At 48.0% G+C, this 954,888-nt stretch overlaps 4 protein-coding genes across 7 annotated transcripts in view; 2 read left to right on the top strand and 2 right to left on the bottom strand.

The window, feature by feature from the left end:
* inpp5jb (inositol polyphosphate-5-phosphatase Jb) overlaps nucleotides 1-17,354 on the bottom strand; it is a 138,913-nt gene extending 121,559 nt beyond the window's left edge. The window contains exons 1-2 of one of the 2 annotated variants that reach the window (XM_038775342.1): nucleotides 17,157-17,354; nucleotides 16,969-17,070 (exon numbers count right to left, since the gene is read on the bottom strand). In XM_038775342.1, the coding sequence (XP_038631270.1) occupies nucleotides 16,969-17,063 (95 nt within the window). In that variant the 5' untranslated portion in view covers nucleotides 17,064-17,070; nucleotides 17,157-17,354. The remainder of the gene's footprint in view (nucleotides 1-16,968; nucleotides 17,071-17,156) is intronic. The other variant, XM_038775214.1, reaches the window with a different exon arrangement.
* Nucleotides 17,355-62,206: 44,852 nt separating this feature from the next.
* On the top strand, nucleotides 62,207-72,167 carry selenom (selenoprotein M). The gene is made up of 5 exons (XM_038775102.1): nucleotides 62,207-62,367; nucleotides 62,540-62,575; nucleotides 67,060-67,094; nucleotides 67,734-67,812; nucleotides 71,868-72,167. The coding sequence occupies exons 1-5, from the start codon at nucleotides 62,242-62,244 to the stop codon at nucleotides 72,081-72,083; spliced, it is 492 nt and encodes a 163-aa protein (XP_038631030.1). The 5' UTR covers nucleotides 62,207-62,241; the 3' UTR covers nucleotides 72,084-72,167.
* Nucleotides 72,168-154,613: 82,446 nt separating this feature from the next.
* smtnb (smoothelin b) lies at nucleotides 154,614-717,739 on the bottom strand. 3 transcript variants are annotated; one of them, XM_038774843.1, is made up of 20 exons: nucleotides 717,184-717,739; nucleotides 608,664-608,824; nucleotides 598,909-599,002; nucleotides 569,169-569,247; nucleotides 532,661-532,821; nucleotides 445,195-445,279; nucleotides 410,621-411,162; nucleotides 400,560-400,623; nucleotides 371,690-372,685; nucleotides 341,620-341,678; nucleotides 263,427-263,594; nucleotides 258,982-259,057; nucleotides 253,981-254,154; nucleotides 239,292-239,354; nucleotides 221,152-221,221; nucleotides 220,587-220,751; nucleotides 217,231-217,354; nucleotides 208,999-209,150; nucleotides 200,506-200,671; nucleotides 154,614-154,989 (listed from the first exon to the last, which is right to left on the bottom strand). In XM_038774843.1, exons 1-19 carry the CDS (start codon nucleotides 717,232-717,234, stop codon nucleotides 200,524-200,526), a joined length of 3,432 nt encoding a protein of 1,143 aa, XP_038630771.1. In that variant the 5' UTR covers nucleotides 717,235-717,739; the 3' UTR covers nucleotides 154,614-154,989; nucleotides 200,506-200,523. The 3 variants fall into 3 exon arrangements, 2 of the variants coding, with proteins under 2 accessions (XP_038630771.1, XP_038630859.1); XM_038774931.1 differs by lacking the exon at nucleotides 200,506-200,671; XR_005457667.1 differs by lacking the exons at nucleotides 154,614-154,989; nucleotides 200,506-200,671 and having other exon boundaries at nucleotides 217,231-217,353; nucleotides 717,184-717,738.
* Nucleotides 717,740-820,814: 103,075 nt separating this feature from the next.
* Nucleotides 820,815-954,888, top strand: part of LOC119951523 (probable E3 ubiquitin-protein ligase HECTD4) — a 415,771-nt gene continuing 281,697 nt past the window's right edge. Inside the window, 7 exon segments of the mRNA XM_038774748.1 lie at nucleotides 820,815-821,352; nucleotides 821,355-821,372; nucleotides 847,370-847,887; nucleotides 872,562-872,651; nucleotides 892,426-892,553; nucleotides 928,901-929,009; nucleotides 940,951-941,089. Coding sequence (XP_038630676.1) covers nucleotides 821,203-821,352; nucleotides 821,355-821,372; nucleotides 847,370-847,887; nucleotides 872,562-872,651; nucleotides 892,426-892,553; nucleotides 928,901-929,009; nucleotides 940,951-941,089 — 1,152 coding nt within the window. The 5' untranslated portion in view covers nucleotides 820,815-821,202.

Raw genomic sequence — 954,888 nt, 5'->3', positions numbered from 1 at the left:
CCATTCACACAGCCCCACCCATTCACACAGCCCCACACACAGCCCTACACATTCACACAGCCCTACCCATTCACACAGCCCCACCCATTCACACAGCCCCACCCACAGCCCTACCCATTCACACAGCCCCACCCATTCACACAGCCCCACACACAGCCCTACCCATTCACACAGCCCTACCCATTCACACAGCCCTACCCATTCACACAGCCCTACCCATTCACACAGCCCCACCCATTCACACAGCCCCACACACAGCCCTACCCATTCACACAGCCCCACACATTCACACAGCCCCACCCATTCACACAGCCCTACCCATTCACACAGCCCCACCCATTCACACAGCCCTACCCATTCACACAGCCCTACCCATTCACACAGCCCCACCCATTCACACAGCCCCACACACAGCCCTACCCATTCACACAGCCCCACACATTCACACAGCCCCACCCATTCACACAGCCCTACCCATTCACACAGCCCCACCCATTCACACAGCCCCACACATTCACACAGCCCTACCCATTCACACAGCCCTACCCATTCACACAGCCCTACCCATTCACACAGCCCCACACATTCACACAGCCCTACCCATTCACACAGCCCCACACATTCACACAGCCCCACCCATTCACACAGCCCCACACACAGCCCCACCCATTCACACAGCCCCACACACAGCCCCACCCATTCACACAGCCCTACCCATTCACACAGCCCTACCCATTCACACAGCCCCACACACAGCCCTACCCATTCACACAGCCCTACCCATTCACACAGCCCCACCCATTCACACAGCCCTACCCATTCACACAGCCCTACCCATTCACACAGCCCTACCCATTCACACAGCCCTACCCATTCACACAGCCCTACCCATTCACACAGCCCTACACATTCACACAGCCCTACCCATTCACACAGCCCCACACACAGCCCTACCCATTCACACAGCCCTACACACAGCCCCACACACAGCCCTACACATTCACACAGCCCCACACACAGCCCTACCCATTCACACAGCCCTACCCATTCACACAGCCCTACACAATCACACAGCCCTACCCATTCACACAGCCCTACCCATTCACACAGCCCCACACATTCACACAGCCCCACACACAGCCCTACACATTCACACAGCCCCACACATTCACACAGCCCCACCCATTCACACAGCCCTACACATTCACACAGCCCCACACACAGCCCTACACAATCACACAGCCCCACACACAGCCCTACACATTCACACAGCCCCACACATTCACACAGCCCCACCCATTCACACAGCCCTACACATTCACACAGCCCCACACACAGCCCTACACAATCACACAGCCCCACACACAGCCCTACACATTCACACAGCCCCACACACAGCCCCACACACAGCCCTACACATTCACACAGCCATATATATTTCAGAGTTATTTTTACCCCAAATTCCTATTTTTTTTAAATTAAAAGAACAAATTATTTGGATTCACTTGCAATGGTATACTTCTGTTAGGAATTGATTTTAAAACATTCCTCTTGGATCACCATCTTACCAGTTACACCGTTCATAGAATTTACAGTGCAGAAGGAGGCCATTCGACCTTCATTTGCTGAATGCAAAAACATAACTACTTGACCCAAATCTGTATAAAAAAGGATGAATTGTGAGGGCACTAGATTAGCAAGGTCCCTCAGTTGGGTTCTGTTTCGCTTCTTACTTCACAACATTCTCCACATTCAGTGGGGTTAATGTTAAATTTTGCTGCGGGCTTTAATGATTTAATATCAGATCACAGGCCCACACATCTCTCTCCTGAATTTCTGTTCTGAAAACAAGTACTGGGAGAGGTGTTCAATAGGCAGGCAATCCAATATCAATTTGTTTAATCCTCCACCATCAACACCTTGGGGGTCATTAAGAAACTGAACTGGACCATCCACATGAGAGGTAGAGGCTGGGTATTCTGCAGCGAATAATTCACTTTCTGTCTCTCCAAAGCCTGTCCACTATCTACAAGATACAAGTCATGAGTGTGGGGGAATATAATCCACTTGACTTGGTGGGTGCAGCTCTAACAACACTGAAGAAGCTCAAGACTATTCAGGACAAAGCCACTTGTTCGGCAATCTACCTGAGACAATCATTCCTTCCATTACTGGTGCACAGCGGCAGTGGTGTGCAACATCTATAAGATACCGTGACTGGGAAAAATATTGCTGTTCTTTCATCAAAATCCTGGACCAACCTCCCTTAACTGGTGTAGCTGCACAATAAAGACTGCAGCAGTTCAAGAGGGCAGCTCAACAAGGGCCTTCTCAAGGGCAATTTGGGATGGTCCATAAATGTTAACCTCGCCAGCAACGCCCACATCCCATGAATTAGTAAAAATGCACTCTCGAATTAAGTGAATCCTGCAATCAGACCAACTGTCAGGCTTAGGATCCACTAGGAAGAGAGAATTTTTTTTAAAGTGAGCAAGTCAGAAACCAAAAGCTGCACATAATGCAATTATATTTCAGAGGAATTCATATCATCATGGCAACAGAGATCGGGGGGTGCGACTTACAGCCTTGTCACGCCCAACTTGGTGTCAGGACAAGGCCATTGAATCTCGCGAGAGGGCGTGGCCCCGGTGAGCGTACCGCGAGAGGGTGGGGCCCCGGTGAGCGTACCGCGAGAGGGTGGGGCCCCGGTGAGCGTACCGCGAGAGGGCGTGTTCCAGGTGAGCGTACCGCGAGAGGGTGGGGCCCCGGTGAGCGTACCGCGAGAGGGCGTGGCCCCGGTGAGCGTACCGCGAGAGGGCGCGGCCCCGGTGAGCGTACCGCGAGAGGGCGCGGCCCCGGTGAGCGTACCGCGAGAGGGCATGTTCCAGGTGAGCGTACCACGAGAGGGCGTGGCCCCAGTGAGCGTACCGCGAGAGGGCGTGGCCCCAGTGAGCGTACCGCGAGAGGGCGTGGCCCCGGTGAGCGTACCGCGAGAGGGCGGGGCCCCGGTGAGTGTACCGCGAGAGGGCGCGGCCCCGGCGAGCGTACCGCGAGAGGGCGTGGCCCCGGTGAGCGTACCACGAGAGGGTGTGGCACCGGTGAGCGTACCGCGAGAGGGCGTGGCCCCGGTGAGCGTACCACGAGAGGGTGGGGCCCCGGTGAGTGTACCGCGAGAGGGCGCGGCCCCGGTGAGTGTACTGGGAGGGCGTGGCCCCAGTGAGCGTACCGCGAGGGCGTGGCCCCGGTGAGCGTACCGCAAGAGGGCGGGGCCCCGGTGAGTGTACCGCGAGAGGGAGTGTTCCAAGTGAGCCTACCGCGAGAGGGAGCAGCCCCGGTGAGTGTACCGCGAGAGGGCGGGGCCCCGGTGAGTGTACCGCGAGAGGGAGTGTTCCAAGTGAGCGTACCGCGAGAGGGCGTGGCCCCGGTGAGCGTACCGCGAGAGGGCGTGGCCCCGGTGAGCGTACCGTGAGAGGGCGTGGCCCCGGTGAGCGTACCGCGAGAGGGCGGGGCCCCGGTGAGCGTACCGCGAGAGGGCGTGGCCCCGGTGAGCCTACCGCGAGAGGGTGGGGCCCCGGTGAGCGTACCGCGAGAGGGTGGGGCCCCGGTGAGTGTACTGCGAGAGGGCGTGGCCCCGGTGAGCGTACCGCGAGAGGGCGTGGCCCCGGTGAGCGTACCGCGAGAGGGCGGGGCCCCGGTGAGCGTACCGCGAGAGGGCGTGGCCCCGGTGAGCGTACCGCAAGAGGGCGTGGCCCCGGTGAGCATACCACTAGAGGGCGTGGTCCAGGTGAGTGTACCGCGAGAGGGCGTGGCCCCGGTGAGTGTACCGCAAGAGGGCGTGGTCCAGGTGAGCATACCACTAGAGGGCGTGGTCCAGGTGAGTGTACCGCGAGAGGGCGTGGCCCCGGTGAGTGTACCGCGAGAGGGCGTGGTCCAGGTGAGTGTACCGCGAGAGGGCGTGGCCCCGGTGAGTGTACCGCGAGAGGGCGTGGTCCAGGTGAGCATACCAGTAGATGCCGTGGTCCAGGTGAGTGTACCGCGAGAGGGCGTGGTCCAGGTGAGTGTACCGCGAGAGGGCGTGGTCCAAGTCAGCATATTTAAAACGAGCCATTAGAGCTCTCATTTCACCTCGCCAGCAGGTAATGACTCCCTGTGCGGTCTTGGCAGAGAGAAACTCCCCGAGGCCAAAAGAAATGGCAAAGTGCGGTTAAGTAGCGGGGTGTTCGGACACCACAGCTGCTGAGATACACCCCGGTAAACACGCCCCGGTAAACACACCCCGGTAAACACACCCCGGTAAACACACCCCGGTAAACACACCCCGGTAAACACACCCCGGTAAACACACCCCGGTAAACACACCCCGGTAAACACACCCCGGTAAACACGCCCCGGTAAACACGCCCCGGTAAACACACCCCGGTAAACACACCCCGGTAAACACACCCCGGTAAACACACCCCAAATCGCAAATACATTTTTTCTGGTTAAATCAGGCCCTAAAAATGGGAGTGCAATTAGAAAGAAAAATGTTACATTATTAAATTATCTCCTTCCTGTAATGTAGTAGTGTGTAAGTGTACCCAGTATACTCTGCCTTACAGGGTTAGAAGGATCAGATTTCATTGCCAGGTCGGGAATTTACCAAGACGGATGTAGTGAGGGTGGCAGCCTGGCAGAGTGAATCCTGATCAGCTGATTCAGGATTGGTTACAGGAAATTTGAGATTTTGTACGGACCATTTGTAAAGTGTTACATGTGTGATATACAGGAATCTTAATATATTACATAGGAAGCTTTTACACAATCTACAAAATTATTTTTATATCTTAGGAATTAGGAACAGAGGGCGCGATTCTCCGCACTCCCGATGGTGCGGAGAATAAAATTTTACGGCCACGCTGTTCCGACGCCCTCCCGCTATTCTCCCCCCCCCCCCCCCCCCACGCCCAACTCCCGACACGAATCGCTGCCGCCGTTTTTTTACGGCCGGCAGCGATTCACAGCTGATAGATGGGCCGAGTTCCCAGCCCTTTACGGCTGTTTTTACGAACGGCAAACACACCTGGCCTGGCCGTTCGTAAAAACGGCCGTAAACACTCGCATTTTATAACCATGGCACCGATTGGCACGGCAGTACCACGGCCGGGTTTGACGCCAGCCTTACGATTTCTCCCGGTTTGGGAGAATCGCGCCCAGAGTGTTATTATATACATTGTGGTCTTATATGGAGAACTAAATTGTGATTTACAACCAGCACAAAGCACCATGGGTGGGACCCAGGAGGGCCTCCGCTGTGGCCTCCGACCCCAGGGTGGCATCCGCTGTGGCCTGGCCCACGATCGGGGCCTACCGATCGGCCAGCTCTTTTGCTCCGCGCCGGCCCCTATAGGCCTACGCCATGTTGCATCGGGGCCGGCGCGGAGAAGGGAGCCACTACGCATGCGCGCACTGGCGCCGGTCCCACTGCGCAAGCGCAGACCCGTGGCGCCCATCTGACGCCAGTATCGGCAGCTGGATCGGCGTGGGTCGCTCCAGTGCCATACTGGCCCCCTGTAGGGGTCATCCTGAGGGCATGTTGACGCCATCGAGAAACGCGACGGCGTTTAGAACGACATCAACGCTAGCCTCAGGATGATAGAATCCCGCCCCTTATCGCGTCTTCCTCAAATTGCTGTGCATAAATTGGTTGTTGCATTTCCTACAATCACAAAAATCCCGATAAATCGAGACAAAGTGAAAGCATTTTGGCTGCAAGGGTGCTTTCTTTATATAAATATGTTTCCTAGTGTAGAAATATACTTCAGAAATAATCTGTATTTATGTTGCATTTTTAATAGGAACATAGGAATTAGGAGCAGAAGTAGGCAATTCAGCCCTTCGAGCTTGCTCCATCATGGCTGATCTCTTCCTGGTCTCAAATCCACCTCCCCACCTGTTACCCATATTCCGTTAACCCACTTATATATTTTTTAAAATCAGAAATATATCTATCTCCTTCTTGAAACTATTTAATGACTCAGATTCCACCGCACTATGGGACAGCAAGCTCCTCAAATTCACCACCCTCTGTGAGAAGTAGTTCCTCCAGTTCTAAATCTACCGCCTCTCAACCTATATTCGTGACCTCTTTCTCTCGATTGCCCCACAAGGAGGAACATTTGGTCTGCGTTTATTTTATCAATCCCTCTTAGCATTTTATATACCTCGATCAGATCCCCTCTCATTCTTTTAAACTCCAGCGAGTATAGGCCTAAGCTGTTTAATCTCTCCTCATACATCAACCCTTTCATCCCCGGAATCAATCTGGTGAACCTCCTCTGAACTGCCTCAAATTCCACCACATCCCTCCTCAAATGAGGAGACCAAAACTGGACACAATACTCCAGATGTGGTCTCACCAACACCCTATACAATTGCAACAATACTTCTCTACTTTTATACTCCAGTTCTTTTGCAATAAATGCTAACATTCCATTTGCCTGCTTTAATTACCCCAAACAGATGCCGGAATGTGGCGACTAGGGGCTTTTCACAGTAAATTCATTATTTGAAGCCTACTTGTGACAATAAGCGACTTTCATTTAAGTTTCATTAATTACATGCTGTACCTGCATACTGACTTTCATAGAACTTACAGTATAGAAGGAGGCCATCGAGTCTGCACAGGCTCTTTGAAGGAGCACCCTACATAAGCCTACGCCTCCACGCTATCCCCGTAACCCAGTAACCCCAGCTAACCATTTTTTTTGGACATTAAGGGCAATTTAGCACGGCCAATCTACCTGACCTGCACATCTTTGGACTGTGGGAGGCAACCGGAGCACCCGGAGGAAACCCACGAACACACGGGGAGGATGTGCAGACTCCGCACAGACAGCGACCCAAGCCGGGAATCGAACCTGGGACCCTGGAGCTGTGAAGCAACAGTGCTAACCACTGTGCTACCCTGCTGCCAACTTTCTGCGAATCATGAACAAAGACACCCAGATCCCTCTGCCCAGGTGCATCTTGAATCTGCTTTCCATTTAGATAATAATTTGCCTTTCTATTTTTACGGCCAAAGTGGATAGCCTCACACATCAAACTCTGCCAAACTTTGGTCCAATCTCCTAACCTATCTATATCGGTCTATAAAATCTTTATCTCCTCTTCACTGCCCGCTTTCCCACCTCTTTTAGTATCATTGGTAAATTTTGTTATGTTACATTTTGTCCCTGCTTGCACAGAGGACGGACCCCTGCGGCATCTCACTGGTTACAGTTCACCAGCCAGAGAAGGACTCATTTATTCTGACCCTCTACTTTCTGTCAGTCAGCCAATCCTCAATCCAGTCTAGTATTCTACCCCTAACCCCCTGCAATCTCACCTTATGGATCAGTCTTTTATGCGGCGCTTCGTCAAACGCCTTCTAGAAGTCTAGATATACCACATCTAAGGCTCCCCATTATCCACCTTGCTGGTTACATCCTCAAAGAACTCAAGCAAGTTTGTCAAACATGACTTACCCGTCATAAAATCATGCTAATAAAGGTTGATTGAGCTTTGTCTTTCCAAATGTTCAGTCATCTCCTTAATGATTGATTCCAGCAACTTCCCCACCACAAGAGGTCAAGCTAACTGGTCTATAGTTTCCTACTTTTTGAATAGGGGTATCACATTAGCATGTTTCCAACCCACAGGAACCCTTCCACAGTCCAGGCAATTCTGAAATATCAGAACTAATGCAATCACTATTTCCGCTGCCACATCCCTTAATACCCCTGGATGCAGGCCATCAGGTCCCGGAGACTTAGCTGCCCTCAATACCATCAGGTTATTCAACACCGTATCCCTAGTGATGGTAATAAATATTCTAAACGACATTAGTCAGGAGGGAAACATGGGATTGAATGAAAGCTTTGTCAAAGAGATGAGTTTTGAGAAGCTTTTTAATAGGTCAAGAAAGAGGAACGGGGAGTGTGTTCCAAAGTGTTGGATTGAGACAGCTGATAGATCCCTTTCCCAGGATCATTTCCCAGTGAAGGAAATGCAGGTGGATGGAGTCTGAAGAATCAAGCAGTCAGGGGGAGAAAGAGAGCTGGAGGATTTTAGATAGGGAGCAGCTTTAATGGAGGATAACAATTGTACATATAAACGTGTTGGGGTCTGACAGTCAATGTATGTTTGAGAGACTGAGCAATGGGTGGAGACGATTCCGTGAAACATGAGGATATGTAAGGCAGATGTTTGGAGTTTATTGAAAGTATAGTCTCAAGAGGGTCAAAAAATGAGGGGCGAATAAGATAAAGTTTACAGTTCATCTTGCTTAATATTTGTGAATTATTTCGAGGATTAGATTACAGGATATGTCTGTGGTTTTAACTGGCCAGAATTCTCTGGTCACTTTTCCCGGCAGCAGCGTATCCCTGCTGGCAGGTTTCGCAGTGGTGTGGGATGTTACTATGGGAAATCCCACTGACAAGCAGTGAGAAGATAGAATCCCGCTGCCAGCGAACGTGCGCCGTCAAGAAACACATGGCTGGAGAACAGGAAGATCCAGCCCACTGAGACAGATGGTAATCAAATGACAAAACATGATAGGCCCAAAACTGGTGAAGGCCCAAAACTGGTGAAGGCCCAAAACAGGTGAAGGCCCAAAACTGGTGAAGTATTGTTTTCCACAATGTTAATATTGGTAAATATGGAGGAAGTTTCTGAGTGACAAGTGAAGAAATTTCAATTTCAACAGCACATGTTACACCTACACTAATAATTGGGTGGAGTGTCATTTTGGGCAGGAAATCCTGCCAGTTGTTCCGGTGCAATTCCCATCGCAAATCTTAAATCATGTCTTTGGAGCCTCTGTGAAACCCACCAAGAAAGCGATGTGTGGGACCTGGAAACGGTGGCAAGCACAACTTCATAAAGGGTCTCCCTTCAGGCCCGCCCCCTTCTAGCCAGCACCAGACCCCGCCACTCCAAATTGTCACGCCTATGGGGTTGCCAGGTGCCCCCCCCCCTTTTATGGCCCTCTTTTAATACCTGTCCATCCATGGCCCAGTCTTTCATGACCACGCCCTATTTTCATGCCCCACCTCTTGACAGTGCCCCTTGGCACCCTGGCAGTGCCAACCTGTCACTCTGATTGTGACCAGATTGCAGCCGATGCTGTGGGCATCACGCTCCATTCGGCACTAACTTGAACCCCACTTCGGGGCTCTCCCGCTATTCTCCTGGCTCCTCCGATAATTCTCCATTCACATTCAGTTACTCAAGCACCAAAGCTTACACGCGAATTGCAATAAAATTGCTTACTATGGTCAATTCACGATTAAGGAACTTTGGTAAGTTGAAGGGATAAAAAAAAGAGCTCTTGAAGATGGATACCATTGTGCTGGTGCTCGGGAGTCGACATTTACCAAAACCCAGGGCTTTTAGTGTTTTGACTGACGGGTTTAGATCAGTTAAAGGAAAAGTGATGGCGTCTTGATGAAGAAATGATCGGCAGATTGGAATGCCCTTGGATGCTGAAGTAAAAGAGTGGTAGCTTTATCCCAGTTATCCAGAGATGAGAGAGGAAGAAAGAGACATGTCAAAACTAGAAGAGGAGACAACACGAAGGAAGAGAAAGGTGTTTGTGCAGAAGAAAGCAGAGTCAGAATAAAGTCAGTTCAGAGAGAAGGATAGGAGATTGAAAGTAGAATTCTAGAAATCAAGTTACCACTGTTAGCAGCAGAGGACCTCACACATTCCTATAGGTCCCACTGTATTCAGTCTAATGGAAGCATTAGGCTATTTCAAAGAAATAATGGATCCATTTACAAAGCTGGCATGGGAATGTTGTACAAATTGGTTAATCAATGATTTCCTTGTATTGTTATCAACAGTAGTGTCTGGAGTATAGAGAGTGAACAAAGACAGCGGAGAAACTGTCATCTGATAACCAAGCATGCAAATTAGTCAGTGTGAACCTGCTGAAGCTCTAACCTGTCATAACAAATGTATTAAATAAGAGACGGAACCAGCTCACTGTAGAACATTCAAACTTGGGCCGACAAGAGCAAACGATTCTCAACCTTCTATTCACACCATAGGCTTAAACAGAAATGATGCGACTGCTGTCAATTATGCTACTTCACAAGACTACCTAGGAACACAGAGGCAGAAGTTGGCTATTTAGAAGCCTGTTTCTCCATTCAATGAGAGCACGGCTGGTCTGTGATCAAACTCCACCTATGCCCCATACCCTTAAAACCTTTGGTTAGCAAAAATCTATCAATCTCAGACTCAAAACTAACAATTGGCCGAGCATAGATTGTCATTTGCAAAAGAGATTTCCAGACTTCTACCATACTTAACTTCAATCTTGAAAGATCCTGCTCTCATTTTTAGACTGTGCCTCCAGTCCTAGACTCCACAGCAATGGAAATAGCTTCTTTCTATCTATCCTATCTTTTCCCCTTATGATCTTGAAAACATTGATTAAATCATCCCTTAACCTTCTAAATACCAAGGAATACAACCTTATTTTGTTATGTAACTGGCGGAGGTGATGGGCAGGATTCCCCCTTGTACTCTAGACCTCCAGATATAAAGACCGCATTCTGTTATCCTGTATGATTATTTTCTAAGCTTTTTCATTACATTAATTATTTGTCTACATGAATCCCCAAGTCTCTTTGGACTTCCATAGTTTCTAGATTTTCAACATTCAGAAAATACTATGTTCTATGTTCTTCCGTTTGTAACCCTGGGATGAAAACTATTTTGTCCTGGGGATTTGCCATTCTTCAGTGCCATTATTTTCTTCATCACTGTTAACTTGCTTATGTAAACTCTCATGAATTCCCATCCTTAATTCCTCAAGATGTCCAGCATGGTGTCCTCTTCATCTGCTGTAAATACTGCCACCATGTAACATCCATTTTCTTCTTTTCGTTTAATTTTTGTTATCATTTTTCAAACACCACATTGTTCCCTACCACCCTCTCCGTGCTCAATTTGATATTCCCGACAAGTTTATTTTCCTACTCCCATTTTACCCATTGCCAGATTTGCCCAGTTTACTTGAGACTGTCTGATCATATTGAAGAATCTTAACCGTTTCATGCTTCTCCCTGTCAAACACCATATTGAACTTGATCATATTATGATCACTATTAGATAAGTGTTTATGTCCTGTTAGGTTGCTAACTAAATCTGGTTCATTACTCATTATTAAATCTAATATGCTCCAGCCCCTTGTTAAGTCTTGGACACATTGTTGCAGAAAATGTCCATGAACAAACTCAGGAAAATGACTGCCTTTCTGAGCTGAGCTTGGTCTGCTTATCCCAATTTATATTGAAATTTAAAACCATTCTGACTTGCTACATCCCTGGCCAATCTCTGTACTTATACATCTACCAATTCACACTGCTAATAGAGATCTATACTCAACTCCCAACAAAGTCCTAATTCCATTTATTTTTCTTAATTCTACCCATGAAGTCTCCATTGTCCCCTTACCTTTCGTTATAACTGAAGTGATTTGATTTCATCCTTAAATCCACTAAAGCTACACTTCCCTTTCTACTGTCTTTCCTCTAGACCAGGGGTGGGCAAACTTTTCCGTGCAAGGGCCACATTCAGAAATTCACAATTCACAAAGGGCCGCATAGTATATTAAGTAAAATAATTACTTCACCCGGTTATGATTCTGGGCGCCTCATATAGAACATAGAACAGTACAGCACAGAACAGGCCCTTCGGCCCTCGACGTTGTGCCGAGCAATGATCACCCTACTCAAGTCAACGTATCCACCCTATACCAGTAAGTAACCCAACAGCCCCCCCCCCCCCCCCCCCCCCCCATTAACCTTAAAACAAAATTTTTTTAAAAAAATTTTTTTTAAAAATTTTTTTTTTAATGACTTGGTGGGCCGCAGAAATACCTTTGGCGGGCCGCATGCGGCCCGCGGGCCGTAGTTTGCCCACCCCTGCTCTAGACCTTATAACCTGGTATGTTAAGTCCCTGGACCACTCTGTTTCACAGCCTTGCATCAATAATAGCTACCATGCCATATCTTCGCAAGTTGAATTTGAACCTGAAATTCATTCAATTTGTTCCTTATACTCTATACTTATTTGGATCTCACATCCTCAGAGTAGTGTCTCAGGCCCGACCATCTTCATCAATGACTTTCCCTCGGGGGATGTTCGCTGATGGTTACATACAAAATAGGGGCAGAAGTTGGTCATTTGAAGTCTTGAATGTGCTCTGCCATTCATTGAGATCACGGTTGAATTTCACATTCCACATCTACCCTCGGCAACCTTTCATTCCTTTGCCTGATAAGAATCTGTCAACCTGCCTTAAAAATATTCAGTGATCCCATTTCCTCCGCCTTCTAAGGCCCATAGTTTCAAAGTCATACAATGCGCCAAGAAAGAAAATTCTCCTTTAAAGGGCCCCCACTAATTTTAAAACAGTGCCCCCTATTTCTGGATTCACACACAAGAGGAAACATCCTTTCAACGTCCACCTTGTCAATACCGTTTAAGATCTTGGCCGGAAATCTCCGGCTGTTAGGATTCTCTTTTCCCATCGGCTGAGCACACCCATCCACAGGTTTCCCAATGGGGTTGGGTGGCTTCAATGGGGAATCCCATTGACAAGCGGCAGCAGTAGAGAATCCCGGGTGGGTGATTAGAGAATCCAGCCCATTATATACTTCAATCAAGTCAACACTCCCTCGTCTAAACTCGAGTGAAAACAAGCCCAGCTTTTCCAACTTATGCTCACATGACAACCCGTTCATTACAAGTATCAATCTAGTCAACCTTCTCTGAACCGTCTTAAAAACATTTATATCCTTCCTTAAAAAGGAGACCATAGCTGCACACAGTACTTGAAATGTGGTCTCACCAATGCCCTCTATAACTGAAGCACAACATCCTTACTTTTATGTTCAATTCTTCTCGTAAAGTGTAGCATTCCATTAGCTATTTTGATTGCCTGCTAAACCTGCATACTAACCTTTCGTGACTCAAGCATGGAAACAGCTACATCCCTCTGCACCTTGGCATTCTCCATTTAAATAAAACTTTTTTTTTGTTCTTCCTGTCAAAGTGAACAACTTCACATTTCCCCACATTATTCTCCATGTGCACACTCATTCAACCTATCTATATCTATCTGCAAATTCCATACGTCTTCTTCACAACACACGTTCCTACCCATCTTTGTGTCGTCTGCACATTTATCTACCATGCTTTGCTCCCCTCATCGAAGACATTCATGTAAATTGTGGAATATTGGAGGTGCAGAATAGGCCCCTGCAGGACTCCACTCGTCACATCCTGCCATTCAGACAAAGACACGTTTAAGCATACTCTGTTTTCTGTCAGCCAGCCAATCTTCAATCCAAGCTAATGTGTTACACCACGAGTGTTTATTTTTTGTAACAACCTTTGATGTGGCACCTTCTCAAATCCTTTCCAAATACAATGTTCAACACCATTTGTGACTCCTCTGATACTGAATCAGTCCATGTCTGTATGCAGCAATATTAGGCTTTGGGCTGATAAGCAACATTCACGTCACACAAGTTCCAGGCACTGATCACCCCAGCAAGACAGAATTTAACCATTGCCACTTGACATTCAATGGCATTATCATCACTGAATCCCCCACTATTAACATCCTAGAGGTTACCAATGACCAGAAACTGAACTGGACCAACCATATAAATACTATGGCCACCAGAGCAACTCACCTCCTGAATCACCAAAGCCTGTTTCACCATCTACAAGGCACAAGTTAGGAGTGTGGTGGAATACTCTCCACTGATCTCCAACAACACTCAAGCTCGACGCCACCCAGAATAAAGCAGCCCCCTTGATTGGTACCCCATCCACCACCTTAACCTTTTACTCCCTCCACCACCGACATATTGCAGCAACAGTTTGAACCATCTATAAGATGCACTCCAATAACTCACCAAGTCTCCTTCGACAGCACCTGCCAAACCTGCGACCTCCACCATCTAGAAGGAGAGCTGTAGATACATGGACACACCACCACCACCTGCAAGATTCCCTCCAAGCTGAACAGAAACCTGATTTGGAACTGTATCGTGGTTCCTTCACTGTCGCTGGGTCAAAATCTTGGAATTCCCTTCCTAACAGCACTGTGGGTGTACCTACACCACATGGACTGCAGCGGTTCAAAAAGACAACATCACCTTCTCGGGGCAATCAGGAATGGACAATAAAATAGCCACATCCCATGAACAAATAACGCAAAACAAAACTATTTTACTATTCTCATGTTTTACTCACATGTGCCTGATTTCTCTCTTCTGGGTCACATATTTTATAGATTTTGCAATTCCCCTTGCCTGTAGTACCTAAAGCACAATTTCTGACTTATTGCTTTACTCTCTTTCCATTTGTTTATTTAAAAATTATATAAAATATTATTTAATCCACCTTTCCCTTATTTAGAGTTTAAGGATCTCGGGATAACCCTATCTTTCATCTTTGAGAAAGAATGCTAAACGGAGATGTTTCGGGAAGTTGAACCAAGTTAAAGTTTGAACTGCCATTGTGGTAAACTGAATTATGCCATATTGATGTGAACCCTGTTAATAATGTGCTGCTATAAATCGTTATTGCTGCTATAAATCGTTAGTATTTGTGCTGATTTGACAAATGTGCCAATTTTGTATACCTAAAAAGTAAGAAAATGAAGTAATGTTGAAGATACAGCTGAATATTGTCATTATTTCTTGGTCTCTGGTTAGTCAAGTGTTCCGTGGTTTTCAACAAATACTGCTATTTATTCAGATTGTTATTAGAACATATCCTTCTTATCATTCAGCTTGCAGGACTCTGCGGATAAGTTCTTTCCTCCTACAGTTCAAAGATGTACGTGTTAGGTGAATTAGCCATGCTAAATTGCCCTTACTGTCCTAAAAGGTTAAGTGAGGTTACTGGGTTACGGGGATAGGTGGAGGTGTGAGCTTAGGTAGGGTGCTATTTCCAAGGGCTGGTGCAGACTTGATGGGCCGAATGGCCTCCTTCTGCACGGTAAATTTTATGATTCTATGATATTCAACAAAGTATTGAGAATACAACTTGGGCCTTTGCCGTGTTACATATTTGTTGATCGTATAAAGATCTTTGACACAATCATTAGAAGTTACAGAAAAATGTTGGCTGGCCCAAAATGTTTTTCTTCTACCTTGCTTAGTATATTTTGTTTGCTTCTATGCTTACTTTTACCTTCAGGAATTTGTATAAAGAAGTGGATATTCACTTCAGACTGATTCACAACTGTACAAGATCCCAGATACTAGAATCCCTCATAACAGTATATATGCCAGGCATAAGGGCATTGATATTGAAGACAGAGGTGGGCTGGTCACCTTACACCACCCAAAACTGCCCAGAAAGATATGCTACGGTGATACAAAGTGGAAAATTCTCTTGTGATGGTCATTGCAAGCAGCTGCGCAATCCAAGGGAACATGACAGCTTAACAGACACATGGAGCCACAATCGTTGTGACAGGGGTAAAAATGGCATAAGACAACTAATTACAGTACAACAAAGCTTGAAGCAGCTTGTCAAAGAAGAGGACCCCAAAGGAAACAAAAGAAAATCAAAGACCGATCAGCCCTCAGATCAGTCTAACATCCGATTTCCTTTATATGGGAAAATATCATTGAGCTGCAGGCTCAAGTTCATTTAGTTTGGCAATTCTTCTTTAATTCTCTGCCTGAAGGCAGGTCCTTGACAATCAATCACCTAACCATGGCAAAGTGCCATGATAGGCCAAGGATGCAGGCCCCGACTCTACCTGTGCTGCTGTTGGCATTAATCTGACCCACATGCTAGCTATCTAACTGGCTCAGCTAACGGCCCCCCCCCTCCCCCACCTAGGTATTAGTTTTTTTAAGCAATTCCTTTGCTCTTTCACATTTCTTCACCCCTCACCATTTAGAAAATATTTAGATTTGTCTTTCTCAGATCCAAAGTGGATGGTCCCACGCTTCCTCACATCTGCCACATCTGTCCGGGCCCCTTTGTAACGGTCTTCTTCCAGCCACATGTGTTATTAAGGATTTAAGTTGCAATGAGGGTAAACAAATAGGTGAGTCTAGTTCTGCTGTTGAAGTGAAAGATAATGAGCAGATACTGCCTGGCCTACTGCGTATTTCCAGCATCTTCTGTCTGCATCTCAAATTTCCAGCATCTGTCCAAGGGCAGGTGCAGACTTGATGGGCCGAATGGCCTCCTTCTGCACTGTAAATTCTATGATTCTATGATAGGATATGGGGTCTGAAGCTCAGTTCAGTGACTAACGGGATATCCAAGAGTAAAACATTTCAATTAGTCTCCACAAGGTTTGGAATGGAGTTGTGGCAAAGCTGCAGATCTTTTTGCCAAAGCCAACAAAAAGGTGCTTTCAGTCCTCCCAGTCTCAGTTGGAGAAAGTTCTACCATATCCCTGACTTGATATGAAAGAGTCTGACAGCGCAATGATACTGCTGAAATTAAGGTGCTGGAGGATTTGAGTTTGCTGTGATCAACATCCATGTGGAAGGTGGTCAGACATCACTGTTAATGCCTCGAGGGAGCTACGTGACTGAGGGGGGGGGGGGGGATGAAGCTTTGGGCAGTCCTGAAGTGACCTTGCAGAATTGGTGTGCTGGCTGCATTAGGGCGAGTAGCAGTGAAGACAGACACATGGAAGGATCCATGGGAGAGAGGCAGTCCAAGAGGATGGAGTTGGTAACCATGTAAAATTCTGCAACACTGTCACATGTTGACATGACTCTAACCAAATGCATTGGTCTGGGCAAAAACGGACTAAGGGGATTAAAACAAAAAAGGGAGACATTTTAAAAGAAAACACAGTCCCAACCTTGCCAGGATATCAGATATCTAGGTGACTGGGTGAGTGTTTAAGTGAGATGGTTTGAGACAGTGATAGATTCTCACCTGAACCCTTCGCCTCCAGTATAGTCGGTCTCGGGCACAGACAGGGAGCCCAAACTCACCGCCGGCCGCTCCTGGACCACAGCTGTGTTCATCATGCAGGAGCTGCGGTGAAGCAAGAGAACAGATTGTGAGAGAGATTCGGGAGACACAGACATTAACTATCAATATATCCAAGAAAGGAAACGTACAGTGTGTAGGAGAGAGAGAGAGAGAGAGAGATTGTATCCGGGAAGGTCACACGGTGTCCTGTGGCTGGCTGTCTATCTCAGTCTCTGACTCCTGATCAATGAAGATGAGCAGCTCCGGATCCTCACACAGATCCTGCCGCCTGCCCCCGGCACCTTCCCCTGCGGCTCCCGATTGTTTCACCCTCTCCGTCGCTGCAGAATCGCGGCTGGATCACCTCCCGGAATCTGTTCCTGCTCCTGACGTCATTCCAATTCCATTTAAAGGGGTAACGCGGAGAGACCCGGGGGTCAGAAACAAAACCCGGGGGTCAGACCTGGACCGGGGGTCTGAACGTGGCCCTGGGGTCAGAAACAAAACCCGGGGGTCAGAAACAAAACCCGGGGGTCAGAACCTGGACCGGGGGTCAGAAACAAAACCCGGGGGTCAGAACCTGGACCGGGAGTCAGAAACAAAACCCGGGGGTCAGAACCTGGACCGGGGGTCAGAACGTGGACCGGGAGTCAGAAACAAAACCCGGGGGTCAGAACCTGGACCGGGGGTCAGAACGTGGACCAGGGGTCAGAAACAAAACCCGGGGGTCAGGACCTGGACCGGGGTCAGAAGCGATACCCAGGAGTCAGGACCGGGACCGGGGGTTAGAAACAAAACCCGGGGGTCAGGATCTGGACCTGGACAGGGGGTCAGAAACAAAACCCAGGGGTCAAAACCTGGACCAAGACCGGGGGTCAGAAACAAAACCCGGGGGTCAAAACCTGGATCAGGACCGGGGGTCAGAAACAAAACATGGGGTTCAGAACCTGGACCGGTACCAGGGGTCAGAACCAAAATCTGGGGGTCAGAACAAAACCCAGCGATCAGGATCGGGACTGGGGGTCAGAACCAAAACCCTGGGGTCAGGACCGGGACTGGGAATCAGAACAAAAACACGGTGTCAGGGCCGGGACCTGGGGCCAGAACCAAAACCCAGGGTCAGGGCCTAGACTGATACCTAGTGTCAGAACCAAAACCTGGGGGTCAGGACCGGGGGTCAGGACAAGGGGACCAGGACCGGGACTGGGGGTCAGAACCAAAACCCAGGGTCAGGGCCTAGACCGATACCTAGTGTCAGAACCAAAACCTGGGGGTCAGGACCGGGGGTCAGGACAAGGGGACCAGGACCGGGACTGGGGGTCAGAACCAAAACCCAGGGTCAGGGCCTAGACCGATACCTAGTGTCAGAACTAATACCTGGGGGTCAGAACCTGGACTGGTACTGGGGATCAGAACCAAAACAGGGGTGTCAGGATCAGAACCGGGACCTGGGGTCAGAACCAAAACCCTGGGGTCAGGACCGGGACTGGGAATCAGAACAAAAACACGGTGTCAGGGCCGGGACCTGGGGTCAGAACCAAAACCCGGGTCAGGGCCTGGACCGGGACCTAGTGTCAGAACCAAAACCTGGGGGTCAGGACCAAACCCGGGGGTCAGGACCAAACCCGGGGGTCAGAATCAGGACCTGGACTGGGGGTCAGAACCAAAACCCAGGGGTCAGAACCTGGACCGGGGGTCAGAACCAAAACCTGGGGGTCAGAACCAGAACCCAGGGGTCAGGACCTGCACCGGGACCGGGGGTCAGAACCAAAACCTGGGGGTCAGACCCTGGACCGGGACTGGGGGTCAGAACCAAAACCTGGGGGTCAGACACTGGACGGGGACCGGGGGTCAGAACCAAAACCCGGGGGTCAGAACCAAAACCTGGGGGTCAGAACCAAAACCCGGGGGTCAGGATCTGCACCGGGACCGGGAGTCGGAACCAAAACCTGGGGTTCAGAACCAAAACCCAAAGGTCAGGACCTGCACCGGGACCGGGGGTCAGAACCAAAACCCAGGGTCAGGGCCGAGACCGGGACCTAGTGTCAGAACCAAAACCCGGGGGTCAGAACCAAAACCCGGGGGTCACAACCTGGACTGGACATCAGAACCAAAACCTGGAGGTCAGGATCTGGTCAAGGACCGGGGGACAACCAAAACCCGGGAGTCAGGATCTGGACCAGGACCGACGGTCCGAACCAAAACCCAAGGGTCAGGACCTGGACCGGGACCGGGGGTCAGAACCAAAACCCGGGAATCAATGGGCCAGTTGGACCAGGAACATTCCTCGTCACACTGGACGTCTCGGCACTCTACACCAGCCCTCATGACGACGGCATTGCTGCAACAGCCTCAGTACTCAACGCCGATAACTGCCAATTCCCTGACGCAATTTTGCAACTCATCCGCTTCATTCTGGATCACAACGTCTTCACCTTCAACAACAAGTTCTTCATCCAGACACGCAGAACAGCCATGGGGACCAAATTCGCACCTCAATATGCCAACATCTTCATGCATAAATTTGAACAAGACCTCCTCAACCGACGTTATTGTGGTGCATTTACTGTAGTCGACCGCAGGGCTAACTTCTAGCTTATTAAAGCCTAACTTTTGTACAGCAACTCGTCTCGCGTTCGATTGATGGTTCATCAGTTATACACCAGATACATCGATGACATGTTTTTTCTTTGGGCCCACGGCGCAGAATCACTGAAATGACTACACGATAACATCAATAAATTCCATCCCACCATCAGACTCACCATGGACTACTCTCCAGAATCGGTTGCATTCTTGGACAGACTCATCTCCATCAAGGACGGTCACCTCAGCACTTTGCTTTGCCGCAAGCCCACAGATAACCTCACGATGCTTCACTTCTCCAGCTTCCACCGTGAACACGTTAAAGAAGCCATCTGCTATGGACAAGCCCTCCGTATGCACAGGATCTGCTCAAATGAGGAGGAGCGTAACAGACACCTACAGATGCTGAAAGATGCCCTCGTACGAACGGGATATGGCGCTCGACTCATCGATCGACAGTTCCAATGCGCCACAGCAAAAAACCGCACCGACCTCCTCAGAAGACCATCACGGGACACAACCGACAGAATACCCTTCGTCGCCCAGTACTTCGCCGGAGAAACTACGACATCTTCTTTGCAGCCTTCAACACGTCATCCATTAAGCCGAACATCTTGCCAAGGTAACCCCACATCCCCACTACTTGCCTTCAATCTACTGCAAAACCTCAAACAAACCATTGTTTGCAGAAAACTACCCAGCCTTCAGAACAGCGACCACAACACCACACAACCCTGCCATGGCAATCTCTGCAAGACCTGCCAGATCATCGACATAGATACCACCATTACACATGAGAACACCACCCACCAGGTACGCGGTACATACTCGTGCGACTCGGCCAATGTTGTCTACCTCATACGCTACAGGAAAGGATGTCCCGAAGTGAGGTACATTGGTGAGACCATGCAGACGCTGTGTCAACGGATGAACAGACATGCACAACAATCAGCAGGCAGGAATGTTCCCTTCCAGTCGGGGAACACTTCAGCAGTCAAGGGCATTCAGCCTCTGATCTTCGGGTAAGCGTTCTCCAAGGCTGCCTTCAGGACGCGTGACAACACAGAATCGCTGAGCAGAAACTTATAGCCAAGTTCCGCACGCATGAGTACGGCCTCAACCAGGACCTTGCATTCATGTCGCATTACATTCACCCCCCACCATCTGGCCTGGGCTTGCAAAATCCTACCAACTGTCCTAGCTTGAGAAAATTCACACCTCTTTAACCTGGGATTATCCCTCTCTCCAGTTGCTCCGTTTGGACCTGCAAAGACCTAATTACCTGCAAAGACTCGCATTCAAAGTATCGTCTTGCACCTTTGACTTTGTCTATATATATGTTTCTGGAACCTATCTCTTCATTCACCTGAGGAAGGAGCAGTGCTCTGAAAGCTCGTGTTTGAAACAAACCTGTTGGACTTTAACCTGGTGTTGTAGGACTTCTTACTGTGCTCACCCCAGTCCAATGCCGGCATCTCCACATCATCTCCAACAAGAGAGAATCAAACGATCTTCCATTGAGGTTCAACAGCATTACCATCGCTGAATCCAGCACCATCATCCTGGGGGTTAGCATTGACCAGAAACGTAACTAGCCTAGCCTTACAAGACTGTAACAACAGGAGCAATTCAGAGGATGGGAAGTCTACAGCGAATTATTCATCTCCTAATTGCCCAAAGCCTTTCCACTATCTGTAAGTTAGGAGTGTGTGTCCTGTTTCTGGATGAGGCAGCACCAACAACAATCAAGAAACTTGATACTGACTTCCGGTGGCGGCAATGAGCAGTTAAGCCGCACATTCGGCGGCTCCCGCGGAGAACGGACTTTGGGGCTCTTTTCAGGGCCCCCAACGGAGCTGCAGCGGCGAATCCCAACGGGGGAAGAGGACAGGAGTCGACCCCAACGGTCCCATGGTCCGGACCAGGAGCGGGACAGAGAAAAAAACCGAGGAAAGCGCCTATGAAAAAACGGGGGCAGGAAGTTAAAATGGCGGCCGGAGAAGGCCTCGAGGAGCTGAGGAAGTGGGCCCAGGAGCAGCAGGCGATTCTGCTGCGCTGCTTCCAGGAGCTTAAGTTGGAGCTGCTGGAGTCGCTGAAGGTAACCAACAGGGAGCTGATGGAGACCCAGACAGCCCAGGGGGCTGCGATCCGGGAGCTGCAGCAGCAGGCCTCCGAAAGAGAGGACGAGGTCGTGGCCGTGGCGGGGAAGGTGGAGATGCACGAGGCGCCCCATAAAAGATGGCAGGAGCGGTTCGAGGAGCTGGACAACCGGTCGAGGAGGAAGGATTTGCGGATCCTGGGCCTCACGGAGGGGCTGGAGGGGTCGGACTTAGCAGCCTATGTGGTGATTATGTTAAACTCGCTGATGGGGGCTGGGTCCTTCCAGGGGCCCCTGGAGTTAGAGGGGGCCCACAGAATTCTAGCTAGGAGGCCCAAGCCGAACGAGCCGCCGCGGGCGGTGTTGGTGCGGTTTCATCGGTTCGTAGATCGTGAGTGTGTGCTCCGGTGGGCCAAGAAGGAGCGGAGCAGCAAGTGGGAGAACACGGAGGTGCGGATCTTCCAGGACTGGAGGGCGGAGGTGGGAGGCGGAGGGCGGAAGGCGGTGCTCCACAGACGGAAGGTGAAGTTTGGAATGTTGCAGCCGGCGCGTCTGTGGGTCACCTATAAGGATCGGCACCACTATTTTGAGTCCCCGGAGGAGGCGTGGGCCTTTGTGCAAGCCGAGAAATTGGACTCAAACTGAGGGTCTAGGATGGGGGATGTTGTATAATATTGTATTTGCATTTGCTTGGTTTAGTGTACGAATGTCGTACTGTTTTTTCTAAAGGGGGTTTTTAAGCAGGGGTCGGGTGGACGGGTTCGGGCAGGGGGGTAAACGGGGAGTTCGGGGAGCTGGTGGGGGGGACTGACAATGGGAGTGGCCCTGGAGGAGGCGGGGCTCGGCAGGGCGAAAGCGCGGGCTTTCTGCGGGTTTCCCGCGCTGTGAGACGGGGGGGGGGGGGGGGGGGGGGGGGGCGGGGCTGAGAAGCGCGGGTCGTTGCTGGCTGTTTTCTTTTCCCGCGCAAGAGCGGGGGGAGGGTGGACCCGTTGACGGGCACAATGGAGGAGGGGCAGTCCCACGTGGGGAGGAGCCGAAGGTAGGGCGGGAGTCGCCGGGTTCAGCAGAAGTTAGCTGGCTCATGGGAGTGCTGTGGAGGGAGGGGTCCTAGCCGGGGGTGGGGGGGGGGGGGGGTACCGGGTTGCTGCTGAAATGGTCAGGAAGGAGCTGGAGGACGCAGGGGGTGCTGGAGGGGGGGAGTTGCCGCCGTGGGGAACTGGCAGAGCGGGGGACGCTGGCCGGGGGTGGGCAAGGGATGGGGTATGGCTAATCGGCAGGGGAAGGGGACAGGGAGCCCTCGGATCCGGCTGATAACCTGGAATGTGAGGGGGCTGAATGGGCCGGTCAAGCGGGCCCGGGTATTTGTGCACCTGAAGGGACTGAAGGCGGATGTGGCCATGCTCCAAGAGACACACCTGAAAGTGGCAGACCAGGTTCGGCTGAGGAAGGGATGGGTGGGCCAAGTATTCCACTCAGGGCTGGATGAGAAGAGTAGGGGGGTGGCGATCCTGGTGGGGAAGGAGGTGTCGTTTCAGGCGTTGAAGGTGGTGGCTGACAGTGGCGGGAGGTACGTGATGGTGAGTGGCAAGCTGCAGGGGGAGCGGGTAGTGTTGGTGAATGTTTATGCCCCAAATTGGGACGATGCGGGGTTCATGCGGCGTATGTTGGGCCGCATTCCGGACCTGGAGGTGGGGGGCCTGATCATGGGGGGGACTTCAACACAGTACTGGATCCCCCACTGGATCGATCCAAGTCCCAGACGGATAGGAGGCCGGCGGCGGCTAAGGTGCTGAGGGGATTCATGGACCAGATGGGGGGGTTGGACCCCTGGAGGTTTGCGAGGCCAAGGGCCAGGGAATACTCGTTTTTCTCCCACGTACATAAGGCCTACTCGAGGATTGATTTTTTTGTCCTGAGCAGGGGGTTGGTGTCGAGGATGGAGGATGTGGAATACTCCGCCATTGCCATTTCGGATCATGCCCCGCACTGGATGGACCTCGGGCTGGGGGAGGAGAGGGACCAGCGTCCGCTCTGGCGCATGGAGGTGGGGCTGTTGGCAGATGAGGAGGTGGCCGAGAGGGTTCGGGGGTGTATCGAGAGGTACCTTGAGGCCAATGATGACGGGGAAGTTCGAGTGGGGATGGTCTGGGAGGCATTGAAGGCGGTGATGAGGGGGGAATTGATCTCCATCCGAACCCATAGGGAGAGGGGGGAGCAGAGGGAGAGTGAGAGACTGATAGGGGAGATGGTGCAGGTGGATAGGAGCTATGCGGAGGCCCCAGAGGAGAGATTTCTGGGGGAGTGGCGTAGCCTTCAGGATGGATAGAGCTGGGAAGGTGGTGCGGAGGGGGGTAGATGTTAATGGGGTCTTCAGGGACTTCTATGGGGAACTGTACCGGTCTAAACCCCCGGTTGAGGGGGCTGGAATGGGGTGCTTCTTGGACAAGCTGCGATTCCCGAGGGTGGAGGAGGAGCAGGTGGAGGGACTAGGGGCGCCGATCGAGCTGGAGGAGGTGGTCAAGGGGATAGGGAGCATGCAGTCGGGGAAGGCGCCGGGGCCGGATGGGATTCCGGCGGAATTTTATAAAAGGAATTTGGACCTGTTGGGCCCCCTGTTGGTCCGGACCTTTAACGAGGCAAGGGGGGGGGGGTTTGCCCCCAACTATGTCACGGGCACTGATTTCCTTGATCCTGAAGCGGGACAAGGACCCTCTGCAGTGCGGATCATATAGGCCGATTTCGCTGCTGAACGCCGACGCTAAGCTGCTGGCAAAGATCCTGGCCACTAGAATAAAGGATTGCGTGCCCGGGGTCATTCATGAGGACCAGACGGGGTTTGTGAAGGGAAGGCAGCTGAATACAAACGTACGAAGGCTCCTCAACGTTATTATAATGCCGGCTGTGGAAGGGGAGGCGGAGATAGTGGTGGCATTAGATGCGGAGAAGGCCTTCGATAGGGTTGAGTGGGAGTATTTGTGGGAGGTGTTGGAGAGGTTTGGGTTTGGGGAGGGGTTTATCCGGTGGGTGAGGCTGCTCTACGAGGCCCCGATGGCGAGTGTAGCCACAAATAGGAGGAGATTGGAGTACTTTCGGCTGTACCGGGGGACGAGACAGGGGTGCCCCCTGTCCCCCTTGCTTTTGCGTTGGCAATTGAGCCCCTGGCCATGGCACTGAGGGAGTCAGGGAACTGGAGGGGCCTGGTGCGGGGTGGGGAGGAGCATCGAGTGTCGCTGTACGCGGACAACCTGTTGCTGTATGTGGCGGACCCGGTGGGGGGGATGCCGGAGGTGATGAGGATTCTTAGTAAATTCGGGGGTTTCTCGGCGTACAAGTTGAACCTGGGCAAGACTGAGGTGTTTGTGGTACATCCGGGGGATCTAGAGGAGGGGATTGGTAGGCTCCCATTGAAGCAGGCAGGGAAGAGTTTTAGGTACCTAGGGGTCCAGGTGGAGGGGAGCTGGGGGGCCCTGCACAAGCTCAACCTCACAAGGTTGGTGGAGCAGATGGAGGAGGAGTTTAAGAGGTGGGATATGTTACCGCTGTCACTGGCGGGGAGGGTGCAGTCCGTTAAGGTGACGGTGCTCCCGAGGTTTTTGTTCCTGTTCCAGTGCCTTCCCATCCTTATCCCGAAGGCCTTTTTTAGGAGGGTCAACAGGAGTATCACGGGATTTGTGTGGGCGCATGGGACTCCGAGGGTTAGAAGAGTGTTCCTGGAACGAGGCAGGGATAGGGGGGGGCTGGCGTTGCCCAACCTCTGTGGGTACTATTGGGCTGCCAACGCTGCGATGGTGCGTAAGTGGGTAATGGACGAGGAAGGGGCAGCATGGAAGAGGATGGAGGCGGCGTCTTGTGTGGGCACGAGCTTGGAGGCACTAGTAACGGCGCCGTTGCCGCTCCCTCCAACGAGGTATACCACGAGCCCGGTGGTGGCGGCTACCCTCAAAATTTGGGGGCAATGGAGACGGCACAGGGGAGAAATGGGGGGCTCGATGGAGGCCCCGATACGGGGGAACCATCGGTTTGTCCCAGGGAGCATTGATGGCGGATTTCTGGGCTGGCACAGGGCAGGGGTTAGGAGGTTGAGGGCCCTGTTTGTGGAGGGGAGGTTCGCGAGCTTGGGGGAGTTAGAGGGGAAGTTTGGGCTCCCCCCGGGGAACATGTTTCGGTACATGCAGGTTAGGGCGTTTGCCAGGCGGCAGATGGAGGGGTTCCCCTTGCTGCCCCCACGTGGGGTACGGGACAGGGTGCTCTCGGGGGTGTGGGTTGGAGGAGGGAGGATTTTGGACATATACTGGGTAATGCAGGAGGTAGACGAGGCCTCGGTGGAGGAACTGAAGGGTAAATGGGAAGAGGAGCTGGGTGAGGAGATTGAGGAGGGGACGTGGGCGGATGCCCTGGAGAGAGTGAATTCCTCCTCTTCCTGTGCGAGGCTTAGCCTCATACAGTTCAAGGTGCTGCATAGGGCCCACATGACTGGGTCGAGGATGAGCAGGTTTTTCGGGGGCGAGGACTGGTGTGCTAGGTGCTCGGGGAGCCCAGCGAACCACGCCCATATGTTTTGGGCGTGCCCAGCGCTGGGGGAGTTTTGGAAGTGGGTAGCAAGGACGGTGTCGAGGGTGGTGGGATCCAGGGTCGAGCCAGGCTGGGGACTCGCAGTTTTTGGGGTTGCAGTGGAGCCGGGAGTGCAGGAGGCGATAGAGGCCGGTGTTCTGGCCTTTGCGTCCCTAGTAGCCCGGCGGAGGATCTTGCTCCAGTGGAAGGATGCGAGGCCCCCAAGCGTGGAGTCCTGGATCAATGATATGGCGGGGTTCATTAAATTGGAGAGGGTGAAATTTGCCCTAAGGGGGTCAGTGCAGGGGTTTTTCAGGCGGTGGCAACCATTCCTGGACTTCCTGGCAGAACGGTAGGGAAATAGGCCGACAGCAGCAGCAACCCCGGGGGGGGGGGTCTGGATTGGGGGTAGGGAGAACTGTGTACATGGGTCTGTGGGATGTGGCGGGTGCTATCTCTTTCCCTTTTGTTGTTTGGGTGCTCTTTTGTTTTTTTTTCTTTTTCCTTTTGTTTGAAGTTGCTCTTGAAGTTGGGGGGGGTATTGTTCTTGGGGTGTTACTGCGGTTGTTTGTTAATAGAGTTAAGATGTTTATATTTTGTAAAATTTTCAATAAAAATTATTTTAAAAAAAAAGAAACTTGATACTATCCAGGTCAAAACAGTATGCTTGACTGGTCCCCCATTCACCACCTTGAACATTCACCCCTTCACCACCGGTTCAAAGTGCCAGAAGTGAGTCCCATCTACAAGATGCACTGAAGCAACTCACCAAGCCTCTTTTGACAGTACCTTCCAAACTCACAATCTCTTGAAGGACGAGGGCAGCAGATTCATGGGAACACCGCCACCTGCAATCTCCCCTCCAAGCCATGCACTTTCTGACTCAGAACTATATCGCTGCTCCTTCACTGTCACTGGGATAAAACCATGGAACCCCCTTCCTCACACACCCAAAGGTCTGCAGTGGTCCAAGAAGGCCACTGACTTCGCATTTCTCAAGGACAATGAGGGATACGCATAAATGTTAGCCTAGCCAGATGTGCTCACATTCCATAAAAGAATGAAACAATGAGGAGTAAACTGATAATAAAAGTGAAATTAATAGGACCATCTACAAGAGAGGATCTAACCACTGCGCCTTGACATTCAATGACATTGCCATCGCTGAATCCCCCACAATCAACATCCTGAGGGTTAAAATTGATTAGAAATTGATCTGGACTAGCCATATTAATACTGTGGCTACCAGGGCAGGTCAAAGGTTAGGAATTCTGCAGTGAGTAACTCACCTCCTGACCCTTCCCAAAGCCTGTCCACCATCTACAAGGCACAAGTCAGGAGTGTGATGGAATACCCCCCACTTGCCTGGATGAGTGCAGCTCCAACAGCATTCAAGAAGCTCAACACCACTCAAGACGAAGCAGCCCGCTTGATTGCTCCCCCTTCTACAAACACTCCCTCCACCACCGATGAACAGTGGCAGCCGTGTGTAGACGGACAAGAGCAGCAGATACCTGGGAACCCCACCACCTGGAGGTTGCCCTCCAAGTCACTCACCACCCTGACTTGGAAATATAGGGGCTTTTCACAGTAACTTCATTGAAGCCTACTTGTGACAATAAGTGATTATTATTATTATTATATCGCCGTTCCTTCACTGTGGCAAAATCCTGGAACTCCCTCCCTAACAGCATAGCGGGTGTACCTACACCTGAAGGACTGCAGAGGTTCAAAAAGGCAACTCACCACCACCTTCTGAAGGGCAATTAGGGATGGGCAATAAATGCAGGTCTAACCAGTGACACCCGCAACCCGTAAATGAATTAAAAATAAAAGAGGAAAACCGATTGCTAGATATTTTGTTCCTGTTTCAAGAGCTAAACAACCGCAATAAATTTGTATATCTACACGTGATGTGCAAGTTTAACACAGGAACTGTTTAATCTGAATGAATGATTTATGGTATATGAAAACAATGAATATATTACAAACTGTTAAGAGGCGGAATGTAGTAACGTCTGACCTCGACTTATTGGGTTCAGCCTATCCCTCCTGCAGTTTTCACAATAACTTGCAGACTGCAGTGCTCCTAAACCCTGATGGAACAACATTAATCACTCAAAACCAATGCTTCTGTTATCAGGCTGTGGTGGTTCATGAATCAGCCTATAGTGGAGCCAGCCACAGAACATGAATGGTTGATGACAACTCAAATCATATGGGTCCATTATTGTTAATCCAGAAAACTACATATCAGCAAAAGTGTTTATATTTAACAGGAATATACTTTAGCTTTAAAGATACTGGAGGAATAGTGCAGCAATAAAAATTGGTTCATATCCAATCGGATCCAGTGGGCCTACCTCTTAAAGGGGAAATGCCATACTTTCCTCTCCACCGTGGGACTAGTCAGGGATGTCCTATGTCCCCCCTGCTGTTTGCATTCACGATTGAGCCGTTGGCCATCACATTAAGGAGTCTGGGTGTATGGAAAGGGATAGTGCCGGGGGATAGAGCATAGGGTGTCCTTACATGCCGATGACTTCTTATTATACGTGTCGGAACCGAGTGTGTCAATAAGGCGAATACTGGAGCTGCTTCGGATGTTTGGGTCTTTCTCGGGGTACAAATTAAATCTAGACAAGAGTGAATATTTTCTGGTGCCTCAGCCAGGGGTAGGGGGGGGCTACCATTTCCTAGGACAGGGACTCACTTTGGGTACCTGGGGGTGCAGGTTGCTCGGGTTTGGGGCGGAGCCATAGGTACAACATTTCTACATAGAACATAGAAAAATACAGCACAGAACAGGCCCTTCGGCCCACGATGTTGTGCCGAACCTTTGTCCTGGATTAATCATAGATTATCATAGAATTTACAGTGCAGAAGGAGGCCATTCGGCCCATCGAGTCTGCATCGGCTCTTGGAAAGAGCATCCTACCCAAGGTCAACACCTCCACCCTATCCCCATAACACAGTAACCTCACCCAACACTAAGGGCAATTTTGGACACTATGGGCAATTTATCATGGCCAATCCACCTAACCTGCACATCTTTGGACTATGGGAGGAAACCGGAGCACCCGGAGGAAACCCACGCACACACGGGGAGGATGTGCAGACTCTGCACATACAGTGACCCAAGCCGGAATCGGACCTGGGACCCTGGACTAGTGAAGCAATTGTGCTGTCCACAATGCTACCGTGCTGCCCAGTTTGGTGGGGAGAGTGAAAGCTAATCAGGCAAGGTGGGATGGTCTCCCTCTGTCACTGGTGGGTCGGGTGCAGACAGTTAAAATGAATGTGCTGCCGTGATTCCTGTTTATTTTCCAATGCCTGTCGATATTCCTGCCAAAGGCATTTTTTAGAGATTGAAGGGATGATTACCTCGTTCATATGGGGAAGGAACGTGGCCAGAATTAGAAAGGTTCCACTACAGAGAGGAAGGCAGGCAGGGGGTTTGGGTCTTCCGAACCTGATGTATTATTTACTGGGCAGCGAATGTGGAGAAGGTACGGAGCTGGGTCAGAAGGGTTGACTCCCAATGGGTGAGAATGGAGGAGAGTTGTGCAGGGGTCGGGATTGAAGGCGCTATCGACAGCGCCGCTCCCGATGGCCCCGGGGAGATACTCAGGGAGTCCAGTAGTAATAGCTTCGTTGAGAATTTGGAGGCATTTCGGCAGCACTTCGGGTTGGGGGCAGGGTCAAGGGAAATGCCGATTCGGGGGAATCATAGATTTGACCCATGGAAGTGGGATGGAAATTTTCGGAGATGGGAGGGGAAAAGAATTGGGACACTAAAAGATTTGTTTCTTGGGAGCCGGTTTTCAGGATTGAAGGAGCTGGGAGCGAAGTATAGGCTGGAGCAGGGGGAAATATTTAGAAACATGCAGGTTCGAGACTGCCAGAAAGGAGAAATAGAGCTTCCCAGTAGAGTCAGTTTCCACATTGCTGGAGGAGGTGCTGACGACAGGGGGACTGGAGAAGGGGGTAGTATTGGCAGTTTACGGGGCTATTTTGGAGGAGGAGAATGCACCACTGGAAGGGATCAAGGCAAAGTGGGAGGAAGAGTTGGGAGAGGGTATGGAGGATGGGTTCTGGTGTGAAGTGCTCCGGAGGGTGAACGCTTCCACTTTGTGCGCAAGGTAGGGGCTGATACAGCTGAAGGTGGTATATAAGCAAACCTTACAAGGGCGAGGATGAGCCGGCTCTTTGAGGGGGTAGAAGATGTGTGTGAACGTTGCAGGGGGGGTTCGGCAACCGTTCATATGTTTTGGTCCTGTCCAAAGCTGGGGGATTGCTGGAAGGAAGGTTTTAGGGTAATCTCTAAAGTGGTGCACGTGAAACTGGATCCGGGCCCTCGGGAGGCCATATTCAGGGTGTCGGACTAGCTGGGGTTGGAAACGGGTGCGGAGGCAGATGTAGCCTTCGCCTCGTTGATCGCCCGAAGGCGGTTCCTTTTAGAGTGGAGATCAATCTTTCCACCCTGTGCCCTGGCGTGGCGGGAGGACCTGCTGGAATTCTTGACGCTGGAAAAGGTCAAATTTAAACTGGTACTTGACCTGGGGGATGAGGTTTCTGGTGCTGTTGGGGGGGAGGGGGGGGGGGGGGGGGGGGGGGTGGGGGGGGGGGGGGGGGAGTGGAAAGTGGGTGGAGGCTGTTTTGCTGACAGGTAGGAGGAACTATTGTCGGGGAAGAAATGGGTGGTCGGGAACGGCTGCTGCTCATGGGGGTAGTCGGGGAAGTGGGGGGCACGGGCCCGAGTCTGGCCTAAAAAGGGGAATGGCTAGTTGGCAGGGGGGTGGGGGGTGGAAGCCCCCCTACCTCACCGTCCAGGCAGATTACGTGGAACGTGAGAGGACTGACTGGGCCGGTCAAGCAGGCTCGCGTGTTCGCGCATCTAAGGGAACTGAAGGCAGACGTGGCAATGCTACAAGAGACACATCTTAAGGTCATAGAGCAGACGAGATTGAGGAGGGGATGGGTTAGCCAGGTGTTCCACTCAGGGCTGGACTCAAAGACCAGGGGGGTAGCAATTCTGATCAGCAAGCGAGTGGCATTTGAGGCTGGGAGAATCGTGTCAGATAAGGGGGGGTAGGTACATAATGGTGAGTGATAGGGTGGAGGGTGTACAAGTGGTGCTCATGAATATATATGCTCCAAACTGGGATGACGTGGAATTTATGAGGCGTGTGCTAGGTAAGATCCCAGAGGGTGCAATTCCCCGCACTCACGACGGTGCGGAGAATAGCGGGGTTCATAAATTTTTACGGCCACGCTAGTCTGACGCCCTCCCGCTATTCTCCCCCTCCCCCACGCCCGACTCCCGACACGAATCGCTGCCGCCGTTTTTTTTACGGCCAGCAGCGATTCTCAGCTGGCCGATGGGCCGAAGCCCAAGCCCTTTACGGCTGTTTTTACGAACGGCAAACACACCTGGTCTGGCCGTTCATAAAAACGGCCGTAAAGTCCCGATTTTGAAAACCATGGCACCGATTGGCACGGCAGTACCACGGCCGTGCCAAGGGTGCCATGGGCCCGCGATCGGTGGGCACCGATCGCGGGCAGCGGGTCCGATTCCCGCGCACTCTTTGTCCTTCCACCGCCCCGCTGTATCACTTAGCGGGGCGGCTGAGGGGCATCCCGGCCCGCGCATGCGCGGGTTTCGCGCAAATGCGCGATGACGTCATCCGCGCATGCGCGGGTTGGAGTCTTCCAATCTGCGCATGCGCGGCTGACGTCATGTGACGCGTCAGCCGGCGCAAACTCTGGCAAGCGGGCTTAACGAAATTCGTTAAGCCCGCGATGCCAGAGTTCACGGCCGCGGCATACTAGCCCCGACCGGGGACGAGAATCGGTTCCCGGTCGGGGAGGGGGAGGCTGGCGTCAAACCCGCCCGGATTTGACACCAGCCTTACGATTTCTCCCTGTCTGGGAGAATCGCGCCCTTAGAGTCACATAACCTGATCATGGGGGGGAATTTAACATGGTCATTGATCCGGAATTGGACCGGTCAATATCCAGGTCAGGGAGGAGGCCGGCTGCGACAAAGGAATTGAAGGGCTTTATGGTACAGATGGGGGGTATAGACCCATGGAGGTTTACACGGCCGAGGGCGAAGGAGTTTTATTTTTTTTCTCACGTCCATAAGGTTTACTCTCGCATTTACTTTTTTGTTCTGAGCAGGTCGCTAATACCGAAGGTAGCGGGGACAGAATACTCGGCAATCGCAGTGTCGGGTCATGCCCCGCATTGCGTGGATTTGCAGGTTAGTGAGGAGAGAGGGCAACGTCCGTTATGGAGACTGGATGTGGGGTTGCTTGCAGATGAAGCGGTCTGTGGGCGGGTGAATAAGTCCAGCCAGAACTACTTGGAAACAAATGACACGGGAGAGGTATCTGCAGCGATGGTGTGGGAAGCTCTGAAGGCGGTTGTTAGAGGGGAGCTAATTTCGATTTGGTGCCACAGGGAAAAGGAGGAATGGGTGGAGAGGGAGAGATTAGTGGAGGAGATACTCTGGGTGGACAGGAGATGCGCTGAGGCCCCAGACGTGGGGCTCCTGAGGGAGCAGTGGAAGTTGCAGGCGGAGTTTGAGTTGTTGACCATAGGGAAAGCAGTGAAACAGTTGAGGAAGGTAAAGGGGGCGGTTTATGAGTACGGGGAAAAGGCGAGTAGGTGGTGGCGCAACAGCTTAGGAAGAGAGAGGCAGCCAGGGAGATTAGTAGAGTGAAGAATAGGGATGGTAACATGGTTTTGGACCCAGGGGGGTGAACAAAGGTTTGAAAGAATTTTACAGTAAATTATATGAGTTGGAACCCCCGGCTGGGGTGGAGGGGATGAGGCAATTTCTGGATCAGTTGAGGTTTCCGAGGGTGGAGGAGGACCTGGTGGAGAGACTGGGAGCTCTAATTGAGATTGAGGAACTTATGAAGGGGCTGGAGGGATGCAGTCGGGCAAAGCTCTGGGGCCGGACAGCTACCTAGTGGAATTGTATAAGAAGTTCTCAGAGATATGGAGCCCACTGCTGGTGAGGACATTTAACAAGGCCAGAGAGAAGGGAATCCTCCCCCCAACAATATCGCAGGCCTCAATTTCACTTATTCTTAAACGGGAAAAGGACCCGGAGCAGTGTGGGTCACATAGGCCGATCTCGCTTTTGAATGTGGATGCCAAGTTGTTGGCTAAGATATTGGCCACAAGGATAGAAGACTGCGTTCCGGGGGTGATAGGGGAAGACCAGATGGGATTCATTAAGGGCAGGCAACTCAAGGCCAACATTCGGAGGCTTTTGAATGTTATTATGATGCCCTCAGAAAGAGGAGAGGCGGAGGTGGGGGTAGCGATGGATGCAGAGAAGGCTTTTGATTGGGTGGAGTGGGAGTACCTGTGGGAGGCGCTGGGAAGATTTGGGTTTGGTGAGGGCTTTATTAGCTGGGTGCGGTTGCTCTACCAGGCACCTGTAGCGAGCGTGTGTACAAACCGGCTGGGGTCAGGGTATTTCAAATTATATCGAGGGACGAAGCAAGGGTGCCCCCTCTCTCAGTTATTGTTTGCTCTGGCCATAGAGCCATTGGCCATGGCGCTAAGAGCTTCGAGGAACTGGCAGGGGCTGGTTCGGGGGGGTGAGGGGGGGGGGGAGGGGGGGGAGCACCGGGTCTTGCTCTATGCGGATGATTTGCTTTTGTACATTTCGGACCCGTTGGAGGGGATGGGTGAGGTTATGCGGTTCTTGGGGGAATTTGGCAGTTTTTCGGGCTATAAATTGAACATGGGGAAAAGCGGGATGTTTGCAATCCAGGCAAGGGGTCAGAAGAAGAGACTGGGAGAACTGCCGCTTAGAATGGTAGGGAAGAGCTTTCGATATCTGGGAATCCAGGTGGCCCGGGAATGGGAGACACTGCATAAGCTTAATCTATCCCAGTTGGTAGAGCCAATGGAAGGGGACTTTAAGAGATGGGACATGCTCCCTTTGTCACTGGCAGGGAGGGTACAGACCGTGAAAATGACGGACCTCCCCAGATTTCTGTTTGTCTTTCAGTGCCTCCCCATCGTCATCCCTAAGGCCTTTTTCAAGCAGGTGAACAAGATCATCTCGGGCTTTGTGTGGGCAGGTAAAACCCCGCGGGTGAAGAAAATGTGGTTGGAGTGTAGTCGGGGGGAGGGGGATTGGTGCTGCCGAACTTCTGCAACTACTACTGGGAAGCTAACATTGCCATGATTAGGAAGTGGGTAATGGGGGAGGGGTCGGCATGGGAGCGGTTGGAGGCGGCATCATGTAAAGGCACCAGTTTGGGAGCATTGGTAACGGCACCTCTGCCATTCTCGCCAGCCCAATACTCCACATGTCCGGTAGTAGTGGCAGCACTGAGGGTCTGGGGGCGATGGAGGAGGTATAAGAAGGTGAAGGGTCGGTCTGGACCCCGATTTGTAACAACCACAGATTTGCACCAGGCAGGCTGGATAGTGGGTTCCAGAGCTGGAATTAGAAGGATGGGGGATCTATTTATAGACGGGAGCTTTCCCAGCTTGAAGGCGCTGGAGGATAAATTTAAACTGCCACCAGGGAATGGTTTTAGATGTTTGCAAGTGCGAGACTTCCTGAGAAAGCAGATGCCGGCCTTTCCGCTGCTGCCGCCACGGGGGATACAGGATAGGGTAGTGTCCGGTACCTGGGTGGGGGAGGGGAAAATGTCGGATATCTACCAGGAGCTGTTGGAGGCGGAGGAAACCCCGGTGGAGGAGCTTAAGGGCAAGTGGGAGGACAAGCTAGTTGGAGAGATAGAGGCGGGTCTGTGGGAGGACGCCCTAAGCAGGGTTAATACCGCCTCATCATGCGCCAGGCTTAGCCTGATACAATTTAAGGTGGTCCACCGGCCACACATGACAGCAGCGAGGATGAGCAAGTTTTTTGAGGTAGATGTGTGAGATGTGCGGGAACCCCAGCAAACCATGTCCACATGTTCTGGGCATGCCCGAAGCTTAGAGGGGTTTGGCAGGGGTTTGCGAAGGCAATGTCCACGGTGCTGGGAACTTGGGTGGCGCCCAGTCCAGAGGTAGCGATCTTTGGAGTGTCAGAAGATCCAGGACTTCAGGGAGTGAAAGAGGCCGATGTCCTGGCCTTTGCCTCCCTGGTAGCCTGGAGACGGATCCTTTATATGTGGAGGGACTTGATACCCTCGAGTGTAGAGACTTGGGTCAATTACATGGCTGGGTTTCTCAGCCTCGAGAAAATAAAGTTTGCCTGAAGAGGGTCAATGTTGGGGTTCTCTCGGAGGTGGCAGCTGTTCGTCGATTTTCTCGGGGAAAATTAAAATGTCGGCAGAAGCAGCACTCTCTCGGGGGGGGGGGGGGGGGGGGGGGGGGGCGGATAGATGTTAGATGGTTGAGGTGTGTAAAGAGTGGGTCGGGTGGGGAAATGTTTATTTTACCATGTCAATGTTATTGTTTTTGTTACTGTTATAACATTTTGCTAATACCTTAATAAAAATATTTTTTTTTAAAAAAAGGTCAGATTTGAACTGAGGGGAAGGATGGAGGGGTTCTACAATTCATGGGCATTATTCATTATGCACTTTCGAGAATTGGATTACATCGAACATTATGGGGGGGGGTGTTGGGAGCGTTGGGGGGAGGGGGACTGTATGTGTTAATGGTGACATATTTGTGATTCCTGGTTCCTTTTTGTCATTTGTTTATGTTAACATGCGGCTAATGTTTGGGGGTTTGGTGGGAGAATGGGATCGTTGTTATTGATATGGGGATTGACATTACATTTGTTACTGGTTATTGTTTATTGTTGGGAGTAAATTTGGGAGAAAATGTGAAAAAGGAGAATAAAAATATTTAAGTAAAAAATAAAGGGGAAATGCCTTCACCATAGTCTTTCTTGTCCATATGTAATGTATACAGTGTGTGGCCTCTTCAAAACAAAGATGGAAGTTCAGCTGTCTGGGCATACTTAATTCATTGTTGTTTTTATTCATTCATGGGATATGGGAATCATTACAAAACCAATATTTGTTGCCCATCCTTAATTGCCCCTGAGAAGGTGGTGTTGAGCTGCTTTCTTGAACCGCTGCAGTCCATATGGTGTAGGTACACCCACAGTGCTGGTAGGAGGGTGTTTCTGGATGTTGGCCGAGCAACAGTCAACGAACAGCAATATAGTTCCAAGTCAGAATGGTTTGAGGCTTGAAGAGGTCATGTTTCCAGATGCCCACTGCCCTTATTCAAGTTGGCAAAGATTGCAAGTTTTAAGGAGCTGCCAAAGCAGCTTGGCCAGATGCTGCAGTGTACCTTCTGGATGCTGCCACATTGTCCCAGTGGTATTGCAAAGCCAAGGGAATTTGACTATGTGTTTAGATGGTGTCAGCCTGGCTCAGTGGTAACACCCTCCTCTCTAATCTAATCTAAAGATCATGATTCACGATCTACCCCAGGTACATGCACATATCTACCCCCCCCCCCCCCCCCATGTACATGCACGTATAATATAGACGACTACAACAGTGCGTACTGTGTGTCAAGAATGAAAGAGAGGCAGAATGATAATAATAATCTTTATTGTCACAAGTAGACCTTACATTAACACTGCAATGAAGTTACTGTGAAAATCCCCTGGTCGCCACATTCCAGCGCCTGTTCGGGTACACAGAGGGAGAATTCAGAATATCTAATTCACCTAACAGCACGATTTTCGGGACTGTGGGAGGAAACGGGAGCACCCGGAGGAAACCCATGAAGACACAGGGAGAACGTGCAGACTCCCCACAGACAGTGACCCAAGCCGGGAATCAAACCTGGGACCCTGGCACTGTGAAGGGCAGAACGGTAGCACAGTGGTTAGCACAGTCGCTTCACAGGTCTAGGGTCCCAGGTGCGATTCCCGGCTTGTGTCACTGTCTGTGCGGAGTCTGCACATTCTCCCCGTGTCTGCATGGGTTTTCTCCGGGTGCTCCAGTTTCCTCCCACAGTCCAAAGATGTGCAGGTTAGGTGAATTGACCATGATAAATTGCCCTTAGTGTCCAAAACAAAAAGGGTAGGTGGAGTTACGGAAATAGGATGGAGGTGTGGGGATAGGGTGGAGGTATGGGCTTGAGAAGGGTGCTCTTTCCAAGGGCTGGTGCAGACTCGATGGGCCGAATGGCCTCCTTCTGCACTGTAAATTCTCTGACTCTATGCTAACTAGTGTTCTATCGTGCCGCCCAATAGAAATTACATGAGTACAAACAATGGGAGAGAGGGACAGTGTAAAGGGGAGAAAAATAAAGTGTCTGAGATGCAACTGTAGTGATGTACAGAGAGAGGAGGAATGAAAGACACATAAAGATGACGGCACACATTTCAAACAAATGGTTGAAAAGAACAGCTTGCCAAAATTGGAAGATTTTTATTTTTACCTCCTGGGCATCAAGCATCACCTGGGCTAAATACAGAAAGAAAGATCTGCTGGGCAGGGCTCCACATCCTGCTTACAGAACCCAATGGATTATCTTTTTATTATTGAAAGGATCATTGGACAGATTCTGTTATCAACTTCTGACTCTCCTTGACTATCTTTCATTTTGCACTCTGGCAAAATGATGCTTAATGCCCACGCAGTGAAGATGAAATCTATCCCTACATAATAATGTGTACACATCATATATATTTGTTTGGATTTGTCTGTTTATTGTCACGTGTACCGACGTACAGTGAAAAGTATTGTTCTGTGAGCAACTGAAACAGATAATTTAGTACATGAAAATAAAATAAAAAGAAAATATATAATAGGGCAATGCAAGGTACACAATGTAAATACTTAGACACCAGCATCGGGTGAAGCATATTGGAATGTAGTATATAGTATGGGTACATGATGTATAATAGTTTGCATTGATAATACATAATAAATGTGTCATATATTAAGTAAGTAAAGTTGCCATAGTCCCAGATAGGCTGCTTTTCCCATTGAGGGGCAGAGCTAACTGGTCATGATTTAAGCTGAGGATCACCACATATCAGCAAGGGCCAAGGTTGAGAAGGTGAGGCCTCCATGAATAAAACTTAGCCGGTACTGAATTGAACCCACATTCTTCACCTTGCTCTGCACCACAAACCAGCTGCCCAGTCACTGAGCTAATATGGTATGCATCTATACGATCTCTAAGAAATATATTTATACTTAATATTATGCATATTTACAATAAAATAAGTCACTGCCACGACCCCCTGGGCTAGCCCATTGTCAATTCCAGCCCCATTTCCACCCAGAATCACAACACAGGTAAATTAGATCTTATTTAAATTACCCACGGTCTTTGGCTGAGCCTAATACATTACAGTCACCAGGTTTGTAACTCTAACACAAAGCAACCTTTATTGTGTACAGTATTAGAATTAAACTGACAAAAATGTAACTGACTATCTAATACCTCTTTCCAAACCCCCGCCCCTTCCTAACGAACTCACAGACAAACAACACAGAGGGGAAAGAGCGGTGTAGAAGTAAAGAAAATATTAATCAAAATAAAAGGATAAAGATCTTTGATGCTCTGGGATGATTCCCAATTAATGTCTCTCAGGTTCAGCTTCCATTTTGATATTTCTTCCTTCTAGGCTTGAGATGGTTTTCCCTGGTAAGGTTGTCTACCAGCTCTGCAGACTCAGCATCATTCCAAGTTCACGGCAAAGGATGTGCCAGGCACTCACTGCTTCAGAACAATAAAGCAGTTCTTTCACTTAAATAAGCAAGGGAGAGGGAGGAGAGAGCATTCCTTGCACTTCCAAGGTCTAAATGCTTCTGTCCAGTTCTCTCAGTAAGCATCATGCAGGAACCAATTATTGACCATTGTCAGGCAGAACACTGTCCCTGGCCAACTCACCAGTCGCCAGGCAACCAATCGATCCGACTCCCTCCAAACCTGGTTCCTAAGATCCGCTCTGTGCCGAGCAGTCTGACTTCTTCTTTCCAAAATCAAAACCTGGGAACATCAGCAGGCTGCTTCAACTTTAAGTCTTCTGCTTAAAAGCACATTCCAATTATGGGTCCACGGACCAAAATCATAAAATGTTACAAAAGAAAACATTATACATTAGAAACAAAGGAAATAAACAGGAACGACTGTTCACCTGTTGAAATTTCTTTAATCTTACTTTTCCACAGAAAGGAATTAGAGAAAGGGTTATTTATGATGTTTGGTTCTTCTCAAATTAGCATTGAGTATTGACGTAAGTTAAAAAACAAAGAGGCTGAAGAGATCAGTAATAGCCTCGCTTTGAATTTGTTTTCTCGCAGACATAAATAATAAGAAATTCATTCACTTGTCTCAGTAATTGATAAACGGTGTCAGGGAGTTGCCATTCGGAAGCTCAGTGCTCTGCTTCGCCTTCCATTTCTGATTGGGAATTGCAAGAGATAACACTAATAGACACTGACAGTCAAAAGGTGGCTTTACTGAAACCAAATAATGTGAGACAATAAGACAATCAAAGGCAGTGAGAAGGTTGAAGTGCAAGAGACGGTAGTCAGAACGTTTCTTAATAAAGTCAAGAAAGATGTGGAAAAGTGTGTTGCATTCTTCATTTTGTATCATGACGCAAATATGTGTTGTCCTGTTCGAATGAAGTGAGTTTCATCAAATTTGTCATTCTATTTGCCCAATTTACTGTGCAATAAACTGGCATATCGTTTCATAGCATGCTTCATTTCATTAAGTGTCTACTCAGTCCACCTTTGTTAACATGTGTGAAATACAATAACAGCTGGTTTTGGTCACAAGGTACTTTGCTACATGCCTGGGTTGACCATCATACAAGGGGATGTACTGCAGTTAAATCAGTTCCCACAGAAATAAGGTTGCACATCCTTTTCCTCATAGAAGTAACTGCAACCATGCAATTGGCAGATCTGAATTTGTAACAGTAATTTCGTCCATACCTTCTCTATAATACTGCTTTTTATGGTAGAAAATAAAATTTAATTCTCTGAGGAGTAATTTCTTCAGCCAGAGGGTGGTGAATCTGTGGAACTCTTTGCCGCAGAAGGCTGTGGAGGCCAAATCACTGAGTGTCTTTAAGACAGGGATAGATAGGTTCTTGATGAATAACGGGATCATGGGTTATGGGGAGAAGGCAGGAGAATGGGGATGAGAAAAATATCAGCCATGATTGAATAGTGGAGCAGACCCGATGGGCCGAGTGGCCTAACTCTGCTCCTATGTCTTATAGCCTAATGGTCTTATGGTGAGCGCAATCTACCAGCAACATCCCACCTGACCAGGGGTGTGAACCAGCAGGTGGATGCCGGGAGAGTCATCTTCCGAGATTTACCCGGCTTTGCCACGCCTCTTGAGATCTAATGGGATCTCATGAGAAGTTGCGATCTGATCCCGCCATTGTGCGCTGGATCAGTATTGGCAAGTTTACATATTAGAGTGACCAGTTAGCCTCACTCTAATATGCACTCGCCTGATCTACATGAGGCTTTGGCATCTAACCCCTTTGCCTTGGAGATCTCAGGCGAGTGCCGTTCAGTACTGGTACCATTTGTGGGGGCCAGGTGGAACGGCACTTGGAGGGGGGGGGGGGGTGTCCCACTTCCCAGGGGATCACAGGCCCCTGGGTGATTGACCTTTGGGCAGGGTGGCACCCTGGCAGTGTTACCTGGGGTGCCCAGTAACACTACCAAGACGGTAGGGTACTGGCACTGCCAAGGTGACAGACTGACGTTTTACCATGCTGGGGGTTGAGCCTGGGAACCCTGCCTATATGAGGTGGGATGTGCGGGGGTTTGACGACCCCTTATAGGTGAGTTGGGGGGGGGAAGGGGGGGGCAATAATCCCGCCACGTCGCTCCGATGGGTTGAAAGCAGCCCCTGCGGCGATGCCTCCGCGCTCGATGGGCCGAGTGCCCGCCGAGTTCCACCGGCATAATTTGCGACTGGTCCCACCCAGCGGGACCTCGGCTTTCTGGCTGCGGGGGCCGTCCTGGTGGGGGGTGGGGGGGGGGGATCCGTGATCGGGGGCTACCGATCAGCGGACACGCACCTTCCGGTGGGGGGCCTATGCTCCTCTGCGCCGGGCCCCTGTAGGCTCCGCCATGCTGCCCGGGGGCCTGCGCGGAGCCGGCCGTGGCGGGCTGGCCAGGACCGTCCCATAGTGCATTTGGTGGGAGGGAGTGGGGAGGTTGGGGATCGCTTCGTGGGCCTCGGAGATCGGGATGTGCGGCCTCAGTCGCATGTTCCCTGTTCAGGTCCCTTTTACAATGCCAGTCACGTTGAATCGCCATGTGTTTCTCAGCACTGCGAGCGCCTAGATACACGCACCTAAACGCACTCGCTAGGAGACTCTGTTCCCATTCAGCTGAATCGAGACCTGTAACTTCTCTCTCCATTATACATATATATTATACATATAAAGTAATAGACCCTTTACATGTAATAGTGCATTCTCCATCTATAAACACCTTTAGTACAATAAAAAGCCTAGAGGCTTCACGGGAACAATTATCAACTAGAATTTGGCAATAGGTTATATCAGAGATCAAAGGGCAATGGCTTGATCAATATAGGTTTTGTAGAATATCTCAAGGGAACAAAGAGAGGTAGAGAGGTGAGGAGGTTTAGCGAGGGTTTAGGCTGAGGCAGCAGTAGGCACACCACCAATGGTTTAACGATAAAAATTAAGGCTGCTAAAGAGGCAGATATCTTGGAGGGTTGTCGGAGTGGAGAAGATGACAGAGAATAGGGAGAGGAGAGGCCAAGGAGGGATCTGAAAACAAGGGTGAGAATTTTTAAATTGAGGTGTTGTTAAACCAGAAATGAATCTCAGTCAGCAGCACAGGCATGAGCAGGACTTGATGTGAGTTCAGATATGGCAGCAGAATGTTTACTGAGCTTTAATCCACATGCCGCCACTTCCCAGGTTCCCAGCATCCGACCTCCCATCAGAATCCTCAAGGCCAGCTCCCAGCATTCCTCATCAGGACCCGTCCCTGCTTAACTGTAGTGCTCAGACGTGCCAGTGTCCTCAACCTCTGACCTGTTCGGCATCCAGCTCACATTATTCACTTTTGTATCTCTGCAGGAGACGATAGCCCACAACCAGAGAGAGACAAAGAAGACAGGCAATGGAATGCCCTGATGTGTTATCTGTGCTGGTCTAACATCGACTGCAACTGGATGCAGTAAAATGAAAAACAGGCTTCCGACACAGGAGATGGTCCCAACACTGTTTTATTGAACCTGTTGATTGCTGTACATAATCTGCTGTGGGTTGACACTCTATTAACCTAACTGATAACCTCCTACTGGCTTGACCAGACTAGCTCTCTATCAAATGGTGATGATGGTCACTGCGACTGTCTCCCTAGCCGTGTCCTGTAGGAGAGGGAGAGCCTTAATGCTCTGTGGGCTTTATAGTGGTGGTGTCCTATCTGGTGATTGGTTGTTCTGTGTCGTGTGGTGTTCAATTGGTTATCCCGTGTGTCAATCACTGCCTGCCTGCATCTCATGATATACATGAGCGGATATTAGACATGCCCAAACTAAGGATCTTGACTCCTTTCAAGGAGATGGCCGAGGAGCTCGCATAGGGGGACAAGAAACAGGTCTGCACAGATACCAAGGTTGGCCTGTGACAGAAAAGTGAGGACCACGGCACCTTCATCCAGATGACCAATCTCAAGTGAGTTCTTTGTTGTCCAAACCTTTGACCAGGCCATGTACTGAAGCCATGTATCTTGCCCTGCAGGAATATTAACAAAGAGCCTGGCCCGCCCACCACCAGTGACCCCCCCCCCCCTCCCTCCCACCCTCCGGCCACCCTGGACACCACCTCGCATGAGGAGGACATGGATGATGCGTCAGCTATCACCCCCACCATCCACCATTGCAGAGACACAACTCGGTGGGTGAAGTTAGCAGACAAGCTTTCTGGGTCACTATCTGATGAGCACCACAATGCTTCTGAGCACATTAGATAGAAACAGGAGTGTTCCAGGATTCAAACAATCGGAGATCTGCTGGATCCCAGAGCTGGGAATACCAGGAGGAGTTGTCAGTGATGCATGGAGGAGTCCCAAAGCCTTCAATTGCTGGAGATGTTGTCAGCGATGCATGGCACTTAGGCCAACACTGCAAGGGTGGCGTCTGCAGTGGAAAACCTGGGCAAGACATTAGAGCCATAACTGGAGAACTCTGAAGCATGGCTCAGTCCCTGAGGGATCACGCTGAGGGTTCAGCACCATGGTTCAGACAATGGCGGGCCGCCAGGACTGGAAGTGCCCAATGGCGTTGAGGCTTTTGGAGCTCAATCCAGCTACCCCTCTATCCCATGGAGTAACCCAGGAGTAGAGCCTTCGAACAACATGATGGTGTTGTTTGTGTGAAGCAGGAAGCAATGCGGGCATCCTAGTCCACCTGGCAATGCCAACCCATGCCACCACCTGGCCTACATCCTATACCTCCTCTATGGCCTCTCCCTGCCCTGGACTTCCTCCTTCATCAGAAGACATTCTGCTCCTCCTGATCATCATCAAGACATCGCTCCGCTGCTGTGCCGTTATGTAGGGCACAACAGACCACGACGATGCGGGAGATCCTCTGTACTGCAGGGACCACAGGACTTGTCAAGGTAGCGGAAAGCGCAATCTTTAGCAGGCCGACGCACCCTCATTACCACACCGAATAGCACTGTGAGTCTCGTAACAGGCCTCTGCATGGTCACAGGCCTCCTCGGTTACAGCCTCTGTATCAGACACAGGCCTCTGCATCGGTCACAGGCCTCCTCGGTCACAGGCCTCTGCATCGATCACAGGCCTCCTCAGTCACAGGCCTCTGCATCAGACACAGCCTCGGCATCAGACACAGGCCTCCTCGGTCACAGCCTCTGCAATCAGACACAGGCCTCTGTAGCAGACACAGGCCTCTGCATCGATCACAGGCCTCCTCAGTCACAGGCCTCTGCATCAGACACAGGCCTCCTCGGTTACAGCCTCTGCATCAGTCACAGGCCTCTGCATCAGACACCGGCCTCTGCATCAGACACAGGCATCTGCATCGGTCACAGGCCTCTGCATCGGTCACAGGCCTCTGCATCGGTCACGGCCTCCTCGGTCACAGCCTCTGCATCAGACACAGGCCTCTGCATCAGACACAGGCCTCTGCATCAGTCACAGGCCTCTGCATCAGACACAGGCCTCTGTATCGGTCACAGGCCTCTGCATCAGACACAGGCCTCTGCATCGGTCACAGGCCTCCTCGGTCACAGGCCTCCTCGGTCACAGGCCTCTGCATCAGACACAGGCCTCTGTATCAGTCACAGGCCTCTGCATCAGTTACAGGCCTCCTCGGTCACAGGCCTCCTCAGTCACAGGCCTCTGCATCAGACAGAGGCCTCCTCGGTCACAGGCTTCTGCATCAGACACAGGCCTCTGCATCAGACACAGGCCTCCTCGATCACAGCCTCTGCATCAGACACAGGGCCTCCTCAGACACAGGCCTCTGTATCAGTCACAGGGCCTCTGCATCAGTCACAGGCCTCCTCGGTCACAGGCCTCTGCCATCAGACACAGGCCTCCTCAGACACAGGCTCTGCATCAGTCACAGGCCTCCTCGGTCACAGGCCTCTGCATCAGACACAGGCCTCCTCAGACACAGGCCTCTGCATCAGTCACAGGCCTCCTCGGTCACAGGCCTCCTCGTCACAGGCCTCTGCATCAGACAGAGGCCTCCTCGGTCACAGCCTCTGCATCAGACACAGGCCTCTGCATCAGACACGGCCTCCTCGATCACAGGCCTCTGCATCAGTCACAGGCCTCCTCAGTCACAGGCCTCTGCATCAGACAGAGGCCTCCTCGATCACAGGCCTCTGCATCAGACACAGGCTTCTGCATCGACACAGGGCTCTGCATCAGACACAGGCCTCTGCCTCGATCACAGGCCTCCTCAGTCACAGCCTCTGCATTCAGACACAGGCCTCCTCGGTCACAGGTCTCCTCGGTCACAGGCCCTCTGCATCAGACACAGGGCTCTGCATCAGACACAGGCCTCCTCGGTCCACAGGTCTCCTCGGTCACAGGCCTCTGCATCAACACAGGCCTCTGTATCGGTCACAGGACTCCTCAGTCACAGGCCTCTGCATCAGACACAGGCCTTTGCATCAGACACAAGCCTCTGCATCAGACACAGGCTCTGCATCGGTCACAGGCCTCCTCGGTCCAAGCTCTGCATCAGACACAGGCCTCTGTATCAGACACAGGCCTCTGCATCGGTCACAGGCCTCTGCATCAGACAACAGGCCTCTGTATCAGACACAGGCCTCTGCATTCAGTCACAGGCCTCTTCGGTCACAGGCCTCCTCAGTCACAGGCCTCTGCATCAGACCACAGGCCTCCTCGGTCACAGGCCTCCTCAGTCACAGGGCTCTGCATCAGACAGAGGCCTCCTCGGTCACAGCCTCTGCATCAGACACAGGCCTCTGCATCAGACACAGGCCTCTGTATCAGACACAGGCCTCTGCATCGATCACAGGCCTCTGCATCAGACACAGGCCTCTGCTCAGACACAGGCCTCTGTATCAGACACAGGCCTCTGCATCGATCACAGGCCTTTGCATCAGACACAGGCCTCTGCATCAGACACAGGCCTCTGTATCAGACACAGGCCTCTGCATCGATCACAGGCCTCTGCATCAGACACAGGCCTCTGCATCGGTCACAGGGCCTCTGCAATCAGACACAGGCCTCTGCATCGGTCACAGGCCTCCTCGGTCACAGGCCTCCTCGGTCACAGCCTCTGCATCAGACACAGGCCTCTGTAATCAGACACAGGCCTCTGCATCAGTCACAGCCTCTGCATCAGACACAGGCCTCTGCATCAGACACAGGCCTATGTAGCAGACACAGGCCTCTGCACGATCACAGGCCTCCTCGGTCACAGCCTCTGCATCAGACACAGGCCTCTGCATCAGACACAGGCCTTTGCATCAGACACAAGCCTCTGCATCAGACACAGGCCTCTGCATCGGTCAAAGGCTCCTCAGTCACAGGCCTCTGCATCATACACAGGCCTCTGCATCAGACACAGGCCTCTGCTCGGGTCAAAGGCCTCCTCAGTCACAGGCCTCTGCATCAGACACAGGCCTCTGCATCAGACACAGGCCTCTGCAATCAGACACAGGCCTCTGCAATCAGTCACAGGCCTCTGCATCAGACACAGGCCTCCTCGGTCACAGGCCTCCTCAGTCACAGCCTCTGCATCAGACACAGGCCTCCTCGGTCACAGGCCTCCTCAGTCACAGGCCTCTGCATCAGACACAGGCCTCTGCATCAGCCACAGGCTTCCTCAGACACAGGCCTCTGCATCAGACACAGGCCTCTGCATCGGTCACAGGCCTCCTCGGTCACAGGCCTCTGCATCAGACACAGGCCTCTGCATCAAACACAGGGCTCTGCATCAGACACAGGCTTCCTCAGACACAGGCCTCTGCATCAGACACAGGCCTCTGCATCAGACACAGGCCTCTGCATCGGTCACAGGCCTCCTCAGTCACAGGCCTCTGCATCAGACACAGGCCTTTGCATCAGACACAAGCCTCTGCATCAGACACAGACCTCTGCATCGGTCACAGGCCTCCTCGGTCACAGCCTCTGCATCAGACACAGACCTCTGCATCAGACACAGGCCTCTGCATCGGTCACAGGCCTCTGCATCGGTCACAGGCCTCTGCATCGGTCACAGGCCTCCTCGGTCACAGGCCTCTGCATCAGACACAGACCTCTGCATCAGACACAGGCCTCTGCATCAGTCACAGGCCTCTGTATCAGACACAGGCCTCCGCACTGGCATTATCAAACAAGACCTCAGCAGGTATCTCTTGTCCCTAACGAGTCGTTCCCTGCAGCCTGAGGTACTTCGAATATCCCAGGGACTTGAGACTGGTCAGGGATGAAAACTGTCTTGCAAGCTTCCTGGAAAACGTGTACGTATTCCTGATCGTCATCTGGTGGTCACAGAGTATCTGGACAATAAGGGAATGGAACCATTTTTTTATGAATAAACAGGACTCCTTATTTTTTAAATGTTTCCAATTAAGAGCCTGGCCAATCCACCGATCCTGCACATCTTTTTGGGTTTTGGGGTGAGGACCCACGCAGACACAGGGGAAAATATGCAAACGCCACACGGACAGTGACCCAGGGCCGGGATCGAACCCGGATTCTCAGCATCGTGAGGCAGCAGTGCTAGCCATTGCCCCACTGTGCTAGCCTTTAATAGTCGGGGCTCCCTGATGCCACGAGGTGCATAGCGCCACATGAGTACCATCAATGCCCCACTGCACCTGCGGTATTCCAGATATGGTCCCGAATCCCGTAGCCTCCTCGACCTGATTGGACTGGGCAAGTTTGAAACTATTGTAGTCTGATGCCTTGGCATAGAGTGCACCCATGATCCCAACGGATACATTTGTGGGTGAATGGACTGCAAGATGCCACACAGTTCACCCGTTGAGTCTGTCCGGAATTTCCACAACTGGTATTCATGTTATGTTACTTGTATTGTTCTCCAAGATAGCCAAAGTTTGTGGTGTTTACAAGAAGATAAATCTATTAGTTTAAATCAAAGCTCGTTTATTTTTACACTACAAATGGTTTGCACACTCTACTGAGTAACAGCTATCAAAATAATAGCATTGAATCTATGATACAGTAATTAATTATTTCTCTGATATATAACCTACTCTCTAACTCATCCTCACACTATCCTTCATCAACGTCTCCAACAGCTTCTCCCAGAATGCCGAGAGACACAGCCTTTTATAAGACTACTCAATGATGCTATCTAGTGTTGACAGACATATACATCATCTTGTTAACCCTTTACTCTCCTTAGACTATACATATCATTACAGAGTCCTGGAACAATCCTGTGGCATAGAGGTTTAGGGATGATGTCACTTTCACAACTACAGGGTACAGGCGCCCTCCTCCTCCACATGGCACCCAGTTGGGAAGAATGTCATACAGGTGCCGCACTGTCTCCCTGTTGAGGCGGAGTTTCCTGTGGCATACATTGTCTGACAGCTGTATGAAGGACACCCGGGTCCTGTAAACTCTCGGTCTCCTTCACCTGTGAACCCCCTACAGCTTGTGCTGTGTCCGGCCCTTATGCCTGTTTGCATCCCCTTGTCCTCCTGGTGCTGGATTCTCCCTGTGTTTTGCTGCTCTTATCGTCCACCTTATCCGATGGCTAGCGCTTGCTCACACATCTGATGCCCTTCCCATTCACTAGCTTGCTTGGTTCCTGGTCAATGCCCTCACTGTTTCGGAGTTGCCTGTGGAACCCTTCCTTAATGTACACATCAGTGGGGGTTCTGACAGGCTGTTACAATGGTCACTCATCCTGCACGTGCAGGGTCAACTGGACACTTATGTATATCTTGAGGGCTAATGGATCCTCTTTGGCGTGTTTTTAATGTGCTGTCACAAGTCAGGTACAGCAGCGAAGTCTTTTCATTTGGACTCAGCTGTAAGTTAATAACTGACTCTGGGGTCTCAACCTCAAAAGAAATTTTTCGACCACCACTTTTCTTTCAAAATTTGAAACTTCTCTCATTTGTCAGTACTTCCCTGCATATAACACACATAGGCTTTGAATCATTATTTGCATTGGCACAATTGACAAAACCATACCTCAAGAAATCATCTTTCTACTGCTTTGTTCCCCAGTTAAGTTTCTTCTTTGCAAGCTTTTAACCAGAGGCCCTGGAGCTCTGACAGAGCTAACACTAGCACTGCTCTGTCCTGGACTCTCCTGCGCAGCTCTCTCCAGCAGATTCAGTTGTGAAATCCTGTCCAGTAGTTACACTACCTACTTGAGACTCTGGCCGTTTCTTACTTGTAAGAAAACAATTAATCTTCACAGTCCTCTTGTCTTGCTTGCCAGCAGCTAGAAAATGGAGGAAGCTCTCCTCTGTGATTTGGCGCCTAAAACACATACATAGAGGGTACTTGACGTCAGTTCTACGTGCAGGGCACATGACTTTCTCACTGCTGCCACCTCTGGTTGGAAGGTTGCACACAGCCTCATTTCCTTATTATTAAGGTGGCAGCGACCACCATTCTCAATAAAAATGCTGGCAGCAGCTGTTGGCCGCTTCTCTCGCGATCAGTACCACCGTGGGAACGGCGCGACCGATTGCTCCACGAACCTCCTGACACCTGCCAGTGACCACCCACGGGGTTATGACCCACACTTTGAAAAGCTCTGCTCCATGGCAGGTGCTGGGGTCTGGTAATTATGATTCCCTCCCCATCCCGATCCCCTGAACCCAATGTTTTACCCTTGAAATCTGGGTTTTCACCCTCATTCTTGAGGCAGCTGGCATTGTTAAGAGTTATCTCATGATGGCCAATTAGTTTGACGAGCTTGAGTCTCAAGAATATCAGGGGGCACAATTACTCTCCGAATCAGGGATAGGCAAGACTAAGAGGCACCGTACCTACTCAGGCTGCATCATCCTGGCCATGACACTTAAGACCCCTGGACAGCCATGCTCGTCAACCCCCCTTCCCCCCCCTCCCCACCACCACCACCTGCTCCAACCCAACCCCAAACATCTTCTGCCCCCCCCCCCCCCCCCCCCCCCCCAGGCTGGGCTGGTCACCTTCCTGCCTTCTGTTTCAAGGTCTCATCCAGAATGGAAGCCAGAGGCCGGCCTCCTGGTCACCTCACACCTTTCCCCATACCTCATGAGCCCCGCACCCTGTAATTGATAACATGGAAAGATGTGTCATTTGAAACATGGAACTCTGGCAATATCTGGTCTGAGAGAAACATGAGAGGATACAGGGAAAGATCCCATGAAGGGTTAATAGCAGCTGCAAAGAGCAGGATTGTAAAATGCAGATAGCCTTAGCCAAGCAGGCTTAGCAAAAACAGGATTTTAGTATGAAGCTAAAAACAATGGTTCACACCTTCATTGAAAGTAACCATCTTAGTAAGCATCTGGAAAGCATGGATGAGGGTTTCAGTTGAGTTAAGTGATAAATGTAAACCTTTCAAGTTATAACCAAGTGGATTTTAGCATACAGCTAAAAGCAATGTTTCACACCTTCAGGTTCAGCTGAATTTGATGACAATTCTAGGTGTGAAATTCTGCTAACACCAAGTAAATTAAAGAAAACTGGAGACTATTAGTCTACGAGAAACATAATTTAAAGCTAAAATCAAAGTCAAAATTATGAGCTGGGGACACAATTGGAAAATAAAACTATAGAAATGACAGGAACCAAACCAAAATTCACACCTCTATTGAAACCAAAGCATTTTTGAATATCACAAAGGAACTTTGAACATCACAAAGGAAACAATGTAATCAGAGACCTGAGAGGTGAGGTCATGTCAAAATAAATACTTAGTTGTATTAGAATGTTTAGATCAAAGATACTTTTTACAATCAAAATCAAATAATAGTTACTTTACAATAAAGTCATAAAAACTTAATAACTGTTAGAAAGAGAATATAAACCCAGAGACCAGAGCAGGAACTACCAGAACTCATTGAGAAGGAGAGAAGGAACAAGAGAAGCAAGCAGAGTGAGCTTAAAGCCCGCTCGGTCATGGGAAAGATAAGACATAGCAGCCGAGCTAAAACAGCTAATACATCTTAGGAAGACTAGAATTTAAAGAGGAGGCAGAGTCAACTCAGAGATAGCCAGCAGAGCCAGCTCTCATAGCTCAGTACATGGGATCGACAACACAAGGTACACAATGTAACTACATAACACCGGCATCGGGCGAAGAATACAGGGGTGTAGTGTTAATGAGGTTTTCCTCCCACCAGTCCCGGAAGACATGCTCATTGGTAATTTGGACATTCTAAATTTTCCCTCAGTGTACCTGAACAGGTGCCGGAGTGTGGCGACGAGGAGATTTTCACAGTGGCTTCATTGCAGTGTTAATGTAAGCCTACTTGAGTCACCAATAAAGATTAGCATTATTATTGAGCAGTCACCGGCCGACTGTCCACCAGATCTGGGCTCCAGGGATGGGAAGGCCAGCAGCTCTGTTGCTCAGTAGCACCACTGGGAAGGCAGTGGCTGCTGCCGAAAAAACACCCATAAGATGCCTAGGAAGATGGGGCGACCCAGGCCAGAGGTAACTGATCGCAGGAGAGGTTTTACAGGATCACGGGGTTGGGGGCATAGGGAAGGCAAGGACAGGGGGTGCTGGCTCTCAATGCAGCCCCTTCCTGATGCCGGGTCCCCCAATCTAGCACTGAGTGTTTTTGAACAATGGACCCTCTTGGGAGACCCACACAGGTTTGCCTGATGTGCTCTCATGTGACAACAGGGCCACCCATGCTGGGCTAATACCGAAGATATATAACAAAATCTATACATTTTATTAACAATGTGCATCCGCTATCTATTAATACAGTATGTGTTCACTTTATAAAACTAAACTGGTATCTCAATGTAATACAAAGTGACCATCAAAAGAACAAATTTGTAATTTTGTTAAACATTTCATGTCCTCAGACAAGCCCAAAGTTGATGCCGAGGGATGATTTTGAAGAATATTCACTGTTGTTCTGAAAACAAATGCAGCAATCAACTTGCACACGGTGATCTTCCACAAACAGCACACCACTGAATGGCCAGGTGGTGTTTGGGAGTGTTTGCTGAAGGAGGGGAATGTTGGTTCAGTACGCGGTAAACTCTCTGCCCACTTTTGGACAGTGCTATCCAATTCACCCAGAATCTGTTAACATTCAGGAGAACATGGAAGATGGTCACGTGCAGAGAACTGCCCCAAATAATAGTAACCAAGAAATCTGTGGAAAAGAAGAAGGCATGTGAGTGTAGCCATTATAGAAAAGGTATTTTCAGCTCTGACAGAGTTCAGAAGACCATTAAGGACCATATAGGGTCAGGAAAGATATGAGAGGCAGATTCAATCTGATTATCATATGATAGCAGAGCTGCAAAGCGACTATACTTCTGTATGTTAATTACATATTAACTGGGTGTTTAATTGTGATTGGCATTAACTAAGGATTTGTAGACAGAAGCAGACTGAAGCCATGGTGTTTTGATTGGAAGTTAATGATATGCAATGTGTCTTTGTCCATGAAAGCTCGTCAGTGTACAAAAACCTGGTTCCAGTTCAACCCTCACTGCCTGCCTGTCTGAATTGTAGCACTGATGGTATTTTAAATGATATTTAACAGCTTTATTAATATTAAAATAAATAGTTCTGTCATCTTGGATAGATTAGGAAAGCTCAAAATTGGTAGGGCTCCAAGTCTGGATAATAGCTAACCCAATGTGATTCGAGATGGTACAGGTGCTCTGTAAGTCCCTTTGCCAGTTTTCCTTGAGCCTACCTTCACTCCCACACAGTTTTTGACCCTTTGGGGAATGGTGGGGAAATGGTGAAAGGATTCCTGAGCTGACGATCAGCCTTATGAACTGTGTTGTGAACACTCCTTCAATTGGATTTCAATTCAGAGTTTCTGGACCAGCGTTAGGGGCAGCACCACCTCTCCACTCTTCACCATTCTTCACATTCCATTCTATAATTATCATGCAATTGTGTCTCTCCTATGTCTGCTGTGCCTGTGAACCTGCCTCCACTTCACCCGATGAAGGAACAGGGCTCCGAAAGCTTGTGATTTCAAATAAACCCGTTGGACTTTTGATGAGACCATCAATTCACGCGACACGTGGTTAGAAGCGAACAGTGGTTTTAATCGTCTTACAACGGAGCCTGCCTGTGATGAGATGAACCTCTAGATGAACTGGCAGGCAGGCTCACAACAGCAACCTTTATACTTCTGGTTAGGGGGAGGAGCCAAGGGTGGAGCCCAGTACAAGCTCCTCATCTCCCCCTATGGGTAGAGCCGTGGAACTACACATGATCTAGTACAAGGTACAGCTCAACACATGTTGTACAATACAGTGTGAATTATTAGTGTTTATAATTCACCACATTCACGCCCTGTGAAAAAATCAAGTCTGGCGGGGGTGATGGGTCTACAAATTGAGTCTGTCCGGTGGTCGAGTTGTCCGTGTGATCGGCGGAGCACCGGGGTTGCAGCCTCTTCTGGTGGCTGACATCACGGTTGGTTGGGGTACGATGGCGGACTCCGGGGGTCATTCTGTCCGAGCTTCATACCCGTGTGGTTCGACTGGGGACTGAGGGCGCTGGAAGCTTGGGGACGCGAGTGCGCGGAACATGTGCAGCGACCCGGTAGGTGCGGGGGCTTGGGGCGCGGCAAGTTGGGTGGGGTGTAGTGTGAGGGGTACCTCGGCGGTGGTAGTGGTGGGATTCGATCCTGCCGGCGCTAAGTCCCGGAGGGATACAGAGGGCAGAGCCAGGGCCAAGGGTGGAGCCCAGTACAAGCTCCTCATCTCCCCTATGGGTAGAGCTGCGCAATTACACATGATCTAGTACAAGGTACAGGCTCAACACGTGTTGTACAATACAGTGTGGATTATTAGTGTTTATAATTCACCACAACTTTAACCTGGTGTTGTGAGACTTCTTACTGCACCACAAGGCCTCGAACCCCTTGCCAGCATCTTCAATAATTCAGTCAAGTCAGGGATAGAACAAAGAACAGGAACAGGCCCTCCAAGCCTGTGCCGATCACGTGTCCGATATAGACCAACTGCCTGTAACCTTCTATACCCCGTCTGTTCATGTGCCTATCCAGATAAGTCTTTTAGGTCTTAAAGGAGGAGCTGGTTTAGCACAGTGGGCTAAATAGCTCGCTTGTAATGCAGAACAAGGCAGCAGCGGGGGTTCAATTCCTGTACCGGCCTCCCCGAACCGGCGCTGGAATGTGGCGACTAGGGGCTTTTCACAGTAACTTCATTGAAGCCTACTTGTAACAATAAGCGATTATTATTATTATTGTTATTAAAGGTTGCTAACGTATCTGCCTCAACCACCTCACTTGACAGTGCATTCCAGGCCACCACCACCCTCTGTGTAAAATCTTGCCCCACACATCTCCACTGAACTTTTCCCCCCTCACCTTGAATTTGTGTCCCCTTGTAATTGTTCCTTAGACTGGATATAATTCGTATATAGTTATGTATATGGCCTATCGTTCTCACAATAAATCTATAATGTATGTGTCAGTCCTATCTCAGTTGGTAGTACTCTCACTCCTGAATCAGGACTGGACTGTAACAATCGAGGCTGATGCTCCAATGCAGTGTAATCCATGTCTCGGGATGACAGACTCCATGTCACTATTTCAAAGTAGAGCAGAGAGTTATCCCAGTGTCTTCATCGCATATGAGTTTATGACATATGCAAATTGCTTCCTGTGTTTCAAAGATTACCGCAGTGACTGCGCTTCAGAAGATCTTCATTGGCTTTAATGCGCTCTGGGATGTCTGAGAGTCATAAAAGGCACTGTGTAGAACAAGCTTTATTTATTCTAACTCAGGCAAGTGTCAGGAATACAGTATGACTGGATTGTACTGGAGTCCAGATTGTGACTGCACAAAATTAAACTGGTTCAATGCACCGCAGACCCAGACGTAAGCCTGCAGCAATTGACAACCCAAGCCGCAGAACTGGAATGGTTGATTCTAGTTCCAAAGCCAGACTGTAACACCACAGTGAGTGATTGTAACCCAAATAGCAAGTCAGCCAAGGCTATAACTGATTTCCCTCTAGTGTTAATTGTAAGCACTACATCAGTTTGAAACTTGCAGCTGTATATTTATTTTTTTACATGGACATAGCAGGTTCAATTATAGTTAAATCAAAAAGGTAAATGACTGGTGAAATAAATGTAATGTTTCCCTGCTGCACTGTATTCTGGTGAAGTCATGGATTATCGGTGTACGTCCTCACAAAGCCATTAATTGATCCCTCTATTTTAGCACATTACCTTCCCGTCTCCAACCTCCCACTTCTCTCCAAACTCTTCTCCAAAATCCATGCCATTTTTCATGGAACTCCATGTTTGTCTCTTTCCAATTAGGTTCCCATCCCTCCCACAGTACAGAACTGGCTCTTATCAAAGTCACAAATGACATTCTATGTGACAGCGACAAAGGTAAATCATAATTCCTTGTATTTCGTGACCTGTCTGTAACTTTTGAAACGTTAGTTCTTTTCTCTCCCGACAGATGCTGCCAGGCCTGCTGAGATTTTCCAGCATTTTCTCTTTTGGTTTCAGATTCCAGCATCCGCAGTAATTTGCTTTTTGCTTTTATCCATTCTTACCTATTTGTATCCAGACAGGGGTTTCTCTTTCTCATCCTGCACCGTACCTCTGGTGTCGTCCAAGGATCTTTCCTTGGCCACTTCCTGCTTCTCACCAACATGCTTTCCCTTGGGGTTAATGGCTCAGTAGATAGCTGTGTTTCGAGCCAGAATTCCATTGTCCCTCCTAGGAGAAACACAAAGCGGTTATTAACATCTCTTCCAGCAAATGAGGATTCAGTCTCTCTCTTTTGTGATAATTCAGTTTGGTGACCAGTTCATCTGCCACTTCCTCTGCTTTATTCTTACAAGAGTCTGTATAGGAGCATGAGATGCAACAGCTTGAAGAAGATTATTTTGCTCCTGTAACTCATGTTGTAGCTCCCACAACAAAGGGTCAATCTGTGGTCATGTTATTTGCAGCAGCCATCTTTTTGGTCCAGTAGAATTCCAATAAAAAAATCACAATACGATAAAGTTTTGAACATACAGTGTTTGGATTTCTTTTCATGTTGCAGGAACCCAACACTACACTCTATGCAAAATAAATGATTGTATCTCTTTCTTTATTCTTTTGGTAACAAATTTCTATTTATGCCTCTAGTTGCTAATCCATTCACTCATGAAAATAGTTTTCTCTCGTTAAATTCTTCAAAATGTGGAATCTCCCGAGTTGGTATTGGTCCATTGATTTTGCCTCACTTGTGGCTATACTCAGTCACTCGTCACTTGCCTTACCCCAGAGGCACGGCTAAGATACATGGAAGAGGCAAAGTGATCTCTCTACTATGAAAATGTCTTCTTCACTCTGTTGTCAGGTGTTGGTTACAGTTCGGTTGGTCTCAATAAGTTTTCGTAGTCATGTGCCAGGCCTTACACTACACTCCCACCCTATGGGCATTGGCCCTTGCTGAGGTTTGTTCTCCATCTTCTGCTGCTTCACCCAGTTTGTGGAGGTGTTTCAACAGGCTCCACATTGAGGATACCCTCCATCGTGTTGTGTGGCAATACCACCGTGCTAAATAGGATAGACTTCAAACAGATCTAGCAGCACAAGACTGGGCATCCATGAGGTGCTGTGGGCCATCAGCAGCAGCAGAATTGTACTCAACCACAATCTGCAACCTCATGGCCACGCATATCCCCCACTCTACCATTACCACCAAACCAGGGATCATCTGGTTCAATGAAGAGTGCAGGAGAGCGTGCCAGGAGCAACATCAGGCATACCGAAAAATGAGGTGTTAACCTGGTGAAGCTGCAATGCAGGAATACTTGTGTGCTAAACAGCATAAGCAGCAAGTAATCGACAGAAGAGAAAATGCTGGAAAATCTCAGCCGGTCTGGCAGCATCTGTAGGGAGAGAAAAGAGCTAACGTTTCGAGTCCAGATGACCCTTTGTCAAAAGTAATAGACAGAGCTAAGCGATTCCACAACCATCGGATCAGATCTAAGTTCTGCAGTCCTGCCACATCTAGCCGTGAATGGTGGTAGACAATTAAACTCACTGGAGGAGGAGACTCCACAAATATCCACATCCTCAATGATGGAGGAGCCTGGCACATCAGTGCAAACGACAAGGTTGAAGCATTCGCAACAATCTTCAGCCAGAAGTACCAAGTGGATGATCCATCTCGGTCTCCTCCAAAGGTCCTTAGCATCACACATGACAGTCTTCAGCCAATACGATTCACTCCACGTGATATCAAGAAACGGCTGAAGGCACTGGATACTGCAAAGGCTATGGGCCCTGACAATATTCCAGCAATTATACTGAAAACTTGTGCTCCAGAACTTGCCGCACCCCTAGCCAAGCTGTTCCAGTACAGCTGCAACACTGGCATCTACCCAGCAATGTGGAAAATTGCCCAGGTGTGTCCTGTACACAAGAAACAGGACAAATCCAACCCAGCCAATTACCGCCCTATCAGTCTACTCAGCAAAGTGATGGAAGGAGTCATCAACCGTGCTATCAAACGGCACTTATTCAACCTGCTCACGGACGCTCAGTTTGGGTTCCGCCAGGGTCACTTAGCTCCTGACCTCATTACAATCTTGCTTCAAACATAGACAAAAGAACTGAATGCCAGAGGTGAGATGAGAGGAACTACCATTTACATCAAGGTAGAATTTGACCAAGTATGGCATTAAGAAATCCTAGCAAAACTGGAATCAATGGGAACCAGGGGGGAACTTTAAGCTGGTTGGAGTCATATCTGGCATAAAGGAGATGGTTGTGGTGGTTGGAGGTCCAATCTCCTCAGTTCCAGGCATTAATGCACGGGTTGACAGTGTCCTCGGCCCAACCATCTTCAATCGCTTTATCAATGACCCCCCTTCAATCATAAAGTCAGAAGTGGGGATGTTTGCAGATGACTGCACAATGTTCAGTACCATTCATGACTCCTCAGATAACAAAAGCAGTCCATGTCCAAATGCAGCAAGAACCTGGATACATATCCAGGTTTGAGCTGACAAGTGGCAACTAATGTTTGTGCCACACAAATGCCAGGCAATGACCATCTCCTACAAGGATCTAACCGCTTGACATTCACTGGCATTACCATTGCTGACTCCCCCACAATCAACATCCTGGGGTTATCGTTGATCAGAAACCAAACTGGACTAGCCATATTAATACTGTGGCTACCAGGGCAGGTCAAAGATTAGGAATCCTGCGGGGAGTAACTCACTTTGTGACCCCCCCAAAGCTTATCCACCATCTACAAGGTATATGTCAGGAGTGTAATGGAATACTCTCCACTTGCCTGGATGAGTGCAGCTCCTACAACACTCAAGAAATTTGACACCATCCAGGACAAAGCAGCCTTCGTGATCACTGCACCTTCTACAAATATTCAATCCCTCCAGCACCAACAAACAGTGGCAGCCATGCATGACATCTACAAGATGTACAGAAGGAACTCATCAAGGTTCCTTAGGCAGCACCTTCCAAATCCATGACCGCTACCATCTAGAAGGACAAGAGCAGCAGACACGTGGGAACCCCACCACCTGGAGGTTCCCCTACAAGTCATTCACGACCTTGACTTGGAAATATATCCCCGTCCTTCACTGTCACTGGGGCAAAATCCTGGAGCTTCCCTCCCTAACCAGCACTGTGGTGTACCTACACATCAGGGACTGCAGCACTTCAAGAAGCATCTCATCACTACTTTCTGGAGAGCAACTAGGGATGGGTAATAAATGCTGGCCTAACTAGCGGCGTCCACATCCCGTAAATTATCTTTTCAAAAAGGCTATTCAAGCATGGAGCTTCACAGTTACGATTGATTCTGTTATTAGCTGATGCCCGCAGTCACACACTTCCATCAGGAGTTACTAAACACAGATCAGGAGCAGAAGGAACCCTGAACCTCTCATGTTCAAAACCATGGCACTGAGGCCAATGGTAGAATGCCCAGTAGTGTCCTAACTGAGATCTGTTGATTCAGTACAAGCCTGGTCCCTTTCTGTACTGTATGACTGCAGAACACATGGCAGTGTATTTGCTCACTGTCAACTTAATACTTATTCATAACCAGAGAAGCTTCAATATCTGTGATTTCCACTCCTCTTTCACCCTCCTTCCCCACTGCTGCATTGTTGTGCAATGTCTAAGTACTTGCACACCATGTAATATCATCACAAAACTGAACATGTTGTTCAAACTGAACTTTCTTTGTGTTTTTTTTTCAGCCTTCTTCACTTGTCAGCAGCTCTCTGGTGTCTTGCACAATGCACCACCAAACCATCAGGTAATGATCATCAGGCGTCGAAGTATAGGCGACTAGGGATTTTCACGGTAACTTCACTGCAATGTTAATGTAGCCTACTGTGTGACACTAAGAAAGATTATTATCAGTATGAACCCAGATTCTGCACCATTGGGCTTGTTTCTCAGGAGGTGGGCCTATACAAACGGGACGACTACACCTGAACCAGAGATAGACTAACGTGCTTACTGGCGGGTTTGCTGCGCAACTGGAGGAAGTTAAACTAATTTGGGCTGGGGGAGGGGACCCAGACTGGTAGCAGAATAGGGACACAGTACAATAAAAGAAAAGCAATCAGTCAGAGGGACACAGTGGTAATAAGTTTCAGGGAGTAAGACAAGGCTGAATGGCATCTACTTAATGCCAGGAATATTACAGTTACAATGGATGAGTTGAGGAGGATTGACAGGTGGAATTGTGATATAGCAGCATTGGTGGAGACGGGGTTTAGGGAGGGCAGGATTGGCAGCTCACAGTCCAGGAGAATCTTCAGGCAAGACAGAGGAGGGGGTAAAGGAGGAGGAGGCTTTGCATTATTAGTTAAGCAGTCAGTTATTGCGGTAAGGAGCGAAGATATCTTTGAGGGGGCATCAATGAAGCTCTGTGGGTTGGGCTTAGGAACAAAAAAGGGACAGCCACATTGCTAGGTGTTTATTATAGACCCCCAGATAGTAGCGGGAAATTGAGGAGCAAATATGTGTGCAATTCACAGGGATGTTGTAAAAATAACAATATGGTAATTATATTATTGGGATAGTCACTGAATTGAGGGCTTAGATGGAGTGGAGTTCTTAAAATGTATACAGGAGAACGTTTCAGCTCAATACGTAGAAGGTCCAACAAGGGATGGTGCAGTGCAGGATCTAATTCTGGGGTATGAAGCTGGACAGGTGGTTGATGTCTCCACAATGCCAGACAACCATTGATGACCAGAGACATTCAGAATACGATGAGAATGAAAAGAGCAGCTTTTAGCAAGTACAAGTAAGCAAATCAATGGAGTCATTAATGGAGTACATAAAGTGCAGGATGGAGCTTAAGAAAGTAATTAGGAGAGCAAAAAGGGGATATGAGAAAGTTCTGGCTGGTAAAAGTAGGGAAAATCCCAAGATATTCTATAAGTATCTAAGTGGGTGGAGCCAGAGGACATTGGGAGGGTATTAAATGAATATTTCACGTCCGTCTTCACCCAAGAGAATGAGGAGGCAGATATGGAACTGGGGGAAGAGAGACTGTGAGATTATTGAGCAAGTTGTCAAACGGAGGGACAAGGTATTGGAAGTGTTGACAGACTTCAAATGGAGAAATCTCCAAGTCTGAGCGAATTGTGTCCCAGGTTGCTGTGGGAGGTGAGGGAGGGCGTATTTCATGCGTTGGTGCAGACTCGATGGGCCAAAGAGCCTCACCTGTACAGTATTATTCTGTGATTCAGCTGCTTTATCCCCTGTTTGCCCAAGGTGCTGAGACAACATACAGCCCCATATTGAACTCCCAGCTGAATTCAACTATTTCAGTCCAGTCCAGAGAGCAACCCTGGTATCCTGGTATTCTCCGCCAGATAGTACACTGAGCCCCTTTGTTCGTGCCCTTGCTAATATCTATAGCTATATAACTGAAACATATTAGCTGGTCATTATCACACCGATGTGCATAAGTTGGTATATTATCATGATGATTGGCTGGAAAGCACTTTGGGAGTATGTGAAAGGCACTTTATCAATGCAAGTCTTTCTTTACTTTTTTTCCCTTTTTTTAAAATTTAGAATACCCAATTATTTTTTTTTTCCAATTAAGGGGCAATTTAGCACATCTTTGGGTTGTGGGGGTGAAACCCACGCAGACATGGAGAGAATGTGCAAACTCCACACGGATGGTGAGTCAGGACCGGAATTTGAACCTGGGTCCTCAGCGCCGCAGTCCCAACGCTAACCACTGCGCCACATGCCGCCCTTTCAAGTCTTTCTTTACCTCACTACTAATACCATTTTAAAATTTGAAATGCAAATTTAAAGCTTTTGATGCGGTCTCTCCGAGGAACTGCCAATTTTCCTTGCCTTCATTTTCCTTTGCTTCTGTTCCATGGGCAGTGGACCTCCTCTGGTACCTCATCCAAGTGCCCATTCTTCACATGTGGCATTGGCACGGGTGATTCCATTGTATCGCAGTTGAATCCAGTCACTTGCCTGCGCAGCACCCACCTACCTTCTCTGCTAACCTCTAGACTAGGGAGGAGGAACCCACGCCAATTTCCCATGGGCCCTGTGGCCTCATGTGATTGATGAGGCTGCAAATCTCCTGATATGAATAACTGGCGGCAACTTAATATTGGGGTCACTGAGAAATCATTTTTTTTATTTCTAATAAGTTGTTTATCTGAAGGTTGGGAAATGGTGGTGTAATATCTCAATGATACAAATTATTAACCCCTGAGCTAAAGTTTTGAGTTGAATTGGGCCGTTTGGTAGCTTCCTGTTTTCTCCAGTTTTGCAGATGTGAATTTAGTGCCTAAATAATCATTTGAGGGGAAGTTTGTCTCGAGTTGCTGCTACACATGGGGTACAGGTCAGAGAGGGGTGGGGAACGTGGAGGCTCACAATCACACTGTCTCTACTTCACGTGTTGCCTGCTGGCGATGGCTGTAGGGTGCAATTAGATGCACAGAGGCAGTGGTGTAGTGGTATTGTTGCTAAACTAGTAATCTGGAGACCCCCGGCTCTGGGTATGAATCCCTTTAGGGAATGAAATCTGTCATCCTTACCTGGTCTGGTCTACTTGTGACTCTAGACCCACAGCAATGAGGTTGCCTCTCAACAAGCCCTCAGGCATGGGGATAAAGCCAGCCACGCCCACATCTCATGGTCAAATAAAACAAAGCTGATCTCTCATTTCAATCTCAGTCCCCGCCTCCTGTCAAGGCCACGACCTCCCCCATGTGCTGTGGTGGAGTTACTGACGTGGCAAGCAGCATTTATAGAAGGGCAGGCAGCTGAGTTGTTCAGTGGAGGAGAACTCATGGAGAAGGTACTCACTCTGAGCAACATGCTGCTGCTCCTGGCGGTCCTGGGTTTATTCCAGGCAACATCCTGCTACAAAATCAGCTTAGAGAAGCCTCCAGGACTGGCCAGAGGCAGAGTGGAGGTAAACTCGATGGAGTAATAGGGGGGGGACATGGGACAAGGGTACAACCCAGAGGAACGGGAGGCTCATTCTCCCATAGCGCTTACCCCGTTACTTAGTTGCAATGATTTCAGCTTCGAAATCCCAACTTTTAAATGTTCCAGTGTTGTGATTAATATTCTCCCTTTTGCAGACCTGCGGAGGATGACAGTTATCTGTCTTGACAGAGGTAAGAGATTCTCCTTAAATGCTTATTTTTCTACTTTTCGAGATAAACATGTCGTGAAATCGATAAATGCTTTATAGATGAAACCTTTAACCATGACAGTTGACTTTGCTTTTCAGTATAAACACTCCAGCAAGGGGGTATTGGAAGTGTCAGGTTTCAGCATCTTCTCGCTACTTAACTGCGAAAAGAAAGTGGAAAAATAATTTAAAACGGTGAACATTAATACAAGTGTTTTTCTGAGGGAGACAACAGGATGTTAATGAGTGGGTTTTGATGCCTTTTCCCCTAAAGTCTGAAAATAGTAAGCAGGATCGATTCAAATATCTCCACTGAATTGGAGTGAGTTGTCCTGGGTGCTCATGAAAGAATTGTTATTTCTCTGGTTTTGTGAGGATAGCCAGAGAAAGATCAGAGAAAGAGACAACAGAACAGATTCTGCACAAACAGGTCAGATTATGAAATAGAAATCTGTGAAATCTCAAAGGTGGTAAATATTGCAGGTGGACATTGACAATTAACCAGATGATTTCAGTGGGGCAGTGAAGACAAAAGTACTTGTTACTTTTTACATTGTTCTGTGTTCACATATTGTGAAATAAAGCAACTTAATGATGTGCATCAAACTTTGTCTAATGTACTGTTTGCTGAACTTGCCTTCACTTGTGATTGAAGTGCACGTGTTCAATGCATGGGAAGTCCAGGGAACAAGAGGTTAATTACTGTTAAACCCCGGGGTTAATATTGTGCAAGTAGAAATTAGCAGCATAAGTCAAACTTTACAAAATGAGGCATTCAAAGGAATTCAAAATTCACACCACTGAATTGTTGAAGCTACTTCTGGCAGGTCCATATTAGTAACAAGTCTTCCAAATTCACAGTATGTAAGGAGGCCATTTGGCTCATTGTGTCTGCACTAGCTCTGTGGAAGACAAATTCACCTAGACGCACCCGCCTGCCTTTTCCCTGTAGCCCTGCAAATTCTTTCGCTTCAGAGAATCATCCAATTTCCTTCTCAATGCCTCGACTGAATCTGCCTCCACCAAATTTTCCACTTGTGCGGGAAAAGGTTTTTCTCTCTTGTCACCAATGCTTACTTTGCCAATCACCTTAAGTTCTCACTTCTTGATGTGCATCTAAGGCATGTTTCTCCCCATCTACTCTGTCCAGACCTCATGATTCTGAAAACCACCATCAAATTTCCTCTTAATCTCCTCTTCTCCCAGGAGAACAATCCCAGATTCTTCAGTCTATCCATGTAGCTGAAGATTCTAATCCCTGGAACCATTTTTGTGAATCTCATCCAAAGGAAAATAAATAAATAAAAATACAGATAGGTACAGTGTTACACATTTACTATTTATGCTCTAGCACTCTTCATTTAATGTAGAAATCAGTGTGTAAGACAACCTTTGAAGCCTCCAAAAATCATTCCAAAAACGGTGGTTGACCTGAGTATAAAATGTGAACCACCAGCGTGAATGTTTGCTATTTTGAAGAGTGAAAAATAACACTTGTAATTCATACTTAATTAATGTGGCATGGCTTAGTGAATAAATAAATTAATTGTACAAAGATACCTTGAACCATAATGAAAGTGTTTTAAAGCCTCTTAAATTCATTGGATTCAGCATCCGTTGCAAAGAGTTCATCAGATACATTCTGAGTCACTTTGGCTATGGCCAAGTAAGGATCCCACTCTGGATCAAAGTTGGCAATTTTGTGTTCAGAATCATCCCTCCACAACAGATCACCTTCCACTCCACCCATTCAATTGGATATTTCTTAAATGATCCAATGATAAGTTTGTGTATTAATAGCATCCTACGATTTGATGACGAAACCACAGAAAACATCAAGCAGGATTGGGTGCCCATTTCCAGTTTTTGTGAAGCTTTTTCTCCATCAACCATCTAGCTCCTCCATTTGGTGCAAACATAGCTTGTTGAGGAACCCATCCTAAGATTGAATGAGAGACGTCAGACCTCCTGATCTAACTGCAACATGGGTGTTATTTCTTCTCAGGCACCTCTTCATCTTATTGGTTACATGGGATCTGAACATGTCCCTCACAAATAAGGTGCAGCCCATTCCACATATTATCGATCCATCCCTTTACTCCATCTTCTTCCATCCATCCATCCATTCTCTACCATGGACATGAACAAGAACTCCTGCAGGGATTGATTTTGCAGCACGGTTTTGCATTTGAAAATTGCCTGAGATTTAATTTAGTTCCCATTGGCTGTGCAGGCTGGTGCCACCATGAATCGTGTCCTCTCATGTCCTGTGGTTTTCACTGGAACTGTTTTTGAACCTTTTCGCTTCTCCGTTTTGTTGCTGGGCACATCAAATCATGGGCATTTCAGCTATGTTGCCAATGTGGCATAATGGGTACTTGTGTTTTGCCACTGCCTGACGAGGAATCACTGGAATTGGGCATTTTGACAGTTTCTGAGCGATCTTGGCCTCTGCCTCAACACTAAACCGTTTTCTTCAGTAAAGTGGCTGCACCGACTGGCTATTGCTCTGAAACCTTTACTGGCCTCAAGATTTGAGTTGGGCTCACTGAAGTGTAAATATACATATTGCACGTCTGGTCACAATGAAACCATTCTAACTATTTTTGAGGAATCTTCTCTGATCTCAAGATCAGGCCAGTGTCTGATCCCAATTGGCCACACTGAATTTTCTGGCATCTTCTTCAGAGAGGATTCATTCTTTTTCTATTCTTGCACCAGTTTTGCACCAACACTGAATTCCCCGCTGCAGCGCCGTTATTTGAAGAGTTAGTAAATGTTGTAACTTGAAACCAGCTTCATTAATTTAGTAGGAATGCTCATTTACTTTCATCATTTGCCACATGGGATCTGCTCTGTGTGAGCCTGTCTGAAACTCCTGTATATCTTCATCATCCACACAACCCGTACCGTCTGTTTGATCCCTTGCACCCAGTAATAAGGTAAGTAAAATATGCATTTGTGGGTGAAAAATTGAGGCTGACTGCTAATGTGAGCAAAGTATGTTGTGGCTGACAAGGAAGGGATCAACTTGCATACACTTGCCATACAAAAGTGAAAGCAAAACATGATATTTGGGACAGGAAAATTGGGCTTGACTTATACTCTGGGTCAAGTTATAAATCTCAATCTATGGTAAATTAAAATTACAAAGAGGTTGGCAGGCATAATGCCTGATGAATCTGACCAGTCTCTCTCTCTCTCTTGTTTCTCTTTTTTCTTCAAGAGAGTGGCACGGTGGCACAGTGGTTAGCACTGCTGCCTCACAGGGACCTGGGATCAAATCCGGCTTTGGGTGACTCTCTGTGTGGAATTTGCACTTTCTCCTTGTGTCTCCATAGGTTTCCTCCGGGTGCTCCAGTTTCCTCCCACAGTCCAAAGATGTGCCGGTTAGATGGATTGGCCATGATATAAATTAGCCCTTAGTGTCCAAAGATGTGCAGGTTAGGTGGGGTTACAGGGATATGGCAAGGGGGGGGGTGGGGGGTGCCTAGGTACGGTGCTCTTTCAGAGGGTGGGTGCAGACTCGATGGGCCGAATGGTCCTGAATTCTATAGAGGAATATTCTCAATGGAAATCTACTTTGTAGAATCTGGGAAGTGAACATTCAAATATGAATCTGTGGTAGGGGATACGAGGAGGCGGGGGGTTGGGGAGGGAGCAGGAATGACTATGGAAATGTTATAAAACAAATGTACAAGTTTAAAGTTTCATAGGTAAATTTCCACTGTTGGCTGGTGCTTCTTTTAAATGTGACCAATTCTCAGCATCGGAGAATTCAAACATCAGGAAATTCAACATTTCCCATCATAACAATATTAATGAAACTTCAGTCTGTCAGTCTGTAAAGGCACTGTGGGCATCGGGGTGGTGCCAACCTGCCAGGGGAAATTAACACTCTGCCCAGAGTTAATGTTTCAGGACCTTTCAATAGAACTGGGAAAAGGCTCCCAGGAAGTGAAAGAGGGGGCTGGTGTGGGAAAGTCATAAAATGGAAGATCTGTGATAGGCTGGAAGACGGGGGAGATTAAACGAGAAATAGTTTCATGGTGCAAGGCCAAAAGGACATGGCAATGGGACAGCAAATAAACAAAAGATGTGTCTACGGTGACTTTTATAGAGGAGGTGTGAATGGCAGAATGCTGAATAGCTGCTATCTCAAACCAAAATAAAGAAAAATGAGGGAAAAGCCAAAACTAGCTTTAAGAGGAAACTGAACATTCCCATCTAAAGTAAAGGGCAAAATGAAGCTTTTCCGATGTAAGCTCTGGCGTTTCATCATTCCCTGACACATTTTTTTTGCAGAAACTAGTTAAATCCTGAGAAACTTTACACATGGGAGATTTATTACCTTCAGAAAGGAAAGGGAAAATGTGGAAAGCATTTGTATTTTTTGATGTTGTGCAAGATGATTTAATCTTGGCAGAAAATAATGATTTCTATTTCATTTTCATTTCTGATTCACAGGTGAAAACTTTTGTTGAGCAAGACCTGCCTTTTTAGTATCCTTTGAGAAGGTGGAAATACATGTCAGGTTCATAATGGAAAGGTTTCATTGCTCAGATCTATGCTGGGTTTGTAATGGGTTCCAGGAAGCGAATTTTGGCCTTCAGATCCCAGATTCCATTCCCCACCCTCTCCCCACCTCCCCAGGTCTGTATCTAATACCAGCTACATGTTGTAGCCAAGTCTGTTTGGTAAATTCTGAGCAATACCAGTGGGAGGCGCTGCCTGCTCATCCTCTGAGGGAGGAGAGAGGCACTGACTATGGATTTAACAGAAAGCTTCCCCTCAGTGGGTGAGGGATTGTGGAAATTGTAGCAGCCTCACCACAGGCATCGCTGAGATTGAATTAGGCCATGTACACTCGGGATGGAACCCAAGGCCCGCTGGTCTGTAACATCAGCCAATCTGGACATTTCTCTGGATAACTATGGCTGTTTGGGCAGAAATCCGAAATAACAATGATCGGGGGCAAGGAACCTGTCCTCGCCCCAATCAGAAAGAAATAGGGTGGGGATAGAGGGACCCAATGGAGGGGTGGGTTTGGGATATAAACCATGTGTCTGCTGCATCGCCGGAGCTGCATTCCTGTTGCGATGACTTTTCTTGGTTGAAGCTTTCCTGATCTGCTGCTAAAGCCACAACCTGGTGTTGAAGTACATTCCAGGAGCAACGCCTGAACTGCTCCTTTTGAACTACAATTTTGAAGAACTGAATGTAAGATCATTTTTAAATGTTATGTTATGCTTTTTTCAACAAATTACCAATATAGTCAAGAGATGTTAGCATCAAGAACACTCAGATCAGGTACAATGTGTTGGATGAAGGGGTAAAGCTCCATTTATTTTGCCCAATAGCATGCCACAGTCCCCCAAACACAGAAACTGACCCTCAATCACCTATCCGCTGGTGTCTCTGAGTAAGTTTGCTGATTTACAACAAAATCACAGCCATAGCTACGTCCCCCCCCCCCCCCCCCCCCCTCCCTCCCCCCGGTGCCTCTCTGGATAAATTCACTCTTACGGCTAATGCAAGTTGTAATACTGAGCACAAATATCAGTTGATGTATAAGTGCTGTGAAGGATCTTGGAGAAGGATTTGTGACCCTGATTCTGGATGAGGAGTGAGAGAGGGGGAGGGAAACCGACCATTCAGAGTTAATAATCAAACATCCCTGTGGTGAGGAGACGGAATGAATCATTCAATAGTCAGAGGGAGCAGCCTGATGGGAGCCAGCCCAGGACACAGGGGGGTGGATCTCCCTGTCAACTGTACCCATGGGTCTGAGTGATATCTCTTGACCAGCGACTAAATTCATAACCTGGCATTGACCTACTTTCCGGGAGTGGATCCTGAGCTCATCCTCATGGACTACGCTTACCAGGAACTAGCTGTAAGACATTGATTTTTTTTCAATATAATTCCTTTTGCACTCATTCAAATGAGTGACAGGATGTGCATGCTGGGGAATTAAATGTATTTTGACTTTTGCAACCCAATCCAGTATCTTGCACACACGGGTGGTACATCACTAGTTGTGGGAAGTAAAACCCCTTATTCATTACCTCATTATAGGGGTTTGTACTTGTTATAACCCTCACGAGATCAATGGGGAGAGACTGATTAACGTCCCTGTAAGCCTCGTGGCATAAGAGCTCCCTCGCTGAAGGGTAGGGGCCCATCAGCAGGGTAATTGATGGCAGACATAAAACGGGCCCAGATAGGACCCTGAGCAGAGTTGTACCGGCTGGGACCTGGATTGTAACCTGTAAATAGTTTGCTCTAAAAATAAATCATTTTTATTTTACTCTCGTACCTGACTCCTCTCTGACTACTAAATTGGCGACGAGGATTGGATCTAATCGGTTCCCTCTCCCATATGTCACGTGAGGGTTATAACAGTACTACACCGGCAAGATTGACAATTTGGTGCTAACTTGGGGCATGTTTATACTGTGGGCTCACTTAGAATTTCACCAACTCTCCACAAATACATTTTTTGTGGAATCGGACTGTAAAATCGCACCAGCGTGAACGGCCAGAAAATCCCACCCATTGTCATGTCTGTCCATGCAGTATGTTGTCCAGGGGTCACGGTGACCTGATTGGGCTCATCATAGCAAGAGAAGTCGGTTGGAGGAAGTGTCTCCAGAACAAATTAATCCTGTCGCAATAACGTTCTGGAAATTCTAATCTCCTGCTGTAACTTCAGATATTTCTCTGGGTGGAGAAAGAGATCCCCAGTTGCCTGTTCAAGTTATGCAGTTGATTGAGAGAACCCCTGTGTAGTTTCAAGGCCATTGCCTGTCTTTTTTTAGTAGGACACTCAGAATTGCCAGCACCCTCCTCATTGGGTGGATTGTTATCCAGTGGCATTTCATTGTCCATGTTAGATCCATTCCTCTTCAAATGTTTTCCTCAGGTTGTGACAAGGTTTCATTTATCGCCCATCCCTAACTGCCTCGGGAAGTTGGAGGTGGGCCTTCTCTTGGAACCGTCAATGTTCTCCTTCAACAACCTTAGGTAGGAGATTCCAGGATAATGACCCAGCGATGATAAAGGAATAGCGATATCCATTTGTCAGGATGGTTTGTGATTTGGAGGGATGGTGTTCCTTCATCTTGCTGTTCCTGGTGGTGAGGGTACCACGGGTAGGAGGTGCTGTAAGCTTAGTAAGTTGCTTCAGTGCATCATAGATATCAAGAGCCGTGGTGGGCACCAATCAAACAGATCTTTCTCGGATGGTGTTGAGTTTCGAGATGTTTGCTGCAGTTGTGCCTATCTACGTGAGTAGTGAGTTTCCATTGCAACCTTGAATTGAGCCTTGCGGAGTTAGGAAAGACTGTGTGGGCTCAGAGTGCTGAGGCTGGGCACTGATTTTATGACTGCTTTATTAGTTCTGGCTAGATCTGGACACAGTCTGGTTAGAGATGACCCCCCTAGGAGTTTGTTAGTGGGAAGGATTGACAATGCTGGTACTGTTGAAGGTTGGGGAAGGCGTTTGTGGATTCTTCCCATTGAACATGGTCATTGTCTGCATTTGCAGTATGAGTATTCCCAGCCTGGACATGGTCTACATTCAGTTTGGTACAGGCTGCTTTACTATTGGGGCACAAAACTAATCAACACACAGTCCCGCCTTGAACCTGTGAGGGAAGCCAGATCACTGATAAAGTTACCTGAAGATGGTTGTGTCCAGGGGGGTTTTCCTGAAGGACTCGGGCAATAACATCCTGAGGCTGTAAAGCATGACCTCCATAAATCCACATTCATCTCTCTGCACGTCAGCAATCACTGAGCCTATTCCTTGACCTCCATTGAACCCATTGTTGGTCGGGCACCGTAGTATCCTACAGAGTCAAATATTGGCATCCCAAACATCTAAATCAACAAAGGTCAGAGACTGTAACTGGGACCACCTGGGTTTGTATGGCTCATCCTGCCGATAGCAAGACGGTGACACATTGTGTTTGAAGCTTATTCCTTTATATCACAAATCTTGTCAATCCTTAATTTTACTTGCAAGTCACATTTTCATTTCTTGTCTCCACAGCGTGGGGGCCTCACGGTAGCATGGTGGTTAGCATCAATGCTTCACAGCTCCAGGGTCCCAGGTTCGATTCCCGGCTGGGTCACTGTCTGTGTGGAGTCTGCACGTCCTCCCCGTGTGTGCGTGGGTTTCCTCCGGGTGCTCCGGTTTCCTCCCACAGTCCAAAGATGTGCGGGTTAGGTGGATTGGCCATGCTAAATTGCCCGTAGTGTAAGGTTAATGGGGGGATTGTTGGGATACGGGTTACGTGGGTTTAAGTGGGGTGATCATTGTTCGGCACAACATCGAGGGCCGAAGGGCCTGTTCTGTGCTGTACTGTTCTATGTTCTATTGCATTATTTGAAAGATTTAAGCTCAGTGTCGTTTTTTTCCACTCCATTTTACTCCTCTTTTGAAGATACTACATTTATCTGGGGTATGGAGCTAGAACAATGTGTGTTTTCTGTTTTGCATGCAAATGTCCATTGTTTATATGTGAGCCCATCACTGAGTTTTGGAAGGCTATATGATAATGGGGACATTACATCCAAATGTTCTCCTTCTTCGTCAATTTGCACATGTGTAAACACACCGACATGCATACACGCATGTAAATACCATGCATACACACATGGAGACACACCAGCATGTATACATGTGTAAACACACCGACATGCATACACGCATGTAAATACCATGCATACACACATGGAAACACACCAGCATGTATACATGTGTAAACACACTGCCATGCATACACACATGTAAATACCATGCATACACACATGGAAACACACCAGCATGTATACATGTGTAAACACACTGCCATGCATACACATGTGTAAACACAGACAGGAATACACATATAAACACACTGACATGCATACAAATGTAAACGCCATACATACACATATGTAAACACACTGACATGCATACACAGATGTAAAGACCCGTGCATACACATGATAAACACACCGACATGCATACAAACATGTAAACACACTGACATGCATTCACACGTGTAAACACAAACACACATGCAATAGCAAACAGTTGTGGCATCCCAAACATCTAAATCAACAAAGGTCAGAGACTGTAACTGGGACCACCTGGGTTTGTATGGCTCATCCTGCCGATAGCAAGACGGTGACACATTGTGTTTGAAGCTTATTCCTTTATATCACAAATCTTGTCAATCCTTAATTTTACTTGCAAGTCACATTTTCATTTCTTGTCTCCACAGCGTGTTGACCTCATGCCAATGACCAGGAAGGAGATCAATGAATTACTGTTGAAACTCGGATTTTACAAGAAGGAAAGTCCAGATGCCGAAGTGCCCGCTGATTTATACTATGCACCAATGATAGGTAGACCCGTAAAGCAGTCCAAACCCCTGGCAGGAAAACATAAGCAAGATGAAGAATTGATAGAATCAGATGAATTGAAGGAAGAATTTTAGGGCGACACAGTGGTTAGCACTGCTGCTTCACAGCTCCAGGGCCGGGTTCAATTTCAGCCTCGGGTGACTATCTGTGTGGAGTTTTCACTTTCTCCCCGTGTGTGCGTGGGTTTCCTCTGGGTGCTCCGGTTTCCTCCCACAATCCAAAGATGTGTAGGTCAGGTGGATTGGCCATGATAAATCGCCCCTTAGTGTCCAAAAAAGGTTAGGTGGGGTTACGGGGAGAAGGTGGAGGCTCTTTCCAAGAGCTGGTGCAGATTCGATGGGCCGAATGGCCTCCTTCTGCACTGTAAATTCTATGATCGCTCATTCTATGAAGATCTATAGACAACTGGTTGAAGCATAATCTCTCTGGCCACTAATTGAAGAGAAGGATAATAACCCACAAGTGGATTGTAAACCTGACTGGTTCTATCTTGGTTTGAAGCCTGCACTTTCCTGTCATGACACGGCTGCTTGTTAACCATCCATTTGTTCATTATCAACACCATCAATTTTATTTTTATTTAATTCCCAGCTAACTGGGGATGAAACCGTATTGACCGACTAGTGAACAAGTAGGTGGAGTCTGTTGGCAGATGTGTGTGGGGAATAATAGAAATCATCTCCCTGACTAACAAACCTACAGTCTATTGAACATCTGAGGCCCATTGGATCTGTTCTAACCTAAATCCCACAAATTGCCTCCTGCCACCTCTTGGATGAGATATGTTTGAAAATGGAAGGTCTGTCAATGGTAAACAGAACTGTCCTAGCTAGAGCACGTCAGGGTAAAGAACTGAGGTCAGCTGACAGCAACAACAGCAACAACAAAAGGGGGAGCTGATTGGTCCAAGGAGGTCCACACACCACAAGATTGGGTCCTGGGCCTGCTTATTGGCAGTGGCAGAGAAAATGCCAGCCTGGCGCCTTGGTACTGCCAGCTGACACTACCAGGGTGCCAGGCTGGCTGGCATGCAGGTGGCACTGCCAGGGTGACTGGCACACAGGTGGCACTGCCAGGGTGCCAGGCTGGCTGGCACGCAGGTGGCACTGCCAGGGTGCCAGGCTGGCTGGCACGCAGCTGACACTGCCAGGGTGCCAAGCCGGCAGTGCCAGGGTACCCAGGTGGCACCAGCAGTTCCAGGATGCTACCCTGCCCAGAGGGAAAGCACCTGGAGGCCTCCAATCCCTTGGGAGACCCCAAGTGCCATTATGTCTGATCCCCGTTTGTGGGGACCAGCACTAAACGGTGCTCGTCCGAGGTCTCCAAGACGAAGGGATTCGACCCCATGCCTTGTGTAGATCATGGGAATACATGGGACTCGCTGTCTCGCTCTAACATGCAGATTTTCAAAATAGTGATCCCGGCCACAATGGGTGGGATTCACATTGCGACGCCTCGCGGGGTCGTGTTAGATCTCGGGAGGTCATGTTACATCTGTGGCGAGCCGGGTAGATCCCGGAGGAGGGATAACCCAGCATTGAACAGCTGCGCTGCACCACGCCAGTGACTCAGCCAGAGTGAGTGACTCAGCCAGAGTGAGTGACTCAGCCAGAGTGAGTGACTCAGCCAGAGTGAGTGACTCAGCCAGAGTGAGTGACTCAGCCAGAGTGCGTGACTCAGCCAGAGTGCGTGACTCAGCCAGAGTGAGTGACTCAACAAGAGTGAGTGACTCAGCCAGAGTGAGTGACTCAGCCAGAGTGAGTGACTCAGCCAGAGTGAGTGACTCAACAAGAGTGAGTGACTCAGCCAGAGTGAGTGACTCAGCCAGAGTGAGTGACTCAGCCAGAGTGAGTGACTCAACAAGAGTGAGTGACTCAGCCAGAGTGAGTGACTCAGCCAGAGTGAGTGACTCAGCCAGAGTGAGTGACTCAGCCAGAGTGAGTGACTCAGCCAGAGTGCGTGACTCAGCCAGAGTGCGTGACTCAGCCAGAGTGCGTGACTCAGCCAGAGTGAGTGACTCAGCCAGAGTGCGTGATTCAGCCAGAGTGCGTGACTCAGCCAGAGTGCGTGACTCAGCCAGAGTGCGTGATTCAGCCAGAGTGCGTGATTCAGCCAGAGTGCGTGATTCAGCCAGAGTGCGTGACTCAGCCAGAGTGAGTGACTCAGCCAGAGTGAGTGACTCAGCCAGAGTGAGTGACTCAACAAGAGTGCGTGACTCAGCCAGAGTGCGTGACTCAGCCAGAGTGCGTGACTCAGCCAGAGTGCGTGACTCAGCCAGAGTGCGTGACTCAGCCAGAGTGCGTGACTCAGCCAGAGTGAGTGACTCAGCCAGAGTGCGTGACTCAGCCAGAGTGCGTGACTCAGCCAGAGTGCGTGACTCAGCCAGAGTGCGTGACTCAGCCAGAGTGCGTGACTCAGCCAGAGTGCGTGACTCAGCCAGAGTGCGTGACTCAGCCAGAGTGCGTGACTCAGCCAGAGTGCGTGACTCAGCCAGAGTGCGTGACTCAGCCAGAGTGCGTGACTCAGCCAGAGTGCGTGACTCAGCCAGAGTGAGTGACTCAACAAGTCTGCACATCCTCCCCGTGTGTGAGTGGGTTTCCTCCGGGTGCTCCGGTTTCCTCCCACAGTCCGAAGATTAGGTGGATTGGCCATGATAAATTGCCCTTAGTGTTGGGTGGGGTTGCTTGGTTTTGGGGTTAGGGTGGAGGTGTTGACCTTGGGTAGGGTGCTCTTGCCAAGAGCTGGTGCAGACTCGATGGGCCAAATAGCCTCCTTCTGCACTGTAAATTCTATGATTCTATGATCTAATGCCTGCAGCTATATGCAGTCAGCAAGGGGAACATGGAAACTAATATTTTAAAAATCAAATATTTGTTTCTCATGGCCTCTTCCTATCGCATTTCCAATGTCCCACGATCCCCAGCATTTCTTCAGGTGTCCATGTAGAAGAATCAGGTTGTCAGTAGGCTCACTGGCTGATTGGTAGCTGCACTCCTCTCCACTGGGAGCGAAGTGCATTCTTCACCAATCTCCCTGCCACAGATCCATCTGTCCATGACTGTATCGGTAGAAGTGACCACCGCACAGTCCTTGTGGAGACAAAGTCCTGTCTTCACATTGAAGATACCCTCCATCGTGTTGTGTAGCACTACCAGCGTTCTAAATGGGATAGACTTTGAACAGATCTAGCAACTCACGACTGGGCATCCATGAGGCGCTGTGAGCCATCAGCAACAGCAGAATTGTATTCAACCACAATCTGCAACCTCATGACCAGCCATATCCCCCCCATTCTACCATTACCACCAAGCTAAGGGATCAACCCTGGTTCAATGAAGAGGGCAGGAGAGTATGCCAGGAGGAACACTAGGCGCATTGAAAAATGAGGTGTCAACGTGGTGAAGCTACAATACAGTCTACCTGTGCACCAAACAGCACAAGCAGCAAATACTAGACAGAGCGAAGCGATTCCACAACCATTGGATCAGATCTAAGCTCTGCAATCCTGCCACATCCAGCTGTGAATGGTGGTGGACAGTTAAACAACTCACTGGAGGTGGAGGCCCCACAAATATCCCCATCCTCACTGATGGAGGAGCCCAGCACATATGTGCAAAAGTTAAGGTGAGGCATTTGCAACAATCTTCAGCCAGAAGTGCCGTGTGGATGATCCACTTCAGCCTTCTCCAGAGATCCATAAAACTATAAGTCATAGCAGCAGAAGTGGGTCATTCGGCCCATCGAATCTGCTCCGCCATTCAATGAGATCATGGCTTATCTGATGTGATAATGCTCAACTCCATTTTCCCACCTTATCCCCATATCCTTCTTTCAGTACTGATTAGAAATCTGTCTATCTCAGCCTTGAACATAATTAATGACCCAGCCTCTACAGCTCTCTGTGGTAAAGAATTCCACAGAAGTGCCGAGTGGATGATCCAACTTGGTGCCCACCAGAGGTCCTCAGCATCATAGATGTCAGTCTTCTGTCAATTTAATTCGCTCCCGCGATATTAAGAAATGGCAGAAAGCACTGGATACTGCAAAGGCTACAGGTCCTGATAATATTCCGGCAATAGTTCTGAAGACTTGTGCTCCAGAACTTGATGCACCGCAGCCAAGCTACAATACTAGTATCTACTCGGCAAAGAGGAAGTTTGCCCAGGTGTGTCCTGTACACAACAAGCAGAACAAATCCAACCCAGCCAATTACCGCTCCATCATCTGCCCTTGATCATCAGTAAATGTGATGGAAGGGGTCATTAACAGTGCTATCAAGTGGTACTTACTCAGCAATAACCTGTTCACTGATGCTCAGTTTGGTTTGTGCCAGGGTCACTCTGCTCCTGACCTCACTATAGCCTTGAGGCATTGCTTCAAATACTCACACAGCGGCGGCCATGTTTTATCTTACTTCCACTCTCGGCACACCAGCGTTTATACCAGAGAGAGCGAAGGTTACATCTTGTGTGGTCCTCCTGACTCTGCCTCTGGGCTATGAACTTCCTTCATAAGGAGGGAAATGGAAAAGTAAAGTTTAAAAAAAAAATCAGTAGCCCTGTGTTATCAATCTTGGGTCGTTTCCTCTTGCTGAAATGCTAATAAGAGGGCACATACCCAGCATGCTCCACGTTGCTGTCAACTGACTTCCACTTCTGTTATTCCCTACAATCCAACTGCACATATCCTGCATTGTGGGATCAATTAATTTTTAATATCTGAACCTCGATAAATGGAAGCACTTTGGAAATTAAATGCTACATGTTTAGCCCTTCAGAGTTTACTCTGATTCTGTCCAAATCGGGATAATTAAAGCAGGCAAACATCTCAGGCTGGGCAGGTGCTTTTTGCATACGAGCTCCTCGAGCCTCAGCAGGAATTCAAATGAAGCACTCAGCTGAAAGGTGACCAGGCTGAGAGCAGAGGTGGAACATTCCTGGAGGCAGAGGGTACCCTGTGCTGGAAGAACCTACTCGTCTCATTGTTGTTTGATGTTATTTTTGTCTACTGGATTACAATAAAATTCAACAGTTAATAATGCATCAGCAGTCTGTGTGAGTTCATCGGGCGTGGGCGGAAGACCTGGGTCAGTGACGGCTCAGTTTTTTCATTGATAGGGAAATGGGGAAATACAGCTCCGTGAGATACCCCTGGTCTCCCACCTCTCAGAACTGACTCCAATTACAAGGAGGAGATTTCTTGCCAGTCCTCTCTCTGATAGGGACTTGTGGAAACCAGTAGACTGACTCTCCCTACTGGTTCAGTCTGCATGCTAGTTATTTCCCCGTATGCTGTTATATCTGATTAATTCAGAGAAATGCAGAACGTGACACTCGTTCTAAATCCACACCAGGTTTATTTAGAATATTTTAAAATATCTTGGCAATTACAGGATTTCTACCGGTGCAGACTCGATGGGCCGAATGGCCTCCTGCACTGTAAATTCTATGATTCTATGCTCCTAACCCAAATTTCATAACTACCTGATTGATGTCAGTCACTTAAGCTCTCTCGCTCCACCCACAGCCATAAGCAATTGATCTCAGTGAACAGACCAACGCAATCAAACACAGATAAATCAAACCATTGAACAATATCCCGTCTGAGCCCCATATATCCACAGGAGTGTTGGCGAAGGTTGACACCGTGCCCTAATCTGGGAAGGGAAGGAAAAGCCAGGGTTTGAATGTTGTCTGGTGAGCTGTCCTGGAAAGTCTAAATGTTGTGTTGCAGTGTGGGAATGTCATAATACAGTGTGGAACTAGGTGGGAACATCACATTACATGCACGCACAGATTTAACCCCATGGTCAAACAGCCTAACGACACTCAGTGTCTAAACTGAAATGTGAAGCACAGTGACTTTGTTGAGATAATGCATTGGGGAACATTCACTTGTACAAAACTTCAACTAACAAATCCACGAGGACAGGACAAGAGCAACTAGTCCATCCATTTAAAATTGATGCTGAGGTCTGACATTTCCACAGGATTAACTAATTGTGCTTATTTTATACAGAGAGAAACAACAATATCCTACAGTGTTAGGACTGCAACACTCAATAGTATTGCCCATAAAGTTAAATTGAGAGATTTATTTTTCTCAATCAATCTTCAAATATTAAAATCACTCAGATACACTTGCTGGTTATATATTGGATTCAGAGTGCTTTACTCTGCATGAAATCCAGTAATCCATGCAAAATATTTCTATTCTGATTCAAAATAAAGCACTGTATTTTGAAATCTGGATTTGTATGTATGGATCTCCCAGTCCACTTCAACCTTCTGAAATTGACATCTGCTGAGGAAAAGTTCTACATGCGCCAGCTACCATTCAGTGCCGGCTACAAAGGCTGGCCCACCACCCTATCTTATATGTTAAGACGGTAGAAAGAGGGAAAATCGACCGTGGATATCTAAGGAAATAAGGGAGAGTATCAAATTGTAGGAAAGAGCATACAAAGTGGCAAAGATTGGTGGGAGACTAGAGGACTGGGAAATATGTAAGGGGCAACAGAAAGCTACTAAAAAAGCTATAAAGAAGAGTAAGATAGAGTATGAGAGTAAACTTGCTCAGAATATAAAAGCAGACAGCAAAAGTTTTTACAAATATATAAATAATGCCCAATAAACATTTTAATAATGGGAGATGAGGAAATGGCTGAGGAACTGAACAGGTTTTTTGGGTTGGTCTTCACAGTGGAAGACACAAATAACATGCCAGTGACTGATAGAAATGAGGTTATGACAGGTGATGACCTTGAGAGGATTGTTATCACTGAGGAGGTAGTGATGGGCAAGCTAATGGGGCTAAAGGTAGACAAGTCTCCTGGCCCTGATGGAATGCATTCCAGAGCGCTAAAAGAGATGGCTATGGAAATTGCAGATGCACTAGTGATGATTTACCAAAATTCACTAGACTCTGGGGTGGTCCCGGTGGATTGGAAACTAGCAAACGTGACACCACTGTTTAAAAAAGGAGGTAGGCAAAGAGCAGGAAATTATAGGCCAGTGAGCTTAACTTCGGTAGTAGGGAAGATGCTGGAAACTATCATCAAGGAAGAAATAGCGAGGCATCGGGATAGAAATTGTCCCATTGGGCAGACGCAGCATGGGTTCATAAAGGGCAGGTCGTGCCTAACTAATTTAGTGGATTTTTTTGAGGACATTACCAGTGCAGTGGATAACGGGGAGCCAATGGATGTGGTATATCTGGATTTCCAGAAAGCTTTTGACAAGGTGCCACACAAAAGGCTGCTGCATAAGATAAAGATGCATGGCATTAAGGGTAAAGTAGTAGCATGGATAGAGGATTGGTTAATTAATAGAAAGCAAAGAGTGGGGATTAATGGGTGCTTCTCTGGTTGGCGATCAGTAGATAGTGGTGTCCCTCAGGGATCCGTGTTGGGCCCACAATTGTTCACAATCTACATAGATGATTTGGAGTTGGGGGACCAAGGGCAATGTGTCCAAGTTTGCAGATGACCCTAAGATGAGTGGTAAAGCGAAAAGTGCAGAGGATACTGGAAGTCTGCAGAGGGATTTGGATAGGTTAAGTGAATGGGTTAGGGTCTGGCAAATGGAATACAATGTTGACAAATGTGAGGTTATCCATTTTGGTAGGAATAACAGCAAACGGGATTATTATTTAAACAATAAAATATTAAAGCATGCTGCTGTGCAGAGAGACCTGGGTGTGCTAGTGCATGAGTCACAGAAAGTTGGTTTACAGGTGCAACAGGTGATTAAGAAGGCAAATGGAATTTTGTCCTTCATTGCTAGAGGGATGGAGTTTAAGACTAGGGAGGTTATGCTGCAATTGTATAAGGTGTTAGTGAGGCCACACCTGGAGTATTGTGTTCAGTTTTGGTCTCCTTACTTGAGAAAGGATGTACTGGCACTGGAGGGTGTGCAGAGGAGATTCACTAGGTTAATCCCAGAGCTGAAGGGGTTGGATTACGAGGAGAGATTGAGTAGACTGGGACTGTACTCAGAATTTAGAAGGATGAGGGGGGATCTTATCGAAACATTTAAAATTATGAAGGGACTAGATAGGATAGATGCGGGCAGGTTGTTTCCACTGGCGGATGAAAGCAGAACTAGATGTAGGACTGAGTTTAGGAGGAACTTCTTCACCCAAAGGGTTGTGAATCTATGGAACTCCTTGCCCAGTGAAGCAGTTGAGGCTCCTTCATTAAATGTTTTTAAGGTAAAGATAAATAGTTTTTTGAAGAAAAAAGGGATTAAGGGTTATGGTGTTCGGGCCGGAAAGTGGAGCTGAGTCCACAAAAGATCAGCCATGGTCTCATTGAATAGCGGAGCAGGCTCGAGGGGCCAGATGGCCTACTCTTGCTCCTAGTTCTTATGTTCTTATATGGGATTATCTTACGGTTTTCCCTGCAGGCTGTATGTTAACTTCCCGGATGCCATTTGTCCCATATTTCCCGAGCCACGACTGAGAGACTGCTGAGGAATCTCCTCCTGCCATTGCCCTTGTATCTTTGTGTTCCTGCTCACCTACTGCTGTCAGCCCACTTGGCCATAATTTATGAGGTGATTTGGAGGCAAAGGGGAGGGGTGAGGGGTAGTTAAGTGAGTAGGGGGAGGCGGTTGGGAAGAGCGGCTGCTGGCAGAGTGAGTGGGAAAGGGGAATTGGGAAATTAGTTTGCTGAGTGTGGGAGAGGAGCTGGGAAGATGTGTGTTTGTTTGTTTGTTTATGTGTATTTGTGTGTGTCTGTTTGATTGTGTATGTTGTGTGTGTGTGTGTGTATGTTTTGTGTGTGTTTGGTGTGGGGGTTTGTGTTTGGTTTGTGTGTGTGTTTGCGTCTGTTTGTGTATGTGTGGGTGCGTTTGTGTGTGATTGTGTATGTGTTTGTGAGTGTGTGTGTTTGATTGGGTGTGTGTTTGGTGTGTGTTTATGTGTTTGATTGTGTATGTGTGGACGTGTTTGTGTCTGTGTGTTTATGTGTTTGATTGTGTGGATGTGTTTGTGTCTATGTGTGTGTTTATGTGTTTGATTGTGTATGTGTGGATGTGTCTGTGTCTGTGTGTGTTTGTGTGTTTGATTGTGTATGTGTGGATGTGTCTGTGTGTGTGTTTATGTGTTTGATTGTGTATGTGTGGATGTGTTTGTGTCTGTGTGTGTTTGATTGTGTCTGTGTGTGTGTTTGTGTGTTTGATTGTGTCTGTGTGTGTTTGATTGTGTATGCGTGGGTGTGTTTATGTCTGTGTGTGTTTGTGTGTTTGATTGTGTCTGTGTTTGTGTGTTTGATTGTGTATGTTTGGGTGTGTTTGTGTCTTTGATTGTGTATGTGTGGGTGTGTTTGTGTCTATGTGTGTGTTTGATTGTGTATGTGTGGGTGTGTTTGTGTCTATGTGTGTGTTTGATTGTGTATGTGTGGGTGTGTTTGTGTCTATGTGTGTGTTTGATTGCGTATGTGTTTGTGTCTGTGTGTGTGTTTGTGTCTGTGTGTGTGTTTATGTATTTGATTGTGTATGTGTGGATGTGTTTGTGTCTGTGTGTGTGTTTATGTGTTTGATTGTGTATGTGTGGATGTGTTTGTGTCTTTGATTGTGTATGTGTGGGTGTGTTTGTGTCTATGTGTGTGTTTGATTGTGTATGTGTGGGTGTGTTTGTGTCTATGTGTGTGTTTGATTGTGTATGTGTGGGTGTGTTTGTGTCTGTTTGTGTGTTTGATTGTGTATGTGTGGGTGTGTTTGTGTCAAAGTGTGTGTTTGATTGTGTATGTGTGGGTGTGTTTGTGTCTATGTGTGTGTTTGATTGTGTATGTGTGGGTGTGTTTGTGTCTGTTTGTGTGTTTGATTGTGTATGTGTGGGTGTGTTTTTGTCTATGTGTTGCTTGGTTGTGTATGTGTGGGTGTGTTTGTGTCTATGTGTGTGTTTGATTGTGTATGTGTGGGTGTGTTTGTGTCTATGTGTGTGTTTGATTGTGTATGTGTGGGTGTGTTTGTGTCTGTTTGTGTGTTTGATTGTGTATGTGTGGGTGTGTTTTTTGTCTATGTGTGTGTTTGGTTGTGTATGTGTGGGTGCGTTTGCATCTATGTGTGTGTTTGATTGTGTATGAGTGGGTGTGTTTGTGTCTATGTGTGTGTTTGATTGTGTATGTGTGGGTGTGTTTGTGTCTGTTTGTGTGTGTTTGGTTGTGTATGTGTGGGTGTGTTTGTGTCTATGTGTGTGTTTGATTGTGTATGTGTGGGTGTGTTTGTGTCTGTTTGTGTGTTTGATTGTGTATGTGTGGGTGTGTTTGTGTCTATGTGTGTGTTTGATTGTGTATGTGTGGGTGTGTTTGTGTCTATGTGTGTGTTTGATTGTGTATGTGTGGGTGTGTTTGTGTCTGTTTGTGTGTTTGATTGTGTATGTGTGGGTGTGTTTTTTGTCTATGTGTTGTTTGGTTGTGTATGTGTGGGTGTGTTTGTGTCTATGTGTGTGTTTGATTGTGTATGTGTGGGTGTGTTTGTGTCTATGTGTGTGTTTGATTGTGTATGTGTGGGTGTGTTTGTGTCTGTTTGTGTGTTTGATTGTGTATGTGTGGGTGTGTTTTTTGTCTATGTGTGTGTTTGGTTGTGTATGTGTGGGTGTGTTTGCGTCTATGTGTGTGTTTGATTGTGTATGTGTGGGTGTGTTTGTGTCTATGTGTGTGTTTGATTGTGTATGTGTGGGTGTGTTTGTGTCTATGTGTGTGTTTGATTGTGTATGTGTGGGTGTGTTTGTGTCTGTTTGTGTGTTTGATTGTGTATGTGTGGGTGTGTTTTTTGTCTATGTGTTTGGTTGTGTATGTGTGGGTGTGTTTGTGTCTATGTGTGTGTTTGATTGTGTATGTGTGGGTGTGTTTGTGTCTATGTGTGTGTTTGATTGTGTATGTGTGGGTGTGTTTGTGTCTGTTTGTGTGTTTGATTGTGTATGTGTGGGTGTGTTTTTTGTCTATGTGTGTGTTTGATTGTGTATGTGTGGGTGTGTTTTTTGTCTATGTGTGTTTGGTTGTGTATGTGTGGGTGTGTTTGCGTCTATGTGTGTGTTTGATTGTGTATGTGTGGGTGTGTTTGTGTCTATGTGTGTGTTTGTGCGTGTGTGTGGTGGGAAGCAACGCGGAGTGTCCAAGGGATCAGTCTTGGAGGCAGACTTTAAGAAACGGAAATTATGGGCTTGATTCTCCATCCTGAGACTTTGGGCGCGATTTATCGACCCCGCTGTTGTCAACGGGATTTCCCGGTGACTGCACCACTGATCGACGGGAATTCTGTGCGCTAGCGCGGGACGGAATATCCCGCCAGCGTGAACAACCGGTGGACCATGTCCTAAGTGCTCCTGCCGGAGTAGAAACGGTCCTGGAGGGGTGCCCAGGACTGATTCCCTTTCCTTTTCCATGAAAATCTATGCATGGAAGAGAGCTTGCGGGCAATACTGAAGTCCGGTGGCTAGTACCCCGCCCCACAATGCAAATCCTCCCCCCCCCCTCCGCTGAAAGTAGGGGCATCCTCCCCTCCACAACCACAGGAATAATGCGTCACCCCCCCCCCCCCCCCCACAGCATACACGCTGTGACCCGACCCCCTCCCCACATCCCCAACAGAGACCTTCCATCAGACCTACAACAAGGCCCCTATCATTCCTCCAACAGAGACCCACCAATAGAAATCCCCTTCAGAAGGGCAGTCCAGCCAGTAGGGTGAAAGGTCACTGCATTTTCACTTCCCCTTTCCCAACTACTGGCTACAAACGCACCAGCGTCGACTCCAATGCCTTCAGGCATCCCACGATTCTTGGGTTCTGTCCCTGGAAGCAATTCTCCAGGTCCTCCACCTTCTCCTTTAACAGCTTCTGGGTCTCCTGCATCACACCTATTTCAGCAGCCAACGAAGCAAGCTGCTCCTCGTGCTCCCCCACTGACTCCACTTTCCGAATAGCCTGACCCTGGGACTCCAGCCTCTGCTCCACGCGGTCAATTCCTGCTTTTAAAGGTTCCGCTGCCTTGGTTAGGTCATTCTGGGGCTCCTTCTCTGCCGACTGAACTTTTCATTTAAAAAGTCCACCAGTTGCTCCATCGACCATTGGGAAGGCAAGGCAGAACCTTTTGCCATCCTCCATCTTGACCTGTGGCGCACAAAGATTCTCTTGCTTTAACTGCTTCCTTTTTCTCACCCACTCTTGGTCCGTGGATCCATCCACCAGCCCCACCAGTCACATTGTACCTTCTTTCCACAAAACATCCACCCTACACTGCAAAACGGGGAAAAGGTACAAAAAAACAGCCTCGAGCGGGAGCTGCCAAATGTGTCACCACTCTAATCATGGCCGCCAACAGTAGTCCCATTTTCATCTTCCCACCGACACGGGCATGTCACCCATTGCTGCCACCCATGGGGGACCAGAGCATCAGAACGGGCACCAATCCCATTTTCAGGCCGATGCTCAATTCTCTGCCGGATCTGGAAAACCTGTACCAGCGGTGGGTGACGGAGAATCCATCTCTATATGTGGAATGTTGCACGGGTCTAGTTTTTAGACTAACTGATCTCGCCTGCATCTCCTATTTAAATGCCGCAATTTCCAGTCAAAGTACTCTACCTGTGGGGAAGTCAGTCAGATCTGGAAAGCAGGCAGGAGCAGTGGAAACTGTAATGTTCCACATCATGGTAAATCTCCAGGTCACAGACATGCACCAGGTTGAGTTTGTGATCAATCCACAGCTAGTGCAGGAATCTAGAAATCCTCAAAGGCACAATGATGGAAACAAAAGTTGGTGACATTGAGCAGGAAATTCAAGAGTTGTACTCAGTCGGAGAACAAGAAAAACATCATAAGGAAGATGAGGGTAATGGAGCCCACACCTGCAGCCGTGTCCATTATCCCAGGAGAGAAGTCCCAGAGTTACTCCCCCCTTTTGCAAAACCATGTGAAACCGACTCGCAACTTCAATAACAATATTCCAGTGCTCGGTTAGTGTTTGGCTGGAATATGATGATACATAGATACATGGAATGTACAGAACAGAAGGAGGCCATTCGGCCCATCGAACCTGCACCAACGCACTTAATCCCTCGCTTCCACCCTATCCCCATAACCCAATAAACCCTCCTAACCTTTTTGGCCACTAAGGGCAATTTATCATGGCCAATCCACCTAACCTGCACGTCTTTGGACTGTGGGAGGAAACAGGAGCACCCGGAGGAAACCCACGCAGACACAGGGAGAACATGCAGACTCCGCACAGACAGTGACCCAGCAGGGAATTGAACCTGGGACCCTGGCGCTGTGAAGCCACAGTGCTAGCCACGTGTGCTACAGGGCTGCCCATGATGTATCCCATTACAGTGTAGTAGGCAAGTGATAGTAATGTTTTGGTGGTTTTAAGAATATAAGTTAAAACTGGATTGAGTTATTTACAGCAGGGATCAGTAAGAGCAAGCTGACATTGGGGAAGTGCTGGAAAAGCACAAAAAAGTATTTGAACAGGGTGGACCAAATGATAGAATAAACCTTCAGTACAATATTAAATCATGTAATTCAGCAGGTTCTGCAAATGCAGACTTTCTGTTGAGATACCCTGTGATGACTGACTAATCTGCAGCCACTGAACTACCTGTGAATTTCTTTGCTTAGAGAAATGACATGTCAGCGTCTGCCAGAGACGTTGGTGAAGAAACACACAAGGGTGTGGTGCTCAGTAAAGTGCTCAATCATGTCCTGAATACCTGGCCTAAACAGTTTCATAGAATTTACAGTGCAGAAGGAGGCCATTCAGCCCATCGAGTCTGCACCGGCTCTTGGAAAGAGCACCCTACTCAAGGTCAACACCTCCACCCTATCCCCATAACCCAGTAACCCCATCCAACACTAAGGGCAATTTTGGACGCTAAGGGCAATTTATCATGGCCAATCCACCTAACCTGCACATCTTTGGACTGTGGGAGGAAACCGGAGCACCCGGAGGAAACCCACGCAGACATGGGGAGGATGTGCAGACTCCGCACAGACAGTGACCCAAGCCGGAATCGAACCTGGGACCCTGGAGCTGTGAAGCATTTGTGTTATCCACAATGCTACCATGCTGCCCCGTTCATTGATGAGAAATTGCAGGAGCATTTTACACATAGATATTAACTGAATATAGATGAAGGCTGTCTCTGATCTGCTTTTTTTTTAACAAACAATTTTATTGAGATATTTTTGGCATTGTAAACAGTAACAATATGCATTAGTGTGCAATTACAAAAAACAAACATAGTGCAAATAACCGTACCACTCACACAGATAGACTCTGATATGCTTTTTAAGTCAGTATTCTATCCCAGGTCTAGAAAGGAATTGTTAGAAGAATTTCATCAAGGGCACACAAGGAGAGTGTGTAAGAAAGCAGATAGAGATATTGAAGAGTCCTGAAAAGTTTGAAGTGTGATTCAGAATGAGAAATTATTCAAATAATGTTTCTTTCATTCCATGAAAACTGTGGGAACAAATACATGTCAGTTTCTTTGGAGTGAAAAGGGAAACAGTACCTTGAGGAAGGATTAGTTGGCAATCTAATTGTGAGAGAATCCTTGGGGATGAGTGACCATAACATGGTAGAATTATTTATCAAGCTGAATTGTGGGGTAGTTGATTCTGAGACCAGGGTCCTGACCCTCAATCAAGGTGGATAAATGTGAGGTTATCCACTTCGGTAGCAAAAATAGGAAGGCAGATTATTATTTGAATGGATGTAAATTGAGAGAGGTGGATACTCAGCGAGACCTTGGTGTGCATCAGTCGCTGAAAGTAAGTGTGCAGGTACACCGCAAGAGGATTTGAGTATAGGAATAGAAATGCTTCACTGCAATTGTATAGGGCATTGGTGAGGCCACACCTGGAGTATTGTGTGCAGTTTTGGTGCCCATATCCGAGGAAGGATGTTCTTGCTATGGAGGGAGTACAGCGAAGGTTTACCGGGCTGATTCCTGGGATGGCGGGACTGTCATATGAGGAGAGTCTAAATCAGTTAGGATCATATTCATTGGAGTTTAGAAGAGTGAGAGAGGATCACATAGATGATGGTTGAGGTATGAGCTGGCTGTGACGGACTCAGAAACATTACTGAAAGGAAGGACAGCAGACAGGCAACGGCAGATATTCAAGGAGCGAATAGGTGAACTCCAAAATTTGTTTAGTCCTATTTGGTGCAAGAGTAGAAAGGGGACTGTGGCCAAACCATGGCTTACAAGGGAAATTAGAGATAGTATTAGATTCAGCCAATACAAATTAGCCAGAAAAAGCAATAGACCTGAGGATTGGAACAGTTTAAAATTCAGCAAAGTCAGACCAAGGGAGCGGAAGAAGGGGAAAATACAATTTGAAAGTAAACTAGCGGGGAACATAAAAACTGACTGTAAAAGGTTCGATAGATATGTAAGAGAAAAAGATTACTAAAAACTAATATAAACCCCTCACAGTCAGAAACAGGAGAATCTATAACAGGGAACAAAGAAATGGCTGAGGAACTAAATTCATACTTTGCTTCAATCTTCACCAAGGAAGACATGAATAATGTACCGGAAGTTCTGAGAAGCGCAAGTTTTAGTGAGGAACTGAAGGCAATTAGTATTAATAAAGAAATGGTTTTGGGGAAATTAATCGGATTGAAGGGAGACAAATCTCCAGGGCCTGATAATCTTCATCCCAGAGTACTTGAGGAAGTGGCCGTAGAAATAGTAGATCCATTGGTGGTCATTTTCCAAAATTCTTTGGACTCTAGAATGGTTCCTACAGATTGGAGGAAAGCGAATGGAACCCCGCTATTCAAAAAGGGAGCTGGAGAGAAAACAGGGAACTATAGACCAGTGAGCCTAACATCGGTAGTAGGGAAGTTGCTGCAGTCAATTATCAAGGATTTCACAGCAGAGCATGTGGAAAGCAGTGGTGTAATCAGACAAAGCCAGCATGGATTTATGAAAGGAAAATCATGCTTGACAAATCTACTCAAATTCTTTGAAGATGTTAATAGTAGAGTTGACCAGGCAGAACCGGTGAATGCGGTTTATTTAGACTTTCAGAAGGCTTTCGACAAGGTCTCACACAGCAGATTAATATGTAAAGTTAAAGCGTGTGGGATTACGGATAGTGACTTGAGATGGATAGAAAGCTGGTTAGCAGACAGGAAGCAATAAAGTTGGAATAAATGGGTCTTTTTCTGATTGACAGGCAGTGACTAGTGGGGTACCGCATGGATCTGTGCTCGGACCCCAACTGTTCACATTATATATTAATGATTTGGATGAGGGAACTAAATGTATTATCTCCACATTTGCAGATGGTACAAAGTTGGGTGGGAGGGTGAGTTGTGAGGAGGATGTAGAGTTGATCCAGCGTGATTTGGACAGGCTGAGTGAGTGTAGTATAATGTGCATAAATGTGAGGTTATCCACTTCGGTAGCAAAAATAGGAAGGCAGATTATTATTTGAATGGATGTAAATTGAGAGAGGTGGATACTCAGCGAGACCTTGGTGTGCATCAGTCGCTGAAAGTAAGTGTGCAGGTACACCGCAAGAGGATTTGAGTATAGGAATAGAAATGCTTCACTGCAATTGTATAGGGCATTGGTGAGGCCACACCTGGAGTATTGGGTGCAGTTTTGGTGCCCATATCTGAGGAAGGATGTTCTTGCTATGGAGGGAGTACAGCGAAGGTTTACCAGGCTGATTCCAGGGATGGCGGGACTGTCATATGAGGAGAGTCTAAATCAGTTAGGATCATATTCATTGGAGTTTAGAAGAGTGAGAGAGGATCACATAGAAACTTACAAAATTCTAGCAGGATTAGACAGGGTAGATTCAGAAAGAATGTTCCAGATGGTGAGGGAGTCCAGAACTAGGGGTCATAGTTTGAGGATATGGGGTAAACCTTTTAAGACTGAGGTGAGGAGAAATCTTTTCACCCAGAGAGTGGTGAATCTGTGGAATTCACTACCACGGAAAGTAGTTGAGGCCAAAACATTGTGTAATTTTAAGAAGGAATTAGATATAGCTCTTGGGGCTAAAGGGATTGAGGGATATGGAGGGAGGACGGGATCAGGGTATTGAACTTGATGATCAGCCATGATCATAATGAATGGTGTAGCAGGCTCAAAGGGCTGAATGGCCTCCTCCTGCTTCTATTTTCTATGTTTCTATGATAGCATGTGGATAAATGTTGCGTCTATGCCCAAAACCACAAGTGCCCAAATTATTGTGGTTTTGAGAACTGGAGTTGCCAGAGGTGGTGGTTCACAATTTGCAGAGTTCGAAACATTTCTGAGTAAAAATGGAATCAAACACAGCCTAATATCAGCAGCTCACCCAGTATCGCTGCTGCAGCAAGACGTGCAAAGAGCTTGTGAGGAGGTACTTGCTAGCTGATAAGCTAGGCAGTCACTTCCACCTTTCTCAACACAAGCTGGACAATGTTCTATTATCTTACAGAATAACTCCCCAGATTGCCCACTTTATGAGTTAATGTTTAATCACACTGCTAGGATGAGGTTTGGTTTGCGTAAATCAATAGCAAATTAAGATAAAAAGCAAGGCAAATTTAAAGTCAAAAAGAAACTGAAAGTTTGCTGGTATCCGACAATTCACCATTAGAAAGCAAAGTGAGTGAAATTGTCAATGTCACAAGTCCCAGCCATTAAGTAGAGTTAACAGTCAGAAGTTCAGGTCTGACACAACCAGAGATGTTGAGGGTCAAGCTACTGGAAACGGAAGGAGACACGAGACAGGAAGAGAAATAAGACAGGCAGGTTAATAGAAAGAAACATATGTGGAAAAAAAGAAGAAATAAGTTGATTCTTTCATTATTTCTTGTAAAATTATAATATTTGTGTCAAAGACATAATGGTGTTCAGAAAAATACAACTTTTTTCACATGTAAATTACCCTTGTAGTATTGGTCATGTATCTTTTAATTGTGAATACAGTTAAAATAAATACACAATCCAACCTGTTAAAGTTTCAGATATTGCTGATGTTGGTTTAATTGTATTGTATTCTGGGAATACCATTTTACATTTTAATGTATACTTTTTTTGAAGTGGGGAGGGAGTGCAGTGTGTAAGAGCTCGGCATTTTGTACCATAGTCTCTGTTGGGAAGAAGCACAATAAAATTAGTTCAATAATGGTTGCCTGAAGTCAGTCTAACTCAGTGCAATGCACAACCACAAATAAACCCGAGTCACACCTCACTCACACCCCCATGTGCCCACTTTCCATCAAATGCAGCATCCCAGTTGATAACCCAGGAATGCCAAAGGTCATCCAGTGTAATCCAGGAATTGAACCTTGTACTGCTCCGCAGGACACTGATTGGTGCCCCTCCGAGGTTCTGGTGAGAGTTCAAGTGGTGAAATTGCTCAGCATTTAATTTTTCTGCATGGCACACAAGGTTGGTCTTTACTTAGTGGATATTGCAATTCAGAACCCAATCTGCAACAATATAGTGCATTTTAAATGACTTCTAGATTGGTACAGTGGGTTCCAACCGCAAATACTCATTGAGTTTCCAGCTTTGCAATGTGTTTTTGTGGAGCGAGGGAGGGATGACGTGGCAAGAGATCTTAAGCTGTTCCTGTCCACCATCTAGTGGGTATTTTTGGAACAGCGCTGGCAGAGATGGGAGCAGACATAGAGCTGTGAAAAGGTGAGGGGAAACAAAAAAGGACATTTTTTTAAAGATTAATCCAGTTTAGGGCACATGTCAAGCAATAGCAGAGGATTCATGGACATGATTTAACAGAAACATGGGGTGGGATTCTACGTGATTCGGTGCGATGGCCCGAAGCCAGCGTCAAAAACGGCGCGAATCACTCCTGCGTCGGGCCCTCCGAAACGTCGCGAATTCTCCGGCTGGGAATGGCCTCGCGACGGCGTCACCCATCACAGACGCGCGCGCCGTCACTGATGGTGCGTGGCGTCACTGCACAAAACACGCCTCTCCCCGGAGACCTGCCAAAATGGCCGCCCGCCACCCAGCGCCAAGTGAGACCCCCCACTGCCTGCCCCCCTTCCCCCTTCACCCAATATCCCCCTTCTCCCATGGCCCCTCATCCCCCATGTCCCCCCTTCCCCATGTCCCCCCTTCTCCCATATCCCCCTTTCCCCTTAGCTCCCTTCCCCCATACCCCCTTCCTCAATATCCCCCTTCCCCCATATCCCCATTCCCCACATTCCCCCTTCCCCATATCCCACTTTCCCCCCTTCCCCATATTCCCAAATCCCACCTTCCCCCATATCCCCTTCCCCCAAATCCCACCTTCCCCCATATCCCCCTTCTCCCAAATCCCCCCTTCCCCATATCCCCTTCCCCATATCCCCCTTCCCCAAATCCCCCTTCCTTCCCCAATATTCCCCTTCCCCATATCCCCTTCCTTCCCCAATATCTCCCCTTCCCCCATATCCCCCTTCCCCCATATCCCCCTTCCTTCCCCAATATCCCCCCTTGTCCCCCTTTCACCTATATCCCCCCTTCCCCAATATCCCCGTTCCTCCATGTCCCCCTTCCCCATGTCCCTCCTTCCCCATATCCCCTTCCCTCATATCCCCTCTTCCCCCATGTCCCCCTTCCCCATGTCCCCTTCCCCATGTCCCCCTTCCCCCACATCCCCATCACCTATTCCTCCCCTTTCCCCATATCCCCTTCCCCTATCCCCCCTTCCCCCATAACCCCCTTCCCCATATCCCCTTATCCCCTTCCCCCACTAACCCCTTCCCCAATATCCCTTTCCCCATATCCCACTTTCCCCCCTTACCCATATCCCCCTCCCCCATATCCCCTTCCCCATTCCCCATATCCCCATACCCACTTCCCCATATCCTCCTTCCCCCAAATGCCCCCTTCTCCCAAATCCCCCCTTCCCCATATCCCCTTCCCCAAATCCCCCTTCCCCCATATCCCCATTCCCCATAATCCCTCTTCTCCATATCCCCCTTCCACAAAATCCCCCCTTCCCCATATACCCCTTCCCCCAAATCCCACCTTCCCCCATGTGGTGAATGTAACTTAGTAATTCACACTGTATTTACCAATACCATTGTAAACGCAGTAGCGTTATCCGACCACTAGGGGGAGTAGCTCTGGGAATGCTCAGGAGTTTGTACAGGGCTCCACCCTTCGCTCCGCCCATGACTCCTCCCCCTAGACTGCTGTATAAATAACCGTGCCCAGAGCCAGCCTGCAGTTCATCGAGAGTTCAACAGGTAACAGGCTGGCTCTGTAGTAAGTAGATTAAAACCACTGTTCATATCTTAAAGCACGTGTCTAGTGAATTGATGGTTCCATCACCCCATATCCCCCTTCCCACACATCCCCCATATCCCACCTTTCCCCATATCCCCCTTCCCCCATCCCCCTTCCTCATAACCCCCATCCCCCATATCCCCTTATCCCCCTTCCCTCATTAACCCATTCCCCAATATCCCTTTCCCCATATCCCCCTTCCCCCATATCCCCCATATTCCCTCATCCCCCTTCCCCCATAACCCCCTTCCCCATATCCACCCATATCCCCCGTTCCCCCATATACACCCATATCCACCCTTCCCCCATAGCCCCTTCCCCCATATCCCACCTTTCCCCAATATCCTTGTTCCTCCATGTCCCCTCCCCATGTCGCTCCTTCCCCATGCCCACCTTCCCCCATGTCCCCCTTCCCCATGTTCCCCCTCCCCATGTCCCCCTCCCCATTACACCACTTTCCCCCATGCCCCCTTCCCCATGTCCCCTTCCCCATATCCGCCCTCCCCATGACCCCCTTCCCCTTTTCCCCCACGTCCCCCTTCCCCATGTTCCCCCTCCCCATGTCCCCCTCCCCATTACACCCCCTTCCCCCATGCCCCCCTTCCCCCATGTCCCCCTTCCCCATGTCCGCCCTCCCCATGACCCCCCTTCCCCCATATCCCCCTTCTCTCATGTCCCCTCTTCACCCATGACCCCCCTTCCCCCATATCCCCCTTCCCTCATGTCCCCTCTTCCCCCATGACCCCCCTTCCCCATATCCCCCTTCCCTCATGTCCCCTCTTCCCCATGTCCCCTCTTCCCCCATATCCCCATCCCCCCTTTCACCACACCCCCCTTCCCGCCTATCCACCCTTCCCCAGTAACCCCCTTCCCCCATATCCCCCAATATCCCCTAATCCCCTTCCCCCATTAACCCCTTCCCCATATCCACCCATATCCCCCGTTCCCCCATATACACCCATATCCACCCTTCCCCCATAGCCCCTTCCCCCATATCCCACCTTTCCCCAATATCCTTGTTCCTCCATGTCCCCTCCCCATGTCGCTCCTTCCCATGCCCACCTTCCCCCATGTCCCCCTTCCACATGTTCCCCCTCCCCATGTCCCCCTCCCCATTACACCACTTTCCCCCATGCCCCCTTCCCCCATGTCCCCCTTCCCCATATCCGCCCTCCCCATGACCCCCCTCCCCCTTTTCCCCCACGTCCCCCCTTCCCCAAGTTCCCCTTCCCCATGTCCCCCTCCCCATTACACCCCCTTCCCCCATGCCCCCCTTCCCCCATGTCCCCCTTCCCCATGTCCGCCCTCCCCATGACCCCCCTTCCCCCATATCCCCCTTCTCTCATGTCCCCTCTTCCCCCATGACCCCCCTTCCCCCATATCCCCCTTCCCTCATGTCCCCTCTTCCCCATGACCCCCCTTCCCCCATATCCCCCTTCCCTCATGTCCCCTCTTCCCCATGTCCCCTCTTCCCCCATATCCCCATCCCCCCTTTCACCACATCCCCCTTCCCGCCTATCCACCCTTCCCCAGTAACCCCCTTCCCCCATATCCCCCAATATCCCCTTATCCCCTTCCCCCATTAACCCCTTCCCCATATCCTCTTCCCCCATATCTCCCTTCCCCAATATCCCTCATATCCCCTTCCCCCATAACCCCCTTCCCCCATATCCTCGTACCAGAATGTCCCCTCTTCCCCCATGTCCACCTTCCCCCATGGCCCCCTTTCCCCATATCCCCCCTCCTCCATATCCCAACTCCCCCATATCCTTTTCTCCCATATCCCACCTTCCCCCAATATCCTCGTACCTCCATGTCCCCTCTTCCCCCATGTCCACCTTCCCTCATGCCTCCCTTCCCCCATGTCCTCCTTCCCCAATTACCCCTTCCCCATATTCTCCTTCCCCCATATCCTCCCTCCCCCTATCCTCCCTTCCCCCAATATCCCCCTTCCCCGATATCCCCCCTTCTCCCATATCCCCCCATTCCCCATATCCCCCCTTTCCCCATATTCTCCTTTCCAGTATACCCCCTTCCCTCATATCCCCCATCCCCCATATCCCCTTCCCCCATATCCCCCCTTCCCCCACATACCCCTTCCCCATATCCCCTTCTTCCATATTCCCCCTTCCATCATATCCCCGTTCCTCCATGTCCCCTCATCCCCCATGACCGTCCTTCCCCCATATCCCCTTCCCTCATATCCCCTCTTCCCCATGTCCCCTCTTCCCCCATGCCCCCCTTCCCCCACATCCCCATCCCCATATCCCCCTCCCCTTCTGCCATAACCCCCATCCCCATATTCCCCCCCATATCCCCTTATCCCCATAACCGCCCTTCCCGACATATCCCCCCATCCCCCAGATCCCCTTCTCCCATTACCCACCTTTCCCCATATCCCCATCCCCCATTTCACCCTTCCCCCATATCCCCCCTTCCCCATATCCCCCCTTCCCATATCCGCCCTATCCACTTCCCCTATATCCCCTTCCCCTTCCCCATATCCCCCTTCCCCCGTAGCCCCTTCCCCATATCCCCCTTCCCCCAAATCCCCCTTTCCCCCATATCCCCCCTCCCCATATCCCCCCTTACCCCATATCTCCCCTTCCCCATATCCCCTTCCCCTTATCTCCCTTCCCCCATATCCCCCTTCCCCAAATCCCCCCTTCCCCCATATGCCCCCTTCCCCATATCCCCTATCCCCCAAATCCCCCTTTCCCCAGATCCCACTTTCCCCCTTCCCCCATATCCCCCTCCCCATATCTCCTTCCCCATATCCCCTTCCCCATATCCCCTTCCCCATATCCCCCCTTCCCCCATATCCCCCTTCCCCAAATCCCCCCTTCCCCCATATCCCCATTCTCCCATATTCCCCCTTCCCCATATCCCCCTTCTACCAAATTCCCCCTTCCACATATACCCATTCCCCCAAATCCCAACTTCCCCCATATCCCCTTTCCTCCAAATCCCCCTTCCCCCACTATTCCCCTTTCCCTCATATCCCCTTCCCCATATCCCCCAAATCCCCCCTTCCCCATATCCCCATTCTCCCATATTCCCCCTTCCCCATATTCCCCTTCTACCAAATTCCCCCTTCCACATATACCCCTTCCCCCAAATCCCAACTTCCTCCATATCCCCCTTTCCTCCAAATCCCCCTTCCCCCACTATTCCCCCATATCCCCTTCTCTCATAGCCCCCTTCCCCCATATCCCCACCCCCATATCCGCTTTCCCCTATATCTTCCCTCCCCCATATCCCCTTTCCCCGATGTCCCCCCTCCCCCATATCCTCCTTCCCCCCATATCCCCCCTTTCCCCAATAAAACCATTCCTCCATGTCCCCACTTCCCCATGTCCGTCCTTCCCCCATATCCCCTTCCCTCATATCCCCTCTTCCCCATGTCTCCCTTCCCCATGTCCCCCTTCCCCGTATACCCCTTCCCCCACATCCCCCATATCCCCCCTTTCCCCATATCCTCTTCCCTCTATCCCCATCCCCCATATCCCCTTTATCCCCCTTCCCCATTAACCCCTTCCCCAATATTCCTTTCCCCATATCCCCTTCCCCCATAACCACATTCCCCCATATCCACCCATGACCCTCCTTCCCCCAAATACCCCCTTCCCCCATATCCCCCCTTCCCCTATATCTCCCATATCCCCCCTTCTCCCCTTTGCCCCATATACCCTCTTCCCATATCACCCATATCCGCCTCCCCCTATATCCCCTTCCCCTTCCCCATATTTCCCCTTCCCCATATCCCCCTTCCCCCAAATCCCCCTTCCCCCATATCCCCTATCCCCCAAATCCCCCTTTGCCCAGATCCCACTTTTCCCCTTCCCCCATATTCCCCTCCCCCTATATCCCCTTCCCCATATTTCCCCTTCCCCATATCCCCCTTCCCCCATATGCCCCCTTCCCCTATATCCCCCTTCCCCCAAATCCCCCTTTCCCCATATCCCACTTTCCCCCCTTCCCCCATATCCCCCCTTCCCCCTTCCCGCAAATCCCCAGTCTGCCATATCCCCTTCCCTATATCCCCCTCCCCCCATATCCCCTTCTCCATATCCCCCCTTCCCCCAAATACCCCCTTCCCTCATATCCCTCCTTCCCCCAAATCCCCCCTTCCCCAAATCCCCCCAAATCCACCCTTCCCCATTTCCATTTCCCTTTCCCCATATCCCCTTCCCCATATCCCCCCTTCCCCCAAATACCCCCTTCCCCCATATACCCCCTTCCCCCAAATCCCCCTTCCCCCAAATCCCCCCTTCCCCCATTTCCCTTTCCCCCATTTCCCTTTCCCCCATATCCCCCTTCCCCCATATCCCCCCTTGTCCCAAATCTCACTTCCCGCATATCCCCCTTTCCCCCCTTCCCCGTATCCCCTTCCCCCAAATCCATGCCCTCCCCCAACTCTCCTCCAGTGGTGCCTTCTCTTCTCCCAAAGTCACCCCATAAATTGCCGACACCACCCCCTACTCCACTCCCCTTGCTGTCAGCACCTCCTCCAACAGTGTGGAGGCCAGCGCCACCGGAAAGTTCTGTATCTCCTTTTTAGCGAAATCTCGGACCTGCGTATACCTCAACATTTCCCCCTTCCCCAATCCATATTTCGCCCTCTTCTCCTTCAATCCCGCAAACCGGCCCCCGAGAAACAAATCCTTTAATGCCCTAACTGCCTCTCCTCCCATCACCAAAAATTCCCAACCCACTTCCCTGGCACAAATCTGTGATTCCCCCGAATCGGCACTTCCCTTGACCCCGCCCCCAGGCATCGCCAGAGTACTTACTGAGCTGAATTAAACCATTTATCAGCTGGAAAATGAGAGTAAACAAATATTTGGGTGTAATTGTGAAAGAGGTGGAAATGAAGATTCCGTTTTAGAAATTCCAAATCAGCAACGTCAACTTGGAGAGAAGGAATTGAGGGATATGGTGAAAAAGGGCAGGTTGTTCGGATGTTTTGAGCCTTTTCTGTTCTGTAAAATATTTCTGATAATAATTGTGGAGCACTCCAGATAACGGATGTGATCGAAGGGCGTCGCCACGCCCGGCACGGTGACGCGAGAGGTCTCTTGCAAAATTCACGACACTCGGGACACCTCATGAGATCTAACGGGATCTTGCGAAATATCGCGATCTGGATCTCGCCCTCGCTAGACAAGATCCAGAAATGCATATTTAAATGAGGCATTAGGTTCATTAAATATGTCGGTGCCCAATTATCCCGAGGCCTGGGGGCAAAGCCCGCCCCTGGGCGACCTCATCATGGCGCCCTTTAGCTCTGGTCCACACAGATGTGAAGGGTTTGGGGGGAGGGGGGGGGGGGGGGGGTTGATGGGCAGGTGGACCAGGTGTCATGGCACCTGGGGGGAGGGGGCTCTCCCAAACCACTGGAGACCCCTGGGTGATCAGGGACAGGTCAGAGTGGCACCCTGTCTCACCCTCTGGCATCTGGGTACCTTGGCAGTGCCCGTGTGGCACCTTGACACTGCCAATGTGCCTGGATGGCACTTCAGCGCTGGTGGGACACTGCCATAGTGGCAGTGTCAGGGTGCCTAGGTGTCAGGGTGGCACTGAGTGCCAGGGTCTGAGGGGGACATTCCATGAAAAAGGGGACGGGGGGATATGAAGGGTGGGGGCGTGGACTGATGGGAAGATATGAAGGGGCCTCCTGAAGGTGGGTGGGGGGGGGGGGGGGGGGGGGGGGGGAGAAGAATGTGGGTCCTGAAACGGGGGCCTGAAATGGGGGTGGGGAGGCCTGAAAAAGGGGGGCCCTCAGTAACCCCACAGTGGGATGTCCTCACTTGGGTGTGGGATAATTCCCATGTGTATGAGGGGCGACTTTGCCCCTGGGAGTGGTGTGTGGGAGACCTTCAAGCTACTTAGAAATCAAGGCATCCTTTCAAAATGGCTGCCTGACCTCTGACCAGCGAGTTCAGCTCCCCACTGCTGAAAACATTTCTAAGTGTGGGCTTGATCGGGAAGAAACTCCCCAAGGCCCAAACAAATGGAAGTGTGGTTAAATATCGGTGGATCTCACCCAGAAACTGGCAAGAAACTCCTTGCCAAACACCCCCAAAATGGCACTTCAAAATGTTTCCGTTCCATAGGGCTGTAGATACCTGGGGGTGCAGGTGGCACGGGTTTGGGGGAGGGTCCATAGGTATAACATTACTAATCTGGTAGGGCGGGTGAAAGTGGATCTGGCAAGGTGGGATGGTCTCCCTCTGTCCCTGGCGGGCCGGGTACAGGTCATTAAAATGAACGTGTTGCCGCGATTTCTGTTTATTTTTAGTGCCTGCCGATCTTCCTGCCAAAGGCATTTTTTAAGGAAGTTGAAAAGATGATTATCTCGTTTATATGGGGGGACGAGGTGGCTAGGATTAGGAAGGTGCTGTTGCAGAGAGGACGGCAGCCAGGGGGTTGAATCTTCCGAATTTACTATATTATTACTGGGCACCGAACACGGAGAAGGTGAGGAACTGGGTTGGGGGGGCGGGGGGCGGGGGGGGGGGGGGGGGGGGGGGGGGGGGTGGGCGCGGGGAGCGGGGGGGGGGCGGGGGGGCTCCCAGTGGGTTAGAATGGGGGAGAGTCTGTGTAGGGGGTCGGGGCTGAGGGCGTTGGCAACAGCACCACTCCCGATGGCCCCGGGAAATACTCAGGGAGTCCGGTGGTAGTAGCGACGTTGAAAATCTGGAGGCAGTTGCTCCAGCACTTTAGGCTGGGCAGAACGTACAAACTCCACACAGTCACCCAAGACCGGAATTGAATCCGGGACCCTGGTCCCTGGCTCTATGAGACAGCAGTGCTAACCATTGTGTCACTGCGCTGCCTTGATCGTATTGAATGGCGGAGCTGGCTCGAGTGACTGAATTGCCTAATGCTGCTCCGAGATCTTATGTTCTAAGTATGCTCAAAGCTAAGGTGGACAGATTTTAATTCAGAAAGGAATCGAGGGTTATGGGGACAAGGCGGGAGAGTGGAGTTGAGGATTATAATATCAGAATAGTCATGATCTCACTGAATGGCGAAGTGGATTCAATGGGGTGAGAGGTTACTTCTGCTCCTACATTTTATGGTCGTTTGTAACCACTGCTCTGTTGAGTTGTCGTGCTGCTTTGCAAACAGTCGCCACTGAGGGGCGCTAAATGACCACAGTAAATATTTTACGATCGGACACCCAATGCTTTAGACGAGTCAATGTTTCACTAAAGCTAAACTGGGGAGCTCACCAAGGTTGACATAGAGAGCTTCATTGTGTATGGGCAGTAATAAGCTCAGTGGGCTAGACAGCTGGTTTGTGATGCCAGCAACGCAGGTTCAATTCCCGTACCAGCTCAGCATTCTGAATTCTCCCTGTGTGTATCCGAACAGGCGCCGGAATGTGGCGACTGGGGGCTTTTCACAGTCACTTCATTGCAGTTAATATAAGCCTACTTGTGACAATATTTATTTATTTAATTCTGCTGTAGCATTACAGAACCCCAGATAATGGGGCTGTTTAGCTCACAGGGCTAATCGCTGGCTTTGAAAGCAGACCAAGGCAAGCCAGCAGCACGGTTCGATTCCTGTACCAGGTGCCGGAATGTGGCGACTAGGGGCTTTTCACAGTAACTTCATTGAAGCCTACTCGTGACAATAAGCGATTTTCATTTCATTTCATTTCATAATGCAGAACATCAGCACATTTGGACAAAAAAAAACTTTCAAGCTGGGAATGAAAAGTGAACTAAACAGTAGTGTTCAATTAGCTTAGAAGGTTAAAATTATGTAAAACGCATCTGCGACTGTTTATGTTTGTATATGGGCTGGGGCGGCAAGTGGCACAGTGGTTAGCACTGCTGCCTCACGGCACAGAGGTCCCAGGTTCAATCCCGGCTCTGGGTCACTATCCGTGTGGAGTTTGCACATTCTCCCCGTGTCTGCGTGGGTTTCGCCCCCATAACCCAAAGATGTGCAGAGTAGGTGGATTGGCCACACTAAATTGCCCCTTAATTGAAAAAAAGAATTGGGTACACTAAACTTATATTAAAAAAATGTTTGCATTGTCGGATTTCTGGTAACGCAAAGAGAGGACCCACACGAGCTGGCTCCCGCGACAAATCTGATTTTTTTTAACCCTCTTTTCTGGCGCCACAAACCGTTTAACTTTTAAAAACACATTAGTTTAGTAGAATAGAGAATTCTACCTTATAGAGATGCCCAGGGGAGACAAAAACAAGAAGGATTCAGGCCAAAATCTGTCGGCAGATTGTGAAACCTCACAGGAGTCTTCTGGAAGTAAGATGGCGGAGATGGTCTCTCCTTTTCCTTTTCCAACCACCCCACTAACAGCCGAGGATCCCGTTTGCATTTTGATCACTGAACCAGAGAAACGGGGTCAAGGTTTGGTGGTAGATCTTCAAAGATCGATGAAGGTAGCCTTGGCCTATATTCATTTGGCCTTCGAAATTATGAGAACGTTGAGGTTCATGGCGCCACAATTAAAGGCATCGAAACGGCACGAACAGCTCACCGTGATCAGCTCATTCAGTGGTCAGATGTAACAAATCATTGAAGGCCAAGCTGAGTGACCTGGAAAATGGATCCAGAAGGCAGAACATTTGCATTGTTGGGTTGCTGGAAGGGATGGAGGGCCGTATACTTACTGAATATTTTTCGGGCACGTTTTGCAAAATGGTGGATGAGGGTGATGAGCCATTAATTGAACGCGAGACGAGTTGCTGTACAAAAGTTAGGCTTTAATAAGCTAGAACTTAGCCCTGCGGTCGACTACAATAAATGGACGACCGCCGGGCGTTCTGACTATTTATACCTCGGTATGGAGGCGTGGTTAACTCAGCCTCTCGACCAATCGGAGGGCCGTCACATGACTGTGGGTTCTTCTTCACCGAGCCGTCTGACCTGGCTCAGTGGGTGTCTTGGGTGGATTTCTTGACTTTACTGCACCCAAACGATAAGGACTTTTTTTTTTGCATGTCCATCATGCATATTCCTGCATTGACTTTTTTTATTTTTGATAGGGCTCCCCTCCCTTTAGTGGCTACAGCTGAATACTCAGCGATTGTTATCTCCGATCATGCCCCACATTTTGGCGATCCATTGTTAGAGTCCAGTCCTGACCAATGCCCATCCTGGAGATGAGACACCACTCTGCTGTCAAACAACAATTGTTGTGTGTGTTTGTCTAACGCCATAGAGGATTACATTAAACTAAACAAGACAGACGCAGACACTTTGGGAGGGCCTTAAGGCCGTCATTACGGGAGGAAATTATTTCATAGAGGGCGTATATGCTGAAGGGAGTCAAGTTGCAGCAACAGAGGCTGGTGGATCCCTTCCTATAGGTGGATCCCCAAACTAGCTCGATGTTACTCCGGAGCTACAGGCAAGCAGGAACAGAATCACAGACCCAGTTCGGCCTGCTGTCCACTGGCAGCGAGGACAGTCCTATCAAAAATAAAAGTCGACTTCCGGTGGCAGCATGTAGGAGGAGGTGGCATGTTGGAGGGCTCCTGCTCAAGGCTTGATTTTTTAAGAATTTAATGCCCGGTCTCGGGGACAATTCTTGGTTAAATATTTGCAAGAAGACATAAGGAAGAAAGATGTCCAAAACTCAAAGGAAAGCTGCCATGTAGAAGGAGGCTAATGAAGGTTCACCGTCGAGTGGAAGGGTCAGCTCAGGAACTGGAAGGATGGCGGAGGCTGGGTCGTTGGGCCGAACCCGCACTATTCACGGCAGAAAAGATGACCGAGGTGATGGTTGTGGAGTTTGAAAAGCAGTTTGCAAAACACATGGAGGTGATGATGGGGAAGGAGATGATGGCGGCAATGAAGGAGGCGATTTCCCCAGTGAAGGCGGTGGTTTCCAGAGCATCGGCCGAGGTGCGGGAGCAGGGTGAGAAACTGAAGGAAGTGGAATTGGTGTTGTCGCAACACAGCAATCAACTCACCTCGATGGGGAAGGAGATGCAGAGGGTGGTGGAGGCCAACAAGGGTCTGCGAGCCAAAATGGAGGACTTGGAAAATAGGTCTAGGCGGCAAAATCTGAGGATCGTGGGCCTGCATGAAGGGGTGGAGGACCCGAGGCCGACAGAGTATTTTGCCAAGATGTTGGCGGAGCTGTTGGAGGAGGGGGAAGATCTTTCTCGGTACGAACTGGATCGGGTTCATAAGGCATGGAGGCCTAAAGCAAATGTGAATGAGCCACCAAGAGTAGTGATTATTTGCTTCCGTAGGTACCGCGTTAAGGAGAAGGTCCTGTGTTGGGCAAAGCAGACGCGGGAGTGCAGTGGGCTGGAGCTGGTATACGGATATACCAGGACTTTACTGTGGAGTTGGCGAGGAGGCGGGTGGCATTCGGCCGACTGACTATATATATTAATGGTGACTATGGGCGATTCCTGATTCCTTTTTGTTTTTTATTTAATGTTTATGTTGTCATGTGGGCTGTTGTTTGGGGGTTGGTGGTAGGAAGGGATTGTTGTTAATAAGGGGATTGACATTGTTCTGGGCACCGTTTACTGTTTGTTAGTGGGTGTAAATTTTGAAGAAAATATGAAAAGGGAGAATAAAAAATATTTTTTTTGAAATTAAAGAAACTGCCAAGGTTGTGCGTTGTGATGATCTGCATAAGGCAAATTTGTACATAATAATATGCACAACCTATGACCACTAGGTGGCAGTGTAAACTCATTACATGAAGTAATGAGTTCTCCGGTCCCCAGACGCGGTTCCGGTAGGCGGCCTTCAAAGAGGTCCCCGCGGCGATTCACCGAGTGCAGCTGGCCATGTTCCCGATGGCGTGGTTCTATCATGGTTCCACCTGTCAGGAACTCGGCATGGCGGCTGCGGACTCAGTCCGCAGACGCGCTGGTGGAGGGCGGGGGGATCATTCACCGTGGGGGGGCTCCAGGACGGCCAGGCCACCGATCCGCGGGTGCGCGCGCGCATGTTCTGGGGGGGGGGGGCTTATGTTTTCGGTACCGGTCCACGGTGTGGGCCATGTCACGTGGGGTGGTCGGCACAGGCCGCTGCCCTGTGCATGCACGGACCCCTGACCGGAAGTGCAGGGCCACGTATCAGCAGCCGGAGCTGCGAGGACCGGTACCCTGCTAGCCCCCTGCAAATCGGAGAATCACCCTGGACTTTCTCCAGGTAAGTCCAGAATTATTCGCGTGCGTCTTTTTCCGGGCGTGTGTCATAGCCCCATTATTGGAGAATGCCGCCCCACATTCTTTGTAGTCATGGGCCGGGAGTCTCCGAGCCTCCGCGTCGCAATCACGCTTGGCATGGGGGCGGAGAATGGGGCGTCAGACCCACGATCGGGACCGACGCCTTCCCGTGATTCTCCGGGGCCCGGAAAATCGCCGCCAGTCGCACGTGCATGGTCGACGCGATGCTGGTAGGGGGCCATTGAAAGAGGCCCCCACGGCGATTCTCCACTGACACCTGGCTGAGTTCCCGCCAGCCTGGTTCACTGATGGTTCCACCCGGTGGGAGCTCGGAGTGGCGGCTGCGGACTCAGTCGATGGCCGCCCTGGAGGGGAGCGGGAGGATCCGTCACCAGGGGTGACCTCCAGACTGGCTAGGCTTGCAATCAGGGGCCACCGATCGGCGGGTGCGCGCAATCTGGGTGGGGGCCTATATTGTCGGGGCCTGCCCACTGTATGGGTCTGCCATGTTGCCTGGACCTAGGAAGTGCAGGGCCCCGTATCAGAAGCCAGAGCTATGTGGACTATTCCGGGCCCTGCTAGCCCCCTACAAAACGGAGAATCACTTTAGACTTTCTCCAGGTAAATCCAGAGTGATTCGCGCCAGTTTTCTCGCAGGCGTGGGGACATAGCCACATTATCAGAGAATTCTGCCCATGATCTCCAGTGATGACAAGGAGACTCATGCCATATTAAATAGCAATGTATTTCTTTCAATCTGCAGCAACAGTGAATTAATGGCGGATAATCACAAAGATAAATGGACAGTGCCACTAAAGATAATTGGCACAGTGATAACAGTCAAGCTCGACACTGGTGCAAGAGCCAACCTCATTAACCTGTCTGATGTAAAAAATCTGCGAATTCAACAAAAAATAGTTACTAGAACAGTATTGTTAAGAGATTATAATGGTAACAAAATCTCGTCGTTAGGAGCATGTGAGATTGATGGCGATGTCAAAAACAAAATGCACAAGTTGAAATTTTCTGTGGTGGCGGCCGACTGCGAGTCCTTAATTGGAGTTGAGGTGTGTGAGGAGTTACAGCTCGTCCAATGAGTCGATAGTGCAGACAATGCTGCAACAGGCCCTCATCCCTCAGGAGACCCCATACTGAATGATTTCCCTGAAATTTTCCAGGTTTATGGTAAGTTATCATACACATACAAGATTCAATTAATGGAAGATGTAAAGCCTGTGATTCATGTGCCGAGATGTGGCAGCACGGTAGCATGGTGGTTAGCATAAATGCTTCACAGCTCCAGGGTCCCAGGTTCGATTCCCGGCTGGGTCACTGTCTGTGCGGAGTCTGCACGTCCTCCCCGTGTGTGCGTGGGTTTCCTCCGGGTGCTCCGGTTTCCTCCCACAGTCCAAAGATGTGCGGGTTAGGTGGATTGGCCAAGCTAAATTGCCCGTAGTGTCCTAAAAAGTAAGGTAATGGGGGGGGTTGTTGGGTTACGGGTATAGGGTGGATACGTGGGTTTGAGTAGGGTGATCATTGCTCGGCACAACATCGAAGGCCGAAGGGCCTGTTCTGTGCTGTACTGTTCTATGTTCTATGTGTGCCGGTGCCATTAAGGGTGAAACTAAAGGCAGAGTTAAAGAGAATGACTGCCTTGGATCAAGCATATTGAAGCCCCTACAGATTGGGTAATTCCATGGTCTGTGTAAAGAAGCATAATGGGGACATAAGAACCTGTATGGCTCTGAAGGATCTGAATCTTAATATTAAAATGGAACACTACCCTATACCACAAAGTGCAAAAAGAAAGCTGAAGACACGGTCTATTGGCCGGACATCCTCTGGGATATTGACACAATGGTACAAACCTACACGCGGTGCAGGAGACTGAATGTCTGCACACAGTGCGGGAAGCAAAAAGAGGCACAGGTACAAACTGCTTCAGCTCTAAGTGTTGGAGAAATCTGCTGATCCCGAAGCAGAGAAGTAACCTCTTTGTCAAAAAAAGGAGCAAGGGAGAGATTTCAAGCCAAACCCACAAAGAAGCTTGCCAATGAGTCTACAAAATGCCTCAAACCACTATGATGCAACCACCAGAAGAAGATGCAACAGTCCTAAAACATCTGAAGAACATCTGGAACAACTACAACAAGAGGATGATGCATCAATACACGAAGAACATCAAACTCAAGCAACAAACATTCAAGAACACGAAGAACCGTTGCAAGTTCAGCTGACACTGAGACGGTCTACAAGAAGAAGGCGCAAGCCAGAAATCCTGAACATGTAATAGATTGTAAAAAAATATAATTCTGAACATACATATAGTTATGCATATCATGATGAAATGTAAAAAGTAATTTAATGCATGTAAATAATTTCATTTTTTCAAAGAAAAGATGATGTGATGATATGCATAAGGCAAGTTTGTACTTAATGTTATGCACGGCCCCTGGCCACTAGGTGACAGTGTAAACTCATCATGTGACCCTATGGTCTGGGAGTTGGGAGTCGGTCGTGCTGGAGGATAGACGTATTTTGCAGTAGTTTTACAATAGTTAATTAGTGTTAGGAGTTTATTATTTTATTTATCCTAGTTATCTCATCACGCAATTGTTATACAATAAATTATTTAAACTAAATGATCTGTAGTTCATCATTCACTTCAGCCAGTCTACAGAACATGACATGCGTCAGTTACAACGCTCCAGAGTTTTGAGTATGGGGAGAAGGCCAGTCATTTTCACCTTCATGTGAGATGCCTAGGATACACAATAAGGGCAGCAGTCTCTACCCCTCTCCAGGTCAACGCAGCTTTTAGATCTTATTATGGTGACCTGTATAAGTCAGAATCCCCTGCAGATAAATTGATCATGGCTGACTTCTTAGACAGTCTGCATATCCCAGCTGTTGAAGTGGGCAAGAGCAGTGAAATAGGTTCCCCATTACGCTTAGACGAGATTTTAAAATGTATTGGGGTGTTTCAATCCGGCAAGGCCCCGGTACTGATGGCTTCCCTGTTGAGTGTTACATAAAATTCTTGGAGCAGCTCATACCCTTAATATTGGAGATGTTTAATGACTGTGCCGGGGTTCATTCCTTCTGACCCTCAATCAAGCCTCAATCTCTTTACTCCTTAAGGGGCACAAGGAACCAGTCGAGTGTGGTTCATATCGATGCATTTCACTTTTAAACATGGATGTTAAGCTGCTGGCTAAGGCCCTGCCACTCTGGCTGGAGCCTTGCTTCCCAGGTATAATTTTGGAAGATCAGACAGGCTTTGTGAAGGGCCGACAATTGTCAGTCAATATTCGTCGCCTTTCAAACGTTATTCCTTCCCCTCCCCAGCACTCGGGCCTGAGGTGATGGTATCGCTGGATGCTGAAAAAACATTTAATAGAGTGGAATGAGATTGTCGATTCGAGATCAACGACAGAGTTGGATTCAGCCATAAATTTGTCTCTTGGATTTGTCTGGTGTACCATGGCCCCTGCTGCCAGAATTGGCATGAAGACTCTACACTTAGGTGACTTCCCCTTGAGTAGGGGCACTAGACAGGGCTGCCTTCTTTCCCCACTTCTCTTTGCCTTGGCAGTAGAGCCTCTCTCTATAGCATTGAGGGCCTCTGATCAATGGAGGGCTATTGGACCCGATCCCCTCCATAGACAGCACAATGAAGACACATAGTACATTTGGCCTCTTCTCTGGTTATAAAATGAATTTCGGTCAGAGTGAGTGTTTTCTGGTGAGAATCTCCAGAGGTGGAACAATCTCCCTCTGTCTCTGGTGGGTAGGATCCAAACAATTAAAATGAATGTACTTTCCAGGTTTTTATTTTTCTTTCCCTATTTTTTTCCCAAATCCTTTTTTATCAAGGTTAACAAATTGTTTTCTATTTTCACTTGGGCGGGTATGAGTCCCAGTATCTGCAGTGTTCAGCTCCAGCAAGGCAGGTGGATAGAGGCTTGGCTCTCCTAAACCTTTTGTGTTATTATTGGGCTTTTAACATCCAAACCATTTTGCAGTGATTTGCGGCAAAATGAAGGCCTTACTCGTGCTCTTCATTCTATAGTTACTGCAGCGCTACCCTTCTCGCCTGCTAACCTTTCCTCAAATTTGGTTGTGGTGTCATGTACCTGTCCCTTTGAGAAAGGTTTTGTTTGACTACATGTTTTGTAGCACGGCTTCAGTGATGTAATTTGTGGGTGGAGCTGGGCTGTGGCTGTCAGGTGAGAGAGGATTTAGTGTTTGGATTTCAGTTTGTTGCTTTGAACTGCAGAAGAGAAGCAGTGTTTCCCTGTTTTCTCTGTTTTTATTTTAAAGCTGTTCCAGGGAACTGAAAGCACATTGGGTGTGGCAAACTGCACTGGTAACACTGCCGTGAGGGCAGCATGGTAGCATAGTGGTTAGCATCAATGCTTCACAGCTCCAGGGTCCCAGGTTCGGTTCCCAGCTGGGTCACTGTCTGTGTGGAGTCTGCACGTCCTCCCCGTGTGTGCGTGGGTTTCCTCCGGGTGCTCCGGTTTCCTCCCACAGTCCAAAGATGTGCGGGGTTAGGTGGATTGGCCATGCTACATTGCCCGTAGTGTCCTAAAAAGTAAGGTTAAGGGGGAGTTGTTGAGTTACGGGTATAGGGTAGATACGTGAGTTTGAGTAGGGTGATCATTGCTCGGCACAACATCGAGGGCTGAAGGGCCTGTTCTGTGCTGTACTGTTCTAAATTCTAAAAAACTTTAAAGATAGAGTTGCTTTCCGGAAGGAGTTTTGAATCTGCTAGTTGGAGGCGGGACCAGAATCTCAGGGAAAGGACCAGTCCCATTCAAGTGAGATTACAGTGTGCTGGGCCCTGCCCTTAAACAGGGTTTTGGTTTTATTGGATTTTGTATTGAATTGGAACAGCTACTAAGGGGGATTCATTAAGGGTTATATACATAGATTACTGTAGCTGTTGTGTGTTTTTTCATGTTTGTAATTGAGAACAACTTCTTGCTAAGTGTTTTATATATGTTAGCTACATTCTTAGAATAAACTTTGTTTTGATAAAAGTGCCTAGGAAGTCTGATGTATCACACCTGAAGTGAAGGCTCTCGTGCTCATCCTAGCCAAGTTCAACATAAAAGTTATAGTTCATGAGCTTCATAATATACTTTGGAGTTTCTAAGCCCTGACCTGTAACAGTGGTCTCGTACCTCAGGATTTGCAAACAATTTTGGGAACACTTTAAGCTTTTTACTCTATTTTCTTTAGCCCCATATTTGTAACACTTACTTCTTCTTACCTTCTGGTTTGGATCCTTCATTTAGACCTTGGAAGGCAAAGGGGCTTCATTATTTCAGGAACCTATTTGTAGAGGGGAGATTTTCAAGCTTCAGTTACCCAATTCTAGCCTTTTTTGTTATTTTCAGATTCCTGGCTTTCCCCGTAACGTTTTCCCTTCCTTTCCTTTGGCCCTGCTTGGCTCCTTGCTGAAGAAGGACTTATCCCTGGCTCAACCTGGCAAGGGATATATTTTGGACCTATATGGCTATATTCTCTTGTCAGATCCTGTCCCATTGGGTGGGGTGTGGGCAAGATGGTAGAGGGAACTGGATCTCGTACTTACTGATGAGGTTTGGAGGGAAGCTCTCTACAGGGTAGCACGGTGGCACAGTGGTTAACACTGCTGCCTCACAGCACCAGGGACCCGGGTTCAATTCCGGCCTTGGGTAAGGAGTTCTCTGTAAGGAGTTTACTCTTCCACCCCGTGTCTGCGTGGGTTTCCTCCGGGTGCTCCAGTTTCCTCCCACAGTCCAAAGATGTGCAGGTTAGGTGGATTGGCCATGACAAAACTGCCACTTAGTGTCCAAAGATGTGTAGGTTAGGTGGGTTATGGAGTTAGGGCGGGTAGTTGGGCTGAAGTAGGATGTTATTTCAGAGGATTGGTGCAGACTCAATGGGCAGAATGGCCTCCTTCTGCACTGTAGGGATTCTATGATTCGTAAGGGTGAACTCCATGTCCTCTTGTATCCGGTTGAGTTTAATACAGTTCAAGGAGTTACACAGGACGCACTTAACCAAGGCAAAGATGAGTGAGTTTTTTCCTGGACGTGGAAGACAAGTATGATCGTTGTTTGTTTGTCCCAGCTAACCATACACATCTGTTTTGGTCCTGACCCAAACCTGCCAGCTTCTGGGTTTCTTTTTTCAACACTATATCGGAGATTCTCCAGGTAGATCTCGAGTCATGTCCATTGGGTAGCCATATTGGCCATCTCAGAATCACCGGCTTTTCGCTCTGGGATAGGGGCGGATGTTGTCACCTTTGCCTCACTGGTAGTCCGGAGGCAGATATTGCTCAGCAGGAGGTTTCCCATCCTAACCAGTGCTTCTGCCTGGCTGGGCAATTTAATGACATTCCTGCACTTAGAAAAACTTAAATATTCCATTGGGGGTGGGTGGGGAAGTTCTACATTAGATGGCAATCATTTATTTCCTTTTTTAAGGATCACCATCATCTGTTAGAACAAAGACAATTACAGCACAGGAACTGGCCCTTCGGCCCTCCAAGCCTGTACCGACCATGCTGCCCATCTGACAGTGGCGTGCAGAGGTCTGGTGATGCCCGGGGCAAATCTTGATTGTATGCCCCAAAGACTCAAGTATAAGGCCTAATATACTGAGAAATATTATGAGAAAGGAAAACATTTTGAATATATAAACACAGATGAAACATGAAATAAACGCTTTATTCGATTTTAATATAAATCAATCAAATTTATTAAGTTCTTTTCCCCAAATGATACCTCCTGTCACAAAACACCTGAACTACTTCACTTTTTACATCAGCTGTGAGAAATTCTTTTTCAATGCTTATTAAAGCCAGGTTGGTCAGTCGCTCCTGTGACATAGAAGACCTCAGATATGTTTTTATTAATTTCAGTTTTGAAAATGACCTTTCACAGCTTGCGACTGAAAATGCAATTGTAAGCAGTAATCTGTATGAAACACACAGCGTCGGAAAAACATCCCTCCCATACTGCAGTAAAGACTCCAGAGCATCTTTAGGATCAGGGGGAACTCTGATCAGGGGGAACTCACAAAATCAATAATTTCGTCATATAACTGAATTGCAACCACATCATTGTCATAATAATTTGCAAAGTCTGAACATTCCTTTTTTAATTTCTCTTTTTCTTGTTCATCTTCAATCACTACTGAATTCAAGTTCAGAAGAAAAGAAAATCGGTCACTGAGTCTTTGAAGACGGACACTGCGGTCTTCAATTTCAGTTTTTAATCTGTTCACAATCTCTACCATTACTCTATTCATTTCTTCTTGTGCCGTCAGTCCACTATCTCTTGCTGACTCTCCAGGCATTATTCTTCTTCTCCTTGTTCGTGCAATTGGTATTTCCCAATTTTCACAATATTCATTGGCTAAATCTATTGCATTGTGGATAATTTCGTCATTCTTCAAATTCAAGATATGAATAAGTCCTCTCAGATCACAAGAAGCTTCATGGAACCCCATTTTCGGATCCTGCAAACGTTTTGAGACTTTCTCCACTGATGATAAAACTGAGTACCAAAAATTTTATAAAGCTATAAACGGGAACTGTTGAATAGAGTTCAGTAGCGATCCTGCATCAGATTTAGTTTCCCTTGAAAATTCTCCTTCCAGCAGGTATTGAAGGCTTATTCAACAATAACGTTGTCACACTCTTCGTGGATTACTTTCACAGCATCATGGCTGGAACTCCATCTTGTGTCACACTGTCTTTTCACAGTCCGAGTGACAAATGATTTTAACACTTCCCAACGAGAAGTAGATGAAGAAAAAAAAGTAAAGAGTTTTTCTAGAATGCCAAAAAATGTAACAACAACAGGTTGCACCTCACTTGCATGGAATTAACAGGAAAATTGCAATAATATGACCGATAAATTACACATAGCAGATACAAAGACATATCTCACACATTTCTCAGTCAGCCCATTCAGCACGTATCGCATTCATTTCAGCCACAATATCCTTCAAAACGTTGAACTTCTTCAAATCAAATTCCATCTTCATTTCTCTAAAGCTTTAGCACCAAGTCTCATCAAACACCGGCATTACTTCACCCAATTTCCACAAATATAATTTTCACAGTCGACACATTTCCAGATCCCTTCTTCTTCACAAAACCCTGGTCATGTGGGGCCTGTTTTTGCACTATGCCAGTGCATAAAGGGTCCCCAAATCCAGATATAAAAGCTCTATTCAAGATCCGAGCTCCAGCAGCTTGCAGTCAAGTCTCTGAGAATCTCCCATTTATAGGACCCTGGGCTTTAAGTATAAAGGGTAAGAGGACAAAAGTTAAGAGGCCATGATGAATCTTTATAAAATACTGGTTCTGTCCCAAATGGGTGCCCCTGGCCCAAATGTCAAATTCTGGGCACGACAGTTTAGTAAGTTGACAACTATAGAGAGGGTGCAGAGAAGAGTTTTAAAATGGATCAAAAGATAAAGATAAAGAATAAATAAAATGCACCCATGGTGGCATTGCCGTCGATTCGGGAGAATTTGCGCCCTTTCTGTTCCCGCTCCAGCCGCCGAGTGCAAAGCCGCCTCTTCACCAGCGGCGACCGCAGTGCGCAGGCGCGCTCTGGCCGACCGCGGTGCGCAGGCGCGATCCATTCTCTGCACGCCGCTGCCCCCATCCAATGGATGACCGGGGCCAGTGCACCGTCTGCACGCCACTGCCATCTGAACTAAAACCTCCTACACTTCTGGGGACCATATCCCTCTATTCCCATCCTATTCAGGCATTTCTTAAGATGCCCCTTAAACGTCACTATCGTATCTGCTTCCACCACCTCCTCCGGCAGCGAGTTCCAGACACCCACAACCCTCGGTGTAAAAAACTTGCCTCGTACATCTCCTCTAAACCCTGACCCTCGCACCTTTAACCTATGTCTCCTAGTAATTGACTCTTCCACCCTGTGAAAAAGCTTCTGACTATCCACTCAGTCTGTCCCTCATAATCTAGCAGACATCTATCAGGTCACCCTTCAACCTCTGTCGTTCCAGTGAGAACAAAGCAAGTTTCTCCAACTGCTCCTCATAGATAATGCCCTCCATACCAGGCAACATCTGGTAATTCTTTTCTGTACCCTCTCCAAAGCCTCCACATCCTTCAAGTAGTGTGGTGACCAGAATTGAACACTATACTCCAAGTGTGGCCTAACTAAGGTTCTATACAGCTGCAACATGACTTGCCAATTTTTAAACTCAATGCCCCGGCCGATGAAGGAAAGCATGCCGCATGTCTTCTTGACTACCTTGTCCACCTACATTGCCACTTTCAGTGACCTGTGTACCTGTACACCCAGATCATTAAAGGAAGGATGTGGAAGCATTGGAAAGGGTGCAAAGGAGATTTACCAGGATGCTGCCTGGTTTGCAGGATGGTTTTATGAGGAAAGGTTGAGGAAGCTAGGGCTTTTCTCTTTGGAGCGGAGGAGGATGAGAGGCAACTTAATAGAGGTTTATAAGATGATGAGGGGGATAGATAGAGTGGACTTTCAGAGACTATTTCCTCGGGTGGATGTAGCTGTTACAAGGGGGCATAACTATAGCATTGAGGGTGGGAGATATAGGAGGGATGTCCGAGGTAGGTTCTTTACTCAGAGAGTGGTTAGGGTGTGGAATGGACACTTTAGGAACTTTCAAGCGGTTATTGGATAGGCACACGGAGCACACCAGAATGACAGGGAGTGGGATAGCTTGATCTTGGTTTTGGATAATGCTCGGCACAACATCGAGGGCTGAAGGGCCTGTTCTGTGCTGTACTGTGCTATCCCTCTGCCTATCAATACTCTTAAGTGTTCTGCCATTTACTGTATATTTCCCATCCGTATTAGACCTTCCAAAATGCATTACCTCACATTTGTCCGGATTAAAGTCTATCTGCCATTTCTCCGCCCAAGTCTCCAACCGATCTAAGTCCTGCTGTATCCTCTGACGGTCCTCATCGCTATCCGCAATTCCACCAAGCTTTGTGTTGTCTGCAAGCTCACTAATCAAACCAGTTACATTTTCCTCCAAATCATTTATATATATATTACAAACAGCAAAGGTTCCAGCACTGATTCCTGAGGAATGGAACTAGTCACAACCCTCCATTCAGAATCGCACCCTTCAGTTCTGTATCCATCTTGCCAGCTCACCTCTGATCCCGTGTGACTTCACGTTCTGTACCAGTTTGCCATGAGGAACCTTGTCAAAGGCCTCACTGAAGTCCATATAGACAACATCCACTGCCCTACCCTCACCAATCATCTTCGTCACTTCCTCAAAAAACTCGATCAAATTAGTGCGACACGACCTCCCCTTCACAAAACCATGTTGTCTCTCGCTAATATGTCCATTTATTTCCAAGTGGGGGTAAATCCTGTCTTGAAGAATCCTCTCCAATAATTTCCCGACCACAGATGTAAGGCTCACTGGCCTGTAATTACCAGGATTATTCTTGCTACCCTTCTTAAACAAAGGAACAACATTGGTTATTCTCCAATCGTCCGGGACCTCCCCTGTAGCCAGTGAGGATACAAAGTTTTCTCTCAAGGTCCCAGCAATTTCCTCCCTTACCTCTCTCAGTATTCTGGGGTATATTCCATCAGGCCATGGGGACTTGTCTACCGTAATGTTTTTCAAGACCACCAATAGCTCCTCCTTTTTGATCCGACATGACCCAAACTATCTACATCCCTTCCCCAGACTCATCATCCACCAAATCCTTCACTTTGATGAATACTGACGCAAAGTACTCATTTAATACCTCACCCATTTCCTCTGGCTTCACGCATAGATTCCCTCCCCTGTCCTTGAGTGGCCAAACCCTCTCTCTGGCTACCCTCTTGATCACTATATATATGTACAAAAAGCCTTGGAACTTTCTTATTGGCCACGTTTCTTAACCTCTTGTAGCCCCCCTGCCTTCTTGCTTAAGTTTCTTTCTACTTTCCTTGTATTCCACACTTGCTCTGCGTGTTCTCAATCTCCTAGCCTTGACAAATGCTTCCTTTTTCTTTTTGACTAGGCTCACAATATCTCGTGTCATCCAAGGTTCCCGAAACTTGCCATTCTTGGGAGGTTTAGTTATAGTGTTTAAGTTTTAGTTTGTGGGGCGGCACGGTGACGCAGTGGTTAGCACTGCTACCTACGGCGCTGAAGATCTGGGTTTGATCCCGGCCCCCGGTCACTGTCTGTGTGGAGTTTGCACATTTTCCCTGTGTCTGTATGGGTTTCACCCCCACAACCCAAAGGTGTGCAGGGTAGATGGATTGCCCACACTAAATTGCCCCTTAATTGGAAAATGAATAATTGGTTATTCTAAATTTATGAATGTTGCACGTTTTACTGTGGTTGTAAAACGCGTTTATTGGAGTGTATTAACACGCCTCCGTATTCGACGTGTGCTTAACACTACTAGGCTCTGTTCTATGTATTTATTCAGCTCTGGAGTCGCCAGGTGCCGTATAGACACCGTCACAAGTATTCCAAGGTCAAGTTCAAAGTAATAAAGACGATACACCGATTAGTAAGGTTCAAACGATCAATATTTATTATACAGTTATAATAAATACTCATGCACACACTAAGAGACTAAGCTATAACTAAACTTAAGTGATCAGAATACTTATCTAACAGGAACAGGCAAGGTCAGAGAACGAGGCCTTCGTCCTGGTCTTGTACTGCAGCCTTCAGCAAGCGTTCTGGTACTGGGGGTCTAGTGGGCTTGGATCGCGTAGCGAGCGTTGAACTTACGGTTTCGGCGGCTGGTGCTCAACGGCTGGAGTCAGGATGCAAGATGTCTATCAGGGTCGGAGCACGGGTTTAACAGACCGGGCTATGTGGGGAATTTGCCTTTATACCCCTCTCTAATGTCCTTGCCCCCTTCTAGGCGGGCTCTACCTTTCGGTACCGATTGGAGCGTTTCCAAACGGTTACCTTCGAAATCCTCCAATGCGAGGGCCTTCCTCGATGTTGGGGGGTGGTTTCGATATTCTTTACTCTGGTGCCATCCTGTCTGCGCAACCAATTAAGTGTTACATTGAGATGGAAATGTTGCCATTGTTCGTGCCTGGATCTGGGCTGCCTCATCAGAATGCTAAGCGCTTTGCCATTAACACCTTTGGCTTGGAGATCTTGCACCTGGCCAGAAACTGGTTTGCTGCTTGCAAAATGCTAATTAGTTGAGAGCAGACTGTCTGCTCTCACTAAACAGGCTTTTCCTTCTGTCTTCCATTTTACTTTGGCTCAGTGTCCATTTTGCGTGGCCAGCATGGCTACAATGAAACAAAAGTTTTAGTTTGTGTTCTTGATTGAGGATTAGTTTGCAACTTTTTTACATTGTACCCGTACATTTTTGTTGGTTGATTGTTTGTAATAAATGGAAAGAAAGATGGAAGAAAGATGGCGCCGGAGTGAGGTGACTTCTTGCAAGCTGTGCCCAGCATACCCTCTAATTGTATCTTTTACTCTCATTCTATGCTTCTAAAATTTCATGCTAACTCTTTTAAACTCTCTAACAATGTTCTAATTCAATTACTTACAGATTTAGTGATCTTTAGGACCCTGGAGACACCTGAAACTGACGACCTGAAATCGACCCGGAGCAGCCGACCACGTGTGAGCAGCTGCTGGAGCTGCAATCCCCGCCCTGGGGATTCCCAACAGCGGCTGCCAGAGACCAGGAAAACGCCCTAGAAGCCAGGGCCTTCACTCTGAGGGCTCCCTGAGACCTGGAAAACACCACAGAAGCCGGGACCTTCACTCTGCTGCTCTCCAACGACCATACCAGCAGCGCAGCAGATGTAGCCCCCGGCCCCCCCCAGCTTCCAACCCCACTGACCCAGAGAGCTGCCACCCTCTGCAGGCCCCAAGCATTCCTTCCCCCCCCTCGACAGTCACCCCACACTCCTAAAAATCAACTCCCACCGCCTAACAATCACTAATACTGCTCTTTTAAATTTACTTGCAGGTCGAGAGATCCTCCATCCTCTGAAGGAAGACCGAGATTTGGAAAGGACCCTGCGGACCCCAACACGGATCCGGCCATCGCCTCATCCGCAACCACGATCCCAGAGACGTCATCCACTTACCGGTCTTCACCCCATCCACGCCGGAGCGTGGTCTGGACATCCACTGACCTGTGAAGACAAACCGCAGCCCGACAGGGACCCGGAACGCTCGACCGCGCAGACCCACCTATCGACGCAGGAACCGCAAGCAAGGCAACAAATCCTCCATCCACACACCGACCAGAGTGAATAACCTCATTGGACCCAACTATTCCCTTAACACTGCATACTCTCACCGTCTCCCAGGCTCGAAAAGAAGCCGTCACTCCAGGAAGTGTGGAAAACGTGCAGGCCTGCAGGTGAGAGTGAAACAACGCGGCCCCAAAGCCCCTCTGCCTAGCTTACTCCTAGCTAATGTCCAATCTCTAGAAAACAAGCTACACAAACTTAAAGCCAGACTCACTTTTCAAAGACTTTAAGGGACTGCTGTGTGCTCTGTTTCACAGAGACATGGCTCACTCCTGCTTCACCAGACAGTGCCCTACAACCAGAGGGCTTCTCAATCCACCGAATGGACCATACGGCGGCCTCAGGCAAGGCAAGGGGAGGTGGGGTCTGCCTCCTAATCAACACCTCCTAGTGCCTAGATGTAGCAACACTGGCGAGTTTCTGCTCCCCAGACCTAGAATACCTGACCCTAAAATGCTGCCCCTACTACCTTCCGTGGGAGTTCAGCTCCGTTATCCTGACGGCAGTTTACCTCCCACCCCATGCGAACGTGAAAATCACACTGGACGAAATATTCACCACCACAAATGGCCTTGAAACGAAACATCCCGAGGCCTTGTTCATTGTAGCTGGGGACTTCAATCAGGCCAAGCTCAAGAGCGTACTACCAAGTTACCACCGATACGTCAGCTGTTCCACCAGAGGCCCAAACATCCTGGACCACTGCTACACAAATATCAAACATGCTTCCCGCTCTATCGCCCGCCCACGCTTTGGTGAATCTGACCACAAGGCTGTGCTCCCGCTCCTGGCTTATAAGCAAAAACTGAAGCAGGAGAATCCGTCAAAGGAAGTCGTGCATTGTTGGTCTGAGGAATCAGATGATCTCCTACGGGACTGCTTAGAGTCAGTGGACTGGTCAGTATTTAAAAACTCTGCAACCAGCTTGAAGGAGTACGCCACTACAGTAACTGACTTCATTAGTACGGGTTCAATTCCCGTACCAGCCTCCCCGAACAGGCGCCGGAATGTGGCGACTAGGGGCTTTTCACAGCAACTTCATTTGAAGCCTACTTGTGACAATAAGCGATTTTCATTTAATTTTCATTTCAAAGAAATCCATCAAAGTGCCAAAAGACCGCACCGGACCAAGCTCGAGTCCCAGGCTAGCCACATGGACCCCGCTGTCTATGGCAAGGTCTGCAAGACATAACGGGCTACAAGACGAAGACATGTAAAATCATCGGCTCCAACGCACCCCTCCCTGATGAGCTCAGCGCATTCTATGCCCGCTTTGAGCAAGAGGTCAGCGAGAGCGAGCCCTCCACCCCAGAAGCTGCGGATGAACCTTTATCTGAGATCACCATTGCAGACATCAGAGCAGCCTTCACGAAGGTCAACCCATGGAAAGCCACTGGCCCGGATGGGGTATCCGGACGAGCACTCGGGCCTTGCGCGGATCAGCTGGCGGGGGTATTTGCAGACATCTTCAACCTCTCTTTACAGCAATCTGAGGTCCCTATCTGCTTCAAGAAGACGACCATCATCCCTGTACCAAAAAAAGTCAAGCAGCATGCCTTAATGACTATCGTCCAGTGGCTCTGACATCCATCATCATGAAGTGCTTCGAAAGGTTAGTCAGGGCACAAATCAACTCCAGCCTCCCGGATTGCCTTGATCCACTGCAGTTCGCCTACCGCTGCAACAGATCCACAGCAGGTGCCATCTCCATGGCCCTGCACTCTACCCTGGAACACCTAGATAACAAAGACACCTATGTCAGAGTCCTATTTATCGACTACAGCTCAGCCTTCAACACCATTATTCCTACGAAACTCATCTTCAAACTCCGTGGCCTTGGCCTCGGCTTCTCCCTCTGCAACTGGATCCTGAACTTTCTAACCCACAGGCCACAATCAGTAAAGATAGGCAACAACACCTCCTCCACGATCATCCTCAACACCGGTGCCCCAGAAGGCTGTGTCCTCAGCCCCCTACTATACTCCTTATACACCTATGACTGTGCGGCCAAATTCCCCTCCAACTCGATTTTCAGATTTGCTGATGACACCACCGTAGTGGGTCGGATTTCAAACAATAACGAGACGGAGTACAGGAATGAGATAGAGAATCTGGTGAACTGGTGCGATGACAATAATCTCTCCCTCAATGTCAACAAAATGAAGGAGATTGTCATCGATTTCAAGAAGCGTAGTGGAGAACTTGCCCCTGTCTACATCAATGGGAATGAAGTAGGAAGGGTCGAGAGCTTCAAGTTTTTAGGTGTACAGATCACCAACAGGCAGTCCTGGTCCCCCCATGCCGACACTATAGTTAAGAAAGCCCACCAAGGACTCTACTTTCTCAGAAGACTAAGGAAATTTGGCACGTCAGCTACGACCCTCACCAACTTCTACAGATGCGCCATAGAAAGCATTCTTTCTGGTTGTATCACAGCTTGGTATGGAGCCTGCTCTGCCCAAGACCGCAGGAAACTACAAAAGGTCGTGGGCACGATTCTCCCGACAGGAGACTGAATGCCGACGCCGGAGTGAAACCCGGAGTGTTTCACTCCGGCGTCGGAGGCCGCTCTTCGCCCCCTATTCCCCCCCCCCCCCCCCCCCCCCCGGGGCTAGGAGCGGCGGCGCGTGAATCCCGAGCGCCCGGCCTTGACGCTTGCGTCAAAGCGGCGCGCCGGGAATGACACGGCTGGTGCCGCCGAAGTGACGTCAGCCGCGCATGCGCGGTTGCCGTCTTCCCCTCCGCTGCCCCGCAAGACATGGCAGCTTGATCTTGCGGGGCGGCGGAGGGAAAAGAGTGCGTCGTTTACAGACGCCGGCCCGACGATCGGTGGGCACTGATCGCGGGCCAGACATCTGCTGGGCACGCCCGTGGTGCTCGACCCTCCCTCCGCCCCCCACAGGCCCCACATTCACCTGTCGCGCGCTGTTCAAGCCGGCAGCGACCAGGTGTGGTTGGCACCGGCGTGAACCGGTCGGGTTCGGCAGGCCGCTCAGCCCATCCAAGCCGGTGAATCGCCGGTTGCCGTGAGAAACGGCCTGTCGAAAAAAGCGACACGCCATTTTTGAGGGGGTGGAGAATCGCGGGGGGTGCCAGGGCGGCGTGGCGTGATTCGCCCGGCCCTCCCGCGATTCTCCCACCTGGCGTGGGGTGCGGAGAATCGCGCCCCGTGAATTTATCCAGTCCATCACGCAAACCAGCCTCCCATCCATTAACTCTATCTATAATTCCCACTGCCTCAGAAAGGCAGCCAGCATAATTAAGGACCACACGCACCCCGGACATACTCTCTTCCACCTTCTTCCATCAGGAAAAAGATACCAAAATTTGAGGTCACGCACCAACCAAGAACAGCTTCTTCCCTACTGCCAATGGACCTCCCTCGTATTAAGTTGATCTTTTCTCCACACCTTGCTATAACTGCAACATTATATTCTGCAGTCTCTCCTTCCTTCCCTATGTACGGTATGCATTGTTTGTACAGCATGCAAGAAACAATACTTTTCACTGTATACTAATACATGAGACAATAATAAATCAAATCAAATATTGTTAGTGTTATTATATAAATCTTCAATAAATATGCTTAAAAAAATTATGCGCATTGTTAAATGCAATATTAAGTTTGAAAAGGAAGAGCATAATAATACAATTTATGCCACTAATTATAATATGTAGCACAGAGTAGGTATCTGCTGTAATGCATCCTGGGATCAAGATGATGGGTGATTTCTCCACCTTGCGGCTCCCAGATCGCAATCCCCTGTGGGATAGAAAATCAGGAACGAAGCCAGGTGCCGACCTGATCGGGATGGTCCAACACCCGCCCCTCCCCGCTGGCAGTGGGAATGAGGTGCACGACCGCGTGTCAGCGGGGCATGTAAATTAATGCAACCCATTTGGATCCATTTGGGGGCCCGGCGCCCTATGCCCTGGCCTTCCATGATTTTCCGGTCCCCGAGGCCGGGTGCGGATAACCTGCGGTCTATACTGGTGTGCCCTGATGTGGTGGGCCTCGTGGTGGGCCAAGGCGATAACCCCCCCCCAAACGCTGGTAGAGAGCCTCTGAGCCCAACTGAGGGCCACCTCCCCACCACAATGCACGGCCTACTCAACCCCCTCTACCAGATCCCCCCCACAGGACCCTGGAATAGAGGATCCCCCACAGTGACCCCCTGTCTAAAGGGACCTCCCTACAGGCCCCACCAACACAGATACCTCAACCCACACAGAAAGCTGACCCGTCTGTAAGCTAGAGAGCAGTCCAGGCAGCGGCAGTGAGAAAAATCAGGGCTGTAACACTTATCTTGACGCTTTACATGTCCATTCCTCGAAGAACAGCTGTAACCTGCATCTGGTTCCCACAGGTCATTCATCTGCACGCCATTCATAGCTCTCTAGTAGTGGTCTGTGATCGACAGTCTCTACAAACCATCTGCAGCTTTGATTCATTCATGTCCTTTCATAGTTCAGTGGCCTAAGTGGTGAAACCCTAATGTTTACAAACATTGGGGTCGCTGGGGAGGGGAAAGGGGAGTGCGGGTTGGGTCACCACCATACTTGGGGGTGGGTCGGGGGGGGACACCCAGGAATTCCTGCCATGGGAGGCTGCTGTTCAATGTTTTGGTGGGGGAGGGGGCGGGGTCAGGGCTGCTTTGTGGTATGGTTGGGGGTGGCCGGCCGTGGGACCTCAATCAGGCCACTGCTCAAAATGGCGGCCCGATAGCGGGATTCTCTTGGGAATCCCACATATTCCACAACATGTATAAATTTGGATGGCAAGGAAACTGAATTGCTTGCTGGTTTGCGCTCCCAGGGGCATTATAAACTGGTTGCATTTCACCACCAGCAGGAGGGTGAAGTCTCCCAAGTGGAGAATCCCACCCAATATTTTTACAAAAAGCTGTAAGTTCTGAAAATATGAAATCAAAATAAAAATGTTAGAAATGTTTGTCAGGAACTGAAAAGTGAAAACACAGGGATCAATGCTGGGGCCTTTGCTGTTTGTTATATACATTAACGACTTGGATGTGAATGTAGAAGGTATAATTCTTAAGTTTACATATGACACAAATATTGCTGCTGTTAATGGTGAGGATAGTCTTAGGTTACAGACTGATATTGATCAGATGGTAAATTGGGCAGAGCAGTGGCAGATGGAATTTAATCCTGATAAGTATGAGATGATGCATTTCGTGAGGTCTAATAAGGCTAGGATATACACAATGAAAGGTAGGTCCCTAGGGAGTATTGAGGAACAAAGGGACCTTGGTGCACAAGTCCGTGGATCCATGAAGGTGACAGCACAGGTAAATAGGGTGGTGAAGAAGGCAAACGGAATGCCTGCCTTCATTAGTCGGGGAACAAAATATAGGAGCAGGGAGGTCTTGGTACAACTTTATAAAACATTAGTCAGGCCCACAGATGGAATATTGTGTGCAGTTCTGCTTGTCCCACCATAGGACGGACATGATTGCACTGGATGGGGTGCAGAGGAGGTTCACCAGGATGTTGCCTGTGATGGAAATTTCAGCTGAGGAGAGGTTGGGTTGTTCCCTCTGGAGCAGAGGAGGCTGAGGGAGATCTGATTGAGGTATACAAAATTATGAGAGGCATGAGATAGGGTCGATCGTAAGAATATTTTCCCCATGACTGCGGTGTCTAGGACCAAAGGGCATAGGTTTAAGGTGAGGAGTAAGTGGCTGAGAGGGGACCTGAGAAAACATTTCTTCACCCGAGGGTGGTGAAAATATGGAGCTATTGTGCTGCCTGAGAGGATGGTGGAGGCAGGTACTCTCACAGCATTTAAGAAACATCTGGACAAACACAAATTGCCAAGGCATAGTGGCTCTGGACTAAGTGCTTGTAAATGGGTTTAGTATAGATTGGTATTTGATGGTTCGCATAGACATGGTGGGCCGAAGGGCCTGTTTCTGTGCTGTATGACTATGACAATTAAAAGTTTTGGGTAGGTATACTTGGTCAGAAGTCATCAGATATATTACCATCAGAGGGGAAGTGGCGGGGTTTACGATTCTTAACAAGACCTGGAAGTTGTTACTTTTTCAGATTTGTGCACTTCTTTAATTTATTTGATAGAAAGTTTATTTTACTGCACTGGCATTTATGTATGTTTAAAAAAATGTTTTTATTTTTTCCCAATTTTCTCTCCTTCTGCACTAATGGTGCTAATTTGTGGTGAGTTTGCCCATAGGCTTGGTTGTGGTGAACCTGGACAGGGAGTACTAACAATTTATTTGACACTCAGCACATCTAATTTGAGCTCCATCCTTCCTGAACTCGACATCCACATGATACACCTTTCAACAAAAGTCACTGAATCAAGATTGATTCTGAATGCAATAACCCTCATGAGATCCACGGGGACGACCCAATTGATCTCCCCGAGGGGCTCATGGAATAAGAGCCCATCAGCTGGGGCTCCTAGAATCAACCCTTAAATTATCGGTACTCCCGGTTGGGACGTACCTGCTGTACACTGTGTTGCAGACTTTTCTTTTGGCTAAAAATAATCTGCCGGTTTGATTCACCTTCTTGGGTTTCCTGAGCTTTTATACTGATCTTGTCCCTCTTAACAGCACGGTAGCATTGTGGATAGCACAATCGCTTCACAGCTCCAGGCTCCCAGGTTCGATTCCGGCTTGGGTCACTGTCTGTGCGGAGTCTGCACATCCTCCCCGTGTGTGCGTGGGTTTCCTCCGGGTGCTCCGGTTTCCTCCCACAGTCCAAAGATGTGCAGGTTAGGTGGATTGGCCATCATAAATTGCCCTTAGTGATCAAAATTGCCCTTAGTGTTGGGTGGGGTTACTGGGTTATGGGGATAGGGTGGAGGTGTTAACTTTGGGTAGGGTGCTCTTTCCAAGAGCCGGTGCAGACTCGATGGGCCGAATGGCCTCCTTCTGCACTGTAAATTCTATTAATCAGATCTAATGTGTGGTGGCACATTAGGTGGTGCATTTAGCCACTATGCCACTGGACATAATTTGGTTCTATTGTACATTCATGGGAGTTTTTACTACCAAATTAGACTCTGAAACTTCCAACTTGTTAGATTGCCTAAGAGAAAATCAACTGTTTCAAAACTTCTACAAGTTATATCATTATAGTTATTAATTATTATGGATTTGGACTTCCGGTGGCGGCGATGACGTAGGAAGCCACACATTTGGGAGCTCCCGTTTTAAACGGACGTTTCGGCTCTTTTTAGAGCCCAAAACTGAAATTTTTCGACGTCTCCCGGTGGGAGAAGGTGTGCTGATTGACTTTCCCCGCAGTCCATGACTCGAACTCGGAGTGGAAAGGGGGAAAAAACGGCAGCAGCTCCCCAGAAAAAACGGGGGAAGGAATCCAAGATGGCGGCCGGCGGAGCTCCAGAGGAGTGGAAGCAGTGGGCCCAGGAGCAACAAGCTGCTCTCCTGTGCTGCTTTACAGACTTCAAGGCTGAGGTACTGAGCTCTCTGTAGGAAACAAACAGAAGGCTCTCGGAGATTCAGACGACCCAGGGCGCTGCCATCAAGGCGTTGCAGATGCAGGCCACTGAACGAGAGGAGGAGGCCGTGGTCCTCGTGAGTAAGGTGGAGGGGCACGAGGCACTCCACAAGAAGTGGTGGGAACACTTCGAGGAGCTTGATCACCGCATGAGGCGGAAAAACCTGCGGATCCTGGGCCTTGCGGAGGGGCTGGAGGGGTCGGACCTGACAACCTACGTGGCTACAATGCTGAACTCGCTAGTGGGGGCTGGGTCTTTCCATCTGCCCTTGGAGCTGGAGGGAGCCCACAGAGTACTGGCCAGGAGGCCTAAGGAGAACGAACCCCCGCGTGCGGTGCTGGTGAGGTTCCACCGGTTCAGTGATCGGGAGTGTGTGCTGCGCTGGGCCAAGAAGGTGAAGAGCAGCAATTGGGAGAATGGGGTAGTACGGATCTACCAGGATTGGAGTGCGGAGGTGGCTAAGCGGCGGTCCGGATTTAATCGGACGAAAGAGGTGCTTTACAGGAAAAAGATAAAGTTCGGAATGTTGCAGCCCGCGCGCCTGTGGGTAACTTATTCGGACCGGCATTATTATTTCGATTCCCCGGAGGAGGCGTGGGTCTTCGTGCGGACGGAGAAACTGGACTTGAACTAGGGGTTGGGGGTTGCGGGGTCGGTTGTAAGCCTTTATTGCTGGTTTCTGCTGTTGCTGTGTTCTTTTTTTGTACTTTTGCAATTCTGATATGGTTATTTATGGGGGTGTTGTTCTGCTATGTTTTTTTTTTTGCGGTGGGGCATTGTTTGAGTTTTGTATCTTGCGGGGAGGGTTGGGGGGGTTTGTTGTATTCTATGCCGGGTTGGGGGTATGGAGTGGGGCTGGTATTTGGGAGCTGCGTCAGAAGGGTGTGGTGGGGCAGTGCGAAAGCGCGGGCTTTCCTCTGATTTCCCGCGCTGCGGGGCTGGGAGGCGGAGACGATGACGGGGAGGCGGGGCCTTAACTGGTTCCCCCCCGCGCTGGAGCGGTGCCTGGAGGAGGGATAGATTGGGGGATGATCCCACTTTGGGAGGGGTCGGGCTATTGGCGGGAGTTCCCGGGGTCAGCAGAAGTTAGCTGACCCACGGAAGTACCATGGAGGACGGTTCGCGGCTGGGAGGGTTCCTAGCCTGGGGGGGAAGGGAGGGGGGGAAAGGGGAATACCGGGTTGCTGCTGGTAGGGTCAGGAAGTAGCTGGTGGGGGCTGGGGGGACAGAGGTGAGGTGTTGTCGCCGTGGGAACTGGGTCGGACAGGGGGTGCTGGCCTGGGGCGGGCAGTTGACGGGTGTTCTGGAAAATACAGAAAAGGTGTCATTTGAAACATTGAAGTCTGGCAATATCTGGTCTGAGAGGGTACAGGGAAAGAATAAACATTTTAAATAAGACACTTTCCCTGCCCTTGGCGCCTGTCTGTCTCCCGCCCAAGTGCTCAGGCCCTCCCCCCACCATGCCCCTTTAAGCCCCGTAGCCCATCCCCTATCGGAGGTCCCGATTTTTCCCGCCAAAAAGTAGCAAGTGCGGGCTCCTCCTTCCCCCCACCCACGAGGCAGCAGCATCAGGAGAGCAGAACGCGAGGGAGCAGCAGCTGGAGAGGCCAGAACGGAGCACAGAAGAAGGAGGACAGAAAACAGAGAACCAGCATCAGGAGAGAAGAGGAGGAGAGAGAGAGAACTCGGTCATGGGAAAGGCAAGGCAAGCAGCCGAGTGTAAACTGTAATAGATCTAAAGAAGGCTAGGATTTAAAGTTAAAATGTTAAGGTGGGTCTGAAGGTCCCCACAACCAACCAGACAGCATCCAAAAATCACTAATCTGTTTACCTTTCTGTAAAGAAAGTGTTTGCAACTTATAAAAAAAAGTATAATAATAAAATACCTTAACCTGAAAAAGTGGTTATTAGCTTACTTCACTTCCTTAATAACGCAGGACCCAGGACATCGATGCTATTAAGGGGTAAGTAGGTAAAATTCTTCGGTGAAGGTATGGGTTATACCGGGGGATAACTTGAAAAGATAGTTTGACTTGAATAGCACCCACTGAAGCCTGCATCGGAGTCAGGGAGTGAGAATCCCTGTTCACCATTTAGAATATTGACCCTTTTTGGTATAGGGGGAATTCTAAGAAGAGTGGTGAATTTGCAAAAACATGGCGCCCAGCGTGGAGGCCTAGAATATTAGAAGTTTCTAGGTAAAGTGAGCCTAGAATATTAGAAGTTTCTAGGTAAAATGACCCTAGAATATTAGAAGTTTCTAGGTAAAGCGGGGCTAGAATATTAAAAGTTTCTAGTTCCCAAGAAACGGTTGGAATATTGGAAGTTTCTAACCGGCACAAAGGCTAGAATATTAGAAGTTTCTAGTCTATGTGTGAGTCAAACTTTACCTGCCGAGTTTAGTTTGGAAAGTCATGCGTGATTGGCTTTTGTAAGGATATTCTGTGGATCGAGGGGACTGAAGCTCAGGTTGGGTGTGAAAATCAGTAGACTAGAAGATACTGACCCTGAGAAAAGTCTGCAAGACATTTTGGTGACAGCACTAAAATCTTGCATCCATTACTGGTAAAAGAGGCCAAAGAATAAATCATCCTCAGAGTAAGGCAGATTGTGCGGACATTTTCTGGAAAATAGGGACGCTTATCTTCAGAAACCAATAACCAATCGACCCTTAACTAAAACAGGAAGATTGTGCCTTGGTCAGCCTTGGATAGGGCCCAGAAAGAGTACTTATCCTTAATTTCAGAGTGCACCTGAAAGGGACAACCAGGAACAGAAGTAAAAAATCCGAAAAATGGCAATTAGGGTAATTCTCTTGCCCTGGAATACAGTCAAGAGAGATGTAGCAATGAAACAGGAATGGAAGAAATTAAAAGAGCAAAAGAAATCCTGGAAAAGAGATATGTATCCAGACGGAGATATCTCCTTCTTTGTTAGAGTGCCAAAAGCCCTGCAATATACAGATCCAGTAGGGATCCTTAAAGCACTTTGTAAGTTTGCATTTGAAAAGCAAGCTGAATCACTAATCTTGTTCGGACACAGACAGAAGCATGCAGCTGCTCAAGTGGGCAAAGTGTGCTCCAAACTGATTAAAATCATTGACGAAGAAAACATGAAAGAAATAATACAGATCCCTAGTGAACACAAAAGTAACTCTGAAGTGGCAAACAAATATATAAAACAACTGCAGAAAAATGAAACATTAGAAATGGAAAATGACGAGGAATCAGTCCTAGAATCAGATAGCACAGTAAAAACAGTAGGGTTTCAAACAAATGTGCCAAGTAAAAGTGCAGATGAATGGGAACAGACGAGACTTATAAAAAAATTATACATAGGAGGAAAGCAGATCCACTTAGTGGAAGGAGACTTTACAAATGCCCAAAAGGACGTACAAGTTAATCCTTCCAATAGAAAAGGGAAATTAGGGGCAAGAATTTCAGGGGTATTGGCTCATAGATACAATCCGGAGTTACAGCTAAAAATGGATGAGGAGGTAGTTCTAAGAGGAGAATTTAAAGAAGGGATAGTTAGAGCCACAACTCTGAGCCATGGGACAATGATTATACATGTGGTATCACTAAACAATTCCGGACAGCAGTATGATATCATGGAGGAGACAGAAGTAAATCAAGCGAACATGGAAGGAATCCTGAGACATAGTGTAGGGAGAGATATAGATATGACAGTATTAGGAGACGGAATATACAAAAATAACTCAAGGGAATCTCTGAGAGCAATAATAAAGACATGTGCATTAACCCCTCCAGTTAGGGCAGGTCAGATAATTAGAATTTGGCGAGAGCAATGGCCACAATTCCTTTTAGACACAGCAGGAACAAGACAGCAATCTGAATTTCAATTCAACCAAATGCCAGCACCCCTGTTAGAGATAGAAAAAACATGTCCCAGTGCTTCAGATAGCCAAGAGAATTCGGACCCCTTTGAAAATTTCCCAAAGGGATACAATTTTCAATACCCAGATCCAAGACCGTTTCAGGAAGAAAATTGGCCTCGGCAATCTGCCACACATAAAAAAGGAGCTTTTATCGATTATTTCTTTGAAACACAAGAAAGTGAAGAGGAACAAAGCCTAGTTGGGATTATGGCGCCTCCTGCGCTGGGACAGGAAGAATTATCATCCTCATCAGAGAATGAGGAAATATTAAAACCAAGGAGAAGAATAGGGAATAGAAAAAATTCTAAACCATTAGAAATAGGGGATTATAGTGATTACTGGAAACAACAACAACCTTCCACTTATTGACCAATAAATAAGGATTTACTGTATTATATGTATAATCCAGAAGCAAAAATGGTACACCATAGAGATCAGGAAGGATGGGAAAGAGAGGTTACATCTAGGGGACTTAAAATAGGAGAAATATTAGGAGGAAGTCAACAAATTGATTCTACGAAATTACTGGAATTACCAAACGTTACCCCCAAAGCTAAAATTTGGCAAATGAGCAAAGGGTATGACAGTTTCGGAAGAGCCATGAGTAGGGTAAGGAACAGCACAGAAACACAAGGCCAGATAATAGCAGCATTAAGACCACAAGAAAGGATACAGAATCGTCCAAGACCCCGAATAACTGCTCCTACTCCTATGGATAGGGCAAGTTATGCTCCACGAGATAGCCAAGTACCAATTGCAATGTTTGAAGAATATATAGAACCGGTGGAAGATTTTGTACAACATGGTACCCCCTATTTTGAGGAAGAACCGGTACAACGACAGATACATTTCTCAGAATATAGGAAACAAGATAGAGGTGCCCCTTTAAGAACACCATGCCCCAGAAGTGAGAAAGTAGTTCAGTCATTTACACCAGGTCCAGAGGAAGGACAGGGAGGCATGGTACCGTATAAAATAGTAGCAGCAGTAATGAAGACAGCAGGCCCAAAGAAACATGGGGAGAGTAGAATTGAGTATTCACAGAGGTTAAAACAGTTAGCGAAGAAAATGGGGGCATCAGGAGAATCCACCAAATTGATTGATTTGCATACAGTGGGAGAAATAGTTACAGGCGAAGTCTCAGATTTAATAAATGAGTTAGATTTGGGAAATGAGAGAGCTAACTTAATGAAAGAAATGACAGAGGCAGCATATGCAGGGGAACACCTCACAACATATGTCGACCAAATATATGAGGTTAATAAGGAAGAGGGGGCCGATGTAGTCAGATTCCTGAGGGAATTAGGACCCAAGATTCCAGGAGGAAATAGCCTCTCAACAATACTGTTAACGACCTCCAGAAGAGAAATAGGAAGAGAACTGGTGAAATTTGATTTGGCAGGCAAAGCATTTAAGGATAAACACACAAAAGGGGAACAAAAAAGAGTAGCAGCTGCCCAAAATAATGTTTCAACACAAAATGCTCAGATTAGACCACCAAACCGACAGATACCCGACAAATCGGAACAAAATCTAGCCCAACCAGCAATGCCACAACATGGGTATAATCTGCGGTCACAAGGGCCACCTCCACCACAAAATCTAGATTACTTACCAAGGGAACAATTCCTAGCCCTCAGTCGGGAGGAAAGAGACAGATTCATTGAGGATAGGAGAAGAAGAGCAGCTGGTCAGGGGAGGATTGAGCAAGGTAGATATCAACCACCAGAATGGTACTCGGGACCCTCGCGAGGGGGATTCCGAGGAAGAGGCAGAGGAGGCCCCGGTATAAATTGAAAGGATTCGGCTTCTCCCCTTAAACAGGCTATCCAAAATCAAACAACAGAAACAGACAAAGGAGAATTAGTAGTAGTATACAAGGGGGAAAGATTTATAGTGGACACAGGGGCTGAGATATCAATGATAAGGGAAGAAGCTGGAAATCTGACAGGAAAAGAATACATAGTAGAAGGAGCATTAGGGAATAAGGATATTAGACCAGAAATTAGATTGGGAAATTACTCGCAATATCAGGAACTGAGAATCTGATGGCAGGAAAAGATTTAATAAAAATAGATACTGGAAAAATAAGGATATTAAAACCAATTGATAACATGGAGGAAATAAGGAAACAGAAAGAGAAAAGTATTTTAAATGACGAAGCTTGGAAGAAGATGGAAGAAGTATTAATGGGAGCAAACCTAGCAATAGGTAAGAATGACACAGGTTTAATTAGCAAGCGGTTCCAACACACAATTCACGGTGGACAACACAGACCTCAAAAACAGTATCCTTTGACCAGAGGAGCTAAGAGCGAGCTGGAGATAATAATCAAGGAATTGGAGCAGCAGGGGATTATTCAAGGGGTCACATATGCCTCAACAAATAGTCCACTTCAGGTAGTAAGAAAACCAGATGGTACATTTAGGATGGTAACAAATTACAAAGCTTTAAATAAAGTCACAAAGAAGGACAAGAGATATTTAATAAATCCACAAGCTACCTTAGAGCAAGTCGCGGGAAAAACTTACTTAACTAGTATAGATTTGGCGAATGGATTCTGGAGTGTTCCATTAGACCCAGACAGCAGGGAGAAAACAGCATTCACCTTCGGAACTAAGCATTATGTATATTGTAGACTGCCACAGGGATATGTTAATTCTCTGAATCACTTTCAGGCAATAATCAGGGAACTGATTAAAGATGATTTGGCTTTAGTATATATTGATGATATATTAATTGGAGATGACGATCAGGACAAACATGTGGAAAGAGTGGCCAGGATAATTAAGACATTAGTGCAAGCAGGCTTTAAAATAGGGCTAAAGAAATGTCAAATTGGGAGAAGCGAAGTCAACTATTTAGGTTATTCAGTATCGAAGGAAGGTAGAGAGGCCAGTATTGAAATGAGGAAGAAGGTAGCTGAAATTACTGCGCCTGTTTCGAAAAAAGGGGTTCAAAAAATAATGGGAATATTGGGATATCTAAGGCCAGTAGTGAAGGACTTTAGTCTTTATGCTAAAGCCATTTATGAAACATTGAAAGGGGATTTTATTTGGACCAGCGAGGCCCAGAGAGGGTTAGATCAGTTAAAGACAGCAATTGCGATATCGGGACCATTAGTTGGGAGACAAGAAGAGGATGAATTAAGCATTAAATTAGACATATATAAAAATGGATATGGTATGGTGCTTGCTAATCATAGCAATCAGACACCTATCAAATATCTGACTGGAAACTGGTCGAGAGCTGAACAAAAGTTTTCAAACATCGAGAAATGTCTAGCAGCTATAACAAAGAGAATAGCAGAGATAGAAAACTTGTCGGGTGGTAAGAAAATTTATGTCACATCTGAGTTTTTGGAATTAAAGGAGCTAACCAAGAGACAGATTTTCCAGCAAGGCGCGAATACAGCTCGATGGGAAAGATGGGAAACCATTCTTCTAAACCCTGACTTAATGTTTATTCATAACATTAAAAGGGACAGAAACTTGATGAACCAGTTAGTAAAACGGAGTTGGTGAATGCTTGGGTATTATATACTGATGGTAGTAAAGTCAAGAAGGATGAAGAACAAGCAAGATGGGCATTCATTTTTAAAAATTCAGGAAAAATAGTAGTGGAGGAACAGGGAATAATCATTGGGTCAGCTCAGACAGCTGAGGTAGAGGGAGTATTGCAAGGGTTAAAGGAGTGTCAGCAGAGAAAGCTGCAGGAAGTAACCGTTGTAACCGACAGCTTTTTCGTGCAGCAAGGATTGGAGAAAGATTTGAAGTTTTGGAAACTAAACGGTTGGACGAACGGTAGAAATAAACTACTGGAACAGAAAGAACAGTGGGAAGAGATAGATAAAATTTTAGCCGATATGGGAATCCAGACAATTCATCAAAAAGCACACACAAAAGTTACTGGGGAACTGTGTAAGGGGAATCAGGAAGTGGATGAATTAGCCAGACTTAGGACAATAATCTTGGGGACTCTTGGGAACTCAGCAGCCAACCGTCAAATGGTAATTAAGCAAATACATGAAGCCACAGGACATGGGGGTCATGTTGTAGTCGCAAGGGAGTTGAAAAAGTTGGGAATTAAAATAGCCTATTGGAGACAACATTTAACTGCAGTAAGGAGAAAATGTGAGAGATGTATGGCCTGTGGAGGACAGAGAGGGAATAAAACATATGGGAGCATAAAAACTGAGAAACCAATGCAGGAATGGTCATTAGATTATGCAGGACCACTTTTTCCCAGAAGCAGCAAAGGTAATTTGTATTTTTTAGTCAAAGCTGATAGCTGCACGGGAGAAATTGACCTTAGAGCAACCAGCAAAGCAAATGGAGCCATGACCAAAAGGGTATTGGCAGAAATGATGACCTCCAGAGGTAGACCAGAATCGATCCGAATGGACAATGCGCCGCACTTTAGAAATAATACTGTTATTAACTTTTGTGCTGACAGAGGAATAACAATCAATTGGGCCGTGAAATATGCACCTGAGAGTAATGGAATGGCTGAGAGGTCTGTAAGAAAAGTAAAGAATTGTGCTGCGCTGGGCCAAGAAAGAGAGGAGCAGCAAGTGGGAGAATTCGGTAGTGAGAATCTACCAGGATTGGAGTGCGGAGGTGGCAAAGCGGAGGGCCGGGTTCAACCGGACGAAAGCGGTTCTGCATGCCAAGCAGGTCAGATTTGGAATGATGCAGCCTGCGCGTCTGTGGGTGACATATAAGGGCCGGCACCACTACTTCGAGTCCCCGGAGGAGGCGTGGGCCTTTGTACAGGCGGAGAAACTGGACTCGAACTATGGCCGTTGCTGTTTTCGCTGTTGCTGTTCTTCAATTTTGACACGTGTTTTTTTATGCTGCTTTTCTTTTTGCTCTGTTTCCGGGTGGGTTTGTCTGTTGGGTATGGGTGTGGGGTATGTGGGGAATGTTGGGGGTATGTGCTTTATATGTTCTCTTCTGTACGGGGCCGGGGGTTGGGATGAAACTGGATTTTGAGGAGCTGCGTCGGAAGGGTGGGGTGTGGCAGTGTGAAAGTGCGGGCTTTCCTCTGGTTGTCCGCGCTGCGGGGCAGGGGGGGCGGATCTGGAGGTGGGGGCATGACCTCTACTGGTTTTCTTTCCCGCGCTGAAGCGGTGCCAAGGAGGTGTGGCAAGAGGGGGATGACCCCATGCCGGGAGGAGATGGGTTTTGGCAGGAGCTGCCGGGTCAGCAGAAGTCAGCTGACGCACGGAAGTACCATGGAGGGTGCATCGCGGCTAGGTGGGGTCCTAGCCTGGGGGGGTGGGGGGGATACCGGGTTGCTGCTGGAATGGCCAGGAAGGAGCTGGCGTGGGCCAGGGGGGGGGGGGGGGGGGGGGGGGGGGGGGGGGTAGAGGAGAGGTGTTATCGCCATGGGGAACAGGTCAGGCGGGGCGAGCTGGCCTGGGGCGAGCAGTCGATAAGCTATGGCTAGCCGGCGGGGGGAGAGGGGCAGGTTGCTCTCTGATTCGGCTGATTACCTGGAATGTGAGGGGGCTGAATGGGCCGGTTAACAGAACCAGGGTATTTTCTCATCTGAAGGGGCTGAAGGCGGACGTGGCTATGCTCCAGGAGACCCACTTGAAGGTGGCGGACCAGGTTCGTCTGAGGAAGGGGTGGGTAGGGCAGGTTTTTCACTCAGGATTGGACGCAAAGAACCGGGAGGTGGCGATCCTGGTGGGGAAGAGGGTGGCGTTCGAGGCGGCTGAGGTGGTGTCGGACAAGGAGGGCAGATATATTATGGTGAAGTGTAGGCTGCAGGGAGAGAAGGTGGTGCTGGTTAATGTATATGCCCCGAATTGGGATGATGCCGGCTTCATGAGGCGCTTGTTGGGGCGCATACCGGACCTGGAGGCAGGGGGCCTGATCATGGGGGGAGACTTTAACACAGTGCTGGAGCCCCCACTGGACCGGTCCAGTTCAAGGATGGGTAGGAGACCGGCGGCGGCCAAAGTGCTGAGGGGGTTTATGGACCAGATGGGAAGGTGGATCCCTGGAGGTTTGGGAGGCCGAGAGCACGGGTGTATTCCTTTTTCTCCCACGTCCATAGGGTCTATTCCCGAATAGATTTTTTCATCCTGAGCAGGGGATTGATCCCGAGGGTGCAGGATGCAGAGTATTCGGCCATAGCGATTTCAGACCATGCTCCGCACTGGGTTGATCTGGAGATGGGGGAGGCGCGGGACCAGCGCCCGCTCTGGCGCCTGGATGTGGGGCTGCTGGCTGATGAGGAGGTGTGTAGGAGGGTCCGGGGAAGTATTGAGGGGTATCTTGATACCAATGACACGGGGGGAGGTCCGGGTGGGGATGGTCTGGGAGGCTCTGAAAGCAGTGATCCGGGGGGAGCTGATCTCCATCCGGGCCCAGAGGGAAAGGAGGGAGAGGAAGGAGAGGGAGAGACTGGTGGGGGAGCTCCTGGATGTGGACAGGAGATACGCGGAGGCACCGGAGGAGGGGTTGCTAGGGGAACAGCGCAGTTTGCAGGTCAAATTTGACTTCTTGACCACCAGAAAGGCGGCGACACAGTGGAGGAGGGCGCAGGGCGTGGTATATGAGTATGGGGAGAAGGCGAGCAGGATGTTGGCGCATCAGCTCCGCAGGCGAGATGCGGCTAGGGAAATTGGTGGAGTGACGGATAGGGGTGGGAATGTAGTGCAGAAGGGGACAGAAGTAAATGGGGTCTTTAGGGACTTCTACGAGGCACTGTACCGGTCAGAACCTCCGATGGGGAGAGGGGGGATGGAGAGCTTCATGAACAGGCTACGGTTCCCAAGGGTTCAAGAGGAGCTGGTAAAGGGGCTGGGGGCGCCGATAGAGTTGGAGGAGCTAGTCAGGGAGATTGGACAAATGCAGTCAGGTAAGGCCCCGGGGCCGGACGGGTTCCCGGTGGAATTTTATAAAAAGTATGCGGATCTGGTGGGCCCCCTGTTGGTGCGAGCTTTCAATGAGGCATGGGAGGGGGGGGCTTTGCCCCCGACGATGTCGCGGGCACTGATCTCTCTGATCCTAAAGCGGGATAAGGACCCCTTGCAGTGTGGATCATACAGGCCTATCTCGCTCCTCAATGTTGACGCTAAGTTGCTGGCGAAGATCCTGGCCACCAGGATAGAGGACTGTGTGCCAGGGGTGATACACGAGGATCAGACAGGATTTGTCAAGGGACGGCAGCTCAACACGAATGTGCGGAGACTGCTAAATGTTATTATGATGCCCCGGCAGTGGAGGGGGAGGCGGAGATAGTGGTGGCGCTGGATGCGGAGAAAGCGTTTAATAGAGTTGAGTGGGGGTACCTGTGGGAGGTGCTGGAGCGGTTTGGATTTGGGGAGGGATTCATCAAATGGGTGAGGCTGCTCTACGCGGCTCCGATGGCGAGTGTAGTTACAAATGGAAGGAGATCGGAGTACTTTAGGCTCTACCGTGGGACCAGGCAGGGGTGCCCCCCGTCCCCCTTGCTCTTTGCACTGGCGATTGAACCTTTGGCTATGGCGTTGAGGAAGTCAGGGAGATGGAGGGGTCTGGTGCGGGGTGGGGAGGAACATCGGGTATCGCTGTATGCGGACGACCTGCTGTTGTATGTGGCGGATCCAGAAGGGGGAATGCCGGGGGTGATGGAGCTGTTAGCGGAATTTGGGGGCTTCTCGGGCTATAAGTTAAATTTAGGCAAGAGTGAGGTATTTGTAGTACACCCGGGTGATCAGGAGGAGGGAATTGGGAGACTCCCATTTAAGAGGGCAGTGAAGAGTTTCAGATACCTGGGGGTGCAGGTGGCCAGGAGTTGGGGGACTGTCCATAAGCTTAATTTTACCAGGTTGGTGGAGCAGATGGAAGAGGAATTTAAAAGGTGGGACATGGTGCCGCTATCGTCGGCGGGTAGAGTGCAGTCCGTCAAAATGATGGTTCTCCCGAGGTTCTTGTTCCTTTTTCAGTGTTTGCCCATCTTTATCCCTAGGGCCTTTTTTAGAAGGGTTACGAGCAGCATCATGAGCTTTGTTTGGGCGCATGGGACCCCGAGGGTGAAGAGGGTCTTCTTGGAGCGGGGTAGAGATGGGGGGGGGCTGGCGTTACCCAATCTCTCGGGGTATTATTGGGCGGCCAATGTGTCGATGGTGCGCAAGTGGGTAATGGAGGGGGAGGGGGCAGCATGGAAACGGATGGAGAGGGCATCCTGTGGGGATACAAGCCTGGGGGCCCTGGTAACGGCGCTGTGGCCGCTCCCTCCTACGAGGTATACCACGAGTCCGGTGGTGGCGGCTATCCTCAAGATTTGGGGCAGTGGAGGCGACATAGGGGAGAAGTGGGGGGCTCGATGGAGGCTCCGTTAAGGGGGAACCATAGGTTCGTCCCCGGGAACATTGATGGGGGATTTCAGGGTTGGTACAGAGCGGGCATTAGACAGCTGAGGGACCTGTTTATTGATGGGAGGTTTGCGAGCCTGGGGGAGTTGGAGGAGAAATTTGGGCTCCCCCCGGGGAACATGTTCAGGTATCTGCAGGTAAAGGCATTTGCTAGGCGGCAGGTGGAGGGATTCCCTTTGCTTCCCGCGAGGGGGGTGAGCGACAGGGTGCTTTCGGGGGTCTGGGTCGGAGAGGGGAAGATATCTGATATCTACAAGGTTATGCAGGAGGCGGAGGAGGCGTCAGTAGAGGAGCTGAAAGCTAAGTGGGAGGGGGAACTGAGGGAACAGATCGAAGACGGGACATGGGCTGATGCCCTGGGGAGGGTTAATTCTTCCTCCTCGTGTGCGCGGCTTAGCCTCATCCAATTCAAGGTGCTGCACCGGGCCCACATGACTGGGACAAGGATGAGTAGGTTCTTTGGGGGTGAAGACAGGTGTGTCAGGTGCTCGGGGAGTCCAGCGAACCATGCCCATATGTTCTGGGCATGCCCGGCGCTGGAGGAGTTCTGGAAGGGTGGTGGCGAGGACAGTGTCGAGGGTGGTGGGATCCAGGGTTAAGCCAGGATGGGGACTCGCGATTTTTGGGGTTGGGGTGGAGCCGGGAGTGCAGGAGGCGAAAGAGGCCGGTGTGCTGGCCTTTGCGTCCCTAGTAGCCGGCGAAGGATCTTGCTACAATGGAAGGATGCGAGGCCCCAAGCGTGGAGACCTGGATCAATGACATGGCGGGTTTTATTAAGCTAGAGAAGGTCAAATTCACCCTGAGAGGGTCGGTACAAGGGTTCTTTAGGCGGTGGCAACCTTTTCTCGACTTTCTGGCTCAACGATAGGGTACGGGGACAGTAGCAGCAGCAACCGGGGGGGGGGGGGGGGGGGGGGGGGGGGGGGGGGAGAAGGGGGAGGGAAAAGGTGGGGGGGGGGGCGGACGATGACTATGTTTGTTTATTTAATTTAAATTTATTTTGAAGTCCTTTTGTTGTTCATTGGGGTTGGGGGGGTGGGGGATGGGATACATGCGTCGATACGGTCTGGGGGGTGGTACGGTTATTATGGGTTATTTTGTTGCATTTCATTGTTTGTCGTTATGTTTTATATTTTCTGTAAAAAATTCAATAAAAATGATATTTAAAAAAAAAAGAAAAGTAAAGAATTGGATCATAAAGAATCAGAATAATAAAGGCTGGGATAAAGACATTGAAAGAATAGTATTTGATCTTAATAGTAATTTGAACCTCTGTCTCCCAGGGACAAGTAAGAAGTCTTACAACACCAGGTTAAAGTCCAACAGGTTTGTTTCAAACACGAGCTTTCGGAGCACGGCTCCTTCTTCAGGGAGCCGTGCTCCTGAAGAAGGAGCCGTGCTCCGAAAGCTCGTGTTTGAAACAAACCTGTTGGACTTTAACCTGGTGTTGTAAGACTTCTTACTGTGCTCACCCCAGTCCAACGCCGGCATCTCCACATCATGGCTCCCAGGGACAAGGGGACCCAAGTGAATCTGGGAATTATCAAGTAGGAGACGAAGTTTGGGTGAAGCTACCAACTAAGACTGCAGGGAAAATCATTCGTGAGACTGTAAAATGTAAAGACAAGATTGTTCAGATTCTGGGTACACATACAGTTGAATTAGAGAAGCATGGTGTCTGGAGCAAAAGAAATTGTATCACAATTAAAACACATGACCCAGTGAGCATGGAACATAGAACATAGAACGATACAGCACAGTACAGGCCCTTCGGCCCTCGATGTTGCACCGACATGGAAAAAAAACTAAAGGCCATCTAACCTACACTATGCCCTTATCATCCATATGCTTATCCAATAAACTTTTAAATGCCCTCAATGTTGGCATAAGAGGAGTTTGAGATTCTTCGAATCTCACTCAGGGGTGCAATGACAGAAGGAGGCTTAACAGGCCTTAATTGTACGATGTACATCAAGGATATGGAAAATAAACCAGTTCAAAAAGAAATGGCGGCAAAAGAAATCCGGAAGTCCTGGAGAGGGCATTTCTGGGTTAACCAAATGAAAACAGAAGGTACAAATTAAATCCACCCTTGATCTGTTCATTTGATTTTCAGATGGAAAAAATAAATAACGAACCAGTTCACAAGAAGGAAGAGAACTACACTCCAGAGAGGAATCTTTTAGACAGGATTGGGGGGGGGGGGGGGGGGGGGGGGGGAGAAACTAATGATACAATTGGCTACATATTTGAGGGAATTAAATGACAGAACCCGGAGGAAAACTTTACGGGTTAGAAACAAATCAAAATATCAAATTATAACTGGACAGTGAAACCTCCGGTCAGACATCTCTAACTGGACATTAGCTGATGGGTGATCTGCGGTCTCCATGGAGTATGTACTACGCGGTGGAATTATTAAGGGTCTCGGCAGATAGCAGCGACTGACGAGGAACCCCAATATGATAAATGACAATAGTTTAAGAATTTTTGTAGCTTGATACCACGGCGGGAAAATTGTTACCAATACAGCAAAACAATATTGCATTGAAGAGCTGTAATCGTTATTAAAAAAAAAATGTTTTCATGTAAATTGATAGGGACTGTTATGATAAGGGGGTATGTGTGTCGTTAAAGAACTTGATCCGCATTTTTAAACTGTGTGAATGTTTTAATAGAGGGGTAGTTTAGTGTGTTTTCTTGATTTAACTATATAGTACATTACAAATAATATTGATGTTGATGTTGTTTATATGCCATATTTAGTATGTAATAACTATTGGTCCCAAAGCCAAGAAGGGATGTTTCGATATTGTACCTTATTTATGGTATTTAAATTGTGATAACAGTTGAAAATATGTAAAGTTGTAGCACACAGTCTATTTGTGTGGTTAGGTAATGAATAATGTGTTAAGATAATTTTTTTTTTACTATGTATATAACAATAGGGAGAATTTGTTTGAAAAAGAGACGGTTCAATGTGGTTTTGCAAATGCTGTAATGGAAAGTATACACTTTAATGTTGAAAGGGAAATGATGACAGATGAAAGGGATTTGAAGGAAATTTGTCAGAAAGATATTCTCTCATGTAAACCAGGGGTTGGCAGACTTACATGATTCACGACAATGTTAGACATTAATGGGGAAGTTAGGAATACAAGCAGGATCAATTGAACCTTTTAAATGAATGAAACAAGGGGATCAGTGGGTGGTACATGATATCACAATTACCCCATTCCAATCAGAAATGGAAAACAATTTGGACGACGGAAAAATGGGACACGTAACAGCCAGTGATGGACAAAAGATCTGTTTGGTTACTGATGAACTGAGTTGTGTGCTGTTTCTAAGGGACATGAGGAAGCTTATACGGTGCTGCTATCCCAAGGAAGTAAAATGCTTTGGAGGTAGTGGAACACACGGAAAGCTATTGTGTTACCTTCCTGAGCGGCTATGGCTATGGTTCACGGTAATTGGACTGGAACGGAAAACAAGACTCTTATCGACACTGATCTGAGATATGCATACAAATGACAATGATCGGGGATATAGGTTAGTTAGTACAATTGGATGGGGGGACAAATAAACCAAATTATAGATATGTTTCAAATGTCAAGACGGGGTGTTCTGGAAAATACAGAAAAGGTGTCATTTGAAACATTGAAGTCTGGCAATATCTGGTCTGAGAGGGTACAGGGAAAGAATAAACATTTTAAATAAGACACTTTCCCTGCCCTTGGCGCCTGTCTGTCTCCCGCCCCAGTGCTCAGGCCCTCCCCCCACCGTGCCCCTTTAAGCCCCATAGCCCACCATGCCCCTTTAAGCCCCGTAGCCCATCCCCTATCGGAGGTCCCGATTTTTCCCACCAAAAAGTAGCAAGTGCGGGCTCCTCCTTCCCCCCACCCACGAGGCAGCAGCATCAGGAGAGCAGAACGCGAGGGAGCAGCAGCTGGAGAGGTCAGAACGGAGCACAGAGGAAGGAGGACAGAAAACAGAGAACCAGCATCAGGAGAGGAGAGGAGGAGAGAGAGAGAGAGAGAACTCGGTCATGGGAAAGGCAAGGCAAGCAGCCGAGTGTAAACTGTAATAGATCTAAAGAAGGCTAGGATTTAAAGTTAAAATGTTAAGGTGGGTCTGAAGGTCCCCACAACCAACCAGACAGCATCCAAAATCACTAATCTGTTTACCTTTCTGTAAAGAAAGTGTTTGCAACTTATAAAAAAAAGTATAATAATAAAATAACAACCTGAAAAAGTGGTTATTAGCTTACTTCACTTCCTTAATAACGCAGGACCCAGGACATCGATGCTATTAAGGGGTAAGTAGGTAAAATTCTTCGGTGAAGGTATGGGTTATACCGTGGGATAACTTGAAAAGATAGTTTGACCTGAATAGCACCCACTGAAGCCTGCATCGGAGTCAGGGAGTGAGAATCCCTGTTCACCATTTAGAATATTGGCCCTTTTTGGTATAGGGGGAATTCTAAGAAGAGTGGTGAATTTTCAAAAACACGGGCTATGGCTAGCCGACGGGGGAGGGGGCGGGACGCCCTCTGATCCGGTTGGTCACCTGGAATGCGAGAGGATTGAATGGGCCGGTGAAGCGGTCAAGGGTACTTGCTCATCTGAAGGGGCTAAAGGCAGATGTGGCAATGCTTCAGGAGACCCACCTGAAGGTGGCGGACCAGGTCCGCCTGAGGAAGGGATGGGTGGGGCAGGTTTTCCACTCTGGGTTGGATGTGAAGAACCGGGGAGTGGCGATTCTGGTGGGGAAAAATGTGTTGTTTGAGGCATCGGAGGTGGTGGCGGATAAGGGGGGTAGGTATGTTATGGTTGGGGCAGGCTACAAGGAGAGAAGGTGGTACTTGCTAGTGTGTATGCCCCAAATTGGGACGATGCGGGCTTTATGAGGCGTATGTTGGGATGGGTCCCGGATCAGGAGGCGGGAAGTCTGATCATGGGGGGGGACTTCAATACGGTGTTGGATCCTTCACTGGATCGGTCCAGCTCTAGGACGGGTAGGAGGCCGGCGGCGGCCAAGGTACTGAGAGGGTTTATGGACCAGATGGGTGGGGTGGATCCATGGAGGTTTGTGAGGCCGAGGGCACGCGAGTACTCTTTCTTCTCCCACGTACATAGGGTCTACTCTCGGATAGACTTCTTCGTGGTGAGTAGGGGACTGATTCCGAGTGGAGGAGGCCGAGTATTCGGCCATTGCAATCTCCGACCACGCTCCGCATTGGATTGAGTTGGAGATGGGGGAGGTGCGGGACCAGCGCCCGTTGTGGCGGTTGGATGTAGGGTTGTTGGCGGAGAGGAGGAGGTGTGTAGGAGGGTCCGGGCAAGTATTGAGGGGTACCTCGAGGTGAATGATACGGGGGAGGTTCAGGTGGGGATGGTCTGGGAAGCCCTGAAGGCAGTGATTTGTGAGGAGCTGATATCCATCCGGGCACACAGGGAGAGGAGTGAGAGGGATAGACTGGTGGGAAAGATGCTGGAGGTAGACAGGAGGTATGCAGAGGCACCAGAGGAGGGACTGTTGGGGAGAGGCGCAGCCTGCAGGCTAAATTTGATTTGCTGACCACTAGAAAGGCGGAGGCACAGTGGAGGAAGGCACAAGGGGCAGTGTACGAACATGGTGAAAAGGCGAGTAGGATGCTGGCTCATCAGCTCCGCAAGCGGGATGCGGCTAAGGAAATTGCTGGAGTGAGAGACAAGAGTGGGAATGTGGTGAGGAAGGAGGTAGAGGTGAATGAGGTCTTCAAGGACTTTTACGGGGAACTGTACTGGTCGGAGCCAATGGGGGAGAGGAGGGAAATGGAGAGGTTCCTCGACGGGCTTCCTTTCCCGAAGGTGCAGGAGGAGCAGGTGGAGGGGTTGGGGGCGCCGATTGAGCTGGAGGAGCTAGTTAAGGGGATCGGGCAGATGCAGTCAGTGAAGGCACCGGGGCCGGATGGGTTCCCGGTGGAATTTTATAAAAAGTTTGTGGACCTAGTGGGCCCCTTGCTGGTGCGGACACTCAATGAAGCGTGGGAAGGGGGGACTTTGCCCCCGACGATGTCGCGGGCGCTGATCTCGTTAATTTTAAAGAGGGACAAGGACCCCCAGCAGTGTGGTTCATACAGGCCCATATCTCTCCTCAACGTGGATGCTAAGGTGCTGGCAAAAATCTTGGCCACCAGGCTGTCTGTGTGCCAGGGGTTGTGCACGAGGACCAGACAGGTTTTGTGAAGGGAAGGCAGCTGAACACGAATGTGCGGAGATTGTTGAATGTCATCATGATGCCGGCGAGTGAGGGGGAGGCAGAGATAGTGGTGGCGCTGGATGCGGAGAAGGCCTTCGAAAGAGTGGAGTGGGGGTACCTATGGGAGGTGTTGGGGAGGTTTGGATTTGGTGAAGGGTTCATTAGATGGGTACGGCTGCTATATGAGGCCCCGATGGCGTGCGTGGCCACGAATAGGAGGAGGTCGGAGTACTTCTGGCTTTACCGAGGGACCAGGCAGGGTTGCCCCCTGTCCCTCTTGTTGTTTGCACTGGCAATCGAGCCACTGGCGATGGCGTTGAGGGATTTAGAGAGGTGGTGAGGCTTGGTGCGAGGTGGGGAGGAACATAGGGTGTTGTTGTATGCCGATGACCTGTTACTGTATGTGGCGTACCCGGTGGGAGGGATGCCGGGGGTGATGGAGCTGCTAGCTGAGTTTGGGACCTTTTCAGGTTATAAATTAAATTTAGGCAAGAGTGAGGTGTTTGTGGTGCACCCTGGAGACCAGGAGGAAGGAATTGGTAGGCTCCCACTTAGGCGGGCAGGGGAGAGCTTTAGGTACCTGGGGGTGCAGGTGGCCAGGGACTGGGGGACTCTTCACAAACATAATTTCACCAGACTTGTAGATCAGATAGAGGAGGAGTTCAAGAGGTGGGACATGCTGCCATTGTCATTGGCGGGGAGGGTACAGTCCGTCAAAATGACGGTGCTTCCGAGGTTCTTGTTCCTCTTTCAGTGCCTGCCCATCTTTATCCCCAGGGCCTTCTTTAGGACAGTAACTAGCAGTATTTTGAGCTTTGTGTGGGCACATGGGACTCCGAGAGTGAAGAGGGTGTTCCTGGAGCGAGGGAGGGATAGAGGCGGGCTGGCGCTGCCCAACCTTCTGGGGTACTATTGGGCGGCCAATGTGTCAATGGTGCGTAAATGGGTGATGGAGGGGGGAGGGGTGGCGTGGAAAAGAATGGAGATGGCATCATGTAGAGGTACGAGCCTGGGTGCCATGGTAACGGTGCCGTTGCCGCTCTCCCCTAAGAGGTTTACCACGAGCCCGGTAGTGGCGGCGACCCTAAGAATCTGGGGACAGTGGAGACGGCATCGGGGGGAAACAGGGGGCTCGATGGAGGCTCCATTGGGTGGCAATCATCGGTTCATTCCGGGGAACAAAGATGGGGGATTTAGGGGGTGGCAAAGGGCGGGCAACAGTAAATTGAGGGACCTGTTTATTGGCGGGAGGTTTGCGGGCCTGGGGGAACTGGAAGATAAATTTGGGCTTCCCCAAGGGAACATGTTCAGATACTTGCAGGTAAAGGCGTTTGCCAGGCGACAGGTAGAGGGATTCCCTCTGCTGCCCTCGCGGGGGACGATGGACAGAGTGCTTTCGGGGGTGTGGGTCGGAGAGGGGAAGGTGTCGGACATCTATAAGGTAATGCAGGAGGTGGAGGAGTCGTCAGTGGAGGAGCTGAAGGCTAAATGGGAGGAGGAACTTGGGGAGCAGATAGAGGACGGGACTTGGGCGGATGCCCTGGAGAGAGTCAACTCTTCCTCCTCATGTGCGAGGCTTAGTCTCATCCAATTTAAGGTACTGCACCGGGCCCACATGTCCGGGACTAGGATGAGTAAGTTCTTTGGGGGTGAGGACAGGTGCACCAGATGTTCGGGGAGTCCAGCGAACCACGCCCATATGTTCTGGGCATGCCCAGCACTGGAAGAATTCTGGAGGGGGCTGGCGGGGACGGTGTCGAGGGTGGTTGGATCCAGGGTCAAACCAGGGTGGGGACTCGCGATTTTTGGAGTTGTGGTAGAGCCGGGAGTGCAGGAGGCGAAAGAGGCCGGTGTCCTGGCCTTTGCGTCCCTAGTAGCCCGACGAAGGATCCTGCTACAGTGGAAGGATGCGAGGCCCCCAAGTGTGGAGACCTGGATCAGTGACATGGCGGGATTTATAAAATTGGAAAGGGTCAGAACAAGGGTTCTATAAACGATGGCAGCCTTTTCTGGACTTCCTGGCTCAAAGATAGGTATCTTGGTCAATAGCAGCAACAACCGGGGGGGGGGGGTGTTTCTTATTGTAGTTTCTATTCTGTAACTTTATATTGTGTTAATTTGTGTTGTTAAAATGCTATGTTGTTCATGGAGGTGGGGCGAATGTATATGATTGCTAATATTATTGTTATTTTTGGTATTTTACTATGGTGCGTTATTGTTGTATAAATTCAAAATTTTTCAATAAAAATTATTTTAAAAAAAATTATTATGGTTTTGAAGGGTAGCGCGGTGACACAGTGGTTAGCACTGTTGCATCAAGGCGCCGAGGACCCGGGTTAGATCGTGGCCCTGGGTCACTGTCCATGTTGAGTTTGCACATTTTCCCCGTCTCTGCGTGGGTCTCACCCCCACAATCCAAAGATGTGCAGGGTAGGTGGATTTGCCATGCTAAATTGCCCCTTAATTGGAAAAAAAGAATTGGGTACACAATTTATTTATTTTTAAAATTATTACGGTTTTGAATGGTGTTTGAGGTAAAAATTCCAAAATGGCAGCCTTACCAAATTTTATTTCAGAGGCACAATTTGTTTAGGTCATCTGAATATCAAATCATTAGTTTTCAGTCAAACATTAAACTGGCCATGGACATTACACAGTGTGCCCACGGTGTCAACTTTTAATCTGCTCAGAACTGGCAAGAAATTGGAAGAGTGTTGCACCGCATGGCTGAAGCCAGTGTCAGAAAACCATATTAAGGTTTGGTCTGCATCGGCATTCGGGTTAACTGCTGAACACTTAAGTGATTGCCCACAACACAGTGCAAGAAATCAGCACCCCGAGAGAGCTAAACTGGAAACTAGGGTGTGTGCAGGCATTCAGATGACAAGCAGTGGGCTGCAGTATGTTGTGGACCAGGAGTGTAAGCTCCCAGTCTGTAAATGCTGGCAGCCTCCTGCTAGTTTTTGTTAGGCATGCTGTGTCCCCCATTTACAGGGCCCCGGAAAATTTGATTAAGCAGGCTTGACTATAGCAGTACTTCCACAATTTTTCACTATTGTCCACCCATTTTCAGGTGGGGAAAGCAGTTGAAAATTATCCATCCATTGTTTGATTCAAGTCTTCCCATGCATAAATTTTCAGCATCTCAACTTATTATTTATAGGTTTGGATGAAGGAATGGACAGAATGATTGGCGTCTTTCTAGCGTTGAGCTGAACATAATTTTGGTTCCTCCAGGACTGAACATCAGGCTTAACATTAAGATAGCAAAGTGATGGTCATGGAATCGAACATCATTGTGGAGTCAATGGTGATTGTTAAGGTGAAGTTCAGGGTCATTATTAAAGCGAAAATTTATCTAATTTTACAGATGATGTTGTTGAAGGGTGGGAAAAGGAAGGTGAAGGAGGGTGTAATTTGCACATGGCAGCCAATGTGGGCACAAAAGGAGAAACCATCACTATGTTGGGAAAGGCAGAAAAAGAATGGATGAGAAGAATTGTCTACATTTTTCCAGGCCATAGAAAAAGTAAGGAGAACTGGAGAGCTGTTGTAATCATGAACAATATCAAGACGGTTCTGATGTTGCAGTTGGGGATATAAAGCTGGTGAAACAGCCACACCACTGGCGTTGTGAGGCCCAAACTATTTTCAGATTCCGGTCTTATCAGCACTATTGACAGGGATGGATTTGCAGTTGCAGAGACGAGGGATTCAATAGGGTGTGGTGGGGGAGATAGGTAAAATGTGTAAATTGTTGTTGCACTCTTGAAATAAACTAAATAATCTGCGGGACGCTCCGTCGTGGGATCCTCCGCCCCGCCAGTAGAGCACCCGCGTTTCCCGATGACGCGGGGTGCCCACAATGGCAAACCCCATTGGCTAGCTGCAGGAAAGAGAATTCCGCTGCCGGCAGGGGCGCACCACCTGGAAAATGGGCTGGCAGGATGGAGAATCCCGCCCAATGATCTTTACACATAATGGCAAGTCACATATAAAGACCATGGGCAGGATTTACCGACCACCCCGTCACATGTTTTTCAGCAGCGGAGGCTGCCCACCATCAGGATCTACCGGTCCCACCGTTGTCAACAGAACTCCCGGTTTACTGTACCCCGCGTCGCTAGGAAACCCGTGCGCCAGCGTGGGACCGGAATTTCCTATCAGCATGAACAGCTGGTAAATTTTGCCCCATATTCCAACACAGGTGCCATCTGAGCAGTTAGTAGGACTCTTGCGTTAGAATGTTGTGGGTTCAATCTCCACTGCAGTTTTGAGAATTGAATCTAGTACTGTGGAGATGTTACAATCTCAAGAGAATGAAATATTAAACTGGATGCAAAAGAAACAATTTTGTGGTTTAATTAGCAAAAAATACCCCTGGTGACCTGACAACATTTTCGTTTTGACCACTGCCATTAAAATAGATGATCAACTCATTAAGTTGCTGATTGTGGAACTTTACGGTGTGAAAGATGGCTGCTGTGTTTGCCTACTTAAGTGGCATTTAAACAATTCATAAAATGTATTAGAATTGGCCCAAATGTTATGTAACTGCAAGGTCTTTCTTCCTCAGTGCTTATATCATTAAAGAAAGTCAGCAATGGAGGAACCTGGAATAAAAGCATGTAAAGATGGAGGAAAATGAAACAGCTTAAAATGATAAATCAAAACCAAGACAATTGTGTTTGTAAATATAATTTTATTTTGTGTTTTAGTGCATATCTGCATGTACTGTGTAAAATAGACAAGTTACAAAATGCATACCAAAATATATTTACTGTCTTACAATGGTGTAGAGGCCTGAAAAAGATAAAATACGCAACACTGAAGGTAAAGTCGGCCTATCAAACACATAGCTCAATGTAGTGCAAGCAGGAATAGTCATGTTGTGAGCATTTTAATATAAAAAAGATTATAAAACATTTAATTTGAGAAAAAAATTCAAAAAGGAGGGAAGAGTTATGTGCACCTGCTCCACGAATTGCAAAGGGAACTGACTTTGTGTCTAAAGCAGTGTGCTTGTCTCACTATGTCCGGGACACAGATGAGACCCGCAATTGAGCTTCTCACCATAATTTAGCAAATCAGCTTTTCTGAAGTAGTGCAAGCCTTTGTCTGCTGATGACCAACTATTCTAGGTAAGAGAACAGAAATAGTATGAAATCAAATCTTCATTTCAATTTGTTCATCCAGATCATAAGCACGGATTCAATATGGGACATTTTCTACTTCACATTATAAGGTTTGGACCAGTCGTAAAAATGAAAGATGTCTAATCTCCAACGCTAACATCCCCTGCCTTGATGAACAAGAAGTATTAAAAAATAAGAAAAAAATGAAAATGATTTTTTGTAGCTGGTTTGTCAGGGATGGCAAAACACACCACTAATGCAGTTTCAAAGAAAATTTCCAAAAACCCAGCATTCATTAAATGGAGTTTCATTGTTTTTGTATTACTTTTCCATTTGTTCAGTTGGGTTGGCCAGAAATAATGGGATATCATAATTACGTTAAAAGCTCCAGGAATGGAATGACTGACTAAATTGCTGACTGAAGTGAATGGGTGAGATTAGTGTAGTCAGTGTGCAGGCCCTCCTGTAAATGAGACATTTTAGCAGCTCAACTATTACTGAGAATATTAGATTAATGAACAGATTTCAAGCAACACTAGCCAGCAGGACTCACTTCATTATAAAATGGAATGGATCCATGATCCATGAAGAAAATTCTTGTCAGCCAATGAAGTCAAAGGTAATCAGGGTAGATGGGAATGTGGAATTTGAAACACAAACAGATCAGCCTAGTTTTTATTGCATAGGGGAGCAGGCTTGAGGGGCTGAATGGCCCATTTCTCTGCTCGCATTTCATATATTCGTAACATTGAATAACATGAATATCAAGTAATTGTGTAGTAATGGCCAGTGCATGTTTCTTGTACATTTCAATTTGAAACCTTAGTTTTTAAAAAAAACTAACTCAGGAAGAACTATTGGCCACAGTTCTAAAACTAATGATGCAGTGGAGCAGGTATTGTACCCTTCTTTCAGAACAGTGTAAATTTATAGCCAATTTGTGAATATGCAACTCTGTGCCATGAATTTACATGCTGTTTCCAGAAAGTCAGGGTCTAGAACTCTTTCTCCTTCATACACTTCAGATACATTAATGACAACCAGCAAAGTCACCTTCCTCCTTACATCAATGTCTATCCTCCATGTACTGATGAACTAAAATCCATGGTTTTAAAAAGGAGTATCTTTAAATTGCATCAGTGCCACTAACAGATATAATTGAACGATCAGCCAAACCTCATCTGACACCAATGACAGATTAGACTTAAAAAGTTAGATCCTAAATTATTATTTAATGCCAGGGTTGGTCCCAGCTTCCCTTCCTAAACTGTTCATCACTATCAATATAATGCAGGTGACATAATCTAGATATTAAATGCACATGGTTATCATGGACAGGGCATTAGCAAGGTTATGCATCTGGTGGAATTATGTAATCCAATATGACTACAAGAAAAAAAGGAGTTTTTTTACAATTAAATTATTGGGCTCAAGTTCTTGTTTAACTGCAAAAGTTCCCTAAAACCAATATGGTAGCTACACAGCTATTTGGAAGCAAACTGAAAATGCACAACATATCAGTTATCATCTGAAAAAACTTTAAAAATAGAAGCATCATATCTGACCTGCTAGAAAATATACTCAAAATGTTCTCATTTCTGTTCTTGAGGTGCCAATCAACTTGTGTTTTTCTAGCATTTACTACTTCTATTTCAACGCAGCCTGCTCAAAAACATCCTTAAAAGGGGCAGCTTTCAGTTAATACTTGGACACAACAGCAGTCAAGCCAAACATTAAAGACATTTTGATAGTCAAATTTGGGATCTTGTGACAGCAGCACCCTGCTGTGTTGGTCAGTGAGTGCAAGGGCACCTTGACATGGAGGTGCTCTCGGTGGGGTGTACAGCAGTGAAGAAATGAATCAAATCTAGCATGGCAGCATAGGGATGGAGGACAAACCCCTCTGCTGGTTCAGGTGTGGCCACAATTGTGGCCATTAATGCTCACTGCTACTTCAATGGTCACTGCTACTTCAATGGGGCTCCTGTTACAATGAACCCCCAACCTGCCACAGGACATTACCGCCATTGAACTGGCAGCCTTTGCACAGGCAAGGGGCCACTCCATCAGAAACAAAATTCTGGCAAGTATTCAATATCATCCTTAACTGGGACCTGAACAAGTGTAATTGGCTGCCTGCCCTGGTGGATTAGGAACCAATCTGATTTTTAGCCCGTCTCTGACAAAATTTCCTGGTGCTGGGAAGGTTTCTGGGAGCCATTCCCATAAATTCTCCATATTTTCCACAGCTCCCCTACCTCCAAACCCGCGGCACCCTAGGGCTGGAAAAATTCAGTCCATGTGTGTCACCCATTTTATATAAATTAGGTGATAGTAAAGTTCATGTCTTTAAAAGCCAACTTTCTTAATTTCCCCAAGGATTAAACCTTACCGGCAGGTCTCATACATCAATTTAAATATTATTTTGATGAGCAATATCCTGAAAGTGAGAAGCAGCTGGGCTGTCCTCTTGCATTGTTGAATCAAAATGTCCCCTTAGAATGCTAAAATAGATGCAATCTACTCTGATGGTGGGGTTACAATATCCACGGAACTCTAGGCAATTTGGATCTGCACTGCTGTTTAATTTCACAAGTTTCATCACTGGGAGAGCCATGTGACTGTAAACGTACATTGTGATAGGGTACTGGATTAAACTATTGGGCAGAATTTAATGCCCTGTCCTTTGGCAAGTTTGGTGGCCAGGCAGGGGGATGGTAATTGGGCATCCCTCTGCCTTCCTGCTTCTGCCCACTTCATGGTCTTATCCTGCATTTGCTAGTATTCACCGAGGGGAACTCACCATGTGGGAAACCTGAAAAGCAACCTTGTTTGGGCCCTGGGTCACAGATGAGTACATTATCAACAGCAGCTTCCATTTCACTGATGGCATTGCCGAGCAATGAAGATGTGCTGGCCTCTGATTAGCTGGTAACTCTCAGCGTGCAAAACCTCTATTGCGAGGTCCTTGATTCCAGGGAAGGTCTATTGCAGCTTAGACAAGTGTCCAAGAGTCACTTAATGTGGCGGGCCTTCCTGAAAAGTGGTGATGCAGGGGCAGGGCTCTTGCCAGTGGGTGAGATCCCTTTTACCTGAATTAAATTGTGGCCATTAATGCAGGATGGTTAGCAGATGCCACATGAGATAACGTTGATTGAATGTTAACAGCTCTTCCTCCCAATGCCAAAGTCTGTTAATACCAACTGGTTTCTGAGCCAAGAATTTCACCACCTCAAGTGCAAGGAGGATAGAGAACCCACATTTCCAAAAACAAATATTAAAACTAATTAAACAAAGCTAACTGTAATAAGTGAACCCTAAAATATGTACAGATACACACATACAAGTGGCAGTTTTCTTCATACAGGTTACATATAGAAACATTGCACTCTTTTAATGAAATGTAGCACAAAGAGCTATACTAATACAGTAATTATCTATGTGGTCAGTTTGCCCTGCATAGGTTATTCAAAAACACACACACAATATCCTTGGTGGGGAGTAACACAGTGAGCGGTTTTCAAGTAATTAAAAATGCAGAGCCTATTCAGTTTGTGCTTGCATTAACAGTGCTAGAGATGTGAACCCTCTGCAACAGTGCAGAAGGAATTTTAACTAGATATGTGTTGTGTACAAATATATTTATTTAGTTGTGGTGGTTGTTCTCTGGTTAGTTAAGCATCATGAATAATGAGCACACCACAAGGTATAATTTTCTCTTTTTGTTAATGCAGTGCAATTGAAAATGTTACTTTGAGTATAAAGCACTTTGTACTTACCCTCACTTTCATGGCAGCATTAGCAAACCAAAGGAAATATATTCATCTTTTAAAAAACATCATTGTATAACAAACTAAGTGACTGAGTAACAATATTTTGTATCTTCAAGGAGATATATTTCTAACATCAGTTAAAAGGGTACAGTGGACACCCAGGACGGGATACAACGCTTTCCAATGCTGATTTTGTATCAGCAATCGGAAGGAGAATTCCTTTTTACGACCGAATCGGGGGCCCTGTCTGTTTTTGGATACACCGCCCCCTTCAAAACGGCGTCATCGAGGAGTATGCCGCACGCCATTGGGACAGTCTCAAGACGTTACCTGAAGGCCCTCATCCAATGCTCTGCCCCCGATGTGCCGAGTTCACAAGGGCGCAGTTCACTTGTGCTCCCAATTTTCGTAAACCCGGACTGTGTCCAGTGCCACCACAGTCGGGGGGGGGGGGGGGGGGGGAAGGAGTCATGCTGCTGGCTGGGGGGGGGGGGGGGGGGCTTCGGCGAGGGCTGGGGGAGCTGGTGAGGGGGTGTCCAAGGGGACACTATTTGGCAGGTGGTGTCCGCACGGCCGGCACCATGTTCTATGTCGCAACCACTGCAGATCGTCGCAGTGCACGTGCGCGGCCACGAACCCAGCAATTCTCCGGCCGTTTATTTTGTAAAGGCCGTGTGTTTTATGTGGCACAGCTGCTAGCCCCTCACCAGTCAGGGGATCGGTGCTGGGGCCTCGCCGATTTTTCCATCGTAGAACTAGACACTTAATCCGGACGTAGCCTCAAAATCGGAGAATTCAGCCCCATAAATTTCTCAATCAGTCTCTTTAGGAAAGGACTAAATATGTTTCATACAGATTCAGAGATTAATGTTTTGGATTCTGATCTACAATCTCCCCGTGTTTGTGTGGGTCTCACCTGTATGAGACCCACACAAATGGAACGGCACTTATGGGGATCTCCAAGGAGATCGGAGGCCCCCAGCTAAATGCCCTTTGGGCAGGCTGGTGCCCTGGCACTACTGGTGCCACCTGGGTACCCTGGAAGTGCCAGCCTGCCACTCTGGCAGTGCCACCTGGGTGTCAGATTGGCACTGCATGGGTGGCACTGCCAATTGGCAGGGGCACTGCTGGTGCCAGGTTGGCACTGCCAAGCTGGCATTTTGTGCATGTGTGCGATTGGGCCGGGGTTGTGCACTGTGGGTGTTGGGGGCGGGGGCCCCTCCCATGTTCGGGCTGGGGGCAGTTGTGGATTTATCTTGTGCGCCTCGGAGATCAGGACGCCATTTCCCACTACAACGCGGAGTTCTGGCGTGCGGAGATCCCCGTTGTAAAAATTGGGCTGTGTGCTGCCTCGGCCACACATTCCCCATTTAGGCCCCTCATTCAAAGCGAGTCGAGTTGAATAGCCATGTGCTTCTCGGCACTGCGAGTGTTGGGAAACACGTGACTAAACGCCCTCACTCGGGAACTTTGTTCCCTTTTGGGAAGATCACGCCCCTGGTCAGAACACACTCAGACACTGACTGTGCATACCCAGTGCGTTGCATTTTTATTTCCATTTTGAAATATTTGCAGTTCTTCATCTTTTGAAAATAATGGGCGCAATTCAGCAGACTTCAAATAAGTCTGCTCTCGGGCCCGTTTAACCGGGTGTTTCTCGGTGGCTCAGCACCAATAAACACCCTGCTATTTAACAGCCAGTTTTGTTTTGGCCTCGGGATGTTTTTCCCCACGGAAGCCGCACTTGGAGTCATTTCCTGCTGGCAAGCTGATCTTGCCAGGAGTAAAGGCCGCTCTCAGGTTGAGCACCATCTTGGTTGGCTGCCCCAATCCTCCCCACCACCCACCCTTTCAGGGGCCCCCACACCCAACCTAGGGGAGGCTCTGGAAATCCCCCCTCATCCAATTGGTCATGCGCCCCCCCCCCCCCCCCCCCCCCCCCCCCCGCTCGGGCCAGAATCCTGGCAGTGCCAACCTGGATTCTGGGCACTGCCAGCCTTGCACCCTGGCAGTGCCACCTGGGCACTATCAAGGTGCACTGCTATGGTGCCCTGGGTGGCACTGCCATAGTGCCAGGCTGACAGTGTTAAGGCTCCCAGGTGGCAGAGGGAGTACCAGGGTACCACCCTGCTCCGTCGTTGACCACCCGGGGTCTCCAATGGCCTGCGAGACCCTCCGAGGTGTCGTCACACCTGCTCCATGTTTGTGTAGACCAGTACGAAGCAGCTTCCCCGATATCACCCCCACCCCGATATCACCCCCTCCCCAATATCACCCCCTCTCCGATATCAGCCCCACCCCGATGTGTCGGAGCCACAGCCGGTGAGTCCTGGGAGCCGGGTGATGGCTCATTTAAATATGCAGATCTGTCAATGTGAATTCCCATTGAAGCCACCCCACGCCACCAGAAAACCGAAGGATGGGGGTGAGCTGCCAGCGGGACCAGAGAATCCCACTACTTGCAAACGGTCGCAAAATTCTGGCCCATATTTTTTTTATAATTAAATGATGCACATATTTCCTTTGGTCTCACCAATGCACAATCTGTTTTCAGTGGATGTGAACCATGAAAAATATAACCTGAAAATAAATTCTAATTGTACAATATAGAAATATTCCCAACAACAGATGTACCAGATTATGTGGCATGCTATCCGAATCTGAGCCAGAAGAGGGAGAGTGAGAGAGAGAGGCAGCGAACGAGAGAGAGAGAAGGGGGAAGAGAGAGAAAAAATACTGGTGTGCTGCATAATTCCAAACCAAAATCTACAATCATTAGATTTGCTTGATTATGCCCAAGTTTTCTTTCCTTTATTTAAAAAATGTGTTGTGTGGCGTGGTGACCTTAATTCAGTGCTGTAATATGCCTACCTCTTTACAGATATGTATGTGAATAATTGTATCATATAAAAGGCTCTCAATATACTAATAGGGTGAGTTTTTTTTACTGATTTGGAAATAGGGATAGTCATATACAATGGTTCTATAATATACACAAAGTAGACAATTCATTACCCTGACATCTCCATCCTGCCTTGATGCACAAAAAGAAATAAACTTCCAGTGCACAATAGGAGCACACGGTGACCAAAGTATGTGTGTTTTCTGACAACTGTCTCAAAACATAAACATGCTGTGGATTGATTTTTGTTTAAAAGACATTGTGGCTTCCATCTCCCTGATCTGGTTACTCGTACCTTCGCAGATGATTATACAGGGACTGTACGTATGTGAAGACACACTTGGGATCAGGTCTTTTGCCCATTATCATCATATCTTCCACCTCAATCAGGGGGTCACAGGAAGCTATCTGTCTGCAATGAGAAAATATAGATAAAGCAGATTACTTCAAAATAATGCTTTAAACTTTAAAACGGCGTGAAAGTAATACTTAAAAAATAAATTGCTTTACTCTGTGCCTCACGCTATTTTTCATCCATTGGGCCTTTACCAATGTCAGAATGGCAGCTTATTAAATGGAGAGCAAAAATGCTCTCTAGGGGAATCCCCTCGTTCACTCTGCTATTCCTAAGTATAGAGGATGAAAGAAAGACATACGGCTGCATTTTCCACACAATCCGACACAATGGTGATCCGCCGTTGGCCGGCGGTAGGATCTTCTGTTCTCACCGTTGCCAACAGGCTACCCTGTTGAATGTAGCCCTCACCGCTGGGAAACTTGCAGCACGGTGTGCCTTTGGGGGACCAGAAGATCTAGCCGGCTTGAGTGGCCGGAAAGTTCTAGCCATTGGTTGGAATTTTCCAGCCTCGCTGTGGCCTGTTTCCTGCAGTAAAGGCAACTCACCACCGGCCGTCGGGACAATTTTATGGTCCTGCCAAAGCATTGGAAGTTTGCACGGCTCACCAGTCCCACTGGGGAACCCATGGCAGGGGTCAACCTTGACAGGACTGAAGTTCCCGCCGATGTGAAAGGCTGGTGGGAATCATTGGAGCAAGGCAAAATATATTTTAAAATCCCAGTTTACTAAGTTGATACCAGGGTAATGCTTTAGTTAGGCGCAGAATAGGTACTGACAACTGACTCAAATTAGGAGCTCAAAATGCTGAATAAATAATGGCTGAATTCTCTGCTTTCTGCCACCGGCAGCAGGAATTGCGGTAGGATGAAGAATAGTGCGCAATGGAAAAATCGAGATTTGCGCCTGCTGCCAATTCCGTCGCCATGATCTGGTCCCCATTGGTGGCGATATCAAAGTTTGCACCCGTGCTGGTGGACCATTATTACGATCCTGGACCAGACCCCCTAGTGGCGAGGATACTCTTCAGAAACCCCAGTATTTCGCTCCAAGGGTGATTTCACACAAAATAAAGATATGGTATGTCAAGACAAAGGTTATTGCGAGCGCAGTATTAAAATATCTGTAATATCACACCAGAAAATAATATAATTACCCCTTAAACAATGTTAATAAATACAGTGAATACAGTAACCCTTAACTGCTATCTTTATTCCCACTCAAACAAAACAAAATGGTTACCATTTAATGGCCACGCTGCGCCAAAAAACAGCTGGCTATGGCGCAGCATGGCTGATAGAAGCCAGGACACTCTGCTCCTGGGATCCACCCTGTTTGCAATGCCTCGCAAGATCTAACGCAATCTCGCGTGATATTGCGATGTAAATCGCACCCATTGTGGGCAGGATCACCTTTTAGCAAATCTGCATATTAAAGCGAGACAGCTTGTCCCACTTTATAATGTGCAGATTCCAAAGTTACCTGAGGCGTGGGGTCAATCTCCCTCACCTCGGAGACCTCGGGAAAGTAACGTTCAATACTGGTCTTCAGAAACGGAGACCAGGCGGAATAGAACTTGTTGGGGTCTCTCAGGGGATGTGAAGCCCCTAGGTGCGTGCCCTTTGGGCAGGATGCTTGGTACCCTGGTACTGCCAAGGTGTCCAGGTGGCACTGCCATCTGGCAGGGGCACTGCCAGGGTTCCAGGATTACACTGCCAAGGTGCCAAGCTGGCATTTTATGTGCAGGTATGATCGGGCGGGGTGCCCTGTGTGGGTATTGAGGGATGCAAGGGGGGACGGTTACCCTTCCTTAGTGCATTGGGCTTGAGGGGGGGAGGTATCGGGAGTCACTTTGGGGGCCTCAGAGATCGGGACGCCATTTTAAAATGGCGAACGGAGGTCCTCAGTGTACAAATGGCGAGCGGAGCTACTCAGTGTACAAAATGGGACAATGTGCGACCTCGGCAGCACGTTCCCCGTTAAGACAGCTTATCAAATGCAAGTCGCGTCTTATAGCCTTGCGGTTCTTGCCATTGCGACGCATGGAAGCAAACGGCTAAACACTCTTGCTATGGGACTTTGTTCCCATTTAGTTAAATCGCGGCCAAAATTTCGGCTCTCAATCCACTGTTAAATACAGTTATCCCTCAGGAACATCTGCTTTACAGAGGTGTTCTTTGTGAGGGAGAAATGCTGCTTTAAAGAAAAGATTTAGATCCAGTCAGAACTATGCAGAAACATTAGCTGTATAACTTCAGAAGCTGTTTCAGCTGGTTTCAGCTCACTTTCAAAATACTCTCTTCTGAACTGCTTGGAAAGCACCTGCTAATCTAGCCACAGATATATCTTCTAATTTAACTGAGATGCTTGACTTCTACTCACATTTTCAACTTACACACAACTAACGCTGCTTTTCTGCAAAATGCCTGGTAATTTGGCTCCACTCAGTAATACATAATCTTACCAAGCTAAAATTTAATTAACTCCACAGGAAAGTCCCTTAATCCAAACAACAGGCGCGATCCACCGGCTGTGTTGTGTCTTCGTTTGAGCGCGGTGCGGCCAGTGAATGTCAGGAGAGCCGTATTGCGGATTTCACAGAAGTCTTCATGTCTTGCGGGATTCACCCAAGTCCAGCGGGATGTAGGAGTCAGAATCCCGCCCAGAAGGGGTGGGACCAAACGGCGCGCATGAAAGCCGGTTTTAAAACGACTTCGGCAAGCTAACCTGGGATCCACCGGCCTCCCTAGTGAGGCTGCAGCCAGGTGATGTTCAGTACTGGTCCACACAAATATGGACCAGAATTAACGGCACCCAGGGGGTCTCCCGGACTATCAGAGAACCCTGGGTGATCAGGGTCAGTGAAGGGTGGCCCCCTGACCCTTCCACATGGACACCTTGGAACTGCTCAGCTGGCACTTTGGCACTCCCACACTGGCACTGTCAAGGTGCCTGGGTGCCAACTGTCTAGCTGACTTGAGCTCTGCCAAGATGGCAGTGCAAGGGTGCCCAAGTGCCAAGGTGGCACTGCCAGGGGTCAGGGCCCGAAGTGTGTTACGCCCATGAAAGGAGGGGTGGGGAAGTGTGGGGGACCCATAAGATCACTTGGAGATCAGAGCACCATTTCAAAATTCGACTCTATCTCTGCGTTCAGCTCACCAATGCTAAAAAAACTTCTAAAATCGCGATTGTTCAGCCAAGCTGCGCCGGAAAAGCAGTTCGCCACAGTGCAGCTTGGCCGGTGGAAGCTGGGAGACCCCGTTCCAGGGATGTACCCGGTTCCCAAGCCTCGCGAGATTCAACGCAAACTCGTGAGATGTTGCAAGGGAATCCCGCCCACAATGGGTGGGATCAGGTTTTGGCAAATATCTATAATGGAGGGAAGCAGTAAGCATTGCTCGAAATGTGTAGATTTCCAAGGTACTTGAGGCTTTGGGATTCAATCCCTTCGCCATGGGGGCCTCGGGTGAGCTCCGTTTAGCACTGACGGACCCACACAGGGCACCCCCGCCCGATCGGACCTGCACATAAAATGCCCGCTTGGCACCTTGGCAGTGTAATCCTGGAATCCTGGCAGTGCCCACAAACGGGGATCAGACAGCATTCGTGGGGGTCTCCAAGGGGATCGGAGACCCCTGGCTGCATGCCTTTTGGGCAGGGTAGTGCCTTGACACTGCTGGTGCCACCTGGGTGCTGGCTGGGCACTGACAAGGTGCCCAGGTGGCACTGCCAGGATGCCAGTCTGGCACTCTCAGGCTATCATTTTTTGCCAATTGGGCTATGGTTGCCTGGTGGCAGTGTTGGGTGGGGATTTATTTGTGGGCTTCAGAGATCGGGACGCCTTTTAAAAATGGCATTCCGATCTCTCGCTACAACGGGGAGTTCCAGCGAGCGGTGGTCCCCATTGTAAAACATGGGGCCATGTGCGGCCTCTGCCGCCCGTTCCCCATTTAGGCTCCTTATTCAAAGCGAGTCGCGTTGAATAGCCATGTGTTTCTTTGCACTGCGAGTGCTGGGGAACACGCGGCTAAACGCGCTCGCTCAGGGAATTTGTTCCCTTTTGGGAAGATCGCCCCCTAAGTGTGGGCTAAACCGGTGAGAAACTCCCCAGCGTCCAAAATAGTGACTAAGTGTCATTAAATAGTGTTGGGGAACTCGCTGAAAAACCCGTTACAAATAAACTTAGAAATTATTCCGGAGTATCGTGCCCAATATTCCATTAGCCCAAGCTTTCTATGATGCTTTATTAGCACTCCTTGCTCCCAAACCTAGTTGTTTTTTCAAACTAGGATTTCTTGTAAAAATATGCCTGCAGCAGTCACACACTAATTCAGGTTTAAAAAAATGGTGTTCTGATCTCCGAGGTTCCGAAAACAATCTCCGACCTCTCTATCCAGCCCAAACGCACTATGGGAGGGTCCCCACGCTTCCCCACCACCCCAACATCCATGGCGACATCCCCGGTCCTCTCACACATTGCCAAGGTGCCAAGCTGGCATTTTGTTGCGTGTGCACGATCAGGCCGGCATTGTCCGCTGTGGGTGTTGGGGGTGCGGGATGGGGACCCTCCCATAGTGCGTTTAGACTGGAGCGAGGGAGAGGTTGGATATTTTTTTGCGTGCCTCGGAGATCGGGATGCCATTTTAAAATCTATCGCTACAATAAGGATTTCTGGAGAGTGGAACGGGCTGCTCATTCCCCGTTCAAACCCCTTATTCAACGCGAGTTGCTTTGAATGTGCATCTTGGCACTGTAAGTGCTGAGAAACATGCGACTAAACGCGTTTGCTAGGGTACTTTGTTCCTTTTTGGGTGAATTGCGTCCAATATATCTGAAATTCCTATATTCATCAAACCATGCAACACAATCATTTTCATGGATTTGAATATTAGCGGGTTAGACACTTCATGCTCCACTCCTCTGCAATGCTCTGTTCCTTTTAGGTGGAAGTCAAGCAGGCGTGAATTGATTCGAGTATTTACAAGCGGGGCCTGGGCACCACGGTTACTGAGGAGGCACGGGGAGGAGGCTAAAAAAAACTCTCAAATTGTCAGGCTTGCTGGGGAGTGGCTGCCTGAGCCGGGAGGAGTAACGGGGAATGACTTGGCGCCAAGTATGTAGACTCCGGGTGTCCCACTCGCGATCGGGGTGGCCTGGCTCAGACCATCTTGTATGTGGAATTAAGAGCTTCTTACAGGCTCCTGGCTGCTCACACTGCTGACTGCTCATTGTGTCCTGCAAATGTTTGGATGGTGATGTGGGAGCCCACCCAGGCTGTCTCTCTGGATACCTTCATACCCCAGCGATATCAGCAAGGGGATTGGCGTGGCCATGCTAAATCAGTGGCCTACTAGGTGTTGGATCTCCTCAGAAGTGCTGTCCCACTGCAGAGGAAGCAAGGGCTGGCAGAGCTCAGCATCAACAAAGGACACCTGCACCGTGGCCATTTGAACCCTCCCTGGTATTCTGTCCCTCTCACTAGTGACCCCTACCCCTCAGGTTCATGAGTTTTCTCCTTCTGGTGGGGCTGGTAGCACTGACTGCCTCAGCCGCTACCTCCCTGATGCTGTTCGGGGGACGGAACTTGAGTCTGTGGCCCACCCTGCGGAAGAGGGTGTCCCTCCTCTCCTCGTGGGCACCGAGCAGTGGGTCCACCTCGGACACCCGAAATCGGCTGGAAATTACTTCCAACTTTTACCGGCAGAGTGTTGGGTCATTTGCATGTCCTGAATCGCAGAACGAAGAGCGCACCCAACGGAAATACGAATTGCACTTTATTCTGTCCCGGCGATGCCGGAATCGTGAATTGCAATCGAGCAGAGAATTAAGCGTCAGCTGAAAATAGAGGTCGGCGTTGGGCGCCAATGGAATGCTGTGCTCTCGTGCCTCGATAGCAGCGTGAATGCGTTCCATGCTGTGTGCCGGCATGGGAATGCATATTGTACAGTTACAGCCATTAGCACATCATTAACAGGCCCTAACCGGTTTTCTCCGGCCTCTCACGATGCACTCACGATCCAAGCGGAAGTGACGATGGCGTAGTTCATTTGTGATATTTGAAATTGGGAAACAGGCGCCATTTCCGATGAGGGAGAGCGAGGAGGTAAGCCAAGTTACCAAAGGCACAACGGCGGGCTGCCAGTTGTGCCGTGGGCCGGGGGTATCTGCCAGGGCCGGGGAGTGTGGCGGGAAACAACCAGGAGATGGGCCGTGGTGACCAGGCTGTTCGGGCATGGACCGCAATTGCCGCGGCCTGCAAGACAGCCATCTTGCTGCGCGCCCCAATGACAGCCCACTGTGTCCCGTAGATGCGCAGAGTGCTACAGGCCATATGGGCCGTGGAGCACGCCACGACCAGCAGATGCATGTACCATGGACATCGGCACCCTCCCTGACATGCTGCCCCTCGCAGGACAGACGTAATGCAATGCAAGCCAGGGCCACTGTGCACCCGTAGGACCTGGTTGGGCACAGGAGTACTCACCATGCTAAGATGTATGCTTTTACACCCTGCAGCAAATGGAGTTTGGTATTGAGCCAGGAGTGGTTGGCATCTGCCTGACCACCTCAGCTCTAGCAGATGCACTGAGGCTGTGTGAGTAGGAGCTGCTCGGGGAGGGCCTTGCAGAACAGGAGCCTGCCCCATGGAAGCAGGAGCCAGCCGATGATGATGGAGAGCTAACTATCCAGTAGGCCGAGGAAGAGGTGGGATGGAGGTGCCGCATCAGGCCTCGTGTATGACGACAGTGCCTGTCGTATGAGGACCTGCAGGACCGAACATCCCATCGCCGACTGAGGCGGAGTAGAGACCATGAGCCATCTGTGCCATATCTTGGTGCATCTGGAACCATGGCGATATGGGGGAGGACATCTGCTCCCAGTGGTCGTCAAGGTGACGGTCACCCTGAACTTCTTTGCGACTGCGGACCTCCCAGAACTCCATGCACAGGTGTATCCGCGCCATTATGGAGCCCTTGCATACCCAGGCAGCACAGTATATCTACCTGTATATGGATTGAGCCAACCAGGTTGTCCGGTTAACAGGGTTCACCGCCATTGCCGAGTTCCACCAGGCCAGGGGGTGATTGATGGGACGAGTGTCTCTGTACGAGCACTGCCGCATGAGGGGGTGCCCTTCATGAACCGTAACGGAATTCCTTCCCTCAATGTGAAGTTGGTGTGTGACCAACAGCTGCAGACCATGTATCTCTGCAGCAGATAACCGGGCAGTGTGCACAACGCCTTCATCCTAATACACTCGGCAGTGCCCGACACATTTGAGGCGCTCCCCCAGGGAGGGGTTGGCACCTGGGTTATCCGCTGTAGTCGTGGCCGATGACGGCTATCCAGAGGCCACTGACCAAAGCGGAGAACTGATCCAACGATGCCCATGTTGCGACCAGGAACATAATCAAGTGCTCAAGATGTGGTTTAGGGACTTCCGGTTGCGGCTATGCGGAGCTAAGCCGCGCGTTCGGCAGCTCCCGCTACTTAAGGACTTTTGGGCCGATTTGAGGGCCCCAAACGGCGCTGTTTCAACGAATCCCGGTGGGGGAAGGTGTCTAGAGGAGCATTCCCCATAATTTATGGTGCTCACCCGGAGTGGGGCAAAGGAAAAAGCTGCAGCAGCTCCCCAAGAAAAGCGGGGGAAGAAGGACAAAATGGCGGCCGGCAGAACACCCGAGGACTGGTGGAAGTGGGCGCAGGAGCAGCAGGCCTCTCTTCTGCGCTGTTTTGCGGAGCTGAAGGCTGAGCTGCTGGACTTCCTGAATGCGACTACCAACAAGCTGCTTGGGACCCAGGCGGCCCAGGAGGCGTCCATTCGGGAGTTGCAGCAGCAGGCCGCTGAGAGGGAGGAGGAGGCCGTGGTCCTCGAGGGGAAAGTGGAGTTGCACGAGGCACTTCATAAAAAGGGGCAGGACCGCTTGGAGGAGCTGGACGTTCGCACGAGGCGAAAGAATTTGAGGATCCTGGGCCTGGCGGAGGGGCTGGCGAAGTCGGATCTCCCGTCGTATGTGACCACGATGTTGAGCTCGTTGATGGGGGCGGGGCCCTTCCATTTGCCCCTGGAGCTTGAGGGAGCTCACAGAGTGCTGGCCAGGAGGCCTAAGGCAAATGAGCCCCCGAGGGCGGTGCTGGTGCGGTTCCACCGATTCAGCGACCGGGAGTGTGTGCTGCGCTGGGCCAAGAAAGAGAGGAGCAGCAAGTGGGAGAATTCGGTAGTGAGAATCTACCAGAACTGGAGTGCGGAGGTGGCTAAGCGGCGGGCCGGGTTCAACCGGACGAATACGGTGCTGCATGCCAAGCAGGTCAGATTTGGAATGCTGCAGCCTGCGCGCCTGTGGGTGACATACAAGGACCGGCACCACTACTTCGAGTCCCCGGAGGAGGCATGGGCCTTTGTACAGGCGGAGAAGCTGGACTCGAACTAGGGTCTGGGGACACACTATGGCCGTTGCTGTTTTCGCTGTTGCTGTTCTTCACCTTTGACATGTGTGTTTTTTATGCTGGTTTTCATTTTGCTCTGTTTCCGGGTGGGTCTGTCTGTTGGGTATGGGTGTGGGGTATGTGGGGAACGTTGGGGGTTTGTGTTTTATATGTTCTCTTCTGTACGGGGCTGGGGGTTGGGGTGAAACTTTATTTTGGGGAGCTGCGTCAGAAGGGTGGGGTGTGGCAGTGTGAAAGCGCGGGCTTTCCTCTGGTTTCACGTGCTGCGGGGCAGGGGGGGCGGACCTGGCGTGGCCTCTACTGGTTTTCTTTCCCGCGCTGAAGCGGTGCCAAGGAGGTGTGGCAAGAGGGGGATGATCCCATGCCGGGAGGGGATGGGTTTTGGCGGGAGCTGCCGGGGTCAGCAGAAGTCAGCTGGCTCACGGAAGTACCATGGAGGGTGCGTCGCGGCTAGGAGGGGTCCTAGCCTGGGTTAGAACATAGAACAGTACAGCACAGAACAGGCCCTTCGGCCCTCGATGTTGTGCCGAGCAATGATCACCCTACTCAAACCCACGTATCCATCCTATACCCGTAACCCAACAACCCCCCCAACCGTACTTTTTAGGACACTACGGGCAATTTAGCATGGCCAATCCACCTAACCCGCACATCTTTGGACTGTGGGAGGAAACCGGAGGACCCGGAGGAAACCCACGCACACACGGGGAGGACGTGCAGACTCCGCACAGACAGTGACCCAGCCGGGAATCGAACCTGGGACCCTGGAGCTGTGAAGCATTTATGCTAACCACAATGCTACCATGCTGCCCCGTTGCTGCTGGAATGGCCAGGAAGGAGCTGGTGTGAGCCGGGGGGGGGGGGGGGGGGGGGGGGGGTAGAGGCGTTATCGCCATGGGGAACGGGTTGGGTGGGGCGAGCTGGCCTGGGGCGAGCTGTCGATACGTTATGGCTAGCCGGCGGGGGAGGGGGGCAGGTTGCCCTCTGATCCGGCTGATTACCTGGAACGTGAGGGGGCTGAATGGGCCGGTTAAGAGAACTAGGGTATTTTCTCATCTGAAGGGGCTGAAGGCGGACGTGGCTATGCTCCAGGAGACCCACTTGAAGGTGGCGGACCAGGTTCGTCTGAGGAAGGGGTGGGTGGGGCAGGTCTTTCACTCAGGATTGGATGCGAAGAACCGGGGGGTGGCGATTCTGGTGGGGAAGAGGGTGGCGTTCGAGGCGGCTGAGGTGGTGTCGGACAAGGAGGGCAGATATATTATGGTGAAGGGTAGGCTGCAGGGAGAGAAGGTGGTGCTGGTTAATGTATATGCCCCGAATTGGGATGATGCTGGCTTCATGAGGCGCTTGTTGGGCCGCATTCCGGACCTGGAGGCAGGGGGCCTGATCATGGGGGGAGACTTTAACACAGTGCTGGATCCCCCACTGGACCGGTCCAGTTCAAGGACGGGTAGGAGACCGGCGGCGGCCAAAGTGCTGAAGGGATTCATGGACCAGATGGGAGGGGTGGATCCCTGGAGGTTTGGGAGACCGAGAGCGCGGGAGTATTCCTTTTTCTCTCATGTCCATAGGGTTTATTCCCGAATAGATTTTTTCGTCCTGAGCAGGGGATTGATCCCGAGGGTGCAGGATGCCGAGTATTCGGCCATAGCGATTTCAGACCATGCTCCGCACTGGGTTGATCTGGAGATGGGGGAGGTGCGGGACCAGCGCCCGCTCTGGCGCCTGGATGTGAGGATGCTGGCTGATGAGGTGTGTAGGAGGGTCCGGGGAAGTATTGAGGGGTATCTTGATACCAATGGCACGGGGGAGGTCCGGGTGGGGATGGTCTAGGAGGCTCTGAAAACAGTGATCCGGGGGGAGCTGATCTCCATCCAGGGCCAAAGGGAAAGGAGGGAGAGGAAGGAGAGGGAGAGACTGGTGGGGGAGCTCCTGGATGTGGACAGGAGATACGCGGAGGCACCGGAGGAGGAGTTGCTGGGGGAACGGCGTAGTTTGCAGGCCAAATTTGACTTGTTGACCACCAGAAAGGCGGAGACACAGTGAAGGAGGGCGCAGGGCGCGGTATATGAGTATGGTTAGAAGGCGAGCAGGATGTTGGCGCATCAGCTCCGTAGGCGAGATGCGGCTAGGGAAATTGGTGGAGTGACGGATAAGGGTGGGAATGTAGTGCAGAAGGGGACAGAAGTAAATGGGGTCTTTAGGGACTTCTACGAGGAACTGTACCGGTCGGAACCTCCGATGGGGAGAGGGGGGATGGAGAGCTTCATGAACAAGCTATGTTTCCCAAGGGTTCAAGAGGAGCTGGTAGAGGGGCTGGGGGCACCGATAGAGTTGGAGGAGCTAGTCAGGGAGATTGGACAAATGCAGTCAGGTAAGGCCCCGGGGCCGGACGGGTTCCCGGTGGAATTTTATAAAAAGTATGCGGATCTGGTTGGCCCCCTGGAGATGGAGGGGTCTGGTGCGGGGGAGGGAAAGGCGGGGGGAGAGGGGGGGGGGGGGGGGGGGAAGAGAGACAGACGATGACTATGTTTGGTTATTTAATTTTAATTTATTTTTAAGTTCTCTTGTTGCTCATTGGGGTTGGAGGGGTGGGGAGGATGTGATACATGCGTTGATACGGTTTGGGGGGGGGGTTACAGTTGTTATGGGTTATTTTGTTGCATTTCATTGTTTGTTGTTATATTTTATATTTTCTGTAAAAAATTCCAATAAAAATTATTTTTAAAAAAGATGTGGTTTAGGTGCCTGCACCACTCTGGAGGGGTCTTCCAGTAGAGCCCATGAAAGGTCTCCGACATCGTGGTGGCCTACTGCATACTCCACAACATCACGCAGCAGAGTAGTGACGTGCTGGATGAGGTTGAACGCCAGATCTTGTCCGGGAGGAGGATGCTGAAGAGGGACAGGATGGGCAGGACATGGGGCCTGGGCAGCCACAGGAGGCCATGCAATTTTTGGGCCAGGGCCGTTACGCACCAACTAAGGGGCCTGACCATCGGCAGCTCGAAATCCCGTCCTACCCCCCACACCACGCTGCCCTCCCGCCCCCTTGCACCCCCTCCTTGCTTCCCACTTGCTTCACTGCAGGGTGCTGGCCATACGTTGACTGTATCAGTGGGTCTGATCCATGGGATGGAGGATGATGATGACCTGCTCTAGTTTTCTGCAACGTTTGACGAAGTCTGACTCCTGCCCTCTGGGACTGTGCCATGCCACTGAGGGACAGACCCAGGTCACACTGTGACTGGCTCAGATCAGCCAGTGTCAGACCAATGCCCTCGATGTATGCGGCCATGTCCCGTTGTAACTGAGCCAAGCTCTGGAGCGCCGCTGCAATGTATATTATTATTAGGTTGCTCTGATACTTGGCTGCCTGTGACATGGACGCCCTGTCCTGTCCCTCGGTCACCGCCTTCACAGAGTGCCCCAGGCCTTGAACATCTTGACCCATGGCCGATACCTTCGCACCCAAGGCCTCCACCGTTGACGCCACTCATGCGGTGTAGTTTTCATGATTGGCACCGTCTCATGCCCCTGTAGGTGGTTAAGACTCCTTCAACTGCACCTGCAGGCGCTGGATGGTTGCTGACACCCCCTCCTGAAGTCCCCAGCTCTGCGCCTGCATCTCTAACATTGATGGGACCGCCCTTTCCAGAAGTCCGAGACCTGTCTGGACGGCAGTTAGTCCCAGGATATGCCAACACCCATATATCGCCATGGCTGGGTGCCCGGCACACACAGGCCACCCCAATTTTCCATATGGTGAGTTCCTGATCTCTGATCTCAAAAGAGAAATGGGAAGAAAATAATCTATGTATTGTAAAACAGTATGCCTAACATACTTTTCCAGTCTGTCATACATGTATCACACTCAACTTTCTGATACAAATAAAACCATAAAGAAGCAAATTATCCACCCAGAGGCACAAAATATTAGAACCAGAAAGTCAGTTGTCCTTTCATTGATATCTGTTTGAATTTTCTGGCATTTATTTAACAGCAACTTCATAATAAGCTCCTTGTGAATCTTGTGGTAATTTAACTGCAGTCTAAAAGGGAAACTTTTAAAGGACTTCTGGTGGCGGCAATGTGGTGCGCAGTCACACATGCGGTGGCTTCCACCAGGGTGCTTTGTTTTTGGCCTTTTTTGCCTGGTTTATGGCTGATTATTTGGAGGAAATTGGTGTAGTATGATGGAATAAGATCCTCTCGTCTAGCCTCAGCAGGATGGAACAATGCGGAGGCTTCTGCTGTGCCATTGGTCCTTCAGTGGGATGACTGAGATGTTAGTTAGCTTCTTGACCAATGAATTTAAGAGGCAGTGCAGGAGGTCACTGAGGATCTGGAGAAGGCAATGGAGAGAGCTTTGGCCCCAAATCAGATGGACTGGCAGATAGAGGTATAAGGAGCGACGTTACAGAAGATGGAGGTGGCACTCTCTGATCATAGTGATCAGATTGTCTCCCTGAAGGCAGAGATGACGTTGTTGGCTGAGGAGCGTAGAGCAGGCATTGTCAAAGTCGAGGACGCAACCCGCGGGTGGGTCGCAGGCGGATGTCAGAAAGATCGCGGAGCCGTCCGTCGTGGAGATCCCAATCGCGCAAATCCGCGCGCAGCAGCCGGCTTTTAACTATGCTGTCGGCGAGCAGCCTTCAAAATGGCCATGAACCCAGCCTTAGCTTCGTTCAGAAGAACTGAGCACTTTCGAACCGGACAGAAGCCGGCTTTTAACTATGTTGGCTGGGATCGGCCTTTTTACCAAATAAAAAAAAATGCGGCTGCACTGCACATGTGTGCCCGATCATTGTGCGCATGCGAAAACTATGCGTATGCGCAGTGCGGCCAGCCAGCATAGTTAAAAGCTGGCTGCTGCTCGTTCTGTCCGGTTCGGAAGTGCTCGGTTTCCGAGGGATAAGGAGTTCTCCTTTTTTCCCCCCATGTCCATCGGGACCAGCCTGTCCACCCCTTGAAAGACTGACTTTGACAAAAAGACTAGCAGATGCTGGAACAGAAACAGAATTCATGGCAAAATATTAATTTTTAATGCTTGCACTTGACCTGCCAACGACAAAGGGAGCCTCTCCCATCTCACCAAGTCCTCCTTCACCCTCCCCACCAAGCTCGTGAAATTTAACTCACAAAGTCATGCCCAGCCCTGTGCCACCTGCACCCCCAAATACCTAAAGTGAGTCGTTGCTACCCATAATGGCAGCCCTTCCACAAAATATGCACTGTTCCCCAAATGTAATTTATACCCCAAAACCACCCCAAATTTCCTGAGCAGCCCATTACGTCCCTCACCTATGAGCCCGGGTCTGAAATGTACAAATAGTGGATCGTCCACATACAGAGACACCCTATGCTTCACGCTCCCCCCCACCCCCCTCCTCACTATCCCCCTCCGTAAGTTTGAACCCCTCAGCGCAATAGCCAAGGACTCAATTATCAATGCGAACAGACGGGGAGACATGGGGCATCTCTGCCTCGTTCCCCAAAATAGAGGGAAGTACCTTGAATTCATATCATTCGTCCACATAAATGCTGTTGGGTCCTTGTAGAACAATCTCATCCATGCCACAAGCTTGGACCTAATCCCAAACTTCTTCAGTACCGCAAACAAATAACTCCACTCCACTCTGTCAAACGCCTTCTCCGCATCTAATGCCACCAGCACTTCGAACTCCCTCCCCTCTGCCGGAGAAAGCACCACACTCAGCAGCCGCCGCACATTTGATCACAACTGTCTGCCCCTGACGAATCCCATCTGATACTCCCTCATCATCTTAAGAGTGCACTCCTCCAGCCTCAGTGCCACCACCTTTGCTACTATCTTAGCATCACGTTCAGTAGAGAAATGGGCCTATACAACCCACACTCCACCGGATCCTTCTCCTTTTTAAGCAACAACAAAATGGACGCCTGCCTCATTGTCTCTGGCAAACTCCCTTTACCATCGCATCCTCAAACATTTCCACCATCAGCGGCACCAATGTATCCTTGAACTTCTTACAAAACTCCACTGGGAACCGATGTGCTCCCAGTGCCTTGCCCAACTGCATCTTCCCTATTGCTGCCTGCAGTTCCTCACCCCCAATGGTTCTTTCAACCTGGCCGTCTCCTCCTCTCCCACCTCCTGACACTTCAGTCGCTCCAGAAATTCCTTCATCTTCAATTCATCCTCCGGAGGCTCCGACTTATACAAGCACCTAAAAACGTTCTCAAACACCTTGTTCACTTGCTCCGGTGCCACCACCAACCCACCTGTTCCATCCCAAATCTACACAATCTCCCTCGCTGTTGCCTGCCAACGGAGCTGGCCTGCCAGCAATCGACTGGCCTTCTCACCATACTCATAAAAAACCCCTCATGCTTGCCTCAACTGCCGCACCACCCTCGCCGTGGATGGAGATCAAACTTCGCTGCAACTCCTTCCTCCTCACCAAAAGACCCTGCTCCGGATCCTCCGCATATCTTCCATCTACCTCCAAAATCTCCCTATTAGCTGCTACCGCTCCTCCCGTGCCTCCCTATCCACCTTCGCTTTGAATCAGATAACTCCTCACTACCACCTTCAATGCCTCCCTATTTCGGTTAAACTGCACATCACCTTCCCCGTATTAATGCAAACATTCGGTCAGCTAGGCTTCATGCCGGCCTCTGGACCGAACACTTCTCCAAGACCACCTCCACTCAGGGCGGAGCATAGTTCTATATCATGATCTGCCTTCTTCCCCCCAACTAGCAGCGCCATCCCTACCATGAAAGCATCGATCCTAGAGAACATCTTATGTACTGGTGAAAAGAACGAATACTCCCAATCCTGCGGAGGCAGAAACCCTCACAGATCCACTCCTCCCATCTCCTTCATGAACCTGGCCAATATCGCCTCGCACTGCCTCCCGCTGAAGGGACCAGCGAGCACAGCCGGGATCTGTCCATCTTCGGGTCCAACACCATATTACAATCCACCCCCAATATCAACTGGTGAGTATCAAGTGTCTAGTATGGCCGCTAATATCTTCCTCACAAACCCAGTGTCATCCCAATTTGAGGCATACATGCTAACCATCACCACTGGCCTCTCTTCCAATGCCCCAGTCACTATTGTGTACCTGCCACCCTCGTCAACCACCATCTTCTCCATTTGGAACCTCACCCCGTTCACCCACCAGTATCGCCAACCCCCGGGTCCTACTGTCGAAGCCCAAATGAAACACCTGGCTCACCCACCTCTTCCTCAGCCTTATCTGGTCCTTTACCCTCAGATGGGTCTCCTGTAACAGCGCCTCGTCCGCTTTCAGGCCCTTTAAATGTGCGAAAACTCGCACTCCCTTCACCGGTTCCCCCCCCCCCCCATCGTACATTCAATGTCACCACTCTGACTGGATTGGGGGAGGGGTCTCTACCCATCCTCGCCTTTCTTGCCCGTCATGACCATCCCCCCAGACCCCGCCTAGCAGATGAGACCTAGCCCTCGCTCTGGTCATCATCTTGCCCCCCCCCCACTTCCCAGCAACCTCTCCACCACTTCCTCTTGAAAACACCTCACCCCAGATCATCCCCCATCCCCCCCACCATTCACACCTCCTCACATGTGAAAACAGACAATCATAGCTCTCAGTGGTTCGTTTGTCCTCAGTTTTGGTTGGAGCAACTGGAGGGCCCTGTCCAATTCATACTGGGAACCCACCCACTCCTTAAGCGAGGTCATCATCTCCGTTCAATGCCTTTCAAAATGCTTAGAAAACTCTCAAATTCTCCAGCCATCACCTCCACCTTGATGGGCATGGACTTAACCAATGGGCTCTTTCCCCTCATCTTTCCTCCCACTGCACTCCTTCACCAAACTCGGCGGCGGAGTTTTGCTAGCTCCGTTTCCTCTGTATTCTTCTTTCTGGTTTTTGACATTCTATAAATGCCCCCAGATCTTCCCACGACTTCTCACAAAAGAATTTCCCCCAAAACCGGGTGTAAAGGGCCTAAAAAAGACTACTCTGGCAGGAGCCACCAAACATGTGACCTCCACCTACATGCCGCAGCCGGATGTCCTCCCAACATACATTCAGAGGCTGGCAAGAACAAAGTCCACCACTGGACCGTGGCTGATGCAATCAGGGAAATCATACAATCTTCCTTAAACAGCCAGGTGTAAACCTTAAATGCATGGCCATAGACATATTGGCGGAAGTTGTAAACTCCGAGAACGACAGCAAGGCCCTCCTTCTCGATCTGTATGTAGTTGCACTCTGAGTCGGCGAGTGTGCGGGATGCCAGGGCGATCGGCTGTCCGATCTGTCGTGCATTCGATGTGTGAGGACGGTCCCCACGCCATAAGGAGAAGCGACGCCTGTGAGGGGAAGTAGTGTGACAGGGTCGAAATGTGAGAGCAGCTTCTTGGAGGACAACCATGGTTTCACCTCCTGGAATGCCTTTTAGTGTGGGGGATCCCATTCTCACTAGAACCCCTTTTTCAACAGTTGGTGGAGTGGGCTGAGCAAAGGTTTGGGGATGAATTTCTCATAATAATTGATGAGCCCTAAAAAAAGTGTAGCTCTGTTTGACCGTGTGGGATGGGTGCCAGCCAGATGGCCTGTACCTTGTCTTCCACTGGGTGTAGGCCGTGCGGTCCACCCGATACCCCAAATAAGTGACTTTGCGGGTGGTGAAAACACATTTCTCCCTCCGGAGGCAAATGTTGGCCTGCTCAAACCATCAGAGGACTTCAACCAGGTTGTCCAGGTGTTCCCTGTCCAAGGCCCCAGTAATGAGAAAGTAATTCAGGTACACAGCAACCCTGGGCAGACCACTCAAGTTCTCCGTAATGCAGTGGGATATTGCACAGGCCGAGGAAACCCCGATTGGCAAACATGTGTACTCGTACAGCCCCCTGTGGGTATTGATGGTGGCGAACCGCTAGTCCAACTTCCAAATGCTGCAGCCAGTCGCAGCCCAATAAAGTGGGGCCTCCACCGTGGACCACTATCAAGGGCAAGCATGTCGACTGGTCTCGATACATCATGGGTACTTGGTTGGTGCCTTCAAGGGTCAGAGGCTCTCCCATACACGTAACAAACTGGCATCCGTGTCATGGAGGGCCAGGGCCTGAAGCCGCCTCTCCGGGTCGAGCTTCATTTCAGGCTGATGACTGAGGCCGCCTCTCCGGGTCGAGCTTCATTTCAGGCTGATGACTGAGACTGCCACACCGGTTTGAGCTCCATTTCAGGCTGATGACTGAGACCGCCACACCGGTTTGAGCTCCATTTCAGGCTGATGACTGAGACCGCCACACCGGTTCGAGCTCCATTTCAGGCTGATGACTGAGACCGCCACACCGGTTCGAGCTCCATTTCAGGCTGATGACTGAGACCGCCACACCGGTTTGAGCTCCATTTCAGGCTGATGATTGAGACCGCCACACCGGTTTGAGCTCCATTTCAGGCTGATGACTGAGACCGCCACACCGGTTCGAGCTCCATTTCAGGCTGATGACTGAGACCGCCACACCGGTTTGAGCTCCATTTCAGGCTGATGACTGAGACCGCCACACCGGTTCGAGCTCCATTTCAGGCTGATGACTGAGACCGCTCCATTTCTAGGGGGTGCCCGTTGACTTGCAACGCTATCCTGACGGGTGCGACTCTGGGAGGCATCATGCATTGAAGCTGCTGGTAGGCATCATTGTCGTCTTTGAAGTACTATGCCTGGCCTCACGTGGGGCGGTAATGTCTGGGAGGCTAATGGGGAACGGCGTGTGTAGAGGCTCACCTGGGGTCCCGGGGCCAGACCTGTTATCTGCAGCCGCCATCTTGTATTCCGTCATGGGGAGTCATACTGGTCGACTCCACGGGCTCCATGGTGATGTTCCTTCAGCGGGCCCCACTGTGGGGGGGTCACGTCCTTCGGGTCTGGTCCTGGCTAGTCGTAGGTCGCACCAAGGCCGAGGTTCAGGACTGCCATGCCCTGGATCTCTTGGACCCCGAGCTCCATGCAACCCCAGGAGATGGCGATGTCAATCACCCGCTGGAGGATCAAGTGGGTTTCTGTCAGTAACTTTCATTGGGTGTCAATATCGTGGAGCCCACAAATGAAACGTTCTTGCAGAGTCTGGTCAACATGGGCCCAACCTTGCAAGTGGCAGCAAGTGTCCTTAAGCATACCAAGAAGTTGCCACTGGACTTTTCATGGGCCTGCAAGGCAGTGTGGAAATGAAACCTGCAGACTATAATCGAGTGTTTCGGGTTCAAATGCGCCTCAATTAAAGTCACTAACTCATCAAAAGACTTGGGAGTCTGGCCTCTCCAGATGAGTGAGGCTCTTTATCAATGCGTAGGGCGGCCCACCGACTGCAGTCAGTAATATCACAGTTTGCCACTCATCCCCAACTGTGGCATTCAAGCAACGTGGCACTGTGGCTAGCACGCCTCAACACGGCATTGAGGACCCGAGTTTGATCCCGACCCCAGGTCACTGTCCGTGTGGAGTTTACACATTCTCCCCCTGTCTGCATGGGTCTCACCCCCACAACCTAAAGATGTGCAGGGTAGGTGGATTAGCAAAGTTAAAATTGCCCCTTAATTGGGAAATTGGGGAGAAAAAAAATTGGGTACTTTAAATTTAAAAAAAACTATGGCATTCAAACAACAAAAAAATTGTACTCTCTCAATGCACTGGGTCCAGTCATCGCTACTCACGCCGAATTGTTCACATTTCCCGATATGCAGCATCTCTATGGCTGGAGGAGAGGCCTCCTAGGGCCTAGTCGAAGTGGTTCGGTGGTGGGGAATGCGATGCCTGTGGCTGGAGGATAGGTGTGAGCGGTATTCTCGGGGAGCAACGAATCACACGCACATGTCTTGGTCTTGCATCAGGGATTTTGAGCGTTCAGTTGAAAGTGTGTCCATTGGTGGATATTTGAGAGTATCGGACTCGTTGGTGCTTCAGCCGGGGATGAGGGAGATGTCCTAGCCTTCGCCTCACTAATAACCTCCTGGTAAACCCTTGTAATGAACCTCTTAGGGCGAACTTAATCTTCTCTAGCCTAAGAAACCCTGCCATGTCACTGACCCACAGCCCCGACTTTGGAGGCTTTGAGTCCCTCCATCTCGGCAAAACCGTCTCCGAACAACCAGGGAGGCAAAGGCCAAAACGTTGGGTTCCTGGATCTTCTGACACTCCAAATATTACCACCTCGGGACTCGGAGTCACCCTCCCTTCCAGGACTGCTGACATGACTTCTAAGAATCCCAGCCAAAATTCCCTCAGCTTCGGACAAGCCCAAAACATATGTTCATGATTCGCCAGACTTCCCCCGCACCGCCCATATCTGTCCTCCACCTCCTCAAAAAACCTACTCATCTTGGCCAGTCATATAAGCCCTGTGGACCACCTTGAACTGGATCAGGCTAAGCCTGGCACACGACGAGGATGCGTTGACTCTCCTCAGGGCCTTCTCCCATAGCCCGACTTCCAACTCCCCTCCCAAATCTTCCTCCCACTTCCTCTTCACCTCCCCGATTGGGACCCCTGAGGTGCCTTGCTTAACTGGAATTCGTTACTCAAGTGGCACGGTAGCACTCAAGCGGCACAGAGCACAGTGGGTAGCACTGTTACTTCATAGCGCCAGGGTCCCAGGTTCGATTCCTGCTTGGGTCACTGTCTGTGTGGCATCCGCAAGTTCTCCCTGTGTCTGCGGGGGGTTCCTCCGGGTGTTCCGTTTCCCCCCACAAGTCCCAAAAGCCATGCTGTTAGGTGAATTGGACATTCTGAATTCTCCCTCTGTGTACCCAAACAGGTGGTGGAATGTGATGACCAGGGGATTTTCAGAGTAACTTAATTTCAGTGTTAATGTAAGCCTACTTGTGACACTAATTAAATTATTAGTTGGAGCAGTTGGAGGAGATTTGAGGGGCTCAGGAAATCTCAATCAACCCTTATACAAATCTTCAATGCTACACTCAGACCAAATCTGCCAATTTTTGCTAAGTACAGGTTGATACCTTTTATTCAAAACTTTGAAATCAGCACTTTGTGATGGGCTGTTCATAGCACTGTGTCCCGTTCCTGTGGGCGAACACACACACGTGGTGTGTATCCTTCCAATTGACAGCACGAGTTTGCTGAACCTAAAGAGTTGAACCCAGTATCTGATTCCCTGTTGGGAGGAAAGCTGTGTACCCCCCATCAGACACAGCACCGACCGGCGACTCTCAGCAGCATCTGAGGGTCATAGCAGCTTGGCATTCCAAAATTTGAAAAATTCCAGAATGCAAGACACTCTCGGCCCTGAGCATTTTGAATAAGGGATACTCAGGGGTAACTACAGCTGCTGCCTGTCTGTCTGTCCTAACAAACATTTCCAGAACAGATTCCTGTTCTTGGTTATATGCTGAATGTCACTTTAACTCCCTTTGACTGGGCAGCACGGTAGCATTGTGGATAGCACAATCGCTTCACAGCTCTAGGGTCCCAGGTTCAATTCCGGCTTGGGTCAATGTCTGTGCGGAGTCTGCACATCCTCCCCGTGTGTGCGTGGGTTTCCTCCGGGTGCTCCGGTTTCCTCCCACAGTCCAAAGATGTGCAGGTTAGGTGGATTGGCCATGGTAAATTGCCCTTAGTGTCCAAAATTGCCCTTAGTGTTGGGTGGGGTTACTGGGTTATGGGGGTAGGGTGGAGGTGTTGGCCTTGGGTAGGGTGCTCATTCCAAGAGCCGGTGCAGACTCGATGGGCTGAATGGCCTCCTTCTGCACTGTTAATCCTATGAAATCTATGAAATCAACCTGTATCTGACTTGAGTTTTGGGGTGAAGGTCACATGGGTATAGAATGAAATTTGAGTTAAGAAGTTCAGTTTGGAGAATAAGTAATTACATTCATTGTACTTTTAATATCTTGAACATAGTTGACTATTTAAGATAAAGTGTAGTTAGCAGTATTCACGTTCTTCAATTATTTTGTAAAATTTGTTTTCGTTTAGCCGCAAATAGTGTGGATTTTTGTATTTCCAAACCGCAAAATAAGTTACTGGTCTCTATGAGACCATAACAGTATTTCTATAAAGGAGTCTAATTTCCAGTGCACATGTAACAAATGGGTACAGATGTAAACGTAAAAAAAAAGTTAATTAGTTCCTCCTAGTGTCCTGCCTTTCCCTGAACGCAGAAGCTGTGGAGCTGCCAATACTTAGAAAATTCCTCCCGCCTCCAGCTGGTCTTAGCGCATGCATATTTAGAACAAATTACCATAGGGAGTATCCAAGCACTGGTTTGCATGGACATGCCAAGTTAAATGAAGCTTCATCTCAGCAGCTAAGCATTATAATCATGTTCTAAATGCTAGAATTCCCATAAACATCACAAGAGGATCAACTTCTTCTTCAGTTCTCTGCAGCGCCTACTGCAACAATCCTCCGACTCCAACAATTTTACAGGGATGTTGTAGTCCAGGGCTAATAATAGCAATGGTAGCAGCTCCAATTTTCTTTGCATCACATGACTGACCAAGAATTTCTCCTGCTCTTATTGCTTTCCATTGACCTATGTTGTAAGGATTTTTAAGTTGATACTCAACTTGATTGGTCGCTTAATGAATGCGTATTCTTTGGCCATCAGGTCCAAGAGTGGGCTTGAACCTGGAGCTTTTGGCTCAGAGGCAAAGACAGTATCCACTGTGTCACCAAGATCTCCAAGAGGACCAACTAATGTATACATTTTCTTCACTCATAATTATGTTAATTGTGTTGGCATACGGTTGCATGTTCAGGGCAAGAGGGATGGGATAGTCCCAGAAATTGACAACAGTTTCAATCACAATGTGATGTTGTCTTTTTTGGCTTTCCCTGGGCGGTACTGAAGGTGAGCAGGGAATCTCCTTGGAACTGTCAGTTAAGTATATCAATAATAATATTATTATCATATTATTTACAGTGTAGAAGGAGGCCATTCAGCCCACCAAGTCTGCACTGGTCCTTGGAAAGAGCACCCTACTTAATCCGAAGATCCACCCTATCTTCATAACCCAGTAGCCCCACCTGACCTTTTGCAGATGGTTACTATCGTGGGCAAGCTGGCCCGAGTAGGAACTGGCAGGCTGGGTGTCCCAATGGGGACTGTGATTGCAGATAGTTACTGCCATGGGCAAGCCGGCTGAGCAGGGACTGGCAGGCTGGGTGTCCCAATGCGAACTGTGATTGCAGATGGTTACTGCCATGGGCAAGCCGGCTGAGCAGGGACTGGCAGGTTGGTTGTCCCAATGGGGACTGTGATTGCAGATGGTTACTGCCATGGGCAAGCCGGCTGAGCAGGGACTGGCAGGTTGGTTGTCCCAATGCGAACTGTGATTGTTGATAGTTTTTTTTTTAGAAAACATTTTATTGAAGCATTTGTAATTTTCGCAGTTTGCAGTTTAACATCTTTAACATTCCTTAAACAACCGCGCGGGCCGACACACGCAAAAAACAACGTCCCCTACTACCCCATCCTATTTCCTAATTACCCGTGTACTAAGTTCCCTGTCCTTGTCTTACACTACCATGCCTTCCCCCCCCCCCCCCATTTACTCTCTCTCCCTTACTGCTGACGTTCAATTTTCAATGAAGAAGTCGATGAACGGCTGCCACCTCTGGGCGAACCCCTGAATTGATCGTCTCAAGGTGAACTTAATCTTTTCCAGCCTGAGAAACCCTGCCATGTCGCTGACCCACGCTGACTTTGGGGGTTCCAAATCCATCTCTGGGGCCACCAGGGAGGAGAAGGCCAGAACCCCCCCCCCCCCCGCTTGGCCCCCAGATCTTCCCATACCCCAAATATTACCAATCCTGGACTGGGAGTCACTCTCCCTTCAGGACCTCTGACATAACATCTGCAAATCCCTGCCAGAATCCCCTCAACTTGGGCAGAACATATGTACATGATTCGCCGGGCTTTCCCCACAGCGTCCGCACCTATCCTCCACTTCCTCAAAAAACCTGCTCATCCAGGCTACCGTCATGTGGGCCCTATGAACCACCTTGAACTGGATCAGCCTAAGTCTGGCACAAGACGAGGATGAATTAACTCTCTTCAAAGTCTTTTGCCATAATTCGATTTCCAACTCTCCTCCCAGCTCCTCTTCCCACTTCCTCTTCACCTCCCCGATAGGGACTCCTTCCCATTCCATCAACTCCTTATATATCTCAGAGACCCTCCCCTCCCCAACCCCCATTTTTGACATTACCTTATCCTGTAGTCACCTCAGGGGGAGGAGAGGAAAGCTTGGAACCTGCCTCCAGAACAAGTCCTACACCTGTAGGTACCGAAACCTGTTCCCACCCGGCAACTCAAACTCTTCCTCGAATGCCTCCAGGCTCACGAAAGCCTCCTGAATGAAGAGATCCCCAAATCTCTCAATCCCTGCCCGCTGCCAACTCCTAAAGCCCCCATTCAGCCCCCCGGAACAAAACGGTGATTGCCACAGATCCGTGATCACACTGACGCCCTCTCTAATCTCATGTGCTGTCTCCATTGTCCCGACACCCTTAGGTCTGCCACTACCACTGGGCTTGTGGAGTACCATGCCGGCGAGAACGGCAGGGGCGCCATCAATTAAGCCTCAAAACTCATACCCTGACAGGATGCCGCCTCTACTCACTCCCAAACCAACCCCTCCCCCACTACCTGACCATCGATATGTTTTTTTTAAATTATAAATTTAGAGTACCCAATTCTTTTTTTTTCAATTAAGGGGCAATTTAACATGGCCAATTCACCTATCTTGCACAACTTTGGGTTGTGGGGGTCAAACCCACGCAAACACAGGGAGAATGCGCAAACTCCACACCGACAATGTCCCAGAGAAGTGAAATGAAAATCGTTTGTCACAAGTAGGCTTCAAATTAAGTTACTGTGAAAAGCCCCTAGTCGCCACATTCTGGTGCCTGTTCGGAGAGGCTTGTACGGGAATTGAACCGTGCTGCTGGCCTGCCCTGGTCTGCTTTCAAAGCCAGCGATTTAGCCGTGTGCTAAACCAGCCCCTGGTAGCTGGGATTGAACCTGGGGCCTCGGCGCCGTGAGGCAGCAATGCTAACCACTGCGCCACCGTGCTGCCCTCTGACCATCGATATGTTGGCCGTCCAGTAATAATTAATAAAACTCGGAAGGGCCAAGCCCCCCTCCTCGCGGCCCCGTTCCAGGAGTGCCTCCTTCACCCTCGGGGTTTTACCAGCCCACACAAAACCCAAGATCGGCACATTCATTTTCCTAAAAAAGGCCTTCGGGAAAAAAATCAGGAGACATTGAAAAAAGAACAGCAGTCTCGGGAGGACTGTCATCTTCACCGTCTGCATCTTCCCCGCCAGTGTCAACGGGAGCATGTCCCACCTGCGGAAATCCCTTTTCATCTGATCGACCGCTTTACCCAGATTTAACTTGTGGAGCTGTCCCCTATCCTTAGCCACCTAGATCCCCAGATAACTAAAGCTCCTCCCCACCACCTTAAAAGGTAACTCCCTCAGTCTCCTTTCCTGCCCCCGTGCTTGAATCACAAACACCATGCTCTTTCCCATGTTTAACTCGTAGCCCAAGAACCACCCAAATTCTTCCAGTGTCTCCATAATTCCAGCCATCCCCTCCAACAGGTTTATGATATAAAGTAGTAAATCGTCCACGTAGAGCGAGACGCTGTGCTCCACCCCCCTCACACTATCCCCGTCTGGAGCCCATTCTGGCTCACCTGAATCAGCTTTGGTTTCTTGACGCTCCCTGTCTGGAGTCATTGCAGGTTCACTTGAGTCAGCTGAGGTTCCTTGATGCTCCCCGTCATGAGTCATTTCAGGTTTACTTGCATCTTCTGAGGTTTCTTGATGCTCTCCGTCCGGAGTCAAAAAGTTCAGGAATGCATTTGCTTGTGGAGAGGCTCGCGTGAATGAGGTTTGAAGTAACGTGTTGTCACCGGAGTCACCAGTAGTCTCACTTTGATTGTCGAGTGCCTCTGTACACACTAGCTGAGGTCTGTCACGTTGCACATCTTGTATGGGAAGTGGGATGCAGTCGTCACTTGTTGCACTTACAGCGCGTAGAGCCTCAGTGTCTTCTTGCTTTGCACTTGAGCGTGGTAGACTGTCATAGTCTGCTTGCTGTTCACTTGAGCATGGCAGACTTGCATCGTCTGCTGCTCGTTGCTCAGAGGAGGTTGCTAGACCCTCATGGTCTTGTTCATGCAAGGACAGCACTCTGGAGCCTTGCATTCCTTCCATCATGGAGTCCGCCCACAAGATCGCTGTGGAGGCTTGTGTCACTCCCTCTGTGGAATTTTGCAGCGTTCCTTGTGTGGAATCGTGCATTGATCTCACTGTGGAGGCTGTCATCACTTTCTGTGTGGAGGCTGGGACCCTTCGTGGTGCGTGGACCACTCTCTGTGTGGAGTCGGGGACACTTCGCGGTGCGTGGACCACTCTCTGTGTGGCAGCAGGCCACTCTCTGTGGGCTTGTACCGCTCTCTGCCTCTTGGCATCAGGCCGCAGCATAATCCTGCACTCATTAGTCGGGATGTCATATATGCTGGCCCGAAGATCCTCAAATTCAAAGAACACATCCATGTCTGTGTCGGATTCTTCACTGTTGAACACATCTCGTTGCGGTTCGGATTTAGTACTGGGGTCGCCATCTCCAATGATGAAATCATCATCTGAGTCGTAGTCTTCTAGGACCATATCATCACCTTTTGTGTCGGAGCTGACATTAGGCTCACGATGTCCAAAGAAGAATTCAAGGTCTGAGTCATAATCTTCAAGGACTGTACCATCTCTTTGGGCGGTGCCAACTGCATGTTGCAGGGTTCTGCGGAGGTTACTTTCAGCTACTGGCCGAAGTTCAGGCATTGTGCTGTCGTTCCAGGTGAAAGAATCTTGTTTTACGGCTTTAAAAGTTTTTTTCTTGTTTTGGGACATTTCCCCTTTAAGCGGGTGTGGTCCGGGGCCTCTGACGTCACAAAGCTTGTGATGTAGAGCATAGGAAGCGATTGCGCATGCTCAGATCGCCGTTCCTTTACTTGGGGCCTTTTTCGCAATTGCGCATGCGTGGCTTCTCGCGCATGTGCAAACGGACCTTCCCGTTCTCCTACTTCCTCTTCGCGTAACTGCGCATGTGCGGCTCCTTTCTCAAAATGACTGCAAATCAAAACTGCCGTTTTATGCACACCTACCTTCGCCTCGTGGTCAGTACTGGCGCCTCTTTTAATGTTTCTTCTTTTATTTTCCTCGCAGAATTCTTGGAATTTGTCCAGGATTGCCTGGAAGTCACTCTTGTTTTGCCCCTTTGAGTATTTGAAGGTCTGAAGGATTTCAGCTGCTCTTGGACCCGCGTTGGTAAGTAGAAGCTTTATTTTCTCTGCATCCGCCACGCTACCTAAGTCGGACGCTACCAGGTAGATCTCAAATCTCTGCCTGAATGCACACCAGTTTGCACTGAGATTGCCATGGTACCTGAGCTGCTGTGGAACCGGAATCTCGAACAGCATCTTGCCTGGGTGCCGTCGCTGGTTGTCACTGTTTGCTGAGTTGTAACTATATGGATTTAACAGTCACTCACTGGTACCATGTTTTGTTATGCTCTTGACGTAGCATAAGCTGCTTCCTTGATGTGCACTCTGACAAAGGAAGGTTCAGACTTGGAGATAGCTTTAACACGTTTATTAAACCATTAACAATTCTCCTACTTGGATTTGACTCTCCTGTTAATCCTGCTATAGCTACTCAGACGATCTAACCAGTCTGCTACAATCCACATGGTGAGTGTGATGTTCAATCAACCCTGTGTACTCACTAAGTGTCTCCACTGGAAAGAGACTGAGCATGTGTGCTGTGTCCTTTTATATGGGTTGGTGTAATGCCCCCCTGTGGTAGTGGCACCTCAGTGTGTGTCGTGGCTGCCCATTGGTCATGTCCTGTCTTACTGGCCTATTGGTTGAATGTCTGTATGTCATGCCTCTGGTGCTCCCTCTAGTGTCTATCTAGTCTAAGTGTATTTACATTAACCCCGTGTGTATTTACAGTGATGCATATCACCACAGGATCCAGAACCGTATTAAAATCCCACCCCCCCCCCCCCCCCCCCCCAATAATCAGCCTGTGTGTGTCAAGGTCTGGAATCTTCCCCAGCACCCTCCTGACAAACACAACATCATCCCAGTTTGGGGCTCCTTTACATTCGCCACCAGAGCCTGGTATAGCAACCGGACCCAATCCACAAATCTCTGCCCAAACCCGAACCTGCCTAAAATATCCCATAGGTGCTTCCACTCCACCCGGTCAAAGGCCTTTTCTGCATCCATAGCTACTATCACCTCGACATTGCGCTCCTCTGCTGGCATCATTATAACATTTAAGAGCTGTCTAATGTTGGACGTCAGGTGCCTGCCGTTCACAAATCCCGTCTGGTCCTCCCAGATTACCTCCAGGACACAATAATTTATACATGTGGCCAAGATCTTTGCCAGCAATTTAGCGTCTATATTCAAAAGGGAAATCGGCCTGTACGATCCACAGCTCTCTGCGTCTTTATACCGCTTCAGGATGAGAGAGATCGATGCCTGTGATAGCGTTGGGGAAGCACTCCCAGCTCCTTCGACTCGTTAAAGGCCTTAACCAGGAGCGGCCCCAGTAACCCAGAAAACTTTTAATAAAACTCCACTGGGTATCCATCAGGTACCGGGGCTTTACCCGATTGCATTGTCCCCAACCCGTCTATCACGTCCCCGGGCCCAATTGGGCCCCCCAGGCATTCCACCAGCTCCTCATCTACCTTTGGGAACTCTAGCCTCTGCAAAAATTGCTTCATACCCTGCTCCCCGGCTGGAGGTTCTGATTCATAGTGTTGGCTATAGACAATAACCACATCATTTATCACCCCCTGGTCCACCACCACCTTCCCCCTCATATACTTTACTTTCCCAATTTCTCTCGCCGCTTCCTGCTTCCTCAGTTGATGTGCGAACATCCTACTGGCTTTCTCCCCATACTCGTATATTGCCCCTTTCACCTCCTCAACTGCCCTTCTGCCTTACCTGTGGACAGGAGCCCAAATTCCATTTAGAGTTTCTGACGCTCCTTCAGGAGCTCCTCATTTGGAGACTCCACATATCTCCTGTTCACCTGCAAGACTTCACCTACCAGCCTGTCCACTCCGCCCGGTTCAGTCTTCTCCCTCTGGGCCCTAATCAAAATAAATTCCCCTCTGATAACCGCCTTCAACACTTGCCAAACCACTCCTGCCGCGGTCTCTCCTGTGTCATTGTTCTTTATGGAAACCCCGAATGGCCTCCCTCACCTGCTCACAAATCTCATCCTGCGCTAACAGCCCTACATCTAACCTCCACTGTGGACGCTGGATCTTTCCTGTGCTTACCTAGAGGTCTATCCAGTGTGGACTGAAAACTCAGTGTCCTCCACCACCGTTAACAACGTTTGTCAAGTACGAGAAAGTCTATTCTCGAGTATACCTTGGGCACATGGGAGTAGAATGAATACTCCTTGGCCTCCCAAATCTCCACGGATCTACCCCCCTCCCCCCCATGTACTCCATAAGCCCCCGCGGTTCTTTCACCATTGCTGATACTTTTCCCGACCTGGAACTCGACCGGTCTAGCCTTGGATATGTTTTTTTATGCTCTTGACGTAGCATAAGCTGCTTTCTTGATGTGCACTCTGACAAAGGAAGGTTCAGACTTGGAGATAGCTTTAACACATTTATTAAACTATTAACAATTCTCCTACTTGGATTCGACTCTCCTGTTAATCCTGCTATAGCTACTCAGACGATCTAACCAGTCTGCTACAATCCACATAGTGAGTGTGATGTTCAATCAACCCTGTGTACTCACTAAGTGTCTCCACTGGAAAGAGACTGAGCATGTGTGCTGTGTCCTTTTATATGGGTTGGTGTAATGCCCTCCTGTGGTAGTGTCACCTCAGTGTGTGTCGTGACTGCCCATTGGTCGTGTCCTGTCTTACTGGCCTATTGGTTGAATGTCTATGTGTCATGTCTCTGGTGCTCCCTCTAGTGTCTATCTAGTCTAAGTGTATTTACATTAACCCCCTGTGTATTTACAGCGATGCATATCACCACAGGATCCAGAACTGTATTAAAATCCCACCCACCCCCCAATAATCAGCCGGTGCGAGTGGAGGTCTGGAATCTTCCCCAGCACCCCCTGACAAACACAACATCATCCCAGTTTGGGGCGTTATATTGACCAACACCACTGCCATTCCCTCCAGCTTCCTGCTAACCATAATAAATCTACTCCCGGGTCTGCCTCTACCTTTCCCACTGTGGTGAATGTATAACCTATAAATCCACACTGTATATTATTGTGTCCCTGTGGGCTCCATCTGTGAGCCGTTGCGCGGCTCTGCCCACAGGGGGAGATGAGGAGCATGTACAGGGCTCCGCCCTTGGCTCCACCCCCAGCAGGAAGTATAAAGTGCTGCAGTCTTGCGAGCCTGCCTTCAGTTCAGTTAGTCGCAGGCAGGCTCAGTTGTAAGTCGATTAAAGCCACAGTTTACTTCAACTCATGTCTCTGAGTGAATTGATGGTCGCATCAATTTAATCGACTTAAAAAAAACTACTATGGAATCAGCCCTCAAACCTGATCGACTGGAACTCGATCCACAGGCCGCAGAAGCAAAGGAAATATTTTTGCATTGGCTTCGGTGCTTCAAGGCCTACCTGGCTGCGTCGACTACCTCCGCTGTTACAGAAGAACAGAAACTCAGTCTTCTCCACGCACGTGTGAGCCATCGTATTTCAACTCAACTTGATGTTACTGACTCTTACACCGAGGCCCTCGCAATATTCGACCGCCTGTACGTGCGGCCCGTGAATGAAGTTTACGCGCGGCACATCTTTACAACCCGCCGCCAACGCCCTGCAGAGTCACTAGAAGACTACCTGCGCGACCTTAAAGCTCTAGCATGAGAATGTAACTTACAGGCCTTGACAGCCTCCCAGCACATGGAACTCGCCATCCGAGATGTGTATGTTGCAGGGGTCCGATCCAATTATGTGTGCCAGCGTCTCCTCGAGAAAGGGGCCCAGAACCTGGAGGACACGGTAACACTAGCGACCTCGTCAGAGGTCGCTTTCCAAAGTTTAAATTAGTTCCCAGCCGATCACGCGACCCCATCGTGGACCCCCGACCAGAGAGTGCCTCAGGCCTGCGCCGCGTGGCCACCCACCCACCACGGAGGGCTATCGTGCCACTTTTGCTGCCAGCCCCAACACTCCCGGCCCGTAACGCGACCTGCAGCAGCTGTGGGCGGAAAGGGCACTTTGCAAAGGTCTGCCTGGCTGAAACTAAAAACTCCAACTCAAACGCTAACCAGAACACGCGGCTCTCCAACTCACAGTCCCGCAGACCTCGCAATGTAGCAGCGTGTCTGCCGATTCCGCACAACATGTGCGACTCATGGGGGCAGCCATCTTCGCAATCCTCCCCCATGCGGCCGGCCATGTGCGATTCATGGGGGCCGCCATCTTGGGCGCCATCTTCTTCACTGCCCACCACGTGCGATCTACAGGGGCGGCCATCTTGGACACCATCTTCCTCGCCGCCCGCCACGTGCGATCAACGGGGGCCGCCATCTTGGCCATCACCCGATATGCCACTCGACGACTACGACCTCTGCGGACAGTCATCACGGGGCCGCTCCAGCACCGCTGACCACGCCACCGACTACCCGCAGCTCAGTGCAGTCACTTTGGACCAGTCCGCGGCCAAAGCACCTCAAGAGCTCCATCATGTCCGTCCAAATCAACGGATATGAGACACCGTGCCTCTTCGACTCCGGGAGCACCGAGAGCTTCGTTCACCCAGACCTGGTAAGACGCTGCTCGCTTCCGATATTTCCGATACAGCAAACTATCTCCCTCGCCTCGGGGTCGCACTCCGTTCAAATACAAGGGCGCACTATCGCAACACTAACGATATTGGACGCCAACTACACCAACTTCCAACTGTACATACTCCCAGACCTCTGCGCCCCCCTCCTACTAGGACTGGATTTCCAGTGTAACCTAAGTAGCCTAACACTCAGCTTCAGCGGACCCCTCCCCCCTCTCACTATATGCAGTTTAGCAACACTAAAAATTGACCTCTCTCCACTCTTCGCTAATCTCACCGCTAACTGCAAACCCGTGGCCACTCTCAGCAGGCGGTATAGCCTGCAGGACAGGGTATTTATTAGAGCCGAAGTCCAGCAGCTCTTACGTGAGGGAGTTATAGAGGCCAGTAATAGCCCCTGGAGAGCTCAGGTGGTGGTCGTCAAGACCGGGGAAAAGTTCCAGATGGTGGTTGATTACAGCCAGACTATTAACCGGTTCACGCACCTCGATGCTTACCCCCTTCCCCGGATTGCAGACATGGTAAATCAGATCGGCAGTACCGCAACTTCTCCACGGTAGATCTGAAGTCTGCATACCACCAGCTCCCAATCCGCCCGGAGGACCGCCACTACGCGGCGTTCGAGGCAGACGGCCATCTTTTCCATTTCCTCCGGGTTCCCTTTGGCGTCACGAATGGGGTTTCGATGTTCCAACGAGCAATGGACCAAATGGTGGACCAGTACGGGCTCCAGGCCACGTTTCGTACTTGGACAACGTCACCATCTGCGGCCATGACCAGCAGGACCACGATGCCAACCTCCACCGATTTCTCCAAACCGCCCAAAAACTCAACCTCACATATAAGGAGAAATGCGTTTTCCGCACAACCAGACTAGCCATCCTCGGCTATGTCGTGGAAAACGGGGTCCTAGGGCCCAACCCTGACCCTCTTACAACTCCCTCTCCCTCACTGTTCCAGGACCTTCAAGAGGTGCCTCGGATTTTTCTCATACTACGCCCAGTGGGTCCCCCAGTATGCGGACAAAGCCCACCCACTATTTAAGACTATACTCTTCCCACTGTAAGCCGAGGCCCACCAGGACTTCAACTGCATTAAGGAGGACATCGCCAAAGCGGGTGGTGGATGAATCCGTCCCGTTTCAGGTGGAGAGCGACGCCTCAGAGGTCGCTTTCGCTGCCACTCTGAACCAGGCAGGGAGGCCAGTAGCGTTCTTTTCCCGAACCCTCTCCGCTTCGGAACTTTGACACTCCTCAGTCGAAAAGGAAGCCCAAGCCATTGTGGAAGCCGTACGGCACTGGAGGCACTACCTCGCTGGTAGCAGGTTTACCCTCATCATCGACCAGAGATCGGTTGCCTTTATGTTCGATAACTCGCAGCGGGGCAAAATCAAAAATGACAAAATCTTGAGGATCGAACTCTCCACCTATAATTATGATATTGTATACCGTCCGGGAAAGCTCAACGAGCCCCCAGATGCCCTGTCCCGCGGCACATGCACCAGCGCGCAAGACGACCGAGTACAGGCTATCCACAATGACCTCTGCCACCCGGGGGTCACCCGGCTCGCCCACTACATCAAGGCCCACAATCTGCCTTTCTCCACCAAGGAGGTTAAAGCTGTCACCAGGAATTGCCCGATCTGCGCGGAGTGTAAACCACACTTCTATAGACCAGACAAGGCCCACCTGGTAAAGGCATCCCGGCCTTTTGAACGACTGAGTATTGATTTCAAAGGGCCGCTCCCCTCGACCAACCGTAACATCTATTTTCTCAATATTATACATGAATTCTCTCGCTTCCCGTTTGCCATCCCATGCCCCGATATGACCTCCCGTACAGTCATCAGAGCCTTGCATAGTGTCTTCACCCTGTTCGGTTTCCCCAGCTACATCCACAGTGACAGGGGTTCGTCCTTCATGAGCGACGAGCTGCGTCAGTACCTGCTCGACAAGGGCATTGCCTTGAGCAGGACTACCAGCTATAACCCCAGGGGGAACGGGCAGGTGGAGAGGGGGAACGCGACGGTCTAGAAGGCCGTCCTACTGACCCTACGGTCCAGGAATCTCCCGACCTCCCACTGGCAGGAGGTCCTCCCCGATGCGCTCCATGCAATTAGGTCCATCCTGTGTACGGCCACAAATCACAAGTGATTATTTGTCTTCCCCAGGGACACTACCACGGGGGCCTCGCTTCCATCTTTGTTGAGGACACCGGGCTCTGTCCTCCTTCGGAAGCACGTCCGGACACATAAAACAGACCCGCTGGTAGAGAGGGTCCTACTCCTGCATTCAAACCCCCACTATGCATTTTTCGAACACCCCGATGGCCGACAGGACACCGTTTCCCTCTGGGACCTGGCACCTGCAGGATCTACCACTACTACTACCACTACCGCCGAAGTACCCCTCACACTACACCCTACCTGACCTCCCACGCTCTGCGCCCCTGCACCTACGGGCTTCCTGCGCCCCCTTTCACCCGTCACACCGGTCCGCAGGAACGAAGCTCTGGAAAAACCACCCCTGGAGTCTACCCTCAGATTCACACTGAACATCTGTCCACAGCCATCCGAAGCGGCTGCAACTCCGGTGCACCACCGGTCCCAACGCACGATTCGAGCGCCGGACCGACTGAACTTATAGACCCGTCACCCCGCCGGACTTGATTTTTTAACAAGGGGTGAATGTAGTGAATGTATAACCTATAAATCCACACTGTATATTACTGTGTCCCTATGGGCTCCATCTGTGAGCAGTTGCGCGGCACTGCCCACAGGGGGAGATGAGGAGCATGTACAGGGCTCCGCCCTTGGCTCCACCCCCAGCAGGAAGTATAAAGTGCTGCGGTCTTGCGAGCCTGCCTTCAGTTCAGTTAGTCGCAGGCAGGCTCAGTTGTAAGTCGATTAAAGCCACAGTTTACTTCAACTGGTGTCTCTGAGTGAATTGATGGTCACATCACCCACCTCGAATGCCACCTTTTTGTTAACTAGATTGGCACCCCCCCTTGTTTCAAAGTCCAATCCCGAATGGAACACCTGTACGACCCATCCCGTCTTCAGTCTAACTTGGTCTCCCAGCTTCAAGTTTGTCTCTTGCAACATGGCCACATCCACCTTCAGCTGCCTCAAGTGTGCGAACACACGGGTTCTTCTAAACAGCCCATTCAGTCCAGGGGGGGGAAGACCCGGGGGGGGGGGGGGGGGGGGGACGACCCTTCCCCTCTCCCCTGTCGATCAGCCATGACCTTTTCTACGCCAGCCCTTGGCCCATGCCCCGCACCTCACCTGGCCCGCCCTCAGCGGCAACCGTCATCTACTCTCCCCCTCCAACCTCCTAAAAGTTCCCTCCTCGTCAGCAGCCCCCCTTCTCCCGCACTACGCTAATCTTCAGCTCACCCCACACTTTGCTTCCGTGAACTAGCCCTCGCAGCTAGCCTGCAGCTCCCGCACCCGGCACCTAGCATCCTACCACCTGCTGGTTCCCCTCCCCCTCACTCTTAGTATAAGTTCCCAAAACAATGGCACAAAGTACAAAAAACAAATAAACAATTCCTCCCAAGGTCCAAGAACAGAGGCCCACCCCGCCTCCCTTAACAAAATCTTAGCTATTTTAACACCTTCAAGCAGGACCAAATAGAAAAGACCGGACAAAGGAAATGGAATTACACATGTAAAAACTCAAACAGCTTTTCAAACATTGCAAATTAAATTACACAGTTAAAAGACTAAGGTTTTTAAAAGGACACATAACTTCTAACCCAGTTCTCCACAGTCAAGTTTAAGATCCTTGTTTGTGTACCAGGTTATTGTCCTTCATGTAGTCCAAAATACAGCTCCCGAACCTCATATGTCACCCAAAGGCCGGGTAAAGCAGAGCAAACTTTATTTGTTTCTCGTAGAGGGCTGCCTTGACTTTATTAAAACTCCTCCTCCTCGTTGCGAGTTCTGCTCCGAAGTCCTGGTACACCTGGATCTCAGAATCTTCCCACACGCATCATTCTATCTTCGAAAACGGTTCTCCAGGTCCTCCACCTTCTCCAGCAGCCGTTTCTGTTGGTCCTGTAGAATCCCGATCTCCATTGCCATTGCAGTGGACTGCTCCTCTCATTCCATCGCCAGCTCCTCCAACTTCTGGATCGCCTGTCCCTGGGTCGCCAATCTCTCCTCCACACGGTCGACCACCACTGCCCTGATCGAGTCCACCACCCGGACCAGGTCCTCTGCATATTCCCTGCGGTGTTGAGTGAACTTCTTGGTCAAGAAGTCCACCAACTGGTCTGTCGACCATTGAGTTGGCGAAGCCAAACCCTGCTCATCTGCCATTGCCTCCTTCAAACTCAGGTCCTCGCTTCTAGCCAACTTTTGATTTCTCCTTTTCCAATTTTTCCTCGGGCGCAGCTCCATAAACTAGGGATCAACTCATTATCCTCTCGCTTTTACACCTTTATTTTGAAAAATTCCTGTGGAAATCTAGCTTAAAAGCCACAAAAAGACCACCAAGAGCAGGAGCTGCCAAATGTGCGACCTTTCACTCCACGGCCGCCACCAGAAGTCCTGATTGTAGATAGTTACTGCCGTGGGCAAGCCAGCCCGAGCAGGGACTGGCAGGTGGGTTGTCCCAACCGAGACTGTGATTGCAGATAGTTACTGACGTGAGCAAGCCGGCCTGAGTAGGGACTGGCAGGTTGGTTGTCCCAATGGGGACTGTGATTGCAGATAGTTACTGACATGAGCAAGGCGGCCTGAGTAGGGGCTGGCAGGTTGGTTGTCCCAATGGGGACTGTGATTGCAGATAGTTACTATCGTGGACAAGCCAGCCCGAGTAGGGACTGGCAGGTTGGTTGTCCCAATGTGGACTATGATTGCAGATATTTACTGCCATGAGCAAGCCGGCCCGAGCAGGAACTGGCAGGTTGGTTGTCCCAATGGGGACTGTAACTGTAGATAGTAACTATCGTGGACAAGTTGGCCCGAGTAAGGACTGGCAGGTTGGTTGTCTCAACGTGAATTGTGATTGTAGATGGTTATTGCCGTGGGCATGCCGGCCCGAGCAGGGGCTGGCAGGTTGGGTGTCTCAACGGGGACTGTGATTGTAGATAGTTACTGCCGTGGCCAAGCCGGCCCGAGCAGGGGCTGGCAGGTTGGGTGTCCCAACGGAGACTGTGATTGCAGATAGTTACTGCCATGGGCATGCCGCCCCAAGCAGGGGCTGGCAGATTGGTTGTCTCAACGGGGACTGTGATTGTAGATAGTTACTTCAGTGCGCAAGCCGGCCCGAGCAAGGAATAGCAGGTCGGTTGCATTTCTTCTCTCAAGAGGGTGCTTACAATTACTAATAAAAAGTAATTTCATCTGAGCAGGTAGAATGAACAGCAAAATCCAGCTAGTAGGCGGTGAGACTCCCAACACAGGGTCTACAGTCAGAGCATGAGCTCAATCAACATGACTCGACTCCCAGTGTCTCAGAGGCTCAGGATCTCATAATTGGTCACTGCTGATATATGCGGCCTCCTCAAACAAGACTTCCTTTTCAGTGAAGCAGGTAGGCACGCATTGGCAATGGTCAACCATAGAACCGTAGAAAGGTTACGGCACAGAAAAAGGCCATTCAGCCCACTGTGTCTGCATCAGCCATTAAAAAAAACCTAGCTTCGTATTTTTAATCCCACCTTCCAACAGTTGGTGCTTGCAGGTTACAGCATGTCAGGTGCAAGACAAGTGCCTGTTACTAGAGTGCCCTGGTCCCTTCGATTAGAAGTCCTTTCTTTGACAGGATGGAGGATCTACCTGCTGTTCAGGGAGCCTGGAGGTGGGATCCCAACTAGGTTTGTGTCCAAAACAAGCCGATACAGATTTCTACCCCATCAACTGAGCCACTAGGGCAGCTGTAACCATACCATATATCATATAATTCTTTCATGAAAACAGCCGTTGGAATTTGATAAAGGGTACTTTTACAAATAACAGCCTAAGAAAGTTACAAAGTACTTAAAAAATAAATACTTCTAATTTATTTTTGGCAGGAAAGAAATTAATTAGTACAACTGCAACCTTCCTTTTAAAGTCATATTATGCAGGACTCAAAGGCACATTATGATCTTGGCCTCACACAAGAAACACCATATAAAGTCAATGTTTACAGCCCACAGAGGCAGTGACCTTCAAAGATTGGAATAGTTCACAGATGCCCGTTAATTTTCTTGACAGAAAAGCTTAACTTAGAATTTTTTTGAAACACATAAAACATACACAATCATTGATTGCAGCAATAACAAGACGTCAGGAGCTGTGGAAAACATTTTCAATAAAGATACTTCAGTTTTGTACACTGTTTAGTAGCCAAGGAAACATATGCTTCATCTCAAACAGATGTAAACCTTAGCTCAACCCTTCCCCCAACGTTATTTTCACATTCAAGCCAAAATATGATGTAACCTAGCTTGAGGCTAATGCATCATTGACTGCTTGCATTGTTTGACACAAAACTCATATCACTGGGTGACATGACTTATCCAAATTATGATATTTAACAAAAACACATTGTAAAAAAAATCAGTAAAACATAATTTATACAATGCACACAGAATAGAATGAGTTGACTTTAAAAGGAGAACCATAGACCCTACAGCACAGAAAGAGGCACGCCAACCAGAATCTGTTATTCTTCGCTGGAGGAATCCAAGACTAATTCCCAATGCCCACAGTCCGAAGATGTGCTGGTTAGGTAGATTGGCCATGCTAAATTGCCCTTAGTGTCCAAAAAGGTTAAGTGGGAGTTATTGGGTTATGGGGATAGGGTAGATACATGGGCTTGAATAGGTTGCTCTTTGTAAGGGCCGGTGCAGACTCAACGGGCCGAATGGTCTCCTTCTGCACTGTAAATTCTATGACTCTATTCCCTTGGTGATAATTTTAAGCTGACCTGGTCACTCACCACTCAAACAAAGAGAAACATCTTGTATGACATGGAATAAATAGGGAAGAACTATTGAAAGCTTCTATTAAACCTTTTGTGATACCTCTCTCCTCATAATTGTATTTCTCATTTCATCATTTTACACTGGCCTTAATGTCCTTTTTATAAATAGGATGTCCTAAAATCCACACAGTGGGTGCGAATCCCATAAAAATGACTAAGGCTGGAATTCTCTAGCCCTTCGTTTGCGGCAGGATCCTCTGGTCCTCCTGGCAGCGCACCCCCACCTGCAGATTTCCCAGCAATGTGGGGTGCCTTCAATGGAAAATCCCATTGACAACAGTGGGAGTAGAGAATCCCACCATCATCAAATAGTGTGTCGCCTCCTCACATGGCTGGGAGGCTGGAAAATGAAATTTCATACAATTTACAGTGCAGAAAGAGATCATTCGGCCCACTGACTGCACTGACCTTTGGAAAGAGCACCCTACTTAAGCCCACACCTCCACCCTATCCCCGTAACCCAGTAACCCTACCTAATCGTTTTGACACTAAGGGGCAATTTTGCATGGCCAATCCACCTAACCTGCACATCTTAGGGCTGTGGGAGGAAACCGGAGCACTTGGACGAAACCCATGCAGACATGGGGATAAAATGCACACAGTCACCGAGGCCGGAATTGAACCAGGGTCCCTGGAATTGAGAAGCAGCACTGCTAATCATTGTGCCACTGTGCTGCCCTAAGTGTCATTTTGGGTGGGAAAACCGGTGCGAATCCCATCAAAATTCTCCCAGACTTAGTCAATTTTTTGGAGCCAGGGATGAAACCTACCGGAAAAGTGATGCGTGTGACCTGAAGATGCCGGCACACCTGGTCTCACAGAAATTGAGGTGCCACGATCTCAAAGCGAGAGTACAGCCCCTCCACATCGCTGGTAACGGAGCCAGCCCAACAGGGTCTCCCTCAGGCCCCGCCTTCTACTAGCCAGCATCAAATACCCCCCCCCCCCCCAATCGTTGGCACCAGCCCCCCCTCCCCCCCAGGTGAGTGACACCCTGCTATGAGGTCACCAAATGCTCCCCCTTCATGGCCATACCCCATTTCAGGCTCCACCCCTTGGTATCCTGGCAGTGCCAACCTGGCAACCAGCAGTGCCACCCAAGGATGCCATGAGGCAGTGCCATGTCCTCAACCACTCAGGAGCTCTGATGGCCTCTGAGACCCCTGACATGGTCATTAAGTCTGGTCTCCAGCGATGCAGAGCAGTTGTTGATGACCACCAATCTCAGCATAACATGGTGGGCGCTTATCCCATCGGGAGACTAAGTCCCGACGCCGGAGCGTAAACCGGAGTGTTTCACTCCGGCCTCGGAGGCTGCTGCCTGCCCCCTATTCTCCCACCCCCGGAGGGGCTAGGAGCGGGCACCGTGTTATTTCCGCCTGCCGGGCCTTGGCGCCGTGTAAATTACACGGTGCCACGTCACCCGCGCATGCACGGTTGCCATCCTCCCCGCGGCTGCCCCGCAAGAAATGGTGGATGGATCTTGCGGGGCAGCGGATGAAAGGAGGTCCTCCTTCAGAGAGGCCGGCCCACCGATTGGTGGGCACCGATCGCGGGCCAGACCTCTTTTGAGGCTCCCACCGGTGCAGGATTCCCCCCCCCCCAGAATCGTGTGCGGGTCCCAGGGCAGCGTGGCGGGACTCGCTCGGCGCCCCGGCGATTCTCCCACCCGGCATGGGGTGGGGGGGGGGGAGAGAATTCCGCCCGGTGTGTGCCAGGTGTAATGTGGGCAGGGAATCACCCCCCGTATTCCAAATAGAAGCAAATCATTACTTATTTACTCACGTCGCTATTTGTAAAATCAAAACGCTAATAGCTTATTCATAGTTTTATCAATCTGTACTCTTACTTCCATGGAATTACATACTGAATCCCGGATTAATCCATTATCTACCCCTTGTGCAACCTTCCTTTTAGCCTATTACTTTGATTCATTGATTTTCTTCCCAAAATACATTGGCTGGGATTCTCCGTTTTGAGTCCGCCCCGCTACCGCTGCTAGCAAGGATGGAGAATTCAGTGCTCAGCTAAATCTCCCATTCACTTCAGCAGGACCGAAGAATCCATTATCTCAAGCATTAAATCTTACTTGCACATTAATTCAATGTCTGGAAGTCTTTCTTAGACCTCTTCATTATTGTGTCAGCAAATTATAATATTCTACTTCTTATACCCAAGACAAATAATCTATCTGGTACAAAAGTGGGCCCAGCATTGATGCTTCCATCTTTTCTGCAGTGCTGACAAAACTCATTAATTCTATAATTTGTTTCCTGCTTGTCAATCAATCTTCTATTCATTCTATTACAGAATTCTGAATTAATGTAACAAGCCACCTGTGACACACCTTATTAAATGCTTTCTGAAACTGTTTGTATTGTGCCCTCTACCGATGATTTGCCTTTTCTTTTAGTGTACTAGACCCAAGTGATAGGTATACATTAGCATTTCAAACATTCTGCACACTGTATGCCAGAAATTGTGTTGAAGGGATTGGGCTTTTTAGAAACTAATTACGGAAATGAGTGGCTTTCCATGCAGACAGCAAAAGTACACATTTGAGGAGGGATAACAAATCAGGGAGAGGGAAATATTCTTATTTTTACTGGCATTAATTAGTTCATTAAGCTAAACTGTTATACATGTATGCCTATAATGAAGTTAAGAACTAAAAGGTATAGCAGAATGTATAAATGGCTTTTCACCATTATGCTAAACAGCATCCTTCAGTGTAGTTCCTGTGTTTTTAAAGCTCTTTGATTTTTTTGGGTGCTTTTATACCTATTCATAGAATTCATAGAATTTAAAGTGCAGAAGGAGGCCATTCGGCTCATCGTGTCTGTACCAGTTCTTGGAAAGAGCATCCCACTTAAGCCCACACCTCCACCCTATCCCCGTTAACCAGTAACTCCACCTAACCTAAGGGCAATTTAGCATGGCCAATCCACCTAACCTGCACATCTTTAGACGGTGGGAGGAAACCGGAGCACCCGGAGGAAACCCACGCAGACACAATGCGAATGTGCAGACTCCGCACAGACAGTGACCGAAGTCAGGAATTGAACCTGGGACACTGGAGCTGTGAAACAACTGTGCTAACCATTGTGCTACTGTGCTGCTCATATCACTGAATGAATTATTCAATGAGTCTGTGGCACAAAGTGTTTCCATGTATATGGACTGGAATGAAATCGTTACCAGAGCACAAACTTCATATAGTGAACGTAACAGTCATGTACTGTGCTATAATGTAGCCTTACTTGAAATTAAATTATGTAATTTAACCAAGTGTTTTTATAATGACATGGTGGAAAATCTCTGCCTCTGTTTATCCCCTTCATTATGTTCAGATCCTGATTAATGTTGGCAGGCTTTCGTAAGTGTTGGAAGCCATCTGATATTTGCTCAAGTGGTTGTTTTTTATGATTGCCTAAGTTCAGTTTATCTAGAAGGAGGTCAAGAGTTATGGAAGGTGGAGGTGGGGGGAGGGATTTGCTGGCAGGAAAGTGAAGTTTAAGCCACAATCTAAATCAGCCATGATGCTATTGAATGGCAGAGCAGGCTTGAAGGGCAAAATGACCTGTTTGTTCTCCTTTTGCTTTTGTTCTTATATATCGCAGAAGACGGTTTAATGGGCAGTATGAATATAATAAATTATTTTAATCAGAGATGTGTTCTTTGCTGACAGCAATTAGTCAGTACTCAGAAACAACTGAACCCTTATCTTCTGATAAAAATATTAACAGGAGATCTCAAGATAAATTATTTAATAATTAGGTCCTAGGTCATAAAGTCATTTAATAACAAAGTTTACCCCCATCTAAAACATTAACTTTTTTATTTGGAAGTACAGAACTTGAGCATTGCTGAAAAGAAAAAAGACTTGCTGAAGCTTTTTGTCTTGTACTCATCAGGACACTTCGCAAGAATATCAGGATAAGGGGAAAACAACAATTTATACTATTATGAGAAGATTGGTTGGTAATTTAACTCTGACTGACGGAGATGTTGCCAGGAAAAATGCACCAGTTGAAGGTGACTGACAGATAACTGCCAAGCATTGTTTGAAACATTAATGAGGCAGCTTAACCCTTTATGCTGGTATTCTTGCAAATGTCTTTCAAAAATACAAATCAAAATAATGACATTAAAGTGTTTCTCTGCTGCAATAGTATGGATTAAAATAATAGGAATTTCAACAGGTCAAGTAAGTTGCAGACTTTTAAAACTTCATCTTAAATTATTTCAGTATCAGAAATATATTTATTGCCCTTTTTTGTTATTTGAAACTCCAAGCACTCTGATATTAAATCATCTTCACATGCAGACAGTATTTGAGGACAAATGACATGTTAGCCACAAAAGCAGTGGGGGCAATTTTGAGCCTGCACTAGCCTTGCATGGAATCGGAGACATGGGTGGAAAATCCAGAGAGAATCGGGAAACGTGATTCTCTCCGGAGAGATTGCATTTCCTGATTTTCCCCACCCCTCGTTGGCGACAACACAAGGTTCGCGATCACAAAAGGTGTGAACCTCATTTGAATAGATTTTAGTGTGTTTGAATACTATTAACATGCCCCTGCCAACATGATCTCCCCTCACTATTTACAACTGGTTTGACCAAATGAGAATCAGTTGAGGGGATCCATCCGGGGGCATAGTGATAAGTATAGCTCTCGGGGAAGAGGGACATGGCTGGGCAGTGACCTAGCACTTCTCCCGGCACTGCCAAGTGCCAACATGTATCTGCAGGCAGTATTAGGGGTGGCCCTAATGGGAGCCCCATTGGGGGGTATTGTCAGTGATGCTTGTTTGGGGGGGGCTGATACCTCTATGGTGGGGACTCGGGGCCATTACGTCTCAGTGCTGATCTTTTTTTTCCCTTTAAAGAGGCTCAACATCTGGAGAGAAAACTGGTCTGTGCCCCCTTACTCTCCTGGTTCATCCACCTGCCCTTAACTGGTGGGTTTGAAGGTCCCAGCGCCATATTTAAATACCAGTTCAGCATACTCAGCCTACCTGTCTTCATCAGACCATGCAGGATATCAGTAACCCAGAGGAAAAAGGATAGCAACCTTAATAAGAAGTCTGTTCTTCAATTAAACCACCCTCCACCAGAACCCATCACCTGCAAGACACCCATGCTCCACTTATGCCTTAACTGACTGCATCTGGAACCTTTGTGCATCCTGTTCCAGTAAATTATCTCTTGGTACCTCTTAGGCCCCTTAGTGGTCTTTTCATCCAGCCTAGTCGGGGTCCAGCTTCCCTCTCTTTGGTTTCCCCTCTGCTTCCATTGTTCATCTTTTTCATCCACCTCCTTGGCCCTCTGCCTGTGAGCCCTCCTCCTTCCGCCCCTCCTTGCACAGACTTCCTTCCCCATTGGCCCTCTTGTCTTAGCCTTTTCACCCTCCCGGCCTCACCCTGCACTCCAGTCCTGGTTGAACTCTGGACCTTTGTGCAGTGACGGCATGAGTCCCACAGCATAGTCCTATCCAGCTAGACATTGTTGTGTGGCACCAGGAGGAGAAGGCGACCCCTGTACTCCCAAATTCTAGGTGTAGTATCGAACCAAGACAGTGACACAGGAAGGTCCATGGGTCCAGCAGCATGCTGCTGCCCATAAAGACCAGCTCAGCATGGAGATGGAGGCAGGAACTGGTCTGCCCAGCACAGTGGGTTACAGTGCATCAGGAACAGCCCAGCACTATGGCAGTGTTGCACTCACCTCAAAGTCACTGGTGAACTGAGTGTGCACGGCAGCTTTTGGCAATCAGGTTTGATGCCGACATGATTTCCCGCTGGCATGACACAAGACTGGAAAACCTTCTTGGAGAACTGTAATGTAATTTTACGCTGGCAGGTTTCCAACTTTTTGGCTCCGGCCAGATTCTCTACGTGTACCCACCACCGAACCCATCATGCGTGTGTTGGGCAAATTCCGCCCAACATGTCTTCCTATTTTTAAGACAAGCCTAAATGAAGCTTTTGATATATCTTTATGTCCCATTCTTTTACAAGACATGCCACTGATTGAGCTGCAAGCCTCCTCTTCCACCTTAATAAAGCAGCTCAGCTACTTCAGAAGGCATTAATGTTTCAGCTGAGATCAGGAACAACTGTTAATAAGTAGCATGTGGGAAAATTTTACATAACATTCATAATTCTGCACAGAATTAGGGAGAGGGTGAGGCATTGGGTTGAATTATATGAGGCGCCGGATTTCCCACCCACTCCTCCAGTTCAAAGGTTAGCAATAGCCCACTAAGTGGAACATCAACTGTCCTGCAGCCAAATAACAGCCAACTAGCCATTGATAGGTTGAACGCAGGACTGTTGTCCTCCTGGACCAGAAGGTCCCACCTCAGAGAGCTGTCAGTCAATTAGAAGCCAGTAACTCCCCAGTACTTTAGGACAGAGGTGTGCGACGTTGAATTAAGATTTGGAAAGCATTTGGGTGTCTTACTAGGAACCAAACTGGCAGGTCTAGGTATGGTGTGTGGGGCCTCTGATGGGCCCATGGGGCCCATTAGGAGGAACCCCCCCTCTAGCCCATGCAGAAATGTTGCCCTCTGTATTTAACATGCCACCCACTTTCAAACTCATCAGCGGTGGGCGCTAAATCCAGCTCAGCGAAACAAAACAGCAGAAGTGAATGAATTAAGCAATGATGTAATTAATCAAGCATATTTTATCATAGGGCAGCACGGTGGCGCAGTGGTTAGCACTGGGACTACGCCGCTGAGGACCCGGGTTCGAATCTCGGCGCTGGGTCACTGTCCATGTGGAGTTTGCACATTCTCCCCATGTCTGCATGGTTTTCACCCCCACAAACCCAAAGATGTGCAGGTTAGGTGGATTGGCCATGCTAAATTGCCCCTTAATTGGAAAAAAAATAATTGGGTACTCTAAATTTATTTTAAAAAAGGAAAAAAGGTATATTTTATCATAAAAACATCACATTCTGAGAAGCCGCATGCGCTAGGTTCAGAGAAATATAAGCAGATGTAAAGAAACAAATAATTAAAGAGAGCCAAGCATTTATTGCCTTTCTAAAGTCCCTTTCTACTGCTACCAAAATAATGGAAACCAGAAAACAATTGTATGCTTACAAACAAAAACTCAGGAGGAGTAGAGCAACAAACAGGAAGAAGTTCAAAGAATAAGTAAAGTTGACAAGAAAAATTTAGAAAGGGCAGAAAAATAAGAACTTCTCTTTACCAAAGTCTACTAAACCCTAAAATTTCTAAATCAGATAAGGTCTCTCACCCTTCACTCCGTTAATGCCTAGGAGGTGGTTTTGGTTTTAACCAGACCCTTCTGTACCAGACAGCGATAATATTCCTGAATGTAAGTGTAAACACATTTCCAGTCGGGCTCCTTCATCCGCACCATATCTTCCACATCCAGTAGCAATGGGCAGTCAGCATGCTTCCTATGGGACCAGAGAGAGGGTCAAACGAGAGAGGAGACGGGACACAACAGGGAACAGGAGAGAGGGAGAAAAAATAAGCAAGAAAAAAAAAACAAAAAACATAAATTACATTCAGTGACATACAATGAACAAAAAGAAAAATCATGCTTCATGATACACAACATCAATAACATTGTGCTAAATATGCATCCATTGAACATGGAATGCAGCACATGACATGAGTACAATAACTACATTAAAAGCAATGGTTCCAGTGGAAAATGGGGAAATATGTAACTGTTTGAAGAACATATATAATAATTGATGTATTAGCGATGATAGTGCACAAAAGACCAACACAGAAAGTTAAGTCAATAAATTTAAAGTTTCTGGAGCTAAAGCGCATCTATGAAAAAGCAAAATAAAACTCAGCAAAAAAGAGTTTGAAATTCAGTCCAACGATATCGGTTCCACCTTTCCCTCTCCACAAAAGAAATAGATTGTAGCAAAATGGTATTCAATCAAAAGTTCTCAGGGGATAAAAACAGCCCCAATAAACATGTTGCTATAACCTAATGCTTCACTCCATTATAGTATATCTGAATCAATTGCCAGGGTTAGCTTAATGAAGCCCAATTTTCTAGCAGATAAAAAAATGTTCCAGTGTGATTGACCAGAACTTGAGAAACATGTCTATTACTTTGCAATACAGATAGGCAAATGTAACTGTGCAAATTTGATCTTGTCAGTGAGAAATAAGAAAAACCTGTATTATTTTACATAATGGCTTTGCAGTAAAGAGCATTGAAAAAAAACATTTGACAAACAAGAGCATGACAGAGAGATAATGTAGCGACAGACGGCCTCTAATACATCCTTCTCCACAAGCGTTAACTGTAGGGTCAGAGTCTTTCTTTGAGGGAAGGTGGTCCTTCTAAAGAGTCTCCTCTGTAGGACATTGACATTTGATGTAAATGCAAGATTCTCAGTTGAGGAAAAGAACTTAAAGCAAGTTATCCTGAGTCAATCGTTTTGTGGGGTGGCAGATGGTTGGGTTAAAAATTCAAACAGTAACTTTCCATATCTACATTTCTCAAAAGATGCAGGGCGAGATTCTCCGCAAATGCGGAGAATCATAAAGGCTACCGTGGGACAGGCCGTGACCACGGCAACCTTCACGTCCTGTTCCGGGGCCGATTCTCCCCCCCGGGCGGGGCTAGGAGCGCGGCCCCGTGTGTCACGGCAGTGCGGCCTTGACGATGGTCGTCAAAGCCGCACGCCAAGCGTCACGCCGGCTGACGCGGCCGATGATGTCAGCCGCGCATGCGCAGATTGGACAACGCCAACCCGCGCATGCGCAGTTGCCGTCTTTTCCCTCAGCTGCCCCGCAAGACGTGGCGGCTTGATCTTGCAGGGCGGCAGAGGGAAAAGAGTGCGTCCGTTATGGACGCACGGCCCGCGATCGGTGGGCACCGAACGTGGGCCTATGCCCCCCTTGGCACAGCCGTGCCAACCGGGCCTCCAGATGCCGCAAACGGGCATCTGGCGCCCGTATCACGACGGCAGAAAGCAGGTGTGTTTGCTGCCGTGTTGAAATGGGTGCGAAGGCCTGGCCGCTCGGCCTCGGAGAATCGGCGCTCGCCGTAAAAAACGGCGAGCGGCGATTCGTGGCGTGGGTCGGGCGTGGGGGTGGGGGGAGAATAGCGGGAGGGCGTGAATAATGTCGGGAGGCCCTCCCGCTATTCTCCCACCCGGCGTGGGGGGCGGAGAATCGTGCCCGCAATTTTTGATGAGTAACTTTTGGGTGCGATCTACCGGCCTCGCCGGGTGGGAAAACGAGTGGGCCAGTTAGATAGTGGGAGAGGACAAAATCGGGAACCATGCCGGACGCCGATTCGTTTCTGATCTAACTGGCCCTCTCCCGTTGGCAAGATCTGGATTCCACCGTGGCATGGTAAGAGACCAACAATCACCAATGATCATATCATTAACAGGAAGTACACCCTATCGAACCCCTCTCCACCCCGCGTGATCTAGCTGCCTCCCAACGGACGATCATAGTACTGGGACTGCAGTGCTGAGGACCCGGGTTCGAATCCTGGCCCTGGGTCACTGTCTGTGTGGAGTTTGCACATTCTTCCCCGTGTCTACGTGGGTTTCACCCCCAGAACCCAAAAGATGTGCAGTGTAGGTGGATTGGCCACGCTAAATTGACCCTTAATTGGAAAAAAAATAATTGGGTACTCTAATTTAAAAATAAAAGAGCAGAATTGAGCCATTCAGCCCATCGAGTTTGCTCCGCCATTCAATCATGGCTGATATCTTTCTATCCCCATTCTCCTGTCTTCTCCCATTAACCCTTGATACCCTTATTGATCAAGAACCTACCTATCTCAGACTTAAAGACGCTCAGTGACTTGGCCTCCACAGCCTTCTGCGGCAATGAGTTCCACAGATTCACCACCCTCTGGCTGAAGAAATTCCTCCTCATCTCAGTTTTAAAGGATCGTTCCTTCAGTCTGAGGCTGTGCCTTCGGATTCTAGTTCTTCCTACTAGTGGAAAAATCCTCTCCACGTCCACTCTATTTAGGCCTCTCAGTATCCTGTAAAGTTCATTAAGATACCCCCTTATCCTTCTAAACTCCAAGTACAGACCCAGAGTCCTCAACTGCTCCTCATATGACAAGCCCTTCATTCCAGGGACCATTTTTGTGAACCTCTGGACCCTTTCCAAGGCCATCACATCCTTCCTTAGATACGGGGCCCAAAACTGCTCACAATGTCATCTTCCTGGTTTATACGGTTCAACAGTACATTGAGTTATGCATTAATCCATTTGTTTACATCCAGTATTGAAGCCATATATCCTCAGTCAAGAACTAAAACAACATGAACCCAACTGCAACAATATATTTAACATTACATTTTCTGACATTATAGATCATGTCACTTAAAATTTAGTATAAAAGTTTGAATGAAAAATTGATAGTTGAAATCACCACAATCCCACAGGTTGTCAGACACTCATGAAAGCATTGCTCAGAACATACGTAATAAAGAAAGAGCTTGGACTAGCCAGTCACATGTCCATGGTTATGAGCTATCAGAAATATTCTAAACATTATGTATGCAATAAGTAGGACTTGTGTTTTTCTGTCAGAAACCCAGGAAAATCTTAAAGCTTGATTTATCACTTCCAATAATAACTACACATAAACAAACTCATTCTTTAAAAATTTACATGGAGCAGCACCACTAAAAGTCCCAGAAAGGAAAAAAGAAAGTAGGCGATAAAACTTAATGGCAGACATGAGGGAGATCTTTGCTGAAGCCAGGACTTGTACCAAAGCCAGGTATATACCAAACTAAGCTTCCACAGATATCAAGCACACAGCAATATTAGACTGCACCCAACAGGCTAGTACAAAAAACAATCTTGAATGGGCACAGAGCCTGCATCAAAAGCAGGTAGTACCAAAATCAAACCTGTATTGACATGATAAGGGTTATCTCTTGTCAACCTACAACCACACAAGGAGTAGAGGCTTTGGAATGGCTTCAGTTGCAAACATACAGAGGTGCAGACTAACTTGCATACATAGTGCACAAGATCATTTTAAATGCAAAGATTGATTCGTAGACTTTTACTGTCTGATTTACATATACAAAGATAATTGGGCATTCACCCAGATTAAAAATTGTTGGGCATTCAACACCTGGCAGACAGATATCAGGCTTTTATTAGCATACACCAACACCAGGGCCCAGATTTTTGCCACAGTAGAGAGGTTCTCCATTGCAGTGAAAATCTTGGAAATGGCTGAAATTTTCAAGTCCTGTCCCCAAACCTATCATGTCCCACCTCCCGGGGCGGGGGGGTTACTGGAGCCAGGTCAGAGTTCATGCATTCAAAATTCATGGAGGCAGCTGGCCATTTATATCACCAGTTACCACCGCTGCTTTCTGGTTTTTGCACCTCACCTGCGTGAATCCCAAAGGGCGCAGAGCAGATCAGGTCAGAGGAGGTCTGCTTTTGTGTGTTTGCTCTGAAGAGCCAGGGTACTCCCTTGGAGAGGTGAAGTACCCTGTAAAGGTATACTGAAGTTTTCATTTAGTGCCCCAGAATTGCCAGGAACTTAACTTCCATTGTTCTCTTGTGAGCCAAGAAAGTGGGAGCTTCGGGCTGCTGGTCTGTCAGCTGCTCCAAGAGTCTTGCACCCAGGTGCAAGGAAGAAATAAGTGCTTCAGAAGTGCGGATAGCACTTTGCCGAAGAAAACGGAGAACGGAGAAAACTCTAAAACATAGGCAATAAAAGCCAGTCAAAGTGAGCAGCTGGAGGCGAGAGGAAGGGCCGATGGTCATGAGAAAGAAGCAGCAGCATGAACATCAGGAGGGGGAGAGGGAGGACAACCCTGTGGGGTGGGTGTACAATCCAAGGACATCATACCTCAACATGATGAAAATCAGTGCCAAAGAGGATTCAGGTTGAGCCTTGAAATTGTGATTGTTACATGGTGTAGCAACAACTGGGGCCACAATTCATTAACCTCCATTCCCTCCCAGAAGCTATGACCATGACACCGAATCTCTGTGTCTCAGGTTTGTTTTCAACTCAACATGTGGACACCTTTGTGAACCAAAAGTTATTTCACTCCATCAAAGTGAAAGTGGCTTGTGGCCACAATAACGTGCTTTAATGTATGTGCAAAATACCCGGGCAACTTCCATGACTCCTTCATACAAAGGAATTTGCAACTCCCAAATCTATTTCATCCACCCATGCAGATCCAAGGATGGTTCCTAAGAAAAGGGGTCAGTGACCCCTTTTAGGTACCCGCAATCGGAGACAGGGAAAAACTAAAAAAGCAACCATGTCGTCACCAGGAGTAACTTTGAGCATCCATTGGCATTTTAAAAAGAGATTTTGATGCCTTGATTGCTGATTCCATGTAAGAGAGGGTCTTTGCGCGACAGGTCCCTATCCAGAATGTATTTGCATAAATTTGGATAAATTTCTCCAAAATAACAAATACCAACTGAAAGAAATGAAAATCGCTTATTGTCACAAGTAGGCTTCAAATGAAGTTACTGTGAAAAGCCCCGGTGAAAGACCCTGTTAATATACCTCCACATAAAGATCTCTGTACTTTGACACAAGTCTCTCTGACTCACAAGAGAGCAAAGCGACATCAATAAGTTCATTGCTGTCACATTCAAACTGCAGCTTCCCTCTCCATCATAAACAAGTAAGTCCAACAGGTTTGTTTCAAATCACTAGCTTTCGGAGCACTGCTCCTTCCTCAGGTGAATGAAGAGGTAGGTTCCAGAAACATATATATAGACATAGTCAAAGATACAAGACGATACTTTGAATGCGAGCATTTGCAGGTAATTTAGTCTTTACAGATCCAGAGAGACGGGTAACCCCAGGTTAAAGAGGTGTGAATTGTCTCAAGCCAGGACAGTTGGTAGGATTTTGCAAGCCTAGGCCAGATGGTGGGGGGTGAACGCAATGCAACATGAATCCAAGGTCCCGGTTGAGGCCGTACTCATATTTGCGGAACTTGGCTATAAATTTCTGCTTGGTGATTCTGCGTTGTCGCGTGTCCTGAAGGCTGTCTTGGAGAACGCTTACCCGAAGATCAGAGGCTGAATGCCCTTGACTGCTGAAGTGTTCCTTGCCCCAGCAAAAAACCGCACCGACCTCCTCAGAAGACAAAGATGGGACACAACCGACAGAGTACCCTTCGTCGTCCAGTACATCCCCGGAGCGGAGAAACTACAACATCTTCTTCGCAGCCTTCAACATGTCATCGATGAAGACAAACATCTTGCCAAGGTCATCCCCACACCCCCACTACTTGCCTTCAAACAACCGCGCAATCTCAAACAAACCATTGTTTGCAGCCTTCAGAACAGCGATCAAGACATCACACAACCCTGCCACAAACCAGCTGTCTAGCCCACTGAGCTAAACCAGCCCTGGTGTTGGAGAGAGCCAGCAGAGCTGGGACCTGTGTGATAGAAAATGAAATATTTTATGATATATAAATATTATGATATATGATAAATTATGATAGATAATGAAATAGGGGTTGTTTAGCACAGGGGTAAATTGTTGGCTTTGAAAGCAGACCAAGGCAGGCCAGCAGCACGGTTCGATTCCCGTATCAGCCTCCCCGAACAGGCGCCGGAATGTGGCGACTAGAGGCTTTTCACAGTAACTTCATTTGAAGCCTACTTGTGACAATAAGCGATTTTCATTTCATTTCATTTCATTTTAAATATTTAGGTGCAGCCCTTCTCATAGTAAAAGCACACTCTAATGCAGGCCATTGCCTTAACCATTCTCGCACTGTCGTATGACCCAATCGCATCATTGCACTCTCTGTCTTGTCAACATTCCACTGTGTAAGCATAACCCCACCATTTGCCAAAGCAATCTCAAGACCTCCTCTATCACCGGCTACTGGAGATTCAACATCACCAACAACTAGCACCCCAGTGATCCCCAGGAGTGCATGGGCTTCAGGCTGGCTCCCCCTCCCTCAGCCCGGGCCATCTCCCTCATATTCTCTGTCCTGTTGTTTTGAAAACACAATGAGTTTATGTCATACTCATATATAGTGCATGTAAAAATAATGGCATCTGTGTCTATTCACATCTGTTTTGCACACAAATGAAGCTGCTTACACAATCCTCTGCTTCAGCATTGAGGGTTGTATGTGCCCTGTCTTGCACCTTATCTGCAGTGTGAAAATGTGGCCCTCCCTTGTGGGAGGTGTCTATGTCTATGAGTCAAGCTACACATCTTGCCGGAATGCAAAAGGTTACTGAACCTTTTACTGCACCTCCTCCACCAGGACCTGGTTGGGAAAACGTAGGGCAGTAGGCCCCATTTCTTGAGTGTGCGACATTCTATGACTTAGTAAATTAATTAATGAAAAAGTAAGGTGAGAAGGGTTATCAACAACTCAAAGTACATTGCTCTAATTCACTTGTGTGCTTACATGCACGCACCATGTACATCACCTCACCTATGAATGCTCTTAGTGGCATGGCTGTGCAGATATACTGGTGCCCTATGTGTTGTGGCTGCCACTCCAAGATGACATGCTGTGCTCAAGGACAACTCACAGCCCTACTGGCTTATTCCATTTTATTCAGACTGTTATACCACTACATTGCGTAAATATGAGGGTGCTGGTTAAGGTTACACAGTGTGGATTCATCCAGAGAGACAGGTGGTAACAGGGCAAGTGGATAGGATAATAAGCATTGTATTGCTGCTTATTTATCCACTGAATCCAGCCAGTTTACTAAATCACTGCATCTTATCTGCATCAAGTTGCGGTGGCAAGACAATGCCTTGCCCATGGTTGTGTCTAGGGAAGCCACTCAGTTCAGCATACTTTTCATTCACATGGCACCACTGGCAGTTCTTCCATAGCAAAAGTCCATGATGAGCCATCCATTCTAGGATTACCTAACAGTTGGACAACATGTACACTTTTGACACTTACCTGACTACTCCACAATGTCTCCTCCAAGGCTCCCTACGTGCTGCGTTCAGCAAACAAACAACCCAGCTGGGAAATCTCCTGTTCCCTGATCACCCGACCCAGGGATGAAAATCTGGGTGCAGGCTTGCATCCACATAGGTGCTAATCTACACCAATACCAGTTACTAATTTATTTTACAGCTGCTAGCTCAGTGAGTACAGAATGCACAATAGGTGTCAACTGGTCAGAAATCAACAAATTATACATTAATGCTTCTTTTCCTAGGTGTTAATAGGGTTGCAACTATATAGGCAGATGGGTTTCTTAGATTAATTGAAAATATATTACAGTTTTTAGGTGACTCTTGTTTAAGGCATTTAAAAATAACACCTAAGCAGAGGTTCATGGGAGGTCTGCACCTGCAGAGAACACTAAGATCTGTTCCACAATCTAAAATAAAAACACTATAGTATTACCATATGGGCCATGATATTTGAGAGATGTACAGCTCCTAAAATTAATAAGATTATTATATATATTGCACAGGAAGGGGGTAACCCAGTTCCTTGATTCCACAGTACATTTATCCGCAATGTCCTCATACATTAATGTTGTTAATGGACCTTCTTAATCCCTTTTTGGGGAAAACACGATAATCACTCTGCTTTTCAGTTGAGTTGCTTTAGAAACCAAAATGCAGCGTAGTTCATTATTTTATGAGTAGTTATGCTGCCACATTTTTCAAATGTAGCACTCTGTGGTGAAATGTTCAATTATTGCTGCTAGAGACACCATTCTATAAAAGCTAAGCAAATGTGCATAAAAAGCTAGAAATGGTACCTACTCAGCCATTCCGAATGCCACTTCGAAGTTATGTCGGCGATTGCTGGGATTCAGTTCTGAGTAATCAAAGGCCTCAGGGAAGAAGTTATGCACTAAAGCACAGAATGCCATCCCATCACTCCAGCTGGAGGAGAAGTTCTGGATGGCCACATGCTGATAGACAAAGCAAAATATTAGAGTAGAGGGTTAATTGTTTTCAGATGTGAAATATAATGTATTTCATGGTGCAACACTCTTTCAAAATTGACAAAGAAACACAACTACGCATCAAAAAGCTAGTTTTGCCATTTGGCTCTTTCTAAAATCAAATTGTCACAAATTGCAGTTAATATAAATATCAGCAAATTTCCCCTTTTATTTTCTTTAAGGAAAAAACTTATCCAGCTACTCCAATTCATACAATCACACAAAATGGCTGGGAAGGAATGAAAGAAAACTAAATAAAACAAAATTGAAATAATATAACTATTGAAATATTACAGATCAATAACTTTTAAACAATCCATAGCCTCTTCCTCCAAAGTTGTTTTCAATATTCATTGTTTAAACAAAACACCATACATAATAACAAATAAGTTTTAAAATCAGCTTTGCTTTCATCAAGAAGACCATGGCAGAAATCCCTGACATAGCGACACACCAACTAATCCCCCCGACTTCAACTGTGTACAGGATCAAACGACAGACAGATCAAAACCCAATACGGGGAAAACCTCAAGCATGGCAAGGGAACTCAGTCACTTTATGGAACAGATGTGAGCGGTGAACCCTGGAGGTTCGCCCACCCAGGGAAGAAGGAATTCTCCTTCTTCTCCCAAGTACACAACATATACACCAGAATTGACTTCTTTGTGGTGGGGAAAACAGTGTTTTCGGGGATAGACAAAGTGGAATACTCTGCAATTGTGATATCAGACCACACTCCACGTTACATGGACTTGAGGCTGGAGATGGGCAGGGCTCAATGCCCCACATGGAGGTTGGACATTGCCCTATTAGCTTACAAGGCCTTCAACAAAAATATATCGCGGGCCACAGCAGAGGACACGGAGAACAACCAGAACGGGGAGGTCTCACCCTCCACGTTCTGGGAAGCGCTAAAGGCCATATTAAGAGAGGAAATCATCGCTTTCAAAGCGCGAAGAGATAGGGAGGAAAGGGCGGCTAGGCAGCAGCTAGTCGACTCCATACTGGAGGTAGACCGTAAATAATCCAAGGCCCCGACCGTAGAGCTCTGGGCAGAGAGGAAAGAGCTACAAAGTAACTTTGATCTGCTCTCCACCAGCAAAGCAGTGCACCAACTCCGCCAGGCACGTGGGACCCTATATGAACAAGGAGGCAAAGCCAGCCGCCTGTTGGCACACCAGCTGAGAAAGCAGGCAGCCACCAGAGAAATTGCACAAATCAGGGATACCAGAGGCACATTACAAACAGAACCAGAAAAGATCAACAAAACCTTCAAGGCCTTCTACCAAGGGCTATATCGCCTCAGAGCCCCAAATGGGGGAGTTCGGGATGAAACGGTTCCTTGATGGCTGGACATTCCAGTCGTGGGAGAGGGCAGAAAATGGGGCCTGGAAGCACCACTAGCACTGGGATAGATCATGGACAGCATTAGCTCCATGCAGGCGGGGAAGGCGACGGGACCAGACGGGTTCTCAGCGGACCTCTACAAAAAATTTGCGACAGCACTGGCCCTGCACCTGCGGGAGATGTTCACAGACTCGCTAGCTAGGGGCACACTGCTATCCACGCTAGCACAGGCCTCAATCTCGCAGATACCCAAGAAAGACAAAGACCCAAAGGAATGTGGGTCATACAGACCCATCTCACTGCTGAACGCCGATGCCAAAATACTGGCCAAAAGGCTAGAAGACTGTGTACCAGAGGTGGGCGCAGAGGACCAGACGGGCTTTGCCAAAGGTAGACAGCTTACCTCGAACATCAGGCGGTTGCTGAACGTGATAATGACCCCATCCGGGGAGAGAACACCGGAGGTGATCGTCTCCCCAGACGCAGAAAAGGCCTTCAACAGAGTCGAATGGAAATGCCTCATAGAGGTACTGGAGCGGTTCGGGCTTGGAACAGGGTTCACCTACTGGGTAGAGCTCCTATACAACGCTCCCATGGCGAGCGTACGGACCAATAACACCAACTCCCGATACTTCCAGGTGCACAGGGGCACCAGACAAGGATGCCCACTGTCCCCCGCTGTCGTTCGCTCTAGCGATCGAACCACTAGCAATCGCACTCAGGGCAGCAAAAAGCTGGAGGGGGATCCGAAGGGGCGGCAGAGAGCACAGAGTCTCACTCTTATGCAGATTACCTGCTCCTCTACATTTCGGATCCACAAAGCAGCATGGACGGAATCATTGCGCTCCAGAAAGAGTTTGGCGCCTTCTCGGGCTACAAACTCAACATGAGCAAAAGCGAGATCTTCCCAGTACACCCACAAGTAGGGGGGCAGCACTCACGGGACTGCCGTTTAAACAAGCCCGAAACAAATTGCGCTACCTGGGGATCCAAATACCCCATGACTGGAAAGGGATCCACAAATGGAACCTCACCAGTCTGACGGAGGAAGTAAACAAGGACCTCCAAAGATGAAACACACTCCCACTCTCCCTCGCGGGGACAGTCCAGACGATCAGAATGAACGTACTGCCCAGGTACCTCTTCCTACTTAGATCCATTCCGATCTACATCCCCAAGGCCTTTTTCAAAGCACTGGACAAACTACTGGGCGACGATGGCTGAGCGAATAAGGGAATGGATCAAGGAGCCAGAAGCTGAGTGGGTGCGCGCGGAAGAGGCCTCCTGCATGGGGACCTCCGTCCGGGCCATCGCCACGGCAGCACTCCCATCCCCACCCAAAAAACACTCCAGCAGCCCGGTGGTGATAGCCACCCTCCAATCTCGGAACCAACTACGGCAGCAATTTGGCCTGACCAAAACGTCGGACAAAGCTCCTATCTGCAACAACCATAGGTTCACACCAGCACTGACTGACGCCACCTTCAAAAGGTGGGGGCAGGACGGAGGGACACTGACAGTCAGGGACCTATACACGGACAGCAGGATCGCAACACTGGATGACTGACAGAGAAATTCCAGCTAGCCAGGGGAAACGAGCTAAGGTATCTACAACTCAAAAACTTCCTACGAAAGGAGACAAGGACGTACCCACAACCGCCACGACAGACATTACTGGAAGAGTTACTGGACGCAAGCATACTGGATAAAGGAAACTCTACCGACTGGTAGAGAGGGCCGACACCGTACTGGATGCAACAAGAAAGAAATGGGAGGAGGACCTGGGGATAGAGATAGGGTGGGGACTCTGCAGCAAAGCACAGCATAGGGTTAACACCACCTGCACGCCGCAAGGCTCAGCCTGATGCAGCTAAAAATGGTACATAGAGCCCACTTAACAAGAACCCGTATCAGTAGGTTCTTCCCGGAGGTAGAGGATAGATGTGAACGGTGCCAAGGAGGCCCGATCAACCACGCCCACATGTTCTCGTCTTGCCCCAGATTTGTGGAGTACTGGACAGCCTTCTTCGAGGCAATGTCCAAAGTGGTGGGGATGAGGGTGGAGCCATGTCCGAAAGTGGCAGCCTTCGGGGTTTCAGACCAGCCAGATCTATTCCTGGGGAGGGCGGACGCCCTTGCCTTTCCCTTCCTGATTGCCCGCCGTAAAATCCTGTTCAGCTGGCAGTCAGCGGTACCACCCAAAGCTGCAGACTGGCTGTCCGACCTCTCGGAATCTCTCCAAATGGAGAGAATCAAATTCGCCATCCGAGGGTAAGACGACGGCTTCCACAGAACGAGGGAGCCATTCACCCAATTGTTCCGGGACCTGTTTGTGGCCAACGAACAAGCAGAAGAATAGCCAGGTAGCCAAGAATCAGGGGAAAGTAGCCAAAGCATGAGAGGGAGAAAGGCGAACCACAGGAGGGTTGGGGGGAAGGGACAGGGAACAAGAAAGGAGAACCGGGGAGGTGGGGGAGGCAGGGAAATGACAGTCGGAAGGAGGGCACGGGATACGATAACAAACTTGGCATCTCCAGGAACAAAGAACAAGGAGAATACAGGTGAAAGACGGGAGGAACGGCTGAAGCGGAGGTGAGCGACAACGGCAGCGAGATCCGTCCGGGAGAACCAAGTGACAACACCAACACCAAACCCATTCGAGTATTTCCCACTGTAATTGTTTCTCCGGCACCCAAATGTATATCTACCCCCCCAGTCTCAGCCCCCAGTTTAGGAATTAAATAGGATGACTGAAAGGTGGCATGTGGCGCAGTGGATAGCACTGGGACTGCGGTGCTGAGGACCCGGGCTCGATTCCCGGCCCTGGGTCACTGTCCGTGTGGAGTTTGTACATTCTCCCCATGTCTGCGTGGGTTTCACCCCCACAACCCAAAGATGTGCAGGTTAGGTGGATTGGCCATGCTAAATTGCCCCTTAATTGGAAAAAAATAAAATAAAATAATTGGATACTCTAAATTTATTTTTTTTAAATAGGACGACTGAGTTTGATAGTCAAGGTATTAATGATATGGGACAGAAATGGATAAGTGGAGTAGATCAGCCATAATCTCATTGATTCACTGAACAAGCTAGAGTAACTGAATGGCCAGCTCCTGTAATCCTATTTACTTTGCTTTAGTTGTTCTAGCTCTTCTTTCACAGTAGAAACAAAGGATGAAAAAGTTACCAAACTGTAGGTTATTTAACCAGATTGTCAGAATTTATTAGAGAGGTGGTGCTTGCTCACAGTCTAAGGGAAGGAAATCTCCCAAATGCCTCTGATGATGCCACCACATAATCATGAGACACACTGCACAAAATGCACTGGTTTACAATACATAACACCATTCCTTCCTGATAGATTCATGAGGCACTCTCAATTACGACGCGAAAGTTAGGTCAGTAATCAAAGGCTTTAATAAGCATTGAACAATGGCAGCATCCAAGAGAAGTGTGCTCGCAAAATGGAGTCTCATCTTAAATACTGTTTCCCAGGGGGCGTAGCCAGAGGCGGAGTCCCCCAGGATTCCAAGCCTCTTAAAGGGGCAATGCCAAGCCTCTTAAAGGGGCAAGGTATTCCGATCATCACATTCACCCCCTGTTTAAAAAAAACACATAGTCCGTCGGGGATGAAGTGTTTTTAAATTATAAGTTCAGTCTTTGTGGTGGTCTGATAGTCCGTGTTGACTTTCGCCGCTCCGGTGGTGGCGCCGTGGATGCGGTCGGTTCCGATGGTGTTCTATCCGGGAACACGGCTGACTGAAGCTTTGTCCGCCTTGGAGAGGGGGGGGGGGGGGGGGGTATCAGGAGTGATTAGGGTGGTCGGTGTCGGCTGGGGGGCAGGGGGCGCTATGGAGGGGGCGCTGTCGAAGTCGGAGTTTGGTGTAGGGCCGGGAGCGTCGGTAGAAGGGGGGCGGTCGGTGGGAGGATCGGTGGGGTCGGTGGGAGAGCCAGCGGGTGCCAGGTCTCGCAGGGAGACAGTATCCTGCCTCGCGTCGGGGTGCTCGACGTAGGCGTATTGATGGTTTGCGTGCAGCAGGTGGACCCTCTCGACTATTGGTTCCGTTTTATGGCTCCTCACATGCCTCCGGAGTAGGACTGGACCCGGAGTCGTCAGCCAGGGTGGAAGCGAGACCCCAGAGGTGGACTTCCTGGGGAAGACAAACAAACGATTGTGAGGGGTCTCGTTCGTGGCCGTACAGAGGAGCGACCGAATGGAGTGCAGGGCATCGGGTAGGACCTCCTGCCAGCGGGCGATAGGGAGACTCCTTGACCGTAGGGCTAGGAAGACAGCCTTCCAGACTGTCGCGTTCTCCCTCTCCACTTGCCCGCTTCCCCGCGGGTTATAGCTCATCGTCCTGCTCGAGGCGATGCCCTTGCTGAGCAGGTACCGACGCAGCTCATCGCTCATGAACGATGTACCCCGGTCACTGTGAATATAAGCGGGGAAACCAAACAGAGCGAAGATGCTGCGCAGTGCCTTGATCACGGAGGCCGAGGTAGTATTGGGGCAGGCGACAGCAAAAGGGAAGCGGGAGAATTCATCGATGACGGTGAGGAAATAGATGTTGCGATTGTTGGAAGGGAGAGGCCCTTTGATCTCCACGCTTAGTCGCTCAAAGGGCCCAGAGGCTTTTATCAGGCGGGCCTTGTCTGGTCGATAGAACTGCGGCTTGCATTCCGCACAGATCTGGCATGCCTTAGTCATGGTCTTGACCTCCCCTGTGGAGTAGGGCAGGTTGCGGGACTTGATGAAGTGGGCAAACCGGGTGACCCCCGGGTGGCAGAGGTCATCGTGGATGGCTCTCAGGCGGTCCAATTGCGCGTTGGCGCACGTCCCGCGAGACAGGGCATCTGGGGACTCGTTGAGCTTCCCCGGGCGATATTTAATATCGTACGTATAGGTGGAGAGCTCTATTCTCCACCTCAGAATCTTGTCGTTCTTTATTTTGCCCCGTTGTGCGTTATCGAACATAAAGGCAACCGGCCTCCAGTGTCGCACGGCCTCCACTATGGCTTGTGCCTCCTTCTCGACTGCAGAGTGTCGAATTTCCGAGGCGTTGAGGGTTCGGGAGAAGAATGCTACTGGTCTGCCCGCTTGGTTGAGGGTAGCAGCCAGGGCGACGTCTGATGCATCGCTTTCTATTTGAAAGGGGATGGCTTCGTCCACCGCGTGCATGGCGGCCTTGATGATGCCGGCCTTGATACGGTTGAAAGCCGACTGGGCCTCATCCGTCAGGGGAAAAACCGTGGTCTTAATGAGTGGCCGGGCTTTGTCCGCATATTTGGGGACCCACTGGGCGTAATAGGAGAAAAGCCCCAGGCACCGTTTGAGTGCCTTGAGGCTACGGGGGAGGGGAAGTTCCTTAAGGGGACGCATGCAGTCGGGGTCCGGGCCTAGGACCCCGTTCTCCACGACGTAGCCGAGGATGGTGAGCCGGGTTGTGTGGAACACGCATTTCTCTTTCTGGAGTCTGGAGGATGTACGATGACCTGATGCCAGACACAAGGGCGTCGCGGATGTGTAAGTCCTTGTGTTCTTCAGCCGTCACTGCTTTATGGTCGCAGTTCCTCGCGAGCGCAGTGAGTCTTTCCACGAACTCGTCCAGCGTTTCCCCGGAACGCTGGCTGCAGGTCGAGAGCAAATGCCTGGCATGTACCTCATTGGTAGTCTTTATGAAGCGTTTCTTCAATATTTCGATCGCCGCCTCATAGGTCGTAGCGGTTTCGATCATGGCGGAGATTCGGTGGCTCACCCGGCCATGTAGGAAGCACAGCTTGCGAGCGCTGTCGACATCAGACGGTGAGGAGTCCGGATAGTCCTCAAAACACCGGAGCCAATGTTTAAAAATTTCCAAGGCTTCAGGCATCCTGCCATCCAGGTTGAGTTTCTCTGGTTTCAGACCGCTGTCCATCTTGATGTGAAATGCTTATTAAATTGAGGCACTCTCAATTACGACGTGACAGTTAGGTCAGTAATCAAAGGCTTTAATAAGCCTTCATCCAATTGGAAAGAATCAAATTCGCCCTGAGAGGGTCGGTGCAGGGGTTTTTCAGGCGATGGCAACCCTTCCTGGACCTCTTAGATCAGAGATAGAAACTGAGGTCGTGACAGCAGCAACCTGGGAGGGGAGGGGAGGGCGGGAGGGAGGGGGGGGGAGGGTGTGGGGGAGGGGGGGGGGGGGAGGGGGGGTAACAACGAAGGAAACACGGTATCGGTGGTGTCACGGGCAAGGCCTGCCCGAGGACACTGCCAGAAACGACAAGATGGTCTGGCGGCCGGTTCGTCGGCGGGGGGGGCGCGCGCGGGTAGGGGGTGGGGGGGATTCTTGTTAAGTAGGGGGGTTTGACTTTGTTTTGATATAATTCAAATGTAGGGGGGGTTAAAATGTTTGTACTTTGAAAAATTTCTTCAATAAAAAGTATTTAAAAAAAAAAAAGGCTTTAATAAGCATTGAACAATGGCAGCATCCAAGAGAAGTGTGCTCGCAAAATGGAGTCTCATCTTAAATACTGTTTCCCAGGGGGCGTAGCCAGAGGCGGAGTCCCCCAGTGTTCCAAGCCTCTTCAAGGGGCAATGCCAAGCCTCTTAAAGGGGCAAGGTATTCCGATCATCACAATTCAATTATTTCTCTCCAACTGCCACAAAAAGATTTTCTACATTCTCTTTCCCTGATAAATGGAGGGTTTGTGTGCTTACCTCATAACCACGTGTCTTGGCTCTGCACCAGTCGAGCAGCATCTGTTTAATACTGTTAGCATTTGGCACACCACAACTTGAGGACCTCTGCACCTTCAGCCTGGCAATTGCTGGATTTCCAGGGCTAAAATATACAAATAGATGAATTTTGGTTAATGAATTTTGGAATGACTAAAATAATTGTATAATGGATATTCACACACACGCAGATAAAGATGAAAAGTTTTTTGCATGATTTACCCTAATTATGATGTAAGCAATTTGAGGATTTGGAAAATTGGATTCTGAATTTGGGAAGTGATGTTTCTCAAGGATTATTGCAGGGGCCTTAACCTTTCAGCATATTTACTGACACAGATGAAGAAATAGAGAACTGTATAGCCAGGTTTGCAGACGACACTTAAGAAGGAAGAAGTATTGCAGAAGGGAGCAAGAAGTTGCAAAGGGGCACAGAACAGCTGAGTGGGTAAAACTATGGCAAATAAAGTTCAATATAAGCAAGTGTGATGTCATTCACTTTGGACCCAGGAATGATAAATCTGTGTATTTTTTAAATGGGGAGAAACAAGGTATCATTAGCTGGTTTAGCTCAGTGTGCTAGACAGCTGGTTTGTGCTGCAGACAAGGCCAGCAGCGCGGGTGCAATTCCAGTACCAGCTTACCCGAATAGGTGCCGGAATGTGGCGACTAGGGGCTTTTCACAGCGACTTCATACTTGTGACAATAAAATATTATTATTACTATAGGAGCAGAAGGATTTTGGAGTTCAAGTACACAAATCATTAAAAGCCAATAAACAGATAGAAAACGACTAATGGGATATTGGCCTCTGTCTCAACAGGACTAAAAAAAACAAAGGGGTGGAATTTATGTTTCAGGAGTACAGCGTCTTAATCACAACCCAGCTGGAATACTGCATTCAGTTCAGAGCATCATATGGAGGATATGTTGGCAACGGGCAGGAGTCGAGTGCAAACTCACTAGAATTATGGTGGAGCATAGAGAGTTAAATTATGAGGTAAGGTTGCATATGTTTGTCTTTTATTTCCTTCAGTATCGGAGATTGAGGGGTGATGTAATCAAGTATTTTAAATGTTAAAATAATTTGGTAAAATCGATATGGAAGAACTATGTCCTTTGGTAGTAAATCAAAAATAAGGGGATGCGATCTAAAAACGAAAATTAGGCCATTCACAAACAAAATTAGAAAGTACTCTTTCTTACAAACGGTCGTAGAAATCTGGAACTTTCTCGCCCAAAAGATTGTGGGCGCGATTCTCCCATACAGGGAGAAATCGTAAGGATGGCGTCAAATCCGGGCAGGTTTGACGCCAGCCCCCCCCTCCCCGACCGGGAACCAATTCTGGTCCCCGGTCGGGGCTAGCATGCCGCGGCCGTGAACTCCGGCATCGCGGGCTTAACGAATTTCGTTAAGCCCGCTTGCCAGAGTTTGCGCCGGCTGACGCGTCACATGACGTCAGCCGCGCATGCGCAGATTGGAAGACTCCAACCCGCGCATGCGCGGATGACGTCATCGCGCATTTGCGCGAAACCCGCGCATGCGCGGGCCGGGATGCCCCTCAGCCGCCCCGCGAATGGATACAGCGGGGCGGCGGAAGGACAAAGCGTGCACGGGAATCGGGCCCACCGATCGCGGGCCCATGGCACCCTTGGCACGGCCGTGGTACTGCCGTGCCAATCGGTGCCATGGTTTTCAAAATCGGGACTTTACGGCCGTTTTTACGAACGGTCAGACCAGGTGTGTTTGCCGTTCGTAAAAACAGCCATAAAGGGCTTGGACTTCGGCCCATCGGCCAGCTGAGAATCGCTGCTGGCCGTAAAAAAACGGCGGCAGCGATTCGTGTCGGGAGTCGGGCGTGGGGGGGGGGGGGGGGGGAGAATAGCGGGAGGGCGTCAGACTAGCGTGGCCGTAAAAATTTACGAACCCCGCTATTCTCCGCACCGTCGTGAGTGCAGAGAATTGCGCCCTGTGTTTGTGTAGAGCAATCAAGCTGTGAAGTCTTTTGAATCCTCAGCCCTTAAAATAAAATTAACTGTGTCCTGTCTGAGTCAGTGAGACTTCAAAACTAATGGGCGGGATTCTTCGACCCCGCGCTGGGTCGGAGAATCGCCGGACGGCCGTGCGAATCATGCCACGCCGCCCTGACGCTGGCACGCTATTCTCCGCAGAGCGGAGAATTGGCGCCGGCGTGGTTGGCGCAGCGCCAGTCGTGGGCCGCTCTATGTGGCCGGCCCGCCGATTCTCCGGCCCGCATGGGCTGAAAGAAAAAAAACGAGTCCTGCCGGCAAGGTTGTAACATGCTCTGAGCCGGCGTGACCTCGGCGTTGAAGGATCGGTTGGGGCCTGTGGGGGAGTGAAGGGGGAGTCCGCCCCCGGGGGGGGGGGGGGGGGGGTCTCTCCGATGTGGCCTGGCCCGCGATTGGGGCCCACCGATCGGCGGGTCGGCCTCTCTGGCTGGGGGCCTCCTTCACTACGCGCCGGCCCCTGTAGCCCTGCGTCATGTTGCGTCGGGGCCGATGCACTGAAGGAGGCCACTGCGCATGCGCGCGTTGGCTCCACTGTGCATGTCGCAATGCGTTCCTGCTGACTTTTCAGGTATCGGATAGGAGACCTTGCCACCCAAAGAATCCAGCCCCAGAAGATGGAACGTACATGATTAATTGCCAAAAAGCAGGAAAAAAATTCAAGGAATTAAGAACAATGGTTGAGTGGCTTGGAAAACAGATGCCAAGTGAAAAAAGCACAACTTATTTTAGTTAATCCAGTTCGAGTCTATAGTCTCATAACCATTCAACTATTTCTTACATTAGTGTAGAATTTTTGCCTCTGCACTTGTCAGTAGTGTATACCATCTACATGATACACTACAACAAAGGACCTTCAACAGGTTCCTTTGACAGCACCTTCCAAGCCCATGACCTCTACTAACTAGAGAAACAAGGACAGCAGATGCCCAGGTACATCACCACCTACAAGTTTGCCCCCAAGTCATGCACCATCCTGACTTGGAAATATTTTGATGTTCTTGTGTCAAAATCATGGAACTCTCTCACCAACAGCTATGTGGTGTACCTATGGATGGCGGTGGTTCAAGAAGGCAACTCACCACCACCTTCTCAAATGTAATTAGGGATGAACCATAACTGTTGGCCTTGTCAGCAATGCCAACAATTTAAAAAAAGTTTACTCCATTAAATAAATTATCAGATAATGCTGCAATGATGTGTTTGGTAGAAAAGTGCCACATGTAAGATTTTTCACATCTTGCCTTTAATGTGGTTATACATTAAATACAGTAAAAAATATTTTAAAGTCTTCTTGCTGAGAGTCCTACCTTCCACCTTCCTTTTCTAGTTTCTCAATCAATGCCTTCCGTGCCTGTGTTCCTGAAGTGCGTGGCAGTGTTTGTGACCTCATCGCCTCTTTCCGCTTCTCAGCTTGCTTCCTCTCAAGTGCTGACAAACTGCTAGACCGTGCATCATCTTCTCTGTCAAAAATACTGAAAAAGCCATGAAATTAAAGAATTCCCAAATGCAGATCATTGAGCAAGTTATCCCAGTGAGTAGCTGAATTTTATAGATCATGTAGATCCTTGGTCTGATTCTTGGTTTAAATTATCTTGGTCAGATTGGACACAATTGGTCTCACTGCCCTCGGGTAGGAAAATAGAAAATTGGCCAGGTTCCTATGTCTGATCACAATTCACGTTTTCCTGCTGGAGCTATGGGTCTGTGGGTGCTAACTGAGGGTGACATCTGCCAGTGCCACATTTGAACTTATTATCAAAAGGAGCACATGAATTGGCAATTTACAGGCACAATACTGATCCTTTCCTTCACAGACCAAAAGTTATCAATTTATTTACCGTTACATTCTGAAGATAAAAAGTCACTTCTCACCTGCCAACTCTTTTGGATGAAGTGCTACTGGAACTGAAAGAAGACTTGGTCTGGACAACAGCTGTTCCACCTGTTAAGATATAAACAAGTAAAGATGCCACATTTTGTCTGCTAATGCTCTTGTGAAATGCCTTAGATTTGTTTTTAAAGTGTTACGACATCCTGGGCAAGTGCACGGTCAGTTCCAGTCCCACTCGTCCCAGAGTCACAACACAAGTGAATTAACCAATACTTCTCATCAAGAATACCCAAGTCTTTGGCCCTGGCAGCTAAAGGCTTCCAGGTTTGTAAGTTGAAACACAATTACTGTTTATTTATACCAAGAACTATTGTGAAATATGCAGTAAATACAACTGGAGAACAACAATCTAATACCTAGTACCCACTTTAACTGTCCCACACTCTGGCCACACACACAAGACAGACAAACACAGAAGGGTGTAAAAGGATGAAAAATAATAAGGATGAAACTCAAAAAATAAGATTCTTTGTTTTGGATGGTGGTTCTTTCGCACATTTTCTCCACAGCACGCTTACTGGTTAAAGTTTGCAATAGTAATGGTCTTCTCTGAAAAAGTCATTCATTCAGAGTCCTTGTAGTTTAGAAAGAATGTAGTACTCACAGCAGAAGACTTTCTGGAGAGACACATTATTTCTCTTCAAACCGGGCTTTCTGTGGAGGCACTCTATTTCACATCATACCTTACGTTCAGCTCATGGTTTGACTTCAGGGGCGAAATTCTCCGACCCCACGCAGGGTCGGAGAATTGCCCGGAGCCGCCAGAAATCCCGCCCCCGCCGTGGCAGAAATTCTCCGCCACCCGGGAATTGACGGGGGAGGGAATCTCCCCACACCGATCGGCGAGCACCCTGCGGCGATTCTCCGGCCCGCGATGGGCCGAAGTCCCGCCGCTGGGAGGCCTCTCCCGCCGCCGAGGTTTGAACCACCTCTGGTGGTGGCGGGGGGGGGGGCACAGGGCGATCAGACCCCGGGGGGTGCCCCCACGGTGGCCAGGCCCGCGATCGGGGCCCACCAATCGGCCGGCGGGCCAGTGAAGTGGGGGCACTCTTTTTCTTCCGCCGCCGCCACTGCCTCCACCATGGCGGAGGCGGAAGAGAACCCCCAGCGCGCATGCCGCTGACGTCACCACCGGCGCATGCGCGCACCGGCGAAGGCCTTTTGGCCAGCCCCGGCGCCGGGCATTAAAGGCCGCTGGTGCCGGTTTTGCCGCCAGTCGGCGTGGTGCCAACCGCTCCGGCGCGGGCCTAGCCCCCAAAGGTGCGGAGAATTCCGCACCTTTGGGGAGGCCCGACGCCTGAGTGGTTGGTGCCACTCCCCTAGGCCGGGACCCCCCCGCCCCGCCGGGTAGGGGAGAATCCCACCCCAGGTCTCTGCAGTCTCACGAGAATGGCACCCAGGCGTGTTGTGAGAGTAAGGCAGGGGGGGGATTGACGTCTGGCGATTCTCCGACCTGGTGGGGGGTCGGAGAATTCCGCCCCAGGTCTCTGCAGTCTCACGAGAATGGCACCCAGGCGTGTTGTTGAGAGAGTAAGCCCTCACAGTGACCTTCTGGAGAGAATTAGTCGGATCTTTGTTGGAGAGAGTTAGTTAGATCTCTTCATCAGGCTCCCCTCGGTCTGAGAGAGGCGAGTCTTCGCCACACTTATTCCTTCCCATGCCAGGTCTTTGGCCTGGAAGGAGGATTTACAGGGGAACTTTGCAGTCCACCATCAGGGAGCCACCTATCGCATCTTCTGGTCCGTGGGGGAAGTGCGGTGCCAAGCATGCAAGGGGGTGGGGCAGGTGTATAGGAAGTGCCCTACCTCAAAATTCACAGAAAACAGTCAAGCAGCCACAGCAGCACTGCTGTCCCTCCCCCCAGCAACACTCCATCTGCTTCCTGCAGGGGTCGGCTACTCCAGCGGCAATCACCACCCTGTCCGTTGGTAAACGGGAGAGAGCATCCGTGCAGCTGGAGGGTATGGAAGAAGAACCTCAAAACCTAAAAATTCACACACTCCAAACCACTGGCTTGGTGGACAAGTCAACATCCGGGCTCTGAACCGCTATATCTAGTGTATCGGGGCCCATCGATGCCTCAGCGTCATTTGCTGGGCCCGGTGTTGTGTATGCATAGGTCCCCGAGTCCATGATGATGGGACCCAGATCCGGTGGTCATCACACCAAGCAATGGATGTGTGCCAGACATGGGCCGGGCACTCCCCAGGAAGGGATGCCACTCTTTGGGGCAGGGGGAGGCTCCGCTGCTCATGATGTAATAAACATCTATCTCCCGATGAAGATAGAGTGGTGTCCCCATCCCTCAAAGTTGAGCTCCGCTCTGGGGGGGACTAAAGGTTAAAATTAGGATTGGGCTGTCGCAGCCCGAGCAGGGCGCCTTGGGGCCGGATGTGGATGGAATTCCCGAAGCCTCATCCTACCCAGAGCCTTTTTGCACCCTGGAGTGGCCATTTTTAGAGCGCCAGGGATCTGTGGCAGCGCCTTGACATCTAGGTCACTGGGCGCTTGTGGCGAGGGAAGCTTCCCCTCTCCATCCCAAACTTTTGCACTGGACCCCTCCATCTTGGGACTGGACCTTTTTCTAGACTCTCCGGTTGACCAGTGTCTGGTGTAGCCATCTAAGATGGACACTGGGCTACAAAATGGAGAACTGCTAAGGCTGCAGGGAAAAACAGTCTTAGTGAGGACAAGCAGCTTGCAGAAGACTAATTTGCATTCTGCACGTACAGAAACCAGTTTCTGGCCAGGTGCAGAGTTTCAGCCAAAGGTGCAAATGGGAAACAGATCTGCATAGTAATGAGGTGATCCAGATCCAGACCCCGCACAATAGAAACATTTAAGTATCAATGGATACTTTTCCGTAGACGCCCAGACAGAATGGCGCCACAGCATCCAACACAAAGAGCCGTAGGGACCGCCCCACCCATCGAGGAACGACCCTCAGATTGGGGGGGTTTGGAAGATATCGATTGGGAGAGGCCCAATCGATACCTGGCAGGTGAAAGAACCGCCCCAAGGGGGCACGGACTTCTAGGACCTATAAGAGTAGGTCCCGCACATGGTTCGATCTGCCTGCTTGCTCCGGCCCAGGTCTGTTGTTTTGCTCCGGCCCAGACCTGTTACATCGCATCCTGACTCCAGTTTCATCACCGGCCGTTGAGCCTCAGCCATCGAACTGTAAGTGCCAATACAACGATCACTACGTGATCCAGACCTTGCTAGATCTTGACAACTTTACGAATCAGAAAGTTGCAGACCAAGAACGGGACGAAGGCCTTATTCCCTGACCTTGCCTGTTCCTGTCTAGATAAGTATTTAGTTGTTTAGTATTAGAAGTAAGTTACTCTCTTTAGCGTATGCATGTGTATTTATTATATTTGTTATAATAAACACCAATCGTTTGGACTTACTAATCGGTGTACGGATTTATTACTTTGAACCTGACCTTGATATACTTGTGACGGTGTCTCAATACGGCACATGGCGACTCCGAGCATAATTACACATACAGAGCCATAATAGTGTTAAGCACACGGCCTTTAAACGGAGGCGTGTTAATCACACTCCAGTAAAACGAGCAACACTGGGGTGGGACGGGGTCTGAGCCACTGCCTCCCTCTGGCCCAAAGTCCCGAGAGGAGCCCAAGCGGGGGGGCCTCTGCCATCAATCCTGGCTGGGGGTGGGATCTGTGCGGAGTCAGGGTTGGTTGGCAAGCTTGCGTTGTCCACCACATTCACTGTGGCGGAGGCCCTGGGCCCAGGTGGGGACTGTCTAGAGGAGGATGGCGGCACAATGGCAGGCATGGGGTTGAGCTTGCGTCCATCTGCAGCAAGGCAGTGGACTCACTCATGCCTCCCACCGAGCCAACTCTCATTCCTTCTGAGGAACTCTGTACTTCCTGTCCCTTAGCCATGGTCGGCAGAACAGAGATGAGCTGGCCCTTGTCAGCCGGTCGAAGCAGACGCTGCTGGTCCCGCCCGCCTGCACCAATGGCAATATATGGACCGGAACAAGTGGCGCAGGCTGAATGGCTTTCTCGTCGGGCTCCAGAGGGAGTGGAGGGACACAGCTGCCTCTCCTCCCCCCGAACAATAAAGTGGTAATGGTGACGGGAGCACAACACCGTTGACATGAACGTGGCCATAGCCAGCTTCAACATCAACGGCAGCAGAGAAGAACAGCACACGTTCCAGAGCTTCTCAGTCCTCCAGGACGGAAAGTATGCTGTGTTCCTCCTGCAGGTAACTCATACCGTGCCGGGAGACAAAGCCACATGGCCACTGTGCCGCCCATATAGTGGGGGGTGGGGGTGGGAGGGGGGGCCGTCTACATGATTCACCTCGCCTCCATTTCTGGTGGGGTGGTTATCTTGTTAGCCCCACATTTCCAGCCGGGAGATCTTGGGGGTCAAGAATCCTGCGCCAAGCTGATTGCTACACCTAACAGCCTGTGAGAGGGGAATGGTGCTTCACTTGGTGAATGCCTACTTCCCCCAGCTGCAAACTACTTTCTTTAAACAAGTGTCCACCCCTTCTTGGCTCCATCGATGCGAGCGATTGCACTGTCCTAGGGATTTTAACTGAACCCTTCAGGGACTGCATCGGTACCCAGTGCTGCCCGCCAGTGGTAGAGATGTTGGGGGACCTGGTCAGGTCCTTTGACTTGGCGGACATCTGGCGGCACTCCATCCTGACCCCAGTGTGTTCACTTTAGTGAGATCTGGAGTCGGAGCGACCAGAATCGACCACTTTTACATTTCGAAGACTTACTTTCCCGTCCCACTATCAGCTTCCGTGCAGCAGGTGTCGTGCTTGGAACACCTTTTGGTGTAAGCGGAACTCACTCAGTCTTGCGTACTGGCACTTTAACTACTACTGAAAGATTAGCACGTTACACCGACTTGTGTGGTGTAACATCCCACTCCTCTGCCACACAGTTGTGCTCAGATCCAACGGCATCGTGGTCTCGAGGATTCAGTAGTCCACAAACTTGCCTGCTCTTTTTGTGGCATTGTGGAGTCTGTGGCTCATGCCTCTCTAGGTTTTTTAGACTGTTCCCCCTTTTCAATTATTCAGTTACTCAGCCAGAAGTACCGAGCAGACGATCCACATCATTTCACCTCACATGATATCAAGAAACAATTGAGGGCACTGGATACTGCAAAAGCTATGGGCTCTGCCAACATTCTGGTAAGAGTACTGAAGACTTGTGCTCCAGAACTAGTCACCACCCCAGCCAAGCTGTTCAAGTACAGCTTCAACAAAGGCACTATGATGCCCAGCCCACAAAATGCAAGGCAAGTCCTGGCTAATCACAATCCCATCAATCTTGGCTGGGATTCTCCAATACGAATTCCCGGGGGCCGTGATCGTGCCCCACAGCCCCGATGGCGACTTACCAATTCCCGGGCGCCTGCAGGATTGCCGCCGCGCCGGTCGGGGGCAATTGAAAGCGCCCCCCCCAGCGATTCTCCCAGCCCTGACTGGCCGAGTGGGCGCCAAGTTTGGCCGAGTCTCGCCGCCGTGGGTTACTCAGGTCCCACACGGCGGTACCTGGAAGGTGTGTCTGCGGGGGCCGTCCTGGAGGGGGAACGGGGGGATCCGACCCGGGGGGGGGGGCCTCCACGGTGCGGCCTACTGATCGGCGGGTGGACTGGTTCCGTGGGGGCCTATGTTCCTCCGCGCCGGGCCCCTATAGGGCTCCCCCATATTGCCCAGGGGCCGGCGTGGAGTCAGGAACGCACGCTGATGCGCGGAATCACGCCGGCCGTTCCGCGCATGCGCGGAATCACGCCTGCCGTAACGCATGCGCGAACGCGTGCCGGCTGTTCGCGCGGGGCTGGAGCTGCGGGGAACATTCCGGCACTGACTTAGGCCCCCAGGAAGGAGAGCATTCCTCATCATCGGGAACCGTTGGCGCCACTTTTCAGGCCGGCGTCAGAATTTGACCGCAGGATTGGAGAATCCCAGCCCTTGTCTCTGTCATCAGCTAAGTGATGAAAAGTGCTATTGACAGCGCTATCAACAGTTACTCAGCAATAACCTGATCATCGATGCTCAGTTTAGAATCTACCAGGCCACTCAGAACCTGACCATGTTACAGCCTTCATCAAAACATATCCAAAAGAACTGAACTCAAGAATTGAGGTGAGAGTGACTGCCCTTGACGTCAAGGCAGCATTTGACTGAGTGGAGTTTCAAGAAGCCCTAGCAAAACTGGAGTCACTGGGAGTCAGGGAAAACTCTCCACTGGTTTCAGTCATACCTAGCACAAAGTAAGATGGCTGCGGTTTTGGTGATCAATCATCTCATTCCCACGCTATCTCTACAGGAGAATTGCGCCCGGCGTGGGTCGGAGAATAGCCGTTCACGTCGGAAATCCGGCGCGACGGCGCTTCCGCGGCTCCGCCAGTCACGCACGCGCGGTCGAGCGGCGCCGGTCGGGGGCCATTGGAAGAGGCCCTCCCAGCGATTCTCCGCGGTCGACCGGCTGAGTTCCCGCCGGCGTGGATCACATCTGTTACCATTCAGCGGGAATTCGGACCCGAGACCACGGTGGCGGTCCTGGTGGGGGGAATCTGATTCCGGAGGGGCCCTCAATGGTGTCCAGGCCACTGATCAGTGGGCCATCGCGATCTGTGGGGGACTTACCTTCCTCTGCGAAGGCCCGTTGTGTGGGTCTGCCATGTCGGCGGCGCCTGTGCCGAAGTGGGCCCCCGCGCGCATGCGGCCGGCGTGAACATGCACGGCCGAGCGGTCTGGACATCAGGGGCGAAATTCCCCCCTGCCCGGCCCGGGGGGGGGGGGGGGGGGGGGGGGGGGTCCTGGCGTAGCGGAGTGGCGCCAATGACTCTGGCGTTGGGCCTCCCCAAAGGTGCGGGGCTGGCCGAAAGGCCTTCGCCGGTCGGCGTGAGTCCGCGCATGTGCTGGAGGGTCAGCGGCCACTGACGTCATCACCGGCGCATGCACAGTGGAGGGGGTCTCTTCTGCCTCTGCCATGGTGGAGGCCGTGGTGGCGGCGGAAGAAAAAGAGTGCCTCCACGGCACTGTTCCGCCCGCCGTTCGGTGGGCCCCAATCGCGGGCCAGGCCACCGTGGGGGGCACCCCCTGGGGTCTGATCACCCCGCGACCCCGGGGGCCTGCTCGCGCCGCCAATCCCGCCAGCACAGAGGTGGTTTAAACCACGCCGGCGGGAGAGGCCTGACAGCTGCGGGACTTGGGCCCATCGCGGGCCGGAGAATTGCTGCGGGGGAGTCCCCAACCGGCAGTGATTCCCGCCCCTGCCGATTCCCGAATGGCGGAGAATTCCGGCCACGGCGGGGGCGGGATTTATGCCAGCCCCAGGCGATTCCCCGATCCTGGGGGGGTCGGAGAATTCCACCCCAGGGCCTCACCAGCAGCCAGAGTGCGGGGGGGGGGGGGGGGGGGGGGGGGGGGGGGGAATAGAGCATAGGGTGTCCTTATATGCCAATGACTTGTTATACGTGTCGGAACCTAGTTTGTCAGTAGGGGGAATATTGGAGCTGCTTCGGGTGTTTGGGTCTTTCTTTTTTTTAATACTTTTTATTGGAATTTTTTACATAAAATATAAAAATATAACAACAAGTATAGCAACAACCAGTAATATGCAACTAACAGCCCCATAACACCCACAATTCCCCCCATACCGTAACATCACATGTATCACACTCCCCCCACCGCCCCCCCCCCCACCCCCCCAACAAGAGAACTTAACCATAAATTAAAATTAATAAATCAAATTTAAATAAAATAAGCAAACATAATCAACGTCCCCCCCCCCCCCCCCCCCCCCCCCCCCCCCCCGGATTGCTGCTGCTACTGTCCCAGTACCCTATCGTTGAGCCAGAAAGTCGAGGAAAGGTTGCCACCGTTTAAAGAACCCTTGCACCGATCCTCTCAGGGCGAATTTAACCTTCTCAAGCTTAATGAAGCCCGCCATGTCATTGATCCAGGTCTCCACGCTTGGGGGCCTCGCGTCCTTCCACTGTAGCAAAATCCTCCGCCGGGCTACTAGGGACGCAAAGGCCAGCACACTGGCCTCTTTCGCCTCCTGCACTCCCGGCTCTACCCCAACCCCAAAGATCGCGAGTCCCCATCCTGGCTTGACCCTGGATCCCACCACCCTTGACACCGTCCTCGCCACCCCCTTCCAGAACTCCTCCAATGCCGGGCATGCCCACAACATATGGGCATGGTTCGCTGGACTCCCCGAGCACCTGACACACCTATCTTCACCCCCAAAGAACCTACTCATCCTCGTCCCAGTCATGTGGGCCCTATGCAGCACCTTGAATTGGATGAGGCTAAGCCGCGCACACGAGGAGGAAGAATTTGCCCTCTCCAGGGCATCAGCCCATGTCCCGTCTTCGATCTGTTCCCCCAGTTCCCCCTCCCACTTCGTTTTCAGCTCCTCTACTGACGCCTCTTCCACCTCCTGCATAATTTTGTAGATATCGGATATCTTCCCCTCCCCGACCCAGACCCCCGAGAGCACCCTGTCACTCACCCCCCTCGCGGGGAGCGCAGGGAATCCCTCCACCTGCCGTCTAGCAAATGCCTTTACCTGCAGATATCTAAACATGTTTCCCGGCGGGAGCCCAAATTTCTCCTCCAACTCCCCCAGGCTCGCAAACCTTCCGTCAATAAACAGGTCCCTCAGCTGTCTAATGCCCGCTCTATACCATCCCCGAAATCCCCCATCCATGTTCCCGGGACGAACTTATGGTTCCCCCTTAACGGAGCCTCCATCGAGCCCCCCACTTCTCCCCTATGTCGCCTCCACTGCCCCCAAATCTTGAGGGTAGCCGCCACCACCGGACTCGTGGTATACCTCGTGGGAGGGAGCGGCCACGGCGCCGTTACCAGGGCCCCCAGGCTTGTATCCCCACAGGACGCTCTCTCCATCCGTTTCCATGCTGCCCCCTCCCCCTCCATCACCCACTTACGCACCATCGACACGTTGGCCGCCCAGTAGTACCTCGAGAGGTTGGGCAACGCCAGCCACCCCCATCTCTACTCCGCTCCAAGAAGACCCTCTTCACCCTCGGGGTGCCATGCACCCAAACAAATCCCATGATGCTGCTGGTCACCCTTTTAAAAAAGGCCCTAGGGATAAAGATGGGGAAGCACTGGAAGAGGAACAAGTACCTCGGGAGAACCGTCATTTTGACGGATTGTACTCTGCCCGCCAGCGATAGCGGCACCATGTCCCACCTTTTAAATTCCTCCTCCATCTGTTCCACTAGTCTGGTGAAGTTAAGCTTATGAAGAGCCCTCCAACTCCTGGCCACCTGCACCCCCAGGTACCTGAAACTCTTCACTGCCCTCCTGAAGGGGAGCCTCCCAATTCCCTCCTCCTGATCTCCCGGGTGCACTACAAATACCTCGCTCTTTCCTAAGTTCAGCTTGTAGCCCGAGAAGCCCCCAAATTCCGCTAACAGCTCCATCACCCCCGGCATTCCCCCCTCTGGGTCCGCCACATATAACAGCAGGTCGTCCGCATACAGCGATACCCGGTGCTCCTCCCCATCCCGCACCAGACCCCTCCACTTCCCTGACTCCCTCAACGCCATGGCCAGCGGTTCAATCGCCAGTGCAAAGAGCAGGGGGGACAGGGGACACCCCTGCCTGGTCCCACGATAAAGCCTAAAATACTCCGATCTCCTTCCATTTGTGACTACACTCGCCATCGGCGCCGCGTAAAGCAGCCTCACCCATTTGATGAATCCCTCCCCAAATCCAAACCGCTCCAGCACCTCCCACAGGTACCCCCACTCAACTCTATTAAACGCTTTCTCTGCATCCAGCGCCACCACTATCTCCGCCTCCCCCTCCACTGCCGGCATCATGATAACATTGAGCAGTCTCCGCACATTCGTGTTGAGCTGCCGCCCCTTGACAAATCCTGTCTGATCTTCATGAATTACCTCTGGCACACAATCCTCTATCCTGGTAGCCAGGATCTTGGCCAGCAACTTAGCGTCTACGTTAAGGGGCGAGATAGGCCTATATGATCCGCACTGCAAGGGGTCCTTATCCCGTTTTAGGATCAAAGAGATCAGTGCCCGCGACATCGTCGGGGGCAAAGCTCCCCCCTCCAACGCCTAATTGAAAGTTCGCACCAGCAGGGGACCCACCAGGGGACCCCCCCCCTCACCCCCCGCCTTTCCCTCCCCCGCACCAGACCCCTCCATCTCCAGGGGGCCAACCAGATCCGCATACTTTTTATAAAATTCCACCGGGAACCCGTCCGGCCCCGGGGCCTTACCTGACTGCATTTGTCCAATCTCCCTGACTAGCTCCTCCAACTCTATCGGTGCCCCCAGCCCCTCTACCAGCTCCTCTTGAACCCTTGGGAAACATAGCTTGTTCATGAAGCTCTCCATCCCCCCTCTCCCCATCGGAGGTTCCGACCGGTACAGTTCCTCGTAGAAGTCCCTAAAGACCCCATTTACTTCTGTCCCCTTCTGCACTACATTCCCACCCTTATCCGTCACTCCACCAATTTCCCTAGCCGCATCTCGCCTACGGAGCTGATGCGCCAACATCCTGCTCGCCTTCTCCCCATACTCATATACCGCGCCCTGCGCCCTCCTCCACTGTGTCTCCGCCTTTCTGGTGGTCAACAAGTCAAAATTGGCCTGCAACCTGCGCCGTTCTCCCAGCAACCCTTCCTCCGGTGCCTCCGCATATCTCCTGTCCACCTCCAGAAGCTCTCCCACCAGTCTCTCCCTCTCCTTCCTCTCCCTCCTTTCCCTGTGGGTCCGGATGGAGATCAGCTCCCCCCGGATCACTGCTTTCAGAGCCTCCCAGACCATCCCCACCTGGACCTCCCCCGTATCATTGGTATCCAGATACCCCTCAATGCTTCTCCGAACCCTCTTACACACCTCTTCCTCCGCCAGCATCCCCACATCCAGGCGCCAGAGCGGGCGCTGGTCCCGTGCCTCCCCCATCTCCAGATCAACCCAGTGCGAGGCATGGTCCGAAATCGCTATGGCGGAATACTCGGCATCCTGCACCCTCGGGATCAATCCCCTGCTCAGGACAAAAAAGTATATCCGGGAATAAACCCTATGGACGTGAGAGAAAAAGGAATACTCCCGCGCTCTCGGTCTCCCAAACCTCCAGGGATCCACCCCTCCCATCTGGTCCATGTATCCCCTCAGCACTTTGGCCGCCGCCGGTCTCCTACCCATCCTTGAACTGGACCGGTCCAGTGTGGGATCCAGCACTGTGTTAAAATCTCCCCCCATGCGTGTCGCGTCTTTTCGTCCGACGTCACTTCGTCCAACGACACTTCGTCCACGTCTTTTGGTCCAACGTCTTTTTGTCCGCCCGTCTTTTGGTCCAACATCACTTCGTCCAATTATCCAATTACAAATTAACTCCGTATAAAACCATTTAATTGATAAAATGCAAGTACAATACAGCAAAATGCAAGTACAATACAGCAAGTGAATTTAATTGCTAAAATGCAAGTAATTGATAAAATGCAAGTAAAATGCAAGTTGAAAAATGCAGTTAAAAAGTTAAAAAATCTAAAAATGCAGTTAAAAAATCTAAAAGTTTACTAATTACTTAAAATTCCCGAAATTACTTAAAATTGATGTAAATTGTAAATTCCCGAAATTCCCTAAAAGTTAGATTTCCAGAACTGTACCCGAGAGAGAATAATGGGGAGAGGACAAAATGATTTGATATTCTACAATTCCGACAGACATAGATATAAGTGGGAGTCTAATTGGCTTTAGACAATGAGTGCAGTTCTGAAAGAAGCAGATTTAAACTCGATTTTCGTCGAGTGATTAAACCCTCTGGTTGGCAGTGGGGTTCTGACATTACAGGTCTGAAATGATCAAATATTCCATCAGATACAATGGCTCTCATCACGCTGGAGCATACATGGGTGAATATCCTGCAGCTTATCATAATAATGTCTGGAGATCAAGCAGCACAAATGCAGAACTCAACCTCAAGAGGCGAAATAGGTGGAGAGGATCCTTGAGCAGTAACATTGAAAAACTAAATTAAACTATTTGTAATTGGATAATTGGACGAAGTGACGTTGGACCAAAAGACGGGCGGACAAAAAGACGTTGGACCAAAAGACGTGGACGAAGTGTCGTTGGACGAAATGACGTCGGACGAAAAGACATAGCACCCCCCCCATGATCAGGCCCCCTGCCTCCAGGTCCGGGATGCGGCCCAACAATCGCCTCATGAAGCCAGCATCATCCCAATTCGGGGCATATACGTTCACCAGCACCACCTTCTCTCCCTGCAGCCTACCCCTCACCATGATATATCTGCCCCCCTTGTCCGACACCATCTCAGCCGCCTCAAACGCCACCCTCTTCCCCACTAGAATCGCCACCCCCCCGGTTCTTCACGTCCAATCCTGAATGATAAACCTGCCCCACTCACCCCTTCCTCAGACGGACCTGGTCCGCCACCTTCAGGTGGGTCTCCTGGAGCATAGCCACGTCCGCCTTCAACCCCCTTAGATGGGAGAACACCCTGGTTCTCTTAACCGGCCCGTTCAGCCCCCTCACGTTCCAAGTAATCAGCCGGATCAGAGGGCAACCCGCCCCCCTCCCCCGCCGACTAGCCATAGCTTGGCAGATGTTCGCCCCAGGCCAGCACACCCCGCTCGACCCGTTCCCCATGGCGATAGCGCCTCTCCTCTTCCCCCCCGGCCTCCATCGGCTCCTTCCTAGTCGTTCCAGCAGCAACCCGGTATCCCCCCCCCCCCACCACCCTCCCCCCCCCCCCCCCCCCCCCCCCCCCCAGGCTAGGACCCCTCCTAGCCGCGACACACCCTCCATGGTACTTCCGTGAGTCAGCTGACTTCTGCTGACCCCGGCAGCTCCCGCCAAAACCTATCCCCTCCCGGCTTGGGGTCATCCCCCTCTTGCCACACCTCCTTGGCTTTGCTGCAGCGCGGGAAAAAAGACCCGTAGAGGCCCCGCCCCCACCGCCAGCTCCACCCCCCTGCCCCGCAGCGCGGGAAACCAGAGGAAAACCCGCGCTTTCACACTGCCACACCCCACCCTTCTGACGCAGTTCCCCAAAATCCAGTTTCCCCTCAATCCCCAGCCCCGTACAGAAGAGAACATATAGAACACAAACCCCCAACACTCCCCACCTAACCCACAACCATGCCCAACAAACAAACCCACCCGTAACCAGAGCAAACAGAAAACCAGCATACATAACACACATGTCGAAGTTGAAAAAGTTGAAACAGTTGGAACAAAACAGCCACAGCGGAAACAACGCCGGCGAAAGTATGTCCCCAGGCCCTAGTTCGAGTCCAGCTTCTCCGCCTGTACAAAGGCCCACGCCTCCTCCGGGGACTCGAAGTAATGGTGCCGGTCCTTGTATGTCACCCACAGGCGCGCAGGCTGCAGCATTCCAAACTGACCAGCTTAGCATGAAGCACCGCCTTCGTCCGGTTGAACCCGGCCCGCCGCTTAGCCACCTCCGCACTCCAGTCCTGGTAGATCCTCACTACTGAATTCTCCCATTTACTGCTCCTCTCTTTCTTGGCCCAGCGCAGCACACACTCCCGGTCACTGAATCGGTGGAACCGCACCAGCACCGCCCTCGGGGGCTCACCTGCCTTGGGCCTCCTGGCCATCACTCTGTGCGCTCCCTCGAGCTCCAGGGGCAAATGTTTCTAACCTCAGCCCATACTACCTCGGAAGAAGAGTCCCCATCTAGCATCCTTTCCTCCACCGTAATACTGTCCTTGACTAGCAGCGCCACACCTCCCCCTCTTTTGCCCCCTTCTCTGAGCTTACTAAAACACCTAAACCCCGGAACCTGCAACAACCATTCCTGTCCCTGCTCTATCCATGTCTCTGAAATGACCACAACATCAAAGTCCCAGGTACCAACCCATGCTGCCAGTTCCCCTACCTTATTTCGTATACTCCTGGCATTGAAGTAGACACACTTCAAACCACCTACCTGAACACTGGCACCCTCCTGCGAAGTCAAATCTGTGCTCCTGACCTCTATACTCCTCGCACATCTCCTATAAACTTTGCCCCTCGCACCTTCAACCTTTGTCTGCTCAGTAATTTACTCTTCGACCCTCGAAAAAGCTTCTGACTATCCATTCTGTCCATGCCCCTCATAATTTTGTAGACTTCTATTAGGTCGCCCCTCAATCTCCGTCGTTCCAGTGAGAATAAACCAAGTTTATCCAACCTCTCCTCGTAGCTAATGCCTTCCATAACAGGCAACATCCTGGTAAACCTCTTCTGAACCCTCTCCAAAGCCTGCACATCCTTCTGGTAGTGTGGCAACCAGAATTGAACACCATACTCCAATATGGCCTAACTAAAGTTCTGCAGCATGACTTGCCAATTTTTATACTCAATGCCCCGGCCGATGAAGGCAAGCCACTTTCAGTGACCTGTGCACCTGGACACCCAGATCCCTCTGCCTGTCAATACTTTTAAGGGTTCTGTCATTTACTTTATGTTTGCCATCTGTATTACATCTTTCAAAATGCATTACCTCACATTTGTCGGAATTAAACTCCATCCGCCATCTCTCGACCCAAGTCTCCAACCGATCTATATCATGCTCTATCCTCGGACAGTCCTCATCACTATCTGCAATTCCACCAACCTTTGTGTCGTTCGCAAACTTATTAATCAGACCAGTTACATTTTCCACAAAATCATTTATATATACTACAAACAGCAAAGGTCCCAGCACTGATACCTGTGGAACACCACTAGTCACAGCCCACCATTCAGAAAAGTATCCTTCCACTGCTACTCTCTGACTTCTATGACTGAGCCAGTTCTGTATCCATCTTGTCAGCTCACCTCTGATCTCATGTGACTTCACCCTCTGTACTAGTCTGCCCTGAGGAACCATGTCTAAGCTTTTACTTAAGTCCATGTAGACAACATCCACTGACCTACCTTCATCAATCATCTTCATCACTTCCTCTAAAAACTTGATTAAGTTAGTGAGGCACGCCCTCCCCTTCACAAACCCATGCTGCCTCGCACTAAAACGTCCATTTGCTGCCAAATGGGAGTAAATCCTGTCTCGAAGAATCCTCTCCAATAATTTCCCTATCACTGATGTCAGGTTCATTGGCCTGTAATTTCCTGTATTATCCTTGCTACCCTTCTTAAACAAAGGAACAACATTAGGGATTCTCCAGTCCTCTGGGACCTCACCTGCAGCCAGTGAGGATACAAAGATTTCTGTCAAGTGTCATGTAAGTGTCCCTTTAAGAAAGGTTTGATCTCACCACATGACTTCAGTAGCACGGCTTCAGTGATGTCATTTGTGGGTGGTGCTGGGCTGTGTCTGTCAGGTGAGAGGGGTTTTTAGTGTTTGGGTTTCAGTTTGTTGGTTTGAACTGCAGAAGAGAAGCAGTGCATCCTGTTTTCATTTTAAAGCTGTTCTAGGGAATTGAAAGCACATTGGGTGTGGCAAACTGCCGTGGTAACTTTAAAGATAGAGTTGCTTTCCGGAAGGAGTTTTGAATCTTCTAGTTAGAGGCTGGATATCAGGGAAAGGACCAGTCCCATTCAAGTGAGCCCACGCCCTTAAACAGGGTTTTGGTTTATTGGATTTTGTATTGAATTGGAACAGTTACTAAGAAGGATTCATTAAGTGTTATATACATAGATTATTGTAGCTGTTTTGTTTTCTTCATGTTTGTAATTGATACCAAATTCTTATTTTATATATATTAACTACATTCTTAAAATAAATTTTGTTTTGATAAAAGCGTCGAGGAAGTCTGATGAATCATACCTGAAGTGAACACTCTTGTGCTCATCCTAGCTAAATTCAACATAAAAGTTATAGGTCAAGTGAGCTTCATAATACACTTTGGAGTTTTGAAGCCTTGGCCCCTAACACAAAATCCCAGCAATTTCCTCCCTTGCCTCCCTCAGTATTCTGGGGTAGATCCCATCAGTCCCTGGGGACTTATCTACCTTACTGTTTTTCAAGATGCCCAACACCTCCTCCTTTTTGATCTCAATGTGACCCAGACTATCTACACATCCGTCTCCAGACTCATCATCCACCAAGTCCTTCTCTTTGGTGAATACTGATGCAAATCCTTGCCTATTTCCTCTGGTTCCACACAGAGATTTCCTTTCCTGTCCTTGAATGGGCCAACCCTTTCCCTGACTACCTTCTTGCTCATTATATACTTGTAAAAAGACTTATGATTTTCCTTAATCCTGTTTGCCAATGACTTTTCATGACCCCTTTTAGCCCTCCTGACTCCTTGCTTAAGTTCCTTCCTACTTTCTTTATATTTATCACAGGCTTCATCTGTTCCCAGCTCCTGCACAAAGTGAGGCCCAGTCAATATAACGGAAGCTAAAATTACCCACCACAACAATCTGTTGCTTTTACACCAATGGTGGGGAGTCTTGCATCAGCCTTTGCAGCAACAATTCACATCCTTGGTGATTTCTACCTCCATTTCAAATCATTGTGTTTTTTCCCTCCCGAGTTCACTGCACACCTAACGTCCCTAAATTTCTCTCTCTGTGTTAATGCCCAAATCCATATTCATGGCCACTCCATTTGCCTTGCCATCTCTTCGTATCAATCACAGATGAGGCCGATCACTTCTTGAATCACCCTCCACCCACAACCATCTTCCATACCCCAACTCTACTATCTCCTTCTGTATTCATCCCTGGATTAAAATATCTGCCAATTCACTTACAAACGTACATTTAAAATCCAAACTAGCTAGCATTTGGCCCTCTGTTCACCACAACATTTCTACAATTACTTATTTGTTCAACTCACATGTACCTCCACCTCTGACATCCTATTCCAGGATCATCCTGGAGTACAAATATTACCTCTGGATTATTTTCTCTACTGCAAATTGTCTTCTTAAACCCCTCTTACCTGTCCTCTCCACCCTCACCTCTACCAATAAGTGTGAGGAGCTCATGAATTTTTCTGTCACCGCATCCCTCCATCCACCTACTAGCCCACTGGGTCAAATTTTCCCTCAAATATTTCTCTGCCTTAGCACATTTCTGTAGTTCTATCGAAACCCCCCTCATTCCCTCACTGAACTCATCTTGTCCATGAGACCAACCTCCTCCACCCAATTCCCACAAAACTGCTGGCCACAAAGCTCACCTTCCTTGTGCCCATCTCAACAGATACTGTTAATGGTTTCCTCAAAAGGAAAGGTGTTGTCCCTCTCTCCTTTAAATCTGCCATCATCATTCTTCTCCTCAAACCAAGTCTTGACCCCACAATTCTCACAAACCATTGCCCCCATTTACAACATTTGCTTCCTCTCCAAGGTCCTTGAACGCATTGTTGCATTCCAAATCTATTTCCATTTATTTCTGGAATTCCTGTTTGAATCCTTCCAATGAGATTTCCTCCATTGTCACAGCACCAAAACAGCTTCTACATGATTGTGACAAAGGTAAACTTTCCCTCCTTGTCTTCTTAACCTGTCTGCACACGTTGACCATCCTCCTCTAATGTCTCTCTGATGTCATCCAGCTGGCAGTGCTCTTTACTGGTTCCATTCTTATCTATCTAATTGTATACAAGCAATCATGTGCTTCTCTTCATGCTCTCACACATTTATCTCTGGTGTCCCCCATGGATCAATCCTTGGCCACCTACTATTTTCTGAACTACATAGTGACCTTTTGCGACATCATTTGAAAGCAGAAATGGTTGTCAGACTATTCATTTGTGGAGTGCATCATAGCCAAACCCGACCTTTCACACACATACCTTTAAGCAGAGGTCACTGGACTGTGCAGAAACACTAGCTATTTTCCCCCCTCCCAACCAAGGGCTCGGAGGTCAACTCCAGCATCACAGTTGCCTTTACTGAAAGTGAAGATCAAACCTGGGATCATCTTTGTTTGAGAAACCGAGTACAATATTAAACAGTGCTCTTACCAATATGGGAAAACATTATTCTCGTTGAATGCCATGTCCTATTCCAAGATCCTGCTATTTCAGACATAGCAGAGTTAAACATGGTTCTTGAGTTTCTATGAGTCCTGCACTGTAAATTCTATGTCTATGTCGAATTGATGCCACTTACCGTCAGTTTTCTTTACAATGCTGGACTCCACAGTAGTAGTTCGTAAAGTTCTGTGGCCACCATCTGAAAGACAAAAACAATTTTCAATAAATCTGAATATTGCAAGGGTATTATTATCAATCCAACACCACCATAACTGAGAATATATTTTTTAAACTGAGTAATGTAGATGAATGGCTCTCGTCCATAGTGTATCAGATTTGGAAAAAAGAAGAGGTACTGAGATTACATCAAGTTCCAGTGTAAGAGATTTCTAAATAAGTTAAGAGCCCATGGTGTTAAGGCTAAGAAACTGGCATGGATAGAGGATTGGCTGACTGGTCTCACCAACCTACACAATTGCAACAACACTTCTCTATTTTTATACTCTAATCCTTTTGCAATAAACACTAACATTCCATTTGCCTTTTAAATTTCATGCTGTACCTGCATACCGACTTTCTGCATTTCATGAACAAAGACACCCAGATCCCTCTGCCCAGACGCATCTTGAATCTGCTTTCCGTTTAGATAATAATTTGCCTTTCTATTTTTTCAGCCAAAATAGATAACTTCACACTTATCTACATAAATTCCATCTGCCAAACTTTGGCCCAATCTCCTTTCTTATCTATATTTGTCTGTAAAATCTTTATTTCCTCTTCACTGCCTGCTTTCCCATCTATTTTAGTATCATCCGCAAATGCTGCGATGTTACACTCTGCCCTTGCTTGCATATGATTTATATAAATTGCAAACAGTTGAGGTGTGAGGACTGACCCCTGCGGCACCCCGCTGGTTACAGTTCGCCAACCAGAGAAGGACCCACTTATCCCGACCCTCTGCTTTCTGTCAGTCAGCCAATCCTCAATCCAGTCTAGTATTCTACCCCCAAGCCCCTGTGATCTCGCCTTCCGGATCAGTCTTTTATGCGACATCTTATGAAATGCCTTTTGGAAGTTTAAATATACCACATCCACAGGTTTCCCATTATCCACCTTGCTGGTTACGTCTTCAAAGAACTCAAGCAAGTTTGTCAAATATGACTTATCCTTTATAAAAACATGCTGACAATGGTGGATTGAGCTTTGTCTTTCCAAATGTCCAGTCATCTCCTCCTTAATGATTCATTCCAGCAACTTCCCCACCACAGATGTCAAGCTAACTGGTCTATAGTTTCCTATTTTTTGCCTCTCTCCCTTTTTTGAATAGGGGTCTCACAATATCGTGTTTCCAATCTAGTGGGAATCCAGGGAATTCTGAAATATCATAACCAATGCATATCTCTCATCTCCCTTAATACTTGAGGGTGCAGGCCATCAGGTTCCGGAGACTTATCTGCCCTCAATCCCATGAGTTTATTCAATACTGTCTCCTTAATGATGGTTATTGCACCAAGTTCCCCTGCATTAACTGTAGTGTTTGGAAAATTTTTATTATCTTCTACCGTGAAGACAGAAGCAAAATATTGGTTCATTGCCTCCGTCATCTCTCTGTTCCCCATTATTATCTCACCAGTATCATTCTCTAAAGGGCCAACATTTGCTTTAGCTATTCTCTTCCTCTTTATATACTTATAGAAGCTTTTGGAATCAGTGTTTATGTTTTCTGCTAGTTTCATTTCATAGTTCATTTTAGCTCATTTGATTTGACTTTTAGTATCCTTTTGCTGAACCTTAAAAGTTCTCCCAATCCTCCAGCTTACCACTACCTGGTACCACGGTGATGCCAGTGATTTATGGGCAACTATCTGTAAGACTGCCATTAATTGTGATAAAAAGACAAGGCCCTGGTCTGTTTGGACCTGATTGGCTACAATGCCTTCGCCTAGATTGACAGCAGATTTTCCAGATGAGCAATGGAGGCCTCTATGAAGTGTTGGAGAAATACCACAAAGTCTTCCAAATCGGGCTGGATGAAAATCAAGGCAAAAAATCATGGCAAAAATTCATGTTGACCCTGAAGCACAGCCTAAATATTATTGGGCTCGCCCGGCCCCCTATATACCCATGGCGAAGGTTGAGACAGAGCTCAGCCGATTAGAGAGCCTCGGAATCATTTGGCCAGTAAAATTCGGCAATTGGGCCGCACTGGTAGTCCCCATCCTTAAACCGGATAAAGCTGTTCAACTTTGCAGCAACTACAAATTGACAGTAAATAGGGACTCCTGATTGGATAGGTAACCAATGCCATGCATTGAGGACTTGTTGGAGGTCATTCCTTTACAAAGCTTGGCATGAGTCATGCCCATCTTCAGCTGGAAGTGGACCCTGAGTCCAGACAACACATGATCATAAATACCTGCAGGGGCCTTTATGAGTACACTTGATTGCCCTTCGGTGTAGAGTCGGTCTGCACCAATTTACAGCGCGTCATAGAAAACATTCAGCTAAGCCTGCCATGTGTGTCACTTTATTTGGATGATTTATTGGTTGCAGGTATGACAGAGCAAAAACACTTGAGCAACTTAGACGAGATATTCCACCGCTTTTCAGAATCAGGTGTCTGTCTCAAAAGAGAGGTGTGCTTTCCTCGCCAGGGAAGTCATTTACTTAGATTACCGCCTAGGCTGGGATGAATTACATCCAGTGGAAGAGAAGGTGCGAGCAATCCAACAGGTCCCCACACCAAAGAATATAGCTGAGCTGTGCTCATTTCGTGAATTATTATGGAAAATTCATCCCTGGACTTGAACCTTGCTCTCCACGTGCACGTCCTCCTGAAAAAAAACACTCATGGGTGTGGAGAGCTCTACAGAAAGAGGTTTTTGCTCAAGTAAAGACCAAATTAACTTCATCCAACCTGCTAACGCACTACGATCCTGCCAAACCACTTGTAATCATCTGCGATGTCTTGCCATATGGCATTGGCACCGTGCTGCCACACCGTATGGACGATGGTAGAGAGCGGCAGATCGCATGTGCGTCCAGAACACTGGCCGCAGTACAGAAAAGCTATGCACAAATTGAGAAAGAAGGGTTGGAAGTAACTTTTATAGTCACAAAGTCCATCAATATGTCCATTGTTGAGACTCTTGAAGGATAAAATTATCCTGCCTATTGCGTCAGCCTATATCCAGAGATGAGCCCTTTTGCCGATGACGCATGAATTCACGTTTGAGCATCAACCAGGCATACAGATTGCAAATGCAGATGCACTGAGAAGACTTCCGCTGTCGACATGACTTCCGGCTCCCCCCAGAGCCGGCAAAGTGGTATCCACGTTGAACTTAATGGATATGTTGCCAGTCACGGGGCACCAAATACATGAGTGAATGCAAACCGATCCTTTATTGTCCAAAGTCCGTCATATATCCAGTGACCAGCACCAACAACTGTCTAATGAGTTAAAGGCTTTTCCCACAAAAAGATCAGAATTCAGCATTGAAGACAGCGTCCTTTTATGGGGCACTTGCGTTGTGGTCCCACACAAGGGTCAGGATTTTATACTGTGAAATCTGCATAAAGGGAACCCTAGATACATCCAAAATAAAAATGCTCGCCGAAAGCTTTATCTGGTGGCCAGGCCTGGATGCAGAGATGGAGCGAGGCAGCAATGCAGCGTTTGCCAGGAGCAGAAGAAGCCCCCGACCCTCTTCACCTATGAGAATGGCTGGGCCCTCCTTGGGTGCAGCTTCATGTTGACTTTGCCAGTCCTTTCCTGGGCTCCATGTTTTTAGTAGTTGTGGATGCCCACTTGAAGTGGTTGGAGATTCACAAGATCTCGTCCAGTACTTTGAAGGTGACAATTAAAAAATTGTGACTCTTGTTCAGTACTCACGATATCCCGGAATTGTTGGTCATTGACAATGACACACCTATTACTAACGAAGAATTCGAGAGTTTCATGAAGGCAAATGAGGTGCGGCACATCCACCCGGCTTCAAATGGGCTGGCCTAAAGGGCGGTGCAAATGCTTAAAAGAGGCTTGAAGAAGCCGATCTCGGGGTCTCTTGACACACGACTGGCCAGATTTCTATTTGTTACCGAACCACCCGTAGTGCCAGCTGAACTTTTAATGGGCTGAGGACTCCAAACCCGCCTCAGCCTCGCGTTCCCAGATATTTGAGGGAAAGTATGCCACAGTCAGGTGCAGCAGGGGTGTTGACCAGACAGGCAGATGCGAACTAGACAGGTGACACAGTTTATATTCAAAACTTTGGGGACAGCGCCAAGTGGGCTCCAGGGATGGTAGTTCGACAGACAGGGCCAGTTTCATACCAGGTTTGGGCTCAGAGCCGAGTGATGAAGAAGCATGTATACCACCTTAGACAGAGGAGATCGGCTCAACACAAAGTTCCTACGGAGGTACCAGTTTCAAGTCAGGCAGCCACAGCGCCAATGAATCCAAGGGGGTTGCCCCCAGGGGGACTGTCGAAAACCTGACTCAGAGTAAGACTCCGACAATAAAAGTTTAACATCCACAATTTATTTTTGCTTGCACAAGGCGAGACTGCACCTAATCAATGGTTAGGGAAAGAGTCCGCAGTACAATGGTTATTCTGTAATATTTATACACTGGAGTAAACAGGTAACTCATGACTCGGAGTTTATTAGCTTATATGTGTAACTATGTACAGAAACAGATTGATTTAAGAAGCAAAACTACAATATAAGGAGCACAATAGGATTTGTATGTGACAGTTTGTGTTAACCAGATGTCTATTTTTTTGTCCCGTTGACATGATTAGAGACGGGGTTAACACAGTCTGCTTCATTTCTGGCTGCATACTCACTTGAACGAGGTCAAAGCACTTTGCACAAGGTCTGTGATTTCAGATGTTAATTTATGTTTAACTGATACTGCAAATATGTTTTTCAAATAGATCATTTTTCATTCTTGCCCTGTCAGTAGTTTTGTGGGTACATTATAACTATTGCCAAGCATCCCATCATGCATTGGTTATATTAGCCAGAAACCTCCATTTCCACAGGGACCTGACGCAGAGATGCAGGAAATCGAGGACTCGTATTCCGAATGGAGACCCAGGCATCAGATGTTTCTGACGATGAACCGGTTAGCGAATTGCCGCTAGTGGTAGCCTCCCCGTGGTGACCAGATGGTTGCCGTCCAGATATAGGCCTTCTGATCTAGCCCCGCAGGTACAAGAGGCACAACCACACTCGAAATATAACCCGCATGAGACCTACGGGGATCGACCGTTTAGCTCCTCCTGTAAGCCTTGTTGAATACAGGCTTCCCCACTGAGTGGCAGGGACCCATCAGTGGAGTAAATGGACTCTAGCATAAAAGCCGGCCCAGGTGAGAGCTGAGTATGGATATTCCCGGCTGAGTCCTGAAGTATACTATGTATATAGTTTACTTTGTCATAAAACAGTTTTCTTTATGATTCCTGCTTGGACTCCTCTGTGGCCACTAAAGCTACAACTAATTTTACTGACATCATCATGGGTATGCTGCTGAAGTCTATTGGCATCCTTGGGGAGGTACTCTATCCTTCTAACAGGAGGAATGGAAACAAAAAAATGTATGGTTGGAGGTTTCTCATGATGTCAGCAGCAGAAACGTGCTGCAATGCTCATGGATTGAATGACAAAAGTGATTTAGTGCCATAAGCAGGCAGGGAAGGGGAGTATGATGGCATTCAACTACATCCCGATATGCATCTATGTCAATCTCCTGACTCAACTTTCTCAAGCCTAAACCAGCACATCAATTCTTACACCAATATGCCTTATATTCTCTGTCTATGCACTTCCTCACACCCCCAACTCTTCATCCACCACTTATACTCACCCTGATCCTTATGCAATGTTATGTCTCATCCTCACAGTCACCCATCTTTTCAACACCTGCCATTAATCTTGCTCACGGGTCATTTTTCCACCTTGCAAGAGAGAGCACAGAATCCAAAGGAGAGGGAGAGAACAGAAGTGACTAGAGGGGGCAGTGCTGGACATCAGTGGATTTGTAGCATGCCTCACCATCTGAAATAACGTCGTCCAGCTACCTCGCGACACAATTCAATTTCAGACAGGCACATGGCATGGGGATGCGGTGGCTTAGTGGTATTGTCACTGGACTGGTAATCCCAAGGTCTCTGGAGACTCCGGTTCAAATTCCACCATGACAGATGGTGGAATTTGAATTGAATAAAAAACAAATCTGGAATTAAAAGTCGAATGATGACCATGAATCCATTTTCGATTGTTGTAAAAAGCCATCTGGTTCATTATTGTCCACATTCACTATGATTGAGCTCGGCTACTATCCCTGACAAGTGATGCCTCCTCCTGTGGCATGGGTGCGGTGCTGGCCCACGGATGGGACGGCGGCACGGAACGCCCCATTGCTTTTGCTTCGAGCACCCTGGCGGACGCTGAGTGACATTTCGCTAAAATCGAGAAGGAGGGCTTGTCGGTAATATTTGGAGTTATGAAATTCCACCAATATGTTTAATATCGGCATTTCCCCATTGTGACTGACCACAAACCACTGCTCGGCCTTTTAGGGAGGGTAAGGTAATCCCACCCAATGCATTGGCTAGAATTCAGCGTTGGGCGCTTTTACTCACCAGACGCATATTCGTTTCGACACCACCCAGGTATGCTGATCACCCATGCCAATGCTCTCAATCGTCTACTGTTACCTGTAAGTACCCCATCCCCACCAGTTGTGGATGAAGTAGTTGCGACTCTCAACTCAACTTTATGGATACCTTGCCGGTGACACACTGGGCGCATGGACACACCGCGATCTTGGACTGACGAAACGTTGCATCATGCTTTTGAGTATTGGAGCGCAGGGGTCCTTCCTGTAGATTTCCGGCCTTTTGCCCAGCAGTTCTTGGAACTCAGCGTGGAGGACGGTGTCATATTGTGTGGGGGGGGGGGGGGGGGGCTTATGGTAATCCTGTTGCAGTCGGGAGTCACTGCTGATGAACCTGCACAGTGGGCACCCAAGCGTCTCTAAGGTGAAGATGTTGGTGCGTAGTTATGTCTCATGTCACGGCATCAATAGGGACATTGAGAGTGTCGTACGCAGCTGCCCAGAGTGCTGTGAGCATCAGAAGCTCCCGACGACGGCCTCCCTTCATCCATAGGAATGAGTTTGGGAACCAAAAAAGCACAACCGCACCTATACTTCCTCAGGAAACTAAGGAAATTCGGCATGTCCATGCTGACTCTTACCAATTTTTACAGACGCACCATAGAGAGCATCCTATCTGGCTGCATCACAGCGTGGTATGGCAACTGCTCAGCCCAACACCGCAAGAAACAATAGAGAGTTGTGAACACAGCCCAGTTCATCACACGAACCTGCCTCCCATCCATTGACTCTATCTACACCTCACACTGGCTGGGGAAAGTGGGCAGCATAATCAAAGAACCCTCTCACCCAGCTTACTCACTGTTCCAACTTCTTCCATCGGGCAGGAGGTACAAAAGTCTGAGAACACGCACGAACAGACTCAAAACAGCTTCTTCCCAACTGTTTCCAGACTCCTAATCGACGTTCTTATGGACTGATCTGATTAATACTGATTAATGCTTCACCTGATGTCGGTGTCTATGTATTTACATTGTGGACCCTGTGTTGCCCTTTTATGTATTTTCTTACTCTTTTATTTTCTTTTCATGTACTAAATGATCTGTTTGAGCTGCTCGCAGAAAAATACATGTGACAATAAACAAATCCAATCCAAGCCATGTCACTGACCACCCGGGGGCCACAATGGCCTGAGAGCCACCCCAGCGTGGTCATCACTTCTGGTCTATGTTTGTGGAGTCCAGTACTGATTCCCGTTGCCGCCATGTCACCCGATGGGTGGGAGCATTCTGTGTCAAGTAAATTTTGCTTATTAAAACTTATTTAGATGCATGGTAATCCGGTTCACTCCCTCACTGGGCGTGAACCTGATTATGCCTGCTGGGGTTGCCCGGGAATATCATAACCTGCGTGGCGCCCAACACAAAACCCGTTTCAGGGTTCTCCTGGTATTTTTCTAACATAAGGGAATTTGCAACGGGCACAACACAGTCGGAAAAGTGAGTTTGTGAACACAAAAATTAATTGAGTTTATCAACACACCATATATCTTTGAAATCTCAATGAGATCTTCCTTGAGCTTTATTTTCTTCAACATAAATATTCTCCCTGGATGAGGTATGTATTGTCAATTTAGTTGTCCTCATTTTATAATTCTTTTTAAGTTTTGAATGCAAAGTCTTCAGTTAAATAAAGTTTCGGTTAACCTTCTGGATGGCACGGTAGCATAGTGGTTAGCACTGATGCTTCCCAGCGCCAAGGACCCGGGTTCGAATCCCGGCTTGGGTCATTGTCTGTGCGGGGTCTGCACGTTCTCCCCGTGTCTGCATGGGTTTCCTCCGGGTGACCTAGTTTCCTGCCACAAGTCCCGAAAGACATGTTTGTTAGGTAAATTGGACATTCTGAATTCCCTCTCAGTGTACCCGAACAGGCGCCAGAGTCTGGTGACTAGGGGCTTTTCACAGTAACTTCATTGCAGTGTTAAGGTAAGCCTACTTGTGACACGAGTAAAGATTATTGTTAAGCATGACTGTCAGTTTAGAAATTGCAACTTCACACCTTCGATAAAAAAGCATCAGCTGCAGTATCTTTTGGCCAAATTTCACAAGTGGCTCTAAGCAAGATGTTCCAAGATACATGCATATTCTTCGATGAAGCATTTATCACTGTTACCCTCCATAACTTCATAATATAAAGAAGGTGATTTTTCAATCAGTTTCAAACAAAGGTTCGACTTGTAGCTACTTGCAGCTGGAGCTTGTTAATTAATTAATTGGATTAGGCCAGCTTTCAGAGGCGGGAGTCACAGGATAAAGGTGATCCAGCTACAGTGCAGACTTTCTTTGCACTGAGTGCTGAATTTGGGTGCATTTTTGTGCTATAGCGAGAGTTTGGTGACTGATGGAGTGCTGCATTTGGGTGCATTTGAGTGATAGAGTGAGAGTTTGGTGACTGAGGGAGTGCTGGATTTGGGCATTTGAGTGCTATAGCGAGAGTTTGGTGACTGACGGAGTGCTGCATTTGGGTGCATTTGAATGATATAGCGAGAATTTGGTGACTGAGGGAGTGCTGAATTTGGGTGCATTTGAGTGCTATAGTGAGAGTTTGGTGACTGAGGGAGTTAGGTGAGGAGGGAGCAAGGCGCTCCTTTCATTTCATTTCCTCAAAGAGCGAGAACGGAGCCGGGAGTTTACAGAAAGTACAGCTGACTGGGAGCAGAGTCGGAGGGCGGAGTTCCAGTTGGTTCACAGGGCAGCTACATTCTGTAAAGTAAGAGGGGTTTGAGGCTAGGGCAGTTGCATGCTCCTCTTGTAGGATGTGGGTGGTTAGGGCTACCACCGGTATCCCTGCTGACTATACCTGCGGGTAGTGCACCCAAGTCCAGCTCCTCAGAGACCGTGTGAGAGAACTGGAACTGGAGCTGGATGAACTTCGGATCATCCAGATGGCAGAGGGAGTAATAGAGAAGAGTTACAGGGAGGTAGCCACACCCAAAGTACAGGACAAGATTGGCTGGGTTACAGGCAGGGGAAGGAAAACAAATGGGCAGACAGTGCAGGATTCCCTCATGGCCATTCCCCTTCAAAACAAGTATACCGTTTTGGATGCTGTTGGGAGGGATGAGCTACCGGGGGAAGGCCCTAGTGGCCAGGTCTCTGGCACTGAGTCTGGCTCTGGGGCTCAGAAGGGAAGGGGGGAGAATAGAAAAGCAATAGTGATAGGAGACTCAATTGTTAGGGAAATGGATAGGAGATTCTGTGGTCGTGACCGAGACTCCCGAAAGGTATGTTGCCTCCCGGGTGCTAGGGCCGGGATGTCTCGGATCGAGTACACAGGATTCTTAAGGGGGAGCAACCAGAAGTCGTGGTGCACATAGGCACCAACGACATAGCTAAGAAAAGGGATGAGGATCTAAAAAGTGATTTTAGGGAGTTAGGTTGGAAGCTGAAGAGCAGGACAAGCAGAGTAGTGATCTCAGGATTGCTACCGGTGCCACGTGCAAGTGAGGCAAGGAACAGAGAGCGAGTGCAGCTGAACACGTGACTACAGGGTTGGTGCAGGAAGGAAGGCTTCAGATATATGGATCATTGGGATATTTTCTGGGGAAGGTGGGACCTGCACATGAAGGACGGATTGCACCTACTCTGGAGGGGCACCAATATCCTGGATGGGAGGTTTGCTAGAGCTCTTCGGGAGGGTTTAAACTAGTTTGGCAGGGGGATGGGAACCAGAGCTATGGATCAGAGGATAGGGTAACTGTTGAACAGGCAGAAATAGTATGCAGCAATTATATGAGGAAGGATAGACAGTTGATAGGGCAAAGTTGCACTCAGTGGAATGGTATAAAGTGTGTCTGTTTCAATGCAAGGAGTGTCAGGAATAAGGGAGATGAATTTCGAGCACGGATCAGTACTTGGAACTACGATGTTGTGGCCATTACGGAGATATGGATTTCACAGAGGCAGGAATGGTTGTTAGATGTTCCAGGGTTCAGATGTTTTCAGAAGAATAGGGAGGGAAATAAAAGAGGAGGGGGAGTGGCACTGTTAATTAGGGAGTGCGCCACTGCTACAGAAAAGGAGGTAGTTGAGGAGGGTTTGTCTACTGAGTCAGTATGGGTGTAAGTCAGAAACAAGAAAGGAGCAGTCACTTTATTGGGAGTTTTCTATAGACGCCCCAATAGCAGCAGAGGGATAGAGGAACAGATTGGGCGGCAGATCTTGGAAAAGTGCAGAAGTAACAGAGTTGTTGTCATGGGTGACTTCAACTTCAATAATCTTGACTAAAACCTCCTTAGTGCAAATGGTTTGGATGGAGTAGATTTTGTCAGGTGTGTACCGGAAGGATTCCTGACTCAATATGCAGATAGGCCCACGAGGGGAGAGGCCATATTGGACTTGGTGCTCGGCAACAAACCAGACCAGGTGTCAGATGTCTCGGTGGGAGAGCATTTCGGTGACAGTGACCACAGCTCCTTGACCTTTACCATAGTCATGGAGAGAGATAGGAACACACAGTATGGGAAGGTATTTAATTGGGGGTGAGCAGTATAAAGTGGAAACAATTGTTCTTGGGGATTGCTAGAGCTCTTCGGGAGGGTTTAAACTAGTTTGGCAGGGGGATGGGAACCAGAGCTATGGATCAGTAATGTGGAGATTGGTTAAGGAGCACTTGCTGCGAGTGCTGAATAGTTTTGTCCCACTGATGTGGTATTGTGTGAAGCAAATAATGGCATGATGGGAAAACTAGTCAAGTCTTCTTGGTACAAGTGAATTTAAACTGATTTTCATATAACCTAAGGCCCAGAATACAGAGACAGCCGAGGTCAGCATGTCTTGGGAACTGGGTGACTCTGAGAGTCTAGATAAGGCTTGGAGCTAGAAGTAGTCTTAATACATAACAAGCTGAACAACTATTTCTTCCTGTTCCTAAACAACTTCTTCCCTTTCTTAAAACAAAGACAAGATAATGATATGAAACTCAAGTTCCCTAAAGGTCAGAAGGTGACGCCATTGTAACGATTATTACTTATGTTTTACTTTCAATCAAATTCCTGACCAAGCTGTATTCATGTTATCTTGATCCTATAATGTATAAGAATCGCCTTCTTTTCTGTACTATCGCAGACTTGGGACGGACTCCGCAGTTTGTAATTGACTGCCTTCCGACTTTCCAAGTATCAGCCAATTTCTGCTAGCAGTTCTAATTAGTGAATAAAGTTCAGTTTTGCTTATCTAATGAATGCTGTTTGAATTTCTCTATCACAGTCAAGACGCGGGGAAAATATAAAATACAACTCTGAGACAAGCCTCATTGAATTCTTTGAGAATGTGACGAGACACATTGATGAAGGTCGGGCAGTGGATGTAGTGTATATGGATTTCAGTAAGGCATTTGATAAGGTTCCCCATTGTAGGCTCATTCAGAAAGTTAGGAGGCATGGGATACAGGGAAATTTGGCTGTCAGGAAAAACAGTAGAAAGAGGGAAAATCGACCGTGGATATCTAAGGAAATAAGGGAGAGTATCAAATTGAAGGAAAAAGCATACAAAGTGGCAAAGGTTGGTGGGAGACTAGAGGACTGGGAAATCCTTAGGGGGCAACAGAAAGCTACTAAAAAAGCTATAAAGAAGAGTAAGATAGATTATGAAAGTAAACTTGCTCAGAATATAAAAACAGATAGTAAAAGTTTCTACAAATATAGAAACCAAAAAGAGTGGCTAAGGTAAATATTGGTCCTTTAGAGGATGAGAAGGGAATTTTAATAATGGGAGATGAGGAAATGGCTGAGGAACTGAACAGGTTTTTTGGGTCGGTCTTCACAGTGGAAGACACAAATAACATGCCAGTGACTGATAGAAATGAGGCTATGACAGGTGAGGACCTTGAGAGGATTGTTATCACTAAGGAGGTAGTGATGGGCAAGCTAATGGGGCAAGTCTCCTGGCTCTGATGGAATGCATCCCAGAGTGCTAAAAGAGATGGCTAGGGAAATTGCAAATGCACTAGACTCTGGGGTAGTCCCGGTGGATTGGAAATTAGCAAACGTGACACCACTGTTTAAAAATGGAGGTAGGCAGAGAGCGGGTAATTATAGGCCAGTGAGCTTAACTTCGGTAGTAGGGAAGATGCTGGAATCTATCATCAAGGAAGAAATAGCGAGGCATCTGGATAGAAATTGGCCCATTGGGCAGACGCAGCATGGGTTCATAAAGGGCAGGTCGTGCCTAACTAAGATGAGTGTTAAAGCGAAAAGTGCAGAGGATACTGGAAGTCTGCAGAGGGATTTGGATAGGTTAAGTGAATGGGCTAGGGTCTGGCAGATGGAATACAATGTTGACAAATGTGAGGTTATCCATTTTGGTAGGAATAACAGCAAACGGGATTATTATTTAAATGATAAAATATTAAAGCATGCTGCTGTGCAGACCTGGGTGTGCTAGTGCATGAGTCACAGAAAGTTGGTTTACAGGTGCAACAGGTGATTAAGAAGGCAAATGGAATTTTGTCCTTCATTGCTAGAGGGATGGAGTTTAAGACTAGGAAGGTTATGCTGCAATTATATAAGGTGTTAGTGAGGCCACACCTGGAGTATTCTGTTCAGTTTTGGTCTCCTTACTTGAGAAAGGGCGTACTGGCACTGGAGGGTGTGCAGAGGAGATTCACTAGGTTAATCCCAGAGCTGAAGGGGTTGGATTACGAGGAGAGGTTGAGTAGACTGGGGCTGTACTCGTTGGAATTTAGAAGGATGAGAGGGATCTTATAGAAACATATAAAATTATGAAGGGAATAGATAGGACAGATGCGGGCAGGTTGTTTCCACTGGCAGGTGAAAGCAGAACTAGGGGGCATAGCCTCAAAATAAGGGGAAGTAGATTTAGGTTTGAGTTTTAGGAGGAACTTCTTCACCCAAAGGGTTGTGAACCTATGGAATTCCTTGCCCAGTGAAGCAGGTGAGGCTCCTTCATTAAATGTTTTTAAGGTAAAGATAGATAGTTTTTTGAAGAATAAAGGGATTAAGGGTTCTGGTGTTCGGGCCGGAAAGTGGAGCTGAGTCCACAAAAGATCAGCCATGATCTCATTGAATGGTGGAGCCGGCTTAAGGGGCCAGATGGCCTACTCCTGCTCCTAGTTCTTATGGATAGAGAATTGGCTGGCCGAAAGAAGACAGCCAGTGGTAGTGGATGGAAAGTATTCAGCCTGGAGGTCGGTGACCAGTGGTGCCCCACTAGGATCTGATCTGGGACCTCTGCTCTTTGTAGTTTTTATAAATGTCTTGGATGAGGAAGTGGAACGGTGGGTTAGTAAGTTTGTCGATGACACAAAGGTTGGTGGAGTTGTAGATAGTGATGAGGGTTGTTGCAGGTTACAACAGGACATTGAGAGGATGCAGAGCTGGGCTGAGAAGTGGCAGATGGAGTTCAACCTTGATAACTGTGAAGTGATTCATTTTGGAAGGTCGAATTTGAATGCTAAATACAGGGTTAAAGGCAGGATAAAGAGGGATCTTGGGGTCCACGTACATAGATCCCTCAAAGTTGCCACCCAGGTTGAGAAGGCGTATGGTGTGTTGACTTTCCTTTACAGGGGGATTGAGTTTAAGAGCTGCGAAGTTTTGCTGCAGCTTTATAAAACTCTAGTTAGACCACACTTGGAATATTGTGTCCAGTTCTGGTCGCCTCATTATAGGAAGGATGTGGATGCTTTGGAGAGGGTACAGAGGCGATTTACCAGGATGCTGCCTGGACTGGAAGGCATGCCTTATGAAGAAAGGTTGAGGGAGCTTGGACTTTTCTCACTGGAGCGAAGAAGACAGAGAGGTGACTTGATAGAGGTGTACAAGGTGATGAGAGGCACGGATAGAGCAGATAGCCAGAGATTTTTTCCCAGGGTGGGAATGGCTGTCACGAGGGGACATAATTTTAAGGTGATTGGAGGAAGGTACAGGGGAGATGTCAGGGGTAGGTCCTTTACACAGAGTGGCGGGTGTGTGGAATGCACTTCCAGCAATGGTGGTGGAGACTGAGTCATTAGGGACATTTAAGCGACTCTTAGACAGGCACACGGACAGCAGTAAATTGAAGGGGCGTAGGTTAGTTTGATCTTAGATTAGGATAAATGGTCGGCACAACATCGTGGGCTGAAGGGCCTGTACTTTGCTGTACTGTTTTATGTTCTAATACAGTATTCATTCCATTACCTGATTGGGTGATTTTCTCAGTCTTTGAGATGGAAGTCAGTGTCTTTCCATCTGCAGATTTTTGTATTTTAGAAAGAGTCATTTCAGAAGCATTTAAAGATCTTGCTTTCTTCTCTTCTTCTGTTTTTTGCTTCAGTTCCTGTAGTCTCGTTTCACGCTCTCTTTCTCTCTCATCTGAACAGAATGTAAAAAAAATACTGTAAGGCGTCGAAGCACCATTGCCTGGAGAAACATTGCCCATTTTTTAATGGAAAGCTGGACATTTAGGCACAAGTCTAAAGATTAATTCATGGGCTCCTCTGTCCTACACAACTACTGCTGACAAGGCACTAATCCTTGGTGGCAAGACTGAACAGATTAGGCTGAACTCCTTACTTCTGCTCTCCATAATGCTCTACATTGCTGCACAAACCTAAAACAAAAGAAGATTGCCAAACATGAACAAAGGGCAGGATTCCCTCAGCCCACGGCGGCCAGAGAACGGAGAATTGGCGCCGGCACCGTTGGCACCGGCTCTTGCAAAGAGCACCCTACACAAGGTCAACACCTCCACCCTATCCCCATAACTCAGTAACCCCACCCAACACTAAGGGCAATTTTGGACACTTTATCATGGCCAATCCACCTAACCTGCACATATTTGGACTGTGGGAGGAAACCAGAGCACCCGGAGGAAACCCACGCACACATAGGGAGACGGTGCAGACTCCGCATAGACAGTGACCCAAGCCGGAATCGAACCTGGGACCCTGGAGCTGTGAAGCAATTGTGCTATCCACAATGCTACCGTGCTGCCTGAATGTCTCTCGTCATCCATGGTTCTCTGGGCTTGTTACTCCTTCCTATTACCCTAGAGGGAACATGTTGGGCCTGTATCCTCCCCATTTCCTTTTTAAATACCCCCCCACTCTTCTGCAGATTTCCCCACAAGTAACTCATTCCAGTCTACCTTGGCCAGATTCTGCCTTAATTCACTAAAACCGGCTCTCCCCAATCCAAAACTTATTTTTGCAACTTGTCTATTTCTTTGTCCATAACAAACTTAAATTGTACCATGTTGTGGTCACTATCATTAAAATGCTCCCCCACCAACACATCAACCACCTGTCCAGCTTCATACCCCAGAATTAGATCCTGCACTGCACCATCCCTTGCTGGACCTTCTACATATTGAGTTGAAATATTCTCCTGTATACATTTTAAGAACTCCACTCCATCTAAGCCCTCAACACAATGACTATACAAATTAATGTTGGGATAGTTGAAATCACCTAATATAATTACCCTACTATTATTTTTATACACTTCTGCGGTTGCGCACATATTTGCTCCTCAATTTCCCGCTGACTATCTGGGGGTCTATAATAAACACCTAGCAATGCGGCTGTCCCTTTTTTATTCCTAAACTCTATCCACACAGCTTCATTTAATGCCCCCTCCAAGATATCATCTCTCCTTACTTCAGTAGAGTCATAGTCATAGAGTCATATACCATGAAAACAGGCGCTTCGGCCCAATTTGTCCATACCACCCAGTTTCTACCACTAAGCTAGACCCAATTGCCCGCATTTGGCCCATATACTTCTAAATCTTTTCCACAGAACCGTCTAAATGCTTTTTAGAGGACAAAATTGTATCTACCTCTACTACTGCCTCTGGCAGTTCGTTCCTGACAATCACCACCCTCTGTGAAAAATTTGTCCCTCTGGACACTTTTGTATCTCTCCCCTCTAAACATAAACCTATGCCCTCTAGTTTTAGACTCCCTAATATTTTATAGACCTTCGTATGATCACCCATAAGCCTCTCACACTGCAGGGAAAAAAGTCCCAGTCGATCTAGCCTCTCCTTATAACTCAAACCATGAAGTCCCAGTAGCATCCTCGTAAATCTTTTCTGCACTCCTTCTAGTTTAATAATATCCTTGCTAGAATAGGATGACCAGAACTGTACACAATATTTGAAGTGTAGCCGTACTAATGTCTAGTACAACTTCAGCAAGACGTTCCAACTCCTGTATTCAACGTTCTGACTAATGAAACCAAGCATGCCGATGCCTTCTTTACCATTCTGTCCACCTGTGACTCCACTTTCAAGGAGCTATGAACCAGTGCTTCTAGATCTCTTTGTTCTATAACTCTCCCAAAACCCCTACCATTAACTGAGTACGTCCTGCCCCGATTCGATCTACCAAAATGCATCACCACACATTTATCTAAATTAAACTCCATCTGTCATTCATCAGCCCACTGGCCCAATTGATCAAGATCCCGTCGCAATCTTACATAACCTTCTTCACGGTCCACTGTGCACCAATCTTGATGTCACCTGCAAACGTACTAACCATGCCTCCAAATTTCTCATCTAAATCATTAATACAACTAACAGTGGACCCAGCACTGATCCCTGAGGCACTCTGCTGGTCACAGACCTCCAGTTTGAAAAACAACCCTCTACAACCACCCTTTGTCTTCTATTCTCATACCAATTTTGTATTCAATTGGCTCCCTCACCCTGGATCGCGTCAGATTTAACCTTATGCATGTGGTAGGTTGTCAAAGGCCTTGCTGAAGTCCATGTAGACAACGTCGACTGCACTGCCCTCATCTACCTTCTTGGTTACCCCTTCAAAAACTTTGATCAAATTCGTGAGACATGATTTTCCACTCACAAAGCCACGCTGGCTGTCCCTAATCAGTTCTTGCCTCTCTAAATACCTGTAGATGCTGTCTCTCAGAATACCTTTTTCCAACTTACCCACCACAGATGTTAGGCTCACCAGTTTGTAGTTCCCAGGCTTTACCCTGTGGCCCTTCTTAAACAAAGGTACAACATTTGCTACCCTCCAATCTTCAGGCACCTCACCTGAAGCTGTCGACGATTGAAATATCTCTGCTAGAGGACCCGCAATTTCCTCCCTAGTCTCTCTCAACATCCTGGGATACATATCATCAGGTCTGGGGATTTATCTAGCTTGATGCGCTTTCAGGCTTCCAGCACCTTCTTCTCTGTAATATGTACTCTCCTCAAGACATCACTATTTATTTCCCCAAGTTCCCTAACTTCCATGCCTTTCTCAACAGTAAATACCAATGAGAAATATTAATTTAGGGTGTCACCCATCTCTTGTGGATCTGCACATGGATGACCTGGTCGATCCTTAAGAGGTTCTACTCTCTCCCTCATTACTCTTTTGCCCTTTATGCATTTGCAGAAGCTCTTTGAATTCTCCTTTGCCTTATCTGCCAAAGCAATCTTGTGTCCCCTTTTTGCCCTCCTAATTTCTCTCTTAACTCTACTCCGACAACCGCTATACTCTAACTGACTCCTTAACTAATAATAGTGCCTCCTCCTCTTTCCCCCTTCCTCGGTCTCACTTGAAGATTCTATATCCCGGGATGTTGAGCTGCCAATCCTGCCTCTCCCTCAACTATGTCTCCATGATGGCTATTTTATCACAATTCCAGCTTATAGTTCAGAACCTTTTTGGCATTCTAAAACCTTCCATATAGCCACAGATCCTCGGCAGGATTCTCTGTTCCCGCAGCAGTGAATGGAGTTTCAGCTGAGCACAAAATTCTCCGTTCTCGCTGACAGCGGTAGTGAAGCAAATTCGGAACCGAGAATCCCCACCCCTGAGTCAGCATAGCAGTGGTCTTGAACTTAGTGTGATCAAGGATCACCAGTTATTCACTTCAGCCGGCATTTTTTATGAAATTGGCGAAATCAAAAGCAGGCGAAGAAATTGGCGTTTGATCCGCTGACGGCAAAGGTGGCTTTCTCTGCCATATTGTGCATCACTTTGTTGAAAAAGTTGAGAGGCACAGGTTTCACATCAGATCATTGGAAGGATAATTCACCCACTCCGCTGTGACCTCAGGCCTTCTGTAATCTGGGAACCATATTTAAAGGGTGCCCCTGCACAGAGCTAGCAATCGGCAAGGGATCGAAAGCTGCTGGAAAGTCATTATGGTTAGGGTTAGAGCTCCAAAGAAGGAAACATGCTTCCCCCAAATTCAATGATGCTTTTTTCAAGTGCCTGCAGGATGCAGGTGCAGGATGGGAAACAAAACCAATACAAGGATGATCAAGCTGTGCAATACCAAGCTGTTAGTTAGGAAAACTTACAGCTGATGAAACAAACTTATGGGGCAGGATTCTCTGTCCCACCGGCAGCAGGATTCTTCGTCCCGCCAGCCGGCCATTGTGGGCAGCCCCACACCGTGAGGAAATCCCCAGACATGGGTGCGTTGCCACTGCAACGGAGAATCCAGAGAGTGGAGAATCCAGCCCATGGTATGTAATACTGGGCGGTGTCAACTAGTAGAATAATAGGATGTAGACCTACTGAAAGAGAAACAGTCAACATGAAAACACATACAGTAAGCTGCTGAACCATTCAGATGTTTAGGTTAATAAGGCAGCGAATTCTGTCTTTCTTGTACTGGCCTTAATAGTCAAAAGCAGACATGACCAAATCTCTTAAAACAAAATTACAATCTTGAATATGAGTGAATGTCACCACACCTTACCAATTGTGAAGATAAATATATGCTGTGGATTAATATCTAATATTCTTACCAAGCTATGAGGATGCATGGCCACGCAGCAGCCTGATAAATACTGGCCTTGTTCTGAGATAAATGATGCTTGTGCACATCTGTAGGGAAAATTTAAAATGGACCTGCACTACAAAATGGGTTGCACAAAGAGAACGTTGCTAATATCTACTGAGAAATAAATTCACAAGCACTTTGCAGTTAGGAGTCTACCTTATTACAAATGAGACTTTTGCCCTGTCCATCAGATTCAAGTAGAAACTTAGGTCTCAATACAGTATTACACTATCTTTCAATGGGCATTGCCTGGCTTACATCCTGGATCTCCCCACAATTGCATCTCCAAGACCGGAGACTTTCCAACTCCCCATCTGCAAGGTCATAGGAATAATACTAAATCAGTTGTGCTGTGTTATCCTGCCTTCTTGTTTAACCCACCTACCTCTTTTCTTTTTCCGGAGATCCCTCATCGCAGCTCGAATCATCTTCCTTTTTTCAAAATCTGTTGTTACGTCAAGCTTCAGAACATAGGTGAAGAAAACATAGTAAATTATTTTTGTAAATAGATCTTTTGTTCTTCTGTCCTGCTAAAACTACAAGACCAGACATTTTTAGTACATTGACTGATTCAGGCAGTAAGTTGATGCGTCATTAACCAGGAAAATCCCAACCTGTGCTGAGTTAGTTGATTTCAACAGCTGGCTGAACTCGTTCTACAACTGACTGGTGAAAATGAGTTAGAGAGAAAACAAATTGGTCGAAGTTACCGTTCTTGCAATCATTGTTTAGCAAATCATCTGGAAATGCGTGCATGTGGATTCACTGTATTCAAAGAACAGGTGTTGACTGTGAGCTCACCACAGGTTTGCTGATGTCCACTAACTACGCTAACATGTGAAGAATGGATATGAGACTTTAAGATATAGGAGCAGAATTAGGCCATTGTGTCTGCTCCGCCATTCAATCATGGCTGATATTTTTCTCATCCCCATTCTCCTGTCTTCTCCCCATAACCCCTGATCCTTGTATTAATCAAGGAAAGATGTGCCCATGGCACATTCATCAAGAACCTATCTCTGTCTTAAAGACACTCAATAATTTGCCCTCCAAAGCCTTCTGCGACAAAGAGTTCCACAGATTCACCACCCACTGGGTGAAGAAATTCCTTGTCATCTCTTGTTTTAAAGGATCATCCCGTTAGTCTTGAGATTGTGTCCTCTGCCTCTAGTTTTTCCTACAAATGGAAACATCCTCTCCACATCCACTCTATCCAGGCCTCGCAGTATCTGTAAGTTTCAATATGATCCCCCCCATAGCATTCTAATCACCAACGAGTACAGACCCAGAGTCCTCAGCCATTCCTCACACAACAAGCTCTTCATTCCAGGGATCATTCTTGTGAACGTCCTCTGGACCCTTTCCAAGGCCATCACAACCTTCCTTAGATAAGAATACTCCAAATGGGGTCTGACCAGGGCCTTCTATGGCTTCAGAAGTACTACCCTGCTCTTGTACTCTAGCTCTCTCGACATGAATGCTAACATTGCATTTGCCTTCTTAACTGACAACTGAACCTGCACGTTAACCTTAAGAAAATCTTGCACAAGGACTCCCAAGTCCCTTTGTGCTTCTGATTTCCTAAGCATTTCCACATTTAGAAAATAGTCTATGCCTCATTTTTCCTTCCAAAGTGCATAACCTCACACTTTACCACATTGTATTTCATTTGCCACTTCATTGCCCACTCTCCTAGCCTGTCCAAATCCTTCTGCAGCCCCCCCTGCTTCCTTAATAGTACCTGTCCCTCTACAGATCTTTGTATCATCTGCAAACTTAGCAACAGTGCCTTCAGTTCCTTCTTTCAGATCATTAATGTATATTGTGAAAAGTTGTGGTCCCAGCACAGACCCCTGAGGCACACCATTGGTCACCGGCTGCCATCCTGAAAAAGACACCTTTATCCTCACTCTCTGCCTTCTGCCAGTCAGCCAATCCTCTGTACATTCCAGGACCTTACCCTTAACACCATGGGCCCTTAACTTATTTAACAGTCTCCTGTGCGGCACCTTGCCCAAGGCCTTCTGTAAATCTAAATAAATCATGTCCATTGGTTCTCCTTCGTCTAGCTTCCTTATTACCTCCTCAAAGAACTCTAACAGATTTGTCAGACATGACCTCCTTTTGGCAGAGCCGTGCGGACTCAGTCCTATTTTATCATGCACTTCCAAGTACTCCGCAATTTCATCTTTAATAATGGACTCTAAAATCGTACGAAGACCAAAGTCAGGCTAACCGGCCTATAATTTCCCGTCTTCTGTCACCCTCGCTTCTTAAACAGCGGTGTTACATTAGCCACTTTCCAGTCCTCTGGGGCCCTTCCGGCCTCCAGTGATTCCTGAAAGATCACCACCAATGCCTCCACAATCTCGTCATATATCTCTTTTGGAACCATGGGGTGTAGTCCATCCGGTCCAGGTGATTTATCCATCTTCAGACCTTTCAGTTTCCTCAGAACCTTCTCCTTAGTGATGCCCACTACACTCACCTCTGCCCCCTGATTTTGTTGGAGCTCTGGAATCCCACTGGTGTCTTCCACCATGAAGACTGATGTAAAGTAACTATTCAGTTCCTCTGCCATTTCTTTATTTCCTATTATAAAGAAATATTATTAAATCTCCAGCCACATTTTCCAGTGGTCCAATGTCGATTTGTGCCTCTCTCTTACCTTTTATATATTGAAAAAAACTCTTCCTATCTTCCTTTATATTACTAGCTAGCCTGCACTCATATTTCATCTTCTCTCCCCTTATTGCATTTTTAGTGGTTCTCTGCTCGCTTTTAAATGTTTCCCAATCCTCTGACTTCCCAATAGACTTCGCCACTTTGTATGCTTTTTATTTTGCTTTTATGCTGTCCTTGACTTTCCTCGTCAACCATGGATGCCTTGTCCTCCCCTTAGCATGTTTCCTCCTCCTTGGGATGAATTTCTGTTGTGCTTCCCGAATAACCCGCAAAAACTCCTGCCATTGCTATTCCACTGTCTTCCCTGCACAGCTCCTTTTCCAATCAACTCTGGCCAGCTCCTCCCCCATGTCTTTGTAGTTACCCTTATTTAATTGTAATAACGTTACATCTGATTCCAGCTTCTCCCTCTCAAACTGCAGGGTAAATTCTATCATATTGTGGTCACTGCTCCCTAAGGGTTCCTTCACCTTAAGTTCCTTAATCAACTCTGCCTCATTATACATCACCAAATCCAGAATTGCCTGTTGCCCAGTAGGCTCTGTCACAAGCTGCTCCAAAAACCCATCTCTTAGACATTCCACAAATTCCTGTTTTTGGGATCCACTACCAACCTGATTTTCCCAGTCCACATGAATATTGAAGTCCCCATGATTATTGTGATATTGCCTTTTTTACATGCTTTCTCTATCTCCTGATTTATTTTCTGCTCCACATCCTGACTACTGCTAGGGGGTCTATACATAACTGCATCAGGGTCTTCTTATCTTTGCGATTCCTCAACTCTACCCAGAGATCCTATGCCTTCTGATCCTACATCGCTCCTTGCTATAGATTTAACTTCAATCCTTACGAACACTGCAACCACGCCTCCATTGCCTATCTGCCTGTCCTTTCGATAGGACACATATCCTTGTATATTTAGATCCCAGCCCTGATGCCCTTGCAGCCACGTCTCTGTGATGCCCAAAACATCACACCGGCCAATTTCAATGTGTGCAACAAGCTCATTTACCTTGTTCCGTATACTGGGCGCATTAAGGTACAACACCCTCAGTCCTGCATTGACAATCTCCCTTATCACCTTATTTACTCTGCCTGAGGGTGATGTTGTTCCCTTATTTTCAAACAGTAAATATTGAAAAGACATTTGAATAATTTGAGGTAGTCGTCTTTTTGCTCAATGGTTTGATTCTGAAGTCAAAGTTTAGGTTAGCATTTTGCTTTCGACCACAGAGACAGATCTTCAGCTGTTCCCTCGTACTTAATGTAGTTGAAGAATAGGCTCACAGGTGTGACATATGTGTGACATATATGAAAAGTCACTCACAAACTATCCCATCATGGCAAAATATAATTAATCAATTCCTCTTACCTATTCTGAACTGTCCATCATGGGACAAGATTTTTGGGGTTGGTGGGGTTTCTCATATCCCCACCAATCGCAGCAACCCCGCAGCCGTTTTCCTTCAAGGAAGGTTAATTGGCTATAGTGGAGCTTCCGTCCCCTTCTTGGTTGGAAAATCTACCCAGAGAGCTACCGATCAGATTCACGGCAGCTCTGTAGTCCCAACAGCATCAGTGGCTAGGACTGGGAATACAAGCAATCCTCAGTCAGACCACAAAAAGGGTGATGGGGGAGGTGTTGCTCATGGGGGCGGGGATGCTGTTTCTAATGGCAGGGAGGGAAATGAGGCCAAGGCAGATGTGGAGAGGAAGGTGGGAGTCTTGATGGGGAAGCCAGGGGGAGAGGGCCGCCATGAAGGGCACACTTTAGTCGTGGGGTGGTGTTGGGGGGGGGGGGGGGGGGGGGTCATGTGATATGGCAAGGAGGCCTTGGAGGGAGTTGCCTCCTTGTCATCCTTCCAACACCCAAGAAGGGTGACCTGCTAAGTCTTCCCCGCTCCAAGATCCCTCCGCCGGCCTCAAAATTGAGGCAGGCAGCAAGTCATTCTTAAGTGGCTAATTATGGGGGCCATAAAAAAAACATCCCCCCCCCCCCCCCCTTAAAACTGTGGATAGGTCTGGGATTAGTAGAGGGCAGCAGGAAAGTCACCTGTGGAATTTTGTGAGCTGCCCCCATCTGCAAACATTCTGGTTGGAACCATAAAAGTCTGACCATGGTGTTTATAATGGACACCATACCATTTTATCCAGGACCTCTTCATCTTCAATAGCACTCAAATCCTCCAAACTGGGTTTGTTTTTTTCCTCTTTTAGATTCTTCTTTTCCTTCTCCATACCATTGGGTAAAATAACCTCAAACTTCTGTAGTGGTTGGGCTGCTGCGTTCATCACTGGCTCAGTGTCCATCTGCAAAGACAAACAGGTTCCATTTACTTCATTTGGCTGGTCCAAAGCTTGGTGCATTTCAAGTTCAATAACCTGGATAGAAAATGCCTTTCAGCAGAGAACTCCATCATCAGAATTCCCTGGGAAAGCTGAGCATTGACGAAGAATTATAATAATCGCTAATAATTTTTTTTCATTTATTTCTGTTGAATTTTTAAATGTATAGTAAAATTCCAACTTATTCCACAGCATAACTTTAAAACTATTCAGTATATGCACAGCAAACAAAAGTCTTATAAAGCCAAACAGAACTACGAGTATAAGAATGTTTTGTTCATTATAATTCTCTGCAACTGGTTGAAAACACTTGGGGTTAGATGGTAGGATGAATAAGAAGCAAATTGAAAGATTTTTCTTCAAATCCCAGCAATAATCATGGTAAGGTTAATAAATGAAACCCTAAAGCCTGAAAATCGCTGTACTACAAGTGATGTTATAGTAATGCTTGATCAAATCTCCTCACTGTTATTTCAACAAAAGCTTTCACAACCCTTTTATATTAAGTGGGTTAAAACTTCAGAAAAAACAGTAGACGGACTGATTAAAAATCATGGTAGCTTGCTCACATAGATTTCCTGGTTGAATCTTCTCACATTAACCAAAGCTAACTTAGTTTAATAAAAGTGGGTATGCCAACCAGAAGAAACTGTATCCAGGTCAAAAATAAGGATCAAATAAAAATTTGTATTTTCTCCCCATTTCCATAATTACTCCAACTCAAAATATCTTTTCCAATAGTGTGGTTATCACTCCACAAATCACTCAGCCACAATGACAGGGAACTTATATTTATTGATCTCAGCACAAATGCAAAATATTGTTTTTAAGCAGCAAGGATGCCCAATGAGTATAAAACTAGAAAGAGTAGATTTAAAGTAGATTCAAATGGTCATTTGCAGTGATTATAGAACATTTGATTTTATTTCTTATCCCACCATTGACTATCATTTTTATCTACAAATTAGAACAATATTTACTTCAAGAATTTAATATTGAATACAAACAGTACCACAAAAAGCATCTTTTGAGACCATGCACATCATGCACTTAAATATCAGCATGTCCCTTTCTCAATTCTTGTCAGCCTTGCTGCCAGTCTTAAAATAGACAACAAAAATACAAGGGGCACTTATAAAGTAAACTGAAACTTTTGTTTGGCTTAGTTCATTGTAGCGATGCAGGCAGCTGCTTTGCTCTACATCACATCTGCGTCAACACTGACACCAAAAATACCCGACTAATTCATACCACCAGCATTATTTTTCAGTAATTACACTAGATATGTTTGTAGCAGTTTCAACACAATTGCTTATTCTTCAGTGAACGTGTAGCTTTACAGCAACGTCAAGGAGTGCATTGTCTTTCAACTTCTACCAGGACGAGCCCTTGATGGGCTTCACAAGATAATAATTATTGTATAATAAGCCACCATGATTCTGAAACAGTAATATTATCATGGTATCAAAGTTATAAATCACTATAGCAGTTTATGAAAAATTTTTAAACATTCAATTGGATACTTGATTAGAAGGTAGTATTCCAATATACTCTTTACAGCCAAGTCTCATTATCCTCCACCATTTTAGTAAATAAACTGTGCTACATTTTGCCAAAATGTGCAAGTGCGCCTGCTAAATTAGCTGAGCTTTGCGCAAGCTATGGTACGGACACCACATATAGTTTTGTATCCCTAGGTTAGAAAAAGCTAGATGGATGGGCTCTTTACTTAAGACTGCCAGTCAACAAACTCTGTTGGAAATAGTGGTGTGTGTACTTCATATGAGAAGATTAAGCTGAACACTGGAGCGCTGTGGTAAAATATCTTGCTGATATTCACTGTCTTGGCAGGGACATGAATAACTTCATTGCAGTGTTAATGTAAGCCTACTTGTGATAATAAAGAGTATTAAATTAAGAAAACCAATTTGCAGAACATCCCAGAAGCATTCATTGCCTGTAGAACTTTACTGCAGAAAAAGTCACTACTTTCAGAATAGACAGCAGATAAATAATGAGAAAAAGAGCTGAAGAAAACACGATTTCTTTAAAAAAACTACCATTGTAGAAGAAAAAGTGATTGTTCGTTTTCAAAATCATACCGCCTATGCTCTCCTATAGACCTGTTATTTATTCACGACATTGTCCTTGTCTGGTCAGACAAAACAGATATACTTTACAAGTATATAATACTAGATTGATATTATAAGCATTTAACAACAGTTGATGTATACAGGAGCCTCATAAACATTGGTACTTCACACAAGTTGTCAATTATTCAATCCGTAGTTTGTTCTCTCAGTTTGGATTTTGGGGCACACGACTTATGGACTGAAATTATAACCGAGTATCCAAATTTAATTATGAAAACAGAATTGAATAATGCTCTTATTAAAATTAAATTACTACCAATTTACAGTGAACATTTAACGGTGAATTCCTCATTATTGAGCCCATAAGGAGCAATGGAATGTACCTTAATCATCCATGGAAACTGGTACCACAGTAAAAGTGGCTAAACTTCATCTGCTTGTTTTCCACATATTCTTGCAATAACTTTTTTAATCAAATGCATTCATTTGAACTCAGCTACAGGAAAACCACTCAATCAGTCTCACAATTCCAATTGTTCTTAAATATGCAGTCAGTTTGACGTCAGACGCCAGATCGAAGTGGCAAAAAACACAGCACCTTCTTTGGTTTAAAGGTTTCCAATTGGTCTCTGAATCAAAGTCAAGTTGAGCTGACTATTTACACTAACTGAATCTACTGTTTTCTAAATTTCATCAAAACCCATCCATCAACTAAACCCCAGTATAGCTGGATTCTTGAGGCAACTGCTTCTCATTTCCAAGATGATATTCCAACATAGATACCAAGCTCTTCAAACGGGTGAGAATATTTTACTGTTCTTCAAAATACATTCTACTCTATTTTTGGTTACCAGGAACACAAGGATCATCTATCTACAGGGAACAGGAGGCTCTTAGAACAGATATTACACAGTGAGAGCAGGTAGCCAATGTAATTAATTACAGCAGTTTAGCTCCAAGTATGATCCTAGACAAAATGAAATGAAAATCACTTATTGTCACGAGTAGGCTTCAATGAAGTTACTGTGAAAAGACCCTAGTCACCACATTCTGGCGCCTGTTCGGGGAGGCTGGTACGGGAATTGAACCGTGCTGCTGGCCTGCCTGGGTCTGCTTTAAAAGTCAGCGATTTAGCCCAGTGTGCAAAACTAGATGGAGTGTCCATTGAACAAGGAATTTAATGATTCAACACAGGAATCACCAAGTGCTAACAACAGAACCTCATACCATTCAATTCAAACCATCCTACTACATTCAGTCACCTAACAACAATGTTTTATCAAACACATCTCAAATTTTGCATTCATTACATCACATTATCCTTGCACATTTAACACTGCTGAAATTCTCATGTCTACATCTCACAGCTTGCATGCACACTGGCAGGTACACCAGCCAAACAGCCTGAATCACACAGTGATGTACTTCCCTTGATCTTGCAGGACAATGGGGACCAGATGGAACGGCACTTGTGGAGATCTCTAAGGGGATCGGAGGCCCCCAGCTGCATTCCCTTTGGCAAGGTGGTGCCCAGGCACTACTAATGCCACCTGGTACCCTGGTGGTGCAAGTCTGGCACTGCCATGGTGCCCAGGTCACACTGCCAGCTGGCAGGGACATTGCCAGGTTGGCACTACCAAGGTGCGAAGCTGGTGTTTTCTGCGCACGTACAATCGGGCCGGGGTTGCCCTCCTTGGGTGTTGGGGGATATGTGGGGGGTCCGGAGGGACCTTCCCATGTTGCGATTGGGGTGGGGGGAGGTCAGGTTTTCTTTTGTGGGCCTCAGAGATCTCTCCTAAAACGGGGAGTTCTGGCGAGAGAGCTCCCCATTGTATAAAAGGGGGCGATGTGCGGCCTCCGTCGCGCGTTCCCCCTTTAGGCTTGTTATTCAAAGTGAGTCGTATTGGATAGCCATGTATTTCTCGGCATTGCAAGTGTTGGGAAACACGCGGTTAAACGTGCTCGCTCGGGAACTTTGTTCCCTTTTGGTAAGATAGCGCCCTATGTTCCTACATAATTTCCCTTCTCACAGCCCACTTTCCTTTCATTGCACAAGCTCTTCTGGTTAACTGAAAATGATGTAAACATGGACCTATTACTCTTTCCCCCTTTCTTCACTGCAGTACCACCTATGTACCATTCTCCTTTCAGATACCCAAGAACTCCAATCCAGCCATTGGAGACGCGGACCATGAAGGGCAAGAGGAACAAGGTACTGAATTTAAAATCAATCTCACACTCACAGCCACTAGCTCAAATACTGGCACATACTTGAGATGAAACATAGAAGAGGGGTTTTGCACATGGTGAGTCACCAGGTAGGAGTGGCCTACAGCCAAGGAAGCAGAAAAGGATAACACAAACGGCAGTAACCTGGAGCACCAGGTCACAGACGTGTTCTGCTGCAGAGGACTCGGATGAGGACTCAGATGGGGAACCAGAAAAAGGCTGATGGATATGTGCAATGAAAATCTTGGTGTCTGCCAGAATGTCTGCTGTCACTGTTATGTTCTTCTTATCTTTGACGTAAGCATACCAATTATAGACAAATATCAGTGAAACAATAATGTGGTTTCTTAATTTGAAGTTAAGATTATGCGGAGTTAAATGGGAGACCATGTGCCATACAAATGTCTACTGTTATGGGCCAGGGTTTAGAGAACCCCAAAGTGTAGCATGGAGTTCACCTGACCCACAACTTTTAATAGATTGCGGTATGGGGAGCACATGACCCACTTTACAGGGGTGGTACAGCAGAAATGGAAAAGTATTTTTTAAAGCAAAACAAAGTTTATTTTATGAACTCAAGTTAACCTTTTTAAAACATACAGTGAACATCTTAGCAACCATTAATTCAAATGCAACCACCAAAGAATACAACACTAAATAATCCTTGAAGCTTTCCTTTTAACATCCATACGACTTAAAAACACATTTTAACAGAAGCACATTAGGTTTACATTCACTACTGAGAACATTTATAATTCTGAATTCACCAAATGATCAAGAGATAGTCTTTTGATGGCAGAGAGAACAGCAGTACACCTGCTTGGTCTGGCTTCAGCTCCAACACTGAACACAAAATGAAAACACCCTGCAGCCTGCTCAAAAACAGAAGTAAAAAGCTGACAGACAGCCCAGCTCCACCCACTCTCTGACATCACTGCAAGAATAAACACCCATTTCTTAAAGGTACTCTCACTACAGATACTTATATACACACCCATTTATAAACACCCATTTCTTAAAGGTACTCTCACATGACACTACACTTTTTTTAAAGACTGACTACAAAACAGGGAATAATACATCATATCTTGCTAGCAGATTAAAATCCATTCCTTGCTTGTCAACCTCTTAGAATGGTCATTATCAAGAAGCATGGAGGAGTCCAGGATCAACGTTGTTTATAGGCTCTGTGCAGAGCTTGGAGCTCAACCGTTCTAGCATGGAAGTGGTGGGCAACTTTATGCGAACATTATTAAAAATTTTTTTTAGAGTACCCAATTCTTTTTTTATTCCAATTAAGGGGCAATTTAGTCTGGCCAATCCACCTACCCTGCGCATCTTGGGGTTGTGGGGATGAGACCCACGCAGACACGGGGAGAACGTGCAAACTTCACATGGATGAACATTTACAGTCATGAACATGGTGCAGCTTCTAATGGTCAATGTCTCATCACCACTATAGCATAGGCAGAAACCATCCTATGTCTGAGTGCTGCAGTGGTAGGTCAAACACTGTGGACTTGATTTTCTGGCTGTCTTGCGCCTGGCAGCGATCCCACTATTTCCGATGTAAGGTAGGGGAGCCCAAAAAATAGTTTTGCGGCAGGCGCCAATGCTCCCGACACACAGGATGTGATGCAATATGGATCACACCCAATCAGTATATTTAAATGAGTCGTTAAACTCATTTAAATATGTGCAGCCAATTTGGGGCCGGAGTATCCCGACTCCCAGGATTCCCTGGCTCCACTGCCTCATTATTATTAATGTACATAGTTACCTATACGACCACAGACCAGCAGGTGGCGATAGAGATCCAGAATGTGGCTCCACAGATCCGGCAGTTGGTAGTAAGTCATACTAGAGGTCAGTCGCATTAGAAGTAACTCCATGAGAATTCTTTTTTTTAATAATATAAATTTAGAGTGCCCAATTCATTGTTTCCAATTAAGGGGCAATTTAGCGTGGCCAATCCACCTACCGTGCACATCTTTGGGTTGAGGGGGCGAAACCCACGCAAACACGGGGAGAATGTGCAAACTCCACACAGACAGTGACCCAGAGCCGGAATCGAACCTGGGACCTCGGCGCCGTGAGGCAGCAATCCTAACCACTGCGCCATCGTGCTGCCCTACTCCAGGAGAATTCACTTATTCGTTACCGTTTGTATTATAGTTCGTTAGTTATCCTTCCACGTGTTCATTTTGTTAATACACTGTCTTGCTAGTCAAAGAACTAGATGTTCTGTGTGCATTATTACCACGGCCACAACACAGAACATAACATGGTACCAGGTACACGAACAACTGAAGATAACTATGGAGAAGACGGGATGAAACAGACTGAAGAAAGAAAAAAACGAAATTCTTATACCTACCTGGCAAACTACTGGCAACTGGAACTCAATGCATGGAAAGACTGCAAAGTTAGAGATGGAAGGTCTGAAGGCACCTCACCAGCTTCAAGTCACCAGTAATGTAGATGAGAATTTGGGTGTTTTTAAACAGCAATTCAAACTTTGTGTTGCAGCCCTTGGTCTGCAGTCACAGCCTGACGAGAGGCTTATTCTGTTGCTGCTCACGGTAGCAGGTCCTCAAGCCATCAAAATTTATATTACCTTCGTGTTTGACAGCGAAGCAGAAAGCAAAATCTTCAATGAAGTAATTAAATACTTCGATCGGCATTGCTCCCCAAAAAAACATGAAATGTTCAAGCGGTATATCTTTTGCACGCATACTCAGAAGGCAGGCAAAACTTTCCATAGTTTTCTAACCGACTTGCGGTTGAAGGCGCAGTTGTGCAATTTTAGTACTTTAAAGTCATTGATGATCCACGATCAAATAGTTTTTGGGATATTAAATAATAAGGTATACGAGAGACTATTGAGGGAAGAAGAGTTTCAGCAAGAAAATGCTATCAAGATTTGTCATGCTCTACATCGTGGTGAATTTTCGCGCCCTTTTCAAGGAGAAAATACTCTTGGTATTGATTTGTTGATTGCTGATGAACAAGGTACATTTCAATCGTGATTTCTAGAGTTAGATCCTTTTGCCGAAGTAATCTTCCTCTAAGCTGTTCATCAGATATGTCAAAGACTATTTGGTTCCTAGTTATGTAATCATTCAGTGCGGAGAAATTGCAGGATTGTGCTAGCAGTCTCAGATCAGTAACACAACTGTTAAAAGGTTCACCCTTGTTTTGCAATTTCTTTTCAAATATAAAACGCTCAAACGTTTGATTAGTTTGGATTTTACAATGGTTATCAAATTTTGCAAGAATTACACCAAACTTTGTTTTATCTTGATCCATCGTGTACTGGAAGGAATTATAGATCTCAATGCCATGTGGACCAGCCATAGATAGTAGCAGAGCAATTTTACGAGCATCGGTAGTATTATTCAAATCGGAAACTTACAAATAAATTTGGAATTGCTGCTTCAACAAACGCCAGTTTACATTTAGGCTACCGATGATCCTTAGATGTCGAGGAGCTTGAGCTTTATCTATTGATCCTGGATTCGCCTACGTTTTGCAGTCTGAGATTGATGTTTCGTAAGTCGAACAGCTTCTTCGTTTTTTTCTTTTTTTACTAGAATATGCTAGCTAGTTTCTGTAGTGGACACCTGGTACAATGTTATATCACTCTTTGGTAATATATTGTTACTCTTTGCTGTGTGATTCTGAAGAAACCACCAATCTTTAACTTAAAGCAAAACTGATATATTGAATAACGATTGATTAATATCGAGTTTGCACACTCCACAGAACTCTAACTAGTAATCAAGTAATCTATATTAAAGTAATAACTAATTTAAACTACGCATGCTGCGTCTATTTAATATTAACTATGCTGTGATCTATCTCTCTTAAACTCTACTGTCTAGAAACCCCTAGTAAGAGATACCCAAGATCCTCTGAGTTCTCATACTTATAGTGGGAACTAGTGGTGCCCTCTAGTGGTTGTGTTACACTGAGATGTTTAACCCTTTACATGTCTACATATGTACATAGCTGTAGAGGGGAAATTAATGAGTTGCCAACTTAGAAGCATGCTGAGAAATGCTTGACTATAGTTCAACACTGCTTTTGAATGAAAATAAGTAGGTTAGGTAACATAAATGAAATACTGCTAATTATTCTGATCTCGGCCGTATTATGAAAACACATTGTCCTCCGAAAGATAACAAAATGTGTACTGAGTTGTTTTTAGCCAAGGGCAAGAACATACGTACTACGTATTTCATCTTACGTACTTTCCAATGTCTGTATAATATAAACATGCCTGTTTACTTCAAGCTGTTATTTCAGACTATAAAGAAATGCATTCTTCAATCGAATCTCAGAGTGCAGTGCACTGGCTTTGCAGCTGGAACACTTTTTCTCCGCAAATATATTTGCGTAAATAAATTTCCTTAAATCGAACCTTGAGGAATTTGTCTTTATTATAATTTCCACAACAAATTGCCGTAGTCGTTGCAGTTCGCCTAATTTAACAGGATGTGAACCCCAAAACGATTCTCTAAACAGGACTCTCTCAGCTGAGAGAGTGCAATAGGACGACCCCAGCTGAAAGGGAGGTCTGCTGCTCGGCAGCCTTAATTACTGGTCAGTAACTCATGCTAGAATGAGATATCTTAATTAATAAATTAACGATAGCTGCATGGGAAGAAAAAAGGTGCCTTAGACACTAAAATTTAAAAGAAAAAGACTTCGAGGTTCGTGAAAGGATAAACACCGGTGTGCGCACCTGTAGTATTTGTAAATGATTTCCGCAGTCATTGTTATTGTTAAATATATGTTCTAAAGTATTTTGCAGATGGAACGATGAGCAATAAACCCGACGCCCCCTCACAGGTCGTCCCGAAGCCTCAGTAAAGACATCCGGAGCAAGAAAGAAGGTGAACTCCTTAAAGAGGACAGATAAGGGAGTCAAAATGAGTAAGAAAATGAAAAGAAACAATCGGAAAGCAACGGAATGAAGTAGGAAAACCTATATGTCCCGCCTCGAAATCTAATGAAGTTGACCCCCTCTCGAAACAAAAAACAGGGGAGTAAAAGTAAATAGAAGATTAAGTTAAAAGCATAACAGATGGGTTCCTGTAGAAAAAGGGAATTCAGATTTTTCTGTGGCCGTGAGATAAGGCTACCGGTTAACTGTGATATTTGTGAGCTGTGAGAATCTGTGTATTTTGTTTAACCAATTAATTTTAGTCAAAGCATGAAGTGCTAGGTGGGTTGTATTTTTTATCGTCTGTCATTGTGATTCAGAGATTATAACTTAAGTGATTTTTGTTGAGATTTCTCTAATGAACTGAAACATATGGAAATTAAAATCAGTTTAAAAGAAATAAATGGCCTTTTTAAATAAAAGTAATTGAATATGAATAAGTTTTTAGATTACATAAAAAGACGTAAATGGCATCATTCCAAGCTCTCCGCCCCTTAGGTTCTGCAGGAAACATTAACCATTTCAGCAGGCAGTTGACTTTTCTGAATTGACAAAGAAAAATATACGTCTCTGAGAATAGCTAATGCCTATAAACTCAATCATTGGAAATTTACTTAAATGTGTGATATTTGCCCCCTCCCAGGGGATGTTTTGCTGCTTCTAAAATACTCTTATAATGCATCTTGGCCAGCTTTGAAGGATGGGATTGCAGTCCCACCCGGCATAAATGGGGGCTGGGTTCCCAATAATGATAATCATTTGAATGAAGGAAATGAGTCCCTCGAACACTGGTTAGCAAATAGAGGGAAAGAGGCTATCATGCAAGGGGCCAAGAAGCATTTAACCCCCAGGAAGGATAAACCCCACCGCGCGACACCTACCTTATTAGGCAGACAGACACTCTGCAAATTAGGAGCGATAATATATTGCATTGATAATGAAACGTTTATGGAACTGTCTCAAGTACGAGCCTGCGCCCGATTGCTCTGTGTCTGTGTTGTTTGCTGGCAGCTGAACATTAACACTTACAGTGCCACTGTTAAAAAAAAAATTTTAAACTGCAGGAAGTCTTACAAAAGATTAATGAACCTTGGGCACAGCTATTAAAACACCGGATAGAGTCCAGACGAGAGAATATAGTGACCTATTTCACGGTGTGTTATGCTTGTGAGGATGAGCATGCATATAATTTACAAACACAAAGTCACTTAGGAAAGCAGACCTCATTGCAGATCACTTTTTTATTTTTCGGTGTTGTGGGATTAGGAATGTTAGGACAGTTGACCCATAGTCAGAGGGACCTTTTTTGGATGGGTTTAACTTCAGAACCCCATTTAACATTGACCATAAGACATCCCGCTAAGGCAAAGCAAATAGGAGAAGTGATCAAAGAGGCCAAAGGAAAAAGTAATACATGGGATTTATATTGAAATTGCCTGATAGAATTTTATGGCAAACAGGAGGGTAAAGTGACCTGGAAAGAGGAGCAATGGCCCGCTACATTTGAAAGACAACAACCTCCCCGAGAGAGCCATCATTTACTCCCTTCATTCCTGGTCCAGCTACTGGCACTTCTATGGGCCCAACATAAAAATCATGTTGGAAAAGTACATTCCGCCCCAGCGTATAGGGTGCAGTTACAGAAGAACGTTGCCCTGCCCTGCTTAAAACTATACAGGTTGGCATCAGAAGCAGAAAAAGGGATAGAGGGAGTGATCAATGCACTATTACAGCAAGGGGTGCTCAAGAGAACACAAAGCCCCTGTGACACCCCTATACTCCCCATTCCAAAGTCAGGAGGACGCAACGAGTGGTGGTTTGTGCAAGATCTTAGAGCCATCAATAAAATTGTTATCACTACTGATCCATTGGTGACAGACACAAATGTCATTTTGTCTTCTATACCACCAACAACGAATACTTTCTCAGCCTTTTTCTCCATACCATTGCACCCAGAAAGTCAATATCTATTTGCCTTTACATATCAGAATTAACAGTATTAAAAGAGACTTGGACTAGTGCCAGTTGTCTGCAGGTTCAACATTCTTTCAATATGGTGACGATTTATTGATAGCATCAGAGGGAGGGGCTAGTTTGTCAACAGAATACCCTTTCGTTATTATCACACCTGGCAGAAAGAGGGCATAGGGTCTCAATGGACAAACTGCAATTCTGTCAGGAGACAGTTCAGTATTTGGGATTTCAGCTGCAGCAAGGACAGCGGAGGCTTGGGTCTGAAAGCGTACAGGCTGTAGCAAGGGTTCCAACTCCGTGCACGGAAAAGGAGACACTTACCTTCCTCTGCATGGTGGGCTATTACAGGCAATGGATACTGGATTATAGAAAGATGGACGCAGTACTGCGCAAGGCTACCCTACAGGACGCCTCTTCAGTTGTTACCTGGATCCCAGAGGGAGCAAGCATTTCGTAATTTGAAACAAGCCATGATTAGCGCCCCTGCCTTGGGACTTCTTAATTTCAGCAAGCTCTTTATGTGAATGAAGCAGGGGGATTTGCAACAGGGGTCCTGGTGCAAGAGCATTGAGGAGGGAAAAGACCCCTTGCCTATTACTCGGTGGCCCTACGTGCTGTGGTAAAGGGTATGCCAAATTACTTAAGAGCAGTAGCAGCCATAGTAGAAAAAAATTAGTTTTGCTGCTGCTTAATTCATCCGCAAAGCAGCATTTTACTGCAGCTCGACACACTGGGTACGAAGTAATCCTCTCTGAAACCAACTTTACCTACAAGCGAGCGCCAGCTGTAAACCCTGCAACATTTTTGCCCGCGCCCTCAGAAGCAGAACATATGTATGATCATGACTGTTTAGAATTGGGCAGCACGGTGGTGCAGTGAGTAGCAGTGCTGCCTCAAGGCGCCGAGGTCCCAGGTTTAATCCCGGCTCTGGGTCACTGTCCGTGTGGAGTTTGCACATTCTCCCCGTGTTTGCGTGGGTTTCGCCCCCACAACCCAAAAATGTGCAGGGTAGGTGGATTGGCCATGCTAAATTGCCCCTTAATTGGAAAAAAATAATTGGGTACTCTAAATTTATAAAAAGAAAAAAAATGACTGTTTAGAATTGGTTGAAGCCACCACAACCCCTCGAACTGATTTATTGAGTCACCCACCAGAAAATCCAGACATCATCTTTTTCACCAATGGGTCAGCAAACCAACCAAATGATATGACCCTCCTGGCCGGTATGCAATTGTAATTCCATTCAAGATAGTGGAAGCTTTTGCTCTGCCTTCGGGAACATCTGCTCAAGCGGCCGAATAGTTTGCCCTATTCTCACTAAAAATAAAACAGTCAATATTTATACTGATTCCCAATCCGCTTTTGGAGTAGTACATGATTTTGGCCAATTATGGAAAAACAGGGGATTCAAAACTTCCTCCGGCCAACCTATAAAACATTCTAAATTGGTTTTAAATTTACTAGATGCTGTTCAGCTGCCCAGCAAAGTAGCCGTTTTAAAGTGTGAAGTGCATACTACCGGAGACGATTAAGTCTCATGCGGCAATAGATTTGTATATGTGAAAGCACTAAACAAATATTCTTTTTCTCCTAGGTGGAATGGACCCTACCAAGTGCTGCTAACAACCCGAACAGCCGTTAAAGTAAAAGAAAAGCCAGATGGGATCCACGCAACTCGTGTAAACTACATCATACGGAACTTTGAGAGTACTAGCGAAATGCTGACCTGAAGAGAATGACGGCGTTGATGTTTTTATATTATCATATTAATCCAACATCAGTTGTTGGGTTTGTATACAAATTCCCAGATGCTCGGGTGGGCTTCCCTGTGCAACCTATCCCATTCACCAGTAAAGAGAAAGCACAATCGGCTCCAAGACGAAATAGTACAGGATGTGGTGAAGACACACAGAATCTTGTTAGATTGGAGATTAGCTAGATACAATATGAATAGGTTTGATGAATGGTGGGGGCCTAGGTTTAATGTAACACATCAACCGCCCTGGTTGATCCTTCCCAATTATACTGGAGTCCCAAAAGGAAGTATATGCTTTAAGAATCATAAAACATATGGGACCCACTCAGGAGGCACGAGTCAATGTGATCAGACCTTGAATTGGCAACCCCCTGTGTTCCACCTTACAGCGAAAGGACTATTCATCTTTGATTGGTCAGGAGTTGAAAATCAAACTAGTGGAGGCTCCTGGGAAGGGGATCCGATTAGACTAATGATGACTGATAGTAAAGGAAACCTGACCGCATATAACGGTACGTATTTTATCTGTGGCCATAAGGCATACCCTTGGTTACCAGAAAATTGGGAAGGCTCCTGCTATTTGGGATACGTAGTCCCTTATGTGCATTACATTCAGCAATTGCAGGGCCATCCCCATCACAGGACAACACAAAGTATTATGACATGGGCACAAACGTTGCGAATAATAGCCACTAATGCATACGAACTACGAAACTACGAGACATCCTTGAGCAGGTAGCTAATGACACTGCAGAAGCTGTTAACCAGATAGAAACTGAGATGGTTGCTATAAGAGCGGTTGCCCTGCAGAATAGAATGGCTCTTGATTTCTTGTTAGCTGACAAGAGAGGCACTTGTGCCCTGATTGGAAGTGACTGTTGCACATACATCCCTGATAACTCAGAGAAAATTGATAATCTGGTGGATCACATTTGTAGAGAGGTGACAAGATTACATGAAAATGAGGGATGGGACTTTGGCTTTGGGGGGTTAGGATCGTCAGGACAGAGGATTATGTTCTGGATTATAATCGCCATTGTAATCTTGATTGTCGCATGGTTACTGTTTTAATGTTGCACAAGATATTTTTATTGTATGAACACGGGAACAGCCCGAGCCACACTGCCTCCTTGGTACCAGGCTCATAACATGCAGGGAACTGTCATACGTCCTTTCCCCTTACATTATAACCCACCCTACATGATAATTTACTAAAAGGTGTTGCTCAAAAGATCAACAAGGAGGGAATTATGGAAGGGAAATTAATGAGTTGCCAATTTAGAAGCATGCTGGGAAATGCTTGACTATAGTTCAAGACTGCTTTTGAATGAAAATAAGTAGGTCAGGTAACATAAATGAAATACTGCTAATTATTCTGGTATTATTAAAACACACTGTCCTCCGAAAGATAACAAAATGTGTACTCGAGTTGCTTTTAGCAAAGGGCAAGAAAATACGTCCTGCATATTTCATCTTACGTACTTTCCAAGGTCTATTTAATATAAACATGCCTGTTTACTTCAAGCTGTTATTTCAGACTATTAAAATATGCTGTTTTCAATCGAATCTCAGAGTGCAGTGCACTGGCTTTGCAACTGGAACACTCTCTCTCCGCAAATATATTTGTGCAAATAAATTTCCTTAAATCAAACCTCGGGGAATTTGTCTTTATTATAATTTCCACGACAATATCATTACATCCACAATAATAATGAGTAATAATAACATTACCCAGCATTTACTATGGATTAAAAATGATCCAATTAGAATTAAAAACTACTTATGCAGCAATTATCATTAATGAGGTACAAAAACTACTAGAATACTGTCGAATGTGGGTAATGTCCATTTTTTTGTATTTACTGAGTGATGTCATCCTTCTGTTAAGGGTTTAAAATCAGACATTACCCACATCCCTCTGCCATATATACAATAGTGCAACCGATACATATTAGGCGTTCACCAAGAAACTCCTAAGCACTCTGAACATAGCAAAACTCTGACTTGTTAGTCACAGCCCCCCATCAACACTTAACTAATGTGCCACAAGTAAATTTCAAAGGAGTGCTAATTCATTGGAGAACAAAGACAAACACTATTGAAATCCTACTTGTCGCAGATATGTTTCTCTTTACAGTTAGTAAAGTACATTTACTTTTTATTAGTTTCATGAAGTTTGAATGAGAGGCAAGATAAAGCCTTTGGGGTAAAGCCAGATGTGACGACAAGGTGGCACAATGGTTAGCACTGCTGCCTCATAGCCCCAGGAACCCAATTCCGATCTCGGGTGGAGTTTGTTTTCTCTCCCCCATGTCTGCATGAGTTTCCTCTGTTTGTTCCGGTTTCTGCCCACAGTCCAAAGATGTGCAGGTTAGGTGGATTGTCCATGCTAAAATTGTCCCTTAGTGTCTAAAGATGTGCAGGTTAGGTGGGTTTATGGGGATAGGGTGGGATAGTGGGACTAGGTAGGTGCTCTTTCAGAGGGCCAGTGTAGACTCGATGGGCTGAATGGCCTCTTTCTGCTTTGTAGGAACTCTGTGATTCTATGGTTAGATCCAGAAGGTTATTAATGTCTTAGTTGTTGGGCACATTTTGACTATGAACAGTAAACAATATAAAACTGAATTGAACATTTTTCTACTCTTCAATAGCATAAAATAGATACCACTAAACATTGACTTTCAAATATAGACTATCAGAATTGAGCCTAGCCGATTGTCATGGCATTGATATTTACACATTCCAATATGAGTTGACTTCCCGGTAGTTTGGAATGGAAGAGGGATTTTTCTCCTTCCTATCCTAGAGATTCTGAATCCAGTTTCAACTCCCTCACCCAAATTGCGGGGGGAAAAAGATATTTGTGGAGCCATGATGTAGCATTACAGCTGCAGTAAAATCTACTGCTAACTCACGAAAATAAACATTTTCCACATGAGTATGACCTACACAGTGAGAATCAGTAGGCTATTTAACAAAGGAAACATGCCAGCTGAGCTCGATCTGATCCTTCCTAACCCTGTGAACAATGAGCATTCCAGCAAGAGTCACTGGATAGTTATTGAAAGTAGAATTTCTGTGTGGTTGTGCTCCTCATGCCGCAGAAAATATTGAGTTCAATCGTTGAATCGTACGGGCGACACAGAAGCACAGTTACTTCACAGCGCCAGGGCCCCAGGTTCGATTCCCAGCTTGGGTCACTGTCTGTGGTGAGTCTGCACATTCTCCCTGTATCTGCGTGGGTTTCCTCCAGGTGCTCCGGTTTCCTCCACTATGTCCCGAAAGTGTTAGGTGAATTGGACATTCTGAATTCTCTCTCTGTGTACCCGGACAGGCGCCGGAATGTGGCGACTAGGGGCTTTTCACAGTAACTTCATTGCAGTGTTAATGTAAGCATACTTGTGACAATAAAGATTATTATTATCAGCTACATTCAAAAAGAATTAAAGAAATGAGAGTTGAAATCGGCCATTTGGCTCCTTGAGCATGCTCTCAATTCAACCAGATCATAACTGACCTTCTGCCTATTTCACCTACCCGCACAATCCTCATAACCTTTAATTCCCAAAACTGTATCCAGCTCTGTTTTAATACCTCAATGCTTATCTCAAAGACTAAGCATCTACAGCTCTCTTAGGTGACTGTCTGTGTGGCATTTGTATGTTCTCCCTGTGTCTACATGGATTTCTTCTGGGTGATCCAGTTTCCTCCCACAGGCCAAAGATGTGCGGGTTAGGTGGATTGGCCATTATAAATTGCCCCTTAAGTGTCCAGGGATGTTCAAGTTAGGTTCTGGGGATGTGGGGAAACGGCAGGGTGGACATTGGTGCAGTGCTCATTCGAAAGATTGGTGCAGACTCAATGGGCTGAATGGCCTCCCCCTGCACTATAGGGGTTCTATAATTTTATTGTATGTTGCCACCCATGCTGTCATTGATCAGTGCATCGGACTGCTCAAGATGCGGTTCCGATGCCTGGACCACTCTGGTGGTGCACTGCAGCAGACACCCCAGGGGGTCTCCCGCTTTGCGGTGGACTGCTGTGCCCTCCACAACCTGGCACAGCAGTGGTGCGATATGCATTAGGAGGAGGAGGGACATATAGCTTCGTCTGAGGAGGAGGAAGCAGACCAGGAGTGGATGCTGCATGAGCCTAGGGAGGATCCACAGGAGGAGCGGGAGGATGGAGGGCAGGTGGCGGCAATGGTCCGGCATCACCAGAGGACCAGGGAGGCCCTCATCATCACTCGCTTCTCATAGGACGAGGCTTTGTCCTTCATCTCCCCCCTGCATTTCCCATCTTCCCCCAATCCCCTCCCCCCCAACCGTACCCTGGCTACCATGTTCTATGTTCCACCCTTCCAGGGTCTGTGTAATATCACCCTAGGATGATAGGCCTGTGTTGGCACTGTCACTGGGTTAATATACAAGGTTGGAGAGTGATGAGCGCACTATGAGAGATAAGCTCTGGTGCTCCTCAGTTTGACACATGTCTTTCTGCTGACAGCGCGCTCACACCTATCACCTGAATGGGGTCTGCATCAGGGATGTTTGATCTTCGACCATTGTGCCCTGGGGGCAGCAGCATGCCCGCTGTGAAGGTAACACAACAGAGACTTCACACGTATCAGGTATTACATGTTTAAATTGTGACATTTGATATTTCCATTCCGCTTAGCTACAGAGTGCTGACCCCCGCCCCCATCCCCGTGCCCACTCAGTGCACCTCAATTTCTTGATCTTTCATGGTCTACTGTCACGCCTAGGTGTGTCCCCAGGATACACATCGGAGGTGGAGGCAGCCTGCTGCTTTCCGTGCCCTTTGATTCCCTTGGTAGACGTTTTGGAGGGCTTGGAGTTGGCAGCCCCGGCCAACTTACCGTTGTTATTGGCATCTCCGTGCCATCCTATTCTTCCCGCTGACTTTGAGATGCGCCAGTGTTGAGAGATGTGGATTCAGAAGAATTGGAGAGCGCTGTCATTTCCTTGGTTGGCCTCCAGCGCTTCCTCCTCCCTGACAGTGCTCGTAAGGACCAAGGGACTCCATGGGACCATGGGGAAGCTTGAGTAAGCTCTGCAGGCCTTGAGTCATCTGGCTCCGCTGATCCTGGCGCCTCCATCTGCATCAGGGTGTCAACACACTTGCCAATGCACCTCAGTTAATGGGCCATGCTCTGCAGTGCCTTGGCAATGTCCACTTTCATCTGGGACACGTCCCTCAGCAACTGGGACATGATGTTGAGGCCCTCAGTCAGCATCGTCACAGACTGAACCATGCCTTGGACACTACCACTCAAGGCGCTGACCTCGTGCTGCAGACTTTCCACTGCAGTCGCCACCCTAGCAGTGTTGGCCTCAGTACCATGCTTCGTCGACATCATCCCGTGCCCCTAGTCTTTAAGACTCCTCAAATCGTCTCTGTATTCACCAGAATGCCGCTGACATCTCCTCTTGAATCTCATGCCGTGACCTAGCATCTGCATCAGCTCTGGGATAAGCTTGTCCAGAGGCTCGGCATCAAACTGGGACTCTGCTAGTCCTGGGGTCCAGTAGACCTCCGACTGCTGACTCCCATAGATGTTCCTGCTTCCACTTAATGTGCTCACCGGATTGTGCCCCAAAAGCTTGTCCACTAATGTCATCCACTGAGGTGTGTGTCTCTGCGCAAGTGGAAGGTGGGGGAGACAGCTGTGATGCCTCGATGGTGGTCATCTTGGAGCTCTCCTCCTAGGTGGTCTCATGAGTGTGTGTGTGGGGGTGGGGGGGAAGACGATTCCAGATGGCTCAGCCCCATCAGATGGAGATCCGGTGAGAGAATGGACACGTGGTCAGTGAGACGGAAAGATTATTTTGTCTGACATGAACTCACTTGAGATAGATCATCTGAGTGAAGGGGCAGTGGATCCACACCTTTGCAGCACAGGCCAACCTCACCGTCGGTGACTGCTCTCCCCTCGATTAACCCTGTGACCTCCAGGGCCCGTTCCTCATGTGGGGTAGGGAGTTGGATCTCTGGTACCCCGCCCCCCGTCTTGTCCCTTTCCCGTCTACGATGTGCCACCTTCTCCTGTGAGGACAGAGAGGGCATTGTGAGCCTTACACCTGCTGGATCATGGGGATCTATGGCAGGTGGAATGTGTGGGCACTGCAACTGAACATGAAGGGGTTGTGCTCGTGGGTACCGACGAACAAGCACGGAAATTGGATGTGGGAGGGTGCGAAGTGTCAGCCAGTGATTTGGGGGCAGCAGGGGTTGGGTATTTGGGGGGTGGCAGGTGGAACTGATGCCAGGAGAGAGGTTGTAGCTTACCCTTGCAGCTTGGTGGAGGTTGTTGGTCTTCTTCCTACATTGTATGGCAGTCCTCCTGATCACTATTGGTGGCCCTGCTGCTGGGTCTCCAGCCCTCTTGGGGGAACAGGATGTTCCATATCACCTTCACTGCGTCCAGAAGCCTGGCGAGGTCGGCATCGCTAAAGCGAGGAGCAGGTCTGTGTGCTGCCATGCTTGTGTGTTGAGAGGGAGTGAGTGGCGTGGAAGCATTTAAAAACAGCTCCGCCTTGTTAGCTGCAAGCTTCGTTGCCACGAGTCTGGCGAATCAGAAGGTCAGACAGCCAGGAATGGCAAGAAGCATGTGGGGACTAATTTTTGGCAGCAAATACATTAAATACGGACCGCGATATCGTCAAGGCGGCTTTCGAGAAACACCCTGCCAATTGCGCACAAAATGACACTTAGAAATGTTTCTGTTAAATCGTGCCCAATGGCTGATCTTCTCGTTATACTACAGAAAGCAATTGAAATTTGTTTTCATACTAACCAAACTGTTGCTTCTGGAGAGATGCACTGTTCCTGAGGAGGACAACCTCCGGGTGCTTGCAAATGTTGGAGGATGTGCCACCAAATTTTCATTTTTTTCCAGCCTTAGAAACTTAGTTAGTGCCTGAACCTGCTGTGCCAACATCTGCTGTTCCACCTTGAGCTGCAGATTCTCCTCTCGTAGGTCATTCACAGTGGTAGTCAGAGGTAGAATTTGGTTGGTGACTTCTTCCACCTGTCGATTTACCACTCTCCTGAAAACCTGCAGATCAATGTGGATCTCCTTCACTGCATTGCGCAAAGTATCTTCAAAGTCCCCAACCACAGTGGTGAGGGAATGAAGGTTTTCGTTCTTTAAGTTCTCAATATTAACACCAGGCATGCTGACAGATGTAAAGTGGCTTCTCAGCTTCTCTTTATATACAAAGGTGGACACGTGTTCTGTTCACATCAGACATGCAATACCAGATACGGTCACTGATCTTCTGTGAACTTCTGCACATCCACTTAAGTAACAATATCCAGTTCCAGCAACAACCCAATTTCATGGTCTGGATGCATTAAAGCTCCTAAGGTCACTTTTGTAACAAATCCCCCAACTATGTCTATATTTAAATACATTGTATTGACAGATAGTTATCTAATTTTAGGTCTCTCTGGGATAAATAAATTCTACTGGCAAGCCAGCCAATTAGTATCAGCATCAGCAGACAAAAAAACTGACAGCTGGAGTGACTGACCTAGCATAAGGACACGGCAGGACAGTTTGTTGAAAGTCTCAATCTACAACAGAAAAGATGCAAACCCAGATATTAACCATTCAAGTGCCAAGCTTGTACATGCAGAAATTCAATTAAACAATTTTTAAAAATAACTTGAAATATTACGATTTATGATGCCAATATTATTTTTAAAATACTTATTGCCATGCCTGCACTTGTAGTTTATTTTCTTTACACTAAATGACACAACAGGGACCCCGCAAGGCTGCGTACGTAACCCCCTAATTATGCTCCCTATACACACACGACTGTGTGGCAAAATTTGGCTCCAACTCCATCCACATGTTTGCTGATGGCACGACCGTAGTGGGTCAGATCTCAAACAACGATGAGGCAGAGTACAGGAGGGAGATAGAGAACCTAGTGAACAACAACAATGTCTACCTCAGTGACAGCAAAAATAAAGAGCTGGTCATTGAAGTCCGGAAGCAAAATATTGTACACACCCCGTCTGCATCAATAGGGCTGAGGTGGAGATGGTTGACACAGAGTAGTATTACAATCAGTATGCTCACCCGATGCCTGTGCCTATGTATTTACATTATGCATTTATATAAGTCCTATGTTTTTCATGTATGGTACGATCTGTCTGGACTGTACGCAGAACAATACTTTTCACTGTACCTCGGTACACATGACAATAAATCAAATCAATATTTTCAAATATTAACTCGTGTTCAAAATTTGACTATTGCATTAGTGTGTGGCAGACTGTGTAGATCATGTGATTGCAGTGTAGTTGGCAATAATTACAGTACAGTTGGTTCTCCCAACTCCAAGCTACAGCGAAAAAAAAGTCAGAATAGGTTTCTGTTCTTGACAACTATCCAGTGAGTCAAACTGTAAAGTGCATCTGTGGACAAAGGGCAAGTACATGACCAAACTGCTTTTACAGTGGAATAGCTAACTCGTGCATGGGATAGGGGATAACATATTTGTGTGGCAGAGGATTGTTCAAGGGCAGAAATCAAAGTAGGAATAAATGGGGGCTTTTAATTTGACAGGCTGTATTAGTTTTTTAAATTCATTCAAGGTATATAGACTGCCCTGGTTAGGCCGGCCTCTATTGCACATCCCTAATTGTTCTTGAGAAGGTGGTGGTGAGCTGTCTTCTTGAACTGCTGCAGTCCATCTAGTGTGGGTACACACATAGTGCTGTTCGGAAGTGAGTTCCAGAAGTTTGACAGTGACAGTGAAGGAACAACGGTATATTTCCAAGTCAGGATCTATCTATTTACTGATTGTGGGTGACTTGGAGAGGAACTTCCAGCAATTATATTCCCATTATCTGCTTCCCTTTTTCTAGACGGGTAGTGGTCATGGGTTTGAAAGGTGCTGCCTCAGGAGCCTTGGTGAGTTCCTGCACTGCCTATTATAGATAGTAAACGCTACTGCTACAGTGCGTTGGTGGTGGAGGGAGGGAATGTGTGTTGATGGGGTGCCAATCAAGCAGGCTGTTTTGTTCTGGATAACGTCAAGCTTCTTGAGTGTTGTTGGAGCTGCACCCAGGCATCACACTCCTGACTTGGGCATTGTAGATTGGGGAGTCAGGAACTGAGTTACTCCCCACAGAATTTGTAGCCTTTGACCTGCTTGTGTAGCCACAGTACTCACATAGCTAGTATTTACAAAGCTAACCCAGTTAAGTTTCTAGTCACGTATACACCCAGGGTGTAGCCAATGGGGGATTCAGCAGTGGTAATTGAATGTCAAGTGGTAATGGTTAGATTCTCTCTTGTTGGAGATAGTCATTGCTTGGCAGTTACGTAGCCCAAATGTCAATTGCCATGCATCAGGCCAAGCCTTGATTAGCCTTGATTATTTTCAGGTCATTCTGTATTTGGACATGAACCTTTCCAGCATGGCAAGGAGCAGTGTTTGTGCCTATCTCTTTATTGATTCAATGAAGGAACTGAGTGTAATATCGAAGTTTATGGATGAAACAAGTTAAATGGGAAAGTAAACTGTGAAAAGAGCATAGGGTGGGATTCTCTCAGCCCACGCCAGGTCGTAGAATCGGCAGGCCGGGCTCAATTTGCCCTGACGCCGGTCCGCCGATTCTCCAGTCACCGGAGAATTGGTGCCAATGGCGCCGGCCAGGGGCCGCTCTACACGGCCCCCCCGGCGATTCTCCGAGGGGCCATCCAAAAAAGCCCAAGTCCCGCCGGTGCCGTTCACATCTGATCTTACTCGGTGGGACCATCATGTCTGGGGTGGCCTGGTAGGGGGGGGTCTGACTCCGGGGGGGAGGGGGGGGACGGGGGCTCCACTGTGGCCTGGCCCGCAAACCGGGCCTACCGATTGGTGGGCCGGCCTCTCGTGGTGGTGCCTCTTTTGCTCCACGCCGGCCCCTGTAGCTCTACGCCATGTTACGTCGGGACTGGCGGGGAGAATGGAGTTACCGCACATGCGCGCAGGTCACAGCGCACATGCACAGACCCGCACCGCCCATCTGACGTCGGTATCGGCAGCTGGAGTGGCATGGGTCGCTCCAATGCCGTGCTGGCACCTTGTAGGGCAGAGGATCACTACACATAGCAGTTCAATGACACCATCGTTAAACTCTCCAGTTTTTACGACGGCATCAACACCCTGCCTTCAGATGTGAGAATCCCGCCCATAGTGTCTATAAAAGACTATAGATAGGTTACATGAATAGGAAAGAAGGAGTCAGATGGAGTATAATGGGGGAAATGTATTATTCGTGATGCAGGAAAAATAGAAAAAAAATATTTTATTCGAAATGGAGGGAAATAATTAAATGTTGATATTCAGGGTGATTTGGTGAACAGAGCGTTAACCTAGAGGTACATCAAGCAATTTTAAAGGGAAATGGTTATGGTGGTCTTTATTACAAGGGAGTTGGAGTGCAAGAGTAGGGGAGTCTTGCCGTGATTGAATAAGATTTTGGCAAGACCACACCTGAATTACTGTGTATAATACCAAAGGAAATATATATTTTCGTAAGAGGGAAAAACAAAGGTTCACAATGATCGACTGTTAGTATGTGTGGATTGTCCTATGAGGAGAGATTGAGTAGAAGAGGCCTAATTTCCTGCAGTTTAGAAGATTGAGAGATGAAATCACAGTAACATAAAAGATTCTGGGCTGGGTTCTCCGCACCCTCGTGCCGAATTCGCAGCTGGCGCAGGGGCAGGGAATCCAGTTTGACGGCGAAATCAGGACCTGCGCCCGTTCGCCAATTCTCCGGGCACCGAAAAGTGGCGTCACCGGGGAGTACGCTGCGCCGCCTGGGGCCATTGCCAGAGGCTCGCTCCGACATCCTCCACCCCCGAGCGGCCAAAGTCTCGACGGCGTAGATCTAACCTGGTCCTGCCGGTGGGGATACTCGCGTGGCGGCTGCGGACTCAGTCTGCGGCCACCCTGGTCACGGGCGAGCGGATTGGAGGCCGGGGGGGGGGGGGGGGGGGGGGGGGAGCCTTATAGGTGGCCGGGAATGTTCGTGCGGGGGTTGAGGGTTGGGCACGCGGCCGATCAGGGTCTTTGTGGGTCTACCTCCGCGGTCTGAGTCCGCCATGGAGCACAGCGCGGCCGCTGGAGGCTGCCGCCGTGCGCATGCGCGGCCTCTGACCCCAAAGTGCGGGGGCCCATATCAGCAGCAAAAGCTGCAAGATTTTAACCGGGTTCCTGCTAGCCCCCTGCAGGGCTGGGAATTCGTGTCCCTTTAATCCAGGATTTTCAGGAGTAAAACTATACCATTTTGACGCTCTCGTGGGGACATAGTTCCAATATTGGTGAATCCAGCTCCCTGAGAGGGCAGATGTTGAAAGGCTATTTTCCCTGGTGGGGGAATGTGAAACTAAGGGGCATAGCCTCAGGACAAGGGGAAAGTCATTTTGGACTGAGATAAGGAAGAATGTGTTCACCTAGAAATTTGTAAATCCTTGAAATTCTCTGCCCCTGAGATGCTATGGATGCTAAATCATTCAGTGGATTCAGGATTGAGATTGATAAAGGGAATCAGGGGATCTGGAGATCAATGGGAATTGAGACTGAGATCAGTGGTGGTCTTATTAAAATGATGGTGTAAGCTTGAGAAGATGTATTACCTATTCTGGCTCCTATTTCTCATATTCTTATGAAACTCCAACTTTCCACATAAAGAATATCCAGTTTAGATCAGATACCATGAGGCTGTCAGCATTCAAGAAGTAGTATGGCAGCATGAATGAGAATCGTCAGGAGAACTGGGGGATCAAACTAGGAAAAAATGGCACTTGGTGAATTGTTGGACGTCTGTATGCTAAATGTGCCCGTGAAGCTGGTTTATCAACATGATTCAGCAACATGATGAGGTAGCAAATGTAAAACAGATTTGAGGAAAAACTAATACTCCCAAAGGGTTCTGAATCTGTGTAATTCGCTACCCCAAAGTGTGGTGGATGGAGGGATAGTGAGTAAATTTAAGGAAGAGTTAGACAGATTTTTAATTGGTAATGGGTTGAAGGGTTATGAAGAAAGGGTAGGACGATGGAAGTGAGGCCAGGATGGGATCAGCCATGATCACATTGAGGGTGTTAGGCTCGGGAGGCTAAATTGCCGACTCCCGCGCCTGGGTCATGTGTTCTAGGGAGGAGATGCTCTGGCTGATTTCGCAATTTAGCTCTTGATCTGTAACATTGTAGGTAGATGAGCAACACATCAGCCATGATAGAGTTGCGGAGCAGACCTAATGGGCCGAATGCCTAATTCTGCTCTATATCTTATGAACTTATGAATCGGGGGTAGGAAAGAGTAAATAATTAGAATACAACAGATACAAATGAGCATTTTAAAATTCGTTCATGTGATGTGGGCATCACTGGCTAGGCCAGCATTGTTAATGTAAGGCTACTCGTGACAATAAAGATTATTAAAGATTATTATTATTATTGCCTATCCCTAATTGCCCTTGTTTATAGGGCATTTAAGAATCAACAACATTGCTGTGGATCTGAAGTTACATGTAGGCCAGACTAGGTAAGGACACAGGTTTCCTTCCCTAAATGACATTAGCGAAGGAGATGGGTTTTTACAACAATCGCCAATGGTTTTAAGGTCATCACTGGATTTTTAAATTCCAGATTTTTATTGAATTCAAGTTTGACCATCTACCATGCTGGTATTTGAACCTGGATCCCCAGAGCATTACCCTGGGTCTCTGAAATCCTAGTCCACTGTCAATACCACTGCCTTCCCGCATTTTCATGCCATTGCATCCTTAATTGTCATATATATTCAAGTAATAGTCAATCTCATGTAAAGGTTGACTCCTGACCTTTGGCCTACTTCCTTTGGTTCTACTTACCTTCAGTGTGCCACGACCCTGCCTGACGATGCCCTGCCCAGCTCTGATGGTGAAACTCAGGTGTGACCGTGCTCGGTTCAGCCCCCACCCCCCTCCAGCTTGCCATGACCATGCCCGACTCTCATTTGTTGCTTTCTTTCTTAACCCCTCACTGTGTATGAGAGCTCTTCGAGGATGTGTGGGGGCAGGTGAGTGAGAGAAATGAACTGCAAGCGGTGAGTGTCAAGGAGGGAAGCGACGAGTAGAAGAGAGTCTTGGGGAGTGAGAGTGCATCGCTCCAAAATAGTGCCAACAGAGCCGTGCTCGCTCTGTTGGCCCTGCAAAATGACGCTAAAGCAAAAGCCCTGATGCTAAATGCATCATCATACCCAAGAGCATGCATGGATTTTAACCCCTTGAAAATATTACCCATGTATAAGTCGACCCCTTCCTTTTGCCGAAAAATTTGGGTCTCAAAAACTTGAACTTTACATGAGTGTATACAGTATATCAATATTCAAAATAGGAAATAAGCTTGAGAAGATAATGCTAGAGGACTAGGATTACATAGCTTTGAAATATCTGACACACCATTTGTTAGATTACACTAACAAAATGTGAACATATACATAGAACATAGAACATTACAGCGCAGTACAGGCCCTTCGGCCCACGATGTTGCACCGTCCTGTGAAACCCTTCTAAAGCCCATCTACACTATTCCCTTCTCGTCCATATGCCTATCCAATGACCATTTGAATGCGTTTAGTGTTGGCGAGTCCACTACTGTTGCAGGCAGGCCATTCCACGCCCTTACTACTCTCTGAGTAAAGAACCTACCTCTGACATCTGTCCTATATCTATCGCCCCTCAATTTAAAGCTATGTCCCCTCGTGCTGGACATCACCATCCGAGGAAAAAGGCTCTCGATGTCCACCCTATCTAATCCTCTGATCATCTTGTATGCCTCAATTAAGTCCCCTCTTAACCTTCTTCTAACGAAAACAGCCTCAAGTCCTTCAGCCTTTCCTCATATGATCTTCCCTCCATACCAGGCAACATTCTTGTAAATCTCCTCTGTACCCTTTCCAATGCATCCACATCCTTCCTATAATGCGGCGACCAGAACTGCACACAATACTCCAAATGCGGCCGCACCAGAGTTTTGTACAACTGCAACATAACCTCATGGCTCCGAAACTCAATTCCTCTACCAATAAAAGCTAACACACCGAGCCCGGTGGTGGCGGCGACCCTAAGAATTTGGGGACAGTGGAGACGGCATCGGGGGGAAACAGGGGGCTCGATGGAGGCTCCACTGGGTGGCAACCATCGGTTCATCCCAGGGAACAAGGATGGGGGATTTAGGGGGTGGCAAAGGGCGGGCATCAGCAAATTGAGGGACCTGTTTATTGGCGGGAGGTTTGCGGGCCTGGGGGAACTGGAAGATAAATTTGGCCTTCCCCAATGAACACGTTCAGATACTTGCAGGTAAGGGCGTTTGCTAGGCGACAGGTAGAGGGATTCCCTCTGCTGCCGTCGCGGGGGACGATGGACAGAGTGCTTTCGGGGGTGTGGGTCGGAGAGGGGAAGGTGTCTGACATCTATAAGGTAATGCAGGAGGTGGAGGAGTCGTCAGTGGAGGAGCTGAAGGCTAAATGGGAGGAGGAACTTGGGGAGCAGATAGAGGACGGGACTTGGGCGGATACCTTGGAGAGAGTCAACTCTTCCTCCTCATGTGCGAGGCTTAGTCTCATCCAATTTAAGGTACTGCACCGGGCCCACATGTCCGGGACTAGGATGAGTAGGCTCTTTGGGGGTGAGGACAGGTGCACCAGATGTTCGGGGAGTCCAGCGAACCACGCCCATATGTTCTGGGCATGCCCAGCACTGGAAGAATTCTGGAAGGGGGTGGCGGGGACGGTGTCGAGGGTGGTTGGATCCAGGGTCAAACCAGGGTGGGGACTCGCGATTTTTGGAGTTGCGGTTGAGCCGGGAGTGTAGGAGGCGAAAGAGGCCGGTGTCCTGGCCTTTGCGTCCCTAGTAGCCCGACGAAGGATTCTGCTACAGTGGAAGGATGCAAGGCCCCCAAGTGTGGAGACCTGGATCAGTGACATGGCGGGATTTATAAAATTGGAAAGGGTCAAATTTGCCCTGAGAGGATCAATACAAGGGTTCTATAAACGATGGCAGCCTTTCTGGACTTCCTGGCTCAAAGATAGGTAACTTGGTCAATAGCAGCAGCAACCCGGGGGGGGGTTCCTTATTGTAGTGTCTATTCTGTAACTTTACATTGTGTTAATTTGCGTTGTTGTTAAAATGCTGTGTTGTTCATGGAGGTGGGGCGAATGTTTATGATTGTTAATAATATTGTTATTTTTGGTATTTTACTAGGGTGCGTTATTGTTGTATAAATTCAAAATTTTTCAATAAAAATTATTTCAAAAAAAAAGCTAACACACCCTTTCCAATGCTTCCACATCCTTCCTATAATGCTGCAACCAGAATTGCACGCAATACTCCAAATGCGGCCGCACCAGAGTTTTGTACAGCTGCAACATGACCTCATGGCTCCGAAACTCAATCCCTCTACCAATAAAAACTAACACACCATACGCCTTCTTAACAACCCTCTCAACCTGGGTGGCAACTTTCAGGGATCTATGGACGTGGACACCGAGATCTCTCTGCTCGTCCACACTACCAAGAATCTTACCATTAGCTCAGTACTCTGCCTTTCTGTTATTCCTTCCAAAATGAATCACCTCACACTTTTCTGCATTAAACTCCATTTGCCACCTGTCAGCCCAGCTCTGCAACTTATCTATGTCCCTCTGTAACTTGTAACATCCTTCTGCACTGTCCACAACTCCACCGACTTTAGTGTCATCTGCAAATTTACTCACCCATCCTTCTACGCCCTACTCCAGGTCATTTATAAAAATGACAAACAGCAACGGCCCCAAAACAGATCCTTGTGGCACACCACTAGTAACTGGACACCAGTCAGAGCATTTCCCATCAACCACCACTCTTTGTCTTCTATCAGCTAGCCAATTTCTGATCCAAACTGCACCCTGAATCCCATGCCTCTGTATTTTCTGCAATAGCCTACCGTGGGGAACCTTATCAAACGCTTTACTGAAATCCATATACACCACATCAACTGCTTTACCATCATCCACCTGTTTGGTCACCTTCTCGAAGAACTCAATGAGGTTTGTGAGGCACGACCTACCCTTCACAAAACCATGTTGACTATCTCTAATCAAATTATTCCTTTCCAGATGATTATACATCCTATCTCTTATAAACCTTTCCAAGACTTTTCCCACAACAGAAGTAAGGCTCACTGGTCTATAGTTACCAGGGTTATCTCTACTCCCCTTCTTGTACAAGGGGACAACATTTGCTATCCTCCAGTCCTCTGGCACTATTCCTGTAGACAAAGATGACTTAAAGATCAAAGCCAAAGGCTCAGCAATCTCCTCCCTAGCTTCCCAGAGAATCCTAGGATAAATCCCATCCGGCCAAGGGGACTCATCTATTTTCACACTTTCCAGAATCGCTAACACCTCTTCCTTATGAACCTCAAGCCCTTCTAGTCTAGTAGCCTGTATCTCAGTATTCTCCTCGACAACTTTGTCTTTTTCCTGTGTGAATACTGATGAAAAATACTCATTTAGCACCTCTCCTATCTCCTCGGACTCTACGCACAACTTCCCACTACTGTCCTTGACTGGCCCTACTCTTACCTTAGTCATTCTTTTATTCCTGACATACCTATAGAAAGCTTTAGGGTTATCCTTGATCCTACCTGCCAAAGATTTCTCATATCCTCGCTTGGCTCTTCTTAGCTCTCTCTTTAGAGCCTTCCTAGCTAACTTGTAACTCTCAAGCGACCCAACTGAACCATCACGTCTCATCTTCGCATAAGCCTCCTTCTTCCTTTTGACAAGTGATTCAACTGCTTTAGTAACCCATGGTTCTCTCACTCGACCACTTCCTCCCGGCCTAACAGGTACATACTTATCAAGGACACGCAGTAGCTGTTCCTTGAACATGCTCCACATTTCCATTGTGTCCATCCCCTACAGTTTTCCTCTCCAGGCGATGCATCCTAAGTCTTGCCTCATCGCATCATAATTGCCTTTCCCCCAGCAATAACTCTTGCCCTGCGGTTTATACCTATCCCTTTCCATCGCTAAAGTAAACGTAATCGAATTGTGGTCACTATCACCAAAATGCTCACCTACCTCCAAATCTAACACCTGTCCTGGTTCATTACCCAGTACCAACTCCAATACGGCCTCGCCTCTTGTTGGCCTATCTACATATTGCATCAGGAAACCCTCCTGCACACATTGGACAAAAACGGATCCATCTAAAGTACTCGAACTATAGTGTTTCCAGTCAAAATTTGGAAAGTTAAAGTCCCCCATAACAACTACCCTGTTAATTTCGCTCCTATCCAGAATCATCTTTGCAATCCTTTCCTCTACATCTCTGGAACTTTTCGGAGGCCTATAGAAAAGCCCTAACAGGGTGACCTCTCCTTTCCTGTTTCTTAACTCAGCCCATACTACCTCAGTATTCGAGTCCTCATCAAATGTCCTCTCAGCCACCGTAATACTGTCCAATTTCACTCCAATTTAGAGTGCTGAGGCACTACTAAAATAAGTCATTATTCTAAGACAAGGTACAGCAACAGAAAAGCAAGAATGTTCAACTATGGCATGGTCTTTAGTTGTCCATATCCATTTCTATAACCTTCTCCTATCCATGATGCTTTATCCCTGTTGGCAAACAATTTACATGTCGGCTCTCCAGTCAACAGAGATCGTAAATAGAATTTCTCAGAAATGCTTTCAAATTTAGCAGCTGTTGTATTTCCAAACATACAGGATGCAAAGCGGCAATCAAATAATTGACAGCAAACAGGTGATGTGTGAAAGTTAACCACTGCACAGTAACATATCATATTCCTTGTGCTCAGTATTTTTACTTTGTGTTTAATCATAAATAAGTACTGTCCAAACTTTCAAACAAGGACACTAGGGACTCAAGACTTTGCACATTTTTTATTAATTCTCTGATATAATCAAACACTTCCCCCTCCCATTACTTTGATTATGTCCTACAATTTTAATCCAAAATGATAACCAACAACGAAAAGACTCTCTCTCAAATGTTCTACCTTTCTTGCTGAAAATACTGATTATTGCTTAGATACTTTTAAGGTTGGATCTGCTATCGTTTCTTATTACTTAAATGATCCACGAACAGAAATTCAATGCCAATGATACCAAACTCGGAGGGCAATGGAATGGAGGAAAGAAACAGCTCACCAACTCAAAAATTGAAAAAAGAATAAGCGGCACAAAATAACTAAGTACACATGAAAATGTGAGCATTTAAGAAAGAATTTAACGCATGGGGCAGGATTTTGTCTGCAGGCATCAGAACTCGAATGTCAGGTTTAAATGCAAAAACAGTCACTCATCAGTGATTTTTCCAGAAATGGCCAAAATCTGGCCAGAGGGCAGACTTACCATCCAATTAAGGATAGCAGGTGAGTTCTTGAAGTTGGAGGGGGGGCCACAGGAGACCTTGTGCTCAGAAGTAGCAGTGGGATGTGAGGGAGGTAAGTGAGGAAGAGGACACCCCAAGACTTTCTCCAATTTAAAATAAAAATGAGTGGAAGCAACCGGACCACCATCGGAGAGGGCTGCCCTCCACAGGGTGGCCTGCATCTACAGTTAAAGTCTGGAAGGCAAGAAAGGCCTCGAAACCTGCCTGGAGTGCTGGCCCCCAATCTGCCATCAGTGAGCCATTTCAAAGCAGCTGCACTGGGCCCTCGATGTGGCAGGGACGAATAGGTACCCTGGAAAATCCCAGACAGCCTCTTAAAATAGGCCTTAATTTGCCTTTAATTAGTTTTATTGGCTAACTTAACCTTGCTGGCAATGAGCCCTGCCACACATTCCACCCTTCAATGAAAAAATAGCCTGGGACCAGGATGGAGACAGAACAGATACGTCGGCCAATGGTGTGAAATTCTGATCCTGTGTTGATGCTTGGACTCATCAGTGCTTAAAACCTCAACCCAATGGGTTCCACTATCCAAGGATAAAAAGCAGAACATTACTTAAATGAAGAAGGACTGGAGAATGCAGGGGTGCAGAGGGATTTGGATGCTCTCAGGCATTAGTCACAAAAGGTTATTATGCAGGTCTGCCATGTAGTCAAGATGGTTAATGGAACGCTGTCTTCTTTTACGAGAGCAATTGAACTTAAAAGTAAGGACGCTATGCTTCGGTTATACAGCCATTGGTGAGACTGTATCTCAAATATTGGACAGTAAAAAAGGAAGTGAGAGCACTTAACTGTTTTTGTTTTGGTACAAGAGCTGTCAATCATGTTTATAAACATTGTGGTTTGTTTCACAGCTGACTATTTGAAATCCACTCAAGCGTGAAAGGAGATAATTAAACAATCCTGACAGCTGGGTGTGTGTGGAAGCTGTCAATCACAGCCTAGTCAAATCAATGTCACATATATATGAATGAAAGGCTTGCAGTTCAAAGGGGTGCAAATCTCCCTCCCCCCCCCCACGCCGGGTGGGAGAATCGCGGGGGCGCTGGGCGAGTCCTGCCACGCCGCCCCGGCACCCGATTCTCACCCCCCCCCCCCAAAAACCGGCGCGGTGAGATTTACGGCTGGCCGCTCGGAGAATCGCCGCTCGCCGTTTGTAACGGGTGAGCGGCGATTCTCCAGCCCGGATACGGCCTGCCCAATACGACGTGTTCCCGCTGGCGCCAACCATACCTGGTCGCTGCCGGCATGAACAGCGCGGGAACACTGCGGGGGCGGCCTGTGGGGTGGGGGGGGGGGATCCAGCACCGGGGGGGGCGCTCAAAAGGGGTCTGGCCCGCGATTGGTGCCCATCGATCGGCTGGCTGGCCTCTCTGAAGGACGCACTCCTTTCCTCCGTTGCCCCGCAAGATCACTCCGACATTTCTTGCGGGGCGCCCGCGGGGAGGATGGCAACCGCATGCGCGGGTTGGCGCTGGCCAACCTGCGAATGCGTGGGTGACGTCATTTACGCGGCACTGGCCGCGTAATTTACGCGCCGCCACTTTTACACAGCGCCAAGGCCTGGCGCGTGTAAATGACGTGGCGCCGCTCCTAGCCCCCTGGGGGTGGGAGAATAGGGAGCGAGGAGCGGCATCTGACGCCGGAGTGAAACACTCGGTTTTCACTCCGGCGTAGGCACTTAGTCTCCCGATGGGAGAATCTCGCCTAAGATCTCAGCGGGTTTAACCCCAGCTGATGTGGTTTTCTCTTTCCAGGAATTGACAGATGCTGTGTCCTCTGCCTTAGCCAGAAGGTGTATTGCATAGGTGAGTTTTAAAGCAGTGATTTCTTTTTTTCTATGGCCGCTGTCTGGACTGCTCTCTGGCTTCCAGACAAGGGTCTCTCTTATGGGGGATTTACAGGCAGAGGTCTCTTTTACAGGGAGCGTACAGGTAGGGGTCTCTCTTATGGGACGGAGTTCTCTGGGGTGGGGGGGGTCTCTGTAATTTGGAGGTCTCTGTTGGGAGTCTCTGTAATGGAGGGGTTTCATAGAAATAATCCCTACAGTGCAGAAGGAGACCATTCAGCCCATCGAGTCTGCACCGACAATTTGAAAGATCAACACAGACCCAATCCCCGCCCTATCACTGTAACCCCACCTAACCTTTGGACATTCAGGGGCAATTTAGCATGGCCAATCCACCAAACCTGCACATCTTTGGACGGGTGGGGTTCTCTGTAACAATGGGCTTCTGGTGGGGGTTTTCTGGTGGAGAGGGGTGGTTGGGTGGGTTGAATATGGGTGTCCCAGGGTGGCATGGTTGCGCAGTGGTTACCCGGGTTTAATCCTGGCCCTTGGTCACTGTGGAGTATGTACATTCTCTACGTGTCTGCGTGGGTCTCATCTCCATAACCCAAAGATGCGCAGGGGAGGTGGATTGGCCGCACTAACTTGCCCTTTAATTGGAAAAAAAATGTTTTAAAAAAGAATTTGGGTGTCCCTCTTTTGGGGCAATGAAGTGAATGGGAAAGAGTCTGGCAGATAGAGTTCAATGTTGATAAATGTGAGGTCATCCATTTTGGTAGGAATAACAGTAAAATGAACTATTATTTAAACGGTAAATAAATTGCAGCATGCTGCTGTGCAGAGGAACCTGGGCATTCATGTGCACGCATTGTAAAATGTTGGTTTGCAGGTGCAGCAAGTAATTAAGAAGGCAAATGGAATGTTGTCCTTCATTGCTGGAGGGATGGAGATTAAAAACAAGGAGGTTATGTTGCAGCTGCATAGGGTGCTGCTGAGGTCGCACCTGGAGTACTGTGTACAGTTTTGGTCTCCTTACTTGAGATAGGATGCACTGGCACTGGAGGGTGTGCAGAGAAGATTCACTAAGTTGATTCCAGAGTTGAGAGGGTTAGTTTATGAGGAGAGACTAAATAGAGTGGGACTATACTCATTGGAATTTAGAAGAATGAGGGGGGAACTTATAGAAACATAAAATTATGAAGGGAAGATAGGATAGCAGCATGGAGGTGGTTTCCACTGATGGGTGAAACTAGAACTAAGGGGCATAGCCTCAAAATAAGGAGGAGCAGATTTAGGACTGAGTTGAGGAGGAACTCCTTCACCCAAGGAGTCGTGAATCTTTGGTATGCCCTGCCCGGTGAAGCTACCTCGTTAAATGTTTTTTAAGGCAAAGATAGATCAATTTTTGAACAGTAAAGGAATAAAAGGTTACGGTGAGCAGGCAGGTAAGTGGAGCTGAGCCCACAATAAGATCAGCCATGATCTTATTGAATGGCCGAGCAGGCTTGAGGGGCCAGATGGCCTACCCCGCTAAATAATAATAATCTTTATTTTCACAAGTAGGCATACGTTAACACTGCAATGAAGTTACTGTGAAAAGCCCCTAGTCTACACATTCCGGCACCTATTCGGGTACACAGAGGAAGAATTCCGAATGTCCAAATTACCGAACAGCACGTTTTTCTGGACTTGTGGTAGGAAACCGGAGCACCTGGAGGAAACCCACACAGACACAGAGAGAACGTGCAGACTCCATACAGACAGTGACCCAATCCGTGAATCGAATCTGGGCCCCTGGAGCTGTGAAGCAACAATGCTACCCACTGTGCTCCTAGTTCTTATGTAACTCCCTTAAAGGATTACTCCTTTGGCCCACGGTCAGGCCCGCTGCTTCAACGCCAAACTGGTAAATACCTGCACCAATTCCCGGCCACTTGAATTCCGGCCCACGGACACAGCTACCCTATCCTCTGATCCATAGCTCTAGTTCCTATCCCTCTGCCAAACCAGTTTAAATCCTCTCGAAGACCTCTAGCAAACCTTACACCCAGGATATTGGTGCCCCTCCAGTTTAGGTGCAATCCGTCCTTCGTGTACAGGTCCTGCCTTGCCCAGAAGATATCCCAATGATCCACATATCTGAAGCCTTCCCTCCTGCACCAGCCCTGTAGCCACATGTTCAGATGCACTCGCTCTCTGTTCCTTGCCTCACTTGCACGCGACACCGGTAGCAATCCTGAGACACTACTCTGCTTGTCCTGCTCTTTAGCTTCCAACCTAACTCCCTAAAATCGCTTTTTAGATCCTCATCCCTTTTCTTAGCTATGTCGTTGGTGCCCATGTGCACCACGACTTCTGGTTGCTCCCCCTCCCCCTTAAGAATCCTGGATACTCGATCCAAGACATCCCTGGCCCTGGCACCCGAGAGGCAACATATCTTCCGGGAGTCTCAATCGCGACCACAGAATCTCCTATCTATTCCCCTAACCATTGAGTCTCCTATCACTATTGCTTTTCTATTCTCCCTACTTCCCCTCTGAGCCACAGAGCCAGACTCAGTGCCAGAGACCTGGCCATTAGTCCCTTCCCCCAGTAGGTCATCCCTCCCAACAGCATCCAAAATTGTATACTTGTTTTGAAGGGGAATGGCCGCGAGGGATCCCTGCACTGTCTGCCCATTCATTTTCCTTCCCCTGACTGTAACCCAGCTACACTTGTCCTGTACCTTGGGTATGGCTACCTCCCTGTAACTCTTCTCTATTACCCCCTCTGCCTCCAGGATGGTCCGAACTTCATCCAGCTCCAGTTCTCTAACACGGTCTCTGAGGAGCTGGAGTAGGGTGCACTTCCCGGTGATATCCCTTACCACCCACATCCTACAGGAGGAGCATGCAACTGCCCTAGCCTCCATCCCCTCTTACCTTACATAATGTAGCGGCCCTGTGGACCAACTGGAACTCCCCCCCAGTCAGCTGCACTCTCTGTAAACTCCCGGCTCCCTTCTCGCTCTTTGAGGAAATGAAATGAAAGGAGCGTCTTGCTCCCTCCTCACCTAACTCCCTCAGTCACCAAACTCTCACTATAGCACTCAAATGCACCCAAATTCAGCACTCCTCAGCCACCAAACTCTCATTATAGCACTCCAATGCACCCAAATTCAGCACTCCCTCAGTCACCAAACTCTCGCTATAGCACTCAAATGCACCCAAATTCAGCACTCCCTCAGTTACCAAACTCTCACTATAGGACTCAAACTCACTCAAGTTCAGCACTCCCTCAGTCACCAAACTCTCACTATAGCACTCAAATGCCCCAAATTCAGCACAGTGCAAACAAAGTCTGCACTGTAGCTGGCTCACCTTTATACTATGACTCTAGCCTCTGAAAACTGGCCAAATCCAATTAACAAATTAACAAGCTCCAGCTACTAGTAGAACCTTTGTTTAAAGCTGATTGAAAACTCACCTTCTTCTGAACCAAACATTAACTAAATAAAAGAAAGACTAGACTTTAGATAAGAATTGACCCGTAATATCCCTCAGTCACCAAACTCTCACTATAGCACTCACTTTGTATGGTGGTTGAGGATTGGCTGACCTCAATGCTGATTCGATATGATTGATATGACTTGTGGCCAACGAATCACCCAGAAGACTGTGATTCTGCCTGGCACCGGTGGTGATTAGATATTTTCCTATTAGGTACTTTGAATCACAAAGCTGGTTTTCTGAGTTTTGCTTTCTGTTCAAAAGCTGCAAGAAGCATCTCTGAGTCTCTTGCAAGGATCTGATTATTCTCTCTAAAATGTCCACTAGCTCAGTGGACTGGATGTGATTTTATTGAAACTACAAAGGATTAAGATTAAAACTCGGGCTGAAAGCTAGGTTTGAGGTGAGACAAAGAGTCTCATGACCTTTGAGTTGAAGGCCTAGTTTAATAAATGTCTCTCCAGAAGAAGTAATACTGCCTGTGAGTTCGAAATGAATATTACTACCAGAAAACCTTCACCAACTGTACACCGGTGTCTTTGATCAATTAGCGTCCTGGGAGGACAGTCTGCTGAAAAGAACTCAACATCAAAAGCAAGGGCTTTTACCTTTCTTTTTATCTTAATCCCTATTATTTTACCCTTTTCCACATCTCTGCGTTTGTCTTGTGTGTATGTGGGGAGAGAGTGGAACAGTTAAAGGGGAATAATAGGTTAGCTTGCCATTATTCTGTTGTAATTACTGTCTACTTCATCTTTATTTCTGTTAAAAATAAACAGTAGATTTCCGGTGGCAGTGATGTGTTGAGCGGACGTATCAGGTGGCTCTCCTCCCAGTTGGATCCAACATAGCAAATTTCTTTGAGTTTTTGGCCCAAAAGAAACACCTATAACTCCCCCAAATATAAAAGGCATGAACAGCGACGACGGGGGAAGGAAGATGACGGCAAACTGCAGTTCGAAGGGACGAATGAGAAGGTAGAGGCAGAAGCGGAGGAAAGGGGCAGGAGCAACGGGCGGACAGACCAGTGGCCCCACGATGCGAGGCTATGGCCCAGGCAGACCACGAGAGGGGAAGATCGGTGACCTGAACGGCGGAGCAGGAGAGGACAACGACAGCCCCCCCCCCCACTCCCCGCGTGAAAAGATTCCGAGTCTTCACCCATCTGAAAAGCCTGAAGAGTGGCATAGTCTACCTGCAGGATAGGTGTGGATAGGGAATATACGAGTGACCTCACACCAGAGCTTTGGGCATGTAGGAAAAAGATGCAAATGGAGTTTGACCTGCTGTCCATGGGCCAGGGGTTGCTCCTGCTGTTGTGTGTAAAATGAGCAGGAGTAGGCCATCTGGCCCCTTGAGCCTGCTCCGCCACTCAATGAGATCATGGCTGACCTTTTGTGGACTCAGCTCCACTTTCTGGCCTGGACACCATAACCCTTAATCCCTTTATTCTTCAAAAAACTATCTATCTTTATCTTAAAAACATTTAATGAAGGAGCCTTAACTGCTTCACTGGGCAAGGAATTGCATAGATTCACAAACCTTTGGGTGAAGATGTTCCTCCTAAACTCAGTCCTAAATCTACTTCCCTTTATTTTGAGGCTATGCCCCCTAGTTCTGCTTTCACCCGCCAGTGGAAACAACCTGCCCGCATCTATCCTAGGTCTCTCTGCACAGCAGCATGCTTTAATATTTTATCATTTAAATAATAATCCCGTTTGCTGTTATTCCTGCCAAAATGGATAACCTCGCATTTGACAACATTGTATTCCATCTGCCAGACCGTAGCCCATTCACTTAACCTATCCAAATCCCTCTGCAGACTTCCAGTATCCTCTGCACTTTTCGCTTTACCACTCATCTTAGTCTCATCTGCAGACTTGGACACATTGCCCTTGGTCCCCAACTCCAAATCATCTATGTAAATTGTGAACAATTGTGGGCCCAACACGGATCCCTGAGGACACCACTAGCTACTGATTGCCAACCAGAGAAAACCCCATTAATCCCCATTCTTTGCTTTCTATTAATTAACCAATTCTCTATCCATGCTACTACTTTACCCTTAATGCCATGCATCTTTATCTCATGCAGCAAACTTTTGTGTGGCACCTTGTCAAAGGCTTTCTGGAAATCCGGATATACCATATCCATTGGCTCCCCGTTATCTACTGCACTGGTAATGTCCTCAAAAAATTCCACTAAATTAGTTAGGCACGACCTGCCCTTTATGAACCCATGCTGCGTCTGCCCAATGGGACAATTTCTATCCAGATGCCTCGCTATTTCTTCCTCGATGATAGATTCCAGCATCTTCCCTACTACTAAAGTTAAGCTCACTGGCCTATAATTACCCGCTCTCTGCCTACCTCCTTTTTTAAATAGTGGTGTCACGTTTGCTAATTTCCAATCCACCGGGACCCCCCCCAGAGTCTAGTGAATTTCGGTAAATTAGCACTAGTGCATTTGCAATTTCCCTAGCCATCTCTTTTAGCACTCTGGGATGCATTCTATCAGGGCCAGGAGACTTGTCTATCTTTAGCCCCATTAGCTAGCCCATCACTACCTCCTTAGTGATAACAATCCTCTCAAGGTCCTCACCTGTCATAGCCTCATTTCTATCAGTCGCTGGCATGTTATTTGAGTCTTCCACTGTGAAGACCGACCCAAAAAACCTGTTCAGTTCCTCAGCCATTTCCTCATCTCCCATTATTAAAACTCCCTTCTCATCCTCTAAAGGACCAATATTTACCTTAGACACTCTTTTTTGCTTTATATATTTGTAGAAACTTTTACTGTCTATTTTTATATTCTGAGCAAGTTTACTCTCAAAATCTATCGTACTCTTCTTTATAGCTTTTTTAGTAGCTTTCTGTTGCCCCTAAAGATTTCCCAGTCCTCTAGTGTCCTACCAATCTTTGCCACTTTGTATGCTTTTTCCTTCAATTTGATACTCTCCGTTATTTCCTTAGATATCCACGGTCGATTTTCCCTCTTTCTACCGTCCTTCCTTTTTGTTGGTATAAACCTTTGCTGAGCACTGTGAAAAATCGCTTGGAAGGTTCTCCACTGTTCCTCAACTATTCCAGCATAAAGTCTTTGCTCCCAGTCTACCTTAGCTAGTTCTTCTCTCATCCCATTGTAATATCCTTTGTTTCAGCACAAAACACTAGTATTTAATTTTACCTTCTCACCCTCCATCTGTATTTTAAATTCCACCATATTGTGATCGCTCCTTCCAAGAGGATCCCTAACTATGAGATCATGTATCAATCCTGTCTCATTACACAGGACAAGATCTAGGACCGCTTGTTCGCTGTTACATTCTATAAACTCCTCCTCAAGGCTGCCTTGACCGACCTGGTTAAACCAATCGACATGTAGATTAAAATCCCCCATTTGCGCCATGTATTGTTCGACGTGGAAAAGGCATTCGATTTGGGTTGAATGGAGTTACCTGTTCATGGTTTTGTAGAGGTTTGGGATCAGTCCAGGGGTTGTTCCGTGGGTATGGCTGCTATATGTGGCACTGTCTGCTTGTGTGCAATCTAACACCATGTGTTTGGGGTCCTTTAGGCTGTATGGTGGGGGGGGGGGGGAACAAGACAGGTGTGCCCTATGTCTCCATTGGTGATTGAGCCATTCGCAATTGCCTTGAGGTCATTGGAGAAGTGGAGTGGAGTACAGGGTGTCTTTGTATGCCAACAATCCTTTGCTGTATGAAAGGGGGGGACAGCAATGGGGGATATTGAAGAGGTTTGGCTCCTTTTTGTGGTAGAAAGTAGACTTTGGGAAGAGTGAGTATTTTCTTGTTAGTCCCTCCGGCGGGGGGGGGGGGGGGGTTTCACCTTGTTGGGACTAGACTCAGCTACCTGGGAGTCCAGGTGGCATGGGATTGGACATGGTTCGCAAATTGAATTTCACTAGTCTGGCGAGTAGGGTTGGGGTGGATTTACAGAGGTGGGACAGCCTCCCATTGTCACTGGGAGGCTGGGTATTAAGATGAATATCTTGCCAAGATTTGTAATTTGGTTTCAATGCATCCCAGTCTTTCTGCATAAAGCGTTACTTTAGGGGTTGGAGCATCTCCTAACAGGGTTCATATGGGCTGGGATATCTCCTCTGATTTGGACAAGGGGCTTGCAGAAGGAGAGGCAGATGTGCTGTTCAACTTAATGCCTTATTATTTGATGGCCAATGCAGAGCAGGTGCTGGATTGGTTTGGGGACCAGGAAGTCACTTGAGTGCGGGTGGAGACAGGGGCACGCAAGGCCCTGGTGATGGCATTTCTGCCACTTGCCCCAGTGATCATTTCTACGTTAAAGATATGGCGGCAACTCCACCAGCATTTTAGGCTGCAGGTAGTATCAAGATGGGCCCCTATCTGTTCAAACCAGCGACTTGGATGCAAATTTGGGGGGGGGGGGTGGAAAGGCAAGGGGTTGGAGTGGCTAAGGGACTTGTATTCGGAGCGTGGTTTGCTAGGTGGGAGGAGCTGAAGGAGAAAGCAGGACTTGTGGGGGAAGTGGATGTGTTCAGGTATTTTCAGGTGGGGGATTAGGGTTTGCACCTCGAGAAGGTCAAGTTCATTGTGAGGGGGTCGATCGACGCGTTCTATCGGAGATGGCGACCATTCATATTACACTTTAAGGATCTGATCACTGTTAGCTGTTAGTTGGCATGGATGTGTTCTAGGTTTTCTTTTGGGGGAGGGGCATTGTTACAGTTGTTAGTAGGAGTTTGTCTTTTTGGGGGTCGTTACATGTTTTACTATTGTTTTGTTTCAATTTGCATAAAATGTTAAAAGTTCAATTAAAATATTTTCAAAAAAAGTGAGGTGATCTTTTATATGGTATGTAACAGGAAGGCTGGATCTTCGGCATGCCAGATGATGTGCTGGATTGGTTTCTATCCAACTGAACTCTGCAGCATTCTAATTTGGCCCCACAACTCCAATTAAACAGATTGGCAAATTATATGACCATATGTTAAACATTGTTGAAAAAATAGGCTATTTTGGGACCGATTGAAAAAAAGGGAAAGAGAACAATTTAGTGCTCCTAACTGTGCCAGCTCTGTGGAGGGTCCCATCTGGTTTTTGCTTTTGAGATGTTGATAGTCTGTTGTACATTTCCAATAATTGCTGTACATTTAACATTTTCTTTTTTTAAATGATTCTCAATTGATATCAAAAGTAGAATCACAAATACCATGATTACAGTATGAACAATCTGCTGCATTTGCTGATGGACAGCCATATTCTTGCCAACTAGCTGGGATTGGTGCCTTCATTGTATGTTGACAGAATCAACTGTAACATGACCCTGAATGGCAGGTTGCTTGTTCTACACTGACAAATATCACAACTTCACCATTGCTTCTACCTTACCAGCTGAGTCACAACTCTGGTAAAGAAGCTAAAACAATTGAATGTTAAAGAATAGCATTCCTTTATTAAAGTCAACCTCATTTTACCTGGCAAGTTGCACTGCTAATGAGTGGCCAACTAGAAAGACAATCACCTGGCAGGGTTCCAGTATGTAATCACAAATGAATATGCAGCAGTAGCTTAACCTGAATTGTTTTCACTTAGTTAATTAAAGGATGAGAGTTTTTTTGGATCTTGCCCCTGACCTCACTTTACTGGCTGTAGAAATGCCATTTTCTGTACATTTTTTAAAATTCATTTTTTGGGATGTGGGTGTCACTGGTTAGGCCAGCTTTATTACCCATCCCTAGTTGCCCTTCAGAAGGTGGCGATGAGTTGACTTCTTGAACTGCTGCAGTCCCTCAGGTGTAGGTACACCCACTATGCTGTTAGGGAGTGTGTTCCAAGATTTTGTCTCAGCGACAGTGAAGGAACAGCGATATATTTCCATGTCGGGGTGGTGAGTGTCTTGGAGGGGAACCTCCAGGTGGTGGGGTTCCCAGGTATCTGTTGCTCTTGTCTTTCTAGATGGTAGTGGTCTTAGGTTTGGAAGGTACTGTTTCAGGAATCTTGGTGAGTTACTGCAGTGCATCTTGTAAATGGTACACACAGCTGCCACTGTTCATCGGTGGTGGAGGCTTGGAATGTTTGTGGAAGGAGGAGCAATCAAGCGGGCCGCTTTGTCCTGGATGGTGTCAAGCCTCTGAGTGTTGTTGGAGCTGCACTCATCCAGGCAAGTGGAGAGTATTCTATTACACTCCTGACTTGTGCCTTGTAGATGGTGGACAGCCTTTGAGGGGTCAGAAGGTGAGTTATTCACCATAGGACTCCTAGCCTTTGACCTGCCCTGATAGCCACAGTATTAATGCAGCTTGTCCAGTTCAGTTTCTGATCAATAGTAACTCCCAGGATGTTGATTGAGGAGGATTCAGTGATGGTAATGCCATTGATAGTCAAGGGGTAATGGTTAGATCCTCTCTTGTAGGTGATGGGCATTGCCTGGCACTTGTGTGGTGTGAATGTAACTTGCCACTTATCAGCCCAAGCCTGGATATTGTCCAGGTCTTGCTGCATTTGAACATGGACTACTTCAGTATCTGAGGAGTCTGCTTCTGCGCTGTAGGGATTCTATGGATTCCAATAATCCTTATTAGCCAAGCAAAGTCCTCAGTGTGTAATTAAATCTATGAGTGAAAATTGGAATATTTTCCTCAGAAACAAAATCAATAACAAGGGTTCCGCAGATTGACAAAACAGGTAAGAGAGGTTATTGGGACTGATGGTAAATTACTATGGATCTGACTTAGTTGTGACTTAATAAAATCCCTTTATGTTTTGTTTTTAGCATTACATATACAAGTCCTGTGAATATGTACCTCTTTATTGGTAGTAGCACTTCCAACAACTTAAAAATATTAAAGTACATTTGGGGAACGACCTTTATAAATGCTTTCAAACTCCCCAAAACCTTTGGCAGTATTTCCACAAGACTTTGCCAGCTACTAAAAGGAAATCAGATCAACAGAAGTAATGTACCACTAAATAAATGAATATCAGGAAATTCCATGGGGCTTCTCCTGCCATACCTTTGACAAAAACCCTGTCTACACTAAACCTTTGCTGAAGTTAAGGTGGTGGAGTAAGAGAAGCAGGGGAACTTCCCAGCAACATACAGAAGGATTCAGAAACCTGGGCTGGGATTCTCCCCTACCCGGCGGGGCGGGGGGTCCCGGCGTAGCGGAGTGGCGCCAACCACTCCGGCGTCAGGCCTCCCCAAACGTGCGGAATTCTCCGCACCTTTGGGAGCTAGGCCCGTGCCGGAGTGGTTGGCGCCACGCCGACTGGCGGCAAAACCGGCGGCAGCAGCCTTTGACGCCGCCGGGGCTGGCCGAAAGGCCTTCGCCGGTTCGCGCATGCGCCGGTGCGTCAGCTGCCGCTGACGTCACCACCGGCGCATGCGCGCTGGGGGATTCTCTTCCGCCTCCGCCATGGTGGAGGCCGTGGCGGAAGAAAAAGAGTGCCCCCACAGCACTGGCCCGCCCACCAATCGGTGGGCCCCGATCGCGGGCCTGGCCACCGTGGGGGCACCCCCTGGGGTCCGATCGCCCCGCGCCCCCCCCCCCCCCCAGGACCATGGGGGCCCGCTCGCGCTGCCAATCCCATCGCCACCAGAGGTGGTTGAAACCGCGGCGGCGGGAGAGGCCTCTCAGTGGCGGGACTTCGGCCCATTGCGGGCCGGAGAATCGCCGCGGGGGGCTCGCCGATCAACGCGGAGGGCACGCCGATTGGCGGGGCGTGATTCCCGCTCCCGCCAATTCCCGGGTGGCGGAGAATTTCTGCCACGGCTGGGGCGAGATTTTCGCCGGCCCCGGGCGATTCTCTGACCCTGCGGGGGGTCGGAAAATTTCGCCCCTGATGACAGCAAGGTAGAAATCTGACAACCAAGAGGATCTGGGGATTAAACCCATACATTAATTTTGCATGAGACACTCAATTACGAAACAGCGCACAATGCAACAAGTATTAGTCGAATTGATAACATTCCCAAACTGAACAAATGAGTGGAGAATTCCTAATCAAGGGCAGCACGGTGGTGCAGTGGTTAGCACTGCTGCCTCATGGCACCGAGGTCCGAGTTTCGATCCCGGCTCTGGGTCACTATCCGTGTGGAGTTTGGACATCCTCCTCGTGTTTACGTGGGTTTCGCCCCCACAACGCAAAGATGTGCAGGGTAGGTGGATTGGCCACGCTAAATTGCCCCTTAATTGGGAAAAATGAATTGGGCACTCTAAATTTTTAAAAAATAATTCCTGATTAGGAATTCCATCAAAATATACATATTAAATTGATGTAATATTAGTTTATTTTGTGATTTTATGGAAAAAACATTTATGGTCACAACTTGTCACTATACAACACCATTTTGAACACATTTAACAGCTGCTGCACATTAGAGGACAAACTGTTACCTTTTACAAACCCTGTTTGATCTTGCCCAACAGCCTGAAGGAGACACTCTTCCAACCTAAGCGCCAGATCTTAGAATCCACATTCAGTAAGGAGATCAGATGGTACAACCCACAAAGCACCGGATCCTTATCATTTTTTTAATAAAAGCAAAGTGGAAGCCAGCATCATCTTCAGCAGAGAGCACAGAGTCTCACTCTATGCAGATGACCTGCTCCTCTACATTTCGGACCCACAAAGCAGCATGGACGGAATCATCGCGCATCTGAAAAAGTTTGGTGCCTTCTCCGGCTACAAACTCAACATGAGCAAAAGCGAGATCTTCCCGGTACACCCACAAGGAGGAGGGGCAGCACTCACGGGACTGCCGTTTAAACAAGTCTGAAACAAATTCCGCTACCTGGGGATCCAAATAGCCCATGACTGGAAAGTGATCCACAAATGGAACCAAACCAGTCTGACAGAGGAAGTAAAAAAGGACCTGCAAAGATGGAACACACTCCCACTCTCCCTCGCGGGGAGAGTCCAGACGATCAAAATGAACGTGCTGCCCAGGTACTTCTTCCTATTCAGATCCATCCCGATCTACATCCCCAAGGCCTTTTTCAAAGCACTAGACAAACTAATCATGGCGTTCGTATGGTGGTGGCACTCCCATCCCCACCCAGAACAACACTCCAGCAGCCCGGTGGTAATATCCACCCTCCAGTCCTGGAACCAACTGCGGCAGCAATTTGGCCTGACCAAAATGTCGGGTAAAGCTCCCATCTGCAACAACCATAGGTTCACGCCAGCGCTGACTGACGCCACCTTCAAAAGGTGGGGACAGGACAGAGGGACACTGACAGTCATGGACCTATACACGGATGGCAGGATCGCAACATTGGGCGAACTGACAGAGAAATTCCAGCTAGCCAGGGGGAACGAGCTAAGGTACCTGCAACTAGAAAACTTCCTACGAAAGGAGACAAGGACATACCCACAACCACCATGACAGACACTACTGGAAGAGTTACTGGACGCAAGCATATTAGATAAAGGAAACTGTAGCGACATGTATGACCGACTGGTAGAAGGGGCCAACACCGTACTGGACGCAACAAGAATGAAGTGGGAGGAGGACCTGGGGATCGAAATAGGGTGGGGACTCTGGAACAAAGCACTGCATAGGGTCAACTCCACCTCCATGTGCGCAAGACTCAGCCTTACGCAACTAAAAGTGGTACATAGAGCCCACTTAACAAGAACCCGTATGAGTAGGTTCTTCCCGGAGGTGGAGGACAGATGTGAACGGTGCAAAGGAGGCCCGGCCAACCAATCCCACATGTTCTGGTCTTGCCCCAGACTTGTGGAGTACTGGACAGCCTTCTTCGAGGCAATGTCCAAAGTGGTGGGGGTGAGGGTGGAGCCATGCCCGAAAGCCCAAAATGGGTTGTTTAGCACAGGGCTAAATCGCTGGCTTTGAAAGCAGACCAAGCAGGCCAGCAGCACGGTTCAATTCCCGTACAAGCCTCCCCGAACAGGCGCCGGAATGTGGCGACTAGGGGCTTTTCACAGTAACTTAATTTGAAGCCTACTCGTGACAATAAGCGATTTTCATTTTCATTTCATTTCAAGTGGCAGTCTTCGGGGTTTCAGACCAGCCAGATCTACGCCCTTGCCTTTGCCTCCCTGATGCCCACCGTAGAATCCTGTTCGGATGGCGGTCAGCAGCACCACCCAAAGCTGTAGACTGGCTGTCCAACCTCTCGGAATCTCTCCAAATGGAGAAAATCAAATTCGCCATCCAAGGGTCAGACGATGGCTTCCACAGAACAGGGGAGCCGTTCGCCCAATTGTTCCGGGACCTGTTTGTGGTCAACAAACAAGCAGAAGAATAGCCAGATAGCCAAGAAACGGGAAAGTAGCCAAAGCATGAGAGGGAGATATGGACCAGGAGAGGGGGGTTGGGACAGCTAAACCTAAGAGGAAGGAAAGGTGAACCACAGGGCGGGGGGCGGAAGGCAGAAGCGAGGGGGGGGGGGGAGTAGAGGGAAGAGACAGGGAACAATAGAGGAGAGCCAGGGAGGTGGGGGGGGAGGGGGGGGGCAGGGAAACGTTAACAAACTTGGCATCCACAGGAACAGAGAAAATGGGGAAGACGGGGAGGGCCACAGAAGCGGAAGTGTGCACGAGACAACAACGTCAGCGAACTCCGTCCGGGAGAAGCAAGGAACAACACCACGAATGGATGCCTACGTATGTGTGTAAATAACTTTGCCAAGTGTACAGAGCGGCTGCTGTTGAGCGGGGGCATAATACCGTCCGCTGACCTCTTGGGGAAAATGAAAACATTAGCAGCAGCAGCGATCCATGGGGGCTGGGGGGGGGGGGGGTGTTGAGTGTCCCGATAGGAGGGGGTGGGAGGACTGAGGCACGTGGGGTAATGTCTATTTGATTGCTGTTGTATATTCTCTTTCTGCACTTTGTTAATATTCACTAATTTGCTGTGTTAAGATTATTACTATTTAGTATGAAGAATTTTGCAAAACCTTAATTTTAAAAAATGTAAGAAAAAAAAACAGCAGCAGCAACCCAGGGGTCGGGGGGCTGATTTATTTTCCTTTTTGTAAGGGGCGCATGCACTATCCTGGTTTGAATTGGGTGTTAATTTGTTAAACTGTTTATCATTTAGAGGGTTAAGTTGTTTTGTTGGCATGTTGCCCTTCTTTGTATTATTTTCCTTTTTGGAGGGTTTTGTAAACTTATTGAAAAACTTTGAATAAATACATTTTTTAAAAAAGGATAGTGATTCAGTTAAGCCGCATTATACGGTTGTCTTCCGGTGGGGACATGCTCATGGTGACCTCATCGGCTGCCCTGGGACGTGTTCTCTCCACCAGTTCTGGTGGCCCTGATCACTACGTGCCCTCCGTCCACACATCTGCCAATGTGATCGGCCTTCCTCTTTTTCCCCGGGAGAGGTATCCCGTTGATTTGTAGTGTAGATCCCAGATTAGACCCCAACGGTGGCTAAGATGACTGAAACCCCAATATTTTATTTATTTTCTAAGACTGTGCAGAAAGGATAATTCATTTAAAAGGTAAAATCAAATACTAGTGTTTTGTGCTTAAACAAAGGAGATTACAATGGGATGCGAGAAGAACTAGCTAAGGTAGACTGGGAGCAAAGGCTTTATGGTCGAACAGTTGAGGAACAGTGGAGAACCTTCCAAGCAATTTTTCACAGTGCTCAGCAAAGGTTTATACCAACAAAAAGGAAGGACGGTAGAAAGAGGGAAAATCGACCGTGGATATCTAAGGAAATAACGGAGAGTATCAAATTGAAGGAAAAAGCATGCAAAGTGGCAAAGATAAGTGTGGGACCAGAGGACTGGGAAATCTTTAGGGGCAACAGAAAGCTACTAAAAAAGCTATAAAGAAGAGTAAGATAGATTATGAGAGTAAACTTGTTCAGAATATAAAAACAGATAGTAAAAGTTTCTACAAATGTATAAAACAAAAAAGAGTGGCTAAGGTAAATATTGGTCCTTTAGAGGATGAGAAGGAAGTTTTAATAATGGGAGATGAGGAAATGGCCGAGGAACTGAACAGGTTTTTTGGGTCGGTCTTCACAGTGGAAGACACAAATAACATACCAGTGATTGATAGAAATTAGGCTATGACAGGTGAGGACCTTGAGAGGATTGTTATCACTAAGGAGGTAGTGATGGGCAAGCTAATGGGGCTAAAGGTAGACAAGTCTCCTGGCCCTGATGGAATGCATCCCAGAGTGCTAAAAGAGATGGCTAGGGAAATTGCAGATGCACTAGTGATAATTTACCAAAATTCACTAGACTATGGGGTGGTCCCAGTGGATTGGAAATTAGCAAATGTGACACCACTGTTTAAATAATGGAGTAAGAAGTCTTACAACACCAGGTTAAAGTCCAACAGGTTTGTTTCAAACACGAGCTTTCGGAGCACGGCTCCTTCTTCAGGTGAAGGAGGAGCCGTGCTCCGAAAGCTCGTGTTTGAAACAAACCTGTTGGACTTTAACCTGGTGTTGTAAGACTTCTTACTGTGCTCACCCCAGTCCAACGCCGGCATCTCCACATCATAAATAATGGAGGTAGGCAGAGAGCGGGAAATTATAGGCCCGTGAGCTTAACTTCGGTAGTAGGGAAGATGCTGGAATCTATCATCAAGGAAAAAATAGCGAGGCATCTGGATAGAAATTGTCCCATTGGGCAGACGCAGCATGGGTTCATAAAGGGCAGGTCGTGCTTAACTAATTTAGTGGAATTTTTTGAGGACATTACCAGTGCAGTAGATAACGGGGAGCTAATGGACATGGCATATATCTGGATTTCCAAAAAGCCTTTGACAAGGTGCCACACAAAAGGTTGCTGCATAAGATAAAGATGCATGGCATTAAGGGTAAAGTAGTAGCATCGATAGAGGATTGGTTAATTAATAGAAAGCAAAGAGTGGGGATTAATGGGTGTTTCTCTGGTTGGCAATCAGTAGCTAGTGGTGTCCCTCAGGGATCAGTGTTGGGCCCACAATTGTTCACAATTTACATAGATGATTTGGAGTGGGGGACCAAGGGCAATGTGTCCAAGTTTGCAGACGACACTAAGATGAGTGGTAAAGCAAAAAGTGCAGAGGATACTGGAAGTCTGCAGAGGGATTTGGATAGGTTAAGTGAATGGGCTACGGTCTGGCAGATGGAATACAATGTTGACAAATGCGAGGTTATCCATTTTGGTAGGAATAACAGCAAAAGGGATTATTATTTAAATGATAAAATATTAAAGCATGCTGCTGTCCAGAGAGACCTGGGTGTGCTAGTGCATGAGTCGCAAAAAATTGGTTTACAGGTGCAACAGGTGATTAAGAAGGCAAATGGAATTTTGTCCTTCATTGCTAGAGGGATGGAGTTTAAGACTAGGGAGGTTATGCTGCAATTTTATTAGGTGTTAGTGAGGCCACACCTGGAGTATTGTGTTCAGTTTTGGTCTCCTTACTTGAGAAAGGATGTACTGGCACGAGAGGGTGTGCAGAGGAGATTCATTAGGTTAATCCCAGAGCTGAAGGGGTTCGATTACGAGGAGATGTTGAGTAGACTGGGACTGTACTCGTTGGAATTTAGAAGGATGAGGGGGGATCTTATAGAAACATATAAAATTATGAAGGGAATAGATAGGATAGATGCGGGCAGGTTGTTTCCACTGACGGCTGAAAGCAGAACTAGGGGGCATAGCCTCAAAATAAGGGGAAGTAGATTTAGGACTGAGTTTAGGAGGAACTTCTTCACCCAAAGGGTTGTGAATCTATGGAATTCCTTGCCCAGTGAAGCAGTTGAGGCTCCTTCATTACATGTTTTTAAGGTAAAGATAGATAGTTTTTTGAAGAATAAAGGGATTAAGGGTTATGGTATTCAGGCCGGATAGTGGAGCTGAGTCCACAAAAGGTCAGCCATGATGTCATTGAGTGGCGGAGCAGGCTCAAGGGGCCAGATGGCCTACTCTTGCTCCTAGTTCTTATGTTCTTATTTCAGGAGTGATTGTATGAAGGAATAGGGATTTGGTATTTTAAAACAAAATATTATTATTAACACAGTATTAAAATCGTTGACCTGACATCCTAAAATAGCTTTCAGTTACCCCATAAATAATACTATTAAATACAGTAAATACAATAGCCTTAATTACTATCTCTATTCCCAATTAATAATAATAAACAACAATAATTTTTTTTAAATACAGCTCTCAATCCATCCCCCATCCCAAAGGCACAGATACATATTTGCTTTCCAGAACAGGTTTGGCTCCTGTTAAAATTCCTGCAGATTCTGGCTGGATATCTTCAAAATACAGTTTCAACTGGTTTGTTTCAGCTTCCCCCTTGTCCTCATTCAGGTTTGCACCGCTTTAAATATTATTAATCTTTTTTTAACCATCCTACTATGAGAGCAAAAGACCTTACTTGTGGTCTAAAGGAGTAGCCAGATCAGGACTCAACTCCAAAGTTTTCTCACAATGTCTGAATGCCTGAGCTCCACCCAGCTATGACATCATTTCCCCAAGCTGAAAATAAACATATTCACCAGGCTTATAACATTAACTCCCCACGGACATCCCCTAGTCAAACAACAGTGCATTAGGCCAGGCTTTTACGATGGTCAATTTCTTTTTAAAAATAAATTTAGAGTATCCAATTCATTTTTTCCAATTAAGGGGCAATTTAGCATGGCCAATTCACCTACCCTGCACATCTTTGGGTTGTGGGGGCGAAACCCACGCAAACACGGGGAGAATGTGAAAACTCCACACGGACAGTGACCCAGAGCCAGGATCGAACCTGGGACCTCGGCGTCATGAGACAGCAATGCCAACCACTGCACCACTGTGCTGCCATGACGATGGTCAATTTCACCTCTGGCTCCTAAAAGCTTTCTGGTCTTGCAAAACAAGATTCTTTTACAAACATGACTACTGCAGTCAAACACACTAACTGTGTGGTGCCTGTCAAGTCAGCAGTTTGATTGACAGATCAAAGTGGTATTAGAATGGAAATGATGGTTTCTGTAAGAGATTAAGTCCTTAACAATTGAAGTTGAAATAATTTCAATGTATTGTATTTTTTTTTTAAATTGGTGTGCTTTTGTTAAATACTGGTGTCATCAATAGACACAAAACTTTATTTTATGTCAGCATCACTCCTGAAGTTTGGCCATGGTGGATACTGAATGACCCTGCATGGAAAGAGTCAGGGCAAAAATACTCGTTGGGTTCATAGGTTAGCATGAGTTGGTTTGAAGTTGACATAGGGGCTATAAAGGGCCATGTGAATGAGTGGGCCATGGGCGGGCATAAGTGGTATGAGGGCTATGGGGCTTGTCGGGGGGCATGAGGTGACACAGGTTCATGGGGCAGGGGGAGTGTGTGTGAGAGTAAGGGCTGGAGGGAAGTGCTTTTGTTTTTATTATTGATTTTAATATCTTAAATTAAGCGCTGCAGCCCAGAGGCAGTCCTTCCACCCAAGCCACCTCCGCACCTGGCAGCCTTCTCGCATCTTTTTGGTTCACCAGCCCCGATTCATTTTCTAACCCGCACCACCAACCCAAATATCCAACATCAGGGCAGCATTTTTAAAAGTTTTAACCATTTTCAAGGCTAGAAATTCTCCCGTCTATGCATACCTGACCCAGGAGTGAAATTGGGCCTCAATCTCTAGTTAGTCCCCTGTCACAAAAGCGTAGCTCTGGGAACATTTAGCTGACAGGATTATAGGTTTTAGTGATGAGCACTTTCTGCCAGCAAATCAAAAAGTACAAATATTTTCAGTGGGTTGTCGTATCTGTCTATTAGTACATCATAAATTTGACCTAATGACAATTCTATTTTCAATACCAGTTATCATTTTTGCCCAGATCTAATACTATCTTCCACAACAGGTACTGGAATGATTTTATTTTCAATTCATGAAAAAGCTCATAAACTGGGTAAATCAAACCTTACTTTCTGCTCATTTAAAAATTGGCTTTGCTGGACCAAAAACATGGTTGCTATAAGTCACATGATCTGCAAGTAGGCTTCAATTCTGGAAACTTTCAACAGCAATTACAGAACAAACTCAACCCTCATCCTTGTGGAATCGAACACCCTTTTCTGGATCCATTACAATCAATGAAATAAAGGAGCAGCATACAGTTAGTGGCTGGTTTAGCTCACCAGGCTAAATCGCTGGCTTTTAAAGCAGACCAAGCAGGCCAGCAGCACGGTTCGATTCCCGTACCAGCCTTCCCGGACAGGCGCCAGAATGTGGCGACTAGGGGATTTTCACAGTAACTTCATTGAAGCCTACTCGTCACAATAAGTGATTTTCATTTTCATTTCATTTGTCTCCCCTTCCTGGGCTCATAACAAAGATGTGGAGATGCCGGCGTTGGACTGGGGTGAGCACAGTAAGAAGTCTTACAACACCAGGTTAAAGTCCAACAGGTTTGTTTCAAACACGAGCTTTCGGAGCACGGCTCCTTCTTCAGGTGAATGGAAAGGCTTGTTCCAGAAATGTTTATATAGACACAGTCAGAGATGCCCCGGAATGCGAGCACCTGCAGGCAATCAAATCATCAAAGATGCAGAGAGAGAGGTAACTCCAGGTTAAAGAGGTGTGAATTGTCCCAAGCCAGTTCAGTCGGTAGGCCTCTGCAAGTCCAGGCTTGTTGGTGGGGGCCGAATGTAATGCGACATGAATCCCAGATCCCGGTTGAGTCCGCATTCATGCGTGCGGAACTTAGCTATAAGTTTTTGCTCAGCAATTTTGCGTTGTCGCGTCTCCTGAAGGCCTCCTTGTAGAATGCTGACCCGGAGATCAGAGGCTGAATGTCCTTGACTGCTGAAGTGTTCCCCAACTGGAAGGGAACAGTCCTGCCTGTTGATAGTCGCACGATGCCCGTTTATTCGTTGTCGCAGTGTCTGCATGGTCTCGCCAATGTACCACGCTTCGGGACATCCTTTCCTGCAGCGTATGAGGTAGACTACATTGGTCGAGTCGCACGAGTATGCGCCGCGTACCTGGTGGGTGGTGTTTCCACGTGTAATGGTGGTGTCCATGTCGATGATCTGGCATGTCTTGCAGAGATTACCCTGGCAGGGTTTTGTGGTGTTGTGGTTGCTGTTCTGAAGGCTGGGTAATTTGCTGCAAACAATGGTTTGTTTGAGGTTGCGCGGTTGTTTGAAGGCCAGTAGTGGGGGTGTGGGGATGACCTTGGCAAGATGTCCATCCTCGCTGATGATGTGTTGGAGGCTGCGAAGAAGATGTCGTAGTTTCTCCGCCCCAGGAAAGTACTGGACGACGAAGGGTACTCTGTCAGTGGTGTCCCGTGTTTGTCTTCTGAGGAGGTCGGTGCGGTTTTTTGCTGTGGCGCGGTGGAACTGTCGATCAATGAGTCGAGCGCCATATCCCGTTCGTACGAGGGCATCTTTCAGCATCTGTAGGTGTCTGTTGCGCTCCTCCTTGTCTGAGCAGATCCTGTGTATACGGAGGGCTTGTCCATAGGGGATGGCTTCTTTAATGTGTTTCGGGTGAAAGCTGGAGAAGTGGAGCATCGTGAGATTATCTGTGGGCTTGCGGTAAAGCGAGGTGCTGAGGTGACCGTCCTTGATGGAGACGAGTGTGTCCAGGAATGGAACTGAATTTGGAGAATAGTCCATGGTGAGTTTGATGGTGGGATGGAACTTATTGATGTCATCGTGTAGTCGTTTCAGTGATGTCTCGCCGTGGGTCCAAAGGAAAAAAATGTCATCGATGTATCTGGTGTATAGCATCGGTTGAAAGTCCTGTGTGGTGAGGAAGTCCTGTTCAAACTTGTGCATGAAGGTGTTGGCATATTGAGGTGCAAATTTGGTCCCCATGGCTGTTCCGTGCGTCTGGATGAAGAATTTGTTGTCGAAGGTGAAGACGTTGTGGTCTAGAATGAAACGGATGAGTTGCAGAATTGCGTCTGGAGATTGGCAGTTGTCGGTGTTGAGGACTGAGGCTGTTGCAGCAATGCCGTCGTCATGGGGGATGCTGGTGTAGAGTGCCAGCATCCCCTCTCTCTCTGCATCTTTGATGATTTGATTGCCTGCAGGTGCTCGCATTCCGGGGCATCTCTGACTGTGTCTATATAAACATTTCTGGAACAAGCCTTTCCATTCACCTGAAGAAGGAGCCGTGCTCCGAAAGCTCGTGTTTGAAACAAACCTGTTGGACTTTAACCTGGTGTTGTAAGACTTCTTACTCATAACAAAGAGAGAGCCATTGAAACTTGTTTTCCTTCACAGGTGCTTCAAGCCACCATCTATCTACCTTAAATCTTACTGAGCTATGGTCACTACCACGTAAATGCTCTCCTACTGACACTTCTACCAGCTGCCTGGCTTCATTCCCTAAAACTAGGTCAAGTACCACCCTGCTTTTGTAGGATTTTCTACGTGCTTTGTTAAAAAGCTCTCCTGGATGCATTTTAAAAACTCCGCCCCCTCTGAATCTTTCATACTTGGACTATTCCAATTAATATTGGGGAAGCTGAAATCACCTACTTTTAGTACCCTAGTGTTTTTTACATTTCTGAGATGGGTGGCACGGTAGTACAGTAGTTAACACTGTTGCTTCACAGCGCCAAGGACCCGGTTTCAATTCCCGCTTGGGTCGTTGTCTGTGCAGAGTCTGCACATTCTCCCCGTGTCTGCGTGGGTTTCCTCTGATTTCTTCCCACGAAAGACGTGCTTGTTAGGTGAATTGGACATTCTGAATTCTCCCTCACTGTACCCGAACAGGCAACTAGTGGATTTTCACAGTAACTTCATTGCAGTGTTAATGTAAGCCTACTTGTGACACTAATAAAGATTATTATTACATATCTGCTCTTCCATCTCTCCCTGACTGTTTGGGGGTCTATACTGCACTCCTAGAAAAGTGACTGCCTCCTCTTTGGTTTTAAGTTCCACCCATGTGGCCTCAACTGAACAGCCCTATTAGCATATCATCCCTTCTCACTTGATCAATATTGCAACACCACCTCCTTTTACACCACTCCATGCCTCGCCTGAAGATTCTATACCCTGGAATATTGAGCTGCTAGTACTGCACCTCCCTCAACCATGTCTCTGCGATAACAATAATATCGTACTCCCATGTGTGAATCAATGGCCTCAGTTCATCGGCCTTACCCATAATGAGCCTTTCATTAAAATAAATACGATCCAGCCTTGCCATACTCCATTGTGCCTTAATATGTCTATCTTTTCTCTGCCTTCCAGATTGATTTAGTTTATCTTCAATATTTTGCTGTGCTTTCCCCCTACTCCACCTCCACACTGTGCCCCATCCTCTGCCAAATTAGTTTTAAAAAACCCCAGCAACACAAGCAAACTTCCCAGCAAGGATATTAGTTCCATTCCAATTCAGATGCAACCCATCCGACTTGTACAGGTCCCACCTTCCCCAGAAATGGATCCAGTGATCCAGGAAGCCTCCTGCACCATCTCTTCAGAGTTACATTCACCTGTTCTAGTCTCCTATTACTATGCTTACTAGCATGTGGCACTGGGAATAAAGCAGAAATTACACCCTTTGAGGACCTGCTTTTCAATCTGTTTGTAAGACCTCATCCCTCTGTCAACCTATATCATTGGTACCAATGTGAACCACGACCTCGGACTGTTCACCTTCCCTCTTCAGAATTCCTTATGCCCGTTCAGTAACATCCTTGTCCCTGGCACCAGGGAGACAATACACCATCTTGGAGTCACATCTGCGGCTGCAAAAACACCTGTTTGCACCCCTCACTATTGAGTCGCCTAGCACTATTGCTCTTTCAGTCTTAAACCTCCCTCCTAGTGCAGCTGAGCCATCCACAGTGCCGTGAATGTAGCTCTGGCTGCACTCCCCAGAGGAACTGTCACTCTTAGCGTTTTGAAAACCGAAAAACGGTTTGTGAGTTATGTGCACTCTGAGGCTTTCCTGACTGCTTGCCTGCATTGGAAATCTTGTGGTAGAAGGTTGATAGTAGGAGAGGTGAAGAGATACACCAGACAGACACTTACAACTCAATGGGAGCAGATTAATCATTGCCACATCAGCACACACTTCCAGCAACTTCCAGGACAAAAGAAGTTGAGCAGAAGGCGCAGGGAAAATTTCACCAGAGCACCCTTTAAGAAGCTTCACTTCAGCAAAATCTGAGCCATTATATTTGAAAATTTTGGAATATTTTGCACCTTAAAAAATATCCTTAACCATTTTCCCATCCCAGAATTGCGCTTCCCTTATAAAGGATAACAAATGGGCTAAAACATTTTACAAGACAGCAATGGATTCAAAGGTGTTAATCCTCAAGAAGATTTCAATTGAAGCCATGTAATCCGATCACAGGATCCTGCCACCTGTTGCTCTACTATAGAAAGTAATAATGCTGGAATGCATTTTCACGGGTCAAGCATAACTTCTCTTGAACTCCTTGATAAATTATATATACTTCAGCCTGTGTTCTGTGTAATAAATGCAAGTACAGTTTGCTGGGGTATTTTTAATATTGTGTTTTTCTTTGTCAGCGCCCTACACTAATGAACATAATCCAGTTTTGAGATGAGTTGAATTGCTGTTCTACCACATGATCTGAACTGAGCTGTTTTATCAGGTGGTCCAATTAATGTAATTGAACTACATGGCTGGAGTTAGTGATATCATTTTAAATTTACTGTGACTGGAAATTCATATTCTCCATCAAACAAAGATCTTTATTTTTTGAAATTACCAAAATTTAAATACCGCTGGTTATTACCAATTGGCTGGGCAAACAAGTGTGTAGTAACTGCTTATTATCATGCTAAGTATATCAATCTGTTGACATTCCTTTGAGCAGAACGGAATCCCTGCCTCCACAGTATCAAATGACATTCTCGCTTTATGTTATCAGTCCATTATACGCAAACAGATATAGTACATACATAAAACTCCCTAAATACACAGGACAGCCAAATTTAACCTACTTTTTAAAAACATTTCTAAAGTAGTATATTCTTTTTGACTGGAGGATGGAATTTCTCCAAGTTGGCCCAGTCATTTATAAGTCCTTCTTCAATTCTTATTCTTCATGGTCTTCTTCACAGAACAATATTGCACGTACACACAACATGTGTAATATTCATACTCTTTCTGGTCAAATTACACCCTTGAATTTACTTAGATCTTCTTCAGAAGGCATGGATTTAAAATGAACATTGCAGGACAATGGTGGCTCATCTGATTATTAAATTACACTTATGGTGCTGAGGCTTATAACCTAGTCAGTACCCAGTTAAATTTTGAGTTGAATTGATCTTAATTAATGAAGCAGAAGAAGCACTGCAGATGTCATAGTGTTAATAGGTTGCAGAAGGATCAATGAGGAATTCATTCCTGACTGGCTTTTTCTGCAAGTGTGCATAATAATAGTCTTTACTGTCACAAGTAGGCTTACATTAACACTGCAATGAAGTTACTGTGAAAAGCCCCAAGTTCAGGTGAGGAAACGATCTGCTCAACTGCAAATATAGTTCAGTGTGGGTCGATTTATGTTGTGGATGGCAGCAGAGTGGCATAAAAATAACATTACAGGGTGATTCACAGAAACAATAATGTAGGAAGATAGATGGAAAAATTCACTGTCTGAGGCCTAGGGGGGGAAATATAATTTTACATCAGTACAATGATAAACAATGCTGCTTAAAATGAACACCCAAAAAAATAAAACTTTCAAAAGTTGAACATGCTCACGGTGTAGGTTTGTTGGGATAGCTTAGATTTACTAGAATGATATCAGGAAAGAGGAATTTTAGATACAAGGAAAGATTGGAGAAATTGGGCTTGTTCTCCTTGGAGCAACGAAGATTGAGAGGTGACCTTATGGAGGTGTACAACATTATGAACAGCTTTGACAGGATATTCTTTCCACTAGTTGGTATGTCAGTGACTAGGAGTCACAATTTCAAGATGGACAGCAATGGGACTAGCTAGGATGCTCTTTTGGGAGCCGGTGCAGACACGATGGGCCAAAAGGCCTCCTTCTGTGCTGTAAATAACAAATAAACAAACTTCATGTGGAGCGGAATCAGATTTCCAATTCCCCCTGCAAAATTTTAAACACGCTTAACAATAGGGTGGCACAGAGCACTGTTGCTTCCCAATGCCAGGGACCCGGGTTTGATTTCCAGCTTGGTCTGCACGTACTCCCTGTGTCTGCATGGGTTTCCTCTGGGTGCTCCCGTTTCCTCCTACAAGTCCGGAAAGACATGCTGTTAGGTGATTTGGACGTTGAATTCTCCCTCAGTGTACCCAAACAGGCGCCAGAATGTGAGACTTCATTGCAGTACTTGTGACATTAATAAACTTACCTGCATATTTACTGTTAGCAAATAAAGTTATAGCCATTCACTGTCTGAAATTAACAACAAATTCAGATATGAAATTACCTAATACATTGTAAGATTACCACCCTACATCTCTCCAGTCACACCGCCAATAAATTTCTACTTCAGTTGTTTATAAATACATAGGCCAAAACAAAAACCTACCACTGTCCTCCTTTAATTAAAAGCTATAACCCAACTTGCACTGAACTGGAGAAATGCAAAATCTGAGAAAGGACAAAATTCCCAACAGCCCAGCACTGAATTGCTAATATTTTAAAGAATTAACAAGATCATTACCCAGAATACTACAGCCTGACCAGCTGCTCACCTGATGACTAGGCTTTGGTGAAGTAATCACACAAATAAGCCCAAACTCTTTATCTCCTAACCGTGCCAGATTGTTAACAAGTGTCTTAAATCTATACTTCATCCCAGGTTTAATCCCTCAATCATCATAACCACTAAAACAGATAATCTGGTCAGTTTTCTTTTTTCTATAAATTTAGAGTACCCAATTATTTTTTTCCAATTAAGGGGCAATTTAGTGTGGCCAATCCACCTACCCTGCACATTTTTGTGCTGTGGGGACGAAACCCACGCAAACACGGGGAGAATGTGCAAACTCCACACGGACAGTGACCCAGAGCCGGGATCGAACCTGGGACCTCAGCGTCGTGAGGCTGCAGGGCTAACCCAAAATCTGGTCAGTTTTCTTACTGTGAGTGAGACCTTGCTATGAATTTGGCTATTATGCAACAATGCTTATCTTTGAGAAGTACTGAATTGTCTGTGAAACAGTTTGCAGGTGTTTTGAGATCTAATAAGGCATCACTTCTTGAAATATATATTTTTAAGGATAATAACGTATTCTATGCAGGAATAAAAAATAGCAGACACTAACATGAGCTACCCTTTATTACTTACCCAGTTATTTCAAAGGCCTGGTATGACCATCGTAAGCAATTCATGTATAGCCTGGTTGATTTGCCATGGCATTGCACATTGGAAGTCAATTAAATGTAGTCTTTAGGCAAAACAAGATTAAAAGGCAGGGGAGAGTTTGACCACACCATATAGATAGCACAGTGGTTAGCACTATGGCTTCACAGCGTCAGGGTCCCAGTTTCAATTCCTGTCTTGGGTCACTGTCTGTGTGGAGTCTGCACATTCTCCCCGTGTCTGCGTGGGTTTCCTCCGGGTGCTCCGACTTCCTCCCATGAGTCCCAAAAGACATGCTGTTAGGTAATTTGGACATTCTGAATTCTCCGTGTGTACCCGAACAGGCGCCAAAATATGGCGACTTGGGACTTTTCACAGTAACTTAATTACAGTGTTAATAAAAGCCTACTTGTGACAATAAAGATATTTTTTAAATTATTGTAAACATAATTTCCGATAGGATTGTGGTAGTATGACTAGGGGTATTACAGTACCTTAGAAGTGAGCTGCTATTGGTGCAGAGGTCATGTGCCTCTCAGACGATTAGCTGAGAAGTTGGTAGCTCCGCCTACAAGGCGGGATATAAGAACCTGTGCTACCCGGCAGTCGGCCATTCTTCTGTACGTCTGCTGCCGGGCACACATCTTGTACATTAAAGCCTATCGTTTGGATCTCGTCTTCGTCTCGTGTCCAATTGATGGTGCATCAATTTAATGCACAAGTTTTAAAGGATGGAGCTTTGTATCAAGCCGGAGTGCCTTTGACTTGTTGCAGCAAATGCAACAGCAGCATTTAAACACTGGCTGGCGTGTCTCAATAGTACCGGGAGCACGGAAAGTTTCGTCCACCCCGCCACGGTAAGATGCTGCGCACTTCCCGTTCACCCGGTAAAACAAAGAATCGCTCTGGCCTCCGGTTCGCACTCGGTCCAGATCACAGGGTGCTGCATAGCGGACCTCACGGTCCGGGGAGGAAGTTTAAAAACTATAAGCTCTTCGTCCTTCCCCACCTCTGCGCGGCAGCACTCCTGGGGTTAGATTTCCAGTGCAACCTCCAGAGTTTAACGTTCAACTTCGGCGACCCTATGCCCCCCCTTACTGTCTGCAGCCTCGCGTCCCTAAAGGTCGATCGCCCATCCTTGTTTGCAAACCTCACCCCGGATTGCAAACCCGTCTCCACCAGCAGCAGACAGTACAGTGCCCAGGACCGGACCTTCATCAGGTCCGAAGTCCAAAGGCTACTGAAGGAAGGGGTTATCGAGGCTAGCCACAGCTAGCCAAGTGCTGGTGGTTAAGACCGGGGAGAAAAATCGGATGGTCATAGACTACAGTCAGACCATCAACAGGTTTACGCAGCTGGACACGTATCCTCTCTCACGTATCTCCGACCTGGTCAACAGGATCGCGCAGTACAAGGTTTTTTCCACGGTGGACCTTAAGTCCGCCTACCATCAGCTCCCCATCCGCGCGAGTGACCGAAAGTACACTGTGTTCGAAGCGGATGGGCGACTCTACCACTTTTTAAGGGTTCCTTTCGGTGTCACAAATGGGGTCTCTGTCTTCCAAAGGGAGATGGACCGAATGGTCGACCAACACGGTTTACGGGCAACCTTCCCGTATCTCGACAATGTCACCATCTGCGGCCACGACCAGCAGGACCACGACACCAACCTCCGCAAATTCCTCCGTACCGCAAAAGTCCTTAACCTGACCTACAATAAGGATAAGTGCGTGTTTAGCACCGACCGTCTAGCCATCCTCGGCTAAGTAGTGCGTAACGGAGTGATAGGCCCCGACCCCGAACGCATGCGCCCCCTGATGGAGCTCCCCCTCCCCCATTCCCTCAAAGCCCTCAAGCAATGTTCGGGCTTATTTTCATATTACGCCCAGTGGGTCCCCAATTACGCCGACAAAGCCCGCCCACTCATCCAGTCCACCACGTTTCCCCTGTCGATGGAGGCCCGCCAGGCCTTTAGCCGCATCAAAGCAGACATTGCAAAGGCCACGATGTGCGCTATCGACGAGTCCCCTCCCCTTTCAAGTCGCGAGCGACGCGTCAGATGTTGCTCTGGCGGCCACCCTCAACCAAGCGGGCAAACCCGTGGCCTTCTTCTCCCGCACCCTCCATGCTTTCGAAATCTTCCATTCCTCGGTCGAATAGGAAGCACAGGCCATTGTCGAAGCTGTGCGACATTGGAGGCAATATCTGGCCGGCAGGAGGTTTACCCTCCTCACAGACCAACGGTCAGTGACTTTCATGTTTGATAATGCACAGAGGGGCAAGATAAAGAACGATAAGATCTTGCGGTGGAGGATCGAGTTGTCCACGTACAACTACGACATCTTGTATCGTCCTGGGAAGCTCAACGAGCCTCCCGATGCTCTGTCCCACGGCACCTGTGCCAACGCACAAGTGGACCGTCTCCAAACCCTCCACGCGGACCTCTGCCACCCGGGGGGTCACCCGCTTTTTCCATTTCATAAAGACCCGCAACCTACCCTACTCTATCGAGGAGGTCAGGACAGTGACCAGGGAATGCCACATCTGCGCGGAGTGCAAGCCGCACTTCTACCGCTCTGAACAAGCGCATCTGATAAAGGCTTCCTGCCCCTTTGAACGTCTCAGCATGGACTTCAAAGGTCCCCTCCCCTCCAACAACTGCAACACGTACTTCCTCAACGTGACTGACGAGTACTCCCGTTTCCCTTTTGCCATCCCCTGCCCCGATATGACCACAACCACCATTATCAAAGCCCTGCACACCATCTTCTCCCTGTTCGGTTACCCCGCATACATTCATAGCGATCGGGGGTCCTCATTTATGAGTGACGAGCTGCGTCAATTCCTGCTCAGCAGGGGCATCGCCTCCAGCAGGACCACCGGTTACAACCCCCGGGGTAACGGACAGGTCAAGAGGGAGAATGGTACGGTCTGGAAGACCGTCCTGCTGGCCCTACGGTCCAGACATCTCCCAGTCTCCCACTGGCAAGAGGTCCTCCCAGAAGCCCTCCACTCAATCCGGTCACTTCTCTGTACCGCCACTAACCAAACGCCTCACGAACGTCTTCTGGTTTTTCTCAGGAAGTCTTCCTCAGGGACCCCGCCCCCGACCTGGCTGGCTAACCCTGGGCCTATTCTGCTCTGGAAACACGTGCAGGTGCACAAGTCGGACCCGTTGGTCGAAAGAGTTCAACTACTCCACGCGAATCTGCAATACTCGTATGTGGAGTATCCCGACGGCCGACAGGACATGGTCTCCCACTGGGACCTGGCACCCGCCGGATCTCGGCCACACCCCCCAACACCAGCACCCCCCGACCCCCACTGCCCCCAGCACCGACGCACCCACAGCTCAGCGGACAGGAACCCCCTCCCCCGGCCTGGCCCCCGCTAGCTCCGACCAGGGGTACGGACACAGGAACAAGACCGTCGCTCCCGGACGACCACCGCTCCGACGTCGCCGGCACCGCTCCGCAGGTCAAGCAGGACACCTTTACCTGTTCCCCCATTCCCCCCCCCCCCCCCCCACACCCCCAATTCAGCACACTACATAGTTGTTGTTTTTCCTTTTGCACATAGGTTACGGGTCAGTGGGCAGCCATCGATGCAACGGTACGACCTAGACATCTCTAGTCATACTGCCAGTCTCACGTACTCACGGGATACCACCCCCCCTCATGCCTGCGCTCCCCCCCCCCGTGCTTTTTTTTCAACAAGGGGTGAATGTGGTAGTATGACTAGGGGTATTATGGTACCTTAAAAGTGAGCTGCTATTGGTGCAGAGGACTTGCTGCCCATTGGCCCAGGTAAGTCGTGTGCCTCTCAGACGATTGGCTGAGAAGTAGGTAGCTCCGCCTACAAGGCGGGATATAAAAACCCGTGCTTCCCAGCAGTGGGCCATTCTTCTGTACGTCTGCTGCCGGGCACACATCTTGTGCATTAAAGCCTATTGTTTGGATCTCATCTTCGCCTCGTGTCCAATTGATGGTGCATCAAGGGTATAGTTTGGTAAATAATACATAAAAATGTTTATTTATCATTCCCCATACATTCTGTCTTTTAGATGAATAATTTAAAAAATATATAAATACAACCTCCCAACCTTTTCTTTATGAAATCGCAATGTGCAAAACAAGTTTATTAGCTGCAAGATGTAGAACGAAGACACCACAGTGTAAGCAACAGAGATGTGGAATGGGGAGTGGAGACAGCTGCAAGTATAAATTGACAGCCTTCTGCTTTGTGAAACAATGGTTTGTGCCTTGGTCATCTACTGTATATCAAAGATTGCTTGATGTGGTTTAGGACCTCCATTCATGGTAGTCTCTGTAGATGAACACAGTCGGCTGAAAGAGTGCAGGATTCATTGGCCTCTGTTTTCTCTGGTCTCTCTTTCCACCCAGCTGAGCTTTCTGTTTCTCGTCATCTCTTCCAACCCCTCTCCAAAACAGTCCGCAGTATTGCACATTCTTTTTCAGATACTTAAAAAAAAAAAATTTTTTAGAGTACCCAATTCATTTTTTCCAATTAAGGGGCAATTTAGCGTGGCCAATCTACCTACCCTGCACATCTTTGGGTTGTGGGGGCGAAACCCACGCAAACACGGGGAGAATGTGCAAACTCCACATGGACAGTGACCCAGAGCCGGGATCGAACCTGGGACCTCGGCGCCGTGAGGCAGCAGGGCTAACCCACTGTGCCACCGTGCTGCCCCTTTTTCAGCTACTTTTGAATACCTCAATCGAAGCTGCCCCCACCATGCTCCCAAAGTTCGTTTCAGAGGCCAACCACCCTCTGGGTGAACAAATATTTCTTCAAATCACTTTAACTCCTTTTGCCAATTATATTGAAACTGCGCCCTCTAGTTCTTGACGCTATTAAGTGGGAAACGTTTCTCACGATTTACCCTGTTCATATCCATCAAGATATTGAATACCTCTATCAAATCTCCTCTCAGCCTCTTTTCTCCAAGGAAAACATTGCCAGCCTTTCCAAACTATCTTCATAAAATCATAGAATCCAGAAAGAGGCCATTCAGCTTATCGAGTCTGCACAGACCCTTTAAAAGACCACAATACCTAGGCCCAATTCCCAACCCTATTCCTGCAACCCCACCCTAAGGGCCAATTTAGCTACCTAACCTGCACATCTTTGCCTGTGGGAGGAAACCGTAGCACCCGGAGACAAGTGGAGAATGCGCAAATTGCACATAGACAGTCACCAGAGATTGGATAGAACCCGGGTCCCTGGTGCTATGAGGCAGCAGTGCTAACCACTGTGACACAATGCTGCCCCATAGCTACAACTCTTTATCCCTGGAATCATTCTTGTGAATCTCTTCTGTACTCTCTCTACTCCAGAGGCCATGGCCATCAACAACTGTCTTCCAGTCGTCTCCCAGGTGCAAGTATAACATGACAAATGTTTAATGGTAATTTCCATTAGAAATGAAAATGTTGAATTTTCTAAATGAAAAAGTTTACAAAAGTGTGGTAAGAACATCACACCAGAAAGTAATGTTTTGTAGAAGTAAGTGCAGATCTAAAAAATCTAATATAGTATCAGAAATTATTTAAAAATGCATAGGATGGTGCAGCTATATCATAATAACCTCTGAAGTGTAACAGTTTCAAACTATTACTATACTTTTCAATCACCTTGTTACTAAATTTACAATTCTCTTCCCAATGTCAATGCACGCATCTAATCGCATTTCAGTGTTATTCCTAATATCCATCAATCTACATGAAAATAGATGTGCAGTATAAGTCAGGAGATAAGATCAAAGTAGAGAAAAAAGGGGCGCAAATCTCCGGTCGTGTTGGCTCTCGCTTGAGTGCAACGTGGCCGGAGAATGCCAGGAGAGGCCTCCAGTGAGCCTCCCGACAGCCTTCGCGCCTCGCGAGATTCTCCAAAGCCCCGCAAGACAGCGCCGTTGGACCCCACCCCAAATGGGCTGGACCAAATGACGCTCACGGAAGTAGGTCGTAAAACTACTCAAGCCCTACCTGCGCGAGATCCAGTTGCGTCCTTGATTCTTCGGCCTCCCCAGGGAGGTTGCAGCCAGGCGCCGAGCAGTGCTGGTCCACACAAATGTGGATCAGGCAGAATGATACCCAGGGGGTATCTCGAGCCACGGCAGACCCCAGATTGATCAGGGTAAATGCAGGGTCGCTCCTTGGCTCTCCCCCTGGAACACGAGCACCTTCGCTCTGCCCAGCAGGCACCTTGACATTGCCACCTGGGCACTGCCAAGCCAGCACGAGCACTGCCTGGGTGCCAGGGTGGCAATGCAAGGGTGGCACTGCCAAGGGTTAAGGGGCAAGGAGTGTCAAGCCCATGAAATGAGGGTGGCGGGGGGGTTTGAAGGGTGGGGGAGTGCACGGCAGGTAAGTAGGGGCCTCTGGGAGGTTAGGTGGGTGATGGGTGGGGTTCTAGAAGGAAGGGGGTGCTGTAAGGGAGCTTGGGGGGCCTGAAGTGTATGTGTAGAAGTGTTATGTATTAGTGTATGTACTAGTGCATTGGGCGAACATACTTTCAAGAATTCCAATCAAACAGTCAAATTACCTACAATAAAATTCTGACAAGCAGTGTATTAGCTAAGCTGTGACTTTTCAAAGTTAAGCAACAAACAAAATAATCTTGACATATTTCTTTATGACATTTTTCTATCTGTCTTTATCTTAAAAAAATTTAATGAAGGAGCCTCACCTGCTTCACTGGGCAAGGTAGTCCATAGATTCACAACTCTTTGGGTGAAGAAGTTCCTCCTAACTGAGTCCTAAATCTACTTCCCCTTATTTTGAGGCTATGCCCCCTAGTTCTGCTTTCAGCCGCCAGTGGAAACAACCTGCCGGCATCTATCCTATCTATTCCCTTCATAATTTTATATGTTTCTATAAGATCCCCCCGCATCCTTCTAAATTCCAACAAGAACAGTCCCAGTCTACTCAACCTCTCCTCGTAATCCAACCCCCTTAACTCTGGGATTAACCTATTGAATCTCCTCTGCATACCCTCCAGCGCCAGTACTTCCTTTCTCAGGTAAGGAGACACAAACTGAACACAATACTACAGGTGTGGCCTCACCAACACCTTATACAATTGCAGCATAACCTCCCTAGTCTTAAACTCCATCCCTCTAGCAATGGACAAAATTCCATTTGCCTTCTTAATCACCTGTTGCACCTGTAAAACAACTTTTTGAGACTCATCCACTAGCACACCCAGGTCTCTCTGCACAGTAGCATGTTTTAATATTTTATCATTTAAATAAAAATCCCGTTTGCTGTTATTCCTACCAAAATGGATAACCTCGCATTTGTCAACATTGTATTCCATCTGCCAGACCCTAGCACATTCACTTAACCTATCCAAATCCCTCTGCAGACTTCCAGTATCCTCTGCACTTTTACTTCACCACTCACCTTAGTGTCGTCTGCAGACTTGGATACATTGCACTTGGTCCCCAACTCCAAAACATTGATGTAAAGTGTGAACAACTGTGGGCCCAACACTGATCCCTGAGGGACACCACTAGCTACTGATTGCCAACCAGAGAAACACCCATTAATCCCCACTCTTTGCTTTCTATTAATTAATCAATCCTCTATCCATGCTACTACTTTAACCTTAATGCCATGCATCTTTATCTCATGCAGCAACCTTTTGTGTGGCACCTTGTCAAAAGCTTTCTGGAAATCCAGATATACCATATCCATTGGTTCCCCGTTATCTACCACACTGGTAATGTCCTCAAAAAATTCCACTAAATCAGTTAGGCACGACCTGCCCTTTATGAACCCATGCTGCGTCTGCCCAATGGGACAATTTCCATCCAGATGCCTCGCTATTTCTTTCTCGATGATAGATTCCAGCTTCTTCCCTACTACCGAAGTTAAGCAAACTGGCCTATAATTACCCGCTTTCTGCCTACCTCTTTTTTAAAAACATTTGTGTCATGTTTGCTAATTTCCAATCCACCAGGACCACCCCAGAGTCTAGTGAATTTTGGTAAATTATCACTACTGCATTTGCAATTTCCCTAGCCATCTCTTTTAGCAATCTGGGATGCATTCCGTCAGTGCCAGGAGACTTGTCTACCTTTAGCCCCATTAGCTTGCCCATCACTACCTCCATGGGGAGAACGTGCAAACTCCGCACAGATCGTGACCCAAGCCGGGAATCAAATCTGGTACCCTGGAGCTGTGAAGCAACTGTACTACCGTGCCACCCACACGTGACGCCTTGACTGAATGTCTAGATTCAATCAGCCATTGAGAACCTTAAATGTTTTTCAACACCAACAGTATTGGAATTGTTTAATTTTAAATTTATTAGTCAACAGTGACAACATATATCCTGAGGGGTCTTGATAAAGGTGGAAGCTGAAAGGATGTTCTCTGTCAGAGAGACTAGAACTCAGGGACACAATTTAAAAGATAAAGGGCGGAATTCTCTGTTAATGGGGCTATGTCCCCACGTCTGCGAGAAAACAGGCGCAAATCACTCTGGACTTTGCTGGATGAAGTCCAGAGTGATTCTCTATTTTGATGGGGGCTTGCAGGGTCCCGGAGTACTCCGCGCAGCCCTGGCTGCCAATACGGGGCCCTGTACTTCTGGCCGCGGGTCCTCGCATGCGCGTGGCGTATGCCTGTGGTGGCAGCCCCGCGCAACATGGCAGACCCACATCCTGGCCGTTGTGGAGCTCCCCCCCCCCCGGTGACGGATCCCCCCGCCGCCGCCACTCCGAGTTCCCACCGGTCCGCGGAGAATTGCGGGAAGGCGTCAGATCTGATCGCGGGTCTGACGCCGCATTCTCCACCCCCGCGCAGAGCTCAGAGAATTCCGCCCCTGAGGTCTCCCAGTGAAGAAAGAAATGAGGAGAAATTATTTCTGTCAGATGGTGGTGAGACTTTGCAACTCTTTCCAGAGCATGGTGGAAGCAGGATCATTGAATTTTTTAAAGACAGAGATAGACAGTCAAGAATCTAACAAGAGAATCAAAGGTTATTGGGAATAGGCGGAATGTGGAGTTAAGGCCACAATCAGATCAGCCGTGATCTTGCTGAATGGTGGAGCTGGCTTGAGGTGCCAAATGGCCGATTCCTGCTCCAATTCGTACGTTCATACATAGGACTGAATCCAACCATCCAGAAATTCAGAATGATCAGAATTTCAGACTGGGGCCTGCAACCACTTGTCTTACTGCTGTTCCAAATTAGTTACAGTAATAGTGTTGATTCAGCTACGTGTATGCTCAGAATTATGACAAGGTGAGATGGTGCCAGAAGTTCGATTCATTCTAACTTGCAAACTGAAATGAGTTAAATTACAAAACTCCCCAAATAATCTTCACGTCAATGATTAGACCTTTGTTTCACAGAAGAATATATATATATATTTTATTTTTTTTATTTTTAGGAGTACCCAATTCATTTTTTCCAATTAAGGGGCAATTTAGTGTAGCCAATCCACCTACCTTGCACATCTTTGGGTTGTGGGGGCGAAACCCACGCAAACACGGGGAGAATGTGCAAACTCCACACGGACAGTGACCCAGAGCCGGGATTGAACCTGGGACCTCGGCGCCGTGAGGCAGCAGGGCTAACCCACTGCGCCACCGTGCTGCCTGGAATATATTTGATCCTTATTAGAACTAATGATACCTAGACTCACACTTGTGTATTGCTGAAGTATGACATATTACTGAAGCATGAGGTATTAAACTAAGGTTGTCTGTTTGATCTGTGATTCAGCTGCACATAAGCATTCCATGGCATTACTTGAATAAGAGCAGAGGCTCTCCTAGTATGCTGCGCAATAATCCTCCCTCAAGCAACACCAAACAGATAAACTGATTGTTAATTTCATTGCTATTTGCAGAATCTTTTTGATCACAAAGTAGCTGCACCAACAACAACAGTAACAGTCACTGGATTTTGAAGTAATTAATGTTGCAGAGTGCTTTGAGGTGTTTCTACATTATGGTAAGAGCTGTAGAAACGGAAACTTTATTTATCCAACAAAAAAAATCACTGACGTTCCCAAACGCACTACTGTCCTACTGCATTCCAACTCACAAAAATAAACACATTTATTTTATTTCATAAAACTTTTAATTTGCCACTTTTTCATCTAATCTCTGAAGATGTGAATTTATATTGATGAGGGTCAAGTACTTGGTCACCCTCCAATAACTCACCAACTATGCAATCTTCAAGTTGAGCCTAGACAGAGAACAGCCTGTGGCAGATCTTATGCTCAAGCTGTGGATGAGCTTGGAGATGGAAAGGGCACATACTTTTTGGATGGTGGGGTATCGGAACCCTGATCCCTTCCCGCCTCTGACCGAATTAAGTTCTGGATCTTCCCGCCACAATACCAATTGAGTCATGTAAATGGTCAGTAAATGAGGTCATCCTGCCACCACTGATATTCAGTCAGCTACAGGCGGGCTCGTTGCCATGCAGCATGCATGATAGGTAAACCTTTGCAGGTTGCCCGTCACTTTTGCATTGGAGAGGGTGGTGGTCCCTCAATTAAATACACTCAGTGCCTGATCAAGGGACTGGACATCTGAGAGGTTTCCGAGAGACATAACCCCCTGACCTTGCTGCTCACCCGCCACACCCCTCTCATCATGACCCTCATCCTGTGAATCCCTCTCCCACATTAATTACTAGTGGCCTGGGTAGTTCTGTGATCGTGGGAGTGAGGTGCCTGTCCTTCTGGCAGCAGTCACTGCCTCCCCTGTGGTATTAGTGTACTCAGGAGCTGCCGGCCTCTGATTGTCCAGCATCTCTCAGTCAGCAAGAGTTCTGCCTCCGGGGTCTTGATTTCAGGGGAAGGCCCTCACTGTGCTGGCCTGGCCACAGCCTGATTGGTTTGTAGTTCAGTGGACCTTCCAGAAAAGAGGAAGTGCAGGTCTTTCTCTAACTCTCCAGCCAGTAGGCCAGACCCCTGACATCTCAACAAGATTCCACCCAACAGATGGAAAGCTTTGCTAATCTTCACCTTATTCGGAAGGGGCCAGTTCTGCGTCAGCACGAAAACCATCCATCATCGGCAAACAGAGTTAACCACTTGCAATGATGGTCAGCACAGTAGTACATAGAACATAGAACGATACAGCGCAGTACAGGCCCTTCGGCCCTCAATGTTGCACCGACATGGAAAAAAAAAACTAAAGGCCATCTAACCTACACTATGCCCTTATCATCCATATGCTTATCCAATAAATTTTTAAATGCCCTCAATGTTGGCGAGTTCACTACTGTTGCAGGTAGGGCATTCCACGGCCTCACCACTCTTTGCGTAAAAAACCCACCTCTGACCTCTGTCCTATATCTATTACCCCTCAATTTAAGGCTATGTCCCCTCGTGCTAGCCACCTCCATCCGCGGGAGAAGGCTCTCGCTGTCCACCCTATCTAACCCTCTGATCATTTTGTATGCCTCTATTAAGTCACCTCTTAACCTTCTTCTCTCTAACGAAAACAACCTCAAGTCCATCAGCCTTTCTTCATAAGATTTTCCCTCCATACCAGGCAACATCCTGGTAAATCTCTTCTGCACCCGTTCCAAAGCTTCCACGTCCTTCCTATAATGAGGCGACCAGAACTGTACGCAATACTCCAAATGCGGCCGTACTAGAGTTTTGTACAACTGCAACATGACCTCATGGCTCCGGAACTCAATAGTATAATGGTTAGCATAGTTGCTTCACAGCTCCAGGGTCCCAGGTTTGATTCTCGGCTGGGTCACTGTCTGTGCGGAGTCTGCACGTTCTCCCTGTGTTTACGTGGGTTTTCTCCGGGTGCTCCGGTTTCCTCCCACAGTCCAAAGATGTGCGAGCCATGCTAAATTGCCCTTAGTGTCCAAAAAATGTTAAGTGGGGGTTACTGGGGTACGTGGATAGGGTACATACATAGGCTTCAGTAGGGTGCTCTTTGTAAGGGCCGGTGCAGACTCGATGGGCCGAATGGCTTCCTTCTGCACTGTAAATTCTATGAATTTATGATTAAGATAATGGTCATGAGTGCTATCTGATTCATCCAGGCATCCAGTTTTTCATGGTAGACAGATCGGGTACTAGAAATACTAGAAAAAATGTTTTTCATGCAGCTTAGAGCCTGTTCGTATGCCAACACTAGGGCAGCTAACTGCCCTGCGCTCACCACACCCAGCAACCCAGGAACCCCTATGTCAGGTTACTTTTATTTTGAGAAGAGACTAGGGAACCTGCCTTCAATATAATGAAATTCTGCAAGGACCAATGAGTCAAGTCGTGAAAGGTAAAAGTTTGGTCACTGTTATATTACCTTACGTGGTACATATATTACTCTTTTGAACCAGCCGAGTTGTTGAAATGAGCAGTAGTCTTCTTGTAAATATAAACTAATTTATTGAGTAATATAAATAAATATTGTGAGTTCTTTTACTTACTGCTCAACTAGTAAAATAAAAAAACAATTGGAGAGACAACTAATTAAATTATACATTACAATGCTTTGATAACAAATAACTTCTTCTCTCTAGCTTTATTATGTCTGTTCTCTCTTCACTTCTGATACACACTCTCATCAGAAAGAGCGGGAAAACCATTAATATAGGTTCTGATAGTGAGACCCCTAGTGTTCAATTTCCTGTACTAGCATTACATATGTTGATCATGTCTACTAATATACAGAGATCACTACAGGTCACAACCCAAGCAATGAAGCCCATATGGTGGAAGGAAGACTTACGTCCGTGGGCGAAATCCTAGGCTTGGATTACAGCTGATTTCTTGACCATGTAAGTTATCACAGCCATCCTCAATCCTAATAACACTGGGCATGTAAATGTGCTCTTGTGCACTGTATTGCAAAGTAAAGAACCCTAGTTTTTGAGCAAATACCATATCAGCATATTTTCCAAAGTCAGTGGAAGAGTATATTTTTAAAAGTCCACAATGCACTGGCAATTGAAGCAATTCAACTGCTGACCAACTAACCTCGCACACATCCAGAACTGAACTGCTAACTTTTCGGTCTATTTGGCTTTGCAGCATGCAGGATAGGATTTTTATTCGCTGATCCATTAGGAGAATTATTTTATAAAGTTTGTGAATATCTTAATCAGCAGAATCAAATGAGTATTTTGTTTGGGGAGAAGAGAATGACCTTCAGGCTTATTTTAGAAAAAGAAAGTCACACAAGCGGCAATACATGGATTCCAGACAGTACTTGGCACATTTACAAACTCCATTTAAATCAGACTAACTATGAAAAAAGGCTGTTAATCCTTCGGAGGATCACTGTTGCCTTCACAGAAAGAGAAAAAAAGAACAATTAGAATATAGTGTAATGGGTTGAATGTGCCAGTTTTCAAACTGGTTTCTGCATGAGTTCGAGTCTCAAAGAAAGGCTGTCTCAGCATTTTCCATTCTTCAATACAAGAGGAAAATAAACTCTTGCTATTAAAATTAGCAGCGTCCCAGAACTAACAGAAGGACCTAACCTGCATCAACATTACTAAGGGTTTAGATCTCCAATTTTCACCCCATGTCATCCTAAGAGCTTTGTATGAAGAGCTGAATAAGAAAGGGAGAAGTAAGTGAGGGAAATCATATAAACAAAGAGGAAGAAGAGACAGCAACAGAGGAAGGGGTTGCAAGGAGAACCTGAGCCAGATAGGCAAAATACACCTATAAGATAGAGCTTCTTAAATGATGGATGACAACCCTCAGCGGATCTACGAGATGGGGTCATGAGCTTTGAGGCAGCTCTGGCTGTCGTGGAGCGTGGGCTGATTTCAGACAGCTGCAAGGCCCCTTTAAATGCTTGCAGTTTTCTTTTTCATGGCATAGAATCTACAGTGGAGAAGGAGGCCATTTGGCCCATCGTGTCTGCACCTGCACCCTGTGCAGTTTATTATTTTACAAGTGGGCAGCACGGTAGCATTGTGGATAGCACAATCGCTTCACAGCTCCAGGGTCCCAGGTTCGATTCTGGCTTGGGTCACTGTCTGTGCGGAGTCTGCACATCCTCCCCGTGTGTGCGTGGGTTTCCTCCGGGTGCTCCGGTTTCCTCCCACAGTCCAAAGATGTGCAGGTTAGGTGGATTGGCCATGATAAATTGCCCTTAGTGTTCAAAATTGCCTTTAGTGTTGGGTGGGGTTGCTGGGTTATGGGGTGGAGGTGTTGACCTTGGGTAGGGTGCTCTTTCCAAGAGCCAGTGCAGACTCGATGGGCCGAATGGCCTCCTTCTGCACTGTAAATTCTATGAAATTCTATCACCGTAGCCCAGTAACCCCACCTATGGCCAAATACACTGTTTACTGAGGCCCAAGACAACTGCAAAAAATGCCTGCACATAGAGAGCCATGAATGAATTTTAAAATGCCTAAGTATTATTAAAGTACTTAGTTGATCCCGTCACAATAACGACGCAGTCTAAGCTAGGGCGTGATTCTCCGCAAATGCGGAGAATCGTAAAGGCTGACGTGGGACAGGCCGTGACCCACGGCAGCCTTCACGCCCACTTCCGGGGCCGATTCTCCCCCCCCAGGCGGGGCTAGGAGCGTGGCCCCGTGCGTCACGGCGGTCGTCAAGGCCGCACATTAAGCATCACGCCGGCTGACGCGGCCAATGACGTCGGCTGCGCATGCGCAGGTTGGACAACGCCAACCCGCGCATGCGCAGTTGCCGTCTTTTCCCTCTGCCGCCCCGCAAGATGTGGCGGCTTGATCTCTGCGGGGCGGCGGAGGGAAAAAGGCGCGTCCGTTACGGACGCACGGCCCGCGATCGGTGGGCACCGATCGCGGGCCTATGCCCCCCTTGGCACGGCCGTGGTACCGCTATGCCAATCAGGCCCCCAGATGCCCCAAACCGGCCCGAATCTGGCGCCCGTTTCACGATGGTAGCGAGCAGGTGTGTTCGCTGCCGTGTTGAAACGGGCGTGAAGGCCCGGCCGCTCGGCCCATCGGCCTCGGAGAATCGCCGCTCGCCGTAAAAAACGGCGAGCAGCGATTCGTGGCGTGGGTCGGGCGTGGGGGAGAATAGCGGGAGGGCGTGAAAAATATCGGGAGGCCCTCCCGCTATTCTCCCACCCGGCGTGGGGGGCGGAGAATTGCGCCCATGAGTCTGGAGGAAATCATCAGTATGAGCCCATGTTCTACCATATCTAGCTTTGCTTTTTTAATATTTATGATGAAGTTTCAAGGGCCTCACGGTAGCATGGTGGTTAGCATCAATGCTTCACAGCTCCAGGGTCCCAGGTTCGATTCCCGGCTGGGTCACTGTCTGTGTGGAGTCTGCACGTCCTCCCCGTGTGTGCGTGGGTTTCCTCCGGGTGCTCCGGTTTCCTCCCACAGTCCAAAGATGTGCGGGTTAGGTGGATTGGCCATGCTAAATTGCCCATAGTGTAAGGTTAATGGGGGGATTGTTGGGTTACGGGTATACGGGTTACGTGGGTTTAGGTAGGGTGATCATTGCTCGGCACAACATCGAGGGCCGGAGGGCCTGTTCTGTGCTGTACTGTTCTATTCTATGTCTATAACTGTATAATACATGGGTTCATCAGCAAGAGTGTGATTGCCCATGTGCTTTTCAGGAAAAAAAAACATTTTATTTTGGGGTGGTGATCCCTTTAACGATTAAGTATCTGTGAAAGATGATTTATTGAAAAATAAACTTGCTTCCAGTAAATGATTACCTAACCAAGGTGCCTGTGAGACAAACAGTCGTTTTTAAAAAAAGGCAAACTGAAAATTATTTATGAGGGGAGTAGATTCTTGTGCGTGATTCTATTTTCAGGCAGTTTAGTAAAGAACAAGCTGGCTGCAGTGTTCATCTCATTCGATTGGAAATCAGTTGATATGATGGTTAAAAGAGTTTAAGATCTTTATAACTTGACTAACAATGAAGTGACTTGGACTTCTTCGATAGCCCAGCTGAGAAGAGCTATCGAGAAAGAGAACGATCGAGAAAGTGTGCACAAAAGAGACATTGAGAAAAGGGAGATAGAGAACTGCATATTATGGGGTTGCAGACAGCTCACACCACCAGCTGACTTGCTCCATGCCACCCCATCACACAGCCAGGTGGAGAGTGGGACTTCACTGTGGAGGAAGTCCCTCCCTTGTGAGTTGTTGGCTAATCCAACAGTCCCGACAGTGCCAAGATCCAACGTTATTATGACCTGGACTGCTCATTATGGGTGCAAATTGGCTTGTTAACAAGTTCAATTAACTATTTATTTAGATATGGCAGGCGGGTTTCTGATTTGTGAGACAGGTAGACACAGATGCAGCACGATTGAACGGCCTCATCGCGCCCGACTCGGTGACTCAAGTCTTGCCGCCAAGATCTGTTTTCCAGATCCTCCAATTTAGTTTGCAGGCCTTTGTTGGCCTCGACTATCCTCTACAGCTCCTCACCCATCAAGGCGAGCTGATCGCTGTGCTGAGACATGGCTTCATCCACCCCTTAATTTTCTCACCCTGCTCCCGCACCTCGGCCAATGCCTTCGACACAGCCACCTTCACCGGGCAATTGCTTCCTCCACCAGCCCCTTCAGGGCCGCCATCATCTCCCTCCTCATCACCTCCATGTGCTTTGCAAACTGTTTCTCCAGTTCCAAAGCTTGGTCACCTTTTCTGCTAAAAGCAGTGTGGCCACATCCGGCATCCGACATTTTTCCAGCAACCAAGCGGACCCTTTCGTTCGACTGCAAACCTTCACTCACTCCCTTCTTCATGGTGGCTTTATTTTGTTTTTTTGACATACCCCTCCTTCTTTATGCCTTCCTGTAGGCAATTGTCAAAATATTGCCCCTAGACCAGCCACTGAACTCTAAAAAATCTAGCCTCAAGCAGGAGCCACCCAACGTGCGACTTCCTCCTACAAAAGGCCACCAGAGGTCTTCCCATTTTCATAGTACTTCATTGCAGTGTTAATGTAAGCCTACTTGTGACACTAATAAAGATTATTATTATTATTAGAGGGAGAGAGAGATAGATAGATAGAAAGTGAAAGATATAGAAACAGAGCGCGAAATAGAGAAAATAGATATGGATAGCGAGAGTGATAGAGGGAGGGAGTGATAGAGGGAGAGAAAGAGGGGGAAAGAGAAAGAAGGGAGAGAGAAAAGAAGGGGAGAGAGAAAGTGGGGAAGAAAGAATGAGGGGGTGAGAGTGTAGAAGGAAATTTGTGTTCAGGAGTTTTTTTAAATTCACATAGCCACAAAATTAACAGAAGGTGAAGGTGGCTGTGTCGAAGGCCTTGGCCACGGTGCGGGAACAAGGTGAGAAAATTTGCAGGAGGCGGCCATTCGGCCCATCGAGTCTGCACTGGACCTTGGAAAGAGCAGCCCACGTAATCCCACACCTCCACCCTAAGCAAACCCCCCCAACCGCTTTGGACACAAAGAGCAATTTAGCATTGCCAATCCACCTAACTGGCATCTTTGGACTGTGGAAGGAAACCGGAGCGCCTGGAGGAAACCCACGCAGATACAAGGAGAATGTGCAGACTCCACACAGACAGTGACCAAAGCCGGAAATTGAACCTGGGACCTGGAGCTGTGAAGCAACAGTGCTAATCACTGTGTTACTGTGCCACCCATGTGGTTTGGCTGTCATTGTCTCGGCCAGCATTTATTGGCCATCCCTAATTGCCCTTAAGGTGATGGTGGTAAATCAATTTCTTGAACCGCTTCAGTCCCTATGGTGTAGGTACAGATGGGGAATTTTTGGATTTTGACTCAGGTTTAGGGTATAACTGTGTTTATTTTGCTTTTAATATCTTTAATGTAACTGGCTGCTGTGATAGCATGTTGTTAATATGTTAGCATTGATTTTGTATGGTAAAAGTATTTTGTTTAAAACAGTGTACTTTGTGGCTTTATTCTGTTAGTATCTGGGTTTTGGGACTTCCAAACAAAAATACTGATCTCTATTGAGATTTTAACAATAGTAATATAAAGCTTACCATCATGCTGCTGGAAATCGGCATTCTGAATGGAGTAGCTCGCAAACCAAATGTCAGCTCTGAGAAAAAGAGAGAAACAATTATTTTACATATTATCAGAGCTACCTGAACATTGATCAACTTATTCTTCTATAGATTCAAATTTTGAAATTTTTTGAAAACAGAGTATTGCAAAATATCTGATTTTTACTGGTGCTGTCTTCAGCCTACGGGGCTGGTTTAGCACATGGCTAAATAGCTGACTTTTAAAGCAGACCAAGGCAGGCTAGCAGCGCGGCACCAGCCTCCCTGAACAGGCGCCGGAATGTGGCGACTGGGGGCTTTGCACAGTAACTTCATTTGAAGCCTACTTGTGACAATAAGCCATTTTCATTTCATTTCATCATTGACTTGCAAGCTTTTACTTGCAGAGACATAGGGCGTGATTTATCGTGCAAAAAACAGAGTCAAGCAATGCAGGAAGAGATCAGGGCATCATTTCGACCACCCTCCGAATTCCCACGGCAGCCTACAGATCCCTCCATTGCCCCAACTTACCTCTTAGGGGGTCCTCGAGCCGCTGCCCCCATCACCACCCCACCTCTTAAAGGCCCACTCCCAGCATGGCCAACCTGGGATTCGGACACTAAGATACTGCCAGCCTGGGAGTGCTACCTGGGCACCCTAGCAATTCCTGGATGACAGTGTCAGGCTGGCAATGCCAAGGTGTCCAGTTAGCAGTGGGAGTGCCAGGATACCAGCATACCCAGAGCCTGACCACCCAGGGGCCTCCAATGGTTTGGGAGACTCTCCAGGTGCCGTTTTGCCTGATTTATGTTTGTGTGGACTGGTCTTAAACAGCGTCATGGTGAGGAGTCCCAACTGCAGGCATTAGTTCCCAGGCCTCGGTAGAATCAGGCGCAGACATATTTAAATGAGCCTAATGGCTCACTTAAATATGCTAATCTGGATCTCGGCTTCGTTGGGTGGGATCCAGATCGCGCCGTCACGTGAGATCTTAGTAGATCTCACGAAGCGTTTCAATCGTTACAAATCTCACAAGAGGCTTCTTGTGAGATTGAACAGCCTCATCACCAAGTAGGCAGCTTGGTAGCACAAGTGGATAGCACTGTGGCTTCACAGCGCCAGGATCCCAGGTTCGATTCCCTGCTGGGTCACTGTCTGTGCAGAGTCTGCGCGTTCTCCCCGTGTCTGCGTGGGTTTCCTCCCGGTGCTCCGGTTTCCTCCCACAGTCCAAAGACGAGCAGGTTAGGTGGATTGGCCATGATAAATTGCCCTTAGTGACCAAAAAGTTTAGGCGGGATTATTGGGTTACAGGGATAGGGTGGAAGTGGGGCTTAAGTGGGTCGGTGCAGACTCAATGGGCCGAATGGCCTCCTTCTGCACTGTATGTTCTATGTTCTAGGCTATATCGAGGTTATTCAATTGTGCACACCGTATACCTCCAGCAAAAAAACTTCAAACTTTCTTTCAGCCTACTAATTTTACGATCTATAATGTATCAATATCGGGAGATCCAGTGGTGGCATGCAGGAGGAAGTCATATGTTGGGTGCTCCTGCTCAAGGCTTGGTTTTTAAGAATTTAATGCCCAGTCCCAGGGACAATTTTGCAACAAATAAGTGCAGGAAGACATAAGGAAGGAGGGGGAATGTCCAAAAGCCAAAAGAAAGCCATCGTGAAGAAGGGGGCGAGTGAAGGTTGGCCATCAAGCAAAAGGGTCAGCTCGGCAACTGGATAGATGGTGGAGGCTGGCTCGCTGGGTGGGGCTGCAATGTTCACGGCAGAAAAGATGACCGAGGTGATGGTTGTGGAGTTTGAAAAGCAGTTTGCAAAACACATGGAGGTGATGGGGAAGGAGATGATGGCGGCATTGAAGGTGCTGGTGGAGGAGGTGATTGCCCCAGTGAAGGTGGCGGTGTCGAGGGTATCGGCCGAGGTGCGGGAGTAGGGTGAGAAACTGAAGGGAGTGGAAGAGGCCTTGTCACAACGCAGTGATCAGCTTACCTCGATGGGTGAGGAGCTGCAGAGGGTGGTGGAGGCCAACAAAGGTCTGCGAGCAAAGGTGGAGGACCTGGAAAGCAGATCTAGGTGGCAAAATCTGAGGATCGTGGGCCTGCCAAGATGCTGGCAGAGCTGTTGGGGAAGGGGGAAGATCCTTCCCAGTACAAACTGGATCAGGCTCATTGGTCATTGAGGCCTAAACTGAAAGTAAATGAGCCATCAAGAGCAGTGATTATTTGTTTCCATAGGTACCATGTGAAGGAGAAGGTCCTGAGTTGGGCAAAGCAGAAGCGGGACGTTCAGTGGGCTGGAGCTGGTATACGCATATACCAAGACTTAACCGTGGAGTTGGGCAGCAGACGGGCAGCCTTCGGCTGAGTGAAGACAGCACTGTATAACAGTGGTGTGTGGTTCCTTTACTTCGAGATGGTGGAAGCGGCGAAGACGTTTGTGAATGCAGAAAGGCTGGGCAGAAGTGAGAAATGGGACTGAGGATTGATGTTGGACTGAGGGTAGGGGGGATGGAAGATTATATATAGTTCTATTTTTTATTTCATGTTGTTATATTTGTTAAATAGGGTGAATTTATCTATTTGGGTAAGGTAGGAGCTGGGATTTTTTGTAACGATGGTTTTCTGGGGTTTGTATGTTTGCACAGGGTTTGTTTGTTTGAAGGGAATTTCTTTGTTTTCCTGTGGGGAGGGGATTGAAGGGGAGTGGTGCATGAGCAGGAACCTCCACACTAGCAAGCTCAAGCTGCCAGTGAATGGGAATGTGGTGGGGAGAGAGGCTGCGGTCATCAGAGCCTGTTTGAATAGGTTTTGATGGGCCTAGGTGGTGTGAAAAGTGTGTGTGTGTGTGTGGGGTGTGGGGGGGGGGGGGGGGGGGGGGGGGGGACACCAATACTGGGTGAGGTGTTTTTGGAGGAAGTGGATAGGCGGATTCTGGGAGGTGAAGGAGAGGTTCAATGACAACAAATAGACCGGGCGGGCCAGGCCCAGTGGGCAGGCCTGCAGTTATGATGGTGGCTGATAGGAGAGGTGGGGGGATTGAGGCACCCCCGGTCATTGGACTGGACATCGAGTATAAAAACTGCCAAGTCATGCTATAGTTATATAGAACCTTGGAAAGGTTGCACATGGAATGTTGCACACAATTCTGTCTCCACACTACCAGAAGGATGTGGAGGCTTTGGAGAGGGTGCAGAGGAGGTTTACCAGGATGTAGCCTGGTCTGGAGGGTGTTAGCTATGCGGAGAGGCAGAATAGACTCGGACTGTTTTCATTAGAACAACGGAGGTTAAGGGGTGACCTGATGGAGGTTTACAAGATTGAGGGGCATGGATAGAGTGAATGGACAGGTGCTCTCATTGTTTTTTTGATTATGCTGTTTTACTGATTGAATGTTAATTTTTTTACCTGGAACTCACAGATGGATCTTTTGGTCTTTATATTGAGGGAGGTACTGTTTTTGTTTGGGGGTTTGTTATTATGTTTTTTTTTTTCTTTGGTTGTTTATTTGATGAAAACGTTGAATATGAGGAGTAAAAAAGACTTAAAAGAATAATTCGATATCCATCACCTGAAAACAAAATAACACTCAATTGGTTTACAGTTAACAGTGCCTTCAGCCATCTAGGACCAAAGCTCTGAAATTATCTTTCTGCCTCTTCACCGTTCTCCTTCTTTGGGACCATTCTTAAAACCTGCATTTCCTGTCAAGCTTTGAGTCACCTTCTTAATGGCTCAATGTCCTTTTTTGTTTAATTACACTTCTTGAAATGCCTTGGAATGTTTTCCTACATTAAACGCACAATATAAATGGAACTTGTTACATAGAACATAGAACGATACAGCGCAGTACAGGCCCTTCGGCCCTCGATGTTGCACCGACATGGAAAAAAAAAACTAAAGGCCATCTAACCTACACTATGCCCTTGTCATCCATATGCTTATCCAATAAACTTTTAAATGCCCTCAATGTTGGCGAGTTCACTACTGTTGCAGGTAGGGCATTCCACGGCCTCACCACTCTTTGCGTAAAAAACCCACCTCTGACCTCTGTCCTATATCTATTACCCCTCAATTTAAGGCTATGTCCCCTCGTGCTAGCCACTCCCATCCGCGGGAGAAGGCTCTCGCTGTCGACCCTATCTAACCCTCTGATCATTTTGTATGCCTCTATTAAGTCACCTCTTAACCTTCTTCTCTCTAACGAAAACAACCTCAAGTCCATCAGCCTTTCCTCATAAGATTTTCCCTCCATACCAGGCAACATCCTGGTAAATCTCCTCTGCACCCGTTCCAAAGCTTCCACGTCCTTCCTATAATGAGGCGACCAGAACTGTACGCAATACTCCAAATGCGGCCGTACTAGAGTTTTGTACAACTGCAACATGACCTCATGGCTCCGGAACTCAATCCCTCTACCAATAAAGGCCAACACACCATAGGCCTTCTTCACAACCCTATCAACCTGGGTGGCAACTTTCAGGGATCTATGTACATGGACACCGAGATCCCTCTGCTCATCCACACTACCAAGAATTTTACCATTAGCCAAATATTCCGCATTCCTGTTATTCTTTCCAAAGTGAATCACCTCACACTTCTCCACATTAAACTCCATTTGCCACCTCTCAGCCCAGCTCTGCAGCTTATCTATGTCCCTCTGTAACCTGCAACATCCTTCCGCACTGTCTACAACTCCACCGACTTTAGTGTCGTCTGAAAATTTACTCACCCATCCTTCTGCGCCCTCCTCTAGGTCATTTATAAAAATGACAAACAGCAACGGCCCCAGAACAGATCCTTGTGGTACGCCACTCGTAACTGAACTCTATTCTGAACATTTCCCATCAACTACCACTCTCTGTCTTCTTTCAACTAGCCAATTTCTGATCCACATCTCTAAATCACCCACAATCCCCAGCCTCCGTATTTTCTGCAATAGCCGACCGTGGGGAACCTTATCAAACGCTTTACTGAAATCCATATACACCACATCAACTGCTCTACCTTCGTCTACCTGTTCAGTCACCTTCTCAAAGAACTCGATAAGGTTTGTGAGGCATGACCTACCCTTCACAAAACCATGCTGACTATCCCTAATCATATTATTCCTATCTAGATGATTATAAATCGTATCTTTTATAATCCTCTCCAAGACCTTACCCACCACAGACGTTAGGCTCACCGGCCTATAGTTACCGGGGTTATCTCTACTCCCCTTCTTGAACAAAGGGACCACATTTGCTATCCTCCAGTCCTCTGGCACTATTCCTGTAGCCAATGATGACCTAAAAATCAAAGCCAAAGGCTCAGCAATCTCTTCCCTGGCTTCCCAGAGAATCCTAGGATAAATCCCATCCGGCCCCGGGGATTTATCTATTTTCACCTTGTCCAGAATTGCCAACACTTCTTCCCTACGCACCTCAATGCCATCTATTCTAATAGCCTGGGTCTCAGCATTCTCCTCCACAATATTATCTTTTTCTTGAGTGAATACTGACGAAAAGTATTCATTTAGTATCTCGCTTATCTCCTCAGCCTCCACACACAACTTCCCACCACTGTCCTTGACTGGCCCTACTCTTACCCTAGTCATTCTTTTATTCCTGACATACCTATAGAAAGCTTTTGGGTTTTCCTTGATCCTACCTGCCAAAGACTTCTCATGTCCCCTCCTTGCTCATCTGAGCTCTCTCTTTAGATCCTTCCTCGCTTCCTTGTAACTATCAAGCGCCCCAACTGAAACTTCATGCCTCATCTTCACATAGGCCTCCTTCTTCCTCTTAACAAGAGATTCCACTTCTTTGGTAAACCACGGTTCCCTCGCTTGACCCCTTCCTCCCTGCCTGACTGGTACGTACTTATCAAGAACATGCAATAGCTGTTCCTTGAACAAGCTCCACATATCCAGTGTGCCCAACCCTTGCAGCCTACTTCTCCAACCAACACATCCTAAGTCATGTCTAATGGCATCATAATTGCCCTTCCCCCAGCTATAACTCTTGCCCTGCGGGGTATACTTATCACTTTCCATCACTAACGTAAAGGTCACCGAATTGTGGTCACTGTTTCCAAAGTGCTCACCTACCTCCAGATCTAACACCTGGCCTGGTTCATTACCCAAAACCAAATCCAATGTGGCCTCGCCTCTTGTTGGCCTGTCAACATTTTGTGTCAGGAAACCCTCCTGCACACATTGTACAAAGAACGACCCATCTAATGTACTCGAACTATATCTTTTCCAGTCAATATTTGGAAAGTTAAAGTCTCCCATAACAACTACCCTGTTACTTTCGCTCTTTTCCAGAATCATCTTCGCCATCCTTTCCTCTACATCCCTAGAACTATTAGGTGGCCTATAGAAAACTCCCAACAGGGTGACCTCTCCTTTCCTGTTTCTAACCTCAGCCCATACTACCTCAGAAGAAGAGTCCCCATCTAGCATCCTTTCCGCCACCGTAATACTGTCCTTGACTAGCAGCGCCACACCTCCCCCTCTTTTGCCCCCTTCTCTGAGCTTACTAAAACACCTGAACCCCGGAACCTGCAACAACCATTCCTGTCCCTGCTCTATCCATGTCTTTGAAATGGCCACAACGTCGAAGTCCCAGGTACCCACCCACGCTGCCAGTTCCCCTACCTTATTTCGTATACTCCTGGCATTGAAGTAGACACACTTCAAACCACCCACCTGAACACTGGCACCCTCCTGCAAAGTCAAATCTGTGCTCCTGACCTCTATACTCTCAATCTCCCGTACCCCAAAACTACAATCCAGGTTCCCATGCCCCTGCTGAATTAGTTTAAACCCCCCCAAAGAGCACTAACAAATCTCCCCCCCAGGCGGACGTGGCCATGCTACAGGAGATGCACTTAAAACCCGCTGACCAAACGAGGTTAAGGAGGGGATGGGTGGGCCAGGTGTTCCATTCGGGGCTAGACTCAAAGACTAGAGGGGTGGCAATTCTGGTTAGTAAACGAGGCAGGAAGTATTGTGACAGACAAGGGGCCAGGTATATAATGGTGAGTGGCAAGCTGCAGTGGGCCCGGGTGGTATTAGTGAATGTCTATGCCCCAAACTGGGATGATATGGAATTCATGAGGCGCATGTTGGGTAAAATCCCGGACTTGGAGTCAAGTAACTTGATCATGGGGGGGTGGGGGGGATTTTAACACTGTCCTGGACCCGGCACTGGACCGGTCTAAGTCCAGGTCAGGAAAGAGACCGGCGGCGGCCAGGGCCCAGTGGGAGTGCGTGGATCAGATGGGGGGCTATGGCCCATGGAGATTCGCGCGGCCAAGGGAGAAGGAGTTCTCCTTTTTCTCCCACATCCACAAAGACTACTCGTGGATTGACTTTTTTGTGTTGAGCAGGGCATTAATCCCGAGAGTGGATGGGGTCGAGTATTCAGCCATTGCGGTCTCGGACCATGCCCCGCACTGGGTGGACTTGCGACTGTGGGTGGAGCGAGGGCAGCGGCCTCTCTGGAGACTGGATGTGGGACTTCTAGCGGATGAAGAGGTGTGTGGGCGGATAAGGAGGAGCATCCAAAACTATGTGACAACAAATGACACAGGGGACGTAACAGCAACAACGGTTTGGGAGGCGATGAAGGCGGTTATCAGAGGGGAGTTAATTTCTATTAGGTCCCACAGAGAGAAGAGGGAGAGGGCCGAGAGGGAGAGGCTGGTGGGAGAGATACTTAGAGTATACAGGAAGTACGCGGAGACCCCCCGAGGAAGGGCTGCTCAAGGAGAGCCGGAGATTGCAGGTGGAGTTTGATTTGCTGACCACTGGGAAGGCGGAGGCACAGCTGAGGAAGGTGAAGGGGGCAGTCTATGAGTATGGGGAGAAAGCAGGTAGGATGCTGGCGCACCAACTTCGCAGGAGAAAGGCGGCCAGGGAGATCGGGGGAGTGAGGGATAAGGAAGGTAATACGGTCTTGGGCCCAGAGAAGATCAATGAAGTCTTGAAGGAGTTTTATTGTAAACTGTACGAGTCAGAACCCCTGAGGGGAGGGGAAGGGATGAAGCAATTTATGGATCAATTGAGGGTCCCAAGGGTGGACGAAGATCTGGTGGAGGGACTGGGGGCCCCGACTGAGTTGGAGGAGATAGTTAGTTAAGGGCCTAGCAAGTATGCAGTCGGGCAAGACCCCGGGTCCGGATGGCTTCCCTGTAGGATTTTATAAGAAATTCTTGGAGCTACTGAGCCCACTCCTGCCAAGAACCTTTAACGAGGCAAAGGAGAGAGGATCCCACCCCCCGACGATGTCGTAGGCATTGATCTCGCTCATTTTGAACAGGGAGAAGGATCCACTTCAATGTGGGTCCTACAGGCCGATATCGCTCCTGAATGTGGATGCCAAACTGCTGGCAAAACTTTTGGCTACCAGAATACAGGACTGCATCCCGGGAGTGATCGGGGAGGACCAAACGGGTTTCGTCAAGGGCAGGCAATTGAACACAAATGTGAGGAGGCTCCTGAATATCATTATGATGAGCTCGGAGGGAGAGGATACAGAAGTAGTGGCTGCAATGGAGGCAGAGAAAACCTTTGACAGGGTGGAATGGGAGTACCTGTGGGAAGTGTTGGGTAGGTTTGGATTTGGTGAGGGATTCATAGGGTGGGTCAAGCTACGGTATCAGGCCCCCGTAGCAAGTGTATCCACGAACCGACTGAGGTCGGAGTATTTTAGACTGCATCGAGGGACGAGGCAGGGGTGCCCCTATCCCCTCTACTATTTGCCCTGGCAAATGAGCTGTTGGCCATAGCGCTAAGGACTTCAAGGAACTGGAGGGGGCTGGGAGGGGGGTGGGGGGGAGGGGGGGACACCGGGTTTCCCTCTACGCAGACGACCTGCTATTGTATATTTCGGACCACATAGATGGGATGGGGGAGGTCATGCGGATCCTAAGATCTCGGACTTTGGGAGCTTCTCGGGATACAAGTTGAACGTGGGAAAAAGTGAGCTATTTGTAATCCATGCTAGGGGTCAGGAGGAGAGACTGGGGGCGCTCCCGCTCAAGATGGTGGAGAGAAGTTTTCGCTACCTAGGTATACACGTGGCTAGGAACTGGGATGCCTTACACAGGCTCAATCTATCTCGGCTTGCAGAGCAGATGGAGGGAGACTTTAAAAGGTGGGACATGTTCCCGCTTTCCCTGGTGGGAAGGGTGCAGACTTTGAAGATGATGGTTCTCCCCAGATTCCTGTTCGTTTTTCAGTGCCTTCCCATTTTCATCCCCAAATCCTTCTTCAAGCTGGTGAACAGGACTATCATGGGATTTGTGTGGGCAAACAAGACCCCGCATGTTAAAAGGCTGTTTTTGGAGTGCAGTCGGAGGGGGGGTGGGAGGGTTGGCACTGCCGAACCTCTGTAGCTACTATTGGGCGGCTAATGTGGCCATGATTAGGAAATGGGTAATGGAGGAGGGGTCGGCGTGGAGGAAGCCTCAGTGGAGGAACTGAAGGGCAAGTGGGAGGAGGAGATAAGTGAGGAGCTAGATGAGGGCCTGTGGGTGATGCCCTAGGCAGGGTGAATTCTTCCTCATCATGTGCCAGGCTCTGCTTAATTAAGTTAAAGGTGGTATACCGGGCTCACATGACGACAGCGAGAATGAGCAAGTTCTTTGGGGTGGAGGACAGGTGTACGAGGTGTTCAGGGAGTCCGTCGATACCCTGAGACTGAGGTGACTCACCTCCAACAACCACAAACATCATCCTCTTGTACTAGGAAAGACTCCAGCCGGTGGATTCACATTGACTCCAGTTTTGCTTGGGAGTCCTTGATGCCATACTCTGCCAAATGCTGTCTTAATGTCAAGAGCAGTCACTCTCACCTCACCTGTGGCGTTCAGCTCTTTTGTCCATGTTTCAACCAAGGCTGTAATGAGATCAGGAGCTGAGTGAATCTGACAGAACTAACACTGTTGATGACCCCTTCCATCACTTTGCCTTATTGGGGGAGCTCTTATTCTGCAAGATCCACAGAGTAGTTAATCATCCCAAACTCTTAAGATCTGTGGGTTATAACATCCCCCCACCCTCCAATGTCCAAAGACAGTGGTGAAGGAGGACGCAGGATCCTTTTGGCATCTGGTCGAGTGTCATGCACCCGAGGTGCTGGATCAGCAGCCCATGTGTACCTCGAAGGTGAACGCCAACATGAACGACAGCTTCAATTCTCGAGTTTGTGGATCTGAAGGTTTCCTATTTGAGACCTACTGCGTTTCCATCTCCGAGTCAACGACCTCAGTCATCTCAGCGTTCTTTTGTTACCTTACTATACTGTGTTTAGTAGCGCTACTGTATGTAACATGTGTTACTCAATCCAGTTGCGGCAGAGGATTTCTGCACCTTGATGAAGAAGGCTCGAAGTCTTCCAGAGGTATTGAAAGGTTTATTGAGCAACAGAATTTAACGATTGCATGAGTTCTTACTTTAAGATCAATACCAATAGAAAGGTTACAATGTTTATATACAATAGCTATGTTTGACCACACTAGTAGCCTTGAGCTAGATCTATGCTCCTCTCTCGACACCGTCTAATCACCAAGAGAGGCAGAGAGCCACTTGCGTCTGGCTTTTATACCTGCCAGTGCTGCACCCTAGTGATCTTTCAATTTCCCATTAACCCCTTATGTACATACCCATGTAAAGATCACTACAGGTTGGGCAGCACGGTGGCACAGTGGTTAGCATTGCTGCCTACGGCGCTGAGGACCCGGGTTCGAATCCCGGCCCTGGGTCACTGTCCGTGTGGAGTTTGCACATTCTCCCTGTGCTTGCGTGGGTTTCACCCCCACAACCCAAAGATGTGCAGGATAGGTGGATTGGCCACGCTAAATTGCCCCTTAATAAAAAAAAAGAAAAAAAGATCACTACAGGCATCTTCATCCCCTTTGGTGTTCCAAAGAAGCGGTCGCCTGGAATTAATATGATCACGGTGCTTTTTTTGCATAGTATGACCCTGGGCTTGCACCAGGCAAGTAACCGGCCCTGTCTCGTGAAGGATAACGCTGGAGATCCACTGGGCGACATCAGTGAAGTTTCAAACAAACACAGAGTTGCCTGATACAAAATGCCTCGAAGGTCGACGTTGAGTGGGGCAACGCCCTTGCTGCTCCTGGTTGTGGCGCACTTTTGCACCTATGTCTGGAAAAATCATGCTAAGGCAGGTAAGAAGCCTTTGGCCCATCAACAGTTCCACTGGGATCACCCCTGTCACTGCGTACGGAGTGGCCCTGTACCAAAACAAGCAACGAGCCAGCCTCGTACCATCGATCCTGAATACTGTTTCTTGAGGCCTGTTATGGACACCTCGTCCTCTCTCAACAGTGGCTAAGCGCTGAACCAGAGCCATAAGTTTTAAGATAGTGAGGAAAGATCGATTTGTTCCAGGACTGATAATATAAGAAATAGGGCTTGGTGATTTTACAAACAAACATTATTAAAAGAAAATAAAACAATATTTAAATGTGTAAACTTCAACCCTAACAATAACAGATTACATGCAGTTTCTTAACCTTAACACACTAGTTCCCATTAAATAACACTGCAATAAGACATGAAAATGAAAATCGCTTATTGTCACGAGTAGGCTTCAATGAAGTTACTGTGAAAAGCCCCTAGTCGCCACATTCTGGCGCCTGTCCGGGGAGGCTGGTACGGGAATCGAACCGTGCTGCTGGCCTGCTTGGTCTGCTTTAAAAGCCAGCGATTTAGCCGAGTGAGCTAAACCAGCCCCTGTGAGCTAAACCAGCCCCTACAGCTCTCATGCCACTTTCACAGGAACTCAAAAGCAATACTTGCATTTATGAAGCAATTTTGTTTCTGGTTTTTTGTTCTGAGACATTTGTTCTGAACCCCTTTTCCGAGGTCTGCCTCGATGGCAATTTTCATGACCTTTCTAGGTTGATTTCCAAAGCCTTCTTCCCTGTAACTGTTCAAAACAGCGTTCCTTCTCTCTCTCTTTAAGCTCCGCCCAGACCCTCATTTCAAAGGTTCTCTGGGGTTTCCAGACTTGAACATATCATCATTATCTTGGCTGATTTCCCACTCCTGTTTATACAAAAGAACAGCAATACCATTGATTTGGAACGAACCTCCCATTGACAGACAAATAGGCCATTAGACTCTGTAATGGGCCAATAGCTGGTCAAACAGGAAGAACAATGGATTTGGGGATATCCTGTGTATTCCCACCAACGTGCTCAAATCTGACTTGGACAATGCAACTCGGCAAAACGTGGGAGTAACCCTCAGGCTCTGTGCTAGCAGTTTTTTCCCCTTTGCCTGTTTAACCACTAAATTGTCTACTACACTGAGGTCTCATTTCTGGACCCAATCATGACAGGCCCCATTTAAATGTTTCCACCACTTGCTCCGCTAAACCATTGGAAGCCGGGTGGTATGAATATGCCACACCCCATTTGCCTTCAAAAACCCAGATAATTCCTCACTCGTGAAAGGAGTGCCGTTATCTTAAAGGAGGCCGTGTGGTGAAACAATTAACATAACTTCTCAAAGTTGTGCGGGACGTGGTTCCCGCCACCTTATGCACTACGAGCAATTAACAAGACGAACACGAACCTCTGAAACGGATTGGCAAAGTCGGCATATAAGCGCACTCATGGTCGGCCTGGGCATTCCCAATGATGCAAGGGTGTGGCTGGCTGGGGTTTCGGGGCTGCACGGTAGTACAGTGGTTAGCACAGTTGCTTCACAGCGCACGGGTTCCAGGTAATTTGGACATTCTGAATTCTCTCTCTGTGTACCCGAACAGACACAGGAGTGTGGCGACTGGACAATTTTCACAGTAACTTCATTGCAGTGTTAATGTAAGCCTACTTGTGACAATAAAGATTATTATTATTCTGCTGATCTTGGCATACAGATCATTGTTGGCCCATCTTAACATCCACATCGAAGCCCGGCCGCCATACATAACTGTGGCAGGATTTTCATCTTGGACGCACCTGGATGACTGTTATGGAGATCTTTAAAGATCAACTCCTGTCCTTTGCCTGTGACAAGTATTTGATTACCCCGCAGTAGGATACCATCTTTTACACCAGGCATTTTCAGGATGTCAGGAGGGTCGCGGAGCCAGCCATCGTGGTGTTCCCGATCGCGGGAAATGCTGCACAACAGCAGCAGGCGGCTTTTAATAATTCCGGCTGCGAGCGGCTTTAAAAATGCGGCCATAACCAGCTAACAAAATGTAGGAGCACTGTGCATGCGTGCCCGCTCATCAGTGCGCATGACGGCCGGGTATGTTCGGACCTGAACCCGGGGTAAAAGTACTATCGTGGCATGGCAGGGTGTGACTGCGTGGTGATTACTGATGATAAACAGGGCTATGACCTTGATTTGTTTTGCATCCCTAAACATTACTCAAATGATCTGGAGAGAGTCTATATGCTTCATGATTTAATCCTGGACAAAAATGAACATTTGGCAAGTCCTCTGTGTACTGAAGGGTGGTTATAAGTTTTTTGCTGACCTTTTAGACTACATTAAAGCATTGAATCTAAACCGTAACCAGTCAATCCCAATGGCGGTGAACTTCACCCGCTTGAAGAGTTACTGTAGTGATCAGTCAACAGGTGAGCTACTCAGACTTTATCAACTGAGGTACGAAATCCACGCTTTCCTCCTGGAGAAATTGTCCTCTCTGGCTGATTTGTTTGCTGATGAAACTTGGATGCTAACTATCATCTTTTCAATTATAAATGAACTGAACTTCAAATTGCAAGGGTAGGATGATGATTGCTTTTGGCACTGTAAAGAAATCACAGCTTTCCAAAACTCATTTGAGTGCAATGCCAGAATTACGACATGATCCCCACACTGCTAAGACACATGGAAGAAAATAGCATTCTTAAGGAAACTGTAAATGGACTGGCAAGCCTGATCCAAATGAAGCTGACTGAACTCCTGTGCCTCAGTTTTGACAGCACATTAAAAACACGGCACAAGTCAAAGAAACTGTCAGCATTCTGAACTAGCGTCTCTGAGGAGTATCCGGAGCTGAGCAAAACAAGCAGTTTGTTGCTTTCGTCCTTCACAATGACCTCCATGTGCGAGGTTGAATGGTCTATCCTCATAGAGAAGAAACGGCACAAAGGAACAGGCTGAATCCTGCACCTGCATAGCCCTCTCCTCCTGTGAACCTGTTTGGAGTGAGTTGGTGAGGACCAAGCAGCTCTCCTCTCCAAGCAGCATTAACGGTAAGAGAAAATGGCAGGTCACGAAAGTCGGTCGGCGTAAGTCACGAAGTTCGGCTGGCGTGTGTCCCGAAGGTCGACCGGCGTGGGTCCTGAAGGTTGGCCGTTTGTTAAAAATGGGTCCCCGGAAAAAAAGTTTGAAAACAGTGCTCTACACTGAATTCGGACAACTTGGAGGAAAATGCCCTTAACTTGCTGGGAGCTGTTCACGCTGTCCACCGTATGAGACCACGTGCCGAACTTTGGATAGGATCGGGTCTGTCTGGGTCCACTCATGGATCCGCGACGCTGTGGCAGGTAAAGAGTCCATGGAGTTTAGAGTCATGACTACCTCGACCATCGTGGGGGTCGATAAGGGGCCAATCGACAAAGGCAACCAGCTCAGTGTGTCGGCATCGCTATTTGCCCTCCCGGCTTATGTTAAAAAGAATACTTGTAGGCAGCGAATAGCAAGGCCTGATGTTGGATTCACACGGAATTGCCTTATCCTCCTTGAAATGCCCGAGCAAAGGCTTATGATCCGTAACGAGTGTGAAGTGGTGGCCGTAGATGTATTGGTGAAAAGATTTCATTGCAAAGACCACTGCTATACCTTCTTTCTTGATCTGTGCGTACTTCCTTTCTGCTGCAGCCAATGCACGGGCGGCATAGGTAATGAGGCTTTCCCTTCCATTCTCCATTCGGTGGGATAGGACGGCTCCAATACCATAAGGTGAAGCATCTTATGTGTTGAACAAGGGTTTGGCGGTATCAGTACCCCGGAAGATGACAACTGATTCTTCACCCGCTGAAAAGCTGTTTCCTGCGGCTGGCCCCAGGCCCATCCGTGATTTTTTTTCAGGAGAACATGTAAGGAAGCCAACATGGTCGCAAGGTTCGAGATAAACTTTCCATAATAGTTATCAAGACCAAGGAAAGAGCAAAGTTCTACGACGTCCGTTGGGTGGGCACCTGCTGGGTGGCACGTGCCTTCTCCGCGCCAGGGTGCAAACCTTCATGGTCCACCCTATGTAGACTACCTGTCTCGCATGAAATATGCACTTCGCTCTCATAAGTGGACACCAGCCTCAGAGAATCGCTTTAACACAGCCTCCAGATTGTCCAAGTGTGCTTGATCAGAGCCTTTGGTGACCAGCATGTCATCTAAATAAATGGCCACATATGGCTGCCCTTGCAGGGTGTTCTCCATTAGGAGCTGGAAAATAGCACAGGTGGAAGACACTCTGAAAAGCAGCCCAATATACTTGTACAGGCCTCTGTGCATATTGTTGGTGACATAGTTGCAGGACGCAGGATCTAAAATGAGCCGCAAATAGGTGTGGCTCATATCGAGCTTCATTAATGAATGCCCGCCCACAAGCTTCGTGTAGAGATCCTCTATGTGGGCCACAGGGTTGCGGTCCAACTGGAACTGTGTTTACAGTCAATTCATAGTCCCTGCTTAAACAAACTGTTTAGTCTGGCTTCATTGCCAGTACCACCGGTCTTGCCCAGTCAGCGAACCAGACTGCCTTGATGATACCCAAGGATTCCAATCGATGAGCTCTGTCTTCTCCTTTTCCAGCGATGCATAGGAAACTGGGTGTGTCCAGTAATAACGTGGCTAGGGCCTCTTTTACCATCCCCATTCAGGCTTCAGGGTATTTTCCTAACACCTCACCAAACCACTGGAACCATGCGGAGGATGTGTTGCCAGTACACCTATAGATAGCGCAACTTGTCACAGCCCAACAGACTGGGCCTGTGAGCCTTTATCACAGTGAGTGGAAGGCTCACCAACAGGTGCCCATAAACCACCGGGGTGATAGTAGCACCTGTGATATCTAATGGTTCTCCTGTATAGGTGCTCAACGTGGCGTGGGCATCGGTCAAATCCAAGGTCCGCATCTTCAGTTTAATGTGACCAACTGTCTTTTGTCCCACTATGGAGACTGCCGTGCCAGTGTCCAATTCCATATTGAGCAGTTATCCACACTGCAACTTTAATGGGGGTCACACGGGAGGCAGCCAAGCAATTCAACTGCATGCAGTTGTCTTCCTCATCTGGCTCATCTAAATGAAAAGTACGGGCTCTGGGCTGATGTCTGCCTCTACTGGGGCATCTGGACTGCTGGTTCACACGCAGCCTGCATTTATGCCGGAGTCGGCGACCACATGCGCCACATCGACCTGGCTCCTTGTCTGCAGACTCAGGGGAAGTTTCCTGTCGGGAAGACTCTTCCTTCAGCCACGAGGCCGGGCCTTTAAGGTGTTCTGCCTAGGGTAAGGCGGCAGTTCGGCGAGATGCACCTTCACGGGAGGGGGCGGCGTTCTGGGGAATTCTGTTCCATCTCCTGTGTCCCCTGCCCTCCTCGTTCTGCGCTTACCAGGGACAGCGTAATTCGGATGGTCTGTTGCAAGGTCAGGGAAGGCTTGGCTAGCAGTTTCTTCTGAGTGGTCGCATTGTTCATGTTGCAATCCAAGTGATCATGTAGCATTTCAGATAAAGTGGTGCCATCTGCACAGAATTCTAAAAACCCGAGGACGGACTCATCTGGGGTCCATTCGGCAATATTAAACTGGTACTGTTGTATTATAACAGATGGGGTCAGGTTAAAATGTTAGCCCTCTAAAGCCACATGTTCATCGAATATTTTAGTGCCTGGGGCCGCTGGGTATGTAAGGTTCCGTACTACTCCGATTGTATCCGCAGGCACTTAGCAAGATGACTACCTGCCGGTCATTCTCTGTGATATTGTTGACCTGGAAAAAGTAACATATCCTTTGTGCATATTGATTCGAATCTTCCAGTCCGGCATCAAACATGTCCAAATGACCGAAAAGAGGCATAATGAAAGGAAATTTCCAACCTGTATCCAAGAGGTATGGTTGGTGACTCAGCAGTGTTGATAGCTAACCAGTTTTTATTCTTGTCACCAATTTTGTAAGGGCAATGAAGAGTCACTGAGTACACTGAGTAAGTTGAAACAAAATCTTACATTATTTTACAGTGGGTGGAATTTATCGGCTGTTCACGCTAGCAGGATATTCCGGTCCCACCGATCGCGCACGGGTTTTCTGGCGACAAGAGATGCAGTCAAGGGGAAATCCTGCTAACAACGGAAAATCCCGCTGGCGGGCCGCCTCCCCCGTCAATAAATACATGGCGGGTTGGTCGGTAACTCTCACCCAGTAACTATTACTTACAGCTCCAGCAGTTACCTAAATGGTCTTCTCTAGTCGGTGCCTTACTGGCTGACTCTATTTATACAAAGCCAAGTATTGTTAAGGGACCCCCCCCCCCCCATCCCTTATTGGGGGAGCTCGTATTCTGCAAGATGCACGGGGCAGTTAATCATTTCTACCCCGTATGACAGTCTTTATATTGTACGGTAAACGAAGGGTGAACAATTTGATGTGAATCCTTTCAACCACTAGATGGAGATCAAGAGCATCCACGTGAATCATGTGATACCTTGATTCAGGGAGTAGGTGATTAGGCGAGATAGAGAATAGTCGTGTTTTCAGAAGCTCTGTAGATTGCATAATAGTCTGAGTTTATTTTGTAATATTTGTATCTTAGTAAGTTGGTTCGAATCTAGTTAGTTGTAGTGTTAATAAAATAAGCTTTGTTTAAAACATAGCTTGTTCTTTGAGAGACACTACACTTTGAAGCCACCCTCATCCACAAAGCAAAGAACAACAAATGGTACCAGGCATGGTTGCTAAGACAAAAAGAAAGGTTCAGTGAGAGAGCAGTAGTTTAAAAAAAATCTCTGTGAAACAAAACTTCAAAAAGAAAATTCTACCAGGCTCTGACTGCATTGACTACATCGTGGAACTTCCCAGTTCAAGTGAGATGGAAGGTTTGCAAACTCCACGGCAATTTCGTACTTCAGGTAAAGTAGATGTTAATTGACAAAATTTCAAGTAGCAGTTTGAATTGTATATCTCTGCTCTCGACCTATAAGTGGCCAGCGATCAGCGAAAAATAGTGCTGTTTCTTACAGTGACTGGTCCGTAAGCCCTCAAACTTTCCAACTCGTTCTGATTCGAGGACGAAGTAGATAAGGAAAAATTCAGTAAAGTAATTGAAAAATTCGATAAGCACTGCCAATTTCAGCAAAACAAAACGTTTGAACGTTATGTGTTCAGGTAAAGAGTGCAAAAAGCAGATGAAACATTTGATGCTTCATCATGGATCTGAGATTCAAAATGCAGACATGTACTTTTTCCATTCTCCTAGTTTCACTTCATAGAATCACTTCTGCGAGATCTGTAGTCTATGGAGTAAAAAGCGACAAACTGCGGGAAAGATTATTGAGACAGTCTGATCTAATGTTAGAAGGCGCAATCAGTCTGTGTAGAGCAAGCGAACTTGCCAGAAATCAGTTCTCTGAAATGTTGGTCCTTGTAAAAGGCACGAAAACTAACAACGTGGCCGTTGTCATTAATGCTGTTGCGCACTAAAAAAGGAAACGTGCGCCAGACGGCAGCCATTTTGCGCATGACATCACAAGCGTCATGACATGTAAACAGTGTGGCAATACCCCTCAACTAAAAAAATGCCCTATGTTTGGAAAACCTTGTGCCAAGTGCCACAAATTGAATCACTATGCATTTCAGTGCAGATCAGGAATACATTCACAACAGTTTAAGAAGCTCAATACAGTGAACAAGGGAAGAACTGTACAAGAAATAAACATTAACAAACATGCTAATCAAGCAATCAGTCCTGACTCAGTGGAAGATGTATTCGATTTAGAAGATTATTTCTTTGTCGAAACAATAGAAAGTATGGAGAAAGCACAACAAAAAACTTCCCAATCGGACATTTCAAAACAGGTATCAGTCATACAAAATAATGATGATTGGACGATTTCATTAATAAACGGAGCCACAATTAAGATGAAACTTATGCAACACTTTTACAGCTCGGATAGGATCTCATCCACTTGCAATAACCAGGTTGAGGCCATTATCCAGAAATGTCCTCACGTCTTTAATGGTTTGGGAACACTACCACTTGAATATAAAATTCAGCTAAGAGCGAATGCCAGGCCAATCATTCATCCACCTAGGAGGGTTCCAGCTCCTTTGAGGAAACGTCTAACAGATTTAGAATACTGTGTCCAATTCTGTCATCGCACTACAGAAGGGCGCTTTGGAGAGAGTATAGAAAAGGTTTACCAGGATGTTGCCTGGTATGGAGGGTATTAGCTCGCAGGAGTGATTGAATAAGCTGGGATTGTTCTTCTTAGAGAGACGGAGGTGAGGGGTGACCTGATAGAAGAAGTTTATAAAATTATTGGGGTATAGATCGAGTGAACAGTTGGGGGCTTTTTCCCAGGGCGGAAATGACAATTATAAGGGGGCACAAGTTCAAGGTGAGGGGGGATAGGTTCAGTGAAGATGTGCGGGGGAAGTTTTTTTACACAGAGGGTGGTGATTGCTTGGAATGCACTGTCCAGTGAGATGGTTGAGGCAATATGTTAGCGAGCTTTAAGACTTAGCTGGATAGGCACATGAACAGACGGGGTATAGAAGGATACAGGTGGTTGGTCTGGATAGGGCATATGATCGGCGCAGTCTTGGATGGCCGAAGGGCTTGTTCCTGTGCTGTATTGTTCTTTGTAAGAAGTCTTATAACGCCAGGTTGAAGTCCAACAGATGAATCAGGAGCAGTACTCCGAAAGCTAGTGTTTGAAACAAACCTGTTGGACTTTAACCTGGTGTTGTAAGACTTCTTACTGTGCTCGCCCCAGTCCAACGTCGGCATCTCCACATCAGTTTTGTTCTTTGTTTTATCTAATTTTTTGGCAATATGTATCCCTCAATCACCATCACAGAAACAGATTAATGGCCATTATCACATTGCTCTGATGTGAACCTTTCTGTGCAAATTAACTGCCACATTTCTTAACTTGTGACAGCGACTGAACTTTAAAAGATACTTCATTGATTGTACATTGTTTTGGGATATCCAGTGAAAGGAGCTGTACATATACAATTTTGGGGAATAAAACGTCCAGGTGGGATGGCTAAGGAAAGAACTAACAACAACAAGTCAAGGACAGTGGTGGGAAGTTGTGTGTGGAGGCTGAGGAGATAAGCGAGATACTAAATGAATACTTTTCGTCAGTATTCACTCAAGAAAAAGATAATATTGTGGAGGAGAATGCTGAGACCCAGGCTATTAGAATAGATGGCATTGAGGTGCGTAGGGAAGAAGTGTTGGCAATTCTGGACAAGGTGAAAATAGATAAGTCCCCGGGGCCGGATGGGATTTATCCTAGGATTCTCTGGGAAGCCAGGGAAGAGATTGCTGAGCCTTTGGCTTTGATTTTTAGGTCATCATTGGCTACAGGAATAGTGCCAGAGGACTGGAGGATAGCAAATGTGGTCCCTTTGTTCAAGAAGGGGAGTAGAGATAACCCCGGTAACTATAGGCCGGTGAGCCTAACGTCTGTGGTGGGTAAAGTCTTGGAGAGGATTATAAAAGATACGATTTATAATCATCTAGATAGGAATAATATGATTAGGGATAGTCAGCATGGTTTTGTGAAGGGTAGGTCATGCCTCACAAACCTTATCGAGTTCTTTGAGAAGGTGACTGAACAGGTAGACGAGGGTAGAGCAGTTGATGTGGTGTATATGGACTTCAGTAAAGCGTTTGATAAGGTTCCCCACGGTCGGCTATTGCAGAAAATACGGAGGCTGGGGATTGAGGGTGATTTAGAGATGTGGATCAGAAATTGGCTAGTTGAAAGAAGATAGAGAGTGGTAGTTGATGGGAAATGTTCAGAATGGAGTTCAGTTACGAGTGGCGTACCACAAGGATCTGTTCTGGGGCCGTTGCTGTTTGTCATTTTTATAAATGACCTAGAGGAGGGCGCAGAAGGATGGGTGAGTAAATTTGCAGACGACACTAAAGTCGGTGGAGTTGTAGACAGTGCGGAAGGATGTTGCAGGTTACAGAGGGACATAGATAAGCTGCAGAGCTGGGCTGAGAGGTGGCAAATGGAGTTTAATGTGGAGAAGTGTGAGGTGATTCACTTTGGAAAGAATAACAGGAATGCGGAATATTTGGCTAATGGTAAAATTCTTGGTAGTGTGGATGAGCAGAGGGATCTCGGTGTCCATATACATAGATCCCTGAAAGTTGCCACCCAGGTTGATAGGGTTGTGAAGAAGGCCTATGGTGTGTTGGCCTTTATTGGTAGAGGGATTGAGTTCCGGAGCCATGAGGTCATGATGCAGCTGTACCAAACTCTGGTACGGCCGCATTTGGAGTATTGCGTACAGTTCTGGTCGCCTCATTATAGGAAGGACGTGGAAGCTTTGGAACGGGTGCAGAGGAGATTTACCAGGATGTTGCCTGGTATGGAGGGAAAATCTTATGAGGAAAGGCTGATGGACTTGAGGTTGTTTTCGTTAGAGAGAAGAAGGTTAAGAGGTGACTTAATAGAGGCATACAAAATGATCAGAGGGTTAGATAGGGTGGACAGCGAGAGCCTTCTCCCGCGGATGGAGGTGGCTATCACGAGGGGACATAGCCTTAAATTGAGGGGTAATAGATATAGGACAGAGGTCAGAGGTGGGTTTTTTACGCAAAGAGTGGTGAGGCCGTGGAATGCCCTACCTGCAACAGTAGTGAACTCGCCAACATTGAGGGCATTTAAAAATTTATTGGATAAGCATATGGATGATAAGGGCATAGTGTAGGTTAGATGGCCTTTAGTTTTTTTTTTCCATGTCGGTGCAACATCGAGGGCCGAAGGGCCTGTACTGCGCTGTATCGTTCTATGTTCTATGTTCTAAGTTGAAGGTGAACTGGCGAAGGAGACCCAAGGAGTTTGAGTGAAAGCAAGCATCCAGCAGAGGGCAGCAGAGCAAAGCTACTGATCAGCTGTTCTGGGGGAATTTGCATACGTGCAGTGCGGTTAGCTTAAGTTGAAGGTGGTTTGTGGAAGGGCTGTTGGCAAGTGACAGTTAAACCCGAAACACTTCGTAAGTGTTTCCCACCCTACGGTGGTTGGGAAGCGGGAGCAGGGGCCTGTCGTGAAGGTGAGTGAGTGCCTTTAAATTTGCTTAACTTTCAGCGGGAGCAGGGTTTGTGGTAATATCAGGTAAGCTCTTCCTTTCTTTATCTTTTTCTTGTTTTTTTTTTTAAAATCTAGAGGTGATGTCAGGGAAGGCAGTACAATGCTCCTCCTGCAGAATGTTTGAGGTGAGGGACGCCGTCAGTGTCCCTGCTGATTTCATCTGTGGGAAGTGCACCCAACTCCAGCTCCTCAAAAACCGTGTTAGGGACCTGGAACTTGAGCTGGATGAACTTCGGATCATTCGGGAGGCAGAGGGGGTCATAGATAGGAGCTTCAGGGAAGTAGTTACACCAAAGACTGGAGATAGATGGGTAACTGTAAGAGGGACTGGGAAGAAGCAGTCAGTGCAGGGACCCCCTGCGGTCGTTCCCCTGAGTAACAAGTATACCGTTTTGGATACTTGTGGGGGGGGACGACTTACCAGGGGTAAGCCATGGGGTACGGGCCTCTGGCACGGAGTCTGTCCCTGTTGCTCAGAAGGGAAGGGGGCAAAGGAGTAGAACATTAGTAATTGGGGACTCAATAGTCAGGGGCACAGATAGGAGATTTTGTGGGAGCGAGAGAGACTCACGTTTGGTATGTTGCCTCCCAGGTGCAAGGGTAAGTGATGTCTCGGATCGTGTTTTCTGGGTCCTTAAGGGGGAGGGGGAGCAGCCCCAAGTCGTAGTCCACATTGGCACTAACGACATAGGTAGGAAAGGGGACAAGGATGTCAGGCAGGCCTTTAGGGAGCTAGGATGGAAGCTCAGAGCAAGAACAAACAGAGTTGTTATCTCTGGGTTGTTGCCCGTGCCACGTGATAGTGAGATGAGGAATAGGGAGAGAGAGCAATTAAACACGTGGCTACAGGGATGGTGCAGGCGGGAGGGATTCAGATTTCTGGATAACTGGGGCTCTTTCTGGGGAAGGTGGGACCTCTATAGACAGGATGGTCTACATCTGAACCTGAGGGGCACCAATATCCTGGGGGGGGGAGATTTGTTAGTGCTCTTTGGGGGGGTTTAAACTAATTCAGCAGGGGCATGGGAACCTGGATTGTAGTTTTGGGGTACAGGAGATTGAGAGTATGGAGGTCAGGAGCACAGATTTGACTTTGCAGGAGGGTGCCAGTGTTCAGGTAGGTGGTTTGAAGTGTGTCTACTTCAATGCCAGGAGTATACGAAATAAGGTAGGGGAACTGGCAGCATGGGTGGGTACCTGGGACTTCGACGTTGTGGCCATTTCAGAGACATGGATAGAGCAGGGACAGGAATGGTTGTTGCAGGTTCCGGGGTTTAGGTGTTTTAGTAAGCTCAGAGAAGGGGGCAAAAGAGGGGGAGGTGTGGCGCTGCTAGTCAAGGACAGTATTACGGTGGCGGAAAGGATGCTAGATGGGGACTCTTCTTCTGAGGTAGTATGGGCTGAGGTTAGAAACAGGAAAGGAGAGGTCACCCTGTTGGGAGTTTTCTATAGGCCACCTAATAGTTCTAGGGATGTAGAGGAAAGGATGGCGAAGATGATTCTGGAAAAGAGCGAAAGTAACAGGGTAGTTGTTATGGGAGACTTTAACTTTCCAAATATTGACTGGAAAAGATATAGTTCGAGTACATTAGATGGGTCGTTCTTTGTACAATGTGTGCAGGAGGGTTTCCTGACACAATATGTTGACAGGCCAACAAGAGGCGAGGCCACATTGGATTTGGTTTTGGGTAATGAACCAGGCCAGGTGTTAGATCTGGAGGTAGGTGAGCACTTTGGAAACAGTGACCACAATTCGGTGACCTTTACGTTAGTGATGGAAATTGATAAGTATACCCCGCAGGGCAAGAGTTATAGCTGGGGGAAGGGCAATTATGATGCCATTAGACATGACTTAGGATGTGTAGGTTGGAGAAGTAGGCTGCAAGGGTTGGGCACACTGGATATGTGGAGCTTGTTCAAGGAACAGCTATTGCATGTTCTTGATAAGTACGTACCAGTCAGGCAGGGAGGAGGGGGTCGAGCGAGGGAACCGTGGTTTACCAAAGAAGTGGAATCTCTTGTTAAGAGGAAGAAGGAGGCCTATGTGAAGATGAGGCATGAAGTTTCAGTTGGGGCGCTTGATAGTTACAAGGAAGCGAGGAAGGATCTAAAGGGAGAGCTGAGATGAGCAAGGAGGGGACATGAGAAGTCCTTGGCAGGTAGGATCAAGGAAAACTCAAAAGCTTTCTATAGGTATGTCAGGAATAAAAGAATGACTAGGGTAAGAGTAGGGCCAGTCAAGGACAGTGGTGGGAAGTTGTGTGTGGAGGCTGAGGAGATAAGCGAGATACTAAATGAATACTTTTCGTCAGTATTCACTCAAGAAAAAGATAATATTGTGGAGGAGAATGCTGAGACCCAGGCTATTAGAATAGATGGCATTGAGGTGCGTAGGGAAGAAGTGTTGGCAATTCTGGACAAGGTGAAAATAGATAAGTCCCCGGGGCCGGATGGGATTTATCCTAGGATTCTCTGGGAAGCCAGGGAAGAGATTGCTGAGCCTTTGGCTTTGATTTTTAGGTCATCATTGGCTACAGGAATAGTGCCAGAGGACTGGAGGATAGCAAATGTGGTCCCTTTGTTCAAGAAGGGGAGTAGAGATAACCCCGGTAACTATAGGCCGGTGAGCCTAACGTCTGTGGTGGGTAAGGTCTTGGAGAGGATTATAAAAGATACGATTTATAATCATCTAGATAGGAATAATATGATTAGGGATAGTCAGCATGGTTTTGTGAAGGATAGGTCATGCCTCACAAACCTTATCGAGTTCTTTGAGAAGGTGACTGAACAGGTAGACGAGGGTAGAGCAGTTGATGTGGTGTATATGGACTTCAGTAAAGCGTTTGATAAGGTTCCCCACGGTCGGCTATTGCAGAAAATACGGAGGCTGGGGATTGAGGGTGATTTAGAGATGTGGATCAGAAATTGGCTAGTTGAAAGAAGACAGAGAGTGGTAGTTGATGGGAAATGTTCAGAATGGAGTTCAGTTACGAGTGGCGTACCACAAGGATCTGTTCTGGGGCCGTTGCTGTTTGTCATTTTTATAAATGACCTAGAGGAGGGCGCAGAAGGATGGGTGAGTAAATTTGCAGACGACACTAAAGTCGGTGGAGTTGTAGACAGTGCGGAAGGATGTTGCAGGTTACAGAGGGACATAGAAAAGCTGCAGAGCTGGGCTGAGAGGTGGCAAATGGAGTTTAATGTGGAGAAGTGTGAGGTGATTCACTTTGGAAAGAATAACAGGAATGCGGAATATTTGGCTAATGGTAAAATTCTTGGTAGTGTGGATGAGCAGAGGGATCTCGGTGTCCATGTACATAGATCCCTGAAAGTTGCCACCCAGGTTGATAGGGTTGTGAAGAAGGCCTATGGTGTGTTGGCCTTTATTGGTAGAGGGATTGAGTTCCGGAGCCATGAGGTCATGTTGCAGTTGTACAAAACTCTAGTACGGCCGCATTTGGAGTATTGCGTACAGTTCTGGTCGCCTCATTATAGGAAGGACGTGGAAGCTTTGGAACGGGTGCAGAGGAGATTTACCAGGATGTTGCCTGGTATGGAGGGAAAATCTTATGAGGAAAGGCTGATGGACTTGAGGTTGTTTTCGTTAGAGAGAAGAAGGTTAAGAGGTGACTTAATAGAGGCATACAAAATGATCAGAGGGTTAGATAGGGTGGACAGCGAGAGCCTTCTCCCGCTGATGGGGGTGGCTAGCACGAGGGGACATAGCCTTAAATTGAGGGGTAATAGATATAGGACAGAGGTCAGAGGTGGGTTTTTTACGCAAAGAGTGGTGAGGCCGTGGAATGCCCTACCTGCAACAGTAGTGAACTCGCCAACATTGAGGGCATTTAAAAGTTTATTGGATAAGCATATGGATGACAAGGGCATAGTGTAGGTTAGATGGCCTTTAGTTTCTTTTTCCATGTCTGTGCAACATCGAGGGCCGAAGGGCCGTTACTGCGTTGTATCGTTCTATGTTCTATGTTTAATCCCTTTAAATGTGAGAACATGCGGGCCATCTTGAGCGGTCCGTTCAGACCCCTCACATTCCACGTGATCAGCCTGGACGGGGGGGGGGGGGGGGGGGGGGGGGGTTTGACCCCCCCTCCCCCTCCCTGCTGACTAGCCATCTCCCTTTTTTGGTCAGCCACGTGCCCGCGCCCACCACTCACTCCAGCCCTCCCGCTGGAGGCCCCCAACCAGACTCTCCATCCATCCCCAACAGTTGGCTCCCGGTCAGTCAGCAAAGCAGCACCCCATTCCCCCCCCCCCCAACCTCCCAGTCCCAACCCCCCTTGTGCCAAGCACCCGTTTAGCACTGATTTCCCCCCATTACGCTTCCATAAGTCAGCTGACCCATGCTGACCCCGGCGGCCCCCGCCTCTATCTCCAAACTTACTATTGTCTCCTCCTTCGGGCCCCTAACAGGGTAAGGGGTGGAAGAGCCAACAAGATTCTTCCCGTGCAACGAAAAACACAACCCGGGCGTTACCCCGTACCCTGAGAGAAACACAGAAAAAATAGAAAAACCCCATAAAAAGAAAAGCGAACACCTTAAATTCTACTGACAATCTTACATCAGGCCAACAACCGGTTACACATCCCCGCCAGAGTGTTTCACCTACGTGCAGCTGCCCCTTAGTTCGAGTCCAGCTTTTCATGCTTAATAAATGTCCACGCCTCGTCCGGCGTATCAAAGTAATGGTGCCTGTCCTGGTACGTTACCCAGAGCTTCGCCGGATGCAGGAGCCCGAACTTCACCCCTTTGCTGTGGAGGACCGCCTTAGCCTGGTTGAATCCTGCACGCCTCTTAGCCATTTCAGCTCCCAAGTCCTGGTATATGCAAATCTCGCCATTCTCCCACTTACTTCTCCGCTCCTTCTTTGCCAACCGCAAGACACCCTCCCTGTCTGTGGAACATTATCACCATCGCCCTCGGTGGTCCGTTCGCCCTAGGCTTCCTCGCGAGGACTCTATGCGCCCTGTCCAGTTCCAAGGGCCGCGGGAAGACCCCCGCGCCCATCAGCACCCCATCATTGTGGTCACATACATGCTCACGTCCACCCCCTCCGCACCTTCAGGGAGGCCCAGAATCCGCAGGTTGTGACTCCTGGGCCTATACTCGAGGTCATCCAGTCTCTCCTGCCATCTCTTGTGCCCCTTGGTATTCAATGGCATTACCATCACTGAATTCACACCATCCACAACCTGGAAGTGAACACTGAAACTAAACTGGACTAGCCATATAAATAATGTGGCTACAAAAACAGGTCAGCCACTAGGAATCCTGTGGTGAGTCTCACTTCCTGACTCACCAAAGCCTGTCCACCACCTACATTCAAAGAGCTTTGAATTTGTCTGAATATATGTTTCTGGAACATACCTCTTCATTCACCTGAGGAAGGAGCAGTGCTCCGATAGCTAGTGTTTGAAACAAACCTGTTGGACTTTAACCTGGTGTTGTAAGCCTTCTTACTATGCTCACCCCAGTCCAACGCCGGCATCTCCACATCATCTAAAAGGAAAGGGAAGCAAATACCTGGGAACACCACCATCCGGTAGTTCCTCGCCAAATCACTCACCATTTTGACTTGGAAATATATTGTCATTCCTTCATTGTCACTGGGTCAAAATCCTGGAACCCCCTCCTTAATAGCACAGTGGGTGTACCTACACCACATGGACTGTAGTAGTTCAAGAAGGCAGCTCTTTTTAGAGGGCAATTAGGGATGGTCAACTAATGCTGGCCTAGCCAGTGAAGCACACATCCCATAAAAATGAATGGAAAAAAAGAAAACTAGTAAGGGAACAGATCTTGCAATATGTCAGATATAATTATAGAATATTTATTTACTGTAAACTATTTCTAGGTGAAGCTATTAACAGTTTGTAAGATCTTTGTTGCTGAGGATAATTGGGCTGAGCTCCACATCAAACACAAAGAGAACAGGATATAAGACAGACAGGATACTGAAATAACAATAACTGAACATTTAAAGAATCAGAAGTAAAAAAGGAAACCATGATAACTACAAGGATAAATTTTAAAAAAACATCAGTGATTAGAGGTGGATGGTAAAAACAGGAAGCTAGAATGCAAAATGTATGATTGCATAATAACTTCTGCCCTTTTTTGTTGTTTACAGACACCAGCTATTGATGATGATTCTGTTTCCATTTACAACCTATGCACAGAAACCTATGTTTGTTTACTTGTTCCATCTTCTGTTGCCTCACACCATCATTCTTTTTGAGGTTTAGGCTGGGATATACAAAGGGATAAGGGGTTAGGACCCAGTGAAGGCGTACTTTGCAAATTGTGGTCCTGGAGGACATCTCAGAATCCTGATGCCCTCTGGGACAGTTTCAAATTTGAAGTGCTGGCAGAAAGGAGGGACTGGCAAACATGTCACCACCATTTAACAGCCCCTAAGTGTCTAAAGGAGCTTGTTAAGGCGGCTGTTCCCGAATGCCATTTTCAATTTTTTATCCCATTGCCCCCATATGTATACATCAACACAGTTATCCAGTTCACTGTGGGACCCATATATATTTCTCTAGAATTGTCTTGGGTACAAATGTGCAAAGCCAACTATCGCTGGTATGAGTCCTGATCTTTACTTTGGCATTCAAGGCTGCAATATGTCTTGTTCCACCTTCATTGCCTTTCCCAGGAGCTGCCTGCTTTAATCTGCAAGAGATCGGCAGCATCCAACATGTCTTTGCCACTGGTACAAGTCAGGCAGCTCCCACCTCCTGGAGGTGGTGGCGTTTCTAATTGGCCACTAAGCCTGTCTCCTGACCAATTCAGCCATTTATATATTAAAATTGTGTTATTTGCCTAAAACAGATAATATTTCTAACTTTTTCCAGTTCTGATAAAAGATAATCAATACCATGTCATTCACAGTTCAAATACCATTTACCTCTTCCGTACTCCCTTTACAGCAGTCACTGGAGGCTTTCTTTTCTCACCTTGTAGCCATTGCAAAATGTAACCAGAACGAATACATCAAAACAATGACAGCAGTAGTGGACAGATCTAGTGGCATGCTTTAACTGGGATCAGATCATACTTCTCTCTGAAGTGCTGCTGCACATATCCTGGTTGCTTGCCATGAGCAGCATTGACAGTTACCAAAAAATTGCATTCAAACTCTTGCCTTCTCATGTCCTGGTCACAGACCATAATAGGTTTCCTTATTGGAGAATATTTACCTAGGGAACAGTTTGACTTCAACATCCCTCGGGTGGAGCAAAGAAACAAATTATCCAGACTTCAATGTCCAGTAACACTTGTTGGAAAGTGTGCATGTGTTGATAGAAGTGTATTTAATGTTTATGCCTGACAGATCTCACAATTGTGCTTCACATCTGAAGTATAGCCAATTGAATGTGTGATGTCATGCGATGTGCCAATAGTATTTTATGGGACCAAGAAAAAAAGTCCATATTGTTTAAAACTTCTCAGATCAAATATTTAATACCTCACTCAAAGCTTGTTGCAAAATCACCAAAGGGGTCATGTGTCACGATGAGCACAGAGTAGCAATGTGCTGCTTGAAAAAAGGGCAGCTGTTTTATAAAAATTCAATACCTCACATATAAACAAAATCAGTACAGCATTAAAAGGAAATGGACTTTAAAATTACTTCGCTATGAAACAGTGACATGATAATAATTGACATACAGAGATATGCCTTTGTAACCTAAACAGACAAACATTCTTAAATGTACATACCTCCCCGCTGTGAGGAAGGTGTGTCAGAGATCCTTGTAGAGACAAGATCCGATTTCCTTCCCTCCTTGACTTCAATTGTCACAAGTGTCTTCATATTGACTTCGTTGTTGTTCAATCTCTCTTCCTTTTGTTTGGAAAGGTTTTGCTGTAAGTGAGTGTATGTTCTAGCAGGCAGGTCTGAGTACTTAACAGAGCTGAGTTGGTCTAAGTGCACTGAGCTCTCTGTGTGGGTTTTACTGGAGTCATTCTCTGACGCAGGCTGGTGTGCCTGTGACTTGCTTATGTTGCTCCTCCCTGTAGATCTGTTATATGATTTATCAGTAACAGTGTTTTGCAAAAAAGATTTCTTTGTGCAGTCCTTGTCAAAAGATAGCAAGGGTAAGGTCTTACTTGATTCATCTGCAGTAACTTCAGGTGCAATTAGATGACTTAAACATTCAGAAGAACCTGATGAAGATGTTGCCCTCAGCCGGCCTTGGTTCACCTCTGCAGTTGCAAAGTTAGATTTAGTCGTGCTGCAAGGTAAACTGTAACCAGATTGTGGTGAATGCTTTCCATCCCTTTGGACAGAGCAGAACCTGCTCTCTCTCAGTGATGTAGATTTGTCGCGCTCTATCCCAGCCCTCCTGATTGAGCCGATGGGTTTGCTACTTCTGCTGGACAGTAAGTATTCATTCTCTTTGTCTGTTTTTTCAGTTGATTTACCCACTTCTCCTACATCCCTAAGATCAGTAAATTTCCCTGTCAGAGATGTTTCCAAGGCTGAATTCCTAACTTCTTTTATTTTCAATGCAGGGCTGCCTGAGAATAGCTGCTGTTGCTGGAGAATTCTGCTGTTTCTGCCTTCATTAATCTGGTTTCTCTTGTGAGTGGAGACATTGGTACCAAGTTCGAAAGTTTGGTCAGATGAGTCCATCGTAAATTTCTTCATTCGGTCTTGTACAGAGTTGGTTCTCCTGATGGGTGAGCTGTTTGTGCGTATATTACTGGCTGTTTCTGGAAATCAAGCACAGAATAAGGACCATTTACTGAGCAGCAGAAATAAATCTATAGGTAATTATAGGCCCTTTATCTTACAACTCAATAATCTAGTGACAAAGTGTTAATTTTTAACAGACAGTAAACTGTGAAAATTAATTTCTATTACCAAACACATGTGATGAATAGCCACCATTTTCCGTCTATCAAAAAAGAACTGGATGAGCATTCTTTCCATTACAATCACAATGTCTGCTGTGTATGGGGACGGGCAGCACGCAAGGTTCAAATGGTGGGGTCTGGCAATATTGACAGCCATACATTTTGTGTGTAAATATTATTTTTTTAACCTCAGCAGAGTAGGAATTCACAGTGGCTTATCTCAAGGGTTGTCATTGGAAAGTAATTGTGCTCCAGTCACTAATGTTTGTCTAACAGTTAGTGTCAATTGCAGCTTGTCCATGACTCCCGGAATCCGGCTCATCATAATTGAAGGTTCTTTTATTTTTTGCTTCTGTAGATCGGCAGTGCCCTGTTGCCCCCCACCCCCCTCCACCAATACCCGATTCCCCTCCCTCCCCACCATCCTCCTTTGTCCTCTCTTCTCCCCCCCCCCCCCCCCCCCCCCCCCCCCCCCCCCTCCCTTCTGTTGGTACAGAGGTGAGGGTATCTGGTCTCTCCAGCGCAAAGTTTAGTGCTTGTACCATTTGTTTCTTGTAGAAATATGTTAATAATCAGAGTATCACCCCCCCCCCCATACGTTGATACTGAGTGGAGGGTACCCTGTTTCTTCAACACAAAATTAGTGTTTGTACCGTTTGGCCTTGTATATATTTTTTACTGTTTTAATAAAAAGATATGGGTCTAGAAGTGGAAATGCCAATCTAAAGTCCAATGATCAAGCCTGAAAGGAATCAGTCACATTAGATAACATCTAAACAAGATCTGGCCATATCAAAGTGGAAGTGTGTCCCTGTGAAATGTAGAGCGGAAGGAGAGGGCTTTGTGTACAGAAAGGCGCTTAGAGAGCAAAAGTGCTTTTCGTGAGTATCTCTGTGAACAAGAAGGGGAGGGTCATAGAAGGAAATTGTCCTTGTGAAGAGGTCAGTGTGACTGGAAAGCTTTGCTTAAAGTTAATTAATTACTTCATTAGTACGGTTAAAGATAAATGTTGCTTATTTAGCTTTTTCTTTTTAATGATTAAGAAACCTATTAATTACAAGGTTAAAAGTATTTAGAATGAACTAGAATGCATAATTTAAGGCAAAATTTAAAAAAATAATTATTGAGGAGAATTCTGCTGGACCCAAAGAAATGCAGCAACTGTGGGCAATCAATAACAGCATTTGAAAAATATGTACATAATTCTGAATTGGGATCTTTTACAGCCACCTGAGAGAACAGTTAGATAATGGGGGCTGGATTCTCTGCCGTTGGGATGCTCCATTTTGCCGGCAGCCCAGGGTTTCCCAACGGCGTGGGGCTGCCCCACAATTGGAAACACCATTGACCAGCCAGCGAAATGGAGAATCCGCCGGCATGCTGAACAGGGAAATCTGGTGCGGTGGGATGGAGAAACCCGCCCTGTGTATTTGGTCAAGACCACACTTGAATACATAGACATAGACATAGAACATACAGTGCAGAAGGAGGCTATTCGGCCCTTTGTGTCTGCACCGACCCACTTAAGGGCTTTGCACAGGTTTTTTAGCCTTCTGCTCCCCCTCCACAGGCTTGGCAGCCAGGCATGCTTGTCAATATTTGCACACATTTGCGCCCAAGAGACTTCTGCTGAAGAGGGGTGGAGCATCATGGAAGAGTGGAGCACACTATGTCAGGTTAATGTGCAGGTTCAGTCGTCAGTTAAGAAGGCAAATGCAATGTAAACATTCATGTCAAGAGGGCTAGCATACAAGACCAGGGATGTACGTCTGAGACTGTATACGGCTCTGGTCAGACCCCATTTGGAGTGTTATGAGCAGTTTTGAGCCCGGTATCTAAGGAAGGATGTGCTGGCCTTGGAAAGGGTCCAGAGGAGGTTCACAAGAATGATCCCTGGAATGAAGAACTTGTTGTTTGAGGAACGTTTGAGGACTCTGGGAGTTTAGAAGGATGAGAGGGGATCTTATTGAAACGTACAAGATACTGCAAGGCCTGGATAGAGTGGACATAGAGAGGATTTTTCCACTTGTAGGAAAAACTAGAACCAAAGGACATCATCTCAGACTAAAGGGACGATCCTTTAAAACAGAGGTGAGGAGGAATTTCTTCAGCCAGAGGGTGGTGTATCTGTGGAACTCTTTTCCGCAGAAGGCTGTGGAGGCCAATTGACTGAGTGTCTTTAAGACAGAGATAGATAGGTTTGTGATTAATAAGGGGATCAGGGGTCATGGGGAGAAGGCAGGAAAATGGGGATGAGAAAATATCAGCCATTATTGAATGGCGGAGCAGACTCGATGGGCCAAGCGGCCTAATTCTGCTCCTATGTCTTAAGGTCTTATGTCCAAGCCGCTAATGAAATATATACCCATGCAAATGACCCGTTTTGGATCCAACGACGTGCGTTACAAACATCGATATCACCGCCAGCAAGGGACTGGAGCATGGTATCGGAATCGGCACCAGGAACAGATCTCGATTTTTCAATTTCATGCAATTCTCCAGCCGATCACAATTCGCATTTCGATCATCGTGAAACGGAGAATTCAGCCCAAGATTGACTTTAATGGGATGAAACACAGACTGTCCACAGTAAACTGTGTTTTCTTTTTTGTTTAATAAACATTTTATTGAGGTATTTTTTGGGGCATTGCAACAGCAGCAATACAAACAATGTACGTGCAAATAAAAACATAGTGCAAATACCACCTCCCTCCCCAACAGGTCCCACCATTAATTAACCCCCTAATCTACGCTCACCTAACTCCCCCCTCCCCCTCTGACGATTAATTTTCCGCGAAGAAGTCGATGAATGGTTGCCACCTCCGGGTGAACCCTAACACTGATCCTCTCAAGGCAAACTTAATTTTTTACAGACAGAGAAAGCTAGCCATGTCAGATAGCCAGGTCTCCGACTTCGGGGGCTTTGAGTCCCTCCGTGCTAGTAATATTTGTCTCCGGGCTACCAGGGAAGTCAAGGCCAGAACGTCTGCCTCTTTCTCCTCCTAGATTCCCGGATCCTGCGACACCCCAAAAATCACCACCTCTGGACTCAATGCCACCCTTGTTTTTAATACCTTGGGACATGACGTCTGCAAACCCCTGCCAAACTCCCCTCAGCTTTGGACATGCCCAGAACATGTGGACATGGTTCTCTGGTCCTCCCGTACATTTTGCGTACCTGTCTTCCACCCCAAAGAATCTGCTCATCCGGGTCACTGTCATGTGAGCCCGGTGAACGACCTTGAATTGAATCAGGCTGAGCCTGGCACATGTTGCGGACGTCTTGACTCTACACAGCGCATCCGCTCAAAGGCCCTCCTCTATCTCTCCCCCAGCTCCTCCTCCCACTTTCACTTCAGCTCCTCGGTCTACACAGTAAACTGTTAATGGGCAAAATGATAGATGATCAATGGAGCGTATCCAATAAAGAATTTGTGATACAGAACCAACTTATAACCCAATGGGGCAAGAGTTCAGCTTGTCAAAACAAAATCATGAATAACTAAAGAGACAAGCGAGAACATAAAACTAAACTAAAAAGCACAATACAAGACAAAAACACAGATCCTGACAAATGAGAAAGATATGGGGTGAGATTTTGCACACATGGGCGAATGGCGGAATCCTCTGATTCCGTTGTTGTCAACAGGGTTTTCTGTTGAATGCAACCCTCGCCGTGGAATGTACCATCGGTGGGTCAGGAAGATCCTGCTGACGTGAACAGCCGGAAAATCCCGACCTTCAAAAACTACAAAGGGTCACAAAATACAGAACAAGACCTACAAAACACAAGGCGAAAAGAAACTTGCAGGAGACGCAAAAATCAACACAATTCTTTACAACTATGTTAGAAAAAAGAAGTTTTGTGAATTGAAAACTAATAATGGTATAATCTTAATAATCTTTATTAGTGTCACAAGTAGGCTTACATTAACACTGCAATGAAGTTACTGCGAAAATACCCTGGTCACCATACTCCGGCGCCTGTTTTGGGTACATGGAGGGAGAATTCAGAATGTCCAATTCACCTAACAAGAAGGTCTTTCGGGACTTGTGGGAGGAAATCGGACCATCCGGAGGAAACCTACGCAGACACGGGGAGAACGTGGAGACTCCACACAGCCAGTGATCCAATACGGGAATCGAACTTGGGACCCTGGTGCTGTGAAGTAACAGTGCTAACTACGTGGGTTTCCTCCGGGTGTTCCGGTTTCTTCCCACATCCAAAGATGTGCGGGTTAGGTGGATTGGCCATGTTAAATTGCCTTTAGTGTCCAAAAAATGTTAAGTGGGGGTTACTGGGTTACGGAGATAAGATAGACACCTGGGCTTCAGTAGGATGCTCTTTGTAAGGGCTGGTGCAGACTCGATGGGCCGAATGGCCTCCTTCTGCACCGTAAATTCTATGGTTCTAACAACTGTGCTACCATGCCACCCATAGTCATACTCACCGAATCATACCTTACTGATAATATCCCAGACACCACTACCACCATTGCTGGGTGTGTCCTGTCTCACCGGCAGGAAAGACCCAGTAGTGGTGGTGGCACAGTAGTAGAGAGTCGGGAGGGAGTTGCCCTGGGAGTCCTCATCATCAGCTCTGGACCCCATGAAGTCTCATGGCGCAGGTTAAACATACATAAGGAAACCTCCTGCTGATTACCATGTACCGGCCACCATCAGCTGATGAATCAGTACTTCGCCATGTTGAATACCACTTGGAGGAAGCACCGAGGGTGGCAAGGGGGCAGAAAATGCTCTGGGTGGGGGACTTCAATGTCTATCACCAAGAATGGCTCGATAGTACCACCACAGACCCAACTGGCTGGATCCTAAAGGATATAGCTGCTAGACTGGGACTGCAATCCCAGTGCTGAGGGAACCAACAAGAGGGAAAAAGATACTAGGCCTCACTCTCAACAATCTGCCTGCTGCAGGTGCATCTGTCCATGACAGTATGGTAGAAGTGGCCACCACTCAGTCCTTGTGGAGGCAAAGTCCCCTCTTCACATTGAGGATATCCTCCATCGTGTTGTGTGGCACTACCATCAAATAGATCTAGCAACTCAAGACTAAGCATCAATGAAACGCTGTGGGCCATCAGCAGCAGAATTGTATTCAACCACAATCTGCAAATTCATGGCCCGGCATATGAAATGAATGAAATGAAAATCGCTTATTGTCACAAGTAGGCTTCAATGAAGTTACTGTGAAAAGCCCCTAGTCGCCACATTCCGGCACCTGTTCGGGGAGGCTGTTACAGGAATCGAACCGTGCTGCTGGCCTGCTTTCAAAGCCAGCGAGCCCCACTCTACCACTGACACGAAGCCAGGGGATCAACCCTGAATCAACGAAGAGTGCAGGAGATCATGCCAAGAGCAACGTCAGGCATACCGAAAAATGAAGTGTCAACCTGGTGAAGCGACAACACAGGACTACTTCTCTGCCAAACATATCAAAGCTCCAAAACCTAGGACTTGGTTCCTCTCTCTGCAACTGGATCCTCGACTTCCTGACCCATAGACTTCAATCAGTAAGGTTAAACACCACACCTCCTCCATGATAGTCCTCAATACCAGGGCCCCGCAAGGCTGCATACTTAGCCCCGTACTATACTTCCTATACACGCCTCCTGATGAAAAAATGAAATGAAAATGAAAAAATGAAAATCGCTTATTGTCACGAGTAGGCTTCAATGAAGTTACTGTGAAAGGCCCCTAGTCACCACATTCCGGCGCCTGTCCGGGAGGCTGGTATGGGAATCAAACTGTACTGCTGGCCTGCTTGGTCTGCTTTAAAAGCCAGCGATTTAGCCGAGTGAGCTAAACCAGCCCCCAACCACAATCTGATCATAGTGGGTCGGATCTCGAACAACGATGACTGTGTACAGGAGGGAGAAAGAGTACCCAGTGGCATGGTGCAATGACAACAATTTCTCCCTCAATGTCAGCCCGGTCATTCACTTCAGGAAGCAAAGTATCGTACATATGCCTGTCTCTATCGATGGTGCCAAGATGGCCCGGTAAAAAGGTTGCGCGTTTTTGCTTACCTAAAGAATCTAAGTGCTGACGTGGTGTTTTTGCAGGAGACCCACTTGGGATAAGGAATCAAACCACACTGCGAAAGGGATAGGTGAGCCGAGCGTTCCATTTGGGCTTGATGGGGCCTGAGGTATTGAGATTTTAGTCAGTGAACGTGTTTGTTCCTCAACCACTCGGACTGTAGCGGTTCCCAATGGAAGATTCGTAATGGTCAGTGGGTCACTAACAGGCAGATTGGTGGTACTAGTAAATATCTACATGCTAAATTGGGATGATGTGACATGTTGTCTTCCATGCCTGACCTAGATGCACACCAGCAAGCCTTTGGAGAGGATTTCAACTGTACATTGGATCCTAAACTAGGTCGATCCAGGACTAAATTGTTTGCTCCCTCAGGGATGATGAAGATGCTCATGGCCTTAATGGAACAGGTGGGGTGGTGTGGGGGGCACACCCATGCAGTTTTTACATCCACAGGAGAAGGAGTTCTCATTCTTTTCCCATGTGCATAAAGTCTACTCAAGGATCAACTTCTTCTTAATGCCTGGGTCCCAGCTACCCTGCGTGCAGAAAGCAATTGTTATCTCGGACCATGCTTCACACTTAGCGGACTTGGAAGCGGATTCTGTTTGGGTACACAGAGCACCCACTGTGGAGGCTAGACACAGAACTGCTGGGAACAGGGAGTTTTATGAGCACACGTCCAGGACCATCGGCGAGTACACTAGATTAAATAGGAAAAACCTTGTATCTTCCTGCACACTGTGCGAAGTCCTTAAGCAGGTTGTAAGGTGGGGGAGGTAAACTCCTTTAAAGCACATTTAGATAGGATGATGAGGACGGAAAGGCAACAGCTGGTGGATGCGCTTCTTGAGGCAGACCGTCAATATTTGTCTGACCGTGGGAAGAAACCAGAGTAGCAGGAAAAAAATCCATGCAGGCATGCGGAGAGCATACAAACTCCACACAGTCACCCAAGGCCGGAATTGAACCCAGGTCCCTGGCAGTGCTAACCACTGTGCCATCATGCTCTTTGATGGAGTAACATGCACTGTGGATAAAGGGGAGCCTGTACATGTACTGTACTTGAATTTCCAGAAAGCAATTGATAAGGTGCTATAAAAGGTTATTGCGGAAAACAGCTCATGGTATAGGGGGTAACATAGTAACATGGATAAAAAAAGGGGGTGGAATGATGGCACACTGGTTGGCACTGCTGCCTCACACCACCACAGACCTGGGTTCAATTCCCACCTGAGGTGACTTTCAGTGTGGAGTTTTCACGCTCTCCTCATTTCTACGTGGGTTTCCTCCTGATGCTCTGGTTCCCTCCCACAATCCAAAGATCTGCAAGTTGGTGGTTTGGCCATGCTATATTGCCCCTCAGTGTCCAAAGATATGCAGGGATAGGGCGGGAGAGTGGGTCTGGTTGGGGAGCTCTTTGATCATAGATTTTACCGTGCAGAAGGAGGCCATTCGGCCCATCGAGTCTTCACCGGCTCTTGGAAAGAGCACCCTACCCAAGGTCAACACCTCCACCCTATCCCCATAACCCAGTAACCCCACCCAACACTAAGGGCAATTTTGGACACTAAGGGTAATTTATCATGGCCAATCCACCTAACCTGCACATCCTTGGACTGTGGGAGGAAACCGGAGCATCCGGAGGAAACTCACGCACACACGGGGACGATGTGCAGTCTCCGCACAGACAGTGACCCAATCCGGAATCGAACCTGGGACCCTGGAGCTGTGAAGCAATTCTGCTATCCACAATGCTACCGTGCTGGTGGGATGGTGCAGGCTAGATGGGCCAAATGGCCTCCTTCTTCACGATAGGGATTCTATGGATTTTTCAGATTGGCTGGCTAGCAAAACAAAAGTATGCATAAATGAGTCTTTCTGATTGGCAGGATATGACGAATAGAACTCCACAGGGTTCTAATTCACCTAACAGCACATCATTCGGAACTTGTAGGAGGAAATCAGAGCACCCGGAGGAAACCCACACTGACACAGGGAGAATGTGCAAACTCCGCACAGACAGTTGCCCAAGCTGGGAATCGAATCTGGGACCCTGGTGCTGTGAAGCAAAAGTGCTAGCCACTGTGCTACCATGCTGTAAAAAGGTGTAAAGAGATCCAACTGTTCTCGTACATACAAAGAACAATACAGCACAGGAACAAGCCCTTTGGCCCTCCAAGCCTGTACTGGTCATGATACCAACCTTTGCCAAAACCTTCAGGAATTCCTTGTGCCGTATCCCTCTATATCCATCCTATCCATGTGAAATGAAATGAAAATCGCTTATTGTCACAAGTAGGCTTCAAATGAAGTTACTGTGAAAAGCCCCTAGTCGCCACATTCCGGCGCCTTTGGGGAGGCTGGTATGGGAATTGAACCGTGCTGCTGGCCTGCCTTGGTCTGCTTTAAAAGCCAGCTATTTAGCCCTGTGCTAAACTGTATTTGTCAAGATGCCTTTTGAAAGCCGTTAATGTATCTGCTTCCACAACCTCCCCTGGCAACGCGTTACAGGCACTCGCCACCCTCTGCGTAAAAAGACCTGCCTCACACATCTCTAAACGTTGCCCCACAGACTTTAAACCTATGCCCCCTGGTGACTGACCCGTCCACCCTGGGAAACAGTGCCTGCCCATCCACTCTATCCATGCCGCTCATACTCTTGGAGACCTCTATCAGGTCACCCCTCAACCTCCGTCTTTCTAATGAAAACAGTCTGAGTCTATACAGCCTCTCCACATAGCTAATACCCTCCAGACCAGGCAACATCTTGGTAAACATCCTCTGCAACCTCTCCAAAGCCTCCACATTCTTCTGGTAGTGTGGCGACCAGAATTTGCGCAATATTCCAAGTATGGCCTTACCAAGGTTCTATACAATTGTAGCATGACTTGCCAGTTTTTATACTCAATGCCCCGTCCACCCGTCCAATGAAGGCAAGCATTCCACATGCTTTCTTGATTACCTTGTCCACTTGTGTTGCCACCTTTAAAGATCGGTGGACCTGCACGCCCTCTGACTTTTTATATTCCTAAGAGTTTTGCCATTCCCTTCTATGTTAGACCTACCAAAATGCATTACCTCACATTTGTCTGGATTAAACTCCATTTGCCATTTCTCTGCCCAAATCACCAATCTATCTGTGTCCTGCTGCATTCTCTGACAATCCTCAACACTATCTGCCACTCTACCAACCTTGGTGTCATCCGCAAACTGACTAATCAGACCAGCCACATTTTCCTCCAAATCGTTTATGTATACTACGAAGAACAGAAGCCCCAGTACAGATCCAAACGCTCTTCTACTTCTACCCTTTGCCTTCTGTGACCGAGCCAATTCTGTATCCATCTTACTACCTCACCTCTGATCCCGTGTGACTTTAACTTTTGTACCAGTCTGCCATGAGGCACCTTGTCAAAGGCTTTACTGAAGTCTATGTAAACAACATCCACCGTCCTCTTCATATCAATCATCTTTGTCACCTCATCAAAAAACATGTGTCACAAATGTTAGTATGTTGATACAGCAAGCAATTAAGGCTAATGGAATGCTGTCTTTTATTACAAGCAGAATAGAACATGAAAGTAACGGTGTTGTGTTTCAGCTATACAGGAAGATCACATCTTCGGTCTCCTTATTTCAGGAAGGATGTTAGTGTATTTGAGATGGTTTAGAAGAGGTTTACTTGATTGAAAACTCAAATGAGTGGATTGTCTTTTTCTAAGATTGGACAAATTGGTCTTGTTTCCACTGGGGTTTAGAATTGTAAGGGTGACTTGACTAAAGTATATATGATCCTGAACAGTTTTGAAAAGGTGGATGTGGAAAAGATGGTGCCTCTTGTGGGTGAGTTCAGAACTAGGGGCACTGTTTGAAAATTAGGGATTGCCTGTTTAGGACAGAGATGGGGAGAAATTTTCTCTTGGGGCTAGATGGGAATGTGGAATCTGAAACACAAACAGATCAGCCATGATTTTATTGAATAGCGGAGCACGCTTGAGGGGCCAAACAGCCGCCTTCTGCTCCTATTTCATATGTTTTCGCTGTTTGGCGTGAAAATGGCCCTGTGTTGTAGCTTCACCAGATGGACACCTCATTTTTAGGTATGCCTGATGCTGCTCCTGGCATATCCTTCCACAATCTTCTTGAACCAGGGTTGTACCCCTGACTTATTGATAATGACATAGCGGGAAATATGCATGAGGTTATAGATTGTGATTGTATACATTTCTGCTGCTGCAAATGGCCTGCAATGCTTCACGGTGCCCAATTTCCAGTTGCTAGATCCGTTTGAAATGTATCCCATTTAGCATGGTGATAGTGCCACACAACACAATGGAGGCTATCCTCAACGTGAAGACAGGACTTCATCTCCACAAGGTGGTCATTCCTACCAATACTGTCATGGAGAGATGCATCTGTGACAGGTAAAGTGGTGAGTATGAAGTCAAGTAGGTTTCCCACTTAGTTGTCCCCTGACCACCTGCCGTGGAGCCAGTCTAGCAGCTTTTGGACTACTGAGCCACCCTTGGTGATGCAGATTGTAGTCCCCCGCCCAGAGTATATTCTGTGTCCTTGCCACCCTCAGTGCTTCCTCCAAGTGGTGTTCAACATGGAAGTAGTACAGATGTGCAGGTTAGGTGGATTGGCCATGATCAATGCACAGGGTGGAGGAGTGGGCCTGGTAGAGTGTTCTTTCAGAGAGTCGGTGCAGACACGATGGCCAAATGGGCTCCTTCTACATTGTAGGAATTCTATGGATTCCAGAAGGCATTAAATAAAATCCCTATAAGAGACTTTAATCTATAGTAAAGCTCATGAGCTCTTAGTTAGGAAGTTGGCTGAGTAGCAGGTCACAAAGAGTATAGACAATAGACAGGTACTCTGACAGAAGGTAACCAGAAATGTGCTGCAAGGATTTGCATTGGGGTGGGAAATATTCACCATATTAATTAACCTCTTATGACGGAATAGATAGTCACACATTCAAATTTGTCGATGACATAAAGATAGGTGTAGGTGTTGACAAATAAGTAGATAAACAAAAGTGTAGCAAATGGATTTCAATATAGGCAAATGTGAGGTCATCCGTTTTGGACTAAAAGAGTGAGGACAGGGGACTTTCTAAAAGCTAAAACTAGTGGAGGTCCAAAGAGACTTTGGGAAACCAGGTCATAAATCATTGTCTAGAGCTGGTGCAGAAAATATTCAAAAAGGCGAATGGAAAGATGGCTTTTTCAATCTAGAGGACTGGAACAAAATGTTATTAGACATCAGTCTGCTATACAATGCCCTGGTAAGACCCTGCCTGGAGAAATGAGCAGCCACAGTTTGGAAAAGAGGGAGTGAAACATAGGTTTACAAGGACGTGAACTGGACTAAGAGGTGAAATTACATAAACTAGTGCTGTGCTCTCTGGAACTTAAAAGGTGAAAGTATGATTAGATTGTTTTCAATAGAAGTATCAATGGGAGCAGATGAAGTTGCTAGAGAGAAACCATTTCTGTTGCAAAGGGAGTCTAGAACTGGGAGGCATAGTCCAAAAAGTAGCAGTGAAATTTCAGTTGTGAAATTAAGAAACATGTCTAGATGCTGTCTTCTGAAAAAGACAATTGATTCTAGTTTAATTGTTAAATTCAAATCTGTTTTTGACAGATTTTTGTTAACCAAAGGTATTAAATGATATGGGGCAATGGTCAGTATCTGGAACAATCTCACTGAATGGAAGAACAGACTTGAAGGGCTAAATGGCCTATTCCTTATTTCTGTTTCTAATATTTTAAAAGGGAATTTAGATAGCTACTCAGAAAGAAGAATGTTAAATACTATGAGGAGCAAACGGGAAGGGGTGTAGCATAGATGGATAATGATTACAACAACATTGGCACAGGTATGATGCTAAATGACCTATCTCTGCACAGTAACATTCCATTATTTTTCATAGTTAACAATCAACCTCACTCACAGAAATATCTCTCTTGCCTACACAACGTTTTCAGATCAGTCAGATGTCTGACATAACAAAAACCTAGCAGAGCGCATGCGACTATCTCCAAATTAAAACTACTGAGAAATCCAGTTTGCCTGATGTAATCCATGTTAAACAAACTGCACTTTTCAGCCTAGAGTCTGGGGGCTCTTCCTCTGCGTTTAAGTGCAGGCAGCTTATGTTCGGTTTGGTGATTGCTTAATTGGTCATTTTATAAGGGAGTGCATTAAAGATAAAAGATGGTGAGTACCCATTTGGTGAAAACAAGTAATGGGCTCAGACGTAATGTCTCCCATATCTGAAGAGCTTGCTAATACTATAATTGCTACAAGAATAAGGCTACTTGGGCAAGGTGGACAAGAGAAACTGCTTCCCATAAAACCGAATCAGCAAGAAAGCAATATCTTCACAAGAGGGGAAGAGAAGAAATGGAACTAAAATAAAATCCATTGTGGATTTCATTATCTTCAAGAAAGGAAGGCTGAAAATAAAATTAGCAAGGAAGATGAGCAGAAAATAGTTTATTCCAACAGCTATTTTGTCAGGACCAGTTTGTGTATGATATAAATAGTGAAGCTACAGAGTAGTCGCATCTGTCCTTACTAAAAGTTTTCAAATAAAATGATGATGTTCAGTATGCATAGCATTCCAAATTTAGACATTATAACAAAAGAGAAACATTGACAACAGAGAACTACACCAACGAGCAAAGTACAAACAATATATATATATTTTATATGTTTGCAACTGTTTAGATAATTGCCAGGGTGATGAGCATTTTTTGCAGCTTAAGAAGATATGCATCATTCTGCAGCTAAGCAGTAAAAAACACTTTGGAAGGTCCATTCACTCACTATTTAAAAACTGCTGAAATGCCATAAACAATGCTGTTTTACTCTGAATTAAGGCAGCAGTTAAGGTGCTACAATTGGCTTCAATGCCCCCCACACTAAAGAGGGTCAGTGTAGGTTCCTGCTCTTAACTACTAACCAGTGATTTGATAAACATTGGGTGCTTAAGGAGGATGAGCAATAACAGGTTTGGGATATGACAACCACCAGAACTGAATGGCTTCCCAACACTCATCATACAGACTCAAATGTGAAGAATATCCACTTTATTGAGAAATTGGAGGATTCAAATTGTTCATGAAAATATACTCTAGCAATACCATGTATTTCCACGTGGGGGTGTGGTCCAGAGGTCGCAGTGGGGGTCCAGAGATCGGGGTACCATTTTCCGATCTCTTCCTGCACTGGTGTTAAATGTGGCCTCAGCAGGGCGTTCCTCACCGAGAAACTCCCCGCTAAACACGCCCAAAACGGGACTCTCTGTTTTCTCCCCATTAAATTGCGCCCTAAATCACAATTAAATAGGGCTCTTGCATCCAATGTTACTGTTCATTCTTGTGGTTCTGAAGGTGGAAACATAGAACATACAGTGCAGAAGGAGGCCATTCAGCCCATCGAGTCTGCACCGACCTACTTAAGCCCTGACTTCCACCCTATCCCCGTAACCCAATAACCCCTCTTAACCTTTTTTAGTCACTAAGGGCAATTTATCATGGCCAATCCACCTAACCTGCAAGTCTTTGGACTGTGGGAGGAAACTGGAGCACCCGGAGGAAACCCACACAGACACGGGGAGAACGTGCAGACTCCGCACAAACAGTGACCAGCAGGGAATCGAACCTGGGACCTTGGTGCTGTGAAGCCACAGTGCTAATCACTTGTGCTACCGTGCTGCCCGAAAGGGTTGGATTCCTTGAGCTGTGGGAATAGCTTAACAACTTGATATCAGGTATAAATCTAGGTCACAGCTGGTTGACTACTGGAGCAGTGGCAATATCCGAATAATTCCACGGCATCAATACGATAGGCTCAAGTGTCAATCTGTAGTTGCAGCAGAAATTGAGCCAATAATAAAAGAAAAAACACAAATACATACTGGGGTAGACAAAAATATTGCAGTCATAACCTGATGATGATTTGGATAAAACTTCTAACTTTAAGTACTTTGTTATTTGGTTTTAGTTGCATTCTGTAATGCTGAAATCAGCAGCTCCGAGTTTTTTTAAATTATTTTCCCCTCATTATGTTTTCATCTTCCTTCCATGCTTTATTCCTAATCATGAAATCAGACACTAGAAATGTATGTTTGCAGAAATTAAATGGGAGTACAGTTAGAATTCCAGTTAGAATTCCAGGCCTGTATCACAGCTATGATACTCTTCAGTCCACAGGATATTTTCCAGGCTTGCAGTAGAAGTAATGAGGCTCATTTCACAGCTCAGAAGATTCCATGGATACCTGATGACCCTTTAATCTATCGGTTTTATCTGCAAGTAGTTCTGTGACTTTTCAAATAGCTCTCAGTGGGCTCATGGCTTTAAACCGGAGCAAATACAGCAACCTAACCTAATAATATTATAATTTATACAGTACCTTTAATATAGAAACTAACCACATGCTTCATGGATGAATATTAAGAAAAAATGAATAGTAAGCCAGAGGAAACATTGGAAAAGGAAACTGAAGGGGGTTCAGAGTGCAGGGCTTAGGTGGGTGAAAGCACAGTTGCCAATAGTGAACCAAAGAGAGGGAAGACATACAAGAAGCCAGATTTGGAAGAAATTTGGATTTCAAAAAGGTTATTAGAGCTGAAGAAAGTTACACAAGTAAATGTAAGAATGAGAACTTTAGAATTTGAGGGTTTGAGTGTCCAAGATTTGATGCCAGGTAGATATGGGCAAGTGAGTTTTGAATGAGATGAAGTTTACAGAGGGTGGAAGGTTGGGAAGCCAACGAGAACAACATTAGAATATTTGAGTCTAGAGGTGTCAGAAGGATGGTTGAGGTATCAGCAGCAGATGGGCAAAAAATAAAAACAGACAATCTGACTAGGAAGGCTGTCTTTTTGATGGCGAACAATGGAGAGCACCAAGGAGAGGTCATTTGGCAGCTATACAGGGCAGGAAAGCCATTGCTGGAGATGTCATGGCTAAATTGGATAGGTAAAAATGGAACCAAGTGCAGGCAGTCACACAGCAGGAAAGAGGCATTGAAAGAGGATGATGTGCTTGACCATGTCAATAGCTGAAGAGATCAAGGAGGGTGACAAAAGAGGGTTTACCATGACTTCACAAATTAAGAACTTTACAAGATGGTTATGTTTTAAAATATCTAATTTAAGGTGAAGCAGAATGTTTTGGAGAGGGAAATGATGGTTATACTGAAACCTCTGCCTGGAGGCAGGCCCATTTGATCTGGTAGTGATGGGAAAACAAAACTCAAACCAAAACTATGATAAACCAAGTGCCAATTTTCGCACCTTGGCATAGAAAAAGGACAGCTGCTTTTTGGAGAGAGAAGACAGTATAGAAGCAAGATGTTGGTAAGAACTGTTTTTCTGGTCAAAGAAAAGAAACAGAATGGACAGGTCTTTTGAAGAGGAGTCACTGATGTGGGCTTTGTGGTAAGAGTTGGATCTCGGAGACTGGGCTAAGCAGACTGACCTTCCAAGGGCAATGGAAGTTGCAACACTGTGTGGCCGACTGGAAAGCTAGGAATAAGTTGGGACAAGTTCTTGTAATGCTATACATCTGCTAGAAGTGTGGTACATCACAAAAACAGTCATTGGACATAGCTTGATTGTTTAGTTAATTAATGCAAAATTATTTTCATTAGTTCAGTCTATTAATTTACTGTAAAGTAGTGTTTAATTTATGTCTATTGTAGTCTATTTGTTAAAGTAAAAGTCTCAAAATGTGAATTCTTGTCCTTCAGTTGATTTCCATTGATCCCCAGAAATTCTCTTTTTTGTTAAAGTTATCAGTCTCTAAGGAGATCATGACAATAGCATAATCATAGAGGATGTCGGTTTTAAAAAATATTTTTATTCTCTTTTTTTATTTTCACCCAAATTTACACCCAACAATAAACAACAATCAGTAATGAATGCAATGTCAATCCCCATATCAATAACACCGATCCCATCCTCCCACCAAACCCCCAAACATTAGGCCGCATGTTCACATAAACAAATGACAAAAAGGAATCGGGAATCACCCATAGTCATCATTAACACATGTCAGTCCCCCTCCCCCCAACCCTCCCAGCGCCCACACCGCCCCTAATGTTCGATGTAATCCAATTCTCAAAAGTGCATAATGAATAATGCCCATGAATTGTAAAACCCCTCCATCCTTCCCCTCAGTTCAAATTTGACCTTTTCAAGCATCAAGAATTCCAGCAGGTCCCCCCCGCCACGCCAGGGCACAGGGTGGAGAGGTTGATCTCCACCCTAACAGGATCCACCTTTGGGCGATCAACGAGGCGAAGGCTACAACATCTGCCTCCGCGCCCGTTTCCAACCCCGGCTGGTCCGACAACCCAAATATGGCCTCACGTGCACTACTTTAGACAGAACCCTAAAAGCCTCCTTCCAGTAATCATCCAGCTTTGGACAGGACCAAAACATATGAATATGGTTTGCAGGGCCCTCCCGACAACGTTCACACACATCTTCTACCCCCTCAAAGAGCCGGCTCATCCTCGCCCTTGTAAGGTGTGCTCTATACACCACCTTCAGCTGTATCAGCCCCAACCTCGCACACGAGGTGGAGGCATTCATCCTCTGGAGCACCTCATACCAGAACCCCTCCTCCCGTAACAGCCTCCCCGAACAGGCGCCGGAATGTGGCGACTAAGGGATTTTCACAGTAACTTCATTTGAAGCCTACTCGTGACAATAAGCGATTTTAATTTGATTTCATTTCATTTCCATACTCTCTCGTATGGAGTCCCGTAAACCGCCGATACTACTCCCTTCTCTAGTCCCCCTGTCGTCAGCACCTCCTCCAGCAATGTGAAAGCCGGCTCTTCGGGGAAGCTCTGTCGCTCCTTTCTGGCAAAGTCTTGAACCTGCATGTATCTAAATATTTCCCCCGCTCCAGCCCATTCTTTGCTCCCAGCTCCTTCAATCCTGCAAACCAACCCCCAAGAAACAAATCTTTTAGTGTCCTAATTCCTTTCTCCTCCCATCTTCGAAAATTTTGATTCCAATTCCCTGGCTCAAATCTAAGAGGATGTCATTTTTGACTTCTAATTTGAGTTGCTTCATTGCAGTGGCAGTCCAATGGTCACGCGGCACAAGGAAAGCATGGCGCTGCATGGCCGATAAAAGGTGGGAAACCCCGCTCCTGGAATCCATCCAACTCGCAATGCCTCACAAGATCCAACACGATCTTGCGAGACGTTGCAAAGTCAAACGTGCCCACTGTGGACAGGATCACTTTTTGGCGAATCTGCATGTTAGAGTGAGACAGCTAGCCTCACTCCGTGCAGGTTCCGAAATACCTGAGTCTTTGGGATTCATCCCCTTCGTCTCTGAGACCTCACGCGAGCACCATTCAGCACTGGTCACACAAACGGGGACCAGATGGAACTGCACTCTTGGGGGTCACCCAGGGGATCGGATGCCCCCAGCTGCATGCCCTTTGGGCAGGGTGGTGCCCTGGCACTGCTGGTGCCACATGGGCACTTTGATAGTGCTACCTGGGTGCCATCTTGGCATTGCCAAGGTACCCAGGTGGCACTTCCAGTGTGCCAGTTGGCACTGCCAAGGCACCAAGCTGGCATTTTTTACACCCATGGGATCGGGCGGGGATGACCTGCATTGGTGTTGAGGTAGGGGATGCAGGTAACCGGGGACTCTTCCATAGGTGCCCAGGCTGGGGGTCAGGTCAGGTATCACTTTGGGGGCTTCTGAGACCTTGGAGTGTTTGTCCCTTGATCGCTGAAGGCAGAAGGGCAGGTTAATAGGGTGGTGGGACACTTGCCTTTATCAATCTCGGGATGTCATGTTAGAATTGTATAGAACTTAGGCAGCACGGTGGCACAGTGGTTAGCATTGCTGCCTACGGCGCTGAGGACCCGGGTTCAAATCCCGGCCCTGGGTCACTATCCGTGTGGAGTTTGCACATTCTCCCCGTGTTTGCGTGGGTTTCACCCCCACAACCCAAAGATGTGCAGGATAGGTGGATTGGCCACGCTAAATTGCCCCTTAATTGGAAAAAATTATTTGGGCACTCTAAATTAAAAAAAATTTTTTTTTTTAATTGTATAGAACTTTGGTGAGGTCACAGCTGGAGTACTGTGTGCAATTCTGGTCGCCACATTATAGGAAGAAGTTGATTGCACTGGAGAGGGTGCAGAGGCGATTCATCAGGATGTTGCTGCGATGGAATATTTAAGTTATGAAGAGAGGTTGGATAGGCTTCGGTTGTTTTCGCTGGAGGAGAGAAGACTGAGGGGTGACCTGATCAAGGTGTACAAGATTGTGAGGGGCATGGAGAGGGTTGATAGGGTGCAGCAGTTCCCCTTAGTTTAATAGGTCAGTTACGAGGGGACACAATTTCAAGGTGAGGGGTAGGAGGTTTAAGGGGGATTTCAGGAAAAGCTTTTTACCCAAAGAGTGGTGACGGTCTGGAATGCACTGCCTGGGAGGGTGGCAGAGCCAGGTTGCCTCAGATCCTTTAAAAAGTACCTGGATGAGCACTTGGCATGTCATAATGGCTATGCACCAAGTTCTGGCAAATGGGATTAGGTAGACAGGTCAGGTGTTTTTCATGCGTTGGTGCAGACTCGATGGGCCGAAGGGCCTCTTCTGCACTGTATTATTCTGCGATTCATATATTCAACTATAGTTGAAGAAAAGAACATTTATTTGGCAAGCGGTAACACATTTAAAAGCTTTGAAGAGGACAAGAAGGTTGGCGATCACATAATAGTTTGCGACAATGGTTCAAGGCAGCATCTTCGCGGAAGGAGTGGTGGTTAAAATTTGAAAGGGAAAGGGACAGTCCTGGAGAGAAAGAGAAATGTTTACATCATCATCTAACATGGGAATGAGGACAGAAAGTGGAGTGGTCAACATACAGCAGGTTCATGAACAGGATAAGTTTGCAAAAGACTTGAAGGAAGAGAAAAGAGAAACTAGAGACTAGAGATAACAGATTAAAAGAAATTATTAGCGGAGGAGAAAATAAACTGTGAGTTAACACTGATTAAACTAGTGATCACGCTGTAGTGCACACTAAACCTCCAGATCAGAAACAAAACTATAATTGCAAACAGTATAGCTCATCAGGCTAAATCGCTGGCTTTTAAAGCAGACCAAGCAGGCCAGCAGCACGGTTCGATTCCCGTACCAGCCTCCCGGGACAGGCGCCGGAATGTGGCGACTAGGGGCTTTTCACAGTAACTTCATTGAACCCTACTCGTGACAATAAGCGATTTTCATTTTTTTTTTCACATTGAAAACAGCAAATGGTGCAGAAAAACTATCAAGTGCTTAGTTAAGATTCTCAAATCAATATTGATTTTATCCTTATCCAATTACTACATGTACAGTTATTATTTTTAGCAGGTCCCTTTTATTACGATCCCAGTTGATGTTTTAACTAGACAGGAAGATCCAGAATGGAACCATGGCTCAAAAGAACGTGGGCGGGATTCTCCGTTGCCAGGCGCTGATGTCGTAATCGGCAATGGGGCGGAGAATCGATTCTTACATCGGAATAGGGGCCAATGCCGGTTTGCTAGTCTCTGCACCATCCAAACCGCCGTCATCGTGCCGCACGCAGTCGCAATGTCGTTGGTGCCTCATCAGGCAGCCCATTCGCAATGCTCCGCCCCCAATGGGGCGAGTTCCCGATGGCACGGGAACACATGTCCTCACAGAAATCTTGAACCTGACATGGCACCACACTCAGCCAGGATCCATGCCGCGAGGGCTGGGGGACTGGTGAGGAGTAACCAGGGGTTGGGCTGTGGGGTCGCAGTTTGCGGGTCAGGTCAGCACACGGCCGGCGCCATGTTGCACGGTGCAACCGCTGCAGGTCGTCAGTCGTGCGCATGCGCAGCCTGGGACCCGACCATTCTCCGCCCGTTTTCAGCGCAGAAGGCAGGAGATTTGGTCGACGCCAGTGCTAGCCCCTCACCGACACCGGAATCAGTAAGGGGCTTTCTTTGCGTAGACCACCCGCGGATTCTCCGTTCGAACCAGCAATTAGCCGCAGGAATGGAGAATCCCACCCCATAACTTTTCCTTTTTTTAAAAAAATGTGGAAGAAACAGAATCACAGGACCTCGAATTAGTTTTAACAACATGAAAAAAAACATTTATTAAACATGAAAAGTATAGCTTATGATGCACTATTCCTTTTGTCCCCCCTTAGCTTCACAAATATACACAGATTTTAAGATGAACACGGATCACAAAGTATATCTCAGGCTATATTGGGTTCAGTAACACACAGTCCCTTTAAATACACATTGGCTGTGGTAAGACACACTCCACTCCGAACCTAAGTCAATCTCTGTGGATTTCTCGTCAGAATCCCCCAGATGATTTGTACACAGTGAGCCAACTTATCTCACTGAACTCCAGGTTCCCCACAAGTGATTTCATAGAATCCCCACAATGCAGAAGGAGGCCATTTAGCCCATCGAGTCTTTACTAACCAAACTCTTTCAAAAAGACACACTTTCAAATCTTATTTTAAACAATGTTTTCCCTCCGCTGCTTCCATCAATGATTCACTTTCAGGTTGTCTTTAAAAGCTTTTACACAAACTCTAAGGTCCAGCAATTTCCACAATTTTCAAATAATTTCTCACAAAACTAGTAATTGCTCACAAACCTTATCACTACTGGGATATGTTTCTGGCATCTCACGATCCAATGCCTTTTCAACTCTGACTTCACTGAACAGCAATTCCCAGTTTCCTCTGTTCCATTAACTACAGTCTTCTTGGATACTTCTCTTAATTGGGTGGCACAGTAGCACAGAGGTTAGCACTGTCGCTTCACAGCTCTAGAGTCCCAGGTTCGATTCCTGGCTTGGGCCACTCTCTGTGCGTAGTCTGCACGTTCTCCCCATGTCTGCGTGGGTTTCCTATGGGAGCTCTGGTTTCCTCCCACAGTCCAATGACGTGCAGGTTTGGTGGATTGGTGTCCAGAGGGGTTGGTAAGCGTTGCTGGGTTGCAGGTATGGGGTGGAGGTGTGGGCTTAAGCGGGGTGCTCTTTCCAAGGGCTGGTGCAGACTCGATGGATCGAATGGCCTCCTTCTGCACTGCAAGTTCTATGTCTAATTGCTTTAGCTAGCGGCTCTTTATATCTCTGCATTTGTTTTCTTAGCCAGTACTCCATGTTTTCAGTTTCTTCCAGCAAAGCTAAGAGATACAAAGAAAAAGAAAAGTACAGCACAGGAACATGCCCTTCGGCCCTCCAAGCCTGCGTCGACCATGTTGCCCGTCTAAACTAAAATCTTCTACACTTCCAGGGTCCGCAACCCTCTATTCACATCCTATTCATGTATTTATCAAGATGCCCCTTAAACGTCACTATTGTCCCTGCTTCCACACCTCCTCCAGTATCGAGTTCCAGGCACCCACTACCCTCTGTGTAAAAAACTTGCCTCGTACATCTCCTCTGAACCTTGCCCCTCGCTCCTTAAACCTATGTCTCCTAGTAATTGATCCCTCTACCCTGGGAAAAAGTCTCTGACCATCGACTCTGTCTATGCCCCTCATAATTTTGTAGACCTCTATCAGGTCGCCCCTCAACCTCCGTCGTTCCAGTGAGAACAAACCGAGTTTATTCAACCTCTCCTCATAGCTAATGCCCTCCATACCAGACGACATCCTGGTAAATCTCTTCTGCACCCTCTCTTAAGCCGCCACATCGTTCTGGTAGTGTGGCGACCAGAATTAAACACTATACTCCAAGTTTGGCATACAGCTGCAACAGGACTTGTCAATTTTTATACTCAATGTCCCGGCCAATGAAGGCAAGCATGCCATATGCTTTCTTTTTTTTAATATAAATTTAGAGTACCCAATTATTTTTTTCCAATTAAGGGGTAATTTAGCGTGGCCAATCCACCTACCCTGCACATCTTTTGGGCTGTGGGGGTGAAACCCGCACAGACATGGGAAGAATGTGCAAACTCCACACGGACAGTGATCCAGGGCCGGGATTCAAACCCGGATCCTCAGCGCTGTAGGCAGCAATGCTAACCACTGTGCCACCGTGCTGCCTGCCATATGCCTTCTTGACTACCTTCTCCACCTGTGTTGCCCCTTCCAGTGACCTGTGGACCTGAACACCGAGATCTCTCTGACTGTGAATACTCTTGAGGGTTCTACCATTCACTGTATAGTCCCTACCTGTATTAGACCTTCCAAAATGCATTACCTCACAGTTGTCCGGATTAAACTCCATCTGCCATCTCTCCGCCCAAGTCTCCAAATAATCTAAACCCTGCTGTATCCTCTGACAGTCGTCATCGCTATCCGCAATTCCACCAACATTTGTGTCGTCTGCAAACTTACTAATCTGACCAGTTAAATTTTCCTCCAAATCATTTATATACACTATGAACAGGAAAGGTCCCAGCACTGATCCCTGCGGAACACCACTAGGCACAGCCCTCCAATCAGAATAGCACCCTTCCATTGCTACTCTCTGCCTTCAAGACCTAGCCAGTTCTGTATCCATCTTGCTACCTCACCTCTGATTCCGTCTTTTGTACCAGTCTGCCATGAGGGACCTTTTCTTACTGAAGTCCATATAGACAACATCCACTGCCCTACCTGCATCAATCATCTTTGTGACCTCCTCGAAAAACTCTATCAAGTTAGTGAGACACGAGCTCCCCTTCATAAAACCGTGCTGCCTCTCGCTAATACGTCCACTTGCTTCCAAATGGGAGTAGATCCTGTCTTGAAGAATTCTCTCCAGTAATTTCCCTACCACTGACGTAAGGCTCACCGGCCTGTAGTTCCCTGGATTATCCTTGCTACCCTTCTTAAACATTCTCTCTCTAAACCAACATCTTGTAGCAGAGCTGCGAGAGTTGGCATCTCGCTCACTACCTATCTCCAACTGCCTTGGCCTCCACTGAAATTAAGAACAAATAAAGTCTCTTCCCTCTGGGAAATGGCCCTGGTTACAGGTATCGACTTTATGCTTCTCCAAACTTTTATCTGCTTTTCATGTCATAACCCCTCTGAGGACAATATAAACAGAGTTAGAACTGAAACCAAAACCCCCACACATTCGAGCACCTTTGTCAAGCATGAAGCTAACTATAGGTTTACCTGGCCTAACACAGAAACACTAAATTATACCCACTTAAAACTATACCTCCTTTCTAATATTTACCAATACAAATAGAAATCCCTTAAAACTACCTTTGTTTTCCTGACAGCTGGACACTGAGCAATAATGCTTACTTTCCCCTCCCTATAGCATAATATTGAGACCACTATTTGTGCCCAAATGACAGCCAAATTAGTTTAGCATTGAATGTGGTATTCACTTAGCTTGGTTACTCAAAATAGAAACTTGAAAAGTCAGGGGAGAACCTGTTTAGAGTATTATTACCAAGTTATCTGAATGAGGGTGAGGAGGTTTCCTAGCCCCCCCCCCCCCCCCCCCGCCAAAAAAAAACAAATAGTCATTCAATAGTAATTTCCTCCCCAAAGGAGGAAAACCAAACATCAGCTGCTAGATTGAAGGAGGTTGAAAGTGTAACAAACTATATTCTATCTTTCTCCCTACCATACTACATCTCCAGCTACAAAAGCAAGCGGACAGGACTCTGGGAAATGTCTGTGCAGGAATCAGCTTGTTTGAATCAATCTTATTTGTACCATTGCAGGTTTCATTCGCCTGACAACACACACTGTAAAAGATTGGGAAAGCATTGGATGGCTACCTCAATATCTGTATTTCAGCACATGACTGCCTTTAGGAGAGAAGTGAAAGAGAAAACAGTTGAAGGAAAGAGTTAATTAGTTTAATTAAAACTTCAAGTTTAATCTGTTTAATTTGCTGACTTAAATATTTATAACAAACATCCAAAGTCTGAGATTGTGCAGTTGTTATAATTTAAGTTTGAAATGCAGCCAGTGAAGGTTAAGATAATCTTTCAGCAGTGGACTATTATGGGTTGCACTGTGTCTTGTTTGGAATATACCTACTGGAAAAATTATTTCCTTATTGGGATAAAAAATGTGAGACAGTGACATGGCTTTTACACCATAACCACACATTTCCTTTTTTTGCTGTTTTACTTTCTACTCTGTGGGAAAGCACATTTATGAGGCTAGTCTTTGCAGAGAGGCTAAAAAAGAACAGGCAGATGTTTGTAAAGTTTATCTGATTGGTGTGTATCATCTCACCCAAAAATAAAAGCTTCACTGAATCAATGTAAACACACCAAATATGGAAACATTACAAGCTCATAATAAGAAATTGCCAGGCATTAGAGGGAAACATTTTTCCTAATTAACGTATCAATTTAAAACTGTGGGATTCATTTTGGCATCCTTAGCAGAATACATCAGCATGATTGACTGGGATTACATACTTGTTGCATAAATTGTCTATTGTCACAGAAAAACCATAAAAGATCTTCACCAGTAAAAGACTTTGCAGAGTTTGCTGGGAAAACATAAAAAAATACTCCAGAGCATGGAGGTCCAAGGTTCAAGTTTAACCCTGAGTCTAGGCTGAAATTACTTTTTCATCCAAGGCAATATGAAGAGTGCTCCAACTGGTATTAGCAATTCCTAATCATGGAAAGGTTACTAATACTTTGGACCGCTATCCAGTAACTTCAGTTAAAACACATTAACGTGTCTATATCATAGGATCAGCTTTAGTAGTGCATGATTGAATGATAACCTGTCAAGTCTCACAGTCTAGGTTCTTGAATTAAATTGCCAATTGGACGAAGTAGCAAAAGGATATTGTCACAATTAGGCTAGAACATAGCAAAAGGCAATGATCTTCAGATGTGGAAAGCCGAAAAGTGCACATGAGGCCACTAGCACAAGCACAAAATATGTGTCCCAGACTACTTAATGTTCATGTAAGAATAGCATTGTATATGTATCTCATTCTATCATTTGAAATGAAAATGAAAATCGCTTATTGTCACGAGTAGGCTTCAACAAAGTTACTGTGAAAAGCTCCTAGTCGCCACATTCCGGCGCCTGTTCGGGGAGGCTGGTATGGGAATTGAACCGTGCTGCTGGACTGCCTTGGTCTGCTTTTTAAAAGCCAGCGATTTAGCCCAGTGTGCTAAACCAGCCCCCGTATGAGTAATGAGTAATGTAGTGACTGTAGGTATATAATCATTGTAAAAGAACTACAATACACAAATATAAATATTGGTCCAGATTTTGGTTGATGAATCATGAAAACTCCAGGGGCTTAAAAATGGTGGATGGGGCACCTATCCATAAGCCCTGGCCCCATTTATACCGAGGAACTGGGGTAGGGAAGAATGTGACAGCCACACAAACTCAGCAGGGACATTTTAACTCGGTATTGATAAAGTCGGTAGAACTGTTAAGCTGTCAAGTTATGGTCAGTCCTTTAAAAATAAATTAAAAACTGCCTGTGCCTTTGAAAGTTGAAAAAGATATGTTCTAGCAGTTTCAATAGCTGTTTGCCGACATAATCCTTAGTGCTATCATTATTTTATAATTAATATTTGGTGCTTTCCACAACCTATGATTATCACAGGAGAGATTTGTAAGTTTGACAACTCAAATCTTATTAAAGATTTAGCAGTCTTTGATGTGGGGTTATGATTACAAATGTTTGTTTTTATTTTTTAATTATTTGAGGAGGTTTATGTATTGAATGGACTTAAATGATGCAAGTTTTTTTTTACCTAGCGGTCTGTAGTAGACATTTAGAACTTTACTACATTTAATCTCAGCATGTCTCTTGAGGTCTGCATCTGGTGATACAGGGTGAATTGAGGGTACAAGGGCAAAGAGGGTGTTTTGGGGGAATGAGTTGAGGTTAAATTGGCTTAAGAGCTATAGGGGGCTATCAGTTGGCATGAAGGGTATGAGGGGTAGCATGGGTTGTTATGTATGCACATATGGGAATGAGTGAGGGTGTGGAGGGTGAGAGCTTGAGGACCTGGGGCTGGATTCTCCGACCCCCTGCCGGGTCGGAGAATCGGCGGGGGCAGGATTCACGGCGCGCCTGTAGCCCCCCCCACCCCCATCCCCCCAGCGATTATCCGGCCCGCAATGGGCCGAAGTCCCGCTGCTGTCATGCCGGTCCCGCCGGCGCAAATCAAAACACCTTCCTTACCGGCGGGACTGGCGGCGCAGGCCTGGCCCGCGATCGGGGCCCACCGATCGGGGGGCGGACCTGTGCCGTGGGGGCACTCTTTTCCTTCTGCGTTGGCCATAGCCTTCATGATAGCGGACGCGGAAGTGACCCCTTCCCCTGCGCAGGGATGACGTCAGCAGCCGCTGACGCTCCGGCGCATGCGCAGACGTCCGCCGGCCGGCGAAGTCCCTTTGGCCCCGGCTGGCGTTGCGCTAAAGGTCTTTCCCGCCGGCCAGAGGGGCGCCAACCACTCCGGCGTGTGCCTAGCCCCTCAAGGCACTCCGTCCCGCCGGGACCCCCTGCCCCGCCGGGTAGGGGAGAATCTAGGCCCTGATCTTTAATAGAACAACTGGGACAACATTGTTGAGAACTGAGGTAGCTTTAAACCTTCCGCCTCAGCATCCGGCAGCCAGTGGCCTTCAATTGGCAAGCCCAACTCCATCCCATTCTATACCAAATGCTAACAGTATTGAAAAAAGCACTGTAAATGCATCTTAACAGCTTAATGGTGCAAATAGGTTACCTTGGGCGAAGTTCTCCCCTACCCGGCGGGGCAGGGGGTCCCGGCGTAGCGAAGTAGCGCCAACCACTCCGGCGTCGGGCCTCCCTAAAGGTGCAGAGAATCCGCACCTTTAGGGGCTAGGCCCGCACTGGAGTGGCTCCCGCTCTGCCAACTGGTGCCAAAATTGGCGGCAACGGCCTTTGGCACTACGCCGATCGGCATCCGGGCTGGCCGAAAGGCCTTCGCCGGTCGGCGTGAGTCCACGCATGCGCCGGAGCGGCCGCTGACGTCACCACCGGCGCATGCGCGGTGGAGGGGGTCACTTCCGCCTCCGCCATGGTGGAGGCTGTGGCGGTGGCGGAAGAAAAAGAGTGCCCCCACGGCACTGGCCTGCCCGCCGATCGGTGGGCCCCGATCATGGGCCAGGCCACCATGGGGACACCGCCTGGGGTCCAATCGCCCCCCCAGGACCTCGGGGCCCGCTCGCGCCGCCAATCCCGCCGGCACAGAGATGGTTTCAACCATGTCGGCGGGAGAGGCCTGACAGCGGCGGGACTTCGGCCCATCGCGGGCCGGAGAATCACCGCGGGGGGGCACGCCAATCGGCGGGGTGCGATTCCCGCTCCCGGCGATTCCCGGGTGGCGGAGAATTCCAGCAACGGCGGGGGTGGGATTTACGCGCCCCGGGCGATTCCCCGACCCTGTGGGGGGGGGTCGGGGAATTCCGCCCCTTGTTTTATGTTACAGTCTTTTGCCTGCAGAAAAAAATGGTTTCTGAACTCCTCATGGCTCAATCAAGAACATCAATCCATCAACATAAATACCTAGCTGCTCAAAATTCCTTTGAATCTTTTTCACTTCTACTGCAAATATATGGTTCATATCTGAGATCGACACCAGGAACCTGTGATGTATCTAACCAATTTTGGAATGACAAGGCTATTTAAATAACAAAATACTCTGTCTCACCAGTTAGCTCTTTCTGTGTGGACTGAAATGTTGTTTTCCTTGGTGTTTGATCCTCATAAGTGATCTGTGAGGCAAGAAAGTCAAATGCATTATTGTCATGATTCCAAACTCTCGACATTTTTCCATTAAAATACATCGACAAAATACATTTTAATACTTGTTTGTGGCACAAGCTAGCCTTATATCAAATACTTAGACGTATAGGCAGTTGGATGAACAATGACCAGTTGTCCGGCAATGTTTGATCATTCAGGGAGGTGTCCGGCACCTTGCATGTGACAAATATCATACATCTATGTGAGTCTTTGAAGGGAGCTTAATAACTATCAACTCAAAATTAGAAATGAGGAAAGCAACAAAGAGGCTGTGACAGAGTTATGAGGAAACAGCAGACTTCAAGTGTGGAATCTCTATTGTTCAAAGAGAGCATTTTTGAATGAAGAAATTAATGTAGCAAAGTAGACTAGCATACTCTTTACTCTTTCCATGGACGGGATTTACTGTGCAACCGACCATGAAAGGCGGCCCGCCACTGGCTGGTGGCAGGATCTTCTGGTCTTGCTACTGACAATTGGGTTTCCCATTGAATGCAGGCCTCACCCACGGTAGGGGTGCACTATTGGCGGGACCGGAAGATCCGCCAGTGCGAAAGGCCACAAAACTCCAGCTCAGGAACTGATTATACCAAATGCGTTTTATCATTTTGTTTTGTTTATATCTACTGTGGAATAAAGTAGTTTATGAAGTAAACAGCACCTTGTCTGGTATTAATTTAATCGGTCTTCAAAAAAATTAACGGATTGCTTGAGGGGCAAAAACCCAACTCGGATGAGAATGGATTTTCCTGGTTACCCTCCTGGGTACTTCAACAGTTCCAGGGAGTTAACCTGCAAAAAGATAGGCAACCAGAGCTGGGACCAACTGGTGCCACTGAACTATAAACCAGCAGGGGCTGGTTTAACACAGTGGGGTAAATAGCTGGCTTGTAATGCAGAACAAGTCCAGCAGCGTGGGTTTAATCCCCGGACTGGTCTCCCCGAACAGGTGCCGGAATGTGGTGACTAGGGGCTTTTCTCAGTAACTTAATTGAAGCCTACTTGTGACAATAAGCAATTATTATTATTATAATATTATTATTAAATACCAACACTCCCTTGACATCTCTGCTGTCATATGGAACCCAAAGCCGTATTGAGTGCACTGGGTATGAGCGAACACTGTACATCAGAGATGTCTTATCAACTTCTAGAACTTGTGATCTATCCCTCCAGCAGTACTTTAAAAATCTAGTTTCCCTCACCTATATGCTTCCACACACTGCACTGTTGCATTAGTGAGCTAACTAGCCCTGCTCCCAGATCTCACTCCTAAGTGTGTCCAGTTTATTTCTTACCCTAGTTTTCAGTACCATGTATTTGTCTACACTAAATGCTATTCTTCATTAAACAGCCCATCTTCGGAATCTACCATGATTCCTTTGTATTTGACCTACTGTCTGATATTGCTTGGCAGAGTGCCATGTGTAAAAAGCAGCTTCATGTGGTTCCCTTCTGTAGGCATGGGGCCTGGGGCAGAGACATTTGCAATGTATGTATGCGTGTTGAATGCATATCCATGCACAATCTATAGGCACACACTAACTATAACTATACACACTTACTAACACACATTCCCGTACCAGCCTCCCTGGACAGTCACCGGAATGTGGCGACTAGGGGCTTTTCACAGTAACTTAATTGAAGCTTACTCGTGACAGTAAACGATTTTCATTTCATTTCATAATACACACTAACAATCCTATATAATCTTAAAAACTGCTTCCAAACAGAGCATAACAGGTTGTAAGGCATCATGGGGCTTTTAGCCAACTAGCTTGGCCACATATGTAAACCCTTAGTTTCCACAGACTCACACTGAAAAAGCTTATTCTGCAAGACAATCTTTATCAGCAGCTGCCCTGACGGAATGCTGCTTGTAACGCAGAGATGCAGATAAGGTAGTCCTAGTCTATAGGTATCCAGGGATCCCAAGGACAGCTGAGAAGGGATGATTCAATCTGTATTAAGCAGACTGCGCAGCCCTCTGCTGCCTAGCAACCAATATTTGTTATGGAATTTGGGTCCATTCAACATAGGCTGTGTAACAGTAAAACGTTTATGAGTTCATATGTCCAGCGGAAAGACACTTCCTTATCCCAGCGGACTTTCCCCACTAGCGTAATAAACCGTTTGACGTTGAAGCACACCAAGTGTCAAGTGATTCTTCTGGATTCACTTCCACTAAAACCTTCTCACAGCACTTTAGTAAACAGGGGATTAAACCTGAAATCATTCTGATACATACTGGCACCACATTTACTTACTGAGTTTTTAAAATTCATTCTTGGAACATTTATTGCCCATCCCTAATTGCCCTTGAGAAGGTGGCCTTCTTGACTGCCGTCCAGGTGATGTTAGGGAGGGAGTTATAGGATTTTAACCCAGTGACAGTGAAGGAATAACAATACATTTACATATCAGGATAGTGAGTGTGGTGTTCCCATGTCTCTACTGATCTAGTCCTTCGAGGTAGTAGTTGTCATGGACTTGGACGTGCTGTCTAAGCAGCCTTGGAGAGTTCCTGCAGTGCATTTTGTAGATGGTACCCACTATTGCCGCTGTGGGTCAGTGGTTCGAGGGAGTGAGCGTTTGTGGATGGGATGCCAGTCAAGAGAGCTGTTTTGTCCTGGATGGTGTCAGGTTTCTTGGGTGTTGTTGGAGCTGCACTCATCCAGTTAAGTAGAGAGTATTTCATCACACTCCTGATTTGTGCCTTGTAGATGGTGAAAAGACTATGGAGAGTCAGCAGGTGAGTTACTCGCTGAAGGATTCCTAGCCTTTGACCCGTTCGTGTAGCCACAGGCTGGTCCACTTTCGTTTCCTGACAATGGTAACCCCCAGTTATCATGAGAAATTCACAGATACCATCGGACCCATGTTTGACATTTGCAACTACTTTCAGCTTCTAAATATTTTATTGCATGTAAGTAAAAATAAAATTATTTAAATTCATTTTATTTTATATTTGTATATTATTTTGTATTGTGGTTTAACAAGCAACTCAGCTGTACAGGAAAGAAGGAAGAAGAAGGGAAGAGCAATAGTGATAGTGATTCATTAGTCAGCGGAACTGGCAGGTGTTTCTGTGGCCATAGACGTGACTCCAGGATGGTATGTTGTCTGCCTGGTGCCAGGGTCAAGAATGTCACAGAATGGCCGCAGGACATTCTTCTGGGGAACGTGAACAGCCAAAGGTCGTGGTCCACATTGGTACCAATGACTTGGATAGGAAGGGGATGGGATCCTGCCATCAGAATTTAGGAAGCTCAGATGGACAATTAGCAAGCAGGACCTCAAATGTAGTAATCTCTGGATAACTTCCAGTGCCACATAGAAGTCAGTATTTTGCTGTTGCTGTCGGGGAGGGCTGTAAATGAACTCGGCAGGGGTGTAGGGACCAAGAAAAAATATGAGAGAGGAAATCCAAGATGCACAAAATATTGAGAGGGTTGGAAAGCATTAATATAGAGCATAGTAAGTGAATAGGTGAGGTCAGAGTAAGGGAGAAAGTAATGGTGCCTAAAGTACAGTAAATAAGATTGGGGAGTTATAGGCACATATTGCATTGTGGGAATATGGTTTTGTGACAATAACAGAGACCTGGCTCTAGGGAGGGCAAGGCTGGGTGTTTAATATTCCTGCGTACAAGGTGTTCAGAAAAGATAGGAAAGGAATGAAATGGGAAGGGTTGCCGGTACTGGTTAGGGAGAGCACTGCAGTGCTGGAGAAACCGCATGTCCCAGAGGATTCAAGGACAAATACATTTGGTTAGAGCTAGAGCAAAGGAACAAAAAGTGTGCAATTACATTGCTCAGTGTAGACTATAGACCACCAACTAGTGAGAAGGATGCAGAAGAACAAATGTTCAGGAAATTACAGAGAGATGCAAACAGAGTAGTTTTAATGGGGGGCTATAATTACCCAAACGTAGACTGGACAGTGGCAGAGAGGGGCAGAAGTTCCTAGATTATGTTCAGGAAAATGTTCTACAGGAGTATGTATTCAATTCAACAAGAAAATACGCACTGTTGGACCTGGTTCATGGAAATGATGTGGATAAGTAAATCCCATGTCAGTTTAGGAGGTGGTGATCATAAGACCATAAGACATAGGAGCAAAATTAGGCCATTTGGCCTATTGAGCCTACTCTGCCATTCAATAATAATAATATTCTTTATTGTCACAAGTAGGCTTACGTTAACACTGCAATGAAGCCACTGTGAAAAACCCCTAGTCGCCACATTCTGGCGCCTGTTCGTCACACTGGATCAATTTAATGAATAGACTCATTGCAGAAAGTTGACAAGCCACAGGACCAAATGAGATGCATCCAAAGATATTGAAGGAAGGGAGAATGGAAATTGTAGGGGCGCTGGCCATAATCATTCAGTCTTCTTTACACTCGGGAAATGCCAGAGAACTGGAGAATTGCATATGTTATGCCCGAGTTCAGAAAACATTGTAAAGGTAGCTCCAGCAATTACAGGCCTGTCAGTTTAACATAAGTATGGATCAAAGGATATGGGGAAAAAACAGGATAAGGCTGAATTAGATGATCGGCCATGATCAAAGAATACGGGGAAAAAGCAGGATAAGGCTGAATTAGATGATCAGCCACGATCATAATGTATAGCGGAGCAAGCTCAAAGGGCCGAATGGCCTCCTCCTGCTCCTATTTTCAATGTTTCTAAGTGGTGGGCCAGCTACTAGAAACAATTATTCAGTATAGAATTAGTGGTCACATAGCAAAGATGTGGGTTGAATAGGAAGAGCCAGCAATGATTTCTAAAGAGGATCATGTTCAACTAACTTCCTAGGGATATTTGAGGAAGTAACAGAAAAAGGTCGATCAGGGTAATGCTGTTGATGTTGTGTTCTTGAACTTTCAGAAGCATACATGTTCTTCCTACTAAAATGCAACATACTTCTCTGTATTGAACTTCATCTGTCCACTCCCCCAACTTCTCTATGTCCTTTTGAAGTTCTACATTGTCCACTTCACATTTACAACATTTAATTGTTGTAAATTAAATTGTTGCAACACAACAGACTTGTGAGCTAAGTCATAGCTCATGGAATAAAAGGGACAGTAGCAATATGAATACAAAATTTGGCTGGATAATAGGAAGCCCAGAGAGTAATAATGGTCAAGGGATATTTTTCAGGCTGGAGGAAGGTTTGTAACAGTATTCCTCGGGGGTTGGTATTGGGAGCATTGCTTTTCTTGATATATATTAATTATCTAGATCTTTGTGTGCAAGGGATAATTTCAAAGTTTACAGATGACACAAACTTGAACGTATTGTAAACTGTGAACTTCAAAAGGCCATAGACAAGTTGGGGGAATGGGCAGATGAAGTTCAATACAGAAAAGTGCATTGTGATGCATTTTGGTAGGAAGAACATGGACAGACAGTATAAAATAAGGGGTAAAATTCTTGAATGGGTGTAGGAGCAGAGACACCCCTGGCTGTATATGTGCTTAAATCAATGATGGTATTAGGACAGCTGGAGTGAACAGTTAATAAAACACATAGGGCAGGACTTTCCATTGGCTGACGCTGAAATCGCAAAACATGACTTGGCGGAGAATAGGTTCCGATGCCAAAATGGCAGGGGGCACTGATTTGATGCCAAATCGCAATTCTCCGTCACCACAACAGCGACAGTAGTGCATTCCAAAACACATGTACACTGTCCGGCCTGGCTTTGGGGCGGCGGGCGGAGAAACATGACATGTAGACGGGGTGAACCCCCCCCCCACGGGACTGGGGCGGTGTCCAGTTACAGACTGCCATTACCACAGCCTGCGCACCCGACTGACCACCCACCATGGCCCCTGGTTCTGCAGAGTGACACCGGCCGCATGGGTGCCTCCACCCTTGCACTCAACCCTCCGCCATACATCTCCCCCCCCCTCCCCCCCACCCCCCGCCCCAGTCTGGTCGTCAGGGGCACGGACACACCCTCCCAGTAACGATCTTCGTGATATATACCTGCCGCACTACGGGGTGGGGGCCCTGGGTTGGCAGTAACAGCGGAACTGGTCGATGGGATAGAGAATGATGACAAACGGCTCTTGTACTCCGCATCGTATGACGAGGTCTGATTCCTGCCCACAGTAGCGCTTTACACCGTCCACCTGGATAATCCTTGCATGCGTCACATGGTCTCATCAGATCCTTGGGGGGGGCGCACGGGCCACCCTCAACGTCCGCCTATTTCCTCCCTGCACCCCTCTCTGGTCTGGCCAGCTCACCTCTCACACCCATCCAACAGAGCTCTGTGACAGGTTGTAACAGTGGTAACCGGTGTTTAATATGGCCAGATATATACAGCTTTGTGCCCTGGCCCCGATGAATAAACTGTGCCTGCACCGTGCCAACTTAACTGGTGTCTAACGTTCTGGCCATAGGGGCCATAACGCTACGTCTAGGTGGGTCTCCAGATGGAGAGGAGGTGGCATGCTGTGATACCCGCCCTGTGACCTGGGTAACCCTATTGGCGGGCGTCTTTTGGGGCAAACTGGCCTGAATGGGCCAGGCTATTGCTCGGATGTCCCAGGTGGTGTTGGTGCCGCCCTGATCCGCCCACTGCCCACCAGATGCATCAGGGCAGGAGGGCACAAGGGGAAAAGTCTGAGGTGCTGCGGTGTTCCGGCACCTCCCTTGCGGGAGTAACACGACTGGCCCCATCACCTTCTCCTCCCTTAAGGCACCCAATGGCCCCCTTACTACTCCATGGGTCAAGGGTGCAAATAGATCTATCCCCTAAGGATTCTCTGCCACCTGGCGCTGCCAGTCCTGGAGACCTCAACCAGGGTCTCCACGCCCATGGCCATGGAGCACAGGGAGTGGATCATCTCCATCTGGGATTGCGCCACATTACACTGCGACTGTGCCACCACCTTCTGGATTTGTGTCACATCAGCCAGTGACTGTGTCATCTCCCTCTGGGACTGGGCCATTTCCCTTTGGGACTGGGCCACAATGGCCTGAGCCTGGACAATGCCGCCGACGTTCCCAGTTATGATTTGCTGTGGCTGGGCCACGCTCAGGAGCATCGCTGCAATTTCCAGGTGCCTCTGGCACATGGTTGCGTGCGAGGCGGCAGCCCTGTCCTGGGCTTCGGTCAGCACCTGCACAGAATGCCGCAGGCCTTGGACATGCTGGTCCACAGTTAAAACCATCGCCCAAAATGCCTCCACTGCGGAGGCCACCTGTGCGGTGTTGGCATGGGTGGTACGCATTGTCAGTACCATCTTCTACTGGACTCCTCCAACTGTACCTGCGGATACTGAATGCTCGTTGACAACCCCTCATGCAGTTCCTGGCTCTGCGACTGCATCTCCACAATCGATGGGACTGTCTGTTCCAGAAGCCCGAAACCTGTCTGGTTGGCCTGCCCTCCGCCTTTTACCCCCTCGGGTTTTCCTACCTCCACCTGCTGTACCGGATCAGCTGTGTGGTGCGCACCAGAGAGTGTCCCAGGAGCTTCCACTACGGGCAGCACGGTAGTAGGGGCAGTACGGTAGCATAGTGGTTAGCATAGTTGCTTCACAGCTCATGGGGCCCAGGTTCGATTCCCGGCTTGGGTCACTGTCTGTGCGGAGTCTGCACGTTCTCCCCGTGTGTGCGTGGGTTTCCTCCGGGTGCTCCGGTTTCCTCCCACAGTCCAAACATGTGCAGGGTTAGGTGGATTGGCCATGCTAAATTGTCCTTAGGTTAGGTGGGGTTACTGGGATAGGGTGGATGTGTGGGCTTATGTGGGGTGCTCTTTCCAAGAGCTGGTGCAGACTTGATGGGCCGAATGGCCTCCTTTTGCACTGTAAATTCTATGATTCTAAAGTGCCCAACTGAGGTGAGTATTTCTGAGATGGTGGAGGGTGTTGGAGACAGCAGTGACGGAAAGTCAATATCATCCTCTGACTCGAGCCCTGGGGTCTCCTGGCGGAGGGCTGACATCCAAGCTGCTCTGTTCACTGCTCAGCTCACAGGGGTTGGGAGGGGGTGCTCCGTGCTCCAGCTGTGGCACTGGGGGTGGGGAACATCAGATGGACCCACCCCATCTCGAGCAACTCCTGCAAGACACATGATTAGACCGTGGGCCGGTGGGATGAGCGTGTGGGTGGTGTAGGGTGAGGGTGGCATGGGAGTGAGGGTGGTGTTGGGGGGCAGGGATGACACATGTATCATGGGGAACCGCAACACCCACTTCCTCGCCCACGGCCAAACTCCACCAGGGAGACATCCCTTTCCTCCGAGCCACCGGCCATATCTAGAGCCCTCTGTTCTGCCATGGTGAGGGGCCGCAGGTCTGGCAGTCCCCCTCCTGTCTTCTCCTGCTCCCGGCAGTTGTGGACGGCCTTCTCGCTGGCGAGGGTGGGGGAGGGGGAGGCCACAAACGATGGGACGACAGTGTTACGACAGTCTGATGCATGCAGCACAGGGGTGGGTAGCTGGTTTCCTCAGTGGCCACAGCACCCGGCTGGTATGGATGCCGGCATGTGGTGCAGAGTGGGGGTTCTGCCACATTCCGGTTGTTTATTTGGGGGGGGGGCCCTCCTTCCCAGGCTAGGGTACAGGGTCATCCACCTCCCCATCTCTGCGTCCAGTAGGGTCTCCAGCTCAGCACTGGTGAATCTTGGGGCCGCGTGTCTTGCTGCCATCTTGTTTGCTGGGATGGTTTGTGTGGGGAGTGTAGTATGTATATGCGCCTGCAGCTTGTCAGCTACCTGAGTGTCAATTGCGAAACTGGCAAATCGCGCACCATTTCTCATTGAAATCGATTGTGTTCCACGTGGCGCCGGTGCTAGCCCCATAACAGTAACGGTCCAGGTGCGACACCAGTTTTGCTGTCATAAAACTCCACGAATTTTGTGCTGGCGTCAACTTGAGCAAAGGAGGTTATGCTAAACTTATATAGTGGTCCTCAACTGGAATATTATGCAGAGTTCAGCCTACTACACTATAGAAAGAATATGAAGAGAGTGCAGAAGTGGTGTACAAGAGTGGTTCCAGGGATGAAAAAACTCAATTAGGAGGATAGATCGGAGACGTTCTCCTTGGACAGAGGAAGGTCAAGAAGAGATTTGATAGAGATGTTCAAAATCATGAGGGGGCTGTACAGAGTAAATACAGAGAAACTGTTCCCACTCATTAAAGGATCAAGAACAAGCTGGCATAGATTTAAAGTGATTTGTAAAAGAAGCAAATGTGATGTGAGAAAAAACTTTATCACACAATGAGTGGTTCAGGTCTGGAATGCACTGTCTGGAAGTTTGATGGAAGCATGTTCAATCAAGGCATTCAAAAGGGCATTGGATGATTACTTGAATAGAAACAACATGCAGGGGTATGGGGGAAAAAGCAAGGGAATGGCACTGGGCCATGATTCTTATTTGGAGAGCCAGTGCAGACACGATAGCCACCTCCTACACCGCAAAAATTCTGTGACTTCATGATAATTCCATGATATCTCTATCTCATTCCCAATGGTCACTGAACCTCTGATCCACACCTTTGTCACCTCAGGGCCTGATCTCCAATGTGCTCCTTATCAACCGCCCGAGCTTCCCTGTATATAGATTCCTGTATGCCACTTACACCGTGTCCTGTAATAAACACAAGCCACTTATCATGCCTTCCACTACTGAAACACTAACATTAGTGACTCCACATTGGCTAATGCGCTAATAAAATTCTCATCTTTGTCACAAACCCACCCATGGTTTTGTACCAAATTAATTTTCATGTTCCACCTTGGATCCTCTGCACTTCTTTATGGCTAACATCTAATCTTGCTTCATATCTCTACCTTCAAAACCACCTTTTCGCTTCCCACCCCTGCTTTTTAAATTAAAGAATAGGCTACAGAAGAACACACCGTTAACAATTATTTTTTTCAAAATTTTTTTCAACGTAGAAGTGCCTCCTATTTTGCAGCTTCTCCAGGCAATTTTACCTTTTTGTCAAATTTCCTGAAACAAATGTCCTCCTGTTCTTCATCACTAGTTCTTCCTCCAGTTGGTGAAGTTATATTTTCACTGATGTCAGAATTCAGCCAGTTCTGGACAGATGACAGCTTTCCGTTCCTGGAGCCGATCTCCGAATGGAAAATATTATCTGTGGTCTCCATTTCAGGTATAAGAAGCTTTGTAAAATTCTCATTGTCATTAATTGAGGCACACCTATTTGTTCTACAAACTTCAGTTTTCTTTCCGTCATATTGTTTGCCAATGCTTGAAAAGTTTTCCTGCTGCACTGTTTCATTGTGTTGTGTTCTAATTGTCCAATGTTTTTCTAATGTGCCCCTGCAACAGTCAGCTGTTACACTTGCGTTGGAATCTTTGCCACTTTCAGAGTCCCAGTCAGAGTCAGTGCTGGACGAGCAACCATCCATACGAGAAGATTCTGCCCTCCGTCGAGATACTCGAAGAGGTTTCACTGAATGGCCATCAACTTTCTTCAGTGGATCGAGAACAATAACCGCATCGGAGGCCATTTCTGTGGTTCAGAAGAAACAAAATTCAACATTAAAAACTGCACAGTAATTAGCAGAATTACCAACCAATCCCATATCCAAAAAGTACAGATGACTGTAATACTTCCACAACACTGCACCCACAAGTCACCTCTGAAATAGTGCTTTAACAAATGCTTTTGAAGGTATATTGACCTATTTAATTGACAAGAAAACATTACAACAGCCTGCTATTCCCAATGTAAAGACTAAGCAAAAAAATAGCATAAGGCAGGCCTGCCTTTAGCAAGGCAAAAAAGATAAATATGTGTACAAAATCCATTCAATGGGACAGACATTAGAGCTGAGCCCAAAGTAGGAGGAAGGTCAGCAGAGGAATTGCTCTGCATTTGATAATCTTTATTGTCACAGGTAGGCTTACATTAACACTGCAATGAAGTTACTGTGAAAATCCCCTATTCGCCACATTCCGGCGCTTGTTCGGGTACACTGAGGGAGAATTCAGAATGTCCAATTCACCTTGCAGCATGTCTTTCGGGACTTGTGGGAGGAAACCGGAGCACCTGGAGGATACCCATGCAGACACAGGAAGAACACGCAGACTCTGCACAGACAGTGACCCAAGCCGGGAATCGAATCTGGGACCCTGGTGCTGTAAAGCAACAGTGCTAACCACTGTGCTGTCGTGCCGTCCATTTGGTCTATGGCAGCCTGAAGCATGAACCAAATTCAGCACTGGGCCTCATCTAACTGGAAGCAATGAGCAGCGGGCATCAAACAGTGATCCTAACACAGCTTGGTGACTGTAGCTCGACAGATTCTGGCCTTTTCCAATGCCCAGCATTGGGTAGATTCTGAGATAAGGAGGGGGATGGAAAGACAAGATGGTGCAGAAAGCCTGAATCACAAGCAGTTGCATTGCTTTACACCACAAGTATTCAACCAGGGCAAGCACTGGACTTTGCCATGTGGGAAGCCCGAAAAGCAAACCCTGTTAAGATTGTTTGCAGGCGAGGTACCTCATTATCAGGCACTCAATGACTGACTGAGACCCAGCAAGAAGAAGAGAGAAGGCCTGCTGAGATACATTGCCTGTCTTTGCTTCTGCGCCCCATAACCACCAACCCTGCGCTCACTCGCCAGTGGCCTGCATCTCTTGGTTATCCTGGGCCATGGGTGGGTGCAGCAGTAGTCTTCTCCCCAGTGACACAGTTGAGCAATGTAAAGCTACCATTCTCTGATTGGCCAGCAGCTTTCAGGAGATGGGATTTACACCCAGGGTTCAATACTCAGTTCTGATTCTACTACGTGTTCTAGATAGGGACTGAGATCTAGGATCTCCAAAAGTATTTGGAGTACCTTGGGCTTTTGGAATAGTTTTCTGGCTAAAAATCTTAGTTCTCCCTGACTTAGGAAAGCTGGGGTTTCACTGGTTAGTGCTTTCAAACAGTTATAACCTGCCTGCTTACCACTGGCTGGGCACGAATGACAATCCCACAATCCTGAGGGAGTATGAGCTTCCCCAATGAGGGGGGGCAGAGAAATCATTAGCAGACTCCCTGCATAAATAGAGGTGGCCAGTTTGGAACCAGCAGAGAGAGGAGTGAGCAGCAAGGGAAGTCGCTGCTGCTGTTGTATATATATGTTATTGTAAATAAATGTTATTTTTTTCTAGCCTTAAAACTCGTGCTGGATTCTTTGTGGCCCTCACAAAACTGGTGTCGAGGGTTAAAGTGAATAGCTGTCTACACTGCTGAAGACACCTCCCTGGATTTTTGTTGGATACAGGTTGGAATTCGTTTTCTATGACACCATGCCTCTGTATGATCGTTTACATGTTTTTGATGCTGCGCTGGAAAGCTGGAACCAGTACGCACAACGGATAGAACATAGAACAGTACAGCCCTCGATGTTGTGCCGAGCAATGATCACCCTACTCAAACCCACGTATCCACCCTATACCCGTAACCCAACAAGCCCCCCCTTAACCTTACTTTTTAGGACACTACGGGCAATTTAGCATGGCCAATCCACCTAACCTGCACATCTTTGGACTGTGGGAGGAAACCGGAGCACCCGGAGGAAACCCACGCACACACGGGGAGGACGTGCAGACTCCGCACAGACAGTGACCCAGCCGGGAACTGAACCTGGGACCCTGGAGCTGTGAAGCATTTATGCTAACCACCATGCTACCGTGCTGCCCCAATGCGTTACTATTTCCGGTCAAACAACATCACTGAAAACGAGCGCCTGGTGGTCATATTGCTCACCGCCTGTGGCCCGCATACGTTTGGGGTGATTAGGAGCCTTACGTACCCAGCTGCGTCAGACACCAAAACGTTTGATGAACTTGTGAACTTAGTGGGGCAACATTTTAACCCATCCCCATCCACGATAGTCCAAAGTTCCCGGTTTAATACCACTGAGAGGACCCCAGGAGAATTCCTTGCCGACTTTCTATCCAGGCTACGCAGGATTGCGGAGTACTGTGACTATGGTGAGACCTTGTCAGAAATGTTACGCAACCGTTTGGTTTGCGGTATTAACAATGCGGCTATCCAGAGAAAGTTGTTAGCCGAGCCAACGTAGACTTTTCAACAGGCCATTCAAATAGTATTGTCCCGAGAGAGAGCAGAACGTGGAGTGCAGGAGCTACAAGGAATGGAGGTGCATGCCTTGGGGCGCAACCCCTTCCGTCCGAAAGCGTCCCCCTGCACCCCTGCGGTACCTTGGGCGAGGCGACATCCGGATCGACACCAGTGGCCGTCGGACATTCCTCTCCAAAGGGAGCCTACTCCAGAACCAATGGATGAGGAGCCATGTCCGTGTCAGACTTGTAGGCGCCGACCCCATCGCGGACGCTGGTTCTGGGGGCGCCAGAGGCGCCGTCGTTCCGACCGAAATTGGGGTCAGTCCAGGGGCCGTACCTTTCATTTGGATGAACCTGCGGCAACTACTCCTGAGGACGTGGAGACGAGGACGACTGCCTGCAGCTGCATTGTGTGGCAGCTCCCCGTGTGGCCCCCATTAAGGTGACAGTACGGTCAATGGTCACCCTCTTGAGATGGAGTTGGACACTGGCGCCGCGGTCTCCGTGATCGCCCAGAGGACATTCGACCGCATCAAGCAGGGTACACAGACCCTTACATTAACTGACACACAGGCCAGCTTGGCCACCTATATGGGGAACCATTGAACATTGCAGGAACTATGATGACCCGTGTTATTTATGGACGCCAGGAGGGGCGTTTCCCACTTATCGGGACTGGTTGCGCCATTTGCGGTTGCAGTGGCAGCACATCCTCCAAACAGTTTCTGGAGGGTTGACTGAGGTGCTAGGACGATACCCAGATGTATTCCAGCCAGGTTTGGGGGAAATAAAAGGGGCCGTAGCCCGTATCCAAGTCGAACCAGGCACCAGGCCTTATGCCTTGCTCGAGAAGGTAGAAGGGGAGTTCACTCGTTTGGAAACTTTGGGTATTATCAGGCCCGTCCATTTCGCTGACTGGGCAGCACCAATTGTACCTGCAATGAAGCCAGATGCCACAGTTCGCTTGTGCGGCAACTATAAACTTACAGTGAATACGGCTTCCCGACTCGACCGATACCCAATGCCTCACATAGAGGATCTCTACGCGAAGCTTGCAGGCGGATTCTCGTTCACAAAATTAGATATGAGTCACGCCTACCTACAGTTGGAGCTGGACCCTGCCTCCCGGCCATATGTAACGATTAATACACACCGGGGCCTGTATGAATATACACGTTTGCCCTTTGGAGTATCCTCTGCCTGCGCTATTTTTCAATGCGTTATGGAGGGCATTTTGAGAGGTTTACCGCGTGTTGCTGTCTACTTAGATGACTTTTTAATCACAGGGACTTCAGAGCAGGAACATTTGGAAAATTTGGAGGCTGTCCTTAGACGCTTTTCGGAGGGTGGAGTCCATTTACGTCGCACAAAGTGCGTCTTTCAGGCGAAGGAAGTAGTCAACTGTGTTATCGGGTGGACCGCGAAGGTTTGCACCCGTCGCAGAGAAGGTGAGCGCGATTCAACAGGCCCCCGCCCCGACTGACACTTTGCACCTTCATTCATTTCTCGGCCTCGTAAACTATTACGGGAAGTTCCTCCCCAATCTGGCAACTACGCTGGCCACGTTGCACCTTCTGCTAAAAAAGAATCACACCTGGGTTTGGGGTCAGCCGCAAGAAACCGTTTTCCGGCGGGTAAAACAACAATTGTCTAACCCACTATGATCCTGGAAAGCCTTTGCTCGTCACATGTGATGCATCCCCATATGGTATTGGGGCCGTCCTGTCCCACAAGATGGAAACGGGGCCGAGCGGCCTCCCGCACATTGACTGCAGCGGAAAAAAAGTACATGCAGAAGGAGGGCCTGGCAGTGGTCTTTGCGGTGAAACGTTTCCACTAGTACGTGTATGGCCGCCACTTCACTATCGTGACTGATCATAAGCCGCTGCTGGGACTTTTCAGACAGGATACCGCCCATTGCTTCCGCACAGATCCAGCGCTGGGCTTTGTTGCTCGCTGCATACGAGTATTCTCTGGAGCACAAACCAGGAACCCAGATAGGGAATGCCGATGCACAGAGCTGATTGCCTTTATCAACCGGCCCCATGTCAACCCCCACGACCGGTGAAGTGGTTGCAACCCTAAATATTATGGACACCTTGCCTGTCACGGCATCACAGATCCGTGAGTGGACCCAGACGGAGCCAGTCCTGTCAAAGGTTCGGCACATAGTCCTGTATGATGGGCAGCATAGACAGCTCCCAGGCGAGTTACGGACATTTTCCTCCAAGCTGTCAGAATTCAGCGTGGAAGACGGCATCCTTTTGTGGGGGACGCGTGTGATTGTCCCGGAAAAAGGGGCAGGAGCTGATACTGAGACACTTGCACAATGGGCATCCAGGTGTGACCAAAATGAAAATGTTGGCCCGGAGTTATGTCTGGTGGCCAGGCCTCGACACCAAAATTGAGAAGGTGGCCCAAAACTGCTCCATTTGCCAGGAGCATCAGAAACTTCCGCAAGCTGCACCCCTACATCACTGGGAATGGCCAGGGCGGCCTTGGGCGCGCTTGCATGCGGATTTCGCCGGCCCTTTTCAAGGATCCATGTTCCTTCTATTAATCGACACCCAGTCTAAATGGCTAGAGGTGCATAAGATGGTAGGCACAACGTCCTGCGCAACAATCGAGAAGATGCGTTTGTCTTTCAGCACGCATAGCCTCCCCGAGGTGCTGGTCACGAACAACGACACTCCGTTCACAAGTGAGGAGTTTTCGAGGTTCATGAAGATGAACGGCATACGCCATATCCGGACTGCCCCTTACCACCCGGCTTCAAATGGGTTGGCGGAGCGCGCAGTGCAGACATTCAAACGAGGCCTAAAGAAGCAGTCTTCTGGGTCGATGGACACGAGACTGCCTCGTTTTGTGTTTTCATACAGGACCACCCCCCATGTGGTGACTGGGATAGCTCCCGCAGAACTCCTAATGGGCCGGAGACTTCGTACCCGCCTTAGCATGGTTTTCCCGGACATTGGCGCAAAAGTACGCCGCACACAAGAACGGCAGTTTTTCTCGGCATCGGCCGATTCGGCAGTTTGCACCTGGTGACCCAGTGTTCGTTCGGAATTTTGCTGGTGGTGCCCAGTGGGTCCTGGCGTAATCTTTCGCCAAACGGGCCCTATCTCTTACCAGATGCAAGCCCAGGGACGTCTCCAGCGCAAACATGTAGACCACGTTCAGTCCAGAAGACTATCCCTTCCAAAGATTCCCCGCCCCTGGAGCTCATTTCTGCAGCAACAGAGACCAGACACAATAGAAAGTATTCCTCACAATCTTCCTCTGATGCCTCACTCAAAGCCTGCGCAGGTCGTGACAGAACCACGTAGAGATAGAGACGCTGAGATGACGGAGGCAGCAGACTCCGACTCCGAGATGGAGACACAGGACGCCTCAGAGGGGGAATCCTCGGGCCCACGGGCCGTGGACGTACACCGTTACGCCGTTCATCACGGAAACGCCGGTCTCCATCTCGTTACACACCGCCCGATCCAGCGCCTAGTGCAAATGGTGTCCGCCCTCGGCAAAACGAGTCCAACGCCCTCCTTCGCCAGTGTCTTCGGTGGATTCCTTGGACTTTGGGAGGGGAGGGATGTTATAACCTGCCTGCTTACCACTGGCTGGGGACTAATGACAATCCCACAATCCTATGGGAGTATGAGCTTCCCCAATGAGGGGGGCGGAGAAATCATTAGCAGATTCCCTGCATAAATAGAGCTGGCCAGTTTGGAACCAGCAGAGAGAGGAGTGAGCAGTAAGGGAAGTCGCTGCTGCTGCTGCTGCTGCTGCTGCTGCTGCTGCTGCTGCTGCTGCTGCTGCTGCTGCTGCTGCTGCTGCTGCTGCTGCTGCTGCTGCTGCTGCTGCTGCTGCTGCTGCTGCTGCTGCTGCTGCTGCTGCTGCTGCAGCATCTGCATCTGCATATATATATGTTATTGTAAATAAATGTTATTTCTTTCTATCCTTAAAACTCGTGCTGGATTCTTCGTGGCCCTCACAAAACAAACCCATCTTGATGAATATCATCATATATTTTACATCTCATCTCGACTTTGACAATCCTCAAACATCTCCAGGAAGAATGGGTCTGAAGATAGATTGTACCTTAAAACTGGTTCATTTCCAACTGAGCAAAGTAAAGTCACAGACTCTCCCATTTCACCCAGAGTGAACTAATGTATATAAACTTGCAATGATTCTCTAATCCTTCTCCAATTGGGAACAATTGTGCTTAATTGCTTTCATAAGTACACATAATTTTATTCACACACGATATTTACACTGCCCAGTAAATTCCTACCGGGTTTATGTTCTGGTCGGTGCCTTACTGGCCGAACTTTTATACCGAGGATAATAGAGATCCCCGCCTCTAATGGAGGAGCTGGGTGTCATAGGTCGGGGGTCGCCACTGACCTGGAAGGGGTGAGGAGCATAGTGTCTGCGGGGAATACAAGCCATCCTCCAATATTGTGTATGCCCATGACAGGGGTAACTACAGCTGCTGCCTGTCTGTCTGCCCAACAAACATTTCCAGAGCAGATCCCTGTTTTTGGTTATATGCTGAATGTCACTTTAACTCCCTTTGACTGGGCAGCACGGTAGCATAGTGGATAGCACAATTGCTTCACAGCTCCAGGATCCCAGGTTCAATTCTCGTCTTGGGTCACTGTCTGTGCGGAGTCTGCATGTTCTCCCCGTGTCTGCGTGGGTTTCCTCCAGGTGCTCCGGTTTCCTCCCACAGTCCAAAGATGTGCGGGTTAGCTGGATTGGCCATGCTAAATTGCCCTTAGTGTTGGATGGGGTTACTGGGTTACGGGGATAGGGTGAGGTGTGGGCTTGGGTAGGGTGCTCTTTCCAAGAGCCATTGCAGGCTTGATGGGCCGAATGGCCTCCTTCTGCACTGTAAATTCTATGATTCTATGACTGTGAGCAGCCTCTGGCTGCACAGCTGAAGGCTATTTTTAAGTAATTGGCATTGTTAATTATGTGAGCAATTCATAGCTGCAGGTTATGTTTGCTGCTTGCTCCTGTTGGTGGCTACAAATAACTGGTGGTTGCTGTTTCCTTCATTTTCTGTAGTGGGAAAGAAGGAGAATTTTTTCTAAGATACATGGGTCCTGGAACACCAGGCTCAGAAGCTGTATGAGTCCAGAAAGCAACCCAATTTTAAGCAAGAAGACGCTGCAGGAGGTGGTGTGTGACACTGATCCAAATGGGCCACCTGATGATGAGGTTGATTGAAGAGGTGCTGTCACAGAGTGCTGATGCTTTTATTGCTGGTGTGGTGACTGCTGCATGTAGATGGCACATCACCACACGCTGGAAGTCAAGGATTTTCAACTGCACCTTGAGTGCTAGTGCAATAGGGGCTGGTTTAGCTCAGTGGGTTAAACTGCTGGTTTGTGATACAGAACAAGACCAGCAGCGTGGGTTCAATTCCCGTACCAGCTGAGAATTCTGTGTACCCGAACAGGCGCCGGAATTTGGTAAATAGGGGCTTTTCACAGTAACTTAATTGCAGTGTATATAATGCACCTGTGATAATAAAAGGTTATTTTTTAAATATTATATGTGGATGCCAGGATTTTGTTCTGGTGAGATTGGGCCGTGTGGGAGGGCTTGCACAGGTCCTGGACAGAATGCCACTTAATGCCGTGGAACAAGTAACAAATTGATGGACAGATCATTTCGACACCAAAGTTCTGGACAAAATACCACATTTTTAGGTTTATCCTCCCTTTCTGTTGAGGAACCTGCAAGGTTCCTTGTATATGGTGTTTTTAAATTTTCAACACTTTGTTACTGTTAACTGTTTAATAAACAAAATATTCCCAAATGCATTCTCGTGGGTTCATATGCCATATCTCAGACGAGTGTTATTGCCTAGCATTCCAATCTAAATGTCAGCCTAAACATTTTTCCTGAACCCTGGAGGCGCAACTGGCTCGGTGGATGGGACTCAGAGAGGGTGGGACATGCAAGGGTGGGGGAGGCTCAGGGATTTGGAGGGAGCGGGGTGGAAGCCCTAATTGATTGGAGATGTTGTCTCCTCAGCGGCTTCCCTCGCGGTGCTGGTGGCAGCCCAGGCAGCCAGACACTGGACAAGGCGATAGCAGCATTGACACAGGTTGGTGGTGGTACCCCATGTAGACCCGGTCACACATCAGGCTGAGGAGACACCGAGAGGGGGACACCGGCGAAAGGCCAAGGTGTACAGGCTTCGTTGGTCATATGATGAGATGACGGACAGCATGTGCCACAGGAGACTCCACTTGAAGAAGGAGATGGTGCGGCACATGTGCCACTTCCTCACGGTCATGGCACCCTGTGGAGCAAGCGGAGGACACCCTCTCCTGGTGGCCATGGAGGTCACCACAGCATTGAATTTTTATGCCACCGGATCATTCCGGGGCTCGAGCAGGAACTTGTACAGCACCTCACAAGCAACAGCCTACAAGTGCACCTATGAGGTCACGGATGCCCTGTATGCCCTGATATCTGACTATATCAACTTTGAGTTGGACCAAGCCCATCAAGATGCCCGAGCAGCAGGGTTCTGCACCATCGCCAGGATCCCCAGAGGCAGTGTGGAGAGGAGTGGGCCTGGCCATTTTAAAAGGGTGACAGCAGATTCGGTCCTTTTCATCCTTGTTTTTTTCTCCCTCCCTGGAATTTTTTTTTTGGTTTTAACCCAGATTCTTTGCAGGGAAAAGGTTTGAGATGCTGAGAGGATGGCCAAAAAGGCTGTAAAGAAGGTTGCTGGTAAGAAATCTCAAGTACAAAGCCCGGTAAAAAACCATGAGGGAAACAAACAGAGAACATAGAACAGTACAGCACAGAACAGGCCCTTCGGCCCTCAATGTTGGGCCGAGCATTGTCCGAAACCAAGATCAAGCTATCCCACTCCCTGTCATTCTGGTGTGCTCCATGTGCCTATCCAATAACCGCTTCAAAGTTCCTAAAGTGTCCGACTCCATTATCACAGTAGGCAGTCCATTCCACACTGTAACCACTCTCTGAGTAAAGAGCCTACCTCGGACATCCCTCCTATATCTCTCACCCTGAATCTTATAGTTATGCCCCCTTGTAACAGTTATATCCACCCGAGGAAATAGTCTCTGAACGTCCACTCTATCTATCCCCCTTAGCATCTTATAAACCTCTATTAAGTCGCCTCTCAACCTCCTCTACTCCAAAGAGAAAAGCCCTAGCTCCCTCAACCTTTCCTCATAACACCTATCCTGCTAACCAGGCAGCATCCTGGTAAATCTTCTTTGAACCCTTTCCAATGCTTCCACATCCTTCCTATAGCGAGGTGACCAGAACTGCACAAAGTACTCTAAATGTGGTCTCACCAGGGTCATGTACAGTTGCAGCATCACCCCGCAGCTCTTAAACTCAAGCCCCCTGATAATAAACGCAACCAAACTATAGGCCTTCTTCACGGCTCTATCCACTTGAGTGGCAACCTTCAGAGATCTGTGGACGTGAACACCAAGATCTCGCTGTTCCTCCACATTCCTCAGAACCCTGCCCATGACCCTGTAATCCGCATTCAAATTTTTTCTACCAAAATGAATCACCTCGCACTTATCAGGGTTAAACTCCATCTGCCATTTTTCGGCCCAGCTCTGCATCCTATCAATGTCTCTTTGCAGCCTAAAACAGCCCTCCACCTCATCCACTACTCCACCAATCTTGGTGTCATCAGCAAATTTACTGACCCACCCTTCAGCCCCCTCCTCCAAGTCATTGATAAAAATCACAAATAGCAGAGGACCCAGCACTGATCCCTGTGGTACACCGCTGGTAACTGGTCTCCAGTCTGAAAATTTTCCATCCACCACTACCCTCTGTCTTCTATGTGATTGCCAGTTACTTATCCAATTGGCCAAATTTCCCTCTATCCCACACCTCCTTACTTTCTTCATGAGCTGACCATGGGGAACCTTATCAAACGCCTTACTAAAATCCATGTATACGACATCAACTGCTCTACCTTCATCTACACACTTAGTTACCTCCTCAAAGAATTCAATCAAATTTGTGAGGTAAGACCTGCCCTTCATGAATCCGTGTTGACTATCCCGGATTAAGCTGCATCTTTCCAAATGGTCATAAATCCTATCCTTCAGGACCTTTTCCATTAACTTACCGACCACCGAAGTAAGACTAACCGGCCTATAATTACCAGGGTCATTCCTATTCCCTTTCTTGAACAGAAGAACAACATTCGCCACTTTCCAGTCCTCTGGCACTATCCCCGTGGACAGTGAGGACCCAAAGATCACAGCCAAAGGCTCTGCAATCTCATCCCTTGCCTCCCAAAGAATTCTTGGATATATCCCATCTGACCCAGGGGACTTGTCGACCCTAAGGTTTTTCAAAATTGCTAATACATCCTTCCTCAGAACATCTACCTCCTCCAGCCTACCCACCTGTATTACACTCTCATCCTCAAAAACATGGCCCCTCTCCTTGGTGAACACTGAAGAAAAGTATTCATTCAACGCCTCTCCTATTTCTTCTGACTCCATGCACAAGTTCCCACTACTGTCCTTGACCGGCTCTAACCTCACCCTGGTCATTCTTTTATTTCTCACATAAGAATAAAAAGCCTTGGGGTTTTCCTTGATCTGATGCGCCAAGGATTTCTCATGCCCCCTCCTAGCTCTCCTAAGCCCTTTTTTTAAAGCTCATTCCTTGCTACCTTGTAACCCTCAAGCACCCAACTGAAGCTTGTTTTCTCACCTTTACATATGCTTCCTTTTTCCTCTTGACAAGACATTCATCCTCTTTTGTGAACCATGGTTCCCTCACACGGCCATTTCCTCCCTGCCTGACAGGGACATACCTATCAAGGACACACAGTATTTGTTCCTTGAACAAGCTCCACTTCTCATTTGTGCCTTTCCCTAACAGTTTCTGTTCCCATCTTATGCTCCCTAATTCTTGCCGAATCGCATCATAATTATCCTTCCCCGAATTATAAACCTTGCCCTGCCGTATGGCCCTATTCCTCTCCATTGCAATAGTGAAAGACACAGAATTGTGGTCACTATCTCCAAAGTGCTCTCCAACAAACAAATCTAACACTGACCCGGTTCATTACCCAGTACCAAATCCAATATGGCCCCCGCACTCTTGTCGGCCTATCCACATATTGTGTCAGGAAACCCTCCTGCACACACTGTACAAAGACTGCCCCATCCGAACTGTTCGACCTATAGAGGTTCCAATCAATATTTGGAAAGTTAAAGTCACCCATGAAACTACCCTGAGACCTCCACACCTATCCATAATCTGTTTTGCAATTTCTTCTTCCACATCTCTAAAACTATTTGGGGGCCTATAGAAAACTCCTAACAACGTGACTGCTCCGTTCCTATTTCTTACTTCGGCCCATATTACCTCAGTAGGCAGATCCTCTTCGAACTGCCTTTCTGCAGCCATTAAACTATCCTTGATTAACAATGCTACTCCTCCACCTCTTTTACCACTTTGCCTACTCTTACTGAAACATCTATGCCCCGGAACTTCCAACAACCATTCCTGTCCCTGTTCTAACCATGTGGCGGAGGAATCGGCCGTACGCGTCACTTTAGAAACCCTGGCGAGGGCGAAAGCACAGGAGCTTGAAAATCTGGGAGGCACATGGATCGCAGATTTTAGAGACAGGGCAGGGAACTGAAGGAGACTTCTAAAGCCTACGTCAAGGAGGTATTGGGCTCGCTCCGGGAGTAGCAGGGTGAGACACTAAAGGGTGTTGAAGGCTGACTGGCTTCGTTGGAAGCCGAAGTGCAGATTCTGGCAGGGGAAAACAAGGACCTGAAAACCAAGGTCGATGATTTTGAGAACAGGTTGAGGCACTTGAATCTTAGAATCCTGGGCCTGCCGGAAGGATCGGAGGGGACAAAGCCGATCAAATATTTTTCGACGATGTTCTCCCTGTAGGTGGGCAGAGGTGAGGTGTTTGCTCTGCTGGAATTGGACAGTGCGCAACGGACCCTGCGACAGAAGCCGAATGAGCCACCACGAGCAGTAATCATTCAATTCCATAGCTATCAGAGGAAGGAGCGTGTCCTGGAATGGGCCAAGTAACAACGGGATATCAACTGGCATGGCAACATGGTGTGCATTCACTCGGACATTGCCTCTGAATTGACAAGAAGCAGGGCAGCCTTCAACAAGGTAAATGTATAAATTTACAGTAATGTATAAAAAGGGTGTGTGGTTCAGAGGCTTATATTACCACCGCAATTAATTTACTGTGAAAATCCCCTCGTCGTCACAGTCCAGCACCTGTTCGGGTACACTGAGGGAGAAATCAGAATGTCCAAATCACCTAACAGCATGTGTTTCGGGACTTGTGGGAGGAAACTGGAGCACCCGGTGGAAATTCATGCAGACACAAGGAAAACGTGCAGACTCCGCACAGACAGTGACCCAAGCCGGGAATCGAATCGGGGGATATGACATAGTAGCATTGACAGAAACGTGACCAAAGTCAAAACAGGACTGGACACTTAACATCCCAGGTTATAAGGTTTTAATAAGAACATAGTGGGTAAAAAGGTGTAGAAGTCTTGTTTGGTATTTATTATAGACTTCCAAATAGTGGGGAGGAAGTGGAAGAGAGCATTTGTAGGCAGATTATGGAACCCTGCAAGGCAAGTAGGGTTGTGATAGTTGGAGATTTCAATTACCCTAAGGTAGACTGAGAAACGGATTTTGGGCGATAAAACAATAGATGAAAAATGGAAGACTTTTAAAGCAGAGATTAATAGGGTGCAAGCTATATATGTAGTCATGAAATAAAAATGGAGGATCCAAAGCCAGAGTGCCTTGGATGTCTAAGTATATTGATAATAAAATAAGGAAGATAAAAGCAACATGATACATGCCGGATTAATGCTAATAATAGTAGAAATCAGGAAGAGTATCTCAAATGAAGAAGAGAGGCTAAGGCATAAGGAAGGCTAAGAGGAAGCATGAGGAAAGTATGGCAGGCTGTGCTAAAACAAATAACAAAATGTTCTCCAAACCTATTAATGGTAAAAGATGAGTGAAGGATAGAGTGGGGCTCATAAGGGACAAGGAGGATAAACTGCTCACTGAAGTGGAGGGTATGGCAGGGGTACTCAATGAGTATTTTTCTTCTGTCTTTACCAAATGATAAGATGATGACGATGGCCCAGATGAAAATGTGGGTGTTGAGCAACTGAGCAGTATAATGATAAAGAAAAGGTGCTAAAAAGGCTAGCAGCACTCCATGTAGAGGAGTCGTCAGGCCCCGACGGGATGCATCCAAAATTGCTGAGAGAGGTATGGGAGCATATTGCGGTGCCATTGACAGAAATGTCCCAGGCCTCTCTGAACACAGTAAGAAGTTTTACAACACCAGGTTAAAGTCCAACAGGTTTGTTTCGAATCACTAGCTTTTGGAGCACAGCTCCTTTCTCAGGTGAATCAGTGACTCTTCTAGAAGCTAGAGGCTGCTCACAATCAAAGGGCGTGAAATGGACTTTAAGGAGAAAAGCTGCAACAGAGCTCTGTCCTGGAAGAGTCTGGTAGAGGCTGTGGTTGGAACTGTTATGGGTCTCCACAATATTTGTAGATGGCTTGAAGGCCTCACAACACAAAGCCCCTCACCCTCATGTGGCCCAGGCGACCCCCAACCACCCCACCCCCACCAGCACTGGGACAACAGCTCTAGTGCCCTTGAATGCAGCCACCCTTGGTCGGCGGCGGGGGCGGGTGTCACTGATTCACCTGAGGAAGGAGCTGCGCTCCAAAAGCTAGTGATTCAAAACAAACCTGTTGACTTTAACCTGGTGTTGTAAGACTTCTTACAGTGCCCACCCCAGTCCAATGCCGGCATCTCCACATCTCTGAACACAAGAATAGTCCCAGAGAACTGGAAGATTGTAAATGTGACACCGTTGTTTAAGAAAGGGGCAGAGGCCAATCCAGGAAACTACAGACCTGTCCGATTGACATCAATAGTGGCAAAACTAATGGAGGCCATAATACAGGATGAGATAAATATACACTTAGAGAAAAATAACTTAATATTAGACAGTCAACTTGGCTTTTGTCAAGGGCAGGTCATGTCTGACAAATTTCATGACTTAGGCAGTGACACAGGCAGTTAATGAAGGTAATGCTGTGGATGTTGTATATTTGAACTTTCAAAAAGCATTTGATACGGTGCCACATGGCAGGTTGGTCAACAAATTTAAAATAAGAACATAATAAGAACATAAGAACGAGGAGCAGGAGTAGGCCATATGGCCCCTCAAGCCTGCTCCGCCATTCAATGAGATCATGGCTGATCTTTTGTGGACTCAGCTCCTCTTTCTGGCCTGAACACCATAACCCTTAATCCCTTTATTCTTCAAAAAACTATCTATCTTTATCTTAAAAACATTTAATGAAGGAGCCTCAACTGCTTCACTCGGCAAGGAATTCCATAGATTTGCAACCCTTTGGGTGAAGAAGTTCCTCCTAAACTCAGTCCTAAATCTACTTCCCCTTGTTTTGAGGCTATGCCCCCTAGTTCTGCTTTCACCCCCCCAGTGGAAACAACCAGCCCGCATCTATCCTATCTATTCCCTTCATAATTTGATATGTTTCTATAAGATCCCCCCCTCATCCTTCTAAATTCGAACGAGTACAGTCCCAGTCTACTCAACCTCTCCTCGTAATCCAACCCTTTCAGATCTGGGATTAACCAAGTGAATCTCCTCTGCACACCCTCCAGCGCCAATACGTCCTTTCTCAGGTAAGGAGACCAAAACTGAACACAATACTCCAGGTGTGGCCTCACTAACACCTTATACAATTGCAGCATAACCTCCCTAGTCTTAAACTCCATCCCTCTAGAAATGAAGGACAAAATTCCATTTGCTTTCTTAATCACCTGTTGCACCTGTAAACCAACTTTTTGCGACTCATGCAAGAGCACACCCAGGTCTCTCTGCACAGCAGCATGTTTTAATATTTTATCATTTAAATAATAATCCCTTTTGCTGTTATTCCTACCAAAATGAAATGAAAATGAAATGAAATGAAAATCGCTTATTGTCACGAGTAGGCTTCAAATGAAGTTACTGTGAAAAGCCCCTAGTCGCCACATTCCGGCGCCTGTTCGGGGAGGCTGTTACGGGAAATGGATAACCTCACATTTATCAACATTGTATTCCATCTGCCAGACCCTAGCCCATTCACTTAACCTATCCAAATCCCTCTGCACTTTTTGTTTTACCACTCATCTTGGTGTCATCTGCAAATTTGGACACATTGCACTTGGTCCCCAACTCCAAAACATCGATGTAAATTGTGAAAAATTGTGGGCCCAATACTGATCCCTGAGGGACACCACTAGCTACTGATTGCCAACCAGAGAAACACCCATTAATCCCCACTCTTTGCTTTCTATTAATTAACCAATCCTCTATCCATGCTACTACTTTATCCTTAATGCCATGCATCTTTATCTGATGCAGCAACCTTTTGTGTGGCACCTTGTCAAAGGCTTTCTGGAAATCCAGATATACCACATCCATTGGCTCCCCGTTATCTACCGCTCTGGTAATGTCCTCAAAAAATTACACCAAATTTGTTAGGCACGACCTGCCCTTTATGAACCCATGCTGCGTCTGCCCAATGGGACAATTTCCATCCAGATGCCTCGCTATTTTTTCTTTGATGATAGATTCCAGCATCTTCCCTACTACCGAAGTTAAGCTCACTGGCCTATAATTATCCGCTTTCTGCCTACCTCCTTTTTTAAACAGTGGTGTCACATTTGCTAATTTCCAATCCGCCGGGACCAATTCAGAGTCTAGTGAATTTTGGTAAATTATCATGGGTGATTTGCAATTTAACTAGCCATCTCTTTTAGCACTCTGGGATGCATTCCATCAGGGCCAGGAGACTTGTCTACCCTTAGCCCCATTAGCTTGCCCATCACTACCTCCTTAGTGATAACAATCATCTCAAGGTCCTCACCTGTCATAGCCTAATTTCTATCAGTCACTGGCATGTTATTTGTGTCTTCCACTGTGAAGACCGACACAAAAAACCTGTTTAGTTCCTCAGCCATTTCTCATCTCCCATTATTAAATCTCCCTTCTCATCCTCTAAAGACCAATATTTACCATAGCCACTCTTTTTTGCTTTATATATTTGTAGAAACTTTTACTGTCTGTTTCTATATTCTGAGCAAGTTTACTCTCATAATCTATCTTACTCTTCTTTATAGCTTTTTTAGTAGCTTTCTGTTGCCCCTTAAAGATTTCCCAAGGGCAGCACGGTGGCACAGTGGTTAGCATTGTTGCCTACGGTGCTGAGGACCCAGGTTCGAACCCCGGCCCTGGGTCACTGTCCGTGTGGAGTTTGCACATTCTCCCCGTGTCTGCGTGGATTTCGCCCCCACATTGCAAAAGATGTGCAGGATAGGTGGATTGACCACGCTAAATTGTCCCCTTAATTGGAAAAAATAATTGGGTACGCTAAATTTATTTTTTAAAAAGATTTCCCAGTCCTCTAGTCTCCCACTAATCTTTGCCACTTTGTATGCTTTTTCCTTCAATTTGATACTCTCCCTTATTTCCTTAGATATCCACGGTCGATTTTCCCTCTTTCTACCGTCCTTCCTTTTTGTTGGTATAAACCTTTGCTGAGCACTGTGAAAAATCGCTTGGAAGGTTCTCTACTGTTCCTCAACTGTTTCACCACAAAGTCTTTGCTCCCAGTCTACCTTAGCTAGCTCTTCTCTCATCCCATTTTAATCTCCTTTGTTTAAGCACAAAACACTAGTGTTTGATTTTACCTTCTCACCCTCCATCAGTATTTTAAATTCCACCATATTGTGATCGCTCCTTCCGAGAGGATCCCTAACAATGAGATCATTAATCAATCCTGTCTCATTACACAGGACAAGATCTAGGACCGCTTGTTCCCTTGTAGGTTCCATTACATACTGTTCTAGGAAACTATCGCAGATACATTCTATAAACTCCTCCTCAAGGTGGCCTCGACCGACCTGGTTAAACCAATCGATATGTAGATTAAAATCCCCCATGATAACTGCTGTACCATTTCTACATGCATCAGTTATTTCTTTGTTTATTGCCTGCCCCACCATAATGTTACTATTTGGTGGCCTATAGACTACTCCTATCAATGACTTTTTCGCCTTACTATTCCTGATTTCCACCCAAATGGATTCTTGGGACCTTGGAGCATGGATTAAAAGTTGGCGAAGAGATAGGAAACAGAGGGTAGGTATAGATGGGCATTTCTCAGACTGGAGACGAGTTGAAAGTAGTGTTCCCCAGTGCTCAGTGTTGGGACCCTTGCTTTTTCTGATTTATATAAATGATTTAGAAGTGGGTGTTGAGGGCTAAATCTCTAAATTTGCAGATGATACTTATCTGCATCTGAGGAATGGGCAGCACGGTAGAATAGTGGTTAGCACAGTTGCTCCAGGGTCCCAGGTTCGATTCACGGCTTGTGTCACTGTCTGTGTGGAGTCTGCACGTTCTCCCCGTGTCTGCGTAGGTTTCCTCCAGGTGCTTCGGTTTCCTCCCACACCCAAAGATGTGTGGGATAGGTGGATTAGCCATGCTAAATTGCCCTTAGTGTCCAAAAAGGTTAATTGGGGTTACTGGGTTAACGGAATGGGCTGGAGGTGTGTGCTTGAGTGAAGTGCTCGTTCCAAGGGCCGGTGCAAACTCGATGGGTTGAATGGCCTTCTTCTGCACTGTAAATTCTATGATTCTATGATAGGAAGCTAAGGCGAATAATAGTGTAAAGATGACTCTGAGCGACTTCAGAGGGACATTGACAAGTTGGCCAAATGGGCAGACACCTGGCAGATGAACTTCAATGCAGTAAAACGTGGGGAATGGATTTTGATAGAAGAAACATGGGGAGATAATATAGGCTCCATTGTACAACTTTAGAGGGGAGTACAGGAGCAGAGGGACCTCGGGGTACAAGTGCATAATTCTCCGAACAATAAAGGAACAGGCCCTCCAGCCTTCCAAGCCTGCATAAATCATGATGCCTGTCACAATTTCAAGATGGACAGCAAGAGAGCTAGGAATGAGATGAGGAGAAACATCTTTACCCAGGGTTGTCAGGGTTTGGAATGTGCTGCTTGAGAGAGTTGTGGAGGTGGATTTCATAGGAGGTTTCAAAAGAGAACTGGATATATACTTGAAAAGAGGGCTACGGAGATAGGGCTGAGGAATCGAACTAGCTAGGTGGATCTTTTGGGAGCCGATGCAGACACAGTGATCCGAATGGCCTCCTCCTGTGCTGTAAACAACAACAAAAATACAGTGGTGGGGAACGCACTGACAGAGTCGGGGAGAAACTCCCAGTCAAACCTGCCCGAAATTACACATAGAAAAGTTTCTGTTAAATCGTGCCCATAGTTACAGACAATAACATAGATGAAAGCATTCATCTTCGTCAGTCCAAAGATGTGCAGGTTAGGTGGATTGGCCATGATAAATTGCCCTTAGTGTCCAAAATTGCCCTTAGTGTTGGGTGGGGTTACTGGGTTTGGGGATAGGGTGGAGGTGTTGACCTTGGGTAGGGTGCTCTTTCCAAGAGCCGGTGCAGACTCGATGGGCCGAATGGCCTCCTTCTGCACTGTAAATTCTATGGCTATGGTACCTTCAATGGTGAAGGTAATCACTGACTTTCGCAAACAGAATGTCACTGACTTGTTTAAAGCATAATTTTTAATTGGATGTGAGCATCACTTGCAAATCCAACAGCCTGGTAGGAGCCCAGGGTGCAAAAATAAAGAACCGTTGAGGAAGATGAGGGATGCAAGCCTGATCAGGTTGCACCAGTGCACACCAGCTGCACCCATAGTTACGGACCGAGATGGACATATCTATAACTTTCATTGCAGTATTTGGGCAAACTGCCATTATGAATGATTCATGCCAAATTTTGCAAAGTGACAAGGGAGTCAGTAGTGATGCGGGACAGGTGAGAAAGTGGAGTTATGGCAAAATCAGGATTGTTCTCAGTCTTGAATGTTTCTGTAGTCTCTATCGAGTATTGACAGTCAGAGAGATCTAGGTATACAGGTCTACAGGTGGCTCTCAACTCATTTGAAAGTGTGTTATTGCTATTGTCTGTGATGCTCACAACAGCTCTTAACTTCAATGCCTCCAGATTATTCTAGCACCTCCTGATTCTTCCACCAACTTTGTGCCAACCTGAAGTCTGAGACTTTGGGGCAGCACGGTAGCATTGTGGTTAGCACAATTGCTTCACAGCTCCAGGGTCCCAGATTCGATTCCGGCTTGGGTCACTGTCTGTGCGGAGTCTGCACATCCTCCCCGTGTGTGCGTGGGTTTCCTCCGGGTGCTCCGGTTTCCTCCCACATTCCAAAGTGTGCAGATTAGGTAGATTGGCCATGATAAATTGCCCTTAGTGTCCAAAATTGCCCTTAGTGTTGGGTGGGGTTACTGGATTATGGGGATAGGTGGAGGTGTTGACCTTGGGTAGGGTGCTCTTTCCAAGAGCCGGTGCAGACTCGATGGGCTGAATGGCCTCCTTCTGCACTGTAAATTCTATGATAATCTATGATAAGCAAGTACCTCTTCCAACTCAATATCAGGAAAATGAAGGAAAAATGTTCTAAATGAAAATGAAAATGAAATCGCTTATTGTCACGAGTAGGCTTCAATGAAGTTACTGTGAAAAGCCCCTAGTCGCCACATTCCGGCGCCTGTCCGGGGAGGCTGGTACGGGAATCGAAGTGTGCTGCTGGCCTGCTTTAAAAGCCAGCGATTTAGCCCAGTGAACTAAACCAGCCCCTGTGAACAGGGATCTGGAAGCACAATATTCACTCAACTTATTTGATACCAAATAAGGAGCCAATTTCTGCAACAAGCGGACAGCAGTTCATCTGAACAGAAAGATCTTCTAACATGCCAAATAGAGTACTATTTATGGTTTGTCTTAACAGATGGTCAACTCTGTACTCTAAAGTTGTTGTCCTGTATTGCTATAGTTCCAAGTAGATCAAAATGAAGTGCTTGTATTTTTAACTGATTAAAAATATATGAAAACTTCCAACATGTTTATAGATCATAGCTAAAAGTAAAGATCATTAATGGAAATTTTACAGAACATATTTTGCTGCAAAATCTTCCTTTACCCCATTTAATTCCATTTGTTATTAGTCAAAGTTCCATACCCATTTATCCTTAAACAAGATCCAGATAAGAGATGTTCAGAGTCCAATACAGTTGAACATGAAGGGCAGGCTTCCCCGTTTGTGAGACTAAGGATGGGATTCTCCGTCAGCTGATGACAGGACTCATGTCCCCCTACAAGCACCTGTGGATAACACGAGGAGGTTCCTCCTGATTGTACCTTCTCATATATGGGGAGGTATGATCTTAGCTGGTCGTCAGACAATGACTTCCTCTTTTTCAAGATTCCTAATCCACACCTTGTCTTCTTTGTGTGACTGTAGTAGGATTCTACTGTGGTACCTTCTGTTGTAGGCGGAAGCCTGCTGCTGCCTGCAGGATTGTTCTCAGTCTTGAATATTTCTGTAGTCTCTGTCGAGTATTGACAGTCAGAGAGATCTAGGTATACAGGTCTACAGGTCACTGAAAGGGGCAACACAGGTGGAGAAGGTATTCAAGAAGGCATATGGCATGCTTGCCTTCATTGGCTGGGGCATTGAGTATAAAAATTGGCAAGTCATGTTGCAGCTGTATAGAACCTTAGTTAGGCCACACTTGGAGTATAGTGTTCAATTCTGGTTGCCATACTACCAAAAGGATGTGGGGGCTTTAGAGAGGGTGTAGAAGAGATTTACCAGGATGTTACCTAGTATGAAGGGCATTAGCTATGAAGAGAGGTTGAATAAACTTGGTTTGTTCTCACTGGAACAACGGAAATTGAGGGGCGACCTGATAGAGGTCCACAAAATTATGAGGGGCATAGACAGAGTGGATAGTCAGAGGCTTTTTCCCAGGGTAGAGAGGTCAATTACTAGGGGGCATAGGTTTAAGATGTGAGGAGCAAGGTTTAGAGGAGATGTATGAGGCAAGTATTTTACACAGAGGGTACTGGGTGCCTGGAACTCGCTGCCGGAGGAGGTGGTGGCGGCAGGGACGATAGTGACGTTTAAGGGGCATCTTGACAAATACATGAATAGGATGGGAATAGAGGGATATGGACCCCGGAAGTGTAGAAGATTTTAATTTAGACGGGCAGCATGGTCGGCGCAGGCTTGGAGGGCCGAAGGGCCTGTTCCTGTGCTGTACTTTTCTTTGTTCTTTGTTCCTCGACTGCCAACTATAAGATTAGTTTCTTTGGCAGCATTGGGAGTTAGGTTCTGGCCATCAGAAGCTCAGAGGGGCTGATCCACAATGCGATGGGTTAGATCTAAAAGTTAAAAATACTGTAGGGAAATTGTTTTTCTTTCTCAGAAGTGGTTTAATGTTGTGAATATCCCTTTCCGCCTCACCACTTATGGAGTCCGTATCCTTCCATTCCCACCCTATTCATATATTTGTCTAGATGTTCCTTAAATGCTGCTATCGTACCTGCTCCCACCACCTCCCCAGACAGTGCGTTCCATATATTTACCACCCTCGGAAAAAAAACTTGCCTTGCACATCTGTTCTAAACTTTTCCCCAAGCACTTTAAACCTATGTCTTCTAGTACTTGACTCTCCTACCCTAGGAAAGAGCATCTGACTATCCACTCTGTCCATGCCATTCATAATCTTGTAGACCTCTATCAGGTCACCTCTCAACCTCCATCGTTCTAGTGAGAACAGACCGAGTTTATCTAACCTCTCCTCATAGCTAATACCCTCCATACCAGGCAACAGCCTAGTAAACCGCTTCTGTACCCTCTCCAAAACATCCACATCCTTCTGGTAGTGTGGCGACCAGAATTGTATACAATTTTCCAAATTTGGGCCTAACTAAGATCCTGTACAGCTGCAACATGACTTGCCAATTTTTATATTCAATGCCCCGACCGATAAAGGCCTGCATGCCGTGTGCCTTCTTGACCACCTTATCCACATGCGTTGCCACTTTCAGCGATCGGTGGACATGCATGCCCAGATCTCTTTGCCTGTCAGTACTCGCAAGAATTCTACCGTTTATTGTGTAATTCCTACATGCATTGACCTTCCAAAGTGCATTACCTCACACTTGTCCGGATTACTACATCTGCCATTTCTCTGCCCAAGACTCCAACCAGTTTATATCCTGCTGTATCCTCTGACAACCCTTTTCACTATCCACAACTTCACCAATTTCTGTGTCGTCTCCAAACTTACTAATCAGCTACATTTTCTTCCAAATCATTTATATACACCACTAACAACAAAAGCCACAGAAGTGATCCCTTGAAACGCCGCTAGTCACAGCCTTCCATTCAGAAAAGCACCCTTCTACTGCTACCCTCTGTCTTCTATGCCCAAGCCAGTTCTGTATCCAACTTGCCAGATCTCCTCTTATCCCATGTGACTTCACCTTTTGTACCAGTCTACCATGAGGTACCTTGTCAAAGGCTTTCTTGAAGTCCATGTATACAGCATCTACTACCTTTCCCCTCATCTACCTCTTTGTCACTTCCTCGAAAAACTCGATCAAATTAGTGATGCATGACCTCCCCTTCACAAAACCATGCTGTCCATCAGATATAAGTCCATTTGTTTCCAAATGTGAGTAAATCCTATCTCTAAGAACTTTTTCCAATAATTTCCTTACCTCTGACGTAAGGCTCACCGGCCTATAATTTCATGGATTATCCCTGCTGCCCTTCTTAAACAATGGAACAACATTGGCTACTCTCCAGTCCTCTGGAACTTCACCTGTAGCCAATGAGGATACAAAGATTACTGTCAAGTCCCCAGCAATTTCCTCCCTTGCCTCCCGCAGTATTCTGGGGGAGTTTCCATCAGGCCATGGGGACTTATCTACTTTAATGCTTTTTAAGATGCCTAACACCTCCTCTCTATTAATATCAACATGACTCAGAATGTCTACACACTCTACCATATACTCCTCATCCACCAAGTCTTCTCTTTTTGGTGAATAATGAGGTAAAATATTCATTTAGTATCTCTCCAATTTCCTCTGGTTCCATACATAGATTCCTTCCAATATCCTTAATTGGACCAACACTTTCTCTGGCTACCTTCTTGCTCTTTACATAAGCATAAAACACCTTGGGATTTTCCTTAATCCTGTTTGCCATTGACATTTCATGAATCCTACCTTAAGTTCCTTCCGACTTGCTTTATATTCTTCAAGGGCTTCATCTGTCCTAAGCCTGTTAGACTTTACGAATGCTTCCTTTTTCTTTTTGACAAGATTCATAATATCCCTTGTTATCCAAGGTCCTCTATATTTGCCACCCTTATCTTTCATCCTCACAGGTACATGCTGGTCCTGAATTCTAATCAACTGACATTTGAAAGCCTCCCACATGCCAGATGTTGTTTTACCCTCAAACAGCCTCGCCCAGTCAACATTCTCCAGATCCTGCCTAAAGCTGTTGTAATTAGCCTTCCCACAGACTAACACTTTCACCTGAGGACCACTCTTGTCCTTTTCATAAGCAGCAAATTATGATCACTGTTCCCGAAATGATCTCCAATTAAATTTCGATCACCTTTGCAGGGCTCATTTCCCAGCACCAGGTCTAATATTGCCCCTTCCCGAGTTGGGATATTTACATATTGTTTCAAGAAACCCTCCTGCACACTCCTTACAAATTCTGCTCCATCCATGCCTCTAGCAGTAAGTGTGTCCCAGTCAATACAGGGAAAGTTAAAATCACCCACCACGACACCCTATTGTTTATGCATCTTTCCAAAGTCTGTCTGCAAATCTACTCCTCCATCTCCCGATAGCTGTTAAATGTCTGTAGCAAACCCCCAACATTGTGACAGCACCTTTCCTATTCCTGAGCTCTACCCATATTGCCTCGCCACCTGAACCGTCCAAGTGTTCTCCCTCAGCACAGCTGTGATATTCTCCTTAACCATAATGCAACTCCCCACCCCTTTTGCATCCCCCTCTATCCTGCTTGAAGCATCTAAATCCTGGAACGTTTAGTTGCCAATCCTGTCCCTCTTTCAACCAAGTTTCTGTAATAGCAACAAAATCATAATTCCACATACTAACCCAAGCTCTTAAGTTCATCTGTCTTACCTGAAATACACCTCGCATTGAAACTAATGCACTTCAGCCCACCAGCCTCGTTGCGTTGACCAACCACTCCCTCCCTGCCTGCTCTTCCTCTTAATCTTATTGGAGTCTTAATAGAGTCAGTAGCTCTCCCTCAGTTATTTCTTCTGCTGACCTGCTGCTCTGGTTCCCACCCCCCTGCCATACTAGGCAGTTCAATCTGTTTCTCTGCCTTCCACTTTTCTCCTTACTAGCTTTTGTTTCTGTCCCCTCTTTACTACCCTGACTTCCTGCATTGGTTCCCATCCACTTGCCACATAGTTTAAACCCTCTCCAACAGCGCGAGCAAACAACCTCCCTTGGACATTGGTTCCTCTCCCTGTAAGGCTACCTGATCTCTCTGAAGGCATTGTGGAAGCTGCTGCTCTGACACTCTGTTTAACTGAGTCAAGCTGTGGGTCAGCCTGCTGAAGCTGACAATAGATAAGCATCTGGACAGTCCTGAAATGCATCTTCCATGGTAGGGTTCAGATCAACACAAGTTAAAGTGTTATCCTTGAGGGGATCCCACAGCCCGAGAATCCAGCTTGATTGTTCCAGCTAGAAGATCCAAACCAACTGCTGGTTCCAACACTCAGTGTCCTGACAAGATAGCCAACTAATAATAATAATCTTTATTAGTGTCACAAGCAGGCTTACATTAACACTGCAATGAAGTTACTGTGAAAATCCCCTGGTCGCCACACTCCGGCGCCTGTACAGGTACACTGAGGGAGAATTCAAAATGTCCAATTCACCTAACAAACACGTCTTTCAGGTCTTGTGGGAGGAAAGCGGACCACCTGGAGGCAACCCACACAGACACGGGGAGAACGTGCAGACTCCACACAGAGAATAACCCAAGCCGGGAATCGAACCTGGGAACCTGCCGCTGTGAAGCAACAGTGCTAGCCACTGTGGTGCCGTGCAACCTCAGCAGCAAAGATATTCATCTCTCATCCCTTTAATCCCCATTATTTTCATCCTTCTCTTCCTCACTGTGTATCAGTCTTGTGTGTGTGTGTGTGTGTGTGGGAAGGGGAGTGATTAGATTAGCAGACCATTGTTCTATTATCGACATTGCATGTTTAACTTTTCTCGTCATAAATAAACAGTTTTGTTTCATGTTTTACTTACAAATCTGGTGGCTGTAAGTCATTCAAACAGTCAAGGGTCAAAGATTTCAGGAAATATACAAATTATTGATTAATTCACTTATGTTGGGACTCCGGGGTCTGTGAGGCTGGAATTGACTGTGCACACGCCTGGGTCTTGTAACAGTATTTTATCAGATTATCCATCCATCAAGACGCTGCTGGTTGGCCTCTATTGTGGCCACCCTTGTTGACAATAACAGCAGATATGGTCATCCTGCTCCTGGTGGATTTGCTGAAGTTTCCCTGAGGCAGTTGTCTCCTCTACAATTGGGTTATGACTTGAGCTCCTCAGCCAATCTGATATCATGTGTCGTAGGAATGCCAACTGTGGTCTTGGATAGTGTTTCTGCAGTTGTTTGATGTTTCCCTTGAATATACATCTCATATGTGAATCATACAATCTCTGAATTTTGGGTGGCATCCTTATGAATTCCTTTTCATCCAACACTAATACCGCTGGTTTATGGTCCATTTCAATGGTGACTTTCATGCCCATAATGTAGTCAGTGAACTTCTCAAGCTCACATGACTGTGAGGGCGTCGTTTTTGATAACTGTATACAGCATCTGCATGCTTGGCAGTCCCTCAGGTGCATATTATACCAACAGGCTCCATCCATTAGGTTGTTTCTGAAATTAAATTGACCCTTGACCTGTAGGTGAGGCATCAGTTGCTATTGTAGTGGGTAGGGATGGGTAATAATGAGCCAAGTTATCAGGTGCAAGCAACAGGGTTTGGATGTACCCAAATGCTTGCTTCTACTGTGCATTCCAGGACCATGCCTGACATTCTTTGAGGAGGTGTCACAGGGACTCTGTGACTTGTGCCAGATTGGGTAGAAATTTTACCAACTGATTTACCATGCCCAGCAATCTCTTGAGGTCTGGAATATATGATGTGTTGGGAACTGGCTGAGGAATTTTATTTTTTGTTGGTCTGCCCTTGCTGTTGACAATACTAATGATGTGGAGATGCCGTTGTTGGACTGGGGTGGGCACAGTAAGAAGTCTTACAACACCAGGTTAAAGTCCAACAGGTTTGTTTTGAATCACTAGCTTTCGGAGCACAGCTCCTTCATCAGGTGAATAAGTGACCCCCCCCCACAACTAAGGGTGGATGTATTCAAGGGCACTGGAGCTGTCGCCCCAGTTGCTCGTGGGGGGGGGTTCCAGGTTGGGGTTACCCTGGGCCACATGAGGTGAGGAGCTTTGTGTCATTGAGACCTTCAAGCAATCTTCAAATATTGTGCACACCCATAACAATTCCAATCACAGCCTCAGAATGTCTGTCCTACCAGACTCTTCCAGGACAGAGCACTGCTGCAGCTTTTCTCCTTAAAGTCCATTTCACTCCCTTTGACTGTGAGCAGCCCCTAGCTTCACAGCTGAAGGCAATTTCAAATGGGGAATTAGCCTTGTTAGTTGTGAGAGCACGTCACACTCCTGGGGCAGGATTCTCCGACCCTCCCGCTGGGCAGGAGAATTGCCGGGCGGGCAGCGTGAATCCCGCCCCGCCAGCCTGACACCGGCTGCCGGATTCTCCAGCACCGGTTTGTCAGTGAGGCCAGGAATCGCGGCGCGCCGGTCAGGGGCCGTTGGCAGCGGCCCCCCGGTGATTCTCCGGCCCGCGATGGGCCAAGTGACCATCTGTTTCCGGCAGGTCCCGCCGGTGTAAAATACACCAGGTCCGTACCAGTGGGACCTGGCTCCGTGGGCGGCCTGCGGAGTCCTCGAGGGGGCGCGGAGGGATCTGGCCCGGGGGGGGGCACGGTGGCCTGGCCCGCGATCAGGGCCCACCGATCTGCAGGCGGGCCTGTGCCGTGGGGGCACTCTTCCCCTCCGCGACGGCCAGTGTAACAGTCCACCATGGCTGACGTGGAGAAGAACCCCCCTGCGCATGCGCTGGGATGACGCCAGCATATGCTGGCGCTCCCGCGCATGTGCCAACTCGCACTGGCTGGCGGGGGACCTTCGCCACCAGTTGGCACGGCGCCAAGCCCTTTGGTGCTGGCTGGCACAGCATCAACCCCGCCGGCGGCAGCCTAGCCCCTGAAGGTGCGCGACCTGATGTCGGAGTGGTTCATGCCACTCCTTGGCGCCGGTACAGCCCGCCCCGCCTGGTAGCGGAGAATCCCGCCCCTGGACTCTCAAGTGCCTCCACAAAGGCACAGGTGCCATGTCTCAGAGGATGATTAGTGCACTGTCTGTTCAGCAAATTCTGTTGCCTGATCAGTGTGCCTGTACTCTAGGAGTGTCCGAACCAGACAGGCAGCTGCCAACAAGAGCAGGGCTTCAGCTCTCATGGCCAAAGGGTGTGGATGAGCAGAGGGCAGCTGAGCAGAGCTCCCTAATGTTCCCGGCAAAAGTCTGGGGTCTAGTGGCTCCTGATCTGGCCGGGGCTGAGTGTGCAGGGTAAGGTTTGCCAGAAAAACTGGCTCACTGGATGGCACACTGAGAGAAGGTGGGAGAGTCATGGCAAGGGTGGGGGAAGCCTGGAGAATTTGACGGTTGCGAGATGGAAGCCCTAAAAAACTGTCACTCCCCCCTTCTCCAATTCCTTCCAGATAAAATTATGTTCGCTGGTGTAGGCCCTCACTGTGCACCGAGGTGGGCAGGCATCTGTGACCGCTGTAACCATTGGTTCCGCATTGTAACCAATCACTGTTTGTCGATGTACTATTTGTCACTGTACTCTGTTCATTATTCTTTTTGTCTACTATGTACGTACTGTGTAGAGTCCCTTGGCCGCAGAAAAATACTTTTCACTGTACTTCAGTACATGTGGCAATAAATCATATCAAAATCACATCAATGGCAACAATGACACTTAGCTCTGCAAGTCTGGGTCCCGCGGCTTATTATTGTTGACAGGCCCTTGCATTCATGTGTGAAATTGGATAACAATTTGGACATTATTAATAAACACAAAAATGACAGCCTTCCTTAACTGCAACTTGGGACAAAATGTATTGGGGTTCAAAACATGACTTGTACAGCTTCTCTCGAGTCAAATAAAAACAGCAATCTGCTTGTGTTAATATAACTGACATTAAAGCGGATCTGGCAAGGTGGGATGGTCTCCCTCTGTCGCTGGCAGGTCGGGTACAGGCAATTAAAATGAAAGTGTTGCCGCGATTCTTGTTTATTTTACAGTGCCTGCCGAGCTTCTTGTCAAAGACATTTTTCAAGGAGGCCGAGAAGATGATTACCTTGTTCATAGGTAAGGGGGGAGGTGGCTCGGGTTAGGAAGGTGCTGTTGCAGAGAGGACAGCAGTCAGGGGGGTTGGGTCTTCTGAATTTACTATATTACTCGGCAGCGAATGCGGAGAAGACAAGGAGCTGGGTCCGAGGGGGGACTCCGAGTGGGTTAAAATAGAGGACAGTCTGTGTAGGGGGTCGTGACTGAGGGCGTTGGCAACAGTACCACTCCCGATGGCCCCGGGAAATACTCAGGGAGTCCAGTAGTAGTAGCAACGTTGAAAATCTGGAGGCGGGGGTGAGGCCAAGGAAAATGCAGATTCAGTGGAATCACAGATTTGAGCCAGGGAAGTGGGATGGGAGTTTTCGGAGATGACAGGAGAAGGGAGTCAGGGCATTAAAGGATTTGTTTCTCGGGGGCCGGTTTGCCGGATTGAAGGAGCTTGGGGCGAAATGTGGGTTGGGGCAGGGGGAAATGTTGAGGTATATGCAGTTTCGAGATTTCGCTAAGAAGGAGATGCAGAGCTTTCCGGTGGCACCGGCCTCCACGCTGTTGGAGAACGTGTTGACGGCAGGGGGAATGGAGAAGGTGACGGTGTTGCCGATTCTGGGAGAAGAGAGGGCACTGCTGGAGGGGATTAAGGCAAAGTGGGAGGAAGAGTTGGGAGAGAGCATGGAAGAGGGGTTCGGGTGTGAGGTGCTCCAGAGGGTAAATGCCTCAGCTTTGTGCGCGAGGTTGGGGCTAATACAGCTGAAGGTGGTAGGTGGTATATAGCAGTGTTTTTCAAACTTTTATTCCGGTGACCCATTTTTACAAAATGGCCGCCTCTCGCGACCCACACTACGTTCACAATAGATTCTCCACAGTTACTTCTTCAAACATCACATTCATTGTTCTGTATTATCACTTCTGTATTATTAAATGTAAAAACATGTAAATATAAATCTATTCTCTATTTTTTGTTGTTATTTGGAAATTCAAATAACTTGTAATAGAAATCTCTGCACAGATCAGTGTCTTTTGATCGCAGAGTCCTGAGGTGTTTGAAGGGAAATGAGGGATTTCTTCGAAACCCACCTGGATTTTGGGCTGATGGGGAAGGACGGAGACTCACCATTGATCGCGAAGTCAGTCTCACTGAGAGAGCAACTGATCTCAGAAACTGAGGGAAAATGGCTCCCGATTTAAAATACACATCACCCCACTGTGCACACACAACACGGGCGCGATTCTCCGCCCCCCACACCAGGTGGGAGAATAGCGGGAGGGCCTCCTGACATTTTTCACGCCCTCCCGCTATTCTCCCCACCCCCGCCACGCCACGAATCGCCTCTCGTGTTTTTTACGGCGAGCAACGATTCTCCGAGGCCGATGGGCCGAGCGGCTGGGCCTTCACGCCCGTTTCCCCACGGCAGCAAACAAACCTGTTCGCTGCCGTCGTTAAACGGGCGCCTGATGCCCGTTTGGGGCATCTAGAGGCCCGCTTGGCACGGGAGCACCACGGCTGTGCTCGGGAGGGGACCGGCCCGCGATCGGTGCCCACCGATCGTCGGGCCAGCGTCCAAAACAGACGCACTCTTTCCCCTCTGCCGCCCGGCAAGATCAAGCCACCACTTCTTGCCAGGCGGCTGAGGAGAAAGACGACAACCTTGTTGTCCAACCTGCGCATGCGCGGCTGTCAGCCGCCGTGACGAACGGGGCCGCACTCCTAGCCCCGCCCGGGGGGGGAGAATTGGCCCCGGAAGTGGCCGTGAAGGCTGACGTGGGTCACGGCCTGTCCCACGGCGCCTTTACGATTCTCCGCATTTGCGGAGAATCTCGCCCCACAACTTTAAACATAGATCTGATTGACATGGTTAAGAGTAACTGAAAGTCAACAGACATCAACAAGATCAACTGTCGCAGAAATTGAACCAGCATTGACAACGTTAATGGTTACAGATATTCAAGATTAATTAACAATGGTAACAGTGGCAGACATTAAACATGCTCCCGATTCAGAATGTTAACCCTGAAGTTGGTCTCTTTGTGTGAGCGATACCTGAACAGATGTATTTCCGCTCTGACTGACATGGATGGAGTTCCCAAAACCACAACAGTTGCCCCAGAACCGAGTTCAGAATGGGACAAACATAAATCAGCGTTGTGACAATGGACCAATTGAAAGGTGGGGAGATCCCCACAGTCTATTATCTGTGAAATCCTGTATAACCTAGGGCTGGTTTAGCAGAATGTGGCGACTAGGGGCCACAGTAACTTCATTTGAAGCCTACTTGTGACAATAAGCGATTTTCATTTAATTTCATTTCATATGGCAGTGTTCCAGCTACGGGTTACTGACTGTGGTACTTGTGGAAACATATTTCAGTCAGCAGTCACTTAGTTTTGGGTGGGAGATGCAGGCCTGGAAAAAGAGGGCAAAGCACTGCTGGAAACTAACTCAATGCAGGAGGAGTATCTGCAGGAAATTAATTTCAAGATAATTGATTTTTTTTCTTTTAAACTCTTCGGCTATAGGTGCAGGTGCTGACTAACCTACTAATCATCTGCTGCAGAAACGGGAGTGGCTGCTGGAGGCTGTGTCGGTGGCAGTGACTATAAGAGTGACTCAGGGAGGCAGTTTAAACTCTTCGGCTGTAGGTGCAAGTGCTGACTAACCTTCTGATCATCTGCTGCAGAAACGGGAGTGGCTGCTGGAGGCTGTGTCGGTGGCGGTGACTATAAGAGTGACTCAGGGAGGCAGTTTAAACTCTTCGGCTGTAGGTGCAAGTGCTGACTAACCTTCTGATCATCTGCTGCAGAAACGGGAGTGGCTGCTGGAGGCTGTGTCGGTGGCGGTGACTATAAGAGTGACCCAGGGAGGCAGAAAGTCCACGACACCGGCATCTACATCAGCCTCATGTGGTCACACACTGTACTGCAGCCAGAATTGACCCAGGGAGTAAATGGGAAACAAGGTCAGGGATCCTTGGGGATTTTTGCTGACCTTTTGGCGACCCATTTCACATCCTCCAGCGACGCACCCGCGGGTCGTGACCCCCACTTTGTAAATCACTGGTGTATAGAGCGCACCTCAAAAAGGCGAAGATGAGACGACTCTTTGAGGGGTTAGAGGATGTTTGTGAACATTGGGAGGGGGGGGGGGGGGGCTCCCGCACACCACATTCATACGTTTTGGTCCTGTCCACAGCTGGGGGTATTGGAGGGAGGTGTTCAAGGTAATTCCGAAGGTGGTACACGTGAGGCTTGAGCCGGGTCCTCTGGAGGCCATATTTGGGGTATAGGATCGGCTGGGGTTTGAAGCGGGTGGGGTGGCAGATTTTTAGCCTTCGCCTCGCTGATCACCCAAAGGTGGATCCTGTTGGGGTGGTGGTCAGTTTCTCCACTCTGTACCCTGGCGTGGCGAGGAGGGTCTGTTTTTAACTCGAGAAGGTGAAATTTGAGATGAGGGGAAGGATGGAAGGGTTGTAAAATTCATGGGCTTTGTTTATTATGCACTTTCAAGAATTGGATGGCATCAAACTTCAGGGGGAAGGGACCGTGTATATTGTTGGTGACTATGTATGTGTGGATGGTGGATTCCTGAATCCTTTTCTTTGATATTTGCATTTAAAATGTTACCGGTTGTTTGGGGGTTGGTGGAAAGGAGGGATTGTTGGCCAGGGGATTGACATTATATTTGTTACCGTTGATTGTTTGTTGGTGGGTGTAAACTTGGATGAAAAAGTGAAAAAAGAGAATAAAAATATTTTAAAAACAATATATAACTGACATTAGCATTAAGGCTTTTAATTAGTTAAACCAAGAATGGTTAGTCACTACGAGAAGATTTGGAGGTCACACAGTGTATGAAACATACAAGGTGTAGTACAGCTGTTAAAGAACAGCAGACTCATTTCTGAAATGGAAAGAAGCCAAGGGCGCGATTCTCCGCAAATGCAGAGAATCGTAAAGGCTGCCGTGAAACTGGCCGTGTTTCACGGCAGCCTCCGCTTCCCCTCCCGGGACCCGATTCTCCCCCCGGGCAGGGCTAGCAGCGCGGCCCCGTGAAGCACGGCATCGCGGGCTTAGCGACCGTCGCTAATCCGCGCGCCAAGCATCACGGCGGCTGACGCGCACAATGACGTCACCCGCGCATGCGCAGGTTGGACGGCTCCAACCCACGCATGCACGGATGACGTCATCGCGCATATGCGTCAAACCCGCGCATGCGCGGGCCGTCATGCCCCTCAGCCGCCCCGCGGACTGATCCTGCGGGACGGCGGAGGAACAAATAGTGCGCGGGTATCGGACCCGCTGCCCGCGATCGGTGGGCACCGATCGCGGGCCCATGCCACTCTTGGCACGGCCGCACCCGGTGCCATGGTTGTCTAGGACGGCACTTTGCGGCCGTTTTCACGAACGGTGAGAGCAGGTGTGTTTGCGCTCGTGAAAACGGCCGTAAAGGCCTGGGAACTCGGCCCATCGGCCAGGGGAGAATCGCTGTTCGCCGTAAAAAACGGCGAGCAGCGATTCGTGTCGTGGGGCGGCCATGGGGGGGGGAATAGCGGGAGATCGGGAAAAATGTCGGGAAGGCCCTCCCGCTATTCTCCGAGAGACAGCTGGAAATTAACAAATGTAAGGCTCATTGAAACAACCTTTCAATGTGCCAGTTATGTAATATCTTTTGTCATAGTTTGTGAGCAGAATATAGAGCACACAGAGTAACAGCCATGGTGACAAATAATCCAATAAAGACTTCCTTGATTAAGAATTGTCTCAATCTACAACACAATTAATTGTGTTTCAAGTCAAACAGAACTCTCAAAATAGTCTTGGGGGTGGGGGAGAGAGAGAAAGGATTGTGAAGTAGCCTCAATACACACCATCAGGCTCACTCTGGTTGCTGCACCTCTGGTTCTGAAGTTCATGGATACTTGATCTCTGCTCCAAGTCTTCAGTCTCTCCTGCCTGAAAACAGTAATTATATTGATCGTATGAAAGGAAATTAAAAATAAAAAGACAGCCAGGTTCAGAAACATTGTAAATTAATCCAGCTGAATTTATAATGAATGTTGCCTATATGTCACTCTCTTCAAACGTACTTTTACGTGTCATTTTCGCTCCCCTAGGTGCATAAACACAACATTAATTATGGAGACAGGAACAGAAGGAGTCCATTTAGTCCCTTGAGGCTGTTCCATCATTCAATGAAATCAATGTTGAACCTGTGATCCAACTCCATATATGCTTCTCTTCCCTCTTTCCCTGAACACCCTCAGTTAACTTAAGGCCATAAGACATAGGAGCAGAATTAGGCCACTCGGCCCATCGAGTCTGTTCCGCCATTCAATCATGGCTGATATTTTCTCATCCCCATTCTCCTGCCTTTTCCCCATAACCCCTGATCCCCTTATTAATCACGAACCTATCTATCTCTGTCTTCAAGACTCTCAGTGATTTGGTCTTCACAGCCTTCTGCAGCAAAGAGTTCCACAGATTCACCACCCTCTGGCTGAAGAAATTCCTCCTCATCTCAGTTTTAAAGGATTGTCCCTTTAGTCTGAGATGGTGTCCTCTGGTTCTAGTTTTTCCTACAAATGGAAACATCCTCTCCATGTCCACTCTATCCAGGCCTCACAGTATCCTGTAAGTTTCAATAAGATCCCCCATCATCCTTCTAAACTCCAACGAGTACAGACCCAGAGTCCTCAGCCGTTCCTCTACGACAAGTTCTTCATTCCTGGGATCATTCTTGTGAACCTCCTTTGGATATCTTGTGAACAGAAATCTATCAATCTCAAATTTAAAATTAATAATTGACCCAGTAACAACTGTCATCTGCAAGAGAGAATTGAAAACTTCTACTACTCTCTGCATGTAGAAATGTTTCCTAACTTACTTGTTAAAGCTATGGTTTTAATTTTTAGGTTATGCGCCCCAGTCCTAGATTCCCCAACCAGCAGAAAACATTTCCCTCCACTTACCCTGTTAGCTCCCCTTCATATTTTGTAAACGTCAATCAATTTACCCCATAATTTTTGTAATTCCAAGAATACATCACCAGTTTGTGTAATTTCTCCTCAGAATTTATTCCTTGGTCTCCAGTTTATTATTCAAGTAAATCCACATTATATTCCCTCCAAGGTGTGGTGCCCAGAATTGCTCACAGTACTCCAGCTGTGGTGTAACAAGGGCTCTGTATAGCTGCAGCATGACATTTATCTCCTTGTATTCTATCTTTTAGATATAAATGCCAGCATTCCATTAGCCTTCGTGGGGTTTTTTATGTCTGCCCAAAACATTTGAATGATTTACATGCAAAGAGCCCAAAGTAATTTTGGATCTCCACTGCTTCTAGTTTTTCACTATTTAGAAATTGGGGGTTGGTTAGCTCAGTTGTGTGGATGGGTGGTTAATGTTGCTGAGCAGTGCCAACAGTACAGGTCAAAGGGGCAGCAGGGTAGCATGGTGGTTAGCATAAATGCTTCACAGCTCCAGGGTCCCAGGTTCGATTCCCGGCTGGGTCACTGTCTGTGTGGAGTCTGCACGTCCTCCCCCTGTGTGCGTGGGTTTCCTCCGGGTGCTCCGGTTTCCTCCCACAGTCCAAAGATGTGCGGGTTAGGTGGATTGGCCAGGCTAAATTGCCCGTAGTGTCCTAATAAAAGTAAGGTTAAGGGGGGGTTGTTGGGTTACGGGTATAGGGTGGATACGTGGGTTTGAGTAGGGTGATCATGGCTCGGCACAACATTGAGGGCCGAAGGGCCTGTTCTGTGCTGTACTGTTCTATGTTCTAATTCCCATTCCGGCTGAAGTTATTCATGAAGACCTTATCAACCATGCCCTCACCGAAGGTGTGGTGACCCTTAGGTTAAATCACCAACTGACAGCTTTCTCTCTCTCTCTCTCTCTCAAAGGGGAGAGCAGCCTATGGTCCTCTGAGATTGTGGGGACAGTTCGGTGGGTCAGTGGGCTGGATGACTGGTTCATGATGCGGAGCAATGCCAACAGCGCGGGTTCAATTCCCATATTGGCTGAGGTTACTCATGAAGCCCCTGGCTTCTCAATCCCGCTCATCGCCTGAGGTGTGATGACCCTCAGGTTAAATCACCACCAGTCAGCTCTCTCGCTCAAAAGGAAGAGCAACCTATAGGCATCAGGGACTATGATGACTTTCATTTAGAAATTACTCTGATCTATCCTTTTAAGATCCTGGGTGGAATTCTGTGATCCTGAGGTTAATCGTTGATGCTGTCGGAAACACCGTCCCGTTTCTCGACGGCAACACGGCCTCAGGATCAGCAATTCTGGCCCCTACAGGAGGCCAACATGGCACTGGAGCGGTTCACAACATTCCAGCTGCTGATCCCGGCATCAACTGGGTGCCTCGGGGTCCACGTATGCGCAGTGGCACCAACGCGCGCATGTGCAGTCATTCCTTCTCCGCGCTGGCCCCAACACAACATGGCGCAGGACTACAGGGGCCGGCATGGAGGAAAGGAGGACCCCAGCCAGAGAGGCCTGCCCGGCCGATCGGTAGGCCCCAATCGCGGGCCAGGCCACATCAGAGGGCCCCCCGGGATCGCATCCCCTCTCCCTCCCCACAGGCCGCCCCCGACCCTTCCATGCCGAGTTCCCGCCAGCTGAGAGCAGGTGTGGACGGTGCCGTTACAGAGCACACTCTGAGCCGCTGGGTTTTTCACGACTGTCATGTGAGAGTGCCTATAAGAATTGGATGTTTAAGAAATGTACCTTTAAGAAATGTAGCTGATCATATTACTGAAGTGGTGTCTCGGGGTGGGGGGGGGGGGGGGGGCTGAGCTCACTTCTGCTTTTTGGGAGTTTTAGTTTCAGTTTGAGAGAGCAGCTGGGAGTGTCTGTGTGTTTTGCTGAGAGCTGCAGGAAGAACCAATGAGCTGGTCTGTTGATGTCTGCAAATCCAAAGACTATAAATATATTGAATGTAACCTCATGTCTGTTTGAAGGATTTGTTAAGTCTTTTGGATGTGTAAAGGAACAGTTTGCAGGATTGGGTAGTGTTGTATTATTTTCTGGGTTATCTTTGAAGTAAGGGGTGTTAAGAGATCCAATGTTTATTTAAAAGGTTAATTTGAGTTCATGGAATAAACATTGTTTTGTTTTAAAAATCACGTGTCCATAATTGTAATACTACACTTGGGGAACAAGCCGTGTGCTTCAAAAGCAACAATCCATTAAAGGTGGGGGTTGGTTGAACTCCATGATACATTTTGGGGTTCTGAAAACACCTCTCCCATAATAACGACGGCCGCTCAGACCAGCCTGGGCCGAGAATCGGCGGGGGGGCCGCTCTACTGGTGCCGCACCAACCACGCCGGTGCCAATGACACCGATTCTCCGCTCTGCGGCGTCAGGTAGCGTGGCATAATTCCCCCTGGTCGAGGGGATTCTCCGGCCCGGGCCCGGACTGAGAGAATCCCGCCCCCAATGTGAACAGTATCACACTAGCTTATATTGAAATCTAATGGCACAGATGTTGTTTTCAACAAATTTGAATAGTGGCTCTCAATCCTATTATCTAAATAGTCAATACACCATGAGTAATGAAGCCCCAGTGTAGATCTCATTGGAATAACACTAATCATCTTTTCCCAATTTGAATTCTTGCCCATTACCTCTATTCTGTATCTCTTGCTCCTCAGCCAATCTCGTAGCCAGTTACTAGTTTATCTTTAATTCCATGAGATTCAATTCTGGCTCATGTGAGGTATTTCACTGAATATCTTCTGAAAGTCCAGATAAATAACGTCCAATTTATATGAATGCAACAGTCAATGATGTCTCCTTATGTACGGTATAGTGTCACAATTGCAGTTTATTTAAGAGCGGTGGTCAGGGAAGAAACTCAGCTCCTATTTCACAAATTAGCACATTACCTATCATAAAATCAAAAATTTGTTACAGAAAAATAATGAAGGCAAAGTCTGTTCTGCCATTCAGCAAGATCATGGCTGATCTTCTACCTCAACTCTATTTTCCTGTACTATCTCATAATTCCCTTGATACAAAAAACAAATCTATCGACCTCTGCATTCAATATGCTCAACGGCTGAGCATTGATAGCTGTCTGGGTAGAGAATTCCAAACCATCACAATCCTTTAAGAGTGAAGAAAGTTTTCCTCTTCAAGCTGTGTGCACTGCCCATCCTCGCCCTCCCCCACATCCTCCGGTGAGGACTGGCATTAACCCTCCTGCTCCAGCAAGTTGTCCCTCTGTTGCGCGAAGTTATGGAGGACGCAGCAGGTCACCTTGATTTGAGAGGCTCTCCTAGAATCATACTGGAGGGCCCCTCCAGAGCGGTCCATCCTGAACCACATCTTCAGGATGCCGAAACACCACTCGATCACGCCACTGGTCACTGCATGGGCATCGGTGCAGCAAGTATCCATGTTGGTCTATGGCAGGGGTGGGCAAACTTTTCCGTGCAAGGGCCACATTCAGAAATTCACAATTTTAAAGGGCCGCATAGTATATTAATTAATAGTCCCGGTTGTAACCAATTAGCGTGCAGCATATACCTCAGCGCTTCCCCGGCGGCATCCTGCCTTTAGCCCTCTTTTTCTCTACTTTTCAAAAATGGCGCTTCACCCGGTTATGATTCTGGGCGCCTCATATAGAACATAGAACAGTACAGCACAGAACAGGCCCTTCGGCCCTCGATGTTGTGCTGAGCAATGATCACCCTACTCAAGTCAACGTATCCACCCTATACCAGTAACCCAACAGCCCCCCCCCCCATTAACCTTATTAAAAAAAAAAAAATTATTTTAAAAAAGAAAAATTAAAAAAAAAAAAAATCTTTTTTTTTTGATGACTTGATCTTGGTGGGCCGCATAAAGACCTTTGGCGGGCCGCATGCGGCCCACGGGCCGTAGTTTGCCCACCCCTGGTCTATGGCCTCCAGATAAGTGTCATCAGCCACAACCACAGAAGATAACCCCTGTCGCCCAGGAGCCAACCCACCTGCCAGCGGGGGGCACCTCGAAGAGGCCAGGAACCTTTGAGTGTGCCAGGATGAAGGAGTCGTGCACACTGCCCAGGTATTGGGCACAGACGTACATGATGTGCATCAGCTGCACTTCCATCGAGTGGAACACCTTTCGGTTTATGAAGACCGGTCTGTCATCAGCAGGTGCTCACAGGGCGACATGCATCTCATCTATCAACCCTTGGATCCGGGGCATCTAGGCAATGATGGCACACCCCGCCACTGGGCTCGGTCCACATTGAAATGTATTGTGCTGACCGCGCATATAAGACATCCGTGACGGCGCGGATGCATCTGTGCACCGAGCTCTGTGCGATTCCGTACAGGTTCCCACTTGGCACCTTGAAGGATCCGTGGTGTAAAAGGTCAGGGTGATGGCCTCTGGAAGCAGGTGTCCGCCCCCATTCCCCCACGGTGCCAGGTGCGTCATGATCTGGCAGATGTGTCGCATGTCCTCCTGCTCAGCCATAGTCTTCGACGGTATGCCCGTCTGAAAAGTCTTCAAATGACACGCTCTGCCAGTACACACAAGGCCCCATGCTGCATCTCCTGTGCACCTCCTCCTCCTCGGCATGTTGGGTGGCCAGCTGTTCATCCTTACCGGCTGCCTCTTGTTCCTCTGGGGCATGCTCCGCTGCTGCAGCGTCCTCCTCGAGCAGCTCCAGCTCGTATAGCTGCAGTGCATCCCCCAGGACGGCGACAAGTAGGAAGGCCACCATTGCTGTTTGAATTCCAATAGCCATTATCTGCCGGGGTGAAAGGCCGACATGTTAACATGATGTGTATCCCTGTGCCCAATCAGGTCCAGCGGGCTACATGGCGGCCTCGGTTGGAACTGCGGATTCTGCCCCCGCATGCCCCACCTCTCCTCCCACCCCTGGCCCCATCAGTACCCAGCACTATGGCACCTCTGGCCCCGGTGCCGATCCCTGGGGTATCGTTAGCTGGCACTGCCCTTGGCAGCAGTGTGCTCTAGCCCCCGTCCGGCGCCTTTCTATAGGAGCCAATGTGGACATTGTTCCTGGGGGAGGGGCGGAGAAAGAGAGAGAGAGAGAGGCACGTGTCCATGCACTTACATCCACTCTTACAGTGGATGACGGTGAGTACGTGAGCATCCTGAATTTGGAAGTGAGCCGGAAATACAGTTTTACCCTAGTACACACTAATCTCATCTTTATTTATAGTACGTTTGTTCGCTCAGCAAGTCTCCTCATACCTCAGTTGTATTTTTGAAATTCATATTTACTTTTGTGCCAAATGTTGGACGGGATTTTCCGACCTCCAACCGGGTCGGACAATCTCCGGGGGAGGTGCAAAACCCACCCCACCGCCCCAACGCCAGCTGCCGTATTCCCCGCCGCCATTTTTTGGGCGGCGGCTGGATTCCCGCCACACCGTTGACAGCGGCCCCGCCGATGATTCTCCGGGCCCCGAAGGGCCAAGCGGCAATCCATTTTGGCCCAGTCCCGCGGCATGTATTACTCACCTCACACACAGTGGGACCTGGCAGGTGAGTATACGGGGGCGGTCCTCGGGGGAGGGGGAGCGCAGGGGGATCAGACCCCGGGGGAGGGGCCCCCATGGTGGCCTGGCCCGCAATTGGGGCCCACCGATCTGCAGGTGGGCTTGTTCCGTGGGGGGACTTGTTTCTTCTGCACCAGGCCCCTGTAGAACACAGAACATACAGTGCAGAAGGAAGCAGAAGTAGGGGTCTGCCAAATTGCCCGGCTGCCAGCGTGGAGAAGAGAACGCATGCACAAACAAACGGCAGCCGATCTGCGCATGTGCGGAATCACGCCGGCTGTCCCATGCATGCGCAAGATCAAGCCGGCTATTCCACGCATGCGCGAACTCGTGCCGGTGCCAACCCCTCCGCCGTCCACCTTGCCCCCGGAAATGCGCAGAATTCCGCACTTTCGGGGGCTGTTGACGCCGGAGTGGTTGGCGCTGGTTTTCTCGCCGGTGTGGGGACTTAGTCCCCAGAAAAACAAAGAACAAAGAAAAGTACAGCACAGGAACAGGCCCTCCGGCCCTCCAAACCCGTGCCGACCATGCTGCCTGACTAAACTAAAATCTTCTACACTTCCTGGGTCCGTATCCCTCTATTCCCACCCTATTAATGTATTTGTGAAGATGCCCCTTAAATGTCACTATCATCCCTGCTTCCACCACCTCCTCCGGCAGCGAGTTCCAGATACACACTACCCTCTGTGTAAAAAACTTGCCTCATACATCTCCTCTAAACATTGCCCCTCGCACCTTAAACCTATGCCCCCTAGTAATTGACCCCTGTACCTGGGGAAAAGCCTCTGACTATCCATTCTGTCTATGCCCCTCATACTTTTGTAGACCTCTATCAGGTCGCCCCTCAACCTCCTTCGTTCCAGTGAGAACAAACCAAGTTTATTCAACCTCATAGCTAATGCCCTCCAGACCAGGCAACATCCTGGTAAATCTCTTCTGCACCCTCTCTAAAGCCTCCACATTCTTCTGGTAGTGTGGCGACCAGAATTGAACACTATACTCCAAGTGTGGCCTAACTAAGGTTCTATACAGCTGCAACATGACTTGCCAATTCCTATACTCAATGCCCTGGCCAATGAAGGCAAGCATGCGGTATGACTTCTTGACTACCTTCTCCACCTGTATTGCCCCTTTCAGTGACCTGTGGACCTGTACACCTAGATCTCTCTGACTGTTAATACTCTTGAGGGTTCTACCATTCACTGTATATTCCCTACCTGCATTAGACCTTCCCAAATGCATTACCTCACATTTGTCCAAATTAAACTCCATCTGCCATCTCTCCACCCAAGTCTCCAAACGATCGAAATCCTGCTGTATCCTCTGATAGTCCTCATCGCTATCCGCAATTCCACCAACCTTTGTGGTTGTCTGCAAACGTACTAATCAGACCAGTTACATTTTCTTCCAAATCATCTATATATACTACGAACAGCAAAGGTCCCAGCACTGATCCCTGCGAAACACCACTAGTCACAGCCCTCCAATTCGAAAAGCACCCTTCCATTGCTACTCTCTGCCTTCTATGACCTAGCCAGTTCTGTATCCACCTTGCCAGCTCACCCCTGATCCCGTGTGACTTCACCTTTTGTACCAGTCTACCATGAGGGACTTGTCAAAGGCCTGACTGAAGTCCATATAGACACCATCCACTTCCCTCCCTGCATCAATCATCTTTGTGACCTCTTCGAAAAACTCTATCAAGTTAGTGAGGCACGACCTTCCCTTCACAAAACCATGCTGCTTCTCACGAATACGTCCATTTGCTTCCAAATGGGAGTACATCCTGTCGCGAAGAATTCTCTCCAGTAATTTCCCTAAGTCGGGAGGCCCTCCCGCTATTCTCCTACCCGGCGTGGGGGGCGGAGAATCGCGCCCAACATCTATCAATTCCTTCTCTTTGATGAATACTGATGCAAAGTATTCATTTAGGGCGCGATTCTCCGCACTCACGCCGGTTCGGAGAATAGTGGGCCGCGCAAATTTTCACGGCGACGCAGGTCCGACGCCCTCCCGCTATTCTCCGAACCCCGCACAAACTACACGTCGGGATTCCCGGCAAAGGCCTCAAATGCGCACCCGACACGACCAGAATCGCTACTTATTGGCCCCCCGCTATTCTCCGGCCCGGTTGGGCCCAAGTCCCGACGTCATCACGCACTGTTTTCACGCCGGCCAACACACCTGCTTTTCAAGTTCGTCAACCAGTCGTGCTGGCTGACAAGAGCTTCAAGGAGGTGAGCGCACCGCTCAGCGCACTGCTGGAGTCTGGCCACAACGGGGAAGGCATCCCCGAGAACGGGAGGGGGGTCCAGAGCGGGGGGGGGAGTGGGGGAGACTCAGGGGGGAGTGGTGGAGACTGAGGGGGGGGGGGGAGTGTGGGAGACGGAGGGGGGAGTGTGGGAGACGGAGGGGGGAGACTGAGGGGGGGAGTGGGGGAGACTGAGGGGGGGGAGTGTGGGAGACGGAGGGGGGAGTGTGGGAGACGGAGGGGGGAGACTGAGGAGGGGGAGTGGGGGAAATGGAGGGGGGAGTGGGGGAGACTGAGGGGGGGAGTGTGGGATGCGGAGGGGGGAGTGGGGGAGATTGAGGGGGGAGTGTGGGAGACGGAGGGGGGAGTGTGGGAGATGGAGTGGGGAGACTGAGGGGGGGAGTGGGGGAGACTGAGGGGGGGGAGTGTGGGAGACGGAGGGGGGAGTGTGGGAGACGGAGGGGGGAGACTGAGGAGGGGGAGTGGGGGAAATGGAGGGGGGAGTGGGGGAGACTGAGGGGGGGGAGTGTGGGATGCGGAGGGGGGAGTGGGGGAGATTGAGGGGGGGAGTGTGGGAGACGGAGGGGGGAGTGTGGGAGACGGAGTGGGGAGACTGAGGGGGGGAGTGTGGGAGACGGAGGGGGGAGTGTGGGAGACGGAGGGGGAGACTGAGGGAGGGAGTGGGGGAGACCGAGGGGGGAGTGGGGGAGATGGAGGGGGGAGTGGGGGAGACTGAGGGGGGGGAGTGTGGGAGACGGAGGGGGGGAGTGGGGGAGACGGAGGGGGGAGTGTGGGAGACGGAGGGGGGAGTGTGGGAGACGGAGGGGGAGACTGAGGGGGGGAGTGGGGGAGATGGAGGGGGGAGTGGGGGAGACTGAGGGGGGAGTGGGGGAGACTGAGGGGGGAGTGGGGGAGACGGAGGGGGGAGTGGGTGAGACGGAGGGGGGAGTGGGTGAGACGGAGGGGGGGAGTGGGAGTGGGGGGGGGGGGGAGAGAATGAGCGAGTGACCGGTCCAATCCCGGTTACAAAATGTCTGCCACCATGCCATGGCGTGCCGGTCACGAGGACACGGCCGCTGGTTGCCCTGTGGCTTACGGACACAGGCCACTGACGCACCAGTGAAGAGGATGTAGTTAACTGCCCGTTGGATGCAGAAAGTGATCAGGGGTTAGGCTGCCCGCGTGTCAGCAGCGCGACCAGGCCACCGGGACACACAGGTATCCCGTCGCAGGCGGCTGCCGAGGTGTAGACTAACCTCCGTCTAACATGTCCCGTTTCTCTGCCCCCCACCACCCTTCTGTAGGTTAGCACAATGTCTGCGAACAGAACGGCTATGTTCTGCGCAGTGGTTGGGGCCGCTGCACTGCATTTGGAGATGGAGCAGCATCCACAGCCACAACCCGCAGTGGATGCAGGGCCAGCTGCAGCAGCAGAGAGAAGGGCCGAGGAGTTGCCAGTCGTCGAGCAGCATGGGGGGGAGGAGAAGGAGGAGGGGGGGGGGGGGAGGAGGAGAGAGTGAGGGTGCAGCCACGGCACCAGAGGCGACGACCAAGGCCGAGGGTGTACCGTGTCCGGATCTCTTTCCTAACAATGACGGACATCACCTGCAAGAGGAAACTCCGGCTGCGTAGGCGGACGGTGATACATATCTGTCACCTCGTGTCGCACCTCGCCCCACGTGGAACATGGGGAGGACACGCGATCCCGGTTGCCATCAAGGTGACGGTCGCTCTTAACTTCTATGCGACCGGCTCCTTCCAGTCTCCGAGCGGGGACCTCTCCAGGATCTCCCAGTCATCGGTCCACAGGTGTATCCAGGATGTGACCGACACCCTCTATGCCATTGCCGATCGCTACATCACCTTTCCCGAGGACCGAGCAACTCAAGACTCACGAGCTCGTGGATTTGCCAGCGTGGCCGGGATACCGATGGTGCAGGGGGCAATCGATTGTGTTCACGTCCCCATGCGCCCGCCTGCAGGGGACAGGGAGGTGTTCACAAACAGGAGGGGGACATAGTCCATGAATATCCAGGTGGTATGCAACCCCCACATGAGGATCATGAACGTCTGTGCAAGGTTCCCAGGGAGTGTGCATGACTCCTACATACTGGCGCAGTCGTACATCCCTGCGATGTTTGAGGGGCGTCCCCCCCGGCTGAGGGACTGGTTGCTAGGCGACAGGGGTTATCCGCTGAGGTCTTGGCTGATGACGCCTATACGGAGGCCTCAGACCAATGCAGAAACACGATACAACGAGGCCCATGCAGCAACCAGGGGTGTGGTGGAGCGCTGCCTTGGCCTCCTGAAGATGAGATTCAGGTGCCTGGACCGCTCCGGAGGGGCCCTGCTGTACCAGCCCGACAGGGTCGCTCGCATTGTTGTGGTCTGCTGTGCGCTGCACAACATCACGATGCAGAGGGGAGATGACCTGCTGCAGGAGGCGGAGGGAGAAGCCAGTGGCAGTGGTGCCAGCACAGAGGAGGAGGAGGAGAAGGAGGAGGAGAAGGAGGAGGAGAGGGAGGAGGAGGAGGCTGGCGGAGTGGCGGGCGCAGCACGCAGACACGACCCAGGTGCTGATGATGTCCAGGAGGCGGCACGACGGACCCAGCGAGGACGGCGGGCACGCGACGCCTTGGTGGCAGCACGGTTCACGCGTCGTATGCGACGTCCCTGCTGAACACCAAACCACCACCTGCATCGCTAGTGGTGCAGAGGGTCAACACACAACTGCCACCACCACAGCCCCCCCCCCCCCCCCCCCCCTCAGTGTATGGTACAACATCGAGGGCTGTGTCAGCGGGTGTGATTAGTGCCATGTGGAAGGATGACAGCCCGCTCTGCGAAGAGCTGTGAGCTCAGAATCGTTAGCGAGAGTCTGACCCATGGCAATAGCTGAACCATTCACCTTGGTGGCCGCTGAGATCGTCACGGACACTCTATCACGTGCCCGCGTGGGCTAGCTGTGGGAGGGGGTGGGGGGGAAGGGACTGCACACCCGGCACCGAAGTTTCACCGCTCGTCAACCCCAGCGACACTCGGTCACCATCACGATTCCTGTGGCTGTGGAACAATCACACGGTATTACAAGTAAGGTGGAACAGTGCGTTTAATGTGAACAAACATTTACAGGTGCCCTTCACCCGTGCCAACTTACTAAGTGTCTCTCTTTGTTGCCTTACGGGCCCTACCACAACGTCTACGTGATTCCCCAGATGATACAGCAGGAGTGGAGGAGGACTGCTGCGAATCGCCCCCTTCGACTAGTTTCTCCTCTGGCAAGCGTTTCCTGGGGCGACCCGGCCTTGATGGGCCAGGCTGCTCTGTGGGCGTCTCGGGTGACGTTGTGCCACCCTGTTCTGCCTGCTGCCCACCCGATGCACCAGGGATGGGTCGGGGGGAGGCCGAGAATTCCGGGACGTCCCGTGATGGAGTTGATGGGACGGGCCCCAAAACCTCCTCCTCCCTCGGGGAGCCCGGTGGCCCCCGGGCCTCACTTTGGGACAGAGGTGCGAGCGGGGAGGTGCCCCGTCGCGCCACCGACACCTGGCGCTGCCAGTCCTGGAGGCCTGCAACGGTATCCACCAGGATCCAAAGGTTTGCAGAGATGGAGTCCAAGGAGTTCGACATTCCCGCCAGGGACTGTGCGATCTCAACCTGTGAGTGCACGACACCATCCAGCACATGTGTCAGGCGGTTGATGTTCTCCGCGACTGACTGCTGGGACTGTACCATGGCGTGCTGCGACTGGGCCATGACCTGCTGAGACTCGGCCAAGGCCCGCAGCGCGCCGGCAATGTCGTTTTGGCTCTGGCGCTTTGCTGCCTGTGAGAGGGCAACCCTGTCCAGGGCTGAGGATGACGCGTGCACATTAAGCCCAACGCCTTGCATAACCTGACCCATTGCCTCCACCGCGGATGCCACCCGTGCGGTGTCGGCCTGGGTTGCTGCCATGAGCGGCACCACTCCCTGCTCGTGGACGCGGTTCGACTCCTCTAACAGCGTCTGCAGAGTCTGGAAGACAGCCCTCATCCCGTCATTGTGTCCCTGGGTTTCTTGATGCATCGGCTGTGCGGGTGGGTTGAGAAAGTCCAGGAACTCGGAAAACGTCTGGGAGCCAGCTGCATGCTGGGCCTGGCCTGGCCTCCGCCAGTCCGGGCCCTCGGCTGCTCCGACCTCCACCTGCTGTACCTGCTCAGCTGTGATGTGTGACCCAGACGCCTCGTCACTAAATAGGCCAGCCGGGGTGAGTGTCTCTGGGATGTTGGATGGTGTGGGAGATAGCTGTGCCGCAAGCTCGAGGTCGTCTTGGTTTGACGCCTCCTCTATGTCATCGGCCCGCTGAGAGGCCGCAGGGCGTTCACGGGCCATTTCTCTCTCTGGCTGTGTCGCCGCCCTCTGGGCGTCCTGCTCCACAGATTCAGTTGGAGAGGATGGGACTCCCCGCTGATCGGGCACCCTCTGTCGTGCGGCCCCGGGTGAGGTGGGGACAGATGCCTGTGTCCGCCTGGAGGCAGACGGCCCTGGTCGTTCGGCATCACGTCCTAGGAAAGAGAATGAAACAAGTTATTTAGATTCGCTCGGCCGGGCGCTGGACGGTCCCAGTGGGAATGGTGTGAAGGGACAGAGGATGGGGGAGGTGTCCCAGTGGGCAGGGTGTGTGAAGGGACAGAGGATGGGGGAGGTGTCCCAGTGGGCAGGGTGTGTGAAGGGACAGAGGATGGGGGAGGTGTGCCAGTGGGCAGTGTGTGTGAAGGGACAGAGGATGGGGGAGGTGTCCCAGTGAGCAGAGTGTGAAGGGACAGAGGATGGGGGAGGTGTCCCAGTGGGCAGGGTGTCTGAAGGGACAGAGGATGGGGGGTGTTTGTCATGCAGGGTTGTCTCACTTGTTGCAGCTCCGCCAACCTCGCATTGCGCGATCTCCCGGGTGGCAGATCCCCCAACAAGGTCCAGTGCCCTCTGCTCAAACGTGGTGAGGGGCCGCAGGATGGGCGAACCCCCTCCAGTCTTGTTCCGCTCACGGGTGTTGTGAGCGGTCTTGTCCGGTTGGGGGAGGGGCATAGGTAGATCATTACAATACGGCAGGTATCAGCAGTCCGTTCAGATACTGGCACAGTTTGGAGGTCAAGTTGTAATAAGACCATTGCATCTCTCCACGGGGGCCAGAGCGCTGGGTCTGTGACAACTTTGTGAACCACCCTCAACTCACTCTGCCCCAATCCCCCTCCACCCCCCGTGCCAGGGGGGGGGAGGTGGGTGATTAAGTAAAGGGGGGGAGGGATGGTTGTGACCCGGGGGCACCCTCTTGGCACTTACCTTGGCAGCCCTGGTGAGGTTGTGCATCTTCTTCCGACATTGGTCAGCAGAGCGAGGGGTGTGCCCCACAGCACTGACGGCAGCAGCCACCTCACGCCAGGCCTGGCGCACCTCGTTGGCAGGGTGGAGATGCCCTCTACGCGGGCAGATGATGCCCCTCCTCTGCTCGATTGATTCGAGCAGCATCTCCACTTCAGCCTCCACGAATCGAGGGGCTGCTCTCCTCAGCTCCGACATCCTGGCCTAGTTTCTGTGCTGTAAAAAGGCGCGGGCGGCGTCACGTGGGCGTGTTCGTCTCGTCACCGTGTTCCGGCGTCATCGCACAAGTGATTGACACGGCCCCGTTCCTAGTCCATTTCCCGGACGTGAATACCTCGGGAAATGGGCCGTGTTGGGCCGTCGCAAAATTCGGCCGTTTCCACGGCCAACTTCGCGATTTTCCGCGGGTGCGGAGAATCGCGCCCACTGTACCTCGCCCATTTCCTCTGGCTCCACACATAGATTCCCTTGCCTATCCTTCAGTGGACCAACCCTTTCCCTGGCTACCTTCTTGCTTTTTATGTGTGTGTAAAAAGCCTTGGGATTTTCCTTAACACTATTTGCCAATGACTTTTCGTGACCCCTTCTAGCCCTCCTGACTCCTTGCTTATGTTCCTTCCTACTTTCCTTATATTCCACACAGGCTTCATCTGTTCCCAGCCTTCTAGCCCTGACAAATGCCTCCTTTTTCTTTTTGATGAGGCCTACAATATCTCTTGTTATCCAAGGTTCCCGAAATTTGCCGTATTTATCCTTGTTCCACACAGGAACATGACGGTCCTGAATTCCTTTCAACTGTCATTGAAAAGCCTCCCACATGTCAGATGTTGATTTACCCTCATACCTCCCGTAACAGCCTCCCCGAACAGGCGCCGGAATGTGGCGACTAGGGGCTTTTCACAGTAACTTAATTGAAGCCTACTCGTGACAATAAGCGATTTTCATTTCATTTCAAACATCCGCCCCCAACCTAGGTTCTTCAGTTCCCGCCTAATATTGTTAGAATTAGCCTTCCCCCAATTTAGCACATTCACCCTAGGACTACTCTTAACCTTGTCCACCAGCACTTTAAAACTTACTGAATTGTGGTCACTGTTTCCGAAATGCTCCCCTATTGAAACTTCTACCACCTGGCTGGGCTCATTCCCCAATACCAGGTCCAGTACAGCCCCTTCCCTAGTTGGACTGTCTACATATTGTTTTAAGAAGCCCTCCTGGATGCTCCTTACAAACTCTGCCCTGTCTAGCCCCCTAGCACTAAGTGAGTCCCAGTCAATATTGGGGAAGTTGAAGTCTCCTATCACAACAACCCTGTTGTTTTTACTCGTTTCCAAAATCTGTCTACCTAACTGCTCCTCTATCTCCCGCTGGCTGTTGGGAGGCCTATAGTAAACCCCCAACCTTGTGACTGCACCCTTCTTATTCCTGATATCTACCCATATAGCCTCACTGCCCTCTGAGGTTTCCTCCCGTAGTACAGCGGTGATATTCTCCCTAACCAGTAGCGCAACTCCTCCACCCCTTTTACATCCCCCTCTATCCCGCCTGAAACATCTAAATCCTCGAACGTTTAGCTGCCAATCCTGTCCTTCCCTCAACCAGGTCTCTGTAATGGCAACAACATCATAGTTCCAAGTACTATTCCAAGCTCTAAGTTCATCTGCCTTACCCGTAATACTTCTTGCATTTAAACATATGCACGTCAGGCCACCAGACCCGCTGTTTTTAGCAACTTTTCCCTGTCTGCTCTTCCTCAGAGCCATACTGGCCCTATTCCCTAGTTCTCCCTCAATGCTTTCCCCTTCTGGCCTATTGCCCCGGTACCCACCCCACTGCCATACTAGTTTAAACCCTCCCGTGAGACACAAGCAAACCTCATGGCAGGGATAGCAACCCGTCCTTCTTATACAGGTCACACCTGCTCCGGAAGAGCTCCCAGTAGTCCAGATAACGAAACGCTCCCTCCTACACCAGCTGTTTAGCCACATGTTTAGCTGCTATATCTTCCTATTTCTAGCACAGTAAGAAGTCTTACAACACCAGGTTAAAGTCCAACAGGTTTGTTTCAAATATGAGCTTTTGGAGCACTGCTCCTTCCTCAGGTGAAGGAACAGTGCTCGAAAAGCTCGTGTTTGAAACAAACCTGTTGGACTTTAACCTGGTGTTGTAAGACTTCTTACTGTGCTCACCCCAGTCCAACGCCGGCATCTCCACATCATGCCTATTTCTAGCCTCACTGGCACGTGGCACAGGGAGTAATCCCGAGAATACTCTCGGGAGAATCCCGCCCTTTAGCTTCTAAAATCTGTCCCTTAAGTGCGCAAATTTATGAAACATGGCCCCCCTACACAAACAGGTTGGACAAATCTGGGATACTTTTCAGAGACAGATGTTACTGAAGCCACCCAAAGATGCAGCAGATGCAGAAGAAAGGCTATGTAAACCATTTTTAAAATTCTTTTGTTTAAATGGGATTCAAGGCATGGTATTTTTCAGTGAGATCTGTTTTGCTCAAAAGTAAAAGCTATTCCCACAATATTTTATTGGCATGCTGAATGGAAACTTCCAGGAATTTTCATGATGCCTATCTTATGGGGCGGTACTTTAAAATTTTAAAAATCTGTGAATAAGACAGGAATAGAATTTAAAGTCAGGAATCAGGCTCGGGTGTTTTTTATTGTACTGATTTAGATATTCAGCAAAGGTAGATTGGAATAACTTTAAATCAACAATCCTATAATGGAGTGTCAATCCCATTCATGTTAATTGTATTCATTCCTCACAGAAGATACTGGGCGAGATTCTCCCATCGGGAGACTAAGTGCCGACGCCAGAGTGAAAACCGGAGTGTTTCACTCCGGCGTCGGAGGCCGCTCCTCGCCCCCTATTCTCCCACCCCCGGGGGGCTAGGAGCGGCGCCGCGTCATTTACGCGCGCCAGGCCTTGGCGCCGTGTAAATTATGCAGCCGGCGCCGCGTAAATGGCGTCACCCGCACATGCGCAGGTTGGCCGGCGCCAACCCGCGGTTGCCGTCCTCCCCACGGGCGCCCCGCAAGAAATGTCGGAGTGATCTTGCGGGCTGGCGGAGGAATGGAGTACCTCCTTCAGAGAGGCCGGCCCGCCGATCGGTGGGCACCGTTCGCGGGCCAGACCCCTTTTGAGCCCCCCCCCCCCCCCGCGGTCCTGGATCCCCACTCCCACCCCCCCCCCCACCCAGCGTTCCCGCGCTGTTTACGCCTGCAGCGACCAGGTCGGCGCAGGCAGGAACACGTCTTACTGGGCAGGCCGCTCGGCCCATTCGGGCCGGAGAATCGTCACTCGTCCATTACAAATGGCGAGCGGCGATTCTCCGAGCGGCCTGCCGTAAATCTCGCCGCGCCGGTTTGGGCCGGTTGGGAGAATCGCGTGCGGGTGCCGGGGCGGCGTGGCGGGACTCGCCCGGCGCCCCCGCAATTCTCCCACCCAGCGTGGGGGGGGGGGGGGGGGGGGGGGACCTGCGCCCACTATCTCATAAAATGAGATAGAGTAATTGTGAAACTTGACTGTTCAGCTGACTGGTTGGGAACGCAGACAAGACGTGCTTTGGTGATCACTTTTCGACCTTTGGTGAGCCCATAAGCATGACCCCAACCTTCCTGCCACTTGCCATTTCAACTCAATTTGCTCTTATGCCCACAAGTCGTCCTTGGAACTACTGCAATGTTCCAGTGAAACCCAACGCAAACTGGAGGAGCAGCAAATTAACTTCTAGTTAAGCACATTATAGCCCTCAGAGCTCAATGACCTTTCTCCTCCAACCTTTTTTAAAATATCAAAAACATTTTTTGTTTTGAAAACTGCACCCCGTCCCCCACCAGACCATCTGCTACTTGTTCTTCAGTTTTGCTTTCACTGACCACTGACTTTTGTTTCTCCCACTAACACATTCTGATATCTTACCTTTATATCACTACTAGCACCTCCCACTGCTATTAAAGCTTCCTCTGTCAAGTGACTTACACATCATGGTGCAATCTCTACTAGCTCCCACTTCCACTCTGTCCCAGCTGCTCTCCCTCTCCCCCCCCCCCCCCCATACAACATATAACAATATATAATCCGTCACATTTCTCCTGCTATTTAGCTCTGAAGAGTCGTATGGACTTGAAATGTTAACTCGATTTCCTCTGTCCGCAGATGCTGCCAGACGAGCGGAGTTTTTGCAGCATTTTCTGCACCCAAGATTAACAAAAGAAGTTTCAGTAATCAGTTCTATTCTATGCCTTCAATGTCTTTTCATTGAAAGATAACAGAATAATACTGACAAACAATCTTCCTATAGTGGTAACATAAAATGTTACAGTAGTTGTTGAGCTTGGCGCTTAATCACCTTAGAACATAGAACATAGAACGATACAGCGCAGTACAGGCCCTTCGGCCCTCGATGTTGCACCGACATGGAAAAAAAAACTAAAGGCCATCTAACCTACACTATGCCCTTATCATCCATATGCTTATCCAATAAACTTTTAAATGCCCTCAATGTTGGCGAGTTCACTACTGTTGCAGGTAGGGCATTCCACGGCCTCACCACTCTTTGCGTAAAAAACCCACCTCTGACCTCTGTCCTATATCTATTACCCCTCAATTTAAGACCACCTTCTCCATGGTCCCATAATTTCCTTCTCATGTGATGCCATTCCTGTTTATATTACATTGGTATACCTTTCAAAGTCCCCACGACTTTCTTGCACTGACTCCATTTGGGGCTTGCTACTGTCCCTTCTGCTTCTGTTCATTTACCTCACTATTTGTATTTAACTGTGAAGCAAGAAATCAGCTGTTTGTTAGTTTGCTGACATTTGCCAGCCTGGGATTTTCTGCTGGAAGTGAAGATGCCTATTGAGTGCATCCACACAAATAAGGGGACACGTGTTGAAGTACATTATACATCACATTTATTACCTTAATTTCTATAGCATCCAGCACCAATATGGCATGCGAGAATGGCCCCGTTAAAGAGTTAAAGAGTGCAACTGATCACAAGATTATAGTTGCCACCCGATCTACAAGTTCCACTTTCCTTCACTTGATGCCAACATAGATTTTGAATACAAAAATAATCTTCGGAGCCTGAAAATTAAATTAAGCTGAACTCAGGAAATTTGCTGGAGTCAGTGATGACCAAGTTGGGTAGATGAAAAGCTCACTCCAGTGACGTTACTGACTTCACTCCGAAATAAAATAAATAAGTTTAAATAGATGTTATTTAAATTCTGAGATCCACCAATTTAAAAAAATCTACCTTTGGTAAGGATAGGGTCACGGTTGAGTGTAATGTTCGTACACACAAGAATAATCTGCTGGCACACACTATCTCCTATAAACTTAAATGATGTAGCAGATGGTGATTGGTTCCATGGTACTATATCCCAGCAATGACAGCAGGAGAGAAAGAGCAGAAAAGTGACAGAAAAAGTAGAGGGAACAGGAACTACTTCACCCCACTACAGATAGTGTCTTATCATTGGTTAGGATGAAAATTGAGCACATCTCTTTGAAATAGGGAATGAGGGGCAATCACTGTTTTCCGCCAGGGGGGCAATCACCGTTTTGCGCCAGGGAGAACGGGTGGGGGATTTGGGAGTTGGCACAGGGCAGGCATCAGACAGTTTGGGGACCTCTTCGTGGATGGGAAGTTCGCGACTCTGTAGGAGCTGGTGGGGAAGTGGAACCTCCCCCGGGAACGCTTTTAGGTATATACAGGTCAGGGACTTTGTTAAAAGGCAGGTGGAGGGGTTTCCGCGGCTGCCACCAAGGGGGTGCAGGACAGGGTGCTTTCGGCGACGTGTGTCGGGGGGGGAAGATCTCGGCTATTTACCAACTGATGCAGGAGGAGGAGGAGGCCTCAGTAGATGAGCTCAAAGCGAAATGGGAGGAAGAGCTAGGGGAAGAGATTGAGGATGGGACGTGGTCGGACACCCTGGAGAGGATGAATTCTTCCTCCTCTTGCGCACGGCTCAGCCTAATTCAGCTGAAGGTGCTGCACAGGGCTCACATGACGGGGTGAGTCGGTTTTTCGGAGGGGAAGACAGGTGTGGGAGGTGTTCGGGTGGCCCGGCAAACCACACCCATATGTTTTGGGCATGTCCGGCTCTGGAGGGGTTTTGGAAGGAAGTGGCGGGGATTTTGTCGGAAGTGGTTGGGTCTAGGGTCAGGCCGGACTGGGGGCTCGCGATCTTTGGGGTAGCTTCGGAGCCAGGAGTGCAGGAGGCGAGAGAGGCCGGCATTCTGGCCTTTGCGTCTCTAGTAGCCCGGCGCAGGATTCTGTTACAGTGGAGGGATATGCGGCCCCCGAGTAAAGGGACCTGGGTCAACAACATGGCTGGGTTCATCAAATTGGAGAGGATGAAATTTGCCCTAATACCCCATTTGTTCGAGACCAGCATAGCCTGTTGCTATGCATCATATTTAAATATGTAGGCCTGCCTTGTATTTACATTAGTCTCCTTTTTCACCTGTGATTGCAACATGCAACAACTTATTGAACTGAAAGGAGATGGGGAAAATCTAAGTTCTGAGGCACTCAGACACATAGAAAACCTGTAGGGAATTCATTTTTAAAATTCCCATCTCTTAACAATGGCTGAGTGGAAGAAACCATTTCTTTCAGAAACTGAACATTATGATAACATAAGCTCAATGCATGATGTGCTCCAGAATAGCCAAAGACATCAATGGAAAATAAATAAATTTAAATAGATATTCATAAAACTCTATTCCAAGTGACACACACGTTATGGGACTAGAAGTTTGCTTGCATGCATAGTGTTGCTTCAAAGCAGTGCTATGCAGACTATGTCATTTCCATAGGAGCAGGGAATACCACAGGACATTACCCATGTGACAAGTTTCTCCATTGATAAGGAGCAAGCTTGTACAGGTCACACATGTAACGTCCTGCAACACTGCCTGTCACCAAGGAATCAATGTAGTTTATGAAGCACAATGTTAAAGTGGTGCTATGAGAAAAGATTTTTAGCCCACGGACACTATTCACCCCTTTTCCTGTTTCTGCAATTGCTTAAAATCTGGTACATCTCGACATTTTCGAGTTATAATGAAAGGTCATTGCCCGGAAACATACTATAGTGATCTTTATATATACAAGGGGTCAATGTAGATGCAATACAACTGAGAAAGCATTAGAGGGAGCACGTGAGAGGTATAAATAGAGACAGACAGGAAGTTAGAGGGCACTTCACAGGAACGGCAGCTGGGAGCAGAACACAGACAGGAAGCTCAGTTTAAGCGCTGGAGAGAGAACAAACTCACAATAAAGCATCTACATCAACTTAAGACTATGAGCTTTATTCAGAGACAAGGAATAACACAATTGTCTGGAAACATTAACGTGATTTATTCTGCAACTATACTACCTGTCCTGAGCACTTACAGCATTTTCTATTTTTCAGATGTCAGATTTCCAGCAGCTGTAGTATTTTTGTACCTCAACTATTTGTAAAGTCAAACTAAAAACCCACATACATGTCTCCCATAATTGGACAGATCACCCCAAGATATAAGTGACATGAACACATCGCCTCCATCCTCTCGACCATCAGGGATCAGTCACATATTTATTTTTACGTCTAACTAGATAAATAAAAGTTATAAGTTTTTTACCACCAAGCTAGTATGAGGATTATCATGTATAATGAAATAACACGTAGATGAGATTGGCTGATTCATTTTATTACTCATCCTCAGTATATACAGTACCTGTCCACATGATAAATTCATTTCGCAAAATTCCACTCTGCTAGTCAAGCACAATGCAGCTAAATTCTGAAATCTTATAGTGAGTGACTCAGTTGACAACAGAAGTCAGAAGAGGACAATTGTTCAAAGATTATCCGCAGCACAGCAGCTTCAGCTATCTGGAATACTGTTCTCTGTGCTTGGCTCATCACAGTTCTGAATCCACAAAAGCAGCTTATCTGCCTGGCACTGTGCCTTTGACATAGGTTGAACATAACAAACAGCATTCACGAGTGGAAAGATGCTGATGCCTACCAAATGTCCATTGCAACTAGCTGAATGACCCACATACCCACTGTTACGTTCTGGTGCTTGGCCAGATGGATTCATTGCACTAAAGAATGTCCAGTTCTTGACTAGTTTAAAGTTTTATTGTTGAAGAATTATGTGGGTTAGATAACCATAAGAATATTTTAAAAAATTACTAACCACTATAAGTAATCTAAGAGCTGCTACAAATTGTGATTGTCCACTACAAAGATCCACTACCAACTCCCCGAGGTAACAATGTCACATGGTAGTTCTCTACTGCCACCTTCTGGTTGGAAGTCTTGTCTATCACTATATACATGATTGCTTCTGCATATTATCTCACACAGGTGACGATTTCTCCAATTGGAATACAGGCAGGCAGGAAAATGTTCCACAGTATGGTAACAGTTTTCATTGGCATGATTCAGGAATGCAGAAGCCATGAATGAGGGCAATAAACACTTCCCATTCAATCCCCACTGGAAACTTCCCTGTTAAGATTTTCCACTCTACTTGTGAAATCACATTTACTCCCATCCACTCATTTTGTTAATGAACTACATCGTGACTGTTACAAGCTTTCTTAAATCTCCAAAGTTGTAGTTGATATACTGCCCAGTGTCACTTATGCCCATTCAGACCTAGTTGGTAAGCTGCATTGAAAAGGGGCCATAAGGTCTTTAGCTAAAGTATCCTGAATGCAATGTTCCTGTATTTTCAGGCCAGACCACGGAAAAGACAGTTCTGTTGATAGTTTAAAACAAACAAAGTTGAAATAAATGGGTCATTTTCATGGTTCAAAATGCAATGTTATTTTCAGGCCAGGCAAAAGATAATTCTGTTGAGAGTTTAAACCAAACAAAGTTTAAATAAATGGGTTATTTTCATGGGTCAAAAAAATTCAGAAAGGAAACGAGGGATCCGTAAGGTAGCTCTCACAATACCAATTTTCATGATCACTTCAAAGATGTATCAAGTCATCTCATTAGATGTCGCAGAGCCGAGTGCACTGTGGCAAATATTATCTTAATAATATGAGTTCCTTAAAAGTGACTCATTCATTACATTTTACACTTTACTGGGGCAGGTGCATGCTGAGGGCAAGCTGGCTGACCCCAGCAACAGTTTGGAGACAACCAATGCTAGAGCTGCCTAGTGCCAAGGAGGGCTAGTTAAAAATCCAGCCACAATTATCTGAGACTTTGTCCCTGCACAACTTTCTTTGAGGAAAAGGTAGGATAGACTGGGTTTCATAACCTGCACGAGACCTACGGGGTTGGAGCGATCAGTCTCCCCGAGTCTCGCCGAATACGAGTTCTCCTGCTAGGGGGCGGGGAGCCAGAGGACATTCATGATTGAGTTCTATTTAAAGTCGGCCAGGTATGGAACCGACCGAGCAGACCCAGTTGGGATCAGTTGCATATAGTTGCATCAGTGGGGCTGGTTTAGCACAGGGCTAAATCGCTGGCTTTGAAAGCAGACCAAGGCAGGCCAGCAGCACGGTTCAATTCCCGTATCAGCCTCCCTGAACAGGCGCCGGAATGTAGCGGCTAGGGGCTTTTCACAGTAACTTCATTTGAAGCCTACTTGTGACAATAAGCATTTTTTTTTCTATATTCTATATTGCTTTGCAATAAACCTAGGGAAAAATTCTCCATTTGGGAGATTATGTTCACCCGCCGGAGCTGAATTGCACACTGTAGCACAAATTAATGAGCAATTCAGTATCCCTCACCATGCAAATTTATGCATAGCAATGATACGAGAGATTCCAGAGGGAATCGGCCATTTTGAACAGGCGGCCCAATAGCAAAGTTGTGCAGCCGGCCACCTCACACCACAAATCAGCCCCTCATCCCTGGATTTTCTGGGTTTCCCCATCCCCCTAAATAGAGCGACACCCCACATGGACCCCCTAACTAGAGGGACCCCCCCGGAGACCCGCGTACCAGAATGAACCCCCCAGAGACCCCTAACTAAAGAACTCCCCCCCCCCCTAGAAACTAGAAAAACCCTCCACAGGCGTCCCTTAACTAAAGTAACCCCCAAAAGGGACCCCATAACTTGCCGTACCCTTCAGGACCCCCAGAAAAGAGACCCTTGTCTGGAAACTAGAAAGCAGTTCAGACAGGGCAGTGATAAAAATTACAGTTGTTACACTTATCAAGAAGCACTACGTCCCCATTCCTGGAAAGAGAACGGCTGTGACCTGTGTTTAAATCGCTCAGATCGATTAGCTGCAAACCATTCATTTCTGGTACTGGGCTGTGAATGACAGCATCCACAAATCAGCTGTAGCCCTGCTTCATTCATCATCTTCATGGATGAGTTAGTACGTCTAAGTGCTGAAACCACAATGTTGGAACCAACAATACTACGGACACGTGCTTGCAGGATTAGAATATCGGTTTTAATATACTCACAACAGAGCCAGCCTATTAGCCATTGAACTTTCGGTGAACTGGCCGGCTGACCATGTGGCACTGATCTTTATACAGCAGCTTCCGGGGGAGGAGTCCTGGGCAGAGCCAAAGGAGAAGCCCCGTACAACTCAAGCATTCCCAGAGCTACTCCCCCAGGAGGACAGGTAGTGCAACTGCACTTACAATACAGACACATGTATACACAGATTATAATCCGGTGTGAATCACATTCACCACATTCACCCCCTGTGAAAAAAATTGAGTCCAGAAGGGGTGGTGGCTCACAAAGTTAGTCTGTCCGGTGGATGAATTGTTCTTTTCGATCTGCGGAGCACCGGGGTTGCAGCCTCTTGAGGTGGGTGTTGAGAGCTGGGGTACGATGGCAGATTCCGGGGCGGGTCTCATCCGAACTTTGTACACCTCTGGCTCGACCGGAGACTGGGGCGGGCTGGTTCTGGCACGTGGAACCGGTGGGGTGAGCTTGCGGAATCGGGGGCGCGAGGGGGCGGCAGCATAGGGAACGGGGTAAGGGGTTCCTCAGCGGGGGTAGGGGGGGCTGGATCCAACGGGTGCCAGGTCCCGAAAGGATACTGTGTCCTGGCGACCGTCCGGGAACTCCACGAATGCGTACTGGGGGTTGGAATGGAGGAGGCGCACTTTTTCAACAAGGGGGTCAGTTTTGTGCCCCCGACGTGCTTCCTCAGGAGGACCGGGCCTGGTGGCCTCAGCCACGCCAGAAGTGAGACTCCCGTGGTAGTGCCCCTAGAAAAATGAAGAGTCGCTCGTGAGGGGTTTGATTTGTAGCTGTACAGAGGAGGGATCTGATTGCATGGAGCGAGTCTGGGAGGACTTCGTGCCATTGGGAGACTTGGAGTTTTCTAGACCGGAGGGTCAGTACGATGGTCTTCCAGACCGTCGCGTTCTCCCTCTCCACCTGCCCGTTCCCCCTGGGGTTGTAACTGGTAGTCCTGCTCGAGGCGATGCCCTTGTCGAGCAGGTACTGACGCAGCTCGTCGCTCATAAAGGACGAACACCGGTCGCTGTGCACGTAGCTGGGTAAACCGAATAGGGTGAAGACACTATGCAAGGCCCTAATGACAGTGTGGGAGGTCATATCAGGGCATGGAATGGCAAAAGGGAATCGGGAGAACTCGTCGATGATGTTGAAGAAATAAATGTTCTTGTTAGTGGAGGGGAGTGGCCCTTTGAAATCGATCGCAAGGCGTTCAAAGGGCCTAGAAGCCTTGACCAGGTGGGCCCTGTCTGGTCTATAGAAGTGCGGTTTGCACTCTGCACAGATCGGGCAGTCCCTGGTGACCGCTTTTACCTCCTCATTGGAGAAAGGCAGGTTTCGGGCTCTGATGTAGTGGGCGAGCCGGGTGACCACTGGATGGCAGAGGTCAACGTGGATGGCTTTCAGACGGCTGATCTGCGCGCTGGCGCATGTCCCGCGGGATAGGGCATCCGAGGGCTCGTGAGCTTCCCCGGTCGATATTTAATATCGTAACTATAGGTGGAGAGTTCGATCCTCCACCGAAGGATTTTATCATTTTTTATTTTGCCCCTTTGCGAGTTGTCAAACATAAAGGCAACCGATCGTTGGTCGGTGATGAGGGTGAACCTCCTACCTGCGAGGTAGTGCCTCCAGTGACGAACAGCCTCCACGATGGCGTTTACTTCCTTCTCGACTGAGGAGTGTCGGAGTTCTGAAGCGGATCGGGTACGGGAGAAAAATGCAACGGGCCTCCCTGCCTGATTTAAAGTGGCTGCTAGAGCTACCTCTGAGGCGTCGCTCTCAACCTGAAAGGGAGTGGATTCATCCACCGCCCGCATGGCTGCTTTGGCGATGTCCTCCTTGATGCAGCTGAAGGCCTGGCGCGCCTCAGCTGACAGGGGAAATCGTGTGGCCTTAAAGAGTGGGCGGGCTTTGTCCGCATATTGAGGGACCCACTAGGCGTAGTATGAGAAGAACCCCAAGCACCGTTTGAGGGCCTTGGGACAATGAGAGAGGTGGAGTTCTAAGAGGCGCATGCGGTCCGGGTCTGGGCCCAGGACTCCGTTCTCCACGACGTAGTCGAGGATGGCCAGTCTGTTTGTGCGGAAAACGCATTTCTCCATGTTATAAGTGAGATTGAATTTCTGTGCCGTTTGGAGAAAACGGTGGAGGTTGGCGTCGTGGTCCTGCTGGTCATAGCCGCAGATGGTAACATTGTCCAGATACGGAAACGTGGCCCGCAGCCCGTACTGGTCTACCATTCGGTCCATTGCTCGTTGGAACACCGAAACCCCGTTAGTGACGCCGAAAGGGACCCGGAGGAAATGGAAGAGGCGGCCATCGGCCTCGAATGCCGTGTAGTGGCGGTCTTCCGGGTGGATTGGGAGCTGGTGGTATGCAGACTTCAGATCCACCGTGGAAAATAGCCGATATTGGGCGATCTCATTAACCATGTCTGCAATTCTCGGGAGGGGATACGCGTCTAGGAGCGGAAAGCGATTTATGGTCTGGCTATAGTCGACGGCCATGCAAAATTTTTCCCTGGTCTTGACGACCACCACCTGAGCTCTCCAGGGACTATTACTGGCCTCTATGATCCCCTCACTGAGCAGCCGTCGGACCTCCAATCGGATAAAGACCCTATCCTGTAGGCTGTATCGCCTGCTGCGAGTAGCTACTGGCTTGCAATCTGGAGTGAGATTGGCGAAGAGCGGAGGGGGGGGGGATGCGGAGCGTGGTTAGGCTGCAGATAGTGAGTGGGGGCAGGGGCCCGCCGAAGCTGAGGGTGAGGCTCTTGAGGTTGCACTGGAAATCCAGGCCTAATAAGAGTGGCGCGCAGAGGTCGGGCAGGTCATAAAGTTTAAATTTAGAATAACTAGCGCCTCGAATTGTGAGCGTAGCAACGGTGCGTCCTTGGATTTAGACTGAGTGGGAGCCCGAAGCGAGGGCGATAGTTTGGCTCACTGGAAAAATAGAAAGCGAAGAGCGTCTTACCAGCTCTGGATGTATAAAGCTCTCGGTGCTCCTGGAGTCAAAGAGGCATGGCGTGCTGTACCCGTTGATCTGGACCTCCGCCATCGAACATCGTAGGTGCTTGGGGCGGGATTGATCCAGGGTGACTGCGCTGAGATGCGGGTAGTCGGCGGCTCGATCAGCTGTGCTGGAGTGGCCCCGTGATGACTGCCCTCTGAGTTCGTAGTCGTCGAGGTGAGTTTCAGAGTTTGAAAGGGATGGATCCCAAGATGGCCGCCCCCATGAGTCGCACATGGCCAGCCGCATGGAGGAGGATTGCCAAGATGGCTGCCCCCATGAGTCGTACATGGCCGGCCGCATGGAGGAGGATTGCCAAGATGGCCGCCCCCATGAATCGCACATGTCGGGTGGGGGCGGAGACGGCATACAGGCTGCAACATTTCGGGGCCTGCAGGCCTGTGAATTCAGGGAATGAGTGCTTTGAGCCGTGGGAGGGTTAGAGGCTGGGGCTTTCTTCGCCAGACACACTCTGGCATAGTGTCCTTTTCGGCCGCAGCTGCTGCAGGTCGTGTTACGGGCCGGGCAGTGCTGCCGTGGGTGCTGGCTTTGGCCACATAAATGGCAGGCTGGAGCAGCCGAGTAGCTGGCTGGGGCAGCAGAGTTAACTGGCTGGGGCAGCAGAGTAGCTGGCTTTGGCAGCGCGGTAGCTGGGGGGCCGTGCGGCACAGGCTTGGGGGGACTGTTGGTCGGGGGTCCACGATGAGGTCGCGGGGTCCGCGGGAAACGAGGTGAGGCTGCGGAAGGAAACTTCCATAGTGGTAGCAGCCTCCACAGTAGTGTCCAAGTCCTGGGCCCCCTTTTCTAGCAGTCTTTGGCGCACATAGTTAGACCTAAGGCCCGCCACGAAAATGTCCCGCACAGCAAGCTCCCTATGTTCAGCCGCGGTAACGGCTTGATAATTACAGTCATTGGAAAGATTGTTCAATTCCCTTACAAACTCGGCTAGCGTTTCTGTAGGCCGCTGACGGCGGGTCGTAAACACGTGGCGTGCATAAACCTCGTTAATGGGCCTAACGTACATTTTGTCCAATATTGCCAGCGCTGCGGTGTAAGAACCGGCCGGATTCAGCTGTGCCGAGGTTCTGTGGCTTACCCTCGCGTGCAGTAGGCTGAGTTTTTGTTCCTCCATTGTTCCGGCGGTGCTGGCTTCTGCCAGGTAGGCTTTAAAACATCTCAGAAAGTGGGAAAAAATGTCCTTAGCCTCTGCATCCTTTGGGTCGAGTTCTAGGCGTCCGGGCTTGAGGGCTGCTTCCATGATTTCTTCGACTGTTTCCTGAGTATATTAAATTGTTGGAACCAACAATTCAACGGACACGTGCTTGTAGGATTAGAATAGTGGTTTTAATATACTCACAACAGAGCCAGCTTATTAGCCATTGAACTTTCGGTGAACTGGCCGGCTGACCATGTGGCACTGATCTTTATACAGCAGCTTCCGGGGAGGAGTCCTGGGCAGAGCCAAGGGAGAAGCCCCGTACAACTCGAGCATTCCCAGAGCTACTCCCCCTGGAGGAAAGGTAGTGCAACTGCACTTACAATACAGAGACATGTATATACAGATTATAATCCGGTGTGAATCACATTCACCACACACAATGTTTACAAACATCAATCACATCAAAGAGAATCAGGCGCTGTAAATTTTCAGCTCAGCACTTCAAAGTCACTTGACGTGATTGGAATGCACTTAACTCTTTTAGATGTGGTTGATGTGGAAAGATCCCTTTAGTTAGGGGGGTCCCTTGGGAGGGGGCGTTCTCTTGTTAGGAGGACCTTAGGGGGTCCCTTTAGTTAGGCGGTTCCCATGGGGTGGGGGGGTCCTTTATTTAGGGGGTCACTGGCGGACCCGTTTAGTTAGGGGGTCCCGGGGGTGGGTGCCTTTAGTTAGGAGGGGTCTCCCATTTTATGGGGTCTCTGGGGTGGGCATGGTTTGCAATGTTGAGAGTGGGGGAATGGGCCTTGGACGACTTTGCGGCCAACTCCCTTGAGGAGTTACCCCCTTGGCCGTCCACAAGGACCACCACGTCAGGTTCATGTTTGGTGATACCTGTTGTAATCCGTGCCCAAGTAACTCCCGGCCTAAAGGACCGGAGAATCGCATGGGCTCAGAGAAACTGGTACCAGGCCCACTAAGTGGATGCAAATGGGTCATTAGGGAGAGATTGTTGTCGTTACACCATGCCACTAGGTTCTCTATCTCTCTCCTGTACTCTGACTCATTGTTGTTCGAGACCGGACCAACTACGGTCATATCATCAGCAAACTTGTAGATGGGGTTGGAGCCAAACTTTGCCGCACAGTCATGTGTGTAAAGGGAGTATATAGAGGGCTAAGTACGCATCCTTGCAGGACCCCAGTATTGAGGATTATCATGGAGGAGGTGTTGTTATTTAATCTTACTGATTGTGGTCTATGGGTCAGAAAGTCGAGGATCCAGTTGCAGAGGGAGGAGTCAGGTCCTAGGTTTTGGAGTTTTGATAGGAGCTTGGCTGTGATTATGTGGTTGAAGGTTGAGCTGTAGTCAAGAATGGCTGGCGTAGGAGTTCTTGTTGTCGGGTTGCTCCCGGGATGAGCGTGGGCCAGGGAGATGGTGTCTGCCTCACACCGGTTGTGGCGGTATGCGAATTGCAGTTGATCACGACATTCTGGGAGTATAGAGTTATATGTCTCATGACCAACTTCTCGATGCACTTCATCCAGCAGAGGGCAGTAGAGCGGAGCTACTGATTGTCTGTTCCGGGGAAATATGCATACGTGCAGTGCGGTCAGCGTAATTTGAAGGTGGTTTGTGGGGGGGCTCTTGTCAAGTGACAGTTAAACACGAAACACTTCCTCAGTGTTTCCCCCCCTACTCCCTCCTCTAAACAAAAAAAAATCAACCGCGGTCGTTGGGAAGCGGGAGCGGCCTCCGGAATTTCAGCGGGAGCAGGGGCCTGTCGTGAAGGTGAGTGAGTGACTCTAAATTTGCTTACCTTTCAGCGGGAGCAACCTCAGGATTTTCGGCAGGAGCAGGGGCCTGTCAGGAAGGTGTGTGAATGCCTTTAAATTTGCTTACCTTGCAGCGGGAGCGGCCTCCGGATTTTCGGCGGGAGCAGGGGCCTGTCGGAAAGGTGAGTACCTGTATACAAGTCGGGCGGTTGCTAAACCCGAGACACTACACTTGCAGTGTCCCCCACCCTTCCACCTCCTCTAACCTAAGGGGTTGAGGGAATATCAGGTGAGCTCTTCCTTTCATTTTCTTGTTTTTTATCTAAAGAGGATGGCAGGGAAGGCAGTACAATGCTCCTCCTGCAGAATGTTTGAGGTGAGGGACGGCGTCAGTGTCCCTGCTGATTTCATCTGTGGGAAGTGCACCCAACTCCAGCTCCTCGAAAACCATGTTAGGGAACTGGAGCTGGAGCTGGATGAACGACGGATCATTCGGGAGGCAGAGGTGGTCATAGATAGAAGCTTCAGGGAGGTAGTTACGCCAAAGAATAAAGATAGATGGGTGACGGTGAGAGGGGCTGCGGGGAAGGAGTCAGTACAGGGATCCCCTGTGGTCATTCCCCTTAGTAACAGGTATACCGCTTTGGATACTGTTGGGGGGGACACCTTACCAGGGGTCAGCCAGGGGGTACAAGACTCTGGCACAGTCTGTCCCTGTTGCTCAGAAGGGAAGGGGGGAGAGGAGAAGAACATTTGTCATTGGAGACTCCATAGTTAGGGGGATAGATAGGAGATTCTGTGGGGACGAGATAGACTTGTGGTTGGTGTGTTGCCTCCCAGGTGCCAGGGTCCGCGATGTCTCGGATCGTGTTTTCGGCATCCTTAAGGGGGAGGGGGAGCAGCCCCAAGTCGTTGTCCACATAGGTACCAATGACATAGGTAGGAAAAGGGATTGGGATGTAAGGCAGGAATTCAGGGAGCTAGGGTGGAAACATAGATCCAGGACAAACAGTTATTATCTCTGGGTTGTTATCCGTGCCACGTGCTAGCGAGTCGAGGAATAGGGAGAGAAAGCAGTTGAACACGTGGCTGCAGGGATGGTGCAGTAGGGAGGGTTTCAGATTCCTGGACAATTGGGGCTCTTTCTGGGGTAGGTGGGACCTCTACAAATGAGATGGTCTACACCTGGACCAGAGGGGCACTAATATCCTTTGGGGGGGGTGCCGGGGTTCAGATATTTCAGTAAGCTCAGGCAAGGTGGTAAGAGAGGGGGAGGGGTGGCATTGTTAGTCAAGGACAGTATTACGGTGGCTGAGAGGATATTTGTTGAGGACTCGAATATTGAAGTAGTATGGGCTGAGTTAAGAAACAGGAAAGGAGGTCACCCTCCGAGGGCTTTTCTGTAGGCCTCTGAAAAGTTCCAGAGATGTAGAGGAAAGGATTGCAAAGGTGATTCTGGATAGGAGCGAAAGTTGTTTTGGGGGACTTTAACTTTCCAAATATTGACTGGAAACACTATAATTCGAGTACTTTATATGGGTCCGTTTTTGTCCAATGTGTGCAGGAGGGTTTCCTGATGCAGTATGTAGATAGGCCAACAAGAGGGGAGGCCGTATTGGATTTGGTACTGGGTAATGAACCAGGACAGGTGTTAGATTTGGAGGTAGGTGAGCACTTTGGTGATAGTGACCACAATTCGATTACGTTTACTTTAGTGATGGAAAGGGATAGGTATACACTGCAGGGCAAGAGTTATTGCTGGGGGAAAGGCAATTATGATGCGATGAGGCAAGACTTAGGATGCATCGGCTGGAGAGAAAAACTGCAGGGGATGGACACAATGGAAATGTGGAGCATGTTCAAGGAACAGCTACTGCGTGTCCTTGATAAGTATGTACCTGTTAGTCAGGGAGGAAGTGGTCGAGCGAGGGAACCATGGGTTACTAAAGCAGTTGAAACACTTGTCAAGAGGAAGAAGGAGGCTTATGTAAAGATGAGACATGATGGTTCAGTTAGGGCGCTTGAGAGTTACAAGTTAGCTAGGAAGGCTCTAAAGAGAGAGCTAAGAAGAGCCAAGCGAGGACATGAGAAGTCTTTGGCAGGTAGGATCAAGGATAACCCTAAAGCTTTCTATAGATATGGGGCCAGTCAAGGACAGTAGTGGGAAGTTGTGCGTGGTGTCCGAGAAGATAGGAGAGGATAGGAGAGGTGCTAAATGAGTATTTTTCGTCAGTATTCACATAGGAAAAAGACAAAGTTGTCGAGGAGAATACTGAGGTACAGGCTACTAGACTAGAAGGGCTTGAGGTTCATAAGGAGGAGGTGTTAGCAATTCTGGAAAGTGTGAAAATAGATAAGTCCCCTGGGCCGGATGGGATTTATCCTAGGATTCTCTGAGAAGCTAGGGAGGAGATTGCTGAGCCTTTGGCTTTCATCTTTAAGTCATCTTTGTCTACGGGAATAGTGCCAGAAGACTGAAGGATAGCAAATGTTGTCCCCTTGTTCAAGAAGGGGAGTAGAGATAACCCCGGTAACTATAGACCAGTGAGCCTTACTTCTGTTGTGGGAAAAGTCTTGGAAAGGTTTATAAGAGATAGGATGTATAATCATCTGGAAAGGAATAATTTGATTAGAGATAGTCAACATGGTTTTGTGAAGGGTAGGTCGTGTCTCACAAACCTCATTGAGTTCTTTGAGAAGGTGGCCAAACAGGTGGATGAGGGTAAAGCAGTTGATGTGGTGTATATGGATTTCAGTAAAGCGTTTGATAAGGTTCCCCACTGTAGGCTATTGCAGAAAATACAGAGGCATGGGATTCAGGGTGATTTAGCAGTTTGGATCAGAAATTGGCTAGCTGATAGAAGACAAAGGGTGGTGGTTGATGGGAAATGTTCTGACTGGTGTCCAGTTACTAGTGGTGTACCACAAGGATCTGTTTTGGGGCCGCTGCTGTTTGACATTTTTATAAATGACCTGGAGGAGGGTGTAGAAGGATGGGTGAGTAAATTTGCAGATGACACTAAAGTCGGTGGAGTTGTGGACAGTGCAGAAGGATGTTACAAGTTACAGAGGGACATAGATAAGTTGCAGAGCTGGGCTGACAGGTGGCAAATGGAGTTTAATGCAGAAAAGTGTGAGGTGATTCATTTTGGAAGGAATAACAGGAAGACAGAGTACTGAGCTAATGGTAAGATTCTTGGTAGCGTGGACGAGCAGAGAGATCTCGGTATCCATGCCCAAAGATCCCTGAAAGTTGCCACCCAGGTTGAGAGGGTTGTTATGAAGGCGTACGGTGTGTTAGCTTTTATTGGTAGAGGAATTGAGTTTCGGAGCCATGAGGTTGCAGTTGTACAAAACTCTGGAGCAGCCGTATTTGGAGTATTGCGTGCAGTTCTGGTCGCCACATTATAGGAAGGATGTGGAAAGGGTACAGAGGAGATTTACAAGGATGTTGCCTGGTATAGAGGGAAGATCATATGAGGAAAGGCTGAAGGACTTGAGGCTGTTTTCGTTAGAGAGAAGAAGGTTAAGAGGTGACTTAATTGAGGCATACAAGATGATCAGAGGATTAGATAGGGTGGACATTGAGAGCCTTTTTCCTCGGATGGTGATGTCCAGCACGGGGGGACATAGCTTTAAATTGAGGGGAGATAGATATAGGACAGATGTTAGAGGTAGGTTCTTTACTCGGAGAGTAGTAAGGGCGTGGAATGCCCTGCCTGCAACAGTAGTGAACTCGCCAACACTAAACGCATTCAAATGGTCATTGGATAGGCATATGGGCAATAAGGGAATAGTGTAGAGGGACTTTAGAGGGGTTTCACACGAATGCGCAACATCGAGGGCCGAAGGGCCTGTACTGCGCTGTAACGCACTGTAATGTTCTATAATGATAGATGTCAAGGCCACTGGATGGGATTCATTGAAGCACATTACCTGGTTCTTCTTTGGCACCGGTATGATGGTGGTCTTCTTGAAGCAGGTGGGAACTTCGGAACGAAGTAGGGAGAGGTTGAAAATGCCCGCCAACAGACCCGCCAATTGGTCTATGCAGGATCTGAGTGCATGACCAGGGACTCGTCAGGACCCATTGCTTTCCTAAAGTTTTACTTTCACTGAGCACTGACCTTTGTTCTCCTATTAACACATTCTGCGATCTTACCTTTATGCCACTATCAACACTTTCCATAGTCCTTCACACTGCCATTGACTCTTCCTCTGTCTTATGCCCTATATATCTTTATTGCAATCTCTCCTAGATCCCATCTATCACTGACATTCTACTCTGTTCCAGCTGCTCCAGCCCCTCTTATACAGTATACAATCCATTGCATTTCTCCCTCTCCAACTCTGAAGAAGTCATGTGGACTTGAAATGTTAACTCTGTTTCTCTCTACACACATGTTGCCAGACTTGCTAACTTTTTCCAACATTCTCTGTTTCCAAACACTATCCCCATATCCTTGGGGTAGTGGGGATACCCATTATCCCAATAATGGGTATCTCCGGTCTTAAATATACTCAATAACTGAACCTCCAGAGCCCCCCAAAACAGGAACTGGTCTTCACATCATAATGTTGTCCAGCATGCGTACCCAGCATGCTTTCTGCTGGTTTAGTGTTTTTAGTGTATAAATATTGGAAGTACACAGTAGGACTATTAGATCAATTGGATTCACTCCAGCATTTCTCAAGGTAAAGGTTGCTGTAGCATAGCGATGATAGTTCTCCCCTTAATGGAAGAGGTATCTTGCCCATCTCATGTTAAGGAACTTGATGAAAATTGTAGTACCTGTAATACCTCCAAGAATTTAAATCATGTTTCCAATAAGTAACTAATTTCTTTGAATAGGATACTGGTTATTTGAGAAGTTGATTGCTTGTAGCTGCTTCCTCAGACTGCAAATAACAAACTCTGAAGCAAAGAATGAAAGAAGTTCTAAGAATATTGGTAATCAGATGAAAGAATGTTTCACAGGACAGCCGAAGTGGTTCAGACACGTTACTTTTCTCCCAACAAGGTGCTTGGCCATCCAATTCAATACAAACATTTTGATGTCTTTTAAGTATATGGTTGATTGATAGTTCTACTTCAGTTTAAAATATGTATTTTTAATTTCCTTTGTTCTGATCAACCTTTTCGGAGTCAGATTTTATCTCATCTAAATTTTCTCCAATTCAAATGGTCTTCTGAATCCATCAGCAAAATAGACTGACAGAAGACTCTCTGAAAAGCTTGTCGTAAACTAACACACAAGGTGATGCTACAGGTTCACTTGATATTGAAATTTTGGTACAAATACAGAACTGATTATTTTCCCTGTGCGGAGGAAGGATATTAATATGTATATTACTGTACTCCTACAGCTTGATTTTCCTCTGGTCTTTACATATTTGCTAGAAAGAATTCGTAAAGCACCTTTCATGACCTCAAGTCCAATACAGTAAACAATTTATTTCTGAGATTAGTCACTGATGTAATGGAGGAAATGCAGCAATCAATTTGCACATAGAAAGGTCCCACACACAGTAATGAAGTAAGTGGCCAGGTAATCAGTTAGATGTTGGTCGAGGGATAAATTTTGGTCAGGGCACCAAGGAGAACTCTGCTATTCTTATTCAAAATAGTAATCTCAAAATCACAGAATTGTTACAGAGCAGAAGGAGACCGTTTGGCCCATTGTGACTGCACCAGTTGCCCAAACAAGCATCGCGGTCTAGTGCTATTCCCCTGCCTTTACCCAGTACACATGGATATTATTTCCACTCACATAATCCAATGCCCCCTTGAATGCCTCAATTGAATCTGCCTCCACCACATTTCCAGGCAGTGTATTCCAGACCCAAACTACTCGTTGAATGAAAAAGCTTTTTCTCACATCACAATTTCTTCTTTTGCAAATCAGCTTAAATCTGTTCCCTCTCGTTCTTGATCCTTTTATGAGGGGGGAATAGTATTTCCCCCATCTACTCTGTCCAGCCATGATTTTGAACATTTCTATGAAATCCCCTCTCAGCCTTCTGGGTGTAATGGAGTCTTGTCCTGGCAAGTAAGTCCCAGGCTAGAAACTGTTAACTAGTGCAAAATTCAGTTATACCGCACTTACTATTAAATGATTTTCCATCTTCTCAGGTTACGAAACAGACTGCTGGAGCAGTTAGGGCATTCTGTCTTCTCTATCACTGCTGCAGGAAGGTAGTACTTTGTGGAAACGGATGCTTAATCACTTGTTTAAAATGAGCTCAGCCCTAGGGCGTGCACTTTCCCAGAAGAGTAATGAACTGTGTAGACATTCATTGTGCAGATCTACCTTCCCACCACTGTGTAGCCATTTTCCCCAGTGCAATTCTTGCTTTGAATGAGAGCAGCAGAAAAATTATCACAGCTGAAGCAAATCTTGCAGAGATTTTAGCTCTGAAATATTTCTGTCTCCCAGTCCAGTCCTAATGCCTCTATCTAACACTGGCAAGTTTATCAGTAATCTTTTTTTCTTCTTCTCTTTAAGTTTACAGTTCTGAGAATCAGGTCAAATTTAATGCTGGAAATGTTAATTAAATTTAAGAATTCAATAATCATCTAGTGGTCTAGCTAATCTGCTGTGGGGCTCTTAGTGACCAAACAATTTAGGAGGGGTTACTGGGTTACGGGGATAGGGTGGAAGTGAGGGCTTAAGTGGGTCGGTGCAGACTCGATGGATCGAATGGCCTCCTTCTGCACTGTATGTTCTATGTTCTAACAGAAAAACTGGGACACATCTTTACATTTTTGATTTACATGCTTTACATATACACACAGACTGGATTTTTTAAATCTCCTTTATTGTCAGTAAGGGATATTTTGACCCATATTAGCCAAGCTGAGTTTCCATTCTCAAATCTCTGCTGCCTGTATCATAGGATGGAAATATTCTGGAGTGACTCAAATCCAGGCCTTCTGGCTCAGAAACAGGGATGTTTGTGCACAAAACCTCCGTAAAATATTACATTTGAGAAAAAGATCAGTAAAAGGAAGGCCACACGATCTTTGGTAACCAAGAGCTTTGGAGGTGCAGAATCCAGGGGCGGGATTCTCCGCTGGCGGGATTTTCCGTTTTGCCGGAACCCTGGGGTTTCCCGACGGCGTGGGGCTGCCCCACAATGGGAAACCCCATTGATCGGCCGGCGTAACGGAGAATCCGCCGGCGGATCAGGGCAGAAATGTGGCACAGTGGGGCGGGGATTCTGGCCCCAGATGTTTGACAATAGGAAAGCCAGCTGATGAAGGATAAAACTTGATCCAAATTTTAAACACTTTTAAATTTATTTACTAAATTACTCATTACAAACAAACATCTCTGAACACAGCAACCACAGATTCAATTTCTGCCCACTTATATGGGGCTCAAGAGAAAATCCCATTAATGCCCACCACCGATATAAAATTTATATACAGTAAAATTAACAGAGCTCCTTCGGTCTGTGAATAAAAAAAGTTAATATGTACAACAAACATTTCAAAACAAATGAAGGGCACAATCTAACCTAAATGTTTCTAAGTGTGGTAGCGGGAGGGAATTGCCGGCTGTATCCCGACGGCCGACCTGGCGAGGCCCTCACCAGTACCGAATGTTAATTAGGGTGCTTATGATGCCCCAAGGATTTCAAGCCGGAAATGACTGTCCCACCAGCCGATTCGCCTGGACCATGCTCAGCAGCTCCCCGCTAACGAGGGGGAGAAACTTTTAACCTATATCCCACAGAACAAACCCCAGATACCACGCAGCCATACCATCGCACAGACCAGCCCCACATATCAGTGATTCTGATTTGCCCGACTGTTGGACGCGATGGAGTCCAGTGGGATATCCTGTTCCCCCGAAAGGTCAGAAGGTCATCCACAGGGCAGCCAGTGCTGACTGTGAAACAGTGGCAGCGGCCGTGAACGCAGGGAGTGTCACCAGGAGGCCCACCACTCAGTGTCATAAGAAGCTCAATGACTCCCACCAGGCCGCACAGGTGAATTGGCTCCGGTCACCAACGTCGAGCTTGGCCTGCACCGCAGAGATGAGTATCCAATGACCCCCCCCCCCCCCCCCCCCCCCCCCCCCATATGACCTGTCACACTTGAGTTGTTCATGCCAAACATAATGATCCTTCCCTCCCACCGAATACCTGTCCATTCTCCCGCAGGCTCTCCATCCGATGGTAGCGGCCCATCCGGTAAGGCCCCACCCACCTCCCAAGAGAAAACCTTGGAGGACAGCTCCAAAGATGTCACTGCCGAAGCGTCACAGCTGTCATCGCCATCCTCCAAAGGAACATAGACACATACCTCTGGTGAGCATCACACAGTTGCTGATGCACATCAAATGGAGACAGGAATGTTCAGGGGAGACAGCAGTTGGAGATCTACTGGAAGGTTCAGGGGGGACGGCGTTTGGAGATCTACTGGACCCCAAGACCAGGCTGGGTTCCAGGCCGATGTCGAGCCTCCGAACCAGGTCACCCCGGAGCTGGGCGGCATGGTAGCACAGTGGTTAGCACTGTTGCTTCACAGCGTCAGGGACCCAGGATCGTTTCCCGACTTCGGTCACCCGTCTGTACAAAGTGTCCACGTTCTTCCAGTGTCTGCGTGGGTTTCCTCCGGGTGCTCCGGTTTCCTCCCACAAAGTCCCGAAAAACAAACTTGTGAAGTGAATTAGACATTCTGAATTCTCCCTCAGTGTACCCGAACAGGTGCCCTAGTGTGACGACTAGGGGATTTTCACAGTAACGTCACTGCAGTGTGAATGTAAGCTAACTTCTGACACTAATAAAGATTATGGTTTTTAAGATGCAGACGTCAGGGTGTGACCGTGAGATACAGAGGTGGGCGACAGAGACATTCCAGCGACTGGAGCCGTCCCAAAGGCTACTGGCGCAGGAGATGGTGCCAGAAATGCGTGAGACCGAGGCCAACACTGATAGGGTGCCGACTGCGTGGAAAACCTGGAGCGCCACGTCAGCAGCAGGAGTGGTGGTGTCCAAGCTCAGTCAGTGACGGCCATGGTGGAGGGCCTCCACAGCATGTCCTGGTTGCTGGGGGACATGTCTCTGACACAAGTGGACTTTTCCAAGGTGCTCCGGAGCATGTCCCAGCAGCTGAGGACTGTCCCAGCGTCAGGTGGATCATGCCGAGCATGTTCCAGTCCCAGGTGGGCATTGCAGAGGGGCTCCAGAGCATGTCCCAATCATTGAGAAACATGTCCCAGACACAGGTGGACATTGGCAAGGCACTGCAAAGCGTTGCCCGGTTATAGGGGTATCGCTGAGGGCATGGTCACCAGGTGCACACAATGGGGAGGTATTAGGGCTGGCAGAGACAGGTGACACAGGGACCTCTGAAGTTCAGTCCAGCTGCCCTTCTGCCCCAAGGTGACCTGTCTTGTATATTGACCCGCTGTCAGTGCCGACGCAGGCCCGTCGCCCAGGAGTGATGTAACACAGACCCTGGGAGGATGGAACTTGGGCAATTAGGGCAGCTTGGAAGAGGCGGATTGGGTGGGGGGGGGGGGGGGGGGGGGGGGGGGGGGGGGGTCGTTGGGTGAAATGGGGAGTGGGTGAGGTGCCGGATGAAGCCATGTCCTAAGAGAAGCAGGAGAGGATGAGGGGTCCTCCGGGCTTGCCGGAACCTCGCCACCACCACCTGTCTTCCATCTTCCGGCTGCTCCACCGGGTTCTCCCCTGGCTCGTTTTCCAGCCGCTCCTGGTCCGGCTCCTCCTCCTCTGACGAGGCCGCATGTTCGTACCCTTCTCCAGCTCCAGAACGTCGCCCAGGTTGTGGAGAGAACAGCAGACTACCACAATGCGGGTGATTCTTCGGGGCTATGCTGCAATGCACCATCATGGTAATCACATTTTAAGCAGTCCGATGCAGTCCGAGGCACCGCTCGATGACAGTCCGGGTGGCCACATGGGCCTCATTATATCGGGTCTCAATATTGGTCAACAGCCTCTGCACTGGCGTCATTAGTCAGGACCTAAGCAGGTTTCCCTTATCTCCCAAGAGCCAACAGGTCAACTGTGATGTCCTTCGAAGAACCCGTGGATCTCTGACTGCCCCAGGAAGTAACTGTCATGCACTTGTGGGCTGTTGGTTGGGATAACATGAATATGCATGGCGTTAAGGCTAAAGTAGTAGCATGGATAGAGGATTGGTTAATTAATAGGAAGCAAAGAGTGGGGATTAATGGGTGTTTCTCTTGTTGGCAATCAATAGCTAGTGGTGTCCCTCAGGGATCAGTGTTGGGCCCACAATTGTTCACAATTTACATAGATGATTTGGAATGGGGAACCAAGTGCAATGTGTCCAAGTTTGCAGACGACACTAAGATGAGTGGTAAAGCAAAAGGTGCAAAGGATACTGGAAATCTGCAGAGGGATTTGAATAGGTTAAGTGAATGGGCTAGGGTCTGGCAGATGGAATATAATGTTGACATTTTGGTAGGAATAACAGCAAAGGGGATTATTAGTTAAATGATAAAATACTAAAACAAACTTCTTTAGAGCAAATGATATAATTCCGGATGAAAAGCAACGGGTCATTTTGCTGACCGCGTGTGGGCCAGCAGCCTTTGCCATTATGCGCAATGGAGGCATTTTCTGGAGGCACCGGATTTGAAAACTTTCCAGGAATTGACATACTTAGTAAATGAGTACTATGACTCCAAGCCACCTCTGATCCTGCGAAGGTACCGGTTTTACTCAGCATTCCGAGACACTGGGGAGTCAGTTAAAAACTTTTAAACAAGATTAAGGCGATTAGCAGAAGCTTGCGAATTTGGCCTGACGCGTAAATGAGATACTCCGAGACCGTTTGGTATGGGGGATAAATAATTTAGCAATACAGAAACATCTGTTAGCAGAGGCCAAGCTGGATTGCAAATAGGCATTGCAGAGTGGGCGGCACCCGTGGTGCCTTTCCTGAAGCCGGATGGCTCGGTCCACCTTTATGGAGATTGCAAACAAACGATTAATCGCGACTCACAACTGGACAAATACCCAATTCCCCGGATTGAGGATTTGTATGCAAAGCTGGCTGGAGGACTCCTATTCTCAAAGCTGGATATGAGCCACACATATCTACAGCTGAAGCTGGATGAAGAGTCCCAAAAATTCTCAACGATAAACACCCTGAAGGGCCTTTTTCAGTATCCAAGATTACCTTTCGGGGTATCGTCAGCTTGTGCGATATTCCAGAGGACAAGGGAGAATATATTGCAAGGGCTACCACAAGTCACCATTTACCTGGACGATGTCCTCATTACAGAAAAAACAAAGGCAGAACACCTGCAAAACCTGGAGGAAGTCCTTAGGAGGTTTTCAGCAGCAGGCGTGCGCCTGAAGAGGGAGAAATGTGTTTTCCTAGCACCTCAAGTAACCTATCTGGGGTACAAGGTTGATAAATCAGGGCTAAACCTTTTAGAGGACCGGGTGAGGACAATTAAAGATGCCCCGGTCCCCACCACAATCCAGGAGTTAAGGTCTTTTTTAGGACTGGTGACATATCATGGAAAGTTCACACAGCACAGAGCTTCTATCTTGGACCCCCTACACCAATTACTAAAAAAAGGGGCAAACCTGGGAGTGGTCTGCCTGCCAAGACAGGGCTTTCAAGAAGATAAAATAACAGCTTTCCTCAGAGAACATCTTGGCACAATACGGCCCCAGGAAAGAGTTGGTGCTCAGGTGCGACGCATCTCCATATGGCGCAGGTGCAGTTTTGGCACGCAGAGGGCAAAACGGACAGGAACCACCTAAAGCCTTTGCTTCCAGGACGCAGGCAGCAGCAGAACGAACGTACGCCCAAATCGAAAAGGAAGGACTGGCTGTGATCTTCGCGGTGAAGAAATTTCACCAGTATTTGTACGGGCGGAAATTCACTATAATTACAGACCACAAGCCATTGCTGGGTTTGTTGAAAGAAGACAAAGCAATACCACCAATAGCTTTGGCCCGGATACAACGCTGGGCCCTACTACTGGCGGCGTACCAGTATCAACTGGAGCATCGGCCAGGAACCCGGGTGGCAAACACCGATGCACTCAGAAGGCTGCCATTATCAGCCACGCCGCCATTAGTACCCAAAATAAAGGAAATGGTAATGACATTATATTTCCTGGACACCCAGTGGCCGCACGAAACATTCGTTTGTGGACCCAAAGGGACCCGGTTTTATCAAAAATAAAATACATGGTGCTAACTGGGGAGATGGAAAGACCGGTCCAGGTGGAATTCCACCCTTACTGGAGCAGAAGAGAACAGATCACCATGGAAGACAGGATCCTGCTATGGGGGGGGGCTCGAGTAATAGTTCCAAGTCAAGGCCGTCGAGCCATACTGGCTGAACTATATCATGGACACCCTCGAGTCACAAAAATGAAGATGCTTGCCAGAAGCTATGTCTGGTGGCCGGGCCTGGACACAGACATAGCGGCATTGGTAGGTTGATACCAAGAATGACAACAAAGCAGAAGGACACTTCCGGTAGCAGCCATGTCCGAATAGGTCGCATACATGGCAGCTCCTGCCGGGATCGGGGTTTCGGGCCTTTAAACGGGGCGGCATCAGCACTTGGAAGGTGAATACCGGCGTGGGATAGGACGCTGGAGAGGTTCCCCCCACTGCTGAATGGAGGGAACCAGGAGCGGGGCCGTTAAATGAGCGATTGCGAGGAAGAGAGCGGAGCGGGTCCGGGAGGACAAAATGGCGGCTGGCGCGGACCAAGAAGCGTGGGCCCAGTGGTCGAGAGAGCAGCAAGACTTTCTGAGGAGCTACTTCGCAGAGCTGAAGATGGAGATTCTGGCCCCGATGAAGGCCTCCATGCAAAAGATGGTGGAGGTACAGGAGAAGGCGATCAAAGAGGTGGAGAGGAAGGTATCGGAGAATGAGGACGAGATCCTGGACCTGGCGGTCAGGGTGGAGGCACAAGGGGCCCTACACAAGCGATGGCAGGAGGGACTGGATGACCTTGAATATAGGTCTTGGAGTCACAACCTGCGGATCCTGGGCCTCCCTCAAGGTGTGGAGGGGGCGGACGCGAGCACATATGTGACTACAATGCTGGGGACACTGATGGACGCGGGGGCCTTCCGGCGACCCTTGGAACTGGACGGGGCGCATAGAGTCCTCGCGAGGAAACCGAGGGCGAACGAACCACCGAGGACGATGGTGATAAGGTTCCACCACTTTACAGACAGGGATCGTGTCCTGCGTTGGGCAAAGAAGGAGCGGAGCAGTAAGTGGGAGAACAGCAAAATTCGCATATACCAGGACTTAGGAGCTGAACTGGCGAGGAGGCGTGCGGGTTTCAACTGGGCTAAGGCGGTCCTCCACAGCAAAGGGGTGAAGTTCGGGCTCCTGCATCCGGCGAGGCTCTGGGTAACGTACAAGGACAGGCACCATTATTTTGATATGCCAGATGAGGCACGGACATTCATTAAGCACGAAAAGCTGGACTTGAACTAAGCGGCAGCTGCACGTGGGTGAAACGTGCTGGCGGAGATGTGTAACCGGGTGTTGGCCTGGTGTAAGTTTGTTAGTAGAATTTAAGTTTGTTTGCTTTTCTTTTCCTGTTTTTTTTGTTTCGGGGGTGGGGTTCAGCCGGGTTGTGTTGTCAGGTGCACGGGAAGGATCCGGATGGCACTTCCCCTCTTACCCTGTGGGAGAGGGGGGGTTGGGGGCCCGAAGGGGGAGACAATAGTAAGTTTGGAGATAGAGGCGGCAGCAGCCGGGGTCAGCATGGGCCAGCTGACTTACAGAAGCGCAATGGGGAGGAAATCAGTGCTAAGCGGGAGCTTCACATGGGGGGTTAAGGGAAGGGGTGCTGCTTTGCTGACTAAAGGGGTGCCGACTGTTGGGGATAGATGGAGAGTCGGGTTGGGGGGCCTCCGGTGGAAGGGCTGGAGCGAGCGGGGAGGGGGCGCGGGTGGCGTTTCAGGCAGGGAGCATCGTGGCGGACAAGGGGGGCAGGTACATAATGGTGAGTGGCAAGCTACAGGGGGGCCGGGCGGTGTTGGTGAACGTGTATGCCCCGAACTGGGATGATGCGGAATTCATGAGGCGCATGTTGGGTAAAATCCCGGACTTGGAGTCAAGTAACTTGATCATGGGGGTGGGGGACTTTAATATTGCCTTGGATTCGGTGCTCCCTATCCCCGTTACTATTTGCCCTGGCAATTGAGCCTTTGGCCATAGCGCTGTGGACTTCGAGGAACTGGAGGGGGGGGGGGGGGGGGGCACACCGGGTTTCCCTCTACGCGGATGGCCTGCTATTGTATATTTCGGACCCACTAGAGGAGATGGGGGAGGTCATGCGGATCCTGAGGGACTTTGGGAGCTTCTCGGGGTACAAGTTGAACGCGGGGAAAAGTGAGCTGCTTGTAATCCACACTAGGGGTCAGGAGGAGAGCCTGGGGGAGCTCCCGCTCAAGATGGAGGAGAGGAGCTTTCATTATTTAGGTACACAGGTGGCTAGTAACTGGGATGCCCTACACAGGCTCAATTTATCTCAGCTTGTAGAGCAGATGAAGGCTCCCGCTTTCCCTGGCAGGAAGAGTGCAGACTGTGAAGATGACGGTTCTTCCCAGATTCCTGTTCGTTTTTCAGTGCCTCCCCATTTTCATCCCCAAATCCTTCTTCAAGCGGGTGAACAGGATTATCACGGGATTTGTGTGGGCAAACAAGACCTCGCGGGTCAAAAGACTGTTCTTGGAGCGTAGCCGGGGTGGGGGGAGGGTTGGCACTGCCGAACTTCTGTAACTACTATTGGGCGGCTTGTGGTAGTATGACTAGAGGTACCACGGTACCTGGGAATGTGAGCTGCTATTGGAGGAGAAGGCTCGCTGCCATTGGCCCAAGTGTTGTCTTCCCGTTGGTCGAGATGAAGGTAGCTCCGCCCAAGAGGCGGAGTATAAGAACCCGTGTTTCCCAGCAGCCATCATTCTTTCTGTACTCAAGCTGCTGGGCACACTTCTTTCAGATTAAAGCCTTCGATTCGGACTTCTCCTTCGGTTCTGTGTTCATTGATCGCGCATCATTTTAATCTACAAGATTTTAAAGGATGGAGCTCCGCATCAAGCCGGAGTGTCTACGACTCAGCCCCCACGCAGCAAATGCAACAGCCACATTTAAGCACTGGCTGACTTGTTTCAACAGCTACCTTAGTACGGCGGAAAACGTACCGATGAAGGAGCAGAAGCTACACATCCTCCACTCGTGCCTCGGCACCACCATCTACACGCTCATTGAGGACACGACCAACTATGACGCAGCCATGGACCTGCTCAAAGGACACTTCATCCGGCCGGTAAATCAAGTCTACGCTCGGCACTTACTGGCCACAAGGCAGCAGATCCCTGCGGAGTCGTTGGACGATTTTTACCATGCCCTCCTTGTACTGGGGAGGAACTGCGGCTGCCCACAAGTGTCTGCTAATGAGCACACTGAACTCCTCATCCGAGGCCGAAGTGTTGTGCTATCCACAATGCTACCTGGCCCTGGGTCACTGTCCGTGCGGAGTTTGCAAATTCTCCCCGTGTCTGCGTGGGTTTCATCCCCACAACCCAAAGATGTGCAGGTTAGGTGGATTGGCCATGCTAAATTGTTCCTTAATTAAAAAGAAATAAGGGCAGAAGGTGTCACCGGCAGCCTCGCTGCACCCATGGGAATGGCCAGGTAGACCATGGTCGTGACTTCATGTCGATTTTGCAGGCCCGTTTGTGGGTTCAATGATTCTTTTATAATCGTAAACACCCATTCCAAATGGCTGGACGTCTACAAAATGAACTCTGCATATTCAACAACTACCATTGAAAAACTCCAAACCTCGTTCGCAACTCATGGTATCCCGGAGGTGTTGGTTTCCAATAATGGATCGGTTTTCACCAGCAAGGACTTCACAAAATTTATGAAGTCGAATGGCATTCGGCACATAAGGATGGCACCATACCACCCCGCATCGAATGGTTTGGCGGAGAGAGCTGCCCAGACCTTAAAAGTCGGGTTGAAGAAACAGTCAGCAGCATAATTGGACACTAAACTGTTGCGTTGGCTACTTGACTACAGAACAACCCCACAAGCCACAACGGGAATAGCACCGGCGGAGCTCCTCATGGGCAAACGACTTCGAACCCGGCTGAGTCTACTATTCCCGAATTTAGGTGTCAGAATAGAGCGACACCAAGAGGCCCAATGCAGGGGCCACGACAGCGCGTGCCAAGAAATGCAGTTCAACACGGGTGAAAATGTATGGGTCAGAAATTATGCGAATGGCCCGACATGGGTAGTAGGAACAGTCAAGGCCAGGACAGGACCTGTGTCGTATGAGGTACATGCGGGGAAACATGTAATAAAGAAACACCTGGACCAGGTGCGGGCCTCAGATTCATTTCCTCCTCCGGAGCTGACTCAGACCAGCATACCAAGGACCGTGGAGAATCCTCCCTGACAAACTACTCATGCCCCTCAGACACCACTGGTGAGGACATCGAACTCGGATATGGACATCGTGGAAGATGCCACGATGTGGCACTGTGCCACTGCCGCCAGAGGGAAGGGGGCGAACCTCTCCTCAGGCGCTCATATCGGATGTAATGACTTCGGCCAGGCCTTTGAGATTGGCCAATAAGAATACAAGTTCCCTGATTAGTGGCCCAATCATGGAACCCCTTTCTGTGTATATAACAGGGAGTGTCCGATCCTCTGCACTCCCGGTGTAGACAGCAGACTGAATGGTCATGGTTGTTCAGCTGTTGGGTTTGAAAATAAACGGAATCCTGGTGACTGGACTTCTGCCTCCCTGGACATATTACAATCTGTCAAAGTTAGTCTGGAAGCAGCAAACCTGGGAAGGGGGCATGGTTTGGCAGATGCTGGCATGGATGATGCACAGACTGTCTGCGGAGGGTAATGGAAGGAAAAAAAAAAAATTTTCAATATTTTATTCACTTCAACACAATGCCGGAGCTCAGAGTAAGGCCTAGCACCCAGTCCCCTCCATACCTGGAAATCGGCAGATTCATTCCGTGACCAACCGCCAAGACTGAGACTGTGGCACTGTGGTGGCACACACACACACGCCCCCCCCCCCCCCCCCCCCCCCCACCTTAAAATACCACATTGTTAGGGCACTTCCTGTTGATTCCCTTTCTTTTAGTTTGTTGTTATCATTTTTGGTCCCTGGATCTTTAATGGAGGTGTATCTTTTAAGTTGAGCAGTGGAAGTAAGGAAGGGCAGCACGGTAGCATTGTGGATAGCACAATCGTTTCACAGCTCCAGGGTCCCAGGTTCGATTTCGGCTTGGGTCACTGTCTGTGTGGAGTCTGCACATCCTCCCCGTGTGTGCGTGGGTTTCCTCCGGATGCTCCGGTTTCCTCCCACAGTCCAAAGATGTGCAGGTTAGGTGGATTGGCCATGAAAAATTGCCCTTAGTGTCCAAAATTGCCCTTAGTGTTGGGTGGGGTTACTGGGTTATGGGGATAGGGTGGAGTTGTTGACCTTGGGTAGGGTGCTCTTTCCACGAGCTGGTGCAGACTCGATGGGCTGAATGGCCTCCTTCTGCACTGTAAATTCTATAATTCTATGAACTCAAATTCCAATTTGGTACATATGCGATGAAGTTCTAGATTGATTTTGAACTTCAGAACCCAGATTTTAAGGCATCCGAGACATTGGAGGGTTTTAGTTCGATTGGTTGGCTGGTGGCCAATTGATTGGGGAGGGACAGTATCCTACCCGGCGATAGACAGTGATTGGGTCCTGCTAAATAGGGTTTTCAGAAGACCCGGCATATAGCTTCTGGACTCCGAAAGGGGAGGCTGTGCTGCTCTCGCTCTCTCTTGCCTTCTGATGCCGTGAGTCTGCAAAGAAGCCACTGGACCCTCATGGTAGAATTAGCTCTCTCTCTCTCTCTCTCTGCTCTGCTGCCTACTGTCTAAAGGAAGAAGTCTCTAAACCCTCATGAGTCCACAGTAAAACCATTACAGATTGGAGGCAAAGGTATCATCCAACTGTAGGCCTAAATTGAAGGAAGAATCTAACTGGAAGACGGCCATCTGAAAGAGACTTTTATCCTTTTTTTTTAAGAAAATATTTTTTACTGCATTTATAAGTTTAATCACCACATATCAAAGGGAACAAAATAAGATAAACAACTCACCCACCCAATAACAAACCCTAGCCAACATGACTTACACAAACAGGACCTCCTTCCCCAGCTGCCCTTTCCACTGGTCTTCCTAACTTTACTCAACCCCCCTTGCCAACAGCTTAATTTTTCTCAGAAATCGGTGAACGGCTGCCACCTTTGGGCAAACCCCTGCAGCAATTCCCTCAAAACAAACTTGATTTCCTCGAGTTTGAGAAACCCTGCCATGTCATTAACTCATACTCCCGACTTTGGGGGCTCTGAGTCCCTCCATCCTAGTAGGATCCATCTCCGGGCCACCAGGGAGGCAAACGCCAGAACATCGGCCTCTCTCATCCCCTGGGCTCGCTCATCCGGGGCACCATCATGTGCGCCCTGTGGTCCACCTTGAATTGTATCAGGCTGAACCTGGCACACACTGAGGATGCATTAACTCGCCTCAGGGCCTCCTCCCATAATCCTGCCTCAAAGTCCCCACCCAGCTCCTCGTCCCACTTTCACTTCACGTCCCGTATCGGGGCTCCCTCCCACTCCAACAGTTCCTTGTAGATCTCCGAAACCCACCCCTACTCTAGGTACCACCTTATCCAGTAGCCCCTGGAGCAGCAGGTGCAGGAAGGTAGAAACCTGCCTCCGCACAAAGTCCTTTACCTGCAGACACCAGAACCCATTCCCACCTGGCAGCTCCAACTCCTCCAAGCTCGGGAAGCCCTCACCGATAAAGAGATCTCCAAATCTCTCAATCCCCGCCCGCTGCCATCTCCGGACCGCCCATCCAGCACCCCTAGAGCGAACCGGTGGTTACCAACGCCCCCTCCAGCCCCTTGTGCTGCCGTCACTGTTCCCACACCCTCAAGGCAGCCACTACTACCGGACTTGTGGAGTACTGAACCGGCGAGAATGGCAGACAGAGGTACTGTTAACAGTGCCCCTGAACTCGTGCCCCCACATGAAGGCCGCTTCCACCTGCTCCCAAACCGACCCCTCCCCCACTACCCATTTCCTCACCTTCGCTATGTTCGCCACCCAGTAATAATTTATGAAGTTCAGAAGGCCCCCTCCCTCCGCCAGCTCCAGCAACACCTTCTTCACCTTCAGGGTTTTACCCGCCCACACTTTTTTAAAGAACGCTTTGGGGATTAAAATTGGTAGGCTCTGAAAGATCACTAGGAACCTCGGAAGCACCTTCACTGTCTGCACCCTCCCCGCCAATGACAGCAGGAGCACATCCCGCCTCCGAATTTCCCCCCTCATCTGTTCTACCAACCGAGCCAGATTCAGTTTGTGCAGCTGCTCCCATTCCCACATGACCTGGATGCCCAAATGCCAAAATCTCCCCCCTACCACCTTGAATGGCATCTCCCCCAATCTCTTCTCCTGCCCCCTCGTCTGGATCGCAAAGATCTCACTCTTGCCCATATTCAATTGATACCCGAAAACCAACCGAATTCCTCTAGTATCCCCATAATCCCTCCAATCTCCCAAACGAGTCTGAAATATACAGAAGTAGATAATCCACGTATAGCAAGACCCTGTGCTCTACCTCCCTCCCCCCCCCCCCCCCCCCCCCCCCCCCCCCCCACACTATCCCCTGTCATACCCAAGGCGCTCTCAGTGCCATCGCCAATGGCTCTATAGCCAGGGCAAACAGCAGTGGGGAATGTGGGCACTCCTGCCCTGTCCCCCGGTGTAGCTGAAATAATCTGAACTAACGTGGTTTGTCTGAAAACGTGCCACCGGTGCCTGGTACAACAACTGGACCCAGTCCACAAAAGCCTGCCCAAACCGTCCCAGGACCTCCCACAAATAGTCCCAATCCACCCTATCAAAGGCCTTCTCTGCATCCATGGCTACCACCACCTCTACCTCTCGTACCTCTTGAGGCAACGTGATCACATTGAGTAGCCTCCTGACGTTGGCCAGCAGATGCCTCACCTCCACGAATCCAGTCTGGTCCTCCCCTATCACCCCTGGCACACAATCCTCTATTCTCGAGGCCAAGATCTTAGCCAATAGTTTGGCATCTGCATTTAGCAGGGAAATCGATATGTATGACCCACATTGTTCCAGGTCTTTTTCCCGCTTCAAAATGAGGGATATCGAAGCACTCGCAGCTCCCTTGCCTCGTTAAAACCCTTACCAGCAGTGGCCCCAAAACCCCCGAGAACTTCTTCTAAAATTCCACCGGGTGCCCTTCCGGCCCCGGGGCCTTGCCCGATTGCATCGCCTCCAGTCCATCCACCACTTCTACCAACCTAATTGGGGCCACCAGGCCCTCCACCAACTCCTCATCCAGCTTCGGGAACTCCAACCCCTTTATAAACTGCCTCATCACCTTCGCCGCGGCTGGGGGTTTCGACTCATGCAACTTGCCATAAAAGTCCTTAAACACCCTATTCACCCCCCCCCCCCCCCCCCCCCCCCCCCCCCCCGGGCTGGGTCCAAGACCATATTCCCTCTTGCGTCCTTCACTTTCCCAATCTCCCTCACAGCCTCCTGCTTCCTCAACTGGTGCGCTAGCATCCTGCTCACCTCCTCCCCATACTCATACACCGCCACTCTCACCCTTCTCAACTGCCCACTGCCTTTCCCGTACATAGTAGCCCAAACTTTTACAACCGCTTCTGGTCCTCAACTCCATGCACTGGTGGGACACTCTCCTACCAACATTCCTGCACATTTTTTCCTCCACACATCCTCCTGTTAACCGGAGAAAAGGTCCAAAACACCGCCACGAGCGGGAGCCACCAAATGTGCGACCACTCACACCATGGCCGCCACCCGAAGTGTTGACTTTCATCCTTTTAATATTTTTTTATACTCCTCTGTTTGTTCGTTTTGTGTGTGATTAGAGGGTTAGAAATTAAACCGGTTTCAAAAAAAAATTAGACAGCAGCTAACTGGTTGTATTTTGTGCCTGTTTAATTATAGTTATTGTTATTAATAAATGTTAATTGTGCTCAAATTTACAAACCTGGTGTCTGTAGTTATTCAGCAGCCAAAGACCAAAGACTTTCGAATGTGTTGCGACTCTGGGTGCAGTGGGACTGGATTTGACCACGCACTAATCCAGGGTGTCGGAACATGTGTCCAGATATTTTTTTTTAATAAACATTTTATTGAGGTATTTATGGTTTTGTAACAATAACAGAAGAGACAGTGTAAATACAATTATAAACATAGTACAAAAGCAGTCTTCCTCTCTCATAGGTCCCACATTTTCTAGCCTGCTACGCAACACTAAATTACCCCCCCCCGTTTCTGCTGTCGGTTAATTATCCCTAAAGAAGTCGACAAACGGCTGCCACCTCCGGGCGAACCCTAACATTGACCCTCTCAAGGCGAACTTGACTTTCTCCAGGCAGAGAAAGCTAGCCATGTCAGTTAGCCAGGTCTCCGACTTTGGGGCTTTGAGTCCCTCCAAGCTAATAATATCCATCTCCAGGCTACCAGAGAGGCAAAGGCCAGAACGTCTGCCTCTTTCTCCTCCTGGAATCCTGGATCTTCGAACACCCTGAAAATCGCCACCTCTGGACTCGGCGCCACCCTGGTTTTCAATACTTTGGACATGACATCTGCAAACCCCTGCCAAAATCCCCTAAGCTTCGGGCTTGTGAACATGGTTCGCTGGTCCTCCCGCACACCTTGCGCACCTGTCTTCCACCCCAAAGAACCTGCTCATCCGGGCCACTGTCACATGAGCCCGGTGAACGACCTTGAACTGTATCAGGCTGAGCCTGGCACATGTTGTGGACCCGTTGACTCTACTCAATGCATCTGCCCAGAGACCAGCCTCTAACTCTCCACCTAACTCCTCTTCCCACTTGTGTCTCAGCTCCTCAGTCTGTGTTTCCTCTGACTCCATAAGCTCCTTACAAATGTCCGAAACACTCCCTTCTCCCACCCACACTCTGGAAACGACCCTATCCTGTATCCCCCTGGTGGAGACAAGCCTGCGTAGGAAGTCTCGCACCTGCAGGTACCTAAATTCATTCCCTCCCGTCAGTTCAAATTTCACCTCCAGTTCCCACAAGCGAGGATAGCTAATTCAATAAACACATCGCCCATCCTCTCTAACATCCCCAGGGCAAACCGGTGATTATTGCCAACTGGGGACCAGACCGATGCTCCCTCTACACCCACATGTCGCCTCCGTTGCCCCCAGACGCTAAGGGTGGAGTAGCGTGCCGGAGGGAACAGCAGAGGCGCCGTTACCAGCACACACACGCACGCACACACTCCACGGGACCAGTCCCTTCCAGCCCGGTCTGTGAAAAAAATGAAATGAAAATCGCTTATTGTCACGAGTAGGCTTCAATGAAGTTACTGTGAAAAGCCCCTAGTCGCCACATTCCGGCGCCTGTCCGGGGAGGCTGGTACGGGAATCGAACCGTGCTGCTGGCCTGCTTGGTCTGCTTTAAAAGCTAGCGATTTAGCCCAGTGAGCTAAACCAGCCCCTGAAGTTCTGTAGGACCCGCATAACTCCGGGTCCTTATCCCGCTTCAGGATCAATGAGATAGTGGCCTGTGACATCGTCGGGGGAAGCCCCCCTCTCTCCCTTGCCTCATTAAATGTCCTCATCAGCAGCGACCCCAGTATCCAGGGAACTTTTTGTAAAACTCTACTGGGTACCCATCCGGTCCCGGCTGCATGGCCTTCAGCCCATCTGCTATCTCTTCCAACCCAATTGGGGCCCCCAGCCCTTCTACCAAGTCTTCATCAACCTTCGGGAACTTGAATGAAAATGAAATGAAATGAAATGAAATGAAAAATGAAAATCGCTTATTGTCACGAGTAGGCTTCAATGAAGTTACTGTGAAAAGCCCCTAGTCGCCACATTCCGGCGCCTGTCCGGGGAGGCTGGTACAGGAATCGAACCGTGCTGCTGGCCTGCTTGGTCTGCTTTATAAGCCAGTGATTTAGCCTTGTGAGCTAAACCAGCCCCTCTTCAGCCCTTCTAAGAATTGCTTCATCCCCTACGGCCCAGCTGTGGGTTCCGACTCATACAGCCTGCTGTAGAATTCCTCGAACGCCTTATTGACCCCAGCTGAATCTCCGACCAGGTTCCCATCTCTGTCCTTTACATTCCCAACCTCCCTGGCCGCCTCCCGCTTTCTAAGCTGCTGCGCAAGCATTCTACTGGCCTTCTCCCCATTTTCATAGATCGCCCCCCTCACCTTTCTCAGCTGCTTCCCCGCCTTCCGTGTAGTTAACAAGCCAAACTCAACTTGTAGCCTCCATCGTTCCCTTAGAAGCCCTGCCTCTGGGAACTCCGCATACCTCCTGACGACCTGCAGTATTTCCTTTATCAGTCGGTCCGTCTCTGCTCTGTCTGCCTTCTCCCTGTGGGCCCGGATCGAGATCAGCTCCCCTCTAACCACCGCCTTCAGCGCCTCCCTTCCACAGCAGCCGAAACTTCCCCCGTGTCGTTGACTTCCAGATAGTTCTGGATACATTTTGTCAGCCGCCCACACACCTCCTCATCAGCTAAAAGTCCAATGTCCAGCCTCCAGTGCGAGCACTGGCTACTCTCCTTGATCACCTGTAGGTCAACCTAGGGCGGGGCATGATCAGAGATCGTGATCGCTGAGTATTCAGTGTCCACTACCCCCATGAGTAAAGCCCTGTTCAGGATAAAAAAGTCAATCCGGGAGTACACTTTATGCACGTGCGATAGAAGGAAAACTCCTTCACGCTCAGCCGCCCAAATCTCCATGGATCCACCCCCCCATCTGCTCCATAAACCCCTTTAGCTCCTTTGCCATTGCTGGTACTCTGTCTGTCCTTGAGCTAGATCAGTCTAGCCCTGGGTTAATGACTGTGTTGAAGTCTCCCCCCGCATAACCAGCTTATGCAAATCCAGGTCTGGGATCTTCCCCAACATAAGAACATACGAACTAGGAGCAGGAGTAGGCCATCTGGCCCCTCGTGCCTGCTCCGCCATTCAATGAGATCATGGCTGATCTTTTGTGGACTCAGCTCCACTTTCCGCCCCGAAAACCAGAACCCTTAATCCCTTTATTCTTCAAATAACTATTTATCTTTACCTTAAAAACATTTAATAAAGGAGCCTCAACTGCTTCACTGGGCAAAGAATTCCATAGATTCACAACCCTTTGGGTGAAAAAGTTCCTCCTAAACTCAGTCCTAAATCTACTTCCCCTTATTTTAAGGCTATGCCCCCTAGTTCTGCTTTCACCCGCCAGTGGAAACAACCTGCCCGCTTCTATCCTATCTATTCCTTTCATAATTTTATATGTTTCTATAAGATCCCCCCTCATCCTTCTAAATTCCAACGAGTACAGTCCCAGTCTACTCAACCTCTCCTCGTGATCCAACCCCTTCAGCTCTGGGATTAGCCGAGTGAATCTCCTCTGCACACCCTCCAGCGCCAGTACGTCCTTTCTCAAGTAAGAAGACCAAAATTCAACACAATACTCCAGGTGTGGCCTCACTAACACCTTATACAATTGCAGCATAACCTCCCTAGTCTTAAACTCCATCCCTCTAGCAATGAAGGACAAAATTCCATTTGCCTTCTTAATCACCTGTTGCACCTGTAAACCAACTTTTTGCAACTCATACACGAGCACACTCAGGTCTCTCTGCACAGCAGCATGTTTTAGTATTTTATCATTTAAATAATAATCCCGTTTGCTATTGTTCCTACCAAAATGGATAACCTCACATTTGTCAACATTGTATTCCATCTACCAGACCCTAGCCCATTCACTTAACCTATCCAAATCCCTATGTAGACTTCCAGTATCCTCTGCACTTTTTGCTTTACCACTCATCTTAGTGTCGTCTGCAAACTTGGACACATTGCCCTTGGTCCCCAACTCCAAATCATCTATGTAAATTGTGAACAATTGTGGGCCGAGCACTGATCCCTGACGGATATCACTAATGACTCATTGCCAACCAGAGAAACACCCATTAAACCCAACTCTTTGCTTTCTATTAATTAACCAATCCTCTATCCATGCTACTACTTTACCCTTAATGCCATGCATCTTTATCCCATGCAGCAACCTTTTGTGTGGCACCTTGTCAAAGGCTTTCTGGAATTCCAGATATACCAAATCCATTGGCTCCCCGTTATCTACCGCACTGATAATGTCCTCAAAAAATTCCACTAAATTAGTTAGGCACGACCTGCCCTTTATGAACCCATGCTGCGTCTGCCCAATGGGACAATTTCTATCCAGGTGACTCGCTATTTCTTCCTTGATGATAAATTCCAGCATCTTCCTTACGACCGAAGTTAAGCTCATTGGCCTATAATTCCCGCTCTCTGCCTACCTCCTTTTTTAAACAGTGGTGTCACGTTTGCTAATTTCCAATCCGCCAGGATCACCCCAGAGTCTAGTGAATTTTGGTAAATTATCACTAGTGCATTTGCAATTTCCCTAGCCATCTCTTTTAGCACTCTGGGATGTATTCCATCAGGGCCAGGAGACTTGTCTACCTTTAGCCCCATTAGCGTACCCATCACTACCTCCTTAGTGATAACAATCCTCTCAAGGTCCTCACCTATCATAGCCTCATTTATATCAGTCACTGGCATGTTATTTGTGTCTTCAACTGTGAAGACCGACCCAAAAAACCTGTTCAGTTCCTCAGCCATTTCCTCATCTCCCATTATTAAAATTCCCTCTCATCCTTTAAAGGACCAATATTTACCTTATCCACTCTTCTTTGATTTACATATTTGTAGAAACTTTTACTGTCTGTTTTTATATTCTGAGCAAGTTTACTCTCATAATCTATTGTACTCTTCTTTATAGCTTTTTATTAGCTTTTTGTTGCCCCCTAAAGATTTCCCAGTCCTCTAGTCTCCCACTAATCTTTGCCACTTTGTATGCTTTTTCCTTCAATTTGATACTCTCCCTTATTTCCTTAGATATCCACGGTCGATTTTCCCTCTTTCTACCGTCCTTCCTTTGTGTTGGTATAAACCTTTGCTGAGCACTGTGAAAAATCGCTTGGAAGGTTCTCCACTGTTCCACCATAAAGGCTTTGCTCCCAGTCTACCTTAGCTAGTTCTTCTCTCATCCCATTGTAATCTCCTTTGTTTGAGCATAAAACACAAATATTTGATTTTACCTTCTCACCCTCCATCTGTATTTTAAATTCCACCACATTGTGATCGCTCCTTCTGAGAGGATCCCTAACTATGAGATCATGAATCAATCCTGTCTCATTACACAGGACAAGATCTAGGACCGCTTGTTCCCTCGTAGGTTCCATTACATACTGTTCTAGGAAACTATCGCGAATACATTCTATAAACTCCTCCTCAAGGCTGCCTTGACCGACCTGGTTAAACCAATCGACATGTAGATTATAATCCCCCATGATAACTGCTGTACCATTTCTACATGCATCCGTTATTTCTTTGTTTATTGCCTGCCCCACCATAATGTTACTATTTGGTGGCCTATAGACTACTCCTATCAGTGCCTTTTTCACCTTGCTATTCCTGATTTCCACCCAAATGGATTCAACCTTATCCTGCATAGCACAAATGTCATCCCTTACTATTGCCCGGATGTCATCCTTAAATAACAGAGCAACACCACCTCCCTTACCATCCATTCTGTACTTCCGAATACTTTGATACCCTCGGATATTTAACTCCCAGTCATGACCATCCTTTAACCATGTTTCAGTAATGGCCACTAAATCATAGTCATTCACGATGATTTGCGCCATCAACGCATTTACCTTAGTCTGAATACTACGAGCATTCAAGTAAAGTACTCCTCCTTATGAACTCCACATCATCCCAATTCGGCGTATACACATTCATGAGTACCACCGGCAGCCCCTCCAGCTTTCCACTGACTATTTATGCACCGATCCCCCACACCCACAACAATTCTTCCCACTTAGAATGACACTCGCTTATTAATCAGGATCGCGACCCTCTAGTCTTAGTGGAAAACCTGCCCGACCCATCCCTTCCTTAGTCTGAGCTGGTCAGTTACTCTAAGGTGCGTCTCCTGCAACATTGCCACGTCCGCCTTCAGTCCCCTCAAATGCGCGAACACGCGTGCCCTGTTAACCCTCTTACATTACATGTGATCAGCCTGGTTGGGGGCATTCTCTCTCCCTGCCCCGTCTCCCCCCGCCAATCAGCCATCACCTTTCTTGGGCCAGTCTCCAGCCCACACCCCACGCATCTGCAGGCCCCCCCCCCCGGCAGCCACCGTCCCCGACCTCTCTATTGTCCCACAACAAAAGTCCCTCCCCCGTCAGCAGAACACCCCACGCATCTGCAGGCCCCCCCATGGAACCAGACATTTTCTCACCTATTGCTCTGTGCAGATATTTTTTTTAAATGTCAGGTTCATGAACCGGGATATGTCCTGAATCAACAAACCCAACCCGGGGGCAGAAATCTGTGCTCCAGAGAGGTTTTAACTTGCTTAGATATTACCTTGTTCTCCAAATGAAAGGTGTTTCTGTGGCAACCCATATTAGGTTCTTGCTATTTCATGCAATATGTGGCACATTATTTATTCCATCCAGTCTTCCTCAGGTCCATCCTTCACCTCTTTGTCAGGAACATTTCATAGAACCCCATAGAATCCCTACCATGCAGGAGGAAGCCATTTGGCCCATCATGTCTGCAACTACCCTCTGAAAGAACACTCTACCCAAGCCCAACCCCCACCCTATCCCAATAATCCCCTAACCTAATCTACACTAAGGGGCAATTTATCATGGCCAATCCACCTAACCTGCACATCATTGGGCTGTGGGAGGAAACCAGACCAAAACCAAAACTGTACTTGAAATTATAAATTAATGGTGCCTCCCTTACCTTCACATGGTCAATCTCCAACTTGTCCCTTTCCTCCTTTCCTTCCTTAAAATTCTCCATCTCCATTTCTGGGGATTGGCTGTCAACTAATATTCACCACAATCCAAATGATTCCCACAGTTACCTTGACTAGACTTGTACCCACCACATTTCCTGTAAGGGCTTGATTCAATTTGATCAGTTTGTTCATCTCACATCATCTGTTCTGACAATGTCACCTCACAAAACATTGCTTCGAATATCTCTTCCTTATTCCTCAACTGAGGATTCCCTTCCACTATGGTTGACAAAGCCCTCAACTGTGTCCACCCCATTTTCCACAGTTATGCTCTCACTCCTTTCCTTCCAGAACCACAATAGGATTCCCCTTGCCTTCACCTGCCACTTCACCAGCCTCCACATTCAAAGGATCATTCTCCACCATTCTTAACAGCTCCAGCTTGATGCTATTGCCAACTACATCATCCCTCTCTCAGCATTTCAAAGGGATTGTTCCCTTTACAACACTCTGACCCACTCTTCAATCATTTCCAACATCTCCTCCCTGTAATAAGTCCATGGAGGCAGAAGCCCCTTCACCAGAATCCCTTTTATTAACAACTGCAGTACAACTGTGTGCATTCAGCTTGTTATCTACACTGAGAATACAGTGGATCTGACATTCCCTGTTATATACAAAGAAGAGGTTTCCTTATTGGCCCACTGATCAGGGAACTTGTATTCCAATTGACCAATCTCAAAGGCTTGGTCTAAATCATTATACTCCCCTTTCCACTTTACTAACACTTTGATCTTCTCCTTTCCCACTGCCCATTGCCATAAATATTCCTTCCAAATAAAACTTGCATTTCTTTCAATTTAACACATTGTATTCACTGCTCACTATGCGGTCTCCTCTACATTAGGGAGGCCAAAGATTCAGTGACCACTTTGGCAAGCACCTCCATTCAGTCCACAAACATGACTATGAGCTTCCAGTCACCTGTACTTAATACTTCACTTCACTGCCATTCTGACCTGTCTCCTTTCCTGTTCTAACGAAGCTCAACAGATGTTCAAAGAACAGCACTTCGCCCTTTGATTAGACATGTGATAGCTTTCTAGACTCAATACGGAGTTCAACAATTTCAGATCATAACCTTTGCCTTCATTTTACATCTTTTGTAAATTCATTTACGTGATGTGGGCGCCGTTGGCCAGGCCAGCATTTATTGCCTATCACGAGTTGCCCTTCAGAAGGTGGTGGTGAGTATCTTCTTGAACCGCTGCAGGCTTTCAGGTACACCCACTATGCTGTTAGGGAGGGAGTTCCAGGATTTTGCCCCAGCGACAGTGAAGGAACGGCGATATATTTTCAAGTTGGAGTGGTGAGGGAACCTCCAGGTGGTGGGCTTCCCAAGTATCTGCTGCTCTTGATCTTCTGGATGGTAGTGCTTGTGGGTTTGGAAGGTGATGCCGAAGGAGCCTTGGTGAGTTACTGCATTGCATCTTCCAGATGGTACAAACGGCTGCCATTGTTCATCGATGGTGGAGGGTTTGAATGTTTGTGGAAGGAGGACCAATCAAGCTCGCTGCTTTGTCCTGGATGGTGTCAAGCTTCTTGAGTTTTGTTGGAACTGTACTCATCCAGGCAAGTACCTCCTGACTTCCGCCTTGTAGATGGTGGTCAGACTTTAGGGGGTGAGTTATTCACCACAGGATGCCTAGCCTTTGACCTGCCCTGGTAGCCACAGTATTAATGTGGCTAGTCCAGTTCATTTTCTGATTAATGGTAACCCCCAGGAAGTTGATTGTGGGGGATTCAGCGACAATAATGCCATTGAATGTCAAGGTGTAATGCTTAGATCCCATCTTGTAAGAGATGGTCATTACCTGGGATTGTGTGGCACAAATGTAACTTCCCACTCGTCAGTCCAAGCCTGGATATTATCCGGGTCTTGCTGCATTTGGACATGGACTGCTTTATTATCTGAGAGTTACAAATGGGGCTGAACATTGTGCAGTCACCCACAAACATCCCCACTTCTGGCCTTATGATAGAAGGCAGATCATTGATGAAGCAGCAGAAGATAGTTGGGCCTAGGACAACACCCTGAGGAACCCCTGCAGTGATGTCCTGGAGCTGAGATGATGGACCTCCAACCAGCACAACCATTTTCCTTTGTGCCAGGTATGACTCCAACCAGCGGAGAGTTTTCCCCCTGATTTCCATTGACTCCAGTTTAGCTCGGGCTCCTTGACGCCACACTCGGTCAAATGCTGCCTTGATGTCAAGGGCAGTCACTCTCACCTCACCTCATCGGGTGAACCATACCCGAGTGTAGTATTAACCAGGTCAGTCCATAAGAGGGTCATTTAGGAGTCTGGTAACAGCGGGAAAGAAACTGTTTTTGAATCTGTTTGTGCGTGTCCTCAGACTTTTGTATCTCCTGCCCAATGGAAAAAGTTGGAAGACTGAGTAAGCCGGGGGGAGGGGTCTTGGATTATGCTGCCCACTTTCCGAGGCAGTGGGAGGTGTAGATAGAGTCAATGGATGGGAGGCGGGTTCGTGTGATGGACTGGGTGGTGTTCACGACTCTCTGAAGTTTCTTGCGGTCTTGGGCTGAGCAGTTGCCATACCAGGCTGTGATGCAGCCAGATAGGACGCTTTCTATGGTGCATCTGTAAAAATTGGTAAGAGTCAGTGTGGACATGCTGAATTTCCTTAGTTTCCTGAGGAAGTATGGACGCTAATGTGCTTTCTTGGTGATAGCGCCAACGTGGGTGGACCAGGACAGATTTTTGGTGCATACCAAGGAATTTGAAGCTGTCAACCATCTCCACCTCAGCCCCATTAATGCAGACAGGGGTGTGTACTGTACTTTGCTTCTTGAAGTCAATGACCAGCTCTTTAGTTTTGCTGGCATTGCGGGAGGGATTGTTGTCGTTACACCACTCCACTAGGTTCTCTATCTCCCTCCTCTATTCTGACTCGTCGTTGTTCGAGATCGGACCCACTTTGGTCATGTCATCAGCAAACCTGTAGATGGAGTTGGAGTCATCTCTGTGATGGTGCTGCCGTTAAAAGGAATGCTGGCCTCTGATTGGCCAGGAACCCTCGGCAAGTTGGACCTCTGCCCTCAGGGTCTTGATCCTGAGGAAAGGCAGCTGCTAGTCTGAAACTTGCAGACCTTTCCAGAAAGAGGTGATGCAGCTCTCACCGGGCAGCCAAGAATCCCATCACTAGCACCCGGTTCTGCCCACTATGTGCAATGCAATGGGAAATCAATAATTAATTAAGTCTATATCAAAAAGCCATCTAATTGTTTTTTTTAAACAGCTAGTCACTTTGTTAATTCTAACTCCTCACTTAAATTTGCAGAATTGAGACAGGGAGTACCAGGCTAAATCTTTATTATTTTCTCACACACACAGTGGAATTTAATGTTGGTGAAGGGAGTCTCAACTGCCGACTGGAGAACCTGTAGAGCTCTGTGTCACCTCCGTTGAGGAATGCCTGGCTCCTCCCCTGAATTAAGCACCCATCAGGCATGACAAACAGCCAAAATGTCTTACCCAGGAATTAGGACCTGGGAGCGGAAATCCCCCCCCCCCGAAGGTTTCCTGCATGGCCAGTTCCCTGTCCTTTTTTAAAATTCGTTCTTGGGATGTGGGCGTCGGTGGCTGGGCCAGCATTTGATGCCCATCCCTAATTGCCCTTGTTCTCAGTGGCTTGCAAGGCCATTTCAGTGTGTGTATGTGTGGTGGTGGTGGTTGGGGGGGCTGGCAGTTAAGAGTAAACCGCATCGCTGTGTGGGACCAGACCGGATAAGGACAGCAGATTTCCTGCCATGAAGGACATTAGTGAGCAAGCTGGGTTTTTACGACAATTGACAATAGCTCCATGGTCATCATTCGACTTCCAATTCCAGATATTTATTGGATTCAGTTTCCACCTACTTGTGACAACAAGCAATTTTCATTTCATTTCATTATCCCACCGTGGTGGGATTCGAACCCAGGACCCCAGAGCATTACCCTGGAACAATACCACTGTGCCACCGCCTCCCTTCTGGTTCAACCCCACTGGTTGAAAACCAGCAGAAGTAGGATAAAACCCTTAAGTGGGTATTAATGACCCACTTAAAGAACTCAATTAGCATCAGTGAGGGAATGCCATCCACGAGCCTCAAGGTGGAAAGGTGGCAGGGCAACCACCCCGCTTAAATGCTCTCCTCACTTCTAAACTCGGTTTGTTTAACCTCTTCTGAACTTATTGTTTTAGTTTGATTGTTGTTATTTTTATTTTATTGTATTAATGTTTGTTTTGGATGGACCAACTGTTTCCTGTATTTTTAATGGCCAGCTTGTAACTGGCCTCATGGAGTTGGATTTTCATTTTACTTCCAAAATCCACTGTTGGACATTTCTCTCCTTCGTGGAAATCAGCATTGCTGGCACTGAGCAAAAAGAGAAAATAATAAAACAATCATTCTGTCAATGATAGTAATCACTGAGTCCAATGATCATAAATGGACATGCCACAAGAGGATCCTTCTGTCAGCACTCCACTTTTCTTCCAATCCCATACAACTCCAAAACAAATACTCCATAAAATAGGTTAATTGGAGGGTTGCAGTAAATTTTAAAGTTTAAAGAAAAAAACAGTGCATTAACAGCAAATAATAATCAGCAATGGTATTTGGGAATTACTGTCTCCATTAACATTTGTTCTCATTCATTCAGTTGCCATCTCATTTCAGTACAATTACCTTAAAGTTATATTTTAATACTTAGTTGTTTATACTGATTATGAATATTTAGCCTTCATAACATTACCTCTTTGGTGTATTCAATTCAGCCAACAAATCACTGATATCCCTGCAAGTTATTTCTGCTCCTCCCCCACACCAATCTTGTAATTTTGTTTTTAAGCCATATTTGGGATGGATACTCATAAGCCAAACCTATTCTTGACAAAATAGTGACAGCAAAAGCAAATTAATTTGTCAGATTGAAACAAATTGCCAACCAGAATATTATTTTATTGACAAGTACAACAAAAATGCCAAATTACTGAGAAAGATCAATGTTTTTTACTTTTTTTCTGTCATGCCTGATGCGAACATTAGATAGAACATTGAAAGTTCTTAATTAAATATACATCTGCACTGTGCTGTAATTGAAAATACAGAAAAATGTGTCATTTGAAACATGGAAGTCTGGCAATATCTGGTCTGAGAGGGTACAGGGAAAGATCCCACAAAAGGTTAATAGCAGCTGCAAAGAGCAGGATTATAAAATGCAGATTCTTTCTCACAAGCAGATTTAGCAAACACACAGGTTTCATGTGGTAAGCTAAAACAATGGCTCACACCTTCACTGAAAGCAACTATCTCAGGAAGCATCTGGAAAAGCATGGATGAGAGTTTCAATTGAATTAAGTGACGAATGTTTAAAGCAGGCAGGTCTTTCAAGTCATAACCAAGTTAAATTTTAGCATACAGGGAAAAGCTAAGTTTCACACCTTAATTGAAATAAACTCTCTTAGTAAACAGCTGGAAAGGATGGATGATGCTCAGTCGAATTTGGTGTCAATTCTAAGTGTAAAATTCTACGAACATCAAGTCAATTAAAAGAAAATTGGAGACGACCTGTCTACGAGAGACATAATTTAAAGTCAAAATCAAAGGCAAAGTTATGAGCTGGGGACAATTCGAAAATTAAACGATTCAAAATCACTGAAATAAACAGAAATAAAAGTAACACCTATTGAAACCAAAGCATTTTATAATCAGATCTGAGAGGTGACTTTATGCCCAGGTTGAATAATTAGTTGTATTGGAATGTTTACATCAAAGATACTTTTTAACAATCAAAGGGAAATAAGTTAATTTACAATGGGGCTCTAAAAACGTAATAATTGTTAGAAAGAGAATATAAACCCAGGGAGCAGCAACAGCAAGAAAAACAGCAACAGGAGAGAAGGGGAGGAGAACTCAGAGAGAGAGAGAGAGAGAGAGAGAGAGAGAGCTCGGTCATGGGAAAGACAAGGCAAGCAGCCGAGTTTAAACAGCTATACATCTAAGGAAGACTAGAATTTAAACAGGAGTCAGAGTCAGCTTAGAGATAGCTAGCAGAGTTAGCTCTTATAGCTCAGTACATGGATCGACAAGACACAGCAACAGAGCTAACCAGTGAATACATCCCAAGAAGACCAGAATTTAAAGAAGGTTGAGTGTCAAGGTGGGCCTGAAGGTCCCTTCAACCAACAGGAAAGATCCAGAAGCAAGATCCTTTTACCTTTCTGTTAGGAAAATGTTTACAGCTTTAAAAAAAATAAAAATAATAATAAAATAACTTAAAAGTTTTAACCTGAAACAGTGGTTATTAGCCTACTTTACTTACTTAATAATGCAGGACCCAGGATATCGATGCTACTAAGGGGTAAGTAGGTAAAATTCTTCGGTGAAGGTATGAGTTATACCGGGGGATAACTTGAAAATATAGTTTGACCTGAATAGCACCCACCGAAGCCTGCATCGGAGTCAGGGAGTGAGAATCCCTGTTCACCATTTAGAATATCGACCCTTTTTTGGTATAGGGGGAATTCTAAGAATAGTGGTGAGTTTTAACTTCAGTGCACTTTTTCAAGTAATGAATGAGCTGTTAGATATTGGGAAGGAATTACTGGGCACTTGCACCGGTGGAATCTCACAATCCTATCAATGGCGCACTCCTGCAACGGGTTTTGCAGCGGCGTGGAATGTGTTCAACGGGAAACCCTGTTGATAATGGTGGGACCAGAAGATCCCCCCATTGGCAACTTGCAAGCTACCCACTGTAGGACATGCATGGAGAGAGAAGAAAATCCTGCCCATTGTGCTGTACGGTTAATATAGTCTTTCAAGATGCCTAAATAAAGAATATTTGATAAAAATCAGACTTGCTGCTGGGAGATTGCAATGAAAACTAAACATCATTGGAAGTTGATAATCCAGGGCCAAACAATAATGAGATACTGCAAACTGATTCAAATCATAAAACAGAACCCTGCAACAGGACTAAACTGCCAACATAGTGATGCACTCCAAGTACGTAACATTATGCTGGCTTCCATGTCTTCCCCCCCTTGGAACGTTTTTTTATTTTAATCTAAGTAAGCGTGATGGACACAGGTTCAATAGTAACTTTCAAAAGGAAATTGATGAATACTCTAAAAGAGAACATTTTCAGGGATAAAGTTATTTCAAGGGGACAGCATGGGTACAATGGGCCAAATATAATTTGTGGGATGGAAGGAAGCGAGAGGTGCTGCAGAAAGCATGTGGCTGTTGTTCTTTTGATCATTGTACAATTTATCCTACTGTTAATTTAAATATTTGCTGATGTTAGGTCAGACAGGGAGAGATGTCAGCAGTCCAGGTATATCCAATGAATAGCTTGCCAAAGGTACAGTCTGTGCTTACATTTGAAGAATGACAGTGAGGCAATATTTGTTAAAACTATCCACCCAAGAAGAACAATTCAGGAAAAGAAGAAATAAAGTGAAGAACTTTTTGAAAGGAAGTTGATTGACTGGACTTTAAGAGCCCGTGCTAAATGTCAAATGATGCTAAATATCAAACGATCACAACAGTTGTTTGAAATTTGTCATTTTTGCATTTGTCTTGATGAGGCCAAGACCAAAAATGTCAGCAACATGTCTCTCTTTTCAATAGTGCTCAAGCCCATGTTGGTGGGGCTGCTGGTGTTGGTGCCGGTGGGGAGACAGTCCAGCTGAGCAGTGGTAAGATTGGCACAACAAGGCCCGGACACGTTGGAAGGAAGCAAGACACAGCAGCCAGGGGCAATGAGGCCTATAACATCTTCACTCACCATGGAAGCGGCCCAGCTTCCCCCAGCAGCAGCAGGCCAGGCCCGGGGGCTGGAGGAGCGGCAGCGGAGGAGGCAGGAATAGGGAGAAAACCCCTGGAGATGTCAAACAGCAGTGACTAGATGAATAGAGGAGGAGAAACAAGAGAAAGGAGAAGACAAAGGCAGTGATGCCAGACTAAGAAATAAAAAGGGGAAAAAAAAACAACAGGCTGCAACTGGATTTTGAAGGTTTAATTTTTCCCCCCCAAGATGGCAACTCTCTACCAGCTCTCCAGATCCTTTTCCTACATCTTTTAGAACTGTTTTTTATGGTATGTTCTATGTTTCCATGTATGGAGCGATCTGCCTGGACTGTGAACATAACAATACTTTTCACTGTCCCTCGGTACAATAAATCAAATAAAAATAAAGAGGAAGATGGCTGTAACAGGGTATGGTTGAGTCACAATATATTAATGCAACAGAAGGCATACTGCACTTTCAGTGGAGCTGCACCATTCTTAATGCCTGTGGAGCAGCATAAAAAGGTACACACAACAACGCATGAAAACATTACTGGCAACTTGAAAATCATAATCAAGTTTGATAAGATAGTTCGCGACTATGTGAGGAAACAGGGTCCATCCTTTCCTGACCTGGCGCACCCGGGGTTGCAGGACAAAGTGGTGTTGAAGGCAGGGCTTGGTGAGAGCAGGGTGTCGGAGATTTATGGAGTTAATGGATTGGGAGGGCACCCCAGTAGAAGTTAAGCAGAAGTGGGAGGAAGAGCTGGGGAGGGTGCTGGAGGCTGGGTTACGGGAGGAGGTTCTGAGAAGGGTGAATGCTTACTCTTGTGTGCTAGGCTTAGCCTCATCCAATTTAAAAGTAGTTGACAAGGCGCATATAACGGTGGCCAGAATAACCAGATGTTTTGAGGGGGTGCGGAATAGGTGTGGGCGGTGCGCGAACAATGTCCACATGCTTTGGGCCTGTCCGAAGCTGGAAGGATTCTGGCGGAGGTTCACTGACATGATGTCTGAGGTGCTGAGGGTGAAGGTTGTCCCTAGTCCAGGAATGGCAATCAAGACCCAGGAGTCCAGGGGGTGACAGAGGACAAAGTTTTGGTCTTTGCCTCTTTGGTAGCCTGGAAACAGCTCTTGTTGGGATGGAGGGACTCAGGGCCGCCGAGCCCGGAGGGTGTGGGTGGGCAATCTCGTGGAATTTGTCAGGTTGGAAAAAATTAAGTTCGCCTTGGGAGGGTCTGTGGAGAGGTTTGTCCGAAGATGGAAACCATGTATCGATTTCTTCCACGATAGTTAAGTCAGCAGGGGGTGGGGCAGGAGACTTTGGGGTTAAAGAAAAGGAGGCTGAGTGGGTGGAGAGTAACATCAGGGAGGGTGGGGAGCAGCGGTGTTGCTTATTGATTTGTTATAATGGGCGGGATCTCTGATTGCCCACGTTGAAATCGCATTCGTCGATTGGGCGGAGAATCCCTTTTGACAGCGAAGTCAGGGGCGGCCGTTGGGACGGCCTGTTTTCAGATGCTCCGCCTCCTCAAAAACAGCAGCATCGATTAGTACGCCTCAGGCCGTTGGGACGGCCTCAGGACGTCACCTGAAGGCCCTCTCCCAATGCTTCGCCCGGAAGGGCCGACTCCCCAACTGCATGGATCATTTGTGGTCTGAGGTTTCGTCAACCTCGCGTAGCGGTTGCGGACTGTGTCCAGCGCCACCACAGTGGGTGGGGGGTCGTTCCGCTGGCTGGGGTCTTCGGCGGGGGCTGGGGGGTGTGAGGAGGGTTACAGGAGGGCATCATCTGGCCGGCTGGGTCCACTCGCGGCCAGCTCCATGTTGTACGGCACGACCGCTGCAGGTCGCCGGCGTGCACATGCGCGGCCACAGACCCAGCAATTCTACTGCCATTTCTGCCAGAAACGCCGGGGGGTTTACGTGGCGCAGCTGCTAGCCCACACCAGGCGGAGCATTGGTGCGGGGGCGCCGCCAACCTTTTGGTCATAAGACTAGACATATGTTCCAGACATAGCCTCAAAAGCAGAGAGTCCAGCCCAAGATTTCCTGTTTGTTCTCTTTTCGGACTTGGTTGGGTTTGGTGTATATATGTATAAATGCCGTAATAAAAACATTTTTTAACAAGTTTGGTAAGATAATATTGCCTTCATTCCTATGAACAGAATCTATTTAACTATTGTACAGAAGTCTTTCCTACCTTCAGTTAAGAAGCCCAGCCATTGGCAGTTTAGTGCTGTCCCCTGAGTAGTCTGTTTCTCAGCCTGCAGTAAATCCCTCTGTGCAAACTGTACAAGGGAAGTAGGTACAGACAGGCAGGTATACTAAGGCTGCTGTCAATTATGCTTATGAAGTGTGGATGAGTCACATAACTATTGGCAGGATAGCATAATGAGAAGCATTGAAATCTAATATGTTACAAAGGATAGGAGAGGAGGGATGTTGTTATCAATGGATCTGTGGGACAGCTTGCACCCACAGTAAATCACACTCAGAAGGAAGGAGCAGCCAGGAACAAAGAATGAAGAAGAATATAAAATCGTACAACTACTTGTGTCTACCTCATTAATCTACTTGACTTGGAGCTCTGTGACAACTGACAACAGCAAAACCAGCCCTGTCAACCCTGCAAAGCTCTCCTTACTAACATCTGGGGGCTTGTGTCAAAGTTGGGAAAGCTGTGTCACAGACTAGTTAAGCAACAACCTGACATAGTCATACTCACAGAATCATACCTTACAGACAATGACCCAGACACCACTATCATCTGGCTGTATTCTGCCAACATGGCAGGACAAACACAATAGACCTGGATGTACAGTGGTATAGAGTCGGGAGGGAGTTGTCCTGGGAGTCCTCAACATCAACTCTGGACCCCATGAAGTCTCAAGGGTTCAGGTTAAACATGGGCAAGGAAATCTCTTGCTGATTACCACTTACCGATCACCATCAGCTGATGAATCCATACTCCTCCATGTTGAACATAACTTAAAGGATACACCGAGGGTAGCAAGGGTGCAGAATACGCTCTGGGTGAGATACTTCAATGTCTATCACCAAGAGTGACTCCATAGTACCACCACAGAACGAGCTGGCCAGGTCCTAAAGGACATAGCTGCTATACTGGGCCTGCAGCAGGTGATGAGGGAATCAACAAGAAGGACAAACATATTTGACCTCATCCTCACCAATCTGCCTGCTGCAGATGCATCTGTTCATGACAGTATCGATAGAAGTGACCACCACACGGTCCTTGTTGAGAAACTGTCCTATCTTCACATTAAGGATACCTTCCATCATGTTGTGTGACACTACCACCGTGCTAAATGGGATAGACTTTGAACACATCTAGCAACTCACAACTGGGTATCCATGAGGGGCTGTGGGCTATCAGCAGCAGCAGAATTGTATTCAATCACAATCTGCAACCTCTTGTCCTGGCATATCCTCCATTATACCATTACCATCAAGCCAGGGAATCAACCCTAGTTCAATGAAGAGTGCAAGAGAGCATGCGAGGAGCAACATCAGGTATACCGAAAATGAGACGTCAAACTGGTGAAGCTACAACATAGGACGACTTAAATGCCAAACAGCATAAGCAGAAGTAATAGACAGAGCTAAGCGAGTCCACAACGAACGCATTAGATCTAAGCTCTGCAGTCTTGCCACATCGAGCCGTGAATAGTGGTGGACAATTAAACAACTCACTGGAGGAGCCCACTACGTATGTGCAAAAGATAAGGCTGAGGCATTCGCAACAATCTTCAGCCAGAAATGCCGAGTGGATGATCCATCTCGGTCTCCTCCGGAGCTCCCAGCATCACAGATGTCAGTCCAATACGATTCACTCCACGTAATACCATGAAACAGCTGAAGGCACTGGATACTGCAACGGCAATGGGCTTTGACAATATTCCGGCAATAGTACTGAAGACTTGTGATCCAGAGCTTGCCGCACCCCTACCCTAACTTCCAATACAGCTACAACACTGCCATCTACCTGGCAATGTGAGAAAGTGCCCATAAGAAACAGGAGAAATCCAACCCAGCCAATTACCGCCCTATCAGTCTACTCTCCATCAGCAAAGTGATGCAAGAAGCCATCAACAGCTCTATCAAGAAGCACTTAGTCAGCAATACCTGTTCATGGGTGCTCAGTTTGGATTCCATCAGGATCACTCGGTTCCTGACCTCATTACAGCCTTGGTTCAAACATGGACAGAAGAGCTGAATGCCAGAGGTGAGGTGAGAGTGACTGCCCCTGACATCAAGACAGAATTTGACTGAGTATGACATCAAGGAGCCCTAGCTAAATTGGAGTCAATGGAAATCAGGGGGAAAACTCTCCACAGTTGGAGTCATACCTGTCACAAAGGGTGGTGGTTGTGGTGATTGGAGGTCAATCATCTCAGTTCCAGGACATCACTGCAGGAGTTCCTCAGGGTAATGTCTGTCCTAGGCCCAACCATCTTCAGCTTCTTCATCAATGACATGCCTTCCATCATAAGGTCAGAAGTGGGGATGCTTGCAGATGACTGCACAATGTTCAGCGCCAATTGTGACTCCTCAGATAATGAAACAGTCCATGTCCAAATGCAGCAAGACCTTGACAATATCCAGGCTTGGGCTAACAAGTGACAAGTTACATTCCCACCACACAATGCCAGGTGATGACCATATTCTATAAGAAAGAATGTATGCATCGCCCCTTGACATTCAATGGCATTACCATCATTGAATCTCTGCAATCAACAGCCTGGGGGTTACCATTGATCAGAAACTGAACTGGACTAGCCATATTAATACTGTGGCTACCAGGGCAGTTCAAAGGCTAGGAATCCACGGTGCAAAATTCACCTCTTGACCCCCCCCCCCCCCCCCCCCCCCTCCAAAGCCTGTCCACTATCTACAAGGCATAAGTCAGGAGTATAATACCATGTGTACTATCTACAAGATGCACTGCAGTAACTCACCAAGGTCTCCACTTGCCTAGATGAGTGCAGCTCCAACAACACTCAAGATGCGCGACACCATCCAGGACAAAGCAGCCTGATTGATTGTCCCTCTTTCCACAAACATTAAAATACTCCCCACCGACGAACAGTGGCAGCTATGTGTACCATGTGTACCATCTACAAGATGCACTGCAGTAACTTACCAAGGTTCCATAGACAGCATCTTGCAAACCCACAACCACGATCATCTGGAATGACAAGAGCAGCAGAAACCTGGGAACCCCACCACCTGGAGGTTCCCCTCCAAGTCACTCCCAAACCTGACTTGGAAATATATCACCGTTCCTTCACTGCCACTGGGGCAAAATCCTGGAACTCCCTCACTACACCTCAAGGACTGCAGCAGTTCAAGAAAGCAACTCACCATCTTATGAAGGGCAACTAGGGATGGGCAATAAATGCTGGCCTAAACAGTGACGCCCAACATCCCATAAATTAATTTTAAAATCTCTGTGATTTTGAGCTGAGGAGACAGAAAACAGTCATGGATGGTTTCCACTACTGACTGCATTTCAATAAGTTCTGCGGAAAAGTGATCATTCAGGGGTTGTCTGATGGGCAGGATCAGACTTGGCTGGGATTAGCTGAAAAATGACCAGTTGAACTGGAATCTGCTGAGCTCTAACGGCAGATCGCAGATCTGAAACTTTTCTCTCTAACAAGGTGCTGCCGAACCTTTTGATTATTTCTGCCATTTTCGGTTTTTAATTTCTGATTTCCAGCATTCACAGTATTTTGCTTTCGTACTGGAACATGCTGATGATTGTGCAGCTGTAGTCAGTACTTCCGTGAGACAAGGAAAGTAAAATAGAAAAAACTGGAAATAATATAAAGCTTGTGTTCCCAAACTGGGGTCTGTAGGAGACTCCCAGTGAGGCCGTGGCATGACAGGCACATTTGAAAAAAGCTGCAGAGCTGCTCGTCCAATCAGAAGCTGGCTTTCATTGGAAGAAACGTGGACTGAGGAGTGTTGAGAAGAGTGGGCTTACTCGAAATGGACTTCAGGAGACCTCCTGTGGCGGCCATGGTGTGAGTGGTCGCACACAGGGCAGCTCCTGCTTGAAGCACAGAAAAGAGCTCTTTTTACCTGAAATTGGGTAGGACTTCGACACAAAGGTGCAGTTGAAGGTCGGAGGTGTAGTCCCCCCCCCCCCCCCCCCAAAACCCCCCACCCACCCCACCCCCGGGGGAATGGTATGTCTGCTGGCTACTAAACCAGGCAAAAGGTGAAAGACCTGGCCAAGGAGTTGGAAGGGACCTATGGCGCAGAAGCCAGTGTAAGGATGACGGAGGGGATAGGGCTAGTGCAAGTCGGAAAGCCCCAGATGGAACAGTTGATGGCTTTCATCAAGGAAGACTTCCACCAGCAAAGAAAGGAGATGCAGGAGACGGCTCAAAGGCCGTCAAAGGGGCTGTGGCACCCCTGAAGGCTTTGATGGAGAGGGTGGAGAAATGTTTGGAGGTGCAGGGATCGCAGATCCAAAAGATTGAGAGGGTGATGTTAGATCATAGCGATCGGGTGGTGGCATTCGAGATAGAGGTGGGGCTCTTAGGATACGTTTGCAAGACGTTGAGAGCAAAGGTGGAGGAGCAGGAAAATAGATCGAGAAGGCAGAATCTGCGGCTAGTGGGCCTGCCTGAAGGAGTGGAAGGTGTGAGTGTCACGAGGTACATTTTGAGGGTGCTGGCGGGACTGGTGGTGGACGGGGTGCTGGATAAGGCCTCTGAAGTGGAAAGAGCACACAGGTCTCTGAGGCAGAAGCGGGCGAGCCGCCGCAGGCGTTGATCATGAGACTCCATAAGTTCATGGAGAAAGAGAAGATTTTGCAGTGGGTCAGGGACAAGTGCAACTGTGAATGGGAGGGGAACAAGGTCCAAATATACCAGACATTGGAGCCAAACTGGCCAAGCGGCATGCAGGGTTCAACAAAGCCAAGGCTGTGCTATATTGACGGCGGATTAAGTTTACGATGCTCTACCCGGCGAAACTATGAGTGACGTATAAAGGTCAGGAATAGTATTTTGAGACCCTAGAAGCAGCCAATGACATTATTAAGGAGCATAAACTGGGGGAGAACTGAATTGAACAATTCTGAGATACAGAGGTGCTGGCACTTTGAAATAATTGGGAATACGGGTAGAGTGGGGGGTTTACATTTCCTCCAATATGGAGGGTTTGTTTTCTTGTTTTTTATTTACTGTTGGGTTGACAAAGTGTAGCAGGGGTGAAACATTTATACAGGAATGGCTGCTCCCATCCCACAGCTGTTGCCTGGGGCTGTGTGTGCTTTTTTTCCTGTTTGTTTATTCTTGGGGATGGTGACCTGTGTATCATGATGAGTCTTTGTTTGGGTGGAGGAGGGTAAGGTCAGCAGGGAGCCTTCTTCACGGAGAAGAGATGTGAAGGCAGGGAGGGGGGAGGTCAGTGGGAGAAGCCTTTGGACTGGGGCTGCCACGCTGGCAAGTAATGCTGGTCAACGGAGAGGTGGTCGTTGGGGGGGCGGGGGGGGGCGCAATATGGAGGGTGACGTGACGAGGCAAGGTGGGAGAAGAAACATGGTCGGGCGGAGAAAGAGTCATCTTGGATGGACCAGGTATGGGGTGAAATTGACGGGGTGGGGTGAAATTGACGGGGCTAGAGCCAAAAGGGCAGGATGACAGAAGGTAGAGAGGAATGGAGGCGTACGCCCCGGGGCAGCACGGTAGCATTGTGGATAGCACAATCGCTTCACAGCTCCAGGGTCCCAGGTTCGATTCCGGCTTGGGTCACTGTCTGTGTGGAGTCTGCACATCCTCCCCGTGTGTGCGTGGGTTTCCTCCGGGTGCTCCGGTTTCCTCCCACAGTCCAAAGATATGCAGGTTAGGTGGATTGGCCATGATAAATTGCCCTTAGTGTCCAAAATTGCCCTTAGTGTTGGGTGGGGTTACTGGGTTATGGGGATAGGGTGGAGGTGTTAACCTTGGGTAGGGTGCTCTTTCCAGGAGCCGGTGCAGACTCGATGAGCCGAATGGCCTCCTGCTGCACTGTAAATTCTATGTATCTATCTTTGTAAGGCTGATGACGTGGAATGTGTGAGGGCTCAATGGAATGGTTAAAAAATCTTGGGTTTTTGCGCATCTCAGGAGTTTGAAAGCGGAGGTGGTCTTTCTGCAGGAGATGAACCTCCTTGAGAAGAACCAGGTTAGGCTAAGGAAGGGGTGGGTGGGTCAGGTTTTCCACTTGCCGTTTGATTCAAAATCGCGGGAGGTGGAATCTTGGTGAGCAAAAAAACAGGGATTGTGAGTGCGAGGGAAGTGAGAGACCCAGGTGGCAGATATGTGATTGTGAGTGATGTATTAGAAGAAATGCCGGTGGTGTTGGTGAATGAGTATGCATCGAATTGGGATGATGTAGGTTTTATGACGGGGTTGCTGGCAGCATCCCCGATTTGGCCACGCACCAGTTGATTATGGGAGGAGATTTTAACCATGTCCTAGAGCTGAGGATGGATAAGTTGAGCCCCAGGTCAATGGGTAGGATACAAATGGCAAAGGAGCTGGGTGGGTTTATGGAAAGGATGGGTATGGTGGACCCGTGGCACTTCAAGAATCTAGGGGGAAGGGAGTATTCCTTCTTTTCGCATGTTTACAGGGTAGATTCCAGAATTGACATTTTTGTGGTGAGCCGGGAGATTTTGGTTGGGGTGGAGAGGGCAGAGTAAGTGGGGATAGTAATCTTGGACCGTACGCCCATTGGCCAGAGATTCGTCTTAGATTGATATGGGAGCAGAGGCAGAGGTGGAGGCTCATTTAGGGGTTGTTGGCAAATAGAAGGTTTCGTGACAAAGTGCGGGCTGTGATTCAAGATTATGTGGAATTGAACCAAAACGGGAGGTGCCAGCAGCCACCTTTTACGAAGCACTAAAAGCTGTGGTCTGAGAGGAGATTATCTCGTTCAATTCTCATGCAGATAGGAAAAGGAAGAAGGAATATGAACGGCTAATGAACCAGAGGTAGATGGGGAGTACTTGGGGGTGCCCACCATGGAGGGATTGGCAAGGAGGAAAAAAATACAGGGACTATTTGATAGGCTGACAACAGGGAGGGCGGTAGGACAAGTGTGTAGGGCAAGAGGGCTACAGTACAAATACGGAGAGAAGACGAGTCGAATGCTAACGTATCAACAAAGGAGGCAGACAGCGTCCAGGGAAATATTGAAGACACAAACTGGGGTAGGGGATGTGGTGTCAGAGCCAGGGAGATAAATGAGGCGTTTAGGGGTTATTATGAGGAGCTGTACAGGGCGGCCCCGGGGGGGTGAAGAAGGGGACATGGGACAGTTCTTAGATAAACTGGAGTTTCCACAGCTGGAGAAAGAGAAGAGGCAGGCGCTAGAGATCCCCTTGGGCTGAGGGAGGTTTCGACAGTGTAAGGGGTATGAAGTCGGGGAAGGCTCCAGGGTCCGATGGCTATCCGGCAGACTTTTATGATGGACCTGGCACCACATTTCTTGGGGGCGTTTTTAAAAATAAATTTAGAGTACCCAATTCATTTTTTCTGGCTGGGCGACTTATATAACTTTCTTCGGCTGGAAAAAATCAAATAGAGGTTCAGCGGAGGGTTTCGAGACAGGTGGGGGATGTTCGTGATCGTGTCCGAGGAGTTGTTTACTGCGAGGGGGTGGAGGGGAAGGTGAAAAATGGAAATAATTTGTACAAAATGAATAGTTGTTTGGTGGAAAGCTTGGTTCCTGAATTGTTCATGTGTTGTAACTTTTTATAAACGCTTGTAATAAAACACAAAAAAAAAGAAATGGAATTCAGAGCAGACGCCGGAGCATGGGGTGGGGCTCCAGCGCAGGCCTCGGAATCTGGGAGGCTATCCAGCACGGGTCTCTGAGCTGGGGAGAGGGGCATGGAGCGGGAGAAAAGAGGGGTGAGTGTGTGTGCGAGTGTGCGTATGAAAGAGAGTGGGCGGGGAGAGTGTGTGCAAGAGTGGGAGGGGGTGATAGTGTGTGAGTGGAGGGGGTTGTTGTGCAAGAGTGGAGGAGGTTAGTGTGAAAGAGTGGGGGGGGTTAGTGTGTGACAGTGGGGGTGTTAGTGTCCGAGAGTGAGAGGATGAGTGTGTGCGTGTAAGTGGGAGACGCGAGAGGTGTGTGCATGAGAGAGAGAATATATATCCATACACACACGTATGTGTGTTTGAGAGAGAGAGGGAGAGAGACGTGTATGTGTGTGTGTGTGTTGCATGCGTCCGATATGAGCATCAGCTTTCCAGCATCACTCCTCTTATTAAAATTGACAAATGTCTTAATTTTTTTTAACATGAGAACATTTTAGATTATCCACAAGTGGGTACTATTTCCAGGGGCAATGTTAAGGAGCCAGGGAAGAGTGGTCTGGCCAGGGGTTAATGCGAGGGGCCCATGTAGCTGATGAATGTATTTCTGACTGTGTGCCTCTTTCCAATTCCTAATATTTGCATAGATATAGCTGGAAAAGACTTGTTTACATTTGATTTCTGTGTTTGCATTTACTTCGCTGCAAATAAGCGGCGTTGACATTCTGAGAATACTGGGGGTTCCCTGATGCACTTAGGAGGTCACTTAGGGGTTGCACAGCTTGAAAAGTTTGGGAAATACTGCTACGAAGAAAGAAAAGAGAATGAAGCCCAGTATTTATTACAGAGAGGACGTGATACTATGAGTTAACATTCTAATGATGACAGGATGGGAGTTGCAGTTTACAATTTCTTTCAGACAACCACAACAACAGGCAAGTTATGAATCAACAGCACAGGCAGCAGCACTTATGGGGAAAAAAAACGAAACGTGTGTTTTAACAACATGATTGAACAGGTCACAAACTCTACATTTCTTCACATGCATCACATACTTGTCAACAAGACAGACTACATTTTCAGACTTTTATCTCAATTTACCAACAAAAAAAGCCTTGCATATTTCAGGCAAACCTTTCCTCAATGGAGGAACTACGACCAGAACTGAGTTATGATGGACTTCTGCCCACAGACCATGATCCTTGCCTTGGTCCATTTTACAGCGCTGAAGCCAATTGAGGTTCCCAGATAGGCGGGCCTGATAATGCTGCTCAATGAGAAATGGGCCAATGGGTTGGAGAACTGCAGGCAAATAGTAAAATCTTGCAACGGATAGGTAAAGAAAATCAATACAACTATTTTGCTTGCTTCACTGTTGAACCAAATATATCACCCTGATGTCAGCCTTTCAATTATAATCCTTCCCTATTATGCATAACCTTAAATTTGCTTTGTCCCTCCCTCATTTCAGATTTTGCACTCTCAAATAATGGACAAATCATTTATTTTTAATTCTCTTATCTCTGAAAGACATTGGGTGGGATTCTGGGTTGGCCAACAGCGAAATTGGGAAGGGCGAGAATCGTTTCCGATTGCAAAATCGCGGCAGGCGCCAATTTGACCCTAAATCGCAATTCTCCGTCAACTTGACAGCGGCATCAATGTATTCCTGAATGAACGTACAATAGACACCGTTTGCATGTCATTAGCGGGCCTGACCCAGTATTCTCCAGGCCTCCACGATTCTCCACTGAATAAAAAGACTTTTAAGAAACTCGTTGGACCCCCTCGCTTTCTCAACTAGCGACGATGATGAATTGGAGCTGTCGGCATGCTGCTTGTTCGGCTGAGCTACCTCTCTGAATTATTTTTTTTAAGAAGTGTGAACTACGGTGCAGAGTTTGTTTCTGTGGTGTTTCTTTTTCCGGAACCTGTAATGTCATGGAAGACGAGTGCCGGGCCACGGTTTTGCTGCCGGCTTGGGAAGTGTGTCCGCTGGGAGTGGTCTGGAGTCTGAAGTGTCTGGCAGTACCGGATGCAGTATCTTCTGAGAGACATCTGGTGATGCTCGTGCAGCATTTCGTCCATTTCTGTCTGCCGTTGTTTCGCAAAGCTGGCAGAATGGTCCGCTGGGGAGTCTGTTCTCGAGTTTGGCGCCACCCTTTGGAATGTCATTCTGATCGTGAGTGTGTTTGAAAGACTGTTCTGCGACTGCTCGGACTGTGGGATTTGCAACAGTGCTATTGTGCCTGCGAGCTGACATTGTTGTTTGACAGCTCCCTGGGCATTTTCGTCGGCGCTTTATTTTTAGATTAAATTTAGAGTGCCCGATCCTTTTTAAATTAAGGGGCATCAGGGAGTTATGGGATGTTGAGGTGAACGTTGTCCGATTTTCCCCCCACCTGACCCCTCTGTGGCTGGAAGGCATGCCGTGCCAATTGGGTTGATGGGTCCGATGCCATGGTGCACGCCGTCCCCGGGTTCGGCTGTTGGAAGCTTCACCCCGTGTGACTGGTAAAGGTGTCAGGCTGGACGTAATAATTGGTGGGGTACCCGCCGGCCCGTCTTGCTTCCGATTGGTGATGCCTTATCCAAACCGGTCTGTTTTTTTTGTTTTGTGTTTGTTGCCAGGCTGCCGAGGATTTTGCATCCGTTTCGTCCTCTCCTCCTCAATGATCGTCCTTGGGGGGGTTTTCAGACTTTGGAGGTAGAGGGGTATAATAATAACCTGCGCTGGACTCATCTAGCTGGGGACGATTGGTTTCCCATGCTCATTGGACTGAGGTTAACCCAGCACTAGTATAAAAGGCCAGCAGCTGTAGAGACAGCTTAAAAAGGAGCGAGGACCCGGTGAAATGTAACCGGGCCCTGCTGTTGCTGAATAAAAAGACTTTTAAGAAACTCTTCGGACCCCCCCCCCCCCCCCCCCGCCAAGGGATGGTGTCCTGGCACGGACCGCCATTACGGTGGCCATCTTACTGCGCACCAACTGACCAACCATCTTGGTCCATGGTTCTGCAGAATGACACTGGCCATGCGGGTGCTCTGCTCTGCTCCCCCCCCCCCCCCAAACCCGGCAGCCACCCACCAGGGCAACATCCACTGTAGCCCGTGGCGAGGGCAGTGCCAGCCAATTGTCCCCTGTCAGGGACGGGCACCACCGAGGCCAGGTGTGCAGTGGGGGGGGGGGGGGGGGGGGGGGAATCCCACAGTGCCAATCGGGGCCATCATGTAGCCTGGAGGACCTGGTTGGGCACGGGGATATGCACCATGCAAACATGTCGACGTTTCACCCTCTGGCAGTCAAGGGATATTGGAATACAACCAGCAATGGTGGCCTACCTGCTGGTCGCAGCTCTAGGGGATGCCCAACGGCTGTACAAGCGGGCGCTGCTCAAGGAGGGAGTGGACAATCTCCGTTTAGGACTGCGCCACATCACACTGCGACTGTACCACCACCTTCTGAGTTTGTGCCACATCAGCCAGTCACTGCGCTATCTCCCTTTGTGTCTGCGCCACGTTAGCCCGCGCCTGGGCAATACCACTGACATTCCCAGCCATGGCCTGCTGTGACTGGGCCACGCTCAGGTGCGCTGCTGAAATTTCCAGGTGGCTCTGGGACATGGTCACATGTGAAGCGGCAACCCTGTCCTGGGCCTTAGCCAACGCCTGCACAGAATGCCCCACACCTTGGACATGCTGATCCATAGCCAAATCATGACCACCAATGCCTCCATCGCCGGCGCCACCCTTGCAGTATGGCCTGGGTAGCACGCCTTGTCGGCACCTCCTCCTGCTGCTACACACGGCTGGACTCAGGCTTTGGGATTCAATCCCTTCATCTTTGGGGCCTCGTTCAAGTGCCAGTTGGTACTGGTCCCCACAAACGGGAACCAGACGGAATGGCCCTCGTGGGGATCTCCAAGGGGTTTGGAGGCCCCCAGCTGCAGGGTGGTGCCCTGGCAGTGCCACCTGGCTGTCAGCCTGGCGCTGCCAAAGTGCCCAGGCAGCACTACCAACTGACGGGGGCACTCCCAGGGTGCCAGGTTGGCACTGCCATGGTGGGTTTGTATCACATCAGCCAGTGATTAGGCCGGGGTTGGCCAGTGTGGGTGTTGGGGGGGCAGGAGGACTCTTCCATGTTGCGTTCAGGCTGGTGGGAGGACTTTGTTTCTGGGTTTTGGAGATTGGGATGCCATTTAAAAATGCCGATCTCTCGCTTACAACAGGGAGTTCCGACGAGCAGAGCTCTCCATAGTACAAAAACGGGCCTATGTGCAGCCTCAGCCTGGTGTTTCCCATTTAGGCCTCTTATTCAAAGCGATTCATGTTGAACGGCCATGTGTTTCTTGGCACTTCCAGTGCTGGGAAACACACGGCAAAACGCGGTGCTGGTTACTTTGTTCCCTTTTGGGAAGATCGCGCCGCAAATGTGGGCTAAACCTGTGAGAAACTCCCCCGGTCCCAAAAAGGTGACTAAATGTGGTTAGATAGTGGTGGGAAACTTGCTGACAGAGCAGACGGGAAACTCCCAGCACCCCCCCCCCCCCCTCCCCCAGTGTGGAGTTGTTGACGTTGGGTAGGGTGCTCTTTCCAAGAGCTGGTGCAGACTCAATGGGCCGAATGGCCTCCTTCTGCACTGTAAATTCTATGAAATAACAGGTCCGTTAAAAAAACCTCCAGTCCACTTATTCTTGAGAATCCAATTTTTTGACTGTGGAGAAAAGAATCAGCAATAGTTCTTGCCACATCAATTCTTCATTAATTAAACTCAAGTTGACACAACAAAGAAATCAATTCCATATTTAGGCATCAATCTGGCGTGCGAATAATGGAACTGTTGGAAGTTCTGAACTCAGGATATGAATCACAGGACAACAGACTCTACACTTCCTGTGACTGCTTTCATGCTCTATTACTGCCAGTAGATGTCATCGGAACTTAGCATGCTAAAAGATTACATCATCTCCACACTCTCCAACTCCATCATCAAAGAGAACAAAATGAATTGTATGGAACTCCAGCACATTTTTTTATCTGGGTTATCAGTTTATCTGGCTGCCGCCAACAATATGTTTTCTACTCTGAAGGAAAATGGAACTGAAACAACAGAGCGTGAGGAGTTCAGGGAAAAGTCAGTCGACTTTTATGAAGTGTTCTATTTGTTAGTCGGTCTATGCACAGATAACAGTCAACCTCCTCATCAAGTTGTCAGTAGAAATCTTGCATTTTCAACGAAGTGCCATTGATACCAGACATTTTGGGTAATAAACTAAGTAATCAACATTAATGGATTTCAGATTTCCCGTTACAACACATTGGGCGTGATTCTCCAGAAAGATTTTGCGCGATTATCCGTAAAGGTTTCTAATTGTGGTAGCAAGCGGGAATTGCCACAAGTTTCAAGTCGCTGGACCTGGTGAGGCCGGCAACGCTATTCAACATTAATTAGTCCACTTAATGAGGCCTCACAGGCTTCAGGCCGTAAATGAAGGCTCACCAGCCAGCTGATTAGGACCGTGCTCGCCCCCCCCCCCCGGCTAACAAGGTCAAGCAGCACTTTAACAGCACTTGCACAACCTACCCCATGGCGCGGAGACCACCGGCCCCAAGGTTGGGGAGAACATGCAGACTCGGCACAGATAGTGATCCAAGCCGGGAATCCAACCTGGGACCCTGGCGCTGTGAAGCAACAGTGCTAACCACTGTGCTACCGTGCCGCCATATTATACATCTTTTGCCATATCTTTGCCCACTGACTTAACCTGTCTATATCATTTTGTGGCCTCCTTATGTCCTCTTCAAACTTATTTTCCTACATATCTTTGTGTCATCAGAAAATTCAGCAACCATCCCTCCAAGCCCTTCAAAGACATTTATATAAACTGTAAAAAGTTGAGGTCCCAGAACTGATTCCTGTGGCGCACCACTCGTTACATCTTGCCAACATGAAAAAGTCCCATTTATGTCTACTCTGCTTCCTGTTAGACAACCAATCTTCTATCCATGCCAATATGATACCCCCTAAAAAATTTTCATAATAACCTTTGATGCAGCACTTTATCAAATACCTTGGAGTCAGAGAGTTTTTGCCTTCTGGAAATCTGAGCATCGTACATCCACCGGTTTCCCATTATCCACAGCACGTTAATTCCTCAAAGAACTCCAATAAGCTGGTTAAACATGATTTCCCTTTAACAAAATAATGTTGACTCTGCTTGACTACCCTGAGCTTATCCAAGTGCTCTTCTATAACTTCTTCAATAACTTCTAACTGTTTTCCTTTGTCAGGGCAACCTAGGCTGTCCTATGTCTGATTTTGGAAGGCTTCAGACATTCGATCCAAAAGCATTTCTCTTTTTAGTTAAAATTAAGAGTCATTCCATTTAATAACCTAGCATAGTCCAATAATTTAAAGACAAAAGCATTTCTCTCTCTAGTTAAAACTAAAAACCATTCCATGTTTGATATCCTAGAATAGTCCAATAATTTAAAGACAAGTAATAATTTAGGAATTTCCAAGTGGAATCGCTACAGTCTCGCATATAGTCAGTTAAACTCCATGATGCATTCTTCTATGAAAGAACCATCTATTTTTTTTAATTTATCAAAGTCCGACCAAGCCTCATAGGCATTCAATTTGTCATCTTTAAATAAGTTTTATCCATGGATTTTAAGAGAATGTCCAAACCTTCTTCACTGTCCAGATCTAGTTCCACAAAAACTTTACAGCTGATCTTGCTCTTGGTAGGAAGTGAAAATGTCAGAGCTATCCTTTACTTTCTATTCAGTAGCAAGGTAACATGTGCCCATGCATTGGCTTTATTTTTCCATGAATCAAAAGCTTGTTTCACAAAACAGTGGGGGAAAATCATATCCTGCCACATTATATCTGGTTTCAGTCATCTTTCTTCAAAGAGTTGCCAATTACAGTCTTGTCTCAAAAACAATAACTCCAATTCTCACCTTCTGTCTGAAAGTAAATCTAGTCTCCAATCTTCACTTTCAGTCAATCATCCTCTGCTACTAATATCAGAGGAATATCAGAGGAAACACCCAAGCTTGGTTGCGAAGCAGACACTGAGACAAGAATGCTTTGGTAGCGACTGTTTGTTCCCCACCGCAGAGCTTACTTCTCCACACTAACACATCCTCCCCAGTGCTGGCTGACTCTTTATATTGTTATGCCCAATTTGTGAAACTGCCCATTTCATGAATGGATATTGATAGGACATTGTGTGGATCATGAAATAGGCAGTTTAAAACCCCATTTCATGAAATGGCCAGTGCTATGTATGACTTTTAAAATCATATTTATGGAATTGTTGCTCATGCCTGTTGCAGTGTACAAGCTTAACATCATGTACTAAGTTGCTCAATAACAACATGAACAAATGCAAGTTTGTCTACAAAGGCACAAATAGTGGTTGGTGAAGGGTGTAAAATTTAACATAAGTTTCAAAAAGCCAATTCATATCTGCCAATGAAAATATGATGACATTCACAGCTCTTATAAATCAGTGTACAAGCACAGAAATCTATACTAACTAGTATAATCCCTGCAAACACCAAAGGTAGGTAAGACCTCCGATTGTCAACGACTTGAATGAACATGGACAAGTGGACTTCGACCTAGTTGACATGCAGATAATGAAGGACAGAAGTTATTATTTCATACGGCACTATATGGAGTTGGATTGTTTGGGCATAATACTGGATGAAACATAAAATGGCAGTGAACTAAATCAAGGAGATTATACATTTTTGAACAAAATTTGACTTTTTCATTCACAAATGTTGGCCATTTCATGAACTGGGCAAGTTTTCCAATGCCCATTTCATGAAGTGGGGGGGGTAGTGGCATAGTGGTATTGTAACTAGACTGCTAATCAAAAGGCCCAGGTTTGAATCTCAGCAGAGCATATGGTGAAATTTGAATTCAATGAAAATCTAATGACCATGAAATCATTGCAGATTGTCATAAAAGCCTATCTGGTTCAGTAATGTCCTTTAGGGAAGATAAATTGCCACTTATATCCGGACTGTCCTTCATGATACTCCAGATCCACATCAATAAAGTTGACTCCTAAATGGCCTCTGAAATGGTCTCAGTTCAAGGGTAATTAGGGATGGGCAACAAATGCCGGCTAGCCAGCAGTGCCCATAACCCATGAATAAATAATTTTTAAAATTAACTAAGTGGTCAAACTGCCTGTTTCATGAACAATGCAGGTAGGCTGCCCATTTCAAGAAATGGGCAATCTGACTGATCATTTTATGAAATGGGTAGTTTCACAAATTGGGTGCAACAAATACACATCTGATGACAATTGCCCTGTTCAGCTTATTATTGCAAGGTATTTAACCTTTAAGGCAACTGCAAGGTATTTAATATCCATCAACAGAACCTATTAGACAACCCCAGGATAATAGTGTGGAATTCAGCGGTAGTAATAACATTGAATGTCATGGGGAAATGGTTAGATTCTGTGACAGGTTTGTTAACAGGCAGTGCAATTTACAATTTACATGTACAATTTACCATTTATGCTAGTCAATCTCAAGTGGCATTGCATACAGTATATCAGAGAACATAGTAATTATTTTACCAGTCTTTGATATGTTTGTGTTTCTATTTTATAGAATCATAGAATTTACAGTGCAGAAGGAGGCCATTTAGACCATAGAGTCTGCACCGGCTCTTGGAAAGAGCACCCCTACCCAAGCCCACACCTCCACCCTATTCACATAACCCAGTAACCCCACCCAACACTAAGGGCAATTTTGGACACGATGGGCAATTTAGCATGGACAATCCACCTAACCTGCACATCTTTAGACTGTGGGAGGAAACCGGAGCACCCGGAAGAAACCCACACACACACGGGGAGAACGTGCAGACTCCGCACAGACAGTGACCCAAGCCGGGAATCGAACCTCGGACCCTGGAGCTGTGAAGTAATTGTGCTAACCATCATGCTACCGTGCTGGCCTTTTCTCTGACTATTTTCTCTTGTTTCTGACTCTCTGGAAAAGGGTGGAAAAGAGGGAGCAGGAGGAAGAGGAGGGGTAGGAGGAAGAGAAGAGAAGTAGGGGGACAAGAACTGGGTACAGTTGGTGAAAAGCAAACATGTCTGACACTGGAATTTACAGGTGAAACATATTCGCTGAAAATTCCAGGCATCACCAAGATAGCACAGACAACTGAGAAAATTTCTCTAAGGACACTTGATTACATGATTATACATAATTAAACCATAACTAATGTGTACATAGGAATTTATCATGGAAAAAAGTTACATTAAAGTGTAACAAAAAAGTGTGACAAATAAAATCAATTGAGAACGGAAATGCATGTAGTTGGATAATTTTCAAATAAATGATTTTAAAAACATTTAAATTGCAGGAGAGCAATCAAATTGAGATCTGTATCCCTCATTTGTTGCTGACCATGGTAATATTCCGGAGGAAAACCTTGACATAAGTAGTATGTGCACCTCTGGTGCAGTTGTGTTTGAACAAGTTTGAGTGATTTATTTGTGATTATTTTTGATGAAGAGAGAACTGCATGTGAACCATTTTAACAGAGTCACCTCTACCAAATGAAACATGCACACAGATGTAAAATTGTATTCTGTTACATACCATACCCATGACTCCGAGGTCAAGCACAGTCTACATACCAGTATTTACATTTCAACATAACAAAGAAAATAGGCTGATGTTATCTGAAGTCCTTGGTGAAGGCAGCAGAGAAGTATCTCCTTAACTAGAAAATCTAGTATATATTCAGCAAATGCAATACTTTATTGCCAGATTTCTGCAGATTATATTTTTCCTGTTACATACTGGAGCTCATTAAAAATTAGCTACATTTATCAGGTGATCCAAGATACTAAGCGGCCAATCAAAGGCACAGCAATAAGGTGTGTGCTGAACTTCCCCTTAAAATTATGCATTTCCAAGTAATATTTTGACAACAACTTACAATAAATACTGCAGTTAAAGCAGCTTCTGATAAAATCAAATAATAGCATTCACAACAGAGCTATATGTGATTAAGCACTCTGCAAGTCTACCAACTCTTAATGAGAGTTTACAAATCACTTCCTTTCTGGCAACTAGCATATGCCATTTAAACTAAAAATTTTAAACAACACACATACTTGGAGAATCAAAAACCATACAGAATCTTAAATCTACTCGACTTTGATTTTCTCTGGCTTAGCTGAAAGCTGCATGCCTATATTTTTACCAAAATTTTAGCTTACTGTCCAAATAATCTTGAATTAAATCTGGTGTTTCTACATATATCAATCATCTTACGCTTCTTGCCTAGAATGTGCAATTTTAACTTTTTAAAAGGCATGAGGTTTGCATTAAATTTTGAGTGAGACCAAATAAGAATTCTCAGCTCTACGATAAATAATATTTCCTCGGATTTAAAGAATGAGAATGGTTGGAGGGTGGGTTGGTGGTGGGGGGGCATGGGAGATGCAGGGATAGGAATCATGTTTACGAGCAATTATTATAGTAATTTGGTTCTATTTATACAACCTTAATCCTCTACAACTTTACTGGAATTGTTCAGTGTTCTTTTAACACTACAACTGTGCTTTTTGTGGGAACCCCCCACCCCCAACCTCTTTTATTCCACTACTGGTGCCTGTACCACGAGCTCAAAGTTCTGAATTTCCTTCTTTAACACCTCCACCTCTTGACACCTCCTTTCTCTTTGAAAACTTCCTTTAATATTAATCTATTTAATCAAACTTTTGGTCACTCCTCTTGATGTTTCATTCTTTGGCTTGGTGCCCATTTTTGTATTACAGCTCTGTGAAGTACCTTGGAACTTTTAACTTCAACAGTGCTTTAGAAATGCAAGTTGTTCTTTTTGAACCAATCACATAGTACAATTTATGTTGGGGGGTTGGAATTGTAAAACTGTTAGTTCATAGTTCATACTTTTGGGGTGGTTTGTTTTTAAAAACAATCATCAAGATGGTTAAAAACCTGCACAACACATAGAAGTGAAACTAGATAATTTATTATTTTAATAAAACACTCACTCGTCTTTGAAGAACATTCTCCTTGTGTTTTGTGCATAGGTCCTTGCTTGGCCATGTTGTTTGTGGTGCGATGTCCAGATGATATGTGCTGGCTGTTCTTTCACTTTGTGGTGCTCTACTATGCACTATCATGTCAATTGGCTTCTCTGCAAGGGATGCAGCTGAAGAAATAGAAAGATCACTGGTTAACATAGTAGACTAGGAGCTTAGAAACACAATCATAAATTGCTTAGGTTAGCTCATGAAAAATGAAAATTGCTTATTGTCACGAGTAGGCTTCAATGAAATTACTGTGAAAAGCCCCTAGTCGCCACATTCCGGCGCCTGTCTGGGGAGGCTGGTACGGGAATCGAACCGTGCTGCTGGCCTGCTTGGTCTGCTTTAAAAGCCAGCGATTTAGCTCAGTGAGCTAAACCAGCCCCTGAATCAATAAACAGAAAACACAACATAATACTGATGGGTAATAGTTATATATCAGAGCAATACCATCGGCTGATGTAATGTAACATGTTACACAATGTCACCGGACTGTTTTGCGGGCTTCTGTGGAGTTCACCATTGTACCCGGTTTTTGCAGAATCCTGTAAAATAAACCCCTTGTACTACTTTATATGAACCCAGCATGTGCCACCTCTGATTCTGTCTCTTTGCTGCTACAACAAAGAACCTAACAAAAGAAAAACTGGCGACGAGATCTAGGACGTAACAGAAAAAACAGGAGGAAAGTAACTTTCCACAATGATTTTGTGAGCCAGAAGAAGGACACATTGTTGGAGATCCAGGCTTCGGAGGTGAGGTTGGGATAAATATTGTCAACTTCCAAGGTGAAATCATCATTGTGGCAGGTAAAAACAACTTGCCAGTAATTACTGGGACACCGTATAGTTTGTAGTAGGGCATCGGCGAAATCCCCGGTCGATTGCGACAGTCACTAGTGCAAATAAAAAGGTTTTTAAAATAGAAAAAAAGCTATCAGACAACTGCGAGTTACTGGGGACTTCCTTCAAACGGAGTAAGTATACTTACTGTTGTAGTGGGTACAGCTGCGGAGACCATGAACGAAGCACTGAATCGGGCCATGGGAACACAAACCTATGGGGCTACCGACTCTGCCACTACCCAGGAATCAATAGCGGGGTACAGAAACAGCTAGTCTGCTTGTGAGCCTTGAATTTGTCTGCGATAAACAGAAAGGCAATAAATGGCAGGGAAGACAGAACAGAGAACTGCAATCTAAAAATGGCGGGAAGAAAAGGCACCATAGACGTGGTTCATGAGGCGGAGGAAACATGGAGCTCTTAAGAGGAAAGGTTCCAGTTGTTCCTTCAAGCCAATCAGACACCAGCAGACCTTTCTATGACCTTTCTCAGCTGAGTTGGGAGGACAACATTACAATAATAATCTTTATTAGTGTTACAAGTAGGTTTACATTAACACTGCAATGAAGTTACTGTGAAAATCCCCCAGTCATCCAATTCACCAAACAAGCATGTCTTTCGGGACTTGTGGGAGGAGACCAGGGCACCCGGAGGAAACCCACACAGACACGGGGAGAACGTGCAGACTCCACACAGTGACCCAAGCCAGAAATTGAACCCGGGACCCTGGCACTGTGAAGCACCAGTGCTAACCACTGTGCTATTGTGTTGCTACAGAATATAGTACACGCAGCTAAAACCTGGAGACAAGTCATATGATGAGTTAATGACCGTCTTGCAAGAACATTTCTCTCACTGTCGACTATTAATAGCTAAAAGATTCCACTTTCACCGTCATGCACAGGAGGAAGGGGAAAACATTTCATAATTTGTTGCATTACTGCGAAAGCTAGAAAAGTACTACAAAATTGGCCAGACTGTGAATGATACACTTTGCGACCGATTAGTTTGCATCCTCAGGAATTAAGCCATCCAAAGGAAATTGTTGACTGAAGGTGTATTAAAACTCTAAACTCTGCAATAGAAATCGCATAGTCTATGGAACTTGCTGTGAGAGAAGCTTCGCTGATTGGAGTTCGAGCTAAAGTCCATAAGATAGAATTTGTGAGAATCAGGTCCACCAAGAACCTACCATGTCATCGCTGTAACCAAGTGGGACATATGGCTGAAGATTGCTGGGGCAAGGAGAACAAATGCAAAATTGTGGTAAAGTTGGTCACATTACCAGGCATGTTTATCTTGCCAATCTTAGATCAGTACAAAAAAACAGTATCAAGGAAATACTTGGTACTGCAAAATCTACTGGGTGAATTCACCAGTTAAATGAACCAACTGAAGACTCACCGAATACCAAAATATCAAGTCAGCTTAAAGAATGTAAGGATTGGATTGGATTTGTTTATTGTCACGTGTACCGAGGTACCATGAAAAGGATTTTTCTGCGCGCAGCTCAAACAGGGCGCTGCAATATCACTTATACCTGAATCAATATGCCTTCAGAAATTGAAGTATCTGCCATTGCAACCATCTGATGTGGTCTTGAGAGCATATACTGAGGAGGTTGTACTGCTGAAGGGCTTCATCAAGGTGACTGCAGAAGTTAACGAGCAAAAAGTGGGGTTGCCTTTTCATATTGTTCAAGGACGTTTTTCAGCATTGTTTGGGAGATCTTGGTTAAGGAAGATTAAACTTTTTTTTTTCTTTTAAATCTATTTGGGAATTCAGATCAGAGGGGATGGAAGTTAAGGCAGTTGCATGCTCCTCCTGTAGGATGTGGGAGGTAAGGGATACTGCTAGTGTCCCCACTGACTCCACCTGCGGGAAGTGCACCCAACTCCAGCTCCTCGGAGATCACGTTAGGGAACTGGAGCTGGATGAACTTCGGATCATATGGGAGGCAGAAGGGTGATAGAGAGGAGTTACAGGGAGGTAGCCACACCCAAGGTTCAGGACAAGAATAGCTGGGTTACGGTCAGGGGAAGGATAGGGAACAGGCAATGGTTCCAAGTAGGTATTAAGGGAGCCCAGTGATGCAGTCCACGGTGAAAATATGGAATCAGCTGAGGAGGCATTTTAGGATGGAAGGGATGTCCGTGCTAACGCCGCTGTGCGGGATTCATGAGTTTAAGCCGGGGGGATGGATAGTGTATGTAGGAGGTGCAGGGAAGTGGGTCAAGGTGAGGGATTTGTATTTGGAGGAAGGGTTCGCCAGTCTGGAGGAGCTAAGGGAGAGGTAGAACTGCCGAGGGGTAGTGAGTTCAGGTATCTACAGGTTAGGGACTTTGCACAAAAGGTCCGGAGGAGGTTCCCTAGGTTGCCAGGATACACCCTGCAGGAGCGACTGCTGCTTCCAGATGTGGAAGGGGAGGAGAAAATTTGGAGATATATATATAAGTGGTTGGGGGAACAGGGAGGTGAGCGGCTGGTGAAGATCAAGGAGAAACGGGAAGCAGAGTTGGGAGAGAGATCAACTGGGGAGGATGGAGTGAGGCACTGCGAAGGGTAAACCGGACCTCCTCTTGTGCAAGGATGAGCCTGATACAGTTTAAGGTGGTGCACAGAGTTCATATGACTCGGGTGAGAATGAGTGGGTTCTTCCAGGGGGTAGCAGATGAGTGTGAGAGGTGTGGGCGGGAGCCAGCGAATCACGCGCACATGTTTTGGGGTTGCGAAAAATTGGGAAGATTCTGGGCGGGAGAGTTCACGGTCTGAGCCACAGTGGTGTAGCAGGAGGTGGACCCGGACCCTTTGGTGGCGATATTTGGGGATTCAGAGAAGCCGGAGCTCATGGAGAGGAGGAAGGACAATGTCGTGACCTTCGCCTCTCTGATTGCACGGCGGAGAATTTTGCTGGAGTGGCTGTCGGCATCGCCATCGGGGGTAGCGGCTTGTTTGGGTGACTTCCTGTGGTTGGAGAAGATAAAGTATGAGTTAAGGGGCTCAACAGGGGAGTTCGAGAAAAGGTGGGGAGTGTTTGTGACCATGTTTAGGAGCTGTTCGTCGCAGGGGGTGGGGGGAGGGTAAAAAAGGGGAAAAATATGTACAGACTGTATAGTTGATTGTTGGGAAGTTTATTTCCTGGGGTGTTTATTTGCTATAACCTGCTTTTTAGCTTACTGCCTAACTCCCTGAACTCCTTCTGCAGGATCTCATCACTCTTCCCGCCTATGTCGATAGTACCTATGTGTACAACAACCTCTGGCTGTTCACCCTCCCCCTTCAGGATGTCCTTTCTCCGTTCAGAGACATCCTTGACCCTGGCAACATACCATCCTGGAGTCTCTTTCATATCCACAGAAGTGCCTATCTGTGCCCCTTACTATAGAGTCCCCCATAACTATCGCTCTCCTGCACTTTGCCCTCCCCTGCTGAGCAACAGAGCCAATTGTGGTGCCACTAACATTCGACTTGCCTTCTCCCCATGTTTGTACTGCACCCGTCTTGCCCTACGCAGCTGTCCTACCGCCCTCCCCGTTATCAGCCTATCAAATTGCCCCTGTAATTTTTTCTTCCTTGCCAATTCCTCCATGGTGGTCACCCTTGGTAGATACTCCCTATCTACCTCCACTATCTTGATCATTAGTCACTCATATTCCTTCCTCCTTTTCCTACCCACATGTGCCTTGAACGAGGTAATCTCCCCTCAGACCACTGCTATTAGCGCTTCCCAAAATGTGGCTGCCAACACCTCACCGTTCTGGTTCAATTCTACATAACTTTAATCACAGCCTACACTTTGTCACAAAACCCTATATCTGCCAACAACCCCAAATCGAGCCTCTACCCCGGCCTCTGTTCCTATCCCAACCTAAACTGAATCTCCAGCAAGTAGGGCGCAGCGAGATTACTATCCCCGCGTAATCTGCCCCATCCAACCCGACCAAAATCTCCCAGCTCACCACATGAAAGTCAATTCTGGAATATACCCTGTACACATGTGGAAAGAAGGACACTCCCTTCCACCTGGGCTCTTGAAGCACCACGGGACCACTATACGTATCTTTTCCATAAACCTGCCCAGCTCCTTTGGCATTCATATCCTATCCATTGACCTGGGGCTCGATCTATCTACCCTCGGTTCCATCACATAATTAAAATCTCCTCCCATAATCAACTGGCGTGTGGCCAAGTCCGAGATTACTGCCAGCAACCCCCTCATATAACCGACATCATTCCAATTCCGTGTATACACATTCACCAACACCACCGGCGTCCCTTCTAATACCCCAGTCACAATAACCTACCTCTTACCTGGATCCCTCACTTCCTTCGCGCTGACAAACCCCATTTTCTTACTCACCAAAATTGCCACACCCTGCGACTTTGAATCAAACCCTGAGTAGAAAACCTAACCCATCCCTCCCTTCCTTACCCTAACCTGGTTCTTCATGCAGAGGTACGCCTCCTGCAGAAAGACCACCTCCGCTTTCAAGCTTTTAAGGTGTGTAAAGACCCGACATCTTTTGACTGACCCATTGAGCCTTTTGCACATTACACATTATCAGCCTTACCGGGGGCTTACGCCTCCAATCCCCGATATCATCTGCCTTCCTCCCCTTTTGTCTCGACACCTGTTAATCTGACTCTATACCTGGCCCATCCAAGATGGCTCCTTTCTCCGCCCCTGATCATGTTTCTTCTCCAACCTCGCCCAGCCCCCCCAACCTCCCCACCTCATTCCCTCTACCCCTCTATGGCCACCTCTCTCGGCTTCTCCCCAACCTCACTTCGTTCACCAGCATTACCTGCCAGTGTGAAAGCTCGTGCCCAAAGGCTTCTCCCACTAACCCCCCACCCTCACCTCTCTGCTCTGTGAAGAAAGTTCCCGCTGACCTCCCCCATCCAAACAAAGACTCATCTCGAACCACCGGTCATCACCCCCAAGAACAAACAAACAGAAAAAGAAATACAGCCCCAAGCCACAGGAGAGGGGATGGGGACAGCAATCCCCTTACAAACGTTTCACCCCTGCTATCCTTTGTCAACCCAACAATAAAATAAAGAAAAAAAAAACCTCCACAACGGAGGAAAAGAAAAACCCCCACTCCCTCCAACCCTCACTCTACCCGCATTCCCAATTACTTCAAAGTGCCAGCACTCAGTCTTTCAGAATTGTTGAGTTCTGTTCTTCCCCAGTTTATGCTCCTTGATAAAGTCATTGGCTGCTATTCTGGGGTATCAAAATGGTATTCCCGGCCTTCATACGTTACCAAACCTTCGCCGGGTAGAGCACCCCAAACCTGATCTGCCGTCGATATAGCACCACCTTGGCTTTGTTGAACCCCACACGCTATTTTGCCAGCTTAGCTCCAAAGCCCTGGTATATTCATACCTTGTTCCCCTCCCATTCACAGTTGTGCTTCTTGCTGGCCCACTGCAGAATCTTCTCTTTCTCCACGAACGTATGTAGCCTCATGCTAACCGCCCGTGAGGGCTCCCCAGCTCTAGGCTTCTGCCTCAGAGAACTGTGCGCTCTGTCCACTTCAGGGGCCTTATCCAACACCCCCGGCAGCATCCTTGTAACGTACCTCATGGTACACGCACCTTCCACTCCTTCAGGTAGGCCCACTATCCGAAGATTCTGCCTTCTCTAACTATTTTCCTGCTCCTCCACCTTTGCTCTCAATGTCTTGCAAACTTCTCCCAAGAGCCCCACATCCCCCTCCAATGCCACCACCCGATCACTGTGGTCCGACATTACCCTCTCAATTTCTTGGGTCTGCGACCCCTGTGCCTCCAAACATTTCTCCATCCTCTCCATCGAGCCCTTCAGGGGTGCCACAGTCGCTTCGATGGCCTTCGAAAGATCCTCCTGCATCTCTTTCCTCTACTGGCGGAACTCTTCCTTGATAATGCCCATCGACTTAGGGGGACACGGTAGCACAGTTGCTTCACAGCTCCGGGTCCCAGGTTCAAGTCCCGGCTTGGGTCACTGTCTGTGCAGGGTCTGCACGCTCTCCCCGTGTCTGCGTCAGTTTCCTCTAGGTGCTCCGGTTTCCTCTTACAGTCTAAAGATGTGCAGATTAGGTGGTTAGGTGGATTGGCCATGCTAAATTGCCGTTAGTGTCCAAAAAGTTTGGGTGGGGTTATTGGATTATGGGAATATGGTGGGAGTGTGGGTTTAGGTAGGGCGCTCTTTCCAAAAGGGCCGGTGAAGACTCGATGGGCTGAATGGCCTCCTTCTATACTGTAAATTATATGACTGAGGATGAAGGGTAAGTATGTCAAGTTTCAGGAACCTTGGATAACGAGAGATATTATGATCCTAGTCAAAAAGAAAAAGGAAGCATTTGTCAAAGCTTGAAAGCTGGGAACACGCAAAGTGTGGAATACAAGGAAAGTAGAAAGAAACTTAAGAAAGGATTCAGGAGGGCTAAAAGGGGTCATGAAAAGTCATTGGCCAGCAGGATTAAGGGAACTCCCAAGGCAAGGTAATCTATGTGTGGAGCCAGAGAAAATGGGCGAGGCACGAAATGAATACTTTGCATCAGTATTCACCAAAGAGAAGGAATTGGTGGATGTTGAGTCTGGAGAAGGGTGTGTAGATAGCCTGGGTCACATTGAGATCCAAAAAGCCGAGGTGTTGGGCGTCTTGAAAAATATTAAGGTAGATAAGTCCCCAGGGCCTGATGGGATCTACCCCAGAATACTGAAGGAGGCTCGAGAGGAAATTGCTGAGGCCTTAACAGGAATCTTTGGATCCTCACTGTCTTCAGGTGATGTCCCAGAGGACTGGAGAATAGCCAATGTTGTTCCTTTTTTAAAGAAGCGTAACGTAGTAAGGATAATCCAGGGAACTACAGGCCGGTGAGCCTTACGTCAGTGGTAGGGAAATTACTGGAGAGAATTCTTCGAGACAGGATCTACTCCCATTTGGAAGCAAATGGACGTATTAGTGAGAGGCAGCATGGTTTTGTGAAGGGGAGATCGTGTCTCACTAACTTGATAGAGTTTTTCGAAGAGGTCACAAAGATGACTGATGCAGGTAGAGCAGTGGATGTTGTCTATATGGACTTCAGTAAGGCCTTTGACAAGGTCCCTCATGGTAGACTGGTACAAAAGGTGAAGTCACATGGGATCAGGGGTGAACTGGCAAGGTAGATACAGAACTGGCTAGGTCATAGAAGGCAGAGAGTAGCAATGGAAGGATGCTTTTCTGATTGGAGGGTTGTGACTAGTGGTGTTCCGCAGGGATCAGTGCTGGGACCTTTGCTGTTCGTAGTATAGATAAATGATTTGGAGGAAAATGTAACTGGTCTGATTAGTAAGTTTGAAGATGACCACAAAGGTTGGTGGAATTGCAGATAGCGATGAGGACTGTCAGAGGATACAGCAGGATTTAGATCGTTTGGAAACTTGGGCGGAGAGGTGGCAGATGGAGTTTAATCCGGACAAATGTAAGTTAATGCATTTTGGAAGGTCTAATGCAGGTAGGGAATATACAGTCAATGGTAGAACCCTCAAGAGTATTGAAAGTCAGAGAGATCTAGGTGTACAGGTCCACAGGTCACTGAAAGGGTAAACACAGGTGGAGAAGGTAGTCAAGAAGGCATTTGGCATGCTTGCCTTCATTGGCCGGGGCATTGAGTATAAGAATTGGCAAGTCATGTTGCAGCAGTATAGAACCTTAGTTAGGCCACACTTGGGAGTATAGTGTTCAATTCTGGTCGCCACACTACCAGAAGGATGTGGAGGCTGTAGAGAGGGTGCAGAAGAGATTTACCAGGATGTTGCCTGGTATGGAGGGCATTAGCTATGAGGAGCGTTTGAATAAACTCGGTTTGTTCTCACTAGAACGACGGAGGTTGTGGGGCGACCTGATAGAGGTCGACAAAATTATGAGGGGCATAGACAGAGTGGATCGTCAGAGGCTTTTCCCCAGGGTAGAGGTCAATTACTAGGGGGCATAGGATTAAGGTGCGAGGGGCAAGGATTAGAGTAGATGTACGAGGCAAGTTTTTTTACACAGAGGGTAGTGGGTGCCTGGAACTCGCTGCCGGAGGAGGTGGTGGAAGCAGGGACGATAGTGACATTTAAGGGGCATCTTGACAAATACATGAATAGGATGGGAATAGAGTGATACGGACCCTGGAAGTGTAAAAGATTGTAGTTTAGTCGGGCAGCATGGTCTGCACGGGCTTGGAGGGCCGAAGGGCCTTTCCTGTGCTGTACGTTTCTTTGTTCTTTGTTTGTTCTTTTTTATACATATATAAAAAGCAATAGGGTAGCCAGGGAGAGGGTTGAGGGTTGGCCCACTGAAGGACAGGGGAGGGAACCCAAGCGTGGAGCCAGAGGAAATTAGAGAGGTCTTAAATGAGCACTTTGTATCAGTATTCACCAAAGAGAAGGACTTGGTTGATGATGAGTCTGCGGAAGGGTGTGGAGATAGTTTGGGTCATGTTGAGATCGAAAAGGAGGAAGTATTGGGGGCCTTGAAAACATTAAGGCAGACAAGTCCCCAGGGCCTGATGATATATGTCCCAGAATAGAGGTAAGGGAGGAAATTGTCAGGGCCTTGAGAGAAAACTGTGTACCCTCACTGGCTACAAGGAGAGGATTGGAGAATAGCCAATGTTGTTCCTTTGTTTAAGAAGGGTAGCAAGGATAATCCAGGTAATTACAAGCCGGTAAGCCTTACATCAGTGGTCGGGAAATTAGTGGAGAGGATTCTTCGAAACAGGATTTACTCCCACTTGGAAATAAGTAGACATATTAGCGAGAGGCAACATGGCTTTGTGAAGGGGAGGCATGTCTCACTAACCTGATTGAGCTTTTCGAGGAAGTGATGAAGGTGATTGATAAAGAAAGGGTGGGGGATACTGTCTACATTGAATTTAGTAAGTCCTTTGACAAGGTCACTCATGGCAGAGTGTACAGAAGGTGAAGTTGTACAGGATCAAAGGCAAAATGGCAGGATGGATACAGAACTGGCTCAGTCATAGAAGACAGAGGGTAGCAGTGGAAGGGTGCGTTTCTGAATGGAGGGCTGTGAATAGTTGCTTTTCTCAGGGATCAGTGTTCGGACCTTTGCTATTTGCAATGTATATATATATATATACATACATACATCAATGTTATATACAAATGATTTGGAGTAAAATGTAACTACTTTGATTAGTAAGTTTGCGGACGACACAAAGATTGGTGGAATTGCGGATAGCGATGAGGACCATCAGAGGATACAGCAGGATATAGATCGATTGGAGACTTGGGCGAAGAAATGGCAGATGGGAGTTTAATCTGGACAAATGTGAGGTAATACATTTTGGAAGGTCTAATACAGGTGGGGAATATAATGTAAATGGCAGAGCCCTGTAGCCACCTAGGTTGGCCACTTCCTCACACAAAATGGAAGAACGCAAAGGTTACAGGGAAAAATGGACAGTTGCAAAGAGACAAGCAGTTTGCAGAATCCCCTGTGTATTCTGGCTGCTAAAGAAACCAGACAGCATTGTAACTAACAAGTTTGCATATTAATGAAGCGATTCCCGGTGATTCCCAGGCACAATGGACACAACAGTTAACTGCAATCGCCACATTCTATAGCAGGTCAGACATCCCGGCGCCAGTGGAGTCTGAAACAATAAGCCCCAAGGACCGCCCAGTGATCAAGGAACAGCCCCGTTATTGGGGAAATTCAAATCAATCGATTGGAAAGAGACCCAATTGATTGCAAGTTTATAGAGGGTCCGCCCAGAAGGGCGCAAAGCCCCTAGGACCTATAAAAGTCAGGTCCCAGGACTGATTCCTACTTCTTGACCAGCCAGCCCTCCCAGCAGAACACCTTTGCAGCAGAAGACCTTGACCAAGAGAAGGAGAGGCCTGGTCAGTCATCAAGTAAGTGTCATACAACGCACGCTACGAGAGTCGACACTCCTGACCCCTTTAGTCCACACCAACTGGAAACCTGCGCACCCAGTGCAGAGCAAGAGGTCATTGTTCCCTGATCCGGCAGTTCCCTTATTCCAGATAAGTATTGGCCTATTAGTGGTAGGAGTAGTTTAGTCTTAGTATTATATGCATGAGTAGTAAATAACTGTGTTATAATAAACGTGTCTTGTTTTGAACTTACTAACTGGTGTATTGAGTCATTGATCTGAACTTGAACTTGAGCCTTGTGGCGGTATCATAACAATACCTGGCGACTCCAGAGCTAAGTAATAAACAGAGCCAATTGAGTGTAAAACACACTCACCCAGAACGAGCAACAACCCTTAAGAGTATTGATGGGCAGAGGGATCTGGGTGGACAGGTACACAGGTCACTGAAAGTGGCAACGCAAGTTGAGAAGGTAGTCAAGAAAAGTGTACGGCATAAGAGCATAAGACATAGGAGCAGAATTAGGCCCCTTGGCCCATCGAGTCTGCTCCGCCATTTAATCATGGCTGATATTTTCTCATCCCCATTCTCCTGCCTTCTCCCCATAATCCCTGATCCCCTTATTAATCAAGAAACTATCTATATCTGTCTCAAAGACACTCAGTGAATTGGCCTCCACAGCCTGCTGCGGCAAAGAGTTCCACAGATTCACCACCCTCTCGCTGAAGAAATTCCTCCTCCTCTCTGTGTTAAAGGATTGTCCCTTTAGTCTGAGATGGTGTCCTCCGCTTCTAGTTTTTCCTACAAGTGGAAACATCCTCTCCACGTCCACTATATCCAGGCCTTGCAGTATCTTGTACGTTTCAATAAGATCCCCTCTCATCCTTCTAAACTCCAACGAGTACAGACCCAGAGTCCTCAAACGTTCCTCATACGACCAGTTCTTCATTCCAGGGATCATTCTTGTGAACCTCCTCTGGACCCTTCCCAAGGCCAGCACAAAAGCATGCTTTCCTTCATTGGCCAGGGCACTGAGTTTAAAAATTGGCAAGTCATGTTGCAGCTTTATAGAACCTTGGAAAATAGTGTTCAATTCTGATTGCCACACTACCAGAAGGATATGGAGGCTTTGGAGAAGGTATAGAAAAGATTTACCATGATGTTGCCTGGTATGGAGGGCATTAGCTATGAGGAAAGGTTGGAGAAACTTGGTTTGTTCTCACCGGAACAACAGATGTTGTGGGGCAACCTGATAAGAGATCTACAAGATTATCAGGGTCATGGACAGAGTGAATAGTCAGAAGTTTTTTCCCAGGGTGTAAGAGTCAATTACTAGGGGGCATAGGTTTAAGGTGCGAGGGGCAAGGTTTAAGGGAGATGTGCAAGTCAAGTTTTTTTTTTTTTTTTACACAGAGGGTGGTGGGAGCCTGGAACTAGCTGCCTGGAGAGGTCGTGGAAGCAGATACGATAGTGACTTTTAACGGGTACCTTGACATATGCATGAATAGGATGTGAATAGGGGGATATTGTCTCCGGAAGGGTAGGAGGTTTTTGTTCAGATGGGCATCATGGTCGGTGCAGGTTGCAGGGCCGAAGGGCCTGTTCCTGTGCTGTAATTTTCATTGTTTTTTTTTGTTCTTTGACACAAGGGGCAGGATTCTCCAACCTCCCGCCAGGCCGGAGAATCGGCGGGGGGCAGCGTGAATCCCGCCCCGCCGCTGGCTGCCAGATTCTCCGGCGCCATTTTTCGGCGAGTCGGGAATCACGTCGCGCCGGTCGGGGGCCGTTGGCAGTGGCTTCTACCCCCACCGGCAATTCTCCGCTCCACGATGGGCTGAGTGGCTGCCCTTTTTCGGCCAATCCCGCCGGCATAAATCAAACAAGGTCCTTACCAACGGGACCTGGCTCTGCGGGCAGCCTGCAGAGTCCTCAGGGGGGGCGCCAGGGGATCTGGCCTGCGATCGGGGCCCACTGATCTGCGGGTGGGCCTGTGCCGTGGGGGCACTCTTTCCCTCCGCGCCAGCCGCTGTAACGGTCCACCATGGCCGGCGCAGAGAAGAACTCCCCTGCGCATGTACTGGGATTACACCGGCGCTCCCGCGCATGTGCCAACTCACGCCAGCCGGCGGAGGCCCTTCGGCGCTAGCTGGCGCAGCGCCAGCCTAGCCTCTTAAGGTGCGGAGGATTCCGCACCTTCCGGGCAGCCCGGCGCCAGAGTGGTTCACGCACTCCTCGGCGCCAGTACGGCCCACCCTGCTGAATAGCAGAGAATCCTGGCCCAAGGTCATGGTTGATGCATTACGTCTGTACAAGAAGGACGGGTTGCATTCTAAACTGGAGGGACACCAATATCCTGGCTGGGAGGTTTGCTATAGTCACTTGGGAGGATTGACAAAGAACAAAGAAAAGTCCAGGCACCCACTACCCTCTGTGTAAAAAAACCTACCTCGTACATCTCCTCTAAACATTGCCCCTCGCACCTTAAACCTATGCCCCCTCGTAATTGACCCCTCTACACTGGGAAAAAGCCTCTGACGGTCCACTCTGTCTATGCCCCTCATAATTTTGTAGACCTCTATCAGGTCGCCCCTCAACCTCCGTCGTTCCAGTGAGAACAAACCGAGTTTATTCAAACGCTCCTCATAGCTAATGCCCTCCATACCAGGCAACATCCTGGTAAATCTCTTCCGCACCCTATCTAAAGCCTCCACATCCTTCTGGTAGTGTGGCGACCAGAATTGAACACTATACTCCAAGTGTGACCTAACTAAGGTTCTATACAGCTGCAACATGACTTGCCAATTCTTATACTCAATGCCCCAGCCAATGAAGGCAAGCATGCCGTATGCCTTCTTGATTACCTTCTCCACCTGTGTTTACCCTTTCAGTGACCTGTGGACCTGTACACCTAGATCTCTCTGACTGTCAATACTCTTGAGGGTTCGACTTCCGGTGGCGGCGATGTCCGAGTGAGCCGCACATTCGGTGGGCTCTCACTCCGGCGGGTCTGAATAGCTGTTTCCCCGCGATAGCGGGACCACGGAGGCGGCAGAAAGGCTGCCGGGAATAGAAGAGGAGAGCGGGCTGCAGAAAATGAAAGTGTGGGAGGCCAGCAGGTGAGGAAGAAAGAGAGAGAGACGGAGGCAAGGAGGAAGCTGACCTGAAGGGTAAGATGGCGGACCCACGGACCTTCCTTCCTCCAGGACAAAGGGAAAAAAAAGTTTGGAGTTGCTGAGGAGGGACAGCTTGGACCCACTTTAGATGCCCAGGAGGGGGTAAAAATTTAAGGTGCTGGGCAAAGGAAAGCGGCAGCGAAGGCGCTGAGGAGCGGGCTGCGGCATATGGAACAGCGGGATTCCAGAAGGCAGAAGAAGAAGGAGAAAAAGGGACAGAGACAAGGACCTGAAGAAAATTACCTGGGACCTAAGATGGCGGACACACGGACCCCGGACTCAGCAATCCAGTTGGCACTGGATAACATGCTCCAGGTAATGAAGTCCAGTTTTGAAGCGCTGAAGCGGGACAGCTTGGACCCAATCCAGAAAGCGGTGGATCAGCTGAACCAGAGGATGGACGCCCAGGATGTTAAAGTTAAGGAGCTGGGAGAGGCGGTGGAGGAGCAGGCGGATGCGCAAACGGTTGCAGCGGTAGAAGTGGACGGCCTGAAAGAGCGGCAGAGAAGACTGCTGGACAGAGTGGAGGAGCTGGAGAATAGAATCCGCAGGAACAATCTGAGGATGGTCGGCCTCCCGGAGGGGGCGGAGGGAGCTGATGCTGCAGCGTTTGTAGCAGACCTGCTGAAGCAGCTGATGGGAGCCGAAGCCTTTCCACGACCGTTGGAGCTGGAGGGGGCACACAGAGTGCAGGCAAGGCAGGGGCGGCCGGGCGGACCCCCCCGCCCGATGGTGATTAGGTTCCACAGGTTCGTGGACAAGGAGCGGGTGCTGCAGTGGGCAAAGAGCGCCAGGAGCAGCACGTGGAACAACAGTGTTCTCCGCATTTATCAGGATCTAAGCCAGGAGGTGGCTCGGCGGCGAGCAGCCTTTAAGAATGTCAAGGAGGTGCTGTTCAAGAAGCACGTGAAGTTTGGTCTGCTGTTCCCAGCCCGGCTATGGGTCACGCACCAGGGTCAACACCACTACTTCTCCGAGCCCGAAGAAGCGATGGATTTTGTGAGGGACCTGGGGCTGGTCCCGAAAGGAGGCCCCAAGGACGCGAGTTAGGGCCCGAGGATTTTTGTGGGAAGGAACGCCGAATGTGCCTGGACCGCTGCTCAACGGTTTGCTGGGCCAAAGGGGCCAAGCGGAACATTTGAGACTCTTTCCTTTGTGCATGGACATTTATGTGCTTTTTCTCTTTTTTCTGTGGTTTTTTCCCTTTTTATGTTTTTTTTTTCCTGTTTGGGCTTTTTGTGCAGCTCGTGGAAGACACTGGAACCGGCTTGCCCCAGTGGGGGGGGGAGGAGGACGGGGGAACAAGGGGAATGGGACAGGAAGGCGCCGGAGTGTTGAGTCACCGGGCTAGCAGATTGGCTAGTCAAGGAAGTCAGATGGGGGGGGAAGTTACAGCCAGTAGATGGCGGGGGTGGGGGTATCGGGGGATGGGGTTAGGGGAGGGGGGGGTTGTTCTGCTGACAGGAGAGGGACTTGAAATAGGCACTGGAAAGGAGGTCGAGGGTGGAGGCAGCCAAAGGGCGGGCCAGGAATGGCGCGACGCACGGGTCAGGGGCCGGCCCGAGAAAGGCTATGGCTGACCGTCGGGGTGGGGGGGGTGGGATGTGCCCCCCGACCAGGCTGATCACCTGGAACGTCAAGGGACTGAATGGGCCGGTTAAGAGGGCGCGGGTGTTCGCGCACTTGCGGGCCCTGAGGGCGGACGTAATTATGTTGCAGGAGACACATCTGAAAGTGTCAGACCAGACCAGGCTAAGGAAGGGCTGGATTAGCCAGGTCTTCCACTCGGACTTGGACTCGAAGTCCAGAGGGGTGGCAATCATGATCAACAAGCGCGTGCAATTTGAGGCAGAGGGCATATCTGCAGACAGGGGGGGCAGATACCTGATGGTACGGGGCAGACTGGAGGGGAGAAGGGTGGTGCTGGTGAATATATATGCCCCGAACTGGGATGACGTGGACTTTATTAAAAGAGTGCTGGGGAAGATCCCGGACTTGGATTCTCGCAAGCTAATAATGGGAGGGGACTTTAACATGGTCCTTGACCCGACTTTGGATCGTTCGTGTCCCAGAACGGGTAGACTCTAAGCAATGGCAAGGGAGCTGAAAGGGTTTATGGGGCAAATGGGGGCAGTGGACCCCTGGAGAGAGGGACAGCCAACAGGAAGGGGCTACTCGTTTTACTCGCACGTCCATAAAGTATATTCCAGGATAGATTTCTTTGTAATAAGCAGGGACTGTATGGGGGAGGTAAAGAACACGGAATACTCAGCAATTACCATTTCAGACCATGCCCCGCATTGGGTGGACCTGCAGTTCGGGGGAGCGAGTTATCAACGCCCGCAATGGAGGCTAGATGTGGGACTGCTGTCGGAGGAGGGGATCTGCGAGAGGCTTCGGAAATGTATAAAAATTACCTGCAAGTGAATGACACTGGGGAGGTCTCAGCGGCGACGGTGTGGGAGGCGCTAAAGGCAGTAGTTCGGGGGGAGCTGATTTCAATTGGGGCCCACAAAGCCAAGGCAGACCGGGCAGAGATGGATAGATTGGTCAGGGAAATGGGCCGGATAGATGAAGAGCACGCGGAGTCCCCGGGGTAGGTTTTACTCAGGGAAAGGCGGAGGCTACAGGCGGAACTGGGGGCACTATCCACGAGCAGGGCCGTGGAACAGCTTAGGAAGGCGAGGGGAGTGGTGTACGAGTATGGGGAAAAGGCTAGCAGACTGTTAGCGCAGCAACTCAGGAGGAGGGAGGCGGCCAGGGAAATAGGTAGAGTGAGGGACGAGGGGGGGCGCAAAGTGGAGGATCCGGCAGAATTGAATAGGGTATTCCGGGACTTCTATCGTAAGCTGTATACTTCGGAGCCGCCGGAAGAACCGGAGGGGATGAAAAGGTTTCTGGACGGGTTAACATTCCCAACAGTTGGGGGGGGGGCAAGTGGAAGAGCTGGGCGCCCCGATTAGAGTAGAGGAGGTATTGGGGGGCCTAAAGGCCATGCAGTCGGGGAAGTCCCCGGGGCCGGATGGATACCCAGTAGAGTTTTATAGGAAGTTCTCTGAGCTGGTGGGCCCGGTCTTGGCGAGGGTTTTCAATGAGGCAAGGGACAGAGGGACCCTGCCGCCGACAATGTCACAAGCCACCATATCTCTGATATTGAAGCGGGGTAAAGACCCGGAGGTGTGCGGGTCCTACAGGCCAATCTCCCTGATTAATGTAGATGCCAAGCTCCTGGCAAAGGTACTGGCGGGGAGAATGGAGGACTGTGTACCGGAGGTGATTGGGGAGGATCAAACTGGGTTCGTGAAAGGTCGGCAGCTGGCGGCCAATCTGAGGAGATTGCTCAACGTGATAATGATGCCCCCGGCGGGTAGAGAGGTGGAGGTAGTGGTGGCAATGGACGCCGAGAAGGCCTTTGACCGGGTGGAGTGGGACTATCTATGGGAGGTGCTCGGACGGTTTGGGTTCGGGGAGGGATTGGTGGATTGGATCAAATTATTATATCAGGCCCCGAGGGCCAGCGTCAGGACCAACAGAGAAGTGTCGGAGTACTTTAGGTTGTACCGAGGGACCAGGCAGGGCTGCCCGCTCTCCCCGTTGCTGTTTGCGCTGGCCATAGAGCCGCTGGCGATGGCGCTGAGAGCCGCAGAGGGTTGGAAGGGGATGGTGAGGGGCGGGGTTGAACACAGGGTTTCTCTTTATGCAGACGACCTGCTCCTGTACGTGTCGGACCCAGTGGCCGGGATGGGAACTATACTGGGAATGCTGAGGGAGTTCGGCCAGTTCTCAGGATACAAATTAAATACGGTCAAGAGTGAAATGTTTGTGGTCCAGGCAAGGGGCCAGGAGAACAGATTGAGAGGGCTACCGTTTAGGCTGGTTGAGGAAAATTTCCGGTATTTGGGAATCCAGGTGGCACGAGACTGGGGCAGGCTGCATAAGTTGAATTTGGCCAGGGTGGTGGAGCAAATGAAGGGAGAGTTTCGGAGATGGGATGCACTCCCGCTGTCGCTGGCAGGGAGGGTGCAGACTGTAAAGATGACAATCCTCCCTCGATTTTTGTTTATTTTTCAGTGCCTCCCGATCTTTATCCCACAGTCCTTCTTCAAAAGAGTTAACGGGTTGATCATGAGCTTTGTCTGGGCGGGAAAGTATCCGCGGGTAAAGAAGGCGATGTTGGAGAGGAACCGCAGCGAGGGAGGGCTGGCTTTGCCGAGTCTGGTCAATTATTACTGGGCGGCCAACATCGCTATGATAAGGAAGTGGATGGTGGGTACGGGATCTATTTGGGAGCGGGTGGAGGCGGCTTCGTGCAGGGGCTCCAGTTTGGAAGCCCTGGTCACGGCTCCTCTACCGCTGCCACCGGCCAAGTACACCACCAGCCCGGTAGTGGTGGCGACCCTGCGGATATGGGGCCAGTGGAGGAGGCATGTGGGGGAGATGGGGGCGTCTGTCTGGGCGCCAATCTGCGACAACCATCGGTTTGCCCCCGGCAGTATGGATGGGGGGTTCCGAGTATTGTGGCGAGCAGGGGCGGGAAGGGTGGGTGATATGTTCCTGGAAGGGAGCTTCGCGAGTTTGAGGAGCTTGGAGGAGAAATTTGGGGTGGTAAGGGGAAATGATTTTAGATACCTACAGTTGCGGGACTTTGTTCGTAGACAGGTCCCATCTTTCCCGCGCCTCCCGCCAATGGGGATCCTAGACAGAATAGTCTCTGGGAGGGATGAAGGGGAGGGTAGAGTCTCGGGTATTTATAAGGTGCTCATGAGGGAGGAAGGGTCCCAGACAGAGGAACTGAAACTTAAATGGGAGGAGGAGCTAGGCGGGGAAATGGAGGATGGGCTGTGGGCAGAGGCCCTGAGTAGGGTAAACTCGACCGCGACATGTGCTAGGCTCGGGCTGATCCAATTTAAGGTCGTTCACCGGGCCCATATGACGGTGGCTCGGATGAGCAAATTTTTCGGGATAGAGGACAAATGCGCTAGGTGCGCGGGAGGACCAGCGAACCATGTGCACATGTTTTGGGCATGCCCTGAGCTGAGGGGGTACTGGGAGGGATTTGCGGGGGTCATGTCCCACAGTCCTTCTTCAAAAGAGTTAACGGGTTGATCATGAGCTTTGTCTGGGCGGGAAAGTCTCCGCGGGTAAAGAAGGCGATGTTGGAGAGGAACCGCAGCGAGGGAGGGCTGGCCAGGCACCAATATCCTGGGGGGGAGATTTGTTAGTGCTCTTTGGGGGGGTTTAAACTAATTCAGCAGGGGCATGGGAACCTGGATTGTAGTTTTGGGGTACGGGAGATTGAGAGTATAGAGGTCAGGAGCACAGATTTGACTTCGCAGGAGGGTGCCAGTGTTCAGGTAGGTGGTTTGAAGTGTGTCTACTTCAATGCCAGGAGTATACGAAATAAGGTAGGGGAACTGGCAGCATGGGTTGGTACCTGGGACTTTGATGTTGTGGCCATTTCAGAGACATGGATAGAGCAGGGACAGGAATGGTTGTTGCAGGTTCCGGGGTTTAGGTGTTTTAGTAAGCTCAGAGAAGGGGGCAAAAGAGGGGGAGGTGTGGCGCTGCTAGTCAAGGACAGTATTACGGTGGCGGAAAGGATGCTAGATGGGGACTCTTCTTCTGAGGTAGTATGGGCTGAGGTTAGAAACAGGAAAGGAGAGGTCACCCTGTTGGGAGTTTTCTATAGGCCACCTAATAGTTCTAGGGATGTAGAGGAAAGGATGGCGAAGATGATTCTGGAAAAGAGCGAAAGTAACAGGGTAGTTGTTATGGGAGACTTTAACTTTCCAAATATTGACTGGAAAAGATATAGTTCGAGTACATTAGATGGGTCATTCTTTGTACAATGTGTGCAGGAGGGTTTCCTGACACAATATGTTGACAGGCCAACAAGAGGCGAGGCCACATTGGATTTGGTTTTGGGTAATGAACCAGGCCAGGTGTTAGATCTGGAGGTAGGTGAGCACTTTGGAAACAGTGACCACAATTCGGTGACCTTTACGTTAGCGATGGAAAGGGATAAGTATACCCCGCAGGGCAAGAGTTATAGCTGGGGGAAGGGCAATTATGATGCCATTAGACATGACTTAGGATGTGTAGGTTGGAGAAGTAGGCTGCAAGGGTTGGGCACACTGGATATGTGGAGCGTGTTCAAGGAACAGCTATTGCATGTTCTTGATAAGTACGTACCAGTCAGGCAGGGAGGAAGGGGTCGAGCGAGGGAACCGTGGTTTACCAAAGAAGTGGAATCTCTTGTTAAGAGGAAGAAGGAGGCCTATGTGAAGATGAGGCATGAAGTTTCAGTTGGGGCGCTTGATAGTTACAAGGAAGCGAGGAAGGATCTAAAGAGAGAGCTGAGACGAGCAAGGAGGGGACATGAGAAGTCGTTGGCAGGTAGGATCAAGGAAAACCCAAAAGCTTTCTATAGGTATGTCAGGAATAAAAGAATGACTAGGGTAAGAGTAGGGCCAGTCAAGGACAGTGGTGGGAAGTTGTGTGTGGAGGCTGAGGAGATAAGCGAGATACTAAATGAATACTTTTCGTCAGTATTCACACAAGAAAAAGATAATATTGTGGAGGAGAATGCTGAGACCCAGGCTATTAGAATAGATGGCATTGAGGTGCGTAGGGAAGAAGTGTTGGCAATTCTGGACAAGGTGAAAATAGATAAGTCCCCGGGGCCGGATGGGATTTATCCTAGGATTCTCTGGGAAGCCAGGGAAGAGATTGCTGAGCCTTTGGCTTTGATTTTTAGGTCATCATTGGCTACAGGAATAGTGCCAGAGGACTGGAGGATAGCAAATGTGGTCCCTTTGTTCAAGAAGGGGAGTAGAGATAACCCGGTAACTATAGGCCGGTGAGCCTAACGTCTGTGGTGGGTAAAGTCTTGGAGAGGATTATAAAAGATACGATTTATAATCATCTAGATAGGAATAACATGATTAGGGACAGTCAGCATGGTTTTGTGAAGGGTAGGTCATGCCTCACAAACCTTATCGAGTTCTTTGAGAAGGTGACTGAACAGGTAGATGAGGGTAGAGCAGTTGATGTGGTGTATATGGATTTCAGTAAAGCGTTTGATAAGGTTCCCCACGGTCGGCTATTGCAGAAAATACGGAGGCTGGGGATTGAGGGTGATTTAGAGATGTGGATCAGAAATTGGCTAGTTGAAAGAAGACAGAGAGTGGTAGTTGATGGGAAATGTTCAGAATGGAGTTCAGTTACGAGTGGCGTACCACAAGGATCTGTTCTGGGGCCGTTGCTGTTTGTCATTTTTATAAATGACCTAGAGGAGGGCGCAGAAGGATGGGTGAGTAAATTTGCAGACGACACTAAAGTCGGTGGAGTTGTAGACAGTGCGGAAGGATGTTGCAGGTTACAGAGGGACATAGATAAGCTGCAGAGCTGGGCTGAGAGGTGGCAAATGGAGTTTAATGTGGATAAGTGTGAGGTGATTCACTTTGGAAAGAATAACAGAAATGCGGAATATTTGGCTAATGGTAAAATTCTTGGTAGTGTGGATGAGCAGAGGGATCTCGGTGTCGATGTACATAGATCCCTGAAAGTTGCCACCCAGGTTGATAGGGTTGTGAAGAAGGCCTATGGTGTGTTGGCCTTTATTGGTAGAGGGATTGAGTTCCGGAGCCATGAGGTCATGTTGCAGTTGTACAAAACTCTAGTACGGCCGCATTTGGAGTATTGCGTACAGTTCTGGTCGCCTCATTATAGGAAGGACGTGGAAGCTTTGGAACGGGTGCAGAGGAGATTTACCAGGATGTTGCCTGGTATGGATGGAAAATCTTATGAGGAAAGGCTGATGGACTTGAGGTTGTTTTCGTTAGAGAGAAGAAGGTTAAGAGGTGACTTAATAGAGGCATACAAAATGATCAGAGGGTTAGATAGGGTGGACAGCGAGAGCCTTCTCCCGCGGATGGAGGTGGCTAGCACGAGGGGACATAGCCTTAAATTGAGGGGTAATAGATATAGGACAGAGGTCAGAGGTGGGTTTTTTACGCAAAGAGTGGTGAGGCCGTGGAATGCCCTACCTGCGACAGTAGTGAACACGCCAACATTGAGGGCATTTAAAAATTTATTGGATAAGCATATGGATGATAAGGGCATAGTGTAGGTTAGGTGGCCTTTAGATTTTTTCCATGTCGGTGCAACATTGAGGGCCGAAGGGCCTGTACTGCGCTGTATCGTTCTATGTTCTATGTTCTATGTCCCAGGTGCTAAAAACAAGGGTGGTGATGAGTCCAGGGGTGGCAATTTTTGGGGTTTCGGAAGACCCGGGCGTCCAGGGGGAGAAAGAGGCCGATGTGCTGGCCTTTGCTTCCCTGATAGCCCGGCGACGAATATTATTGGCGTGGAGGGACTCAAAGCCCCCGAAGACGGAGTGGTGGCTTGCGGACATGTCGAGTTTCCTGGGGATGGAAAAAATCAAGTTCGCCTTGAGGGGTTCTGTGCAGGGGTTCACCCGGAGGTGGCAACCATTTATTGACTTCTTTGCGGGAGAGTGAGCGTCAGCGGGGGGGGGGGTTAGAGTAGAGTAGGAGGGAAAATATGGCGGGTAGTACCGGTGGGAGGGGAGCGGGCTTGTGCAATATTTTACGGTGGAAGCATTGAAAGTACGTGGATGTTTGCACATTTTTGCCTTTTTTGCTTCCTTTCTGATGATGTCTGTAACTGTTTATAAAGCCAAAAACTACCTCAATAAAATTGTTTATTAAAAAAAAATACTCTTGAGGGTTCTACCATTCACTGTATCTTCCCTACCTGCATGAGACCTTCCAAAATGCATTACCTCACATTTGTCCGGATTAAACTCCATCTGCCATCTCTCCACCCAAGTCTCCAAACGATCTAAATTCTGCTGTATCCTCTGACAGTCCTCATCGCTATCCGCAATTCCACCAACCTTTGTGGTCGTCTTCAAACTTACTAATCAGACCATTTACATTTTCCTCTAAATCATTTATATATACTACAAACCGCAAAGGTCTCAGCACTGATCCCTGCGGAACACCACTAGTCACAGCCCTCCAATCAGAAAAGCACCCTTCCATTGCTACTCTCTGCCTTCTATGACCTAGCCAGTTCTGTATCCATCTTGCCAGCTCACCCCTGATCCCGTGTGACTTCATCTTTTGTACCAGTCTGTCATGAGGGTCCTTGTCAAAGGCCTTACTGAAGTCCATATGGACAACATCCATTGCCCTACCTGCATCAATCACCTTTGTGACCTCTTCGAAAAACTCTATCAAGTTAGTGAGACACGACCTCCCCTTCACAAAACCATGCTGCCTCTTGCTAATACGAGTATTTAAACTAGTACGGCAGGGGGGTGTGAACCAGAGCATTAGCTTAGAAGGTGTAATAACTAAAGGGGAAAGAGAACAAAAATAAGAGAACAACATTGCCCTGTCTGTACAAACGCAGTGGTTTGAAGTGTATTTCTTTCAATGCCAGAAGTATAGCAGGTAAGGCAGATGAACTTAGAGCACTTATTAGTAGTTGGAACTATGATGTTGTGGCTATCACAGAAACGTTTTTTAAGGAAGGGCAGGATTGGCAGCTGAATGTTGGAGGATATAGATGCTTCAGGAGAGATAAAGGTGAATGTAAAAGGGACGGGGGAGTAGCATTGCTGGTTAAGGTGCATATTATAGTCGTACTGTGGGAGGACACCTCGGAGGGCTCATACAATGAGGCGATCTGGGTGGAGCTCAGGAACAGGAAGGGGGTAATTACAATGTTGGGCGTTTATTACAGCCCCCCCCCCCCCAACTGCCAACGAGAGATAGAGGAGCAAATGAAAGATTTTGGATAGGTGCAAAAGTAACAGGGTTTTTGTGGTAGGGGGTTTTAATTTCCCCCATATTGACTGGGACCCACTTAGTGTGGGGGGTTTGGATGGGACAGAGTTTGTTAAGTGTATCCAGGAAGGCTGCTTGATGCAGTCTGTAAATAGTCCAACTAAGGATGGGGCAGTACTGCACCTGATATTGGGGAAATGGACAGGTGGTTGAGGTTTCATTAAGGGAACATTTTGGGAGTAGTGACCACAGTTCCGTACGTTTTAGGACACTTTTGGATAGGGATGAGGGTAACCCTCACGTGAAGGTGCTAAACTGGGGAAAGGCAAATTACGCTAACATTAGACAAGAATTGAAGAATTTGGATTGGGTGCGGCTGTTGGAGGGTAAATCAAAATCAGATATTTGGGAGGCTTTGAAGCAACAGTTGATTAAGATTCAGGAAAATCATGTTCCTGAGAGACGGTCACGCGCGGTACCTTACAAACAGCGAATAAGGCAAGGCTTTTAGAATTGGCAACAAGATTGCAGTTAACATTGCCTGACAAAGTACGGAGAAAAGACCTAATTGCGGCAATAGCTGAGCATTTAAAATTGCCTGAGACATAGTCCGGATCATTGGAACTGGCAGGAATTCAATTACGGATGAAACAGCTTGAACATGAAAAAGAATTAAAGCTGCTTGAATTACAGAATGGGGCACAAGAAAAGGAGAGAGAGGAAAAGGAGAAGGAAAGAATAGCCCTACCAGAACAAAAAGAGAAAGTGAGCTACAGATCAGGGAAAAAGAAAAGGAGACAGAGGAAAGGGAAAAAGATAAAGAGAGAGACTTTGAACTTCGGAAACTGGCCATGAAAAATGAACGTCTGTTAAATGGTCAGAGGTAAAGAGAAAGGTGCACTCGGGGGATAGTGAAGAGGATAGTGAGAAAGAGTCGTAGTTGAAGACTTGGTGGTGATCTATTTAAATATGTCCAAGCATCGCCAAGGTTTGATGAGAAAGAGGTTTTCATCTCATTTGAGAAGGTGGTTTCCGAATTCAGTTTCAGCCTGTGAGGGATGGAAACTGGGGAAAAGAGAAATATTCAAGTGGGAAAGGTAAAGGAGATTTGATAGGAATTAATAAGGATAATGTACCTCAGATTAAAAAAGAAATCCAGGAGGGTGGAAGAGAAATCAAAAGTTTCAGATGTTTTTACTGTAATAAACTAGGCCATGTAAAGTCACAGTGTGGGAGTTTAAGAAAAGCACTGGGAAGGCTGATGTGGAAAAGCAGGATAAGCCAGTGGGGTTTGTTAAAGTGGTAAAGGAAAGCCCATTTGAAACAAAGGAGGTGCAAATAAATGTACAGCCTAATCAAGAGGCGATTGATAAGAAGGTGCCAGATCGCATTGTGACAAGAAATCAAATCAAGTCAAATCAACTTGTGTGGGTAAAGTTTACTCATGTGTACCAGGAGGAGTAGGTTAAGAGATACGGGAGCTAGTCAATCTTGATGGCAAGAAATGAGGAGTTATGTAGTTTGGGAGGAATATTGCCAAGAAAGGGAGTAATATGTGGAATTCAGGGTGAGAAGGGTAGTGTTCCATTATATAAGGTGAGGTTGACGAGTCCAGTGAAGAGTGGTGAGGTGGTAGTAGGAGTACTAGAGAAACTATCTTATCCAGGAATAGAGTTTATCTTGGGATATAGCTGGATCGCAGGTCGGAGTGATGCCTACTGTCATTGATAAGCCAGTGGAAAATCAGACAACTGAAATGTTAAAGGACGAATATCCTGGAATTTTTCCTGATTGTGTAGTAACAAGGTCACAAAGTCACAGGTTAAGACAAGAGGAGAAATCAAAGAGTGATGATAAAGTTGAAGTTCAATTGTCAGAAACAATTTTTGATCAGACGGTTGGAAAAGAACAAGAACAGGTGGAGGATAAGGTGGATATTTTTGGTTCAGAAAAGTTGGCAGAGTTACAACAGAAAGATTTAAAAATAAAACGGATATATCAGAAAGCATACATGGAAGAGGGATCTGAGGGCATATCAAAATGTTATTACCTTAAAAATGTTGTCTTAATGAGAAACTGGAGACCTTTACAAATGCAGGCAGATGAAAAGTGGGCAGAAGTTCATGAAGTAGTATTGCCAGTAGGATATAGAAAGAAGATGTTGCGGGTAGCACATGAGGTACCAGTAGGAGGTCATTTGGGAGTAAGGCAAACTCAAGCTAAAAGACAAAAACATTTTTATTGGCCTGGACTACATAAAGATGTAGTTACATTTTGTCGATCATGTCATACATGTCAAGTGATAGGGAAACCTCAGGCGATATAAAACCAGTGCCCTTAATATCCATTCCAGCATTTGAGGAACCTTTGACAAGGACCGTAATTGATTGCATAAGACCGCTTCCTAAAACAAAAAGTTGGAATCAATATCTTTTGACTATAATGGATGTGTCTACTAGGTTTCCAGAGACCATTCCATTACGCAATATTACAGCTAAAAAGATTGTGGAGGAGTTACTTAATTTTTTAAAACTAGATATGGACTACCCACAGAAATACTATCCGTATGAGTCAACTTCCGGCGGCGTTCGCGAACGGAGCGGCAGCAGCAAAGAGGCTCCCGCAGATCCACAAAATCGCGGTTTTTTTCGGGGGTTTTTAAAAAGAATTAAAACCCCGCGAAATCGCCCAGGCACCAAAGCTCCATTCCACGGAGCTGAAGAGAAAAAGAAGAGGGAGACTGATCCTGGTCAGCGGAGGAGGAGTGGGGATCGGACTAAGAAACTGCCTGAAAGTCGAAGCACAGAGAGGATTAGACAAAAAAAAAAATAAAAAAAATTTTATTCTACTTTTTTTTCCCCCTCTCCTGAAAATTTAAAAAACATTTTTTTTTTAAAACTCGGGAAATAAAATTCCTTTTTATAAAGAAAAATTGTTTTTTTTGGGGGGGGGGGGGAAACAAATCTCTTTTTCGCACCAAAACCCAAGGGTAACAGGAATATGCCTGCAAATAATAATAAATCGGGGGACGGCGAGACGCAAGAAGGAGCAGCAGCGAAGGTGAAAGAGAAAACCAGGAGCTGCGGCCGCACAGGCAAACGACCCCATGGGGCGAGGCGGAGGTTCAGGCGAACCAAGAAACGGAAAAGCTGGCGAGCCGAGCAGCGGAGCAGGAACAGGATGCGACGACCATACACCCCCCCCCCCCCCCCACCCCACACTGGGGGGGGAATGGAGAAGCGTGCTGAAAACAGAGATAAACGGCATAAAGGAGGAGATAAAAACGGAGATAAACGCCATGAGGGAGGCACTCAGGGTGGAGCTCCACACAATTATGAAGGAGACAACGGACAAAATGCAGCGGCCCATCGATGGCCTGGAAAGGAAGGTGGAGGCGCAGGAGAAAATGATTCAGAAGTTGGAGAAGGCCGCCTCAGACCAGAGCGACAGGATGGTAACTCAGGAAACCAAGGTGAAGGCTGGTAAAGACCCAGGGGAGTCTAAAAGGGGTAATGGAGGACCAGGAAAATAGGTCCCGACGGCAGAATGTTAAAATAGTGGGTCTGAAGAGGAGGTCGTGCCTCATTAATTTGATCGAGTGTTTTGAGGCGGTGACAAGAATGATTGATATTTGATATGGGGAGGGCGGTAGATATTGTTTATATGGACTTCAGTAAAGCATTTGACAAGGTGCCTCATGGCAGACTGGTACAAAAAGTGACGTCACACAAGATCAGAGGTGAGGTGATAAGATGGATACAGAACTGGCTTGGTCACAGAAGGCAAAGGGTAGCAGTGGATGGGTGTTTTTCTGAATGGAAGGTTGTGACTAGTGAAGGTTGTTCCTCAGGGATTGATGCTGGGGCCTCTGTTGTTTTTTTTAATAATAATCTTTCTTGTCACAAGTAGGCATACATTAACACTGCAATGAAGTTAATGTGAAAATCCCCGAGTTCCCACATTCCGACGCCTGTTCGGTTACAGAGGGAGAATTCAGGATGTCCAATTCATGTAACAGCCCGTGGAAATATTGCACACAATTCTGGTCACCACACTACCAGAAGGACGTGGAGACTTTGGAGAGGGTGCAGAAGAGGTTTACCAGGATGTTGCCGGGTCTGGAGAGTGTTAGCTATGCTGAATAGACTGAATAGACTCGGACTGTTTTCATTAGAACGACGGAGGTTGAGGGGTGACCTGACAGAGGTCTACAAGATTATGAGGGGCATGGTTAGAATGGATGGGCAGGCACTCTTTCCTAGGGTGGAGGGGCCAGTCACCAGGGGGCATAGGTTTAAAATCCGTGGGGCAAAGTTTAGAGGAGATGTGCAAGACAGGTGTTTTTACACAAAGGGTGGTGAGTGCCTGGAACGCGTTGCCAGGGGAGGTTGTGGAAACAGATACATTAACGGTATTCAAAAGGCATCTTGACAAATACATATATAGGATGGGTATGGAGGGATATGGCACAAGGAAGTGCTGAGGGTTTTGGCCAAGGGTACAGGCTCGGAGGGACGAAGGGCCTGTTCCTGTGCTATATTGTTCTTTGTTCTTTATAACATAGAGACCATTTATGGTGCAGAAACAATGTCAAAAATGACATTGAAAAAGGCTGCAGGTAAAAAATCCTAGGGAGGGAGCATAGACAGGCTCAAGACAGATAGCGCAGGAGCTCGAAAATTTTAGAAGACAAATGGACAGAAGATTTGAGTGGCAAGGCAGGGAATTGAAGGAATCTTTAAAGCCAAGGCTTTGAGAGAATAGGGCGAGACGTTAAATGGGCATAGAGGAGGCCCTATCAAACCACGGGGAACGACTGATTTTGTTGGAGGCTGAAATGCAGATTCTGGCGGATAAAAATAAGGCCTGAAAGCCAAGGTAGATGATATGGAAAATAGGTTGAGACGCTTAAACCTCAGAATTGTGCGCCTGCCAAAGGTATCAGAGGGTGCAAAACCAATTGAGGATTTTTCTATGATGTTCTCTCAGCTGATGGGTGGAGATAAGGTGTTTGCTCCTTTGGAATTAGATAGATCTGTCCTGCGACAGATGCCGGGGCCAAACAAGCCACCACTTGCAGTTTCATAATTACCATAGGAAGGAGCGAGACCTGGAGTGGGCCAAGCAAGAAGGAATATCAACTGGGTCGGCAACAGGGTGCTCATATACCAAGACATCGGTACCGAGTTGGCGAGGAGGGCAGCCTTCAACAGAATGAAGGTGGTACGAAGAGTTGTATCCAATGAGGCTGAGGGTCACGTTAGTTTGAGGCATGAATGAGCAGGATTTACTGACCAACCAACCGTGTAGTTTTCGGCGGCCCGCCATTGTGGTTTACTGGTCCTAGAGTTGTCAACGGGATTACCCATTGACTGCACCCGTCGTAGCTGGGAAAACCGTGTGCCGGCGTGGGACCGAAATATCCCACCAGCATGAACAGCCAGAAATCCCGTCCATTAACAAGAACTGGGAATAGTTGCAAGAGGGTCTGTGGGTGGGCTGTTTTGGTTGTTTTTTTTCTATCTTTCTTATTTGTACAAGTTAGGCTGGGGTAACTGTAAATATTGTAATATTGGGAGTTATGCTTGTGGCTTTTTTAACTTTCTGTATAAACTGAGTTGTGGCAATTGTAATATAATATTTTGGTTTATATTCGTTGTGCTCTTTGTGGCCACGTTGTTTGTTCGTTGATGATGGGAGGAACTCTCTGCTTGGTTTTCCCTTTTCGATACAGGAGATTAGATCTATGGGGGATAGTAGGATGAGGTGCATGGGCGGAGGACGGGGATCACCGGCCTTGGGTTTAGTAGTCTTTGGAGATTGGACCTTGGGGGCCTAACTAGCATTAAAGTTAGGCTAGTTGGTGTGAGTCTGTCGAGCGGTGGGTCCCAGGCCCCGGGCCGGGGTTGTGAGTGAATCCCTCGCCTTTCCCTCTGTCTGGGTACTGATGGCTGCGTTCCAGGTCTCTCACTGATCCTTGGCCCCGCGCTGGGAGGGGCCTGGGTTTGTGTCTGTGTGGGAGGGTCTCTGGGTGTGAGGATTTCTGTGGCTCTCTCCCTCACCTGGTGATGATGTCGGGCGCTCGGGGCTGGCCTCCGTCTCCTGCTAGTCTGAACCCGGAGCTGATGGCCATGGGGAAAGGAGAGAGTCTGCTTCCTCCCACACTGCAGCCCGGACCCCTGTACCTGTCCCTCGAGTTCAAGGCTGGCCCCTTGCATATTGCAGAGGAGGCTGAATACATGCTGGCACTAAGGCAGGAGCTCCATGGAGCCAAGAAAGGTCTACCTTATTACGTCAAACCCGCCGCACCCAAGAAAGATATTGAACGTTACTCCTACAAGTACCAATCCTTGGGGCCAACTAACAACACCATCGAATAGAATCCTGATTGGTGACGGTTACCACGGGAACCAAAGATCCGAATACAAAAGCCAGCAAAAGACAAGAGCCCGGTCTCTTGTCGGAAAATCAAACCCTGGACAAGTGTAGAAAAAGAAGAAATCGGCAAAAAACTGGAGACTTTGGAGAAACAGGAAGCTCGGAGGCGGGGTCTACTTGCCTCTCGACCAATTGGTGAGCAGTCACATGACTAGTCCCAGCCAATCAGGCGAGAGGCACATGACCAGCCAGAGCCAATGGGAAACCAACGCTCTGCACCAATGGCAGTGCTCCCATTCATACCACCACATTCACCCCTTGTGGAGAAAGAAGGGGGGGGATAGAGAGAGGGAGAGAGGGGGGGGTCCGAGGACTGGTGGTATGAGTATAGACAATCGAGGAGATGGGGGCTGCCCACTGGCTCGTGCCAAAATGAACAATACTAACTACATCAAGATGCAAAAAAAATTACAATAGAGTCCAATAAAGTCCCATGGTTGCATCAGATGGACACGATCAGCCTGTCGGGTGCCCGTGGTGTTCTGGTAGACCGTCGCAGTGGGTCCGGGAGTGTCGGTCGTAGATATGTCTCCGTACCCCGGGCCGGTGGTGGAGACGCTGTAATCGGGGAAGAGGGGGTCTGTGCGCTGGGTCGTGGGGGCACAGGGGGGAATTGGGGTTGGGGGGAGGTGTTGATGTAAGAGGAGAAGGCCGCACGCCGGCGGGTGCCAGGTCCCAAAGCGTGATCATATCCTGCCGACCGTTGGGATACTCCACGTACTCATACTGCGGGTTGCCGTGGAGTAACTGGACTCGCTCATCCAATGAGTCGGACTTGTGCACCCGCACATGCTTCCGGAGCAAGATGGGCCCGGGGGTGGCCAGCCAGGTCGGGAGAGGGGATCCTGAGGATGACTTCCTAGGGAAAACAAGAAGACGTTCATGAGGTGTTCGATTAGTGGTAGTACAGAGGAGAGACCGGATTGAGTGGAGGGCGTCGGGGATGACCTCTTGCCAACGGGGGATAGGGAGATCTCTGGACCGTAGGACCAGCAGGATGGTCTTCCAAATGGTGCCATTCTCCCGCTCGACCTGACCGTTACCCCGGGGGTTATAACTGGTCATCCTGCTAGAGGCTATGCCCCTGCTGAGCAGGAATAGACGCAGTTCGTCACTCATAAAGGAGGACCTCCGGTCGCTGTGGATGTACGCAGGGTAACCGAACAGGGAGAAGATGGATAGGAAGGCCTTTATGAAGGTTGTTGTGGTCATGTCGGGACAGGGAATGGCGAAAGGGAAGCAGGAGTACTCATCAATAACACTCAAGAAATATGTGTTACGGTTGTTGGAGGGGAGGGGACCCTTGAAGTCTATACTCAGACGTTCGAAGGGGCGGGACCCCTTGATCAGATGCGCTCGTTTGGGGCGGTAGAAGTGCGGTTTGCACTCGGCGCAGACGTGGCAGGTGGTTATCCTGACTTCCTCAATGGAGTAGGGCAGGTTGCGGGTCTTAATAAAGTGGTACAAACGGGTGACCCTTGGATGGTAGAGGTCCGTGTGGAGGGAGCGGAGGTGGTCAATCTGCGCGCTGGCGCAGGTACCGCGGGATAGGGCATCGGGAGGCTCGTTGAGCTTACCAGGATGATTCAAGATATCGTAGTTGTACGTGGACAACTCGATCCGCCACCGCACGATCTTGTCGTTCTTGATCTTGCCCCTCTGTGCACTATCAAACATGAAAGCCACTGACCGTTGGTCTGTGAGGAGGGTAAACCTCCTGCTGGCCAGATAGTGCCTCCAATATCGCACAGCTTCGACTATGGCCTGTGCCTCCTTTTCCACTGAGGAATGGCGGATTTCGGAAGTGTGGAGGGTCCGGGAGAAGAAGGCCACGGGTCTGCCCGCTTGGTTCAGGGTGGCCGCCAGAGCTACGTCAGATGCGTCGCTCTCGACCTGGAATGGGAGGGACTCGTCGGTAACATGCATCGTGGCCTTTGAGATATCCGCTTTGATGCGGCTAAAGGCCTGGCGGGCCTCCATCGACAGGGGGAAGGAGGTGGACTAGATGAGGGGGCGAGCTTTGTAGGCGTGGTTGGGGACCCACTGGGCGTAATAGGCGAAGAAGCCAAGGCAGCGTTTGAGGGATTTGAGGGAGTTGGGGAGAGGGAGTTCCATCAGGAGGCGCATGGGTTCGGGACCGGGGCCTATCACTCCGTTACGCACTACGTAGCCAAGGATGGCTAGGCGGTGCTAAACACGCACTTATCCTTATTGTAGGTTAAATTAAGGAGTTTCGCGGTTCGGAGGAATTTTTGACGGTTGATGTCATGGTCCTGCTGGTCGTGGCCGCAGATGGTGACGTTATCGAGATACGGGAAGGTAGCCCGTAAACCGTGCTTGTCGACCATTCGGTCCATCTCCCGTTGGAAGACCGAGACCCCATTAGTAACACCGAATGGAACCCTGAGGAAGTGGTAGAGACGCCCATCTGCCTCAAACGCGGTGTACTTGCGGTCACTCGCGCGGATAGGGAGCTGATGGTAGGCAGACTTAAGATCCACCGTGGAAAAGACTTTGTACTTCGCGATCCTGTTAACCAGGTCGGAAATACGGGGGAGAGAATACGCGTCCAGCTGCGTAAACCTGTTGATGGTCTGACTGTAATCAATGACCATCCGGTTTTTCTCCCCAGTCCGAACTACCAGCACTTGGGCTCACCAGGGACTGTTGCTGGCCTCGATGACTCCTTCCTTAATGAGCCTCTGGACCTCGGACGCAATGAAGGTCCGGTCCTGGGCACTGTATCGTCTGCTCCTAATGGCGAGAGGTTTACAATCTGGGGTGAGATTAGCAAACAAGGAAGGGGGGTCCACTTTGAGGGACGCGAGGCTGCAGACATTAAGGGGGGGGAATAGGGCCGCCGAATTGGAAGGTCAAGCTCTGCAGGTTGCACTGGAAATCCAGGCCCAAGAGTATTGGAGCGCATAGACGGGGGAGAATGAAGAGTTTGTAGTTTTTGAAAACCCTCCCCTGGACCGTGAGGTCTGCTATGCAGCACCCGGTGATTTGGACGGAGTGCGAACCCGAGGCCAAATCGATCTTATGCTTAACTGGGTGGATGGGGAGCGCGCAGCGTCTTACCGTGTCGGGGTGGACGAAACTTTCCGTGCTCCCGGAGTCCAGTAGGCATTTTGTCTCATGCCCGTTGAGCTGGATCGTTGTCGTAGTCTTGGCGAGCGTGCGTGGTCGCGACTGGTCGAGTGTGATGGAAGCAAGTCGTGGCGAGAGTTCCAGGTCATCCTCGGTGGCCGAGTAATCGCTGGCAGGGCCTTCTGTGTTGGCCCAAGATGGCGGCGCCCAGGGCCCGCACGTGGAATCGGGGTCCAAGATGGCGGCGCCCAGGACCCGCACGTGGAGCCGGGGCCCCAAGGTGGCGGCGCCCATGACCCGCACGTGGCATCCGTAACCAAGATGGCAGCGCCCGTGGGAACCTCGTGGCAGCTGGGGGCAGTGTCAGCGGCGTCTGCGGGCCGGTCGGGGCAGCCGGGAGCGGGGGTCGGGAGGACGGCCGGAGAGGTCGGTGCGCGGCGCTGGGCCCTGGGAGGGCCCGGGAGGGGGGGGGGGCATCCGCGGTCGCTGCGCGGAACAGCTGCAACCGACTTGGTCTGGTAGACCACCGCGTAATTACCCTTCTTCCCGCAGCTCTTACACAGAGCGGAGCAGGCCGGGCAGCGTGGGCGGGGGTGTTTGGAGAGGCCGCAAAAATAGCAGCGGGGCCCCTTTAGCTTGTCGGAGCGTCCCGCAGCGCAGGCCTGAGTGGGGGGTCGGGATCAGCGGAGGACGGGGGGTGGCGAGTGCCATGAAGTCCAGGGGGTTGCTGCGCGGCCGGGGGCGTATGCACGGGCGTTCAGGTCAGCGACCTCCAGGGAGGTTGCGAGGGTCCGTGCCTCATCTAGGCTGAGGGCGTTCTTCTCCAGCAATCGTTGGCGGATAGAGGAGGATTGCATTCCGGCAACATAAGCGTCTCTAATTAAAAGTTCCATGTGCTCTGTCGCAGAAACCTGGGGACAGGCGCACATTCTCCCTAGAGCCGTGAGGGCCTGGTAGAATTCGTCGAGTGACTCACCAGGGAACTGCTGTCTAGTCGTCAGGAGATGCCGTGCGTATACTTCGTTGACCGGCCGGAGAAAGTGTCCTCTCAGAATATCCATGGCCGCGTCATAATCACTTTCGTCCTCAATCATTGAATATACCGCTGTGCCCAGCCACGAGTGGAGGATGTGGAGTTTCTGCTCCTTGGTGGGCTTGCTGGCTGCAGTTGTCAGGTAACTGTTGAAACACGCCTGCCAATGTTTAAAGATTGCAGGCGCATTTGAAGCATGCGGGCTGGTGCGGAGGCTTGATGCGTAGCTCCATTCCAAAATTCTAGCTGATTAAATTGATGTACCATCAATTGGACGCGAGACACGATGAAGATCCAAACTGTGGCTTTAATCAGCTAGTTGTTAGCCCAGTGGTCGACTGCAGAGAAAGGCCGACCGCCGGGAACTCTGGGTACTTATACCCCGCCTCAGAGGCAGGGTCTACTTGCCTCTCGACCAATTGGTGAGCAGTCACACGACTAGTCCCAGCCAATCAGGCGAGAGGCACATGACCAGCCAGAGCCAATGGATTCTCCGACCCCCCGCCGGGTTGGAGAATCGCCGGGGGCCGGCGTCAATCCCGCCCCCGCCGTGACCCGAATTCTCCACCACCAGAGATTGGGCGGGAACTGCGCCGCGCCGGTCGGCGCCCCCCCCCCCCTGCGATTCTCCGGCTCGCGATGGGCCAAAGTCCCGCCGCTGTCAACCCTCTCCTGCCAGCGTGAATCAAACCACCTACCTTACCGGCGGGAGCAGGCGGCGCGGGCAAGCTCCGAGGTCCTGGGGGGGGCGCGGGACAATCTGGCCCCGGGGGGTGCCCCACGATGGCCTGGCCTGCGATCGGCGGGCGGGCCTGTGCCATGGGGGCACTCTTTTCCTTCCGCCTTCACCATTGTCTTCACCATGGCAGAGGCGGAAGTGACCCCCTCCCCTGCGTATGCACGGGGATGACGTCAGCAGCCGCTGACGCTCCGGCGCGTGCACTGACTTACGCCAGCCGGCGAAGTCCTTTCGGCACTTGGCAGCATTTGGCACCACGCCAGCCGGCAGAGCGCCAACCACTCCGGCGGGGGCCTAGCCCCTCAAGGTTAGGGCTTGGCCCCTAAAGGTGCGGAGACGTCCACACCTTTGGGACGGCCCGACGCCGGAGTGGTTCACGCCACTCCATCACGCCGGGACCCCACGCCCTGCCGGGTAGGGGAGAATGCTGGCGCAGATTAATTGCTTGACGCCATTATTGTCTAAGCTCCCCACAGTCCAACGTTAACACCTGTACCTTGAGATATTGTTAGCGCCACCATTTAGAGGGACAAGGGGCAGCCTCTCTTCTCTATTGAGTAGTACTACACTCCGTATACTTCACCCGATGCCTGTGTCTTCAATTTACATTGTGTATTTATGAGATCATATCAGTCCATAAGATGGTTGTTTAGGAGTTTAGTAACATCGGGGGGAAAAGGTGTTTTTGAACCTGGAAGCGCGTGTTCTCAGACGTAATGGAGTGGGCGGTATTCATGACTCTGTAGTTTCTTACGGTCTTGGGCCGGGCAGTTGCCATACCAGGCTGTGATGCAGCCAGATAGGATGCTTTCTATGGTGCCACTGTAAAAGTTGATAAGTCAATTCGGACATGCCGAATTTCCTTAGTTTTCTGAGAAAGTATAGGCGTTGTTGTGCTCTCTTGGTCGTAGTGTCAACATGGTGGACCAGGACAGTTTGTTGGTGATGTTGGTGATTTTGTAGCTGTCAACTATCTCCACCTCGGTTCCATTGGTGCAGACAGGGGTGTGTACGATACCCCCCCATGTATCATCACCCACTACATCCCCACAGCTCTGGATGGCGCCCACGGCTGCACCTTTGGGGACATGTCTCGCCTCCTCTCTTGCCCTTCATCTAGTGGAGGCGGACAATCTTGGGAGGCTGGGAGAATGCTCGATTGGTCCCATTAATGATATGCCAATGGCCTTCACTGTACAATTTGCATGCCCATGCCTGTGTGTTTGATTGAACATATTCATGCCACTGTTGAGGCACAAGAGCATGGCATTCTATTGGGCGCCGCTGGCCTAGATATTTGGCTCTTGCGCAGTTCTCCATCCAATCACGATTCGTGATTCCAGCATCAGCCGATGGAGAATCCAGCCCAACAAGTCTGCAGGTGTCACATGGACACACGCGCTATAATAATAAATTCTCATTTGAATGTAAATATGCGTGAAGTACGCAAATTCACCCACCTTCAATTTCCTGTTCACGGATTTTACGAATGGCAGCTCTAATCAATTTACGTTCCTCATATTCACCTGCATTTCGGAGCTGTTGAACACAAAAATAATCATCAGATTCACTAAATGGAATTGAAAAACATGAAGCTAATAATGGGAAGAAAACGTCTGAAACATAACTTCAAACAATTCTTATAAAGTGGATTTAGGTATTGGAAAAAACAATTGTCACGATACAATAAACATTTTTCTCAACATTTTTCTTTCTTTTCGGCAAAGCAGCAGCCCTGACCATTTGTAGGACAAATTGGAAGTTATATAGGATAGAATGGTCACTGTTCTCACATTAATATCTACATTCCATAAGGTACAGCTGTTTTGTATTTACACAATTATTTCCCATTTCTCTACTTTTCTCTTTAACTCTTGGATAATTTCATTAACAGTAACAGCACTCTGGCCATCTTAACATAGAACATAGAACAGTACAGCACAGAACAGGCCCTTCGGCCCTCGATGTTGTGTCGCGCATTGTCCGAAACCAAGATCAAGCTACCCCACTCCCGGTCATTCTGGTGTGCTCCATGTGTCTATCCAATAATCACTATCTTCCAGATAGAAAATCTTCATATGCAGGTAGTGTGTTATACTAGGAATGGTATCACAGCCTAACCTGTTCTCACTTTGGTGAAAGGGAATTTTCTTCCATAATCCCGCGCAAAACCTAGGGGCATTGCAGCAGAAAATGGGGCATAAATTCAGGTGGAGGTGTATGCCAGTGGTTAGCACTGCTGCCTCACAGGAACCTGGGTTTGATTCAACCTTCAGTGACTGTGTAGAATTTGCACATTCTCCCCATGTCTATGTGGTTTTCCTCCGGGTGCTCAAGTTTCATCCCACAGTCCAAAGACGTGCAGGTTAGCTGGATTGGTCATGATCAATGCATGGGGTTATGGGGATAGGGCAGGGTGTGGACCTAGGTAGAATGCTCTTTCAGTGGGGGTCGGTGCAGACTCAATGATCTCCTTCACTGATTCTCCTCAAGCCAGGATTTCTCACTTTGCCGGGGTTCCAATGGCTGATCCCCACCTACTCATCTCTCAAGGAAAATGGCTTGGAGGATTTCCCCTCTATCTGCCACATCTATCACCTCTTTCTGGGACTAACACGGAGAAGGTGACTTGAGGCCCCAGGAAGCAGCTATAAATGGCCTTGAGATTTCCCTTGGGAGAAGAGAGCTTGAGAGTGGTCTGCTCGCACTCCAGTCATCCAGAATCACAAATAAAAATCACTTGGCTGAAGGCCAAAACATAGTAGGCTAGCATGATAACATACCAACATGCTATACCTTTGGATTGCCAGCAACATAAACTTGGGAGGATTTTGTCAGTTCATGGAACTGAATCCTTGCTCAACGTACACAATTGTTACTGATATGCAAATAGCGCAACAGTTCAAGGGCTGTCGATTCATAGGCCACAAACTGACTGGAAAATAACATACATTCGTGGACTATGTGACAAAACTCCAACTTCTTCACGCAGTACAGGATCATACAATCAACTTCCAGCATGTTTGCCATTGACTAACTTTCCCCATGACATGTGCAATTGCCAATTCAAATTGAATGAAGAATTTATACTTTATCCTACTATTCTCCATATTGTTGTTCCAACACATTCATACAGCTTTCATCCGAGTTAATGGTAAGTTCATTTTTGTTCTCGTTATATCCTACTTCCCCTCTCTTTAGCAACTGTGCTCTTTCCAAGGGCCGATGCCTGTGCCGATCAATGGGCCTTCTGAACTATAAATTCTATGATAAATACTATGATAACTGTTTTGGTTTAATTGTGTGTGCGGTAAACACTAATCCTGTTGTTGCAAAAACAAATGGCAGGATTTTCCAACCATTCCAGTCGTCAGGTCCCGCCAAAGGTTACCCCCCTCGCCGCGGTTCCCAGCAGAGGAGGGTACAAACAACGGGAAACCGCGTTGACAACAGCGTGGCTAGAAGATCCCGCCCCCAGCCGATGGCAAGCTGCCTCCACAGCCATAAAACGCACTGCGTTGGTGGTGGTGGTAGGGTTCCCGTTTATAGCATAGAATGATGTGCAGTTATTTTTTTTAAAGTTGAATTCAATGCATCTGAATTTAAAATCTTGTCTACATTACAAAGTTTTTGCAGCACCTTCCTGTTGTACTTCAAAATATTCCAGATCCATTCCAGACAAGGTGTCACTTCCCATTTCTCAGTTCCCGACTGAATAAGTGGAAATCACACTCATATCATTCAAGCCAATGCCTCAAGTACCTTCCCGAATGAACATATGACTGTATTACACATCCTAATCTTGGTTGCAAGGTTATCAAAAATCTAAAGGGCTGTTATGTAGCAAGGTCAAAATTTAAATGTTGGGACCTGTTGATCAGCAGCAATCCCTTTGGCCTGTATTCATTCATGGCTGTGAATTATATTTTTCCCAACAGACAAGGATCAGACCCTTTTAAATTTCTAAATGGTTTCAAATTAGCCTTTGATATGGATGCATGCTACACATAGTGGCAGGGCTGGGAAGGCAATTGTCTTCAGTTGCTACTGATCCGGTATCAAGAGCAGTACACAAAGTGTGCCCGCAGCCAGCGAACCATGGAGACGGAACATGTGGTGCCCTTCGATATGCTTGAGGCCTTTCATAACTAGTGAGCACCAAAGGGACTGGGGTGCTTCACCACCCTTGGAAATATCTTAATTTGATTGTTAAGTTTCATTTACATTTTTATTCTGTTAAAGTTCATTGGTGGTGCCTCTTTAAGAAGGCACCACCAATTATTGTTATTAATAAAAGTATTCGATTGGTTGATTCAACCAAAAAGAGTCATGGTAACCCTTAGGGGGAACAAATGGAAGTCTGTATTAGAAAGTGGTACTAACGACTTCCAGTGGCGGCAATGCGGAGCTAAGCTGCACGTTCATCAGCTCCCGCTTTTTTTGGACTTTCGGGCTCTTTTAAGAGCCCGCAACGGTGCTGTTTCAACGTTTCCCCGACACAGCCAGTGTGCCCAGCGGCCAGTGGATGGACTGGACTCGCAGTGGAGCAGTCCAAAAGTCGGTTTTACCACAAAGAAAGGCGAGAGGCAGAAAAAGCAGGATGGCAGCGGGCGGGGAAGCAGCAGCAGTGTGGCAGCAGTGGGCGCGGGAGCAGCAGAAGCTGCTTCAGCGCTCCTTCAAGGAGCTCAAAGCCGAGATTTTGGAGCCGTTTAAGGCCTCACTGGATAAGCTGGTGGCGACTCAGACGGCTCAGGCCGTGGAGATCCGGGAGCTGCAGCACAAGGCTTCGGAGAATGAGGATGAGCTTTTGGGCCTGGCAGTGAAAGTGGAGTCGCATGAGGCACTGCACAAGAAATGGCAGGCGTGGATGGAGGAGATGGAGAACCGCCCCCGCCGGAAGAATCTACGGATTTTGGGCCTCTCGGAGGGGCTGGAAGGTTCGGATTTGGCGGCCTATGTGGTCCTAATGTTAAACTCGCTGATGGGTGCGGGGTCATTTCGTGGTCCCCTGGAGCTGGAAGGCGCCCATCGAATGCTGCAGCGGAAGCCCAGGCCAAACAAACCGCCCAGGGAGGTGCTGGTCCGTTTTCACCGCTTGGTTGACCGGGAATGCGTGTTGAGGTGGGCGAAGAAGGAGAGGAGCAGCAGGTGGGAGAACACGGATGTTCGGATTTTTCAGGACTGGAGCGCGGAGGTGGCGAGGAGAAGAGCTGGCTTCAGTCGAGCGAAGGGAGTGTTCCACAGGAAGGGGGTGAAGTTTGGCCTTCTGTAGCCGGCTCGCCTCTGGGTCACGTACAAGGACCGCCAGCTCTATTTTGACTCTCCAGAGGAGGCCTGGGCTTTTGTCCAGGCTGAGAACTTGGACTCGAACTGAGGACTGGGGGGCTAGGGGGAAATGTACTTTGTTTGAAGGCTTTGCCCTCTTAGGTATCCTTTCGCCTATATTGGCTGTGTTTGCTGATGGTTGTTTCCTGTTTGTTGTGGCTGTTTTCGCTATTTTGGTTATGGTTATTTGGGTTCTTTCGGGTTTTTTGGGGCTGTTGGTTATTTATTGTGGTGCCTTTTTTTGTTTTTTCCACTGGTGGGCTGGGGAGCAGGTGGGGGTCCCGATGGGTCATGTGTCCGTCCTTTTCCCACGTGTTGGGTCGAGGGGCTGGGCTCGGGTTGGAAGCGCGGGCTTTCTTCCCGTGCCGGAGGAATTGGGGGTGGGGCCGGCGCTGGTAGGGAGGGTTTGGTGGCTGTGTTGCATCGGGGGGGACGGGGGGGTCGTGGTTATGGCGGGGGTAGCCGGGGTCAGCAGAAGTCAGCTGACTCACGGAAGCATAATGTTGGGGGTAACGCAGCTAAGGGGGGCCCTAGCTTTGGGGGGGGGGGGGGTGTAGGGGGCGGGTTGTTGCTGCAGGGACTGTGAGGGAATGGAGGGTGAGGGGGGGGGTTGGGAGGAGGGTCTGCCACCGTGGGGAGCGGGCTTGGGGGGTTCCCTGGGCGCGTGGTAGGTTGAGGAAGGGCTATGGCTGATCGGCGCAGAGGGAAGGGGACGGCGCCTCAGGTTCGGTTGGTCACATGGAACGTGAGGGGGCTGAATGGTCCGGTGAAGCGATCCCGGGTCTTGGCTCACTTGAGGGGGCTGGGAGCGGATGTGGCTATACTTCAGGAGACGCACCTCAGGGTTACGGATCAGGTGAGGCTAAGAAAAAGTTGGGTGGGACAGGTGTTTCACTCAGGGCTTGATGCAAAGAACCGTGGGGTGGCAATTTTGGTGGGTAAGAGCCTGTCGTTCGTCGCATCCAAAGTGGTGGCGGATAGTGCAGGTCGATCTGTGATGGTGAGTGGGAGACATCAGGGGGAGCGGGTGGTCTTGGTTAATGTTTATGCCCCCAACTGGGATGATGCGGGCTTCATGCGGCGTATGCTGGGCTTGATCCCGGACCTGGAGACGGGTGATTGATTCTGGGTGGGGACTTTAACACGGTGCTGGATCCGGCTCTGGATCGCTCGAAGTCTAGGACGGGCAGGAGGCCGGCAGTTGCCTCGGTGCTGAGGGGGTTCATGGATCAGATGGGAGGGGTGGACCGTGGAGGTTTTTGGAGCCGGGGGATAGGGAGTTCTCCTTTTTCTCCCATGTTCATAAGGCGTACTCCCGGATTGACTTTTTCGTGCTTAGCAGGGCGCTGATCCCGAGAGTGGTGGGGGCGGAGTATTCGGTGATAGCCATTTCTGATCATGCTCCACATTTGGTGGACCTGGAGCTGGGGGAGGGGAAGGATCAGCGCCCGCTGGAGGTTGGATGTGGGGCTTTTGGCAGAGGGGGAAGTGTGCGGGCGGATCCGTAGGGGTATAGAGGGGTATCTGGAAACCAATGACAACGGGGAGGAGCAGGTTGGGATGGTTTGGGACGCGCTAAAGGCAGTAGTTAGAGGGGAGAAGACATCTATTCGGGCGCACAGGGAGAGGGGGGAGAGGGTCGAGAGGGAGAGGCTGGTGGAGGAGATAGTCAGGGTGGATAGGAGATATGCAGACACCCCGGAGGAGGGGCTTCTGAGGAAGCGGCGCAGTCTCCAGGCGGAGTTTGACATTTTAACCACCCGTAAGGCGGAGGTGCAGTGGAGGAGGGCACAGGGGGCGGTGTATGAGCACGGGGAGAAGGCAAGTCGGATGTTGGCTCACCAGCTCCGGAAGCGGGAGGCAGCTAGAGAAATTGGGGGAGCCACGGATGCAGGAGGGAACTTGGTGCGGGGTGGAAAGGACATCAATGGGGTGTTCAGATCCTTTTACGAGGGGCTGTACCGGGCAGTGCCCCACAGGGAAGCAGGTAGGATGGACCGCTTTTTGGATAGGCTGGAGTTCCCAAGAGTAGGGGACAAGCGGGTGGAGGGTTTGGGGGCCCCAATCGAGTTGGAGGAGCTGGTGGAGGCGTTGGGAAGCATGCAGGCAGGGAAAGCGCCAGGGCCTGACGGGTTCCCGGTGGAATTTTACAAGAAATTTTCAGATTTGCTGGGCCCGCTGCTGGTGAAGACCCTGAATGAAGCTAGGGACGGGGGGGGCTCTGCCCCCGACTATGCCCAGGGCAATTATCTCTTTGCTCCTGAAGCGGGATAAGGACCCCCTTCAGTGTGGGTCTTATAGGCCGATCTCGCTCCTTAACGTAGATGTCAAATTGTTGGCAAAGGTGCTGCCCAGGAGGGTGGAGGATGTGGTCCCGACGGTGATTCATGAGGACCAAACGGGGTTTGTAAAGGGGAGACAATTGAATGCCAATGTGCGGAGGCTCCTGAATGTCATGATGATGGCGCTGGTGGCTGGGGAGTCAGAAATAGTGGCGTCCATGGATGCGGAGAAAGCTTTTGATAGGGTGGAGTGGAGTTACCTGTGGGAGGTGTTGTGGAGGTTTGGGTTTGGTGAGGGGTTCATCAGCTGGGTGAGGTTGCTGTACAGCTCCCCGGTGGCGAGTGTGGTGATGAATGGGAGAAGGTCAGAGGACTTTCGGCTTTCCAGAGGGACGAGGCAGGGGTGCCCCTTGTCTCCCCTGCTCTTCGCGTTAGCAATTGAGCCCCTGGCCATGGTGCTGAGGGACTCGAAGAGTTGGAGGGGATTGTGCCCGGGGGGGGTGAGCTCCAGTTGTCGCTGTATGCAGATGATCTGCGTATGCAGATGATCTACTGCTGTATGTCGCGGACCCGGCTGAGGGGAGGCCAGAGGTGCTGAGGATACTTGTGGAGTTTGGGGACTTTTCGGGATATAAGCTCAATGTGGGGAAAAGCGAGCTGTTTGTCCTGCATCCGGGAGGGGGGGGGGGGGGGGGCAGGAGAGGGAGATAGGGGAACTCCCGTTGAGGAGGGCTGAGAGGAGCTTTAGGTATCCTGGGGTCCACGTGGCTAGAACCTGGGGGGCTCTGCATAGGCTTAACTTTTCGCGGCTGGTGGGGCAGATGGAGGAGGAGTTCAGGATGTGGGATGCGCTGCCGCTCTTGTTGGCGGGCAGGGTCCAGTCGGTTAAAATGACGGTGCTCCCGAGGTTTTTGCTTCTTTTCCAGTGCCTCCCCATATTGATCCCGAAGGCTTTTTTCAGAAGGGTGAATAAGTCGATTCTGGGGTTTGTGTGGGCGTGGGAGTAAGGAGGGTATTTTTGGAGCGAAGAAGGGAGGTAGGGGGCCTGGCGCTGCCCAACCTGTGTGGATATTATTGGGCGGCAAACGTGGCAATGACGGGTGGGTGGGTGGGTGACGGAAGGGGAGGGTGATGCATGGAAGAGATTGGAGGTGGCGTCCTGTGCGGGTACGAGTCTGGAGGCTTTGGTGACAGCCCCACTTCCACTCCCCCCGGCAAAGTACTCCAGAGTCCGGTGGTGGTTGCATCCCTCAAAATCAGGGGACAGTGGAGGCGGCATAGGGGGGAAGTGAAGGCCTCAGTTTGGGCCCCGATACGGGGCAATCACCGTTTTGTGCCAGGGAGAACGGGTGGGGGATTTGGGAGTTGGCACAGGGCAGGCATCAGACAGTTTGTGCACTTCTTCCTGGATGGGAAGTTTACGACTCTGGAGGAGCTGGTGGGGAAGAGGAACCTCCCCCCGGGAACGCTTTTAGGTATATGCAGGTCAGGGACTTTGTTAAGAGGCAGGTGGCGGAGTTTCCGCGGCTGCTGCCAAGGGGGGTGCAGGACAGGGTGCTTTCGGGGACGTGCATGGGGGAAGGGAAGATCTCGGCTATCTACCAGCCTCAGTAGATGAGCTCAAAGCGAAATGGGAGGAAGAGCTAGGGGAAGAGATTGAGGATGGGACGTGGTCAGACGCCCTGGAGAGGGTGAATTCTTCCTCCTCTTGCGCACGGCTCAGCCTAATTCAGCTGAAGGTGCTGCACAGGGCTCAAATGACCTGCTCAAGGATGAGCCGGTTTTTCGGAGGGGAAGACAGGTGTGGGAGGTGTTCAGGTGGCCCGGCAAACCACACCCATATGTTTTGGGCATGTCTGGCTCTGGAGGGGTTTTGGAAGGGGGTGGCGGTGATTTTGTCGGGAGTGGTTGGGTCTAGGGTCAGGCCGGGCTGGGGACTCGCGATCTTTGGGGTAGCTTCGGACCGGGAGTGCAGGAGGCGAGAGAGGCCGGCATTCTGGCCTTTGCGTCTCTAGTAGCCCGGCGCAGGATTCTGTTACAGTGGAGGGATACGCGGCCCCCGAATTCGGAGACCTGGGTCAACGACATGGCTGGGTTCATCAAGTTGGAGAGGATGAAATTTGCCCTGAGGGGGTCGGTACAGGGGTTCTTTCGGCGGTGGCAGCCCTTTCTCGATTTCCTGGCGAAGGGGTAGAGTGGTCGGTCTCGGCAGCAGCCTTGGGGCGCGTATTGTTTTTGCGGCGGCGGGTTTGTTATGTTATTTTCTTCTTTCTTGTATTGCTATTCATTATTAGTTATTTTGGGGGGGAGAGTTCTTTTCTTGTTTTGGTGTGGAAACACGTCTTGTTTGTTTTAAATTGCGGGGAGAAAATTTGTTATTTTTATTAAAAAACTTGAATAAAAATTATTTTTAAAAAAAGAAAGTGGTACTAACTTAAAGCCACAGCTACTCGTGAGTATTCATGGTCCCAATTCACGAAAGGCACCATAAAGTATCCCAGCAGTGCAGCAGCTCCCAGACTGTGGGTTACAACCCCATCTGGGATCACAGAAACAGTGAATGGGGTCACAAGTGCCCATCATCTCAACACTGGAGTCAGGGCCCAGGTAATGTCCAGCCTTCCCTTGCTTTGCTATCTCTTGGTTTCTCTTCTTCCAGGCCAGGGGCTCGTCCCCATGGCCACTTCACTGAATCTCTAAGCCCGGCCCTCATCAAGAACCCAGTGTTGATGCATCCACTTCTGAGCTGCAGTCTGTCTGAGCCCCACCCTTGCCTGGGCTCCAATTTGAGCAACCTCAAGACATTCAACCTGTATTTCTGCTGCTTCCTGGAAGAGGTCCATGAGCCGGAGTGGCTCAGATGAATAGTGGACTGGCAAGGACATAAACTAGTGGGCGGGATGCTCCGTTTTGCCGGCAGCCCGGGGGTTTCCCCGACGTCGTGGGGCTGCCCCACAATGGGAAACCCCATTGACCAGCCGGCATAACGGAGCATCCCGCCGGTGGGGTAAAACAGACATGTGGCATGACGGAGCGGAAAATCCAGCCCAGCATTTTTACAAAGTACTTTAAAAACACAGATTTTTATATTTGTATGATACACGTTGATCAAAAATACGCAAACTTACAAGGGGGAGGTCCGGGTGGGGATGGTCTGGGAGGCTCTGAAAGCAGTGATCCGGGGGGAGCTGATCTCCATCTGGGCCCATAGGGAAAGGAGGGAGAGGAAGGAGAGGGAGAGACTGGTGGGGGAGCTCCTGGATGTGGACAGGAGGCACCGGAGGAGGGGTTGCTGGGGGAACGGCGTAGTTTGCAGGCCAAATTTGACTTGTTGACCACCAGAAAGGCGGAGACACAGTGGAGGAGGGCGCAGGGCGCGGTATATGAGTATGGGGAGAAGGCGAGCAGGATGTTGGCGCTCCGCAGGCGAGATGCGGCTAGGGAAATTGGTGGAGTGACGGATAGGGGTGGGAATGTAGTGCAGAAGGGGACAGAAGTAAATGGGGTCTTTAGGGACTTCTACGAGGAACTGTACCGGTCGGAACCTCCGATGGTGAGAGGGGGGATGGAGAGCTTCATGAACAGGCTATGTTTCCCAAGGGTTCAAGCGGAGCTGGTAGAGGGGCTGGGGGCGCCGATTGAGTTGGCGGAGCTAGTCAGGGGGATTGGACAAATGCAGTCAGGTAAGGCGCCGGGGCCGGACAGGTTCCCGGTGGAATTTTATAAAAAGTATGCGGATCTGGTGGGCCCCCTGTTGGTGCGAGCCTTCAATGAGGCATGGGAGGGGGGGGCTTTGCCCCCGACGATGTCGCGGGCACTGATCTCTCTGATCCTGAAGCGGGATAAGGACCCCTTGCAGTGTGGATCATACAGGCCTATCTCGCTCCTCAATGTTGACGCTAAGTTGCTGGCAAAGATCCTGGCCACCAGGATAGAGGACTGTGTGCCAGGGGTGATACACGAGGATCAGACAGGATTTGTCAAGGGACGGCAGCTCAACACGAATGTGCGGAGACTGCTAAATGTTATTATGATGCCGGCAGTGGAGGGGGAGGCGGAGATAGTGGTGGCGCTGGATGCGGAGAAAGCGTTTGATAGAGTTGAGTGGGGGTACCTGTGGGAGGTGCTGGAGCGGTTCGGATTCGGGGAGGGATTCATCAAATGGGTGAGGCTGCTCTACGCGGCTCCGATAGCAAGTGTAGTTACCAATGGAAGGAGATCGGAGTACTTTAGGCTCTACCGTGGGACCAGGCAGGGGTGCCCCCTGTCCCCCTTGCTCTTTGCACTGGCGATTGAACCTTTGGCTATGGCGTTGAGGGAGTCAGGGAGTTGGAGGGGTCTGGTGCGGGGTGGGGAGGAACATCGTGTATCGCTGTATGCAGACGACCTGCTGTTGTATGTGGCGGATCCAGAAGGGGGAATGCCGGGGGTGATGGAGCTGTTAGCGGAATTTGGGGGCTTCTCGGGTTATAAGTTAAATTTAGGCAAGAGCGAGGTATTTGTAGTACACCCGGGTGATCAGGAGGAGGGAATTAGGAGACTCCCATTTAAGAGGGCAGTGAAGAGTTTCAGATACCTGGGGGTGCAGGTGGCCAGGAGTTGGGGGACTCTCCATAAGCTTAATTTTACCAGGCTGGTGGAGCAGATGGAGGAGGAATTTAAAAGGTGGGACATGGTGCTGCTATCGTTGGCGGGTAGAGTGCAGTCCGTCAAAATGACGGTTCGCCCAAGGTTCTTGTTCCTTTTTCAGTGTTTGCCCACCTTTATCCCTAGGGCCTTTTCTAGAAGGGTGACTAGCAGCATCATGAGCTTTGTTTGGGCGCATGGGACCCCGAGGGTGAAGAGGGTCTTCTTGGAGCGGGGTAGAGATGGGGCAGGGGGGCTGGCGTTACCCAATCTCTCAGGGTATTATTGGGCGGCCAATGTGTCGATGGTGCGCAAGTGGGTAATGGAGGGGGAGGGGGCAGCATGGAAACGGATGGAGAGGGCGTCCTGTGGAGATACAAGTCTGGGGGCCCTGGTAACGGCGCCGTGGCCGCTCCCTCCTACGAGGTATACCACGAGTCCGGTGGTGGCGACTACCCTCAAGATTTGGGGGCAGTGGAGGTCACATAGGGGAGAAGTGGGGGGCTCGATGGAGGCTCCGTTAAGGGGGAACCATAGGTTTGTCCCGGGGAACATTGATGGGGGATTTCAGGGTTGGCACAGAGCAGGCATCAGACAGTTGAGGGACCTGTTTATTGATGGGAGGTTTGCGAGCCTGGGGGAGTTGGAGGAGAAATTTGGGCTCCCACTGGGAAACATGTTCAGGTATCTGCAGGTAAAGGCATTTGCTAGACGGCAGGTGGAGGGATTCCCTTCGCTTCCCGCGAGGGGGGTGAGTGACAGGGTGCTTTCGGGGGTCTGGGTCGGAGAGGGGAAGATATCTGATATCTACAAGGTTATGCAAGAGGCGGAGGAGGCGTCAGTAGAGGAGCTGAAAGCTAAGTGGGAGGGGGAACTGGGGGAACAGATCGAAGACGGAACATGGGCTGATGCCCTGGAGAGGGTTAATTCTTCCTCCTCGTGTGCGCGGCTTAGCCTCATCCAATTCAAGGTGCTGCACCAGGCCCACATGACTGGGACGAGGATGAGTAAGTTCTTTGGGGGTGAAGACAGGTGTGTCAGGTGTTCGGGGAGTCCAGCGAACCATGCCCATATGTTCTGGGCATGCCCGGCACTGGAGGAGTTCTGGAAGGGGGTGGCGAGGACGGTGTCGAGGGTGGTGGGATCCAGGGTCAAGCCAGGATGGGGACTCGCGATTTTTGGGGTTGGGGTGGAGCCGGGAGTGAAGGAGGCGAAAGAGGCCAGTGTGCTGGCCTTTGCGTCCCTAGTAGCCCGGCAAAGGATCTTGCTACAATGGAAGGATGCGAGGCCCCCAAGCGTGGAGACCTGGATCAATGACATGGCGGGTTTCATTAAGCTGGAGAAGGTCAAATTCGTCCTGAGAGGGTCGGTACTGTTTAGCTCACTGGGCTAATCGCTGGCTTTGAAGGCAGACCAAGGCAAGCTGGCAGCACGGTTCGATTCCCGTAACAGCCTCCCCAAACAGGCACCGGAATGTGGCGACTAGGGGCTATTCACAGTAACTTCATTTGAAGCCTACTCGTGATAATAAGCGATTTTCATTTTTTTTTTCATTACAAGGGTTCTTTAGGCGGTGGCAACCTTTCCTCGACTTTCTGGCTCAACGATAGGGTACGGGGACAGTAGTAGCAGCAACCCGGGGGGGGAGGGGGAGGGAAAAGGGGGGAGGGAAAAGGGGGGGGACGATGACTATGTTTGTTTATTTAATTTTAATTTATTTTTAAGTTATTTTGTTGTTCATTGGGGTTGGAGGGGGATGTGATACATGCGTCGATACGGTCTGGGAGGTGTTACAGTTATTATGGGTTATTTTGTTGCATTTCATTGTTTGTCGTTATGTTTTATATTTTCTGTAAAAAATTCCAATTAAAAAAATGTTTTTTTTAAATACGCAAACTTTCGGGAGGAGGCCACGTGATGCAAGTGCGGGACGCTCATCTTTTAATTCTGATTCACAACCCATAATTATGTGACCCTGATGTGTACAATATGTGCTATGTTCCTGGAAGGTCCTGGCTAAACTTTGGCAACTTTGGGGCAGCACAGTAGCACAAGTGGATAGGACTGTGGCTTCACAGCGCCAGGGTCCCAGATTCGATTCCCCGCTGGGTCACTGTTCTCCCAGTGTCTGCGCGGGTTTCCTCCGGGTGCTCCGGTTTCCTCCCACAGTCCAAAGACGTGCAGGTTAGGTGGATTGGCCATGATAAATTGCCCTTAGTGACCAAAAAGGTTAGATAGGGTTATGGGGATAGTGGGGGAAGTGAGGGATTAAGTGGGTTGGTGCAGACTCGATGGGCCGAATGGCCTCATTCTGCACTTTATGTTCTACGTTCTATGTTCTATAATAGGGAGCCGAGATAAGTCTAGAAAATCCTTGCTCGATTAAGATGGTCAGAGACGGAAGGGACCCAACTCGCAGTGCAGTGGCGGTTTTGCTGGTGAGCAGGCCCGGTGATGCCATTGGTATCGAGATGACTATTGTGAGTGAAGTTGTGGATGACAGTCTTGGCTCCCTGACACAGATTATTGATGCTCACACCAATGAATTGAGAGATATACTAAAGAGGAGAGGATACTTTCAGTCGATGGGGCAGTTTCCTCGGCAGGGGTTTACCTTCAGGCCTTGGAAATCCTGCTGCATAGTATGTTGGACATCCTGGTTGATTTGGGGAAATGAGGCTGGTCTCCTGAGGGGAACTGGTGATGCATTCCTGGCAGAATTTGAAAACTGGCTGCCATGCCTCCACAATTTCGATTTAAAGATTGGAATTTTAGAGTTCGATGAAGCACATTGTATCCAGTCTTCGAGGCTTGGGGTCAGTCTGACCACTGGTCTTGCGTTGTCTTGTCCTCAGTGTTAGTCAAGAAGGGCTGGAGGCGGCCGGACACGATGGATCTTCTCCACCCGCCGGAACCTAGGTTTCTTTATACCAGGGTATTGGGGCGATAACATGGCTGATGTGCAGGGGCTTTGGTAAGACTCTGGATGGAGCCTGGATGTTGCGTGATCCGGTCATGGTTTTGGCCTTTCCAAACTCTGTAGATAGTCATATTATCCTGCAGTTGATCATTAATCCTGAAATTTGTTCCCTTGTGACTATACTGATTACGTGCCAGTGCCTTTTATCCTGACATGGATGTATGATACAGGAGCACAAAGGCACTTGTTACCTGTTATTCTGTGCTAATCATGCCGAGTTGGTTGTATAACATAAGAGTTGTGCAGTATCTACATGTTTTTTTTTAAAGTACTGTAATTCTTGCTTTTACATTGATAAGAGTACATATTTTGGAGCCCTTCACCTCCTTCATGGATAAGATGGGTGACCCCACAGCAGGGTGTTGGGTAGATGGTTTGGTATAGAGGTAGTTTGTATGGCCTTGTAAATCCTCATTGTGGGTGAGGAAAATCCCCGTTTGAACTTTTGGTGTAATGTTTTACTTTAGTAATTTTGTTATTTTGGGATCAAAGAATCCTTGCTCGTCTCCTATGAAGATACAAACAGATGTAGGTCACCCTCCCACGAGATGTCCCCTTTTTGGGGCTTCTGGACTACTTCCCTTTTAAAAATTGGTTCCTCGGGGGGATATGGCTGATGGCTGTGGGGCTTGAGTCTGAGTCCTTTGGTTCAGCATTGTTAAAGTCTTTCTTTGGTTGAAGTTTGGCTGGAGGGGGTACGGAGCACAAGTGGTTAGCACAGTTGCTTCACGGTTCCAGGGTCCCAGGTTCGATTCCCAGCTTAGGTCACTGTCTGTGCGAAGTTTGCACTTTCTCCCCATGTCTGCGTGGGTTTCCTCCGGGTGCTCCAGTTTCCTCCCACAGTCCAAAGATTTGCAGGTTAGGGTGAGGTGTGGGCTTAGGTAGGGTGCTCTTCAAAGGGCCAGTGCAGACTCGATGGGCTAGATAGCCTCCTTCTGCACTGTAAATTCTATGATTCTATGGAACAGTGGGACCTGAATAGTGCCCTTTTTGTATCTGGAGAGAAGTGTTGAGAGGCTTGACTTGGTGTACTGATTTCTGTATACAAGAGTGAACACTGCCAAGCTACATCTTGTACCGATGGCAGTATCCTGTAGTTCCCCTTTTCTGGGGTATCTTTTCATTGGTTGACAGTCTTAGGAGGCGGGGTTAGGTCCTACTGGTTATATTTTATTCAACAGGAGATTCTGTTTGTGCATAGCTCTGTTTTTGTTGTCCTGTGGAGGAGGGCATGCAACATAGTGCCATATGTTCATGGCTTTAGCCTGCTACCCGGAGATCCCCTTCTTTTTTTGGTGTGGAGATGCTGGCGTTGGACTGGAGTGAGCACAGTAAGAAGTCTTACAACACCAGATTAAAGTTCAACATGTTACTGTGCTTTTTTTGGTATCCTTTCATTATTCGTGTGAAAGGCGACATCAACTCCAATCCGCATGGAGGCCCGACCAGACCTACTCCAAGGCCAGACTCTAGGTGCGCCCGACAGATCACCAACGCTGGAACAGAACAGGGGACCTGGCCCAACCTGACCCAGGAAGCCTCTGCCTGCGACTCAAACCGGGATTAAAGACACCCAAAACAGTGGCAACCCCGCACGAGAACCCAAACGTGCCGCTAGGTAGACCCGTACTCACGGAAATCCGGGGCCTGACCAGATCACAAACATGCCACACACACACACACACACACACACACACACACACACACATTCCCCCCCCCCCCCCCCCCCCCCCCCCCCGCCCCCCGGGCTATCCTAAAATCGCAACTATCACCCAGGACCCTGCCAGACGTGACCCCAAAAACGAAACCAATGCCCCGGCCACATCAGACACAATCACCTATCTTCCACGAGGTCGGACGTCTCCCGCAGGATTCTGGGACCATCCAGAAGCCGATCGAGGAAGCAAGGGAAACAGGGCGGTCTGCAGGCGAGACTAAAATGCAGTTTCAAATATTCTCTCTCCAGCATACTCCTGGCAAATGTCCAAGCGATCGAAAACACCCGGGGGGGGGGGCCTTGTTCATGATGGCCGAGGACTTCAACCAGGCCAACCTCAAAAATGTACTGCCAAAATTCCACCAACACAGCTCCTGTCCCACCAGGGGTGCCAAGACTCTCGACCACTGCTACATAAAACTCAAGAGCACCGACCTATCCATCCCCTCACCGCACTTCGGAAAATTGGACCATAAGGCGGTGCGCCTTCTCCCGGCATGCAAGCAGAAACTTAAGCGGGAGAATCCAGTTAAGAACGTCGTGCAGTGGACTTCCGGTGGCGGCATGTAGAGGGGAAGACGCATGTTGGGTGGCTCCTGCTCAAGGCCTAGTTTTAAGAGTTTTAATGCCCGACTACAGAGGCAATTTATTAATGATTGAGTGTAGGAAGGTATAAAGAAAGCAAAGAATGTCGAAGAGTCAGAGGAAAATGGACGTGACGAAAGGAGGGAGCGAGGGTTCACCATCGAGTGAAAGGGCCAGCCAGGGAGCTTGCAAGATGGCGGAGACTGGATTGCGGAGGGTGGTTGAGGTCAACAAGGTAGGACTTGGAAATCGTTCAAGGCGGCAAAATCTGAGGATTTTGGGCCTGCCCAAGGAGGTGGAGGACCCGAGGCCGACACAGTAACTTGTCAAGATGTTGGCAGAATTGATGGAGGAGGGAGAGGAACCCTCTCGGTATGAACTGGACTAGGCTCATCAGTCGCTGACACCTAAACCGAAGTTGAATGAGCCGCCAAGGGCAGTGATCATCTGTTTTCACAGGTACACACGAAGGAGAAGGTCTTGAACTGGGCGATGCAGAACTGGGCGAAGCAGAAGCGGGAGGTGCAATGGGCTGGTGCTGGTGTTCGCATTTACCAGACTAGTGAATGGAGGTGTGATGGGGGGGGAGGGACTGTGGACATTGGAGCCCGGTGAGCAGATTTTGATGGGCCTAGGAGGTGGGAAAGGGGGGGGGAGGAGAGATTGATACTGGGTGAGGCTTTTTCGAGAGGAGTGGAGGGGGGAATTCTGGGAGAGGGGGTGGGGTTCGATGCTAACAATGGAGCGGGGCAGATAAGAGCCCGGAGTTATGATGATTGGGGGGAGGGGGAGGGGAGAGGAGAGATCCTCTGTTAGGATAGTTACGTGAAACATGAGGGGGTTGGGAGGCCCAGTGAAGAAGTCAAGGATGCTTGCGCACCTTAACAGTTTGAAAGCTGATGTTGCTATTCTGCAGGAGACTCATTTGACGGTGAAGGATCAGGTGAGGCTCAGAAAGGGCTGAGTTAGTCAGCTGTTTCACTCAGGTTTTGATGGCGGGGGGGGGGTTAGTGGTCCTGGTTAGTAAAAGAGTGCGATTCCAAATGGAGAAAGTGGTGGCGGATCAGGGAGGCAGATATGTGATAGTGACAGAGGTATTGGAGGGGAGGTTGGTGGCATCGGTAAGAGCGTGAAGCCCCAAGTGTATGTAGCATTTGTAAAGAAGGTGTGTGGAGCCATCCCCGACTTGGATTCACATGAATTGATAGTTGTTGGAGACTGGAACTTGGCGCAGGAACCAAGAATATGGTGCGCCAATTGAGGCGAGCGAGGGGAGCAGTCTATGAGTGTGGGGAGAAGGTGGGGCATGCTGGCAGGCCAACTTCGGAGGGAGGCAGCGGCGAGGGAAATTATTCAGGTGCAGGATAGGGCATGGGAAGTTGGTGGTGGCCCCAGACCAGTTTAATAGGGTGTTTGAGGAATATTTGGTGAGGCTGTATAGGTCAGAACCACCAGGGGAGGAACTGGGGATGCAGGAACTCCTGGATGGTTTGGAATATCTGTGGTTGGGGGAGGAGGATAGGGCCACATTGGAGGGGTCGATAGGAGAGCAGGAGATAAAGGAAGCGATTGGGAGGATGCAGTCGGGGTAGGTTTCCAGTGGAGTACTGTAAGAAATTTAGGGATACATTGGCGCCACTGATGGTGGGGCTGTTTGAGGAGATGATAGGGAAGGGGATGTTGTCAGATTTTGGAGCGGGCATCGATCTCCTTTTTGCTAAAGAAGGATAAGGATCCAACAGAGTGTGGGTCGTAAAGGCCCAAATCACTCTTGAATGTGGATGCGAAGGTGTTGGCAGGTAGGCTGGAGGAGTGCCTCCTGAAGGTGATAGGGGGAGATCAGACGGGGTTTTGTGAAAGGGAAGCAGCTCTTTTTGAATATTAGGAGGTTATTTTTTGGGGGGAAAATATCCCCGACATGACGTCAGCAAACCTCTGCCAGAATCCCCTGAGCTTCGTACAGCCATGCAGGCCCACCCGCACACACCTATCCTACACCTCTTCAAAGAACCTGCTCATCGGGCCACAGTCATATGTGCCCTGTAGATCACCTTGAATTGGAGAACGGCAAAGGCGCCATTAGCAGTGCCCCTCAACTTGTATCCTTACATGAGGCTGCTTCCATCCGCTCCCACACCGACCATCCCCCACGACCCATTTCTTGACCATTGTTATATTCGCCGCGCAGTAGTAATTTCTAAAATTTAGGAGCGCATCCCACCTTCTAAAGTTCCCCCTCATCTGCTCTACCAACCATGCCAGATTTAACTTGTGCAGCTGCTCCCACGCCACCTGAATGCCCAAGTACTAACAGCTCGTCTCTCCCCCCCCCCCAACAAACACCTTGAACAGCAGCATCTCTCCCAATATCTTCTCCTGCCCCCTCGCCTGGATCGAAAAGATCTCACTTTTACTCATGTTCAATTTGTACCCCGAAAACCGGCCATATTCCTCCAGATCCCCATAATCCCCCAATACCACCGTACAGGTGTGAAATGTACAGTAACAGATCATTCGCGTAAAATGAAACCCTGTGCTCTCTGCACTCACCCCCCTTACTATCCCCTGCCAGTCCTCGACACTCTCAACACCATCACCAACGGCTCCATATAGACAGGGCAAAAAGCAGTGGGGAGAATGAACGTCCCTGCCTCATCCCCCAGTGCAGCCTAAAATAGTCCACGTTCACCCGGTTTGTCCACACACTCGCAAACGGTGCCTGATACAGCAGCTGGACCCAATCCAATAAATCCTGCCCAAACCCAAACCGCCCTGGACCTTCCACAGAAAGTCCCACTCCACCCGATCGAAGGCCTTCTCCGCGACAATGGCAACCGCCACCTTCACCTCTCGGCCCTCGGGGATATCGAGTTTAGCAACCGCCTGATCTTAGCCGCTAGATGCATCCCCTTCACGAACCCAGACTGGTCCTCCCCTATCGCCCCTGGTACACAGTCCTCAATTCTCCAGGCATCAACATTTAACAGCGAGATTGGCCTATATGGCAGAGTTAGAGGGAGCACACCCTGTTCCCTTACCTTGTTAAATGCCCACACCAACAAGGGCCCCAGAACCCCCCCCCCTCCCCCACCCCCCTGCACCCCTTCTATGAGCTCAATGGGACACCCAACCCTCCACCAGTTCCTCTTCCACCCTCAGGAACTCCAACCCCTCCAAAGACCACCTCATCCCCTCCAGCCCGGCTGGGTGTTCCGACTCATACAGACTACTGTAAAAATCCTTAAACACCCCATTCACCCCCACCAAATCCAAAACCGCATCCACACCCCTGTCCTTCATTTTCCCGATATCCCTCGCTGCCTCCTATTTCCCCCTACTCCACATCGACCACCTCCCCAACAGCTTCCTATCCAAGACACCCCCACCACTTTGGACATTGCCTCGAAGAAGGCAGTCCAGTACTCCACAAGTCTGGGGAAAGACCAGAACATGTGAGCGTGGTTGGTTGGGCCTCCTTGGCACCGTTCATATCTATCCTCCACTTCCGGGAAGAACCTACTCATACGAGTTCTTGTTAAGTGAGCTCTATGCACCACTTTTAGTTGCGTCAGGCTGACTTGCGCAGATGGAGGTGGAGTTGACCCTATGCAGTGCTTCGCTCCAGAGTCCCCACCCTATCTCGATCCCCAGGTCCTCCTCCCATTTCATTCTTGTTGTGTCCAGTACGGTGTCGTCCCCTTCTACCAGTCGGTCGTAAAAGTCGCTACAGTTTCCTCTCTCTAATATGCTTGCGTCCAGTAACGTCTGTCGTGGCAGTTGTGGGTAAGTCCTTGTCTCCTTTCGTAGGAAGTTTTTGAGTTGCAGGTACCTTAGCTCACTCCCCCTGGCCAGCTGGAATTTCTCCCATCAGTTCGTCCAGTGTCGCAACCCTGTCGTCGGTGTATAGGTCCCTGACTGTCAGTGTCCCCCCGTCCTGTCTCCACCTTTTGAAGGTGGCGTCAGTCAGTGCTGGTGTGAACCTATGGTTGTTACAGGTGGGAGCTTTGTCCGACATTTCGGTCAGGCCAAATTGCTGCCGTAGTTGGTTCCATGACTGGAGGGAGGCTATCACCACCGGGCTGCTGGAGTGTTTTTTTGGTGGGGATGGACATCCTTGTCTGATGTTCCTGTGCAGATGGAAGTATCGGGAGTTGGTGTTGTTTGTACGTACGCTCGTCGTGGGAGCGTTGCATAGGAGTTTTACTCAGGAGGTGAACCCTGTTCCAAGACCGAACCGCTCCAGTACCTCTATGAGGTACTTCCATTCAACTCTGTCGAAGGCCTTTTCTGCGTCTAGGGAGACGATCACCTCTGGTGTTCTCTCCCCAGAGGGGGTCATTATCACGTTCAGCAGATGCCTGATGTTGGATGTAAGTTGTCCACCTTTGACAAAGCCCGTCTGGTCTTCTGCGACCACCTCTGGCACGCAGTCTTCTAGCCTTTTGGCTAGAATCTAGGCCAGCATTTTGGCATCTGCGTTTAGCAGTGAGATAGGTCTGTATGACCCACATTCCATTGGGTCTTTATCTTTCTTAGGTATCAGCGAGATTGAGGCCTGTGCTAGAGTGGGTGGCAGTGTGCCCTTGGCCAGAGAGTCTGTGAACATCTCCCGCAGGTGGGGGCCAGTGCTGTCGCAAATTATTTTTTGTAGAAGTCCGCAGTGAATCCGTCTAGTCCCAGTGCCTTCCCCGCCTGTGGGGAGCTTACCCTGTCCATGATCTCTCCCAGTGCTAGTGGTGCTTCCAGGCCCCGTTTTCTGCCCTCCCCCACGACTGGTATGTCCAGTCCATCAAGGAACTGTTTCATCCCGGACTCCCCCATTGGGGGCTCTGAGGTGTAGAAGGCCCTGAATGCTTTGTTGATCTTTTCTGGCTGTTTGTAATGCGCTTCTAGTATCCCTGATTTGTGCAATTTATCTGGTGGCTGACTGCTTTCTCAGCTGGTGTGCCAGAAGGCAGCTGGCTTTGTCTCCGTGTTCGTATAGTGTCCCACGTGCTTGACGGAGTTGAAGCACTGTTTTTCTGGTGGAGAGCAGATCAAAGTTCTTTTGTAACTCTCTCCTCTCTGCCAGGAGCTCTACGGTCGGGGCCGCGGAGTATTTACAGTCTACCTCCAGTATGGAGATGACCAGCTGCTGCCTAGCCGCCCTTTCCTCCCCATCTCTTCGCGCTTTGAAAGCAATGATTTCCCCTCTTAGTACGGCCTTTAGCGCTTCCCAGAACGTGGAGGGTGAGACCTCCCCGTTCCGATTGTTCTCCGTGTATATGGCCCGCGATATCTTTTCATTGAAAGCCTTGTCAGCTAGTAGGGCAATGTCCAACCTCCATGTGGGGCATTGGGCCCTGCCCATTTCCAGCCTCACGTCCATGTAGTGTGGAGCGTGATCTGATATCACAATTGCGGAGCATTCCACCTTGTCTATCCCTGGAAGCACCGTTTTCCTGCACCTTTTTTTAAATCAGAAAATCCACCCTTTAGCCAGGGAAAAGGTTCAAAAGTTCCACCATGAGCGGGAGCCACCAAATGTGCAACCACACACTATGGCCGCCACTGGAAGTCATATTATGAGGATATTGTATGTAGTTCTGGGACTGGCGGAAAGGAGGGAGACAGAGGTAGTGGTGGTACTGGACAGCGAGATGGCGTTTGACCGGGTAGAGTGGGGGTATTTGATGGCGGTTTTAGAGCGGTTCGGATTGGGCCACGATTTGTGGAGAGGGTACGATTACTATACAGGGAGCCGAGGGCGAGTGTCCGCACGAATCGTACGAGTTTGAGGTATTTTGCTCTGCACCGACGGACCAGGCAGGGATGTCCTATGTACCCTCTGTTGTTTGCGCTTGAGACTTTGGTCATTGCGTTGAGTAGTTCGGGGTGTGGAGGGGGGTGGGGGGAACATTACATGTCGGAACCGAGGGCTTCGATGGGAGGTATATCGGAGCTCCTCCTAGTGTTTGGGTCCATTTCGGGGTATAAGCTCAATTTGGACAAAAGCAAATATTTTGTGGTGTCCCAGCCGGGGGTGGGGGGCGATGCCATATCGTTGGGCGGCAACCCACTTTAAATACTTGGGGGTGCAGGTGGCACGGGATGGTCGGGGGGGGGGGGGGGGGCGGGGGGGGGGGGGCTCCGTAGGTATAATCTTACTAGTTCGGTGGGGAGGGTGAAGGCGGACTTTGCAAGGTGGGATGGTCTTCCCTTGTCGTTGGAAGGACAGGTACAGGCAATGAAGATGAATGTGTTGCCGCGGTTTTGGTTTACTTTTGAGTGCCTGCCGACCTTTTTGCCAACCGTAAATTTTTAAAGAACTGGAGAGGCTGATTACCTTCTTTATTTGGTGGGGATGGGGGGCTAGGATTAGGAAGGTGCTGTTGCAGAGAGGACTGCAGTCAGGGGAGTTGGGTCTCCCGAATTTACTGTATTACTATTGGGCAGCGAATGCTGAGAATGTGAGGAGTTGGGTCGGGGGGGGGGGGGGGGGGATTCTCAGTGGGTTAGAATGGAGGAGAGTCTGTGCAGGGGGTCAGGGAGGCACTGGTAACAGCACCGCTCCTGATGGCCGCAATAAATATTCGGGGAGTCCGGTGGTGGTGGCAACGTTGAAGATCTGGAGGCAGTTGCGCCGGCGCTTTAGGTTGTGGACGGGGTCACGGGAAATGTTGATTCTGGGGAACCATAGGTTTGAGCCAGGGAAGTGGGATGGGAATGTACGGAGATGGGAGGAGGGGGGAATTAGGGTATTAAAGGATCTGTTTCTGGGGTGCTGGTTTGCGAGGCTAGAGGAGCTGGGGGAGAAGTACGGGTTAGGGCAGGGGGAGATGTTTAGATATATGCAGGTCCGAGATTTCACCAGGAAGGAGGCACAGAGCTTTCCGATGTCACCGGCCCCCGACATTGTTGAAAGAGGTACTGTCGACAGGGGGGATGGAGAAATGGGTGATGTCAGCGATTTATGGGGTATTTCTAGAGGAGGAGCAGGTATCACTGGAGTGGATTAAGGCGAAGTGGGAGAAAGAGTTGGGAAAGGGCACGGAGGAGGTGTTGTTGTGACAGGTGCTCCAGAGGGTGAATGCCTCAACCTCGTGCACGAGGTTTGGGCTGATACAGTTGAAGGTGGTGTATAGAGCACACCTCACAAGGATGAACCGACAGTTTGAGAGGGTGGAGGATGCTTGTAAACGCTGTGGGAGGAGCCCTGCAAATCACGTTCAAATGTTTTGGTCTTGTCCAAAACTGGAGGGATATTGGAGGGAGGTCTTCGTAATCTCGAGGGTGGTGCAGGTTAGGCTTGAACCAGGTCCCCGGGAAGCTATATTCGGAGTGTCGGACCAGCCGGAGTTGGAGGCGGGTGTGGAGGCAGATGTCCCCACCATGCTGATCGTCCGAAGACGGGTCCTGTTGGGGTGGAGGTTGGCTTCTCCGTCCTGTGCCTCGGCGTAGCGGGGGACCTGCTGGAGTTTTTAACGCTCAAGAAAGTGAAGTTCGAGTTGAGGGGAAGAATGGAAGGGTTCTACAACTCGTGGACTTTGTTTATCATGCATTTTCAAGAATTGGATGACATCGAACATTAGTGGGGCGGGAGGGGTTGGAATGTATAGGTTACTGGTGATTATGTATGGCATGATTGTGGATTCTTGATTCTTTTTCTTTCTTGTTCTATATTCAAAATGGTTGGGGCTGGACTTCCGGTTGCGGCTATGCGGAGCTAAGCTGCACGTTCGGCAGCTCCCGCTCGGAACGGACTTTTGGGCTCTTTTTAGGGCCCCCAGTGGTACTTGATCGACGGTTCCCGACGTGGGAAGGTGTCAGCGGCAGATCCCCAGTGTTCTATGGTCTGGACCAGGAGTGGGGCCAGCAAAAAAAGCGGTGGTAGCACCTAGGAAAAAGCGGGGGAAGAAAAACAAGATGGCAGCCGGCGGAGGCCTCGAGGAATGGAGGTGGTTGGCGCAGGAGCAGCAGGAGACTCTCCAGCGCTGCTTTCGGGAGCTCAAAGAGGAGCTGCTAGAATCGCTGAAGGCTACTACTGACAAGCTGCTGGAGACGCAGACAGCCCAGGGGGTGGCAATCCGGGAGCTCCGACAACAAGCCTCCGAAAGAGAGGATGAGACTTCGGCCCTCGCGGTAAAGATGGAGATGCATGAGGCGCTCCATAAGAAGTGGCAGGAGCGGTTCGAGGAGATGGAGAACCTGTCGAGGCGGAAAAGTTTGCAGATCCTCGGCCTCACGGAGGGGCTGGAGGGGTCAGACCTGGGGGCCTATGTGGTCATCTTGCTGAACTCGCTGATAGGAGCTGGGTCCTTCCAGGGGCCCCTGGAGCTGGAGGGGGCTCACAGAATATTGGCCAGGAGGCCCAAGCCGAATGAGCCGCCACGGGCGGTGCTGGTGCGGTTCCACCGGTTCGTTGACCGAGAGTGCGTGCTTAGGTGGGCCAAGAAGGAGCGGAGTAGCAAGTGGGAGAACCCGGTGGTGCGGATCTACCAGGACTGGAGTGCGGAGGTGGCTAAGCGGAGGGCCGGACACAACCGGACGAAGGCGGTGCTCCACAGAAAGAGTGTGAAGTTTGGCATGTTACAGCCGGCGCGTTTGTGGGTCACCTACAAGGACCGTCACTTTTACTTTGAGTCCCCGGAGGAGGCGTGGGCCTTTGTGCAGGCCGAGAAGTTTGTATGTAACTGTGTTAATTTGTGGTGGTGGGATTCTCTGTTTTGGTTGTGTGTTGTTTCTAGGGCGGGTGGGGCGCTGTCTTTTTGTGTGGGTTCGGTGGATGGGCTCGAGTCGTAGGGTAGACTTGGAGTGTGGGGAGCTGGTGGTGGGGGCCGACAATGGGAGCTACCCTAGAGGAGGCGGGGTCAGGCAGGGTGAAAGCGCGGGCTTTTCTTTGGTTTCCCGCGCTGAGGGTGGATGGGGGCGGGGTCGGAGCTGAGAAGCGCGGGCTTATTTCCCGCGCGAGAGCGGGAGGGGGACGAGGAGAGTCTGCTGATGGGCATGGGGGAGGAGAAGTAGCCCCACGTTGGGATGGGTCGGAGGCGTGGCGGGAGTCGCCGGGGTCAGCAGATGTTAGCTGCCTCACGGGAGTGCTATGGAGGGAGTAACGCGGCTGGGAGGGGTCCTAGTCGGGGGGGGGGTTTGCCGCCGTGGGGAACGGGTCGAGCGGGGGGTGCTGGCCTGGGGCGGGCAGGGGATGGGTTCTGGCTAGCCGGCAGGGGAGGGGGGCAGGAAGCCCTCTGATCCGGCTGATAGCTGTGAGGGGGTTGAATGGGCCGGTCAAGCGGGCCCGGGCTTTTACGCACCTGAAGGGGCTGAAGACGGACGTGGCTATGCTCCAGGAGACGCACCTGAAGTTGGCGGACCAGGTTAGACTGAGGAAGGGATGGGTGGGCCAAGTGTTTAAGTCAGGGCTGGATGCAAAGAACCGGGGGGTGGCGATCCTGGTGGGAAAAAGGGTGTCGTTTCAGGCGCCAAAGGTGGTGGCTGATAGTGGCGGGAGGTATGTGATGGTGACCGGCAAGCTGCAGGGGGAGCAGGTGGTGCTGGTGAATGTCTATGCCCCGAACTGGGATGATGCGGGTTTTATGCGGCACATGTTCGGCCGCATTCCGGATCTGGAGACGGGGGTCCTGATATTGGGGCGGGGACTTTAATACAGTGCTGGGTCCCCCATTGGATCGATCCATGTTCAGGACGGGCAGGAGGCCCGCGGTGGCTAAGGTATTGAGGAGGCCAGGGAGTATTCATTTTTCTCCCACGTGCATAAAGCCTATTCCCGGATCGATTTTTTTGTTCTGAGCAGGGGGCTGATTTCGAGGGTGGAGGATGCCGAGTATTCGGCCATAGTTATTTCGGATCATGCCCCACACTGGGTGGACCTTGAGCTGGGGGAGGAGAGGGACCAGCGGCCGCTCTGGCGCCCGGAGGTGGGGCTGCTGGCGGATGAGGAGGTGGGCGGGCGGATTCGGGGGTGTATCAAGAGGTACTTAGAGACTAATGATAATGGGGAGGTCCAAGTGGGGACGGTTTGGGAGGCATTGAAGGCGGTGATTAGAGGGGAGTTGATTTCTATTCGAGCCCATAGGGAGAGGGGAGAGCAAAGAGAGAGGGAGAGGTTGGTGGGGGAGATGGTGAGGGTGGACAGGAGATACGCGGAGGCTCCGGAGGAGGGATTGTTGGGGGAGCGGCGTAATCTTCAGGCCAAGTTCAACTTACTGATCACCAGAAAGGCGGAAGCTCAGTGGAGGAAGGCACAGGGAGCGGTGTACAAATATGGGGAGATGGCGAGTAGGGTACTGGCGCATCAGCTCCGTAAGCGGGACGCGGCCAGGGAGATTGGTGGAGTAAAGGATAGGGGAGGAAATGTGGTGCGAAGGGGGGTAGACATTAACGGGGTCTTCAGGGACTTTTATGGGGAATTGTACAGGTCTGAACCCCCGGTGGAGGGGGGGGGGGAATGGGGCGCTTTTTGGACAAGCTGAGATTTCCGAAGGTGGAGGAGGGGCAGGTGGATTGGATTGGATTGGATTTGTTTATTGTCACGTGTACCGAGGTACAGTGAAAAGTATTTTTCTGCAAGCAGCTCAACAGATCATTCAGTACATGGAAGAAAAGGGAATTAAACAAAATTCAAGAAAATACATGAGAATACATAATAGGGCAACACAAGATATACAATGTAACTACATAAGCATTGGCATCGGTTGAAGCATACAGGGTGTAGTGTTAATGAGGTCAGTCAATAAGAGGGTAATTTAGGAGTCTGGTGACAGTGGGGAAGAAGCTGTTTTTGAGTCTGTTTGTGCGTGTTCTCAGACTTCTGAATCTCCTGCCCGATGGAAGAAGTTGGAAAAGTGAGTAAGCCGAGTGGGTGGGATCCTTGATTATGCTGCCCGCTTTCCCCCGGCAGCGGGAGGTGTAGATGGAGTCCATGGATGGGAGGCAGGTTCGTGTGATGGACTGGGCGGTATTCACGACTCTCAGAAGTTCCTTGCGGTCCTGGGCCGAGCAGTTGCCATACCAGGCTGTGATGCAGCCCGATAGGATGCTTTCTATAGTGCATCTGTAAAAGTTGGTAAGGGTTAATGTGGACATGCCGAATTTCCTTAGTTTCCTGAGGAAGTATAGGCGCTGTTGTGCTTTCTTGGTGATAGCGTCGACGTGAGTGGACCAGGACAGATTTTTGGTGATGTGCACCCCTAGGAATTTGAAACTGCTAACCATCTCCACCTCTGCCCCGTTGATGCTGACAGGGGTGTGTACAGTACTTTGCTTCCTGAAGTCGATGACCAGCTCTTTAGTTTTGCTGGCATTGAGGGAGAGATTGTTGTCGTTACACCACTCCACTAGGTTCTCTATCTCCCTCCTGTATTCGGACTCGTCGTTATTCGAGATCCGGCCCACTATGGTCGTATTGTCAGCAAACTTGTAGATGGAGTTGGAACCAAGTTTTGCCACGCAGTCGTGTGTGTACAGGGAGTAGAGTAGGGGGCTAAGTACACAGGTGGGGCACCGGTATTGAGGACTATTGTGGAGGAGGTGTTGGTGTTCATTCTTACTGACTGTGATCTGTTGGTCAGAAAGTCAAGGATCCAGTTGCAGAGTGGAGAGCCAGGTCCTAGGTTTTGGAGCTTTGATATGAGCTTGGCTGTGATTATGGTGTTGAAGGCGGAGCTGTAGTCAACAAATAGGAGTCTGCAAGGGGCTGGGGGCGCCGATTGAGCTGGAGGAGCTGGTCACTGGGATAGGCAGCATGCAGTCGGGGAAGGCGCCAGGGCCGGATGGGTTTCCGATCGAATTTTATAAAATGTACGCAGACCTGTTGGGCACCCTGCTGGTTAGGACCTTTAACGAGGCAAGGGAGGCGGGGGCTTTGCCCCCGACTATGTCACGGGCGCTGATTTCCTTGATCCTGAAGCGGACAAGGATCCCCTGCAGTGTGGATCAAGCTGTTGGCGAAGATCTTGGCAACAAGGATAGAGGACTGTGCGCCGGGGGTCATTCATGAGGACCAGATGGGGTTTGTGAAGGAAGGCAGCTGAACACCAATATACGTAGGTTTCTGAATGTTATAACGATGCCGGCGGAAGAAGGGGAGGCGGAGATAGTGGTGGCATTGGACGCGGAGAAGGCCTTTGATAGGGTTGAGTGGGGATACTTGTGGGAGGTGCTGGAAAGGTTTGGGTTCGGGGAGGGGTTTGTCAGTTGGGTGAGGCTGTTATATGAGGCCCCGATGGCGAGCGTAGCCATGAATAGGAGATAATCGGAGTACCTTCGGTTACACCGGGGGACGAGACGGGGTGTCCCCTGTCCCCCTTGTTCTTTGCGTTGGCAATTGAGCCCCTGGCCATGGCGTTGAGGGAGTCGGGAAATTGGAGGGGTCTGGTACGGGGTGGGGAGGAGCACCGAGTGTCACTTTACGCAGATGACTTGTTGCTATATGTGGCGGACCCAGTGGGGAGAATGCCGGACACAGCGGAGTGGTATTGGAAAATAGTTTGGCAAGTGCCGTATAGTGCCAATAATTTAAAGACCATTTTAAAGTAAATTTTAGAACTAACCTGTTTTTCTTAGTTAATGAGAGTACATTACCTGCCGTCCGACTCAAATATGATCACGCATCCAAGGGAGTTAGCAGTTGGAGGTCTGCTGGATCCCAGGACACAACTGGGCTCCAGCCAGATGTCGAACCTCTGGACAAGGTACTTACAGAGCTGATGCACATAGCCGTGACATTCAGGAGAGGGTGCCAGCGACATTTCAGCAACTTCAAGGCCGAATGGAGGAGTCCCAAACCTTCAGGCACAGGAGATGGTGCCAACAACGCGTGGCACCCAAGCCAATACTGCTAGGGTGGTGACCGCAGTTGAAAACCTGGAGCATGACGTCAGTGTTTTGAGTGGTGGTGTCCAAGGCATGGCTCAGCCTGTGACAACCATGGCTAAGGGCCTCTACATCATGTCCTAGTCGATGAGGGACATGTCCCAGATGCAGGTCGACATTGTCGAGGCACTCCAGAGCATGGTCGAGTTGCTGAGGACTATCACTGAGGGTGTCAACACCATGATGCAGATAATGGGAAGCCTCCAGGATTGGCAATGCCAGATGACTCAGAGGCTTCTTGAGATCACGCCAACTGCTTCTCCACCCCATGGAGTCACCCAGGGCGCAATGGGCACCCTCAGCCTTGTCCAAGGAGAATCTGGAGACTATGAGGCACTGGCCTGTGCTGCAGTCATATCATCAGCTGATTTCACCATCCCATTGCTCATCAACCAGTTCATGTTTACTCGCCTCAAGACACACAGATCGCAATATTTACCATCTCTACCATCATGCTGACAACAGACAGGCTTGGATTTCAATTTATCAATTACAATACAGGCGTGTTGTAGTCATAAGTTAAAGAGTTAAGTCCGCCTCTGCACTTAAATCTATAAATATTTTTAACTGAAAAAATGTTTGCCTGACCAATGCACAGCAACCTGTTTCTTGAAAAATTGAGGATGACCATCAACTTACATAGGTAGTTGTCAGTAGAATTTAAGTGATATTTATACTAATGAATGCCAGCAATGTATTTTGACAAGATGCAGAAGTTAGTCTTCCAAATGGTCACCCCATTTTTTCAAAAACTATGAAAAGAGAAAAGCTGCATATATCACCAACACTTCCTTCAAGGAAATAATTCTGCTCACCAAGATTGTCAACTCATCAATGTCATTAATTGACTCCAGTTTCCCCGAAAGGATATTCAAAGACTCTTTCTGATCCTCTTCCTGTCGGTATGATCTGACAAAACATATTCAAAAAGATAGAAATTAAAACATTATGTACTTGATTCATGAGTTAGCAGATCTCCAGTATATTTCTCAATGAATCAAGCGATGTGCTCATAAGTGATGTTTATAGGAATTGCACATAATATGTAGACTTTTAATATATTAGTAGAATTATTAGAGTACCGCACGTCTTGTGCCCCTTCACCTTTGTGTATGTCCCATTTCGTACGAACGAGGTAAGCATACATGAAATGAAAATGAAATGAAAATCGCTTATTGTCACGAGTAGGCTTCAATGAAGTTACTGTGAAAAGCTCCTAGTCGCCACATTCCGGCGCCTGTCCGGGAAGACTGGTACATGAATCGAACCGTGCTGCTGGCCGGCTTGGTCTGCTTTAAAAGCCAGTGATTTAGCCGAGTGAGCTAAACCAGCCCCTGGCTCTACCCACCCTATCATGTCTTACTTTGCCTCAAGAGACATCTTTTTCAATGCCCTGATCTGTGGTCCACTTCCCCATCCTCCAATCTCTGCTTGCTTTTGTTTCTTTTTCAATACTGGCACCTCTTCTCCCTAATGTCATGGTTTATTCCAATCTGTTACCTGCAGCATTCTCTCCTTCTTTGCGATCGTCCTTGTTTATCTGTCATTATCAAATTATATCTTGGCCTATCCTTTGCCCCTCAGGTTCTTAAATGCATCTAATATCACCCTTTCCCTTTGCCCCTGCAACAGTACTTCTCAAAGTCACAAATGAGATCCTGTGACTATGACTATGGATAAACAATCCTCTTCCTCATTCTCAACCTGGCTTCAGCCTTTGATGTCGTTGGACGCAGCAGCATCCTCCAGCAACACTCCATCATTGAGCTGGGTAAAAGTGCACTGGCTTGGTTCCATTCTCATTTCTCCAGATGGAGCCAGAGAATTTTCTGCAATGGTTTCTCTTCTAGCTCTGGAATCTCATTAACTCTGTGGTTCCAAGAATATATCCTTGGCACATTCCTACTTCTCATCCCCAGACTACGCCTTGGTAACACCATCACATTTGACCCAGAGATGAACTTTTGAATTCATATCCGCACACCTATTTCCACATGCATAACATCACCCGATTCAAGCTCTACCCGTGTTCATGCTCTGCTGAAACCCAGATCCACGCTTTTGTTACCTGGAGTCTTGACTATTGCAATGCTCTCCTGTCTTCCATCTTCCACCCTCCATAAACTTGAGCTCATCCAAAACTTTGCTGTCTAAGTCTTTGCACCAAATACTATTCATCCATCACACCTGTACACCTTGACCTGCATTGGCTCATTCATTTGCCACCAGCCACATCAATCAAACTGAGTCATCGCTGATGTTAGTCTGAAACAGCACAGCCTTCTGCTTGAATTAAAGGCACAGGCCACCTTCCTTAAAGATGTACCATATATACTCGCGTATCATTCGATCTCGCGTATCATGCGACCCCTAAATTTTCGTCCCCAAAACATGATTTTATGGTATACCTCATGTATCATGCGAGTCACTTTTTTGGAAATTAATTTTGGAAACTAAAACTTCCAAATGGTATCATTGTGTGTGGTTTCTGCAGAGTGGATTCTGCTGTGAAAGCTGTTCGCGATTCGAACAGCTTTCCAGCTGGCTTTACTAGCGTCGTTCAGCCACTTGCCGTTTCCATTCATAAAAAGTGGCTGAACGACGCTAGTAAAGCCAGCTGGAAAGCTGTTCGAATCGCGAACAGCTTTCACAGCAGAATCCACTCTTCCCATCAGAATACTACTGATTGTGACCACAGCATTCTGATGGGAAGATGTTCAGCCACTTGACATTTCCATTCATGTTTTTATGAATGGAAACGGCAAGTGGCTGAACATCTCCCCATCAGAAAAAACAGCAAGTAAAACACCCGCGAATTTTGTATCTCACGTATCATGCGACCCCCCCAAATTTAGGCTACAATTTAGGTGCTCAAAAGTCGCATGTTACGCGAGTATATACGGTATGTCCATAAATCACCCATGGATCAAAAATTTAAAGGCAAAAATAAAATAAAGGGAAAATAAGGGAATTAACAGGAACAAACAGAAAGGGCCCTTGCACACTTTACTTGGTTTTATCAGCCATTTGTATTTCTCTATATTGACTGCTTGAAATTTCAAATTAAATTCTCCAGTTTTTCCATCAAACTAAGATTTCTATTTAAACTGCTCAGACATCTCTGTTTTCCTTCGGAGAGTGAGAGGTTACACTGAAAGTGACAAATGGAGATGATAAATAGAAACTGAAAATGTCTCTGGGCAGAAAGAAAGATGAGATAGAACTAATTATACAAAGACAAATAACCAGATTGCGATCAACAAGTGTAACAAGGCAGCTTGCTGAATTGCGGCCTCAGATTGGGCTGGGGTAGCTGCCAGGAAGGTAAATTAGTGGGTGGGCAATATCTTGCATTTATTTATTAGTTTTTAAAATAAATTTAGATAACCCAATTATTTTTGTCCAATAAGGAGCAATTTAACAGAGGCAATCCACGTACCCTGCATATCTTTGGGTTGTGGGCGTGAAATTCACGCAGACACGTGGAGAATGTGCAAACTCCACACGGACAGTGGCCCGGGGCCGGGATGGAACCCTAACATCTTGGATTTATACAGCGCCTTTAACATAATAAACATCTTGAGGTGAGTGTTGTCAAATAAAAGTTGATATTAAGATGCATATGGAGCTATTATGACAACTTGATCAAAGAGGTAGGTTTTAAAGGTAACTGTTGGTGACTAGATATCACATAGAACATACAGTGCAGAAGAAGGCCATTCGGGGTGTATTGTGTTTCAACTTATAAACCTGGTGACTTTAATTACTGGGCATCCAAGGGCCAAAGATTTTGGGAATTTCTGTAAGAAGTACTGGCAGTGCCGGCATCTGCTTGGGGGGTGGAAGAGACCCATGTCAATAGGGGCGATTTAATTATATTTTTTTCATATCAGGGCACCTTTTAAAAAAGGGAACCCTGACCTGTCAAGGTTGCTTGTGGAGCAACTTCCACCCTTCCAGGTGCTGAGCCTGTCACTGGGAGACACAGTCACTCATTGTAATTTTCAAGGAGCCCCTTAAATGGCTTGGAGACATGTTCGCTATCTAATTAAGGATGGTGGATTGGCTCTTGAAGGTGGCGTGAATCACAGGCCTTCCAGCTTGAAGGGAGCAGTAGACAGGTAAGCAACTGAGGGTGCAATTTTAAAATATCTTAAAATGGCTTTTGCTCCCAAGCCATCATTGTTGGTGTTGCATATAGTGAGTGCTGTTCCTGCATCCAGACAATAACCCAGAGCTCCCGTCATCTCTTATAATTGATCTCAAGTGGTTTTTAATGAACCTGAATACCGGACCAGAACAGGAAGCCAGCCCTCACCATCCCCATCCCGATCTCACCTCCATAAAAGGGTCCAGATGCAGGACCGAGCCAGGGAACCGGCATAGGGTCCATCATTTTTTTTTTTTCAATTTAGAGTACCCAATTATTTTTTCCAATTAAGGGGCAATTTAGCGTGGCCAATTCACGCTAACCTGCACATCTTTGGGTTGTGGGGGCGAAACCCACGCAGACACGGGGAGAATGTGCAAACTCCACACGGACAGTGACCCAGGGCCAGGATTCGAACCCGAGTCCTCAGCGTCGGAGGCAGCAATGCTAACCACTGTGCCACCGTGCTGCCCTAACACAGGGTCCATCATGGCTATTTTTAGCTTGAGCACATTTCAGCTATGATCCCAGTGGGGGCCAAAAATCAAGCCCATCATTATAGGCTCATGCCCTTTCTCCCGATAAAAGGTTATCAACCCATTTGTAGTACTATCAGTTTATAACCTTTTAAGGGTTCTTTGTTAACATTTTGTTCAATCTGACAGCTGTAAGAAAAGGTAAGCATTCTAGTTTTGAACAAACAGCATTTGTTCAAAACTAACTCAATGTAAAAGACACGGGGTGCGATTCTCCGTTTCTGAGGCGAAGTGTTGATGCCAAAGCAGAATTTGTGGACTTTCACGACAGAAAAACTGGTGCCACACCTGGACCGATTCCGCTACTGTAGAGGGGCTAGTGAAATAAAATGAAATGAAAATCGCTTATTGTCACAAGTAGGCTTCAAATGAAGTTACTGTGAAAAGCCCCTAGTCGCCACATTCCGGCGCCTGTTTGGGGAGGCTGGTACGGGAATTGAACCGTACTGCTGGCCTGCCCTGGTCTGCTTTCAAAGCCAGTGCCAGCGCCGCGTGGAACATAGCTGCATGGCTGCCTTCCGGCTGTGGCAATGGTATTCTGTGCCCGTCCACCCCGATCCCACAGCCCACCTCCTGGCCACCCCCCACTACTACCTGTTCCAACATCCTCACATTCCAGCTCCTAACCACATGGGGCTTCTGCTCCTTAGTCCTATGCGTACCAACAATGTCATGGTCAAGGTCACAAACAACATCCAATCCAATGGTTACCAATTCAATTTCATTCAGGATTGATGCCAGCATTAATAGGAAGAGTGCATTTTATATGTAGTCCAGGTGGAAATCAACCCCTCTAATTCTACTGTAGTCCATTACCCACCTTTTTAAAATACTTCTCTAGCGTGGAATTTTCTCTTTTTTTAAACTGTGTCAACTCATTGGGGAGGACTATCTCAGGTGCAAATGCCATTTTGGGACTCCTGTTGGATTCTCTGCCTCCCTGGCTTTCCTGCCCATTTAAAACCGCGGTTTAAAATCCCCCTGCCCCCATTCATTTCTCATCTGAAGTGATGTACACAAATTAAATATGAAAAATGTATGTGGGGCGATTCTCCAAAATAGTGACCAAGTGTTCGTGCCGTCATGAACGCCATCGCATTTCACAACGGCGCGAAATGGGCACGGGGATGACCAATTCTGTCCCCCACATGCTCTCCAGCCTCCCTTCCCGGTTCCAAATGGGCGCCACGCCTACCCGCGCACGCAGTTGGGCTGTGCCAACCTGCGCATGCGGGGGCGACTTCTTCAGCACGCCGGCCCCGACTCAACATGGCCTCGGTGTTCAGGGGCCGGCCTTGCAACAAAGTAGGCCCGGGGGGGATTGTTGGGCCCCGATTGCAAGTCAGACCCCAATCGGCGCGATTCTCCGCACCTCGGAGAATCGCGCGACGGCGTCGGGCCATCGTGGCGCGGTTGCGGCAATTCTCAGGTCCGGCGCGGGGCTTGGAGAATCACCCCCAAAGTTAATACCTTGTCCTTTCTTCCACTTTAAGAATTTAACAGACAAAATATAGAACTCATTGTTGCAAAACCAAGAGTGACCAGCTCTAACCAACCTAGCCCGAAGCTAAATATCCTGCTTCCAAATTCCAGAAGTTTTTGAACTGCTTCTCAAACCAATGCAAGAAAGAGGTCATGCATTGATTATATAGTATATCTTTCCTAGAACACAGGTGTTTGTAATTTCTGTTATTTTTAAGTTATCTGGCAAACTCTGTTTTGTTGTACTTAAGAAGGGACTGGTCTATCTTTGCCAAGATTTCAGGCTTGAGCAAGGGGACTGAATGAAAACAAAAATAGTATAATTTTGCCATTTTGAACCCAAGTAAGTGTCCTAAAAGATGATAAAGTTAATAGTTGTCATCACCTTCACAAACACATGAGTTAAATAGAATCATAGAATTTACAGTGCAGAAGGAGGCCTTTCAGCCCATCGAGTCTGCACTGGCTCTTGGAAAGAGCACCCTACTTAAGCCCACACCTCCACCCTATTCCCATAACCCAGCAACCCCATCTAACCCAAGGGCAATTTAGCATGGCCAATCCACCTAACCTGCACATCTTTGGACTGTGACTAACTAAAGAGTCATTCAGTCTCCTCTGAAGTGTAACAATCTGTTTCCGACCTGGACGCTCAGACTGAATTATATGAGGCTCTGGATTCCGCAAATCCTCCTGACTAAGTGGTCAGGGGGTGGGAGTTCGGTGAGAAATACACCAGATACCCTTCAGCTATTTAAGGGCTAATAGGGTGGAGCAGGACTTCAGCTAATCACAGGCTGGCACCTCTCCAGCACTTCAGGCATAATTTAGGTATGGTTGGCAGTCTCACCAAGTGCCAAGCTGTAAGGCTTTCTGTGCCCAGAAAGATGAGGGACAAGGAAGTTGGATGGGTTAGAGTTTGAAAAGTTTTTGGGGGAAGGGCAAAATTAGGGTGACCCACCACAAGCCTACATAGGAACAAACTGTCTGGCTGGTTGCTTGACAAGGTCTTCTCCACTGCCTGTTAAATGCTGGCAGCAGTGGCAGGAAGAGGCCCTTAATGTTGTGAAAAAGTGTGCTCGCTCATATCTGAATATATAATTACTAAACATGTCATCACAGGAAGTGATGCAATGTCAAGTTAGTCTGCACAGTGACAGCACATGTAGCAGCAGTAAGAAGAGGCCTCCATTAAAGATCAATGTTCAACCTCTAAACTGTGGGTGGTATACGCATAGGCATATCTATGCATAACTGTACATAGCTGCACGAATGTATATATTTGTATATAACAGCACCAGTGTACATAGCCACTGACCAATACATGTAGGGACAGTTAGGACCTCCCACTAGCAAGTGGAACCAGACACCCATACAGACATATATATACCTGGGGACAGATGAGACACAGGCACTTGGTAGTAGGACGGACAAAAGGACAGTCATCTTCCTCCTTAGTTTCACAGTAACATAAACAGAATTATTTGTCCATAGAAATACATGGTTACCATCCAGCATGTCAAGAATAAATACTTATGGCAATCACATTGTGTTCTATATGTACGTTCATGATCAAGGAAGCAATTGAACACAACATTAGCCTGCTTTCAGCTTTGTTTATATTGATATAGAATACGGTAATACAGTGCTTCACGGTAATACAATACTTAGTGGGCATTAATTTCTCACTTAAGAACCTCAATTGGCCTTCTGCAGGCCTGTCTGATCCCCTGCCCGTCACAGGAATAAACTGTGGAGGCATGGGCTGGTGGGAAGGCAGTAAGCAGGCCACCTGCTGGATTAGAATCATAGATTCCTACAGTGCAGAAGGAGGCCATTTGGCCCATCGAGTCCGCACCGACTCTTTGAAAGACCACCCTTCCAAGGTCCAATTCCCCATCCTATTCCAGCAACCCCACCCTAAGGGGCAATTCAGCATGGCCAATCCACCTAACCTGCACATTTTTGGACTTGTGGGAGGAAACTGGAGCACCTGGTGAAAACCCACGCAGTCACTGGGAGAATGTGCAAACTCCACAGTCACCCGAGATTGGAATCGAACCTGGGTCCCTGGCACTGTTAGGCAGCAGTGTGTCGCCATGCTGCCCACTGGATTTAAAAACCCCTTTCAAATCCACCAGAAGGGGACCTATTAAGTTTATTCATGTACAGCATGCATTTAAGATATCAGGAAATAGATAGATGAGATTTGTTTTTTAAATTACAACTGTTGTAAGTTCTCATGAACCTTTGTACTAATTCATGGTGCAGCAATATTTCTCTGGAATTGTAGGAGTCCAGGACCTTTCTCCCAGAGCTCTGTAAACAATAAATTGCTTCATTTGCTCACGTTAAGATCTACTTGTGAATATTTTCACCCAATAGGAATTATCAAGGAAACAACTGAGCTCAGCTTGTTATAGCTGGTCACTCTTAAAACATTGGCACTATTTTGATTCTTCACTAATTTATTTTTAGAACGTCGAAAAGTATGTGTTACCACACTTGTGGGGTTCTGTGTTAGCAAAGATTCATAAGCTTCTCGTTGGAAACCAAACACGGATTTAATTTTTTTGTAACAAAATGGAGATCTGACCGTTGAATCAAGGATCCATGAGCACGTCTGCTTTTGTTTGCTCCAGTCAATTTTCTATTGAAGCCTATTCATCATAATCATTAATAATCTTCAGGTTAAAAATCCCCTCCAAAAAGGTACAGAATTCTTCCAAGCCAAACATCAGTAGGTTCAATGGCGAGCATGGGAGGCAAGAGGCCCAAAAATCAGTTTCATTCCAATGTGAATTTACAGTGGAATCTTCCGCTGGAGACCACCATGGTAACTCGGACGTGAACCTCATTTGCATCTCCTTATTGAGATGCAGATAAAGGCCTGACCCCCACCATGCCAGATGGGAAATCACGCTGGCATGAATCACATTTTTAAACTCACATCAATACCTGTGGCTACTTCTGGAGTTCTGGATGGAAGCCAAAGCAACCTTGGTCTCTGGAACACTACAACAGTGGTTCAGGGGTGCATCTACAAGTGTACTTTCTGGATTCAGCATCCGAGAGGTGATGTATTTTCCAGCCTCAGAATGTTCCTGGAGATCCACCGTCGTCCACAAGCAATCCACCTTCTTTCTTCAATAGTGGGTCAGTGATGTTGGGCACCTACACATGACAGCATTCTACGTGTCATCCATGTCTGCCCCGCCACGGAGTATGATGCGAAACATCCAGGTTTATAATTAATTAGGTTGGAGCTGGAACATTTGGTATACTTTCCCGCCAGCTTTGCAGTGGGAAACACTGCATGTTCCCGCACCACCATGGCATTGGAGAATTCCACCCACGGTGTCATGAACAATAACAACTCTTCTCAGCTTGCTATTCTTATCTGAGTGGCCATTCTTCATGCAAAAGCCCACACTATCTGTGGGTAAGTAGTCTGACTAAACAAAGCATCATAAGCACTTTCATGGCCACTTTCAGAGTGGGAGGATATGTAAGATCCATTGGACTTGCTTCGATGAACATGCTGATGTGTGAAGTAAGCAAGGCAATGAATGTTGTTTGTTTGGTCCTCACACAAGTGCATCTTTCAGTAACGATCACAGACTGGCTTCCTCTCACCTTAATCTGGAGATACACAAGGCAAATGGTGGTGCTTCCACTAATGGCTCATCCGAGATAACAATTACAAAGCACATATTCAGCATTTAAGGATTGGGGATTGCTAATCTCTTATGATCCAGGTCCATATCAGGGAATACGTTAACCAAAGAGTAAATGCTGGAAAATCTCAGCAGATCTGGCAGCATCTGTAGGGAGAGAAAAGAGCTAATGTTTCGAGTCCAGGTGACCCTTTATCAGGGAATACATTTCCCGGCTGAGCTGTCAGGAAATCTACTGAGGAAATTGACACTTTTTGTACCAGAACGACCAGGAGATAGAAAGTTTCCATACAAAACGTGCACCAATGTTAATTTCAGGCATGAATATATAAATTCATTGCTGTATGAGGCTTTACAAGGCACGGTAGCCTTGTGGATAGCACAATCGCTTCACAGCTCCAGGGTCCCAGGTTCGATTCCGGCTTGGGTCACTGTCTGTGCGGAGTCTGCACATCCTCCTCGTGTGTGCGTGGGTTTCCTCCGGGTGCTCCGGTTTCCTCCCACAGTCCAAAGATGTGCGGGTTAGGTGGATTGGCCATGATAAATTGCCCTTGGTGTCCAAAATTGCCCTTAGTGTTGGGTGGGGTTACTGGGTAATGGGGATAGGGTGGAGGTGTTGACCTTGGATAGGGGGTAGGGTGCTCTTTCCAAGAGCCGGTGCAGACTCGATGGGCCGAATGGCCTCCTTCTGCACTGTAAATTCTATGTATTGCACACAACCTTACCGGAATTGGTTCTCTTTGTTTTCAAGACGCTCATTTGTTCTTTCAGAACGAAAGCGTTTGGAAGACAGCGCTTCCTCCATTCCTTTCAGTTCTTTCCTCCTTAGTTCACATATTGTGGAACGAATAAGTCTGCGTTCATCGAGGTCATCAGTGACTTCAAGCTGTTTCAGGGGAAAAGAAATACATTGAGTTAAGATTCACATAAAATTACTGTTTGCCAATTCCAAAGCAGACAGTTCGTGCAATACAAAATGAAAATTCTGCAGATATTGGAAATCGTAAATAAAAAATAGCTGTACATACACAAGAGGTCAGGCAATATTTGTGGAGATATAGAACAGTACATAGAACATAGAACAGTACAGCACAGAGCAGGCCCTTCGGCCCTCGATGTTGTGCCGAGCATTGTCCGAAACCAAGATCAAGCTATCCCACTCCCTGTCATTCTGGTGTGCTCCATGTGCCTATCCAATAACCGCTTCAAAGTTCCTAAAGTGTCCGACTCCACTACCACAGCAGGCAGTCCATTCCACACACTAACCACTCTCTGAGTAAAGAACCTACCTCGGATATCCCTCCTATATCTCCCACCCTGAATCTTATAGTTATGCCCCCTTGTAACAGCTACATCCAGCCGAGGAAATAGTCTCTGAACGTCCACTCTATCTATCCCCCTTATCATCTTATAAAACTCTATTAAGTCGCTTCTCATCCTCCTCCGCTCCAAAGAGAAAAGCCCTAGCTCCCTCAACCTTTCCTCATAAGACCTATCCTGCAAACCAGGCAGCATCCTGGTAAATCTCCTTTGCACCCTTTCCAATGCTTCCACATCCTTCCTGTAATAAGGTGACCAGAACTGCACACAATACTCCAAATGTGGTCTCACCAGGGTCATGTATAGTTGCAGCATAACCCCGCAGCTCTTAACCACAAGCCCCCTGTTAATAAATGCTAATATACAATAAGCCTTCTTCACAGCTCTAGCCACTTGAGTGGCAACCTTCAGAGATCTGTGGACATGAACCCCAAGATCTCTCTCTGTTCCTCCACATTCCTCAGAATCCTGCCGTTGATCCTGTAATCCGCATTCAACTTTTTTCTACCAAAATGAATCACCTCGCACTTATCAGGGTTCAATTCCATCTGCCATTTTTCGGCCCAGCTCTGTATCCTATCAATGTCTCTTTGCAGCCTACAACAGCCCTCCACCTCATCCACTACTCCACCAATCTTGGTGTCATCAGCAAATTTACTGACCCACCCTTCAGTCCCCTCCTCCAAGTCATTGATAAAAATCACAAATAGCAGTGGACCCAGCACTGATCCCTGTGGTACACCGCTGGTAACTGGTCTCCAGTCTGAATTTTCCATCCACCACCACCCTCTGCCTCTATGTGCTAGCCACTTACTTATCTAATTGGCCAAATTTCCCTCTGTCCCACATCTCCTTACTTTCTTCATGAGCCGACCATGGGGAACCTTATCAAACGCCTTACTAAAATCCATGGATACGACATCAACTGCTCCACCTTCATCTACACACTTAGTTACCTCCTCAAAGAATTCAATCAAATTTATGAGGCAAGACTTACCCTTCACAAATCCGTGTTGACTCTCCCGGATTAAGTTGCATCTTTCCAAACCCTATCCTTCAGGACATTTTCCATTAACTTACCGACCACCGAAGTAAGACTAACCGGCCTATAATTACCAGGGTCATTCCTATTCCCTTTCTTGAACAGAAGAACAACATTCGCCACTTTCCAGTCCTCTGGCACTATCCCCGTGGACAGTGAGGACCCAAAGATCACAGCCAAAGGCTCTGCAATCTCATCCCTTGCCTCCCAAAGAATTCTTGGATATATCCCATCTGACCCAGGGGACTTGTCGACCCTAAGGTTTTTCAAAATTGCTAATACATCCTTCCTCAGAACATCTACCTCCTCCAACCTACCCGCCTGTATTACACTCTCATCCTCAAAAACATGGCCCCTCTCCTTGGTGAACACTGAAGAAAAGTATTCATTCAACGCCTCTCCTATTTCTTCTGACTTGATGCACAAGTTCCCACTACTGTCCTTGGTCATTCTTTTATTTCTCACATAAGAGTAAAAAGCCTTGGAGTTTTCCTTGATCCAACCCGCCAAGGACTTCTCATGCCCCCTTCTAGCTCTCCTAAGCCCTTTTTTTTTAAGCTCATTTCTTGCTACCTTGTAACCCTCAAGTGACCCAACTGAACCTTGTTTTCTCATCCATTTTTAAAAAATATTTTTTATTGAAATTTTTTACAGAAAATATAACAACAACAGCAAGCAACAATAAAACAACATAATAAGTATAACACCCCCAAGACCGTAGAAACGCATGTATCACACCCCACCCCCACCCCCCCCCCAAACCCAGTAAACAACAAGATAACTTAAAAATCAATTAAAATTAAATAAACATAGTCAACGCCCCCCCCCCCCCCCCCCCCGCCTCCTGCACTCCCGGCTCCACCGCAACCCCAAAAACCGCGGGTCCCCAGCCTGGCTTGACCCTGGATCCTACCACCCTCGACACCGTCCTTGTCACCCCCTTCCAGAACTCCTCCAGTGCTGGGCATGCCCAGAACATATGGGCATGGTTCGCTGGACTCCCCGAACACCTGACACACCTGTCTTCGCCCCTAAAGAACCTACTCATCCTAGACCCGGACATGTGGGCCCGGTGCAGCACCTTGAATTGGATGAGGCTAAGCCGTGCACATGAGGAGGAAGAGTTAACCCTCTCCAGGGCATCAGCCCATGTTCCATCTTCGATCTGTTCTCCCAGTTCCCCCTCCCACTTAGCCTTTAGCTCCTCTACTGACGCCTCCTCCGCCTCCTGCATTACCTTGTAGTTATCAGATATCTTCCCATCCCCGACCCAGACCCCCGAAAGCACCCTATCACTCACCCGCCTCGCGGGAAGCAAAGGGAATCCCTCCACCTGCCGCCTGGCAAACGCCTTTACCTGCAGGTACCTGAACACGTTCCCCGAGGGGAGCTCAAAATTCTCCTCCAACTTCCCCAGGCTCGCAAACCTCCCATCAATGAACAGGTCCCTTAGCTGTCTGATGCCCGCTCTATGCCAACCCTGGAACCCCCCATCAATGTTCCCCGGGACGACCCGATGGTTCCCCTTTAGTGGAGCCTCCATCGAACCCCCCACTTCCCCCCTATGTCGCCTCCACTGCCCCCAAACCTTGAGGGTAGCCACCACCACCGGACTCGTGGTATACCTTGTAGGAGGGAGCGGCCACGGCGCCGTTACCAGGGCCCCCAGGCTTGTGCCTCCACAGGACACCATCTCCAACCGTTTCCATGCTGCCCCCTCCCCCTCCACCACCCACTTGCGCACCATCGACACATTGGCCGCCCAATAATACCCCGCAAGATTGGGTAACGCCAGCCCTCCACCATCTCTACCCCGCTCCAAGAAGACCCTCTTCACCCTCGGGGTCCCATGCGCCCAAACAAAGCTCATGATACTGCTAGTCACCCTCCTAAAAAGGCCCTAGGGATAAAGATGGGCAAACACTGAAAACCTCGGGAGCACTGTCATTTTGACGGACTGCACTCTACCCGCCAGCAATAGCGGCACCATGTCCCACCTTTTAAATTCCTCCTCCATCTGCTCCACAAGCCTGGTAAAATTTAGCTTGTGGAGAGTCCCCCAACTCCCAGCCACCTGCACCCCCAGGTACCTAAAACTCTTCACTGCCCTCTTAAACGGGAGCCTCCCAATTCCCTCCTCCTGATCACCCGGGTGCACCACAAATACCTCACTCTTGACCAGATTCAGCGTATAGCCCGAAAAGCTCCCAAACTCAGCCAACAGCTCCATCACCCCCGGCATTCCCCCCTCTGGGTCCGCCACATACAGCAGCAGGTCGTCCGCATACAGCGATACCCGATGTTCCTCCCCACCCCGCACCAGACCCCTCCACCTCCCCGACTCCCTCAACGCCAAAGCCAGAGGTTCAATCGCCAGTGCAAAAAGCAAGGGGGACAGGGGACACCCCTGCCTGGTCCCACGGTAGAGCCTGAAGTACTCTGATCTCCTTCCATTAGTAACTACACTCTCCATCGGGGCCTCATACAGCAACCTCACCCATTTCTGAACCCCTCCCATATCCAAACCGCTCCAGCACCTCCCACAGGTACCCCCACTCAACTCTTATCAAAGCCTTCTCTGCATCCAGCGCCACCACTATCTCCGCCTCCCCCTCCACCGCCGGCATCATAATAATATTTAACAATCTCCGCACATTCGTGTTAAGCTGTCTTCCCTTGACAAATCTTGTCTGATCCTCGTGTATCACCCCTGGCACACAGTCCTCTATCCTGGTGGCCAGGATCTTCGCCAGCAACTGAGCATCCACATTGAGGAGCGAGATTGGCCTGTATGATCCACACTGAAAGGGGTCCTTATCCCGCTTCAAGATCAAAGAAATTAGCTCCCATGACATCGTCGGGGGCAAAGCCCCCCCCCCCCCCCCCCCATGCCTCATTGAAGGCTCGCACCAACAGGGGGCCCACCAGGTCTGCATACTTTTTATAAAATTCCCCCAGGAACCCATCCGGCCTGGCGCCTTTCCTGACTGCATTTGACCAATCCCCCTGACTAGCTCCTCCAACTCAATCGGCGCCCCTAGCCCCTCCACCAGCTCCTCCTGCACCTTTGGGAAACGTAGCCTGTTCATGAAGCTCTCCATCCCCCCCTCCACCGGTGGCTCCGACCGGTACAGTTCCTCGTAAAAGTCCCTAAAGACCCCGTTCACCTCTGCCCCCTTCCGCACCACATTCCCACCCTTATCCATCACTCCACCAATTTCCCTAGCCGCATCTCGCCTGCGGAGCTGATGCGCCAGCATCCTGCTCGCCTTCTCCCCATACTCATAAACCGCGCCTTGCGCCTTCCTCCACTGTGTCTCCGCCTTGCTGGTGGTCAGCAAGTCGAACTTGGCCTGCAAGCTACGCCGTTCCCTCAGCAATCCCTCCTCCGGGGCCTCCGCGTGCCTCCTATACACATCCAGGAGCTCCCCCATCAGTCTCTCCCTCTCCCTCCTCTCCCTCCTTTCCCTATGGGCCCGGATGGAAATCAGCATCCCTCCGGATCATTGCCTTCAGAGTCTCCCAAACCATCTCCACCCGGACCTCCCCCGTGTCGTTGGCCTCAAGATACCCCTCAATACTTCCCGGACCCTCCTACACACCTGCTCATCAGCCAGCAACCCCACGTTCAGACGCCACAGCGGGCACTGGTCCCACGCCTCCCCAATCTCCAGATCGACCCAGTGCGGAGCATTGTCTGAAATTGCTATGGCCAAATACTCGGCATCCTGCACCCTCGGGATCAATCCCCTGCTCAGGACGAAAAAAATCTATTCGGGAGTAAACCCTATGCACATGGGAGAAAAAGGAGTACTCCCGCGCCCTCGGCCTCGCAAACCTCCAGGGATCCACCCCTCCCATCTGGTCCATAAACCTCCTCAGCAGCTTGGCCGCCGCCGGCCTCCTACCCGTCCTATGTTTTCTCATCCTTACATACTCTTCCTTTTCCTCTTGACAAGACATTCAACCTCTTTTGTGAACCATGGTTCCCTCACACGGCCATTTCCTCCCTGCCTGACAGGGACATACCTATCAAGGACACGCAGTATTTGTTCCTTGAACAAGCTCCACTTTTCATTTGTGCTTTTCCCTGACAGTTTCTGTTCCCATCTTATGCTCCCTAATTCTTGCCTAATCACATCATAATTGCCTCTGCCCCAGTTATAAACCTTGCCCTGCCATATGGCCCTATCCCTCTCCATTGCAATAGTGAAAGACACCGAATTGTGGTCCCTATCTCCAAAGTGCTCTCCCACAAACAAATCACTTGGCCCGGTTCATTACCCAGTACCAAATCCAATGTGGCCCCACCTCTTGTCGGCCTATCCACATATTGTGTCAGGCAACCCTCCTGCACACACTGTACAAAAACTGCCCCATCCGAACTGTTCGACCGAGGTTCCAATCAATATTTGGAAAGTTAAAGTCACCCATGACCACTATCCTGAGACCTCCACACCTATCCATAATCTGTTTTGCAATTTCTTCCTCCACATCTCTATTACTATTTGGGGACCTATAGAAAACTCCTAATAATGTGACTGCTCCTTTCCTATTTCTAACTTCGGCCCATATTACCTCAGTAGGCAGAGCCCCTTCGAACTGCCTTTCTGCAGCCGTTAAGCTATCCTTGATTAACAATGCTACTCCTCCACCTCTTTTACCACCTTCCCTACTCTTACTGAAACATCTACACCCCAGAACTTCCAACAACCATTCCTGTCCCTGTTCTAACCATGTCCCCATAAAGACTACAACATCGTAGTCCCAAGTACCAATCCACACTCCAAGTTCACCTACCTTATTCCGGATGCTCCTTGCATTGAAGTAGACACACTTCAACCCACCTTTCTGTCTGCCGGTACACTCCTGCCACCTTGATACCCTCCTCAGTACCTCACTACTCTCAACACTGGCTTCTGGCGACAGCTCATTTTCCCAGCCCCCTGACAAATTAATTTAACCCCCCCCCCCCCCCCCCCCCCCCCCCCCCCGGGAGAGCCGTAGCAAATTTCCCTTCCAGGATATTGGTGCCCCTCTTGTTTAGGTGAAAACCATCCTGTCTGTACAGGTCCCACCTTCCCCAGAATATGCTCCAATTATCCACGTACCTGAAACCCTCCCTCCTACACCATCCCTGCAGCCACGTGTTTATCTGCACTCTCTCCCTGTTCCTCACCTCACTAGCACGTGGCACCGGCAACAAACCAGATATATTAATTCTTCAAGCCTTTCATCAAAAATGAGCAAAATAATGCCTCAAGTTCTGAAATCATCTTTATGGGTGATGAAAGTAATTAAAAACTAAAATGAAACCAATTGCTTCACAGCACCAGGGACCCGGGTTAAATTGCTGGCACTGTCTGTGCAGAGTATGCACATTCTCCCAGTGTCTGCGTGGGCTTCCTCCGGGTTCTCCTGTTTCCTCCCAAAAGTCCTGAAAGATGTGCTTGTTAGGTGAATTGGACATTCTGAATTCCTCAGTGGACCCGAACAGGTGCCGGTGTGGCGTGACTAGGGGATTCTCACAGTAACTTCTTTGCTGTGTTAATGCAAACCTACTTGTGACACCAGTAAAGATTATTATTATTGTTATTAACAACAATTGTTGTTTCGACATTTTTAAAAATAAATTCAGAGTACCCAATTCATTTTTTCCAATTAAGGGGCAATATAGCGTGGTCCTGCCCTGCCCTGCACCTACCCTACATATCATTGGGATGTGGGGGCGAAACCCACACAAACACGGGGAGAATGTGCAAACTCCACAGGGACAGTGACCCAGAGCCGGGATCGAACCAGGGACCCCGGCGCCGTGAGGCAGCAGTGCTACTGACTGCGCCACTGTGCTGCCCTGTTTCCATATTTTTGTATTAGGTAGCTCCCATGATGGACTCTTCATGGCCCTCACACATTTTAACACATGCAAATGAACAAAATAGCGTTTTAACTTTTATAATGTCCCATTTACATTTTACAAACTTTTGACAAGGGCAGGAGGAAGGAAAGAATTAATTCCATCCATCGAGCATCTTTCATAGCCTCACGATACCCCAAAGCACTTAATAACCTATGAAATAACTGCAATTTCTAGTCACTGCTGTAATGGAAGAAAAGGAAGCAGCCAATTTGAGTATAGTGATGTCCCATAAATAGCCATAATTTAAATGAACAGACATTCTGGGCAGGATCTACCAGTCGTATTGCGCCCGAAATGCAATGCAACTGGTAGGTGCCGGGAGATCCCACTTCTGGGATCTACCCAGCTCACCATGCCTCTCATGATCTAATGCGATCTCGCGAGACATCACAATGTGAATCCTGCCGATTGTGGGCAGGATCACTTTCTAGCAAATCTGCACAATAGAGTGAGACAGCTAGCCTCACACTAACTAATATGCGTTTCCGAGATCTAACTAAAGTGTGGGATCTAGGTGTCTCCCTTGCCTTGGAGAACTCTGCCGAGCACCATTTGGTACTGGTCTCCACAAGCGGGGAATGATGGAACGGCACTTGTGGGGAGGTTACCCAGGGTATTGGACGCCCTAGGTGCATGCCTCTGGGCGGGGTGGTACCCTGCACTGCTGGTGGCACCTGGGCACCTTGGCAGTGCCAGATAGGCACCCTGGCACTGCATTGGTGCCCAGGTGGTACTGCCAGCAGCACTGGCAGGGTGACCGGCTGGCATTTTTTGTGCAGCGGCGATCGGGCTGGGGTGTGCCCTGTGCAGGCATGGGGGGTGGTCCGGGGACCTCCTTATATTGAGTTGGGCTTGGAGGGCTTCAGGGGTCACGTTGGAGGGTCAAGAGATCGGAACACCATTTAAAACTGGCGTCCTGATCTTTCGCTGGATTGAGCTCCTCAGGGCTAAAACAGGGATAAGTACGGCCTTGTCGGGGAGTTCCTTGCTGAAGTCCCCGATTTACCCGGATGGGCATTAGATAGCAGGGTGTTTCCCGGCGCTCAAAGCACCAGGCTAATTTTGCGTGCTATGGTACTCCATTCGGGTAGATCGTGCCAGTTGAGGGACTTTTTTTAAAAAGCAGTTTGATTCAAAACATGAAATCAAATAATATTGTCCCCCTTTTCCGCCAATGAACTGAACACATCTATAGCAATGTAATGAAAAATAATAATTCATTTCTTCCACGTGCCACACTCAATTCATCAATGAAAATGGAGAGGCAGTCAACCCTCTTTCAAACCCCTTTATGCTCTTTCCAACTGTTAGAGAGTCATGAACAGCGGCCAAATTTGTCAACTATCTAATTTCTCTACATACTGAAATGTTTCACTTCCACTATTATTTTTCATAGATAACAATTGTTAAGATTCCAGTTATACCTTCAGATAATATTTTGGATCTACAATTAATCTATTAAAGCTTCTGCCCCCAAATCAGTTTACACCAAAAAAGGTGAAACCTATTAAAAGTTGGCTTAGGTCTTTAGTAGATAGGCTCCCTCTCTTCATCGTTCTTCCAACTCATTCGTCCACTCATCCTCATGACTCATTGTAAAAAGCACTTTAATACAGAGCCTCATACAAACCAGGAAGAACTCTGGCTCACTAACGTAATGTTGAAAAGTATATAATTAACCTGTCAGGAAAGGACTAAAAAAAAAGATTTCTGCTCCTGATCACAATCCAACAATTTCAGCTAGAACTTTTATGCATTCATTTGCATGTATGTGGGCATACAAGATATGCAAGAGTTGTGGAATAATGCATACCCATTGTTAAATAGCCTAAATCATCATGGTTGGATTGCATTTCAATAATAGACAGTTGAAGGAGGAACTGTAACCATGCCTTAATCTCTGCTACACAAGATGAGGGTGGAGGTGGGGAGGGAGTGGAAGGGAGCAAAAATGGATCTGAATAAAATTGTGTTTAATAATGTTCACAATTTATCAACTGTTATTTAAAAAGTATTCTATTAAGGTTGTCAAAGCTATAACTAATGAGTCACGACCTTGGTTTATATAAGCTGAGCAATGTCATTTGAGAATTAATGTCATAAATCTTTTTTTGATAAATTGTTTATGGAAAATTAAATTGTCGCCAAGAATTATAGATGACACAGAGACAAAAATGTGCAATGCACCAACATTTCCACCTGTTTACCCTTTATTCTTAATTTGCAAATCAACCTCACAGACCTGGAACGCCCACTCTCTGGTTTGTGCTGAATTAGTTGATCTTGGGTGAGAAAATGCCTCACCCTCAAGTCCCTTTTCTCTGTCAATCTCTGGAGAAGAATATCCAGTAGCACTTATTGTGTGGCTGAGATGTATCATGACAGAAACATCAATGTCACAACGCTAAAACAGAAACTTCACCATTGGACCCCTGTTTTGTTCCTTCCTCCTGGTCCAATTTTCTCTCATCTTCTGCTGTAGGTAAATGGCTTCTGCTTTAGTGTGGTTCCAGAAACTCCATTCAATTACAGGGTAGCACGGTAGCACAGTTGCTTCACAGCTCCAGGGTCCCAGGTTCAATTCCCGGCTTGGGTCACTGTCTGTGCGGAGTCTGCACGTTCTCCAAGTGTGTGCGTGGGTTTCCTCTGGGTGCTCCGGTTTCCTCCCACAGTCAAAAGATGTGCAGGTTAAGTAGATTGGCCATGATAAATTGCTCTTAGTGTCCAAAAAGGTTATGTGGGGTTACTGGGTTAAGGAGATAGGGCTTAAGTAGGTGCCCTTTCCAAGGGCCAGTGCAGACTCGATGGGCCGAATGGCCTCCTGCACTGTAAATTCTATGATTACCCGTTACTTTGAGAAAATGGTTATTATTCACATAATCTAGGCTTCCGGTTGCGGCTATGCAGAGCTAAGCCGCACGTTCGGCAGCTCCCACTTTAATAGGACTTGTGGGCTCTTTTAAGGGCCCCAAACGGCGCTGATTCAACAATTCCCGGTGGATAAAGGGGTCTGGAGCAAAACCCCCCCCCGGGATTTATGGTGCGGACTCGGAGTGCGGCGAGGAGAAAAACGGCAGCAGCTCCCCTGGAAAAGCAGGGAAGGTGGACAAAATGGCGGCCGGTGGAGCCCCTGAGGAGTGGAGGTAGTGGGCAGAGGAGCAGCAGGCGGCCCTTCTGCGCTATTTTACGGAGCTGAAAGGAGAGTTGTTGGAATCCCTGAAGGTAACGACTAGTAAGCTGCTGGTGACCCAGACAACCCAGGATGCAGCGATACTTGAGTTGCAGCAGCAGGCCTCTGAGCGCGAGGATGAGGTTTCGGCCCTCGTGGGGAAGGTGGAGATGCACGAGGCGCTTTATAAAAAGTGGCAAGATCGGTTCGAGGAGATGGAGTTTCGATCACGGAGGAAGAACTTGCCGATCCTGGGCCTCGAGGAGGGGCTGGAGGGGTCAGACCTGCCGGCCTATGTGGCCGTGATGCTGAACTCGCTGGTGGGGGCAGGATCCTTCCATCTGCCCCTGGAGCTGGAGGGGGCACACAGAGTACTGGCCAGGCGGCCTAAGGCGAATGAACCACGCGGACGGTGCTGGTGCGGTTCCATCGGTTCAGTGACCGGGAGTGTGTTCTGCGATGGGGCAAGAAGGTGAGGAGTAGCAAGTGGGAGAATTCGGTAGTGCGTATCTACCAGGACTGGAGTGCGGAGGTGGCTAAGCGGAGGGCAGGGTTCAACCGGACGAAGGCGGTGCTCCACGGAAAGCAGGTGAAGTTCGGCATGCTGCCGCCTGCGCGCCTGTGGGTCACCTACAAGGACCGGCATTACTATTTTGAGTCCCCGGAGGAGGCGTGGGCCTTTGTGCAGGCTGAAAAGTTGGACTCGAACTAGAGATTGGGGGCTGTGGGAGTTTTTTTATTTCTGTATCACTGTTTATGCTGGTTGATCTGTGATTTTGTTTGTACGGAGTTGGTGGATGGGTTGGGACTGCTGTTTGGGAGCTGCGTTGGGGGGGGGGGGGGCAGTGTGAAAGCGCGGGCTTTTCTCTGGTTTCCCGCGCTGCAGGACGAGGGGGGTGGAGCTGGTGGGAAGGGTCGTGGCTATCAGATCCGTTTTCCCACGCTGAAGCGGTGCCAAGGAGCTGATGCGGGGGAGGAGGGGTGCCCTCATATCGGGAGGGGTCGGAGTTAGGGCGGGAGCTGCCGGGGTCAGCAGAAGTCAGCTGGCTCACAGGAGTGCTATGGAGGGAGCGTCGCGGCTAGGGGGGGGGGGGGGGGGGGGGGGGGGGGGGGGGGGGGGATACCGGGTTGCTGCTGGATTGGCCAGGGAGGAGTTGGTGTGGGTCGGGGTGAGGTTCTATCGCCGTGGGAAACGGGCCGAATGGGTGCTGGCCAGGGGCGAGCAGTCGATGGGCTGTGGCTAGTCGGCCGGGGGAGGGGGGCGGGGTGCCCCCGATCCGGCTGATTACGTGGAACGTGAGGGGGTTGAATGGGCCAGATAAGCGGGCCCGGGTGTTTTCGTATCTGAAGGGGCTGAAGGCGGACGTGGCCAAGCTCCAGGAGACCCACCTGAAGGTGGCGGACCAGGTCGGTCTGAGGAAGGGGTGGGTGGGGCAGGTTTTCCATTCAGGGCCCGACTCGAAGAACGGGGGGGGTGGCGATCCTGGTGGGGAAGAGGGTGGCGTTTGAGGCGTCTGAGGTGGTGGCTGATAGTGGCGGCAGATATGTGATGGTGAGCGGTAAGCTGCACGGGGAGAGGGTGGTGTTGGTAAATGTGTACAACCCAAATTGGGATGATGCTGGTTTCATGAGGCGTATGTTGGGCCGCATTCCTGGCCTGGAGGTGGGGGGCTTGATCATGGGGGGGGGGGGGGGGGGGCACGGGGGGCACTTCAATACGGTGCTGGATCCCCTACTGGATCGTTCAAGGACAGGCAGGAGGCCGACAGCGGCCAAGGTGTCGAGGGGGTATGGACCAGTTGGGAGGAGTGGATCCCTGGAGGTTCGGGAGACCGAGGGCTCGGGAGTACTCTGTTTTCTCCCACGTGCACAGGGTTTATTCCCGCATTGATTTCTTTGTTCTGAGTAAGGGACTGGTCCCGAGGGTGGAGGAGGCCGAGTATTCGGCTATTGCGATTTCGGACCATGCTCCGCATTGGGTGGATCTGGAGATGGGGGAGGGGCGGGATCAGCGCCCGCTTTGGTGTCTGGACGTGGGGTTGTTGGCTGATGAGGAGGTGTGTAGGAGGGTCCGGGGATGTATCGAGAGGTACCTCGAGGTCAATGATACTGGGGAGGTCCAGGTGGGGATGGTGTGGGAGGCTCTGAAGGCAGTGATTAGCGGGGAGCTGATCTCCATCTGAGCCCATAGGGAGAGGCGGGAGAGGGAGAGACTGGTGGGGGAGCTGTTGAGTGTAGATAGGAGGTACGCGGAGGCCCCGGAGGAGGGATTGCTGGGGGAGCGGCGTAGCTTGCAGGCCAAGTTTGATTTATTGACCACCAGGAAGGCGGAGACACAGTGGAGGAAGGCGCAGAGAGCGGTCTATGAGTATGGAGAGAAGGCGAGCAGGATGCTGGCGCATCAGCTTCGTAAGCGGGACGCGGCTAGGGAGATTGGTGGAGTGAAGGATAGGGGTGGGAATGTGGTGCGGCAGGGGGCAGAGGTCAATGAGGTCTTTAAGGACTTCTACAGGGAACTGTACCGGTCGGAGCCGCCGGTGGTGGGAGGGGGAATGGAGAGCTATTTGGACAGGCTGCGATTTCCAAGGTTGCAGGAGGAGCAGGTGGAGGGACTGGGGGCGCCGATCGAGTTGGAGGAGCTGGTCAGAGGGATTGGCCACATGCAGTCGGGGAAGGCGCCGGGACCGGATTGGGATTTCCAGTTGGTTGGTGGGGATGGGGATTGCTTTTCTTGGTTTTCTACTTGGATTGGGGATTGTTTCTGTCTCTTAAATGGGGGGAGGGGAGGAGTGTTATTAACATGTGTTCTTGTTTTTCCTTATTGGTATGGTTCCTTCTTGTTTCTTGGTTCGAGGGTGGTGGGTTTTGAACACGTGGGACCAGGTGACTGAGGAGGGAGTGATGAGAGGAGAATCTGGGTCTCTGGCAGGGGTCACCGCAGCAGCCAACGAAGGTTGGCCAGTGAAAGAGAGTGTGGTCGTTGGAGCCTGGTCGAACAGGTTTCAATTCCTGGGAGGTGTGAATGGTGGGGGGACGGGATCGATGCTGGGTGAGGTGTTTGCAAGAGGAAGTGGATGGGGGAATACTTGGGGGGTTTCGACGGTAACAAAAGAATGGAAGCAGGTTCAGCCGGGGAGGCTTGGGGTAATGGTGGATAGGAAGGGGCGGGATGAGGCAGGGCAACCCCTGGTCAGAATGGTAACATGCACCATGAGGGGGACCGGTGAAGAAAGCAAGAGGTTTTGCACATTTGAAGGGCTTAAAAGCTGATGTGGTGATGCTGCAAGAGACCCACCTGAGGGTGAAGGACCAGACGAGGCTTAGGAAGGGGTGGGTGAGCCAGGAGTTTCATTCGGGGTTTGAGAGTAGGGCACCGGGGGTGGGAGGGGGGGGGCGTGGGAGAAATTAGGTGTATTCATTTTTCTCTCAGTGCACAAGGTGTTCTCAAGGATTTACTTTTTTGTGATGGGAAAGGCGCTGTAGGCTGAAGTTAGGAGGGCAGACTATTTGGCAAATGTGATCTCGGATCATGCTCTGCACTGGATGAACCAGGGTGGAGGATGGATGTGTGGTTTTTGGCAACTCAGATCTTCAGTGGCAAGATAGGGAAAGTGATTGAGGAGTATGTGGGGTTCAATTGCATGGCAGATGTCTCGCCGTTGGTTGTTCGGGAGGTTCTGAAGGAGATGGTAAGAGGGTGATCGTGTAAAAGGCCAAGGTGGATAGGGAGGAGAAGGAGGAATGTCAACGATTGAAAGAAGAGATTTGGGAGGTGGATGGGGAACCCGGGGATCCGGGCAAAGAGGAAGAGTTGCAGGTGAGGTTTGACCTATTGTCCACGAGGAAAGCAGTGCATCAGTTGAGAAGGGTGAGGAGCGCTGTCTATGAGTACAGGGAGAAGGTAGGGTATTTGTTGGCAAGTCAGTTATGTAGGAAGGCTGCAGCGAGGGAGATAGTTGGGTGGGGGACAAGACGAGGGAGTTGGTGGTGGCTCCCGAGCAGATTAGTAAGGTGTTTGAGGAGTTTTATATAAGCCGGAGCCACCAGAGGATGAGCGGGAGATGAGGAAGTTCCAGGGCGGGTTGGAGTCCCCGAGGTTGGGTGAGGTGGAGAGGGAAGGGCTGGAGGCGGTGAAGGTGGCAATCTGGAGGATGCAGGTAGGGAAGATGGCGGGACCAGATGGGTTTCCGGTCGAATTTTATAAAAGATTTAATGATAGGCTGTTTTGACAGGCGCCGTTGATTGTGGAGTGTTCAAGGCCACAATGGACAGGGGTGTCTTGCCGCAAACGATGGGGCAGGCCTTCATTTCATTGTTGCTCAAGAAGGACAAGGATCCGGTGGAGTGTGTGCTGTACAGGTTCATATCTCTGCTGAATGTGGATACCAAGATATTGGTGTTAAAATTGGAGAGGTGTCTTCCGAAGGTGATCGGGGTGGATCAGATGGGGTTCATAAAGGGCAGACAATTGTCACTGAATGGGAGGAGAATGTTGGACATGGTGATTTCTCCGACAGAGGGAAGGGAGATAGAGGAAGTGGTGGAATTAGGTGTGGACAAGGCGCTTGAACGGGTGGAGTTATTTTATGGCGGTGTTGGATAAATTTGGGATTGGACCGAAGTTTGTGGCGTGGGTGCAGCTGATGTATAAGGAGCCAATGGCGAGTGTTTGCATGAATGATATCAATTTGGGGTACTTTGCATTGCACTAGGGTACAAGGCAGGGATGCATTGGCTACAGAGCTTTTGGCAATTGTGCTGAGGAGCTCAGGGTTGTGGAAGGGAATAGTGAGGGAGGGAGGAAGTGAAGCATAGAGTCTCTTTATATGCGGATGACTTGTATATTTCAAAGCTTAATTCTTCGTTGGGGAGCATAATGGGGTTGGTTCAGGGATTTGGAAAGTTTTCAGAGTTGAAACTGATTTTAGGGAAAATTGAGTACTTTCTGGTCTCCACTCCAGCAGCGGGAGAGGGGTGGGGGTTGCCATTTCATCTGGCAGCATCTCACTTTAAGTATTTGGGAGTGCAGGTGGCCTGGGATTGGGCAGTTCAATTTCACTAGCTTGGTGGGAAGGTTGAAGGCGGACTTGTTGAGGTGGGACAATCTCCTTTAGTCATTGGCGGGCCAGACAGAAACAGTAAAGATGAATACTTTGCCACGATTCTTGTTTCTGTTTCAGTGACTGCCAGTCTTTCTGCCCAAGGCATTTTTCAGGGGGGTGGACAAGCTGATCTCCTTGTTTGTTTAGGCAGGGAAGGTGGCTAGGATTAGGAAGGTGATATTGCAGAGTGGGGGCTAGGCCTCCCAAATTGAATTATTACTATTGGGCGGCGAATGCTGAGAAGATTCAAGGATGGTATAGGGAGGTGGGGGCTTTGTGGGGGAGGATGGAGGTGGGCTCACATAGGGGGATCAGGGTTGCAGGCATTAGCAATGGCACCAGGGAAGTATTCCGTTTGTCCAGTGGCGGTGGCCATGCTAAAGATCTGGAGGCAATTTCAGGAGAGGGGTGGAATGTCAATTAAGGGGCATCATGGTTTCGAGCCATGGAGCATGAATGCGAGGTTCCAGGTATGAGAAGAGAGTAGATTAAGGAAATTAAGGATCTCCTACTGGGAGGGTGGTTTGTGAGTTTGGAGGAGCTGAGCGAGAGGTTTGGGATGACATGGGGTGGGTTGGGGGGGGGGGGGGGGGATTTTCAGGTATATGCAGGTCCGGGACTTTGCAAGGAAGGTTTTCCCAAACTTCCCGATAGATACTTCCTCCTCATTGCTGGAGGTGGTGCTGTCAGCAGGGGGTTTGGAGAGGGGGATTGTCTCAGCGATTTACAGGAGAATTTTGGAGGTTGGGGTGTCCATGGAGGTGGTTATGGTGAAATGGAAGGAAGAGTTGGGAGCGGTAAACACCTTGACTTCATGCGAGAGGCTGGGGCTGATACAGCTGAAGGTAGCATACACGGTGCACCTTACAAAGTCTCGGATGAGCTGGTTGTTCTAAGGGGTGCAGGATATCTATGAGCAATGTGGGAACCATGTACATACATTTTGGGCTTGCCCGAAGCTGGAAAGGTTTTGGAGGACGGTTTTCAGCACTATTGCGGGGTTTCTGTATGTGGATGTGGAGCCCGGTTCCCTAGAAACCATATTCGGGGTGTTGGACCAGCCAGAGGTGCAAGCGGGTGTGGGAGCAGATGTTTTAACCTTCGTCTCGCTGATTGCTCGCAAGCAGGTCTTATTGAGGTGGAGGTCAGCTTCTCCACCCTGTGCCTTGGCATGGCGGGGGGACCTACTGGGAGTTTCTGGCACTGGAAAAAGTGAAATTTGCTCTGGGGGAAGTTGAGGGGCGGGAGGAGTGATGGATTCTACAATAGTTGGGGTTTGTTTATTTTGCATCTTGGAGAGTTGGTTACCGTTGACTGCTGAGGGAGGGAAAGATGGGGGTTTAATGGGTTGAGGGGTTTTGGGTTTGTTGTAAATTGTAAAAAATTTGTGGAATAAAAATATTTTTTTAAAAAATAAGTTGGCACCGTTGCTGGTGGCGAGGGGGGTACTTCCAGAGATGATGGGACAGGCATTTATATTGCTTTTGTTAAAGAAAGATAAGGACCTAGTGGAGCGTGGGTCATATCGGCCGATATTCCTATTAAATATGGATGCCAAGATACTTGCCAAGGTTAGGCTGGAGGAGTGCAGATGGTTGGTGAGGACCAGGCACATTTGTGAAGGGGAGGCAGTTAGCATCGAATGTGCAGCACCTGTTGGAATGTGGTTCTGACCCTGGCAGATGGGGAGGAGCAGGAGATCATACTGGTGTTGGATGCGGAAAAGGTGTTTCATAGAATCATAGAATTTACAGTGCAGAAGGAGGCCATTCGGCCCATCGAGTCTGCACCGGCTCTTGAAGAGCGCCCTACCTCAGCCCACACCTCCACCCTATCCCCAAAACCCAGTAACCCCACCCAACACCAAGGGCAATTTTGGACACGAAGGGCAATTTATCATGGCCAATCCACCTAACCTGCACATCTTTGGACTGTGGGAGGAAACCGGAGCACTCGAAGGAAACCCACGCACACACTAGTAGAACGTGCAGACTCCACACAGACAGTGACCCAAGCCGCAAATCGAACCTGGAACTAGGAAGCAATTGTGCTAACCACTATGCTCCCGTGCTGCCCAGGGTTTGACAGGGTTGAGTGGAGCTATTTATTTGTGGTGCTGGAGCAGTTTGCGATAGGGCCTGAGTTTGTTGCATGGGTCAAATTGTTGTACCCAGGTCCGAAGGCAAGCATTTGCATGAACGAGGGGAGTACAGGGTACGTCCGACTACAAAGGGGTACGAGACAGGGGTGTCCATTTCATTCCCCCCCCCTTGTTTGCATTGGTGATTGAACCCTTGGCCATTATGGTGAGGGGCTAGGATAAGGAGCAGCACGGTAGCACAAGTGATTAGCACTGGGGCTTCACAGTGCCAGGGTCCCAGGTTTGATTCCCTGCTGGGTGGATTGGCCATGATAAATTGCCCTTAGTTTAGGAGCAAAAAAGTTTTAAAAGTTTAGGCAGGGTTATTGAGTTATGCGGATGGGGTGTAAGTGAGGGCTTGGATGGGTCGGTGCAGACTCGATGGGCCGAATGGCCTCCTTCTGCACTGTATGTTCTATGTTAAAGTAGAGAGGTATAGTGAGGAGGGGGGTGGAGCATAGAGTGTCCTTGTACGCTGACAGCCTTCTTTTGTACATAATCAGACCCAGTTCCCACAGTGGGAGACATAATGGAGCTGCTAAATCCATGTGGGCTTTTTCAGGTTATAAACTAAATTTAGAAGAGAGCTTTTGGTTTCCCCCGCCAGGAAAGGAGACTAACTTTGGTGGGTTCCCGTTTCGGGTGGTGGCCACTCATTTCAGGTACCTCAGGGTGCAGGTGGCTCAGGATTGGGCCCGGCTCCGTAAACTAAACTTCACAAGCCTGGTGTTCAGGGTCAAAGCAGACTTGCAGAGGTGGGATACCCTCCCCCTGTCACATGCGGACCGAGTGCAATTGGTCAAAATGAATACCTCGCCGCGATTTCTATTTTTATTCCCGGTTTTCTTGCCACAGATATTTTTCATGGGGGTATTTTTCATGGGGTGGAGCGGCTGATCTCGTCATTTATTTGGGCTGGGCTTGGCCTTACCAAATCTTATGTATTACTATTGTGGGGCGAATGCAGGGAAGGTGCGGGGTTGGCGTAGGGAGACAGAAGCATTGTGGGTGAGGATGGATGCAGGCTCATGGCAGGGGTCGGGTTGTGGGGGTTGGCTGTGGCGCCGCTCCATTTCGCACCAGGGAAGTAATCGAGTAGCCCAGAGGTGGTGGCGACATAGGAGGGATTTTGGTAGCATTTTAAATTAGGGGCGGCATTGAAATTCATTCCGGTTTGAAAGAATCACTTGTTTGAAAAGGCTAGATTAGATGTGAGGTTTCGGGGATGGGGGGGGAAAGGGGGGTGGTTACACTAAACGATCTATTCCAGGGAGAACGATTCGCAAGTTTGGAGGAATTGAGGGAGAAGTTTGGGATCCCGCAGACTGAGGCTTTTAGGTATATATGCAGGTGCGGGATTTTGTCAGGAAGACTTTCCAGGCATTTCCGGTGGTGCCTTCCCCTCTTTTTGCTGGAGGGGGTGCTATCGGTGATGGGGTTGGAGGGGGAAATCACCTCGACTATTTATGGGAGGATAATGGAGGAGGATGCGGTGTCTTTTAAGAGGGAGAAGGCCAAGTGGGAGGAGGAACCTGGCATCCTGGCACTCCAGCTGCCACCCAGCAGACACCTTGGCACTGCCAGCTTGTCACCCTGCCCTCCTGCATTCTTCATTGAACCAGGGTTGATCTTATTTACCACAGTAGTTGCGCAACACAACACTCAGTTAATCTGTTACTTTAAGAACTTGTTACTTCAAAAAGTGCCATGGATACCTTTATATTCAATTAAAAGGGAGCCAGGGTAAAGTCAAAGAATGTTTGTTCTAAAGCTAAATGCCAGCAATTGGGATGGGTGGAAAGGAGCAAATCATGGAATGAAGCAATTGCATTAATGTTTTTATAACTTCTTTCACAATTTTTTTTCATTTCTGGTACCAAATTCAAGGCTTAAGTTCTTCTTGTTAGCCAAGCTGGTCACTTCTGGTATGCTGAGTCTCATCTTGTTCCCGATGATAAGGTAAAGTTACTCTAAATCATAAAAATGTAATATATTTTTTGAAATTCAGTGTCAATTTTCATTTGGCAAAGCATGGGTTAATAAGGGGCGGGGGGAGAGAGAGAGAGAAAGAGGGGTAGCTGGCTGATGGTGACGTGGGCTAGGGATTGGTCCCACTCATGTGGGACCATGGTCAGGACTGGTGGGGTTGTGGTGAGATACCCCCAGTCCGAATGGTAACATGGAACGTGCGGGGTGTTTTGTTATGCTCTTGAAGTAGCACAAGCTGCTTCCTTGATATGCACTGACCGAGGAAGGTTCAGACTTGGAGATAGCTTTAACACGTTTATTAAACTGTTAACAATTCTCCTACTTGGATTCGACTCTCCTGTTAATCCTGCTATAGCTACTCAGACTGACGAACCAATCTGCTACAATCCACGTGGTGGGTGTGATGTGTTTCAAATCAATCCTGCGTACACACTGAGTGTATCCACTGGAAAGAGGAAGATCATGTGTGCTGTGTCCTTTTATATGGGTTGGTGTAATGCCCTCCTGTGGTAGTGTCACCTGTGTGTGTGTCGTGAATGCCCATTGGTCGTGACTGATCTTACTGACCTATTGGTTGAATGTCTGTGTCATGTCTCCGGTGTTCCCTCTAGTGTCTAGCTAGTCTACGTGTATTTACATTAACCCCTTGTGTATTTACAGTGATGCATATCACCACACGGGGGTATGTGGGCCAGTAAAGCGAGTGAGAGTCTTCTCGCATTTGAAGAGCTTGAGAGCCAATGTGGTGCTCTTGCAGGAGACACATTTGAGGGTGAAGGACCAGGTTCGGCTTCAAAAGGGTTGGGTGAATCAGGTGTTCCGCTCAGGCTTTGATAGCCGGGCCCGGAGGGCAAAGGTACTAGAGGGTAAGAGAGTTAAACGCCTTAGGTCTGAGACGTTTAAGATGGGAGACCTTGACCTATACAAGAAACCTAGGTACGACCTCCATAAGGCCATCAAGGATGCAAAAAGACAAAGCTAGAGTCTTGGGCTAAAGTTGTAGATTCCTGGTGATTGTGGCAAGGTTTACACAATATAACAGGCTATAAAGCAAAGCCAGGTAGAATCTCCGGTAACAGAACATCTCTCCCTGTTGAGCTTAATGCATTCTAAGCTTGCTTTGAGCAGGAAGCTAACAAATTAATGTCACTTGCCCCAATAGCCTTGGATACATTTATACCTACAGTCACAACCTCAGAAGTCAAATTGGCCTCTTGAAAGTGAATCCACGGAAAGCAATAGGTCCTGATGGAATCGCAGACATAGAACGCAGACATAGAATCATAGAATTTACAGTGCAGAAGAAGGCCAGTCGGCCCATCGAGTCTGCACCAGCCCTTGGAAAGAGCAGCTACCTTAGCCCACACCTCCACCCGATTCCCGTAACCCCACCTATCCTTTTTGGACACAATGGGCAATTTAGCATGGCCAATCCACCTAATCTGCACATCTTTGGACTGTGGGAGGAAACCGGAACACCCGGAGGAAGCCCACGCACACACGGGGAGAAAGTGCAAACTCCACACAGAGTGACCCAAGCCGGGAATTGAACCTGGGAACCTGGAGCTGTGAAGCAACTGTGCTACTACGCCCCCCTTCTCTTTAACTTCTCCTTACTCCATTCTCAGATTCCCACTTTGTTTTAGAAAACCACTATCATACCAAAGAAATACCACATCGACCGACAGTTCCAACGCGCCACAGCAAAAAACCGCACCGACCTCCTCAGAAGACAAACACGGGACACAACCGACAGAGTCGTCCAGCACTTCCCCGGAGCGGAGAAACTACGACATCTTCTTCGCAACCTTCAACACGTCATCGATGAAGATGACCATCTTGCCAAGGTCATCCCCACACCCCCACTACTTGCCTTCAAACAACCGTCCAATCTCAAACAAACCATTGTTTGCAGCAAACTACCCAGCCTTCAGAACAGCGACCACGACACCACACAACCCTGCCATGGCAATCTCTGCAAGAGGTGCCAGATCATCGACATGGGTACCACCATTACACGCGAGAACACCACCCACCAGGTACGCGGCACATACTCATGTGACTCGGCCAACATTGTCTACCTCATACGCTGCAGGAAAGGATGTCACAAAGCATGGTACATTGGCAAGACCATGCAGACGCTGCGACAATGGATGAACGGACATTGTGCGACCATCGGCAGGCAGGAATATTCCCTTCCAGTCAGGGAACACTTCAGTAGTCGAGGGCATTCAGCCTCTGATCTTCGGGTAAGCGTTCTCCAAGGCAGCCTTCAGGACGTGCGACAACGCAGAATCGCCATGCAGAAACCTATAGCCAAGTTCCGTACACATGAATACGGCCTCAACTGGGACCCTGGATTCATGTCGCATTACATTCATCCCCACTATCTGGCCTGGGCTTGCGAAATCCTACCAGCTGTCCTGGCTTGAGACACTTCACACCTCTTTAACCTGGGGTTACCTCTCTCTCTGGCTCTGTAAAGACTTAATTACCTGCAGATGCTCGCATTCTGCCCATTAGCCCTGACATCTATTATCATGAAGTGCTTCAAGACGCATCATTGTCAACCTTCCAGATTGCCTTGATCCACTGCAATTCGCTTACCGCTTTAACCGGTCTACAGTAGATGCTATTTCACTGGTCTTACATTTCATCTTCAGAATATCTCAACAACACCTATGTCAGGCTTCTGTTTATTAACTATAGTTAAGCTTTTAATACCATAATCCCAATCAAGCTCATATCCAAATTCCATAACCTAGGACTTGGCTCTTCCGTTTGCAACTGGATTCTCAATCTCCTAACCCATAGACCTCAATCAGTATGGATAGGGAATTACATCTCCTCCATGACAGTCATAGAACATAACAGTGCAGTACAGGCCCTTCGGCCCACGATGTTGCATCGTCCTGTGAAACCCTTCAGGTGAAGTCCTTAACATCGGAGCCCCACAAGGCTGCGTACTCAGCCCTCTACTATACTTTTTATACACATGACTGTGTGGCAAAACCTGGCCCCAGCTCCATCTATAAGTTTGCTAAACGCAGTGGGTTAGATTTAAAACAACAATGAGTGCAGGAGGAAGGAAGAGAACTTGGTAGCATGGTGCAATGGCAACAATCTCTCCATTAATGTCAGCAAAACAAAGGGGCTGGTCAATGACTTTAGGAAGCGAGGTGTAGTACACATCGCTGTCTATATCAATGATGTCAAGTTGGAGATGGTTGACAGTTTCAGGTTCCCCAGTGTGAATATTAACAACAATTTGTACTGGTCCACCCATGTTGACGTTACAATTAAGAAAGCGCAATAACACCTTTACTTCCTTCCTAAATTGAGAAAATTTGACATGTCCACAATAACTCTTCGCAATTTCTACAGATGCACCATAAAAAGCATTCTATCTGGTTGCATTATAGTTTGGTATGGCAACTGTTCTGCCTCGAATCATAAGATATTAAAGAGTTGTGAACACATCTCAGTCCATCACGCAAGCCCATCTTCCATCTATTGACTCTTTCTATATTTCTCACTGCCTTGGGAAAGTGTGCAACATAATCAAAGATCCCGCCTATCCTGGTTATTCTTTTTTCCAACTTCTTCCATCGGGCAGAAGATACAAAAACTTGAGAACACATCCGAAAAAGATTCAGAAGCAGTTTTTTTTCTTGCTGTTAACTGGACTCTTGAATGGCCTGTCGCTGCATTCAATTTATCTTTTTATGCATATTTCCTTTTTTCATACTTGAAATTATTTTTTGTATGTTGTATTTATGTATATATGTATGGAGTGATCTGTCAGGTCTGTATGCAGAATAATACTTTTCACTGTACCTTGGGACATGTGACTAATTCTACAAATAAATAAACAAATCAATAAATAAACAAACAAACAAACAAACAAACTAAATAAGCAAATAGAGTATTCCTTTTTTTCCACCAGTGGAAAATGTATACTCGAGGATTGACTTCTTTATTATGGGGAGGTCGTTGCTGTCGGGGGTGAGGAAAGCAAAATATCCGGCAATTGTCATTTCGGATCATGCGCTGCAATTCGCAGATGTGGTCCTGGAGAAGTGGCCTGCACAGAGGCCGACATGGAGGTTGGATGTGGGCTGCCTGCAGATCCGATTTTTTGTGTCAGGATGGCAAAGGTGATTGATGATTATATGGAGTTTAATAAGAATGGGGAGGTCTTGCCGTCAGTGGTTTGGGAAGAGCTGAAGTGGGTGGTAAGGGGCGAGATCATCTTGTATAAGGAATAGGTGGATAGGGTGGCAAGAGAGGAGCAGCAGATAGATCTTATCGTGGAGGCTGATGGGAAGTATGTAGAAGGTCAGATTCCGGAGCTTTTGGCCAGTTGAAAGGAACTGCAGGTGCAGTTTGACCTTTTGTCTACAGAGAAAGCAGTACACCAGTTGAGGCGGGCAAAGGGTGTAGCGCACAAATACAGGAAGGAGGCAGCTGGCATCACGAGAGATTGTTCAGATTCGGGATGGAGTGAGGGGGCAGGTGGTGGCGCCAGAGCAGGTGAACAGGGAATTTGAGGAGTTTTAATAGATTGTATAGGTCGGAGCCTCCGGAGGATAAGTCGGAGATGAGGGAGTTCTTGGAGGAGCTGAAGTGTCCTAAAGTAGGAGAGCAAGGTTGGAGGAGCCAGTGGGAATTGAGGAGGTGCGGACGATGATAGGGAAGATGCAAATGGGTAAAGCACCGGGGTCAGATGGGTTCCCGGTGGAATACTAGAAAACGTTTCTAGAAGGCTGGTGCTGCTGTTGATGGAGATGTTTGATGGCAAAGGGGGTACACCCAGAGTCGATGGGACAGGGACCTGTTTCACTGCTGTTAAAAACGATAGGGACCCATTGGTGTCATATGGACCAATATCCCTGCTAAATTGGATGCCAAGAGTCTTGCCAAAGTGTTGGCACTTAGGTTTAACTGAGTTGATGTGTGGCTGTGAGGGGAAAAGATCGTGAAGATTAGATGTGTGCTGGAAGGTGTGAAAGTTTTGAATTTTAAGCAGCGATCCAGTTTCAAGCCAAAAAAAAGCTTTGTTTTTCAGTAAGCTGTTTGATTCTGCCTTCTTTTTGGATTTCCACATCTGAACTATTTGAGGATTTGTGTAGTATATCTTTATTAAAATTACAACAATTCTTTGTTTTGGATGATACAAATGGATTTTTATAGTTTTTTAATAGTTAAAACTCCAAGAAGGTAGTTTCCTTGTATACCTACAGCCTAGTTATATTGGGAAATTACTAAATTTCATCTTGAACACTAATTTTCATGTACAAAACAAATAAGCTGAAACATTGGGTGGTGTTATAAAAAAAGAGTTCCAGTATTAAGATGGCATAAGTTTCTGCACAGGAACTGATGAGTGGAGGGCATTAGGATAATATATTTTATTTTTATTCTGTGTTCAAGATGTCCTATACATACACATCGGATGCACAAGTGTTTAGGTATGCTGAAAAACAGATTAACTGTACAATATTCATTTATCTAAATATTTGATTCGCCCCATCTAAAATAACATCCTGAACAGAGAGAATGCATGTCACACATGAGGTGTCGCACTACTCCATGGGAAAAGTCCAAATCAGCGGTCAATAATTGAGAAACTATAAAGCTATAAATGCAAGAATTATTTAGTTAAATAATGGTAACTCATTCCAACCAAAATACGTTTCAAATGAAATTTTCCCCACTTTTTACAACCAGTATCCAAATCAAGAACTCCAGTGCACCAGTAAAGTATCCATTCTTCATGCAAAGATTAAGGGATAACCCCAGAGTGCCAGAAATCAAAACAAAAAAACTATTTGAATTGTTTGAGGTGGATAGAATGAGACGACAAGAAAAGTGGAGTTTCCCTCATATTCAAATAAAAATAAAAATAAATACATTCCATAACAATGAGATCATTAATTTCTACTTCACTCTGCAGTGCCTCTTTCTAGAAGCTATACACAGGAAAGGCTTGGACTTTTTTAATACTCAAGGCAGTCATTATTTCCAGTTGCTGGACAAAAGATAGTTATATTGATTTTTTTCAATGGTCTTAAAATGTAAGCAGTGATTTTATAAATGGTTTAAATTTGTTGAGTAGTCAGCTGTCAGAGCTGGGAAATAGCAGTTAATGAAACCTCTGGTGACACATATGTGTGCTGTCTTATTGAGCTCATGTCCTTGTAAATAAAAAAAATGTTGGTATTGGCAAGTTTTCCATGTGACTGAGAAACCAATCTTTTGAATATTGTCACTCTTAATTTAGAGCTCACTATTACTGGATTATTTTTTAAATCTGCTAGATCTTTCGGTCTGTTATTTTATTGAATTGCTTCAGCTGTGATTCCTGGCTGTATGCCAGAAAAACTGAATCCATCTTGGGCAGCATTTCAAAAACGACTAAAGACACTAATAAAAATGATAGAAGAGAAATATAAAATATTATATTTGATGAAAAGCAGCAATATTATTCCTTACCTTAGCAGCAAGCCATTAAACCACATCATGACACACCAGTAATGATAAAAACCTAAAATGCTGCTAGAATTTCATGCAGCATCAAATGAGAGCATCACAAACATTTAAATCAGGACTGCTCTTATTTCAAGTCCTAGCTATTTATCATCTATATGGAGTTAACCATTGCTCAGAACCCAGCTTTGTCAGTAATTTACAATGATCCTTTAGGCTGCAGCCTCAGCTTCATTTTCTTTGGGCAAATCATTAAAACAGAAGAGAAAAATTGACTGTTAACTTTAGAAATGTATTTCAGTTCATTCCCTCAATTTGTTCCCCTTACAGAATGCTGTCGGAGGAAATGCTGTGCTACATTACTGGAGTCATCCAACTCGAGCATAAATGCTGTGAAATGAAGAGCCTGGTATCAGTCACAGAAAGTTTTGAAGTACAGAAAACTAGTCAAAAACATTTTATTCAAAGTACTTTACTTTACTTGTATTCATTGAAGATTCTCCCTAGACTGCAACATGGTGCATTACTCATATGATTATATGCCACTTTCGTGGAAATCTGTTTATTCTCAAGTGCAATTATTTTGCAAACATACTTCCTATGTATTTAAAAATCAATTATAATTTCCTCAGAAAAAGCAGAATTTTTGCTTCAGAGTAGGAAATGCTGAGTCAGGAAAGTTCCCAAATCCACAAACCCGACTCGGAAGAAGGTGTTCCAGATTTTCACATTTCCGTTCACCTGTGTCTGGCCCACCACCCTGGAAACAGTGAAGAGGCAGCCTCAGAGTGGGAGTTGTAAAAATTGCAGAGGTAGGCTGTGAGAAAGACCGGTGCCCAGCAAGATTTGCAGCTGGTGTCTCTCTTCAAGCAGTCTTTTCCAAGAAATCTCTGCCCAGAGGACCGCAAGTATTCCTGTGTTTCTTAACTTAAGTGGCGTTTGACCTGTGATGGGCTTTGCTTAATTGGAGATCACAAAAGTATCAGTTAGAAGTTATTTTTTATAAATTTAGAGTACCCAATTCTTTTTTCCCCCAATTAAGGGGCAATTTAGCAAGGCCAATTCACCTACCCTACACATTATTTTGGTTTGTGGGGATGAGATCCAAGCAGACACGGGGAGAACATGCAAACTCCACATGGACAGTGACCCGGGGCCGGGATCGAACCAAGGTCTTCGGCACCATGAGGCAGCAGTGCTAACCACTGCACCACCGTGCCACCCCAAGAAGTAATGTTTCCTTTCATTGTTAAGAATTGTTTAATGTAAGCCGCTTCCTGTGATAATGTGTTTAATCTTGTGTAAGGAATAACATTTGTTTTAATATAAAAGATACCCATTGGTAGAAACACTCCTGGAGCAAAGTATCCTTTCTTCATAGTTTTTAAAAATGTTTTAAGTGTCTGGGGTTCTTGTCTGGTGTTCTAACAAATGTTGAGGTCTGGTCAAAGATCTTAACTCAAGCATGGAGCGAGGCGTCAAGGATATCACTCTAATAACAATAATAATACTCTTTATTGTCACAAGTAGGCTTACATTAACACTGCAATGAAGTTACTGTGAAAAGCCCATAGTCGCCACATTTCGGCATCTGTTCGGTTACACAGAGGGAGAATTCAGAATGTCCAAATTACCTAACCTTCACGTCTTTGAACTGTGGGAGGAAACCGGAGCACCCGGAGGAAACCTTCAGACACAGGGAGAAGATGCAGACTCCGCACAACCAGTGACCCAAGCCGGGAATCGAACCTGGGACCCTGGAGCTGTGAAGCAACAGTGCTAACCACTGTGCTACCATGCCTCTGAGTCAGAAGGTTAAGGCTCATGAGCTTTTACAGCGACATCAGCATAAAATCTAGGGTTTATACTCCAGACCAAAATTAAAGGACTGGTGCACTGCTGCAAGTGTCACCTTTCTAAGGAGACATTAAATCAAGATACCATCTGCACTCTTACAGGCACAAAAGACATCTTGGTGAAGAGCAGGATTTCTGGGGTCTTGGCCATTTTTTATACCTGAACCAACACCATCAAAACAGGTGCTAAACATGGCCATTCTGGCCATGAAATCTGCATCTTAAAAATAATCTGAGTCAGATTCAGTTGATCAAGGAATTACAAGAGTTAACTGAAATTGCTGACATGTAATGAGGAACATATGGGTCTGATTAAATTGCTTGCAAGGTGCCATTTGCATCTAGATATCTATCATTATGCAACCAAAAATCTTCCTTATGGTGCGCACCGACTGGAAACAATAAGCGCGATGCTCTGGCCACGTTGCACTCTTGCTCGAGCAAAACGAGGTCAGTGAATAACGGGAGAGGCCGAAAATGAGAAATGCGCAGGCGCCAAAGGGATTGCGATGCGGGGCAAACATGCGTGGTACCACCATGCCAACCCCTGGATCGTGTGTACCCATTCCAGGGGCAACTTTTGTCCCTGCCCGTCTCTGCCCCACCAACCACCCATAACCCCCACAGACTGCCGAGGCTTCTGACATTGCGGCGAAGGCTATTGCTAATAGGGAATTGACAATCGTGGTTAGGTGAGCACTTCACACAACCCAAGTGGATTCCCGTGGGTAGGCGAGCCAGGTAGCATGTGGGAGCCATTGCTTAGGATCCTAATCAGACCACAATGCATGGACACTGTGCCTGAACAGTGCGGGAGGCAACACTACACATGCAGCAGCCAACTTGCAAACATCCAGGGGATGTGACACAGCTCCGGGGACATGTCCAAGACCGGAGGGTGGGTGAGTGCCTGGAGAGATGAGCCAAGGGTTCAAAGGTCGGCCCGCATTACGGAAGAAAGTGACAGAGGCATCATGCTGGTTGTGTACCCTCCATAGGATGGGTCCGGGTTGGTATTCAGCATCCTCTCCTCCCAGTCGGTGCCCATAGGGCCCTGGGGTTCACCTTGCAACGGAGGGGCAGCTACCCTTGCATCATCTGGCTCTGCCACCATGGCTGCTCCCTATGGCCTGCACCATCGTGTCGACGCCGTCGGCGATGCTCCTCAGTGACTAGGACATGCTCTGCAGTGCCTCGGCAATGCCCACCAGCGACTGTGACAAGCTCCACAGCGCCTCGGCAATTCCCATCTGAGAGTGGGACATGTCCCGCAGAACCTCAAAGTCAGCCTGGTACTGGGACATATACCCCCAGCGAGGAGGGCATTCTGTTGAGGCCCTCAGCCATGGCCGTCACCGATGCATGACACCTTGAACACCTTCACTAAGGGGGTGAAAGTTGTGCACAGACTCTCCACTGCAGTTGCCATCCCAGCAGTGGTGGCCTCGGTGCCACAAATTGCAGGCGACATTTCCTGCGCCCGAAGTCTCTGCGATGCCTCCAAGTGGTCATGGATCTTCTGGAGTACTGCTGACATCTCCCTCTGAATGTCCTGACCGCTCCCTATCACCTCCATCAGCTCCAGAATTACCTGTTCCATAGGCTCAACATCAGGCTGGGAACCAGCTAGGTCCAGGGATCCAGCAGGCCTCCAACTTCTGTTTCGCCTGTTCCTGCCTCACCTGATGTGCATCAGCAGCTGTGTGGTGTTCACCAGATTGTGCCCCAGAAACCTGACCACTAACATTTCCCATCGAGGTGCGTTTATCTGCGCTGGTGGAGGGTGGGGATGACAGCTGTGAGGCCTCGATCGTGTCTTCCTCGAAGCTCTCCTCCGAGATCGGAGAATTGAGACGACACTACCCGGGATGGGCCACGCCATTGGCTGGAGGATCTGCAGGAGAAATGGATCAGTCAGTAAGGCAATAACTGGGATTTAACCTAGGATTCTCTGGGAAGCTAGGGAGGAGATTGCTGAGCCTTTGGCTTTGATCTTTATGCCGTCATTGTCTACAGGAATAGTGCCAGAAGACTGGAGGATAGCAAATGTTGTCCACTTGTTCAAGAAGAGGAGTAAAGACAACCCCGGTAACTATAGACCAGTGAACCTTACTTCTGTTGTGGGCAAAGTCTTGGTAAGGTTTATAAGAGATAGGATTTATAACCATCTAGAAAGGAATAATTTGATTAGGGATAGTCAACACGGTTTTGTGAAGGGTAGGACGTGCCTCACAAACCTTATTGAGTTCTTTGAGAAGGTGACCAAACAGGTGGATGAGGGTAAAGCAGTTGATGAGGTGTATATGGATTTCAGTAAAGCGTTTGATAAGGTTCCCCACGGTAGGCTATTACAGAAAATACGGAGGCATGGGATTCAGGGTGATTTAGTGGTTTGGATCAGAAATTGGCTCGCTGTAAGAAGACAGAGGGTGGTGGTTGATGGGAAATGTTCAGCCTGGAGTTCAGTTACTAGTGGTGTACCACAAGGATCTGTTTTGGGGCCACTGCTGTTTATCATTTTTATAAATGACCTAGAGGAGGGCGTAGAAGGATGGGTGAGTAAATTTGCAGATGACACTAAAGTCGGTGGAGTTGTGGACAGTGCGGAAGGATGTTACAATTTAGAGAGGGACATAGATAAGCTGCAGAGCTGGGCTGAGAAGTGGCAAATGGAGTTTAATGCAGAAAAGTGTGAGGTGATTCATTTTGGAAGGAGTAACAGCAATACAGAGTACTGGGCTAATAGTAAGATTCTTGGTAGTGTGGATGTGCAGAGAGATCTCGGTGTCCATGTACATAGATTCCTGAAAGTTGCCACCCAGGTTGATAGGGTTGTTGAGAAGGCGTACGGTGTGTTAGCATTTATTGGTAGAGGGATTGAGTTTCGGAGCCATGAGGTCATGTTGCAGCTGTACAAAACTCTGGTGCGGCTGCATTTGGAGTATTGCGTGCAGTTCTGGTCGCCTCATAATAGGAAGGATGTGTAAGCATTGGAAAGGGTGCAGAGGAGATTTGCCAGGATGTTACCTGGTATGGAGGGAAGATCTTATGAGGAAAGGCTGAGGGACTTAAGGCTGTTTTCGTTAGAGAGAAGAAGATTAAGAGGTGACTTAATTGAGGCAAACAAGATGATCAGAGGATTAGATAGGGTGGACAGTGAGAGCCTTTTTCCTCGGATGGTGATGGCTAGCACGAGGGGACATAGCTCTAAATTGAGGGGAGATAAATATAGGACAGATGTCAGAGGTAGGTTCTTTACTCAGAATAGTAAGGGCGTGGAATGCCCTGCCTGCAACAGTAGTAGACTCGTCAACATTAAGGGCATTTAAATGGTCATTGGATAAACATATGGATGATAAGGGAATAGTGTAGATGGGCTTTAGAGTGGATTCACAGGTCGGCGCAACAGAGGGCCGAAGGGCCTGTACTGTGCTGTAATGTTCTATGTTCTATAACAACTCACGTGTAACAGGTCCTTTGGGTGGAGCCGGGTGGTTCCTCACTTCTGCAGCATCCACCAGCCTCCGCGTTGGTGACCGCCCTGCCCTCAGCCACCTCCAGGACCCGTTCCTCGAAGGAGGTGAGGATTCTTAAGTCCAGCACCCCACTTATGTAGACTGAACCCTCTCCCGGCGATTATGCTTTTCCAGAGGAGACACAGAAGGCATAGTTAGTCTCACAGTGGTGGGAGGGATGAGTGAAGGGTTGAAATGGGGGGGTTGAAGGGAGGAGCGGTGGAGAAGGGTTGGAGGTCGCATGGGGAGTGGGGGGTGGATCCTTTCGTGGGGCGGAAATGTCTCGGGGGGAGGGGAGGGGGGGCGGCATTGGTGTCGACTCATTCGTGCTGCCCGCTGTAGGTCGTTGACCTTTATCCGGCACTGGAGGCCAGTCCTCCTGGCCACACTCCCAGCGCTCACAACCCCCGCCAACTCGTCCCAGGGAGCACTTGCTGCCCTGTGACTGACCCCTCCAGGCACTCGGAAGAACAGGACATCCTCTTGGCCGACTGCATATAGGGGCCTCCCCAGATCCACAGCCGCGAATCTTGGGGCCAATCTGCTGGGTGCCATTGTTGCAAGCTGGCTAGGATTCGCTGAGCAAGTGCCGCTCGACCTTGTTAGCAGGGGGCTGACATGCGTGGTGCCGGTGAATCGGCTGGCAAGCCTTCATTTGTGACGAGAAGCCGTGGGGTTAAGTCAACCAATTAAAATTGAATAGCGTTGCCGGCCTCGCTGGGAAGCTCGCGGCAGTTCCCGCTCGCTACCACACAAATCTTTCTGTAGAATTGTCCCCAATGTGCTAACAGGTAACTAGATTATCCCCATTGCCAGAAATGGGTGCTCTACCCATTTCAATTTCCAACCCACTCAAATTAGTTATTAGCCCATTGGGGATGAAATATGGAACTTCTTGGTCTTCTTCCTGAATTGAACTCGGGAAGCGTTTAAGCAATATTTAGATCAATCTTTTCCAGATCACAAATATAACCTGGCTCACTTCAATTATTTTCAAAATTAGTTGTAAACCAATGAAGTCAGAATGATGCACTTTACAGGTTAATCATTTTGTTTCCTTTGAGGTAGGGATCGGATTTGAAATGGGTGGATTATCTAATTCAGGATTATCTAATAGGAAGCAACCTATAAAGAAGTAGGAGAGCGTGCCAGGAACAACTAGAGGCATACTGAAAATGAGGTGTTAACCTCGTGAAGCTACAACACAGGAGTGCTTGTGTGCCAAACAGCATAAGCAGCAACTAATAGACAGAGCTGACCAATTCTACAACAAACACATCAGATCTAAACTCTGCAGTCCTGCCACATCTATCTGTGAATGGCGGTGGACAATTAAACAACTCACTGGAGGAGGAAGCTCCACAAATATCCCCATCCTTGCTGGAGGAGGAGCCTGGTACATCTGTGCACAGGTAAAGGCGGAGTCATTCGCAATAATCTACAGCCAGAAGTGTCGAGTGGATGATCCCCAGCATCAGAGATGTCAGCCTTCAGCGAATACGATTCACTCCACGTGGTATCAAGAAATGGTTGCAGCCACTGTATACTGCAAAGGTTATGGGCCCTGACAATATTCCGGCAAGTACTGAAAATTATCGCTCCAGGACTTGCCGCATCTAGCCAAGCTGTTCCAGAATAGCTACAACACTGGCATCTACCCAGCAATATGGAACATTTCCCAGGTGTGTCTTGTACACAAGAAACAGGACAAATTAAAACCCCATCAGTCTTCTCTCCATCATCAGCAAACTGATGGAAAAAGTCATCAATAGTGCTATCAAGCGGTGCTTACTCAGCAATAACCTGCTCACAGATGCTCAGTTTGGGTTTCGCCAGGGTCACCCAGCTTCTGACCTCATTATAGTCAAGTTCCGCACACATGAGTACGGCCTCAACCAGGACCTTAGATTCATGTTGTATTACATTCACCCCCACCATCTGGCCTGGGCTTGCGAAATCCTACCAACCACCAGCTCCTTAAAACTGGCTAACCTGCCCTCCACAAACAAGTCTCCAAACCCTTCCCCTCCCATGACGTAAATGTAGAGTCCAAACCCACTAGCAGGAAAAGGTGGTTATTGCAGATGGGGGCTAGCAAAGACAGGGAACAGAGCTTAAAATGCTGCCTGAACTGCTTGCAGATTCTGATGTTTGACACCCCCACGGGAGTCAGGGAAAATCTTACCAGAGAGAAAGGCAACAATGCAGTTACTATTGCACCAAGGCCAGAAACCGAGAAGGAGCTCACTTCCATTTGATCATTCACTCTTGGCCAAATTCAACATGTACCCAGAGAAGGAGCCAAAACTCCTAAACAGCTTCATTATCTCATCCACAGAGAACACTGGGTACTTGTACAAAAGGTGAAGTCACATGGGATCAGTAATGAGCTGGCAAGATGGATACAGAACTGGTTCGAACATAGAAGACAGTCGCGGTGGAAGGATGCGACTAGTGGTGTTCCGCAGGGATCAGTGGTATAGCTGTTTTCAGTATAGCTAAATATTTAGGAAGAAAATGTAGATAGTCTGATTAGCAAGTTTGTGGACAACACAAAGATTGGTGGACTTGCAGATAGTGAAGAGGCTAGTCAGAGGATACAACAGGATGGAGACTTGGGTGGAGAAAGGGCAGATGGAGTTTAACCCGGAGAAATGCAAGGCAATGCATTTTGGATAGTCTAACACAGGTGGGAATTATACAGTAAATCGCAAAACCCTTAGGAGTATTGGCAGGGAGAGAGATCCTGGTGTACAGGTCCACAGACTCCTGAAAGTGGCAACGCAGGTGTATACGGTAGTCAAGCAGGCATGCGGCACGATAGCACAGTGGTTGGCACAGTTGCTTTACAGCACCACGGTCCAAGGTTCGATTCCCGGCTTGGGTCACTGTCTGTTCAGAGTCTGCACGTTCTCCCGGTGTCTGCATGGGTTTCCTCCGGGTGCTCCGGTTTCCTCCCACAAGTCCCAAAAGACGTGTTGTTAGGTAACTTGGACATTCTGAATTCTCCCCCTGTAGCCAAACAGGCGCCGGATTGAGGTGACTGGGGACTTTTCACAGTAGCTTCATTGCGGTGTTAATTTAAGCCTATTTGTGACAATAAAGATTATTATTATTCCCTTCAACGGTCAGGGCACTGAGTGTAAATATTTACAAGTCATGCTGCAGATGTACAGAACCTTAGTTGGGCCACATTTGGAATTTTGCATTCAATTTTGGTCGCCACACTACCAGAAGGATGTAGATTCTTTGGAGAGGGTACAGGAGAGGTTTACCAAGATGTTGCCTGGTCTGGAGGGTATTAGCTATGAGGAGAGTTCAGATAAACTCAGAATGTTTTAACTGGAACGACAGAGGTTGAGGGGCAACCTAATAGAGGCTTACAAAATTATGGTCATCTGCGTAAAAAGGACACCTGATGTTTCATCCCTCCCCGATTTATCCCCCTCCACTTACCGAACATTAGCAGTGGGGACCCTATATAGCAGTCGAATCCAGGAGATTATCTTGTATCCAAGTCCAAGCCTTCCATAAATCTAAAACAGATACCCACTCCATTCTATCAAACACCTTTTCGACTTCTAGGGAAACAGCCACCTTTGGTTCTAGCACCAAGGAGGGAGCAGGATAACATTTGGCAGGCAAGTATATTGGCGGACAATTGCTGACCCTTAACAAAACCGGTCTGATCCTCAGAGATCACCTCTGGGAGTCAGGGTTCCAGCCGCAGCCCCGGCACTTTGGCAAATAACTTAACACCCGCATGTGGGAGCGATATAGAGCGATACAATCCACATACTGTTGGTTCTTTGTCTTTCTTGAGTGAGACTAATGGAGGATTTTAGGAATATTGGATTCAAAGTATTGGGCAATGTGGTGAATTCATACTGCATTGTAATTCACACTGTATTGCATTGCATAGTATTATGTCCTTGTGGGCTCTGTCTGTGAGCCGTTGCGCGGCTCTGCCCATAGGGGGAGATGAGGAGCTTGTACAGGGCTCCACTCTTGGCTCCGCCCAAGGCCCCTCCCACTACCGGAAGTATAAAGTGCTGCAGCCGTGAGCCTGCTCTCAGTTCTTCTGGTCGTAGGCGGGCTCAGTTGTAAGACTATTAAAACCACAGTTTACTTCCAATCATGTCTCTAGTGAATTGATGGTCACATCAGGCAATTTAAGAGTTAGAAGCCGGGATAATAGTGTGTTTGACTGCAGTGTTTGACGCCCGGTCCTAGGGGCAGCGAAGGCGGTGACGGTCAGGAGAAAGCACAGGGAAGGGATATGTCGAGGACCAGTAAAAAAAAACGGTGAAAATAGCTGAAAATCCGTCAGGGAATAGAAGGGTCACCACGGGGTCACCAAGGAAAATGGAGGCTGGAGCACCAGGGGAGGCCGCATTGCTTACGGCTGAAGAAATAACTAAGGTGATGGCTGCGGAATTCGAAAGGCAGTTTATAAAATACATGGAGACAATGAGGAAGGAGATGAGGGAGGTTTTGAGTGTGCTGGTGGAGGAGCGATTTCCCCGGTGACGACGGCGGTGGCGAGCGCAGTGGCGGAGATGTGGAAGCAAGGGAAGGCGCTGAAGGAAATGGAGGAGACATTATTGCAGCACAGTGATCAACTTACCTCGATGGGGAAGGAGATGCGGAAGGCGATGGAGATTAACAGGGATCTGCGATGAAAAATGGAAGACCTGAAAAACAGATCCAGGCGACAGAATTTGAGGATTGTGGGGCTGCCCGAAGGAGTTAAAGGGCCGAGGACGACGAAGTATTTTGCTGCGATGCTGGCAACACTATTGGGGAAGGGGGAGGATCCCTCCCGTTATGAACTGGATCGGGCTCATCGGTCGTGGAGACCTGTACCAAAGGCGAGTGAGCAGCCAAGGGTAGTGATTCTGTGCTTCCGTAGGTACAATGTGAAGGAGAAGGTCCTGTGTTGGGCCAAGCAGAAGTGGGTGGTGCAATAGGCTGGAGCTGGTATAAGTGTATACCAGGACTTTACGGTGGAGCTGGCGAGGAGGCGGGCTGCTTTCAACCAGGTGAAGAGGGCACTGTACATTAGCAAGGTGTAGTGCGGCATTGTATATCCAGCGAAGCTGAGGGTGACTTACAAGCTCAATGACTTTTATTTTGGAACGGCGGAAGCAGCGGAGGAGTTTGCGAAGGCAGAAGGACTGTGGCAGAACTGAGAAATTGAGAATCGGCCATGTGCCGATGTAACCTCATGACTGTATTTTCTTTTTTTTGGTTCACTGCGTGCGGGTGTATGGGCTAAAGGAGCCGATATTGTATATATTTGGACAAGGGAAATGATGGAACTTTCACTCGAAGTGAGGGCTCTTTGGAGTGTAGGTGGATATGCGGGGTTTGTGTGCCAAAAGGGGATTTCTGGGCTTCCCTGGGGCCGGGCAAGGGACCCGGGCGGGGGCCTCCACGCTGGCGGTTTAAGCCGGCCAGTGAACGGGGGTGAGGTGGGGGAGGGGCTGCGGCCATCGGAGCCTGGCAGAACAGGGTATGAGTGGTCTAGCCGGGGTGGAAAGTTGGGGGGAAGGAACCGAGGTTGGGGGAAGGAGTTTTACAAGAGGCAGTGGACGGGAGGAGTTGGGGTGGTGGGGGGGGGGGGGTTTACAACTCTTGGGTGTCATGTACGGCACTCTTTCAGAGGATGGACGGCGTTGAGTGGGGGGGGGAGGAGTGGACTCTATGGTGACCATGGGCGGTCCCAGACTCCTTTTTTCTTTTTCTCCTTTGTTTTTTGTTTCCACAGTGGGAGGGTTTGTTTTATTGGATGCATGTATTGACAGGTGGCCCGTTGTTTGGGGTGGTGGGAGGATGGGATCGTTGTTATTGGTAAGGGGATTAATTTTGTATTTGTTACCGTTTACTGTTTGTGGGTGGGATGTCAATTTTGAACGAAAATGTGAAAATGGAGAATAAAAACATTTATTAAAAAAAAATAGTGCAGTACGGAAGAGGCTCTTCAGCCTATAGAGTCTGCACCAATGCATGAAATATACCTGACCTGCCTACCTAACCCCATTTTCCGGCACTTGGCCCATAGACTTCAATTTTATGACGTGCAAAGTGCTCATCCAGGTACTTTTTAAAAGGATATGAGGCAACCTTCCTCTATCTGCCAGGTAGTCCATTCCAGACCGTCGCCACCCTCTGGGTAAAAATGTTTTCCTTCACACTCCCCCTATAACTCCTGCCCCTTGAATTTGTGACCCCCTCGTAAATGACCCTTCAACTAACCCTTCAACTCCCTAGCCACCCTGTCAGTACCCCTCATAAATCTTGTACACTTTGATCAGGTCACCCCTCAAGTCTTTTTTGCACCAGCAAAAACAACCAACGCCTATCCAACCACTCTTCGTAACGTAAATGTTCCATCCCAGGCAACATCCTGGTGAATCGCTTCTTCACCCCCTCCAATGTAATCACATCCTTCCAATAATGTGATGTGCAGAATTGCAGACAGTACTCCAGCCGTCGCCTCACCAAAGTTAGATACAGCTCCAACATGACCTCCCTGCTTTTGTAACCTGTTCCTCGATTGATAAAGGCAAGTGTCCCATGTGACTTTTTCACCACCCTATTAACCTGCCCTTAAGGCCTTCGGAGATCTATGGACAGACATGCCACGATCCCATTGTTCCTCGGAACTTCCCTGTGTCAGGCTATTCATTGAATACTTCCTTGTCATATTCCTCCCTCCAAAGTGTATCACCTCACATTTTTCAGGGTTAAATTCCATCTGCCACTTTTCTGCCCATTTGACCATCCCATCTATATCTTACTCTAGCCCAAGACTCTCAACCTCACTGTTAACCACCTGGCCAATTTTTGTGTCATCTGCAAACTTCTCCTACCCCTCCCCCTCCCCCCACATAGTCACCTATGTCATTTATGTAAATGACAAACAATCGGGAACCCAGCACAGAAACCTGTGGCACACCACTGGACATTGGCTTCCAGTCACTAAAGCAGCCATCTGTCATCACCCTCTGTCTCCTACAGCTAAGCCAATTTTGAATCCACCTTATTAAGTTCCCCTGTGTCCCATGCCTTCTTTATAATACTCCCATGTAGAACCTTGTCAAAGGCTTTGCTGAAATCCATGTAAACTACATCAACTGCACTACCCTCATCTATACACCTGGTCACATGCTCAAAAAATGCAATCAAATTTGTTAAGCATGACCTCCCTCTGACAAAGCTATGCTGACTATTCCTGATCAAAACTTGCCTCATGTAGATAGATTCTCTCCTTCAGAATTTTCTCCAATAGTTTCCCTACCATTGACATGAGACTCACTGGTCTGTAATTCCCTGGCTTATCTCTCCAACATTTCTTTAGTAGTGGAACCACATCAGCTGTTCTCCAGTTCTCTGGCACCTCTGCCATGGCCAAGTCCTCTGGCACCTCCCCTGTGGCCAGAGAGGAATTAAAAAATTGCAATCTCCTCCCTTGCTTTCCACAGCATCCTGGGACACAATTCATCCGGACCTGGAGATTTGTCCACTTTTAAGCCTGTCAGCATATCCAATACCTTGTCACTCCCTGTGACAAATTGCTCAAGAATCCCATAGTCTCTCTCCCAGCGTTCTATACCTACCACCTCATTCTCTTTGGTGAAGACAGATATTAAGTATTCGTTCAACACTCTACCAATATCCTCTGGCTCCACCCACAGGTTTTCCCCCTTGGTTCCCTCGTTATCCTCTTCCCAATGATATACTTGTAGAATATCTTGAGATTTTTCCCTTCTTTTACCAGCCAGAGCTTTCTCATATCCTGTTTTTGCTCTCCTAATTTCTTTCTTAAACTTCATCCTGCACTTTCTATACTTCACTCATGCCTCTGCTGATTTGCTCCCCTTTTACTTGCTAAAAGCTTCTCTTTTCCTGCTCATATCCTGAATGTCTTCAGTCATCCATGGTTCTCTGGGCTTGTTACTCCTTCCTATTACCCTCGAGGGAACATGTTGGGCCTGTACCCTCCCCACTGCTCTTCTGTAGATTTCCCACAAGTAACTCTTTCCAGTCTACCTTGGTCAGATCCTGCCTTATTTTACTAAAATCCGCTCTCCCCCAATCAAAACCTTTTTTTTCAACTGGTCTATTTTTTTGTCCATAACAAACTAAAATTGTACCACTGTTGTGGTCGCAATCACCAAAATGATCCCCCACCAACACATCAACCACCTGTCCGGCTTCATTCCACAGAATTATGTCCAGCACTGCACTGTCCCTTGTTAGACACTCTATATATTGAGCTAAAAGGTTATCCTGTATACATTTTAAGAACTCCATTCCATGTAAGCCTTTAACATAGTGACTATCCCGATTAATGTTGGGAAAGTTGAAATCAGCTCATGTAATTACCCTATTGTTATTTCTACATATCTCTGTGAATTGCACACATATTTGCTCCTCTATTTCCCGCTAACTATCTAGGGATCTATAATAAACACCTAGCAATGTGGCAGTCCCTTTTTTGGTCCTAAGCCCGACCTGCAAAACTTCATTTGACGTCCCCTCCAAGATATCATTTCTTACCACAATAACTGATTCCTTAACTAATAATTCAATGCCTCCTTCTCTTTTACTCCCTCCTCAAGTCTCACCTTGTTGAGCTGCCAATCCTACCCCTCCCTCAACCACATTTCTGTGATGGCTACTATGTCCCAACACCCAGAAAACTCACCATGCCCACCCTTATTTCTTAACAAAGGAGTCTGCCACTTCCAGTGCATCAAATAAATAATCCTTTCCCTCAAAAGTTGTTCTTCCGCGCTAGGTACACCACACTGAATTGGACTCTATTTTTGTACAGGGTGGTCTTGGCTTTGTTAGCACAGTGGTTAGAACTGTTGCTTCACAGTGCCACAGACCCAGGTTCGATTCCCGGCTTGGGTCACTGTCTGTGCGGAGTCTGCACGTTCTCCCCGTGTCTGCGTGGGTTTCCTCCCACAAGTCCCGAAAGATGCGTTGTTAGGTGAATTCTCCCTCCATGTACCCGGACAGGCGCCGGAGTGTGGCGACTAGAGGATTTTCACAGTAACTTCATTGCAGTGTTAATGTAAGCCTATTTGTGACAATAATAAAGATGATTATTATGCATGCAATCATGGGCGTCTCCAGGCTGAGGTGCACTCATGTTCGCCTGTCTACCTTTGCAGCACTCATCTCCTGTGGGACTACCAGCTTAATATTAGAGAACCTTTTGATAAGACTCCAACGTTCGAAGCCTGCTCACAATCCTTAATAGGATAGCAAGCACAAAGCATTATCGTTCCGGTTGCTAAGATGTCACAACCTGCTGAGCCAAATGATTACCACCTAGCACTAGTCATGAAGTGCTTCAAGCATATTGTGATGAAACGTCTTTTAGATCCTCTTGTTCCACATATTCACCAGTTAGAGTTTGTCTATCGAGCTCATCGTTCATGCTGCACTCCTTGGTCCATTTGTTCCAACAGCACACAGTTAGATTAAGGGAAGGAGGGAGGCACGATGGCATAGTTAGCACTACTGCCTCATGGCAGTGAGGACCCAGGTCCGATCACAGCCCCATGTCACTGTCCGTGTGTAGTTGGCACGTTCTCCCAGTGTCTGCGTTGGTCTCACTCCTACAACCCAAAAAGATTTGCAGGGTAGGTGAAGTGGCCACGCTAAATTGCCCCTTAATTGAAACAAAAGAATTGGGTACTCTTGAAAAAAATATTATGGGAAGCAATACTCAGTCATGAAGCAACATTTAAAAACAACCTAAAATTTGCATGCATCTTGCGTACCACCAAGAATATACAATATTTTTCTACTTAAAAATTAATTAACCAGAATACATGGGGACAGATTGTTAATAGTTACAGTTAATTTACAGGCTGTTAGGCCCTCTATGCCTCACCACCTTCCATGATGCCCCATACCTGCCAAGTCAACTCACACCCTGGTCAAACATTGGGGCCTTCCCTGCCCACAGACCTTTCTTTGGCCTGTGAGGATCCCTTCCTGGGCTGCTCCTGGGAGGGGACCTCCATTCAGCTGACTGTTTCCTCGAGCAGTGAGAAGTCACCCCACAGTCAGCAATATGCCGACAGCACAGTAAAATGGCCCTCACAGGGCCTGAGCCTTAAGTATGTAAATTGGTTGACTGCTTCATTGGGGCTGGTAGCTTGTTCACTTCCGATCCCATCATAAGTGAAATGCCCATAGACAGGACAGAATTGGGCAACCGATCCATGCCAGCTCCCCAAAATTTTACCAAATCTACCCCCAGCTTCACCTCTCCATCTCCTCGGGGCTATAAAATTGAGGCATCTATGTCCAGTCATAGACGTAATAAAGGAAAATTGAATGAGGACTACAATCTGGCACAGGAATCGCAATGAGCAATGGATGCAAACTCTGTGCCCCTCTCTGCCCCCCCCCCCCCCCCGGTTGCGCAGTCTACCTTGGTGGGTTTTTTAAAAAATTCTTATTTTTTTGCTGGCTTCAAACAGGTTTTGGAACAGACCGACAAACTTCCCCTAAGTATCCAGGAAGCCTTCCTCTGACCCTTGGGTGGCATACTTAATCTTCTCCAGGTGGAAAAATTCCGAAAGGTCAGCGAGCCAGTCTTCAGGTGGTGCTGCCGATCGCCAGCCGAGCAGGATCCTTCGGTGTGCGATTAGGGAAGCGAAAGGGAGGGCTTCAGCCCCCTTCCTCGTGTGTAACTCTGGCTGCTCCGATACCCTGAAGATTGCCACTATTGGGCATGGCTTCACCCTAACCCTCATAACATTGCACATTGCCTCAGAGAAGGCTGTACAGAACCCAGCAAGTTTGGGGCAAGCCCAAAACATGTGGGTGTGGTTGGCCGGGCCCATCTGGCACCGCTCACATTTGTCCTCCACCTCCGGGAAGGACCTGCTCATTCGGGTTCAGGTCAGGTGTGCTCTGGGCACCACTTTGAGCTGCATTAGGCTGCACAGGAGGAGATGGAGTTCACCCTGCTTCGCTCCAGAGTCCCCATCCTACCTCGGTCCCCAGTTCGTCCTCCCATTTTTGTCTGGTCTCATCCAGTGGAGTCCTGGCTCTGTCCAGTAGCTGTCCATATATTTTCCCACATAGACCCCCCTTCTCGTTGCTTATGCCTATCAGGTCCTCTAGTATTGTGGTTTCTGGGGCCCCAGGGTACTCTACTGTCTCTTTGCGGAGGAAGTGTTTTATTTGGAGGGGTCTCATTTCCTGTCCTTTTGCTAGCTTCCACTTCGGCAGTTCGTTCAGTGTCGCCAGTCTGTGCCCTACGTAGAAGTCCCTGACCGCTAGTGTGCCCCCGTCCCGCCTTCATCTTTTGAAGGTGGTATCTAGCAGGGCTGGAGGGAATCTGTGATTGCCGTATATGGGAGTTATGGGGGACATTTTGGTTATAGAACAGTACAGCACAGAACAGGCCCTTCAGCCCTCAATGTTGTGCCGAGCCATGATCACCCTACTCAAACCCACGTATCCACCCTATACCCGTAACCCAACAACCCCCCCCTAACCTTACTTTTATTAGGACACTACGGGCAATTTAGCATGGCCAATCCACCTAACCCGCACATCTTTGGACTGTGGGAGGAAACCGGAGCACCCGGAGGAAACCCACGCACACAGGGGGAGGACGTGCAGACTCCACACAGTGACCCAGCCGGGAATCGAACCTGGGACCCTGGAGCTGTGAAGCATTTATGCTAACCACCATGCTACCCTGCTGCCCAAAGTGTTGTTCTCAGCATGGCCGCTACCACTGGGCTCGTTGTGTATCTTGTTGAGGAGGATGGGAGTGCTGCTGTGGCCAGGGCCCGGAGGGTCGTTCCTTTACAGATGCCTCCTCCATTTGTACCCAACCTGTGTCGGGTTCTTGTACCCATCCCCTCACTCTTTCTGCCGTTGCTGCCCAGTGGTAGTATTGTAGGCTTGGTAGAGCCAGGCCCCCTCTTACTTTCCCTCTGTTTGGGAATTCTCGAGTTCTTACCCCCCCATACAAACGCCATGATTAGACTGTCTATGTTTTGGAAAAAGGCCTTGGGGATGAAGATCGGAATGGATCTAAACAGGAAGAGGAACCGTGGCAGTACGTTCATCTTGATCATCTGCACTCTCCCCGCGAGGGAGAGTGGGAGTCAGCCCCAGCTTTGAAGATCTCTTCTTACTTCCTCCACCAGGCTGGTCAGGTTCCGCTTGTGGATCTGTGTCCAGTCTCTGGCTCCCCAGGTAACGGAATCTGTTCTGGGCTGTTTTGAACGGGAACCCCTTCAGCTCTCTCCACCTCCCCCTTTGGGTTCACTGGGAATGCCTTGCTTTTGCCCAGGTTAAGTTTGTAGCCCGAGAAGGTTCCAAACTCTTTCAGTATTTGCAGTATTGCCTTCAGTCCCTCCTGTGGCTTCGGAGACATAGAGGAGCAGGTCATCTGCATAGAGTGAGACTCTGCTCTCCGTCTCCTCTCCGGCCAGGGGTTTGATCGCTAGCGCAAACAAGAGTGGGGACAGGGGGCAGCCCGGTCTTGTTCCTCTCTGCAGCTGGAAGTATTTAGAGCTGGTGGTGTTAGTTTGGACGCTCGCTTTGGGAGTGTAGTACAGGGGGGGGACCTCATTACATTCAGCAGCCGCCTGATGTTCGCTGTGAGCTGCCTACCACGTTCAGCTGTGAAATGGGTTTGTATGTTCCACATTCCATCAGGTCTTTTATCTTTTTTGTGTATCAGTGAAATGGTGGCCTGCGCTAGCATGGGGGCAGGGCGCCCTTGCCAGTGAGTCCACGAACAGGTCCCTTAGGTGTGGGGCCAGAACTGGTGCAAACTTTTTGTAGAAGTCCGCCGGGAACCATTCGGGTCCCGGTGTCTTCCCCGCTTGCATGGAACTGATGCTCTCCATGATTTCTCCCAGATCAATTGGTGCTTCCAGCTCCCCCCTTCTGTCTTCCCCTACAACTGGTAGTACCAGTCCGTCTACGGGGGCTGGTTTAGCTCACAAGGCTAAATCGCTGGCTTATAAAGCAGACCAAGCAGGCCAGCAGCACGGTTCGATTCCCGTACCAGCCTCCCCGGACAGGCGCCGGAATGTGGCGACTAGGGGCTTTTCACAGTAACTTCATTGAAGCCTACTCGTGACAATAAGCGATTTTCATTTCATTTCTAGGAACTGATTCATCCCCGCGCCAGCGTTGGGGGGCTCGGAGGTGTACAGTCCCCGGTAGAAGGTCTCAAATGCCCGATTGACCTCCTTTGGTTCTGTTACCAGTTTGCCTCTGCTATCCTTTACCTGCGCTCTTTCCGTCATGGCTGCCCGCTTTCTCAGCTGGTGAACCAATAGGCGGCCAGCCTGGTCTCCATGATCGTAGAAGGGCCCCTTGTCTGGCGGAGTTGGTGTACTGCTTTCCTAGTGGATAGCAAGTTGATGTCCATTTGCAGCTTTTTCCTCTCCGCCAGCAGCTCTACAGTTGGGGCCTCGGAGTATTTTCTATCAACTTCCAGGATGGAGTCCAGCAGTTGTTGCCTGGCCACCGTGTCTTCCCTATCTCTGCTTGCCTTGTAGGCTGTGATCTCTCCTCTAATCACGGCCTTCAATTCCTCCCAGAACGTGAAGGGTGAGACCCGCGTTTTGGTTGTTACTAACATAGTCGCCTATAGCCCACGATGTTTTTTGACAGAAGTGCTCCATGTGGGGCACTGGGCCCGGCCTGTCTCCAACCTCACATCCATAGAGTGTGGAGCGTGGTTGGTGATAACGATCGCGGAGTACTTCGTTCCAGTGATCCATGGAAGCACCGATTTCCCCACTGCAAAGAAGTCGATACGGGTGTATACCTTGTGTACTTGTGAAAAGTATGAGAATTCCTTCTCTCCCAGGTGCAGGAACCTCCATGGGTCCACTGCCCCCATCTGCTCCACAAATGCTCCAAGTTCCCTAGCCATGCCAGTCTTTTTCCTTGCTCTGGGGTTTGATCGATCGCTCAGTGCATCCTGCAAGCAGTTGAAGTCGCCCCCATAATCAGTCGGTGTGCGTCAAGGTCGGGGATTTCTGCCATGGTGTTCTTTATGAATTTAGTGTCGTATAAGTTGGGAGCATGCACATTTACCAATATGACCGGTGCCCCTTCGAGAACACCGCTAACCTTGACGTACCGTCCCCCTGGGTCCGTAACTGTCTTGGTTTCCGTAAACCTCATCCTCTTACTAATTAATTATTGCTACCCCCGTAGCCCTCGTCCCTTGGCATGAATGGTAAGTCTGTCCCACCCAGCCCTTCTTTACCAGCAGTCGGTCTTTCTCCCTCAGGTGCATCTCTTGTAGATAGATTATGTCTGCTTTTAGGCTTCTTAGGTGGCAAAGACTCTGGATCTTTTCACTGGGCCGTTGAGTCCCCTTACGTTCCAGGTAACAATCTTGGTGGGAGGGGTTTTAGACCCCCAGTCCTGCGGGATCACCCATACTTACCTGGTGGACACCCCCCCGCACGCCGGCGTTTTCCCTTGTTGGGGGGCTGTCTAAAATGGCCGTGTCACCGCTCTCACCACGAGGTCGGGCCCCAGCGCTCCGGGGTTTCCCTTTGTCCAGGGGGGACCCAACGTGGCTGCCAGCTATGTATACGCCACGTGGCTGCGCCCTTGCACTCTGGGGTCTCCCTTTGCCCTGAAGCCCTCTCGAGTGGCTGTTTGTGGCGCCATCTGGGTTCCCCGCCCTGTTCCATGCCCGCCGAGGCCTGTGTTTGTGCTGCTTATCTTCCTCACCCTTTTCTCTTCCTTCTCTTTTGTTCTGCGCTCTACCTCCCAAAATCCCTGCCCCTCTGTCCCCCCCGTGTTCTTTCCCCCTTTCTGCCCCTCCTCTTTGTGCCAGGCGCTCCTTCTCCCCCGAGAGGCACTCCGCAGCCCTCCTTTCTTCTTGCCCTCCCGTGTTGGCCCTCCTCGCTAGCACAGTGGCCCTCCTCCCAGTACTTGCCCTGCTCTGGGCCCTGTTTTACCTTCCTCTTGCTAGCCCTCGTCTTGCCCTCCTGTCCGCTTTTCTCACCCTCATTTCCCTTGCCCCGCTCCCCCATTGCATTGAGAAATGAAACGAGCCCGAAAATGAGTCAGCATAGTCCCGCGCAATACACCAAACAAGTGTGTACAGTTTATTATCTTATTGTCTCTGTTTGCGGTCTGTCCTCCGCTCTTTGTTCCAATTCTTCCTTTCCTTTCCCCCCCGTCGCTTTGATGATGGCTGTAGAGGCTGTTCCTCCCACAGTTTGTTCGATCTAACAAACTCTTCAGCCTCCGCTGGGGTGTTAAAATACAGCTTCTTCCCCTCAAATGTTACCCAGAATTTGGCCGGGAATAACATCCCAAATTTCTCATTACTTTTGTAGAGTGCTGATTTACCCCGGTTGAACTCAGTCCTTCTTTTGGCCAGGTCTGCCCCAATGTCCTGGTACACCCTTATGTTCATCCCTTCCCATGAGCTCGAACCCGTCTGCCAGGCCCACTTTAGGATTTTTTCCCAGTCCTGGAACTGGTGCAGCTTTGCGATAATCGCTCTGAGCTGCTCCCCAGCTTTGGGCCTGGGTCGAAGCGACCTGTGCGCCCTGTCTATTTCTGGGGGGTTTGGACATTCCTCCCTTCCCAGTAGCTTGCCCAGCATTTGGGCGATGTAACCTGCTGGGTCTCTTGTCCTTCATCTCCTCTGGCATACCCACTATTTTAACATTCTGCCGTCTGGACCCGTTTTTCTGGTCCTCCACTTTCCCTCTTAGGCTCCCCTGGGACGTCACCAACCTTTTCACCTCGGTTTCCAGGGCCATCACCCTGTTGCTCTTGTCCGAGGGGGCCTTCTCCAACTCCAGAATAGTTTTCTCCTGCGTCTTCACCTTCCTTCCCAGACCTTCGATGGTTCGCTGCATTTTGTCCGTTGTCTCCGCCAACATCTCCTTCATCATCGTGTGGAGGGGGCAGCACAGTGGCACAGTGGTTAGCATTGCTGCCTACGGCGCTGAGGACTCGGGTTCGAATCCCGGCCCTGGGTCACTGTCCGTGTGGAGTTTGCACATTCTCCCCGTGTCTGCGTGGGTTTCGCCCCCACAACCCAAAGATGTGCAGGGTAGGTGGATTGGTCATGCTAAATTGCCCCTTAATTGGAAAAAATAATTGGGTACTCTAAATTTATTTTTTAAAAAGAAAAAAAAATCATTGTGTGGAGCTCTGTCCGGATTGCTTCCTTCATGGCATTTATCTCCGTTTTCAGCACGCTTGTCCATTCCTCCACCTGTACAGGGGGGTTTACGTTTTTTTTTTAAGTTTTTTATTTTTCAGGAGAGAAAAAAAAATTTAAATTAAAAAAAAATGTCTTATCCTATCCATGCTCTCCGAGTCCTTCGACTTTCAGGCTGCTTCTTGGTTGCGATCCCCCCCTCCTCCTCCACGCACCGCCCACCGGGACCAGTCTCTCCTCTCTCGCCTTTTATTTTCTCTTCGGCTCCGTGGAATGGTTTGGTGCCTGAGCAGGGCGAGGGAGGCAGGGCCGTATTCGCGGGACTTTAAATTTTTTTTAAAGTTCCACCGGGAAACCCCCGAAAAAAAAAGTGATTTTGTGGACCTGCGGGAGCCTCTTTGCTGCGGCCGCTTCGTTCGCGAACACCACCGGAAGTCTCCTTTGAAGAGGTAACAAGGAAGTTAGACAAAGGAGAACCAGTGGATGTGATTTATTTAGATTTCCAGAAGGCCTTTGACAAGGTGACGCATAGGAGATTGAAAAATAAGTTAAAAGCCCATGGTGTTAAGGGTACGATACTGGCATGGTTAGAGGATTGGCTGACTGGCAGAAGGCAGAGAGTGGGGATAAAGGGGTCTTTCTCAGGATGGCAGCCGGTGACTAGTGGTGTGCTTCAGGGGTCTGTGCTAGGACCACAACTTTTCACAATATACATTAATGATCTGAAAGAAGGAACTGAAGGCACTGTTGCTAAGTTTGCAGATCATACAAAGATCTGTAGAAGGACAGATAGTATTGAGAAAGCAAAGGGGCTTCAGAAAGATTTGGACAAGCTAGGAGAGTGGACAATGAAGCGGTAAATGAAATACAATGTGGAAAAGTGTCAGGTTATGCACTTTGGAAGGAGGAATTTAGGCATAGACTATTTTCTAAATGGGGAAGATGCTTAGGAAATCAGAAGCACAAAGGGACTTGGGAGTCCTTGTTCACGATTCTCTGAAGGTTAATGTGCAGGTTCAGTCGGCAATTAAGAAAGCAAATGCAATGTTAGCATTCATGTCAAGAGAGCTAGAATACAAGACGAAGGATGTACTTCTGAAGCCGCATAAGGCTCTGGTCAGACAACATTTCAATATTGTGAGCAGTTTTGGGCCCCGTATCTAAAGAAGGATGTGCTGGCCTTGGAAAGGGTCCAGAGGAGGTTCACAAGAATGATCCCTGGAATGAAGAGCCTGTCGTATGAGGAACGTTTGAGGACCCTGGGTTTGTACTCGGAGTTTAGAAGGATGAGGTGGGATGTTATTGAAACTTACAGGATACTGCGAGGCCTCGATAGAGTGGACGTAGAGATAGGTTCTTGATTAATAAGGGGATCAGCGGTTATGGGGAGAAGGCAGGAGAATGGGGATAAGAAAATATCAGTCATGGTTGAATGGTGGAGTAGAGTCGATGGGCTGAGTTGCTTAATTCTGCCCCTATGTCTTGTAGTCTTGTGGAAGACTGTTTCTTTCGGCCTTGTTTGAAAGTCTGCACTGCGTGCTCCGCTAACCCATTGGAAACCGGGTGGTACAGAGTGGTGCGGATATGGTGTATGCCGTTCATCTTCATGAACCTTGCAAACTCCTCACTTGTGAAAGGAGTGCCATTGCCCCTGACGAGCGCCTCGGGTTAGCCACGCTGAAAGACAAACGCAGCTTCTTGATCGTTGCACCGGACGTTGTGCCGGTCACCTTATGCAACTCTAACCATTTAGATTGGGCATCAATTCAGACGTTCTGGCCTTTGCTTCGCTGGTAGCCGGAGACAGATACTCTTAGCTTGGAGGGACTCAAAGCCCCCGAAGACGGAGACCTGTCTATCGGACATGGCTAGCTTTCGCTGTTTGGAGAAAATCAAGTTCGCCATGAGAGGGTCAATGTTAGGGTTCGCCCGGAGGTGGCAACCGTTCGTCGACTTCTTTGCAGAAAATTAATCATCAGCAATGGGGGGGGACGACTATGTGCCGAACTTTTGACAGGACTGGATCCATCTGGGTCCACTCATGGATCTACAACGTCATGACAAGCAAGGAGTCCATAAAATTTCAGGTTGCAACTACCTCATCTATCGTGGGGTGTCGACATGAAGCCAGTCGACAAAGGCAATCGGCTCAGTGCATCGGTTTTCGCTATCTGGGTATATGCTCTAGAGAATACTTGAAGACAGCAAGCAGCAAAGCCCAGCGCTGGATTCGTGCAGAAGCAATGGGCAGAATTGACTTATCCTCTCGGATAAACGAGAAGGAGGGCCTGGCAGTGGTCTTTGCAGTGAAACGCTTCCACCAGTACTTTTACGGCCGCCACTTCACGATCATGACTGATCATAAGCCTCCGAGAGGATAAGCCAATCTCTCAGAGGCTTATGATTAGTCACGATAGTGAAGTAGCGGCCGTAAAAATACTGGTGGAAGCGTTTCACTGCAAAGACCACTGCCAGGCCCTCCTTCTCGATCTGCATGTACTTCTTTTCCTCTGCAGTCAGATTGGCTCGGCGCCGTTCTCCATCTTGTGGGACTGGACAACCCCAATACCATATGGGGATGCATCACAAGTGATAAGCAAAGGCTTTTCAGGATCATAGTGGGTTAGTAACCCGGACAACGACAATTGTTGTTTAACCCGCCGGAAAGCGGTTTCTTGTGCCTAACCCCAAACCCAGATGTGATTCTTCTTCAACAGAAGGTGCAACAGGGCCAGCGTAGTTGTCAGATAGGGGAGGAACTTCCTGTAATAATTTACGAGGCAGAGAAAAGAACAAAGCTGCGAAGAGTCAGTCTCCCCTCGCCTGAAAGACACACTTTGTACGACGTAAACGGACTCTAGCCTCTGAGAAGCGTCTAAGGACAACCTCCAAATTTTCCAGATGTTTAGTTCCGAAGTTCCCATAAACAAAACATCATCTAAGTAAACAGGGGACAGAATTCTGCGTACTTTCGCGCCAATGTATGGGAAAACCATGCTAAGGTGGGTACGAAGTCTGTGGCCCATTAGGAGTGCTGCGGAACCCACCCCAGTCACTGCATGCGGAGTGGTCCTAAAAGGAAACAAAAGAACTAGCCAGTCTAGTGTCCATGGATCCGGAGAGGGTTTTGTGAGGCCAGTTTTAACATCTTCACTTGGCGCTCCGCCAGCCCATTGGAAGTCGGGTGGTATGGAGTGGTGCAAATATGGTGTACACTGTTCATCTTCATGACCCCTGTGAACTCCTCACTTGTGAAAGGAGTGCCATTGTCAGTGACCAGCACTCGGGGAGGCCATGCGTGCTAAAAGATAAACGCATCTTCTCTATGAACATAGAACATAGAACAGTACACCACAGAACAGGCCCTTCGGCCCTCGATGTTGTGCCGAGCAATGATCACCCTACTCAAACCCACCCTATACCCGTAACCCAATAATCCCCCCCATTAACCTAACACTACGGGCAATTTAGCATGGCCAATCCACCTAACCCGCACATCTTTGGACTGTGGGAGGAAACCGGAGCACCCGGAGGAAACCCACGCACACACGGGGAGGACGTGCAGACTCCACACAGACAGTGACCCAACCGGGAATCGAACCTGGGACCCTGGAGCTGTGAAGCATTTATGCTAACCACCATGCTACCGTGCTACCCCCTATGGTTGTGCAGGACGTTGTTCCTGCCATCCTATGTACCTCGAGCCACTTTGATTGGGCACTAATCAATCAATAAGAGTGACGTGGATCCTTGAAAAGGGCTGGCAAAATCTGCATTTAAGCATGCCCAAGGTCGGCCTGGCTAGTCCTAGTGATGCAGGGGGGTGGCTGGCGGAAGCTGATGATGCTCTTGGCAAACGGAGCAGTGATGGGCCAGCTTCTCAATGTCGGCATTGAGGCCTGGTCACCAGACGCAATTCCTTGCCAACATTTTCAATTTCATGCCTGGATGATCATTGTGGAGGTCCTTTAGTATAAGCTCCTGTCCTTTATCTGGGATGACCACATGTGTATCCCACAACAGGAAACCATCTTCAACGCTAAATTCCGACAGCTCAGAAGGAAAATACCCGCAACTCAACTGGGAACTGTCTGTGCTGCCACCATACAGGACTGTGTCCCAAACCTTGGATAGGGCTGGACCTGCCTGGGTCCACTCACGGATCCACGATGCTGTGACTGGCAATGAGTCAATAAAATTCAGGGTTGCGACCACCTCACCGGTCATGGAGGTTGACAAGGGGCCGGTCGACAAGGCACGGGCTCAGTGCATCTGCATTCACAATCTGGGTCCCTGGTTTATGCTCCAAAGAATACCTGTAGGCAGCAAGCAACAAAGCCCAGTGCTGGATCCATGCAGAAACAATGGGCAGAATCAGCTTATCCTTTCTGAAAAGTAGAAACTGATGATCGGTCACGATCGTGAAGTGGCCATAAGCATATTGGTGGAAGCGTTTCACCGCAAAGACCACCACCAGGCCCTCCTTTTCAATCTGCGCGTACTTCTTTTCCACTGCAGTCAACATGTGGGAGGCAAAAGCTATCAGCCGTTAAGCTCCGTACTCCATTTTTGGGACAGGACGGCCCCCATATGAGGAGTCATCACACATGATGAGCTTATGTTTTGTGTCATAATGGGTTAGTTACGCAGGAGATGCAACCAGGACTTGATATGGTGAGTGAGAAGGAGAGGCTGGGACTTTTATCCCTGGAGCGCATGAGGCTTAGGCGTGATCTTATCAGAGGTCAATAAAATAACGAGGAGCATAGATAAGGTAGATTTTGTTTTTAATTTTAGAGTACCCAATTCATTTTTTTCAATTAAGGGGCAATTTAGTGTGGCCAATCCACCGAGCCTGCACATCTTTGGATTGTGGGGGTGAAACCCACGCAAACATGGGGGAAACGTGCAAACTCCACACGGACAGTGACACAGAGCCGGGATCAAACCTAGGATCTCGGCACCGTGAGGCAGCAGGGCTAACCCACTGCGCCACCGTGCTGCCCTAGATAAGGTAGATAGTCAACATCTTTTCCCAAAAGGTAGAGGACTCTAGAACTAGAGGGCATAGGTTTAAGGTGAGAGGGAAGAGATACAACAGACCAGAAGGGAAATTCCCTCACACAGAGAGTAGTGAGCATCTAGAACAGGCTGTGAGAGGCAGTGATAGAGGTGGGTATGATTTTGTCTTTCGAAAAGCAGTTAGACAGTTACATGGGCAGGGTATATAGAGGGATATGGGCCAAATGCGGGGAGGTGGGACTAGCTTAGTTATAGAAACTGGGCAACATGGACAAACTGGGCTGCAGGGCCTGTTTCCATGCTGTAAACATCTAATACTCTATGGATATCCTCCTATCCTCAATCAAACCACCAGAACCCATTGAAGAATGTGCTGCCATTGCAGCCACAAATGGCGGAACCAGTCCAGACCCAACAGCCTGGGCCTCGCACCACGATGAGCGGGTAACGCCCCTCCTGGGGTCCATATGCGACAGGTGTCATCGTAGTTCCCAGAAATGGCCAATGGTTCCCCCGTACAGGTGGCCAATCTGGCTTGTGTATCAGTCAATACAAGAGTCTATATAACTCTCTTGATGCAGTCTGTCCAACCATGGAGACCCCTATGCGGCGTCCAACACCATCACAAGTGAGTGACCATTGACCCGTACCGCCACTTTAATGGGGGCCACTCAGGGGGCTGCCACACAATGCAGCTGCAGGCAGTCGTCCTCCATCACCACATCCTCGGGCGCTGCACTCTCGGGTTCATCCAAATGGTAAGTACGGCGCTGGACTGGCCCCAACTCCTGGCAGAACGGTGGCCCCTTTGGCATGGCCTGGACCGGCGCCCTCGCCCTCAAGTCCTACACCCACACAGGTCCTCATCCATTGGTCAGGTTCTGGAGAAAGTTCCCAGAGGGGAGGAATGTCTGACAGCCACCGGCGTGGCTCCTTATGGCACTCCGCCCAAGGTACAGCGGGGGTACAGGGAGACACTTTTGGATGGAAGGGGGTGTGCCGCAAGCCATGCACCTCCATTCCCTGTAGCTCCTACACTCCCCGTTCTGCGCTCTCTCAGGACAGCACTATCTGGATGGCCTGTTTAAAAATCAATGTCACTCAGCTAACATTTCCTCTGGGTGGCCACGTTGTTAATGCTACAAACCAAACTATCTCATAACATCTCCGACAAAGTGTCACCATATTCGTAGCACTCCGCAATCCTGCAGAGCCTGGATAAGATCTCAGCAAGGGATTGTCTCTCTGCGGTGTTAAACTGGTAATGTTGGGCTATCGCAGACGGGTTGGGTTAAAATGTTGCCCCACCAAAGTCACAAGTTTATCAAATGTTTTACTGTCAGGTGCGGCTGGGTATGCAAGGCTTATCACCCCAATGTATGTGCGCCACAGGTGGTTAGCAAAATGACCACCTGCCATTTGTTTTCAGTGATGTTATCCACCAGGAAGTAGGAATGCAGTTGTGCATACTGGTTCCAACTCTCCAGCCCAGCATCAAATATATCCAAACGTCCATAAAAAGAGGCATGGTGCAACTACAAAAAAAATTCCAACCTCTATCCAACAAGAGCTTCAGCAGCATAGACAGCTATCCAACTTTAACCCTCATTGCCAGTTTTGTGAGGGCCACAAAGAATCCAGCACGGATTTGTAGAGTCAAACAGAAAGTAACTTTATTTGCAACAATATGTACACAGCAGCAGTAGTTCGCCACTGCTTCCTTCTTGAGCCGGTACCTCACCAGCCAGCTCTATTATACAGCTGAAACTACTAGTGATTGCCCCGCCCCCCTCGTTGGGGGAGCTCATACTTCACCCGAGTAGCTCACACTCGGAGGTATTGGAGGGGAATCTGTCTCTGAGCTTCAGCTGCTTCTGGTTGTAACCCTGCTCCCTGACGTGGTGTGTTATTCTGTATGCTGGCTGCCTTTTCTGCACTTCGAAGGCTGGACTATGGCAAGGGTGAATGGTGCTACAACCAGTTGGATGGAGGAGAAGTTGCTTACAGGGGAAAGATAGGATGGGTTGCCTGCCCGCAGTTCCCAAGCTTGAGACTCATACTTGTTACTGGCTGCCTTTCTGCTTACCAGCTGGGAGTGGAGCATGGGGTGGACTTTGATTGGCCTGTTGCCGGATTGAAAGTAGAGGAGAACGGACTCGTTTTTGCAGTTTTGAACTGAATTTTGTCTGGAGACCGGATGCCAGAACTGTGAAAGCAGCAGGGCGGTGGCCTAATTGACTAGGTGTACTGTTGGTACGGATGTTGGTCTTGTTTTATTGTTGGTGGATTGTATGGTTATTGTTGTATTTTTGTTATTTTTGCTGTGTATTGTTATTTTGGACCTAGCAGCTGGGTGCTCACCAGTTGAGGCCCTACTGCTTCTGTGCACTGGGGATTGAGGGGTCCTTCCCGATGCTAAGTGAGGGGGAGTGGTGTTCTCTCTATCTCTCCTCAACCGTGCGCTGCCTGTCATTTTCCAGTGGATTGAGCTGCTTGCGGGTGCTTCTTAGCCGACGTGGAGCTGTTGTTGGAGCCCGGGGAGGGGAGCGTGCGCTGACTTGAGTGCTGGCAGCTTTGCCTTGTACTTGATTGTTTGTTGAGTTTCTGTATTTTGTCTTGGCTTTTTTTTTGTAAAGGGAGTTTGCCTGAACCAGGCAACTAACTAGGGGAGCAGCTATTAAACCACTCCCTCGGAGCAAACCCCAGACAGCACACAGCCATGCCACCGTGCAGAACAGCCCCGTGTTTCAGTGATGCTGAGTTGGCCAGGCTGCTGGAAGTGTTGGGACACCCTGTTCCTCCAAGAGTGTCGGAGGGTCAGCACACGTCAGCTGGTGCTGCATCAGAAGCAGCAGCCATCCGATTGGAGAGCGTAACCAGGAGGACAACAATCCAGTACTGTGAGAAGCTCAACGATCTCAACGCCCAGATGAGTTGGCATCGTCCCCCAACCCCAAAGAGCCAGTGGTTGGCACTGCAAATGCCCTCTTTCTCTTCATTACCCCAAATACTGCACCTGTATCCCAGCACACTCTGGCAGTCACCAGCACAAGCTACCATGCCCAGAAATTCACAGCTGTCATTCCCACCTTCTACCAAAGCAGAGACACACCCTCAGTAGGCAGGCTTTAGAATTAGAATTAGAACAGTACAGTACAGAACAGGCCCTTCGGCCCTCGATGTTGTGCCGAGCAATGATCATCTACTCAAGCCCACGTATCCACCCTACACCAGTAACCCAACAACCCCCATTAACCGTATTTTTTTTTAGGACACTAAGGGCAATTTAGCCTGGCCAATCCACCTAACCCGCACATCTTTGGACTGTGGGAGGAAACCGGAGCACCCGGAGGAAACCCACGCACACACGGGGAGGACGTGCAGACTCCGCACAGACAGTGATCCAGCCGGGAATCGAACCTGGGACCTTGGAGCTGTGAAGCATTGATGCTAACCACCATGCTACCGTGCTGCCCTGAGGCACAATCTGGTGAGCACCACACAGTTACTGTTGCACATAAGGTGGGGGCAGGATCGTCCAGGGGAGACAGTAGTCAGAGATCTGCTGGATCCCAGCCGAGCCTCTGGACCAGGTTATCCCAGAGCTGATACAGAAGCTAGGGTGCGGCCATGATATTCAGAATGGGATGTCAGCAACACTCCAGCGGGTCCATAGCTGGAGTGTCTACAGGCGCAGGAGATAGCGTCGGCAATGCTCAGCACCGAGACCAACCCTGCTAGGGTGGCAACTGCAGTGGAACGTCTGCCGCAGAATGTCAGGACCATAAATGGTGGTGTCCAAGGCGTTGCTCAGTCAGTAATGGCCAGGCTGAGCGTCTCAACAGCATGTCGCAGTCACTGGGGGTTGTGTGGACACCAGTGGACCTGGCAGAGGTGCTGCGGAGCATGCCCCAGTCAGAGGACCATCGCTGAGGGTGTCTGCACCATGGTGTAGACAATGGGGAGCCACCAGAGCTGGAACGCGCCTTCCAACAGGGAGACACATCAAAGGCCACAGTGCCTGGAGAGCAGAAGGCTGCCTCCACCTCTGATATACATCCTGGGGGCAAAGCTTTTTTTTTCTTTTTTTAAATTTAGAGTACCCAATTAATTTTTTCCAATTAAGGGGCAATTTAGCGTGGCCAATTCACCTACCCTTCACATCTTTGGGTTGTGGGGGCGAAACCCACACAAACACGGGAAGAATGTGCAAACTCCACACGGATAGTGACCCAGAGCCGGGATTGAACCTGGGACCTCAGCGCCGTGAGGCAACAGCACTAACCACTGCGCCACCGTACTGCCCTATCCTAGGGTAAAACATAAACATAGTGGCAGAGCACAGAGGGCTAAGAAGATGGAGGACACATGGGGTTTGGGGGGGGGGGGGGGGGGGGGGAGAGATCACCATTGGCAGCTCAGGTTAATTATGGTTTCGATTGTACACTACTATAATAATAATAATCTTTTGTTGTCACAAGTAGGCTTACATTAACGCTGCAATGAAGTTACTGGGAAAAGCCCGGCTTGCCACTGTGGGCCAGCCTGTACTCCCCGGTGGCATATCATGTACAGGTGATGGGTGTGAGTTGCGTGTCCCTCCTCTTCCTCCACTACGTTGCCCCACTGCTGTGTCAAGTTATGGAGGGCATAGCAGAGGGTGTGTGTGTAATGTGGTGCACCACCAGGGCAGTCAAGACATGCACCACCAGGGCAGTCAAGACATGGGAAATGCATTTTGAGCAGTCCGATTCTCAATGACAGCATTGAGTGGCTACATGGGTTTCGTTATATCGGGTCTACGAATCGTTGTCCGGCCTCCGTACTGATGTCATTAGCCAGGACCTAAGCAGGTACCCCTTATCTTCCAAGAGCCAACCTGTCATCTTGGGGTGTTTCTCGAAGATGCCAGGGATCTCTGACTGCCCCAGGATGTAGCAGTCATGTATACTACCTGGGAAGTGTGCACACACTCTATTCAAATGAGTCCATGGCCTTATAATGCATTCCCAACACAAATCAAATCATAGGATTGTAAAACAGAGTCTGGATGGATGTGGTTTGATTTCACCTGTTGAATGTTCTTCTGTCAATTTTCTGCCTACTTCCTCAAGACATCAATTCATGTGATACTGTTTCATTGATATTGGTCACGCCCCCCCACCCCACATAAGGGTAAACTCCCCAGACGACCCACCCCTGGACAGACAAATGCACGCACTCGCACACAAACAACACACAGGCACACATGGCTGAAGATGGTTGTAAATGCTTTAGCCTCATCTTGTGCACTGATATGCTGGTCTCATCACGATGGGTGGACATATTGGTGGAGCCTCCTCCTCCTGGCAGTTGTTCACTCATTTACAACTGGGTGTGGCAGGGCTGAAGAGCTTTGATCTGATTCATTGGTTGTGGAAACGCTTGGCTCTATCACATGGCTTCTGTTTGGCATTTATAGCTTCACCAGTTGATACTTAATTTTTAGGTATACCTGGTACTGCTCCTTGCATACCCTCCTCCACTCTTCATTGAACCAGGATTGAGTTGGCTTGATGATAATGGTAGAGGGATATGCAGATCATGAGACTACATATTGTGGTGGAGTCCAATTCTGCTGCTGATGGCCCACAGTGACTCATGGATACCCAGTTTTTAAGCTGCTAGATCTGTTCTGAATGTATCCCATTGAGCATGGTGGTTGTACCACACAACACAATGGAGGGTAGGTGCATTGTGAAATCTCAGCACTAATTCAGAACTGATGGTCTCTGAATTTATACAATCACAGAAATCCAATCACAGAAGCAGCAAGTCTCTTGTAAGTTATGAGGAAGAGGTAGACCACAAGTGGCTCCAAGATTATACCAAAGGAAATACACAGCACAAACTGATCAGCATAAAATTCAAAATGAATATTTAAGAAACACGGGCTTACAATTCTAGCTCAAAAGTAACCAACCTGGTTAATATATTAGACTTCATCATTTTATTGGCATATACATTTGTCACAACAAAAACAGCAAATTTATCAACTCAAGATTAATCATGCCTATGCACTACTTGTATTAGAGGCACACAGTTTATCTAGAGGTGAATGTTGGACGTGTAATAATTTCCTGGTGCAATTTTTCCGCAAGAGTCCTAAAAGAACTAATGACAGTAAACACCCCAGGTAAAGCTGGAGGCCCAAGCGAAGAAATAGAACAGCACAGTTAATGTACAGTTTTCATTTGTAGCAATCATTGAACTTGCAGCACAGGAGCAGGCTATTCAGCCCGACTTGTCTAAGGCTGTGTTTATACTCCATACAACCTTTTCCCACCCAGCTCCATATTTCCCCACTTCCAAATAGGTGTACCAAGCCCCCATCTAAATATGGTCTGCATCAACCACTTCTTCTGGCAACAAGTTTCACATTCCATCACCAAAATAAATTCCTCCCAAATTCTCTAGATGATTTTTCATGGCCATCCTGTGCTTATCCCCCTTGCTTTAGACTCACTTAAGTGGAACAGTTTCTCCACATCAAGCCCCTTCATAATGTTGAAAACCTTAATTAGGTCTTCACATAGTAATCACTTTTCCAGAGAACCACAGCCCACTCAAACTTTTTTATTATTACTACACTCATTTTTCATTTACTTTATTAAAAAGTGCCATTGATACTTGAAAACCTCAGCAACATATTGAAGCAACTTGAAACTTGCAAGAAAAGAAAATCACGCTCGGGCACACATATATTGGCAGCCAAACTAACCTACATTAGGTGTAGCAGGAACAAAGGGATGTCTTAAATAGATTAAGAGCACAAATGGAATCATTTGTAATTGACAGTGAAAATGCATTAAAAATCTGTGGGTCTTCTATTATTTTACAAGTACACTATTCAAATTTAAAGAATAAAAATAAGACTAATGACAAAATCCATTGCTTCCCCAGAGCAAGTAACAGAAACGGGCAGCACGGTGGCGCAGCGGGTTAGCCCTGCAGCCTCACGGCGCCGAGGTCCTAGGTTCGATCCCGGCTCTGGGTCACTGTCCATGTGGAGTTTGCACATTCTCCCCGTGTTTGCGTGGGTTTCGCCCCCACAACCCAAAAATGTGCAGGCTAGGTGGATTGGTCATGCTAAATTGCCCCTAAATTGGAAAAAAATTAATTGGGTACACTTAATTTATTTTTTAAAAAGAAAAAAAAGAGAAAGTAACAGAATATCTTGATCAACCCAATGTATTAACTTTTAACTTGGACTGTAACACATCACATGTATAGAACCAGATTTTCAACACGGAGATGGGTACCAGGAGTCAGGAATTTTCCTGACTCAATGGCCTGATCTTGGTCCCAGAGGAGTCCAATCTATTCTTGTGTTGGGGAGGTAGGAATGGACTGGAAACAGACATGCCATTTCCAGAGGCAGGACTGGGGTGGCAGACACTAGTGGAAGGCAAATATGGACAGTTAAAAGACCCACTTCTATGGTTGTGGCCTTTCTCTCTTCCCCCCCCCCCCCTCAATACCCCGCCATACCCCCCAATTAGGTCATTTGGCAACCATATCAATAGAGGCAGTTGAACAGATGGCCAGATATCTGTATTCCCAGATGAGCTCATTATGAATGCTTGGCTTAACTCCAAGAATGGCTAATTGACTAAGCCCAGTAGGGGTGTGTTTACACAGTTACAACAGGAAGTGCTAGATTTGTTTTACTGACATTTTTATTACTTTGTAATAACCTGATCTTTCTTCAAACACCGAAAAGGTGTCAGGAATAGCTTCTTATGTGCACTCAGCATTAAGTCTCAGGTCCTGAAATTACAGGGTAGGTGCAAGGGATGATGAAAACAACCCAAGAATACAGGATGTAGAAGACCAGATGAAATGAACAGCATGACCTCAATAGTGCATTGTTAGCTCCATTCCCCATCTGACAGACAGCTCAATTGATAGCCTGGTCAGCTACCAGGAGGGAGCACCAGTAGCAGGAAGAGGAGACCAAAGCCAGGGATCCTTGCAGAAAGCGGACGATCAGTTGGTAGCACTCTCACCTATGAAACATAAGGTTCAAATCCCAATCCGGCACTTGAACGTATAAGGACCAAGGCAGACAATCCAGTGCAGTACTGAGGGAGCACTGGGAGGAGATGTTAAACCAAGGTTGCATCTGCCTCTTCAGGTGGATGTAAAATATTCCATGGCATTATTTCAAAGAAGACTGAGGGGTTTGTACCCGAGTGCCCTGGCCAATATTTATCCTGTTTCAAAAATGTATCAATACAGAGGACATGGGTGTCCCTCAATCAACAACATCAAAAAAGATTATCTGGCCATTATCACAATGTTAACCACATTCCTATTGTTTTGAATGTTGGCAGAATACAGATGATAGTGAGTGATGCCGATGCAACCAAAGCAGAAGCGCCTGGCAATCTGGAGAGGCAACAGTCAGAAAAGAGGTCACAATCAGGAGGGGGAAATCTGCCAATTAGGGCCAAGGAATGCCAAAGCCTTTCTGGAGATGTTGGGGAGGATGCTCATCCTGGACAACAAAAAGAGTGCAGAAAATAGCCCCCACCTCAGAACTGGATTCGGAGGCTAGGGTCCTGAATCTAAACAGGAAACTACGGCGGTATGAGGTGCAAGTTAGCTATGCTGGTTTGGAGAAAGGGATGATGGTGGGTAGACGATGGCAAACATTCAAAGATCTGCAACAATTGTTCGTTCAGGTCTGGCACAAAATAAAACAGGAAAGATGGTCAAACCATTGCTTACAAGGGAAATTAGAGATAGTATTAGATCCCAGGAAGGGGCATACAAATTAGCCAGAAAAATTGGAGCAGTTTAGAATTCAGCAAATGATGACAATGGGGGAAATAGAGTACAAGATTAAACTCGCTGGGAACATAAAAACTGACTGTAAAAGTTTTGATAGACAGGTGAAGCAAAAAAGACTGGGAAAGCAAATGTAGGTCCTTTACAAATCAGAAATAGGGAAATTTATAATGGGGAACAAAGAAATAGATGACCAACTAAATACATACTTTGGTTTGGTCTTCACAATTGAGGACACAAATAACATAATAAAAATGTTGGACAACAGGGTTTAGTAAGAGGGAGGAACTGAAGACAATTAGTATTAGTAGGGAAATGGTGTTGGGGAAATGGATGGGATTAACGGCAGGTAAATCCCCAGGGCCTTATAATCTACATCCCAGAGTACTTTAGAAAATGGCCCTAGAAATAAATGGATGCATTGGTGATCATCTTCCAAGATTCTATAGTCTCTCGAACAGGTCCTACAGTTTGGAGGGTAGCTATTGTAACCCCACTATTTAAAAAGGAGGTAGAGGCAGGGGGTGGGGTCACATGATGTGAGCACGGGAGCGGTCGTGTTTCCGTGAGCTCTGGCTATGGTCATCCTTTAATATGTCATTTTATCCTGGTGCACACTTCATATTCATCTTTGCCTGGGTTACATGAGACAAACAATGAACCTGGAAGTTCCTGACAAGTGTTTTGTAAGGAAGAACAGAGATAAAATGTTAAAACCCTCATTAGTTTGTGGCAGTTGGAGTGGGCCAGGATGGGGCCCAGCTTGCATTGGTGAAGTTGCTGCTGAGGGGGCTCTTTGCGTGCATCTGGATCACGGCCGCCATCGATATTGTCTCAGCTGATAATCTCGGCTCTGCTGTTAAAGCTCACTTTGAAGAATTGCAGAGTACTTTTAGGAGAGCAGTGGTAGGTTCTTGCACTCGAAATAGCATTTTCCCCCAGTGAGGTCCTGCATTCATGTTGTCGAAATCGTGTTGCATAGCATGTCGTTCATCCAGTCTGGTCCAGGAGAGAGGGACCCAGCAGGGAGTGTCACTGAGCCTGGTCCCTGACGAGAAGTGGGAGGCGAGTTCCCGATTGAGTTTGAAAGCTGGCTGCCATGCTTCGGTAATCCTGATTTGGAGGCAGGATGCACCAGATTCAATGCAGCACAGCATATCCTGTCTTCAAGGCCAGGGGTCGGTCTGGCCTTACATCAATGGTCCTTTATTGTCCTATTCTCAATGCATGTCATGAGGGGTTAGAAGTGACCGAGCCCGACCAGGCCCTCCCCCTTGCTGGGGCTAGGTGTAGACAAGGCGACATGGCAGAAGTTATGGTGTCTCATGCTTCGATCATTGGAATCCTGAAGGGTGCTCATTGATACTGCCTTATCTTTAGTCTTCTTGTGTAACATGGAATATGTTTTATTCCTGCAAATTGTCCTGTGGTTCTGCTGTAATTCTGGACTTTGCTCCCCGTTGATCATGTTGTCTTTTCTCCTGCAGGAAGGTGCAAAATGTGAGCTCGATGGCCTGCATTGTTGATTATCCTGATCAAGCAGAATCATATTTAGTCAATTATGACGAATGTAACATGTGCAAAGTTTTACTCCTTTTGGTTATTGGGGAGGATGAGTGGAGTCATGGTGGTTGGGTTGGTAGATTTAGTTCAGTCCTTGCTTAGATTGAGGATGGCCCCCTAGTTATAGTGAATCTGATTCAGGTTTCACTTCAGCATTAATTATTAGAACATAGAACATAGAACGATACAGCGCAGTACAGGCCCTTCGGCCCTCGATGTTGCACCGACATGGAAAAAAAAACTAAAGGCCATCTAACCTACACTATGCCCTTATCATCCATATGCTTATCCAATAAATTTTTAAATGCCCTCAATGTTGGCGAGCTCACTACTGTTGCAGGTAGGGCATTCCACGGCCTCACCACTCTGCGTAAAAAACCCACCTCTGACCTCTGTCCTATATCTATTACCCCTCAATTTAAGGCTATGTCCCCTCGTGCTAGCCACCTCCATCTGCGGGAGAAGGATCTCGCTGTCCACCCTATCTAACCCTCTGATCATTTTGTATGCCTCTATTAAGTCACCTCTTAACCTTCTTCTCTCTAACGAAAACAACCTCAAGTCCATCAGCCTTTCCTCATAAGATTTTCCCTCCATACCAGGCAACATCCTGGTAAATCTCCTCTGCACCCGTTCCAAAGCTTCCACGTCCTTCCTATAATGAGGCGACCAGAACTGTACGCAATACTCCAAATGCGGCCGTACTAGAGTTTTGTACAACTGCAACATGACCTCATGGCTCCGGAACTCAATCCCTCTACCAATAAAGGCCAACACACCATAGGCCTTCTTCACAACCCTATCAACCTGGGTGGCAACTTTCAGGGATCTATGTACATGGACACCGAGATCCCTCTGCTCATCCACACTACCAAGAATTTTACCATTAGCCAAATATTCCGCATTCCTGTTATTCTTTCCAAAGTGAATCACCTCACACTTCTCCACATTAAACTCCATTTGCCACCTCTCAGCCCAGCTCTGCAGCTTATCTATGTCCCTCTGTAACCTGCAACATCCTTCCGCACTGTCTACAACTCCACCGACTTTAGTGTCGTCTGCAAATTTACTCACCCATCCTTCTGCGCCCTCCTCTAGGTCATTTATAAAAATGACAAACAGCAACGGCCCCAGAACAGATCCTTGTGGTACGCCACTCTTAACTGAACTCCATTCTGAACATTTCCCATCAACTACCATACTCTGTCTTCTTTCAACTAGCCAATTTCTGATCCACATCTCTAAATCACCCTCAATCCCCAGCCTCCGTATTTTCTGCAATAGCCGACCGTGGGGAACCTTATCAAACGCTTTACTGAAATCCATATACACCACATCAACTGCTCTACCCTCGTCTACCTGTTCAGTCACCTTCTCAAAGAACTCGATAAGGTTTGTGAGGCATGACCTACCCTTCACAAAACCATGCTGACTATCCCTAATCATATTATTCCTATCTAGATGATTATAAATCGTATCTTTTATAATCCTCTCCAAGACCTTACCCACCACAGACGTTAGGCTCACCGGCCTATAGTTACCGGGGTTATCTCTACTCCCCTTCTTGAACAAAGGGACCACATTTGCTATCCTCCAGTCCTCTGGCACTATTCCTGTAGCCAATGATGACCTAAAAATCAAAGCCAAAGGCTCAGCAATCTCTTCCCTGGCTTCCCAGAGAATCCTAGGATAAATCCCATCCGGCCCCGGGGACTTATTTATTTTCACCTTGTCCAGAATTGCCAACACTTCTTCCCTACGCACCTCAATGCCATCTATTCTAATAGCCTGGGTCTCAGCATTCTCCTCCACAATATTATCTTTTTCTTGCGTGAATACTGACGAAAAGTATTCATTTAGTATCTCGCTTATCTCCTCAGCCTCCACACACAACTTCCCACCACTGTCCTTGACTGGCCCTACTCTTACCCTAGTCATTCTTTTATTCCTGACATACCTATAGAAAGCTTTTGGGTTTTCCTTGATCCTACCTGCCAAAGACTTCTCATGTCCCCTCCTTGCTCGTCTCAGCTCTCTCTTTAGATCCTTCCTCGCTTCCTTGTAACTATCAAGCGCCCCAACTGAAACTTCATGCCTCATCTTCACATAGGCCTCCTTCTTCCTCTTAACAAGAGATTCCATTTCTTTGGTAAACCACGGTTCCCTCGCTCGACCCCTTCCTCCCTGCCTGACTGGTACGTACTTATCAAGAACATGCAATAGCTGTTCCTTGAACAAGCTCCACATATCCAGTGTGCCCAACCCTTGCAGCCTACTTCTCCAACCAATACATCCTAAGTCATGTCTAATGGCATCATAATTGCCCTTCCCCCAGCTATAACTCTTGCCCTGCGGGGTATACTTATCCCTTTCCATCACTAACGTAAAGGTCACCGAATTGTGGTCACTGTTTCCAAAGTGCTCACCTACCTCCAGATCTAACACCTGGCCTGGTTCATTACCCAAAACCAAATCCAATGTGGCCTCGCCTCTTGTTGGCCTGTCAACATATTGTGTCAGGAAACCCTCCTGCACACATTGTACAAAGAACGACCCATCTAATGTACTCGAACTATATCTTTTCCAGTCAATATTTGGAAAGTTAAAGTCTCCCATAACAACTACCCTGTTACTTTCGCTCTTTTCCAGAATCATCTTCGCCATCCTTTCCTCTACATCCCTAGAACTATTAGGTGGCCTATACAAAACTCCCAACAGGGTGACCTCTCCTTTCCTGTTTCTAACCTCAGCCCATACTACCTCAGAAGAAGAGTCCCCATCTAGCATCCTTTCCGCCACCGTAATACTGTCCTTGACTAGCAGCGCCACACCTCCCCCTCTTTTGCCCCCTTCTCTGAGCTTACTAAAACACCTAAACCCCGGAACCTGCAACAACCATTCCTGTCCCTGCTCTATCCATGTCTCTGAAATGGCCACAACGTCGAAGTCCCAGGTACCAACCCATGCTGCCAGTTCCCCTACCTTATTTCGTATACTCCTGGCATTGAAGTAGACACACTTCAAACCACCTACCTGAACACTGGCACCCTCCTGCGAAGTCAAATCTGTGCTCCTGACCTCTATACTCTCAATCTCCCGTACCCCAAAACTACAATCCAGGTTCCCATGCCCCTGCTGAATTAGTTTAAATCCCCCCAAAGAGCACTAACAAATCTCCCCCCCAGGATATTGGTGCCCCTCAGGTTCAGATGTAGACCATCCTGTCTATAGAGGTCCCACCTTCCCCAGAAAGAGCCCCAGTTATCCAGAAATCTGAATCCCTCCCGCCTGCACCATCCCTGTAGCCACGTGTTTAATTGCTCTCTCTCCCTATTCCTCATCTCACTATCACGTGGCACAGGCAACAACCCAGAGATAACAACTCTGTTTGTTCTCGCTCTGAGCTTCCATCCTAGCTCCCTAAAGGCCTGCCTGACATCCTTGTCCCCTTTCCTACCTATGTCGTTAGTGCCAATGTGGACTACGACTTGGGTCCCCCTTAAGGACCCGGAAAACACGATCCGAGACATCACTTACCCTTGCACCTGGGAGGCAACATACCAAACGTGAGTCTCTCTCGCTCCCACAAAATCTCCTATCTGTGCCCCTGACTATTGAGTCCCCAATTACTAATGTTCTACTCCTTTCCCCCCTTCCCTTCTGAGCAACAGGGACAGACTCCGTGCCAGAGGCCCGTACCCCATGGCTTACCCCTGGTAAGTCGTCCCCCCCACAAGTATCCAAAACGGTATACTTGTTACTCAGGGGAACGACCGCAGGGGGTCCCTGCACTGACTGCTTCTTCCCAGTCCCTCTTACAGTTACCCATCTATCTCCAGTCTTTGGTGTAACTACTTCCCTGAAGCTCCTATCTATGACCCCCTCTGCCTCCCGAATGATCCGAAGTTCATCCAGCTCAAGCTCCAGGTCCCTAACACGGTTTTTGAGGAGCTGGAGTTGGGTGCACTTCCCACAGATGAAATCAGCAGGGACACTGACGGCGTCCCTCACCTCAAACATTCTGCAGGAGGAGCATTGTACTGCCTTCCCTGACATCACCTCTAGATTTAAAAAAAAACAAGAAAAAGAAAAAGAAAGGAAGAGCTTACCTGATATTACCTCAAACCCTGCTCCCGCTGAAAGTTAAGCAAATTTAAAGGCACTCACTCACCTTCACGACAGGCCCCTGCTCCCGCTTCCCAACCACCGTGGGGTGGGGGGGTTGGTTAGAGGAGTAGGTAGGGTGGGAAACACTCACGAAGTGTTTCGGGTTTAACTGTCACTTGCCAACAGCCCCTCCACAAACCACCTTCAACTTAGGCTGACCGCACTGCACGTATGCAAATTCCCGCAGAACAGCTGATCAGTAGCTCTGCTCTGCTGGATGCTTGTCTTCACTCAAACTCCTTGGGTCTCCTTCGCCGGTCCCCCTTCAACTTAGGCTGACCGCACTGCACGTATGCAAATTCCCCCAGAACAGCTGATCAGTAGCTCTGCTCTGCTGCCCTCTGCTGGATGCTTGTCTTCACTCAAACTCCTTGGGTCTCCTTCGCCGGTCCCCCTTCAACTTAGGCTGACCGCACTGCACGTATGCAAATTCCCCCAGAACAGCTGATCAGTAGCTCTGCTCTGCTGCCCTCTGCTGGATGCTTGTCTTCACTCAAACTCCTTGGGTCTCCTTCGCCGGTCCCCCTTCAACTTAGGCTGACCGCACTGCACGTATGCAAATTCCCCCAGAACAGCTGATCAGTAGCTCTGCTCTGCTGCCCTCTGCTGGATCCTGCTGCCCTCTGCTGGATCAGATTTACCCTGGGGAGGACCGGGTTCCTTCGGATTCACCCTTGAGGTTTTTGTTCTTTCTCTGTGTTTGGGTCTCACTCTCTCTCTTCATGGGTGGGTTAAACATGCGCAGGGGTATTTGGCTCCCATTTCCTTGTTGGCCTTTTTCTTCCCTTCCTTTTTGAGGACCATGTTTCTCTGGGAGCTCCTGTCGGTTTGGTCCTAATCTGAATGTGTGGCTGCCGGTCCTCTCTTTACATCTCTGGAATGATTTTTGTTCTACCGAGGGCATGGATTAGGGTTTAGTTGGGTTGTGTGGCATGCAGGCAACTCCTCTTAGAACTAGGGTTTTCGTACATTTTGTTTTTGTAAGAATTAATCCGCTCTTGGCTTCCACATGGGCGCAGATGGGTCTGGTATGTTATGCGAGGTGGCTGCACTGGGTCGTTGGTGCTTCTGATGCTGTTGGAGTCGAGCAGGATGTATGTTGGTGCACACCCGACCATGGAGGGGAGATTCATCATAAGTGGTGATTGTAGGCGTGTGGGGCGTGGGAGGGGCTGCACTGTGGAATCCATAATAAACTGTTTCTTAGTGAATGGCATGGGTCTGCAGAGACAAGAAGGTGCTTTCTGTAAACTACAGTAACATCCAAGGGCAAGTGGGGAGATAAGTATGCAAATGAAGGATTAAAAATAAACGTTTTTCTATTCGTCCATTTATCCTGTTTGTCCTTTCATTAGTTTAACCTTGACTGTAAACCAATTGGTTGAAAAAGTTAAGTGTTACTGCTTCACTGGATTCTGAGAGAACAATGCAGTGAATTCCACCAAGTTGTTCTCTTTGTGCACAAGTCAATAAAGATTGATCAAAGAGTACTTGCCGTGTATACCTTGTTTTGGCTACCTCCATCATTCTGTCTCTGCAGACCCATGTCATTCACTAAGAAACAGGTTAATTATGGATTCCACAGCACCATTTTGTCTCGACATGTTTTTATGGCTTTATCCTGTCGATCACTTGGTCTCTGGTGGGGCTATGAGTATCTAATCCTGTCTAATGATTATACTGAGCGGATCATGATGTCATTCTCTTGTTCCACTCTGTACTCATGTATATTAAGCCATTTTTTTCCTTTTCCCTACTGATGGAAATGTGTTATTTTGTAACTTTGTTGTGTAATTGTTTAAAATGTAAAATCCCAATAAATATATATATTTTTTTAAAAGGGAGATAGAGAGAAAACAAGTATTTATTGAGCAGTTCCCATTGTTTAAAACGTAAAATCCCAATAATATATATATTTTTTTAAAGGGTGGTAGAGAGAAAACGGGGAATTACAGAGCAGTCTCCAGACATTGCTAGTGGAAATGCTAGAGTCTATTCTAAAAGATTTAATAGCAGAGTATTTGGAAAATAGTGGCAGGATCAGAGTCAGCATGCTTGACAAATCTACTGGAGAAAGGGGAACAGGTTCCTCAGTTGGATGATCAGCCATGATCAAGCGCGGCACAACAGCACAGTGGTTAGTACTGTTGCTTCACAGCGCCAGGGACCGACGTTCAATTCCCGGCTTGGGTCACTGTCTGTGTGGACTCTGCACTTTCTCCCTGTGTCTGCGTTGGTTTTCTCCTGGTGCTCCGGTTTCCTCCCACAAAGTCCCAAAAGATGTACTTGTTAGGTGAATTGAACATTGAGACCAGGAAGGGTGCACTTGTTAAAGGCACCCCACTGGTCTCTATGAATGAAACCCATGTGGTCTGCCTGTGAGTGGACTCCTGTACTCACATGAATGGGAAGTGCTTACCAGGATGTCATATGGATATGTATTTCAATGTCTGTGACCCTAAAACAATGAAACAGTGATCATCTTTGATGAGACAACTTCCAGTCAAGTTGAACTGTGTGAATGTACCTTTCTACAAAGTGTATAAATGCTACATTTTTTTGCTGATGTTTGGAGAAGCACTGGGATAAACCAGGCGCTTTCCCCACCGGTGTAAAATAAACTACTTTTGACAGCTGGAACAATACTTTTGAGCGTGGAATGATTTCTGCAAATTCATCCCCGTTAACAGACACTAATCCCTCAATATAGAAGATAATGGGTGCTTGCAGACAGGGAGGTGGGGGAGGCAGGTTAATGAAAGTTTTAGAATCTTGGAGCGCTCAACTTAATCCTTAACAATTTTGACACCAAATGTATTAAATTGAGAATTTGGTCATCTGTTTTCCTTCTTACGTGCAATATCTTGCACTTCTCTCTTTTGAATGCCACCCATCTTTGTTCCATCCCCTTACATATTTTGACATGATGTTACAACTTGCTTCAGAATTCCAAATCTAAAAGGAGAGAAACTTCCAAAACTTGAGCATTTGGCTGTCCCAGGAGGAGGGAGAGCAAACATCTGCACACAGTGCTGAGTCTTCAACAGTCTCTCAGTCAGTGGCCTTATATGGATAAACATTTTTGAAAAATAAACCAAATTTAAGCCAAGCCAGTCATCAAGTGGCTGTAGTGCCAAGAAGTTGTGGATTTAGCAAAACGAGTGAAAATGTTACTAATTCTACATTTTTTAGTGGGCTGTTTGATGTGGATTCCCGTGCCACATGAAGGGATTAGTGAAATATCCCCTCTTCAGAAGAAAAGTATTGCCAAATCTCGCCAATGTGTTCCAGTTTTCAAAAATGATTCCCTCAGGATAAAATAAAAGAGCCTTCTAGCAGAGTTAAAATACTGACGAGAATCAGAACAGCACAAATGAAGAGCCTCAAAATTAGTTGAATCTTTTTTAAAACACTCACTATACAGCATTGATGTAATAAAATTAGATCACAATACTTCAGAGCATGTCAGAAATATCACACCAGCAGGGACACAAGCGGTTCTTATGCTCAGACTGAAAAATGTCACAGTACCTATACAAGGGATAACCTAAAAATTGAGCAACTTTTTAAAAGAAAGACCTTTAACTAAATCCGCATACAGCCACAAAAATTTATGAAGTAGCAAAAATATTGCAATTAGTCACAGTAAATGAATTTATACAAGTTATAGAATTTATTTTTTAGAAAATATTTTATTGAAGCATTGATAATTTTAACAATTTTAAACATCAAATTTCAAGAACAAATCAATATATAACCAACAAAGTCCAGCCAACATGGCTTACACAGAGCCACCTTCCCTAGCCCCCTTTCAGTTGGTTTTCCAGCCCTTACTTGTCCTCCCCGTGCCAACATCCTCCCCGACCGAGAGCTCGACCGGTCACATCCACCCATTAACCGGGAAAGGGATCCGGAAAAAACCGCAACAAGCGTGAGCCACCAAATGTGCGACCACTCACACCATGGCTGCCAGCGGAAACCCAAAAGTTATAGAATTATTAATTACACCTCAAAAAGATAGCAGCAGTTATCAAGAGGTTTGAGTGTCCAACATGGTGAGGCATGTTTACTTAACATATTTAAAAATCAGGCTTTCACTATTACAAGGGAGCTACTGGCTTGACAAGACATCTGTCTTTTTCAGTACTCCTTATGGATCAGGAGCAGCAGTGCTGCCCCAGACCCTCAGGAACCACCCCCCCCCCCCCCCCCCCCCCCCCAACCTAATACAATCTGTGATCACCCCTTTGCTGCATTTGTCAACTTCCTCAACCGCTGGCACAAACTGCCAATCTCCCACCAATTTTGATTGCCATGGAATGCAGAACCAAAAAGAGATGAGATCCTGCTGAGTTTTTTGGCCTCCCCTTAACCCTCCCTGCAAATAATGGGGCCAGTGCCTTCCATAATAGAATACAGAAAATTTGGTAAGGCAAAAGGAGGAAATGATGTTTTGCCTCATGCAACAAAGGAGGTTAAAAGGAGATCTAAAAATGTTTAAGTCTGAATGATTATAAGACAAATATTTTATTGGTCACTGAGTCAGTAACAAGAGAAGCCTGGGTTGAAGATCATCATCAAACATACACAAATTATTTGATGTAGATTGTTGCTATAAATGTGTACTAGAAAAAGTGGGAACAGTGGATAAATGCTTAAACGTGTAAAAAATTAAAGGATATGGAAAGTAAGTGGATAGCTTAAACATTCTAACTCCGTAAAACTTTACGATTCGATACTTGCATGGAAAATGTAGTTAAAAATAATACACCACCCATAATTTTCATTCCAGTTGCAGTATACAAAATCTCTGGCAAAACTAAATTGCTTGGAATGGAAGGAGGTAAGCAAGAGTCATGGTATGGGTGGTGCTAATTTGAGGAGGGCGGGGGAGGGATGGGGAGGAAATAGGATGCTTTTAAAAGTATCCTTCCAATTCCGCCTCGTGACAAATACTGCATTTAACCTTGGCTTCGTGTCCCTTCCAGTGGCACATCCCAGATCTTGAATTCCTTGTTTAGTCATCAATCAGCATTACGTATCCTCCAAAAAACATTGTTTACAGTAAATTTCCAGTACAGAAAACAAAAACACAATTTAAATTCCTAAAAGAGATACAAAGGGGAAAAAACTGACAGCTGATATTGGACTTTGGATCATGAAAAAATAGGGGCTCAGGCAAACCTAGACAGTTTGTGAATCATTTAATCTTTACCCTGCGGAATAACACTGACGACTCTTTTGGTGCATCCTGTAAATATCAAAAGGTATTATACAGATAAAAGTTCAAACTGAGTAAAATAGTGAAAGTTAATGCCGGCGACAAGGGGTCTGCCCACCAACTGGAGAGTTGGCAAAAGCCCTGCATCATGCCTTTTCAGGAAGGCCCATCATGGCAGTAGTGGGCCTTCCCTGAGATCAAGAACCAGGCCAAGAGCTGCCAGAGGTCGGTATTAACTTTCACCCTGTTTGAACTATAAAATAAAAGTATGAACTTTTATCTGTAGAACACCTTTTAATATTCACAGGATGCACCAATGTTGAGAGAACCAAAATACAAGAGCAGTGATGTACTTCTGAGGCTGTTTAAGGCTCTGGTCAGATCCCATTTGGAGTATTGCGAGCAATTTTGGGCCCCGTATCTAAGGAAGGATATGCTGGTCTGGGAAAGAGTCCAGAGGAGGTTCACAAGAATGATCCCTGGAATGAAGAACTTGTTGTATGAGGAACGGTTGAGGACTCTGGGTCTGTACTGGTTGGAGTTTAGAAGGATGAGGGGGGGATCTTATTGAAACTTACATGATGCTGAGAGGCCTAGATAGAGAGATCACGGAGAGGATGTTTCCACTAGTAGGAATAACTAGAACCAGAGGGCACAATCTCAGACTAAACGGACGATCCTTTAAAACAGAGGAGGAGGAATCTCTTCAGCCAGAGAGTGGTGAATTGGTGGAACTCTTTGCCGCAGAAAGCTGTGGAGGCCAATAGAGATAGATAGGTTATTTATTAATAAGGGGATCAGGGCTTATGGAGAAAAGGCAGGAGAATGGGGAGGAGAAAAGTATCAGTCATGATTGAATGGCTGGGCAGACTCAATGGGCCAAGTGGCCTAATTCTACTCCTATATCTTATAGTCTAATTGCTTCATAAGCTCAACATAGCAGCTGAGGAAGGGTCGCAGCTACCAGTAATGTGCTCGCCCAAGGCCCAGGATCACCAAGTGACCCAGACCACACAAAGTGATGGCGGGAGGAAATCGCAAGAGAGGAACGTCAACAGCAAGGGCAGGGAGAGTGGCTCTCAGTAGACCCTGCACACTTTCAATGATAGATCCCTTGGTCAGGTACCAAGTGTCTTTGAACAAGAAACTCCACCCGCTCCACATACCCCTGCCTACCCAGAAGTACACATGCAACCTCAATCCAATTCCAAGATCAAAGAGCAATAAAGCTCTTGGTGGGGGGTGACAACCCTCAGGGAATGGGTTTAGAGCAAACTAATCCACAACAACCCCAAAAAAGGAACACATTCAGGGAGATTGGTGAAACCACTGAGGGAACTGTCCCTTTAAAAATGCAGACTTTTGAGGGATGTGCATATAACGGAGGGATAATGCAGTGTTATGGGAGAGGTGTTTTCAGAACTCCAAAATGTATCATGGAGTTGAACCAACCCCCACCTTTAATGGATTGTTGCTTTTGAAGCACACGGCTTGTTCCCGAGGTGTAGTATTACAATTATGGACACGTGGTTTTTAAAACAAAACAATGTTTATTCCATGAACTCAAATTAACCTTTTAAATAAACACTGGATCTCTTAACACCCCTTACTTCAAAGATAACCCCAAAAATAATACACTACCCAATCCTGCAAACTGTTCCTTTACACATCTAAAAGACTTAACAAATCCTTCAAACAGAAGCACATTAGATTTATATTCAATCTAATGAGACCTTCTTACAATTCCGATCAAAGGATTAAGAGTTAGTCCTTCATGGCAGAGATCATCAGCAATGCAGCTCACAGCCACACCCAAGCTTTCTTCAAACTGAAATTAAAACTCCCAAAAAGCAGAAGTGATCTCAGCTCCCCCCCCCCCGCCCCGCCGTGACATCACTGCAGTAATATGATTAGCTTCATTTCTTAAAAGTACATTTCTTAAACATCCAATTCTTAAAGGCACTCTCACATGACAGCAGAGTAAAGTGTTCATTCTGACACACCTCTGATAATAGCTACTGAGCATGCGCACAATGTGCTATGTCAAGTTAATATCACTCAAAGAAGTGCCTAAAAAGGAGCTGTAGCCATGTCCTAATGTTCAATAACCTTGTAAGGAGTTATGTTAATAAAAGTACTCTGAAGGAAAGACATTTACCTTACTGCCACTCTTATTAGGCACCCATTGTCTGCCGAATAACCCAACAATAACAGAGCTTGCTCGGCCATTTCAGAGGCCAGTTCAGAGTCAACCACATTGCCATAGGTCTGGAGTTACATGTAGGTCAGACTTAGTAAGGCTGGCAGATTTGCTTCCCTGAAGGACATTAGTAAATCAGGTGAGTTTTTACAACAATGGGTCTGGGCTTCTGGGTTACTAGTCCAATAACATTACAGCCACAACGCCATCTCTCCCCTGCTAAGAGTATACATTTGAAGCTATGAAACAAATTTAAAATGTGGCTTATTTTAAGGTACATCTCAAAAATAAACAAAATGCCATTTACTTACAGATGATTCACTATCTTTGGCACTTCAGCCGATCATAAATGTCAGGAACATTTCCCCAGGGCTGACAGCTTCAGTTTTGTGGGACAAGTAAACAGCTTTTTGTTGTAATGATAAACTACATCCTTTAATGTGTTCCTTCAAGATACTTGGAAAGGAAGGGCAATCTCATCATTTTCATTCTATTGATATCAGTTGCAAACATAAGTGATATTCACAATGCAGAGTGTTCAGACACAAATTGAAACCATCATCGTGTCTACATATCAAAAGTTTTTTTCCTCTGAACCACAGAAACATATTTGCAAGGAGGCATTATACAAGGGATTATACAAGACTGAAAACAGCTGCAGTATCCAGGAAGGCCAGGGGTAGAGTTCATGCCAAACTTATTCACAGCTTGTAACAAATAGACAGGCTTCATTCTCTCTCTTCTTCTCTTCCAGCCTCCCCCCATGTTTTCTTTAAAACCACCCCCCCACCCCTGTTTTCTTTTTTTAAAAAGTAAAACGTTATGGTCTTCTGTACCACAAGGTTCCATTCTGGGACCTTCCTGTCCAGTAGTAACACCAAACTGGGATCGTAATAGATGCTTTGCCCTGTCTGCTGCTAGGATGCAAGTCCAATTCAACCTTTGGAATCTTTTTCTTCCTAGTACCCTTTCTCCCACTCTTTGTTTCTCATTCAATCACAATCTGATTTGCTCTGTATGCACCACAGATTTGAGCCCAGCAGCAGCAAATACAGGGAGGAATCAGCCTGCGATTGGATGAGCAGCTTCACTGCTTTTTTGAAGCATCAGTCAGGCCAGCTTAGTGCTCCACAACACATGCACACCACCCACTCGGGACCCTGTGACATTGTTTATTCCATGAACTCAAATTAACCTTTTAAATAAACACTGGATCTCTTAACACCCCTTACTTCAAAGATAACCCCAAAAATAATACACTACCCAATCCTGCAAACTGTTCCTTTACACATCCAAAAGACTTAACAAATCCTTCAAACAGAAGCACAGTAGATTTATATTCAATCTAATGAGATCTGTGTATGTTTCAATGTCAATCTACCCCTGGCCTGGCTGACAGGGACACCCTTGGAATCAATCTCTGGCAATCAGGACTGGGGAATCTCAGTACTTTCAGGAGTGATGAAACACAATCTAATGAAACGTTGCTTGAAACCTTTTCGCAGTATCTTTCATCAACACTTGTGAAGGAGCACTGAACATGCCCTAAATGTATCTAGCTAATGTAATAACACAAACTAGGTACTGGAATAGATGGGTGGATAATAGAACCGCAAAGAGCTTCACTGGTAATTTTGATATCAGGCTATCTCAATGCTATGGTTTATGACAGAAGCTAAACTAAAGGAATTCAGACAGATGGAAGGTGGGCATATTATGGTGGTGGTGGTGGGGGGAGCCAACAACCCACGCACTCTTCCCCCCCCCCCCCCCGCCCGCTTTGGACGCGATTCTCCAACCCCATCTGCCCAGTAACTGGAAATTCCTGCCCGAGGTCAATGGACCTTTACACTGGACCACTGGAAATTCCTGCCCGTGGCGATCTTGCAGTGGACCGGAGATCCGGAGGGGTGGGAGTCACTGGTGAGACCCCTGCCCTGAGAGGGACAACAAAGAACCAAGGAGGGTTCAAAAGGCCACAGTGCAGGTGTCTGGTTGGAGTGAACTCTGCTGATCCTCTGCTTCCTCTGAAATGGAGCAGCGTTTTGGAGGAATGCAAACACCTAGTGGGCCCTGATTGAGCTTGGCCCTTGATGATACAGCTGGGGTAAGAGGGTGTCCAGACGCGCAGCCTAGGTGGGCTCCCAGATGACCAGAGGCATACTGAGCATTTAAAAGGACACAGGCAGCCTGTAAGTAAGGGGTGTGTTTAAAAGACAGACTGCAGCAATGATGGTCTGAGCAAGGCCATCCCAATCCCGAAGGGGGCAGTAAGTCTGCGCACCAAGTCACTACCCGCTACTGCCCCCAGCAAGCCCAACAGCTTTTAGCCTCCCACTCCCCTTCTGCCGTCATGGCATCCAGACCACATTTGTAAATACATGTAGTAATTCACGCCCGCGAGACGTCCGCCTGAAAGGAACGGAGCATCACGGAAAGTCAGTGCATACTGTGTCCAACCCGCTAATCACATTTAATGCATGCAAATACCGGTTTTGCATGTCGCCACCAGTGCGGGGCACTAACCTGGTTTCACCACCAGTGAGGGATTGGAGCATGGTGCCCAAATTGGCACTGGCCACGGGCCTTGATTTTTGGCTGGACACCCAATTCTCCATCTGATCACGTTTCACATTGTGATGCCATGAGTCAGAGAATTTTGCCCACTATTTAATAACTCTTATGTTCAAGAAAATTGGTCAAAACCCATTTGATCCTCCAGCTACCTGGCACAAGAGGAAATAAATCAAAACAAATTCTTCACGTATGGGTTCTCCTGAACTTTGCATTATTTTTTTATATATAATAATTTTTATTGAAAAATGTTGTATTTATATAACAACGAACCGCAATAAAATACCAACAATAACAATAATGATAACAGTCATAAACATTCGCCCATCCTCAATGAACAACAAAACATATTAACAACAATTTAAATTAACACAATATTAAGTTAAATAACCATAGAAAAAAAAATAGAAACAATAAAGAACACCCCCCCCCCCCCCCCCCTCTGCTGCTATTGGCCAAGATACCTATCTTTGAGCCAGAAAGGAACTTTGCATTATTAATCAAATTCCAAAACATTACGAAATTAGTAAAAGGGAATAAGCAAAAAATGTCAAAAAGATAAATATGAACCTGTTCTTCCAAATAACACTGGGGCTGTAGGTTTGGTCTGCTCCTGGGGCAACACGGTAGCATAGCGGTTAGCACAATTGCTTCACAGCTCCAGGGTCCCAGTTCGATTCCCGGCTTGGGTCACTGTCTCTGCATGTTCTCCCCGTGTGTGCGCGGGTTTCCTCCGGGTGTTCCGGTTTCCTCCCACAGTCCAAAGATGTGCAGGTTAGGTAGATTGGCCATGCTAAATTGCCCTTAGTGTCCAAAATTGCCCTTAGTGTTGGGTGGGGTTGCTGGGTTGTGGGGACGGGTGGAGGTGTGGGCTTGGGTAGGGTGCTCTTTCCAAGAGTCGGTGTGGACTCGATGGGCCGAATGGCCTCCTTCTGAACTGTAAATTCTCTGATTCTATGCTCTTTGCCGACATTGTCCAGAAGGACACGGCTGTGCTGCATTACTGATGGCAGACTTCCACCTCCAGACAGTGACCAGCGCTGAAACAGAGGTTCGGGAATACAAGGGTCTTCTGCTCCTGGTGCCTGACATCGTTGTCCACAAGATACCACTGCACAGTGACCAGACAGAACTCCAAAACCATTTCAATTGGGTATGGGATGTGAAACAAGGGTGGGACTGATGAATACAAGTTAATCTCACAGTGGGAAACTACCATTGAGTGGAAGGATGGCTAAACCAGAACACCAGGATTCCAAATGTACCATATAACAAAGCATTCAGTTGATAAAAACATCCACAAAAGTAGAGTTTCTTTACAGCAGTAGCACACTTGTGACCCAAAAGTGAAATCAAATTTTCTTAACCTTGCTTACCCTACCACTACTCTTGGGTGCAGCCCTAACATCCGCAGCAGAGGTGGAGGAAGCCGCTGACTGTTACATCTTGATATCTGTGATGACCTTGGGAGATCATCCTCCTTGGTGGCCTGAGGCTGGGAGGGTCCCAGCCTGATAAGGGTCTCCTCCCCTGGGGCAAATGTGCCCTTGGTGGTCTGAGCAGCTAGAGTTGATGGGGTCATACGCAGAGGGGACTGTGAGGGGCTGAACATCAATAACAACAGCTTATTGTCACAAGTAGGCTTCAATGAAGTTACTGTGAAAAGCACCTAGTCACCATATTACGGCACCTGTTCAGGGAGGCCGGTACAGGAATCTGCATTACAAGCCAGCTGTATAGCCCGCTGTGCTAAACGAGCCCTATAGGAGTATCTTGAGAAGAGCCCCCCACCCCCAAGGGTGTCCAACTGACACTCATCCTCCCTGTGGATGTTTGAGAGCCCTTCCTTCATTCTGAGGAGATGGTGCACCTTTTTTTAAAAATATTTTTTATTCAAAGTTTCACAAAATATCAATAACAGAAAATACTAAGAACAGAAAGAACAAACCCCCCTCCCCCCAATGTATACAAAAAAGAAGAAATAAATTATCGCCCGTCATCAGCAAAGAACAAATATACACGTCCCTTCAGCCCAAAACAAAGAGACGCCCTCCCCCACCCCCGGTTGCTGCTGCTGCTGGCCTTTTTCTACCGTTCTGCCAGGAACCATCTCCTGTAGAACCCCTGCACTGATCCCCTTAGGGCAAATTTCACCCTCTCCAATTTAATAAACCCCGCCATATCGTTGACCCAGGCCTCAACGCTTGGGGGCTTCGCAGTCTTCCACTGAAGAAGAATCCTCCGCCGGGCTACCAGGGACGCCAAGGCCAGAATGCCGGCCTCATTCGCCTCCTGCACTCCCGGCTCCTCTGCGAGCCCCCAGCCAGGTTTGACCCTGGATCCTACCACCCTCGACACCGTCCTTGCTACGCCCTTCCAAAATTCCCCCAGCGCTGGGCATGCCCAGAACATATGGGCATGGTTTGCTGGGCTCCCTGAGCACCTAATACACCTCTCCTCGCTCCCAAAGAACTGGTTCATCCTTGTCCCGGTCATGTGAGCCCTATGCAGCACCTTAAACTGTTAGAGGCTAAGCCTCGCACAAGAAGAGGAGTTCACCCTTCCTAGGGCGTCCGCCCACGTCCCCTCCTCACTCTCCTCACCTAGCTCCTCCTCCCATTTACCCTTCAGCTCCTCCACCGAGGCCTCGTCTACCTCCTGCATCACTTGGTACGTTGCCAAGATCCTCTCCTCTCCAACCCACACCCCCAAGATCACCCTGTCCTGGACCCCACGCGGTGGCAGCAAAGGGAACTCCGCCACCTGCCGCCTGACAAACCCCCTTACCTGCATGTACCTAAAGGTGTTCCCCGGGGGGAGCCCGAACCTCCCTTCCAACTCACCCAGGCTCGCAAACTTCCCATCTATAAACAGGTCCCTTAACCTCCTAACACCTGCCCTGTGCCAACTCAGGAACCCGCCATCAATTCTCCCCGGGACAAACCGGTGGTTACCCCGTATCGGGGACCCCATCAAGTCCTCCACCTCCCCCCTGTGCCGTCTCCATTGCCCCCAAATTTTGAGGGTAGCCGCTGCCACCGAGCTCGTGGTATACCTCGTTGGAGGGAGCGGCAGCGGTGCTGTTACCAGCGCCTCCAGGCTCGTGCCCACACAGGACGCCATCTCCATCCTCTTCCATGCTGCCCCCTCCCCGTCCATTAGCCACTTACACACCATCGCTGCGTTGGCAGCCCAATAATACCCACAGAGGTTGGGCAGTGCCAGCCCCCCCCCCCCCCCCCATCCCTGCCCCGCTCCAAGAACACCCTTCTCACCCTCGGGGTCCCGTGCGCCCACACAAATCCCGTAATGCTCCTGTTAACCCGCCTGAAAAAGGCCTTCGGGATAAGGATGGGGAGGCACTGGAACAGGAACAGAAATCTCAGGAGCACCGTCATCTTGACTGATTGCACCCTACCCGCCAGAGACAGCGGCAACATGTCACATCTCATAAACTCTTCCTCCATTTGCTCTACCAGCCTTGTGAGGTTAAGCTGATGCAAGGCCCCCAGCTCCTGGCCACCTGGACCCCCAAGTACCTGAAGCTCCTCTCCGCCCTCTTTAGTGGGAGCCTACCAATCCCCCCTCCTGGTCTCCAGGGTGTACAACGAACAGCTCGCTCTTCCCCAAGTTGAGCTTGTACCCAGAGAAATCCCCAAATTCCCGGAGAATCCTCATCACCTCCGGCATTCCCCCCACCGGGTCTGCCACATACAACGATAGCTCATCCGCATAGAGAGACACTCTGTGCTCCTCCCCACCCCGCACCAGCCCCCTCCAGTTCCTCGACTCCCTCAGCGCCATGGCCAGGGGTTCAATTGCCAGCGCAAAAAGCAGGGGGGACAAGGGACACCCCTGCCTCGTCCCTCGGTATAACCGAAAATACTTCGACCTCCTCCTATTCGTGGCCACGCTCGCCATCGGGGTCTCATATAACAGCCTCACCCACCTGACAAACCCCTCCCCAAACCCGAACCTTTCCAGCACCTCCCACAAGTATCCCCACTCAACCCTATCAAAGGCCTTCTCCACGTCCAATGCCACCACTATCTCCGCCTCCCCTTCTACCGCCGGCATCATTATAACATTCAAGAGCCTCCATATGTTAGTGTTCAGCTACCTCCCCTTCACGAACCCCGTTTGATCCTTGTGGATAACCTGCGGCACACAGTCCTCTATCCTCGTGGCTAAAATCTTCGCCAACAGCTTGGCGTCTACATTTAAGAGTGAGATCGGCCTGTATGACCCACACTGCAGGGGATCATTGTCCCGCTTAAGGATCAAGGAAATCAGCGCCTGAGACATTGTCGGAGGCAGAGCCCCCCTTTCCCTTGCCTCGCTGAAGGTCCTAACCAACAGGGGGCCCAACAGGTCTGCATACATCTCATAGAATTTGACCGGGAACACATCTGGCCCCGGCGCCTTCCCCGACTGCATGCTCCCTATCCCTTTGACCAGCTCCTCCAGCTCAACCAGCGCCCCCAGTCCCTCCACCTGTCCCTCCTCCACCCTCGGGAATCTCAGCCGGACCAAAAAGCACCCCATCCCCCCCCTCCTCCACTGGGGGTTCGGACCGATACAGTTCCTCATAACAGTTCCTCATAAAAGTCACTGAAGACCCCATTAATGTCTACCCCCCTGCGCACTACATTTCCTCCCCTATCCTTAACTCCACCAATCTCCCTGGCCGCATTCCGCTTACGGAGCTGGTGCGCCAGCATCCTGCTCGCCTTCTCCCCATAGTCACACACCGCTCCCTGTGCCTTCCTCCACTGAGCTTCTGCCTTTCTGGTGGTTAGCAAGTCGAACTCAGCCTGGAGACTACGCCGCTCCCTCAGCAATCCTTCCTCCGGAGCCTCCACCTATCTCCTGTCCACCCTCACCATCTCCCCCACCAGTCTCTCCCTCTCCCTCTGCTCTCTCCTCTCCCTGTGGGTTTGAATGGAGATCAACTCCCCCCTGACCACCGCCTTCAGCGCTTCCCAGACCGTCCCCACTCAGACCTCCCCATTGTCATTGGCCTCCAGGTACCTCTCGATACATCCTCGAACCCACCCGCCCACCTCCTCGTCCGCCAGCAGCCCCACCTCCAAGCGCCAAAGCGGGCGCTGTTCTCTCTCCTCCCCCAGCTCGAGGTCCACCCAGTGCGGGGCATGGTCAGAAATGGCTATCGCCAAATACTCAGCATCCTCCACACTCGCAGTCAGTGCCCTACTCATAATGAAAAAAATCAATCCGGGAATAGGCCTTATGCACATGGGAGAAGTATGAAAATTCCCTGGCCCTCGGCCTCGCAAACCTCCATGGATCCATCCCTCCCATCTGGTCCATAAACCCCCTCAACACCTTAGCCGCGACTGGCCTCCTACCCGTCCTGGATCTGGATCGATCCAGTGGCGGATCCAGCACCGTGTTGAAATCCCCCCCATTATCAGGCCCCCCGCCTCCAAATCCCGGAATCCGGCCCAACATGCGCCACATGAAAGCCGCATCGTCCCAATTCGGGGCGTATACATTGTGGTGATAACCACTGTAGATATGCGTACTTGCAGTAGGGGGATGTATGGCTGTACCTGTAATACAGGTTCCTCCGGTAAGCCCCTGCCGGCTAGCTCCGCCCACAGGGAGCTTGTGTATAAATATGCGTGTGAGTCACTCAGATCCTATTCTACAGTTTCAGCCGGAGGAATAGCATCACACAACAATAAAGCCTCGATTGTACGTCTCTCGTCTTTGAGTGCAATTGTTAGCGCCACATACATTGATCAGCACCACCCGCTCCCCCTGCAGCTTGCCGCTTACCATCACATACTTCCCTCCGCTGTCTGCCACCACATTCGACGCCTCAAACGACACCCTCTTCCCGACCAGGATCGCCACCCCCCGATTTTTTGCATCCAGCCCCGAATGAAACACTTGGCCTACCCATCCCCTCCTCAATCTAACCTGATCTGCCACCTTTAGGTGCGTCGCCTGAAGCATGGCCACATCCGCCTTCAGCCCCTTCAGGTGCGCAAACACGCGGGCCCGTTTGACCGGCCCATTCAGTCCCCTCACATTCCAGGTTATCAGCCGGATCAGGGGGCTACCTGCCCCCCTCCCCCGTCGACTAGCTATTACCCCTCCTCAGTCCGCCACGTGCCCGCGCCCCCTGCTGAGACCGTTCCCCACGGCGACAGAACCCCATCCCGACCCCCTCTACATGCTCCAACTCCTTCTTGGCCATTCCAGCAGCAACCCGGTACCCGCCCCCCCCCCCCCCCCCCCAAGCTAGGGCCCCCCTAGCTGCGCAACCCCTTCCATTGTACTTCCGTAAGTCAGCCGACTCCTGCTGACCCCGGCTGCTCCCGCCACCCCAATGACCCTCCCCAGTGCAACACAACCACCGCGCCCCCCCCCCTCCCCAGTGCCAGCCCCGCTCACTGCTCCTCCAGCGCGGGAGAGAAGCCCGCGCTTCCATCCCGAGACCCCCCCCCCCCCCGACCCAACACGCGGGAAAAGACGGACACATGACCCAACAGGACCGCGAACCACTCCCAAACTCTCAACCAGTGGAAAAAAACCAGACATGACAAAACGCCCAAGTAAACAGATAACAGTCCCAAAAAAGCGACAAAGCAGAACAGCAAAAAGACATCATCAAATAGAACCGGTAAAAGCGAAAGGATACCAAGGAGGACAAAGCTTCCGGGCTGTGTACACCGTTCCCCAGCCCCCAGTCCTCAGTTCAAGGCCAGCGTCTCTGCCTGGACGAAAGCCCAGGCCTCCTCCGGAGAGTCAAAGTAGAACTGGCGGTCTTTATAAGTGACCCAGAGGCGTGCCGGCTGCAACAGGCCAAACTTGACCCCCTTCTTGTGGAGCACTGCCTTCGTCCGATTAAAACCAGCCCTTCTCTTAGCCACCTCAGTACTCCAGTCCTGGTAGATCCTGATCTCCGCATTCTCCCACTTACTACTCCTCTCCTTCTTCACCCATCTCAGCACACACTCACGGTCGACGAAGCGGTGAAAGCGGACCAGCACCGCCCGAGGCGGCTCGTTTGGCTTGGGCTTCCTCAGCAGCACCCGATGGGCACCCTCCAGCTCCAAGGGTCTCTGGAACAACCCCGCGCCCATTAGCGAGTTCAGCATCAGAGTCACATAGGCCCCCAAATCCGAACCTTCCAGCCCCTCCGCAGGTTCTTCCGACGGGCGCGGCTCTCCATCTCCTCCATCCTCGCTGACCACTTCTTGTGGAGCGCCTCGTGCGACTCCACCTTCACTGCCAGGCCCAGGAGTTCGTCCTCGCTCTCCGAGGCCTTTTGCCGAAGCTCTCGGATCTCCGCACCCTGAGCCATAGGGTCGCCATGAGTTTATCCAGGGAGGCCTTAAGCGGTTCCAGGATCTCTGCCTTCAGCTCCCTGAAGGAGCGCTGAAGCAGCTCTTGCTGCTCCCGCGCCCACTGCTGCCACGCTGCTGATACCCCACCCGCCGTCATCTTGCCCTTCCTGCCTCGCACCTTTCTCTGCTCCAAAGCCAATTTTTTGACCGCTCCGCTCCTGGTCCAGGCCATCCACCGGCGGAGAATCTTAGAGGAAGTGTCCCCACACGGGGAAAAGTCCAACCAGTACCGCTACGGGCCCTCAAAAGACCGAAATTAGCGGGAGCTACTGAACGTGCGGCTTAGCTCCGCATCACCGCAACCGGAAGTCGAGATGGTGCACCTTGAGGGACGTCAAGCAGTCTCGTCTTCATGTTGCAGATGGTGCCCACCAGAATATGTGGCCACGGAGTGCAGGGCCGAGCACAAATCCGGCGAGACCTACTGGACCGAGGTGTCCATGGTGGCGGTCAACCTCACCATGGTGCTCGAGGCAGTCACATGTCAGAGCCATGAGATCAGACAGAAAGCAAATGAACTCTTCCATCATTCACTCCGGTCTACTGAGTAACTGTCGAATTTCTGCCTAATGTTCCACTGCCTGTCATTGCCCTGCCTCCTTGAGGTAGTGGGGTAAGACCAGACGGGGTTTGTGAGGGGCAGAAATCTGTCTTCCAACATGAGGTGGCTACTTAAAAAAAGTAGTTCTTACACTAGCAGTGGGACTAGAACCAGAGATTATAGTGTGCCTCTGGACGCCAAAATGACGTTTGATAAGGCTGAATGGAGCTATTTGCTCTCAGTTTTGGAGAAGTTTGGGATTGGTCCTGGGTTTGTATCGTGGGTCCAGGATATGAAGCATCAATGGCTTGTTCTAAAACAAATGTCATGAGAATGTCACTTTAAGAAATGGTTGGCTGCTCAAGTTACTGCAGTAATGTCAGAGTGTGGGTGGAGCTGAGCTCTGGTTCTGCTTTTTAGTTTCACTTTCAGAAAAAGCTTGGGTGTGTCTGGTTTTCCAGTGAGCTGCAGCTGAAGTTAAACAAAGAGCTGTCCTGTTGATCTCTGTCATCCAAAGACTATCTCTGGATCATTTGGTTAATTCAGAATTATAAATGTTTTCAATAGTGAATGTGAATCTAATGTGCTCCTGTTTAAAGGTTTGTTAAGTATTTTGGATGTTAAAAGGACAGCTTAAATGATTACTTCGTGTTGTATTCTTTGAGGGCTATCTTTGAATTAATGGTTGCTAAGATATTGACTGTTTATTTAAAAAAGGTTAACTTGAGTTAATAGAATAAACATTGTTTTGTTTAAAAAAATACTGGTCCATTTCTGCTGTACCATACCTGTAGAATGAGCCGTGTGCTCCCCATACCACAATCTATTAAAAGTTGTGGGTCAGGTGAACTCCATAATACACTTTGGGATTCTCTAAATCCTGACCCATAACAACGAAAATATGAATTTGGGTTCGATCAGGCTGCACAGGAGGAAACAAGGCAGGGATGAAGGATTCCCACATCAGACTCCGATTTATTGACTACAGCTCTGCCTTCAACACCATAATCCCAGCCAAGCTCATATCAAAGCTCCAAACCTAGGACTTGCTCCTCACTCTGCAACTGGATCCTCGACTTTCTAATCCACAGACCACAATCAGTAAGAATAAACAACACCTCCTTCACAATAGTCCTCAATACCAGGGCCCCGCAAGGTTGTGTACTTAGCCCCCAATTATACTCCCTGTACACATACTGCATTGCAAAATTTGGTTCCAACTCTATCTACAGGTTTGTTGACGATACGACCATAGTGGGCCGGATCTCGAATAACAACGAGTCAGAAAATAGGAGGGAGATTGAGAACCTAGTGGAGTGGTGCAGCGACAACAATCTACCTCTCAATGCCAGCAAAACTGAAGAGCTGGTCGTTGACTTCAGAAAGTAAAGTACTGTACACACCCCTGTCAGCATCAATGGGGCCGAGGTGGAGATGGTTAGCAGTTTCAAATTCCTAGAGGTACACATCTCCAAAAATCTGTCCTGGCCCACCCACGTCGACACTACCACCAAGAAAGCACAACAGCGCTTATACTTCCTCAGGAAACCATGGAAATTTGGCATGTCCACATTAACCCTTACCAACTTTTACAGATGCACTATAGAAAGCATCCTATCTGGCTGCATCACAGCCTGGTATGGCAACTGCTCGGCCCAAGACCGCAAGAAACTTCAGAGACTCATGGACACAACCCAGTCCATCACATGAACCTGCCTCCCATCCAATGATTCAATCTACACCTCCCGCTGCCTGGGGAAAGCGGGCAGCATAATCAAAGACCCCTCCTACCCGGCTTACTCACTCTTCCAACTTCTCCCATCAGGCAGGAGATACAAAAGTCTGAGAACATGATGAACCGACTCAAAACAGCTTCTTCCCCACTGTTACTAGACTCCTAAACTGCCCTCTTTTGGACTGACCTGATTAACACTACACCCCTATATGCTTCACCCAATGCCGGTATTATCTAGTTACATTGTGTACCTTGTGTTGCCCTATTGTGTATTTTCTTTTATTTCCTTTTCTTTTCATGTACTTAATGATCTGTTGAGCTGCTCACAGAAAAATACTTTTCACTGTACCTTGGTACATGTGATACTAAACAAACCCATGTCTCCATTGTTGTTTGTGTTGGCAATTGAAGCATTGGTGATTGCTTTGAGGGCCTCAGAAAAATGGAGGGGAATTGTGAGAGGTGGAGTAGAGCACAGGGTGTCCTTATATGCGGACGACCTTTTACTGTATGTTACAAAGCCAGGGCCAGTTTTGGGGGAGATAATGGGGATATTGCAGAGGTTTGGTTCCATTTCAGGATATAATCTAAATGTCGGGGAAAGTGAATATTTTGTGGTTAGCCCTCTTGAGGGGAGGATTGCTATTGGGGGACAAGTTTTCACTATTTGGGGGTTCACGTGGCCGGAGATTGGACGGCACTTTGCAAACTGAATTTTACAAGCTTGGCAAAGAGAGAGTTAGACCAGACATGCAGAGGTGGGCCAGCCTTCCACTGTCATTGACGAGCTGAGTTCAATCTATTAAGATGAACATTTTGCTGCCATTGACGTTTTTCTTTTTAAACAAACAATTTTATTGAGGTAGTTTTTCGGCATTGTAAACAGTTACAGACATCAACAAAAGAAAGCAAAAAAGGCAAAAATGTGCAAACATCAACGTACAATCAATACTTCAATCGTACCATACTGCACAAGCCCGCTCCTCTCCCATCGGCACTACCCGCCAATTTATCCCTCCTACTCTAACCTCCCCCCCCCCCCCCCCTGCTGACGCTCACTCTCCCCCAAAGAAGTCAATGAATGGTTGCCACCTTCGGGCAAACTCCTGTACAGGTCCCCTCAAGGCAAACTTAATTTTTTCCATACCCAGAAAACTCGACATGTCCGAAAGCCACAACGCAGTCTTCGGGGGGTTTGAGTCCCTCCATGTCAATAATATTCGTCGCCGGGCTATCAGGGAAGCAAAGGCCAAAACATGGGCCTCTTTCCCCGGATCCTCTGAAACCCCAAAAATTGCCACCCCTGGACCCATCGCCACCTTTGTTTTTAGCACCCGGGACATGATCCCCGCAAATCCCTCCCAGTACCCCCTAAGCATCGGACATGTGTACGTGTTGGGATGGTTTAAGTATCAGGAAGTTAGCTGGGTACAGATGGAGGGAGGTGGTCATGTAGAGGGACAGGTCTGGAAGCACTGATGATGGCATCTCTGACATTCTCACAAGTTATATATTCTGTGAATCCGGTAGTGGCTTCCATGCTAAAAATATGGTGGCAACTCTGTAAAGGAATAAAGGGTTATAGTGTTCTGGCGGGAAAGTGGAGCTGAGTCCATAAAAGATCAGCCATGATCTCATTGAATGGCGGAGCAGGCTCGAAGGGTCAGATGGCCTATTCCTGCTCCTAGTTCTTATCATAGATTATCATAGAATTTACAGTGCAGAAGGAGGCTGTTCGGCCCATCGAGTCTGCACCGGCTCTTGGAAAGAGCACCCTACCCAAGGTCAACACCTCCACCCCATCCCCATAATCCAGTAACCCCACCCAACACGGAGGGCAATTTTGGACACTATGGACAATTTATCATGGCCAATCCACCTAACCTGCACATCTTTGGACTGTGGGAGGAAAACGGAGCACCCGGAGGAAACCCACGCACACACGGGGAGGATGTGCAGACTCCGCACAGACAGTGGCCCAAGCCGAAATCGAACCTGGGACCCTGGAGCTGTGAAGCAATTGTGCTATCCACAATGCCACCGTGCTGCCCTTATGTTATGTTATGTCAGCATTTTAAGCTGAGGGCGATGTCAAGGTGGGCCCCAATCTATAGGAGCCACTTGTTTGAGCTGGCGAAATTGAATATTACATTCACAATGTACAAAGACAAGGGGTTGGAGAGGGTGAGGGATTTGTTTTGGAGGGGTGGCTTGCAAGCCGGGAGGAGTTGAAGGAGAAAACAGGGCTAGGGGGACCGGACAGCTTCCAAAAATACCAGGTGCAGGACATTGTTCGACAGACATTTCCAACTTTCCCGGAGGCACAGCTGTCTACCTTGCCGGAAAGGACCTTCGTACGCGGGGTCGGAGGAGGGTAGCACATCTGGCATATATGGGCAGGTCATGGGGAAGAGCAGGTATCGGTGGATGAGGTAAAGGCCAGGTGGGAGGAGCTAGGACCCATTTTGGAGGAGGAGATGTGGAGGGGGTCCCTTTGTATGGTGCATGCTACGGCATTCTGCACAAGGGTGAGCTTGATGGAGCTAAAGCAGGTGTTTAGGGCACACCTTACCAGAATGAGTCGAGTTTCTAAGGGCGCCGGGGGTGTCGAGGAAAAGTGCGAGTAGTACTCAAGAGGACCTGCTCACCATATGCACATGTTCTGGTCCTGACCCATCCTGGTGGGTTATTAAGGGGTCCTTTTTCTACACTATATCGTCATACCTGAATAGAGCCCTGTCCGTTAGTTGCTGTATTTGGGGTGTCGGATGAACTGGAGTTGAGGACGGTGGCATTCGTGTCACTGGTGGCTCGGCAACAGATACTACCAAGCTGGAGGCAGATGCCACCCAGTGCCAAAACATGGCTGGGTGTCTTAATGGAGTTCTTGTACCTCAAGACAGTCAAGTGCATGGTGAGGGGGTCAATCGATGAATTCTATCGTAGATCGCCAAGATCCGGTCACTGTTAGTTGTTAGTGGGGGTAAGAGAGTGGAGGTTAGTGAGGGGGTGGAGAAATAGTTCTGGGAGTATTTCTGTTTTAGGAGTTCTTGTTACTATCATTGCTTGTATTTTTACTGATGTGTTGATACTGTTGTGTTTTGTAAACTTTGATATAAAATGTTAAAATTTCAATAAAAATTTGTTTGGTGCCTTCCTGAATAAACCTTCTCCATTTTGGTCAGTCATAAGCCAGAGGCTCCCATGAATCAGTAGGAATGTTTGATCTCTTCACGGGTGCTTTTGAGGACATCCCGAATCATTTCTGCTGTCCTCAATAGAGTTCGGACAAGAACAGTTGTTTTGGAGTCTGATCTCCAGCCCAGAGGAGCTGGTTTTGAGTGATTAGCGCCTCAATACTGGGCATGTTGGTTTGGCAGTGTTGAACCACTTTTGCCACCAGATTTGGAGGACATGCAAAGGCATTGCTGATGGTACTCTTCCAGCACTTGGTGTCTGTTGTAAGCTGTCCAAGTCTTCAAAGTATATAATCAGACCACTGAGATCACTGCTGCTCAGTAAACCATGATATTAGTCTTGGATTTGTGGTCTTGTCTGGAAATACTCTTTTCTTCAACCAGCCTAAAGCTGAGCGGACACACCGGAGACAATGATAAATTTTGTGATATCGGACACTATAGCGACGGCACGGTGGTTAGCACTGCTGCCTCACGGCACTGAGGACCCGGGTTCGATCCCTGCCCCGCGTCACTGTCCATGTGGAGTTTGCACATTCTCCCAGTGTCTGCATGGGTCTCACTCCCACAACCCAAAGATGTGCAGGGTAGGTGGACTGGGCACGTTAAATTGCCCCTTAATTGTAAAAAAAAGGATTGGGTACTCTAAATGTTTTTATTTTTTTTAAAGGACATAGAAGATGATGCTGCCTAACCAAAACCGATGACAAGTATAGATTTAGCATTTCTTTGTATTTGTACCCAATTTATCCAACTTTGGATCAACTTTTAATGAAAAGCTTTGACAACTTGCCTCTGAAGATTATTGCATCTAAAATCAGTCTCATTTCTACTTCTTTTATCATCTCTATACTTTTCCTGAAAAGTGTAGTGCTGCACATTCCTCCACATCTAATAACATTTAGCTTTATCTGCTCAGGACGACTTCCGGTGATGGCATGTAGGTGGACATCGTACATTGGGTGGCTCCTGCTCAAGGCTCTGGGTTTTGGATTTTAATGTCCGGTTTCAGGGACAGTTTTTGAACAAGCTGGTGCAGAAAAGCATATGGAGAATGGGAGATGGCAGTTGAGGCCTTTAAGCTGGGGGCTGGGTCAGGGGTGATGCCAATCAGGAGGAACCATAGGTTTGAGCCAGGGAGGCTGAACACGAGGTTTAGGAGATGGGAGGAGAAAGAGGGATGAGTATATTAAAAGACCTGTTCCTGGGGGATTGTTTTGCAAGGTTGGAAGAGTTGGGGGAGAAATATGGACTGGGGCAAGGGGAAGGGTTTAGGTACCTGCAACTCCGAGACTTTGCTAGGAAGGAGGCTCAGGGCTTCCCGATAACGACCCCCCCCATATTGCTGGAAGAGATATTGATGGCAGGGTGAATGGGGTAATGTCGGCGACCTATGGGAGGATTTTGTGGGAGGACAGAGTGTCCATGGAGGGGATCAAAGCCAAGTGGGTGAAAGAGCTGGGGAAGGTTATGGAAGACGGTTTGTGGTGCGAGTGCTCCGGAGGGTGAACACCTCAACCTTATGCACGAGGTTGGGGCTGATACAGCTGAAGGTCGTGTACAGGACGCACCTCAGGAGGGCAAGGATGAGCCGATTCCAAGGGAGTGGAGTGTGAGCATTGTGGGATGAGCCACGCAAAACACATACACATATTTTGGTCCTGTCCAAAGATGGAGAATTATTGCATTGAATTTTTCAGTGGCATATCTGGGAAAGTGCATGTGAACTTGGAACCAGAGCCCCTCAAAGCCATTTTCGGGGTGTCGGACCAGCTCGGGCTGCTGGCATGTGCAGGGACAGATGTTTTCGTCTTCGCCTCGCTTACTGCCCGGAGGCAGGTCCTGTTGGGTGGACGTCAGCTTCTCCACCCTGTGCCTTGGCTAAGTTGGGGGATCTACTTGAATTTTTGACACTTGAGAAGGTGAAGTTTGAGCTGAGGGGGATGAAGGAGAGGTTCTACAATTCATTGGGACTGTTTGTTAAGCACCTTCGAGAATTGGTCGCCATTAAACATGGGGGGGGGGTGGCGTTATTATTGTTTTTGATTACACTGTTTACTGATTGACTGTTAACTTTCCTTTGTACTGGAAGGTATGCATGGATATTTTGGTCTGTATAATGCATGGGGTGCTGTTTTTGATGAAAATGTTTTCTTTTGTTGTTTATTTGATGAAAATGTTGACAATGAGGAGACCCAGGCAAAAGCCACTGGAAAGAAGGGGGCAAGCAAAAGTTTGCCATTGAGTGAACGGGTTAGCCCGGCAGCAGGAAAGATGGCGGAGGCTGGATCACTGGGTTGGGCCACTTCTCTCACACTTGAAACTCTGCCCGAGGTGATGTCCGGAGAATTCAAGAAACAGTTCACAAAACAAGTGGAGGTGCTGCGAAAGGAGATGATGGCTGCGGTGAAGGAGTGGGTGGAGGTGGCGATTACCCCAGTGAGGGGGGTCCGATATGAGCTGGACAGGGCTCATCGGTCGCTCAGGCCCAAGCCAAAAGCAAACAAGCCACCAAGGGCACTTATAATTTGCTTCCACGCCTCTGATGGCGGCCATGGTGTGAAGGGTTGCATATTTGCCACCTCCCGCATGTGGCAGTTTTTCTGGTCCTTTTCCCTGATTGACGAGTGCATGGTTTGATGGAAAACGGTGCAGTAGTGCTGGAGGAAGAGTACATTCCACCGATGGATGGATTGGTGGACCAGAAGTGGTTTTAGGCGAAAGGAGCTGTTGCAACAAGAAACTTTTCCTGCGACACAGGGAACGATGGCGGAGAGAAAGGCGTCAACTCTACCATCTTAATGGTCAATGGAGTCCAGCTGGTGGACTTCTTGAATGAGAAGTTCAGTCAGCAGGGAAAGGAGTCTCTGGATGACCTGGCGAAGATGGTGGACCCACTGAAGGTTTAGATCGATCATGTGGAGCTGAAGCTGAAGACTCAAACCCAGGCAATCCGTAACATGGAGGAGGTGGTGGGGGAGCACGAGGAGCACCTCACTTTGTTGGTAGCCGAAATTGGGGTGTTGAGGGATACCCAGAAGCGGCTTCAGGAGAAAGTGGAAGGTCTTGAGAAGCGCTCCCAGAAACAGAATTTGAGGTTTGTGGGGTTGCCAGAGAGCATCGAGGGAGTGGATGCTGGCTCGTGTAGCCAAAATGCTGGAGGGTACTGGGGGAGGGGGCCTTCGAACTGCCCCTGGAGGTGGATCGGGCACACAGGGCGTTGATGAGGAAGCCGGAGGCTAACGAGCCACCGAGGGCGATGGTAGTGCATTGATTCCTTGACAAGGAGAGGACTTTGAAGTGGGCCAGGCAGACAGGCAATGTACCCGGGAGGGTAACGAGCTTCGGGTATATCAGGACGTGGGTGCATAGCTGGCCAAAAAGAGAGCGTTTTTCAATCAAGTCAAGTCTGCCCTTTTTAAGAAGGGGGTGAAGTTCGGGATGCTGTACCCAGCCTGCCTCTGGATGACCCACAATGGTCGTGAATATTATTTTGGTAATCCGGAGGAAGCGATGGAGTTTACTGGAGACAATGGACTGGCAGGAGAAGGAGGACATTGAACTTTGGAGGTGTTTGGGGAGGTTGGTTCTCCATGCCCCCTTTGCCAAGGAGTTTGGGGTTTTTCCCCTGGGGTTGTATTTTCTTATTCGGCTGTTATTGTTGCAACGCGTTGATCTCTCTTTTGGGGGTGGGGGGGGGGAAGTGGTTTATTGCTTCGCTCAGGGCTATTTGATGGAATGGTGGAGGATCATGTTGGGTGAGTGCATTGGGTTTTGTTTTCCTCTGGGTGGTATTTTCCTTTGTTCCTCTTTTTTCTTTGTTTGTTTGTTGTTATTGCCATTTGCACCAAGGGAATGTGTGAGCGGGGGAGGGGATGTTAGGTGCCATGGGTGGGGGCTGCCAGGCTAGTTGGCAGGAGCACAGTGGGGGAGTGAGCAAGCGATTAGTGTGTTAGCGGGGGTTGGGATTGTTGTTCTCTTTTGGGGGGAGGAAAGAGAGGAGAGGAGACTGCTGACAGGGTAGGGACTTTTGAGATACGATATGGGGGGGATTGATGGCGGTGGACATCTGAGCGAAGGCCTGGAGGGTTGCAAAATAAGCGGGTATCATTTGAGGTGGGGAACATAGTAGCAGACTCAGGGGGTAGGTTCATTATGGTGAGTGGGAAATTGGAGGGGATGTCAGTGGTTTTGGTGAATGTCTATGCCCCAAATTGGGACGATGTTGAATTTATCAGGCGGGTGTAGGACTTAGACTCGCACCGGCTGATAAATGGGGGTGGATTTTAACACTGTTATTGAGCCGAAACTGGATTGGTTGAGTCAGAGGACAGGAAGGGCATCAGCTGTGGCAAGGAAATTGAAAGGGTTTATGGAGCGTATGGGAGGAGTGGACCATGGAGATTTGGTAGACCGAGGGTGAAGGAATTTTCGTTCTTCTCCCATGTACATGGATGTACTCCCAGATCAATAATTTTGTGATGGCCAAGACATTGTTGGCTGGGGTGGTCGGTTTGGAGTACTCGCCGATTGTGGTCTCAGACCACGCGCTGCATTGGGTGGACTTTTGCAGGTGGATCGGGGGCAGGGGTGTGCGGCCAGCACCTGCAGTGGCAGGTAGATATGGGACTATTAGCAGATGAGGAGGTTTGTGTGCGGATGAGGGCTACTATTTGAGTGTATGTGGAGCTGAATGACACGGGTGAGGTTTTGGCCAGCTCGCTGTGGAAGGCGCTAAAAGCAGTGGTGAGGACGGAGTTTATATCGATACAGGCGCATGGAGAGAAGACAATGTGGGCAGAGATCTCCAGTTAGTGGATAAGATCCTGCAGGTGGAGAGGAGGTATTCGGAGACCCCGGAGATTGGGTTGTTGAGGGAGTGGCAGAAACTCCAGGTGGAGTTTGAACTGATATCTACAGGAAAGGCGGTAGGGCAGTCTACGAATATGGGGAAAAGGCAAGTAGAATGTTGGCGCATCAATTGAGGAAGCAGGAGGCGGCAAGGGAGATTGGAAAGGTGAAGGATAGGAGGGGGAAAACACAATCTTAGACCCGGTAGGGGTGAATGGGGTGTTTGAGGACTTTTGTAAGAGGCTATATGATTCGGAACACCCGGTCGCGGTGGAGGAATGAGACATTTTTTAGACCAGTTGGAATTCCCCAAGGTGGAAGAGGACCTGGTGGAGGGACTGGGAGCCCCCATTGGATTGATGGAGGTTCTGGAGGGTATGGGGGTGATGCATGCGGGGAAGACTCCGGGCCTGGGTGGAATTTTATAAAAAAGTTCTCAGGTGGCCTGGGGCCCCTGCTGGTAAAAATGAAGCAAAGGAGAGGGAGGAGCTTCCCCCCCCACGTCGTTGCTTTTCTTAATTTAAAAGAAGGATAAGGACCCAGAACAGTGTGGGTCCTATCGGCCAATTTCATTGCTAGATGTGGACACAAAGTTGCTGGCCAAGATCTTGGCCTCACGGATTGAGGACTGAGTGCGGGGTTGTAGGTGAAGACCAGATGAGGTTTGTAAAAGGGAGGCATCTGTCGGCCAATATTAGACGTTTGTTAAATATTATAATTATGCCCCCGGAGGGAGGAAATGTGCTGTTTGAATCCATGCCCATCTTCCCTGCAACTTAAATTTTTGAATCTCCTGTGCTAATGTTGGGCGATTAGAGGTTCAAGCTTGCTTGTGATAATGTGCAATGGACCCAGTTCAAACTTCGATGGAAAATGACCACTTGGAGCATTGTACCTCGTATTAAAATCTATTCAATCCAAGATTAATACAAATAATTTTGGACTTAAAGATTTGTTTTCCAAATCAGCAATATTGTATTTCAAGTTGAAACCTGCAAACTGAGATGCAGCTTAAATCAAAGGCATATTCCTGCAGGCAAGGTGTTTTCTGTGTGTTTCTCTGTAGCTTCACTTATGCTGGGACTTGCAACTTTTTCCATGTTCCAGGCAGATTACTTTTAAGGAGCCAGGCCTGGCAAACGAATCCCCAATCTTTGTTCATAAAAAAAATTGTACCAAATACATAGGATATTTAACACGTTCTCAACTGCATGAGTTTTAAGGCACACAGTTGTACAGAACTGCTTACATCAAGAACATAAAAGTGTATTTTTTAAATCTCCAACTCCCTGCCTTTAATTCTCTTCTCATAAAAAAGGAACAAACTTACACAAAATAGTTCCACAGCAATATCAAGCCTCTGCTGCCTCATCTAAGCAGCAATTCTTCACGTGCGTGATTAAAATATTGCCATGCCATTCCATGCTTGGGGTGGGGGGACAGGAAAGGGCAAACAGGACTAATAATTATTTCCATCCAAGATCCGCAACTGAACTTTCCAGCTGAAGTCACTAGATAATGGCTGAAAGTCAGAATAAAGGCTGATAATTTTTCCCTTTCCCAAACTAGAGGTGCTGCAGCTATTGATAACATCCCTGCTGGCAGAACTTCCTTACCTAAAGAGGTAAATATAATGGTCAGACCCGACATAGAAAATTATTGAAACCTCCAGATAGTAACTTCTACAGAGTTACGGTTCAACTTAGATAAACCGAAACACTTCCCGAATCACCCCCACAAATAATTTGCATTAAATTGCAATTGGTGCCAACTTGTGAATTTTAAGAAATGACTGCATCCCACATATTTTCATTTCCAAAGTTACTTAAATGTTTGTAACCAGATGGTTCAAAATTCATGGACCTGAACTGAAGGTAACTTTGGAGACTGACCTCATCACGTATTACGCTTGAACATATACAACTAACTCTGTATGTCACTGTACGCATTTATATCACAACACAAACTTTCATCTTTCAAAATGAGAAAATTTGTGCACACAAAACCAGAGTTTTGTTGCAAACGTCAAAGGCTATTAGGTGTGTAATGAACTCCAATTGGCTTTATTGGTTGGCCAATTGGAGTATGAGCTCCCTCAATGATAGCTCATTGAGGGGGCCCATATAATCACCTGTGTAGGCTTTGTGAGCCAGTCTTAAGTTGACTGGACTGCTAGCAGCACTGTTTGTAGCTGCTCCTGTAATATCGTTATTGTAAATAAATATCGGTGTGGTGACGGAACTCCTGCCTCCCGTGGATAACTACAGTGGCGACGAGGTAAACTAAGAATTTTGCGGAGACCAGCTGCCGCACTCGGAGGGTAAGCCTTGCCATTTTAAAATGCTGTTTTTTGGAAGGTTAGAGGCATTCTACCTGGCTATTGAGGACTGGTCCCAGTATGTGGAGAGAATGTGTTACTTCTTCCGGGCAAATGATATACTGACGGACGAAAGGAGACGGCTTATCCTGCTGTCGGCGTGCGGACCCTCAGCTTTCGCCATTATACGTAGTCTGACTTATCCCGATGCGCCGGACACGAAAACTTTCCAAGAAATAACAGAATTGGCGGAAGAGCACTACGACCCAAAACCACCCCTCATTTTGCGTAGGTACAGATTCTACACAGCGAAGCGGGAAGACAGGGAGTCAGTCACAAATTTCTTGACCCGCCTGAGAAGGCTGGCGGAAAAATGTGAGTTCGGCCCGACGCTAAATGAAATGCTTCGGGACCGGTTAGTGTGTGGTATAAACTACCTCACAATACAGAAATGCCTGTTGGCGGAAACGGAGCTAGACTGCAGGCAGGCGTTACAACTCGCACTGTCCCTAGAAAAGGCAGCAAGTGGGGCGCAGGAACTACAGGGCACGCCAATGGAGGTATATACCTGTGAGAGGGACTACCACAACGGGTCCTGCTACCAGATAGCTGCCCTCAGGAAAAACCTGAGAAATAGAGGGAAAAAGGAAAACCCCAGACTGCCCCCAAGTCTGCCAGAACTAACTAGAGACAGAGGGAAGTACCAGCTGAGGCTCCCCCAACAGAGAAGGACCGTTTCTGGCACCAGACAGAGTGGGGTAACAACGACAGAAACCCTAGAAGGAGGTGGCAAAAGAGGAATAGCAGGTGGGGACGCAGGGAAGTACACAACCTATACGCCCCATCCTCCTCCGAAGGGGAACAATTATATAATATTGCAACGAAGAAAGCAGAACCCATTAGGATTACCCCACGGGTGAACGGGCGGCCGACAATAATGGAAATAGACACGGGTGCGGCCGTATCAGTAATGGGAGTGGCAGCATTTAGAAAAATCAAAGATGGACTCCAGCCACTAACCCTAACAAAAACATTGACAAAACTTAAAACCTACATGGGGGAACCCCTGGAAGTTCTAGGCACAACTCATATATCCGTGGAATATGAGAAACAATTGCTCAGATTACCGTTGACTATAGTAGAGGGCTCCGGACCGAGCTTAATTGGACGGAACTGGCTGAAAGACCTAAAATTAGATTGGATGAAAATTTTCCAGAGTAGAAGCGGGCAGTTGAGTGGAGTACTCCAAAAATACCCGGAGGTCTTCCAGGAAGGTTTGGGGGAAATCATAGGCGCCAAAGCAACTTTGCACGTGGACCCAGAAGCCCTTCCGAAATTTTGTACGGCCAGGCCGGTACCTTTTGCATTAAGGAAGAAAGTAGATGACGAAATAGGCGCGACTGCATTATCAGACCAGTACAGTTCTCAGAATGGGCAGCGCCGGTGGTACCAATTTTGAAGCCAGACGGCTCGATACGTCTCTGTGGAGATTTCAAACAGACAGTAAACAAATACGCACTGCTGGACAAATACCCAATCCCGAAAATAGATGACCTATATGCCAAATTGGCAGGTGGGCTTTTGTTCACGAAACTGGACATGAGCCACGCCTACCTGCAGTTAAAACTGGACAAGGGCTCCCAGAAGTTCGCTACGATCAACACCCTGAAGGGCCTTTTTCGTTATACTAGGCTACCTTTCGGAGTGTCATCAACCTGCGCTATATTCCAGCGTACGATGGAAAATATTCTGCAGGGACTACCGCAGGTGGCGATTTATTTGGACGATGTCTTAATCACGGGTAGGACAAACAGGGAACACCTAAGGAACCTGGAGGAAGTGCTCGGGCGTTTCGCAAAGGCAGGCGTACGGCTAAAAAGGGAAAAATGTGTTTTTCTGGCCCCACAAGTGACGTAACTGGGATATAAAAGTAGACGAGTCAGGTTACACCCATTAGAAGACAGAGTAAGGGCAATAAAAGAAGCCCCAGCTCCCACCACGGTCCAGGAGTTACGATCATTTCTAGGGCCGGTAACCTATTATGGAAAATTTATTGAAAATAGGGCGTCCATCCTGGAACCCCTCCACCAGCTACTAAAAAAGGGGCAAGAATGGAAATAGTCCACCCGCCAAAACCGAGCATTTAGGGACATTAAGGAACAGCCGTCATCCGAAAATGTCCTAGAGCATTATGACCCAAGGAAGGAGTTGGTGGTCACTTGTGATGCATCCCCCCTACGGAGTAGGAGCCGTCTTAGCCCATAGAGGAAGGAATGGGGAAGAACGGCCAATAGCCTATGCTTCGAGGACCTTGGCGATGGCTGAGAGGAAGTACGCCCAAATCGAGAAGGAAGGACTGGCGGTGATATTCGCAGTAAAAGAATTTCACCAGTATCTGTACGGGCGGAAATTCACCATAGTGACGGACCATAAGCCGTTATTAGGGTTATTAGAAGGAGACAAATCAATACCCCCGATTGCATCAGCTAGAATCCAACGCTGGCCGTTGCTACTGGCGGCGTATAGATACGTTCTGGAGCACAGACCGGGAACGCGAGTAGCAAATGCAGATGCTTTGAGCAAACTTCCCCTCCCGGACACTCCGCCGCAAATATCAAAAGTAGAGGAGACAGTAATGACTCTAAATTTTCTGGGCACCCTACCAGTAGACGCACAACATATTCGGTTGTGGATGCAAAAAGACCCAGTTTTAGCCAAGATGAAGCATTTACTGCTAACAGGGGAACTGGAAAGACCAGTGGAGCCCCAGATGACCCATACTGGAGCAGAAGGGACCAAATAACCGTAGAAGACGGTATCCTATTATGAGGAGCCCGGGTAATCGTCCCAGCTCAGGGCCATCAGGCAATCTTAACCGAGTTACATCACGGACACCCAGGGGTGTCTAAAATGAAGATGCTAGCTGAAAGCTACGTTTGGTGGCCAGGTTTGGACACAGACATAGCAGCCTTGGTACGTCGGTGCCAGGAGTGCCAACAGGGGCAAAGAGTGCCACCAGCGGCGCCATTGCACCCGTGGGAATGGCCAGGCAGACCGTGGACCCGCCTGCATATTGACCACGCCGGCCCTTTCATGGGCTCAATGTTTTTGGTGATAGTGGACGCCCACTCCAAATGGTTGGACGTCCACCGAGTAAACATGGCAAGCACAGCATCGACAATTGAAAAGCTCAGGGATTCGTTTACAACACATGGACTTCCGGAGGTATTGGTGTCGGACAATGGAACGGCATTCACAAGTGGGGAATTTTGAAAATTCCTGAAGGAAAACGGAGTTCGTCACATCAAAATGGCCCCTTACCATGCAGCGACCAACGGCCTGGCAGAGAGAGCGGTCCAGACACTTAAAGCGGGACTCAAGAAGCAGCCGGCAGCGTCAATAGACACACAGCCCTCCCGCTGGCTGTTTGATTACAGGACCACACCGCATTCCAAAACGGGCATACCGCCAGCTGAACTCTTAATGGGAAGGCGGCTGCGAACGAGGCTGAGTCTCCTTTTCCCAAATTTAACGGGGAAAGTGGAGAAACAACAGGAGGCCCAACGCAGGGGGCATGATAATAGTCGGCAGCAGAGACATTTCCAGGTGGGGGCACCGGTTTGGGTCAAGAATTATGGGAATGGGCCAACGTGGGTCAAAGGCACGGTAGAGTCCCAAACAGGGCCCATATCCTATGAGGTTTCAATAGGAGATAAGGTGCTGAAGAAACACCTAGACCAAATAAAGGCAGCGGAACCACACCTGGAGGCAGGCGAAGCAGGACCGCCTCAAGCTGGGATAGCCCAGACGGAAAGGATACCCACACCCCAGCTCCGAGCAATTTCTCCAGACCCAGTCGTCAGAGTCGGAGATGGACACGCTCGACGAGACCGCCGCGACACCTCTCCCCAAGGAGGAGGAAGAACAACTTCCAAGGAGGTCGTCAAGGAAAAGACGGGCACCTATAAGGTACACCCCGCCCACTTCGGAGAACGACCCGGCGGACGACACAGAGGTGACAGACCCAGACATGAGGAGCAGGAAGAAGCTCCGAGGAATGCCAGCTGGCAGGAATTCCTCGGATTCCTCCGTGGGGGGGGTGTAATGAACTCCAATTGGCTTTATTGGTTGACCAATTGGAGTATGAGTTCCCTCAATGATAGCTCATTGAGGGGGCCCATATAATCACCTGTGTAGGCTTTCTGAGCGCACCCCCCCCCCCCCCCCCCCCCCCCCCCCCCCCCCCCCCCCCCCCCCCCACTGTTTCAGCAGCATGTCTCTTTTTCAGCAACATTCAATCAAACAACTCAATGGCATTTTCCTTCAATACCCTCTAAATCACCTGCTCCTTATCTTAAATCTATTCCCCCTGATTATTGACTTCTCTACTAAGGTGCAAAGTTCCTTTCTATCTACATTACTCAGAATTTTGTACACCTCAATCAGGTCCCCCCTCAGCCTTCTCGGCTCTAAGGAAAACAACTCCGGCCTAACCAGCCGCTCTTCATAGTTGAAAGCCCAGGAAACATCCTGGTGAATCTGCTCTGAACCCTTTCAAGTGCAATCACATTCTTCCTAGTGTGGTGACCAGAACTGCACACAGTACTGTAGCTGTGGCCTTATGAGTGTTTTATTCAGCTCCATCATAACTTCCCTGTTCTTATATTCAGCACCTCGGTAATAAAGGCAAGTATCCCACATGCCTTTGTAACCACCTTATGCCTCCAGGAACCTATGTATGGACATGCACCCCAAGGTTCCTCTACTTCCGAGCATCCTACCATTCAATGTGTATTCCCTCTCCTGGTTCGTTCTCCAAAATTGCATCACCTCACACTTTTCAGGGTTAAATTTAATTGGCCACTGTTCTGCACATCTGACCAGCCTGCTTATATTGTCCTGTAATCTAAAGCTTTCCTTCTCACTATTTACCACACCATCAATTTTCATGTCATCTGCCAAGCTGCTGATCATGCCCCCACTCACGTCTAGGTCATTATGTATACTACAAACAGCAAGGGACCCAGCACCAATCCCAGCAGTGCAGCACTGTTGGACACAGGCTTCCAGTCACAAAAACAACGTTAGATCATCACCTTCTGCTTCCTACCACTGAGCCAATATTCCTGGATCCCATCAGCTCTTGCGTTCCTTTTTTAAAAAATATTTTTTTATAAATTTAAAATACCAATTCATTTTTTTCCCAATTAAGGAGAAATTTAGCGTGGCTAATTCATCTACCCTGCAAATCTTTTTGGTTTGTGGAGGAGAGATCCACACAGACACCGGGAGAACGTGCAAACTCCACACAGACAGTGACCCTAAGCCGGGATCGAACCCGGATCCGTGAGGCAGCAATCCTAACCACTGTGCCACCATGCCGCCCTTGGGCTCTTACCTTTCTGATGAGTCTCCCATGCGGGACCTTGTTAAAAGCCTTACTGAAGTCCATGCAGATTACATCAACTGCACTGCCCTCATCTACACACACAGTCAATCAAGTTAGACAAGCTCTCCCCCTGACAAAGCCATGCTGATTATCCTTGATTAATCCTTGCCTCGCCAAGGGCAGCACAGTGATGCAGTGATTAGCACTGCTACTTTACGGCACCAAGGTCCCAGGTTCAATCCCGGCTCTGGGTTACTGTCCATGTGGAGTTTGCACATTCTCCCCATGTTTGCGTGGGTTTCGCCCCCACAACCCAAAGATATGCAGGGTAGCTGGATTGGCCATGCTAAATTGCCCCTTAATTGGAAAAAATGAACTGGGCACTCTAAATTTAAAAAAAGAAATCCTTGCCTCGCCAAGAGATTAATTCTATCCCTCTGAATTTTACCAATAATATCCTTCCCACTGATGTTAGATTCAATGGCTTCTAATTCCATGTTTTTTCCCTACTTCCCTTCTTGAATAATGGTACCACATTAGCTTTACCCCAGTCCTCTGATACCTCACCTGTGGCCAGAGAAGATTGGAAAATTAATGGGCCTTACTCTTTCTCTGGTTCCTCTCTTGTCCTCAATATATTTATAAAACAAAGAGAAAATGCTGGAAAATCTCAGCAAGTCTGGTGGTATCTTTAGGGAGAGAAAAGAGCTAATGTTTAGAGTCCAGATGGCCCTTTGTCAAATTTCTGAAACACTTGGGATTTTCCATTATTTTGCCCGCCAGTGTTTTTTCATGCCCACTCTTTATCTCCTAATTTATTTTTGAAGTACCCCCTGCATTTTCTATACTCCTCTCAGGCACCAGTGTTTCGAGCCCCCTGTATCTGTCATAAGTCTACCTTATCCAATCCTATGTATTTCTTGACATCCAGGATGCTTTAGAATTTTTGGTCCCACCCTCCCTACCCATATAGCTGGTAGCAAAGTGAACCATGACCTCTGCCTGTTCACCCTCCCTCTTCAGAATGACCTGCAGCTACTTTCAGCCCAGGAGTACAGATGAACAGGAAGTCAAAGGAAAAGAATCATGAGCAATAGAATTTCTGGCTTCTCCGAGTCATTGCTTTGTTTTATCAACAGTTCAATCTTATTCATGTTTCCAATCCTAAGAAATGACTACGGGCAAGTTATAGGACTGGATTTTAATTCCTTATTTAGTTAAAACGTGTAGCAGGGTAACTATCCTTAGTATTAGCAATAAAAACAACATTAGCAATAAAAACAGAAAATGCTGGAAAAACTCAGCAGGTCTGGCAGTATCTTTGGAGAGAGAAACAGAGTGAACTATTTTCATGAAAACGCAGGCAGAACTAAGTGCAGGTCACGTTAAGGCTTGGCACTACAGTTTCCTGCACATTTTGCAAGACCAAGACTAATTCTCTGCATCCCGTATCTGACTGCTTGAAGGTACAATGAAAGGTAATATGTTCCCTAAACAATTCAATGTTGTAAATTATACCATCTGAACCAACCGTTTTTTATCTAGCACCTAACATTTTCCAAGGTACTTCACAGGAACATTGTAAAGCAAAATTAGACACCAAGCCACAGAGGAGACATCACAGCAGATGACCAAACATTTGGTCAAAGAGGCAGGCCTTAAGGAACATCCTAAAAGAGTAAAAGAAGGAAAGGGAGATAGAGAAACAAAGTGGTTTAAGAAGAGAATTCCAAAACTTAGGGTGTAGGCAGTTGGAAGCACCGCCACCAGTGGTGGCGCTATTAAATTCACTCAAAAGACCAGAATTAGAAGAGAACTGACATCTTGGAGGGTTGGGCAGTTAGAGAAGATTATAGAGATTGTTTGTGAACAGGATCTGAAAATAGGGGTGATAATTTTAAAATCAGGGCATTGCTTAACCAGGAGCTATTGTAGGTCTGCAAGCACAAGGGTGGATGATAGATGATTTGTGCAGGATAAAAATAGCAAGGTTCTGGACAACCTCATTTTATGGATGTGGGAGGCTGACCATAGGTGCACTGAATAATCAATGTGGTCTTTATCGTAGTGTGGATATGTGGCATCATACTATTCTAAAACACACCCTAATTCTTGTGAGCATAGTTTTGTAATTATGGGAATCTATCCCCCAATTCAGCTCGTGCAGATTTTAGGGAATTGGAACTGATTAATACAAGATGATGCTCATCCTATTTGCACTATAACTGCAGTATATCATACTGTATTTCCAATTCCAACAACTTCATCTGAGAAGTTAATGGTCTCTATTTTTCACATGCGATCCAAACTGCGACATATTTTCACAATGTGCGTTTTTATTTCAGTGTTCATTATCACAACTTGTGTCTCCAGATGAAAGCGGATCAGGTTGCAAGCAAATGGAATTTGCAGATATATAGCTCATCCACCCATATTACAAAACCAACAAAACTAGCCTTCCTTCTTCAAATCCATTGACATACTTAGTATAGCTCTAAAAGGGGCCAGTATATTTTGGAAATTCACACATCAAACACAACCAAAAAGAGATCAAACAGGAATTCAAATAACAAATAAATGTCTAACACTCCACCGTCCGCTCTCCCTGCCGCTACCCTCCACCTCCCCAACCTTCTTTTTTAACCGCAACACCCCCCCACCACTGCTAATATCTTAACTATTCTCGAAGAAGTCGATGAACGGTTTCCATCTCCAGGCAAACCCTTCCACAATCCCTCTCAAGACGAACTTGATCTTTTCCAACCCGAGAAATTCTGCGAGGTCGCTCCCCACACTCTTGGTTCCAGCGGCCCGAGTCCCTCCATTCCAACAAGATCCATCTCCGGGCTACCAGAGAGGCAAAGGCCAGCACATCGGCCTCGTTCACCCCCTGGACACCCGGGTCTTCCAACACTCCAAAGATTGCCACTTCTGAACTCGGGACCACCTTCACCCGCAACACCTCAGACACAACGTCAACAAACCCCTGCCAGAACCCCTGCAGCTTCGGACAGGCCCAAAACATGTGGACATGGTTCGCGAAACCACCTGGGCACCACCACACACATACTCCACCCCCTCAAAAAACTACTCTTCCTGGCCACCATCATATGTGCCTGTGGACATGAATTGAATGAGGGTAAGCCTCGCACACAAAGAGGATACGTTCCACAGCTCATCCTCCAACTCCCTCCCAAGCTCTTCCTCCCACTTGTGCTTACTTCTCTGATCGGAGCGCCCTCCCAGTCAATTAGTTCTTTGTAGATCTCTGACACTCTGCCCTCACCCATCCCCGTTTTCAGCACTTTGCCCTGCAAACCCGGGGGCGGCAGGTCGGGAAAGGACGGCACCTGCTTCCTCACATAGTCCCTCACCTGCAAGTACTGGAATTCATTCCCGCTGGGCAGCTCATATCCCACTACCAGCCCCACCCAAGTACAAAAAGCTGCCCCCAACGAATAGGTCCCCACACCGCTCAATCCCCACCAGCTGCCACCCCCAGAACCCACGTCTAGCCCACCCAGAGCAAACTTGTGGTTCCCACAGATCGATGCCCAAACCAAAGCCCCCTCCAGCCTCAGGTGCTGCCGCCACTGTCCCCACACCCTCAGGGCCACCATCACCACTGTACTTTGAAGTACCTGGCCAGCGGGAATGGCAGAGGCGCCATCAACAGTGCCCCCAAGCTTACAAGGGGTTGCCTTCCTCTGCTCCCATACCAACCCCTCCCCCACTTCCATACGATGGCTTTATTTGCTGCCCAGTAATAGGTCATCAAATTTGGCAGGGCCAGCTGCCCCCCAGTACCCGTTCTAGCAGCACCTTCTTCAGCGTGGGACTTTACTCACCAACACAAACCTCAAAATCAGTGCATTAACCCTCCTAAAAAAAAGTCTTTGGAATAAAGATTGGGAGGTTATGGAACACAAATAAAAACGCTGGGAGAACCATCATGTATAGGTATTTCTTTTTTGCTGGCTGATTTGCCCAATAACAGGCATCAAAACCTCATTATTTCTCCAGCAAGGTTCAATCCTTTCTAATTAGCAAACCAACAAAATTTGGATCAAGTTAGCCACAGTAAGATCTACATATGGCAGTTAGATTTAGATTTAGTTGTCGCTCCATACATGAAAACATAGAAGATATGATGAATAAATGAGGATACATAATGAAAACACATAAACATAGTCAGCGGGTGAAGTATATGGCAGGCATTGTCAAACTCGGGGGCGTGACCCGCGGGTGGGTCGCGGAGCCGTTCGTTGCGGCGCTCCCAATCGCGCAAATCTGTGCGCAACAGCCGCAGCAGCCTTCAAAATCACCACAAACATGTTAATAAAAATGCAGTCGTACTGCGCATGCACGCCGATGATTGGGCACACATGCACAGTGTGGCCGCTTTTTTGTTTAAAAACTGTCTTTTTTTTTAAATGGTCACAGCTTTTTGTTTTACAAGTTCGAGGGGGGGGGGGTTTATTTGATAAAATTTTACAGGAAACAAAATGCAGAACTGGACAGGTGGAGACGCCATACTTTCCGACACCGGAAGGCTTCACCTACATCCAACAAGTTCCATTGGAGGAGCGAGTGCGAGGGCCAAAGGGACCCAAGACCATTTCCTCCATTTCTGTCAGCAGCAAACAAGGCAAGAGAAAACGGTGGGTTGCGCAGATCAGCCTGCGTGGGTCACAAAGGTCGGCCGGTGTGGGTCGCAAAGGTCGGCCGATTGGTAAAAACGGTCCCCGCAAAAAAAGTTTGAAGAACACTGGTATACGGTATATGGTGAAGATGCGTAGAAAGATCAGTTCAGTCCATCAGATCAGTTCAGACTCTAGGAGGATTATTTAGGAGTCTGGTAACAGCGGGGAAGAAGCTGTTTAGTAGTCTATTGGTGCGTGTTCTCAAACTTTTGTATCTTCTGCCCAATGGAAGAGAGGATAGCCCGGGTGGGAGAGGTCTTGGATTGAATGTAGGCAATAAAGCAAGATTTAAGTGTACATCGACCAATCTCAACTCTGAAGAGATATTTAATTAATCGTGGCATCACAATAAAGCCTAATGCTCAGTTCAACTGAAGTCTAGAACCCCAGCTGAAGGGCACCAACCGAGGTTAGCTCATGCCACAACTGTTGCCCTGACCCAGATTACTACAAATATCGGACTGTGTGCTCAACAGGTCAGATTAACTGTAGTAAAAGTTGTGAAACGACAGATTCAGAATAATTCCAACAATATTTAAATGCTCCTTGGAATATAATAGAAATACAACTGTGCGCCATGTGCGAAAGACTAGTTGAAAAGGGGTGGTGAGAATGAAACAAGGTTTGTCACCAGTTTCCCCCATCTAAAAAAAAAAGAGTAAGCCAAGTACATATCGGGATTTAGCAATAATACCCGCCTTCCTGGCACAGTCACTAATAGTTGGGCAAAACCCAACACGGGCCACCGGGTTCGGACAACATTTTAACCCCAAGTCAATGACTCTCTCTTTCTCACCAGTTTCCTGAGCGCCGTTTCGTCCAGAGCGGAGTAGCGGTCTGCGGACATGATCAGACCGGGCTGTGCTGACTCAATATCCCCGAGCAGCTCGCGGGATGGCTTGATCGGAGGAATTTTTTTGCTGGTTGTTGTTGCGGAAGTTGGCTGCAGCTGGAGTCACCCCCCCCCCCCCCCCCCCCCCCGATGCTCCCTGGAGGTGGGTGTGAAGTAGAGCCGGACTCGGGTGGACAGATCGCTGTCACTCGGTGACAGGGAGTGACGGCTGACAGTTTGATAGCTGCAGGTGTGCCGCCCTTTACTCAGTCAACAACCCAAGGTGGGGTGCTAAAGAACAAAAATGGTCTGTCCCCTCTCAAATATAACAAGCAGGATCTCAGTGAGGTCAAACGATCTAGGTAATTCCTGAGCCTTTTATGAACCAGTCGTCTCCCCCGCCCTAGGCGCCAAATTCCGGGCGTTCCTCCTTCGCCCCCGTTTTCAAATTGCGAGCTCGCGATCCGGGGAACGTTCCATCCTCAACCGCTCACCTCAGCGCGAGCTTCAAATATGGATCATCCCCACCAAACCCCGCCCAACAACACCGGCCTCGTCCAACCGCGTGCTGATCCCTCCACCAGCGCCTGTGGGATTGGAACGCGGACGCCAACCGTCGCACGCCTTGGCTCGGCCCACTCTGACCTGTGCACCTTTGCCAGCCGCAGTTCGTATCCATCAATCTTCCTCCTGCGCTTGCAGTCAGGTTCGACTGCAGCCTTTTGTGCAGAGAGAAGGCAGCCAACGATTTGAAAGCAAAGGAGCAAATCTGAAGTTAAAAACAGAGATTGCTGGAAACACTCAGAATCTTTGGAGACAGAAACTAAATTAACGTTCCAGGTCGATGACCTTTATTTACAGTGACAAAACTTGCATTTATATTCCACATTTTCAGAGCTTGGAATGTCACAAATTGTTTTACAACCAATTAATTAATTTTTAAACTGTAGTCACTGTTGTAAGAAACGCAGTGGCCAATTTCCGCACAGCAATCTCCCTCAAACAGCAAAGACCAGATCATCTGGATATTTTACTGTTCCAGGTTGAGGGATGAATGTCTTCAAAATAGTGTCATTTATTTCCACCTGGGAGAACAAATGGGGCCTGGGTTTAATGCCTCAATAAGCAGCTCCAACACTGCAGCAAAATAATCAACAAGCAGACTAGAAAAGCACCCTATCCTGGTCACATTGTTTTTTATTCATTCTTATTTTTCATGTTTCTTATTCATGGGCATCGCTGGCTAGGCCAGCATTTAATGCCCATTCCTAATTGCCCAGGTGGAGATGAGCTGCCTTCATGAACCGCTGCTTTTCATGGGCTGTAGCTACACCCATAGTGTTGTTGGAGTGGGAGTTGTTCCAGGATTATATACACTTATATTCACACCCATATGGCAGAAATATCCACTGTACAAGTCAGGGGCTTTGACCCATTTTATCAGAATCCATTCCTATCACAATCAACTATAGTGCCATAACACGAAAGAGAAAATGCTGGAAAATCTCAGCAGGTCCGGCAGCATCTGTATGGAGAGAAGAGACCTAACGTTTCGAGCCCGATGACTCTTTGTCAAAGCAGCCATAATAGTTGTTTTCATTGAGATCATTGAAATCAGTCAAGGGTGAATCCTGGAACTTTCTTGGTCTGTATAGCTCAATAGTGAGCAACTGAATACACAGATCAGGTAGGCCCCAGGGCATTTAGAGAAGGCTCTATCTGGGAGGCCAAAGGACCTTCTTAGCTCTCCCATTTAAAAAATGTACACTCATTCCATCCATATTATCTGACCACATCTTGAATCAATCAAGTTAACCTGACCTGGAGACTGCTCTTTGTGTTCAAACAGTCTTGGTTACATGAGACCGACATTCACCTTTCATGAGGTTTGGCCTATGCTACTCACTCTAATATCTTGGCTTACTTTGAATTTCTATATGTTCAATATATTGTGTACATCTCTAAGTTCCTATCTAAATTCTTTCAAAGCTAAAGGGTCCTGTTTTTTCCCATCTTTACTCTCAATTTAGTGCTGTAAAACCACAGATTAGCCTTGTGATATGTTTCCATTGAACCTTGGTTACCAAAACTGAACACATTAATGGAAGGTGCAATTTAAGATTTAGTTTTAGTTTGATATCTTCTGGCCTGCAATAACATTGTTCCATTTTTATTTGTTTCTTGCTACACCCAATGATTGTACATGTTAATTGCTAACCCCAATGCCATTTATACTTCAACTGTAGCCATTACTATCACATCCATACTTTAGGTGTGATGTCCATTTTTCTTCCATGCACCATATACTTATCTGTATTAAATGTTATATATCATTGTTTTTTATGTTTACAGAGAGTATCCAGCTCCTTTTGTATGTTTGATCTTTTCTCTGTCAAATAACTGCTGAGTACTGCATACTTGAGAATGTTATTGGCCCATGATTGCAATTATGACACATTCTACATCAATTCCGTGCCATATTTTTCCACATTAAATACATTTAAAAACTTAAGACACAGACTCCATCTAGTGGCCAATGTGAACTTAATCATAGAATAGACTCCCTACACCCTACAGTGCTCAAGGAAGCCATTTGGCCTATCGAGTCTGCACCAGCCCGTGGAAACAGCATCTTACTTAAGCCCATGCCTATCCCTGTAACCCAGTAGCCCCACCTAACCTTTTGGACACTATGGTGCAATTTTGCATAGCCAATCCACCTAACCTGCACATCTTTGAACCGTGGGAGGAAACCGGAGCACCCAGAGAAAACCCACGCAGACACGGGGAAAAAGTGCAAACTCCACACAGACAGTCACCCTAGGCTGGAATTGAACCCAGGTCTTTGGAGCTGTGAGGCAGCAGTGCTAACCACTGTTTAACCGTAGCGCCCCATAGCTTCATTTTCATGCAATTATATCTAATTTCAACTACTGTTTATCATGTTTTCTAAGAATGGTAGCACAGTGGGTAGCACTGTTGCTTCACAACGCAGAGTTCCCAGGTTCAAATCCTGGCTTGGGTCACTGTCTGTGTGGAGTCTGCACGTTCTCCCCATGTCTGTGTGGCTTTCCGGGTGCTCCGGTTTCCTCTCACAAGTCCCAAAAGACGTGCTGTTAAGGGAATTGGACATTCTGAATTCTCCCTCTGTGTACCTGAACAGGCGCCGGAGTGTGGCAACTAGGGGCTTTTCACAGTAACTTTATTGCAGTGTTAATGTAAGCCTACTTGTGACAATAAAGATTATTTAAAAATTACAGTCCTTCGACTTATTTCCAGTGAAATTTTACTGGGGCAAATATATTTTAACAGATCTCATAAGCCATGGCATGGTATTCATCAATAAATAAGTATCACTCCTTTGCTCCTTCACTCAGACAAAACAATTTCCCAATTATAACAGGCATTCCAATACTACCAACATATAAATCATGTGGGTTTGAAGTTACAAGTAGATCAGTCATGATCTTAAAAAGAAAGAAAAAAAGGCAGCACGGCGGCACAGTGGTTAGCACTGCTGCCTCACAGCGTGACGGATCCAGGTTCTATTCCGACCTTGGGTGACTGTGGAGTTTGCACATTCTCCCCATGTCTGCGTGGTTTTCCCCGTGTGCTCTGGTTGGTGCCCACAGTCCAAAAATGTGGAGATTAGGTGGATTGGCCATGCTAAATTGCCCCTTAGTGTCCAAAGGTTGGGGGGCGGGGGAGGAGTGTGCTAAGGTTGGAATGCTCTTTTGGAGGGTCGGTGCAGACTCGATGGGCCAAATGGTCTCCTTCTACACTGGAAATTCTACGATTCTATGAAGCAGAATCATTGAATATTTAAAGGACAAACTCTTAAAAATAAAGAGATTTGGTATTAACATCACAAGTTGCTATTTTATAAACATAAACCAATAACAATCAGCATTGGTTTATAATCTTCATTCTTCTCCTTCAGTTCTCTGCCCGAAGACAAGTCCTTGGCAATTATTTGCTGAATCATGGCAAAGTTCCATGATTTTACAAGGATAGGATGAGGAGGCTGGCCCTAGCCTACCTCAGTCAGAATGGGAGGAAGCCATTTACTGTTGGCATTAATCTAATCCTCAAACGCACCATCTAGCCAACTGAGCTAACTACCCCTAAACCTCATTACAAGATTATATAACTTTCTAATAAGTCAGAGGTTGTTGTAAAATCTATATTATTTCATCTGAAAATGCTGTACAAAAACTTATAAAAATCATATCCTTTACCATTACATTCCTATACTTCAGTGTTGTGGAAACACTATTACAAGACAATTAGAAAAACACAAAGAACTTGTGTTTATTTAGCAACTTTCACAACCCGGGAACATCCAAACGTTTATATAAATTATTTTAAAATTTCAAGTTATCTTAAAAGAGGCATTGCTATCTTGTAAGAAAAAAACTCGACCAAGACAAATTAGTGAATATTCAAAAATGTGGATGGTTTATTGCTTTGATTTCAATCGATGTGTTTCTGTCTGATTTCAAAGCTACCTCTTAAATTAGAAACCGTTCGATTGTACCAATATTACTAAAGTGGAAGTGAGCATAATGTTTGTAACATTGTCTAGCATTGACTTGTAACTACTGAGTTTTTTCCTGAACAAGATCTGCTTTAAAAAGTGTTGCCATTTCTTTTAACAAATCAGAGCAATTTTCTTGTAACTAGCCAATCTCAAAAAACAATTCTATTCATCAATGTAAAATACCTACGAGTTCCAAAACATACCACTGCCCCAGAATGAATCATTGATTGATTTACATTGCTCTCTCTCTCTCAGATCACTACACATGGGCTGCCATGTTTATCAATGCCTACACTTTGGCTCTTTATTCTCTTCAGCCACTGATCTGATCAACCATTCACTCACATCTACCTTTGTCTCCAGCAAAACCTTTGCTCTCTCCCATTCCTTTCAATCTATCTCTATCCTGCATTTGGCTCCCACTCTGACTTCTTTGACCTTTGTTGAATAAGTTCAATAAATTTAGATTTTAAATACGACTCCCATTTTCTCTTAAACATTCTGTAACCATCTACGCATCCCCTAGACCCATCTGCTTGTATGTTCACCCATTCATAGAGCCTTTTGCCCTGCACCATCATCCTTTTTGTCATGTAATCACCCCTGTCTTTCAGCCTTTCACAAAGCTTTCACCACCCCGTCCCTGCATCCTCACCCCCACACCCAACCATCATCAGCTTTTCCCTGGCTAAGTACTTAGTCCATAAGACCATGAGGAATAGAAACAGAAGTAGGCATTTCAGCCCCTTGAAAAACTCTAATAAATTAGTCAGATACGATTTTCCTTTCATTGAGCCATGCTGACTCTGCTTCATTAGATTCTGATTTTCAAAATGTACTGCTATTACTTCCTTAGTAATTAATTCCAACATTTTTCCAAAACATAGGTGTTTGGCTAATCGGTCTATAGTTACCCGTTTTTTGCCTCCCTCCCATTTTGAATTGGAGTGTCTCATTAACAGTTTTCTAATCCTCTGGTACTTCTCCAAATTGGAGGATTTTTGGAAAATTACACCAATGCATCAACTATCTCTGTAGCTACTTCTTTTAGGATCCTAGGATGCAAGCAATAAGGACCAGGGGACTTATCTACCTTTAGCCCCATTAGTTTGTCGAACACTACTTCTCTTGAGATGGTGATGGTATTTAATTCCTCCCCAGTATTACTTAGTATTGGATGTTCAAAGTATTTTCCACCTTAAAGACTGATGCAAAATATCTGTTTAATTCCTCTACCATTTCCTGTACCCCAAAACTATCTCCCAGATTAATTTACTGAGGGGCCTATGTTCACTTTGACCTCTCTCTTCCTTTTTATTCCTTTTTATATATTTAAAGAAGCTCTTATTGTTAGTTTTTATATTCCTCGCTAGTTTGCCCTTGACGTGTATTTTCTCTCTCTTTATTAACTTTGGATGGATTCTAAATTTATGCCAGTCTTTGGGGCTCTCACTGACTTTTGTCTCCTTTTATGCTTTTCCTTTCAACATAATACTCTCCTTAACTTCCTTGGTTAGCCATGGATCCCTCTCTTCGAATCTTTCCTCCTTACTGGGATATATTTTTGACAACAGTCATGAATCATCTCCTGAAATGTCGATCACTCCTTTTTCCTGCTAATCTACCTGCCCGCCCCACTTTAGCTAACTCTGTTCTCATTTCATTGTTATTCCCTTTATTGAAGTTAAACACAGTTGTTTCTGATCCAAGTTTCTCAATCTCAAACTAAATATTAAATTCTTTTTTTTTATTATAAATTTAGAATACCCAATTATTTTTTCCAATTAAGGGACAATTTAGTGTGGCCAATCCACCTAACCTGCATATCTTTGGGTTGTGGAGGTGAAACCCATGCAGACACGGGGAGAATGTGCAAACTCCACACAGACAGTGACCCGGAGACAGGATCGAACCCGAGTCCTCCCCTAGGCAGCAATGCTAACCACTGTGCCACCGTGCCGCCCCAAACTAAATATTAAATTCTATCATGATCACTAATTCCTGGGGGATCTTTTACTCTGAGGTAATTTATTAAACCTGCCTCATTATGATTGACGAGGGAAGGGCTATGGATGTTGTCTACATGGACTTTAGTAAAGCATTTGATGAGGTCCCTCATGGCAGGCTGGTACAAAAGATTAAATCACTTGGGGTCAGGGGTGAACTAGCTGGATGGATCCAAAACTGGCTTGGCCATAGAAGACAGAGGGTAGCACTGGAAGGGTGTTTATCTGAATGGAGGTCTGTAACTAGTCGTGTTCCGCAGGGATCAGTACTGGGACCTCTGCTCTTTGTAATATATGTAAATGACTTGGAATAAAACGTAGCGAGTCTGATTAGCAAGTTTCCGGATGATACTAAGATTGCAGGAGTTGCGGATAGTGATGAAGATTGTCAGAGAATACAACAGGATATCGATAGGCTGCAAAATTCGGCAGAGAAATGGCAGATGGAATTTAATCCAGACAAATGCGAGATGATGCATTTGGTAGATCCAATTGTGGTGGGAGCTATAAAATAAATGGCAGAACCATCAGGAGCATAGAGACACAGAGAGATCTGGGTGTACAGGTCCATAGGTCCTTAAAAGTGGCGGCACAGGTGGAAATGGTGGTAAGAAAACATATGGCATGCTTGCCCTCATAGGACGGGGTATCGAGTATAAAAACTCAAAAATTATGTTACAGATATATAGAACGTTGGCTAGGCCACATTTGGAATACTGTGTCCAATTCTGGTCACCGCATTACCAGAAGGATGTGGAGGCTTTGGAGAGAGTACAGAAAAGGTTTACCAGGATGTTGCCTGGCATGGAGGGTATTAGCTATGAGGAGTGATTGAATGAACTGGGATTGTTCTCCCTAGAGAGACGGAGGCCGAGGGGCGACTTGATAGAAGTGTATAAAATGATTAGGGGTATAGATGGGGTGAACAGTTGGAGGCTTCTTCCCAGGGCGGAAATAACAATTACTGTGGTGAATCACAGTAGCGTAATTCACACTGTATTACACATGTTGTACTATGTCTCTATAAGCTCGGCACACGAGCAGTTGCGCTGCTCTGCCACTAGGGGGAGATGCACTGGGAGTGTCCGGGAGTTTGTACTGGGCTCCACCCTTGGCTCCACCCACGGCTCCTCCCCTTAACCGGAAGTATAAAGGTTGATGCTGTGAGCCTGCCTGCCAGTTCATCTGGAGTTCACCTTGTCACAGGCAGGCTCCGTTGTAAGACGATTAAAACCACTGTTCACTTCTAACCACGTGTCGCGTGAATTGATGGTCTCATCAATTTAATCGTCTTAAGAAACAGTAAGGAATGACCATGGAATCAGCCCTCAAGCCTAACCGACTGGAACGACCCGCAGGATGCAGAGGCGAAATAAATCTTTTCGCATTGGCTCCGATGTTTTACGGCCTACCTGGCTGAAGCAAGAACCCCAGAAACAACGGAGGAGCAGAAACTCAGTCTACTGCACGTGAGGGTGAGCCATCGTATATCTACTCAGCTAAACTGTACCGGCTCATATACAGAGGCCCTGGCCCTACTCGATAGAATGTACGTGAGGCCTATCAATGAGGTCTACGCGCGCCACGTTTTTACTACTCGCCGCCAGCGCCCTACAGAATCGCTAGAAGAATTCCTCAGAGACTTAAAAGCCTTATCCCGGGACTGTAATTATCAGGCTGTAAGTGCTACACAGCATAGAGAACTTGCTGTCCGCAATGCCTTTGTTGCAGGCCTTAGATCGAATTACGTGCGCCAGCGACTGCTGGAGAAGGGGGCCCTAAATTTAGAAGATACTGTTGAACTCGCTACAACTATGGAGGTCTCATTTTGTAGCCTCACCTCGTTTCCTGCCGACTGCGCAACCCCGTCATGGGCCCCCGACCAGCGACTCCCCCAGGCCTGCGCCGCGCAGCCACCCAGCTACCATGCTGCCCCAGCCTGCCACTTTTGTGGCCAGCCCCAGCACCCGCGGCAGCACTGCCCGGCGCGCAACGCAACCTGCAGCAGCTGCGGGCGAAAAGGCCACTACGCCAGAGTGTGCCTGGCAAGGAAGGCCCCAGCCCCTAAACCTCCAGCGGCACAAAGTAATCACCCTCTGCACTCGCAGGCCCCGGATCGCAGCCTATGCCCCGACTCCGCCCTCACCCGCCACGTGCGGTCCATGGGGGCCGCCATCTTGGCGGACCCCCACCACACGGTCCACCACGGGTGACTCATTGGACGCCATCTTCCTCGCCGCCCACCACGTGCAATCCACGGGGGCGGCCATCTTGGGCCCCATCCTCTCCACACTCAGAAAACTCGGCTGAAAGCTGCGACCTCAGCGGGCACTCATCGCAGGGCCATCCCAGCGCAGCCGACCAAGCCGCCGACTACCCGCAACTCAACGCAGTCACACTGGACCAATCGCGCCAAAGCATCTCCACAACTCGATGACGATGGTCAAAATCAATGGGTACAGTACACCATGCCTTTTCGACTCCGAGACAACTGAGAGCTTCGTGCACCCAGATCTGGTAAGACACTGTTCGCTCCCCCGTTTTCCCTGCACGGCAAACTATCTCCCTCGCTTCGGGTTCCCACTCTGTCTATATCTAAGGGCGCACCGTTGCAACTCTAACAATCCAAGGCGCTAGCTATTCTAAATTCCAACTATACGTCCTGCCCAAACTCTGCGCCCCTCTCTTATTGGAACACGACTTTCAATGCAATCTCAAGAGCCTCACCCTCAGCTTCGGCGGACCCCTACCCCCACTCACCATCTGCAGCCCAGCCACACTGCGAATATCCCCCCCTCCTCTCTTTGCCAACCTCATTCCAGACTGTAAACCCATAGCCACTCGCAGCAGGCGGTACAGCCTACAGGACAGGGTGTTCATTCGATCCGAGGTCCGGAGGCTTTTACGTGAGGGGATCATAGAGGCCAGTAACAGTCCCTGGAGAGCTCAGGTGGTGGTCGTCAAGACCGGGGGAAAATTCCGCATGGTCACAGACTATAGTCAGACTATTAATCAGTTTACGCTCCTCGACGCGTACTCCCTCCCCAGGATTGCAGACATGGTGAATCAGATCGCCCAGAATCGGATTTTTTCCACGGTGGTTCTGAAGTCTGCATACTACCAGCTCCCAATCCACCCAGAGGACAGCCAATACACGGCATTCGAGGCCGATGGCCGCCTCTTCCACTTCCTCCGTGTCCTCTTTGGCGTCCCAAATGGGGTTTCGGTGTTCCAACGAGCAATGGACCGAATGGTGGACCAGTACGGGCTGCGGGCCACGTTTCCGTACTTGGATAACGTCACCATCTGCGGCTATGACCAGCAGGACCACGATGCCGACCTCAACCGATTTCTCCAGACGGCCCAGAAGCTTAACCTCACATACAACAAGGAGAAATGCGTTTTCCGCACAACCAGACTAGCCATCCTCGGCTATGTCGTGGAAAACGGAGTCCTGGGTCCCGACCCGGACTGTATGCGCCCCCTCTTAGAACTCCCTCTCCCTCATTGTCCCAAGACCCTCAAACGGTGCTTGGGATTCTTTTCGTATTATGCCCGGTGGGTCCCTCAATATGCGGACAAAGCCCGCCCACTCTTTAAGGCCACACTATTTCCCCTGTCAGCTGAGGCTCGCCAGGCCTCCAACTGCATCAAGGAGGACATCGCCAAGGCTGCCATGCGGGCGGTGGATGAATCCATCCCTTTCCAGGTTGAGAGCGATGCCTCAGAGGTAGCTCTAGCAGCCACACTAAATCAGGCAGGGAGACCAGTCGCATTTTTCTCCCGAACCCTCTCCGCTTCGGAACTTCAACACTCCTTAGTCGAAAAGGAAGCACATGCCATTGTGGACGCTATTTGTCACTGGAGGCACTACCTCGCAGGTAGAAGGTTCACCCTCATCACCGACCAAAGATCGGTTGCCTTCATGTTTGACAACTCGCAAAGGGGCAAAATTAATAATGACAAAACTCTGAGGTGGAGGATCGAACTCTCCACCTACAAATACGATATTATGTATCGACCGGGGAAGCTCAACGAGCCCCCAGATGCCCTGTCCCGCGGGATGTGTGCCAGCGCACAATGCGACCACTTAAAAGCCATCCACAATGACCTCTGCCACCCGGGGGTCACTCGCTCACCCACTACATTAAAGCCCGAAATTTGCCTTTCTCCACCGAGGAGGTAAAAGCCATCACCAGGGATTGCCCGATCTGCGTGGAGAGCAAACCGCACTTCTACAGACCAGACAGGGCCCACCTGGTCAAGGCTTCTAGGCCCTATGAACGCCTCGCTATCGATTTCAAAGGGCCACTCCCTCGACTAACAGGAATGTGTACTTCCTGAACATCATAGACAAGTTCTCCCATTTTCCCTTTGCTATCCTGTGCCCCGATATAACCTCCCACACAGTCATTAGGGCCCTGCATAGTATCTTCACCCTGTTTGGTTTCCCCAGCTATGTACACAGCGACCGGGGTTCCTCCTTTATGAGCGACGAGCTGCGTCAGTACCTGCTCGGCAAGGGCATCGCCTCGAGCAGGACTACCAGCTATAACCCCAGGGGGAACGGGCAGGTGGAGAGGGAGAATGCGACGGTCTGGAAGACCGTCCTACTGACCCTCCGGTCCAGGAATCTCCCGATCTCCCATTGGCAAGAGGTCCTCCCAGACGCGCTCCACGCTATTAGGTCCCTCTTATGTACCGCCACCAACCAGACCCCTCACGAGCGGCTCTTTATTTTTTCCAGGGGCACTACCACAGGGGCCTCGCTCCCGGCATGGTTGAAGACACCGGGCCCAGTCCTCCTCCGGAAGCACGTCAGGGCGCACAAAACTGACCACTCGTAGAGAAAGTGCTCCTACTGCATTCGAACCTCCAGTACGCCTTCGTAGAGTTCCCTGACGGTGTCAGGACACTGTATCCATCCGGGACCTAGCACTGCAGGATCCAACCCACCCACTACCACCGCCGAGGTACCCCTCACACTACATCCCACCCAACTCGCCACCACGCCCCTACACCTACCAGTTTGCTACATTTTGTTCGCGTGCCCGTGCCAGCTAGCTCCCAGCGCCCCCAGTCCCCAGTCGAACCAGACGGGTACGAAGCTCGGGCGGAATCGCCCCCGGAGTCCGCCATCGTACCCCAACCGACGGTGCTCATCCAGCCACCAGAAGGGGCTGCAACCCCGGTGCTCCGCCAATCACAGCGGACAACTCGGCCACCAGACAGACTCAATCTGTCAGCCACCACCCCCGCCGGACTTGATATTTTTACAGCGGGTGAATGTGGTGAATCACAGTAGCGTAATTCACACTGTATTACATATGTTGTACTATGTCTCTGTAAGCTTGGCACACGAGCAGTTGCGCTGCTCTGCCACTAGGGGGAGATGCACTGGGAGTGTCCGGGAGTTTGTACTGGGCTCCACCCTTGGCTCCACCCACGGCTCCTCCCCCTAACCGGAAATATAAAGGTTGATGCTGAGAGCCTGCCTGCCAGTTCATCTGGAGTTCACCTTGTCACAGACAGGCTCTGTTGTAAGACGACTAAAACCACTGTTCACTTCTAACCACGTGTCGCGTGAATTGATGGTGTCATCAATTACAAGGGGGCACAAGTTCAAGGTGAGGGGGGAAAGGTTCAGTGGAGATGTGTGGGGGAAGCTTTTTACAGAGAGGGGGTTGGTGGCTTGGATTGCACTGCCAAATGAGGTGGTTGAGGCAGATACGTTAGCGACCTTTAAGACATCTGGATAGGCACATGAACGGATGGGTTATAGAAGGACACAGGCGGTTGGCCTAGATAGGACACGTGATCGGCGCAGGCTTGGAGGGCCGAAGGGCCTGTTCCTGTGCTGTATTGTTCCTTGTTCTTTATTTTCCAAGATAGCTCGTGCCCTGTTTGGCATGCATAGATACAAAGCCTTGAGGCTACCCTTTGGCCATTTTCAATCATCCTAACTTTTCTTGTACTGTGGCCCTATTTGCCCCTCGCCCTTGATTACCCTGTCTACCCCTCAACAGTATCCAAAACGGTATATCTGTATTGCATGGGGAATGGCCACAGGAGATTCCTGCACTGCCTGCCTAGGTTCTTGCTCTGCCTGGTGATCAGCCGTTCCCTTTCTGTCTATGAAGTCTTAGCCCCAGGTGTGACCACCTCTCTATATGCACTATTAATGATACTCTCCACCTCATGGATGGTCCACAGTGTCCCCAGCGCCTCTTCAGGTCTGAAACCCCAGCTTCCTCAAGCTGCAAGTGGTGACACCTCTGTACACATGCCAGCCCCGACCACTGGAAATGTTCCTGGCTTCCCACATGGAGCACACCATGGTTTGAAGCTCTCCTGCCAAGACTTACCCTTTTAAGCTAAACATTGGAAGATGCTTAATATCTGATAATATCAATCACTCTAGGGCCTTTCTTTCTTGGTCCTCCTTAATGCGGAATATAGCCCTTTCAAACTAGAAATTGCAAAACACTTCATAAACTATAAGCGATAAAAGTAATAAACCTCACCCACTATTTGCCAATCAGCTCTCTCCCATGTGGCCTCTCCTGCTGCAGCAGGGCAAGACCACTCTCTGAAGAGTGAAAAAGTTATAAAGCAAAAATGGAAAGAGCATCTCTTTCCCCTCTAAGGAGTTAGAAGATACCTGTGCGCAGCAGCTAGTGGAAAGATGGCAGAGGGGGAAGGGTCAGTGCAAGTTGGAAAGCTCCAGGTGGAAGTTTCTTTCGAAATATATTTTATTACAAACATGTGTCAAAACAGGTTACAACACAAACACCCTGTGAAAATACTTCCCAGCAATCAACTATACAGTCTGTATAAATCCTTTCCCTTTTTCATCCCACCCAACCCCCGCCGACGAACAGCTCCTCAAATACGGTCACAAACATCCCCCACCTTTTCTCAAACCCCTCTGCAGAGCGCCTTAACTCATATTTTATCTTCTCAGGAAGTCATACAGGTCACCCAACCAAGCCTCTGCCCCCGGTGGCGATGCCGACGGCCACTCCAATTCGCCACCGTGAAACCAGAGAGGCGAAGGCCACGACATTAGCCTTCCTCCTCTCCATGAGCGGCTTCTCTCATACCCCACATATCGCCACCAAAGGGTGCAGGTTGTAGCCATCTGGGATGGCCACTTCCAGAATACAAAATGGATGTTTGCAAAGAGGGAACTATGGATAATGCTAAGAATACAAGCAGGCACAGAGCCTGCACGTGTATTGGGACCGCAGCTACCAGACGAGACTGAAACTGTAGGTCTATTAGCATATTGATGGCCCATCTCCGGGAACAAAGGAAGATACTCAAGTAACCGATCTAGCTCCAGACCTCGCGGCGTCAGTTCCCCAAACCGAAAGCGCAAACAAAGCCAGGCCAACGGCTACCTAGGACACGCCCAGCCATCAGGGCACCCACCCCTTCATTGGTCAAGATCACTACGAGTGATCAAGATACGGCCCAATTGATTGGGGCCAAGTTCAAGGCCCGCCCAAAAGCACGCGAAGCACCTTCGGGTATAAGAAGAAGCTCCCGAGAGAGAATCGCTCTCTTGGACTCGGCTCTCGAAGCGGAGAGACCCGTCCACCAGCTGCACCAGAAGCAAGTAAGTCCAAGGTCAACGCTCGCTATCAGACAGACGACCTTAGCTGTTCTCCTTTATCACTTCGACCCCAGCAGCCCCAGATCCGAATAATGGCCATTGTTCCTCTGACTGAGTGGGCACCCGAAGCTAAGTATAGGCTTTAGCATTAGCCATAGTTTAGTCTGTAGTATTTCGTGCCTGAGTAGATATTACTGTGTGTGTAAATAATTAATATTGACTTTGAACTAACTAACTAGTGTATCGGCTCTTTGATCAGTATTCGGGTTTGAACCTTGTGGCGGTATCGAAATACCTGACGACTCTAAAGCAAACATAATTAGGATTAAGGAAGGTGACCATATTGACCGCCATATTTAGAACCAAATAAAGAGAGCAACAGGGTCCACCTCCTCCTCCACTATCCTGGCTAAGACCGTGACCACTCCCACCCAGAATCTTCCCACTTTTTCATAACCCCAAAACATGTGCGTGTGATTCGCTGGCCCCGCCCACACCTCTGACACTCATCTACTACCCCCTGGAAGAACCCACTCATTCTTGCCCGAGTCATTTGCACCCTGTGCATCACCTTGCAAAGGAGGAGGTCCTGTTTACCCTACGCAGTGCCTCACTCCATACTCCCCAATTGATCTCCCCTCCCAACTCCCCATCCCATTTCTCCTTGATCTTCACCACGTGCTCGCCTCCCTGTCTCCCCCAGCCACTTATATATATCCCCAATTCTTCCTTCCTCTTCCACATCTGGAAGCAGTAGTTGCTCCTTGGGTGTATCTCGGCAACCTAGGGAACCTCCTCCAGACCTTTTGCGCAAAGTCCCTAACCTGCAATTATCTGAACTCACTCCCCCTCGGCAGCTCTACCCTCTCCCTTACCTCCTCCAGACTGGCGAACCCTTCCTCCAAATACAGATCCCTCACCTTGACTAGCCCCACTTCCCTCCACCTCCCGTCTACACTATCCATCCCCCCCGGCTCAAACTCATGATTCTCGCACAGCGACGTTAACACCCACATCCCTTCCACCCTAAAATGCCTCCTAAACTGATTTCATATTTTCACCGTGGACTGCACCACGGGGCTCCCTGAATACCTACTCGGAGCCATTGGTAACATTGCCGTCACCATAGCCCTGAAACGAGACTTCTTACAAGATTCCTCCTCCATCCTAACCAACTCTACTGCCGCACCTTATCCACATTCACCGCCCAATAATAATGAAGCAGGTTCAGCAATGCCAACCACCCCCCTGCTGCCTCTGCCTCTGTCGCAGGGTCCTCTCGACCCTCGGCACTTTCCCCGCCCATGCAAAGTCCGAAATGATCATCCGAAACATACAGCAACAAGTCATCAGCAGAGCGACACCCGATGCTCCCTCTGTCCCCTCATAATCCCCAGCCACTCCGCCGACTCCCTGAGATCCATCGCCAACAGCTCTATGGCCAGGGCAAACAATAACGGTGACAGCGGGTACCCCTGCCTCGTACCCCTGTGTAAGTGAAAGTTCCATGAACTCATATTATTCTTACTCACACTCGCATTTGGTGCCACATACAGAGACGGACCCATGCCACAAATCTCAGCCCAAACCCAAAACTTCCCAAAACTTCAAACAAGTACCGTCACTCCACCCGATCAAATGCCTGTGCTGCCCCATGGTGCCAGGTCCGTCGCAAATTCCTTATAAAATTACGGCGAGTACCCATCTGGCCCTGGGGCCTTCCCAAACATCATACCCCTGATATTATCTAGCACCTCCCTGAAACCCAGGGGCTCCTCCAACACCTGGCTCTTTGCTTCCTCCACCTGGCGAAATTCAAGCTGGTACAGAAACCACCCCATGCCCCCCTCCTTTCCCCACCTTGTACAGTCCTTGGTAGTATTCCCTAAGTGCCTCATTTATCTTTCCAGGCTCCGACACCACATCTCCAGCCCCAGTCCGTATCTGCAATATTTCCCTGGATGCGGCCTGTCTCCGCAGCTGGTGTGCCAACATGCGGCTAGCCTTCTCCCCATACTCATATTGCACCCCTCTTGCCCTACGCAGTTGCCAGATGGAACATCAGAAGAAGGAGATGCAGGAGGATCGATCAAAGGCTGTCAAAGGATCTGTGGCACCCTGAAGGGCTCAATGGAGAGAGTTGAAAAATGTTTGGAGGCTCAGGGGTCGCAGATATGAGAGATCGAGAGGGTGATCTCTGAACACAGTGATAGAGTGGTGGCACGGGAGGTGGAGGGGGGCTCTTTGGAGACCTTTTCAAGACGTTGAGAGCAAAGGTGGAGGAGCAGGAAAACAGGTTGAGGGGGCAGAATCTGTAAATAGTTGGCCTGTCTGAAGGAGTGGAGGGTGCAAATGCCACAAAGTACATTTCGAGGATGCTGGCGGGGCTGGTGGCGGAGGAGGTGGACAGAGCGCACAGGTTTCTGAGGCAGAAGCCAAGAGCTGGGGAGCCTGATCGTGAGTCTCCACAAGTTTGTGGAGAAAGAGAAGATCTGACACTGAGCCAGTGAGAAGTGGAACTGCAAATGGGAGAGGAACAAGGTCCGAATATACCAGGGTGTGGAGATGCCGGTGTTGGACTGGGATGAGCACAGTAAGAAGTCTTACAACACCAGGTTAAAGTCCAACAGGTTTGATAGGTTGACAGGTTTGATAACTGCCGGCTCAAAGTGGAGAGGATCGCCAGGAAGATTGCGCATATAGACACTGACATTAAGTTTCTACAAAGATGCAAAAAAGCAGACAAGATCCCGAAAGCGCTACAGATCACAAACCCACTCAAGTCGACCTACAACACCGACTACGCTGAAAGATAACCTGTGATTATCCCTCTCCCTGGATCTGTAATGATTTGATTACCTGCAAATGCCTGCATTCCAAGCATTGTCCAGCATCTCTGACTTTGTCTATATAAATGTTTCTGGAACATACCTCGCCATTCACCTGAGGAAGGAGCTGCGCTCCGAAAGCTCGTGTTTGAATCAAACCTGTTGGACTTTAACCTGGTGTTGTAAGACTTCTTACTGTGCGAATGTACCAGGACATTGGAGTTCAATAGGTCCAAGGCGGTGTTATATCCACGGCACATCAGGTTTAGGGTGCTCAAAGTAGCACGGTGGCACAGTGGTTGGCACTGCTGCCTCACGGAGCTGAGGACCCGGGTTCAAACCCGGCCTGGGTCACAGTCCGTGGGGATTTTGCACATTCTCCCTGTACTTGTGTGGGTCTCACCCCCCACAACCCAAAGATGTGTCGGCGAGGTGAATTAGCCACACTAAATTGCCCCGTAATTGGAAAAAAAGGAATTAGGTACTCTAAATTTATAAATGGCTCTACCCGGTGAAACTATGGGTGACTTATGAAGGCCGTCAATATTATTTTGAGACCCCAGAAGCGGCCAATGACTTTATCAAGGAGCATAAACTGGGGGTGAACTGAACAATTCTGAGAGATGGAGGTGCTGGCCCTCTGGAATAATGGAGAATATGGGGAGAGTGTGGGGTTGGAGGGAGGGGGGCATTTCTTTCCCATCGATGTTTATAATGAGTTGTACAGGGTGGACCCGGGGGGTGAAGAGGGGGACATGGGACCTTCGTAGAAGAACTGGAGTTTCCACAGTTGGAGGAAGAGAAGAGGCAGGCACTAGAGGAGCCCTTGGGGCTGAGGGAGGTAATAGACAGTATGAGAGGTATGAAGTCAGGGTAGGCCCCGGGGCCCAATGGTTACCCAATGGAATTCTATTAGGAGTTTGCGACAGACTTTGTGCCACATCTCTTGGGGGAATTTAATGAGGTGTTGGAGAAGGTGGTGCAGCCGGAGACGATGAAGCAGGCAACTATCACATTAATACCAAAGAAGGGGAAAGACCCATTGGAATGTGGGTCGTATAGGCCCATATCGGGCAGCACGGTGACGCAGTGGTTAGCATTGCTGCCTCAAGATGCCGAGGTCCCAGGTTCGATCTTGGCTCTGGGTCACTGTCCGTGTGGAGTTTGCATACTCTCCCCGTGTTTGCGTAGGTTTTGCCCCCACAACCCAAAGATGTGCAGGGTAGGTAGATTGGCCACGATAAATTGCCACTTAACTGGAAAAAATGAATTTGGTACTCCAAATTTATGAAAAAAACAATATAGGCCCATATCTCTGTTAAATACGGATGTGAAAGTGCTGGTTAAGCTGGTGGCGGGAAGGATGGAAAGTTGTGTCCTGGGGGTGGTTGCGGAGAACCAAACAGGTTTTGTAAAGGGTTGGCAGCTTTCTAGTGATTTAGGCAGCTGTTAAACATGATCATGACTGTCCAAGCTTGGGAAAAAAATGGCCGTGAAAAAGGGGCTTAATGAAAGTCCGCCGGTGAGTGGAAAGGTCAGCGCAGGAACTGTAAGGAAAGCAGAGGCTGGAGCACCAGGGGTAACCACTGCTGTATATATTAGGGTTATGTATGGTAAGGCCCTGTACTACAGGTACGGGGGTAGTCCCTGCCTTCTGGCTCCGCCCAGTAGGCGGAGTGTAAATATGTGTGCTCCCCATACAGCAGCCATTTCGCCAGCTGCTGTAGGAGGCCACATATCTTAGTGTAATAAGATAGTGTAATAAAGCCTCAGTTGCATTCAACTCTCATCTTTGTGCAGTTGATCGTGCATCAATTTATTACACTAAAGTTTTAAGAAGATGGACCACCGCATCAAGCCGGATCGTCTGCAGCTGGATCCGCAATCAAGCAACGCCAAAAAGGACTTTGAAAACTGGCTAGTTTGTTTCGAAGCTTACATCAGGTCTGCACCAGACCCAATTCCGGAAGCTCAGTAGATCCAGATCCTCTACACACAGCTGAACTCCAGCGTTTTTCCGCTTATCCAGGACGTGCTGACCTATGATGAAGCCATGGCGCTACTGAAAGAGAATTATGCTCACCGCACTAACACGCTTTGCGCCAGGCACGTCCTCTCAACTCATAGTCAACTCCCTGGTGAGTCAATAGAAGATTTCTGGCAAGCCCTAATTCCCCTGGTCAGAGACTGTGACTGTCAGGCCGTCACGGCCACGGAATACTTGAATTTACTCATGCGGGACGCTTTTATTACAGGGATTGTGTCAGATCACATTCGCCAGCGACTTTTAGAGTGGGCCACGCTCGACCTCGCGGCAACCAAAACGCTGGCACTATCGATGACAATCGCCTCGCGCAATATCCAGGCCTACACCCCCGGCCGTGCGGCCCACCCCTCCTACGCATCGTGCACACGCAGATGGCCGCCCCATCGGGGACCCCACTCAGCCAAACCTATGCCCGTGCCACGCATCAACCAGCCAGCCCCGGGGGCTCCAGATGTTACTTCTGTGGGGAGCCAAAACACCCTCGCCAACGCTGTTCGACCCGGAGCGCCCTTTGCAAGGCCTGCGGCAAAAAGGGGCCCTTTGCTGTGGTGTGCCAGGCTCGCTCAGTCGCCGCTATCGCTCCGACCCCCCCCCCCCGCGTACGGACAGTGGGCGCCGCCATCTTCCCCCCCGCGGACCACGCACGGCCAGTGGGCGCCACCATCTTCCCCTCCCCAGGCCACGCGCGGCCCATGGGCGCCGCCATCTTGTTCAAACCCCGCCATGTGTGGCCCGTGGCCGCCGCCATCTTGTCCCCCTCAGGATCATCAGGCGCCGCCATCTTGTCTCCCCCACAGCACATGGACGCCACCATCGTTCCAGGACCCGTGCCCCCCGGGCACTCCATTGTCTGACACCAGCGACGACCAGCCGCAGCTCACCTCGGTCACGATCGACCAGTCTCGCCCGCACAATCTAGCAACCGCCTCCCACAAGCGTGAAGATCGATAGGCATGAGATCTCCTGTCTGCTGGACCCTGGGAGCACCGAGAGCTTCATATATCCCAATACGGTAAGGCGCTGCTCCCTCGCGGTACACCCCGCCAATCAGAGAATCTCCCTGGCCTCCGGGTCCCACTCCGTGGCGATCTGGGGGTACTGCATAGCCACGCTCACTATCTAGGGCGTAGAGTTCAGCGGCTTCCGCCTCTACGTCCTCCCCAACCTCTGCGCTGCCCTGCTACTCGGCCTGGACTTCCAGTGTAACCTCCAGAGCCTAACATTGAAATTTCCAGGCCCTACTACCCCTTACTGTGTGCGACCTTGCGACCCTAAAGGTCGACCCACCTTCCCTATTCGCAAACCTAACCCCGGATTGCAAACCCGTCGCCACCAGGAGCAGACGGTACAGCACCCAGGACAGGGCCTTCATCAGGTCCGAGGTCCAGCGGCTGCTTCGGGAAGGCATCATCGAGGCCAGCAACAGCCCCTGGAGAGCCCAAGTGGTAGTGGTGAAAACGGGGGCGAAACACAGAATGGTCGTGGACTACAGCCAGACCATCAATCGCAGCTCGATGTGTACCCCCTCCCACGCATTTCTGATAGGGTCAATCAGATTGCACAGTACCAGGTCTTCTCAACTCTAGACCTAAAATCCGCCTACACCAGCTCCCCATCCATAAGGCAGACCACCCATACACTGCCTTTGAGGCAGATGGCGCCTCTACCATTTTCTTAGGGTTCACTTCAGCGTCACCAACGGGGTCTCGATCTCCCAAAGGGAGATGGACTGAATGGTCGACCAGTACGGGCTGCCGGCCAGTTTCCTGTACCTTGACAATGTCACCATCTGCGGCCACAACCTGCAGGACCATGATGCCAACCTTGCCAAATTTCTCCGCACCGCCACTCTCCTAAACCTCACTTATAACAAGGAGAAGTGCGTATTCAGCACACACCGCTTAGCCATCCTCGGCTATGTGGTCCAGAACGGAGTTCTGGGGCCCGACCCCGACTGCATGCGCCCCCTCATAGAGCTTCCCCTCCCTCACTGCCCCAAGGCTCTCAAACGCTGCCTGGGGTTCTTTTCATACTACGCCCAGTGGGTTCCAAATTATGCGGACAAAGTCCGCCCACTCATCCAGTCCACCCTTTTCCCCCTGACAGCCGAGGCTCAACAGGCCTTTAACCGTATAAGGGCCGACATCGCCAATGCCGCAATGCACGCAGTCGATGAGACGTTACCATTTCAAATGGAGAGCGACGCATCAGGCGTCGCCCTAGCCGCCACCCTCAATCAGGCAGGCAGGCCTGTGGCATTCTTTTCACAGACACTTCATGCTTCCGAAATTCGGCACTCCTCCGTCGAAAAAGAGGCCCAAGCTATCGTTGATGCTGTGCGGCATTGGAGGCATTACCTGGCCGGCAGGAGATTCACTCTCCTCACTGACCAACGGTCGGTAGCCTTCATGTTTAACAACACACAGTGGGGCAAGATCAAAAATGATAAAATCTTGAGGTGGAGGATCGAGCTCTCCACCAAAAACTACGAGATTCTGTATCGCCCCGGTAAGCTCAACGAGCCCCCCGATGCCCTATCCCGACGTACATGTGCCAGCGCACAGGTGGACCGACTCGTGACTCTGCACGACAACCTTTGTCACCCGGGAGTCACACGGTTGTACCACTTCATTAAGGCCCGCAATCTGCCCTACTCCATCGAGGAAGTCAGGGCTATCACCAGAGACTGCCAGGTCTGTGCGGAGTGCAAACACACTTCTACCAGCCGGACCGTGCGCGCCTGGTGAAGGCCTCCCGCCCCTTTGAACGCCTCAGCGTGCACTTCAAAGGGCCCTTCCCCTCCTCCGACCGGAACACATATTTCCTCAGTGTGGTCGATGAGTACTCCAGATTCCCCTTCGCCATCCCATGCCCCGACATGACGTCTGCCACTGTCATCAAAGCCCTCAACACCATCTTCGCTCTGTTCGGCTTCCCCACCTACATCCACAGTGACAGGGGATCCTCATTCATGAACGATGAGCTGCGTCAGTTCCTGCTCCACAAGGGTATCGCCTCGAACAGGACAACCAGCTATAACCCCCGGGGAAACGGACAGGTAGAGAGGGAGAACGGGACGGTCTGGAGGGCCGTCCAGCTGGTCCCACGGTCCAGGAATCTCCCGGCCTCCCGCTGGCAGGAGGTCCTCCCCGATGCACTGCACTCCATTCGGTCACTCCGATGTACTGCGACTAACGACACACCCCATGAACGTCTCTTTGCCTTCCCCAGGACGTCCACCTTCAGGGTGTCGCTCCCGACTTGGCTCGCAGCTCCAGGACCCGTACTCCTCCGTAAGCACGTACAACTCCACAAGGCGGACCCGTTGGTGGAAAGGGTGCAGTTATTCCACACTAACCCCCAGTATGCATACGTAGCATACCCCGCCGGCCGCCAAGATACTGTCTCTCTCACGGACCTGGCACCAGCAGATTCCACACACACACACCCCCCAGCACAGCGCCACCCTCCCCTCCCCTCCCCTGGTGCACCCAGCAGCAACCCCTCCAGGACCATCCGTCCTCCCCCTGCCCACGCCCGAGGATGAAGAGGATCTCAGCGCACTCCCGGAGTCACCAAGGACCTGACCGATGCCAGAATCGCCGCCTCCACTGCGTCGCTCCCAACGGCAGATCACGGCTCCGGACCGACTAAACCTGTAATTGGTTCTGGACTCAAAAATGTTTTTCTCTGTATATTAAACTTGTGCTGTATATAGTTCTCCACCACCCCCGCCAGACTCAATTTTAACAGGGGTGAATGTGGTAGTAACCACTGCTGTATGTATTAGGGTATGTATGGTAAGGCCCTGTACTACAGGTAAGGGGGTAGTCCCTGCCTGCTGGCTCCACCCAGTAGTTGGAGTATAAATATGTATGCATCCCGTCCAGCAGCCATTTTGCCAGCTGCTGTAGGAGGCCACACATCTTAATGTAATAAAGCCTCAGTTGTATTCAACTCTCGACTTTGTGCAATTGATCATGCATCAACCGCATCACTCACAGCGGAAGAAATGACCAAAGTGATGGTTGTGGAACTTGAAAAACAGTTCACAAAGCACATGGAAGCGATGAAGAAGGAGATGGGGCGGTATTGAAAGCGCTGGTGGAGGAGGCAATTGCCCCGGTGAGGGCGGGGGTATCAAGCGCAGTGGCGGAGGTGCGGGAGCAAGGTGAGACACTGAAGGAAGTGGAAGAGGTATTATCGCAGCACAGTGATCAACTTACCTTGATGGGGAAGGAGATGTGGAAGGTGACAGAGACCAACAAGGGTCTGTGAGCCAAAATGGAAGACCTGGAAAACAGATCCAGGCAGCAGAATCTGAGGATTGTGGGTCTGCCCGAAGGAGTGGAACGCCCGAGGTCGACGGAGTATTTTCCCACGATATTGGCGGAGCTATTAAGGGAGGGGGTTGATCCCTCTCGACACGAACTGGATCAGGCTCATCGGTCGTGGAGGCCTGTACCAAAGGCGAGTGAGCCGCCAAGAGTAGTAACTGTGTTTCCGTAGGTACAGTGTGAAGGAGAAGGTCCTGTGCTGGGTGAAGCAGAAGCGGGTGGTGCAATGGGCTGGACCTGGTATCCGCATATATCAGGACTTTAAGGTGGAGCTGGCAAGGAGGTGGGCTGCCTTCAGCTAGGTGAAGAAGGCGCTGTACATCAGTAAGGTGCAGTGCGGCATAGTATATCCAGCTAAGTTGAGGGCGACCTACAAACCCAAGGACTTTTATTTTGGGACGGCGGAAGCGGTGGAGGAGAGCGGGTCGTGTACCGATGTAGCCTCATGTAACTTTATTTTTTCACTGCGTGTTGGTGTATGTACTGAATGAGTCAACGCTGTATATTTGGACAAGGGAAGAGTTGGGACTTTCATTTGGAACAATTCATGGGTGCCATTCACCGTACTCTTTCGGGATTGGATGGCATTGAATATTAGGGGGGATGGACTATATATGTCAATGGTGACCATAGACGATTCCTGATTCCTTTTTCTATTTTCCTCCTTGGGAGGGTTTGTTTTATTTGATGCTTATATTGTCAGGTGGGCCGTTGTTTGGGGGTTGGTGGGAGGATGCGTTGTTGTTGGTAGGGGGATTGACATTGTATTCGTTACTGTTTACTGTTTGTTGGTGGGGTGTAAATTCTGAAGAAAATGTGAAAATGGAGAATAAAAATATTTGAAAAAAACATGATCATGACCCCATCGAGAGCTCAGGTACCGGACGTAGTGGTGTTAATGGATGCGGAGAAGGCACTTGATCGGGTGGAGTGGCGGTACCTGTTTGAGGTCCTCGGAAGTCTTGGGTTTGGGCTGAAGATTGTGGCACGGGTGCGCCTGTTATATGTGGCACCGAAGGCAAATGTGCAGACCAATTACATGGGCTCACAAAATTCTGAACTGCACAAGGAACAAGGCAGGGCTGCCTGTTGTCGCTGCTGTTGTTTGTGCTTGCGATAGAGCCTCTGGCAATGCCTCTTAAGGGGTCGACAGAATGGGAAGGAATTACGAGGTGACGAAGGGAGCACCGAGTGTCGCTATACGCGGACGACCTACTATTGTATGTTACAGACCCGCTGGAGAGCATGGAGATGATCATGGCCCTGTTGGGGATGTTTGGGGCGTTCTCGAGAGATAAGCTAAAAGAGTTGGATCAGCGAGCCAACCTAGAGGAGATTCCATTCAAGGTGGCCAGAGACAGGTATAGATACCTGGGGATTCAGGGAGTGAGGGAATGGGCCATGCTACATAAATGGAATCTAACAAAGCTGGTGGAGGAGGTTAAGGAGGATCTGAAAAGGTGGGACATGCTGCACTTGACTCTGGCAGGGAGGATCCAAGTGGTGAAGATGAACATTCTGCTGGGTTCCTATTCATATTCCAGACACTTCCTGGGTGGGATTCTCCAATAATGGGGCTATGTCCCCACGCTCGCGAGGAAACGGGCGCGAATCACTCTGAACTTTTTCCTAGAAAGTCCGGGGTGATTCTCCGTTTTGAAGGGGGCTTGCAAGGCCCCATATCGGCAGCCGGAGCTGCGTGGAGCTCTCCAGGGCCCTGCAAGCCCCCTTAAAAATGGAGCGTACCGCACTTCCGGCTGTGGGTCTGCGCATGTGCGCAACGGCCTGTGGTGTCAGCCCCGCGTGACATGGCAAACCACACAGCGGGCTGACGCCAAAGAAATAGCCCCCCCCCCAGACTGCGCGCGCCCGCCGATTGATGGCTCCCGATCACGGGTCGTGGAGGACCCCCCCGGTGACGGATCCCACCCCCCAGGACGGCCTCCGAGCTCCCGCCGGGTGGAACCATACGTGAACCATGCCGGTGGGTACGTGGCCTGTCGTCCGCGAAGAATCGCCACGGGGGCCTCTTTCAACGGCCCCCAACCGGTGCCGTGACGACCGTGCACGCGCGACTGCTGGCAATGCTCCGGTCACCGGAGAATCGCGGGAAGGCATCGCGGGTCCGCCCCTGTGGGAGCTTCTCCAGTTTAACATTGAGATGACTGAAGACAATTGTGCTCAATCCCCATCACAAACTATAACTTTATAATGGATTCCATCCTCTGTCCTGACCATTATTTCAGGCTGAACCAAACTGTTCAAAATCTTGACACCTATTCAACCATAGCTTAAGTTTCTGCTCCATATACTGTACATCATGTAGAACAGGAACATCAACCAGCATAACATAATCAGCCCATGCCACTTACAGTCTCATCCTTGGTTTTGTCACTTTCAGACTAAACTTTCCCAATGCTCTCCTGGCTGGGTTTGCATTGTGCCCTCCATAAACTTAAGCTAACCCAATCTTTGTTGCCCATATGCTGTCGATGCTGATTTACTTTAGTCTTACATTAGTTTCAAATTCCCCCAACATTTCTAATTTAGAATTATTATTGTGTTTATATATCTTCATAGCCGCAGTCTTTCCTTTCTTTCTAACCTTCTCTAATTCCACATTGATAACCATTCCATTCCATTGTCTCTTGTGGATTCCCCCCTTTTGCCAACATTGGCTATGGTGTTTTCAGTTGCAGGGGCTCCATGCTCTGGAATGTCCTCTTACTGCATTGTCTCTTCAACCCCTCCTCATAATCCAACTCATCATGTTTTTGTCCATTCCTCCTATTATTTCCTTTCGTCGGTCAGCATTTATATATATCTGATTATGCCTTTGTGAAGCACTTTGGCAATGTTTTTCTATGTTAAAGGTTCTATATATATGTAAGTCATAGTAATGTCATTGGTGAAATTTCTCTGCTACAATTGAAATACAGAACAAAGAAATAGCAGATTCCACAACAAGAATTTTTAAAAAGAATATAGAAACATTGACACTTAATGTTAAATGATATTAATTTATTAATACAGAATATTTATACAATCAGAGATTTTCTCAAGACTACAACAAAGCTACCTTGACAGTGTGTATTTTGTTGTATATTTAAATATACTTCAGACAGATGTTGAATGAATGGACGAAAGTGTACAAAATTTAAAAGGCACACCATCAGAAATTCTTCTTCCCTTCTCCCTGCAATATTTTTATGTTTGAGCATGAATACTTGAGATCCAGAGCTCACAATTCCTAAGAGCTTAAGAAGTTATTTGTGGGCAGCTCGGTGGCGCAGTGGGTTAGCACTGCAGCCTCACGGCGCCAAGGTCCCAGGTTTGTTCCCGGCTCTGGGTCACTGTCCGTGTGGAGTTTGCACATACTCCCAATGTTTGCGTGGGTTTTGCCCCCACAACCCAAAAATGTGCAAGCTAGGTGGATTGGCCACGCTAAATTGCCCCTTAATTGGAAAAAATGAATTGGGCACTCTAAATTTAAAAACAAAGAAGTTATTTGTAAATTTTTCACCTTCTCACAGGGTCTGCGTGGGTTTTCTCTGGTTTCCTCACGCATTCCAAAGATGTGCAGGCTAGATGGATTGGCCATGCAAAATTACCCCTTTTTGTCCTGGGATGTGCAGGTTAGGTTACGGGGTTAGGAATAGGGTGGGGTAGACAGGAGAGTAGGCCTGGGTGAAGGGTTGGTGCAGACTCAATCACCTTTAGAGTGCAGTAGAGGCCTCGTGACCGGGGGCAGAGGAGCAGTCAGATATCGTAGTGGGGAAGGGGGGCAAATCTGACAATGTTTGAAATGATACATTAAGGTGGGGGGCTGAATCAGTCAGTTGTGGGAATGGGTGTCAGCTGATCATGAGAACTTCTATTCACTGAGGTAAGCTTGTTGGACCTGGAGGAAATATTTCTGCTCCATCAGGCCCACAAGTAGTACAATAATGGCATTACACCAAGGATCCAGCCCTTCTCACCTTTTGCCTACAGGATTATCAATGCCCATGAATCCCAAATTCCATGTGTTAAAAATAAAAATACAGTTGGGACATGTCGCCTCATTTTATTATTTTAGTGATCAAACTTCCCTAAGGAATGGTTTAGTCATTTGATCCTTGACTTATCTCCATTACAATTCAAGTGTGCAGGTTGGTGGTGAGTTTGAGAGTTTGATTGTTTTTACTTCCCAGCCAGTCCCCAAACACTTCCCCTGGTGATGGTGGTGGTTGGGGGGGGGGGGGGGGGGGGAGGGGGGAAAGAGGTACAGTGCTGTTGAAAGCTGCACCCTACCCTGTCTTGCAAAGCATTCACTGATCACTACCAAATCAACAGATTAGCAATCTTTTTCCAGGATTCTATATAGTACTATAATTAGTCACTAAAACACACAGTTTAAAACAAAGCTATTTATTCCTTCCTGGCATTAGCTGAGGAAGTGTAGCCACAACCACGTATCCCATGTTATGTTACATTGGAGCATCAATTACACATCACCAAGAGGATAGCTCAAGAGCAGCATTTTCAGAATCTTTGGAGCTGGTTGATTAAAATGTTAATGTATGCAACAGATTAACATGAAATTTCTGATTCTGGTCATATGTTAAAACAGTCAGATTAAAATGCAGGAGAGATTGGAAAGGAAGTAAATTAGTCCCAATCTGTCAAATTGTGAAAACTGTGCAGTCTCCAGAAGTTGCTGTCAGTTTTGGTACAGTATTGATGGCAAATACTGTCAGTTTTTGCTATCATTATGACTGCAATGATATGAAGTTTGTTTGCTTGATTCCCAACAAGTTCCATAGCACTTGAGGCAGGCATATTCCAATTGGGAAACATAGAACATAGAACAGTACAGCACAGAACAGGCCCTTCAGCCCTCAATGTTGTGCCGAGCCATGATCACCCTACTCAAACCTACGTATCCACCCTATACCCGTAACCCAACAACCCCCCCCCCCCCCTTAACCTTACTTTTATTAGGACACTACGGGCAATTTAGCATGGCCAATCCACCTAACCCGCACATCTTTGGACTGTGGGAGGAAACCGGAGCACCCGGAGGAAACCCACGCACACAGGGGGAGGACGTGCAGACTCCACACAGACAGTGACCCAGCCGGGAATCGAACCTGGGACCCTGGAGCTGTGAAGCATTTATGCTAACCACCATGCTACCCTGCTGCCCCTAAACCTCATTGAAAGATGTATTTTTAAGTAGCTGGCATGGAATCAGTGATCAGCTGCGATGCGACAGCAGTCACCATGGCCTCAAAGTAAGATGTCCACAAAAATCTAATAATCTTTGTGGTGCAGTTTCCCCTTTCCTGAGGTTAAATTAATCCAATGATACTCCCAATATCCAACAACAGTGATATCTGGGGCTGGTTTAGCTCAAGGGGCTGGTTTAGCTCACCAGGCTATATCGCTGGCTTTTCAAGCAGGCCAGCAGCACGGTTCGATTCCCGTACCAGCCTCCCCGTACAGGCGCCGGAATGTGGCGACTAGGGGCTTTTCACAGTAACTTCATTGAAGCCTACTCGTGACAATAAGCGATTTTCATTTTCATTTTCATCTTCAAGCTGGCTCAGCAGCCAATTACATTGAAAAATTCTCACAGGCAGCAAACCAGGAAGTATAAACTATCGATTACCCATCACTTTTTAAAACATTATACAGAAGTGGAATAAAAGGTTTGGAGACACACGCATGGGATTAAGGTAGAAGATGAAGTATAATTTTTAAACCCTTTATTTTTTTAATCTATGGAATTTTTTATCATATGGAATAAATTGACATTCCACAAATAAAATTTGTTTCTCTGAATCATAGACATTGTTTAGCTCAAATTATGCATTTCATGCACTATTAAAAACACAGTTACACTTCATTCAACTGGACATGATTTTTTTCAAGAGTTTTTATATAGTGTAAAAATGAAAGTTCATATCAAATTGGTGAGGAATGCTAAACTTAGGGACTTCAACAGAACACCCCTATGGAAAAGCACTGAATCATTGACAGCAACTCTGCATTTTCACATTTAACTGCACACAAACAGTCTCCAGAAATTATTGTCAGTTTTGGTGGAACTATGGCAGTGACTTCAACGAGCTGAAGTAGGATGTCAGAATTATTGCAGGATACCCTGGAAAAGATGAATGTTCAGCAGATCACAGAGCTAAATACTTGTGGTTTTCTTATCAAAAGGTCCAATTTCTTTGCAGGTGTATGTGGATCTAAGCATCAGGCTGGAAGGGCGTTTTAATTCTTGACAGCCTTCAGGTTCTTAGAGGGAAAAATAATACAGCCTTTTTCTGCTGTTTCTTGTAGTGTTCTCAGCTAACTGCCTAAGTTTTCTGCATCTTCGGATAATAAATGTGTCAGAAGCCAGTTTCACTCACATGATCAATTACTAGCATCCACCCCAAATGGATTAAAGCTAAAAGCCATTGCTATACAGTGTTCGATGATGGTTCTTCACATCCACTTGCAAATAATGAAGTCAATTGATTCTGAGTTTTGTGTAATCTCCAAACAATGACAGGCAATGAGTTCCACAGAGGGGTGCTATCACGTATGTCCATTCAAGGGGAGGTCCTCTCACCCAGGGTGGCTCAATTAGGAATTTTCCAGAAGCTTGATATAGTCTGTGTTGAATTTGCAAAAGTTGCACGATCCTTGGCAGCCACCTGGCTAGTGTCCATTTTTAAATAACAAGCAACAATTACAGAAACCTCCATACAAATGCAGTACATGTTTAAAGCGATGGCTAGGACATGCCATCATTGGACATAATAGTGTATACTACAAACAAAATGTTGAGAGAACATTGATTTACTGGTGGGAGATAGTAAAAGGAAGGAAATGTATTTAACCTTTCAAATGACATTTCTATCATGACCTTGGCAAGAACATTAAAAAGATGGACATATGCTTGTTGTGTTTCTTAGTGTTTCAATTCAAGGACAGCTGCCTTATATCTGCAGTCTTAGCTGTTTTGTTGCAATTTCTGGATATCATTCCTCCTGCCTGCTGTAATAGTCGCAGTAGAGGTTCTGAGACTTGCATAGTTTAACAATAGTTTTTTTATTAACTACTTGTAACTATGTACAGTATAAGGTCTAATCGAGGAGCTGTGTCCAAGCCAGATCCTTATAAAACAATGCCCAAGGCAAAAGTACATGTTTATGGACAAGCCCTTGCTTCCTTTGAATCAAAATTTAACTCTGTATGCAAATTATTATTCTTTTTGGGTTTTGCAATAAACCCAAAAGTTCACTTTAAAATATTAAAAATTAAGATTTGTAATAAAGAAGAAAATTGCTGGAAATACTCAACAGATCTGGCAGCATCTGGAGAAAAACAGAGTTAACATTTCAGGTCAATGATCTTTGATCAGAGCTGAGGAAAGATAGAAATCTGGCATGAATTTTACCCTTTGGATGTGCCAGAGGTTGGTACAGCCAGAAGCAGATCACTCCCGGCCAAGATCACATTGTTAATGCAATATTACGCTGGGTGGCCAACTACGGCTTCCCTAACGTGAACCTTGTCTGCCAATTAGGTTTACGCTGCATGGGGGGTGGGAACATGTTGGGTGCTAGGTCCAATTGGGACCCGGTTTTGGGGGGGGGGGGGGGGGGGGGGGGGGAGGAGGAGAGGTTTAAAAATGGAAGTGACAGCTCCCTGAAAGTTGCCAGGAGTTGTGGGGAAGGCTGAGAGAGTTGCCTGAAAGAACTTCAAAAACTTCCTGTGGCATTATCATAATTATCAGCATTACAAGGGTTAATGTAGTGTCAAGAGTAGCCACTAGAGGGAGCTGCAGATACAACTAAATAAGGCAGTGATGCTAGACCTTAGGGGAGGAGTGTATGCAGGAGACTATGATGATTGAATTTACTGATCATGGCCTGCGGCGGCTAAGGTGCTGAGGGGGTTTATGGACCAGATAGGAGGGGTGGATCCTTGGAGGTTCGCGAGGCCGAGGGCCAGGGAATTTTCATACTTCTCCCATGTGCATAAGGCCTACTCCCGGATCGACTTCTTTGTTTTGAGTAGGGCGCTGATTGCAGGGGTAGTAGACGCTGAGTACTCGGCGATAGCCATTTCTGACCATGCCCGCATTGGGTGGACCTCGAGCTGGGGGAGGAGAGGGACCAGCGCCCGTTGTGGCGCTTGGAGGTGGGGCTGCTGGCGGGGGAGGATGTGAGGGGGCGGGTTCGAGGATGCATCGAGGGGTACCTGGAGGCCAACGATAATGGGGAGGTCCGAGTGGGGACGGTCTGGGAGGCGCAGAAGGCGGTGGTTCGGGGGCAGTTGATCTCCATTCGGGCCCACAGGGAGAGAGGGGAGCAGAGAGAAAGGGAGAGATTGGTGGGAGAGATTGGTGGGAGAGATGGTGAGGGTGGACAGGAGGTACGCGGAGGCCCCGGAGGAGGGATACTGAGGGAGCGGCGCAGCCTTCGTGCTGAGTTCGACTTGTTGACCACCAGAAAGGCGGAGGCTCAATAGAGAAAGGCTCAGGGTGCTGTGTACGAGTATGGGGAGAAGGCGAGTAGGATGCTGGCACACCAGCTCCGTAAGCGGGATGCGGCTAGGGAGAATGGTGGAGTTAAGGACCGGGGAGGAAATGTGGTGCGGAGGAGGGTAGACATTAATGGGGTCTTCAGGGACTTTTATGAGAGACTATATCGGTCCGAACCTCCAGCGGAGAAGGGGGGGATGGGGCGCTTTTTGGACCGGCTGAGATTCCCACGGGTGGAGGAGGGACGGGTGGAGGGTCTGGGGGCGCCAGTTGAGCTTGAGGAGCTGGTTAAAGGGATAGGGAACATGCAGTCGGGGAAGGTACCGGTGCCGGATGGGTTCCTGGTTGAATTTTACAAGGCGTATGCAGACCTGCTGGGCCCCCTGGACCTTCAACGAGGCGAGGGAGGGGGGGGTTTTGCCCCTGACGATGTCTCGGGCACTGATCTCCTTGATCCGACAAGGATCCCCTGCAGTGTGGGTCATACAGGCCGATCTCACTCCTGAATGTGGACGCCAAGTTATTGGCAAAGATCTTAGCCACGAGGATAGAAGATTGTGTGCCGCAGGTTATCCACGAGGATCAAACGGGGTTTGTGAAGGGGAGGCAGCTGAACACTAATATTCGGAGGCTCTTGAACGTTATTATGATGCCGGCGGGTAGAAGGGGAGGCGGAGATAGTGGTGACGCTCGATGCGGAGAAGGCCTTTGATAGGGTTGAGTGGGGGTACTTGTGGGAGGTGCTGGAAAGGTTCGGGTTTGGGGAGGGGGTTTGTCAGTTAGGTGAGGCTGTTGTATGAGGCCCCGATGGCGAGTGTGGCCACGAATAAGAGGAGGTCGGAGTATTTTCGACTATACCGAGGGACGAGGCAGGGGTGTCCCCTGTCCCCCCTACTTTTTGCGCTGGCAATGGCGCTGAGGGAGTCGGGGGATTGGAGGGGGCTGGTCCGGGGTGGGGAGAAGCACTGAGTATCGCTCTATGCGGATGACCTATTGTTGTATGTGGCGGACCCGGTGGGGGGAATGCCGGTGGTGATGGGGATTCTCCGGGAATTTGGAGATTTCTCAGGGTATAAGCTTAACTTTGGGAAAAGCGAGCTGTTTGTGGTACACCCGGGGGACCAGGAGGGGGGGATTGGGAGGAGGCGGACTGAAAAGGGCGGAGAGGAGCTTCAGATACTTGGGGGTCCAGGTGGCCAAGAGCTGGGGGGCCTTGCATAAGCTAAACCTCACAAGGCTGGTGGAGCAAATGGAGGCGGAGTTTAAGAGGTGGGACATGCTGCCGCTGTCTTTGGCGGGTAGGGTGCAGTCAGTCAAGATGACGGTGCTCCCGAGGTTTCTGTTCCTGTTCCAGTGCCTCCCCATCCTTATCCCGAAGGCCTTTTTCAGACGGATTAACAGGAGCATTACGGGGTTTGTGTGGGCACACGGGACTCCAAGGGTGAGACGGGTGTTCTTAGAACATAGAACATAGAACAGTACAGCACAGAACAGGCCCTTTGGCCCTCAATGTTGTGCCGAGCCATGATCACCCTACTCAAACCCACGTATCCACCCTATACCCGTAACCCAACAACCTCCCCCTTAACCCTACTTTTATTAGGACACTACGGGCAATTTAGCATGCCCAATCCACCTAACCCGCACATCTTTGGACTGTGGGAGGAAACCGGAGCACCCGGAGGAAACCCACGCACACAGGGGGAGGACGTGCAGACTCCACACAGACAGTGACCCAGCCGGGAATCGAACCTGGGACCCTGGAGCTGTGAAACATTTATGCTAACCACCATGCTACCCTGCTGCAGGGCAGGGATGGGGGGGGGGGGGGGGGGGGGCTGGCGTTGCCCAACCTCTGTGGGTATTCTTGGGCTGCCAACACAGCGATGGTGCGTAAGTGGGTAATGGACGGGGAGGGGGCGGCATGGAAGAGGCTGGAGATGGCATCCTGTGTGGGTACGAGCCTGGAAGCACTTGCAACGGCGCCGCTGCTGCTCCCTCCAACGAGGTATACCACGAGCCCGGTGGTGGCAGCTACCTCAAGATTTGGGGGCAATGGAGGCGGCACAGGGGGGAGGTGGGGGCCTCGATGGGGTCCCCGATACGGGGGAACCACCGGTTTGTTCCGGGGAGAATTGATGGCGGGTTCCTGAGTTGGCACAGGGCAGGTGTCAGGAGGCTGGGGGACCTGTTCATAGGCGGGAAGTTTGCGAGCCTGGGTGAGCTGGAAGGGAGGTTCAGGCTCCCCCCGGGGAACACCTTTAGGTACATGCAAGTAAGGGCGTTTGTCAGGCGGCAGGTGGCGGGGTTCCCCCTGCTGCCGCCGCGTGGGGTCCAGGACAGGGTGCTCTCGGGGGTATGGGTTGGAGAAGGGAGGATCTCGGAAGTGTACCAGGTGATGCAGGAGGTAGACAAGGCCTCGGTGAAGGAGCTGAAAGATAAATGGGAGGAGGAGCTGGGTGAGGAGATTGAGGAGGGGATGTGGGCGGATGCCCTAGAAAGGGTGAACTCCTCCATTTGTGTGCGAGGCTTAGCCTCATACAGTTTAAGATACTGCATAGGGCTCATATGACCGGGACAAGGATGAGCCGGTTTTTTGGGACCGACGACAGGTATATTAGGTGCTCAGGGAGCCCAGCAAACCATGTCCACATGTTCTGGGCATGCCCAGCGCCTGGGGAATTTTGGAAGGGTGTAGCAAGGATGGTATCGAGGGTGGTAGGATCCAGGGTCAAACCAGGCTGGGGACTCACAATATTTGGGGTTGCAGTGGAGCCGGGAGTGCAGGAGGCGAAAGAGGCTGATGTTCTGGCCTTTGCGTCCCTAGTAGCCCGGCAGAGGATTCTTCTTCAGTGGAAGGATGCGAGGCCTCCAAGCGTGGAGGCCTGGGTCAACGATAGGGCGGGGTTTATTAAATTGGAGAGGGTGAAATTTGCCCTAAGGGGGTCAGTGCAGGGATTTTTCAGGAGATGGCAACCATTCCTAGATCTCCTGGCAGAACGGTAAAAAAAGGTCAGCAGCAGCAGCAACCGGGGGGGGGGGGGGGGGGGGGGGGGGGGGGCATCGTTCCTGCACCAACATCACACCCTCTGTCGGGACCAGACATTAGTGCAGATACTCACACATCGGTCGGAAATAAGTTGTCAGTACGCAAATAGTGAAAAGGTGAGGGCACTCGTGTGAGGAGCTGGCAGAGCAGAGAGGTCCCAGGGCGCCAACAGTGGGAGCATTCTGAGTCAGAGGCAGATGACAAGCCGCTGGAGACAACATCAGGTGGCATATGTCCAGTGGGATGCACAGGGAGACTGGCGGAGATCCATGACCTGGTGTGCCATGGTTTCCATCTTGAGGAGTTCACGTGAAACATGAGCACTGCATTGACCCTGAGATTAAATAGATAGTTTAAAGTATTATCGTTTCTAAAACTGATATTTCTGGGACCTTGGAGCCTAACAGTCTATCTACCATACTCAGGAGGATTTAAACTAATATGGCAGGGGGGGTGGGAACCAGAGTGTGAGCTCAGAAGGTGTTATAACTGAAGGAGAAATAGAGAACAAAAATAAGAGAACATCACCCTCAGGCAGAGCAAAAAAGGTGACAAGTGTGAAAAGGGAGGTAGTCAATGCAGGATTGAGGGTGTTGTACCTTAATGCGCACAGTATACGGAACAAGGTAAATGAGCTTGTTGCACACATTGAAATTGGCCAGTACGATGTTGTGGGCATCACAGGGACGTGGCTGCAAGGGGATCATACTTGATTAGGGATCTTAAGGTGAAGGAACCCCCAGGGAGCAGTGACCACAATATGATAGAATTTACCCTGCAGTTTGAGAGGGAGAAGCTGGAGTCAGATGTAATGGTATTACAATTAAATAAGGGTAACTTCAAAGTCATGAGGGAGGATCTGGCCAGAGTTGATTGGAAAAGGAGACTAGCAGGTAAGACAGTGGAACAGCAACGGCAGGAGTTTTTGAGGGTTATTCATGAGGCACAGCAGAAACTTATCCCAAGGAGGAGGAAACATGTTAAGGGAAGGACAAGGCATCCAAGGTTGACAAGGGAAGTTAAGGACAGCATAAAACAGTGTTTTTCAAACTTTTTTTCCGGGGACCCATTTTTACCAACCAGCCAACCTTCAGGACCCACGCCGGCCGACCTGCGTGACCCACCATTTTCTCTTGCCATGTCTGCTGCTGACAAAAATGGAGGAAATGGTTTTGGGTCCCTTTGGCCCTCGTACACACGCTCCTCCAATGGAACCTGTTGGATGAGGGTGAAGCCTTCCGGTGTTGGAAAGTATGGAGTCTCCATCTGTCCAAAGTTCTGCATTTTTTTCCTGTAAAATTTTATCAAATAAACCCCCCCAAACGTATTAAAAAAACGTTAAATGAATAAAATAAATGGAAAAAAAATGAATAAAATAAATGAATGAATAAAACACCCCGGAACTTGTAAAACAAAAAGCTGCAACCGTTCTAAAAAAAAAGCGGCTGCACTGCGCAAGCGTGCCCGATCATTGGCGCGCATGCGCATAGTTTTGCGCATGCATGCTGATTATCTGGCACGCATGCGCAGTGTGGCCGCATTTTTTTTTACACATTCATGGCCATTTTGAAGGCCGCTTGCAGCCGGCATTATTAACAGCTGGCTGCTGCGGCTGTTGCGCAGAGATTTGCGTGATCGGGAGCTCCGCGATCCTCTCGACACCCGCCTGTGACCCAAACGTGAGTCGCACCCCCGGGTTTGACAATGCCTGGCATAAAAGAAAAAGAAAAAGCATACAAAGTGGCGAGGATTAGTGGGAAGCCAGAGGATTGTGAACTCTTTAAAAGCGAGCAGAGGACAACTAATAAAGCAATAAGCGGAGGGAAGATGAAATATGAGTGCAAGTTAGCTAGTAATATAAAAGAAGATAGGAAGAGTTTCTTTCAATATATAAAAGGTAAGAGAGAGGCAAAAATGGACATTGGACCACTGGAAAACATGGCTGGAGAAGTAATAATAGGAAACAAAGAAATGGCAGACAAACTGAATAGTTAATTTACACCAGTCTTCATGGTGGAAGATACCAGTGGGATGCCAGAGCTCCAGGAGAACCAGGGGGCAGAGGTGAGTACAGTGACCATCACTAAGGAGAAGGTTCTGGGAAACTGAAAGGTCTGAAGGTGGATAAGTCACCTGGACCGGATGGACTACACCCCAGGGTTCTAAAAGAGATAGCTGAGGAGATTGGGGAGGCATTGGTGGTGATCTTTCAGGAATCACTGGAGGCAGGAAGGGTCCCAGAGGACTGGAAAGTGGCTAATGTAACACCACAGTTTAAGAAGGGAGGGAGGCAGAAGACGGGAAATTATAGGTCGGTTAGCCTGACTTCAGTCATTGGTAAGATTTTAGAGTCTGTTATTAAAGATGAGATCGCAGAGTACTTGGAAATGCATGGTAAAATAGGACTGAGTCAGCGCGGCTTTGTCAAAGGGAGGTCATGTCTGACAAATCTGTTAGAGTTCTTTGAGGAGGTAACAAGGAAGTTAGACTTGATTTATTTAGATTTCCAGTAGGCCTTTGACAAGGTGCCACATAGGAGACTGTTAAATAAGTTAAGGTGTTAAGGGTAGGATGCTGCCATGGATAGAGGATTGGCTGACTGGCAGAAGGCAGAGAGCGGGAATAAAGGGGTCTTTTTCAGGATGGCAGCCAGTGACTAGTGATGTGTCTCAGGTCGGTGCTCGGACCACAACTTTTCACCATATACATAAATGAAATGAAAATTGCTTATTGTCACAAGTAGGCTTCAAATAAAGTGACTGTGAAAAGCCCCTAGTCGCCATATTCTGGCGCCTGTTGGGGGAGGCTGGTACGGGAATTGAACCGTGCTGCTGGCCTGCCTTGGTCTGCTTTCAAAGCCAGCGATATAGCACTGTGCTAAACCAGATCTGGAAGAATGAACTGAAGGCACTGTTGCTAAGTTGGCAGATGATACAAAGATCTGTAGAGAGGCAGGTAGTATTGAGGAAGCAAGGGGGCTGCAGAAGGATTTGGACAGGCTACGAGAGTGGGCAGTGAAGAGGCAAATGAAATACAATGTGGAAAAATGTGAGGTTATGCACTTTGGAAGGAGGAATTTAGGCATAGACTATTTTCTAAATGTGGAAATGCTTAGGAAATCAGAAGCACAAAGGGACTTGGGCGTCCTTGTTCACGATTCTCTTAAGGTTAACATGCAGGTTTAGTCGGCAGTTAGGAAGGCAAATGCAATGTTAGCATTCATGTCAAGAGGGCTAGAGGGATGTTCAAAGACGTGCAGGTTAGGAAGAGTTATTGAGTTAGGGGATAGGGTTGAAGCGAGGGCTTAAGTGGGTCAGTGGTGGCTCAATGGTCCGAATGGCCTACTTCTGCACTGTATGTTCTATATATTTCTGAGGCTGTATAAGGCTCTGATCAGACCCCATTTGGAGTATTGTGAGCAGTTTTGGACCCCGTATCTAAGGAAGGATGTTCTGGCCTTGGAAAGGGTCCAAAGGAGGTTCACAAGAATGATCCCTGGAATGAAGAACTTGTCGTCTGAGGAACGGTTGAGGACTCTGCGTCTGTACTCGTTGGAGCTGAGAAAGATGAGGGGGGATCTTATTGAAACTTACAGGATACTGAGAGGCCTGGATAGAGTGGACGTGGAGAGGATGTTTGCACTTGTAGGAAAAACTAGAACCAGAGGGCACCATCCCTGACTAAAGGGACGATCCTTTAAAACAGAGATGAAGAGGAATTTCTTCAGCCAGAAGGTGGTGAATCTGTGGAACACTTTGCCGTAGAAGGTTGTGGAGGCCAAATCACTGAGTGTCTTTAAGACAGAGATAGATAGGTTCATGATTAATAAGGGGATCAGGGGTTCTGGGGAGAAGGTAGGAGAATGGGGATGAGAAAATATCAGCCATGCTTGAATGGCGGAGCAGATTCAATGGGCCGAGTGGCCTAATTCTGCTCCTATGTCTTATGGTCTTATACCATTAGTGCAGATTATTTTGCCATTGTCCACAGACATGAACACCTTGGCACCTTCATCTCAGTAAAACAACCTGGGCCCCTCCTTTTGATGTGTTGGGCAGGCTGGGTCAATGTGGACTGCACTTGATGCAGTGTAGCGAGAGACAGACCTCCAGCAGATGTATATTATGACACCTTTAACAGTCAACACCCAAGCTACCCAGGTTTGCTGTTAACAGAATTCAGAACAGGTTGCATGGCCCATTTCTTTCCTTCATTTTACCTGAATTAAAAATACAATCCCAAATATAATAATCTTATAAAACCTTACATTTGTAACCATATTACATTTTTTGCACGAACTGTACAGTATGCTGAATTATTAAAGAGGTTTCTGACAATATATTGTTTTCTTTTTTGATTACCCATTTGGCAATTTCACACTGGTTGGAGATTCTGGAATGTATTCAATTTACATCCCGAGACAGAATGGGGAAAAAGCCACTGAGAAATGCAGTGTCAGAAAAACATGAATGAGAATATGCATTCTCCTATGGACATTTAATGGCTGCTGGCTAGTAGAAAATTGGAACATTATGAAATCTAAAATGAGAAGGATATTAGATCCAATGTTCCTATTTTGTGAAATGCCTTGAAATAATTCCTCATTTCAAAGTTCCATTCAAAGTTCCATTCAGAAACCTGCACCCAGTTTTCCTTTGAACATTCATGGTCTGAATTAATTGGAGTCCAAACTTCAGGTCGGATAATCTAACTAGATCTAAAATCCATCATTGTTATTGTGTGTCTCATGTTAGACTGCTTTTTACAAGGAGACAAACCCACCAAGAGAATAACAAGAAAGGTTAAGAAAAGTAAGTGGGGTTGTGGAAGGGGAGGGGGTGGGGGTAATCATACAACCATGGAAAAGTTACAGAGTTACAGTACAGAAGAGGGCCATTCAGCCCATCTTGTCCATGCCAGCCCGAGGACACCCAGGTGCCCTTTCTAATCCCACCTTTGTACATCCGGTCCATAGCCCTATAGCTTAGAGCACTGAAGATGCAGATCCAGATACCTTTTAAAAGTCTCTGCCTCCACCAGCAACTCGGGTAGCAAATCCCAGACTCCCACTACCCTCTGCATAAACAAATTCTTCCTCATGTCCCCTCTACACCTTCTGCCACTTATCATGAATCTATGTCCCCTGGTTCTAGACTTCTCCACCAAGGAAACTATTTTATCCTGTCCAATTTTATCTCTTCCCCCTCATAATTCTGTACACCCTAATGAAGTTACTCAGCCTTCTTTGTTCCAAGGAAAATAACTCCAACATCTCCAATCTCGCCTCGTAGCTCCACTTTTATAGCTCTGGCAACATTCTTGTAAACCTCCTCTGCACTCTCTCCAGAGCATTAATGTCCTTCCAGAAATGCGGTGACCAGAACTGCACACAATATTCCAGTTGTAGCCTCACCAGTGTTTTACACAATTCTAACATTATATCCTTACTTTTATATTCTATACCTCTGCCAACGAAGGAGAGCATTCCATATGCTTTCTTAACAAACTTGTCAACTTGACTGCCTTTCGGGACCCGTGTACCTGTACGTCAAGATTTCTTCATCTACCCTCTCAGTATATTCCCATTTATTGTGTGCTCCCTGCAACTGTTTGACCTCCCTAAATGCATGACCTCACACTTCTCTGTGTCGAATTCCATCTGCCACTTTACTACCCACTCCATCAATCCATCTATATTGTTATGAAGATTATAGCTATCCTCTACACTGTTCACCATGCGGCCAATCTTTGTGTCACCTGCAAATTTCCCAATCATGTCCCCCACGTTCACGTCCGAATCGTTAATATATAACACAAACAGCAAGGGTCCCAACACCGACCCCAGTGGAACACCATTTGTAACGACTTTCCAATTACAAGGGCAGCCATCGACTCTTTGTTTCCTGTTACTAAGCCAACTTTTCACCCAGTTTGCACATTGCCCTGTATCCCATGGGCTTTTACTTTCTTGACCAATCTGGCAAACACCATGCTAAAATCCATATACACCAAGTTGATGTGGTTGAAATTTAAGCGCACGTTAATAGCAGAGAGGTAGCTACGTGGAATGATCTTGGGAAAGTCTACTAATGGGCTTGAGAAAAGTAACAGAGGGAACAGAAGATGGATTCCAGAGAAGGAAAAGTGGATTACAGGCTGGAACACCAATCTCATAAAGCGGGATGAGCTCATAAATTAAACTGAAAATGAGGATACACAATGCACTCAAGGACAAGGAGGTACAGGAACTTGGCAAGAATGGTCATGTTAGGAAATAGGACATTGTGCAGAAGAGGATACAGACTAAATCTTACCCTACATATATTACATGTAAAAGTGAAATAGCAAATATTTGAAAGACTTCTTGGGGCAAATTTTTCCTTTGAGAGACTAAGTGCTGAAGCCGGGACTGAATCGCGATTGTTCCATGTGGACGAAAGCGGTGCCAGTCCCAAAGCGATTCAGGTCCCATTAATAGACTAGCCCCGATGCCATGTAGAACTCACACAATTTCAATGCATGTCAACCCCCATTCCAGCCAAGATGATGGCACTGGTTGAGCTGGAGCACACCCATCCCATTGATGGGTTGGCTGGGGCCGGAGGGTATCTGGGGGTGGCCTGGGAAAGGTACCCATACAACCCGCGGCACTGAGTTCCCGGTGAGCAGTCAGCGGTGTGTACAGTGTGTGGGTGCCTTGCAGGCCACGAAAATGATGGTCCATGCCCAGCCACCCAGGCCCTATGGCCCACCTCCTCGCCACCCCCCGTTACTTCCCCTGGTCCTGGCAGATGCCTCCCCTGGCCAGCGGCACAACTGTCAGCACGCTGTAGCGATGTTGGATACTGTTTGTACCCCCCACCCGCACCCTCAACAGCCACTGCACCTATTTCCCGATTTGAAATACAACAAGTGAACCTCGCTGTCGGTAATTCCTCCTGGCGGAGGTGGAGCCTCGTGGAAAGCTCAGAAAATGCCGGGTCAGGCCCGTTAATGATATGCCAATGACCTTTACTGTACAATTTGCCTGTCCATGCCAGCGTGTGGCATAGAATGCATGCATGCCACTATTGAGGGACTGGAGCATGGCATTCTGTTTGACACCCGGCACCAATCTCGATTTTCGGCTTGTTGCCGAATTCTCGCCCAATTGTGTTTCCCGATTCAGGCGTCGGCCGACAGAAAATTGCACCCCATATGCATTTCTCCTATTCATTGAGAGCTTGGAGCACAGAATGAGATTATGTTGCAGCTGCAGACTTGGAACACCAGAGGGCATCAAATAAAAACAAATCAATTAAAGCCGGCATTGCATTGCTTTAATTCATCAACATCTTACACAGAAGTGGATTTATGCCTTGTGGGGCCCCACACTCACATTCATTTCCCTGCACTCACCTTTATTTCAGGGTGCCCTTCAGGGTGAAGTCATGCCCTTCCTCATAAAAACACACCTGTATGAATAATTGCTGAGTTGAAATCCAGGCTTACCTCTTCTCAGAATGACGGTAAAGATGGTCAATAGTCTCATCCAGTTTCAAAAGTTAACTTCCTTACTTCCTCTCACAAAATCAAAGACGTCTGTGTCTGAAATCGAATGAGTGAAGTACCCAGTGAGCTCAAGTCCAATGTTAGCGGCTCTGTCTACAGGATTCCATTCTTTATCCTTTTTTTGTACCCAATTATTTTTTTTCCAATTAAGGGGCAATTTAGCATGGCCAATCCACCTAACCTGCACACCTTTGGATTTTGGGGGTGAAACCCACGCAGGCATGGGGAGAATGTGCAAACTCCACACGGATAGTGACCCAGGGCCGGGATGCAAACCTGGGTCCTCAGCAGCCGAGTCCCAGTGCTAGCCACTGCGCCGCATGCCGTCCCCATTCTTTATCCTTAAAGAGACTTTCTGAAAGCCGGTCTTCAAAATGATGATAGTTAGAACTATCAGCATGTACCAGCTGCAGCCAATATATCAGACCAGCAATGGTCTATTTTGAAAAACAGAATTTAAACGAGAGAATATGAAATGAAAAAAAATGAATATGAAAATCGCTTATTGTCACGAGTAGGCTTCAATGAAGTTACTGTGAAAAGCCCCTAGTCGCCACCTTCCGACGCCTGTCCGGGGAGGCTGGTACGGGAATCGAACCGTGCTGCTGGCCTGCTTTAGAAGCCAGTGATTTAGCTGAGTGAGCTAAACCAGGAGTTTAGCGGGAGTTCTGCGGGAGCTACCCCAGTCACCGCATGGGGGGTGGTCCTATATGAAAATAGAAAATGAGCCAGTCTCGTGTCCATCGACCCGGAAGACTGCTTCTTGAGGCCGCGTTTGAATGTCTGCACTGCGCGCTCTGCCAACCTATTTGAAGCCGGGTGGTAAGGGGCAGTCCGGATATGGCATGTTCCGTTCATCTTCATGAACCTCGCAAACTCCTCACTTGTGAACGGAGTGCGTTGCCCGTGACCAGCACCTCGGGGAGGCCATGCGTACTGAAAGACAAACGCATCTTCTCGATTGTTGCGCAGGACATTGTGCCTCTCATCTTATGCACCTCTAGCCATTTAGTCTGGGCGTCGATTAATAGCAGGAACATGGATCCTTGAAAAGGGCCGGCGAAATCCGCATGTAAACGTGCCTAAGGCCGCCCTGGCCATTCCCAGTGATGTAGGGGTGCAGCTTGCGGAAGTTTCTGATGCTCCTGGCAAATGGAGCAGTTTTGGGCCACCTTCTCAATGTCGGTGTCGAGGCCTGGCCACCAGACATAACTCCAGGCCAACATTTTTCTTTTGGTCACACCTGGATGCCCATTGTGAAAATCTCTCAGTATCAGCTCCTGTCTTTTCTCCGGGACAATCACACGCGTCCCCCACAAAAGGATGCCATCTTCCACGCTGAATTTGGACAGCTTGGAGGAAAATGCCCGCAACTCGCCTGGGAGCTGTCTATGCTGCCCACCATACAGGACTATGTGCTGTGCCGAACCTTTGACAGGACTGGCTCCGTCTGGGTCCACTCACGGATCTGTGATGCCGTGACAGGCAAGGTGTCCATAAAATTTAGGGTTATATCCACCTCACCGGTTGTGGGGGTCGACATGGGGCCGGTCGATAAAGGCAATCGGCTCAGTGCGTCGACATTCCCTATCTGAGTTCCTGGCTTGTGCTCCAGAGAATACTCGTATGCAGCGAGCAACAAAGCCCAGCGCTGGATCCGTGCGGAAGCAATGGGTGGTATTGGCTTATCCTCTCTGAAAAGTCCCAGGAGAGGCTTACGATCAGTCACGATAGTGAAGTGGCGGCCATATACGTACTGGTGGAAACGTTTCACCGCAAAGACCACTGCCAGGCCCTCCTTCTCGATCTGCGCGTACCTTTTTTCCGCTGCAGTCAGTGTGCGGGAGGCGAAAGCTATCGGCCGCTCGACCCCGTTCTCCATCTTCTGGGACAGGACAGCCCCAATACCATATGAGGATGCATCACATGTGACGAGCAAAGGCTTTCCAGGATCATAGTGGGTTAGTAACCCAGACGACGACAATTGTTGTTTTACCCGCCGGAAAGCGGTTTCTTGCGGCTGACCCCAAACCCAGGTGTGATTCTTCTTTAGCAGAAGGTGCAACGGGGTCAGCGTAGTTGCCAGATTGAGGAGGAGCTTTCCGTAATAGTTTATGAGGCCGAGAAACAAACAAAGATGCAAAGTGTCAGTCGGGGCGGGGGCCTGTTGAATCGCGCGCACCTTCTCTGCGACGGGGTGCAAACCTTCGCGGTCCACCCAAAATCCCAGGTAGACTACTTCCTTCGCCTGAAAGACGCACTGTGTGTGATATAAACAAACTCCAGCCTCCGAAAAGCGTTGAAGGACAGCCTCCAAATTTTCCAGATGTTCCTGCTCCGACGTCCCTGTGATCAAAACGTCATCCAAGTAGACAGCAACACGCAGTAAACCTCTCAAAATGCCCTCCATAACGCGTTGAAAAATAGCACAGGCAGAGGATACTCCAAAGGCCAAACGTGTATATTCATACAGGCCCCGGTGTGTATTAATCGTTACATATGGCCGGGAGGCAGGGTCCAGCTCCAACTGTAGGTAGGCGTGACTCATATCTAATTTTGTGAATGAGAGTCCGCCTGCAAGCTTCGCGTAGAGATCCTCAATGTGAGGCATTGGGTATCGGTCGAGTCGGGAAGCCGTATTCACTGTAAGTTTATAGTCGCCGCACAAGCGAACTGTGGCATCTGGCTTCATTACAGGTACAATTGGTGCTGCCCAGTCAGCGAAACGGACGGGCCTGATGATACCCAAAGTCTCCAAACGAGTGAGCTCCCCTTCTACCTTCTCGAGCAAGGCGTAAGGCACTGGGCGCGTCCGGAAATAGCGCGCCGCGGCTCCTGGTTCGACTTGGATACGGGCTACAGCCCCTTTTATTTCCCCAAACCGGGCTGGAATACATCTGGGTGCCGTCCTAGCACCTCAGTCAACCCTCCAGAAACTGTTTGGAGGATGTGCTGCCACTGCAACCGCAAATGGCGCAACCAGTCCCGACCCAACAGGCTGGGCCCATGGCCGCGCAGCCAGTCCCGACCCAACAGGCTGGGCCCATGGCCGCGCACCACGATAAGTGGGAAACGCCCCTCCTGGCGTCCGTAAACAACAGGGGTCATCATAGTTCCTGCAATGTTCAATGGTTCCCCTGTGTAGGTGGCCAACCTGTCCTGTGTGTCGGTTAATGAAAGAGTCTGTGTACCCTGCTTGATGCGGTCGAATGTCCTCTGGGCGATCACGGAGACCGCGGCGCCAGTGTCCAACTCCATCTCAAGCGGGTGACCATTGACCGTACTGTCACTTTAATGGGGGCCACACAGGGAGCTGCCACACAATGCAGCTGCAGGCAGTCATCCTCCGTCTCCACGTCCTCGGGAGTAGTCGCCGCAGGTTCATCCAAATGAAAGGTACGGCCCCTCGGCTGGCCCCAATTTCGGTCGGAACGACGGCGCCTCTGGCGCCCCCAAGACCAGCGTCCGCGATGGGGTCGGCGCCTACAAGTCTGACACGGACATGGCTCCTCATCCATTGGTTCTGGAGTAGGCTCCCTTCTGGGAGGAATGTCCGACGGCCACTGGCGTCGATCTGAACGTCGCCTCGCCCAAGGTACCGCAGGGGTGTGGGGGGGATGCTTTCGGACAGAAGGGGTTGCACCCCAAGGCATGCACCTCCATTCCCTGTAGCTCCTGCACTCCACGTTCTGCGGTCTCTCGGGACAATACTATTTGAATGGCCTGTTGAAAAGTCAATGTTGGCTCGGCTAACAACTTTCTCTGGGTGGCCGCATTGTTAATACCGCAAACCAAACAGTTGCGTAACATTTCTGACAAGGTCTCACCATAGTCACAGTACTCCACAATCCTGCGTAGCCTGGATAGAAAGTCGGCAAGGGATTCTCCTGGGGTCCTTTCAGCGGTATTAAACTGGTAATATTGGACTATCGTGGATGGGGTTGGGTTAAAATGTTGCCCCACTAAGTTCACAAGTTCATCAAACGTTTTGGTGTCCGGCGCAGCTGGGTACATAAGGCTCCTAATCACCCCAAACGTATGCGGGCTGCAGGCGGCGAGCAATATGACCACCTGCCGCTCGTTTTCGGTGATGTTGTTTGCCCGGAAATAGTAACACATCCGTTGTGCGTACTGGTTCCAGCTGTCCAGCGCAGCATCAAAAACATCCAAACGTCCATACAGAGGCATAGTGTAATAGAAAACAACTTCCAACCTGTGTCCAACAAAAATCCAGGGAGGTGGCTTCAGCGGTGTAGACAGCTATTCACTTTAACCCTCGTCGCCAGTTTTGTGAGGGCCACGAAGAATCCAGCATGAGTTTTCAGGATACCAAGAAATAACATTTATTTACAATATATATATACACAACAGCAGCAACTTCCCTTGCAGCTAACTCCTCTCTCCCTGGTTCCAAACTGGCCAGCTCTATTTATGCAGGGAGTCTGCTAATGATTTCTCCGCCCCCCTCATTGGGGAAGCTCATACTCCCACAGGATTGTGGGATTGTCATTAGTCCCCAGCCAATGGTAAGCAGGCAGGTTGTAACGGAAAGGGAAAGATAAGCTGCGGGATTCTTCGCCGGTGGGATCCTCCGCCCGCTGGCAGCCCACCCACGCCTGCACGGTTCCGGACTTCATGAGGTGGCCCACAATGGGAAACCCCATTAGCTGGCTGCTGGAACGGTGAATCCTGCTGCGGTGGGGGTGCACTACACCAGAAAATGGGGCTGGCGGGACAGAGGATCCACCCAAGATCATCATTGAGACAGTCAAAGTTATTTGTGACACAGGAACTGTGCAATTGCAGTGTAGAAGCGAATCCCTGAAGAAAATTGTTGATTTATTTTGCGTGCTTTTCGACATAAGTTTGGGTGAGAATGCTAAAAGCCACTGCAGTAAGAAATTAAGAGAATTCTACTGGGAGGACATGGAAACAAATATTTTTGTAGATGAAATGAAACAATTAATTCATTTCATTGACAATGATAAGCACTGTTTTTCTGATCACCAGCTGATTACAGCTGATTAGTACAGACTTGTACATGAAGGTTTGCAGGCAACCTTTCCAAATGTGGAAACCATTCTGAAAATATTTTTAAACAATATCGGTCACAGATGCTTCAGGTGAATGTTCATTTTCTGTATGGAAAGAGTTAAAATGATTTGCGATGAGTCAGGAACATTTAACAAGTTCAGCAATATTGATGATTAAATGTGTGTCTTTACAAGATTATACCCACGATGATACAACTGAAGAAACACTATAGAAAAAAAGCAACCTAAATTGCCATGCCAACAAGGGATGAAGCAAGAAAATCTTAAATCTGTCCATCTTCCAGCGGCTGGTTTAGTACATGGCTAAATCACTGGCCTTGAAAGCAGACCAGGCCAGTAGCACGGTTCAATTCCCGTACTAGCCTCCCCGAACAGGCGCCGGAATGTGGCGACTCGGGGCTTTTCACTAGGGGCTGGTTTAGCTCACTCGGCTAAATCGCTTTTCAAGCCGGCCAGCAGCATGGTTCGATTCCCGTACCAGCCTCCCCGGACAGGCGTCGGAATGTGGCGACTAGGGGCTTTTCACAGTAACTTCATTGAAGCCTACTCGTGCCAATAAGCGATTTTCATATTCATTTTTTTTCATTTCATATTCTCTTGTTTAAATTCTGTTTTTCAAAATAGACCAATGCTGGTCTGATATATTGGCTGCAGCTGGTACATGCTGATAGTTCTAACTATCATCATTTTGAAGACCGGCTTTCAGAAAGTCTCTTTAAGGATAAAGAATGGGGACGGCATGCGGCGCAGTGGCTAGCACTGGGACTCGGGCGCTGAGGACCCAGGTTTGCATCCCGGCCCTGGGTCACTATCCGTGTGGAGTTTGCACATTCTCCCCATGCCTGCGTGGGTTTCACCCCCAAAATCCAAAGGTGTGCAGGTTAGGTGGATTGGCCATGCTAAATTGCCCCTTAATTGGAAAAAAAATAATTGGGTACAAAAAAAGGATAAAGAATGGAATCCTGTAGACAGAGCCGCTAACATTGGACTTGAGCTCACTGGGTACTTCATTGAAGCCTACTTGTGACAATAAGCGATTTTCATTTCATTTCATTTTCATAATGGGCCGGAGACTTCGCACCCGCCTTAGCATGGTTTTCCCGGACATTGGCGCAAAAGTACAGCGCACACAAGAACGGCAGGGACATGGTTTTTCTCGGCATTGGCCGATTCGGCAGTTTACGCCCGGTGACCCAGTTTTTCTGGAAAATACAGAATGTGTCATTTGAAACATAGAAGTCTGCCAATATCTGGTCTGGAAGAGTGCAGGGAAAGATCCCACAAGAGATTGGTGGCAGCTGAAAAGAGCAGAAACTGTGGCCAACTCTTCTGTCAAAAATGCAGTCAATTTCAGTCTGTCAGAATTGTTATTACAACCTGCAGCAGGAGAAAGGGAAAAAGAAAAAGAGAGTTTGCATAGATTTCTTTGTGCTGTGTTGAAGCACTGTGATGTACTGAATAGAGGGGGACCCATTGGCCTGGTTGTGTCCCACCATGCCCCTTTAAGTCCCGTAGCCCATCCCCTATCGGAGGTCCCGATCTCTCCCGCCAAAAAGCACTAAGCGCGGGCTCCCCTCGCTCCTCCCCCCAAACGCGAGGCAGGAGCAGAGAGCAGCAGAACGCGAGAGCGGCAACAGCTGGCGGCCGGGGCACGGCCCGGGGGAGCTCCGCTCCCCTCAAGGAGGTGGAAGGCTCGAATATCAACGCCAGCAAGAATGAGGAGGAGAACTAAAAGAGAGAGATAGAGAAACAGCAACAGGAGAGAAGGGGAGGAGAACTAAAAGAGAGAGAGAGAGAAACAGCAACAGGAGAGAAGGGGAGGAGAACTAAAAGAGAGAGAGCGAGAAACAGCAACAGGAGAGAAGGGGAGGAGAACTAAAAGAGAGAGAGAGAGAAACAGCAACAAGAGAGAAGGGGAGGAGAACTAAAAGAGAGAGAGAGAGAGTCTGAAGGTCCCTACAACAAACCAGCAGCAATGGGGAGGACAGAGGACAGAACACAGAGAACAGAGAAAACAGAGAAACAGCAACAGGAGAGAAGGGGAGGAGAACTACAAGAGAGAGAGAGAGAGAGTCTGAAGGTCCCTACAACAAACCAGCAGCATCCAGAATCACTAATCGTTTTTTTTCCTTTCTGTAAAGAAAGTGTTTGCAACTTAAAGAAAAAAAAGTATAATAATAAAATAACTTAACCTGAAAAAGTGGTTATTAGCTTACTTCACTTCCTTAATAACGCAGGACCCAGGACATTGATGCTATTAAGGGGTAAGTAGGTAAAATTCTTCGGTGAAGGTATGGGTTATACCGGGGAGTAACTTGGAAATATAGTTTGACCTGAATAGCACCCACCGAAGCCTGCATCGGAGTCAGGGAGTGAGAATCCCTGTTCACCATTTGGAATATCGGCCCTTTTTGGTATAGGGGGAATTCTAAGACAGAGTGGTGAATTTACAAAAACAGTGTTCGTTCAGAATTTTGCTGGTGGTGCCCAGTGGGTCCCTGGCATAATCTTTCGCCAAACGGGCTCTATCTCTTACCAGGTGCAAGCCCAGGGTCGTCTCCAGCGCAAACATGTAGACTATATTCGGTCCAGAAGACTATCACTTCCAAATATTCCCTGCCCCAGGAGCTCATTTCTACAGCCACAGAGACCAGACACAATGGAAAGTATTCCTCACAATCTTCCTCTGGTGCCTCACTCAAAGCCTGCACAGGTCGTGACAGAACCGTGTGGAGATAAAGACGCCGAGATGACGGAGGCAGCAGATGGAGACACAAGACACCTCAGAGGGGGAATCCTGGGGCCCATGGGTTGTGGATGAAATGAAATGAAATGAAAACCGCTTATTGTCACGAGTAGGCTTCAATGAAGTTATTGTGAAAAGCCCCTAGTCGCCACATTCCGGCGCCTGTCCGGGGAGGCTGGTACGGGAAATCGAACCGTGCTGCTGGCCTGCTTTAAAAGCCAGCGATTTAGCCGAGTGAGCTAAACCAGCCCCTGGACAACCGTTGCGCCGTTCATCACGGAAGCGCCGGTCTCCATCTTGTTACACGCCACCCTATCCAGCGCCCCGTGCAAATGGGGTCCGGCCTGTGGCAAAACGAGTCCGACGCCCTCCTTCGCCAGGGTCTTCGGTGGATTCCTTGGACTTTGGGGGGGGGGGGGGGACGACGACGGATGTTATAACCTGCCTGCTTACCACTGGCTGGGGACTAATGACAATCCCACAATCCTGTGGGAGTATGAGCTTCCCCCATGAAGGGGGGGGGTGGGGGGTGGAGAAATCATTAGCAGACTCCCTGCATAAATAAAGCTGGCCAGTTTTAAACCATCTGGGAGAGAGGAGTTTGCTGCAAGGGAAATTGCTGCTGTTGTATATATATATATATATGTTATTGTCAATAAATGTTATTTCTTTGTATCCTGAAGACTCGTGCTGGATTCTTCGTGGCCCTCACAAAACTTTCAAAGTGACTTCACTGTCTCTAGTTTCATCGAAAAATTACTTCCTGCATCATGTATGCTTCTCATCATCAGAGGGACTTGCATTTTTTGTTAATATTAGTGTCTCTGCTTCCACCGAGCTATAGTCATTTTGAACTTCTATGACAAAACTTTTAACAGAGCCTAACAATTGCACTGCAATCAATAAAGCTGCATCAACATGTTGTAGCAAATTGCTGACCGCATTAATTCTTTGAAGTAAACACTTCCACAAAAAAGTAAAAACAACAATATTGTACTTTTTAAAGTTCTCTGCTCAGAATTGTGCTTCATTATCCGAACGTGGTTTTTCTGAATTTGATAAGGCTAGATCAAAAACGGATTCCTGTTTATCAGCAAAGGTCATTTTCAAAGCCAAAACAGCATCTGCACAAATGAGCCATCTGATGAGGAAAATTATTTTGACTGTCAAATGCTTTCCATTAGCCTGCTCCAAGTGTGATTGCAACATATTCCATTGATTCGTGGAAACTGAAAAAATGGCATACATATTCTGACAAAAAAAAGTGTCTCGCTTGCTCATAGGATTCAGCTGCAGCATCGCATTTTAAATTCAAGGAGTGACTGGAACATGGAATGAATTTGGATGGAGGCATGCATTGTTCAGTCTTGCTTGTAGACCTGAATATTTATTTTCTTGCCATACTTGCAACATTATTGAACTCTGCCCACAATAATTTTGATGTCCAAACCTAAATTTGCAATGATTTCCAAACAGTTGTCTCCAGACACTCAAGCATGGGATAGTAGCTGGACAAAAAAAACTAAAAACGATCTACAAATTCACCATCGCTGGTCACATATCTCAAAATGGTCCACATTATTCACATCTTGTGTTGAATCAATATTATTGAATGGTATTTGGCATATTTTACTTCATTAGTGAATTGGTTTCTGAGCCATGATACTAATGAAGTCATCATAGGTTTGGTGCCTTAAAACGTCGATCTTCCCTGAGCCACAATATTGATAAAGTTTCAAATGCTCTTTGAAAAGCTCATGAAATTCATTGAGATATTCAAGGCAGATGAAAAATCACCTCTTCGAGTTGAAAATGATGACTCATTGTGTCTTCTTTTTGTAAAATCTTTTTATTGTCCTCATTTTCAACATTTTCATCAATAAACAACCAAAGAAAACTGAACAAAAACAAATACAATAACAATCCCCCAGACACGAACAGCACCCTGCTCAATATACAAACCAAAACATTCCAGGTAACCAGAGACAACAATACCGCCAACTCCCCCCCCCCCCCCCCCGTAATGTTCAATGGCAACCAAATCTCAGAAGCGCAATATAAACAGCCCCCATGAATTGTGAAACCCTTCATCCCCTTCAGCTGAGACTTCACCTTCCCTAGAGTCAAAGAAATTCAAATAGGTCCCCCCGCCAAGCCGTGTCACAGGATGGAGAAGCTGACCTCCGCCCAACAGGACCCGCCTCCGGGCAATCAGCGAGGTAAAGGCTAACATCTGCCCCCGCACCCACCTGCTGTCTGAGCCAGTCCAACCACCCCCCCCCCCCAAAGGGGTCCAACTGTAGGGGTCCTGGTTCCAAGTTCACAAGCACAACCCACGAAATGACCCTGATAAACCTCCCTCCAACAAATTCCTCACATTCCACGTAACTGTCCTAATTGTGGGTCTCTCTAACCTCCCCCCTCCTATCTACCATCTTCCAGGCCCTGTCCACGACTTGGCCCACCCCCGTCCCATTGTTACCATCGAGCCCCTCCCCCCTCCCAAAATCCTCCCATCCATTTCCTCTCAAAAACACCTCATCCAGTATTGGTCCCCGCCCCCAACTTTTAACACCTCCTAGGCACATCAAAACCTGTTCTACCAGGCTCTGATGGCCGCAGCCCCTGCCCCCACCACACTCCCGTTCACTGGCCAGCTTAAGCTAGCTAGTGTGGAGGCCCCTGCCCGGGCCTCACTACCCTCCAATCCCCTCCTCCCTGACCGGTTCCAGGAAAACAAAGAAATCCCCATTAATACACAACCCTAGTGTAAACACACAAAGCCCAAAGAACCATCATTACAAAAGAAAACCCCAACTCTTATCGTGTAAATAGGCAACTTCAACTAATTTAGCACACATACTTTTATAAATGTTTTTTATTCAGTTTTCATGTTTTATATTGAACAAATTACAAATTGTTAGAGAGAGAAAAAAACACGCAAAAATTAACATATATATTTACAGGTGAGCATCTTCGTAGTAATAACTGTGGCCTCCCCCTCTTTGCCGGCATACTTATTTTACATTCCCCAACATGTTTATTGGCGTTTATTTAGTTTGGTTTTGGGCCTTAGCTAGCCATCAAACCCCCGTAACGAGCCCGTAGCCCCCCCCCCCCACTCCCCGCCGGCTACCTTCCCCCGACTATTCTTCCCCTTGTACGTTGGCCACAAACAGGTCCCGGAACAATTGCATGAATGGCTCCCACGTTCTGTGGAAGCCGTCGTCCGACCCTCGGATGGCGAATTTGATTTTCTCCATTTGGAGAGAATCCGAGAGGTCGGACAGCCAGTCTGCAGCTCTGGGCGGTGCTGCTGACCGCCAGCCAAACAGGATTCTACGGCGGGCGATCAGGGAGGCAAAGGCAAGGGCGTCCGCCCTCCTCCCCAGGAATAGATCTGGCTGGTCTGAAACCCCGAAGACCGCCACTATCGGGCATGGCTCCACCCTCACCCCCACCACTTTGGACATAGCCTCGAAGAAGGCTGTCCAGTACAACACGAGTCTGGGGCAAGACCAGAACATGTGGGCGTGGTTGGCCGGGCCTCTTTGGCACCGCTCACATCTGTCCTCCACCTCCGGGAAGAACCTACTCATACGGTTTAATTTAGCACACATACAACATGCAGTGAAAAATAGAGCTACAGACACTCCTCCACTCCCCTACCCTCAGTCCAAGACTAATCCTCAGAACCATTTCTCACTTCTACCCCAGTTCTTCTGCCTTCACAAACGCCTCCACCACTTCCATTGTCTCAAAACAAAAGTCTTTGGAATTGTAGGTCACCCTCAACTTAGCTGGGTACACTATGCCGAACCGCACCCTGCTGTTATACAGTGCCGTCTTCACTCAGCTGAAGGCCGCCTGCCTCCTTGCCAACTCCACAGTAAGGTCCTGGTATATATGTATACCAGCTCCAGCCCACTGCACCGCCCACTTCTGTTTTGCCCAACACAGGTCATTCTCCTTCACACGGTATCTATGGAAACAAATAATCACTGCTCTTGGTGGCTCATTCGCCTTTGGTTTGGAACTCCACACTGTATGAGCCCGATCCAGCTCGTACTGAGAGGGATCTTCCCCCTCCCCAACAACTCCGCCAATATCTTGGCAAAATACTCTGTCGGCCTTGGCCCTCCACCCCTTCGGGCAGGCCCACAACCCTCAGATTTTGATGCCTAGATCTGTTTCCAGGTCCTCCACTTTGGCTCATAGACCCTTGTTGGCCTCCACCACCCTCTGCAACTCCTCACCCATAGAGGTAAGCTGATCACTGCGTTGCAGCAAAGCCTCTTCCATTCCCTTCAGTTTCTCACCCTGCTCCCGCCCTCGGCCGATGTCTTTGATACCGCCGCCTTCACTGGGGAAATCACCTCCTCCACCAGCACCTTCATTGCCACCATCATCTTTCCTCATCAGCTCCATGTGCTTTGCAAACTTTTTCAAGTTCCACAACCATTACCTCGGTCATCTTTTCTGCCATGAATAGTGCGGATCTGCCCCGCGACCCATCCTCCGCCATCCTTCCACTTGTCGGCGAACCTTCATGAGCCCCCTTCTTCACGGCAGCTTTTGATTTTAAAACCTCACCACTATTCTTAGAATTCCCCCTATACCAAAAAAGGGTCGATATTCTAAATGGTGAACAGGGATTCTCACTCCCTGACTCCGATGCAGGCTTCGGTGGGTGCTATTCAGGTCAAACTATATTTTCAAGTTATCCCCCGGTATAACCCATACCTTCACTGAAGATTTTATCTACTTACCACTGAGTAGCATCGATGTCCTGGGTCCTGCATTGCTAAGTAAGTAAAGTAGACTTTCAGGAATAAACCACTTTTTCAGGTTAAGTTAAGTTACTTTATTATTATATTTTTTTCTTTTAAAAGCTGCAAACACTTTCTTTACAGAAAGGTTAAAAGATCTTGCTTCGGTGTCCTGCTGGTTGGTTGAAGGGACCTTCAGGCCCACCTTGACGATCAATCTTCTTTAAAGTCTGGTCTTCTTGAGATGTATTTGCTGGTAAGCTCCATTGCTGTGTCTTGTCGATCCCATGTACTGAGCTATAAGAGCTGGCTATCTCTCAGCTGACTCCTGTTTAAATTCTAGTCTTCCTTAGATGTATAGCTGTTTAAGCTCGGCTGCTTGTCTTGTCTTTTCCATGACCGAGCTGTGAGAGCTGTGCTTCTCTCCTCTCCGAGTTCTCCTCCCCTTCTCTCCTGTTGCTGGTCTGCTTCTGCTCCCGAGGTTTATATTCTCTTGCTACCAATTATTAAGTTTTTAGAGCCTTATTGTAAATTAACTTATTTCACTTTGATTTTTAAAAAGTATATTTGATCTAAACATTCTATTACAACTAAGTATTCATTTTGGGCATGGCCTCACCTCTCAGATCTGATTACATTGTCCTTTGTGATGTTCCAAGATGCTTTGGTTTCAATAGATGTTACTTTTAATTTTTGACATTTGAATAATTTAATTTTCCAATTGTCCCCAGCTCATAACTTTGCCTTTGATTTTGACTTTAAATTATGTTTCTGGTAGACAGGTTGTCTCCAATTTTCTTTAATTGACTTGATGTTAGTAGAATTTCACACTTAGAATTGACACCAAATTCGCCTGAGCATCATCCATCCTTTCCAGCTGTTTACTAAGAGAGTTAATTTCAATGAAGGTGTGAAACCTTTGCTTTTAACTGTATGCTAAAATTTTACTTGGTTATGACTTGAAAGACCTGCCTGTTTTAAACATTCGTCACTTAATTCAATTGAAACTCTCATCCATGCTTTTCCAGAAACTTCCTAAGATAGTTACATTCAATGAAGGTGTGAGCCATTGTTTTAGCTTATTACATGAAACCTGTGTGTTTGCTAAGCCTGCTTGTGAGAAGGAATCTGCATTTTATAATCCTGCTCTTTGCAGCTGCTATTAACCATTTGTGGGATCTTTCCCTGTATCCTCTCAGACCAGATATTGCCAGACTTCCATGTTTCAAATGACACATTTTTCTGTATTTTCAAGAACACTTTCCTTTAGATTTTGGACATCTTTCTTCCTTATGTCGTCCTGCAAATATTTAACCAAAAATTGCCCCTAGGACCGGGCATTAAGTTAAAAAAATCAAGCCTCGAGAGGAGCCCTCCAACGTGCGACCTCCTCCTACATGCCGCCACCGGAAGATCCCTCATCATGTCTTCTTTGAGGTAGTCCCAAGTGTAATGATATGCAGACACGTAACCAATGGGTCATCAGAACAGGACACAACCAATGGGTAATCAGGACACCCAGCGGCGGCATCACCACAAGAGGGCACCACACGACCACTATAAAAGGACAAGGCACACAGGCCCTGTCCCTTCCACCGGCAGAAACCTAAAGAGCAAGATGTGTGTGGTTAACAGCACCGTCACACCACAGCACGTGGTCTAGAGCAAGCTGATATAGTTAGTAGAGTATATTGTGTTACTAGAGTCAGATTAGTAGAGTGTAGAACTCAATTAGGAGCTTTGTTAATCGCTCAACTTACCTCAAGGTCTGGAGTATCCTTCAGCAATGCCTACACCAAATAGCGGCTTATGTTACTTTTGTGAGGGCCACGAAGAATCCAGCACGAGTCTTCAGGATACAAAGAAATAACATTTATTTACAATAACATATATATACAACAGCAGCAACTTCCCTTGCAGCTAACTCCTCTCTCTGCTGGTTCCAAACTGGCCAGCTTTATTTATGCAGGGACTCTGCTAATGTTTTCTCTGCCCCCCTCATTGGGGAAGCTCATACTCCCACAGGATTGTGGGATTGTCATTAGTCCCCAGCCAATGGTAAGCAGGCAGGTTATAACAGTTACTCCAATTAACATAACAACACACTAAGGAAAACAACATGGCTCAGCACTTTACTCCAATCGGAGCACTCCTTTTCAAACTGAGTCGATAACACTGAATCCATTTTTCCAGATAATTTATATCTTTGAACAATTGCATACATAACTTTATAGGGGTGGCACGGTTGCACAGTGGTTAACACTGTTGCTTCACAGCGGCAGGGACCCGGGTTTGATTCCCAGCGTGGATCACTGTCTGTGTGGAGTCTGCACATTTTACCCGTGTCTGTGTGGGTTTCCTCCGGGAGCTCTGGTTTCCTCCAACAAGTCCCGAAAGACGTGCTTGTTAGGTGAATTGGACATTCTGAATTCTCCCAGTGTACCCGAACAGGCGCCAGAGTGTGGTAACCAGGGGATTTTCACAGAATCTTCATTACAGTGTTAATGTAAGCCTACTTGTAGGGCAGCACGGTGGCGCAGTGGATTAGCCCTGCTGCCTCATGGCGCCGAGGTCCCAGGTTCGATCCCGGCTCTGGGTCACTGTCCGTGTGGAGTTTGCACATTCTCCCCATGTCTGTGTGGGTTTTGCCCCCACAACCCAAAGATGTGCAGGGTAGGTGGATTGGCCACGCTAAATTGCCCCTTAATTGGAAAAAATGAATTGGGTACTCTAACTTTTTTTTAAATGTAAGCCTACTTGTGACTACAATAATGATTATTATTACCAAGATTATTATTTTATGAACTTTGGAAGTTTTATGAACAGCAATATTTCTTCCAAGATTTTTCCAGTTCGAGTATGCCTCGACGAATGTTTGTTTTCCTTTTCTGAGGATTAATTTGCAAATATCACAGTAGACTGCCTTGGAGGTTTCTGAAAAAAATCAACCAATTCCTAATTTCTGTCATCCCATTTCTCTGTGCTCTCAGAAAATGGGTCTTCTGAAGATTTCTAACCTGCTTTCAGCCTCCAGCCTCGAACTCTTTTCTCAAATTTTCCATATTACCTATGTTTTCTGGTTTATTTTGTACAGCATATTTTATCATATCAAGTGGAACAGATTTTGGCCATCAGGCAATGTTTTCAGGGTAGGTTTCATCCCTCATTTCAACAGCAAAATCAACAATATCCTGCAGTTCCATTGCCATTTCAGAGTCCACTTCTTGTCCAACTTTTTCAGGCGATGTGGTATCTCCAGAAATCGGCAAGTCAAATTCATCAGTTAACTTACCCATTCTTTTGGATATAATAATAATCTTTTATTGTCACAAGTAGTAGGCTTACATTAACACTGCAATTAAGTTACTGTGAAAATCTCCTAGTCGCCACATTCCGGCACCTGTTCGGGTACACAGAGGGATAATTCAGAATGTCCAAATCACCTAACCTGCACATCTTTCGGGACTTTTGGGAGGAAACCGGAGCATCTGGAGGAAACCCACGCAGACACAGGGAGAACGTGCAGACTCCACACAGACAGTGACCCAAGCAGGAATTGAACCTGGGACCCTGAAGCTGTGAAGCAACAGTGCTAACCACTGTGTTACCGTGCCGCCCATGAGGATGAATAAGCAGTTTGGCCACTGTTCAATACCACAAACATTTTAAAGTAAAATGACAAACTGTCTTTATGCCGAGCACAGTGCTGCCTATTCACCCTTGCTGCCCTGAGGAGGTCGTGCAGTTTCTTCCTGCACGGCTGGCCCAGCCAGACGGTGTTGTTGGTGGCACTGACTGCCTCTGCCACCTGTACCCAGGCACGGCGAATGGCAGCAGCCTCCTTCCCAGGCCGGGGTACAGGGTGGCCGCCTGTACCCTGTCATTAACTTTGGATGATTCTGCCCAGTTTTACCCTAATAGTTACTCCGAAAGAGTTAGCAGGTCCTTGGTCCTGACCCCGACCGCATGCGGCGCCTTAAGGAACTTCCCCTCCCCCGTAGCCTCAAGGCCCTCAAACGATGCTTGGGGCTTTTCTCCTATTATGCCCAGTGGGTCCCCAGATGTGCGGACAAAGCCCACCCACTCATAAAGACCACAACATTTCCCCTGACGGCTGAGGCCCGGTCGGCCTTCAGTTGCATCAAGGCCGACATCATCAAGGCCGCTATGCATGCAGTGGGCGAAACTATCCCTTTCCAGGTAGAGAGCGATGCGTCAGACATCGCCCTGGCTGCTACCCTCAACCAGGCAGGCAGGCCAGTAGCATTCTTCTCCTGGACCCTCACCGCCTCCAAGATTCGGCACTCTGCAGTCGAAAAGGAGGCACAAGCCATTATGGAGGCCGTGCGGCACTGGAGGCACTACCTAGCTGTGAGGAGGTTCATCCTTGTTACCGACCAACGGTCGGTAGCCTTCATGTTTGATAACGCACAACGGGGCTAAATCAAAAATGATAAAATCTTGAGGTGGAGGATCGAACTCTCCACTTACACGTACGTTTTCAAGCACTGGGCGTAGTACAAGAAGAGCCCCAGGCATCGTTTGAGGGCTTTGGGGCAGTGGGGGAAGGGGCATTCCATGAGGGGGCGCATGCGATCGGGGTCGGGCCCTAGAACTCCGTTCTGAACCACATAGCCGAGGATGGCTAATCGGTCCGTGCTGAACACACATTTCTCCTTGTTGTAGGTAAGGTTGAGGAGTTTGGCAATGTGGAGGAATTTGGAAAGGTTAGCGACGTGGTCCTGCTGGTTGTGGCCACAGATGGTGACGTTATCCAGGTATGGGAAAGTGGCCTGCAGTCCGTACCGGTCAACCATTCGGTCCATCTCCCGTTGGAAAACCGAGACCCCGTTAGTGACGCCGAACGGAACCTTAAGGAAATAGTAAAGGCGGCCGTCCGCTTCAAATGCGGTGTACTGGCGGTCCGCCTTACGAATGGGGAGCTGGCGGTAGGCAGGTTTCAGGTCCACTGTAGAGAAGACCCGGTACTGTGCAATCTGATTGACCATATCAGATATGCGTGGGAGGGTGTACGCATTGAGCTGTGTGTACCTATTGATGGTCTGCCTGTAGTCAACGAACATCCTGTTTTTCTCCCCAGTTTTCACCACTACCACTTGGGCTCTCCAGGGGCTGTTGCTGGCCTCGATAATACCTTCCCGTAGCAGCCGCTGGACCTCCGACCTGATGAAGGCCCTGTCCTGGGCACTGTACCGTCTGCTCCTGGTGGCGACGGGTTTGAAATCCGGTGTGAGGTTCGCAAACAGAGAAGGTGGGTCGACCTTGAGGGTCGTGAGGCCGTAGACAGTAAGGGGTTGTAGGGGCCCGCTGAATTTCAGGGTTAGGCTCTGGAGGTTGCACTGGAAGTCCAGGCCAAGTAGCAAGGCAGTGCAGAGGTTAGGTAGGACTTAGAGCCGGAAGCCGCTCAACTCTACGCCCTGGATGTGAGGGTGGCGGTGCAGTACCCACGGATCTCCACGGCATGGGATCCGGAGGCCAGGGGGATTCTCTGGTTAATGGGGTGTACCGTGAGGGAGCAGCGCCTTACTGTATCGGGGTGCATGAAGCTCTCAGTACTCCCGGAGTCCAGAAGGCAGGATATCCTGTGCCCGTCGACCTTCACTGTCGTCGAAGCAGTCGCAAGGTTGTGCGGTCGTGACTGGTTGATGGTGACGGAGGCCATACGTGGCTGGTCGGCGGTGGTTGCAGGCAATGAGCAGCCCAATGAGGGGTCCGACAAGCAGGGGTACTGAGGCGAGCAAGATGGCAGCACCCACAGGCCGCACATGGTCTGAGACGAGGAAGATGGCGGCGCCCATGGGCCGCACGAGGTCTGAGGCGAGGAAGGTGCCGGCGCCTGCGGGTCGCACATGGGGGGTGCCGGGGAAACAGCGGCAACTGAGTGGTCCTGGCACACAGCAGAAAAATATCCTTTCTTACCGCAGGCCTTGCAGAGCGTGCTCCGTGCTGGGAAGCATTGCCGGGGGTGTTTTGACTGTCCGCAGAAGTAGCACTTGGGTCCCCCGGAGTTGTTTGGCTGCCGCGCGGCGCAGGCCTGGGGTTGGCTGGGGGAGGTCACTGGTGAGGTGCATGATAGGGTGTTCGCTGGCAGGGTCCACGATGCCCAGAAGGGCTGGGCCATGTGGTTGGGGGCATACTCCTGTATATTGCGTGAGGCGCCTGTGAGCGAGATCGCTAGTTTCTTGGTCGCCGTGAGGTAGAGGGTAGCCCCTTCTAAGAGTCGCTGGCGGATGTAGGCCAACCCTATGCCTGTAACGAATGCATCTAAGTAGCAGGTCAGAATGTTCAGCGGCTGAAACAATCGCAGTCTCTCACTAGGAGTTGCAGGGCACGTCAGAAACCTTCCACAGACTAACCGGGGAGTTGATGCCACGTGGAGAGGAGATGCCTGGCGTAGATTTTGTTGGTCTGCTGTGTAAGTTCTCCTTCAGTACTGCTATGGCCTCAGCGTATGTCAGCGCGTCCCGGATGAGGGAGAAGATTTCCGAGCTCAGGCGCGTGTAGAGGATCTGGAGCTTCTGTGCCTCTGAGGGTGGTTCTGTCGCAGATCCTATGTATGCCTCGAAGCAAGCTAGCCAATGTGCGAAGGCTGACTTGGCGTTGTCTGCTTGAGGGTGCAGCTGCAGGCGATCAGGCTTGATACGGAGATCCATCGTTTTAAAATCTCTGCGTAATAAATTGATGCACTATCAATAACGATGAGATGAGAGTAGAGTGTAATCGAGGCTTTATTACGCAGAGATGTGGAGCCTCCCACAGCTGCTGCCGAAATGGCTGCAGCTCGGAGAGCCCACACATTTATACTCCGCCTACTGGGCGGAGCCAGCAGGCAGGGATCTACCCCCATACCTGTAGTACAGGGTCCTTACCGTAATACCCTCGTATGCAGTATACACAATACAACAGTGGTGACTACCACACCCAGTCCGGCCCCTCTCTCTCCTGGTCCGACCCCGCTCTCTCCCAGTCCGACCCCTCTCTCTCCCTGGTCCGACCCCTCTCTCTCCTGGTCCGACCCCTCTCTCTCCTGGTCCGACCCCTCTCTCTCCTGGTCCGACCCCTCTCTCTCCCAGTCCGACCCCTCTCTCTCCTGGTCCGGCCCCTCTCTCTCCTGGTCCGACCCCTCTCTCTCCTGATCCGACCCCTCTCTCTCCCAGTCCGACCCCTCTCTCTCCTGGTCCGACCCCTCTCTCTCCCAGTCCGACCCCTCTCTCTCCCAGTCCGACCCCTCTCTCTCCTGGTCCGGCCCCTCTCTCTCCTGGTCCGACCCCTCTCTCTCCTGGTCCGTCCCCTCTCTCTCCTGGTCCGACCCCTCTCTCTCCCAGTCCGACCCCTCTCTCTCCTGGTCCGTCCCCTCTCTCTCCTGGTCCGACCCCCCTCTCTCTCCTGGTCCGACCCCCCTCTCTCTCCTGGTCCGACCCCTCTCTCTCCTGGTCCGGCCCCTCTCTCTCCTGGTCCGACCCCTCTCTCTCCTGGTCAGGCCCCTCTCTCTCCCGGTCCGGCCCCTCTCTCTCCCGGTCCGACCCCTCTCTCTCCCAGTCCGACCGCTCTCTCTCCTGGTCCGACACCTCTCTCTCCCTGTCCGACCCCTCTCTCTCCCAGTCCGACCCCTCTCTCTCCCGGTCCGACCCCTCTCTCTCCTGGTCCGACCCCTCTCTCTCCTGGTCCGACCCCTCTCTCTCCTGGTCCGACCCCTCTCTCTCCTGGTCCGACCCCCCTCTCTCCTGGTCCGACCCCTCTCTCTCCTGGTCCGGCCCCTCTCTCTCCCAGTCCGACCCCTCTCTCTCCAGGTCCGACCCCTCTCTCTCCCAGTCCGACCCCTCTCTCTCCCAGTCCGACCCCTCTCTCTCCAGGTCCGACCCCTCTCTCTCCTGGTCCGACCCTTCTCTCTCTCCCAGTCCGACCCCTCTCTCTCCTGGTCCGACCCCTCTCTCTCCTGGTCCGGCCCCTCTCTCTCCTGGTCCGACCACTCTCTCTCCTGGTCCGACACCTCTCTCTCCTGGTCCGACCCCTCTCTCTCCAGGTCCGACCCCTCTCTCTCCCAGTCCGACCCCTCTCTCTCCCAGTCCGACCCCTCTCTCTCCCGGTCCGACCCCTCTCTCTCCTGGTCCAACCCCCCTCTCTCCCCGTCCGACCCCTCTCTCTCCCAGTCCGACCCCTCTCTCTCCCAGTCCGACCCCTCTCTCTCCAGGTCCGACCCCTCTCTCTCCTGGTCCGACCCCTCTCTCTCTCCCAGTCCGACCCCTCTCTCTCCTGGTCCGACCCCTGTGGTGAGATAACCACTGTAGTTATGTGTACTGCAGTAGGGGGATGTATGCCTGTACCTGTAATACAGGTTCCTCCGGTCAGCCCCTGCCGGCTAGCTCCGCCCACAGGGAGCTTATGTATAAATGTATGAGAGCTGCTCAGACCCTTAGTCTACTGTTGCAGATGGAGGGACAACATCGTACAGCAATAAAGCCTCTATTGTACTAGTCTCTCGGCTTTGAGTATAATTGTTAGCGCCACAACCCCTCTCTCTCCTGGTCCGACCCCTCTCTCTCCTGGTCCGACCCCTCTCTCTCCCAGTCCGACCCCTCTCTCCCAGTCCGGCCCCTCTCTCTCCTGGTCCGACCCCTCTCTCTCCTGGTCCGACCCCTCTCTCTCCCAGTCCGACCCCTCTCTCTCCCAGTCTGACCCCTCTCTCTCCTGGTCCGACGCCTCTCTCTCCCAGTCCGACCCCTCTCTCTCCCAGTCTGACCCCTCTCTCTCCTGGTCCGACCCCTCTCTCTCCCAGTCTGACCCCTCTCTCTCCTGGTCCGGCCCCTCTCTCTCCTGGTCCGGCCCCTTTCTCTCCCAGTCCGACCCCTCTCTCTCCCAGACGGGCCCCCTTTCTCCTGGTCCGACCCCTCTCTCTCCTGGTCCGACCCCTCTCTCTCCCAGTCCGACACCTCTCTCTCCTGGTCCGACCCCTCTCTCTCCTGGTCCGACCCCTCTCTCTCCTGGTCCGGCACCTCTCTCTCCCTGTCCGGCCCCTCTCTCTCCTGGTCCGACCCCTCTCTCTCCTGGTCCGGCCCCTCTCTCTCCTGGTCCGACCCCTCTCTCTCCTGGTCCGACCCCTCTCTCTCCTGGTTCGACCCCTCTCTCTCCAGGTCCGACCCCTCTCTCTCCCAGTCCGACCCCTCTCTCTCCCGGTCCGACCCCTCTCTCTCCCGGTCCGACACCTCTCTCTCCTGGTCCGACCCCTCTCTCTCCTGGTCCGACCCCTCTCTCTCCTGGTCCGACCCCCCTCTCTCCCCGTCCGACCCCTCTCTCTCTCGGTCCGACCCCTCTCTCTCCTGGTCCGACCCCTCTCTCTCCTGGTCCGGCCCCTCTCTCTCCTGGTCCGACCCCTCTCTCTCCTGGTCCGGCCCCTCTCTCTCCCGGTCCGACCCCTCTCTCTCCCAGTCCGACCCCTCTCTCTCCCGGTCCGACCCCTCTCTCTCCTGGTCCGACCCCTCTCTCTCCTGGTCTGACCCCTCTCTCTCCTGGTCCGACCCCTCTCTCTCCTGGTCCGGCCCCTCTCTCTCCTGGTCCGAACCCCCTCTCTCCTGGTCCGACCCCTCTCTCTCCTGGTCCGACCCCTCTCTCTCCCTGTCCGACCCCTCTCTCTCCTGGTCCGACCCCTCTCTCTCCTGGTCCGACCCCTCTCTCTCCTGGTCCGACCCCCCTCTCTCATGGTCCGACCCCCCTCTCTCCTGGTCCGACCCCTCTCTCTCCCTGTCCGACCCCTCTCTCTCCTGGTCCGACCCCCCTCTCTCCTGGTCCGACCCCTCTCTCTCCTGGTCCGACCCCCCTCTCTCCTGGTCCGACCCCCCTCTCTCCTGGTCCGACCCCTCACTCTCCCGGTCCGACCCCTCTCTCTCCTGGTCCGACCCTTCTCTCTCCTGGTCCGACCCCTCTCTCTCCCAGTCCGACCCCTCTCTCCTGGTCCAACCCCTCTCTCTCCCTGTCCGGCCCCTCTCTCCCAGTCCGACCCCCCTCTCTCTCCCAGTCCGACCCCTCTCTCTCCTAGTCCGGCCCCTCTCTCTCCCAGTCCAACCCCCTCTCTCTCCTGGTCTGACCACTTCCCCCCTCTCAGTTGATCCCCCCCTTCCCGCCGCACCCCCCTTCGCCCAGTCCGACCGGCCACCTCGCCCGCCGCATCCCCACTCTGACGGTCCGACACCCCCTTTCCTGGTATAACCTTCCAACCCGCCCCCTCCTCACGCGTTCCAACACCCCCCAAACTGTCTCTCTCCTTTTTATAAAATAAATTTAGAGCATCAAATTATTATTTTCCAATTAAGGGGCAATTTAATGTGGCCAATCCACCTACCCTGCACATCTATGAGTTGTGAGATGAAATGAAAATGAAATGAAATGAAAATCGCTTATTGTCAGAAGTCGGCTTCAAATGAAGTTCCTGTGAAAAGCCCCTAGTCGCCACATTCCGGCACCTGTTCGGGGAGGCTGGTACGGGAATTGAACCCGCGCTGCTGGCCTGCCTTGGTCTGCTTTAAAAGCCAGCTCTTTAGCCCTGTGCTAAACCAGCCCCTGTGGGGGTGAAACCCACGCAGACATGGGGAAAATGTGCAAACTCCACAGGGAGAGTGACCCGGGGTGGGGATTGAACCTGGGTCCTCAGCACCGTGGGCAGCAGTGCTAACCACTGCGCCACTGTGCCGCCCCGAAACTGGGTCTCTCCTGTTGCTCTGAGTCTGCCCCCATGTAGCCAGCCCTCCCTGCAGTTCTGACTCCCCCCATCTCACCGGGTCTCCCTCACACTCCACTGGGTTTCTCCCCTTATGTCTGAACCCTTTAAATTGTCCCTGTTTACACCTCCTTCATGGCAATTAGTGCTGTAAAAAGGGGACGTGTCTTTCTTTGAAGCCTGGTTATTCTGCGCAGATGCACCCAGGGGCGCGTTTCGCTGCTCCTGCCTCACCCAGCCTGAGGGAAGAAGGTTGGGCAGGGGCTTTGCAATTTCAATATGGGTAAGTCCATCCAGAGGGGTGATATACTGGAGATTGCCACTCTGAGGAAGTTCAGGGAATCAGTTTATTCAGAAGTAAAAATAAACACAGTGGATTTTAGTGGAGTAAAATGCTTTTCTTAATATAGAGCATTAATTCAAAATAATAAAATTCCCAAAGCTTCAGCAGATCTTGAAAGGAATAATAATAGGTATCCATGTCTAGGAGAGTTTACATCCTAAGTAACAAAGGCCTGTTCGTGTAACAGAGGGAGAATTCAGAATGTCCAAAGTACCGAACAGCATGTCTTTCTGGACTTGTGGGAGAAAACCGGAATACCCGGAGGAAACCCACGCAGACACAGGGAGAACATGCAGAGTCCCGCACAGACAGTGACCCAAGCCGGGAATTGAAGCTGGAACCCTGGAGCTGTTAAGCCACAGTGCTAACCACTGTGCTACCGTGCTGCCCGCAAAGTTGATGGTCAAAGAATAAAAGAGCAAATGGCTGCACACATACAAAGCTGGCTGGATGATTAGTGTTACAGACAGGAGAGAGAAGCAAACTGAACTTTTTTAACCTTTCACTATGTGGGCACGATTTAGTCAAAAGGTTTCTAATTATAGTAGTGAGCGGAAACTGTTACACACTTCCCAACGCTCGGACCAGCGAAGCCATCACCGCAATAAAACATTAATTGTTCCACTTAAAGAGGCCCTGCAGACTTCACGTCACAAATGATGGTCCTGCCAGTTAATTCGCTGGGACCTCGCTTGCCAGCCCCCTCCTAACAAGGGACAGCAGAAATAACCGTTCCTGCAACAGCCAATCCCACTCACCTCGCAGCCATGATTCCGAGAAGACCAGCCCCACAATTTGGGGGGTGCCGACCTGGGCAGATTATTGGACGAAGTGGATGCTTGTTCCCCGAGGGTCATCCACAGGGCAGCCAGTGCCGCCTGGGAGGAAGTGGCAGCGGCTGTCAGCTCGGGGTGTTTGACCAGGAGGACCAGCCTCACAGTGCCGTAGGAGATCAATGACCGGGGAGCGTGAGTGTGACCAACAGGACCGGAACTTAGTGCCGTAAGAAGATCAATTACCTCCACCGGGACGCACAGGTGGATTGGCACCGGACCCCCGAACACCCCCCCCCCCCAGGAGAATGCCCTGGCATCACCACCACCCAGCAGCTTTCGTGCTCCAGCCCTCCTAGTGCCACCCATATACCACCTACTCCTCAACATCCCCCCACACATTCCCCTCTCCATATTCCCCATTTACCCCCCCCCCCGCATACTCCCATCTCCCTCCCCCATAAGGCCCATCTGCCATGCCGAAACTACTCCATTGCCCGAGTCACCCCCCACCCCCACCATGAACGACATGTGCGGTTAACGATCCCCACAGGAGAATTTGGCCAATTACAGACGGGGGCGGACCAAGATTGGCGGCGGGATGCCGGATATCAGAGTCCTCACCAGCTATGAGGAACAGGCCCCGGAGGTCCCGAGGGTGGCCAAGGAATGATCTGTCACCAGTGTAGAGGAAGGCTTACGGTGCAGAGGTAAGGATCCACCGGCTCTCGCCCAGATGGACTGTCACATGTGGGTTGTTAACGTCATACGGGATGACCCATCTCTCCCATTGACCAAAATAAAGGCAAATTACTGTGGATGCTGGAATCTGAAACGAAAGAGAAAATGCTGGAAAATCTCAGCAAGTCTGGCAGCATCTGTTGGGAGAGAAAAGAGTTTCAAGTCTGATGACTCTTTGTCAGGATCCTCAGCCAACGGTGCCGGCCCACCCGGAGTGGTGTCCCCCCTGCCGGCCTCCCATGAGGACACCTCAGAGGAGAGTCTCGAGGAAGCCACTGTTGATGCGTCCCAGCTGTCATCCCCACCCTCCACCAGCGCAGACACGCACCTCGTTGGGCAACGGTAGTGGACAGGCTTCTAGGACACATTCTGGTGAGCAACACACTGTTGCTGATGCACATCGGGTGGTGGTAGGAACGTCCAACTGGCACAGCAGTCGGGATCTGCTGGATCCCAGGACCCAGCTGATGTTGAGTCTCTGGAACAGGGTTTGCCTGGAGCTCATGCAGACCCGAAGGTGCTGCCATGAGACTGAGAGGTATGTCATAATATCCACTCATGGATATAATGAGATGCAGACAGGCAGTGATTGACACACAGTATAACCAATGAACACACACGACACAGAACAACCAATCACCAGACAGGACACTACCACTATAAAACACACGAGGCATTAAGACTCTGCCTCTTCTCACTGGATACAGCGACAGAGATAGATAGTTAGAGTGCACAAGGCCATGAGCACCTTCTCCATGTGACAGAGAGTTAGTCTGGTCAAGCCAGTCTGAGGTTATCAGTTTAGATTAATAGAGTGTCAACCCACAGCAGATTATGTACAGCAACAAGCGAGTTCAATAAAACAGTGTTGAACCATCTCCTGTGTCAGAAGCCTGATTTGAGTCTCACTGCATCCAGTTGCAGTCGATGTTAGACCAACTCAGATAACACATCATGGTACCAGGGAACTATTAACTCTCACAAACCTACCTTGAGTGACTCTGCAACGACCAGCAAGCAAACATCCAGCAGCATGGAAAAGATCCAGCCCCCTCCGCAACTCCGGATCTCTGGCAACCTCGGTGCCAACTGGAAAGTCTTCAAACAGAAGTTCCTCCTGTATATCGAAGCCTCCAACCTCGAGGCAGCATTGGATGCCAGGAAGATCGCGCTGTTCCTGTCGACTGCAGGGGATCACGCCATCCACATCTTTAACTCACTCACGTTTGCCGATGGCGAAGACAAGGACAAAGTTCAAGACAGTTCTGCTGAAATTCGACAGCCACTGCGAAGTCGAGGTGAATGAGAGCTTTGAACGGTACATCTTCCAACAGAGGCTTCAGGGTAAGGATGAATCTTTTCAGTCCTTCTTGACCCATCTCCGCATCCTGGCGCAGTCATGTAATTATGATTCAGCAGCTGATTCCATGATCCGGGATCAGATCGTTTTCGGGGTCCAGTCCAACTCCCTGCGGGAGCAGCTACTCAAAATCAAACAGTTGACCCTCTCCATCGCCATTGAAACGTGCGTCGTCCATGAGCATGCCAGAAATCGTTACTCCCGCATCAGGGCGGCAGAAACTGCAAAACTGGCCTCCCACGAGGCAGAAAGGGTGCAGGCCATCGCAAAAGTGCAAGGCCTGAGCATCGAGGAGAGTGGCCGTTTTGCACGCTTTTCCCAGGTCCCCACACATGCACGCCACGATCGGGTGGACAACGAGGCCGAAGACCCCGATGCGCATGTGCGAACGTCGGCAGACTGCACTGCGCGTGCGCGATGGCGCACAGAACGCAGTGAAGTCAGCGTCATGATGTGCCCAAATTGTGGTTCCGCCCATTTAAAGCGGCAATGTCCAGCCAAAGGCAGGCGATGTCTACAATGTGGAAAGCCTGAGCATTATGCAGCCCTCTGAAGGGCTAGTGTTGGCGAGTCCACTAAGCAACAGCCAGCGATCCCAGCTGCAGCGCAGACGTGTCCGCTGCATACAACAAGGCATGCAGGATTCTGATCCCGAATGCCCAACAGACCCCGATGTTGACTGTCTCGAGTCTCTGTATCGGGTGGGCATCATCACCACACGCGAGCTGGTCTACACCGTGCCTGCAAACCGCCTTTCAATCCTGAGTGTGGATCCTGACGACGAGTGGTGTGCTGTCATCACGGTCAACCAGTGTCATATCCAATTCAAATTGGACACTGGCGCGTCTGCGAATCTCATATCACAGTCAGACCTCGGCAACATCCAAAACCAACCTAGCATTCTTCCACCAGCCTGCCAACACCTTGACTACAATGGCAATGCCATAGCTGCCAGTGGATCATGCCAGCTCGCTGTATCTCACAAGGCAATCAAGGCGATGTTAAGATTCGAGATCGTCCGGCCTGACAAGGCATCCCTGCTCGGTGCTCGCGCATGCAAACTCCTAAATCTGGTCCAGTGAGTCCATGCCATGTCCTCTACACCGGCGACTGCCTCGTCCAATGTAAATCTCCAGGCTGAGATAGATGATATTCTCACGCAGTACCACAATGTGTTTGATGGGATGGGCACGCTCCCATATCGCTACAAGATACTACTCAAGCCGAATTCCATCCCAGTCATCCATGCACCACGCCGGGTGCCGGCTCCTCTCAAGGATCGTCTGAAAACGCAGCTACGAGAGCTCCAAGACCAAGGCATAATTTCAAAGGTCACGGAACCAACAGACTGGGTCAGCTCCATGGTCTGCATCAAGAAACCCTCTGGTGAACTCAGCATTTGCATCGATCCCAAAGACCTGAATCGCAACATCATGTGACAGCACTACCCAATCCCGAAGCGAGAAGAATTAACCTGTGAGATGGCTCATGCCAAATTCTTTACCAAGCTGGACGCCTCACGTGGTTTCTGGCAGATACAACTGGACGAGTCCAGTAGGAAGCTGTGCACGTTTAACACTCCGTTCGGCAGGTATTGCTACAACCGCATGCCTTTCGGTATCATTTCAGCTTCCGAAGTCTTTCATCGAATAATGGAGCAAATGATGGAGGGCATCGAGGGGGTGCGAGTCTATGTGGACGACGTGATTATCTGCTCCACGACGCCTGAGGATCACATCGCTCGCCTCAGACAGGTTTTCCACAGGATCCACAAAAATGGCCTCCAACTCAACAGGGCCAAATGCTCATTTGGTCGGTCCGCTATCAAGTTTCTGGGTGACCACATTTCACAGCAGGGTGTGCAACCTGATGCTGACCAGGTTCTGGCAATCAATGCCATGAGGACCCCAGAGGACAAAAAGGCGGTCGTACGTTTTCTTGGGATGTTAAATTAGAACTTAGAACATTACAGCACAGTTCAGGCCCTTCGGCCATCGATGTTGTGCCGACCTGTGAAACCACTCTAAAGCCCATCCACACTAGTCCCTTATCATCCATATGTCTATCCAATGACCATTTGAATGCCCTTAGTGTTGGCGAGTCCACTACTGTTGCAGGCAGGGCATTCCACACCCTTACTACTCTCTGAGTAAAGAACCTACCTCTGACATCTGTCCTATATCTATCTCCCCTCATTTTAAAGCTATGTCCCCTCGTGCTATACATCATCATCCGAGGAAAAAGGCTCTCACTGTCCACCCTATCTAATCCTCTGATCATCTTGTATGCTTCAATTAAGTCACCTCTTAACCTTCTTCTCTCTAACGAAAACAGCCTCAAGTCCCTCAGCCTTCCCTCAAGATCTTTCCTCCATACCAGGCAACATTCTGGTAAATCTCCTCTTCACCCTTTCCAATGCTTCCACATCCTTCCTATAATGCAGCGACCAGAATTGCACGCAATACTCCAAATGCGGCCGCACCAGAGTTTTGTACAGCTGCAACATGACCTCATGGCTCCGAAACTCAATCCCTCTACCAATAAAAGCTAACACACCGTACACCTTCTTAACAACCCTCTCAACCTGGGTGGCAACTTTCAGGAATCTATGTACATGGACACCGAGATCTCTCTGCTCATCCACACTACCAAGAATCTTACCATTAGTCCAGTACTCTGTCTTCCTGTTATTCCTTCCAAAATGAATCACCTCACACTTTTCTGCATTAAACTCCATTTGCCACCTCTCAGCCCAGCTCTGCAGCTTATCTATGTCCCTCTGTAACTTGTAACATCCTTCCGCACTGTCCACAATTTCACCGACTTTAGTGTCATCTGCAAATTTACTCACCCATCCTTCTACGCCCTCCTCCAGGTCATTTATAAAAATGACAAACAGCAGTGACCCAAAAACAGATCCTTGTGGTACACCACTGGTAACTGGACTCCAGTCTGAACATTTCCCATCAACCACCACCCTTTGTCTTCTTCCAGCTAGCCAATTTCTGATCCAAACTGCTAAATCACCCTGAATCCCCATGCCTCCATGTTTTCTGCAATAGCCTACCGTGGGGAACCTTAAACGCTTTACTGAAATCCATATACACCACATCAACTGTTTTACCCTCATCCACCTGTTTGGTCACCTTCTCAAAGAACTCAATAAGGTTTATGAGGCACGACCTACCCTTCACAAAACCGTGTTGACTATCCCTAATCAAATTATTCCTTTCCAGATGATTATACATCCTATCTCTTATAAAACTTTCCAAGACTTTGCCCACAACAGAAGTAAGGCTCACTGGTCTATAGTTACTCGGGTTATCTCTACTCCCCTTCTTGAACAAGGGGACAACATTTGCTATCCTCCAGTCTTCTGTCACTATTCCTGTAGACAAAGATGACTTAAAGATGAAAGCCAAAGGCTCAGCAATCTCCTCCCTAGCTTCCCAGAGAATCCTAGGATAAATCCCACCCGGCCCAGGGGACTTATCACTCTTTCCAGAATTGCTAACACCTCCTCCTTATGAACCTCAAGCCCTTCTAGTCTAGTAGCCTCTATCTCAGTATTCTCCTCGACAACGTTGTCTTTTTCCTGCGTGAATACTGACGAAAAATATTCATTTAGCACCTCTCCTATCTCCTCGGACTCCACGCACAACTTCCCACTACTGTCCTTGACTGGCCCTACTTTTACTCTAGTCATTCTTTTATTCCTGACATATCTATAGAAAGCTTTAGGGTTATCCTTGATCCTACCTGCCAAAGACTTCTCATGTCCCCTCCTGGCTCTTCTTAGCTTTCTCTTTAGGTCCTTCCTAGCTAACTTGTAACTCTCGAGCGCCCTAACTGAACCTTCATGTCTCATCTTTACATAAGCCTCCTTCTTCCTCTTGACAAGTGTTTCAGCTACTTTAGTAAACCACGGTTCCCTCGCTCGACCACTTCCTCCCTGCCCGACAGGTACATACTTATCAAGGACACGCAGTAGCAGTTCCTTGAACAAGCTCAACATTTCCCTCCCCATCCAATGCATCCTAAGTCTTGCCTCATCGCATCATAATTGCCTTTCCCCCAGATTTAACTCTTGCCCTGCGGTATATACCTATTCCTTTCCATCACTAAAGTAAACGTAATCGAATTGTGGTCACTATCACCAAAGTGCTCACCTACCTCCAAATCTAAATCTAACACCTGTCCTGGTTCATTACTCAGTACCAAATCCAATATGGGCTCGCCTCTCATTGGCCTATCTACATACTGCATCAGGAAACCCTCCTGCACACATTGGACAAAAACAGACCCATCTAAACTACTCGAACTATAGCGTTTCCAGTCAATATTTGGACAGTTAAAGTCCCCCATAACAACTACCCTGTTACTTTCGCTCCTACCCAGAATCACCTTTGCAGTACTGGTGTTCTTTGACCTGACCAAGGATACCAAGATATCCACAGACGCAAGCCAGGACGGCATTGGGGCGGTGCTCCTCCAGCGAGACGACTCCTCGTCCTGGGCTCCAGTGACATATGCATCCAGGGCCATGACTCCCACCAAACAACGGTATGCCCAGATTGAAAAAGAGTGCTTGGGTCTCCTGACAGGAATAGTCAAGTTTCAAGATTACGTATAGGGTCTGCCAAAGTTCACGGTGGAAACAGACCACAGGCCTTTAGTCCACATAATCCAAAAGGATTTAAATGACATGACACCTCAGCTGCAGCGAATTCTTCTTCATCTCCGCCGATATGACTTTGAACTCGTCTACACACCGGGTAAGGAGCTGATCATCGCGGATGCCCTATCCCGATCCATCGCCGTGTGAACAGGGCGACCTCATTCACTACATTGAGGCACAGGTACAGTTGTGTGCCAGCAACCTCCCAGCCACTGATGAACGAGTTATCCAAATATGCGAAGAAACTGCCAAAGATCCTCTACTGCAGCACGTGATGAAGCACCTTGCCCATGGCTGGCAAAATGGGCAGTGCCCCAGTTCTTCAACGTTAAGGAGTTAACGGTTGTTGAAGGGATCCTTCTGAAACGGGATAGAATCGTCATTCCCCAAAGTATGCAAACCATAGTGCTGAGACAGATCCATAAGGGTCACCTTGGGGTCGAGAAATGTCGATGCTGAGCTCGGCAGGCAGTTTACTGGCAGGCATCAGCCAGGACATTGCCAACATGGTCCTCAACTGCACAACATGCCAGAAATTCCAACCATCCCAGCACAAGGAAACACTGCAACAGCACGAGATCATGACCTCTCCATGGTCCAAGGTGGGGATAGACCTCTTTCACGCCAATGGGTGTGATTACGTGCTCCTGGTCGACTACTTCTCCAGCTACCCGGAAGTGGTGAAACTGTCGGACCTCACGTCCAAGTCCATCATCAAAGCCTGGAAAGAGACATTTGCCAGGCACGGGCTACCACTCACAGTAATGAGTGACAACGGTCCATGTTTCTACAGCCAAGAGTGGTCCGACTTTGCACGGTCCTACCACTTCATGCGCGGTGGTGCACGGAACGTCAAGATGTCGGCGTCATGACGTGTTCCAATTGTGGCTCTGCCCACTTAAAGCGGCAAAGTCCGGCAAAATCTCAATGCTGTCTCCTGTGTGGCAAGCTTCGCCACTACGCAGCCCTTTGCAGATCTGCTTCATTGCCCAGCAAACAACGATTCCAGCCGGCTCAGCCTAAAGAGACTCTACAGCCGCGTGAAATGGTGACCTCCCCATGGTCCAAAGTTGGTGTTGACCTGTTCCATGCCAAGGGGCGTGACTATGTCCTCCTAGTGGATTACTTTTCCAATTACCCCGAAGTGGTCAAACTGTCTGACCTCACCTCAGCAATGGTAATCAAGGCATGCAAGAAGACTTTTGTCCGGCATGGAATCCCACTCATGGTGATGAGTGACAACGGCCCCTGCATTTTCAGTCAGGAGTGGTCAGATTTTGCCCGGCTGTCCAACTTTCGGCACGTCACATCCAGCCCCCACTACCCCCAGTCGAATGGGAAGGCCGAAAAAAGGGTCCACATCATTAAAAGACTATTGTGCAAAGCTGCTGACTCGGGTTCTGATTTCAACCTGGCACTGTTGGCCTACAGACCGACCCCTCTGTCCACTGGACTGTCCCCAGCGCAGCTCCTCATGAACCGCACACTGCGAACGATGGTGCCGGCCATCCACATTCTGGACCTTGACAACTTCCCGGTCATACAGAGGATGCAGCAGTCTCGGGCCCAATGCAAGTCGGCATACGACGCCCAAGCCACAGATCTCCCCGAGCTGGTCCCTGCTGACCGAGTTCGTGTTCAGCTGCCTCACGGTGGCTGGTCCGCCACAGCTGTGTTGGTCAAGCAAGTGGCCCCGAGATCGTTCCTCGTTCGCATGCCTGATGGCTCCTTTCTCCGGCGTAACAGGCGGGCATTGCGTAGACTTCCACGCCTGCCACCCGACCGTGATGTCCCGCCTCGCACACTGCTTCCTCCGGACGCGCCCTTCCACGAGGCCACCTATCTGCCAGTTCTTCTACCGACCTCTACGACCACCGCATTGGAGGAAGTTCCGCCCATTCAAGTGCAGGCGGCCCCGGCCCACCCTTGAAGCGGTCAACCAGAAGTCGTCACCCGCCACAGAGACTGAATTTATAGACTGAATGTTGCATTACCTTGTTATCTCATCGTTTACACATCTGTACATATCGTTTTTTCTCATGTTTTATCTGCCCTCTATCTGCACTAGACACCTTCCCATGTATATACGTTAACATATTCTGTACATAGTCAGGTTCCTATACACATATTCATTATTTATTGACCTGAACACATATTTTTTTTAAAAGAGCATGTCCCAGTCTCAGGTGGGTATTTCTGAGGCCCGCCTGAGCATGTCCCAGTCTCAGGTGGGTATTTCTAAGGCCCGCCTGAGCATGTCCCAGTCTCAGGTGGGTATTTCTAAGGCCCGCCTGAGCATGTCCCAGTCTCAGGTGGGTATTTCTAAGGCCCGCCTGAGCATGTCCCAGTCTCAGGTGGGTATTTCTAAGGCCCGCCTGAGCATGTCCCAGTCACTGAGGAGCATCGCTTGACACAATGCTGCATACATTGGGGAGCCACCAGGGCAGGCAGAGCCAAATGATGCAGCTGGATCAAGCCCCAGCTGCCCCTCCATCCCAAGGTTAACCCCAGGGCCCTATGGGCACCGCCCGGGAGGAGGGGGTGCAGGGTGCCAACCCGGAGCTACCCTACGGAGTGGCAACGGCAGCCACCCGCTCCCCTGAGACCCACCCCACTGACAACGGTGCTTCTCGTCAGCATCCAGAACAGTGCAGCACAGCGGGGCATGTGCCGCCGGCATGTGCGCCAGGGCCCTCCGGCCCCAGAGGACACCCGCCAGATGGATTGAAGGCCACAAGACACAGTAGGCAGCCTCTACCTCTGATGTGCATCCTAGGGACACGTCTAGACACAGCGGTAGAGCGTGAAAGGCTCAGCAGGTCGTGGATCACTGAGAGGGCACTGGGGGGAGGGGAGAGAGGGGGTAAGGGGGACTTGGGTGTGTCGTGGGGGGGGAGGGGTGGTGGGAGGGTCTGGGTGTGGAGAGTGGGGTGGCATCATTTGAGGATTGGTGCAGTTCGGGACATGTGTAAATTAATAAAAATTGTTGACCTCAACCAATATGACGCCCCTGGCACTTTCCTCCGCAATGCGGACCATGCGCCAATCCCACGCCCATCTCCTTGGACATAGAAAAATACAGCACAGAACAGGCCCTTCGGTCCACCATGTTGTGCCAAACTTTTGTCCGAGATTAAGAACAAATTAATCTACACCCCATCATTCTACCGTAATCCATGTACCTATCCAATAGCCGCTTGAAGGTCCCTAATGTTTCCGACTCAACTACTTCCACAGGCAGTGCATTCCATGCCCCCACTACTCTCTGGGTAAAGAACCTACCTCTGACATCCCCCCTATATCTTCCACCATTCACCTTAAATTTATGTCCCCTTGTAATGGTTTGTTCCACCCGGGGAAAAAGTCTCTGACTGTCTACTCTATCTATTCCCCTGATCATCTTATAAACCTCTATCAACCTCTGGACGTAGAGGTCCTGGATGTTTTTTCGCCCCCTGCCGCCCAGCTCCCCCCATTGCTGGCCCCTCCCACTCCCCACTCTCCCCCCCACATTTCTCCCCCTCAATTCTCCCATTGCTCCCCCCACCCCACATCACCTGCCATCCGACACGCACTCTGGCCACAGTGAGGGCCCCTGCCTAATCGGACCCCTCACATGTACCCAGATACCCATAGGTAATGTTACCTCGGATGTTGGCTGCTGCACTTCCTGGGTCCGTACCCCTCTATTCCCATCCTATTCATGTATTTGTCAAGATTCCCCTTAAATATCACTATCGTCCCTGCTTCCACCACCTCCTCCGGCAGCGAGTTCCAGGCACCCACTACCATCTGTGTAAAAAACTTGCCCCGTACATCTCCTCTAAACCTGGCCCCTCGCACCTTAAACCTATGCCCCCTAGTAGTTGACCCCTCTACCCTGTGAAAAAGCCTCTGACTATCCACTCTGTCCATGCCCCTCATAATTTTGTAGACCTCTATCAGGTCGCCCCCTCAACCTCCTTCGTTCGAGTAAGAGCAAACCGAGTTTATTCAACCGCTCCTCATAGCTAATGCCCTCCATACCAGGCAACATCCTGGTAAATCTCTTCTGCACCCTCTCAAAAGCCTCCACATCCTTCTGGTAGTGTGGCGATCAGAATTGAATACTATACTCCAAGTGTGGCCTAACTAAGGTTCTATACAGCTGCAACATGACTTGCCAATTCTTATACTCAATGCCCCGGCCAATAAGGCAAGCATGCCGTATGCCTTCTTGACTACCTTCTCCACCTGTGTTGCCCCTTTCAGTGACCTGTGGACCTGTACACCTAGATCTCTCTGACTTTCAATACTCTTTAGGGTTCTACCATTCACTGTATATTCCCTACCTGCATTTGACCTTGCAAAATGCATTACCTCACATTTGTCCGGATTAAATTCCATCTGCCATCTCTCCGCCCAAGTCTCCAAACGATCTAAATCCTGCTGTATCCTCTGACAGTCCTCATCGCTATCCGCAATTCCACCTATCTTTTGTGTCATCTGCAAACTTACTAATCAGACCAGTTACATTTTCCTCCAAATCATATATATATCACGAACAGCAAAGGTCCTAGCACTGATCCCTGTGGAACACCACTAGTCACAGCCCTCCAATCAGAAAAGCGCCCTTCCATTGCTACTCTCTGCCTTCGATGACCTAGCCAGTTCTGTATCCATCTTGCCAGCTCACCCCTGATCCCGTGTGACTTCACCTTTTGTACCAGTCTACCATGAGGGACCTTGTCAAAGGCCTTACTGAAGTCCATATAGACAACATCCACTGCCCTACCTGCATCAATCATCTTTGTGACCTCTTCGAAAAACTCTATCAAATTAGTGAGACACGACCTCCCCTTAACAAAACCATGCTGCCTCTCGCTAATACAAACCATGCTGCCTCTCGCTAGTACAAACCATGCTGCCTCTCGCTAACACAAACCAAGCTGCCTCTCGCTAATACAAACCATGCTGCCTCTCGCTAATACAAACCATGCTGCCTCTCGCTAATATTAACCATGCTGCCTCTCGCTAATAAGAACATAAGAACTAGGAGCAGGAGTAGGCCATCTGGCCCCTCGAGCCTGCTCCGCCATTCAATTAGATCATGGCTGATCTTTTGTGGACTCAGCTCCACTTTCCGGCCCGAACACCATAACCCTTAATCCCTTTATTCTTCAAAAAACTATCTATCTTTACCTTAAAAACATGTAATGAAGGAGCCTCAACTGCTTCACTGGGCAAGGAATTCCATAGATTCACAACCCTTTGGGTGAAGAAGTTCCTCCTAAACTCAGTCCTAAATCTACTTCCCCTTATTTTGAGGCTATGCCCCCTAGTTCTGCTGTCACCCGCCAGTGGAAACAACCTGCCCGCATCTATCCTATCTATTCCCTTCATAATTTTAAATGTTTCTATAAGATCCCCCCTCATCCTTCTAAATTCCAACGAGTACAGTCCCAGTCTACTCAACCTCTCCTCATAATCCAACCCCTTCAGCTCTGGGATTAACCTAGTGAATCTCCTCTGCACACCCTCCAGCGCCAGTACGTCCTTTCTCAAGTAAGGAGACCAAAACTGAACACAATACTCCAGGTGTGGCCGCACTAACACCTTATACAATTGCAACATAACCTCCCTAGTCTTAAACTCCATCCCTCTAGCAATGAAGGACAAAATTCCATTTGCCTTCTTAATCACCTGTTGCACTTGTAAACCAACCTTATGTGACTCATGCACTAGCACACCCAAGTCTCTCTGAACAGCGGCATGCTTTAATATTTTATCGTTTAAATAATAATCCCGTTTGCTGTTATTCCTACCAAAATGGATAACCTCACATTTGTCAACATTGTATTCCATCTGCCAGACCCGAGCCCATTCACTTAACCTATCCAAATCCCTCTGCAGACTTCCAGTATCCTCTGCACTTTTCGCTTTACCACTCATCTTAGTGTCATCTGCAAACTTGGACACATTGCCCTTGGTCCCCAACTCCAAATCATCAATGTAAATTGTGAACAATTGTGGGCCCAACACGGATCCCTGAGGGACACCACTAGCTACTGATTGCCAACCAGAGAAAAACCCATTTATCCCAACTCTTTGCTTTCTATTAATTAACCAATCCTCTATCCATGCTACTACTTTACCCTTAATGCCATGCATCTTTATCTTATGCAGCAACCTTTTGTGTGGCACCTTGTCAAAGGCTTTCTGGAAATCCAGATATACCACATCCATCGGCTCCCCGTTATCTACTGCACTGGTAATGTCCTCAAAAAATTCCACTAAATTAGTTAGGCATGACCTGCCTTTAACGAACCCATGCTGCGTCTGCCCAATGGGACAATTTCTATCCAGATGCCTCGCAATTTCTTCCTTGATGATAGATTCCAGCATCTTCCCTATTACCGAAGTTAAACTCACTGGCCTATAATTTCCTGCTTTCTGCCTACCTCCTTTTTTAAACAGTGGCGTCACGTTTGCTAATTTCCAATCCACCGGGACCACCCCAGAGTCTAGTGAATTTCGGTAAATTATCACTAGTGCATCTGCAATTTCCCTAGCCATCTCTTTTAGCACTCTGGGATGCATTCCATCAGGGCCAGGAGACTTGTCTACCTTTAGCCCCATTAGCTTGCCCATCACTCCCTCCTTAGTGATAACAATCCTCTCAAGGTCCTCACCTGTCATAGCCTCATTTCTATCAGTCGCTGGCATGTTATTTGTGTCTTCCACTGTGACGACCGACCCAAAAAACCTGTTCAGTTCCTCAGCCATTTCCTCATTTCCCATTATTAAAACTCCCTTCTCATCCTCTAAAGGACCAATATTTACCTTAGCCACTCTTTTTTGTCTTATATATTTGTAAAAACTTTTACTGTCTGTTTTTATATTCTGAGCAAGTTTACTCTCATACTCTATCTTACTCTTCTTTATAGCTTTTTTAGTAGCTTTCTGTTGCCCCCTAAAGATTTCCCAGTCCTCTAATCTCCCAGCAATCTTTGCCACTTTATATGCTTTTTCCTTCAATTTGATACTCTCCCTTATTTCCTTAGATATCCACGGTCGATTTTCCCTCTTTCTTCCGTCCTTCCTTTTTGTTGGTATAAACCTTTGCTGAGCACTGTGAAAAATCGCTTGGAAGGTTCTCCACTGTTCCTCAACTGTTCCACCATAAAGTCTTAGCTCCCAGTCTACCTTAGCTAGTTCTTCTCTCATCCCCTTGTAATCTCCTTTGTTTAAACACAAAACACTAGTATTTGATTTTACTTTCTCACCCTCCATCTGTATTTTAAATTCCACCATATTGTGATCGCTCCTTCCGAGAGGATCCCTAACTATGAGATCATGAATCAATCCTGTCTCATTACACAGGACAAGATCTAGGACCGCTTGTTCCTTCGTAGGTTCCATTACATACTGTTCTAGGAAACTATCGCGGATACATTCTATAAACTCCTCCTCACGGTTGCCTTGACCGACCTGGTTAAACCAATCGACATGTAGATTAAAATCCCCCATGATAACTGCTGTACCATTTCTACATGCATCAGTTATTTCTTTGTTTATTGCCTGCCCCACCATCTCGTTACTATTTGGTGGCCGATAGACTACTCCTATCAGTGACTTTTTCGCCTTACTATTCCTGATTTCCACCCAAATGGATTCAACCTTATCCTCCATAGCACCGATGTCATCCCTTACTATTGCCCGGATGTCATCCTTAAATAACAGAGAAACACCACCTCCCTTACCATCCACTCTGTCCTTCCGAATAGTTTGATACCCTCGGATATTTAACTCCCAGTCGTGACCATCCTTTAACCATGTTTCAGTAATGGCCACTAAATCATAGTCATTTACGATGATTTGTACCACCAACTCATTTACTTTATTCCGAATACTACGAGCATTCAGGTAAAGTACACTTATGTTGGTTTTTTTACCTCTGTTTTGAATCTTAACATCTCCAGTTTTATTCCTTTTGTTATTACTGGGCCTATTCACTGTGCTCCCCTCAGTCACTGTACCTTGTACTGTCGCCCTTATGGATTTCTGACTATGTCTTCTCTGCCTTGCACTTTTCCCCTTACTTCCTTTTGTTTCTGTCCCTGTTTTACTACCTTCCAACTTCCAGCATTGGTTCCCATCCCCCTGCCACATTAGTTTAAACCCTCCCCAACAGCTCTAGAAAACACCCCCCCTAGGACATCGGTTCCAGTCCTGCCCAAGTGCAGACCGTCCGGTTTGTACTGGTCCCACCTCCCCCAGAACCGGTCCCAATGCCCCAGGAATTTGAATCCCTCCCTCTTGCACCATCTCTCGAGCCACGCATTCATCCTATCTATCCTGACATTCCTACTCTGACTAGCTCGTGGCACTGGTAGCAATCCTGAGATTACTACCTTTGAGGTCCTACTTTTTAGTTTAACTCCTAACTCCCTGAATTCCGCTTGTAGGACCTCATCCCGTTTTTTACCTATATCGTTGGTGCCTATGTGCACCACGACAGCTGGCTGTTCACCCTCCCCCCCCAGAATGTCCTGCAGCCGCTCCGAGACATCCTTGACCCTTGCACCAGGGACGCAACATACCATCCTGGAGTCTCGATTGCGTCCACAGAACCGCCTGTCTATTCCCCTTACGATCGAGTCCCCTATCACTATAGCCCTGCCATTTTTCTTCCTGCCCTGCTGTGCAGCAGAGCCAGCCACGGTGCCATGAACCTGGCTGCTGCTGCCTTCCCCTGGTGAGCCATCTCCCTCAACAGTATCCAAAGCGGTATATCTGTTTTGCAGGGAGATGACCGCAGGGGACACCTGCACTGCCTTCCTACTCTTGCTCTTTCTTTTGGTCACCCATTTTCTATCTCCCTCAGTAACCTTCACCTGCGGTGTGACCAACTCGCTAAACGTGCTATCCACGACCTCCTCAGCATCGCGGATGCTCCAAAGTGAGTCCATCCGCAGCTCCAGAGCCGTCAAGCGGTCTAACAAGAGCTGCAACTGAACACACTTCTTGCACGTGAAGGAGCCAGGGACAGTGGACGTGTCCCTGAGCTCCCACATCGCACACGAGGAGCATGACACGGGTCTGGGATCTCCTGCCATGTCTTAATACTAACCATGCTGCCTCTCGCTAATACAAACCAAGCTGCCTCTCGCTAATACTAACCATGCTGCCTCTCGCTAATTCTAACCATGCTGCCTCTCGCTAATACAAACCATACTGCCTCTCGCTAGTACAAACCATGCTGCCTCTCGCTAATACTAACCATGCTGCCTCTCGCTAATACAAACCATGCTGCCTCTCGCTAGTACTAACCATGCTGCCTCTCACTAATACTAACCATGCTGCCTCTCACTAATACTAACCATGCTGCCTCTCGCTAATACTAACCATGCTGCCTCTCACTAATACTAACCATGCTGCCTCTCGCTAATACTAACCATGCTGCCTCTCGCTAATACTAACCATGCTGCCTCTCACTAATACTAACCATGCTGCCTCTCGCTAATACTAACCATGCTGCCTCTCGCTAATACTAACCATGCTTCCTCTCGCTAATACTAACCATGCTGCCTCTCGCTAATACAAACCATGCTGCCTCTCGCTAATACTAACCATGCTTCCTCTCGCTAATACTAACCATGCTGCCTCTCGCTAATACTAACCATGCTTCCTCTCGCTAATACTAACCATGCTGCCTCTCGCTAATACAAACCATGCTGCCTCTCGCTAATACTAACCATGCTGCCTCTCGCTAATACAAACCATGCTGCCTCTCGGTAATACAAACCATGCTGCCTCTCGCTAATACAAACCATGCTGCCTCTCGCTAGTACAAACCATGCTGCCTCTCGCTAATACAAACCATGCTGCCTCTCGCTAATACTAACCATGCTGCCTCTCGCTAGTACAAACCATGCTGCCTCTCGCTAGTACTAACCATGCTGCCTCTCGCTAATACTAACCATGCTGCCTCTCGCTAATACAAACCATGCTGCCTCTCGCTAATACTAACCATGCTGCCTCTCGCTAATACAAACCATGCTGCCTCTTGCTAATACTAACCATGCTGCCTCTCGCTAGTACAAACCATGCTGCCTCTCGCTAATACTAACCATGCTGCCTCTCGCTAATACAAACCATGCTGCCTCTCGCTAATACAAACCATGCTGCCTCTCGCTAATACTAACCATGCTGCCTCTCGCTAATACAAACCATGCTGCCTCTTGCTAATACTAACCATGCTGCCTCTCGCTAATACTAACCATGCTGCCTCTCGCTAATACAAACCATACTGCCTCTCGCTAGTACTAACCATGCTGCCTCTCACTAATACTAACCATGCTGCCTCTCGCTAATACTAACCATGCTGCCTCTCGCTAATACTAACCATGCTGCCTCTCGCTAATACAAACCATGCTGCCTCTCGCTAGTACTAACCATGCTGCCTCTCACTAATACTAACCATGCTGCCTCTCGCTAATACTAACCATGCTGCCTCTCGCTAGTACAAACCATGCTGCCTCTCGCTAGTACTAACCATGCTGCCTCTCGCTAATACTAACCATGCTGCCTCTCGCTAATACAAACCATGCTGCCTCTCGCTAATACTAACCATGCTGCCTCTCGCTAATACAAACCATGCTGCCTCTTGCTAATACTAACCATGCTGCCTCTCGCTAATACTAACCATGCTGCCTCTCGCTAATACTAACCATGCTGCCTCTCGCTAGTACAAACCATGCTGCCTCTCGCTAATACAAACCATGCTGCCTCTCGCTAATACAAATCATGCTGCCTCTCGCTAATACAAACCATGCTGCCTCTCGCTAACACAAACCAAGCTGCCTCTCGCTAATACAAACCATGCTGCCTCTCGCTAATACAAACCATGCTGCCTCTCGCTAACACAAACCAAGCTGCCTCTCGCTAATACAAACCATGCTGCCTCTCGCTAATACAAACCATGCTGCCTCTCGCTAATACAAACCATGCTGCCTCTCGCTAATACTAACCATGCTGCCTCTCGCTAATACAAACCATGCTGCCTCTCGCTAATACTAACCATGCTGCCTCTCGCTAATACTAACCATGCTGCCTCTCGCTAATACTAACCATGCTGCCTCTCGCTAGTACAAACCATGCTGCCTCTCGCTAATACAAACCATACTGCCTCTCGCTAATACAAACCATGCTGCCTCTCGCTAATACTAACCATGCTGCCTCTCGCTAATACAAACCATGCTGCCTCTCGCTAATACAAACCATACTGCCTCTCGCTAATACAAACCATGCTGCCTCTCGCTAATACTAACCATACTGCCTCTCGCTAATACTAACCATGCTGCCTCTCGCTAATACAAACCATACTGCCTCTCGCTAATACAAACCATGCTGCCTCTCGCTAATACAAACCATGCTGCCTCTCGCTAATACAAACCATGCTGCCTCTCGCTAATACAAACCATGCTGCCTCTCGCTAATACAAACCATGCTGCCTCTCGCTAGTACTAACCATGCTGCCTCTCGCTAATACAAACCATGCTGCCTCTCGCTAGTACTAACCATGCTGCCTCTCGCTAATACTAACCATGCTGCCTCTCGCTAATACTAACCATGCTGCCTCTCGCTAGTACAAACCATGCTGCCTCTCGCTAGTACAAACCATGCTGCCTCTCGCTAATACTAACCATGCTGCCTCTCGCTAACACAAACCATGCTGCCTCTCGCTAATACAAACCATGCTGCCTCTCGCTAATACAAACCATACTACCTCTCGCTAGTACAAACCATGCTGCCTCTCGCTAATACAAACCATGCTGCCTCTCGCTAATACTAACCATGCTGCCTCTCGCTAATACAAACCATGCTGCCTCTCGCTAATACAAACCATACTACCTCTCGCTAGTACAAACCATGCTGCCTCTCGCTAATACAAACCATGCTGCCTCTCGCTAATACTAACCATGCTGCCTCTCGCTAATACTAACCATGCTGCCTCTCGCTAGTACTAACCATGCTGCCTCTCGCTAATACTAACCATGCTGCCTCTCGCTAATACAAACCATGCTGCCTCTCGCTAATACTAACCATGCTGCCTCTCGCTAATACTAACCATGCTGCCTCTCGCTAATACAAACCATACTGCCTCTCGCTAGTACAAACCATGCTGCCTCTCGCTAATACTAACCATGCTGCCTCTCGCTAGTACTAACCATGCTGCCTCTCGCTAATACAAACCATGCTGCCTCTCGCTAATACAAACCATGCTGCCTCTCGCTAGTACTAACCATGCTGCCTCTCGCTAATACTAACCATGCTGCCTCTCGCTAATACTAACCATGCTGCCTCTCGCTAGTACTAACCATGCTGCCTCTCGCTAATACTAACCATGCTGCCTCTCGCTAATACAAACCATACTGCCTCTCGCTAATACTAACCATGCTGCCTCTCGCTAATACAAACCATGCTGCCTCTCGCTAATACAAACCATGCTGCCTCTCGCTAATACTAACCATGCTGCCTCTCGCTAATACAAACCATGCTTCCTCTCGCTAATACTAACCATGCTGCCTCTCGCTAGTACTAACCATGCTGCGTCTCGCTAATACAAACCATGCTGCCTCTCGCTAATACAAACCATGCTGCCTCTCGCTAATACTAACCATGCTGCCTCTCGCTAATACAAACCATGCTGCCTCTCGCTAATACAAACCATGCTGCCTCTCGCTAATACTAACCATGCTGCCTCTCGCTAATACAAACCATGCTGCCTCTCGCTAGTACTAACCATGCTGCCTCTCGCTAATACAAACCATGCTGCCTCTCGCTAGTACTAACCATGCTGCCTCTCGCTAATACTAACCATGCTGCCTCTCGCTAATACAAACCATGCTGCCTCTCGCTAATACAAACCATACTACCTCTCGCTAGTACAAACCATGCTGCCTCTCGCTAATACAAACCATGCTGCCTCTCGCTAATACTAACCATGCTGCCTCTCGCTAATACTAACCATGCTGCCTCTCGCTAATACAAACCATACTGCCTCTCGCTAATACTAACCATGCTGCCTCTCGCTAGTACTAACCATGCTGCCTCTCGCTAGTACTAACCATGCTGCCTCTCGCTAATACTAACCATGCTGCCTCTCGCTAATACTAACCATGCTGCCTCTCGCTAATACTAACCATGCTGCCTCTCGCTAGTACTAACCATGCTGCCTCTTGCTAATACAAACCATACTGCCTCTCGCTAATACTAACCATGCTGCCTCTCGCTAATACAAACCATGCTGCCTCTCGCTAATACAAACCATGCTGCCTCTCGCTAATACTAACCATGCTGCCTCTCGCTAATACTAACCATGCTGCCTCTCGCTAATACAAACCATGCTGCCTCTCGCTAATACAAACCATGCTGCCTCTCGCTAGTACAAACCATGCTGCCTCTCGCTAATACAAACCATGCTTCCTCTCGCTAATACTAACCATGCTGCCTCTCGCTAATACTAACCATACTGCCTCTCGCTAATACTAACCATGCTGCCTCTCGCTAATACAAACCATGCTGCCTCTCGCTAATACAAACCATGCTGCCTCTCGCTAATACAAACCATGCTGCCTCTCGCTAATACAAACCATGCTGCCTCTCGCTAATACAAACCATGCTGCCTCTCGCTAGTACTAACCATGCTGCCTCTCGCTAGTACTAACCATGCTGCCTCTCGCTAATACTAACCATGCTGCCTCTCGCTAATACAAACCATGCTGCCTCTCGCTAGTACTAACCATGCTGCCTCTCGCTAGTACTAACCATGCTGCCTCTCGCTAATACTAACCATGCTGCCTCTCGCTAGTACTAACCATGCTGCCTCTCGCTAATACAAACCATGCTGCCTCTCGCTAGTACTAACCATGCTGCCTCTCGCTAGTACTAACCATGCTGCCTCTCGCTAATACTAACCATGCTGCCTCTCGCTAGTACTAACCATGCTGCCTCTCGCTAATACAAACCATGCTGCCTCTCGCTAGTACTAACCATGCTGCCTCTCGCTAATACAAACCATGCTGCCTCTCGCTAGTACTAACCATGCTGCCTCTCGCTAATACTAACCATGCTGCCTCTCGCTAATACTAACCATGCTGCCTCTCGCTAATACAAACCATGCTGCCTCTCGCTAATACAAACCATACTACCTCTCGCTAGTACAAACCATGCTGCCTCTCGCTAATACAAACCATACTACCTCTCGCTAGTACAAACCATGCTACCTCTCGCTAATACAAACCATGCTGCCTCTCGCTAATACAAACCATGCTGCCTCTCGCTAATACAAACCATACTACCTCTCGCTAGTACAAACCATGCTGCCTCTCGCTAATACAAACCATGCTGCCTCTCGCTAATACAAACCATGCTGCCTCTCGCTAATACTAACCATGCTGCCTCTCGCTAATACAAACCATGCTGCCTCTCGCTAATACAAACCAAGCTGCCTCTCGCTAATACAAACCATGCTGCCTCTCGCTAATACTAATCATGCTGCCTCTCGCTAATACTAACCATGCTGCCTCTCGCTAATACTAACCATGCTGCCTCTCGCTAATATTTGTGGAGCTTTCTCCTCCAGTGAGTTGTTTGATTGTCCACCACCATTCATCGCTGGATGTGGCAGGACTACAGAGCTTAGATCTGATTCTTTGGTTGTGGAATCACTTGCTGCTCTATCCATCACTTGCTGCTTATGTTGTTTGGTACACAAATTGATCTGTGTTGTAGCTTCACCAGGTTGACGCCACAATTTTTGGTATGCCTTGTGCAGTTCCGGGAATGCTCTCCTGCACTCTTCATTGAACCAAGGTTGATCCCCTGGCTTTGTGGTAATGGTAGAGTGGGAAGTGCCCAGCCATGAGATTGTTAATTGTTGTTGAGTACAATTTTGTTGCTGCTGATGGCCCACGATGCCTCATGGTTCCCCGGTCTAGAATTGCTAGATCTGATCGAAATCTAACCCATGTAACATGGTGGTAGTGCTGCAACGCAGTGAGATAAAGGGTATTCTCAACGTGAAGGTGGGACTTCGTCTCCACAAGGACTGTGCAGTGGTCACTCCTAATGATACTGTCATGGACAGATGCATCTGCGGTAGGCAGGTTGATGAAGATGAGGTCATGTATATTTTTCATTCATGTTGGTTCCCTCACGACCTGTTACAGATCTAGTTTACCAACTATGCCCTTTGGGGCATGAGCAGCTCTGTCAGTAGTGGTTCTATCAATTCACTCTTGGTAATGGACAATGAAATCAGTGCACTCCGCACCCCTGGAACTCTCAGTGCATGTATTCAACATGGAGGAGTATTAATTCACCAGCTAATGTGGGGCGGGGGGGAATATATGTTAATCAGTAGGAGTTTTCCTTCTCCATGTTTGACCTGGTGCAATGAGACTTCATGTTATCCGAAATCAATGTTGAGGACTCCCAGGGCAACTGATTCCTGACTATATGCCATGGTCGGGACTTCTGCTGGACTTGTTGGTGAAACAAGACATACACAGGAATGGTGGTGTCTGAGACATTAACTGTAAGGTATGATTCTGTGAGCATTACTATGTCAGCTGTTGCTTGACTAGTCATAGAATTCCTACAATGCAGAAGGAAGTCATTCAGCCCATCGAATCTGCACGGCCCTCCGAAAGAGCACCCTACCTCAGTCCACTCTACCGCTCGATCCCTGTAACCCCATATCCTCACTCAACCTTTTGGACACTAAGGGGCAATTTAGCATGGCCAATCCACTTAACCTGCACATCTTTGGACTGTGGGAGGAGACTGGAGCACCCGGAGGAAACCCTGGCCGTGATGGGGAGAATGTGTAAACTCCAGACAGTCACCCAATGTTGGCATTGAAACCGGGTACCTGGCGCTGTGAGGCAGTAATGCTAACCAATGTGCCACTCTGCTGCCCTGTGAGACAGTGTGAGACAGCTCTCCCAATTTTGGCACAAGCACCCAGATGGGACTTTGCAGGGTCGACAGGGCTGAGTTTGCTTTGTAATTTCCGATGCCGGGTGGTCTGGCCAGTTTCATTCCCTTGAGGTTTTTTAGCCGTTTGATACTACTTGGTGGCTTGTTAAATGCCCATTTCAGAGTCTGCAGTCACATGTACCACAGCAGATCCTGCCCTAAAAGGCATCAGTGAACCATCAACAATCTTTCATGGTCATCATTAAAATTTTCTTTGTGGATTTTTTTATTGAACGCCAAGTCCTGGTCCCCAGGGCATTGCCTTCGGTTTCTGGATTATTAGTCCAGTGACAACAAATACTGTACCACCCTCTCCTGGTTGTATTAACGAAATTGGATCTGTATTGGTAAAAACAAATCATCCATATGGAAGACTCCAGAATGCCAAAGTTAGTCCTGTACAATTAATTGAAATAGATCAAGCAGAAGAAGATGGAGAACACAACCTTAAGCTTTGTTATATCACTGCAGACAGCTGATCCCTCTGCTCAACGTGACTCACTGTCACTCCAGGCAATGCCTCAGTCAAACACTACTGTTGCCATTTTGTGTTTTGCCTCAGGACATGCCAAAAAGCAATTAGCAATCTCAAAACCAATATTGTTTAGTTTTGTGAGAGCAATATCTGAATACAGGTTATTGTGACAATGTAGTGAGACCACTGGTCATCAGAGGTATCTTGTGTCTTGTGATTGGTCAATGTACTATTGTCATCGTGACTCTGTCAAGACTAAAAATAATGCTGGGTTCTAGAATCTAGGGCACATACCAATCACAAGGGTTTTTCTTTTGCACATTATGTTGACATAACAACAGGGAGGCAACCGCCTTGAGGACAGATGTCTTACAAAATTGATCCTGGTGGTTACGAAGAATACAACAGACCCCATAGAATTTGTCCAGGAGAAACCGAGGGGCAAACCCAGAGTCTCCCAGTGCAGCAATGCAGGCCTCAACAAACTTGATTCAGCAGGTGGTGGCTAACTCTGTTCTTGAACTTCTGCAAACGCAGGACAGAAATTCAAATGTCAAAGATGATCAGCAGGAAACAGGAGAGGCAGCAGAAGTACGTGGGATATTAATTCTGAATTTTCTTCTTAATTTCTGATGTGCCAACGTGTGAGCTATCTCGTCCAACTGTGACCAGGCTACCACCAAATCAAACTGCAGGGCTGAAAGAAAGTTTTGACTTTGAACAATGTACCAGGTTTAATCCCCAAGTTCTGGTAGCTTGATTGATCTCAGGTTGGGGGCTGCAGTTTGGTTGCTAATTTTTGGCCATAAACCCTGGGTTAGGGAGTGGGAAGATCAATAATAGTTCATGCTCCAGATCACTGTACAAAGAGTCTAAGTGGAAATGTGTGTATGTGAAAATCAGTGAGAACCAGTTCCTTGGTAATATTCTTCACACTTAGTTCACCTGTTTCACACATGCATAATAGCCACATTGTTGATACTCTATGCCTGTAGAACCAGACAGTATGCAAGGGAGTCAAGACAGCTAAAAGAGGAGACTAGGGGAAAAAAGACTGAAAAGTGAAATAAAGTTACAACTTAATTTGGTCATGTTTATGGTGTGATCAGGTTGATTCACAGAATTGAACACTTTATTTGCTGCTACAAATCTGTTTTTGTCTTCACCCAATTAAAGAAAATCCGCTTTTAAAATTTTACACGCTGTGCTTTGTACCCAATACCTTTCCTCACTTGAATGGCTTGCCGATAGTTTCCACAGCAGACTGTGTTAATTATAAACTGAAACCACTTTGTCATTAACCACCTGATCAGGGTAAACTGTGAACTGGGAAATAAATAGGTTGTATAATGCATTTCCTGAAAATGTATACAGGCAATATACATTTTTTTTTAAATAATTTTTATTGAGAAATTTTGATTTTATACAACATTGACGCACCTTAGTAAAATACCGAAAATAACAATAATATTAACAATCATATACATTCGCCCCATCCCCATGAACAACCCAGCATTTTAACAACAACGCAAATTAACACACTATAAAGTTACAGAATAAACACTACAATAATGCACCCCCCCCCACCCCCCCCGGGTTGCTGCTGCTATTGACCCAGTTATCTATCTCTGAGCCAGGAAGTCCAGAAAAGGCTGCCATCGTTTATAGAACCCTTGTATTGATCCTCTCAGGGCAAATTTGACCTTTTCCAATTTTACAAATCCCGCCATGTCACTGATCCAGGTCTCCACACTTGGGGGCCTTGCATCCTTCCATTGTAACAGAATCCTTCGGCGGGCTACTAGGGACGCAAAGGCCAGGACACCGGCCTCTTTCGCCTCCTGCACTCCCGGCTCTACCGCAACTCCAAAAATCGCGAGTCCCCACCCTGGTTTGACCCTGGATCCAACCACCCTCGACACCGTCCCCGCCACCCCCTTCCAGAATTCTTCCAGTGCTGGGCATGCCCAGAACATATGGGCGTGGTTCGCAGGACTCCCCGAACATCTGGTGCACCTGTCCGCACCCCCGAAGAACCTACTCATCCTAGTCCCGGACATGTGGGCCCGGTGCAGCACCTTAAATTGGATGAGACTAAGCCTCGCACATGAGGAGGAAGAGTTGACTCTCTCCAAGGCATCCGCCCAAGTCCCGTCCTCTATCTGCTCCCCGAGTTCCTCCTCCCATTTAGCCTTCAGCTCCTCCACTGACGACTCCTCCACCTCCTGCATTACCGTATAGATGTCAGACACCTTCCCCTCTCCTACCCACACCCCCGAAAGCACTCTGTCCATCGTCCCCTGCGAGGGCAGCAAAGGGAATCCCTCTACCTGTCGCCTAGCAAACGCCTTTACCTGCAGGTATCTGAACATGTTCCCCTGGGGAAGGCCAAATTTATCTTCCAGTTCCCCCAGGCCCGCAAACCTCCCGCCAATAAACAGGTCCCTCAATTTGCTGATGCCCGCCCTTTGCCACCCCCTGAATCCCCCATCCGTGTTCCCCGGGATGAACCGATGGTTGCCACCCAGTGGAGCCTCCATCGAGCCCCCTGTTTCCCCCCGATGCCGTCTCCATTGTTCCCAGATTCTTAGGGTCGCCGCCACCACCGGGCTCGTGGTAAACCTCTTAGGGGAGAGCGGCAATGGTGCCGTTACCATGGCACCCAGGCTCGTACCTCTACATGACGCCATCTCCATTCTTTTCCACGCCGCCCCTCCCCCCTCCATCACCCATTTACGCACCATTGACACATTGGCTGCCCAATAGTACCCCAGAAGGTTGGGCAGTGCCAGCCCACCTCCATCCCTTCCTCGCTCCAGGAACACCCTCCTCACTCTCGGAGTCCCATGTGCCCACACAAAACTCAGAATACTGCTAGTCACTCTCCTAAAGAAGGCCCTGGGGATAAATATGGGCAGGCACTGAAAAAGGAACAAGAACCTCGGAAGCACTGTCATTTTGACGGACTGCACCCTCCCCGCCAACGACAATGGCAGCATGTCCCACCTCCTGAACTCCTCCTCCATCTGATCTTACAGGCAATATACATTATATAGGCTACATTACTATTCTGCCCTAGTTACAAGTCAGGAAATTCACAGAGGCACTGACATAATACTAAAAATCATAATACTTGTATCAGTCTAAAAATAATTAATATATTCCCCCTTTAAATACAATAACGTTTCATAGTTTCTTGGAACAAATCAGCTGAGCCTTTTTTTATTCCCTGCATGTTGTCTCAAAGTACATCTTCTAAGACGTTTAAAATAAAAAAAAATTTAGAGTACCCAATTAATTTTTTCCAATTAAGGGGCAATTTAGCGTGGCCAATCCACCTACCTTACACATCTTTGAGTTGTTGGGGCGAAACCCACGCAAACACGGGGAGAATGTGCAAACTCCACACGGACAGTGACCCAGAGCCGGGATACAACCTGGAACCTCAGCGTCGTGTTGTGAGGCAGCAGTGCTAACCACTACACCACCGTGCTGCCCAGTATATCTTTCAAGATGTTTCATGCTGAACACATGAGCTCCAAATGCCTATATCCTTTTTTGAAAATACCTTTTTTGAAGTCGCAAGTGAAGACTGAGCCAAGAAGACAGACAGGAAGGAGAGGGGAATGGGCTGGACTGGGCAGCAATATGGGAGGGTACATATGGAGGCTACAAATTGGAAGAACATGCCAGGAAGGTTGGAGCTGGATGTAATTATTGGCGCAGGAGTGCTCAGGGCTAAGAACAACACAGTGTGATATGTGTATGAGTATGATTAGATAAGATTTGTCAGGGTTCAGAGGGCTGGAACCTGAAACTACTCAAGGCCTGGATGCACTGTAGGGGAGGGGTCTAAGACTTGAGAATCTTCAGGGTCATGAAATTGGTGCATTAATTTGGAGGTTGGAAGAACAAAGAGCATTGAGGATTTTTTTAAAAATTAGGATGGATGGGGTCCATGAGAAGTCAATGATTGTTTAGGGACATGAAGGAACTGAGTACAAAGGGTGTTGAGGGGTCAAGAAGCATTAGTATGACATGATGTAGCTTGTAATGCAGAGCCTTGAGGGATTTGGCAACACATGAAACTGGAATGTGAAAACAGTGAAGAGTAGAGTGCACTGGTGGTGTGGATGGGACTAGGCTAATGAAAGCACTGCAATAGTGTTGAACAGTTGGGTGTAGGGGCAAAAGGGAGCAGGGAGCACAATGAAATATGAGAAATGAAAATGCTGAATGACTGTTGGAAGGTTAGGGCTGCACGGTAGCATTGTGGATAGCACAATTGCTTCACAGCTCCAGGGTCCCAGGTTCGATTCCGACTTGGGTCACTGTCTGTGCGGCGTCTGCACATCCTCCCCGTGTGTGCGTGGGCTTCCTCCGGGTGCTCCGGTTTCCTCCCACAGTCCAAAGATGTGCAGATTAGGTGGATTGGCCGTGCTAAATTGCCCTTAGTGTCCAAAATTGCCCTTAGTGTTGGGTGGGGTTACTGGGTTATGGGGAATGGGTGGAGGTGTTGACCTTGGGTAGGGTGCTCTTTCCAAGAGCCGGTGCAGACTCGATGGGCCGAATGGCCTCCTTCTGCACTGTAAATTCTATGATAATAAAACAGGTTGTTAGAATATTGAATTTCAGTGGGAGAAAATTCAGGCAGACTCTATTACCAATGTTGATTCTCCTTGCCAATTGTTTTTCAATCCACCAAGACAATGCTTAATACTGTACCAAGGTGGCAAAGATGGACATTTAATCTACCCTGTTATTTTCTAACTGGTGTGCATTGCCATGTATTACCAAAGCTGTTAAATAAGTAAAATTACATCTTTATTACATGATATTCTGAAATTCTTCAGCAGTGTTTTGTGAACAGATATATGATATATTAATACAACAAAAATAATGTGAATCACCCTTGGGGATTACACATAGTGAGAACAAAAGTGTACTGTAATACCATTCTTGCATATATATTGTTTTGATTTGACAGGGAAGTTATGAAAGCCTAAAACATAATCATAGAGAAATGAATCTGTGCATATACATGTAATAACACATGTACTGTCCAATTCTGTTAATTTAGTCATTTTTGCACAAAAAGATCGTGAATTACCTAATAGTTTAAAGCGACAGAGCAAAGTGTGAATGTAATGCTAACATTGTGACTGATCAGATAATTTAAGTTAAATGATTTTGAATTAAGACAGACGGCCTGCATTGTAAATTAACAAAAGAGCTCTGTGTTCCACATTCTCACGGCACAATTGCTTGCTATTCATTTTATTCCATGTAAATAGTACTGCTGTATTTTACTTAGTATGACTGTTTCAGTGACCAGCATCCTAACACCACCATCCTCTGACATCATTGCCCACTGTGGCATATCTCTCATTTCCCTGCGTGTTTGTCACCTCTGCTCCACTTATGTTCTCTGTTGTCCAGTTTGTTCTTTCACCTTAACAGCTCTCATTTTAATTGCCTCATGAGATGTATCCAATTACTTCCAGTGACATTTTCCCTATGACATGTTTCCTTTCCTCTCGGTATTGTGGCCGGAATTCTCCGGTCTTTGCGATTCAATTTTCCTGCCTGCGGGTTTCGCAGTGGCATGGGATGGTTACAATGGGAAATCCCATTGATAATAGGCGGGAAGAGAGAATCCCGCTGCCAGCGAACGGTGCGCAACCGAGAAATACACGGCTGGTAAACCAGAGAATTCCGCCCTGAATTTTCTGCCTCCTCTTTGATGTATTCCTACAGCTTTATGTGGTGTAAGATCTTGGGCGCAATCCAATGGCCACACTGCGCCAGAAAATCAGCTCACCGCAGCGCAACGTGGCTGTTGAAAGCTGGGAGACCTCGCTCCTGGGATCTACCTGCCTCGCAAGATTCAACGCAATCTTGATGGGGTAAATCCTGAGAGATTGTTTCTGCTGGTCAGGGAATCTAAAACACAGTGGCACAGTCTAAGGGTAAGGGTCTGATCATTTAGGACTGAGATGAGGAGAAATTACCGGCTGGATTCTCCATTTGGGAGACTATGTGCTGATGCCGGCGTTGGAACAGTGGTGTTGTATGCCTGAAACAACGGAGCAAAAGTTGCACCGACTCTCTGTCTGATGGGGGCTAGCACTAGCAGGCACGCAGTGTAGAGCCCCTGGCTTTAGCTGCGGATATGGCCGGAGAATTGGCGGGTCTGTGGCTGCGCATGCGCACGGCAGCGGCGTGCAAAATGGCGCCGGCTGCGCATGGACCCGGCCTGCCAAAAACTGCCCCCCCTTGACCAGGCTCGCCACCCCCAGACCACCCCCCACCAGTGCCCCCAGCCCCTGCCCTGCCCACGGAACGGCTCCCATGCGACTGTGGTGGCGCTGGACTCAGTCCGCATCCGCCACGCCGGGTTCCCAAAAACAAAAAGCACACGTGTCCCACACCGTCGGGAACTGGGCCCATCGGGGGCAGAACATTGGGGGAGGGCCTCAGATGGAGGGGACGGAGCATACCGAAAGCGGCGGCGGCCCCACTTGCGGCGTCAACCCGGATTCTCCGGCCGATCGCCGAACGGGATTTCGGCGTCAGAGACCAGAGAATCCCGCCCTACTTCATTCAAAGGATTGTGAATCTTTGGAATTTTCTGCCCCAGGTTGTGGATGCTCCATTGTGGAATATATTTAAGGCTAGGATAAACAGATCTTTGGTCTTTCAGGGATTCAAGGGATATAAGGAATGGCCAGGAAAGCAGAGCTGAAACACAAGATTGGCCATGATTGTATTCAATGGCGGAGCAGGCTCGAAGGGCCATATAGTTTACTCCTGTTCCTATTATTTGTGCTCTTGTGTCCCCGTTGGAGTGTGTACTTCTGTTTCCTTCAATACTGTATTCCCACTATTACCAGCGTTATATATTCCTATTACTTCCTCAATAATGCATGTTCCTCATATGTATCATCAGTTATTTCCCACTTTCCCAAGTTTATTCCTCCTTTTGTCTTTGAGTGTATATCCCTGCCATTGTGACAGTTTGCGCATTTCTTGCTATCCGTCTATATTCTGTTGTTGGCCCAGTTGTGCATAAAGCTGCTGTGTCCCTACTAGTGAATATTAATAGATACACCTGGCGGTGCTGCCTCACTGGGATATATTTTGGCTATTGCTTCCAGTGTTGCGTATTGCTGACATTGATGGCAAGTTGTAAATTTCTAGTGTGATCCCCAAAGATTATTACTGACCTCTCCAGTGATTTATATTCCTCCAGAAATGTATGTGACATTATTGTGAGACTTGTTTATATGAGAATTTTAAAGTTATGAAAACCTTGGCAATTATGTAAATTCCGTTTAATGTGCACTACCCCAGCACTGTACATTCTTGATAACACCCACACTTATTGTATTATTTTATTTCCATGGTGGAATATGCCTATCATCCTTTGCTTTGTCCTTTCCTGCAAAACGTTTCATGGTGTGCCAGTTTTCTTTCACTTTTGCTTTCTTGTGTATTGTCTTGGTGGTGCAATTTTACTTGTGAGGTGGTAAACGTTCTGACTATTAAATCAGATAAATACCTCCTGTGGTGAATGTGATTCACACCGGATTATAATCTGTATATACATGTGCCTATATTGTAAATGCAGTTGCACTACCTGACCACCAGGGGAGTAGCTCTGGGAATGCTCGAGAATTGTACTGGGCTTGGTTCCGCCCAGGACCCCTCCCCCTGGAGCTGCTGTATAAAGATCAGTGCCACATGGTCAGCCGGCCAGTTCACCGAAAGTTCAATGGTTAACCGGCTGGCTCTGTTGTGAGTATATTAAAACCGCTATTCTAATCCTACAAGCACGTGTCCGTAGAATTGTTGGTTCCAACAATTTAATATACTCAGGAAACAGTCAAAGAAATCATGGAAGCAACCCTCAAGCCCGGACGCCCAGAACTCGACCCACAGGATGCAGAGGATAAGGAAATTTTTTCCCACTGGCTGAGATGTTTTAAAGCCTGCCTGGCAGAAGCCAGCACCGCCGGAACAACGGAGGAACAAAAACTCAGCCTACTGCACGCGAGGGTAAGCCACAGAGCTAAATCCGGCCGGTTCTTACACCGCAGCGCTGGCAATATTGGACAAAATGTACGTTAGGCCCATTAACGAGGTTTATGCAAGCCACATGTTTACGACTCGCCGTCAGTGGCCTACAGAACCGCAAGCCGAGTTTGTAAGAGAATTGAACAATATTTCCAATGACTGTAATTATCAAGCCGTTACCGCGGCTGAACAGAGGGAGATTGCTGTGCGGGACGTTTTCGTGGCAGGCCTTAGGTCTAACTATGTGCGCCAAAGACTGCTAGAAAAGGGGGCCCAGGACTTAGACACTACTGTGGAGGCTGCTACCACTATGGAAATTTCCTTCCGCAGCCTCACCTCATTTCCCACGGACCCCGTGACCTTATCGTGGACCCCCGACCAACAGTCCCCCCAAGCCTGTGCCGCACGGCCCCCCAGCTACCGCGCTGCCAAAGCCAGTTACTCTGCTGCCCCAGCCAGCTACTCAGCTGCTCCAGCCAGCTACTCAGCTGCCCCAACCTGCCATTTCTGTGGCCAAAGCCAGTACCCGCGGCAGCACTGCCCGGCCCGTAACGCGACCTGCAGCAGCTGCGGGCGAAAAGGACACTATGCCAGAGTGTGTCTGGCAAAGAAAGCCCCAGCCTCTAACTCTCCCACGGCTCAAAGCACTCGTTCCCTGAATTCACAGGCCCGCAGGCCCCAAAGTGCTGCAGCCTGTATGCCGACTCCGCCCCCACCCGACATGTGCGACTCATGGGGGCGGCCATCTTGGCAATCCTCCTCCATGCAGCCGGCCATGTGCGACTCATGGGGGCGGCCATCTTGGCAATCCTCCTCCATGCGGCCGGCCATGTGCGACTCATGGGGGTGGCCATCTTGGGATCCATCCCCTTCAAACTCTGAAACTCACCTCGACGACTACGAACTCAGAGGGCAGTCATCACGGGGCCACTCCAGCACAGCTGATCGAGCCGCCGACTACCCGCAACTCAGCGCAGTCATCCTGGATCAAACCCGCCCCAAGCACCTTCGAAGTTCGATGGCGGAGGTTCAGATCAACGGGTACAGCACGCCATGCCTCTTTGACTCCGGGAGCACCGAGAGCTTTATACATCCAGAGCTGGTAAGACGCTGTTCGCTTTCTATTTTTCCGGTGAGCCAAACTATCGCCCTCGCTTCGGGCTCCCACTCAGTCCAAATCCAAGGACGCACCGTTGCTATGCTCACAATTCGAGGCGCTAGTTATTCTAAATTGAAACTTTATGTCCTGCCCGACCTCTGCGCACCACTCTTATTAGGCCTGGATTTCCAGTGCAACCTCAAGAGCCTCACCCTCAGCTTCGGCAGGCCCCTGCCCCCACTCACTATCTGCAGCCTAACCACGCTGCGCATCTCCCCCCCTCCGCTCTTCGACAATCTCACTCCAGATTGCAAGCCAGTAGCTACTCGCAGCAGGCGATACAGCCTACAGGATAGGGTCTTTATCCGATTGGAGATCCGACGGCTGCTCAGTGAGGGGATCATAGAGGCCAGTAATAGTCCCTGGAGAGCTCAGGTGGTGGTCGTCAAGACCAGGGAAAAATTTTGCATGGTTGTCGACTACAGCCAGACCATAAATCGCTTTACGCTCCTAGACGCGTATCCCCTCCCCAGAATTGCAGACACGGTTAATCAGATCGCCCAATATCGGCTATTTTCCATGGTGGATCTGACGTCTGCATACCACCAGCTCCCAATCCGCCCAGAGGACCGCCACTACACAGCGTTCGAGGCCGATGGCCGCCTCTTCCATTTCCTCCGGGTCCCTTTCGGCGTCACTAACGGGGTTTCGGTGTTCCAACGAGCAAGGACCGAATGGTAGACCAGTACGGGCTGCGGGCCACGTTTCCTTATCTGGACAATGTTATCATCTGCGGCTATGACCAGCAGGACCACGACGCCAACCTCCACCGTTTTCTCCAAACGGCACAGAAATTAAATCTCACTTATAACAAGGAGAAATGCATTTTCCGCACAAACAGACTAGCCATCCTCGGCTACGTCGTGGAGAACGGAGTCCTGGGCCCAGACCCGGACTCTTAGAACTCCCCCTCCCTCATTGCCCCAAGGCCCTCAAAAGGTGCTTGGGGTTCTTCTCATACTATGCCCAGTGGGTCCCTCAATATGCGGACAAAGCCCGCCCACTCTTTAAGGCCACACGATTTCCCCTGTCAGCTGAGGCGCGCCAGGCCTTCGATGGCATCAAGGAGGACATCGCCAAAGCAGCCATGCGGGCGGTGGATGAATCCACTCCCTTTCAGGTTGAGAGTGACGCCTCAGAGGTAGCTCTAGAAGCCACTTTAAATCAGGCAGGGAGGCCCGTTGCATTTTTCTCCCGTACCCTATCCGCTTCAGAACTCCGACACTCCTCAGTCGAGAAGGAAGCACAAACCATCGTGGAGGCTGTTCGTCACTGGAGGCACTACCTCGCAGGTAGGAGGTTCACCCTCATCACCGACCAACGATCGGTCCTCCTGAGGAAGCACGTCAGGGGGCACAAAACTGACCCCCTTATTGAAAAGGTGCGCCTCCTCCATTCCAACCCCCAGTACGCATTCGTGGAGTTTCCGGACGGTCGCCAGGACACAGTATCCCTTCGGGACCTGGCACCTGCTGGATCCAGCCTCCCCCACCCCAACTGAGAAACCCCTTACCCCGTTCTCTATGCTGCAGCCCCTCGCGCCCCCGATTCCGCAAGCTCACCCCACCGGTTCCACGCGCTAGAACCAGCCCGCCCCCAGTCTCCGGTCGAGCCAGAGGTGTATAAAGTTCGGACGAGACCCACCCCGGAGTCTGCCATCGTACCCCAGCTCCCAACACCCACCCAGCCACCGCAAGAGGCTGCAACCCCGGTGCTCCGCAGATCGAAACGAACAATTCGTCCACCAGACAGACTAACTCTGTGAGCCACTACCCCCGCTGGAGTTGTTTTTTTCACAGGGGGTGAATGTGGTGAATGTGATTCACACCGGATTATAATCTGCATATACATGTGCCTATATTGTAAGTGCAGTTGCACTACCTGACCACCAGGAGGAGTAGCTCTGGGAATGCTCGAGAATTGTACTGGGCTTCTCCCTTGGTTCCGCCCAGGACTCCTCCCCCGGGAGCTGCTGTATAAAGATCAGTGCCACATGGTCAGCTGGCCAGTTCACCGAAAGTTCAATGGCTAAACGGCTGGCTCTGTTGTGAGTATATTAAAACCGCTATTCTAATCCTACAAGCACGTGTCCGTAGAATTGTTGGTTCCAACATCTCCTCCCCGTTGTGTTATGTAATTTGGAATAACACAAGCTGCCATTTGATGCAGTTTTGAGTAAAAGATGCTCCAGACTTTGAAGTGAGTTCAATGTGTTTTATTGAACTATTAGCACAGTTCTCAATGAGTTCGACTCTCTGCTAATCTAAATGCAGTAACTCAGTCTAACTGAACCAGCCTTGCTCTAAGCTACGTGCTGGGGTGTGATGCTGAGGATACACCCCGTCTCACTCTGTAGATGTTGGTCTGTGGAAAGAGGCGGGGTGCGAGTGCCTCATCCCTTTTATAGTGAGATACCACCCCTGAGTGTCCTGACTGCTCATTGGTCGTGTCCTATTCTATGTGTTCATTAGCTGCATTTTTGCATATCATGACACGCCCCATGAATTGTTAAGCTCCACCTTAGAACTGTTCTTTGATAGAATAGAATAGAACAGTACAGCACAGAACAGGCCCTTCGGCCCTCGATGTTGTGCCGAGCAATGATCACCCTACTCAAACCCACGTATCCACCCTATACCCGTAACCCAACAACCTCCCCCCCCCCTTAAGCTTACTTTTTAGGACTCTACGGGCAATTTAGCATGGCCAATCCACCTAACCCGCACATCTTTGGACTGTGGGAGGAAACCCACGCACACGGGGAGGATGTGCAGACTCCGCACAGACAGTGACCCAAGCTGGAATCGAACCTGGGACCCTGTAGCTGTGAAGCATTTTGCTAACCACCATGCTACCGTGCTGCCCCAAAAGGGATTAAGCTTCCTTCATGGATTGCCTACTTTTCCGACAGGTTGGCCCTCGGTATATAGAACATAAGAACTAGGAGCAGGAATAGGCCATCTGGCCCCTCGAGCCTGCTCCGCCACTCAATGAGGTCATGGCTGATCTTTTGTGGACTCAGCTCCACTTTCCGCCCGAACACCATAACCCTTAATCCCTTTATTCTTCAAAAAACTATCTATCTTTACCTTAAAAACATTTAATGAAGGAGCCTCAGCTGCTTCACTGGGCAAGGAATTCCATAGATTCACAACCCTTTGGGTGAAGAAGTTCCGCCTAAACTCAGTCATAAATCTACTTCCCCTTATTTTGAGGCTATGTCCCCTAGTTCTGCTTTCACCCGCCAGTGGAAACAATCTGCCCGCATCTATCCTATCTATTCCCTTCATAATTTTAAATGTTTCTATAAGATCCCCCCTCGTCCTTCTAAATTCCAACGAGTACAGTCCCAGTCTACTCAACCTCTCCTCATAAGCCAACCCCTTCAACTCTGGGATTGACCTAGTGAATCTCCTCTGCACACACTCCAGTGCCAGTACGTCCTTTCTCAAGTAAGGAGACCAAAACTGAACACAATACTCCAGGTGTGGCCTCACTAACACCTTATACAATTGCAACATAACCTCCCTAGTCTTAAACCCCATCCCTCTAGCAATGATGGACAAAATTCCATTTGCCTATATGCGTCCGTTTTGCTCTGATTTTTCTCTGAGTGTCCCCATTTCCTGGGGGATTGGTAATCTAATGTGTACCTTTCCCCATGGATTCCTTTTCCCGTCTTTTTTCGTTAAAAATCCCTCTCCTCTTTGATATCCCAGCTCCTTTATGTGGTTCGCTTCATGATTCGTCCTCTGGTGCAGCTATTTAATGGAGTACCCCATTCATTAGTATATCCCCTCATGGATTCCTCTATCTATTTGGATCTCTGACCTGGGGAAAGTGGCCTTCTTCTGCAGCCAGTGAAGGAGTCGCGGGTGTGCTGTCTCTCGGCATGGCTGCTGCACCATGAATTTCCCTTGGTTTCGACACGCAGGCGCTCGATGGATTTTCCATGTGAAGCCCTGCCCATCAGAATTTCATCCTTCCCTTCCCGGCACCACCCTGCCCCCCCCTCCCGTGCAGCCTTTCCCCAGCGAATGAAGCTGGTGATGGCCACCGTGGTGGAAGAGCCCTGACTGGGCACTGCCCCCTGCTGGTGGATTGCGGGCTGTGCGCGCCGCCGTGCGTGACGCGGTGCATTTTGGGGACTGTCCCTCATCTCTCCAATATGGCGTCAGTGTGAGCGCTGACGGGAGCTGGGGTGAAAGCGGCGCCGCTCCGACTGTCACTGAGTGAGGCACCAAGACCCAGCCTCGTCCCATCCCGGCGGCCGCCTGCCACCCTCCTCCTCCCCCTCCCCCGCTCTCTCGGCAGTTTCTCTTGGAGGGGTTGACGGTGTTTAAGCTCCCCCCCCACCCCACCCGCTTTCCTCCTCCCCCAACCCCTCCCTCTGGTTGCCGGGGTTTTCTTTCCCTTCCCTCCCTCTCTCCTTCCCTCCCTATTGTAAACATTTCCCTGCTGAGGGGCTGAAGAGAGCGGCGGGTTGCAATGGCGGCGGTGTGAGGCGGCAGCGCGCTGTCCGTGTGTTGGCGCCGGCCCTCGGGAGCCATGGCAGCGGCGGCTGCAGCGGCGGCGGCTGCAGCGGCCGACTCGGCCCAGTGGCTCTCGGTGAAGGAGGAGACGCTCTTCCTGCACGACGGACTGATCAGAGTGACCGACCTGGTGGAGCTGCCAACTGAGATCGGGGTTTCAGCCGAGCCGGGGAGAACGAGCAGGAGGTGAGCTCCCCACCCTCAGCCCCCCCTGACCCGGAATTATCGCCCATCCGCCTTGAGCCGCCACCCGGGGGTCTGAGACGCTGCAACCCGCTGACAGACCCTCCCTGCTGGCTCCGAGGTACCAACCACTCCCGGGCTTTGACGCAGTCTAACCACTGCGAACAAGATGGAGACAATTATTAAAATGAATAAAAGGTTGTTGTGGCAGAGCTTTAATCCGAATGCCACCTCACCTCCTCCTGGTCTGAGGGTCTCATTGAGGGCAGGGCCATCTCCCGTTGACAAATGGAGACCGGTTGAGTGGCTTTAATGCGGTGACAGACCCCCCGCCCCTTTCTTCTCTTCAATCCCTTGGTGCGACTGGGCTGCTTGAGACCGGACTCCTCCTGACCCAGTCCACTCCCCTAGGTAAAAGCGAACAGAGAGGATGAGGAATAACACACAGTCTGTAAAATGAGAGGTTGTGGGGTTTCGGCAGCATGGAGCAAAGCGAGCAGGTCAGAGAATCTCAAATGTGTAAAACAGAACATGTTTATCTCTGTGGGTAGCAATATACCCAGGGTGTCAGTGATAGGATTGTTATTCATGGATATCTTAGAACTAAAAATAAACCCCATCTTGAATGCAGCTATTTAATCACACTGACTACTTGCTCCATTTATTTGTGTATATGTGTTTTACGATTTTCTCCAGTCCACGTCGTTGTCCCACCCATAAGCTTTTTAAATGAGTGCATGTCGGAGGAATCATATATGTGCAGTTAAAAGGTGATGTGGAGAGGTTAAGAGGTAGTCGAGGGTAAATCTGGAAAAGAAATGTGGGGAAGTGGAGGAGTAGCCAGGAAACATATATTTATGGAATTAAATTATTGATTCGAGGTTGGGGTTTAATCCGCGAGTATTATTTTGCAAATACACAGCATTGAAAGCCATTTAAAAATTCCTATTTCTTTTGAGAATGATTTTTAGTGATCCTCGGACGGATGAGAAGGATATTCAAAAAGTCGAATGTTGTTTGTATGTAGTGATTGATCTGCATCGTGTGACGTATGTTTTTAACATGAGCTGGATAATCATTGGCAAGAAATAGGTTACAATACTGTATTAAAATAAATAGAACCAATTTGTCACTGGGTTGAATCGTTGTTGGCCCAGTGTAGTGCTCAGTGATGTGTAGACAGATGACGAAGAACAGTGGGTAAGAAAAGTGTAAGTATTTATGTAAACCGTACCACAAACAAAAAATCCAGAAAGTGGGCGTTGCAAAGTACTGTGCAAACCATGAGTCGGAATTTGTAGTAAACAAAAAGGGTGTATGAAGGGAATTAAAATAAGTAACATAATAAGGGTATAATCACTTTAAACACAGATAAACTAGAATAAGATTTAAAGCAGTTGTGCTTGATAGCTAGCTATCTAAAAGTACACTGGATCTGTGTGCCATATGTGTGCTTTATTCATGTTTAATTTGAGTGTTTTTGAAAGTGAAATTTATTGGTGCAAAAGAAAATGGGGGGAAATAATTGTCATTTAAAAAATATATATATCAATAACCAACACCCCTGCACCCAACCTTCCCTGCTGTTACCCTCCACCCACTCAGCTTCCTTTTTTAACCCCAAAACCCCCTACTGACTTCACTATCTTGGATGAAATTGATAAACTGTGTCCATCTCCAGGCAAACCCCTCCACAGACCCCCTCAAGACAAACTTGATTTTTTTCCAACCTAAGGAATTCCGCGAGGTCGCTTACCCGCACCCCTGTGTTTGGCGGTTAATCTGTCAATAAGTGAACACTAAGAATTTGGTGATTTGAGACTGTGCAGGCTGTTTTGATGAAAAGGTTTGTTGCTTTCAGTGTAATTTCTGAGGAGGGTTATATCATATGTAGCATCAATTTGACTGAGATGCCTAAGATTTAAATGTCTCCTTCAATTCTTCGGTATCTGCTTTGGAATTGAGCCGTTCAGATCAGGAAGATTGCATGTTCAATTTCGGGCTGAGTTTTGAGTCTTGGTAAAAGGGTGTTATAATTTGCCTTAACACACATCTTGGCAGGAGGAGCAGCAGCAGTGGGGCCCATATGTCTCTCTTTGAGGACACAATCAAACTTTTTATGCCTTCCAGTGCTGAATAAACTCATGTTTACTAATACAGCTCCCGTTTAAGAATTCTGCTTCAATGAGGCCCTGCTGGCTTGCTGGAATCCACACTTTTAAGTCAGCAATTTTGGGGCAGCTGTGGAACAAATTGGATGAAAAATAACTTTGATTTACATAGCACCTTTAACATAATGAAACATCCCAAGGTGTTTCACGAGTGTTGTAAAACAAAATATGGCACCGAGCCGGATAAGGAGATACTCAATTAGATGATCAAATTGCATGGACAAAGAGATAGGTTTTAAGGAGTTTTAGAGGAGGCACGAAGTTAGGGAGGATATTCTCGAGCTTTTGGGGCCTAGACAGCTGAAGGGACAGCCACTGACAAAAAAAAATTACAATTTTCATCTTGCATGTGCATTTTCTTTGTCATTTGTGTTCACAGCTACTGGAAATAGTAAGCAGGTGCATTAAAATAAAAAAGCTAGATCTGACTGTTATGATTTACAAGAATCCATTTCTCTTATGGATAAATTGCCATAAATATTTAAAGAGGTGCTGACTAGTGTTTTCCTGAGTTTATTTCAGGATTGTCATCTTTTGTTTCTTGAACCGCTTTTAAATAAATAGCCTTTCAGTATTTTTTTTATATATGTATTTTGGTGTTTTTTCAGTTTTACAAATAATGCAACAAAATCCTCAACGGGTTCAGTATAGTATAAATGTGTCACCGAATGTAAATACAGAAAAAGACAGGAGAACCACAATACAATTAGTTTGGCATAATCATTAATCTTGGTGCCTCCGTTTATACCAGAAAAGATGGTAAGTGGATAAACTAGTGAATGAAGGTGAAGAGGATAAAGTCCTGGAAACACGGTAAATGGCGCACACTTCACGTATGTCGCACCATTCAGGCTCCACTATCATCGGAAAGCTTAAACCACTCTACACCAAGGAAAATTCACCAACAGGGAGAAGAATTGTCAAGACACCCATCAACAGGATACTGAGGGGAGGAGATCTGCCTGTACCGTTGCAGGAGTCAGTTAAGGATTCCTTAACCACAAAATAAAGAAAAGAAATACACACAAAATTTGAGAAGACATTGGTTCTAAGAGGATATTTTACCCAGAACCACAAATCCAGTACAGAGTCATGATTGGTTCAGATCGTAATCATTGGGGTTGGCATCTTCCTTCAGACAATGTCAAGATAAGATACCAAAAAAGCGCAGGCGATCTGAGGATACCAGGATAAAGCCATAAGCACATGGCTCTATGGTGTTCGCCTCCCTCCAGAAGACAAAGCTACACATTCAAAACCTAACACCTTCCACAGCCTCCAAGCAATGGAAGGGTATCCTGAGGGAAAGGGGATTACTGCCCTCCGTACAAGGCAAGGCCTGGCGGTATACACTCATAACAATTCTTGTATACAGGAGCCAGTAAACCATGGATACTTGCATCATGCCACACAACAGATTTCACTGTGTGGCAAAATTTGGCTCCAACTTCATCTACAAGTTTGCTAATGACACGACTGTAGTGGGTCAGATCACAAACAAGGATGAGTCAAAGTACAGGAGGGAGATAGAGAGCCTTGTAGTGTGGTGTAATGATAACAGTTTCCCCTCAATGTCAGCAAAACTATGGAGCTGGTCATTGATTTCAGGAAGCAAAGTATTGTACATATTCCTGTCTGCATTAATGGTGTCGAGGTGGAGATGGTTTACAGTTTCAAATCCTAGGTGTGCACATCACCAACAATTTGTTCTGGTCCACCCAATTGTGACGCTATGGCCAAGAAAGTACAACAGCACCTATATTATCTCTGGAAACAAAGGAAATTCTGCATGCCCACATTGACTGACTTACCAATTTTTACAGATGCACCACAGAAAACATCCTACCTGGCTGCATCACAGCCTGGTATGGCAACTGTTTGGCCCAAGAAACTACAAAGTCACAAACACCGCCCAGTCCATCATGCGAACCCGCCTCCTATCCATTGACTCTGTCTACACCTCCCGCTGCCTTGGGAAAGCAGACAGCATAATCAAAGACCCCTCCCACTTGGGTTATTCTCCTCTTCCATCAGGCAGGAGATACAAAAGCCTGAGAACGCGCACTAACCGATTCAAAAACAACTTCTTCCCAGTTGTTACCAGACTCCTGAATGATCATCTTATGGACAGATCTGATCTCTCCATGCATCTTCTCTACTGAGTAGCACCACACTGCGTATGCTTCACCCTATGGCTATGTATTTACATAGTGTATTTATTGCATGTCCTATGTTTTTGAACAATCTGCCTGGACTGTACGCAGAACAATACTTTTAACTGTACCTCTGTACATGTGACAAATCTAAATCTAACTCTTCTCCAGCCAATCAGAGGTACTGAACCCATCAATGGGGTGTCTCGGAGGGAGGAAGGATTCTCATTCTCTTTTTTTTGTTCAAGAAAAGTTTGATGTCCGAGGATTAACCAATGCATGTTTTCCCCCTGCATGGCAGCAGGTTCTCAAATTTGGCCGGGAATTCATTCACAGCTCCCCTCTGGAGACCTGAATACCGTTGTCCACAAGTTCTGGAATTCCCACCGTACACCCCTCTATCTCGCTTTTCTCCTTTAAGACGCCTCCAATGGATCTCATGTCTGAGGGCAAAAATTGTTAAATTCTCTTCAACCAAATTCAGAACATACAGGATAAAACAGAACAAAATTGAAACATTAACTTAACATGTTCTTTGTCTGCTGCATTAATATTGACTGAAAACACTGACTCCAGTGGTGGAGCAGGGTTCAAAGTAAATGAGGATAGCGGGTGAATTTTCTCAAACACTTCCAGTAGCTCCTCTGGACCAGAATGAAGAATTGAAGGCACAGTGAGTGGGAAAACAAGATGCCCTTTAATTTGAGGACCAGCGAGTAAGCTTGGGAGACAGAATATGTGGGGAGCTGCTGCTCCAACTCCTCCGATGACAGGCTCCTTCTCTCTCCCTCTTCATGCCCCTCCAGATTTAGTAAGTTATGATTGGAAGAGCAGTCAAGGTGGGAAGAAGGGAACCTGTGATTTGAGGAGCTGGAGCAATTATCTTAGATGACAATTTATTTGACTCAAACATTCCTCATTCTGTTGAATCTCAACAAACGGCTTGAGTGGAACATTTGACAGCCTGGAATCTAAGACCAGGGTGAGGTCTTGGAATAAAAATAGAAAAGAAAAAGAATGGAGGTAACCAGAAACTCTTAAGGAGACCAGGATCAAGCCTACAGAACCCCCTGCACCTAGAAAAGGGGCAGCATCAAGAGGACAGAAGGTCCATCGCATTTTAATTTGGTGAGGAAATGAGTCGGGGGCCAATGTAGATTCATATAGTATTTTACTAACCTGCCTAAATTGCTTGTACCAACAGAATTTCTGTTTCAAAGCACCAAATAGTTAGAACTTTCATTATTGTAAATTGAGAATTATATTTAGTTGATGAACTGGGGCATTTAAATGTCAGGGCAGGTACTTTAGCTCATGCGTGGTGACGCCTTGCCTCTTACTGAAGTATACCGTCGGCAGCATGGTAGCATTGTGGATAGCACAATTGCTTCACAGCTCCAGGGTCCCAGGTTCGATTCCGGCTTGGGTCACTGTCTGTGCGGAATCTGCACATCCTCCCCGTGTGCGCGTGGGTTTCCTCCGGGTGCTCCGGTTTCCTCCCACAATCCAAAGATGTGCGGGTTAGGTGGATTGGCCATGATAAATTGCCCTTAGTGTCCAAAATTGCCCATAGTGTGGGTTGGGGTTACTGGGTTATGGGGATAGGGTGGAGGTGTTGACCTTGGGTAGGGTGCTCTTTCCGGGAGCCGGTGCAGACTTGATGGGCCGAATGGCCTCCTTCTGCACTCTAAATTCTATGATAATGTGCATTATCCAGCAAGGTTTTGTCAGTACTTATCGACTTTATCCTGTGTTACATGTACTAACTACATCAAAAGTGGAAATGCTGAGGTACTTTTAATGCTAATATGCCATTACATTGGTCCACAGTCTTGATTGTATTGGACAGGCTTGCCCGGTGGTAGAAGGTAAACAAAGGGAAAATTAATGGTATATTTTATGGTGTCCAGAAAGGTTAGCTGGGGTTACTGGGTTATGAGGATAGGGTGGAAGTGTGGGCTTAAGTAGGGTGCGCTTTCCAAGGGCCGGTGCAGACTCGATGGGTTGAATGGCCTCCTTCTGCACTGTAAATTCTCTGATTCTATTTGCTACTTTTGGCTATAATAGAAATTTTCATTTCTGTTAAAACGCCTGTTACCTACTTTCCATTTGTTTTCTCTTCTGTTTTATTTCAAATCACTATTACACAAAGCCATGTGTTGCCAAATAAAGGCATTATTTTACAAAATATTTTTAAAATCTAGTATTGGCACATTGTTATCATACTATTTTGACCTGATTCATCCTGATCTAGAGATTGGATGAGCTGCAATACACTATGGAGTAATTTCTGTTTGATTTTGTGCTGTCTTGCCTATCGAAAGAAGGAAACCCCAGAAAAAAAAATTCAACACAAATACTTGCGTGACTGCATCACCTGATGATAAAGTTAATGAGAATGAAAAAGGAGACCCTGGAAATCAGGAAAGGATCCCTGTAGAAGAGAAAAATATTTCGATCCCTGTAATGGAGCAATTAAAAACAGGGAGGTGCAAGTGGCAGGAATTAGCACAGCACAGATATCACTGTGGCCTGTCGGGCTGGAGCAGATAGAGATGGGGAGGGAAAATTTAAAAATCAAGCTGACTGAGAGGTAAAATGTTGTACCAAGGTTGAGAGCCAAGTGGCTTAGTCTGAGACTGTTGCCAGAGAGAGGGGTGGAATTAGTGTCTGGAAAATGGAGTTTAGACTGTTGTAAACAACAGCTTCAGTCTTCCCAATATTTAATTGGAGGACATTTCTGCTTATCCGCAACCGGGCTGGATTTCTGATATCTTAGCAACAGTAGCAGAGTCGAGAGAGATGATAAGGTGTTGAAGTGTGAAAACTATCACTGCTTTTGGATGTTGTTGTCAAAGGGTCAGTGTGTGGATGTAAAATAGGAGCAAGCACAGGGACAGATCCTTGGAGGACGTGAGAGGTAATGGTTTAGGGACAAGAAAAAAACCCCATTGCAAATGATTTTTCTGGCCAAGATTAGATTTCATAAGAATGGAAGCAGCTGAGGCCAGTCCCACACGGCTTGATGGCAGTGGAGAGGAGTTGGAGGACGATGGTATGGTCCAGGCATATCAAAGATTGCAGAAAGATCAAGAAGGATAAAAATGTCTGTCACTATCACATCGGATGTCATTTCTGAATTTGAGCTGTTTTGTTACTGTGGCAGGGATGGAAATCTGATTGGAAGGATTCAGACATTCTTCTGAGCAAGATAGAAATGGGTTTGGGAACAGCAGCATTTTCAATGGCTTCTGAGAGGAAAGGGAGGTTGGAGATGGGATAATGGTTCATGGGACAATGGGGTCCAGGATTGATGATGGCAAATGTAAAGAGGAGAGGGACAACACTTGAAAGAGACCTGTTTGCAGCATCGGCTAACATGAGGACTAGGAGGAAAAGTTGGCTGATGAGTAGTTTAGTGAGGATAGGATGGAGGGAGCTGGAGTTGAGTCGACTGGGCAATGTGGCTTCGAGGAAAGATAAAAGAGAAAGATGAAATACGGGGCTAGGGCAAGAGAAACATTGGAGCATGTCTGGCCAGGCATGCTAGTGGAAAGGAAGGACATGGCAGCTGGTCCTTAACTGGTTCTCACTAGGATGGATCTCCTCCATCCTAGTGAGAAACCACAAGCTCCTTGCACATGTTGTTCAAGGTGAAGATGGAATGGACAGTGCATTGTGGTTTAAGTAGATGGCTTCAGTAGAGAACAGAAGCTGGGGGGTCATCCATACATTTTTAGATGATCCTGGAATAGTTTTGTATTAAATTTCAGCTTTTTTAAGGGCGGCATGTGGCGCAGTGGTTAGCACTGGGATTGAGGACCCGGGTTCGAATCCCGACCCTGGGTTTGCACATTCTCCCCATGTCTACGTGGATTTCACCTCCACAACCCAAAAGATGTGCAGGTTAGGTGGATTGGCCATGCTAAATTACTCCTTAATTGGAGAAAAAATAATTGGGTACTCTAAATTTAAGAAAAATTCTGCTTTTTGCCTCTACAATCCTGTACATTCCTCATTCTCATTCCCCCCCCCCTGTAAAATTCTTTATCAAATCCGGTTCCACCACCATTTCGGGTAATGTTCTCCAGATAAATGAAATAAATTCTCCCCATCCTTTTTAAAACTTAACATTTGTTAAATTAACATTTACTCTCTCTACAATGCTGGCGGAGTGTACCTATAAGACACAATGCAATAACTCACCAAGTCTCCAACCTTTACCTCCCCTCAGGACAAGGGAAGCACATCCATGCGAAAACCACCACCTGAACTTCCCCTACAAGTCACACACCATCCCCACTTGAACTATATTGCCGTTCCTTCACTATTACTGAATCACAAACCTGGAACTTGTTCCCTAATATCACTTTTGGTAGACCTAGACCTCATACACTGCATTGTTTCAATAGGGCGGATTACCACCTCCTCGAGCATTTAGGGATGGGCAGCAGATCCTGGCCTTGCCAGCGATGCTCGCATTCCATGAAATTAAAAATAAATGCAAATTAACATGTGCTCTGATTTTTGTATGATCAATTGGAGTCCCTCTTGGATAAGGAGGATCAACTGTGATGAAGAAGTTTGCATGCATTGAATCATGAGTTTTATTCTATGTCTTGCCTCATGTTGCACTGCATTTTGTATCTGAGATGATTTTGTACCGCATACTTATTACATTGGTGTGAAGCACTTATGATTGCACAAAATCTGTGGCATATTTATTGGGTGTTGAGGTCTGGTGACTTCAAAATAAAGTTCCCTACCTGCTTCAGTTTTGCTCTTCATTTGTGTGAGATGTTGAATAAACTGGGGTTGTAGGTTGAATAAACTAGGATTGTTTTCACTGGAAAAAGCGACGCAGAGGGAAGACCTGATGGAGGTTGTTGCTCGTTATGCTTTCCTTAATTTGCTCTGTTTTAATTACCTTTGCTCAAGAGTAATGGGGCTGATGGTAGGGGTTTTCTGCCTGCGGAAACAAATCCTCTTGTTTCCCACAGGGGTAGGAATTCCGTCAAACTATTACAGACGTACAGGCTGTCTGAATAGATATCCGTTGGGGTGGGGAACAAATTGGGGTGGTCTACAATGTAAGCTATCACTGCTAGTTCTGCTGCCTGCGAGCCTAAGTGTCCTGGCAATTTCAGGGAAATCTCTTCTAGGGCGTGTCCCTGCGCGTCCTCTACATAAATACCGCATCCTGTTATGCGTTTGCCATCTAACACTGGAGGAGCCATCCACATAAATCTTCAGGGGTGCGCATGCGTCTGTGGGCTGGGGTCTCTGGGGTGAACTACCTATCTTCCTGGGAGGTGTCTTTGGAATGAATGGGCCTGTGTTGTGCTGTGTGGAGATAAACTCACATTCATGAGGGGTGTAAATTGTCTGCAAGGAAAGTATGGTTTTTTTGTGCGTTTTACTGTGATGTCCCGTCCCTGTAAAAGAAGGGGCCAATGGGCTGCTCGGATTTGGCTGACTGCCATCTTTAAGTCGGCCGTCTAACAATAGCTGTGTCGGGGTGTGTTCTGTGAGGATGGTGATAGGGTTGAGCCCTGTGATGTATGAAAAGTACTGAACTGCCCAAAAAACTGCGAGCAGGTGCCTTTCACAGGCAGAAAATCCTTGCTCGACAGGGTCTAACACTCTTTAGGTGTGTGCCACGGGTCTTAACTGGTCATGGTGAAAGGGTTTGGTCGGTGCTTGCTACTTCGATAGCGTATGGGGAAAGGGGGTCTGGGACCTGTAGTGCGGGGGCTCTTTTTAAAGCATCCACGGCATCTATGCTGTGGAAGCCATTCCCAAGGTGCCTGCTTCTTGAGAAGTTCCGATAGGGGCGCTGCTTTAGTGGCAAAACCGTCAATGTGGTTTCGGCAGTAGCCAATCAGTCCTAAAAATGACTGGAGGGCTGAGACATTGTGGGGAAGGGGCAATTTGACGATCGAGTCAATTCTCTTTTGCTCGATCTCGCGTTTACCATGAGGGATAACTGTTCCCAAGTATATCACCTTTTCTTCCAAAATCTGGACCTTTTTGAGATTTACCTTACAGCCAATTTCTTTTAGGAGTTCTGCTAGAAGCGAAATGTGCTCTGCTTTTGTGTTTGTCTGTCGTAGCAGGTCGTCTACATACTGGACCAGACATTCGGGGTGGGAAAATGTTGCTAATCTATTTGTCCAGCTGTGGAAGGCAAGTCCACGTATACTGCTGTCCTTTAAATGTGAAGGCAAATTTGTACTGGCACGCTTTAGCCAATGGAATGGACCAAAAGCCATTACTAATGTCCAAAACCGTAAAGAATCGTGACTGGAGTCCCTGCTTGAGCATGGGATTTGTGGCTACGGTGGGGGGTGCTGCTGGGGTTACTTTGTTCAGTTCCTGGTAATCAATGGTCAGGCGCCATGATCCATCCGGTTTCCTGACGGGCCAAATCGGGGCATTATTAGTGGAGGCTACTGATCTCAGAACGCCCTGGTCTAACAAGCTATCTATAACTTTAGAGATTTCTCCCTCTGCTTCCTGGGGAAATCCGTACTGCGTCTGGGGACAGGACCTATAATCTGCACAGAGCCAGCCAAACTGCCACAGTCATGCTTGTGCTGTGCAAATGCTGCTTTGTGTTCTTGCAGGACTGCCCTAACCTGTTTATCTGCACTAATGTTTCGCGGGTCGAACCAGTAGTCTCCTACTGAGCTAATCCTATTTACATACACTCCTACTGTGAGCGTGACGGGGGCTCATGATGCCGTTGTCATTTTCCAAACACACTTATTGACTGGATCAAATGAAAGGTTGTGGGAGCTCATGAAGTCGATTCCTAAAATATGTTCTGCTGTGTGGGGCAGATCAACTAACACTATGGGGTGCTTGGTTGGCATATTACCGATTTGTATGGATACAGGGGCTGTGATGTGTCCCGGCTGTAAGTGACCTGTAAAGTCGCTGAGGGTGATGGTGTCTGTTGTGGGCCACGTGTCCCTCTAGAACATCGTGGAGGAAGTGAGTGTGGTGCGGGACCCTCCTGTGTCCCTAAGAAACTCTACGGGCTGACCCCGGACTCTGCCTGCTACGACCGGTCAACCGGACTTATCCCAAAGGGTGTCGCAGACCCAAGTTGGGGAGCCCGAACACCGTCAGTCTGTGCCGTTCATGTCGCCATGGTCTGCACGGGCACTAACACTATGTATAGGCTTTGCCCTATTTCTATTTAGGGTGCCTGTCTGCTGCACTCTGTTTCTGTGGCGCATTGCACTCTCGTGCAAAGTGTCCTAACTGTCCACAGTTGTAACACTCCTGTGATTTGGGTTGGGGTGGGCTGTTCCTACTCTCGTTTATCCATGTGGGGTTCTGGTGCGCTTTAACTGGATGCATATCTGCATCTGCCTGCTCTTCCTCTGCTTTCTTAAATTTGGTCTTGTTCTGAACGGATTGCTCCCAAGCGCGGGATAACCTTTTCAAAACCCATTTCTCATTGTGGGCCTCATCTGAGGGGTTGTAATTCGCGCAAGCTCTCTGTCCTGCCTCTGTTACATGAGAGACCAAGATTCAAGTCCATTTTGCCATGTTATCTGGGGACAAATGGGCGCGGGCTAATTCACTAAAAACTGCTGTGAAATGAATCCACAAGCGTCCAGCAAACACTGTGGGGTGTTCTTTTGCCTACATCTATTTAGGCCTTCTACCGGGTCGTCTCTGTTGTACCCGATCGCATCAAGGATCGCCGTGTGCATCTCTGTTAGGGTGCCTCCTCCTACATTCTGTGGGTTGGGAAGGGCTGCTACGACTGAAGGGTCGAGGCTCAAAACTGTGAGCTTTATCTGCTCTCTCTCGTCCAGGCTGTACATGGTGGCCTGCTGTTTAACCCTAGCGAAGAATTGGTGGGGGTCTGAAGTTGGGAGGAACGGTGTAATTTTCTCACGCGTCCCGCAATTGGGTCACGGTTAAGGGGGTTGTTTGTGTACAGAAAATCTGTGTCTCCTTCTGCTGCGGCCTTGTGGTGTGTGGTTACCGGATTCATGGGGGTATGTTCTGCCTGTTCAGTGGGGGGTTCGGGTGCTCTCCTTTTCTGGGGTTTCTCTTGCACACATGCTCCATGTACGTATCTATGGGCTGTTTCATGTAATTCTTGCCAATCTGGGCCGTTTTCCTGATCCAGTTGGGGTCCGAATGTGCTCTGAAAGCCATTTTGAACAGAAAGCAGGGATGCTTCCGGCACTTTGCGTGGTCTACCGAGGTCTGCCTTTGTTCCGTTGTGGAAGCCTGGAGTGCTCGTAGGGCTGCTTTTAAATCTTTGCACTGTTTCTGCAATGTCTCTACCTGCTGTTCTGTTTCCTGTCTTACCAAGACCGCACGTAGTGTGTCCTGGTAGGCCTTATCATATTGGGTCTGGAAGCTGCTTAAGTGCGCCAGACAAGACTGGTGTGTCCTCTTGGCATCATCCACCTCTCTGTCTTTTGCTGCTAGCTTCTCTCTTAACTCTTTATTCTCCTTCTCAATCTCGCTTACGTCTACCTTACTGGTTCTATCTCGCTCCTCTATCTCTCTACTGAGCGTCCGAACGACCTCCTCTGTGCCTCGCAATTGTGCCAGACAGGACATGATTGCCATCGGCTTGGGAGCTTTTCCCAAGCTCTTCTTGTGGATCTCTGTCCGGTTCTCCCACCAAGTATGTCCTATACTCCCGGGACCTGTTTCTTCATTCGCGCAAAATTCGCTCCAAAGGGGCCATCCTTTCTCTTTGAGGTACTTCCTAATTTCCTCTTCCCAAACGGGACACTGTCCTACTCTACTGGTCGCTGCGACCTCGAATTACCGGGGGTTCATAAGGCGTTCCATTGCCTTCATTGCCATTTTTCCTACATCTGGGTTCTCTACTAAATTTGGAACAGGGGGTGATAAAGCGGTGATGTAAACACGGGTACGGCTTATGCTAATTTCCGGCCTACAAAACGCCCGACAGTTTTATGCAACAAAGTCCCTCAGGTTTACCTTATATCCCTGTTAGTACGCATGCATTAACACACTTCCGAATTCTGGAGGCTTGATCAGTACTGTTTAAACTCTTGTGGTTTTTCTGTTTCCAATTGGATTTCTAATTCAAATTTCGGGTTCTCTCCGAGTGGTGGGGCCACTTCTAAGTCGAGTCCCGGCGGAGTCGCCAGTAAATGTTGCTCGTTATGCTTTCCTTAATTTGCTGTTTTAATTACCTCTGCTCAAGAGTCGCCAGGTATCTTTCTGATATCACCACAAGGTTCAAAACCGAATACTGATCAATGACTCGATACACCAGTTAGTAAGTTTGAAATCAATGCACATTTATTTACACACCCAGTCAATTATTACTCCTGCACAAACTCTACTCACTAAATTACAACTACTATTAAAAACTTGTACTTAGCTTCGGGCGCCCACTCAGTCAGAGGAGCAATGGCTGTTGTCTGGTTCTGATACTGCTGGCTTCGAACTGGTATGGAATAATAGCTAGGAGTGCCTATCTCGTAGCATGCGTTGACCTTAGACTTACTTGGCTGGTGCTTGGCGGGCCTCTTGTTGCTGAGAGCCAAAGGCCAAGGTGGAGAAGAAGAGCCCAAGAGAGTGCTCTGACCTTGGGGATTCTGTTTTATACCCCAAAGGGTTTCGGGCCTCTGGGCGGTTCCTGAACTTGGTCCCAATTAATTGGACCATGTCCCAATCATTTGTATCGATTCTCTCCAATAAAGGGGCCGTTTCTCGATCGCTGGGCGGGCCCGAGGTAACCGTTGGCCTGCCTTTGTTTTCGTCTCCACTGGCGCCGGGGAGTCTGCCCTGGTACCGATTGTTTAAATGTTTCTCTTTTGCCCCCGGAGATAGTTCATTACTATGCTAATGGCTTGTAGTATCAGTTCTGTCTGGGACCTGCAAGTTCCAATCCACAGGCAAACCTTGCACCTGCTTGTTTTCCTAGCACTGTCCATTTTTCCCTGTACTCTTTGTGAGTATCCATTTTGGAATCGGGACGTGGCCACCCCAGGTGGCTACAAGGTCTACAAAGTTCTGAGAGGCATAGGCAGGGTGGATAGTAAGAGGCTTTTTTCCAAGGGTGGGAGTGTCAATTATAAGGGGGTGCAGGTTCAAGGTGTGGGAGGGAAAGTTTAAGGGAGATATGCAGGGTAAGTTTTTCACGCAGTGAGTGATGGATGCCTGGAACGTGCACCTGGATTGGTACATGAATAGGGATGAGGACCAAGTAAGGGCAGGTTTGTTTTTAGTTGGGGCATCATGATCGGCACAGGCTTGGAGGGCCGAAGGGCCTGTTCCTGTGCTGTATTTTTCTTTTTCTTCTTTAATTTATAGTGTTCATGTGATGCAACACTACAGTTAGTGCAAATGCATTCAGAATGTTGTAAAGCAGAAGTTGGAGCTCTTTTATTGGGTTGATACTTTTAATAGTAAGTACTGGTGTCCTCAAGGAATTTAAACGTTGGAGAGGCCTTTGAATTGGATTTCATGTGCATTGAACTGATAGTCTTGCTGGATTAAGGGGCATCAATGACTTCCATCATGTTGTGAATTGCTTCTTCCAGGAAGTTCTCAATGAACTGATATTGTTAAAGGTGGCGCACAGGGTGCATATGACTCAGACGAGAATGAGTGGGTTCTTCTAGGGTGTAGGAGATGAGTGTGAGAGGTGTGGGCGGGGGACAGCGAATCATGTGCACACATTTTGGGGTCGCAAAATATTGGGAAGATTCTGGGCCTGAGTGTTCGCAGTCTTAGCCAGGATAGTGGAGGAGGTAGACCCAGACCCTTTGGCAATATTTGGGGTTTCAGAGAAGCCAGAGCTCATGGAGAGGAGGAAGGCCGACGCCGTGGCCTTCGCCTCTCTGATTGCACAGCGGTGAATTTTCCAGGAGTGGCGGTCAGCATCGCCACCGGGTTAGCGGCTTGGTTGTTTGACCTGTACGACTTCCAGCGGTTGGAGAAGATAAACTATGAGTTAAGGGTGTTTAACATGCAAAGGTGTTTGAGAAAAGGTGGGGGATGTTTGTGACTTGTGTTTGAGGAGCTGTTTGTCAAGGGAGGTGGGGGTGGGGAGAGAAAGGGTGATAATGGGGAAAAGATTTGTACAGACTATATAGTTGATTGCTGGGAAGTATGTTTCCCGGGGTGTTTGTGTTGCAACCTGTTTTGATACATGTTTGTAATAAAATACACTCAATGAACATTTAAAGAAAAATCTATTTAAAAGTCTTTTGGGAATGCTGGTATTGTACAAAGTCCTCCAGTTGTTTTCTTTGTGTTCTGAAATTTGGGCTCTTGTAACTTGCTGAAGATATTTGGAAGCACTTCGATGATAAAATATCTGCTAATGTACTTCTCATATCAGTAATTAGCACAGTTTGCTGCAACACTATTAGTGATGAACAATCAGAAGAAGCCCTAAAAGTGGTTGTTATAGAAGAATTGTCTCGCAATTCATTGTTTGTTTTCCTTTATTGCGATTGATATAATGTAAGCAACTCTTTAAGGAGATGTTAAATCAGAGTATTGAGTAAATATGTGCCTTGGTTTTGCTGATTATAGCTATACATGTAACTCATAAACTTGTAAATTGTATCTCTATGGCCCAGTAAATGATTTCTGAATGGTCTCAAACTTGAGTAAGAATGCACTATCACATTAGACACTTACAATTCTTAACAGAATAGCTGTAATGTGTTAATTCATACGAGTCTTTATATATTGCATGTGCAAAGGTCTGCCCCTGTGAATCATTTTCACATTGAGTAGATGTTGTCTGCAATGTTATCGCAGATTTATAATTTTCAGTGTCCAAGTACAACGTTGAAGTAATTCTACTGAGTCTGACTAAATATGTGGTTAATTTCCAAGCAGGGATTTAATTATCTAAATATTGAATTGTATTGTAGAGAGCATGATTTCAGACATGAGAATTGCTTGACTTGATAAACTTAAGCTCTTGTTTATGTGGAATATTGCTAGTTTCTGCAATAGAAACACCCTGGCGTCATTAGGCTGTTATCAGGCCATGGAGATAGTTGGCTTCTTGAAAGCTGGGGGAAAAAACAAGATCAATTATGTGGTACATACTTCTCCCTGTTAGTGACCAAAGTGAATTTTCATCAAGCTTCAAAACCCTAGTTTTGTGTTCAAATCCTTCTGTATCCTCATTCATCCCACCGTTGTAACTTCCTCCAGCTCTGATGTGGAGATGCTGGCATTGGGCACTGGGGTGGGCACAGTAAGAAGTCTTACACCATCGGGTTAAAGTCCAACAGGTTTTTTTGGAATCACTAGTGTAATCCATTCTCCACTTATCCTTATTGAGGAAAAATGTAGTGGCATTGGAGGCAGTAAAGAGGAGATTCACTAGGTTGATTCCAGAGATGAAGGGTTTGTCATATAAAGAGAGGGTGGCGTGGCGGCGCAATGGTTAGCACTGCTTCCTTACGACACCGAGGACCCGGGTTTGATCTCGGCCCTGGGTTACTGAGTGTGTGGAGTTTGCTCAATCTCCCTGTGTCTGTGTGGTGGGTGTCCTGGTTTCCTCCCACAGCCCAAAGATGTGCAGATAAGGTGGACTGGCCATGAAAAATTTCCTCTTGGTGTCCAAAAAGGTTAGGTGGGGTTACGGGGATAGGGTCAGGGTGTGGGACTAGGCAGGGTACTTGTTCCAAGGGTTGGTGTAGACTTGATTGACTGAATGGCCTCCATCTGCACTGTAGAGATTTTATGATTCTGAGTTTAGGTCTATACTTTCTAGAAATTAGAAAAATGAGGGGCAATCAAATTGAGGTACACAAGATGATAAAAGTTATGGATAAAGTAGACATGGAGTGGAAGCTTCCTCTTGTGGGGCATTCTAGAATGAGAGGTCACAGTCTTGGGATAAGAGGTAGCAAATTTAAGAAACTACTTCTCCCAGAGTGAGGTGGATGCTGGGATACTGAGTAAATTGAAGGAGGAGTTCGACAGATTATTAATTATGTTTGGCGAATGGGCAGGACGGAGGATTTAAGGCCAGGATGAGATCAGCCATGATTGAATTGTGGAGCAGGTTTGATGAGCCAAATGGCCTAATTCTGCTCCTATATCTTACAAACCTGTGAACTATTGACAGCCATGCCTTGAGCCCTCCTAAGTTCTGGGGGGGGGAACAAACCTTTTAGTTCCTCGTTCTTTAGCAACACTCCCTTAAAATTTCCTCCTTTGACCAGTAGTTCAGTCACCTCCCCTAAAGTCTCTGGTGCAGTGATACTTGTCTGATACCTTCCTGTAAAACACCTTGGTGCTTTTATGTGAATCCCAATTCCACTGTAAAGTGAACAAAGCAGCACTGAGGCTAACTTTTCTATCCATATGACTATCTCTGTAGAAGACATAAAGTGTTGCCTGGACTGTCTCTGAACTGCAAATATAGAACAATGATGCAATGTCCAGATCATTGGGATGGACAAGAATTTGCCAGTTATTGGAGAAAATCCTGCTGTCCAACATGAAGTTGTAAAATGTGACGCAATGCTGCATTTTAAAAAAAAATTCTGCTGTGAAACATAGATGCTGATTCCACAACATTGAGAATCTGGAGAAATACAAAACCACTACTGTTTCAGGGAGGACTAATAGAAGGATGCTATTGATTGATAGTGATACTGTTATACTCTGGAGCAGATTTCACCGGGTCGCAGAGGGTTGGGAGATGCAAAATATTTCTAGAAGCTGGAATTTTCATCAGAATTTGACAAGGATGCATTCTCCTTATGATCGCAGAGTGCTCTTATAAGGTGATAATGATATTTATAGCAGGAAGGTAACTGAGGAGGCCACAAAAACAAGCCTGGTGGTATATGGACCAACATAGGTTATTCAACATGAATATGAAAGATTAGGTAAATTTTCAAATTAGATCCTTTCAGATGTTAATTTTTTTAACACATGCGATGTAGGCGTTGCTGTTTAGGTTTTTATTGCCTTTTATTGTTTTTATTTAGCATTTATTGCCCATCCCGAATTGCCCTTGAGAAGGTGGTGATGATCTGTCTTCTTGACCCACTGCGGTTCCATGTGTAGGTACATCACAGTGCAGTTAGGAAGGGAGTTCCTGGAATCTGACCCAACCACAGTGAAGGAACGGCAACATAGTTCCAAGTAAGTCAGGATGATTTGTGACTTGGATGAGAACTTGCAGGTGATGGTTTTCCCAAACATCTATTTCCTTGTCTTTCTAGGTGGTAGAGTGTGTCGGTTTGGAAAATGCTGTCAAAGGAGGCTTGGCGAGTTGTTGCAGTGCATCATGTTTATGGTGCACACTGCTGCCTGCCACTGTACATCAGTAATGGAGGGAGTGAAGTTTTGAAGGTCATGGTTGGAGTACCAATCAAGCGGTTTCTGTTCTCCCCTTGAATTTGAGTTTTCGTGGGAGAATGGGTCCGTTTGATTCCCTGGTTTCTCCCTGTGTGGAAGGGGTTTGTGTTCCCTCCTATGGGTGGCCCTCCTCACCGTTCTTTCTCTGTTTCTCGCGGGCTCCCCTCCCTCTAGGTGACCCCCCCCACCACCACCAAAAAACCTGGTTGGCCGATAGTTGCGAACAGGTCTGTAAAGAGGCTTGTGAATTTGTTCCATGTGCTATGTAATCTCTCCTCAGACCCTCTTATTTCACATAATTTTCAAGCCTCAGGAATTTGGCCAGATCTGTGAACCATTCCAAGGATCTGGGTGACGCCGATGAAGGCCAGGACATCTGCTTCTCCCTGTCCAGAGTTCTGGATGTTTTGACACCCCGAAGACCGCCATAGATGCCATGGCTCCAGCTCGACCCCCACCACCCCGGACATAACCTCGAAGAAGGCTGCCCAGAACTCCGAGTCTGGGGCAGGACCAGAACAATTTGGGTGTGGTTGGCCAGGCCCCCCGACGCTGCTCGCTCTTGTCCTGCGCATCGAAGAACCTGCTATACACTTCTTGGTAAGGTGTGCTCTGTGCACTACCTTGAGCTGCATCTGGCGTAGCACTGTCTTCAGTGCCTCCCAGAACGTGGAGAGACCGACCTGCCTGTTCTGATTGCAGGATACAGAATCATCCGATGGCTTGGGGTATTTTGCTGCAGAATACACCCCCCTGCCTTCCCGTGTACATATACCAAGACCACCAGGGTCCTGCTGACCATTGTGTACAAGCCCCTGGGTCAGTCACTGTACCAGTCACTGTAAATGAGACTAGTCCGTTTAATTAATATGACCTACCCCTTGTCCTAGTGTCGAAAAATGAATGAAACATTTTTTCTACCCTGCCATGGGTGGCAGGTTAGCACTGTTGCTTCACAGCTCTAGGGTCCCAGGATTGATTCCCAGCTTGGGTCACTGTTCTCCCTGTGTATCCGTGGGTTTACTCTGGGTGCTCTGGTTTCCTCCCACAAAGACATTCTTGTTGGGTTAATTGGACATTCTGAATTCCCCCTCTGTACCCAAACAGGTGCCAGAATGTGGAATCTAGGCTCTTTCTATAGTAACTTCATTGGAGTGTTGATGTAAGCCTACTTGGGACAATAATGAAGATTATCATTCCTTATTCGTTGTCGGTCCCGCTGTCTCAGGTGTGTTTCCTATGGGAAGACTACATCCATCCCCAGATGCTTGAGATGGACGAGGTCTCTGGATCTTTTCACCAGCTCATTGAGGCCCCTCACATTCCATGTAGGGATTACTCGTATTCACCTTGTGGGCCCAATCCTGTCCAATCGCCCATGCCCTTGCTCTCGGGCCGTTCAAAATGACCACAAACTGCTTCCTCTTTTGCCATCTCTTCCCCCCCCCCCCCCCCCCCTCCATCCCTCTTGGCATTACCCCTACCTGTGACTCTGCCCCTTTTTTGTGCTTTGTTTTCTTGGGTCTTAATCAAGCTTGTCACTTCTGCTTCGAGGTGCCGCAATCCGGTCCCTTTGGTCCTTGGCGGCCTTCTCGAGGTCGCTTGCTGCCACCGCTCCATCTTGGCCATTGCTTCCCTCTTCGGGTTATCACAGCCTCCACTGCCATCTTGATGGCTGCCAGGAGGTCTTCAGCTCCTCCCTGTCCTTGGAGCTCGGAGGTGATGAAGCCCGTGAGTTTGTCCATCAGTGCCTGGATCTGAGTTGAGAACTCTGTGGGGTCGGCCGTTCCTGGTTCCATCCCACCCCGTGTGGCTATCGGCTCCGAGGCTGAGGTTTCCCTCCCCTCTCCTGGCTGGCCTTGCAACCTGGCATTTGACGTTTCCCCATCTCTCCCCCCACAAACGATGTGGAATGGGAGAAGGGGATTAGACTGGGGGGTTGTGAATACTTCTGGTGTCCATTTGCTGGAGTTAAAGGTTGTAATCGAGGATTTCCTGCAAGAGCTACCTTTCATGCTTATGGCATTTGCTTCAACTTCTGAGGCATGGAAAATGATGCTGAACATTGTACAGTCATCAGCGATCATCTCCACTTCTGACTTATTGATGGAAGGAAGGTTTTTGATGAGGCGACTGAAAATGTTTGGGCCTAAGGCAGTGCCCTGAGGAATCCATGCAGTGATATCCTGGTACTGAATCTCCTTCAAGACCTGCTTTGCCATGCACCTTTCAGAAAGAGGTGGTGATGGTCCTGTTTCCAGAGCAACCGCCTCAAAGGCAACATGCTGAGGTGTGATTTTGGACATGCGTGAAGGATTTGATGGGTGACCATCAGCCAAGCTACGTTGAGGCGTTTGTTTGAAAGCTCTGGTGATGTGTTCTTTCAAATAGCTTTGACAGTCTGCCGAGGTAACTACTCTAAAGGATTCACCAGCTTATTTTCTCACAGGGCCCCGAGGTTCTTAAACTTAAGCCCGCTGCCTGATGGACTTGTGGTCAAACATGTTCTTCTGCATAAACTTTTTCCCAAGAGACTGGTAGTGCACATGCCAACGGATTAGTGTGTTCCACAACAGCAAGACCAGACTCATCCTTTGCAACACTGGGGACAGAGAAAACCTCAGCACATAACACTTGGTGTTTCTGTATTTAGGGTCATTGCACAGTTTACAGCCACACAGAAAGGTGGCCATCAAGGTGAGAGCCAGGTTGAATCCCCTTTGTGTATGTGTCTCTGTGGCTAAGGTCCATTTCAGATCTCCAGATAAAGCAGAAGATGGCTTGAGTGACTACATTGGTGCAGGAGAGGGCATGGGCCTGACCTACACAACACCAAGGCTGCGAAGCACCTGATGACCAGATTCCTTCATGGAATTGAGAGAGAATGGGTGGCACAGTGGTTAGCACTGTTGCTTCACAGCTACAGGGTCTCGGGTTCAATTCCCGGCTTGGGTCACTGTCTGTGCGGTGTCTGCACGTTCTCCCTCTGTCTACGTGGGTTCCCTCTGGGTGCTCCGGTTTCCCCCCTCAGTCCAAAGATGTGCAGGTTAGGTGTATTGACCATGCTAAATTGCCCTTGGTGTCCAAGAAAAAAAGGTTAGATGGGATTACTGGGTTGCGGGGATAGGGTGGAGGTGTGGGCTTAAGTCGGGTGCTCTTTCCAAGAGCCTGTGCAAACTTGATGTGCTGAATGGCCTCCTTCCGCACTGTAAATTATGATAATGCTTCTCCAACATAGCTAGTTTCTGTTTCAGCCAGACTATATGTTCCTTCCAGTTTTGAGCATGTGCTGTGGTCCCTCCAAACATCCCCAGCGCATTCAGGCAGTTTGACCTACTTGTGAAAGGGACAAAGGGTTGGTTGGTCCAGTTCCCAAAGAATATGGCCTCTCTCTATGCGATTTACTTTGACTCCCTAGGCCAGTTTACACTGGTTTCAAATATTCCTCAATATGTGCATACTCAGTCTGAGCAGAAGACGGTGTCATCATCTATGAACTGGGAAGTTTTGACCTGAGTGCTAAACTGAAATACTCCTGGTATCATGCTCACCATTACTGTTTTTTAATATTCATTTATGGGGTGTAGGCGTCGCTGGCTAGACCAGCATTTATTGCCCATCCCGAGTTGCTCTTGAGAAGGTGGTGATGAGCTGCCTTCTTGAACCGCTACAGCCCTGAGGTGTAAGTACATCCAAAGTGCTGTTCAGAGGAGAGTTCCAGGACTTTGACCTCGTGACAGTGGAGGGACGGTGATATGTTTCCAAGCTGGAGTGGATTTAATAATGGGAAATAAGGAATTGGCCGAAGCATGAAACAGATATTTTGCCAGTTTTCACAGTGGAAGACGCAAGTAACATGCCAATAATTGATGGCAAGGAGATTATGACAGGTGAGGACCTAGAAATGGTCATGGACAGATGCATCTGTGGCAGGCAGGTTGGATGACGTCAAGTATGTTTTTACCTCTTGTTGATTCCCTCACGATCTGCCGTAGTTCTAGTCTAGCAGCTGTGTCCTTTAGGACCCAGTCTACGGTGGGAGTACTAAACCACTCTTGGCGATTTACATTGAAGTCTCCCACCCAGAGTACATTCTGCGCCCTTTTCACCCTCCGTGTTTACTCCAAGTAATATTCAACATGGAGGATTTTACGACAATCGACAATGGTTTCATGGTTATTCAGATATTTTATTTTGAATTCCACTATCTGTTGTGGTGAGATTCAAACCCGGGTCTCCAGAGCATTACCTGGGTCTCTGGATTACCAGTCAAGCGACTGTACCACAGTGTCATCACCTCCCCCAACACAGCACACACTCTTCCCACTCCCATATCCATTTTGAAAAAAACGCACTGTCCCAAGACTGAAATAGATATGCTGAAAGCACATATTTTAAGCTTTTAGGAGCTATTAAGCAGTGGTGCCTCGGTCAATACTTGTGTAGATGTCACGAAAAGTATACATCTGATATGGGTATAATTTGCTTTATTGGATACAATTTCAGGGCCCATAATGATTGACCACTTTGAACCAGGGGCTCAGTTCTTTTGTTCCTTCTAGACATTAACCACAAATTAAGAAATCTTTGCGTGAATGCCAGTGTAGATTGTCTTTTTAAAATTTCTGGTGATTTGGCAAATGGTGTAAGAATCTACCGTGAGATGAAAAACTGCTATTAGATTCTTCAGCCCAAAATTTAATTACAGCTTTGAGTGTAAAAGTAAGTTAGATTCGTTTTTTTTTTAAAACAAGGGTCTTTCTCTGTAATGGGATTTTTTGAGCCACCCCTATTGTCTTTGAATTATCTGACAGTACAATAAACCAAACATCGCATTCTGACCTGTTTTGCTAGGCCTCTCTTTGAAAACAACAATTTAACCTGCTATTCCCATAAACATAAGCAGATCTTCTATGCTGAAACTTGTTATGATTTTGTTGCGGTAGGTCCATTTGCTTGATCTGCACAAGAGGTCAGAGTTACGAATAGAGAGTTTAAGGGGATAGATTTGTAGGGTTGTACGCAGTTTTAGAATGGGGAGGGGCAAAGCAAAGAAGGAATTTAAACAAATGGTGAACAAAGAACTTGTATTGCATTGCACCGCATGTCTTCAGAGCAGCCGAGTGAATTTTATCGTCAATTAATTACTTTTGAATTGAACTCATGGTTATATGGGCAAATGTGGAAGCTAATTTGGAAGCTGTGTGACTTGATTTATGATGACTGTGCATGTGTGTGGCTGGCTGAGAAGATTATTGGGATCAGCAGTGATTCCTTGCATGAATGTTTAGCCTGCTAACATCATTGAGCTTAATCTTACCTTCGCATAACATTGACTGATATTTAGTTTCCGGCATGAGTGCTGGATATCAGTCAGCAGTGGAATTTAAATGTCACCTAGCCTGGGGTTGAGAGGCCAAGGTTGAAGCTGAGACAGTATAGTTATCTGTATAGCTGCCTGTACCAGGCATTGAATAAATCCATTAAGCTAATGGAGCAGCTCATCAAATGATCTCCCAGTTTGTCTAGAGCACTGTGATCACGAAAAATATATACTTCTGCATCTTTTCTTGGGAGTACAATTTTTGTTCTCTATGCTGCGTGATACAAATATAAACCAGGAATATTATAAGGTGGTGAGTACAGGGATCAGATATTTATTTGCCTTGTTACAAATAATTATGTAACATTGCCATTTTTAATTACTGTTGTCTAATAACCTGACTAATATGGTTTGTTTCTTGAATTTGGGGTAACTTGATGAAACTTGTTAATTGACGTTTGTCGGTTTTGTGTAGGTTTTCAACAAGACTGATCATTTGGGAACTCGGCATTGTGTGTCTGTAGACGTAACAGCACTGTGAAGCTGACACTTGCAAGACTCTTCATATCTGATATGTTTAGAATTTGAAATAGACTCCTTTCTTGCTCTTGAAATAAAAAGCTTTTATTTTAAGTACAAAATCATAGAATTTTTTTTACATAGAATTTACAGTGCAGAAGGAGGCCATTCGGCCCATCGAGTCTGCACCGGCTCTTGGAAAGAGCACCCTATCCAAGGTTAACACCTCCACCCTATCCCCATAACCAAGTAACCCCACCCAACACTAAGGGCAATTTTGGACACTAAGGGCAATTTATCATGGCCAATCCACCTAACCTGCACATCTTTGGACTGTGGGAGGAAACCGGAGCACCCGGAGGAAACCCACGCACACACAGGGAGGATGTGCAGACTCCGCACAGACAGTGACCCAAGCCGGAATCGAACCTGGGACACTGGAGCTGTTAAGCGATTGTGCTATCCACAATGCTACCGCGCTGCTACCGTGATTTCCAGTATTTTGCCCTCATTCCTCCATTAAGATTTCTAATTTCTCCTAGTATGGCCAGTAGATAAGGTGGTTAAGATGGCACATGGGATACTTGCCTTTATTAGCCGAGGCATAGAAGATAAGAGCAGGGAGCTTATGATGGAGCTATATAAAACACTTGTTCACACATAGCTATAGTACTGTGTACAGTTCTGGTCACCACACTATCGGGAGGAAATGATTGTGCTAGAAAGGGTGGACGGGAGATTCACCAGGATGTTGCCTGGGCTGGAGTGTTTCCGCTATGAAGAGAGGCTTATTAGGCTGGGGTTGTTCTCGTTGGAGCAGGAAGTCTGAGGGGGAACTTGATTGAGGTACGCCAGGTTCGATTCCCGGCTTGGGTCATTGTCTGTATGGTGTCTGTGCATTCTCCCTGGGGACCTGTGGGTTTCCTCCTGGTGCTCTGGTTTCCTCCCACAAGACCCGAAAGACGTGCTTGTTCGGTGAATTGGACATTCTGTATTTTCCCGCCCGAACAGGCGCCGGAGTGTGGCAACTAGGGGATTTTCACAGTAACTTCATTGCAGTGTTAATGTAAGCCTACTTGAGAGAATAAGAAAAATTATTATTAGGTGTATAAAATTATGAGGAACATAGGGCAGATAGAAAGAAACATTCCCCTCAGTAGAGGGGTCATTAACCAAGAAGCATAAATTTAAAGTGAGGGATTTGAGGAAAAACGTTTTCACCCACAGGATGGTGGGAATCTAGACCACTTTGCCTTAAAGGGTGATTGAGGCGGGAACCTTTACAAGATTTAAGAAGCATATAGATGAGTACTTGAAAAGCCATAGCATGCAAGACGATGGACCAAGTGGTGGAAAATGGGATTAGAATAGATTAATGTTGGATGGCTGGTGTCGACATGATGGGCAGAAGTCCTCTTTCTGTGCTGTAAACTTGACTCTTGTGATGACAAATATTCATTGTTCAATTTTCAGATATTGACATTTGAAACCAAAAATCCTGAAGAGCTGGCAGAACGCTTACGAGCTGTGTGTGGGAACCAGAGTAACGCATATGCACGACTACTTGAATACCGTCTCAATGCACTTAGAGGCCTGTGGAATGCACAACGACAGTTAGCACTTGAAGAACAGCATGAGCGTGAAAACTCCAGCGACGAAGAGACCATGTCCTTGCTCAAGCGTCAGGGTTTGCTGCAACAACCAGAACAGGCACCATTTACCTCTCGCATGGGCCTATTATTGGTATTTCCTCTGATCCAATCACAAAGTAAAACGGACCCATCTCTCTGTAACATCACTGCTGAGGTACTCCTGAACTGCCTTAGAGATTGCCAGCCTCTGAGCCTCACAAAAGAACCTGCTGACTGTCTGAATGGTCTGGAGACTCTGCTCTGCTCTTGGTTAGAAGAATCACCTGCTTTGGGTCAATCAGTCCCATGGAAACAGAAAGAAAATGCTGCAGCTGCACTGGTAGCTCTTGCCTGTGCAAGGTAGGAGCATTCTGTCAAACCTTTAAATTGTAATAACTGGAAATATTTTTCATATACTCGCTTACAATGCCATCAATGACATTATGATCTTCAGCATACCCTGTACTGTGAAAGATAGCTACGGGAAAACACTGACATAATAAAAATGAATGCCACATTGAATGTTTTCATCACTGACCTGAGACTTGTATCCATGATCGACAATATTCATGTCTTCCAATTTCCCTGGGAAACGTTATCTCTTTTTATACATGTCACAGCCTACCCATGTCAATCTACTGATGTTTTGAGGGGCAGTTCATAAGCCACTTCTAGCAAAAGTCATTATATCTGATATGAGTTACCTGAAATAAAAACAGAAAATGCTTGAAATAGTGTCAGTCAACACCCATAAGCAGAAGACAAGTTGCACATCTAAAACCTCATAATCTGTCTTTTCTCTTTACAGATGGACCTATTATATATCTTACTATTTCAGATTTTAAGAATTTGTAATTTTTACTTTTTAATTTTACCTGTTCTGAGTTCTTCCTGGTGGACTATCATTCAGTATTTTAGTCTGGCATTGTACCAAGAATACCGTAGGACACTATACTTCAAAGGCCATCAGTGGAAAATATCCCATCTGGAGTTCAAAAAGCATCCAGCCTTAGTTTCTGGTGGCCCATTTGGATATCCCCTTCCCAAACATCCAAATTACTTATCAGGAGGAGATTGCAGAAAACAACCAATGGATAGGTTGAAAAGCAAAAAACAACACAAGCATTGTATCTGGGTGGCTGTACCAGAGCCTGTAAGACATGGGAGCAGAAGTAGGCCATTCAGCCCATCGAGTCTGCTCATCCATTCGATGAGAGCACGACTGATCTGACAATCCTCAACTCCACTTTCCCGCCGTAGCCCCATAACCCCTGATTCCCTTCTCGATTAAAAATCTGTCTATCATGGCCGTGAACATACGTAACAACCCAGACTCTACAGTCCTCTGCCATAAAGAATTCCACAGATTCACTGCCATCAGAAGAAATTTCTTCTCATGTTTGTCTTAAATGGCCGACCCTTTAGCCTGAGATTGTGCCCGATGTCCGAGACTCTTCCACAAGGGGAAGCAACCTCTCCGTATCTATCCTGTCAAGGGTACCTCTGAGCCTTCCACTCCAAATGAATGCCTGTGAGCAAGAGCAAGTTGATTCAGTGCCTAATCTTCCTCCACTTTTTACAATGCAAGTGTTGGTGTCCATGTCATCAGGTGTGTATATTGCAATATTCTGATTGTGCGTATTATGTCAAACCATTAATATAAATGGTACTCATCTAACAGTTCGTAAATCAACTATTCTTAAATCTCTTTTGTGAAAACAATTCCTAACTTTATATCATGGGTGGCACTGCTCAATCCTTTGCTCAAAGAGAATGGACATCTAAGTAAAGGTAGGTTAGGTTTTTGTGCATTCCATGAGGAGCAAATAACATTTCTCTTGTCCCACTGAATAATGATGACTCGAATTGAAGTCTTGTAACACAAAGCATTAACGTTGTTATCGAGGCCACAAAGCAACGATTTGCTGATATGTATTTTCTCTCTCAAACACACACTTTACTTTCCTTTGGAAGAGATAAAGGAAGAGTCACCGGGATGCCAAGTAGTTTTTAACAATTTTTTTATTTAACATAAAAAGATTGCTTTGAAAACAATACTCCTTCACTCTCACTTATCTTCACAGATGTAAACAGATTTAAAGGATAATACAGGTTACAAAATATATCTTGTGCTGTAAACACACAATCCCTGTAACCCAACCGGCTAACTGTAGTCAAACCACACCCCACTCTGAAACAAAGTGGCAGATGCCACTCCATCGATCTTCTGCAGATGTCTCCTCAAATCCCCCTAGATAATAAAATACACCGTGAGCCAACTGATCTCACTGAATTCCGGTTTCCACTTCAGTATTTCCAAACTGCACTCTTGAACAGACATGCCGTAGAATCTTCTTTCAAACAATGTTTCCCCTCCACTGTTTTCAGTAGGGATCCACCTCCAGGTTTTCCAATGCCCTTTTCAATATTTCTTTGTCTTAAAAAGTCACGGATTCAGGTTTTTTGCAATTTCTCAGGTACTCTGTCCCCAACGGAATACTATTGCTCCAAACATTGGAAACCAGAATGACATCGCTGTGATTGCTTCAGATATCTAGCTTTTCTCTAGCCGCTTTCACTCAGGCTGCCCTTTTCGGGTCTAACCTTAACTTTAGAAAACAGAATCCTGTTCCTCTTTTCCTTTTTACTTTAATCTTCCTGGAAACTTTTCTTCATTCTCTAATTTCTAGAACTGTCCTTTCACTCTGGACTTGCTTTTGTGCCCATTGTATGGCTTTCCTACTTCTGGCAGTGCGGAGAGCTGGTCACTCTCTAGCTTCCTCGCTCCAACTTTTAATTCAGTCAAACACACTCAAAAAGGTTTTTTTCTTAAAGGTGGCCCCCTGATTGCTAAGCAACAGCTCAATCTTTCTCCAAGCTCATGTTTACCTGTAATACACCCCCTCAACACAATAGATGCACAGTTTGAACTGAAACCAAAATGCCCCAAACATGCAAACACCTTTGTCTAGCATGAATCTTACTAGAGTTTTACCCTTTCCTACTCAGGAATACTAAACTAAACCCATTTAAATCTCTACTTTATTTCTAACATGCAACAATACCAATATAGATCACTTAAAACTACCTCTGCCTCCTGACACATTGATTGGTATTTTTTAAACCTTGTAGCAATGGCTTCAACTATGCAATATTTCCTCATTCACCTTCCTCTTTCTCCCTCCCCCCACTTCCCACAGCGTGGTTTTATATTTTTTGTTACGATTGAGCACACAGCCTGGGTAAGTATAAAACAATTATTCTCAAAAGGATCCTCACATTAGCTGTCTTGATGCTTTCTGTTATCAGTAGTCAGTTGATGTGAAATGTTGTGGCCACAGACCTGTGTATTCAAGGAAAAGAATGAACTTGCATTTATGTAATCTTGGTGGTTTGAGACTGCTCACTTGCGCCAGACAACGTTATTCAGCATTTAACTCCATCAAAGTTCAAACGGAGGGCTATTTCACTCCATCACCACCTCCATTAAATGTGTTGATGCTCAAAATTTTTATATGCAGATAGTAAACTAGTTTCTTTTTTTTTGTTCACTGCAAAATTTGGAAGATTAAATGGTGAACATAACCAATATTTTGCTCACACAGAGCACTGATAAATGCAGCTAGCGGTTACAAATCATTTCTTATCAAATGGCAGTTACATGGTTACTCTAATGTTGAAATTATTGTACCCCGCAAAGCCTTAACTTAAAGCATTGTTGCAACATCTACTAGTCTAAGTTTTCCAGGCCAAAATGCAGAGGACAGCTTGATCTGATTGCCGCTTCCCTTGTATATGCTGAATTAGTGCAATAATATGCATGTTGTGTGAATATAATTCGGCATTGGCATAAGTGTGGGATAATTCCAAGAAATCGAGATATTGAGATGAAGTCAGATTCAGCTGCAGGGAGGGTAATTTACTTCATACAAAAGCCAGATCCGATGAAAGGTCATTGGCCTAAAATGTTAACTCCGTTTTTTGTTCACAGATGCTGTCAGGTCTGCTGATATGTTTTATTTGGGATGATTTCCTTGACAGTTTTAGATGATAAGGAGCTTCAAAATTAGGGTGATCAGGAGAGAGAAATTTCTTTCCAGCATTAGCTGGTAGTAGAAATATCCATTCAAACAGCTTCAATATTCAGTCTTGTGCAAGAGGTTTTAGATATATAGAACAGTACAGCACAGAACAGGCTCTTCGGCCCTCGATGTTGTGCCGAGCAATGATCACCCTACTCAAGCCAACGTATCCACACCCCACCCCCAATTAACCTTATTTTTTAGGACACTAAGGGCAATTTAGCATGGCCAATCCACCTAACCCGCACATCTTTGGACTGTGGGAGGAAACCGGAGTACCCGGAGGAAACCCACGCACACATGGGGAGGACGTGCAGACTCCGCACAGACAGTGACCCAGCCGGGAACTGAACCTGGGACCCTGAAGCTGTGAAGCATTTATGCTAACCACCATGCTACCGTGCTGCCCACGGGTTTTGGGGAGGCTTTGATTTTTAAAAGCTCTGAGAAACAGCTGCGGTTTCCTGTTCTGTTAGGGTTCCATTTAACATCAATGATTATGATCAACCAGGGAAGTTGAGCATATTTTTCTGTCTGCATAAATTCTCTCGGGATACTGTTTTGAAAGAGCATTTCCTATAAGTGTCATGGTGTGTGTCTTATCTCGGGAGAGTCATTGCAACTTTGCCTTAAACTGCAGTATCATGCATGTGCAATGTGGCTATAATCTCAAACATTGCAATGAAGGCTGATATTCAAATGCTGGGAGCATTGTTAGTGTTTGAGAAATTAAGTAGTTGGCTTGACTAGGATATTAAAAGTGCTGCAGAATGTTCAATAGTGACTCTTCACCTGCAGAAATAAGAAGTAGAAATCTCAAAAGTCAGTTGTTACATGATAATGGTGTAATTAAAGTTCCAGACTTATTAGACCTTAGCGTCACTTGGGCAGGCCTGATCTCAAATGTCAAGATCACATACATCTGCATCAGAATATTTGGGTTCAAGTCCCACTCCAGAGATGAGCACATACAGCAGTGCAACACTCCCTCACTAAAGCATTCGCTGGTGCAATAGATGTTAAACCAAGACCCCCCGTTGGTAGATAGACGGGTCATCAGTACAGCAGATGTCGTCATTGGGCTATCAGAAAAGTATTGTTGTGCATACAGTCCAGATAGATCCTTCCATACAATAAAAAAAACAGGACATGCATAAATACACTATGTAAATCCATAGACACAGGCATCGGGTGAAGCATATGGAGTGAAGTACTACTCAGTAGAGAAGATGTGTGAAGAGAACCGTTTAGCCCATAAAGGCACTGCATAGGGTTTGGGTAAGGGTGGTATCATGACCAGTACAGGTTTGGCTGGCCGAAGGGCCTGTTCTTGTGCTGTATTCTTTGCTCTTTGTCTTCAGCGCCGTGAGGCAGCAGTGCTAATCATTACACCACCGTGCCACCCTAAAGGTTGACTATAATAGTGTTCCTTCACTCTTATTACAAATGTACACAGATTTTTTGAGGATAACAAAGGGTATAATATATATCTGATGCTACAATATTTTCAGTAAACACAGTCCCTTAACCCAACAGGCTAATTGGTCAGACAACATCCCACTCTGAAACAAAGTGGTAGATATCATCCAATCAAACGCCTTTGGATTCCTCAAATTCCCCCATATTTGTATCATGAGTATTTCCAAACTCAAAAAGGTGCACTTCAAAATCTTCTTTCAAACAAGCTTTCTCTCAGCTATTTTTATCAATGATCCATCTCCAGGTTTTCCAACTATCCTTCCAAACACAGGTTTCTCTCGGCTGAGGGCAAGGCTCTGCCTCCAAGTTTACCAACTCCGTTTTCAGTATTCCTTTGTCTTGAATTGCCACAGTATCCAAACGTCTGCACACACTTGAGGTACCCGGCACCCATTATTTCCAAAGGCTGGAAATAAGGACACCAATCTTACAATTACTTCCGATGGGATGGCACAGTGCTTAACACTGCTGCCTCACAGCACCAGAGACCCGGGTTCAATTTAAGCCTTGGATTACTGTCTTTGCGGAGTTTGCATGTTCTCCCTGTGTCTGTGGTGGATTTCGTCTGAGTGCTTCAGTTTCTTCCCACAATCCAAATCTTTGCAGGTTAGAGGGTGGCCTGCTGGCGCAGCGGTTAGCACTGCTGCCTCACGCCAGCGAGGAACCGGGTTCGATCCTGGCCCCGGGTCCCTGTCCATGTAAAGTTTGCATATTCGCCCCTTATCTGCATGGGTTTCTCCCCCAGAACCCAAAGATGTGCAGGGTAGGTGAATTGGCCATGCTAAATTGTCCCTTAATTGGAAAGAAAATTGGGTAATTTAAATTTTATATTGAAACAATGTGAGGCTAGGTGGATTGGCCATGATAAAATTGCTCCTTAGTGTCCAGGAATGTACAGATTAGGTGAGATGACAGGGATTGGGTGGGCCTCTTTCTTTCAGAAGGTCAGTACAAACCTGATGGGCGGAATGGTCTCCTGCACTAGAGATTCTATGCCAGCTTCCTCCAGGTCTGCACTTTCAGCTCTTTCTTTAGCTTCAGTGATCCAATCGCTGTTCCTCTTGTTCCTTGACTTCAAGCTTCTCTGGTGCTTGCTCTTGTGCTCATTACTCCATTGTATAGCTTTCCTGCAGAGTTGAGAGATGTTCCCTTTCTCGCTTCTCATCTCCAACTTCCTGAATCCAGTTAAAAGTGGCCCCTGGTTTTTAAACAACATCTCATTCTTTCTCCAAGCTTTTTACTTTTCATGTCATAAACTCTCTCCCTCAGCACAATTTAAAAAAAAAATAAAAAAAAAATAATTTTTATTGAAATTTTTACAAAATATAAACAGCTCAACTCTATTAACAAAACAACCGCGGTAACACCCCAAGAACAACTTCAAAAGCAACTACAAACAAGAGAAAAAAAAAACGCAACGACAAAAGGGAAAGAGATAACACCCGCCACATCCCACAGACCCATGTACACAGTTCTCCCTCCCCCCGGTCCAAACCCCCCCCCCCCCCCCCCCCCCCCCCCCCCCCCCCCCCCCCCCGCCCTGGTTGCTGCTGCTGCCGGCCAATTTCCCTACCGTTCTGCCAGGAAGTCCAGGAAAGGCTGCCACCGCTTAAAAAACCCTTGTACTGATCCCCTCAGGGCAAATTTCACCTTCTCCAATTTAACGAACCCTGCCATATCATTGATCCAGGCCTCCACGCTTGGGGCCCTGCATCCTTCCACTGAAGAACAATCCTCCGCCGGGCTACTAGGGACGCAAAGGCCAGAACACTGGCCTCTTTCGCCTCCTGCACTCCCGGCTCCATTGCAACCCCAAAAATTGCGAGTCCCCAGCCTGGCTTGACCCTGGATCCCACCACCCTCGACACCGTCCTTGCTACCCCCTTCCAAAACACTCCCAGCGCTGGGCATGCCCAAAACATATGGGCGTGGTTCGCTGGGCTCATCCTCGTCCCAGTCATGTGGGCCTTATGCAGCACCTTGAACTGTATGAGGCTAAGCCTCGCACAGGAAGAGGAGGAATTCACTCTCTACAGGGCATCCGCCCTCAATCTCCTCACCCAGCTCCTCTTCCCATTTCCCCTTCAGTTCCTCCACCGAGGCCTCGTCTACCTCCTGCATCACCCGGTATATGTCCGGAATCCTCCCTCCTCCAACCCACACCCCCGAGAGCAACCGATCCCGCACCCCTCGTGGGGGCAGCAAGGGAAACCCCTCCACCTGCTGCCTGGCAAACGCCCTCACCTGCATGTACCTAAACATGTTCCCCGCGGGGAGCCCAAACTTCCCCTCTAAATCCCCCAAGCTCGCGAACCTCCCCTCCATAAACAGGCCCCTCAGCCTCCTAACCCCTGCCCTGTGCCAGCCCATAAATCCTCCATCAATGCTCCCTGGGACAAACCGATAGTTCCCCCGTATCAGGGCCTCCATCGAGCCCCCCACTTCTCCCCTATGCCGTCTCCATTGCCCCCAAATTTTGAGGGTAGCCGCCACCACCGGGTTCGTGGTACACCTCGTTGGAGGTAACGGCGCCGTTACCAGTGCCTCCAGGCTCGTGCCCACACATGACGCCGCCTCCATCCTCTTCCATGCTGCCCCTTCCTCGTCCATTACCCACTTACGCGCCATCTGCGTTGGCAGCCCAATAGTACCCACAGAGGTTGGGCAACTCCAGCCCCCCCCTATCCCTGCCTCATTCCAGGAATACACTCGCCCTCGGAGTCCCATGCGCCCACACAAATCCCGTGATACTCCTGTTGAACCTTCGGGATAAGGATGGGGAGGCACTGGAACAGGAACACAAACCTCGGGAGCACCGTCATCTTAACGGACTGCACCCTCCCCGCCAGTGACAGCGGTAACATATCCCACCTCTTAAACTCCTCCTCCATCTGCTCCACCAACCTTGTGAGGTTGAGCTTGTGCAGGGTCCCCCAGCTCCCAGCCACCTGGACCCCATGGTACCTAAAGCTCTTCCCTGCCTGCTTCAATGGGAGCCTACCAATCCCCTCCTCTTGATCCCCCGGATGCACCACTAACAACTCACTCTTGCCCAGGTTCAACTTATACCCCGAGAAACCCCCGAATTCACTAAGAATCCTCATTACCTCTGGCATCCCCCCCACCGGGTCCACCACATACAGCAACAGGTCGTCCGCATACAGCGACACTCGATGCTCCTCCCCACCCCGCACCAGGCCCCTCCAGTGCCCTGACTCCCTCAACGCCATGGCCAGGGGGTCAATCGCCAACGCGAAGAGCAAGGGGGACAGGGGGCACCCCTGTCTCGTCCCCCGGTACAGCCGAAAGTACTCCGACCTCCTCCTATTTGTGGCTACACTCGCCATCAGGGCCTCGTAGAGCAGCCTCACCCACCGGATAAACCCCTCCCCAAACCTCTCCAGCACCTCCCACAAATACTCCCACTCAACCCTATCAAAGGCCTTCTCCGCATCCATTGCCACCACTATCTCCGCCTCCCCTTCCATGGCCGGCATCATAATGACATTGAGGAGCCTTCGCACGTTCGTATTCAACTACCTTCCCTTCACAAACCCCGTCTGATCTACGTGAATGACCCCGGGCACGCAATCCTCTATTCTAGTGGCCAGGATCTTTGCCAGCAGCTTAGCATCGGCGTTCAGCAGCGAAATCGGCCTATATGACCCGCACTGCAGAGGGTCCTTGTCCCGCTTCAGGATCAAGGAAATCAGCGCCTGTGACATAGTTGGGGGCAAAGCCCCCCCCCTCCCTTGCCTCGTTAAAGGTCCGGACCAACAGGGGGCCCAACAGGTCCAAATACCTTTTATAAAATTCCGCCGGAAACCCATCCGGCCCCGGCGCCTTCCCCGACTGCATGCTCCCTATCCCTTTGACCTCCTCCTCCAGCTCGATTGGCGCCCCCAGTCCCTCCACCTGCTCCTCCTCCACCCTCGGGAATTGCAGCTTGTCCAAGAAGCGCCCCATTCCACCCCCCTCCACCGGGGGCTCCGACCGGTACAGTTCCCCATAGAAGTCTCTGAAGACCCCATTAACATCTACTCCCTTCCGCACCACCTTCCCAGCCTTATCTGTCACTCCCCCAATCTCCCTGGCCGCGTCCCGCTTTCGGAGCTGGTGTGCCAGCATCCTGCTCGCCTTCTCCCCATATTCATATACCGCCCCCTGTGCTTTCCTCCACTGAGCTTCCGCCTTTCTGGTAGTCAATAGGTCGAATCTGGCCTGAAGGCTACGCCTCTCCCCCAGCAATCCCTCCTCTGGAGCCTCTGCATATCTCCTATCCACCCTCACCATTTCCCCTATAAGTCTCCCCCTCTCCCTCTGCTCCCCTCTCTCCCTTTGGGTTTGGATGGAAATCAACTCCCTTCTAGTCACCGCCTTCAATGCCTCCCAGACCGTCCCCACTCTGACCTCCCCGTTGTCATTGGCCTCAAGGTACCTCTCGATACACCCCCGAACCCTCTCGGCCACCTCCTCATCTGCCAGCAGCCCCACCTCCAAGCGCCAGAGCGGACGTTGGCCCCTCTCTTCCCCCAGCCCGAGGTCCACCCAGTGCGGGGCATGATCTGAAATGGCAACTCCCTCAGCACAATTGAAACACAGTTTGAATTGAAACCAAATCCTCATACATGCAAACACATTGTCTAACATGTAACTAACTAAAGTTGTTCTCTCTTCTACACAAAAACACTAAATTAAACCATTTATATCTATACCTTACTTCCAAAACTCAACAAGAGAACATAGATAATCCAAATCTACTTCTGTTTCCTGACAGATAGCGAGCACAAAGAAAGATGGTTGGGATTGATGGAGGACAATCATCTCAATTTCAGGACATCACCTCAATTTAGTGCCCTCGGCTTAACCATTTTCAGCTGCTTCATCAGTGACTGTCCATCATAAGGTCAGAAGTGGTGATGTGCAATCCTCGGTGAACAATGTTCAGCACCATTTGTAGCTGCTCAGATACTGAAGCAGTCCATGTCCAAATGCAGCAAGACATAATAATATCTAGACCTGGGCTGCTAAGTGGCAAGTAACATTCACGCCACATGAGTGCCAGGCAAGACTATTTCCAATGAGAGAATCTAACCATCATTCCTTAAAATTCCTTGGCATTACCATCGCTGAATCCCCCACGATCAACATCTGGGGTTACCATTGAGCAGGAACTGAACTGGACACTGTGACCACAGGAGCAGGTCAGAGACTTGGAATCCTATTGTGAGTAACTCTTGCCTACCCAAAGCCTGTCCACTATCTACAGGGTACAAGTCAAGAGTGTGATGGAATACTCTCCCCTTGCCTGGATGAGTGAAGTTACAATAACACCGTCCACTTAATTGGCACCCCATCCGCAAACAGTCACTCCCTCCAGATTGCTATATAGTAGCAGCAGTGTGTACCATCTACAAGATGAAATGCAATATCTCACCAAGCTTTCTTCTACAGCGTTGCCTAAACCCACAACCGCTGCCATTTAGAAGAAGAGCAGAAGGCACATGGGAGCATCACTACCTGGAAGTTCCCCCTCTAATTATTCACCATCCTGACTTAGAACAAAGAAACGTACAGCACAGCAGCAGGCCCTTCGGCCCTCCAAGCCTGCGCCGACCATGCTGCCCATCCAAACTAAAATCTTCTACACTTCCGGGTTCTGTATCTCTCTCTTCCCATCCTATTCATGTATTTGTCAAGATGCTCCTTAAACGTCACTATCATCCCTGCTTCCACCACCTCCTCTGGCAGCGAGTTCCAGGCACCCACTACCCTCCGTGTAAAAAACAAAACTTACCTCGTACATCTCCTCTAAACCTTGCCCCTCACACCGTAAATCTATGCCCCCTAGTAACTGACCCCTCTACCCTGGGAAAAAGTCTCTGACTATCCACCCTGTCAACGCCCCTCATAATATTGTAGACCTCTATCAGGTCGCCCCTCAACCGTCTCTGTTACAGTGAGAACAAACCAAGTTTATTCAACCTCTCCTCATAGCTAATGCCTCCATACCAGGCAACATCCTGGTAAATCTCTTCTGCACCTTCTCTGAAGCCTCCACATCCTTCTGGTCGTGTGGCGACCAGAATTGAACACTGTACTCCCAAGTGTGGCCTAAGACTTGGAAATATATTGCTGTCCTTTCACTGTCACTGGGTAAAAATCCTGGAACTCCCTAATGAGCACTGTGGGTGTACCCAAGGCGCATGGACTGCAGCAGGTAAAGAAGGCAGCTCACGATCAAGGGCAGTGAGGTATTTGGCAATAATTGCTGGCTGAACTAGTGACGCCCACATCACTTGAATGAATTAAAAAATTTGATTTTGTTCAAAAAACATCCCAATCCTCAGGCTTACTATTTTTAGCAATATTGTGAACCTCTTGATCTAATACCAGATGATGAAAGGTTGCAAACCTGATACGTTAACTTTGTTTTCCTCCACAGATATTGCCTGACCTGCCAAGTATTTCCTCCATTTCTTTTTGTTATTTCTAGCTTTAATTACTTTTGTTAACCATCCTTGGGCCACTTTGCCTTTTGCCATTTAATTCCTTTTGGGATGCATGTGCATTGATAATTGAGGTATTTCTCCAAATGTTTACTATTTCTTATCAACTGTCGTACTTTTAATCCAACTATCCAGCATACTGAGCCATCTCTTCCTGCATATCTGCCTAATTGGTTTGGTTTAAATTTCGGACCATAGATTTAACTACATCAATCTCAAACTCTATGAAATTCACTCTTCTGCCGAAGATCCTTTCGGTATTAGATACTAATTCCTGACTCATTGCACAATACTAAATCTTAAAAAGAGCTTCTTCCCTACTTAGTACTATGATGTTTTTCTAGAAAACTATTAAAATGCATTTCCTGAACTTGTCCCCAAATTGCTTTTTCCAATTTGTTTTTCATCTGTTTGTTGGATGTGGAATTACTATCTTTAATTGCACACCGTAATGACTTTTGAGATAGTGATGTTGAACATCCACCTTGAACTGCTGCTGTCTGTGCTGCAGTTGCACCTGTGGTGCTGTTAAGCAGGGAGTTCCAGGGTTAAATTTATTGTCACGTGTACCGACGTACAGGGAAAAGCATTGTTCTGCTACAGACCAGGCAGATCATTCTGTACTTGAAAAACAAAGGACATATGGTAGGGTAGCATGGTGGTTAGCACGGTTGCTTCACAGCTCCAGGGTTCCAGGTTCGATTCCCGGCTTGGTCACTCTGTGCGGAATCTGCACGTTCTCCCCGTGCCTGCGTGGGTTTCCTCCGGTTTCCTCCCACAGTCCAAAGATGTACAGGTCAGGTCGATTGGCCATGCTAAATTGCCCTTCGTGTCCAGAAAATGTTAAGTGGGGGTTACTGGTTTACGGGGATAGGGTAGATACGTGGCCTTCAGTAGGGGCCAGTGCAGACTTTATGGGCCGGATGGCCGCCTCCTGCACTAAATTCTATAATGATGATTCTATGATACAATAAATACACAACGTAAATCCAGAGACACAGGTATCGGGTGAGCATATATAAGAACATAAGAACTAGGAGCAGGAGTAGGCCATCTGGCCCCTCGAGCCTGCTCCGCTATTCAATGAGATCATGCCTGAACTTTTGTGCACTCAGCTCCACTTTCCGGCCCAAACACCGTAAACCTTAATCCCTTTATTCTTCAAAAACTATCCATCTTTATCTTAATAACATTTAATGAAGCAGCCTCAACTGCTTCACTGGGCAAGGAATTCACAACCCTTTGGCTGAAGAAGTTCCTCCTAAACTCAGTCCTAAATCTACCCCTTATTTTGATGCTATGCCCCCTAGTTCTGCTTTCAGCTGCCAGTGGAAGCGACCTGCCCGCATCTATCCTATCTATTCCCTTCAAAATTTTATGTTTCTATAAGATCCCCCCCCTCATCCTTCTAAATTCCAACGAGTACAGTCCCAGTCTACTCAACCTCTCCTCGTAATCCAACCCCTTCAGATCTGGGATTAACCTAGTGAATCTCCTCTGCACACCCTCCAGCGCCAGTACGTCCTTTCTCGGGTAAGGAGACCAAAACTGAACACAATACTCCAGGTGTGGCCTCACTAACACCTTATACAATTGCAGCATAACCTCCCTAGTCTTAAACTCCATCCTTCTAGCAATGAAGGACAAAACTACATTTGCCGCCTTAATCATCTGTTGCACCTGTAAACCAACTTTTTGCGACTCATGCACTAGCACACCCAGGTGTCTCTGCACAGAAGCATGTTTTAATATTTTATCATTTAAATAATCCCTTTTGCTGTTATTCCTACCAAAATGGATAACCTCACATTTGTCAACATTGTATTCCATTAAGCTCTTCACCGTTCTCGATCCTGAACCACTTTTGTTACAGTTTGCTGAGCCTTTGTAATCTTGGTCCCAGTACTACTAGCCTGAGCCTAGACTAGCCTAATAATAATAATAATCACTTATTGTCACAAGTAGGCTTCAATGAAGTTACTGAAAAAAGCCCCTAGTCACCACAGCTGTTTTTAGAGCTTTTTCAGCAGCTGCTACTTTTTGTTCCTTTAGGCCTTTGCTTGGGCCTACTTCGGCATCTGATATGAGATTTACATCGGTCCAGTTTAGCTTGATTCACTCCGGCCAGGCTCTCCCCGTTAAGGCTGGATAGTTACCTTGAACAACGTGCAGGGACAAATGTGCTATTGTATAGACAAATGTCTATTTAACTGCACATTTACATCAATATGGCTCCTCGACGACACTACTTTTCCGGTACATGTTTTAAGTGATACCTTCGGGGTTTTAAGGTGATATGTCGTAGTTTCTCTTAGTGCAGTTTCTGGTACCAATGAAACGGCTGCGCCAGTGTCCACCTCCATTTTCGCCAGTTGTCCGTCCTGTAAAGGAGTGACCCAGGAACATTTGGTTGCATCTGCAATGGCCAGCACGTTCAAATGATAATTCATCATCTGACTGGTACTCTGGTCCTTTATTAGTGCCATTTTTGTACCCGGAGGATACTTTGCCCTCTATTTGATTTTTAATTTGATGTATTTGGGTCTCTATTTTTATAATGCTTGTTTGGAACTTGTTTCTTTCTCCAACATGTACGTTTGATGTGCCCATTTTTAAAAACCACAATTCTTGCATTTTGCATCTATACTCCAGCAATCAGATGCTGTGTGCCAGTTTTTGTAGGTTGAAGGCAATTTCGAACCTGTGTCGGTGTTCCGGTTTCAGCCGATACCTTATGGATACTTTAGTGCTTGAGCTTAATTGTTGCACTTCCTTAGCTGCTAGTTCCATAGAGATTGCAACTTCTAAAACCTTCTTTTAGGTTGAAGTTGCTTTCTGTCAACAGCCTTTTCTGGACAGCTTTGCTTCTTAATCTGGACCCAAGTCTGTTTTTAATGGTGTCACTCACCGGCGTCTCCAAATTCACAGAATTCAGCTAATTTCTTTAAAGTAGCTATGAATTGTGTGATTGATTCATCATCTTGCTGGTTGCATTTGTGGAACTTGAATCTCTCAGCAATGATCAAAGATTTAGGTGAGAAGTTGCTCTGCAATATCTCCACTATTCCATCATATGTTTTTGAGCCTGGTTTTTCTGGGTGCACCAGACTGTGCAGGAGGTTAAAAGTCGTCATCCCCCTGCCCTATTCTTCTCAGGAAGTTCAAGACCACGATGTCAGCTGCAATTTTGTTCACCTGGACACAGATTCAAATCTTTCAGTGCATGAGCTCCAGTGCTCGATGCTTTCATCAAACAGTCGCATGGCGCCAAAAACTCTTTCCATTTTGCTATGGGAAGGCTTAAATAAGCACAAATATGCCACAATTTTTAGTTCTGTCTTGCTTTTTTCCCCCAAAACAAGTTACCCCTGAGCTTAGCCTGTTTCTTTCCGGCTCTAAACTCTAGTGCAGGCTATTTGTTACCTACTACTCATAGTAAAGAGAAGCACAATTCCAGAACTTTCCAGGCAGAGCATGTGGCAAGCTTCTTTTTGACGTTGTTTTCTCCAAAATCTACGTTTAAATTTTGGTTCCTTCGATGGCTGCTGCAATTATTCGGCACCCCTCTGTTGTTACCTCTGATGGAGCAATGTTTTTATCTTAATCTTTTTGGACATTTACGCACGGATTTATTATTTTTCTTTATTTTGTTTTCTTCGGAAGTTTGCCAACATGGCTCTGACCTCCCTCGTCTCAGTTTCCTTTGTGGTATTTTTAAAAGATAGGCTTGCCGATCACAAAGATACCAACAAATGCAAATATTGGAATGTTGTTTATTCAACAGGCTGTACAAATGGACTGTGACTGTTAGCCCATCCAAACTGCTGATGACATCATCAGTGCTGTACGTGATTAAACTCTTGAAACGACCTTGTTCCACGTTGATGGGAGATTCAGCAATGCTCAAGCCATTGAATGTCATGGGGAGATGGTTAGCCTGTTGGAGATATTTATTGCTTTGAATTAGTGTGGCACAGATGTTACTTGTCGTTTAGCTCGAGCCTGGATGTTATATGGGTCATGTTGCATGGGGCAAGGGCTGCTTCATTATTTGAGACGTTCAGAATGGAAGTGAATAGTACAATCATTAGAAAACATCCTGTTACTACCCTTCTGATGCAAGGAAGGTAATTTATGAAATAAATAGTTTGAGCCTAGGACACTACGCTGGAACTTGTGCTGTGATGTTCTGGAGCTGAGATGACTGACCTCCAACAACCACAGCCATCTTCCTTTGTGCTAAACATGACTCCACCCAATGGAGAGTTTTTCCAATTCCCATTTCCCAACCTGAAGATTAGTCGCCCATAATTATTGCATTACCATGTAACATGCTGCTTTTAATTTGATGATTTATACTTCAACTACTGTTTGTGATCTGCAAACTACTCCCATCAATATTTTCTGTTCTTTGCTATTTCCGAACACCCTCCATACTGACTTCAGATACTGATTTTCTAGGCTAAGATCCTTTCTCGCTATTGTTTTTATCGACTGTTGTCAGTAGTGCCCGCAGCAGCCACGTATATAATACTATTTCAGGGAGAGGCTTCGATCATTACTTTCTGTAAGTGGAATTATTCATGTTCTGTACCAGTGTTCTCTGATGTACTGAGGAATGAAAGGCAATCCGAATTGCTGCTTTTGATTTGGATGTTTTCATTCATGATCCAGTTGATTCTACCCTACAGTAAATGCTGGCTGCCTTAACTATAATGAGGACATTAGAACATTCTAATCTCAGTAGATTTCCTGCTGTAATGATTCTCTTTATAGCTGCATTGTCATTAAGAATTAATTTACTCTTTGTCAGTAAGTGGGTAAGGAGGTAACTGACTTGCTTTTAAAGGCACATAAATTAGCGCTTTTCTTTGCAAAGGTCAGTACTTGAACCCTTGTAGAAACTGCTAATGTCATCATTCAGTGCCAGGGGATAGTGATTCAATATGTAGCATTTTCACTGGCCTTGTGGTTATTCGTTCACTGACTTCAATGAAGGAGTGAAGGCTTGTCAATGCCTGCAGGTGAATCTCTTAATGTGATTTCAATTTTGTCTTTTGTTTTGGCCATTTTTATATTGGTAGAGTGTTAGATATGTGCCCAAATTAAAGACTTGTGGGCAAATGCCTTTCCACTAGGATTTCCCTGGCATTGTGCTGTTTCACCCACCAACAAGTCAGTTAGGACTAACAGGCTGTCTTATACATTTTCTTTTGAATATGGTTGCTTTGTGAGCTATTTATTATTGTTTTCTTCTTTACTGTGCTTGAGGCTGTAGAAATACTGCACTTGCCGTCAGTGGTGCATTATCTGTTGAAGTGCAGTTGGGTTAACTCTTGAAAACCCGCACTTGGGACTGTGAATCGTCTATCAATGAAGTGCACTGAAAGAAAGCTATGTGATGGCCCTGTCTCTGTATTGGTATTTCATGTATGGTTTGCTCCAGTTTTATATCAGTTGCAGTTTAAACCCTTGACAATGGTGTAATCTTTAGTTAAGAGGTCAGACCTTGGAACCAGTTTTGCAATTGATGGGGGATTTTACCACGCATATCTGTTATTTTGCTGGCCTGCTAGCTGAGTTTCAATACGTAGAATTAGTAATGTTGGATTCATGGAGCTGCTCCAATTGCACAGTGCTATCACAAAGCATTTTGGTTAGAATATAATGGGTAGTGAAGGAACAGTGTGCGAGCAGCAGTACAATAAGAGTTGGGGACTGTGGGGACAGGTGAGTTGGTGTGAGGGTAGTGTGTGCATAATTGGGAGGAGATGGATGTTCAGCAAGCTCAACATAACACATTTGTCGCTGAATTTGTGCTGCTATGAAATGTATAAAATTGATAAGGTTTTTCACAGTGAGAACTAGGACACAGTTTCAAATTAAGGGATCTTTCATTGAACCCAAAGATAGAAGAGAAATTTCTGCTGAGGTTTTGAATCTTTGGAATTCTGTACTGCAGAGAGACGTGGAGGTGATGATTTTAAATATGTTCTGAGGTACAGATTGTTTGTACTTTTTAAAAATAAGTTTTAAGTGCCCAATTCTTTTTTATTCCCAATTAAGGGCAATTTAGCGTGGCCAATCCATCTACCCTGCACATCTTTGGGCTGTGGGGGTGAATCCCAGGCAAAAACAGGGAGAAGGTGCAAACTCCACATGACCCGAGGCTGGGATCGAACCCAGGTCCTCAGCACCGTGAAGCAGCAGTGCTAACCTTGTGGGAAACTGATTCCTCCAAACCGAGGCCTCCTCCAGCTTTGGGTGCTGCCGCTCGTGTTCCCACACCCTCGGCCACCATTACCGGACTAGTGGAGTACCTGGTCGGCGAGAACGGCAGAGGTGCCGTTGATAATACTAAATTTTCAGTCCGGAGGTAATCATCAGTCTAATACCAGATAGCTTCAAAGAACCTTTTATTTACACGAGTGTAACTTCAGAGTTACAGCAAGTGAAGACAATTGTCTTTTAGTTACAGTTAACTATATACTTGTAAAACCCCTCAAACCCTTCCTTCATATAATTATTTCTTTCAATCATTAGCCACACAGTTAGCTCATTAGTTGCATCTCATAGCAATTCTTTATCAAGGAAGGAGTATCCCATCCCACGGTTGCGTTTCGTTCCCAGACAGTTCACCGGTTCCCACAGACAATCAAGGCCGTGATAAGGTCTTCTCACAGGAGCAATTCATTTCACAAGGCACGTACATATATTGCACAAACTTGACATTCCATTCCCATCAAGCTCTGATTTTAACTTGACATGCCATTTCCCATCAAGTTCTGATTCTAACTTGACCCAAACTCTCACCGTCAACAGTGCTCCCAAGCTGGTGCCCTTGCATGAGGCTGCCTCCATCCACTCCCATACCGACCCCTCTCCCACTACCCATTTCCTTACCGTAGCTATGTTTGCTACAAAGGAAAGTAATAGTTTATTAAGTTTGTAAGGCCAGCCCCCACCCCACCCTGCTCCAGCAGCACCTTCTTCATCCGTGGGGCTTTCCCCGCCCACACAAACCCCAGGATCAATGTATTGATCTTCCTAAAGAAGGCCTTTGAAATAAAAATCAAAAGGTTCTGAAACATAAATAAAAATCTTGGGAGTACCACCATCTTAACGGACTGCCCCCCCCCCCCCCCCCCCCCTCCCCCCCCTCGCTCCTTCTCCCTATGTGTCCAGATTGATATGATCTTTCCCCTAACCACTGCCTTGAGTGCCTCCTGCAGTGTTGCGACTGCGACCCCACCTGTATCACTTAATTCCACATACCCCCAAATGCCCTCATCTGCTCACACACCACCTCATCTGCTAACAAATCTCCGTCCAGCCTCCACTGTGAGTGCTGCCCCCACCCCCCTCCCCAATCTACTTGTCCACTTGCAGGTCCACCCAATGCAGCGCGTGGTGTGAAACTACGATTGCCAAGTACCCAGAGTTTGACCAGCCCGCCAATAAAGTCTTGCCCACCACAAACAAATCAATCTGAGAGTAAACCCTGTGTACATGGGAGAACTATGAAAACTCCTTTGCCCTCGGCCTCCCAAACCTCCATGGGTCCACCACCATGAACTCCATGAACCCCTTCAGCTCCTTCTCCACTGCCGATATCCTCTCTGACCACTGGCTTGACTGGTCCAACACACACACACAGACATGCACACAAATAATCAACCAGTGCGAGTCCAGGTCCGGGCTCTGTTCTCCAGTACTCTCCTCATAAACGCCACAATGTCCCAATTGGGGACCATTGGCATCCCATCAAATTGCCCGTTCACCATCAAACCCCCCCCCCCCCCCCCCCGGAATCTTCTACTTTCTTCCCCACCTCAAACACCGTTTATTTACGAGCCCCCCCATCTTCATGTCTAATCTCGAATGGAAGACTTGTCCTACCTTCCCTTCCCTTAGCCTTGTCTAATCCCCGATCTTCAAGTGTGTTCCTTGTAAAAACGCCACGTCCGCCTTCAAGCTCCTCAGGTGCGTGAAAGCACCCGGCTGTTTAACTGACCCATTCAGCCCCTCGCATTCCATGTGACCAGCCTGGTTGGAGCGAACCCCGCCCCCTCCTCTGTTGATCGCCTTCTTAGGCCGGCCCCTGGCTCATGCCACGTGACCCCCAAGGCCCACCCACAGATGTCCACCGTCTCCACTCCCTCCCATACTATGCCACAGCAACAGCACCTTTGTCAGCGGCTCCCCCCCCCCCCCCCCAAAACAAAACAACCCCACCCCCCTCTGCTACACTAACCATCTAATCACATCCCCACTGCACTCCTGTTAACTAGCCCGCCCAGCTAGCCTGGCAGCCCCCACCCAAGGCACCTAAGCCTCCTACCTCCACCCCACCCGTCCTTGCTTGCACACCTCACAAACAACAATGAAACAATTAAAAAAAGTGCACTCACCCTGAATGCAACAAAGCATCTCGAAAGAGAAAAGTTCTCCAACAACTAAAAAAACGAGAAAAAAGATACAGGAAACAGACAGAAAAAGTATCCATCTCTTCACACCTCCTCCACAGTGCAAAATCCTCCTCCTGCCAGTCCATTGTCTCTTTTAAAAACTCCAACGCTTCCTCTGGTGCTCCAAAGTAATGTTCTCGGCTATTAAAAGTCATCCAGAGGTGGGCCGGTACAACATCCTGAACTTCGCCCCTTTTTAAAGAGGGCAGCCACCGCCGTATTAAACCTGGCTCTCCTTTTCGCCAGGTCCACACCCAGGTCCTGATACACCCGAAGCTCACTTGCTCTCCCAGATGTATCTCGTCTGCCTCGCCAATCTCAATATCTTCTCCTTGTCCAGGAGCCGGTACAGACGAACCACCATCTCCCTTGGTGGCTCATTTGCCTGCAGCTTCCTCATCAGCACCCTGTGCGCTCAATCAACCTCCAGGGGCTGGTCAAAGGCCCCCTCCCCCATCAGCTTCTCCAGCATCTTGGCTACATACGCACCAGCGTCGGCTCCGATGCCTTCAGGCATCCCACGATTCTTGGGTTCTGTCCCTGGAAGCGATTCTCCAGGTCCTCCACCTTCTCCTTTAACAGCTCGAGTCTCCTGCATCACACCTATTTCAGCCGCCAACGAAGCAAACTGCTTCTCGTGCTCCCCCACTGACTCCACTTTCCGAATAGCCTGACCCTGGGACTCCAGCCTCTGCTCCACGCGGTCAATTCCTGCTTTTAAAGGTTCCGCTGCCTTGGTTAGGTCATTCTGGGCCTCCTTCTCTGCCGACTGAACTTTTCATTTAAAAAGTCCACCAGTTTCTCCATCGACCATTGGGAAGGCAAGGCAGAACCTTTTGCCATCCGCCATCTTGACCTGTGGCGCACAAAGATTCTCTTGCTTTAATTGCTTCCTCCTTCTCACCCAATCTTGGTCCGTGGATCCATCCACCAGTTTCCAGTCACCTTGTACCTTCTTTCAACAAAACATCCACCCTACAAACAGGGAAAGGTTCCAAAAAACAGCCTCGAGCGGGAGCTGCCAAATGCGTCACCACTCTCACCATGGCCGCCACCGGGAGTCAACTTTTCAAAGTTGAGGACCTAAACTGGTGACATAGGCACACATGTGGACAATGTAATTTAACATAGATTAAATATTTGTGACACAGTTGATGAAACATGGAATATAAATCTAAATGGAACAATTTTGAAAGTGCTGTAATGCAGTGGAGATCTCTGGGTATATACTCGCTATATTTAAATGTGGCAGGGTATATTAATAAGGTAGTTAAGAAAGCTTATGAGATACTTGGCTTTGCGAGAGGGATATTGAGTGCTTCAAGAGGAATTCATCTTAAACTATTGCAAATTACTGATTAGACCTTGGCTGGAGTGTTGTGTTCAATGATGCTATGTAAAGACATTGAAGACTTTGAATTGCTTTCCTTGAAACAAAAAAATGTTAATGGGAGACCGAATAGAGAGATACAAAATTATTGGAGTTTTGATAGAACAAGTGGGGAGAAAATGCTTCCTTTGGCAAGGGGATTGGTGACCAGAAGGGTGGAGATTTAAAATAATTGGCTAAAGAGGAAACTAAAAATTTTCTTCTATGTGGAGTGTTGATTTTTTTTTTTAAACTACTGTTTATTGGAGTTTTTAAAGTTTCGCACATTTGCCAAAAGCAAAACGACGGTCAACGTATAAGCAGTGCTGTCCAAAACAACACATTATTGTGTTAGGAATCAGATGAATCAGACAAAATCCCCAACTGGTTCCCTCCACAGATGAATAACCCTACTGTGCCTGAACAGGGTGCAGGCAACAATTTAGACCTGCGTCACACCGAGAGCTTAAAACAACCCAGGCTAGGCTCATCCGGATCCTGTGCAAAAGACGGCACTTGAGGAAACCATCCTGAAAGGGACCACCAAGTAGACACACCACCTGCCACCACAGTAGAGGGTATTAAGGCCGATCTCGCCAAAAGGTTCTGACAGCAGAGGGAGACCCAATTCAGGATAAATGTCACCCGCCATGCCACCCAAAATCAGGATGCAAAGGGATAAAGAAACTGTGCACAAATCCCACATACAATATCTAGCCGATCACATACAACTGTGTTCATTTAGGATAATTGATGGTGCAAGACATCATCACCAAAGAATTCACTTCCCTGCAAGCAGATAATATACAGGCAGCCCTTGCCCCTCTCACCTAACACCAGGAACAGGACCACACAGAACCAGAGGTTGGCAGATCACTCCAACCCTTGAGGACAAGATTAAATGTGCTACAATGAACTTGAGCTGCCCGACCTCCAGATTGAGGTTCCTGAATCATGGCAGTCAGTTCTCAAACTCGGTCGGAAAATCTCCACCATCTCACCGGCGACACCAGGCTCAGCAGGGCTTCTCATCTGCAGCCCTCCGGATGGGTGACAGATAATGGGGAGGTAGGCTTCCACCAAGGACAAGGTTCTCTCTCGCAAGAACCTCCTCATGCGCTGTCACTGCCTTCATAAAGAAACCTCTAAACTCCTGAAACTGGGTTTTGATGTCCTGCACTGTGAAGCCAAGCCATTCAAATGGATTGACTTTCATCGCGAGCAGCCATTATCTGCTGGTGACCACCATGCCGTCCAGGCGGTAATCCTCCCAAAAGTAGCTGCGCCACCAAAGACTGGGCCCAACTCCCAATTCTTCCAATTGCCACAAGGATTAAACCCTTTCAACGCTACTCGATAAAGCTGAAATACTGACAAACAACTCTTGGTACATTGCACGAACGTGCAGACCAGAAAAGGCAAAATAAATCTTCACTAGGATAACGAACGATAGATGAGCAGAACCCGAGCTTGTCAAAATGTAGCCGCTCCCGTGATCACATCATGTGATACTCAGTGCAGAAGGTTCTTAATATCTGAAACACGATATTGTATCTAAAAAGGTGATAAAAATCAAATTTCCATACTTTGAACTGGTTTACTGGTTATTGGGAAAATATGGATTGGGGAACTAAATTGAAAAGCTCCTTCGAAGAGCCTGCACAGGCAAATTAGATTGAATGGTCCCCTCGTGCTGCAAGACTATGTTCTATTTCTGGTTTCAGTAATCTCTCTCTCTGGATCCATCCTGGGGTTAAGGACAGCGAGAGATATCTTAATCAGATCTTAAATGGATGATTGTCTGTCAGCCTGATACTCCTGTGTAGCTGGTTTGTAAATTAGGCACATGTGTTCAACGGATTTTAGTGTGTGCGCGCGCGCGCATGTACATAAAACACCACCATCTCCAAGTTGCACTGCCAAGACATGCAGCACCCTGACTTGGAGATACATTTTTGTTCCTTCACTGTCCCTGGGACAAATGGTGGAATTTCATACCTTGCAGCACTATAGGTGTATGGGTGTGCCTATGCCACCTGATTGCAGAGATTCAAGAAGGTGGCTCACCACTACTTTCTGAAGATAAATTGGGCACGGAGAATAAATGGTCACCTTGCAAGTAACTGCCACAAATGAAGTAAACAAAAGGTGAGGGACTAGAATGGATAGGGGGTGTCACATTAACTTCTGCTGTGGGTCTGTGCAGAATGTTCCAATGTCATGCGCAGGGTCAAATTCTTTCCATGCTTTAATCTTGTATGTGATGCCAGTGAGCTACCGTAAAAGCTCCATTTGCCTAGTTTTTCTGAGTCTATAGATTTTGGCTTTGTTTGGTCTGCTTTCTGAGCCAAAATTGACATGCATACAACTCTGCATATTAGAACATAGTGCAGAAGGAGGCCATTCAGCCCATCGAGTCTGCACTGACCCACTTCTACCACGCTGACACGGGGAGAAAGTGCAGACTCTGCACAGACAGTGACCCAGTGAGGAATCGAACCTGGGACCCTGGTGCTGTGAAGCCACAGTGCTATCCACTTGTGCTACCGTGCTGCCCCATTAGCAATTAGCGGAGACAGCTTTCACAGTCCGTTTCTGATTTGAATTAGGTTTATAGTAACAGAAAACACTACACAATGTCATGTCCTTTTTTGGTGGAACTGATAAAATTGTAAGAGGTCGAGTTTTTTGTAAATGTAATGATCTGATTTACACTCATTTACCTTGAGATTGATTGCATGCAATCATTGTCTACACTTGTGCTGATTACTACATTATTGCAATTCACTGCTACATTATTGGCTGACTTTATTGTCATAGAGTCACAGGTTTACAGCATGAAAACAGGCCCTTCGGCCCAACTTGTCCATGCAGTCCAGTTTTTACCACTAAGCTAGTCCCAATTGCCCACATTTGGCCGATATCCCTCTATACTCATCTTTCCCATATAACTGTCTAAATGCTTTTATAAGACAAAATAAGACCAAAATGATGCTCTAATATAATGCCTATTTCAGAAAGTGATTGCCAAGTTACAATTTGCCTGAGAAATCTTCAGTAATTTGTTCATGTGATGATTCTGATTTAGTGCTTCATATTTGTGACTACAATTTATTTTCCTTTTTAGAGGTTCCCTGAAAACCCTCATTCACACAGTGCACCTGTTGCAGAAGCAGATGGACCTGGGATTTTTGCCTGTAACAGATGTTCTTCACCGGTATGTAGTGCTTTATTGGAAGGAGCAGACTAAACTGTAATTAATGAACACTATTGTTAATCTAAACATTTTTCATGTATTATGTCTAAATTAGAAATAAACTTTCATTACCACTTAATCCTAAATATTGTTGAGGGAAGTACATCCATCTATGTGTCGCATTCATTTATTCCACTTCTCCACTGTCTGTCTTTCTCTCTCCCTCCTCCACTAAATCCAGTTGTCATGTTTCTGTGCCAGCAGTCCTATAGTTTCTTCTCGAGGTTTGATTTTATTATGTTTGAATGCCCGGTAGTTAGCTGTAGAGTGCATCACAACTGAATCTTATCCTGTCTTTCCTTGTCATCCAAATGCATATATTTTCCTGCCGATGTCACTGGGATAGCAGTCCGAAGAGTGAATCCTGTCATCTTTTCCCATTGTTCCAGAGGTGGTCAAGATTAACTGTCTCTGGAGCAGAGATTGAACCTGACCCTTTGTAGCCTGACTCAGGGCAATGTATACGGTGCACTGGGACTAATGGAGAAATCTTTTGTTAAATGCTTTTGAAATGCTCTATTTCTTCCCCTTTGTTAGAGGCAAAATATGGTTCCTCTGGTTTTGTTGGCGTTTGAAAACAATGTGAACCTCAGCACTATTTCATGAGAACTATATACTTATTTGATATTGTTACTGGTAAAAGTATCTACATCTTGAACACATTTATTCTAATGTAAATGTTTGCTTTGGTTGGCTATGGTGGCATGTAGTACAGAGCCTTTTATGTGAGGCTAAATTAGGCGTTACCTAATCAGCGTCCTTCACCTGGCCTATCTTTCTTCAACCATGATGTAATTTATCAGAAAAGAACAATTTTTATTCCCAAAGCATATTCTAGTTACAGTCAACAGAAGGAGTAATTGATCTAATGCCGGGCTTAATACGAGTTGTGCAAAACGCGCTCACCACTTGACGCCCTCTGAAGTTGCCTATCTGTCTTTCAGGAAAGTATAACTGCAAAATTAGAAGTTTAGGGCCGCAGGAGAGAATGACGTAAACCTGCATACACTCTACTATCCTGTAGTGATTCCAGGAATTGCAACAATGCAAATGCTTACTCAAAATTAGTTTGAGTCAGAGATATGTAACCATGGCTACATTAAAAATACATGCATAGAAGGGAGACATTGAAATTCATTCTTCCTACTTTCCTGGTAGGGCATTTCTCTTTCTTCCCCCCCCCCAAGTAAAATTCTCTCTTTCCCTGATTTGATTTGATTTATTGTCACATGTACTAAAGTACAGTGAAAAGTATTTTTCTGTGGCCAAGGGAATGTACACAGTCGTACATAGTAAATAAAAGAAGAATAATCGACAGAGTACACTGACAAATAGTATATCGACAAATAGTGGTTACAGTGCGGAACAAAGCCAAACAAAGCAAATGCAAGAGCAGCATCGACGTTGTAATTTAGTCTGGGCTAATGGTAAGATTCTTGGTACTGTGGACGAGCAGAGAGATCTCGGTGTCCATGTCCATAGATCCCTGAAAGTTGCCACCGAGGTTGAGAGGGTTGTTAAGAAGGCGTACGGTGTGTTAGCTTTTATTGGTAGAGGAATTGAGTTTCGGAGCCATGAGGTCATGTTGCAGTTGTACAAAACTCTGGTGCGGCTGCATTTGGAGTATTGCGTGCAGTACTGGTCGCCACATTATAGGAAGGATGTGGAAGCATTGGAAAGGGTACAGAGGAGATTTACAAGGATGTTGCCTGGTATGGAGGGAAGATCTTATGAGGAAAGGCCGACGGACTTGAGGCTGTTTTCGTTAGAGAGAAGAAGGTTAAGAGGGGACTTAATTGAGGCATACAAGATGATCAGAGGATTAGATAGGGTGGACATCGAGAGCCTTTTTCCTCGGATGGTGATGTCCAGCACGAGGGGACATAGCTTTAAATTGAGGGGAGATAAATATAGGACAGATGTCAGAGGTAGGTTCTTTACTCGGAGAGTAGTAAGGGCGTGGAATGCCCTGCCTGCAACAGTAGTGGACTCGCCAACACTAAGGGCATTCAAATGGTCATTGGATAGGCATATGGACGATAAGGGAATAGTGTAGAGGGACTTTAGAAGGGTTTCACAGGACGGTGCAACATCGTGGGCCGAAGGGCCTGTACTGCGCTGTTATGTTCTATGTTCTAACTCAAGTTATAGCAACAGGTAAACTTATTTGAAGCCACAAAATACTTAAATTTAATTCGGAGCCTTGGATAACTGGATTTCAAGTTAATTATTTCATACAAAAGCCAATTGCTACCTGGAATAGCAATGGAAAAGGAATGCTGGTGTGACTACTGTTTCTGCTAACAGCATAAACAAACTAATTAATTCTGGAATGTTTGTTACATGCAATTCAAAATATTAAAATATTTTAAAATCACTTTTCTATAGGTGGTTCAGATAACATGGTGATTTTGGGGTTGAGGGGGGAAATATTTTAAAAGCAAAAACTGCTGCAGTTACTGGAAATGTTCAGCTGGTTGAACTGTAGTATCTAAAGGAAAGATATCTAAAGCTAAAACCCCTTGGTAGATTAAAGATGGAGATTAAAATGAAACTGTAAAAGGAAGTTTATGTTGATATTGGTATTCATTATTATTGGCTTTTTCTCATTAACAATGATGGTTGTCTTCCATGGGTCCAAAGATGACTGGTGAGGCCAATTTGGGATCTACAGACTTTATGGAATGTAGGGCATTTGTTAGCATGTGGAATGTCTGATTGTGCGCAGTCCGTTTGGGTCGTAGCGAGTTTGTTTCTCTGACGTACTTTTCATTTTTGTCATTGTGTTACAAAATGCTGGAATCCTTCCCACAGACACTGCTGCCAATTGATTTGATACAAGGAGATGGTCTCCTTGGAGTTGATTTTGTTCTTTATTCTTTAATGGGCATGTTTGTTGCTGGCAAGGCCAGGATTTATTGCCCATCCCCAATCGCCTTTGAAATAAATGGCCACTTCTACCATTGCGAGTCAACCACATCGCTGGACTCTTATGTAGGTCAGGTAGTAGATTTCCTTCCCAAAAGGGCAAGTATTTGTGAACCAGATGGGTTTTATGATTATTATGATATTGTGACAATCAATGATCGTTTCATGGTTCTCATTACTGAGGCTAGATTTCAATTCCAGATTTTATTAATTGAATTTAGATTCCACAAGCTGCAGTAGTGGAACCCATATTTCCAGAGTGTTAGCCCAGACCTCTAGATTACTAGTTCCAGTGATATTACTGTCTTCACCAATGTTGCATTTCTTTATGTTGGCTTTCACCACACTCTTAAAACGCTTCTTCTGTTCTTATCTGGTGTGTCTGCCCTGATTGAGCTGCTTTGCGAACCTGGTATATGACAAATGAACTATGACCAACCCAACAGCTATTGATCATAGCTTTGATGCTTGTGGTGCTTGCTTGTGTGATAACACTGATGTTGATGTGTCTGCCCACCCACTTGTAAGATCTTTTGAAAGCAGATAGTATGACTCCAGTGCTTTGAGATGTCTCTTGTACGTTGTCCATAATTTAACCCTGTACAGTAACGACTGCATAGTAGACCATGAACTTGGTTTCAGTAAACAAAGAGAACAAAGAACAATACAGCACAGGAACAGGCCCTTTGGACCTCCAAGCCTATTCCGGTCATGAAACCAAGCACTTCCTTGTGCCGTATGCCTCTCAATCCATCCTATCCATATGTTTGTCAAGATGCCTTTTGAACACCCTTGGTGTATCACAACTTCCCATGGCAATGAGTTCCAGGCACTCACCACCCTCTGTTTAAAATATCTGCTTTACACATCTCATCTAAACTTTGCCCCACGGACCTCAAACCTATGCCCCTGGTGATGACCCCTCCACCGTGGGAAAGAGTGCCCACCCATCCACTCTATCCATGCCCCATATAATCTTGTGGACCTCTATCAGGTTATCCCTCCGTCTCCATCTTTCTAATGAAAACTGTCTTGAGTCTATTCAGCCTCTCCACACAGCTAACACCTCCAGACCAGGCAACATCATGGTAAACCTCCTCAACACCCTTTCCAAAACCTCCACATCCTTCTGGTAGCGTGGCGACCAGAATTGTGCGGAATATTCCAAGTGCGGCCGTACCAAGGTTCTCTACAACTGTAGCATGACTTGCCAGTTTTTATACTCTATGCCCGTCCAATGAAGGCAAGCATTCCATATGCTTTTTTGACTACCTTGTCCACCTGTGTTGTCACCTTCAAAGACCTCTGGACCTCCATGCCCTGATCTCTGACTTTCTATATTCCTGAGAGTTTTACCATTTACGGTATATTTCCCCTCTATGTTAGACCTACCAAAATGCATTACCTCACATTTGACTGGATTAAACTCCATTTGCCATTTCTCTGCCCATGCCTCCAACCTATCTATGTCCTGCTATACTGACAATCCTCAACACTATCTGCCACTCCGCCAACTTTGGTGTCATCCGTGAACTTACTAATCAGACTGGCTGCATTTTCCTCCAAATCGCATGTTGATCAGTGATGATGTTGTATTCTTCAAACACCTCTCTGGTGGCAAAAGTCTGCTTCAGCAGATTTCATGAGATGCTGGATTTCTTCATTAATGTCAGCCTTCTGTGAGAGATAACTTGGACTGAAAGTGTTCCACATTTTCCAGGCACTCATCCTGAATCTTAATGAATGATGCTGGGGCGTGTGCATTTGGAACTTGTTAATGGAGGTTTTTGGTCTTCTGAATATTGAGTGCGAGTCCCATTTTCTCATGTGCTTCAGTAAATATACTTTGACAGTTCTCTGGAGATCTGTTTTCCACACGGCACTTACTGCAGCATCGGGATTATATTGGAATTCAGTGATTGAGGTCGGGGTGATCTTACTGTTTTGTTGGAGTTGCCTGAGATTAAATAATTTAATGTCAATGCCAGACATAAACTGCACTCTGAGGAGCTTGTCTCTAGTCCAATGGAGAATGGAAGCAAGAAAGATTGGGGGGGAAAAAAGAGTTGGAACGATAAAACACCTTGTTTTACCCCTGTCTTGACCACAAAATGGGTCTCGTGTGACTCTACCAACGTTGTCAACCTCGTACGCTGCAGGAAAGGATGTCCCAAAGCATGGTACATTGGTGAGACCATGCAGACGTGAATTGGTGAGACCATGCAGACGTGGCGACAACGGATGAACGGACATTGCGCGACAATTGCCAGGCAGGAATGTTCCCTTCCAGTCGGGGAACGTTTCAGCAGTCAAGGGCATTCAGCCTCTGATCTCCGGATAAGCGTTCTCCAAGGAGGCCTTCAGGACGCGCGACAACACAGAATCGCCGAGCAGAAACTTATCGCCAAGTTCTGCACACATGAGTATGGCCTCAACCGGGACCTTGGATTCATGTCTCATTACATTCATCCCCCATAAACTGGCCCAGGCTTGTGAAATCCTACCAACTGTCCTGGCTTGAGACAATTCTCATCTCTTTAAGCTGGGGTTACCCCTCTCTCTGGCTCAGTAAAGACTTAATTACCTACAAATGCTTGCATTCAAAGTATCGTCTTGCATCTTTGACTTTGTCTATATGTTTCTGGAACATACCTCTTCGTTCACCTGAGGAAGGAGCAGTGTTCTGAAAGCTAGTGATTTGAAACAAACCTGTTGGACTTTAACCTGGTGTTGTGAGACTTCTTACAAAATGGGTCTGTAATGGATCCGTTTTTAAATATCGCTATTCTCATGTCATTATGGAGCAGCCGAAGAATGGGAACACATTTTGGAGGATATTCATACTTCAGAATCTTCAGTGCCTCACCGTTTAAAGTTGAAGGCCTTTTTCAAGTCACAAAATGCTATGTAAAGAGGTTGATGATGTTAAAGACATTTTTCTTGTTGGCAAGCTGTAAATATCACGTTGGCCATGCCTCTTGATGGTCTAAACCCACATTGATATTTGGGAAGTAGCCCTTCCAAGTGTAATAAGTCAATTCGGAAGTGTTCCTGTACTGATCTTTCCTGCAATGAAAAGCAAGGAGGATGTGATTTCCCCAGTTGAATTTGTCCCCTTCTTGAAACTTGACACGGTCATGCAGTCCTTGAGATCATTTGGGACTTCCTTTAGGATCTATAGGATCCCAGATCTGTAGGATGAGGGTATCGGGCTATAAAGTTAGTGCCTGTCCTCCGTACTTATAAGATTTCAGTGGGGCTTCCATCACCATCTGTTGCTTTGTTCTCTTTTGTGTAATGGTTTCATCACCAGCATTGGCATATTTCCAAGCTCATCTCTAATTGAGTGTTGTGGGATGGAGTTGAAAACACTTGTTCAGAATTAATTCTTGATTGAAAAGGTCTTCAAAACACTCCCTCCAATGAACGCTGACAGCTTCCCTTCCCTTGATCCGATCTCCACTGTTCTTGGGCCTCAGAGGAGTTGGTCCTTGGATACTTGGGGCCCTGTCTTTGTGGCAGTGAAGAAGCCACAGAAATCATTCATACGAGTCAGTGAGATGTGGAACTTCCTTTGCCTTGTCTGACCACCTCTTGCTCTTCATGTTGTGAATGCACCTTTGTATCGCTGCCTATACTTGTTGGTAAGCCAGCTTCTTTTGGGGCGGCATGGTGGTACAGTGGTTAGCACTGCTGCCTCACAGCTCCAGGGTCCCAGGTTTAATTCCCACGTCGGGTTACTGTCTGTGTGGAGTTTGCACTTGTTCTCTCTGTCTGCGTGGATTTCCTCCAGCTGCACCGGTTTCATCTCACTGTCCAAAGAAGTGCAGGTTAGGTGGATTGATCATGCTAAATTGCCCTTGGTGTCCAAAAGGTTAGATGAGGTTACTGGGTTACGTGGATAGGGTGGAGGTGTAGGCGTAAGTAGGGTACTCTTTCCAAGAGCTGGTGCAGACTTGATGGGCTAAATGGCCTCCTTCTGCACTATATATTCTATGATTCTTTTGCTTTGAGTTTGGGTCATTCCACGAGGTTCACAAGTTTTTGGCTTGTGGTCAATCGGTTCATTGATATACTGAACATTTTCATCAAACCAATCCAGATGTTTCCTGAAAAATCCAAGTACCTCTGCAGGCATTTGGAGACAAATTGAACATGAGGATATCCTAAGCATTATGGGGACACTTTTATCTGTTCTTGATCAAAGTACGTCGAAAGCCTTTCCCCAAGACTCTGTTGGAAACAGTCTCTTTTGATTGGATCCTTCAGAGCTTTGATGTTGAACTTTTGTGGATATCTGTTGCACCTGTTGTTTGGGAGCCAGTTTGATGGACATAATTATGGAAACCAAAATGGGGAGTTCTCGTCGGTGGTTTGGGAGGCATTAAAGGCAGTAGTGAGGAGTGAGGTCATCACGTTTAAGGCAACAGTGGATAGGGAGGTGTGGGAGTAGCGGCTGCAAGAAGTTTTGGAGATGCTTGGAAGATATGTGGAGAATCCGGAGCTGGGGCTATTGGTGAGGAGGAAGGAGTTGCAGGCAAGGTTTGACCTCCTGTCTACGTGGAGAGTAGTTCGACAGTTGAGGCAAGGGGGGGGTTTGTGTATGAGTATGGTGCAAAGGCCAGTCGATTGCTGGTGGGCCAGCTCAGTCAGCAGGCAGCGACGAGGGAGATCATGCAGATTAGGAGTGGAACCTGAGGGGTGGTGGTGGCTTCGGAGTAGATGAATAGGGTGTCTGAAGATTATTATAGTGGTTTATATAAGTTGAAGCCGCCGGAGGATGAGTTGGAGACGAAGCAGTGTCTGGAGGTGGGAGAGGAGGAGCGGGCTGGGTTAGAGGAGCCATTAGATTTGGAGGAAGTGAAGCCAGCGATTGGGAAGATGCAGTCAGGTAAGGCACCGGGGCTGGATGGGTTCCTGGTGGAGTTCTATAAAACATTTAAGGAGAGAGCAATGGCTGCCAGAGACAATAAGGCAGGCATCTATTTCATTGTCACTGAAAAAGGAAGGATCCGGTTGAGTGTGGGTTGTATAGGCCCATTTCTACGCTGAATGCGGATGCCAAGACATTGGCAAAGGTGTTGGCGATGAGGCTGGAGTAGTGTCTCCCAAAGATGTTGGGGAGGGATCAGATGGGGTTCGTTAAGGGCAGGCAGCTCTTGTCGAATGTGCAGCGGTTGCTGAATGTGGTGCTTTTTCCAGCAGGGGGAAAGGAGTTAGAGGGAGTGATGGCGTTAGATACGGAGAAAGCATTTGACAGAGTGAAGTGGTTCTTTGTTTGCGGTACTGGAGAAGTTTGGAATTGGGCCCAAGTTTGTGGCTTGGGTAAAATTGCTATACAAGGATCTGACAGCTTGTGTGCTGAGACGCAGTCAAGTACTTTCCACTATTTGGGGGAATGGGGCAGGGATACCCCATGCCCCACCTTGTTTGCTTTGGCAATTTGCCCTCTACCTTTGCGCTGAGGAGTTTGAGCTTATGGAGGGCGGTAGTGAAGTGTGGGGTGTGGAGTGTTGAGCACAGGATGTCTTTCAATGGAGGTGATTTACTATTGTACATTTTCGAACCGGGCCCTTCGGTGAGGGACATGACGGGATTGCTAGGAAAATTTTAGGCTTTTCTGGGTATAAATTGAATTTTGGGAAGAGTGCTTACTTTGTCATTTTGTCTTCAGGTGGAGGGGCAGGAGTGGAAGGATTGCCATTTAGGGTAGCGACAACTCACTTGGGTACTTGGGGATGCAGGTAGCGTGGGACTGAGCGTGACTCCGTAAGCTAAATTTCACGAACCTGGTGGGGAAGGTGAAGGAAGATCTGGGAAGGTGGGATAGTCTCCCTTTGTCGTTGGCTGGCCGGGTGCAGGCAGTCAAAATGAATATTTTGCCACGGTTTTTGTTTTTGTTCCAGTGTCTACCGGTCTTTTTGCCAAAGGCATTTTTCTGAGGGATGGATAGGCTGGCCCTGTTTGTGTGGCAAGGAAGGCTGTGAGGATAAGGAAGGCGGTGCCAAAGGGTGCAGCAGTGGGGGGTGGGGGCTTGGCTCTTCTGAATTTGATGCACTACTACTGCCGGCAAATGTGGAGAAGGTGCGGGGCTGGAGTAAGGAGACGGATGCTTTGTGGGTGCAGAGGGAGGCCATTCGACTCATCGAGTCTGCACCGACCCTCTGAAAGAGCTCATTACTTAGGCCCATGCCCTCACCCATCCCCATAACCCCATCTAACATTTTAGGCACTAAGGGGCAATTTATCATGGCCAATCCACATAATCTGAACATCTTTGGACTGTGGGAGGAAACTGGAGAACCCGGAGGAAACCCATGCTGACACGGGGAGAATGTGCAAACTCCACACGGTCATGCAAGGGGTCGGGATGCGGGCGTAAGCAACAGTGCCACTGCCGCTCACCCGGGGAAGTATTCTGGGAATGCCACAGTGGTAACCACACGAGGAGGGATTTGGGTATACACAGGTGCGGAATTTCACAAGAAAAGTTTTCCTGAGTGTACTGTTGGTGTTAAAATGTAGAATTAAAATATTTTTCAGAAACATAATTATATTATACAGTAGAGAATCAACTAAAGTGCAGTGTGCTAGGCCGCTGGTTTGTAATGCAGAATAAAGCCAGCAGCTCGGGTTCAATTCCCGTACCGGCTGACACGAACAGGTGCCGGAATGTGGCGACTAGGGGCTTTTCACAGTAACTTCATACTTGTGACAATAAAAGATGATGATTAATATTATTAAATTTGGAGAGTAAGGAGAGAGCATGAGAATAGGTTAGTTGGCAGCATAAAGGAAAACATTTTTTATAAGTAGTAAAAAGATAGTCAGGAATGTTGGGCAGATTCAGAAACAAAAAGATCATGTTATGGAGGTACAAGGCATAGCTGATGTAATAAATATGTACTTTGTATTTGACTTCACAAAAAGAATGCTTCAAATGTCACGGTAAAGAAGAATGTAGTACTAAAAATGAATAGGCAGTACTTGATGTTTGTGGTGCTCAAAGTAGAAAAGCCATCAGTGCAGATGGAATGCATCCCTGGATTCCTGAGGGAAATAGGTGTGGGAACAATGGAGTGTAAACCATAATCGTTTAATCTTCCTTGGATATGCTGATGAAGTCAGGGCCTAGTCTTATTAGGCCTGTCACCCCAAAGTTGGTTGAAATTATTTTGGGGGGGAATAATCCAGGAAAACAAATGCTACTTGGAATAATTTTAAAATAATTTTTATTGAAAGAGTTTTTCCATACAGACATTTACCCCTACTAATTTTTAAATTATTTACAACACAATCCCTCTAGGCAAATATCCCTCCCTCGCCCGCCCTCTCGCGCGCCCCAGCCCTCCCCCACCCCCCCCCCCCCCCCACCCCCCAAAGCAACAACTTAACAAACAAGGCAGCCTACAGTTCCCCCCCCCCCCCCCCCCGGGTTGCTGCTGCCACGACCCCGTACGCCTATCTCTGATCTAAAAAGTCAAGGAAAGGTTGCCACCCGCCTGGAGAATCCCTGTACCGACCCTCTCAGGGCAAATTTGATCCTTTCTAGCTGAATATAGCTAGCCATATCGTTAATCCAAGTTTCAACGCTTGGAGGCCTCGCGTCCTTCCATTGAATTAATATCCTTCGTCGAGCCACTAGGGACGCAAAGGCCAGTATTCCGGCCTCCCTAGCCTCCTGTACCCCCGGTTCTACCCCGACCCCAAAGATCGCAAGCCCCCATCCTGGTTTGACCCTGGACCCCACCACCTTCGACACCGTCCTTGCCACCCCCTTCCAGAACCCTTCCAGCACCGGACATGCCCAGAACATATGCACATGGTTCGCTGGGCTTCCCAGACATCTGACACACCTGTCCTCACCCCCAAAGAACCGGCTCATCCTTGTCCCCGTCATGTGAGCTCTATGCAGCACCTTAAATTGAATGAGGCTCAGCCTCGCACACGAGGAGGAAGAATTGACCTTCTCCAGTGCATCCGCCCACGTCCCGTCTTCTATCTGCTCTCCCAGCTCCCCTTCCCACTTGGCTTTCAGCTCCTCCCCTGATGCTTCTTCCGCCTCCTGCATTATCTTGTAGATGTCTGATATCTTCCCCCCTCCGACCCAGACCCCCGAGAGCACCCTATCACTCGCCCCCTTACTGGGGAGCAGGGGGAACCCCTCCACCTGCCGCCTAGCAAATGCCTTCACTTGTAAATATCTGAACATGTTTCCCGGGGGAGCTCAAACTTCTCCTCCAGCCCTCCCAGGCTCGCAAACCTCCCCTCTATAAACAGGTCCTTCAGCTGCCGTATGCCCACCCTGTACCAGCTCTGAAATCCCCCGTCGATGTTCCCCGGGATGAATCTATGGTTCCCTCTTATTGGCGCCGCCAACAGACCTCCCATTTCCCCCCTGTGTCGCCTCCACTGCCCCCATATCTTGAGGGTGGCCGCCACCACCGGGCTCGTGGTGTACCTCGTGGGGGGGAGCGGCCATGGTGCCGTTACTAGGGCCCCCAGGCTTGTGTTGCCACAGGACGCCCTCTCCATTCGTTTCCAAGCTGCCCCCTCCCCTTCCATCATCCACTTGCGCACCATTGACACATTTGCCGCCCAGTAATACCCCGAGAAATTGGGTAGTGCCAGCCCACCACTGTCCCTACTCCGCTCCAAAAAGACCCTCCTCACCCTTGGGGTGCCATGCGCCCACATGTAGCTCATGATGCTACTTGTCACCTTTTTGAAGAAGGCCCTAGGGAGGAAGATGGGCAAGCACTGAAATAAAAACAAGAACCTTGGGAGGACCGTCATTTTGATTGACTGCACCCTCCCCGCCAGCGACAACGGTACCATGTCCCACCTCTTAAATTCCTCCTCCATCTGTTCCACCAGCCTGGAAAAGTTCAACTTGTGGAGGGTCCCCCAGTTCCTTGCCACCTGCACCCCTAAGTACCTAAAGCTCTTTCCTGCTCGCTTGAAGGGGAGTCTCCCAATACCCTCTCCCTGATCCCCCGGGTGTATCACAAAAACCTCGCTTTTGCCCAAATTTAGTTTGTACCCCGAAAAGTCCCCAAACTCTGCTAATAGTTCCATTATCTCCGGCATTCCCCCTTCTGGGTCTGCCACGTACAGCAGTAGATCATCCGCATACAGTGATACTCGATGTTCCTCCCCTCCCCTAGTCAGTCCTCTCCACCCCCCTGAACCCCTCAGTGCCATCGCCAACGGTTCAATCGCCAGTGCGAAAAGTAGGGGGGATAGGGGACATCCCTGCCTGGTCCCTCGGTGGAGCCCGAAATACTCCGACCTCCTCCCGTTTGTCACTACACTCGCCGTCGGGGCCGAGTAGAGCAACTTCACCCACTTAATAAACCCTTCCCCAAACCCAAACCGTTCCAACGTCTCCCACAGGTACTCCCACTCCACCCTATCGAATGCCTTCTCCGCGTCCAGCGCTACCACTATCTCAGCCTCCCCCTCCACTGCCGGCATCATAATTACATTCAGCAATCTCCGCACGTTCGTGTTGAGCTGCCGCCCCTTCACGAACCCTGTCTGGTCCTCATGGATTACCCCTGGCACACAATCCTCTATTCTAGCTGCCAGGATCTTTGCCAGCAACTTGGCATCCACGTTCAGAAGCGAGATAGGCCTGTAGGACCCGCACTGCACGGGGTCTTTATCCCGCTTCAATATCAGGGAGATCAGAGCCTGCGACATTGTCGGGGGCAGAACCCCCCCCTCTCGCGCCTCATTAAAGGCTCGTACCAGTACCGGTCCCACCAAGTCCACATTTTTCTTGTAGAATTCCACCGGGAACCCATCTGGCCCCGGCGCCTTCCCCGCTTGCATCTGACCTATTCCCTTGACTAGCTCCTCTAGCCCTATTGGCGCCCCCAGCCCTTCTACCAGCCCCTCCTGGACCCTTGGGAACCTCAATTTGTTTAGGAAGTCCTCCATTCCCCCTCTCCTCGTCGGCGGCTCAGACCGATACAACACCTTGTAAAAATCCCTGAAGACCCCATTCACTTCTTGCCCCTTCTGCACTACCTTCCCGCCCCTCTCCTTCACTCCCCCAATCTCCCTAGCCGCATCTCGTTTGCGAAGCTGGTGTGCCAGCATCCTGCTCGCCTTTTCCCCATACTCATAGGCCGCGCCCTGTGCCCTTCTCCACTGCGTCTCTGCCTTCCTGGTGGTCAGCAGGTCGAACTTGACCTGCAGGCTGCGCCGTTCTCCCAGCAGCCCCTCCTCTGGTGCCTCCGCATATCTCCTATCCACTTCCAATAGCTCCCCCACCAGCCTCTCCCTCTCCTGCCTCTCCTTTCTTTCTCTGTGTGCCCTTATGGAGATCAGCTCTCCCCTGATCACTGCCTTCAGGGCCTCCCAGACCATCCCCACCTGCACCTCACCCGTGTCGTTCAAGTCCAGATAGCTCTCAATGCTCTTCCGGACCCTTTTACACACCTCGTCGTCCGCTAACAGCCCCACATCCAGCCGCCACAGCGGACGCTGGTCCCGCGCCTCCCCCATTTCCACATCCACCCAATGTGGTGCATGATCAGAGATCGCAATGGCCGAGTACTCAGCTTCCCGTACCCTCGGGATCAGCCCCCTGCTCAACACGAAGAAATCGATTCTGGAGTACACTCTATGGACGTGGGAGAAAAAGGAATACTCCCTCGCCCTCGGCCTACCAAACCTCCATGGGTCTACTCCTCCCATCTGCTCCATGTACCCCCTCAGCACTTCTACCGCTGCCGGCCTCCTATTGGTCCTTGAGCTCGATCTGTCTAGCCCGGGGTCCAGCACTGTGTTAAAGTCCCCCCCCATGATCAAGCCCCCTGCCTCCAGTCCCGGAATGAGGCCCAATAGGCGCCTCATAAAACCCGCGTCATCCCAGTTCGGGGCATATACGTTGACCATCACCACTTTCTCCCCCTGCAGCTTACCCTTCACCATCACATACCTACCCTCCTTATCCGCCACCACCTCCTCCGCCACGAACGACACCCTCTTTCCCACCAGAATCGCCACCCCCCGGTTCTTTGCGTCCAATCCAGAGTGGAACACCTGTCCCACCCACCCCCTTCTCAGGCGAACCTGGTCCACTACCTTCAAATGGGTCTCCTGTAACATTGCTACATCAGCCTTCAGTCCCTTCAGATGTGAGAATACCCTTGATCTCTTGACCGGCCCGTTCAGCCCCCTCACGTTCCAAGTGATCAGCCGGGTCGCGGGACGACCCGCCCCCTTCCCCTGCCGATTAGCCATGTCCTGTTCCTGCTCGCCCCGGGTCGACCCTCCCCTTCTGACCCGCTCCCCATGGCGATGTCCCCCTCCCCCCACCTCTCCAGTCCTCCACTTCCCGTTTCTGGTCTTTACAGCAGCAACCCGGTGTCCCTCCCTAAACCCCCCCCCCCCCCCCCCCCCCCCCCAGGCTAGGACCCCTCCTAGCCGCGATGTACCCTCCATCGTACTCCCGTAAGTCAGCTGGTTCACGCTGACCCGGCCGCTCCTGCCACACTCCGACTCCCCCCGGCTTGGGGGGGGGGGGGGGGGGGGGCTTCCCCCCCCCCTTGCCACTCCTCCCTGGCCCCGCTCCAGCGCGGGAAAGGTCGCCATTGCTAGCCACGCCCCGCACTCCTCTCCTCCCCCCTCCTCTGCCCCGCGCGCGGGAAAACAGAGGAAAGCCCGCGCTTTCGCCCTGCCACACCCCACCCCGCCATCTTCAGTTCCACCCCCGTCCCCGTCCATGCCTGTAAAGAGCCCCCCCTAGGAGCCCATATCCCCGATCTGCTCTCCCCCCCCGTCCCGCCTCCCCAACTTAACATTATAAATAACAGATAGATAACCAATAACAATGTACTTAACAGTCGCCCTCTACCAAACAGCATAAGTAACCATAAATAACCATGAATAACCACAATAACAATAACTAAGGGAAGTTGGCAAAGGGGGGAAAAAACATCAGAAGAAAAACCCCCAGCAAGAGTTCAAGATCCAAACAAAGAGTTCAGCTGAAAGTACCCGAGCGGCTGCGGCCGCCAAGTATCCCCTGGGTCTAATTCGAGTCCAGTTTCTCTTCCTGTACAAAGGCCCACGCCTCCTCTGAGGACTCAAAATAGTGGTGTTGGTTCCTGTAGGTGACCCACAAGCGCGCTGGCTGCAGCATTCCGAACCTGATCCGTTTTGCATGTAGCACCCCCTTCGTCCGGTTGTACCGGGCCCGCCGCTTTGCCACCTCCGCACTCCAGTCCTGGTAGACCCTCACCGTCGAATTCTCCCACTTGCTGCTCCTTTCCCTCTTGGCCCACTCCAGCACTCTCTCACGGTCGCTGGAACCGCACCAGCACCGCCCTCGGGGGCTCATTTGCTCTTGGCTTCCTAGCCATGACCCTGTAGGCCTCTTCCAGCTCCAGGGGCGAAGGGACGGCCCCTGCCCCCATCAGGGAGCTCAGCATTTCTGCTACATATCCCGGGAGGTCTGACCCCTCCAGGCCTTCTGCCAGGCCCAAGATCCTCAGGTTCTTCCGCCTCATTCGGGTATCCAGCTCCTCAAAACGGCTCTGCCATTTCAGGTGGAGTGCCTCGTGCACCTCTACCTTTCCCACGAGGACCGTGGCCTCCTCCTCCCTCACAGTCATCTCCTGCTGCAGCTCCCGAATCGACGCCTCTTGGGTCGCCTGGGCTCCCATCAGCCTGGTGGTCGTCGCATTCATTGACTCCAAGAGCTCCATTTTCAGCTCCTTAAAGAAGCGCAGGAGAGCGGCCTGCTGCTCCTCCGCCCATTTCCTCCATTCCTCGGGTACGCCACCGGCCGCCATTTTGGTCTTCTTCCCCCGCTTTTTTTGGGGAGCTGCTGTTGCTTTCTTTACCACCCCACTCCGGGTACCGACCATAAAGTTGGTCTGGTTCTCTTCAGGGAGCCTTCCCCCACCGGGATTTGTCCTTACAGCGCCGTTGGGGCCCTCCAATCGGCCCGAAAACACCTTTGTAGCAGGAGCAGCCAAACGTGCGACTTAGCTGGTCATAGCCGCAACCGGAAGTCGCTACTTGGAATAATAAACTACAGTGTACAAAATGCGTTAAAGGCAAATTGTATCTGACAAATTTCACTGAATTCATTTGTATAACAGAGGGATGATGATGACAAATAGGTAATGTGCATCTGCACATTCGAAAGGGGCTTGTTAGCAAATTGAAGCTTGTGAGATTAAAGAGACTTTAGCAACTAGATATAAATTTTACTAAAGGACACAAAGTTGTGCATAGCAGTGAATCACAAACAGAAAATGCGGCTTGGCAGCATCTGTGGAGAGAGAAAAAAATTACATTTTCAGTCTGTAGATCTATCCCGATCTACATCTCCAGGGGGCCTTTTTCAAAGCACTAGACAAACTAATAATGTCGTTTGTATGGGGGGGGGGGGGGGGGGGGGTGTGTGTGTGCAACAACCATAGGTTCACACCAGCGCTTTAAAAAGTGGGGACAGGACGGAGGGACACTGACAGTGAGGGATCTATACGGATGGCAGGTTCGCAACACTGGCCGAACTGATGGAGAAATCCCAGCTAGCCGGGGGAACGAGCTAAGGTACTTGCAACTCACAAAATTCCTGCGAAAGGAGACAAGGACGTACCCATAACCGCCATGACAGACATGACTGGAAGAGTTACTGGACGCAAGCATCCTAGATAAAGGGAACTGTAGCGACATGTACGAATGACTGGTAGAAAGGGCCGATGCAACAAGAAAGAAATGGGAAGAAGACCTGAGGATTGAAATAGGGTGGGGACTCTGGAGTGAAGCACTGCATAGGGTCAACTCCACCTCCACGTGCGCAAGGCTCAACCTGACGCAACTAAAAGTAGTACATAGAGCTCACTTAACAAGAACTCAAATGAGTAGGTTCTTCCCGGAGGTGGAGGATAAATGTGAACGGTGCCAAGGAGGCCTGGCTAACCACGTGCCCACATGTTCTGGTCTTGCCCTAGACTTGTGGAGTACTGGACAGCCTTCTTTGAGGCAATGTCCAAAGTGGTGGGGATGAGGGTGGAGTCATGCCCGAAAGTGGCGGTCGGGGGGGGGGTTTGAAGGATATGGGAGAAAGACGGGACGAACGGCCAAAGCGGAGGTAAACGCATAACAACAAGGGTAGCGAAAACTGTCCAGGAGAAGCAAGTAACACCACCAACATTAGATCCATTCTTGTATTGCCCCCTCTGTATTGAACATAACTACTGTAGTTGTTTCTCCGCCCACCCCCACCCTTCCACACACACATGCCTACTTATTTGTTAAACGTAATATTGCACAACTCTTAAAGAGCTAAAGAGAGGGAGAAATATAATAGATTATATACTGTATAAGGGAGGGTGGAGCAGCTGGAACAAAGTAGAAATTGCTAGGTGGGAGCTAGGAGAGATTGCAACAAAGATATGAAAGGAAACAGTGGCAGTGTGAAGGGTGATACAAGGTGCTATTAGTGGCATTAAAGGCAAGATGTCATAATGCGTTACGGAGAAACAAAGGTCAGTGCTTAGTGAAGACAAAACAAAAGAACAAGTGATGATGGCCCAGTGGGGAAGATAAGTGGTTGTATTGGGGCAGAAAATGTTTTGTATATTTTAAAAGATGGAGGAGAAAGGTCACAGTCTAAAGTTGCTGAGACCTGAGAGGAGTCAATGGTTGTTTTATAGACCGGAGGGAAGTATACAGCATTGTTCTCCCTGACACCACTTGTTTTGGTACATTAATGACCTGAGCATATGTAGGACACAATTTCAAGGTTTGCAGCTGACATGAAACTGGAAAATGTTGTAAAGATAGTAATATGCTTCAAATGGTCATAGACTGGTGAAATTGGAACATATGACAGATGAACTTTAATGTATGATGTGATGCTTTTTTGGTAGGAAGAATAAGCTCCTCTCCCTTAGCACTGCACTGAAATGTCAGCTCAAGGTTATAATGCTGTAATCCTGGAGGTTTCTATTAAGTCCACACCCTTCAGACTTGGTGGCAAAATGGCTGCAAACTGGACCATCCTCCATGCCTTTCCCTCCCTTTCTGAAGATATATTGTCAAAATAACTTCAGGTAACAGCAAGCTTGTAAGTGTCCTGTGCACTCTTTTATTTTTTGCTTTGCAAAAATTGTTCCATCTAAAAATTGATCTTTCAGAAAATGGCAATATATAATAAATACTGTCATTGTTGTCTGTCACTTCCCTATATATTGCGTAAATAGATATGAAGGGGTGGTTATTTTCTATTCACTGTCACTTTTCTAAAATAAATGGGAAGTGATTTACTTAATCCCCGAAAATCTGTGCTACTTGTATCTGTTAAATAGTCTAGTAAAAGCTAAGGTATGTACCTGTAATATTAATTGACAGACCAGTTTCCTTTATTGATGAATCATTTATAAAATATGAATCCGGGTTCACCCTTCTTGCAGTTGCACCAGATCAATTTGAGATGCAGTTTGAATAGTGAAGCTGACAGCAGCACTTTAATCCTAAATCTAAAATGCATTTAACGATTTTTTGGACATTGAAACCAACTGGGTATTATGGGATACCATGAGTCTTTCTTAGGATGGTGTTTGGATGGAGATTTTTAAAATTTTTTGTATTTTCAAGATTGTTTCAAAAGATGATTTACTCAGCCGCTCAAAAGTTGAGAAGCTGCTAAGTGATGGCCAGGTGCTTTGTACACAGGAAATGAAGTTGTTGTTCCAATCTGTTCCTGCAAAATGTGGTTAGGTATTAGTGGGATAAGGGCTTATTTGTTTGATCTCTTGTTGTATGGAGTGGAGGAAGCAGGGGGAAGGATTTTAATTACAAATTAATAATTAGTGTGATTGCTGCATTGGGTAGTGAGCTAAAATTTATATTTCCTAACTTGAGTATGCGTATGTAGATGTTTCTGTCAGAAACTAATTCATGAGAGACTAGGATCCATTGGTAAGCATATTAATGGGCCCTAATTTGCTTTGTCTGTGCATCTGCCTGCCTCTGCTGAATGACAAACTTGCCCTGTATATTTACGTTTTCATATTTTACATGGAAAATTCCTGCAAATGTGAACTAATAGCGTCAGTCCGGGAAACTGGGCATCAAGGACCTGAGTGAACAGGGTGCATCTCCTTAAACAATCGGAATGAGGGATTATTAAATTATCAGCGCATTAATGGAGAAGGAAGTATCCATGATGGTGGGAAAATTCAATGTTAAATTGAGTACAGAAGGAAATGAATGGGGACAAATTTTTGCTTGAAACTAAAAGGAAATAAATGCATTTTTAAAATCTCGCAATTCTTAACTACAATCCGGTACTAGATTGCTTGATTACTAGCAATTAACTCTTTTACGTTGTTAAAAGGTTTCTTAGTCTTGAAATTACTAGCTCTGACGAAGATTCATCCAGACTTGAAACGTTAGCTCTATTCTTCTTCCACCGATGCTGTCGGACCTACTGAGATTTTTCAATATTTTGTTATTGTTTGAAATTACTTTGTCTACCATGCAAATTCAACAACTTTCCACCATTCAATGTATCTCAGTGGAGAGAGAGAGAGGCAATGAAATGCCATTTCAGAAATAAAACGTCAGATGAGCACAGTTTGGACAACATTTAGATTTTTGAGTTGAAACCCACATCTACCCTGTGCCTGAATTTTCTGTACAATCTTTGCACTAATAACAGCAAGCAGCATTAGCCGTGTTATTTTGACAGTGAAATCTGGACCATTGTTTTCTTTGATCAGAATATATCTGCAACATTTTTACATTTGTCCTTTTACTCTTTTTTTTTTCACAGACTTCTCCTACTGGAGGGAGGGCCAGGTTCTGCCTCTTGCTTGCTCGGAAACAAACATATGGTGTCTTGGGGTTTTGAGGATATGCTGTCTGCACCGGAGAGCAACAACAGTTCCAGTGACAACAAAGGTACATCTTTTTTCCTTTGATCAAGTTTGAACAAAAGAGAAAGAAAGGAGATGATAATGTGAGCAATGAAAATTTATGTAGAATCATGAATTTTTCAAATTTCAGAACAAACTTGTGTAATGGCAATGCGGCAATTACTTTATTAAAGCAATCCAGTAAAATAAGGGTGGGGTAATGTGAAGGAGCAGATCCTTCTATATGAATCCACATTACAGATAAGTGGTATAAAAGAGAGCACGGGGTGATTTAATACTGGTTTTTTTTTAAAGCTTCCTTATGATTGGGATGCAGTTCATTTTGAGTAGTTGGCATATATTGTGTGATGTGAGGCAAAAGTGATGGTGAATTAATGATATGGAATATTTTCGTTCCGGAAGTACTGTGGTGTTTTTTGCCCTCAGGACGAGGAATGATAGTTGAGTATTTCAAGGGAAGTGCAGCGTATAAAGTTCCTTCTATAAAGCCACGGCAGTTGACCACTAATCCAATAGTAGTGTGACATTACGATAAAATAACACGCCTTCAAATTCTAAACGGGTTACAAAATTTTGGATAATGATTGGTGCTGATGCCGGTCATGTGAAATGCTATGTTTCTGTTTATTTCTGACCTTTTTCTATTTGACCTTTTTTCCTGCTTTAATGTCATCTCCGATATCCATTACTTCCTGCTTTGTTTGTTCAACTTTTCATTCTGAAATTTTCTCCTGCTTTTTGTCCTTTTTTTCGTCCCAATGTTTCTTGATCTGACTTCTGGCCTATGTTCCAGCCCCTTTCACTATCTGCCATTTTCTGGCTTGCTGTGCAGCTGAGATTTGGTTTCACAGCATCACTTGCAGCTTGCAGAAATGATTGGAGAGAAGCTAATATATTTGCCACATCTCCCTGAAAGCACAGGGAGCCATATTGATTGTAGCTTTCGAGACCCAGTATCTGAAATGAGAATCAGAATTATTGAACTTAAAACAAAAACTGCAAATGTTGAAAATCTGAAATTATAACAAGTTGTAAAGTAAAGAGAATGACTGGTTATGACCTTTTCAGGTACATCTCATTGGAACTAAATCAGAAGAGAATGGGCATATCAGGAAGTATGGAAAAATAGAGAAAGTGGTAGAGAGCTAACACATTACACTTCTTTCCCATTGGATCTCAGAGGGAATGTTAAGAAAACCCAAATGAAAATGTGAATGCAAATAGTTTTATGGACGAAGAAAACATATAACTGGAAAACATTTTAGGAGTTAGAGCAAATACCTTCTTACCGTTAGAAAGCAAATTCTGTTTTCTACAGTATTATCGTTAGTCTTTTTTCTGGCTTTTACTAATCATTACCATTGCCTAATCCTTTTTTTAAAAATATTTTTTATTCTCCTTTTTCACATTTTCTCCCAAATTTACACCCACCAACAATAAACAATCAGTAACAAATATGTCAATCCCCATATCAATAACAACGATCCCATCCTTCCACCAAACCCCAAACATTAGCCCGCATGTTCACACAAACAAACGATAAAAAGGAATTATGGATCACCCATAGTCGCCACTAACACACACCGACCCCCTCCCACCCACACGCTCCAACTAATGTTCGATGTTATCCAGTTCTTGAAAGTGCATGATGAATAATGCCCATGAATTGTAGAACCCCTCCACCCTTCCCCTCAGTTCAACGTAACCTTCTCAAAGAGTCAAGAATTCCAACAGGTCCCCTGCCACGCCAGGGCACAGGGTGGAGAAGTTGATCTCCACTCTGACAGGATCCGCTTTTGGGCAATCAACGAGGCGAAGGCTACAACATCTGCCTTCGCACCCGTTTCCAACCCTGGTAGTGGTCTAATAGTTAAAATGTAATTTAGTGCTGATGTTCATTTTTCCAAAATGATTTAATAATCCCATGCACGCTTTTAAAAACATTTTTGGGCTTTTGTGTTTAATACAATTCATTGAAGTAAATGCTACAGCTTTCATCAAGAAATACAAGGCAAATTCTTCAGGTGTGCTGTTGTGCATTTCTGCACGGGTTTCCAGCACCAGTAATATCACCTATAATGGCAGCAGATATTGATTTGGGGGTGAAGCTACTCATTGATGAACCCACTGTCCTGATTCCTCAGAATTTTTTGCTTAACCTGACGTGTTTGCTTTTCCTGGCTCAACTATTGGAAGTTGTTGCCAGAATTTGCATTTCCTCCTTAAATTAACGCATGGATTCAGCACCTTCCGCTGACTTTCCTGCTTCTGTAAGAACAAGCATTGCTAATTGGGATAGATTTTGAACCGATCTAACAACTCAGAAGCATTGAGACACAGAGATTTGGGTGGCAGGTCCACAGATCCTTAAAAGTGGTAGCACAGGTGGAAATGGTGGTAAAGAAAGCATATACATAGAGCATACAGTGCAGAAGGAGGCCATTTGGCCCATTGAGTATGCACCAACCCACTTAAGCTCTCACTTCCACCCTATCACCTTAACCCAATAACCCCATCTAACCTTTTTTGGTCATTAAGGGCAATTTATCATGGCCAATCCACCGAACCTGCACGTCTTTAGACTGTTTGAGGAAACCGGAGCACCCGGAGGAAACCCACGCAGACACTGGGAAAGCGTGCAGACTCTGCACAGACAGTGACCCAAGTCGGGAATCGAACCTGGGACCCTGGCGCTGTGAAGCCACAGTGCTAATCACTTGTGCTACCCGTAAATATGGCATGCTTGCCTTCATAGGATGGGGTATCGAGTATAAAAGCTCAAAAATTATGTTAGTTATATAGAACATTGGTTCGACCACATTTGGAATACTGTGTCCAGTTCTGGTCACTGCACTACAGAAGGAAGCTTTGGAGAGAGTACAGAAAATGTTTACCAGGATGTTGTCTGGTATGGAGGGTATTGGCTATGAGGAGAGATTGAATAAACTGGAATTGTTCTCCCTAGAGAGATGGAGGCTGAGGGGCTACCTGATAGAAGTTTATAAAATTATGAGGGGTATAGATAGGGTGAACAATTGGAGGCTTTTTCCAGGGGGGAAATGACAATTACAAGAGGGCACAAGTTCAAGGTGAGGGGGGATAGGTTCAGTGGAGATATGCAGGGGAAGTTTTTTTTATACAGATGATGCTGGTGGTCTGGAATGGACTGCCAAGTGAGGTAGTTGAGGCAGATACATTAGCAACCTTTAAGACTTAGCTGGATAGGCACACGAACAGACTGTGTTTAGAAGGATATAGGCGGTTGGTCCAGATTGGACTCTTGATCAGTCAGGCTTGGGAGGCCCGAAGGGCCTATTCCTGTGCTGTATTCTTCTTAAGACGGGCACCTATGAGGCGCTGTGGGCCGTTGGCAGCAGCAGAATTGTATCCAACCACAATATGTAAACTCATGGCCTGGTATATCCTCCACTCTACCACAACCATAAAGCCATGCGATCAACCCTGGTTCAGGGAAGAGTGCAGAAGAGCATGCCAAGGGCAGCACTAGACATGTTTAAAAATGAGGTATCAACCTGGTGAGAATACAACACAACTACTTGTGTGTTAAATAGTGAAAGTTGCATCTGATCGAGCTGAGCGACCCCACAACCAATGCATCAGATCTCAGCTCTGCAGTCCTGCTGCATCTAGTCGTGAATGATGGTGGAGATATGAACATATAAATTAGGAACAGGAGTAGGCTTTTCAGTCTCTCGTGTCTCTGCCATTCGATAAGATCATGGCTGATCTGATTGTCACCTTGCCTCCACATTCCTGTCTACTCTGAGAACCTTTCACCCCCTTGCTAATCAAGGATCTATCTACCCTCCTTAAATATTCTAAGGTTCTGCTTCCACTGCTTTTTGAGGAAGAGAGTTTGAGTCACGGTCCTCTGAGCGAAAAAGATTCTCCTCATCTCAGTCTTAAATGAGCGACTCTATATTTTTAAACAATGATTCCTAGTTCTAGATTCTCAGAGAAGAGGAAACATTCTCTCCATATCCACCCTGTCAATGCCCCTCAGGATCTTAAAAGGTTTTGATCAAGTCTCTACTTTCTTTTCTAATCTCGAGTGGATACAAACTTAACCTTTTCAAAAATAAGAACCCGCCCATTCCTGGTATTAGTCTTGTAAACTTTCTCTGAACTGCTTTTAATGCATTTACATCTTTCCATAAATAAGAGGACAAATACTGTATGCAATACGACAGCCCGCCATTCGCTGGCAGTGGGATTTTCTGGCACCATGCCGTAAACAGGGTTTCCTGTTGTAAGCTCCAGGAAACACGAGCGAGGGAATCCCGCCGACTGGAAATTCCAGCCTATGTGTAGGTAACAGTGAGGAGGGAACTCCGTCCCTTTCTCCTCAATCCTTCTGCAAGCCCATGCCCTATCCGTACTCTGACCAGTCAAATCCCACAGGCAGTGTTTTCGATGTAAACAAAGCTGCTGCTGACTTTAGAGATTGTCGGTCAATGTTTTAAAATCATCTCTATGCAGAATCTGGAAAGATCACCAATCCCAGCATAAAACCTTTAGGCCTGTATATGAATAACTTTCTTTTGGACACAAACAATTTAACTTATTCTCCCAAGTGTTTGCGTGTATGAGAGAGAACATTTGAGTTTTTTGGGGAAGATCATGTGTTCAGTGTAATAAATACCATTTCATTTTCTTTTAAATATTTCCGTTTTTCTAATCTCTCCACAAACTGCAATCCCTCATTTCTGGTACCATTCTGGTAAACCTCTGCACCCTTGCAAAAATGTGGTGCCCAAGAATGGATATCACTTCAGGTGTGACACCTGTACTTTAATTATGTTGTTAGATGGCTGCAGAACATGGCATCCAAATTTGTAGAAAATATTAAAATAAGGATAAAACCGAAGTAATTCTGAGAAGGCCTATTGACAATATGATGGGATGAGCAAGAAAAGAACATGACAAATGGAATTCAATGCCCACAAGTGTGGTGGTCCTTACTGATTTAATAAAAGCTGTTAGAGTTGTGAACACAGCCCAGTCCATCACACGAACCTGCCTCCCATCCATTGACTCTGTCTATACCTCCCGCTGCCTGGGGAAAGCAGGCAGCAGAATCAAAGACCCCTCCCACCTGGCTTACTCACTCTGCCAACTTCTTCCATCGGGCAGGAGATATAGAAGTCTGAGAACGCGCATGTACAGACTCAAAAGCAGCTTCTTCCCCGCTGTTACCAGACTCCTAAATGACCCTCTTACAGACTGACCTCATTAACACTACACCCTGCATGCTTCATTCGATGCCGGTGCTTCTGTTGTATTGTATACCTTGTGTTGCCTTATTACGTATTTTCTTTCATTCCTTTTTCTTTCCATGTACTTAATGATCTGCTTGCAGAAAAATACTTTTCACTGTACCTTGGTACACGTGACAATAAACAAATCCAATCCAAAGTGACTTAAGTTGTGGAAGAGCAAAGCGTTAAAACTGCTAGACAGGCTGCAGAAATGGTCGATGATTTTGAATTGGTTCATAAGGCAAAGTTTGGTTTTCAACATCAATTTCAATCTGTGAAGGATAGAAAGTGGAGAAATGAGAAATTCATAGGTGGTCAATGAAAAGGAGTTTTAGTTGATAAGGAAAGTGTGCCTCAGAGTAAAAAAGGAAACCCATGATAGTGGTAGAAAAATAAGAAAACTTAAGTGCTTTAATTGTAATAAGGTTGGACATGTGAAATCGCAGTGTCGGTGGCTTGAGAAAAGTACTTGGAAGACAGACTCGCTAAAACAGGATAAACCAGCGGGGTTTATTAAAGTGAGAGGAAAACCAAGTATCCCAGTGGAAGATGTATAATGGAGGGTACAGCCTATTCCATTAAGAAACATTCGACCTAAGGTAATCCTTGTTAGTGTCTCAAGTAGGCTTACATTAACACTGCAATGAAGTTACAGTGGAAAATCCCCTAGTCGCCACATTCCAGTGCCCGTTTGGGTACACTGGGAGAATGCAGAATATCCAATTCACCTAACAAGCTCGTCTTTCGGGACTTGTGGGAGGAAACTGGAGCACCCGGAGGAAACCCATGCAGACACAGGGAGACCATGCAGACTCCGCATAGACAGTGACCCAAGCCGGGAATTAAGCCTGGGACCCTGGCGCAGTGAAGCAACCATGCTAACCACTGACCACATGCTAACCACATGTAACTCACCTGAAGGGTTGTCGAGGAGTTAACCAATTTTTAAAAAATATTTTTTGCTGGATATGACTACCAAAAGAAATTCAAATCGGATCAGGGATCCAATTTTATGTCAAAATCATTCAAGGAAGTTATGGATAGCTTAGGAATTAAACAATTTAACTTTTATCATCCAAAATCGCAAGGGGCATTAGAAAGATGGCATCAAGCTCTAAAGGTCATGTTGACAGTCTATTGTCAAGATAATCCAGGGCATTGGGATTAAGGACTTCCATTTGTATTATTTGCAATTAGGGAGGCACCCAATGAATCAACTAAATTCAGTCCATTCAAATTGATTTTTGGTCATGAGGTGAGAGGACTACTTAAATTGACGAAAGAGAAATTGGTGAGCCAGTGGTTGGCGACTACGTTGTGTCAAATGTTAGGGAGAGATTTACTCGGGTTGGCAAATTAGCTAGGAAAATTGTCAGAACGCATGACGTAAAAAGGTGGATAAGAAATCAAAAATTCATAGTTGTTTGCAGCGTTTGGAGCTCACCGATTGTCATGGTACCAAAACCAAATGGAAGATGATTGTGTACGAACTATAGAAAGGTCAAAGTCAGATTTGTTTGGAAGAATGTGTTGAAAAAATGGGACAAGCACATTTTATTACCAACCTTGACTTATTTAAAGGATATTGTCAAGTAACTTTATCGACGGGGCAAAGGAAGTTTTGGCTTTCGTGACACCAAATGGTCTATTTCAATTTAATGTCATGCCATTTGGAATGAAAATTGCGTTCGCAACATTCCAAAGTTTAACCAACAAGATTCTCTCGGGGCTGAACAATTATCTAAACATTGACGATTTGGTCATGTCCAGTGAAACATGGAAGGGACATTTGGAACATTAAAAATATTTATTCGATCGATTAAAGGAAGCTGGATTGGTGGTAAATTTAGCTGAGTAAATTTGCAAAAGCTCAAGTCACCTTCTTGAGCCATACTATTGAACATGGTCAGATGGCCCCACAGACTGTGAAGACAAAAGCTATTGGAGAATTTCCAATACCATCTGTGGTGATATGCCTGTCAGCAATATGGATGGACCTCCAACCAGTCGGTGGTGGTGTAGACAGACCATGCAGTCTTCAAGACAGTGGTCATGTGACAAGAGACTCCAGGATAAGTGGGGGCACATATGGTGATCACCAGATGGTTATAGGAGATGATCATAAGACATACAGGTGAACAGTCGTGCTATGTGTAGTTCCAGAGGAGTACAAAGAAACTCCTTGATAACTTACTCTGCAACAGATCGCTATCTTGCCGCGTGTGATTCAATAAAGATCCTGGTTTGGACAAGTCGAGGGATGTGGAAGACATCAAAGACCAAACACAACATCATCAACTAGGAGAGAAGTACTGAGATTTCTGGACAGGAGTGGTTTCTATTGGAAATTTATGACAACTTTCAGCCGCATGGTTTCTCCCCGACTGAACTTCTTAAACAAAAAAACCCACAAAATTTCACAGACATCAGAATGTCAGGAGGTATTCGATAATCTGAAGACTGTGTTAACCACCCACCAGTGTTGATGATGCCTAATTATGCTAAACCAGTTACAGTGGCAATTGATCACAGAATCATAGAATTTACCGTGCGGAAGAAGGCCATTCAGCCCATCCAGTCTGCACTGGCTCTTGGAAAGAGCATCCTACTTAAGCCCATGTCCCCATCCTATCCCAGTAACCATTTGGACGCTAACGGGTAATTTATCATGGCCAATCCACCTAACCTGCACATCTTTGGACTGTAGAATGCAGACACTGGGAGGAAGCGCAAACTCTACACAGTCACCTGATGCCGGAATTGAACTCGGGTCCCTGGAGCTGTGAGGCAGCAGTGCTAACCACTGTGCCATGCAAGTGATGTGGGTGTTGGTGTGTATTGGTGCAGGAAGGCTACAAAGGAATTGAAAGACCAATTGGATGTTTTTCTCGGAAACTCAATGTTCGCCAAAAGAAACATTTCACCAGCGAGAGGGAGACATTGAGTTTGGTATTGGCGTTACAACATTTTAACATTTATGTTAGTCACAATTTATCTGGTGCTATTGTGACCATAATCGATTAGAATTCTTCGACAAATTTAAAATGCAAGATTATTCAGAAGGAGTTTATTATTATAACCGTTTAAATTACGAATTCTAGATGTGGTAGGAAGCAAATGTGATTGCTGATGCTTTATCATGACTGCAACGTGTGAGAGGATTCTAACAGACTATATTCATGTTGATATTTGCCTGTTAAAAATGTAAAAATACAATGTATAAAGTTGTCTGTAATCTTAAATGTTTAACGTTAAAAGGATTTTCGAAAAATGAAGCCATCTGTTTACATTGGTCCATTCTTTTTAGAGGGGGGGGGAAGTGTGACAACTGGAAGACTTTAGGAATACTGAATTCCAAGCAATTTAAGGGTTAAAAGCCTGGGGTTAGTGTGTTTGACTGCAGTGGTCATGTTTTTGGAAAAATAATTGTTTTGCAGGGCTTGGATGCGTTTCGCAGCCAGAAGGTGAAATTGACAAAGAAATGTGTTTTTCAGTTTGGATTAATGGACTGGTTTGACTGGGAAAGCCCCCGGGGAGTTAATGTGCTATGCAGAGCCGGCAGAGATCATTTGTTTTTTGCTTGAGGAGATGAGATCATTGCTGGATGGAGCTAAGGAATGCCGAGAGACATTTTGAAGAATATGAGGGGCATTTTTTTAGGGTGGGGGGTGGGAAGAGAGAAGCTTTGGAGGGAGGAGTTGTATTCTGATTGCCTGAGACTGAGTCCGCAATTCTCCCACAGTAGGGTAGATTAAGAGCTGTATGTTTATTTTCTTTTTTAATAAGCAATTGAGTAGTGATGGTTAAGGGGTAATTGTAAACTGTTAACTGTTTTTGAAAATGAAATGAAATGAAAATCGCTGATTGTCACGAGTAGGCTTCAATGAAGTTACTGTGAAAAGCCCCTAGTCGCCACATTCCGGCACCTGTTCGGGGGAGCTGGTACGAGAATTGAACCGTGCTGCTGGCCTGCCTGGGTCTGCTTTCAAAGCCAGCGATTTAGCCCAGTGTGCTAAACCAGCCCCCCCACTCCTTTTTATATTTAATTCCTTGCTTTAATGAACACACAGATTGACAACATCAGATTTCAAAATCTGACTAAAACTGCCAACAGTGCAACAGCTCGTTCAGATGCTCACCGCCCTCTGTGTGAAAACATTTCCCCTCTTGTCTCTTTTGTATCTCTCCTCTCCTCGTCACAAACCTATGCCCTCTAGTTCTAGACTCCTCTACCTTAGGGAAAATATATTGACTGTCTACCTTATCTATGCTCCTCATTATTTTATAAACCTCTATAAGATCACTCCTAAGCCTCCTACGCTCCAGGGAAAAAAGTCCCAGCCTATCCAGCCTCTCCTTATACCTCAGACCATCAAGTCCTGGTAGCATCCTTGTAAATCTCTTCTGCACTCTTTCTAGTTTAACAATGTCCTACTTATAATACGGTGACCAGAACTGAACACAGTATTCCATGTGTGGTCTTACCAATGTCTTGAACAGCTTCAACTAGATGTCCCACTCCTGTATTCAATATTCTGACCAATAAAACCTAGCATACTGAATGCCTTCTTTACCATCCTGTCCATCTGTGACTTTACCGTCAAGGAGCTATGAACCTGTACCCCTAGATCTCTTTGTTCTGTAAGTCTCCCCAACTCCTACCATTAACTGACTACGCCCTGCCCTGATTTGATCTACCAAAATGCATCACCTCACATTTATCCAAATTAAACTCCATCTGCCATTCATCAGCCCATTGGCCCAATTGGTCAAGATCCTGTTGCAATCTTGTATAACCACCGTCACTATCCACTATGTCACCAATTTTGGTGTCATCTGCAAACTTACTAACCATGCCTCCTACATACTCCTCCAAATCAATAATATATATAACAAATAACAGTGGACCCAGCATCGATCCTTTTAAAAAAAAAAAATAATTTTTATTGAAAAATGTTGTATTTATACAACAACAAACAGTAATGAAAATTGCAACGGTCGCTAACAATAACAGTCATAACACCCCCAGAACCGTAACAACTCGTACACCGAACACCCCCCCCCCCCCCCCCCCCCCCAACCCCAATGACCAACAAATTAAATTAACAACATATTAACTTGAATAACCGTAGAACAAATAGATAACCCCCCCCCCCGGGTTGCTGCCGCTATTGACCCATTTCCCTATCTCTGAGCCAGAAAGTCCAAGAAAGGCAGCCACCGTTTATAGAACCCTTGTACTGATCCCCTCAGGGCGAATTTGACCCTTTAAAGTTTGATAAACCCCACCATGTCACTGATCCAGGTCTCCACGCTTGGGGGACTCGCATCCTTCCACTGCAACAAGATCTGCCGCCGGGCTACTAGGGACGCAAAGGCCAGGACACCGGCCTCTTTCGCCTCCTGCACTACCGGCTCCGCCCCAACCCCAAAGATCGCGAGTACCCAGCCCGGATTGACCCTGGATCCAACCACCCTCGACACCGTCCTCGCTACCCCCGTCCAAAATTCCTCCAGTGCCGGGCATGCCCATATGGCCGTGGTTCGCAGGACTCCCCAAACACCTGACACACCTATCTTCGCCCCCAAAGAACCTACTCATCCGAGGCCCGGACATGTGAGCCCGATGCAGCACCTTAAATTGAATGAGACTAAGCCTCGCACATGAAGAGGAAGAGTTGACCCTCTCCAAGGCATCCGCCCAAGTCCTGTCCTCCATCTGCTCCCCTAATTCTCCTTCCCACTTAGCCTTCAGCTCCTCCACTGACGCCTCCTCCCCCTTCTGCATTACCTTATAAATGTCAGACACCTTCCCATCCCCGACCCACCCTCCCGAAAGCACCCTGTCCCTTGCCCCCTGCGAGGGCAGCAAAGGAAATCCCTCCACCTGCCGCCTAGCAAATGCCTTTACCTGCAAGTACCTGAACGTGTTCCCTGGGGGGAGCCCGAATTTCTCTTCCAATTCCCCCAGGCTCGCAAACCTCCCGCCCATAAACAGGTCCCCCAACTTCCTAATGCCCACCCTGTACCACCCCCTAAATCCCCCGTCGATTTTCCCCGGGACAAACCGATGATTCCCCCTCAATGGAGCCTCCACCGAACCCTTCACTCCCCCCCCCCCCCCCCCCCCCCCCCCCTCCTGTGCCGCCTCCACTGCCCCCATATTTTTAGGGTCACCGCCACCACCGGGCTTGTGGTATACCTCGTGGCAGGGAGCGGCAACGGCGCCGTTACCAGGGCCCCCAGGCTCGTGCCTCCACAGGACGCCATCTCCATCCTTTTCCTAGTCACCCTCCTGAAAAAGGCCCTGGGGATGAAGATGGGCAGGCACTGAAACAGGAACAAGAACCTCGGGAGCACCGTCATTTTGACGGACTGCACCCTCCCCGCCAACGACAGTGGCAGCATATCCCATCTTTTAAATTCCTCCTCCATCTGCTCCACAAGCCTGGTGAAATTGGGCTTGTGAAGGGTCCCCCAGCTCCTGGCCACCTGCACCCCCAGGTACCTGAAACTCTTCCCTGCCCTCTTAAACGGGAGCCTTCCAATTCCCTCCTCTTGGTCCCCCGGGTGCACCACAAACACCACACTCTTCCCAGATTCAGTTTATAGCCTGAAAAGGCCCCGAACTCAGCCAACAGTTCCATCACCCTCGGCATCTCTCCCACTGGGTCCGCCACATACAGTAACAGGTCATCTGCATACAACGACATCCGATGTTCCTCCCCACCCCGCATCAAACCCCTCCACCTTCCTGACTCCCTCAACGCCATCGCCAAAGGTTCGATTGCCAGTGCAAACAACAAGGGGGACAGGGGGCACCCCTGCCTGGTCCCTCGGTAGAGCCGGAAGTACTCCGACCTCCTCCCATTCGTAGCCACACTCGCCATTGGGGCCTCGTACAGTAGCCTCACCCACTTAATAAACCCTTCTCCAAATCCAAACCTCTCCAGCACCTCCCGTAGGTACCCCCACTCCACTCTATCGAAGGCCTTCTCCGCATCCAGCGCCACCACTATCTCCGCCTCCCCTTCAATCGCCGGCATCATAATGGCATTTAGCAACCTCCGTACATTCGAATTCAGCTGTCTTCTCTTAACAAAACCTGTCTGGTCCTCGTGTATCACCCCTGGCACACAGTCCTCAACCCTGGTGGCCTTGATCTTTGCCAGTAACTTGCCATCTACATTAAGGAGAGATATGGGCCTGTACAAACCACACTGCTGGGGGTCCTTATAAGAACATGAACATAAGAACTAGGAGCAGGAGTAGGCCATCTGGCCCCTCGAGCCTGCTCCGCCATTCAATTAGATCATGGCTGATCTTTTGTGGACTCAGCTCCACTTTCCGGCCCGAACACCATAACCCTTAATCCCTTTATTCTTCAAAAAACTATCTATCTTTACCTTATCCCTCTTTAGGATTAAGGAAATCAGCGCCCGCGACATGCCTTATTAAACGTCCGCACCAACAGGGGCCCCACCAGGTCCACATACTTTTTATAGAACTCCACCGGGAACCCGTCCAGCCCCGGCACCTTCCCAGACTGCATCTGCCCAATCCCCTTGACCAGCTCCTCCAGCTCAATCGGCGCCCCCAGCCCTTCTACCTGCACCTTCGGGAAAGATAGCCCGTCGAGAAAACTCTCCATTTTCCTCCTCTCCACCGGTGGCTCCAACCGGTACAGTTCCCCATAAAAGTCCTTGAAGACCTCATTCACCTCTGCCCCCTTCCGCACCACATTCCCACTCTTATCTCTGACTCCTATCTCTCACTCCAGCAATTTCCCTAGCCGCATCCCGCTTGCGGAGCTGATGCGCCAGCATCCTACTCGCCTTTTCACCATATTCATATACCGCCCCCTGTGCCTTCCTCCACTGTGCCTCCGCCTTTCTGGTGGTTAACAAATCAAACCTAGCTTGTAGGCTACGCCTCTCCCCCAGCAATCCCTCCTCTGGTGCCTCCGCGTACCTCCTATCCACCTCCAGGAGCTCCCCCACCAGTCTCTCCCTCTCCGTCCTATACCTGTGGGCCCGGATGGATATCTGCTCCCCCCGAATCACTGCCTTCAGGGCTTCCCAGACCATCCCCACCTGAACCTCCCCTGTATCGTTAACCTCGAGGTACCCCTCAATACTTCCCCGGACCCTCCTGCACACCACCTCCGCCAACAACCCCACATCCAGACGCCGCAGCGGGCGCTGGTCCCGTACCTCCCCCATCTCCAAATCCATCCAATGTGGAGCGTGGTCGGAGATTGCAATGGCCGAATACTCGGCCTCCTCCACCCTCGGAATCAATCCCCAGGCCCACACCGGCTCCTTCCTGACCCTACCAGCAGCAACCCGGTATCCCCCCCCCCCCCCGGCTAGGACCCCCTCCTAGCTGCGACACGCCCTCCATTGTACTTCCGTGGGTCAGCTGACTTCTGCTGACCCCGGCAACTCCCGCCAAAACTCGGCCCCTCCCGACGTGGGATCATCCCCCCCCCCCCTGCCTCTCCCCTTGACACCGCTCCAGCGCAGGAAGAAAAAAAAACAGTAGAGGCCCCGCCGCCAGCTCCAGTCCCGCAACGTGGGAAACCAGAGGAAAGCCCCACCCTACTGCCCCACCCTACTGACGCAGCTCCCAAATACCAGCCCCATCCCATCCCCCAACCCCATATAGAATACAACAAACCCCCAACATCCCCTGCAAAATACAAAACTCAGACCATACCCCCCCCCCCAAGAAAACAGAGCAAAACCCACATAAAGAAACCATGTCAAAATTACAAAAGTACAGAAAACACAGCAACAGCAAAAATCAGCAATATAACAATACAACCGACCCCGCAACCCCAACCCCTAGTTCGAGTCCAGCTTCTCCTTCTGCACAAAGGCCCGCGCCTCCTCTGGGGACTCATAATAGTAGTGCCGATCCAGATAAGTTACCCACAGGCGTGCAGGCTGCAACATCCCAAACTTTACGTGTTTCTTATGAAGCACCTCCTTCGTCTGGTTAAACCCGGCCCGCCGCTTAGCCACCTCCGCACTCCAGTCCTAGTAGATCCGCACTACCGAATTCTCCCACTTGCTGCTCCTCACCTTCTTGGCCCAGCGCAGCACACACTCCCGGTCACTGAACCGATGGAACCGCACCAGCACCGCCCGCGGGGGTTCATTCATCTTGGGCCTCCTGGCCAGCACTCTGTGGGCTCCCTCCAGCTCCAGGGGCAGATGGAACGACCCTGCCCCCACCATCGAATTCAACATGCTGGCCACGTAGGTCGGCAGATCCGACCCCTCCAGACCCTCTGCAAGGCCCAAGATCCTTAAATTCTTCTGCTTTGTGTGGAGATCCAGCTCCTCAAAGCGGTCTTGCCACTTTTTATTGAGTGCCTCGTGCACCTCCACCTTACCCACGAGGACCACGGCCTCCTCCTCTTGTTCAGCGGCCTGCTGCTGCAACTCCTGGATGGCAGCACCCTGGGTCGTCTGGGTCTCCATCAGCTTGCTGGTTGTTTCCTTCAGTGAGTTCAGCAACTCAGCCTTCAGCTCCGCAAAACAGCGCAGGAGAGTAGCTTGCTGCTCCTGCGCCCACTTCCACCAATCCTCGGGTGCTCTGCCGGCCGCCATCTTGGATTCCTTCCCCTGCTTTTTCTGGGGAGCTGCTGCCGTTTTCATCCTTGCCCCCTTTGATTTTGAACCATAAATTGCGGAGAATGTTTCTCCCAACACCTTCCCCCACCGGGAAACGTCAAAAAAGTGCCGTTTGGGGCTCTAAAAAGAGCCCAAAAGTCCGTTAAAATCGGGAGCTCCCAAATGTGCGGCCTAGCACGTCATCACCGCAACTGGAAGTCCAGCATCGATCCCTGAGGCACACTGCTGGTCACAGGCCTCCAGTTTGAAAAACAACCCCCAGCAACCACCCTTTGGCTTCGGTCACCAAGCCAATTTTGTATCCAATTCGCTACCTCACCTTGACAGGGTGGAAATTGAAAGGATATTTCCCCTTGTAGGAAATGTAGATAAGTATTTTTTCCCGGGACCCACTTTGCTAGCCGGCTGACCTACACTTGATGTGGCATCTCTTTGTGAGAAGGGAACATCCAACCTCTCATGTAGGTCATTGTGAATGGCAATAACAACAAAATGCTTGTTTTACTCAGCATTGGATACTCCTGAAAGATGCTACTCCAGAATGCTGACAGCCTCTTGGACGTTTGGTGTGTTTTTAATGTGCTGTTGCAGGTCAGGTACAGCAGTGAAGTCTTTTAATTTGGAGTCAACTGTAAGCTAATAACTGACTCTAGGGTCTCAACCTCAAAAGGATTTTTTCACCCACCACTTCTCTTTAAAAATCTGAAATTTATCTTCTCATTTGCAGTGCTTCCCTGCATATAACGCACAAAGGCTTTGCATCCTTATTTGTATTTGCAAATTGACAAAACTATACCTCAAGAAATCATCTTTAAACCTCTTTGTTTCAGAGTTAAGTTTCTTCTTTGTTGGCTGTTCACCAGAGGCCCTGGAGCTCTGTACAGAACTAACACTGGTACTGCTCTGACCTTTCATGGATTCTCCTGCGCAGCGCTCTCAAGATTCAGATGTGAGATTCTGTGCAGTAGGTAAACTGCCTTTTTGTGTCACTGGCTGTCTTTTCCTTGTAACAAAATGATCCATCTTCACAGTCTTGCTTGCTAACAGCTATAAATGAAAGAATCTCTTCTCCGTGATTTGGCGCCAAACGCATGTACGTGCAGGGCACTTGGCATCAAGTGTACGTGCAGGGCGTGTGACCTGCTCGCTGCTGCCACCTATGGTCGGAACATTGCACACAACCTAATTTTGTTCTAATTTATAAGCCAATAGCAGCCTCCATTCTCAATTTAAATGCCGGTCGAGGCCATTTGATGCTGCTCCCGTGATCGGGACAATGACGAGAACACTACAACTGATCATTCCGCGACCCGTACTTTGAAAAACCTTGCTCTCGACTGGGGCATAGTTCCCATTTAAAACTGAGATGAGGAGAATCTTTTTATGAAGGTTATTGTTCTGTGGAATTGATGTCCCCAGAGAGCAGTGGAGACTGGGTCGTTCAATATATTCAACGCTGTGTTAGTAGATATTTGATCACATTATGGGGGACGGACAGTAAAGTGGAGCTGAGGTTGCAAATAAATCAGCATGACCTTGTCACATGCTGAAGCAGGCTCAGCCTGACTGACCTATTCCTCCTAGTTCTTGTGTTCATGGCTGGTGAAATCAAACGGCATTTCAGAAACATTAATCTCATCATTAAATATTCTTGCATTGCTAAGTACCAGCCCTAACATACCACGGAGAGTTCAGTTTGATTTAACAGCTGAAATGCAGCAATTCTTTGACATTTGAGCGGAGGTTGATGGTGAACTCTCTGCTAATGTAGCAGCACAAGGCTTAGCAACTCATTCCATTTCTGTTCCCCTCCACAAATAGTTGGTTTATTTACGTATTAACAATGGTATCCACATTAAACTCCTAGTAAATCCTGGGTGATAGAGCTGTTGATTTTTTTTGAGCTGGTATATTAAGTTGCTCTGGTCCCCTGCTTGTGTTTTATGATGGGGCTTTTCAGTGTTGTAATAGAAAGAGATGATAATTGATCACGAAAGGAGACTGATGCCTTGATACATAGATGATAAAATATTTTCTAACCAGTCGGCTCTGCATTGAATATATATTAGAATAGTTTCAGTTCAAAAGATATTTGGGGCACACAGGGGTTTAGTGAGAGGAAGGAACTGAGGGAAACCGGTATTTTTAGGGAAACTTAATTCTATTGACTCTGGAACAGTTCCTATCATTGGAGGGTAGCTAATTTCAACCACTATTTGCAACAGGGAGGCAGAAAGAAAGCGGGGGTTATAGACCAGTCCCTGATGTCAATAATGGGGAAAATGCTGGAGTCCATTATGAAAGTTTTAATAGAGCACTTGGAAAACAGTGGCAGGAATCGGACAGAGTCAACATAGATTTATGAAGGGGAAGTCATGCTTGACAAATCTACTGCTTCTATTCATACTTCTAGGTTAGCAGGAATTTGCAATTCAGATGGTTGTGCATTCTTGTTGTGTCCATTAACTTTGGGAATATGATCTGAAATTGTCTTGGATTTGGAGAAGTACTGACTGATCAATTTGCAGCAGCCCAGTGCAAACATTGTAATTTGATGGCCTGTAGTGTCCAAAGAAGGAGCTTCCAGGCTCACTTTGCACAGAAAATCGATTAGTTTACGGAATAACTCCATTGCAGCTTTATTTCACGATAAAATAGTGCAGATGGTGCAAAATATTTGTTAATCACTGGTGAGATTTTGCATGTGCAGATTAACTTGATAAAATGGAGAACAGAGAAAACTGAAAAATTATTAGAAGTAGTAAAAGCACAGCCTGTCAGTTAGCTGACACTTAGTGGCAGCCTTCCACCTTGTGAGATATTGGCTTGTGCCATGATGGTCAACTCTGTTAAGCATTGTCTGGTGTGCCACTCTGACATGGGAGACTGAGAACATGCTTGATTTACTGCTCTATGGTATCTCTGGGCCCTCTAAGGCAACTGAACTTTCATTTTTGCTCACCTCTTCCAATGCACTTCCGAACAGTTGGCTTCCAGTGGCCACAGTCATCAGTGCCTGTCTCTGAATTGTCGATGGTAACCATGATGTGGAGATGCTGGCGTTGGACTGGGGTGAGCACAGTAAGAAGTCTTACAACACCAGGTTAAAGTCCCAACAGGTTTGTTTGGAATCACTAGCTTTCGGAGCGCAGCTCCTTCATCAGGTGAGTCATGATGTGCTCCGAAAGCTAGTGATTCCAAACAAACCTGTTGGACTTTAACCTCGTGTTGTAAGACTTCTTACTCACTCTGAATTGTCAGTGGCAATGTCTGCCATCTTTGTACCTCAGTTGCGATTGTCCTTGAAGCAGAGGTGGAGGTGCGCAGGAAGCCATCACCTAGTGGCAGTTCACTACACAGAAGGTCCTTTGGTATACCACCGTCATCCATCAGGGTGGCACGGTGATAGTGGTTAGCACTGATGCATCACAGCACCAGGAACCCGGGTTCAAATCCAGCTTCGGGTCAGTGTCTGTGGGGTTTGTACATTATTCCTGTACCTGCATGGGTTTCCTACTACAGCCCAAATATGTGCAGGTTGGGTGGATTGGCCATGATAAATTGTCCCTCAAGCTTGGGTTATGGGGTTACGGGACTAGGGAGGGAAGTGGGTATGGGTAGAATGCTCATTTGAAGGGTCGATGCAGACTTGATGGACCGAATTCTGCACTGTAGGGAACTATGATTCTGTCGATGAATGTGGTTGAGGAGAACAGATGTCATTGGTTTGGTGTATGTCAATTTAACATTCACCAGGACCTCTGAGTTGGTGATCTTGCCCAGCCAAGAAATGTCGAGGATTTATTGGAGACCGTGAAGATAGATACTGTTTGGCCTTTTGACTGGATTGAAGTACCTAAAAAACCTGAATATTATTGCACTGTGTGATGGCCGCTTTGAAATGTTTCATGTTCTTTCAGATATTTTATAAATAAAGTATATTTTTGCAAGAAACTGAATCTGAGAGGGAAACAGGGTTATCTTTTGATGATTCATCAGTTTTAGCAGATCAACCAAGCATTTGGACACCTCTTCTAATATCATTCTTAGTCAGCCATTCATGTGTTGTGCTCAGCCCTATTTTTTTTTCTCAGTGCAAAGTTCTTTTAAAAAAACTTGTCCAGGTGTGAGCGCAAGTTTGTTTGTTGCAACAAGGCTGTGCAGTATCATGTAGGCAGCTGTGCAGTATCATGTAGGCAGCTGTGCAGCCATGCACCTGCGCAATGTAGCAGGAGTATTGAGACAGAGCCATGGGATTTTCTTTTCCAAGTTGAAGGCACTATATACGTATAGCTTTTAAGTTTTTCTCGCTGCTGTTTGATCCCTTCTGTTAGGCTACTATCAGGTAATTATGTTCAGACATCTGGTATTCAGTAATGCTCCTTTTTAAATTACATTATTGGATAATAAGTACTAGTCATTTCCCCTTTTGTGCTGTTTGTCAAATTAAGATGAATTGGCACCTCAGACATCCAGAGACATACTATTTATTTGGCATGGCTGAAAGTTACTGGTAGTTAACTATCAGAAATGTTCTTAAAGCCGCACAATCTTAATTGCCAACTCGTACATGTTGATTTAGCTGAAATTGGCATTTACCATAATGTGCTTGTGCCAAACTATTCTAAATCCATTACTGCATTTCAATTGAAGATCTTCTCTCTTTTTTAAACCCTTTTTATGACTTCTTTGTATTTGAAATGAAAATGAAAATCGCTTATTGTCACAAGTAGGCTTCAATGAAGTTACTGTGAAAAACCCCTAGCCGCCACACTCCGGCGCCTGTTCGGGGAGGCTGGTACGGGAATTGAACCGTGCTGCTGGCCTGCCTGGGTCTGCTTTCAAAGCCAGTGATTTAGCCCAGTGTGCTAAACCAGCCCCTAGAATGTGCAAACTCCACACGGACAGTGACCCAGGGCTACTTTTGTGAAATGATACCATTTCTAAATACTGCACATGGCTTCTGTTGATTTCCCAGATAATTTGGTTTGAAATACGTGACATCTGCTGCCCTTCTATCTTGTTGTAGAACTACCACAGTGTTAAAAGATAGTTTGAGAACAGATCTATTGGTTAGAAATTGACACCCACTAGGCGCTGTAGGCCATTGGCAGCAACAGAAGTGTATTTGACCACAATCTAATCTCTCATGGTGCAGCATAATCCCTCGCTCCACCACATGAAGACTGGAGATCAACCCTAGTTTCATGAGGAGTGGTGCAGAGCATGTTTGGAGCTGCATACTGCATTCCTAAAAATTAGTGCCAACCTAGTGAAGCTACAACACTGAGCCAGAAACATGATGAACAGTGGTAGCAGACAGGCCAATGCTCTGTAATCCTGCCACATTCAGTTGTGGATGCCAGCGGGCAATTAAAAATGAACTAGAGGAGACGACTATAAATATTTCCATTGTCGCAACAGGGGAGCCCAGCTTGCAAGTAAAAAGACTAGGTTAAAAGATTTGTAACAATTTACGGCCATAAGTGGTCCATTTCAGCCCCCTCCTGAGGTTCGAGCTTAACAGATAGCAATCTTCAACCATTTTAGTTTACTCCATGTGATAAAAGAAATGGCCGAAGTTACTGGATAAAGCAAAGGCTATGAGCCCTGATAACACCTTGGCTGTTAAAGACATGATCCAGAAGTAATTGCACCCCGAGTCAAACTGTTCCAGTACAGCTACACTATGAGCTTCTACCTAATGATGTGAAGAATAGACAATGTCCTATCCACACAAATCAGGAAAAATCCAACCCAGTCAATCAGTATCCTCTCAATCATCAGCAAAGTAATAGAAGAGTGTCATTTTCATTGATATAAAGTAGCATTTACTCTACAATAACTGCTTCCTGATGCTCCATTGCAGTCTTGGTACAACAGGGAAAAAAGATCTGAGTAAAAGGGGTGGTTTTTAGATTTTCCTGGCACTGAACATCAAGACCGTACTTGACTGATGGCGATCTCAAGGAGCCCAGACAAGGCAATAAGAATCAAGGATGTGGAGGGGAATCCCTAATGGCTAGAGTTATATCCAGCAGAAAGGAAGCTGGTTGTGATTGTTGGAAGAAGTCCGTCAGCTCAGTCACAGGATACAGCTGCAGGAGTTCCTCAAGTTAAGTGTTAATTTAGGTTTTTTCTTTTTTTTAAATAAATTTAGAGTACCCAATTCATTTTGTCCAATTAAGGGGCAACTTAGCATGGCCAATCCACCTTTCCTGCATATCTTTGGGTTGTGGGGGTGAAACCCATGCAAACACAGGAAGAATGTGCAAACTCCACATGGACCTACAGTCGCGATCGAACCTGGACATTGGCGCCGTGAGGCAGCAATGTGTACCACTGCGCCACCGCTGCCGTGTGTTAATTTAGTTGATTCATCAATTGTCATCTCTCTATTATTCACAACTTCAGATACTGAAGCAGTCGGCTTCATGTTTATAGACAACATTCAGGCAAGTAGCAAGCACATTTGCTTGTGCCAGACAAATGACAAACGAGAGAATCTAACTTTATAGTGTTATCATTATCCATCTTTTGATTCAAGTCCATTGCTGATGTCATCAGTAAGTGCTGTGACATCATTAGTTGTTACCTGTATATATTCATATTTAACTGCTGTTCTGATTATTTTCATTCCTGTTATTTTGGATTTGATTTATTGTCATGTGTACCAAGGTACGGTGAAAAATATTATTCTGCGCACGGTTTAGTCAGATCGTTCTATACAGGTAAAAACATAGTACATATGATAAGTACACAATGTAAATACATAGACACAGACATCGGGTGAAGCATACGGAGTGTAGTACTACTCGGTGCAGAAGATGTGAGAAGAGACGAGTTCAGTCCATAAGAGGGTCATTCAGGAGTCTGGTAACAGCGGGGAAGAAGCTGTTTTTGGACCTGTTAATGCGTGTTCTCAGACTCCTGTGTCTCCTGCCCGATGGAAGAGAGAATAACTCTGGTGGGAGGGGCCTTTGATTATGGTGCCTGCATTCCCAAGGCAGCGGGAGGTGTAGGCAGAGTCAAGAAATGGGAGGCGGTTTCGCATGATTGACTGGACTGTTCACGTCTGCAGTTTCTTACAGGCTTGGGCCGAGCAGTTGCCAAACCAGACTGTAATGCAGCCAGATAGGATGCTTTCTATGGTGCATCTTCAAAAATGAGTAAGAGTCATGCCAAATTTCCTTAGTTTTCTGAGGACGTGGGTGGAATAGTTCAGATTGTTGGTGATGTGCACACCTAGAAATTTGAAGCTGTCGACCATCTCCACCTCGCCACTATTGATACAGACAGAGGTGTGTATGGTACTTTGCTTCCTGAAGTCAATGGCTAGCTCTTTAGTTTTGCTGACATTGAGGGAGAGATTGTTGTTACACCACGCCACTAGGTTCTCCATCTCCCTCCTGTACTCTGACTCATTGTTCGAGACCCGACGCACTACGGTTGTGGTCGTCAGCAAAGTTATAGATGGAGTTGGAGCCAAATTTTGCCGCACTGTTGTGTGTGTATAGGAATTATAGTAAGGTGCTAAGTATGCAGCCTTGCGGGGCCCTGGTACATAGAATATAGAACAAAGAACAGTACAGGCCCTTCAGCCCATGATGTTGTGCCGACCATTTATTCAAATCTAAGATCAACCTAACCTACACCCCTTCAATTTACTGCTGTCCATGTGCCTGTCTAAAACTCACTTAAATGCCCCTAATGACTGACCCCACCACCTCTGCTGGCAGTGCATTCCACACACCCACCACTCTGTGTAAAGACCTACCTCTGACATTTCCCCAATACCTTCCTCCAATCACCTTAAAATTATGTCCCCTTGTGACAGCCATTTACACCCTGGGGAAAAGTCTCTGGCTATCCACTCTATCCATGCCTCTCATCACCTTGTACACCTCGATCAAGTCACCTCACTTCCTGCTTCGCTCCAGTGAGAACACCCTAGCTCCCTCAACCTTTCTTCATAAGACATGCCCTCCAGGCCAGGCAGCATCCTGGTAAATCTCACCTGCACCCTCTCCAAAGCATCCATATCCTTCCTGTAATGTGGCGACCAGACTGGGCATAATATTCCAAGTGTGGTCAAACCAGGGTTTTATACAGCTGCAGCAAAATATCGTGGCTCCCCCTGTCAATGAAAGTCAACACACCATATGCCTTCTTAACAACCCTATCAACCTGGGTGGCAATTTTGAGGGATTTATGTATGTGGACCCCAAGATTCTTCTGTTCCTCCACACTTCCAAGAATCCTGCCTTTAACCCTGTATTCAGCATTCAAATTCGACCTTCCAAAATGAATCACTTCAAATTTATTAAGGTTGAACTCCATCTGCCACTTCTCAGCCCAGCTCTGCATCCTGTTGTAACCTGCAACAACCCTCAACACTATCTACAACTCCCCCAACCTTTGTGTCATCGGCAAACTTACTAACCCACCTTCCACTTCCTCATCCAAGTCATTTATAAAAACCACAAACACTGGTTCTGTCCCAGAACAGATCCTTGCGGACACCACTGGTCACCGACCTCCAGGCGGAATACTTTCCATCCACTACAACTCGCTGCCTTCTTTCGGCCAGCCAATTCTGTATCTGGACAGCCAAATTTCCCTGTATCCCATGCCCCCTAACTTTCTGAATGAGCCTACCATGGGGTAACCTTATCAAATGCCTTATTGAAATCCATATACACCACATCCACTGCCCGACCTTCATCAATGTGTCTCGTCACATCCTAAAATAATTCAATGAGGCTTGTGAGGCATGACCTGCCCCGCACAAAAGCCATGCTGACTATCTTTAATCAAACTATGTTTTTCTAAATAATCATAAATCCTATCTCTCAGAATCCTTTCCAATATTTTGCTCACCACAGACGTAAGGTCTGTAATTCCCAGGGATTTCCCTATTCCCTTTCTTGAATAGAGGAACAACATTCGTCTCCCTCCAAACATCTGGTACTACTCCAGTGGAGAGTGAGGACGCAAAGATCATCGCCAACGGTGCAGCAATCTCCTCCCTCGCTTCCTGTAGTAACCTTGGGTGTATCCTGTCAGGCCCAGGGGACTTATCTATCCTGATGCTTTTCAAAATTTCCAGCACATACTCCTTCTTAATATCAACCTGTTTGAGTCTATTAACCTGGTTCACACTGTTCTCATGGGCAACAAGGTCCCTCTCCCTAGTGAATACTGAAGCAAAGTATTCATTTAGGGCCTCCCCCATCTCTTCCAGACTCCCCAGACTCTAGACACGAGTTCCCTCCACTATCCCTGATCAGCCCTACTCTCACTCTGATCATCCTCTTATTTCTCTCAAGTGTAGAGGACTATCGTGGAGGAGGAGGAGGTGTTGTTTATCCTTGCTGATTGTGGTCTATGGGTCAGAAAGTTGAGGATCCAGTTGCAGAGGGAGGTTTTGGAGTTTGAAATGAGTTTGGCTGGGATTATGGAAGGCGGGGCTGGAGTCAATGAGTAGGGGTCTGACGTAGGAGTCCTTGTTGTCAAGATGCTCAAGGGATGAGTGGAGGGCCAGGGAGTTTGAGTCTGCTGTGGACTGGTTGTGGCGGTATACAAATTGCAGTGAATCTCGGCATTCTGGGAGCATGGAGTTGATGTGTCTCATGACGAACCTTTCAGTGTGTTTCGATTACCTTTTTGTGGTCAAATGACCACAATAACCATATTTACTTGATCTGTGACAGTACTATCGCAGAATTCCCCACCAACATCCTGAGGGTTCACCATGACCAGACATTAAACAGGAAGGGCCACATAAATACTGCTTCTCTAAGAGCAGGTCCGCGACTGAATTCAACATCGAGTAACCCCAAAGTCTGTCCACTGCCTGCAAAGCACAAGTCAGGAGTGTCATAGAATAATTCCCATTTGGCTGAATGTGTGCAGCTCCAACAACATTTAAAAATCTTGACACTATCTGAACAAAGCAACTTGCTGGACTGGCAGCTATCCAGTACCTTAAACATTCACGCCCTTCACTGCAACATGGTGCCAAGCATTGTGTATCGTCTACAAGGTAATACAAACCTTGCAACAACTGGCCAGGTTTCCTTCCACAGCACCGTCAATGCTTGCAAACTCTACCACGAGAAGGATAAGGGCTGCTATTAAATGGGAACCTGCCCTCCCAAGTCTCTCACCATCATGATTTGAAACTGCATTGCCATTTGTGAGGGACCAAGTCCTCACCCAAGATATTTCCTTCATAAAATATATTCAGAAATTTGCTCCTTGTTATATCCAAAAGTTTCAAACTGGTCAGAGATCTAGAATTAGCCCCCCCCCCCCCCCACCCCCCAAAATCTCCATTCTATAACTGTTACGATCCCAGTTGATATAACTGGATAGAATGATCCCAGAATGGAACCCTTGCGAATTAGTCATAGGACCACTAATTCGCTTTAACAACAAGAATTTTTGTTTTATTAAACATGAAAAAATTCGATTACGGTGCAATATGCCTTTACTTTAGATTGGATTGGATTTGTTTATTGTCACGTGTACCGAGGTACAGTGAAAAGTATTTTTCTGCAAGCAGCTCAACAGATCATTCAGTACATGGAAGAAAAGGGAATTAAACAAAATTCAAGAAAATACATGAGAATACATAATAGGGCAACACAAGATATACAATGTAACTACATAAGCATTGGCATCGGTTGAAGCATACAGGGTGTAGTGTTAATGAGGTCAGTCAATGAGAGGGTAATTTAGGAGTCTGGTGACAGTGGGGAAGAAGCTGTTTTTGAGTCTGTTTGTGCGTGTTCTCAGACTTCTGAATCTCCTGCCCGATGGAAGAAGTTGGAAGAGTGAGTAAGCCGGGTGGGAGGGATCCTTGATTGTGCTGCCCGCTTTCCCCCGGCAGCGGGTGATGTAAATGGAGTCAATGGATGGGAGGCAGGTTTGTGTGATGGACTGGGCGGTGTTCACGACTCTCTGAAGTTCCTTGCGGTCCTGGGACGAGCAGTTGCCATACCAGGCTGTGATGCAGCCCGATAGGATGCTTTCTATAGTGCATCTGTAAAAGTTGGTAAGGGTTAATGTGGACATGCCGAATTTCCTTAGTTTCCTGAGGAAGTATAGGCGCTGTTGTGCTTTCTTGGTGATAGCGTCGACGTAATTTTAGAATTAACACTGATTAGTACAGTACATCTTAATCGGCAATGATCTCATTAACACAGGCCCGTTTAAGCACACAGAAGGACTGTGGGCCCGTGCGCACTCCACTCTGAAACCCAAGTGACTGTTTGGGGGTGCCGTCTCAGAATCTCCCCAAATGATTGTCATGTGAGAGTTTCCAAACTCTACTCCCAAAAACACACTTTAAAATCTTCTCATTAAGCATTGCCAAATCCAGACCTGGTTTTCCAAATGACACTTTTCAACAAAGCTTCAGCTCCACTTTTATCAACGAATCGAGTCCAGGATTTTACACCAACGCCTTTTAGGTTTCCTTAGTCTTGAGTGCCTTTACACAAACTCCTGAGATCCAGATGCCGATTTCCTTAATTATTTCAATACCTGTTTCACAGGCTGTAGTAAAATATCTCTCGAACCTGAAAATCCCTTCAAATATCTTTCTGCCGTTTCAGCCACCTTCTTGGCTCTGTCCGTCTTTACTGAACTGTTCTCTCTTCTAGTTCCTTTAACCTCAGACTTCTCTTCATTTCTCTCGTTTCCTTAACTTCCTGTTCTTCAGATCTTTGCGCTTGTTTTCTTAACCATTACACCAAGGTATGACTTTTCTTTTGGCAAAACTGAGTTGTCCCTCCTATAGATTGTTAATCCAACTGCTTCTAGTTCAGTTGTGAGAGTTATTAGTAATAATCTTTATTAGTGTCAGAAGTAGGCTGACATTAATACTGTGATGAAGTTACTGTGAAAAGCCCCTGGTCGCCACACTCGGGTGCCTGTCCGGGTACACGGAGGGAGAATTCAGAATGTCCAGTTCACCTAACAAGTACATCTTCGGGACTTGTGGGAGGAAACTAGAGCACCAGGAGGAAGCCTGCACAGACATGGGGAGAACTTAGAGACTCTGCACAGACAGCGAGCCAAGTCGGGAATTGAACCTGGGTCCCTGGTGCTGTGAAGCAACAGTGCTAACCACTGTGCTAACATGCCGCCCACAAAGCTGCTTTCTCTCTCACTACCTATCACCAGCTGCAATCAAATTAGCTAAACCAAAACTTAAAAGCTTCTCTATTTGATTTATTGTCACATGTACTGAAATACAGTGAAAAGTATTTTTCTTTGGCCGAGTAACGTACGTACATAGTAGACACAAGAATAATCAACAAGGAACAGTGACAAATGGTGCATCGACAAAACAGTGATTGGTTACAGTGCGGAACAAGGAGCAAAATAAGGCAAACAAAGCAAATACATGAGCAAGAACAGCATAGGGTGTCGTGAATAATGTTCTTACGGGGAACACATCAGTCCGAGGGGGAGTCGTTGAGGAGTCTTGTAGCTGTGGGGAAGAAGCTTTGTCTGGATGCGAGTGTTCAGACTTCTGTACCTTCTGCCTGATGGAAGGGTCTGGCAGAAGGCAATGCCTGGGTGGGAGGGGTCTCTGATAATGCTGTCTGCCTTCCTGAGGCAGCGAGAGGTGCATACAGAATCAATGTGGGGGGGGGCAAGTTTGTGTGATGCGTTGGGCTGAGTTCACCACACTCTGCAGTTTCTTGCGATCTTGGACCGAGCAGTTGCCATACCAAGCTGTGATGCAGCCGGATAGGATGCTCTCTATCGCATATCTGTAGAGGTTTGTGAGAGTCGATACAGACATGCCATATTTCTTTAGCTTCCGCAGGAAGTAGAGACGTTGTTGGGCTTTCTTGACTATTGCATCAACGTGAGTGGACCAGGACAGACTGTTAGTGATGGTGGCCCCCAGGAACTTAAAGCTATCGACCGTCTCCACTTCGGAGCCGTTGATGCAGACGGGAGTGTGTGTCGTGCTGCGCTTCCTGAAGTCGATGATCAGTTCCTTGGTCTTCCCAACATTTAGAGAGAGGTTGTTTTTGGTGCACCATGCAACCAAGTGGTTTATCTCCCTCCAGTAGTCTGATTTGTCATTATTATTTGAGATACGGCCCACCACAGTCATATCATCCGCAAACTTATAGATTGAGTTGGAGTTAAATCTTGCCACAGTCATGGGTGTATAGGGAGTACAATTGAGGACTGAGCACACATCCTTGCGGGGCCCCGGTGTTTAGGACTATTGTGGAGGAGGTGCTGTTGCCTATCCTGACAGATTGCGGTCTGTTGGTGAGGAAGTCGAGGATCCAGCTGCACAGAGAGGGGTCAAGTCCAAGATTGCGGAATTTGATTATTAGTCTTGTTGGAATAATGGTGTTGAAGGCGGAGCTGCAGTCTATGAACAGCAGTCTTACATAGGTGTCCTTATTGTCGAGGTGTTCGAGTGTGATTGCAGAGCCAGTGAGATAGCGTCTGTTGTGAACCGGTTGCGATGATAGGCAAACTGCAGTGGAGCGAGACCGTCTGGGAGGCTGGCAGTGATCCGTCCCATGGCGAGCTGCTCTAAGTATTTCAGAAGATAACAGGCGTCAGGGCCACCGATCGGCAGTCGTTGAGCCAGGCTACCTTGTCTTCTTTGGTACTGGTATTATGGTGGTCTTCTTGAAGGAGGTGGGGCCTCAGAGGAGTGAGGTGGTCAAGGTATCTGCTCCCCGTGTCTGCGTGGGTTTCACCCCCACAACCCAAAAATGTGCAAGGTAGGTGGATTGGCCACGCTAAATTGCCCCTTAATTGGAAAAAATAATTGGGTAATCTAAATTTTTTTAAAAAAGGAAAAAAGGTATCTGCAAATACACTCGCCAACTGGTCTGCGCAGGCTCTGAGTGCTCACCCAGGGACTCCGTCGGGGCCAGTCGCTTTTCACGGATTCACTTTCAAGAGGGTAGCTCTTACCTCTGAGGCTGTAATAGTGGGTATGGGTGTGTCCAGGGTTGTTGGGGCAGATGGCACTGATACATTGGCTGACTGCTCAAAGCGGGCATAGAACTTGTTCAGATAATCGGTTAGGGATGCTCCAGCCCCAGGAGCTCTACTGTACAAAGTCCCAGTTGCTAAGCAATGGCTGAATGCCTCCACTGGCCTATTTATTCATGCCGTAGCCCTCTCTAAGCATAATAGAAACACAGTTGGAACTTAATCAACCCCCACACATACAAACATCTTCATCCAGCATGACTCTTAACTGTGGGTTTTAGCCCTCCAGCCACAATAACATTAAATTAAATCCACTTAAAACTATACCTTTCTAATGTTTGCCAATGTAAATCCCTTAAGACTACCTTTGTTTTCCTAACATAACCCAGTCTGCCCCTCTGCTAAGACAAAGGAGTCCGCAACCTTCTTTTCAATCATTCAGGGTTGAGACATATAACAATTTTGGGGACCCAGCTGAGGCATTCATGTGTAGAGGTGGGAGTCATGTGACCTGGCCTCTGGCTTGGGAAGCCAGTAATATTACCTTGCTGAACTTTGATGTCTCGGTCTCTTTTATCATTTGGCTAGCATCCTTGCAGACCAGGAGCTCTGGGCCAGGTTGGTCACCTAGCTCGATCCGCACTATACTGCTGGAAATTCTGTACCATCACTTAGATGACTGATTCATCTCTGCGTGCTTATCTTACTGTATAAAGTCAACACCACTGGAAAAACCACTTATGCAGCATTGCTTTCAGCCTTCTGACCCCTATGAAGAAATACCTAATTGGAATTTGGATCTGGACTCCAGTTCCATGCAAATGAATAGTTACTTTCTCTCTGATCTTTGCACTGTAAAACCTTCTTTGACATCTCGCTGTTGCTGTACGAATGCAAATGTGGATATGTTGCGCTCCCTCCACCTGCGTTTTGTGTGTACAAATAAATAAATTCTTTGAGTTTGTTATCTCAACCTTGCTTAGGGTTATTACTGGAGGGAAACAAATTAGAACCCCTTTGTAAGGACTGGTGGTGAGAGGCAAAATTTGTGTTGTTTAAATTGACTGTCCTCCTGTCTGTATCGCATTCCTTCCCTAATGCTGGGTCAAAACCTTCAACTTCCCAGCTAACAGCGCTGAATGTACCCACGTCATAAGGACTGCACAGTTCAAGGAGGGAGCTCGCTGTTACCTTCTCAAGAGTAATTGGGGATATATGCTACTGGAAGCAGAAAATTGACTTTAAATTATGCATATAGGCTATTCAACCTGCTCCGCCATTCAACAGATAATGACTGAACTATTTGTGTTTCGAGTTCTACATTCCCATCTACCCGGATAAGCTTTGATTCTTGTCAAGCAAGGGAATCAATCTACCACTTCCTTAAAAATGTTCAGTGACCCTGCTCCAGCTGCCTCCTTGGATGAAGTTTCAAAGTGTTTCAGCCTTCAGAGAAAGAAATTCTCCTCATCTTGGTCTTAAAAGACGACCCTTCATTTTTAAACTGTGCCTCTAGTTCTGTACTCACCTACAAGAGGAAACATCCGTTCCACAGCCATCTTATCAAATCACCCCTCATTCTTCTAAGCTCCAGTGGAAATAAGCCCAGCATAGCATGTCCAACCCCGCTCATTACAACCATCAATCTAGTAACCCTCCTCTGAATCAGCTCCATCACATTTACATACTTCCTTAAAAAAGGAGACCAACATTGCACATGGTATTTGTGATGTGGTCTCGCCAATGCCCTGTATAACTGCCATGGCATTCTTTTTTTCTTGTTCAGTTTCTCACTTAATAAAGGGTAGCATTCCTTCTTGATTACATGCCGTACCTTCATGCTTACTTTGAAAACACCCAGATCTCTCTGCATCCCTGAATTCTGTAGTTGTTCTCTGTTTAAGTAATGCTGTGCTTTTTTTTCATTATTCCGGCCAAGGTAAAAGCTTCACATTTTCCCACATTGTATTCCTGCTCCATATTTCTGCCCACTCGCTCAAACAATCTATATCCGTCTGCAAACCTCTTATGTCCTCTACACAACGTAGTTTCCTACTTGTCTTTGAATTGTCTACAAAGTTAGCTACTATGTTTTTTCTCCCCTCATCTAAGTCACTGATGTAATTTGTAAAATGTTGAAGCCCCAGCACAGACCTCTGCAGGTCTCCACTCGTCACGTACTGCTGATCAGAAAAAGACCCCTTTATGCTTACTCCCTGTTTTCTGTTAGCCAGCCAATCCACTTTCCAGGATAAAACGTTAGCCCCTATGCCATCAGATTCGGCACGGTGGCACAGTGATTAGCACTGCTGCCTCGCAGCTCCAGGGTCCCGGGTTCAATTCCCACCTCGGGTGACTGTGTGGAGTTTGCACTTTCTCCCGGTGTCTGCGTGGCTTTCCTCTGGGTGTTCTAGTTTCCTCCCACCATCCAAAGATGTGTGGGTTAGGTGGATTAGTCATGCTAAATTGCCCCTTAGTGTCCGCAAGGTTAGGTGGGGTTACTGGGTTACGGGTTAGGGTGGAGGCGTGGGCTTAAGTAGGGTGCCCTTTCCAAGGGGCAGTGCAGACCAGATGGCCTAATTGGCCCCCTTCTGCACTGTAAATTCTATGAACTTCCTCATGACAGACGTCAAGTTAACTGGCCTGTAGGTTCCTGTTTTCTGCCGCCATTCTTTCTTAAACGAGGGGCTGTACTTGCTATTTTGCAGTCGGATGGAACCTTTCCAGAATCATGTTAAGGTTTGAAAATTAACACCAATGGATCTGCTATCTCACTAGCCACCTCCTTTAAGACCCTAGGATGAAGTGTGTCAGGACCCGGAGCCTTTTATCCCATAGCTCTCTTTGCTCAGTACTGCTTCCCGAGTGATTACAGTAGCACAAGTGGATAGCACTGTGGCTTCACAGCACCAGGGTCCCAGGTTCGATTCCCGCTGGGTCACTGTCTGTGCGGAGTTTGCACGTTCTCCCTGTGTTTGCGTGGGTTTCCTCCAGGTGCTCTGGTTTCCTCCCACGGTCCAAAGATGTTAAGGTGAGGTGGATCAGCTGTGCCAAATTGCCCCTTTGTGTCCAAAGGTTAGATGGGGTTATGGGGATAAGGTAGGGGAGTGGGTCTGGGTAGGGTGCTCTTTCAAGAGGGTTGGTGTAGACTTGAATGGCCTCCTGCACAGCAGGGATTCTATGATTGATGTTTGTGGTTTGTCTAAATAGACAGCAGGATCACTCCAAATGTCCTCCCTGCTTATCCTCTCCCACCTAGGGGTTTTTGAATAGGAAGTCGGGGATTAAACATCTTAGTGGTCCCTGCTCTTCTCTCCCCTCTGCTACTCTCTTACTTCTCTGCTGTCCCTTTTTTCCTTCAATCGGCCATTGACTTGGGTGCTGAGGCCCAGTGTCTTGACCTTGGGTGCTGAGGCCCAGTGTCTTGACCTTGGGTGCTGAGGCCCAGTGTCTTGACCTTGGGTGCTGAGGCCCAGTGTCTTGACCTTGGGTGCTGAGGCCCAGTGTCTTGACCTTGGGTGCTGAGGCCCAGTGTCTTGACCTTGGGTGCTGAGGCCCAGTGTCTTGACCTTGGGTGCTGAGGCCCAGTGTCTTGACCTTGGGTGCTGAGGCCCAGTGTCTTGACCTTGGGTGCTGAGGCCCAGTGTCTTGACCTTGGGTGCTGAGGCCCAGTGTCTTGACCTTGGGTGCTGAGGCCCAGTGTCTTGACCTTGGGTGCTGAGGCCCAGTGTCTTGACCTTGGGTGCTGAGGCCCAGTGTCTTGACCTTGGGTGCTGAGGCCCAGTGTCTTGACCTTGGGTGCTGAGGCCCAGTGTCTTGACCTTGGGTGCTGAGGCCCAGTGTCTTGACCTTGGGTGCTGAGGCCCAGTGTCTTGACCTTGGGTGCTGAGGCCCAGTGTCTTGACCTTGGGTGCTGAGGCCCAGTGTATTGTTCCTGTTGGTGTCAAAGTCAGCTGACTCTGCAGGTTGAGGATCAAAACTACCCGTGTTCACTTGGCTGGACTTGCAATGTAGCAGAATACGCTTACCCAGTTGTTAGGGAACAATCTGCCTTTCTGATTGTCAGTGTTTCAAAGAAACAAACAAACAAGAAACAAAGAACAATACAGCACAGGAACAGGCCCTTCGCTCCTCCAAGCTTGCGCCGATCACGTGTCCTATCTAGACCAACCGCTTGTATCCTTCTATACCCTGTCTGTTTGTGTGCCTACCCAGTTAAGTCTTAAAGGTCGCTAACATCTGCCTCAACCACCTCACTTGGCAGTGCATTCCAGTCCACCGCCACCCTCTGTATAACCCCCCCCCCACCCCCCCCCCCCCCCACCACCACCACCACCACCACCACCACATCTCCACTGAACCTATCCCCCCCCTCACCTTGAACTTGTGCCCTCTTGTAATTGTCATTTCCCCCCTGGAAAAAGCCTCCAACTGTTCATCCTATCTATACCCCTCATAATTTTATAAACTTCTAACAGGTCGCCCCTCAGCCTCCATCTCTCCAGGGAGAACAATCCCAGTTTATTCAATCTCTCCTCCTAGCTATTAAATCCCTCCTCCATACCAGTCAACATCCCCTGGTAAACCTTTTCTGTACTCTCTTTAAAGCCTCCAGTATTCCAAATGCGGCCGTACCAACGTTCTATATAACTAACATAATGTTCGTGCTTTTATACTCGATACCCCGTCCTATGAAGGCAAGCATGCCAAATGCTTTCTTTACCGCCATTTCCTCCTGTGCTGTCACTTTTAAGGATCTGTGGGCCTGCACACCCAGATCTCTCTGTCTCTATGCTCCTGATGGTTCTGTCATTTAGTTTATAGTTCCCACCTGAATTGGATCTACTAAAATGCATCCCCACGCATTTATCCAGGTTAAATTCCATCTACCATTTCTCTGCCCAATTTTGCAGCCTGTCTATATCCTGTAGTATTCTCTGACAATCTTCATCACAAACCACAACTGCAATCTTAGTATCATCCGCAAACTTGCTAATCAGACTCTCTACGTTTTCTTCCAAGTCATTTACGTATATTACAAAGAGCAGAGGTCCCAGTACTGATCCCTGCGGAACACCACTAGTTACAGACCTCCATTCGGATAAACACCCTTCCAGTGCTACCCTCTGTCTTCTATGGCCAAGCCAGTTCTGGATCCATCCAGCTAGTTCACCCCTGACCCCATGTGATTTAATCTTTTGTACCAGCCTGCCATGAGGGACCTTATCAAATGCTTTGCTAAAGTCCATGTAGACAACATCCACAGCCCTTCCCTCATCATTATCATCTATTGTCTCTCCTGTGTGCTCAATAAATGTTGTTTTCCTCCAATCGTGATCCTTGTAATGTTAATCTATTCTCCTGCACTAAAACTGAATCATTGTTGACTATTCCTTAATTGTTAGGATTAGCAATTTTTAGGTTATTGTGTAGTTAAAACCTAGGAACATAGGAATTTGGAGCAGAAGTAGGCAATTCAGCCCTTCGAACCTGCTCCACCATTCAATCAGATCATGTCTGATCTCTTCCTGATCTCAAATCCACCTCCCACCCTGTTCACCGTAACCCATTTATCCGCTTTTAAAATCAGAAATATATCTCCTTGAAACCATTTTAATGACTCCGATTCCACTGCACTATGGGGCAGCGAGTTCCACAAATTCACTATCTGCTGTGAGAAATAGTTCCTCCTCATCTCCGTTCTAAATCTACTGCCCCTCAAACTATACCTGTGACCTCTCGTTCTTGATCGCGCTACAACGGGGAACACTTGGCCTACGTTTACTTTATCATTCCCTTTTAGTATCTTGTATAGCTCGATCATATCCCCTCTCATCCTTCTAAACTCCAGCAAGTATAAGCCCAAACTGGTTTAATCTCTCTTCATACGTGAACTGTTTATCCCCGGAATCAATCTGGTGAACCTCCTCTGAACTGCCTCCAATGCCACCACCATCCTTCCTCAAATAAGGAGATCAAAACTGGACGCTTTACTCCAAATGTGGTCTAACAAATACCCTATACAATTGCAGCACTTCTTTGCTTTTATGCTCCAGTCCCTTTGCAATAACACAAACATGATTGTCACAGCTAATTTGACACACTGTAGACTACAGTATTTCTTGTACACATTCCACCAGTTGCATCGCTTCCTCTGTAAAAGCCTCTACCTGCTTCAATGAATTGTCATCAAAGTTTCTGACCTTGAATTCAGATTCCTCCGCAGATTCGCTAAACTTTACCGTGGCTTTCTCCAACACTGGGCGGGATTCTCCCAGCCCCGCGCCGGGCCGGAGAATCCCTGTAAGAGCGCCACGCTGCCTCGATGCCAGCACGCGATTCTCCGCTCCAAACGTGCCGCGCGGAGAATTGGTGCCGGCACGTTTGGAGCGGCGCCTGTCGTGGGCCGCTCTATGTGGCCGGGCCGCCGATTCTCCGGCCCGAATGGACCGAGCGAAAGCTCTAAAAAGGCAGAGTCCCGCTGGCGCCGTCCACACCTAGTTACAGCCGGCGGGAACTCTGCGTGCAGGGTCGGGGACGGCTTGTGCGGGTAGGAGGGGGGCTCCAACCCCGGGGGGAGCCTCCGATGGGGCCTGGCTTGCGATCGGGGCCCACCAATCGGCGGGCCGGCCTTTCGCTCCCCGGGCCTATTTTCTGACGTGCCGGCCCCTGAACTGTCTCGCCATGTTGCGTTGGGGCCGGCACGTTGAGGGAGGCCACCTCGCATGTGTGGGTTGGCGTGGTGCACAGTTCGCGCCGGGATGGGAGGCTGGAGCGGCGTGAACTGCTCCAGCGCCGTGCTGGCCCCCTGTAGGGGCCAGAATCGGTACTCCCAGCGGCTTGTTCGCACCGTCGTGAAACGCGACGACGTTTCCGACGGCGTGGACACTCTGCCGCTGAATGGGAGAATCCCGCCCCATGTGTCCACGTGGGCACCTTCTGTTTCCTTATGACTAGTCTCTAATGCTGCCTCATTTGCATAACCAATGACTATTTGTTTAGTCTTTGATTTTTGTTTTGTTTGTTCCCTCTGCCTTGCAGCCCATCTGTCTGCTGTCAAATATCTTAAACCCCTTTTTTTGATGGTGCTTTGCTTACTCACTCCAAATGAAGAGCTTTTCCTGTTCACCTTCTGCTCGATGTTAACTATTGTGCACGTGTTAATGTAAACACTTCCAAATGTTGCCTTGTACACAAGGAATGGGATCTACAAATGCAAGTTGTTACTAAAACCGGTCCTATTTTATTGGTAACAAATCTGGATCGTGCTTCTGTTGCAGGTGTGAGAAGGCCAAGATAAGTAATAGAAATAGTGTGTACTGCTGCATAGACACCGTTCTCCTACAAACTGAATTAAAGCACTAATTTAAAAATGTTCAAAATTGAAACTGTTGGAGTGTTAAAATATAATACAAATCTTCTGGTATTAAATTGCATAAACCATTTATTTTTGTGTTTTTCAGATGCAGATTTAGGTCGCTGCCTTGCAACAGATGGAATGTACCTTTACTCAACTAACTCTGTTGGCAAGGGGATCAGCAAGCTGGGATCAGGGCTCCATGGGACTCTACGGTAATCAACTGCAATTAGTTTTAAATTTGGTACACTTAGAGTTAAGCCAGTTGGAAATAAATTCTGCATTTTAAAATTTCCTTATGAGGGTAAACCATACTTGTATTTCGTTGAGCAGCTACAAAACCAACAGATTTATTCTGGCTGCTTTGCCTGGTTAATTAATCTTGGAAGTTCACATATTGCTTTTCAAATTACTGTCGACAGCATAATCTTTTCAGATTGTAAGTGCTGAGAACTCCATTTCTCAAATTTAGAATATTACAACATTTCTTTTGTCACACAATTAATAATTTAGTCACTTAGTTGTATATTGCTGAAAAAAGAGGCAATATGTTGAAGCTTTACATCTTACATGCATCAGGACAGGTACAAGAATGCCACATTTCAAAGGGAACAACAGTTTATACCGTAAGAGGAACAAAAGGTGCTGATCGATTGGCAGGTTGTCTCAGGTTGTGACATTGCCATGGCAAATGCACTAGAAAGCTGTTTTTATTCAAAAGGTGCCGTGTCTGGACATACTACTTTTGCCTGCAGAGGACAGGCTCCTGCATATCAATATATGTATTCAGCATTTGCTGAATGGGCCTGATTGTGCTAAGATGCTCAGAACCAAAATTGAGATAATCAGTTGGGCTCACAATGGAGCTCGCAATGGACTTTCTCAAAGCTAAATAATTCTTTTCTATGATCTATTTCCCTCCATGATCACACCATAAATCGCCGTAACAATCACACCCTCTAGCCCCATCATCGACAGCACCTCGGGAAGTTCAGGAAGACCTTTTCTTGTGAAGTTCCGCACCTGCACGTATCTAAAGCCCTCCTCGTGTTGGAGCCCAAACTTTACTCCCAACTCCTCCAAACTTGCAAAATGCTCCTCCGGAAACAAATTCTTCACCCCTCTATCCTCCCATCACCGGACGCATCCTCTCTGAATCAAACTCATGGTTCCCTGTTATCGGCATCACCTTTGAGCCTGCCCGCAACTTAAGAATTGCCTCCAAACGTTCAGCGTAGCTACCAACACAGGACTCGCTGAATACTTCCCCAGGGTAAATCATAGCCCCCCCCCCAACCCCTTACAGGAACCCACCTCCATCCACACCCTCCATTTCCCTGCACACTCCGGATTTGCCACCCCAGTAATAGTCCAGCAAGTTCGGAACGGAAGCCCCCCCCCCAACTGACTGCTGCCCACTTTGGATCATCTTATCCTAGCCAACTTCGCTGCCCACACAAACGACGAGACCAGACTATCCACCCTCTTAAAAAAGGACTTTGTTAAAAAGACTGGCAAACACTGAAATGGACACAAAAAACGCAGCAGAATATTCATCTTCACTGTACCCACCCTGCCTGCGACGAGTGGAGACTATGCCACCGCAACAAGTCCTCCTTCACCCTCCCAACCAAGCTCGTGAAATTGAGTTCACAAAGCCGTGCTTAATCCTGCGCCACCTGTACACCCAGATACCTCAATTGAGTTGTCGCCACCCAGAATGCAACCCTCACACCCCCGCCCCTGCGCCTGGGGAAGACACCACAAAGTATTTGCTTTTCCCTAAATTAAGTTTATACCCCCAAAATGTCCAGAATCTCTTTAGCAACCCCACTATATCCCTCATCGAAGAGCTTGGGTCCATGATGTACAAAGCAGTTTCTGCGTACAGGGACATTCTATGCCCACCCCCACCACCACCACCTCACTATCTCCTTCCATATGTCCAATCCCCTCAGCGCAATGACCAAGGGCTCTATCGCCAGCATGTACAAAAGGGGGGGGGGGACATGCGGCATTCCTGACTCGTTCCCTAAAAGAGTTGGAAGTACCCTGAATTCATATTGTTCATTCGTGTACCCGCTGTTGGATCTTTGTACAGCACTTTCACCAATTCAAACTTGGGCCCAATCCCAAATTTCTCGAATGTCGCAGATAGCTCCACTCCACTGTGTCAAATGCCTTCTCCGCATCTAATGCCATCACCACCTCCAAGTTCCAGTTCCCTCCTTCTGGCAGAGAAAGCACCATACTCAGCAACCGCCGCACATTTGACGACAGCAGCCTGCCCTTAACAAACCCTGTCTGATCCTCCCCAACCACCTTCGGGAGGCACTCCTCCAATCTCAACGCCAAATGACCCACACTCTACTGGATCCTTCTCCTTTTAAAGTAATAATCTTTATTATTGTCGCAGGTAGCCTTAGGTTAGCACTGCAATGAAGTTACTGCGAAAATCCCTTAGTCACAATACTACGGCGCCTGTTCGGGTCCACTGAGGGAGCATTCAATGTCCAAATTACCTAACTGCACATCTTTCGGGACTTGTGGGAGGAAACCGGAACACCCGGAGGAAACCCACGCAGTCACGGGGAGAACGTGCAGACTCTGCACAGACAGTGAACCAAGCTGGGAATCGAACCTGGGAGGGTGATCTCCACCTTCCGGAGCTCCTCACACATCGAGGTGAACTGGTCACAGTTCTGAGACCATGCCTCCTCCATCCTCTTCATCTTGTCTCCTTGCTCCTGCACTGCCGTCAAAATCTTCCCCAACACCTCTTTCTTGGGGTCAAGGGTTCACCAACTTACTCCTTGAGCGAGGTTGTCATCTCTGTCCGATGCCTGTCAAGGTGTTTTGAAAACAACTGCTCAAACTTCCCAGCCTCACCCGGCGAGTTCTGTCCCACTGTCTTTTCTCCCGTTGAACTCCTCACCACGATCGGCGTCCTTTCGCTTACTCCCTTTTTCCATGTGTTTCCTCCCCAAACAGGTGCTGGAATGTGTCACCCGATGACTATGACTATGTATTGACATTGTGTATTTATTGTATGTCCTGTGTTTTCCTGTGTGGAATGATCTGCCTGGACTGTAAGCAGAACAATACTTTTCACTGTACCTTGGTACACATGACAATAAATCTAAATCAAATCAAATATATCCATGGAGCTGCTGTACAATTCTTAATAAATATCTTTTGTGTTCATTCATGAATACTGAAGTGCATCTTTTTATCGTTTTTAAACATTTTCCAATTAAGGGGCAATTTAGCAGAGCTCAGTGTTCTTCAAGCTTTGTTTCCGGGGGCCCATTTTTACCGGCCGGCCCACCTGTGCGGCCCAGGCCCACCTGTGCGGCCCAGGCCCACCTGTGCGGCCCAGGCCCACCTGTGCGGCCCAGGCCCACCTGTGCGGCCCAGGCCCACCTGTGCGGCCCAGGCCCACCTGTGCGGCCCAGGCCCACCTGTGCGGCCCACCATTTTCTCTTACCTTGTTTGCTGCTGACAAAAATGGAGGAAATGGTTTTGGGTCCCTTTGGCCCTCGTACACGCTCCTCCAATGGAACCTGTTGGATGCAGGTGAAGCCTTCCGGTGTCGGAAAGTATGGAGTCTCCATCTGTCCAAAGTTCTGAATTTTTTTCCTGTAAAATTTTCAGATTAAATCCCCCCGATGTTATGAAAAGCCGGCTGCTGCGCAGGGATTTGCGCGATCGGAGGCGCCGCGGACAACGGCTCCGCGACCCTCCCGACATCCGCCCGCGACCCACCCGCGTGTCGCGCACCCGTCTTTGAAGAACACTGGCATAGCTAATCCACCTACCCTGCACATCATTGTATTTTGGGGAGTGAGACCCACACAGACACACGGAGAATGTCATTTTTTTTTTTTAAAGTGCTCACCAGAATGCTTCTGGCGAATAGACCCATTTGATTCCTCCAAGGAGGACTGGACCTAATATGTTGAACGCCTTGGGTATTATTTCCAAACAAACAAAATAGACGAGGAGACGAAACGCAAAGCAAATGTGTTTGTAGAGCTTAGACCTATAATCTTATTCATAGTCTTATCGCCCCAAGCACGCCCAATCCAAATCATTTAGGGAGCTTGTGGATTTAGTGAAGGCTCAATTGCAACCTCAAACATCAGTCATACTCCAGACATTCAAATGTAATTCGAGGGTGAGAGCCCGAGGTGAACCGATCGCACTTACATTGCTAAACTGAAGCAATTATCGGGAGTATTGTGATTTTGGAGCCACCTTAAACGACATGTTATGGTTAATCTGTGGAGTGAACAATGGCATTTTTCAACATGGATTGTTTGCAGAGGTCAACATAAATTTTAGATGAGCGATGGAGATACCACTGGCCATGGAAAACGCTGAAAAAGTTTCATCAGAAAATTGTGACGCTCACCAGTTAGTCAGCCGTGGTGCCAAAACTACAGCTGTGAAATGGGACACAAGTTCAACCACCGACAAAGCAAAAAGATGCAGAATAGGCAATCGGTCAGTAGTGCTTACAGGAGAATAATCTGGAGGTAACCGCACTCCTGAAACATGTCGGTTTAAGGAAGCCGAGTGTTTTTATTGTCACAAAAGAGGACATTTGATAAAGCAGTGCAGAGTTAAGTAAAGATCACCGAGTAATCATTCAGCCATGATGTTACAAGTATAAATGTAGAGCAACCTAGTCCCTGTGGTTTTGGTGTTCTCCTAAGAGAGGGAGTCCAACCATTGAATTTAAAGAGCACTTCTGCCAAGTTGAAGACTTGTCTGGGAGAAGCAATAAAAATAAAAGACACTACAATGGTACCTGTTTTTTAAAATAATCTTTATTGTCTCAAGTAGGCTTACATTAATACTGCAATGAAGTTACTGTGAAAAACCCCTACTTACCACATTCCGGTGTCTGTTCGGGTACACAGAGGGAGAATTCAGAATGTCTAAATTACCTAACAGCACGTATTTCGGGACTTGTGGGAGGAAACCGGAGCGTCCGGAGGAAACCCCCACAGACACGGGGACAACGTGCAGACTGCACAGACAGTGACCCAATCCAGGAATCGAACCTGGAACCCTGGAGCTGTGAAGCAACAGTGTTAACCACTGTTTTTTTTTAAACCAAACTTCTTCTCCTCCATGGTATTGGCCCCTGTCATATTCTGCTGAAGAAACACCATCATTGGTCTTGGAAGGCTCCCGAGGAGGAACCTTTCAACGGAGTAAGGCAATTGCTATGTCCCTCAAAATTAGTGAATTTCAGCCCGTCTGAATAACTGAAATTGACTGCAGTGCCTCTCCAAATGGTGTTGGTAAGGTGTTGTCCCATGCGATGGACGACGGCTCTGGAAGTATGTGTGGGGATTGTCCCTTTAAGGACAACACGACAGAGTAAGGTTCACATGGCCTATGTGTGAAAAAAGCCTCGGGCCGAAAAAGGAGACTCACAAATCGAGAAGGAAGGACTATCAATAGACTTTGGCATCAGGAATTTTTTAACATGTATTTACTTTGGTCGACACTTTACCATAGTTTGTGACCAGAAACTGTTCTTGGGTCTCCAAAGAGGACAAGGCTACCTTGCCAATTGTCTTGGCAGGAATTCAACAAAATTGCCCCACTCCACAAGGAACAGAAAACCACATTGAAGACTCTATTTATGATTGTCCAACTCATGTACATAATGCTTAGTTAGTATTTAGGACTGTGAATTAGTTATTGAAGATTTGTATAAAGGACTTAAAGGGGGTGGGATGTGATGTTTGTCCCTTTTTAGGGCAACACAGTAGAGTAAGTCTCATGGCCTGTGAGACCAACTGGGGCTTAGTGTGGAATCACCCCATGGTGAGTGAGACCGGCTCCGAGGCACAGACATATTTTGGGAGCTAGCTACAGCCATGAGGCTACTGTGCAATTCCTATTAATAAATATCTGTGGAAGTGCATATTTATAGTTTGAGAGGGAATTACTGTGCAAATAGTGTATTGCTCGTGCCTTCTAGCACTCTGTGGCATTGCTATATTGCTATTCAAAGTCATGTGATACTGCAACATTGTTAAAAACATATTTTTGGATTTAGCCCCTTCTCTTTCTGTGATGTAGTACACACCATTTACACCCCACCCTCACCTTTTAAATGGGTGACCAAGGAACTACCTGTTCATGCTGACTTGCAAACAAGTGTACGGGGGCAGTCAGATCTGATTTACAGGGGTTAAACCATATGTATTAAATTTCTAGTATGAGTTTCATTATGCATCTGTGTGCAGCACCCTATGTGATATCACACTTAAACAAAACATGAAAAATGTAACAAAAGTGTCCCTTGATATTTTCGCATAATGTATATAAAATTTTTCATGTATAGTTTTAAAAAAAAACTTAATGCAGGTGAGACTAATTTTATTTTTGAGCTCAATGACTATTCTAAACTGAATAATTTATCCCTTGGTTAGATGTTGGTGAACTGAATATTTTCTTTATTTCTGAACAAACAATAGCTTGCATTTATATGGCACCTTCAGGGTGCGGGAAAGCATCTCAAGGTGCTTCACAGGAATTAAAGCAAAATAGGCTCAATGCAAAAGCAGGATTTGGAGAAATGGCTGAAAACATTTGGTCAAAGAGGTGGTTTTAAGGATGACCTCTAAGCGGGTGGAGGGATAGAGGATTTTAGGGAGAGAATTAGGAAAAATGGGTGAGTGGAACTCTGTAAAATAAAATATGGTGAATAGATTTTGATGTAGTGAAGATTAAGAGCAGGATGGAAAAGGGCCAAGAAAGTAGTCTGGAAAAGGCAGAAATGTGACTCGGCTTCAGCAGTGAACAGAGGCAGGTGATGTTATTAAGGTGGAAGTAGAATGTCTTGGTAATGGAGAGGATTATAGGATGAGAAACACATATTTCGGAGCAAACAGGGCTCAGTGCAATGCGTCACCTGTGTTACTTCATCCCTATTGGTACCCATATGTCAGGTATGGTATTGGTTGCTGGGATCACTGCTTTGCGGTATTATCTGTATTTCCGGTGTAGGTCATTAAATGTTAGTAAAAAGCAGCAATGTCACTAGGCAGAATATGGTTTCCTAACCAGAACAATCATGGCAAAGTAGGACTTGTACTGTCGACCGAGCTAAAATCACCTAATTTAACACCGATTGCTGAATGAATTTGGGCCCTTCCTCCTGACTCTTGTATTTCACAAACTCAGACCAGTGAATTTTTTTTCATGCGTGTCCTTGCTGAGTAAACCTCACTAATGAAGTAGAACATATCTGCTCCAATTGCAAAAGTTAATGTTTCAAACATCTTCAATACACAATGTACAACAGCAAATTACTGTGGATGCTGGAATCTGAAACCAAAAGTGAAAATGCTGGAAAATCTCAGCAGGTCTGGCAGCATCTGTCGGGAGAGAAAAGCACTAACGTTTCGAGTCCAGATGACCCTTTGTCAAAGCTTTGATAAAGGATCATCTGGACTCGAAATGTTGGCTCTTTTCTCTCCCGAACGATGCTGCCAGACATAGAACATAGAACGATACAGCGCAGTACAGGCCCTTCGGCCCTCGATGTTGCACCGACATGGAAAAAAACTAAAGGGCATCTAACCTACACTATGCCCTTATCATCCATATGCTTATCCAATAAATTTTTAAATGCCCTCAATGTTGGCGAGTTCACTACTGTTGCAGGTAGGGCATTCCACGGCCTCACCACTCTTTGCGTAAAAAACCCACCTCTGACCTCTGTCCTATATCTATTACCCCTCAATTTAAGGCTATGTCCCCTCGTGCTAGCCACCTCCATCCGCGGGAGAAGGCTCTCGCTGTCCACCCTATCTAACCCTCTGATCATTTTGTATGCCTCTATTAAGTCACCTCTTAACCTTCTTCTCTCTAACGAAAACAACCTCAAGTCCATCAGCCTTTCCTCATAAGATTTTCCCTCCATACCAGGCAACATCCTGGTAAATCTCCTCTGCACCCGTTCCAAAGCTTCCACGTCCTTCCTATAATGAGGCGACCAGAACTGTACGCAATACTCCAAATGCGGCCGTACTAGAGTTTTGTACAACTGCAACATGACCTCATGGCTCCGGAACTCAATCCCTCTACCAATAAAGGCCAACACACCATAGGCCTTCTTCACAACCCTATCAACCTGGGTGGCAACTTTCAGGGATCTATGTACATGGACACCGAGATCCCTCTGCTCATCCACACTACCAAGAATTTTACCATTAGCCAAATATTCCGCATTCCTGTTATTCTTTCCAAAGTGAATCACCTCACACTTCTCCACATTAAACTCCATTTGCCACCTCTCAGCCCAGCTCTGCAGCTTATCTATGTCCCTCTGTAACCTGCAACATCCTTCCGCACTGTCTACAACTCCACCGACTTTAGTGTCGTCTGCAAATTTACTCACCCATCCTTCTGCGCCCTCCTCTAGGTCATTTATAAAAATGACAAACAGCAACGGCCCCAGAACAGATCCTTGTGGTACGCCACTCGTAACTGAACTCCATTCTGAACATTTCCCATCAACTACCACTCTCTGTCTTCTTTCAACTAGCCAATTTCTGATCCACATCTCTAAATCACCCTCAATCCCCAGCCTCCGTATTTTCTGCAATAGCCGACCGTGGGGAACCTTATCAAACGCTTTACTGAAATCCATATACACCACATCAACTGCTCTACCCTCGTCTACCTGTTCAGTCACCTTCTCAAAGAACTCGATAAGGTTTGTGAGGCATGACCTACCCTTCACAAAACCATGCTGACTATCCCTAATCATATTATTCCTATCTAGATGATTATAAATCGTATCTTTTATAATCCTCTCCAAGACCTTACCCACCACAGACGTTAGGCTCACCGGCCTATAGTTACCAGGGTTATCTCTGCTCCCCTTCTTGAACAAAGGGACCACATTTGCTATCCTCCAGTCCTCTGGCACTATTCCTGTAGCCAATGATGACCTAAAAATCAAAGCCAAAGGCTCAGCAATCTCTTCCCTGGCGTCCCAGAGAATCCTAGGATAAATCCCATCTGGCCCCGGGGACTTATCTATTTTCACCTTGTCCAGAATTGCCAACGCTTCTTCCCTACGCACCTCAATGCCATCTATTCTAATAGCCTGGGTCTCAGCATTCTCCTCCACAATATTATCTTTTTCTTGAGTGAATACTGACGAATAGTATTCATTTAGTATCTCGCTTATCTCCTCAGCCTCCACACACAACTTCCCACCACTGTCCTTGACTGGCCCTACTCTTACCCTAGTCATTCTTTTATTCCTGACATACCTATAGAAAGCTTTTGGGTTTTCCTTGATCCTACCTGCCAAAGACTTCTCATATCCCCTCCTTGCTCGTCTCAGCTCTCTCTTTAGATCCTTCCTCGCTTCCTTGTAACTATCAAACGCCCCAACTGAAACTTCATGCCTCATCTTCACATAGGCCTCCTTCTTCCTCTTAACAAGCGATTCCACTTCTTTGGTAAACCACGGTTCCCTCGCTCGACCCCTTCCTCCCTGCCTGACTGGTACGTACTTATCAAGAACATGCAATAGCTGTTCCTTGAACAAGCTCCACATATCCAGTGTGCCCAACCCTTGCAGCCTACTTCTCCAACCAACACATCCTAAGTCATGTCTAATGGCATCATAATTGCCCTTCCCCCAGCTATAACTCTTGCCCTGCGGGGTATACTTATCCCTTTCCATCACTAACGTAAAGGTCACCGAATTGTGGTCACTGTTTCCAAAGTGCTCACCTACCTCCAGATCTAACACCTGGCCTGGTTCATTACCCAAAACCAAATCCAATGTGGCCTCGCCTCTTGTTGGCCTGTCAACATATTGTGTCAGGAAACCCTCCTGCACACATTGTACAAAGAATGACCCATCTAATGTACTCGAACTATATCTTTTCCAGTCAATATTTGGAAAGTTAAAGTCTCCCATAACAACTACCCTGTTACTTTCGCTCTTTTCCAGAATCATCTTCGCCATCCTTTCCTCTACATCCCTAGAACTATTAGGTGGCCTATAGAAAACTCCCAACAGGGTGACCTCTCCTTTCCTGTTTCTAACCGCAGCCCATACTACCTCAGAAGAAGAGTCCCCATCTAGCATCCTTTCCGCCACCGTAATACTGTCCTTGACTAGCAGCGCCACACCTCCCCCTCTTTTGCCCCCTTCTCTGAGCTTACTAAAACACCTAAACCCCGGAACCTGCAACAACCATTCCTGTCCCTGCTCTATCCATGTCTCTGAAATGGCCACAACGTCGAAGTCCCAGGTACCAACCCATGCTGCCAGTTCCCCTACCTTATTTCGTATACTCCTGGCATTGAAGTAGACACACTTCAAACCACCTACCTGAACACTGGCACCCTCTTGCGAAGTCAAATCTGTGCTCCTGACCTCTATTCTCTCAATCTCCCGTACCCCAAAACTACAATCCAGGTTCCCATGCCCCTGCTGAATTAGTTTAAACCCCCCCAAAGAGCACTAACAAATCTCCCCCCCAGGATATTGGTGCCCCTCAGGTTCAGATGTAGACCATCCTGTCTATAGAGGTCCCACCTTCCCCAGAAAGAGCCCCAGTTATCCAGAAATCTGAATCCCTCCCGCCTGCACCATCCCTGTAGCCACGTGTTTAATTGCTCTCTCTCCCTATTCCTCATCTCACTATCACGTGGCACGGGCAACAACCCAGAGATAAAAACTCTGTTTGTTCTCGCTCTGAGCTTCCATCCTAGCTCCCTTAAGGCCTGCCTGACATCCTTGTCCCCTTTCCTACCTATGTCGTTAGTGCCAATGTGGACTACGACTTGGGGCTGCTCCCCCTTTCCCTTAAGGACCCAGAAAACACGATCCGAGACATCACTTACCCTTGCACCTGGGAGGCAACATACCAAACGTGAGTCTCTCTCGCTCCCACAAAATCTCCTATCTGTGCCCCTGACTATTGAGTCCCCAATTACTAATGACCTGCTGAGATTTTCCAGCGTTTTCTTTTTTGATTCCATATACAATGTCTTGATTCTTTAAAAAAAAATGCACTTGTCTTTTATACTTGCTTTACGCATCATTTTAAAATCCTTCTTCCCTTTTTTAGTTTGCCCTGTCATTCATTTCACTCTGTTAAGGCTGGCAGGCAACTTTTTTTGTCAGCCCCTCTCATTCTCTCATCTGCTGGTCTGCAATAATGGCCAATGATGAACTTCAATTCATTTTTCTCTTCACTTTGGAGAGAAGTAAATCACAAATTTCCAGGTGACCACTTTTTTTTAAAAAAGGCAGCTGTGAGACTTTGTGAAATGGGTGGTGGCAGGGATTTTGGAGCAACAATTCAGCCACAATATTACGAGAAAGGGGCATTTTCTTTCTCCAAACTTTGCCCTTGAAGCTTGCCCCATCCATAATGTAAATATAAATTATTCCATCATGGCTTGCTTCCCGTACATACTACCTGTTGACAAGAAGAAAGCTTTTTCTAGTTGCCAACCTTGCTTGAGGCACGGGAAATTATACTTGTGCATTAGGACATCCTGATGAGCATTAGTCCAAACAAATGACTCTCCATACAATTTCCTTGAAACTGTGGTCAAGGATATAGAGAGAAGAAAAGAAAATGTCAGCAGCAAAACGGGCTTTTTAAATTAAGTGGCTAAACATTGCTGTGAGCAATGTCACTACTAAATCCATGACTGTAAAAGGTGAGTTATTGTACAAGAAAGCATTTAGCGCACTGGGCTAAATCGCTGGCTTTTAAAGCAGACCAAGCAGGCCAGCAGCACGGTTCAATTCCCGTACCAGCCTCCCCGAACAGGTGCCGGAATGTGAGACTAGGGACTTTTCACAGTAACTTCACTGAAGCCTACTTGTGACAATAAGTGATTTTAATTTAATTTCATTTCATTTCATTTCATTTCATTTCATTTCATTTTATTTTTCATTTCATTTTTCAAATAAAAGAAAAACGACTATTATTAAAAATTGACAAAAGTTGTCTGTTCTGTCTTATGTCTTGTAGCAACATGAGCGGTGTGTAGTGGAACAAGAATTATTTTCTGTTTGAACTCACCTGGGAGAATTTTGGAAGTGCCATTCCTAATCAGCAGACCCTTTTCTTTCCTCTTCAGGGGTTTTGTCTACTGTCGCAATGATGAACTTGAAGCTGGGTGGATTGCTTTTGGTGGTAATGCTCTCCTTCATCGCCCTGCCTCCTTTGACAGCAAGTCTCATTACCTCTTTCAAGTGATCGATCAGTATACCCTGCAGGTAATCTCATATCTCTAAACCTCTGCTGTTGAATATTGTTAACACTCTTCCATCTGGTAATTTGCAAAGGTTATCTTTTCCCTAGAAGTGCAGCCCTGCATTACTGCCCTCAACCAAATTTAGCCATTCTGCTCATCCCTAGAACGTCAAAGCTACAGTTTGTAATGATGGAAATTTGAACTATTTTTTTGTGGTATTGCAACATGAATTCATAAACTTGAAGTAATATTTGCTTAAATTATATTTATTCACTTATGTGCCGACTGTGTACGAAGAATTATCCTTTCTTGTGTTCATGAATTGCATTTTTCCACTGCTCAATTTATATAAAGAAAATAAATTGGGCCTGACCGATGGTGTAAGCTACTTTGCTCATTGGTGAAAAAAGACAGATTTCTGGACCTAAATCACCTTTTGATTAATATGGTCACAACGTTTTGCAATTTCACATGCTAATTAAATTTATTAATTAATAATGGACGCATTGTGGTCATGCCACATCATTGTAAAATACAGAAACTTTGTGGGCTGCATAACTGAAGCTTGCATACTGGATATAACCCTTAATCTGTCCATACTTTGGAGATGTCAGTTAAGACTGGTTGTTCAAACTGCCAGATGTTGGATTATCAGTTTGTTTTACAAAGTTGACCATGTATGTGGTATATTACCTTGCGAGAGTTACTCACATCCCAAACACACAAATATAGAATGCTTTTTGAAGATTGTAAAGAAACTGTTTGCTTAATGACAAGTTTGTGTGTATCAGATTTTGATTAGCTTCATATGTTCTGATCACATTTTAATTAGCTTCATATGTACAAATCATTCCTTAATTATGCTGTTTTTCATTGAATTTTTCTAACCTGTTAAACTGATAGGTGTATATGTAGTGGATAAATCTGCAACCTCTGGTTTTGGAAAATGCTGGGGGAGCAGCTGGAAAACGTACTTAATATGATTCTCTGCTACCTCGAGAGCCAAATAAGGGAGTAATGCAAACAATTGAAAAAGCTCAGGGTAAATAAGATTGGTTCAAAATTGGTGTGGGTGAAATGGGTTTTGATTCATTGGCCACTGGCACCGGTTGCAAGTGTATTGTTGGGAAAGGTGTGTGATTGTGTGATCAAATCGGGGAAGATGTGATCATTTAAGGGGAGAGGATAAGACCAAGAGATTAAGGTAGCAATAAGAATAATCACTATAGCAGGAAGAATGTACCAACTTAATGGTGTACCAGCAGATCAGCCAAAGCTTGCAAAAATAGTAAAAAGACTGGACTAAAGGTTCTGTATCAGAATGCGCAAAGCATTCATAACAGAAAGATGGCTCGTCGGCTCAAAAGAAAAAATATGTATGATCTGATGGTTATTACAAAGATACGACTGCAAGGTGACCAAGGCTAGGCCTCAACAGTCCAGGATATTTTCAATTTAGAAAAATCAGGCAGCTAGAAAAAGGTGGTGGGATAGTTCTGTTAATTAAGAATGCCATCCGTACAATAATAAGAGATTACCTTGATTCTATAGAGATAATAAATAGCAACAGTAAGAGATCTGTGGGGGTAGTTTATAGGTCCCCTAATAGTAAATACACTGTAAGATCAGGTATCCATTAATGAGGGCATGTGAGAAATTTTTAGTGATAATCATGAGTGATTTTAATCTGCATATAAATTTAAACAAATCTGATTGGGGAAAATTAGCTTGGAAGGTAAGTTCATAGTGTCTTTTTAAGATAGTTTCATAGAGCAGCAAGTTATAGAACCAACCAGATTGCAGGCTATTTTAAACCTGGAAATTTCCCATAAAACAGGATTAATGTATGACCTCAGAATAAAGGGAACCCCACCTGGCAGTGATCATAACATGGTTAAGTTTCACATTTGGTTTGCGAAGAGAAACATGGGTCAAAGACTGGTGTTTAAACTTAAAGGGTATGAGGACAGAACTGGCTGAAATGAACTGAGAAATTGGATTAAGGGGTAGATCATGGAGATGCAATGGAATACATTTAAGGAGATATTTCATGTACTAAATAAAGATAGTAAGAAGTCTTCGAACACCAGGTTAAAGTCCAACAGGTCTGTTTCAAACGCTAGCTTTCGGAGCGCAGCTCCTTCCTCAGGTTAATGGAAGGAGCAGTGTTCCAAAAGCTAGTGTTTGAAACAAACATGTTGGACTTATAACCTGGTGTTGTAAGACTTCTTACTGAGCTCACCCCAGTCCAACGCCGGCATCTCCACATCATAAACAAAGATACATTTTGGTGGGAAAGACAGACTCTAGGAAATGGATGCATAATTTGTTGCTAACTAAGGAAATTAAAGATTATAAGGAAAATGCATATAATTCTGTTATTATCGAATTGAAAGAAAATGCATACAATTCTGTGAAGATTAGTGGCAGGTCAGAAGATTGGACAGAATATAATAACCAGCAAAGAATGCTTCAAAAAAGGGAAGAAATTAAGAGTATGATAGAAAGATAGCTCAAAAAATAGAAAAGTACAGACAGCAAGGGTTTCTACACACTTATTTAAAAAGGAAAATAGTAAATACAAAGAGTTAATCATGAGAAATACAGAAATGTTGGATGCATTTGTGTCTCTCTTCACTATAGAAGACACAAAAAAGACCAGAAATAATTGTAAATCAAGAGGTGAAAGTGAGGGAGGAACTTAAAACTATTAGAATTACCAGGGAAAGTGTACTGAGAAATTTATTAGAACTTGGGGCTGAAGTCTCCAGGTTCTGAGAGATGTCATCCTAGGGTTTTAAAAGAAGTGGCTACTAAGATGATGGGTGGATGCATTGGATTTAATTTACCAAAAATTCCTAAATCCTGGGACGGTTCCATCAGTTTGGAAAATGGTGAATGTAACTCTTCTGTTCAAGAACAAAATGAGATTTAAAGCCAGTTAGCCTAACATTTGCAATAGGGAAATTATTAGAATCTATTATTAATGAGGTAAGAGCAGGATAATTCCAAAATTACAATTCAATCAGGCAAAGTCAACATGGTTTTGTGAAAGGGAAATCATGTTTGTCTGATTTGTTAGACTTCTTTAAGTTAGTAAAGGGGAATCTGTCGATGTGTTGAACTTTATTTCCAAAAGGCATTTGACAAGGTGCCACATCAAAGTGGTGAAGTGGGTAACATTAGTATGGATAGAGGATTGGTTAACTAGCAGGAAACCGAGAATAGGGATAAAGGTTGTTACTTTGGATTGGCAAGATGTAGCCAGTGGAGTGCCACAGAGATCAGTGCTAGGGCCTCAACTATTTGCAATCTGTATCAATAACTTGGATGTAGGAAGCGAATATGCAGTTGCTAGATTTACTTATGACACAAAGATAATTAGAGTAACTTGTGAAGTGGACATAAGGAGCCTGTAAAGGAATTGAAGCAAATTTAAGCGAACGGACAAATATTTGGCAGATTGAGTATAATGTGGAGATTGGCAGATCAGAATGTATTATTTAAATGGAAAGAGATTGAAGAGCTCTGTGGTACAAAGGTCTCCTAGTGCACAAACCACAAAATGGTAGACTGCAGGTAAGAGCACGCAATTAGGAAGGCAAATGGGATATTGCCATTTACTGCACGGGGAATGCTATGTTAAAGTTTTGCTACAGCTGTACAGGGCTTTGGTGAGACCACATCTGGAATACCATGTACTGTTTTGGTCTCCTTATTTAAGAGATTAAAATTGCATTGAAGCATTGCTGAGAAGGCTTGCTCAACTGATCCTGGGCTGAGTGGATCACTTTATGAAGAAACGGTGGGCAGGTTGGGCCTGTATCCTTTGAAGTTTAGAAGAATAAGAAGTAATCTTATTGAAACAAAGATCCTGAGGGGATTGACAGATGGATGCTGAAAGGATGCTGCCCCATGTACAAGAGACTAGAACTAGGTGGCACAGTTTAAAAAAATAAGTTGTCTCCCATTTAAGACAGATGAGAATAACATTTCTCTGACAGTCATTAGCTTGTGGAATTCTGTTCCCCAGGGCACATTGAAGACAAGGTCATTGAATATGTTAAAGCGTAGATAGATTCTTGACTGACAAGAGATTCAAAGGGTATAGGGCATAGCCAGGAAAGTGGAACCCACAATCGGATCAGCCATGATCTTATCGAATGGTGGAGCTCCTGCGCCTAATTAATATGTTGTATGTCTTTAGCTCATGAAATCTGCTTTGTCCACAATCCATGTATGATTATTCTCTCCCCCGCAGTATCAATCCCTAACGAAAGGTTCCTTCTCTACTTTGTTATGTAAAGACAAGTGTGTTACTGTATCATCTCATAGCCATCAATTATTTTCTGAATTGTTATTGATGCAACGCCCATTGAGAGGTGTTAAATGATGCCTGAATCGCAGCACCCCGGGAGTCTGCTCCAAATGCCCTCTATCCTGTGGCAGGGAGAACCCCCCCCCCCCCCCCCCCCCCCCCCCCCCCCCCCCCCCCCCCCCCCCCAGTGGTCCTTTCTCATTGTCCAAGCAGCTTTAGTCCAATGGAATCGTGCCTTTCATTATTTTGAAGACCATCTTCATATTTCCATTCAATTCCTCTTTCTAATGAAAATAAGTCCTATGTCTTAGTTCCCTAAGAACTGGCATCACCTTCAAATGCTTTCTTTGCATTTGTATACTTTTTGAGGTATATTGATTAAAACTGCATGGAACACTCTGAAATTGGCTTCACTGCTGAGCCATAGATCAATGTGACATGTATTGACATGTAATCCCGAACATTTCAGATGAAACTTTGCATTCTTTTTGCCTTATTGTCAGAAGTTAAATAGAACAGATGCTATCAGGGTATGACAAGTTGATTCGTCCAAATTCTTGCGCTGTTCAACCATCTGTTGATGTTGTAAATAGTTATTGTTATGACTTCTGAAATTTACTTTTCACAAGTCCATCTGACATGTCCGAACAATGCAAACAATCACCCAAGTATCTCTGACGATGATCTTTCATGGAATCGCCAACAGAATCATAGAATCCCAAAAGTGCAAAAAGAGGCCATTAGTCCCATCGAGTCTGCACCGACCCTCCGAAAGGGAACTGTACCTAGGTCCACTCCCACAACCACCCCGCCTTATCCTCAGAAACTAATCTGCACATCTTTGGACACACGGGGGTGATTTAGTGGCCAATTCACCTAACTGCAGATCTTGGGAGGAAACTGGAGCATGGAGGAAACCACACTGACATGGCAAAAGCATACAAACAAGGCCGGAATTGAACCCAGGTCCCTGCTGCTGTACTAAGCACTGTGCCACCCTTCCGCCTATCTTTCTCTCATCATTTTTCTCTGTTTTTCTAAGTCTAACACATTTTAAATAGTAGATACCCAGTTTCATATTATTCAGGATGGATCCCAGAAAGAGCAATTTCTAATTCTACCTACCCTGTCTTGTGTTGCTGTTTTTAAAAATAATTTTAGAGTACCCAATTATTTTTTTCCAATTAAGGGGCAATTTAGTGTATCCAATCCACCTAACAACATCTTTGGGTTGTGGGGGTGAAACCCACACAAACACGGGGAGAATGTGCAAACTCCACACAGACAGTGATCCGGGGCTGGGATTGAACCCAGGTCCTCCGCGCCTTAGGCAGCAATGTGCCACTGTGCCGCCCCTGTCTTGTGTTGCTAAGCCAATTCTCAACCCACATAAAAAATGTATCTGTTCTGAACTTTCACCTTTTTTCACAGCCTGGTGTGAAAAGCTTTTACCAAACATGTTTGATGATCCAAGTTAACAGTATTTCAATTTATCTTCACCCACTAACTTTAAAGAATTACAATAGGATTATACTCAATTTATTACTAAACCATGCTGAATGTTTCTTTGTGTTCTTTGGATATTCATTTATAGAAATGCGTAAAATGTCTTCACTTTTTCCAGTATGGATATAAAGCTATTTTTAAATGATTCAGAAGAACAATCATATTGGACTTGAAAAGTTAACTCTCTTTCTCCCTCCACAGGTTCTGCCAGACTTGAGTTTGCCAGCACTTTTTGTTTTTATTTCAGTTATAGATTTGGGGTTGTTGTTGCTTGATCATTTTAAGAGTCTAATCACACGTGTAGTTCATGACATGATCGGCTGCTTCGCAGACTTTGCCTCAGTCTAGATCCAGCCTTTGTAGAGTTAACCGCTATTCAATAAACCTTCATTGTTATTTGCATTCAACCCCACGTGCGACAACTTCACAGTTGTTTATCCTGAGAGTACAGAACATAACAGGATAAAAAGAATACTGGCGACGAGGAAAGGATTAAATTATTTTCAAGCAAGAAAAGAACATTGAAGCTTTCTTCGACAATGAGGCAGAATCTACATCAGGTCAGCCAATTGCACCTGGCATCGGACCGGTAAGGTTGTGGGGCAGAATAGAAAAAGAATGGCCAATACCTAAAATTAAAACCGACACCCCGAAAAGTTCAGGCTGCAGAGCTTGCCACATGCGCACTTGGGTTAAGGCACGGAGGTAGAGTGAGACAGAGAAATTTCTTGCATCCTGAAGGGAAGTTGCGAGCAGATCCCAGTAACACTAGAATGGTGGGACAGTTTGGTGCCATTGGCCCATTCGTGGAAGAATCCGAAAATTGGAAGTCCTATGCAGAAACATTTCATTACTATACCTTAGCTAACAAGATTTCCGAGGATGTCATAGTCCCTGCTTTCCTTAGCACCATTGGCAGTAAAACTTTTAATCTACTCTGAAGTCTGGCCTGACCAGAGAAACCCGGTAGCAAAACATATTCAGAATACTGAATGAGATACTGGAGGAGCATTATTCACCCAAACCATTGGTAATTGCGGAGCATTTTGGGTTTCACGGAATAAATCAATAGAAGGAGAGAATTGAGCAGTTTGTTGCGATCCTAAGGTGCCTCATGGAGTATTGTAAATTTGGCGACTGTCCGGATGATATGATTGGAAACCACCTGGCTTGTGGGCTAAGGAAGGAGGTCATGCGGTGGAGATTGCTAAATGAACAAAACTTAAGTCTTAAAACTGCCTTAGAGATAACCATTTTGATGGAGCTTGCTGCTAACGAGGTTTCTCAGCTTGGAGCAGACACGAGGATCTATAAAATGGCTATCACCCAGAGAAAGTCTACCCAGCAATAGGCGTGTCATCGCTCTGCAAATATGGGCCATTTACAGGCTGATTGCTGGAGCAAGGATAGCTAATGCAAAAATTGTAGCAAAAATTGGCCACACAGCATGAGCTTGCTTAGAGTACCAGCTGCTCCAGAAAAGAATGTCCAAAGAAAGAAACAGGGCACACCTAAAGGGAAAAAAAATTTTAAGTGTGCAAGAGAAAAATAATAAGGACAACGAAGACACAGCAAATCAGTCTGACTAGGAATTCAAGTTAAATATACTTTCAATTCAAGGGGAATCAGATCTGTTCTGGGTCGTTCAATATTAAATGGACAGCCTATAAAAATGGAGATTGATACGAGGGCTGTCATCCCCCTAATTCCCGAGACCCACCTATAAGCATACATTGAAGCACCAACCATTAAAGCCAGCAGACGTCATCCTAAGGACCTACACCGAGGAAATAGTGCCTCTCGGGAGGATACATCATAGCCAAAGTAGTGTTAAGTGGGCAAACTGGAGCTGCCACTCCATGTTGTTCGAGGAAGTTTTCCAGCTCTCTTTGGCCGCTCTTGGCTTGAGAAGATAAAGTTGAACTGGAGTGCTGTGAACAGGCTAGCTTCTAAAACATTCCAGAGTATCTTAGAGAATTACAGTGGTGTGTCTGAGGACTGGGTCCATGAAAGGAGTAGAGCTAGCATTTGAGATCAAACAGAACAGCCAGCCTAAGTGTCTCAAGGCTAGAGCAGTACTCTACACCATACGTCCAAAGGTAGAATCTGAACTAATGAGACTTGTGGATACATGAGTCTTAGAACCGTTACCATTCGTGACTGGGCAATCCCATTGTGCCTGTAATGAAGCAGGTTGGGACGATACGCATTTGGGGAGATTTTAAAATAACCATCAATCCGTTTCTATGCGTGGATCGATACCTGCTACTGTGATTGAGGATTTGTTCGCAGCCTAGCAGGAGGATGGAAGTTCAGCAAGATCGACCTATTGCGGGCCTACCTGAAATAATGTTGCAGCTGAACCTCAACACCACCTCACCATTTTAACACACAAAGGCCTTATTCCACTGGAAGAGATTACTTTTTGGTATAACTTCGGTAACCACTTTGTTTCAGTGGTCCATTGCCCAGACCTTAAGCAGTCTGCAGGGGGTACAATGTTACCTTGATGACATACTGATCACTGGTACCAATGAGCAGGAACACTTGCACAATCTAGAAGCCACATTGAAACGCCATCAGGCGCTTGATCCTCGTGTCAGGAAAGACGTGGGACTTCTTTCAAACGGCAGTACAATATTTAGGCCATGCGCCCAATAGCAAAGGATTACACAAGGCATCTACGAAGATGGAGGCCCCAAGACCAACGAATGTAACAGTTATGATCATTCATAGCGTTAATTAATATCGTATATCAATTATGCAGACTCGATGGGGCCACGGTGCAGACTCGATGGGCCGAATGGTTTCCTTCTGCACTGTAAATTCTATGATTATGCGAAACTTGTTTCTAATCTTGCGACCTGCTTAAACCATTACATCTTTTGTTAATGAAACAAGCATGGCAGTGGACACCAAAGTGTGAAAAAGCGCACCCGTCAGTTAAAGAAGCACTGAAGAAGTCAGAAATGTTGATACTTTTCAACCCGAAATTACCACTACAAAGTGTCTGTGATGCCTCACAGTATGGCGTTGGGGTAATGGTGTCACAAATACCACCTTCAGGGGAAGAAAGACCAATAGCTTTTGGTTCGCGTACCTTCAATGTTGAATCAAATTGAGAATTCCTTCATTGGCAGACTTTATTTATGGTCTTTAAAATTATCTGCACATCCCTACGAGATCAAATACTGTCCAGTCAAAGAACCATGCCAATGCTGACACATTGTCCCATTTGCCTTGGCTGCTGGTCAGAATATCCGCAGTAGTGAAAATATCTTCCATTTTTCATAGATAAAATACATCCGTGTGACTGCAGCTTGAGTCCCAAACAACAGACCAGAATTGATCTTGTGATGGGACGTTGCTAGGAAATAGTTATTAAAAGAGAGAATAGTGGGATCACATCCCGAATTAAAACCATTTGTTTCTAGAAAACTCCACGGACAGTGCATATGCCTGTTGTAGGGGATAAGGCTAATAGTTCCTCCAAACGTCCGACAAAGTATTCAAACAATCGCATGAAGGACACACGGGTATAGTTCAAATGAAGGAACTCGTGAGGAGCTACTTCTGGTGGCCAGGAATGTTCATGGTTGTCATAGATGCACACTCCAAATGGCCTGAGGTGGTCCTTAAGATGTCAATAATTGCGGAACTGACCATCGAAAGGTTCAATTAGATTTTTTGCCAGATTTGAGAAACTAGGACAAATTGAGTGACAACTGTCCATAATTCGTGGCTCAGGAATTTGAGGACTATCTAAAGATGAGTGGTATCCAACACAAAAAATCAGCACCCATCCACGAAAGGTTTAGCTGCATCAGTGGTGCCGAGGTGGTTGACGACTTTAAATTCCATGGTGTGCACATCACCAGCAATCTGTCCTGGTCCACCATGTCGATGCTACAACCAAGAAAGAACAACAGCGCTTATACTTCCTGAGGAAACCAAGGAAATTCAGCATATCCACATTGACTCTTAACCAATTTTCACAGATGCACCATAGAAAGCATCCTATCTGGCTGCATTACAGCTTGATATGGCAACTGCACGGCCCAAGACCAAAAGAATCTACAGAGAGTCGTGAACACCATCCATCCATCATGCGAACCTGCCTTCCATCCATTGACTGTCTGCACCTCCTGCTGCCTTGGGAAAGTGGGTAGCATAATCAAAGACTCCTCCCACCCGGGTTATTCTCTCTTCCAGCCTCGTCCATCAGGCAGAAGATGCAAAGGTCTGAGAGCACGAATTAACAGGTTCAAAAACAGCTTTTCCCCCTGACTCCTGAATGAGCGTCTTATGGACTAAACTCATCTCTTCATGCATCCTCTCCACTGTGTAGCACGACACTCAGTATTCTGCCCTAAGTCTATGTATTTACATTGTGTATTTATCGTATGTCCTATGTTTTTCTTGTATGGAACAATCTGCCTGAACTGTATGCAGAACAATACTTTTCACTGTACCTCAGTACACGTGACAAATCTAAATATCTAAGCTGAAATATTTGTCCAGACCTTGAAGAATGCACTGAGACTCCAAGGACCATGATTCATTAAATCGCCGTCGAAACAGTTTCTTGGCGACGTATCTCAACACCATATATGCTTGACTACTTACTGAAGAAGAAGCTGAGAACGTACATTGATCTCTTTTACCGCAGGAGATGCCCGAGGTAGTAGAACGCATCGGCTGTCGTAAATTTTAAGAGAAGGTCATTCCAAAGATGCTAGTTTCACTTATGGAGAGCAAATTCTGGCGGGCAGCTATGCCACCAGCGAGAAGTGGGTTCCAGCAACTGTATTGGCTTCAACTGGCCCGTTTTGAAAGCAGTGAGAAACTGAGATTAGCTATGTGTGGAGGCGACATAACGTTTAGAGTCTGGAATGAGTCTTTGTCAAAGCGTCAAAACTTTGACAAAGAGTCATCCAGACTAAACGTTAGCTCCGTTTTCTCTCCACAGATGTTGTCAAACCTGCTGAGATTGTCCAGTGTTTTGTTTTTGTTTCAGATTCCAGCATCCGCAGTAATTTGCTTTAATCATACTATTGTTAATTATTGTAATGGGATCTTAGAAGTAAGGGGGGGGGGAGGAGTAATGTTATGTATCTGGGTTTTTTTGTGTTGCGTGGTCACTTTAAGAGTCTAGCCACGTGTACAGTGCGTGCTATCATTGGCTGCTTCGGGTTTGCCTCAATCTGGATCAAGCCTCTAGAGTTAACCTCTATTCAATAAACCTGGGATGTTATTTGCATTCAACCCCATGTGCTACAATGTCACGTTCCTTTGTCCTGAGTGTAGAACATAACTATTTCACATTTCCAGCATCCACAGTATTTTGTTTTTAAAGCTATTAACTTGTAGACACCAAATTTTGTTTTTGAATGGTTTTCTTTTAGATATCAGACAGTGCTCCAGTATTTATTCACTTCTCAAAATTAGAAATCACTAATTTCTTCTACAATTCCTGAAAGATTTGAGAATATGTCCACACTCTCCAGGAGTCTGATGGATATTTAATCCTGCCCATTTCTCTACAACATTTTTCTTAATAACTTCTGTCTATTATGGATGCCATGATCCTTTGTGAAAACTGATGTGAAGTATCCATTTAATTTAGTTTTTACATTCTGCACTTTGTAATAACTGTCTAGCATGCATTGTATGATGTATGTTTAATGTTTTATTTTAAAGTATGAAGCCTTTCTGTGCTGGTTTTTGATATTGATTAACCAGTTCTAAAAACAGAAACAATAGAAGCTTACAGGATGGAAGAGACCAAAAGCTCCACTCTAAACTGTGGCATAACAATTGTCATGTGTATTATTGTTTTTGAAACCCTATTTATAATTCAAATGCAAGTTTTTGTTTTAGATATCTCAAGGGCATTCTAATGCTCCAAAAAAGATCCGTGCCCATCAAGTGTTGTGCACCACAAAAATAACTGGTTCTAAGGAACTAAAAATGTGTGTATCGTTACGACCAGACCCCAACAGTGGGTAGGATACTGGACAGAAACCCCAATATTTTATTTTAATTTTGTAAGAGTGAGGGGAATTGATACATGGCTCCAGCACTGATTACACAAAGAAATATGGTATATTAAAACAAACTTTATTACTAACACAGTATTAAAATCTTTAAAATCACACCAGAAAATAGCTACAATGACCCCTTAAACACTACTACTCAATACAAACAACACAATACCCTTAATTACTATCTTTATTTCAACTTAAACAGCAAGGAAAAGCTCAGCTCTCAATCCACGTTAACTACCAGTAGCACATGGGAATACTTACTTTACAGTAGTGTTCTTTGTGAAAGAGAGATCACTTGACGCTGCTTTAAAGATGAGGGGCAGGATTCTCCGTCTCGGCAGCCCCATTTTCTGGAGGGATGTGCCCCGCCAACAGCGGGATTCTCCGTTCCGGCAGCTGGCCAGTGGGGTTTCCCATTATGGGCTACCCCATGCTTTTGGGAAAGCTGCGGGCGTGGATCTGCTGCCGGCGGGCGGAGGATCCCACCAACGGAGAATCCGGCAGAAGACCAGAGTCCTATCAGACCCATGCAGAAACAGCTTCAGAAGCTCTTTCTCAGTTTGTTTCAGAAGTCTACACCGCTTTAAAGACTATTGATCTCTTTTAACTGAGAGAAAAACTGCTTCACTTCTGGTCACAGCTTCATACAACTCCGAACTGACCTGCTTTCTGCAAAATGCCTGATACCTTGAAAATGCATCATCTTGCCAAGCTGAAATCTAATTAAATCCACAGGGAATCCCCTTAAAACAAAATTCTAATAGCCCAGCCTTTTACAATGTTTTAAGTGCAACCGTGGCCCTGTCACATGTGAGTACCCTAAAGAAATTGGCGTTTAAGAAATGTACCTTTAGGAAATGGGTGTTTATCAGTGATGTCAGAGTGGGTGAAGCTGGGCTGTCTGTCAGCTTTTTACTTTTGTTTTAGGCTGTTTGCTGCAGGGCGTGTTTTAGTTTTGTTTTCAGTGTTGGAGCTGAAGCCAGACATAGCAGCTGTACTGCTGTTCTCTCTGCAATGAAAAGACTATCTCTTGATCATTTGGTGAATTCAGAATTCTAAATGTTTTCAGTAGTGACTTTAACCTGATGTGCTTCTGTTAAAGGTTTTGTTTTTAAGTCGTATGGATGTTAAAAGGAAAGCTTATAAGATTACTTAGTGTTGTAGTCTTTGGGGGTTGTATTTGAATTAATGTTTGCTAAGATGCTCACTATGTTTTAAAAAGGTTAACTTGAGTTCATAGAATAAACATTGTTTTGCTTTATAAAATACTTTTCCATTTCTGCTGTACCACATCTGTAGAGTGGGCCATGTGCTCCCCATACCACAATCTATTAAAAGTTGTGGGTCAGTCAGGTGAACTCCATAATACACTTTGGGTTCTCTAAACCCCGGCCCATAACATGCATATGGCATCAAGGGGCTCTAGTTAAACTGGAGTCAACAGGGCTTCGTCAAGGGGAGGTCATGTCTGACAAATCTGTGAGAGTTCTTTGAGGAAGTAACAAGGAAATTAGACAAAGGAGAATCAATGGACATGATTTATTTAGATTTCCAGATTTGACAAGATGCCACACAGGAGCCCATGGTGTTAAAGGTAAGATCCTGGCACAGATAGAGATTGGCTGACTGGCAGAAAGCAGAGAGTGGGGATAAAGGGGTCTTTTTCAGGATGGCAGCCGGTGACGGGTGGCGTGCATCGGGTCTGTGCTGGGACCACAACTTTTCACTATATACGTAAATGATCTGGAGGAAGGAACTGAAGGCACTGTTGCTAAGTTTACAGATGATACAAAGATTTGTAGAGGGGCAGGTAGTATTGAAGAAGTAGGCGGGCTGTAGAAGGACTTGGACAGGCTAGGAGAGTGGGCAAAGAAGTGGCAGATGGAATAGAATGTGGAAAAGTGTGTTATGCACTTTGGAAGGAAAACAGAGGCATAGACTATTTTCTAA

This window comes from Scyliorhinus canicula, chromosome 1, assembly GCF_902713615.1.
Source record: "Scyliorhinus canicula chromosome 1, sScyCan1.1, whole genome shotgun sequence".
NCBI lineage: Eukaryota > Metazoa > Chordata > Chondrichthyes > Carcharhiniformes > Scyliorhinidae > Scyliorhinus > Scyliorhinus canicula.
Note: the sequence above shows the minus strand (reverse complement) of the source record. Positions and strands in the feature narration are given on the sequence as shown.

What these genes read in the sequence shown, in the direction of transcription:
- smtnb (XM_038774843.1), bottom strand. Translation starts at nt 717,234, where the DNA reads ATGTCCGCAGACCGCTACTCCGCTCTGGACGAAACGGCGCTCAGGAAA. An exon ending in TTGATGAGTTGACAATCTTG is followed by an intron (nt 569,248 to 598,908) that starts GTGAGCAGAATT and finishes TGTGTTCAACAG; the next exon opens with CTCCGAAATGCAGGTGAATA. An exon ending in AAGAGGTCCTGGATAAAATG is followed by an intron (nt 259,058 to 263,426) that starts GTATGGTGTCCA and finishes TATGTTCTGAAG; the next exon opens with CTTGACGTAACAACAGATTT.